The sequence below is a fragment of the Amblyomma americanum genome, chromosome 8, assembly GCF_052857255.1.
Source record: "Amblyomma americanum isolate KBUSLIRL-KWMA chromosome 8, ASM5285725v1, whole genome shotgun sequence".
Taxonomy (NCBI): Eukaryota; Metazoa; Arthropoda; class Arachnida; order Ixodida; family Ixodidae; genus Amblyomma; species Amblyomma americanum.
Genome location: NC_135504.1, coordinates 91,274,461 through 92,246,960, shown reverse-complemented (window position 1 = coordinate 92,246,960; position 972,500 = coordinate 91,274,461). Strand labels below are relative to the sequence as shown.

Here is a 972,500-nt window from a genome sequence, read left to right as displayed (position 1 = left end):
TTAGTGCACCTTGCAAACGACCTTACTCATATCGCGCTAGTGTAACTGGACTAAAATCTCGACTTGAACTTCGTACCCTAGCATCCCGTCGTCAACTAGCTCGCCTTTCTCTTTATCATACATTTTTTCACAGCTTGCCACCGAACAACGCACTCATCCGCCCAGCCCATCGTTTATCCCGTCATAGCCATCTCAAAGCAGTCTACCCCCAGCGCGCCCATACCACAACGTTCCAAAAATCATTTTTCCTCCGTAATGCCCTGGACTGGAACGACCTTCCCGGCCATATCGCTTCCCTTGAAGATCTTCAACAATTCAAGACTGCCATCGAAAATCATTTTTTTTTGTCATAACTGCCGTACTCCCCGCCCACCCCTCATGTAATACCCCTTAAATGGGGCCTTTGAGGACTTAATAAATGAAAAAAAATGAAAATGAAATGAAAATCAGCATGGTTTTCGGTACCGCCATTCATGTCAAACCCAAGTATTTGAATCGGTAGCGGATGTTCATTGTACAATTCAAAGCGCCTTGTACATTGACGCCATTTTTATCGACTTCTCAAAAGCCTTTGATCGGGTAACCCGCAAGCGCCTCATCAAAAATGTGTATAACTTGTAGCTTGATCCTAATACTAGAAAGTGGATCGATGAATTTGCAGCTAACAGACAACAATTCGTATCGGCTAGTAACAACATACCAGAAACTAAGCATGCTAAATAAGGTGTGCCTCAAGGATGGGTCTTGGGCCTATTTCTGTTTTTCATTTATATTTCCTCCTACATACGTCTTTTCGCTGACGATTGTATCATTTATTGGGAAATAGCTGATCCTAACGATGTCGTTGCCTTCCAAACAGATCATGATAGGTTAAGTACTTGGTGCAGTGTTTGGCCGATGAAACTAAACACCAATAAAACCAAACAGATCTCTTTCTCTGCACCCCCTAGAACTCCAGCAAACAACTAAATTATAAATAAGTCCCATTGCGTGCTGATCAACTTTCAAATATTTTGTCCTTGCTGTTTCCCCGGACCTAAATTGGCATGGCTACATAGAGGATATCACTAGGAAACCTTTGAAAAAATTAGGCCTTCTTAAACGTCGTCTGTCTCTCGCTAACCCCGACACCACACTGCAGGCCTAGTTCGGGCATAATTAGAATATTGTTCGATAGTATGGCGTCTCCATCAAGAAAACTTATCCAGCTCTATAAAATTAGTGCAAAATAAGGCAGCACGCTTTAGTCTACGGTCGTACTCTCCATACCAGAGCGTTATTACTGCAAGAAAACAGTCTCTAAAACTTCTCGACATCAATATACGAGGAAATCCTTTCGCTTATCGTTGTTCCACTCCCTCTACTACAACCGTTCATCTTTCGCATGCAGGCACATAGCAGCAGCACATCACATATCACCTCGTACCGACCATGCGTATAAAATTCCAACATTTTTCGCTCGCACAAAGAAATATCAGAATCCCCCTTAGTCTTGGCTGTAAGGGAGTGGAATGCTTTACCTGCTAGCATTGTGGCTGTTAACGAATCTTCATCTTTTCGTTCATCGTAGCTAACATTTCTTAAATCAGGTGCAGCATTGTCGTCTGTTTGAACTTGCCGCCTGGTGCGTGTGCATTGCCTTGTTCGCGTACATATTATTTTTGTGTATTACACACTGCACCATACCTACGATGTATAATACCGACCCAATTTGATAATTACCGCTTTGTTCGTTTATTCTGTTTTCCTCTATTTGTATTAAGTATGAAGTGAAACATTGTTTATTTTTTTCTATCCCCACCTATGTAATGCCCAACTGGGCCTGGGCCCTGAGGGTACTTAAATAAACAATTATATATATATATATATATATATATATATATATATATATATATATATATATATATATATATATATATATATATATATAATTCAGTTTATCACCTCATTCAGCAACATACATACACATATCTCTTTCACACACACCTACTCAACTAATAGCATTAACTTCCTTGATGTGCTGGTTCGTGCTTAGCGGGGTACATTAATCATTAGCGTTTATAAAAAAAACCACAGGCAGACAACAGTATGTACATATCAACCATTGCCACCCACGCCATTGCAAAACTTCAATTCCATACTCACAGGCTATCCGATTCAAACGCATTTGCTCTTGATCAGAAGATCTTGAAAAAAATGCTAAACACATGGGCGAAGTTCTAAAGAAACAGCGCTACACGTCTTGTTTCATCAACGATGCCACTAAAAGGATGGAAGTTACTAATCATGACATCCCTGCGGAATCCCCGCCAACACCGCATCGCTCTAATCTAGTACTGACGTTAACAGACAACCTCCCGAATATTAATAAAATTCTTAAAAACACTTCAATATCATAAAACAAAGTGAGCGGCTCTAAAAAAAATTCCAATGGTCCCCTAAGTAACATACAGAAAGCCAAAAAATTTACAAAACCACCTCGTGCACTCAACGGTTAATAAACCGAGGCCGGCGGGTTGCACACCGTTCGGAAAGAACAGATTGAAAGTTTGCAAACTACAGCACTGGCTAAGAGTACATATTCAGATTTCAGACATGTTATCCGAAAAAATTTAAAATGCGATTCCAGTAATGTTGTCTACGTGCTCGAGTGTGGCAAATGTCAGATGCAATACATTGGCCAAACAGACAATTCCATCCGATTAAGATTTAATAACCACCGCTCACACACCCAATCTTTCCCTGGCCACCCACTTTCGAGACATCTCCGCGAAAAAGGCCTTGAGTTTGATAAACTTAAAGCAACCATATTGCAGAGTAGCTTTAAAAACACTCGGGAGCGCGAACAACGCGAACCATACTTTATTTGCAGATTTAACACAGTGCAAAAGGGCATCAACAAAAACCACGGCACCCTATCGTCTTTTTTTGATGGCAGAAACCAAAGTAAATCGCAACCCTAAAAAACAAAGCACCACCAATGGCTGAGTCGTCCGAGATCATACCCCTGTTGCATGCCAGTTTCGGCTGGTTGTTTTCATCTGCCGTTCAACTCATTCTTTGGTCCCGCGAGGGCCACATGCCCGCTTCTCTTTTGTTCTTTTTTGTAATTATATATATATTTTTGAATTTCTCTATGCATTATTTCTTTTTTGCATTCCGGTAATGAAGCCTTTTCATCTGGCCCTCCTATGGGAAGCTTATCTGGCTTTAGCGGCTCGCGTGTCACCAAGTGGAGCCACTTTGGGCAGTCGCAACCTGTGCCCCCTCGTTCGGCCATCTTTCGGAGTCGCATGGGGCCACACATACGCGGCCAGAGGGGTAAGACGCCCACAATTGGCAGACACTTTCCTTGTTTAGTTGAGCCCCCACTAATTTTTTTCTTTGATTTTCTCTTTTTTTCTTTGCTTTTGTTTCTCTGTTTCTCCTTTTCTCTTTTTTTTCTTCGCGCAGTAGCCGCGTGCCCACCCAGCCCGGCCTCCCTCTCTCACCTCGTGTGTGCGTGCGTGTGTGTGTGTGCAGTGAGTTCACGGGTACGCGACTTATCGGGGATATCCTAGATATTGACTATCGATGCAACCTTAATGCGGAAACCGTAGCACTCTAGCTTCTGATGAAGTAGTTGATTTATAAGGTCCAACACCTTTTTGAAATCAATCAATACGCCTAAGACTATCCTGTTCTGTTCGGACTGTTTTATTATACATTCATTTTGCTCTAATAGAGCAACTTCTGTTGAATGGTGGTTTCTAAATCCGTGTTGTGACTCGGTAAGTATGTGGTGTTTGAATTTAAAATGTGCAAAACGTTTGTGAAGAGGTTTTTCTAATCCCTAGGAGAATATTGGGAGTATTGATATTGAGCGGTAATTTCATCACTCCTATCACCCTTCTTGAAGAGTACAGAACAGCGGGCAACTTGCATTCCATATTGAAAAACGGAATTTTCAATACATCCATTAATGATGTGTGTGATGTAGGCAAGATAATGTCCAAATTGACCTTATGTGCAGAATCTGCAGTCCATCTATATGACATGAAGTAATTTTTTTTTGAGCTCAGCAAAAATAGACCTTTACTTCGCCTTCACTACCAGGATTAAGATATACAGTTTTATCTAGCAGTTGGCCATAACTGAAGCCAATATCCATGTCACAACAAGAACCAACGTACGTCGGCTAAACCTTCGTCAGTTATCAGGCTATTTAGATAGTTCCATACAAAATCACTACGGCCTTTGATTTATTCACATCTTTTGTGAAATAATCATTCCTAGCTTTCTTAAGTTCCTTAAAAATTGGTTCCAGAACAGCAAGGAATTCCTCATAGACCTGGTCAGCGTCACGTTTCGGAAGAATAGCGTCCCACTTGGCCTATGATGCACGCTCCCTAAAGGAAAAGAAACTTTCTTCTGCGATCGCGTGAGGAGAGAAATATTGTTTGTTCCTATTTTTTAACTTTCCTTTCAAATGCGATAGTATCGGCAAATGATCACTGATGTCTGAGATAACTCCGCTTTTAGGTGGCTTATTGGTAACATTTTTTGTAAACAGGTCTATAAGTGAGGATGACCTAGCTGCTACGCGTGTTGGTAACTTTTTCACATTAGAAAGCCGCCCGCTTCTAGTTTGAAGTCAAAAGAATGCTTCAAAGTGTCATTGGCAGCCATATTTGTTTTCATGTCGCCACCACAAACAAATAGAAGTTTTTGTTCGTAGACAAAAAAAACACAATTTATGGAAGTCAAGGAAGGCAGTAACAAACAACTAAAAGAGAGTTTCCAGAAAATACTGATAGAACTTCGCAATTTGGTGTGCTCCGAGCAAACTGTAGTAAGAACTCAGTCTCATGTTCGCTTTTGATTAACGAACAAACGCCACCACCACGACCTCCATAGTGGTTAATGAAGAGTAATATTTGGAAAATAGAAATACATCTGAATCACTTGCCAAACAGGTTTGTATTAAAATAATAACATAAAATTTCACCTCTAATATTGTAAAAAGACAGTTAAACTAGGTACTTTGTGTCGAGTTCATTCGATATTAAGATGGAGGTACTTGAACGACATTAGAAATGCTGAGCCAAGTAGATTTCTGAAATCACTTGGGATAACATATGTATCCGAGACGGAACTCACTGTTAGCTGAGGGGTCGGGGGGGGGGGGGGGGGGGAACGAAAAAAAAAGAAGTCCAGATTGGCTTAAGCAAGCTTAGCAAGCTCCCTTGCCTCAGATACAACAATTCCGTTCGCGCCGTCGGTCTTTCTGATAAGAATCTTGCCTTTGTTATGCAACACATACCTGTGCTCTTCGCCCATTCTTTCACGTCCCTCAAAAGCTCCTGATTTCGCTTTCTCATGTTTTTAAAGATCCTGATTTCTTCATTTGCAGTTCTTACTAGACGTTTATTGGATTACCACACATCTCAGACCTTTTGATTTGTTAACCGGCAGATGCTGCCAGGAATCTTATCGTTCTTGGACGCCAGTCGACGAACAGTACACGCATCGTTGTCAGATAGCGGTGGTAGCCCATTCTCGGCGGAAAACTCGTTTATCTGAGTGAGTTTTTGATGTCTGTTTTTTAAATGCCTTGAAACTCAAGCTTAGATCCTCTACTCCGCCATTCGAGGTCATCCATCTGTCCGCACATGTGCTGAGAACCGAGAGATAACCGAAAATGAGCATGGAGGGCAGTGACCAAATAAGATCTAAACCACGAAACCAGACACTGAAAGAACCGATAGCCGCGTCATAAAAAAACAAAGAAAAATATACCGCCATTGCAAACACGCCGAAACGAAGCTAAATGTTTAAAACATGAAGGTTGATATGAGGCTGGTAAATTTGAAAAAAAAAAACATGTAAACAACCTTCCCGGTTTCAAGTGAGATGAGAGTGGAGTTAAAGCCAACAAATGCCAACGATAACACGGCTAAGCAGGGCTAAAAAGCTACATTATGATGTGGGAACAGAAAACAGAAGAAGATAGAGACATAAAAAACGATGGTGAACAGGATTCTAAGAACAAACGGGGCGAAAAAATTGGCCAGTTCAAGGGACAGGGCGAACATCATGGAGGTACGCTTTTCTTTCGTCGACAGTGCAATTGACGCGGTGCTTACACAATACTTTCGTTTAGTATGGATGGCAACAGCCTCGATCTACCAAGCCAGCCTGTCTTTTTTTTTGTCTGCCGAAGATCGAGATGTGCAAGTTCGCCGTGCATGTGCATGATTGCATCTGGGGGCAGGCGTGAACTTTGGGACGCAGTTAGATATTACCCGTACTACACGGGCACGTTTGGATCGCATCTCAGTCGTTTAGCATTGAAATCTTGGAATGGCATTCATACATGATGGACACCGGCAGCGTTACTCGACTACTTCCAAATGAATTCGAAAGCTTCAGCATTCAGCCGTCGTACCGCAATGGCGCTGCCGCCAGGCAGTTTCACTTTTGCCCGTTCGCTCGTTTTCAGTGTGTAGAACCACGCGACGACGACACATCGCCAGTCACAGAGGTAACACAAGACAGACAACAAAACCAGCGCAACCAGAAGCCACATATCATTGTAGTATTATATGCTTTTGAGGCGAACGACACCAACAAATCAGGTCGGCGGATTGTCTCCCTTCGTGTCCTCGGCAGACAAGCGGCTGAGCGAAAACTTGACGCTGAGTATGTGACGGCCTGAATTTATTTGCGCTTGTCCCCACCTTAAACAAGCGCCTACATTTCACATGATTACACTTCAGCACTCACGAGCGATATAGCTTTCCAAATTCTCAAATTTAAAACGACAACCCCATTTTGGAGGCTTAGTGACTCCGTAGGGTTCCTGTGTGCAAATTCACCGATCGTGGAAGACGAATTTGTTTATAGATTATGGGCATTAACATCAATAATCGACTCAGACTATGAGGGACGCCATGGTGAAGGGCTCCGGAAATTTCGACCACCTGTTCTTTAACGTACATTGACATCGCGCAGCACACGGGCCTCTAGAATTTCGCCTCCATCAAAAGTCGATTGCCCCGGTTGAGATCGAACCCGCGTCTTTGGGGTCAGCAGCCGAGAGCCATAACCAGTGGGCTACTGCGGCGGCGGAAGGCGAATTTACAAGTTTTAGCACATGCAAATGAAGGAGTGAATATTTACGCCAGTGACCTGAAATTAACTACTCTTTGCAACGCAGGAGGCGCATAAAATTAACGGGAAGCTCCGGTGTGACCCACGCTGGCGAGCAATGCTTTAGGCGGCAATGAGCAGTATTGTAGATAAGAATTAGGCCGTTTCAACTAACGCTAACGGTCAGCGGACACACTTCAGAATAAAGTGATTTAAAATCAAGTGCTTGTTATATTGAACAAAGTAGGGTTAATAGGGGAAAAGCGGCTATGTACGCCTGTTGTATGATCAAATGTTTACTTGGTGGACGAACGGTCGCCGCTTCCTACGTAGTCGTCGCTTAGCGTAAACAAGCACGATTATAACTTTTACAAGAGAGAATAGATTACTAGATAAAGCGCAGCTTCTATTTTACGTCATGAAAACGAACACTCGCTGTTGTACACAACAATGTAAGCAAGAGTACTACAGTGTAGTCGTCCTCTTCGACGCACTTTTGGGGAAATTTTGCGCGGAGGCGGTAAATGCGCAGTGCTGTACCGTTATCTTAAAGAAATTATTTAGCTACTGCAGAAGCTATTTTCTGAACAACAACCTGAAGAGAGCGAGCAGCGCATATCGAAATCGACAGGCACGAAGCCACAGCATTCGCGAAGCGTTGTTGTGAATGGGGCGAAGCGATGGCGACGGTTGCTCGTCGATGCGGGCTTGGTTCGCGTTTGGAAACCATTCCCGTCGACTGCAGTGTAAGCTGAACATAACGCCGTAGAAAATTTTCGAATGGCAATGTAAACAGGGCACTCAATCCGAATGATGTTCGGGTTGAAAGTGTTCGAGAAGTTCAGAAAAATAAAAGGTTGGCATCATCTTACGACCGGACGTCCACACAATGGCAACAAAGACTGCAGTATGTGTGAACCCCAGCTTCTGTGCTCACGGTTGCTAACTACGGTTATAGAACTAACTGTAAGTCTCAAGAACTAATAGACGTTCCATCACATGGTATGGCACAAATAGGTGGCGCAAAATAATGCATTATGTGAAGACAAAGAGCGCCATTCAGAAGCCGCCCGTATATGTTTACTCTTCGCACCCCTTTCTTGCCTTGTGTGCCCCTTCGCTGGTGGCAAAAATAGCAAGCTTTACACTGTATACAAAGAGCATATAACATGTTTCAATAACTCAAATAAATATCTGATTGAGCAAACAAACCTTCATTGTGGTTAGCTTTCACAATAATGCACCAAAGATTCCACGTCAGTTAAGCAAAGGGTACACATTTCGCTCTAAACTAATTTTAGTTTTATCAAAAACAGATTTCGGTTCTGACCTCATTACGTTTCCCTCAAACGGCTGACTCAATCATTACAGTTTGCATTAGTCCCATAGTTTGGCCAAAAGGATGCGGGTATGTCAAGTTGAGGATGCAAGCAGATGATCAAAGCTCTCTCAATGGAAGATCCAGTGGGCAAGTGACCAGTGTTTCCCACATATGATGGTCAGCTTTTCCTCCGTTACAGTAATGCATGATCCTGGTGGAGCTTCGTGAGATTTTTTCGGCTCTTTGAACGAAAATTAATTTCCTTTACGTCAGTCATTGTTGAGAAAAAAAGCAGTACATCAAATAGCTGCATTATTCGTCACAACTTTGCGCTGCGTTGCGCATTTCAGAAGTTAATATACATGTGCACAATCTGCGCCTCTACCTTAGGGTGCATCAAATTTATTGTCGTGTATGACACTCCTGCAGAAACAGTTGGGTACTTTTATTTAATTTTAGCAACAAACATCTGTCAAAAATCGAAGATAAACGTGACACTAGCTATGCTATGTAATGCATGCTCTATTCTGGCCTTTTGCCAACCACTTGCACGAGTACACAGCGTAAAGCAGTATCCATGAATTTGCCTTCGCATGCATCGATTTTTATCTCTTGAACTCTAAACCTTCGCAAGCATTAATGAGTTATTATATTTGCTGTGACATAGAACGCAGATGTTCTAGGGGGAAGGTAGCTGTCTATTTCAATAAAGTCTTCAAGACATAGTTTCCTCTTCACTTTCATGAGCTTAGCTTCTGTGAGGTCAGTTCCGCTGTAAAAACGAAGTTCTGGCTCAATAAGAAGCTGCAATTGAAAAAAAAATCCCGAACAGAACTTAGACAATTTTTTGAAAATTAAGTGTTGCACAATAAATTGTATTCATCACAGTTAGCAACAAGAAGCCTTACACCATTATCGCCAGTTAGTTGTGGCTTGTACAAGTTGCCACCACTATATCTCAAGAAATTTGAACGTGTACTCCCATTGTGACCCTGACCAAACCTCAGTAATGTTTTTCTTTGCATTCTCCGCTGTAAAAAACCACTGTTCATCTGCTGTCCCCAATAAACGACCTGCCACAGTGAAATTTATTCTCTTAATTTCTTGCAAGAAATGAATATTTTGATTTTACTCTCATGCTGTTCGCTCTCAAAATAACGTGTAGCAGTTTGCTGCTAATAGTCTTCTGCACTCTCTTCAGATTCATTAATTGCATTTTCGCAGAATTTCCAAATTTCAGCCTTATAACAGACCATGCTTTTCACTTCAAAGATATCGATGTTGTATCACATCGCAGTGACGGCTCTCGACAGCATGAAGGCCATAACAAGAGCAACGCATGTTTATTGCGGTGCACCGTATTTATGGTTTTCCCCATACCGCGGCTTATGCACTGCGCATGTCAGGCATATTGTCATTGAGTTATCACACAAGCCAAGATTAAAGTTCATGTTAATTGATTGAAGGCAGAATCATCCGGTATTGGAGGCAGTCTGCCGGAGCACGCGAGCAGGATCTAATCTTCCTTACTTCTTAGGTGGATCCGTCAGCAACGGCGGGATATCAAGTTGACTGCTGATACTGCTGTTGAGCCCATCGGCCGCCGGAAAAGTCATAGAAAAAAAATCACCAACAGACTACCATTTGCTGCCAGTCGACTGCTGCTTCTTGGCAAAAAAGTAGGCGCCTGCTTTTCGACGGCCCCAGTCCGGCAGAGCACGCGAGCAGGATCTAATCTTCATTACTGCTTAGGTGGATCCAAGGGCTACAGCGGGATATCAAGTTCACTGCTGATAAAGCTCTTCCAGGCACTCAGTCGCCGGAACCGTCATGAAAAAACGTCACCTACCGACTGCCCACTCGCTGCCAGTCGACTGCTGCTTCTTGGCAAAAAAGAAGGCGCCTGCTTTTCGACGGTCGCAGTCCGGCGGAGCACGCGAGCAGGGCCTCATCGTCCTACTGCAGCCTTACTGATTAGGTAAGCTTTCTTGTGTGAATTCCCGATTTGTTCCCCCAGACTGCACACATCTTGCACCTTGCCTTAGGAGCATGTCGTCGCTTCGTGATTGGCTAGGCTGTATGTAGGACGTTGCGGATGAAAGCCTACACTTAGTGTTTCTTATGCAATCATCCTTATCATATCGGGGAATGTTCAGGAGTAACAAAGATTGCATTCAAAGGCATGCCAAAGGAAGTGCAGTGGTCTTGGATTTGCAGCACGTACTGTCGAGCGCGATTTGAAGTTTATCACGCGAGCGTCGACGGGCCTGGCGTTCCAGGCGCCTAGCGGCCGGCTTTGGAGCAATGAAAGTCACAATTTCGCATTCTTCTCTCCCTCGTTCGCTGTTCCATGCTACAACTATCACCCCCGCGACGAAATTACAACCCTTCCTCTTAATTCTAAGCTTTCCATTCTTTGCAGTGGAGTGTGGAATTTGTTACGTCTTATCTTCACGGACGATAACAAAATTGGTGGGAAAGATTTGCTAAAGCTAATCCTTAGTACTGCTTCATTCGAACGACTTACCGAGTTGCAAAAGACATACCTTCTCAACATCGCCTCTTCATACTGTCTTTGTCCGCCGATGAAATTTCGAAAAAGATTTTTGCGTAAGGCCATAACTGCTGTTACACACGCGAGATGCACCTTCGTTGCGTCCAATTCCAGATAATTCCGAAGAATACGTTGCGCGCAATACCATCACTGCCTTTTCGATGGAGCAAAAGAAGAAACTTAAAAAGCTGCTTGCCTAGAAGGGAATGACGGCTGCTTAAGGAACAGCAAAGGGAGTGAGAGAAGCTGACCTGATATTTCCCTCGCCACAACAGAGTATTCTGGGCCATGGCGCTGTTCCTGTTCTCGGTTGTTTTTCTCTGTACGAGGACATCAAGAAAAAGAATTTTTCCGTTGGCTTTTTCTTCCACGGTAAATTGTACTGATGACTGAACTGAATTTGAATGAAGTAGGAAAGGCTGCACAACTTCGTGATGCATAATGCTGAAATAGTCGTCCACATAGCGCAGGAATAAATTTGGCGCCGGTTGGAACGTGGAAATGGCTGCTCTCTCAATGGTTCTAATGCGAGGTTGGTGCAGACAATGGAGATAGAGGCTCCCATTGTTGTGCCGAAACGCTGCCTGTAGAAAGTTCCGTTGAAGACAAAATACGTGTTGTCGTGAGAAAATCTTAAGAAACGGCATGGGTCGTCCACGTCGAACGGAGTCCTTGAAGGCAATGAGCCGTCTACGGCAAGTGTTTCCTTGCAGCACTGTACGGTGAATAGATTTCGCGTCAAATGAAACCATGACGTCCTGGTCTTCAATCGATGTCTTCTTTAGTTTTTCCACAAAATGGCGTGAGTCCTTAACGTAGGTCGTCGTTTTTCCCACTAGCGGACGAAGGACTTCGTGCAGATGACTGGACCGTTGGTACAGTAATAGCTATTATGTGACAGATTTTAGAGACAGACGGACGGACAACGATGGATCATTAAAGGTTTTCGCCTTAATTTTTGTGCTAAAGGTAGAAGGTGCCTCTGTAATTAGTATTAATTATGCAGGTGAAGTGCCCAAACTAACTCCACATGGCTGAGGCTCATAACACACTAAGCGACTGCAATAAGCAGAAGACTTAGTGTACATTTGGATGTGGCACCAAAATTGTCTTCGAATTATTGCATATCAATGTGCGAAGCTTTCGTAAAAATTGGGACAGTTTTCTTGTTCTTTTTATGCAATCTTTAGTATCATCACAGGTTCTAATTTTGAATGAAATTATGGTAACTATACATGAATGCCCCCAATTCTCGATTGGTTGTTTTAGATCACTTTCACAGCATACAGAAGGAAGAAAAGGGGGGGGGGGGGGGGAGGGATTGTCGTTTTTGTAAAGAATAACTGAGTTTGCGACAGTTTTCAAGCCCATTTCAAGGAAGCTGGAGTAGCAGCTATTCATTTTGCAGCAGGCAAACAAAAATATCTGATCTGCGGAGTCTACAGACCTCCGAGTGCGAACTTAATTACCTTTTCGGAAGAACTTTAGTTACTGAGGAAACACAGCTATATTAAACATGTCATACTGTACGGATATTTCAATATTGATATTTTTCTGTAATTTAAGCCAACTATTAAAGAATAAATAATAACACTGGCCTGTTATGGTCTTCAAGCTCGAATACAAACTACCACACAGAAGGGATCCTTGGTAACCGGGTTACAAACGCCTGCATTAATCATATTATTACGAGGCTAGAAAGTCAAATAATTTTAAATTGCGTTATTGAAAAGGTAGCAGACCGCTAATTCGTGGCGCTAGCGATACTCGGATGGTTTATGGTTTATAAGGGTTTAACGTCTCAAAGCGACTCAGTGAAAATCACCAACGTATAGATCTTCCAAGCGGAAAGTATGAAACTATATGTAAATAAGCATAATATGAGTTTTAATTGGTATTCTTTCCTGGTGTATGACCATTTAGACGCCTATGAGGTACTTCTTCGAAATCTTAAGGATACTTATAAAATAACACAAAGCAAGGTTAAACTTAAACGTCGAAACGCTTCTAGGCCTTTCAGAAATAGAGATTATGGACTTATCTTACTTAAAAATAAGGTACTAAAATATGTCAGAACAACCCCAATGACTCTAAGGGAAGAATATGGAGTAAGAAGAAACAAGATAATTGCTAAGGTAAGGATAGCCAAGAAAGTTACAACTGCGGAAGTTTGCAGACTGTGGCCAGAATGGAAGGAAAGCATGGGGTTTAGCTAACGCAGTTGTAAGAAGACCACATAAGCAGAATGTTGACACTGAACTGCAAGAAGCAATTCTCTGTCATTCCAATCTTGCTCTTTCCAATGACATCAAAAAGTACAATGTGAGGTTCAATAACAAACCTTCAAAATAAAACAGCACACGCCACGCACAGCTCAGTCACCCAATAACGAATCTTCAATCGGCATTTCAACCAAGAGTCACCGAGAGCTAACTATGGGATGTGATCAGGTTCTTCCCGGCAAGCAAATCAGCGGAATCTGACGGGACAAGACTCAAAGGTATTATAAAGATTTTTGAGTGCCTTAAAGGTGCACTCCAACACATTAAAAATCAAACCTTGGTTACAGGCAGTATCCGAAACAAAATGAAAGTGAGTATGGTCAGACCCGTGCATAAGAAAAATCTAAAAACTATAACCATAGGCCGATTGCCATACTCTCGTTCATAGCCTGCATACTACAAAACGCAGTCTATCCATGCATGACTTCATTCTGCAATAAATAAAATCTCCTACATCCTGCATAGTTTGCCTTCCGAAACGGTTTAAGCACAACCGATCTCCTGGGAGACTTTAGGGACATAATGTCTAAGGAGATTGATAGTAATAATATTGTACTAACTCTATACGTCGACTTCCGAGCATGCCGCGCCATACTGATAACACTGCCTTCATTTTTATTGCCGCGCAGGACCCCAGCCGTGACCGCGAACGATCGTCGGTGAAGGTATTTTAGGCTGCAAAATCAAAGCCGAGATAACACCCTCCAGCAAGAATTTTCCCAAATGTGTCATTAGGGCTTTGGTTCCGCGGCCTGCAGAGCTTTCACCGGCGAACGTTTGCGATCGCGGCTGCGGTCCTGCGTGGAGATAAAAAAGAAAGCAGTGCCGTCAGTGTGGCGGCGCATGCTCAGATAAAGGCTATCTTAAACCAGGCGTTATCGGTATACGTGTTGCGCATGCAGCCAAAAGCTGGCTTTTCGAGCGCACTAGACAGACGTGCTGACGACAGCGCCTGATTAGTCTTTAAAAACATCTCTGCTATCATGGGGGATGTCACCAAATCTTTTAGAAGCGGTTGACAGAAGCGGTTTGTTGTCGGTCTCCATAATGACCGTCTGTTCATACACGAACTGGGGAAACTTCTCGCAACCGAACGGAATGCCACGTGCCTCTTTCAATTTGCGCGTAACGCTGCTCTGTTAATGTTAAAACTCGTGAAGCATAAGCCACTGGTCGCCAGTGACCATCATGACATTGCAAAAGTGCCGCTCCGACGCAGTCTTTGGATGCATCGTTTGTTATTTTTGTTTCCTTTTTTGTGTCAAATATTGCTAGCACTGGCGTTTTCGCGAGTGCCTGCGTGATGCTTTTCCATTCTTTCGCATGGTTTTCGGTCCACTCGAGCTCGACTTGTGGTTTGATAAGCGCTCGCAGTAGCGCTGTACTGTCCGACAACAGTGAAACATATTTTAGAAAGTAGCTGACCGCTCCTAACATGCGCTGCACATCGGCTTTGTTTTTTGTTGTTCGAATTTGCACTAGGTTGCGCACAAGCTTAGGGTTCGGGGAAATTCCTTTTTTTCCGATAACATCCCCCAGAAAATGCACCTCGGTTAAACCGAAATTTCATTTTTCGACGTTTAATGTTAATCCTGCTTTTTCGGCACCTTTCAGAACTGCTACTAGCCGTTCATGATGCTCTTGACGGGGAGTCCCCTACACCAGAATGTCGTAGATATACAGGTGTACACCTGGCAGCCCACCAAACATCTAATTCAGAATTTTGTGAAAAAACTTACGGCGCCGATGAGATGACAAACGGTAGGCGCAAGTAAATGTATTGACCGAAAGGGGTAGCAAAAGTGAATATTTTTAATGCTCGTTTGTCGTGTTTATCTGGTGAAAAGCAGAGTTCGCGTTTAGGAAACTGAAGTAGCAAGCGCCGGTCAATTCTGCTTCAATATCTTCGTGCCTGGAAAGCTGGTAGTGTAGCCTCTCTATATGCTCATTGATACATGTTGGATCCATGCGCACCCTAAGTCTGCCGTCCTTCTTTTTGGCCCAAAGCAAAGGGCTTACCCACTAGGTTGGTAAGTCTTTTGATGAAGCCAGCTCTTTCCATTCTCCGAAGCTCGTCGCGAAGGGGTTGGCGCAAGGACAGGGTCACCCGCCGCGCTGGTTGGACGACAGGGACAGCATCTGGCTGTAGTACAAGGCGGCACCGTTTCTTTAGGCATCCTATACCCTCGAAGATGTGCCTAAAGTGCTTGATTGCTTCCTGTTCAGCAGAAGTGGTGATAGTGTCCACTGTGCGCTGCACGAGGCACAAAGCTCCGCTTGAAGCCCCAGTATTGCCCAACAGGAATTTTCCCCCCACGTAGAATTTTACTGTAGTTGCGGCACTTCCAACAGTTACTTTACGGACTGTTGTTACGAAGTTCGTGATTATGCCTCCGTTGTAAGCTCGCAGGGCGGAGCTCGTAGAATTCAGTTCGGCAGTTTGCACCATGCGGTATGCTCAAAATTGCGGTGTACTGAAAGGGCGTCAAACTCTTCATCAAAGTTTGGTTCGCAGACTTCGCTGACGAGTTAAGTTCGCTGACGACCGCCCTGGCCGAACAACAAACAAATCGCAAAGATTGATTAAGCTTTCGGCAGGAGGTGCATTTTTTTCCATAGGCAGGACACTGCCTGTGTTTATGCCGGCGGTGCATTTCTTGCAGCGCTGCGTATTACCGTCGCCCGCACTGGTCTGTTACATCTCTAAGCAGCGGCGGCATGATGCCCTACATAGAGAGACAGTGAATGCTGTGATCTAGCCTAACCCAGACCTGATTTCTTTGTGCCACTGATTCCGCTGCCCTGCACATTTGTTTGGCCTTTAAAAACGTTAATCCCTTTTCTCGCAGCATTTATTCACGCAGTTTGGGATTATTCGTCCCAAAGACGATCTGATCTCTGATCATTGAATCGTGCTATCCTTCGAAGTTGCACTGCGCCGCTTGCTTCTTGAGGTCTCGGATAAATCTTCTGAACGGCTGTCCATCTCGTTTTCTCGAGAGAAAAACATCCCGCTCATGCACTTCATTGCTTACCTCAGCGCAGTATGCTTCAAACTTCCTGATCAGGGTGTCGTAATCTTCCTTGCCTTCTTGTTTGTCAACCTTGTTGAAGACGTCAAGCACTTCATCTCTGGAAACGCTCAACAGGAGTGCAGCTTTTGCTGCTTCGCTTCTTTGGTGATCCTTTGGCTTCTTTGGTGCACTTGTTGAAGACTTGCAGATTTTCCTTGCTCCGTTTCCGATTCTGCGACTAGTTGCCCGCGAGCAGCAAAGGTTCGGAGACTTCAGCATTCGAAACGCTTGCACGCCGGCGCCTGCCACTCTTGGTTCGCCTTTCTGCGGTGGTTGGTCCATCGAGCTACGCCCTGCTAAACTGCACACTTCTGACACCATGTATCAGATCGCAATGACGGCACTCGATAGCATGAAGGCCAGAACAAGACGCACGTGTATTGCAAGAAGCATCGTATTTACAGCTTTCACGGTAGCGCGGCTTACGCACTGCGCATGTTAGGCACATTGTCATCTGGTTGCCATGCAAGCCCAATGCAGTTTTAGGTGCTGTTCATAATTTGGCGGGCCCTGTTAAACGCACTCAATGCGCTTTTAACCTTCTGGAAATAAAAAGACGTGCTTCTCCGTCTGACGTTTTCTTTATGTATACAGTGTGTGCCCACTAATTGGCCGAGATTACTGCATTGCCATACTCTTTGAAGTACCCCACTGTTAATCGTGAAGTATTTTTTTCTTCTCAGAGGGTTGATTTTTTCCCTGTGTAAATTGAAAACTAGCATTGAGTTTTACTCCTGTAGGTGCTCAAGAGAACTTTTCAACCCGTGGAGAAATCAGCTTAGCAACGCCATCAGTAATTTAGCATTGTTAAAAGGAACTCTCCAACTAAACACCGCTAAACGGGATCCCCGTAATCAGATATATGAACAAAGTAGTAAAAATTAAAAGTAACGTATTCACAATAACGACAGTACCTCTCAGATAACGTAAACAGAAATCAATAAGAAATCAAATCAGATGCTGAGATATCGGGGTGTGCTTCAGTGCTATGTAATCAGTCAAAGCACAGTACATCAGCAGTCTGATAGGTGGAAACTCGAATTCAATGAACCCATTACGGCACTAATAGGATAAAAATGGATTCGGACTAAAATTGGACAGGCAATGGGTTTTCTCAATTCAGTTTGCGCAATTGGTTTTGTCACTGAAGCATTACACCCAAATAGCGTTTGCCTGTTAAACTTGTCAATAATTTCTCGTTAGATTTACTTTCGGACTACTTTATTATATTTCTCGTTAGATTTACTTTCAGGGACAGAAGTGGCATGATGTACGAGCGTGCGTAAAAACTAATCCTTGGCAACGGCAGATTTTTACAACACCGTGTTCATTCCTATCATGAAGGGCGGTTATTAGGGAATGTTGCTATAACGGCACTTGATTCTGTTTGACACTCGAGGGAACACTCCGGCAACCCTCAGCAGAAAGCTGCTGGTAAAGTACAAGAACAAAAAAAGGTTGCTAGCGCCTTATAGCATTGGTGGCACACTCCAGGAAGCGTGCAAGCTTGTCGACTCATCTTGGCATATTCTCGCACGAAGCCCGGAGGAGGCAGAGCAGCCACTTAGAGAAGATCACCCCTTAGTGTGCGATGTGAATTGACCATTTTCGGGACGAAAATATGTCGCGCAGCTTCGCCAAGCCCGACGGCGTGTTTTTAGGGCTCGTGCAAGTTACTGTCTTGGCCCAGCAAGAAAGTCCATTCTCCCTACTCTTCCTAGCGAATAAACTCCTGCACAGCCATCTGATTTATACCTTACGCGCTATTTTTTTGCATATTTCACGATAATTCCCGAAAGTATAGACAAAGTAGACCCGATTCTGCTGAGTTTATGTATACGCCACTACGGGCCCTTTTCCTCAACTGAGCCACGGGCCACGCCGTAATCTCAGTATGGCACCACCCTTTTTGCTAGCGCGAGAGATGCAAGCGAGAGATGAAATGTCATTTGATGCGACCTTGGAGCGAAAAAAAATCAGAACAAGAGTAAATCCAGGACCATTTCTTTGTGTATCGTTAACCCCGACCTCTCCTCAACATAGCGGCGAGCTTTTTTATGTCTGTAAAGAGCACAAACGGCCACACAATAACTGTGCATGGAAAGAGTAGTGCTCACGTTACAGGCGTTCGGTTGCTCCTTTGCTAACACCCGAAACTGCTGAAACTGCCCTCTGTGTCTGTTGGTCAACACGTAAAACGTGGCCGCAATTCTGTAACCAAGTTCAGGGCAACAACTCAAACCATATATGACAACGTTTCTGAGGTGTCTCGGTGTCTAGGAGGTGTCTAGGAAACGCTGTTAGGAAAGTGTTGGTGCTCAGCCGCGATGATTATAGGCAGAAAGCGCTACGATTTCATGCAGTCAGCAATTACCTACCAGGGCACTGTCCCATGAACATCAAGCTATCCGCAGGTTTTCAAGCTGTGTTGACGCGTAGTTGACGCAGTGCTAGTAAGCCGTTCGCATCTCATTCACGGCGTCAAATATCCATCGCACTGCGGCCTCCATGCCCCGCCGCCTGAAATATCAATTAGCAAGGCACTTCACAACTGCCTTGGCTATCGCTGAGCGAGACAGTTACAGCGGCTGCTTCGGAGCCAGTGGTGGCAACTGACGACGCTTCAATAGCCTGCTGCGGCGATAAGCCCGTTTTCAACCTGCAGAGTCTGGAGGCACTGGCGGTTCTAATGTAACTCTAAATGCGGCGTCATTCATTGTGTCGTCACCGTTGATAAAGCGTGCTCCTCGCGTGATGGCTTTAGCGGCTTCTCATGACGTTGGCGTGTTGGCGTAATCTAAAGTGTTCAGTGCACAAAGCCTTTTTAGAAGGACTTTCTTGTCTCACGTGCTTTTTTATATTAAGGTTTTTTACCTTTTTAATGCATTTTAGTTTTGTTATTATCCTGTCGGATCCCATTTAATCATGTTACTTTGACCCTATACACCACCTGTCAGGCCTTTTAATGTTCTTCCGCCACTTTTATTGTATTTAGCTACGTCGGGTTTTTAGTGTTGTGCCTTTTATCGCTTTTCTGACCCTTTACATCATTCAGACGTTTGCTGCAGCTTATAGGTGGCGTGACGGTGTCCCTATATATTACGTGCTTTTTTTTCAATAAAGGAATCAGTTCTCAGTAGCGCGTTTCCTGTACACCTTTCTTGTGAATGTGTCGTATTTTGCGCTAACGTTTGTTCCTAGAACTATGCACCGACTAGCCCAGCAACAAGTGCTCTTCAACTAAGTTTTAAGCAGCTCTTCCTGACCAAAAAAACCCCGCAAAAACATTGTTGTTACACTCTATGTAGCCAAACTGCTTCGTGCGGCTCAGAAGTAGGCTTTCTCTGAGCCCCGATGCTATTAGAGTAGTGTAGTGTGATTATTCTTTGCAACTTTATTTGCGAACACGGTCGTCTGTCGCCGACATCGCTTGTGCTGGATATTCTTTTCTTGGAAAGACTCTCGGCTCATCTTCCTCTCACCGATACTTCTCTTCCTTTTCATGGCCACCTGCATTGTCAGGCGTTTATTTCCAGTCTTTTTACGCTCAAATTTCCGTTCTACAGCTCAACCGTAACAATATAAAACTATAGCATGTTTCCCTGACGAGCAGTATTGTAATGCAATAGTCGACGTCAGTGTGTTTGCCTAATGCACCTTAACCGATTCGCGAATTTTTTTCATTTCACTCGCGTGATCCAGATCTTTGGCGGCCGCTTGATGCACTCTGGTAATTCTTCCAATACATCGCTGCCTGTTGTAAACTGTTTTACAGATAGAATGTTAGGGCGGGCGTTCGGTGGAAAATTGTGCTTTGCCACACTAAACTAGGATTGGAAGAAAATTAATAATACTCATGTTAAAATGTGGCTGAGGCCGTAGCATGTGAAAGAGGCGCCGTGGTGCAGGGCTCCCGAATAATTGCGACCACCTGGTGATCTTTAACGTGCACTGACATCGCACAGCACATGGGCGCCTTAGCGTTTCGCCTCGGTCGAAACGCACCCGCTTTTTACGCACAGCCAGGGTATAGAGGCAGAAGGCTCTGTAAGCGTGATACGCCAAACAAAGGCGTGTTAGTTGCGGTTGGGCACTGCGCTTATCGCCACATTTTCGTGATATTAAAATCTTTTGCTCCGCTCTCTTGAAAAAAGGAAGCACGTGAAGCTTTTGCAAAGTAATGCTGCCCGAAATTCGGGAGACGAATACGTGGATCAAGGGGTGTAGCCAGGCTAGAAATGCAGAAAAGAAGGAAGGGAACGTTTACGCAGCCGCCTTACGAGAGCCTGCGAGCCTTCACGGAGTACGGCAGTTACGGGCAACGTTACTTTGGAAAGGCTTCATGTGCTTCCTCTTTTCAAGAAAGCCGCGCAAAATATTTTAATATCGGCGCCATGAAAGAACAGCACACGACAAAACAGCATGAGTAAAAACAGCGCAGCGACAAAACGGCACAGCGACAAAACGGCACAGCGACAAAGCGGCACAGCGACAAAACGGCACAGCGGCAAAACGGCACAGCGACAAAACGGCACAGCGACAAAACGGCACAGCGACAAAACGGCACAGCGACAAAACGGCACAGCGACAAAACGGCACAGCGACAAAACGGCACAGCGACAAAACGGCACAGCGACAAAACGGCACAGCGACAAAACGGCACAGCGACAAAACGGCACAGCGACAAAACGGCACAGCGACAAAACGGCACAGCGGCAAAACGGCACAGCGACAAAACGGCACAGCGGCAAAACGGCACAGCGACAAAACGGCACAGCGACAAAACGGCACAGCGACAAAACGGCACAGCGACAAAACGGCACAGCGACAAAACGGCACAGCGACAAAACGGCACAGCGGCAAAATGGCACAGCGACAAAACGGCACAGCGGCAAAACGGCACAGCGACAAAACGGCACAGCGACAAAACGGCACAGCGACAAAACGGCACAGCGACAAAACGGCACAGCGACAAAACGGCACAGCGACAAAACGGCACAGCGGCAAAACGGCACAGCGACAAAACAGCACAGCGACAAAACGGCACAGCGACAAAACGGCACAGCGACAAAGCGGCACAGCGACAAAACGGCACAGCGGCAAAACGGCACAGCGACAAAACGGCACAGCGGCAAAACGGCACAGCGACAAAACGGCACAGCGACAAAACGGCACAGCGACAAAACGGCACAGCGACAAAACGGCACAGCGGCAAAACGGCACAGCGACAAAACAGCACAGCGACAAAACGGCACAGCGACAAAACGGCACAGCGACAAAACGGCACAGCGACAAAACGGCACAGCGACAAAACGGCACAGCGGCAAAACGGCACAGCGGCAAAACGGCACAGCGACAAAACGGCACAGCGACAAAACGGCACAGCGGCAAAACGGCACAGCGACAAAACGGCACAGCGACAAAACGGCACAGCGACAAAACGGCACAGCGACAAAACGGCACAGCGACAAAACGGCACAGCGACAAAACGGCACAGCGGCAAAACGGCACAGCGACAAAACGGCACAGCGACAAAACGGCACAGCGGCAAAACGGCACAGCGACAAAACGGCACAGCGACAAAACGGCACAGCGACAAAACGGCACAGCGACAAAACGGCACAGCGACAAAACGGCACAGCGACAAAACGGCACAGCGACAAAACGGCACAGCGACAAAACGGCACAGCGACAAAACGGCACAGCGACAAAACGGCACAGCGACAAAACGGCACAGCGACAAAACGGCACAGCGACAAAACGGCCCAGCGACAAAACGGCACAGCGACAAAACGGCACAGCGACAAAACGGCACAGCGGCAAAACGGCACAGCGACAAAACGGCACAGCGACAAAACGGCACAGCGACAAAACGGCACAGCGACAAAACGGCACAGCGGCAAAACGGCACAGCGGCAAAACGGCACAGCGACAAAACGGCACAGCGACAAAACGGCACAGCGACAAAACGGCACAGCGACAAAACGGCACAGCGACAAAACGGCACAGCGACAAAACGGCACAGCGGCAAAACGGCACAGCGACAAAACGGCACAGCGACAAAACGGCACAGCGGCAAAACGGCACAGCGACAAAACGGCACAGCGACAAAACGGCACAGCGACAAAACGGCACAGCGACAAAACGGCACAGCGACAAAACGGCACAGCGACAAAACGGCACAGCGGCAAAACGGCACAGCGACAAAACGGCACAGCGACAAAACGGCACAGCGACAAAACGGCACAGCGACAAAACGGCACAGCGACAAAACGGCACAGCGGCGAAACGGCACAGCGACAAAACGGCACAGCGGCAAAACGGCACAGCGACAAAACGGCACAGCGACAAAACGGCACAGCGGCAAAACGGCACAGCGACAAAACGGCACAGCGACAAAACGGCACAGCGACAAAACGGCACAGCGGCAAAACGGCACAGCGACAAAACGGCACAGCGACAAAACGGCCCAGCGACAAAACGGCACAGCGACAAAACGGCACAGCGACAAAACGGCACAGCGGCAAAACGGCACAGCGACAAAGCGGGACAGCGGCAAAACGGCACAGCGACAAAACGGCACAGCGACAAAACGGCACAGCGGCAAAACGGCACAGCGACAAAACGGCACAGCGACAAAACGGCACAGCGGCAAAACGGCACAGCGACAAAACGGCACAGCGACAAAACGGCACAGCGACAAAACGGCACAGCGACAAAACGGCACAGCGGCAAAACGGCACAGCGACAAAACAGCACAGGGAAAAAACAGCATGGCGACGTAACAACACAGAGAAAAAACAGCAAGCGTCAAAACAACACGCAGTACAAAATGCACAGCGACAAAATAGTACAGCGAAAAAAACAGCAGGACGAAAGAAGAGCGCAGGGAAAAAACAGCACGACGACAAAACGGCACATCGGAGTGCGGTGCAGCGCTGCCGTAGGGTTGGACAATCATAGCCATAAACGAACGGTAAAACACAAAACATACGGCAGCGACTTTTGAAGTTAGCGACTGCTCGTTTAGCCCACTAAGTAAGGAACAGGGTAGGGTAATATACACTTTTCTGGTGGGTAATGGTATGAATAACGCTGAATAAGTTGTTCTGGAAGCATTTGTTTTGCGAGTTGACAATCATGATGCTGAATTTGGGCAAATACGCCCGATCTAGGGCTCTGGATGAACAAAATGTCCTAATTCTTCAAAACTGGCGCTGTTGGCAATCGAATGCTCAGTAATATTGTTTGGAGCGAGCTACAGGGCCTTCACGCACTGAATATATCCAGTATGTGATGCTTACTTTTAGCGAGGGCAGAATTGCCCGAGGCGAGAATTTCAGGTTCTTTGGTGTTTTACCAGGACGCTGCACAGTGGTTGCCTGAGGCTGACCGGCAGTTATTGTACTTTGCGAAACGGGCAACCCAATTGACCTGAAAATTCATGCACCAGCGTGCATTTGTGGAATACAATTTTATATTGAAGCTGTTGTTTTCACTTCAAACATAATTATTTCGAAACATCAATTTTCGCGACATTTGATCAAAGCTAAGTTTTACGCTTGCAAGCCGATTTCTTCAAAACATCATTTTCGACAAATTGGACACTTTTTCTCAGGAACCACCAGAAAAACCTAACCTAGCAAACATAGGTGGGAGTGAACTGAAGCAGATTTGTAGAATGAATGCAGGGAATTTCAAGGAAGCAAGGACTATACAAAATCACCCGTTCTGCCGTATGCATCGTTTAAGCAGCGCTGTTCCTGAATCAATGTGGCAGACCTGTTTCTTAATGAACCCGCGAAATGAGCACTCGCTAACTATAAATGTCGCTGCCGCAGGTGTTGTGATTTACCGTTAGCGGTTATGGTTGTGATAGTTCACTCCTCCAGCAGGTATGCACCGTACTCCGATGTGCTGTTTTTTCACCGTGCTGTTTTTTCCTGCGCTCTTCTGTAGTCGTGCTGCTTTCTCGCTGTGCTATTTTGTCGCTGTGCCGTTTTCTTCCTGTGCTGTTTCGTCGCTGCGCTGTTTTTGAGCGCTCTTTTGACGCACGCTGTTTTGTCGTGTGCAGTTCTTTCGTGTCCCCCAAATTATGGCCTCGACATACTGAAGGATAGACTGACCTCTACACGAGTTAATACGAGAGCATGGGTATTGTCGTCAGCAATTCGGAGTAAGAATAAAGTTTGTAAATTTTATCCCCCTTCTTTCCAATCTAGCCCTCTGAATTTCCATCACTCTTGCAAACACGCTGCGTAAAATTGTGGATTGCGTCCCTTTGCCGACACCATCTAAAATTGGTATTTTATTACTAATCCTGTAGAAGTCTGCAATCGCTGTATAGTCAACATATTTTTTTAGCAACCTGGTTAGGGGATGCTTGCATTAGGGTTGCGTCTCTGCTTATTTTAATTCTTATCACAAAATATAAATCAATATATAAATGGCTGTTTACCGTACTTGTATTTCTTTATAACCTGACTTAAATTGCATGATTCTGGTTTATTGTCTACTACACTTTCCGACAACCAGCCTCTACCTATAGTTGAATGAAGCCGAAGGTTACTCCGACTCTAAACGCTCATACAGGAGTTATAAATGGGCAAGAACGGTCTGGCAAGTGCCGCTAAAGGGACGCTTTTTTCCACTGAAAACGAAACGGGGGACGCACACGGGAAATAAACGAGAGCAAGAAAAACACGATTTATCTATGTGTGTGCCCTAATAAAATGATTATATTGATTATAATATTCCTCTCATAAAATTTTCCTCCCAATCACTGCGAGACATCAAAGACATCAGTGAATGTAACTAGAAACTGATGCGAACAATCCAGACCTAGAAAGAAAAAAAACAACACAGGTCTGTGTGCCTCGTTCTCTCATCTACTTTGCAACAGCTCTCATTCGCATACTGTATCTTGCAAGCTCACCAAATGGCATAATAATCTTTGCTATATGTCAAGCCAGTAACATCATCATCACTGTCAGAAGTCCAAACGTCCAGCAGGAGAGAAAGATCAATAGAATATCTGCAGTGCGCTATATGATAGACTTTTGCAGCAATACAGTGACCATAATTTTATCTGAAACCCCACGAGCTTTTACAGGAGCAGGTTTGCATTAAGTGGAACCGGAAAAAGATTTAAAATACGGCGGTTCTACTTAAATTCAGCTTCTTCCATTTAAAAAGCTCAAAAAAGATGGAAATGAAGTTGCCGTTTCACACAGAGCAACTAGAAAATAGTTTCGTTCCAGATGAAATAACAGGAACAGCAATTTAAGGGTAACTTGAGTGGAACCGATGGTGTTTATGGGGAGCCGAGATTAAGAGTGCAGGACTTCTCCTCAATGACGCGCAGTTCATGATCAGGGTGTCATTGGTGCTTACGTTGGCGATCTTCTAGTACGGCATGAAAAGGCGCATTACCTTGAATTTTGTAGTTTTCTTCTGCAATATGAGCGATAATCGAAAAACGAAAAGCAATGTTTACCTATTATTTTTTAAGGCTTCAACGATGTACATCCTTTTTTGGACGCAACTGCCTTGCAGTTGTCACAAAAGTCTCACTGTTTATGAAAGCCAATGTTCACAGCAAGAAAGAATGAATTTTCCTGTCTAAATAAATTCTACCCCATGCTCGAACTCCTGCGTTAAGAGAGGCCGGCTCGTGGGAAATTTAGGAGGGCGTTTGCCTGTAAGCCGAATTTATGTACGGTTGTCACCGACGCGAGACGAAATTTAACAAAGTGATTGACATATCAGCCCATACTGAACGGTTTTTACGTTTAGCGCTCCCAGTACATTTTTTGTTTGTTTTTCTCTTTTCATGTCAGGGTGGCCTGCTAACTTGATACAGAGCTTTGACCGTGGCTAAGACGCACAACCATGGAAGCTTGGAGAATCTTGTTCTACGTCCTAGAAGCTGCACTGCTCCTCGTGATGTCTTATGCAGTCCTGTGGACGGTTGACCGACGGAGCAAACATTGCCTTTTTAAAAAGCTTGGAGTTCCAGGACCTAAGCCGGACCTTCTATGGGGCAACTGGAAACAGCTAAAGAAGAACCGTCTGCGCGTAAGCTTATCTGCCATGCCGCTGAGAATTTCTAGAACCTCGGTACATCCAGCTAAGAACTGCTGTCTGGGTGTGAACACAAGGCGTTTTCTGTTATCCTTTACTGCTCAACCGCGGAGTGCTTCAAAATAGACTTGTTCATTGTTACCATTGAAAAGCGATGGTGCCTGCAGTCTAAGCGGTGATAACTTTTTTTATATCATTTACTCGGGCAACTTACAATAACCACAACATCAATTATAGGAGATAAGCCGCCGCGGTGGCTGTGTGGTTATGGCGCTCGGCTGCCGGCCCGAAAGACATGGGTTCGATCCCGGCCGCGGCAGTCGAATTTCGATGGAGGCGAAATTCTAGAGGCCCGTGTACTGTGCGATGTCAGTGCACGTTAAAGAACCCCAGGTGGTCGAAATTTCCGGAGCCCTTCACTACGGCGTCTCCCATAGCCTGAGTTGCTTTGGGACGTTAAACCCCTATAAACCTATAAACCTAATTATAGGAGATGGTACTAAAATACGAAATAGTTAAGTTACATTCTCGTCAAGGAGTCTACGAGCCTGGGTTGGAGTACAAATGAAGTAAATGCTACATGCGGCCAGGATGACTCGTCTCTTTCAGGCCTGATAATATCATCAAAATTGATAAAAGGCCGAGCTGGTAATACAGTGTTAAGGGTTGCAGCGCAAAAGACGATAATGAGAAATAAGGGATGAGCGTGCTCTTTCTTTCGTCCATGTATTATGCGCTGCTATCCTTAAGACGTGAGAATATATAGGGCAAGTTTCAGCTTGTGAGGATGACAATTCTGTCATGCTAAACAGACTAGGAGTAATAAAATACCAAAAGTTTAAAGAAAAAATATTCACTCAAATGAGCAACTTAGCTACCCCTGCTGTCAAGTTAATAAGTTTGCAGTATTAAGTACTGAATGTTCAGAACGTGCACTATTTAAAGAGTTAGTAAAGAGGGTAAGCTGCTTCTGGAAGATGAGAACTAAGTCCAATTGAAAGCCATTACACCTAGAATAAATACACGGGTAGTATTGTGTAATTCAGTAACCTTTTAAGCAACTTCTTATTCGCTGATGGCATCGCCTTGCTAAGTAACCCGGGCAACCAACTGCACAGCATGAACGAGGAACTGCAAAAAGCAAAGCACAGCGGTAGGTCTAAGATAAAATATGCAATAATGAAAGTAGAGAGAGGCACAAAGAGAAATAGCGAAGGCAGAGATGTTAACCAAAAGGGCGTTCCGGTTGGTCACGCTGCTCTAGGGGACAGGGACGAAAGATTGAAAAGACAAAGGGAGAAGCGGCGAGGAGCAGAGTCACAATTTGTAACCCTAGCCTGTTACTTTCGTGGAGCAAAAACTGTGCCTTGTAGGCCTTGAGGGCAGTCGACTGTTCAGGCCACTGATCACTAATGTGGAGCTTGCTGGCTGCTACAATTAAGTTGCGCCGCAAGAACTGCATGTAGCTCTTCAGTACGTGCAGTGCGTCGTGTGCTGCTGGTGTGAGGAGGCTAGAAACCACAACACGCATGGCATTGGTAAAGAACACGATAATTGCAAACACGTTGCAGATCACCGCAGTCCTGATCGTGGCTTTTCTCTGATGCAGTAGTAGGCGTTCAAGAGTGTACTGCGACAACGTCACTGACCCAGTGGACGTGCAAGTCTTCGGTAGTGGCTGCCATGTAATTTCTATGGTAGTAGGTTTGGCGCCACCAGGTGGCGGACTCCCTGGATTTAGTGCCTTTGTCGGAGGAGGTGGACAGACTGTAGTGGCGCTTAGGGCCTTCCCTTCAAATGTCATTGCCTTCTTTGAGGATCTTCGGCAGCGCGAATGACGTCGTCCTTCTATGCGTAGAGTAGTATCGCACTATTCGTTTCATTACCGCTCGTTCAGTCTTTAGACAGGTGCAGACTTTCGAGGAAGAGTAAAGGGGCCATGGCATTAGGCGTACTTCATGCAATTCTAGCGGCTAATGTCGCAGCTGTGCGGCTTGGAGCATCTCGGGCACATAATATATTTGTTGTAGAGGGCACTCAGGTGACCGATCCTCACGTGCTTAATACACTGTAGCCTCTTAGGAAAAAAAGACCAAAATGGGTATCGAAAGTGGCCAACATTCACTTATGATGGTACAGAGACACCCTCCAAGGTCAGCTTGATACATTTAGAGCTTCCGAAGCGCTAAACTTGAATTATTTCAATGCTGTTTGTCACCGGCTTGATTAAAATAGGCGAATCGGCGTCACATATGGCGGAGTCAGCGTTGAAATTTACGCCAGCAGTACTGCCGCTGTCTTGAAGGGTTAGAAGCTAGACACTAATACTGACGAGTTTGTTGATTGCGGTCCAACTTTCTAGTGAGGTCAGCTGCAGGAAATCAGGGATAATGATGTTTTATAGGGGTTTACTTTCACGTCTTTGATCCGTCCCGGTACGAGGCTTTCCGATGCATAGTTCTGTATCTTGAAACCCTGTTCAGAGGGTTTCAGGTTGCCGGTTGATTGGTGTGGCAAAAACAAGATGGTATGTTGCGAGCCACTTCGCACCCAGATGATCGCTGATGGCTTGATGAGGACGACTCGGCTGGCCTTCGCAGTCTGCGCTTGGCCTTCTTGCTAATGGCTATTACGAACCTGTGGTAGGTCGAGGAGTCATCATTTGTTGCCGAGTACGCCAGAGTCCTGGCTGCTTGAGTCATTCAGGTGGTAGAGGCGCTTTTTATAGGCGGCTGCTGACGACGCACTATGTTCCAAAGCCGGGCCACCAGCCCCCAGCTCCATCGCCATGACGAGAAAGGAGCGGTGCTTCCCTGGTTATGGGACAAAGAACAAAATAACTGCCGAGATGTGGTGGTGATGATGGTAAACATTTAGTTTTTGTTATGTACCATCAGCGTCAAATGAAATGCGAACAAATGAACTCAAGCGCTAGCAGAAAGAAACAAGAATAATTGCGGCTGGAGAGGAAAAACAGGCGTGTCATATTAAATCTTCCAAAGAGCGGTATTTCCGTCCGCGATGCGAATAGCAGCCGTTCTTGTATGCTGCTTGGCTTGTGCAACATCTTCTAGTTTTGCAGTTCCCGTTGAAATTCTCTTGTTCTCGTTTCATTTGACGCTGATAGTACAAGGCGTTGTTTTGTTCCATGCCCAACTGGCCGATATACTCATAAATCTAGGTGTAGCTCCTTTTGCGGGTCCTGAATGGTGTCTAATACCACTCGCGTCCTGACAACCAAGGTCCGTTTGGAAAGTAGGTCATAGCAGCTCAGCAGCGCTGCCTCGCAGGCCTCTTTAGAAGGTTGGAAGAAGCATTGGGAAGGGTGGGGATTGGAAGGGCACGCCCAGACCATGTGTATTTCCCTGTTATTCGTTCGTCTTCTCTGTTCGCGCTATATTTTCCTTTGAAGATGAACGTAACCCAACTAGGACACCCTACCATTCTACCCCAGCCAAAGTGGAGTTCGTCCGTGAAAGTCGCTCCACGCAGGCTGCAGCCACCGTCATATTAAGAGTTGAAGTGCCTTATTACTGCCGGGCACAGCATTATACTTGAAAAATCTTGAAGCAGCCGTTCGTCTCCTCTCCGGAGACACTCACACGGTTCCGGAGTGCGACGATGACGGTCCTTCTAATAAGTAGTGATTTCTGTCAATGCAATTCGAGATTTGTTGATCTCAGAATAAGCTTCTAGAGCAAGTGTAGGTGCCCGGAGAGAGAGCGCTAACAGAAAGAGCGGGGGGGGGGGGGGGGGGGAGGGCTAACTGATTTACCTAGAGTCCCTGGTGGCCGGGAGCCCAGATGAGGTTACAATTCGGAGGGTCGTTGGACGGACAGAAATTTTGTAGGGTGGGGAGCGGCGGTGTCCGCGTACTTTGCGGACCATGTCACTCCGGTCCGCCACGGTGGCTAAGTGGTTATTGCACTCGGCTGCTGAACCGAAAGACGTGGGTTCGTTTCCGGCCGCAGAAGTCGCATTTCGACAGGGCCGAAATTCCAGAGGCTCGTGCACTGTGCGATGTCAGTGCACGTTAAAGAAACCCTAGTGGTTTAAATATCTGGTTTCCTTCACTACGGTGTCCTTTATAGCCTCAGTTCCTCTGGGACAATAAACCCCCGAAAACCAAAACAATAATATCGGGTCAGTACTTTCGCACGCGCCTGGCGATGGGCATTATGGTGAAAGCGCGACATGCTCCGGCGAATGGGTCGGACCCTGAAGATGCGTCTCAGTTTTTGGCGCTCGTACCTGTTCCTCAAAGTTGATGGCGTGATGAAAATGGAGTCGGTGAAGAATGCGCTGACCGGGTGGCGTTTCTGATGGGCTCGGGTATAGGTTGGGGAGATAGGCGTCTCGGAGTTACCGATAGGTGTTGACCACCCCCAGGTGCAGCAAACGCTGGTTGGATGGCGTAATGGGAAGGTCGAGAGCCCGTTTGTTGACTTAGTGGTGTATCAAGTCGAGTTGGTCCTCGTCGTGTTTGTGCATGTGAAGGTAGGGGCTGAGCAGAGATTTCTACTCGTTATGGAGGCATGTACCAGCCGCAAACCATCTTGCTTCGTAACCCCCCACGCTAATGGGAAACCTGGCGGACCGTACGGCGCGCGCGGTCGCCCCAGGTGGGGAGTTTCTCGAGTGCTACGTCCGATCTGCGTTGTTGGTGAATAAAGAGGCCGATGATGCGTATTTCATTGGCCTCTCTGGCCGGACTCGGAGGGAATGTGAGGTTAACTGAAGTGTTTTCCCGAGGCGAGAGACGAATGTGGACAAATTTTGATTTGTTGGGAACACATTGGAGACCACAGTATGCAGCATAAGCGTCCATTTTCTCCGCTGCGTGTTGTAGGCAGGTCTACATGTGTTATAAGAGGATTCTGGTGTGGGCTAATTGGTGCATACATTCTACGACAAAGATTGACACAGCGCAACGGAACGAGGACGAGAAGAAACACGAAACACAGGACGGGCGCGCTCCTGTGTTTCGTGTTTCTTCTCGTCCTCGTTTCGTTAAAGCCTTTAAAATACAAAGGTGAAACTTTCCGCTTTAGGCCAACAAACAACACGGCAAAATAACTAAGAGCAAAATAAAAACAATGAGGTGAGGTACGAAAAGAATCGTTTACCAGGATGTCTAGATGTGGTTAAAACACAAGAACCGCACCAGTTCTAAGAAGGACCTTTCTTTCTCCTATAGACAGACAGAAGGGCTGCTGATGCACGTGTCCACAGCCTTTTCAATTAAAAATCCCTCAATAACCTCCCTTTTCATTTTACTGCTTGCTGTTGCCAGAAAATTAGTGGCGGATAACATAGGCCGACATTCATGGTGGGGTTGATTACAATGAACTGCCATGTTGCTCCATGTGTCCCGGATTGCCATCTTTTGCCCAGATAGAGATATCATCCGTGGTCACGGCACGGTTAGCTGGCAGAACATGGTTAATTCACTTCTGCGTTCCCTTCTGAAAAACGTTGCCCACGACCTGTCGATTTGTAATGACATTGATAGTTTTGGAAGTCTAAAGCTTCCAAGTTTAAACGCTCTGTTAACAAAAACTATTGTGTTAAATCTTTTCTGTTATAGTCGGTTCACCATTCCATATGTTCCTGCACGTGATTTAAGACCGAAATACTGTTACTGCATTCCTCGCTCCTCAAACTGGTACGGAAAGCGCACTCGTCAACATCCCCGCAGAGGGGCGTCTTCAGCTTGCAGGCGTTGGTGAGTGGCGACACCACGGGTTCCCGAGCATCCGCAGGGACACCTCCGCAGGGGGATGATGGTGAACGGTGCATCACCACAGACCCGAGCACCCGCGCCTCGCCGTGCGCGGCATCGCCTTGTCTGGGGAAAAGGGGATCCTGGTGGTTGAGCCGACGCCGAGCGTTTGGACCTTTAGGGCCCCTCGGCGGAGGAAACACACCACTTTGGCCCCAGCTTCCTGTAGACGGCACCTCCGGCCTGACCCGACCGGGGGAAATAGGCAGTCGCATTTTCCTGTCCTCCTCTCTATATTTTACTTTACTATCGTCTTTCTCACAACTCTCCTGTCCCCTCCTCTCTTCCCGTTTTTTCTTACATATCTTATAGTCGCCAAGAGTCAACTTTGTGTGGTGTAACTACCCTGAGTTACCCATATTTGGTTATAGCAGTGGTGTACAGCTGATGTGGGCAGGACTTACAAGTTCCCTTCCTGTCCCCTTGTTGGGCTTCATGGTGGGTGGCTGGCACCATGGCCGAAAAAGACACTTTATTATGGCTACCTCTCTCCTTTCAAATGATCGCCGGCTGAAAAGAGGGCGGACCGATGTCACCTCACAATTTTTCAGCAAAAAGAAAAATACCTTCCCAAAGTACCACATAGTTCATAGCGAGAAAAAGGAAAAGCCAGCCAGACTTATATCCCCGTTTCTAGTATCCAAACTTCTCACAGATTCCCTGGGCCCTAAGTATAAAGTTACAAAACTAGCTAGTGGTGACATTTTGCTCTAACTGGTCGATATCAATCAGATTTCAAAGCTGGCAAGCATCGAAACATTTGGTGATATCCCAGTGTCCGTAACTCCACACAGATCTGTAAACACAGTGTGCGGTGTCATTTCTGACAATGACTTCTTGGAACTTACCGAAGAAGAAATGCTCGAAGGATTGTCAGATCAGAATGTGACTGATGTACACAGAATCAAAATCCGTAAGAAAGACAAGGAAATTCCGACAAAGTACCTGGTTCTGACCTTCGCATCCTGCACCTTGCCCGAGTCAATCGAGGTAGGTATGCAAAAATCCCCCTCTGTCCATATATACCTAACCGTCGACGCTGCTTCAAATACCAGAGGTATGGCCACGGCTCCCACAGCCGCCGCGGCCGCGATGCCTGCGCCAAATGTGCCTCCAATGATCATCAATCAAACGACTGCGATGCTGCGCCAAGCTGCGCAAACTGCGAAGGCGACCACGCCGCTTATTCAAGGTCGTGCCCTGCATGGAAAAAAGAAAAGGAAATAATTACCATAAAGACCAAAAAAAGCATTTAAAGAGGCAAGACAGCGCTACGCAACGACTCAGGGCCCATTCTCTTTAACTGCACGTACAAACTTCGCCGATGTGGTGCGTGGGCGCGGCACACCACAGCGGCCTTCGGTACCTGCCCAGCTACCTGCCCAACTCACGCCTAGTGAGGCTGAGGCAGGGCCATCCGCGCCTCTGGCAGATGCAGCGAAAGCTGCTATGCCACCCCCGAAAAAAAGGCTTGCCGGCCATCAAGTCGGCAGCCCGCAAGGCTTCCCCGTTCGGGAGAAGCGCACTACCTCCTTACCCACGGGCTCTCCGCGTATCCCCAACGCCTCCAGTGAGGCGATGGACACAAGTGAGAGCTCACCTCCGCCGCTGCGGAGGCGGAACTCTCTTGATCGCAAGAAAGAAAAATACCTTAATAACAGACCCTCAGCAAGGAGGGACCTAAGGTCTCAATACAATCCCCCCCCCCAAAAAAAAAAAAAATCAACATGGCGTTCCTTATCCACTGGAACTGCCATAGAATTTTAAATAACTACAGTGACGCAACAGATATCCTGAATTCTCTATCGCCTGTAGCACTGCGTCTGCAGAAAACCAACTTGGGACCTTCTCATAAAAAAAGATTTTTAAAAAGTATAAAGTCTTTCGCCGTGACCGTGACCATGCAAATAGGCTCTCTGGAGAAGTTGCTGTTGTAGTTCAGAGCGGCGTTGCAACCCATAAAATAAAGCTCCAGACGAATTATGAAGCCGTTGCAGTCACCGTCCTAAGATTTAAAACAATTACTGTATGCTCTATAAATCTTCCACCACATCTCACTGTTACACTACAAGGACTAGAGGAGCTTTTTAGGCAGCTACCAGAGCCATTACTGGTAGTCGGGGATTTTAACGCGCACTCCTCGTTTTAGGTTAGTGAGCCGACAGACACTAGAGGTCGGATTTTAGAAGATTTTATTCTGTCCAACAACGTCTGCTTGCTCAATACAGGCAAACCCACACATTGCTCTTCATCCTCAGGTAAAATGAGTTGCATAGACTTGTCTTTTAGCTCTCCATCCGTTTTTACCCATTTTACGTGGGACATCCTTGATAACCCGTACGGAAGTGGTCACTTTCCAGTGGTAATTAATTGTGCATCACGACCACAATAATCCCAACAGAACCACGCCGTTGGAAGCTGCACTTAGCGGACTGGCCACTATTTTAAGAAAAGGTCTGTCTGGAAAAAAAAATTTTCTGATAATCTTAGCGTTGACGAAATAAATGAAAATTTTACAACATATATCATTGCGGCTGCACATCTAGCCATTCCTCAGTCGTCAGGAGTTGTACGGCACAGGAGTGCAGAGAAGCAAAAAAGAAACAAAACAAAGCCTGGGGAACATTCCGAAAGTACCCCACATACGACAACCTCAAAAATTTTAAAAAGGCGAGAGCAAAAGCATAGTAAGTGCGTCGCAATGCTGAGAAAACTTTATGTAAAAATTAAGTGTTGTCCATAAATAGTTCAGTTACATCGAAACAAATGTGAATGCAGGCCCGCAAACTTAATGGCAGCTTTACTCATTTCACAATTCCTTTCCTAACAGCTCTGGATACACAAACAAGCATTAACGAACAGGCCGACAAACTGGGGGAACATTTCGCCACAGTTTCTAGCTCCTCACACTACACCCAATCATTTTTAATGCACAAGAACACAACTGAAAAACAACGACTGCCGACAAGTGGCAGTTCAAATGAACGCTACAATAAATTATTGCACTACAAGAAATCTGTACAATACTTTCGGCCGGCAAACAGACAGCACTAGGACCCGACGAAATCTATTATGAAATGCTTGCTCACCTCTCCGTAGATGCTGTAGAAGCTCTTCTAAAATTCTTCAATAAAATATGGCAGTCCGGAGAAGTGCCAGAGGCGTGGAAAATCGCCGTGGTTGTGCCATTCCTGAAATCTTGAAAACCGCCAAGTTCGGCTAGTAGTTGCAGGCCAATAGCACTTACGAGTTGTCTTGCTAAAAGTTTTCAAAGTGTGCTAAATATTAGGTTAATGTTCATCCTTCAATCGCGAAAACTTCTTCATATCCACCAATGTGGTTTTAAAAAAGCATGCTGTACAAATGACCATCTCGTCCGTCTTGAAAACAGTCCATGAAGCATTCATACACAAACAGCACTGTGCAGCAGTATTTTTTTACATGGAAAAAGCTTTCAATACCACCTGGAGGTACGGGATTCTTCGTGACCTCGCGGATCTAGGTATCCGTGGCAGGATACTGAACTGTCTAAAAGACTTGCTTTCTGACCGTTCTTTTCGCGTACGTCTAGGCTGCACGCTTTCGAAAAAATTCATCCAATAAAACGGCGTACCAAAGGGGTGTATTCTAAGTACCACACTCTTTATTGTAAAAATGAACTCAATATCGCGAATAATTCCAAAGACCATCATGTATTCCCTATATGTTAACGACCTTCAAATTTCATGCACATCTCCCAGCTTGCCAACATGCGAAAGGCAGATACAATTTACACTGAACAAACTAGCGACATGGGCAGACCAAAATGGATTTAAATTCTCTCCACATTAAACAGTTGCCGTCTTTTTCTCACTGAAACGAGGAATGCAGATTGATCCCACCCTGCACTTTAATGAAAGTGTTCTACAAGTAAATCAGGAGCATAAATTCCTAGGCATAACTTTCGACCGAAAGCTCACATTGTTACCCCACATAAACACCCTCAAAAAGAAAGCTTCTCGATCTCTAAATATACTGAAGGTACTCTCACGGAAACACTGGGGGTCCGACAGGTTATGCCTTTTACAGATCTACCGCTATGTAGTACGGTCCACTTTGGACTATGGATGCATTGTTTATGGGTCTGCAAGACCATCATACCTTAAAAAACTGGATCTCGTACATAACCTGGGTCTTCGTATATCAACTGGTGCATACAGAACATCCCCCATAAATAGCCTATATGTAGAAAGAAATGAACCATCTCTTGCAAACAGAAGAGCAATAGTTACCTGTGCATATGTACTAAAATAAGATCCTTTCCAAAACACCTTTGTTACCTCATAGTTACCAAGTGCACATCTTGAAGACTGTGCAATAATAAACTACAATCGATCAAACCTTTGTTACTACGCTTTGAAGATGCATGTCATGAACTCGGAATACTAGATGCTCTGCCAAACATTGCCCCGAGGCACGACCCATTGCCACCATGGTACTGTCTTCCCGCTGCTTGCGACTTCACGCTAACACAGTTTCGTAAAAAACAAACACCACATGAGCATCAACGACAAGAATACTTAGCTTTGAAAGGGAAATATTCAAGCTACATAGAGTTTTACAGAGATGGCTCTAAAACAGCGATGCACGTTGGAAGTACCGTAGTACAAGGGAAATGGGAAAAAATAGTAAGATTGCCAAGTTATGTATCAATATTTACTGCCGAATGTTACGCAGTGTGTATGGCTGTGGACAAAATAGTACATGAGAACATCGAAAAGAGTATAATATACACAGATTCCCTCAGCCTACTCAAAGCGCTGCTGTCAAGAAATGGAGTTGAACCCTTAGTAGGCCACATCATACACAGCACAGAAAAAGTCACAACAGAAGGACATATGCTAAGGTTATGCTGGGTCCCAAGTCACGTCGGAATAGAGGGTAATGAGAGAGCAGACTCAGCAGAAGTAAAAGCTCAAAATGGTGAAATCAAAAATGTGAAGATACCCTTTAAAGACAGCATGAATTTCATAGATAACAAATTAAAGAACAAACGGCAGAAAGAGTGGGAAAATGACCTTAACAACAAATTACACTTCATAAAGCCAACCTTGTGGGAATGGAAGCCATGCAGACACCGGAAACGTTTCACTGAAATTATCTTATGTCGCCTTCGCATAGGACACGCACACTTGACACACAACTGCTTACTTACAAAAGAAGCCAAACCCGTTTGTGAAAGTTGCGGCGACGAGCTCACACTAAACCATGTCTTATTTACATGTTCATACCTAGAAAAGCTAAGAAGTATTTTAGTCAATATTATCAATGCATTCCATTTCACCCAGGAGTACTCCTGGGTGATAATGCAATTGTTGACATTTCTGATGTTTTTAACGCCTTCGCATAGGACACGCACACTTGACACACAACTGCTTACTTACAAAAGAAGCCAAACCCGTTTGTGAAAGTTGCGGCGACGAGCTCACACTAAACCATATCTTATTTACATGTTCATACCTAGAAAAGCTAAGAAGTATTTTAGTCAATATTATCAATGCATTCCATTTCACCCAGGAGTACTCCTGAGTGATAATGCAATTGTTGACATTTCTGATGTTTTTAACTTTTTACGAGAGGTTGGTTGTCTTAATGAAGTGTGATTGCCTCACTTTTATGGGATACACCTCAGTCACTTTCTCGATCCTGAGAAGAATGCTGAGGTGTGTATTTCATCGCTTGGGGGCCTCGACATCCTTCCTCTGCAAAGGATGGCCGCTGAGGTTACCTGACCTTTTTTAAAGCTTTTACCATTTCCCATTACGAAAAATTCTGCCTTTCACATTCAATAGATGGTGTGAAATAACATTGTAGGTCCTTTACACCACCGCTTCATTTCTCTCATATAAAATCCAGCACAAGACAGTTTTCTATACCTTGCGTTTGGCGCATGATGGTCTCAGCCTCCTATGTACCATAAAACCCAACACAACACAACACAACACGCACTCGTCAACAGTACGGGCCAGCGTGTTTCAATTGCTTGTCACCTAGTGTATTCCGCATGAAAACTAAGTATACCCTGAAAAAATATTGCAGTATGTCTCTGCGTTGATTTCTGTACCATAATTATTCCATCTGTTGTTGCTGTCTTAATTTCGAATTGCTGTCATCCATTGTGATTTTGTAATCCCCTATGTCTCTATATTTGTCTTTCTGTGTTGCTTTTAGTCAAACGTCTCTATTTTCCTTTGTTTCCTGCCTGCCTGCCTGCCTGCCTGCCTGCCTGCCTGCCTGCCTGCCTGCCTGCCTGCCTGCCTGCCTGCCTGCCTGCCTGCCTGCCTGCCTGCCTGCCTGCCTGCCTGCCTGCCTGCCTGCCTGCCTGCCTGCCTGCCTGCCTGCCTGCCTGCCTGCCTGCCTGCCTGCCTGCCTGCCTGCCTGCCTGCCTGCCTGCCTGCCTGCCTGTCTGTCTGTCTGTCTGTCTGTCTGTCTGTCTGTCTGTCTGTCTGTCTGTCTGTCTGTCTGTCTGTCTGTCTGTCTGTCTGTCTGTCTGTCTGTCTGTCTGTCTGTCTGTCTGTCTGTCTGTCTGTCTGTCTGTCTGTCTGTCTGTCTGTCTGTCTGTCTGTCTGTCTGTCTGTCTGTCTGTCTGTCTGTCTGTCTGTCTGTCTGTCTGTCTGTCTGTCTGTCTGTCTGTCTGTCTGTCTGTCTGTCTGTCTGTCTGTCTGTCTGTCTGTCTGTCTGTCTGTCTGTCTGTCTGTCTGTCTGTCTGTCTGTCTGTCTGTCTGTCCGTCCGTCCGTCCGTCCGTCCGTCCGTCCGTCCGTCCGTCCGTCCGTCCGTCCGTCCGTCCGTCCGTCCGCATATAGGGCATATCGGATGCTGTGAATGGAGCTTATTTTTGTGGGAAGGTCTTTCATTGCAAGGTTGAAGAGGAGGGGAGATGACACCGCACCCTGCGGTATACCCCTGGATCTGATGGTATAGAGTCTTTGTTCCTTGCCTTCAATTGGGATGTAGTAATGCGTCCCGTGAAAAATTGCTTATGTATCAGTATGTATTCCTGCCCAGAGTTGTTATATTGGAGGTGATTATCATTTCAATTTTGATATTACCGAAGGCCCCTTTCAAACCCAAGACTAAGACTGCTTTGTCATTGTGAGAGTTCTTTGGGTTCGAATATATTACCATGGTGTTGTAGAAGGATGTCTTGTGCGGATTTTTGTGGTTGGAAACCAAACAAAATGTCCGTAAAACTGTGACATGTTTAGAGGTGACTGAACAACATGTCTCTCACCACAGTCTCCTTCGGTTTACCGACACAAGATTTGAGGGAGATATGGCGCAGATGTTCTACAGCAATTGGCTTGCCTGCCTTAGGAATAAATGCCACTAAGCTTGCTTTCCAATCCTGGGGGCGAGGAATATGTCCAAGCCAGATATGGTGGGTGAATTTAGGAGGATACGATAGGCTACATGCGAAAGGTTCGCTAGAAGTTAGACGGTAACCTTGTCCAGGTCCGGTGCAGTGCCACGTTTGATTTTGGCTAGGGCCTCCTTGTCAAGGAGCTGGAAGGGAGCGCCTGGCTCCAGATTTGTTTGGCCTACGTATGAGTATCGGGAAAGGCGACGGTCCAGCATGGTACAGAAATATATTCGATAGAGTGTCCGGGCCAGTTGTGTCGTAGTACCGGGAAAGTAACGAATGACACGTTGGAGGTGCCACGCCTTTTCTTCAGGTGTTTGAGTGGGGTGAATAAGTGCACGAAACAGATGGCAGGTGTTGCGAACAGACATCTGGCGCGCAGCAGTGATATATCGATCCACTCAATTAGTGTCGGCTAGCTGAGCTGCATAGTCGGCAGCCTTCAGGGCGGCGTGAACGCAGCGTACTGGAGCAGAACTTATGCATCTTTCTCGAAAAGAACTTAAGGTTCAACAGCCTCAGAGGAAGGAACAACTTTATTTCAAAGAAAGCAACAAAGGTCCTCCAGGGTGGGCTCCGACTTTTAACGGAGGGGAAAAACAGTTTCCAGTACACAGCGAAGTGGTTGAAGTTGCAAGAGGAGATACATCAATTGGTTTTTGACGGAAGGAGAGGGAACAGTGACTGTTTCATATCTAGACTGACCCCTAAACTGGCCGTGGGTGAAGGGATGGCGATCACTCTTTGCAAAATAGAGGAGAGAAAACAAGTGGTTTTTGAGGAACAGAAATGGCGCAGTACCTTCCTCACTTCCGCGTTCCGCCTATTGCGGACACCTCGGCCGGGATTGAAGCCGGGGTACTATGGCAGAGTAGGCGAGTGCGCTATGTCCCGAGCCTACGCGGCGAATGGATTACAGCTATAGACATTTTTAGCTGTGCGTACGCAGCGGCTGAGCGCACGCAAGGAACTTGCGGGGACTATAGTGCGCATGCTCAGAGCGCGCGCACGAGCCCTGCGCCTTGCGTACGTACGCAAGCCAGCGGGCCTTGCGCTGCCTTACTTGCGTGGTTAACGTTGACAAGATGGCGGGGCCTTGCCCGCCCACTTCGGAGCAAATTCTGCGTTGCCGCAGCATTTTTCGACGTGATAACTCGCTCTAAACGGTTGTATTCGCATTTTTTTTGTGCATTCTCAGCACCCCCCCCCCCCCCTCCGTGATGATACAGTTGAGAAATATGCATCGTTGTTAAGATAAATTCAAGAATTCATATTAAGCCTAACAACGTCCGCATACACGGTCGTCAGCAACCACCCAAAGCGAAGTACTTCTCCAACTTTGCAGAGGAATTTACATTTTCATTTCTTTCAATTGTTGTACACATAAAAAACCCTTCGAATGTATTCATTATTGCCGTTAATAAAACAGAAAAAAGTTTCTTCGCCGAAGAGTTCAGGAGCTCTGAATTGCTGTCCCTAGATGGCACCACAGTATGTTATACTAGTCGGTCGCTACGCTAGCCACTCCCAACCAAAATCTGTCGCTTACAGGACAGGCAAAAGTGCGCGTAAGGTGCGCTTTTACCATAGGCAAATCTTTTGTTGACGCCCAGCTAAAACTGTCTATTATCTCACGTAGTGACGGCAGATCCGGACCCCCACCGTGAAATAGCTAAGACATTAACAATGAGGCGGAGTTCTTTCGGCAGGCAATGTAAGGCGATGAATAAAAATTTACCAATATCTATCGAAAGGAAAGTGTATAACAGCTGTATTTTGCCGATACACACCTCTGGGGAGAAACGTGCAGGCTAACGAAAGTTTTCTACTTAAACTGGACTACGCAGCTAGCTGTGGAGAGCAAAATTAACCATTCAGACATTAGAAGAGAGGAGGATGAGTGAGGAAACAAGCGCGGGTTAATAAGATCCTGGTTTAATTTAATAAAAAAAAGACACGAGCACGTCACGTAATGCGAAGCCAAGATAACCGATGGTCGATAACCGATGGTCGATAAGGGTAACAGACTGATTACCAAGAGAAGGCAATCATAGCAGAAGGCGGCAGAAAGTCAGGGCTATGGATGAGTTTGGAATTTTGCGGGGATAATGTATTCACAGGTGCCACAAAACATAGAGGTAGAAGAGGGGCGGCTAATGATGACGATGAGGTATGCCGGTGATGATTATCGTATACTTTTAGAAAGGTTTGATTAGTTGCTGGACGTTTTATTGGAATAATCACACAGTTGCAGTGGATCGAGCTCTTCTGGAAAGGCTCTGTCTGGCTTATATGACGTCATTTTAAAGGTGTACCCTTATTTCCGTACCCGGGTGTTCTTGCTTTCGCTGTGCGCTAAATGTCCCAGCTGCGGCCGGGACACTCCCAGCCATTGAAGGCTCTTCAACTCAGTACCACTGGAAGTGGGCCACTGCAGCGGTTCTAGACAGTTTCCTTTTTGTACGCAGGTCATGACGGAATGGATAAAGCAGTATGGCAAGGTGTTCGGAATTTACCTCGCTGACCAACCCTTCATGGTTATTACTGAAACCAAACTCACACGGGAGTGCTTCATCAAGGCTACGAAGGTCTTCCAAGATCGGCCTATGTACTCGATAAATATGCAGCCAATGGTGAGCAGCATGCTGCTGCTTAAAGGTATGTACAATTAGATGAAATTAAACAATCACTTCTCATAATATAACGATAGGTTTCTATGTTTTGAATGGAGAAATCGATCGGCAGTGATAATCTTGCTTGCACAGTGAAATTTCGAGCGAAAGGTAACAGCAGGAGCAATTTCTGAACAACCATCATTTTTCTGTTGTGAGCCGCTGCTTAGTAAATTTAAGATTGTATACTTTAATATCTTGAAAAATAATATTTCTGCAAGAAATACATCCGTCAAATCAGGCTATCTGCCACACACACAAAAGAATAGCAAAGATCGGCTGAACTTACGCACGCATTACTAATCCATAAAGCAGGTAAATATGGGCTTTGATTTGGAGGCTCAGTATTATGTCATCTATAGTTAGCATCAGCTAGATAATCATCCAGAAGGAAAAAATCACTTTGCGCAACAGTATATGATAGATTATACTATTGGCCAGCAATGCGCTTCTTTAAGCCTTCCCTCAACTTACTCAAGAACGTACAGACTAAAAAGAAAGCACTCGTAGGGGTGGTTGTTTGGCACAGGAAGAACACTTTAAGAATACAGTCACATCAAATTTTGTAAATGAAGGACGGATTTTAGAATCCGATATATTATCTGCGTTAAAGGATTCAAAGCTGTCGTTATCAGCGATGCTTTCTGCTTTCAAGGGGAAAACAATCGTGGTGTTCCGAAGAGGTTGAGTACCAGCACCTACTTCCATTAACATGCCTCAGAGACCTAGGCGCAAGAATGCAAGCAATTTTTGAAAATGAGCCCTGTGCACTCAAAATATAACTGTCAACGCTAATGCAAACAATAACGGAAACAAAAAATACAATCAATGGTGAAGTAGCGTACGCAACACTTTGTAAGTTATTAAAATCAGCGAGAGCCAGAGTAAACGCTGCCGCTTCTCTTTATCTATATATATATATATATATATATATATATATATATATATATATATATATATATATATATATATATATATATATATATGGGCATGTTCAGATAAGAACGGTAATCGAGGTCCCATGACCATTTTTTGTTTTCAATTATATTTTTATATGTGATGGGTAAATGTGTCCACACAAAGGAATGAACCTTAGTTTTGCAAGGAACTTCGTAGTTTTCTCGAAAAAAAATCGTATGTCACAAGAGGTGGAGAATGTCGTTTTTGCCACTTCTCAAAGTTGCAAGTTTGGAGCATCACTGCATGCACAATAAATTGTGTCCGCGCATAAGTATTTTTTCAGTACTTCATCGCAACGTGTACTATACGAAGAAATAAAAAAAAACTTTTTCTTGCTGTGTCAATTTTCTGAGTAAAAAATCGCAAACTTCGCTTCCGGTGCTGTGCAGTGCCAAAAAGACACTTTTGAGGGCAACCTTACGGCAGGATGCGTAAAGATCTCCCGACTGAATCTTTTTCTCTGTATTTTTCAGCTACTTTTAATCACTTCAGGCAAGATTTGTAGCTCTACACCTGACCTATATTTTTCAATATGGCCTCAAAATTGGCAGAAGTTCAAAAACGTGAAAAAAGTGACAACTTTGACTTGAATTTAAAAAATAACATCATCATCGATATTTGTTAAAATTTGCCCTAATAATACTCAATACTTCATAACTTTAAGGCATTAAAAAGTATTGCGTTATATTGTTTGAAAGTATGAAAATAAATACAAAACGGACTTCATGATTTCAATCCCTACGACTGCTCAGTATTCCCTCTTAGGATGCGCAATCGTCAGAAGCTGGTTTTAGTATTGGTATTTTGTAAGTAAATTTTAAACGCTACAGTTGCTGAGTTCATAAGTGTAATTTGTAAGCATTTTTTCTATTACAATCAAAGGTCTAAAGCTCCTATTCGCTTTCGTGCTGTTCTAACGGTGGGACCTAAATTACTGTAAGCATATTTCAGCACGTTATTTTGGAGTGACGTGTGTGTAGGGGTAGTTTATGCAAACAATTAATGCACCCGTCGCGCTCTCAAGGTGACTAGCTGCTACCGCCGCTCCAGGGATGAACCGCGCTTGGCAGCCGCTCCTATAGCTATATAACGCCCGGCGCGACCCTGAAATTCACAGCATCATGTGTGCCGCCGCTGCACCGAGGCTTAGCCGCCGCTATCATCTTTTCATCGCAACGCACCGCACGCCTAGCAGTTATGCCTCAGCCTTCGACCTTCGACCGAGATAACCCTTGTGAGCGGATGTTGTTCGGATCTCGAGTTTTGTGTGTCGTTTTCCAGGCCTGGTAGACCCGGTGGGGTCGTTTTCTGTACTCACGTGTTTTCTCTGCGCTGGAGCGCTCCCTCGACAAGCATACTTGGTATCTCAGTCTCAGCTGGTACGCCAGACCGAAAGAACATCAGTGTCGACGGTGGGCAGCCTGTGTTAAAAATCCATTCATCTGTCCATCTTTTTTTTTTGGAAAAGCAGCTCTGGGCCCTGCATCCGTCACCTGCTCTTCTGTCTCGCGATAATCTCCGGAAGCGGTGAGCTTTTGCATTCATGAAGAGATTTCCGCGGCGAACGTTTTGTGCCGACTACTCAAAAAGGCACAAACAGAGAATTGAAAAAGGACGTAATTTTCGCAGTGTAAAGACACTCAATGTCGCTGCTCTCAAAAAAGTCCTACTTCCCGAAGAAGCTCTCCGAGTACGAGAAAGGGACTTCATCTGTCAGAATTGTTACCGTCGGTTCAAGGAAGACATAGATAATATGCAGGCAGAGTCAACCGAAACATTAGAATAATACCGCCCTGGGGAAGAAATCGTAGAAAATTTAAATTCAAGTGCCAGCATTACCTCCGAAATCTCGCCCCTAAAGCCACCGAGCGGTTTAAAAAAACGCCTCAGACTTTGCTATGCAAAGCGAAAGCAGGAAGAGGTGGCAAGAGCTATGGTGACGAAAATACGATCGGGGATACAGGCAGCATATAATGTCCCAGAGACTTCGCGTGCGTCAGAAGAAAAGTGTGCGCAATGCAGCAGCTGGGAGGACAACCTACATGCTGCCTACAATAGGTGTACGTCCTTTCAAGAGCGTTGCCAGCTGCTGACACTGCTACCAGGCAACCTAACCGTGAAATATGTGCAGGAAGTTATTCCAGAGGCAACGAGGCACGTTATCAAAAAATCGAAGAAGATGGTGGATGAGGAAGGCGTATGGTCAACACAGGAGAGATATACAAGATGTCAACTACAACAGGAAGACATTACCACCGTTTTAGATTATTACACCATGGATGAACTCGATTGCTCTAGACAGACTCCGAACAAAAAGGATGTTGTGAGAATCGAAAAGGAGGGAGAGAAAGAATGGATACCTAAACGCTTCATGACGCGTTCCTTGCGAGAAGCATTCCGCCTCTACAAGCAAGCTCACCCTGCCTCCCAGGTTGGCCTCACAAAATTCATATCCTTGCGTCCTAAGTGGGTGAAATGCTCGCTACAGTGGCAAGTGTGTGTTTGTGTGTGCTGTGCAAACTTTCAGTTGTGCCTCGTGGGACTGCAGAACGCGTCCGGAAGGTCGCTTTCTCCCGAAGATATGCAGAGCCTCTGCGTATGCCAGGAACCTACTGCGTCGTGTTTCCTTAGGAATTGTGAGCACTGTCCACAAGATGGCATTTTCACTTCGGAAAATTTTGAAATGAGCAGTGAGGACGAGGTGTTGATTGGTTCATGGGAATACGGTGAGCTCGTTAAAAAGACTCTGACCGCTTCATCATTTATGAGAGAATTTCTAAGAATGACCATGAAATGGATACCCCACAACTATATTAGATCTGTGCAAGCAAGAGCAATACATGAAGAAAAACACAGCTGCAAGAGAGGTGCAATTGTTTTGCATTTTGATTTCGCCGAAAACTGGACAGTTGTGCTTCCAGACGCAGTACAAGCGTACCATTGGCAGAAAAAGCAGGTGACCGTGTTTACCTGCGTTGTCACGTCAAGAAAATCGACTCGGAACTACGCCGTTATTTCCGACGATATGTCTGATGATTCAGCTCATGCATGCTTGACTCTGTCAAAAATCAAAGCACACCTCGAAGACAACGCGCCAATCTACACCAAGATATCATATGTGAGCGACGGGGCTCCCGCTCACTTCAAGAATAAATATCAGTTTCATGAGCTGTCAAGAGACGAAATGGATGTTTTCGGCCACTGGACACGGCAAAAATGCTTGCGACGGCGTTGGTGGGCTTGTCAAACATCTAGCATCACACCACAACTTGCGGAAGCCTGCAAGTGAGGCCATACAAACAGCCAGCGGCTTCGTAGACGCAATTCAAGGAACGCTAAAGAACATCACCATTCTGGAGCTCCCACAGAGGGAGCTTGCAGACTTTCGCGCAACGAAGAAGGAAGAATGGAAAATGGCAAAGAAAGTGCCTGGAGTTCAGACGCTCCATATGCGGAAGTACGTTCAAACAAATGAAGGCAGTGCATCCTACGTGGCCTCCATCGCTGCTTCGGAATGGAAGAGGCTGTGATCTGGTTTGTGCTTCGTGCTGGACAATATACTGTGCGCATACCGACTTCAACTGCTGCCGTTAATTTCTTGTTACGATTTTCTGAATTGCAATCTGCATATAAAGCGGCATCCCATTTGTATATTGCGTTCCTATTAAAACTCCTCCTGATTAAAAATCTTTTAGATAAATTGTTCCTCTCAGAAGACGATGTTCTGTCTCCTGACATTGCCCTGTAGAACCTTTGAACACAGAGGTAAACAGATGCAGGTACGGAAACGTCGGCTTCAGAAACACATTAATATAAATTTTTATATATAAACATTTTTCTAAGAACCGACAAATGATCTAATATTTTTAAAAATCAATTACATACCAATGTACCTTACGATGATAAATTAGAGAATACAAAAAAAAAACGTTTGACCGCCAGCAGCCAGTTCATCAGGTGAAATAGTGAATTTATTCCCATTTTGACGGATTAAGAACGCCGCTAACAAGCGAGTAGAAGCTGTACAAACATTCAGGAATGTTCGCATATTGTGATAAATGGAATGTAACCACGTTCAGTGAGTGCTAAATCAAATATCTGACAGTTACTATTTCTAAGAGGCAGTAATAAGCAATTCTAGGTAACAAAAACATGAGCTCAGTTTTGTATTTATTTTTATACTTTAAAACAAAATAATGCAACACTTTTTTGGTGCCTTAAAATTATAGAGTATTGAGTATTATTAGGGCAAAGTTTAATAAAATTCAATGATGATATTGTTTTATAAATTCAAGTCAAAGTTGTCACTTTTTTCACGTTTTTGAACTTCTGCCAATTTTGAGGCCATATTGAAAAATATAGGTCAAGTGTAGAGCTACAAAACTTGCCTGAAGTGAATAAAAGTAGCTGAAAAATACAGAGAAAAAGATTCAGTCTGGAGATCTTTACGGATCTTGCCCTAAGGCTGCCCTGAAAAGTGCATTTTTGGCACCGCACAGCTCCGGAAGCGAAGTTTGCGATTTTTTACTAAGAAGACTGACACAGCAAGAAAACGTTTTTTATTTTCTTCGTATAGTGCAAGTTGTAATAAAGTACCGAAAAAATAGTTATGCACGGAAACAATTTATTGTGATACAGTGATGCTCCAAACTTGCAACTCTGCGAAGTGGCAAAAACGACATTCCCCACCTCTTGTGACATACGATTTTTTTCCGAGAAAACCATGAAGTTCCTTGCAAAACTAAGGTCCATTCCTTTGTGTGGACACATTTACCCATCACATATAAAAATTTAAACTGAAAACAAAAAATGGTCATGGGACCTCGATTACCGTTCTTATCTGAACATGCCCATATATATATATATATATAAACATATTTTGTTGCTAGAGGTAAAATGCAAAGTTGAGAAACGCTTTATTTAGCCATAGATTTCTTTTGAGTCGACGTTTCGGACAGAGCCTGTCCTTCCTCAGGATTGAAGAAGTTACAGCGATCTTCCTGCTCTTCTTAAGGAGTTGGCATTGGTACACATGTACTACACATGAACAAAACAACAAAACAACAAGCAAACGAAGATGAAAAGAAGATGGAAAATTAATGGCAACTTTGATTGTGATTCCAGAAACGTAATATACCTCCCAGAATGCAGTGTGTGCAGTATGCAGTACATTGGGCAGACCATCAACCCTCTACGAATTCGCTTTAATAACCACCGCGCGCATATATTATCACTACCCAACCTTATGTCTGCCTTGTCAAAACACAATAATGAGAACAACCACCCATTTGATGTAATTCTCTTTCCGCTGTGTATTTTATCAAACAAGAGCATTGTTCGTAGCTGCTAATGGGTGATGGGTGACTGGAGCTTAGTCAAGCCGCAACAAAGCGGCTTTTTCTTCAGTCTCCTTTTTTTCGCTGTATTTTTCCATGCGAAAAATAAATTGACTGATTGATTAAGTTAACAGTCCTACAGGGTGGGTTCCACAACACCTTGGAAAGAGAGCAACGAGAGCCGTACTTTATTTACAAATTTAGAAATAATCCTCACGGCCTCAATGAAAGTCTAGGTTTATTGTCCTCCATCCGCCCCCTGCAGTGCCAGTGCTGACCTTACAGGGCTGACCTTGACATTGTGATGAACCAGTTTCTTAAAATGGCCCTGGGTCCACACTGGGCATGAGGAGATTGATGCACAGACTCCAAAATGATTTTGAAGTGATTTAATTAAAGCATCTGGCTCGATGCCGCTTACGGGACAGAAGCTGGGCTCGTCGTCGCCGAGGCTGAGTCAGCGTGGTGTGGCACGGGCTCGATGAATGGCTGGTTGTCTGCAGCGGCCGGGCTGGGAGTTCCTCGTGGCTGTGCTGCCCTCGTTCTCGGCTGGTCGTTGGATGAGCTGCCAGGCGTGGAGGCGCGTTGGCGAAGGTCGAACGTTAGCGACGGCTAGACCCCGGGCTCAGGTCAATGCGCAGCCCCAGTCTTCTGCCTCGCTCCGTCTCCGGCCCTCTCGTCCACTCGCCCCGATCGCTCTCCCCCCTTCCTCCCGTCGGCTTCCGCTTTTAAAGCCTTTGCTTCTTTCTTCAGCCGTGGCCGCGCCTTTGTCCACTCCCCCGTGGCTCTCGAGGGGTGCATAATGACGGGGACACTCAAGCGTCGTTCGACAGGGCCGTCGACGGTTACCATATATGGTCATGTTTCTCCGCCACAACCAAATATGGTCATGTCTCTCCGCTGCGACCCGACGCCAGGAAGGCGCGGCCAACCGTCTCCAGGAAAGTCACTGACCGGCTCGCCGTGGCACCGGTGCATGTGCACGAATCGTCACATCCGCTCCTTCTTAAAAGGAATGTTCATTGAACATTAGGAATTCGTCATACACACACACGCGCACACACACACGCCGCGCTGTTCGGGCCAGTATCCCGCACAAGTCGCTCCTTTCTTCCCCACGAGCACCGAGCCAGAGCGGAGTTTCAGAACAATTCTTCACCGTAGATACCACTCGAGTGCACAATATAAGACCATAATTAACAGTATGTACAACATCTCAAACAAGAGAACGAACAAAAAATGAAACTAAACGAAGCGCACTTGTAATGTACAAAACAAGGAAATGTAGTCTTAGCGAGGTACCTCCCTGTCCACTACTCGGTTACGGAGGTAGTACCTAGCGGCTGGAATACGTCTGCCAGATTGGAATGCCTCCTCCTCGAGAAGGGCGCCTCCGAGCTGCGACTGCATGAAGTGTTCCAGTTCATCACATGGACTGAAATTTTTGTGCCGGCCGCTCTGACCGCTTTTCTGCAATGCAGGGTTATTTACAATGGCGGGCTCCGTGCGAAGGTTATCCTCCCCCTCCTGTTCCCTTGAGGCAGCCGTTTCAGAAAGAGGCGAGCATGTTGGTGCTTGCTTTAACCGGTTAGCATGGACCACAGCGGTTGAGGCCCCTGCGATCTCCCGAATCCGAAAATTAACCGGCGATAGCTGCTCTACTATGCGGTAAGGTCCTTTCCATTTGGGCGTTAACTTACGGGAAAGCCCTGCCTTGACCTGCACACACTCAAGGTATACGCGGTCTCCCACCCTGAAAGGAACCGCCCTAGCCCTAGTGTCGAACCGCCTTTTTCTTTTGTCGGCTGCTTCCCGTAATGCTTCGGCTGTTACGTCATGGGCCACTTGCAATCGAGACGTCAGTTCGGCTCGATAATCATCTAGTGACCCGTATGGCACCCGTCTCTGTCCATGAACCACCGCATTCGGTGTGTCTGGGTCGCGACCGTACAAGAGGTAGAAAGGGGAGTCACCGGAGCTCTCGTGCACCGCCGTGTTGTAAGAAAAAACAGCAAACGGTATCCAGAGGTCCCAATCCTGTTGGTCTCGCGAAACATAATGGGATAACAGTTTGCTTGCTGTTTGATTAAGCCTCTCCACAGCACCGTTACAAGCCGGGTGGTAAGGGGTGGTCTGTCTTTTGTCAATTCCCAGGAGGTTATACACATCTTTCATCAACCTCGACACAAAGTTTGACCCTTGATCCGTTAACAACTGCCGCGGAACGCCGTGCCGCAGAACCACTGTTTCTACAAAGGCACGTGCCACAGTTTCTGCTTTTTGGTCGGGCAGTGCTGTTATCTCAGCATACTTCGTTAGGTGGTCAACGCACACCAGTACATATTTGTTTCCTGTTGTCGTAGTCGGAAGTGGGCCTAGGATATCCATGCCAACCCTCTCAAAAGGCGTCGAGACTTCCTCGAATTCCTGAAGGGGGGCCGGCCTGCGGTTTTTCGGAGTTTTTCTTTCCAGGCAAGAACGGCAGTTAGCGCAGTACTCTTTAACATCTGAACGCATGCCCTGCCAATAGTAGTAGCGCTCCAACCTCCTTTGCGTCTTCATTACTCCAAAATGGCCCGCGTATGGGGCATCGTGAAAAACCCTCAAGACGTGCGGCACCATTGACTTTGGTACCACCACTCTTTCCCACACCTGGCTAGCCTTCCTTCCTGACCGCGTAGGCCGGGTGCGCTTTCGTAGGGTTCCTTCGTTGTCAACAAAGTAACAATTGTCGGGATCCCGGGCGATCCCCCCAGAAATGGCATGAAATGTTTTCTCTAGCCCTTTGTCCTTTCGCTGCTCGGTGCGGAGATCGTTTGTATCTATGGCCGGACAAAACTCATTCACGGTGCGTACCAGGTTAGCTCGACTTAATGCGTCCGCGTTAGTGTGCACCTTGCCTGGCTTGTGTTCTATCTCGAAATCGTATTCCTGAAGTTGCAGATTCCAGCGCGCGAGGCGCGAGCTCGGATCCTTCACGTTTAGAAGCCACTTAAGGGGTTGGCAGTCGGTCACTAGCCTGAATCTGTGGCCATAGAGGTAGCACCGAAAGTGCCGCACGGCCCAAACCACTGCAAGACACTCCCGCTCAGTGGCACTGTACCGCTGCTCGACTGGACTGAATTGCCGGCTCGCGAACGCGATAGGGTGCTCCTTGCCGTCAAAATTCTGAGACAGCACTGCACCCGCTGCAAACTTCGAGGCGTCAGTCGCTACAATGAAAGGCTGGCTGAAGTTTGGATATCGTAGCAAGGGAGCGGTTATTAATTTTTCCTTTAGTTCTTCGAACGCCACCTCTGCCTCCTCCGACCATACGAACTCTATGTTTTTTGCTGTTAGTGCAGTCAGTGGCTTTGCGATTCGGGCGAAATCTCGCACATGCCTTCGGTAGTATCCGACTAAGCCAAGAAACTCGCGAACGCCTCGAACTCCAGTTGGTCTAGGGAAGTCGCGGACGCTACTTAACTTTCCCGCTTCAGGTTCTACGCCGTCTGCGGAAACAATATGTCCAAGGTATTTGACCTGCCGCGGTAGAAGTTGGCACTTTGAAGGTTTCAATTTTAAGCCAGCAGCTCGCAATCTGACCAGCACTTCCTCAATGGCCTCCAAGTGTTCGGCAAAGGTGCTGCTGTAAATTATTATATCGTCCATGTAGACGAAGCACCTCTTTCCCAGCAAACCGGCCAAGATTACGTCCGCAGTTCTCTGCCAGACTGCAGGGCTGTTAACAAGTCCCATCGGCATGCGTCTCCACTGAAAGTGGCCAGACGGGGTGTTAAATGCGGTTTTGTCGACATCGTTTGGATCCATTTCGATCTGCCAGAACCCCGATGCGAGGTCGACAACTGTAAAATACTTGGCTGACCCAAGCTGCGCGAGGGTTTCCTGCACCTGTGGCAGCGGGTAGGGATCTATCCTTGTAATGGAATTCAATCGCCGGTAGTCTATTACCAGTCGAAATGAACCATCGGGTTTCTCAACTAGAAGTGCCGGTGCCCCCCACGGCGACTTGGAATGCTCAACAATGCCTTTGTCGATCAGCTCTTGGACCTGCCTATCCATTTCCTCTTTTTGTGAGTAGGGAATTCTATAGGCCCGTTGGTACACTGGTGGCGAGTCGCCAGTCGTAATGCGGTGTTTGATCACTCCGCACTTTCCCAGGTCTAGCTTCGATGCAGCGAACACATCCGAGTAGCGCTGTAGGAGACCCTCAACTCTTCCTCGCTCTTTGCAGTCGATGTGAGAGAGGTCAAACTGCAGGTTCCCTTCTTTTCCTTTCCTTTCATTGACGAGGCCCGTAGTGCAAATCGGGGTACCCTGCTCATCTACCTCAGCCGTGGAGAATGTAGCTATAATTTTGTTTTTCGGCAGGTGAAGCTCTTGTTGCGAGTAGTTACATAAGCGGACGGGAACCCTTTTCTTTGAGTCAACCGTGACCAAACAGCCCGCCACACTCAGTCCTATTGCGAGCCCCTCTATAGGTTCAACGACTCCTATGTGTCCCTCATCAATCTGAGCTGACATCGCTCCCACACAGATTATCTCTGACCGAGGCGGCACCACTGTTTCTCTCGTTGTCCTAACACTAACGCCCGCGTGTGTTAGCGAGCCCTGTTTCGCGCTCTGTTCCCCATAGTCCACTCGTGCAACGTACTCGGCCTCTCGATTTGCTAATGGGACCAAAGCCCCGCGACAGGAAAGGCAGTTCTGGCTTAATATGAGATCGATGCCATGCTGCCGTAACAGGTCCTGACCTACGAGGCCCGATATACCATCCGGCAACGACACAGCATCGGAACAAATGTAGCTGGGATGGTCAAAACTTTCGTTCCCGATTGTGAAGCGCAAAAGGTACAGTCCTCCCGTGCCGAGGTTAGCTCCTGTGATGCCCACGAATCTTACTTTCGGAGATTCTCGGGCCTCATGCACCTGCCTGTCTCCCTTCCTTGTCAGCAGATCAAAAAACTTTTGCTTAAGGAGCGTTATCCGGGAGCCAGTGTCAACCAACAGATTGCAAGTGACCCCGTTTACCACGAATTTGGCAATCGGGCAGGATTCTCCAAAAACGCTTACAATAGCACAGCTATTACTGCTCTCCCCCCCCCCCCCCCCCAACCGGCTCGGCTGCGGGGGACTCTACGCGTTTTTTGGCACAATACATCTTTGTTCCATCCCCGTGTTGGTCGGCGCGCGCTGCTGCCCATTTGGCGTACCAGATTCACGGTTTAGCTCGGGACAGTATCTGGCAACGTGTCCGTACCTTCTCCAAGCATAACAGCGAACCTGCCTCCTTTCACGGTTCCGGAAATTGCCCCTGTTATTTAACTGTAGGCCTTCCGCGAGGAGCGCCTCCAGCCGGTCTAGCCTATCGGTCAACTGAGTAACATTCGCGTCGGCGCTTGCACTTTTTGGCTCTGTTACAAGCCGCACCTTCTCCTCACTGGAGACAAGCAACTCATTACGCTCCTCGTCTACAGCTGCCTCTACCGCTCCTTCAAAAGTAGACGGCGCCTTAGACAGAACAAGCCTGCGCACCGGATCCCTCAAGCCAGTGATGAACTGGGACGTCATCTGCTCCAGAAGCAGCTCTCTGGCGTGCTTTTGCTTCGAACTATCAGGCCCCGGTTCTCGCGCTAGGGTTTCGTTCCCAAGGAAGCGAAGGCGGGATGCAAACGCGCGTGCTTCTCCCGGCTTCTGCCGAGCGTCGAGGAACCGCCTGAGCTTTACGCTAGAAGGTTCCCTGTCAAAATATTTAAACACTAGCTTTTTAAATTCAGCCAACGTGCCCGCCTTCCTGACTCCCTCATCTCTCCAGGCAAAATCATGTGCTGCCCCTGACATGCGACATTTCGCCATTCCCAGCTGTTGTGCATCCGTTAACCCGCCCATTTTGCACACCTGCTCCAACATGTCAAAAAATTCAACAATAGACGGCCCCTGACCGTCGCCAGTGAATCTCTCCACCATGTTTGCTAATGCAAGTACGCTTGCGCCAAAGGGCTGTGCACTCGAGTGGGCTTCTTCCATATTAGACCAAATATAGTCAGTGCCTCAAGCTCCTCTCGCCGGGGGTGCAGTCCAGCTTTTGCCCAATGATTTAAGTGTGGACCCCACTTCTGACATCAATGTGATGAAGCAGTTTCTTAAAATGGCCCTGGGTCCACACTGGGCATGAAGAGATTGATGCACAGACTCCAAAATGATTTTGAAGTGATTTAATTAAAGCATCTGGCTCGATGCCGCTTACGGGACAGAAGCTGGGCTCGTCGTCGCCGAGGCTGAGTCAGCGTGGTGTGGCACGGGCTCGATGAATGGCTGGTTGTCTGCAGCGGCCGGGCTGGGAGTTCCTCGTGGCTGTGCTGCCCTCGTTCTCGGCTGGTCGTTGGATGAGCTGCCAGGCGTGGAGGCGCGTTGGCGAAGGTCGAACGTTAGCGACGGCTAGACCCCGGGCTCAGGTCAATGCGCAGCCCCAGTCTTCTGCCTCGCTCCGTCTCCGGCCCTCTCGTCCACTCGCCCCGATCGCTCTCCCCCTTCCTCCCGTCAGCTTCCGCTCTTAAAGCCTTTGCTTCTTTCTTCAGCCGTGGCCGCGCCTTTGTCCACTCCCCCGTGGCTCTCGAGGGGTGCATAATGACGGGGACACTCAAGCGTCGTTCGACAGAGCCGTCTATGGTTACCATATATGGTCATGTTTCTCCGCCACAACCAAATATGGTCATGTCTCTCCGCTGCGACCCGACGCCAGGAAGGCGCGGCCAACCGTCTCCAGGAAAGTCACTGACCGGCTCGCCGTGGCACCGGTGCATGTGCACGAATCGTCACAACATCTCGCCAGTGGCATCTTTTTCAAGCTTCGCCCATCCACTCTTCCTCATCCCTCATCTCATCCCACCCCTATCTTCCCAGTTCAACCACCTTGCCGAGCGGGGTGCAATTGAAGAACCCCTGCCTTAATGCTCCCACCATTCACATTTACCCCCCAGACGATACTTTCCCAAACTCGAATGTTTTGCAGCCTTTTTTTTCTTTTTTGTGCGTGTCTGGGTGTTTTCATGCACAGTGCATGTGTCTAGTTAAGCTAAGGGCCCGGCTGATTCTGCCTTGACTCTGGATGCCGAAGAGGTTCCAAATGGCGGAAGTCTCCTGCCCTGTCTGCATTTTATTCTGTTTATATGCTTACTCTTCATGGCCGGGGCACGCGAGTGCACGCATCTCTAATTTTTATCTGTTGGACGATTCTGCCACCGTCTCTTCCTGTGCAACTTCCTCGCCCTCGCTCTGTTGTCGCCTTGAAGGGTGGCTATTATCCGCTCCCGCTTCTCGTTTTTCTTTTTTTTTTCCCGGGCAGGCTCCCCGCTGCTCCTGAGTGGGTGGCGGTTGGACAGCGCGTTTTTTTCCCCTGTTTTTTCTACCTTTCTCTATTTTCTAGTATTTTTTATTTTGTGCCCATCTTCTTTCCAGCATCCGTTTGCTTGTTTTGTTCATGCGTCGTACATGTGTGCCAAGATTAGCTTTGGTGACGGAATTCTTGCCTTTGTTTTGGATGTGCATACCGAGGACAGAGGATGGGGACCTCCGGGATTCGGATGCCGTATGCATCGATGTTTATGGGTGGAGGATCCTCAGTTTTGGGAAGATGTGCGATTATTAAGAGTTCTGATTTCCGAGGAGAACTGCTGAGGTATACTTGGTGGGCGTGATGCGCCACCTTGTCTACTGCATCCTGCAGTGCTTTGCTTTATTTCAGCATCAGTGCCTGACATGCTCCAGAGGGTTACATCGTCGGCGCAGAGGCAGTGGGAGAGATCCGGAATGGTAGAGGAGGTCCATGCCATTAGAATGCAATAGCGCCCTAGTTGTACCTCCATATTTATTGTCAGTGAATTCGCTTTTTCTCCCTTAGGAACTGTAGCACTGAAAAAAAAATAATGTCAAGCAATCAAATTTCACTACTCTGTGTATGAAGGTAGTCTTTCTTCATCAAAACACCAATGCGGCCTCTTCGCCCGTTAAACGAGCTCGAGTTCTTGATACACGAAAAAAAAGCCCGAAATACAACAAGCGGGCAATCCTTAATTTTTGTTTATTAGGCGTAATCCTAATCCGCAGAATGGGTAAGCTAGATGCAGAACGTCGAGGGTACCTTTGGAAGGAGCGGGCTGCGTGATAAGCGCCTTTGGCTTACAGGCTGCAGAAAGGGCGTGATTTCGGCAGCGAAAGTTCGCCCACGCTCAGAATGCCGGCACTGCACGATGCGGCTCTCATGCGCGATAAGTCCTTGGAACGAAGACAGCTTGTCTGTCTGGCATGGCCGGTAGCCAACACCGCTCGCTTCGCTACCTACAACCAGGTGATTATCTTTTCGGCTCCGCGGGAATCTGCGTAGCCGTCTAGGAGGTGCTACGCTATTTTCGCTTCCCCTTTGAGGTCGCTAATGACATTCCTCCCCGCCTCATAGCCAGGCTCAACACGCGACTCGACGTATTGAATATTCTTTTAAACGACAATGCGAAAACCTTTTAAACAATGTCAATGAGGATTACGGTGTGGGCTAATTGGTTCATACTTTCTACGTAACAGATTAACACAGCTCAAAGGAACGAGGTCAAGAAGAGAAGAAACATGTAACACATGACAGCCGCCGACTATCAGCTCCTTATTCCGTCATAAAAAAACAGCGCAATTTCTTTTCTTCTTGTCCTCGTTCCGTTCCGCTGTGTTAATCTGTTTCGTTAAAAGTAAACCATGTTACCAAGGGGAATTTTAAGCTCAGCCCAGCAGGAGAAATGGTGCGAAATATCGCATACTGAGTTCTGAAGAATCGATCAATGTATCTGAATGGCTTGCGTGGCGTAGAAACGGACATGACGAGTTCGCGCTTCTACCTTCAGAGAATATAGATGCATAAGGTAGTACTTCTTACTGACGCTTGTTTTTACCCTAGCATAACCAGTTTCGTTGGTAAGGAAGGTGCTTATCAGCGTGCTTTATACACCACAACGCAGTGTACGTGCTGTCTTATTTTCGGCGTCTTGAGGCCTCTATTTAGAGAAAGGAAACTTATCGGGAATACCGTCGAATACAGTGTCTGCAAAATATTATAAAAAGAGTAAAATGTTTTTAGTAAAATATTGATATTTATTTCTTCGCCGCAGGAGAAAGGTGGCGGAATGTCCGGGCTGTATTCAACGCATGTTTCACCGCCAGCAAAGTGAAAGATCTCTCCGGGATTGTAGATTCAAGCCTAGACCGATTTGTCCAAAAACTGGACAACGTCTGCCGAGCTGGACAATGTCTAGACGCATTTGAAGCCTCCCATGCAATGGCGCTGGACATGCTGACCAGGACGGTTCTTTCATGGGAGGTATGTTTTGGCAGTTTTCTAAGTTCGCAGCAGATAGTTAACAAGGAACCTCAGTGGGTAATGCATCAAAGGATAATGAATACAACTAGAGTGGGGTGCCGCTAAAAAATCAAAAATGAATTGGCGCCATTTAATATATTGGATATCATATACCATTCTTTGCATTAAAAAAAACCAGCATATTAACAACTGTTTTAAACTTATTAAAAAACACCTTGCAAGTTTGCGAGCAAGACAAAGAGTACGATTGAGACTGCTTACTGAAAAAACCTACGTGAGGCAAGCTAACTTATATTACATGTCAACACCGAGTACATTGCTCGAAGAAGCCGCTTGGCGTGATGCTGTCAGCAAGTTTCTGTCGCAAAAGCAGGCAAAGGCTTGAGCATATATTACAGCAGTCTTCAGAACACCTTTAGGCCGGTGCAAGTCACCTGTAAAGCCACCTCAACAAACCGGCTATAAGTCACCAGGATTGTAAAATTACCTTTAGGCCGGTGCAAGTTGCCTGCAGTGTCACGTCTACAATTCGCTCATAATTGACATGAATGGTAAAGTTTGATTATTTAGTGTCCTTCCAAACGATAACGAAACGCTTGAGGTAGTGAGGCGGTGTAAAGAAATGTAGTAGGGGTGAGTATGATCGCCTAAAATAAATTACCGAACAAAGCTGAACAGTACTGCTCATCACAACAGAAAACAAACGTGTAAAGCAGGATGAAATAAAAACACAAAAAGCACTCGATGAAACGCTTAAGTATTTATTATAGGGACCAAGGAAAATATAGCGCAAATAAAGACAAGGACGCGCACAACACAATGTGTATGCTGGCTCATGATTCAGGGAAAAACGCCAAGCATTTGCCCATCTTATCATAAGATATTGTCCACGTACCAAAATCTTCACACATACTTGGACTCATTGTGAGCACCGTGTCCCAAGTGAAAGTTGTCGCGAGAAGAAACAGGAATTTGAAATACATGTGCAGTGTTTCTTATCGTTCCGTGAAGAAAATTCAAGCTTGTCCCTGCCGAAAAGTGTTTTTCAAACCATAGACTCGGAGTGTTTGTCATACACGTGTCATACAATTATCATACAAAATTATCATAGAAATGTCAATCATTTCTGTAATATTGTACATTTTTCATACAGATGTCATAAAATATCATTCAAATCGTGTTTGTATGACGAACCTGCACGAGGTTGTTGCATATTACGACTTTTTTTCAGCAGGAATAGAGCTAAAAGACATTGAAAATTTATGCTGATTTAGCAGAATTCGTTATTTATTAGAATACTTGTGAGGCTAAAGGTTTGGCCCGAGCACGAGTGCATGAGGAAAACCAAAGGGAGGAAAGTGAACAAAAAAATTATCCGCCAACACTGCCCCAGTGTTCGACTTAAGAGCTTCAAGCTTTTACATCGGTGTGCTCAGCAGACGTGCAGAAGACCAAATCCAGACATCCGTGGATGTTTACTTTTCGTGTCCCACTTCGATGGCTGCTACAATGGCACATATATAACGGATAGAAAGTATAGGTATCAATTGGAGTGCTGCACGCCCACTGTTGCCATATAATATGATGTGTTCATATGGTAACTGTTTTAGTAAATTTAAACTTCACTACAAGCAGACGCGTCCTAGGGAAACGTAAGTACTAAGAGCTAACTCTCTTAAATAATTGCCTGGGGTTCAATCCGACTTAACCTAGCAGACAAGCGAAAGCATAGATGGTTTCGGCATTTCTGAGAACAAGCCCGAAGCCGGCGTTATTTATAGCGAAGAATTTACGTCGTCTGATGTGAATCTCAGCTCTAAGGGTCGAGGTGAAAGATCAAGTAGTCAATGTACATCGTATGACGGCACAACACGTGATGGAAACCCCAGCACTGAAAGTCAAGGCCAAAGCTGAGAGGTGAAGGTCAAGGGTGAAGTAACCATTGGTCAACGGTCTCGTGGTTGCTGCTCATTAGATATAACCATACCGTACACGCATATCATGGCTGTGCGCAGCAAGACACGTAGTCGTACCTTGTTAGTCCTGAGGGCCTATAATAAGCTCTACTTTGGTCTGGCTTCAAGGCCAAACGCGGCAAAGCTGAGTTGTACCTTCAGTATTACAGCACTTGCTCTAAAAAAAGGCCGCCACCGTCTGAAAGACGTTTAAGTAACGAGTGTTTGCTGTTAGGTTTGCTAGACGGAGAAAACGAAGAAGAACGCGCCCGTTATCAAGTTACACCCCCTTAAGATACGTCCCGGACGGAACTTGCTTCGTTTGGGGGGTCAAAGTGCGCCTAGAATTCGGCTTGCTGCGCGATACGGTAACACTTCAATATTAGTAATTGCATGTATACGAAATTCGGTACACAACTGTCCCCGCAAGGGTGCCTCTTAATTGTTGTCGGAGTGTATATAGGGGAACGAATGTATACACATATAGCGGTTCCGTAACGGAACAGTTCTCCTCCTATTGTAGGGTATTTTTCGGGGGTTAGGGGGAAAGGGATGGAAGGGCACAACCAAAAATAATGGCCGCCATCTTGGATTGAAGGAACCGAAACTATGCCGCCATTTCATCCCCTGACGTCATTCCCACAGAGAGCCGCTCCTATCCATCATATTGCACCGAGACGTCATCATTTACACACGGCAGGCGGTTGTTTCTTCAATGCTATTACAGATGGCGCTACAAGTCTCCATCCGAGCTATTCTGTTTTCTAGCTGCTGCTCTGTGCGCTGTGGTCTCATGGTGGCAGCAGGGTCACGAAATCTCGAGACGTGATCAGGCCCCGCCGCGGTGGCTCAGTGGTTAGGGCGCTCGACTACTGATCCGGAGTTCCCGGGTTCGAACCCGACCACGGCGGCTGCGTTTTTATGGAGGAAAAACGCTAAGGCGCCCGTGTGCTGTGCGATGTCAGTGCACGTTAAAGATCCCCAGGTGGTCGAAATTATTCCGGAGCCCTCCACTACGGCACCTCTTCTTCCTTTCTTCTTCCACTCCCTCCTTTATCCCTTCCCTTACGGCGCGGTTCAGGTGTCCAACGATATATGAGACAGATACTGCGCCATTTCCTTTCCCCCAGAACCAATTATTATTATTATTATTAACGTGATCAGTAAGAGCTCACGCTCTTAAAAAAATCAATTTGCTAATGCCCGAAGGATAATATATTAAATGCAGTAAGTAGGAAAGCTTTGTGTGCCACTGTTATTGACACATTTTGCAGAAATCAAATTAGATCTACGCGCCACCACACCACACGGAACTCCAAAAACCACATCGGCGCGCCTGTTTTTTTGCTGACCAAATAACTGACACTGTTTGCCACTGACTTAGGCAAGCACGAAAAAGCACTAAATTCAATTCAATTCAATTTTATTAAACATCTTGAGGATGTTCGGTGCGTCGACAAAAAGTCGAATAAAAGGCTTGACAGGGGTCGAAACACCCTACATTGATTTGACCGCAGCGTCATAATGGCATACAGCGTGTGGCATCTATTGATAATAAGATCACTACGTGAATATGGAAACAGAATCATACGGCATGTAAGCACACAAGAAAAAAATAAAAATAAGTACAAATCGCAGTTGCACGAAGTGCCGACAGTACCTTAGTGTACGACAATTTAGATGCCTTATTTAATGAGCACGGAAACATGTACGAAAGCATTTCGACGTTTCGGCACGAATCATGTGAAGGATATTTTAGGGCCACTAAGAAATCTTTACACGCTGAGAAAGGGGAATGCAGCACACATCAAAAATAGACAAGGTGAATGTGCAAAAAGAAAAATTGAAAATGGTTGGATTTTACGGCCTCAATAGACACGTGGGCTATAAGGGACGACGCAATGGAGAGTTCTGGGCGAGTTGAGAGCACTTAGGTTTTTTTTTTAACGCGGGCTGGCATCGCAGACTGCACGGCCGTTTTTCATCTCAGCCCCTATAAATGCGGGTGCCATGGGCGGAATCTAACCCCTCACCTTTAAGTCAGCAGCCGAGTGCCAAAATCACTGAACCAGAACGGAGTGTGGGAATGTAGGGAAATAATTCGGAGCTGACCACTTGCTGACACCTCATGATGCGTTTTTCTTGTGATCACGTTTCTTTAGGGAATCTTCGTCTTTCGTTCCATTTCTGCCGCAAAGAAAAATATTTAATCTCGGTCTTATTCATTTTATTCCACTGATGCAATAAGAGGTAACATACCAAAATCTTCACCTCTTCTTGTAAAGTTCATTATGATGACACCCAAGGGAAGGACAGGAACCACTTATTGGAATTCGTCTTATTCATCCTCGGCGATTGACACGCATTTGACCAGCTAGTTAAAAATAGCTAGTGTCTCGCGTACCCTACATAACAGAGCACGCAAGAGTTGGATATGAAACATGAAACTCATTCTGGAACAGCTAGCACATTTTTTGTTGTGTAGTATTTTGTGTAGAGAAACGTCATACTGGGCCAGTGCGTGGTTGTTCATGGTTGTTTAAAAACAGCGCTCCTAGAGACTAAAGATGAGACAAGGAACATGAGAGGAGGCGCACTGTGCGAACTTGTAGTGGTAAACTCTGACTCCATGGTAGCAAAAAGTAGATTTCACTCGTCTGAGGCGATTGTAATTTTTATCTCTTTAACTTATTTAACGTGCAGGCGCCTCATCTCGCTTCTGGGCTTCTAATAATGTTCCGAGGGCGTAAGCTGTACGGCTCTGTAGGTCTGGAAGACGAATGAGAGGAGAAAACGTGAAGGCAAGGGCAGGGTCAGAATTCTTGCTGCTGGAGTAGGCGTCGTCTGCTACGGTGTGCTGGTTGCCGCGAGCAATACTTACCCATCATAGGCTGTCATGTATCGGAGCCCCAAGAAGCTTCGACCAATTGTTTCTCCCCTGAATGTAGTACGGATGACACCTGAAAAGAGCACACGTTTGCGATAAACAACCTAGCGTGCCCAACGCTTACAAAAATGGTCTATAGACCATCTAGATATCTCTTATATATTCTATTGCCTTCCTATAAATATTGATTTTCGTCTATTCATAGAGTATAGACTGTATATACACAAACTTCTACTAAAGGTTTACGGCCATAAAAGTATAGACATTCTATAGACTGTCTATATGATTTTTACTGCCTATAGACTTCTCAAAGATTTTGCTATAGAGACTCTATTGACTTTATAGACAGAAATCTACGAACCGTCTGTATTTGTTAAAAAACATTTTGTAAGGTAAGGAACCAGTTGCAATCGTTGCTTACAAAAAAACTAATGGTAGAGGCCCCTAGTTATCGGCAAATTTAGCTTAAAAAAACACTTGAAAGATGAAACACACAAACACAGCCGGAACATAGCGTCATGCTTGGAAGATTACGCGTTTGCAGCAGTCCGAATCGACACACAGCAGCTCATCGAGCACAAAACAAGCGTTCTCGGAACTCCAGCGTAAAAATTGCTTCGCGCGAATCCAAGCAGCCAAGCACATGATGCTCGCTGCAGTACTGAGATCAGTGCGTGAACCCGTTTCCTACGCATATTTCCTCACTGCTTCGCCTCGGCGCCGCTTCAAGGGCCAGTCGGCGCTCATGCGCTATTATGAAAAAATTCGGAAGAAGGTACATAAGTAATACGTACCTCTATAGCGCTTACAGAAAACTTGTACATGACGCACGATGTCGTCATTCATGGGCGATTTTTGCCTTGTCTGTTATTCTACTGGACTGAAATGTAGGCCCCCTCCCCCCTTCCAATGTTTTAGGAAGTATATAGAAGAATGGACGTTTTAACGTGACTTTTCGAGGACTCGTAAAATAAATGGCGTTGGCACAGCTGTGAAAAAAAAAATACTCTAGTAGATGATGTGTTTGTTCAGTCGAAGGTTGTGAAAAACCATGAGGTAATGGACTTAGGCCGCCGTGATGGCTCTGTGGTTATGGCGCTCGGCTGCTGACCAGAAAGACGCGGGTTCGATCCTGGCCGCGGCGGTCGAATTTCGATGGAGGCGAAATTTCTGGGGCCCTTCACTACGGTGTCCTCATAGCCTGAATGGCTTTGGGACGTTGAACCCCCATAAGCCGTAAAATACTTAGGGTCAAACCTACCCATTTGTAGTTATGGCGTAGTGGTAAGATGAAGACACGATCCTATGGCAACTATCCTTACGTTACAGAGCTGAATGGTATAATCCAACTAGTACAGTTCTGGGCGGTATTTTGTAAAAGCCAAGTTCATTTGCCATTAAATGGGCAAGAACAAGAACAGACAAACACACGATGCCAAAAGGACAGAGAGCTAAACTGAAAAATTTCATTTTCGACCAACGACCGCGCATTTTTATAGTGTTTCATAGAAGAAAGTGACCAAGACAAGACGAAAAATAGAAAAAGTGCTTTCTGGAGCAAATAATTGAAGGAACGACGCCAAAATTAAAGGGTAATAAGCTTAACTTTCCAAAGCCCTAAGGTGGAAGGCGGGTAAACATGAGCTAAACCCCAAAAAAATTTGGCCAGAGAAGTTTGAGGTTTCTGAAGCGCAACAAAACGCTGCAGTAGAAGTTTCACATTACTAAAAAGAAGAGTAAATAAGAAAGAACCCAACGCTTCGTGAAAGGGCAACAAAAAAGGTGAAAAAGTCAAAAACCAAGCATTAAACTGAAAGAAACCGGTCAGTAACTTGGCAAAAAGGCTAGCAACAAGGGGTACATCCTGCGAGAAAGACGCCAGTTCAACAAAGCAACAAACCAAATGACAACCGATATTAAAAGCCAGAAATTAACACCAGTGACAGCCAGGAATGCGAGCTAGAACAGAAAAAGTAGGAATTATGTAGAAAATTAAAAACCGAAAAAAGGCGAAATGACGTGTGAAGCACGAGCAAAATGGCTGAGATAGGCTATAAACAAAAACTCCGAAGGTCGAAAACATACATCGATCATTTTCTATTATAACATATGTGTGTTTCCAGACCACGTGACCTGAACTATTTCGATTGTTTCGCATTGGCCAGTTACTTTCGCCCCATTTCTTCAATTATTTGTGTGTAAATGGGCGCCTTTCTCTTTATTTTCCCGCATCATCGTTGTCATGTTCCCACGATCTGCCGCGTACAACTGCGGTAATTATCATTCGAAACAAAAACTTGCAAGTTGAGAACCTCCAGTCGTTTCCTCAGCGCTCCTTCTTTAGCGTTCCGCGTTGACTTTGAACAATCTTCCGCATAACCTGTACTACTGACCTACAGAGACTTAACCAAGAAACTCTTTTTTTTTTTCGCAGGTCGACTGCCAGGCGAAAAATGATGATCCATTTCTGAACGCACTGAGAACAGCATTCAGGGAAGCAGACAATACCATATTTGAGAGCGCCTTTGCCTATCCCGGACTTAGTGCAATCCTCCAATGCATCTACCAATTTACACCTTTCTGCAAAGCTATGGGAAAGGTAGTGAGTGACACAATGGACATCATAAACCAGCGAAGGAGCGGAAAACAGCCACAGAAAAATGACGTGCTACAGCACGTGATCGACACACAGACAGCAATGCTTGCCGGGTCGGCAGCGAAGCCCACTAACGACCGTTCAATCGAGGACTGGATCTTGATGTGTAATCTTGGCACTCTTCTCATCGCCGGCTATGACACTACTTCCACGTCGCTTGCCTTTTTGTTATACCTCCTCGCAAAACACCCCGAAGAGCAAGATAAGATAGAAGCAGAAATTGCTGCAAAATGTGGAGGCAAAATTCAAATGGAAGAAAACGAAAACCTAGCAATTTCATCCAGCCCACAATGGACCGAACCGCAGGTTGTCTTGAGGGCGGCTCATAAGAAAAACACGCATAAAAGTACCCGCGACTCAGATTTCCGTGCGCCAGATTGTGTTTCTGATGCAGGTGAATCGTGGAAGAAAATAAACACGGGCGCAGATGGGCATCAACCTAACCAAACTGTTGACACAAACGCCGAGGCTGAATTACTTAGTAGCACTCCCCCCGATAGTGTAACGAGCGAACTCGATGAAGACGTCATTATGAGCCTTGAGCGTCTAGATATGGTTGTACGGGAAGGACTGCGTCTCTACCCTGCCATTCCAGTGATGATAATGCGCCAGTGCTCCGAAGACACCACCATCCTCGGCCAGTTCATTCCGGCAGGAATAACACTTGTGTCACCGACCTGGCACATCCACAGGGATCCAGAAATCTGGCCTGAACCAGAGCGCTTCCTGCCAGACAGGTTCTCTGCAGAACGGCGAGAATGCTTGCCATCTACGTACTACCCATTCGGACTTGGACCAAGAATTTGCGTTGCGCACAGGCTGGGTATGATGATCCTGAAGAAGACGCTGTACAATATAGTAAAAAGGTACAAGCTAGTCCTCGATGAAGAGGTGCCTGATCCGCTGCCGGTCGCAGTAAACAACGTCGTGCTAAATCCAGCAGTGCCCATCAAGATTCGTTTGCAGCCAAGAACAGTGGATCCATCTCACTAATGTAACAAACATTTTTGAAATCTCATTTGAAGCCTAGCTCCAGGTAAAGTAGCACCAGCCTTTACCTTACATTTTATTTCCGCCAACACAACCTCACTGATCGACTTAAGAGCGCCAGCTAGGGGAGCTTCAAGAGTTTACATCTGTGTGCTCAGCAAACGTGGATAAGACCAAGTCCAATCATCCGAGGATGTTTCCGGAAACATCTCTTCTAAGACAGCGTCATATACCTCATGTGATTTGCACTACTATTTCGATTTACAGCCACCTTCGATATATCGGGCATATTTCCTGTTATATCAGTTAATAAACTTTATAAACATGTGCACCAAAACAGAACGAATCGTTTGGCACTATCCAGAACCACCTTCGGGAAACCGCTCGGCCATAATGGCCGTCTGAAGGTCCTCGAAATGCACGGCTTTGAAGGAAAGGTCGTCGATGCGAATCCCACACATAATCTCGGATTCGTCTCAATTAGTAACATTATTCTCAGGAACATGGAAAATCACATGACACCACTTCGAAAATTCTGCGTCAAACGGGTGGCATCCTGATTTTATGCTAATCGTGGTCCAGGAGAGGGGGAGGGGGAGGGATCCCACTTTGATGGGCGGTATACTGGCACATATATGACGGATCAACAGGATAGGCATCAGTTGAGATGTTACGCGCCAACAGCTTCTATGTGATATAATGTGGTCACGTGGCAAATGTTTTGCTCAATTTGGCCCTCATTGCTGACGGACACGTCCTTGACAAACGTAAGTAATAAGAGTTAACGCTCTTCCTAAACCCAATCCCCTGTCATAATCGTGAATACATTCTGAACACGGTCGTCATAACAGCATATGTAGCGCTTAGAGAACGCTTTTGAATTAAAGAACGCTGCCATATATTTAAGATTCTCGCATAAAGCGCATGAAACTGGCAATCGTAGCTGCTAGTCATTGCATGGGGAAGCAAAGTGTGCGATATTGTGCTACTGAAAGGCGCCCTCGACTATTCATTGCGGTAAGTATGTTACATCTAAAATTTCTACTTACAGCATTCTCTAGATTTCCCTAAATTTTCATGAAATTATTTCTATCTGAACACTATGTTCGTTAATCATTAGGCAAGTCAGAGATGTTGTGCCAGCAGTGATGTCTTTCGGAATCTACAACTTATTTTGCCAGCCAGAAATCTTTGTGCGAAGAAACACTTCGTAGCCCATAATGCTGCACTGTCATAGCAGTTCCATACTCTGAACTCGTTTTCTCTTGGGATGGTTTGCACAAGTGCTACAGATCATCATCATCATCATCAGCCTGGCTATACCCACTGCATGCAAGGCAAAGGCCTCGCGCATGTCTCTCCAATTCACCTTGCCCTTTTTAGGCTGCGCCCACCATATGCCCGCAAACTTCTAAACCTCATCCACCCACCTAACTCTCTGCCGCCCCCTGCTACGCTTGCTTTGCCTTGGAATCCACTCCGTTACAATTAAGGACTAGCGGTTATCTTGCCTTCAAATTACACGCCCTGCTCAGGCCCCTATCTTTTTCTTGATTTCGGCTAATATGTCATTAACCCGCGTTTTTTCCCTCTTCCTCTCTGCACGCTTCCGGTCTCTTTAACGCTACACCTATTATTTTTCTTTCCATACCTCGCAACGTGTTCCTTACGCTCAATGTTTTCGCTAGCCTCCAGGTTTCTGCCCCGAATTTGAGTACAAGTAAGATACAGCTGATGTATATTTTCTCTTGAGTGATATTGATAAAATGCCATTCAGGATCTTTGGAGAACCTGCCATATGCGCTCTACTCTATTATTAATCTTCTAGTTATTTCCCTTTCTTGACCAGGACCAGCGGTTAGAACCTGGTCTAAGTAGACGTATTTTTTTTGCCACTTCCAGCACCTCGCTACCAACAGTGAACTGCTGTTCCCTTGCTAGACTGTTGAACATTACTTTGTTTTCTGCATGTTAATGTTTACAACACCGTTCTGCCTTACCTAACTCATTGATTATGACTTTCAGTTCACATCTTGAGTGACTCAGTAAGCCGATGTCATAAGCGAATCGCATATAATTCAGGTATTCTCCGTTAACTCTTATCCCAAACTGTTCCCAATCCAGGCCTCGGAATACTTCTTATAACCAGACTGTGTATAGCACTGGCGAGATCGAACCAGGCTTTCGTTTGTGTACACCACAAGCTTCGCTTGCCTGATGCCGTGATATCAGAATAAATCAGATAAAACATTATTTCAATTCGAATATTCTATTTCTGCAACACAGAAAACAAACTCGTCACATTTTTTCCTGTGTAGGATTCTTGACCTTTACAGCAATAAACGCTTAGAAGAGGCGTTGATTTGTTTTCGATAATGCATTAAGCTAGTGACTACCAACCCTGTATAGTATGAGATGATTAGAAAAAGAAGGAATAAATTAATGAAAGGTGTACTTGCTCCCCTTTTTTGCTGTTATGTGCTGACACTGACACTGTCAGCGTCAATGTGTAGTTCACTGGGAGCTCTCGTGAAGAAGCGATGCAGTGTTGTTCCTCATGTCTGACGAAACTTTTTGTTTTGAAAAGCTGGGCGGCATTGAGGAGTTCTCTTTAATGTCTTTTTGTAGGGGACTTGTGAGCCGATAGGGTAAATCAACACGCTTGGGAACGAAATGCGGAACGTAAGGAAAAAAGTCGCAATAGTTTTCTAAACAATTTTAGCCGTTTCAGCTCTGCGGAAGAGTTGACAGCTCGAGTTCCTTGCGGGTCGGGTCTGTAGCTATCTTTGTCAACCAGGTGCCCAAGTTCGTCTGTGACTTTAGCAGAAACGGGACTTATGCCGCCGCGATGGCTGAGTGGTTATGGCGCTCTGTTGCTGGCCAGAAAGACGCCGGTTCGATCCCGGCCACGGCGGTCGAATTTCGTTGAAGCGAAATTCTAGAGGCCCGTGTACTGTGCCCTGTCAGTGGTCGAACCCCAGATGGTCGAACCAAAGAACCCCAGGTGGTCGAGATTTCCGGAGCCCTTCACTACGGCGTCTCTCATAGTCTGAGTCGCTTTGGGGCGTTAAACCCCCATAAACCATAAACCAAACTTCTTATAGTTTAGTACGAGGTCTACTTCCTCAATGCAGTCAACGACAACGAATAAACGCCTATTCTGTTTGGCGCAAATCCTTCACAAAACGAAACAGCTTGCAAATTTCGCATGCAAACTGGCAATTTCACCGCACACAGAAACATATCTATGAATTTATCAAAGGTGGCAGGAGAACGGCATAGGCTGAATGACGCAATGCAAATCCGTACAGTGCGTGAGGCAGGTGATGCAGTCATCAATTCGGAGAAACCGGTAGACACCCTTCTTCTTAACAGGAATGAGGCGTTGGTAATCGACATAAAATTGCAACGTGCCATCGTTCTATTTAAAGAGAAGTACTGGGCTGGCCCACCTACCTACTTGCAGATTCCTCAATAATGCGCCTTTGCAGCATGTCACAGATTTACTCGTCGATTATTTCGCATTCTGAGAGTGAAAGTCGGTACAGCGTCAGTCGTTTAGGTTGGACAGATCTGGTATTTATTAAGTGATGAGTACGGGAAACTGGGATCGACTGTGGTTGGTGTTTCGCAGTCCAAAACGTGCGCAGTCATTCGGCAGTCATTTCAAGACATGAATGGGTTGATCGTGGCAGGGAATCGAGTCTTGTTTACTTCGGGACTCCGGATGGCCCAGAGAGCTTTCTTTAAAGCCGCGGAAATTTTGACAACGCTGTAACAAGGCGGGTTATCTCTTGGTGAGTAGAACGATGCAGCAGGGGATTAACATACATTTGTTAGCGAGGTAATGGAAGGCGGTTCTACTATAGCGTGAAATGTATCGCAAGAGATACCCGTTAGAACAACTCGAAGAAACTATGCGGTCATTGCGGAAACTACAATGACCTCGGACAGAGAGAACACTCGGTCATCGATCGGTTAATTTTCAATGAAGACCAACTTGAGAGTCGCACACAAAGAAATAGCTTCGCTGCGAAAATGAAGCGCTGCGCCGCACGGTTCTAAAATGTCAATAATAATACCAGCGTTGTGCGTCAAGGGTCCAGCAAGAAAGTACCGGATATTCAGTTGAAACACGTGGCTAGCGATTATAGCTTGCACAGAAGATAACCCCGAGTGTCACCAGCAGTTCTCTTCCAACGCATAGGAGTATCACTCTGCTATCCAAACCGCACATAATTTGCTGACCAAGGCTGTTCTTGAAGGCGAAAGTAATCAGAGAAAGGGTGGCACCAGCGTCTACAAAAGACATCACCGGAATGCCGTTTACAGGCAATTCAAGGTTATTCCTAAACATCGAGATGGGTCTGGATACACTGGGGGCCGTTGTACGGAGTCGTTAAATACAAAGTCTTCATCGCGGTGCCTCACACTACGTCCAGAATAATGTGCTGGCGCTCCATCGTGCTGGTACGACACTTCCCTGAACAATTTGAGAGGCGCTCGTTAATGAACCTTTCCACTGCTCTTTCCACAATTTCTTAGCGGTACTTTCCCCCAGTCACTGACTCTTCACAAAAGTAGGCACCGACGATTCGGTCGTTGGAAATGCCGCACGAAACATTGCCTGCCAACTGTTGCTGTAGTTTGTGCGATCGAAGCGTCTAACAGAATCGGGGCTCAGTTACAGAAATCTTCCTTCGTTTTCGTTCAGTGTGTCGCGTTTAGCTGCCAGCGCATACTCTCTTGAAAAGGATATATACAGTGCTTGACAATGACTCTCCACACCGACGTCATACCTGCGGCGGCACACTGGGCTATTTATCGAATGCTAACTTCTGGCTTTGCTCCTACGAGCGCAAGCACGCTGATTTCAAAGTCTTCGTCCAGAACATACGCTTTCGACCTCCTTGTTTACTCACGAAACCTATCGAAGCCAATTTATTCTAAATTGTCACAAACAATGCCTCCCTTGGAAGCAGACGCCCCGAGTGCTTGGAAGCGTTCAACTGCGCCACCACATGCTTGTTCTCCGTCGTTAGTTTTGCGACGCACATTCTTTTTCCGTGGATACCCTTCCTTCGCTCCCCGACGGCACTCCTAGACCGATGCTCTAACACGCCACTAGCAAGAATATCGCGCGGATTTCTTTTATGTGGCTTCCAAACAAGAAAACGGCCGCGCAGTCGCTTTAACGTCGCATGGCAAGCGCAATGTCAAACGCATTTTGTTCCGACGGGGAGCGAAGCGAAAGTGGCAACGGGACAGTCGGCCCCCAGTTTTGGCCCCAGATGACGTCAGCAGTGTGATACAAAGCGTAGCGCGTAGCAATATACGTCAGAGGTGCTCACGGGAGCTGAGATACCATGTGAAGATGCCTGCTGTCCGTATTCCGTCGTCGACTGCGCGTCGTTCGGGTCCTCGGTCAGTGATCCCTCAGATTGGGTGCCATCGGGCGGCAGGTGACCGGGTCTTACTACTGAGTGCTATTTGATGCAATACGCAGCCACTGGTGCGATGCATCGCAGCGCTCTGGCAACCGCAGGGCACCGAAGGTGACCACAGACTGGTACTGGTTGCGATACGCAGCCAGTGGTGGCGTCCGGTCGCGAACCACCCAACGGGGGACGTCGCTTCCCCCAGGCGCTTAAAAACTGCGGGTACATCTCAATGACCACTGGCTCAGGACGGAATGAACGCGAAATGAACGACGCGAATTGGACAGCTTATACAGTACGACCCCAGTTTGACGTTTTCTCACCTCCTAATGAGCCCTAAAAGCTTGCCGATTTTTTTCTTGGCTAGAGGCTTGGCGGGCGACCTCCAGTTATGGAAATACAGCAGGTCCGCTAAGCTGTGAAATTGTAAAATTTGTTAAAGTTGAACATGTAAAAGGTTTTAATGTGCTTATTTATTTTCTTAACTAATTCAAGCATTCTACCACTTACAGGGTGCCCGTCGTAGCCCCAATTACGGCCGCCGTGCTTAAAAAAGAGAAGAGCAAGTTACGTTTTCTTTTTAAGTTTTTGGCCTTATAAGGGAGGAACTCCCGGTATATTTAGGAAGTCAAAATGTATTTTCAAACACAGAAGCTCTTGTATCTAACACCGTTAGGTTTCATAAACGGGAATGAAGCCGCATCTGCACTGAGCGATTATTTTCTGAATAGAGCTGAGAACATCAGCACGAATGTAGATCACGCGGAAGAACTTGTGCTACAGGATCCTGGTGTCGTAAATTCTATATATTTAACCCCAGTTACTCCAGTTGAAGTAGAACGGTTGATAAGAAAGATAAAAAACAATCTTGCTGCTGGTTTCGACGACTTGAAACCCGTACGTATAAAATATGACTCCAATATAATATCTCCAATTTTATCCCATCTTATCAACAGAATGCTTGAAGTTGGAATTTTTACTGAATATTTAAAAATAGCACGCCTTTGTTCGAGTTTTAAAGGTGGTAATGAACAAGGAGTTAATAACTACAGACGTTTATATGTATTACTGGTCATTTCCAAAGTGTTTGAAAGTGCTTTGAACAATAGGCTGGAAAGTTTTTTATATAAATCTAAAGTAGTAAATGACATGCATTACGGGTTTAGAAAGAAACGATCGTCGGAACTAGCATTACTAGATATCAAATATTACATAATCAATAATTTCGAGCGCAGACATTATACACTTGGCTTATTTCTTGACTTGAAGAAAGCATTCCATCTGTGTTTCACACCATTCTCTTATCTAAACTAAAGACGTATGGGGTGCGCGGAATCGCTCTATATTTAATGCACAGCTCCATATCCGACCGGTATCAATACGTCAGCGTTAATCAAGAATCTTCTGCATAGGCCAAAGTAAAGAATGGTGTTCCTCGGTGGTCTATTCCCGGACCGCTATTGTTTTTAATCTATGAAAATGACCTTTGCAGCTTTCCAAACTCCCCGATAATAATTATGTACGCAGACGACACTAACGTTTTCCTCACGAGTGATTCCCTTATTCATCTTCAATATGATGTTAATTATTACCTGAACCTCCTTTGTTGCTGGCTTAACAAGAATAACATGCAGCTGAATGCAAGCAAGACAAAGTATATGATATTCGCACCCATATATAAACAAATCACCACTAATATTGAGCTTAATTTTCATGGTGTTAGTCAAGAGTGGTTTAAAGTTCAAAACTTTTTCTGTGTGTGGTTACAGGACACCTTGCGATGGAATGTTACCGTGTCGAAACTGGCGGCCGAGTTAAGCAATGCAGTAGGTTTTCTTTATAAGCTAAGCCCATTGGTGCCACAATGGCCTAAAACTTCGCTATATTATACGCTTTTCTACTCCAGAATGTATCGCCATTGCTCGCGAATCTAGAGAACAACCACGCAGGGCTATTTTCATAAGGTGGTTACTCTACAGAAACGAGTACTGCGCATATTTGAAAACTACCACGGGCAACCACAATATATACCGACAGATCCATTATTCAGAAAGTATTCCCTCATATAGGCAAACCAGTTATACTGTTAAAGGCTCTTGAAACATGTCCAGAACCAGAAACTTTACAGCGCAGCAAACCCCGCGGCAGAGTACTGCTTTCGCACACATAGCAGAAAAATCCTTATAGTCAGTACAAACTACGGTAGGCAACACGCAGAATTCTAAATACCATCTCTACTAAATCGCACTGAAAAACTACTTTATTTCAGCAAGCCAATTCCCAAGAACTTCCTTAAGAATGTAACACTGCAAGAAAACATTGAATTCATTTGATTTAAATTTCTTGTTTTTTTGCTAGCACTTAACCCGCCGCGGTGGCTCAGTGGTTAGGGCGCTCGACTACTGATCCGGAGTTCCCGGGTTCGAACCCGACCGCGGCGGCTGCGTTTTTATGGAGGAAAAACGCTAAGGCGCCCGTGTGCTGTGCGATGTCAGTGCACGTTAAAGATCCCCAGGTGGTCGAAATTATTCCGGAGCCCTCCACTACGGCACCTCTTCTTCCTTTCTTCTTTCACTCCCGCCTTTATCCCTTCCCTTACGGCGCGGTTCAGGTGTCCAACGATATATGAGACAGATACTGCGCCATTTCCTTTCCTCAAAAACCAATTATTATTATTATTATTGCTAGCACTTATGGTCCTTCAGTGTTGCTTGTTTTATCTCTTTTGTCCCCTAAAGAGCAAATCAATTGTTCGCAATTGCAGTTCTATATGTATTTATTGTTCTATTTGTAGTTCTATTTGTTGTTCTATATGTAGTTCTTGTTTTTTCCTAGGATTTATGCCCTTTCAGTGTTGCTTGTTTTATCCCTTTTGTCCCCTAAAGAGCGAATCAATTGTTCGCAATTGCAGTTCTATATGTAATTCTTGTTCTATTTGTTGTTCTGTAAGTAGTTCTTTTTTGTTAGCATTTATGGCCTTTCAGTGTGGCTTGTTTTATATTTTTTGTCCCCTAAAGAGCGAATCAATTGTTCGCAATTGCAGTTCTATATGTAATTCTTGTTCTATTTGTAGTCCTATTTGCAGTTCTATATGTAGTTCTTGTTTTTTGCTAGCATTTATGCCCTTTCAGGGTTGCTTGTTTTATCCCTTTTGTCCCCTAAAAATGGAATCAATTGTATGTTTCTGATGCCTCTCTGCTGACTTCATGCGGAGCAGGGGCTTTTGTCAGGCCTTTTGCATTGTACCTTTGCTCCGGTTTCTGTAAAACCGAATGAACAAAATAAACTGAACCTGAACAAAGACTGAAACTGAAACAAATACCATTAATATGTGTCTAAAGGAAGCAAAAATCTTTGTTGAAAATTTTTAATAGAGCGACCGCTGTTATGCACCCGCCCGAGCTTTCTCGTCTCGGACGGCGTAAACGGTGGTTGCGTTTATGTTACGGTCACGTGATATTAACGCATCCACTGTGACCTTAATGTCACGTGTCCTTATGTCATGGTCGACTGGTAGCTCTGTTTGGAACAGCCGCCTGCCATTGCAGGTGTCTATCACATGACTACTACACCAGTGTGCCAGGAATATATCCCCAAAACTGGACGCCTAAACAGCAATTGCTGAACATCGCGTTACACAGTCGTAACCGCCCTGTGAGTTTTCCGCTCGTCCCTGGATGCTTTTTAACAATTCAAGACGCAGGATTTTACCGTGAGAGGGGTGCGGAGAAGTGCGCGACACTGATGTCGAGGAATTCTCGGCAACGTCGGGGACGCTAAAATAGGTATAATATAAAATTTAACGCATCAAGAACAAACGATACAAAATGAAATGTAAACACTTAAGAAGCCACAATATGGCTCACCATCTTAAACACCTGCATTGTCGACAATATCAAAGTGATAGACACCGAATTCTGCCATGCATAAGGAGTTCCATTTCATTACAATAGGGGGTAAAAAACTACATTTGAAAGAGTTTGTACAGACTTATTTAAAGAATTGTGAGTTGCCAGACTTGCAGATGGTGTGAAATAAGAGCACTCTCTTAAATATAGCAAGTATAATACAATTTGGAGCGAAGGAGTCTCATGGATTCAGTCTTCCAACGGGGTGAGATGAAAGTGGACTGCTTCAGGGAAGACAGGGCGGAAGAATAGAGCCAGAAATGTAGAGCAAATTTACAATAGCGTCCGTATTTACTATTCAAAAGAAAGCAAGCCAGAGCAACTGAATTATTCATACTCTTGGGACTGTAATGTTCCTATAGACTTGGCACATGAGATTTACAGTGATATCAATTCGTCGACTAAAAATTGATTTCACTTCTGTATGCTGCAGCATGCCAACTGCAGGTTGAAAATGTTCATACTGTCGTTGTCATTGGCAGCTCGCAGAAAATTGCAAAAGGTGGCAACCCGAAACTTCGGCGAAGTTGCCAGCAGCGTGGGACGTACTGCTGGCGCATTCTATTTGGAATAAAATTTTTCTAACCTCCTCTTTCGTTAGAACAGTACCTAGTTTTCGCCGCTTGGCTACTGGTGCTACTGAGACGCAGGACCTCATGTGCAAGAGCCGACGTAAACGGGGTTCCCCGGCCAGTTAATACAACCGCGGGGGCGCCGTGGCGAAGCATAATGTGGTGAACAAAGAACTGTGCAATTTCAGCCGCGGTGCCACGGGGAAGAGCGTCGGTTTAACAGCAGCGGCTAAAGTAGTCCGTGGCAACAACAATACGCCGGATACCCATAGATGACACTGGGATTGGGCCCTGTAAGTCCATGCGGACTTGCTGAAATGAGATTTGTGGTGGATGAATTGGCTTCAGAAGGCCGGCCTGTTTTGTCGGTGGTATCTTCCGCCGTTGACACACATGACAGGTCCTAACGTAGCGTTGGGCGACAGCAGCAAGCCCAGGCCAGTGGTACTTGTGGCGGAGGCGTCCCAATGTTCTGGAAAAACCGAGGCGGCCAGAAGAAGGGTTGTTGTGGTATGCAACCAGAACTTCCTGACGAACCTCGGTTTGGATCACGAGTACATACGCAATTTCGGTCGGGCCATAGTTTTTCTTGTAGAGGACTCCATCTATTAAGCAAAACGACGAAAGTCCGCGCGAGAAGAGTCTGGGTTGAGACGGAGCGGTTCCTTCGAGATACTCGATTAGAGGCAGCAGTTCGTAGTCGGCCCTCTGGTGGTGGGCAAGGTCGGATGTGGTGACAGCGCAGAGGAAGGCAGAATCGTTGTCGACCTCATCTGGTGGGCACGGAAGAGGAGCTCGGGAGAGACAGTCTGCATCACTGTGTTGCTGACCCGACTTATACACGAAAGTAACGTCGATCTCTTGCAACCGAAGGCTCGACCGTGTAAGTCGCCTCAGTGGATCTTTCAGGTTCGCAAGCCAACACAAGGAGTGATGATCGTTGACGACTCCAAAACGGGCGGCCGTACAGGTACAGACGAAATTTCGTGATTGCCCACACAACAGCGAGACACACCTTTTCCGTGGTGGAATAATTCACTTCGGAACGGGACAAAGTGCTACTTGCGTATGCGATCACGCGTTCCACACTGTCTTGCCACTGCACAATCACTGCACCGAGACCAACATTGCTGGCATCTGTGTACAGTTCCGTGTCGGCTTCCTCATCGAAGTGGCCAAGGATAGGCGTAGATTGGAGGCGGGCCTTAAGTTCTGTGAAAGCTTTTAACTGACCCTGGCCCCAGAAGAGAGGTTCGGAGTCTTTTGTCAGGCAAGTCAGCGGCTATACGAGTTTGGAGAAGTTTTGAACGAACCTTCGATAATAGGCGCAAAGCCCCAGAAAACGTCGCAAGCTTCGTTTATCTGTTAGCTGGGGAAATGCAGCAATGGCGGCCGTTTTTTCCGGGTCGGGTATGACGCCCTGAGCGCTCACAATATGGCAATGAAACTTGAGCTCTGTAAATGCGAAGTGGCACTTTTCAGGCTTGAGAGACAGACCCGCAGAACGAATTGCCTCGAAAACAGCACGCAAACGTTTCATGCACTCCTCAAACATATCGGAGAAAATCACGACGTCATCGACATAAACAAGGCAGGACTGCCACTTCAGGTCAGTTAGTAGGGCGTCCATCATACGTTGGAACGTTGCAGGGGCTGAATACAAGCCGAAAGGAAGCACCCTAATTTCGTAAAATCCGCCAGGAGTAAAGAAGGCGGTCGTTCTCGGTCACGCTCGTCCACCTCGATTTTCCAATAACCGCTACGCAGGTCGAGTGACTTAAAGTAGGTAGCATGGCGGAGGCGGTGTAATGAGTCATCAATGCGCGACTTTGGGTAAAGATCCTTTTTGGTAACGTTGTTGGGACGTCTATAACCTACGCAGAACCGTAATCTGCCGTGTTTCTTTGCGGTGGGAACAACAGGTGATGCCTAGGGGCTCGTCGATGGTTGTTTGACGTCGTCGCGGAGCATTTCGGCAACTTGGCGGCGGATGGCAACACGTTCCTTCGACGAAACACGATAAGAACGCTGACGTGGCGGTCCCTGGTCACAATCAACGATAATGCTGTGCTTAGTTATTGGCGTCTGACGAACCTTGGAGGTTTACGCAAAACATTCGCGGAAAGATTCAATAAGGCTTTCCACGCGGCGTTTCTGATTGGTCAAAAGTACGAGGTTCACGTCGGTCTTAATAGCCTGTTCCGCTGTTCCGGGGTCCGTTGTGGATAAGGCACATTAGTGGGCATGATCGCCAAGTTCTTCAAAATGGGCAATCACTGTGTTTTTCGTCAAATGTTGGAGTTCGCAACAACAGTTGGTCGCTAAGAGCTCGGTACGCGCGTGAACAAGGTTGGCAAGTGCGCGAACAACGCAAATTTGCCGAGACAGTAGCAGCGACATGTTCGCTTCGGCAATGCCCCGAGTACCGAAGCTGGTACTAAACTAGACTGTGACAAACTTGCTTGCTCTCTGCATGCGCTATCGTTGAGTGGTCGTTAGAGATGCGTAGTGCTGCCCTGTGGGGCTCGGGGTCGGTATCAACGGCTCGCTGTGTCGAAAACGATGCCAATTGCTCAAGCAGGTTGACGACCGCGCCATAATCTTTAAGGAAGTCTATGCCGAGAATCAGTTCTTTGGAGCACTCTCGTAGCACGGCGAAGGAGCCAATGAAAGTTGCACCGTGGATCTTTATACGGCAGGTGCAGACGCCAACCAGCGTTACCACATGACAACCAGCTGTGCGTATCTGTGGCCCATGCCAAAATGTAGAACCTTTGTGAGGGTAGTGGCTAGGTGGCTGTTCATGACAGAAATGTCGACTCCAGTATCCACGAGTGCTGACATGTCCTAGCCATCGGCGGCAACAAGAAGTTCGGCGGCGGAAACAATTTTTTGACAACTCGTCAGTGAGATGTTTGGTGCCGTCGTCGATGGGACCATCGCTGAGGTCATCGGTGAGGTCGTCGATGTGGTCGTCGACGCGGTCGATGGTGAAGTCGGCGGTGCGATCGTCTTTGAGGTCGGCGGTGAGATAGCCTTTGAGGTTGGCGGGTGGTGTCGGATGGAGGCTGTTCACTTTCTGCGGCAGCGGCGGTCCTACCCTCGCAGGACGCTGTCTTCAGTTTTCCCGGCGGGGGGACGAGCCTCTGTATTGGCCAGATGATGATGCCTGACTGGGTGAATTAACCCGTCTTGCAGATGGCGACCTACACTGATGTTATGGAGGCATTGAGGTCAGCACATGATCGGCTAGGTACTGTTTAATGTCTCGCGGTCTCTCACCATACCACGGTCGAGTCACGCTCGGTGGAAACCTTCTTAATCCCATCCGCCGGTATGGGCAGTTGCGGAGGACATGAACGGGCTCCCCTGAGTGGTAGCATAGTGAACGGTTGTAGGGTGTGCGCCACACGTCCGTTTTTCGAACAGGGCGCGGGTCACGCAGCTCGAAGGGGGGGGGCGGTACCCTTGCGTTGGTTCGGCAGCAGGACGGAATGCATGTGGAACTGGCGCAGGTCCCCTCAGGGCTTCACTGTAGCTCATGATTTACGGCTCCGGCTGCGAGGTCCTTAGGGTTTCGCTGTATATCACGATGTACGGCTCCGGCTGTAGTGCCGGTGGTGGGTGGACCGCTCGCCGAATTCCGTCACGGACGGCATCAGCTACAGCTGCAACCCTGGCAGATGGAGCATCGAAACGGAGGTTGCGCAGTTCTTCGCGAACCACAATCCGCACAGGCTCCCGAAGCGCCTCGTCTCCGGCGAATGGCAGTGACGCAAAATAGTTGGTCGCCGAAACACTTGCCTGACGACCGTACTGCGCACTGCGTTCCTGCAAGGAACGTTCCATGCCCGTGGCTTCTTTTGCGCAGTCAGCGACGGTTCTTGGAGGGTGGCGTATGAGGCCAGCAAAGAGCTGCTCCTTCACACCACGCATGAGGTGGCGCCATAGCCTCGGGCATGGCAGGGCAGCCTGATTGAAGAGATGTGCCATATCTTCGATAAACATGGCGACCCATTCTTTCGACTGCTGTGACCTGGAGCGAAGTGCGATTTCGGCGGTTTCCTTGCGTGCGTTTGTGCTGAATGTAGCGAGAAACTCACGACGGAATGCTTCCCAGTTGGTAAAGGATGCCTCATGGTTCTCGAACCATGTCTTCGCCGAGTCTTGGAACGCGAAATACACGTTTTGCAGTTTTCGGTCGTCGTCCCACTGGTTAAAAGTAGCCACAAGGTCAAAGCTGGACAACCAGTCCTTGAAATCCTCGCATTGATCGCCATGGAAGGTTGTTGGCGAGCGAGATGTGAGGACGGCGGGGCAGTGCCGGAAGGCTGACCTGTCTGACTGCCAATAGTGGACGTCATGGCACGCACCGACCTCGTCAGTGGCTCACACTCAGGTTGCAGGCATCGCAGGCGGCGGCTCGCTTTGTGGACGGGTGTTGCTTCCAAGTATCGCTGATGAGCGTCAAAATTGTCCTCGGGCTGAGCGTTCATGAAACAATACCCTGCGGCTCCACTGAAATGTCGCTGACAAACGTAGGGCGACACAAAAGGAGCTTTTAATCGGATGGCCAAGACCAGCAGGAAGGAAGGAAGGCCTCAGACGTTGCTGGCACATACCCACTACGGGGGAGTGGCCAAGACACCGGCGGTTAATTACTGGATACAGGAAAGTTTTGACAGCAAAAGCAGTGGCAATAGTATGTAGTCTGATAGATTGGAAGATGGAAGGAAAGGGGTCCAGTTAACTTGGAGATCGAAGACGGGACAATTGCTTAATGTGCATAAAAGTACACAATGCCTGCAATGTTGCAATGTCATACTGACTGAGAGCGGGAAAAGGAAATTAGAATGGAAGTCGCTGCGTTTCTTGAAAATTTTGCACAGCAGAGCGCACACTCCTGTCGCTTCGTCCAAACAAAGAAGCGCCAATGGAAAGAACAACCGCGGAAGACACAGGCAAGCCCAGCTGATGAAATGGAATTTGCAAAAGACACTTCTTCAAATGAGAAAAGCGGCGGCAGAACAGCAGGAAGTGATCTATTGTCTCATGTTCGGCACAAAAAGGGCACAGTGGGGAAGCTGCCAGGCCAGATCTGTGAAGGTAGAAATTTAGAAGGGGAACCCGGCAACGCAAGCTCGTGAAAGAGACCTCTAGTCTGCGTGAGCGCCAGTCTTTGCTACTCCAAGGATGCAGAAGATGCTGATATTTGGGAGATGATGTCAGAGCCGAGGCAGCAAGTTCCTAAAATATTGTGTAGCTGAGAAACCTCACCGCAGCTGTATATGCACACGATGGCAGGACAGCAACAATTGGGCCGCTGAGAGAGGCTCTTGCTAAGGAATCTGCAACCTCATTTAAGTCAAAGCCCATGTGACCTGGTACCCAAAGCAACCTTACCGAATTTAGATGGAGCAGAATCAGGAACCTAAAGAGGCGTAATGGCCGAGAGTCAGTGGGTGAGGATAAGGAAGAGCAAATGGAGAGAGAGTCTGTCATAACCGCGACCTGGGAAACGGTAGATTCTAATTTTCGTAAGGCTAAGATAACTGCTAATAATTCAGCCAGAAAAATTGGAGTAAAGTCAGGAAGATGGAGAGAAAAAGACCAATCCAGTGAAGGTGAAAAAATTCCCACACCTGCCTTTTCGCAATCCTGCGAGGAATCTGTAGCAATAAGAACATGAGAGGGAAAGGACCTAAGGTGGTCCTGCAATAGACCCTGAAGAAGTGGGAAGGGCTGCAGCTTTGCATTCGATGGGAAAATGTCATCGAATTCAATCTGGACAGATGAGGAGCTGTTATATATTTGGCGGACATCTGTGAAATGAATATTTATGCGATCACCGAGGGACTGCACAAGGAGGGACTGCACGTAACATATCTGCGGGGTATGAAATCGAGACCAGACAGCACTAAAAAAGGCGGAAGGTTGACTAAGAAATATAATACTGGAAGCATGAAGAGGTCAGTGGCACAATTTTAAAAATGTTTGAACTGTTAAAAGGCGAAACCTAGCTGATAACGAAGGCATTCGCGCCTCAAGGTGCAGAACAGCATTGGCGACATATTTTGGAAGCCCCAGACAAAGGCGCAACGCCTCACGCTCCAAAAGCACAAGAGGGCGAAGTTTATAGACTGTAGCTCCTGAGAATAAAACACATCCGAACTCCAAAATTGGGCGGACGTACATTTTATAAATCAGAAGCGTATGCCTTCTCATGCCTGACCTAGCACTACAAAGCCTGCGCAGGATGCCAATGGCCCGAACTCCTTTTGCAGAAAATTGCTCAATGTGTGGCCGCCAGGAGAGAGTAGAGTCGTATATTACACCGAGATACTTCACCGTCTGACCTTGAGGTATTATGCTATTTCTATAGACCAGGCAGATATTTACAGGAACAGAAACTGGAAATACTAACAATGCGCATTTCTTCACATTAAAGGACAGATGAATTCTTCCTAGCCAGTTGTCAAGAACATTGAGGTAATTTTGCAGGGTTCGATGAAGAGTGTGAATGTCACCTGCTGATGCAATAATTGCAATATCGTCGGCGTACACATAAGTTTTCATATTTTGAATGCATGAAATTGAGCTTAGAAAAATGTTAAAAAGAACAGGTGAGAGAACTGATCCTTGCGGAACACCTCTTGTCTGTGCAAAGCTCTTTGAGGAAACACCAATTTGACAGCAGTAAAATTCTCTATTTTCCAAAAAAACATCAATCCAGGCTACAAAATAGCTTGGGAAGTTGAGTTCCTGTAATCTTAGTAATATAGTCGAGTGCTCCACGCTGTCGTATGCTTTACTGACATCCAAGGTGACAAGCGCAGCAAACTTTTTTCTATTGCGAGCTAATTTAATACGACTCTCAAGGTCAGTATGAGCACACCAAATTAAACAACCCGGCCTGAAACCAATTTGACATGGATTCAATACAGCATTTTCTGAAATGAATGACATGACATGGATGAGAAGGACCCTTTCCACCAATTTCACTAGGTTCGATGTTAACAAAATAGGGCGTATATTGTCTAAAGTTAAGCCCTCCCCTTGCTTTTTAAGCAATGGAACTATTTCAGCAAGACGCCACTCATGCGGTATCCAAGGACCTTTAATAGAATGGTTAATTAGAGCCAACAGGTCTGCAAGAGATTCATTGAACAAAATTTTGATCATAGATGAAGAGACCTTATCGGGGCCAGAAGCCGCTGGGGATAAGCGCAGAACAATTTGAGACAGCTCAGGCATAAAGACCTCAGTGAAATCACTTGAGGTGCATGTGAACATAGTAGGAGAAGGTAAAGCAGATGTAAAGCGAAGCTCTACGCCACACGCAATATCCTCTGAGGCCTTTGCGATGTCAGCAGGAAACTGAACGAGGGATTCACTGTTGGCAGCCGGAGGAATCACCTTGTTGCGCCTCATGAAATTAAACAAAGCTCGTTTACTTCCGGATTGGGAAAGGAAATAATAAAGATTTGTATTATACTCCTCCTTTGCACGGGCGACAGTGCGCTTAAATGTTGCCTCAACATTCTTATAATCCAGCCAATTTTTTGGGCACTGATTGATGAGAAGTTTCTTCCAAGCTGCTTTCCGTCGTCTATATGCACGCGTGCACTCAGCATTCTACCAATTGTTCGCGATTGCACCCTTTGTTCTCTTAACCAAAATTTCAGACTTTTGCCTTGCATGGTTCAGTACTGAACATAGATGTGCAGCCTTGCTTTCGGCACTTCTCTGAGCGCGAGTGTCTGAAGTGATTTGGAGGGCTGATTTTAGCGTGTCTTTAAAGCAATTGTAATTTATTAACGTGCGCTGATATCGCTCAGGAAGAGTTAATTTACATGCAAACTTAAAACTAATCGGTAGATGATCACTGTTTGTTGCACAGTCAACAGGCGCCCAAGACATAACACAGACTCCTGGGGAGGAAAAAGTTAAATCCAAGGCAGAGCGGCATTGACTGCGAACAAACGTAGGCAATCCGGAATTGTTTCAGATCAAGTTGTTGCCAGAAGCTCAATAAAATAGTCTAGAACCAAAGCTGTCTGTTTTAAACCCCCAAGTCACATGGTGCGAATTGAAGTCGCCATGTAATAGAACCTGAGATCGGCTACTAGACATGAGTGAGTCAAGGGGCCGAGTGTCACGCACACCAGACGGGAATTATTCATTAGCTACCGTAAAGGGCTGTTGACCTGGGACACTGAAGTCAACCGCAAGGATTTCACATTCATTGTCCGCATATTGAAAAGAAATGCATGCCCTGTGGCAAAACTTTGTAGATATGAGCACTAACAGCCCTCCCCCTCGTGATGACCGGTCAAGCCGGAACGGATGGTAATCCTTGAGATGATAATTGAAATTTGAAGTTAGCCATGTTTCCTGTAAAGCAACTAAATCTGGTAGAAGCTGATTGCATAGGCAATTTAAATCTGTTGAAGCTGAGAATATAGATCGACAATTCCACTGGAGTACACTTAAGAACCCTATCTTGGCGGAAGTGCCGCAGCCGCGACTGCCTTTTCTAGAATCCTGGTCTTAGCGTTTTGACTTGCGTTACTTTTCTTTGTCTTTGACTGGGGGCAAGATGGACCTCCAATATTCAGAGAAGACCGACTTCGTTTCTGGGCGCGGAGATCGGACTCCATATCCATACAATCCATATAGGATGCGTCCATAACGCTATTCGAAGGAGAGGCCTGAGAGGTCTTTTGTTGCTCACATTGTTTTTGGCCCTGTGGAGCGGAATCGATTACTACAGAAGGAGGGGTAGCTTCCGAAGCCAAAGAAGACAAGAGCGGAGCGGTGGACGCCTGCAGAAGATTGGTCATCTGAGCAGCTATGACCTGCGAAATGCACGTGGACACGGTTTCCATAATGCGATCCATTGCATTTGCCACAGCTTTCTCAACTGCCGCTGTAATAGCCTGGGACCAACTAGAATCCATGATGGGTGGGCATTTGGCGGCCACACTAGAGTAGGCTGAGGCTATCTCCTTGACTGCGGCAAAAGCCTCTCTCCGCGTGCATCTGCGCTTGTCTATAAGCTCGAGCGCCTGAACTTCTTGTGCTCGTGCAGGACAGTCAGGCGAATCAGCAGGGTGAGCACCGCTACACAAACAACATTTCTCTGGCTGTTCAGGACATTCCTCTCTGCAATGACGTTCCCCACAGGCACAGCAGCGTAAGGCCGATTTGCAGGCTTTGCCGCTGTGGCCAAATCGCCAGCAGTTTTGACACTGAAGGGGCCGAGAGTTAAAGGCATCTACACGAAAAACGAATGGCCACACCTTAATCTCTGACGGGCAAAATATTCCTGCAAATATGGCAGTGACGGACTCCGTAGGAATTTTTCCTCCGTCAACCATCCTGCTGCATCGATGGACAGCAATCACTCCCGCAGGCGAGAGGTTCTCAAGCGTTTCCGCAGGGCTCAATCGAGAGTCGACCCCTCGGACCAAGCCCTTGGAACATGCTAGATGAGGCGGAATGAATGCGCTCACGGGTACACTTTAGAAGATCTTCAATACAGTCTTTATCCGGCGACCTGCACAAAATACCACCCCTGCCGAACTGCCGGACATCGGTAATGTGCATAAAGTGCTTCGATGTGGACTGAAGGGCCGCCTGCACTGTCTCCGAGTTGTTCAGTCGGATAGCGCCTCCATCGGAAGGCACTAATACGACTGGAATGCTTGAAACACCGCTGCGGAAAAAGAGATCAATTGCGAGCTGGTCTTTAGGAAGAGATGCCGACCAAGGGGAAAACCCCTGGCCAGGAGAAGAAGTAGACATTAAGCTCTCGTCCCGCACCCAATCGCCCCAGAACAGGAGCAAACAGGCACAGACAAAAAGAAGGAGAAATTTAGCAAGCTGACGCAACACCGCCAGGTACTTAGCCACTGCCCCGCAGCCTGGGTAGCTGAGCCACGTCAACAGAACAGCGACCAGCGAACAGGAACAGGGAACAGCGAACAGGGAGGAAAGAACGTTTCACTGTCGCTGTTCGAGAGCAGTGCGCGTCTTCTTCTTCTTCTTCTCAAGTAATATGGCACATACCCACGTGGGGGGGATTGGCCAAGGTATAGAGTAGAATGCCAATGAAGCATCCGAGCGGGAACGTCGTCTTTCTCGTTCGAACACGAGCCCAGTCATGCCGCTCGGCCGCATGGCGGCGCTCGCAGAATGTGAGCAGTGTGGCAATATGCACACCTAGCTTCATCGTAGACTACTAACGAAGCCTACGAAGTAGCGAGCCTACGCTCGCCATCTTCCCCGCTCCAGCTAAGTGGGATCAGAGGTGCAAGAAGACTAAAACAATAAAAAACAGCCTGCCGCACGATGAAGCAGTGTGTAAACAGAAAAAGAAGGAGCACACAGTGCGTGTGTGCGCTTTTTCCTTTGGGTTTCTTCGCTGTTGCACTCTTTCATGCCCTGAGTACTCATGCTGAGCCGTCGATCGCCCAACGCTTCCTGATGTTTTGACGTCTATACGACACGTAGTTGGAAATAAATTTTGGACTTCGCTGCTCTGTAGACCGGTTGTGAAGCTACGTCGTGCAATGTGCCAGAAAGTTTTGCGCCGGAGCTTCCTGTGTAGGGACAATTCCGTGCGCGGCACAAGATCACAGCCAAACAGCCGCCACTGTGAAAATTGTGATTTTAAAACCTTTTCATGCAAACTGCTGTGCGCGCAGAGATTCAGAACATCTGTGGCAAACCTCGAGAGCCGGAGAGCAGCTTCAGCGCTCCTTCAGCGGTAATCGTTTAGCCGCGGCCGCAACCTCACTTCATGATTAGAATCGACAGCGCTGAACTACTTGACATCGAAAAAAAGGCTTGACATTGAAAAACACCAAAAATCTCGTTTCCCGAGTCGTCGATGTGGCATAGTGATTAACGCGTCGGGCTGTTTTTTTTTTTGCTCCGGAAACAATGCCGCATCCCAGTATGCACCCTAGTATGCCGCGTTCTACCGCGTCCCAGCACACAGCGCCATATTAGGCCCATAATCAGGTATAGCATTGGGAGGCTGGCCCCCAGGGGGAGTGGGTATTTAATATTGAAGCGTCTATGAACACAATTTTTTCGTATATTTATTTCATTTTAATACAGCAATCAATATATGAGCAGGTATCCCGAAGGCAGTATTCTATTTTTTCATATTCACGTTTTTGCTACGGTCAAAAGCATTCTTTATTTGCTTTCTATGGCAGTCTTAAATCTTAGATGCGATCGATGGACACACTTTGAAGATTTTGCTGCATGCCAGACGAATTGACCATTACCTTCAATATTTCCATTACAGTGTCTCACAATTTTTTGATTTTCATATTTCTTGCCCGAGAATGTTGGCATGCTAACGCCGGTCCAGTTGCCGCCACCCGTAGCACCCATGCGTGAGTGAAAACAGTCACAAGACTGAATGCGGTCGCGTCACGTTGGCGTGCGTTATATCGCTTTACTGGCGAGTTAAACGCGAAAAAAACACAGTTTCAGAGGTATGAAACGGTTTGACAGTGCCGCCACTTGAAAATGGCGAAATCATAAGAACAGCAAAACTGTAAATTAATATCTATTTGTGTAGACTGCCTATAATGCGGCTTCACAGAACGACCTCCGCTGCTTCGTAGTCACATGTTCCTGTAAAGAGCAAATCACCTGACCGCAAAGTTGGAGTGCATCGATCTGTTGAGTCTGTGATCTGAAGAGATGGGAAATTGAAAATGGCCACAAAATAACCGCCGCAGACGGCTAACTTTCAGTCTAGAGTGGTGACAACGTGAAAACGTCATCACTGAAAATTGTTCTGTATTACACACGAAATTCTTCCAGGTGACATTGTTGGTGCACCACGGATGACCTTTGCGCCAAAACCGAGGCGAAGCGAAGGAAAAAAATTGCCAGTGGCTTAGCTCGGCTATGCGAGGATATACGTAGCAACAGGTACGTTTCCCTGGCTGAGCTTGTTTTTCGGAAACTCGAATGGTGTGATCAGTCACACGACGGGCTTTCGCATGCTCGTCTCTTTGTTCGCGTTGACTGACGCCTTCCACAGGCTCCATCTCGGCGGCTGTGCGCCGTCTATTACACTCGGCAGTCTGGCATCTCCGTTTCGCAAGGCGTTCCTCTCTCAGTTGGGGCGTATCCGCTGCTCTCTTCGCCTTCTGACGCTCATTCTGTCTTTGTCGAGTAGCCAACTGCCGGGCGACAACGTCAGGATTGGAAGACTTAATCTTCTTTTGTATATACCGCCGTTTAGCAACGGTTAGACTCTTCTTCTTTGTGATACCGTCTTGTGATACAGCCGCCCATTACATATCCGCCTTTTATACGCAATGCTGCCCTTACGACGCACGGTTCGGGTGATAGAGCGGCATGCGCCGAGGCGGCGACGAAGAACGCGGCGCAGCTGTGGGGTCTTTCTGGTTACCATGGTATCGGCGCATTTGCACAACTGCTCATCCGCGTGACGTCACTCTCGGCTCTGACGGTGGAGTGGGCGCGCGACCGCGGCGACGGCAAAGCGCACGCCGCACCTTGCTCCACTACCGTTGCCATGCTAACGGCGCATGCGCACAAGTGGCCTCTCCCATGAACTGCGAAATACTCGTCTGGTAGCCAAGTGTAGCTCTCGCTACAAAACACGGAGGCCAAGCTAAACGAGCTTTGCCGAAACTTTCCGCCTGTTCCTGGCACTCTCCTGTTGCGCTGTCCCCGGAGCCTCGCATGAGTGAAAAGCAGCGTACTTCTGGTCTCTTGGTAGAAGAAGCTATCGCGCGGCACGTAGGAGTCCTCGCTGTGTCCTGCAGCCCGAACGACACACCGGCAGGGCTCGTGAGAAGTGAGCGAATGGAGAGCGTCGTGCGTGCTTTGTAACCCCCTCCCCCCTGGGCACGACCGCAAAGAATTGGGCTCGGGCGGAGCCATGACGCCATCCTTCGGCGCTGCGCAGCACCACTCTAACTAAATAGTCCGGCGGCGCAAGGGACTCCACCATCCTTGGAGAAAAATTTACAGTATTCGAATATTGTAAAGAACTGTTATGAATATATAAAGGGTAATCGCGCGCTCTTACGATGCCTAGAAAAACATTTTTTTTTAAGTTTTTGGGCAGCTTGTATCGAGTAGTGCAGAGTGTTACACAGAACAAACTGGTAAGTTTTTTGACGATACCGAAAACGTTAACAGCAAAGAAATACAACGCTTCCGAAGGGGTTCAGCTGATATGTTGATATTTATAGTGGTATATTACAATATATGTAAAAATTATATTCATACATCATTCCAGCTGAAAAATGCTTGGCTCCAGAATTTATGGGCATGGTAGTGGTTCTGCACGTTGTACTCTGCGTCCCGTGCGATGCTGCAGAGGTTTATTGTATATGGCCAAAAGGCCAAAGCTAAGACCGAGCCTTCCAACGATGTTCAGCCTCTAGAATATGCTACGCCTGTAGTTTAGAGCATTTTATACTTACCTTATATCTCGACTGAGAGAGAGAGTGCATTTTTAGTGCGAAAGAACAAGTTCACTAGCAATACCGACAAAAGCTGGTAGGTCTCTTAAGCCTCGTGGTTTTACCATACGTGGTATGCATACGTGGTATGCAAATTTAAAAGAAATTGTCTTGCAGGACAATGTAAGGTAACGTCTTGGCAGGAGTCAAGCGAATCAAAAAGAAATGTTGAGGCATTGTTTAGGCAATAGTGAAAGTAATTCGAAACCAAGTGATTTAGCACATCATACTCGGTTTAACGGCAATAAAACTCATTTTTTTGTTGACTATCTTTGTTGCGTTTTCTTTGCACACGTTTTTCAAAAGAAATATGCCATCCCATTGTAAGGTGGGAGAACATTCATCCGTTGAGGCCGAAACCTGCACATCAACACTTGGTGTAGTCAAAGCGCCTATGAAATAACCACAGGTACCTTTCACTGCGCTGTGGCGACCGTGTACGAACAGCATAACGAAAAATTATTCTATATTTCAGAAGATGCCCTATCCTACGGGAAAACGGTAAGTTTGGCTGTGGTACGTCGTATTTATAGAAGCAGTGCAAGATGCCATGGACAAGAACATAGACTAGCACCCGTGGGAGCTCGTGCAGTCCACTTGTTCGTTCGGAGTCTTGCGCTGTTTGCACAAATACGCCTTTCCTGCATCTTCGTGGAACAGCGTCCGGAGTTTTAAAGCCCCACGTTTCTGCCAAGAACCAGTCTGCCTTAATCGTGAGACTGTCACCGCCCGCTGAGCCTGCGATCACCACACCAGTAAGTCATGGACTCAAAGATAGCTATAAAACAAGAAAAACGACGGAAACCTTTCGCTTGGCAGTAGCGACAACAAGCGAAGCCCCTACAAATTAAAAAGAAACGTGGCCTCGCCAAGATATGGGGTACCAGCATTCGGTACTACCTTAGTTAAACAAAATAGAATATCTAGATTTTACATATCCGCAGTCTATTCTACTAAAAAAACTTTAAAAGCCTCTGCCCTCCACATAAATGAACTATTAGCTTTTAACAAGAATGAGGATATTACCTTTTAAAGTTTAGTCATTCTCAATTCTACACTATTAAGTAAAGAAAACCTGGTACATAGAAAATTCCACTACCTTTCACCTGGATGCGCGCAAATATTTTAATCGTTCTAATTAAAGAGGATGTCGTGTTGCCGTTTACACGCAGTCTAGTTCTGCTTATGAAACTACCTAAATTTTTATAGTGCTGCAGGCTCTGAGGTTTTCATCTCCAAGCAAAAATATATTTATTTTGATATTTTTACAGGTAGGTTTTCAGTACATTTGCGCAAAGCCATTAGGTTCGTTTGTGGAGCGCACTTTAATATCTACTTCAAAGAGAATAACAGTATTTCCAGTAGCCACAACTTTGGTTAATATTTTGAACGTCTCATTATGAAGCAACACTTCAAAGAGCACACTCGCTAATGATAATTCACATATTCTTCATAAATAAATGTAAAAGAAATGCAGACACAGTTATAGCGACTAAATGTGTTGTTTTTCGGCTGCTTCTTCCGAACATTCGCGGTTCCCATTTACAGAATGCCAAAAGAGTCTGAAATCATTTTTATGGTCCGCCCTGTGGAAATTTCGTCACAATGCTATCTGCACAAAACATTGCAGCTCCTGCAAGAGTTATCAAAAATTATGGAAAGCAAGTTACTTAGAAAATCATTATGCTTAAATAATGTTTCCTTTCAATATACAAACTGAATCGCATTAAGGGCTTCACAAACCGCTCTAGGCGGGAAAGCATATCTGAACCAATGGGTTTTACAGCAAAGCCATGGCGCAGTCATCCGAAGGCCAATCACGTAAGGCTGCGTAGCGTGATCACGCTGTCGCTCTATCGTACCTCGCGTTTCCTTCCCCGAATTCACGTGCTTAGTGCGCTAAAAGAAAGGCTTACATTCTGGAGGTTCGTGACCACACCCTGCGTGCCCCTCCCCTGTCGCGCGTCTGCGTGGGCTCCACCAGTGTGCTGTGAGACCTCAGTGCACGTTAAATATCATCACATGGTCAACACTATTCTGCAGCCCGCCACTGCGGCAGCTCTTTCTCACTTCATTCTTTCACTTCCGCTTTGCTGCATTCCCTCTCGATGCGGCGGACGTCTTCGCCGGCAAACGAGACCGTCCTTGGTCCTTTCATTACCTCAAAAACGAGTTTGGGCAGGGACGCGCGGTCTTGAGACTGCCTAACGATGCAAGCAGCTGTAAGATACCGTATGTGGGAGTTCGAAAACATGCAGCGCGTTCAATGTACCTACGATGCTCTAGATACTATCCGCAGTTCTGCTGCGCGGTACTGTCCGCAGATCTGTGCCCACAAATTTGACGGACCGAAAGGGACGTCGTTTATGTCAGCAGTGATGTTTGGGGGGGGAGGGGGTTCTAAAACAGGAGTTGAGCTTCTCTTAGAATTTTGCTGCAGCCAAATGCGAATATTAAAAAAGGAGCAGTTGCATAAAACTTACTGCCGGTGGAAGACGCACAGGATTGGGCTGTTCAATGTTCTTAATCAAAAATTTCCAACCAATTCGCTTTACTTTTGCTCTGTTTTGTTCATTTGAACCCATTTTTTCTTGCGAAAGGGCTTCACAAACGCTCGGTTATGAATTAGCAAAAAAATATGCACGTATACTAGTTTCAAGATAAGTACATAAAAAACGTTATTATTGTGATGGCTTTCAAAATAACGGCATAGTATAGAGAAACAGATTTAGAAGAAGGGTGTATCCTTAAGGGAAATAAAAACTGTTCTTCAAATATTCCGCTTTTCAACGTTTTTCAGTTAAAGGCCAGTTCTTACGCATAAATGAATTTTATGAAATACGTACCGCTTTGTGTCCCTATATAATTATTTTTTATTTAATTGTTTGAAATATGACACAAAAATTAAAAATTTTGCTAGAAGTATAGGAGTATAGGCAATAATTGGCCTGTAGTGCCGTGACCAATGGCGTATCGAATGTAATGTGCAGTGCCCGAAACCTGATCACTTTAGAGATCACAAACCAAGCAGTGGAACCATTTAAACACACAATGATTCTTTCGGATCGGTCACCAATATTTTAAAAACGAATGGACAGGATGCATATCCACAGCTTTTTTTTTTATCTTTGTACCAATATACGAGGAACACTTTCCTCTTTAAAGCATCAAGCTTGAAAAAAAAACAGTAAACCCAAGGATGAGGTCGCCAAATATGGTCATGATATAAAATAAAAATTGTTTCGATTCATTCCTTTCTGCGCGCATTCCTCCCTAGGGCGCGACGCAAATTGAAAGCGGTGCGCTACGCAATTTTAAATGTTGAACTGACCACAGCAAAAAACAGTCGCCATTAAGATGTATTTTTTGAGAACGCTTGCCCTAACCCAGGTACAGGGTGAAAAATTATAAACAGGGTCCTCAGTCGGGGTAACAACAGTCGATCTTTCAAAAGATAAACCATCACGGTTATGAAATAAACTGCAAAGCTTTAGAAAACGTTTACGGAAACAGTTATTGTAGGAACAGTGAACCGGACACCTCCTGTGTTACATTGCATATATATATAAATATATATATATATATATATATATATATATATATATATATATATATATATATATATATATATATATATATATATATATATATTTATGAGTGTTGAATGTTTTATTTTAGACAACAATCTTTTGGAAAGACAATACACGCATCTGCGACTTATATGACAGTCACATCAAATGTCACTGAAAAATTAAATGCTGATATTACAAAAATAAAACCTAAAATTAATCTTAGAATATTAGGTGTCGGTACTCGCCCGCATTTTTAATCGTGTGCTTGAAACTGGTGTGTATCCACACAGAAAAAAGCGCGAGAGGGAACAGACGGACGGCGCACAAGAATTACAAGCACAGTGCCTGTCTTTGTAATTTTTTTCGTCAGTTCGTTTCCTTCCGGCTATTTTCAACTATGCATTGCGACAAACATATCAAATTTTGCACTCTTCTAAGCAGTCGAGAAGCTACCGAGTCAAGATCCGCACTGCAGCCTATGGAGGTCCACCAAGAATTCACCACTGACACTTCGCAACAGACACCCCAGGTTGGCCAAACTACCTGGGCCGCCAGACAACACACCACCAGCAAAGAAGAGCCGCCCCTGAGAATACAGTTTCTGCTTGGCCAACACCAACATTGCAGCATTCCTTGAATGCACGTTATGCCAACAGTACAGTTAGACATTAAAAGATGCCTACGAAAACTGCACAAAGAGTGATAGATGCAACACTTGTTACATAGGTTGCCAGATATATTTATGCCAGAGGACGTCTAATAGTGTCACAGTGGATTTAACCACATGTGAGGATGCATGCAAATTGTTCAAAATAAGGCAGACTCAAGTCACGTGCGAGTAATATCTTCTGATGCAGACATACTTTGCGTCAGGTCCAAACGCTCAGAGATGTGTCGTTTATCACCCAGATCTTCATGATTCATCGCAGATGGTGGGAAGACGCCTGATATGGTGAACACTTGCTGTGTTGGCCGCACGTCATATCGGGAGCAGGGGCACCTTTGTGGTCACATTACAGGGACCAGAGACCGTTCAAGATAAATTCTTCTACAACAGCTCCATAGTTCTCCCCAAAATGTACAAACCTAGAGCGCTGTGCTGCTGCAGGTGCTACACACACAGGCATTTGCGAAAATTCCGTCCATGCGAAGCTGACGCAGACTGCGTGACCGAATTGGGCGACAGAAAATTCAAATGCTGCCCATGCAAATCTAACATTCATGAAATCACTTCCTCCTAATGTCCGTCAAAAAAGGGAACGCTCCAGTTAGCAAGGGTAGGGTGACGGAAACAAAGCGTACCGTTAGTGGTTACGAAGAGATTTTCTGCTCTGACGCAAGAGCTCTTTGATGCTGCGTCTGCGGAACAGCCTGTAACGGGGGATCCACAGAACAAGGCATCTTTTGGTACAGCACTGAAGACTGGGCGACACAAAAAAACGCAAGGCGCCGACATTTACTGTGATGATTTAACAGAAATTGAGAATTGTACACACCAGCATAATATAACAGACCAGATAGTTGTGATGCTGGCAGCACAAATTGGACAGCTGCGGAAGAATAAAGTGAGTATGGCAAAATGGCGTAAAGGAAGTTCAGGAAACTAGAAAGAGACGCCTGAAAGCAGTAAGAATCAAGGTTAGTGGATGTTCTCAAATTTAAACCTGCCGCTAGCCCACTAGTTTAGGAGGCTGTACAAAACACTCTTATAGAATTGACACAACTCATTCAGAGAATTATACATCATGGATAGAAATAGCCGAAGAAACCGGGAAGAAATCACATAGTGGAACTGCACAGGGCCCTCTTAGGCCGTTAAGAGAAAATTACTATACGGAAAGCTGCAGTCATGGGCGTTCTTGATACAGGAACATAATCGTTTGTATCCAATCATAGGGTATATAGGGTACCAATGGCCTTCCATACCTGATAAAAGATTAATAGCAGAAAGAAACGCCAGGAAAAGATGCCGTCTATATTAGGGCCAACATTGCACAAACGAAACATGACTTGAGCAAGTTGTGCAACACTCAGCAGGAAGTTGTTGCTGTACTCGCGCGCCCAAACAAAGCACCCCTGATACCAATGACAATATAGGCTCGTCCCAGAAACAATTATTTAGTCTTGGATGGGTTAAGCATATTCGTCATTCATACCTTGGAACCTTGATACTAATAGGTTGAGATTTTAACGCTACAATCATTGTTTGCGGATATGATTGCGATTCCAAAAAGGGTGATAAAATTCACACTGCCTTCACAGAAATTCAGTTTTACACTTCTAAATCACCCAGGGCTCGCAACACTGCCTGTTACACGAACACGCTTACCAGATTTGACTTTGTGGAAGGGCACAGGTGCCCTGCTATGGCAGGCATAATTAGATGCGTGGGGTTGTGACCATGCCCCGATTAGCATAGGTTTTAACTTGAGACAAATGAAGGAAATTGGAAGAAAAGTTTCTGTAACAGACTGGAATTGTGTAATTCAGTATATAAGAATATAACTGATGGATTCGATGTGAAATCTCTTGAGTCCATCCTTAAAATGGTTCTCAAGGATCATGCCTTTGCAATAGTGAACGAAGATCAGCGAAGTCCTGACATGGACTTTCTACATTTTTAGGCACGCCGAAAAGGGGCGAATATACAGTCTGCTCGGTATATTGAAGACGTGCAAAGAAAAGCTGAGATCTACCGAGTGACGGCACAGGCCCACCGTTATGAAACGCAGCTGGCTCATGAGGGGCAGAACGGCTGGTGCAGTCGTACGGGCTCCGGAACAACCAAGATGGCCCCCTGGGGTGCTTTTCACAGCCTGGAAAATGGACGGTAGATGAAAGATCATGTAGAGTATTCGAATCGCTTAGAGCCAATGGCAGAAAAGTTTGCAGATAAGGCTTCTGTCCTTTTCTTTCGGAATCATGCACAGTATCCGGTTCGTCCACCGACAAATGGCGAGGTTGATAAAATGGTGATAACATCACCATACACTAAAATTAGAGTTATTGGATGCTATCGAAAAAGCGAGTAGTAAAACTGCACCCGGACATGAAGATTCTTCGTGTGGTGTCGTCAAGAACTTGGAATAAGATAAAATTGACTGCCTGTGGACGTAATAAATGATGTATGGCAAGAAGGAGAAATTCCACCAGACAGGAAACACTCCGTGCTCGTCCTAATACCAAAGGCTAGGAAACCCCTAATAAGCCTGCAATCTGTGTGGCCTATCTGGCTAAAGCCTAAAATTTGCAAGATTGATGTAAGGATAATTGTCATGTGCCTATCAGAGTGCCAAGAGGGGAGTCAGCCGGGCCAGTTGGTTCATGACAGAAAGAATTCAAAGCGCTACAGACGGGACAAGGTGAAAAAGGAGACACAACACACCAGCGCTACTAACAACTGAAAGAAATTTATTGCTACAAGAGCAATATATACCCTTTGGCACGCTCACTGCGTAAAAACAAGAAAAATAGAAGCTAAAACAGTATCAAGATGCTGTGCATGATCAGTCATCGAGGAATCTAACCTCTTTTCTTTTTAGCGTTAAGGAGGGCGCGCTAACGCAGGTTATTCCTCTGCAGAGGGATAACCTCTGATAACCTCTGCAGAGGGTTATCCGTCTGCATAGGGATAACCTGCGTTAGCGCGCCCTCCTTAACGCTAAATAGAAAAGAGGTTAGATTCCTCGATGACTGATGATGCACAGAATCTTGATACTGTTTTACCTTCTATTTTTCATGTTTTTGCGCAGTGAGCGTGCCACATGGTATATATTGCTCTTGTAGCAATAAATTTCTTTCAGTTGTTAGTAGCGCTGGTGTGTTGTGTCTCCTTTTTCACCCTGTACTGTCTGTAGCGCTCTGAATTCTTTCTGTTTCTATCATAGTGGTTGGGAAATGAATGAAAATGCCATTCTCGACAAACTGGGTTCCGTAGGACATTGGCATAAAAACTGGGGTAGCTATACTGGCTAAAGAGGTCACATATGTGTCGCTTTAGAGCTTGTACGCAATGTGGTGGCTACTGGCGTGGCGAAGGCGTGCGACGTCGTGTTACATGCAAAGATCCTTGGCAACATGGAACAATAGGGCATTCCGCTACAGGTCGTAAAAGCGATACATAATCTTCATAAGGACAGGACGTTTTGTGCGTGCAAACGAACAAAAAATGTGTAATGGCAAACAGAGGAGTGCCAAAACGTTCAGTTTCAGCACCTTTGGTATTTATACCCGCTCTCATACCGTTCGCGTGGAAATTAGCAGAAATACCTGGGGTGCACTTTATTATTTACGCAGACGATGTCACGACTTCCTGTGCTCATAAAGAGCTTGAGATCCCAGATTTTTATCTGCAACAACCATTAATTACACTAGATGAGTACGTCCATGATGTAGGCCTAGAACTGTCACCAAAAAGTACATTCATGTTTCAAACAAGAAAGGGAAAGGAAGAACTAAATTTGTGGCGAAAATAGTCACGCCACACATTAGAAATCAAGCATTAATATATGTAGACGAGTCGAGAGCCCTCGGGCCAGACATTCATAAGCGAGGAAGAGGAACGCAATGGCTCCTTAGGATAAAAAGGCAGCAGTGACTTCCTTGAACTTCATCAAACGCATTTCGTCTTGGGGAGGAGGACTCCAAACGAGACGGCAATTAAAGGGTCTTGTACAATTGGTGCTTCAGCCGAGGACACCACAAAAGGCCGAGTTCCAAGGAGAGACGAGGGGACATTGGGCGGGGTTGGAAGCAAAAGGAACGCAATATTTACTGGTGCGCATTGAGGTCCTATATATAGTTAAACATTTAATGTTAATTTATTGTTATTGTATATATAATGATGGCCGTCACGCCCTTACCAAAACGTAAGCCCATGCCGATTCCCACGAAATTTTCAAGCTGGACGCAATGAAACAATTAACTGTGCGGCGAGAGGCAACGAGAAATCTGATGCGAAAGTACGCTATGCTTCTAGCAGCCTTGTATAGTGTGGTCCCAGTGCCAACACCAAGAATGGCTGAGCTCCCTTGATTGGAATTAGCGACTATTACGAAGAACAAGACGACTGAACTTCTTCCTAAGAAGAACCCGAGAACTCGGCATCTGCTTGATGTAAGCCCATGAAAGGCAGCAGTGGCGTGAACCTCACTGGATCATCCACATGGACTGACAGCATTATCTTTTTGCTGCAGGTTCGGTAATCAGTTCATTCTGATCATCCGTCTTCTATCTACGTCCTGGGTCTACCTGCCACATGCGGTCAAGTTTCGCCCTTCGGCCGCTACCCCGAGCAAAGCGCTGACCACAAGACGACACGTGCGGTCTGTTCCTAGCTGCTGGTTTGCTGAAACATTTTGACGTCATCAGCGGAAAGGCTACAAATACCGGGACCTTGTCGGACACCGACTCAGAAACGTGCGATAAGTTACTCAGAAACGTGCGATAAGATTAATTGCTAACATACCATGGTATGCCCACACAGAAAGCTATTATTCCGAGTTTGACATCATTCAAGTGCCTAATCTTTATGCCTTCAAATTAATTCTTATGTACAAGAATGCTATTAGAACAAACAACGCAGATATGTTGATACTATTCAACCTTCAAAGCCATGTGCCCATGTACAATGTACGCCGTTGCACCGCCTGGTCTACACCGTTTTGTCGGACTGTGTACAGATTTCAATCAGGCGCCCATAAACTTCCCTGTTACCTTAACACACTTGAACGTAATAACATCTCACTGGAATAAATATCCAAAAATAAGTTAATTAGTGTTTTGCCGCTCCTGCATTAATGTATGGTGTCAATTTTGTCAATTTTGTCAATTGCCAATTTTGTCTGTTGTCAATTTTGTGCGTATATTTTCTTACTTATCCCTACTGTATTTTTGCCCTTGTACGTTCACAAAATTCGCAATGTATTCCAATGTTTCCAGTATTTCCTTGCATTTGTCATGACTAAGCTGTTTCCACGTCATACTGTCATGTGGGGCGTAATGGGGCTTTTCAAGCCGCTGCATGCGGCTTTTACCCTTACGTCCGCTCTCATTCTGTATTCTGTGGAAAGAGAGAAATAAAGATTATTATTATTAAAAAAAATGTATTGCATATATGAACGTTGATTTTAGAAAAGGGCAGTAGCACAGAAGCCACTAGCCCAAACACATAGAGAGTTAAACATACATCGTGATTACATATCAGACCAACCAGACCCGCTTGTAGTGGAACTTTATGCAATCCATGAAGTAATGTAGGCTATAAATAAAAGAGAGCCTACAACACAGACATATCTATACAGACTCCTTAACCGCTATAAATCAACTGAAAAGAGTGAAAAAGACACTATGTGTAGCTTAGGAGATCCATGCGCTCAATAACAAAGCAAATATATGCATCCAGTTACACTGGACACGATACGATGCCGAGAACGCTCAGCAGAGAAAAGTAGATAACCTTATGCACCAACTTCCAGACAATATTGCATCCCCCACCAGACTACCTTTTGATGCCCATTCTGCGCTCTTCATATCTGTATCCTCTTTAAGGAAAATTACACATGCCTTCATTCTCCCTCCCTCATAACTTAACGATATTGGAAGAGTTATTCCTTAGCAGAATCAGGGGTGGGGCGGCCCTTACCCTCTCGGTCACGTGCCGATGGTCCTGTCAAGCAGACGCAGGACCCACCAACTGCCCGACGTGTCCCACACCAGCTGCAGAGATGAATGTTCGCCACCTGCTGTGGACTTGTTCATGGAAAAGGGCTTCAAGGACATAAACCTTACCGCAAGTAGGACAATAGTCCCACTTTTCACAGGGAGGAGGATTTCTCCAAGTGACTGACCGACAAAAGAGCAGCAAGAAGCGTCTCCGGTTCCTGCACATAATACCTGCTAATTTCCTATTGTATACAGTGAACCTAGATTACTCCTTTATAACGAGTGTGCGAAATAAAAAAAACGCGTTTCCGAAAGCTATCAAGCAGTCTTGATCAAGAGTAATATATAAAATTAGTCACAGGAATTCGCCCTCAAACTACAAACATAGATCCCTTCATCAATGTCCTCCGAGAGGTTTGAAAAGATTTTTCCCTGTCGTCTTATGATAATTTAGATTAGCATAATTTCACTGAAGCCCAGTTGAGATTCAGGAAAAGCAAATTATCGCGAATATAATTGTTAGCACATAGTCAATTGCGCAAAACGTAAAATAAATACTGAAATTAAAGTATACAATTATTTCGCAAAGGCGGTGAATTCTTTATAATATAACATATTAACATCAAATCTATCGTCGTACGTTAAAAGGGAAAGAGCTAGAGCGGGTAAATAATGCATATTTAGGTAAAACAGCCAGTGCGTTATATTGGCTATGCGCAATCTTGCTTTCTACTTAATACATGCGGTGTGGCTGAGGGGAGCGCTCCAGAATCTCTTAATCGCTGAATGTCTTGTACGCACATTTTAGTGCATACATAACATCAACACGATTCCCAAATTCACAAAACAGCAAACCGTTCAGCTATGCTGTTGATAGAAGGATACTGCTCTTTAATCACAGTGAAGATAAGTTACTTATTCAATGTTATGATTACTGCAAGGGGTATTGTTCTCACTATGCATTGCGTACTTTTTATCTGATGTCCGGTCATTCACAGAAGATCTATTGTCATGCGGTGACATTGAATCTAACCCCGGTCCAACACAGGAGGATTTGTTGCTTCAGCTTGTTTCAGGCCAAACCAATATGACTGCCTCTATTAACCAGTTGCTGGAAAAACAGACTACGCTGGAGGATAAAATCGGAGGTTTATCTGTTCGCATTACCAACCTGGAAGACAAACTATCCTGTCTGGCATCTATAAGCAAAGTGGTCAGTGATCTAAAAGAAACGGTAGCTCAACTTGAGCAAGATAATTCATACATGCTAAAAAAAAATTGATGATTTAGAAAACAGGAGTAGGAGAAATAACTTGATTGTTTATGGTTTGGAGGAGGGTGACGAAGAAACTCCTACCAGTCTTCAGAATGCGATCCGGAAAGAACTCTTTGAAGAAAAATTGAAAGTTGAAATCAATAGCATAGAGAGGTGTCACAGGCTGGGAAAAAAGAAGAAAGATCAAAGCCGCCCCGTAATTATGAAGTTTCAGGACTACAGAGAAAAACTTTCGGTGTTACAGGCTTGTTCGGGGCTGAAAGGAACCAAATTCTCTGTGGCTGAAGACTTTTCCAGCCGAGTTCGTGAAATTAGAAAAAAGCTGTGGCAAAGCTGTGCAGTGGAGAAGGCTAACGGCGCTAAAGCCAAACTGATATGTGATAAGCTGGTTATCGACGGTGCTATGTTCGGATGGGACGAAGTGAAGAATGAGCCCTATCGTATATCTAAAAAGAGGGAATGACAGACGCATATTATGAACAAAAGGTTCACACTGATAAACGTCAACTGTCGAAGTATTGTCTGCAAAGCTACGCAACTTGAGGGCCTGCTGTTGACGTATGATGTAGAAATCGCTGCACTCACTGAAACCTGGTTGGGAAAAAATATTTTTGACAGCGAATTCGTACCACAACACTACAAAGTTTTTCGCAAAGACCGAGATGGAAGGGGCGGTGGAGTGGCCATACTGTTCAAATCTTCACTGCAAGTCTTTAGAATGCCAGATATTGACGATGTAGAAGGCATCTTTTGTAAATTTTACAAAAACAATGTTCGTTACGTTTTAGGAGCCGTGTACAGGCCACCCAATTCCTCTGTAGCACTCCTAGTGAATCTAAAAAAATATATTGAGCGCCATATAAAACAGAATGATAGGCTAATGTTGACTGGCGATTTTAATTTACCAAACATAGACTGGACTGCCTTTTCGCATTCTAATAACATCATTGAGCAAACTATGCTTGATATTTCTATTGCCTTTGACCTGCTTCAGGTAGTTAAAGATCCTACTAGAGTCCACAATGGTACATATTCAATTCTTGATCTATTTTTTTGTAAATGGTACTGTCAAAGAAAATGTCGAATGCTATGTAACGACCGGTATTTCTGATCACAAAGCTGTTGTACTGACATTGATAAATGCAAACTTTGATCGCCGAAATACTGTCGGTTTCTTTTCTAATTTTTCTCGTGCACATGATGAATCTATTCTTGATATGCTCGACTTTCATTATGACCGCTTTATGAATTTTAATGGAAATGTGAATGACTTATGGCTATTTTTCAAAAGTGTTGTCTTTCAGTGTATTGAACGCTTCGTTCCAAAAATTGCAAAAAAGTCCCCAAAATGTAACCCTTGGATAACACGAGAGACATTACGCTCACAACGAAAGCTAAAAAGAATGAAAAAAAGTTTAAAAGCAGGAAACTATTCCCAAACGATCATTGATGAACAAACAGAAAAACTCAAACAGCTGATTGCCCATGACAAGGAAAAGTACTTTTCTACTCAGCTACCTACCTTCATTAAAACATGCCCTGAGAAATTCTGGAGGCAGATAACTCCAGCTTCACGATCTCATGATACTTTCAAAGTAAATGGAATATGTGAGCGTGATGATGCTTTGGTGTCCACGGCTTTCAATGACTACTTCAAATGGGTGTTTACGCAGGATGACAGCTCTCTTCCCTGCTATTCCGTGAATTTGCCTTCAATTCCTGATGTTGTGATTTCCGAGGCAGGTGTTCTCAATTTATTATTGAAGCTTGATGTAAAAAAAATCTCCCGGACCAGATGACATTCCCAACGCATTCCTGAAGCGTTATGCAGAATGGTGTGCCAAGTACTTATGCATCTTATTTAACAAATCACTAAATGAAGGATCATTAACGGATGACTGGAGAACGGCAAGAATCAAACCAATTCACAAAACTGGAGACAAAGCATCTATTCAGAATTACCGTCCGATATCGTTAACATCTACAGCATGCAAGGTCTTGGAACACATCATTCATAAACATATAGCAGATTTTCTTGAACAAAACAATTTTCTAACTAATGCACAGCATGGCTTCAGACGAGGATTTTCCACTGCCACTCAGCTAGTACAAACTATACATGATTTTGCGTAGGCAATAAATGAAGGAAAGCAGACTGACGCTATATTTATGGACTTTAAAAAAGCATTTGATAAAGTTTCGCATAAGAAACTTCTTCACAAATTAGGTAATGTACTAAAAAATGACAAATTACTTGCATGGATTACAGCCTACTTAAGAAACCGTCGTCAGTTTGTAGTAGTAAATAATTCCCCTTCCCCTCCAGTTCCTGTTGATTCCGGCGTTCCCCAAGGATCTGTTCTAGGGCCACTCCTCTTCTTGATTTTTATTAATGACATTGTCGATAACATCTCAGTTCCTGTTAGATTATATGCTGACGATTGTGTGTTATATGAAAAGATTACTACTACTGAGGACCAAGTACGGTTAAATAACGATTTCACTAAGATAATAACATGGTGTGACCAATGGCAAAGGTGCGTTAATTATGATAAAACAGTGTTCATGCGTATAACCCAGAAAAAGAAGCCTCTTTTGTTTAACTATACTGCTAAAAACAAAGTTCTCTCTCAAGTGAATACTTACAAATACCTAGGTCTGCGGATCTGCAATAACCTCTCCTGGACAGAGCACATTGACAACGTTACAGCTAATGCCCTACGCAAACTATTTTTCCTCCGACGTGCTCTGAAGCTCGGCCCCCCCAGTGTACGTTCACTTTCGTATAACACTATTATTCGCCCTATGTTAGAATATGCCGTCATAATCTGGGATCCTTTCACTAAATCTAACATTGCTAAATTAGACAGAGTCCGAAAGAAAGCAGCACGGTTTATTTACAATTCATATAACCGCACATCTATCCCTGCACTTCTTATTATAAGTGGTTTGCTTCCAGTCTCTCATAGAAATCGCATCTGTCGTCTAAAATTTTTATTTCAGTTAATCAAAGGTCAGTACAATATTGACACATCCAATATTATATCGTTCTGCTCAGGGTACAACACAAGACAACGCCATGATTTTACAGTAACACCATTAAACGCACGAAATAACACCTTTATGTACTCTTTTTTCCCCAGAACGATTACAGACTGGAATAATCTAACTAATGATGCAGTAACCCAAACTTCACTAAAAAGGTTTGAAAGCCACCTTTAACTTTTTTTATAATGTCGTACCGCTACATTTCTTTGTTTCATTGTTTCTTGATCTTAAATTGTTGATCAATTGTTCTTGATTGTTTGCTTGTTCCTGAGGTCGTTTTTGTTGTTTCCAGAATTTATGTATTGTGTGCCCACCCCTGCGAAGGTCTTGTAAAAGATCGCAGTATCAATAAATAAAAATAAATAAATAAAACATGTTCATATGAAAGTCCGCTCCACAAACGAACCAAATGCTTTTGTGCAAATATACTATAAAATACTTTGAAATCGATCACAGAATGAGAACATTTCTAATTGGAGGCTTTTACAGGACTATCCGCGTTTCGTTTCTGCTTCAGGGTCAAATATTCAGACACCCACTCCAAAAATTCGGGCACAGTTGCATACTAGAAGCCTGAGTAATATAAATGGAAACTCGACCGCCTCTCTGAGTAGGACAACTAATGAAAATCATTGCGACACGCGTCTAAGTGACACATGGTAGAATAACACATGGTGCCAAATTTTACATGATTTAAAAACGTCGAACTAAAATAAATTTATTTATAATTTCCCTAATATCTTCGTCCTTGTTTAGCTTGATGTCTGTAATTTGCAAAGACACTGCAAGCGGCTATAAGGTTGTCTTTCTATAGCGAAGAGAAGACATTCCACCCTCCGGAGACCACAAAGCTTGTTCCAGACGCCATGAACATTCTGTATATAAGCAACGCTATTGTTTCAAAAATGGATCTGAAAAAAGAAGACAAGGTTAGTGACTGTAAATGGGGCCACACGTTTTTTAGTTGTTATTTTGGAATGCATATGTGAATTTCCAGTAGGAATTTCTGTCTTTGAAACATTGCTTCGTAGCGCGGGGTTTAAACAATCAAAAATACCTAATACGTACTCCTGGCATAAGTTCTGAGCAGGTACTTGCACGGTCCGAACTGAATTAACCTGAGTAGTGCAGAAAACCTGAATCAGCTATTTTTTGTGCAAAGAAGAAAGTACTCAAGTTTAATAACGTTAATAAATATGCTTGACAAATTATTGACAGAGTGCATGAATGTAAGATATTTCGATTTAGCGTTTGCTTTCTGCATGGCTGGAATTTGTAAAACCGTAGCTTTTGCAGAAATGTTTGTGCTACAACTGATGCGCTGCTTTGATGTCGAGCACTTCTTCCTGCAATGTAAAGCAGGAATATGATCAAAGACTATTTAACTCTCATTTAAATTACTGTATTTATGTCTGACATAACACAAGCAATATTTTACAAATGTGTTGTATTAGAACCAACTATTCGCGATATCCCAATTTTATATTCTTGCACTCCACTGAAAACTAATTTGCTCAATACAAGGCATGTCACAGCTGATCAAATATAAGACTTCTGTAGTTTTGATTCACTCGTCTTCTCGGCTACATGAGTACAAACATTTCTTCATTCAAGGCACAAGACTTCCACCCAAAATGCCTATACCGGCCCGAAGTGCAGACGTATGGTTTTTACTGATCACCGGACAAACTACAAACTTAAGTCACTACAGAGCAACCTCCCACACATTGAATAAATATCAATCTGCCAAACTATTTTAATTTTAAGCAACTGCGATAATGCTTTTTCTTCCTGTTGACAACGATGCTTTTGTGTTTGAGAGCTTTATTGTTTCACTATTTTTCTCTTTCTAGCGATCTCGTGGGTTTACTCCGATTTTATAGCTGTGTTTAGGTGCCATTCAGCAGAAAACCCGGTGTAGCCAGAACGATTGGCGTTGTGCCAACAAAATCTGGATTGGTCGAGAGGGTCATCAGTTCACAACTACATGGCCTTGCGCGGTTAATTTAAGCACTACAAAATATATTCACCGCAAAAGAATGATCGCAACAGTATACAGTTCCTTATTGGTCTCCAGGAGCATGACGTCATTCCTTAACCATTATGCAGTGTCTCTGTAGAAAGAAAAACAACTGCACCGAGTAGAAAAATGGTCGATCCCAAACATGAACAGCCCCTAGGACCCCTGAAGACCCTTCGTTCGACTTCGTTAAAAGAATGCATTGTGTGTCCGGCGGTTGCGAAAATTAAAACTAAGAAAAATTAAATTTAATTAAAAATATTAATTTCAGAAAAGAGAAGTTTTGCTGCTCTCGAAGGTGGAGCTTAAGTGTCCGCCGAAATTCTGAAGTATTAAAAATGAACGGATATATTGTTCTCGTTTTTTTTTGCCAACTGAGCTTATTTGTGTTTGAATAACTATGAAAAGTTATTACTCTAGAGCGCCTGCGATTTTGTACCATTGTACTGTTTCCGTAATTAAAGTTGTAGTAATTATATAGATGGTACCTTGCAATGGCTTTCCGCAACTCAAGCTGTGAAATATGCAAACCTTTCAACCCGGAAAGCGTTCCAGAATAGTGGTAAAATAAAATAAATATAACTGTGTTATTAAAATAGTGATTACACTTATGATGAGTTTCATGCAAATGCGCGTCTGTTTCTTTAAGCTGTCAAGATGATATATCGCGAGATACAGAGACCTTCGGCAGTACGAAAAAAGCACGTGTAGCGGAGGCCGCTGTACTGCTACAGACGACGCGAGGTCGTCTCGATGATGTTCGGCACACTAAAGACATATCCATTCTTATTCATGACAACTATGTTCACTACTGCACGACGGAAATCACGGTAATGTATCATGCCGAACGGTACTATTATAACATCAGCCCCACTGACGGCGTGTAACTGCCCGAAAGAATCACTCCGCGGGTACACTTGTCGCACACCTCTGCCTTTTCAAGAGAGAGAACTCAAGCAGCCCTTACCAACATTGATTCGTCCACTTTTCAACAAGCATTTTACTCTCATTTGCTTAACGTAAGCCACAGTGAGACAAAACTGCATTGAGACCCATTGTTGCGGTCCACTCTGCAGGCAAGGCCCAGAATGGGGGCATTCATCACGCGAAATATATTATTGCTTCATCTACGTCCAATTGTATACAGCTACTGGTTCAAAGTGCGTTTTGTACCGCGAAGTGTTTCGTACCGGAATGATATGCAAGGGCCAGCTCTTCGGGTCTATCATGAACGTGGGATCGATCTCCCGCACCAGAAGGTACTAATCCAGCCACTAATGCCTGCTAAGTCGCAGCAATGTGCATCGACCTATCAAAGCTGCTGATTACGCAGGAAGCTTTTGTTAAAAAAAAAGATGTGCGTACCCAGAAAACACTCAGTGCATTTCAAGCATTCAAAGCTATACATTAGTTGCATATGCAAAGTTGTATAGTGTCACAGCTGAATGGACGGACGCAGCAACCCGCTTTATCTGTTAGCTGTCCTAGCTTAAGTGGCAGATGCATCCCACGCAATGTAAAAGCCTAGGGAGCACATGTTTCAATTGAAGGGTTGCTGTCAACGTAGACTATTTGTTATAATCACAGCTGAGGTTGCAGCACCATTAGTTTTCTTTTTAAGCTTATTATTGCGAACATGGAGTAGGTTCAGAACGTTACGAAGGCTTAAAAAGAATTTCCTCGTATTGCGCGGGAACTGCGCAGGCACAGGGAGACCGGCTTGCGACGCATTCTCACAATCTGGCATAACACGAACTCATTGCTTTTTGCGCAGCGCGTTTATCTAACGTTGACCACGTTAGACAGGAGATAACTTGTTCATATTTCATTACTGATATATAAATATTTTGGTCGTATTCACTTAGAAATGCTCAGGCAGACGCAGACCGGCATGGGAGGGAAATCTACCCATTTAGAGATGTATCACAGTTGCATATTTCACGGATGCATATTTTCCTCCTATCTTCCTCGAGTAGCAACCGCAGTGCACAAATCGGTATTGCGCTGCCTACACGTGTATTATGCTCGCACAGCGCTCAATTTTCGGCGCAACTGCTTCGAATTTACGGGGAGCTCATTTTAGAAAGTCTAGAATTAAATTCACTTTCATTATTTCACGGTGAATAGCAAGGATTCGTTGAACTGTACTTCATTACAAGCAGCATAACGTGAAGTAGACACAGTGGTATGCAGGCAGCCATTTTTAACAGCCCGGTTATGTTGGAGGTCAACGTATCTTTCACGGTCCCCTCGATAACCTGCCTTTGATAGCACATTTTATTATCCTCCACACATGTGTCCCCACTCAGCACTCTGAAGTATCTTTATCGATTGTACTCCCAAAGTTTAACAGCACCCCGGTTTAAGTCAAACAGGTTTGCAGTTTGAACCCCACTTACAGCCGACGTCTCTTAAGGAGTGAGAACAACCCACCGTCTCTTTTATTTTCACTCATTTTCTCAACATTGTCGTAAATATTTGCATAAAACAAGCCTAGTTTTGCTAAACAGCGCAGCAGACAGCAGGAGCCAATTCAATCATATTTATATATTTCTTTCATTTTCAGCACACATCCTTTGGTTTTGAATACCGACTAAATAATTACCGCTAATATCGTTGCAGGTGCCTTACTTTGGTGATTTATAACATTAAGACATCTGGTAGGAAATTTTATTAATTTATTTCACGGTCATGGTGCTCCAAGAAGCTATCAGTGAGCAATATCCGCGTAGATCAAGAAGTTTGCTTTTTTTAGTCGGTACCACTCAATGCACCACGTATGAGCCTGACGTTTAGATTTCAATGACGACGACTACACACGCTTGGCGCGCAGGCCGAGGTCAAGGAAATCGCTTACCGTATCATTGCGCAATCAAGCTAAGCAATCGAAACCTGATTGCATCGCACTTCAAATACAACACGTCCAAAACTAAAGGCGACGAACGGTTTGGTGTCACAAGACACTGTCCGTTATTAGTTGCAAACTAAGCTGTTTTTTTTGCGAGGCCTAGAGTGTGAGCGCTGTTTTATAAACAAAACGTGGAATTACTTTTGATACTAAAACAGAGCTCACCGCCGGGGAAGGAATCGAGGAAACACAGCAGCGTCTCCAAGTTGCCGTGAAACTGTGGCTCAAATGCTGCTTCAAAAATTAGTTTTCTTCTAATGCATCTGCCGCATACTACTCATGGTAGCAAAAGCAGGCATTAAGCATAAACTGATTTATGAACGAATCAGAGACCTTAAAGGGATATGGACACCAAATATTTGCTTACGTGTTTTCTTCTCACAAACAACGTGCTAGACGTTGGTATACTCAGAGCACCCCGTGGTATTCGCCTATGACAGCTAAATACTTGATAATTGAATTTCTTTGACGTAGTTTTGGCTTCGGTTTCTTCAACCGACTGATGACTGTGCAGTGAGTCACGTGAGGCACACAAGAAACAGCAATATAACTGCTGATATGCCGTCTGTTGTAGTCCTATATATGAAAGCAAACTGGTTTAAGTACTATATTGAGTTCAAACTACGTATCAGCGTTTATATTGTAGTAAGGTAGTAATTACTCTCTGGCATTCACCCAAGCGCAGCCATACGGCTACAAAGGAAAGGTATGCAGCTTTCTTGAAAGATTTTCAGTTAAAGGAAAATTCGTCCTGGACCGGGGTTGGAACCGGGGACCACCGCTTCACCGGAGCAGTCGCTCTACCAACTGAGATAGCCGGGATTGTAAGCTAATGGTAGGGCGAGAGCGAATTGATGAATAACTCGAAATAGGAACAGTGTTGGTCAAATGTTTTCCGGAGAAGCCCCCAAGGTGGAGTAAAATTGTAATGAGGAAATAATTACTCATTGGCAACCACCCAATGGTTGCCAAGGTTGCAATGGTTGCCAAGGTAGTAATTACTCATTGGCAACCACCTTGGGTGGTTGCCAATGAGTAATTACTACCTTTTAACCAGTGAAGCGGGAAAGCGTCGGTCCCGGGTTCGAACCCCGGACCAGGACGAATTTTTCTTTGACTACGAAGTTTCTGAGAAAGCTGTATAGCTTTCCTGTGTAGCCATACCAATAAGTAATTACGCCCTTATTACAGATTTACTCCACCTTTGGGGCTTCCCCTAAAAACATTTGACCAGCGTTCATATTACCTTTTTTGTGCATCACGTGACCTGAACATCAACTACACGTCACAGCCGTCGTTCGGTTGATGAAAATGAAAGCGAAGCAGCATTAGAAAAGGAATTCAGTTATATTTTATCCATTGGTTGTTGGCGAAAGCCACGTGGGGATCCATGTATTCTAACGTATAACGCATCATTTAAAAAAGAAAACGCAAACAAAATAGCTGTGTCTAGTCCTTTAACCAAAGAAGCTGTATAGAAGCAGCGGCGACGATCTATTGAGGCAGTGAACACCCCCGAGATTACTCTCAAGAGTTAAAAACAAAAAAGAGACTACTTACACCCACAAACGAAAAACGCAAGAGATAAAAAAATACTATATCTAGGAAGAAGTCACCGCTTTGGACATGAAATACAGAAACGCCATGTGTAGTAAGCCACAGTGTTTTCAAATGGCTAAAAGAAAACGATCAAAGCACTTTGCTCTCCGAAACTGTCTGGCTCAGCTCCTTTGGTCATTCTAAACATTTCAATTAGAAGCAGAAGTTTAGCATGGATTGTTCCATTCTAATGGAATGCGCTGGTTACAGTTATTGATTCATTGCAAGCGGTGTGAATGATTCAACGTCCCGGAGCCGCACGCAGCTTTGATCAATGTATGTTGGAAGGAATGCAGACTATTTTGAACCACATGGGGTTTTTGAACGGGTATTCACATGGCAAAGCACCATGCACGTGAAAAGAGCGATCGTAATTGCTTATAGCGAAATACAGGAAAGAGCAACACGCAATGAAAAATTGCAGAAATTACATAGATTAGTGGTGGCTGTCCGGCGACATGTTGATTGCGCAGCATCTCTATATGTCTATACCACATCTTTATGCACACGATATGCTCGGAGACGTAGGGTCTGCTTTCTCACGTGTTGGATGCATGGCGATATATTTATTGTGCAGCGTTAACAACACAAATCGAAGCACTTCGAAGCAAAGTGTTTCATAGCAAAGTCTACGTTTCTCGAAGCTTCATTAACGTAATGCTGGAACGAGCCTAACAACAAAATAACATGGAAGAAGAGTACAATATGTGTAGGGGGTTTCAGAGTACCATTATCGTGGATAAAGAGTGTATGTAAACAGAAAGTTGTGTATCCGAGCATTCACTGAATGGCGGTGTCCTTCGGGGAAACTGCAAACTGGTCAGTGTGTCTTTCACTTTCACTTAATAGAGTGAGATCCGGTTTGAAATATTTGGGCATATTTTTTCACGCTCGATTTAGATACTTCCGTTTTAAGCTTTCAGTATGAATATTACAGACGAGCAGACAATTCGGAGTCGCCGTAGTGCCTCAATGGCACGGCACTTGGGTGCTGACCCACGAAATATAGGATCTTCTCCGGTTGTGGTGGTTGCATTTCGATTGAGGTGAAATGCTAGAGGCCCGTCTACTGTGCGATGTCAGTCTGGGGCAAAAAAGCCCAGGCGGTCGAAATTATCCGCACCGCTCTGTTCATCATCATCACCACACAGACTACACCTACTGCAGGGCAAAGGCCTCTCCCATGTCTCTTCAACTAACCCTGTCCTTTGCCAGCTGCGGCCACCGTATCCCCGCAAACTTCTTAATCTTATCCACCCACCTAACTTTCTGCCGTTCCCGCTGCGATTATTTTCTTTTGGAATCCACTCCGTCACCCTCAATGACCAGCGGTTATCTTGACTTCGCATTACAAGCGCTGCCACACCCCATTTCGTCCTATTGATTTCCAATAGGATGTCATTAACCCGCGCTTGTTCCCTCAGCCACTCTGCCCGCTTCTGGTCTCTTAACGTTACACAACGGTGTAAGAGTAGGTTACCTACTCTTACACCGTGCATTACACCTCAAATTCTTCTTCCTATAGGTAGCTGCGTTGTCCAAAACTCAAGCTCAATCCTTGTCGTTAGCCTCCACGTTCCTGCCCCGTATGTGAGTACTGGTAATATACAGCTGTTGCATACTTTCCTCTTGAGGGATTCTAGTAAACCGCTATTCATGATCTGAGGGAGCCTGCAATATGCGCTTCACTCCATTCTTATTTTTCTGGGGAATTCCCTCTCATGATCCGGATCAGCGTTCACTACCTGCTCTAAGTCGTACTCCCTTCCCACTTCCAGCACCTCGCAATCAATTGTGAACCGGTGTTTCCATGCGAGACTACTGAACATTACTTTAATTTGTGCATGGTAATTTTTGAGCCACTGTTCTACTCTGTCTGCTAACTCATTGATCATGCTTTGCAGTTCATCTCCTGAGTGACTTAGCAACACAATTTAAGCAAGGTATTCCTCATTAACTCTTAGTCCCAACTGTTCCCAATCCAGTCGTCGGAACGCCTCCTCTTAACAGGCGGTGAATAGCAAAGACAAGATCGTGACTCCTTTTCTTCTCGCAGTTTTATTGCTGGCTTTGCTTGCTGTTCAATAATTATTGAAATCGTCCAGTATTTTCACATAGGACACATCAACACACTGGCTCCGCAATGCTAGCATGAGTGCTGAAGTTTCCACTCAATCGAATGCTTTCTCGCAATCAATAAAAGCTTCTGCGCATCTGAAATCAATGCTTGTCTGGACCGCAACAGACTGGAAAAAACGGCCCGCTGAAGCTTTTATCCATCCTTGCCTGGAATCGTTCAAATCATTCATCACTGATCTAATTAAATTATGATAGCCCACCCCTCATGATGGCGCAGCATGCTGAACTTCTTCGAGCACATTGTCATCGGCTGAACTTCCTAGTTCGATGTCATTTAAGCTTCATCAAGATCAACTCATTGTCTCATCTGAATCACGAACCACCTTTGCAGGCTGAGTGTTCGAAACTGGTTTTGCCCCCCGTGGGGTGCAGCGGGGTTTGCGGAGCCTCTTCCAAGCACACACCCCTGAGGAAGCCGGGCGCCGAGCCGGGGGACGCTTGTGCCCATTTTTGCCGGTGGGAGCCTTTGAAGCACTAATAAATAAATAAATAAATAAATAAATAAATAAATAAATAAATAAATAAAGATGTTAGCTATAATATGCGAGATTTTTATGACTTGACTGCTGACGTTGTGATTACGGTCCATTGTCGACTATTCTTTACGAATGCCTGCCTGATGATTTGGATCATTGATGTATAAGGTTCGCCTGATTTATGAGCGATTACCTTTGGAAATACCTTGTTTGGAAAAGGACAGTAAGCTGATTGGTCTCTATTTTTTGAAATCCTTGACGGCTCCTTTCGTACGAATTAAGAGAATGTGAGCGTTCTTCCAAGCTTCTGGAACGCTCGAGGTCATAAGGCATTGCATATACAGGATGACTAGTTTTCCTGGCACAATCTACCTTCCGTACTTGAACTGATCTGCTGTTTCCTGATCGGCTTTCCTCCATTGCATAGCTCCTAAGGCTTTCTTTACTTCTGGCAGCAGCTGTGTGCTGCTGCGTGTCATGAACGTTCTGATTAGATTAGCTACTCTATATATTTGTGTGGAACTCAACGGCTTCTTTAGCTATCTTATCCGTATTGCTAATTACATTGTCCTCTTTGTCTCTTAACAAATACATCTGAATTTTACATAGGTTTAGTCTTCTCTTAATCGCTTTTAGGCTACCTCCATTCTGTAGAACATGCTGCATTTTCTCCATACTAAACTTACTTAAGTCCCTTAGTTCGCCCTTATTGATTAGCTTTGATAGTTCTCCCTGTTATGTTCTCTCTGTAGGGGTAGATGCTTTCATTCTTTGCCGTTTCTTAATCAGGTCTTTCTTCTCCTGAGACAGCTTGCCGGTGTCCTGTCGAACCACCCTACCATCTAGTTGTTCTGCGCACTCCGTAATGATAGCTTTGCGATCATCGTTTATTGTTTGAACATCAGGATCACCTTAATCTTATAAAGCCGAATATCTATCTATTCTTCACTGATATCCCGAATTCCTCTACTTTCTCTCTTACCGCTAACTCTTGAATGGGCTTCTGGTACGGTCATAAGCCATTGCGTATACATAGTGGCTTGGATTTGTAGCACAATCTCCCCTCCGTCCTTCAACCCAGCTGCCGTTACCTGATCTTCACCAGCTGTCTTTGCCCTCTGTATTGCTCCTAGGGTTCCATTTACTTCCTCTTTCGTACCGGCGGGATGTAGCATTGTTGTGCGCTACTGCCTCTCTCTTTAACGCTGAGATAACATTGACTACTGTATAGATTTGTGCAGAACTCTTCGGCTACTATAACTATCTTATCCATATTGCTAATGAAATTGCCCTCCTTGTCGCTTAACGCAAATATCTGGTTTTTACCTATGCCTAAGTTCCTCTCCACCGCTTTTAATTTACCTTCGTTTTTTAGAGCAGGCTCGGTTCTCTTCATATTGAACTTCCTCATGTCGGCTAACCTGCCTTTATTTATTAATTGCGATAGCTCAGCTAGTTCTATTCTGTATGTAGGATTAAACACCTTCATGCATAGAGGTTTCATTAACAGATCTTTCGTCTCTTCGGATGCCGTGTCGGTATCCGGTCAAACCGTCCTACCGCCTACTTCTGTGCGCACTCCGTAATGATAGCTGTCAGATTATTGCTCCCTGTATGAACATTCAGATCGTCTTCTTCAGTTAAAGCTGAATATCTGTTATTCAACAGTATCCTGAATTCCTCAATTTTTTCTCTTGCCACTAGCTGGTTAATGGTCTTCCTCTTCACTAGCCTGTTCCGTTCTCTCTTCAAGTCTAGCTGTTGAGTTGAGGTGTTGAATGCTACTGGTAGGGCTAGCCTAGCTTTATCTGGCGGTAATTGCTCCACCGTAGCGTCCCTTCTATATAACTAATGTCCTAAAGCCTGTGACATCTATCGCGCTATGCGCACAATCTCTTATAATAGCACACATTCTCTCCAGCAGTCACCATTTATGCACACAATAAATCCATATAGTCCACATCACAGTCCACTTCAGAAGTCACCATCTATGCACATTTTCAGTCACAGTAGAACATAAGCCATTGTAGTGCCACAATTCATACGCACATTCACTCAGAGCATAACGTAGTCCACTCCAGAAGACACCATCTACGCGCACATTCAATCACAGTAGGCCATAGTACGTTCCTACTGTCATCATTTAGAAACAAGATCCGTGTCCTGCAGAAATGTTAAATAAGGCGTGCATCCTCCCTTCTGCATGTCTGGTTTCCACTCGGGTAGACAATGTCCTGAAGTGTACCGTGACGGGTTCCTGTCTTCTTGAAGGAAGCGAACATCACATACCTTCCCGCGTTGTACTCTAGGCAGTACATATTATAATGTTCGATGTCCAAGCTCACAACGCATAAAGAGCAGAGCGGAGACGATGTTATGCCAGTCTTATGCATCCAGGCAGGAGTGCGAGCAGAGGCCGTGTGAATTCGATGTAGTAGAGTCGCCTGGGATCTTCTCAGTTCCTTCGTCACGCATAGCTCGTGGGTCACACTCCACAGGGTACTGAAATGATCAAACACCGTTTTCCTGTAGAGAATTTTCCCATCTTGAGGTACTTTATTGATAGAATTCTTAAGAGAGCTTTATGGGCGAGATTGTCTGCCACCTCATTACCGTTGACTCTATGTGAGAGAGCACCCATTGGAAATAAAGAGCAATGCCTCTGCTGTGCAGATTGTTCACCAAGCGCAGAGAGCTTATAGACAAGGCGTCAGTAGGAAATCCGAGCTCTAACCTCTGAAGGGCAGATTTTGAATCAGTTAGGATGACAACAGGTTGAGCCAGACAGGACCCTAACTTCCGTAAAGCTGCCTCAATAGCAACAATTTCAGCCATTGGGGAGAATACGACAGCAGTAAAGCGTACGGACCACTTAGAGTCCAAAGAAGGAATGTAAAAAGCCGCTGCGCTAGCTTGCTGGACCTTGTCCACAGAAGCATCCGTGAAATTTGGAAGATGGCGGGCATACTCTGTTTCCAAATGTTCAAGTACAAGCGAACGCGTTGCTGCCAAAGGAGAGCTGCGCTTTGCGCTCACATGGGGAATTGTGACCTTACAGTCGGGGGTCAGAAAAGACTAGGGGGTTTCAACCGTTTCCTTTGCCTTCGGAGGTTAAGGCCAAAAGAACTGAGAGTATTGAGTGCCAAGTAAAGCTTCGACTCATGTCTCTTGCAGAGCCGCTGGAGAAGGGATCGCCCAGCTAGCGTCTCTCCTAGGCGACCAAGATGAATTAGTAGTCTCTGGGAAGCTATAAGGCTAAGATAAGATAAGGCTAAGACGCGAAGATATAGATTAAACAATCGCGTCTACAGCTTTTCGCCTCTGAAGACGTGAGTCAAGAATGACGCCAAGGAAACGCGTATGATTGAATTGACGAATGCAAGAGTGACCGAGGTCTATCTTCAACCGTGCTTGTCGTCTTCGTATACCTGGAAACAGAACAAAGCCGGATTTTTCCACTGACAGAGACTCCCACACCTTGAAGGTAAGCTTGTGCCGAAAGTAGAGCCTGACGAGCTATCAGGGCTAATCGCTTGTGTTGGTAGCCAGTAATCCAAATACACATATCGTCAGCCCATATTGACATACGCACTTGCCTGCAACTTTTTTTTCAACGAATCGTGAAGGCCAGACATCAGAACGTTAAAGAGCGTGAGGGAAAGAACACTTCGTTGAGACACACCTCTTGATAGAACCCTTTTGGTGCTTAACGTACTCCCCAACCGTACAAGAACCGCGCGATCACTTATATACTTGTAAATGAATCATAACATATGGTCTTGTATGCCCATGCGTTTCAAACTGTTTAGAATTGAGCTCTGAAGCACGTTATCGTAAGCTTTCACAACGTCAAGAAAAATGGCTTAGGTGGAAAGGCCGAACGCTCTCTGGTGGTCAATGTGACTCATCAGTTCTAAGACGCTATCTTGGGCACTAAGACCTCGGTGGAATCCTGTCATACATGTTGGCAGTGCCTTGCTGTCCTCAAGCCACCACGATAAGCGTTCATTTACCAGCTTCTCCACCAACTTAGCTACGCAGGAGGTCAATGACACAGGGCGATACGAGGCAAGGTCTGTCATGTCTTTGCCAGGCTTCAATACTGGAACTACATGTGCCACCTTCCATGGCGGAGGAAAATCGCCAGTCTCCCAAACTCGATTAATGAAGTGGAAGAGCTCCTTCCTGAGCTGCAAGGGAAGATTATTCAGCATTTTATTGGTGATGCCATCGGGACCTGGTGCACACCGGCGCCGCAGGCCACTGAGCGCAGTCTGAAGCTCACGAAGCGTGAACGGGACGTCCATGATAGACCTGGAGGAAGCAGGTGGTGTATATATATCTATTTCAGAATTAGCACGTACGACTGCGTCTGCAAATTCCTCTGCCAAGCATGCAGTAAGTTTTTCCTTGCGGATTGCAAGAGCTTCAAAAGGCTTTGAAAGGCGAGATTCTCCAGCAAGGCTGCCAATAAGTCGCCATATTCTCGTTATCGGTGAGAACACAGTCAAACTAGGGCAGAATGAGGCCCATTGCGACCTGTACAGCTTGTTCGTGTGCCGTCTAATAGGAGAATTAGCCTATTGAAGGTTGTCTTCAGTTTTCTGTCGTCCTTCTTCCGCACGAGTTGGCGCTCCGCCCTTCTTCTCGCTGCGCAAAGGTTCCTGAGTTTTAAATCCGGGACCGGAAAATTACTAGGTAACTTGACCGCCGTAGTTGCTGCTAGCTTACTACAAATCATTTTGTCAACAACATCACCAGAAACACGTTCTAGGTGCTCTCTGTACTTGTCACAGTTGACCACATTGCTAATTTTAGGACCACGCATAAGAATGTTGGCAGCAAACAGAAAAGCGGTCAGGCGCTGTTGACCACATCACGCGGACGTTCGTCAGGTCTGTAGCTGTCGCTGAGGCTGGAGGCCGGAAGAAAGTGGGGCTTCCGTCATTGGCAACACACAGGTTCAAACTGTCAATAACGCCTACGAGTTTGCGTTCACGGGAATCCGTGTTCCTCTCACCCCAGACAGCATGATGGGCGTTGAAATCACCGCAGATGATTCGAGGAGCTGGGCAGCGGTCGCAGATCTCCTGTAGAAACAAATACAATGTTACCTTCTTCCGCGAGGACACGTAACGTACAAGGATGCAATAGAAAGGGTTCGAGAGCCGAGCTGTATACTCACAGCCGCTACCTCAATGTCATCTATGCAAAGATCGGCAACGCTTAGAGAAACGTGGAATTTCTCTTATTATGTAAAGCGCGGCACTTCCTGTAGGAAATTACTTTATGCTGCAGTTTTTATAGGCGACATATCCAGACAAACATCTCTCGCTTGGCAGGCCAGCTTCTGACAAGGCCAATACTGGAACACAAGTCTCTTTCAATAATAGTTTTAGTTCAGCTAACCGACTTAATATACCGGCGCAGTTTCACTGCAATACAAACGGCACTTTTCGATGCATATGAGATCCACGAGGTTTTACCCCATCCATATTAGATCGCAAGGAAGTTCGCTGCGAAGATGGTAATTAGGGACTCAAAAGAAAGCACCAGCTGTTGGAAGTTCTTAACATTACCAGGCGCTATCGCTGGAACATGTGAATGCAGAGCCCCAAACAAAACATGAAGAAGGTCCGACATACCTTGATTTTTGAACTCCTTATTTTGCGAAACGCACTTACTCACAACATCGACAAAAGATGCCGACGGGGACACACTCTTGGCCGCGGTAACTAGTTTTTGTCACTTGTAGATATGAGAGTCCCCCTTGCCGTCGAGTGTGGCTTTTCCGTTCGCTTAGGAACATGGACACATTTTGCTGGAAGTCGAACAACCGACTCGCACGCAATGAACCTTGGCGTCTTGCTGGACTCAGGTCTCTTAGGGGCATTGTTGGGTAACGCAACATCAGACTCCAACACTAGGAACTTGTCTAATCCTGGAACAGACGTCTCAGTCGATTGGGTTTTGGGACCAGCAATAAAGGATATTCGACAGTGCAGAGCGCTCAGACAGAAAGGGAAGCCTCCGAAACTCGCTGGATGATCACCACAGTAATTGGCGCAAGATAAATCGGCCTTGCAGGTTTTAAAGTCGTGGTCGCCTCCGCACCGCTTACAGCGTCAGTCTTTTGTGCAAACTTTGGCCACGTGCCCAAACCGTTGGCATATAAAACGCCGTGGAGGAGCTTCAGTGAAATCTGCATCTGCGTGTTTTGTGAATCCCCGATTAATTTTTCCGGGGCGCTCTGAGTTGGGAGCGAATGTCAACACGATGGAGTTGGTAGGTTTCGCAGCCCATGCTTTTCATGGAGACTCCATACGATGCACAAGTCGTTTCACGTGCAGAACACCTTGTGGTTTCAGATAATCAAGTAGGTCGCGTTCTGAATACCACCTTGGTACACTCTTAATAACACAGGTGTTCTTCATGTAGGAATGCAGCAACTGCACGTTAACTTTGATGCCAGAACTCTGAGAGCTATGCAGGAGCTTGTCAACCTGCTCTTCCGTCGAGACATCCAGCTGAAGAGCCCCGTGTATGGTGAATCGGTTACGAATCGGAGCTGATCCCAGCAGTGATTGAATGGCCGCGAAAAGTAAGAGGGGATTATTCTCTCTTGAATTAACCCCCTTTTCTGTGGGCTCAACCACTATCGGGATCCCTACCGTTCGTTGCTTGCGATGACTCACCAACTTGAAGCCCTCGTTGTCCACATCAGCCGTATCAGCCACTGACTCGTCACCGTCCACGATCGTTGACTCATCCCCACTGAACGATAAGGTATCGCTGGCCGGCTGGTCGTCTCCATGTTCTGGCCGCTCCACAGCCTGGGAAGCCATGGCCGCCTCTTCCGATCCAGCCTCCTTAGATTGTCGTGGTCTCTTTAGGCTTGCCGGCGCCGGAGCAGCCGTACTCTTCCCATAGAGACAGTACCGCCTTGAAGATGCTGTCATCCTGGAATATTAAAATAAACTGGGTAAATTAGGCAAAATCAGGTAAAGAAACAGAGCTGAGGCGACAGGAAGGAAGGAAGGAAGGCCTCAGACGTTGTTGGCACATACCCACTACGGGGAGTGGCCAAGACACAGGCGGTTAATTGCTGGATCCAGGAAAGTTTTGATGGGAAAAGGAGTGGTAATAGGATGTAGTCTGATAGATTGCAAGACAGAAGGACAGGGGTCCTTAAATCGAACATCGTCTTCGTCTTCCTCTCAAGCTCTCGAAGTCTAAGCTAATTCGACACATTACCTTTCTGTGGTCGCTACGACGCACCTTTCTGAAAACCTCCACATCCTGCGCGATACCAGGATGAGCGCATAGTATGAAGTCTATTTCGTTTTCAGTCTCACCATCAGGGCTTTTCCAGCTCCCTGTTCTCTGGCTTACCGAAGGAGGCATTCATGATCCGTAAATTGTGTCTGCCAGCGAACTCTACTAACTCCCCCTGCTATTCCTGGAGCCTAGGCCATAGTCGTCTATTGCTTGGTCTCCGGGCTGCTTCTTGTCTACCTTAGCATTGAAGTCGCCAATTATTAGAGTGCAGTGTGTTTTTACTTTACCCATTCCCGATTCGACGTCTTCGCAGAAAGTTTCAAGGATGTTGTCATCGTTGCTGTATGTAGGCGCGTAGCCCTGCCCCACCCAGCTTGTACTTCTTATTAAGCCTAATTGCGAAAGCTGCTACCCTCTCGTTAATACTATAGAACTCCTCCATGTTCCAGCGGTATCCTCATTGGTGAATTGATCAGGAATCCTTCACCTATTTCTCGTTTGTCCACTAAACAGCGATAGCACAGTGTGTGCCCGCATTTTAGTAACGTATACGCCTCACCTGTCCTCCAAACTTCACTAAGCCCTATTGCACTCAGTTTAATGCCCGCTAGTTTCTCGAACAGCACTGCTAGGCTAGCTTCACTGAATAAGCACAGTATATGCCCGCCCCTTAGTACTATGTACGACTATGTACGTGCCGTGTCATCTACTTCAAGGTACCTACGGCGTCAGGGTTTGCACTTGGCAGCTGAAAAATGTTCTGTGGTCGCATTCACGCGCAGGTCTTTCTGCCACTACCCGGTAACTCTTCAAGGGGTTGCAATACCATACGTCTCCCACCACAGATTTTTGGGCATTATAATTGACCGCGATCTGTCATGGTCGAGGCATATAAACATGCTAAAGAAGACTGAATCTTTTTTGCCATCTGCTTCGCTTTGTGGCAGGCATTAAATGGGGCCCAACGAAGCGCTCCTTGCTTCGACTTTACTATACCCTCTTTATTGGCTACATTCGTTACAGCCTTCCTGTACTCTCTAACATGAGCATTTCCTGCTTGTGGACATTAGAGAGTGTCCAAGCACAAGCGCTCAAGATATGCCTCAGATTACCACGTTGTGCCTCGAACAAAGGCACGATTGAGGAATCTCGTGCGTGCCCAATATCGGTCTACCTGTCACACGAACCACTTCGTGTATATTTACGTGCGCTTACACGGCACCGCTGTCACCCTCTGACGAAGATTTTTGATGAGCGACCGGAAAGAAGTTTTGCACGCGCACTGCGTTTCCATCGCTCCGAATTGCCATCAGACTATGCCCTGCCGCATCATTCCTTGCAGCCCCCATGGGTAATGGCTCAGCCTTCAGTCTGCCTGCATGTCCCTGGCATAATCAAGAAGTCTGCGATGCCGGTTAGCGGACTGAAGCAACTCGCACTTGCCTACATCTAATCAGAATACCACAAATGTGTGCACGTCTACACGGATGGATCTGCGTCTCCAAATGCATCAACAGCAGCTTTCGCAATCCCTGCACAACAGACGACCCGCAGATTCATTTTGGGACACAAGTCTACTTCAACCGCTGCAGAGCTTGTGGGCCTTCGGGAATCGATTCGCCACATCTGCGGAGAACCGCCTCAGGAGTGGTGCATTTTCACCGACAGTAAACCTGCGCTACACATTTTAGGATGCTTCCTACGCCACACAACCTACCAAGCTCTGGCTCTTGATATAATTAGTCTCGTATCATTTGATCAGGGAAACGGCCACCGTATAGTGTTTCAGTGGATCCCCGGACACTGCGGACTCGATGGAAATGAGACCGCCGACGCTGAAGCAAGGAGCGCCTTCAGCAGTGGCCTGCGTACAGCTGTACCGTTCTCTATAGTGGACACAACTTGTCTCATTTCGGAATTGATGAGGAGGGCGACGGCTAGGTACTGGGCCCTGCCAGACACCCGTCACATCCGCCTTAAACGGCTAGATCCGACGATGACCTTTTCAGTTCCTCGCGGAATACCTCGCCCTATTGCATGCGTTATCCGTAGACTACGTTTAAACGTGGCATTCATGCGCAAATACTTGCACTTAATAGGACAAGCGGACTCCCCGGAATGTACCACATGTGGCGTGCTAGAGACTGTAGAACATGTTTTAGTGGCGTGTCCAGCGTATGCACGTGAAAGACTCATAATCGCATCTGCTCTGAAGCCTATGGACACATCGCTCCTCTCAGAGGATTTGATCCTCGGCGCTTGGCCAGAGAGTTTTAGAACTGTAAAGGCAACGCGAGCGCTCTCACGCTTTTTGAGCGACACGGACCTTGTCTCGCGTTTGTGATGTCAGAAAGTGTGCCTTGTTTTTTTTTTTTAAAGTAGTTTTTCATCTGCCTCCTTCCATCATCATCGTCCCCCATCGTGAACTTCTTTTATCTCCTCTTTCCGTCCCCCTGTGCAGAGTAGCAGGCCAGATATTTATTTTTCAGGCCAACCTCTCTGCCTTTCCTATCAATAAACCCTCTCTCTCTCTTTCATCTCTTCTCCTATAACCCCGCTAAGCTCTGTGACATCCCATTTAAACCCCCCCCCCAATCCTCGAACATCACCGTTAGTCTTGTCTCACTGGAAAAGGTTCTAGTGTCGAGCGTTCCCAGGTTCAATTTCTTATGGCGACCTGTCTGAATCCAGAGAATCTTAGCACCCTCCCTTGCGTAGCAGGTCTGGCCGCCTCCTTGTCGGTTCCTTCTCCGCAGCTGGTGACTGATGCCCGAAGGTTGACTAGTTTTTTCTACAGGAAGTTGTGCTCAAGTACTACACTAGGATGACCTCATCCTGTTCCGGGAGGGGAGTGCGTTGTCGGTTCCTGTCAACGTGATCAGGTCGCACCGCATGGGCGGTTGTGCAATTCCATCGACACGCGGAGTTTTTTTCAATCCCGATAGAGAATTGCGCGGAACGGGGATCGAGCCGTAGTCCTCTCGCACGGGAGGCGGACCCTCTACCTCTACACTATCGCTGTCTTCCTTCTAATGCGGAGTGCCTAAGTATCTTTCGAACGTTAAACCACATTACCCGATCCAGTCCACACGTTTCATTAGAGCGGTGATACGGCGCTCTCTCTTTCTTACTTACACTATCCTTTTTCACGGCGACAACCCCATCCCTCTTATAGTAACACAAGCGTCTTAAATGGTTTCGTGCTACCTTGCCCTCTTGTTCAGAGCCTGTATACACCACTTTCCCCTAAAACTACCTTGTGATGCACGGCTATTTGCAGACAACTGCGTTATCTATAGCACAGTTACTCACACCTCTGAGTAATCGCTGCTCAATATTGCCATTCACCTTGCGCATGCATGGTGAGATAATTTGGTTGATGTCACTTAGTCCCAATTAACGCATATTCTTCTATTTTCACCTCCGTCTAAATCTCTACCTTTCTACTTACTCAGTTCATAACGTCCCACTTTAGGAGTACCTAGGCGTCGCCTTGTTCGAGGACATCTTTTGGCGCTCGAGTGTAATAATTACGGTTTCGTCCTCTATGCGATGTCTGGGTTTTTCGAAGCCTCACCGACAGCACGCCCGACACAGACTTGAACTCTCACCTAGAAATCAATAGTTTGATCGAAACCAGCACACGCATCTTCTGCCTTTAGTTCGCCGACAACTTATGTCTTCAGCACACTCAAATCAGTTCCAATTTGGGCCACGAGGTTTATTCATTTTAATAATTCATACATCAAGGTATCCTCAATTAAAATACAATCATATGCGACAACTCTTGCTCATCGACATCGCAATGCTTCTTTCTGTCTCTTTCAGAATCTTTTGTTTTAAAGTACACTTGGCCAAGCACCCCAAGTCATCTCGATAACTCGCATATCTAATCGTAAAGGCTATTCGGCCGATAAGTTCGTTACCAACGCGACCCAACTCACTTTCGCAGCGTCAGATTTTCTTCAAACCGCAACGGACTGGAACGACATTTCCCGCGACGTAACTGCCATCACCTTCACAGTAATTTTTAATAACACTTTTAATGACTACTCTAATGATCTCATGTGGCAAACATAATCACACAATTTTCTACTCCCACCCCTACGGAGTAACCTCTAAGTAGAAACTTTAGGTAAAATAAGTGAGGTAAAGTATATGGAATAAAAGTCGTTGCCTAGCGAGCATGATAATGCCTTGGAGGCTGAAAGGTTAACCGTGATCCATAAGAAGGTGCTTGCGGGACTCGGTGTTTCGAGCACTACGCTGCTGTTGAATGACCCTGATTTTATCCGCAGTTCACCACTGCAGCGCTCTAATCACTTTTGTGTACGTCAGTAGAATAACACCGCGATATCTTGACATAGCATGCAGCTGTTTCTGACGTAAATATGTAACTCCAAGCATCGTGTAGGAGAATTGACTTCCTATTTTCACACTTTTTTCAGCAGCGACGCGTCCGTAGTTGGAGTTCTGTGAACACTTTTGATTGAATTCCTGTGGGGACACCGAAGCGTCATTTAACGCCGACAGCTTCGCTTGTTGCTTTAGGCTTCACTGAGCGTCGGAGACTTTACAGGCAAGTTTCCAACGGCTAATTGTTTTTCTGACTCCCACCTCATTTGTCAAAATCATCTTGTCGTCACTCAACAGAGAAGTGGGTCACCGTGGCTGAAATTTCTAGCATGAAATATCGCTAGCTTCAGTTTCCAATGGTGGCCTGTCTGAGCCAGATATTGTTCAATGCGAAATTGATAAAGTACCAATGAAGAAGGTGTCAGGAGATATGAGCTCTGCAGCGCTATTCTCCCCGCGTTTCCTGGCGGCATTGGAGAACTGGATTAGGAGGACTTGCGGATGAAAGGTAATGGAGAATTCGTAGCCAGCTTAGATTTTATGATCATTGTTTTGCTAAGTAACAGAACGTCCGAAATGAGAAGCATGTTAGAAAACCTAGACTGCCAATGCATATGGGTGCTTGTAAAAAGTTGTATGGACAAAAATGACTGCTCTCCAACTTTATAAAGAAGTAATTATTCATCAGCAGCCACCCATCGGAAGGCATACGACTACAAAGAAAATTATACAGCTGTAACATAACCTTGGAATTTAAAGAAAACTTTTTTCCAGCTCCAGGGTTCCAAAATGGGGCCACCGGCCATCCGGGGAAGTAGTTCGAATTATGACGGAATTGGTCCTGTTTTTATGGGAACATCGCAACCTCTAGTAGTTTTATAATAACAGACTACTCACTCATTAGCATACAAAGCTTGTGCGTCCATACGCTGCAAAGGACTGCTATAGAGCTTCAGCAGCATCTTCGAAGTTGAAAATTCGTCATCGTTTGGGGTATCCACTCGGAACTACCATTTCTCCGGGGAATTAATTCTATCAGTTGCGGTAAACAGAACGGCTAACAGCGGGCACGAAGAGAGCGAACGGATCAGCTCGAAAGTCTAAACGGTGATGGCACCCGGGCTCCTGTAGGTGCCCGGCGGATACACATCCGGGCACCGATCAGTAAACTTTCATCGTCTTCCCCAAATTCAGAGACTTCGTGAAGCCTCAAAATACCGCAAATCCGTGGTGAAAGCGTATTCAGAGAGCCAAATCGGTCTTCTAACAGCACAAACTAAGTACAACAGGAGCGAACGCCCGGTGGACCCTAATGGGACCGCATACTTCAGCTCATGAGTAGTATTGATCCCTGGTGGCTTTTTTAGTGCGAATGATGTTGTAGCTTTGCTTTATCAATTATAACCTCCCATTCCACCTTGGAATCCACAGCGTAAGCTGTAAGCCCTAATTACTTATTGATATAATTTATTTTGTCCTACATACTGAATTTTCCTGCGCCGCTTTTTGTTTCATTTCAATGAAATGCACTTTTTACCAACTGGCAGCCTTGACAGGTGGTCGCCATGTGCCACGATTGGCAGGCGGAAAAGTGCCGAGTCACTCAGGAGGTGAACTGCAAATCATGGTCAATGAGTTAGAAAGGCAGAGCAGAACGCTTGGTCTAAAAATTAACATTCATAAAACCAAAGTAATGTTCAACAGTCTAGCAAGGGAACAGCAGTACAAAATTGGCAGTGAGGGGCTGGAAGTGATAAAGGAATACGTCTGCTTAGGACAGGCAGTGATAGCTCATCCGGATCATGAGAGAGAAATAACCAGAAGGATAAAAATTGGGGTGGAACTCATATGGCAGGTTCTCCTCAGATCATGGATGGCAGTTTACCAATATCCCTCAATAGCAAAGTGTACAACAGCTGTATCTTACCGGTACTCACCTACGGGGCAGAAATGTGGAGGCTTACGAAAAGGGTTCAGCTTAAGTTAAGAACCACGCGTCGAGCCATAAAAAGAAAAATAATAGGTGCAACATTAAGAGACCGGAAGCGGGCAGACTGGGTAAGGGAACAAACGCGGGTTAATGACATCCTAGTCGCAGTCAAGGGATAGAAATGGGCTTGGGCAGGGCATGCATGTAATGCGAAGCCAAGATAACCGATGGTCCTTAAGGGCAACGGAGTAGATTCCAAGAAAAAGTAAGCATAGCAGGGGGCAGCAGAAGGTTTGGTGGGCGGATGAGACGAAGGAGATAGCAGGCATAGGGGAGGCGCAGCTGGCAAAAGACAGGGTTAAGTGGAGAGATATGGGAGAGGCCTTTGCCCGCAGTGGGTATAGCTAGGCTGATGATGATGATGATGAAAGTGGAGAAAGAGAAGTAGTCTCGCCATGTTTAGGGCAAAGGAAAGAGAGAGAGAAAGTGCGAGAGGCAAGACAGGCAGAGAGGGGAAGGATACGAGTTGTCATGTAACTAAGGAGGTTACGGCGAGAGCCGAGAAATGTGCAGCCGTAAGGTCGCTGTCATGGGAAAAACCATGAAGGTGCCGAAGGCGAAAGGAGGAGATGGTGATGAGGGTGGAAGAATGCGCGACCTGAAGGTGTTTCCAAGGGAGAATGCGGCGCTAAGTGGCTGAAACAGCTATAAAACCTTACGCTGTAAGCCTAGCTCTAAAAAATTTTGAAGCTGAATTTGATGGGTTTCTTTTTTGGCTGGAACTAACTAAAAATAGCAGAAATTCAGCTGAAAATTACGATAATTTTGGCAGTTACGGTATCCGCACAATAGCCTCCCTTTGAGAGCGAATTTTGTTATCTACCACTTGTTTCCCTGCTCTTCGACCCAAAATACATATTTGATTCGATTGCCGAGGTTTTTCTGCAGCCAGCTTTGGAGCCTACAGCCTTGCAATAGGAACCATAACCACTGGTGTTATGTGGTTGTTTTTTTTTCGCTTTTAATAATCTGCCAATTGAAGGAAACTGCAAATAAAACGAAACGAAACAGTCCCTGTGCTCCTTGGTTTCGGTAACTGCTGGCTTCCCTCATTTATGTCATAACAAACACCACTTCTCATTACATTCACTACTGAATCATTTCGCCAAATTACGTCATCCGAGCACAGGAGAAACCTTGTACCCATTAGAAAACCGGTGGGTACCCGGCGGCGCTGGGGATCGAACCCAGCACCTCCCGAATGCGAGGCGGGTGCTCAACCACAATGCCACCGCTTCGGTATGCAGTACCCTTAAAGAGTGCCCACATAGTTGTCATAAAATATTAATATAATGATTCGGCAGTGAGAGGGAGCAGTATGCGCCACGGCGGCAGAGATTGCGCGAAAAGAGCCCAGATGAAAGCGAGATAGCTTCAGAACAAACTTCTTGCGCCGGTTCTAGGAAGTTGCATTCCCGCGAAGACAAACATGGCGGCACCCTTCGATGCAAGACGCCTCTCTTCGGACAGGATTCGTTGTTGTTACCGCCCATTTCAGCGCATTATTTTGTGATAAATATGGTACCGGTCTGTCGCTTCGTCTCATTTGGCCTATAAAAAAACGTACGAGTGATCAATTTGCTCAATTTCTATTTTTAAAGTGATGATTCTGCCCCTTTCAGGCCTAAGAGAAGCGTTGGTTTTTGTTGACAACAGTGGTTCCCCTCTTCGCAATTAGACGGCGGCACTAGGCCGAACTCATCGATGCGTCTTCAGCATATCGGAAGCGTGCTAGCTGACACGTAAAGACTGTTTGCAACGCGCAGTTGTTCTGTTCGAGAATAGATGGCACCACCGGCTTTCTCGGAACACGGCGACATTAAGGGCCTAATAAGTTGCTGGCGTGAACATATCGCGGGTTTCTTCCGAATGCATTCTCTCTACGAATATGTAGAGAGGTAGAGGAAATACGTGCTGTGTTGTGGATTGCAAGAATTCCCACACAGAGATAAAGGTGCGGGATGCGATCGTTTGCGAGCTTCACCGAACCCAATCGCACAAGGAGGCACTGCCCCTTTTCGCTCCCGTTCGTCATGCACTCTTTCGGTACGGGCGAGAACAGTAAACACATTCGCCACCGTCAGATAGCCAATATAGAAAGACAAGTTTTGATCATGGATAATCTGCTAGGATTAAGTGCACAATATAGCCGCTTGAACAAGTTGTTCCGCCATTAAAACCGTCACTTCGTGCTTTCACTTGCTCTGCAGTTGCGTCTGCCTTAGTAGCGAGACCTCATTCCTCGTCAGTTATGGTGTGCGGCCATTGGTAACAAGACCGCCCGAGGGCGAATTAGGAACGGAAAAGAAGGGCGTCTTGTGCGCCATATACTGCTACTGTAGAATGTGCAGAACGCAGCCGTGCGAACGGAAACGCCTACTATCAGTCCGTGTATTACATGCAGTCTTGGTGCTACTGCTGAACTTCTCTACAAGTAGCGCGGTTTTCGTGGACCATATTCCGAATAAAGCCTTTGCGTTGCTGTTGTTGTGCTGGGTGGTTGTTACTTCATCGCGGCCCATACGAGAAAGGCACTAAAACTGAATCCGCCGGCCAGCGTTTAGAGTGAAGATGATTACTTACCACCAACGAGACCTCGATAATTTTCGTGTCCGGGTATCGAGCGACGTGTGAGACGGACATAATTGTGAGCTTCGTATAGCATGAACGCATTGCCATTAACGCGTTGTTAAAATTATGTCGAGGAATGCTTCGAAACGATTGCACGCCAGTTCGTGAAGGCGGCTTGATGCATGGTAGTGCTTCGATGATAGGTAACACTTGTGTGTCTATATTTCTCGCCTTTCCGGGTTTAACAAACCAGTAGGAAATCTTTGTTTTCTAAGCAACGTTAACAGTTTGTAAACAAATGCGACCGACGTGCATGTGAGCGTTTTGGAGCGGTGTCTGCGTGAATGTACACAATACGATAACTACCTGCGCTGCCACAGGGGCACTGATAATAACAACAAAAACAATCAGCAAAATCTTCAGCGGATGCAAAGACAAGCATTGAGGAGATCTATTCGTTGGCTCGAAGAGGCTCGAGAACTGAGCGGCTCTCCGGGACATGAATCCCGATCATGTTTTCTCGCTTCAATGGGTCAAATAAGGGTTCTCACATGTTCTTCGCAGCATTAGCCAAACTAGAGTGCCGTCCTCCCACACCTTTACAACCATATCAGCCGAAACACTGCCTGTCGGTGCAGAACCATCAGACGCAGCACCCGTCGCAACGATCAGTTTGGAGGTGTGTAATGGCGGCGTGATCTCGTGATCAAAGATTGCAGCCCACATGAAACAACGCTGTAAATAGTGTTTTACGTAAGCCAGCGGCGAATGGGCAGGTTCCCTACATTAAACCACGGCCGTGGTAAAACTGGTGTACGTATTCGCTAGTACGTCTCTGGTATGCTAAGTTTTTGAAACAGCGGAACGTCGGGCAAAATTGCTGTATTTAGCGTAACCTGGCAGCGGCAGACAGCGCAATTAACTTCTTCTTTTGCCACATCCGTGTATGCCATGAGCAGACGACGAGCAGCAACGTGCCGCCCGTCACGTGTGAACGAGGCAGCATTTCTGCGGTCGCGGATTTCACTCGCTGCCGCCGCCTAATGCACAAGTGTGAACGCGACTTTAGGGTTGTTTGACGGCGGAACGAATCACTGTCCCGTCAACCAAACTATTTTATCCACGACTCTTTTGTCAAGCATTTCGCCCCAGATGTTCGGGCCGAGCACCAGGCCAGGAGAAACTACCCTTCAGAAAAACGGTGAGGACCGGCGGCACTGTTGATCGAGCTCAGCTCTTCCCGAATGCGACGCGGATGCTCTGCTAGAACGCCATCATTACAGTGAGCGTTCGAACCAGTACGGAAGTGAATGCTCACCGATGCGTTCAGTGGGTTTTGGACTGCTAATTCCACCGATTTGGAGTCATTTGTTGCCCACATTCGACGGATATTTTGCGCACGCTGCCTTCTCCGTCAGGCAAGAAGGGGCAGTTTGACAGCATTGTGCGCGTCGTCACGGAGTGGCTGTAAGCCTTATTCGCTACCTATTGGGCGCAGAATTTACTAGCATCATTGCTCCATTCTGGCTGCAAGCGTGCACTTTGAGAAATTCTCTATGACGCAAATGTTACGAGTTATTAACGCGACGTTATTAGAATACATATGCGAGCGCTCGATTCTATGCGTTCGTCGCGAGAAGAAATTTTGCGTTTGATTTTATCGTCGCTGCCACTTGGAGGGCATACATACGCCTGTTATACTTCTGAAAGTTTGAGTAAACAGTCTTCTCGGGTGCGCTTCTGTGGCACAGTCGGTTTTCAGCTGTGTGCTGCAGACCGTTCGCGCACTCGATTGATCGATCTCTGCCCACGGGGATCACTGGGGGCAGCCTGAACCCTTTTCTAATTTTTAAAATACAGCCTTTCATGCATATAGAAAAGCAAATTTTCACATCTAGCTTTCTTTCCCTTATGATCCCTACTGACATGCGCGGCAATTGATCCCAGCCTGATTGTGCAGGAAATATCATTATTCTGACTCCAGAAGGCTTCAGCGCTGAAGCCGTAATATGCTCCTCCAAAACAGGCTCGGTCGCCACGGTGCAGGAGATTTTTGCTGGGCAGAAAACGCCGGCAACACTTAAAGCACAACGTGAGCACACCTTCATTTCATGCCCCGAATCAGTGGAAACCACGAGAATGGTGCAACTTGAGAACATAGCCAGATTTGCCTCTGCGCCTGTGACTGGACGGTTCATTTTCATAAATCCTCCTGAGATGCAAGGATTTTCTCTTTCTAACGACTCGTAACTACTTCATGCTCCATCATACAAGTTCTTTCAGTGAAGAGAAATCTTTCAAAAATGCGACGCAACCTGCGGGTATGCACGGATTGTCTACTCACTTCTCAAAGCCGACAGCTTGTGCTGGCTTGCAGAAATGTCATTGTGCAGCAAGCATTTTTGAGGACATGCGAGGATGCGCTCGAACTGACCGCCGCAATATCCCGCCGAACACCGCAGCATTTCCAGGGTCACCATCGATACGCAGTGAGTATTCCGAAAGGATCTCTCACGAATTTCTACCGAATTAGATGAACGATAGCAATTTTACCGCACTACTGAAGCACTGTCAGACAACGCCGCTAATATAGGCCTAACCTCCCAGTGCCGCACTCGTACCAATTGTATGTAGGCGGCGTACGCGATGATTCACACCATCATGCACGAGTTCAATATGGATGATATACCGCTAAACGACCATAATGAATATTCAGTTTCTCCCCGGCCAAATCGGAATTGGTGCATGTTCGACCCTCGCCGAAGTGCACTACCAAAATCGAACTGTCCATAGCGAGCGGACCCATCAAAGAACACGCGGAGATCAGAGTACTGGGTCTCTTTATCAATAAACACCGCCGTGTCGACACAACACTGGCTAAATTGTGCAAGGTGGGGGACCAGGTGGGCCGCATGATCCACCGGGTTTCCAATAACCGCGGGGGGTTACGGTGCAAAGATGCCTTGCGGCTGGCGCACGCATTCGTAACCAGTCGAGTCTTGTACTCGACTCTACCTCCATCTTCGCAAATGTGACGATAAAGCCCTTGAGGTGGTTCTCCGTAAGACTTACAAGCGTGCTCTCGACCTCCCGGTCACCACGTTTAACCAGCGCCTCCTGGGCCTGGGGATGGTCAACACCTTGATGGAGCTCCGAGAAGCACACCTGACAAACCACTACACAAGACTCTCAAAGACGCCGTCGGGTCGCCGCCTGCTTGTCCGACTTCACATCCACCATCCACCACTAACGGAAGAGCGCGTGCGCATCCCCGAAATCTGGAGATACGCCCTGTACGTACGCCCTCTTCCGGCCAACATGACACGAGACGACCATAGTGGCCGGCGCCTCGCGCGGGCGGAAGCCTTGGCACGCTACTATGGAAACAAACACGGAGTATTTTACGTGGACGCCACGGGCCCACATCATGGGGGTTGGTACACAGCCGCAGTCGTTCACCAAAACACCGCAGTGAACAGCCTTATGTTCAAAGCTCAAGACATTACTCATGCGGAAGAGGTGGCAATCGCGCTCGCCGCCGCCGATCAGGACACGCGGGTCATCGTTACCGACTCGCGGGGGGCCTGCAGGAACATCGAAAGGGGCTTTATTACCTATTTGGAATACCAAATTCTTCAACATAGTAATTATCTCGGGGTTCCTGTGTACCGCACATTAGTATGGACTCCCGCGCACACGGGTCTCGAGGGCAACGAAGCGGCCGACGCCGCTGCCCGCGCGCTCACTCTCCGGGCATCACCCTCGCCTCCCCCCGATGCGGACTCCGACCCTAATCCGGCTGTTGCCTTCAAGGAAATCATCCAGTATTACCAATTCGGCCACGCAATCTTTCCTAAGTCCTGCAAGGGCCTCACGAAGGCGGAGGAACACTTACTCCTTCGCCTTTATACTAAAACACTTCTGTGCCCGGCAGTAATCAAACATTCGACCCTGCGTGCACAGGGGAGTGCCCGCACTGCAGGGAAAAGTCTTCGTACATTTACCACATGGTGTGGGCATGCCAATCAACTCCGCATATTCCCCCTATCCCCAACCCTGCCCGGGAGGACTGGGAGCCGGCCCTGCTCGGCTGCTCTGATCTGTCGAGCCAAAAGGCCCTGGTCGGGCGCGCCCGAGCAGCAGCTACCGCCAATGGGCTGCTGTAATGAGCAGCCCAGCTAGCATTTGTAAGGAACGGACCCTTAAGGACCGCTCCACTAGCTCCCTGTATATATTTTGAAGATAAAAATTTTTAGTCAGTCAGTCATACGGAAGCCGAGAGAATACGACCCTGGTACTTGCTTATAAGATTGGTTGATTTGGTGATCATAGAGACGGAATGGATCTTAACTACAACTGAATGGATAGATGCAAGGTAGGAGCGTTCCATTTGAAACGAAATGTTGGCAGTTGCCACCGTGGTCAGCTTTTTTCTCTCTATTGTTGTTTAACTGAGATGTAAGGTGTTATTCAAAGGCCCAATTTTCTTTCTATACCTTTTCCTACACGTCTAACCTTATGTCTCCTCTTTGTTATCGAGACACCGATTTTCCTGTCGCTTTTTCCTAACTTCCACTGCAGATTTATTTACATAACTATCACTACTGCTAATCCCTAGAGTTCAGGAAGAGTGACTGTGCCCGCATCGACATTAGGATGGATACCATCACATTTTGTATGAATTGTCCTATTGTTTTCACAAATTTACCGCACACAGCACTAGTGTTATCTTGTTCGTTAAATTTCTATTTGTAGCTGTGCGTTCTAATACTTCCTGACCCAGCTTCAAGGAGTAGTGCACTGCCTCTTGAGTAATCATAAAACGCTTTCTCCCTCGTCTGCCTTTTCCAGTATCGATATTGTTCTACACTACGTTTTTTTACCATTGAATTTACAATTTTCCAAGCAGACAAGCACCGCCACGGCACGGTATCGTCGCTCCCTCGTGGCGACTGCAAGATCGTCATTAGACTGTGTGGGGACCTGGTCGTAGACGAACACTGCGCCATCGGCCTCCAAGCAGCCATCCAGACTACACTGTTGTCAATCATGCGCTGCCTACATCAGGCACTCATTCGAACGAATGAGCGAAGAAAATGTAGCAGTTATCAGCATCAGGGACTAAACATAAATATGCTGCGGCTCTCCTGAATCTGGCAACGGTCACCATCGAAGGTGAAACGAAGAAAATAGCATCACACGTCGCTCAACAATAACGCAGGGCGGGTTTTCAGGGAACGAAATCCTCTAAAGTTATGTCGATATGCTCGACCCCAAGGCCATCGCTTCGGTGCGCTACATCATAATAAAAAACACTCTTCTCATGACTGACTATAAAAAACGAGTCACAAGCGGGTTTTGAGGAGGCACAGCGCAGATATGCGGTTGTTAGACGGCGGAACTAAGCGCCGGCCGGTCAACACACTGGTTTGGTCCACGGCCCATTTCCCAAGAATTTCGCCAAATTACGTCATCCGAGCACAGGAGAAACTTTGTACCCAATAGAAAACCGGTGCGTACCCGGCGGCGCTGTGGATCGAACCCAGCACCTCCCAAATGCGATGCGGGTGCTCAACCACAATGCCACCGCTTCGGTACGCAGTACCCTCAAAGAGTGCCCACATCGCTTTCATAAACAAAAGTTTAAAAAATCGGTGGTGAGAGCGAGCATTACCCGCCGCCACTGCCGAGATTCCTCCTAAAGCCTTACACTAAAGCGCGATCGGTTCCGGACAAATTTCTGGCTCCGATTCTAGAAAATAGCATTCCCGTGACGACAAACATGGCGGCATCCTTCGATGCATTATTTTTACCAACCGAAAAAAGACAAGGGACAAGAGGAGAACCTACACAGGACAAGGCTGTTATTGCAGTCTTGTCCTGTGTAGGTACTTCTCTTGTCCCTCGTCTTCTTTCGGCAAGTAAAAATTATCCTTCTACATGTCATACCAACTGGCCCACCATTGAGCTATCCTTCGATGCAGGAAGCCTCTCTTCGGTCAGGATTCGTCGTTGTTACCGCTCAGTTCAGCGCGTTAATTGGGGACAAATGGGGCACCGGTCTTTCGCTTCGTCTCGTCTCCCCTATTAAAATGTATGAGTAATATGCTTACATTTTATTTTTTCTTGTTCAGAGTGACGATTCTGCTCCTTTAGGCTAAACAGCAGCGTCGTTTTTGTTGGCAACAGTGGTTCTCCTCATAACTACCAGATGGCGCCACTAGGCTGAACTTGTCGCTGGAATAGCCGAAAAGCTTGCCTTCTCCGCACGCGCGGTAATCCTTCTCGGCCAGGCATTTGCCACTGCGCATGCGTAGCTTCCCTACGTAAAACTGGAATACATCTCCGCTAGCACGCCTCCAGTATGCTAAATTTCTAGAAATCGCCTAACGTCCGACAAAACTGCTGCATTTAGCGCAACAGGGCAACGGTAATAATAATAATAATAATAATAATAATAATAATAATAATAATAATTGGTTTTTGGTGGAAAGGAAATCGCGCAGTATCTGGCTCATATATCGTTGGACACCTGAACCGCGCCGTAAGGGAAGGGATAAAGGAGGGAGTGAAAGAAAAGAGGAACAAATAGGTCCGTAGTGGAGGGCTCCGGAATAATTTCGACCACCTGGGGATCTTTAACGTGCACTGACATCGCACAGCACACGGGCGCCTTAGCGTTTTTCCTCCATAAAAACGCAGCCGCCGCGGTCGGGTTCGAACCCGGGAACTCCGGATCAGTAGTCGAGCGCCCTAACCACTGAGCCACCGCGGCGGGGCAGGCAACGGTAGAGAGCGTCGATTTCTTTGCATATCTGTGAACACCATGATCAGACGACGAGCGGTCGCGCGGTGGCCGTCACGTGTGAACGAGGCAGCATTTCTGCGGTCGCGAATTGCGCTCGCTCTCGCCGCCGAATACTCAAGTGTGAACGCGCCTTTACGGTAGTTTGACGGCGGAACAAGTCACTGGTCATCAACCGAACTATTTGATCCACGACTCTTTTCTCACGCATTTCGTCCCAAATGGTCCAGCCGAGCACCAGGCCAGGAGAAACTTCGAACCCATTAGAAAACCATTGAGTACCAGGCGGCACTGGGGATCGAATCCAGCACCTCCCTAATGCGAAGCGAATGCACTGATAAAACACCATAAGCTTCTGTGGCACCTTCGGTTTTCAGCTATGTGCAGACAGCTCGCGCGCTTGATCGGTTTCTAAGGGCAGCATAAGCCATTTTCTAAATTCTAAAAGACAGCCTTTCGTGTATAGAGAAAACCAGCTTGACACACCTTGCTTTCCTTCCCTTAAGATCCCGACTGGCATGCGTGGCTTAATCTCTGCCGGAATATGCAGGAAATAATACATTATTCTGACTCCATTAGGCTTAAGCCCTGCAGCCGTAATTTCCTCCTCCAAAACAGGCGTGGTCGCCACGGTGAACGAGTTCTTTCTAGAGCACACCTTTATTTCAAGCCCCGAATTATTGGAAACCCCTAGGATGGTGCGACTTGAGGACATAACCAGATTGGCCTCTACGCCTGTGATACGACGGTCCTTCTCATAAATGCTCATGAGATGCAAAGATTTTTTCTTTAGAACGACTCGAAACTAGTCCATCCTCTATCATACAAGTTCTTGGAGCGGGGAGAATGCTTTCCCTAATGCGACGCAACCTGCGAGTAAGCGTGATTAATCTACGAACTTCTCAAAGCCGGCAGATTGTGCCGTCTTGCAGAAATGTCAATATGCAGCAAGCATATGCGACGACATGCGAGGATGCGCTCCAACTGTCAGCCGCAATATGCCGTGGTGGTGGTGGTTGTTGCTATGAAGGGGGAGTGGGATACTGGTCCCGACGTATGTTGGAATATGCCGTCAAACACCGCAGCCAGGGACCCCGGAACAGGGAGGGTAAGGTGGGCGGCCACCCCCCCCCCCCCCCCCAGCAGTTTTCCAGAGGGGGCAGACCCCCTCCCCCGTCTCCAATTGGTTGCAACTGGTTCAGATTTCTGAAAATTGACACACTTTTGTTCCAAGACTCTTTTAATGCAAAGCACAGCCCTCGGTCCCCACGGATATGGAATAAGTAATCCGGAACGATCGGTCACGAATTTGTACCGAATTCGATGAACGACTGCAATTTTCTGCTCTACTGTGAAGCACTGTCAAACACCGCTAAGCTATAGGCCGAACTCCGCCACGCCGTACTCGTACCAAGCGTAGGCAGCGCACGTTATGATTGACGCCAACATGAAAGAGTCCAATATGGATGATATACCGCTAAACGACAAAAATAAATGTTCAGAGTCACATCTGGAAGGCGAGAGAATACGACTCTGGTACACGATTACCCCAATGGTTGCTTTGGTTATCAAGAAGACGAAATGGATCACAACTACCACTGGATGGATGAATGGAAGGTATACGAGCGTCCCCTTTGAAACGGGGCGATGGCAGTTGCCACCTTGCTAAGCTTTTTTCCCTTTATTTTTGTTTAACTGTGATGTAAGTTGCTATTAAAATTCGCCATTTCTTTAAAAACGTCTTCCTACACTTATCTTCCAATCGCTTTTTGCTAATTTCCACCGCCGATTTATTTTCATGACCACTGTTATCGCTAAACCTATAGGGCCTGAGGAAGAGTGCCTGTGCCCGCAACGACATCGGGATGGATACCCTTACATTTTAGTATGAGGTGTTCTATTGTTTCTACAAAATTACCCACACAGCACTAGCGTCATCTTCTTCATGAAATTTCATTTTGCAGCTGCGCGTTCTAAAACCCCTTGACCTAGTCTCAAAGATATATCATAAAACGCTTGCTTCATGATGTGCGTTTCCAGAAATAATGTTGTTCTACACTACGCTTTTTTATCGTTGAATTTATCCAATTTTCTAAGCAGACAAGCACCGCCACGGCACCGTTTCGCTGCCCACTCGGGGCGACTGCAAGACCTTCACTAAACCGAGAGGCAGCATGGCCGCAGACGAACACTCCGCCATCGGCCTCCAAGCAGACATCCAGACTAGACTGTTGTCATTCGCGCGCTGCCTACATCAGGCGATCATTCGAGTGATTGAGCGAAGAAAATGTAGCAATTATCAGCATTAGGGACTAAGCAAATATATGCTGCAGTCCTCTGCAACCTGCAAAGGATCACTATCGAAGGTGAAAAAAAAACAGGATCACACGTATCGGTCAACAATAATGCAAGGCCGACGGTGTGGGAACGAAATTAGCCGAATGTGAGGTTATTATGCTTTACCGCAAGGCAATCGCTTCGGTGTGCTAAATAAAACAAAAAACACTGTTCTCACGAATGACCAGGGAAAAAAAGCCACCAATGGGTTCCGAAACTGCACAAAGGTGGATTAGACGGCGGAACGAATTACTGGCCCCTGAATGGACCGGTTTGGTCCACGCCCTCTTCCCAAGCACTTCGCCAAATTCTGCCATCCGAGCACGAGGCCAGGAGAAGTCTTGTACCAATTAGCAACCGGTGGGTGACTGGCGGCACTGTGGATCGAGCCCAGCTCCTTCCGAATGCGAGGCGGGCGCTCTAGCATAAGGCCACCGCTTCGGTGTGAAACATCCTTAAAAATTGTGCACATAGCTGTCACATGTAATAAAAAAAGGATTCGGCAGTGAGAGCGATCAGCATCCGCCGCGGCTGCGGAGATTCTGCCGCTAATTGCAATTTGGCGCATGCTGCGTTCTCTGTCAAGAACGTGCGGGCAGTCCGACAGCCGTGTACGCATCGTCACGTAGTGGCTGCTAGGATGGATGGATGGATGGATACGGCTGAACCCTTTACATCGGGCGGTGGCTCAAGCCACCTAGCCATGTCTTGTGAAATTTTACTCCTGTCTTGCTTTTAGCCACCAATCAGATAACCTTCGCTTGGTTACTTCTAACCTCTTAAAATCCACTTTCCCTTCACTATCCCTAAACCCCAATGCCTTGGGTAAGTCAGCCCCGCTGCCTTCCACTGTAGGGTGAAGCCCTTTACAGAAAAGTATCAAGTGTTCAGCCGTTTCCTCCTCCTCTCCGCACGCAATGCACAAAGTGTCTATCTCCTGGTACCTGACTCTATACTTCTTAGTCCGCAAAACTCCAGTCCTGGCCTCAAACAACAAAGAACTTCCCCTACAATTATCATAGATATTTTCTTTGACAATTTCCTGTTTAAAGGTCCGGTATGTTTCTAGTGCCGATTTCGTCAGCATCCCTGTTTTCCACAAAGCTCTCTCTGTTCCTTTAACCTTTTTCTTAACCGATAATTGCTGATTTGCCCCCTTACTGCTGTCCAGATATTTGCTTGTCAATTTTCTAGTTCGCTTTCTCCATTTCGTGTCAACATTCTTTATATACAGGGTGACTGGATGCGCGCGCCCTCTAGGAGGGTGGAGTCATTCTTCAGGGTCTTCGCCTAGGGATCCATTGAAAGTTGGCGGCACCCGCAGCTGCTGCAGTATGATCGGTGTCGACATCTTCGGCGAGGTTGCGGTGCTCGTAGCCGCGTCTTTTCGCTGTCTTGTGCGGTCCGGCAGTTTCCCGAACTCAGGCTCCTCTCTCTGGAGACGTCGGCTGGCTCGCTGAGCTGCTGGCTCGTCCTCGGGTGCGAAGCGCTCAGGGCTGGCTTCACGACTTGAAGGCGGCGTCCGGAACATGGAAGGCTACCCCACACCTCCACGAGATGTCAGGTAGTGGTGACGGCAGTCGAAGCAGCGATGAAGACGGACGAAAGGGTCTTCTAAAAGAACTGTTTATTGGGCTGACTTGCCCCCAAAATGGACTGAATCACTCGGCGGCGCCGAAGCGACAAGCGTGCTTGGCGGTCGTCGAACAGAATGCCGGCCGCTGTCGGCCGTGCTCAATTTAAAGCTGATAGCGAACTTTCGAGATAAAGAGCGCAAAGTTACTAGAACATTCCGGAACAACGTAGAATAAGCTCTGCCTGGCTGCGATCAATCGAGATAAATCTAGTCGCGTCTTGCGTCGCAAACAAAGCGATAAAGTGATGTGGCCGCAAATTTGAAAAACGAACAAACACTGCAAATATTCGCGGCATTACTCCCCTCTCAAAGAAGCATCGACCCGATGCATTAATCAAATAATGCGACTAGTAAGGAAAAAAAACAGATCTTGCGAAAATAGAGCATGGAAATACAGCGGCTTTTAGCGCGCATAATACGGCTTCAGACGGACTACATGGACAACTTCTGGTCGTACGCGGCGTCGCTGGGATGCAGTCATTGCGTCAGGGATGACTTCATAATCCAGTTCACCCAGCCGACGAAGAACCTTGTACGGGCTGAAATAGCGGCGCAAAAGCTTTTCACTCAATCCGCGGCGGCGAATGGGCGTCCACACCCAGACTTGGTCTCCTGGCTTGTATTCCGCGTTGCGTCTTCGTAGGTTGTAGCGTCTGACGTCGGACCGCTGCTGATCTTTGATCCGTAATCGGGCAAGCCTTCGAGCTTCTTCTGCGCGTTGAAGGTAGGCGGCAACGTCGACGTTTTCTTCTTCTGGAACGTTGGGCAGCATGGCGTCTAGCGTGGTCGTGGCCTCCCTGCCATGGACGAGCCTAAAAGGCGTCATCTGGGTGGTCTCCTGCACTGGGGTGTTTTAGGCGAAGACGACGTAAGGCAGGATGACATCCCAGGTTTTGTGTTCGGCATCGACATACATAGCGGGCATATCGGCGATGGTTTTGTTCAGGCACTCGGTCAGTCCGTTGGTCTGCGGATGGTACGCAGTTGTCCTCCGGTGGCTGGTTTGGCTGTAGCGCAGGATGGCTTGCGTTAGTTCCGCCGTGAATACTGTTCCTCTGTCCGTGATGAGCACATCGGGGGCGCCGTGTCGAAGAAGAATGCACTCCACGAAAAATTTGGCGACATCTGCTGCTGTTCCGTTCGGTAGGGCTTAAGCCTCGGCGTAGCGGGTCAGGTAGTCGGTCGCTATGATGATCCACTTATTTCCAGATGTTGACGTTGGAAAAGGGCCAAGCAAGTCCATGAAAATCTGCTGAAAGGGCCTTGAGGGAGGTTCAATGGGGCTCAGAAATCCTGCTGGTCGTGTGGGAGGAGTCTTTCGTCGCTGACAATCTCGGCAGGTTTTCACATAGTGTGCGACATCGGCAGACAGTCGGGGCCAGTAATACTTGTCTTGAATGCGGCGGAGGGTGCGAGTAAACCCGAGATGTCCAGCTGTCGGCTCGTCGTGTGAAGCCTGTAGAACGTCATCGCGGAGACAAGTAGGTACAACAAGGAGGTAGGCTGCTTTATTCGCTGTAAAGTTCTTCACAAGGACCTCATTCTGCACACAGAAGGAAGACAGTCCTCGCTTGAATGAAGCGGGGGGTGAGGAAACCTTGCCTTCCAGGTACTCGATGAGGCCTTTTAGGTCGGGGTCCGAGCGTTGCTGCTGAGCAAAAGAGCAGGGGCTGATGGGTCCCAGGAAGGCGTCCTCATCGTCGTCCGGCGGCGGTGTATCTACAGGGGCTCGTCAGAGGCAATCGGCGTCAGAGTGCTTGCCTCCGGACTTGTAAACGACGGTGACGTCAAACTCCTGGAGACGCAGACTCCATCGAGTGAGTCGGCCAGAGGGGTCCTTCAAATTGGCAAGCCAGCAGAGCGCGTGGGGGTCGCTGACCACCTTGAACGGCCGTCCGTAGAGGTAGGGGCGGAATTTTGACGTAGCCCAGATGATGGCAAGGCACTCCATCTCAGTTGTCGAATAGTTAGCCTCGGCCTTGGAAAGGGAACGGCTAGCGTATGCGATGACTTTCTCCAGCCTGTCGCTCTTTTGAACGAGGACGGCGCCTAGTCCCACGCTGCTTGCATCAGTATGAACTTCAGTATCGGCGTTTTCATCAAAATGCGCAAGGATCGGTGGGGACTGTAATCGACGCTGAAGTTCCTTGAAGGCTTCTGCTTGCAGCGCTTCCCATTTAAACGGCACGTCTGCCTTCGTCAGTTGGGTCAGGGGCTCGGCGATGCGCGAAAAGTTTTTCACAAATCGTTGGTAGTATGCGCACAGTCCGAGAAATCTGCGCACTGCTTTCTTATCAGCCGGCGGTGGAAACCGTTCAATAGCAGCTGTTTTCTGTGGGTCTGGGCGTACTCCTTCCTTTCTAACGATGTGGCCTAGAAACAGCAGCTCTTCGTAAGCAAAGTGGCATTTCTCTGCTTTCAAGGTTACGCCAGACGTCTTGATTGCGTCTAGTACTGTTCGAAGTCTTTTGAGGTGCTCTTCAAAGTTCGAGGCGAAGACAACGACGTCATGTAAATATACCAGACAAATTTGCCACTTCAGGCCTGCCAGCACTACATCCATTACTTGCTGAAACGTCGCTGGTGCGGAACAGAGACCAAATGGCATCACCTTGAACTCAAACAGCCCATCCGGAGTGATGAATGCTGTCTTCTCGCGATCTCTTTCGTCGACCTCAATTTGCCAGTAGCCGCTCTTGAGGTCCATCGATGAGAAATATTTGGCGTTGCAGAGGCGGTCCAGTGTGTCGTCGATGCGGGGGAGGGGGTAGACGTCCTTCTTTGTGATATTGTTCAAGCGGCGGTAATCCACGCATAATCTAAGTGCGCCGTCTTTCTTTCTCACTAGAACAACCGGTGCCGCCCATGGGCTGTTTGAAGGCTGGATGACGTCGTCGCGAAGCATTTCTTCCACTTGGTCCCGGACGGCTTGTCGTTCTCGCGGTGACACACGGTAGGGGATTTGACGGAAAGGTCGGACGTGTTGATCCGTTATAATGCGATGCTTGGCAATTGGCGTCTGTCGCACCTTCGGCGATGTCGAAAAACACTCACTGTAGCTTTGAAGCAGATTGCGGATCTGGTCTTGTCTGTTCCAGTGCAGGGCTGGGTTGATGTCGAAAGTGGGCGAGTTCTCTTGGTCAGACGAATCTTCTGCGGAGGGGTCGGAGAGGGCGAAGGAGTCGCGTACGTCGGATAATTCGTCGAAGAAAGCAATCGTCGTTCCTCTGTTACTGTGCCGGTATTCTTCGCTGAAGTTAGTCAGCAGTACATCGGTCTGGCCATTGCGCAAATGTGCGATGCCTCTTGCGATGCTGATTCCTCGGTCTAGGAGCAACTGCATGTTGCCCTCGACGATGGCTCCAGCGTTAATGGCTTTCGTGGCGCCTAAGGTCACGATAACGCTTGATCGGGGTGGGACGCTCACTTCTTCCTCCAGGACACTCAGGGCAACGTGATTTTCCCGAGTTTTCATCGAAGCGATGGCTTCGTCCGTCGAAAGCGTGATCAGCTTGGATCGCAGGTCGATGATCGCCTGATGCTCATTAAGGAAATCTATACCCAAGATCACTTCGCGGGAGCATTGCGGTATAACAACAAAGGTCGCAGGATAGGTATGTCCTTTGACAGTCACTCGCGCTGTGCATCGTCCTGATGGCGTAATGAGGTGGCCCCCTGCGGTGCGAATTTGTCGGCCGTCCCAAGCCATTGTGACTTTTCTCGGCTGCGCAGCGAATTTTCCATTCATGACCGAGTAATCGGCTCCTGTGTCGACTAGAGCGGTAACTTTCCGGCCGTCAATAGTCACTTCTAAGTCAGAGGTCCTGGCTATTGCATTGCACGTAACTCTCGGCGTCGGGTCACGGCTTCGTCGCGTATGCGAGTCGTGGGTGGGGCGTGTGGTCGAAGCTCTTCTGATTGCCGGCGTCGATTTCAAGGTAGCTTGCGTCGTGGTCGAGGTTATCATTGTGTGCGGCGTCGGTGCAGCGAGTACCGGTTCTTCATGCGGCGTCGCGGGTGCAGCGTCTTCATGGGGCGTGGTCGGTGGAGAATCTTTGGCGTTTCGCTCGTGAGCAACCTCACCTCCAGAGGTTGCTGCCTTTAGTTTCCCCTACGGGGGCTGGGAGACCTTCCTCGTACCGCGGCTCGTAGCTGCGGCGTGGCGACAAAAAGCGCGAGGTTGACGGCGATGGTGAGCGCGAAAAGCGGTTCGGCGTGTACTCTTCTCGACGCAGGTACTCGTCGATTTCCTGCGGACGTTGTCTGAAGCGTGGTCGTGGGGCGTTAGCAGCAAATTCTCGAAGACCGATACGTCGGTACGTGCAGTGACGAAGAATATGGCCTCACCGCAATGGAAGCACAACGACCGGTTGTCGGAAGTCCTCCAGGCGTCGAATTTCTTGGGGCTTGAGCGTCGGTCATAGGCTGGGTGGGCGGGGGCTGGGAGGCGGCGTTGTGGAACAAGTGGCTCTACTCGGGGAGGACGTGGGGGTTGTCGTTGGGGCTGTGTAGTCCTTACTGCAGCGGCGTAGGTCATGGCCTGGGGTTCTGTGGCCGTCGGGGTGCCAAGTGCCTGTTGCACTTCTTCCAGTGCCTCGTCCATCAAAGTCGCTGCTTGTGGCTGTGGGGTGGATGGCGGTAATCGGCGTAGCTCCTCTCGGATGATTTCGCGGATAACTTCCCGCAAGCTATCGCTGGTGGTGGCCGGCGTGTCCGAACTGATTGCACAGGCAGAGGAAGGGCGGTTGTACTGCCGAGCTCTGACGTCGAGGGTCTTCTCAATCTTGCAGGCTTCTTGCATGAATTCCTCGACTGTTTTTGGCGGCTGGCGGACGATGCTTGCAAAGAGTTGTTCTTTTACGCCGCGCATTTAAAACTGAACTTTCTTTTCCTCGGTCATCCCGGGGTCGGCGCGGCAAAATAGGCGTTTCATCTCCTCGACGTAACCGCGGACGGGCTCATTCGGAAGCTGGATCCTGGACTCGAGGAGTCATTCGGCTCTCTTTCCTCACGACACTGGTGAATACCTTCAATAGTTCTCTTTTGAATAGCTCCCATGTCGTAAAAGACAACTCGTAGATTTCGTACCACGTGCGTGCGGAGCCATCCAATGAGAAGAACACGTGTCCAATTTTTGCCGCATCATCCCACTTGTTGAATGACGCCACGCGGTCAAATTGATCCAACCATTCTTCAGGGTCTTCGCCTAGAGATCCATTGAAAGTTGGCGGCACCCGCAGCGGCTGCAGTATGATCGGTGTCGACATCTTCGGCGAGGTTGCGGTGCTCGTAGCCGCGTCTTTTCGCTGTCTTGTGCGGTCCGGCAGTTTTCCGAACTCAGCCTCCTCTCTCTGGAGACGTCGGCTGGCTCGCTGAGCTGTTGGCTCGTCCTCGGGTGCGAAGCGCTCAGGGTGGCTTCACGACTTGAAGGGGGCGTCCGGAACATGGAAGGCTACCCCACACCTCCACGAGATGTCAGGTAGTGGTGACGGCAGTCGAAGCAGCGATGAAGACGGACGAAAGGGTCTTCTAAAAGAACTGTTTATTGGGCTGACTTGCCCCCAAAATGGACTGAATCACTCGGCGGCGGCGAAGCGACAAGCGTGCTCGGCGGTCGTCGAACAGAATGCCGGCCGCTGTAGGCCGTGCTCAATTTGAAGCTGATAGCGAACTTTCGAGATAAAGAGCGCAAAGTTTCTAGAACATTCCGAAACAACGTAGAATCAGCTCTGCCTGGCTGCGATCAATCGAGATAAATCTAGTCGCGTGTTGCGTCGCAAACAAAGCGATAAAGTGATGTGGCGGCAGATTTGAAAAACGAACAAACACTGCAAATATTCGCGGCATTATGATATAACAGGGTGCCACTTTTTATATTTAAAATGACTTCTTCACTTAATACCTTTGTTCCACCTGTCAGTATAGGCAAGAAGCTTTAATATTTTAATTTAGAAAGCGCACACGCCTTTAGTTCATATTGTAGAATTTCCTCACACTGTCTCTGTTTGTTCAGAGGAAGCCAACAGTCTTTGGCTTCTTCCTGATTATATTTTAGCGAGCTCCTAAATTTCACTTATCACTCTTCGTGAAAGTCCCTGTGTGTGTTAGTTATTTTGGGGTGCTTCGAAGGTTAGCGTGAAGTCTTTTCAATTTAAACAGTGATAAGCTGGTGTCACTATTGCGTGCTTCCGTGCTGCATGCACATTTTGAAGAAAGCTCCTTTGAGCAGAACCGGACGGACGGCGAGAAAAAACTGAAGTCCAATGCTGTGCCAACGCTCTTCTCGTTCAGAGGTAAGAAGCCACATATTTTCGCTCTAACTAAAGTTTGCGGAGCGTGCTTCTTAATGCTGTTCCTTCTTGCAGTCTTTGCAGGTTTTTTGCTCTAGCTTAGCACTCTTATGACCGGCCATCCTTAGTCACTTGGAGCTATTATCCAGGTGTTTCTTCAGAGACAGAAAGGACGCACATTACAGCAAGATGCTCTTTATACCACCGATCAATGAAACAGCTCATTTCCGCTATTTTTATGGAGAGATGAATCATCCGCGCCTTCCATCCAGAGGCATGCTATTGACAATTTCGTATTTTGTTTAATTTTCATTCTATATGTAGCATAACTCGGAGCATGTTCGTTCATAATGATAAAAGAATGTACCCGCTGAGATGCAACGTCTGTGGTTTCTCTTTTTTTCAGCGATGCCTAAGCACAGGAAGCCGCCAAAAGAAAGGCTTTACCACCAGGGGCACTTGCGGCAGAAAAAGGAACACATACATTGCAGCATCAATCCAGGGCTTCTGATACCTCATCGACAGACATTCAAGACCAGCATGTCAACAGCGTGGCTGATATACCAGAGGCAGCAAATAAACAACTGCTGGCAGTGCCGAGTGATGGCACGGAGATGCCTCGAAGTCAGGTAAACAACTTACCTCGCCCAAGTTCCACGCCGGAAACCTCAGTTCCTGCCACAGATTCTCAGCAAGTTTCCGGCCCACTTAGTGCAACCCGTGACGAATTGTTGGCAGAGAAGTGCAGTAACAGCTCGTGTGCAGAAGTGAACAAACAGCTTGAGGACATGAATTGAAAGTACGCGAAACTTCACGAAGTTCATAGCAAGTCAAGTGCTACAAATCAGTCAAGTAAACACAAGCTTGAAAAGTTGTAAAATGTCAGTGGGGTGTAACGAAAAAATCTGAAGTTTTTAAATGAAGAGCAAATGCAAGTCCTATCACGAAACAGCAACCAAGGGGCCGCGTGGTCGTCGAAAGCAATTAAACAAGCCCATCAGATAAAGTTCGCGAGTGGAACATCAGGTTATGAAACCCTGAGAAAACATGGGTGCCCTCTGCTTTGCAATAGGACTCTTGTCCGTCGTCTTCAAGGGCTCAAGTTCCTGCCATAGTTAACTGAAGTGATTGACATGCTCAGAGTAAAAGCAGAGGGCATGGAAGACATTGAAAGAGATGCGTACTTTATCTCGATGAAATGGAAATTGCCCATGTATATGAGCTCGATCGTGCTGAAGACGTCGTGTTTGGAAGAAAAACACTCCCAGCAGAGCCAGATGAACCTGCCTGTCATTGCTTAGTGCTTATGGTAGGAGGATTGAACTCAAGGTGGGAGCAAATCATTGCATACCATTTTACAGGAAGCCTTGTCGATGGCTGTCTGCTCAAGGATTTTGTGCTCGCAATCGTGCAGCTTTGCGCAGGTATTTCTCTCAGAGTTCTTGCGGTGACCTCTGACATGGGATCCTCCAGCAGAGCGATGTGGCGGGAATTTTGTTTTTCCAGTAGCAGGAATTCTAAAACGGTGTGCTCAATCCGCCATCTTGTGCTTGATGGAATGGAACTCTTTTTCATGGCGGATGCCGCACACGTGATGAAAAATATTCGGGATCAGCTTTTGAACTCGATTGACTTTACACTAAACGATGCCACTTATTTTATTTTATTCAATACTGCCAGCCGCCATTTGGTAGCCAAGGCAGGATTGGAACAAACATACATCGTTGATATAATGCGATGCAACAAAGCAAGCACACACAGAATAAAAAGCGAGCACAGAAGCAATAACAAACACTCTGCGCTTCTTAAGAATACAAAAATGCAAAATTAAGAGCATGAACAAACACATTGCGTCTATAACAGCGACACGACAGAATAAGAAGGAATCTTGGGTTGTCAAGCTGACCACGTCACGCGGAAACCCGTTCTATTCTGATATTGTTTTTGGAAAGAAAGAAAACTGGTAAGCTTTAGTTCGGCATCGTGGAACTACTATTGTCGAGCTGTGTTTGCCGGGTGCTGGGCGGGAAGTATTATATTCCATGTAAGAGCCAAATAATGTTTGTTAAATTATTAATAATACCATGCAGCAGCTTTAAACGGTGTAACTTGCGACGGGATTGAAGCGTCTGGACTTCAGATTGCCTTAGTATATTAGTGACAGACACGCGCCTAACATATGCGTTGTAGATAAATCTTAGTGCTTTTTTTGAACGCCTTCGATGTGATTTATATCTACTTGGGTGTGCGAATCCCAAAGAACATCTGCATATTCCAGCAGTGGGCGTACTAATGCAGTGTAGGCTGTTAATTTTGTTTTAGTTGTGCAGTGCTTCAGGCGATTTCTTAACAGCCAAAGCCTTTTGGACGCCTTTGAAACCAAATGCCCGATATGCGAGCTCCAGCTTAAGTTACTGCTAAATACAACCCCCCGGTACTTGTATTCATTTAGAAGAGAAATAGCTGCACTGTTAATTTTATATATGTAATTATGAACCTGCTTGTTGCGTGTAATTGTCATTTTTGCACACTTTGAGGTGTTTAAGGACATTTCCCAGGGCAGACACCACATAGAAACCTCATATCGGTAGTCGTTTTGTATACTATCATCCTGAGCTTTTTGAATAGGTAGGTATACAACGCAGTCGTCTGCGAAAAAACGGCATCGTACTGGCGAATCGAAACTTACGTCATTTAAATAAATAAAGAACAGAAGTGGACCAGGCACAGAGCCTTGGGGAACACCCTAAATAACTGCAGCTGGCGGAGAATAAGAACCAGAAATTTGGACGTACTGGTGCCGTTCAGAAAGGTAGGAGTCAAGCCACTGAACAAGACGCTGATTTTGCAGCAGATGTCGGAGTTTTACCATTAGCTTACGGTGTGAAACACGATCAAAGGCCTTCGCGAAATCTAGAAATATTGCGTCTATTTGCCCACCGTTACCCAGGCATGCCAAGAATTCATTGGTTGTGTGAATTAGTTGTGTTACAGTGGACAGGCCATGCCGAAACCCATGTTGACTACTAGAAAAGAAATGGCTACTTTCTAAAAAAGAACTCAAGTGCTTGAAAATGAAATGCTCCATATTCTTACCCAAAGTACATAATAGTGAAACTGGCCTGTAGTTACTTACACAAAGTTTATCGCCGGATTTGTGAATGTGGATGACCTTCGCAGCCTTTCAGTCAGTTGGAACTTCGAAATTTAAAAGGCTTTCATTATAAATGACAACAAGGTATTTAGCACACCATTCTGAGTAGCGGAAGAGAAACGTATTCGGGATGGCATCTGGTCCGGGCGACTTTCTTGCGTTTAAATTAAGCAGGGCAGCAATAACTCCTTCGACAGATATTATTAAGTCTGGCAAGATAAGGCACTGAGACTAAAATTCAGGGGTGTGCGTACTATACGTTGTAAACACTGAATAAAAATAATCATTGAAAGTTGATGCAATGCAATATGCATCATTAATTTCCCTGTGATTTGAACGAATTTTACTAACTGGAACCTTTTGTGTTAAATGTGTCCAAAATTTTGCGGTTGATGATGGTTAACACTTGTGTGTCTATTTTTGTCGCCTTTCTGCGTTTAACAAACCTGTAGAAACTCTTTTAGGTTTCCTAAGCACCGTTAACAGGTTGTAAACAAATGCGTACGATATGCATGTGAGCGTTTATGGTTAATGGTTAATGCGGTTTAACGTCCCAAAGCGACTCAGGCTATGAGGGACGCCGCAGTGAAGGGCTCCGGGAATTTTGACCACCTGGGGTTCTTTAACGTGCACTTAGATTACATCGTGCACAGTACACGAGCCTCTAGAAATTGGCCTCCACCGAAATTCGACCACCGCGGCCGGGATCGAACCCGTGTCCTTCGGGCCAGCAGCCGAGTGCCATAACCACTCAGCCACCGCAGCGACTTGCATGTGAGCGTTTTGGAGCGGTGTCTGCATGTATGTACACGCTACAATAACGACCTGCGCTGCCGCAGAAGCACTGATAACAACAACAACAACAAAAACATTCAGCAAAATCTCCAGCGGATGCACACAAGCATTCAGGCGATCTATTCGTTGTCTCGAAGAGGCTCGATAGCTGAGCGGCTCTCCAGGACATGAATCCCGATAATGTTTTCGCGCTTCAATGCCGCTTTAAACCCCCTATCCAATGCTAGTTTAAGAAATCCGAGTTTTGCTTTCTTGCAGAATCAGAGAAAGTTTCATGCCATAAAATTTCAAACATAATAAAACTTGGCATTACGTAGGTAAATATACACAGGATAAGTGTGAACGTACAGGGTAATTTTGCTTCTGACGAATGCTTGCTTTCCTTTGTCTGAATTGGTGCCATAAGATTTTTCGCAGCGATATGTAAATAGGCAGAAATAAAAAAGCGCCAAGCAGGAAAAGCATGAAAGCATTTATTTTCGCCGAATCAGGCAACAGTGGTCGAGGACTTACCTCGCGCTTTCTTGATCATTGAGCTTTGTTATTCTTTGGTGTGCAGCCTCACCAAAGAGTACACTGTTGCGTCGAGTTCATCGCAGAATTGAATATGGTGCTGAAGGATTGCATTTTTAGACATCGGCCCGTTGACCCTGAAGAATAAACGAAGAGTAGATTACTTTCAAGGTATTTATGACGTAACTGTATTGCGTTATCTGCAGTTTATTAGAACTGTCTATGTCTGCACGTTCTCACTTAATGAGCATTTTTGTCGGCCCCTCATTTGTCTGACCTTGGACTCGCTCCGTATTCCTCACGTCACCTCACTGAATGCTAAAAGTTGATTAATTAACCCTTCGTGGTTTAAGTCACTTTCAAATCTTTAAAGTTTTTAAGCCGGCACTATTAAGGAACTGCCACGAAATAAACATTACACGTTTGAGTACTCGTACTGACTTGTTCGAACACAGTTTTTATCCACGCGCAATACAACCCGAACAAGACAAGAAGAGGTGTGAACAAACAAGAATACGGTCTAGCTGGTCCTGGTACGTGGTGAAAAAACCACGCCGCTCGGAGAGAACAATGTACACGCACTGAGGTTTGGACGAACGACTGACACGAGGCCCGCTTCGCCTTCCTACGTGTTATTTCTCATGCCGTCCAATCACGTCAGTTGTTCACTCCTTTGTTTTTGTCGTTTACAGCACTTAACACCAATTGTGTGTAATGACCGAACTGCATGAGTGCGCTAACATCGAGCGATCTAACAGTGCATTATCATGCTCCATGCTGATTACATAAACGCCAGGCGCTTCAAAGGTAGGAGGTACCGGTGTTGTTTGACTTCTTTGGCCTGTAACTTATGAGAGTGCTGCCCGCCGTGCCAGGACCGTGATCTTACTTCTATCGCACGGAATTTGCATGGGATGAACAGTTTCCGACTTCACCCACCTGTTCATCAAGATTTGTCTTTACATTTCCACAGGTGAAATTTATGGGCACATATATAAAACAGATAGATGGCCGGACGGTGATATATATATATATATATATATATATATATATATATATATATATATATATATATATATATATATATATATATATATACGCATATGTAATAAGGGGCTTGTTGTGACAAATATATGAAGGAAGCCAACAGTCACCTAAACCAGGGTGCATAGGGGATTGTCTATTTTTTTATGTTGTAGTGCAGATGAATGAGAAACTAATACTTTAACCAATCTGTGGATTAATAGGAATTACTCGTAAAGCAGCAGAAAAACAACCCTGCCGCCTGTGGGATCCGAACCCACGACCTCCGAAATTCGCGACCGGTGGCACCTTTCCTATTGTCGGGGAGCAGCCTATGTGTACTCGGATTGTCATCAAGGTTCATGAAGTTTGTAAACTAACCGGAAGATGAGCAAGGCCTAATTTTTCCAGTTTTTTAGTCGATTATTTTGTACACACAATGCATTTATGTTCTCTGAAGGCGCAGCCGTTTGATAACGTTCGTTCTCGTTACCCGACTTCGCAGCGTGGATTTCAGTATAACGCTTGATCAAGTCTGCAAAAATAAAAAGTAAGTTATCGGTCTCCCAATGACATAAGAATACCAAGTCACTATGATAGAAGGTTCGGAAGAGAAGTCCACTTGCACTGACCAAAGCGACATTTTAAGTCTCGAAAGCATTCTGCTACTCGGAAGTCAGCCCTTGCATTGCTTCTCACCTCTCTCTTCTTGTTTACCCGTAGGCAGGCAGCTGTTCTAAAATTCAAGGGATAAGAAAACGCATCATATGGAATGAGTGCCAGTGTGTTTAACATTATTTTCACCATTCATCATTATTAGTCTTCTTCCGTGCCGATTACTTTCTGTTCTTCTGATGAGCGTGCTACGCAAAGAGATGATTTACCTCGGGCACTGGATGCCAGCGAGAAATCACATGTTCGTTGAACTTCTACGCTTTAAAAATGCTTAACCTACCTCTGCTGCATTCATATGTAACATAAACAGAAAAAAACAAAAATTCAATTTTCAGGATTGCAATTGCAGATTTGATGCTACCTCAGGACGAAACGTTAGACCAGGAAGCTGCACTGAATACATATCGAAAGGCCACCTGATGAGTGCTTTGGGCCATAAATGATGATGATGATGATGATTATGGATTTTTATGGCGCAAGGGCAGCTATGGCCAAAGAGCGCCATGTCACAAGGTATTTTTTCTTTTTCTCAAGGTGGGGTCAGAGACCCATTTCCCAAGCATTTCACCCTAAATAAGCCGAGCACCAGACCAGGGGAAAGCTTGTACCCATTGTATCACCGGTGGGTACCCGGCGGCACTGGGGATCGAACCCCGCACCTCCCGCATACGAGGCGGATGCTCAACCACTTGGCCACCGCTGCGGTCGGCCATAAATGGGTGCTGGTTCCTTCTCCCCCCGCCCCACCCCCGCGCCGTACTCCTACCATGCGTAGGCGCGCATTGCACCCGTGCACAGAGCACGCGATGATTGACCCCAACGGGCAAGGGACCAATATAGATGATATACCGCTAAACGACAACCATTAATAGCCAGATTCTCATTGAACGCATGCGGAAGACGAGATAATAAGAACCTTGAACATGATTATCAACTACACACGGCGGTCCGGACAGACGAAATGGATCACACCCACCGCAGACATGCACCGCCACGGCACCGTTCCGCCGCTCCCTCGGGGCGATTTCAACATCGTCGTTAACCGAGAGGCGGTCTGGTCGCAGATGAACACTCCGCCATCGGCCTCCAAGCAGCCATCCAGACTAGACTGCCGTCAATCGCGCGCTGCTTGAAATTAGTGACTCGCAGCGTTGTGCGAATATGGTGACTGGAGTTTGCACATAGGGTTCTAACCTGGGTTCAGAGCCTTTAGTTTTTGTGTCTCATTTTAATAAATGTGCTCGTTTTAAAACCTATAAAAGAATATATTAGTATGAATGAACAATTTCACGCATGATTATTATTCGTACTTTTATAGCAACAGCTATTGGCGACTTCTTTTCGGTCTTCATTAATTCAGACTTCTGTAATATGCGTGTATGCTGTATTGCTAGGATCCTATCTATGCGATACAACCGCAGGAATGAGGCATCGCTTTCGACGTACGAAACTTCCCATATAAACATACTACAAAACATCACCAACTTTTTCCATTTTTGCGAATAAACTTTTGACTTTATTCTTGTCCACCTCTGTCCTACGAAAAAGCGTTTTTATATAGACCTCTTCTAGGAAGCAGCTCATAATGATAGATATGAATGGTATATATGGTCGCTGTAGAATTTTTCTACGCTGCCAGTCGCTATGCTGCTAGACGCTACGCTGCGAGCCGCTGCTACGCTGCTGCGTCGGCCGAATGTCATGATATCGCAGTTATTTCTCCCGTACCCCCTAGAGTGACATCACCGGGGCCGCCAGCTGCAAGAGGATTAACCACGGATTAACAGGACTAGCCGCGATTTAATATTGATCGGCTGACGCCACTGGCTTGTGAGCCTCCTTTGAGGAGCGCTTAATTACATCTGTCCTGTGAGGCTGTGTTTTAATCATTTTAAGGAATAAATTTTTCAGTTTTACTAGAATAAGAGGTGATTTGCGTTACCTCAAGCAGCTTGCTTTTACGATCAATTTTCTCTTTCAAAATGTTATGAAAAAGTGTAAAAAATGTTTCGCGATGAGCTAAGTCAAAGGATGTCAAAGGACATAAATTGAACGGGGACGTAAAATAAAGATCAACTAAGTGTCCTGCCGACGCTAGTACAGACACTACATTGAGACTGTTAAAACGATCAAAACTAGAACTGCCCCCAGCAGTCCATTCGTTAGTACGGGCAATAAAAATCAAAGAAAAACTGTCCCCCAAATACAGTGCAAGGAAGAGAAGGAGGGGGGAGGACAGAGTCTTGCACAGGGTGCCGAGCAATGTAATTCCGGCTCAGAACCTAGCTGCGATGCCCACATTTCCGCGGATGCGAAATGGAACAGCGCGTGGAATATTTACCCCAGGTGGTCGAATTAGTTTGAAGCACTCCAGTCACCCATAGGCCGTACTTGAACGAATTTGCATATATTTCATTGTAACTTTTCGCAGTTCCCAGGTTAGTCTGCTTGTAACAGCTTTTATTTATGTGGTCGCGTAAAAAACTAATTGTACGGCACCGAACAATACTATCGCGTACTTTGACAGCAGCAGTGTTGGTAAATCTAGCAAGGACAAGCATAGAAAATTAAGGCTGTAGTTGTGTGCTATAGACGAATGTGGTTCAGCATATCGATTTTGCTGTTATAGCATGCCAGCCAGACAGCACACCAGCGAACAAGCCGGCATAAAGAGAGTGTGAATGATCCGGGATCACGTGGCGTGGCACGCGCACGTTTCTTTCCCCTGTTGTCACGAGATGCCTGTCGGAAACTAAACATCGCGATAGAATTGCATTTCTGGAATTGTGCTTCGCCTTATGCCGAAACAGGTTGTGTAAACCAAGGCTCTTGTCACTTTTTTTAAAACAGGGAGAAACTAGAGTCGCTGTAGCACGGCGGTGAACAGGGGCGGCCATTTCGGTGTTTATCATTGTTGTCAGATTGCCGCTTCTGCGACCTCGCCGCTAATTTTGGTCCGACCATTTCGTAAACAACGCTGCTAGCCACCCTGACGCTGCGGCGGGAATCATGCAGCCTGGAACCGCTCAGATGCAAAGGGTAAAGCCGTTACCATCAGTTTATGCTCTCGTCGTGGGGAGACGCTCCTGGCATTATGAACTTAAATATTCCAGATTATTGTTGATTATTCTGGGCAAAATTTTTCTTGTCTCTGCACAATCGGCGTTGCGCTGTTAGTATGCTTTATTATATATTGCGATAGGCAATCGCATCCTCAGTGGAGGCTGTTGCTATAAAACTTCATGCGTTGCCTTTTAAACTTGCTTTTATTTTATAGGAGCTAATGTGTCAACACAGCGGGAGTATTGCTAAAAGCTCAATGCAGGCAGCGGTCGAGTGCAATGGTACTACGGGCATCTTCGCGGTTAATCCCTACTTTTAAAGGCGAAATATACGAGCGCTCCGGCTGAGCAAATCACGGTGATTAAGGCAAGGGTAACCCCGCTGGAGGTAAAGCAACGTTAGGCGCACTGGCGACAGCTTCAAACAGCGGCTTAATCTTGAAGCGAACGGCAGCGAGCCGTCTGCACGCGTATTCGCAACTTCAGCCGGTGTAACTCGATGGACAGCACGCTTTCGGAGTACAGTAATCACTATATTTCCCTGACACTTTGGAGGCTGGTTACAGGGAATGGCATAATCGTTCTATACACTAACGCGGGCATTCAATTTTCAGCGTCGGTTTTCGTGCACGCACCTGACCGCTGGCTGATTTCCGGGAAGCATAATGCCGCTTCTGCTAGTCATAACTTCAAAAAACCTTGCCAATCGACCGCAAATGCTTTCAAACTTGGGGAAAAATTGCTTATTGAAAACACGAAAAGGAACACAGCTCAGCACGCGCTGGACCAGCCACATGCTTTGGATTTTATTTTTCGGGAGAAAAATACTTCGAATTGTAATGTGCATGCTTCACTGATAGTGGTCCTGAGCAGTATCCGTACACGTATTTCATTCCTCATTGATTAAAATAACCGCATGAAAATTATGGGAAACCCTAACATCTGGTGCTGGAGTACCTCTCTTAGGAATACTGGAAATAAAGTGCGGTATACTATTTCATAATAACAATGATGATGTGCTATTTAGTTTGAGTCTTGCTTGGATACTTTTTTCTGGTTTGTAACGCAGTGGACATGACCAAACACTGAAGGCACTGTTCTCAGCAATTTCATTAAGCAGTTTTCATGTACTGAGACTCGACTCTATAAAAAATAACCACTATCAGGAGCCAAAAGCACTTACCGCGTGAAAGCAGTGCTACCAAGTCAACATCCGAACAGAATATTTTTATTCACGAGATACCATCTTATATAAAATACAAATTCAATCAGTGTTAAATACAATGTGGAGAAATGACAGCATGAAAAAAGTGCAAGCCTTTTGAGAACACTGCAGCTTCTACACAACAAATGCTTCATATGCATCGAGATAACAGGAACTAAAATGGCATCAGTTGAAATGCATGTAAAGAAAAAAACCCATTTTATACTTTTGCATGACAAACAAAAAATGATTGCCATACGAACAGACAACTGCTGCCTTTTTATTCCACTGCTTAACTTAAGACCTTAGCAAGGACATCATTGCAATATGACTTGTGTGCGTGTACATGCACACCGACACACACACACACACGCACAAAGTGACCAGGCGTTTGGGAGCATATCAGTAAATACACTGCCAAGGTAACACATGGAAAAATTTTGTGCGGGCACATATACACATAGAAAAGGCCATGTTACATTTTAAAATATGTAAACACAAGGCTCAAGTCGCATCATGCTGCTGATCTAGGAAAACAGGCCTTTCAAGAATATGACTGCAACGAAAAAGGGGGTCATTAAACTAAAATGTAAAATCCATAAAAACAACCAGCCACTACAACCGCAAGTCATAATAGAGACCAGGTCAAGAGTCGTCAGAACAATTCTAGGTGGCGCATAATAATTCCTCCAATTCCTTCACAAGATATTATGACTAGCATAAACACGAAGAAAGACTTTTCCACTCCGTGACAGCTCCAGAAAAGAACTGCACTTAAACCCATTGCCTCAAGCAAAAATTGAGGCTAATAAATGCTCACGTACATGTTTTTCCTAGTACAAGCCAATTCAATACAATTAGAAATATCTGCTTTCAAATTGCTAGAGATGTAACTGAGAAGCAGTACGAGATAGCTAACTTTTCTTCTTATTGCTAGAGGCTGTGAATTACTCTTTTCAGTGAATGCACTTGGAGAATCTGTCCAATATTGTTTGCTGTATGCACTCCACTTGTGCGATGTCTTGTTTATTATGCACATCCCACACTGCCGCCCCATATTAAGGCGGAAGCCTCTAATGGCTCATTGTCAAGGTCATCTGCTTTTTGGAGAAACTGTCACAACTTTCCGGCCTCCTGACTGGTCTCCTCTGTATCGTGACGTTACTGGTTGAGGCGGCCTTACGATTGGGCACTGTGTGGCCTGACGTCACCGTCTGCTTGGGTGTGGTGTGGCGGCGGCGGCAGTTTATTTTGCGGTGTCGTGCGGGAAGGACCCCTCGTCTCGCCAAACCAGTGTATACCAACACGTGACGTGCAGCAGCCGATCAAGAGAGGCTGAGCGCATACGGTCGCATGTATCAGGGCGGCGAGGCGCGTCCGAGTTGTGTGCCTCCGTGGTGTTTCCGACGCAACGTATTGCCATTGGCAATATTGTCAGGCTTCCGCCGTTTCACACTTTAGTCACGACAAAGAGTCTTCAGTAATTTTTCGTTGAGACCTCACACAAGTCAGGTACGCAGTGATTATGCTGCTGATGGGACAGTTTGAAAGCTTTTAATAAACCATAATTTTCTTCATGCTGATGAGCTGAAGTCATCAATATGAAAGGATCAAGTAACTCTGTTCGTGAGGGTTAATCCGAGGTATTTATTACTTTCTACCTAAAAAATAGGACAGTTGCGAAGTGTATAACTGTGAAGCCTTGGCTCTTTCTTTGTGATTTGTAACAATACAGTTTTCTCTTGCCTAATGTCCATACTCCAGCGCTCACACGAGTCCGCAATTGCTGCCATTGATTTTTGTACTCACAGAAGGGCATGGTCATGGTTTTAGAATAGGTTAGGTGTACGAACTAGTCTCGCCGGCGCGGCGCGCCGCAGATCGTAGTGTGCCCGGGCTGTAACAGCAGCTATTCTGTGATACGTCTCAGTGTTCCTAATATTTTGTCCTTATATTTAGTTATAATGTGAGCGATGTTGCGTCTAATTATGCAAAACACTGTCTGTAAAACTGCCGACAGAGTACTTCTGGAAGTTGGAGTCCGGAAACGAGTTTGTTGTGTTTTTGTTTGCAGCTGTTATGTGCACAAGTTTCCGCTTAGGTTTCGTGCGCTGAATGTTGCTTTCATGCTTTGAAAAAAAAAACACAATGCTGCATCACCATTTATTTCACACACACACACACACACATCTGCAGTCACAAAAGAGGCCAGCTATTACAGGTTTTGCATAAAATTTGGGAGAGCTTCCGCAGCCGCTTTGTCGCATCAGATACGGCTACATTGCGCTATCTTCTGTTTAGTTTACAGAAAAATGTGTGGCATAAAAAATACAGACGAGTAAAAAATCATGTTTAAAAACGAGCTTAGCAAGCTTCCGCAGCTGCTGTGTTTTGTTTTTCGCATCAGCTTTTCTTTGCTTGCAGACCTGCCGCATTCTCATTGCAATATAGTGATGCAGAAGACATGCCATCATTTCTTCTTTGTGTTCCAAACAAGGAAAAGAAAAATGGTAGCTTTCTAGCATGCTTTCTACTGTCAATTCATAGACATTTATGTGAAAGGTGTGCTTCTGAAATTCAGTCTCGGCTGCTTGCAGTAGGTGGAAAATGGTCCTACTGGGGTGTAGTAATCCATCTCGAGTTTTGCACTGAACTAAGGCGCTTTCCTTTAGAGACTGCGTGGCAGCTTCTCCAATAAGGCACTCTCTACATTTTGAGCACGTTGTACTCTTCATAAGTTTTCGACACATAAAACCAGCCAGGTAATAAATCATACAATCAATAGCCACTGGCTCTGTACATACATGATCAAAAACTTCTTCACACTCAGCTTTCGCGTCCACTATGCCATCCAGTTTTTGTTTTAGTAGCTAAAGTTGTCTTTTCTTAATTGTCAACCTTAAACGCAAGCTTAATGTAGGTCAGTGTTAGTGTATGTTTATTATCGGCGGTTTGCACTTCGCAATTGCGAAACTTTGGCGGCTTGAGCAAATTATACATTGAGAGCGTTTATATAATTGCAGGAAAGTGGGCATAGAGGGGTGGTCATTTTGGCCACCTGCCTGTTGTGTAATTCCGAAGAAGCGTTCAAGCACGTCCTGATTGAACTTTCCCGTAAAGACCCACACTCCTTGAGCAGGTACCGAGAGAGTTCCAGTGCCGATAAAATTGACACGCGCAGTCCCTCTGCGGTCTGCTCGGTGAGGCGATTTTTACGAGAAATCTTTTCAGATAGTACATCTTGCTCCCACCTGTTTAGCCAATACAGTGAAGAAGCTAAACCTCTTGAATCTTTGCTTCCTACAGTAATGCTTTCTCGCGGGCATTTTCGATTCAGGGCGTCAAAGAGGTCATTGAGTTTCATGGTAAACTCCATCGTACCTTTCACATTCCTCTCTTCGAATAAATCTCCAGCCCTTTTGCTGCGCTCCGGCTGATCAACTGGGTCGCCAGTTTAACACGCATTTTTTCAGTGTTTGCTGGATTAATATGGGAATACGTTAATTTAGGACAGACACGCGCCAGGCAGGGTTGCTTCGAATCTTCTTCAAACAATCTGTCATATTGCGCCCAGTGAACCCGTTCACCATTGACAACCAAAACTTTTTGTTGATGCAAGCGGTTCCGCACACATTTCAGGAGGTGAGGCACATCAGAAAAAACAAAAACATTGCGCTTGCTGTCAACAGGATGAGTAGAGGAGTGTTTAGTGTGCCGAAGAGCCTCACTCACTCCGAACTCTTTCCACATTAAGAGATTAGTAGCTGCTCCATCACACACAATCCCATCGACCAACGCGCCAGCTTCCTCCAGGAGAAAAATCGCTTTTAGTATGAGCTGTGCAAGTTTGGTGCCTTTTGTAGGACCCTTGCTCGCAAAGACAGCAACCGGCTGTGAGTAATGATCCCCAAATGCTCGAAATGTGAACACCAGTCCATGGTCGGCCAGGTCATCACTGGTCGTCGCACTGTCACGAAAATCGCTGAATCCACAATAAGTCATTGACTTTGAGTGCACTCTCATATCTTTCCTTGCCTGCATTTCATCGAACACTAAAATCTCGTGTCGTTGAAACTCATCCTTGGTGGTCATTTTTTTTTAAATGCCGATAAAAATCGCGTGTCAAATCCGCACTTCACTCTCACCATATTTAAGTACTTTCGAACTGTTGTGACACCAGGAAGCTGTAAAACATCATATCCTCGGAGGAAGGAATACGCCGATGGGCTGCGAATGTGCAGCAACAGACACAGTAATAGCCAAAAAGCCACTCTTCTGTGTAGCGCCGGCTCTTTTTATTTGCGAGTTTGGCAGCTGCCAAGCACTCTTTCACTGCCGTCAGCTGTATTCCTGGTAGTTCAGCTTCGGAAAGCTTCGCTTCAATGTCTTCCCCAGAAATTGTCTGCAGGCGCTCACGAGCTTGCTTTAGCTCGGCAGTGAGCATCTTCAACCGGTTGCAAAGGCGATTCTTTGATCTTTTGAGGGCGTAGTTAGCACGCCTGAGCGCTGCAAGTCTTTCACGGTTTTGCAAGTTTTTCGCGGAGAAACGAGCACCACTGGAATTCAACTTCCGTTGCTTCTCCATTAGCCTCTTCTCGCGAATTCGGAATGTGTCTGAGAGGCTGAAGCACTTCTGGCAAACCGATCCACCAGCACAGAGGATTAGTGGACACTTCCTGTGGCGACAGTTATTATCAGAATCGAGAAACGCACTTTGCGGCTCAGCCTTAGGATACTCATTGACGCCAGCTCCTCCAGTACAAAACCTTACTTTGCCTACATGCTCCAAAATTGTTTTGACGTCCTCCAAAGATCTCATAAAGCTTGCACATTTTAAATCCTCCAAAGAAACAACTTTGCCCATCACCACTACTCCCACTTCCATTTTGTCATCAATTTAGACTACCTTGGCAGCCACCAGAGAAGCAGCAGGGCAGATGCCGCTGCACGAGCACGTTGCTTCATTCATGTCTGATGCGGTCATGACGCCCGCTGATGCAGCACTTGAGGTGAGGTAACCAACAGCAACTGGCTGGCAGCTGTCTTGGAGCGTTTAAGTTGAAGAAAGACAAGACTTTTGACTTCGTCCATTTCGAGCCGGTGAAATCCCCAGCATTTAGACGGTAGGCACGGGAGTGGAGGATTTTCGAACAAGCTTGCGAATGCTGAGATCGCCGCTGTTGCTGAGCTGCAATCGGATTCTTCTTCAACCGCTATCAAGTTGTACGCCTCAGCGGTAGTCGGCGAGGAGCTCATGCTAGCTTCTGACAATTGTACACAAGGTTCGGCGCTCCTCATTTTTTTTCGCTTCTAGCGGTTGCCTCTCGGAGGGTCGTTTTCTACTCTTTGAAGTATTCGAAAGGTAGGCAGGGCAGTCAGGGAATTTCGTGGGCACAGCGTCCTTTGCCAAAAACGCGCGCCGTGGGACGCTTTGCAGCACATGCCCATTTTACTCTGCCGTCCCGGTTTTGGACAAAAAACAGGGCTCAAAATGTCTCTCGCAAACGTAGTCGGTTGTTTGTAGAGCTCGGTCCTTTCTTGGTATGGCCAGCCACCACAGCTGCAGCCGTTCGTCTTCTTTCGGCGCCGAAAATAGCGAAAACTTTTTCTTGCAGGATTTGTAGCCCGTATTGCAGCGTGGCACAAAACACTTTTTCCCCATCACGCGAACGCAGAATGCACCAAAAATGAAGGAAATGATGGAGCGTGGGTATCAGCGAAAGGCACCGAGCACGTGCACGAGAGAAAAAGGACGCGGACGACAGTAGACAACTGACACGTTTCTTGGGGCAACCCGCCGGCCCTCAGCCACCTAAAGCCAAGCCTCCAACCGCCTCGCGCCATCTCTCGGCGGCCGGCGGAAATTCGTTCCTCGCTGTCGCCACTTGCTCTCCGTCGCGGGACGGCCCGTTCACACACCTGACCTATTCTAACACCATGGGCATGGTTGCTTACTTCTTTGAAAACACAATCGTCGGCAAACAGCCTCACAAATACGGCCTTTCCAATAACATCCACTATGTCACCTTGCGTCACTAGGTCATCTTGCGCTGGAATCGCTTAGCGATTGCTTGTATCCAGGTGCTCCAATCATGTATGTGAGTTCTGTAGGACTTGTGCCAGTCAAGTGCTGCACCGCGAAGTCACGTGACGGCGTTCAGCATCGTGAGACGTTCAATCCAGTTCGCGAGGGAGGCGACGCGGTCGGCCCCTTCAAGCCACCCCGTCAGGTTCTCTCGCATGATACCTTCAAAGGTGCGAATTGCTGTTGCCAAATGCATTTGAAGTGGAAGTGTGTTCCGTAGCAAAGCTTGGGCGAGTTGGCATTTCATTACTGCAATCACACCAAGAATGCCAGTTGAAGAATAAGAACGTGTCCCGCTGTCTTCGTCTCTACATGGGTGGTGTCGTGGCTTGTGTGTACAGCTAGGGCCGTAGTCACCGCTTGTTGTCTTGCTGGACTCTTAAAAGCAGTAGTCGCGGGACATGTAGTGCTCCATTGGCTTGTTGATTTCGTCCGTGATCGTTGCTCACGTTCAATGCTTGCAGTAACGTGTGCAGCTGCGCCCTGATGTCCTTTGTTTTGTTCCGGAGGTCATCAACAGGGCTTCGTTCCACGTCCCTAGATGGCTGTGCCATGTTTAAAGATGTGAGGCCGACAAAATGAAGCCTAGAACATTATCTGCCGATGCTACGTGCACTTCTTCATTGCTCTCTTCTGCATGTGCGCTGCTCCAGGGCACCAGCTCACGCTCGCATTCTGATGAAGGCAAGAAACTTAAGCACCCACGTGGACGAAATTTCGGCATATGTTAAACGTTTCAACGTGGCCTAAATTAATCCCAGGCCATTCATTGTGGAATGCCTTTTGTTTGCTCTCACTTCTGTGCAATGCAGTAAGCTAAAATTTTAACGAATCTGAGACAAAGCCGCTGTCATCCCGACACTTCTGAATCAACATTTCGCCTTTGCGGTCTTTGCCTTGCTGATGAGCTTGCGTAGTGCAATTCGTAGCCGCAGCATGAGGTTGAGGTTGAGGTGTTGAATGCTACAGCTGGGGTTAGCCTTGTTTTATCTGCCGGCAGTTGCTCCACCGCAGCGTCCCTTCGATATTAACAATGCCGCATCTACCCCGCTAAGCGCACAGTCTCTTATAATAGCACACATTCTCTCCCGCAGTCACCATCTATGCACACAATCAATCCACACAGTTCACATCACAGTCCACTCCAGAAGTCACCATCTATGCACATATTAATTCACAGTAGAACATAGGCCATTGTAGTGCCACACTCCATACACACATTCACTCATAGTATAAAGTCGTCCACTCCGGGAGACACCATCTACGCACACATTCAATCACAGTAGGCCATAGTCCGTTCCTGCTGTCACCATTTAAAAACAAGATCCGTGTTCTGCAGAAATGTTAAAAGAAGGCGTGCAGCCTCCCTTCCGCATGTCTGGTTTCCACTCGGGTAGACAATGTCATGCACTGTGCTGTGACGGGTTCCTGTCTTCGTGAAGGAAGCGAACATCACATGCCTTTCCGCGTTGTACTCTGGGCAGTACATAATATAATGTTCGATATCCCTGCACACACCACATAAAGAGCAGAACGGAGACGATGCTATGCCGGTCTTATGCATCTATGCAGGAGTGCGAGCAGAGGCCGTGCGAATTCGATGTAGAAGGGTCGCCTGAGATCTTTTCAGTCTCTTGGTCACACATGGCTTTTGGGACGCACTCCACAGGGTACTGAAATGATCGAGCACCGTTTTCCTGCAGAAACTTTTCCCATCTTGAGGAATTTTTTATGGAATCCTTGAGAGAGCTTTATGGACGAGACTGTCTGCCATCTCATTACCGTTGACTCCTATGTGAGAGGGCACCCACTGGAAATATAGAGTAAAGCCTCTGCTGTGCAGATTCTGCACCAAGCGCAGAGAGCTTAGAGACAAAGCGTCAGTAGAGAATCCGCACTCTACCCTCTCAAGGGCAGATTTTGAATCAGTTAGGATGACAACAGGTTGAGCCGGACAAGACCCTAACTTCTGTAAAGCCACCTCAATAGCAACACTTTCAGCCGTTGTGGAGGATACGACAGCAGTACAGCGTACGGACCACTTACAGTCCAAAGAAAGAATGTAAAAAGCCGCTGCGCTGGCTTGTTTGACCTTGACCACAGAACCATCCGTGAAAATTTGAAGATGGCAGGCATACTCTGTTTCCAAGTATTCCAGTACAAGCGAACGCGTTGCTGCCAAATGAGAGCTGCGCTTTGCGCTCACAATGGGGAATTGTGACTTTACAGTCGAGGGTCGGAAAAGACCAGGGGGGTTTCAACCGTTTCCTTTGCCTTCGAACAATAATTCCTAAAGAACTAAGAGTATTGAGCGCCAAGTAAGCCTTTGACTCATATCTCTTGCAGAGCCGCTTGAGAAGGGATCGCCCAGCAACCGTCTCTCCTAAGCGGTCAAGATGCATTAATAGTTTCTGAGAAGCGATAAGGCTAAGAGGTTTCGATAGGGACTCATGAAGTACTGCCTTATTCGCAGCCTCCTGGGGAACTCCAATGGCTCTTCTTAGGCCCTTTCTGTGGACAACTTCGAGACGCTCAAGTTGTGATGCCGAGGAGGAAATTAAAGGTAATTGATGCATTATACCGGCTGACCACCAGCGCTTGATGAAGTTTGACCATTGAAGAAGGATGGTTTCCCCATTGCTCACGTGCAATTCTACGGATCAAATTGAGACGAGAAGATACAGATGAAACGCGTCGACAGCTTTTCGCCACTGTAGACGGGAGTCAATAATGACGCCCAGGAAACGCGCGTGGTTGAATTGACGGATACAAGAGTGACCGAGGTCTATCTTCAGCCGCGCTTGACGTCTTCCTACACCTGGAAACAGAATAAAGCTGGATTTGTCCACTGACAGAGACAACCCCACACCTTGAAGGTAAGCTTGTGCCGAAAGTATAGCCTGTCGAGCTATCAGGGCTAATCGCTTGTGTTGGTAGCCAGTAATCCAAATACAGATGCCGTCAGCATAAAGTAACATACGCACTTGCCTGCGACTTTTTTCAACGAATCGGGTAGGCCAGCCATTACGGCGTTAAAGAGCGTGGGGGAAAGAACACTTCCTTGAGGCACACCTCGTGATAGAACCCTTTCGTTGCTTAACGTACTCCCTAACCGCACACGAACCGCGCGATCACTTACGAACTTGTAAATGAATCTTAACATATGGCCCTCTATGCCCATGCCTTGCAATCTGTTTAGAATTGAGCTCTGAAGCACGCTGTCGTAAGCTTTCGCAACGTCAAGAAAAATGGCTAAGGTGGAAAGGGCGAAAGCTCTCTGGTGTTCGATGTGACTGATCAAGTCTAAGATTCTATCTTGCACACTAAGACCTTGGCGGAATCCTGTCATACTAGATGGCAGTGCCTTGCTGTCCTCAAGCCACCATGATAAGCGTTCATTTACCAGCTTCTCCATCACCTTAGCTACACAGGAGGTCAATGACACAGGGCGATACGAGGCAAGGTCTGTCATGTCTTTGCGAGGCTTTAGTACTGAAACTACATGTGCCACCTTCCATGACGGGAGGAAGATCGCCAGTCTCCCAAACTCGATTGATAAAGTTGAGGAGCTCCTTTCTGAGTTGCAAGGGCAGATTATCCAGCATTTGATTTGTGATGCCGTCGGGACCTGGTGAACCCCGGCGCCGCAGGCCACTGAGCGCAGTCTGAAGCTCACGAAGCTTGAACGGGACGTCCATGATATACCTCGAGGAAGCAGGAGGTGTATATATATCTATTGCAGAATCAGCGCGTACGAGTGCGTCTGCAAATTCCTCAGCCAAGCACGCAATAGGTTTTACTTGCGTATTGAAAGAGCTTCAAAAGGCTTCGACGGGCGAGATTCTCCAGCAAGGCTGCCAATAACTCGCCATATTCTCGTTATCGGTGAGAACACGGTCAAACTAGCACAGAATGAGGCCCATTGCGAACTGTACAGCTGGTTCGTGTGCCGTCTAATAGCAGAATTCAGCCTATTGAAGGTCGTCTTCAGTTGCCTGTCGTCCTTCTTCCGCACGAGTTGGCGCTCCGCCCTTCTCGCTGCGCAAAGGTTATTCCTGAGTTTTAAATCCGGGGCCGGAAAATGATCAGGTAAGTTCACCGCCGTAGTTGCTGCTAGCTTACTAGAAAGCATTTTGTCAACAACATCACCAGAAACACGTTCTAGGTGCTTTCTGTACTTGCCCCAGTTGACCACGTTGCTAATTTTAGCACCATGCATACGAAAGTCGGCAGCAAACACAAATATCGTATAGTGATCACTTCCCATGCGGTAGGTAAGGTGTTGTAGACCAACTCACGCGGACGTCAGGTGAATGCAGTGTCAGGTCTATAGCTGTCGCTGAGGCTGGAGGCCGGAAAAAAGTGAGGCTTCCGTCATTGGCAACACACAGGTCCAAACTGTCTATAACCTCTACAAGTTTCGTCCACGGGAATCCGTTTTCCTGTCACCCCAATCGGCTTGATGGGCATTGAAATCACCGCAGATGATTCTAGGTGCTGGGCAGCGGTCGCTGAGCTGGTGTAGAAACAAATCTAATGCTACCTTCTTCCGCGGAGACGCGTACACGGATGCAATAGAAAGGGTTCGAGAGCCGAGCTGTATTGTCACAGCCGCTACCTCAATGTCATCCGTGCAAAGATCGGCAACGGTTAGAGAAACATGTGGAATTTCTCTTCTTATGTAAAGCGCAGCTCTTCCTGCAGGAAATGACTTTATGCTGCAGTTTTTATGGGCGACATATCCAGTCAAACATCTCCCGCTTGGCAGGCCAGCTTCTGACAGGGCCAATACTGGAGCAGAAGTCTCTTTCAAGAATAGTTTTAGTTCAGCTAACCGACTTAAAATCCCAGCGCAGTTCCACTGCAATATAAACGGCACTTTTCGGTGCATATGAGATCCACGAGGTTTAGCCCCATCCATTTTAGTTCGCAAGGAAGTTTGCTGCGAAGGTGGAAATTAGGGACTCAAAAGAAAGCACCAGCTGTAGGAAGTTCTTCAGGTTACCAGGCGCCATCGCTGGAAAATATGAACGCAGGGCCCCAAACAAAACATGAAGAAGGTCAGAAATACCTTGATTTTTGAGCTCCTTATTCTGCGCAACGCACTCACTTACAACATCGACAAAAGATGCCGACGGGGACACACCCTTGGCCGCAGTAGCTGGTGTTTTTGTTACTTGTGCATATGAGGGTCCCCCTTGCCGTAATAAACAGAGCTGAGGCGACAGGCGATTCTTCTTCTTCTTCTTCTTCTCCTCTAGTAATCGAGCAACGTCTTCGTCTTCCTCTTCCACCCCGCAGCATGAGGAAAGCTTGGGGTAAGCGCCTTTGCAGATCATGGTAATGTGGAAAGGTGTATGGCAGTTTGCACGTGTCCTAGGTAGCATTCGTAAGCGAAGAGAGGGAAACAGTTACGACGTCATGCTCGTGGTCACGGAAGACCTTATCAGCATGCTCTAGCAGGCTCACAACGTGACGTGAAGGAGGAGTGAGGGGGCTCGGTTGTGACTGCGACCGATACGACTTCAGCTTTAAAACCTGTTCGTTTTGCTCTACAGGCTCTGCTTCAAGACACTCCTTGCATGTGTTGCACAGCTTGTACTTCTTGCTCAGGCTATGGGTGATGTACACGGGCACATAGGCAAGCGACTGCATTTGCACCTCATCAAGAGTGGGAGCATCATCGTCAAGAGGGCTGTCGTCCAAGAGCTTATCTCCTGCTGCCTTCACATCGTTCTTCAAAGCTGCTTTTTTATTTCAACAAACTCGATAAGGTCTACTGAGTCATGGATGTCATTGTTGCCCTTGGTGCTTGGTTTAAATAACTGGCTCAACATTATGAGCCTCAGCATCAGTTTAAACTCTAGTGGCCTCGGCACTGGGTGCCTGGAGCGAATGCAGGAGAAGAGGTTCTCCAGGCCACCTTGTGTCACCCTGCGCAACACAAACTTGAACTAGCGCACACTTAGAAGCTGGTGTTGAATGTGGAGTGCACTAGACGTTGTGATGAGCGCACCAGCTTGGACAGGCTTGAACATTTCCTTCGCGTCACCGAATTTTATAGAAACGTGTGTGAAAACCTCCATGAATTCATTAAGAAAAGCCACTTCCTCATCATGCGCATCCTGCTTGAAAGGGTCATTGCAGTGCCGATATCCCGTGATGTCATTAGTGTAAACCACCGGAACACACGTTTTACAAACCAAGCTGTGGTTAGAGCCTCAGATTGCAGGATCCGAAGACTCATTAGGTTACGCATAGCAGCACCAATACTGTGGTTCAGACTGCAACCGCAGATGCCACATTCATTTTGGCAAAATGGTCAGGGTCCAAGTGTGCAGGCTTCAGGTGAGGGGCCAACTTAAGGTCCCGTTCTGCGTCGATTACAGAAAGTTCCCTGATGTGCTTCACAGACACCTGCTAGACGTACAAAACAGATCTGAAAATGGTTTAAACCTTGCCGTATCTTAAAGGACGTCAGCGCAAGCATTGTCACAATGTCACCTGGTACACTGTGCAGTTAAATGTGATTTTCAACAAAACAGAAGTTTGGAGTAAAATGCAAGTTAATGTGGCAAAAAATCGGGCCCACTAAGTCGATCATTAGAGAATTAGGTTCCTCAATACAGAGTTATAGCCTGATTACCCTGACCATAAGGGGCATAGAATGTATGGAATCTGTGCTTGCACTCACATCGTCATTTGGAAGCTCGTACTTGCTCACGATGGCAGCGGGCAGAAAGAATGACCGGCTCCTCACGAGGTGACCTCTTATGTTTTTTTAGAACATGTACAGCATCAGCCAAGAAGTACAGTTTTCGACCACTGTTGGCCGCACAGGGATGCCTACACGACACCACGGGCTGGCTTGACTGAGCGAGTTGCAGAGATACCACATCTGTTCCACAGTGTCTTGTTGCTGGGCCCCATCTCACAAATCACAGCATGTACGTGACACCCAGCCGCTTCACACTTTTCAAACACAAAAAACAGGAAATCTTTCAAAAAATGCCATCGATGGAGTCTCCTGAAAGAGAATGAAAACAAAAAAATGTCAAAAGGGTTCATGTTGATTTACTAAAACAAATGTACTAAGATGAGGCTTATGCTGGTTTAGATTGTACACAAGGCTGCAGTCACCTTTTCAGTTGGTAATCGAAAAAGAAGTGGGCAGAGAAACTGATTACTGAGAAGCAATACAAAAATTGTTTGAAACAATGCAGCATTAAGAATGAACAGCCGCACTACAAATATCTGGCATGGCACAGTTCTCCATGGAAGAAATAAATTCACAGGAAAAACAACATTCAGCCACCACGGGCCCTCAGATGCTGTTTCCCCTGAGCATAATGAAAGTACAGCAATCTTTATGGCGTCATGAAAGTCCTAGAATACTTCGGCAGCTACTATGTGACACAAGTCCTAGTTCAATAAGAGACATTTTTGCATGCATGGTAAGGACTGTGAAACTTTCTTTACTTTTCGAAAAAAGCATCCCGCGCAGCCTGAGTAGATTTGGGACATTAAACCCAATAAACCAACAAAATGTTTAAAAAATTGTGTACTTCTCAGGCAGTTTCAGGGTTTCTTTTTTAGTGAACCTCTTAGTTCAAAAAAGCCCAATGGCATCATAAAAGGCACATATGCCAACCTCACGCTGGATTACTTTAGCTTCTACCGTGCCCATACAGAATATTAAAACTGGTTGGTAATTACACTTTTTGCAGTGCAAAGTTCAAGCTCAGCTGTTGAGATATAATATTTGCAGTGATATCATCTCTTACAGCGACAATTATGCCTTGGAATCAACCCCAAGGCTAAACTAAAACACAATTCTAATTATAACAGGCTGTCGAGTAACTTGCTTTAAAATGCCCTACAAAGAGAAATTCCTGCACCTCGACACCTCCCGTGAGGGTGACAGAATCTATGGCGCTCACCTGCTAGCATACCACTGACGATTCATTTGTGGCGTGCTGGGCCGCTTTCACACTCTGGGTTATCATACCAGCGAAGCCCTCCCGCCTCCCACTGCAGTGCACACTCTCCTCGTTACAGCCTTCTTCAAGCCATCAGCTCTTGCATAGGAAGAGCTGGAAGGAGGGTACGAGAAACCTCTCTTAGCCACTCCCGACAGACCTTCCCCCATCCAGCGTTGTTTCCTCGTTTGGTACCCTCATCCTCCACTTCGTCCGCATGCTTCTGTTGCGCCTTCCTCCGCTTTCTTGCTCGCACTCTCTTCACAAAAACTTTCATTCATCTTCTGCTGCACTCCGTGTTCGCTCTCTTTCAACCTCTCATGTAACAACAGATTGCTCGCTCGGTTGCAGCGACACCAAATGCATGAACGCATAGGCTTAAAAGGGCCGAAAATATGATTGGACGCACCTGTCAGGTGGAAGGCAACAACTTGCTTCCAGCGAGACGACAGTCCAGTAAGCATGATGATTAGACCGTGTGTCGCATAGGTCAGCTCGCGCTCAGGCACTGGATTGGAGAGTGGAGCCGTTGCAAGGCCAATTGGTTTCTTGACAGTGAGGTCAAAGTCGAGTCCAGCAGTGAGCTGTATCACATCAACCAAGATTGCGCAATGTTTCTCCTCTGGCCTCATTGTGTCGAGCTTGGCCATGAGTGGAGGCAGCAGTTCCTCAAGGATTCCTTATAAATAAAGGGAAGCATGTAGTGCTTCTATTGCTGCCTAATAAGTCCGTAGTGGCAACATGAGCAAGTGAAGTTTGCATACACACCTGGTTCAAACTTTACTTCCTCGATACGCCTCTGAGAGTGCGTTCTGACGGTCAATGAACAACGTCCTTCTTTAGGAGGCTGTAACCGCTATTACCAGATGCAGGGCTTTCTGGGCAGTTTTGTTAGTCCACCTGCTGCCGCGTGGATCACAGTTAGCAACATTCTGGACTTAGTCGGGGGCAAAGTGCGCAAGCTTAATTGTTGCCTGAAAAACAAAAATAAGTGAAAAAAATCACGCGACGCATTTAGTTTTATTCTTATCGCTGAGAATAAACTGATGAACTGTATACGTGCGTTAGGCATGCAAGACCATCTTAACCCAAGAAGCAACAAGACATCTAGTGAAGTACTCAAAAATGTGAGTACAGCATTATGTTCTATTCTCCCTGGAAATGATTATCAAACAATTTAAACTGCATGTCATTAAGTCAGTTCTGCCTAAATTGACAAAGAATTAGTACAAGAAATGAAAAATGAATGAGAAAAATACCACATAAAACGTGAACACAAACATTGATATTTTGGTTTCATGCCATCAAAAGTTTGTGCAGCAAAAACGTGAGCAAAGAGATGGCATTTTATTGCTAGTATACATAACTTTTCCTCTTGTTTAGACCACAATAAGCTTTAATGCCTTCAGGCTGATAATCTCAGTGATTTGATCGCTATGCCAATCGCACCAAAAAGCAAATCCTACTACATCCAGCTGTATTAAATAATCTGTGCCTAACTGGCATGTAACTTTGCTTTTTACGATTTATAGAAGCAAAGCTAACCCGCGAAGCTTTGATTGATTTAGTGTAGCCCTTGTATCATATGCATGCATTCATTAAAAAAAGATGTCTGAAAAGTTTACGCAAGAAACAGAAAACCAAACTTAAAATATAAAGGACCGACTAAAATGACTAAATAAAAACAAAAATAAATTTTTATTCACACACACACACACACACACACACACACACACACACACACACACACACACACACACACACACACACACACACACACACACACACACATATATATATATATATATATATATATATATATATATATATATATATTAAAGCCCAGTTTTAACCAGTGGATTACAAATCCTAGTCACAATACCGAACCTTTAGAATGCATCATCACAAGGGAGTGATACCCTGCACCACTGGATTTATGGCACAATGCCAAAGGCAAGTAACATGCTGCGACTCTCGAACCACCAGTTAAAATGAATTTAACGCTTTTCTTATTGACTGCAGGGTGCATTCCACAATACACGCATTCTCTAGGTATTGACAGCACATGCTCTAAAACTGCCTTATAAAGTCTGCTGTTTCCAAGCACCGCAAATCATAGGTCAGCCGCTGATATGTTCTCCATGCTTTGTACTCTATTTTTGATTGTTAATACTGGTAGCGCTATTTTTTAGCTGAAAAAGTTTAGTTAAATCTTCGGCACTGGCGAGCAAGAACCAACTGTGTGTTTCATGAAGAGGCTCACTCTACAGCAGCTGAGAGGAGGAACCAAAAATCCGGCAGATGAAATTAACGCTACTAACGCGTATGAATGCGAAAGCATTAGCATACAGTCGTGACACTGCGGCGTATATGCAGACGCCGGTTACAGAGTGCCGCAACCAAATTGCTAGCGCACTGGTTACGTCATCCACTACTGCCCTGGCAGGCGGCTTTTTCCGAGCGACTGTTGGAGCCCAGTTTGTTCGCAACTATTTTTTGCACCATTTCTGGGTATACACACGCACACGGACATACACACACACAGACACACATTCAGACATTATATTGCTTAATGGAGCTCGTAATATTTTCGCATTAATACAAAATTCCCAGTTGCCTGGGCAACAAAAGAACAATCACATTTTTCGGTTATGAACTTCATGTTTGCAAACACGCTTGTTTTATTACCGTTTGGGTGCCTTGGTGCATCTTCAAGACAGCCTGCTGCTTCTCAGTTGTGGCACAGCTGCACTGCCCTTCGTTCGCTGAAAGTATACAGCGCATGTCCAATAGCTCCAGGCAGGGATTTACCTTTGGAGTGCCGAGGCAATGGCACCCAATTTCAGGCCTTAAACATTTAGAGGAATTCAAGATACTGCTGCAGAACATATATTCAGCTTTAACTGTGGAAGATGATCTTCATGTTGATAAAATGAACGATAATCTGACACCTGTCATTACCGACTGCGCAATAGAAATGGGCGGTAGGACGGTTCGACAGGATACCTGCAAGGTATCTCAGGAGAAGAAAGATCTGATTAAGAAACGTCAAAGCATGAGGGCGTCTAACCCTATAGACAGAATAGAACTCTGCTATCAAAGTTAAGAAATAAGCGCAAGGTGGCCGACATAAGAAAGTTAATATGGAGAGAATCGAGCACGCTCTAAAGACCGGAGGTATTCTAAAAGCGGTGAAAAGGAAACTAGGCATAGGTAAAAACCAGATGTATGAGTTAAGGGACAAGGAGGGCAATGACATTAGCAATATGGATAAGATTGTTAAAATAGTCGAAGAGTTCTACACAAATCTGTACTGGATCCAATGTAATCAGTACGTTAAAGAGAGCGACCGTAGCAAACAGCAATGCGGCATCCTGAGAGTAACAAAAGAGGGAGTAAAGAAAGTCTTAGGAGCAATGCAAAGGGGAAAACCAGCTGGGGAGGATCAGGTAACAGCAGATCTTTTGAAACACCGAGGGGAGATTGTGCTAGACAAACTAGCCACCCTTTTTATGCACTGCCTTATGACCTCGACCGTACCAGAAGCATGGATGAACGCAAATGTAATATTAATTCATAAGAAAGTTGACGCCAAGGACTTGAAAAATTACAGACCGATCAGCTTACTCTCCCTTGCCTACAAGGTGTTTACTAAGGTAATCGCTAATAGTCAGAGCAAGTTTAGACTTTAATCAACCAAATTATCAGGCATGCTTTCATAAACAATATTCCACAATAGATCGTATTCACACTATCAATCAGATAATAGAGAAATGCGCAGAATATAGCCAACCCCTATATACAACCATCATTGATTATGAGAAAGCATTCGACTCAGTGGAAACCTCAGCAGTCATACAAGCATTGCAGAATCATGGTATAGGAGAGCCTTAAATTCAAAATACTGTTAGATATATCAAGGAACTGTACAGCTACCATTGCCTTCATAGCTACCAAAGTCCTCTATAAAGTCAGCAATAAAATTCCAATAAGGAAGGGCGTCAGACAAGGAGACACGACTTCGCCAAAGCTATTCACGGCATGTTTAGAGGAGGTATTCTGAGGCCTGAATTGCAAACAGTTAGGGATAAGAGTTATTGGAGAATACCTAAACAATCTGCGATTCGCTGATGAAATTGCCATGCTGAGTCACCCAGGAGATGAACTGCAAACCATGGTCAATGAGTTAGACTGACAGAGCAGTACGGTGGGTCTAAATATTAACATGCAGAAAACCAAAGTAATGTTCAACAGTATAGCAAGGGAACAGCAGTTCACAATTGGCAACGAGGTGCTGGAAGTGGTAAAGGAATGCATCTATTTAGGGCAGGTAGTGACAGCTGATCAGAATCATGAGAGGGAAACAACTAGAAGGATAAAAATAGGGTGGACTGCAAATTGACAGGTTCTCTCAGATCGTGAATAGCACGCTACCAATACCCCGCAAGAGAAGAGTGTACAACAGCTGTATCTTACCGTTACTCAACTCCGGCGCAGAAACGTGGAGGCTAACGAGAAGGGTTCAGCTTAAGTTAAGGACAGCACAGCGAGGCATGGTAAGAAAAATGAAAGGCGTAACGTTAAGAAACTGGAAGCGGGCCGAGTGGGTGAGGGAACAAACGCGTGGTAATGACATTATAGTCGAAATCAAGAGAAAGAAATGAGCTTGGGCAGGGCATGTACTGCGAAGGCAAGATAACCGCTGGTCCTCAAGGGTAACCGAGTAGATTCCAAGAGAAGGGAAGCGTAGCAGGGGCGGCAGAAGGTTAGGTGGGCCGATGAGATTAGGAAGTTTGCAGGCATAGGGTCAGCGCCGCTGGCTAATGACAGGGTTAATTGGAGAGACTTGAGAGAGGTCTTTGCCCTGCGGTGGGTGTGGTCAGGCTGATGATGATGAAACATTTATTGCCACATTTTACACACAACCACTCCGGTATTACGGCAACTGCGTGGTCTTTCATACTATGCCAAGAAAATCAGAAGCCTTGCACATCATAGAAGTCATGCATGATGAGATGTATAGCAGTGTATCAGCTAAATGCATACCATGCTCTTGGTCACTGTCTGGCCTCCTGGAAACCCTTCGCTTAGCCTCTTTTTGCCGGTTGTCATATGCTGGGATTGTTAGAACAGCATTCCACTTGAGAAGCTTTCGGCTGTCAGACATGTCTGTTTCAAACTTGCTCTCTTCAAAGTGGACCTAACAAACCATAGAAAACATACAGCAAAGAAGGAAAATTTTAGTGAATGCAAAACATTGAATGCTTTAAATTTGCTTCGATGCCTCCCTCTCAGGTGTACCACAAGATTATTGAAATTCGTGCAGAGGTACAGCTATTCACCAGCATCCCATTAGAGCTTCTGTGTTTATCCCGCAGGGAAAGAAATCGCAAATGGGACAACCTAATTTAGGGACAATTAGGGTACAAGAGCTATCGCAGTGCGCTGTTTTCGAACTATATTCGGTAAGGAATTTAAAACATGCTAGCGCCTAAACGCTCACTTAGATCGTATAGGCTGTGTAAATGCTTTGTAACTCTTTTAGTGGATTCGTTACAAAGTGTGCAAAGAATGCATTCAGTTTACTTGCTTTTGGTGTCAAGTTTCATGTAATATTCAAGGATGCAAAACCATGTAGCAACATGGGCGAATATTCGCCAAATGGAACACGGAAATTAACATAACGTGAACAGGCCAATCACTGTAACCGAACAGGCACCAAAAGAATAGGAGAAATGAGTTAGTGACCGGCCATCGCAGTGAAAAGCACGCACATGAACAACGAGGTTCACGCCAAAAATATTATTTAAAAAAAACCTATGAATTGACGCCAATTCTGGCACTATGGCCAACGCTAAATTGCCGTCTTGAAACCCGTCAAGCAATTTTAAATTCCCATAAACAAGAGAGCTAAGGTCAACATAGAATGCACCAGCGTTAACCAGAGTTCCTTGCGATTTTAGACGTCCTCACAACACCATGCAAACGCGGAGACAAACTTAAACAGCGTGCGGTAGTTAAATTTTAAACAAAGCGATTATTTAAATCACAAATGCACCACAAACAGCCACCTCACAAAACCTGGAGCACGGAATGGGCTTGAAATCTTCGCGGCTCACTAGATGGAGCTATGCGCGTAGTCGAGCACCGTCCTTTTTCCCCAACGGAAAGCACATCAAGCGTTTTCCGTCATTTTGCGAGTTGGAACAGCCAACAACGCAGCAAAACGGCATCCTAGTATGCTCTAGTGCAGCTGAAATGCTGCGAAGCGCGGGATCTCTGGTCGATGTGTCGGTCACTCACTGACAGCACTCGCAGCGTCGCAGCACTAGGACTACCAGAGTTGGCCGACTGAAAACGCATAAGCCACGAAATGGCAGCCCCCATGAACCGTCGCAGTGTAAACAAATATCACGTGAGGAAAACTGACCCATGATCGTAGCAGCGGCACATTACAATAAGAGAAAAGAGTGCCGGTACTCTAAATTTTATTTAGTGACTCTAGGAGAGACCTATACCTCGTATAAAGAGCGTGACGTCAAAGGGGAAAAATTCCGATGGGCAAAATCGCTAACTTTTTCCTTTAAACGGGCTTTGCACGTGACGAGCACTTGCTACCCATCCCGGTTACAAGGCACATGCTTTGGGAACCAGTCCGGAGACACGTGTTCCGGTGACATATGCAGAGAGAGGTCTATTGAAAGTAGGCGTTTCCCAGCACACAGAGGCAGCCGTGAAGGTATCTATAAGAAAGGAAGGAGTGTTGGGTGTTCCATGGCGCAATTGTTGCGCAGTGAGGGGGCTACCGGTTTCGGGAGGGAGGGAGGGGAAGAGGCTCTTGAAGGGGTCTGTCTATGTCTAGTGCTGTTGTGTGTTATACAATGCATTTACTTGTTATCTGGCTAGTCGTTTCTTCGAGTATACAGCAAAGAAAAATAACACTGAGGCAGGTTTGACAATTGTATATATCGGAATTTTCCTCAGTGCGTGTGTTTTGAGAAAGCTTATCAGTGGATTGCAGAAGTATAAAACTTGGACTGAAATTTCAGTCTTCGGGAAAAGAAGCGCGCCCATTACACGAGTAAATGTGGTAAATAGCTTGCTAACAGCCTTTTTACCATTTTTAGAAGAGTGTGGTTAACTTCACAGGAACGTTTTATTGTAAACTTGAGAACACACCACTCACGTCGATAAAAGTGCAACCTACCCGCCGCACTGGCTCAGTAGTTAGGGCTCTCGGCTACTGACAGGGAGTTTCCGGGTTCGAACCCGACCGCGGCGGCAGCGCTTCTCTGGAGGAAAAACGCGAAGGCGCCCGTGTGTTGTGCGATGTCAGTGCACGTTAAAGATCCCCAGGTGGTCGAAATTATTCCAGACCCCTCCACTACGGCACCTATTTCTTCCTATCTTCTTTCGCTCCCCCTTCCTCTCTTCCCTTACGGCGCGGTTCAGGTGTCCAACGATATATGGGACAGATACTGCGCCATTTCCTTTCCCTCAAAACCAATTATTATTATTACACTTAAACAAGCGAAGTTTTTTGTTTCAACAAAGCACAGTAATTAGGAAATGTCATGCGGGAATTTTGAAGGAACTTAACATCCTTACAATGTATTTTTACGGTTTTTTTATTATTTTACTTCGGGCTGGTATAATTGAACAAAGTGCACACAACTGCACGTGGATTTGTTTGATAACTTTGTAAAAGAACCAAGAAACAATCCTGCTCATGCTCTCTGCAGCCGGTTGGGAGAGCAATGGTGGTGGTTTCTATGTAGAGGCTGGATTATTCTTACAGTGGTAAGCAGGCAATTGCTCCATCTGAGCCCCATAATTTAAACAGTGTGTTTCTACCACCGTACCGCAAAGCCAATGTTCTCGATAAACCTCAATTATTTTTATCACTGTTAGCCGCTCAGTTCATGAAAGCTAAAGGTACACGATGTCAGGGACGGCGCCCCATAGACCGTTCAGTCTCTTAAAATGCACAGGAGTGTCTCACTATCGTCACAAAAAAAACGTGGATTCCATACGCTAAGTTCCGGGTACGAAGTCATTTATTTATTTATTTATTAATTCACACAATGCTGCAAACATTTTGCTTAGGTCCAAGCAGGAAGGGCAGAAAGATGTAACATACAAGTGCAATCATTGAGGAGTTAAAGCATGCACGACAAGTAAAATTGAATATGCCTCTACTTTACCAAATACATCATGAAATGCCTTCAGAAAGTCACCAACGGATATCAAACTCCCCAAATAATTGTTGTGATTTGCCTTTTGGACGCTTCCATTGCATTCGCCCAAAAAATCCTTCTCCAAGCATCCGATATAGTTCTTTCGGCGTCCTTGATTGTTTTTTTTTGTTTAAAATAAATTTGAATGTGACTTCTAATCACGAGTCTAAATCCTGGAGTTCCCAAAGTTGGCACTTTTTTCTTGTTGGTATGACAGCGAAAAGTAAAGGCGCTGGAGAGACTTGGCACACGGCGTATCACTGCGTTCTGTTTCACCCGAGATATATCTCTTCTCTACCTTACAACTCGTCAAAAAGAACCACGGAAAGCCTTTTCGCATCATTCTGAAGAGCCGCAGTCTTGCTAGCGTTTTCAAGCGACCTCAACAAGCCCTTCAGCCATCCTGCCTTTTCCGTCCCCTGTTTCTCTTCACACTGGGTGCCTTTCTCGATATCCTACCACTGAACATGCTTTCCTGAGGCGCACAGAAGGCTTCAAGCCGCGATGATAGTTTTCTTTCGCCTACAAAAGCCCTTCCTCCTCCCCCTTATTCCCACAGTGTGGAAGCTAACCCGAACAATGGTTATCCCGACCGCCCAACCCAACCCCGCCGCTGTGCGCCCTCCCGTCTCCAAGCGTGCTGTTATGAGAGGTAGGAAAGGGAAAAAATTGAAAGGAGGACTTCAGGGTGAAGCGGCCCGTGGGGGCAGTTTGCCGAACTAAACGGCCATGTCAAGAAAAGCTGGGCTTGCCATTAATCACGGTCACGTGCAAATGCTTCCACATTTTTCCACATTGTTGTAGTTGCTTCTGTTTATCTCGAAAGTTCCTTGCCAGCTTTAAACTGAGGGGGGCCAAGAACTGCAGGCATTCAATTCGAAGACCGCAGAGCACGCTTGTGGCTATCGCCGCCGCCGATTCATTCATTTCATAGAGGGCGCGAGTCTGTCCCTTAAACAGTTTCTTTTGGAAGCCTTTTCTTTGTCTTCCTGGTTGCTGGATCGTTGTCACCACAACGTGACAGTTTGCATCAACCTTCAAACATTGAGAAATGAAAAAAAAACGATAAAATAGAACATTTTTATAAATTAGTATCAAGTAAATAATAAATTAGGCTCGAACTCTTTTCCCCACTCAAAAAAGTTCCGGAGTTTCTGACCGCAGCCCTGGGTCTCCACCCATGCGTAATAAGTAATCCGGAACAATCGGTCATAAATTTCTACCGAATTCCACGAACGATTGCAGTTTTACTGCTCCACAGGGAAGCACACTCAAACCACACCGTTAAGCTATATGCCTAACTCCGCAGCGCCGTACTCGTACCAAGCTTAAGCGGCGCTCGTTATTATTGACGCCAACATGCAAGAGTCCAATATGGATGATATACCGCTAAACGACAAAGATAAATGTTCAGAGTCTCACCTCGCAGGCGAGAGATTACGACGCTGGTACATGATTATCAAATTGGTTGGTTAGGTTGTCGAAGAGACCAAATTCATCACACCTACCACTAGTTGGATGGATGGAAGGTCGGACCGTCGCCTTTGAAACGGGGTGATGGCAGTTGCCACCGAGCTCAGCTTTTTCCCCTTTATTTTTTATACTGTGATGAAAGTTGTTATTAACATTCGCCAATTTCTTTAAATATTCTTCCTACACATTAAACCTTATGTCTCCTCTTTGTTTTTGAACCGCCAATCTTACGATCGCTTTTTGCTAATTTCGACCCCAGATTTATTCAAACGACAATTGTTATCTCTAAAGCCTAGAGCCTCAGGAAGAGTGACTGTGCCTGTATTGACAACGGATGGTGTTGGGATTCAGGTAGCAGCATCCCACCGCTGCCACCAGTTGTTGGTATTCAGGTATCGTGACTGGGCCGGAGAAGAGACGAAGACGGACGGAGGAAGAAAAGTTGGAAAACTTTATACAAGGACTATTTACATAATGTACAAGTACGGGCAATTGAGAGTGCTTCTCAGTAAAGACAGCTTTTTAGCGGGAGTTTCTGGTATCTCTCAAGAGGTGGGGGGGGGGGGGGGGGCTCTCTTGTCGCTTGAAGCCAGGCGCAATACGATACATACTCTTTTGTTGCAGCGAAAGAAAGGAAGTAAACTATGCAGTTATTTACAAATTGACCATGACAAACTTTTGAAACGTTACAACTTGTAATAGAAAGTAACAAGCGAAAATATGAGCACACCGAACTCAAGAAATTTGTTCAAAGTTCTGGTCGTATTCTAGTCTTCGTGGTGCTCTTGTCTGTCTCTGCGACCTCCGCGGGCCTGGCTTTGAAGGCACACTGTGCGGCAAGGCAGGTGCAGCTGCGGTGCTGTTAGCTGCGTCATTGACGGTCGCACTTGAACTCACGCACTCCGGTTCCCCTTCATCGTTTACGTGGCTCAAGTCGAGTCGGGAGTGTTCTCCCGTCGGCAACAGGTGTTTGCGATTGCAAACACCTCCTCCGTCACCACGTGGTAGGACCTGGGGTATGTTGACGATTTCAGGACCTGTGCTTTAGTGGCCCATGTACGCTTTGGACTCTCACGACGTCTCCTTCGTTGAGCGCCGACACCGGCCAGGCACGGGACTGAAGCTGTGCATGCTTGACAACTTTGTGGGCCATGCGTCCTCCCGCAGTTTCGGCATTTAGAATGCGCTTGCAGCCTCTCACTGGAACCGGCTCTTATCTTGCGTACAGGATCAATTTGCTTTTGTTCTCTAAGCCACACTTCCTGATGTGCTGACGCTGCTTCTGCTCTCAGACGCAGCTCTTCTGCTTTTCGTAGCGTTAACTGGTTGTCGGCGAGAAGCTTCTCTCGAGTCTTTGCATCATGCATGCCAATAACAATCTGGTCTCTGATCATGGACTCCGCTAGCGCTCCGAGGTTACACGATCGTGCTTTAGTCTTCAAACCTCGTATAAAACTTTCTAAAGGCTCACCGGGCTCCTGCATTCGGCTCCGGAACATGCAACGTTCATGTATCTCATTGACTTGGGAAGCGAAGTAGGCGTCGACTTTTTTGACTACCATGGCGTAGTCGTTCTTGGCCTCGCTTTCCTGGTAGGAGAAAGTATTGTTCACCTCGATGGCTTCTTCTCCAGCGATGCTCAGCTGCAAAGCGGTCTTCGTTGAATCTGTCCGAGTGTGAGTAATACACCGTGTGTGTGCTTGCGAAGCAGCGCATCATTGTGCGAAAAAAAATGTTGTGTCTTCATGTGTGAGGCTGGACCTGTGCCCTGGACGTATTAGTGTGCGTGAGATAATTTTTTGCGGGGGCTTCACGCTACGCTGAAAGAGAAACGAGGAAAATAGATTGATCTCTCTTTGATGTCGGAGCAAGTTGATGGGATGAAGCAACCTCTCACGCCGTTTGGGACGCCAGTAAACGGCAGCATGAATGCGCTGTCGAAGCAGGCGGCTCGCCTGCTCGACTTCTCCCAGAGGTTGGACATCAACCTGCTGGACAGCGTCGTCTTCTGCATGTACACTGGCGAAGGTCCCCAGCAACGGTTGGCCTAGGAGGTGCTGACCCCTCTGAAGGAGCGCCCGAAGGCGTGGACACGGGTGGACACCATCCTTGAGTTCTCCAAAAAAAAGCAGACTAATTACTATGCGCTGCAGATCCTCGAGAATGTCATCAAGACCCGGTGCTGGGTGCTGCCACGCAACCAGTGTGAGGGTATCAAGAAGTACATTGTGGGCCGCATCATCAAGACGTCCTCGGACCCGGAGGGCATCGAGCGCGAGCGCGTCTAGCTCAACAAGCTTAACATGATCCTCGTTCAGATCCTGAAGAGAGAGTGGCCCAAGAACTGGCCATCTTTATTCAGCGACATTGTCGGGGCCAGCAAGACTAATGAGACCCTCTGCCAGAACAACATGATCATCCTCAAGCTGCTCAGGGAGGAGGTGTTTGACTTCTCGAGCGGCCAGATGACGTAGGCCAAAGCGAAGCACATGAAGGACACCATGTGCAACGAGTTCTCGCACATCTTCCAGCTCTGCCAGTTTGTCATGGAAAACTCCCAGAATGCTCTCCTCGTGCATGCAACCCTTGAGACGCTCCTCCGGTTTCTCAACTGGATCCCGCTGGACTACATCTTTGAGACAAAGCTCATCAGAACACTCATCTACAAGTTCCTGAATGTTCCGCTCTTCCGGGAATGTGACGCTGAAGTGCTTGACGGAGATCAGCGGCGTCAATGCGTCGCATTACGATTAGATGTTTGTCCTGCTCTTCACTCAGACCATGGCACAACTGGACATGTTGCCGCCTGCTACCATCATCAAGGACGCTTACGCCAACGGCCAGGATGACGAGCAGAAGTTCATCCAGAATCTGAGCCTGTTTCTGTGCACCTACCTCAAGGAGCATGGCGCACTGATTGAGAAGCGTGCCGACCTTTTGGAGGTGCTGCATGCGGCCCTGTACTACTTGCTGCTCATCTCGGAGGTGGAGGAGGTGGAGATCTTCAAGATTTGTCTCGAGTACTGGAACGCGTTGGCCTCGGACCTATACCGGGAGATCCCGTACGGCCTGGGCACGGGTGCCCCTCTGTACGTGGGAGGCGGCGAGCCTGCCAGGCGCAGCCCCGAGTCGCCCCAGTCAGCACGTCGGCTCCTGTACGGACCCATCCTCACCAAGTTGCGGTACATCATGATTGGTTGGATGGCTAAGCCTGAGGAGGTGATTGTTGTTGAGAACGAGCAGGGTGAAGTGGTGCGGCAGTTCATGAAGGACACAGATGCCATCCAACTGTACAAGAACATGCGAGAGACCTTGGTGTACCTCACACACTTGGACTACCTCGACACTGAGCGGATCATGACAGAAAAGCTGCGTTTCCAACTCAACAGCACGGAGTGGTCTTAGAATACCAGGAAACTCTGTTGAAGCCAGGCATAAATCAAAACGCTGTTTGAACAGCGTCCAATGCTAGCCTATGTATCCTTCCAACCACAATGGCTCCGGTGGCTAAACAAGTTCCATCTTGAGTGTCTTCTTTCAGTGGCACGCTTTGTTCAGACGACACGGAGGCGGCACGGTCAAGGCACTTATGACACCATATAATGTCTTCATGTCGACTGGGTTGACCGACGAGACCAGCATTAGCCCAGTGCCACGGCACGAATCCCCCAATCTTTATTTTGCACTTGCTTTTATACATACAAAAGGGTAACGTCCCTTCGGCTTATCAGCTTGTCGCTTGAAGCCCGACGGGATACGATACACAGGGAAAGGGAACAGGACCTGGTCACGTTATCTTCCACGCGGCCTCCAGGTGGGCGCGCACGTGTGTCCGGACCACCTCCACGTTGACCCGGAAGGCGCTTGCATGACACAGGAATGCAGGCTGTCTCCCAGCAGGGGTTGAAAGATCTTGTACTAATGACCAGAACGCGGAACCTCTGTCGAAGGTGTGGCACTGGGGCAATTGTTCAACCCCAGCGTGACCGAAGGGGACCACACTGATCCGGCACTTCGTCGTCGGAGAACCGGAACGAGTACGTGAGGACGCTACGGTCGTCGCTGCTTTCGGCATACCTGCAGCCACGTCTCCCCCAGAGGGCCCACTCACCATCGCGGTGATCCTCAGGGAATCCTCCCATGCCCAACTTCGCCGAACTCCACAGCAGGAAGGAAGCGCGAGCACAACAGCATCTCCGCTGCCATATATTGCGCACGGAAGATGAACTGCTCGCACGTAGCTCGGCTGACTGGGCGTGCCAGGAACCAGATGCTCTGGGAGTCTTCGGATGACCTTCAGTGCCGAAGCTCGGCATCGCTTCAACTCGTCAGATGGCCGTTTGGGAAATTCTATGCAATGCTAGCCAAAAGGAATTACAGACGCGAAACCACACACGACAAAAGCAAGTGCCTTCAGATCTCACTAATCCCGCCAGACCAAAACACAGGGCCAAAACTGCACTTAGCAAAAAAAAACTTCAACTAAAATTTGAATAGATGAAATGTTTTGCCTGAATGAACACATGGTGTCTCCCGACGAGTAGTTTAGACAGGGCACCTGTCCAAGGCGTGCGCTCCCGCTCGAGACGCACTTGGATAGGAAAAAAAATTCGCTAAATGAAATCAGGTTGGTGCTTAGAGGCCAGGCGGTACGGTAATAGGTGACTGCATTTGGCCGACGTGGCGTTCAATTTTTCCCGCCCCAATACCTCAGAGTCAAGGCACGTTACACCACTCGCTCTTACGTATCCTGGACGAAATAAGGAAAACGTACTCCTAGGTATGTTACCTGATTATGAACAACAATACTGCAAAGAAAGAGGGAGATATACGCTCTCCCTTTAGGAAAAAAATATGAAATAAATCTCCAAAACTAAAGTTTTTGGGACATCCTCTTTTAATAAAATCTTTACCAGCTAAAAGGCTCGGCTTAGCCCGTCGGCATTTGTGTGGAGCCTGCCTTTCTTGTAGCGAACATCGAAGCTGTGGGGCTGGAGTGCCAGGCTCCACCTCATTAGACGACCATTTTTGGGCGATATAATGTGCAGCCAAGTCAAAGTGCAGTGGTCCGTTTCTACTGTGAAACGGGACCCGGAGACGAAGCATGCCAGTCTGTCATTAGCCCAAACGAGGCATGCGCATTCTTTTTCAAACGTGCTATACGCCTTTTCCCGCGTGCTGAGCTTGCGGCTCAAGTAAAGGACAGGCCGTGCGTGCCTGCCACCGCTTTCCTGGCAAAGAATAGCGCCTAACCAGCGGTCGCTTGCATCACATTGTATGATGAAGGGTTTTGGAGAAATCTGGCGCTGCCAGTATTGGGCGCTCGCTTAGGGCAGTTTTCAGACTCTGAAATGCCTTCTCTTTCTTTTGCTTCCAAGAAAGATTGGTGGGCTCACTTTTTCTCAGCGCGTCGGCCAGGGGGCAGGCTAAATCAGAGTAGCCCTTTACATAATGCTGATAATAGCCTGCTAGGCCAAGAAAAGCCCTGAGTTCCGATTTTGTGGTTGGGCAACGGTACTCCACCACTGAAGCCACTTTAAGTTCTGCAGGTCTGCGTTGGCCTCGTAAAACCACGTGCCCAAGATAGTTCACTTCGGCGCACCCTAGGTGGCGTTTTCTAGTCCTTACCGTTAAACCAGCATCAAGCAGTCGGCTCAACACAATACGCAGGTGTTCAATGTGCTCCTGCCAGTTTTGTGAGAAAACGGCCACGTCGTTAAGGTAGGGGAGAGCGAAATCTGCAAGTCCCCGCAGCACTTCGTCAATTAACTTTGAAAAACAGTACGGAGAATTTTTCAAGCCGAAGCTCAACATTACAGGGCGACAAGTGCCCGCGGGGGACACGAATGCTGCGTACCTGCTGGCGCGCTCAGAGAGTGGCACCTGCCAGTAAACACGAATTAAATCCCGCATGGATATATATTCTGATTTAGCGACTGTTTCAACCCTCTTCTTGATGTTCGGAATGGGGTAGGTCTGGTCCACTGTGATTGAATTCAGTCTCCGGTAGCCCACGCAAGGTCTCGGATCCTTGCCTGGAACCTCTACAATAATGATTGGTGACGTATAGTTACTTTTGAAGGGCACTATGACGCCAAGTTCGCACATTGGGCGGATCTCCTTCTCAATTATTTCCTTTTCTCTTGGAGAGACACGGTACGGTTTGCTCCTGATTGGCTGTTCACTGGACAGCTGAATGTCGTTTTCGACGAGGGTTGTTTTTCCTGGCTTGTTTGAAAACACCGCCTCAAAGTTGCGGATGACATTTTTCATGTCTCCCCTTTGACTTTCCGTCAAACGTGGCTCTCTGTCGACTGAATTTAGCAGCTCATTCGCTGCTTGCTCGTCCTCATGTGGGACATAAGATATGTCTGAGATCTCTTCCTCTGCCATGTTCAGCGCCTTCTTAACCATGGCCTCACGCTGCACATAAGGCTTCATCAGATTACTGTGGATTACCCGATTGTGTTTGTTCTTAAATTTTACCTCATAGTTTGTGTCCGAAAGCTTGGACACCACCTTAGCTGACCCTTCCCATTGAACCTCAAGCTTGTTCCTTTATGACGGATGCAGCAACATCACCTGGTCGCTAGGTTGAAAGGTGCGCTTGCGTACAGATTTGTTTGGTTAAGATTTATGAGGGTTTAACGTCCCAAAGCGACTCAGGCTATGAGGGACGCCGTAGAGAAAAGGCTCCGGAAATTTCTAGTACCTTGGGTTCTTTAACGTGCAATGACATCGAACAGTACACGGTCCTCTAGAATTTCGCCTCCATCGAAATTCTACCGCCGCGGCCGGGATCGAACTAGCGTCTTTCGGGCCAGCAGCCGAGCGCCATAACCACGCAGCCACCGCGGCGGCCACACGTGCAGATTTGTCGTAGTACACATTAGACAGTGACTGCGCTGCTCTGAAATTTGCTTCCACGAGGTCTCTGGTTTTCGCAAGTCTTTCCAGTAGCTTCAGGACGTATTCCACTTCACAGGGATCCTCTCCGTAACTCTCTCATGACTCCTTTAGCATGCGGAATGGGGTCCTCAAGTCATGCCCGTAGACTAGTTCAGCGGGGCGAAATCCTGTGCTTTCATGGGGGACGGATCTCATTTCAAAGAGTGCTGCTGGAATGCAGCCTTCGCAAACTCCCTTATGCTCAAAACACAGACCTAAGTATCCGCTTTAGCACGAGTGCATACTATCGACTGGATTTGACTGAGGTTTGTGAATGGAACTGCGGATTATTTTAATCCCACACAGTTCAAAGAACTTTGTTATCAATCAGCTTGTGAACACGCTCCCGTTATCGCTTTGTATCTCTGCAGGGAACACCACGCGAGAGAAAATTGAAAAAAGGCCATCAACAACACATGCGGAACTTAGCTCCTTCAAGGGAATAACCTCGGGAAATTTGGTTGCCAGGCACAGTGACGTAAACATGTAGCGACAACCAGATTTCGACGCTGGCAGTGGGCCGACAGTATCTATTACAAGACGCCGAAAGGGCTCTATAATGATAGGAACAAGTGTCATGGCCGCTTTCCATTTATCCGTCGACTTGCCGAACCGCTGGCAGGTGTCGCAAGATCTAATAAGCTGTCCACATCTTTCCAGCAGCGAGGCCAGTAATATTCGAGGGCTAATCTAGCTTTTGTTTCCTTTATGACCAGGTTGCCCGCCCATGCATTTCCGTGTGCGAGCTCTAGAAGCTGCCGCCGGTTCTTCTCAGGCACCAGGAGTTGCTCATATGCACGTCCCTTTGAGTCGGAGTATTTCCGGTACTGAGGCCCTGATTTTTCGTGAAATCTGATGTTCTTTCTGGCGACTCCCTCTTTCACATTATTGCTTAGAGCTCTTAATGATGGGTCGCTTTTCTGTTCTGCAATGATTCCTTTCCTATCAACCTTAGTCAACTCCTCCCAACAAGTCGAAGCAGGTGTTATTGTCGAACCCTTCGCGTTGGTTCCTGGTGCCCCATTCTCTAAGCAATCGGCAGTTCCTTGAATTTCATGAGCTACCGCTGGTTCGGGAACACCTTCATGGTCATGCTCATGCGGATTAGATGGGTCAGTTTTCCTGCAAGGATCCCCCGGCTGGTCGGGAGAATGGTTCGGTGCTTGCTCATTTATCGGAGTACAGTCGAGTTTCTTTGCGAGCTCTTGCGCTCGAGAACGTGTTAGCGCCATGCAAGCCAAGCCCGAGGTGAAAGAGAGACATTTCTCCTTCAGCAGCAGCTCGGATTTGTTCGAAAACAGGTACGGCAAGGGTGTCGGCAAGTTTGCGCTAACTGCCGCTTCTGTGTCTAGCCTGCCAAAAGTCCCCTCTAGTGTCACCTTCGCTTAAAGGCAACCATGGACTCTGTTCTTCGGCGACCTGCTTAATCCAGGCGAATTCGCCGCTGTAGTCCGTGGAGGAAACACAGGACGGGTGAGCGACATCCATGGTAGCCACTGAATCCCGCCGTTCTCTGAATTTCTTGCCATTTATCACCACGTCCCGCATGTATGGCTCCAGCAATTTAAGGTTTTCCTCCGACTCTCGCATGCAGCGAACGCCATCTTTTGCTGTTTGCAGTTCACTGAGATGTGACCCTCCTTGTTGCAATTATAGCAGACAATGGGCTTTCGCGCTTCAAACGCGCGAGCTCCAGGTGCCTGCTGTTTCGGCGAATCGGCAGATTTGGGTGACTCCATCTTGTTTCGCTACTTCCTCCTTTTGATCCCGCTTCCTCTGTTCGGTGATGCCGGCGTGCTGGTGGCACCCTTCGATCGGGGATTCTCTTTAAATAGGTTTATCCCTTTCCTAGCCTGTTATCGTGCCCTGCCTTGCATTGGAGGTTTCGGCGAACGTAATACTCGTCTGCGAGCTGTTCCGCTTTGTCTAAGTTTATATCTGTTAGCCTATCATGCAGCCATATCCTCAGATCTTCTGGAATCGCGCTATAGTAGTGCTCTAATGCGATGCACTCCAGTACCTTGTCATGACTTCTATGCACCTCAGCGGTCTTAACTCACTCGTTTATGTTGACTTCAAGCCGGTACGCGAAGCCAGTATGCGACTCTCCGCCTTTCTTTCCCTTCCTGAATCGCTTCCTGAAGGCTCCAGCAGAAAGCCGGTACTTCATAAGCACTGCGCTCTTTACCTTTTCGTAATCACCACACTCTTCCCGTGATAGGCGCGCCACCACTTCTTTCGCCTCGCACGGAAGGAGAGGAACTAACTTCTCGGATCAAGCGCTCTTGTCGATGTGCACCTTCCCGCATGCGCTTTCGAAATTTACCAAAAAGTGTGCAATATCGCCTCCCGCGCGCTATAGTGAGACGAGATCCTGCAATGTCTGCCTCCCTTGCTTCTCTACCGAAGCTACAGGGCTAAGACGCGCCATATTTCCTCCGTTCGACGCGATTTCGAGCTCCTTCATCTTTCGGGCATGTACTCTTGCTTTTTCCTCTGCCTCACGGACCTCCCGTCTCTCTTGAGCCGACCGAAGCTCTTCTTTTTCTTTCTGCTCGAACGACACTCGTCTTCCTTGAGCCAACCAAAGGTCTTCTTTTTCTTTCTGCTCGCACAACTCCCGTCGTTCTTGAGTCAACCGAAGCTCTTCTCTTTCTTTCTGCTCGCACAACTCCCGCCTTTTCTGCTCTTTTTTTGCGTCCAACAATCGTTTCCCAAGCCTCGTCAACCTCCTCAGTAGTCACCTCCTTCTGCCGCATAACCTCGAGAATTTCTTTTTTTTCTTTTCGCAGAACTTAGCGAAATCCCCAGCTCCTGGCAAATTTCGAGCAGCTCCTGCACATTTAACTTCTCCATCGTGAGTTCCACCATGCGTTAGCAAGCCCACTAAAACAAAAGCCCTTGTTTGATGTGGACAAAAGAGTTTCTCTAAATCAATTTCCCAGACAACAGGAATCCGTACCTAGCATCTGCCTGTGCTAGCACGGTCTGGCGAAATGAAGGAAAACGTTGGGCACTCACCCTATCAAGGTGTAGGTGACGCCCGTCAGTCCCGTAGCTGCCGAGGTGCGTTGGAGCCGTTAACTTCACGTGGACATCTCACAGCTGCCATCAAATTGTTGGGATTCAGGTAGCAGCATCCCACCGCTGCCACCAGTTGTTGGGATTTAGGTAGCGTGACTGGGCCGGAGAAGAGACGAGGCCGATCGGAGGAAAAAAACTTGGAAAACTCTATATATAGACTATTTACATAATGTACAAGTACGGGCAACTGAGAGTGCCTCTCAGTAAATAGAGCTTCTTAGCAGTCGTGAGACTCTGGTATCTCTCAAGAGGGGGGGGGGGCTCTCTTCTGGTACCAAACCAGCAGCTCCTTAAATACTTTTCGTATAACCCAGATCCCTAGCTGGGGAATATAGTTCCATGAATTATGTCCAATCTCACGATGGCACTGATGGTACCACCCACGGCAGGGCGGTCCTGATCTCTTGCAGCTCGGTCGAGGGAAAAGGAGCAGGACCCGGTCACTTGTCGTCCACGCGCCCTCTAGGTGGGGGCGCACGTGTGTCCGGACCGCGCCCATGTTGACCCGGAAGGCGCCTGCATGACACAGGAATGCAGGCTGTCTCCTAGCAGGGGTTGAGAAATCTTGTACTGATCACCGGAACGCGGAACCTCTGTCGAAGGTGCAGCACTGGGGCAATTGTTCAACCCCAGCGTGACCGAAGGGGACTCCACTGATCCCGCACTTCGTCGTCGGAGGACCGGAACGAATATGTGGGGACGCTACGGTCGTCGCTGCTTCCGGCATTCCTGTAGCCACGTCTCCCCCAGAGGGCTCACACACCCTCGCGGTGGTCCTCAGGGAATCCTCCCCGTGCCTAACTTCGCCGAACTCCTCAGCAGGAAGGAAGCGCGAGCACAACAATGGGTACCATATCACATTTTAGTATGGGGTGTCCTATTGTTTCTATAAATTTACCAGACACAGCACATGTGTTATCTTCTTCCTTAAATTTATTTTTGTAGCAGCGCGTACTAAGACACCCTGACCTAGCTTCAAAGAGCAGAGCAATCCAAATCCAAATCCACTTTATTTCGAACCAAGAAGTTGGGGGTCTCCCAGGAAAAAAGCTGTCACAGACAGCTTGACTGGGCCGTGGGGGCCTACAGGCAGCATCACGCAGTGGACTTCACAGCACCGTCAAAATGATATATCAACATGAAGCTCGTACCTAGAGCAAATGCAGTGTTTACACTTCTCAATAATTATACATACAGCAGATGTCAAAAATGAATATGAACATGAAGCATATACAAATAGGAAATGCAGAGTTTACACTTCGTGATGAGTTATAAAAAAATATTTCAATATAACGTATTTCATTTCAACACATTAAAACAAAAACGCAATACACGCTAGCTCATTATGATGCAAACAGGAGTTAATCGATTAAAAACCAACCAGTTGCCCGTCGGTCGAGTAGTGGTGTAAGTTCTTATTGTAATTTGGATCGTAGTAATAATCATTGCCTCATCAAAAAATTTCTTAATTCTTGTCTAAATCTTTTAGGCGGGGCAGTAAAGTCAATGTGGGTTTTTAGTTTATTATACAGTGATTGTATGCGGTAGTCAAGAGTGGACCGACGATAATCTGTACAGTACTCACGGATTGAAATAGGACATTCGGAGCGCTAGCCTTGCAGTGCCACGCAGGCATGTGGTAAACCACAGGCCGGCTGATTGGCTACTGGAAGGAACAATTCTGCTTTGTAGATGTTCTCCCTCTCACGCCATACCACAATGCACCACCTTGGTTCCATGAGCGTCTACGGGCGGCGCTCCATGAAGCGACGGCCACGCGCTCCGAATGTCCTATTTCAATCCGTGAGTACTGTACATGTACGCGGCACTGGTTTTAGGTCCTTACGTAAGCTGTAAGCATGCAAGGGAGGGTGTGCATTATTTGGAAGGTTATGTTTATGCATATAGAGAGACAGTTTGTAATCATATAATTTACTTGGTTTAAGCATATTATGTTTAATAAACAAGGGATCAGTAGATAGCTGGCTTGCGTTTCTATAAATGTTCTCGAGAATTCGTAACACTTTTTGTTGTAGTCGCTCCAGTTTATTGTCATTATGGATGGTTGTAACTCCCCAAACTAAAATGCAGTCTGGAAGACGACAGTAGAAATACCTCTTCAGTTATCATAAAACGCTTTCTTTGATCTGACTTTCATTAGCGATATTGTTGCAGACTACGCTTGTTTACCATTGAATTGATCCAAATTTCCAAGCAGATATGGACGCAACGGCGCCATTCCGCTGCTTCCTCGAGGCGACAAGAATATCGTCATTAGACTTGGAGGCGGCCTGGTCGCAGACGAACACTCCGCCATCGGCCTCCAAGCAGCCATCCAGACTAGACTGCCGTCAATCGCACGCGGCCTACATCAGGCGATCATTCGAGCGAATGAGCCAAGAAAATGTAGTCGTTATCAGCATTGGGGACTAAAAATATATATGCTGCAGATCTCCGCAACCTGGAAACGGTCACCATTGAAGGTGAAACGAAGAAAATCGCATCACACACATCGCTGAACAATAATTCTTGGGCGGCGGTGTGCGAACGAAATTACCGAATGTGAGGTGGCTATGCTCTATCACAAGGCCAACACTTCGGTGGCTTACGCCATAAAAAAAATGTTCTCACGACTGGCCGAAAAAAATGCCGCAAGAGGGTATTGGAACCGCACAAGAAGGATTGTCAGACAGCTGAATGAACCACTGCCCTGTTAACAAAAGAGTTTATTCCACGGCCATTTTCCCAAGCATTTCTCCCATTCAGGCATTCAAGCGCCAGGCCTGGAGAAACCTTGCACCCATTGGAAAACCGGTGGTTGGCTGGCGGCGCGGGGGATCGAGCCCAGCACCTCCCGAATGCGAGGCGGGTACTCTACTACAAGGCCATCGCTTCGGTGTGCAATATCCTTAAAGAGTGTCCACATAGTTGTCATAAATAATAATAAAAAGAATCGGCTGTGAGAGCTAGCATTATCCGCCGCCGCTGCGGAGTTCTGGACAAACTGCTGGCGCCGATTCTAAGAACTTGCATTCCAGCGACGACAAACATTGACAGCGCCCTTAGATGCAGGACGCCTCTCTTCGGACATGATTAGTCGTTGTTACTGCCCATTTCAGCGCGTTAAATGGTGACCAATGGGTCATCGGTCTTTTGCTTCGTCTCGTCTCCCCTATTAAAAAATTTGTGAGTGATAAACTGGCTTTATTTTTGTTTTTTAGAGTGACAATTCTGCTCCTTTTAGGCTAAAGAGATGCGTCGGTTCAGTTGAGAACAGTGATTTTTCTCCTAACATCCAGATGGCGCCACTAGACTGAACTAGGCTGAAAGGGTTAAACTGGGATGTAAAGAACATTTATGGCTAAAAGGAAAAGTGGCAGGGGAGCAAACCCGCCTTGTCTTTGTATACCTGTGGATAGGAGCTAATGCCAAAGGGGAAAACAGGAAAATGTTAAAATGTATTGCAAGCGACATTGATGAGCTAGCAGAACAGGAAGAGATAATTATATTAGGCGACATGAACGCACATATAGAAGACCTGGATGGGCACAAAGATTCGACTGGAAGCATGCTGCAGGACATGTTTGACAGGCATGATTTATTTGTATGCAACAGTACCGAGAAGTGTGGAGGGCTCATAGCATGGGAGGCTGGTAGTCTGCACTCGACGATAGATTACGCACTAATGTCACAGATGATATATAATAGATTAGGGGTAAGTAATATAGATGACCATGCTTCAAGAATTTTAGGTAGTGACCACAAGCGTATCAATTTGAGTTTAAGAGAGAAACCAATGTAGGACTCAAGCGAGATGAACAGTCAGAGGGGAATTTTTACTCAGAAAAGCAATTAGAAGCAGCCGCCAAACAAACTGAGAAAGTAATTTTCGAGGTTAGTGAAACAGAATGGACTTATAACAAATTAACTCGATTACTGGAGCTAGAGGTAGCTAAGGTGCGAGTAAAGCTAAAAGGGAAAAGACGCGAACCCAAGAGTTGGTCGGATGAGGAGGTGAAGAGGTCGATAGAGAAACGTCAGGAGGTGTCCAGGGAACACAGATATTCCAAGAAGAGGGGGAACCAGAAGCTGAAGTAGACAGAAAATAGCATACCTTCATAAAGTGTAGAAGGGAAGCATAAAATTTGATTAATGAGAAACTGTGAACAAAGGGTGCCTAATAGTTGTCAAATGTAAAAAAAGGATAGAAAAGCAGCTCAAAAATTCTGGAAACATCTAAATGCAATGAGTAATAAGACTAGGCTAGGGCAAAGGTGTATTGTTACAGATCAGGGTATTCGACTACAAGGGGTTGAAGCGATAAAATACATAGAAGAAAGGATGACAAAAATTTGAAGAAAGAAATGTGCGTAATTTATCAAAGGAGGATAGACCGGATACTGCAATAGCTTCACTAGAGCAAAGAGAGTGGGAAAGGGCAGAAAAGAAGGTTCCGAGTAGCACATCAACAGGACCGTTTGGTATTTCGATTATGTTAATAAAGAAGCTAGGACCAAACTCCTAGCAAACATTATTACAGGTAGTGAATAAAATGATAGTGGATGGGGAAGGCCCTGATGATTGGCGATTAAGTAGAATGAACATGATATATAACGGAAAGGGGGACAAAGATGACGTAAGTAAGTACTGTCCCGTAACAGAGCCATTGTGGTTTACAGCGTGGTGATGCAGATTATAAAGGACAGATTGCCGGCTTGGGTGTATGACGAGGGGGTGCTAGGAAAGGTACAAAATGGGTTCTGGAAACAAAGGAGTTTGGAGGACAATCTGTTTTCATTAACGCAGCGTATAGAGATTGGTGAAAAGGAACACAGGCCCCAATGACTAAGATTTCTGGATATTAAGGGAGCCTACGACAACGTTTTTCAAGAGTATCTGTGGGACATACTGGGCACATTGGATGTGTAAGATGGAGTAATTAATCTTTTAACAGATATATGTAAAGGTAACAGAGTGCTTATAAAATGTGAGCAAAAATGTATCAGAGCCTGTAGAGATACAGCGGGGGCTTAGGCAAGGATGTCCTCTGTCTCCTTTGTTGTTCATGCTGTATCTGCAAGGGTTGGAGGACAAGCTAGAGAGGAGCGGACTAGGCTTCAAGCTTTCTTTTTTCTAGCAAGGAGAATTGATTAAACAGTCATTACTGGGACTAATATACGCCGATGATATAGTGCTAATGGTTGACAACAAGGAAGATTTAGAGAAGTTGATAGACATATGTGGTACAGAGGGAGATAGATTAGGTTTCAAATTTAGTAAGGAAAAATGTGCAGTCATAATATTTAGAGATGAGGTCAGCGAGCATAGAATACAGGAGTTCACGCTAGAAGTAGTGGATGAGTACAAGTATCTTGGGTGTGGGTAAAAAACGGAGCTGAGTATCTGACAGAGCACGAAAAATATGTAATGAATAAAGCTAGTAGGAATGCAGCTGTCTTGAAAAATAGAGCACTGTGGAATTACAATAGGTATGAAGTGGTAAGAGGGATTTGGAAAGAGTCGTGGTTTCTAGCCTGATTTTCGGTAATGCGGTCCTGTGCATGAGTCCAGATGTTCAAGCCGGGTTAGAAATTAAACAACGTGGCGTAGGAAGGCTAGGTTTGGGAGCACATGGCAATACACCAAATCAGAGGGTACAGGGTGATATTGGATGGGCGTCGTTCGAGAGCACAGAAGCTAGCAGTAAGATAGCATTTGAGGAGCGATTGAGCAAAATGGGGAAAAAGCAGTGGGCTAGGAAAGTTTTCAAATGCCTATATATAAGAAATGTTTATACGAAATGAAGAAAGCGAACTAGAAAATTGACAAGCAAATATGCGGACTGCAGTAGGGGTCAAATCAGCAATTATCGGTTAACAAAAAGGTTAAAGAAACAGAGAGGGCTTTGTGGAAAACAGGGATGCTGACGAACCAGCACTGGGAACATACATGATTTTTATGCAGGAAATTGCCATTAAAAATATCAATTATAATGGTAGGCGAAGTTCTTTGTTGTTTGAGGGCAGGACGGGAGTTTTGCGGACTAAGACATATAGAGTCAGGTACCTTGAGATAGACACGTTGTGCGTTGCGTGCAGAGAGGAGGAGGAAACAGCTGCACATTTGACATTTTTCTGTAAAGTGGTTCACCTTACAGTGGAAAGCAGCGGGGCTGATTTATCCCAGTCATTGGGGTTTAACCCCCGTATTCACAAACCGGCCTTTACCTTCCCTTTCGAGGTCCTTACCTTTACGGCTCTTCCGTGATTCAGAAACCAACCTTGCCCTTAAACTGCACCTTTAGCCGCCCTTTCGGCCTCGGAAAGGGCGCGTTCGCAAAGGTAGCCCCTGGCCTACCTTTAGCAGCTCCTTTCGTCAATTCAACATGGCAACCGAGTACGATCGGCGACCGCTTTTCTGATTCATCAAGTTCACGGAGTAAATGGAAGAAATCGATCAGGTGCCCCATCGTGCGAAGCCGGCACGGCGAGTGCTGAGGGATCGCCAGTACCCGATGGAGCTGTTCGACGATGAGTTTCTCGCGAGGTACCGATTTTCGAAGCCTGCCGTGCTGCAACTCTTGCCTGTGCTGCCGTTGCACCGCTGGCCTAACGGACGAGGTTGCCCCGTGCCGCTGCTGCTGCTCACCACCATTCAATTTTACGGTGCGGGAACTTTCCGAGTTGTCGCCGGCTACCCTGTCGATGTATCCTTACCGGTGGTATCGATTGTATCCGCCGTAATCCGGCACTGGTCTTGTTCCCTAAACCGAACATATGCAAAAAATTAATCAGGAGAGACATGTGCGAAAACTTCGTCGGTGCGCCGCGCTGGTCGCCGCTTGCGAACTGCCGCCCCACTGCAAACAGGGAAACACCGATCGGCAAGCATCGATGGGCAGCTCGGCTCAAGCGCCGCCCGCGGCCGGTGTCACGCTTTGAAGTCCGCACCGGAAAAGGCAAAACGTCTATGTTATCAGAAAGACTGCCTGCTATCGTCGAGCAGCGACAGAGCATGCATGTGCAAGTAGCGAGCTTTAGGCTACAGCACCACCCGCGGGAACGCCGCGCTACGAACTGCGCCCGCTGCCCTGGTCGCCGCAAGGCCTATAGCCTGTTTCGCATCGATACAGCAGCCCACAGCGCTTCAGAAGTCGCCTGCGCTGTAATAATGGCGCACTATTGATATCACTGTGCTGTCAACACCTACATCGCGCAATAAACTAAAAATATGGTCGATTTGCACGACGCCTTCGGCACCGGAGCTGGCGGACGCCAAGCGAGTCGGACCGCAACGGCGGGCGAAGGTTGTTCTCGCAAGAAATTTGCTCGCATCACAGTTGTCACTTTTACCAGCAACTAAGTATTGGCCAGTACTCCACAAAAATGATATATTTTTCACATTTTTCTATCCCATGTTTTATTATTTACGTCAAAAACAATCTTCAGCTCATTTTTTTGACGCCGGCGCACGGATTCAGCTAGGCCGGCCGGCCAGCTGGCTTGGTGTACTTCACGTTCGCACCAGAAAAAACAAAACAGCCATGCTATCAGAAAGTCTGTCTGCAATATTCGAGCAATGACAGCATACCTGCGCAAGAGCCCACCTTCCGGCAGCGACACCGCCTGCGGGCGCGCCGGGCGACGGACTACGCTGCTTCCTGACTGCCCTGCTCGTCGCTAAGCCTAGCTAGTTTCGCATCGATGCCGCAGCTTAGGGCGCCTCGGAACAGGCCAGCGCTATAATAAAAATACTACTGTCGTCACTCCTTTCACTGTGAGCCTGTCCCATACTAAAATAAAGATATGCACGATTGCCGCGACGCCTTCAGCAGTGGATCTTGCGAAAGCCAAGGCCGAGCCGCACAAGGCAGCAGCAGCAGCAAAGCAGCTATGGGATGAAATTTCCTTGTATCGCAGTTGTCCCTTCTCCCAGCATCTTCGTATTGGTCAACAATCCCCAGAAAAGGTACACTCTTGACGTTCAGCGCAAAACGGCAAACGCGCACAAGCACAATACACCACAATATAGACACACGAAAACAAACACCGACGTCGACTCAACAAAGCGTCTTGTAGCGGAGGCTGACTATCACTGTGGCTAGACCAAGAGGAAACATGCGTAAAAATTTGAGCCAGGCTAGTTAATTTCGTCTGCTGAATGATTATGACAGCTCCAGTATATGTTTAACTGCTTTATATAGTAATACAAAACAAGTTATCAGTACATCCACTGATGCGACAAGCATTAATATTTCTTTAGCCTCGTTACCATACCTCTTACTTCTGTGGGTAAGGGCGCTTTCCGTAAGGCTGCCGAAAGGTGGATTTCTGAAACACAGCTTGGCCTTTCCCTTACCTTTCACTTTCAGTGACCTTTCTGAAAGTCGCCTTCGCGTTAAAGTAAGGTAAAGGTAAGGCCAGTTTGTGTATACAGGGGTAAGAACAGTGAAGGGAAAGTAAATTTTAAGTGGGTAGAAGCAACCAAGCGAAGGTTTTCAATTGGTGGCTAAAATCAAGGCAAGAGTAATATTTCATAAGTCATGGCTCGGTGGCTTGAGCCACCGCCCGATATAAAGGGTTCAGCCGTATCCATCCATCCATCCATCCATCCATCCATCCATCCATCCCATCCATCCATCCATCCATCCATCCATCCATCCATCCATCCATCCATCCATCCATCCATCCCATCCCATCCCATCCCATCCATCCATCCATCCATCCATCCATCCATCCATCCATCCATCCATCCATCCATCCATCCATCCATCCATCCATCTCGACGTACTATCGGAAAAGCTTGCCTGATCCGCACGCGCGGTAAACCTCCCGGCCGCGTATTTGCCGCTGCGCATGCGCAGCTTCCCTACGTAAAACGGGAATAAATCTCCGCTAGCACGCCTCAAAAATACTCAATTTCTAGAAATGGCGTAGCATACGGCAAAGTTGCTGAATTTAGCGCAACCAGTCAACGGTAGACAGCGTCGATTAACCTCTTTTCTTGATGATGATGAGTTTTTATGGCGCAAGAGCATTTGCGGCCAAAGAGCGCCATGACACAAGGCCTTTTGTTCTACTCAAGGTGGGGTCAATGACCCATTTTCCAAGTGTTTCATCCTCAGTAAGCCAAGCACCAGGCCAGGGGAATCTTGCACCCTTTTCATCACTGGTGGGTACACGACGGCACTGGGGTTCGAGCCCAGCACCTCCCGCTTGCGAGGCGGATGTTCAATCGACTATTCCACCGCTGCGGTTAAACATTTTTTCTTGTCATATCTTGACAAAAGAAATTACATCCGTGACGCACACAGATATAACTTCTTTTCTTGCCATATCCGTGTACGCCATGAGCAGACGACGAGCGGTGAGGTGGTGGCCGTCACGTGTGAACGCGGCAGCATTTCGGCTGCCGCGGATTGAACTCGTTCTCGGCGCCGAATGCTCAAGTGTGAACGCGCCTTTAGCGTTGTTTGACGGCGGCACGAATCGCTGGCCCGTCAGCCAAACTCTTTGATCTAGGACCCTTTTCGAAAGCATTTCGCCCCAGATGCTCGGGCCGAGCACCAGGCCCGGAAAAACCTTCTGTTCATTAGAAAACCAGTGTGTACCCTGCAGCACTGGGGATCGAACGCAGCACCTCCCAAATACGCTGCGGATGCTCTGCTACGTGGCCATCGCTTCGATGAGGTGGTTTCCTTGTTCTGTTTTTTTTTAGTGCGAATTCCATCGATTTGGAGTCGTTTGTTGCCCACATTCGACGGGAATTTCGCGCACGCTGCCTTCCTCGTCAGGAACGTGCGGGCACGCCGACAGCTCCGGCATCGTTGTGCGCGTCGTCACGGAGTGGCTGCAAGCCTTCTTCGCCACCTGTTGGGCGCAAAACTAAATAGTCCCATTGCTCAATTAAGGGCTGCAACCGCATATTCAGAAATTCTCGAATACGGAAATATTATGGCTTACTAACACGACATTATTAGAAGGCAAACGCGAGTGCTCGATTCTATGCGTTCATCCCCAGAAGCATTTTTTCGTTCTGTTTTTTTTTAGCCAGGTAGTGTCGCGTAGTGTCGCGTTAGTGACGTAGTGTCGCGTTAATCGCCCAAGGTAGCTTGCGCTACCTTGGGCGATTAACAGAGGGCGCTCCACCCCAGCTGTTGTGCGTAAAGTGTTGAGCGCGTGTGTTTTTCTTTTCTTTATTAACTCAACACGCGCGCAACTTGAACTAATGTATTGTTACGTAAATAGTGTATTTATCGCCACTTTCTCTATGCCTTCTTAGTTTGGGTTCTTATATTAAATAACCGAATCAGCATCGCTTTTTTATCTCAAAAATGTTTTGGACCATTTGTCAATCGCTGCCTGTGCCAGGGCCAATCCCTCGCAGTCGGTGCGAGTCATTAACAATACTTGAGCAATACAGCAACAACAAAAATACTAGGCGCATCCGTCATGGTTTGCTAGAACGGCTAGGAAATGAAGAGGAGCCACAATGGTGACCTACGGCGACGGCAAAAGGAGCAGTTCATAGTAAACCTTGAGGGAACGCTTCTGGATGATGCGATAAGGACCATGATATTCTGTGCGGAATTTCGACCGCAATCCCGCTCTTTATGATGAGATTCCGAGCCAGACTAGTCTGTCTGTACAGGAAATGTTTAGCGTCAGGTTTGTCGTGTCCATGCTTTTGGCAGCCTCTGGATTCTGTGCTAAAAGAACGGGACAGCTGACATTTTTTTGCACGCTTTACCACATATGGTTGGATGATGTCCGTATTGCAGTGTGGATCACTCCTATACAGTAGGAAGAAAGTGGGAAATATTTTTTTAATGCGTGACAGTGCCGTACTCGAACGTCACGAAAGTTCACGTTGGTTCATGCCTTATCTTGATATGATTAACGATGCGACATCCGACTACGAGTGCTTCAAAGACATGGAAAAGAAAGACATGTCCACTGTGAGTAGGCGACTCGCTGGGTGCGCCGTGTCGATGCACAAAACGATGCAGCGAGAAGACAGCAACTTCGCGAGAAGTGCCAACGTGAGAGGGCGGCGGTTTCGGCACACTGCCATTGGTCAGATGGTCGATGCCGACGATCATGGAGTGGTTGCTTGTAGAGGTCAGCGCCAAAGAGACCGAAGGAGCATGCAGAGCACGGGAGTTGCTGCAAAGGGTCGGTCTGACGTCGCGCGAGAGTTACAGAGTGGACAGGTGAGACAGGATGCGACGTATTAGTGAGCATACTCGTACATTGCGCGCCGGCAGTAACGCCGAGAAATTCTTTCGTATGTTTTCCAAACTCTAGCATGCACACACTGATGATCGGCATGGAATGAAGCACAAATGTCAAACTGCAAATGGCGACGAATCCCTAGGGGCCGCTGTCACAACATTCGGCGCATGTTCGAAAAAGCCGGCGCTGCGCGTAAGCAATCGCGCCTGCGCGCGGTAAAGTAAAACAAAAAATGGCCTGGCTTAGTTAAGGTTAAGCCTAGGATCCGAAGCATAATAGATTTCTGAAAGGGATTCGGTATCGCCTGACAGTAAGTCAGGCTAGTCTCTTCGTTGTTTAGCAATCTCCTGGAGGAGCGGGAGTTAGCCTTGGTGGTCGCGGCCGCGCGGCGACCGCGCCAGTTGAGCCCCGTTTCTCCACAGCTGGCGTGACGTCAGACCACGTGCTCGGCTGCAGCGCCCCTAGCGGGAGGAGCGGGAGTTAGCCTTGGTGGTCGCGGCCGCGCGGCGACCGCGCGAGTTGAGCCCCGTCTCTCCTCAGCTGGCGTGACGTAAGACCACGTGCTCGGCTGCAGCGCCCCTAGCGGGAGGAGCGGGAGTTAGCCTTGGTGGTCGCGGCCGCGCGGCGACCGCGCGAGTTGAGCCCCGTCTCTCCTCAGCTGTCGTGACGTCAGACCACGTGCTCGGCTGCAGCGCCCCTAGCGGGAGGAGTGGGAGTTAGCCTTGGTGGTCGCGGCCGCGCGGCGACCGCGCGAGTTGAGCCCCGTCTCTCCTCAGCTGTCGTGACGTTAGACCACGTGCTCGGCTGCAGCGCCCCTAGCGGGAGGAGCGGGAGTTAGCCTTGGTGGTCGCGGCCGCGCCAGGCTGGGCTATGGTTGAGCTAAGTAGTGTCCCTATTATGCTTCGCATAAAAACAGCGGGGAAGCACCACCGGAGCGCACGGTGCTTATCACTCAGCTCGTCGTCGGGGCGCCAAAGTAAACATAGACACACGCGGCGTCGATTTTTCTCGAATGTTGGAGAAATTTTTGCTTGTTGTCGACGGAAAGGTGGCAACTTTGCGCGCACCAATTGATACCCTCCCCCCCACTTCGCTCCGGCGCCGATGACTCAGCGTGCCGCGAATGACCTAGATTATTTGTTCTAGAAGGTGGTTTCCGCGCCCGACCAATGGGGTCGCGCGCACTGCTCAAGAAGGAGGAGGAGTTTGTGCGGTTAAAGCTGCGTCTATGTGTGCGCCTGCCATGGCGCGAAGAACAAACAGACGGGGTCCCCGCCTATAAATGAGGGGCTTCAACCGTTGTCTGTTAGCCCGAGCCGCCGTTCAAGCTTCCGAGAAGCGCGCCCGCTCGACTCCCGGGAGAACACCACTCGACCAGCCAAGGACGGACCATCGAGGCAACGTGCGCCAGTCTGCGGATCGGCCCCGTCGTGCTCCTCAGGTCGTCGGACTGTCGCAGTGCCCGGTGAACAAATTGTGTTTTCATTATTTGTCTCTCTCTTTGTTAGTGCACTTTAGCTGCAAACATTTTGTTGAATTGTATCGCTCTCTTTTGTGACTTTGCATGAGTAGCATTGTATTTGTGAATCTCTTTGTATGTGCTCGTACGAGTGATTGTAAATGCCTCTGTATCGTCTCTTAGCTGTGTAAACTTTTTTGTTTTGTGAACCTTTGGCTCCGACCCATTCTCTGGCTTGCGACCGGCGAAAGCTGGGCACCAAACGACCAACCCCTTGTCACTTGGTAGCTTGTCTCCGGCTGAGTTTGCCACGCCGAGTCGAGGGCATCTCCTCTGTGACCGAGGCCGCTACCCCCACACACTCTAAGGGTGTCTGGGAGCGCGCGCAAAGTGCGCGAAGTGGTGACATATTCTGGGGTCCGCGACAGGACGTTTGGGGCTTTGTGAGCTCAGAGAACGGAGAAAGATTCGGAAGGAGTTTACGAAGAGGTCGTAAACGAGTGTTTAGCAGCAGAGCGATATTGTGAGGTGCCGCGCTGAAGCGGTTAACGAGGTTCACAGAGCAGAGGTGATGTGCTGCATCTGAAGAGTTCAGGCTCAGAATGAATATCAGAATCAGAGATAGCCGAGCGAGGAATTCAGAAAAGACTGAAGGGAGCTGAACTTGGTCAGTGGGTGGACCAGAAATGGGAAGAGGTTCGAGAAGAAAGAGCGAGATAAAGACAGCGCGCTTGAGAAGCCGCTGAGAAAGACAGCGCGCAAGAGAAGCTGGCGAGAAAGAGAGACAAAGGGAACGAGAAGAAAGAGAGAGAGGGGCAGAGGAGACGTGAAAAAGCAGCGAAGCTCACCCTGAAGCGAGAACGAGAATTCCGAAGACAGTATGAAATTCTTTCGAAGAAGCTTGCTGAAAGTCGGCGTTTGAACAAAGTCAGGGAGCCAGTGGAGCTTATCCCCGGAGAGGCCGGGTGGAAGACTAACTTGTCTGAGGTGTCAGCAAGCACGGAAGAGGTTGTAACGAGTAACACTAGTGATGGCTTGGTCGAGGAACGGCCAGTTCCTGCAGCTAAAATTAGAGAGAGCGAAGACCAGACCGGATTGTCGCATTCTCAGGAAAGTGAGAGTGTGACTGCTGCCGATGTAGTAGGCAGTGTGGAACAGGCCAACCTGACACTTGAGTCAGAAGGGACCTTAAGGCAGGCGCCTGAGGTTGAGGAAGAAAGTAGAAGCTTCACTGAGAAGTCAGAGTGCTGCACGCCTGATTCTTGCAGTATCGACCGTGAGAAAGGCGAGTGCAATAACAATGAAGAACGACTGCACTGAAACCGACGAGCCTAAGAAAGAAATACCGGAAGCTGAATTGAAAACAAAGGAGAATGCGTCTCTAACCTCTGGTGAGCCGGGCCCTCAGCACGCTACACGAGGCAAGGTACAGAAGAGAACCAAGGTGAAGAAAGCAGAGTCGGGTGCAAGCAAGCTGCAAAAGCATCACAGCAAAATGAAAAAGAAGCTGCGACAAACGAGCCCAACTTTCAGAAGCGACTCCGTGTGGAAGCGGAAACAGAAGAGCACGCGCAGAGAAGAAGAAACACGCAAGTGGAGGCTATATGAGCGAACTGGCCTAAAAGCTGTTGATAACAGACGCCATTGCCGAAGTAAAAGAGGTAGGGTTCGAAGTCTGAGCAGGAACACTCAGAGGACTACAAGTAGGAAACGTATCTGGAAGTATAGGGGCAAGCATGGCTTGATCTTGAATGCCCCCTGTTTGTGTTGTGTTGCCGAGTTGCGGTATATGTTGAAGTACATTGTGACTACTGTTAAGTTTCATGTATGTAAAAACATAATTGAATGTATGTATTCTGGCGTCCGCCATATAGATCGTGAGCGCAAGCATGTGCGCACGAATTTTGTGTTTTGTGAATATTGTTGCACAATATTCTTAAAGAAGGGGCAGTGTCAAAATTCGGCGCATGTTCGAAAAAAACCGGCGCTGCGCCTAAGCAATCGCGCCCACGCGCGGCAGAGTAAAACAAAGAAAACAGCGGGGAAGCACCACCGGAGCGCACGGTGCTTTTCACTCAGCTCGCCGTCGGGGCGCCAAAGTAAACACACACACGCGGCGTCGATTTTTCTCGAATGTTGGAGTTTTTGCTTGTTGTCGACGGAAAGGGGGTAACTTTGTGCGCACCAATTGATACCCTCCCCCCCTTCGCTCCGGCGCCGATGACTCAGCGTGCGGCGAATGACCTAGATTGTTCTAGAAGGTGGTTTCCGCGCTCGACCAATGGGGTCGCGCGCCCGGCGCAAGAAGGAGAAGAGGTTTGTGCGGTTAAAGCTGCGTGTAAATGCGCGCCTGCCTTGGCGCGAAGAACAAACAGACGCGGTCCGCTCGTATAAATGAGGGGCTTCAACCGTTGTCTGTTAGCCCGAGCCGGCGTTAAGCTTCCGAGAAGCGCGCCCGCTCGACTCCCGGGAGAACACCATTCGACCAGCCAAGGACGGACCAGCGAGGCAACGTGCGCCAGTCTGCGGATCGGCCCCGTCGTGCTCCTCAGGTCGTCGGGCTGTCGCAGTGCCCGGTGAACAAGTTGTGCTTTGGTTGTTTGTCTCTCTGCGTGTTAGTGCACTTTAGGTGCAAACGCTTTGTTGAATTGTATCTCTTGTGACTTTGCATGAGTTGCATTGTATTTGTGAATTACGTTGTATGGGCTCGTACGAGTGATTGTAACTTCCTCTGTATCGTCTCATAGCTGTATAAACTTTGTTTTGTTTTGTGAACCTTTGGCTCCGACCCATTCACTGGCTTGCGACCGGCGAAAGCTGGGCACCAAACGACCAACCCCTTGTCACTTGGTAGCTGGTCTCCGGCTGAGCTTGCCACGCCGAGTCGAGGGCATCTCCTCTGTGACCGAGGCCGCTACCCCAACACCCTCTAAGGGTGTCTGGGAGCGCACGCAAAAGTGCGCGAAGTGGTGACAGCCGCCGACAAACATTAGGCATGTAAATGTACCTTGGAGATGGCCATCCCGGAGTGCGAAATTGGAACTTCGCGGCGCCGTGAGCGAGAATGTTCTACCGCTGGTGATCTGGAGACAACGTTGATGACAAACGCATGCCAACCGTATTTCCGCTGCTCCATCGGCGTACCAGCGACAGTAAGGGGTTAGAGAACGAGATTTACGGACGAGGAGCTTGCAGCATCGCTGGAAACTGGAGTGCAAGAGAGAGCACCGGCACTATTGTAATTGCGACCAGGATCGTATATTACGGATGTCAAACGCTTGAATGTAGAGAGCCAGTCGGGCGGGGCGATCGGACTGGTCTTTAAAACAGCCAGCAAAGCGCAACATGTCTCATGTCAACATCAAACTGGCGGCCGTGTAGATATATGGCCGAACTATCATTAGCGCCCAGCGACAGCTAAACATTCCTCCGTAACGGTGTAGTTACATTCACTTTGTTTAGCGCCTGACTGGCGTACGAAACGACGTATTCTTGAGATCCATGTTTCAGCTGAGCCAAGGAAACTCCGGAGGCCGAAGCCATTGGCTTCATTTTTTACCTCGCTAAGTGTTGCTGGGTCTGGGTGCTGGAGTACTGAAGGTAAAGCCAGCCAACGCTTCATCGGGTTCGGTGGACAGGTACTGTGGTGTGGCCAAGCAGCTTCGTCAAGGGCGCAGTGATACACGCAGAATTGCGGACGAAGCGCTGAAATTTGGAACACGGAGCTAAGTTTCGAAGTTGCTGGATTGAAGTCGGTCTTCAAAACTACGCAACAGCGCGGAGCTTGGCCGGGCCACGGATATGGCCTTGTTCAGAGACGATGTGGCCCACGGTTATCAACTGGCTGGCTCCACAGTGGCATTTCTCAGATTTGGCTGCAGGTCGGCGTCGGTTAGGCACGCCGGAAATTGATTCAGGCGCGCTAGTTGGAAGCGGAAATCGTTGGAAAAGACAAAAATGCTGTCTAGGTAGCAGAGGAACGCGGGCCACTTGAGCTTGCGTAAGATGTTTTCCGTCATCCATTGTAAAATGCGTAACGCTTTACACAGGACGAGTGACTTTACTGTAAACTCGTAAAGACCGTCGGAGGTAACGAATGTCTTCTTATCTCTGTCAGAGGCGGCCATCGCCACATGCGCCGCTGCGGTGGCACATTGCCTATGGCCCTAGGTTGCTGGCCCGAAAGACGCGGGTTCGAGGAGCCCTTCACTACGGCATCCCTCATACCCGGAGTCGCTTTGGGACGTTAGACCCACATAAACCACAAACCATAAACCATCGGCATATGCCAGTAGCCAGCACTTAATTCAAGGGACGCACAGTACTCTATGCTTTGAAGGCAATCAAGATAAACGGGGAAGAGGGTGATTGTCCCTATGCCTAACATCTTTACGGCGGCGCAAATCAACACGTAATATGATAAAACTCTCGTTCTTCTTATCAGTGCCAGCCGAGAATACCAAGGGCGTTGAGGGGGACGTGCGTCACCACTGTGGTGAACATGCTCAACTTGCTCACTAATCAAGTGACGCTCGGCCGCAGCGACAAGGTATGGCCGCTGTCGAAAAGGCAGGGGAGGACCGACCGGTCTCAGCGCGACGAGGGGCAGCTTACGTCTGGCCTAAAGGCATCAGGGCAGTTGCTGTCAGTGGGTCGATGGAAACCTGTCGTCAGGCAACGTATTGTGGTGGTAGCGGTATTTTTTAATAAAATCATAGTAAAAAGGAAGGAAAAGATTTTTGCTAGCCCCGGCATCTGCCATCGATACTGAAGCACCTAAGCTGGGGCAGCGGAAATAAAGGACAGCAGGCAGAATGGAGAATGGTACGAAAGAGGGGAGGGGACAGGAAGAGAGGATAGGGGGAGAAGTAATATGTACAAACTATATACACAATAAGAAATGTGTCCAGGTTGTGCGCGTGATTAGTTCATTTTAGAGGAACTAAATCACACGCGCACAGCACTGTGTTGGCTACAGCTGGAGTGGGGCGTCCAGTTATTATTCGTTCAAGGTAGAACTCGCGAAGCGTCCGGTCCCTGCGTGTAACTACCTGACGAAGAACAGACGGGACGTCAAGCCCGTGCGTTCAAGGAATGCACAGGTTCTCATCAAAGTTCGCTCACGAGTGCGCGCTCTGCCCTGGGGCCACAATAGCGTCTTGATGGAGTCTGGTAGTATGCCCTGCGCCCTGTAGGCCGCGAGCAAATCGCGATCGACGAGCATCAGCGAACGCGACACAGTGAAGGAGCAGGTGTTCTAGTGTTTCCGCTGCACCGCATCCGTCACACACATCACTCGTCGCGATTCCGTGACGCACCCGTCGTTCCCCGGGCCACACGCAGCCTATGCTCGCGCGGAGGATCATTGCACGTTGTGACCGTGTAAGTGCGCGAAAGCCGGTGACACTGTCGATGCGCTCACCTCCTGCGATGTGTGGGTCGGGGTGCTGCTTTCGAAGATAGTCGTGGATGGCCGCAGGCACGTCCTCCAGTGCAAGGTGCAGATCGCTGGCAGGTAGTTGGTGTGCAGCGGTCGCGAAGTTGTCAGCTTCTTCGTTGCCGGCAATGCCGCAGTGACCGGGCACACACAGTGCACGCACGGCACATCCTCTCTGAGCGAGGCGCACGATGCACGAGCGAATTTCCCGCACTAGTGTGGTACCACGGCCGTTAGATTGCAGGGGGCTGAGGGCGGCGCGGGAGACGCACAGCACAGCACACCTGGGTGGCGGAGGGCAGAGGGTGAGCAGCAGGTCCAGCCCAAGCCGGATCCCCATCAACTCCGCCGTAGTGGAGGAGCCCAGGAAGGTTGCGTGTTGCTGGCTCTGCAGTCGCAGGGCGGGGATGGTAGCCGCCGCAGCAAGGAAGCCGCTGTCGCGGGCCACTGAGCCGTCGGTGTACACGAGGAGATGGTCCTGGAGCTCCTCGTGTATGACGGCTCTGGCCAGCTGCTGCGCAGCACAGAGGGGTGCGCTGCGCTCTCCCGCAATGCCGACGATCTCTCGCTGTACCTCTGGGGCAGGAGGCCAGGGCGCGCAGGAACCGTAGGAGGGTGGGCCCTGTGTCAACTGCTCATAACTCGAGCAGCGCCGCACCCGTTGGTGAGCGCGGGTGCGAGCGCATACGCTGCAACAGCGAGCCGCCGTCCGGTGCGCGGTGAATCCGGTCGATGTGATTCAGTGCCCTGCGCCCTGCTTGGAGCTTAAGTGGCCACGCTCCTGTCTCGGTCAACTTTGCGGAGCACTGCTACTTTTTGGGCACTTGCGGTGCTGGAGCTCGAGTTTCTTCCAGCACGGCTTGCGCACTGTGACGAGCGGCAGCGCATAGAGCACCGCCCCCAAAGCTGCGGCATTGTATAGCCGCAGCGCGGCTCGCTGGGAGATGCCCTGGCCTCGAGCGGTGAGCTTGTGCACGGCGGCTGCGATCCTCTTCATCTGCAGACAGGCCTTGGTCGCCGCGTGGCGGAAGGAAAGGCGCCAGTCGATGTACAGGCCAAGGTACCGCACTGATTTACGACAAGGAATCGGAGTCCCATCCAGTGACATTGGCGCAAGGTGCGCGCGCGAGCGCGAAACGCGGGCCATGACCACCGATTTGTCCGCGCTCAGCGATAGACCAAGGCCGCTCAAGCTGGCATTGATTGCGGTCAGTGCTCCCTGAATGCACCCCCGCATGCGGAACGTCTCACCCGGTGGTCCCCGGCACCACAGAGCTATGTCGTCTGCATATATGGACATGTACACATGGTGTCGGCCTCTCGTGTTGAGGGAGGCCGGCACCACCAACATGGCCACATTAAACAGAAATGGTTATAAGACAGAGCCCTGCGGCACGCCCATGTCCACCGTGCGAAGCTTGGAGAGCTTACCCCCTACTCGTACGCGCATGGTGCGCCAGCTCAGGAAGCCATGAACGTATCTCAAAAGGTATCTCATGGTGCTCCCGCTCACACCGGCCCCCTCAAGCACCGCGAGAATTGGTGCGCGGTGAACGTTGTCAAAAGAGCCCGAGACGTCCAGTAGTAGCAGCAGCGCAACCTGGCCTGCCGCCCTGGCATGCTCCAGCGCTGGAACAACGTCCGATATAGAATAAGCCGTGCACTGCATCCCACGGAAACCCATCTGCCGCTCGTCACAAAAATTAGCTCCCGCAGCCTGCCCGTTCAGACGCTGCAACGCCATATGCTCCATGAGCTTACCTGCCGCCGATGTTAATGCCACTGGCCGGTATCCGCTCAGCTCCGTAGGTGGGCGCCCTGCCTTTTGGATGAGACAAACGACCGCGGTTCGCCAATCCTCCGGTAGCTCCCCGCGTTCCCACAACAGGTTGATCTGCTGCACTAGGATCTGTTGTTGCTGCGCATTCTTGTTTCGCAGCATATGGTATGTCACCCCGTCGGGTCCGGGCGTCGAGCGGCGGCGGCAGTGCTGAAGCGCATTGTTCAGTTCCGCCGTGGTGAACGGCGCATCACATGGATCTTCCGAGGCGACGGGCGAGAGACCGGCGTCGCTTCTGGGGCTCTCAGGAGAAGCTATGTTAGCGACGTTTGCGATGCTGGGCGGCGGGAATCGATAGGCAAACCGCTCTGCCAACTCTTCAAAGCTGAGCCCGCTTGAGATTGCGAGGGCGGCCAGCGGTTGACGGTTTGCCTGTGGTTTGGTGATGCGCCGCAGGGTGTCAAACAGCCTCCGCGAGCTGCATCTTCCATCGTCCTTTGGCATAGTGAAGCCCACTGCCGGCCGGGTATAGCTTGTTGGCGTGGCGGCGCGCTGCCGCGTCGAAGCGGTTGTAGACAGTCCAGTCGGCGGCTCTGTCAGTCCGTCGTGCCCGTCGCTCTGCGCGATCTCTCTTCTCGCGCAGATTGAGCAGCTTCACATCAGGTGTGGGCTGCCCTGCCCTTACCTCTGCTCGTTGGGTGGATGCGAGAGCGCTTCGGACTAGACTTGAAAAGATATCTGCGGCAGTGGCCGCCGCCTCGTCGACCGCCCGCCTGAACGCACTCCAGTTGGTAATGGAGTAGGCGCGCTTGGGGCGCGCCTCCAATGCAGTGGGTTCGATTAGGATGGAGTAATGATCCGCGCCCCAGAGAGATGGTGATCGGCGCCATGCGGCCTCGATGCCTCTGGATGCGAAGGCAACATCGATGCAGGCGCCGGTTGTTCCGCGTCGTCGAAAGGTGGCCTCGCCGTGTTCAAGGGGGTGAGTCCCAGCTGCGTTGCTGCGTCGGGCAGGTCGTCTCCACGCGCGGAGTGGCCCGCACTGACCCACGCTCTATGGTGGGCGTTAAAATCACCACAGATGATTTGGCGTGGGGCACAGCACGAACACACAGCACGAAAACACAGCGCGTTCCACGCGACAGCTTGATGCACATAAACACTGGCCACCGACATGTCAACACCACCGACGCGCACTGTCCCCACCACGCACTCCTGGGCGTCAGATGTCGCCGCCGCCGAGCCGACGAGGGTGTGCTGGACGTCCTGCCGCACATATATCGCGCACCTTGATTTCGCGGGGCGATGAGATGTGTCACATCAGGGCACTGCGGCACAGATGCGTTCCTCGCACGTGGTGGCTTAGTGGTAGCCAATGTAGCCAGGTAGCCGCATCAGGGGCACCCAGTAATGTGAACGTACGTACGTCTCCTGCAGCTTTATAACTTCCGGCGAATCCTGTGCGATGCGAACTCGCATTTCGGCGTACCGCGCTGCTAGTGAGCGCACGATCTGTGCGGCAGCACCCGCTGCTTCTAAGCAAGCCCGGTATTCATCGGTGCCCTCCGGGAAATGTGCGGTGAGGGCGCGCAACGGCAGCTTTAGGCGCGCGTTCTCCGCGTCCCGTGCGTCAGTGGGCTGACCATGAGAAGTGGCAGCTCAGGCACCGTAATACTTTGCTCAGGCAACGTATCAGACACGGAATCTAAATGCAGAGGGTTCACTGTGGGATTTTAGGCAGCCTCGCGAACTTCGACTTGGGAGAGCAAGTACGCAGTTTGAATAGAGTCCAGCGACCCACCACGCCGAAGGGTAAGTGAACGCGGGGACGAATTGTAAACCATCATCTTCTTAAGACTTCTTGCGGACAACAAGGACAGCGTACAACAGCAGCAGGTTCTTGCGGTGAGTAAAGGAAGCAGCCGACGTAAATAAATTGGTGGATGCACACGTGGGAGGACACAAGGAAGTAAAATGCGTTCAATATTACGGTGCAACTTCGGCTTCCTCAGCGACGATGAGCTTCTGCATCCATGTGGAACAAGTTTTAGCTGTAAGTTAGTCGCAAAGCGGAGAAAATTTCACCTCCGCGCAGGCGCAATCAATCACGGGTTACGTTGCGACGAGAATTTCCACCACAGAAGCACGTCGTGGGGACAAAACGACAGGACCAAGAACTGAACTGTGTATAAAATATCGTGAAATGACGGCGCGTGCTGTGCCTTCAGTGAGAGGAGCAGTTCGCTCTTTACTGGCAGTGCGGAGCGACAGACCGCGAAATGGCGCTGTTATTGCGCGCAGTGAGCGCCATAGCCTTTCATGAGTCATGCAAACCACGGAAGCCGTGTCGACAAGCGCGTATATCGGCGGCCCCTCGACATTGACTTGTATGACACTGTGGGGGGAAAGGGGACGCCTTGAGCTCATCGAAGACCATGCAATTCGTGGCTACGGAATGGCAGAACTTAGTTTTCCTCGTCAACGACGCTAGGAAAACAGCGCATAGGTGAGAGCGAACAGCGACGAGGGAGAGGGGAACGACAAGTCGCATACGGACGCTGGGTCGTTGCGAACGGTGGACCGTCCCTAATGAGGATGAGAAAGTCATCGCTTGCTCTGATAGAGGACGGTCAACTGTGAAAGACCGTTCGATAACAACGGTCTTTCACAAGATAATCGCACAAGTTGTGACCATCTCATTCTGCAAGATTTTTCAGGCCCATTAGGCAACGCAGACAGCCTCTGTCTTATATACCTCACGTCCCCCTCCCCATTGGGGAGGCGGATGTGATGTGGGAAGGATGTCGCGATGGCCACTAAAGAGGCTTATCCGGTTGACTTGTCAAGCTTAGATAAAGAGATGCGCCAGCTAAGCAGAAAGGGATCCGGGGGGTGGGAGATAGCAAGCGGGGGCTTTTAGAAGGCTGTGTGTATTTTTCTGAGAGTGCAGCTACGGAGGTTGCCGGAGTTAAATATAGTTTAATGACACATTTACTAAGGCATTTCTCGCATTCTTAATTACATCCACTAGGTTTTGCAGATATGCACAACTTCATCTCGCGAAAATAAATTTAAAAATAGGCCTTTTCCTGGAATCACCTCCAATGATTTATAAAGGAAACACTGCACGTAATCTGCACGATGATCCCGCTCCCCGCCTCAATAAAAAAAGTTTTAGGTGTACATTAGATGATGTTTGTTAGCGGCCATTTATTAATAAATTAACAATGGACAGAAAACATGTTGCTAACAGCGCCTACAGTGAACTAGAATATTCTATTTTACTATACCGCGGCATCTGCCATCGAAATCTGAAGCACCTGAGCTGCGACTAGCGGGATTAAAAGGACAGGGAGAAGGGAAGAAAGGGGTGGGCGATAGTAAGAGCATAGGATTAGGGGGAATTATGCGCTATGTAGAATAGGAAATAATTGCGGCCTAAAAGGCATTTTATGGCAACTCGTCATTTAGAGTCACTACTTAAGCCATTCAACTCGCGTACTAGTGTTTTCCTAGTAACGTTCCTGACCTCATTGCTGCGTCATGCGGAGCGTCGTTACTGGCCACTGACTGCGTTTCGGCTTCGGTTTGCTGTTTCTGCTGTTTTAAAAAGGTTTGTTGTGGTGGAGAGACGGGGTCCCAGGAAAGTTGATGCCAGTGTCAACTCAAAATGTTCGAAGAGCCCCCCTAGTTGCCATTTAATTGCAGATTAATCTTGAGAGCCTTCGTCAGCGGCGTACACGACAAGAGTGGCGGACATGGGGCGTCCTTATTATCGCAATTGTCACGTGGAACTTGATCGAGGGTAGGCAGCATCAAGTGCGCGAGTACCCTGGTATGCTACTTTTGGCATCAAGACCACCAGAGCCGAGTCCCTCGCTATACTATGAAGAGAGCGAATAAGTGAATCGAGGGCGCGTTATTTGTTGCATAAGAACCTAGAAGTCCTTGAGGCCTTGGAAGGCATAGGGCAATGTTGATTTTTAAAGTTTTTTTGATTTTGATTACGGCTTTTGGTGATTGGTGATAAACATATAGGCAGTATTTAAAGCGACGACAGCAGAAGTTTGAACAAAAACAAAAATAAATCACAACTATACATATCCTCCTTCTAGAATAACGACACACACACACACACACACACACACACACACACACACACACACACACACACACACACACACACACACACACACACACACACACACACACACACACACACACACACACACACACACACACACACACACACACACACACACACACACACACACACACACACACACACACACCGCGCTGTTCTGTGGGCTTCTATGAGTACTGCTGCAGTAATTGCGTAAGCGATGCGTTATTTTCTTGTACAGAACGGAAATCAACCTTTTCTCTGCCACAAGATATCGCTTACGGTGCATGTCGGCGCTAGGTTCGCCTTTTCCACGTGCCTTGATCAGTGTATTCTCCGCGTGCATTCACGTCGACGGGTTTATATGCAGCATCTCTTGTTGCCATTACAAAAATTTTTAGACAATCTATAGACTGTCTATTGACTGTCTACAGATCTCTATAGACATACTTCACAGAACGGTCTATAGGCAGGACAAATCCTATCGAGAGTGTATATCAACCCGCCGCCGTGGCTCAGTGGTTAGGACGCTCGGCTACGCATCCAGAGTTCCCGGGCTCGAACCCGACCGCGGAGGCTGCGTTCCGATGGAGGCGAAACGCTATAGCGACCGTGTGCTGTGCGATGTCAGGGCACGTTAAAGATCCCCAGGTGCTCGAAATTATTCTGGAGCCCTCAACTACGGCACCTTTTTGTTCATTTCTTCTTTCACTCCCTCCTTTATTCCTTCCTTTACGGCGCGGTTCAGGTGTCCGCCGATATGTGAGACAGATACTGCGCCATTTCCTTTACCCAGAAGCCGATTTTCATTTTCATAGAAGCCCCGCCGCGGTGGCTCAGTGGTTTGGGCGCTCGACTACTGATCCGGAGTTCCCGGGTTCGAACCCGACCGCGGCGGCTGCGTTTTTATGGAGGAAAAACGCTAAGGCGCCCGTGTGCTGTGCGATGTCAGTGCACGTTAAAGATCCCCAGGTGGTCGAAATTATTCCGGAGCCCTCCACTACGGACCTATTTGTTCCTCTCTTCTTTCACTCCCTCCTTTATCCCTTCCCTTACGGCGCGGTTCAGGTGTCCAACGATATATGAGACAGATACTGCGCCATTTCCTTTCCACCAAAAACCAATTATTATTATTATCATTTTCATAGAAAGTCATAGACCATCTATAGATCTATGGCCACACACATTTAGTAGACGTTTGTCTATAGACAGTCCGTAGATTACGAATAGACAAAAAGAAACATTATATGAAGGCAATGAGTATAAGAAGTCCATAGACTGTCTATAGACCATTTTTATAAGGGATGCTGTGAACCAGCCGTGAGTGCAGCGCTCATCCTTGTGTGTTTCTTGCTAATCTGATTGTTTTTAATGAGCTGCAGTTTTGTTTGATTGCTTTATTTTCAGGGAGAGTTTTTTATTGATTTTATACTTGAACATCATCAGTGTTTACTATGTTGTATTTGAGCCACACCCGCATTAAAAGCTCGGCCTGCCCGGCATCGTTGTTTTGTGGGTTAAATGTTTAACTAGCCAGTTTAAAGAATCATTTCTGCTCAAGCACGTAACCGTAGGTAATAAAAACTCGTATGCCATTATGGATGGACACTTCAACAGCGCTGTTAGAGAATGTTTTAGGCGGGGGGGGGGGGGTATTAACATACAAAGCGACTGCGCCTATGAGGAACGCTGTAGTGAAGGGCCCCAGAAATTTAGACCACCTTGGATTCTTTTACGTGCACTGACATCGCTGAGTACACTGGCATCTAGAAATTCGCCTCCATCGAATTTCGACCGCCGCTGCAGGGATCGGTCGAATTTCGACGGAGATGAAATTCTAGAGGCCCGTGTAGATGGATGCATTGAAAGAATGGGAAGGGGAGCACATTGTAGAGATGTGGATCATTAGCGAACGCCTTTAGATCTTTACTCGTACAGGAGAGTGTCAGCTACATTCAACCTAGAACATGCTCTGAAGAATGCTGGAAATTCCATATATGCATATTTGGTTAACCATCGCAGAATCGTTTCTTGTCGGAAGATGGCTAGCGACAAAATATTCTATCTGGGCCTCAAAACGTGGTCGTGCAAGTTCCTGAGAACTGACTGGCAATAGAATCAACTGGTTCTCGCTGAGACTCTTCCATGTTTTTGTTTTGAGCGCCCTATTGTACACCAGATGTTTTGCTATGTTTGTGGCGCTACTTGCGTGTTTATATCAACGCCGCTTATTTCCGAGCTATTGGACCTTGCACTCCCCGATTGAACCAGGTTTTTATGTCAAATATAGAGGAAAATGTCTTAAGACATTAATATACCTGTTTGAATTTCAGAATTACATTCGTATCTACAATGGCTCCAGCGCACTTATGCTTGCACAGAGACCCTTAACCATTTGTGCAGCAGCAAGACTCATGTGTCCCAACAGTTTCATGTGCCGGACAAAGGGAAATGACGCACCTACATAACATTGTATTATAAACAGGGCGCCGGGGATTCCATGGATGATTCCATCGACTGTGCACGCCGTCTGGGCTTACAGACTCACTGTCGACGAACACTACAGGCTGAGAAAAATTGGACTTGGCAGATTTACCACTGCCCCAACCATACTCATCGATCCCTGAAGCTCGCATTCTTCGCCCAATACAATATAATCTCCTTCGTACACCAGCCAATATTTTTTTTTGAGTGTGGGAACGCTTTCGATGCAGGCGATACACAAAGGCATCACTGTGCTGTGCGATGTCAATGCACGTAAAAGATTCTCAGGTGGTCAAAATTATAACGAACGCACCACCCTACTACGAAACCTTTTGTCATTTTCTTTCGCTCCCATCTTCCCTTGCCTAACAGCGGGATTCGGGTGTCCACCAAGATGTGGGACGATTACTGCACCAGTTCCTTCCCCAAAAAATTAGCAGCGATTTAACTACTGCTGAACCTGGTTAGAGCGCGAAAGCTGCAGTATATCGGGCAAGTAGATGCGGATTGGCGTCGGTAACGTCTAGAAAATTGAAAATTGGTTTTGAGGAAAGGACACGACGCAGTAACTCTCTCACATATGGGCGACACTTGAACCGCGCAGTAAGGGAAGAGAAAAATGAGTGACTGAGAGAAGAAAGAAAGAAACAGGTGCCGTAGTGCAGGTCTCCGGGAAAATTTCGACCACCCGGAGACCTTTAACGTGCACTAACATTGCACAGCACACAGGAGCCTTTTGTGTTTCACCTCCATCGAAACGCGACTGCCGAGGTCGGGTTCGATCCCAGGTAGCCTGGCTCAGTAGACGAGCGCCCTAACTACTGAGCCACCGCGGCGGGCAATGTATGTACGCGTTACAGCGTTCTTGACTCCGATGATTTTGAGGAAAGGAAGGGCGCATAACTTTCTCCATAGGTCAGTGGACGCCTCATCGCGCTTTCAGGTATGTTGCGCGTGTGAGATATATACGTGGGCTGCATGCATTAACGCTGAAAACGTTGTGGCAGAGACCGGCAGTGCAGCAATAGGCCGCAGCGTTCATTGGGTGACCGACCTGTCGCGGTCAACAATTAATTTAAGCGCCCCCAACAGGGTGGCAGTTTGGACGCGCGGCCTACCCGGCGTGGTGAACGCACTCAACGTTACAGACGAAAAGCCGCGTCTACTACTTGCCCGATGCACCACAGCTTTCCCTCTCTAACCAGGTTCAGCAGTAGTTAAACCACAGCTAACTTTTATGTGGCTGAAGTGCTCATGACAAACCAGTGCAGTGACTGCGCCACTTGTGTTCTAGGGAGGTGTTTCAAAGCCCCTTTAAAGTGTGATTGAGGTGTCCACTGTTCCAGGTTGCCAGCAATGCGCCTCTCCTTTGCTTTCGAAGAAAATTGCAGATTGATGGGCCCGCGCAGCTGCGGCTCGGCGATGTCACGTGGTGTTCCTCGGTTCAACGCCATATCAAAAATTGGAGGACGCTTAAGCTTCGTCTTTAAGAGTGAGACGCGACAGCCTGTCGCAGAGTTGCCAAGGGATACACAGAACGCCATCGTCCGTTCGGCGGGATTCGTGGCCCGTTGGGTAATTTAAGGAAAGGACGCCTGCCTCACATATCTCGGCGGACACCCGAACCGGGCCGTAAGGGAAGGAAAATGAAATAAACAATTGCTTTGACGGAAAGGAAATGACACCTGTCTCACATTTCTCGCTGGGCACCCGGATCGTGCCGTATGGGAAGGAAAAATCTATCGAACAATAAATCAGTCAGGCAGTCAGTCAATCAATCATACAATCAATCAATGATCAATCAATCAATAAATTAAGTAATCAATAAATTTATAAATAAATCAATCATTCCATTCATTCATTCATTCATCCATCAATCAATCCATCAATCAATCAATCCTTAACGCTACTGCTTTAAAATCACTTGCCTTACGGCGTGGTTCAAGGTTTCCACCCAGATGCGCCATTTTTCACTCACGGCCAAAGACGCCGAGAACACCGGCTTTTCTGCGATAGTAGCTGCTAAACGCTGTCGCGTTAACATCTGCCGAGTAAGCTACGGAAGAGAGTAGTTAAGCATTCCCTTTAAAAAAAATGTAGGTGACACACAAGCTCCGCCTTAAGAGTATGGCGCTGTAGCGTTAATAGGCTTTTATAATGTCACAGTACCAAGCAATCCAGTGGCGCCATACCGCGGCCGAACTGTTTTAGATGGGACTTGCCATGCCTTGCGCACTCGAGGGGCTAGGGGATTCGTCTTCTTCCTCGCTCGAGCTCCCTGCTGTCTTGCACTCCCAGCATGTCTAATTAAACCTGGTTTGGGGGTTTCGGCCGTTTGTCGGTGACATATTTGGTGGAGCCGCTGGGTAACGTTCCATGTACGCTGACCTCGAGGACACTCTTGACGTTAGTTCTCAACGCGTGGCTACAACACCAGTCCACAAGGCGAGCCGCCACCTCATAGGCCTACAGCCAGAGTTCGGGCAACTCGCAAGACCAGCAAGGGCCGTGACGTCCGCTACGGCTAGCCAGACAAGGCAGCATTCCGGGAATGCCCCGCCATTCGTCCTTCGCACGCCTCGGTCGCCCCCATCATTCCACGGTGAGAGGTTTGAGGACGTCGAAGACTGGCTGGCCAGCTTTGACCGAGTGGCGGTTTCAATGAGTCGGACGACGAGCGCAAGCTGCGCAACGTCTACTTTGCGCTGCAGGATTCAGCCAAAACGTGGTTTTAGAACCACGAAGCTTCCTTTACCACCTGGGAGGCTTTTCGTCGAAAGCTGCTAGCGACATTTACCAGCAGCGAAAGAAAAGAGAAGGCTGAAATCGCCCTGCGCTCAAGATCACAGCAGCCGAATGAGAGCGTCGCGATGTTCATAGAGGACACGACGCGACAGTTCAATCTGGCCGACCCTGCTATGCCCCAAGCCCAGGAGGTACGCCACTTAACGCGTGGCGTAAAAGAGAAGCTATTTGCCGGACTGGTCCGTGACCCGCCACGAACAGTGTCCGACTTCACCAAGGAGGCAATGAGTATCGAGCGCTCTCTGCAGGAAAGGGGCGCCCACTACGAACGTCAGGCTACTGTAGCAGCCGCTTCCCAGTACACGCCTACGTCGCTGCCCGCCGAGGATCTTTGGGAGCTTCTAAGAAGCCTTGTGCGCGAGGAACTGGCGAAACTTCGCTTTGAAGCTCCACAGGTCAGCGTCGCTGCCGTAACGGACGTGGTCCGCGAAGAAATCCGACGAGTTGTGCAGTCACCCCCAGGTAAACACCCGGCGCCCTAGTTATGACGTACAGCGAGGCGCTACGAAGTCCCGGGCCAGCGATGCGAGCCTTTTCCCCCGTCGCTCTTGTGCCATACCTGCAGGAGCCAGTCGCAACTTTACCGTCCGTGCCGCAGGAGTTCAGGCCACCCGTGAGCAAAGCGCACGTTTGGCGTACGCCAAACAATCGGCCGCTCGGTTACTACTGCGGGGAGCCCGGCCACATCCTCTGCCACTGCCCCTACCGCAGAATGGGTTTAAGAGGGTTTTCACCCGACGCACCTCGGCCACGCTACGGTGAAAGACCACGGGATATCGAACAATACTTGGCTGATAACGTGCAATCTTCGACCTCGCAGCGACGCCAGTCCCGATCGCCATCCTCAAGGCGGTTCTCTTCAGCCGGCCGCCCGTCATCCTCTCGCCAGTTCAGAGACACGTCCCCACGTTGGGAAAACTGAAGACGGCGTCCTCCGGGGGTAAGGCTGCCGCTCCAGGACCGAGTCAAGAGCCTCCACCCGACAATTTGCCGCGACGCTCCGACCGATGACGACCTGAACCGACGACCTCGACGACGCGCTGCGACCGACTGGTCTCCGCCGAAATACCGGTATGCGCCGACAACCATGACGTTACCGCACTCGTGGATACTGGCGCCGATTTTTCTGTAATGAACAGACGGTTAGCCACGGCCTTGAGGAAGGTTCTGACCCTTGGTCTGGGCCGCAGATCCGGACAGCTGGTGGCCACGTGGAAACTCCGATCGGTGTCTGCACTTTGCGAATCCAGATCCACGGTTTTATTTTCCCTGGCTGCTTTGCTGTGTTACCCGAGTGCTCCAAAGGCCCCATACTAGGTTTGGATTTCCTTCAGGAGTACCCTGCCGTTATCAACCTCCAGGAGCTAATAGTGTCGTTTTCCACTCAAGGCCCTGTCGACGACGATACCGAAACACGCAGGGCTAAGTTATGCGTCTGTGACGACCACGTATTGATCCCGTCCAGAGCCAGCATGTTTGTTACCATTGAGTGTGCTAACAGCCCCAGCACTCGTGGCATCACTGAAACCAACATCTCACTGCTCCTGGGTCGGCAAGTCTCTGTAGCTCGCGGAATCATTGAATTGAACTGTGGGCGAACTGAAATTTTAGTGACCAATTTTGGTTCTGAACCCCAGTGTTTGCCTGGGAAAACAGCTATAGCGTATTTAGAAAAACTTAGCGAATTCGCGGGTCAGCACTCGCTGTCCGAAATCCCGGCGTCAGTGGAGGCACCGACCACTCCCATTAAAACCGACGTGAACCCGAACCTCCCGTCTAATCAGAAACGCTGCCTCGAGAGCATTATCGAATCTTTCCGCGACTGTTTTGCCTATACCTCTAAGGTTGGGCAGACTCCGCTCATAAATCACCGCCTTATAGTTGGCGCAAACCAGCGACCGTTATGCCAGCCGCCTTATCGGAGCTCTTCGAAGGAACGGGATGCCATTCGCCGTCAAGTTCAAAAAATGCTCCAAGGCGACGTGATACAACCACCGACGAGCCCGAGGGCATCGCCTGCTGTTCTAGTGGCGAACAAAGATGGAACCTTACGGTTCTGTGTTGATTACAGGCGTTTAAACAAAGTCATCAAGAAAGACGTTTATCCTTTGCCACGCATTGATGACTCCCTGGACCGGTTACGCCACGCCACGTACTTCTCCTCACTAGAATTACGCAGTGGCTATTGGCAAATCGAGGTGACGAACACGTCCGGGAAAAGACCGCCTTTATTACACCGGATGGTCTGTACGAATTCTGGGTGCTTCCTTTCGGCCTGTACTCGACTCCTGCTACCTTTCAATGGATAATGGACACCGTGCTTGCCGATCTAAAATGGCACTCCTGCCTAGTTTACCTAGATGACGTAGTCATCTTCTTCGCCACGTTCGAAGAGCACCTGAGGCGCCAGCGCGCTGTGCTGGCAGCAATTCGTTCGGCCGGTCTTTCCATCAAGCTTGAAAAGTGTCACTTCGCTTTCCAGGGGTTGAAGTTTCTCGGCCACATCTTGAGCGATAAGGGAGTAAGCCCTGACCGCGATAAGACAGCCGTCGTCGTTGCTTTCCTCGTGCCAACCGATAAGCGCAGTGTGCGCCGCTTTCTGTGTCTCTGCGCCTATTATCAGTGTTTTGTGCCGAACTTCTCCCAGATCGCTGAGCCCCTCACCCGCGTCACGAAAAATGCCGAACCGTTCCTCTGGGGCCAGGAGCAACAACAGGCCTTCGAAGACCTCCGCGTTCGCCTTCAGAGAACGCCCATCCTTGGCCACTTGGATGAGTCAACCGACACTGAACTGCACACCGACGCCAGAAACATCGGCCTCGGTGCGGTCCTTGTGCAATGGCAGGATGGTATCGAACGTGTCATCACATACGCAAGCCGCACCTTGTCATGCTCGGAAGCGAACTATTCCCCTACTGAAAAAGAATGCCTGGCAATTCTGTGGGCAATGACCAAATTTCGCCCGTATTTATACGGCCACCCTTTAAGAGTCGTCAGTGATCACCATTCGCTTTGTTGGCTGGCGAACCTCAAAGATCCCTGGGGACGGCTTGCACGCTGGAACCTTCGCCTTGAAGAGTTTCATGTCACCATCGTTTATATGTCCGGTAGGAAGCACAGTGATGCCGACTGTCTGTCTCGGGCTCCTATGCAGGATAACCGAGCTGATCCCGACGACGATTCTATTTTTCGCGGCACCATCTCCACGTCCATCTTCACTCAACACCAAAGAGACGACAGTGAACTACGGCCTCTCATTGAGTATCTTGAAGGAAGCGCTGCGTCGCCCCCGCGAATTTTCTCACGTGGACTGTAATCATTCTGTTTGCGTGACGGCGTTCTGTATAAGAAAAACTACAACCCGACGGAAGCTGCCTATCTGCTCGTCGTACCTGCGGCCTTGCGCGACGAAGCCCTGCAGGCGTTCCATGATGACCCATCTTTTGGTCATCTGGGTTTTTCTCGCACTTCGGCGCAGATACGCCAAAAGTACTACTGGTCCAGAGTTGCTGCAATTGCCCAGCGTTACGTCAGAACTTGCCGCGAGTGCCAACGTCGCAAGACGTCGCCGACTAAGCCAGCCGGACTACTGCAGCCTATTGATCTGCCACGAGTCCCCTTCCACCAAGTCGGCATGGACTTACTCCGCCCATTTCCGGAGTCCTCCCTTGTTAACCGGTACATTGTGGTCGCCACGGACTACCTCAGCCGGTACAGTGAAACTAAGAGAGTGAGAGAGAGGGTTTATTTATAGGAAAGGCAGAGAGGTTGGCCTGAAAAATAAATATCTGGCCTGCTACTCTGCTCTGAGGGACGGGAAGAGGAGATGAAAGAAGGTCACGATGGGGGACGATGATGATGGGAGGAGGCAGATGAAAAACTACTTTAAAAAAAGGCACACATTCTGACATCACAAACGCGAGACAAGGTCCGTGTCGCTCAAAAAGCGTGAGAGCTTTGCGTTGCCTTTACAGTTCTAAAACTGTATGGCCAAGCGCCGAGGATCAAATCCTCAGAGAGGAGCGATGATTCCATAGGCTTCAGAGCAGATGCGAGTATGAGTCTTTCACGTGCATACGCTGGACACGCCACTAAAACATGTTCTATAGTCTCTAGCACGCCACATGTAGTACATTCTGGGGAGTCCGCTTGTCCTATTAAGTGCAAGTGTTTGCGCGTGAATGCCACATTTCAACGTAGTCTACGGATAACGCATGCAATAGGGCGAGGTATTCCGGGAGGAACTGAAAAGGTCATCGTCAGATCTAGCCGTTTAAGGCGGATGTGGCGGGTGTTTGGCAGGGCCCAGTGCCTAGCCGTCGCCCTCCTCAATTCCGAAAGGAGACAAGTTGTGTCCACTATAGAGAACGGTACAGCTGTACGCAGGCCACTGCTGAAGGCGCTCCTTGCTTCAGCGTCGGCGGTCTCATTTCCATCGAGTCCGCAGTGTCCGGGGATCCACTGAAACACTATACGGTGGCCAATTCCCTGAGCAAATGATACGAGACTAATGATATCAAGAGCCAGAGCTTGGTAGGCTGTGTGGCGTAGGAAGCATCCTAAAATGTCTAGCGCAGGTTTATAGTCGGTGAAAATGCACCACTCCTGAGGCGGTTCTCCGCAGATGTGGCGAATCGATTCCCGAAGGCCCACAAGCTCTGCAGCGGTTGAAGTAGACTTGTGTCCCAAAATGAATCTGCGGGTCGTCTGTTGTGCAGGGATTGCGAAAGCTGCTGTTGATGCATTTGGAGACGCAGATCCATCCGTGTAGACGTGCACACATTTGTGGTATTCTGACCAGATGTAGGCAAGTGCATGATGCTTCAGTCCGCTAACCGGCATCGCAGACTGCTTGATTATGCCAGGGACATGCAGGCAGACTGAAGGCTGAGCCATTACCCATGGGGGCTGCAAAGAATGACGCGCCAAGGCACAGTCTGGTGGCAATTCGGAGCGATGGAAGCGCAGTGCGCGTGCAAAGCTGCTGTCCGGTCGCTCATCAAAAATCTTCGTCAGCGGGTGACAGCGGTGCCGTGTAAGCGCACGTAAATATACACGAAGTGGTTCTTGTGACAGGTAGACCGATATTGGAGACGCACGAGATTCCTCAATCGTGCCTTTGTTCGAGGCACAACGTGGTAATCCGAGGCATATCTTGAGCGCCTGTGCTTGGACACTAATGTCCGCAAGCAGGAAATACTCATGTTGGAGAGTACAGGAAGGCTGTAACGAATGTAGCCAATAAAGAGGGTATAGTAAAGTCGAAGCAAGGAGCGCTCCGTTGGGCCCCATTTAATGCCTGCCAAAAAGCGAAGCACATGGCAAAAAAGAGTCTTTTCTTTAGCATGTTTATATGCCTCGACCATGACAGATCGCGGTCAATGATAATGCCCAAAAATCTGTGGTGGGAGACGTATGGTATTGCAACCCTTTGAAGAGTTACCGGGTAGTGGCAGACAGACTTGCGCGTGAATGCGACCACAGCACATTTTTCAGCTGCCAAGTGCAAACCCTGACGCCGTAGGTACCTTGAAGTAGATGACACGGCACGTTGTAATCTCGCACGCCCTTGCGGACGTGTCAAACCCGACGGTCAGATGCAGATATCAGCACAGGCACTGATGTGAATGTTAGTGCGAAGTTCATTCACCAGTCCAATCAATGCCACGTTAAATAGGGTTGGGCTAAGAACTCCTCCCTGAGGAACTCCACGGCAAACCTGATGACGGGTAGTCTCCCCATCAGGCGTAGACATGTAAACAGACCGGCCGTTGAGGTTGCTCCCAATTCACGAATACATCCGTCCGCCAACGCCAATGTCGTCAAGGGCATCAAGGATGGCGTCATGAAGTACATTATCGTAGGCCCTTTTGATGTCCAAGAAGACAGCAGCGACGAGTCGGCGACTACGTTTTTCATGTTCCACTGTCGGTATGAGGTCGATTACGCTGTCAATCGAAGAACGTCCCCTCCGGAACCCGGTCATCATATCCGGATAGAGAGCATTCTGCTCTAAAAATCATTCGAGCCGCGCCAGCACCATTCGCTCCATAACTTTGCCGACGCAGCTTGCTAGTGCAACTGGCCGGTATGAGGTAAGCTCATAAGGAGGTTCGCCAGGCTTCAAAAGTGCAACCAGGCGGCTGATCTTCCAGTGTTCTGGAACGATTCCGGAAGCCCATGTATCATTGTAGTAACTGAGCAGCACAGTTCGGCCTTCCATGCCAAGGTGAGAGAGAGAGGCGTACGAAATCCCGTCAGGACCAGGTGCAGATGGACGCCTACACGAGGAAAGAGCAGCTTCTAGTTCAGGCATCGTGAATAGCATGTCGTAGTGGTCATCTGGTGAAGGTGGTCATCTGGTGAAGGTGAAGGTGGTGAAGGTTTGATTTTGGCAGCGGGGCAGCGCACGGAGCAGAGCGTGATTTCTCTTCACCCTGCATTTCACAGGCGAAACGTTCGACCACTGACCAGGTGCCTGCGATACAGCTACATCAAGATAAAGCGGCGTCGTCCTGATGCGCCGGTGAATTGACCGGTCTTTGTGGAACACCGAGGGATCACGCCCACTTTGCCTGGCTTAAAAGGACGCCACGAGCATCGCGGGAACCATTTGGCAGCAGGGCAGCGCACGGAGCAGAGCGTGATTTCTCTTCACCTTGCATTTCACAGGTCTGAACTCTTATTACTTCTGCTAATTTGTTGTACGTACTGCCTCTGCTGCCTTACTGTTCATTTTTGCTGCCTGACTGTCTAATTTTGTACGCCTGTGTTTTGGATCCTAACCTGTCGCAATGGGAACCGAGATAGCTGACCTAAAACGCGAATTCCGGAAGGAGTTAAGGGAGATAAAACAATCCTTGGAATTCGTAAACAAACAGTATGAAGACATGAAAAAGGAATGTGCTAGCGTCAAGGAAGAGAATGCAGCTTTGAAGGTGTCCTATGGTCTTTTGGCTCAGGAGGTGGACAGATTGAAGGCTCAGGTCCGTGATAATTCTCTCAGGATAACAGCTCAGGATCAGTATTCGAGGAACAAAAATGTTGAAGTGAAGGTAATTCCGGTTGAAAAAGGCGAGAACCTTCTGAACGTTCTTGGAAAGGTGGGCGTAGCGTTGCGTGAGCCCATAGGTGAGCAGGACATTGAGGTTTGCTATCGTGTTCCTGTACGGAACAGCGGAACGGATGGGACAGATGGGTCGGATCAGAACATTGTTGTCTTCTTTAACCGGCGGTCTAAACGGGACGCAGTTCTTGAAAAAGCACGAAAGACGAGGTTCACTACAACTGAGCTGGGATTTGCCGCTGAGCAACCCGTGTTTCTGAACGAGCATCTGGCCCCTCAACTAAAGAAGCTACTTGGAATGACTGTGGCGAAGAAAAAGGAAATGAAATGGCGCTATGCATGGGTGCGGGGAGGCAAAATCTTTGCTCGTAAGACAGAAAACTCCCGTGTGCTTCGCGTAACATGCGAAGCTGACCTGAAAAAGATGATGTAGTTCTTTCCTATCTGCCAGCGCGGCCATTCTTGTTCCTTCTGCTCCGATGATTATATCAGGTGACGTTCGCTGCCCAGGCGGCGGTGCCTACACCTCATTCTTACATTGTAACACGCAATCGGCTAGGAACAAGCATGACGAACTGATGTTGTTTCTTGCTGACTTTGTTTCAAATTTGACATCATCATGCTCACAGAAACGTGGTACGAATCTGAAGAGGAAGTACTTTGCCTGCCTGGTTTTCGAACCTTTTTTTGTTTAAATAGATCACATCGCCGTGGTGGGGGTGTTTTGCAACTTGTATCCGAGCACATGTCATGCAGCTTACTCACCGAGTTTTCGATAGTAACGCCAGATTATGAAGCCTTATCCTTACAGTATCAGAAATCTGTATTTGTTGTACTATACCGCCCACCGGATGGTAAACTGGACGCATTTTTTGCTTTTCTTGAGAGCGTACTGAGTTTTGTGTCATTAAATAGCCTGCACATTACAATTGGGGGTGACTGTAACATTAACCTATTGCAAAATACAATTCAGTCACAAGAATTACAGTAATGTTGGATTCATTTGGTTGCAAAAACGTTATAAATGAGCCAACACGCATCAGCCACTCTTCTGAAAGTCTTCTGGATATATTCATAACTAACAGCATTGAAGACACGGTACATTCTGGTGTTGTGTCAGCAGCCGTGAGTGACCACTTACCTATTTATATGTTTTGTAAACACGGTGAGATTATGAAAAAAAGTGTGAATCATTCTGAGTCATTCATTGTTCAAGAGATAAATCCGAGAACATTAAATAAATTTAGGGAAAAAATTCAAAAAGTAAATTGGAACCCTGTCTTAGAATGTGTAGACGCTAACAAAGCCTACAACATTCTCATTTCTATCCTTACTGCAGCCTACAGAACCTGCTTTAGATTCAAAATGATAAAGAAATCCAAGAAGATACGTAAGCCCTGGCTTACGAATAATTGTCTCAATATGATAAGAAAAAAATATGCGTTGTATTCTGTATTTCTGCAAACAAAAGAACTATGCAGACGTTCTTGCTTATAAAAAACACAGAAACTTCGTGACAAAGTTTTTACGGAACGCTAAAAACTGCTATTTTGAAAACCTCTTGGGGAAACCGGGTGCTCGTGGTAATGAAATCTGGCGCGAAATGAACAAACTATTAACTATTACAAAGGGGAAGCCGTCAAAATGAAGAACTTGAAATAATACTTAATAATGAAGCATTTAAAAGACAAAATTTGGCGAACAAGTTTAATGAATATTTCATAAATCTTGTTGATAGCGTCCACGATGAAACTGCCACGAGCTTCCTGAACAAGCAGATTACAAACAGTGCTTTCTTTGAGCCGGCATCTCCTGAGGAAATATTCTCAGTATTTTTGTCACTGAAAAATAGTAAAGCACGTCATATAGATTAACTTCAGATAGGACCTATCAAGTTTGTACTCGAACTCCTGGTACCAGTTTTCACCCATCTGTATAATATTTGTTTGTCTACAGGTGTTTTTCCAGACAAAATGAAGCTAGCAAAGGTTTCGGTGTTGTACAAGTCTGGAGACAGAAATGGCGTATCCAATTACCGACCAGTAGCAATATTACCTGTAATATCAAAAGGTTTGGAAAAAGTTATTTGTAATAGAGTGACAACGTTTTGTAATACGTTTTCTATTATAACGACTCAGCAGTATGGTTTTCGAAAGCAGGTGTCAACCGAACTGGCTCTACTGACGCAAAAGGAGTACATACTTGATGGATTTGAAGAAAGGAAGGTAACCCTTGGTATATTTGTGGATTTTTCGAAGGCGTTCGACAGGATTAATCATGCTACTTTACTATGTAAATTTGCACGTTATGGATTTCGGGGAATAACTCTAAAATTACTAAAATCATATCTAGAACAAAGAAAACATTGCGTCGCTCTTACCGGTGAATGTTCATCTTTGCTTACTGTGAAAGCAGGGGTTCCGCAGGGCAGTATACTGGCACCGATCTTATTCAATCTTTATATTAATGATTTAATAAGCATTAGTGATCAAACATATTTTGTTATCTATGCAGACGACACTAGCATTTTCTTTCAGTCCAAGGAGCATAAAGAACTCGCAAGTTTAGCCAATACCACCCTCGATAGGTTGTCTCAATGGAGCACAGTAAATTCCTTAAAAATAAACGCAGCGAAAACCAAATGTATTTTATTTGCGCCGGTGCAAAAGCAAATAAATCGTAGCATGGATATCTATTTTGACAATTCTAAAATAGAGCTCGCGAAACAGGTTAAAACACTAGGAGTCATTTTTAGCGAAAATTTAACTTGGGACGCTCATGTTGGCCTTGTAGCTAAAAAGTTGGCGAGGGCATGCGGAATGATTTGTAGATTGCGACAGGTGATTCCACCGAAACTCAAGCTTCTTGTATATAATGCCTTATTTCTCCCGCATATAAACTACTGTAACCTTGTTTGGGGGACAACATCTGCTACACACATCCACAAATTACTTTTAATACAGAAAAAAGCTATCCGCCATATTGCAAATGCCCCATACGATTCCCATACGCGGGATTTATTTCAATCATTTAATGTCTTGACTGTCACGCATGCATACATATTTAACCTGTTCTTAAAATACAAGAGCAGCTTAAAACACACAAATGAGCATTTTCTTCGAATGAGCCGCCTTAAAAAATCCTTGCAGCTGCCATACAGTGTAAGGCAAAGAGATACATGGGATTTGCCATTTTCCCGAACCAATGACGGTTTTAACAGGCTGCAATATCGTGTACCATTCCTGCTAAATAGCCTTGAAAAGTTACATACAGACCCGAACACCATGACTAGAAAACAATGGAAAAATTTTTTAATGACGAACGACGGTATCCAAATTTAAGAAAAAAGTAGAGAAGAAAAATGTTGTAATGTAAACGTTTCTCTTATTTTGAAGCATGCTTGTTTTTGTATTAGGTTCGTACGATTCTTTTATTTGTCTGTACGTCCTGAGTGTAAATGGTCTAACTTAGACCAGAAACTTGTTTTTTTTCCTTTCCCTTTTGCTGAATATGTATCCAAATATGTTGGTCTGCACGTGGGATGCTGTTGTACGCGAATACATTTGTATTGCTTTTATCTGTGAGATGCAACACATATATATATATGTAAAAACTTGCATTTAACATGACTGAAAAACCTTCACGCTGCCAATCAAACAGGGGCAAGGGCCTTGTCAAGCTGCTTGTAGCAGCTTTTTTGCTCTTGTCCCACCATTCCTTTGTTACACGCGGAAGAATGCTGAATAAAGATTTGATTTGATTTGATTTGAAGCCTCCAAACTAGTTGATGGTACCATAGTTGTGCCCACAACCATTTTGCAGAATTCTTCTGATACCTCTACATTATTACGGTGTTGGTAAATAGACAGGGCATGGAAAGGATAGCGTTCCTGCAGGGGTGTACGCAAGCTCCTGGCTACATGCCAAATACGCGACAGTGGTTTGCGAGGGTCCAGCGATGAACAGAACTGCCTCCAACGTTGTCTCCCTAGTCTCTCTAGGTGGCGCTTTATTTTTCGTTGAGCTCGGCGACAAAGGGCAAGATCATACGTGGATTTGGTTCTTCTGTATTTCCTTTCGGCGCGCCGACGGACTGCGCGTAGTCTTTCGAATTCCACGTCAATAGTAGACCCTGGCGTAGGCGCACATATATACCGCGTGGTCTCACTGAGAGAGGACGTAATCAGGCCTTCTATTTTAGATGGTGTTGAGAGGTCCACACAGGAAATCTCCACGGACGACCTAAAGGCAGGCCAGTCTGTATATCGCACGCGAGACGGAGTAGTAGGTGCGTACCACTTGACGCAAACATACGTTGGAATGAGGTCACTCCCATGTGTTTCTACGTCACTGCACCAGCTGACGTAAAACTGGAGACTTGCTGAAACAAACGCCAGATCCAAGCAGCTGCTGTACGACGTGCCACGCAGAAACGTAGGAAACTAAAGCTCTCCCACGCAGTGCAACTAAAGCTCTCCCTCGTGGTACCGCTGACGAAATTGCGAACTTTTTCGTTCAAAATATTGTGCTTCGTCACGGTACATCCATCATCGTTGTAACTGACAGGGGAACGGCGTTCACCTCGGCCCTTACGCAGGAACTTATGCGCCTGAGAGGCACAAGTCACCGCAAAAAAAACAACTTACCACCCTCAAACGAACGGACTTACCGAACGGCTCAACAAGACTATCGCCGATATGATTTCCATGTATGTTGACGCAGACCACCGCAACTGGGACGCCATACTTCCTTACGTCACATTTGAATACAACACTGCTCTACAAGAAACGACACGCTTCACTCCATTTCGTTTAGTGCATGGTCGTGAAGCCAAACCCATGCTGGACGCCATGTTGCTTCCGACTAGTAGTACCTCATCTGTTATGGGTGCTGCCCAATTCGTTCGTCACGCCGAGGCCGCCCGCCAACTCGCCCGACAGCGCATCCGACACCAGCAAGCCCTCGACACTCGCCGCTATAACCTCCGCCACGGAGCTGTTAGTTACCAGCACGGCGAACAAGTCTAGGTTTCGAGCCCAATCCGCATGCGTGATCGCTCCGAAAAGGTTCTCCGCCGATATTTTGGCCCCTACGAGGTACTCCGCCAAGTCATTGATGTGAACTATGAAGTTCTCCCCAAGGGAACAGTTCGCTCCTCTAGACGGCCGACCCCCGAAGTCATCCATGTCGCACGGATGAAGCCTTACCACGCCCGCTAGCGCTTCAGGCGTGTCTACACCAGCCGCCGGAACATTCGCCATCATTGTATCAGTTTGCTCACAGTCCAGTGGACAGGTTGCGATGAAGTCATATGGTCACGTGACTTTGCGGGGGCTTCGCGTATTTTTTGCTCACAATAACAATCATATTATTAATAATAATAATAATTGTTTTTTGGGGGAAGGAAAAGGCGAAGTATCTGTCTCATTATCGTTGGAGTCCTGAACCGCGGCGTAAGCGTAGCGATAAAGGTGGGAGTAAAACAAGAAAGGAAGAAAGAAGAAAGAGGTGCCGCAGTGGAGGTCTCCGGAATAATTTCGACCACCTGGGGACCTTTAACGTGCACTGACATCGCACAGCGCACGCGCGCCTTCGACGCCGGATTTCCTGTAGAACACTAGCCTAAACGCTATCGCATTAAAACGCACAAGCTACTTGTCACGCACATTAGTGTCCGGGTGGGCGTCCACAACATTATGAGAAAAAGGCCTCACGCTTGAGCTGTAGCGAGGAATGCCATCGCATGGTATTTGCTATGGAACCTTCTGCTGTAGTTACGATGTTTCCATCAGTGACAAGTGAACTATCTCTGATTGGAGTGCGTTAAATTGAGCAAGGGTTGAAGAACCATGAATAAAGTTTTCAGACAAAAATTTTGAAAATGGAAATCCGTAGGAAACTCTTATGGAATTAACGAAGGTAATGAATGGTCCGATCTTCTGATGTGTAGCGAAATTTTTCATTAAAGTCGCGTTGAAGTGTCAAGGCTGCTATAGGAAACCAATTGGGAATGCTTTTGACGATCGCATAAACGATAAAATACAAGACTGCCATTTGGTGATTATCAGATATATTGATTGTTATAGCGAAATCTTCTATTATCCTAAAAAATATGCGTTCGTAAGCGGTTTCCCACTCAAAAAAAGTGGCGGTGGTTTAGCTCCGGTAAAACCTGGAGTGACGCGATAGCTACAGCTGGCCGGGTGGAACTTGCTCAGTTGAATCGTAAAGTCAGTCTTTCGCCGCTTCGTTTCGCTGGGCGTTACTTCTTCATCTTCGTCCGAATTGACACGGCGCATGCGCTGGGCGTTACTTCATCTTCGTCCCAATTGACACGGCGCATGCGCACAGCTGTTGCAGCTCGGATTCGCCGGCGCGCCGCGCCGCCGGCAGGAACAGCTGCTCTGCACCACGTGGGTGGTCATGTGACCAAACCAGGTGACGAAAATGGAGGAAAAAACTAGGAGGGAGCGTGACGTCATAATCTTGAAGCCTGGTCTTAAAAATATAATGGAAAGCATCATGGGAAATAGGCCCTCACTTGACAAGGCAGCGGTAGCTCTTAGCCGGATTTCGATTGCGGTTTCGCTCTCTCGCTGTGTTGCGTCAGACTAAAAAGCACCGCGATCCAAACTGGTTGGCAGTCTCGTAACTGTGGAGGGCTTACTTTCCAAGAGTCAGTGCGCAATAGGATCTTCGGCAGCGGCGTAAGATTGGAGGATAGCTTGAAGAGGGTCAGCGCGTCACGTTACGCTCCCTCCCAGTTTTTCTCTCTCCATCGTGACGAACCACGTGATCAGCCACGGCACCGCGCCGCCGACAGCTTCTCCGCACCACGTGACCAACCACGTGGCAGCGCAGCCACAGGATGGCTAAAGCCCCTCTACGTGTCGCGGCGCCGCCACGCTGAAGGATCGAAATGCTACCGCAATGTAGCTATTGGTACAAAATGCTTTTTTCCAGAATTGCTGGGTATGAGCTGGACTGACGATGTGCATTCTTTCTCATTTGATTGCCTTGTGCTTCCATCTAAACTGTGTGATACTTTGAATTCAGTTGCATTAAAATACGCTTCTAAAGCGCTGCCTACACAATAGTCAGATACAACTCAAGAACAAAGTTACGAATGCCTCTTAAACGAGACCCTCCAGCCAATGGCGTCGACCGATTCTCGTTACATCGCTTTTAATTGCCTTGAACCTGCTAGCATGACATCGCAGGAACTGGCTGTTGACATGTGTTCAACCACGTATTAGCGTTTTAACCACATCGTCATGACAATCGATTGATCTCCTTTCCTGGAGGGCAACCTTTGAGAGAAACTGCTGCTTTGTTCTTGAGTTGTATTCGACTGTAGAGAAGGTGGGCCGCTTTGGCAGCGTTCGACGTTCGATCTACTCTGATGCAACAGCGTCGCGGCGTATACGTCTGTCACTCATTCGCTCATTACCGTGAATGATAGATATGATGAGCTGCCCGATGCAGTACCCGTGCGAGGTAGGACTGACGACTGCGGGAGTTGTTACCGGTTGCTAACCATCACGAAGCAGTGGTAAAGCAAAGAGGACACAACGCAGTGCTGGTCGTTTTTCTTGTCTCCTCGTTTCTTTCGTGCTGTTCCTCTAGGACAGAATTCTGAAAGAACTTCGCGAACACCGCAGCGAACATCGCAGTGAACATTGCAGCAAGCACAAGAGTCTGTGGCGACTTCGTCAAGGTCCGGAGTTGGACGCCTGTGTAGCCAAGCGAAAGCACCACTGGAGGAGAGAATCCTGACGTGGCGGCCTCGAGATGGCGATATGATGAGATTAAAGGATCCGCTACCTTCATCAAGAGGTTCATTTCATACGTTACGAGGTGTCCGAATGATGCTAATCATAGCTTGTCGGTCCTAAAACTTCAGGCTAATTGCTCCATATGTTGTGGTTCTTTTCCAGCCCCCAAAAAACACGCGAGTTCTTGTTAAGCCAGGCACGCAATTTCAGACACATACGAGAAACGTTGTCTATCGTGAAAGAGGCTGATCAATGCATAAGCAGAGAATCTCTGGAAGAATGAAAGAGATATATCATCTCAGACATGGTATGCCGGTGGTACTTATATTTGTCTCTTTCTTGTCTTTTTTCGAGTGGATGTAGATGTGACGATAAAAAGAAGACCCCTTTTGCGAAGCGGACGCCAGTTGTTACAACAGTGCTTGTCCTAGGCACTTATCATGTGCCTCTTCTCTTTGAACCTCTAATAACAAAACATTAAATCCGTCAGCTTCAAATCGCTCAGCCTGCCATTCCAATAACATTGCTATTCTGAAGCAGCATGCCCTTTTATTTCACATGCTATATTTTTAAGCAAGTATAAAAGCTCTCGGTGATATCTACCGCTGTAGCTCAGCGCTTTTGGTGTCCTACTGCTGCGTCGAAGGTCGGGAGTTTGAATCCTAGCCACCGCGCCCATGTTTCCGTGGAGAAGAAATGTAAATACGCCCGTGTGCTGTGCGGAGGCAGTGTAGCACGTTAACGAACCACATATGCTCGAAATACACCCGAGCCCTCCTGTGCTGCTATCCTCGTAACCCGCGGGTTAACTCCGGGGTGTTGAATCTCGTAAACCAAGCCGATTGTTTCTGCAATACGTTGTACATATATCAAAGTTTCCGACCCGTGACAATGTAATGAGAATTTAAATGGATACTAAGGCTCAACTGAACTTTGCCTATGTTGAATGATTGCCAGAATCTAACGGATAAAGCATTACTTTCACTGAAAACGAAGTCTTAATAACCGTGAAACGGAGAAAAAAATTAACACGGGTGTAACTATCGCCGATCGATTTTGCTAATAAACTTCGCTGCTACGACAGATTTAGCTGGGTTCTCAGAGGCTAGCCTTTATCGACGTTCTTTTGAATTCACGTTGATCACGGAGTACTTTTCGGCGCAAACGTCACAAGTATGAATCAAGTCTGGCAACATGAAGTTTCCGGCTATTTAAAAAGCACTTGGCAGCATTATCTGTTAATGATCCTTTCATGATTCGTAACTTTGAGTCTGTCGGTAAATTTTTACAGCAGCAAAACCGAGGTTTGTGCACAGCTTTTAGCATAGATGTGGTAGAGTTGTTCTACTCTTTCGCACAAGGAACTGATGACTGCTGTTTTTAGATGTACTTCTTGGGACAATGATGAAGAACAATTTGTGGAAAGATGTGGCTTTTCAGTTGCTGGTATGCTTGAGCTGTTGTCTTTTTATGTCAAGTCTACCTTCATTGAACGGGAAGGTGCACTCTATACCCAAAAAGCGGGCGTGTGTATAGGTTCTAGAGTTGCGCCTGCTCTTAGTGATATTTTTCTGTCATTCGCGGATCGAGATATTCAGAAAGGTTTGAGTGGGAAGATGTCACGTGTTTTCAGATACGTGGATGATTTTTTGGTCCTTATTGAAAAAACAGAATTCCTTGAACACATGTCTGGTGTGTTAGAAATATTCCGAGCCAATGCATGTGGTTTGCAGTTCTCCACTGATGTTCCGGTTAATAGCATGATAAAGTTTTTAGATTCGTGTTTGAATATAGAAGAAGGACACGTGTGGGAAGTACTCACCAAGGGCCGAGAAACCGTTGCTGAATTATAATTCGCATCAATCAAAGGTAGTAAAAAGCGGAATTGTTTCATATTTGTCATCGGCTTTGTCAAAATCCTGTCATCATGCTATGAAGCAAAGCTTCGATGATCAGGCTAAAAGGCTTAGGGATGCAGATTATCCAGATGAGCTCATAACTTTGGCTTGCAATAAAATAGTTAAAAAGCTAAAAACCTCGGCTTGCTGCTACCTTCACAACATGAACAGAAACGAAAAAAGCTCGCAGTCCTTGCCTATGTACACCGCCTGTCTCATGGTCTTAAAAATGTGGCCCATAGGTTTGAAGTTGATATAGTTTTTTCGGCACCAAATAAGCTCAATAAAATGTGTTCAATTGTTGAAAATAATGCCCGCAATCCTAACAAATCTGTAGCGTCTTGTGGCATTAAGCATGACAAGAAATTTTTACCGTGCTCTGAGGGCGTGGTGTACAAAATACGGCTCGCGATCAAAACGCACGACAGAAATTCCTGTCGCGCATCTGTCGCGCGACAATATTTTGTGTCGCAACACAAGCTTTCTTGTCGTGCTATGTGTCGTGCGACAAAGGGTCGTGTCGTGGCTTCTGTAGCGCGACAAAACCTCTGAAGTGCGGTTTGTCGCAAGACAGACGTTTGTGCTGCCGCGTGTCGTGCGCCAAAGGTATCTGTCGCAGGCTTTGTCGCGCGACAGACATCTGTCGCAGGTACTATCGTGCGACACAGAGCTGAGCGTCTCGACAGAGCTACCTGTCGTGGGTTCACCCGCGCGACAGAAGTGCCTGTCGTGGGTTCTGTCGCGGGGCACGACCTTGTCGCGCGACAGAGCACACGACAGGCACTTTTGTCGCGCCCACGACAGGCAACAGTGCCGCCTGTTGTGGGTTCAGTGGCGCGACAGACTTGTAGCACGCCTCCTTTAGCGCGACAGAGGTGTCTGCCGCGGGTTCTGTCGCGCGACAGATTCCTGCCGTGGGTTCTGTCGCGGCGCGACAGATTACTGTCGAGGGACTGTACTGCTTTGCTGCAGATTTGTCACAATGCTGTCACTGCGGACTCAGAGCCCAAATTCATCAAAGATGACGTTTCAAAAAGTTTTGTACTACAGAAATAAATTGTCTAAAAATTTATATATGTAAATGGGTCTAAAATTAACATGCTGCTAACTCAGTGTTTGAAGGAACAGCAGTTTACAATTGGTTGTGAGACACTGGAAGTGGTAAGGGAATAAGTCTATTTTGGGCTGGTATAACAGCAGTTCAGGACCATATATGAGTGTGAATTTAAAAAATGAGAATGGGGCATGTTTGACAGGAATATTTAGCTCAGATAAATTTAGCTTGTTTATAACAATATTCCTCACGAGAAATATTTTATAGCTAGCTGTACGTTCCTTCCGGTGCTCACCTGTGGGGCAGAAACATGGAGGTTAATCAAAAGGGTCCAACCAACTTAAATTGAGAACAGTACAGAGAGCTGCATGGAAAGAAAAATATTTGTATACTAATAAAGGACAGGAAGACAACAGAGTGAATCAGAGAACAAATGTGGATAATTGACAGCCTAGTGGAAATCTAGAGGGAATAGGCTTGAGGCATGTGATGCGAAGGCAAGATGACATATGGTCATTAAGGGTAACGGATTCGGTTATAATAGAAGGCAAGTGTATTTGGCAGAAAGTTCGGTGGGTGGGTTATATTAAGAATCGTGCGCAGAAAGATAGCTGTGGCTGGCACAGGATGAGGTTAAGTGGAGAGATATATGGGAGAGGCCTTCGTCCTGCAGCAGGTATATACACAACATACATGTTACCATCAGGACTATAGTTATTCATTGTAATAATTCGGTGAATCGATCGGCCATATGATCTAGGTTTTACAAAGGATTCGGAAAGTGCTGCATTCAATGGCTAGGTTTAAGTACGCAATGGGCCTGTAGGTGCCAATTTTTTATTCCTTAGCCCATTCCTTATGGCTGCCAAATAAATGGCACCTTTGAAGAGCATGATCTTCCTTGAAAATGCTTCTCATTTATGAGCATCGGACTGTCATTGTCATGCCTTTCTGCCACTTATGCTCTCTACAGCATCGAATTGGTAACTGGTCCACGCAATGCAAAATCAGTGCCCTCCAAATAGTGCTTATATTTTGGCACGCAACGCTCTGCACTAAGCAGCACTGAGATACTGTTGTTGGAGCTGCATGACTATTCTATCTCCAGGAAAAGTTGCCAGTCTTCCCCAAGTGAGTTGCATAGCCAGGCATGACTGCTCACTGCAGGCCAACTTGCAGTTGTGCATTCTGGCACCAAATCAGTAATGTTGGGACAGTAAGTAGGCACAGAAATTATTTATTGTCAGGGCCTTATAACAACACAAAAAATCCAAACCTTACTCAAGGTCGCAGTGAACATAAACCTCGTCATCTGCAGAAAATTCAATATGAACCCCAAACAAAATGCTGTTCTTACAACTGCTCATGCGTGAAGTTCTCAGCATTATACAGTCAACAACCTACTAGAACCAACCACCATAGGCACCAGCTGCACTGACTAGATATTTGCACAATGCACATGTGGAAAACAAAAACTGCTTGTTATAGTTATACTTCACCTATCAAATTCAATTGTTGTCCTAAGTGATGGCACAAAATTGTCACAGAAAACAAGGAAACAGTGGTGAACTTACTAACAATGCTTGGTGATTACACATGGCAAAAAATACGTACAGAGCAGCACCTATGCATTGCTGTACTGGGGTAGTCGAAGTGTAGAACATTACATCACAACTTTTGCGGTATAATCACTTCAAAACCACAACTGTAATCTACAAATTATGCATGCGGCAAAATGCCATATGCATATGACAATATGTATGCACTTCCAAAGAAGTAAACATATTTCAGAAACACAAACCAATTGCACAGGAATAATACAAAATGCAGGTTACATGTGCGGTAACTACACCTGAGGTAAACTAAACACATTTTCAGGTAACAAAGAGGAAAAAATGATGACAGCATGTCCTTGCTAAGAACTTGTTGGAGCCAGCAATGGTTTCTAAGGAGTCTGCAGAAAGGCCAGGGGGCCAACAGGCAGGAGACAGGGCCACAAAGGGAGGAATCGAATGTATCCTTGCAATATGGTACTTCATGTAAATGAGACCTCTGAGCAAAAAAGCAATGCATACACAATAAAAACAGCTGGCTTGTAGAAACTGCACTAGCTGGTTCGAAGTTATCCTTGACCAGTGCAACCATATCCCTTTGCATGAATGACAAAAACAAAGATGAAGCAGAATATGAAAAGCATAGAGAGGCAATTCTGAGTTCTGCGTCACCAAGAGCAGCACAGCCATAACTTTAGTGGTTTCTTTTGTGATTAAGAGTAGCACTAAAAGTAGGTTCTGACTCTGTTACATCACTTTAGGTTCGGTTACTTCTATGCCTGGCAATTACCTATTATTGACCCTCGCTGATCAAGCACCTCATGCACAAAGATAGTGCTTGTGAATGGTCTAGCTTATAACATCAAGGTCTTTACTCCATATCTGGCCCCATGGCTCACCAATGTTCTGCTATACTACACCAGGAAGGACTGACTGTACAGCTGTGTGCTGAAGCAATGTCATGTCTGTGTGACCGGCTTGCACTGAGCAACAGCATGAAACAGAAACACTACTTTGGCAGGTGCAATCTCTTGCATTGGATCATATCAGACATAGTATGCCAAATATTTGGCAAACTATGCTGGGTACCAAGGGCAGAGCAGTAGCCAAATGGTTTCAGTTTCCATCTTGAATGTGACGGGTGCATGGTTAGATCCCCTATGGCATTCAGTACGGACCGGCATAAGATGCCTGGCACCTATACCACAGCAGTGGAAAAGTGGTTTAAACATCTGCCTTATATGCAAGAGCTAGGTGTGCAGCTCAATCCCTACTGGCAATGAGTACACATTGGTATAAGCTGACTGCTGATGGAAAAGCAATGGGTCTACATCTGGTCTGGTGATCTGCTCTTCAGGGGTGAAATGCTCGGAAAATGAATCTTCGACGCCACCTTACGCTATGGCACTCTTTGGCCAAGACGTCGTTGCGCTATAGGAAAAAACCATCGTCATCATGACAAGCAGCTCGAGCCGAGCACATTTTTTTAACTAAAAGCACCCCTATTCGCTTATTTAAATTGCTGCCCCGATGGCTCAGTGGTTATGATCCTCGGCTGCTGACCCTAAAGACATGGATTTGATCCGAGCCACAGCAGTTGCATTTCGATGGAGGAAAAATGCTTCAGGCCAGTGTACTGTGCACTCTGTGCATGTCAAAGAACCCTAAATGGTTGAAAATTCCAGAGCCCTCCACTATGACATCCTTTCTAGCCTAAGTCGCTTAGGGACATTAAACAGCACAGAACCAAACCGCAAGACCTATTTAAATAGAGAAAAAGGTCTAGGAAAAAATATAAGTCACAATTATTAAACCTTCACATAGCATGTATTTGTGTGTGCCGATTTCAAATATGCCATTTAACCTCATGTAAACAAAGTCTTAGTGAACGCATATGTTATGTAAACTTTTTGTCACAAGCTTTGAGGAAATTTTGCTGCAAGGATTTTGCTAAAATGCATGGCACTGGCTTCCCCTGACAACATGGAATCCAGCAAGAGTAAAATTAATACTGCATAATACAAAGTGAGCTCTAAAGTTCTTTAAGTTGTTGCTATTTAAACAGCATATTTGTAATTATCATTCAGAATACATGTTCTTTTAAGGCTTTAAAATTGTGACTCCAGTAATAAAAATTTTTAGGCCTCTATTCTCCATTTAAAGTTGGCAGTACCAAGGTACTGAAATCCTTCTTTCACTCAATCTATGTAGTAATTATTTGCAATATCGCAAACATAAGAAACATTCTCCATTTCAAGCAACACACACTGGGCAGCAACATCATCAGATGAGCACAGACAGAGATTTCGACTCGCAGGAGCACGCTTACAGGGGTGCATGTACGTGACATTTCGGAAGACTGGCTGGCAGATTACGAACTCTTGGCACACGAGTGCAACCTTTCGGCCATTTATGTTGAAAGAGCAGATGTCTGTCACAAGGCAGTAAATGCCATTAGTCGTCCTCACACACTAAGAACAAGTCTTTTCAGGCCTATTGTATTGAGTACTGTGAATGGTGATGTCATTTATCTCTACTCGAGCATAATGTGACATGACAGGCACTTCTCCATACTGAGTAATGAATATTCTGGTGACGGCGTCCTCCATTTGCATCGATCGCAGTGGTGCTCCTAGCACATGTGTACCAGTTGTTTGCATGTCACGAACCATTAACATTTTGTTTTTTCTCTGCAAGAGAGTTGATGACAGGCCCGCAAACCTATTTGCATTCTTGAGCCAAATTTTCATCATGCAACGCTCCGCCACCTGCAATGGCACACCTCTTGCTTCTGCAGCATGTCTTCCCAGTTGCCCATTTTCATTTTCAAATGGAAATGTGGAGGTTCCCCACAGAGGCCCAAACATTTCCACACTTTTAGCAAGATGCAGCAATTGATGCACATTAAATGAGGCATTGCTTTTTCCGTACAGAAAGGAAAACCTGTTCACAAATGATGACAGCAGTTGCTCTGCTTCAGTGAGGTGGACACTACTCACGGAGGTCTGAATCAGCAGAAAAATGCCTTGACACAACAATGAAAAATGATTTAGGTGCCTTTCAGGGATCAGATCACTTAAGCAAGGAAGAGCATATTACAGTAACCAGAACATCCACTCAGTGGCCTTCCAAATTTTACGCTCTGAAATTGGTCTAGGCAATCGGCAGAACTTAATCGGAGGCTTCAGTTGCTGAAAGCGATACTCGAGTTTATGAACATGCCTGCCAATATAAAAAGGCTTTCCAACAGCAGTCAGCCATATCCCGGTTACTTGTTGCGTTACCCCCTCAAGAACACAGTGCATATAATCGGGTGGCAGACCCCACACAAGAGTGAAGCCTTGGAGGCTCACAAGCGGAGAAAGTCCTTTCACCCCACGCACAGTCTGGCGCTGTCTGTGGGCAGACTGCATGTCTTGACGCATGTTAGTGTGCGTGCGTGGCGCTGCTGGCTCACCTCCTTGGATATATCGAATCGTGCCTGCAAGAGACAGGCACAGGAATTAAGCATTTACAAAACTACAGCATCATGGTGCAAAAACAGAACAGATGACTGCAAAAGAGCGAACGCAGTTGTCTGCTTTTCTTCCATTATGCCTGTGTACATTCTCTGCTGTGCCTTCATTGTGAGTATAGACAACCAGGCTATCATTTTCAATAAAATCATAGCAGCTGCTAAAGTGAAATAAAACTTCAGTAAATATGAATACACGATTGCCTGTGCTACAACATTGACTCACAATCAATGGAATAACAAAATTCTCTGTCGTGCAGTGCACTACAGCCACTTTATTAAAATGGTTCTGAAACACCTTGCGAGGAGAGTGCATCAACTCGCTCAATCAGTGCACAGTGTTTTCACGAAAACCTGACCCAAAAATACACTTCTACATGCAGCATAAAATTGACGAGACTTTCCCGCCGACTTTTTCATGTTCGCATCCTCCTCCATTGCCTGCACCTGCATATGAAAGTTGAGAGCTGAGTATTGGTTACATTCTTTGAGACGTCAGGCCGCTACCGTGACCACGGCCACTAAGCCACGCAGCTCCGGCAGGTCAGGAAGCTCCGCTCCCAGAATTGGGGTTGGTGGAGGAGCGCCGACCTTCCAGCATACAAAAAGTGATGACAGGAGAGGAAAAGGTGCGAAGACGCTGAAATTTTAGATTTCAACTACAGATAACTCGGCTTCTACAAAGAGCATTAAAAATATTCTTGCTGGACAATATTCGTGAAGCAGCGTGCTTTAACATCCCAGGCATACCGCAACTTTATTAGAGCTCCTTTAAATATGTGCACTGCTATATCACAGCACTAAATTTGTCACCGGCCTGTTTATGAGGCTTCAATACCATGCATCAGAGCTATGTGTACTACATGAAGCTTTTTGAGATGCCTTAAACATGAAAACAATGCTAGCAGTGCAAGACTGCAATCATGGTAAGTATCTTGGGTCCTGCCTTATGTCAAAGGATGTTGTATCTGGATCTTCAATGTCAGACTATACACAACCAGTAAATTGCACACCCTACAATAATGAAAACTTAATATTCAAGGAGCAATGACAGGATGAAGTCAACTGGCATTAATAAGCATTTTCAATACATGTTACTTCTCATGACATGGACTTTGTTTCTGAGCCTCATAATGCTACTAGTAAGTGTGAAGAGAAGTGTACGAGAGCAGATGCCACGAGGTCAGGCACTGTGCATACAAAAGATTATGTTGCCAATGCCACTCATGCAGGTGGCCGCCTCGCACAAATTACATGTACCTGTGCCACGAACAAACAGTGCTAAACAATAAAATTACTAGTTTTTAAAATATAACAAATTACTGATGTACAGGTTAAGCAAGCTTTGACGCTCAGCATAAAATACAAAGGACCCTTAGTTTAAAAGCATTTGGTAGACCACAATGCAAGCTAATATGAATACAAGCCCGATTCCCCAAAATAGATTGCTTACCATCGACAGGAGTTCCCTTCTGCAGGCACCAGGAGCACCCGAAATATCCATTGAACTGCTTCATGTTAATCAAAGATGCCCTGGCTGGCGAGTCGACACAGCAGCATGCCACAGTCAGTCTAGAGAGCACAGTTTCAGAAGCATGCTTCCACACTATGGTGCCAATGTCATTAAACGCCTTGACAAATGCCTTCATAAATAGATGTTGAGGAGGATGGGTCTTCGCAAACCACAGTGCCCCCACAATTACAATATGGAACCGAATGTTGAAAGGCAGCTCATTTATGAGTAGTTGAACAGGCCATACACTAGCCTTACTGAATTTAAAAACAGGTGATCCATCTGTGTTCAGTCACTCCATTTTACCTTCAGTTGGCTTCTTGTGCTTCGATAGAGCCGCCCATCTGTGATATCTGCATACATGGAAGGTACAGTCGAGCCATTTGCTTCAAGCGGTGAAACAGTAACCCAGAATACTGTGAAAAGATGTCGTAGAGTTGCTCCTTCAGGTTGAAAATTAGAAAGAAATCGCCTCTTGCTATCAGCCGCCGCACCGTCTGCGTGGTGTTGCAATGCATGCATGTTAATGTGTGTGTTGTTTCCTTCCTCCCTTTGCTTCCAAAGTAGCCAAAGCAAACTTGGCAAAAGAAGTGGACGCGAAGGGAATCCATTTCAGTCTCCCACATCTTCCTAAGCATGTGTGTGGTGTCAGGCAACACGTCACTGCCACAAAGCGTGTTGATGAGCTTCAACAGCCCCTCTACTTGGGTCCAAGAGAGGCCTGCGTGCACAACGTACGTCAAAATTAGAAGGATGGTCTGTGCTTTGTTTATGGCCTGATTGGGCAGAGTTTCTTTTGCACATTCTTGGAAATAACTTCTGAAGTTTTCATCACGTTCTCTGAATGACGCTGGATCTTCTTCGTTCGGGGGGCCCCCCTCGCCACTCTCGCCCGCCTCACTGAAAGATGCCCATTCATCTGTGTTGGGAGTGCCGCCTTCGCTACGCTCGCCGACGTCAGTGAGCGATGTCGACTCGCCCGAGTTTGGAGGGCTGTCTTCGGCACTCCCGCCTACATCGCTGACCGACGCCATCTCGTCTTCGTTCGCAGGGCAGCCGTTGTTGCACATTTCCACTGGTTTTGATCCGACAGGGTGATCAACATCGCCGATTGCCTATTCGTGGCAATAAAAAAATCGTCAGGCGCTTCATTGCCATCAGCACAGCTAGTATCGTCTCCTGAGTGGCTGGAACTGTCTGAACATCGGCTTCCGTGCACATGGTCGGACTCGTCGCCTTGTGTCACACTATCCACGTTGCTAGCGTGAGCGCGTCGAGCTCTCTTGAGCTCATCGTTGTACGCCGTCTGCCTCGGCACACACGGCTGCCCGGGCTCCAAGTACTGACGGTACCGCTTGCAACGATGAGTACTCATTGCTGTACGTACGGGGGGAAAAGTGTTTGCGGTGCGGCCGGCCTCACGTTGGTGGATGCGACTGCGCGCCAGGAAGAAAAGTGAACACGACCGAAACCTAAATATAAACGGATTGGATTGGGTTGGATTGTGGAGGGCTCACTCGTTGGCTCTGTGTTGAACCTTCTAAACGAGCTCTAGTCCACCGTGGCTGGGATCGAACACGAGTGCTCAGTCCTTCTCTCAGTATCGAGCGCAGTGAACCGACACCTCAGGTGTCGTTTGATTTGAACCATTAAGCCACGTATCGTGGCGGGGCTTACTAAAGGCCGCCCAGGTTCGAACCCAGCCGCGGCGGCTGCATGCGTTTCGATGGATGCGAAGCGCAAAAAGCGCCCGTATGCTATGCGATGGTAGTGCACATTAAAAATCCCCAGGGTCGAAATTATTCCTGAGCTCTCCACTGCAACACTTCCTTCTTCCTTTCTTCCTTCAATTCCTCCTTCATTCTTTCCCTTACGGCGCTGTTCGGGTATCCGTGCACTGAGATGTGAGGTCATTTCTTTCCTCAAAAACAAATTTCTTTTTTTTCCCTGTCAAAAAAAAAAAGTTGGTCAGGTGCTCATATGATATATTGTGTCAACCGTCTAAACTGGTGGCTTCTTGTTCGCTCTCCGCACAGCCTGTTCGCCGACCGTCACTCGAAAGAGGAACCCCAACTGGGGTCCTTCAATGCGCAACCTTATTTCCCATTTGGGAGGCCGGCATAATCAAAAGAGCTACTACTGGGGCTAGTTGGAAATGCATCCTTGAAGGTATTGGTGAGCGCTATCAAATACGGAGAAATATGGAATCGACCCGTGTGTTCGTCTCTTTCCGTATTTTGATAGCGCTCACCAATATACCTTCAAGGCGGTATAATCACAACCGAAGGAACGTGCGCCGTAGGTCAAAAGTTCAGAGCTCAAAACCGCGTGCTATGTTGTATGGCTAGTTATACCCATGTACGCATCCCATATATCTCTTGTATTTGAACTCGTCACAGCAGATCTGAGGGTCTGCGTGTGCCGCCCTAGCTGTACTTTCTCGCTTCTTGACAAAAGGGGGGTGGCCGAATTAAGTGCCTGACTTGGGGAAAAGTGTGTAAACGTCGAACCGACATTCATTGCGAGCTGCAAGGCGGTGAATATATGTACTCACAGTTAATACGCTGGACTGCACATCGAAAGCAGACAGTGCGGTTTAAATGCCCGTTGCATGCAATTCGCATTTCGGAGGTAATTTGCGCTGTCGCACACCAGAGTATACATACGCGCACTATTGTGTTCGAAAGGAAGGCGAACAACACGGAGCGTACACGCTCAGCTGTTCGCATTTCTTTTCATCACGATTTTACTTCGGTAGTAGCAAAAAAGACGCTATAGAGTCGTCTGTGATGCATTCTAGGACGAACGTCTTGTAAAAGCGCGATCAAAAGAAATATGAACAGCGGAGCGCGTAGGCGGCGCGTTGTTCGTGTTTCTTTCGATGGCAATAGTAAGTGCGAAAAATTGAACAAAAAATTAATGTAGTAACTGCATAACGATGCAATTACGTATAGCACACAAAAAGAAACACGGAAGATGCAGCGTCAACTTATTTGTGTCACCCCTTTTTATGCCACAGCACATGTGTTATGAATAACCAACTATTATATAGCTAGTGTACATACGCGTACACTCTAGCTATTGGAAAGAATTTACTAGACTGCATCCCGTCGATCAGCTGGTGTCCTAATTCTGTTTTCTTCTTTTTTTGCGATTGACACCATTAATACGCCTAAACATTATACGGGGCATCAAATTTTTTCTGCCCTTTACAGCATGCAAAAAATCTTGCGCATATGTGCAGTACCTTTTGCCTGATCGAGATAGCTATATAGTATATTTACTCGAATCTAGGCAGCGGCCAAGACTTTAAGCCGATCGATGCTTGAAAGTTAAAGGTCGAATAGATCGGAACGTTCAGCGGGGACATCACGCAAACGGCATTTCTTTCATGTGAACCTACTCATGTGAACCTTGCCATCACTGGCCTCTTCCTTATCACTCTCCTCTTTGTACAGTTCCAATCTTCTGTGCAGTCAATCAAGTGGTTTGTAGTGCTGCTCTTTTTAAACGAGTGCTCAACCAGGATTTCCGGGATGCGTGTTTAAAGCGGCCTGTAGGAGTTTGCTCGTGCGTTTCACTGGTCCCGTGGAATCTAAGACGACCTAAGAGGTCTATATCTTGTGAACAAAAAAAACTATCGGCCTAATATAGAGTCGAATATACAGGGCACCTCAATATATCTTCTGCGTAATTTGTGCTTCAAGTACAAGTTCGCGTTTATTACTTCTCTTTCCTTAAGAGCCACTCTCGTGCTTCTTGGTCCTACCAGTACTTGGTATGAAGTATCTGTTCTCCACCCCTTATTTTTTTTCACTACATATTCACGTGTAAATGCACATGAGTACTAGGCTATATTTTATTTTCACATCCCGCTTGTCGCGGACATTTGTAATAAAAAAAAACAAATTAAACGGAAATCAACAGGACAGATAAATGCTTGTTTACAAGGAAAAGTGGTGCGGTTTGGTTTCCGACATATACGAAGACATTTGGTTTCCGGCCACGACTAACTTAGCCATACCGTTTCGGAGAATCCGCGGCAGATGTTTAGCCCTAGCGTACTGTGAAGGTGTGCTCTGGTGTGCTCTTATGTGCTCGCGTTGCGTACGAAGGCGAAGAGAAATGTTACGTCGTATCGGACGCCAACGTTCGAAATTTTGCACCGCATGATATCGACGACTTTGAGAGGGGGAAGCCCTATGATGAGTTTTTGGCGGGCAACACCACCCCACGGGGCGGATTTTGCAAGGCCACCATTGTCCATATGACAGGTAAGAGTTAGGATCCTCACCGGCATTGCCGAACACGATTTTGGCGTTCACTTATAATAATGTGGTAAAAATTGCAGAGACTGAAGAAGAAATGAGAACGTGGCGCCAAAACAAGCATATGGCCTCGCGCAAGTGTTCCTCGAAAGATGGCCCGCCGCGGAAGAAGGTGCGTCCAACTGGCTTTCCTGTGCTTTCTGAACATTATGCGCTTAGTTCACATTAACCGCAATTATCTTTGAACCAGGAACTTACCAACATGTGTACTGTGTCCATGTTCTTTATATTGCTTTTTTTGGATTAGTGATCAGCCTAGGAGATTCATGCACGGGTTCTACGTTTTGCCCGCTGCACGGCTTTCAGGTGTTGTCGGTCACACGGCAGCAATAAAAACGCCGTTCCAGTAGATTTATTGTTTCGCAGGTGGGCTTAGCGCGCGACAATGCAGGGACAAAGGACGAGCGCTAACTTGCTACTGAAAGGAACGGAAGCAGAATTACTAGCTCGAGGATCTTAATGCACGCCCAGCTATCCACTGAGGATAGCCAGCAAGTTTTGTGTGGAATTTGTTTTCAAGGCACCTCGAAAACGTTCAAGTCTTTGTGCACTGGCGAGCCAAAGTCATTACAAACTGGCTTGCAGCATCAGGCTTGCAAGTTAGTTGCGTGCAAAGTTGGTGTTTTTTACGAGGTCCCTCTGAGCTGTGGCCGTGTCTAAATAGGGCAGACTGGTCGCTGCCTCAGTGAACGCCTAAGAGAACATGCTACGTCTTTTAAATCGTCTCAATCTAACAACCTGCCTAAGCATTTTTTGAGCTGCAAATGTCATCCACTGTTTGGAAAAAGAAAAGTTCTTGGCCGTTCTAAACGACAACTAGCAGGGGAGCTTCTTGCGGCGTCATTTATTCATGAGTTAGGAAGTGATAAGTACCTGAGTGACGCGTCTATTGTCATGTTGCGAAATGAATCTGTTTCTAAATGTTGAGTAATTTCTTGGGCATTGCTGCTTGAAGGTGGAAGAGGTGCTTCCAGTTTCTTTCTGTGCTATTTTTGTAGTCATTCAGTCCCAGATTATCTTGGTTCAGTTTGCCTTTATCCAGCCCCCGTCTTAATGAGTGGATAGCTGGGCATGCACATTCAGTTCCTTGAGCTCGTAATTCTGCTTCTCTTTTTTTTAGTTGCAAGTTAGCGGTCATCCTGAGTCCTTCTCTTGTCCTCGTTTGTCTCACGTTAAGCCCATCTGCAAATCATGACTTGCCAACTGGCCCAAAACTCCACTTTGCTCAGTAGATTTCTTGCTTGGAGGAATTTCTTCTTGTTGACAGTGCACGAGGGATTTTTATTCTCGCATGCTGGAAGCTGAGGGGAAGAATTTACTGTGTCTACCAAGGTCTGCCACAGTCAGAAATAGGGGCACCCATTGGTAAGTCTTTAAATTGCCTGCAAAAGCAGCTTCGTAACAAAGTGTTGACTAATGAGAATAGCGGGAGTCAGCAGAGATTCGGGAAGTCGACATAGGAGCCATGAGGTAAAGCTCTGTTAGCTTCAAGATCAGTAAAGGAAAAGTACGGCAAGACCAACAGGAAGGAACGCTCGAGCAAACTGAACAGTGAAATCCGAGTTGTTACCCTGTGGTATTCGTCCCCTGCTCTATGGGCCGCCCAATATCTATATCTAGCTACCTTCACTGTGCCCTCTCGCCTCCTGTTGGTCTTGGTTTGATGCGTGTATGCAACTAAAATGACGCTGATGACATAGCCTTCATATGTATGTCACTACGAGCCCATCTGCACTATCGTTTTCTGCTCAACCGGCTGTGTTTGAATTAGCGAGGTAGAAATGTGATGGGCCGAAAAGAGCATTATGGCTTTGAAAACAAAACGGTGTGTTTCAGTAGTTTTGCCAAACACTGTGTCATCTGCCTACGACTTTTGATAGGGGGAGGGGATGCGCATACTGCCAGCTAAAAAAAAGTTATTTCCTAGAACTGTAATTATGCAAATGACTAATGATACCCTGAATTGTAGCCACTAAGGCCAAGCCCCAGCGTACATATTCTTCCTGACCCTCTTTTTAAAATCCAATGCAACTTTAATCACTTTTGTGAACAAGGCTCCTGTACAGTAGGGGAAAGTATTTATCCTCTTAAGTTTTATGGTTCCAATTCACTTTTTAATGTGATGTCTTATGAGGCAAGTTTTTGTTGAAGTCTCATTTTTGTATCAGTTTTCTAGGGTTACAAGCTGTCCCTTGACCTGGTAGTTTGCTTTCCGTGGGCTGGAATGCTTGGGAAAAGGTTTAGTACCAGTGGTTATAGTGCTCGGCTGCTGACTTGAAGGACACGGGATTGATCCCGGCCGCTGCTGCGATCGCATTTCGATGGAGACAAAACGATAGAGGAGTTGCTTTGGGATGTTAAACCCCATAAAGTCTAAATCATTCTTTTGATGGATCACTATTTCATCCTGCTGGCAAAGAGTTTACATCCACTTCATTTGGAAAAGGGCCGAGGATTTGACTAAGCACTTCTTTATTTTTCAGTCCAAGCTGAACTTTCAGGCTAGGGCCCTGGCAAAAAGAAGTGCTGAGGACGAGCTGATGGAACAAACAAGTGCGATGGAGGGGTCTGAGGGTACAAGCAAAGATGTAAGCCTTCAATCCAAGGCTGCAGACTTCGAGGCACGTGTGAAGGAGCTCGAAAGCCTTAACAAGCAGCTGCAGAAGGCCCTCTGTGCCAAAGTTTTTAATATGGGTATGTGAAGAATTTGGACTCCAAATGCTTGCTTGTTATAGCAAGTTTACGTTTTACACCACGCTGTAAAGGGTGCCCACTTTCTGCTAATTCACATAGGCTTTCACCGTTCGTCATGAAGTGACAGCTTTTGCGAAGCTATATACTTGGGTAACAGTGAAAGTGGGCTGCCTTCCTGCAGCAGGTGCTCACTGTTAGTAGGATTTACACAGTACAAGAACTGCATGTGAAAACCACATGCACAGTGTTTTGGTTGCATCAAGACAGCTATGCACTATCACTAGATTCTACCATTGTAATTTGTAGGTATGAGAAAACGGAGCGTTTCTCTACAATTTCTGCACTCAAAGGTTATCACCTCTTCAGTGTTCTGAACCGGGCGTGTCTGTTCAGTAATTTGATGCTTCCCTTTGTAACTTCTCTTTAGATTCCTGTGTGTTGGAATGTGGCCACGGGCAGCCAAGTTCTCACCGTGCGCAGCCAGGACCACCTAGAGCAGCAGGTTCGTAAACCTCTTTTGCAACGCAGAATGGCATAGTGAGTAAGCAGGTGTTTGAGTATTTGCTATTGAATCTAGATTAAAGTGCAATCTACACTGGCCAGTGCCCACGTGACCAACTGTGTAAACAAAAAACAACAAAAATAGCCGAAGCAAAATGTCATCCCTAGAGTACACCTAAAACATGGTCGCTGTGAGCAAACCATTGTCTGATTCCACAGCAGCCAAAAAAAATGAGTGCAAGAGAGAGTGAGAGTGCAGGAAGAAAGACTGAAGTTAATGGCAAGAGCAAAATTGAACACCAAGGCAAAAGCAGTTGTTAGTAAAATACAACAATTGTGACGATTCGTGCACATGCACCGGTGCCACGGCGAGCCGGTCAGTGACTTTTCCTGGAGACAGTTGGCCTGGGTCGGGTCGCAGCGGAGAGACATGACCATATTTGGTTGTGGCGAAGAAACATGACCATATATGGTAACCGTCGACGGCCCTGTCGAACGACGCTTGAGTGTCCCCGTCATTATGCACCCCTCGAGAGCCACGGGGGAGTGGACAAAGGCGCGGCCACGGCTGAAGAAAGAAGAAAAGGCTTTAAAAGCGGAAGCCGACGGGAGGAAAGGGGAGAGCGAGCGGGGCGAGTGGACGAGAGGGCCGGAGATGGAGCGAGGCAGAAGACTGGGGCTGCGCATTGACCTGAGCCCGGGGTCTAGCCGTCGCTAACGTTCGACCTTCGCCAACGCGCCTCCACGCCTGGCAGCTCATCCAACGACCAGCCGAGAACGAGGGCAGCACCGCCACGAGGAACTCCCAGCCCGGCCGCTGCAGACAACCAGCCATTCATCGAGCCCGTGCCACACCACGCTGACTCAGCCCCGGCGACGACGAGCCCAGCTTCTGTCCCGTAAGCAGCATCGAGCCAGATGCTTTAATTAAATCACTTGAAAATCATTTTGGAGTCTGTGCATCAATCTCCTCATGCCCAGTGTGGACCCAGGGCCATTTTAAGAAACTGGTTCATCACATTGGTGTCAGAAGTGGGGTCCACACTTAAATCATTGGGCAAAAGCTGGACTGCACCCCCGGCGAGAGGAGCTTGAGGCACTGACTATATTTGGTCTAATATGGAAGAAGCCCACTCGAGTGCACAGCCCTTTGGGGCAAGCGTACTTGCATTAGCAAACATGGTGGAGAGATTCACTGGCGACGGTCAGGGGCCGTCTATTGTTGAATTTTTTGACATGTTGGAGCAGGTGTGCAAAATGGGCGGGTTAACGGATGCACAACAGCTGGGAATGGCGAAATGTCGCATGTCAGGGGCAGCACATGATTTTGCCTGGAGAGATGAGGGAGTCAGGAAGGCGGGCACGTTGGCTGAATTTAAAAAGCTAGCGTTTAAATATTTTGACAGGGAACCTTCTAGCGTAAAGCTCAGGCGGTTCCTCGACGCTCGGCAGAAGCCGGGAGAAGACGCACGCGCGTTTGCCTCCCGCCTTCGCTTCCTTGGGAACGAAACCCTAGCGCGAGAACCGGGGCCTGATAGTTCGAAGCAAAAGCACGCCAGAGAGCTGCTTCTGGAGCAGATGACGTCCCAGTTCATAACTGGCTTGAGGGATCCGGTGCGCAGGTTTGTTCTGTCTAAGGCGCCGTCTACTTTTGAAGGAGCGGTAGAGGTAGCTGTAGACGAGGAGCGTAATGAGTTGCTTGTCTCCAGTGAGGAGAAGGTGCGGCTTGTAACAGAGCCAAAAAGTGCAAGCGCCGACGCGAATGTTACTCAGTTGACCGATAGGCTAGACCGGCTGGAGGCGCTCCTCGCGGAAGGCCTACAGTTAAATAACAGGGGCAATTTCCGGAACCGTGAAAGGAGGCAGGTTCGCTGTTATGCTTGCAGAAGGTACGGACACGTTGCCAGATACTGTCCCGAGCTAAACCGCGAATCTGGTACGCCAAATGGGCAGCAGCGCGCGCCGACCAACACGGGGATGGAACAAAGATATATTGTGCCAAAAAACGCGTAGAGTCCCCCGCAGCCGAGCCGGTTGGGGGGGAGAGCAGTAAGAGCTGTGCTATTGTAAGCGTTTTTGGAGAATCCTGCCCGATTGCCAAATTCGTGGTAAACGGGGTCACTTGCAATCTGTTGGTTGACACTGGCTCCCGGATAACGCTCCTTAAGCAAAAGTTTTTTGATCTGCTGACAAGGAAGGGAGACAGGCAGGTGCATGAGGCCCGAGAATCTCCGAAAGTAAGATTCGTGGGCATCACAGGAGCTGACCTCGGCACGGGAGGACTGTACCTTTTGCGCTTCACAATCGGGAACGAAAGTTTTGACCATCCCAGCTACATTTGTTCCGATGCTGTGTCGTTGCCGGATGGTATATCGGGCCTCGTAGGTCAGGACCTGTTACGGCAGCATGGCATCGATCTCATATTAAGCCAGAACTGCCTTTCCTGTCGCGGGGCTTTGGTCCCATTAGCAAATCGAGAGGCCGAGTACGTTGCACGAGTGGACTATGGGGAACAGAGCGCGAAACAGGGCTCGCTAACACACGCGGGCGTTAGTGTTAGGACAACGAGAGAAACAGTGGTGCCGCCTCGGTCAGAGATAATCTGTGTGGGAGCGATGTCAGCTCAGATTGATGAGGGACACATAGGAGTCGTTGAACCTATAGAGGGGCTCGCAATAGGACTGAGTGTGGCGGGCTGTTTGGTCACGGTTGACTCAAAGAAAAGGATTCCCGTCCGCTTATGTAACTACTCGCAACAAGAGCTTCACCTGCCGAAACACAAAAACATAGCTACATTCTCCACGGCTGAGGTAGATGAGCAGGGTACCCCGATTTGCACTACGGGCCTCGTCAATGAAAGGAAAGGAAAAGAAGGGAACCTGCAGTTTGACCTCTCTCACATCGACTGCAAGGAGCGAGGAAGAGTTGAGGCTCTCCTGCAGCGCTACTCGGATGTGTTCGCTGCATCGAAGCTAGACCTGGGAAAGTGCGGAGTGATTAAACACCGCATTACGACTGGCGACTCGCCACCAGTGTACCAACGGGCCTATAGAATTCCCTACTCACAAAGAGAGGAAATGGATAGGCAGGTCCAAGAGCTAATCGACAAAGGCATTGTTGAGCATTCCAAGTCGCCGTGGGGGGCACCGGCACTTCTAGTTGAGAAACCCGATGGTTCATTTCGACTGGTAATAGACTACCGGCGATTGAATTCCATTACAAGGATAGATCCCTACCCGCTGCCACAGGTGCAGGAAACCCTCGCGCAGCTTGGGTCAGCCAAGTATTTTACAGTTGTCGACCTCGCATCGGGGTTCTGGCAGATCGAAATGGATCCAAACGATGTCGACAAAACCGCATATAACACCCCGTCTGGCCACTTTCAGTGGAGACGCATGCCGATGGGACTTGTTAACAGCCCTGCAGTCTGGCAGAGAACTGCGGACGTAATCTTGGCCGGTTTGCTGGGAAAGAGGTGCTTCGACTACATGGACGATATAATAATTTACAGCAGCACCTTTGCCGAACACTTGGAGGCCATTGAGGAAGTGCTGGTCAGATTGCGAGCTGCTGGCTTAAAATTGAAACCTTCAAAGTGCCAACTTCTACAGCGGCAGGTCAAATACCTTGGACATATCGTTTCCGCAGACGGCGTAGAACCTGAAGCGGGAAAGTTAAGTAGCGTCCGCGACTTCCCTAGACCAACTGGAGTTCGAGGCGTTCGCGAGTTTCTTGGCTTAGTCGGATACTACCGAAGGCATGTGCGAGATTTCGCCCGAATCGCAAAGCCACTGACTGCACTAACAGCAAAAAACATAGAGTTCGTATGGTCGGAGGAGGCAGAGGTGGCGTTCGAAGAACTAAAGGAAAAATTAATAACCGCTCCCTTGCTACGATATCCAAACTTCAGCCAGCCTTTCATTGTAGCGACTGACGCCTCGAAGTTTGCAGCGGGTGCAGTGCTGTCTCAGAATTTTGACGGCAAGGAGCACCCTATCGCGTTCGCGAGCCGGCAATTCAGTCCAGTCGAGCAGCGGTACAGTGCCACTGAGCGGGAGTGTCTTGCAGTGGTTTGGGCCGTGCGGCACTTTCGGTGCTACCTCTATGGCCACAGATTCAGGCTAGTGACCGACTGCCAACCCCTTAAGTGGCTTCTAAACGTGAAGGATCCGAGCTCGCGCCTCGCGCGCTGGAATCTGCAACTTCAGGAATACGATTTCGAGATAGAACACAAGCCAGGCAAGGTGCACACTAACGCGGACGCATTAAGTCGAGCTAACCTGGTACGCACCGTGAATGAATTTTGTCCGGCCATAGATACAAACGATCTCCGCACCGAGCAGCGAAAGGACAAAGGGCTAGAGAAAACATTTCATGCCATTTCTGGGGGGATCGCCCGGGATCCCGACAATTGTTACTTTGTTGACAACGAAGGAACCCTACGAAAGCGCACCCGGCCTACGCGGTCAGGAAGGAAGGCTAGCCAGGTGTGGGAAAGAGTGGTGGTACCAAAGTCAATGGTGCCGCACGTCTTGAGGGTTTTTTACGATGCCCCATACGCGGGCCATTTTGGAGTAATGAAGACGCAAAGGAGGTTGGAGCACTACTACTATTGGCAGGGCATGCGTTCAGATGTTAAAGAGTACTGCGCTAACTGCCGTGCTTGCCTGGAAAGAAAACCTCCGAAAAACCGCAGGCCGGCCCCCCTTCAGGAATTCGAGGAAGTCTCGACGCCTTTTGAGAGGGTTGGCATGGATATCCTAGGCCCACTTCCGACTACGACAACAGGAAACAAATATGTACTGGTGTGCGTTGACCACCTAACGAAGTATGCTGAGATAACAGCACTGCCCGACCAAAAAGCAGAAACTGTGGCACGTGCCTTTGTAGAAACAGTGGTTCTGCGGCACGGCGTTCCGCGGCAGTTGTTGACGGATCAAGGGTCAAACTTTGTGTCGAGGTTGATGAAAGATGTGTATAACCTTCTGGGAATTGACAAAAGACAGACCACCCCTTACCACCCGGCTTGTAACGGTGCTGTGGAGAGGCTTAATCAAACAGCAAGCAAACTGTTATCCCATTATGTTTCGCGAGACCAACAGGATTGGGACCTCTGGATACCGTTTGCTGTTTTTTCTTACAACACGGCGGTGCACGAGAGCTCCGGTGACTCCCCTTTCTACCTCTTGTATGGTCGCGACCCAGACACACCGAATGCGGTGGTTGATGGACAGAGACGGGTGCCATACGGGTCACTAGATGATTATCGAGCCGAACTGACGTCTCGATTGCAAGTGGCCCATGACGTAACAGCCGAAGCATTACGGGAAGCAGCCGACAAAAGAAAAAGGTGGTTCGACACTAGGGCTAGGGCGGTTCCTTTCAGGGTGGGAGACCGCGTATACCTTGAGTGCGTGCAGGTCAAGGCAGGGCTTGCCCGTAAGTTAACGCCCAAATGGAAAGGACCTTACCGCATAGTAGAGGAGCTATCGCCGGTTAATTTTCGGATTCGGGAGATCGCAGGGGCCTCAACCGCTGTGGTCCATGCTAACCGGTTAAAGCAAGCACCAACATGCTCGCCTCTTTCTGAAACGGCTGCCTCAAGGGAACAGGAGGGGGAGGATAACCTTCGCACGGAGCCCGCCATTGTAAATAACCCTGCATTGCAGAAAAGCGGTCAGAGCGGCCGGCACAAAAATTTTAGTCCATGTGATGAACTGGAACACTTCATGCAGTCGCAGCTCGGAGGCGCCCTTCTCGAGGAGGAGGCATTTCAATCTGGCAGACGTATTCCAGCCACTAGGTACTACCTCCGTAACCGAGTAGTGAACAGGGAGGTACCTCGCTAAGACTACATTTCCTAGTTTTGTACATTACAAGTGTGCTTCGTTTAGTTTCATTTTTTGTTCGTTCTCTTGTTGGAGATGTTGTACATACTGTTAATTATGGTCTTATATTGTGCACTCGAGTGGTATCTACGGTGAAGAATTGTTCTGAAACTCCGCTCTGGCTCGGTGCTCGTGGGGAAGAAAGGAGCGACTTGTGCGGGATACTGGCCCGAACAGCGCGGCGTGTGTGTGTGCGCGTGTGTGTGTATGACGAATTCCTAATGTTCAATGAACATTCCTTTTAAGAAGGAGCGGATGTGACGATTCGTGCACATGCACCGGTGCCACGGCGAGCCGGTCAGTGACTTTTCCTGGAGACGGTTAACCTGGGTCGGGTCGCAGCGGAGAGACATGACCATATTTGGTTGTGGCGGAGAAACATGACCATATATGGTAACCGTCGACGGCCCTGTCGAACGACGCTTGAGTGTCCCCGTCATTATGCACCCCTCGAGAGCCACGGGGGAGTGGACAAAGGCGCGGCCACGGCTGAAGAAAGAAGAAAAGGCTTTAAAAGCGGAAGCCGACGGGAGCAAAGGGGAGAGCGAGCGGGGCGAGTGGACGAGAGGGCCGGAGATGGAGCGAGGCAGAAGACTGGGGCTGCGCATTGACCTGAGCCCGGGGTCTAGCCGTCGCTAACGTTCGACCTTCGCCAACGCGCCTCCACGCCTGGCAGCTCATCCAACGACCAGCCGAGAACGAGGGCAGCACCGCCACGAGGAACTCCCAGCCCGGCCGCTGCAGACAACCAGCCGTTCATCGAGCCCGTGCCACACCACGCTGACTCAGCCCCGGCGACGACGAGCCCAGCTTCTGTCCCGTAAGCAGCATCGAGCCAGATGCTTTAATTAAATCACTTCAAAATCATTTTGGAGTCTGTGCATCAATCTCCTCATGCCCAGTGTGGATCCAGGGCCATTTTAAGAAACTGGTTCATCACACAATGTCAACTGTAATGGAAACATTTTACACAAAGGTACACCATCTGCCTAACTAAGTTGCTTCAGGATAAAGGCTACCAGTGTTATTTCTATTAACCCTGTCCAATGCCAGCTGTGGCCAGCTTATCCTGCTAACTTCCTAATCTCATTCACCCGGCTTTCTGCTGCCATCTGCTACACATGCCTTTGCGGTAGGTGATCCACATTTACTTGGGGTTCCGGTAGCTGCGGATGGTGAGCCGGCGGAGCGGGCTGTTGACGTTGCTGGCCAGGCCTGTAGCTGAAAGCGTTCTGTAGTGCGTGTGTCAGGTCGCGCTCTAAGCTTCGTCTTCATCAGCGCCGCTGTCGATACCAGCGCAGCTACACCTTCTCGTGGACCTCTTGCTGCTACAGCTGCTGCTGCTGCTGCTTTTAGTCTTGCTCCTCCTTCACTGTTTTGTTTGGTAATTTTTTTTTGTTATGCTGGATCTAGGTTCCTGATGGGCCCATGAAGACTGCCACAGATTCATGACATTTTGCTTTGGCTATGTTTGTCTTGTTTGTTTGTAGTTTTTTTGTCCTATGGGCTCTGGCTGTTCTATAAATGATGCTCTTTGCCTGCAGTTAATTTTTTCTAGTTTTAATGCTTGACTGACCTCCTAATTTATTGGTTTGGTCTCATGTATGTCGTTGTTTACTAGCATTACATACACGCACACAAGATGTGCCTCCTGCTCTGGCTGTCAGAAAGCTCAATTTTTTTCAACCCTCGTGCATTAAACGCACTTCTTTCTTTTGTGGCAGCTTATACTGATAGTGATTGCAAGCTAGCAGCCTTTTCTTGTGCATCATAAAGAAGCACGCAGTACATAAACATATCTCTCAAATGTCACAATGTTTTGGCCTGGCTTATGGGATGAATGGGCTCTAAGAATGTTTCGCGAGGGATATGAAAGCGCATGGATACCTTGGCTGGTCACAAATGATTTGCACTGTCAGTCTGCCGTTCGAAAGATTCTAGTGTCTGATGGCGGTTACGCTTCGCACTGCATTATGTAAAATGAGAGTAAATCCTAGTTGTGCCCACTTTTGACATTACTATATGGGCCACTATATTGGGAATAGGTTCTTAGAAAAAATTATTAATGAAGTCACAATCAAGAGAAGTTAGTGGCATGCATTCAGCAAGTTCCCTGCAGAAAAATTTAATGAAAGCTCTTTGAAAAAAGAGACATAATATATAAGTACTCAAGGACTTGTTTCGCATCGAAATTGAATCTAATATTAGAAACCAGCACACACATATATATTCCCTGATGTCAAAATTTGACTGCAATAATATAAATTTCTAAGACCAGCTTCCATGTTAAAAGTAATCTGTGACATCGAACAAGCAACTGAGTTGAATGGTGCGTTTCATTTCGTTTTAAAGGTGTGCCATATTGAATGAAGTATCTAGTTTACCTCTCTATATTAATGTGGCAGCGGTAAAGTCAGCATAAAAAAATCATGATCATGGTAGTTAACAAGTGGCATGGCCGGGCACTGATTGGTCAGCAGGTTGTGTGTCATCGTGAGACCACATGATATAACTGAGTTGACAGCTGCCTACTCGAGCAACTCCTTTGACATGAGGGTGCGAGATGGAAATTGAATCCAGGACTCTTGGATCCAGAGTCAGACACTCTGCCCCTTGGCCATGCATGCACATTCATACGGCTTGGTAGAAGCGGGGCTCTGTATCGACGGGTAATCTGCAAATAATGTGACAGGCTACGATTGTATTCTTATGAGTGTGTGAGATATAGAGGCGCAAGTTAAAGAATTAGTGGTTACGAGAGTAGCAAAGTGCATGTACACTAATGAGGATCTGCAAGAAGAGTCTGATGGGAGTCATTAAACACTCCCACATCATGCATGTAATTAGGATCTGCAAGAAGAGTCTGATGGGAGCCATTAAACACTGCTACATCATGCCCTTGAAGGCGACGAAGCTGAACAATCCCCAAATTTTTTGTTTTTGCTGTTGCAATTTTTTTTTGAATTTTTTTGTGCATAATGAATGCACTTCCCAATTTTGAGCTATTTTTTAAAATGTATTCTTCTTTTGAGTGAACATGATAAATGCTGCTCTGTGTGCTTAATTTGTTGATAGTGTATTATACTGGTATCTGTATGAATAGGAAGTTTTATCAAATTTTATGTGCTTATTTGATTTCCACTCCCCGGCCATGCTTCTTCGGTTCCAAGTCAGTGTGCCCATGGCAGCAGTGCTTCACAGGCTAAGCCCTCGTCGTCCTTGCCGCAGCTGGCTGCTACCAACTTTTAACACTCTTGAAATGTTCCCATGTTATCATCTTGATGCAAAATTAGCATAAACCGCTGCCTTTCTACAAGCACAAAAATTCGGAGCCTGGACTTTTAGCAGGGCTGTTCTATGTAGAGTGGCTTGCACATTATTTCATTCGAGACACTGTAATGATCGGATCAATCAAAGCCCAACACCTATCCCCAAAAGAGTTAAGTTCTCGTGACATAATGCTGCTATACAGTCCAGCTCACTTTATGAATATGACTACATATGGGGAGCTAATTGCCACAGCACTGCCGATTAGGCTTCTTGTTATGAACGATATGCCATGTCTAGTGGATAGAGCTTACTGGTAGCATGCAGTGGCAGAAATGCTTATCTTTTTCATTGATTTCGACAAGAACGGTAGTCACTAAAGTGTCAAGGGTTTTTGCGCAGTTGAATTTTGCCTGCAGTCGACCATTGAATGAGGAAGGAGTTCTTAGATGCATGCAGCATGCAGTAGACTACAGTCACTGAATAAAAAGTTAGAGTACCGGCACTTTTTTCTCTTATTGTTATGTGCCGCTGCTACGATCATTGGTCAGTTTGCATCACGTGATATTTGTTTACACTGCGATGGTTCATGGGGGTGGCCATTTTGTGGCTTATGCGTTTTCAGTCGGCCAACTGTGGTAGCCATAGTGCTGCGACGCTGCAAGTGCTGTCAGTGGCCGACGCATTGACCACGAGATCCCGCGCTTCGTAGCATTTCAGCTGCACAAGAGCATACGAGGATGCCGTTTTGCTGCGTTTTTGGCTGTTTCAACTCGAAAAATGACGGAAAACGCTTCATGCGCTTTCCTTTGGGGAAAAAGGACTGTGCTCGACTACGCGCATGGCTGCAACTCGTGAGCCGGAATGATTTCGATTATGCCATTCCCTGTAACGATTATGCCATTCTCTGTAGTCAGCCCCCAAAGTTTCACGGAATTATAGTGGTTACTGTACTCCGGAAGCGTGCTGACCATCCAGTTACACCGGCTACAAGTTGAAAATACACGCGCAGATGGCTCGCTGCCGTTAGCTTCAAGATTAAGCCGCTGTTTGAAGCAGTCGCCAGTGCGCCCAGCGTTATTTTACCTCCAGCGGGGTTACCCTTGCCTTAATCACCGTGAATTGCTCAGCCGGAGCGCTCGTATATTTCTCCTGTAAAAGTTTGGAGTAACCGCGAAGACACCCGTAGTAGCATTGCACTCGACCGCTGCCTACACTGAGCCATTAGCAGTACTCCCGCGGTGTTGGCACATTAGCTCCTACAAAATAAAAGCAAGTTTAAAAGGCAACGCATGAAGTGTTATAGCAACAGCTTCTACTGAGGAGGCGATCGCCTATCGCAATACATAATAAAGCATACGAACAGCGTAACGCCGATTGTGCAGAGTCTAGAAAAATTTGCCCAGAATAATCAACAATAACCTGGAATATTTAGGTTCATACTGCCAGGAGTGTCTCCCCACGACGAAAGCATAAACTGATGGTAACAGCTTTACCCTTTGCATCTGAGCGGTTCCAAGCCGCACGATTCCCGCCGCAGCTTCAGGGTGGCTAGCAGCATTGTTTATGAAATGGTTGGGATAAAGTTAACGGCGCGGTCACACAAGCGGCAATCTGATAACAATGATAAACACCAAAATGGCTGCCCCTGCTTAACGCTGTGCTACAGTGTCGGTACTCCGTTTTATTTAGTGACTCTACAGTAGACCAGCCTTAGTCTGCAGTTGTCAAAGAAGTTGTAATAATGCAATGACAAAGGTGCCATAGCACCTATGACATGAAGCATTTCATGAATTCTCTGCTGTGAGCATGCAATTTACATGGTAACAGCGCAAAAGCTGGTGAGCTGGTTGGGAATCCAGCGCAAGGCACATGACAGCTTCAGCCGGTGAGGCATACCATATTGAAATTTTCAGTTTGCTGGCAGCTGTAGATCACTGACTGTGTGCAGTAGTTTCAATTGCTCTGATGCCCACATATCGCACCTACTAGACCCAGGATTCTATTATCGGCGGTTTGCCCGTGTAAGACATATGGATCATTGGGTGCAAAAGTAACAACCCCCCCCCCCCCCCCCCAAGTTTAGACTCATGCCACTGTGCGTAGAGGCGTCACCTGAAAAAGCACTTCTGGTGTCGAAACAGGCCCTCTGCGCCGGTCTCGACACCAGAAGTGTTTCGTCAGGTAGCGTTCGCATGCACAGTGGCAAGGGCCAGAACTTAGACATGGGGTCTGTTACTTTTTCCCCGTAATGGTACACACCATGTAACTTTGTAAATGTATGGAATGCTGTTACACTTTCAGTGCAGTCTTTTTTGTAGCTTTTCTTGAGGCAGCACTTTGTTTTTAGGGCACCTCCTCTCAAAAGAAGGGGACTGGGATGTCTTTCGGTGTCCGGATGCTTCTGCTAAGACGCGAAAATGCTTCAACTAAAGGATGAATTGCAGTGCCTCCTTGTTTCGTCTGACTGAGGCATGGCTGCTGTTTGTTCTAGCTGAGGTGCTGTGACAATGGGCTAATGCACAATTTGACGGCAGGACTGCCCTCATTCATAATTAGTAAGCGTCAATTATAACTGGAGCTGGTATTGCGATTACAATTATAGCATGTGCAGGAGCTATGGACAGAAATGCGAACAGAGCGGAGCCTGGGTAAAAGCACGATGAATAGAAATGCGAACAGCGGAGCCTGGGTGCTCCACTGTTCGCTTTTGTTTTAATCTTACTTTCACTTCAGTGGACACGAGAGTCGTCTGTTATGCATTCATGGATGACTTTAACATCTTTTCCTTACCACCTTGGTAAAAGCGCGATCAAAAGAAATTCGAACAGCGGAGCGCATATGTGCCGTGTTCACATTTTTTTCTATTGGTATAGTACTTTATAATGAGAAGTACTGCCTACATTGATAGACATTCTTTGCTAGTGTTCATAGTGACACCATTTTTGTGGTGCCATTATTCTCATGTAAGGCACTGAATATTTCCTGTCAAGGGGTAGCCAGCTTGTCAAGCCGCCGCCTGGTCGCTTTTTGTGGCTGATCCTTGCCTGGAGTAAAGAAAAATAAATTAATTTCAGGGTATTTTGCGGCAATAAAAAGGGAAACACTGTTGTTGAGAATGGTGTGTTACGTTCGTTTCAAAAATTTTTCTGGGCAGGAATTTTGGATGCAAAACACAAAAGGGTCGTTTTTATTTCGTTAATAGTGGACCCTGCACCATTTCCTGACGTGAACCCCGCAGACGAAGCAAGGCTGCCAAAAGGTATGTTTCTGCTTGCACAAGCTGAAGGAAACTTGGCAAGAGGGCTCTTCATTGTGCGAATAGCAATTCTTTAATGATGTTCCCGGCATTTAACTTTTGTTTTACTGCGCTGAATACTGACTTCACCATTATCAATGCCTTGCAAGTGAAAACCCAGGTTTATTTTATTATGCCGAATGTAATCTGACCCAGCTTGGGCAGTCGGCTGCCAGTTGTTAAGCTCACTCCTGAAAAAAATTGTCTTGGGGCTGTGTACAACCTCACTTTCCGCCTTGTAGGTTGGCCTCCTCTGCAATTGCAGTACATGTCTGCTGCATTACATGCGGCTATCTCAATACTGTGCCCTTGTATTAGTGAAGCCATGCTTCTGGTTTTTCTTGGAGCACATTTACATCAAGAAACATGATTTACTCCATAGCCTTCAGTAATAGTGCCTTGCTGCACTGGAGAACTATGGTGTCTTGGGATTTTTGTGGTGTATTCTGAAGGAGTCAGCCTTTTCACAATCCAAGATATGGAAAGCAGCATGCATCTGTTGTTTAAAGCACTTGTGACTAGTTGGCATATACTCATGGAATGCATGCAATGCTGAAACCTCCGCCACTCCACTGAAAGACGTTATCTTTGTTCCGATTTTGGTGTAGCTCTAGTCTTCAAAAGTAAAACTGCCTGCTATGTTCCTAAGTACAGTTGAGATTTCAAACATAAGCAAAGGTCTGAAATTGTGTGAGGTGAAAGAGTAAAAAAACGGTGCTAAGTATCAATTACTCTGAGGGGAAAAGTATCTGCCTGCTGCATAACCTCAAATCAATAGAAAAAAACTCAAAATCAATGAAAATGAAAAAAAAACAATGAAAAAACTACCCAGGGCACTTAATTCTTTACATGCTATGAATGTGGAAGCTGTGTGGGTTAATGTTCATACGTGCAGAATTGGTCATTCTTTACCTAAGATTCATAGATGACAGATAGTTCTCGCACTACTACTGTAAGCTGCTTTTTACTTTATTCACCTGTCTTTCTTGTTTTCCCTCTTATTTTGCAGCTGCAGGTCCTACAGCACAAGTGGACAACACAATGGGGATCACAAATGAAGCTGGAGAGGTACGTGGTATTTCGCTAGTTTTTTGTTTACGTACTGTGTTAGTCAGAGGTGTGAAAAAAAGCATTTCTTGAGACTTCATAATGGCCGTGGACTCTGGACCTCTTCTGTTTACCATGCTCGGGCAGCTTGCTGGCCGCTAGAAAAGTCTAGACAGGAAGGTTCATCATACTCATAAGGGATGGTGGCCACGGATCACGGAAGCACGCTGCTTTGCGGGCTACTGCGTATCGTTGCTTGCACATGTACGGTAGATATTGGCTCCTTGGGAGCAGAAGAAACGGCGTGAAGTTATTGGGCGGCTGCAGGCTGTAGAGCAAACAGCTGATCGCGTTTCGCACACATATGGCTACGACGACACGAGTGTATGGCGTTGTGTGCTATCTTGAAACCTGAACTTAAGCTTCGAGAAATCCTCAAAAGCATGTGACGAGCAGTTGCACTGGCTGCTCGCTTCCGCCCGCGCATCTTGTCCCACACCTGTCCACCGCCCCTCCTCCAGGCAGTGGCTGAATCGCTGATGTAGAAGCTGCGGGACAAGACGCACCGGCGGAAGCAAGCGGCCCCCTTGACAAATGCCAGCTAGAGGTTATGCCCTATGTGCATAAAATGGCACATAACCTGAACAAGGTGGCGGCTTAGCAGGGAATCCGTCTTGTCTTCTCCGCCCCCTGCAAGTTGTCTCAACTTTGCAAGCATGTGGCGGACGGTCCGTGCAGCGCCGCCTGCACCATTGAGGTGGTTTACCAGTTTCCATTGCAGTGTGGCAGAGTTTACATTGGAAAACTGTCCAATGTATCAATGATAGACTGTGGCAGCATTTCTGCTCTCTGAAGAGTGAAATTGGTGCTAATCTCCCCAGACATTGCATGGAATGCAATGGTTGTTACCCCAAACTTAATCAAACAATATCGTAGGAAGGGGGAAAGTCTAGAATTGAGCGGGAGATTTTAGAAGCAGCACACATGCACACACTTGGCCTTGACACCCATCTAAGTGAGCCTTCTCTGGCTCTCCTAGAAAAATAGACCCGGTTTATTATCAACAAGGGATAGTTGCGTCACCGCTCTGCAGTCGTTTTTCCTTTGTTATTATGTGTTATTTTACCACATGTTATTCTTGAGTTTATTGTTTTTATTATTTCATGGCATTCCACGCACAGACGCAATGTTTTGCTTCTATGTGTTTTTTGGTACTCAATGTCATTTGATGTCTACTTCTGTAATTTTTTACGGTGAAACACATAAGTTACACTGTGCCACATGTAAGTGTTTTGTACAACAGTGGCAACTTCAGACATGATTGAGTCCTGTAATTTCGTAGTGTGTCAATCCTAATTGAATTGAATCAAAATATTAGTGCATCCACTAAGTTGCCAGTGTTCTTCACAGCATGCTTTGGGCAAGTCACAAGACCTGTAAAGCAGTTAAGTTTCCAAGCATGCCGGAGCAAACTTTTGCAGTCTTTCATTGTATTGTAGACAGCATGAACACAGCATCAGAGAAGTAAAACAGCAGATGCTGTGCTATATATTATATTTTTAGACCTTCGCTTACCACAAATAAATACCAACTTGACTAACTTGCCATAATTCTACGCCTCTTGCTGTGACTGGCTTCTTTGCCAAAGGGTTGCAAGTCACGAGGTGCGGTGCCCGCTTGGACCTGAGAACTGTTTTCGCTCTTGCTAGCTTGATATTAAATATTGAAGTACTGGCTATGTGTGTTAATATTTTAGAGGTGCCGGTACAGCGCATGTAATGAGTGCAGGCAGTGTAACATTCGGTGTGTCTTGACTGTTGGGGCCCATGAAACTAGTCCGGGTTGTTGTTCTGCAGTCCCGATGTAATTATGGAATATACAAGAACCCCCGGTGGTAGAAATTTCCGAAGCTCTCCACTGCGATGTTCCTTATAGCCTGAGTTACTTTCAGACGTCAAAGCCCATAAAGCCAAACCAAACCATTTTTTACCATACACATATGAGTACTGCAGCATGTATTATGCTTTTCGAAGCAACTAGTGTGCAGCATTTGATAGAAAATACATGCAAGCCAAAAATTTGTTGTCTCCACCCTGCAGTGTGTCTTGGTTACTTTGAGCGGAAATTGAAATGTGAAAGTGCTTCTCAGGAAACGCTGGTTCCTTAATATGTACATTTTTTAGTGGCTTTTAATGTTCAATCAGAAGTCGGATCACTAGCAAGTATGTTTATGTTGGCATTTAATGTCGGGTGAGTTCTCTATTTAAAACAGTATCAAAACCATCTGTGCTCTGTGTTCATCTTCAGGTTCATGTTGGGCATGGAAGTTATGTGCCAGTGGCTGCATGGAATCGCCTGCTGGCATTGGGCAGTGATTCCACATTCTGCAAACAGTTGGCAGTGTGCCTGTGGGGCAACGAAATCCTCGCCCAGAGGAGCTTCACAGGCGCGCTGTCAAATAACGCCATCTCTAAGGGGATGACGAAGATACATCCGCCGCTTTCCCCTCTAAAGGTGGCTTCAGTGTCAGGTAAACCACTCGTTCTTGTTGCATAGCTGCATGCATTTAGTCACTCTTACTGGTGAATGTGGAGAATGTTTTTAGAATGTGGCCCATTTGAGATGCTGTGAGTTTGTAAATAATTAATTGCATTGCTGTCATTGTTGTCAGACTAATGGGAACCAATTCACACTATAAAGAGGACTTTACAGTGAAAGCTCGTTAATTCGAACCTCAATAATTTGAATTTTCGGATAATTTGAACTACACTACTTGGTCCGGCCAAGCTCCATAGAGATCTCTGTATAAAAAAGCCCGTTAATTCGAAAGCGAGTCGGTTCCGCTACGGATAATTCGAACTACGCGCTGCCGCGTCTGGGCAGCTTGGCACACAGCACGTGACCAAAAAAAAAAATAGCACCTCCGCATAGTTAGAGGCTGCGCATGTTTTAAACAGGGACAGAAGATGGAACCAGATAAAACCGTGGAAGAGTGGGCAAAGCCTAAATAGCGCCATCACTGGCGCGGCGGCCGGCGGCGCCGACGGGTAGGGGTCGACGGCCGCAGTGACGGCTGCCTACCCTCATTTCCGCACAGCCTCCGAAACTCGCCACTAAATACTGGTTAATTCGAGCGCTATTAATTCGGAAATATGGATAAGTACTGTCGGCGCAGTCTCAGCCAACGACCATGAAAGGCTATGACTTCGGACGGGTGCTACGAATTACGTGCGAAAAACTTTTTTTCTTTCGCGAGTGTCGTCCACCTTTCCACCCATCAGTCGCGAATGGAAGCATGCGGTCAGCCGCGATCATAACGCCGGCTTTTAGCATCGCCTAGCGGTCAGCCGCTGGCCGGAAGCGGCCAACGTCGGCTATCAGCGCAGACCAATCAGGGCGTGACCGCGTCAGGCTCCCGCCCGCTTCTGCAACATGGCTGTGCCGGCCAAAGCGGCCTCTCACTTCACCACGAACTCGTCGTTGCCGCTACACTGTGCCTCATGTCCACGGCAAACAAAAGTCGCACGAAGCTTTCGCTTTGTCTGAAGATGTCCGCAGCACAAAATTTTAGCGATGAAACGCCCCAAATTTTCAGAATGCTTCTGGATTTTCAAGGCTGCTAGACTTAGCCACTACGTGTCGGTTGACGTCAGGAAGCGCAGGAGGTTCAAACAAGTTAATTATTTTGGTTCAGAATAGGGCCATGAAGAATAATTGGTCGTCTTTGTCGTCATTGAATAAATAATAGTTTAATTGTAAATGCACAGCTGTTCTTTTCATCATTTTACTAAGCATATGAAATCACGCAGTTTCTAAACCCTGGCGGCAGCCGGCCATTTTCCGCCGCTTGTGGTGCTGCACGGCGGCGGTGCGGGGAACGCCGTGCCGCTCAACGTCCGCAGCGCAAGTTCGCTCCTATGGGTCACCCTTAAGGCGAATGTACTGAAAATGAGGCTTGCATAACCGGACAAGCGCTGGCACTCTGCAAAGTTCGCTTCTCCCCTTTGCTAGAGCTAATGTCAAAAGGTAAACACACTGGGATGTTATCGCTGCGCAGCATCTTGGCGCACTGCCAAGAAATGCGTAGTGGACCGTGAAGGTACAAAATAAAGGGAAGTGTTAACGACTGACGCTTTTTTTTTCAAATTCTTAGGCAGAAATTGGGGGTGGGTGGGTTCGTTACACAAGTAAATACGGTACGTTTACTACAATAATGCAAATGGTTCTTGTCAGTTTTTTCGAGGCCATTCGTTATTCGAACATCCAATATTTCAAACTTTTTTTCCCGGTCCCATGAAGTTCAAATTAATGAGCTTTTACTCTATATGAAAGTCACTTGAGTGATGCTCTGCTCGTCTAGTGGCAGCTGAAAAGTGCACAGTGGGCTGTGGGATCAGGCGGCAGCTGTTGCAGCCGCTGCTTCCCAACCTTCTTGCGAGGAAGGTGGTTGGAGAGGTCAGAATAGAGGTTGTAAAGACATGACGTATGGTTCCCTGCAGTTTCTTTTGCGCTGGCTCATGATGGTAGCAAGATCTTTTGTGTCAGACTGATTCTGTCTGCTGTAAAAATAGACTCGGGGACTGAACGCATTCTGTTTGCATTGCTGTCACAGCAGTTACTGAAGGGGGTGTGTTGTTCAACAGGTACAAGGAAATATCAGTATCGTCAGCTGCCCCATTTTAGATGACCGTGTCCGGAATGAACATGGCAGCGCCAGTACAAAACAACAAAGATGCAGCGAAAAGTTGACACACAAGCACCCCTGTGCCAGGAAAAAGTGCTAAAGTTGCTATATTTAAACGCGGAGTAGGCTGCTGCTAAAACTTAGTGAAATGTATGTTTTTCAACATGCGCTGTCCATGGTTCAGGCATGATTCATACAGAGCAATGACATAGAATCGCATGATACGCAACCAGCTTTTGGAATAGTGATTCACTCCTGTGAATCGGGTGTTACACTTACTAGAGGGCAGAAGCCCCCTCTCCCATTGATCTTTAGTGAACTGTGCCTGTGCCACTTGCTGCCACCTTTTCAAAGTCGTGGGATAGAATTTGCTGGCGCCAGTTACAGTTGACGACCGATTTTTCGGACTTTCTAGGGACCACTAAAGGTCTGAAAAATCAGGCAGTTCGGACAATCAATTTTTACTGAAAAAATTACGAACTTATTACCAATATGCTGGAGAAAAGGGTCAGTTGTATTGCACACATTATAAAGCTCCTCATGACTAAATTTCTCCGCGTGACGTGCACAGACGACGGCGGTGACCGCTTTCACATGCTCGGCCTGGCTGTGCTGCCCTCAGCATGTCGCCGATAAATGCACGGTTGGGACAAAGCTTAAACGAGAAAGCAAACACGCTGCTGTGGGAACTGCGCTGCGCCCGCAATACGATGGGCCTGGAACGAGAGTGCGAAGATGGCGAGACAATAACAATCGAGAAACAGCCGAAGCAGGTGCTCCGTCGGCATTGGCCTCGTAATTAGGCCTAGCGACTGGAGCCAAAATCGGCATTGTATCCAGCGATATGCTCTTAGCGGTGGCTTGCATATAATGAGTCATCGAAACGCTAGTTGTTTACGGTTTTATGATAGAAAAGTCAGGTTTTCGGTGTGTTTTGCCGCGGGTACGCTGACGTCGCTTTGAAATGTACCACCATTTCCTCCTGCGCTGCGCTAGCCGTCTCCGTGAAGCCATATGCCTCCCACGCAGCTTTGCTGCTACCTGCTCTCGTATTCGAGACGAAAGACTCGGTACAGATGATTTCCGCGAACTCTGATTACTGTTCAAGTCCGTGTGGCGGAAGACATTCAAGAACAGTATAAATTCAAAACCACACGGGTGCAATGTGCCGACTTGCGTAGAACTTCAGCATCGCAAGTTAAGAGGTTCCCTTTAAGCTTGAATTTCGTTTTGTTTGATCAAGTTTTCGATCTCTCTTGCAGTTATGAATTATTGAGGTTCCACTGTTCACATTATATGGCAGCTTCAGTATTGGCGGCGAGTGCGAATGAGGTCAGAAAAATCAAGCAATCAGTTGCGGTGCGCCTGAAATTTCAGGCACTCTTGAACATTGGCTCTATGGGCCATATCGCGGTGCCACGGAAAAGTCCGAATAATCAAGCATGTCCGAAAATTGTCTCATTTTGTCTTCAGCAGCTCAGAGGTAGCTAATGATGAAGGTGAGCAGATGTCATGCGAGGTGCACTGAAACTACGGATCTCTTTGCTTGTTAATTTTTTTGTCAATTCAGCTTTGGGTAGGCTTGCATAAGAGTTGGCATGAAATAAAATGAAGAAAGCAGCAACCTTTCTGCAGTTTCTGTATGCCTAACATGTTTTAAGTCATCTTACCCATTCGCTGGCTGAACCCGCAACAAAAAAATGAAAAAGCTTGTTTTCAAATTATTTTCTGATTTGTTTATAAACCCACTGACATTACTCATTGTCCAAACTTTGCAGATTCGTTCCGGTACTATTTGATGCTGAAAGGGTGCTCTGCTGAGGAGCATTCAAAGCGGCACAAGCAGGTCGTGCAGTATTTAGCACAGAAGTGCTGTGACCTGCGACGGTAAATATCTGTGCCATATCTGTTTTCTGGTGTGCGAAAATACACTCTAATTTGCTTTTGTTTTCATTATCATCAGTGTAAGTCTGATAAACTGGCATGCACTGGCTCCACCGAAATGCAGCCGCAATGCCCTTGGTATCAGCAGTCGAGCGTCCTAACCACTAAGCCACCGCGGCAGTGTTCGTTGTGTAAGACGTTCGACAGCTCAAGAGTGTTCGCATTATGTGGCACTCGTAGGTTGCTGCTGCTGCCAACGCTTATAGTAGCAGTAGCAACCTTCACGTTTTTACAAAAATTACATTTTTAACTTTACAAAGTGATGAAATTTGCCCAAATTTTCTTGAAACTTTCGTATCAAAACTTTGGCATGAAACTGCTTCGTTAAATCGAGGGAAAAAATGGATTTCAGTGGAAACTAAAAACTAAAATTAAACTTTGTTGCGCAGTGAACTTCCTGATATTGAGGTTCTATATATTGAGGTTTAGCTGTAACTAGGGGTGTGCGAATATTCTAAATTTCGAATACGAATCGTATATGTTTCATATTGGGTTCATATTCGTATTCGAGAAATGATTTTCGTGAATTTTCGAAAATTCCCGAATACTCGGCAGCGATCGTATACCGCGCCGACTTTCGTAAATCTGATTGTTGCAAAAGCGCAATATATGGGCAGATTATCTGAATATAGAGTTTAAAGTTCCAGGAAAACAATAAAAAGGCCTTGTTCTCTTTCTTCTCCGTCGTTTATCGCGTCGACCGATCGCATTCCGATGCCGCTAGGCTTGACCTTGTGCACAATTCTGCAAGTGGGCTTTCCCACATACCACACGTGCTGCGAACAACATGGGGGACGAGCCGCTTCTAACGGTTGCAAAGCGAAAGCTCGTTTATTTTTCATTTTTCTGTAATGTGTTATCTAATTAATGCCCACACCCATGGCATTCGTTCTGTCACCTTAACTCTCCGAGCGTGACCACCGCCATCTTGTTTTGGTCAAATGCGCTATGCGGGAAAGCCTACTTGCGAAATTTCACGTGAGGCTCCCGAAGGGACGAGTCTAGGTGCCGCAACAGGGCAAGCAATCCTGTAAAAATCCCGCGTATTGCATGGTGCACTGTAACCCATGCACCTCTTACGTGGGCCTAACGGCAGTCGTGACAAAGTTCAGAGGGTCCCTGTCACTAGGTTAAAAAATAATTTGGCCGCGTGGTTTTGGTTTCTGAGCTTGGCCACTCGCCCATTGCAATGGCAACTGTCGGCCCGCGCATTCGCCAGTAGTCCAATCTCAGCACCGTGCCGCTTTCAGACGCTGACTGACACATCGCTCGTCATTTCTTTTCCTTTTTTAGAAGCAGTCTCGCCATTCCGACGTCAGTGTGTATTCCCATCTCGCTTACGTTCGCGCTGTCTTCCAGCAAGCCGTAACTCTGTGCTCGTCACAGGATTACCGTTGTTTGTACGATAGAGCCGCCTCACAAGACTACCGCATTTTTGGTATTTTTTTTCGGGGCCACGGGGCGTTTTGTAAATCGACCTACAAATAACCTGGGCATTTCTGTAGGTTCTTCGAAATCCGAATTAATGAGATTTTACTAGCCATCATGTTATTTTTGTTTCCAGTGTTGTCATGTTATGGATTGCATTTTGCCTGACCACATTACAGGTTGGATACTGTTATGCCGTTCAATTAAGTAGTATATATATACCTTTTTGCGCACATCATGTTTTTTTTTGTACGGTGCTCAGGCAGCCTAGTTTTGTTTATTTCAGTTGCAAAGGCCATATATTATTTTGAAAAAAATATGAGCAACAATTTTTGCTTGTTTATCTTTTCTGAATTTATTTTTTGTGCTGCTCAGATATTCGATTCGATATTCGAAGCCATTTTTTCTTCATATTCGTATTCGATTCGTATTCGAAAATTTCGATATTCGCACACCCCTAGCTGTAACCTATGCAAGATATACTAAGCAGTTCTTCATGGGAAAGTTTAGTGAAAAGTGCCTGAAAGTATGCATACTTTCAGGCAAGTAAGTTTTGTAACTGTCCTGTGTGCTTTCACGTACGAAAACTGGAGCAGCTTGCTTAAAATTATGCAGCCTCACTTTTGGACATTTAAACCCAATAAACCAAACCAATCATTTGTTTTGTCTAGTGACGCCAGCGCTGTTCAACCAAGGAGCAGGTGCCTTAACTTTTTAACTACCAACCTCGAGCTGCACTCGTAATCGTAAATTGTACCAATATCTCCAGTCACGACTGCGGCCAGATGTCATGCTGCTATCACTGACAGACCAGCTACAGTCGGCTATACAGCTTACAAATTATAACACTAGAAGGTGTTAGTTTTCTATAAAATTGTTTCATGCATGTAGAACATTTTAAGCCTGACAACAGTCATTTTGGACTTTCTGCATCACTGTGCCTAGAGATGTATCGCACAAAGTTTGACTTTACTAATGATGAAACCTTGTTTATGCTGGGACGGAGCAATGTCTATGCACTCTAGTGCATTACAGCGTATCGGATCGAATAGATATGGGGCTGTAACCCATTACTATATGGCATGCACTGAGGGAAAGGTGCCCGCAGGAGCAGCTTTTTCATTTTAAATTTTAATGGGAGACCATCTGGTTTCTCCTTTGGCCTGAAGTGCAAGGTTACGGATGTGGGGGCAGGTTTTCGGCACCTTGTTAGCTGTAACTGTGTGGTTTGGCCATGATGGTTAGTCGTTTTTTATATTGATGCAGTGTCATTTACCTAAAGCATAATTGGTTGATGCAAGCCCTCGTTTGTAAAAAAAATGAGCGTTCATTATAACTGCGGCCATAAGTCTACTTGACTGTCTAAAATTGGCGTCTGCTGACATTCAGTGATGCATTAATTTTTTTTTCAGCCAAGAAAAGACCGCTTTTGGGCCATAAGAGCCTGCAGCCAGGAGCCTGCAGCCAAGAGCCTGCATGCAGCCAGGGCAGCATGCATGAGCAAGTGCTAAAAAAGCTTAATTTATTACAATAAATATATTTATCATTTTCGTTTCAATTAAGCTATGTGGTTTTGTGCATGAATTACTCTGGAATGCACGAAGCTTTTGTTAATTGAGAGGCGACCGTTAACAAGCTTCGCATTTTTGTGCATGACTTCCAGAATGCACAAAGCCTGTGTTACTTGATAGGGGACCATTAAGTTCACAAGAATTGCACAGTAATGACTGCAACACAGCGTACGAGGCACTACACAAGACAATACAGACAACAAAAGACAAGACAGACTACAAAAAAGAAGACAGACTACAAAATACAAGACAGACTTTAAAAGACAAGACAGACTACAGTCTACAAAAGACAAGACAGACTACAAAAGTCAAGACAGACTACAGACTTCAAAAGACAAGACAGACTACACAAGACATGCCCAAAATACGACAAGACTACAGACTACAAACTTTTTATGTCTTAGAATCCTGTTGTACATTTTGACTGGGCTGTCCTGCGGTCAAATATACATTGGTCAAACAGGACGGTGTATTAACACGTCTGAGAGAACATCTAAACTCATTTGATTCGAACCGCTCCACGAATTTAGTTGATCATTGCCGAGACTCTAAATCATGTTTTCCTGCCTTGTATTACAGTGACATATTGTACAAACACCCCGATCAATTGACCAGAGAAATCGTAGAAGCATACAAGATGAGAAAAAAATCTAGATTATGCGTCAGCAAACCATCGCTGCTCCTGCGTGACAGTGAGGTTGCCTATCTTTATCCAACATAGTGCACGTGCGTCGAGCTTTTTATTGTTTGATTGTTGCCTGTTCGCTTATATTTGCCTGTTTGCTGTGATTAAACTTTAGTTGAGAGTCAGCGCTTGTCCTGTGTTTCCTACCCTAAAGTCCCCGTTTTCCGCGCTGTATATTTTCAAATATGTGTCACCAACCTGCCAGCCTTGCTATCGTAATGAATCAAGCGGCGGGAAAGTTTGAAATCCAGTTTTCTTAGTTACGAATGCCTCTTTCGCTGCCGGCCAAACATCAACGTAGTCAGAAAGGGGCACACGATAGGATTTTACTAACAACAAAAATCTGATCGATTTGTCTTCAGTGTTTATTTAATATTCCTGTATTCACGGTTCTGATCATCATAGCATGCCATGTAGATTTCTGGCATGTAATGCATAGTTGCTTGTCGCTTGTTCTAGTCACTCTCGTCGCCGAGAGATGTAAGGATGGAATAAAATGAAGGGTGTAGCGCATTGAAGAGAAGGAGCTCATAGATGGCCGTTGCCGCACTCGTACAAATTGGTTTGATCCTTCGGCTGTTGATTCGCTTGCTTGTGTTCTTCGATAGAGGAAGCGCTCATGGACTCAATTGGTGCTTTTAGGTTCGGCATGGTTTCCAGACTATGGTCATGTGATTTTGCCGACTACAGGGCCTGAAAGCGTTTCCTGCTTAAAATAATGACAAAAAACAGTTCGAATTTCTTGTTCTGCCCGGGTGCGAACACCTAACAGCAACAGCTTCAGTGGAAGTCTGCAGCAAAGTATATAATCTTTGGCACCGTATTCGGCAGAGGACCTTTTCGCGATTCATTCGCTCGCTTCTTCGCCATTGGCCAGATCAGCCTTCAATACCAGAACTGTCCAGTGAGGTTGGTTATTTAGCTGACAGTCATGACCTCACAGGTCGCCACTGTAAGAATGGTAGAAGATCCACAAGAATTGTTACAGATTACTACCCTTGAAAGGCCCAGTTAACAAGAGCTGACCGATGACACTAACTAGAAAGATCGGTAACCAACTATTTAATACGCTACCCGCTTAGTTCGGTACTTTCCGGGCTTTCTGCGCATATTATAGCGTTCCGATATACAGTTCTTGCCTACCGTCGCTGCATCAAGCTTGTCTTCACACTATCAGTAGTCGAGCCTGTTTGTCATGCCTGAAGTTTCTTTACCAAATTTCGAGTGGAGCCCTTAATGTGGACGACGTTCAATACCTATCCTATTGCTTAACAAGAAACACGCGCACAAAACATTCTAAAAATTTAACGGAATTTAAATTCGATCGCGACACATTTAGGTATTCTCATTTCCCACAAGCAGTCAGGGAATGGAACGCACTAAGAAATGACACATTCTGGAGCCCATAACTAAATGAATTTCTACAGAATATAAGTAAAGCTCGTCCTTCTTGACCCTTGTCATGTATTATTTCTCCCACTATTTACATTAGTGTAATTTTAATTGCTTGAATATTCGCTACAAACACCTCCTTTGTTTCTCAATTTGCGTCGAGCAATTGTGCCATTGTACCCTTTTATTTCAAACATCAATGCTCTCTTCAATATACTGTCGCCTTGGAACTCGAAGAGCTGTCTTGTTAGGTGGTGGCAATCTCTTTTATTAATTTATTTTCTTAATTCCTGCGCCTACATTTGTATATTCCTGTGCTTTTTGCTTGTCAATTTCGCCCTTTCCTGTAACAGCCTTTGACGAAGCTAACAATATGGTCGAAATAAAATAAGAAAATCGCCATGAGCAAATTACCATAATTTTACCGTAACAATATCTACCAAAACTTAGAAATAATTGCTGTGAAATTGTGAAAATATTTTTAGTAAACCATAGCCTCGCAACGAAAGCAAATTACAAAATTATATTGAAATCCACACCCCTGCTCATTTGAAATGGAAGAAACATGCATGTGCCTTTTCAGTTACATTTTACGTGCCTGCCAGCCAGTGGCTAAAACCTTTCTTTCTGAATAAACTTACTCATATATGTAGCATTATTTTATGCGCAAGGATATCGCCAAATTCTCGTAACCTAACAAAAAATTCATCAGGTTGTCTGACGTTGGGGCGTCATCCCATTTAAACACCCCATCCGGTCATGGTTTACAGAATTAAGAATTAAGTTTTCTTGCAGAATCTGAAATGTTTTAAGGCGCGAATTTTCAGACATATTAAACCTTGGCTTTACCTATGTTTTTGTTCACAGGATGAGTTTGAGCGTGAAGCGTAAATTTTCTGCTGACAAATGCCTCCTTTAATTCTTCTCATAATTTCTCACGGTGCTATATTAACAACCAGACGTGAAAAAAAAACGCTAAGCAGGAAAACTATGCAGGCATCTATTCTTGCAGAAACAGGTAACAGCGGACGAGGATATATCTCTTGTCTCCAACATCGCTGTCGCGCTTTCTTGTTTCTTCTGTGAGTCAGCCTCACCAAAGAGTACACCGTCGTATCCGGTTCATCGTGGAATTTGCCGAGCAGTTGAATACGGTGCTGAAGGCTTGCATGTTAGACATTGGCACGTTGACTCTAGAGCAAAATACGTTCTTTTTAGAACGTTTCAGACGTAATTGCATTGCGTGCTATCCACTAATGCCGTTTATGTTTGCATATCCACTCTTATTAAATATTAATTCATTGGTCACTCTTCTGTCTGATCTGAGGCTGACTCACTTTGCTTACGTAGTCGCATTGAAGGTCTAAACTTCTTGCACACATTAATAAACCTTACGCGATCTGAGTCATTTGGAAAGCGTTATAGACGATCACCATTAAGAGCCTATCACGCACTGAACGTCCACCTTCAGTCCTCGCAATGACTCATTCAGACACAGTTTTTGTTGTGCTCTAAAGAAGTTCGGAAATCCTACTCTGGTCCTACTCGTGCTTTGCGTCTGAAGGTTTTTTTAGATGCTGCGATTTTTATCGGCCATCTTTTTATTGAGCGTTTATTTGTGCTTTCGTATTACAGTCGAAGCTCGGTAAAACGAAACGATTTATAACGAAGTATTGGATATAATGAAGGAATGCCGATTCCCCTTGCGAGCTTGGTCAACGCAGGCTAAAACGAAGTTACGGCTACAACGAAGTAATCGTCCGGCCTCCTTCAAACTCGTTACAATGAGATTCACCAGTATCTCTTATTCTGAGAATTGTTTTGATTTGTTTCCACATTTCTGTCTTCTCCTATAGCTTAGTTCGAGGCTGTATGTGAGAGCAAGCAAATAAATAAATAAATTTGTGCAGCTATGCCATCGAATGGTGTCCTCGCTTTGCTATCATTTTGGCTTTCCAGCAGAGCTAGTTTAGCCATTCATAAAAGACTAAGCAATGGAAAGGATGGTCGAGAAGCAAGAAGAGTATAGGGGCTTTAGAATAGGAGCAAGGAAAGCGTTATTGAGCATCTTCGTCAGCACCAGAAACGGTTTGAACAGCGTCTCAAGCTTAGAAATTTATTTGGGCGTGTAAGCGGAATGGCGCGAAAGACTTCAAATGATCGCGATATCAGAAGATGCAGCGTTTATAGGAAAAATAACGGCAGGCAAAAAAGATATTTTTTGTGGTCGGTTAAGCTTTTGTCTTGTCTTGCATTGATATAACTTGGGAGGATAAATGAAGCAAGAGCAAGAAATATTTTGAATATACACCTACGTCCATTCCACATCCTTTAATAACAAAGATCAGTAGCCAAGTGTACGTGGGACCAAAATAAAAATAAATGTTTCGTTTTTTTTTATTTGGGGCACCTAATGGATATTTAAAGATTATCTATTCTACTAAGTTCTACTGACGAATCAAGAGTACCAAAGAGAGGAAAGCTCGCTGTGAGCGACCACATATCATCACGAGCACTTGAATAAAAGGATAATTAGTGTTTATCCTGTTGACCAGGTTGGTGACCGTAGTTTCATGGCTGAAAAAGTATCTCTTGACATGGCTTATCAATAATGGCTAACGCTTTCTTCCCGCTCAGTCTTAACTACTGTCTAGCTTTTCTTCATCAATCCTTTTTCGTTTCCCTATCTCTAATTTCTGAGAAGTTTCGTCTTCCACTCTCACCTTCCTCCCTTCCCTTAAGACGCGGTTCCGGTGTCCACCAATATATGTGACACACTGTGCCACTCGATTTCCTCAAAACTAATTATTTCAACTCACTACACCGTGACTATTTGTGAGCTGAGAGGCCTTACACTGGATAACATTATTTTCAATCGCTTTCCTGCTTTGAATACAACAGCCCCAAATGTTGGTTGGCTGGTATAATTCAGCTTTGTTACCGAATTGAATACGAACAGTTTTATAATATCCAAACGTAACAGGGAGGAGGAAGTTTTGCGAACATTCACTGCTTGTGCGAAAATCGTGCAAAACAAACAAGTGAAGCAGTGAGGCACTCAGCACAGGGGCTGCGGTACGCGCCTAACGGAGTTACAGCGGTGGCTGTGAAAAGACCCGACACTGATCGTCTACAGGGAGTACATAGCAAGTGAGTGTAGTAAATTTATGACCGCTATGCTATACATACAAGGAATTTACTTTTACTAAAAGGTTAGGGTTCGTGTTGTTGGGTAATCGACAGGCGGTTCCATAGCGCACTTTATATTTCCTTTACTTGTTACTTTATAAATCTGCACACGCCACATAAAAATTGTTTAGTGGAAGTTTAGCGCTCGTGTTGTTATTGTAGTAGTAGTAGTAGTAGTAGTAGTAGTAGTAGTAGTAGTAGTAGTAGTAGTAGTAAGTAGTAAGTAGTAAGTAGTAAGAAGTAGTATTAGTAAGTAGTAAGTGGTAAGTAGTAATAGTAGTAGTAGTAGCATTAGTAGTAGTGGTGGTCGTAGTAGTAGTAGCAGTAGTAGCTGCAGCAGCAGCAGCAGTAGCAACAGTAGCAGCTGCAGTGGTAGCAGTAGCACTATCAGTAGTAGTCGTAGCAGTAGCAGTAGCAGTAATAGTGTGAACAGGGCGTCCATAACAGACGGAGACGTGGCAGGCAGAGCGCAGGGATGAATGCCTGGTCTGGAATTTACAAATGCATCCGCAAATTCCTCTGCCAAGCACACGAGATGTTTCTGCGTGCGCAACGCAAGCGCCTCGAAAGGTTTACTCGGACGAGAGCCACCAGCAAGACTGCCAACGACACGCCAAATTCTCTTTATCGGTGAGAAAACAGTCAAACTAGCGCAAAAGGATGCCCACTGGGACCTACAGAGCTTGTTCGCATGACGTCTAATCGCAGAGTTGAGCCTGTTGAAAGTTGTCTTCAAGGCTCTGTCGTCTTTCTTCAGCAACAATTGTCGCTCCGCCCTTCTGCGCGCTGCGCAGAGGTTCCTGAGTTTTAAATCCGGAGTCGGAAAATTATCAGGTAGCTTGAGCGCCGTGGTAGCAGCCATCTACAGACAGCCCTCCGCAGCCTGCGGCGTCGCTGTCCACCAGGTCCTGACGGCATTACCAATCAAATGTTACAGAACCTGCCTCTGGAACACCGGAAGATGCTCCTAACCTATCTCAATCGAGTGTGGGAGTCTGGTGGCGTTCCCCCTTCATGGAAGATGGCTTGTGTAGTCCCACTGCTGAAGGCCAGCAAAAAGATGACAGACGCGTCCTCGTATCGTCCTGTATCGCTGACGTCGTGTGTGGCTAAGCTCATGGAGAAAATGGCAAGTAAGCGTTTGTCTTGGTGGCTTGAGGATAGAAGGGCACTACCAACATGCATGACTGGATTCCGCACAGGCTTAAGCGCTCAAGATAGCGTCCTCGACTTGATAAGCCACATTGAACATCAGAGTGCTTTTCGACTTTCAACACTAGCTATTTTCCTAGACGTATCAAAGGCTTATGATAGCGTCCTCCAGAGCTCAATACTGAATAGTCTGCAGGTCATAGACGTACAGGGCTATCTTCTGCGATTCATTCACTCATTTCTCAGTGATCGTAAATTTAGAGTGCGGTTAGGCAGTACAATGAGCTCCTAAAGGGCGGTATCGCGAGGGGTACCTCAGGGTAGTGTCCTGTCCCCAACGCTCTTTAATGTTGTCATGGCTGGTCTTCCCGCAAAAGTGCAAAAACATTGTAGGCATGTCCATATGTCGATATATGCAGACGACATTTGTCTTTGGTTAACCGGATATTAACACAAACGCTTAGCTCTATTAGCGCGACAGGCCGTGCTTTCAGTTAAAAGTTACCTTCAAGGTGTTGGGTTGACTCTCTCGGTGGAAAAATCTGGCTTCGTCCTGTTTCCAGGTAGGGGACGACGGTATGCGCGGCTGATCATAGACTGATGCTTGGGCGAGTTGGTATGCCATGTTCAAGAAGAACAGCGCGAAAAGACATCCTGTGGTCCTTGTCTTTTCGCGCTGTACTTCTTGAACATGATCATAGACCTTGATCAGTCTTGCCTTCGTCAGGTTAACCACATACGTTTTTTGGGCGTCACTATTGACTCATGTCTGCAGTGGCGACGAGCTGTGGACTCGATTGTGGCTTCACTATCTTCGCGTCTCAATGTGCTTCGTAGAGTTGCTAGTGAGCAATGGGGAAGCCATCCTGCTTCAATGATCAGGCTTCACGATGCCCTGGTGACAAGTCGCATAATGTACCAGCTCCCTTTAATTTCCCCCTCGGTATCGCAGCGGGAACGCCTTGACGTTTTGCACAGAATGGGGCTAAGGAAGGCTCTCGGCGTTCCGCAGGCTGCTCCAAACAATGCAGTACTGTATGAGTCTCAATCGAAGCCTCTTAGGCTAGCCGCTTCACAAAGACTTTTGCTGCAAATTGGCCGCCTCAGAGAGACTGTTGCCGGGAGAGCGCTTCTACAACGCCTTCGAAAGAGATCTGAGTCCCGGGCATACTTGGCTTTAAATACTCTTCGTTCTCTGGGTCTCGACCTTCGAGATCGACCTAAGACGTTGAAGCCACCTTGGTCCTTTCCGAGCCTCGATTGTTCCTTGACAATTCCCCACGTTCGCGCTAAGCGGAATTCTCCTTTAGCGGCAATGCGCTCGCTTGTACTGGAACATCTTGTGACCGAATATGCCAGTCATCTTCAAAGTTTTACAGACGGCTCTGTGGACAAGGTCAGATGATCTAGTGCAGCTGCTTTTCATGTTCCGTCTTTGAAGTATGATTGATCTGTTCGTTTTACTAAAGTCGTGTCCTCCACAATGGCCGAAAGCATTGCCATTGAGCAGCTATAAAGAAGCTACGGTGTTTTACGCCTCAACCTACTGTCATAATTACGGATTCAATATCTACCCTTCAAAGGTTAGAGTACGGGTTCCCCACTGATGCCTTGAGTCTTGGATCCCTACGTTTGGTGCAGAATCTACATAGCAAAGGCTTCTCTATACGCTTTCAATGGGTGCCCTCGCACATAGGTGTCTAACGCAACGAGATAGCAGACAACCTCGCCCATACAGCTCTCTCCGGGATTCCAGTACATGAAGTCCCTCATGAAGTCAAGCAAATGCTCAGAGATGTGGTGTTGTGCTACTTCAGTTCTTTGTGGAGCTCTCCTCATCAGCCATGTGTGACCAAGGGTCTCAAAAGGTACCAAGCCACTTTGCTGCACCACGTTCGCACAGATTCTGCTCGTACGCCGGCGTGGATGTATAAGACTGGCCTAGCGTTATCACCATTGTGTTAAACGTGTGGTGTGTGTGGTGACATAGAACATTACCTCTTGTGCTGTACTTTGTACAACGCGGAACGGGCTGTGTTATTCGGATCCCTCAAGAAGGCAGGAGTTCCTCACAGTTCTCTTCAGGACATTGTTTTCCCGCGCGTGAGCCAGTCGAGTAGAAGGGATGCTTCTCGCCTTCTTCTACTTTACCTGCAGGGCACGGAATTGGCCTCCACATGGTGACCTCAGGAGTGTCTATTTGGGTTTTTGCGGACAGTGTTTCTGTGATTTCTTTTTAAGTGTCGCTACGGTGGAGCAATTGCCAGCAGCAACTGCAAGGCTAATCCCACCGGTAGTTTACAACCACTCAAGTAAACTCAACTCAGCAGTAACAGTAGCAGCAGTAGTAGTAGTAGTAATACTAGTAGTTGTCAGCGTAAATAACCACTGAGGGTGCTTACTATGGAAAGCGGAGGGTATGGTGTGAGCGAAAAATTAAGTTGTCCGTGCGTAGCTGCTACCCGTGGTTACCGTACAAGGAGGATTATATTTGAGAGCGCGCTTTACTCCAAAAAGCATTCTTGCATGTGTAATCGGTTATCCTGTTCAGGGCGCAGTTGTCGGCTCGTTGTATTTTTATTTTTATTAGTGCTCATGAAATCTTGGCAATTGTTTCGAAGTTACTGTGCCCTATCTACGTCACAAGCTACCGTTGAAAGGATCCGCCTGGTTGTAGTCATTTGTGTTTGTGGGTTTATCAGCGAATGCAGAGCTCTTGTCGCGCACTGGTACACGGTTATGATGAAAATAATTTTGATCTAAGACGAATTGTGCTGGTTGATTAACGGCAACCAAATAAAGTCTTTACAACCACCGCTTCGCGCGGATCTGCTGCACTACGCGACTTACTTGAATGCCGTTCGTTTAGGTGACTGTCATCTTGCATCAGAACGAGCAATATCGGCTGATAAAAGGACATTGGTTCTGCCATGTAATTACCATGCATAGCGAGCAGCAGCCTGGACCTCTGCAATATATAAAGTAAGATTTGGTATGGCACAGCCTTATTAGGAATCATGCGAGGCACGAAAAAAACACAGTTATTACTTTCAGAAATTTGAAAATCTCGCGCAACTGTTAATATCTCGGTATGCCTTACGCATGGCCATAACAGTTTTGACAACGACTAACGTTGAAAATCGTCTGGGTGATTGTACGCACCCCGGTGTTAATGATTCCTTTCTTCCTCCTATTAAAAGCTACAAAGGTTCCAAGCAGCCATATTCGCACGTTTATTCGGTGGCTGCGACGATGGTCGTGAAGACATTTGCAACTACATTTAACGGCGATCCTCGCTTGCAAACAAAAATATGCACGCATGTGTGGAGTACTCAAGAGATTGCTGCCGGTACACTGCCTATAGGCTGAGCAAAGGTTAAATTTCATATCCCCTACCCAGAACAAATACATTCTAGCCTCACTAAAGTCTGTCCCAGGATATGAGATATAGCTCAGACTGTAAAAGATCTTAAGAGTTATTTCACAGTGCCCAGAAGGCAGTTAAGCTCGTCCATTCTTTTTCTTCTGTTCACCCCTACCCATTTTCATTGGAAATAAAAAAATGATGACGATATTAATGGACAAGTAATAACTTGGTGTGAACTGTTACTATAGCCAACAAAACGTATGACAGAATTATCTGTCGTTTTTCAGTCGCGCGACAAAGCTCTGTGTCATGCGACAAGCGATCTTGTCGTGCGTTGTGTAGTGCGGCAGCGCCTCGTGTCTTGAGTTCTGTCGCACGATAAAGTGGTCAGTAGTGGGTATGCTGATTGACATAGAAATTAATGCGATTGGCCCCAAAAAGTTTCGTTTCTGACACGAAACGTTATTTTGAAGTGTCGCAGCCGGTTCTTACCTGTACTGGATAGGGCCGTGTTGGTCGTACTGGATCAGCTGCCTGAGATACCCTGGCAGAATTTTGCTGCACCATACCTGCACGGACAGCAACGCCCATCGTTCATATGCATCCTCGATACATCAGAGAGAGAGGATTCAATCATGCAAAAGGGTGCCTACCGGAAAAGCGACAGTCCGGGAATGCATATTCCATTGCGTTTGAGAGGAAGAACAGCTTTTTTCCCGACAGGTGTTCCAGGCCAGGTAAGCGAGTGTCAGTGTTTCCACATTCGTCTTTTAGCAGTCTGTTGTATGCCTGCAAAATTAGGCAATTGTTTATATATGCGATCGCCTTGTACATGTCCCGCTGACTTAACTCACTGGCTAGGGAACGCACACTCGCACGCTTCCTCTCCCCCCACACACAGACAGCACGCACGATATCTCTGCAATGCGATGCGGGCTGTTGGTTTTAAACTGAAGTATTAGTTCTGGAGATATGAAGCCAGGATTCCCTGAATTGAAAGAAAGTATAAGGAAATGCTTCTCTTCCTTTAATTTGAGGCGTTAATATCTCGCGAAATAATAGCGCAATTATTTAATGGCCGAAGGATAATTGATTCAAAAGTAGAAGAAAAAGACCACATGCTGACGGTGGGATCCTAATCCTCGACCTCTTCCCGTACTGTGCACTACAGTGTGCAAACGACTTCTACCCTGCCTTCCCAAAGCAAAAATATACAAGTTATTACAAATATTTGTATTTCCACTACCACTAACGTTCGAGGGAAAAGTATTATGTCATAATGAACAGAGGGTAAAAACGAGTTTCAGCATCGTATATTGCTACTTTTTTTATATAAATTTACACTACACGACGCGGGTGAACACAGTCAAACTTACTTGAAGGCCATTCGAAGGCCGCCATTGTTGGTTATATTTTCGTCCAATGTGTTTTTCCCATTAAGCGGAACGAGGTGAGAGAAAATGCATCGTTTACTTTTTGTGGGCATTGATTGGAAGAATTAACCTAGGCACGCAAAGAGAACTGCGGCACAAGCTCCTGCTCTCTAGCGTCCTAACTAGAAGTGGTTCCTACGTTGTTCGGTGCATAGTAAATAAGAGTAGAGAATCTGTCTTCTGCAATAATTCCACGTCGGCCAGGAAATACTAACTATGCATACTGTCTAAGCTTGCACTACAAAATATTGTACGGCAAAACGTGTTTGAGTAAAAATAACTGATATAGTTATATGATTGGGTCGATGCGAGAAGACAAACTAAACTAAGCCTTAGAGTACACGCACGCATGCCATGTTTACTCGTGTATACAAATCGCTAATGTACTAGACGACGCAAGAAGGGGTTGAGGTGCTCCGTGTTGTATTTTACAATGCATTCTTTCTTTACCTGAGGCTTTTGCATCGCGAAAAAAAAAAACAGAGGAATGGGCCCACCCAGTCACACGCATGCAGTTTCCTCAGAATGCTCGTGCAGTGCATAGGTCATGAACGTGTAGGGACAGCAAACGTTGCGAACTTTCACCGTAATGTTGGACGCTTGATCTGTGATGTTTCCGTACTGGAATTCGAAGCATTTATTTAGCCTTCTCCTCAAAATGTGTGCGGGTAGAGTTCATCCACCACTCAAGAAAGTGCACCGTCAGCATCGAACTGGCACGTCTTCAATGGCGGGTGTCACATAAATGACGTTAACGACGCTCAAATGATCATAACTGAATTTACTTCTAATACATGGTGGATAACTTTGCTGTGTTGGTCAAATGTTTAGGGGAACCCTCGAAGGTGGAATGGATTTGTAAAAATAGAGTAATTATTCTTTGGCACCCACCCAAGCGCTGTGATGTGCCTAGAATGGAAAGCCATACAGCTTTCTGGGAACCTTCGCAGTTAAACAAAAATTCTCCTGGTCTGGGGTCGAACCCAGGACCACCGCTTCATCGGAGCAGCCGCACTACCAACTGAGCTAACGGGGATGGTTTGCTGCGTGTTTTGCTTAAAATCACATGCCATGTTTTGGTCAAACCCTTCATTAAACACCTTTAGCCTACCGTGTACCGTGTTACCGTTACCGCATCACCGAGAGCCCGCCCACCGCCGCTGAACACGCGCTGATTGGTCCCGATGCTGCAAGCGCGCGAGAGGAGCCTTACAGCTGCCTAGGGTGCCTCGATGCCAGCGCCGCCGTCCAGGGTGGTGACACGCTTTGGCATGCGCCGCGCCGCCGTCTTCTCCGCGCTCGCCATCTTGGGGCAAGTCGCTTTTCGTGCCGCTGCTGTGGAGGGTTCGATACCGTGTTTTGAGCTGGATTCTGAGCTGATGAACTGCTTTAATTCACGAAAAATAGCATGCCAGGGTGTTGTGTTCCATTGTGTGCCGGCTCGGCGAAGAAAGGAGCGCGATGTTTTCGTTTTCTACGGGATGAGGGACGGAGAAAAATATGGGAGGCGAAAGTGAAGCGTGAGAACTGGAAGGCGAATGACAACGCGAAGATCTGCGAGGTAAGCCACAATGTCTGTGCTCTTTTTATGCATCATTAAAACTTCTTTTTTTGGCTAGTTTGTTCATATGGATAATGTAAAAAAATTTAGCGCGAACAGACACAGACCACGAGGAAGATGAGAGACGCACACACACACAAACACACACACACAAGCGCTTGTGTTTGTGTGCCGTCTTTCTCGTGGTCGTTGTCTGCGCTAAAGCTTTTAGATCTTTTTCTAAATGTCGCTCACAGTTATGTGCTTTCAGTAGGAATAACAATATACCACACCGCTTCGCCCATCCGCTCGTAAGCACTGACTCTGTGCGGTTTGAATATATGTTTTTGCCTTGTTCACCAATCTCGCACTGTGCGCAACAGGAATTTTTGTGTGCCTTCAAAGCTGCAGCTCGAAGCCTAGTTAGAAACGTGAGTACAGCACGGGTTGCATCGCATTGCCTGGCATTGGAAGTAGCGCGCTTTGTTCTTGAGGCGGAGCATTTTGAATTACCAGTTATGTGAAGGCTTACAAGCTAAATATATGAATCATTGCGTCTTTTCACTTTCAGTGAGCTACACTGAACTTCCGTATCATTCACGGAGTGTCTCACGATGATCTTTACTCTCTCGCGATCGCACATTTTTTTTTGTTCAGAGCCGCGGTGAAAACACGTGAAGCAGGTGGACCCCGGTATTTGTCGAAGGAATGCGCCATTGTACTCTTTCAACAGCTGCCCTTTACACTCGATCTTGAAAGCTGGTAGCAGCCGTCGAGGCTTCCGGTTCACGCAGATTAAGGAGCATTCCCCTCTCTCCTTTTCAAAAAAGAATATAATAGAGGCTGACGGGTGAACCTCCCACCTGCTACCTACCCACTTTTGTGGCCAGAGTAGGAAGTGAAAATGCAGTCTATGAACAGGCAGTTTCGGTTGCAAAAACCTGCCTACGAGTCAGCCGTTCTGGAATTTTGCAAGTGGTCTTTTCGCAAGTGCTAAATTCTGCGCAGCACAAATAATAGGCGCCTTCACCTTCCTTTTCTCAAATTATTCACGGGAATAATTTTTCGAGGTATTTGCGATTCGCAACGAACCCAAAGTTAGGCCCTCGCGAAAATTAAGTCGTTTACAGTATATGGCTGGCAATTCGACTAGTCGCGAAGAAACTTCTATTGTGAACTTTCCGTCGCTTTAAGAAAGCGGTCGCGAGGAAGCAAGGTGCCTGCGCAGTACAGAAGTTCATACCGAATACAGCTCTTTCTTCTCCATGTAATGACACATCAAGAGGCGAAGTGCACCGTTGTGAAACGCGCAAATACAGGTCCGAGGTTAAGCCAAATTTAAGTGAAGTTAAATTTGCCCGTCCGACACCCGAATTAGTGCTGTCGCTTGGTTGGCGTCCACAGAAATACGTTGTGATCCTGTGCTTGTAATATCGCACCGCTTCCTTAACGCTTTTTTATTATCTCATTTGTTTGCGTGCACACGACCAGAGGCGCGAAATGACAGTTTCATCGTCTCACTCGTTTTAGCGCCACATCGAGGAAGATCAGTTTGAGGGCAACAGAATGGATGGACGGCGGCTCCTCAAGTCAACGGCTGTCCCGACGTAGTTTGATTTTAGACGTAAGTGTTTGCCCCCATTCGGTTTGCTAGCCTAGTATCCGCATCAGATAATCTGAGGAGCACTAGAGCCTCGGATATGTTTAGGTACTGATGAATTAATTTCTTTCTTGCGCGAACAGCTGAGCCGAAGCGAAGAAAGCCGCCTGCACCGCGGCTTTTTTCCTGGTAGTTCTACACCTGACGCTACAAAAGGCTCTTCGCCAACCCCTGAGACGACACCTGACCAGGAAGAGACCCTAGCGATGCCTGAAAACACGCGTGAAGATTCAGGAGAACAAATCGACATTTTCTCGCTGTCCACAAGTGAGCTGCGAAAAGAGCTGCAAGACGAAAAAAGAAAACGCAGCCAGTTAGAAGAAAGTTTGTTGCAGGCAAACAAAAAGCTGAAAAAAGCTGCAAAAAGAACAAAGGAGCTCGAAGAAAACCTTACAACGTTGACGGCAAATTTGAGCTTCCTAAACCAGGACCAAATGCTGCCTTGGAAAAGAAAAACCGGAAGAATTGCTCCTGGGGTGCCGACAGGATCAAGAAGGCGCTACAGCTTAAGTTTGCATGTGGTTCGGCCGGCTACGACATTTTATTGGAACAAGGGCAGCCGCCTCCATCTAGAAGGACTCTGTGCCGGAGACTGCAACACTTAACCTTCCTACCTGGTGTGCTAACAGAAATTCTAACTTTAATGGAAGCCAAAGTGGCTGCAATGTCTGAGATTGAAAGGGACTGCGTCCTTTTCCTAGATGAGCTGGAAATTCGGAGAGGTGTGGAGCTGGACCGTAGCAGTGACTGCTTTCATGGCAAGATCACGCTCCCCGAAAGTGACCAGCCTGCCAACCATGCCCTTGTTTTCATGGTAGGTGGTTTGAATACCAGATGGAAGGAAGTAATAGCCTACCACTACACAGGTGCGTTTGTCAGTGGAGATAAGCTCAAAGACTTTGTCTTTCATTTAATACAGTTGTTCACCCAGATATCACTGCGCGTGGTATGTGTCACTTGCGACATGGGTAGTTCAAATCGTTCCGTGTGGAGGTCACTAAACCTGTCGAGTTCTAGCAGTTCTGTAACTGTTTGTTCTGTGCCACATCCATGTGACAGCGAAAATGTTTTGTATTTCATGCCAGACCCTGCGCATGTGCTAAAAAATTTGAGAGGGCATTTGGTGCGAAAAGATGTGATGCATCTTAACGATGCCATCGTCGCAAGGTTCAAGTTGCCCAGCAATGAAGTGTCGATCGCGCATGTGGAGGCTGTTCTAAAACTCGACATAGACCAGTTGCAGGTCGCATCGAACTTGAGCAACATCCACATATCGAACGGTCATTTTACAAAAAATGAAGGTAGGGATAGCGGTTCAGCTGTTTCGTGAAGCCCCAACAGCGATTAGAAATTACATCGAAATCGGGAAGCTGTCACCTGAAGCAGAAACAACTGCGTGGTTTTTTGGAGTAATTTTTAAATGGTTCACAATAATGACTGCTCGCCATCCCTCTGTCGCTCTCAGTTTGAAGAATGAGAGTAAATATGAGGAAGCCATTGCACATCTCAAACTCACAATGGAAGTCATCGAAGGCTTGGGAATAGGAGTAAGAAAAGTGTGGAAGCCAAGCCAGGCAGGGGTGCTCATGTCAACAACAGTAGTCCTGCAGCTGCACATCTTTCTGCGGAAAGAACGCCGGTACAGTTTTGTTTTTGACTGGGAGGATGGTCCAAGATTGTTTGGAAAACCTTTTTTCGGTCATCAGAATGATTTCACCTGTGCCGAGCTCATACGACCTAAAAAATGCACTCAAGATTGTAACTGTCAGCCAGTTCCTCAAAGTTCCGAAAACTTCAGACTACGACATAGATGACAGCACTTACCTGGTTGATTTTTTGGGGCCGAAATCAAAGAAGTTCAGCACGAAGCTGAAGTGCATGAAGGACTTTCAGCATGTGATGAAATTGAAGCAATAGAGTCATTGACAAGAGCTGAAATCGACATCGTCGCTCACCTGGCCGGGTTCTTGGTAAGGCCCCTTGCGCTTTCCGCAAGGTCCTGCGCCCCGTGCACACGAATGCTTCTTTCTGAAGAGGTACGAGAGGAGCATACCCTAGTGCAGTTGAAAGAATATAATGCTGGAGCCCGTAACCTTGTATATGTGAGCGAGCAAGTTCTTTGTTTCTTCGTGCGAAAGTCTCTTTAAAAACCTATCGGAACAAAAAGACATCTGTCGTTTGAAGAGTCCAATGACGACCATTAAATGCCTTATCGAACAAACCGTTCCCATTCCGGCGGTTGATTGCGCGGAACACCCAAATCTTATGAACAGACTGTTAGAGCGATTTGTGACGATGCGCCTGCGCATTTACTTGCGTTGGCTAAGCCAGCCAGAAGAATCGGATGATGGGTACGGCAGCAAAACTGTCGCTAGCACAAACCTTGAATAAACTGTTTAAGAGATGTCTCCTCCTAGGCATGCAGCCAGAGGCAGCTTCAAGCGGTTGATGATTATTTTGAAATAAAATGCTGTGTACATCATGGTGTGGCAGGAGTCAAAGTTTGGTCTACTCATCACGGATAATCTTTTTCTGCTGTGTCTATTTTACTGTCTACAATAGACGACTGCGATGCAAAATATTTTTGATATGCGCGGCTGACTAAAACGTCAACTAGTTGTTCATCTGCATCAACAGACGCAGTTAAAGCCTTTTGCATGTCATGCACCTTATAAACTCCGTCATGTTCTGGCAGTACAAAAGGCATTGCTCTATAAAACAGTCACTTCAGTTAAAATAACCGCTTTGAGCATCTGAGACGGCCAAAAAGTAAGTGCTGTCCTAGCTGCACAGTGGTCATTTGCTCTAAAAGCTGCGCTTGCAAGCAAACGCAAGCTCTTTTTTCATTTATATCACTAAGCAAAAAGTGCTCAGAACTGTGAGCATATATGCAGAAACCTTATACAGCTCAGCCTGCTAGCGAAAGCGCGTTCTAAACAAGGATACCGGCCGACGCTCCGTAGCCCCGCATTTCAGCGCTTGCCCCAAGATGGCGCCCACGAAGGTCGTGTCTCCACCCTGTACGGCGCAGCGCTGGCATCGAGACATCACGAAGTGGTGTCTGATTGTGTGCAGGTTGACGCATCGAGGACCACAAACATAGTCATGAAAGAACGACTCCAAACTGAATGTAAAGACATCAACAACCTTTAATGTCATCCCATTGACAGCACCTAATGTAATATGCTTCTTTCAGATCACGAATGGCAGTTTATCAATATCCTCCAAGACAAAAGTGTACAACAGATGTATATTACCTGTACTCACCTATGGGGCAGAAATATGGAGGCTCAAGAAAATGGTTCAGCTTAAGTTAAGCGCAATGGAAAAAAATGAAAAGAAAAATGATAGGTATGACGTTAAGAGACGGAAAGTGGGGGAGAAGGAACAAACAAGTGTTAATGACATCCCAGTCGAAATCAAGAGGAAAAAATGGGCTTGGACAGGGCATCTAAATTTTGAAGACAAGGTAACCGCTGGTCTTTAAGGGTAACAGAGTGGATTACAATTAAGGCAAGCGTAGCAGGAGAAGAGGGGGGGGGGGCATAAGGTTAGGTGGGCGGATTAGAGCAGGAAGTTTGCAGACATAGGGTGGGCGCAGCTTGCAAAGGACAGGGATAATTGGAGAGACATGGGAAAGGACTTTGCCCTGCAGTGTGCGAAGTCATGTTGAGGATGATTATGAATGTTATTAGGTGTCCCAGTACATTTTTCTTTCGTGAACTGTCGGGGTTACAAGGCTTGGAACTATGAGGAAAAAGCTGGAGATTAAGCGTAGCTTACTCAACAGCTAGGTAAAACGGCTTTGCTGTCGCCTGACACATGTCAAAGTTGTAACAGGAAATTTCGGATATTCTAGAAATGAATGTAGAATTGATTGCGAATTGCACTTAAGTGCGGATTAAACTGGCATTAATAAAAGATATGAGGACCGCTAGGCTTCCCCTCAGAGCTTCTACGCATGTCAGTGATGTCTTCCATTAACAGACATTCGGGAAAACTGGGACCTTTCATAAGTTGTCGTTTTTTAGGTTGACTCGAAAACATTTGACGACTGCCGGTCACTTTTATACCGAGTTTGTTTCAGAAAAAATATAAAAATTAAAAGAACTATTATATGTTGACATCAATTTTTGCTGCGGCCTGCTCACCCCAATGACGTTAGAATTAAGATTCTTGACATCTCTGTCAACATGAACTGAAAGGACAGTGAAGATTCCAGTCTTGTTCAGCACTTCGGTGCAATTTTTGAACATATCCTCGGTGTCGTTGGTTATCGGCCAGTGGGCGAGGCCAGACATGTTCATTATTTCCCTCATCACATCGGGCTGGTCTCCTAACTCTGGAACAGCTGAAAAGAAAAAAAAACATGCGTGCACACACGTCCACTCAGATGCATTACTAGGTGTACGCGCTGCGTATACAGTCCCGGACAAGTTAACTTGCAACGACCGAGCGATGACCTGAAAGTAGTGGTGGCGCCGTGCAGCGGCACACCGAGTGCAGACAAGCTGACCTTAATGAGCATATTTGGCGTTGGATGAGCCCTGGAGAGCTCCCTTCTTGCGTTTAGCTGTATACCGCACTTACTCGCATAATGAACAAGCTCACTTAATGAGCGCATCTCACACTTTGGCTGTTAAAAAGTTGTCAACCCCCTCCCTCGCGTTTTCAACGCACCCATACATTTTGTGAGCAGCCTACTGATGAGGATAGTGGATGAATGTATCGATGCATACGGCTGAACCCTTTAAATCGGGCGGTGGCTCAAGCCACCTAGCCATGACTTATGAAATTTTACTCTTCTCTTCATTTTAGCCACCAATCAGATAACGTTCGTTTGGTTATTTCTACCCGGTTAAAATCAACATTCCCTTCACTGTCCTTAAATCCCAATGCCTTCGATAAATCAGCCCCGCTGCTTTCCACTGCAGGGTGAAGCCCTTTACAGAAAAAGTACCAAGTTTTCAGCCGTTTCCTCCTCCTCTCTGCCCGCAACACACAACGTGTCTATCTCGTCGTACCTGACTTTATATGTCCTAGTCCGCAAAACTCCTGTCCTGGCCTCAAACAGCAGAGCTTCCCCTACAATTATCATAGATATTTTCTTTAGCAATTTCCAGCTTAAAAATCCTGTATGTTCCCTGTGCTGTTTCGTCAGTATTCCTGTTTTCCACAGAACTCCCTCTGTTTCTTTAACTTTTTTTCTTAATCGATATTTGCTGATTTGTGCCCTACTGCTTTCCAGACATTTGCTTGTCAATTTTATAGTTCGCTTTCACCATTTCGTGTCAACATTCCTTATTTTCAGGTATCTGAAAACTTTCCTAGCCCACTCCTGTCCCTCATTTTTCTGAATCGCTCTTCAAATGCTACTTTATTGCTAGCTTCTCTGCTCTCGAACGACGCCCATCCCATATCACCCTGTACCCCCTGATTTGGTGTATTGCCATGTGCTCCCAAAGCTAGCCTCCCAACGCCACGTTGTTTAATTTCTAACGTTGCTTGAACATCTGGTCTCATGCACAGGGCCGCATTACCGAAAGTCAGGCTAGGTACCATCACCCCTTTTAAGATCCCTCTTACCACTTCATACCTATTGTAATTCCACAGTGCCCTATTTTTCATGACAGCGGCATTCCTACTAGCTTTATTCATTACATAATTTGCAAGCTCTGTCAGATACTCAGCACCCCAAGATACTTGTACTCATCCACTACTTCTAGGGTGAACTCCTGTATTCAATGCTCGCTGACCACATCTTTAAATATCATGACCGCAGATTTTTCCTTACTAAATTTGAAACCTAATCTATCTCCCTCTGTACCACATATGTCTATCAACTTCTGTAAATCTTCTTTGTTGTCAGCCATTAGCACTATATCATCGGCGTATATTAGTCCCTGTAATGAATGTTTAATCAATTCTCCTTGCTAGAAAAAAGAAAGCTTGAAGCCTAGTCTGCTCCTCTCTAGCTTGTCCTCCAACCCTTGCAGATACAACATGAAGAACAAAGGAGACAGAGGACATCCTTGCCTAAGCCCCCGCTGTATCTCTATAGGCTCTGATACATTTTTCTCTCATTTTATAAGCACTCTGGTATCTTTATATATATATTTTAAAATATTAATTACTCCCTCTTCCACATCCAATGTGCCCCGTATGTCTCACAGATACTCTTGATTAACGTTGTCGTAGGCTCCCTTAATATCCAGAAATACTAGCCATAGGAACCTGTGTTCCTTTTCAGCAATCTCTATGCACTGCGTCAATGAAAACAGATTGTCCTCCAACCTCATTCGTTTTCGGAACCAATTTTGTAGCTCCCCTAGCACCCCCTCGTTCTCCACCCAAGCCTGCAAACGGTCCTTTATAATCTGCATCACCACCCTGTAAACCACAGATGTCACTGTTGGAGTTACGTCAGCTTTGTCCCCCTTTTCCTTATATATCATGTTCCTTCTACTTAATCGCCATTCGTCGGGGACTTTCCCATCCACTATCATTTTATTCACTACCTATATTATTCTATTATTTTTTGCTTGGATTTTGGTCGTAGCTTCTTTATTAATGTAATAGGAATACCATCTGGTTCTGTTGAGGTGCCACTAGGAACCTTCTTCTCTGCCCTTTCCTACTCTCTTTGCTCAAGTGAAGCTATTGCTGTAACCGGTCTATCCTCCTTCGATAAGTTATGTGCAACATTTCTTTTTTTAAATTTTCTGTCATCCTTGTTTCTATGTATTTTATCGCTTCATCCACTTGTGGTCGAATACCCTGATCTGTAACAATAAGCCTTGGCCCTGGCCTAGTCTTATTACTCATTGCATTTAGATGTTTCCAGAATTTTTTAGCCGCTTTTCTCTGCTTTTTATATACTTTTGACATCTATTGAACACCTTTTCTTCAAAATTTCTCAATAATCAAATAGGATGCTTCTCTTCTACACGTTATTAGGTATCATGGTTTCTGTTCACTTCAGCTTCAGGTTCCGTCTCTTCTTGAAATATTTGTGTTCCCTGGACATTTCCTGACGTTTCTCTATCGCCCTCCTGACCTGCTCATCCCACCAACTCTTGGGTTCGCGTCTTTTCCGTTTTAGCTTTACTCGCACCTTAGCTAGCTCAAGTAATCGAGTTAATTTGGTAAAAGTCCATTCTGTTTCACTATCCTCAAAATATACTTTCTCAATTTGTTTGGCTGCCGCTTCTAATTGCTTTTCTGAGTAAAAATTCCCCCTGACTGTTCATCTCGCTTCAGTCCTACATTGGTTTCTCTCTGAAACTCAACTTGATACACTTGTGGTAGCTACCTAGACTTCTGTAACCATGTTCATCTATGCTCATTACACCTAATCTATTATACATCCTCTGTGAGATTAGTGCATAATCTATCGTCGAGAGCAGACTTCCTGCCTCCCATGTTATGAGCCCTTCACACTTTTGGGTACTGTTGCATAAAACTGAATCATGCCTGTCACACATGTCCTGCAGCATGTTTCCTGTCGAATCTGTGTACCCATCCAGGTCTTCTATATGTGCGTTCATGTCGACTAATATATTTATCTCGCCCTGTCCTCCTAGCTGATCAATGTCGCTTGCAAAACATTCTAACATTTTCCTGTTTTCTCCTTTGGCATTAGCTCCTATCCACAGGTATACAAAGCCAAGGAGTGTTTGCTCACCTGCCACTTTTCCTTTTATCCATAAATGTTCCTTGCATCTCAGTTTAACCCTTTGGAAATTCTCACTTTTATGAATGAATGCCCCTATTACACCTTCCTTTCTGCTGCCCTCTGTTCTATTGAAATATTCCCATGCGTATTCTGGGTTACAGGGTGGTTGCTCCACGTCTCTAAGATGCGTTTCCACTAAACCATATACCATTAATTCCTCCTGCCTTAGCTCTTCTTCAATTTCCTCCCATTTCAGTCTATTCCTGCCACCTTGCATGTTAATGAAACATATATCTGAATTAACTTGGCCCTGGCGTTTTTGTTTATTTCTTCTCCTATGATCCCATCGTCCCTTTGATCTTGCTTCTTTCTTCTCTACACTGGTTCCCTCAGCCTCTCTAAGCCTACGCATCCCCAGTTCTAACTGCTTCTCGAGATTCTGGCTCCTACCCTTCAACACATCGTTAAGACCAGCATGGATAACGCAAGGTGTTCGCCATCCATGCTGCCCGCCACCACCTCCTGGGCTTTGGCCATTGCATCTACCATGCACTTCCCTGACTGGACCTCCACCTGCACCCGCCTGTCCGCCTTCACTGTCGTCAAAACACCTCCCTCAACCCTCGCCACGTTCGAGTCACCGACTACCAGAACCCTCCTCCGCTCTTACCGTTCGCTTCCTGACTGCGACTGTTGCCCTCCGGATCGCACTATCTGTCTCTCCCTCCGCCTTACGCTACTGTCACGAGTTTTCACCTCTCTCTCTTCCCATCTCAAAGCCTGCTGCGCTACAGCACTGTAAGATCGACGAGCATCGTCTCCCACCTGACACTGCCCTGAACAGGGGTGCCCTGCAGGCCGCGATCTGAGCTCTTCTACCTGTTCTTCTAGCTGGACCCGCTTTTCCCGCTCCTCCTTCAACTTGCCCACAATCCGCTCCAACTGGTCGCCATTAGCCTCCTTCCTCTTAAGTGACTCGGCGACCTGAGTTTCTAATTTAATCCGTTTCCCTCGTTCCACCTTCAGGTCCCATTTGAGTTTCTTAATCGTAGCTGCCCATTCGCCTTTCAACATCTGAAACGGCCTCCTCAAAACGCTTACATATCTTGCACACGAAGCTAGCCCCATCTGCGTCGGCTAAGCTCCTGAACTTGGTCTCATCTAAATAGCACCAACGGTCGCACTCCTGCACTGCACTAACTCCCCGTCCCCGTCCAGCTTGACTTTCCTAGCTTGCCGACCCATCGTCCGGCCGTCTACTAAACGAAAAAGTCCGCCAAAATTCCTATACAAAAACCTTCGGCACTATGCAACGTAAAAGCCCGCCGAAATTCTTACAGAAAATACCTTCGGTACTACGCAACGTAAAACCCCGCCAAAATTCCTACACAAAAAACCTTCAGCACTACCCGACTAAAAGCGCGCCAAAATTCATACACAAAAACCTTCGGCACTACGCGACGTAAAAGCCCGCCAAAATCCCGCAGAAAAAACCTTCGGCACTACGCAACGTAAAAGACCGCCAAAATTCCTACATAAAAACCTTCGGCACTACACAACGTAAAAGCGCGCCAAGATTCCAACACAAAAATCTTCGGCACTACACGACGTAAATGCGCGCCAAGATATCCTACTCAAAAACCTTCGGCACTACGCGACGTAAAAGCCCGCCAAAATTCCTACACCAAAAACCATCAGCACTACGCAACGTAAAAGCCTGTCAAAATTCCTACACAAAAACTTTCGGCTCACACACTTCCGCTAGCCTTCCTACCCTTAACTCGGTTTAAAACCACCGCCCGACAGCATGTACAAGCGCAAACACCAAAAAGCATTTAGCTTCGGGCATATTCGCTGGAGCTCCGAAAAAAAGCGTCCTCCCCCGACGGCGTCACGAGCCAAAAACCAGACACGCACAGACAAGCACAGCGATAGCCATTAACAAAAATTCGAGACAGCACCCATTTGGCGTCGGAAAGGCTAATGGTCTATAGAGCTTCAACGGAACGTGAATCAAACATTCCAACGTAGCGAACAGCGCACTGACGTCACGGATTATGTCAGTGCGGTATTTTTGAATGCTCGGAGCCATGCGCCACGTGGTGGCAGGCAAGGAAAATAGAAATGGTTGTCCCGAGCTGCTGGAAATGAATGCCGCTGGATGAAATGCTCATCTTCGTAATCATAAAGGAAATAAATAATTTAAATAAATAAATAATACTTGAGTTTGTGGTCTCATGGGTACGCCAGTGTTCGGACTGAAAAACAACTGGTCTTTTAATCTTGCCTTCTGTCATTCTGGGAACTCTATAAATTTGCATACTACAGATTTGTAAACGTAACCGATGGCGGTCAAGAAATGAATGGAGGGAAGCCATACGGAAATTAAATGACGCTGTCACTGTAGGGCATACACAGGAGTAACTGAAGGTCATTGTGAGAGTCTTTTGCCATATAATAGACTCGGCTGATGATCACGTGCCTGGACGCTCTTTTCAATAGCTGCTATGTCGCGGTAGTATTTCCCCGCCACCACCATTACCACCACCATTACCACCACCGTCACTATCATCAACACCACCATTATCATCAACATCATCATCGTCAGCCTGATTACGCCCACTGCAGGGCAAAGGCAACTAAATACTCTGTTGCGTAACAATGTCGTTTTCGTTATTGTTGCTTTTTTGCTGAATGGAAACGTCGCAGCGGCTAAATAAGTGAATTACTGGAAAAAGAGAGAAGCGGGAAGGTGAAGGAGGAGACCATAGGATCGAGTGCCCGTCCAATTCGTCCCCCCATTCCTTACGTCCTCGTCTTCAGTGGCATTCTCTTTTTTTTGCCGGAACTAATGGAACAATAAGCTTAACAGCATACTTTTTGAAAAATTGTCTTCCTAGCTTGTGTTTGACATGACGGAAAGCTCACATACCCATGAAGTAGTTGTTAGCAACAGCAGCTTTGTCTGTGACGTTCTGGCACTCGTAAATCACTCATTTTCCAGTATGCCTAAACGAGTGGCGGAAAAAAGAGTGACGACGTTATCAGACGAATGAACAAGAGATAAAGTTTCCATTCCTAGGCGGCGGCAGCTTCCAACGACACCCCATACATAAGCGTGGACAAATGGGGCACGGTGATGACACCGTATCTGACAGTCAGATTTTCCGTACCCGGATGTTCGGTACCAGATATTCCGTCGTGCCCAGATATTCGGTAGGAGGGCGTTTTTTCAAATGGGATGCTGTTTACGACCGCAGTTTTTTCGAATATCGTAAGATTGCACCACAACCGTGAAATGAGCCGCAGATCCCTCCGCGGGACGCTGGTACTTCCCTGTTACATACTGACATTGGTTTTTAATGCAGTCTTAACTATTCGGTGCAAGCGCGAGACAAACTTAAGTAGCAATATGTTTCTATGCACAGAAAGATTAGACCATTCCAGTTAATTTGTTCTTAACATTATCTTACGATACTCCACAGTTACCCCACATTTAAAAGTGGTGCCCAAGAAAGCCGGACTCGTCTCAGAAAGCAGTCACGAGCGGAAGGTCGTGCTGAGTTTCTCTTCTATTAAGTTCAGTTTCAATTCTAAAGCCTGGTTCGATTTATGTATGCGGATCATTTCACCTTTATAGCGTCGAAAACTGCTCACTCAAGTTGAACATTCAAGAACTGAAGTGACCACGCAGAGAACAGGACACCATTACAAAAGATCAAATAGCACATACGAGAAAATAATAACGGAGTAATTACTCATTAGCATCCAGCAAAGCGCAGAGATGAAGGAAAGCTATGCGGCTTAAACAGAATTTTCGTAGTAAACGAAAAATTCGTCCTGGTCCGGGTTCGAACCAGGGACCTCCGCTTCACCGGAGCAGTCGCTCTACCAAATAAGCCAACTGGGACGGCAAGCTTATAATAGGGCGAGAGCGAATTGACCAATAACTCGAAGTTGGAACAGTGCGGGTTAAATGTTTAGGGGAAGCCCCCAGGGTGGAGAAAAATGCAAACCTTCTGTACATCTGCAGATTGGCCCTGCTCTTGCTGGTGACGCAAAGCAGGGGAGATCGTGTGCCCAGTGTAGTTTGTACTAGGCCACCGGACAGTAAAATATTATTTTATATGGCACAAGGGCTCATTTGTAGAGAATATGTACTGATGATTAAGAAGCTCTCATCTCAGGGCAACAAGATTAGTAAATAAAGGCTAAGAACGCTTTTGTTTCGTCTCCTCTTAAGAAAACCGTCGCAGTTGTATCATTCTTTTGTTCTTCTTGAAAAACAAAGCGGATGGATATAACATGTCTAACTTTTAGGCGTCGCCTGCAGTTGGTCAGTCAGGTGGTCGAAAGTGACCGTTGAAGACTTGCTCTCTGATATGTTGTCTCTTTTTATCAACCCGCTGCACGCGTAAGAGTAGAAATCCTCGCACGGGTTGACGCATTCGTCTATGGACTCTTTGATAAGTTTGGCTGGTTGAAGAAATAAATCAATGAAAAGCGTCTGTTTAACGTTCTTAGTGGAGTAATTTTTACGTAACATACTTCTCATCGCTCTGCTTTCGTCTTAGGGCTATAAACTGAATTACGCAGTTGTCACGGCTCGTTCTGCGCAACTCGAATGCGTGTCTAATTTGAATCCACCCTTTTATAATGAGCTGCGTGGCGTCCTAATAGCTCAGGTAGCTGCAGAGGGTGCATGCGCGCATTGTGTAGAAGTGTCATACGCATTATGAGGTATGCCCAAAATATAGGTTCATGCATGCAAGATATTGTGCAATTGCAATGCATTTACTGTCTACTCTTATCAATCTATCTGCTCGTAGAGAGTAAAAGAATACGCATCGGAGGGCTGCAATTAAAAAATTGCCCTAGAGTCCTGTTTGGGATAAGTCATATCGGTACTCCTTCATTTGCTCCAGATAGGAAAAACACACTTGCGTGCGAAATAAAGATACTGCAGTTCACAGGGGCAGTGACATCCAAGCGAAGTAAGTCGAATAATGAAAGAGACAGCACGAAAATTCTTAGCTTTAGCAAACGACGGAATGGTGCTTAATTTAAGAGATGCTCTTAACTGGGCACTAAAGGCATACACCAAGTGTACCTTGATAAGCAAAATATAAATGCGCTGCGTCTTTTCGTAGCTTAGCCTTCATCTAGGGCGTACACAAACACAAACTTGATATTCGAGCGACTTCCGCCAAATGTCGCATATTTTCTTCATACGGGGGCGTATCGCATTGTTATGTTTTTTTAAAACAAAAAGAAACTCTAAGCTTATGCTACATTTGTTTCGTTCTATGCTCTCGACGAAGATTGCAACGCTTTTATGGTCAGCATTTACACAGCCCGCCCTTAGCACTTTTCCCCTGGATATCATATGTAAAGTGCGGTCTCGATTGAGGAGTCCGAGCAAAAATCAGCCCAGGGAAACTGCAGGGCTGCCTTTCAACAAGGTGGAGAGGGGGGCTGGTTGGTGCGTGGCCAAGGGTGAGAAGCGGTGTCGCATCTTATGAGTGGACGTAATACTACGCCGTCTCGGGTTGCCTCTTCTGATCCGTCATTTTTTAATTCTGTTTTTGGCCGGTTACATTTTCGAATATACCACTAAAATATGATGTGGAAAAAAATGTGTACGCTCAGTTTTCTCTTGATTCTGGAATTTTATGACAAGCTGTTTCGCGGAATACGCTCTTCGCGGGTAAGGCGAAGCAGGAGTAAGACTCACAGCTGTCGGTAACTCTAACGGCTCCGGAAAAGTTTGTGCGTGGTTTGAATTTAACGGAGCTTTTTTATGGCATTTTATGGTGACAGGATAAGAACGTTAGCCCGAATAAATCGATATTTTTAAGTGATATTGACATATTAAGAGTTGCAGCTCATGTCGAAAGAAACGCCAGGCGACTGTTTTGAGCGACGGAACACAATTCTAAATCGAATTTTTTTTCTTCAGCAATAAAGGCGTATTTTGCAACTGGGCAAACATCAGCATGCGTGGTAATAGCCTTGGAATTTTACTAAAGAAATACTGGATGAATGAATATTCAGTGCTCCTTTAAGTGCTGTGAAAGTCTGAATGAATTAGTAAGGCGTAAAATAAAAAAATAGCCCCGAATAGTTTACCTCACTGCTTGCAAACCTCGCTGTTGCGCACTGTGTAGTCTCCTTGTAAAAAGCGTAAGAAGGAAACTTCCGATCAGATATAATGAATTAGAACGAATTGTCAACCGTTATCAAGGTTATCAAAATTAAGACAGCTATATATTTCTCTTTTATAATGTAGAGGTGGTGGGAGTGAGGGCCTTAGATGAATAACAATATTTCCGGCCAAGTGACCGGGCGGGAAGATGCTTTTTTTTTCTAAACACAGCCTTGCAACTCTTAACGCTTCGCACTGTGGTTGTAGATGCGCCTAATCCATTACTCGTAGTCCTCTGAGGTGTCTGGCTTTCGGGATGGGGGAAGAGGAAGCTGTGCTCCTCCTATGGGTTCAAGAAAAATTATTTCCTACGCCCGCTTAGCCGCTACTACGTTACTTCCCTGACCTCTGCCACTGCGTCCCATATGACGTCCGTCGCCGTTAGAAAGCCAGGGGATGATTTCAAGCTCCGATGATAATACAATCCTAAACGAGCCTGTATCACGGTAGAACATCGCTAATTGTCTCAGGCATTCCTGTGTCACATCTGCATATTCTTCTGTAGACGAGAGTGGTTTCCAATAGCTCCGGCGTGCCAGTTCCCAAAACAGCATTCAGTCACAATGATTTTGACGCACAAAGTTTTCGTTGCGGTGTTTGGCGCATCTGCAAAAAGGGGGGCCGCCATTCTACGGGATCGCATCGGCAGCACTATCGTCGCTTGCGAGGAGCGCCTGGGGCTAGTTTTACGCTTGCTTTTGTACAAAGGTACCAAAAAGTTCACGCTCTCCTCCACGAAGAAAAATAACAACAGCCGTGCCGGTCTGCTATCCCCCCCTCCCTTGCATCTGTAATGCACTCATTCCTATCCCCACGTGACTCCATATAATCCATTGCGATAACGCAAGAGCTGTCAAATGGAGCCCAAACGGACTACGAAGAACTGATGACGTAGTCAACGGGTCCCGTAAACCCAAGAGAATGGCTCGCATACAAGTTGCACTGCACAACATTTCGGCCTCTAACTAAAACACTCACAGCTGGAGATGACGTCAGATATAGTTTTACATGGTCAGTTGCTAGAACACATATGTGGATGTATACACGTTTCAAGAGCTGATGAAATCTGTCGCTATCTCTGCTTTTCTTAAATTGATTGAGGGAGATGTCCGATAAAAATCGTCGTTCGTATGGGAAGCATGACACTGCGAGGCTGATCTTGCAACCACGGCATAGCCAAGGAGAAAAATCATCGTACGCAAAGTGGGGTCCGTAAATTTGGGGAAGTGGAAAAAATATACAGTAGCTTGCCTTCTGTTTCCCCGATCTCCGTTGGCGCCTAAGTTGCCAAGGTTGCCCACGTTGACAGGAACGCTATCAAGGCGAGATTTGTGGCCGGCATAACTTATAAGAAGATTATAGACGAAAAATAAACAAAACAATAATTCGAAGCCGGAGTGGAACTGCAGAAGCGCGGCTACACGTAGGTTGTCCTTTTACTGGTTTGAGTGTCATGGCACTGTTGTCCTTCCGTGACGGTAACCATCTGCAGGGCAGCAGGACACATGTGTCCCACTTACCTCAAATGTAAGAAAATGGAGAACGGTGCACCTACGTGCCCTATTCACCCTATTTTTGCACGCAAAAAACAAACGACTTATAAACAAGCAATTTAATGTGTTTTTATCTTTCGCTAATAGGCCTCTTAGGTGTTCTGTGTTTTTAAAACCACGTGTGCACAGTTCAGAGAGGTGCGTCTTGGAAAGAAAAAAAGTTTTTCGAGAAATTGTTGAGCTGTTGTGCTTTTTCCACCAGTAAACTGCCTGAAAATTCTTCTTGGAGTAATTTTCAGTTCTACTGCAAATTGCCATACACGCCCACAAGACTGTAGTAGGAGACCATTGGAGCAACCGTATATTTCTTTTTTTATAAAGCAACTGCTTGAGACAGCTTGGAAGTGATTCCAATCAATTACTAGGTTCGCTCTGAGTGCAGTTTTGCCATTTGCATGAATGTGAGAGATGCACATAAGTTCCGATTTATAAAGGGTTAACGACGCCTTTTTGGAATGGGCGGGTTATTGAAATGACTATTTCTAATTATACCTATATATTGAAAGGATATTCGTATACAAGGGGGAGCTGCGGAGGTAATACACTCAAATACAAGTGAGATGAAGCGGACAGTACTGTAAGATCCAGCATGGCACCATGGCGGCACTTCATCGTTCTGATCTTTATTTTCACGGAGAACTCAAAGTTCCACCGCCATAGATCTGGTGTGGCTGTGTATACTTTTTGCCTGCTCTCCGTTGAACCCGAAATAATCGATCATTTCTTGTTGTCTTGCCGCTGCTTCTCTTTACAGAGGCGCCTGCTAAAACACCTGTTACGACTGCTCGGTCTACGTTTGTCGGCTATGGTTGTTCTCTCTCTTGATGCTTCTACCCTTAGGCACAGCAACCGGAATGTGCTCTCCGCCATTCGAAGTTTTCTTTTAGGCACGGAACTGCTACCACGCTAAAATGCTTCAAAATTCTATGTTCTGGCTACTCATGCTCAAAATTATACTGAAATCAAAACATCCTAAACAGTGCACGCATAGCCACGTTCCCATTTTTAGTCACCAATTTCACAGCCGCCAATTTGTTCTGATTTTAAGTAACACAATTTGCACCCCTTTTATTTTACCTGAAAAACATTGTTGACCATTGGCCCGACCCCGAAGTGGGTACGTGCCATTACCTCCTTGAGGACAACAACATTAGGCGCGTCCATCATAGTTCGATATACAATTGCTAGGAAATGAAGAGGAGCCACTCTGGCAACATCTGGCGACGGCAAAAGGAGCGGCTCATAGTACACCTTGAGGGGGCACCTGCTGGGTGGTGCGATAAGAACCGTGATATTCTGTGCAGAATTTCGACGGCAATACCGCCGGTTAGATTGGGATTCAGAGCCAGATTAGTAATTAAACACAGGAAATTTAGCATCAGGTTCGTCGTGTTGATGCTTTTGGCGGCCTCTAGATTCGGAGGTAAAGAAACGGGACAGCTGAAGACATTTTTTAGCATGCTTTGCCACTTCTGGTTGGATAGTGTACGTAATGCAGGGTGGCTCACGCCTATACAGTAGGAAGAAAGACAAAAACCTATCGTTTGACTGCGTGGCAGTGCAGCAAGCATACGTCACGAAAGGTAACGTAGGGTTGTAGCTCACCTTGGTAGGATAAACGATGCGGCATCCGACGAGGTGTGTTTCAATGACGTGGAATAGAAAGACACGTCCACTGTCACTAAACTACTCGCTGGGCGGGCCTTCTCGCTGCACAAAACGATGCAGCGAGAAGATAACAACTTAGCGGGAAGTACCAACGGGAAAGGGCAGTGGTCTCGGTATACCAGATGAGATGGCTGACGCTCATCAAGCGGCTCCTAGAGACCGTGTAGGTCAGTGGCCCGTAAAGGTGAACGCCAACAAGACCGAACGGGAGTGAAGGGTATGGAAGTTGCTGCAAGTGGTGGTCGGTCAGCTGTCGCGCGGCGGGAGACTTAGGGAGTTGACAGGCGAGGCAGGATGGGACGTACTGGCGAATATACCCGTACATTCCACGTTAGTAGTACCGCCGAGAAATCCTTTTGTATGTTTTGAGAACCCTGGCATGTGCACACTGGGCATCGGCATAGAATGAAGCACAAATGTCAAACTGCAAATGGTGAGGAATCCCTAGGAGTCACCGACGAACATCAAACATGTAGGTGGACCTTGGAGATGACCGTTCCGGAGTGCGAAATTTGGAACTTCGCGGCGCAAATACTTACGCGAGAATGTTCAACCGCTGGTGATGTGGAGACAACATTGATGACGAACGCATGCCATCAGTCTTTCCGATGCTCGTTAGGTGTACCAGCGACGATAAGGGGTTCGAGAACGTGATTTGCGGCCGAGGAGCTTGCAGCAATACTGAGAAGTGGAGTGAAAGAGAGAGCACCGGCGCTCCTGTGCTTGCGACCAAGTTCGTAGATTACGGATGTCAAACTCTTGAATGCAGAGAGCCCAGTGTGTGAGGTGGCCGGACGGGTCTTTAAAAGTGCCATCAAAGCGCGACATGTCTCATGTCGACATCAAACTAGAGGCCGTGTAGATATATGGCCGAACTATCTTTAGCGCCAAAACGACAGCTAAACACTTCGCCCTAACGTTGAAGTTACATTCACTTTGTTTAGCGCCCGACTGGAGTACGAACCGACGTATTCTTGAGATCCACGTTTAAGCTGAGACAGGGCAACTCCGGAGGCCGAAGCCATTCGCGAGTCTGGGTCTGGGTGCTGGAGTACTGACGGTGAAGTGAGTCAACGCTAGCTCGCGTTCGGCGGGCAGGTCACGTGGTGCGGCCAAGCAGCTTCATCAAGGGCGCAGTGATAGACGCAGAATTGCGGACGAAGCGCTGAAAATGGGAACACGGAGCTGACAAGTTTCGAAGATGGTTGATTGAAGTCGGTCTGGAAACTACGCAACAGTATGAAGCTTGGGCGAACCATGCAAATGGTCTGGCTTAGAGACTATGTGGCCCAAGATTATCAACTGCCTGGCTCCGCTGTGGCATTTCTCAGACTTATCTGCAGGTCGTCGTCGGATAGGGATGCAAAAATTGCTGTAGGCACGCCAGTTGGAACCGGAAATGGCTGGAAAAGACAAGGATGCTGTCTGGGTAGCGGAGGAACGCGGGACTCTTGAGCTTGCGTGAGATGTTTTCCTTCATCCTTTGGAAAGTGCCTAACGATTTACACAGGCGAGTGACATTACAGTAAACCCGTAAACACCATCGGATGTAACGAATGTCTCCTTCCGTCGGTCAGAGGTGTCATCGGCACATGCGCCGCCGCGGTGGCTCACTGCCTATGGCGCTCGGCTGCTGGCACGAAAGACGCGGGTTCGATCCAGGCCGCGGCGGTCGAATTTCGATGGAGGCGAAACTATAGAGGCCTGTGTACTGTGCAGGATATCAGTGCACGTTAAAGAACCCCCATATCGCAATTTCCGGAGCCCATCACTACGGCGTCCCTCATAGCTTGAGTCGCTTTGGGAAGTTAAACCCCCATAATCCACAAACCATATACTATCGACACATGCCAGTAGCCAGCATTTAAGTCAAATGACGGAAAATACTCTATGCTTTGAAGACAATCAAGATAAACACGAAAGGGAGTTCTTGTCTCTATGCCTAACATTGTTGAGGCGGCGCTAATGAAGACGTGATCTGATAAAACCACCTTTCTTCTTACCGGTGCCACTAGAGAATATCAAGGGTTCCATGGGGGTGTCGACGCCACGGTTCACAACGTTCCATTTTGCTCAGTAATCACGTGACGCTCGACATCAGCGGCAAGGCTTGGGAGAACCGGTCTCGGTGTGAGGGGGCCAGTTGACGTCTGGCCTAAGGGCATCTGGGGAGCTGCTCACGGTGGGTCGATGGAAGCTTGCTGTCAGGCAACGTATCAGACACGGAATCTGAATGCAGAGGTTTCACCGCGGGACTGTAGGCAGTCTAGCGAGCATCGATAATGGATGTTAAATGGATTCAAGCGACCAACCAGGCATAAAGGTAAGTGGACACGGAGGCGGATTGTAAATCACGATCTTCGTAAGACTTCTTGTGAACATCAATGACAGCATACAGCAGCGGTAGGTTCTTGCGGCGCGCAAAGAAAGCATATGACGTAAAGAAACCGGTGACTGCAGACGTGGCAGGATACGAGAGAGTAACAAACGTTTAAAGTTCCGGTAAAAATTCGGCTTCCTCAGCGACGGCGAGCTTCTGCCTCCCGGTGGAATGGGTTTGAAGGCGCCAGTGTGCTGTGCGATGTCACTGCACATTAAAGATCCCCAGGTGGTTGAAATTAATCCGGAGCCCACCACTTGGTGTGCTTAACAGGTTCCGTCTGCTATTACCTCGTTATTTACGACGTGAGCTCTACTTCAATACCGTTCACTCGCGGCTTCATTACTGTTTGCTCGTATGGGGCACTACAGGTAGGTCAAACATGAAAAGCCTATATTTATTACAGAAAAAAGGTGTCCGTTTCATTGAAAACTTACCTGTCCGCGACTCAACAACGTTATATTTCATGCAAAATAGAATCTTGGATATTGAATCATTGTAGAAGATGCGTTTGTCTAAGACTGCCTTTTTAGATTTTAAAAGTGATCCACAACTATTCATATCAAAGTATATGAAGCATGACCCGCAATACGAATTTAGGAAAACTGATTTCATAAAATCTAAATCTAGGACTAACTATGGAAATCAAATATTCAGTTGGCTTATTCCTAACCTGCTGAACCTCCACCCTGAATTGCTGGGCATCATGGAAAACTGTTCTTCTCTGCTTGCTTTCCGAAAGCAGGCAAGAGATTTTTTCTTGACTTGCGTATAATCCCAACCATGTTTGCAGGAACTGCAGTACCAGTATATTACTGCTGTGTTCCAGGCGATCCCCTCCATTCCGGTTATCTTTCTTTGTTTTGTCTAAGAAACACATTTTCGGTTATTCTTTTTTTTAAGTGCTTTGCCTTGTAACTAGGGTGTGTTGTTAAACCATATGGTATTCCTGTAGAATTTTGTCGTATTTTTTTCTTTTTTTGCTGAACGTGATATCTTACGATATTCTTGCACAATTTTGTTGTGATGCCTTTCATGTCCACACTATGCTGTATGAATTCAGGGTGTTTTGGGCCTAGTCAGGTGACCTCTCGTGTCACCTTTAGCCCTCTCCACCCAGACAAATTGTATTTTGTCTGAATTTCAATAAATTTCAATTTCAATTTCAATAAACCCTCACGACATGCAGGCATTCCCGATCAAAACGCACGACAGAATTTTTTGTCGCGCATCTGTCCTGCGACACAATTTTGTGTCGCAAGACAAGCTGTGTTGTCGTGCCTTGTGTCGTGCGACAAGGTTCGTGTCGTGGGTTTTTTCGCGCGACAGACATCTTTCCTGCATTTTGTCGTGCGAAGAAGGTCCCTGTCGCAGCCTTTGTCGCGCGACAGGTTTCTGTCGCAGGTACTGTCGTGCGACAGAGATTGCGTGCTTCAGCAAAGTTGCCTGTCGTGGGTTCAGTCGCTCGACAGACTTCTAGCGCTCCTCTTTTCACGCGACAAAAGTACCTGTCGCTCGGCCTGTCGCGTGACACAACAGCTTGTCGTGGGATATGCCGCGCGACAGATACCTGTCGTGGATTGTGCCGCGCGATAGATACCAATCGTGGGATGTGTCGTACTACAGATTCCTGGTGAGGGTAATTGTTTTACTGCAGAATTCTAGAAATACTGTCGTGCTGTCGTGTGACAGCGATAGGATCAAATTGACCAAAGATGCTTCAAAGCGCGTTGACTGTGGCGAGTCGCGAAGAGGATGCGAGGTGCTCTGGTCTGTTGGTGACGGGCACCGAGCGAAATGAAGTGCTCATTAACATTAATAATAATTGTTTTTTTGGGGGGGGAAATAAATGGCGCAGTATCTGTCTCATATATCTTTGGACACCTGAACCGCGCCGTAAGGGAAGGGATAAAGGAGGGAGTGAAAGAAAGGAAGAATAGGTGCCGTAGTGGAGGGCTCCGAAATAATTTCGACCACCTGGGGATCTTTACCGTGCACTGACATCGCACAGCACACGGGCGCCTTAGCGTTTTTCCTCCATAAAAACGCAGCCGCCGCGGTCAGGTTCGAACCCGGGAACTCCGGATGAGTAGTCGAGTGCCCTAACCAGTGAGCCACCGCGGCGGGGCTCATTCACATTGGCGAATCGGCGAATCCGAGTTTTCAACTCGCTTTAAGCGACCTGTCTCTGTCACCGAACGAGAATTGGCTTAGAGGAGAGGCACTGCTCGAGCACCCACTAAATTTCCTTCTGTTCCCACATGACAGCGTGACGAAAGTAGTGCATGCTCAAGAGTATAACGCGACTTTGAAAGCCCAGGAAGCTGCGTATGAGCACGTGCTTGCGGTGGCGGCATGTATAGCCAGCCACGACCGCGCCTGCACACAAATCGGCGCGCGCAAGTCGAATGGCGCTACTGAAATCCAGTGTCGTCCTGGATTCTGTAACGTGTTCAAACCATGTAAAATAATATACCGCTACTACTACATGCGCAGAAAAGGCCAAGGCCACTTATACGCGCGTCGCGGAAAAGAATGTCGTTAGTCTTCAATCAGGGAAAATTACTCGCCATAATCATCCGGCTACACAAAGGCAGCATGTATGTACATGCACGCAGTTCTCTGCACAAATGTTCAAAGCAACCGCGATATCATTTTTCCGCGTTTCAGTTTTAAGAGCGTCAGCTTTTACTACTTACTTTTATCAAGGACACGTCCGTCTGCAGGGAAGGTCAAATTGGCCAAGACAGTTACTACACTATATCACATAGCAACAGCGGGCGCGTAGTCTCAGTTGTCACAAATACATTCGATCCGTTTTACATATGCCAGTAAAGCGGCTATCGAAATAATACCGCCCGTTTGACACAGAATGATCGAAGTGGTGTCATTTGACTTGCCATGTTCCTGAGGATAAAATAAATATTAAGATGAAGCCCAAAATATGTGCGTGATTTGCACTGACGACCTTTCATCCCCCAAATCATGCAGTTCAGGAACTTCCAGACAGCCATATGGCCTAATAGTTTATCGCAGAGGGTACCAGATGCGGTCAAACGATTCGTCTTGTTGCAATGCACACGTTTATACAATTCGTTAACTGATATATAAGGAGGAAACATACCGGATATAGCGAAATAGTAGTGCAAAATCTTTGAAGAAGATGGCGATGCTTGTATCTTAGAAGGAATGTTTCCGAAAGGAAACGCCCTGAGATGTTTGTATTTTGTCTTCTGCACATTTGCTGAGCACCCCGATCTAAACGCTTGAAGCTCTGGTAGCTAACGCTCTTAAGTCCAACACTGCGACAGTGTTGACGGAGAATTTCATTAGTGCAGTGACGTGCTGCTTATCATAAAATAGCAAAAAAAATACTTTACGACGTCGTTCATTGCCTTCACTGAAAATTTCATGACGGTGACACGAAAATGTCGCTAAATATAGTGAACCGCGTACGCAGCCGAATGTGAAATGCGGCGGCCGGCGAGTTTGAACCGATTTGATTCTCGGTCGAAATGAGAATAAAGTCTTTGGCCTGACGTCAATCGCGTGCTTTCAAGAGTTTTGCCTGCTTTGGCACAGTCTAGCTCCTGCGCCCCCGCGCTCGGTCCTCTAAAGTGCTCTGGTCCCAATGTGACTGTGTGCTACGACAATCTGAGCGAACAGGAGTGTGTCTGGCGGTTTTGATAGGCACCACGGCTATACAGTTAAGAGCCATAATAACGTACGGGCGCCCTTCTCGGGGCCGGCATGCCAGCCTGGATGCCGGCCGCCAGCGTTAGAAAATGCAACAGTAATGTTTGTTCAAGTTCATACTAAGCCGTCGGATGGAGTATCGTTGGCCATTATCGAGTTGCTGGTAGAAGCGATAACAGGAATACAAACAAATGTCTTCCCATGGCGCCTTCAATTGCTGCTGCTCAATCGCGGCTCTCCTGGCCTCAGCTGGCTCCGCTGCTGAAGGTGTCGCGGAAACCGAGCATATTTTTGTTTTACTATGAGGTGAGGTTCACAGTAAAACGATGACGAGAGCAGCACCTCAGTGCTAGCCAATTTCATTGCACTCAGCTGCTGCATCGGTGTCCAACCGGCTAGGCTTGGCGACTACTAGGGCAGCCAGAGGGTAGCGCGTAGTTCATTGCCCGGCGCGACCGCGGGGGGCATCGTTCCCGAAAGCTCGACTCGCTCACTCCGGCTCGTTCAGTGATTGGCTCAACAGCTTGCGACTTTCACTCGGAAGGCTGGAAAATCGAGCAGCGAGCGACTGGCCTGCGACAGAGCGATACTTTATGCCCATGTTTGCAGTGCTGTTGAACAACTTTTAACGCCCTTATGCTTGGGTTATCGGCTGCGTTGCGGCGAGTCTTAGTCAAGATCGCAAGCGATGCCATCGCCACCGTTCGTGACGTACAGGCTGAGAACTTCAATTCCAGTACGTGCCAAAACAGCTCGTATTTATCGTAACGATTCGAACTCGAAAACACGGCTGCTTCGATGCGCTAGTGAGCTGTTGCTTGTGAAACTACACGCGATCATGATGCAGCGAGTGCTAGCCGCTGTTGCATAATAGCTAAAGGGTGCCGCAAGTATCGATGTAGTTTCGTAATGCAGTTGATATCAAAGCAATCCGCTTGTACTGGTCACTGATTAAGTTGTTAAGTTTCATGATCTCCGGTGACAGTGCCAGTGTCGCGCAAATTAATGCATCACAGCTGCTCTTCATCGTACCAATTGCGTTCAACTTATCCACGATAATCGCCGGCTTGAGATACGGCAAATTCCTCGCTGTTTTTGTCTCAACTTAGTGATTTTATCTGGTATCAGACGAAATTTCATTCCGTCAACAGCATCGTCTGCTCCGTCGTCTGCTAGGGAATCCGGGTCACTTCTGGGGATCACATGGTCGCAGCTTCTACAAACGACATGCCAGAAAAAGTAAATGAAAGCGCTTTAATGTTCATAAAAATTGTAAAACGAATTTTAAAAAATTCAATGTCTTTGTTGTGAGGATAATTAAATATTTGTGATTTAAAAAACAGACTTCTGTGTCGGTTGCAATTTTTCAAGGACGCGAATGCGCAGCCGTCGGCGCCATTGCAGCGCAAACGACGCGTCGCGTTTTGTATTATTTGCCTCTTTGAGGCATTGCTCGAGTGCTTGTACGGCGAACACGTGTGAAGAACTCATTCAATAGGAAGGTGAGCAGGAGTGTGTTTTAGAAGCCAACGATCAGATTTACGGCCTGTAAACATTGGCGAGTTTCAACGGGTAAGCAACGAAGAAAGACAGTGCTGCGACGTCTTGTCATCTGTAAAGGCATCCAAGACTTCTGCGCGGTATTGCTAAGCCTGGATGAATCGCATAACCGGTGAGTACCTCTCTGTGTTTCTTTGCTAATAATCTGTATTCACACGCGCTATTTTTATGCGGCTATATAGGGATGTGAGTGGAGGCAGTCTGCATGCGGTAGCCGCAGCTCTAATGCGGCGCCCAAAAAGCAGGGCCTATATCCTGCATGACAGGTGTTGTTCTCATTGTCTTTAAGTGCGTTTAGTACTCGCGTGCCGTTGGAAATAAAAATGGCACAAGATATCACAACAGAGTTACGCTTTCGCTTGCAATCGCATCGACACTAAGTGCAAAAGCATGGATTTGCACTGCATAGAAGACGATAAGCGAGAAGTGCCGCGCGACGGAGCGCTCGCGCTAGGCCAGCTGCGATCAGACAGCGCACTATTTTGTTCAGGGTTGGTTCTTTTCGAATTAGCGCTTTTGTCTTAATCTTCGTAATACTAAATTATTCTGACAGTGATCGCATGCGAAAAGCTGGAGCATATTCCTCGCTTTGTCATTTGTAAACTTATCTGTGCTTCCCCAATGAAACAGGATTTGAGGCAGTGTTATGTCCAATTTAGATCAATCTTGCGTCTCCTGAGCTGTAAGCGTCGATGCTACCTCCTCCAGAGCATTGCGAGCTGTCGGGGTTGCAACTGCACAGTTATTTAGGATTTCTACCTTTTTGCTATATCCCTCGCTTCTGCGGCCCGCATTCAAGTCGTTCGCCATGGTCGATTAATTTTTTGTTACTTATTTTCAGTTTGTTACTTATTCTTGGTTGCGTGCCATCAGCAGTGGTGATGGGGGCGTCCAGACTCTCATTTGGGCCTCCCGTGTACGAGATTGTGCTGTGAGGATGGGTGCGCCGATGTATTTGGTTTTGAGGGCGGTGAGGAGGGCCGCGTCGTCTCCGGGGTGCAGATGGGCGATTTTCTTGAGTGTACGGTTAGTGGCAGACCGCGATGTTCGCGGATCCACGAGGCTGCGGAGGATCGCCCAGGTGCGGGAGGTCCCCAGCGTGCCGCGTAGTGACTCGCAAAATTCCTGCCAATTTTGTTGAGAGAGGTGTTGTGCATACTGTTGTGCTTCTGCCGTTATCTGTGATATTCGGAGTATCAGGGGATGATTGAAGCGCTGGCTTTTCCATCTGCGAACCAGAATCCGTCAGGTCTGCCACAACTTCAGAAGGTGACGATCGGCCGCCGGATTATCGGGTGTGCATTGTACTTCGGTGGTGGCCTCCTTGTGTGCTTTCCGAATCTATTCACTCCATTGGGTGTTGGGTTTTATGGCACATAGGCAGCTAAGGCCATCATGCGCCAAACTCAAGGTGTAGAATTGGCTTTCTGTAGAATGTTTACGAATATCAAAAAATGCCGATGGCGTAGATGACCTAAAAACATTGTGCTGCCTAGTAAAAGAAGAGAAGAAATTTGGAAATCGCTAATGGTAAAAGCGTTAAAGAAGGTCAGGCAGCCTTAGCGGCTATCCTTGGCTAGGCAAGGATCCTGAGGCTCCCAACCAATCAAATAAAAAGCCTCAGCCTACTTCTCAGGAATGAGAAAGTGGCTGAGGTGTATCATGTAATAAAGGGAACCAGTGGTTCAAAAATTACAGTTTTTCGAGGACGCCCGCTGCTTTTAAAAAGCTAAAAACGGAGGGTATGTTAACAATGGCATTATCAGCTAAGAGCAATGTTGGGTGAAAAGGAATGTATTCATGATAAAATTGAGTGAAGTACTTTTTTTCTTAGTTTTTCTAGTTTCACACATGAGAATAAAATGTGGTTAACAGTAAGTTCTTCTCCGCATTCCTCACAACCAGGTTTATCTTGTTTTGTTAGCAGGAAGTTGTGCGTGAGGTGCGTGTGGCCAATTCGCAGACGGCATAAAACCACTTCTTTAAAACGTTCCTGGTGCACACATGACTTAAATTCACCCAAAACTGGTTTTACAAAGTACAGTTTAATATTCACTTCGCTGTTCCAACGCGACTGCCATTTTTGTCTTAATTTCTGTTGAACTAATTTCATACAGTCATTAAAGGGTATATCTACTTCTTTTATTTCCTTGCCCCGAGCTTGACCGGCACGCAAATCTGCTCTCTCATTTCCTTTTATTCCGACGTGGCTCGGGACCCAGCAGAGTTTAATGTTCTGTCCTCGAGCTGTTGCTGTTACAATGTTGTGTATGATGTCCCCAAGTATGGGAGTGGTTGCGTTTCTAGAGTGGAGGGCTGTAAGTACACTTAAAGAGTCTGTGTAAATAATAGTGTTTTTGAGGTTCTCGTTTAGTATTTTTTTTGTTGCCACACATACTGCGTAACATTCTGCGCTGAAGATGGATGCGCACTGTGGAAGTCGCATTGCTGTCTCCGAATTTCCTCGCACCACTGCGCTTCCTACGTAAACATTCGTTTTTGAACCGTCAGTGTAAAAGTCCGTAAAACTACTGTATTTTTCTTCGAGTGCAAGGAATTCCTGTTCTATATGTTGTTTTGGAGTTTGTTTCTTTTGGAACTGCGTAAGGGTAAAATCACAGATTGCCGGAAAATTGTGCCATGGAGGCAGTGGAGCTCGTCTTCGAGCAATGGCAGGTAATGTGTCCAGTACTCCGAGGTTTTGACACATCTCTTCAAAACGCAGGAGGAGTGGCCTGATAGCTTGTGGTTTGTTGTTAAAAAGTGTTCTTGATGGGCACTTTGTGACTATGGGGTAACATAGGTGTTTGGGAAGCGAACGGATTTTTAAAACGTACGAGCACGTGAGCATGGTTCTTCGGTCCTCGAGTGACGGTTCGTTGGTTTCTACATAAAGACTGTTAATTGGTGATGTCCTGTAAGCACCAGTGGAGAGACGCAAACCCAAGTTATGCACTGTATCTAGTTGTTTAAGGTATGATGGTCTCGCTGACCCATACACTATACATCCATAATCAAGGGTAGAGCGTACTACAGAGCGGTAAATTTTTAGAAGGCATGTCCTGTCGGCACCCCAATGTTTTTGTGACAGTACTTTGAGTATGTTTAGGGATCGGGAGGCTTTCTTTTTCAGTGCATTTATATGAGGCAGGAAAGTGAGCTTTTTGTCAAAGGTTACGCCTAGGAATTTGTGCTCATTTTTCACCGGTAGCTGTGTTTTGTTCAGGTGTATAAATGGGTCAGCCTGTAAGCCTCGCTTAATAGAGAAAAGAATGGCCACGGTTTTCTGTGTGGAAAACCGGAAACCGTTCTCGTCTGCCCAGGTCACCAGTTTATCCATTGTCAGCTGTATTTGTCTCTCGCATGTTACCAGGTTTGAAGATGTGCAGGCTATTTGCAGATCGTCAACATAGACGGAATACATAATGGCCTTCGGTATTACTTTGGCTATGGAATTTACTTTAATAACAAACAATGTCGTGCTCAAAATACACCCTTGAGGAACCCCGTTCTCTTGAACGAAGCCCCTGGACACGGTTGATCTTAGGGGCACTTGAAATGAGCGGTCGGAAAGAAAGTCCTTCAGGCAGTTCAACATCCTGCCACGGATGCCAAGATCTGCTAAGTCACGAAGGATGCCGAACCTCCAGGTGGTGTCGTATGCTTTCTCGAGGTCAAAAAAGACGGCAAGACAGTGCTGTCTGTGTATAAAAGCCTCTCGGACAGTATTTTCCAGGCGAGTTAAGTGGTCTGTTGTTGAGCATGCTTTCTTAAAACCGCACTGACGGATGTCAATAAGCTCAAGAGATTCAATCAGAAAAGTTAGTCTTTTATTCAGCACAATTTCGAATGATTTGGCAAGGCAGCTGGTAAGGGCTATCGGCCTGTAACTAGTAGGGGATGTTGGTTGTTTTCCAGATTTCAGGAATGGAACAATAACTGCTTTCTTCCAGGCTTTCGGCAATCTTCCGAGCACCCACACTTGGTTAAAAAACTTCAAGAGCGCCTCCACAGATTGCTGGGAAAGATGTGCTAGCATTTCGTAATGTATATTGTCAGGGCCAGGTGCTGTCTTTTTTCCGGCCGAGAGAACTTCGTTTATTTCTTGGAGAGTTATTAAACCATTGTACGGTTCTTTTGTGCAGCCCGTTGTTGGAAGTCTATGTTTCTGCACTGCATGTTTATGCTTTAAAAATGTTTCTGTGTAGTGTGAAGAACTAGAAATGTTTGAGAAATGTTCTCCCAAGATGTTTGCCTGTTCCTCTATATTTGTCTGTGTACCTGGAGCTGTTAAGAAAGGAATTGTGTAAGGAGAAAAGCTTCTGTTAAACTTGTGGACTTGTTCCCACATTTTTTTGGACGTAACTGAACTATTTATGCATGATACGTAGCTTCTCCATGATGTTCTTTCGGCATTTCGGCGGATGTACCGAGCTTTTGCTCTCGTCTTTTTAAAGTTGATGAGGTTATCTTGAGTTGGGTATCTTCGAAAAACTCCCCAAGCTTTATTTTGCTTCTTTTTTGCTTCCCGGCATTCCTGCGTGTACCATACCTTGTTGTTTTGTCGTACTATTCCTGACGATTGCGGAATAGCTTGGCACGCAGCATCAATAATGCAGCTTGTAAAAATTTCATTCAGTTCGTCAACGTTAAGACTGTTTGAAAATAATTTCTCCAGGCTAGCCTTTTCTCTAAATAGTTGCCAGTCGGCTAGGTGTAGTTTCCAACGGCGTGGTTTACTAGGGATGACTGATGGTGGTGATGAAAAGTTAATCACTACCGGAAGATGATCGCTTCCGTACGGGTTATCGAGAACATCCCACTTAAAATCGGTAAAAACGGAAGAGGAGCTAAAAGATAAATCTATGCAACTCATTTTTCCTGAGGCTGGAGAGCAATATGTGGGTTTGCCTGTATTGAGTAGGCAAACATTATTGCACAGAATAAAATCTTCTAATATACGGCCCCTAGTGTCTGTCTGTTCACTCCCCCAGAAAGGGGAGTGTGCATTAAAATCCCCAACTACCAGATATGGCTCTGGTAGCTGATTAAAAAGTGATTCTAGGTCATGAAGTGTTACTGTGAGGTGTGGCTGAAGGTATACTGAACATAAGGTAATTGTTTTAAAGCTAATGACGGTGACTGCAATGGCTTCATAATTCGTCTGCAGCTGGATTTCACGTGTTGCAACACCGCTCTTAACAACGACAGCAACACCTCCAGAGAGCCTATCTGCCTGCTCACGGTCACGGCGAAAGACTTTATAATTCTTAAAAATATTTTTTTGTAAAGGTCCCAACTTGGTCTCCTGAAGGCACAGTGCTACAGGCGACATAGAGCGTAGGAGATCTGTTGCATCGCTGTAGTTATTTAAAATTCCACGGCAGTTCCAGTGGATAAGGAACGCCATGATTATTTTAAGGAGGAGTGTTTTGAGACCTCAGGTCCCTCCTTGTTGAGGGCCTGTTATCGTGGTTTTTTCTTTTTTCCGGTCAAGAGAGCCCCGTCGCCGTTGCGACCGAGGCGAGCTTTGACTTGTATCCATCGCCTCCATGGAGGCGCTGGAGTTCCGCGGGGAACCCGCGGTCAGGGGGGTGGTAGACTTCTCCCGAACGGGGGAAGCCTTGCGGGCTGCCGACTTGGAGGACGGCCGGCCCGTTGTTGGGGGTGGCATAGCAGCTCTCGCTGCATCTGCCAGGGGCGCGGATGGCCCTGCCTCAGCCTCACTAGGTGTGAACTGGGCAGGTGCCTGAGACCGGTGTGATGCGCCGCGCCAGCGCACCACATCGGCGAAGTTTGTGTGGGGTGTTAAGGAGAAAGTGCCTTGCGACATTGCATAACGCTTCCTTGCCTCTTTAAAAGTGATATTGTCACGGGTGGTACAGCTCGGTTGGAGTAGGTGACTGCAGCGGACGTCAGTAGCAGTCCCAAAAGCGGAGCATTCGCAGCCAGACACTTCGGCTTCTTTTTTTAAGGCCAGCTCGCGCGCGTATTCCGCGCTCTCGTGGTTCTAGTAAAACGACGACGATGAATTGGCGGTGTCATTACTCCCCGGCAAAAAGAAGCATCGTCCCGATGCTGGGAGTGAGTGTAGAGGTCGGAAGGACTGAACGGGGTTAGTGGGCGAGGCTACCGATCGTGATAAGGCTTCAGGCGGACCACGTGAACCACTTCAGGGCACGGGGACCGTCGGGACTTCTGAAATCCATCGGGAATGACCTCGTAGTTGAGGTCGCCCAATGACCTTACCACGCGGTATGGTCCGAAGTATCGATGGAGGAGTTTTTCGCTCAGTCCTCGTCGCCGAATGGGGAACCACACCCACACACGGTCGCCAGGCGCATAATGGACGTCGTGACGGCGCCGATTGTAGCGATCGGCATCTCGAAGTTGTTGGTCCTGAATTAGAACTTTGGCCAGTTGGCGAGCAGCTTCGGCGCGTTCCAGGAACGTGTAGGTATCAGTGTGAAGGCTAGAGTCGTCCAGATGTGGTAACATTGCGTCGAGCATCGTCGTCACTGCACGGCCGTAGACGAGTTGGAATGGAGACATCTGCGTTGTTTCTTGCATGGCCGTATTGTAGGCGAAGGTGACATAAGGAAGCACTTCGTCCCACGTTTTGTGTTCAATATCGACGTACATGGAAATCATGTCAGAAAGGGTTCGGTTCAGTCTTTCAGTCAACCCGTTCGTTTGAGGGTGGTACGACGTTGTTCGGCGGTGGTCGGTATGACTGTAAACCAAGATCTCCTGCAGCAGCTCAGCCATGAACGCAGGGCCTCTGTCAGTGATCAGCACTTCAGGTGCCCCATGGCGGAGTACGATCTGATGCACGAAGAACTTAGCGACTTCTAAAGCGGTGCCGCTGGGTAGAGCTGACGTTTCTGCATAGCGGGTAAGGTAGTCCGTCGCGACAATTATCCATTTGTTGCCAGAGTTCGAACGTGGGAACGGACCCAGCATGTCCATTCCTATTCGTTGGAAGGGCCTTGTGGGTGGTCTAATGGGCATCAAGAACCCAGCTTGTTTGGTTGACGGTACCTTGCGACGCTGACAGGCTCGGCACGTTCTGACGTAGTGAGTGACATCAGCACGGAGACGAGGCCAGTAGTAATTCTCTTGGATTCGGGCTAGCGTACGGGCTATGCCCAAATGTCCAGAAGTGGGTTCGTCATGGGAGGCTTGGAGGATTTCATTGCGCAGGCTAGGCGGTACGACGATTAGGTATTGCGTATTGTTTGGAGCGAAATTTTTCTTGGCCAGAAGACCATTGCGGATGCATAAAGATGGCAACACGCGCCTGAAAGCGCGTGGGGCGGTCGTGTTGCTGCCGTTGAGAAATTCCATTACGTCTCGAAGTTCGAGGTCGGCGCATTGTTGGTCAGCGAGGCAGGAGGCGCTGAGAGCAGTCAGTAAGATGTCGTCATCATTACAGGCGTCGGTAGAAGGATCTACTGGGGCGCGGGACAGACAATCGGCGTCAGAGTGCTTGCGCCCGGATTTGTACACGACAGTCATGTCGTATTCCTGGAGCCGCAGACTCCATCGGACGAGGCGAGCGGACGGGTCTTTAAGGCTTGCGAGCCAGCATAAGGCATGATGATCGGTCACCACCTTAAAATTTTTGCCGTAAAGGTACGGTCGGAATTTCGAAGTGGCCCATACAATGGCAAGGCATTCTTTCTCGGTAGCGGAATAGTTTGATTCGGCTGGTGACAAACATCGACTTGCGTAAGCGATGACCCGTTCTTGACCTGCTTGGATCTGGACCAGGACAGCACCTAAGCCGATGTTGCTGGCATCAGTATGGAGCTCCGTGTCGGCGTTTACGTCGAAGTGAGCCAGAACGGGAGGCGCCTGCAGGAAACTTTGAAGGCTGCGGAATGCATTTTCTTGCGCTGCTTCCCATGTGAAAGGTGTGTCCGACCTTGTTAGGCGCATCAGCGGCTCGGCAATGCGAGCAAAATCTTTCACGAAGCGACGGTAATGCGCGCACAATCCAAGAAAACGGCGGACAGCTTTCAGGTCTTGCGGCGGCGGAAAATGTGCAATAGCTGTTGTTTTTTCAGGATCAGGCTGAACACCGGCTTGATTCACAACGTGCCCTAAGAACTTCAGCTCTGTATACGCAAAGTGGCATTTCTCATTTTTGAGCGTGAGTCCAGAAGACCTTATTGCTTGTAGGACCAATTCGAGGCGGTGAAGATGCTCCTGGAAAGTCGGGGCGAAGACGACAACATCGTCAAGATAGACGAGACACGTCTGCCATTTTAAATCGGCAAGGACGGTATCCATGAGGCGTTGGAAAGTTGCCGGTGCAGAGCACAGTCCAAAGGGCATGGCCGTAAATTCATACAGGCCATCTGGAGTAATAAAAGCTGTTTTTTCACGGTCCCGCTCATCGACCTCAATTTGCCAGTAACCTGACTTGAGGTCCATCGAAGAAAAGTATTTAGCGCTACAAAGGCGATCCAGAGTGTCGTCGATCCGGGGGAGAGGATAGACATCCTTTTTGGTGATTTTGTTTAAGAGACGGTAGTCTACACAGAACCGCAATGTTCCGTCTTTCTTCTTCACAAGGACGACTGGCGCTGCCCAGGGACTCCGGGAAGGACGAATTACGTCGTCGCGGAGCATTTCCTTGACTTGGCGGCCAATAGCGTCGCGTTCAGCGGGAGACACTCGGTAGGGGGACTGTCGGAGAGGGTGCACGTTATCGTCCGTAATAATGCGATGCTTCGCTAGGTGAGTTCGTCCAACACGCGATGATACCGAGAAGATGTCGCCGTAGCGCAGAAGAAGATCTTTAACTTGTTGTTGCTGCGTCGGGAAGAGTGCTGGATTGACGTCGAACGTGAAACCAGTGACTGGGCTCTGCTCTTGCGACAACGACATTGTGGAAATACTGGGTGTGCTGCTGACATGGGCGATGGCATCAACGTGAGCCACAACGGTTCCCGCGTTCAGATGTTGGTGTGCACCACCGAAATTGGTTATCAGCACTTCTGTTTCTCCGTCGACGAGATTAACGACTCCTCTGGCGACAGCAAGGCTCCTGGCAAAAAGCAAGATCTGGTTGCCTTCCGCGACGCCTTCGAAATTCCGCACAGTCTTGGCGCCGACAGAAACCATAATACTCGAACGAGGTGGGATGGTGACGTGGTCATCCAGGATGCAAAGTGCGGTCGGATGGTGTGGATCTCTGTGTATTGCGTTCTCTGTGGAGAAACACACGGCCTTTGACTGGAGGTCGATGACCGCTCCATTCTCGGTCAAGAAATCCATCCCGAGAATGACGTCACGTGAACAATGTTCGAGTATAACGAACGTTGCCAGGTAGGTTGCGCCTTGAACTGCTACTCTTGATGTGCAAGTCCCGGTCGGTGTAACTAAGTGACCCCCGGCTGTACGAATCTGTGGGCCCATCCACGGAGTGGTGACCTTTTTCAAAGTGGCGGCAAAATTTCCACTGAGGATAGAGTAATCCGCCCCTGTGTCGACGAGTGCAGTGACGTCAGTTCCGTCGAGTGAAATGCTCAGGTTTGCTGTCGTAGACGGCGTGTGAGCGGTACGGCGCGGTGTTCGGTCACGGCTGCGGTGCGGCGCGGGTTCATTTCGATACGTCAGGTGGCATTCCCGTTGAGTCGGCGTTTCACGGTGTTGGACGGCATTCGGTCGTGGCATCGGGTGGCCACCTAGTTGCGGCGTAGGAGGGTCTGTTACATTTCGTCGGTGAGCAACCTCCCCCTCAAAGGTTGCTGCTTTTAGTTTTCCTGGCGGGGGCTTGGCGACCTTCCCCGAGGAAAGTCACCGTAAGACCGACGACGTGGGGATGGCGACCTGCGGGTCCCACCGGCAGATTCGGCCAGATAATCGTTGATTTCTCTGGGTCGCTGCCCAGGCTGCGGACGTGGTGCATCTGCAGGGAACCCCGGCAGGCCCATCTGACGATACCTGCAGTTGCGGTACAGGTGGCCCGGCTCACCGCAGTGATAGCAGAGAGGACGGTAGTTGGGAGTGCGCCAGATGTCACTTTTACGGGGATACGATGGAGCAGGACGAGCAGGTGGTGGCGGCCGAAAAAAGGCTGGGGTTTCCTGAAGACGAGTCGGTGGCGGTTGTGCGCGACGAGCAACAGCGGCGTATGTCATTTGTGGTGGGGCTGTGGACGGCTGAAAGGGAGCTGGTGTTGTAAGCGCCTGTTGCACCTCTTCCCGAATAACCTCGGATAGAGCAGTAACCGTTGGCGCAGGCGGCGTAGCCGGGAACAGCTTCTGGAGCTCCTCGCGAACGATAGCTCGTACGGTTTCGCGAAGCATGTGGGTGTTACTTATGTCCGTGGTTGCCGCAGTCATGGCCAAAGGTTGACGCTCGTATTGCCGCAACCGCATATCGAGTGTCTTTTCCATGGTGGTTACCTCCGACAGAAACTCTGCGACCGTGCTCGGTGGATTGCGAACCAGTCCGGCAAAGATTTGCTCCTTGACACCTCGCATAAGGTACCGGAGTTTCTTCTGCTCTGTCATGTCCGGGTCAGCTCGACGAAATAACTTTGCCATCTCTTCGAAGTATACCAGTATGTTTTCATTTGGTAGCTGGGTTCGGGACTGAAGGAGCAGATCGGCCCGTTCTCTTCGAATCACCGTGGTGAAATCCTTCAGGAACTGGTCTTTAAATACGTTCCACGTCGTTATGGACGACTCCCGGTTCTCGAACCACGTACGAGCTGCGCCCTCCAGCGAAAAGAACGCGTGTTGAAGCTTGGAGTCTTCCGCCCATCTGTTGTACCGGGCCACGCGTTCAAATTTCTCCAGCCAGTCTTCCGGGTCTTCGCCTGGAGAACCTTGGAAGATCGGTGGCTCCCGAGGCTGCTGCAGCACAACAGAAGGTGAACTAATCGTCGTCTGCATGCCTATTTCGGGCTGGACGGTCGTCGACGATGGCGCTGAACGAACCGCTTGGGTTGAGCGAGACTCTAGAAGCCCAAACTCGGGTTGAAGGCCTTGGAGCCGGCGGCTGCCGTGGTGTACAGGCGTCACCTCGATGGCAGATGACCCTCGAGCACTTGAATCCCTGCTTGCTGGGGGAGTCCGAGACATGGAATGCGTTACCCAGCGCCCTCCACCAGATGTCACGGGTGGTACAGCTCGGTTGGAGTAGGTGACTGCAGCGGACGTCAGTAGCAGTCCCAAAAGCGGAGCATTCGCAGCCAGACACTTCGGCTTCTTTTTTAAGGCCAGCTCGCGCGCGCATTCTGCGCTCTCGTGGTTCTAGTAAAACGACGACGATGAATTGGCGGTGTCAATATTATCTTTTGTCTTTAATGTAATGATTTCCTTTTCTTTTTTCCAGGCAGGACAAGACCTTGAGTAAGCAGCGTGCTCGCCTTCGCAGTTTGCACAGCGTGGCGCGGCGTCGCAGCCGTCTGATTGGTGGTCATTGGAGGCACATTTAGCACAGGTGTTGCGGCCGCGGCAGCTCTGGGAGCCGTGACCGAACTTCTGGCATTTGAAACAGCGTCTAGGGTTGGGGATATAAGGGCGAACGGAGATTTTTGCATAGCCTACCTCGATTGACTCGGGTAGGGTGCATGAGGCAAACGTCAGGACCAGGTGTTTTGTCGGAATCTCTTTGTTGTCTTTGCGGATTGTAATTCTGTGGACGTTGGTAACATTCTGAGGGTTCATTCCTTCAAGCATCTCTTCCTCTGTTAGGTGCAGGAAATCATTATCTGAGATGACACCACGTACTGTGTTCAATGATCTGTGCGGTGTAACAGAGACAGGAATATCGCCAAAAGTTTCAATGCTTGCAAGCTTTGAAATCTGAGTTATGTCGAGCAGTTCGAGGAGGAGGTCACCACAAGCCAACTTTGTGACTTTGTACTGAGGGCCCAGGGATTCTGTAAGAACTCTTGAAACAAGGAACGGGGATATTTTTCTGGCTGGCTTTTCTGTTTCTTTACTGTGGACGATGTGGTACTTCGGAAAAGTTGTCTTCTTTTTGCTGAAAAACTGTTGTGACATCGGTCCGTCCTCTTTTCAGAGGGCGATCATTATTAAGCAGGGAGGAAGCCATAAAAAATTTTGTTCTTCGGCCTTGGTGCCAGCCGCCCACCATGGAGCACAACTAGGGGACAGGAGAGGAACTTGAAAACAAGTCCTGCCCACGCCAGCTGTACACCATTGCTATAACCGAATATGACGAAACCCAGGATAGTTCGCCACACAGGGTTAACCCTCGCCGCCAGGAAAAAGGAAAAAAAACCAAGGAAGGAGGAGGAGACAGGAGAGTTGTAAGAAAGATGATAGGAAAGTAAAAGATGGAGGGGAGGATAAGGAAAAGACGACTGCCGATTTCCCCCGGTCGGGTCAGGCCGGAGGTGCCGTCTACAGGAAGCTGGGGCCAAAGTGGTGTGTTGCCTCCGCCGAGGGGCCTTAAGGGTCCAAACGCTCGGCATCGGCTCAACCACCAGGATCCCCTTTTCCCCGGACACGGCGATGTCACGCACGGCGAGGCGCGGGTGCTCGGGTCCGTGGTGATGCACAGTTCACCATCATCCCCTTGCGGGGATGTCCCTGCGGATGCTCGGGAACCCGCGGTGTCGCCACTCACCGTCGCGACGCCTGCAAGCTGCAGGCACCCCCCTGCGGGGGTGTTCACTCCATTCACTGATTGATTGAATGGTGTCTTCCGGAACGGGCTGTGCACGGTATTTAGTCCAGTCCGTGATTTTGCAGCTCCCAGGGTGCGCCTAATGTTTGTGGAGGTGTTAGACGTGCTTACGATGTAGTGGTCGCTACCTAAGCTCTCTCCGAGATTTGTACACATAGCGTTATGGACTTTCTTGACGATTGTAAGGTCAGGGCATGAATCGCACGTGACGGTGTTTCCTTCGCGGGTTGGGTATAAAGGATCAGTAAGTATTTTCAGGCCCAGGGCATCCGAGCTCGTACCACGCTCAGACCACGCAGCGAGTTCGTTTTGTATCCCCATTCCGTGTGGTGGGCGTTAAAATCACCGATTGTGATAAGCTGATGCGAAACAGCTAGCTGATCCGCCTCTTGAAGTTCACAGACGGCGACATATTACTAGCGTTAATAAACACAAAGGACAGAGAGCAGAAACACGCAGGACAGACGCTAGACTTCAACTGCCGTTTATTACACATGCATGAGAACATATACTATGCGCTTCTGCGCATGCTCGCAATACAAGACAAATCTGATTGACAAGAATGCTGGCTATCGCTGACATATAGAGTACTAAAAAAGAGAGAGAGAGAAAAAACAATGTAAATTCTCAATAGATTGAATCGCGTGCTTTTTGCCAGGTATGCAATTTCTTTACTCGTGAGGGCTATTGAAGGGGTGCTCACGCATTTATCTCCTGCCTTATCAATACAAAAGGCCTCAAATATTTCCCTATCAACCTGCTTGTCGAACCGCATCAACACGCGAGTGCTGCGAAAAAGAGGGGTGCACTCTTCCTCCTCAATTTCGCCGTGTTTCTTTGTCTTGCACTTGCGGCAATGGGTCGCCAAATGGTCACCTCCCTTTAGCGCTGCGACAGTTCTGCGATGCTTCCGCAATCTTTCGTTGAGGCACTGGCCCGTCTGGCCTATGTAGCACTTGCCACAAGACAGTGGTATCATGTAGACCACCCCAATGATGCAGTTAACAAACTGCGTGGCGTGCTTGGTTCCACAGGCTATGGGTTCCCTGGTGGTGTTCACCATGCGGCACATCCTGGATATTTTGAGCGGCGCCGAGAAAACAACGTGTACGCCGCACTTTCCCGCCACCTTTTTGAGGCGATAGGACAGGCCATGCATGTATGGCACACACACAGGACGCCCCTGTGGACCATCAATGCTTAAGTGCGCTGGCTTACGTCCATGCCTTACCTCTTTGACAAGGTTCGCGGTGATGGACGTGAGAGGGCTGTCTGGGAAGCCGGCACTGCTCAGACGAAGAGCCTGTTGTTGAACACTCAAGTTCACCTTGTGTGCGCATGATTTTTGAAGGGCGGCACTCAAGCAGTTCAAAGCTATTCCTCTCTTAACAATTTTTGAATGGGCCGAATTATAGCTTAGGATTGGCTTTTTTGACCGAGGACAATATGTCCAACATACCGAATGATCTTTAAAACTGATGTTTAAATCTAGGTACTGCAGGCAACCCTCAATCGGAACCTCACGAGTTAGTCTCAGTCCCTTCGCACATTCTTTAAAAACGCTAAAAACGCCCTCCACGATGACATCTCTTTCCTCAGGCGGCACTTCTTTCAACAGAACAAGATAATCGTCAACATATCTACAATTTTTTGCGACAAAGGTCTTGTCAGTGCGCGAAAAAATTTCTTTGTCAACACAGGCTAAAATAGGTCACTTAAAACTGGTGCAATGCACGAACCAATGCATATACCTTGTTTCTGAACGTAGGAGTCAGCATTAAAATCGACAAGAGTTGAAGAAAGATAAAAACTCAGCAGTTCCAAGAAGTTGTCAACTGACAAACCTGAAGAATTCTGGAAGGAGACTGTGCCATGGGACTCGATGCTCTCCCTAACAGCGGTACAGAGCTCAGCCTGAGGTATGGAGTAGAAAAGTTCCTCCACGTCAATAGAAAACTCATAACGCACATCTGCGCTGTCTTCGTGTGTCGAGAGAAAACGAACAACCTCATTCGAGTCCCTTGCAAGGAAAGGATCATTCAATTGCAGTAGGTTAAGGCTCTTTGAAGGAACTTCGAGAGTTCACCCTGCCAGCAGCCTTGCTCAGTGACAATAGCTCTCAGAGGTATCCCTTCCTTGTGCGTCTTGGCTGAGAAAAACAAGCTTAGCTTGTCCCTTTTTGCACCCATCATACTTCTGGCAAGGCAATCAAGGCTTATTTCATGGCACAGAGCCAAGGCTATTTTCTTCATCTTAGCCGGGACACTCTTGGAACACACAAAATTTTTTTCCACAGCTCTGCATGCTTTTTCACTGAACATTGATGTAGGCATAACTACAAATCCCCCTTCTTTATCGGAAACGAGTAACTTCAGATCTTTTTCATTTAGATATTCTACCGTATCTTTTACCGCCAATCTTAAGGATGATTTGTGTGGTTTTGAGGGGAGACATTGCACAGCCTCTGCGACACACCTGCTCTTATCATCGCTGCTAGCACGGCTCGCTATGTGCCTGACCATGCCTAAAAGAGAAACAGGCGATTCTTCAGGTTCAATGCAAAATTTAGGCCCGAGTTTTAACACTTCCTCGACTTCAGCAGGTAGCTGTTCCAGTAAAATGCAAGTTATCTGCGCGGACCTGGCAGGCACTTTTCTACTACAATTCTTCCAGGCAATCAGGGTTGGTAGGCATTGCTTCCACAGAAATCCACAAACATGTGAAGCCTCGCGAGTTCTTGTCCTAAGCACAACTTCCCAGTCCTGCTGGGCACTCACTTGGGATGACGAGACGACGCGCAGGCAATCGTGCAAGTGCCTTACTTGCCGCCACAGCTCTGACCGCATAATCTTGACGATGCGTCTTGCATGTTGGACTGAAGGACCGCAGGGGGCGAACAAGGCTTGAACTTTGAACGGAACCAAGCGGTTGTTCAGCGCGAAGGTGAGAATCCTGGCACGGCACGTTGTGATGGCTAGCAAATTCACATATGTAGTTGGAAGGTCACATAAAAGAAAGTGGGGAAGGACAGGGCCCAATGTACTAGAAAGGAGCGTTATTAAAGAATTAAGTTGGGCTAGTTGGTGCTTTTGATTCACAGACGGCGACATATTACTAGCGTTAATAAACACAAAGGACAGAGAGCAGAAACACACAGGACAGACGCTAGACTTCAACTGCCGTTTATTACACACGCATGAGAAGATATACTATGCGCTTCTGCGCATGCTCGCAGTACAAGACAGCTCTGATTGAGAAGAATGCTGGCTATCGCTTACATATAGAGTACTAAAAAGAGAGAGAGAGAAAAAACAATGTAAATTCACAATAGATTGAATTGCGTGCTTTTTGCCAGGTATGCAATTTCTTTACTCGTGAGGGCTATTGAAGGGGTGCTCGTGAGGGCTATTGAAGGGGGCTATTGATAGGGAAATATTTGAGGCCTTTTGTATTGATAAGACAGGAGATAAATGCGTGAGCACCCCTTCAATAGCCCTCACGAGTAAAGAAATTGCATACCTGGCAAAAAGCACGCGATTCAATCTATTGTGAATTTACATTGTTTATTTTCTCTCTCTCTCTTTTAGTACTCTATATGTCAGCGATAGCCAGCATTCTTCTCAATCAGATTTGTCTTGTATTGCGAGCATGCGCAGAAGCGCATAGTATATCTTCTCATGCGTGTGTAATAAACGGCAGTTGAAGTCTAGCGTCTGTCCTGTGTGTTTCTGCTCTCTGTCCTTTGTGTTTATTAACGCTAGTAATATGTCGCCGTCTGTGAATCAAAAGCACCAACTAGCCCAACTTAACTTTTTAATAACGCTCCTTTCTAGTACATTGGGCCCTGTCCTTCCCAACTTTCTTTTATGTGACCTTCCAACTACATATGTGAATTTGCTAGCCATCACAACGTGCCGTGCCAGGATTCTCACCTTCGCGCTGAACTACCGCTTTGTTCCGTTGGAATTTCAAGCCTTGTTCGCCCCCTGCGCTCCTTCAGTCCAACATGCAAGACGCATCGTCAAGATTCTGAGGTCAGAGGTGTGGCGGCAAGTAAGGCACTTGCACGATTGCCTGCGCGTCGTATCGTCATCGCAAGTGAGTGCCGAGCAGTACTGGGAAGTTGTCATACTTGGTTATAGTAGAGGTGTACAGCTGGCCTGAGCAGGGACTGGCTTTCAATATCATGTCCCGTCCGCTTGTTGGACTCCGTGGTGGGTGGCTTGTACCATGACCGAATAGCTACTTTTTTTATGGCTCCCCCCGTTTCAAAACCAGATCGCTCTCTAAAAAGAGGGCGGAACGAGGCAGACGACTTCTTGCAAAGAAGAAATGTAACTTTTCCAAAATATCACGTGGTCCATAGTAAAGAACAACATAAGCGGGCAAGAATAACATCCCCCTTCCTTGTGTCGAAGTGCTTGACAGAAGCAGGCATTGGCTATAAGCTCTCAAGAATGGCCAGTGGCGATTTATTGCTCGAACTGTGCGACAATGTCCAACACTAAAGCTCTCGAACCTAACGTCCATAGGTCATAGGGGAAATCCCTGTCTCCGTAACATTCTGTCGATCACTTAACACTGTCCGAGGCGTATTATCCGAAAATGATTTTTTTCACATCAACGAAAAAGAAATGCTCGAAGGCCTCACCGTTCAAGACGTCATAGATGTCCACCATAATCAAGATCCGGAAGGACAATAAGGAAATAGACACCAACACTTGATCTTTACGTTCAACACCAGCACACATTGCCCGACACAATCGACGTGGGACATTTGAAAGCTAATGTTAGACCATACATACCCAACCCTCGCAGATATTTCAATTGTCAAAGGTTCGACCACGGCTCACAGAGTTGCCGCGGTTCCAAACTTGCGCAAAGTGTGCTTCGATTGATCACCAGTCTGACGGATGTGACGGAGCCCCGCGCTGTGCAAACTGTGAAGGAGACCATGCTGCATACTCCAGGGCGTGTCCGTCCTGGAAGAAAGAGAAAGAGATAATAACCGTAAAGAGAAAGGAAAACATTTCATTTAGAGAATCGAAAAGGCGTTTCGGACTTACAAGCATATTCTCCTTCACAGCAAAACAAAACATCGCTGATGTGGTGCGCAGGGGCGTAGCACCACACAGCAATCCGGCACCTGCCAAGGCCGCTTTCACAGAGCCTATGGCAGGGTCATCCACGCCCAGGCAGGGTCAGTGAAAGCTGCCCGGTCATTGTCAAAGCAGGGAGCGCCGGTCCATGGGTCTGCATCCCGCAGAACATCCCCCACCCTGTCGAGAGAGGCCTGAAACTAACACAACCGCGGCTGCTTGGTCCTCCAGCACCTCTGGCGAGGTGACGGTTATAACTCCCAGTCCGCCCTCTTTGCAGCGGCGGAACTGCTCTCTTGAGCGGAAAAAAAACAGGACCCTCATATTGGGCCCACCATGTAAATAAATCGCCTTCCATTTCCTTTCAACAACATAATCATGGCTTTTTTATTTCAGTGGAATTGTAGAGGACTTAGGCGAAATTACAGTGACATGAGAATATTTTAGGGTCTGTTACCCATAGTTTTATGTCTTCAGGAGACCAATCTTGGTACACAACATGTGCATATCCTGAAACATTATAAAACTTTTATACGCGATCGAGTGCAGGCAAATTGATTGTAGGGAGGTGTCGCGATTGTCGTTCAAAGCGGTATCTGTGCTCATGAAATCAAGCTCAATGCAATACTTGAGGCGGTTTCAGTCAGCATCGCCAGCTATAAAACACCAGCAATGTGTTCCGTGTACATTCCTGCAAATTTCACTGTAACATTCCATACCTACAAGAACTGACAGATGAACTTCTAGAGCCATATCCAGTAGTTGAGGATTTTAACAATCACTCCTCTTTTTGGGAAGTAAGAGCTGCGACTCTATGGGAAAAACAGTCGAAGATTTTATTCTCACTAACAATATATCAATATATGTGTCTTAAAAACGGAAAAGGCCACATACTGCTCTCCAACCTCGGGAAATATGAGCTGCTTAGAATTGTCTTTTAGATCACTGTCTGTTTTTAACTATTTTAAATGGGATGTTATCGACAACCCATACGACAGCGAATGCCTTCCAGTATTAATAAGTTTGACATCTGCACCAGAAATCATACCAACTAAACCGCGACGTTCGAAGCTGCATTTAGCAGACTGGGAAATTTTAGAGCACAAGCCAATTTAGAAGATATAGTTTTAGAAAACCTCAGCATCAATCAGGCAAACGAAATGTTCACGAATTGAATAACTGCTGCCGAAGACTTAGCTATTCCTCAGTCTTCAGGAGTGGTGCGGCAAAATTACAAAGTGTGGTAGACAAAGGAATTTAGGGAAGCCAAAAAACAAAAAAATAGAGCTTAGGGCAAATTTCGCAGGTACCTTACAGACGAGAACCTCGTACGTTTTAAAAGGCAAGAGCAAAAGCTCGGTACCTCCGTCGCAGTGCCGAGAAAACTTCATGGCAGAGTTACATTTCGTCTATAAGCTGTCAAAATAACTTCAAAGAAAATGTGGGAACAGGTTCGGAAATTAAATGGCAACATCTCACCGTTCACGATTCCTCTTTTGACAACACCTGGCATACAAACAAGCACAAGAGAACAGGCAGACATTTTGGGGGAACACTTCGCTGCAGTTTCGAGTTCATCTCACTATACGCAGTCATCCCTGAAATACAAAAGTGTTGCCGTAAAAACAGACCTCCAATCAGTGGTGGTGCAAACCAAGAATCCAACAATGTAATCACTCACCAAAAAATCAATACTGTACTGTCTGCCGGTAAAAAAAAAACTGCTCCAGGACCCGACCGGATACACTATCAAATGCTTGCATATCTTTCGTAGCCTGCCATAGAGGCTCTCTTGGATTGCTTTAACAAAAAATATTCACAAAGGAAAAATACCTAAAGAGTGGAATAAAGCCATCATAGTTCCATTCCTGAAACCTGGAAAACCACCAAGCAGCTATGGGCTGATAGGCCTCACAAGTTGTCTCGCGAAAAGTTTTAAAGTATCCATATTATAAGATTAACATTTGTCTTTGAATCCGCCCCTCACAGAAGTGCACAACTAAAATATCTCTTTCTCTCGAGAGTGGTCCCATACGCGAAAGTGATGAGATACGGGTACTCGGACTCTACATCCCCAAACACAGGCGGCCAGACACTACATTGGCCAAACTCCGTAAGGTGGGGGACCAGGTGGGCCGCATGGTCCGCCGGGTTTCCAACATACGCGGAGGCTTACGGAGTTAGGATGCCTTGCGGCTGGCAAACGCCTTCGTAACTAGTCGAATTCTCTATTCGACTCCTTATCTCCACCTACGGAAACAAGAGGAGGACGCCCTTGAGGTCATCCTTCGCAAAATTGTTAAACGTGCCCTTGACCTCCCCGTCACTACTTAAAACAGCCGGCTTATTGCCCTTGGGGTGGTGAATACTTTCCGGGAGCTCCGGGAGCCGCACCTTACAAATCAGTACACGCGCTTGTCGCTAACGGAGTCGGGTCGCCGCCTTCTTGCTCGACTCCATATCCAACACACCCCTCCAATGGAAGACAGGTTTCACATCCCGGAACTGTGGAGACGTGCCCTCCACGTGCTGCTTCTTCCAGCAAACATGTCACATGAAGACCATAATGGTCGGCGCCTGGCACGAGCGGAAGCGCTTGCCCGATATTATGGCAACAAAACAGGTGTATACTACGCGGGCGCCTCCGGCCCTCACCACGGGGGATGGTACACGGCCGCGGTAGTTCACAACAGCAACACAGTTAACGGCCTCACTTTCAGAGCCCGCAGTGCAACACAAGCAGAAGAGGTCGCGATTGCTCTCGCGGCCTCACATTCCAATAAAAAATACATAATCACCGACTCGCGAGGGGCCTGTCGGAACGTCGAACAAGGCTACACTCCCTTCCTAGCCTGTCGAATATACCAAAATTGAATACGGGATACGGACCCCGCACACCGTCACCTCATATGGGCCACTGCTCATCAGGGATTGGCAGGAAACGAGGCAGCAGACGCAGCCGCCCGCGCGCTCTCTCACCGGGCTATTTTCTCCTCCCCACCTGATCAGGAACCCGATGTTAATCCGGTCTATACGTTCAAAAATATCGCAACCTACTATCAAGATAACCATCGCCTTTACCATGGCCCATGTAAAGGCCTCAAGAAGGCGGATGAACGGCTCCTTCTCCGCCTCTTCACCAATACATTGTTGTGCCCGGCAGCCCTAAAACATTTCCACCCCTCCTTTAGCGGCAACTGCCCGCACTGTAGCGCGGTGTCTTCGGACACCTATCACATGGTGTGGGCCTGCCCCTCCAACCCGGCCATTCCCCCCATCCCCAACCCAACCCGGGAGGACTGGGAGGCGACCCTGCTCGGCTGCCACGACTTACAGGCTCAACAAACCTTAGTCGGGCGCGCCCGGGCGGCGGTTACCGCCACTGGGGTCCCAAACTAGGGACCTCCACCTAGTGTTTGTAAGGATCGGTCCCTTACGGGCTGATCCAAACACCTCCTGTCCGTTCTGAATAAATGTTTTCACCACCACCACCGCCAGCAGTGACATTAATGCTCCCAGAAATGTAGGAAATTACAATCTAGAATGACCAATTCCGCATATAATAGCGTATTAGCGCATTCGCGTCCTACCCTTAAAGGGGAGCTTATGTGTCCCCTACATTTTCTTTAAAGCGAATGCTTTAGTACTCCTTTCCGTAGCTCTTTTGGCATATGTTAACGCGAGAGCGTTAAGGAGCTCGTCTCGCAGAAAAGTCGGTGTCGGCGGCGTTTTGGCCGTGAGCGAAAAATGCGCATCACGGTGAACACCTTGAACCGCGCCGTAAGGGAAGAGATTTTAACGCGATAGCGTTAAGGATTGGTTGACCCATTGATCGATTGATCGATTCTTCCAACGATTTATTGATTAATAGATTGATCGATTCCATTATTGATTGACTGACTGACTGACTGACTGACTGACTGACTGACTGACTGACTGACTGACTGACTGACTGACTGACTGACTGACTGATCGATCGATCGATCGATCGATCGATTGATCGATCGATGAATTTTTCTTTCCTTTACTGCGCGATATCCAGCGAGAAATGTGAGACAGGTGTCACTTCTTTTCCTTGAAAGCAATTGTTCATTTCATTTTCCTTTCCTTACTGCCCGGTTCCGGTGTCCGCCGAGATATGTGAGGCAGGCGTCTTTTCCTTAAATTCTCCAACGGGCAAGGCATGGCGCCGAACGGGCGATGGCGTTCCGTGTACACCTCGGCAACGCTGCGACACGCAGTCACGTCTCACTATTAAAGATGAAGCTTAGGCGTCCTCCAATGTTTTTCATTTGGCTTTGAACCGAGGAGAACCACGTGACATCGCCGAGTCGCAGCTGCGCCGTCTCATCAATCTTCAATTTTCTTCAAAAGCAAAGGAAATGCGCATTACTGGCCCCTTGGAACAGTGGACACCTCAGACGCACTTTAAAGGAGCTTTGAAACACCTCCCGAGGAGAACTCAAATCACTCAGTCACTGCATTGGGTTGTCATGAACACTTGAGCGGTATAAAAATTAGCCGTGGTTTAACTACTGCTGAACTAGGTTAGAGATCGAAAGCTGTGCTGTATAGGGCAAGTAGACGCGGCTAGGCGTCTGTAACGTTGAGTGCGTTCATCACGGCCGGTAAGCAGTGCGCCCACACTACCACCGTGGCAGGGGGCGGTTAAAATAATGGTTGATGGCGAGAAGTTGGTCACCCAATGAACGCTGCGGCCTAATGCTGCAGTGCCGGTCTCTGCCACAACGTTGTCAGCGTTAATGCATGCAGCCCGTATTTCTCTCTCTCACCACCGCAACATACCTGAAACCGCGATGGAGGCGTCCACTGACCAACAGAGGTAGTTATGCGCCCTTCCTTTCGTCAAAATCATCAGAGCCTAGAACTCTAACGCATACATACATTGCCCGCCGTGGTGGCTGAGTAGTTAAGGCGCTCGTCTATTGAGCCGGGCTACCCGGATTCGAACCCGACCTCGGAAGCCGCGTTTCGATGAAGGTGAAACACAAAAGGCGCCTCTGTGCTGCGCATTGTTAGGTCACGTTAAAGATCCCCAGGTGGTCTAAATTATCCCGGAGACCTGCACTACGGCACCTGTTTCTTCCTTTCTTCTCTGAGTCAGCCCGCCGCGGTGGCTCAGTGGTTAGGGCGCTCTACTACTGTTCCGGAGTTCCCGGGTTCGAACCCGACCGCGGCGGCTGCGTTTTTATGGAGGAAAAACGCCAAGGCGCCCGTGTGCTGTGCGATGTCAGTGCACGTTAAAGATCCCCAGGTGGTCGAATTTATTCCGGAGCCCCCCACTACGGCACCTCCTTCATCCTTTCTTCTTTCACTCCCTCCTTTATCTCTTCCCTTACGGCGCTGCTCAGGTGTCCAACGATATGAGACAGATACTGCGCCATTTCCTTTTCCAAAAAAACAAATTATAATTAAATTCTCTGAGTCACTCCTTTATCACTTTCCTTACGGCGCGGTTCAAGTGTCGGCCGGTATGTGAGAGAGTTACTGCGTCTTTTCCTTTCCTAAAAACAAATTCTCAATTTTCTCAACGTTACAGACGCTAAGCCGCATTTACTTGACCGATTCACCACAGCTTTCGCGCTCTAACCAGGTTCAGCAGTAGTTAAAAAGCAGTTAATGTTTGTAGGAAGGAACTGGTGCAGTAATGGCCCTACATCATGGTGGACACACGAACCGCGCCGTAAGGCAAGGGAAGATGGATTGAAAGAAATTGAGAAGAGGTGCCGTAGTTGGCAGATGCCTTCGTAATAATTTTGACCACTTGAGAATCTTTTACGTGCACTGACATCGCACAGCACACAGATGACTTTTCGTTTCGCCTGCATCGAAAACGTTCCCATACAAAAACTTTTGGCTGGTGTACATAGATTATATTGTATTCGGTGAAGAATGCGAGCTTCAGGAATCGATAGGGACGGGTGGGGCAGTTGTAAATCATAATTATAATTGGTTTTTGGGGAAAGGAAATGGCGCAGTATCTGTCTCATATATCGTTGCACACCTGAACCGCGCCGTATGGGAAAGGACAAGGGAGGGAGTGAAAGAAGAAAGGAAGAAATAGGTGCCATTGTGGAGGGCTCCGGAATAATTTCGACCACCTGGGGATCTTTAACGTGCACTGACATCGCACAGCACACGGGCGCCTTAGCGTTTTTCCTCCATAAAAACGCAGCCGCCGCGGTCGGTTTCGAACCCGGGAACTCCGGATCAGTAGTCGAGCGCCCTAACCACTGAGCCACCGCGGCGGGTAAATCACCCAAGTCCAATTTTTCTGTGCGTGCAGTGTTCGTCGACAGTGAGATTGTAAGCCCTGACGGCGTGCACCGTCGGCGGACTCGTCCATGGAATCCCCGGCGCCCGGTTTATAATATGATGTTACGTAGGCGCATCATTTCCCTTCGGCCGGCACTTGAAACTGTGGGGCGCATGTCTTGCTGCTGCACAAAATTTTAAGGTGCAAGCATTTGTGCGCTCTGTGCAAGCATATGTGCGCTGCAGCAATAGTAGATGAGCATGTAATTTTGAAATTCAAACAGGTATACGATTGTCTTAAGTCTTTATTATCTGTATTTGACATAAAAAGCTTGCTCGACCAGCGGTGTGCAAGGTCTGGTAGCTCGGAAATAAGAAGCACTGATATAAGCTCACAATCAGCGCCACAAACCTAGCAAAGCAACTAGTGTACTATAGGGTGCTCAATATAAAAAAAAAATGAATGACTGTCAACGAGAACCGAACAACTCCGTTTCCAGTAATAGCTCGGTATACTCCTGAAGCCAATTTTGAGGCCCCGATAGAGTAATTTGGCGATAGGCATCTTCCGACAGCAAACGATTCTGCGGTGGTTAAGCGTACATCCAAATATAAAATTTGCAGCATTTTTCAGAGCACTGACACACCCCTGTACGTGTAAAGATCTCCAGGCGTTCGCTACTGATCCGCCTCTCTACACTGTGCTCCCCTTCCCATTCCTTCAATGCATCCTTTATAAATGCGCCTTTTGAATTTCGCCTCCAACGAAATTCGACTCATCCCTGCCGCGGCGGTCGAAATTCGATGGAGGCGAAATTCTAGAGGCCAGTGTACCATGCAATGTCAGTGCACGTTAAAGAATCTCAGGTGATCAAAAATCCTGGAGCCCTTCGTCACGGAATCCCTCATAGCCTGAGAGAGCCAACGAATGAACGCCGTGAGCGGACGCACTTCATGTCGGCTCAGTGGATTTTCACTCGGGACGGCGAATTTTCGACCTGGAATGGACTGAAACTACCCATAATCGGTCCGTGAAGGTGTTAGGCACCCGTTCCCACCATTTTCCGTGCACTTCCGACCACTTTTGCTCGAAAAAGACTCTAACGCTCTGAGCCAAGCGCGGAACGCTAGGCCTCGCGTTGTGCCTAGCCCAACCACGGCGGTCCTCCAGCCCACGCCTCGCCCCGCGCCACGCTGCGCGGCGCTGAAAATGAGCTCGGAGGCGTCCCTGCCACCCACAACAAATGAAGTCTTGGATTCCGACATCGACTTAACCGACTCTCAAGACCGAACGGAAAACGGTCCGAAGAACAGTTCGTCACCGGCCTCGCCACCGCCTACTACCCCTCTGCCCAACGGCTGGAAGATAGCCTTGAGCAGACATCAAGAAAGGAAGCTTCGCAAAGCAGCCCGGAGTGAAACCATCAGCCAAGTGCAGGGCAGCACCGACTCCCAGGACACCCCACCAAATCACAAACATCCTACGCCAAAGGAACGCGGCCTTCGAGTCCAGCTCCCGCCTCTACCGCAAACGGACATCAAAATCGTGATTAGACCTCGGCGAGGACTCGCTTTAAAGAACTTCTCAAATCTCGATCTTGCCCAAGCAGTAAGTAACGCCTGTCCAGAACCGCAGCAGGTGGAAGGAAGGTACCAGCTCAGCCCCCACTACGGATCAAATATCCTCGTAGCGAGCACTCCGCACGCCAACGAACTTCGACAAATCAAGACACTGTCCCTTGGAGACCTCACTCACGACGTGAACGCTTACATACCTTTCACAGAGCACGAATACGGGGCGTAATCCACGGAATTCCGGACCACGTGACACCGGAAGCTCTCCAGACGGGCCTATACATCCGCTCACGCGGGGCCACCGTACTCGACGAACGACGCATGAGCAAAACATCGTCAATGCTGATCACTTTCAACGGTCCGACCACCCCCAAAGCTGTGTACTTCAAGAGCGCGGAGTTTCGTTGCCATCTGTACCGCCCTGCATGACAATTCTGCTATGTGTGCATGCAGCCGAGTCATTGCTCAGATGTGTGCCCCACACCGAACCTGGCGGCCTGCAGGAAATGCGGGGTCCAAGATCCTCCTCACGTACATCAGTGCCTACCGAAGTGTGCTCTGTGCGGAGGAACACACGACACCGGCAGCAAACAGTGCCCCAATCGGTTCAAACCACTCAAGCAAAAGCCACCATCCTTCCGATCCTCCACTACACCCATCAAGGAACAACACCGGTCCAGGAAAGACAACCAGGCCCGTACTCGGACGCCGCGCTGGTTCAACACGGACGACGAGCCATCCAGCCAAAGCTGCAGCAGTAGGAGCAGATCGAGATCCGTCTCCACCAACCGGTCAACCCCTCCTCCCCCTGAACCCAAGCAAAAAAAGGAAATCAGCCGGCCACACAAGGGGCAAGACAAGGCCACGGACAAAAAGGTGAGCTGGGCAGAGCTCGTTAAGAACTCTCCCACTGTTCCTTCGAACATACCCACTCCACCCAAATGCTCAGACTGCGCAAAAATGGCACACACTATCGACAAGCTATGATCCCAGGTAGCGGAGCTAGCCCGCAAGTGCACTCCTCTCACCACCCCCCACGTCCAACCTCCCCTACCTCCCACACCCCGGGACGTTGAGACTTCCCCCAAACCACTGCTACCACCAGTGGCGACACCCACTCCCACACCTCGCCAACCGACAACCACCCTCCTCCCCAATACATATGAAGAAATAGAGGGACGTCTCTTGAGCAGCATTATGAACAACATAAACCCCCTTCTGACAACGTTCACCTCCCAGCTCTCAGCCCAAATCGCACAAATAGGCGCGCGCCTGGACGCACATGAATCCCAATTTGTTACCCTACAAGCACTGATAAACACCAAAGCCCCTAGCAGAAAACCTGTTACCAGCTCTGACAAAACTCGAGCAAAAACCTACCGGTCCGCGACCGCGGCGGTCGGTATGAGTAGCGACAACGAATTTGTCAGGAGCTTTACTAGCCACCAGGATGGCTCCGCTCTCCAAATCAGGCACTCCTGACCGCCTAGAGATCTGGCAACGGAATTGCCTGTTTCAGGAGAAAACAAAGCCTCTTGAAACAATACATCAATGTCACCCCAATTCGACCCGGTATAATCTGCGCCGACTCTCCCAGGATATTACACAGTCCACAACGCGAGCTCGCCAAAAGTTTCCACCCTTGTTTCTAAGGACATCACGGTGGTCGAACACTCCTTGAGAGAACAGGGGATCAACTGCAATATGATCGAGGTCATTCCCAACAAGAGGGGCCGCAAGCGCACCTTCGTTCTAAACGTGTATCACCCCCCATGAGCAACCAAGGCCGATTTCTCTGACATACTTCAAGAGGCGTTATTAAAGAATTAAGTTGGGCTAGTTGGTGCTTTTGATTCACAGACGGCGACATATTACTAGCGTTAATAAACACAAAGGACAGAGAGCAGAAACACGCAGGACAGACGCTAGACTTCAACTGCCGTTTATTACACACGCATGAGAAGATACACTATGCGCTTCTGCGCATGCTCGCAATACAACACAAATCTGATTGACAAGAATGCTGGCTATCGCTGACATATAGAGTACTAAAAAAGAGAGAGAAAGAAAAAACAATGTAAATTCACAATAGATTGAATCGCGTGCTTTTTGCCTGGTATACAATTTCTTTACTCATGAGGGCTATTGAAGGGGTGCTCACGCATTTATCTCCTGCCTTATCAATACAAAAGCCCTCAAATATTTCCCTATCAACCTGCTTGTCGAACCGCATCAACACGCGAGTGCTGCGAAAAAGAGGGGTGCACTCTTCCTCCTCAATTTCGCCGTGTTTCTTTGTCTTGCACTTGCGGCAATGGGTCGCCAAATGGCCACCTCCTATTAGCGCTGCGACAGTTGTGCGATGCTTCCGCAATCTTTCGTTGAGGCACTGGCCCGTCTGGCCTATGTAGCACTTGCCACAAGACAGTGGTATCATGTAGACCACCCCAATGATGCAGTTAACAAACTGCGTGGCGTGCTTGGTTCCACAGGCTATGGGTTCCCTGGTGGTGTTCACCATGCGGCACATCCTGGACACTTTGAGGGTGGTGGTGGTGAAAACATTTATTACGGAAGAATAGGAGGTATGTTTGGATCAGCCCGTAAGGGACCGATCCGTACAAGCTCTAGGTGGAGGTCCCTAGTATAGGACCCCAGTGGCGGTTGCCGCCGCCCGGGCGCGCCTGACTAAGGCTTGTTGGGCCTGTAAGTCGTGGCAGCCGAGCAGTGTCGCCTCCCAGTCCTCCCGGGTTGGGTTGGGGATGGGGGGAATAGCGGGGTTGGAGGGGCAGGCCCAAACCATGTGATAGGTGTCAGAGGACACTGCACTACAGTGTGGGCAGCTGCCACTAAAGGAGGGGTCAAAATGTTTTAGCGCTGCCGGGCACAGCAATGTATTGGTGAGAAGGCGGAGAAGGAGCCGCTCATCCGCCTTCTTCAGGCCTTTACATGGACTTGGGTAAAGGCGATGACAATTTTGATAATATGTTGTAATATCTTTGAATGTATAGACCGGATTAAAATCGGGTTCCTGATCGGATGGGGAGGAGAAAACAGCCCGGTGAGAGAGCGCGCGGGCGGCTGCGTCTGCTGCCTCGTTTCCTGCCAACCCCTGATGAGCAGGGGCCCATATGAGGAAACGGTGTGCGGGGTCCGTATCCCGTATGCAATTTTGGTATATTCGATAGGCTAGGAAGGGAGTGCAGCCTTGTTCGACGTTCCGACAGGCCCCTCGCGAGTCGGTGATTATGTATTTTGAATTGGAATGTGAGGCCGCGAGAGCAATCGCGACCTCTTCTGCTTGTGTTACACTGCGGGCTCTGAAAGTTAGGCCGTTAACTGTGTTGCTGTTGTGAACTACCGCGGCCGTGTACCATCCCCCGTGGTGAGGGCGGGAGGCGTCCACGTAGTAGACACCTGTTTTGTTGCCATAATATCGGGCTAGCGCTTCCGCTCGTGCCAGGCGCCGACCATTATGGTCTTCGTGTGACATGTTTGCTGGAAGAGGCCGCACGTGGAGGGCACGTCTCCACAGTTCCCGGATGCGAAACCTGTCTTCCATTGGAGGGGTGTGTTGGATATGGAGTCGAGCAAGAAGGCGGCGACCCGACTCCGTTAGCGACAGGCGCGTGTACTGGTTTGTAAGGTGCGCCTCCCGGAGCTCCCGGAAAGTGTTCACCACCCCAAGAGCCATAAGCCGGCTGTTTGAAGTAGTGATGGGGAGGTCAAGGGCACGTTTAACAATTTTGCGAAGGATGACCTCAAGGGCGTCCTCCTCTTGTTTCCGTAGGGGGAGATAACGAGTCGAATAGAGAATTCGACTAGTTACGAAGGCGTTTGCCAGCCGCAAGGCATCCTTACTTCATAACCCTCCGCGTTTGTTGGAAACCCGGCGGACCATGCGGCCCACCTGGTTCCCCACCTTACGGAGTTTGGCCAATGTAGTGTCTGGCCGCCTGTGTTTGTGGATGTAGAGTCCGAGTACCCGTATCTCATCACTTTCGCGTATGGAACCGCTCTCAAGAGAGAGGGATATTTTAGTTGTGCACTTCAGTGAGGGGCGGAGGTGCACAAATTCCGATTTTTGAGGGGAACATTGATGACCGCAGCGGCGGGCGTAGCGGTCTACTATCGTCGCCGCTGTTTGCAGGCTGGTTTCAATGTCTCCTGTGCTGCCCTGTGTGGCCCACAGAGTGATGTCATCGGCGTACAGGGCGTGCTGCACGCCGGCGACACCACTCAGCTAGGCCGGCAGGTGCATCATGGCCAGATTAAAGAGCAGCGGGGAAAGTACCGCGCCTTGAGGGGTTCCCCACGTGCCGAGTAGGTAAGGACCATGGTCTCTATCTTGAATTCGAATGTAGGATTGACGATCCATTAAAAATTGGCTTATGTATTGGAATGTGTTGAGGCCACAGTCGGTGTGACTTAGGTTAGTGAGTATGATCTCACGTCTTACATTGTCAAATGCCCCTTTAAGATCCAGGGCGAGTACTACCCGGTCATTACGGGGGCATTCGAGGGGGTCAAGGACTTCCCGATTGAGTTGCAGGAGGACATCCTGTGCGGATCTGTGTGGGCGGAATCCGAACATGGTGCTCGCAAAGACCTGTTTGTGTTCAAGATATGTAGATAACCGATCCCGCACCATCGTCTCCATTAGTTTGCCCACACATGAGGTGAGAGAGATGGGGCGGAGGTTATCTGTGTCAATTGGTTTGCCAGCTTTAGGAATAAAAGTCACCAAAGCCGTTTTCCATTCGATTGGCAGGGGGGTGTCCCCGCGCCAAATCGCATTGACGTATTCCAGGAGGGACTGGTATGCCAAGTCGGGCAGGTTCGTCAAAAGCTTGACGGTGACCTTATCCCGTCCTGGCGCAGTGCCCCGTTTCATTTTGGCGAGAGCCGCCCGCAGATCATGGAGCTGGAAAGGTTGATCCAGCTCCGTGTTCTCGCTGCCTGCATAAGAGTACGCAGATCCACGGGGGTCTTGGGCTGTACACAGATACTGGTCCCGAAGTTTCTGTGCCAGTTGAGTCGTGTTGCCAGGAAAATGGTGCATGGCTCGCTGCAAATGTTTTTGTGTTTCGGTTCGTGTTTGGGTTGGGTCGAGTAGGGCTCGAAAGAGACGCCAAGTGTTTCGGCTGGACATTTGTCGCGCGGCCGTGTTGCATCTATCTACCCAGTTGGAGTCGGCGAGTTGGGCCGCGTACTCTGCCGCTTTCTGGGTAAGCTCGGCAATTCGATCTTTAAGCTTTCTGTTGTGTTTCTGGCGTCGCCAACGGCGGACGAGGCTGCGACGGGCTTCCCAGATGTGTAGAAGGTGGTTATCCACGTCCGTGACCGCCTCTGAGAGCTGGATGTTTGTTTCATGCGAGGAAAGGTGTGCCAGCAGCTGTTGGGACCATGCTGTGTAGCCTTGCGCGGAAACGGGTGTATTATCAAGTGAGTTAAAATTTTGCCTGAATTTCGTCCAATCTGGGATATGGGCTTGTGTTCTGGGACGCTTGAGGGGGTGTGTGCGTAGTGTAGTGTTAATGATGCTGTGGTCGCTACCGAGGGTCTCCTCGGTGTTGAGCCAGTCTGCGTGTTGTATGTTGCGAATGAAGGTTAAGTCCGGACACGTATCCCGTGTCACGGAATTTCCTAGCCGGGTTGGGTGGACAGGGTCCGTGTGGAGGGTGAGGCCCAACGTGGACGCAAGCTCCGCCAGCTTACGCCCGCGTGACTCCTCCTTGCGATACCCCCATTGCTGACTGGGAGCGTTAAAGTCGCCCACAATAAGCAGGGGATCGCGGCCCGCTACTCTTAGCGCGCGGCTAAAGAGGTCCGCAAAAGTCACTCGCTTTAGTTTGGGAGAGCAGTACACGTTGAGTATATGCAACGGTGGGTCCCTGCGGCGGACTGGTAGGAGGGTCACCATTACATAAGAGTACTCTAGTGGGAGGTCGAGATCCACTAGATTTGCTGTGTAGTCTTTGTGGACAACAAGACAAGACGCGGGATCCGGTTGGAACGTCGTGTAATTTGAAATTGTGGCGCCCAGGCCTGGCTCTTGGAGGGCAACCACGGCTGGTAAGGACTCGAAATTTTCAAGGTAGAGGCGGAAATTGGCCCGCTTAGTGCGGTCCTTAAAGCCTCTACAGTTCCACTGTGTTATTGAAGTTGACATGGCCGAATTGGAGATGGCGGAATTCCTTTGATTAAGGTGTCTCGCCATGATTCTTGGGGGGGAGTAGGAGGGATTGGCTGCCTCAGAGCCAGCTACTTGCGCCATCAAGGGGGTGATGACGGAAGGAGCGGGGCAGTTGTCCTCATTGTCCGAATCAATAATTAGACGGGTGAATTTTGAAGGGCTGGATACGTCCCTAATGGGTCCCGTCCGACAGAGGAGGCGGGGGTTGTCCGAGATGTGTTTTGAGACCACCGCGGGGACGGCAGATTTCACCTTTGTCAAGATCTGGTCCATGGCGGTCTCGATCATATATCGCAATTTAGAGGTTAAGCGCTCCTCTATCGCAGAGATGGCTGTCACGAGGGCAGGCGAGATCTCCGCGTCGCTCTCCATTGCGTCCTAGTTCTGCGGGCTCGGTGCGGCGGACGCCAATTTTGATTCTAAATTTTGAATTTTGTTGAGCAAAAGCTCATTCTGTGCCCGGAGCACGTCTATCTGTTTTTTGTATTCCGCGTCGAGTGCGGAGACGGTTACGGGGGAGGGTGAGGGATGGGAGGAAGAGGAGGCGATCTCAGCCCAGCTGCTCACCTGTTTGTGGTGTTGAGGCGCTGATGCCCGGGCGTCGGCAGCGCCAATTGTATTGAGGGCCGGGAAGTGGCCAGTGTCTCTGCCGCTGGGCGGTGGAGGCGCCGTCTTCTTCCCGGGCGCTGGTTTCACCGACGGTGAAGAAGGTGACGATGTCTTGTGGTCGGTGCCGTGAGCACCACGCGGCGTTCCGCCACCGGCACCTGGTTTTGAATGACTTGGCTGCTTGCCAGGTAGCTGGTTTTTTGGCACCTCTGGGCGCTTAGCCTTGGGGCCATGCGCCTTGAGCTGCCGGAATTTTCCCGTGCAGTCGCGGGAGTTGGTAGCGTGGGCTTGCCCACAGACTGCACAGGACAGACTGCATTCATGCTGCGCCTTGACACCGTCGACGGTCGGCGCCGTTTGGCCGCACAGGCCGCACTTTTCATCCGGGCAGGGGCAGGTGTCTGCTCGGTGGCCCACAGTGCCGCACCGCACGCAGGCCGGAATGGTTCTCTTGTTCGGACGCACAAGGGTCACCTCAGAGTTGTAATGCACATATCGCGGCGCCACTTTTCCCACGAAGGTGAGCGACGCGACGTCGGATTTGCCAAGCTTGCGGATATCGGCAAGCTCTCCAGCACGCCACTGGATCTTGTTTTGGAGGGACTCACTGGTCTCGTGCTTGGCCACGGTGATGACGCCGCGGCACACGTCTCCAGTGAGTTTCAACTGGCCGTACATGGAGAGCTGGCCCTTCGGTGATGTTAGTTGAAAATCCCGCAGAAGCTTGTCCGCGACGTGCGGCTCTCTGGTGCCTGCGACGATCAGGTTTTGCTCCCATGTGGGGAGCAGGCTGAGGGATGCTGCGGCCTTGGCGCCCAGGTAGTCCGCGAACGCTGCTCCCAGCTCGCCATGTTGGTAGACATCCCTGAGAGCGACGGTCACCTGGGGCTTCAGGATGATGACGATGTCTTCTGGATGAAGACGCGGCAGTGGCTTTGGTTTCCAAGAGGGTCCGGTCTTAAACTGGGCCCCTCCGTGAAGCGCTGCAGCGCGCGCAGCAGCGCTGTGCCGTGTTGAGCGGCCTGCCGACGTGGCGTCCGCTTTCTTGGAGGCGGCGTCCCGCTTGCGGGAGCGGCGTTCCACTAGTTTGAAGAGCCTGGGGTTCTCGATGGGCGCAGAATCCGGACTCTCAGGCGTTGGAGCTGAAGGAACCTCGGACCAGGCCATGGCGTCCGGGTCGTAGCCGCGTTGTACTTTTTGGGCAGCCATCTTGACATGGGTGGGCGACTCACTCACGGCCGAGCGTCGGCGTAGGCGTTAGGCATAGCGCCGTCGCCACGAAACGCAAGTGAGGATCGGCCCTAAAAGGCGTAAATGTTGCCCCACCTGTGTGTGAGTGGTGTCCACAGGTAGCTGTCGACTTCGCGAACACAGACGCGGCTGTGTTGACGGGGTTCCGGCCGAGGAACCGTGGCTCCAGCCAAATGTTGGTGGAGACGATGCGCTGTATGTCCACTCGCTTCGCGCGCTCACGGAACGGGGCCGACATTTTGAGCGGCGCCGAGAAAACAACGCGTACGCCGCACTTTCCCGCCACCTTTTTGAGGCGATGGGACAGGCCATGCATGTATGGCACACACACAGGACGCCCCTGTGGACCATCAATGCTTAAGTGCGCTGGCTTACGTCCATGCCTTACCTCTTTGACAAGGTTCGCGGCGATGGACGTGAGAGTGCTGTCTGGGAAGCCAGCACTGCTCAGACGAAGAGCCTGTTGTTGAACACTCAAGTTCACCTTGTGTGCGCATGATGTTTGAAGGGCGGCTCTCAAGCAGTTCAAAGCTATCCCTCTCTTAACAATTTTTGAATGGGCCGAATTATAGCTTAGGATTGGCTTTTTTGACCGAGGACATCGAGGACAATATGTCCAACATACCGAATGATCTTTAAAACTGATGTTTAAATCAAGGTACTGCAGGGAACCCTCAATCGGGACCTCACGAGTTAGTCTCAGTCCCTTCGCACATTCTTTAAAAAGGCTAAAAACGCCCTCCACGATGACATCTCTTTGCTCAGGCGGCACTTCTTTCAACAGAACAAGATAATCGTCAACATATCTACAATTTTTTGCGACAAAGGTCTTGTCAGTGCGCGAAAAAATTTCTTTGTCAACACAGGCTAAAAATAGGTCACTTAAAACTGGTGCAATGCACGAACCAATGCATATACCTTGTTTCTGAACGTAGGAGTCAGCATTAAAATCGACAAGAGTTGAAGAAAGATAAAAACTCAGCAGTTCCAAGAAGTTGTCAACTGACAAACCTGAAGAATTCTGGAAGGAGACTGTGCCATGGGACTCGATGCTCTCCCTAACAGCGGTACAGAGCTCAGCCTGAGGTATGGAGTAGAAAAGTTCCTCCACGTCAATAGAAAACTCATAACGCACATCTGCGCTGTCTTCGTGTGTCGAGAGAAAACGAACAACCTCATTCGAGTCCCTTGCAAGGAAAGGATCATTCAATTGCAGTAGGTTAAGGCTCTTTTGAAGGAACTTCGAGAGTTCACCCTGCCAGCAGCCTTGCTCAGTGACAATAGCTCTCAGAGGTATCCCTTCCTTGTGCGTCTTGGCTGAGAAAAACAAGCTTAGCTTGTCCCTTTTTGCACCCATCATACTTCTGGCAAGGCAATCAAGGCTTATTTCATGGCACAGAGCCAAGGCTATTTTCTTCATCTTAGCCGGGACACTCTTGGAACACACAAAATTTTTTTCCACAGTTCTGCATGCTTTTTCACTGAACATTGATGTAGGCATAACTACAAATCCCCCTTCTTTATCGGAAACGAGTAACTTCAGATCTTTTTCATTTAGATATTCTACCGTATCTTTTACCGCCAATCTTAAGGATGATTTGTGTGGTTTTGAGGGGAGACATTGCACAGCCTCTGCGACACACCTGCTCTTATCATCGCTGCTAGCACGGCTCGCTATGTGCCTGACCATGCCTAAAAGAGAAACAGGCGATTCTTCAGGTTCAATGCAAAATTTAGGCCCGAGTTTTAACACTTCCTCGACTTCAGCAGGTAGCTGTTCCAGTAAAATGCAAGTTATCTGCGCGGACCTGGCAGGCACTTTTCTACTACAATTCCTCCAGGCAATCAGGGTTGGTAGGAACTGCTTCCACAGAAAACCACAAACATGTGAAGCTTCGCCAGTTCTTGTCCTAAGCACAACTTCCCAGTCCTGCTGGGCACTCACTTGCGATGACGAGACGACGCGCAGGCAATCGTGCAAGTGCCATACTTGCCGCCACAGCTCTGACCTCAAAATCTTGACGATGAAGAAGAAGAAAGGGAATTTTAATGAAAGAAAGGCGGAGAGGTCGGCCGGTGGTAACAGGGCCCTGGCCTGCTACTCCACACAGGGGAAAGGGAAGAGGAGGAAAAGGAAAGTGTGAATGAAGGCTGATGATGGCATAATACAATGAGTTTCACGGGTGATGTCTATGCACACGCACACACACACACACACACAACACTGGCTGGCGCTCGCATCGCGGTTACTGGACACACATAAAACTCAAAACTGGTGTCTGCAACACAACACCGACACATGTCATTAACCATGTAGGTTGTGCACAGGCGGTCACAAACGAGTATCCAGGCCTGTTTCACACAAAAAGTTGAGCAGGGCTTTTGTCACACGCCACCAATCAGAACGTCTCGTCCTTGCGCCCAGAAGAGTTTCCTCAGAGAGAGGGCGAGAGTCCAGGTTTTTCACGGTCGCCTCCAATGTTGTTCTTGCATGCGTCTTGCATGTTGGACTGAAGGAGCGCAGGGGGCGAACAAGGCTTGAACTTTGAACGGAACCAAGCGGTTGTTAAGCGCGAAGGTGAGAATCCTGGCACGGCACGTTGTGACGGCTAGCAAATTCACATATGTAGTTGGAAGGTCACATAAAAGAAAGTGGGGAAGGACAGGGCCCAATGTACTAGAAAGGAGCGTTATTAAAGAATTAAGTTGGGCTAGTTGGTGCTTTTGATTCACAGACGGCGACATATTACTAGCGTTAATAAACACAAAGGACAGAGAGCAGAAACACACAGGACAGACGCTAGACTTCAACTGCCGTTTATTACACACGCACGAGAAGATATACTATGCGCTTCTGCGCACGCTCGCTGTACAAGACAGCTCTGATTGAGAAGAATGCTGGCTATCGCTTACATATAGAGTACTAAAAAGAGAGAGAGAGAAAAAAACAATGTAAATTAACAATAGATTGAATCGCGTGCTTTTTGCCAGGTATGCAATTTCTTTACTCGTGAGGGCTATTGAAGGGGTGCTCGTGAGGGCTATTGAAGGGGGCTATTGATAGGAAAATATTTGAGGCCTTTTGTATTGATAAGACAGGAGATAAATGCGTGAGCACCCCTTCAATAGCCCTCACGAGTAAAGAAATTGCATACCTGGCAAAAAGCACGCGATTCAATCTATTGTGAATTTACATTGTTTTTTCTCTCTCTCTCTTTTAGTACTCTATATTTCAGCGATAGCCAGCATTCTTGTCAATCAGATTTCTCTTGTATTGCGAGCATGCGCAGAAGCGCATAGTATATCTTCTCATGCGTGTGTAATAAACGGCAGTTGAAGTCTAGCGTCTGTCCTGTGTGTTTCTGCTCTCTGTCCTTTGTGTTTATTAACGCTAGTAATATGTCGCCGTCTGTGAATCAAAAGCACCAACTAGCCCAACTTAATTCTTTAATAACGCTCCTTTCTAGTACATTGGGCCCTGTCCTTCCCCACTTTCTTTTATGTGACCTTCCAACTACATATGTGAATTTGCTAGCCATCACAACGTGCCGTGCCAGGATTCTCACCTTCGCGCTGAACAACCGCTTTGTTCCGTTGGAAGTTCAAGCCTTGTTCGCCCCCTGCGCTCCTTCAGTCCAACCTGCAAGACGTATCGTCAAGATTATGAGGTCAGAGCTGTGGCGGCAAGTAAGGCACTTGCACGATTGCCTGCGCGTCGTCTCGTCATCGCAAGTGAGTGCCCAGCAGGACTGGGAAGTTGTCATATTTGGTTATAGTAGAGGTGTACAGCTGGCCTGAGCAGGACTGGCTTTCAAGATAATGTCCCGTCCTCTTGTTGGACTCCGTGGTGGGTGGCTTGTACCATGACCGAATAGCTACTTTTTTTATGGTTCCCCCTGTTTCAAAACCAGATCGCTCCCTAAAAAGAGGGCGGAACGAGGCAGACGACTTCTTTCAAAGAATAAATGCAACTTTTCCAAAATATCACGTGGTCCATAGTAAAGAACAGCATAAGCGGGTGAGAATAACATCCCCCTTCCTTGTGTCGAAGTGCTTGACAGAAGCAGGCATTGGCTATAAGCTCTCAAGAATGGCCAGCGGCGATTTATTGCTCGAGCTGTGCGACAATGTCCAACACTAAAGCTCTCGAACCTAACGTCCATAGGTCATAGGGGAAATCCCTGTCTCCGTAACATTCTGTCGATCACTTAACACTGTCCGAGGCGTAATATCCGAAAATGATTTTTTTCACATCAACGAAAATGAAATGCTCGAAGGCCTCACCGTTCAACACGTCATAGATGTCCACCATAATCAAGATCCGGAAGGACAATAAGGAAATAGACACCAAACACTTGATCTTTACGTTCAGCACCAGCACACATTGCCCGACACAATCGACGTGGGATATTTGAAAGTTAATGTTAGACCATACATACCCAACCCTCGCAGATGTTTCAATTGTCAAAGGTTCGACCACGGCTCACAGACTCTCCGCGGTTCCAAACTTGCGCAAAGTGTGCTTCGAATGATCACCAGTCTGACGGATGTGACGCAGCCCCGCGCTGTGCAAACTGTGAAGGAGACCATGCTGCATTCTCCAGGGCGTGTCCGTCCTGGAAGAAAGAGAAAGAGATAATAACCGTATAGAGAAAGGAAAACATTTCATTTAGAGAATCGAAAAGGCGTTTCGGACTTACAAGCATATTCTCCTTCACAGCAAAACAAAACATCGCTGATGTGGTGCGCAGGGGCGTAGCACCACACAGCAATCCGGCACCTGCCAAGGCCGCTTTCACAGAGCCTATGGCAGGGCCATCCACGCCCCAGGCAGGGTCAGTGAAAGCTGCCCGGTCATTGTCAAAGCAGGGAGCGCCGGTTCATGGGTCTGCATCCCGCAGAACCTCCCCCACCCTGTCGGGAGAGGCCTGAAACTAACACAACCGCGGCTGCTTGGTCCTCCAGCACCTCTGGCGAGGTGACGGATATATCTCCTAGTCCGCCCTCTTTGCAGCGGCGGAACTGCTCTCTTGAGCGGAAAAAGAACAGGACCCTCATATTGGGCCCACCATGTAAATAAATCACCTTCCATTTCCTTTCAACAACATAATCATGGCTTTTTTATTTCAGTGGAATTGTAGAGGACTTAGACGAAATTACAGTGACATAAGAATATTTTAGGGTCTGTTACCCATAGTTTTATGTCTTCAGGAGACCAATCTTAGTACACAACATGTGCATATCCGGAAACATTATAAAACTTTTATACGCTATCGAATGCAGGCAAATCGATTGTAGGGAGGTGTCGCGATTGTCGTTCAAAGCGGTATCTATGCTCATGAAATCAAGCTCAATGCAATACTTGAGGCGGTTTCAGTCAGCATCGCCAGCTATAAAACACCAGCAATGTGTTCCGTATACATTCCTGCACATTTCACTGTAACATTCCATACCTACAAGAACTGACAGATGAACTTCTAGAGCCATATCCAGTAGTTGAGGATTTTAACAATCACTCCTCTTTTTTGGGAAGTAAGAGCTGCGACTCTATGGGAAAAACAGTCGAAGATTTTATTCTCACTAACAATATATCAATATATGTGTCTTAAAAACGGAAAAGGCCACATACTGCTCTCCAACCTCGGGAAATATGAGCTGCTTAGAATTGTCTTTTAGATCACTATCTGTTTTTAACTATTTTAAATGGGATGTTATCCACAACCCATAAGACAGCGAATGCCTTCCTGTATTAATAAGTTTGACATCTGCACCAGAAATCATACCAACTAAACCGCGACGTTCGAAGCTGCATTTAGCAGACTGGGAACTTTTAGAGCACAAGCCAATTTGGAAGATATAGTTTTAGAAAACCTCAGCATCAATCAGGCAAACGAAATGTTCACGAATTGAATAACTGATGCCGAAGACTTAGCTATTCCTCAGTCTTCAGGAGTGGTGCGGCAAAACTATAAAGTGTGGTAGACAAAGGAATTTAAGGAAGCAAAAAAACAACAAAATAGAGCTTAGGGCAAATTTCGCAGGTACCTTACAGACGAGAACCTCGTACGTTTTAAAAAGGCAAGAGCAAAAGCTCGGTACCTCCGTCGCAGTGCCGAGAAAACTTCATGGCAGAGTTACATTTCGTCTATAAGCTGTCAAAATAACTTCAAAGAAAATGTGGGAACAGGTTCGGAAATTAAATGGCAACATCTCACCGTTCACGATTCCTCTTTTGACAACACCTGGCATACAAACAAGCACAAGGGAACAGGCAGACATTTTGGGGGAACACTTCGCTGCAGTTTCGAGTTCATCTCACTATACGCAGTCATTCGTGAAATACAAATGTGTTGCCGTAAAAACAGACCTCCAATCAGTGGTGGTGCAAACCAAGAATCCAACAATGTAATCCCTCACCAAGAAATCAATACTGTACTGTCTGCCGGTAAAAAAAAACTGCTCCAGGACCCGACCGGATACACTATCAAATGCTTGCATATCTTTCGTAGCCTGCCATAGAGGCTCTCTTGGATTGCTTTAACAAAAAATATTCACAAAAGAAAAAATACGTAAAGAGTGGAAGAAAGCCATCATAGTTCCATTCCTGAAACCTGGAAAACCACCAAGCAGCTATGGGCTGATAGCCCTCACAAGTTGTCTCGCGAAAAGTTTTAAAGTATCCTTAATATAAGATTAACATTTGTCCTTGAATCCGCCCCTCACAGAAGTGCACAACTAAAATATCTCTTTCTCTCGAGAGTGGTCCCATACGCGAAAGTGATGAGATACGGGTACTCGGACTCTACATGCACAAACACAGGCGGCCAGACACTACATTGGCCAAACTCCGCAAGGTGGGGGACCAGGTGGGCCGCATGGTCCGCCGGGTTTCCAACAAACGCGGAGGCTTACGAAGTAAGGATGCCTTGCGGCTGGCAAACGCCTTCGTAACTAGTCGAATTCTCTATTCGACTCGTTATCTCCCCCTACGGAAACAAGGGGAGGACGCCCTTGAGGTCATCCTTCGCAAAATTGTTAAACGTGCCCTTGACCTCCCCGTCACTACTTAAAACTGCCGGCTTATGGCCCTTGGGGTGGTGAATACTTTCCGGGAGCTCCGGGAGGCGCACCTTACAAATCAGTACACGTGCTTGTCGCTAACGGAGTCGGGTCGCCGCCTTCTTGCTCGACTCCATATCCAACACACCCCTCCAATGGAAGACAGGTTTCACATCCCGGAACTGTGGAGACGTGCCCTCCACGTGCGGCTTCTTCCAGCAAACATGTCACATGAAGACCATAATGGTTGGCGCCTGGCACGAGCGGAAGCGCTTGCCCGATATTATTGCAACAAAACAGGTGTATACTACGTGGACGCCTCCGGCCCTCACCACGGGGGATGGTACACGGCCGCGGTAGTTCACAACAGCAACACAGTTAACGGCCTCACTTTCAGAGCCCGCAGTGCAACACAAGCAGAAGAGGTCGCCATTGCTCTCGCGTCCTCACATTCCAATTAAAAATACATAATCACCGACTCGCGAGGGGCCTGTCGGAACGTCGAACAAGGCTACACTCCCTTCCTAGCCTATCGAATATACCAAAATTGCATACGGGATACGGACCCCGCACACCGTCACCAAATATGGGCCACTGCTCATCAGGGATTGGCAGGAAACGAGGCAGCAGACGCAGCCGCCCGCGCGCTCTCTCACCGGGCTATTTTCTCCTCCCCAACTGATCAGGAACCCGATGTTAATCCGGTCTATACGTTCAAAAATATCGCAACCTACTATCAAGATAGCCATCGCATTTACCCTGGCCCATGTAAAGGCCTCAAGAAGGCGGATGAACGGCTCCTTCTCCGCCTCTTCACCAATACATTGTTGTGCCCGGCAGCCCTAAAACATTTCCACCCCTCCTTTAGCGGCAACTGCCCGCACTGTAGCGCGGTGTCTTCGGACACCTATCACATGGTGTGGGCCTGCCCCTCCAACCCGGCCATTCCCCCCATCCCCAACCCAACCCGGGAGGACTGGGAGGCGACCCTGCTCGGCTGCCACGACTTACAGGCCCAACAAACCTTTGTCGGGCGCGCCCGGGCGGCGGCTACCGCCACTGGGGTCCCAAACTAGGGACCTCCACGTAGTGTTTGTAAGGATCGGTCCCTTACGGGCTGATCCAAACACCTCCTGTCCGTTCTGAATAAATGTTTTCACCACCACCACCGCCAGCAGTGACATTAATGCTCCCAGAAATGTAGGAAATTACAATCTAGAATGACCAATTCCGCATATAATAGCGTATTAGCGCATTCGCGTCCTACCCTTAAAGGGGAGCTTATGTGTCCCACACATTTTCTTTAAAGCGAATGCTTTAGTACTCCTTTCCGTAGCTCTTTTGGCATATGTTAACGCAAGAGCGTTAAGGAGCTCGTCTCGCAGAAAAGTCGGTGTCGGCGGCGTTTTGGCCGTGAGCGAAAAATACGCATCACGGTGAACAACTTGAACAGCGCCGTAAGGGAAGAGATTTTAACGCGATAGCGTTAAGGATTGGTTGACCCATTGATCGATTGATCGATTCTTCGAACGATTTATTGATTAATAGATTGATCGATTCCATTATTGATTGACTGACTGACTGACTGACTGACTGATTGACTGACTGACTGACTGATCGATCGATCGATCGATGGATCGATCGATGGATTTTTTCTTCCCTTACTGCGCGATATCCAGCGAGAAATGTGAGACAGGTGTCACTTCTTTTCTTTGAAAGCAATTGTTCATTTCATTTTCCTTTCCTTACTGCCCGGTTCGGGTGTCCGCGGAGATATGTGAGGCAGGCGTCTTTTCCTTAAATTCTCCAACGGGCCAGGCATGGCGCCGAACGGGCGATGGCGTTCCGTGTACACCTCGGCAACGCTGCGACACGCAGTCACGTCTCACTATTAAAGACGAAGCTTAGGCGTCCTCCAATGTTTTTCATTTGGCTTTGAACCGAGGAGAACCACGTGACATCGCCGAGTCGCAGCTGCGCCGTCTCATCAATCTTCAATTTTCTTCAAAAGCAAAGGAAATGCGCATTACTGGCCCCTTGGAACAGTGGACACCTCAGACGCACTGTAAAGGAGCTTTGAAACGCCTCCTGAGGAGAACTGAAATCACTCAGTCACAGCATTGGGTTGTCATGAACACTTCAGCGGTATAAAAATTAGCCGTGGTTTAACTACTGCTGAACTAGGTTAGAGATCGAAAGCTGTGCTGTATAGGGCAAGTAGACGCGGCTAGGCGTCTGTAACGTTGAGTGCGTTCATCACGGCCGGTAAGCAGTGCGCCCACACTACCACCGTGGCAGGGGGCGGTTAAAATAATGGTTGATGGCGAGAAGTCGGTCACCCAATGAACGCTGCGGCCTAATGCTGCAGTGCCGGTCTCTGCCACAACGTTGTCAGCGTTAATGCATGCAGCCCGTATTTCTCTCTCTCACCACCGCAACATACCTGAAACCGCGATGGAGGCGTCCACTGACCAACAGAGGTAGTTATGCGCCCTTCCTTTCGTCAAAATCATCAGAGCCTAGAACTCTAACGCATACATACATTGCCCGCCGTGGTGGCTGAGTAGTTAAGGCGCTCGTCTATTGAGCCGGGCTACCCGGATTCGAACCCGACCTCGGAAGCCGCGTTTCGATGAAGGTGAAACACAAAAGGCGCCTCTGTGCTGCGCATTGTTAGGTCACGTTAAAGATCCCCAGGTGGTCTAAATTATCCCGGAGACCTGCACTACGGCACCTGTTTCTTCCTTTCTTCTCTGAGTCAGCCCGCCGCGGTGGCTCAGTGGTTAGGGCGCTCTACTACTGTTCCGGAGTTCCCGGGTTCGAACCCGACCGCGGCGGCTGCGTTTTTATGGAGGAAAAACGCCAAGGGGCCCGTGTGCTGTGCGATATCAGTGCACGTTAAAGATCCCCAGGTGGTCGAATTTATTCCGGAGCCCTCCACTACGGCACCTCCTTCATCCTTTCTTCTTTCACTCCCTCCTTTATCTCTTCCCTTACGGCGCTGCTCAGGTGTCCAACGATATGAGACAAATACTGCGCCATTTCCATTTCCAAAAAAACAAATTATAATTATATTCTCCGAGTCACTCCTTTATCACTTTCCTTACGGCGCGGTTCAAGTGTCGGCCGGTATGTGAGAGAGTTACGGCGTCTTTTCCTTTCCTAAAAACAAATTCTCAATTTTCTCAACGTTACAGACGCTAAGCCGCATCTACTTGACCGATTCACCACAGCTTTCGCGCTCTAACCAGGTTCAGCAGTAGTTAAAAAGCAGTTAATGTTTGTAGGAAGGAACTGGTGCAGTAATGGCCCTACATCATGGTGGACACCCGAACCGCGCCGTAAGGCAAGGGAAGATGGATTGAAAGAAATTGAGAAGAGGTGCCGTAGTTGGCAGATGCCTTCGTAATAATTTTGACCACTTGAGAATCTTTTACGTGCACTGACATCGCACAGCACACAGATGACTTTTCGTTTCGCCTGCATCGAAAACGTTCCCATACAAAAACTTTTGGCTGGTGTACGGAGATTATATTGTATTCGGTGAAGAATGCGAGCTTCAGGAATCGATAAGGACGGGTGGGGCAGTTGTAAATCATAATTATAATTGGTTTTTGGGGAAAGGAAATGGCGCAATATCTGTCTCATATATCGTTGGACACCTGAACCGCGCCGTATGGGAAGGGATAAGGGAGGGAGTGAAAGAAGAAAGGAAGAAATAGGTGCCGTTGTGGAGGGCTCCGGAATAATTTCGACCACCTGGGGATCTTTAACGTGCACTGACATCGCACAGCACACGGGCGCCTTAGCGTTTTTTCTCCATAAAAACGCAGCCGCCGCGGTCGGTTTCGAACCCGGGAACTCCGGATCAGTAGTCGAGCGCCCTAACCACTGAGCCACCGCGGCGGGTAAATCACCCAAGTCCAATTTTTCTGTGCGTGCAGTGTTCGTCGACAGTGAGATTGTAAGCCCTGACGGCGTGCACCGTCGGTGGACTCGTCCATGGAATCCCCGGCGCCCGGTTTATAATATGATGTTACGTAGGCGCATAATTTCCATTCGGCCGGCACTTGAAACTGTGGGGCGCATGTCTTGCTGCTGCACAAAATTTTAAGGTGCAAGCATTTGTGCGCTCTGTGCAAGCATGTGTGCGCTGCAGCAATAGTAGATGAGCATGTAATTTTGAAATTCAAACAGGTATACGATTGTCTTAAGTCTTTATTATCTGTATTTGACATAAAACGCTTGCTCGACCAGCGGTGTGCAAGGTCTGGTAGCTCGGAAATAAGAAGCACTGATATAAGTTCAGAATCAGCGCCACAAACCTAGCAAAGCAACTGGTGTACTATATGGTGCTCAATATCAAAAAATGAATGACTGTCAACGAGAACCGAACAACTCCGTTTCCAGTAATAGCTCGGTATACTCCTGAAGACAATTTTGAGGCCCCGATAGACTAATTTGGCGATAGGCATCTTCTGACAGCAAACGATTCTGCGGTGGTTAAGCGTACATCCAAATATAAAATTTGCAGCATTTTTCAGAGCACTGACACACCCCTGTACGTGTAAAGATCTCCAGGCGTTCGCTACTGATCCGCCTCTCTACACTGTGCTCCCCTTCCCATTCCTTCAATGCATCCTTTATAAATGCGCCTTTAGAATTTCACCTCCAACGAAATTCGACTCATCCCTGCCGCGGCGGTCGAAATTCGATGGAGGCGAAATTCTAGAGGCCAGTGTACCATGCAATGTCAGTGCACGTTAAAGAATCTCAGGTGATCTAAATTCCTGGAGCCCTTCATCACGGAATCCCTCATAGCCTGAGAGAGCCAACGAATGAACGCCGTGAGCGGACGCACTTCATGTCGGCTCAGTGGATTTTCACTCGGGACGGCGAATTTTTCACCTGGAATGGACTGATACTACCCATAATCGGTCAGTGAAGGTGTTAGGCACCCGTTCCCACCATTTTCCGTGCACTTCCGACCACTTTTGCTCGAAAAAGACTCTAACGCTCCGAGCCAAGCGCGGTACGCTAGGCCTCGCGTTGTGCCTAGCCCAACAAGGGCGGTCCTCCAGCCCACGCCTCGCCCCGCGCCACGCTGCGCGGCGCTGAAAATGAGCTCGGAGGCGTCCCTGCCACCCACAACAAATGAAGTCTTGGATTCCGACATGGACTTAACCGACTCACAAGACCGAACTGAAAGCGGTCCGACGAACAGTTCGTCCCCGGCCTCGCCACCGCCTACTACCCCTCTGCCCAACGGCTGGAAGATAGCCTTGAGCAGACATCAAGAAAGGAAGCTTCGCAAAGCAGCCCGGACTGAAACCATCAGCCAAGTGCAGGGCAGCACAGACTCCCAGGACCCCCACCAAATCACAAACATCCTACGCCAAAGGAACGCGGCCTTCGAGTGCAGCTCCCGCCTCTACCGCAAACGGACATCAAAATCGTGATTCGACCTCGGCGAGGACTCGCTTTAAAGAACTTCTCAAATCTCGATCTTGCCCAAGCAGTAAGTAACGCCTGTCCAGAACCGCAGCAGGTGGAAGGAAGGTACCAGCTCAGCCCCCACTACGGATCAAATATCCTCGTAGCGAGCACTCCGCACGCCAACGAACTTCGACAAATCAAGACACTGTCCCTTGGAGACCTCACTCACGACGTGAACGCTTACATACCTTTCACAGAGCACGAAAACGGGGCGTAATCCACGGAATTCCGGACCACGTGACACCGGAAGCTCTCCAGACGGGCCTATACATCCGCTCACGCGGGGCCACCGTACTCGACGTACGACGCATGAGCAAAACATCGTCAATGCTGATCACTTTCAACGGTCCGACCACCCCCAAAGCTGTGTACTTCAAGAGCGCGGAGTTTCGTTGACATCTGTACCGCCCAGCACGACAATTCTGCTATGTGTGCATGCAGCCGAGTCATTGCTCAGATGTGTGCCCCACACCGTACCTGGCGGCCTGCAGGAAATGCGGGGCCCAAGATCCTCCTCACGTACATCAGTGCCTACCGAAGTGTGCTCTGTGCGGAGGAACACACGACACCGGCAGCAAGCAGTGCCCCAATCGGTTCAAACCACTCAAGCAAAAGCCACCATCCGTCCGATCCTCCACCACACCCATCAAGGAACAACACCGTTCAGGAAAGACAACAAGGCCCGAACTCGGACGCCGCGCTGGTTCAACACGGACGACGAGCCATCCAGCCAATGCTGCAGCAGTAGGAGCAGATCGAGATCCGTCTCCACCAACCGGTCAACCCCTCCTCCCCCTGAACCCAAGCAAAAAAAGGAAATCAGCCGGCCACACCAGGGGCAAGACAAGGCCACGGACAAAAAGGTGAGCTGGGCAGAGCTCGTTAAGAACTCTCCCACTGTTCCTTCGAACATACCCACTCCACCCAAATGCTCAGACTGCGCCAAAATGGCACACACTATCGACAAGCTACGATCCCAGGTAGCGGAGCTAGCCCGCAAGTGCACTCCTCTCACCACCCCCCAAGTCCAACCTCCCCTACCTCCCACACCCCGGGACGTTGAGACTTCCCCCAAACCACTGCTACCATCAGTGGCGACACCCACTCCCACACCTCGCCAACCGACAACCACCCTCCTCCCCAACACATATGAAGAAATAGAGGGACGTCTCTTGAACAGCATTATGAACAACATAAACCCCCTTCTGACAACGTTCACTTCCCAGCTCTCAGCCCAAATCGCACAAATAGGCGCGCGCCTGGACGCACATGAATCCCAATTTGTTACCCTACAAGCACTGATAAACACCAAAGCCCCTAGCAGAAAACCTGTTACCAGCTCTGACAAAACTCGAGCAAAAACCTACCGGTCCGCGACCGCGGCGGTCGCTATGAGTAGCGACAACGAATCTGTCAGGAGCTTTACTAGCCACCAGGATGGCTCCGCTCTCTAAATCAGGCACTCCTGACCGCCTAGAGATCTGGCAACGGAATTGCCTAAGTTTCAGGAGAAAACAAAGCCTCTTGAAACAATACATCAATGTCACCCCAATTCGACCCGATATAATCTGCGCCGACTCTCCCAGGATATTACACAGTCCACAACGCGAGCTCGCCAAAAGTTGCCACCCTTGTTTCTAAGGACATCACGGTGGTCGAACACTCCTTGAGAGAACAGGGGATCAACTGCAATATGATTGAGGTCATTCCCAACTAGAGGGGCCGCAAGCGCACCTTCGTTCTAAACGTGTGTCACTCCCCATGAGCAACCAAGGCCGATTTCTCTGACATACTTCAAGAGGCGTTATTAAAGAATTAGGTTGGGCCAGTTGGTGCTTTTGATTCACAGACGGCGACATATTACTAGCGTTAATAAATACAAAGGACAGAGAGCAGAAACACGCAGGACAGACGCTAGACTTCAACTGCCGTTTATTACACACGCATGAGAAGATATACTATGTGCTTCTGCGCATGCTCGCAATACAAGACAAATCTGATTGACAAGAATGCTGGCTATCGCTGACATATAGAGTACTAAAAAAGAGAGAGAGAGAAAAACAATGTAAATTCACTATAGATTGAATCGCGTGCTCTTTGCCAGGTATGCAATTTCTTTACTCGTGAGGGCTATTGAAGGGGTGCTCACGCATTTATATAACTCCTGCCTTATCAATACAAAAGGCCTCAAATATTTCCCTATCAACCTGCTTGTCGAACCGCATCAACACGCGAGTGCTTCGAAAAAGAGGGGTGCGCTCTTCCTCCTCAATTTCGCCGTGTTTCTTTGTCTTGCACTTGCGGCAATGGGTCGCCAAATGGCCACCTCCCATTAGCGCTGCGACAGTTGTGCGATGCTTCCGCAATCTTTCGTTGAGGCACTGGTCCGTCTGGCCTATGTAGCACTTGCCACAAGACAGTGGTATCATGTAGACCACCCCAATGATGCAGTTAACAAACTGCGTGGCGTGCTTGGTTCCACAGGCTATGGGTTCTCTGGTGGTGTTCACCATGCGGCACATCCTGGACATTTTGAGCGGCGCCGAGAAAACAACGCGTACGCCGCACTTTCCCGCCACCTTTTTGAGGCGATGGGACAGGCCATGCATGCATGGCACACACACAGGACGCCCCTGTGGACCATCAATGCTTAAGTGCGCTGGCTTACGTCCATGCCTTACCTCTTTGACAAGGTTCGCGGCGATGGACGTGAGAGTGCTGTCTGGGAAGCCAGCACTGCTCAGACGAAGAGCCTGTTGTTGAACACTCAAGTTCACCTTGTGTGCGCATGATGTTTGAAGGGCGGCTCTCAAGCAGTTCAAAGCTATCCCTCTCTTAACAATTTTTGAATGGGCCGAATTATAGCTTAGGATTGGCTTTTTTGACCGAGGACATCGAGGACAATATGTCCAACATACCGAATGATCTTTAAAACTGATGTTTAAATCAAGGTAGTGCAGGGAACCCTCAATCGGGACCTCACGAGTTAGTCTCAGTCCCTTCGCACATTCTTTAAAAAGGCTAAAAACGCCCTCCACGATGACATCTCTTTGCTCAGGCGGCACTCCTTTCAACAGAACAAGATAATCGTCAACATATCTACAATTTTTTGCGACAAAGGTCTTGTCAGTGCGCGAAAAAATTTCTTTGTCAACACAGGCTAAAAATAGGTCACTTAAAACTGGTGCAATGCACGAACCAATGCATATACCTTGTTTCTGAACGTAGGAGTCAGCATTAAAATCAACAAGAGTTGAAGAAAGATAAAAACTCAGCAGTTCCAAGAAGTTGTCAACTGACAAACCTGAAGAATTCTGGAAGGAGACTGTGCCATGGGACTCGATGCTCTCCCTAACAGCGGTACAGAGCTCAGCCTGAGGTATGGAGTAGAAAAGTTCCTCCACGTCAATAGAAAACTCATAACGCACATCTGCGCTGTCTTCGTGTGTCGAGAGAAAACGAACAACCTCATTCGAGTCCCTTGCAAGGAAAGGATCATTCAATTGCAGAAGGTTAAGGCTGGTAAGAGCACTGGTAAGGCTGGTTAAGGCTGGTAAGTTGGTAAGAGCACCGAACGCGATATTCGGTGGTCGTGGGTTCGGATCCCACCGGCGGCATGGTTGTTTTCTCTGCTGCTTTATAAGTAATTTTCTTTAGGCGATTTATTAATCTGAGTAATATTATCCCACTAATTAGCACTACACATTAAAAAAAATTCCCCTATGCACCTTGCTTTCGCTGACTGCTGGCTCCCTTCATAACTATATATATATATATATATATATATATATATATATATATATATATATATATGCAGGGTTGTGAAACGCTTCATTTTATCCATAGATTTATTTTGAGTCGATGTTTTGACGTTTCGAACAGAGCCTATCCTTTCCTGAGTTTCAAAACTTTGCATTTTGCCTCTAGCAACCAAATCCGGTTATCAATATATATATATATATATATATATATATATATATATATATATATATATATATATATATATATATATATTAGCAGACAAGGTAAAAGAAATTAGGGGCTCGTTTTTGACAAACTTATGAAGGGAGCCAACAGTCACCGAAACCCAGGTGCATAGTGGAATGTTTAATTTTTTTAATGTGTTCTTATCAATGAGACAATATAACTCATATTATTCTATTCCGTAAAGAAAATTACTTCTAAAGAAGCAGAACAAATAACCATGCCGCCGGTGGGATCCGAACTCACGACCGCTGAATATCGCGTCCGGTGCTCTACCAACTGAGCTACGGCGACGGCGGTCCAATGTGCTGCTCTAGTATGTATTTATGTTTACTGGGTGTAAGCGAATCTTGACAGTGTTCACCAGCGCCATTCTCATTCATAGCGGCGGACGTAGTACGTCCTGTATTATAGCGAGTGTGACGTGGTACGTTGTCTAACTGTGCGAGAGCCCTCTTGTGCTACCTATGGCATCAAGACTGCTAGAACCGAGACCCTCGTTAAGCTATTAGCAAACAAGGTGAAGGAAGCGAGGGCCTCGTTTTTGACAAACTTATGAAGGGAGCCAACCGTCACTGAAACCAAGGTGCATAGGGGAATGTATAATTTTTTTATTTGTTGTTCTTATCAGTGGGATAATTACACCTAACCTACGACCACGGAAATTCGCGTCCTGTGGCACCTTGCCAATTGTCGAGGAGCTGCCTTTCTTTCTTCGGATTGTCATCAAGGTTCATGAAGTTTATACAATAACCGGAAGATGAGCAATGCCATATTTGTTTAGTTAATAAATGGGTTATTTTGCACACGGAATGCATTTATGTTCTCTGAACCAGCAGCCAATATGTTTGATAGTGTTTGTTCTAGTGACACGACTTCAGCAGTCTGGCTTTCAAGATTACGCCTGATCAAATCTACAAAAATAAAAAAGTTATCGGTTCACCAATGACAAAAGGATACCAAGTCACTATGATAGAAGGGTCGGAAGAGAAGTCCACTTGCACTGACCAAAGCGACATTTTCTGTCTCGAAAGTATTCAGCTACTCGGAAGCCAGCCCTTGCATTGCTTCTTACCTCTGTATTCTTGTATACCCGTAGGCAGGCAGCTGTTCTAAAATTTAATGGATAAGAAAATGAATCTTATGGAATGAATTCCAGTGTTATTTGACATATTTTGACCATTCATCATTAACAGTCCTATTCTGTGGCCATTACTTTCTGTTCTTCTGATGAACGTGCTGCGCCAAGGCTTGATTTACCTCGGGCATTGGATGCCAGCGAGAAATCACATGTTTCTTTGAACCTCTACGCGTTGGAAATGCTTAACCTCTGCTGCATTCATGTGTAATACAAACGGAAAAAAAAACAAGGAAAATATTCAGCATTACAAGTGCCGATTTTACGATACGTCATAACGAAACATCAGACCAGGAAGCCGCACTGAACACATATCGAAAGGCCACCTGATGGATACTTCGGGCCATAAGTGAGTGCTGGTTCCTTCTCACCCCCCCCCCCCTCCCCGCCCCGTACTCCTACCATGCGTAGGCGCGCATTGCACCTGTGCACGGCGCACGCGATGATTGACCCCAACGTTCAAGATTCCAATATAGATAATATACCTCTAAACGACAACAATGAATGCCCAGATTCTCATTCAACGCATCCGGAAGACGACGTAATAAGTCCCTGAAAAATGATCATCAACGACAGACGGCGGCCCGGACAGAGGAAATGGATCACACTCACCGGAGACATGCACCGCCACGGCACAATTCCGCCGCTCCCTCGGGGCGATTACAACATCGTCATTAATTGAGAGGCGGTCTGGTCGCAGATGAACACTCCGCCATCGGCCTCCAAGCAGCCATCCAGACTAGACTGCCGTCAATCGCGCGCTGCTTACATCAGGCGATAATTCAAGCGAATGAGCGAAGAAAATGTTGCAGTTATGTTCATTGGGGCTAAACATATATATGCTGCAGCTCTCCGCAACCTGGAAACGGTAACCATCGAAGGTTGAACGAAGGAAAAAGCATCACACATCGCTCAACAGTAACGCAGCGCGGCTGGTGCGGGAACGAAATTCCCGAAAGTGAACTCGATATGCTCGACCACAAGGCCATCGCTTCGGTGCACTACACTACAATAAAAGAAACACAGTTCTCCTGACTGACCATAAAAAAGGGCCCCAAGCGGGTTTTGAAGCCGCACAACGTGGATATGCGGTTGTTAGACGGCGGAACGTATCAATGGCCCGTCAACACACGGGTTTGGTCCACGGCCCTTTTCCCAAGTATTTCCCCGAATTCGGCAATCCGAGCACAGGAGAAACGTTGTACCCATTATAGAGCCGGTGGGGTGGGTACCCGGCGATACTGGGGATCGAACCCAGGAACTCTCGAATGCGAGGCGGGTACTGAACCACAATTCCACCGCTTCGGTGTGGAACACGCTTAAAGAGTGTCCACATAGTTGTCATAAAATAAAAAAAATAAAATTGCTGATGAGAGCGAGCATTATCCGCCGGCGCTGCAGAGATTCCTACGAAAACCTCGCATGAAAGCACGATCGTTTGCGGACAAACTTCTGGCGCCGATTCTAGGAAGTTGCATTCCCGCGACGACAAACGTGGCGGTACCCTTCGATGCAGGACGCCTCTCTTCGGACAGGATTCGTCGTTGTGACTGCCGATTTCATCGCGTTGAATGGTGAAAAATGGGGCAGCGGTCTTTCGCTTCGACTCGTCTCGCCTATTTAAAAAAAATTTGATTGATAAGCTTGTTTTATTTTATTTTTTCGAGTGACAATTCTGCCTCTTTTAGGCCCAAGAGAAGCGTCCTTTTTGTTGACAGCTGTTGTTCTCCTCCTAACAGACAGATGGTGCCACCAGGCTAAACTTATGGACGTACTTGCGGAAGAGCTTGCCTGCTCCGCGTGCGCGCTAGTCCTTTCCGACTACGCATTTGCCACTGCGCATGCGCAGCTTCCCTACGTAAAACTGTAATACATCTCCGCTAGCATGCCTCCAGCTTGCTAAATTTCTAGAAATGGCGTAACGTCCGGCAAAATTGCTGCATTTAGCGCAACCAGGAAACGGCAGACAGTGTCGATTAACCTCTTTTAACCTCTTTTCTTGCCATATCCTTGTGCGCCATGAGCAGACGACGACTGGCGACGTGGTTGCCATCAGGTGTGTACGAGGCAGCATTTCTGCGGCCGGTAATTTTGCTCGCTCTCGCCGCCGAATGCCCAAGTGTGAACGCGCCTTCAGGGTTGTTTGATGGTGGAACTATTCACTGGTCTGTAAAACCCAACTCTTTGATCCACGACCCTTTTCTCAAGCATTTCGCCCCAAAGGGTCCAGCAGAGCACCAGGGCAGGAGAAACCTTGAACCCATCAGAAAACCGGTGGGTACTCGGCCGCACTGGGGATCGAGTCCAGCACCTCCCTAATACGAAACGGATGCTCTGATATAAGACCATATGCTTCTGGGGCACCGTCGGTTTTCAGCTGTGTGCAGACAGCTGGCGCGGTCGGTCGATCCTTGAGGGCAGCATAAACCATTTTCTAAATTTAAAAAGACGGCCTTGTTAGAGAAAAGCCGGCTGACACATCTAGCTTTCTTTCTCTTAAGATCCCGACTGCCATGCGTGGCTTAACCTCTGCCGGAATGTAAGAAATAATACATTATTCTGACGCCAGAAGGCTTAAGCGCTGCAGCCTTATTTCCTCCTCCAAAACAGGGGCGGTCGCCACGGTGAACGAGTTCTTTCGAGAGCACAGCTTCATTTCGAGCCACGAATAGTTGGCGACCACGAGGATGGTGCGACTTGAGGACATAGCCAGATTTGCCTCTACGCCTGTGATACGACGGTTCTTCTCATAAATGCCCAAGAGATGCAAACATTTTCTCTTTAGAACGACTCGAAACTAGTCCTTACTCGATCAAACAAGTTCTTGCAGCGGGGAGAATGTTTTCCTAATGCGACACAACCCGCGGGTAAGCACGCATCATCTGCTCACTTATGAAAGCCGGCAGCTTGTACCGCCTTGCAGAATGTCTATGTGCAGCAAGCATTTGTGAGGAGATGCGAGGATGGGCTCCAACTGTCAGCCGCAATTGCCCGCCGAACACTGCAGCCCTGCAAGTGTCTCCACCGACGCGCAATCAATATTCCCGAGCGACCTGACACGAATTTCTATCGAATTCGACGAACGATTCCATTTCTACTGCACTAGTGAAGCACTGTCAGACCACACCGCTTAGCTATAGGCCCAACTTCTCAGCGCCGTAATCGTACCAAGCGTAAGCGGCGCACGCAATGATTGACCCCAACATGCACGAGCCCAATATGAATGATACACCGCTAAAAGGCAAAAATGAATGTTCAGATAGTAATAGCGCAGCCGTATGCGGGTGTATGTCTTGAAAAGTCCCGCGTGACCGGATTGTGGGTCAGCATGGAAATAGGCGCATATGTTCGTGCGCAGGTGGCGAGGAAAAACGAGTAACCACTTGCGGCCGTCGGTGCTAGTTGCGGCGATAGAGGAGGTTATCGCGAGTCACGAAGTGGGAAGCATGGCGGCGGAGAGTACGGGATGGAGAAGCAGCCGTTGGGTTGGAGAGAAAGTCGAGAAGGGAAGGGATCCAGGGGTCAATACTTTGCGCTGAGGGCATGTCGCTGATGTGAACGGACGACGGGGATACGTCAGAGATGGAAATGCTGGCGATCTCGGCTGGAAGTGGGCAGCGGGACAGGGCATCAGCGTCTTGATGCTTGCGGCTGAACGATAAACCACGCGGATGTCATATTCTTGCAGACGAAGAGCCCACCTGGCAAGGCGGCCGGAAGGGTCTTTCAAGGAAGAAAGCCAACAAAGCGCATGATGGTCCGTCACAACGTCAAAAGAGCGGCCATAAAGGTACGGGCGGAATTTGTCAAGGGCCCATACGACGGCCAAACACTCTTTTTCACTGACGGAGTAATTAGTTTCAGCCTTCGTAATTTGCGGCTTGCGTAGCAACAACGTATTCATCAAAAGCACAGATGCGCTGGGCGAGTACGGCGCCGAGGCCGACACCACTGGCGTCCGTGTGGACCTCGGTAGGAGCGGTCGAGTCGAAATGGCGCAGTATGGGCGGCGCTGTGAGGAGGCGGCGCAAGGTGTTATACGCATCGTCGCACGCCGGAGACCACATCGATAAGTCGGAACTGCCGGACAGTTGTGTTAAAGGCGCAGCAATCGAAGCAAAGTTGCAATAAACCTCCGAAAGTAAGAGCGCAGACCTAAGAAGCTGCGCAAGTCTTTGATGGAAGTGGGTTTGGGAAAGTCTGCGACAGCGCGTAGTTTAGCTGGGTCGGGACGAACGCCTTGCTTAGAGACAACGTGTCCTAAAATTGCCAGCTGACGCGCAGTAAAACGGCATTTCTTCAAGTTGAGCTGCAGGCCAGCGTCAAAGAGGCAGGTCAAAACGTGCTTCAGGCCGGATGGATGGGTTTCAAAGTCGGAAAAGACGACAACGTTGTCGAGATAGCCTACACACATTTTCCACTTGAGTCCACCCAAAATGGTGTCCATTATCCGCTCGAAGGTTGCAGGGGCATTAAAAAGGTTGAATGGCATCACAGTAAATTCATACAATCCGTCGGGGGTCACAAAAGCAGTTTTGGGACGATCGGCCGCTTCCATGGGGACCTGCCAGTACCCAGAACGTAAACCGAGGGAGGAAAAGTGCTCCGCCCCTTGCAAACAGTCCAGGGCGTCATCTATGCAGGGGAGCGGATAGACATCCTTGCGCGTTATCTTATTAAGGTGGCGGTAATCGACACATTGGACAGCCGTCGCCGTAGCTCAGTTGGTAAGAGCACCGAACGCGATATTCGGAGGTCGTGGGTTCGGATCCCACCGGCGGCATGGTTGTTTTCTCTGCTGCTTTATAAGTAAATTTCTTTATGCGATTTATTAATCTAAGTAATATTATCCCACTCATAAGCACAACACATTCAAAAAAAAGAACGTTCCCCTATGCACCTTGGTTTCGGTGACTGTTGGCTCCCTTCATAAGTTTGTCAAACGGGCCCCTCATTTACTTTACCTTGTCTGCTAATGCTTAACGAGGATCTCGATTCTGGCAGTCTTGATGCCACAGGTTGATTACGAGGGCTCTCGCACAGTTTCCGCCCTCGCCGTTAGATAACGTTCCACGTCACGCTCGCGGTAACACAGGCCGTGCTACGTCCGCCGCTATGGACGAGTGTGGCGCTGGTGAACACTCTCAAGGTTCCCGTACACCAAATAAACATAAATACCCACGAGAGCAGCATATTGGACAGCCGTCGCTGTAGCTCAGTTGGTAAGAGCACCGGACGCGATATTCGGAGGTTGTGGGTTCGGATCCCATCGTCGGCATGGTTGTTTTTTCTGCTGCTTTATAAGTAATTTTATTTAAGCGATAGATTAATCTTAGTATCATTATCCCACTGATTAGCACCACACATTAAAAAAAAAGATTAGACATTCCCCTATGCACCTTGGTTTCGGTAAATGTTAGCTGCCTTCATAGGTTTGTCAAAACGAGTCCCTCATTTCCCTTACCTTATCTGCTAATTGCTTAACTATGGTCTCGGTTCTGGCAGTCTTGATGCCATAGGTAGCATAAGAGGGCTCTCGCACAGTTTCCGCCCTCGCCGATAGATGACGTTCTACGTCACACTCGCGGTATTACAGGACGTGCTACGTCCACCGCCATGGACGAGGGTGGCACTGGTGAATACTCTCAAGGTTTGCATAGGAGCAAAAATATAAATACCCACGAAAGCAGCAGATTGGACAGCCGTCGCCGTAGCTCAGTTGGTAAGAGCACCGCACGCGATATTCGGAGGTCGTGGGTTCGGATCCCACCGGCGGCATGGTTGTTTTTTCTGCTGCTTTATAAGTAAATTTCTTTAAGCGATAGATTAATCTTAGTATCATTATCCCACACATTAGCACCAAACATTAAAAAAGAAAAAAAGGTTAGACATTTCCCTATGCACCTTGGTTTCGGTAGCTGTTAGCTCCCTTCATAGGTTTGTCAAAACGAGTCCCTCATTTCCCTTACCTTATATATATATATATATATATATATATATATATATATATATATATATATATATATATATATATATATATATATATATATATATATATATATATATATATATATTAGAAGAATAATTACTCTATCCTCCACATCCAATGTGCCAGTATGTCCCACAGTTAATCTTGAATAACGTTGTCGTAGGCTCTCTTAATGTCCAGAAATGCTAGCCATAGGGGCCTGTGTTCCTTTTCAGCGAACTCTATACACTGCATCAATGAAAACAGGTTGTCCTCTGAACTGATTTGTTTTCAGAACCCATTTTGTAGCTCCCATAGCACCCCCTCGTTCTCCACCGAAGCCTTCAATCGCCCTTTATAATCTGCATCACCACCCTGTAAACCACAATGTCACTGTTATGGGGCGGTAGTTACGTCAGCTTTGTCCCCCTTTCCTTTATATATCATGTTCATTCTACTTCTGCCTTTTCCCACTCTCTTTGCTAAAGTAAAGCTATTGCAGTAAAAGGTCTATCCTCCTTCGATAATTTATGTGCAAGATTTTTTCTTTAAACTTTTCTCTCATCCTTGTTTCTCTGTGTTTATCGCATCATCTCCTTTTAGTCGAATACCCTGATCTGTTACAATAAACGTTTGCCATAGCCTAGTCTTATTACTCATTGCTTTTAGATGTTTCCAGAATTGTTGAGCTGCTTTTATATCGTTTTTATTTACTTTTGACATCCATTTGGGCACCCTTTCTTCTAATTTTCTCATTAATGAAATAGGATGCTTGTCTTCAACACCTTATGAAGGTATCCCATTTCCTGTCTACTTCAACTTCTGGTTCCCCCCTCTTGTTAGATTATTTGTGTTCTCTGGACGCTTCCTGACTTTTCTCTATCGCCCTCTTGACCTCCTCGTCCCACCAACTCTCATTTCGCCTAATATAATTATCTCGCCCTGTCCTCCTAGCTCATCAATGTCGCTTGTAATACATTCTAACATTTTCCTGTTTTCCTCTTTGGCATTAGCTCCTGTCCACGGGCATACAAAGCCGAGGAGTGTTTGCTCCCCTGCTACTTTTCCTTTTAGCCATATATGTTCCTCGTATCCCAGTTCAACCCTTTAAGCCTAGTGCAGCCTCGTGGCGCCATCTGGTTGTTAGGAGAAAATCACTGTTGTCAACAAAACCGACACTTCTCTTTAGCCTAGAAGGAGTAGAATTGTCACCCTACCAAAAAAAAAATAAAGCAAGTTTATCACTCATACGTTTTTTACTAGGCGACACAAGACGAAGCGAGAGACCGGTGCCCCATTTGTCACCAATTAACGCACATAAATTGGCAGTAATATCGACGAATCCTGTCCGAAGAGAGGCGTCCTACATCGAAGGGCGCCGCCAATGTTTGTCGTCGCTGGAATGCAACTTCATAGAATCGGCGCCAGCAGTTTGTCCACAACTCCGCAGCGGCGGCGGATAATGCTAGCTCTCACGGCCGATACTTTTTAATTATTAATTTATGACAACTATGTGGACACTCTTTAAAGATATTGCACACCGAAGCGGTGGGCTTGTAGTAGAGTACCCACCTCGCATTCAGGAGGTGCCGGGCTCGATCCCCAGCGACGCTGGCCAACCACCGGTTTTGCAATGGGTACAAGGTTTCTCCTGGCGTGGTGCTCTAATTCCTGAATGGGCGAAATGCTTGGGAACAGGGCCGTGGACAAAACTCCTTTGTTGACGGGCCAGTGATTCGTTGCGCTGTCTAACAACCACATATCTTTTTATGCGGATTCAATACCCTTTTGTGGCCTTTTTTTCCGTAAGTTGTGAGAACATTGTTTTTTTATGATGTAGGCCACCGAAGTGTAGACCTTGTGGTAGAGCATATACACCTCACATTCGGGATTTTTGTTCGCACACCGCCGCCCTTGCATTATTGTTGAGCGATGTGTGCGACGCTATTTTCTTCACTTCACCTTCAATAGTGACCGTTTTCAGGTTGCGGAGAGCTGCGGAATATATATTTAGCCGCTAATGCTGATAACTGCTACATTTTATTGGCTCATTTGCTCGAATGATCGCCTGATGTAGGCAGCGCGCGATTGACGGCAGTCTAGCCTAGATGGCTGCTTGGAGACCGATGGCGTAGTGTTCGTCTGCGACCAGGCCGCCTCCAAGTCTGATGACGATGTTGTAATCGCCCCGAGGGAGCGGCGGAACGGTGCAATTGCGGTGCACGTCTGCTTAGAAAATTGGATTATTTCAATGGTAAACAACCGTAGTCGGGAACAATATCAATACTGAAAAAGGCAGATCAGGAAGAAAGCGTTTTATGGTAACTCAAGAGGCAGTGCCCTACTCTTTGAAGCTAGGTGCTGCTACAAAAATAAATTTAACGAAGAAGATAACACATGCGGTGTGTGTGGTAATCTATAGAAACAATAGAACACCTGATAATAAAATGTGATGATATCCATCCAGATGTCGGTGCGGGCGCATTCACTCTTCCTGAGGCCCTATGGTTTAGCGATAACAATATTCATGTAAACAAATTTGCGGTTTAAATTAGCAAAAAGCGATTGGAAGTTGGGGGCTCAAAGGCAAAGAGGAGACATAAAGTTAAAAGTGCACGAAGACGTATATAAAGAGAAAATGGCCAATGTTAATAACAATTTTCATCACGGCTAAACAAACAAAGGCGAAAGAAAGCTGCCCCGCCGCGGTGGCTCAGTGGTTAGGGCGCTCGACTACTGATCCGGAGTTCCCGGGTTCGAACCCGACCGCGGCGGCTGCGTTTTTATGGAGGAAACACGCTAATGCGCCCGTGGGTGGTCGAAATTATTCCGGAGCCATCCACTACGGCACCTCTCTCTTCTTTTCTTCTTTCACTCCCTCCTTTACCCTTCCCTTACGGCGCGGTTCAGGTGTCCAAAGATATATGAGACAGATACTGCGCCATTTCCTTTCCCCCAAAACCAATTAATAATTAATAATAAAGAAAGCTGAGCGCGGTAGCAACTGTCATCACCCCGTTTCAAAGGTGACGCTCCTACCTTCCATCCATCCATGTAGTGGTAGGTTTGATGCATTTGTTCTCCTTGACAACCTAACCAACCAATTTGATAATCATGTACCAGTATCGTATTCTTTCGCCTTCCAGATGAGACTCTGAACATTTATCTTTGTCGTTTAGAGGTATACCATCCATATTGGACTCTTGGATGTATGAGCATGGCGCTCTGGAGTTAGGCCTATAGCTTATCGGTGTGGTTTGACAGTGCTTCACTGTACCGCAGTAAAAATGCAATCGTTCGCCCAATTCGATAGTAATTCATGACCGATCATTCGGGATTACTTATTGCGCATCGGTGGAGACCCAGGACTGCGGACAGGGACTCTGGATTTTTTTGAGTGGAGAAGACTTTCAGTTTATTTTAGTATTTATTAAACACGAATTTACATAAAAATGGTATATTTTATTTTTTATTTCGCAATGTCCGAAGGTTCATGCCAACTGTCACGTTGTGGTGACGGCACTACAGCAGTCAGGAAGACAACGAAAAGGCTTCCAAAAGAAACTGTTTAAAGGACTGACTCGCGCCCGCTATGAACTGAATGGCTCGGCTGCGGCGATGGCCACAAGCGTGCTCGGCGGTCGTCGAACTGAATACCTGCAGTTCTTGACCCCCCTCAGTTTAAAGCTGGCAAGGTACCTTCGAGATAAAGAACCCCAATCAACTACAACAATCTGGAAAAATGTGGAAGCATTTGCACGTGACCGTGATTAATGGCAAGACAGCTTTCCTTGGCATGGTCGTTTAGTTCGGCAAACTGCCCCCACGGGCCGCTTCAACCTGAAGTCCTCCTTTCTATTTCTTTCCCCCCTTCCTATCTTGCATCGCAGCACGCTTGGAGACGGGAGGGCGCACAGCGGTTGGGTTGGGTTGGGCGTTCGGGTTAACCATTGTTCGGATTAGCTTCCACACTGCGGGAAGAGCGGGGAGCAGGAAGGGCTTTTTTGTGCGAAAGAAGACTATCATCGCGGCGTGAAGCATTCTGTGCGCCTCAGGAACGCATGTTCAGTGGTAGGATATTGAGAAAGGCACTAAGTGAGAAGAGAAAGAGGGGACAGAAAAGGCAAGATGGTTGAAGGGCTTGTTGAGGTCGCTTGAAAACGCTAGCAAGGCAGCGGCTGTTCAGAATGATGCGAGAAGGTTTTCCTTGGTTCTTTTTGATGAGTTGTAAGGTAGAGAAGAGATACATCTCGGGTGAAACAAGACGCACTGATACGCCGTGTGCCAAGTCTCTCCTGCGCCTTAACTTTTCGCTGTCATACCAACTAGACCAAAGTGCCAAATTTGTGAACTCCAGGATTTAGACTCGTGATTAGAAGCCGCATTCAAATTTATTAAAAAAAGAAATAAACAATCAAGGACGCCGAAAGCAGGATATCGGATGCTTGGAGAAGTATTTTTTGGGCGAATGCAATGGCAGCGTCCCAAAGTCTAATCTCAACCATTATTTGAAGAGTTTGATATCCGTTCATGACTCTGAAGGCCTTTCATGATGTATTTTAGATACTGTAGAGGCAGATTCAATTTTACTCGTCTTGCATGCTTTTAATCTTGAATTATTGCACTTGAATGTTATATCTTTGCGCGCTTCCTGCTTGGACCTAAGCAAAATGTTTTCAGCACTGTGTGAATGAATAAATCAATAAATGGCTTCGTATCCGGAACTTAGCGTATCTAACATCAAAGGGCGCGACCACGAATAGCGGTGCAATCCAGGTTTTTTTTATGACGGTAGTGAGACACTCCTGTGCATTCCGAGGAGACTGAACGTTCTATAGGGCGCCGTCCCTCACATCGTGTACCTTTAGCTTTCATGAACTGAGCGGCCAACAGTGATAAAAATAATTGAAGTTTTTCGAGAGCACTGGCTTTGCGGTACGGTGGTAGAAACACACTGTTTAAATTAAGGGGCTCAGATGGAGCAATTTCCGGCTTACCACGGTAAGAGTAATCCGGCCTTTACGTAGAAACCACCCCCGCTGCTTTCGCAACAAGCTTCACAGAGTATGAGCAGGATTGTTTCTTGGTTCTTTTACGTAGTTATCAAACAAATCTATATGAAGTTGTTTGCACTTTGTTCAGTTATACCAGCACGAAGTAAAAGAATAAAAAAAAAACCGTAAAAATACCATGTAAGAATGTTAGGTTCATTCAATATTTTCGCACGACTTTTTATAATTACTGTGTTTTGCTAAAAAAGAACACTTCGTTTGTTTAAGTGCACAATAATTAGTTTTTGGGGAAAGGAAATGGCCCAGTATTTGTCTCATATATCGTTGGACACCTGAAACGCGTCGTAAGGGAAGGGAGGAAGACAGAGCGAAAGAAGAAAGGAACAAAGAGGTGACGTAGTGGAGGGCTCCAGAATAATTTCGACGACCTGGGGATCTTTAACGTACACTGACATCGCACAGCACACGGGCGCCTTAGCGTTTTTCTTTCAGAGAAGCGCAGCTGCCGAGGCGGGGTTCGAACGCGGGAACTCCTGATCAGTAGCCGAGCGCAGTAGCCACTGAGCCACCGCGGCGGGCAGGCTGCACTTTTCTTGACGTGAGTGGTGTGTTCTTAAGTTTACAATAAGACGTTCCTATGAAGTTAACCGCACTCTTCTAGAAATCAATTAGCAAGCTATTTGCCGCATTTACTCGTGTAATGGACGCGCTTCTTTTCCCTTAGACCGAAATTTCAGTCCAAGTTTTATACTTCTGCAATCCACTGATAAGCTTTCTCAAAACACACGCACTGAGCGAAATTCCGATAAATATAATTGTCAAACCTGCCTCAGTGTTATTTTTCTGTTCTGCATACTCTAAGTAACGTGAAGCTAGATAACAAGTAAATGTATTGCATGAAACAACAGCACTAGATGTCGCCAGGCTCCTTCAAGAGCCTCTTCCCCGCCCTCCTGCAACCGGTCGCCCCCGCACCGCAAAGAAGTTGCGCCATAGAATACCCAACAGTCCTTCCTTTCTTAGATGCCTTTAGACTCAGAGCAGCCTCTGAGTGCTGGGAAACAACTTTCAATAGACCTCTCCCTGCATACGTATCCGGCGCACGTGTCTGTGGTCTAGCTCGCAAAGTATGCGCTTTTTGACCGCCATGGCAAGCAGAGGCTCGTCACTTGCAAGGCCCGTTTAAAGAAAAAAGTTAGCGATTTTCCCATCGGGCTTTGCCTTTTTGCCGTCACGCTCTTTATACGAGGGATAGGTCTCTCCCTGTTGCGAAGAAAGTGACAAATGTTTTGGTTTACACAACAACCTATGTCGGCATAAGGTGAAGCACAATTCCAGAAATGCAATTCTATCGCGATGTTTAGCTTCCGACAGGCGTCTCGTGACAACAGGGAAAAGAAACACGCGCGTGCCACGCCACGTGATCCCGGATCATTGACGCTGACTTTATGGCGGCTTGTTCGCTGGTGTGCTGTCTGGCTGGCCTGCTATAAAAACAACATTGATATGCTGAACCACATTCGTCCATACCCTGCAACTACAGCCTTACTTTTCTAAGCTTGTCTTTGCTTGATTTACCAAACACTGCTGCTGTCAAGGTACGCGATAGTATTCTTCGGTGCCGCACAATTAGTTTTCCACGCGACCACAGAAATATAAGCTGTTACAGTGTCACATATATTAAGGAGCCTAAATTAAATTTGAAAAGAAAAAGGTGTGAAGAAGACGACGCAAATTAACCGAAGAATAAAAAAGAGGAAGAAGAAGCATTCGTTGAGGTGGAGAGAGATTATTGGTGGAGAAGAGAAGAAGACGAAGACAAGGCTTACGTGGAGTAACACTGAGGCTATAAAAGGGCGAGTGAGAGCGAGGCACTGGGGGGGAACAGCAGAGAAGCGGAGGCTCCGGCGGGTCAGGGACACTTTGGCTGGAAGAGAGCGACGCCGGCTACTGCTCCGGTGAGCTCGCGTTCTACGGCAACGCATCGTGCACTTCCTGCCGTGCCTGAGCTCGTTCCGGGGAGTCAACCGAGGGCGCTACCACCTGCTACGGCCACGGGTATCTCCAGCGCTGTTGCTACCCATCCGGGTGGTGCCCCCAACGCCAACAACACCGGCATCATCTCCACGGGCGCTTGGACCGGGAGCTTGTACGACGCAGCCACAGAGGCCAGCCCAAGCGAGTCGAACGCCGCCAGCGACGCCAGCCCAAGCACGGCGAACGCCGCCTCGACGCCACCTACTGGATCCATACAACGCCGCAGCCATACCGAACCAACCGCGAGCACGAACGCCGACCGCTAATGTAGAACACTAGTAGTAGACGCGAGCAGCAGTGTGCCCGGGTCGTGTGTATTTATAGTCTTTGTGCTTTGTGTTAGTTTTATTAGTTTTGTGTTCTAGTGTGTGTGCCAAGTAGGGTGTAATAAATGTTCGTCTGGGTGGGTACACCAGTCGCCTAGTCCATTCTTTCAGTCCGAGTGTTCTCCGCAGAGATCAGTGACAAAGATAAGTGGCGAGCCGGTGCCAGGATTTATTTCTTTTTTTCTTTTTTGCTTTGTCTCAAATTTTTCCGATCTCTCGACGGCAGAAAGTACGAATTTGGCAAAAACGTTAGAACTGGCGCTCAAGCTAGGGTTAAGCAAGGAAGAGGCGATGCGTCTCTATGACGATGAGGGAAAGAGGAAGAAAGAGGTGGCATAGAGGCAGAGAGAGGAGGCAGATAGGCAGAGAGAGGAAATTCCGCAAGCACGCGCAGACGCTCGTGAAGCAGAAGAGCGTGAGGCGAAAAGAGCTCGCGAGGCAGAAGAGCGAGAAGAGAAAAGAGCTCGCGAGGCAGAGAGAAGAGCTCGCGAGGCAGAACAGGAGAAAAGAAGGATAGAACGGGAGGAGTTTATTTTGTGGAAACAGACGCATGGCGCGGGAGGATATGAGGAGATCACGGACAGTGATCAGCGTTCCTTAGCGGGTACAGAATCTCTTAGACCGGCCAGAGTTTTCCCAAGGAAGCTGATGGCTCCTTTTGATGACAAGAGAGATGATTTGGATGCATATCTCCAACGATTCAAGCGGATGGCTTTGGGGCAAGGCTGGGAGCACAGTGAATGGGCCACGGCATTAAGCATGTGTTTAGTCGGAGAGGCGCTGAATGTGTTTAGAAGGATGCCTGCTGCTGATTCCATGGACTACGAGAAAGTCAAAAAGGCACTCCTCCAAAGATTCAGGCTTACGGCAGAGGATTTTCGTGAGAGATTTCGCACCGCGAAACCTGAGGATTCGGAAACCTCAAAGCAGTTTTCCTGCAGGTTGACCAACTATTTTGATAGGTGGCCTGATATGTCAAACACAGAAAAGAGTTTTGAAGGGGTGCGTGACAATCTGGTCGAAGAGCAATTTTTAGCGTGCTGCAGCTCAAAGCTAGCGCTATTCCTGAAAGAAAGTTGTGTTCATTTTAAGAGTTTGTCGACACTGCAGACCAATTGCTAGAGGCTCAAGGGCTAAGAAATTTGAGTAAGGCAAAGGAGGAAACCCAAGGTAGGTAGGTAGGTAGGAAAAACTTTATTGAAAATGCCGGCAACCGACGGTTTGACGCGTCGTGACGTTGGCCAAGCGTCGACCCGGGGTTATGCCCTCCTCTGCACTACCCCCGTTCGGCCCGTTTGTGGTGGGTCGTGAGGCTTGTGCTTTTCGAGCGCACCCCGGGCCTGCTGGACGGCCCATAGTTGAATGTCCTTGTCTGCAGACTGCACTGCACTTTGAAGTTCGGGCGGGTATATCCTGGAGGTAGCCTCGGTCGGGAACCTGGCACAGTCCCACATGATGTGCCATTGGTCCGCCGGACCAGCTGCACAAACATTGCACACATCGCTCGGATAGAGTTCTGGGTGAAGTACGTGTAGCACTGCCGGGGCGAGGAGTGACCCGGTCTGTATCTGTCTTAGGATGACGGCCTCCTCCCGACTGAGTGCCGGGTGGGGAGGCGGCATTGTCCGTCGAGCTAGGCGGTAACACATGGTAACTTCGCCATAACTGGTTACGCGGTCCTTGGTTTCGAACCACCACACGGAACGGTCACTCTCGGGGGCGCGGAGGGTAAGCGCTCGCGCCGCCGAATGGGCCGTCTCGTTGTGGTTCGGCGAGGATGCACATTCGCCCGCGTGCGCCGGGAACCACTTGATACGGATGGTGCTGCGGCGGTCTTGGGGCTGGAGCTTGCCGATGATGGCGGCCGCCGGCGCGCTCACTCGCCCCTTGGCAAAGCTGCGCACGGCGTTCCTCGAGTCACTGAGCACGGTGTGACACTCGGCCTCGGAGATCGCCAGAGCGATGACAACCTCCTCGGCGTCTGTGGCGTCCGTGCACCGCACGCTCGCTGCCGTTGTCGTGGTGACGGTAGCCGCCGCAACGACCACTGCCGCGAAGCCTTCTCGTTTGTATTCCGCTGCGTCCACTTAACGGGCGTGCGGGTCTTGGGCGTGTTTCTCGATGAGGGCCTGGGCCCGTGCCTGCCGCCGTTCTTGGTTGTATTCGGGGTGCACGTTCTTCGGGATGGGGTCCATATGGATGTGAGCCCGCGCCTCCTCGCTGATCTCGCATGGTTGCCGGCTGGGGGTTCGGGGGTTGTAACCCAGGGATGTCAGTATACTGTGCCCTGTCTTGGTGGTAGAGAGGCGCTCCTTTTGCGCGGTGAGCTGCGCCTCGGCTATTTCTTCTAGGGTGTTATGGACGCCGAGCTGCAGGAGCCGAGCCGTACTCGTGGTCTCCGTTAAGCCCAGCGCCGTCTTGTAAGCCCGTCTAATCAGCGTGTTGATCTTGTTCCTGTCAGTGACCTGCCAGTTGAGGTAGGCCGCAACGTAGGCGATGTGACTGATCACGAACGACTGGACGAGGCGCACGAGACTGTCTTCACGCATGCCCGCCCGTCGTGTCGAGACTCGGTGTATGAGCCGGATGGCGTCCATTGCCTTGGTGGTAAGTTTGTTGATGGTCTCGTCGTTGCGGCCGCTCTTGTTTAGCAGCAGGCCCAGGACTCTGATCTTGGGAACCTCGGGGATGCGTTGCCCCGATGCGGTCATGATCCTGATGTGATCGCACTCCCGAGGGGGAGCGCGTTTCCGTCCCGGTCGTAATGGTGTGAGGACGAACAGCTCGGATTTGGCGGGCGAGCACACTAGGCCGGTGCCGTCAAGGTGCTGCTCGATGGCGGTAACCGCGGCTTGTAGCTGTTGCTCGATGCTGGCGTCGGTGCCGCCGGCCGCCCACAGGGTAATGTCGTCGGCGTAGATCGTATGCCGGACGCCGGTCCCCGCTACTGCCCTCGCTACCCCGATCATAACGAGGTTGAAGAGCAACGGCGAGATGACCGAACCCTGCGGGGTACCCGTGCTACCGAGCTTGCGTTCGGGGAGTCTGAGGTCTCCGGCGTGCAGTTCCACCGTGCGGTTGGTCAAGAAGTCTTGGATGTAATTGTAGCTCGTTACCCCCATGTTGAGTCGTGATACTTGTGCTAATATGGCTGAGTGTTTGACTTTGTCGAATGCGCTTTGTAGATCGAGCCCCAGAATTACTTTGCTGTCTTGTGTCTTGTTGTCGATGATTTCTTGTTTTAGTTGTAGCATGGCGTCTTGTGTGCTGAGTCTGTGTCGGAAGCCGATCATCGTGTCCGGATAGAGGCCTTCCTTCTCCAGGTATTCTTGCCACCGATTGGCCACCACGTGCTCCAGCACCTTGCCCACGCAGGATGTAAGCGAGATGGGACGCAGGTTGCCGATGTCCGGTGGTTTGCCCGGTTTCGGGATCAGGATTGTTCTTGCCGTTTTCCACTGTCCGGGGAGCTTGCCCGAACGCCAGCATTCGTTGAAGTAACGGGTTAGTGCCTCGATCGATGCATTGTCGAGGTTTCGTAGCATCTTGTTGGTAACGAGATCGGGGCCGGCTGCTGAGCGGGTGTTGAGCTCGTGCAGCGCTACTCGTACCTCTGACACGGTAATGTCTCGGTCGAGCCACGCGTTGGGCAGCCCCCCATACGGCGGGTGGATTTCCGTTGGCGTTTCCGGCAGATACTTGGCTTCCAGGCTCTTGATAACGGCGTCTTTCCCTTGTTGTTGTGTGGTGGTGTGCAGGAGGCGGGCGAGGCGGTCGCGCTGGTGTGACTTGGTCTTGGTTTCGTTTAGGAGGTGCCGAAATAGATTCCAGGTGCACCCGCGATGCAGTTGCCTGTCAGCTCGGTTGCAGATTTCGTTCCATTGCTGACGGCACAGGACCTTGCAGTGGTGTTCAATGGCCCTGTTTAAGTCGGCTACCTTCTTTCTCAATTTGCGATTCCACCGTTGCCGCTTCCAGCGCGCCTGTATCGAACGTTTGGCCTCGAACAGATGGGCCAGGCGGCTATCCATGGCGATGACGTCCTCGTCCGTTTCGATGGTTTTGGTGGCCGAGTGCACAGCATCGCAAAGCTCTTCCGTCCAGGTTTCGATGTCTGTGATGTCTTGTGCTGTGGTGGGACGTCCCTTACGGAAGCCGTCCCAGTCCGTCCACTTGTGCATAATGGTGTTGCCCCGGAATTGGTTCGGTATCGTAATTTCGAGGATGTAGTGGTCGCTGCCCAGGTCGACGCCGGTGTTGTGCCACGTTACTTTGCCCGTGTGGTCGTTCTTGATGAACGTAAGGCCTGGTGTGGTATCTCGTGCTACGGAGTTGCCGATGCGGGTGGGATGAGCGGGGTCCGTGATCAGGGCACAGTTGTGGTCCAGGATATCTTGTAATAGGTCCCGTCCCTTGGCCGTATCCTTCACGTAACCCCACGCTCGATGGGCGGCGTTGAAGTCCCCTCCGATCAGCAACGTGTTGTCTTTGGCTTGGGTGCTGGCTGTGTATAGTAGGGTCTTGAATTTCTGCCTGGAACAGGCTGCCTTTCCGTTGTTTGTTTGGGATGATTTCGGTGAAGGTATATTCCACCCTGCTGCGGCCGTGTTTGAGTTGGTGCTCGATGAACGTGAGCCCTTTGCGGACGAACGTGCAGACGCCCCGTCCCTCCGCCGGGCTAACATGAGCGCGATACCCAGGGAGGGTGGGGGTCACCGTCGCCGTTTCTTGCGGCAGGATGATGTCGGGTTTCTTGGTTACTGTGGTGATGTGTTGTTGCAGCACTGCTCTCTTGCTGTTGTAACTGTTGCAGTTCCACTGCCAGACCGTAAGGCCCGGTAGCGATCCTATTGTGGCTTGGGGCTGGGACATGATTGTGTCGGAGTTGGGGCTTGCGTCTCTTCTTGAAGGTATGGGTGGTTGGAGAATTGCGCCACAAAGGTGGGGCTGCGTACTATGGGCTTAAGGGTCTGTTCAATGAAGGCGAAACGCTCTTGTATGGTGCAGAAGGACGTGGTGATCAGCTCCTCCAGCCGCGCCAGGCGTTGGTCGGTGACGGCAGCCGTGCTGGCGTAGGTGTTGGCGAACGCTTCGATTTTTGCTTCGAGCTGAGTTTCCAATTGGGTCAGGTCCTTGTACTGTCGTGATGAGGTGCGTGCTCGTTTCTTGGGGGTTGGGTCAGTGGTCTGCTCCGGCTGGGGTTCGTCTTGGGTTGTATCCATTGATTGTGTGCCTTGGTGTGATGGCGTGTCGGTTTTCTGCTCGGTGATAACGGCGGGTGTACGTGTCTCGGATGACTGAGCTGGGACAGTGGCTGGCTGGGCTCGCTGTACTTGGAGTTCTTTCTTGGCCTGGGCTAGTTCTTGGGCGAGCCGGCGCGTGGTTTCTACCAGCGTCGCGTTGGTTGCGCGGAGTTGTTCGAGTTCCTTGTAGTAGGGGCTGGTAATCCACGCCTGCCAGCTTCTCGGCGTGGTTCGGCCACTAGTGGCGCTGCTGGAGCTAGCGCTGCTGCTTTTAACTCCGCCCTTTGCGGCGTCGGCCCAGCTGACTCTGTCACGGGAGGAAACCCAAAAGACCTTAGAAACAGATGCGGCAAAACCAAGATCATATGGCGGTGCATCTAAGGCGACAGTAAGGTGTTTTCTCTGCGGCAAGGTGGAACACCGTGCAGCTGACTGTCGGACTAGTAGTGCTGCCCAAAAAACAGGTTGTGTGTCAAGGTTGCAAGAGGAGGGGTCATGCTCTGGATGAGTGCCGATACAGAACGCAGGACAGAGCTGCATGCGTTGTCGACACTAGGCTAGAACTTGTCACGCCACCCGAAGTTCCACAGCTGAAAGGAGAGCAATCGCCGCTGAAAAATGAGACAGTGCGTGGAACACCTAAGTCGAAAGCAGCAATGCCAGTGGTGGTTGGGCAAATAGGAGACCGTTCTATATTTGTGCTTAGAGACAGCGGAGCTAACACAGTCTTGGTTCGTAGAAGCCTGCTGAAGGACGAGGATCTTACAGGGGAAGTGTCGGCCGTCACTCTGGTAGATAGCACAGTAACGTACCTTCCTGAAGCCAGGATTCTAGTGTCCACGCCATATTACACTCGGCAGGTAGTGGCAAAATGCGTAGACCAACTCATCTACGATCTCTTCGTGGGAAACATTACGGGTGCGAGAAGTGTCGAAGACCCCGATCCCGAGTGGAGGATGCTCGACGCTGAAGAACATCCAAAGGAGGAAAGGTCCGCGACAGGTCAGACGGGTGCAGTCAGTTTCTCGTCGGCAGTGGAGACAAGAGCTCAGGCGACAGCCCGAGCAACACAGCATCCGCTCTCTGCTCCTGTTACGATGTGCCTGAGCGTAACACCAGGCGAAATTGCAATTAGGCAAAAAGACGACCCGAGCCTGAAGACCTGCTTCGAAAGAGTTGCGGAAAGAGCGAAAAGAAAGAAGAGTCGTTCGTCATTCGAATATCAACTGGTAAATGGTCTTCTGCACAGGGAGTGCATATTTAGTTCAGGAAGGCGGGTCCAACAACTAGTGTTACCGAGAGATATGCGAGAGACAGTGCTACGCTTAGGACATGACGGCATTTTAGCCGGACACCAGGGTGTTCAGAAAACGGTGTATATGATCACCAAGGAGTATTTTGGCCGGGTGTCCAGAGTGACGTTAAGCACTTTGTTCGCTCATGTGACGTGTGCCAGCGCACAGTTCCGAAGGGAAGAGTTAGTTGGTTCCGTAGCTCTGGGCAAGATGCCAGCCATCGACCTACCGCTTCAAAGATTGGCTTTTGTTCTTTGCACTGAAGTACCAGACAGAGTATTAGGAACCGTACTTTTGCAAGAAGAGAATCAAACAGCTCTAGCTATCTCTGGAATGTATCTCTTTTGTGTTGTTGATTTGTTGTTGTTGCGGTGCTAATGTATCAATGGGATTTATCGTGCTGTTGTTGCTCTTGTTGTTCTAATGTGATCATACAGGGGATTGTGTTGTGGACACGAACATGTCTATTAATGACTCTGTACGCACAGCGGGAGTGGTGTGTTAGTGTTCTGAAAACGCAGTTTGGCGTGCTGTGTTAGTGGTGTGCATTTGGTGTGTGCTGGACCTGTGCGGTGTGTTGTGTGCAGGGTTCAGAATCGCCACAGAAGATAGTCGGTTGGCTGGATGGCTTGAAGAGGATACGTGAGCAGTTTTTCATGAAAAAACTCTTGAGAGAGGGGGCCTTTGTCACATATAATAATGAGAATAAATTAAATTTTAAAGGAAAAAGGTGTGAAGAAGACGATGCAAATTAACCGAAGAATAAAAAAGAGGAAGAAGAAGCATTCGTTGAGGTGGAGAGAGATGATTGGTGGAGAAGAAGACGAAGACAGGGCTTACGTGGACTAACACCGAGGCTATAAAAGGGCGAGTGAGAGCGAGGCACAGGGGGGAACAGCAGAGAAGCGGAGGCTCCGGCGGGTCAGGGACACTGGCTGGAAGACAGCGACGCCGGCTACTGCTCCGGTGAGCTCGCGTTCTACGGCAACGCTTCGTGGACTTCCTGCCATGCCTGAGCCCGTTCCGGGGAGTCAACCGACGACGCTACCACCTGCTACGGCCAGGGGTATCTCCAGCGCTGTTGCCACCCATCCGGGTGGTGCCGCCAACGCCAACAACACCGGCATCATCTCCACGGGCGCTTGGACCGGGAGCTTATACGACGCAGCCAGCGACGCCAGCCCAAGCGCGTCGAACGCGGCCAGGCCGACAGCCCAAGCACGGCTCACGCCGCCTCGACGCCGCCTACTGGATCCATACAACGCCGCAGCCACACCAAACCAACCGTGAGCACGAGCGCCGACCGCTAATTTAGAACACTAGTAGTAGACGCCAGTAGCAGTGTGCCCGGCTCGTGTGTATTTATAGTCTTTGTGCTTTGTGTTAGTTTTGTGTTCTAGTGTGTGTGCTACGTAGGGTGTAATAAATGTGCGTCTGTGTGGGTACACCCATCGCCTAGTCCATTCTTTCAGTCCGAGTGTTCTCTGGAGAGATCCGTGACATACAGGCAGACTAACCTGGGAAATGGGGAAAGTTACAACGAAATAGATACAAATTTGTTCAAGTACGGACTATTAGTGATTGGAGTTAAATAGCCCTGGGTTAAATAGCCCATGCGCTGTTGCATTTCGCGACCGCTTAAATGTGGGCATCGCCGTCAGGTTCTGAGCCGGAATTACATTCCTCGGAACCCTGTGCAAGAGCCTGCCCCCCACCCCCCTCTCCATAGCACTGTATTTGTGGGACTGTTTTTTTTATTTTTATTATTGTCCTAACAAATGCATTGGGAGGGGGGCAGTTCTAGCTTTCACCGTTTTAACATTCTCAATGTAGTGTCTGTACTAGCGTCGGCAGGACACTTATTTGATCTTTATTTGTCTCCCCTCTCTAAATTATGTCCCTTGACATCCTTTGACCTAGCTCATCGCGAAAATTTTTTTACACGTTTTCATAGCATTTTGAAAAAGAAAATAGATCGTAAAAGCAAGCTGCTTGAGGTAATGCAAATCAGCTCTTATACTGGTAAAATAGAAAAATTTGTTCCTTAAAATGATTGCAGCATAGCTTCACAGGAAAGATGCAAACGCTCCTCAAAGGAGGCTCTCAAGCCAGTGTCGTCAGCCAATTGATATGACATCGCGGCTAATCCTGTTAATTCATGGTTAACCCTCTTGCACCTGGCGGCCCCCTTTGATGTCACTCTGGGGTCTGCGGGAGAATTAACTGCGATATCATGACAATCGTCCGCCGCAGCAGCGACTGGCAGCGTAGCGACTGGCAGCACAGCGACTGGCAGCGTAGCAAAACAGTACAGCGACCATATTTATCATTTATAGCTACCGTTATGAGCTCCTTCCTTCATGAGGTCCACATAAAAGCGCTTTTTTCGTAGGACTGGAGTATACAAAATTATAGTCACCAATTTATAAGAAAAAATGTAAAAAAGTTGCTGATATCTTGTAGTATCTTAAAAACGGATTTTTGTATGTCAAAAGTGAAGCCCCATTTCTGCGGTTGTAACCCACAGATAGGATCCTAGCAATACATCATACACGCATATTACAGAAGTTTGAATGAAATAACACCGAAAAGAAGTCGCCGAGAGCTGTTGCAATAAAAGTACGAATGGTGATCATTCGTGAAATTGTTCATTCATACTCTCAATCTCGCAGAGCGGACTCATTTAAACTTCACCTAACTCGCAACACTCGTTGCGACCTCTCAACTTACGAACCACTTTTGCAGGCTGATTGTGTTGTCTATACCATTTAAAACCAGCACATTTATTAAAATCAATACACAAAAACAAAAGGCTCTGAACCCAGGTTAGAACTCTATGTGCAAACTCCAGTCAGCATATACGCACAACACTACAAGTCACTAATTTCAAAGCATTACAGATGGGCTTGACAGTACCAACCTGACCTTCTAACCAGAGGCCATCTGCTTCTAGACTCCGAATTGTAGGCTTTGCCAAACAAAAGCTGAACAGCTTGAGTGTCCGTCAAACCATTGGCTCTTAAAACAGTAAAAATGCTTTTGACCCACGCACACCCGAAGCCGCGTTCCTTCAGGGTCTAAGGACATGCTCGATGAGCACGGGGCCATCCTGTCGGAGAGCGCGAGGTTGACGGCGATGGTGTGCGCGAAAAGCGGTTCGGCGTGTACTCTTCTCGACGCAGGTACTCGTCCATTTCCTGCGGACGTTGTCCGAAGCGTGGTCATGGGGCGTTAACGGCAAATATCAGAAGACCGATACGTCGGTACGGGCAGTGACGAAGAATATGACGGGCCTCACCGCCATGGAACCACAACGGCCGGTTGTCGGAAGTCCTCCAGGCGTCGCATTTCCTGGGGTTTAAGCGTCGGTCATAGGCTGGGCGGGCGGAGGCTGGAAGGCGGCGTTGTGGAACAAGTGGCTCATCTCGGGGAGGACGTGGGGGTTGTCGTTGGGGCTGAGCAGTCCTTACTGCAGCAGTGTAGGTCATGGCTTGGGGTTTTCTGGCCGTCGGCGTTCCAAGTGCCTGATGCACTTATTCCCGTACCACATCCATCAGAGTCGCTGCTTGTGGCTGTGGGGAGGATTGCAGTAATCGGCGTAGCTCCTCTCCGACGATTTCGCGGATAACTTCCCGCAAGCTGTCGCTGGTGGTGGTCGGCGTGTCCGAACGGATTGCACAGGCAGAGGAAGGGCGATTGTATTGCCGAGCTCGGATGTCGAGGATCTTCTCAATTGTGTAGGCATCTTGCATCAATTTCTCTACAGTTTTTGGCGGCTGGCGGACGAGGCTGCCAAAGAGTTGTTCTTTTACGCCGCGCAATAAAAACTGAACTTTCTTTTCCTCGGTCATCTCGGGTTTGGCGCGGCGAAATAGGCGCTACATCTCCGCGACGTAACCGCGGACGGGCTCATTCGGAAGCTGGATCCTGGACTCGAGGAGTCGTTCGGCTCTTTCTTTCCTTACGACACTGGTGAATACCTTCAATAGTTCTCTCTTGAATAGCTCCCATATCGTAAGGGACTACTCGTAGATTTTGTACCACGTGTGTGCGGAGCCATCTAATGAGAAAAACAAGTGTCCAATTTTTTCCGCATCATTACACTTGTTGAATGACGCCACGCGCTCAAATTGGTCCAAACATTCTTCACGGTCTTCGCCTAGGGATCCATTGAAAGTTGGCGGCACCCGCGGCTGCTGCAGTATGATCAGTGTCGACATCTTCGGCAAAGTTGCGGTGCTTGTAGCACCGTCTTTTCGCTGTGTGGTGCGGTCCGGCAGTTTCCAGAACTCAGGCTCCTCTCCCTGGAGACGTCGGCTGACTCGCTGAGCTGCTGGCTCGTCCTCGGGTGCGAAGCGCTGAGGGCTGGCTTCACGACTTCAAGGGGGCGTCCGGAACATGGAAAGCTTCCCAGCACCTCCACCAGATGTCACGTAGTGGTGGCGGCAGTCGAAGCAGCGATTAAGATGGACAAAGGGGTCTTCAAAATGAAAACTGTTCATTGGGCTGACTTGCACCCAAAATGGACTGAATCACTCGGTGACGGCGAAGCGACAAGCGTGCTCGGCGGTCGTCGAACAGAATGCCCGCCGCTGTCGGCCGTGCTCAATTTAAAGCTGATAGCGAACATTCGAGATAAAGCGTGCAAAGTTACTAGACCATTGGGGAACAACGTAGAATGAGCTCTGCCTGGCTGCGATCTATCGATAAATCTAGTCGTGTGTTGCGTCGCAAACAAAGCTATATGTGGTGAGGCGGCAGATTTGAAAAACGAACACTGCAAGTATTCGCGGCAGTATACAAAAACTGCTCCATTATAACCATTAGAGTGTAAGATTTTGCACTCTTCATTTCATTATACTGATAATTCGCTGTATCCATGTTCGTTATAACGAGCTTTAACTATAGTGAAAGTGCGAATCGAATAGCAAATGCTGTCTGAAGTTTAGACAGAATTTTTAACATGAATTTTCATACCTCTATTATTTGTTGCTTCAGTCTTGCTTGCTTGTCTACAATAGCAGTGGCATAAAAGCTATATGCTGATTATATATTTATTTTGGCAATATATCATTGTATTGATTTTTCATATCGACGAGACATGGACACCCCATGCTCGCAACGTGAGTGAGCCACATTCAGTTTTGTATAGTGCTGTTTCATTTCCAGACAACTGTTAAGATTGGCACGACTGCTGTGAATGGCGGTGTGAGATAGCCTGTCGTTTCCTATGACATCACCCTTAGTCGTGGCATTGCAGTTCCAGTGAAGTTCCATAAACTGTGGATATGGGGGCGATTTGCCGGTCTCAGAAATTTAAAAGTTGTGGTTTTTAAAAACAGCTGATTGGCATATCTGCTGCTAGGACCCGGAGCATAAGGCTATAACATGAAACGCTGTCATCACAGTGACCTCATTAACTGCTGTCCAGGCCCCACATTATTTCTGAATTTTAATGCAACAGTGTTATCGATCCTTTGTCTTAGAAAACTCTGCAAAGGCGTTGGCCGGGGGTGGAAAATCCTAATATAACAGATAAATAAAAAATTCAGCTATAGTTCATAAATGCTCAGATACACCAAATTTCTCTGAGAGGTCGTAGTGGGAATTGAATCCTGTGAGACAGGCACGCTACCCACAGGCCACGAAGCTTTCTCTTTTTATCTGTTGCCTGTTTTGACAGTGTACTACAGGTCACAAACAGATTATGTTGTGCAGTGCGCTCTCAAAATCAGGAGTGGACATGCGTTTCGCTCATATCAAAAACCTCGAACCTTTTTAGAATACACAGCTGCTCTATCAATCTGAGAAGCTTGTTGGGTTCAAGCTGGATAAAGGTCGACCTAATGAAGGCGTGATGCGAATGGGGCTTAGTAATGCAGTCGTGTTCTACTTTTTTTTCCCTCAAAACACTCGACAACTTTTACTTTGTAGTGCAGCAACAAGTGCGTTCATCTCAGGGATACTGACCATTTTCAAATGGCACAGAATTTAAAAAAAATTATTTCTGTGCTATGCAATCAGTGTTTGGTGTAAACCGAATTGTGATACATTTAGCCATACCAAAGCACTCAGAGGGATATGAGCAGTCTTCCTGTAATCATGGATTTTGAACATTTCAGGCTTCAAAAGTCAGACAGTGCAGCTCCTGGTGGAGATTAGAGCTGACATCAAAGAGCTCAAAGGGAATCACGCAGCTGCTCTGCAGCGCTGTCTTGGAGAAGAGCTGGTCCCATTCAGTTCTATGGGAGATGTTGAGGAGCTAGAAGAAATCCTTGGAGACCCTGACAGAATGGCTGTTCTGGTAAGCCAGGCTTTTCAGTGGTTGTTGTAAAGAAATGTTTTTCTCATTGCAACTTTTATAATCTGATTCTAAACATAGAAATTCTGCAATCATCATTGAATCTGACGGCACTGTGTTCACTGGTTATTCAAAATTATGTGGTTACTTGGTGCTTCAGTTCACGCGGTGAAAAAATGAGCTCAGAATCACCTTGAGTACAGATTTAAGCCAAAGCTGAAGTGGCTATGGCTTATCTTGTGGTACAGCATGGGTAAGCATTCTAAAAGGCTGCAGTAGAAGAGGTTTTTAATAAACTGCACAACTCCAACCAAAAATTTTAACTTTAACCCAGCGTTTCGAAGCCGGCTCGGCTCCTTCATCAGGGGTGACTGAGGGCAGTAGCTAGCGTCATTTAAGTATGGAGGTGAGGGGGGGGGTTCAGGCTGTTAGTCACACTGGCGCACTGCAGGGAGGTGGTGAATGGCGACTTTTTTTCGTTTAGTTGAAGAGCGAATTCCCTGGGCATATACTGGGCTAGGTTTCCTTTTGTGCGGTTGGTATTGTTGGGGGGTGGTTTGGATATGCCAGGATTCCAGCAGGAGCCTTTTGTGGTAATTTGTTTCGGTTCCGAGGATGCGGGTTTCTTCGAAGTTGATTCTATGGTCAGAGTCCTCGGAATGTTCGGCTACTGGATTGCGTTCTCTTGCGAATTTGCGGACGTCTTTTTTATGTTGCCGAATTCTTTCTTTGAATTTCTTGGTTTCGCCGATGTAGCTTGCGTCACAGTCAGCGCATGGAATTTTGTAGACAATGCCTTGGGCCCCTTCTCTCGGCGGCCGGTCTTTGGGAATAGGTAGGCAAAGCGCAACAATGTTTGTGGGCTTGTGCGCAACCTGGAGACCCGATTTTTTCAGAATTTGGGCGAGATGGTCTCGCCCGATTTCTGAAAAGTTTTAAATTTTTGGTTGGAGGCAAATCAGGCAAATCTGTCAAATTGTTTAGTTTTCAGTAGAGGAGGTGTAGCTTTTCCTGTGAGCCTTTTGAAGTGGCTGCCATGGCACGGTGCTACCATAGACAGCAAAGTCCCTGCCGTGAAGGACTCGACACAGATTGATGCGGTGCTTCCCCCCCCCACTCCCTATATAGCACGAATAAAATTTCCTGATTTTTTATATCGCCAGGTTGACTGCATTTGTATTTCTCACACAGATTAGCATTTTTTGGAAGTTGCAGCATGGTCTTCATTTCTTAGCTGTGCCATTTTTTTTACCTTTGTCACTCTTGATCAATGTCTTGCAGTTTGGTTGCATGAAATTTGGTGAAATTATCCTTGGGTTTCTGGTACAGTTAAAATATATTCGGGAAGGGGGGTGGGGGGTTAATAGGGCATGCTTTTTCGCATCACATTGAAAAGCTGTCGCTCATGGCTTGAGCATGTTTCGATCAGCTTGGCACCAGCACATTCTTCTAAGCAGTGCAGTGAAGACAGGTGTATCGCTGCATCTATTTTGGTTGCACATGCATTTTTTTTCATCATGTGCATGAAATAGTAATGCATTAGGCAAAAATGGGTGTAAACAAGTTCTGGGTGCTAAGCATAGATAAAGGCCTTATTTGCTGTGCCTTGTATGCAATAAATATGACAATTTATAAATGCTCATTCATTCTTTATTTGTATTCAGCATCTAATTATAATTTGTGCTACAATGGTTTTCGCATCAAGCAGCTTGCCTTGATCGGAGGCGACACAGTGGATGAGGTGTGTGAAAAATTTTGTAAAGACGCCAGTCGCATTGCAGTTTACGCTGACAGGTGGAAGGCACCGGCGACCTTTTAGGCAGCTTCGCCTGTATAGTGTTGTTGTCGGCGAGTTATCGCATGCCATGTTTGTTTGCCCTTGTTTGCACTTTGTGATGTTTCTGGTCCCTCGCATTCTCTTTAAACATTGTGTTTAACTGGTTGCTTGATTCACTGTGGCTTTGATTTTATGTGGTAAGCAGTAAATGCAATTGTTTTGAGAAGAAATGATGCACAGATACACGCTTTTTCCTTGTAATGCTGGTTCAATTTAACTGGCAACAAGCATTTGGCCTTCAGAATAATCTGTTTGAAGAGATTATTGATACTTCTTTTAGGGCCACTGTAGTTGCTTTACTGGACAACAAAAAGTAAGGCAACTCTTTAATTTGAATTTTGATTTCTCTGAAGTATTACTTTGGTTCTGTCAACTTGCAGTGCATTAAAAGGGCTCTTTAATTCGATTATTACTGGATTTTAATTTTTAGTCTGTTTTTCTTGAGAATTGCTGTAAAACACTAAAACTTAATTATCATAGCTTAATGATCTGTTGAATTTACAGGCTTCTCTCGTTATCAGGATATGATTATGTGAACAAAACCAAGCCACAAATTGTGGCATTCTTGTTGGAGCCTTGAAAAGGCACTGAAAGGGAAGGGGCCTAATGAGGGTAAGAAAAGCGGATGAAATTGGTAGATATTGAATTGCCTATCAGCCTCCTGCAAAAATTTTCAGTAAAGCTTATGTAAAGCAGAGATATTGGCAATTAAAAACTGCCTCCATGTTTTACTTCGCAAGTCGTACACCAGCCGCCACAGCTACAGACAAAGGAGGGAATACAAATGGGGAGGCGCTGCAGTCACCTTCTGGGCCGGGCAAGCACCCGTCCTTTTTCTCTGTATTGCCCGCGCACCAGTAATAGCACTCTGCATCATGACGTCATTTGCGCTAGCCCATGCAATGCGCGCAATCTCGGTCGAGCACCTAGATACGTGGGTAGCGGCGCAAGAGCGCGAATTTTCGAAAATGTCTTGCAAGTTACCAGCTTCCTCTCGAGGACTTGTACGTGACAAGCACACTCAGTGGCATTTCCACTACATAATGCATATATTTCATCCCCACTTTCTCAACCCCCCTTTTGCGACCCTTTAGCTTAAATTTGGGCTCTTTAATGCCCACCGTTACTCACATCTAGGCCACCTACGATTCCGAATGGGCACCCTTAAGTTAGAGGCCAGAAAACTAAATTGGAAAAAAAACCTGCAAAATGCAAACAGCAGTTGAGAGAGTCGCACACAAGAATTTTTACACTGACATTTGTTAGCTAATATTGTCTACCTTTTGCCAGCCCTCTTCTAGCGGTGCCAGTTTTGGGATCAGGCCCTGTATTGGTACAGCCACCTCCATTTATTGGCTTTCAAATTTTTTATAGCGTTTCAGGTGATTGCTCCTTCCTTTTCTTGTCGAGGTAAGCCTGTCAGATGTCGTGTGAAAAACAAAGGTTCCTCTTAGTGTGATGACAATAATGAACCTAATTAGGAGTAAACCATTGGGAAAAGCAGCATTCTACAGTATTTGCTGGATTGTAACGCGAGGGTCGACTTTTCCGGTGTAAAAAGGGAGAAAAAAAACTACGATTGTGACGTGAGGGTAGGCTTCGGGCGTGCGACAGAAAAACCGAAAGAACCCAAATGTGACGTGATGAACTGACATCGCACAGTTCTGAGGGTCAAAGACAACTTTATTGAAATACAAGCCAAACAAGCATTCCTATACACCCTCTTCCTCACGGCAGTTGTCGCCGTCACTGTCATCATCACAGCTTGACTCTTCTTTGTCACTAGCTGCCTCCCACAGCAGGTCGTCCTCGCTTCCGTCTAGAGCATTTGAAATTGAGCATTTTTTAAATGCGCGGTAGCCCAAATCATGAGGCAGCCCGTACCAGGCTGCTGAAAACCAGTGGGCAACGGTAGACGCGCTTGGGCATTTCAGCCTACCTGCAGGTGTTGTTGATCCGCTTTCAATCCACACCCACTATAGTTGTCGCAAGCGATCCTTGAAGGGCCGTAGAGCAGATACATATAATATAGATGATGTGCGACTCAAGCTGAATATTCTTGTTCGAAATAAATGCTGTGATACACAGGTTATAACATAAAAGTACATGTTTGCGAACAGCAAATTTTATTTACTGATTTCGGCTCATTGTTTATCAGCATTTGCTGAAATTTATTGTCATGTTTACAAAGATGTCCCAATATTTGGGAAGCTACAAATAGCTTGTCAAATCTGTTTTATTCGGTTTACATAACGAAAAAGTGTAGTGCACATTCCAATTTAAGAATGCTTTCAAGTTTTCGAGGTAGAATTAATTTGCCGTAATATTGAATAGAGCATGCTGTAGTTTTTTCTCCTTTTATTTTGCTTTCTCAGTAAACAGTCCATTTTGTGAGTCGCTAGCAACACTCTGCTCTTCAATTTGGTTTGTACAGCTTCCACGCCTTTACAGAGTTGCACAAATTTTGTGCCTACTTTTGTGGTTAATGCAAATACGCTTAACGTGTTTTTGCTGCAGTCTTCTCTATGTTGTTACAGAGTGTGACCACATAGCTGAGAATTCGTTTTGCTCATTTACGTTTTGAACAGTTTGTAATTAACTGTCTGATTACAGCTGCTGTGGAGCGGAGGGTGCCTGATGCAGACGTGGCTTGCATCAACTCCCATATTCGAAGCTTTTTGTGTGGCGCCAGGGAGCGGGACGGTGGCCGGAAGGCCAGGATGAACTTGATGCGGGAACTCCATCCTGACCACTGATGGAGCTTTTGTGAAATAATGCAATTAAACGTGCAACAAAACTACATTTGAATTTGATATAATATACTTCAGCTTTGCACTACCATGCCAGAGTCTGACTCTGGTCAATTTAAGGCAGAGAAGCTTAAAATATTGGTGCATCTGCATAAGATGTTGCTGTGAATACATCGAATTTTCTATAACTTGACCTGTTTAAGCATGAATAATGTGTGTGCAGCCAGTATTTTGTAGAGCTGAAATGAGTTGCCCACTTGGCCCAAACTGGGCTTCATCAGGGCAGCCCAGTTTGGTTGCCCTTATAAAGGCCGGTCTGGGCCAAATTGGGCAGCCCACTTGTGCCCAGACTGGGCTTCATCTTGGCAACCAAGGAAGGCTGCCCACTTTGGGTCGAACCGGGCTGCCTAAGGGCATGAGAGTGGACTGTCCACTCGGGCGCAAGAACACCACCAGGGTATTTATTGAAAGTGGTAGTGTTGAAATCTCGGTGAGTTGGTACATATTCAGGAGTAAAACCAGTCAAAAGACGGGACACAGCAAAGAGACGAGGCACACACACGACGACTGGACTAGCAACTGTGCTTATTCGAAGAAAACAGACTCCCAGGAAAAGTGGCAAAGTTTGCGCAGCTCAGTTAGCAGCAATCTACATCTAAAGATAAGCTGTAATCTAACGCCGTTGCGAAAGGAAGCTAAGTTCCTTCTCCATGAGGTAGATAGAAGGACTGCTGATATAATCATCTCCTTGAATACTAAAGAGGAACGCTTCGAGGATTTCGCGCTCAACTTTTCCCTTGCCTCTGCCGACAATACAAACATTGGAAAATAGCGGGTAGCAACCGCATTCTGGGCAATGTCGAGGCAAGTTAGCGCCGTCAGTGGGGGACAGATAGTTGTGGTGTTCTCTTAGTCTTTCATTAATACATCGACCTGTTTGCCCAATGCACACTTTTTCGCAGGTCAACGGAATTTTGTAAACCACACCTGTGGCACAGTTGACGTAGCAGTTTTCATGTGTCGAAGAAACCGGCCGATAAATCCTGCCACGTGCAACACGTGCCCTCAGTTTTACATATGAACTACCCGCTAACCACTCGATTAGATTTTTATAACTTCAATTAACATTTCGTGACGATGGCCATGTTTGCTGGTGCTTCATGCTTAGAACTAAAAAGTCCTTATTACCGTACTCATCAGCTCATTCCAAGATTGTCAAGAGGGGGATTGCTACTAACTGCTTCCGTAATGCACTGCAAAAAAGTTGCCACCACAGCATGAAGACTAGCTTCGATAACCAGCATGAACGTTTGGAGGCGGCCGGTTTTCCAAAAGAACTTCTGAGGGCAGTGGCCGAAACGCTCTTGCAAAAGATAAAGGTTCGAGACGTCAAAAGGGTTGACCCAAAGACAGTGAAAAAGATAAATTTTGAAGTCATGCCTTGTGTGCATAAAGTCGCCCACACAATCAAAAAGGTCGCCGGAAAGCAGGGCGTCAATGTTGTGTTTTCAGCTCCCTGCAAGCTTTCACGCCTGTACTCACGTGTTGCACGTGGCAGGACTTATCAGCCGGTTTGTTCGACGCAACATGAAAACCGCTACGTCAACTGTGCCACAGGTGTGGTTTACAAAATTCCATTGACCTGCGAAAATTGTACATTGGGCAAACAGGCCGATGTATTAATGACAGACTAAGAGAACACCACAACTCTGTCCCGCACTGACGGCGCTAACTTGCCTCGACATTGCCGGGAATGCGGTTGCTACCCGCTATTTTTCAATGTTAGTATTGTGGGCAGAGGCAAGGGAAAACTTGAGCGCGAAATCCTCGAAGCGTTCCTCATTAGTATTCAAGGAGATGATTGTATCAGCAGTCCTTCTATCTACCTCAAGGAGAAGGAACTTGGCTTCCTTTCGCAACGGCGTTAGATTACAGCTTATCTTTAGATGTAGATTGTTGTTAACTGAGCTGCGCAAACTTTGCCACTTTTCCTGGGAGTCTGTTTTCTTCTAACAAGCACAGTTGCTAGTCCAGTCGTCATGTGTGTGCCTCGTCTCTTTGCTGTGTCCCGTCTTTTGACTGGTTTTACTATTGTAAGTGGTCTGCCCACTCGTGTCCAACAAGGGCCCCACCAGGGCACTGAAGGTGGGCTGCCAACTCGAGCCCAACAAGGGCCCCACCCGGGCATTGAAAGTGGGCTGCCCAATCGGGCCCAAAAAGGGCCTTCGCAGGGCATCGAAAGTGGGCTGCCCACATTGGGCCAGATCTGGTTTTTTGGGGGACAAGCGAAATGGGCTGCCCAAGCTGGTTCTCTTCTGGCTCCTTTAGGGTAGCCCAAATGGGCTGCCCATTTGGGCCCCTCCTGGGCACGAGTTGGAAATCCCACATGTGGCCCATACGGGCTGCCCACTTGAGGCCGACAAGGGGCCCCAATTCGGAGCCCACTTTGTGCTACTTGGGTAACAAAACAATACAGCAAGAGAAAGTTTTTCTGATGAAATGAAAAACAATATTTAGCTGGCATTCAAAACCACTGACCTGCTACTGTCCAAGGAAGGCAATAAGAGAGACAAAGATGAAGGAAAAGAGGTGCACAAAATTGTTAATGCTTAGAAAATATTTATAAGTTTAATGAAATTCTCAGAAATGATGCAGCCACTAAATTTGCTTGGTTTTAAAAGGTTTAACACCACAAATCGGCGCAGGCTATGTTAGATATTAGAGAAATTTAATAAATCTTTAAGTGTCCTAACATCACAGAGTTCGTGCACCTCTAGCATTTCATGTCCATCAAAATGCAACCACTGCAGCTTGAATCGAACCTGAATCTTTCGGGTGAGCAGCTGAGTACCATAACCGCGGCTCCCATTTGGGGTGGCATGCTTAGTTCAGTTTATTTGTGTTTAACATCCCAAAGCAACTCAGGCTAAGAGGAACGTTGTAGTGAAGGGGTGAATGCAACAAAGTGGTGACTAACAGGCCTTACAAAGTTCACTACAGAGAGAGTGAGCATTGATGAGGTTTTAGAGTTTGTCTAGTCTACCAATGCCTCATATTTGCATAGATAATTTATTACAAGTATATGGTGCCTATTACCGGCTCTGGGATCTAAACCAGAAAACAATATCTCTATAAAATGAAGGCAAGAGCAGAGTTCCTTGCTGCCAGCAACCACTCCAGTACCTCAAAGGACAGTCAGCTTTTAAAAATGCATGTCCTGCCTATGTCTATTCGAGATTTCAGCTTAGATTTTGATTTGCATTTTTTGCCAACTCACGCAGCTCTCTCCTCCATTTCTTAACACTATCTCTGTAATCTTTCTTTCAGTGGTTCACTGCACTATTCGCTATTTTTAAACCTTTTAGTATAACAGTTTTTGCCCAACAAGTTTGTAGCAGCAACGCAGTTTAAAATTATTCCTTTTGAGCATACTGCAAGGCGCTGTTCGTAACTTCTGCGTGCATGATAAAGGCCTTAAACCCCAATCTACTCAAAACCATTTCTCTCAAATGTTCTGCATTTGTGCACGACCTGGCTCAAATGTGCAGATAACCTGGCCTAGATGTACTCTGTTACCACTTCCAGTACCTCACTGCCTATCGTAAAATGTTCTTTCCAGATTGTTGAGTATTTCAGCTTTCTTCATTTGCGCAGAGAGTATTTATATCCGCTGTCATAAACTACAATTCCTCATCACTGATATACAGCAATAAAATCATGAAATCAAATGTAACTAAGCCGTTCTCCACACGTCTGCGTTTCCCAAATCAATCCATTGGTAGGCAGAGAGGGTCACCTCATCTAGCACTGTCACATCTAGTTCACTCTATGTGTTCTACGCAGTAAGCAACCATTGATTTCAGGTCACTGCTGCCAAAAATACACTTATGACAAATTTCATACGCTAGGACTTAAGAATTCACTTTCTACAATCATCATCACAATTACATACTCACTAGGCTTTCTCATCACACAAGGAGGCTGGCACTGTGGTCTGGCGTTTATCTCTAGTCAGTGTTCGAACATGATCACATGTAGTGTATTTCGTTATTGTTTCCGCTCGACATACTGACAAAGACGAGAGAGGACACTCAGTTTGTTGTCTCGTCGGTGAAATGTTTTCGCTCTCCAGCTTTCTGCCAAGGCCTGGCTTGGCGACTGTCAGAGTCTTGTCGCCATCGCTCGTTACAAAGCCTTTTCCGCCACTGAATGCCTGGCCATCATTAGTGCTGCTGTAGTCATTTTAGAGTGGCCACAGAGGTTTTATGGGTATGACCGACCGGTGCTATGCCAACAGGTTCTTCTAGCAAGCCCATAGGACCCCATCAGCATCACTAGCAAGCTGTGACTGTTGAGAGGCGATTTCAACGATGTTCCAATATTTGAGGCTGCACCCCTTGTTTTCACTTAATGCAGGTGAAGGTTGAAGTGACTCCTAGGTAGGCCAATATTATGTTGCACTCAGTACCTGTGACTGAAACTTGCTAGAATGTGCCTGTTTACGACAAGTAAAAAAATTAAAATTGTTATCGTTTAAAATTTTGTACCCCTCCCATCTAAACAGTAAGAGCACAGCTGCTTATGCAGTAAACAGGAACAGAGATATCTTGATTAAATCGAAAAAAGAGGAAGTGCAATGCATGTGTAATGCAGAGAAGATATAAGCAATGCCACACTAAAACACTGCGAGGATTCCAAGAGTAGGTGAATGCATGAATGGGTGACAATCAGATGGCTAAATGGGATTAGGAAATTTGAGGAAAAAGGGTGGTAGCATGTGGAACAGGATAGTTACCTAAGATGAACTGGAGTACCATTGTTCTACACTAATTTTAATGGCACATTAACACGACAGATAAAATCACTAACTCCAGGAACGGAATGCGCGCATCATGCGACTCAATGTCAATAACCATTGCAAATGGCACCAGCACCGCGTACTGAACATGAGGAAAAGTACACATATTTTTGCTCTCAGCTTTGAGCAGCAGTCAGCTGCGTTTTAGAGCAAAGCTCTAAAGTATGGCAACAATGCCACTTTGTTTTACTGACATCAGGGTGCTCGTGAGTGTGCAAGTCCCATGTTTGTTTTGCACCAAATGTGTTAATTGCGAGGCACGTTTAACTAAAGAGGGGCATCTAACAAGGGCGTCAGCCCTCCGCTAGGGCACATCTTTAATTCCCTTCTATATCCCTCCCTTATATCACGGTTCAAGTGTTCGCCAAAATGTGATACAGTTATTGTTACACTTCCTTCAATTTTCCTTCAACTAATTTAAACTTTTTCAAGGATGCAGCTTTAAGAAGGTAGGGGTACAAACTGTGCAGTATGATTATATGCCGTGGCAATAAACCAGCAATAGATCTGTGCTGACAGCAGCTTGCGCAGTGCATTGCAACGATGCTATGCCATACAAGCATTCGTGTCATCGTGCAATGTTACATTACTGACTGACAATTTGGTCTCTGTATCAGAACTACTGGAAAACCTTCATTGTAGAGCACAAGGTTTTTAAAGGGATAAATGAACCTATAGGTCCTTTTTGAGCACACATGCATACCAGGCAAGAGGTGTGCAATATCAACGATGCCAAAGCACGTTTATGTTAACAGCAGCTGCGTCAAGAGCTACATCAGCGACTATATTTTGTACGTCTACAGTTCCGGTAATTATAAGGTGAGGTGCTGCTGTGAAGTGCATGTAGAGTTTGCATGCATTTCTATACATAGCTGCAAGCCTATGTTAAAAATGTTTTTCTAAATAGGCAGCTAAGATATGCATCACTGTAAAAGAATAACTACCATGAACGGATCAGGAGGGATGACACAGCCGAAGGCAGGAAGCACGCATGGCCCAATAGAAGCTGGCAGCTGGCAACTGCAATACATCCAGAGCAACAGCTGTGAGTGGCTGTAGCAATGTCATGCTAAAATTAGACGTTATATAGGTAAATAAAAACCAAAGAGCTAGACTATGCCAAAAGAAATGCAGATTTTATGTAATGCCCCCATATACATTCTTTGAGAAGAGTCACAATGACTGTTATGACCACACTGAAAGATGAGCTGGCTTAAATACCGCACACCATTTTGAATATAGGATGCGCAGGTTTTCATTAGTTCCTATCATGGTGCCTTGCACTAATGTCTAGGTATTAAATTGAAAGTTGCAACCAGTCTGCCTTGGTTAAATGAGAAGAGAGAATGGAAAAAATAATGCCTTCACTAGCAAGAAGCGTGTTATTTCACATCACAGCTTGACATCATAAAAAATTGGTAGCGCTTTAGCATACCTGCATACGATTAAAAACTGCACAAATTTGTCGACTGGCAATGCAAGTAAGGGTAAGAGAAACAACAAATTCCAAAGAACACTGGTGTGTGCGGTGAAGGGAGGTCTGTGGGTAGGACCCCGTGCCTGGGAAGAGTTCCAAGCTCGTAGAATCGCCGGCCGCATAGCTGATGGCACGCAACCAAGAATAAGTAACAAAGTGAAAATAACTAACAAAGAAAACAATCGACCATGGCGAACGACTTGAATGCGGGCCGCACAAGCGAGAGATATAGCAAAAAGGTAGAAATCCTAAATAACTGTTGCAGTTGCATCCCCTACAGCTCGCGATGCTCAGGAGGAGGTAGCATCGACGCTTACAGCTCAGGAGACACAAGATTGATCTAAATTTGACATAACACTGCCTCAAATTCTGTTTCATTGGGGAAGCACAGATAAGTTTACATATGACAAGGCGAGGAATATGAACCAGCCTTTCGCATGAGATCACTGTCTCAGAATAATTTATTACGACGATTATTATGGCACAAGCGCTAATTAGATAAGTAGCAGCCCGGAGCAAAATAGTGCTGTGTCTGATCGCAGCTGGCCTATCGCGAGCGCTCCGTCGCGCGGCACTTCTCGCTCATCTTCTTCTACGCAGAGCAAGTCCATGCTTTTGCACTTAGTGTCGAAGCGATAGCAAGCGAAAGCGTAACTCTGTTGTGATATCTTGTGCCATTTTTATTTCCCACGGCACGCGAGTACTAAACGCACATAAAGGCAATGAGAACAACACTTGTCATGCAGGATATAGGCCCTGCTTTTTTGGCGCCGCATTATAGCTGCGGCTACCGCATGCAGACTGCCTCCACTCACATCCCTATATAGCTGCATACAAATAGCACATGCGAATACAGATCATTAGCAAAGGAGCGCAGAGCGGGACTCACCGGTCATGCGATTCATCCAGGCTTAGTAATACCGCGCGGAAGTCTTCGTTGCCTTTAAAGATGACAAGACATCGCAGCACTGTCTTTCTTCATGGCTTACCCGTTGATACTCGCCAATGTTGGCAGGCCGTAATTCTGATCGTTGGCTTCCAAAACACACTCCTGCTCACCTTCCAATTGAATGAGATCTTCACACGTGTTCGCCGTACATGCACTCGAGCAATGCCTCAAAGATGCAAATAATACAAAACGCGACGCGTCGTTTGCGCTCCAATGGCACCGACGGCTGCGCTTTCGCGTCCTTGAAAAATTGCAACCGACAAAGAAGTTTGTTTTTTAAATCACGAATATTTAATTTATCCACACAACAAAGACATTGCATTTTTAAAAATTAATTTTACATTATTTATGAATATTAAAGCGTTTCAGCTACTTTTTCTGGCATGTCGTTTGTAAAAGCTGCGACCCTGTGATCGCCTGAAGTGACCCGGATGCCCTAGCAGACGACGGAGCAGACGATGCTGTTGACGGAATGCAATTTCGTTTGTTGCCAGATAAAATCAATAAGTTGAGACAAAAACAGTGAGGAAATGCGCCGTATCTCAAGCTGGCGAATATCGTGGATAAGTTCAACGCAATTGGCACGATGGAGAGCAGCTGCGATGCATTAAATTGCTCGACACTGGCACGGTCACCGGAGATCATGAAACTTAACAGCTTAATCTGCGACCAGTACAAGTGGATTGCTTTGATATCAACTGCTATACAAAACTACGTCGATAACTGCGTCAACCTTTAGCTAATATACAACAGCGGCTAGCACTCGCCGCATCATGACGCGTGTAGTTTCACAAGCAAGAGCCCACTAGCGCATCGAAGCAGCCGTGTTTTCGAGTTCGAATCGTTACGATAAATACGAGCTGTTTTGGCACGTATTGGAATTGATGTTCTCACCTGTACGTCATGAACGGTGACGATGGCGTCGCGGACGATCTTAACTAAGTCTCGCCGCAACGCAGCCGATAAGCCAAGGATATGGGCGTTAAAAGTTGTTCACCAGTACTGCAAACATGAGCATAAAGTATCGCTCAGTCGCAGGCCAATCGCTCGCTGCTCGATTTTCCAGCCTTCCGAGTTAAATTCGCAAGCTGTTGAGCCAATCAGTGAGCGAGCCGGAGTGAGCGAGTCGAGCTTTCGGGAACGATTCCGCCCGCGGGCGCGCCAGGCAATGAACTACGCGCTACCCCTTGGCTGCCCTAGTCGTCGCTGAGCCTAGCCGGTTTCACACCGATGCCGCAGCTGAGTGCACTTCGAAACTGTCTAGCGCTGAGGTGCTGCTCTCGTCATCGTTTTACTGTGAACCTCGCCTCATAGTAAAACAAAGATATGCTCGGTTTCCGCGGCACCTCCAGGAGCGGAGCCAGCTGAGGCCAGGATAACCGCGATTGAGCAGCAGCAAATAAAGGCGCCATGGGAAGACATTTGTTTGTATTCCTGTTATCGCTTCTACCAGCAACTCGATATTGGCCAACGATACTCCATCCGACAGCTTTGTATGAACTTGAACAAACATTACTGTCGCATTTTTCTAACGCTGGCGGCCGGCATCCAGGCTGGCATGCCGGCCCCGAGAAGGGCGCCCGTACGTTATTATGGCTCTTAACTGTATAGCCGTGGTGCCTATCAAAACCGCCAGACACACTCCTGTTCGCTCAGATTGTCGTAGCACACAGTCACACTGGGACCAGAGTACTTTAGAGGACCGAGCGCGGGGGCGCAGGAGCTAGACTGTGTCAAAGCAGGCGAAACTCTTGAAAGCGCGCGATTGACGTCAGTCCCAAGACTCTATTTTCATTTCGTCCGAGATTCAAATCGGTTCACACTCGCCGGCCACCGCATTTCACCTTCGGCTGCATACGCTGTTCTCTATATTTAGCGACGTTTTCATGTCACCGTCATGAAATTTTCAGTGAATGCAATGAACGACGTCGTAAAGTATTTTTTTTTTGCTCTTTTATGATAACCAGCACGTCACTGCCACTAAAGAAATTCTCCGTCAACACTGTAGCAGTGTTGGACTTAAGAGCGTTAGCTACCAGAGCTTCAAGCGTTTAGATCGGGGTGCTCAGCAAATGCGCAGAAGACAAAATACCAACATCTCAGTGCGTTTCGTTTCGGAAACATTCCTTCTAAGATAAAAGCATCGCCATCTACTTCAAAGATTTTGCACTACTATTGCGATTTACAGCCACCTTCGCTATATCCGGTATGTTTCCTCCTTATATATCAGTTAACGAATTGTATAAACGTGTGCAGTACAACAAGACGAACAGTTTTAACGCATCCGGAGCCCTCTGCGACAAACGATTAGGCCATATGGCTGTCTGGAAGTCCCCGGAATGCACGGTTTGGGGGCGAAAAGGTCGTAGGTGCGAATCACACACATATTTTGGGCTTCATCTCAATATTTATTTTATCCTCAGGAACATGACAAGTCAAATGACACCACTTCGATCGTTATGCGTCAAACGGGCGGCCCCCAAATTTGATGCAAATGGGAGTCCCCGGGGTTCCACTTCGATAGCTGCTATACTGGCATATGTAAAACGGATCGAAGGTATCTGTGACAACTGAGGCTCTACGCGCCCGCTGTTGCTATGTGATATAGTGTGGTAACTGTCGTGGCCAATTTGACCTTCCATGCACAGACGTGTCCTTGACAAACGTAAGTAGTAAGAGCTGACGCTCTTAAAACTGAAACGCGAAAACATGATATCGCGGTTGCTTTGAACATTTATACAGAGAACTGCGTGCATGTACATACATGCTAGCTTTATGTAGCCGGATGATTATGGCAAGTAATTTTTCCTGAATGACGATTAACGACATTTTTTTCCTCGACGCGCGTATAAGTGGCCTTGGCCTTTTCTGCTCTGCGCATGTAGTAGTAGCGGTACATTATGTTACATGACTTGAACACGTCACAGAATCCAGGAGGACACTGACTTTCAGTAGCGCCATTCGACTTGCGCGCGCCGATTTGTGTGCAGGCGCTGTCGTGGCCGGCTATACATGCCGCCACCGCAAGCGCATGCTCATACGCCGGCACTGCTGGCTTCGTCGTTTTTTCATTACAGCGTTCTGGGCTTTCAAAGCCACATTATACTCTTGAGCATGCGCTACTTTCGTCACGCTGTCATGTGGGAACAGAAGAAAATTGAGTTGGTGCTCGAGCAGTGCCTCTCCTCTAAGCCAATTCTCGCTCCGTGACAGAGCCAGGTCGCTTGAAGCGAGTTGAAAACTCGATTCGCCAATGTGAATGAGCACTTCATTTCGCTCGGTGCCCGTCACCAACAGACCAGAGCACCTAGCATCCTCTTCGCGACTCGCCACAGTGAACGAACGCGCTTTGACGCGTCATTGGTCAATTTGATCCTATCGCTGTCACACGACAGCACGACAGTATTTCTAGAATTGTGCAGTAAAACAATTACCCTCACCAGGAATCTGTAGTACGACACATCCCACGATAGGTATCTATCGCGCGGCACAATCCATGACAGGTATCTGTCGTACGACACATCCCACGACAGGTATCTGTCGCGCGGCACATCCCACGACAGGTACTTTTGTCGCGTGAAAAGAGGCGCGCTAGAAGTCTGTCGAGCCACTAAACCCACGACAGGCAACTTTGCTGAAGCAAGCAATCTCTGACGCGCGGCACGTCTCAATCTGTCGCACGACACTACCTGCGACAGAAACCTGTCGTGCGACAAAGGCTCCGACAGGGACCTTCTTCGCACGACAAAATGCAGGAAAGATGTCTGTCGCGCGAAAGAGCCCACGACACGAACCTTGTCGCACGACCCAAGGCACGACAAGACAGCTTGTCTTGCGACACAAAATTGTGTCGCACAACAGATGCGCGACAAAAAATTCTGTCGTGCGTTTTGATCGGGTATCCCTGCATGTCGTGAGGATTTATGAGAACCTTCGTATATATCACAGGCGCTGAGGAAAATCTGGCCATATTCGCAAGTCGCACCATCCTCGTGGTTTCCAATGATTCCGGGCTGGAAATGAAGCTCCGCTCATGCTGTAAATTTAAGCGTTGCCGGCGTATGCTGCGGAGAAAAAAACTCATGCACCGTGGCGTCCGTGCCTGTTTTAGAGGAGGAAACTACGGCTGCCGCTCTGAAGCCATCTGGAGTCGGAATAATGATGTTTCCTGCACATTCCGGCAAGGATTAATCGCCACGCATGTCAGTCGGGATCATAAGGAAAAGAAAGCTAGATGTGCCAAGCTGCTTTTCTCTGTGCATCAAAGGTTGTCTTGAAGAATTTAGAAAAGGGTTTACGGTGCTCCCAGTGATCCCTGTACGCAGAGGTTCGAGCGATCGAGCGTGCGAGCAGTCTGCAGCGCACAGCTGAAAACTGACGATGCCACAGAAGCGCACCCGAGAAGCCTGTTTACTGAAACTTGCAGAAGTATATCAAGCGTATGTATGCCTTCAAAGTGGTACCGAGGATAAAATAGAACGCAAAAGTGCTTCTGGCGACGAACGCGTAGAATCGAGCGCTCGCGTGTGTATTCTATTAATGTCGCGTTAGAACTCGTAACATTTGCATCCTAGGGAATTTCTAAACGTGCGCTTGCACCCCACAATGGAGCAATGGGTCTATTTACTTCTGCCATTAGGTCCATTAGGTGGCGAAGAAGGCGTATAGCCACTCCGTGACGACGCGCACAATGCTGTCGGACTGCCGGCGCGTTCCTAACAGAGAAGGCAGCATGCGCAAAATTCCCTTCGAATGAGGGCAACAAATGACTCTTAATCGGTAAAATTTCCACTAAAAAACACTGTACGCAGCGTTTAACATTCTCTTCCGTACGGATTCAAACGCTCACTGATGCGATGGGCAAGTAGCAAAGCATCCGGCTCGTATTCGGGAGGTGCTGAGTTTAATCCCCAGTGCCGCTGGGTATACACTAGTTTTCTAAAGGGTACAATGTTTGTCCTGGCCTGGTGCTCGACTCGAACATCTGGGGCCAAATGTTTGGGAAAAGGGTCCTTGATCAGAGTTGGGTTGACAGGCCAGTTATTCGTTCCGCCGGCATAAAACCCTAAAGGCACGTTCACACTTGGGAATTTGGCGGCAATAGCGAGCGATATTCGCGGCTGCGGAAATGCTGCCTTGTTCACACGTGACGGCCACCACGTCACCGCTCGTCGTCTTCACGTGGCGTACACGGATTTGGCAAGTGAAGAAGTTAATCGACGCTATCTACCGCTGCACGGTGCAGCTAAATGCAGCAATTTTGCCGGACGATACGTCATTTCTAGAAATTTAGCATACTGGAGATATACTAGGGGAGAAGTACACCGGTTTTACCACGGCCGTGGTTCTTTGCAGGGAACGTGCGCATTCGCAACTGGATTGCTTAAAATACTAGAGACCTTTAGTATAGCGTATGAGCGCTAATATACGTTATACGAAAGCATTTAGCGGGAGGTTACTCTGGAAATCGCATGAGCATTTTAGTTTTCCCTGTGTCAAACCGAAAGAAATGATTGGATGGATGGAGGGATGGATGGACGGACGGACGGATGGACGGTCGGGAGGTGCTGGGCTCGATCTCCAGCGCCGCCGGGTGCCCAGCGGTTTTCTATTGGGCACAATGTTTCTCCTGGCTTGATGTTCGGATCGCAGATTTTGGAGAAATGCTTGGGAAAAGGACGTGGACCAAGCCGGCCTCTTGACGACCATTAAATCAATCCGCCGTTTAACCACCGCATATCCACACTCGTGCGTTTCAAAACCCATTTGTGGCCCCTTTTTTCCTCGTCATTCGTGAGAACAGTGTTGTTTTTTATGTAGCCCACCGAAGTGATGGCCTTCTGGTAAAGCGTATCAACCTCACATTCTGGTATTTCGTTCCCACACCGTCGGCCTTGCATTACTGTTCAGCGATATGTGTGATGCTCTTTTCTTCATTTCACCTTCGATGGTGATCCCTTGCTGCTGTCAGAGAGCTGCAGCATATACATGTTTAGTCCCAAATACTGATAATTGCTACATTTTCTTCGCTCATTCGCTCGAATGATCGTCTGATGTAGGCAGCGCGCTATCGACTGCAGTCTAGTATGAATGGCTGCTTGGAGGCTGATGGCGCAGTGTTCGTCGGCGAATAGGCCCCCTCTGGGTCTAATGACGATCTTGCAGCCGCACCGAGGGAGCAGCGAAACGGTGCCGTGGGGGTTGTTGTCTGCTTTGAAAATTAGATAGCTTCAATGGTAAAAAAGCGTAGTGTAGAACCCTATCAATACTGTAAAAGGCGGAGCAGGAAGAAAGCGTTTAATGATAACTCAAGAGGCAGGGCCCTACTCTTTGAAGCTTGGTCAGGAGGCCTTTGTACGCGCAGCTACAAAAAGAAATTTAGCGAAGAAGATGACAGTAGTGCTGTGTGTGGCAAAATGTGGAAACAATTGAACACCTCATACTAAAATGTGATGGTATCCATCATGATGTCGATGCGGGCACACTCACTCTTTCGGAGGCCCTTGGATTTAGCGATAGAAATAGTCATGTAAATGAAACTGCGGTGGAAATGAGCAAGAAGAGATTGGAAGATTGCGGGCTAAAAATCAAAAAGGAGACATAAGGTTAAAAGTGTAGAAAGACGTATTTAATTAAAATAGCGACATTTAATAACTTACATCACAGTTAAGCAAAAATGAAGGAAAATAAGCTGAGCATGGTGGCAACTGCCATCACCCCGTTTCAAAGGGGACGCTCGTATAGCTTCGATCAATCTATCCATCAAGCGGTAGTTGTGATCCATTTCGTCTCCTTGATAACCAGACAAGCCAATTTGGTAATCGTGTACAGGGGTCGTGTTCTCTCGCCTTCCAGATGGGACTGTGAAAATTTATTTTTGTCGTTTAGCGGTATATCATTCATATTGGATTCTTTCTGGTTGGCGTCAGTCCTAACATGCGCCGCCTACGCTTGGTACGAATACGGCGCTGCGGAGTTAGGCCTATAGCTTAGCGGTGTGGTTTGACAGTGCTTCACTGTACAGCAGTAAAAATGCAATCGTTCGTCGAATTCGGTAGAAATTCGTCACCAATCGTTCCAGATTACTCATTGCGCATCGGTGGTGACCCAGGCCTGGGGTAAGGGAGTCCGGAACTTTTCTTGAGTGAGGGTCAAGACTTCGAGCCTATTCTGTTATTTATTTATACTCATTTATATAAAAATCTTATATTTAATTATTTTTATTTTTCAATGTTCAAAGGTTGATGCAAACTGTCACGTTATGGTGACGACAGTCCAGCAGTCAGGAAGACAACGAAAAGACTTCCAACAGAAACTCTTTAAGGGACGGACTCGGCCCTCTATGAACTGAATGACTCGGCTGCGGCGACAGCTGCAAGCGTGCTCGGCGGTCGTCGAACTGAATGCCTGTAGTTCTTGGCCCCACTCAGTTTAAAGGTGCCAAGGAACCATCGAAATAAAGAACGGAAAGCGACTACAACAATCTGGAAAATGTGGACGCATTTGCACGTGGCCGTGATCAATGGAGAAAAGTTTGGTCATTTGGCATTGCAAAACAAAATGATAAAGCCGTGTGCCGGGGGTTATAAGTGCGACAGAACAAACGGTGCAGATTCACAGCAATATAAAACGAATTGAAATGGGAAGCTTTACTCACGAGGAGTGCCCTGTTGCATCAAAAAAGTTCGTGCATAGTTTGTTTAAATTCTGCTAATCATGATCTACAACTGGCTACGAAGCGAAGTAGCTCAGCTCCACTGTGCTTTGCATTAAAAGAGTCTTAGGACTGAAGTGTTTCAATTGTCTGAAATCTGATCCAAGTGCAAACAATTGGAGACTGGGGGGAGGTGCAGTGCCCTCTCTGGAAAAATGTAGGGGAGGGCAACCACCCACCTTTCCCGCCCTGTTCTACGGTCCCTGGCTGCGGTATTCGGCGGGTTATTGCGGCTGACAGTTGAAGCGCATCCTCGCATGTCCTCACAAATGCTTGCTGCACATTGACATTTCTGCAAGCCGGTACAAGCTGTCGTCTTTGGGAAGGGCGTAGATTAATCGCGCTTACTCGAGGGTTGCGTCGCATTAGGAAAGCATTCTCTCCTCTGCAAGAACTTGTGTAATGAAGCATGAACTAGCTACGAGTCGTTCTGAAGTGAACATCCTTGCATCTCATGTGGATTTATGAGAAGAATTGTCGTATCACAGGCGCAGAGGAAAATCTGGTTATGTCCTCAAGCCGCACCATTCTCGTGGTTTCCAATCATTCGTTGCTCGAAATGAAGGCGTGATCAAGAAAGAACTCGTCCAACGTGGCGACCGCGCCTGTTGTGGAGGAGGAATTACAGCTGCAGCTCTGAAGCCTGTTGGAGTCAGAATAATGTATTATTTTCTGCACATTCCGGAAGAGATTAAGCCACGCATGGCAGTCGGGATCATAACAGAAAGAAATCTATATGTCTCAACAGGCTTCTCTTTATACACGAAAGGCTGTCTTTTAGAATTTAGAAAAGGGTTACCACGGCCCTCAAGGATCGATCGAGCGCGCGACCTGTCGGCACACAGCTGTAAACCGACTGTGCCCCAGAAGCATATGGTCTTGTATCAGAGGATCCGCTTCGCATTAGGGAGGTGCTGGGTTCGATCCCCTAATAAGTTCAACGTTTCTCCTGGCCTGGTGCTGGGCTGGACCATTTGGGGCGAAATGCTTGAGAAAAGGGTCGTGGGTTGGGTTGACGGGCCAGTGACTCGTTCCGCCGTCAAACGTCCCGAAAGGCGCCTTCACACTTGAGTATTCGGCGGCGAGAACGAGCGAAATTCGCGGCCGCAGAAATGCTGCCTCGTTCACACATGAAGTGGCCACCACGTCGCCGCTAGTCGTCTGCTGATGTCGTACACAGATATAACAAGAAATGAGGTTAATGGACGCTGTCTGCGGTTGCCCGCTTACGCTACAAGCAGCAATTTTGTCGGACATTACACCATTTCTAGAAATTTAGCATACTGGAGACGTAATAGCAGAGATTTATTCCGGTTTTGCGTAGTGAAGCTGCGCATGCGGGGTGGCAAATGCGTGGCCGGGTAGGATTACCGCGCGTGCGGAGCAGGCTTTTCCGCTAGTTCTTTGATAGATAGATAGATAGATAGATAGATAGATAGATAGATAGATAGATAGATAGATAGATAGATAGATAGATAGATAGATAGATAGATAGATAGATAGATAGATAGATAGATAGATAGATAGATAGATAGATAGATAGATAGATAGATAGATAGATAGATAGATAGATAGATAGATAGATAGATAGATAGATAGACAGACAGACAGACAGACAGACAGACAGACAGACAGACAGACAGACAGACAGACAGACAGACAGACAGACAGACAGACAGACAGACAGACAGACAGACAGACAGACAGACAGACAGACAGACAGACAGACAGACAGACAGACAGACAGACAGACAGACAGACAGACAGACAGACAGACAGACAGACAGACAGACAGACAGACAGACAGACAGACAGACAGACAGACAGACAGACAGACAGACAGACAGACAGACAGACAGACAGACAGACAGACAGACAGACAGACAGACAGACAGACAGACAGACAGACAGACAGACAGACAGACAGACAGACAGACAGACAGACAGACAGACAGACAGACAGACAGACAGACAGACAGACAGACAGACAGACAGACAGACAGACAGACAGACAGACAGACAGACAGACAGACAGACAGACAGACAGACAGACAGACAGACAGACAGACAGACAGACAGACAGACAGACAGACAGACAGACAGACAGACAGACAGACAGACAGACAGACAGACAGACAGACAGACAGACAGACAGACAGACAGACAGACAGACAGACAGACAGACAGACAGGTGAGCGGGCGGGCGGGCGGATGGGCAGGCCAGCTTTTGATGGTCGGTTTTTCGGCGAGCGCCTACAGTGTCACCGGCTGTCGCGCACTTACACGGTCACAACGTGCAATGATCCTCCGCGCGCGCATTGGCTGCGTGTGGCCCGGGGAACGACGGGTGCGTCACGGAATCGCGACGAGTGATGTGTGTGACGGCTGCGGTGCAGTGGAAACACTTGAACACCTGCTCCTTCGCTGTTCCGCGTTCGCCGATGCTCGTCGCGATATGCTCGCGGCCTATAGGGCGCAGGGCATACTACCAGACTCCACCAAGACGCTATTGTGGCCACAGGGCAGTGGCGCACTCGTGAGCGAACTTTGGTGAGCCTCTGTGCATTCCTCGAACACATGGGCTTGACGTCCCGTCTGTTCTCCGTCAGGTAGTTACACACAGTGACCGAACGCTCTGCGAGTTGTACCTTGAACGATTAATAACTGGACGCCCCACTCCCGTTGTAACCACCACAGTGCTGTGCGCGTGTGTGATTTATTTCTTCTAAAATGAACTAATCACGCGCACAACCTGGACACATTTCTTATTGTGTAAATAGTTTTTACATATTACTTCTCCCCCTGTCCTCTATTCCTGTCCCCTCACCTCTTTCATTTCATTTCTCCATTCTGCCTACTGTCCTTTATTTCCGCTGCCCCAGCTCAGGTGCTTCAGTACCGATAGCAGATGCCGGGGCTAGCAAAAATATTTTCCTTCCTTTTTACTATTATTTTTAATAAAACCACTACCACCACCACCTATTTTTGCTGGACCCGTCTCCTTGTTCCTGTTTCCATGGCACCTGTGTGCTGTGCGATGTCAGTGCACGATAAAGATGCCCAGGTGGACGAAATTATTCTGGAGCCCTCCACTACGGCACAACTTACTTCCTTCCTTCTTTCACTCTCTCCTTAATAACTTCCCTTACGGCGCGGTTCAGGTGTCCGACGATATATGAGACAGATACAGCGCATTTCCTTTCCCCAAAAACCAATTATTATTATTATTATTATTATTTGTTGCGTTTCGAGTGCCTACCGAAATAAGTGAGAGTTACTGCGTATTTCTTTCCTCAAAATCAATTTTCAAATTTCTCAGCGTTACAGACGCCAAGACGCATCTACTTGCCCAATGCACCGCAGCTTTCGCGCTCTAACCAGGTTCAGCAGTAAACCGCAGCTAATTTTTGAGGAAAGGAACTGGTCCAGTATTTGTCCCACATATCGGCGGACACCCGAACCGCACCGTAAGGGAATAGAAGATGGGAGCGAAAGAAAAAAATGGCAGTGGTTTAGCTTTGGTTAACCCTAGTTGAATTGCGAAAGCTTCGTTTGCTCGACACGTCGTCTACACTGCGTCACATTCCGACGCTCTCGAGAAATCAAAGCTGTCTCTTCCGCAGTTGAAGAGTTACTCCAGGACGTGGCACGAATTCTTCTAGCCGCATATTCGTTACGACGCTTCCGGAGTCGTGCGGCACGTTCTTCTGGCGTCTCTTCAGCGCGTTGCCTCTTCCTCACTTGGTTCTGTCGTTGTTGCGTCTCTTTCGCGCCCTCCATAACGACTACAATACACTAAGGCGAAGCGCATATATATATCTATAGATACCCCCCGAGGTGGCACCTCCTCTCCCTCTACCCCAGCAGAGCATATCTCGTGGAGCGAGAGGCACCGGCAGCGGCGTCGACGGCGGCGCCATCTGATAGAGCGCAGCTGCGGTGTTGCTGGGCAACGGCTGCTCAAGGTGGTTGGTCGGCCACGGCATACGGCATACGGCTGAAGTGCCCGACGAGCCGAAATGGCTCGCTGTCTGGCATAGTATTTCTTTCGCAACAAAATTTCGGTTGGTTTAGATCTGGTTAACCCTGGTCGAAAGAGAAAAGCCGCATCTCTGTAGCTACGTTTGCGGTCGGGCGACTGGCGGTTTTCATAGATAGCCATACTGACACCCGTAGTAGTAGATATTTTTTATTTCTTAAATCTGTTGCTTAGGCCGAATCTACTACGAAGGTGCTCATTAAAGAGGGTATATAATATAGTTTTGGTGATACACACAACTGTAACATAGATCGTTGTATGCGGAGATATGGAGCGAAATCAGGTTCGAAACGACACTCAAACCCTGGAGATAATTTCAGAAAGCCAAATTGAGAAAGAAATTGTTTTTTTGAGGGGAAAAGGAATGGCGCAACGTTAGATAGGCGTCATTTCCTTTCCTTGAAACCCACTTTATTTCATTTTCCTTCCATCACGGCGCGATTCGGGTGTCCACCGAGATATGTGAGACGTGAAATTTCCTTTCCTTAAAAGCTATTTTCATTTCATTTTCCTACCCCTACGTGCGCGGTTCGGCTGTCCACCGAGATATATGAGACAGCCGTCGTTTCATTGTTTGACCTATAACTACATTCAAGGTAAAAGATGCTGACACACACCTCTATCTACATTCGAGGACAAATTTGCGCCCTCGCTGATGACTGGAAAAGCTGGCGTAGTGAAGCTTTTCGCTTCAAAATCGAAACAGGTGTCGTAGTGGGGGCTCCGGAATAATTTCGACCACGTGGGGATCTTTTACGTGCACTGACATCTCACAGCACATGGATTCCTATCCGTTTTGCCTGCATCGAAAACCCGCACGCAAAAATGCATGTTAGGGGGTGGTGGTGGTGTAATGCATGCATTGAAACAGCCTTTATGTTAGGCGTTTAACAGGTGCTGGACCAAGGTGACAAAGACTCGTGGCAGGTTCAGGTCCCAGGAGGCGAGCCAGATGGGCCATGGCGAGAGGGAGGGGGAGGATGAAAGGATAGGCGGTAGACAAGAAGGCTCATTGGCGCTTTGTAAGGCAGAGTTCCATATCTGCATATGCGTGTGAACAGTTGAGCAGTGAGATGCACAAGCGTATCCCATACAAAAAAAAAATTGCGTGGTGTAACAATATTAAACTCTATTCGCCGAAGAATGCGAGCTTCAGGGATCGATAAGGATGGGTGGGGCAGTGGTAAATCATCAAAGGTCATTTTTTCTCTTCGTGCAGTGTTCTTAGTGAGTTTGTAATCCCTGACGATGTGCACCATCGGTGGACTCGTCCATGGAATCCCCGGCGCCGGGTTTGTAGTATAATGTTAAGTAGGTGCATCATTTCCCTTTTTCCGTCACTTGGAAAAAGGGAAATTACCTTTTTCCGTCACTTAAAACCCGCCGCGGTGGCTCAGTGGTTAGGGCGCTCGACTACTGATCCGGAGTTCCCGGGATCGAACCCGACCGCGGCGGCTGCGTTTCTATGGAGGAAAAACGCTAAGGCGCCCGTGTGCTGTGCAATGTCAGTGCACGTTAAAGATCCCCAGGTGGTCGAAATTATTCCGGAGCCCTCCACTACGGCACCTCTCTCTTCCTTTCTTCTTTCACTCCCTCCTTTATCCCTTCCCTTACGGCGCGGTTCAGGTGTCCAACGATATATGAGACAGATACTGCGCCATTTCCTTCCCCCAAAACCAATTATTGTTATTATTCACTTCAAACTTTTGGGGCACATTAGTCTTGCTGCTGCACAAAAGGTTAAGGGTCTCTGCGCAGGCGATGTGCGCGGCAGCCATATTAAATGCGAAACTAATTTTGAAATTCAAACAGGTGTATTATTGCCTTAAAACATGTTCATCTATATTTGACATAAAAAGCTGGCTCAATCAGCGGAGTGCAAGGCCCAGCAGCTTGGAAATAAGAGGCATTGATATAAACACGCATGTAGCGCCACAAAACTAGCAAAGCAGCTAGTGTACTGTAGGGCGCTCAATATCGAGAAATGCAACTTTCTCAACGGTAACCAATCGGTTCTATTGCCAGTCAGTTGGCAACTTGCTGGCCCACATTTTGAGGCCCTGATAGAGTAATTTGGCGCTAGCCATCTTCAGACCACGACCGATTGATGCGTTGGTTAACCGTACACACAAATATGAAATTTGAAGCATTCTTCAGAGCATTTTCCAGACCGAAGTAAAGGTCTCCAGGCGTTCGCTACTGAACCACATCTCTACACTGTGCTCCCCTTCCCATCCTTTCAATGCATTCCTCATACACGGGCCTTTAGTCTTTCGCCTCCATCGAAGTTCGACTGATCCTTGCCACGGCGGTCGAAATTCGATGGAGGCGAAAATCAAGAGGCCCGTGTACTCTGCGATGTCAGGGCACGTTAAAGAATCCCAGGTGGTTTAAATTTCTGGAGCCCTTCATTACGGCGTCCCTCATAGCCTGAGTCGCTTTGGACGTTAACACCCCTCCCCCTTAAAGCCTTCCCTAACAGCGCTGTTGAAGTATCTAACGAGAGTGGCATACGAGGTTTCATTACCTACGGTTCCGTGCTTGAGCAGGAATGATTATTTAAATTGGGGAATTAAACATTACACCCAAAAACCAATGCAGCCGGGCAGGCCGGCCTTTTAATGCGGGTATGGCTGAATGACAACAAAGTAAACAAACACTGATGATGTTCAAGTATGAAATTTTTAAAGGAACTCCTCTTAAAACAAAGCAATAACACATTCACCTTAGAGAGAAACACACACACACACACACACACACACACACACACACACACACACACACACACACACACACACACACACACACACACACACACACACACACACACACACACACACACACACACACACACACACACACACACACACACACACACACACACACACACACACACACACACACACACACACACACACACACACACACACACACACACACACACACACACACACACACACACACACACACACACACACACACACACACACACACACACACACACACACACACACACACACACACACACACACACACACACACACACACACACACACACACACACACACACACACACACACACACACACACACACACACACACACACACACACACACACACACACACACACACACACACACACACACACACACACACACACACACACACACACACACACACACACACACACACACACACACACACACACACACACACACACACACACACACACACACACACACACACACACACACACACACACACACACACACACACACACACACACACACACACACACACACACACACACACACACACACACACACACACACACACACACACACACACACACACACACACACACACACACACACACACACACACACACACACACACACACACACACACACACACACACACACACACACACACACACACACACACACACACACACACACACACACACACACACACACACACACACACACACACACACACACACACACACACACACACACACACACACACACACACACACACACACACACACACACACACACACACACACACACACACACACACACACACACACACACACACACACACACACACACACACACACACACACACACACACACACACACACACACACACACACACACACACACACACACACACACACACACACACACACACACACACACACACACACACACACACACACACACACACACACACACACACACACACACACACACACACACACACACACACACACACACACACACACACACACACACACACACACACACACACACACACACACACACACACACACACACACACACACACACACACACACACACACACACACACACACACACACACACACACACACACACACACACACACACACACACACACACACACACACACACACACACACACACACACACACACACACACACACACGAGGGCTGCACTTACGGCTGGTTCACTGCAGCCATTAAAAATTATCTAAAGACAGTTTGTGTACTTCCTATACCTATTGGTTTCATATAAATATTTCTTTTTGTCTATTCCTAATCTACAAAATGAATATAGACACGCGTCTAATTAAAGTATGTGGCCGTAAATCTCTAGATTGTCTATGACAGTCTATGGAAATGAAAATTGGTTTTTGGGCAAAGGAAATGGTGCAGCATCAGTCTCAAATATCGGCGGACAACTGAACCGCGCCGTAAAGGAAGCGATAAAAGAGAGAGTGAAAGAAGAAAGGAAGAAAGAGGTGCCGTGTTGGAGGGCTCTGGAATAATTTCGACCACCTGGGAATATTTACCGTGCACTGACTTCGCACTGCACGAGGTCGCCTTAGCTTTTCGCCTCCTCCTCCCAACGGGGAGGGGGACATGAAGTACATAGGGTAAATAATTTATGTATAATAATTTAGATTCTAATATTTTATATAGTAATATATACATATCTTTATAATAAGGTATATAAGACAGAGGCTGTCCGCGTTGCATAATGGGTTATGAAAATCTTGCACAATGAGATGGTCACAACTTATGCGATTTTCTTGCTTTATTCACCTAATAGTCTTTGACAGTAGACCGTCGTTCATCAGATTAAGCATTGGCTTTCTCACCCTTATTAGGTTCGGTCCACCGTTCGTCCTCGCCTCAGAATGCGTAGGCAACCACCCAGCGTCTGTATGCATTCCCCTCTTCCTCGTCGCTGTTCGCTCTCACCCATGCGCCGTTTCCCTGCCTTCGTTGACGAGGAAAACTAAGATGTGCCATTCCGTAGGCACGAATGGCCTGGTTTTCGATGAGCTCAAGGCGTCACCTTTCCCCCCACAGCGTCATAGAAGTCACTGTCGAGGGACCGCGGATATACGCGCTTGTCGACACGGCTTCCGTGGTTTCCATCACTCATGAAAGGCTATGCCGTTCACTGCGCCCAGTAACCGCGTAATTTCGCGGTCTGTCGTTGAGCACTGCCAGTGAAGAGTGAACTGCACCTCTGACTGAAGGCGCAACACGGGCCATCATTTCACGATTTTTTATACACAGTTCAGCTCTCGGTCCAGTCGTTGTGTCCCCATGACGTGCTTCGGCGGTGAAAATTCTTGTCGCAACCTAATCTGCGATTGATTGCGCCTGCGCTGAGGTGAAATTTTCGGCGCTGTGTGACGAACTTATAATAATAATAATAATATTAATTGTTTTTTGGGGAAAGGATATGGCGAAGTATCTGTCTCATATATCGTCGGACACCTGCACCGCGCCTTATTGGAAGGAGTAAAGGCGGGAGTGAAAGAAGAAAGGAAAAAGAGGGCCCGTAGTGGAGGGCTCCGGACTAATTTCGAACACCTGGGGATCTTTAATGTGTACTGACGTCGCACAGCACACGGGCGCCTTAGCGTTCTTCCTCCATAAAAACGCAGCCGCCGCTGAAACCCATCCCACTTGGATGCAGATGCTCACCGTCACTGAGGAAGCCGAATTTGCACCGGAACCCTAAACGTTTGTTACTCCCTCGTATCCTGCCACGTCTGCAGTCAGCGGTTTCTTTACGTCATCTGCTTCCTTTGCGCGCCGCAAGAACCTGCCGCTGTTGTATGCTGTCATTGATGTTCACAAGAAGCCTTACGAAGATGGTGATTTACAATCCGCCCCCGTGTCCACTTGCCCTTATGCGTGGTGGATCGCTTGACTCATTCAACCTCCATTTTCGATGTTCGCTAGACTGCCTACAGTCCCGCAGTAAAACCTCTACATTCAGGTTCCGTGTCTGATACGCTGCATGACGACAAGCTTCCATCGACCCACCGTGAGCAGCTGCCCGGATGCCCTTAGGCAAGACGTCAACTGCCATCCTCGCACCGAGACAGGTTCTCACAAGCCTTGCCGCTGATGTCGAGCATCACGTGATTACTGAGCAAGTTGAGAACGTTCTAAACCATGGCGTCGCAACCCCCATAGAACCCTTGATATTCTCTGCAGGCACCGGTAAGAAAAAAGGTGGTTTTATCAGATTGTGTCTTCATTAGCGCTTCCTCAATAATGTTAGGCACAGCGCCCGTCCTTGTCGCCTCGTCTCTGTCCTCCTCTGTTCAGCGCTGCTTTTCCAGATAACCCCTTTCCGTGTTTATCTTGAATGTCTTCAAATCACAGAGTATTTTGCGTCATTTGAACTAAATGCTGGCTACTGGCATGTGCCGATGGTTTATGGTTTGTGGATTATGGGGGTTTAATGTCCCAAATAGACTCAAGCTATGAGGAACGGCATTGGGGGTTCTTTAACATGCATTGATATCCTGCACACTACACGGGCCTCTATAATTTTGCCTCCATCGAAATTCGAACGCCGCTGCCTTGATCAAACCCGCGTCTTTCGGGCCAGCAGCCGAGCGCCATAGGCAGTGAGCCACCACGGCGGCGCATGTGCCGATGACACCTCTGACCCACGGAAGAAGACATTTGTTACATCCTACAGTGTTTGCAGGTTTACTGTAATGTCACTCGGCCTGTATAAATCATTAGGCACTTTCCATTGGATGATGGAAAACATCTCACGCAAGCTCAAGTGTCCCGCGTTCCTCTGCTACCTAGACAGCATCTTTGTATTTTCCAACGATTTCCAGTTCCAACTGGCACTCCTAGAGCAGCAATTTTTGCATGCCTAACTAACCCCGACCTGCAGATAAGTCTGAGAAGTGCTACTGCGGAGCGAGGCAGTTGATAATCTTGGGCCACATCGTCTCTAAGCAAGACCATTTCCAAGGCCCGGCCAAGCTCCGTGCTGTTGCGTAGTTTCCAGACCGACTTCGATCCGGCAACTTCGAAACTTATCAGCTACGTGTTCCCATTTTCAGCGCTTCGTCCGCAATTCTGCGTCTATCACTGCGTCCTTGACGAAGCTGCTTGGCCGCATCACGTGACCTGCCCACCGAACGCGAGCTAGCGTTGACTGACTTCATCGTCAGTACTCCGGCACCGAGACGCAGCAACACTTAGCGAGATAAAAAAAATGATGCCAATGGCTTCGGCCTTCTTACTTGCTTTGGCTCAGCTTAAACGTGGATATCAAGAATACGTCGTTTCGTACACCAGGCGGCCGCTAATCAAAGTAAATGTAACTACTCCGTTACGGAGGAGTGTTTAGCTGCGGTTTGGGCGCTAATGATAGTTCGGCAATATATCTACACGGCCGCCATTTTCATGTCGACATGAGACATGTCGCGCATCGCTGGCTCTTTTAAAGGCCCGTCTGGTCGCCTCGCCAGCCGGGCTCTCTGCATTCAAGAGTTTGACATCCGTAATCTACGAACTTGGTCGCAAGCACAGGAGTGGCGGTGCTCTGTCTTGCACTCCACTTCCCAGTGATCCTGCAAGCTCCTCGGCCGCAAATATCGTTTTCTAACCCCTTAACATCGCTGGTACGCCTAAGGAGCAGCGGATAGACTGATGGCATGCGTTCGTCATCAACGTTGTCTGAACATCACCAGCGGTTGAACATTCTCGCGTAAATATTTGCGCCGCGAAGTTCCAAATCTCGCACTCCGGAACGGTCATCTCCAAGGTTCACCTACATACCTGATGTTCGTCGGTGGCTCCTAGGGATTCCTCGCCATTTCCAGTTTAACATTTGTGCTTCATTCTATGCCGATCCCTAGTGTGCACATGCTAGAGATCTCAAAACACACAAAAGGATTTCTCGGCGTTACTACTAGCGTGGAATGTACGGGTATATCCGCCAGTACATCCCATCCTGCTTCGCCTGTCAACTCCGTAAGTCTCCCGGCGCGCAACGGCTTACCGACCCCTTGTAGCAACTTCCATACCCTTCACTTCCATTCGGTCTTGTTGGCGTTCACCTCTACGGGCCACTGACCTACACGGTCTCTAGGAGCCGCTTGATGAGCGTCGGCCATCTCATCTGGTATGCCGAGACCACTGCCCGTTCCCGTTGGTACTTCCCGCTAAGTTGCTATCTTGTCGCTGCATCGTTTTGTGCAGCGACAAAGTGCGCCCAGAGAGCATCTTAGTGACAGTGGACGTGTCTTTTTATTCCACGTCGTTGAAGCACACCTTGTCGGATGCCGCATCGTTTATCGTACCAAGATAAGCTACAATCCTACGTTACATTTCGTGACGTATGCGTGCTGCACTGCCACGCAGTCAAACGATAGGTCTTTGTCTTTCTTCCTACTGTATAGGAGTGAGCCACCCTGCAATACGGAAACTCTCCAACCGGAAGTGGCAAAGCATGCCAAAAAAATGTCGTTAGCTGTCCCGTTCCTTTACCTCCGAATCGAGAGGCCGCCAAAAGCATCGACACGACAAACCTGATGCTAAAGTTCCTGTACCTAATGACTAATATGGCTCTGAATCCCATTCTAAGCGGCGGGATTGCCAACGAAATTCCGCACAGAATATCACTGTCCTTATCACACCAACCAGCAGGCGCCCCCTCATGGTACACTATGAGCCGCTCCATTTGCCGTCGCCGGATGTCGCCGGAGTGGCTCCCCTTCATTTCCTAGCCATTGTATACCGAACTATGATGGACGTGCCTAATGTTGTTGCTGTTGTCCTCAAGGAAGCAATGGCACGTACTCGCTTTGGGGTCGGGCTTTGGGGTCGGGCCAAGATACAGGCAGCGACTGACAAATGGTCAAAAATGTTTTTCAGGTAAAATCAGAACAAATTGGCGGCTGTGAGATCTGTGACTTAAAATGGGAACGGGGATATGCGTGCACTGTTTAGGATGTTTTGATTTCAGTATAGGTTTGAACATGAGTAGCCAGAACATGGAATTCTGAAGCATTTTAGCGTGGTAGCAGTTTCGTGCCTAAAAGAAAACTTCGAATGGCGGAGAGCACATTCTGGTTGCTGTGCCTAAGGGTAGAAGCACCAAGATACAGAACAACGCCAGCCGACATACATAAACAGAGCTGTCGTAACAGGTGTTTTACCAGGCGCCTCCGTAAAGAGAACAAGCGGCAAGACAACAAAAAATGCTCGATCATTTCGGGTTCATTGCAGAGCAGGCACAAAGTAGAGACCGCCACACCAGATCTATGGAGGTGGAACTTTGAGTTGTCCATGAAAATAAAGATAAGAACAACGAAGTGCCGCCATGGTGCCATGCTGGGTCTTACAGTACTATCCGCTTCTTCTCACTTGTCCTCGAGTGTATTACCTCCGCAGCTCCCCCTTGTGTACTAATATCCCTTCAATATAAAGGTATAATTAGAAATAGTCATTTCAATAACCCGATCATTCCGAAAAGGCGTCGTTAACCCTTTATAAATCGGAACTTATGTGCATCTCTCACATTCATGCAAATGGCAAAACTGCACTCAGAGTGAATCTAGTAATTGAGTGGCATCACTTTCAAGCTGTTTCTAGCACTTGATCTGTAGAAAAAAGAAATACACGGTTGCTCCAATGGTCTCCTACTACAATCTTGTGGACGTATATGGGAATTTGCATTAGAACTAATAATTCCTCCAAGAAGTATTAGTAGGCAGTTTACTGGTCGAAAAAGCACAAAAGCTCAACAATTTCTCGAAAAATATTTTTCCCTCCCAGGACGCACCTCTCTGAACTGTGCACACACAATTTTATAAACACAGAACATCTAGGAGGCCTATTAGCGAAAGACAAAAACACATTGAATGGCTTCTTTACAAGTCGGTTGTTTTTAGCGTGCAAAAACAGAGGTAAATAGGGCAGGTAGGTGCACCGTTCTCTATTTTCTGGCGTTTGAGGTAAGTGGGACAAATGTGTCCCGCTGTCCAACAAATAGTTACCGTCACGGAAGCGCAACAGTGCTGTGGAACTCTAACCCGCCACAGGACTACCTACGTGTCCAGTATTTCTTTAGTAAAATTCCAAGGCTATTTCCACGCATGTTGATGTTTGCCGTGCCGCAAAATACGCCTTTATTGGTGAAGAAAAAAACATTCGATTTAGAAATATGTTCCGTCGCTCAAAACAGTCGCCTGGCGTTTTTTTCGACATGAGCTGGAACTCTTGTGAATTCAATATAAATTAAAAGTTTAGATCTATTCGGGCTAACGTTGTTATCCTGTCACCATAAAATGCATTTGAAAAGCTCCGTTTAATTCAAACCCCGCACAAACTTTTCCGGAGCCATTAGAATTACCGACAGCTGTGAGTCTTACTCCTGCTTAGCCTTACCGGCGAAGAGCGTATTCCGCGAAACAGATTGTCATAAAATGCCAGAAACAAGAGAAAACTGAGTGTACACATTTTTCCCCCATCCTATTCTAGCTTTATATGCGAAAATGTAACCGGGCAAAAACAGAATTACAAAATGACGGATCAGGAGAGGGAACCCGAGACGGAGTAGTATTACGTCCACTCATAAGATGCGACACCGCTTCTCACCCTTGGCCACGCACCAACCAGCCCCACTCTACCTCTACACCTTGTTGAAAGGCAGCCGTTCAGTTTCCCTGGGCTGATTTTTGCTCGGACTCCTCAATCGAGACTGCACTTTACATCTGATATCCATGGAAAAAGTGCTAAGGGCGGGCTGTGTAAATGCTGACCATAAGAGCGTTGCAATCTTCTTAGAGAGCACTGAACAAAACAAATGTATCATAGGCGACAAGTTTTCTTTTTGCTTTAAAAAACATAACAATGCGATACGCCACCGTATGAAGAAAATATGCGACATTTGGTGGAAATCGCTCGATTATCAAATTTGTGTTTGTGTATACCCTTGTTGAAGGCTAAGCTACGAACAGACGCAGCGGATTTATATTTTGCTTATCAAGCTGTACTTGTTATATCCCTTTAGTGCCCCGTTAAGAGCATCTCCTAAAATAAGCACCGTTCTGTCGTTTCCTAAAGATAAGAATTTTCGTGCTGTCTCTTTAATTATTTGTCTTACTCCGCTTTGATGTCACTGCGTCTGTGAACTGCATTATCTTTTTTTCGCACGCAAGTGTGTTTTTCCTATCTGGAGCAAATGAAGGAGGACCGATGTGTTTTTTCCCAAACAGGACTACAGGGCAATTTCTTAATTGCAGCCCTCCTATGCGTATTCATTTGCTCTCTACGAGCAGATAGATTGATGTGAGTAGACCGTAAATGCATTGCAATTGCACAATATCTTGCATGCATGAACCTATATTTTGGGCATACCTCATAATGCGCATGCCACTTCTACACAATGCGCGCATGCACCCTCTGCAGCTACCTGAGCTATTAGGACGCCACGCAGCTCATTATAAAAGGGTGGATTCAAATTAGACACGCATTCGAGTTGCGCAGAACGAGCAGTGACAACTGCGTAATTCAGTTTATAGCCCTAAGACGAAAGCAGAGCGATGAGAAGTGTGTTACGTAAAAATTACTTCACTAAGAACGTTAAACAGACGCTTTTCATTGATTTATTTCTTCAACCAGCCAAACTTATCAAAGAGTCCATAGACGAATGCGTCAACCCGTGCGAGGATTTCTACTCTTACGCGTGCAGCGGGTTGATAAAAAGGGACAACATATCAGAGAGCAAGTCTTCAACGGGCACTTTCGACCACCTGACTGACCAACTGCAGGCGACGCCTAAAAGTTAGACATGTTATATCCATCCGCTTTGTTTTTCAAGAAAAACAAAAGAATGATACAACTGCGACGGTTTTCTTAAGAGGAGAAGAAACAAAAGCGTTCTTAGCCTTTATTTACTAATCTTTTGCCCCGAGATGAGAGCTTCTTAATCATCAGTACATATTCTCTACAAATGAGCACTTGTGCCATATAAAATAATATTTAACTGTCCGGTGGCCTAGTACAAACTACAGTGGGCACACGATCTCCTCTGCTCTGCAGCACCACCAAGAGCAGGGCCAATCTGCAGATGTACAAAAGGTTTGCAGTTTGTCTCCACCCAGGGGGCTTCCCATAAACATTTCACCTGCACTGTTCCCACTTCGAGTTATTGGTCAATTCGCTCTCACCCTATTATAAGCTTGCCGTCCCGGTTGGCTGAGTTAATAGAGCGACTGCTCCGGTGAAGCAGAGATCCTTGGTTAGAACCCGGACCAGGACGAATTTTCCGTTTACTGCGAAAATTCTGTTTAAGCCGCATAGCTTTCCTTCATTTCAGCGCTTTGCTGGATGCCAATGAGTAATTACTCCCTTATTATTTTCTCGTATGTGCTATTTGATCTATTGTAATGGTGTCCCGTTCTCTGCGTGGTCACTTCAGTTCTAGAATTTTCAACTGGAGTGACCAGTTTTCGATGCTATAAAGGCGCAATGATCCGAATGAAGAAATCTAACCACGCATTAGAATTTGAAACTGAACTTAATATAAGAGAAACTCTGCACGACCTTCCGCTCATGACTGTTTTCTGAGACGAGTCCGGCTTTCTTGGGCACCACTTTTAAATGTGGGGAAACATTGGAATTTTGTAAGATAATGTTAAGAACTAATTAATCGGAATGGTCTAATTTTTCGGTGCATAGCAACATATTTCTACTTAAGTTTGTCTCGCGCTAGCACCGCATAGTTAAGGCTGCCTTAAAAACCAATGGCAATTAAAAAAATAATAATAAAAAGAAGGGAAAAGATTTTTGCTAGCCCGGCATCTGCCATCGATACTGAAGCACCAGAGCTGGGGCAGCGGAAATAAATGATAGCAGGCAGAATGGAGAAATGAAATCAAAGAGGTGAGGGGACAGGAAGAGAGGATATGGGGAGAAGTAATATTCACGATATACACACGGCCATAAGGTCCAATTGGTTTTTGGGGAAAGGAAATGGCGCAGTATCTGCCTCACGTATCGGCGGACACCTGAACAGCACCATTAGGCAAGAGATAAAAAAGGAACTCCGGAAGAAAGAGCGGCGACGGCGGCGACGAAGCGCGCGGCACACCCACTCCTCCTCCCCGGTTGCCATGGTAACGGCGCATGCGCACAACTGGCCTCCCCCATGTACCATGGTAACGGCGCATGCGCACAACTTTCCTCTCGCGTGTAGCGCGGAATGCTCGACTGGTAGCCTATATAGTCTAGCTCCCACTACAAAAGTGGTTGGCCGCACGTGGCGCTGCCGTCGAATACTGCAGGGGGAAAGCCGGTCGTCTGTGTTGCTGCGTCGCTGCATTAAGCGAGTTAGAGCGTCGTCAGTATCTAACAGGGAAGTACCAGCGTCCCGCGGAGGGATCTGCGGCTCATTTCACGGTTGTGGCGCAGCCTTACAATATTCGGAAAAACTCCGTTCGTTAACAGCTTCCCATTTGAAAAAAACGTTCTCGTTCCGAATATCTAGGCACGACGGAATATTTGGTACCGAACATCCGGGTACGGCAAATCTGACTGTCAGATACGCTGTCATGACCGTGCCCCATTTGTCCACGCTTATGTATGGGGTGTCGTTGGAAGCTGCCGCAGCCTAGGAATGGAAACTTTATCTCTTATTCATTCGTCTGATAACGTCATCACTCTTTTTTTCTGCCACGCGTTTAGGCATACTGGAAAATATGAGTTTGATTTACGAGTGCAGAACGTCACAGACAAAGCTGCTGTTGCTAACTACTCCTTCATGGGTATGTGAGCTTTCCGTCATGTCAAACACAAGCTAGGAACACAATTTTTTAAAAATATGCTGTTAAGCTAATTGTTCCATTACTTCAGGGAAAAAAAAGAGAATGCCACTGGAGACGAGGACGTAAAATATGGGGGGACGAATTGTACGGGCACTCGATCCTATGGTCTCCTCCTTCACCTTGCCGCTTCTCTCTTTTTCCAGTTATTTTCTGCTGTGAATTTACTTTTAAAAGTAATTAACTTATTTAGCCGCTGCGACGTTTCCATTCAGCAAAAAAAGCCACAATAACGAAAACGACATTGTTACGCAACAGAGTGTTTAGTTACCTTTGCCCTGCAGTGGGCGTAATCAGGCTGACGATGATGATGTTGATGATAATGGTGGTGTTGGTGATAGTGAGGGTGGTGGTAATGGTGGTGGCGGGGAAATACTACCGCGACATAGCAGCTATTGAAAAGAGCGTCCAGGCACGTGATGACCAGCCGAGTCCATTATAAGGCAAAAGACTCTCACAACGACCTTCAGTTACTCCTGTGCATCCCCTACAGTGACAGCTTTATTTAATTTCCGTATGGCTTCCCTCCATTCATTTCTCGACCGCCATCGGTTACGTTTGCAAATGCGTAGTATGCAAATCTATAGAGTTCCAAGAATGACAGAAGGCAAGACTGGTGGAATGCGGTGGAATAATCATTTTGCCTTCATTGTGCAGATGGTCATCGGAGCGCTGCCTCCGTCCAGCGCCAGCATCAGCCACTTGCCCGAGGAAAATGCCTTCGATCGCGGAATCACCATCGCCAAGTTCCACGTGCGAGACGCGCTCACACCCCATCTGGATGTTAACTCGCTACACCGATCGTCACCGGGCACATGCGCGGACCACTGCACGCACGGATCGCTACCAGCGCCACCGCAGATCAACAGTATATACTGCCTCCCCGATCATCACGCTGTCACGGGGCACGGCGGCACTACTGGCATGCGGTGGAATAATCATTTTGCCTTCATTGTGCAGATGGTCATCGGAGCGCTGCCTCCGACCAGCGCCAGCATCAGCCACTTGCCCGAGGAAAATGCCTTCGATCGCGGAATCACCATCGCCAAGTTCCACGTGCGAGACGCGCTGACACCGCATTTGGATGTTAACTGGCTACACCGATCGTCACCGGGCACGTGCGCGGACCACTGCACGCACGGATCGCTACCAGCGCCACCGCAGATCAACAGTATATACTGCCTCCCCGATCATCACGCTGTCACGGGGCACGGCGGCACTACTGGCATGCGGTGGAATAATCATTTTGCCTTCATTGTGCAGATGGTCATCGGAGCGCTGCCTCCGACCAGCGCCAGCATCAGCCACTTGCCCGAGGAAAATGCCTTCGATCGCGGAATCACCATCGCCAAGTTCCACGTGCGAGACGCGCTGACACCGCATCTGGATGTTAACTGGCTACACCGATCGTCACCGGGCACGTGCGCGGACCACTGCACGCACGGATCGCTACCAGCGCCACCGCAGATCAACAGTATATACTGCCTCCCCGAACATCACGCTGTCACTGGGCACGGCGGCACTACCGGCATGCGGTGGAATAATCATTTTGCCTTCGTTGTGCAGGTAAGAAAAGAATTTGGAAATTGTTACCGTTCAGATGACCGCTTTCTACTAGTGCTGCCGTGCCCGCAGCTTCAGAGTATTGTGCACAATACTGCAGTGATTCTTGGAAAATTGTTGCTCTTAGGAGGTGATGTGGAAACTAAACCTGGCCCTGAACTTGCGCAGATTGCAAAACAACTAAAGGACATTGCTTGCGACATAAAAGACATAAAAGAAAAACGACTCACAGAAATAGATAAGAAACTGGATGCATTGTCAGTGTTAGAAACCAAGATTACGTCTTGCCAGAATGAAGTTTGCCGCATGACTAAAATTATTGATACACTAGAAAGACGGATTGACGATTTGGAAAACCGGAGCAGAAGATCGAATCTAATAGTGTATGGCCTAGAAGAGGAGGATGAAGAGAACAGCGAAACTCTAGAGCAGGCTGTTAACAAAAAAATTACTCAAGATACTCTGGGGCTTGACCAGGTCGCCATCGAACGAATTCATAGATTAGGACGACCAGAGAGAAACAAGATCCGCCCGGTTATTTTTAAACTATTAGATTCGAGACAGAAGACAGCTATATTGAGGAACGGTCGGCGGCTAAAGGACACAAGATTCTGTATTAGCGAAGATTTTTCCCCCAGAATTCGTGAAATCAGGAAAAATCTTTGGGCGAGCGCGAAAGAAGAACGCGAAAGAAAAGAAAAGGTGTCCTTGGCCTTCGACAAGTTATTCATCAACGGCCGTGCATATGTCTGGGACTATGAGAAGAATAATCGAGTACCTCTGAGAGAACATGATGGGAAGACCAACCAACCACCTCTGGAAAAAAAAAACTCTACCGATCTAAGCACACCAATGACTCGACGGGGAGCACGGTCAAAGAATTGACGGTTATCAACATCAATGCGAGAAGCGTTATAAATAAAGTCGAATCCCTAGAGACTGTTCTGCTTGAGTACGAACCAGATATAGTTGCGATTACTGAAACCTGGCTCTCCCAAGATGTCAGCGACGATGTAATTGCTCCACCGAACTACGAACTTGTCCGAAAGGATCGCGCCTCCCGTGGTGGTGGCGTGGCACTTATGATACAAAAGCGCATCCCATTTGTCATGCTTCCTGAAGTAACCGGCGCTGAAGCTGTTTTCTGCAAAGTTATTTGCAACAACACCAACATTGTAATTGGCAGCTTCTACAGAAGCCCTTCTTCTGGACACGAATGCATATCGGTAATTCAAGATTTCCTCCAGCAATACTGTTGTAACTCACGAATCATTCTAATGGGCGATTCTAACCTACCAGATGTCGACTGGACTACTATGCATCACACTTCAGTTATCTCCGACGCTGTAATTAATCTGATGATAAACTTTAACCTCCATCAAATAGTTCTCGATCCTACACGCGTACAAGGCTCAACAAAAAACATTCTTGATTTGATTTTAATCAGTGAACATTTCCCCGTCCATCGTGTTGCAACCCACGTCATCGAAGGCATCTCAGACCATAAAATCCCAGTTTGTGAATTACCGCTACAGTGCACCATGACATGCCACTGTCCAACCACCACCATAAAAAACTTTGCAAAGGCAGACGACGCAGCGATCCTAACTTATCTCGCCCATGAATTCGACAGCTTTGCCGAGAGCGCATCAGACAGATCTACAAACATAGACGCTACATGGCTTATCTTTAAACGCGCTGTACAGTACTGTATGACTAACTTTGTCCCGCTCAAGATCAAACGCATCGCTAAAAATAACCCTTGGATCGCTAGAGACGTCATTCACGCGCCGCGTCAAGTAAAGAGGTTACGCAAAGCTATCAAGACCAAAGGTGGTAGTCACTTGAGGAAATCTAAATTAAGCAGTGCCGTTGAAAAGCTCAAGCAGGTCACGAAGCAAGCGAAAGACTACTACTTCGATGTAACTTTCCCAAGTTTTTTTAGAAATAATCCACACAGGTTTTGGAGCCATTTTCGTGGCCATAAAACGGTGCAGTCCGGTCTCTCTGTAGAAGATAAGGACAATACTGCTAATATGTACAACGATTTCTTCTTTTCAGTCTTTACTAAAGATAACGGCATCATCCCCGACTCCTGCAATTTGCCCTTGCTAAATATTGAACCTCTCAGAATTACCGATGACGGGATTTTCAATCTTCTGCTGAACCTAGATCCAAAAAAATCAACAGGTCCGGATGATATTCCAAATGAGTTTTTAAAAAGATATGCCGAATGGTGTAGCAAGTACCTTGGTATTATTTTTCGCAAGTCTATTTCATCATCAAGGCTGCCCAGAGACTGGAAAATGGCAAAGATCATACCTATTCATAAATCAGGGGACACTACCTCACCCTCAAACTATAGGCCAATCTCTCATACAAGTACGTCATGTAAAATTTTGGAACACATAATTTCGAAGCACATAACCTCATTCCTGGAGCGCAATAGTATATTGACACCCCATCAGCATGGATTCAGACGCGGGTTATCAACCGTTACTCAACTAACAGAGGTTGTACATGATCTAGCACTTAATATTAATAACTGTAGCCAGACAGACATAATATTGCTCGATTTCTCAAAGGAATTTGACTCAGTATCACACAGTAAGTTGCTAGGAAAACTAAAAACTGTTATCGGGGAAGGCGAATTACTATCTTGGTTAGATTTTTTGTCAAATCGGTCTCAGTTCGTGGTTTTTGAGTATTTTTCATCCGAAACAGTTCCAGTAACGTCGGGCGTTCCTCAGGGATCAGTCCTTGGTCCATTGTTATTTTTGCTCTTCATCAATGACATAACTAATGACATTGATTGCAGCATTAAGCTCTTCGCAGATGACTGCATTCTTTACAAAACAATTAACAACCGCGAAGACCATCTGTCGTTAAACAGTTCTCTAAAAAAAATAACAGAATGGTGTAACACGTGGCAAATGACAATAAACACTAAAAAATCCGTTTGTATGACAGTAACAAGAAAAAAATTCCCGTTTTGCTTTTCTTACTCTGTAAATGGCGTTCCATTAACGAAAACTAAACACCATAAATATCTAGGTATTACGCTGTCTTCTGACCTGAGGTGGGACTCTCACATTGCTAATATCACGTCTACTGCTTTACGGAAACTTCTCTCTATCAGGAGACGCTTGCGGTCCGCACCAGTATCTTCTAAACTCCTGGCCTACAAAACCCATGTAAGGCCAGTCTTAGAATACGCGAACACAGTCTGGTTCCCCCAATCAATAACTAACATAAAAAAAAACTTGAGGCTATACAACGCAAAGCCCTACGAATAATTCACAATAAATACAAGCGCACAGATTCCCCAACATTGCTTGCAGCTTCATCCAGTCTCCAAACACTATCCGCAAGAGCAAAACAAGCGCGCTTAAAATTTTTGTTTCAATTATTACACGAACAGTACAAGATAGATGTGCAAAAATACGTGACGTACTCACAATCGCCACCTTCACGGCACAAACATATGAACACACTAACCGAGTATGTGTGCCATAATGACACGTTTAAGCATTCCTTTTTCCCTCTCTCCATTAGTGAATGGAATCGCTTAGATCGTAACATCACCTGCACTCAATCCTTATCATCATTCGTGTCACAGATAGAGCATTTGTCGTAATGCACAGTGGCGATGCAGCAACCGTGACCGCAAATCTAGGCAAGAAGACAACCCCTTCTAACTTGTCATGTATGCGATTTTGAGTGCATTCTTAAATTGTGCGTACCATTGTCGAAGATCTGTCCTCTATATCCTTTTGCTATGGCCAATTCACTTTTTCCTACCTTTGCTTTTATGGCATGTTTGCTGCCTTTGAATAATATGTTTATATTCGTTTTCTTTTTTGCACTGTACTAATTGCCCCTGCTATGGTCTTGCAATAAGACCAGCAGTATTGTAAATAAATAAATAAATAAATTAATAAAAGACCAGTAGTTTTTCAGTCCGAACACTGGCGTACCCATGAGACCAAAAACTCAAGTATTATTTATTTATTTAAATTAATTATTTCCACTATGATTACGAAGATGAGCATTCGATCCAGTGGCATTCATTTCCAGCAGCCCGGGACAAGCATTTCTATTTTCCTTGTCTGCCACCACGTGGCGCATGGCTCCGAGCATTCAAAAATACCGCACTGACATAATCCGTGACGTCAGAGCGCTATTCGTTACGTTGGAATGTTTGATTCACGTTCCGTTGAAGCTCTATAGGCCATTAGTCTTTGCGACACCCAAATGGGTGCTGTCTAGAATTTCTGTTAATGGCTATCGCTGTGCTTGTTTGTGCTGGCAAATTATTTCTTCACTTTACTTTCTTTACTTTTTTTTTCTTTACTTACTTTATTATTTCTTTACTGATTTAATACCTAGACCAACACCGGCGCGAAAGTCAAGCTTCTTTCTTTTGTAGAGACCACGTGGTGATAGCGTTTGTGAAGTATTACTTGCAAAATTAACCTAGAAAAAGAAAGCATGGTAAAAGTTATGAGAGCTGAAACCTCGATGAAAAGCGCTCGAGGACACTGCCGTAGAGATTACCGCATTTACTCGCGTAATGAACGCAATTTCTCCCAAAAAATCTCCGAACATTTTTTGTGGTGTGTTCACTTTGCGGAGTGTAATATTTCAAACAAAATTTTGAAAAGGTAAAAACGAAATAAAGCTTTAAGATCATGGAATAATTATTTCATTCCGTACGACGCGCCTTCAAGACAAATAAAACACCGTCTTCAGAACGGTTTCGTCGCTCGGAAGATTAGTCAGCGCCTTTATCATAAACCTGATCGTACTTGCGCGTATATCTCTCTCAGCAGTGCATAATGCTGCCCAAAGAAAGAGGGTCCACAGTTCACTCATATCGAGCAATTTCGGGCAAATATTTTGAAAATTGCAAGATACTTTTACGTTAATATTGAAGACAATCACCCATTCTTCTGATATGTGAGAAAATCTTTCTTTTAAAGTGTTTTTATTGGTCGCATCGAACAGTTAGGACTCCGTTAGAAAACCAACGGGGAATGCTTTTGACGATAGCGCAGACGTTAATGGGAAAAAAAAATTCAAGAGTGCCGTGTGGTAATCTGCAGGTATATTGATTGCTATATTGAAATAATACATATTATATGAAAAACATGACGTCCATAAATGGTGTCCCATTGAAAATTGCCTTTGTACAGAATCTCTGGACTCGTAGCGTTCCCCAACCGCAACACGTTGCTATAGTCATTAATATGGGAGGTCCAAGACTGAAACATTTTGTGACCAGGCGTAGTTTCCACTGGTTTCCCCGCTGAACATTAAGACACACTGAGCTTTGTAGTTCTGCGCATTTCTTTCGGCGTCCAAAAGAGGGCGCTCCTGCTGGGGTACAGGACGATATGGGATGGGCGTCGTTCGAGAGCAGAGAAGCTAGCAGTAAGGTAGCATTTGAGGAGCGATTGAGAAAAAATGTGGGAAAGCAGTGGGCTAGGAATGTTTTCAGATACCTGCATATAAGGAATGTTGATTCGAAATGGTGAAAGCGAACTAGAAAATTGACAAGCAAATGTCTGGACAGCAGTAGGGGGCAAATCGGCAATTATCGGTTAAGAAAAAAGTTAAAGAAACAGAGGGAGCTCTGTGGAAAACAGGAATACTGAAGAAACAGCACTGGGAACATACAGGATTTTTAAGCTGGAAATTGCCAAAAAAAATATCTATGATAATTGTAGGCGAAGCTCTTTGTTGTTTGAGGCCAGGACGGGAGTTTTTCGGACTAGGACATGTAGAGTCAGGTACCACGAGATAGACACGTTGTGCGTTGCGTGCGGAGAGGAGGAGGAAACGGCTGAACACTTGATACTTTTCTGTAAAGGGCTTCACCCTACAGTGGAAAGCAGCGGGGCTGGTTTATCCAAGGCATTGGGGTTTAAGGACAGTGAAAAGAATGTAGATTTTAAGCGGGTAGAAATAGCCAAACGAAGGTTATCTGATTGGTGGCTAAAATGAAGAGAAGAGTAAAATTTCCATAAGCCATGGCTAGGTGGCTTGAGCCACCGCCCGATTTGAAGGGTTCAGCCGTATCCATCCATAGATTGATCCACTATCCTCATCAGCAGGCTGCTCAAAACATTTATGGGTGCATTGAAAATGCGAGGGAAGCGGGGGAGGGGGGGGTGACAACTTTTTAACAGCCAAAGTGGGAGATGCGTTCATTACGTGAGCTTGTTCATTATGCGAGTAAGTGCGGTATACAACTAGACTCAACAAGGGAGCGCTCCTCGGCTCATCCAACGTCAAATATGCTCATTAAGGTCAGCTTGTTTGCACTCGTGTGCCGCTGCACGGTGCCACCACTACTCTCAGATCATCGCTCGGTCGTTGCAAGTTAACTTGTCCGGCCCGGCAATGTATACGCAGCGCATACACCTATTAATGCATTTGAGTGTATGTGTGTGCATGCATGTTTTTTTTCTTTTTAAACTGTTCCAGAATTAGGAGATCAGCTCGATGTGATGAGGGAAATAATGAACATGTCTGGCCTCGCCCACTGGCCGATAACTAACGACACCGAGGAGATGTTCAAAAATTGCACCGAAGTGCTGAACAAGACTGGAACCTTCACTGTCCTTTTAGTTCGTGTTGAAAGAGATGTCAAGAATCTTAATTCTAACGTCATTGCGGTGAGCAGGCCACAGCAAAAATTGATGTCAACAACATATAAGAGTCTTTTTATTTTTATAATTTTTCTGAAACAAAATCGGTATAAAAGTGACCGGCGGTTGTCAAATGCTCGCGAGTCAACCTAACAAACAACTTTTGAAAGGTCCCAAATTTCCCGAATATCTGTTAATGGAAGACATCACTGACATGCGTAGAAGCTCTGAGGGGGAGCCTGGCTGTCCTCATGTCTTTTATTAATGCCAGTTTAATCCGCACTTAAGTGCACTACGCAATGAATTCCACTTTCATTTGTAGAATATCCGAGATTTCCTGATACAACATTGACATGTCTCAGGCGACAGCGACGCCGTTTTACCTAGCTGTTGAGTAAGCTACGGTTAATCTCCAGATTTTTCTTCGTAGTTTCAAGCCTTGTAACCCCGACAGTTCACCAAAGAAAAAATGTACTGGGACACCTAATAACATTCATCACCATCCTCAACATGACTTCGCCCACTGCAGGGCAAAATCCTTTCCCATGTCTCTCCAATTATCCCTGTCCTTTGCCAGCTGCGGCCACCTTATGTATGCAAACTTCTTGCTCTAATCCGCCCAATTAACCTTCTGCCCACCCCTCTTCCCCTACTACGCTTGCCATTATTGGAATCCACTCCGTTACCCTTCAGGACCAGCGGTTACCTTGCCTTCTCATTACATGCCCTGCCCAAGCCCATTTTTTCCTCTTGATTTCGACTGGGATGTCATTAACGCTTGTTTGTTCCCTCTCCCGCACTTTCGGTCTCTTAACGTCATACCTATCATTTTTTTTTTCTTTTTTTTTCTATTGCGCTTACCTTAAGCTGAACCATTTTCTTGACCCTCCATATTTCTGCCCCATAGGTGAGTACAGGTAATATACATCTGTTGTACACTTTTCTCTTGGAGGATATTGATAAACTGCCATTCATGATCTGAAAGAAGCCAATTACATTAGGTGCTGTCAATGGGATGACATTAAAAGTTGTTGATGTCTTTACATTCAGTTTGGAGTCGTTCTTTCATGACTATGTTTGTGGTCCCCGATGCGTCAACCTGCACACAATCAGACACCACTTCGTGTCGTCTAGCTTGTTGTTAGATGCTTCCTCGAAGGTGTCTAGAGGTGGCCACACGGACGAAATAAAAATGCACCGAAGCCTATAGTTGTCATTGCCGGTCTGGTGCAATCGCTTCCGTTATTGTGACGTCTCTTTCGGTCTGGGAGCTATGCGACCAACTCATTGTTTCCCCGATCAGGTTTCTAATGCTTTCGTATTGAAAAAAGCAAACATTTTACACTAACGTACGATTTCTCTCTCTTCATATCTTTCAGATAGAATTCGATACAGTGGGAAGAAGCGAGCTCGTACATCCAGATGAAGAATACAAGAAGGACATAATCGATGCCTATAAGAAACTCATCGAAAGCGCATTGAGTTTTATGAGACCCAACCTCACTGAAGAGGAACTAAAGAATATTTCTGACAAGCTTGTGAACTTCGAAGGACATCCCCCCCCCCCTTCCCGGCCCTTTATATTCACAATAATACGAGCACACCTTTGTCTTCAAACGATTCCGGGACTTTCTGATATAGCTCAGAGGTCGCAAGACAATGCTAGTTAGTCCAAATTCTTACATTTATACACTCCAGCGTCTACTTTTGTTCTGATGCACGTCTTTGAAGAGAACACTTTGGGACTCTGAAATTGCAGGCTCCAGAGGATGCGGGATCTTTTTAGTGCACGTGCATTTAATTCCGCATCTCTATGCTCAAGACACGAACTGCAGCTGACCGGTACGAGAAGTGCAAAATACCCATTCCATGAGTCCCAACCGAATGAGTATAGCGGAACACACGGCAGGCATACCCAACGCTTATAAATTAAGGCTGACATATGTGAACGTGTAAGCAGTCACGTGACAATATGCGTATGCTCCAACGTCAGCGCTAAAGCTACACGTTGCGCTCTGCGCATGCGCCCCACTCTAGGGTCAGTTTATTTTGTACACGCCAAATATGTTACAGTACAGTGGCAAGTGGTGTACGTGAAGAGCTCGGCAAGAGCAACCTTGGCCTCTTAACCGCCCCACTAATCACTTGCGTCAAAGGCATCAGCAGCTTCGAATACTGTCGCAGTGCCAACACATAATGGAATCAGGTGCCCCTCGAGGTGCCTCGAAGATAAAAAAAATGAACTGCTCGAGTGAATCCATTATCAATAGGGTATGTTAAGTGGAGCTATGCCTTTGCTCTAATTTCATCATCAAGGCGTATTATGACGTTTAATATGAAAACCTGGGCAACTTTCTGCAATCACGTTTGCTTTAACCACGCCATGGTGTGCCTACGCGGATTCAGTGTTGTTACTAGGCGCCTTTAGCATACTGTGTAGCGTGTAACCCTTACCGGTACCGGAGCCTCGCGCAGTCAATGCGCATGCGTAAATCGCCTTGACGGCGCCAGATGGCGCCACGTACCCGGCAGCTGTAAGGCTCCTCTCGAGCGCTTGCAGCATCGGGACCAATCAGCGTGTGTTCAGCGGCGGTGGGCGGGCTCCTGGTGATTCGGTAATGGTAACACGGTAACACGGTACACAGTAGGCTAGAGGTGTTTTATGAAGGGTTTGACAAAAACATGGCGTGCGATTTTAAGCAAAACACGCAGCAAACCATCCCCGTTAGCTCAGTTGGTAGTGCGGCTGCTCCGATGAAGCGGTGGTCCTGTGTTCGACCCCGGACCAGAAGAATTTTTGTTTAACTGCGAAGGTTCTCAGAAAGCTGTATGGTTTTCCATTCTAGGCATATGACAGCGCTTGGGTGGGTGCCAATGAATAATTACTCTATTGTTACAAATACATTCCACCTTCGGGGGTTCACCTAAACATTTGACCAACACAGCAAAGTTATCCACTATGTATTAGAAGTAAATTCAGTTATGATCATTTGAGCTTCGTTAACGTCATTTATGTGACACCCGCCATTGAAGGGGTGCCAGTTCGATGCTGACGGTGCACTTCAAGATTGGTGGACAAACTCTACCCGCACCAGTTTTGAGAAGGCTAAATGCTTCGAATTCCAGTATGGAAACATCACAGATAAAGAGGCCAACATTACGGTGAAAGTTCGCAACGTTTCCGGTCCCTACACGTTCATGACCTATACACTGCACGAGCATTCTGAGGAAACTGCATGCATGTGACTGGATGAGCCCATTCCTCCGGTTTTGTTTTCGCGATGCAGAAGCCTCAGCTCAGGTAAAGAAAAAATGCATTGTAAAATACAACAAGGAGCACCTCAACCCCTTCTTGCGTCGTCTAGTACATTAGTGATTTGTATACACGAGTAAACATGGCATGCGTGCGTGTACTCTAAGGCTTAGTTTAGTTTGTCTTCTCGCATAGACCCAATCATATAACTATATAAATTATTTTTACTCAAACACGTTTTGCCGTACAATATTTTGTAGCGCAAGCTTAGACAGTATGCATAGACAGTATTTCCTGGCCGACGTGGAATTATTGTAGAAGACAGATTCTCTACACTCCTATTTACTATGCACCGAACAACGTAGGAACCACTTCTAGTTACGACGCTAGAGAGCAGGGGCTTGTCCCGCAGTTCTCTTTGCGTACTTAGGTTAATTCTTCCAATCAATGCCCACAAGAAGTAAACGATGCATTTTCTCTCACCTCATGCAGCTTAATGGGAAAAACACATTTGACGAAAATATAGCCGACAACTGCGGCCTTCGAATGGCCTTCAAGGTAAGTTTGACCGTGTCCACCCGCGCCGTGTAGTGTAAATTTCTTTAAAAAAAAGAAGCAATATACGATGCTGAACTCGTTTTTACCCTCTGTTCATTATCACATATTACTTCTCCCTGACGTTAGTGGTAGTTCAAGTACAAATATTTGTAATAACTTGCATATTTTTTATTTGGAAAGACTGAGGGTAGAAGACGTTGGCACACTATAGAGCACAGTACGGGAAGAGGTCGAGGATTAGGATCCCACCGGCAGCATGTGGTCGTTTTCCTCTACTTTTGAATCAATTATTCTTCTGCCATTAAATAATTACGCTATAATTTCGCGAGCTATTAACACCTCAAATTGAAGGAAGAGAAGCATTTCCCTATACTTTCTCTCAATTAGAGGACTCTTGGCTTCATATCTCCAGCACTAATGCTTTAGTTTCAAACCTTCAGCCCGCATCGCATTGCAGAGATATGTTGCGTGCTGTCTGTGTGGGTGTGGGGGGGGCGGGATGCGTGCGAGTGTGCGTTCCCTAGCGGGACATGTACAAGGCGATCGCTTATATAAACAATTGCCTAATTTTGCAGGCGTACAACAGACTGCTAAAAGACGAGTGTGGAAAACTTGACACTCGCTTACCAGGCCTGGAACACCCGTCGGGAAAAAAGCTGTTCTTCCTCTCAGACGCAATAGTATATGCATTCCCGGGCCGTCGCTTTTCCGGTCAGCGCCCTTTTGCATGATTGAATACCCTCTCTCTGGTGTATCGAGGATGCATATGAACGATGGACGTCGCTTTCCGCGCAGGTATGGTGCAGCAACATCCGGCCAGGGTTTCTCAGGCAGCTGATCCAGTACGACGAACACAGCCCTACCCAGTACAGGTAAGAACCGGCTGCGCCACTTCAAAATAACGTTGCGTGTGAGAAACGAATCTTTTAGAGGTCAATCGCATTAATTTCCATGTCAATCAGCATACCCACTACAGACCCCTTTGTCGTGTGACAGAACTTAAGACACGAGGCTCTGTCGCACTACACAACGCACGAGTAGATCGCTTCTCGCATGACACAGTGCTGTGTCGCGCAACTGAAAAACGACATAAAATTCTGTCATACGTTTTGTTGGATATAGTAACAGTTCACACCCAGTTATTACATGTCCATTAATATCGTCATCATTTTTTTATTTCCAACGAAAATGGGTTGGGGTGAACACAAGAAAAAGCTTGGATGAGCTTAACTGCCTTCTGGGCACTGTGAAATAACTCCTAAGATCTTTTACAGTCTGAGCTATATCTCATATCCTAGGACAGACTTTAGTGAGGCTAGAATGTATTTGTTCTGGGTAGGGGATATGAAAGTTAACCTTTACTCAGCCTATAGGCAGTGTAACGGCACCTCTCTCTTGCGTACTCCACACATGCGTTTATATTTCTGTTTGCAAGCGAGGATCGCCGTTAAGTGTAGTTGCAAACGTCTTGACAACCGTCGTCGCAGCCACCGAATTAACGTGCGAATATGGCTGCTTGGAACCTTTGTAGGTTTTAATAGGAGGGAGAAAGGAATGATCAACACAGGGGCGCGTACAATCACCCAGACGATTTTCAATGTTAGTCGTTGTCAAAACTGTTATGGCCATGCGTAAGGCGTACCGACATATTAACAATTGTGCGAGATTCTCAAATTTGTGAAAGTAATCAATATGTTTTTTCGCCCCTCGCAATGATACGTAATAAGGCTGTGTCACACCAACTCTTACTTTATATATTGTGGAGGTCCAGACTGCTGCTCGTTATGCATGGCAATTACATGGCAGAACCGATGTCCTTTTATCAGCCAATATTGCTTGTGCTGACGCAAGATGACAGTCACCTAAACGAACGGCATTGAAGTAAGTCGCGCAGTGCAGCAGATCTGCGCGAAGCGGTGGTTGTAAAGACTTTTTTTGGTTGCAGGTAATCAACCAGCACAATTTGTCTTAGATCAAATTTATTTTCATCATAACCGTGTACCAATGCGCTACAAGAGCATCGCATTCGTTGATAAACACACACACACCAGTGACTACAGCCAGTCGGATCCTTTCAACGGTAAATTGTGACGTAGATAGGGCACAGTAACTTTGAAACATTTGCCAAGATTTCCTGAGCACTAAAGAAAAAAATACAACGAGCCGACAACTACGCCCTGAATTGCATAATCGATTACACATGCAAGAATGTTTTTTTAGAGTAAATCGCGCTCTCAAATATAATCCTCCTTGCCCGGTAACCACGGGTAGCAACTACGCACGGATAACTTAATTTTTCGCTCACACCATACCCTCCGCTTTCCACAGTAAGCATCCTCTGAGTGGTTACTTACGCTGACAACTACTATTACTATTACTAGTACTACTACTGCTGCTACTGTTACTCCTACTGCTACGACTACTACCACTAGTGATACTGCTACCACTGCTGCTGCTACTGTTGCTACTGCTGCAGCTGGTGCTGCTGCGGCTACTACTACTACTACTACTACTACTACTACTACTACTACTACTACTACTACTACTACTACTACTACTGCTGCTACAACCACCACTACTACTAATGCTACTTACCACTTACTACTTACTACTACTTACTACCTACTACTACTACTACTACAACACGAGCGCTAAACTTCCACTAAACAATTTTATTGGGCGTTTCCAGCTTTATAAAGTAACAAGTAAAGAAAATATAAAGTGCGCTATGGAACCTCATGTCGATTACCCAATAAAACGAACCCTAACCCTTAAGTAAAAGTAACTTTCTTGTACGTATAGCATGGCGGTCATAAAATTACTACACTCACTTGCTATGTACTCCCAGTTTACGATCAGTGTCGGGTCTTTTCGCAGCCATCGCTGTAACTCCGGTAGACGCCGTACCGCAGCACCTGTGCTAGGACAGAGTGCATCACTGCTTCGCATGATTGTTTGGCACGAACTTCGCACAAGTAGTGAATGTTCGCAAAACTTCTCCATCCCTGTTACGTTTGGGTTAGTATTCGATTCGTTAACAAAGCTGCACTGTTCTAGCCAACCAGTATTTGGGAGCGAGAGAGAGAAACCACTTTATTGATTCGAGCTCAACGTCTGCTTAGACGCCGTCGATGGGAGTGGTTCCCTCTTCACGGGACCCATATGCTTCCCTAGCCGCCTGGCCCCTGGAGATCAGGACGAGCTGGTCTTCCACGGCGGGGCTGGTTAGCAAGGTCTCCCATCGCTCGGTAAGGGAGGGTGAGGGATGGGGTGGAGTAGTGGGGCAGGTAAGAGGTGGGGGGATTTCCTTGTTGAAGTTGCATACTCCAATGACATGTTGGAGCGTGCCTAACTGCGCCTTGCAGAAATCACATTCCTTCTCGTAACTTTCCGGGTACATCTTGTTTTGAATGTAAGGGTGCGTGAAGGATCTTGCCTGTATCTGCCTGTAGATCGCTTGCTGTTTCTGGTAAGCGATTTGTGAGGATCAGAGTAACGTCGCTTCTCCGTCTTGTAATAGTTCGTAATGTCCTTATATCTAATAATGGACCGCGTCTTAAGGGAAGGCAGGAAGGTGAGAGTGGAAGAAGAAAATTCCCAGAAATTAGGGAAACGAAAAAGGATTGATGAAGAAAAGCTAGACAGTAGTTAAGTCAGAGCGGGTAGAAAGCGTTAGCCGTTATTAATAAGCCATGTCAAGAGATACTTTTTGAGCCATGAAACTACGGTCACCAACCTAGTAAACAGAATAAACACTAATTATTCATTTATTAGAGTGCTCGTGATGCTATGTGGTCGCTCACAGCGAGCTTTCCTCTCTTGGGTACTCTTGATTCGTCAGTAGAACTTAGTAGATAGATAATCTCTAACTGTCTATTAGGTGCCCCAAATAAAAAAAAAGAAAATTTTATTCGTATTTTGGTCCCACGTACACTTGGCTATTGATTTCTTTGTTATTAGAGGATGTGGAATGGACGTAGATGTATATTCAAAAACTTTCTTGCCCTTGCTTCACTTATCCTCCCAAGTTATCGCAACGCAAGACAAGACAAAAGCTTAACCGACCACAAAAAATATCTTTTTTCCCTGCCGTTATTTTTCCTATAAACGCAGCATCTTCTGATATCGCGATCATTCGAAGTCCTTCGGGCCATTCCGCTTACACGCCCAACTAATTTTCTAAGCTTGAGACGCTGTTCAAACCGTTTCTGGTGCGGACGAAGATGCTCAATAACGCTGTTTATGCTCCTATTCTAAAACCCCCATTCTCTCCTTGCTTTTCGACCATCCTTTCCATTGCTTAATCTTTTATGAATGGCTAAACTAGCTCTGCTGGAAAGGCAAATTGGTAGCAAAGCGAGAGCTACGCTCGATGGCATAGCTGCACAAATTTATTTATTTAATTGGTTGCTCTCACATACAGCCTCAAACTAAGCTGTAGGAGGAGACAGAAATGTGGAAACAAATTAAAACAATTCGCAGAATAAGAGATACAGGTGAACTTCATTGTAACGAATTTGAAGGAGGCCGGATGATTACTTCATTGTAGCCATAATTTCGTTTCAGCCTGCGTTGACCGAGCTCGCAAGGGGAATTGTCATTACTTCATTATATCCATTACATCGTTATAAATCGCTTCGTTTTAACGATCTTCGACTGTAATACAAAAGCACAAATAAACGCTCAATAAAAATATGGCCGGTACAAATAGCAGAATCTAAAAAAATCTTCAGACGCCGAGCACGAGTAGGACCAGAGTAGGATTTCCGAACTTCTTTAGAGCACAACAAAAACTGTGTCTGAATGAGTCATTGCGAGGACTGAAGGTGGATGTTCAGTGCGTGATAGGCTCTTAATGGTGATCGTCTATAACGCTTTCCAAATGACTCAGATCGCGTAAGGTTTATTAATGTGTGCAAGAAGTTTAGACCTTCAATGCGACTACGTAAGCAAAGTGAGTCAGCCTCAGATCAGACAGAAGAGTGACCTATGAATTAATATTTAATAAGAGTGGATATGCAAACATAAACGGCATTAGTGGGTAGCACGCAATGCAATTACGTCTGACACGTTCTAAAAAGAACGTATTTTGCTCTAGAGTCAACGTGCCAATGTCTAACATGCGAGCCTTCAGCACCGTATTCAACTGCTCGGCAAATTCCACGATGAACCGGATTCGACGGTGTACTCTTTGGTGAGGCTGACTCACAGAAGAAACAGGAAAGCGCGACAGGGATGTTGAAGCCGCGAGATATGTCCTCGTCCGCTGTTACCTGTTTCTGCAAGAATAGATGCCTGCATAGTTTTCCTGCTTAGCGTTTTTTTTGTTTTCCTCGTCTGGCAGTTAATAAAGCACCGTGAGAAATTATGAGAAGAATTAAAGGAGGCATTTGTCAGCAGAAAAATTACGCTTTAAGCTCAAACTCATCCTCTGAACAGACACATAGGTAAAGCCAAGGGTTAAAATGTCTAAAAATTCGTGCCTTAAAACATTTCAGATTCTGCAAGAAAACTAAATTCTTAATTCTGTAAACCATGACCGGATGAGGTGTTTAAACTGTATGACGCCCCAACGTCAGACAACCTAATGAATTTTTTGTTAGGTTACGGGAATTTTGCGATATCCTTGCGCATGAAATAATGCTACATACATGAGTAAGTTTATTCAGAAAGAAAAGTCCTAGCCACTGGCTGGCAGGCACGTAAAATGTAACTGAAAGTTCACATGTATGTTTCTTCCATTTCAAATGACCAGGGATGTGGATTTCAATATAATTTTGTAAGTTGCTTTCGTGTCGTGGCTATGGTTTACCAATAATATTTTCACAATTTCACAGCAATTATTTCTGAGTTTTGGTAGAAAGTGTTTCGGTCCAAATTAACCAATAGCTACTGTACTCAGATACAACTCAAGAACGTAGCCGCCAATTGCTCTCGAAGGAGGCACACCGAGTGATGGCGTGGACCTATTTTCATGCAGTCGCAGTCGACCACCTTGATGTCTACCTCATCACAGGATATATTTATCGCAAGGGTAGTTTGTGAGCAATATAAATGTCAGGGGCACAGTCAAAGCGCAGCGAAAGCTACAGCAAGCGTTGTTTACTGCTGCCACTCGGCTGGCGATAGCTTTCCTTAACGGGTACGTATCGCTTAGGCCCAGCTGTGTGAGCAACGTGAGAGAGATTAATATTGCATTGTTGCGATAAGTCCCGTTTGAACACGCGCACAACATTCTTACCGATGTGATTTCCGGCATGCAGTCTCGGAAAGCAGTTATTTCAAGAATCCAGTGACACTTGCACGACGCACGAAAAATGGCATCTCCAGAACCGCCTGAAGTGCAGGCTTTACGTGTTACCTCATCGAATTCGCCGTAGCGCTAAGTATAGAGAGACCCTGGCCAAGAACTTTATCCCATGACACGCTAATATACAAAGAAAGCACAGTAAGCGCCAGGCTAAAAGTATATCCTGACTTGAGAAGGCTCTTGAAAACTTATATCCTGAAAAAGCTCTGCGATGCATCTAGTTAGCGTGTCACAGGTCAGCCTCTGAAGATTAAATTCGCAGGTGCCTTTCAGAATTCCTGCAGGGTGTTTCAACCAAGACTAACAGAAATTGTAAAAAAAAGGCTTTCCGAGTTACAGCAGCGCTTTGCTTTTTTTGCAGGACATAGTCAGCGGTGCTGTGCATAACAATGCAGATAAGACGTGCTTACAAGCAGACTGGTTAACTAATTCTTCGTTGTTAATTTCTATTTCTAACTTTCAATATTAAGCTTCTTTTTACCCTGAGGCTTCACGCAAATGATTTCTAATATTTCTAAATACTTGCGTGCACATCTTCGCAAGAATTCGCGTATCTTTTAGGTCGCGGACAATTACTAAGCGTTTCCAGCGATCAGCGAAACGTCGAGGGCTTGGTATACAGCTACGTTGACAGTCGCGCTATGTTGCACGTATGAACTTGAGGTGACCAGTTTCAAGAGGTTACCGGCTGCAAAAGAGGACCGCTTTTGCAGAAAAAAATAAAAATAAGTACTGTTACTGGATGTTACTGGGCCCCCTTCGGAAGTCCTTCGAGGGCTGCCTCCGAGACAATATTATTCTTAAATAATACTTTATGCCAGCAGGCACAATGTCGCAGCAAAAATAAATAGACATCCTACACTGGTTCTTCTGTTTCGCGTAATACCTGTTTTCCGCGTTTTCTTCTAGTGAAGTTTATACATCGCCTACGCACAACTGCGTAACACCGAACTGGACAGAAAAAAAGCAGACAATTGTGAGAAGCAAAAATTACGGTAAGTTGCTCATGGTGATTTACTTTTTTTATTTAGATCATACTGTTAGCCTCGTCAAAGGCTGTTACAGGAAATTACCCGCCGCGGTGGCTCAGTGGTTACGGCGCTTGACTACTGATCCGGAGTTCCCGGGTTCAAACCCGACCGCGGCGGCTGTGTTTTTATGGAGGAAAAACGCTTTCCATTATATTTTTAAGACCAGGCTTCAAGATTATGACGTCAAGCTCCCTCCTAGTTTTTTTCCTCTATTTTCATCACCTGGATGGGTCACGTGACCACCCACGTGGTGCAGAGAAGCTGTTCCTGCCGGCGGCGCGGCGCGCCGGCGAAGCCGAGCTGCAACAGTTGTGCGCTTGTGCCGTGTCAATTGGGACGAAGATGAAGAAGTAACGCCCAGCGAAACGAAGCGGCGAAAGACTGACTTTGCGATTCAACTGAGCAAGTTCCACCCGGCCAGCTGTAGCTATCGCGTCACTCCAGGTTTTACCAGAGCAAAACCACCGCCACTTTTTTTGAGTGGGAAACCGCTTACGAAAGCATATTTTTTTTAGGATAATAGAAGATTTCACTATAACAATCAATATTATCCGATAATCACCAAATGGCAGTCTTGTATTTTCTCTTTTATTCTCGTTTGCGAAAGTCAAAAGCATTCCCCATTGGTTTCCTATAGCAGCCTTGACACTTCAGTGCGATTTTAATGAAAAATTTCGCTACACATCAGAAGATCGGACCATTCATTACCTTCGTTATTTCCATAAGAGTTTCTTACAGATTTCCCATTTTCAAAATTTTTGTCTGAAAACTTTATTCATGGTTCTTCAACCCTTGCTCAATTTAACTCACTCCAATCAGAGATAGTTCACTTATCACTGATGGAAACATCGTAACTAAAGCAGAAGGTTCCGTAGCAAATACCATGCGATGGCATTCCTGGCTACAGCTCACTCGTGAGGCCTTTTCCTCATAATGTTGTGGTCGCCCGCACGGACAATAATGTGCGTGACAAGTAGCTTGTGCGTTTTAATCCGATAGCGTTTAGGCTAGTGTTCTGCAGGAAATCCGGCGTCGAAGGCGCGCGTGCGCTGTGCGATGTCAGTGCACGTTAAAGGTCCCCAGGTGGTCGAAATTATTCCGGAGACTTCCACTGTGGCACCTCTTTCTTCTTTCTTCCTTTCTTGTTTTACTCCCACCTTTATCCCTTCGCTTACGCCGCGGTTGAGGATTCCAACCATAATGAGACAGATACTGCGCCTTTTCCTTTCCCCAAAACACAATTATTATTATTATTAATATTATTATTATTGTGAGCAAAAAATACGCGAAGCCCCCACTAAAACACGTGACCAGATGACTTCATCGCAACCTGTCCACTGGACTGTGAGCAAACTGATACAATGATGGTTCGCGAGAGGTTGCTCGGCAAGAGCAACCTTGGTCGCACAAGTCCTACCGGTGGCAGCACCTGCCCTCGCAGGGCAATGAACCATCACTTAACCGCTGCACCACTGCGCCAGCAGTGGCATGAAGACTTCCAGAAATGTACGAATGTAGTCTATAATCACCAATTACGCATATTGTCTCCGAGAAACGGCCGAAGCACTCAAACCAGGTTTAATTAGATGTGCTGGGAGTGCAAGACAGCAGGGAGCTCGAGCGAGGAAGAAGACGAATCCTCTAGCCCCTCGAGTGCGCAAGGCATGGCAAGTCCCATCTAAAGCAATTCGGCCGCGGTATGGCGCCTCTGGATTGCTTGGTACTGTGGCATTACTACCCCTCTCTGAAGGGCAACGACTCGGTGCCGCAACAATGAGAAGCAGGAAGGCAAGGGACGGCGAATGTTCCGGCGGCTGGTGTAGACACGCCTGAAGCGCTAGCGGGCGTGGTAAGGCTTCATCCGTGCGACATGGATGACTTCGGGGGTCGGCCGTCTAGAGGAGCGAACTGTTCTCTGGGGGAGGACTTCATAGTTCACCTCGCTGACTTGGCGGAGTACCTCGTAGGGGCCAAAATATCAGCGCAGAACCTTTTCGGAGCGCCCACGCATGCGGATTGGGCTCCAAACCCAGACTTGTTCGCCGGGCTGGTAACTAACAGCTCGGTGGCGGAGGTTATAGCGGCGAGCGTCGAGGGCTTGCTGGTGGATGCGCTGTCGGGCGAGTTGGCGGGCGGCCTCGGCGTGACGAACGAATTGGGCAGCATCCATAACAGATAAGGTAATACTAGTGGGAAGCAACATGGCGTCCAGCATGGTTGTGGCTTCGCGACCATGCACTAAACGAAATGGAGTGAAGCGTGTCGTTTCTTGTAGAGCAGTGTTGTAGGCAAATGTGACGTAAAAGAGTATGGCGTCCCAGTTGCGGTGGTCTGCGTCAACATACATGGAAATCATAACGGCGATATCTTGTTGAGCCGTTCGGTGAGTCCGTCCGTTCGTTTTAGGGTGGTAAGTTGTTGTTTTGCGGAGACTTGTGCCACTCAGGCGCATAACGTCCTGCGTAAGGGCCGAGGTGAACGCCGTTCCCCTGTCAGTTACAACGATGATGGATGCACCGTGACGAAGCACAATATTTTTAACGAAAAAGTTCGCAATTTCGTCAGTGGTACCACGAGGGAGAGCTTTTGTTTCACAGTACCGGCTGAGGTAGTCGCTGGCGACCACAATGTAGCGGTTACCCAGCGAGGACTCCGGAAATGGGCCGAGTAAGTCTATGCCGACTTGGTGGAAGGGGACTTGTGGCGGATCAATAGGCTGCAGTAGTCCGGCTGGCTTAGTCGGCGGCGTCTTGCGACGTTAGCACTCGCGGGAAGTTCGGACGTAACGCTGGGCAATTGCAGCAACCCTGGGCCAGTAGTACTTTTGGCGTATCTGCGCCAAAGTGCGGGAAAAACCCAGGTGACCAAAAGATGGGTCATCATGGAACGCCTGCAGGACTTCGTCGCGCAAGGCCGCAGGTACGACGAGCAGATAGGCAGCTTCCGTCGGGTTGTAGTTTTTCTTATACAGAACGCCGTCGCGCAAACAGAATGATTACAGTCGACGTGAGAAGATTCGCGGGGGCGACGCAGCGCTTCCTTCAAGATACTCAATGAGAGGCCGTAGTTCCGTCCCTTTGGTGTTGAGTGAGGACGGACGTGGAGATGGTGCCGAGAAAAAAAGAATCGTCATCGGTATCAGCTGGGTTATCCTGCATAGGAGCCCGAGACAGACAGTCGGCATCACTGTGCTTCCTACCGGACATATAAACGATGGTTACATGGAACTCTTCAAGGCGAAGGCTCCAGCGTGCAAGCCGTCCCGAGGGATCTTTGAGGTTCGCCAGCCAACAAAGCGAATGGTGATCACTGACGACTCTAAAAGGGTGGCCGTATAAATACGAGCGAAATTTGGTGACTGCCCACAGAATTGCCAGGCATTCTTTTTCAGAAGGGGAACAGTTCGCTTCCGAGCATGACAACGTGCGGCTTGCGTATGCGATGACACGTTCGATACCATCCTGCCACTGCACAAGGACCGCACCGAGGCCGATGTTTCTGGCGTCGGTGTGCAGTTCAGTGTCGGTTGACTCATCGAAGTGGCCAAGGATGGGCGTTCTCTGAATACGAGCGCGGAGTTCTTCGAAGGCCTGTTGTTGCGCCTGGCCCCAGAGGAACGGTTCGGCATTTTTCGTGAGGCGGGTGAGGGGCTCAGCGATCTGGGAGAAGTTCGGCACAAAACGCTGAAAAGGCGCAGAGACCCAGAAAGCGACGCACACTGCGCTTATCGGTTGGCATGAGAAAAGCAACGACGGCGGCTGTCTTATCGCGGCCAGGGCTGACTCCCTTAGCGCTCACGATGTGGCCGAGAAACTTCAACTCCTGGAAAGCGAAGTGACACTTTTCAAGCTTGATGGAAAGACCGGCCGAACGAATTGCTGCCAACACAGCGCGCAGGCGCCTCAGGTGCTCTTCGAACGTCGCGGAGAAGATAACTACGTCATCTAGGTAAACTAGGCAGGACTGCCATTTTAGATCGGCAAGCACGGTGTCCATCATCCACTGAAAGGTAGCAGGAGCCGAGCACAGGCCGAAAGGAAGCACCCGCAATTCGTACAGACCATCCGGTGTAATAAAGGCGGTATTTTCCCGGTCGTGTTCGTCACCTCGATTTGCCAATAGCCACTCCGTAATTCTAGTGACGAAAAGTACGTGCCGTGGCGTAACCGGTCCAGGGAGTCATAAGTGCGTGGCACAGGATAAACGTTTTTCTTGGTGACTTTTTTTAGACGCCTGTAATCAACACAGAACCGTAGGGTTCCATCTTTGTTCGCCACTAGAACAACAGGCGATGCCCACGGGCTCGTCGATGGTTGTATCACGTCGCCTTGGAGCATTTTTTTAACTTGCCGGCGAATGGCATCCCGTTCCTTCGAAGAGCTCCGAAAAGGCGGCTGGCATAACGGTCGCTGGTTTGCGTCAACTATAATGCGGTGATTTATGAGCGGAGTCTGCCCAACCTTGGAGGTAGAGGCAAAACAGTCGCGGAAAGATTCGATAATGCTCTCGAGGCAGCGTTTCTGATTAGAGGGGAGGTTCGGGTTCACGTCGGTTAGAAAGTGGTCGGTGCCTCCACTGACGCCGGGATTTCGGACAGCGAGTGCTGTCCCGCGAATTCGCTAAGTCCTTCTAAATACGCTATAGCTGTTTTCCCAGGCAAACACTGGGGTTCAGAACCAAAATTGGTCACTAAAATTTCGGTTCGCCCACTGTTCAATTCAATGATTCCGCGAGCTACACAGACTTGCCGACCCAGGAGCAGTGAGATGTTGGTTTCAGTAATGCCACGAGTGCTGGGGCTGTTATCACACTCGACGGTAACAAACATGCTGGCTCTGGACGGGATCAATACGTGGTCGTCACAGACGCATAACTTAGCCTTGCGTGGCTCGGTATCGTCGTCGACAGGGCCTTGGGTGGAAAACGACACTATGAGCTCCTGGAGGTTGATAATGGCAGGGTACTCCTGAAGGAAATCCAAACCTATTATGAGGTCTTTGGAGCACTCGGGTGACACAGCAAAGCATCCAGGGAAAGTAAAACCGCGGATCTGGATTCGCGAAGAGCAGACACCGATCGGAGTTACCACGTGGCCACCAGCTGCCCGGATCTGCGGCCCAGACCAAGGGATCAGAACCTTCCTCATGGCCGTGGCTAACCGTCTGTTCATTACAGAAAATTCGGCGCCAGTATCCACGAGTGCGGTAACGTCGTTAATTGTCGGCGCATACCGGTATTTCGGCGGAGACCAGTCGGTCGCAGCGCGTCGTCGAGGTCGTCGGTTCAGGTCGTCATCGGTCGGAGCGTCGCGGCGAAGAGTCGGGTGGAGGCTCTTGACTCGGTCCTGTAGCGGCAGCCTTACCCCCGGAGGACGCCGTCTTCAGTTTTCCCAACGTGGGGACGTGCCTCTGAACTAGCGAGAGGATGACGGGCGGCCGGCTGAAGAGAACCACCTTGGGGATGGCGATCGGGACTGGCGTCGCTGCGAGGTCGAAGATTGCACGTTATCAGCCAAGTACTGTTCGATATCCCGTGGTCTTTCACCGTAGCGTGGCCGAGGTACGTCGGGTGAAAACCCTCTTAAACCCATTCTGCGGTAGGGGCAGTGGCAGAGAATGTGGCCAGGCTCCCCGCAGTAGTAACAGAGCGGCCGATTGTTTGGCGTACGCCAAACGTGCGCTTTGCTCACGGGTGGCCTGACCTCCTGCGGCACGGACGGTACAGTTGCGACTGGCTCCTGCAGGTATGGCACAAGAGCGACGGGGGAAAAGGCTCGCATCGCTGGCCCGGGACTTCGTAGCGCCTCGCTGTACGTCATAACTAGGGCGCCGGGTGTTGACCTGGGGGTGGCTGCACAACTCGTCGGATTTCTTCGCGGACCACGTCCGTTACGGCAGCGACGCTGACCTGTGGAGCTTCAAAGCGAAGTTTCACCCGTTCCTCGCGCACAAGGCTTCTTAGAAGCTCCCAAAGATCCTCGGCGGGCAGCGACGTAGGCGTGTACTGGGAAGCGGCTGCTACAGTAGCCTGACGTTCGTAGTGGGCGCCCCTTTCCTGCAGAGAGCGCTCGATACTCATTGCCTCCTTGGTGAAGTCGGACACTGTTCGTGGCAGGTCACGGACCAGTCCGGCAAATAGCTTCTCTTTTACGCCACGCATTAAGTGGCGTACCTCCTGGGCTTGGGGCATAGCAGGGTCGGCCAGATTGAACAGTCGCGTCGTGACCTCTATGAACATCGCGACGCTCTCATTCGGCTGCTGTGATCTTGAGCGCAGGGCGATTTCAGCCTTCTGTTTTCTTTCGCTGCTGGTAAATGTCGCTAGCAGCTCTCGACGAAAAGCCTCCCAGGTGGTAAAGGAAGTTTCGTGGTTCTCAAACCACGTTTTGGCCGAGTCCTACAACGCAAAGTAGCCGTTGCGCAGCTTGCGCTCGCCGTCCCACTCACTGAAACCCGCCACTCGGTCAAAGCTGGCCAGCCAGTCTTCGACTTCCTCAAGCCTCTAACCGTGGAATGATGGGGGCAACCGAGGCGTGTGAAGGACGAACGGCGGGGCATTCCCGGAATGCTGACTTGACTGGCTAGCCGTAGCGGACGTCACGGCCCTTGCTGGTCTTGCTAGTTGGCCGAACTCTGGCTGTAGGCCTCGCAGGCGGCGGCTCGCCTCGCGGACTGGTGTTGTAGCCATGCGTTGAGAACTGACGTCAAGAGTGTCCTCGAGGTCAGCGTACATGGAACGTTACCCAGCGGCTCCACCAAATATGTCACCGACAAACGGCCGAAGCACTCAAACCAGGTTTAATTAGACGTCCTGGGAGTGCAAGACAGCAGGAAGGAAGGAAGGAAGGAAGGAAGTAAGGAAGGAAGGAAGGAAGGAAGGAAGGAAGGAAGGAAGGAAGGAAGGAAGGAAGGAAGGAAGGAAGGAAGGAAGGAAGGAAGGAAGGCCTCAGACGTTGCTGGCACATACCCACTACGGGGGAGTGGCCAAGACACAGGCGGTAAATTACTGGAAACCGGAAAGTTTTGACGGAAAAAGGAGTGGTAATAGTTTGTAGTCTAAGAGATTGGAAGAGGGAAGGAAAGGGGTTCAGTTAACTTGGAGATCAAAGACGGGCCAATTGCTTAATGTGCATAATAGTACACAACGCCTGTAATGTTGCAATGTCTTACTGTCTGAGAGCGGGAAAAAAAAATTAGAATGGGAGTCGCTGCGTTTCTTGAAGAAAATTTTGCACAGCAGAGCGCACACTCCTATCGCTTCGTCCAAGCAAAGAAGCGCCATTGGAAAGAACAACCGCGGAAGACATAGGCAAGCCCAGTTGATGAAATGGAATTTGCAAAAGACGCTTCGTCAAATGAGAAAAGCGGCGGCAGAACAGCAGGAAGTGATCTATTGTCTCAGGTTCGGCACAAAAAGGGCACAGTGGGGAAGCTGCCAGGCCAGATCTCTGAAGGTAGAAATTTAGAAGGGGAACCCGGGAACGCAAGCGCGTGAAAGAGACCTCTAGTCTGCGTGAGCGCCAGTCTTTGCTACTCCAAGGATGCAGAAGATGCTGATATTCGGGAGATGATGTAAGAGCCGAGGCAGCAAATTCCTGAAATATTGTGTAGCTGCGAAACCTCACCGCAGCTGTATATGCACACGATGGCAGGACAGCAACAATTGTGCCGCTGAGAGAGGCTCTTGCTAAGGAATCTGCAACCTCATTTAAGTGAAAGCCCATGTAACCGGGTACCCAAAGCAACCTTAACGAATTTAGATGGAGCGGAATCAGGAACTTAAAGAGGCGTAATGGCCGAGAGTCAGTGGGTGAGGATAAGAGCAAATGGACAGAGAGTCTGTCATAACCACGACCTGGGAAACGGTAGATTCTAATTTTCGTAAGGCTAAGATTACTGCTAATAATTCAGACAGAAAAATTGGAGTGAAGTCAGGAAGACGGAGAGAAAAAGACCAATCCAGTGAAGGCGAAAAAATTCCCACGCCTGCCTTTTCGCGATCCTGCGAGGCATCGGTAGCAATAAGAACATGAGAGGGAAAGGACCTTAGGTGGTCCTGCAATAGACCCTGAAGAAGCAGGAAGGGCTGCAGCTTTGCATTCGATGGGAAAATGTCATCGAATTCAATCTGGACAGATGAGGAGTTGTTATATATTTGGCGGACATCAGTGGAATTAATATTTATGCGATCAAGGAGGGACTGCACGTGACATATCTGCGGGGTATGAAATCGAGACCAGGCAGCACCAAAAAAGGCGGAAGGTTGACTAAGAAATATTATACTGGAAGCGTGAAGAGGTGAGTCGCACAAATTTAAAAATGTTTGAACTGTTAAAAGGCGAAACCTAGCTGATAACGAAGGCATTCGCGCCTCAAGGTGCAGAACAGCATTGGCGACATATTTTGGAAGCCCCAGACAAAGGCGCAACGCCTCACGCTCCAAAAGCACAAGAGGGCGAATATTATAGGCAGGAGCTCCTGAGAATAAAACACACCCGAAATCCAAAATTGGGGGGACGTACATTTTATAAATCATCAGAAGCGTATGCCTTCTCATGCCTGACCTAGCACTACAAAGCCTGCGCAGGGTGCCAATGGCCCGAACTCCTTTTGCAGAAACTTGCTCAATGTGTGGCCGCCAGGAGAGAGTAGAGTCGTATATTACACCGAGATACTTCATCGTCTGAACTTGAGGTATTATGTTATTTCTATAGACCAGGTAGATATTTACTGGAACAGAAACTGAAAATACTAACAATGCGCATTTCTTCACATTAAGGGACAGATGAATTCTTCCTAGCCAGTTGTCAAGAACATTGAGGTAATTTTGCAGGGTTTGATAAAGAGTGTGAATGTCACCTGCTGATGCAAAAAATGCAATATCGTCGGCGTACACATAAGTTTTCACATTTTGAATGCATGGAATTGAGCTTAGAAAAATGTTAAAAAGAACAGGTGAGAGAACTGATCCTTGCGGAACACCTCTTGTCTGTGGAAATCTCCTTGAGGAAACACCATTTTGGCAGCAGTAAAATTCTCTATTTTCTAAAAAAACAGAAATCCAGGCTACAAAATAGCTTGGGAAGTTGAGTTCCTGTAATCTTAGTAATAGAGCCGAGTGCTCCACGCTGTCGTATGCTTTACTGACATCCAAGGTGACAAGCACAGCAAACTTTTTTCTATTGCGAGCTAATTTAATACGACTCTCAAGGTCAGTATGAGCACACCAAATTGAACAACCCGGCCTGAAACCAATTTGGCATGGATTCAATACAGCATTTTCTGAAATGAATGACATGACACGGCTGAGAAGGACCCTTTCCACCAATTTCACAAGGTTCGATGTTAGCGAAATAGGGCGTATATTGCCTAAAGTTAAGCCATCCCATTGCTTTTTAAGCAATAGAACTATTTCAGCAAGACGCCACTCATGCGGTATCTAAGGACCTTTAATAGAATGGTTAATTAGAGCCAGCAGGTCTGCAGGAGATTCATTGAACAATATTTTGATCATAGATGAAGTGACCTTATCGGGGCCAGGAGCCGCTGCGGATAAGCGCAGAACAATTTGCGACAGCTCAGGCATAGAGACCTCAGTGAAATCACTTGAGGTGCATGTGAATATAGTAGGAGAAGGTAAAGCAGATGTAAAGCGAAGCTCTAGGCCACACGCAATATCCTCTAAGGCCTTTGCGATGTCAGCAGGGGACTGAACAAGGGATTCAATGTTGGAAGCCGGAGGAATCACCTTGTTGCGCCTCATGAAATTAAACAAAGCTCGTTTATTTCCTGATTGGGAAAGGAAATCATAATGATTTGTATTATACTCCTCCTTTGCACGGGCGACAGTGCGCTTAAATGTTGCTGCAACATACTTATAATCCAGCCAATTTTTTGGGCATTGATTGATGAGAAGTTTCTTCCAAGCTGCTTTCCGTCGTCTATATGCACGCGTGCACTCAGCATTTCACCAATTGTTCGCGATTGCACCCTTTGTTCTCTTAAGCAAAAATTCAGACTTTTGCCTTGCATGGTCCAGTACTGAGCATAGATGTGCAGCCTTGCTTTCGGCACTTCTCTGAGCGCGAGTGTCTGAAGTGATTTGAAGGGCTGGTTTTAGCGTGTCTTTAAAGAATTTGTAATTTATGAACGTGCGCTGATGTCGCTCAGGAAGAGTTAATTTACAAGCAAACTTGAAACTAATCGGTAGATGATCACTGTTTGTTGCACAGCCAACAGGCGCCCAAGACATAACAGAGACTCCTGGGGAGGAAAAAGTTAAATCCAAGGCAGAGCGGCATTGACTGCGAACAAACGTAGGCAATCCGGAATTGTTGCAGATCAAGTTGTTGCCAGAAGCCCAATCAAATAGTCTAGAACCAAAGCAGTCTGTTTTAAACACCCAAGTCACATGGTGCGAATTGACGTCGCCAAGTAATAGAACCTGAGATCGGCTACTCGACATGAGTTAGTCAAGGGGCCGAGTGTCACGCACACCAGACGGGAAATATGCATTAGCTACCGTAAAGGGCTGTTGACCTGGGACACTGAGGTCAACCGCAAGGATTTCACATTCATTGTCCGCATATTGAAAAGACACGCTGTCCTTAACGGGACAGCGTTAAGGAGCTACTATCGCAGAAAAGCCGGTGTTGTCGGCGTCTTTGGCCGTGAGTGAAAAATGGCGCATCTGGGTGGAAACCTTGATCCGCGCCGTAAGGCAAGTGATTTTAACGCAGTAGCGCTAAGGATTGATTGATTGATTGATGGATTGATTGATTGATGGATTGATTGATTGATGGATGGATTGATGGATTGATGAATGAATGGAATGATTGATTTATTGATAAATTGATTGATTACTTAATTTATCGATTGATTTATTGATCATTGATTGATTGTATGATTGATTGATTGATTGGCTGCCGGACTGATTTATTGTTCGATAGATTTTTCCTTCCCATACGGCGCGATCCGGGTGTCCAGCGAGAAATGTGAGACGGGTGTCATTTCCTTTCCGTCAAAGCAATTGTTTATTTCATTTTTCTTCCCTTACGGGAGGGCGCTGTGAGCGCGCGAAGCGAGTGGACATACAGCGCATCGTCTCCACCAACTTTTGGCTAGAGCCACGTTTCCTCCGCCGGAACCCCGTCAACACAGCCGCGTCTGTGTTCGCGAAGTCGACAGCTACCTGTGGACACCACTCACACACAGGTGGGGCAACATTTAGGCATTTTAGGGCCGATCCTCACTTGCGTTTCGTGGCGACGGCGCTAAGCCTAACGCCTACGCCGACGCTCGGCCGTGAGTGAGTCGCCCACCCGTGTCAAGATGGCTGCCCAAAAAGTACAACGCGGCTACGACCCGGACGCCATGGCCTGCTCCGAGGTTCCTTCAGCTCCAACGCCTGAGAGTCCGGATTCTGCGCCCATCGAGAATCCCAGGCTCTTCAAACTAGTGGAACGCCGCTCCAGCAAGCGGGACGCCGCCTCCAAGAAAGCGGACGCCACGTCGGCAGGCCGCTCAACACGGCACAGCGCTGCTGCGCGCGCTGCAGCGCTTCACGGAGGGGCCCAGTCTAAGACCGGACCCTCTTGGAAACCAAAGCCACTGCCGCGTCTTCATCCAGAAGACATCGTCATCATCCTGAAGCCCCGGGTGACCGTCGCTCTCAGGGATGTCTACCAACATGGCGAGCTGGGAGCAGCGTTCGCGGACTACCTGGGCGCCAAGGCCGCAGCATCCCTCAGCCTGCTCCCCACATGGGAGCAAAACCTGATCGTCGCAGGCACCAGAGAGCCGCACGTCGCGGACAAGCTTCTGTGGAATATTCAACTAACATCACCGAAGGGCCAGCTCTCCATGTACGGCCAGTTGAAACTCACTGGAGACGTGTGCCGCGGCGTCATCACCGTGGCCAAGCACGAGACCAGTGAGTCCCTCCAAAACAAGATCCAGTGGCGTGCTGGAGAGCTTGCCGATATCCGCAAGCTTGGCAAATCCGACGTCGCGTCGCTCACCTTCGTGGGAAAAGTGGTGCCGCGATATGTGCATTACAACTCTGAGGTGACCCTTGTGCGTCCGTACAAGAGAACCATTCCGGCCTGCGTGCGGTGCGGCACTGTGGGCCACCGAGCAGACACCTGCCCCTGCCCGGATGAAAAGTGCGGCCTGTGTGGCCAAACGGCGCCGACCGTCGACGGAGTCAAGGCGCAGCATGAATGCAGTCTGTCCTGTGCAGTCTGTGGGCAAGCCCACGCTACCAACTCCCGCGACTGCACGGGAAAATTCCGGCAGCTCAAGGTGCATGGCCCCAAGGCTAAGCGCCCAGAGGTGCCAAAAAACCAGCGACCTGGCAAGCAGCCAAGTCATTCAAAACCAGGTGCCGGTGGCGGAACGCCGCGTGGTGCTCACGGCACCGACCACAAGACATCGTCACCTTCTTCACCGTCGGTGAAACGAGCGCCCGGGAAGAAGACGGCGCCTCCACCGCCCAGCGGCAGAGACACTGGCCACTTCCCGGCCCTCAAGACAATTGGCGCTGCCGACGCCCGGGCATCAGCGCCTCAACACCACAAACAGGTGAGCAGCTGGGCTGAGATCGCCTCCTCTTCCTCCCGTCCCTCACCCTCCCCCGTAACCGTCTCCGCACTCGACGCGGAATAGAAAAAACAGATAGACGTGCTCCGGGCACAGAATGAGCTTTTGCTCAACAAAATTCAAAATTTAGAATCAAAATTGGCGTCCGCCGCACCGAGCCCGCAGAACTCGGACGCAATGGAGAGCGACGCGGAGATCTCGCCTGCCCTCGTGACAGCCATCTCTGCGATGGAGGAGCGCTTAACCTCTAAATTGCGATATATGATCGAGACCGCCATGGACCAGATCTTGACAAAGGTCAAATCTGCCGTCCCCGCGGTGGTCTCAAAACACATCTCGGACAACCCCCGCCTCCTCCGTCGGACGGGACCCGTTAGGGACGTATCCCGCCCTTCAAAATTCACCCGTCTGATTATTGATTCGGACAATGAGGACAACTGCCCCGCACCTTCCGTCATCCCCCCCTTGATGGCGCAAGTAGCTGGCTCTGAGGCAGCCAATCCCTCCTCCTCCCCCCCCAAGAATTTTAAATCATGGCGAGACACCTTAATCAAAGGAATTCCGCCATCTCCAATTCGGCCATGTCAACTTCAATAACACAGTGGAACTGTATAGGCTTTAAGGACCGCACTAAGCGGGCCAATTTCCGCCTCTACCTTGAAAATTTCGAGTCCTTACCAGCCGTGGTTGCCCTCCAAGAGCCTGGCCTGGGCGCCACAATTTCAAATTACACGACGTTCCAACAGGATCCCGCGTCTTGTCTTCTTGTCCACAAAGACTACACAGCAAATCTAGTGGATCTCGACCTCCCACTAGAGTACTCTTATGTAATGATGACCCTCCTACCAGTCCGCCGCAGGGACCCACCGTTGCATATACTCAACGTGTACTGCTCTCCCAAACTAAAGCGAGTGACTTTTGCGGACCTCTTTAGCCGCGCGCTAAGAGTAGCGGGCCGCGATCCCCTGCTTATTGTGGGCGACTTTAACGCTCCCAGTCAGCAATGGGGGTATCGCAAGGAGGAGTCACGCGGGCGTAAGCTGACGGAGCTTGTGTCCACGTTGGGCCTCACCCTCCACACGGACCCTGTCCACCCAACCCGGCTAGGAAATTCCGTGACACAGGATACGTGTCCGGACTTAACCTTCACTCGCAACATACAACACGCAGACTGGCTCAACACCGAGGAGACCCTCGGTAGCGACCACTGCATCATTAACACTACACTACGCACACGCCCCCTCAAGCGTCCCAGAACACAAGCCCATATCCCAGATTGGACGAAATTCAGGCAAAATTTAAACTCACTTGATAATACACCCATTTCCGCGCAAGGCTACACAGCATGGTCCCAACAGCTGCTGGCACACCTTTCCTCGCATGAAACACACATCCAGCTCTCAGAGGCGGTCACGGACGTGGATAACCACCTTCTACACCTCTGGGAAGCCCGTCGCAGCCTCGTCCGCCGTTGGCGACGCCAGAAACACAACAGAAAGCTTAAAGCTCGAATTGCCGAGCTTACCCAGAAAGCGGCAGAGTACGCGGCCCAACTCGCCGACTCCAACTGGGTAGATAGATGCAACACGGCCGCGCGACAAATGTCCAGCCGAAACACTTGGCGTCTCTTTCGAGCCCTACTCGACCCAACCCAAACACGAACCGAAACACAAAAACATTTGCAGCGAGCCATGCACCATTTTCCTGGCAACACGACTCAACTGGCACAGAAACTTCGGGACCAGTATCTGTGTACAGCCCAAGACCCCCGTGCATCTGCGTACTCTTATGCAGGCAGAGAGAACACGGAGCTGGATCAACCTTTCCAGCTCCATGATCTGCGGGCGGCTCTCGCCAAAATGAAACGGGGCACTGCGCCAGGACGGGATAAGGTCACCGTCAAGCTTTTGACGAACCTGCCCGACTTGGCATACCAGTCCCTCCTGGAATACGTCAATGCGATTTGGCGCGGGGACACCCCCCTGCCAATCGAATGGAAAACGGCTTTGGTGACTTTTATTCCTAAAGCTGGCAAACCAATTGACACAGATAACCTCCGCCCCATCTCTCTCACCTCATGTGTGGGCAAACTAATGGAGACGATGGTGCGGGATCGGTTATCTACATATCTTGAACACAAACAAGTCTTTGCGAGCACCATGTTCGGATTCCGCCCAAACAGATCCGCACAGGATGTCCTCCTGCAACTCAATCAGGAAGTCCTTGACCCCCTCGAATGCCCCCATAATGACCGGGTAGTACTCGCCCTGGATCTTAAAGGGGCATTTGACAATGTAACACATGAGATCATACTCACTAACCTAAGTCACACCGATTGTGGCCTCAACACATTCCAATACATAAGCCAATTTTTAATGGATCGTCAATCCTACATTCGAATTCAAGATAGAGACCATGGTCCTTACCTACTCGGCACGCGGGGAACCCCTCATGGCGCGGTACTTTCCCCGCTGCTCTTTAATCTGGCCATGATGCACCTGCCGGTCCAGATGAGTGGTGTCGCCGGCGTGCAGCACGCCCTGTACGCCGATGACATCACTCTGTGGGCCACACAGGGCAGCACAGAAGACATTGAAACCAGCCTGCAAACAGCGGCGACGATAGTAGACCGCTACGCCCGCCGCTGCGGTCTTCAATGTTCCCCTCAAAAATCGGAATTTGTGCACCTCCGCCCCTCACAGCAGTGCACAACTAAAATATCTCTCTCTCTTGAGAGCGGTCCCATACGCGAAAGTGATGAGATACGGGTACTCGGACTCTACATCCACAAACACAGGCGGCCAGACACTACATTGGCCAAACTCCGTAAGGTGGGGGACCAGGTGGGCCGCATGGTCCGCCGGGTTTCCAACAAACGCGGAGGGTTACGAAGTAAGGATGCCTTGCGGCTGGCAAACGCCTTCGTAACTAGTCGAATTCTCTATTCGACTCCTTATCTCCACCTACGGAAACAAGAGGAGGACGCCCTTGAGGTCATCCTTCGCAAAATTGTTAAACGTGCCCTTGACCTCCCCATCACTGCTTCAAACAGCCGGCTTATGGCTCTTGGGGTGGTGAACACTTTCCAAAAGCTCCGGGAGGCGCACCTTACAAACCAGTACACGCGCCTGTCGCTAACGGAGTCGGGTCGCCGCCTTCTTGCTCGACTCCATATCCAACACACCCCTCCAATGGAAGACAGGTTTCGCATCCCGGAACTGTGGAGACGTGCCCTCCACGTGCGGCCTCTTCCAGCAAACATGTCACACGAAGACCATAATGGTCGGCGCCTGGCACGAGCGGAAGCGCTAGCCCGATATTATGGCAACAAAACAGGTGTCTACTACGTGGACGCCTCCGGCCCTCACCACGGGGTATGGTACACGGCCGCGGTAGTTCACAACAGCAACACAGTCACCGGCCTAACTTTCAGAGCCCGCAGTGTAACACAAGCAGAAGAGGTCGCGATTGCTCTCGCGGCCTCACATTCCAATTCAAAATACATAATCACCGACTCGCGAGGGGCCTGTCGGAACGTCGAACAAGGCTGCACTCCCTTCCTAGCCTATCGAATATACCAAAATTGCATACGGGATACGGACCCCGCACACCGTTACCTCATATGGGCCCCTGCTCATCAGGGGTTGGCAGGAAACGAGGCAGCAGACGCAGCCGCCCGCGCGCTCTCTCACCGGGCTGTTTTCTCCTCCCCATCCGATCAGGAACCCGATTTTAATCCGGTCTATACATTCAAAGATATTACAACATATTATCAAAATTGTCATCGCCTTTACCCTAGTCCATGTAAAGGCCTGAAGAAAGCGGATGAGCGGCTCCTTCTCCGCCTTCTCACCAATACATTGCTGTGCCCGGCAGCGCTAAAACATTTTGACCCCTCCTTTAGTGGCAGCTGCCCACACTGTAGTGCAGTGTCCTCTGACACCTATCACATGGTTTGGGCCTGCCCCTCCAACCCCGCTATTCCCCCCATCCCCAACCGAACCCGGGAGGACTGGGAGGCGACCCTGCTCGGCTGCCACGACTTACAGGCCCAACAAGCCTTAGTCGGGCGCGCCCGGGCGGCGGCAACCGCCACTGGGGTCCCATACTAGGGACCTCCACCTAGTGCTTGTACGGATCGGTCCCTTACGGGCTGATCCAAACATACCTCCTATTCATCCGTAATAAATGTTTTCACCACCACCACCACCACCAGTGCAGCCGCCGCTCGAATAGGCTGCCGCGGGACCCGAGGACAATTCGTGCGCGGCGTCTGCAAGAAGCTGTTCGCGCTCAAGAGCGACCGGGACGAGCCCCTCCGCCTAGAAAAAGCCCGCCGGCGTCGATTTAAATATGCGTGATGTCCCAGTGGAGAAAAGGTCAGCTCTCCAGAGTGTAGTGATTCGATACCACGCCAGAGTTTGCTTTTTACAGTAGCGCCTGGAGTGAGCGGCGTGGTTGGAATAAAAATATTCACATCTGTGTATGTTCAGAGCATCCTTTAGAGCGATAGCTTGTGACTCCTCGGAAAAATACAGCGTCCCAATTAGCACCTTCGTAGCCCTGCGCTTGAAGCTTTGCATGCATGAAACGAACTTCTGTTGTGACAAACCAGGTGCGTGATAAAAATTGGCAGTGGCTGAGCTCGGCTATGCCGGGATATACGTAGCTATAGGTACGTTTCACTGTCTGAGCTTGTTTTTGGGTAACTAGAATGATGTGATCAGTAACACGGCGGGCCTTGAAATCTACTTCTGTTGGTTCCCGTTGACTGACGCCTTCCATAGGCTCCATCTGGGCGGCTATGCTCCTTCTATTCCGCTCGGCAGTCTGGCATCAACGGCAGAACATCAAGGAACGGTGGCCGGCCTATTTACCGAGTGAACGGACGCTTGCTCGGTGGACGTGAAGGATCTTCACTCTTATCTTTGGCAGTTTTCCGAGGGCCGAAAGCCGCGGACAGCCGTCTTCTTTCGTCGGTGAGGCCGTTCCACGTGTGGGGATATTGGCCAGGTTTTTTGTTGGTTTTGGTGCTGTTCGGATAGTTAGGGGCAATGTCCCCTTAGGCCTAACGGCATGTCGTTAGCTTCCACGGGTGGGAGTCCGGCTCACTGGTTCGCCAGTCTGCCGGCCCAAAGTTTGCCCTTAGATGCTTTCAGTAAAAATGGTGTCACGGACATCCCAGCGGCGATTGTACCAGTTGGAGACGGGGAAATTAAACTGAAAAATTCTAAATTGAATCAGGAACAGCTGAAGGCTGTCACCAGCCGCCACTTATAAATCTCCGAAGTGCGCCCTTTCGGCCATAGAGGCATATTGTGCCAATCCTCGGATGTGCGGTGCGTGTCAGAGTTGCTACAAAGCACATCCTTCGCGTCATTACCAGTAAACCCCTTCATATCAGAACAACTTGCATGTTCGAAAGGAATCATCAGCGGCGTGGACCCATCGGCGTCTCCGCAGGAACTACTTGATGACCTTCAGGACGCCGGCGTTGGCGTGATGTCAGTTTACCGCTGCACCAGGGATGCTAATGGCTCACGTGTACCGACAGAGTCGGTGACCGCTACATTTGCAGGAGCTTCGTGCCCTTCTGAGCTAAAGGTTTGGCCCATTGTGTACAGCGTCGACCCGTTACCTCCTCGCCCATTGCAATGCAGGAATTGCTGGCGATTTGTCCACAGGAGTAAAGCTTGCAAATCTGCGACGCGTTGCCGAGTATGCGGGGAAAACCATTCCGCAGACCTGTGTGCATATGAAGTACCCATTTGTACTCTATGTGGCGGCAATCATCCGGCTGATGATGCTGGCTGTCCCAAGCGTTCAGAAGAACAGAATGTTCTGCACATTATTCAGCAGAAAAGGTGTTCTAGGGCAGATGCTTATGCACAACTAGACCGTAAGAAGCACTCTTATGCGGGCATGGCACGATCATCCGGTTCTGAGGCAGAAGCGTTGCGAACGAAGTCCGTGGTGTTAGTGGTCTAGAAGGCACTTACAGGTGTTGTGGACCGTATGCTGACCACATTCACTGAAGCTCTGTCCCAGGTTATTACGAATCAGGTTGCGCATCCAACTGTTGCCATTCCGGTTCCATCAACCAGTTCTCATAGCCTCTCTGGTGTCTCCCCCATGGCTTCTATGCCTGCTGAATCCTCGTCTGTGCCCGTACGTGGTACCGGGGATACCAGCACTTCCACAGCTTGCTCTACGGACGTAGAGATGGGGAACCCTTCACAGAAGCGTCGTGCTGCTTCTTCTCCTTCGAAGTCCGCCCTCCCAAGCAAGAAAGGTTCCTACAAAATTCCACATAAAGCTGATTTGTTACAGGAGGCTGTCATGGCCTCTCTGCTTTTACAATAACAATGGCGGGGTTAAAAGTACTACAGTGGAATTGCCGTTCAGTGGTATCTTCTTTTCACGATTTACATCACCTTGTCTCACAATTAGACCCCGACATAATTTTACTTCGGGAAACTTGGCTTACTTCTATTAGGTCATTCTCTCTCAAAAATTTCCGGGTATTCCGAGCCGATCGCAATTACGGTAGGGGTGGAGGCTTGTTAACATTAATTTCTACTAAATTTGTTCATCGAGCGCAGATAACGCACCAAATTCAAACACCTGACTGCGAATTGTTGGCTGTTGATATCGCAATTTCACAGTGTGATCCCGTTACCGATGCTAATGTTCACTTTCCTTTAGGTGTCCACAGCACAGATCATTTAAATGCTCTTTTGCGTTCTCACAATATAGTGGTGTTTGCTGGAGATTTCAATTCTAATCACGTAATTTGGGGTTTTCGTACTGAAGCATGTGGGCAGCTTCCTTAGTCATGGATGTCGGCAAGGAGCGTGCGTTGCTGTAACAGTCCAGGAGTAACTTTCCTGCGTTCGGACTCTCAGTCTGTCATTGACCTTACACTCGCTGTGAACGGGGCACATGTTTCTTCGTGGTCTACAGTGGACTGTGGTACTTCCAGTGAACACTTTCCGATATCTTTTACAATAGCAGCTTCTCCCTCAAGGACGGCTGCGTCTCCACAAAAATTCGTAAACCACACGATTTTCAAAAAACTCGTACAGTCCTCTTTCTCCTCCATTGCGTCCTTGGATAACTTGGATCGCGCTAACCGAATTCTCGGTTCTGTGTTAGAGGCCTCCGAGCGTTCCGTGTTCACGGTGCAGTCTACAGTCAAGAACAAACAGCCCTCCCTATGGTGGAATGATGACTGTGAGAGAGCATATCGCCTAAGGAAAGCTGCTTGGAAAACCCTCTCTCATAACCACTTCCCGCGGAATGGGATAAATTACAAATTTCCAGCGGCTTCATTTAAAAGGACTATTGGTCAAGCGAAGGAGGATTGCAACGAGAATTTGAACAGTTATCTATCCAGCCCTAATAACCGCAAAGCTTTGTGCCGATTCATGGAACGCACCCATACAACTCCGACCTCTCAGGTCACACAGTCCGTAGTCTTATCACCAGAGGAGGCAAAAGATCAACTTGACCAGATAGCACAAGGCCTTGCTCTGCGCTTTCAGGCGCGGTTGGCGGTTCCATTCGTACTACCCCCTCCTCGCGCAGACTTCACTGCGGTTACACCCTCTGAATTATTTTCAATTGTTTCTTGCCTCAAACCTGCAGCTCCCGGATGCGATGGGATCTCTTTGGTATGTTGAAATCTCTTGTGCAAGAATTTACCTCGGATGTTTTGCATATGGTTAATGTCTCTCTGGAGAAATCTTGGCTCGTTCCTGAATGGAAAATTGCGAAAATAATCTTACTTCTTAAGGATCCCAAAAAGGGGTTAGAAATTGACAACATTCGACCCATTTCCCTCTTGTCTAATTTAGTTAAAGCTTTTGAACGAATTGTGCACGCCCGTCTAACAGATCATGTTCTAGCGGTACAAGCCTTCAGTGCTTCTCAGATAGGGTTTCGTCGAGGGTGCTCGATTTGGACCACACACTTGGATTTGGAAAGTAGAATTAGGATGGCAATGGAGAAGAAAGAGGTCGCGGCTTTAGTCACCTTGGATATTGCTAAAGCGTATGACAGTGTAGAACATTCGATTTTATTGAACAAGCTGGACGAAATTCGGCCGCCTTTTTATATTCTTGCATGGTTTCCGGAATTCCTAAAAGAAAGGCGGTTCTTTTGTTCGGACGGTTCTTTTACTTCCGAGACTTTTTCACAGACTAGAGGTGTGCCGCAGGGCTCCGTACTGTCTCCGTTACTTTTTAACATACTGGTGCGAGATATACCTCTTCAGGGTGACGTCAAGGTGTATGTATATGCGGACGACATCGCCTTTTTCGCTTCTTCTAGAGACATATACTCACTTTACCAGCTTTTTCAGACCTACCTCAATGCACTGGAAGTATGGCTGGGCAAGTTACACTTAACTCTAAACGTGAACAAATCTTCAGTTCTCATTTTTCCTCCAGCGTCCCCTTTTTGTATACGTCTACAGTATGGTGGCGCCCAAATCCCGCAAGTGCAGTCCTTAAAGTGCCCCGCCGCGGTGGCTCAGTGGTTAGCGCGCTCGACTACTGACCCGGAGTTCCCAGGTTCGAACCCGACCGCGGCGGCTGCGTCTTTATGGAGGAAAAACGCTAAGGCGCCCGTGTGCTGGGCGATGTCAGTGCACGTTAAAGATCCCCAGGTGGCCGAAATTATTCCGGAGCCCTCCACTACGGCGCCCCTTTCTTCCTTTCTTCTTTCACTCCCTCCTTTATTCCTTCCCTTACGGCGTGGTTCAGGTGTCCAACGACATATATGAGACAGATACTGCGCCATTTCCTTTCCCCAAAAACCAATTAAAAAAAAGTCCTTAAAGTATCTAGGCGTCATTTAGGACCCTCAGCTCGACTGGCGACGTCATATCAAAAGTATAGCCTTAAATGGTGAGGGAGCTCTCGGTCGCCTTATACGAATCAGCAATAGGAAATTTGGTATGCGCAGAGACACTCTCTTATTTCTCTACAAAACTTACGTTAGACCAATTTTGGAGTTCGGTTGCGTTCTGTTCTCCGGTTGCCCTAGACATAAAATTCAACCGCTGATTCTTTTGGAGTGACGTGCTCTACGCCTATGCCTGGGTCTACCAAAATCAGTGGCCAATTGTGTCCTCTTTCTGGAAGCTCGCATACGGGACTTGAACTCACGCTTCCAATTTCTCACAGTGCGCACTTTCCTACGGGGACTTGCGCCAATGCCTGGAGTGGCCCCTCCAATTTCTCTGACAACCCCAGCATTCTTTCTAGATAAACATTGCCCGATCTACAAACTGCCTCAATTTGTGTTCACAGAGCACCTTTTGTCCAAAATTGCAGTCACGCTTAGGTCTGTGCAATGCGTCAGCGATTTGCAGGCTGCCCCAACTGTTTTCTTTGACGATGTGATGCCGCTTTATGCAAAGTAATTACCTGCCAACATGCTAAATGGTCTCCTGGAGGGCTATCTATTGCAGTATCCGAGCCCTGCTGCAATTTTTACGGATGCCTCTCAACAAGCCGAACAGGCAGCAGTAGGTGTTTATTCACAAACACTAGATTTGCGTTACTCTCTCCGGATCCCTGATTATACTCCAATTTACACTGCTGAATTCCTCGCTATCGGTTTGGCCCTTCAAAGCGTTCCCAGCAATATTGATCAAGTCATCTTTCTCTCGGACTGCCGCTCGGTCTTGGCTGCGCTGGAAAGCTAGCAAAATACTCTCCTTTACCGATCCCTACTGTACTTCGTGCCACGTCATGTCATAGAGGTGCGTTTTCAGTGGATACCAGGACACTGTGGCATTTCTTCAATTTCTATGGCCGATTTCCTAGCGAAATCTGCCATCAATGGCCCTGTTGCCCAAGGCGTTCCAAACCTCATACTTCTGACCACGTCCCGGTATGAACGCTTCCAAATTCCCCATTACCTGAGCCATGCACTCATCCTTGGTATAGCGGATTCCGAACATTTGAAACTCCCATGGAATATGCGTTACTGTACATCAAGGCAATGTGATGTTTCTATGACCCGGCTGCGTTGTAGGATACCTCGCCTTAATCTATACTTATGCCGTTCGGGGTTCTCGCCGTCGAATCTATGTGCGTCATGCGGGGACGTTGAATCCATAGATCATTTCATCCTCTACTGCCGGCGGTTTGCACGGCAGAGAATTCAGTTTTTGGTAAATCCGGAGTTCCCGGGTTCGAAACCGACCGCGGCGGCTGCGTTTTTATGGAGGAAAAACGCTAAGGCGCCCGTGTGCTGTGCGATGTCAGTGCACGTTAAAGATCCCCAGGTGGTCGAAACTATTCCGGAGCCCTCCACTACGGCACCTCTCTCGTCCTTTCTTCTTTCACTCCCTCCTTTACCCTTCCCTTACGGCGCAGTTCAGTTGTCCAACGAGGGGATTCTATGGGACGGACGCTGAGCGGACGTATTCCGCATGAGCTCTCGCCTTGAGACCGTTTTTCGGTGGAACGCGCTGTGCCTTGGTCTTGCTTTTTGTGGAATCGTCTGCAGGAAGTTGCCCTGTACCTGTGGACACCATATTTTGGCAAGTGTTCCCCCTTTTAGGGGTTTTCTTCACGATTTGTACTCGACCACGGTGCGGCAAAATTAGGCCTAATCTATAGGCCGAGCCGACGCCTACGGCGCCGGGCTCCAGGGCCGTGCCTTGTGGTAGTGGGCCTTTGCGAGGCTAAAGATGATGGAGTACTCCGTTGAGGTAGAATCTATAACGCCCGAAGAATTCGAGGCGGGAGAATGGGCCTGAGTTTTGAAGGCGCAAGACCGCTTCAAGAAGACTGTGTACGGGGACCACACCGAGAGTAGGAATACCGAGAAACAGGCGGGCAGCGACGGGCGCCAGACGCACGGAGCAGCCCAAGTCAAGCGGGGGAAAGCGCCGGTGTGGAAGAAACGGGGACCGTTTCTTCAGATGCCAGCCAAGGATTTCAAGGTTGTGTGCCGGCCCATGAATTGGGACTTGAGCATAGTGACGCCGAGGGAGCTCGGATATGCCCTGAGAGCGGCAGCGAAGCTGACGAACGCGACTGCGGTGGAAGAAGACCTGGTGCGGGTCAATGAGAGAAACAACACGATGACGGTGAGCACGCCGTGTATGAATCGTAGTCGGGCATATGCGAATGTCAAGACGCTCAAGCTGGGCGGTCGTGACCTTGCGGTTTCGGCGTACGTGGCGGCGCCGGAGAATTCTGTGCGCGGAGTAATTTACAATGCGTACAACGGATGCCCACTGGCAGAAATTCGCGCAGGATTCTTGAAGAGGAATGAAGACATGGAAATTTTGGATGCCAGACCTTTTGGCAAGTCAAAGGCGATTCAGATCACGTTCGGGGGGAAGCGCGTTCCCCGGCAAGTCATCTATTGGAACTGTCTGTACGCTGTGATCCCATATAGAGAGTTAGTCGAGACCTGCTATAACTGCAGACGAGTGGGACATCGGGCGGACGTTTGCTATCGTCCGAAGACTAATTTGTGTCGCCGCTGCGGGAAAGAACATCCTGCACCACCGGAGGGAGAGTCGCTGACCTGCACGCCGGACTGCATCGTGTGTCATGGGGCGCACAGCATGGGAAGTCGGAACTGCAAGTTTCGCCTAGCCCGTCAGCAGCCGAGGGGTCTGCAGCAGAGCAACGAGGACAAGAGCCAAACGGGCAAGGAGGAGCGGCGTTCGAGGCCCAGGAAGCGGTCATCTAGCGGTGCGAGAGGCGATAGCAAGAGCAGGGACCGGTCAGCTTCCTTCCCGCCACTGCCCGGACCCGAGCCTGGCAAAGTAGGAGGGCAAGGTTCCGGTCATGGAAGAAGCCCAAGTACCACGAGGAAAAAGGTGAGCTGGCCCAACGCGGGCTCCCAAAATGAGACTGCTCGAGAAAAGGAGCTACAAAGGCAGGTGCTGCAGCAAGCCGAAACTATCAAAAAGATGGAAGCTAGGATAGCAGAGATGGAACGCGCGCTTAAAACCGGCAGAGTAGACAGGGTACAGACGCCGTTGGCCCAAGCCCCACAGCAAGCGGCGCAGGCGAACGCTTCTCGCGTGGACCATAACACAGCTATGGAAGTGAAGAAAGTGGAGAATCGGGGGACGGTCAAAAGGCCACCTCCGGCAGATGAGGGAGCTCGTGCAAAGAGAGTAGCAGAAACTTCGGCGGCGGACACGCCGCAGCCAGTATTTACAGTCACTTGTCTTAAGAGAGACATGCTTACCCTTGCGGAGAGAGTAGGAAAACTGGAAAAAAGACAGGATAGGCTGGATCGCCGGGTCGACAGGATAGAAGCTAGACTAGGCAACATTGAGGAGCGTCTTGACGCCTTCACCAATGACATGCGGGGTTTCCAGACCCAGGTAATGGACATGTTTAAACAGCTAAATGCTATGCTAGAGGTTAGATTGCCTCCCGTAGTCGGCAAAGAACCGATGTTAGTGAACCTAGGGCTTCACCATGGCCCCTCGCCAGCAAATTGAGGTTTGGCAGTGGAACTGCAGGGGCTTCCGTCGCAAGCGGGGGAACCTGCAGTTGCACATACAAAATCTGGATAGTAAGCCGGACATTATAGCTTTGCAGGAGGCTAGCGGCTCGGTGAAATTACCAGGATTTAAGACATTTACGCCACCAGAAATTGATCGAGGGGGCGTATTGAGCGTCTTCACGGCCGTGTTAGTCCATCGCAACACCACAGTGATTCAGCATACCATAGATAGCAGCAGGGAGGACTACGTCCTGCTGGAGATTTTGCCCAAAAGAAAGGACGATAAGAGTCTATTTGTTCTTAATGTATACTCTTCTCCAAAAGATAAGGGGGTGGGCCTGCCAGACCTTCTGATAAAGACGCAACGGCTAGCGGTTAGGTCTCAACTCATCGTGGTGGGAGATTTCAATGCGCCTCATCCGGAGTGGGGCTACATCCGAGCCAGCCCGAAGGGAAATAAGCTTTGGCAGGTTGCCCAGGACCTGCGATGGACGATCTTAAACAACCCGCTAGATCATACCAGGATAGGCAACAGCGTAAGCATAGACACCTCTCCAGACCTCACATTTGTGAATGGTATCAGGGATGCACAGTGGGTATACACGGGACAGCCGCTGGGAAGTGATCACTATATCCTTTCCACGATATTTAGTGCTGCTAAGCACAAAGACACGGTGAAAGGAACTCGAGTGACGGACTGGGACCGATTTCGGCAATACAGGAATGACATAGTGAACGGGGAAATCGAGGACTTAGGAGCCTGGATTGACACGCTCAAGCAGGCAGTGAAGAGTACCACAGAAGAGCTTCCGACGGAGGGGGAGGACTTTACGGCTGACTCTAGATTGTTACACATGTGGGAAGCACATGCGAGTCTCCTTCGGAGGTGGAGGAAACAAAGGCATAATGGTGTCCTCCGGAGGAAAATGGCCAAGCTAGAACGACAAATCGAAGCCTACACATTGGAGTTGCAGTGTAAACAGTGGGGGCAGATTTGTGACCGGATGAATGGGCAATTCGGATGCAAAAAAACATGGCAGTTGTTGAGGCACCTTTTAGACCCGGCCGCAACCAAATCTGCGCAAAAGGGGCAAATGGCTAGGCTAGTGCATCGGTATCAAGGCACGATTGGGGAATTCATACATGAACTCCGAAGTCGTTACATAAACGGAGAGGCGGGCGGTTGCTTGCCGGATTACTCGGGAGAGGAAAACCTTGAATTGGATGCAGACTTTACGGTGGCGGAAGTGGAGTTTGCAATGGGCCAGCTTCGTACCACGTCAGCAGCGGGTCCGGACGGGGTTACTAATAAAATGCTGCGGAACCTGGATTTCAAGTCAGTGGGGGCACTCACGAATTTGATGAATAAATATTGGGCGGCCGGGGAGATTCCGCCAGAGTGGAAACATGCTAGGATTACATTTATTCCTAAACCAGGGAAGAAGCTCTGCATTGAGAATCTGCGTCCCATCTCGCTAACGTCGTGCTTGGCCAAATTGATGGAGCACGTGGTCTTGAACAGGCTTCAGGTTATGTAGAGGACAATGAGTTGATACCTGAAACAATGATTGGCTTCAGGGCTAATTTATCGACGCAGGACGTCATGTTACACATCAAAAAAGACGTGGTTGATCCTGGGTACGGCACGGGCACCAAGGCTATCTTGGGGCTCGACCTCACTAAGGCCTTTGACAATGTTACCCATGAGGCAATATTGAGGAACCTATCAGACATAGGACCGGGGGGTAGAACCTTCCGGTACATCAGATCGTTTCTGGAGGGTACGACTGCGGAGATTGTAGTCGGAGAAATGAAATCGGATCCCTTCCCATTGGGGGGCAGGGGGACACCGCAAGGGTCGGTATTATCGCCCTTCCTATTTAATCTCGCCTTGATCAAGATACCACCCAGGCTGCAAGGGATATCGGGACTTAATCATACATTTTATGCGGATGAGATTACTCTATGGGTAACAAGAGGCAGTGACGCACAGTTGGAAGAAACTCTACAACAGGCGGTGGATATTGTGGAGGAGCTAGCAGGGGAAGCAGGACTCTCGTGCTCTCAGCCCAAGTCCGAGCTTTTTGTTCTGAGGGATAAACCAAGAGGGATACATGCGAGGCACTATACGCCGCCACCACCTTTAGAGGTGAAAGTGGGGGGAGTACCGGTCCCTGAGGTCCAAACGATCAGGATCCTGGGTATGTATCTGCAGACTAACAGGAAGAATAGCGAGTCCTTGCAAAGGCTTAAAAATACGGTCAATGCTACCGTGCGGCTAATCAGGAGAATCGCCAATCGTAAGAGAGGTGTTAAGGAAAAAGACTTGTGTAAGCTAGTGCAGGCATTTGTGCTCAGTAGAATAGTGTATGCGACGCCTTATTTGAAGTTGGACGCGGCGGAAAAAGGAAAGGTGGAGGCTATGATTAGGCAGGCGTATAAAGCGGCCCTTGGGTTGCCTCAAAATGCGTCTACCGAAAGGCTGCTGGGATTAGGGGTGCACAACACCCTAGAAGAACTACGGGAGGCGCACTTGGTGATGCAGCTCGGTAGGCTTTCAAAAACAAAAGCAGGAAGGGACATATTGGAAAGGATCGGCATTGGAGTTGACGTTCCAGCCGGTGACACGAAAATTCAGATGAGGCGGGAAATTCACAAGGGCTTGAACATAAACCCTTTACCCAAGAACATGCATCCAATACATCATGAGGACCGCAGGAAGGCAAGAGCCAAAGCTTTACATGCTAAGTACGGGAAGTACAACGGGGCAGTCTATGTAGATGTCGCCGAGTATAAGGACAAGGATGCATTTGCAATTGCGGTGGTGGACGGGCGAGGACGCTTGATCGCCTCTGGATCAGTCAAAACCCGCTCCCCAGAAACTGCTGAGGAAGCGGCGATAGCACTAGCTATGACTAGTAGTAATGCTGACCTGATCTTCAGCGATTCAAAAACAGCCATCCGAAATTTGGCGAGGGGCAGAATATCTGTCACAGCGGCGCGGTTGCTGAATCGGGCCACGGAGCGAGGGATTACGGAGACGGAAATTGTCTGGGTACCTGCACACTCTGGGAACCCTGGGAACGAGACGGCTCACATGAATGCTCGAGGTTTCGTCAGCCGAGTAGGTGAGCTGGACGTCCCGGGAAGGTCCACGAGAGATAAGCTGGTATCCTTTCATGACATTACTAATCATTTCAGACTTGAGCGGAGGATTTACCCACCCCCGGACAAGCAATTGGTGAAGGCGCAGGAATGCGTCTGGCGACGATTGCAGACTAGATGTTTCTTCAACCCATACGTATTGAGCAAAATCTACCCGGACATTCAGCCGGAGTGCTAATGGTGTCACGAATTGGCAACCTATGACCACATATTATGGAGCTGTAGCATAGCACCGCCACCGGCGGACATTATGCGTGATCCTTCCCTCGAGCAGTGGGAGACCGTGTTGGCCAGCTCAGACCCGGTCGTCCAGACCAGGGCCGTGGAGTGGGCCACCCAGGTCGCCGTCAGCCATGGGTTGATGGCCATCTGACACGGAATCGTCCACACATGCTCTCTGACGAAAATAAAGTTTTTCCATCCATCCATCCATCAGGTGTCCAACGATATATGAGACTGATACTGCGCCATTTTCTTTCCCCCAAAAACCAATTATATTAAATCCGCTCGCTCAAATAGGACTGCCGTTTACTCTTCCCGTCCTCCTGTCATACGGTGCAACTGTCAAAGGGCATGCCATTTGGCAAGTGTGCCAACTTCTCCACAAGTATATCAGTGCAACCGGGAGATTTTTGTGTTAATTTCTAGCTATATATTTTTTTTTAAATTTCCTTCTCTCAAAATTATTTGCTTTCTTATCAATCCTCAAAATTAGTAATTCTACTCGTACAGCTTTGTTCCTTGATTTACAACTCGATTTCCTCATGCTCAATCAAATTAAGGATTTCCTTTTCACTCACAATCATCTTAACTGATAAGCCGGTTGAGATTCACTTGGATTAGACATTCCCTGTTTGGACCTGCACCAAACCCTGGCCAATCCCCCACCGTGGGTATGTGCTATCATCTTTTCAGGCAACAACAACAACAAAGGGAACGTACGAAGTCGTGCCGCCGTGATGTAAGCACTGGTTGAAAGGGGGTCAACAATCGGTCCACTCAGGACTGCTTTCGCTAAAGCATCAGCTGAATCATTTAATATAAGACCCCTGTGCCCAGGAACCCAAAAAAACTAATTGATTTGGCATGTCGAGGGATAAGAAATTTTAGTATTCGAAGGGGCTGCGATTCAGTAGACGCAGACAGGGAAGTGCATATGGATAATGGGTTCGTGGTTATTATTACCGCGGATAAAGAGTTGGATACCTTGCGCAGAGCTAGAACCACTGCTAGAAACTCGGCCACATAAATGGGTGTAAAATCTTGAAGACGGAGAGGAAAAGACCATTCAAGGGACTGGGAGTAAATGCCTACACCTGCATTTTCTTCACACACCGAGGCATTAGTCGCAATTGCAACGTGTGAGCAGAAGGTCAACGAGTAGTCTTGCAACATGTTGTTTAACGATGAGGAAGGCAGTAATTTGGCATCACGCGGATAAATATCATCGTAGATGATGGTCACAATTGAGGGGATGGACCGAACCGGAACAATTTCGAATATTCGCACTCCCTCCACTACGGCTCCCCATTCCCTCTTCTTGCAGTCTCACCTCACTCCCTTTCCGTTGTTGTCGTTGTTGTTGTTGCCTGAAAAGATGATGACACATACCCACGGTGGGGGATTGGCCAGTGTTTGGTGCAGGTCCAAACAGGGAATGTCTAATCCAAGTGAATCTCAAACGGCTTATCAATTAAGATCATTGTGAGTGAAAGGGAACTCCTTAATTTGATTGAGCATGAGGAAATCGAGTTGTAAATCAAGGAAACAAAGCTGTGCGAGTAGAATTACTAATGTGAGTATGGATAAGGAAACTAATAATTTTGAGAGAAGGAAATTAAAAAATAAAAAAAATCGAAAAATAACACAAAACTCTCCCGGTTGCACAGATATGCTTGTGGAGTAGTTGGCACACTTGCCAAATGGCATGCCCTTTGGCGGTTGCACCGAATGAGAGGAGGACGGGAAGAGTAAATGGCAGTCCTAATTGAGCGAGCGGATTTACCAAAAACTGAATTCTCTGCCGTGCAAACCGCCGGCAGTAGAGGATGAAATGATCTATGGATTCAACGTCCCCGCATTGACGCACATAGATTCGACGGCGTGAACCCCGAACGGCATAAGTATAGATTAAGGCGAGGTATCCTACAACGCAGCAGTGCCATAGAAACCTCACATTGTCTTGATGTACAGTAACGTATATTCCATGGGAATTTCAAATGTTCGAAATCCGCTGTACCAAGGATGGGCTCATGGCTCAGGTAATGGTGAATTTGGAAGCGTTCATACCGGGACGTGGTCAGAAGTATGAGGTTTGGAACGCCCTGGGAAACAGGACCATTGATGGCAGATTTCGCTAGGAAATCGGCCATAGAATTTAAAGAAATGCCACAATGTCCTGGTATCCACTGAAAACGCACCTCTAAGACATGACGTGGCACGAATTACAGTAGGGATCGGTAAAGGAGAGTATTTTGCTAGCTTTCTAGTGCAGCCAAGACTGAGCGGCAGTCCGAGAGAAAGATGACTTGATCAATATTGCTGGGAACGTTTTGAAGGGCCAAACCGATACCGAGGAATTCAGCAGTGTAAATTGGAGTATAATCAGGGATCCAGAGTGAATAACTCCAATCTAGTGTGTGGGAATAAATACCTACAGCTGCCTTTTCGCCAGTCAAGGAACTGGGAGTAAATGCCTACACCTGGCTTTTCTTCACACACCGAGGCATTAGTCGCAATTGCAGCATGTGAGCAGAAGGTCAACGAGTAGCCTTGCAACATATTGTTTAACAATGAGAAAGGCAGTAATTTGGCATTACGCGGATAAATATCATCGTAGATGACGGTCACAATTAAGGGGATGTACCGCACCAGAACAATATCGAATATTCGCACTCCCTCCACTACGGTTCCTCATTCTCTCTTCTTTCAGTCCCACCTCCCTCCCTTTCCGTACAGCGTGTTTCGGGTGTCTAGAGAGACGTGACACAATAACCGCGCCATTTCCTTTCCTCAAAAAACTAATTTTATTGATATTTTTGTTAACAAAAGAGGTTATTATAGGCATTACATGAATGTTTTCTTTTTTTAGCTTTGTCTCTACAATTTAAGATTCATGAACAACTGTGCACTTAATCAACATCTTAACCAACAAAGTGCCCCCTGAATTTTTTAGTACCACCATTTCTTGTCTTTTGGCCATTTATTTTGATATGTGTAACTTCCTCTTGTCATTCACTACGCATTTGGCTGAGTTTCAAATGCCTATAACACTGGCGGCTGATCTTAGCCGGTGTTCAATGCTAAAACACTTGTTCACATTTTTCCATGGTTGAATAATGCTGAGAACTTAACATCATATTCTGGGCCAGAACTGCCGTGACACATCCGCTCTAATAAAAGCGTTAGAACTTTAAGAACAGTTTTATAGCGACAGCTCCTCTGCTCTAAAATGACCTTCAATGCCTCACAAAGTCGAACCGAACATAACTGCGTGGTGTTATGTCCCTAACTTTGGTAGTATGAAAATGCGATTATATGATTATGACCATCGCGAACCTGACCTCGGCCTACGTCCTTGACATGCGATTTGAGGCAGTGGACACCATGCTGAACAGAGCTTTCACTTGTATAATTTGGTTGAAGCCACGTTAAACCCAAGATTTTTTTTCCAAAGAATGTTTACAGTGAGCGGGAGCATTGCCTCTTAATGAAGGACCGAACCTCTATAACAATGTGCACTCTCAGAACACGCAGCATTTGATTATCGCAGATCAGAGAAGGGAACAGTAACTACGAGTGAACCCGAACCTGTGACGTACAAGCCGATGCACTCCCCTTCCTTGTCCATGCAGCAACTCCACATGTCCCAGCGCAGAAGGCGGCTCCAGTCAGTCCTGCCGCCTGGGGAGCAGACCATCCACGAAATCTGGGATTGCCGAGTCGACTTCCAACTTCCGACCAGGCCCGTAAGCCACGAAGGTTACGAGAATGATCGCTACGACGCCTCTCTCTTCTTTACCCCGGTGTGCCGCATGCGCCAGCAACCGTCCAAGAGCAAAAAAACAATGGCCCTGCACGTGGGAACCCGCATTGGATAATAATAATAATAATAATTGGTTTTGGGGGAAAGGAAATGGCGCAGTATCTGTCTCATATATCGTTGGACACCTGAACCGCGCCGTAAGGGAAGGGATAAAGGAGGGAGTGAAAGAAGAAAGGAAGAAGAGGTGCCGTAGTGGAGGGCTCCGGAATAATTTCGACCACCTGGGGATCTTTAACGTGCACTGACATCGCACAGCACACGGGCGCCTTGTTCTGAATTCCGGCGCTGAAACCGCCAGTGCAGCCGCCGCTCAAATACGCTTCCGCGGGACCCGAGGAGACTTCGTGCGCGGCTTCTGCAAGAAGCGCTTCGCGCACAAGAGCGACCGGGAAGAGCACCTCCGCCTGGAGCACGCCCGTCGGCGTCGATTTGAACATGCGTACTATCTCACCGGAGATAAAAGGCCAGCGCTCCAGAGTGTACTGATTCGATACCACGCCAGAGATTGCTTTTTACAGTAGCGCCTGGAATGAGCGGCGTGGTTGGAATAAAAATATTCGCATCTGTGTATGTTCAGAACATCTTTTAGAGCGGTTGCTTGCGACTCGTCGGCAGAACACAGCGTCCCAGTTAACACCTTCTGAGCCCTGCGCTTTGCTTGCATGAAACGACAGTCTGTGTTGCGACAAACCAGGTGCATGAAAAAAATTGGCAGTCACTTAGCTCGGCTATGCCAGATACATACGTGGCGAGAGGTACATTTCACTGCCTGAGCTTGTTTTTCGGGAACTGGAATGGTGTGATCAGTCACAGGATGCGCCTTCACATCCTCGTCTGCTAGTTCCAGTTGACTCACACCATCCATAGGCTGCATCTGGGCGGAAATGGGCCGTCCATTACGCTCGGCAGTCTGACATCTCTGTTTGGCAAGGCGTTCCTCTCTCTGTTCGAGCGTCTCCGCTCTTGTCTTCGCCTTCTGACGCTCATTCTCTTTTTATTGAGTTGCCAACTGCCAAGCGACAACCTCACGACCGGGAAAGTTAAACTTCTCTTGTCTATAACACTGTTTAGCAGCTGCTGGACTCTCCTCCTCTGCATGTATGTCAAACATTGTGATACAGGCGCCCATTACATAATCGCCTTTTATATGCAATGATGCGCATGCGACGCGTGGTTCGGGTGATAGAGCGGCGAGGTGGCAACGCAAGCCGCGCCTTGCTCCTCTCCGGTTGCCATGGTAACAGCGAATGCGCACTACTTGCCTATCCCATGCTCCGCGAAATGCTCGACTTGCCAGCCCAAAGCCTGCCGCTTGAATCCTTCCAAGAAAATGGCACTGATGCAATTCCCGTGGCTCTCGTCCCAATAGGGTGAGGGTGAGATAGAAAGGAAAACCCCCAAGCTAATTAAACAGGAGCAAAGATCATTGACTGCCCACTATCTGAAGATCTCTGAAGTGCGTCCATTTGGCAGTAGAGGCATCGTGTGCAAGTCATTAGACATCGCTTGTGTTGCAGGCTTGCTTCAGTGCAAAATTTTCGGTGTAGGTTAAAGCATTCATTCCCGAACAGCTTGAATGTGTCACGGGTATTGTACTTAGTGTCGGCACAGCATCTTCCCCGCAATAAATTCTAGAAGAATTTCAGGATTCAGGAGTAGAGGTCCTTTCAGTCTAGCTCTGGAGTAGAGAGGTAAATAGCTCGCGTGTTGCTACAGAGTCTGTAATAACAACTTTTGCTGGCTCTTCCTGCCCTGATGAACTAAAAATCTGGCCGATTGTATACCGTGAGGACCCTCTAGAACCCCGCCCTCTTCAATGCACCAACTGTTGGTGGTTCGGGCATAGTGGCAAAGCATGCAAGTCATAGACCCGCTGCCGTTTATGTGCCGACTGCGCAAAACGTAGTGAAAATCGTAGCTTGTTGGATATTATCAAAGAGAAGTGGTGCTCCAGAGCCGATGCTTACGCTGTTCTTAAGAGGAAAAAACTCGTATGCTAGTCGTGTGCGCGCTTCTGTTGGATAAATTGAGTACAACATCACGGCCTCAATTGTGACTGCAGTAGAAAAAGCCCTTAATACTGTGCTTGAGCGAATGCTAAACACTTTTTCTGTCGCGTTGGCTCAGTTTGTTGAAGTTCAATCTGTGTTACCACCAACATCCATTCTGGAAGCAATGTGTGCATCTTTTTTCAGCTTGTGCAGCTAGTGCTAGCCGCTCAATATCACCTCCAGATGCTCCCGGGGTCTCACCTAACATCTCTGTGCATGTCGCAGTGCATGTCGCACGGACATCTGCGCAACAAATGTCGAAATTTCGTGCCCTACGCAGAAGTGACGTGCTTCCTCGTCACCATCTAATTCTAGTTCCTCAGAGATTAAACTAAAAAAGAACCACCCAAACTTCTTCCCCATGTTGATATCATTAAAGAGGCGCTTTCTGTCTCTTCAATTGGTCAGTAATCATGGCGGGTATCAAAGTGTTGCAATGAATTGCCTCTCCGTATTGTCTTCTCTTCCAGATCTATAACTACTTAATCACAAAAATAAACCTGATATTCTGCTTTTACAAGTAACGTGGTTATCACCTTATAAATCATTTTCAATGAGAAACTTTCCGAATTTTTAGGTCAGATCGAAATGTTGGCCGCTGAGGTGGATTGGTAACCATGCTGACTATACACATATGTCATCAGGCATCTATTTCTAAGAAAATTCTTCTCCCTGACTGTGAGGTTTTTGCGATCAAAATTTAATTTCCACATTGTGCCGATATTACAATTGCCAATGTCTATTTTCCCTTAGGTGTACACAGGACAGACTGTTTAGACAGCATGGTGACTGGCACAAGCTGTGGAGTCATCGCACGAGATTTTAATTCTCACCATATTGACAAGGGAAGTCGTACTGATTCCTGCGGCCAGATTCTCTTGTTGTGGCTGTCTGCAAGTGCTGTATGCTGCATCAATTCCAGAGACATAACTTTTATGCAAGGAGTTGCTCACTCAACCATTGACTTAACCTTCTCAGCAGGTTGGCTAGAGGTGACTGATTGGTCGACAGAAGAATCAAGTATATCTAGTGATCACTTTCCTATAACTTTCAATATCCGGTTATCTCCACTCAAACCTAGTCGTGTAAGCCTTGAATTTGTCAACCACAATATTTATAAAAATCTGATGTCCGCCTCACTTGCCTGTATAGTAAGTACAAGCCGGATTGACAGAGTTCAGCAAACTTTCATTCTTGCAACATGCAGTAGACCACACACTATTCACTGTGCCCGCAGCAGCCTCCAATAAACAGCCGTCGCCTTGGAGGACTGAAGAATCTGAGAATGCCTATCGTCGTAGAAAAGCGGCCTGGAATTGCCTATCCCGCAACTAGAGCACTAATAATTGGTTAAATTACAAATTCTTCTCTGCATCTTTCAAAAGAACAATTGCAAAAGCCAAGGGGGAGTATAATTAAAGGTTAAAAACATACCTTTCAAATCCTCGTAATCGCAAGGCCCTGTATAGATTCATGGAACTTAAAAAGAGTTATGCAGTCCCTCACCTCACTAGTTAAACACTGTTATCACAATAATAGGCTCAGGAAACCCTGGAGCCTAATGCTCAGGGATTGGCGTTACGTTTCCAGACGCATACAAACGTCCCTTTGTGCACACTCTCACCCTTTTTGCCTATACCGACGTGGACGCATTACAGCTCCTCTCTGTCCTGGCAATGTTCAATGCTGCAGCTCCTGGACAAGGTGGTGTCACTGTAGGTATGATTAAAATTTTAGTCCAGGATGTTACAGGCGACCTTTTAGATATGGTCAATGCTTTGTTGGAAAACGCATGAATTGCAAGCATTTAGAAGACAGCGAAAATAATTTTATTGATTTGAGATGGAGGGAAAGGTTACGTCTTATATAATATTCCGCCAATTGCGCTAACTTCAAATTTAGTCAAGCTAATAGAAAGATTAGAGCACAGTCGCCTCACAACAGGTGTTCATGACGTCAATGGTCTCAGCTCATCCCAGATTCGCTTTCATCGTGGATGCTCTATATGGTCCGCGCATATGGATCTAGAGAGCAAAATCCGGCTATCGCTACGCAGAAGGAAAGTTTCAGCTTTGGTGACTCTTTATGTCGCAAAGGCATACGACAGTGCAGAACATACTATTTTAATTAATAGACTTGCTCAATTACATCCTCCAACCTACATTTATGCGTGGATATCTGAATTTATGAAGGACAGATACATTTACTACACAGAGAGAATCCTATGTTCTGATGCATATTATCAATAAAGAGACACGACGCAAAGATCGGTGCTATCCTCGCTGCTTTTTATTATTTTGGTCAGTGGCATCACCATTCGTCCTGATATAACAGTCTTTGTGCATGCAGATGGCATAGCTTTTTTTCGCCGTGGCCAGGGATATACATTCCCTTTACCAGAATCTGCAAGCATATTTGGATTCTCTTGGAGTATGATTGCACGGTATTCATTTATCCCTGAATGTTGACAAATGCGGCGTTTTGGTATTTCCCACAGACACACCTTTGCACTTTTATTAGTCCATCGCTCTAAGCATATTCCACAAGTGGGAAACGTTAAATATCTATGTGTTACTTATCACCCAGCATTAGATTGAAGCCTTCAAATAAAGAACAATGTATCTAAAGGAGAACTTGCCCTAGGCCGGCTGACTAGAATCGCCAATAAAAAATTTTGACGCGCTGCGACACAATCTTGTTACTATACTAAGCCTATGTAAGACCTATACTTGAATTTGGTTGCGTTCTGTTCTCTGGTAGTGTAAACTACAAAAATTAAACCCTTAAATTTACTCGAAAGGCACGCTCTTCTTGTCTGTCTTGGTCTCCAAAAATCAGTTTCAAACGCCCTGTTTTATCTTGAAGGTTTCTGCGGTTCCAACACGTATCAGCCAGGTTACGCGATCCCTTACGAAACACCAGTGATGATCACCACTTAGCATATAACTGGAACGTTCGTTCATGTAAAACCAGTCTGAGTGACGTATCAAAGACGTGGTTGCAGTGCAGGATTCCCAGTTTGAATTTATATCTATGCAGGTGTGGGTTGACACCGACAAACCTATGTGACGCATGCGGGGAGGTTGAATCGGTAGACCATTTCATCCTCTACTGTCCAAAGATCGCACTTCAGAGAACGATTGACCTGGAGGTCCCTCTCTCCAGGTTAGGGCTCCCGTTATCTCTGCCAGTGTTGTTATCGTTTCGTGCGAACGCCAAAGGATTTGCACTGGGTTCAATTTTTGGGATTCTTCATGATTACATATATGCAACTGGTAGGTTGATTTGCTTATTGTTTTAATATACTACGAGATTTTTTCCCCCAAACTTATAACTGTTATTTAACTTTAAATATTCTTCTGTCGTTTTTCTTGACTCATTTTTCAAAATCCACGCTTGGTGCTAAAATTTTGTCGTAATCTCCTGTAAAAATTTCTTTTTTTATTCCACCACACCTTGGTCAATCGCCCCGCTTGGGTATGTGCCATGTTTACTGTGGTAAATATGAAGAAGAACTTTCAGACTCGCGCCCACTAAGAATTGACTCCCCCGCAGTGGGTATGTGCCAGCATTGTTTGAGGCCAACCAACCAACCACTAAGACCTGAATGACTCGGCGGCGGTGATATCCACAAGCATGCTCGGTGGTCATTGATATGAATGCCTGCAGTTCTTGGCCGCGCTCAATTCAAAGCTGGCAAGGAACCTTCGAGATAAAGGACCAAAAGCAACTACAACAATGTGGAAAAATGTGGAAGCATTTGCACGTGGCCACGATCAATGGAGATAAGTCTGGTCGCACCTCACATTACAAAACAAGATTATAAAGCCGTGTGCCGACGCCTTTGACTGCGAACGAACAAACGGTGCGAAGATTCATGGCAGTATAAAACGAATTGAAATGGGAGGCATTATAGACGAGAAGTTTTACGCATGGGGAATGATCAATTCCATTGAAAAGTTTATGCATAGTTTTTATTTCTGCTAATAATGATCACGTACACGAGTCAGACAGTCGATTTCTGTTAGGATATGAGTGATTCAGGGTACTCATATACAAAATTCTTTACAACTGGCTGCGAAGCCAAGTAGCTCTGCCCCACTGTGCTTTGCATTAAAAAAGTCCTAGAACGGAAGTGTTTCGGTTGTCAGAAATCTTATCCAAGTGCAAACAATTGGAGACTGGGGGGGGGGAGGCGGGGGTGCTGTTGTCTTTGGAAAAAGGTGCTTGGGGCCAGCACAACCCTAGCTACATCCTCCCCCCCCCCCCCTGTTCCGGGGCCCCTGTGATCACTGAAAAGCCGCAGAGCACCACTCTGATTTCGCAGTGACAGGCTGGCTGGACGAGCTAATTAATAATCGTAGGGCGAGCCATGTTATCACTCCATCTTTATCGTGAGCCGCTTTCGCAGCGAAGCTTTGGCCGCATGTTCCTCACGCCTCCTGAGTCATCGCTCGGTTTCCACTCGATGCTGGTGACTCCCACGTGATCATGCTCGGGATTGCAGGCTCAGTCTGAGCGCTGTCTTTTGCGAAAATGTCGAAAAGCTGAACGGTCGACGAGATGTCGTCGAGCTCACCTGCCGTATGCGTCTGCGTGCAACATGTCAGCGTACAGACCGTCCACGTAATGCGGTATAGTCGCATTATCTGCGCATACCACGATTAAGGTGGGCGAACTGTAGACGCGGCGCGGTCGGCCGAGGGCTACCTATGAAGAGGCAGACAGGCTCATCGTAGCAGCTGTTGTGGCACACCTTTTCCTGAATCCACAGGAGATACACGAGACCTTGGACGTTGAGGTGTGCCCATCGACTATACGACGTCGCTTTTGCGAAGTAGGCCTGAGGAAATGCGCGTTGCGCCTAAGACGCCGTATTTAACCAACAGTTAACGGCTTCCGTTATTGAACTTTACACAAGCCTAGCTGCAATGTACTGCAAGCGACGGGGGAGGTTGTATTCGCGGACGAGAGTACTTTCTCAAGCCGATGGGACCTTCACCAGCAGGTCTGGCGCCCCTTTAAGGGCAGGTATGTGGAAACTATTTACAATGCTGAGTATCGAGAAAGCAGACACCACGTGGAGATCTGTTCACCCCTGCTATAAGGGCGCTTCAAATGCCTTCCAATTGAATGTCATTAGACTCGAACGCGAAGTTACGCAGCTACACGAAGTTCCCATACGGCATTCGGTTCACGGTATGCGAGTCGACGGAGCACCGCGGAGACATTCCAAATTTTGGAATGCCTTCCAAATGCAAACACATCCCGAACCGACCAAAACCCGTCGTTTCGCCCCGTCCACAGCTGCGCCTGTGGCGACTGCTTGAGTTCTGTGGAACTCAAGCAGTCGCCACAGGCGCAACACTAGGAAATACATAAACTCTGCCATTGCCACAGTCCGAGACGAATTCAAATCGAAACTCAACGAGTGCAACTTCAGAAATAGGAAATCCAAATATGCCGACAGGCACCCCCTTCCAGAAGAGGACGAATAAGGACCATGGCACATAGGGGACAGGAAACAATTATTTGGCAATGGAATTGTCGCGGCTTTAAAAAGAAAAAAGCAAGCCTTCAATTTTTCATCGACACGTCGGAGGCGCCACCTGCTGTAATAGTACTTCAAGAAGCAAATACGGTCATCAGCATGAAGGGGTACAAAACTTACCAAGACGAGCATAGCCTAGGAATACTTGTTCACAAGGAGTTTACCGCCACGCTGCAAGAACCGCTAGCCGAAAATATCGAACATGCTTACACTGAAATTCTTCCCAAACACAGGGGAAAACGCAGCTTGCACATACTGAACGTGTACAGTCGCCCCAGGGACTCAAGTCGTCAGATAGCCACGCTATTTAATAATTTTATCAAGAGGGCAGGTAAGGACCCCCTCGTCATAGCCGGTGATTTCAATGCGCCCCACCAAGCATGGGGATATCACTTTAACAGCCCGAAAGGCAGGAGGATCCTTGAGATCGCTAACAGAGAAGGGCTCACAATCTTAACGGATCCCCTGCATCCCACCAGAGCGGGTAATAGCGTCAGCAGAGACACCTGTCCCGATCTCACGCTTGTGAAAAACTGCCTGCAGTCCACCTGGTCTAACACTGGCGAGTCCCTGGGCAGTGATCACTTCATCATATCCTGCACTGTTCAGGGAGTTAAATGTCGGAAACCATTTGGCAAGGCTAAGATTGTGAACTGGGACAAGTGGAGAGAGGAACTCGCACGTCTCCCGGACGAAGATATCACAGATATTGAGGCATGAACAGCGCTGCAGATGAAAATCGTCGCCAGGCATTCTGCGACAGTGAACACCACGGAGGAAACTCCGGCAGTTGACCCGCACCTGTTACACCTGTGGGAAGCCAGATCTCTGACAAGGAGGTGGAAAAGGCAAAAGTTAAATCGCAAGCTGAAGACCAAGATTGCAGAACTCACCAAAGAAGCGGATGACTACGCACATAACCTCGCTAACCAAAACTGGCTCAAGCTGTGTGATGATCTCAACAGTAAAATGGGCACGGCTAAAGCATGGGGACTCCTCAGATCCCTTATCGAGCCGAACTCAAACCGGAAAGAGCAAACAGATACGCTCTGTAATGCCTTGCACAGCTATAAAGGGGACAACGAAGCCCTCATTGCAGAACTTGCACGGAAATTCCTCGATCTGGGATCCTCGTACCCTCTCCCTGCGTACACCGGTGCACCCAATGAAGAGATGGACCAAGACGTAACGGTTGAGGAACTGAGGGCGGAGCTTGACGTCATGCGCAAGAACACCGCTCCTGGACCGGTCCAGATAAACACCAAGATGCTCTTTAATATGGATGACATCTCTTTAAGAAAATTAGTGAAATACTTCAACACGCAGTGCTGGCACAAGGGCCAGATCCCCGACTCCTGGAAATTGGCTTTAGTGCGATTTATTCCCAAGCCCAATAAGCCATGCGATATTGATCATTTACGACCGATCTCCCTGACGTCGTGTCTGGGTAAACTGTTCGAGAGGGTCGTGAACGCCCGACTGAAGCGACTCCTGAGGAAGACTGATATCCTCCCTGACACGCTGTACGGGTTTAGAGAAAAGCTGTCTACACAGGATATTCTCCTCCGCATCAGAGAGGATATTCTGGACAACCCCGGTAGATGTCAGGTCAAGGCCATCCTTGCGCTCGATTTAAAAGGGGCATTTGACAATGTCAACCACCAGGGAATACTGGATGAGCTTAACAGCGTCAACTGTGGTGACCGCACATATAATTACGTGAGGGACTTTCTCTCCAATAGAAAAGCGTCAATAAGTATTGGTGATCGGACCTCCTCTCCGTTCAATCTAGGTTCCAAGGGCACTCCGCAGGGAGCGGTCTTGTCTCCGCTTCTCTTCAACCTGGCCATGCGTGGGCTACCAGAGAAGCTAGACCGCATCCAAGGCATTGAGCACGCTATATACGCCGACGACATTACGATCTGGTGTTGCAGCGGTAATGAAGGGGAAATTCAAGGCCGGCTTCAGGAAGCAGCAAATGTCGTGTGCCAGCATGCGGCGAGGTATGGGTTAACGTGCTCTCCCGAGAAATCAGAGTTACTCCTGATCGACCGTGGCAAGAGGCAGAATACGGGGCTTTTGCCGTCCACTCCCTCTGTCGCCATTACGGTCCAGGGTATGAGCATTCCGATCAAGAAAGAGATCAAGATCCTGGGAGCCATCATACCCAGCGGCAACATTAACACCACTACAATCAGACAGCTCCAAGCCTATTCCGAACAAGTCTCTAGAATGCTACGCCGGGTAATCAAGAAAAGAAATGGGCTAAGAGAGAAGGAGGCCCTAAGATTAGTTCAGGCTTTCATTCTCTCTAAACTTACATACGCCACACCGTACTTACGGCTTAGCAAAAAGGAAAAAGACCAACTAGATGTTATTATTCGAAAGGCAGTTAAGACGGCGCTGGGACTCCCTTTATGCACATCCACTAAGCGCTTACTACAGCTGGGGATCTATAACACCATCGACGAACTAATAGAGGCCCACCGTGTAAATCAAATTGTCAGGCTCTCAACATCTAAGCCTGGCAGGAAAATATTACAGAAGCTGAGAATCAGTCCACCCCGGGAAGTCGCTGACAAGATCGACATGCCCATACAGATGAGATCACACATTACGACTCACCCCATACCAAAACGCATGGATGAGGAATATAACAGAGGACGGAGACTAGCCAGAGGTAGACACCTCTCTAAGCGCTGGGATGGAAACAAGGACACGATCTACGTCGATGCGGCTGGACCCGCTAACGGAGTCGCGGCAATTGCAGCAGTTTCACCCCGGGGAGATATCATTGCAAGCAGCCTTATCCAAGCGGTGGATACCACATCGGCTGAAGAAGCAGCTATCGCACTAGCGATATCAAAGAACAGCGAGGCAACGGTTATGTCCGACTCACAAGCAGCGGTACGCAATTACCTCAGAGGCCGCGTTGGCGCTCCGTGTTGGGAAATTTTGGAAAGGTCTAATCCTTCCAACATCCAGATCTTCTGGACGCCAGGGCACCTCTCAACGACGGGCAATGAGGCGGCCAACACAGCTGCTCGAGCTCTCCTCCTCCGAGCATCTGGCACGCAGCCTCTCTCTGACATAGTTGACAACCCCTCACCCTTACTAAGCTACGCAGAAATTACGGAGTACTATAAGATCACAAGAAGGGAATATCCTCTTCCTCACAAAACCCTAAGTAAATATGAAGAGCACATAATCAGGCGACTACAAACTAATACTCTGCCCAATCCTTACTTAATGAGTAAATGGTACCCAGAAACCTACAATTCGTCCTGCCCCTTCTGTGGAGCAGTTGGCACACTCTTTCACGCGGTTTGGGAATGTCAAGAAAACCCAGACTTGGACAGCAATCCCGATCCGACTCATGAGTGCTGGGAGGCAACCCTTCATAGCCACAGCCCACTCGACCAGAAATTGCTGGTTGAGAGGGGCCGGATTATGATGGCGACCAATGGGTTCTCGTACTGAACCCACCCAGTTTTTGTGCTCTGAATAAATGTTTTTCCTCCTCCTCCTTGAGTTCTGTGGCTTTTGATTCCTATAACATCTGCTGACTTTTTTTTTTTACTGCATAGCTCCTGTACTCGCTAAATGAGTGCCTGAAGATAATCGTGTACTACTGAGCATTTACCGCGTGAGCGCGAAATTTCTCAAGGGAGTGCGCCGATGAAGAAGACTGCGCTGCATCAATCATGTGTATACATAGTTGTGTACGTACAAACAGGTAGTGCTGGTCTGCATGGCATAAAACGCAGTCTGCGCTTTACTAATGTTATAATTGGTAATGGGGGAACGGAAATGACGCAGTATCTCTCTCATATATCGTTGGACACCTGAACCGCGCCGTAACGGAAGGGATAAAGGAGGGAGTGAAAGAAGAAAGGAAGAGATGCCGTAGTGGAGGGCTCCGGAATAACTTCGACCACCTGGAGATCTTTAACGTGCACTCACATTGCACAGCTCATGGGCGCCTTAGCTTTTTTCCGCCATAAACACGCAGCAGCCCAAATCGGGTTATGTGAATAACCTCTTTTTTATCAGTTGCTAATCATGTGTTTGCCGCATCATAGCCTTATATAACTGTCTCTTGTATCAGTCGTAACCGTGCTCGTTTACGCAGTGCGGCCTGGTGACCAAGGACAAAGTGTTGTAAATTTTTTACCCCAAATAAATTATTCTGCTATTACAAACTGAGAGGAGGCAATTTCGATTTGACGCAAAAAAACGCACGCCCTTTAATGTGCCAGATAAGCAGGATGCACGGTTGCGAGAGGCAGCTCCTATTTCGAGAACTTGGCTTCGCGTGTCCGGTACTCGTGGGCATCCACCGGGCTCGTGTGGGCGGCCAAGGCGGCGTCCCGCTGACGGAAGGCACTTCTGCCCCGGGGTCGTTGTTGAGCGTCCCTCCGTCACTGACGAAGTTCTTGCCGGGAATGCAGTCCTCGTCCTGCGTCAGATGAGAATTTTTAGACCGCGATAAAGGAATAAAACTACAGACATTAACAATTCAGCGTCAGGACAGTACCAAATGGGCGAGGAGGGAAGCCCCTCATGGGGGAAATGGTACGGCGACGGGAGCGCCACCTCGAAGACTACGCGGAATTATGCGGAACCGGACAGGGTGTCTTCGTGATCCGGCCAGCGTCACGAGCGCTTGCAGCGGGGCACTCTCGTCACCATACGTGGCAGGTGCACAGAGAGCCTTCGTGCCTTGCCGCTGGACTTCTGGTTCCAGCCAGCGAAACGAGCGCAGCAAACGCGCTCTCTCGGCACCTTCCCAGCAAATGGTCGGGAATTGCTCTTCCCCAAAAATGCGGCGCGTGCGGGAAAACCCGGCAGCCATTCTCGGCGCATACAGCCGATACTACCGAAGCCGCGCCCCTGGCCCAGCCGGTAAGTCGGAAGTTCTTCTTACATAGCCTTCGATTTCCGAGGAATACCTCTTTTATGTTTTGTAGGTAGCTGGCCCACTCTGTGTATTAATTTCAAGTGTAATAAACAGCGTATGATTGTTAACACTGTGTCATCCCCTCCCTTTGTTTTCCACGAAACCCTCCGCGGTTAGCGAACGGGAACGCTGCATCCACGGAGGGGAGAGGGGGTGGGGGGAGGCTTGCCCCACATATTTTGACCACTCAAATCCTAAACCAGCGCCTGCTTTCGCATTTCGCCTCCTGCAACCTCGGCTTCAGTAGTCAATCTATGCACACGGTTACATGTTCCTGTTACTGATGACCTTTAGCAGTGGAAAAGTCGTTTATCGATATACCAGTCACGGTTTAGTTCGCGGTATTTCAGTCAAACTGAAGTAGGAAAACGGCTGTGCATGGTGATTTGGGGGCATCTTTAGAACTACGACGTGCGTCACAGCCCGTTGTGAACACAGAGGATACAACTGGCTCCCCATACCGCTGTTAATCCTACTCGAAAAACACGCACTTTTAACTGAAAAAGGGTACTTTTAAGGTAAAGATACTGCACAAAATAATACAAACATGGACGAGAAGGTTTCACGGTCGGTTTGTATTATTTCGCGCAGTACTTTTACTCCAAGATGTACGACCGACTCGCCCAACAACATGCACTACTTTTAAAAATTGTGCTGACAGTATTAATTGAAGCATCCCGTATATGGTAGGGCGGGTTATAGGAATAACATCTCACGAATTCTCCCGTACTGCCAAAGCCGCTCCCAGTGGCAAGAGAACTCTGCAAAGTATTCCCACATTTCTTGACTGGCGGAGTTCGAAGTCCGGGAAATCCTCATCCCGACTCCCCCGAGCGACTCCGGCCAGCTTCCACATCCAAAGCGCCGACAGCTACTCTGTGAAGGTGAAGTCAACCTCAGATTAATCAAGAAGATCCAAAAGCAATACCGGTTCCCCCAACGTCATTAATTTGTTACTGAAACGGAGCATAAAGTGATATTTACTGCGGTTAAGAAAAGCGCGCGAACGATGGACATTTCATCCTTTGTTACCGCACCGCAAAATATTTTTAAGCTGTAGTTTAATTAAAAGAGAAAATACCGGCGATTAAAAATGATGATTATCCTCTCTTCTATCAACTCATACACGCCAGAAGAAAAGAAAAGAAAAACTGACAGGCTGGAACTGGAGGCTATGGTGGCCCTTCCCGCCCACTTCAATTGAGCATGCCCAAAGAGACGGCTCTCCCAGATTGCCCATTCACGTCATCGGGGTGCGTGTGGTTTAGAAAGCGCAGTGAGCTGTCGCGCTAATCGGTTGGGGGATGCAATTTTTAAAAAGATATTTGTAAATATAAAGACCACGCATAGCTTTTCAATTTTATTCGAATACTCACAAAGGCCACCTGTACAGATCTACACGATTAGAGTGTGACCATCGCGATCATCCCTTGAGCGAAAACTTAAAAAAATTTGCTGCGGTTTCACCATTGCTGAATCTGGTTACAGAGCGACAGCTGTGGTGAATCGGGTAACTCGACGCGGCTTGGCGTCTGTAACGATGAGTGCGTTGCACCCAACTGTCACCCTGGCAGGCGGCAGTTAAATTTATGGTTCATCGCGAGAGATTGGTCACCAAATGAACGCTGCGGCCTATTATATACCGCTTTCTAGTGGGGAATCGAAAGGTCAAAGGTCAAGCCACGCTTGACCCCTGGCTCACTTGAAGGTCAGCCGGCAACGCACAGTGAATCGGCTTAACCTAGTGTAGTGTAGCTTTCGCTTCAAAATGGCTTTTCGTGTCGCCAACTACACAAATGCACGGCGTACTCCTGCTTCTGAAAACTGCAGATCCTTATGTCCATTTGGGAGCAGTGGTCTTTTCAAGCATCAAGAGCGAAGAGAAAAATGTCAAAATCTTTGAGGAGGAGGTCACCAAAATTTTGGTGGTGGGTTTTGCTGCAAGAGCTGCTACGAGAAGCCGGAATCGGCAGATGTTGAATGTGTACACTGTCAACATTCGCTCACGTGACTGCGCACTTAGTAAAACAGGTTTAGGCACGAAATGTCTATAGGTCTCAGACTTCACTGTTTTACTGTAGGCGTTAAGAGTTCTAAAAACACAACCAGAAAGATGGCAACAGCTTTTGCCGAGCTCTGTGCGTTACGGTGCAGGGTTTAGCACTTCGAAATTTGTAATGTATGAATGCGTGCAACTGTTATGTTTTCACCTTTTCTTGTCTGCGAAAGTTTTTCCGGCGGTCTGAATAAAAGGTGAGAATTTTTCACTAAAGTCAATTAATTTCTCCAAATACTCAGAGTAATGGACGAAATTGGTGAAATATTGGTAATTGCTCAAGAAATGAACTGGCAAAAATCATGAAATCCATTAAATAACAAAAAATAATATTTTAATGATTAATAGCAAAAGGTAAGGCCCCAGCCCTTGAGGGTAAAATAAATAAATATAAAAATAAATGACAAATTTCATGACCGGTTAATTTAATTTCCTACCATCGATAAATAATTACGTTAATACTAAATAACAGAGGAGACAACGGAACTCGAAATGCTTAAGAAGGCTTAGGTGCAGCTTTAATTTTTTTTTCATCATAAATAACTGCTACGCCATTGAAAGGCACGGGCCAATCACAGGCGAAATTCTGGTATCAGACTTCCTCACCCGAAACACCCTCCTCTCTTCCGCCGGCAACCTGCTGCGTAGACGGGGCGGTTGGGAGGTGCTTCGGCGTCGCGGCTCACACCCACGTGACGAAGGCATGGCAGCAGGAGCTCGCAGTGCTGCTGCCCCAGGCCCCTTCATTGCCGTCGGCATCGAGCAATGCATGAGCCTGACGCGAGACTGAAGCAGTCGCCTGCAATATGACGCAGAATGGCGGTCAGCCACAGTACTTGACAATACATTCCAGAGGATTCCCTAAACTACCACGGCGGTGTCCTAATTTTACACTCTACTAGCAAAATTACTACAGGCCCACTGTAACAGGGCACTTCAGAAAGTGTGCTGTTACTTTGAATATTTTACTGTCTTTCCTCTCCCACGTGGTGTCACAGCTACTCCTCTCCTAGTGGTAGTTCCAACTCCGAGTGGTCTCCGCAAGAAATTCCGTTCAAAACCTGCCACCGCATCGATCGCTGCGAGAAATCTACAAACAATTTTGGCGAGTTGGTTTTCCTATTCCATGGTTAGAGCCCGACGGACAGCACACAAAATAAAGGACAACATACGCATCTGCGTTGTGTCCTTTATTCTGTATCCCGACTGTCATGCTATAACCAATGAAGAGAGAAAGCTACGCTCAAAGACGGCAGTGAGCGGTGAAGGCAGCAGCCTCATTCACAAAACGACATGCTTTACTATAGCTGTTATAATGCCTGCATGAGTCAACGCGAGTGATATCACAGACAGTGAGTAACAAGCGCGAAGCACAAGCGACATGTGGTTCGAGGCAGCTGTGGCGAATGGCGTTCATGCGTGCCTGAATTATAATTTGAACACAGCTGCATCGTACAACCATGTTGAGACAAGGGACCACAGAGATAGCAGGGTGGGAGCCAGCGCACCCACCAACCGGAGGGGGCGCTGACGCCTACCGGTAGCGGCAGTCAACGTGGGTCGCATAACCCTAAGGGAGGCTCTGTTTGGAACAGCTGCCTGCCAGTGCAGGGCGGCTTCACGTGATCACTACACCGAAGGTCACGTGATTAAACGCCTACAGCTGTCGCTGAAAATTCGTGTTACGCAGTCGTGACCGTCCTGCGATTTTTTTCCCCTCTTAAATGATGGGTGATAAATTAGGATACATGCATAACCAAGCTGAAATTTCTTGCGCCCCGTAATTAATTTTAAGTTTAATTTTTTTCTCCCGTCATTTCGCTTCGGCTTTCAATGCCCAGCAGTGCCCGTGACGTCAAAGACGAGCTGAGGCAACGTTGTCAAGTGAAGGCATAGAAATGCTGCAATAAAATCACTGCTTTGTCAATGTGATTCACTCCAACTCAGGTCTACCTGCCCGGAAAGACACAATGACATTAATTGAACCACAGCTATTACATCGCATAATTTATATACGTCTCGTGACCCCAACGTCACTTGAACTCGTTTTCTACGTCATACATATGGCCACCGTACGGCTGTCGAAACTGAAACAAGGAATATCAGTGAAATCATTGAATGCCAAGTTATATGCCGGACTCAACAAATTCCAAGTGACGGTCAGAGTTAGCTGTTGTCTTGGGCATCCTTGAAACGAAATCTCTCAGAGCCGAAATTCTCTCTGTCCCTTTAAAAACAATAATGAAGATTGAATCCGCCAACCAATCCTCACCTGTTAGGTGTAGTGGAATTCATAGGGTGCTGGTCTGGATGCCGGCTGCAAGTCGCCCCAATACGCGACGCATGCATTCCACACGACTGCGTGGCTGCAGACGACGGCTCCGCCGGGGGGTGCTGGAGTCTTGCGAGCATCCGCTGCGAGAATCAGACAACGTTCCCTATCGTCCGCTGAGAAAGTTACAGCTTCGAAATTGATGTGGTTTAGCACTGCTAATCCAGTATATATACAAAGCGAAAGCTGTCGGCGTTAGTTGTGTTCATTGGCGTAGTCAACATTCTAGATGCCGATGATTTTGATGAAAGGAAGGGAGGATAACTGGCTCCCTGGGTTAGTGGACGCCTCATTTGCGTTTTGATGCCGGTGGCGGTGGTAATACATGTGGGCTGAATGAATTACCGCTGGCAATGTTGGGGCAGACACGTGGCACCGCAGCGAGAGGCCGCAGCGTTCATTTCGTGACCAGCAACCTCTCGCGATCAACCATTAACTGCCAACTGCCAGGTAGCAGGGTGGCACGTTGCCTGTCCAGTGTGCGGAACATAATCAAAGCAGGTTTTTGCAGTTGGACACCGACGCCACGTACATGAAGGCGAGATTGGGGGTGTCCACCGACCCAGGGATCCGAGCCAGTTGTGCGCCTTTCCTTTCGAGAAAATGAACGGCCTCTCCAACATTGTCAACGCCAATGAATCCAATAAAGCGCCGGAGGCTCACTTGTTTTGTTTGGTTTTTATTGAGAAAGCAATACTACGCCAGGTCTAACCGCTCCTCGCGTATGCCCCCCCCCCCCCCCTTCGGGAGCCGGCGCTGCGCTTAGCTGTTGGTCTCTCATTTGATGGGGCGACCTCCTCGCCTTGCGCTCGCTCTGTGGCGGCTTCACTGGAATATATAGCGGTGCACTACGCGTTGCTTGATAATTCTCGCCGTGGAAGTTACCGACGAAGAGTCTATATTTGAATCTAGTTGCTCCACAGCTTCGGAAAAGTTACATTTTAAAGCGAAAGCTAAGCAAGCTAGGAAGAATGATAGAAAGAGGCTGCAACGTGCCCAGGAAGCAGAGGAACAACGAGAAGAACGATCGCGAAAACGACGAGAAGCCGAAGAAGCTAAGCGAGTCACTTTAGAAGGCGAGTCTAGTCGTGCTACACGGAATGAAACTATGAGACGACGACATGCCGAGGAAACAGAAAAACAACGGGCCGAACGTCTTTCGCAATTCTGCCAGGTTTAACCAGAGCTAAACCACAGCCAATTTTTCAGAAAAGAAATAGCACAGTGTCTCGCATATCTAGGTGGACACCTGAACTCCGCCGTAAGAGAAGGAATAAAGGAGGGAGGGAGAGAAAAAAGGATGAGGAAAATGAAAACTGAAAACGGGAGATTATGAGTAAAGGCACGGTGCGGCGCAGCGGCGGAGCACCCGCGGCACGGTGGAACTAGTGGCGCATGCGCAACAGTGACTATGGACGCTTATGTGAAGTGCGCGGCTGACTGGCCTAGTGTAGCTCTCGCTACAAAACAGCAGCCCGAGGCACTGTCACACAGCGGTAAGAAAGAATGGCCCCGGTCAAACGATTAGGCCAAGCGAAAAGAACCGTGGAAAAGACGCATCGTCTGCATTTTTTGCCAATAGCACAAGAATTCTGCACATTTAGTGATGGAAATTGCTCCGGGACTTGGCCAGATTACCCTGCATCTAAGAGGGACTGCACTGAACGACAGCTTACTCCTTTTTTTAATCCTACAGAGGCTTATTCGCGTTTAGAGTGTAGGACCATGCAATATCCTAAAACGCGCGTCAGCCAGAAGCCCCGAGTGGTCTAGAATAATGATTGGTGCCACTTCCTTGAGTGAAAAAGAGACAAGTTCCGGTTCCTTATTCAGGTTCATCATTGTTTGGCATTTTGCATCAAGGCTCCACAGCCGCCCATTTTCGCTGCAATATGGAACGTGTTCTGCTGTTTTCTACCGCGAATGTCATCTTTTACTGCGAATTGTTAATCTAAATTACTACTGAAACATACTCAGACTTGACTCCCTGTGCCGGGAGGCTCGTTCCAAAATAGTGACCGTTATATATTCCCACCACTGACTTGGCAAGCACCACTCTATAAATAAGTGAGCTGCACATAAGGTTTTATTTCATAGCACGCACTGTACTGCCACTCCTTGTGTTTCGCTCAATATTTTGAAACACTTTACATTGCAAACATTAGCACCCAGCGACAGATCACACGTTATGATATACATCATGCTAAACCACAAATGTAATCTATTAATGTTTCAACCATCCTTCACCCCCTTTTTATTGGGATCCAACTGAACTCCATCAGTGTCGTGCACGGACTCAATTCTTTTCAGTCAAACGCATTCCTACACGTGGGACGTGATAAGCCAAACTCCATGGCAGCGCATAGCGCTATATTTTTAGTGCCTTAGCCCTAGAGCTCCCTCTCAGCCCCTTAGCGGTTGTCTGTGTGAATCCACCGGGGTGTAGGCGGCTATCCGGAACACCTACGTGACCCGACCTTCGACGGCATCTGAATCTGCCAATCGGATTGTGAGCAAACTGCCCGCCCTCGTAGGTGGCAGTTCCGTTAATGACCAGTCGAGAGATGTTGCTCGGGAAAAGAAACCTGGCTCTCACAAGCCGCACCGGTGGCAGCACCTGCCATCGCAGGGCAGTGGCGCATCGCTTAACTGCCGCACCACTGTGCTAGGAGCGTTACGAAGGCTCCCAGCGATCGATGAATGGAATGTAGACAATGACCAATTCCGCATGTTGTGCTTGGCGCATGACAGCAATAGATGCTTATGTGCCGCTAAACCCAATTCAACACTCAACACATTTTCGAATAAATGGCATTTAACCTATTACCGCTCTAGCGTAATCAAGTTAAACTAAGCACAACTAGTGCTAGCGCACCTATGTCTCATCTGGCCTAACCATGCTAAATTGTCTGTCATTTTTTTTCTCATTTCACATATCCGTGACAAGCACTATTCGAGATGAGAGTCCAGTCCCAATGTGCTTACTGCACGAAAGAGAAGAGAATTCTTCTTGGCATAGCTTTTGTCTGTTTTCAACGAGGCCTACTGCCCTCAGCTGGCCTTCTTGTGGTCAAGTCTTACGTCCCGTTTTGCTGAAAATCTGCCGCATAATATGCTGCTTCCACAAATCCTGCAAGATTCAAGAGTCTTCACATCTTCTGAAGATTAGTTCCAAGCCAGAATAAAGGGGTTACTACAGGTTGAGGTCGATAGAGGACCTTTCCAGCACTACTAAGGAATCGCGTGTAAAAAACAGGTTATCAGCATCATTAGCTTCATAAATCCACCGCTAAATACGGTCGCCTGGCGGAGCAAACATGAACTATCTTAGCGACTTTTTCAAAAGAGCCGCTAGCGGGTTGCACTTGATTCTCAACGCTATTAAAAACTGCCTGGTTCTCGTTAGCCTCTCTCTACAACCTCAGCAAACTTTAACTAGCGTTTTCATTGTAGTTCCTGAAAATCCTAAACACTCCATGGCCTTCCTCATGCTGTTCTTCAACGTACACCATATTTCTGAGACAGAATCACACCTTATCATTAAACCATGCAGATCAGCCTGATAGCTTCTGCCATAACATTAGAGGAGTGCCTGGGAAAAACGGCAGGGCTGTGTGATGAGGAGGGCCAGAGCGATGAAAGGTGGGTGAGCACAGAAGCACTCACCGTGGCTGCACGAACATCGCTGAAACGCTTCGCTTCAACGAGCTTATTGTAGAGCGCTCCTTTTGGTGCCTACTCGAGAATGAGGTACACACGTGTGTCGTCGTGGAATAAATTTGACAGTTCCAGACTATTCTGGTGCCTGCAAGGGAAGCACACAGTGAACAAGTCTTAGTCCTTGCTTTTTAACGTCCAAAAGAAACGAGAAAATACGAAGGCAGATAACAGGACGAAACGCCACCTTCAAAAAGTGTATTACGCACACGGAACGTACATGTATGTATAATTTTCATCGGCACATGCGCAGACAGGTAACCCAAAGGTCACGATCGCCAAGATGAAGCATGTTTGTAACAGCTGCCTGGCTCTGGTGTATTAACCTTTACCTAAAATGCGTACTTGAGTGCAGTACGGGACTCGCACAGGGGTATTTCGTAAACCGCTGAAGAGATGTTTTACGAAATCCCCATGTCATGCGACCACTTTTACGTTGGACAACCTAACGGTGCGTCAATGAGCGAGCAAAGGAACGTGAGCGAAATGTGGAACTAATGAAGGAAGCTACGCATTTACCGAAGCACATTAAAAGGTGCGAGTCTTGCACTTATGAGCCATGCTACATTTAAATGAAATGAAAATTTGGCTTTTGGAGTAAAGGAAATGGTGCATTAACTGTCATATCTCGTCGGACACCCGAACCGCGCCGTAAGGGTAGGCGCACGCATTCTCGGTAAAAGTAAATACACGAAAGCCAGGGGGCTGTTAGAAGCGTTTTCTATCAAAAAGATAGGTAACCAGTGCGTAAGGGACACTTCGATTGCATTGTATGCAGCTGAGAAGAGATTCCTGGAGTGTGCTTCATCATTTCTACTGCGATCTTTGGGCGGCCTGTCTGGGCATGTGCCGATGAAAGCTACATATCTACGTTTCATGTATGTAATAACGTAGTTGGCAGCAGCGCCTCGTCCTCTTGCCTACCTTCGTGTTTTGCCTTTTTTTTGCGCACCTTAAAAATCAAAAATGAACTAGAACAATGGTAAGATATCTTGACTGGTCTTAGGTTTGTACTGGAAGGTACGCATAGATTTAAATAATCCTAAACACAATTTACACCATGATCAAACTGCTAACCATTTAGAGTATTTATGAAGTTCGTCAATGTTACAGAGCGTTCAAAAACATGCACTCCAAGCCGAGCAGACACAGGAAACCAACGGTCACTGAAAAAGCATTAAGCAGAGACAAGGACACGAGGAATTCAAAGAGGGGCCTTTTTCACTGTCTCCTTTCCTTTTTTCGCGAAAGAAAAACTGTCAACGCAATTATTACGCCTGCCTACTTTCCTCACGTTGACTATTTTCCTGAGTCATTAGTGAAAACAATACAAACCTGAAAATAGGCAACAACACTGACGCTGATATAAGCGACTGCATTGGTTTCTTAAAGTGAAGCTGGTCCATTTGTCGCGAATTCTAAAAGATTCAAGTAATTGACTCTCTCATGCTTGTTATAAAGCACACCAAGGGTCGCCGCAGCCCTTTCTCAGCTGCGCCCCTTGCGAGTCTGGCCGCTCGCTTACAAGCGTCGTCCTTCCCCCGAGCTTCTTCCGCGACGTTGTTCCTCCATTCGACTGACGCGAGCTTGAACCGCGCATGGTGTCTCCGGGGGCTGGCAGCGTAACGTCAGTGCTTCCTGGCAGGGAAGTGACCATATCCAAGCGACCAAAGGAAGCAACACTGAGCTGGTCCCAGAGGCGTGTTGCGACGCCACCAGTCATGGCATAGGTCGAGACACGAGCACCCATCCTCTGTGTTGACTGCGTACGTTCGCCTAAAGCAGCGAGGTGAAATGCCGCCGAGTGCGCGTTTGCAGAGTGCGCGTCTGAGACCCGGTCGATATTAGCTGTGCACTCCCTGAAGTACAAACTTTCCAGATATTTTTTATTCGTTTCAGGCAAATAATAACATCAGCTGTCACTTACAATCACCAGTTTAGCCAATCAACGCACACACAAAAAATTTGCGACAGTATTCGTGACGTCACAGGTTCGTCTATCGTGACATCTGTTTGGTTTAAACCCAATTTCGATTTCCCGGTTTTTGCAGTTTTAAAGTTCTTCTACTCTGTACTTTCAAAAGCGGTTTTTGCCACATAAAAGGGATTCTAAGGAATGGGGTGTTGTTATCGGCTAAAAATGTTAAAAAAAAGACAGGTTGCCCCCTTAAATAACCCCACGAGGTTGAAATTTATCCGGAGAGTACAGTACGTCTCTTTCTCTCCCTCCCTTCTTTCATTCCCTACTTCTTCCCTTCCCTCATGGCGTGGTTGAGGTGTCCACCGAGCTCCGGATAATGGCAACTCTGACTACTACATGTAGACCGGCAATCTTCGCCTTAGAAGTTAATGATTTTATCTGCAAAAGAAGCAAGGTAATCTTCGAGCTAGAATGTAGCACGACTCAGTGTGTTAGAAGGTACATACACTGAAAGCCCATTCGTGCCAATGCGGGTAGGAAATCCACCAAACTTACCTCATCTGAGCGTGTATTTCGATTTCTTGGATGAGCTGATGCTCCAAGCGACATCGCTGCAGCTGAGACTTTTGCAGCACCTGCACGCATAACGTTAGTGATGAAGATTAATTTATACTGTCACGTATTGGTGACGGGGGTCCATGCAGTGAGGAAGCCAGCGAATTGGGATTCTAAAAATAAACTTTACTGGGACTGCACTGCGCCCTGTACTGCACTGCACTTTGAACTGCACTGCACCCTGCACCTACACTGCACCCAGCTGGCGACATAGCGGCGGCATTTTCTCACGCTTGGCTCGGTGGGGATGACCTTCCCCTTTAGTTCCTGAAGAAGGACGCCTGGGGCAGCAACCGACGATAGACAGACGACAGGGGAATAAAAGGACGGCACATCAAGTGAATAACCGTGTCCGACCGGAGAGAGCTCGCCGCAGTTGATGCCCGCGGTGCCGCAGGGAACACAGGTGTTTTCGATGGACACATTGCAGCTTGCAGTACTGTTGCGCCGCAATAGGACATAGCAGCGGACTTGCGATTTCTCCTCGCCCATTCCCACTGGTGACCCCGCATGCCGCAGTTCTGTGCAACTTTTCCCATCTAGGAGAAATGTGCTTCGTGATGGATTGGCCACCGCCTGATGAAGGGGCGGAACCTTAGGGGATTTAAGGAGAGTGCTGAGTGGGAAAGAACGCTGTGGGTCCTGGCGACAAGGCTCACCCAATCGTTCGACGCATCAAGTCTTAATTTTTTGCCTTAGGGGATTTAAGGAGCGTGCTGAGTGAGAAAGGGCGCTGTGGGTCTTGGCGACAAGGCACGACGCTCTTATGAAGCCACACATATCAAGAGTCAGGTGACTGGGTTATGTCAAAAGCATCTAGGCAAACGACCTTATCAAATACGCGCCTCTAATTGTCCAAATTGTTGATTATCGCTTATCGCAGCCGAAGTGACTGACTACGGCAATTTTTGATTGTGCAGTGGGACAGTTGAAGTGCCACCTGGGCACGTTCCTCCATACGGCAGTGCCTGGGTTACGGGGAAAAAAAGTATCTCTGAAAAAAAACGCCCCCATTTGCAAAGTGGGAGAAAATGGCCCGAATTGGATACCGTCAAACGTGACAGACATGACAGCGAGGGCTATTTCTTCTTTCTATGAATGCATCCATTGTTGGGAACGTGCGCCATATTTTCTCGACAACCGGTGCGCGTGGGCAATGTCGAGTTACTGAACGATGGGATATGCATAAGGCATCCGCGGAGCCATCTTCATCTGGATAATACAGGCCCAGGCTCGTCTAGATAATAAGGCGCACTACTGTATTGATCAGCCTACACTGATATATACAGAGATGTGCAAACTTGGCTTACGATCGAGAACTCGGTGGAGCCTACACCCGGATCGTCTTTTTACAAAGTGACCATTAAATCACTGGCCAACAAAAGCCTCACGGATATACCCAACAAGATTTTACAAGCTAACTTGGACGCCGGCCTCGGAACAACAGGTTTTCGGGGCTTCACAGCCAGGACAAAGTCCAACACCATAGCAGTGTGGCTTCCGACTCTGACTGCCGTAGAACGGCTGCAAACGCTCACCAGTATTTCACTGACAAGCGAAATCTCAGTGCCAGTACAAGTGTGTTTAGTTGAAGGCTCCGACTTGCAGCGCTGCGTCGTCTACAACGTCGATATCACTGAGGATCGAACTGCCCTCCAGTGTAAGCTGTACTGCCCCACGCACCGTGTCATCCAGGCCCGACGCATGGGAAAGGGGCGCTCTGCATAGTCACCTTGCAAGGCCCTCTGACACTCCTAGCCCGTCTGTACTATTATGGCTGTATTTTATGGCCTCGGCCATATAAACCTCGTGCGGCATATTGCTATGACTGCTTCCGTGCTGGACATATGCGCAAATCCTGCCCCTTCACTGCTGCCGGTAAAAGAACATCCGAAGGAAAAGTGGCTTATCGATGCGGCCTTTGCAAATCCGACGACCAAGAGATAACACCTCCAAGCTGTCCGACAAACCAAAAGGCAACACAAAAGGCTCGTCATCGAATGACTAAGAATTGGCCAATACAAGACACATTAACTTCATAGCAGACACCTAATCGGTTCGCAGCTCTCCAGTGGGATGACGATGAGTGGCCGGAGCTCCCTGAGCACACCTCGCATGATCCTTCAGCTCAGCAGTTTTCTAACGGTACTGTGCGAAAAGAACGCATCCCAAAACAGCCAGCAAAGCAGCGCAGTGTGCCTGAACTCCCGAAGGATATGGCCGCAGTCGACGAACAAATCGCACGTCTTTTAGCGGAGGTCACCAAGCTCCGGCAACACCGTGAATTGCTCGCTCGACGTAGACGGGCAGCGGAATCATACGCCACATGTATCAATGGCGCAGCAACATCACCTTCCTGCCGCCCACCAGTTTCATTTCCTGCCGCCTCTTCCCAGATTACCGCACTGCCACTGGACAACTCTGCGACTTCTTTGCTCCTGTTTATGGTCAATCAGTTGTCCAACCTGACGTCAGTGATTCTACAGCGCTTGAGCTAGTAACTAGAAATGGCAAATTCCAGTCGTGCTGTTGCGCTGCAGTGGAACAGCAGAGGCATTTCCACGAAGGTGGGAGAGCTCAAGACTCGACTACAAATTCACAAGTTCCAGGTATGGGCCATGCTGCTACAGGAAACAAACGCCTTGCCATCGATTCCAGGCTTCAGTGCATCATGTCTCCTTCAATGATAGACCGTCGTGTACAAACTGCTGCTCCCCCGGAAAAGGCGGCGGTGTATGTGTCGTTTTCTGCATGTACGTCTTGCTCTCGAAAACTGGTGCACGTCGTATCAAGAGGTGGTGGCAGTGTCTGCGAAATTTAGAAGGGAACCGTTGTGGTCGTTTCATTTTACGTTAGACCAGCCAGTGGTGCTTCCTCCCGTATAAATCTTGGCTGGTTAACAAGTGGCCGTCGGCAGTATCCCGGGTGTCCGATTTTAGTGGGAGGCGACTTTAACGCCCCTCAACATGATTGGGGGTACCCCACTTCAAGCCCTCGTGGCAGGCGTGTGCGGGACGCCTGCACGGATGCCCAATTTGTGCTGCTCAACCATCCTGGGACAGCAACACGGCCAGTTCGTCAAACTCGCAGTTTCCTATGCTTCAGACTTGACGTGGTGGTCGGGACCGGGTACTCCCTCCTGGCACATGGAGCCAGACTGCTGGGGAAGTGATCATCACCCTATCATCATCGGTATTCACACCTCACATTTCCGACCTTTACGCTACAAATGTTCTGTGATCAACTGGGACAGTTTCCGCTCCTGTATCGACAATCTCTCCTCAGATTCTTCGCCAATCCTTGTTGAGCGCATACAAACAGCGCTCAATAGTGCTACAACTACCACCTGGACTGATGTTAGTCGACCGGCACCAGACCTCGGCATTCTTGTGGACGGCACGCCGTCAAGCCGAGCTGGTTGCTACGAGAGACCCTACTTCGTCGCAGGCACGTATGCGATTGCACTATCTTACAGCCAAGGCACGCAAATATGAACGCGACCTCTCTCGGCGGCAGTGGCATGCGTGGTGCGAACAATTTTCTGCAAAATCCTCGAATGCCTCTCTCTTGCGAACATTCCGTACAATGGAACGCGGTCGCTGTACGACTGACGCAGCGGCCACCGCATGCTTCGCGGCTAACTTGTCGCCAGATGATTTCGCCAAAGAAACAGCGCAAAAGTTTTCCGCGAAATATGATGCTGTGCCTTCTTCATCCGCTAGTTTAATTATGGCAGGCATCCCAGCGCATGTATATCAAATTCCGTCGGAGGGCAACGTAGATGGAACTGCGTGTCCATTCCCTATGCCTGAGTTGCTGGCTGCGATAGATGCGAAACGGAAAACAGCGCCCGGACCGGACAATATTCAGTACGAAGTGTACAAGAACCTGAGTAGCGCCGCACTCCCTCAACTACTTGACAACATAAACAAAGTATGGTGCTCGACACCTGGAAATCCGCTGTCATGATTCCTATCCCGAAACCAGGAAAGCCTGCGACGCACCTCGCCAACTTGCGACCTATCTCCTTAACTCCTACGCTGTGTAAGCTGGCGGAGAAAATGCTAGCCACACGACTGTCATGGTGGCTAGAGCAGCACGGTTTTTATCACCCAGCACAAATCGGCTTTCGTCCATATATTGGTACAAAGGACGGGTTGGCTGTCTTAGCACCTGCAGTTTTGTCATCTACCCGCAGCCGCAATGTGCGTACTGTTTTAGCAATGGACGTTGAAAAGGCATATGATAACATCAGTCATGCAGCCATGCTGAACTCCATTGACATGCTTCATCTCCCTCTGAGAGTGCGTAGTTTTGTCCAATCATTTTTGGATGGCAGAAAATTTGCAATACGCCTCAGCGGCGAAGCGGTCGGATCATTTGTTCCTCTCTGCGGCATGCCCCAGGGATCAGTATTGTCGCCGACGTTATTTAATACTGCTTTCATCCCGCTGGCTTGGCGCTTACATGACATCAGTGACATAAAATTTCTTCAGTACACTGACGACATCACGGTGTGGAGTACTCACAAAGATCTCAATACTCACGAGGCTGCCCTTCAATCTGCCTTTGGTGTTACCTGTAATTACGCATCATCCATCGGACTTCAGCTATCCGTGCATAAAACAACATACACGTCAGTCGCCAACCACTGGGGACACCGTAAACTTGCTACAAGTCCAACCCTTCTTTGTCTATCAGGAACCCCACTACAGGAAAGTCCTAGTGTAAAAATCCTTGGCTTAATGATTCACCAATCAGGATCAGCGACTGCATGGCTTTCTCAGGCAAAAAGGCAAGCTATTCAGACTTTGGGTTTGATTAGAAGAATTGCCCCTAAACCTGGTGGCGCTGGCACGTTCGTTGCACAGCAACTGGTGAGGGCAGTTCTGCAGCCACGTATTCTTTATCAAGCCCATTTTCAACATTTTACAAGAGCCCAATGGGATCGCCTTGAAGCCGTGAACCGAAAGGCTATGAGGACCATTACCTGCCTTCCACGCATCACACCGGTCATAGCTTTACAAGGGAATGCGCAGCTCAATACCATTAATGAGCTGGTGCAGCAGCGCCGTGAAGTGCTCAGCCTTAAGGCCAGTCTATCCCACTATACGCATGCACTGAGGACTTATGCAACGTCACACTCCTTCTTCAGCCGCCAACGCCAGTTCTTCCCCCATGGAAGTTTGTACAGCTCAGCAACAACAAGCCAACAGATAATCGCCGGCCAACATCTGCTCATTCGGCATCATTGCTTCGCCAGAAATTTGAGGAAGAAGATGCCTGCCTGCATGAAGGATCCATTGTTGTCTACGTAACGCAAGCATACAAGACTGCAAAGCAACAACAGCTATCTACTGCCCGTGCAGACCTGCCCTGAATCAAACATCTTGGTTACGGTTCCCTCTTCGTCCTTTTATGCTGAGCTCGTTGCAGTACTCTGCTCTGTGGCCGACTTAACTATGCTCCCTGCGGCCCGCTTTGTCATCCGCACTGACGCCCTTCAAGCTGTCCGGTTGCTACGATGTGTTAGCCGCTGTCCCACGATTTGTCAGGACATCCACCGGCTCGCGGCATGCATCTCGCAGCCAATACGTATTGAGTGGGTCCCACGGGATCTGCTGACCTATCAAAGGCAGGCAGATTTAGTGACCCTGCTTGCGAATCCAAATTCATCACCGCCTCGGCTCCTTCATTTGGACAATTTTACCCTCCTTTCATCAAGAAAGGAACTCATCCGGCACCGCACACATGCTCTCATCCCACCGTGTGCAGTAACCCTCCCCCGCGGTCTTACCCGTGCAGAGGAGGTTGCGATTAGAAGGATCCGGGTCGGGGTTGCCCTCACACCAGCCATCACTCGGAAGTGAACTCAGTACCGAGAATTGTTTCCTCGGCCATGGTGTCCAGTATGTAAACACGAGGACATTGAGGCCAACATTCATCACTTACTGTGGGACTGCCCAGCTCTCAAGCCTACAAGGATCCAGCACATGATGGTAGCTGGTCTGTCACCAAGCGACCCTTCTTCATACATTGCCGGGACGCAAGGACCATACCATCGTTCTTTACTGAACTTCATCAAATCCGCTAACCTTTTTCAATTCATTTAGATCATTCGTCACACCTTCACCCATCATTGATGCCCTGGGGCAATAAATTTCGCTTTCAAAAAAAACCATAGAGTTCGCACGTGACCGCGTAGATAGGAGGTATCAAAAGCTAGAACATCGCGAATAATAGATGGGCGGAAACAGAAACGAAAACGGTTACATTTTTGTCTTCTCCGGTCTTATTTGCGCAGTTCTACTTTTTATTCGAATCTACCAACTGGCCCACAAGAACGTCCAACTTGGGAGATACGTTCTCTAAGTTGTCCAATTTTGCTTGGAAAAAAATACCAAGGAAAGGAGCAGAATATACGACAAGACGGCCTGGATAGAGTTCATGCTTATTCTGAAAGCTATCCGTATATGAAAATTAGACAGGAAAGGTGCAGTAATTCGTCAACAAGTGCTTCCGGAATGAGTTCGAATGAACTTACTCAGTTGCACCTGGCATTTCATCGGTATTTTCTCACAGTTCTCACGTTCCAAACGGGAAGGGGCAGTAATAGAGAGAGATAAAAGGAAGGTGGAAGGCGGAGCAGGTGAAGGCGGCAAAAAGAGAATACACGTGGCGGCACTCGGGTGAAACAGTTGCGTGCACACCGAGCTGTTCCTGAGAGGAGGCCCTCTCTCACCTTTGGCAGCATGATTCGATGAAGCCACAATTAACCCTTACAAAAATTTCTTTAGAAACTCTATAGGCAATCTATATACAATCCCTATACAACATTCTAGAGGCGATACAAATCATGTAGACAGTCTATAGATACTCTATAGATTTATGGCCATACGATTTCTGTGTCATTTGTCTACAGACTAAGAATAAACATGAAGCATGAATAAAGTATGAGTTTGATGTTCTGGGTTTTTGAAAGACCTGGTTCAGGGATTCTGATGGTATAGTGCATTTTGATGTTTATAGATGTGAAGCTTTATGCAGAAAAGCTATAATAGGCGGTGGTGTCGCAATTTATAATCAAACAAGGCCTTTGTTATGAAGTTGCATCTGAATACACACTTTTGAACCAGAACATTGAATCGCTTTTTGTCAAATCCAGGGCATTCATGTATGGCGCTGTTTATAGACCTCCGTTTATAGCCTAGCAAGGGAACAGCAGTTCACAATTGGCAGCGAGAGCCTAGAAGCTGTGACAGAATACGTCTACTTAGGGCAGGTAGTGATAGCTGATCCGGATCATGAGAGGGAGATAACTAGAAGGATAAGAATGAGGTGGAGTGCATATGGCAAATTCTCGCAGATCATGAATGGCAGTTTACCAATTTCCTACAACAGCTTAATATTACCAGTACTCACCTACGGGCCAGAAACGTGGAGGCTAACAAAAGAGTTCAGCTTAAGTTAAGGACAAGTTAAGGACAAGTTAAGGACAAGTTAAGCTTAAGTTAAGAGACCGGAAGCGGGCGGAGTGGGTGAGAGAACAAACACGGGTGAATGACATCCTAGTCGAAATCAAGAGAAAGAAATGGGCTTGGGCAGGGCATGTAATGCGAAGGCAAGGTAACCGCTGGTCCTTAAGGGTAACGGAGTGGATTCCAAGAGAAAGTAAGCGTAGCAGGGGGCGGCAGAAGGTTAGGTGGGTGGATGAGATTAAGAAGTTTGCAGGCAAAAGGTGGATGCAGCTGGCAAAAGATAGGGTTAATTGGAGAGACATGGGAGAGGCCTTTGCCCTGCAGTGGGTGTAGTAAGCATGATGATGATGATGATGATGAAGATGATGATGATGATGATAGACCTCCGTCAGGTTCTTACCAAGAATTCTCCTGGATTATTGAATTTATGTTAGAAAAGCTTTCTTTTTTAGGAGTTCCTCTTATAATTATGGGTGATTTTAGCATGAACCTTCTTCGTCCCTCACATGCATCTGGCACTTTCGTTGATATTGTGTTTTCTTATGGCTTCTCCAAAGTTATCAATGCCCCAACCTGTGTCACTGTCAAAACTGAGTCATTAATAGACCTCTGTTTGTTAGGTTGCGATTACAACAAATCTAAGGCCGGTGTTCTTGCCAGTAGCATCAGCGATCGTTTATCTATTTTCTCCTTTTTACTAAGAGGGCAGCCTGCAGATTGTCAATGCACAAATACTGCAGGCACTACTCGAATGATACCAAAGAGAAGTATTGAATAGTTCCGATCTTTTGTAGCCGCTGTAGACTGGCACGAACATTTAGCACTCAAAAACCCCAGTGACTTGTACGAACGATTCCTACAAACAAATAGAAATATGCGATATCGCATCCCTCCTAATGCAGTAAAAAAAAGCGAAAGAGCCAGGAAAACCTTGGATTACGCGCGAGTTAGTGTTAAGAATAAAAACACGAAGTGCTCTTTTTCACAAACTTTTATTCTGCAGAGATAAAGTGTTTTTCTTGGGATACAAAAAAACAACAAGTAGGGTACCGATATAATGAAGGCACACATCTGATATTATGCTAACAAATTTGCTCATATTTGTTATGATCCTGAAAGGACGTGGCGCATTGTAAGACGTTTACTTAGTAAACGTCATACCTTCATACCCGCTGAATTAAAGATTGATAATCAAATGTTTGGCGGTGCGGCTCTGAGCAATGAGTTCATTAGACAATTTTAACTTTTGGATCTATAACTGGTCGTGGTTCTGAGTTCAAAAAGTATATTCAATGTAACCCATCCAAATCCTTGTTTCTTTACCAGACCACAGAAACTGATATTGTTTGCCTAATCAACGGTCTTAACAATAGCAGTTTTTCTGGTTTTGATGGCATTTCCGAAGTGCCAATCAAAGCTGATTCTTATATTGTATCTGAAGTCCTATGCCACTTAACAAATGTGGTATTATCTACCAGAATATTTCCATATAAAATGAAAATTGCTAAAGTCGTAGTTTTCACAAAGGCGCTGCTGCCGACTGTGTCAGTAACTATCGTCCAATATCGGTGCTCCCGCTGTTTTCCAAAATTGTAGAAAAAGTAATTATTCTAAGTTCAACTAAACACATAAATGGAAATGCATTGCTCTCTGCAGCCCAGTATGATTTCCATAAGAGAAACTCAACTGAATCAGCACTAGTATTCTTTAAAGATATGTTAGCATATAACATAAATATGCAGTTGTTTACCATAGGAATTTTTCTGGATTTTAACCGAGCGTTCGACTCAATTAAACATCAAATACTTTTACACAAATTACCGCACTATAGAATAAGAGGCGTAGCACTCCAGCTATTTTGCAGGTATTTGTCCAACCGTTCTCGCTTTTTCGTTTTGAGTGATACTGCCTCGGATTCAGAGTTCATAAAATATGGGGTTCCTCAGGGTTCTATTTTAGGCCCTTTGTTATTTTTGTATATATTAATGACATCATTGCTATCCCTGGAACTTCTAATTTATTGTTTTATGCCGATGACACTAGTGCATTTTTTTCCGCGCGAATCTTACCAGCTCTAATGTCTGTGGTAAACAAATGGCTTGAAGATCTGTCAGAATGGCTTTGTGCCAACCAGCTGATGTTAAATTTTAATAAAACGAAATATGTAATTTTCTCAGCTGCCAATAAGCCAGTAATTCTATCACACTTTCATTCTAATCTTGCTCCCTAGACCATTTTTCAGTGCATAAAAGTTTAGATGTGCTGTTTCACGAAAACCTCCTTTGTTTTACCATGTAGGCCTTCTAACAGGCAAAAAAAACTGCCCGATATATTAGTATACTAAAAAATTTCGCCCACTTCTCCCAATACATTTGAGAAAGAAACTATGTTTTTACACAGTCCTGTCTCGCGTGCAGAGCTGTTTGCTGGTATGGGGAGCGGGTACGAAAACAAACATGGAAAAGATGTATGTTCTAAAAACAGCCTTTGTTTCATTTACAATCTGTCTAGATATGTCTGTTTCAGCATAATTTAAAGAAGTCAGATAATAAGTATAGCAGCACTCTATAATCAACGACTGTCTGAATTAAAATACATGCATTACAAAACTGATTGCAGTGCCTTTTTAAATACATTTACTAATACAGGCCCGCATTATGGTTTAAGAAACGTGAACTTTCTAAAATCCCGTATAACAACCGGGTATGATGAGCAGTTAATTCACTGGCAAATCCCGAACCCTCTGAACAGTTACCCTCGCATACTTGATCTTCTTGAACAATCATCATCCTTGTAATCCGTAAGAAAAAAAATAAACATTACTTTGTGGAACATATGTAATTGTTTGTGCCCTATTCCTCCTATATTCTCGCATTCTCTGATCTTCTAACTGTTCATTTGATGCACGTAAAGAGTTTTATTTCTTATGCGTTTGTATATGCACTTAATCCGCGACCAGTGACCGATAGTTTTGTTTTGCTCCATGCCCCCCAAGTTGTGTTGCATATGTAATGTGTGGTGCCGAAGGCCCTGTAAGATGACTTGTATGCCACCTTTATCCTCGGTCCCATGGCAATTTGTATTTGCTTTAAATTTCAAAAAATCAAATCAAAATAGAAATATCTATACGAAGGCCATAGAGTCTATAAGAAGTGCATGAACTGTCTATAGGCCATTTTTGTAAAGGTTAGCAGCGATGCGCCTCCGCACTTGCGATCGCTTCAGTTATGATAAAAACTGCCAGTGGCTACAGGACAGAAGTACCAGTCGCATTGCGGGAAGAAAATGGCTGCAGCCGAGGCGCATCCTCGGAACGCTGCACGTATGCACAGACGGATCGAGTAGAGAACAAACGCTCTCGGGATGCTGCCCGCAAACGCGCTACGCTGCAAGGGGCCCCTGTGCGTGTCCAAACAATTTCTCACGCAATAAGGGACTCGATAAGTTTCCCATAGCATAATCACAATCGTCGTGGCGTCACACAGGATGTCACTGCGTTAATCATTTCACGAAGTAGCTAGCGCATATCACTGAACCTTCCGCGATGGCTCAGTGCATGCCTTTGGCTGTCGGCTACTGATCCCAAGGTCGCAAGATCGAATCCTTGCAGCGGCGGCCGCATTGCGATGAAGGCCAAATGCAAAAATGCCCGCTTGCTCAGCAATCTTATCGCAATGTTAACGAACCCTGGGTTGGCGAAATTAATCCGGAGCCCTCCACTAGGGCGTCCTTCACCAACCCTATATTGTTCCGCTTGGTGTAAGGCAAGGGTTGTCCCAATTCATAAAAAGGGCGATCGTTTCACAGTGTCAAATTATCATCCTGTTTCTGTTACAAACACAAGCAGCAAATTATTAGAGCACATTGTCGCAGGCTTTATTCGTCAGTATTTGACAGATCACAATGTCCTATTTCTACTACAGCAGGGGCTCAGAAAGGGATTATCGACTTCAACTCAGCTCGTATCAGTCGTTCATGAAATCTCTGAAGTCCTTGACTCGTCCGGACAAGTTGGCATGCTCTTTTTAGATTTTAGCAAAGCGCTCGATAAGGTACCCCACGAAAAAATAATCCACAAGCTCGAGTGCATTGGTTTTCCATCAAATATTATATCATGGATCCAAGCCTACTTCCGACACAGGCAGCAGTTCGTAGAAATCAATAAATGTTCTTCAAGTGTCCGTCAGGTAACTGCGGGCGTACCTCAAGGCAGCGTATTAGGACCGCTTTCATTTTTGATCTATATTAATGATATAGTAGACGAAATCCCCAATGATGTGCATGTTAATTTATTTGCGGATGACTGTGTCATATTTAAAAAATAGCTTCACGAAATGATCACCCATGCCTGCAGAAGTCAGTTATTGCAATTTGAAATTGGTGTAAATTTTGGGGCATGGAATTAAATGTACACACAACAGTCTTGCTGCGAGTAACACGAAAAAAAGGAACCTAGAATATCTTCTTATGTTCTAAACGGCACAAAAATACCTGATGTTGAACAATGCAAATACTTAGGCGTCCCATTCACTAACAGATTCTCCTGGTCAGACCATATTTCCCTTACATGTTCAGCAGCATGGCGCAAATTATGGTTCTTGAAATGGAAACTTAAAAAGGCACCGGTAAACACCAAAATTTTAGCATATAACACATTCGTGTGATCGAAACTTTAATATCCAGTGGTTGTATGGGATCCTCATACCAAAAAGGACATCATGAATATGGAACGTGTGCAAAAGAAGGCCGTTAGATTTATCTTTCGAAAATATAAAAGAAAGGATTCCCCGTCCTTACTAATGCTTAGAAATAAAATCACTTCACTAGAACACAGGCGTAAAGTTAGTCCTCTCCGGTTTTTACATATCATAAATGGAAAATCGGGCTACAAATTCCTCATTATGTAACTGCTCTTAATGCACAATAAACAAGACAGACACAATTTTTCCCTTACGCCATTATTTGCTCAAACAAAATCTCACATGAATAGTTTTTATACACGTACTATAAACGAACGAAATTCTCTTCCTGTTGATGTACGTCAACCAGGGAACTTCACAAAAGCGTTGGAAAACTATTTGTCACATAAAATAACACAACCATAAGCAGTATTTTCACCATTTTTCTCGTTTTTATGTTCAATTTCCTGTATTTTGTTATCTTTAGTGCCCGATTGTTGTTTATCACAGCGTCTTTATCCACATATAAATTGAAATGTGCGATTCCTTTTGTTGTAATTACTGTGCTAAGGCAAGCATTTAGATTTTTGTAACGTGGCTATGGGCTGCATCATTTTCATGCACTGTTTATATATGCATTTTTTTGTCACCTTTGTTGCATTGTCCTTACCCTGTCAACAGTATTGCCCCTCCTGCATGGGCCAGTATGTTGGCCTGCACTATTAATAAATAAATAAAAATAAACCCCGCAATATACATCCCAAAAGACGCGGGTTCGATCCCGGACCCCTTCGATCGCATTGCAATGGAGGCCAAATTCTAGAGCCCCGTATACCGTACGACGTTAGTGCACGTTAAGGAACCCCAGGCGGTATAAATTTCCGAGGCCCTTCACTACAGCGTCCCTCATAGCCTGAACCGCCTTGGGACGTTTGACTCCGATAAACCAAACCATTTTTTTAATATCACTGGCCATACCGTGTGGTTAAGCGGTAGTAATTTTTTTCTGCCTGTTACATAAGTACGACGTCATCGAAGGGCATGGGCCGATCACAGGCGAAACTCTGGTATCAGACTTCCTCACCCGAGACACCCACCTCTCTCCCGCCGGCAACTTGCGGAGTAGACGGGGCGGTAGTCCCAGCTCACACCCACGTGACGAAGGCACTGCAGGAGATCGCTGTGCTGCTACCCGAGCCCCCTCCATTGCCGTCGGCTCCGAGCAATACATGAGCCTGATGGGAGATTGTAGCAGCCACCTGCAATATGACACAGAATAGCGGTCAGCTGCGGTATTGACAACACATGCGAGAGTATTCCCTGAACTGCCACAGCTGGGGTCCACTGTTTACACTCTACAAGCAAAATTACTACAGGCCCCACTGTCACAGGGCGCTTCGGAACGCGTGATTTTACTTTGAATATTTTACTGTCTTTCCTCTCCCACTCCGAGTGGTCTCCACAAGAAAGACCGTTCCAAACCTACCGACCCATCGATCGCTGCGAGAAATCTACGAACATGTTTCGAGAGTTAGTTTTCCTATTCCATGGTTACATCGCGATGGACAGCTCACAGAATAAAGGACACAGCACTAAATACGCAGCTGCGTTGTGTCCTTTATTCTGCATCCCGACTGTCGTGCAGTAACCACAGAACAGAGAAAGCTACGCTCAAAGATGGCAGCGAGCGGTGAAGACACAAGAGTCACAATCCCAGAACGACAGACTCTACTTTAGCTGTTATAATGACTGCACGAATCAACGCGAGCAATATCACATACAGTGAATATAGAAGAGCGAAGCAGAAGCAACATGAGGCACGATGCACCTGTGGTGAATGGTGTTCATGCGTGCCTGTTTAATAATTTCAACACAGCTGCCTCATACAGCCTTGCTGAGACAAGGGACCACGCAGAGATAGTCGGGCGTGGTCACATACGTTCTTCTTTCGATTCTGTGGGCCACTTAGCGTTTTGGGCCAGTCTTGGAGAGGCGGAAAAGCCCGAATTACCTTATTATTTGGGCACCAGAAGGCGGTACCTTTGCTAAGCGCTACACTTCCTCTCGCTTTCTTAGACTTTTATCTGTTCATCAAAACGATATAGACGCTGAAGAAAAATCTATAACTACCGGTTGCCAGTTACGCCTTAATGGACAGACTAATGTAGTCGGCAAGGCGTAATATGTTACCCGCGTGCCTATTGTATTTCCTTACGGCCACCTGTTAGCCCAATCACAGGGAGATGTTGGAAGTCGACTAAAGAGACTGCAATGCAGACCACTCAATAGTGTAAGGCGCATGTCAGCGACGATGCTTATCAGGGTGCAGGAGATTGGATAGGAAAATACTAAAAATTGTTTTACTATTGGGTGTGCTGAGGGACAGAGATCAGCTGATAAAAAATTTGGTTCACGTGACTAAGCCTCGTCTGCCCCAAATGCACCCGTACCGAGATTACTTGAGATCGGGTAGGGCCCCGTCCGCTACGATAAGCCATACGAATCCCCTTGTATAGAACCCAGATGTGCAGAACTTGAAAAGGATCGCGAAATAGTTCAATATATCCATAATTCGATATATAAAAATTTATTTTTTATTTAGTGCATACTGCAGACCCTTGTCAGGGTATAAGTAGGACAGGCATGTATTGATAACAGTAGTTCAGAAATATGCAGAACACAATCAAAAGAAATATGCATAAGAAAAGAGTGACAAATGATACTAAACAAAACTACGCCATAACATGATTTGAATCGGATATTGTACGCGGAAAAAGTGAATGCTTTAAACAGTATAATGTAAGTTTAGTAAATGAATCCCATACTATCCAAGCATATTCGAGGTTTGGCCTGATGTATGCATTATATGTCAATAGTTTTACGCTGGGAGAAAAATTTCTAAGTTTATGCCTCTGGAAACATAGCTTTTCAAACGAGTAAGGACATATGTTATCTTTGTGCGAATTCCAGGAAAGGTTGTTAGTTATGGTTACACCTAGATATGTGTAGCTATTAACCTGCTTTAGTGGCGATCAAAGAGTATTCATGTGGTTAAGTGGATTCCTTGTGAGTTATTTTTTCAGTGAAAAATAACAACCATGGCCAGCCCATTGCCCCAATCAAGCACATTTTTTATGGCGATTGGTAAGCTTATTTGCAACCTGGAATTATGAATACATTGTCTCCACGCTACAGATGCGCTTCTTGCTCCAATGCGCAGGGCACAGCCCACTGGGCGTTGCTATAGGCCTAACCTACTTCGCATCCATGGGGGAAGGAAAGCTTAAAGACCCTCGCTAGCCACACTAACCTCGCCATCCGCGCTGCAAGAAAGTGCGCAGAAAGTCAGTTTTCGCAAGGGCTGCTTATAGTATTTGGCCCTTGGCGTAGCGGCATCTTCTGCATCATCGGCGCATCTGTCAGCCGCGGCGAATCGGTGCATCGCGACATTGTCTGCTGCGCATGCGCAAGCGCGCTGAGACGAAGTCAGCTCTCGAAGGGGACCCTCAGCTCCTGCTTCCGAAATTGTGACGTAACGGCCTCTCCTAAATTCTTTCCTTCCTCTGCGTTTGCATCGCAGCCGCAGCGGACAGCTACATGAAACTATAGCCACTATCTATCATAATATGTATAACACTATTACCAGTAAAATATAAATGGACTAATCGCTCATTAAAATTAGCAGTTTTTTCTGGCAACGAATTCTGCATCGAACGACCGTAGCACGCCAAGCGCGGCCGCTGCCCGTCCTGTTAGGTTCGCTTCACCGCATGACAGCCTGTAAGTCAAGAGATCGAGGCCACTTTCACAGGGGCCCACACATAGCACTGGTGTATAGTGGCAAGCAACTGTACTGTGGCAGCTTTAGAAAAATGGCTGGGTTCAACGTGGCTTGAACCTAGTTATACGACCGAATTCTGTTAAGCATGGTCTCCACTGTCTCACATCAAATGTCAAGGGTCGAGGTGAAAGGTCAAGGTCAGGTACCCAAAGGTAAGAATCAAATGATAACGTCGCCACACTACCCTAGCTTGGGCCATACTAGCACGCAGTTAAGTTCGGTTTGAACTTGTAATAAATTGAATGCCATTGTCGATTTGGTATCTACTGTCTCAAATCAAATGTCAAGGTGAGGCGCCCAATGGTCATAGTCATATGATCACGTGGTCATACCACCATGCAGTCAAGTTCACTTTGACCTTGAGACACATTGAAGATCATTGTCTCAGCCCCATCGAAATCGCAAGTTGCATCCCGAGGAGTGGAGATCTCGCTCTAAAAAAAAATTCTAGGGGCACATAAAGGGCGTCTGATGGGGCTGGGGTGTTAAAGGATGTCGCTTCTCGAATATCCGCGGGCAGGAATTTTTTTAATGTGCTTTGTTACGAGTTACGAGTCAAGATTTTAGTTTCATTGACTTCGCGCCTTTTCCTGTCCTCTGGCGCTACTCCGCCAGCCCCACCGCCGAAGCGGAGCTTCCTGACTCGCCGCGGCCATGGTAGTTGTTTGAGGTCTCAGAAGAATCCAGCCAATAGCTATCTCTGAGCTGTTATATGCAGGAGCCTGCGATGCAGTGCGCATGAAAAATTCGCCAGAAAGTGCTCGCCAACTTTCGCGTGTGATTGTGGGTTGTCTGCTGCGTGTAGAAGTGCATTATTTGCATCAAGTGTTCATGACTAACCCAATGCAGTGACTTAGGGAGTTTATGTGCTCTCCTGGGGAGGTGTTTCAGAGCCCCTTTAAGTCGCTTAAGAGTGCAATCGCAGGCTGCATCTCGCGCGCCATCTCTTGGCGCTGCGGCGTATACTCAACGGTGTTGATAGTTCCGTCGCGGCGATAAGTCAAGCGTCTTTCGGCTGCTCGTGCGTAAAGGCTATACTAATTGTTGATAATAATTGTTGATGCTATTTGGTCATATTAATTTATTAGATGCATTGCTGCATCTTCTGATTTCTCTCTGAACCCACACAATACCTTACATCGCACAGAAACCTAGCTCCTCCGTGGCGCGCCCCGATTAAGACCGAAAGTTCGAGTCCCTGCTGGACAATTTTTCTCTTAAGCGCAATTGCCTTTCTCCGCTTGTCCTGCGGCTGTGACGTCACCACCCTCTTGGACAATGTGAATTGTCGTCACGCCGCCGGACCCCGGCCTCTCGCCACAACGGCTACTCTAACGCTGTCGTGTTAAAATCCCCCGGTTCGTCCGCTGGCTCGTTTGCCATGAAACTGCGCACTGAGCTAGCATATTAAGATAAATTTTCTCTCGTAGTAATTTTAACAACTGTACCTGCCCGCTTCGGCCGAGCATGACGCAAGCCCGGAATCGTCGCACGGAACAAAACCCAGATGCAGACTGCCACCTTCTTCTCCTATGAAAAGCACGAAGAAGCCTTATCAGGAGATGAAGGCAGCAAAAATACAACAGCAAAGTCAAACTGAAGATCACCGAACTAACCACGAAGGCATCAGAGCACGCAGACAACATCGGCACGCAAAACTGGCAACAGTTTATGGAAACACTCAGAGGAAGTCTAGGCATGGCCTGAACATGGAATATGCTAAGAGCCTTGATAGACCCAACAAAAACCAAAGCAGAAAGCGGCAAGTCCATGAAACGACTAATCCACACCTTCCCCGGAACGGAAGACCAACTAACACAGGCATTGCGGGAGAAATGCCACGGCACAACCACGAACCCAATGCAAGACCAAAAATACACAGGAGAAGGCAACACCGAGATGGATAAGCCAATCACCCAGATGTAATTAAGATATCCAGGCCGGGCAAAAGACTCCATATCGAAAACCTCAGTAAAATCTTCCTAACCTCCTGCCTAGGGAAGATATACTAGAGAGTGGTCAATGCAAGGATCACATACTACATGGAGAACAAGAGATATTACCCTGATGCAATATCTGGCTTCAGAAGGGGACCGTCCACGAAAGATGTACACCTACAATTAAAGGAGGCAGTCCTCACTGAAATACCAAGAAGTGAAGAACACAATAGTAGTGCTCGAAATAAAGGGAGCCTTCGATAACGTGGGACATGCGACCGTCATGGAAGGTCTCAGTAACATAAAGTGCGGAAACATAGCCTTCCGATACGTCAAAGCCTCCTATACGGAGCGAACGGCTGCGATAGGCATCGGAAACACAAGTTCTGAGGGCTTCACGGTGCCAAACAAGGGCACCCCGCAATGCTCAGTAATATCACCGCTACTATTCAACGCAGCGATGATAGGACTCACGAAAGTACTCGACGAAATAGAAAACATCAGCTATGCAATGCATGCGGATGACATAACAACATGGTGAACTACAGGCTCCCTAGCAGCAAACGAAGAGCTGCTACAAAGAGCGATCGACCACACTGAACAATACGCCAGGGCCAGAGGACTATCGTGCTCAGCAGAAAAATCATAATACGTAAAAATCAAAAAAGGTACACAAAAATACGACTCCCAAATCACCCTGAAACTCGGAAAGGAGACAATACCTGAGAAAACGGAAGTCAGAGTGCTTGGAATGTGGCTGCAAAATACAGGACGATGTAGCAAAACCATCGCCTCTCTTATGAATACTGTTGTGTGCCAAAAGCAGCGGCGTACCGTGCGTGTGTTGGCAACTGTGGACACAAGCTGCATGCGTGCGTTATGGTGGCTAGAAGGGGTAGGTGGCGTCAACGCCGGCGCGTTCGCGGCGAAAGGGCACGCCGTCAATTCATGCCGCCACCGCGGTGGCCGCAGCGGCGCTGCGGTCAGCACTTCGATGCCTCCCGCGCTCCCCGCTCCCTGCTCATGCGTGCGCACGTGCGGTTGTCGTCTGCTCGTCTCGACGGTGCTCCCACGTGTTTTTCGCTGTGTTTCTTTTGTGAAGGGGTACTTGTTTTCATGCATGCTTCAGGTCCGTGTCCTGGATCAGCAAATGGATCATCGTGCAAAGAAAGCGAGACAAACGCACTGCTTTGCGCCTAACTGTACGTCTGGCTACGTATCGTCAAGGAAGTCGGGTGAGCGTGTCTCTTTGTTTTCTGTGCCAAAGGACCCCGAACGCTTTGAAGCATGGCGACGAGCCGTGCCCCGGGCTGACAAAGCTCTCGACGAGAACTCAGCCCTCTGTGAACTTCACTTTGATGAACAGTATATTGTCCGGCACTTCACGCACGTGATCAACGGAGTAACAGTCAAAATTCCCCGTGATCGACCCGTGCTTACAAGCGACGCGGTTCCAACGATTTACCCAAATGCTCCGTTGTACCTTTCCAAGAAAGCCCCTCAGAAGAGGCAATCGAAAACGTCGACATGCGGCCTCCCCTCGAAGCTCCAACGTTGCGAAATGGGTGCCTGTTCCCAAGGCGTAGAGACCGCAAATGATGAAGGGAGTGTTTCAGATCAGCAGGTTCTTGCATCTGAATTTTGCTTTCAAAGATGCGAGCTACCAAGCGTGTATTGGTCCAGACACCAGATCGCTGGTTCTGATAACGTCACGGCTTTCACTGTGTGTGCGTTAGAAGACCACAATCTCTACTTTGAAAAGGTAGTCCTCGTGATGTCGGACAGCAGCGCGATTCAAGCGACGGTGTTCGTGCAAGCAACCCAAGTCAGAAGCGTCGAGATTACCGATGCTAAAATGATTGAAGATCTTCTTCTAGAGGTAGACTCCCTTATTCCATGCAAAGGCTTCGGAAAGAAGGGAGAGTTCGAAGCCAACTCCAAGCACCGAGAGAAGACCTGTGGGATGAAAAGTTTCAGTGCTTCCTGTCCCGGAATAGCCCAGGCGCCCGGAGCAGCGTGCCCACAGTGCAGGTATCTAAGGAAACTTCCAATTAATCAGGCATCATACAAAAGAAGGGCAGCAAAGCCCAGGGCTGGAACACTCTCATACAGACTCAAGCTACGGACAGAACAGCTGAAGCGAAGCAGGCTAGCCATGCTTCAGGTGAAGTCTAAGTTTGAGAATTTGAAAAAAGAAAATTCTAAAATTGAAGCGTCAGTGCTTGAAAGCGCAATCAAGGTCCTACCGGTAAAGCAGCAACAGCAAGTGAGGGCATGTTTCGCTGCTTCAAGACGTAAAAGCACACATGGAATGAAGTACGAAAGCGAATGGGCTCTGGAATGCTTGATTATGTGCATGAAAAGTCCTCGGCTTTATCAGCATATCAGGAAAAATAAAATTATGATATTGCCATCACGTACAGTACTCACGGATTGAAATAGGACATTCGGAGCGCTAGCCTTGCAGTGCCACGCAGGCATGTGGTAAACCACAGGCCGGCTGATTGGCTACTGGAAGGAACAATTCTGCTTTGTAGATGTTCTCCCTCTCACGCCATACCACAATGCACCACCTTGGTTCCATGAGCGTCTACGGGCGGCGCTCCATGAAGCGACGGCCACGCGCTCCGAATGTCCTATTTCAATCCGTGAGTACTGTACATCTCTGCGTCGATATGTGAAGAATTACAAGAGTGGGTTCGGCCTGAATGACAAAGTTTTTGCTGCTGTGGCTCAGAAGACCAAAACCATGGATCGCTTCCAGTGCCACGGAGGACTCCTCGTTGACGAGATGAAACTTGCCGAGAACCTTCACTTTTCGTCGAGCGGAAAAATTGAAGGATTTGTTGATCTGGGGAAATTCACTGCAGAAAGCCAACGCTCGCAAACCTGTGATCATGGCCTCGTTCTTTTGTTCCAACCATTCACAGGGAAGTGGCACCAGATAATTGGTCTATTTGCCTCGCACAGCAATGTGAAGGCGGATATCCTAGCCAAGATTGTCACGGAAGCCGTGATAATGTGTGAGAATGCTGGGCTGCATGTTGACTTCATAATATGCGATGGAGATACATGGAACAGGAGCATGTGGCGCTTTTTTGGCATCTATGGAAGAAAAGAAAAGGTTGCTTGCAGGACGCAGCACCCTACTGAACCGGGTCGTTTCCTCTACTTTGTATCAGATTTTCCACATTTGATAAAATGCGTGAGGAACACGTTTGTTCAGACAGGCGTGAAAATCCCAGAAGGACATGCTACTGTCGATCACATCGATATTGCTCGAAAGTGCGATGAAATGCATGACACCACTCTCAAGGCAATGCCTCACATAAACAAGTCAGTTGTTCGTCCTTCTGGCTTCGAAAAACAAAGAGTGAACTATGCATTTTGGCTCCTTAGTGAGGAGACGCTGAGAGGTCTTTTCCTCTACCAACATAAAATCGAGACACAGCTGGGCAGCGTTGCGGCGACCGTCAGTTTTATCGAAACGATGAGAAGCTTGATTAAAGCGATGACATCACTGTGCATCTCAGATGCCCTGAGACCTGGAGATCACCACGAAGAAGTAATTCGAAGTTTCTTGTCCTACATGAACTCCTGGGAAGATACAGCTGGATCGAAAGGCTTCCTTAGCAGTAGCACAGCTGAAGGTCTTCGCGTGACTCTGACCAGCACACTACATCTTCTCAAGTATTTGACAACCGAGGTGGGGTTCCGTTATCTCATGACAAGTCGTTTGTGCCAGGACCCCATCGAAAGACTTTTTGGCATCGTTCGACAAATGTCTGGTTGTAACGATCACCCGACTGCCAGCCAATTTTTGATATCTGTGAACACGCTAAGCTTTCAAAACTTAGCAAGATCACCAGCAAAAAGCAATGTCTCTTCGGGACTTATAAGGAGCCTTCTTGATGCTTCTAGCGCAAAAGAGACGAGTTCTCAGAGGAGAATTGACGAGCTTCTGGATATTGGGAACCTTACAGAAGCATATGAAGTCCTCAGTGCTTGTGACCTTGATCACCGGGCGATGTGTGTTCAAGCAAGTGATTCCAGGCTGATTTTTTACGTGGCCGGTTATGTCGCGCGGAAAAGCATTGCGACCACAAAGTGAGCTGAGTGCTGCCAGGAGCTTCTGCAGAATAAGGGTGGTAGTCAGCCAGCTGAAGCAGCCCTCACGGCAGCTGTTGACAGAGGAGGACTTTTATATCCATCTGACCAGCTGAATGCACTAGTGACGTCACTAGAAAACACATTCACCCACTGCTTCAGTGTGAAGCAAGTAAGAAGCGACAGCCTAATGGACTTGGTATCTTTTCTCCAGCTTACAAAGTTGAATCTTGTAGGCTGCCCAGAACACAAAACAGCACTCACAAACAGAATCATCAAGTTTTGTGTGCTCACAAGGCTTCATTTCTACGTGAAATCTCAGAACGCAAAACAGGACGAAACGCGGGAGCGAATGAAGATGTTAAAACTTCGACGAGTGCTCTGAAGTGTGCCTTCTAAGCTTTCCACTTTTTATTTAACGACTTTTATAGTTTCAGTCATAATGTACATGTGCAGTATGTTTCTGTGATACATGATGTTCCTGACGATGGTCTAAGCTATTTTTCAACGAGTCACTTTATTTTTTCTGTTACGTGCAGTAAGTCTATGTGATACATGATATCCTTACCCTCTAAGCTTTCTATTTTTTAACGATCGAGTCACTTTTATAGTTTCCCATTTGTGCAGTATGCCTCCGTGATAAGTTCCTGAACGTAGTGTGTAATAAAAGTCATATTCACATGCTGGTTTGCTTGCGCAGGACTGCTTATTTCTGTGGCGCTCCTTTATTGAGAGTTGCGAGATCGTGTGAGACTCGCAAGATTACTCTCTATAGTGAGCGCTTTCACGAGCTAAAAGCGTACGCAGACTGATGATCACTGTAGGCTGTAAAGTCTTCACCTCAGTTTCAGACCAATCTGCGCGGGTGCATCCAGCGTGAACGCGAAAAAAAAAATCCAGCTTTCTGCACGCGCGGCGAACCCGGCGCAGCCAGCCTTTCCTGCGCGCAGCGCGCTCGCCGAATCGCACTACGGACGGCAGCGCCACCTACGCATGGCATGAAATGGAAGCGCGGCGCTCGCCTCCCGGTCGCGTCACCTACCCCTTCTAGCCACCATACGTGCGTATTGACGCTGTGTGTGTGCGTGTGGTGCCGGCGGCATGGCTTCAATGTTGTGTGTCAGTATTGTACCATGTTCTTAGTTGTGCAATAAATGAAATGCAGACACAACAAATGGCGACGAGGACCGGATCAAGAACGCTCCAAGAACCACATCAAGCGACAGTAACTGGCAGCCGCAAGAAGAGCATTGACATACACGAAGTGTCAGGCCTAACTCTGCGAGCCCTAGGCTGGGCGGGAGAACAATGGCAGCTCAAGCAGCGCTAATCGGTAAGCTCGACAGTTTCGATGACACTGTTGAAGACTGCTCGTCGTATATAGAAAGGGCGGACGAATACTTCGCGCTCAACAGCTTACCGGAAGAGAAGAAGGTAGCGGCTATAATTACAAGCATGGGAGCGAAAACTTACGCTATCCTTCGCAAGCTGACCACGCCGAACAAACCTTCAGAGAAAACGTACGCAGACATTAAAAAGTACCTGGGAGACTACTTTTCTCCTGTGCCTCTTGAAATGTCTGAGCGACATCGGTTCTACAAGAGACTTCAGAGAGAAGGTGAGTCTGCTAACGAATATATGGCAGAACTGCGGCGGCTTTCAAAGAACTGCAACTTTGGGTCATTTTTGGACCAGGCACTGCGGGATAAATTTGTGTGCGGTCTTCGCTACGTGCAAGTCCAGCAGAGATTGCTAACCACAAAAAAGGTTACGCTAGAGCACGCCCTTGACGAAGCAGTAGCACATGAACTTGCCGTGAAGGACATCGCCGAATTCAAAAGCAGGGAAGAAGTGCCGGCTTCCGTGGCTCATGTCGAGAAGGAAGCACGACGATGTTACAGGTGTGACCGCAAGGGGCATCCACCGTCGAAATGCAAGTTTCTCACAAGTGTTTGCCACAAGTGCAATAAAGTTGGCCACATAAGTACCGCGTGTAAAAGCAAGTCAAGCGACGCCAATAGAGCACCACGCCGGTCAAGCCTTACTTACAAGAATAGGCAGGCTTCAAAAAGTCAAGTGCATGCCATTGAACAAGACAGTGATGCATGTGAACTTCTGGCACATGTCGACGATGGGAACAAAAGCAGTCCGATCTGGCTGAAGCCACAGATTGAAGGGCACACATTGGAAATGAAGATGGACACTGGATCCAAGTATCCTCTTCTGCCAAGAACCACGTACGAAGTGCATCTCTCTCATCTGCCTCTGGAGGGAACTTCAGTACGGTTCAAGACGCTGACTGGTCAAGCCTTCAGCCCTAACGGTGTGGCAACAGCCAATGTCATGTTTGGGAAGTCAACGCAACGCGTGCAGTTCTTTGTAGTCGACACTCCAGGACCTCCGCTCTTTGGAATAGACTGGATTAATCGTTTCAACCTTCTCGAGCTGAGCAGTGTATTGAGGATCGACAACCAACTGGGGCCACGTGCAGATCAACTGAACAAGATCCTCGCAGAACACAGGGACGTCTTCGATGATAGCATTGGAAAACTCAAGCACATCAAACTGAAACTGCGTCTTCAAAGTGGTGTGCAACCGAAGTTCTGCAGGCCACGACAGGTGCCCTATGCCTTGAAGGAGAAAGTGAACACTGAGCTTGAACGGTTGGAAGCAGTCGGCATCCTGACAAAAGTGAATCACAGTGATTGGGCCATGCCCATAGTGCCTGTAGTGAAAGCAAATGGAACTGTCCACATATGTGGAGACTTCAAAACCACAATCAACCCTCACTTGGTGGTGGATCAGTATCCCTTACCCCGCATTGAGGACATTTTTGCAAAGTTAGCAGGAGGACAGAAGTTTTCAAAGATAGATCTGAGACAAGCCTACCTACTAATGGAAGTAGATGAGTCCAAGCCGCTCTTGACCATCAACACAGAAAAAGGGCTGTATCAGTACAACAGAATGATTTTTGGCATCTCTCCTGCGCCAGCTGTGTGGCAGAGAACAATACATCAAATCCTGCAGGGAATCCCAATGTGCCATGCTACTCAAGATGACATTCTTGTCACTGGTGAGTCAGAAGATTCTCATCTCAAGAACCTAGAGCTAGTGCTCAGAAGACTGCAAGGGTATGGGCTCAGAGCTAACCTCCAGAAATGTTCGTTCTTTGAAGACTCTGTAACATACTGTGGTTACAGGCTCGATAGAACCGGGTTACACAAGACAGAGGACAAGATCAAGGCAGTGATACGTGCCCCTACACCCAAGTCCACGTCTGAGTTGAGGTCATTCCTTGGCCTTGTGAACTATTACGGGATGTTTATTCCAGACAGTGCTAATCTTCTCAGACCACTGCATGCACTTCTGGAGAAATCATCACCATGGAGTGGACAAAAGAATGTGAGGTGGCATTTCAGCAAGCAAAGTAGATTATAGCCTCAGAAACTGTCCTTGTGTACTACAACCCGAACCTGGAAGTACGTCTAGCATGTGATGCTGGCCCCCACGGACTCGGAGCAGTCCTTTCGCACAAAATGCCTAAAGTGAGTGAAAGACCCATCGCATTTGCATCTCGAACCTTGAAGGCTTCGGAAAAGCAGTACTCTCAGATAGATAAAGAGGCACTGGCCATTGTCTGGGGTATACAAAAGTTCTATGCTTACCTGTATGGAAGTTACTTCAAGCTGATCACAGATCATCAGCCTCTGACACTTATCTTTGGCCCAACCAGCAGTGTTCCTGCGATGCAAGCTGCACGCATTCAACGTTATGCCTTGTTTCTAGCTGGGCTCGACTACGAGATACAGTACCGCAAGTCATCGGATAATGCCAATGCAGATACATTGTCACGCCTTCCTCTTCCAGACAGTCCTGAAGATAAACCATATGAAGCTGAACTTTTCTACCTGAACCAAATGGAGCAACTACCTGTAACAGCTCATCAAGTCAGACAAGCCACAGAGTGTGACCGTCTGCTATCGAGAGTCCACTACCATGTTTTGAACGGGTGGGACTCGTGCAAACAAGACAACGAAATCCTTCCATTCTACAGGCGTAGAGATGAACTCTCTTTACACCACGACATCATTGTTTGGGGCATAAGAACTGTCATTCCAGCTGTATTGCGAGAAGCAGTCTTCAACGACCTGCACTCTGGACATCAAGGCACTGTGAAAATGAAAGCGCTTGCACGTTCGTTTGTGTGCTGGCCATCTGTTAACACCGATATCGAAGCCATCACTAAGAAATGTGCAGGGTGCTCCAGCGAGAGCAACATGCCACCAATGGTCTCTCTGCACCCGTGGGAAGTGCCGAGTGGACCATGGCGCCGAGTTCATTTAGACTTTGCAGGGCCATTCCTGGGCAAAATGTTTCTTATTGCTGTTGACTCATTCTCAAAATGGCCTGAAATACATGTGATGAGTTCAACTACGGCAGAGTACACCGTGGATGCACTGCGCGTTATGTGTTTGCATCTCACGGCATTCCAGAACGCATTGTCACGGACAATGGTCCTCAATTCACATCGGAAGAGCTTCGAACCTTTCTCATGCAGAATGGTGTGCGACACACATTTAGCGCGCCATATCACCCGGCGACGAACGGTCTTGCAGAAAGGTTCGTGCAGTCCTTCAAGCACAGTATGAAGGCCATGAAAGGAGAGGAATCCATCATCAAGAAGTTGACAAACTTCCTTTTGGCATACCGTATGACACCCCACTGTGCTACTGGTGAGACACCAGCAAACCTTTATCTCGGGCGCGAGCAACGCACTCGACTGGCACTATTACGCCCATAACCCAGTGGATGTACGTATGAGAAACAAGGGTCATCTCAACCAAGTAAGCCTCAGCGCTCCTTTTCTGAGGGGGAAGAAGTTTCTGTGCGCTCCTATAGGGGGTACAAGTAAATGGGTGCCCGGAACAATCGCAACCAGAACAGGGCCTCTATCATATGAAGTGGAAGTTGGAGGAACAACCTCGAAACGTCACACTGATCAACTGCGCAAGGGTCACACCGACGACAAACGCCATCTGGATCCGGAACCTGAATTCCTACCCAGTATGCAAACCTCCCCGGACAACGAGACATCACCTGCTTGTGTTCCAGATGAAAACAAATCTGCATCACCTCGACGTGATCCATGTGCGAGTGCACCAGAAGGCAAACTTAATACTCCTCGGGTAGCAGTTCCCGTGAGCCTCCCTGATCCTATCACAGGTCGCCCAGTGAGGGTACGTCGACCATCATCGAAACTGGACTTGTAAAAAAATTACAAGGGAGGAAGTGTTGTGTGCCAAAAGCAGCGGCGTACCGTGCGTTGTTGGCAACTGTGGACACAAGCTGCATGCGTGCGCACTGACGCTGTGTGTGTGTGTGGTGCCGGCGGCATGGCTTCAATGTTGTGTGTCAGTATTGTACCATGTTCTTAGTTGTGCAATAAATGCAGTGCAGACACAACAAATACAACAAAGCAAGTCGCCAGAATCGTGCGAAGAGTCAGCAGTAAATAGAAGGGAATGAGAGAACAGGACACCCTAAGACATGATACAGTTTCGTCACGAGCAGGGTAACGTACACTCTCCACTGCCACGAAATAAACAAGCAAGAGACTCTACAAATCGACACTATACCACGCAAAGCGTACAAAACGGCGCTCAAACTTCCAATGTCAACACCAATTGAAAAGCTAATGGCACTGGAAGTATCGAACACCTTTGACGAACTGCGAGAAGCCCAACGTAGTGCGCAACTAGACACTCACTCAAACCAGAACAGGAAGACACTTAATGGAGAAATTAGGGCTACCCCTGGGCACACAAAAAAAAAAACAGATTAAGAATGAAGAAAAACAACATCCGGGTAAGACACATACCCAGATACACGTACCCCAATATACACCATGAAAGACGAGAAGCCAAAATCCGAGCACTCAGCAGAGAATTAAGTGACAATTCCAGCGTAGTTTACACGTACGCAGCAAAGTACCGCTACCAACGCAAGACGATCGCCGTTGTAACAGACGAAGGAGGGAAAGAAATAACCAGCACAACGATAAACAGCCCAAGCACAGACCTATCTGAAGAGGCCGCCATTGCTCTGGCAATATCGCACGGCAACGCAACAAGACAAAACCTCACTATAGTGACGGAATCTAAACAAACATGCAGAAACTACAACAGGTAGGATTGGCAGCATCGGAAATCATGTTCTACACACAACGAGAAGACGCATAAACACTAACCATAATATAGTGTGGGTCCCGGGACATGAGGGGATGAGGGGCAACGTGGCAGCAGATGAGTTAGCTCGAGGGTACGCCAACCAAGCAGACTCAACACTTTGCACCACGGGCACTTTGACCCTGTTACCCCACCGTACTTGTACTCGTTCATTACGGGGGTCAGCAGAAACGCTGCCCAGAACCACAGAATACTCTATCCAAAGAGGAGGCGGTACACTGGCGCAGACTACAGCACGGTGCCTACCCGCACCTGCACAAACTACACAAGATTTTCCCTACACAATATGCAGACAAATGTCCATGTTTCCATGGTAAACCTACACTAGAGAATGTCACATAGACCTGCCCTATGGCAGACTTAGAGCCTAAAATAAACCACACGCGTTTGACGCAGTGGGAGGACTTCCTGCGAGACAAAAATTCTCTGTACGCGATTTTACTGCAAATGAGCCAGCGGTTGAGGCGGAGGAATTTTTAAAAGCCGCTGCGGTTAACAGAATGTCATGGAAATACACTACGTCAGAGTGCGTCTTAAATTCACTAACCTCAGTTTTGTAGTATCGTACATGTACAGTTCTAAGGTATATATTTGTTATTCTATTGCACTCCTACGATTAACTACATGTCTGCTTTGTGCTTGATGCACGTTCGCCGCTAATCAATCAAGAATTGCCCACTTGAGATGGAAACACGTAGTTTTTTCCCATTAGCAGTCGTACCTGTTTGCCTGTTACATAACTTCGACGTCATCGAAGGGCGTGGGCCAATCACAGGCGAAACTCTCGTATCAGACATCCTCACCCGAGACACCCTCCTCTCTACCGCCAGCAACCTGCGGAGTAGACGGGGCGGTAGTCCCAGCTCACACCCACGTGACGAAGGCGTGGCACCAGGAGCTCGCTGTGCTGCTGCTCCAGGCCTCTCCATTGCCGTCGGCGGCGAGGAATGCATGACCCTGACGGTAGACGGCAGCAGCCGCCTGCAATGTGACGCGGAATAGCGGTTAGCCGCAGTAATGACAACACATGCGAGAGTATTCCATAAACTGCCACAGCCGGGGTCCTCTGTTTACACTCTAGAAGCAAAATTACTACAGGCCCCACTGTCACAGGGCGCTTCGGAACGCGTGCTTTTACTTTGAATATTTTACTGTCTTTCCTCTCCCACGTGGTGTCACAACTACTCCTCTCCTTGCGGTAGTTCAAACTCCGAGTGGTCTCCGCAAGAAAGACCGTTCGAAACCTACCGACCCATCGATCGCTGCGAGAAATCTACGAACATGTTTCGCGAGTTGGTTTTCCTATTCCATGGTTACATCGCGATGGACAGCTCACAGAATAAAGGACACGGCACAACATACGCAGCTGCGTTGTGTCCTTTATTCTGCATCCCGACAGTCGTGCTGTAACCACGGAACAGAGAAAGCTACGCTCAAAGATGGCAGCGAGCGGTGAAGACAAAACAGTCACAATCCCAAAACAACAGGCTCTACTTTGACTGTTGTAATGACTGCACGAGTCTACGCGAACAATATCACAGACAGTTAATATAGAAGCGCGATGCAGAAGCGACATGTGGTTCGATGCAGCTGTGGCGAATGGTGTTCATGCGTGCCTGTTTAATAATTTCAACACAGCTGCCTCATACAACCTTGTTGAGGCAAAGGGACCACGCAGAGATAGTCGAGCGTGGTCACATACGTTCTTCGTTCGATTCTGTGGGTCACTTAGCGTTTTGGGCCAGTCTTGGAGAGGCGGAAAAGCCCAAATTACCTTATTATTTGGGCACCAGAAGGCGGTACCTTTGCTAAGCGCTACACTTCCTCTCGCTTTCTTAGACTTTTATCTGTTCACCAAAACGACGTAGACACTGAAGAAAAATCTATAACTACCGGTTGCCAGTTACGCCTTAATGGACAGACTAATGTAGTCGGCAAGACGTAATATGTTACCCGCGTGCCTATTGTATTTCCCTACGGCCACCTGTTAGCCCAATCACAGGGAGATGTTGGAAGTCGACTAAAGAGACTGCAATGCAGACCACTCAATAGTGTAAGGCGCATGTCAGCGACGATTCTTATCAGGGTGCAGGAGATTGGATAGAAAAATACCAAATATTGTTTTACTATTGGGTGCACTGAGGGACAGAGATCAGCTGATAAAGAGTTTGGTTCACGTGACTAAGCCTCGTCTGCCCCAGATGGACCCGAGATTAATTGAGATCGGGTAGGGCCCCCTCCGCTACGATAAGCCATACGAATCGATTTGTATAAACCCAGATGTGCGGAACTTCAAAAGGATCGCGGAATAGTTCGATATATATGCGTAATTCGATATATAAAAATTTGTTTTTGTTTAGTGCATACTGCAGACCCTTGTCAGGGTATAAGTAGGACAGGCATGTATTGATAACAGTAGTTCAGAAATATGCAGAACACAATCAAAAGAAATACGCATAAGAAAAGAGTGACAAATGATACTAAAGAAAACTACGCCAAAACATGATTTGAATCGGATATTGTACGCGGAAACATTGAATGCTTTAAACAATATAATGTAAGTTTAGTAAATGGATCCCATACTATCCAAACATATTCGAGGTTCGGCCTGATGTATGCATTATATGTCAATAGTTTTACGTTGGGAGAAAAATTTCTGACTTTATGCCTCAAGAAACATAGCTTTCCAAACAAGGAAGGACATATGTTATCTATGTGCGAATTACAGGAAAGATTGTTAGTTATGGTAATGCCTAGGTATTTGTAGCTAATAACCTTCTTTAATGGCGATCAAAGAGTATTCATGTGGCTTAGTGGATTCTTTGTGTGTTAAACATATGTTATCTATGTGCAAATTCCAGGAAAGATTGTTAGTTATGGTAATGCCTAGGTGTTTGTAGCTATTAACCTTCTTTAATGGCGATCAAAGAGTATTCATGTGGCTTAGTGGATTCTTTGTGTGTTAATTCTTCAGTGATAGCAATCATGGCGAACCCGCTGCACCAATGAAGCACATTTTTATGGCGATTAGTAAGTTTATCTGTCACCAGGAGTCAAGAATACATTGTCCCCACGCTACAGATGCGCTTCTTGCTCTAATGCGCAGGGCACTGCAAACTAGGCATTGCTATAGGCCTAACCCGCTTCGCAAACATAGGGGAAGGAAAGCTTAAAGGCCCTCCCTAGCCACACTAACCTCTCCATCCGAGCTGCAAGAGAGAAAGTGTGCGGAAAGTCAGTTTTCGCAAGGGCTGCTTATAGTCTTTGGCTCTTGGCGTAGCGGCACCTTCTGCATCATTGGCGCATCTGTCAGCTGCGGGGAATCGGTGCTTCGCGGCATTGTCTGCTGCGCATGCGCAAGCGCGCTGAGACGACGCTCATCTGGCGAGGGGGACCGTCAGCTCTGGCTCCCAAAATTGTGACGTAACGGTCCCTCCTAAATTCATCTCTTCCTCTGTGATTCCATCGCAGCCGCAGCGGACGGTTGCCTAGAAATATAGCCACTATCTTTCATAATATGTATAATACTATTACCAGTACACTATAAAGGGACTGATCGCTCATTAAAATTAGCAGTTTGTTCTGGCAACGAATTCTGCAGCGAATGACCGAAGCACTCCAGGCGCGGCCACTGCTCGTATTGTTAAGTTCGCCTCACCGCAAGACAGCTTGTGTGTCATGAGGTTGAGGCCACACTCACGGGGGTCCACACATGCCACTGGTGTATAGTGCCAAGCAACTGCACTGTAGCAGCTTTAAAAAAATGGCTTGGTTCAACGTGGCTTGAGCCTAATTATACGACCGAATTCTGTTAAGCATAGTCTCCACTGTCTCTAATTAAATGTCAAGGTCAAAGGTTGAGGTCAAAGGTCAGGTACCCAACGATCAGAGTGAAATAACGTGGCCACACTACCCTAGCTTGGGCCATACTAGCACGCAGTTGAGTTCGGTTAGAACTTGTGATGGACTCAAGGTCATTGTCGATTTGGTATCTACTGTCTCAAATAACATGTAATAAAGGTAAGGAACGGAATGGCCATAGTCATATGATCACGTGGTGATACTACCATGCAGTAATGTTTTACTGTAGGCGTTAAACATTCTAAAAAGACAACCAGCAAGATGGCAAGAGCTTTCGCCGAGCTCTGTGCGTTACGGTGCAGGGTTTAGCATTTCAAAATTTGTAATGCATGAATGCCTGTAACGGCTATGTTTTCACCTCTTGTCCGCAAATCTTTTTCCGTCGGTCCGCATAAAAGTGCGGATTTTTCGCTAAAGGCAATTAATTTCGCCAAATACTCGAAGTAATTGACGAAATCGATGTATTACTAATAGTTCCTTCAGAAATTAACGGACAAAAATAATGAAACTAATTAACTAATAAAACTAATAATTTAATGATTAATAACAATATGTGAGGACCCAGGCCTTGGGGGCAAAACAAAGAATTAATGACAAATTACTTGACCGTTCAATTTATTTAACTAAAATCGATAAATAATTACGTTACTAAGGAACACAGGAGACAACGGAACTCGAAATGCTTAAGAAGGCTTAAGTGCACCTTTAAATTTTTTGCTTCATAAACAACTGCGATATCATCGAAAGGCCCGGGCCAATCACGGGCGCAACTCTGGTTATCATTCCTTCCCCTTCCTCACCCGAGACACCCACCTCTCTTCCACCGGCAACTTGAGGAGTAGGCGTGGCGGTAGTCGCAGCTCACACCCACGTGACGAAGGCATGGCAGCAGGAGATCGCAGTGCTGCTGCCCCAGGCCCCTCCATTGCCGTAGGCATCGAGCAATGCATGAGCCTGACGGGAGACTGAAGCAGCCGCCTGCAATATGACGCAGAATGACGGTCAGTCATAGTAACTGACAATACATGCCAGATAATTCTCTAAACTGCCAGGGCCGGTGTCCTCTGTTCGCACTCTACTAGCAAAATTACTACAGGCCCCACTTTCACAGGGCGCTTCAGAAAGCGTGCTGTTACTTTGAATATTTTACTGCCTTTCCTCTCACACGTGGTGTCACTGCTATTCCTCTTGTAATGAGACTCCAACACCGAGCGGTGTGCGCAAGAATGACCGTTCGACACCTTCCGCCGCGTCAACTGCTGCGAAAAATCTACAAACTTCTTGGGCGAGTTGGTTTTTGTATTCCATGCTTAAAGCGCAATGGACAGCACACAGAATAAACGACACAACAAAACATACGGAGCTGAATTGTTTCCTTTGCTAAGTATCCCGACAGTCGGTCTGTAACCACGGAGTAAATAAAGCTGCACTCAAAGAAGGTAGCGAGTGGTAATGACAGAACACCAACAATCACAAAACAACAACTTTGCTTGCAGACCTGCCGCATTCTCATTGCTATATAGTGATGCAGAAGACATGCCATCATTTCCTCTTTGTGTTCCAAACAAGGAAAAGAAAAATGGTAGCTTTCTACCATGCTTTCTACTGTCAATTCATAGACATTTCTGTGAAAGGCATGCTTCTGCAATTCAGTCTCGGCTACTTGCAGTAGGTGGAAAATGGTCCTACTGGGGTTTAATAATCCACCTCGAGTTTTGCACTGAACTAGGGCACTTTCGTTTACAGACTGTGCAGCAGCTTCTCCAATAAGGTACTCTCTGCATTTTGAGCACGTTGTACTCTTCATAAGTTCTCGACACATAAAACCAGCCAGGTAATAAATTATACAATCAATAACCTCTGGCTCTGTACATACATGATCAATAACTTCTTCACACTCAGCTTCCGCGTCCACTAAGCCATCCAGTTTTTGTTTTAGTAGCCGAAGTTGTGTCTTTTCTTCATTGTCAACCTTAAACGCAAGCTTAATGTCAGTCAGTGTTAGTGTATGTGTATTATCGGCGGTTTGCACTTCGCAATTGCCAAACTTTGGCGGCTTGAGCAAACTATACATTGAGAGCGTTTATATAATTGCAGGAAAGTGGGCATAGAGGGGTGGTCATTTCGGCCACCTGCCTGTCGTATAATTCCGAAGAAGCGTTCAAGCACGTCCTGATTGAACTTTCCCGTCAAGACATACCAGAGCCCACGCTCCTTGAGCAGGTACCGAGAGAGTTCCAGTGCCGATAAAATTGACACGCGCAGTCCCTCTGCGGTCTGCTCGGCGAGGCAATTTTTACGAGAAATCTTTTCAGATAGTACATCTTGCTCCCACCTGTTTAGCCAATACAGTGAAGAAGCTAAAACTCGTAGATATTTGCTCCTTACAGTATTGCCTTCTCGTGGGCAGTTTCGATATAGGGCGTCAAAGAGGTCATTGAGTTTCATGGTAAACTCCATCGTACCTTTCACATTTTCTAATCCTTGCGTGCCTCTCCTCGAAACTCCAGCCCTTTTGCTACGCTCCGGCTGAACAACTAGGTCGCCAGTATAACACGCATTTTTTCAGTGTTTGTTGGATTAACATACGAATATGTTAATTTAGGACAGACACACGCCAGGCCGGGTTGCTTCGAATCTTCTACAAACAATCTGTCATATTGCGCCGTTCACCATTGACAACCAAAATCTTTTGTCGATGCAAGCGGTTTCGCATATATTTCAGGAGGTTAGGCACATCAGAAAAAACAAAAACATTGCGCTTGTTGTCAACAGGATCAGTAAAGGAGTGTTTAGTGTGCCGAAGAGCCCCACTCACTCCGAAATCTTTCCACATTAAGCGATTAGTAGCTGCTCCATCACACACAACCCCATCGACCAACGCGCCAGCTTCCTCCAGGAGAAAAATCACTTTTAGTATGAGCTGTGCAAGTTTGGTGCCTTTTGTAGGACCCTTGCTCGCAAAGACAGCAACCGGCTGCGAGTAATGATCCCCAAATGCTCGAAATGTGAACACCAGTCCATGGTCGGCGAGGTCATCGCTGGTCGTAGCACTGTCACCAAAATCGCTGAATCCACAACAAGTCATTGACTTTGAGTGCACTCTCATATCTTTCCTTACCTGCATTTCATCGAACACTAAAATCCCGTGTCGCTGAAACTCATCCTTGGTGGCCATTTTTTTTAAATGCCGCAAAAAATCGCGTGTCAAATCCGCACTTTACTCTCACCAAACTTAAGTACTTTCGAACTGTTGTGACACAAAGAAGCGGTAAAACATCATTTTCTCGGAGGAAGGAATACGCCGATGGGCTGCGAATGTGCAGCAACGGACACAGCAAAAGCCAGTCTTCTGTGTAGCGCCGGCTCTTTTTATTTGCGAGTTTGGCAGCTGCCAAGCACTCTTTCACTGCCGTCAGCTGTATTCCTGGTAGCACAGCTTCGAAAAGCTTCGCTTCAATGCCTTCCCCAGAAATTGTCTGCAGGCGCTCACGAGCTTGCTTAAGCTCGGCAGTGAGCATCTTCAACCGGTTGCAAAGGCGATTCTTTGATCTTTTGAGAGCGTAATTAGCACGCCTGTGCGCTGCAAGTTTTTCACAGTTTTGAAAGTTTTTCGCGGAGAAACGAGCACCACTGGAATTCAACTTCCGTTTGTTCTGCATTAGCCTCTTCTCGCGAATTCGGAATGTGTCTGAGAGGCTGGAGCACTTCTGGCAAACCGATCCACCGGCACTGAGGATTAGTGGACACTTCTTGTGGCGCCATTTATTATCAGAATCGAGAAACGCACTTATAGGCTCAGCCTTAGGATACTCTTTGACGCTAGGTCCTCCAGTACAAAGCCTTACTTTGTCTACATGCTCCAAAATAGTTTTAACGTCCTCCAAAGATCTCACAGAGCTTGTACATTTTAAATCCTCCAAAGAAACAACTTTGCCCATCACCACTACTCCAACCTCCATTTTGTCATCAATTGCGACCACCTTGGCAGCCATCAGAGAAGCAGCAGGGCAGATGGCGCCCCACGAGCACGTTGCTTCGTTCATGTCTGATGCGGTCATGACGCCCGCTGATGCAGCACGCGAGGTAACCGACAGCAACTGGCTGGCAGATGTCTTGGAGCATTTAAGTAGAAGAAAGACAACACTTTTGATTTCGTCCATTTCGAGCCGGTGAAAACCCCAGCATTTAGACGGTATGCACGAGAGTGGAGAATTTTCGAACAAGCTTCCGAATGCTGAGATCGCCGCTGTTGCTGAGCTGCAATCGAATTTTTCTTCAACCGCTGTCACGTTTCACGCCTCAGCGGTAGTCGGCGAGGAGCTCATGCTAGCTTCTTCTGACAATTGTACACAAGGTTCGGCGCTCCTCATTTTTTTCGCTTCTCGCGGTTGCCTTTCGGCGGGTCGTTTTCTACTTTTTGAAGTCTAATTCGAAAGGTAGGCAGGGCAGTCAGGGAATTTCGTGGGCACAGCGTCCTTTTCCAACAACGCGCGTCGCGGGACGCTTTGCAGCACATGCCCATTGTACTGTGCCGTCCAGGTTTTGGACAAAAAACTGGGCTCAAAATGTCTCTCGCAAACGTAGTCGGTTGTTTCTAGAACTCGGTCCTTTCTTGGTATAGCCCGCCGCCACAGCTGCAGCCGTTAGTCTTCTTTCGGCGCCGAAAACAACGATAACTTTTCCTTGCAGGATTTGTAGCCCGTATTGCTGCGTGGCACGAAACATTTTTTCCCCATCACGCGGACGCAGAATGCACCAAAAACGAAGAAAATGATGGAGCGTGGGTATTAGCGAAAGGTACCGAGCACGTGCACCAGAGAAAAACGACGCGGACGACAGAAGACAAGAACTGACACGTTCCTTGCGGCAACCCGCCGGCCCTCAGCCACCTAAAGCAAAGCGCCCTAGTGTTCCTGCATATGCATATACAGGAACACTAAAGCCCCCAACCGCCTCGCGCCATCTCTCGGCGGCCGGCGGAAATTCATTCCTCGCTGTCGCCACTTGCTCTCCGTCGCGGGACGGCCCGTTCACACACATAACCTATTCTAACACCATGAGGTGGTCTCTCCGTTGATATGACGACCTCCTCGCCTTGCGCACACTCCGTGGCGGCTTCATTGGGATATATAGCGGTGCGCAACGGGTTGGTTGATCTTTTCGCCATGGAAGTTACCGACGAAGAGTCTATATCTAAATCTAGTTGCTCTACTGCTTCGGAACAGTTACATTTTAAGGCGAAAGCTAAGCAAGATAGGAAGAATGAGACAAAGAGGTTGAAACGTGCCCAGGAAGCAGAGGAACAACGAGAAGAACGATCGCGAAAACGACGAGAAGCCGAAGAAGCTAAGCGAGTCACTTTAGAAGGCGAGTCTAGTCGTGCTACACGGAATGAAACTATGAGACGACGACATGCCGAGGAAACAGAAAAACAACGGGCCGAACGTCTTTCGCAATTCTGCCAGGTTTAACCAGAGCTAAACCACAGCCAATTTTTCAGAAAAGAAATAGCACAGTGTCTCGCATATCTAGGTGGACACCTGAACTCCGCCGTAAGAGAAGGAATAAAGGAGGGAGAGAAAAAAGACAGCAAGAGGAAAATAAAAACTGAGAACTGGGGATTTTCGGTAAAGGCGCGGTGCGCCGCAGCGGCGGGGCACCCGTGGCCCGGTGGAACTAGTGGCGCATGCGCAGTAGTGACTAGGGACAATTACGCTAAATCCGCGGCTGAGTAGCCTTGTGTAGCTTACGCTACATTAGAGAAGCCCGTGGCACTGTCACAGACCGGTAAGAAAGGATGGCCCCGGGGAAACGATTAGGCCAAGCGAAAATAACCGTGGAAAAGACGCAGTATGCCTTTTTTGCCAAGACTACAAGCGTTCTGTACATTTAGGGATCGAAAAACTCCGGGATTTTACCAGGTTACCGTGCACCTAAGAGGGACAGCGCCAAAGGACCTCTTACTCCTTTTTTTCTCCTACAGAGGCTTATTCGCGTTTAGAGTTCAGGACGATGCAATATCCTAAAACGCGCGTCAGCTAGACACCCTGTGTTTTCTAGAATAATAATTGCTGACACTTCCTTCCTGAGTGAAAAAGTGACAAATTCCAGTTCGTTATTCACGTTTATCATTTTTTGGCATTTTTCATCAAGGCTCCACAGCTACCCATTTTCGCTGCAATATGGAACGTGTTCTGCTGTCTCTGCCCCAAATGTCATCTTTTACTGCATTAATTCAAGTTACTACTGAAACATGCTCAGACTTGACTCCCGCTGGCGAAAGGCTCATTCCGAAATAGTGAAGATTATATATTCCCACCACTTACTTGGCAAGCACCACTCTATAAATATGTGAGCTGCACATAAGGTTTTATTTCATAGCATTGCAGTGCCACTCCTAGTGTTTTGCTGAATATTTTGAAACACTTAACATAGCAGACATTAGCACTCAGTGACTGATCACTCGCTATGATATACATCATCTTAAACCACAAATGTAATCTATTAATATTTCAACCGTCCTTTACCACCTTTCTTTTCGGATCCAACTGAACTCCATCAGTGTCGTGCACGGACTCAATTCTTTTCAGTCAAACGCATTCCTGCACAGGGGACGTGATAAGCCAACCTCCATGGCAGCGCATAACGCTATATTTTTTAGTGCGTTAGCCCTAGAGCTCCCTCTCAGCCGCTTAGCGGTTGTCTGTGTGAATCCACCGGGGTGTAGGCGGCTATCCGGAACACCTACGTGACGTGACCCTGGAGGGCATCAAAATCTGCCAATTGGATTGTGAGCAAACTGCCCAACCTGGTAGGCGGCAGTTCCGTTAATGGCTAGTCGAGAGATGTTCCTCGGGAAAAGAAACCTGGCTCTCACAAGCCGCACCGGTGGCAGCACCTGCCATCGCAGGGCAGTGGCGCATCGCTTAACTGCCGCACCACTGTGCTAGGAGCGTTACGAAGGCTCCCAGCGATCGATGAATGGAATGTAGACAATGACCAATTCCGCATGTTGTGCTTGGCGCATGACAGCAATAGATGCTTATGTGCCGCTAAACCCAATTCAACACTCAACACATTTCCGAATAAATGGCCTTTAACCTTACCGCTCTAGCGTAATCAAGTTAAACTAAGCACAACTAGTGCTAGCGCACCTATGTCTCATCTGGCCTGACCATGCTAAATTGTCTGATATTTTTTTTCTCATTTCAAATATCCGTGACAAGCACTATTCGAGATGAGAGTCCAGTCCCAATGTGCTTACTGCACGAAAGAGAAGAGAATTCTTCTTGGCATAGCTTTTTTCTGTTTTCGACGAGGCTGATATGCTTGGGTATCGGGACCGAGGCCTTCACCGCTGACGATGAACTCTGCAGACGACGGAGGGAAGCCTTCAGGAGTATTGGAAAACTTGAAGGTTTATTTACATATTTACAAGAGAAGCAGGGATACCAAAAGTTAGAGATGAAGTGCTACATATTTACAACAGAAGCAGGGAGACCCAAAAGTCAGAGATTAAATGCTACATACTTACAACAGAAGCAGGGAGACCCAAAAGTCAGAGATGAAGTGCCGTGAAACCAGCCAAATCGCGGCTTAAATACAGTGGATATTCCCTAGGCACCTAGCTAGGAAAACCGGTGGCTGATAAAGTGTCCAATGGGCAGACACACTCTTCATAGTCTCTTCCCTAACCCCGTGACCGCTCCGCCCCCACAAACACGTGCACAGGCGATAAGGAATCCTGGCGCCTTGAGGTCCTGGATGCTGTTTCCGAGCGGTTGAGCAGGTGCATAAGGACGTTGGCTTAGCAGGCGGTGACCCCCTCCGTGGGAAAGAGGCATCGTGGAATGTGGTTTCCGACGGGTTGATCATGTGCATAAGGTCGCTGGCTTTGTAGGCGGTGATCCTCTCCGTGTAAAATTGCGTCCTGATGCCCCCGGGCATTCCAGAGGGTAAGATGAATCAGCCGTGTCCTCCCCCGCTTTGTCTGGCCGCGCAAGTGCAAGCGAGCGAGGCGGGTCCGGTGCCTTTGTTCGGGTCTTTCTGCCGGTCCACGTGAGGGAGCAGTTCGGGAGAAACGCCGCATTCCATACTCCTGACGAAGGGATGAGAGGCCTTTCGACACAGCTCACCGTCGCCAGGAGCCGTTCCTAATCCTCTTCTCAGGACGACAGCACCTTTGGGTCAAACATAGTTCGATGGCGCCTGCCGGGCTCGTCTGTTCCCGCTGTCGGGGCCTCGGATCACAACAAGGCCTACTGCCGTCAGCCGGCCTTTCTGTAGTCAAGTGTTGCGTCCCGTTTTGCTGAAAATCTGCCGCATAATATACTGCTTCCACTTATCCCGCAAGCTTCAAACATCTTCACATTTTCTGAAGATCAGTTCCAAGCCAGAATAAACGGGTTACTTTGGGTTGAGGTCGATAAAAGAAGACCTTTCCAGACCTTTCCAGACCTACTAATGAATGGTGTGTAAAAACCAGGTTATCAGCATCATTAGCTTCATAAACCCGCCGCTAAATGTGGTCGCCTGGCGGAAGAAACATGAAATATCGTAGCGACTTTTTCAAAAGAGCCGCTAGCGGGTTGCACTTGATTCTCAACGCTATTAAAAAAACTGCCTGGTTCTCGTTAGCCTCTATTTACCACCTCGGCGAACTTGGCGTTTTCAGTGTGGTTCCTAAAAATCCTAAACACTCCATAGCCCTTCCTCAGGCTGTTATTCAAACGTATAACGTATTTCTGCAATAGAATCACCGCTTATCATTAAACGCTTCAGATCTGCCTGATAGCTTCTGCCATAACATTAGAGGAGTGCCTGGGAAAAATGTCATGGCTGTGTGATGAGGAAGGCCAGCGCGATGAAAGGTGGGTGAGCACAGAAGCACTCACCGTGGCTGCACGAACGTCGCTCAAACGCTTCTCTTCAACTCGCTTATTGAAGAGCGCTCCTTTTGGAGCGTACTCCAGGATCAGGTATACTCGAGTGTCGTCGTGGAACCAATTTAACAGTTCCAGAATATTCTGGTGCCTGCAAGGGAACCACACAGTGAACAAGTCTTAGTCCTTGACTTTTAAATGTCGAAAAGAAACGAGAAAAGACGAAGGTAGACAACAGGACGATACGCCACATTCAAATAGTTTATTACGCTAACGAAACATATACATGTATGTATAATTTTCATCATCACATGCGCAGACAGGTCACCAAAAGATCACGATCGCCAAGGTGAAGCATGTTTGCAACAGCTCCCTGGCTTTCGTGTATTTACCTTTACCTAGAATGCGTACGTAAATGCAGTACGGGACTCGCACAGGGGGATTTTGTAAACCGCTGAAGAAATGATTTACGAAGTCCCCCTGTCATGCGACCACTCCTACTTTGGACAAACTTAACGGTGCGTCAATGAGCGAGCAATGAAACTGGAGCGAAATGTGGTACAAATGAAGGAAGCTACGGATTTACCGAAGCACATTAAAAGGTGCGAGTCTTGTACTTATGGGCCATGCTACATTGAAACAAAAATGAAAAATTGGTTTTTCGAGGAAAGGAAATGGCGCAGTAACTGTCATATCTCATCGGACACCCGAACCGCGCCGTAAGGGTAGGCGCACGCATTCTCGGTAAAAGTAAATACACGAAAGCCAGGAGGCTGTTAGAAGCGTTTTCTATCAAAAAGATAGGCAACCAGTGCGTAAGGGACACTTCGATTGCATTGTACGCAGCTGAGAAGAGATTCCTGGTGTGTGCTTCATCAAGTCCATTATGATCTTTGGGCGGCCTGTCTGGGCATGTGCCGATGAAAGCTACATATGTACGTTTCGTGTAAGTAATAACGTAGTTGGAAGCGGCGCCTCGTCCTGTTGCCTACCTTCGTGTTTTGCCTTTTTTTGCACACCTTAAAAATTAAGAATGAACTAGAACAATGGTAAGATCTCTTGAGTGGTCTTAGGTTTGCACTGGAAGGTACGCATAATAGTGTTGGGAAAATATGTCTTCTAAATCTAGATTTAAATAATCCTAAACACAATTTACACTATGATCAAACTGCTAACAACTAGAGTATTTTTGAAATTCGTCAATGTTAAAAAGCATTCAAAAACAGGCACTCCGTGCCGAGCAGACATAGGAAACCACGGAACAGGAACGGTCACTTAAAAACCATTAAGCAGAGACAAGGACACGAGGTATCGAAACAAGGCCTTGTTCACGGTCTCCTTTCCTTTTTTCGCGAAAGAAAGGGTGCCAACAAAATTATTACGCTTGCCTATCTTCCTCAGGTTGGCTGTTTTCCTGAGTCATTAGTGAAAACACTACAAACCTGAAAATAGGCAGCATCATTGACGCTGATAAAAGCGACGGCACTGGTGTCTTAAAGTGAAGCTGGACCGTTTGTCGCGAATTATAAGAGGTTCACGTAATTGACTGTCTCATGCTTGTAAATAGAGCACGCCAAGGGTCGGAGCGGCCCTTTCTCCGCTGCGCCTCTTGCGAGCCTGGCCGATCGCTTACAAGCGTCGTCCTTCTCCCGAGCTTCTTCCGCGATGTTGTTCGTCCATGCGACTGACGCGAGCTTGAACCGCGCATGGAGACTGCGGGGCTGGCAGAGAAACGTCAGTGCTCCCTGGCAGTGAAGTGACCATATTCTAGCGACCAGAGGAAGCAATATTGAGCTGGTCCCAGAGGCGTGTTGCGATGCTACCAGTCATGGCATAGGTCGAGACACAAGCACCCATCCTGTGTATTGACTTCGTACGTTCACCTAAAGCAGCGAGGTGAAATGCCGCAGAGTGTGCGTCTGAGTCCCAGTCGATATTAGCCCTGCCCTTCCTTAAGTACAAAATATCCAGCTTGTTTCTATTCGTTTCAGACAAATAATAACCTCAGCTGTCGCTTACAAGCACCAGTATAGCCAATCAAAGCGCACATGAAAAATTTGCGACAGTATTCATGACGGCACAGGTTCGTCTAATGTGAGGTCTGTTTGGTATAAACCCAGTTAAGATTTCCGCGGTTTTTGCAGTTTTAAATTTCTTCTACTCTGTATTTTCAATAGCGGTTTTTCCCGGATAGGAGGGACTCTTAAGAATGCGATGTTGTTATCGACTCAAAATGTTAAAATAACACAGGTTGACCTTTAAATAACCCCACGAGGTTGAAATTTATTCGAAGCTCTCCAATACGGTACCGCTCTCTCTCTTCCTTCTGTCATTCCCTACTTCCTTACTTCTCTCATGGCGCGGTTGAGGTGTCCACCGAACTAGGAATGTTGACAGCCCTGACTGCTACATGTTGACCGGTATTCTTCGCCTTAATAGCTAATGGCCTTAAAGTACACAAGGAGCAGGATAATCATCCAAGCTAGAATGTAGCACGACTCATTGTGTTAGGAGGTACATACACTGATAGCCCATTCGTACCAATGCGGTTTGTAAACCGAGCGAACTTACCTCACCTGAGCGTGGATTTCAATCTCTCTGATCAGCTGGTGCTCCAGCTGACAACGCTGCAGCTCTGACTTTTGCAGCACCTGCACGCACAACGTTGGTGATGAAGATTAATTTATATTGTCACGTATTGGTGACGGCAGTGCAGGCAGTAGTCAGGAAACAGGAAAACTGATTCTGAAAGTACACAGTACAGGGGGCTGCACTGCGCCCTGTCACAACCCAGGTGGCGGCCCAGTGGCGGAATCGTCTCATGCATGACTCGGTGGGGATGACCTTTCCCTCTGACTGGTTCCCAGCAAGAAGGACGCCACGGCCAGCAACCGACTTCGGACAGACAACGGGGGAATAAAAGGACGGCACGTCAAGTAATTAACTGTATCCGACCGCAGAGAGCTCGCCGCAGTTGAGGCCCGCGGCGTCGCAGGGAACACGGGTGTTTTCGATTCTCGAGTTGCAGCTTGCATAACTGTTGCACCGCAGTAGGAAATAGCAGCGGACTTGCGATTTCTCCTGGCCCATTCTCATCGGTCGCCTCTGCAACGAGTGACTCCGCTTGCTACGTACTGTGCAACTTTTCCGATCTTGGAGAAATGTGCCTCATGCTGGATTGGCCACCGCCTGATGAAGGGGCGGAACCTTAGGGGATTTAAGGAGCGTGTCGAGTGAGAAAAGACACTCTGGGCCTGGGCGACATGGCTCATGCAGTCGTTCGACACATGAACTCTTAATTTTTGACTGTTTGCTCTTTTGTTCATATGTAAATAAGCTTCGTCAAACAGGCATTAAGCCCCCTTGTTCTCGTTTTCCCAAACATCAGGTTCCACCTTTCCTCAGCCCAAAGGCTCGGAAACGCTACGCAATGGAGCCCGGGTTCGAGTTAGCCGGCTCCCCAGGACAACTGGTTGTCATCGGGGGATGCCGCTACCCGATTCGTAAGAGCCCACAAGGGACTCAATCACTCGCCGGCGGCGAAAGCCACAAGCGTGCTAGGCGGTCGTCGAACAGAATGCCCGCCGCCCTCGGACGCGCTCAGTTTAAAGCTGGTAGCGAACTGTCGAGACAGGGCGTCGAAAGTTACTGCGACATTCTGGAACAATCGATAGTCAGCTCCACCTGGATGCGATCAATCGATATAAATCTGTTCGCGGCTTGGATTGCAAACAAAAAGATAAATTCGCGTGTTGGCAGCTTTCAAGAATAAAAAACAGTACGAATATTCACGCAATATGGCTCAAGGAGAGCTTTGACCAAAGTGCACAATGTCACAAGATACTGTGGGTGCACTCTGGGGTCGGAGACCTATTACACCCCCACCCCACATATGCAGACCACCAGGCCAGACGAAAGCTTTTACCCATTGGAAGCAGGTGGTTGGTACCCACGGGCACTGGGCATCGACCATCGCATCCCCCCCTTTCCTTCATACGAGGTGGAAACTCAAACTGCTTGGCGACAGCTGCTGTCGCACACACAGCCTTTATCCACAGTTTCTACACAGGGTAGTTAGAGTGCGCCTAGCTAAGCGTTTCAAATGCCTCGCATTTTTAACAACCTGCGTGAAAACATGAGTACTTAACAATATGTCAGCAACCTTCTGACTTTTTGGTTTTAAATTATAGCTCTGATTAGCAAATTTTCAACATTTGGTTGGCAATGTTATTGCAGCTCTCCGTCCGTTACGCACTGCTTCCTTAGACTTTGAGTACACAATAAATCTCTGTGTTGGCCACCATGTGAAGTATTACAGTCAAAAGGCAACAAATAGCGCAGCAATATTAAAATTTTCCATTTCAGCAGTCTAAGGTGTTCAAATACTGTCACGTAGTGGTGAAGCCAGGCAGTCGAGAAGGAAGACGACCAGGCTTGCGCCAAAGACGACTGCTTGACCGGCCGATCTCTCGACCCCAAACACAAACCGTTTGGCGACGGCGGAAGTACCAAGTGTACTCGGCGATCACGACGAAACAGAATTTTCGCTAGTCACGGGCTGCGCCCAATTTAAAGGTGACGAATGGCTTACGAGATGAAGCAATGAAATTTTATTTAGTAATACTGCAGGCCAATACTTTGGCCCAAGCAGGAGGGGCATATCACAAACAAGAAAACACAGAAAACACAGAAAAGAACAGAAAAGAAATCACCTACGACAATCTCGAACGTCTTCGAAACAGTCGCGCGCGGTTACAGCCTTGCAAACCTGGTCGCCTTTCACAATCCAGCTATCACGTCACGTGCTGGCGGCTGCGAAAATCTACAAATGACAGCTTAAATGCTAAGAAGCAATACGAAACCTGCAATGAAGTTTGCCGTGTTAGTCACAGCGCTGTAACATACCGGCTAGCGAAAGGACCATGCAAGCAACAGAACGTAGCAAGTGGTGTCCGAGTGCTTTCCTACGCCGCATATGCCTGTGCTTGAAGGCATGAGCTACCATTGTCTACGACGCTCTTATGCAGCCACATGTATCAAACGTCAGCTGACTGCGCTATGTCAAGAGCATCTAGACAAATAAGCTTATCAAATACGCGCCTCTAATCGTCTAGATTGTTGTCTCGCGCTTATCGCGGCCGAAGTGACTGACGCGCCACCTGGGCACGTTGCCCATACGGCAGTGCCTGGGTTCCGGAAAAAAACATCTGCGGATAAAACGTTCCCATTTGAGAAGTGGAAAAAATGTCCCAGTTGGATGCCATCAAACGTGACAGGTACGACAGAGAGGGCTATTTCTTCTTATTCCTTCTTTGGAGACATGCACTTTTGGGAACGTGCGCCATATTTTCTCGACAACACGTGTGCGCGGACAATGTCGAGCTGCTGAACGGTGGATTATGCATCATGCATCTGCGGATCCACCTTCTCCTGGATAATATAGGCCCAAGCTAGTCTAGATAACAGAGCTCACGAATGTATTGATCAGCCTACACTGATATATATATATATATATAGATGTACACACCGTATATTTCGCACATGGCCGCGTAGATAGGAGGTATCAAAACGAAGAACGTCGCGAATACTACACGGCCAGAAACATAGAAACGAAAACGCTTTCATTTTTGTCTTCTCCGGCCTTATTCGCGCAATTCTACCTTTAATTCAAATCAACTAGACCGCAAGAACGTTCTACTTAGGAGATACGTTCTCTAAGTTGTCCAGTATATCTTGGGGAAAAAAAGACAAAGAATAGAGGCAGAATGAAAAAGACGCCCTCAATAGAATCCATGCTATTTTAAGGAGGCTATCCGTATATGATATTTAGAGAGGAAAGGTGCAGTAATCTGTCAGCAAGCGCTTGCGCATTGAGTTCAAATGCACTTCCGCAGTCACACCCGGTATTTCACTGGTATTTTCTCACAATTCCCCGTTCCGTACGGGAAGGGGCAGAAATAGAGAGAGAGAGAGGGGGGGGGGAAGGAAGGAAGGAAGGAAGGAAGGAAGGAAGGAAGGAAGGAAGGAAGGAAGGAAGGAAGGAAGGAAGGAAGGAAGGAAGGAAGGAAGGAAGGAAGGAAGGAAGGAAGGAAGGAAGGAAGGAAGGAAGGAAGGAAGGAAGGAAGGCGGAGCCGGTGAAGGCGGCGAAGAGAATGCACGTGGCGACACTCGGGTGAAAGAGTTGCGTGCGGACAGAGGTATTCCTGAGAGGAGGCTCTCGCTCACCTTTGGTGGCATGATTCGATGGAGCCGCAATTAACCCTTACAAAAATTTCTGCCGTCTATAGGCAATGCAAATCACATAAACAGTCTATAGTTAATCTATAGATTTGTGGCCATACAATTTTGAGCACATTTTGTCTACAGGCTCTGAAAGTACAAAAGGAAATATTGCCGCGAATATTTGCAGTGTTTGTTCGTTTTTCAAATCTGCCGCCACACCACTTTATCGCTTTGTTTGCGACGCAAGACGCGACAAGATTTATCTCGATTGATCGCAGCCAGGCAGAGCTGATTCTACGTTGTTCCGGAATGTTCAAGTAATTTTGCACGCTTTATTTCGAAAGTTCACTATCAGCTTTAAATTGAGCACGGCCGACAGCGGCGGCCGTTCTGTTCGACGACCACCGAGCACGCTTGTCGCTTCGCCGCCGCCGAGTTATTCAGCCCATTTTGGGTGCAAGTCAGCCCAATAAACAGTTTTCTTTTAGAAGACCATTTTGTCCGTCTTAATCGCTGCTTCGACTACCGTCACCACTACGTGACATCTGCTGGAGGTGCTGGGTAGCCTTCCATGTTCCGGACGCCCCCTTCAAGTCGTGCAGCCAGCCCTCAGCGCTTCGCACCAGAGGACGAGCCAGCAGCTCAGCGAGCCAGCCGACATCTCCAGGGAGAGGAGCCTGAGTTTGGGAAACTGCCGGAGCGCACCAGACAGCGAAAATACGCTGCTACGAGCACCGCAACCACGCCGAAGTTGTCGACACCAATCATACTGCAGCATCCGCAGGTGCCGCCAACTTTCAGTGGATCCCTAGGCGAAGACCCTGAAGAATGGTTGGACCAATTTTAGCGCGTGGCGTCATTCAACAAATGGGATGATGCGGCAAAAATTGGACACGTGTTTTTCTCATTGGATGGCTCCGCACGCACGTGGTACGAAAACTACGAGTCGTTCCTTACGACATGGGAGCTATTCAAGAGAGAACTATTGAAGGTATTCACCGGTGTCGTGAGGAAAGAAAGAGCCGAACGACTCCTCGAGTCTACGATCCAGCTTCCGAATGAGCCCGTCCGCGGTTACGTCGAGGAGATGAAACGGCTATTTCGCCGCGCTCACCCCGAGATGACCGAGGAAAGGAAAGTTCAGTTTTTAATGCGCGGCGTAAAAGAACAACTCTTTGGCAGCCTCGTCCGCCAGCCGCCAAAAACAGTCGAGAAATTCATGCAAGAAGCCTGCACGATTGAGAAGACCCTCGACGTCGGAGCTCGGCAGTACAATCGCCCTTCCTCTGCCTGTGCAATCCGTTCGGACACGGCGGCCACCACCAGCGACAGCTTGCGGGAAGTTATCCGCGAAACCGTCCGAGAGGAGCTACGCCGATTACTGCCATCCTCCCCACAGCCACAAGCACCGACTCTGATGGATGTGGTACGGGAAGAAGTGCACCAGGCACTTGGCACCCCGACGGCCACAGAACCCCAGGCCATGACCTACGCCGCTGCAGTAAGTACTGCTCAGCCCCAGCGACAACCCCCACGTCCTTCCCGAGATGAGCCAATCGTTCCACAACGCCGCCTCCCAGCCCCCGCCTGCCCGGCCTATGACCGACGCTCAAGCCCCAGGAAATGCGACGCCTGGAGGACTTCCGACCACTGGTCGTTGTGCTTCCATTGCGGTGAGGCCGGCCATATTCTACGTCACTGCCCGTACCGACGAGGATTTGCCATTAACGCCCCACGACCATGCTTCGGGCAACGTCCGCAGGAAATCGACGATTACCTGCGTCGAGAGGAGTACACGCCGAACCGCTTTTCGCGCTCACCATCGCTGTCAACCTCGCGCTTTGCATTGCCACGTCGCAGCTATATACGCAGCCGCGGTACGAGGAAGGTCTCCCAGCCCCCGTAGGGGAAACTAAAAGTAGCAACCTCTGGAGGTGAGGTTGCTCACGAGCGAAACGCCGAAGATCCTCCGCCGATCACGCCTCATGAAGACGCTGCACCCGCGACGCCGCATCAAGAACCGACACTCGCTGCACCGACGCACACAATGAAAACCCAGACCACGACGCAAACTGCCTTCAAAACGACGACACCACCCAGAAAAGCTTCGACCACACGCCACTCCCGCGACTAACATACGCGACGAAGCCGTGACCCGACACCGAGAGCGACATGCAATGCAAGAGCCAGGACCTCCGACTTTGAAGTGACTATCGACGGCCGGAAAGTTACCGCTCTATTTGACACAGGAGCCGATTACACGGTTATGAATGGAACATTCGCTACGCAGCAGAGAAAAGTCACAACGGCTTGAGAAAAGTCACAACAACCCACAAATTCGCAACGCAGGGGGCCACCTCATTACGCCATCTGGACGATGCACAGCGCGATTGACTGTCAAAGGACATACCTATCCTGCGACCTTTGTTGTGGACCGCAATGCTCCCGCGAAGTGATCTTGGGTATGAATTTCCTTAATGAGCATCAGGCGATCATCTACCTGCGATCCAAGCCGATCACGCTTTCGACGGACGAAGCCATCGCTTCGATGAAAACTGGGGAAAATCACGTTGCCCTGAGTGTCCTGGAGGAAGAAGTGAGCGTCCCACCCCGATCAAGCGTTATACTGACCGTAGGCGCCACGTAAGCCATTAACGCTGAAGACGTCATCGAGGGGAACATGCAGTTACTTCCATACCGAGGAATCAGCATCGCAAGAGGCATCGCACATTTCCTCAATGGCCAGGCCGAAGTACTTCTGACTAACTTCAGCGAAGAATACCGACATATTAACAGAGGAACGATGACTGCTTTCTTCGACGAAATATCCTACGTACGAGACTCCTTCGCCCTCTCCGACACCTCCGCAGAATATTCGCCTGACCAAGAGAACTCGCCCACTTTCAACATCAACCCAGTCCTGCACTGGAACAGACGAGACCAGATCTGCAATCTGCTTCAAAGCTACAGTGGGTGTTTTTCGACATCGCCGAAGGTGCGACAGACGCCAATTGCCAAGCATCGCATTATAACGGACCAACACGTCCGACCTCTCCGTCAAAGCCCCTACCGTGTGTAGCCGCGAGAACGGCAAGCCATCCGAGGCCAAGTCGAAGAAATGCTTCGCGACGACGTCATCCAGCCTTCAAACAGCCATGGGAGACACCGGTTGTTCTAATGAGAAAGAAAGACGGCGCACTTCGATTCTGTGTGGATTACCGCCGCTTGAACAACATAACAAAGAAGGACGTCTAACCCCTCCCCCGCATCGACGACACACTGGACCGCCTCTGCAACGCCAAATATTTCTCATCGATGGACCTCAAGAGCGGCTACTGGCAATTTGAGGTCGACGAAAGAGATCGCGAGAAGACAGCATTCATCACTCCGGATGGGCTGTTTGAGTTCAGGGTGATGCCAATTGGTATCTGTTCCGCACCAGCGACGTTTCAACGAGTAATGGATACAGTGCTGGCAGGCCTGAAGTGTCAAATTTGTCTGGGATATTTAGATGACGTCGTTGTCTTCGCTTCGAACATTGAACAGCACCTCAAATGACATCTAACAGTACTAGACGCAATCAAGTCGTCTGGCCTAACCTTGAAAGCAGAGAAATGCCACTTTGCCTACGAAGAGCTGCTGTTTCTGGGCCACATCGTTAGCAAGGAGGGAGTACGACCAGACACGCGGAAAACAGCTGCTATTGAAGTTTCCACCGCCGGCAGATAAGAAAGCAGTGCGCAGATTTCTCGGACTGTGCGCATATTACCGACGATTTGTGAAAAACTTCGCGCATCGCCGAGCCCCTGACCCAACTGATGAAGGCAGACGTGCCGTTTAAATAGGAAGCGCCGCAAGCAGAAGCCTTCAAGGAACTTCAGCGTCGTTTACAGTCCCCACCGATCCTCGCGCATTTTGATGAAAACGCCGATACTGAAGTTCTTACCGACGCAAGCAACGTGGGCCTAGGTGCCGTCCTCGTTCAAAAAAGTGACGGGCTGGAGAAGGTCATCGCATACGCTAGCCGCTCCCTTTCCAAGGCCGAGGCTAACTATTCTACAACTGAGAAGGACTGCCTTGCCATTATCTAGGCTACGTCAAAATTCCGCCCCTACCTCTATGACGACCGTTCAAGGTGGCCAGCGACCACCACGCGCGGTGCTGGCTTGCCATTTTGAAGGACCCCTCTGGCCGACTCGCTCGATGGAGTCTGCGTCTCCAGGAGTTTGACGTCACCGTCGTTTACAAGTCCGGACGCAAGCACTCTGACGCCGATTGCCTCTCACGAGCCCCTGTAGATACACCGCCGCCGGACGACGATGAGGACGCCTTCCTGGGACCCATCAGCCCCAGCTCTTTTGCCCAGCAGCAACGCTCCGACCCAGACCTAAAACGCCTCATCAAGTACCTGGAAGGCAAGGTTTCTTCACCCCCCCCCCCACCTCATTCAAGCGAGGACTGTCTGCAATCTGTGTGCAGAATGAGGTCCTCGTGAAGAACTTTGCAGCGAGAAAAGCAGCCTACCTCCTTGTTGTACCTGCTTGTCTCCGCGAAGCAGTGCTACAGGCTTCACACGACGAGCCGACAACTGGACATCTCGTGTTTACTCGCATGCTCCGCCGCATTCATGACAGGTATTACTGGCCCCGACTGTCTGCCGATGTCGCACACTATGTGAAATCCTGCCGAGATTGTCAGCGACGAAAGACCTCTCCCACACGACCAGCAGGATTTCTGAACCCCATTGAACCTCCCTCAAAGCCCTTTCAGCAGATCGGCATGGACTTGCTTGGCCCTTTTCCAACGTCAACATCTGGAAATAAGTAGATCATCATAGCGACCGACTACCTGACCCTCTACGCCAAGGCGAAAGCCCTACCGAACGGAAAAGCAGCAGAAGTCGCCAAATTTTTCGTGGAATGCATTCATCTTCGACACGGCGCCCCCGATGTGCTCATCAACTAACGCAAGCCATCCTGCGTAAAAGCCAAACCAGCCACCGGAGGACAACTGCATACCTTCCGCAGACCAACGCACTGACCGAGCGCCTGAACAAAACCATCGCCGATATGCTCGACATGTATGTCGATGCCGAACACAAAACCTGGGACGTCATCCTGCCTTACGTCGTCTTCGCCTACAACACCGCAGTGCAGGAGACCACCTAGATGACGCCTTTAAGGCTCGTCCATGCCAGGGAGGCCACGACCACGCTAGACGCCATACTGCCCAACGTTACAGAAAAAGAGAACGTCGACGTTGCCGACTACCTTCAACGCGCAGAACAAGCTCGAAGGCTTGCCCGATTACGGATCAAAGATCAGCAGCGGTCCGACGCCAGACGCTACAACCTACGAAGACGCAATGCGGAATACAAGCCAGGAGACCAAGTCTGGGTGTGGACGCCGATTCGCCGCCGTGGATTGAGTGAAAAGCTTTTGCGCCACTATTTCGGCCCGTACAAGGTTCCTCGACGGCTAGGTGAACTGGATTATGAAGTCATCCCTGACGCAATGACTGCATCCCAGCGACGCCGCGTACGACCAGAAGTTCTCCATGTAGTCCGTCTGAAGGCGTATTATGCGCGCTAAAGGCCGCTGCATTTCCATGCTCTATTTTCAGAAGACCAGTTTTTTTTTCTCTTACTAGTCGCATTATTTGTTTTAATGCATCGGGTCGATGCTTCTTTGAGAGGGGAGTAATGCCGCGAATATTTGCAATGTTTGTTCGTTTTTCAAATCTGCCGCCTCACCACTTTATCGCTTTGTTCGCGGCGCAAGACGCGACCTGATTTATCTCGATTGATCGCAGCCAGGCAAAGCCGATTCTACGTTCTTTCGGAATGTTCTAGTAACTTTGCACGCTTTATCTCGAAAGTTCGCTATCAGCTTTAAATTGAGAACGGCCGCCAGCGGCGGCCATTCTGTTCGACGACCGCCGAGCACGCTTGTCGCTTCGCTGCCGCCGAGTGATTCAGTCCATTTTGGGTGCAAGTGAGCCCAATAAACAGTTTTCTTTTACAAAACCATTTTGTCCATCTTCATCGCTGCTTTGACTGCCGTCACCACTACGTGACAATATCTATAGGAAGGGAATTAAAAAGAGCATAAACAGTCTATAGACCATTTTTGTTAATGTTAGCAGCGGTGCGCCTTCTCCTGCGTACTTCCGATCGCTTCAGTGATGCTAAAAACTGTCAGTGGCTACAGGACACACCAGTCGCGTTGCGGGAAGACAATGGATGCAACCGAGGCTCATGCTCGGAGCACTGCACGTATGCAGCGAAGGATCCAGTAGAGGACAAACGCACTCTGGAAGCTGCCCGCACACGCGCTGTGCAGCAAGGGGCCCCTGTGCGTGTCCAAACAATTCTTCAGGCAAAAAGCGACTCGTAAAGTTTCCCATAACATGACAACAATCGTCGTGCCGTCAAGCATGATGTCACTGCGTTAATCATTTCATGAAGCAGCAAGGGCGTATCACTGAACTTGCTGCGATGGGTCAGTGGCTTTGGCTGTCGGCTACTGCTCCCAAGGTCGCGGGATCGAATCGTGGCAGCGACGGCCTCATTGCGATGAAGGCCACATGCAAAAATGCGCGTGTGCCCTCCACTATGGCCTCCATCACTGTCCAAACTGTGCCGCTTCAGGTCGTTAAACCCACCATTTGCAGCCCGAAAGACGCGGGTTCGATCCCGGCCGTGGCGGTCGCACTTAAAGGGAGCGAAATTCTAGAGGTCCGTTTACTGTGCGATGTTAGTGCACGTTAAAGAACCCCATCCGGTCGAAGTTTCCGGAGCCCTTCACTACGGCGTCCATCATAGCCTGAGTAGCCTGGGACGTTAAACTCCCATAAACAAAACCATTTTTTTAATATCAGTGGTCGTACATGCGGTTAAGCGCTTGTAATTTATTTTGCCTGTTACCTAACTACGACGTCATCGAAGGGCTTGTGCCAATAACCAGCGCAACTCTGGTACCAGTCTTCCTCACCTGCGACAACCACCTCTCCCCTGCGGAGTAGGGCGGAGCGGTTGAGAGGTGCTTCGGCGTCGCAGCTCACACCCACGTGACGAAGGCATGACAGCTAGGAGCTGGCTGTCCTGCTGCTCGAGGCCCCCTCCATTGCCGTCGGCATCGAGCAATGCCTGAGCCTGACGGGAGACCGGAGCTGTCGCCTGCAGTACGACACAGAATAGCAGTCAGCCGCGGTAATGACACTACATACAAGAGTATTCCCTGAAATGCCACAGCCGGGGTTCTCTGTTTACACCATACAGGCAAACTTACTACAGGCCCCACTGTTACAGGGCAATTAAGAACACGCTCTATAACTTTGAATATTTTACTGTCTTTCCTCTCCCACGTGGTGTCGCATCTACTCCTCTCATAGTGGCGGCTCCAACTCCGAGTGGTCTCCGCAAGAAAGACTGTCCGTTGGTTTTCCTATTCTATGGTTACAGCGCGATGGGCAGCACAGAGAGTAAAGGACACAACACAACATACGGAGCTGCGTTGTGTCCTTTATACTCTGCATCCCGACTGTCGTGGTGTAACCACGGAATAGAGAATGCTACGCTCAAAAATGGCAGCCAGCGGCGAAGGCAGAACAGTCAAAATCACTAAACGACAGGCTCTACTTTGACTGTTATAATGACTGCCTGAGTCAACGCAAGTGATATCACAGACAGTCTTGGAGAGGCGGAAAAGCCCGAATTACCTCCCTATTTGGGCACCAGAAGGCGGTACCTTTGCTAAGCGCTACACTTCCTCTCGCTTTCTTAGCCTTTTATCTCTTCGCCAAAACGATGTAGATGCTGAAGAAAAACGTATAACTACCGGCTGCCAGTCACAGCTTAGCGGACATTCTAATGTAGTCGGCAAGAAGTAAAATGTTACCCGCATGCCTATTGTATTTTTTGGTACGGCCACCTGTTAGCCCAATCACAGGGAGATGTTGCAAGTCGACTAAAGAGACGGCAATGCAGAGCACTCAACAGTGCAAGGCGCATGTTGGCGACGATGCTTATCAGGGTGCAGGAAATTCGAAAAAAAATACCAAAAATTGTTTTACTATTGAGTGTGCTGAGGAACAGATATCAGCCGAGAAATAATATGGTTCACGTAACTCAGCCTCGACTGCCCCAGATGCACCCGTACCTAGATTACTTGAGATCGGGTAGGCCATCGGCCACGATAAGCCAAACGTATCACCTTCTATAGAACCCAGATGTATGGAAATTCAAAACAATCGCGAAATAGATTGATACACCCATAATTCGATATATAAAAAATTATTTTTTTTAATTAGTACTTACTGCAGACCCGTGCCAGGGTCTAAGCAGGACAGGCATGTATTGATAACCCTAGTTCAAAAATATGCAGAACACACTCAAAAGAAATATGCATAAGCAAAGACTGACAAATGCTGCTAAACTAAACCACGCAATAGCATGATTTCGATCGGATATGGTGCAAGGAAAAAGCGAATACTTTAAAGTCGAATGTATGCTTAGTGAATGGATCCCATACTATCGAAGCATATTCGAGGTTTGGCCTGATGTATGCGTTACATGTCAATAGTTTTACGTTGGGAGAAAAATTTCTAAGTTTATGCCTCAAGAAATATAGCTTTCTAAACGAGGAAAGGCATAAGTGTTTTCGCTGGGGCTACTTATAGTCTTTGGCCCACGGCGTAGCGGCATCGTCTGCGTCATCGGCGCATCTGTCAGCTGCGGCGAATCGGTGCGTCGCGACATTGTCTGCTGCGCATGCGCAAGCGCGTTCAGACGACGGTCAGCTGTCGAGGGGGACCCTCAGGTCCGGCTTCCGAAATTGTGACGTGACGGCCTCTCCTAAATTCTTTCCTTCCTCTGTGTTTGCATCGCAGCCGCAGCGGAGGGTTACCTGGAACTATAGCCACTATATATCTTTCATAATATGTATAACACTATTACCAGTACATTATAAATGGACTGATCGCTCATTAAAATTAGCAGTTTGTTCTCGCAACGAATACTGCAGCGAACGAGCTAAACACGCCAGGTGCGGCCACTGCTCGTCCTGTTGGGTTCGCTTCACCGCATGACAGCCTGTGAGTCAAGAGATCGAGGCCACCATCACGGGGGCCACACATACCACTGGTGTATAGTGGCAAGCAACTGGACGGTGGAAACATTTAAAAAATGGCTGGGTTCAACGTGGCTTTAACCTGGTTATGCGACCGAATTATGTTAAGCATGATCTCCACTGGCTCAGGACAAATCAAGGGCCGAGGTCAAAGGGAAAGGTCAGGTACCCAATGGTCAGAGTCAAATGATAATGCTGCCACACGACCATAGCTAGGGCCATACTAGCACGGAGATAAGTTCGGTTTGAACTTGGGATGCATTGAAGGTCATTGTCGATTTGGTACCTTTTGTCTCAAATCCAATGTCAAGGTCAAGGTGAGGTGCGCAATCGCCATAGCCATATGATCACATGATCATACCTCCATGCAGCTGACCTTGTGAGGCACTGAAGGTCATTGTCGATTTGGTGCCTACGGTCCCAAACCAAATGTCAATGTCAAGGTGAGGTAACCAATGGTAATAGTCATATGATCACATGGTCATACCAGCATGCAGTCAAGTTCGGTTTGATCTTGAGATACACTGAAAGCCATTGTCTCAGCCCCATTGAAATCGGAAGTCGTATCCCGAGGAGCAGTGATCTCGCTCTAAAAAAAAAAATTCTAGGGGCACTTAAAGGGGTTCTTATGGGGCTGGGGTGTGAAAAGGAGGTCACTTCCCGAATATCCGTGGGCAGGAATTTTTTTAATGTGCTTTACGGAAGCTTAGTTTCGAGTCAAAATTTAAGTTTCATTACCTTCGCGCCTTTCTCTCTCCTCTGGCGCTACTCCGCCGGCCTCACCGCCGGAGACGAGCTTCCTGACTCGCCGCGGCCATGGTAGCTGTTTGACGTCTCAAAAGAATCCAGCCAACAGCGATCTCTGAGCTGTTATATGCAGGACCCTGCGATGCAGTGTGCATGAAGAATTCGCCAGAAAGTGCTCGGCAAATTTTGCGCGTGATTGTGGATTCTCTGCTGCGTGTAGAAGTGCATTATTTGCATCAAGTGTTCAAACACAATACAGTGACTTAGGGAGTTTATGTGCTCTCCTCGGAAGGTGTTTCAGAGCTCCTTTAATTCGCTTAAGAGTGCAATCGCCGGCTGCATCTCGCGCGCCATCTCTTGGCGCTGCGGCGTATACTCCACCGTGTTGATGGTTCCGTCGATGCGATAGGTCAAGCGGCTTTCGGCGGCTCGTGCGTAAAGGCTATACTAATTGTTGATAATAATTGTTGATGCTATTTGGTCATATTAATTTATTAGATGCATTGCTGCATTTTCTTACCTCACTCTGAGCCCACATAATACCTTCTATCGCACTCAACCCTAACTCCTCCGTGGTCGAGGAATTGCGCGCAGCGATTAAGACCCAAGATCCAAGTCCCTGCTGGACAATATTTCTCTTAAGCGCAATTGCTTTTCTTTCTTATATTGTCCTGTGGCTGTGACGTCACGACCCTCTTGGACAATGTGAATTGTCGTCACGCCGCCGGACCCCGGGCTTTCGCCACAACTGGTACTCTAACGCTATCGCGTTAAAATACCCCCTCTTCGACTGCTGGCTCTTTTGTCGTGCAACTGTGCACTGAGCTAGCATATTAAGGTTAAATTTTCTCTCGTAGTAATTTTAACAACTGTACCTGCCCGTTTCGGCCGAGCATGACGCAAGCCCGGAATCTTCGCACAGAACAAAACCCAGACGCAGACAGCCACCTTCTTCACCTATGGGAAGCACGAAGAAGCCTTATCAGGAGATGGGGGCAGCGAAAATACAACCGGAACATCAAGCTGAAGATCGCTGAACTAACCAAGAACGCATCACAGCAAGCACACAACATCGGCACGCAAAACTGGCAACAGTTTACGGAAACACTCAGAGGAAGACTAGGCATGGCCTGAACATGGAATACACTAAGAGCCTCGATATACCCAACAAAAACCAAAGCGGAAAGCGGCAAGCCCATGAAACGACTAATCGACACCTTCCCAGCAACGGAAGACCAGCTAACACAGGCACTGAAGGAGAAATGCTACGGTCAACCACGCACTCAAAGCAAGACCAAGAATACACAGGAGAAGGCAACCGCGAGATGGATAGGTCAATCACCCAAGAGGACGTAAGGGCAGCCATAGGGGAAGCCAAAAAGAATACGGCAGCCGGAAAGGACAGAATAAATAACGCTACCTATAAAAACGTGGGAGACACGGCCATCGCCGACCTTACCAAGTTCCTAAACGAAATCAGGGGAAAAGGAATCGTGCCGGCGGAATGGAGACATGCAGAGGTAATTATGATAACCAAGCCGGGCAAAAGACTCCATATCAAAAACGTCAGACCAATATCCCTGACCACCTGCCTAGGGAAGATATACGAGAGAGTGGTCAAAGCAGGGATCCCAAAATACATGGAGGACAAATGATATTACCCTGATGCCATGTTTGGCTCCAGAAGGGGACCGTCCACGAAAGATGTACTCCTACAATTAAAGGAGGCAGTCCTTACTGAAATACCAAGAAGTGAAGAACACAATAGTAGTGCTCGACATAAAGGGAGCCTTCGATAACGTGGTACATGCAGCCATCACGGAAGGTCTCTCTAGAATAAACCGCAGAAACAGAGCCTTCCGATACGTCAAAACCTTCTTGACGTAGCGAACGTCTACGATAGGCATCGGAAACACAACATCTGAGAGCTTCACGGTTCTAAACAAGGGCACCCCGCAATGGTCAGTAATATCACCGCTACTATTCAACGCAGCGATAATAGGACTCAAGAATGTGCTCGACGAAAGAAAAACATCAGCTACGCAATGCATGCGGATGACATAACCATGTGGACAACGACAGGCTCCCTAGCAGCTACAAAGAGCGATCGACAATAGTGGACAATACGCAGGGCCAGAGGACTATCGGGCTCAGCAGAAAAATCAGAATGCATAAGATTTGAAAAAGGTACACGGAAATACGGCTTCCAAATCACCCTGAAACTCGGAAGCGAGACAATGTCTGAGAAAACGGAACTCAGCTTGGAATGTGGCTGCAAAACACAGGACGATGTAGCGAAACCATCGCCCCTCTTAAGAATACAACAGAGCAAGTCTCCAGAATCGTGCGAAGAGTCAGCAGTAAAAAGAAGGGGATGAGAGAACAGGACACCCTAAGACAAGATAGACAGTCCCGTCACGAGCAGGGTAACGTACAGTCTCCCCTACCACGAACTAAGCAAGCAAGAGACTACAAATCGACACAATACTAGGCAAAGCGTACAAAACGCCGCTCAACCTTCCACTGTCAACACCAATTGAAAAGCTAACGGCAATCGAAGTATCGAACACCTTCGACGGCCTACGAGAACCGCAACGTAGGTCGCAACTAGACAAACTCACTCAAACCAGAACAGCAAGACGCCTAATGGAGAATTTAGAGCTGCCCCTGAGCACACAAAAAGAAAAGAAATAGATTAATAATGAAGACAAACAACATCCGGACAAGACCCATACCCAGACGCATGGACCCCAATATACGCCACGAAAGACGACAAGCCAGAGTCCGAGCACTCAGCAGGGAATTCAGCAACAATCCCAGCGTAGTGTACACGGAAGCAGCCTCTCGCGGGCGCAACGCGCAATGATACTCCGCGCGCGCATCGGCTGCGTGTGGCCTGGGGAACGACGGGTGCGCCACGGACTAGCGACGAGCGAAGTGTGTGTTGGATGCGGTGCAGTGGAGACACTGAAACATCTGCTACTCCGCTACACCGCGTTCGCTGACTCTCGTCGTGATATGCTCGCGGCCTACAGGGCGCTGGGAATCCTACCACACTCGCTCAAGATGCTGTTGTGGCCGCAGGGCAGTGCGCGCACCCGCGAGCGAACGATGGTGAGCTTGTGTGTATTTCTCGAACAGACGGGCCTGACGTCCCGTCTGTTCTGCGCCAGGTAGTGTTATGCAGTGACTGAACGCTCCGCTTGTGCTATCTCGGACGCTTAAAACAGCTGTTGTGTGCAAGTGCTGTGCGTGTGTGTCGCGGTGGTTTCTATGTTTGTTGGCGCACGCGCGCAGCCTGAGCAATTGAACTATAATTTGTAAATAGTGTATATATGCCCTCACCCCTATCTCTTTCCTGCTATCTCCTCACCTCTTTCGTTTCACTTCTTCAAACTGCCTGCTATCCTTTATTTCCGCTACCCCAACTCAGGTGCCGCCGATTAGTGATGGCAGATGCCGGGGTGAGCAAACATCTTTTACCTTCCTTTTGTTATTTTAAATAAATAATCACTATATATATAAGTACCGATACAAACGCAAAGTTCTCCGTTGTAACAGACGAAAGAGGGAAAGAAATAACTAGCGCAACGATAAAGAACCCAAGCACAGAGGCAGCTGAAGAGGCTGCCATTGCTCTGGCAATATCGCATGGCAACGCAACAGGACAAAACCTCACTATAGTGACGGACTCTAAACAAGCACGCAGAAACTACTAAAATGGCGGCATCGACAGCATCGCCAACCATATTCTACAAGAGACGAGAAGGGACGTAAACACTAAACATAATATAGCATGGGTTTCGAGAGATGAGTGGATGAGAGGCAACGTGGCCGCAGACGAGTTAGCTCGAGGGTACTTCAACCGAGCATACTCAACACTGCACCACGGGCACCTTTGACCCTGTTACCCCCACATGCTCAGACATACTCGATCATTACAGGGGCAGGCAGAAACGCTATCCAGCCCTACACAAAAGGCTATCCAAAGAGGAGGCGGTAGACTGGCGCAGACTACAACCCGATACATACACGAAGCTACCAAACAACACAAGATTTTCCCTACACAATATGTTGACGAATGTCCGTGGTACCAGGGTAAACCTACACTAGAGCATGTAACATGACCTGCCCTAAGGCAGTCATAGAGCCTCGAATAGACCACCCGAGTGTGACGCAGTGGGAGCACTTGCTGGCCAGCCAGGACGAGGCAGCACAATAATTTCTTGTACGCCGAACCACGATGGCAGCTGTCAAGTGCCGGCATCCTGTACTAAGGATCGACCACGGCGCCCAGTGACCCGTAAGGGTGCAGTACACTTAAAATTTGTCGCAAATAAAGACTTCTTCCATACGTCCATCTGGGACGCTGCAGATACACTATTAGGGCAAGCGATGGCGGGCATCGAAGCACACTGTGGACGACAGATGGCGCCAACAGTTTCCACGCCTCCCGTTGGCGGAAACCTGCGCTGTCGGCATTCGGCCCCACGATCTCGGCGCAGAGGATTCTGGGAATGCATCATGCGGTGCGCATTCTTTATGTGCGCCGTTGCAAAATTCTCGTGAGACAAAAAAAAATTGGAGGACGCTTAAGCTTCGTCTGTAAGAGTGAGACGCGACAGCGTGTTGTAGCGTTGCCAAGGCGTCCACGGAACGCTAACGCCCGTTCGGCACGACGCGTGGCCCCTTGGAAAAATTAAGGAAAGGACGCCTGCCTCACGTATCTCGATGGACACCCGAACCAGGTCGTAAGGGAAGGCAATTGGCATGAAAATTGGTTTAAAGGGAAGTAAATGACGCCTGTCTCAATTCTCGCTGGACACCCGTACAGGGAAAGAAAATCTCTTCCCTTACGGCGCGGTCCAGATGTCCACCGAGATGAGGCATTTTTCGCTCACGGCCAAAGACTCCGACGACACTGGCTTTTCTGCGACACGAGCTCCTTAACGCTGTCGCGTTAAAATTGGCTGTGGTTTAGCTCTTGTTAACCCGAGGTGAATTGCTAAAGCTTCGTTTCCTCGCCACGCCGTCTACACAGTGTCTCTATCCGACGCTCTCGAGAACTCAAGGCGGTCTCTTCCGCAGTTGAAGAGTCACTCCGGGACGTGGCACGATTTTTTCTAGCCGCATCTTCGTTACGACGCTTCTCGAGTCGTGCGGCGCGTTCTTCTGGCGTCTCTTGAACGCGTTGTCTTTTCCTCGCTTCGTTCTGCCGTTGTTGCACCATTTTCGCGCTCTCCATGACGACTACAATACAATGAGGCGAAGCGCATGTATATATAACCCCTGCGAGGCGACACTTCCTCTCCCTCTGCGGCATCTGTTGGAGCGCAGCTGCGGTGTTGCTAGGCAACGGCGGCTCAAGGTCGTTTGTCGGCCACGGCATGGGGCATACGGCTGAAGTGCGCGACGAGCCGAAATGGCTCGCTGGCTGGTGCAGTGCTGCTTTCGCAACAAAAATATCAGCATCTGATTTTACTGCAAACGTGCCAGCGGTTGAGGCGGAGGGATTTTTAAAAGGCGCCACGGTTACCAGAATATCACGAGATTACACTACTTCAGAGTGCGTCTTAAATTTCACTTAACCTTAGTTTTGTAGCATCGTACATAACGTTTTAACGTATTTATTTGTTTTTCTATAGCGCCTTTACGATCTACTACGTTGTATGCTTTGTTCTTGATGCACGTTCGCCGCTAATCAAGAAAAAATTGCCGAAATGAGCTGGAAACACATAGTTTTTCCCCCTTAGCAGTCGTACCTCTGTTGAAAGTGTTAGTGTTCAGACCATGCATCATAGTTTCGCGAGAACGCACGAAAAGCAAGCAAATATCCTATACGCACGCGTACGCAGGCCGAGCAGCTATAGATATGCGGTCACTTCCAGTGACCTGATCTCCTGATCGCGTACTCCGCTGAACTCACCCGTGCGCTGCAGCAGAAGGCTCCGCCGTACCGCCAGGCAGAATGGGGCGAGGTACCACATCCAAGGAAAAGCACCAGCTCTGGAAAAGGGCACCAAAATAACTTTTTGTTTTTCTGCACCATACAAAAGCGCATGCATTCCGTTAGTAATAAATCTCCACGGTTTGATTCAAATGACCTATATAGTTTCACCAACATCTATTCATCTGTGCCCAGCGGTGTAGTTCGTATCTCTTGTAACAAAAAGGAAAGCACAGACATGACGGACAGACGTGCTTGAAATACAGCAGCTACATCATACCAGAGGCTCCGACAGTGCAGCTACGTTGCACAGGCTAGTAACATATGAAACATATCGAACCCACATCGTGCAGGAGCCCACGAGGCAACAATGCTGTCTTTTGAGTGACGTCACGAAGGACGTGACGGTCCACCACTTTTCGCTTTCGCTGCGAACTTAAGAACAATGCCTAGCATTGAGTCAGAACACTGCGCTCACACTCCGTAGGCGCTCCCCGGGATGGCCAGCCGGTAGCGCACACTGAAGCAGCAATGGCGGTTACTTGACGATGGAAAGGGTGGCGGGTGGAGGGTGTATTAGTTTATGGGGTTTAACGTCCCAAAGCGACTCAGGCTACGAGGGACACCGTAGTGAAGGTCTCCGGAAATCTCTACCGCCTGGGGTCCTTTAACGTAGGGTGAATTAGTGGATTTGGCAATCGGCTGCTTATCCCACCAGCATCGATGGAGACGAAATTATAAACCTCCTGTATAGTGTATAATACATGAGTGTGTGTTGTTCTACACAAAACAGCCGCTATCAATTCTGTCCGCAGCGAGTGATGCTGGAAAATATCTTGAGAGGCAGAGCAGCGATGCTGGACGCCGGGGGCATCGTGAAAGGTCGCACGTTCGTCTAATTCGCTATTGGCCACTATAGCTCGGACAATTACACGATGCATGCTACGCTCAGAGCACCAACTATGTGGCGCCTGGTGTCATGTCCGAGCTGGTAGAAGTTCCGTTGCGTAAGAGCACTGGGAGATATCAATCTGAAACTTTGCAAGGACCGCACACTCGCATTTACGATTCGATATGCAGGCCTATAGATACCCCTTGCAAAAGTTTTTAGGCACTCTACAGATTGTCCATTCACTTCGGTCTATAAAGTCTATAGACTCTCTGTAGACAAACACTACGGGACAGCCTATAGGCAATACACATCATATAGACAGTAGACTTTTGTCTGTAGACATTCTACAGACTATAAATAGACAAAAATAAATATCTATAGGAAGGCAATAGTCTATAAGAAGTCCATCTATAGGCTGTCTATAGGGTGGCTATAGACCATTTTCGTAGGCGACGTTCCCTTATTCCACATCATTAGAGCGAAGGACTGCAGTTCCATTTCTCCAGGGTTGACACCTGAACAGGGCCCATTTAAAAGATTCGTCAGGCAGTGCAGTAGCAAGGAGAACAGTAAAAGAACCCACTCTTTCCTGTTTGCGCAATCTTTCTTTTTTTCGGGTACGTCAAGGAAACTTGTGCACTCGTCACCGTGACATCCATCAAGGTCACCGACAGTTGCTCACCCGCGCCAGAGGGGCAAGTGCAGAAGATATAAGAGACTGTGCGTCGGCAAGCATTTGGACCCGGCGTTCCACGAGTGTTCCTCCAATTTTTAACGCGCTCTACAACAAAGATGGCATATCGAAGCGCACGTGCTTGTAATGTGCTCAATTCTGGCGACGGTCCTCCACAACCTCACCTGTGAGAGCTTCCCGTCCCCAGCTGACAGGTGGGATGTGTGTCGGCGTACCATCAGCACCCACGCGACGAAAGCACTGCACAGAGTGTCTGCGATTCCTCACCCTGCAACCGCCCAGCCGCTGCCTTCTGCGGCGAGGGATGCGTGAGCCTGACGGCAGACAGGAACAGGCACCCACCCTGCAGTTTGACACGAAATGGCGATCAGCGATGATCATGACAAAGGCAACTATATCGTCAACTGGGAACTAAATCGCGCTTTTGTTGTTTATTCGTTGACAGCGCAAGCAGAGCGCGCATGCACCGATGCATGTTTCAAGTACTCCAATTGGGAAACGCTTCGGCTACTTAATTTTACTCTAGAGCGTGAGCTATGAATCCCCCTCCCTCCGTGCCATATACCGCAGCGGTGGCCAAGGGGTTGACATCCGCTTCGCATGCGGGATGTGCGAAGTTCGATCCCCAGTGTCGCCGGGTACCACCGGTGATACAATGGGTACAAGCTTTTCCCTGGTCTGGTGCTCGGCTTATATAGGGTGACATGCTTGGAAAATGGGTCTTCGACCCCACCTTGAGAAATTGAAAATAACTTGTGTCACGTCGCTCTTTGGCCATAGATGCTCTTGCGCCATGAAAATTCATAATCATCAACCCTCCGTGCCAAGCATCTCCTGGGCCCTGGCAGTCGTTTGCATGAAATAATGACGTCAGCACACAGCGAAGTCACATGAGTAATTGTTTTCGGGCACTGTCATGTGTAACATTGACCGCAAATCGGTAGTCCGGCTTATTCACTAGTTCTTATCAACCAACACGATCTGCGGTCATATCCTTGGTTCAAAGTTCCTTATACTAAAACCTGACGGTGCTTGAAGGCAAGTACAAGCGTTTCAGCATCAAAGGTGCGAGGGTCGGACCCACTAGCCGTACATCTCCAAGCGGCTAGCTTGGCGCATTTGGCCACCTATTCTTTTTTCCTGTGTCAAAGATTACAATGAAGCTTGACCGCTTGGTTAATGAAAGAAAATAGGAATATACACGTATACATGAATATTCTACACGGATAACTACAATGGACGCGCATAATATCTGAACTAATAACAAGAGACTCGCATATACTGCTGGCATACGGATTAGCAAATGTCAAACACCTTCAGTAAAATCAGACAACCCAGAAAGTACAAGCAATATGCAGCCATTGCGCAATGGTCACTCCTATCCGGGCACTACGAATAGAGCCCGTAACACCCGCGTGAATCGCGCTCGTATATAGGCGTGTCTAGCGCTCTGTGGCCGCGCGGTTTCAGGCGAATGGTTTCGCCTTCGCCTATATTCCGCCTCGAAATTCCTTGCGCCGCAGCGGCGACGAGAATACAGCTTTCGAAAATTTGAAACAGATATGGATGCTACCTTACGCTGTGCTACAAACCTTCCAATAAATTAGGTGTCTTGCAGTAGAAGTTAACTATTCAATTAACACGTGTTAGCTGCATTTTCATGCACACCACCACTGACAATTCAATTCCACACAGAGCGCTCTCAACCAAAAGTCTGTTTTAAAAAATTGTTAGCCGTAGATGAAACACCCTGTATAGGCCAGGCAAAAAAAAATGGCCTGGCTTAGCTTATGGTTAAGCCTAGGATGCGAAGCATACGTCGCTTGGCAAGCCGTACTTCTCGTTCTCTCCCGTTTCCGTGGCTCTTTGTAACTTGCGCTTTGCAGCCTGGCGAGCCGCCCTCTCCCTGGCCGACATCTCGCTGCTCAACTGACTCAACGAGTGTGTCGCCTTTTATACAATTGCGTGACGTCAGTATCTCCTAGCGGTAGGAGCGGCAGTTAGGCCGCCGGCGGAGGCTGCGCGTCCGCAAGCGAGCGCACGAGTTGAGCCCCAGCTTTCACAGCTGTTGTGACGTCATATCACATGGTGCGCCGATGTAGGTCAAGTGGTAGCTACGCGGCCGCGCGCGGCGCAGCAAGGAAGAGCTCGGTTGTGCGGCTAGTATGCTTCGCATAAAATTGGATGACGCTTAAGATTCGTTTTTAAGAGTGGACGCGACAGCGTTTTGCAGCGTTATAGGAGTCGTCCGACGCAACGCCTTGACCGTTGGACAATTTAAGGAAATGACGCCTGTCTCACATATCTCGGTGGACCCCCGAATCGCGCCGTAAGTGAAGGAATATGAAATGAAAATTGCTTTTAAGGGAAAGGACATGACGCCTGTCTCACAAATCTCGGCGGACACCCGAACCACGCCGTAAGCGAAGGAATATTTTCGAAGCGCGGTGCCGACAACTACTACTGTACGACGCCGAAGGCTTTTGGAAAGAACGAGCTGTATACGCATTCGCAAAAATAGAGAACGCTCCTGTGACAGGCCACACAGAACAAAGAAGTAGGAATGAGTCCGACGTCGCACACATAAACACGACAATCATCTTTCTAACTATCTGTAAATAAAGAGATCACGATGCGTTCTCCTCCCCCGCCTCCTCCGAACGGTCCGTGCAAGTATAGGGAGCGGCTCGGCTTTAGAGCCGGAGTACCCGGATTCGAACCCGGCCGCGGCGGCAGTGTCTTGATGGAGGCGAGATGCAGAATGCACCCGTTCACTGTGCGATGTCACTGCAGCAGTATCGCCTTCAGACAGTGAGTGCCTGGAGCGCGAGTGGTCCAACTGACCGCTTCTCCCTCTCCTGTTCTCTCCTCCCACTTGGGCAACAGCGTAGCGCCGCTTAGCTCCCACGACGCCGAACTTTCCTCTAACGCACACGTCTCGTGGAATTTCGCGCATTTCCTATCGACTAAAGTATTTTAAAAAATGTTTAAAGTTATTGCAATCATAATTTCTATATTAATAATCCTAAAATAAAACTAGTGAAGTTGGGTAATACGCTGGCGTCACTGCACGGCCCTTCAATAAAACAGGTGGAATATCGTAATGCTGTGGAAAAGGGCAGGGCGCTGCAGGCATTTTCTAAAGGAGGTACCAGTTAAAGATCCCCAGCTGATCGAAATTACATTGCAGCCCTCTACTACTACACTTCTCTTTCCCGCTTCCACTCCTCCATCAGAGCTCGGCTGAAGTGTCCACCGAGATGTGTGACAGTTGCTGCGTCTTCGATTTCCTCAAAACAGATTTTGAACCGCCATTTCCGGGTTCGAAACCGACCGCGGCGGCAGCGTTTCGATGGAAGCAAAGCGCAAAGGCGCCGGTGTGCTGTGCGATGTAAGTGCGCGTTAAAGATCCCCAGGTGGTCGAAATTATTCCGGAGCCCACCGCTACGGCACCTTTCTTCCTTTCTTCTTTCACTCCCTCTCTTATAACTTCCCTTACGGCGCGGATCAGCTGTCCACCGATATGCCAGACATATACTACGTCATTTCCTTTCCCCAAAAACCAATTTTGAATTTTTTTCTTTCAAGTAGGGGAGGAAATGTAAATACAAGGTTTTCACAATCCTGACAGTACACAGTAGGCAGCTTGGAAAAGTGAACTGATCTCCGCGTATCCATTACCGGCGGCGCGCTACACTCAGCCGGCAGCGTTCTGTTTCAGGTTGGTAGCGTTTGATTCCCAATCACAGTCAGCAGCGCTCTAAACTCATTCTAAGAATAAGTCAATAGTGTCAGTTTTTAGAACTTGGTAGCTTTCCACTCGGTCGAATTCCATTTTCAGTCGGTGGCGTTTCATTCTCAACCTCGGTCGGATGCGTATAAGCCCTGCAGTGCAGTCTCAGTCGAAACTGAGTCACAATCGGTACATCGTCCCGTCACCTGCGGCGATGGGCGACAACCATTACAGAGAACAGATTTGTACTCGGCTGCGTACAGAGACGCCCGCGAACTGCGCCGTCTGTCCGTGTGGCAGTGCATTGGGGACGTCCGCGGAGAATGACAAGTTAGAGCTGTCCAGATTCAGTAGCTCCCGTACGTACTACTCGGAGGCGCCGAATGCACTGGCAAAAATTAAGAACAATCGGAACCACTAGGCCTACGCCACGGTCGCCCGGCCCCTAAAAAGGCCTTGGCGGCGGCCAGATTCCGAAAAAAGCATTCAACATCCCGCAGCTATAATGAAGCGCGTCATTATTTTATTCCAAACATTTTCATCGACCCACTCTAATGGACAGAATTCTTGAAGTTTCAGTAGAACGTGGCAATTCCCGTCGCTAGGGATAGTCGCAGAGACTCATGGCCACCATAGCCTCCCAGACCGGCGGAGCGCCGTGAGGGTGAATCGCCGCCATCTTGCACCGCTTTAAGCCATTATAGGCTTAGCGAACACCTAGAACCCCCCTCCCCAGTAAAATGCCTCGCTGGCGAAGCACGCTGTCGAGAATAAGATCGCACACTCAAATGCTGGCTACATCAAGTTACCGGCCGTAGACTGAAAGACAGACGCAGAGAGTTTATTGGCTAAACTAGGAGAGAAGTGCGTCGAACTCTGCAACGCATGCAGCTGCGTTTGCAGAACAGAGAACACTTCGATCGCCGGGAAAATTAAAATGTAGGCTGCTTAATGATGCCCAGACGCTCAAACCACATTGCACTGGAATACCTCTGTCTCGCTGTGTACCCCCTTGCCTACCATCGCAGCCCTGGTACAGATAGAATCGTTTCGCATTACTTGTGGACCCTGCAGTACTCACCTTGTGTGGTGACATGTCGATCCGCCGCAGTGACTGCCGCCGTGTAAAGCTGCTGCCGGTGGCATGTAAGTACAGCTGCAGGTGTCCTCCAGAGTGTATCCGGTAAGTCCAATTTCGGGCCGTAAAGAGTGGGCACTGGCTTCCATCCTCCTAGTCACACGTTGAAGGGGCGACTGGTTAGACGGATGGCTGCTCTGTGGGAAGCCCACTTCAGCGGAGCACCGCGCGATCACGTGACTTCCTTTTCTCTCCTTTCTTTTAGTAGGGCTATTTTTCTAACCTACACTCAGTGCAAGCTGGTGTAGGCGAGTGGAGGGCGTGGCTAAAGCTGTGACGTGAGGCGCTGCACTCGTCGGCACTAGCGTCGGCCAATAGCGTGATACCGATCGTCGCCGTCCTAGGGAGCAGACGACAAGCTCTAAATGTTGGGGTTGTCCTAATATACTATAAGATGAAATAAGAAATGTACACTGCAAAAATTTTTTGCGCGGCGTTTATGAGGGTAGAGAAATCCAAAGGACATTTTTGTTTCCCCTCAAATGGAGCGCAACACACAAACTTGTCTGCTCAGCTCATGCATGGAGCGTACCACGCAGCTGTCGCTAAATTTCTTGCACAGTAAGTCGGATGAAGGGTCGATGACGAGTTCCTCGTGCGAAATACAAAGCATCCATTCTTCTGTCGTGAATAGGGGAACAGCGTTATGCGCCGCGTTGAAATTGAAATCGGCGTTCCGCGGCATATGGGTGCGACTTTCGATGGCTCTTTCTCGGCTCTCAGTCAGCGGGCTGGCCGACCGCTTTGAGACACCGCTTTATTAATACACATACGTGAAAGACGATACTGTAAGCTTAGGGAGCTTCGCACTATGATACATAGATACGTATATTACCATGTATGCAAATATACTTATATTTTTCACGTGAGTCGACCAGTGCTGATACCAACCTAAACGCGAAGTAGCGTTCAGCAGACTAAAATATGTACTTTCAGTCGTGCAAGCGATTTTATCTTCTTAGAAGGTAAGGTTTCCACTGTCTTAAGGGGATGGGTACACCGCCACAACGGTAACGTCGTCCTGGCGGCCGAACTTCACGGACTTGCGAGGCTGCGCTGCAACCGCTGGCGGCATTTACCATCACAAAATAGCGTTGTGCGTTAGAAGCGTACTCCTTTTTTCGTCTGCTATCCTACACCTCCAAAGAAAGCGGTGCAGAAAGTGTAGCTTTCGTTCCACACTACGCGTAAAAGAAATGCGTCCGTGTAGGTTGGGGAAGGGGGGGGGGGGGCTGCACTTTTGCTACACTGACAAAAAAATCAAACCATGCTACACTGGCTACACTAGTATAGCCAATGTAGTGTAGCCAGTGTAGGTTAAAGAAATGGGCCTAGTGTCTTCTGCTCCGTTCGAACTCGACCGCGGCGGCAGCGTTTCGATGGAGGCGATACGCAAAAGGCGCCAGTGTGCTGTGAGATGTCAGTGCATGTTAAAGGTCCCCAGGGGGTCTAAATTATTCCGAAGCCCTCCACTACGGCACCCCTTCCTTCCTTTCTCTTTAATTAAGTCCCTCCTTTATCCCTTCCCTTACGGTGCGGTTCAGGTGTCCAACGATATATGAGACAGATACTGCGCCATTTCCTTTCCCCCAAAACCAATTATTATTATTATTATTATTAAGCCTTTCCTTTAACCCCAAAACCAATTATTATTATTATTATTATTATTAGGCCGGTAGTGCTGCAGGATTTATTTCCTTGTTTCTTATTCCCTTTCTGTGCATGTTATAAAGCGATGTTTCCCTCACTGGGCCGCACTTACGCGGAAAAGCAGCGTGCACATCAGTGCATTGAACACTGCGTTCAGCTGCAGTTTCGGTAAAATGAAAGCTCAGCGTGCCGTTGTGCAGACAAGTGCCACCTTTGCATCACCTGCCGCGGTAGTTCAGTAGCTACAGCGCTCGTTCCGGCGTTCGAACCCGGCCGCGGCGGCCACATTTCGATGGAGCCGAAACGCAAACGCAGCCGTGTGGTGTGCGAGGCCAGTGGACGTTAAGGATTCCCTGGTGGTACAAGCTATTCCGAAGCCCTCCACTACGACATAACTTTCTTACTTTTTGAAGCGAAAGTTTCACTACGCCAGTTTTTCATGAGGGTACCGTCAGCGCAACCTTAAACAACTTGGGTCGCACAATCCCTACGGGTGGCTGTGATAGAAGCAGCCACCTGCCAGTGCAGTGGCGCATCACTTAACCGAGGCCCCACTGCGCTTGTAGTGGTATGAGGACTCGCTGCCATTTATGAATGTTAAGTAGAGAATGAGCAATTCTGCATATATCGACATTAAACCACAAAATACATCGCGTCCTTGCCTCCTGCAACTGAAGAATCACCACCTGTTTTCGAACGTCTGCTCGGTTTTATTAAGTTAAACCCCTACCAACCTCCCCATATGATGCGGTTCGATTGTCCACCGAGATGTGACACAATTACTGCGCCATTTCGGTTCCTCAAAAATCTTTCTTTTCGTGCATCTTGAGCAGTGACCGCACATAGTCCGCACCCTAAAAGAACTGGTGTGGATGCTCTCGATCTTCGCCACCCGAAGCTAAACACGCCCTAGGCGACCACCAGGTACCATCGCGTCCCAGGTACTATCGCAGGGCAGTGCGCGCACTCGTGAGCGAACTTTGGTGAGCCTCGGTGCATTCCTCGAACACACGGGCTTGACGTCCCGTCTGTTCTCCGTCAGGTAGAGTTACACGCAGTGACCGAACGCTCCGCGAGTTCTACCTTGAACGATTAATAACTGTACGCCCCACTCCAGTTGTAACCAACACAGTGCTGTGAGCGTGTATGATTTAATTCCTCTAAAACGAAGTAATCACGCGCACAACCTGGACACATTTCTTATCGTGTAAATAGTTTGTACATATTACTTCTCCCCCTATCCTCTCTTCCTGTGCCCTCACCTCTTTCATTTAATTTCTCCATTCCGTCCGCTATCCTTTATTTCCGCTGCCCCAGCTCAGATGCTTCAGTATCGATGGCAGATGCCGGGGCTAGCAAAAATCTTTTCCTTCCTTTTTATTATTATTTTAATAAAAATCACTTACTGCTGCTACTACTGGTATTTCCTTTCATCAAAAACCAATTTTAATGTTATTTTTCTTAATAGCAAAGGCGATTTATTATGGGCACTTTACGAATGTTTTCTTTTTTTTAGCTCTGTCTCCTCTTCGCCTACGTGGCATTTCTTCTCCCTTTGTATCTCTCGCGAATTACGTCATACCGTTCACGTGTTCATCACCATCGCCGCCGTCCGCTCGTGCCGTGCTCGTGCCTCCATTCGTAGCGTGCCTCGATGCAGCATTCGTCGCTGCTAGTCCGCTCTCGCTCACCGCTGCCACGTAGATCGTTATACCTTCATCGCCGACGCAGCAGTGGTGGGTACCAGCTGTTCCAAGAGTACCGGTGACATGGACACGCCTCTCACCCCCTGCCTCGTTTCCACCTGGCGTCCTTCCATAGCGGAGACGAAGCGAGGCACACGCAGGCTGCTGACAGTTTCGACTCTGTGGAGGTAAGCCCTGACTCTCTTCCGACAATTACAGGCAGCTCAGGACGCGAAGGTGCCTGCTGGTCGTTCGGCATGTACTAGCTTCAGGATATGTTTCAATATAGTCGTGCGATTTCTATCGGGGGCACCGATAATGTACAGTCCTTCCGCACTAAGCACAGGTGCCAGTAGTCTGAATCACGACGGCAGCCGTCATTTTTCAGAAAGAGTAGCTGAACAAAGGGTAGATGCATTAACGTCCGCTTTCCGTTTGTATGTATGCTCGGCCTATTAAGCGTATCATTATTGTTCAAGAGACGAACCGAAGTGGAAGACGAAAGCTATTTTTATAAGAATGTTATAGAACAACCACGAAGGGTGCGCAGGCCCAGCTCACAACCTAAGCTGCTCAAGACGCTCTGTTAAGGGAACCTTTCCGCTAGCCGTTATCGCAGTCTGACCAAAGATGCGAAGCCACACGCCGAAGCGGCTTGCATATATCCCTTAAATGGAGTGGTAGGACATGAGCGAACGCGCCTTCTGAACAGAGCGTCTTGGCCGACGGCCTTGCTCTGTGCTTGAGCAGCGTCCGAGGGCGGCGCCTAATCGGTGTCATTCCCCCGCTTCCGATTGTAGTACAGGCGTTCTTGCTATATGTCCGACCGATTCATTTCTCAATTTTTCTACGCCATTCCTTGGCTTTTAGCAACTTATTCTGATGTAATCAGTGACTAATCAACGTAATTCACTGCGCACTGAGTGTTCGATGCTAAAACAATTGTTCACATTTTTAGGCGAGTTTTCCATGAATAATTCTGGCCCAGCATTCCTGTAGCAGAGTCGCTCTAATAATGGCGTTAGTACTTTAAGAGCGAAAGCTCAACTCCTCTACAATGACATTCAGTGCCTCAAGAGGCCAAACCGAACTTAACTGCGAGGTGCTATGGCCCAAACTATGGTAGCATGACCACGTTATCATATGACAGCATTCAATACCTAACCTGGAAATTTGGCTCTGAAATTTGATTTGAGACAGTGGAGACCAGGCTTAACAGAGCTTTCACTCGTATAATTAGGTTCAAGCCACGTTAAGCCCAGATTTTTTTCAAAGAATATTTACAGTGAGCGAGAGCATTGCCTCATAATGAAGGACGAAATCTCTATAACAATGTGCACTCTCGGAACACCCAGCATTTGATTATGGCACATCGGAGAAGAGAACAGTAGCTACGAGTGAACGCAAACCTATGACTTACATACCGATGAACTCTCCTTCCTTCTCCATGCAGCAGCTCCACATGTCCCAGGGCAGAAAGCGGCTCCAGTCAGTCCTGCCGCCTGGGGAGCAGACCATCCACGAATGCTGGGATTGCCGAGTCGACTTCCAACTTCCGACCAGGCCCGTAAGCCACGAAGGTTACGAGAATGATCGCTACGACGCCTCTCTCTTCTTCACCCCGCTATGCCGCATGGGCCAGCAACCGCGCAAGAGCCAAAGAACAATGGCCCTGCACGTGGGAACCCACATCGGGGAGCGGCTCTGAAGAGCGGCGATGAATCCGCCGGCGCAGCCGCTGCTCAAGGGCGTTTCTGCAGGACCTAAGGAGACTTCTTGCGCGGCTTCTGCAAGAAGCTCTTCGCGCAGAAGAGTGACCGGGACGAGCGCCTCCACCTGGAGCACGCCCGTCGGCGTCGATTTAAATATGCCTGCTATCCCACTGGAGAATATCCCAGCGCTCCAGAGTATACTGATACGATACCACGCCAGAGTTCGCTTTTGTACAGTAGTAACTGGAGTGACAGACCTGGATGGAATAAAAATATTCACATCTGTGTATGTTCAGAGCATCTTTTAGAGAGGTTGCTTGCGACTCATCGGGGAAACACGGAGTCCCAATTGGCACCTTCGGAACCCAACGCTTTAAGATTTGCATGGATGAAACGACAGCTTGTGGGTTGCGACCAACCAGGTACGTGAAAAAATCCGGAGTGAAGTTAAGCTCCGACTTAACGGTGCGGCGTGTTACCGCTAATCAGTCCCTTTAGCGGCCTGGGGTTCTCTGTGCATATCACACCGCAGGCACGGAAAAAATTCTTTCAATTTCTCCAACTTTTAATTCTTACAGCGAAAGCTCTTATGGCTTTGTAATAAGCCATTTAGGAGCTTCAACAGTAGCAATTGCGCTTAATGTTACGCGGGCTGCTTCATTTTTCTCAGTGAGGGGTTCGAGTGTCCACCTAAAATGTGAGCCAAGAATGCGAATTTAATTTCTTCAAATGAGAGTTTACGCCCTTTACCTTTTTATTGGTCCTCGCAGAAAAAAAAATACAAAAACATAAATGAAAAAGAGAGGAAGCCCAGTCCAGGTGACCTCCGGATGCTAAGACCCGCCGTGGTGGCTCAGTGGTTAGGGCGCTCGGATACTGATCCGGAGTACCCGGGATCGAACCCGACCGCGGCGGCCCCGTTTCGATGGCGGCGAAACGCTAAGGCGCCCACGTGCTGTGCGATGTCAGTGCACGTTAAAGATCCCCAGGTGGTCGAAATTATTCCGGAGCCCTCCCCTGCGCCACCTCTTTCTTCCTTCTTTTCTTTCTTTCTTTCTCTCTTTCTTTCTTTCTTTCTTTCTTTCTTCCTTCCTTGAGTGCCTCTCTCTTTTGAATACTCATGAATAATTGGTTTTTTGGGGGGAAAGGAAATGGCGCAGTATCTGTCTGATATATCTTTGGACACCTGAACCGCGCCGTAAGGGAAGGGATAAAGGAGGGAGTGAAAGAGGAAAGAATAATAGGTGCCGTAGTGGAGTGCTCCGGAATAATTTCGACCACCTGGGGATCTTTAACGTGCACTGACATCGCACAGCACGCGGGCGCTTTAGCGTTTTTCCTCCATAAAAACGCAGCCGCCGCGGTCGGATTCGAACCCGGGAACTCCATTCTGACTGCTATCCTTTATTTCCGCTGCCAAGGCGTGGGTGCTTCAGTATCGATGGCAGATGCCGGGGCTTGCAATAATCTTTTCCGTCCTTTTTACTATTATTTTAATAAAGAAAAGCCACTACCACCACCACATCGCACAGCACCTTAGCGTTTCTCCTTCATCGAAACGAAGCCGCCGCGGTCGCGTTTGAACCCAGGAACTCCGGATCCATAGCCGAGCGCCCTAACCACTGAGCCACCGCGGGGGGGTACATTAAAGATCCCCAGGTGGTCGAAATTATTCTTGAGCCCTCCACTACGGCGCCTCTTCCTGTCTTCTTTGACTCACTCCTTTATCCCCCCCCTTACGGCGCAGTTTTGGTGTCCGCCGAGATGAGAGACAGATACTGCGCCATTTCCTTCAACCGCCCAAAAAAATTTTACTTCGCTTACCCCGGCTACTGATCCGGAGTACCCGGGGTTGAACTCGACCGCGGCGGCAGCGTTTCGATGGAGGCGAAACGCAAAAGGCGCCAGTGTGCTGTGAGATGTCAGTGTATGTTAAAGGTCTCCAGGGGGTATAAACTATTCCGGAGCCCTCCACTACGGCACTTCTTTCTTCCTTTCTTCTTTAAGCCCGTCCTTTATCCCTTCCCTTACGGTGCGGTTCAGGGGTCCGCCGATTTGTGACACAGATACTGCGCCATTTCCTTTCCCAGAAACCAATATTCGCATTCAGTAAGGGCGGGGAACGCTCTCAACGTTACAGACGCCAAAAAGGGCCTACTTACCCAATGGACCCCAGGTTTCGCTCTTTAATCAGATTAAGCAGTAGTAAAACCGCAGCTAATTTTCTTCACCGTCCGCTACGGCTCCTCATTCTCTCTTCTTTCAGTCCCACCTCCCTCCCTTCTCTTACAGCGCCGTTCGGGTGTCAAAAGAAATGTGAGACAATTACTGCGCCATTTCCTTTCCTCAAAAAACCAATTTTAATATTATTTTTGTTAATAACAACAGCTTTTATTGTGGGCATTTCATGAATGTTTTCTTTTTTTAGCTCTGTCTCCTCTTCGCCTACGTGACATTTCTTCTCCCTTTGTAGCTCTCGCGAATTACGTCATACCGTTCAAACGTTCATCACCATCGCCACCGTCCGCTCGCGTCGTGCTTGTGCCGCAGAATTTCTCTGGGGCATCTTGCAGTGGATGTTAATAAAGGACCTGCTGGTCTCGCCATATGTTTGTAGTGTTGCTACCTCTAGATGACGATCATGGTGTGCCATACGAGACATTCATCTTGCTCTGCCTCCACAGTGTATGAAGAAGGAGAATGGCAGTTAGACGCGCTGATGGGGATTACAAACACCTTTACAATTCTTAGAGCGAACAACCTTACTCGATGGCAGTGTTGAATGATACGGTAAAGTTAAAACTTTCTGTAACCTCAACGCAGCCTCAGTTGTGGCTGCCAGTTTGATTATTATTGTATCGGAACTGTTATTTAGCTCTGCTGCTGTTGTGTTTTGACCCTGAACCGGAAATAAACAAAAGCACCGGCAACATTCTGTTGTTTTGTGGTGGCCAGCGAAGCTTCTCTTCACGACATTCCGAGGCAGAAACACAGGCGCAGAGAAGTCAAGACAAGGATTTCAGGAGACCTGGCTGACTTAAGACACTCATACAAATACAGCCATGGTCCATCAACATTTCGAGCAGCCGTCTCTACGCCTTCGATGACAAATATTTACTTTATTAGTTCTGCCTCCTTAAAGTAACATGTTCTCGTTCTGCAGTTCAGATCGAATTTCAGTATTCTTGTTCATCTTGCATTTCAACATGATAGTACTTTGGCATCGCACGGAACAGGGTCGTCTGAAGTCGCTCCATGAAAGGTGACCGCTTCGGCCGGGCTTCCTTGAGCAGCAGCAAGAAAAGAGGGGAGTGTTAACACCGTAGGGATTTAAAGGTGGAGGGTCAATTGCCGTTCCGCTGAGAGGTTGCAAGCTACAGACCTCAAAGAAGGAGGTCTAGCATCGGCAGATTCCAATACCTTTATTATAACCGGTCATTTCGCTCCGAGTCACATGTGTCAAGGGCGAATCTCGGCGTGAATCTAAACAGTGCGGTACGGCGCGCTGCTCGATTTGGTAGACGGAGAGCGCGGATGCATCAACAGACGCCGCCAGGAGTGCTCCAGGTGGGGGTGCTGGTCCCGGTGGCTGTTGTGAGCAAACAGCTTCTCACAGAAGCCACGCGGAATGTGTCCCCCAGTCTTGTGAAAGCGCCTGAAGGAAGCTGTTTCGTTGCAAACTCTGCGCCGCATACCAGGCAAAGCCGCTCTTTGATGTGCGTGCCCACGTGCAGAGCAATGGTGGCGTTGCTCCCGAGGTGTTGCTGGCACTTGCGACATGTCGGGGCGCAGTGGCCGGGGCGTCGTGGCGGTCATTCTCGTACACAGGGACAAGGGCCTTCTCAAGCTGCTTGCAGCAGCTTTTTTGCTCTTGTCCCAGCATTCCTTTGTTACACGCGGAAGAATGCTGAATAAAAATTTGATTTGATTTGATTTGATTTGAGGCTAAGCTACGAACAGATGCAGCGGATTTATATTTTGCTTATCAAGCTGTACTTGTTATATCCCTTTAGTGCCCCGTTAACAGCATCTCCTAAAATAAGCACCGTTCTGTCGTTTCCTAAAGATAAGAATTTTCGTGCTGTCTCTTTAATTATTTGTCTTACTCACTTCGCTTTGATGTCACTGCGTCTGTGAACTGCATTATCTTTTTTTCGCACGCAAGTGTGTTTTTCCTATCTGGAGCAAATGAAGGAGGACCGATGTGTTTTTTCCCAAACAGGACTACAGGGCAATTTCTTAATTGCAGCCCTCCTATGCGTATTCATTTGCTCTCTACGAGCAGATAGATTGATGTGAGTAGACCGTAAATGCATTGCAATTGCACAATATCTTGCATGCATGAACCTATATTTTGGGCATACCTCATAATGCGCATGCCACTTCTACACAATGCGCGCATGCACCCTCTGCAGCTACCTGAGCTATTAGGACGCCACGCAGCTCATTATAAAAGGGTGGATTCAAATTAGACACGCATTCGAGTTGCGCAGAACGAGCAGTGACAACTGCGTAATTCAGTTTATAGCCCTAAGACGAAAGCAGAGCGATGAGAAGTGTGTTACGTAAAAATTACTTCACTAAGAACGTTAAACAGACGCTTTTCATTGATTTATTTCTTCAACCAGCCAAACTTATCAAAGAGTCCATAGACGAATGCGTCAACCCGTGCGAGGATTTCTACTCTTACGCGTGCAGCGGGTTGATAAAAAGGGACAACATATCAGAGAGCAAGTCTTCAACGGGCACTTTCGACCACTTGACTGACCAACTGCAGGCGACGCCTAAAAGTTAGACATGTTATATCCATCCGCTTTGTTTTTCAAGAAAAACAAAAGAATGATACAACGGCGACGGTCTTCTTAAGAGGAGACGAAACAAAAGCGTTCTTAGCCTTTATTTACTAATCTTTTGCCCCGAGATGAGAGCTTCTTAATCATCAGTACATATTCTCTACAAATGAGCACTTGTGCCATATAAAATAATATTTAACTGTCCGGTGGCCTAGTACAAACTACAGTGGGCACACGATCTCCTCTGCTCTGCAGCACCACCAAGAGCAGGGCCAATCTGCAGATGTACAAAAGGTTTGCAGTTTGTCTCCACCCAGGGGGCTTCCCATAAACATTTCACCTGCACTGTTCCCACTTCGAGTTATTGGTCAATTCGCTCGCACCCTATTATAAGCTTGCCGTCCCGGTTGGCTGAGTTAATAGAGCGACTGCTCCGGTGAAGCAGAGGTCCTTGGTTCGAACCCGGACCAGGACGAATTTTCCGTTTACTGCGAAAATTCTGTTTAAGCCGCATAGCTTTCCTTCATTTCAGCGCTTTGCTGGATGCCAATGAGTAATTACTCCGTTATTTTCTCGTATGTGCTATTTGATCTATTGTAATGGTGTCCCGTTCTCTGCGTGGTCACTTCAGTTCTAGAATGTTCAACTGGAGTGACCAGTTTTCGATGCTATAAAGGTGCAATGATCCGAATAAAGAAATCTAACCACGCATTAGAATTGAGACTGATATTAATATAAGAGAAACTCTGCACGACCTTCCGCTCATGACTGTTTTCTGAGACGAGTCTGGCTTTCTTGGGCACCACTTTTAAATGTGGGGAAACTGTGGAATTTTGTAAGATAATGTTAAGAACTAATTAATCGGAATGGGCTAACTTTTCGGTGCATAGCAACATATTTCTACTTAAGTTTGTCTCGCGCTAGCACCGCATAGTTAAGGCTGCCTTAAAAACCAATGGCAATTATAAAAATAATAATAAAAAGGAAGGAAAAGATTTTTGCTAGCCCGGCATCTGCCATCAATACTGAAGCACCAGAGCTGGGGCAGCGGAAATAAAGGATAGCAGGCAGAATGGAGAAATGAAATCAAAGAGGTGAGGGGACAGGAAGAGAGGATATGGGGAGAAGTAATATTCACGATATACACACGGCCATAAGGTCCAATTGGTTTTTGGGGAAAGGAAATGGCGCAGTGTCTGCCTCACGTATCGGCGGACACCTGAACGCGCCATAAGGGAAGGGATAAAGGGGGAACTCCGGAAGAAAGAGCGGCGACGGCGGCGACGAAGCGCCCGGCGCACCCACTCATCCTCCCCGGTTGCCATGGTAACGGCGCATGCGCACAACTGGCCTCCCCCATGTACCATGGTAACGGCGCATGCGCAGAACTTTCCTCTCGCGTGTAGCGCGGAATGCTCGAATGGTAGCCTATATAGTCTAGCTCCCACTACAAAAGTGGTTTGCCGCACGTGGCGCTGCCGTCGAATACTGCAGGGGGAAAGCCGGTCGTCTGTGTTGCTGCGTCGCTGCATTAAGCGAGTTAGAGCGTTGTCAGTTCGTAACAGGGAAGTACCAGCGTCCCGCGGAGATCTGCGGCTCATTTCAGGGTTGTGGCGCAGCCTTACGATATTCGGAAAAACTCCGTTCGTTAACAGCTTCCCATTTGAAAAAACGTTCTCGTTCCGAATATCTGGGCACGACGGAATATTTGGTACCGAACATCCGGGTACGGAAAATCTGACTGTCAGATACGGTGTCATGACCGTGCCCCATTTGTCCACGCTTATGTATGGGGTGTCGTTGGAAGCTGCCGCAGCCTAGGAATGGAAACTTTATCTCTTATTCATTCGTCTGATAACGTCATCACTCTTTTTTCCGCCATGCGTTTGGGCATACTGGAAAATATGAGTTTGATTTACGAGTGCAGAACGTCACAGACAAAGCTGCTGTTGCTAACTACTCCTTCATGGGTATGTGAGCTTTCCGTCATGTCAAACACAAGCTAGGAACACAATTTTTTAAAAGTATGCTGTTAAGCTAATTCTTCCATTACTTCAGGGAAAAAAAAGAGAATGCCACTGGAGACGAGGACGTAAAATATGAAGGGACGAATTGTACGGGCACTCGATACTATGGTCTGCTCCTTCACCTTGCCGCTTCTCTCTTTTTCCAGTTATTTTCTGGTGTGAATTTACATTTAAAAGTAATTCACTTATATAGCCGCCGCGACGTTTCCATTCAGCAAAAAAAGCAACAATAACGAAAACGACATTGTTACGCAACAGAGTGTTTAGTTGCCTTTGCCCTGCAGTGGGCGTAATCAGGCTGACGATGATGATGTTGATGATAATGGTGGTGTTGGTGATAGTGACGGTGGTGGTAATGGTGGTGGTAATGGTGGTGGCGGGGAAATATTACCGCGACATAGCAGCGATTGAAAAGAGCGTCCAGGCACGTGATGACCAGCCGAGTCCATTATAAGGCAAAAGACTCTCACAACGACCTTCAGTTACTCCTGTGCATCCCCTACAGTGACAGCTTTATTTAATTTCCGTATGGCTTCCCTCCATTCATTTCTCGACCGCCATCGGTTACGTTTGCAAATCCGTAGTATGCAAATCTATAGAGTTCCAAGAATGACAGAAGGCAAGACTGGTGGAATGCGGTGGAATAATCATTTTGCCTTCATTGTGCAGATGGTCATCGGAGCGCTGCCTCCGACCAGCGCCAGCATCAGCCACTTGCCCGAGGAAAATGCCTTCGATCGCGGAATCACCATCGCCAAGTTCCACGTGCGAGACGCGCTGACACCGCATCTGGATGTTAACTGGCTACACCGATCGTCACCGGGCACATGCGCGGACCACTGCACGCACGGATCGCTACCAGCGCCACCACAGATCAACAGTATATACTGCCTCCCCGAACATCACGCTGTCACTGGGCACGGCGGCACTACCGGCATGCGGTGGAATAATCATTTTGCCTTCATTGTGCAGATGGTCATCGGAGCGCTGCCTCCGACCAGCGCCAGCATCAGCCACTTAACTTCCGACCAGGCCCGTAAGCCACGAAGGTTACGAGAATGATCGCTACGACGCCTCTCTCTTCTTCACCCCGCTATGCCGCATGGGCCAGCAACCGCGCAAGAGCCAAAGAACAATGGCCCTGCACGTGGGAACCCACATCGGGGAGCGGCTCTGAAGAGCGGCGATGAATCCGCCGGCGCAGCCGCTGCTCAAGGGCGTTTCTGCAGGACCTAAGGAGACTTCTTGCGCGGCTTCTGCAAGAAGCTCTTCGCGCAGAAGAGTGACCGGGACGAGCGCCTCCACCTGGAGCACGCCCGTCGGCGTCGATTTAAATATGCCTGCTATCCCACTGGAGAATATCCCAGCGCTCCAGAGTATACTGATACGATACCACGCCAGAGTTCGCTTTTGTACAGTAGTAACTGGAGTGACAGACCTGGATGGAATAAAAATATTCACATCTGTGTATGTTCAGAGCATCTTTTAGAGAGGTTGCTTGCAACTCATCGGGGAAACACGGAGTCCCAATTGGCACCTTCGGAACCCAACGCTTTAAGATTTGCATGGATGAAACGACAGCTTGTGGGTTGCGACCAACCAGGTACGTGAAAAAATCCGGAGTGAAGTTAAGCTCCGACTTAACGGTGCGGCGTGTTACCGCTAATCAGTCCCTTTAGCGGCCTGGGGTTCTCTGTGCATATCACACCGCAGGCACGGAAAAAATTCTTTCAATTTCTCCAACTTTTAATTCTTACAGCGAAAGCTCTTATGGCTTTGTAATAAGCCATTTAGGAGCTTCAACAGTAGCAATTGCGCTTAATGTTACGCGGGCTGCTTCATTTTTCTCAGTGAGGGGTTCGAGTGTCCACCTAAAATGTGAGCCAAGAATGCGAATTTAATTTCTTCAAATGAGAGTTTACGCCCTTTACCTTTTTATTGGTCCTCGCAGAAAAAAAATACAAAAACATAAATGAAAAAGAGAGGAAGCCCAGTCCAGGTGACCTCCGGATGCTCAGACCCGCCGTGGTGGCTCAGTGGTTAGGGCGCTCGGATACTGATCCGGAGTACCCGGGATCGAACCCGACCGCGGCGGCCCCGTTTCGATGGCGGCGAAACGCTAAGGCGCCCACGTGCTGTGCGATGTCAGTGCACGTTAAAGATCCCCAGGTGGTCGAAATTATTCCGGAGCCCTCCCCTGCGCCACCTCTTTCTTCCTTTCTTTCTTTCTTTCTTTCTTTCTTTCTTTCTTTCTTTCTTTCTTTCTTTCTTTCTTTCTTTCTTTCTTTCTTCTTCTTCCTTCCTTCCTTCCTTGAGTGCCTCTCTCTTTTGAATACTCATGCATAATAATTGGTTTTTTTGGGGGAAAGGAAATGGCGCAGTATCTGTCTGATATATCTTTGGACACCTGAACCGCGCCGTAAGGGAAGGGATAAAGGAGGGAGTGAAAGAGGAAAGAATAATAGGTGCCGTAGTGGAGGGCTCCGGAATAATTTCGACCACCTGGGGATCTTTAACGTGCACTGACATCGCACAGCACGCGGCCGCCTTAGCGTTTTTCCTCCATAAAAACGCAGCCGCCGCGGTCGGATTCGAACCCGGGAACTCCATTCTGCCTGCTATCCTTTATTTCCGCTGCCAAGGCTTGGGTGCTTCAGTATCGATGGCAGATGCCGGGGCTTGCAATAATCTTTTCCGTCCTTTTTACTATTATTTTAATAAAGAAAAGCCACTACCACCACCACATCGCACAGCACCTTAGCGTTTCTCCTTCATCGAAACGAAGCCGCCGCGGTCGCGTTAGAACCCAGGAACTCCGGATCCATAGCCGAGTGTCCTAACCACTGAGCCACCGCGGGGGGGTACATTAAAGATCCCCAGGTGGTCGAAATTATTCTTGAGCCCTCCACTACGGCGCCTCTTCCTGTCTTCTTTGACTCACTCCTTTATCCCCCCCCCCCTTACGGCGCAGTTTTGGTGTCCGCCGAGATGAGAGACAGATACTGCGCCATTTCCTTCAACCGCCCAAAAAAATTTTACTTCGCTTACCCCGGCTACTGATCCGGAGTACCCGGGTTTGAACTCGACCGCGGCGGCAGCGTTTCGATGGAGGCGAAACGCAAAAGGCGCCAGTGTGCTGTGAGATGTCAGTGCATGTTAAAGGTCTCCAGGGGGTCTAAATTATTCCGGAGCCCTCCACTACGGCACTTCTTTCTTCCTTTCTTCTTTAAGCCCGTCCTTTATCCCTTCCCTTACGGTGCGGTTCAGGGGTCCGCCGATTTGCGACACAGATACTGCGCCATTTCCTTTCCCAGAAACCAATATTCGCTTTCAGTAAGGGCGGGGAACGCTCTCAACGTTACAGACGCCAAAAAGGGCCTACTTACCCAATGGACCACAGGTTTCGCTCTTTAATCAGATTAAGCAGTAGTAAAACCGCAGCTAATTTTCTTCACCGTCCGCTACGGCTCCTCATTCTCGGGGATTCGCTCGGCGTTCGCACGGGGAGTCAGACGTGCTGGTCGTCGGCTTCGGCGATTTTCAGCCGGAGCAGCGGAAGTTTCCGCCTGACCCTAGCAAGATCATCCCCAACGTGCACCGAAAGCTGTCGGGAACATCTGGACACCAGTTTTTTCCATGGTGGGCCCGGTTAAACCCCCTTTTCGGGCAACACATGGCCCGATCGGGCCGGTGGGGCGGCTAGGCCTAACGGCCGAACCGGTACCCGGCACATCGGGGCCTCTGTCCACTGACGCTAGTATGGCTGCTACGCAAATCTCCTGCCGAGGCTACGACCCCGAGAACATGCACTGGACAACGGTTCACCCAGCGGAAACCGCAGGCCCAGTTTCGGCAACGGTTACCCGAGCGGCAACCGGAGGCCCAGATTCGGCAAGATTTCGCAGCGCCGCGTTGAACGCCGCAGTGCTGCGCCGAGCGCAAGACCAAGCCTTAAAGCCGGCGTCCGTAGACGCGGCCGGCGTTCACGCCGGAAACCAGCAGTCACCCGCCCCGCGCGCGGCGGGCCGCAGTCGGCGACTGCTCACGAAGTGGAAACCGCCTGTTATTCCCAAGCCTGCTCCAGACGACTACGTCGTCGTCATCAAGCCCCGGACCCGCGTCTCGTTGTACGAGACTTTCCAGGAGACCGGCTACGGCCGGGCGTTCACGGCTCTCCTGGGCGCGCAACCCGCAACAGATCTTACCATAATACTGGTAAGAGAACAAAACCTCATTATTGTTCACACTGCGAAACCTGCGCTAGCCGACCGTATCATCGGCGAATTTGAACTTAATGGACCCGACGGGAAGGTCCCCCTTGTGGGGCACCTGCGCCAAGACGACAAGGACGTCTGCTACGGCGTCATTACCGTCCGTAACTCTGAAACTACGGACTCGCTCCGTACTAGGCTCCAATGGCGCTTCGGCACCATCGTGGAAGTGCGAAAATTTGGGACATCCAACAAAGCGAGACTGACTTTCGCCGGTACAGAGAAGCCACGTTTCGTGCACTACGACTCGGAGCTTGTACAAGTTAGGCCTTACCAGCGAACCATTCCAGCCTGCCGACATTGCGGTGTGGTCGGCCACCGCGTGGACGCCAGCCCCGGCCAGCGGCTGGACCGGTGCGGCCTGTGTGGACAGCAGGCTCTACTCGTTGAGGGGGAGCGGGCCCCTCACCAGTGCAACCCAAAGTGTTCAGTGTGCGGCGCGGCCCATGCCACGGGGGGCCCAGCGTGTACTGCTAAATATCGCGCTATCCAGCCCACGCAGGCCGAGCGCGGGCGTAAATCGAAGCGAAACCGACGCAAGCGTGGCAAGCGTCGCCCGGACAAGCTGAAGGCCAAGGCTGCCGACCAAGCCATGGACCAGCCTGTGAATTCCTCTACTGGGAGCCAAGGGAAACCTCCAGCTGCGCCACCGCCGCCTCAAGCCGGTGCAGCGAAGCCCCTCGGACCTCCACAAAACGGCGGCTCCAAGACGTGGGCAACCGTTGTCAAGCAACACTCCCAGGTGAGCGGCGCCGGCAGGGCAGCTTCTCCCTTCGCTCCCCCTTCCCAATCCCAACAGCGGCCAATCTCTGCCGAACAAAAAGAAATATCTGCTCTCCGCGAGCAGGTTGCAAATTTTCAAAAGCGCCTCGCAATAGCGGAGGCCCGCCAAAATTCCCCCAACCACACCTCTGCCTCACCCGCAGCAGAGGCAATGGAAAGCGACGCAACCCCTTCAGGACAGGCTGCGCATGCCCTCACGGCACTCGAGGCGAGAGTGAGCGCGCTCGAAACTCAAGTTAACAACAGAATATACGCATTGGAAACGCAAATCAATGCCACACTTACGGCGGCACTCAACAAAATTAGCCACCTTGCGGCATCTATCCCGAACCTCATAACCGCTCAGTTCGCTCAACTCACCCGCGCTCCCAAGCGCGCTGGCCCGCTCAAAACCTCCGCAGGCCGGCAGCTCAAAGCGTCTAGGCGTCGAATCGCCGGAGAAGAAGAAGAGGTCCCCTGTGCCATCCTCAGTATAGAGAACGCTCCTCTCTTTGGAGCCACTGGCTCTCAAGCCTCCTCTCTCCAAACTCACAACTCTACCCTTGATCATGGCGGGCGCCCCTAGAAATAGGAAGCATCCGCGAAGCAATTCGATCCCTATTCAAATTGTACAGTGGAACTGTCGCGGATTCAAGGCACGCACAAAGCGAGCCGATCTACGCCTTTTCCTTACAACGTTCCCAGAATTACCTGCTGTGGTGGCCCTTCAGGAGCCAGGAAATGGCGCCACCCTTGCCAGTTACACGGTGTACCAGCAGGATGCGCATAGCTGCCTCTGCGTACATAAAAATTACACGGCCTCCCAGGTTGACCTGGATCTTAGCGCTACTTTCTCCTATGTAATGGTGACGATCCTTCCGCTACGCAAACAGGACCCCCCATTGCACATACTCAACATTTACTGTCCCCCAAAGCTACCAAATGTTACATTCGCAGATATCTTCAGCCGGGCTTTGAAGGTCGCGAATCGGGATCCCCTCATAATCGTTGGGGACTTTAATGCTCCCAGCACCTTATGGGGGTACACACGTGAAGAGAAACGCGGACGCAAGTTGGCGGAGCTTGTTTCCACACTGGGCCTTACTCTTCACACGGATCCCGCGCAACCCACTCGTATAGGTAACTCCGTTACACGCGATACGTGTCCGGACCTCACCTTTACGAAAAATATTCGCTATGCAGATTGGAGGAACACCGAGGAATCCCTCGGTAGTGACCACTGAATAATTACCACTACAATCCATACCAAGCCACTCACAAAACCACAGGCCAATGCAAAACTACCCGACTGGACCAAATTTAGGAACAGTTACACCAATCCTCAATCGATAATGGACCAAGGATACTCAACGTGGTCCCAACACCTAGTATCCCACTTGAAATCAGTCGAGCAAAATGTTCAACTCTCAGAGGCGAGCCCGGCGGTGGATAACCACCTCCTCCACCTCTGGGAGGCACGACACAGCCTAGTCCGCCGCTGGCGTCGTCAAAAACACAATCGGAAACTCAAAATTCGAATTGCGGATATCACCCAACAGGCGGCACAATACGCGGCCCAACTCGCCGACTCCAATTGGGTGCACCGATGCAACACTGCAGCTCGGCAAATGTCGAGTCGGAGTACGTGGCGCCTCTTCCGCGCTCTTATTGATCCGGCACAAACCCGTACTGAGACACAAAAACAGCTTCAAAGGGCTATACATAACTTCACTGGAGACACGGCCAAACTGGCCGATGCGCTCCGCGACCAATATTTGAGTATACACCAGGATCCCCGTGGTCAGGCGTACTCGTATGCAGGTTCCGATAACGCGGATTTGGATCAACCGTTCCAGCTCCATGACCTAAAAGCGGCCCTGGCTAAAATGAAGCGAGGTACAGCACCAGGCCGGGACAAGGTGACGGTAAAGCTTATTGCCAACCTCCCAGATCCCGCCTACGAAACTCTCCTCGATTACTTCAACACTATCTGGATTGGAGGCACACCACTCCCCATAGATTGGAAAACGGCACTAGTAACTTTCATTCCCAAGCCAGGTAAAGCCATTAACACCGACAACCTCCGGCCCATCTCCCTCACTTCGTGTGTGGGGAAGCTGATGGAGACTATGGTCCGCGACAGATTGTCGGCTTTCCTGGAACAACAAAACATTTTCGCAGACACCATGTACGGTTTCCGCCCACACCGGTCCGCACAAGATGTCCTGTTGCAACTTCACAAGGAGATTCTCGACCCCGTCGAGCACCCCAGCAATGATAAAGTAGTCGTCGCACTTGACCTGCGGGGGGCTTTCGACAATGTGACCCACGAGATCATCCTATCCCACTTGTCGCAAACACATTGTGGGCGCAATACTTTCAATTATATCAAACAATTCCTTACAGATCGCCAATCCTATATCCGGCTACAAGACACAGAATATGGCCCATATCAACTTGGTACACGAGGGACCCCACAGGGAGCTGTCCTCTCGCCATTACTATTTATTCTGGCCATGATGAAGCTCCCTACCCAGCTGGCGGAGGTCGCCGGTGTGCAGCACGCTCTGTATGCGGACATCACCCTCTGGGCAACACAACAATCGGTTGGAGACATCGAGACCAACCTGCAACAAGCGGCAGCTATAGTGGACGAATACGCTCGTCGCTGTGGTCTTGAATGCTCCCCGAGCAAATCTGAATTTGTGCACATACGCCCCAACTCAAAGTGCACAACCAAAATTGCCCTTTCCCTACTTAGCGGACCGATACCTGAACACGCGGAGATCCGGGGATCCGGGTACTGGGGCTTTTCATTCATCATAGGCGCAAGATAGACACTACCCTAAACAAGTTACGTAAAATGGGGGACCAGGTGGGTCGGATGCTCCGCCGGGTGTCCAATAAAAGGGGGGGACTACGATGCAAAGATGCCTTGCGGCTGGCCAATGCATTCGTGACCAGCCGGATTTTATATTCGGCTCCCTACCTCCACCTACGCAAATGCGATGAGAATGCCTTAGAGGTAGTTCTCCGCAAGATTTATAAGAGAGCGCTCGACCTCCCCATAACGACGTCCAACAAGCGTCTCCTCGGTCTGGGGATGACCAACACCTTTGGGGAGTTACGAGAAGCTCATCTTAACAATCAATACTTGCGCCTAAGCAAAACACCTGCGGGGAGCCGCCTTCTAACCCGCTTACACATTTCCTACGCAACACATACAGAAGAACGGGTCCGCATCCCTGAAGCCTGGCGCTTTGCACTCCAGGTGCGACCCCTTCCGAAGAACATGACTGCAGACACCCATGATGGTCGCCGTCTCGCGCGGGCGGAGGCTATTTCTCAACAATATGGCCACAAGCCAGGTGTCTTCTATGTGGATGCGGCCGGCCCGCACCATGGGGGTTGGTACACGGCGGCCGTCGTCCACCAAAACACTACAGTTCAGGGCCTTACTTTCCGTGCCCCAAACATTACATTTGCGGAAGAGATCGCCATTGCACTGGCCGCCGCAGATCCAGAGTCCCGAGTCATTATTACGGACTCCAGGGGCGCCTGCCGCAATATTGAGCAAGGGTACATTCCAGACCGTGCTTTCAAAATTCTCCACGCATGCGATTACACAGGGTTTCCGACCCATCGTACCATCGTGTGGGCTCCGGCTCATGCGGGTCTTGAGGGGAACGAGGCAGCCGACGCTGCCGCCCGCGCGCTTACTCACCGGGCGTCGCCTCATCCGCAGCCTGATCCGGAATTCAATTTCAATCCGGCCATCACCTTTAAAGAGATCACCTCTCTTTATCAAAATTTTCATGGTCTCTATCCCCCTCCCTGTAAAGGCCTCACCAGGGTGGAGGAGCGCTGGCTTCTCCGCCTCTATACCAATACTGTACTGTGCCCGGCAGTACTTAAGCACTTCAATTCTTCTTTCTCGGGCGCGTGCCCACACTGTGAGGAGGAGTTTTCGGACACCTACCACATGGTGTGGGCATGCCCTTCCAATCCTGCCTACCCACCCCACCTCCACCCCACTCGAGAGGCCTGGGAAGCTGCCCTGCGCGGCTGCTCCGAACTCCATGCCCAACAGGCATTGGTAGCTAGAGCCCGAGCCGCTGCGGAAGCTACAGGGATCCCGGACTAGGGCTCCCTCCTAGTGTTTGTAAGGGACGGGCCCTTCCGGCTCGCCCCATCGACCTCTCACTGTAAATAGAAATAAAAGTTTTCCTCCTCCTCCTCCTCCTCCTCCTCCTCCTCATTCTCTCTTCTTTCAGTCCCACCTCCCTCCCTTCTCTTACAGCGCCGTTCGGGTGTCAAAAGAAATGTGAGACAATTACTGCGCCATTTCCTTTCCTCAAAAAACCAATTTTAATATTATTTTTGTTAATAACAACAGCGTTTATTGTGGGCATTTCATGAATGTTTTCTTTTTTAGCTCTGTCTCCTCTTCGCCTACGTGACATTTCTTCTCCCTTTGTAGCTCTCGCGAATTACGTCATACCGTTCAAACGTTCATCACCATCGCCACCGTCCGCTCGCGTCGTGCTTGTGCCGCAGAATTTCTCTGGGGCATCTTGCAGTGGATGTTAATAAAGGACCTGCTGGTCTCGCCATATGTTTGTAGTGTTGCTACCTCTAGATGACGAGCAGGGTGTGCCATACGAGTCATTCATCTTGCTCTACCTCCACAGTGTATGAAGAACGAGAATGGCAGTTAGACGCGCTGATGGGGATTACAAACACCTTTACAATTCTTAGAGCGAACAACCTTACTCGATGGCAGTGTTGAATGATACGGTAAAGTTAAAACTTTCTGTAACCTCAACGCAGCCTCAGTTGTGGCTGCCAGTTTGATTATTATTGTATCGGAACTGTTATTTAGCTCTGCTGCTGTTGTCTTTTTGACCCTGAACCGGAAATAAACAAAAGCACCGGCAACATTCTGTTGTTTTGTGGTGGCCAGCGAAGCTTCTCTTCACGACATTCCGAGGCAGAAACACAGGCGCAGAGAAGTCAAGACAAGGATTTCAGGAGACCTGGCTGACTTAAGACACTCATACAAATACAGCCATGGTCCATCAACATTTCGAGCAGCCGTCTCTACGCCTTCGATGACAAATATTTACTTTATTAGTTCTGCCTCCTTAAAGTAACATGTTCTCGTTCTGCAGTTCAGATCGAATTTCAGTATTCTTGTTCATCTTGCATTTCAACATGATAGTACTTTGGCATCGCACGGAACAGGGTCGTCTGAAGTCGCTTCATGAAAGGTGACCGCTTCGGCCGGGCTTCCTTGAGCAGCAGCAAGAAAAGAGGGGAGTGTTAACACCGTAGGGATTTAAAGGTGGAGGGTCAATTGCCGTTCCGCTGAGAGGTTGCAAGCTACAGACCTCAAAGAAGGAGGTCTAGCATCGGCAGATTCCAATACTTTTATTATAACCGGTCATTTCGCTCCGAGTCACTTGTGTCAAGGGCGAATCTCGGCGTGAATCTAAACAGTGCGGTACGGCGCGCTGCTCGATTTGGTAGACGGAGAGCGCGGATGCATCAACAGACGCCGCCAGGAGTGCTCCAGGTGGGGGTGCTGGTCCCGGTGGCTGTTGTGAGCAAACAGCTTCTCACAGAAGCCACGCGGAATGTGTCCCCCAGTCTTGTGAAAGCGCCTGAAGGAAGCTGTTTCGTTGCAAACTCTGCGCCGCATACCAGGCAAAGCCGCTCTTTGATGTGCGTGCCCACGTGCAGAGCAATGGTGGCGTTGCTCCCGAGGTGTTGCTGGCACTTGCGACATGTCGGGGCGCAGTGGCCGGGGCGTCGTGGCGGTCATTCTCGTACACAGGGACAAGGGCCTTCTCAAGCTGCTTGTAGCAGCTTTTTTGCTCTTGTCCCAGCATTCCTTTGTTACACGCGGAAGAATGCTGAATAAAAATTTGATTTGATTTGATTTGAGGCTAAGCTACGAACAGATGCAGCGGATTTATATTTTGCTTATCAAGCTGTACTTGTTATATCCCTTTAGTGCCCCGTTAACAGCATCTCCTAAAATAAGCACCGTTCTGTCGTTTCCTAAAGATAAGAATTTTCGTGCTGTCTCTTTAATTATTTGTCTTACTCACTTCGCTTTGATGTCACTGCGTCTGTGAACTGCATTATCTTTTTTTCGCACGCAAGTGTGTTTTTCCTATCTGGAGCAAATGAAGGAGGACCGATGTGTTTTTTCCCAAACAGGACTACAGGGCAATTTCTTAATTGCAGCCCTCCTATGCGTATTCATTTGCTCTCTACGAGCAGATAGATTGATGTGAGTAGACCGTAAATGCATTGCAATTGCACAATATCTTGCATGCATGAACCTATATTTTGGGCATACCTCATAATGCGCATGCCACTTCTACACAATGCGCGCATGCACCCTCTGCAGCTACCTGAGCTATTAGGACGCCACGCAGCTCATTATAAAAGGGTGGATTCAAATTAGACACGCATTCGAGTTGCGCAGAACGAGCAGTGACAACTGCGTAATTCAGTTTATAGCCCTAAGACGAAAGCAGAGCGATGAGAAGTGTGTTACGTAAAAATTACTTCACTAAGAACGTTAAACAGACGCTTTTCATTGATTTATTTCTTCAACCAGCCAAACTTATCAAAGAGTCCATAGACGAATGCGTCAACCCGTGCGAGGATTTCTACTCTTACGCGTGCAGCGGGTTGATAAAAAGGGACAACATATCAGAGAGCAAGTCTTCAACGGGCACTTTCGACCACTTGACTGACCAACTGCAGGCGACGCCTAAAAGTTAGACATGTTATATCCATCCGCTTTGTTTTTCAAGAAAAACAAAAGAATGATACAACTGCGACGGTCTTCTTAAGAGGAGACGAAACAAAAGCGTTCTTAGCCTTTATTTACTAATCTTGTTGCCCTGAGATGAGAGCTTCTTAATCATCAGTACATATTCTCTACAAATGAGCACTTGTGCCATATAAAATAATATTTAACAGTCCGGTGGCCTAGTACAAACTATATTGGGCACACGATCTCCTCTGCTTTGCAGCACCACCAAGAGCAGGGCCAATCTGCAGATGTACAAAAGGTTTGCAGTTTGTCTCCACCCAGGGGGCTTCCCATAAACATTTCACCTGCACTGTTCTCACTTCGAGTTATTGGTCAATTCGCTCTCGCCCTATTATAAGCTTGCCGTCCCGGTTGGCTCAGTTAATAGAGCGACTGCTCCGGTGAAGCAGAGGTCCTTGGTTCGAACCCGGACCAGGACGAATTTTTCGTTTACTGCGAAAATTCTGTTTAAGCCGCATAGCTTTCCTTCATTTCAGCGCCTTGCTGGATGCCAATGAGTAATTACTCCGTTATTTTCTCGTATGTGCTATTTGATCTATTGTAATGGTGTCCCGTTCTCTGCGTGGTCACTTCAGTTCTAGAATGTTCAACTGGAGTGACCAGTTTTCGATGCTATAAAGGTGCAATGATCCGAATACAGAAATCTAACCACGCATTAGAATTGAAACTGATATTAATATAAGAGAAACTCTGCACGACCTTCCGCTCATGACTGTTTTCTGAGACGAGTCCGGCTTTCTTGGGCACCACTTTTAAATGTGGGGAAACTGTGGAATTTTGTAAGATAATGTTAAGAACTAATTAATCGGAATGGTCTAATTTTTCGGTGCATAGCAACATATTTCTACTTAAGTTTGTCTCGCGCTAGCACCGCATAGTTAAGGCTGCCTTAAAAACCAATGGCAATTATAAAAATAATAATAAAAAGGAAGGAAAAGATTTTTGCTAGCCCGGCATCTGCCATCGATACTGAAGCACCAGAGCTGGGGCAGCGGAAATAAAGGATAGCAGGCAGAATGGAGAAATGAAATCAAAGAGGTGAGGGGACAGGAAGAGAGGATATGGGGAGAAGTAATATTCACGATATACACACGGCCATAAGGTCCAATTGGTTTTTGGGGAAAGGAAATGGCGCAGTGTCTGCCTCACGTATCGGCGGACACCTGAACGCGCCATAAGGGAAGGGATAAAGGGGGAACTCCGGAAGAAAGAGCGGCGACGGCGGCGACGAAGCGCCCGGCGCACCCACTCATCCTCCCCGGTTGCCATGGTAACGGCGCATGCGCACAACTGGCCTCCCCCATGTACCATGGTAACGGCGCATGCGCAGAACTTTCCTCTCGCGTGTAGCGCGGAATGCTCGAATGGTAGCCTATATAGTCTAGCTTCCACTACAAAAGTGGTTTGCCGCACGTGGCGCTGCCGTCGAATACTGCAGGGGGAAAGCCGGTCGTCTGTGTTGCTGCGTCGCTGCATTAAGCGAGTTAGAGCGTTGTCAGTACGTAACAGGGAAGTACCAGCGTCCCGCGGAGATCTGCGGCTCATTTCAGGGTTGTGGCGCAGCCTTACGATATTCGGAAAAACTCCGTTCGTTAACAGCTTCCCATTTGAAAAAACGTTCTCGTTCCGAATATCTGGGCACGACGGAATATTTGGTACCGAACATCCGGGTACGGAAAATCTGACTGTCAGATACGGTGTCATGACCGTGCCCCATTTGTCCACGCTTATGTATGGGGTGTCGTTGGAAGCTGCCGCAGCCTAGGAATGGAAACTTTATCTCTTATTCATTCGTCTGATAACGTCATCACTCTTTTTTCCGCCATGCGTTTGGGCATACTGGAAAATATGAGTTTGATTTACGAGTGCAGAACGTCACAGACAAAGCTGCTGTTGCTAACTACTCCTTCATGGGTATGTGAGCTTTCCGTCATGTCAAACACAAGCTAGGAACACAATTTTTTAAAAGTATGCTGTTAAGCTAATTCTTCCATTACTTCAGGGAAAAAAAAAGAGAATGCCACTGGAGACGAGGACGTAAAATATGGGGGGACGAATTGTACGGGCACTCGATACTATGGTCTGCTCCTTCACCTTGCCGCTTCTCTCTTTTTCCAGTTATTTTCTGCTGTGAATTTACTTTTAAAAGTAATTCACTTATTTAGCCGCTGCGACGTTTCCATTCAGCAAAAAAAGCAACAATAACGAAAACGACATTGTTACGCAACAGAGTGTTTAGTTGCCTTTGCCCTGCAGTGGGCGTAATCAGGCTGACGATGATGATGTTGATGATAATGGTGGTGTCGGTGATAGTGACGGTGGTGGTAATGGTGGTGGTAATGGTGGTGGCGGGGAAATACTACCGCGACATAGCAGCTATTGAAAAGAGCGTCCAGGCACGTGATGACCAGCCGAGTCTATTATAAGGCAAAAGACTCTCACAACGACCTTCAGTTACTCCTGTGCATCCCCTACAGTGACAGCTTTATTTAATTTCCGTATGGCTTCCCTCCATTCATTTCTCGACCGCCATCGGTTACGTTTGTAAATCCGTAGTATGCAAATCTATAGAGTTCCAAGAATGACAGAAGGCAAGACTACCGGCATGCGGTGGAATAATCATTTTGCCTTCATTGTGCAGATGGTCATCGGAGCGCTGCCTCCGACCAGCGCCAGCATCAGCCACTTGCCCGAGGAAAATGCCTTCGATCGCGGAATCACCATCGCCAAGTTCCACGTGCGAGACGCGCTGACACCGCATCTGGATGTTAACTGGCTACACCGATCGTCACCGGGCACATGCGCGGACCACTGCACGCACGGATCGCTACCAGCGCCACCACAGATCAACAGTATATACTGCCTCCCCGAACATCACGCTGTCACTGGGCACGGCGGCACTACCGGCATGCGGTGGAATAATCATTTTGCCTTCATTGTGCAGGTAAGAAAAGAATTTGGAAATTGTTACCGTTCAGATGACCGCTTTCTACTAGTGCTGCCGTGCACGCAGCTTCAGAGTATTGTGCACAATACTGCAGTGTTTCTTGGAAAATTGTTGCTCTTAGGAGGTGATGTGGAAACTAACCCTGGCCCTGAACTTGCTCAGATTGCAAAACAACTAAAGGACATTGCTTGCGACATAAAAGACATAAAAGAAAAACGACTCACAGAATAGATAAGAAACTGGATGCATTGTCATTGTTAGAAACCAAGATTACGTCTTGCCAGAATGAAGTTTCCCGCATGGCTAAAATTATTGATACACTAGAAAGACGGATTGACGATTTGGAAAACCGGAGCAGAAGATCGAATCTAATAGTGTATGGCCTAGAAGAGGAGGATGAATAGAACAGCGAAACTCTAGAGCAGGCTGTTAACAAAAAAATTATTCAAGATACTCTGGGGCTTGACCAGGTCGACATCGAACGAATTCATAGATTAGGACGACCAGAGAGCAACAAGATCCGCCCGGTTATCTTTAAACTATTAGATTCGAGACAGAAGACAGCTATATTGAAGAACGGTCGGAAGCTAAAGGACACAAGATTCTGTATTGGCGAAGATTTTTCCCCCAGAATTCGTGAAATCAGGAAAAATCTTTGGGCGAGCGCGAAAGAAGTACGCGAAAGAAAAGAAAAGGTGTCCTTGGCCTTCGACAAGTTATTCATCAACGGCCGTGCATATGTCTGGGACTATGAGAAGAATATTCGAGTACCTCTGAGAGAACATGATGGGAAGACCAACCAACCACCTCTGGAAAAAAAAAACTCTACCGATCTAAGCACACCAATGACTCGACGGGGAGCACGGTCAAAGAATTGACGGTTATCAACATCAATGCGAGAAGCGTTATAAATAAAGTCGAATCCCTAGAGACTGTTCTTCTTGAGTACGAACCAGATATAGTTGCGATTACTGAAACCTGGCTCTCCCAAGATGTCAGCGACGATGAAATTGCTCCACCGAACTACGAACTTGTCCGAAAGGATCGCGCCTCCTGTGGTGGTGGCGTGGCACTTATGATACAAAAGCGCATCCCATTTGTCATGCTTCCTGAAGTAACCGGCGCTGAAGCTGTTTTCTGCAAAGTTATTTGCAACAACACCAACATTGTAATTGGCAGCTTCTAGAGAAGACCTTCTTCTGGACACGAATGCGTATCGGTAATTCAAGATTTCCTCCAGCAATACTGTTGTAACTCACGAATCATTCTTATGGGCGATTTTAACCTACCAGGTGTCGACTGGACTACCATGCATCACACTTCAGTTATCTCCGACGCTGTAATTAATTTGATGATAAACTTTAACCTCCATCAAATAGTTCTCGATCCTACACGCGTACAAGGCTCAACAAAAAACATTCTTGATTTGATTTTAATCAGTGAACATTTCCCCGTCCATCGTGTTGCCACCCACGTCATCGAAGGCATCTCAGACCATAAAACCCCAGTTTGTGAATTACCGCTACAGTGCACCATGACATGCCACTGTCCAACCACCACCATAAAAAACTTTGCAAAGGCAGACGACGCAGCGATCCTAACTTATCTCGCCCATGAATTCGACAGCTTTGCCGAGAGCGCATCAGACAGATCTACAAACATAGACGCTACATGGCTTATTTTTAAACGCAATGTACAGTACTGTATGACTAACTTTGTCCCGCTCGAGATCAAACGCATCGCTAAAAATAACCCTTGGATCGCTAGAGACGTCATTCACGCGCAGCGTCAAGTAAAGAGGTTACGCAAAGCTATCAAGACCAAAGGTGGTAGTCACTTGAGGAAATCTAAATTAAGCAGTGCCGTTGAAAAGCTCAAGCAGGTCACGAAACAAGCGAAAGACTACTACTTCGATGTAACTTTCCCAAGTTTTTTGAGAAATAATCCACACAGGTTTAGGAGCCATTTTCGCGGCCATAAAACGGTGCAGTCCGGTCTCTCTGTAGAAGATAAGGACAATACTGCTAATATGTACAACGATTTCTTCTTTTCAGTCTTTACTAAAGATAACGGCATCATCCCCGACTCCTGAAATTTGCCCTTGCTAAATATTGAACCTCTCAGAATTACCGATGACGGGATTTTCAATCTTCTGCTGAACCTAGATACAAAAAAATCAACAGGTCCGGATGATATTCCGAATGAGTTTTTAAAAAGATATGCCGAATGGTGTAGCAAGTACCTTGGTATTATTTTTCGCAAGTCTATTTCATCATCAAGGCTGCCCAGAGACTGGAAAATGGCAAAGATCATACCTATTCATAAATCAGGGGACACTACCTCACCCTCAAACTATAGGCCAATCTATCTTACAAGTACATCATGTAAAATTTTGGAACACATAATTTCAAAGCACATAACCTCATTCCTGGAGCGCAATAGTATATTGACACCCCATCAGCATGGATTCAGACGCGGGTTATCAACCGTTACTCAACTAACAGAGGTTGTACATGATCTAGCACTTAATATTAATAACTGTAGCCAGACAGACATAATATTGCTCGATTTCTCAAAGGCATTTGACTCAGTATCACACAGTAAGTTGCTAGAAAAACTAAAAACTGTTATCGGGGAAGGCGAATTACTATCTTGGTTAGATTTTTTGTCAAATCGGTCTCAGTTCGCGGTTTTTGAGTATGTTTCATCCAAAACAGTTCCAGTAACGTCGGGCGTTCCTCAGGGATCAGTGCTTGGTCCATTTTTATTTTTGCTCTTCATCAATGACATAACTAATGACATTGATTGCAGCATTAAGCTCTTCGCAGATGACTGCGTTCTTTACAAAACAATTAACAACCGCGAAGTCCATCTGTCGTTAAACAGTTCTCTAAAAAAAAAATAACAGAATGGTGTAACACGTGGCAAATGACAATAAACACTAAAAAATCCGTTTGTATGACAGTAACAAGAAAAAAATTCCCGTTTTGCTTTTCTTACTCTGTAAACGGCGTTCCATTACGAAAACTAAGCACCATAAATATCTAGGTATTACGCTGTCTTCTGACCTGAGGTGGGACTCTCACATTGCTAATATCACGTCTACTGCTTTACGGAAACTTCTCTTTATCAGGAGACGCTTGCGGTCCGCACCAGTATCTTCTAAACTCCTGGCCTACAAAACCTTTGTGAGGCCAGTCTTAGAATACGCGAACACAGTCTGGTTTCCCCAATCAATAACTAACATCACAAAACTTGAGGCTATACAACGCAAAGCCCTACGAATAATTCACAATAAATAGAAGCGCACAGATTAACCAACATTGCTTGCAGCTTCATCCAGTCTCCAAACACTATCCGCAAGAGCAAAACAAGCGCGCTTAAAATTTTTGTTTCAATTATTACACGAGCAGTACAAGATAGATGTGCAAAAATACGTGACGTACTCACAATCGCCACCTTCACGGCACAAACATATGAACACACTAACCGAGTATGTGTGCCATAATGACACGTTTAAGCATTCCTTTTTCCCTCTCTCCATTAGTGAATGGAATCGCTTAGATCGTAACATCACCTGCACTCAATCCTTATCATCATTCGTGTCACAGATAGATCATTTGTCGTAATGCACAGTGGCGATGCAGCAACCGTGACCGCAAATCTAGGTAAGAAGACAACCCCTTCTAACTTGTCATGTATGCGATTTTGAGTGCATTCTTAAATTGTGCGTACCATTGTCGAAGATCTGTCCTCTATATCCTTTTGCTATGGCCAATTCACTTTTTCCTACCTTTGCTTTTATGCCATGTTTGCTGCCTTTGAATAATATGTTTATATTTGTTTTCTTTTTTGCACTGTACTAATTGCCCCTGCTATGGTCTTGCAATAAGACCAGCAGTATTGTAAATAAATAAATAAATAAATAAATAAATAAATAATAATAAAAAAAAAAGACCAGTAGTTTTTCAGTCCGAACACTGGCGTACCCATGAGACCACAAACTCAAGTATTATTTATTTATTTAAATTATTTATTTCCCTTATGATTACGAAGATGAGCATTCGATCCAGTGGCATTCATTTCCAGCAGCTCGGGACAAACATTTCTACTTTCCTTGCCTGCCACCACGTGGCGCATGACTCCGAGCATTCAAAAATACCGCACTGATATAATCCGTGACGTCAGTGCGCTATTCGTTACGTTGGAATGTTTGATTCACGTTCCGTTGAAGCTCTATAGGCCATTAGTCTTTGCGACACCCAAAAGGGTGCTGTCTAGAATTTCTGTTAATGGCTATCGCTGTGCTTGTTTGTGCTGGCAAATTATTTCTTTACTTTACTTTCTTTACTTTTTTATTTCTTTACTGATTTAATACCTAGACAAACAACGGCGCGAAAGTCAAGCTTCTTTCTTTTGAAGAGACCACGTGGTGATAGCGTTTGTGAAGTATTACTTGCAAAATTAACCTAGAAAAAGAAAGCATGGTAAAAGTTATGAGAGCTGAAACCTCGATGAAAAGCGCTCGAGGACACCGCCGTAGAGACTGCCGCATTTACTCGCGTAATGAACGCAATTTCTCCCAAAAAATCTCCGAACATTTTTTGTGGTGCGTTCACTTTGCGGAGTGTAATATTTCAAACAAAATTTTGAAAAGGTAAAAACGGAATAAAGCTTTAAGATCATGGAATAATTATTTCATTCCGTACGACGCGCCTTCAAGACAAATAAAAACACCGTCTTCAGAACGGTTTCGTCGCTCGGAAGATTAGTCAGCGCCTTTATCATAAACCTGATCGTACTTGCGCGTATATCTCTCTCAGCAGTGCATAATGCTGCCCAAAGAAAGAGGGTCCACAGTTCACTCATATCCAGCAATTTCGGGCAAATATTTTGAAAATTGCAAGATACTTTTACGTTAATATTGAAGACAATCACCCATTCTTCTGATATGTGAGAAAATCTTTCTTTTAAAGTGTTTTTATTGGTCGCATCGAACAGTTAGGACTCCGTTAGAAAACCAACGGGCAATGCTTTTGACGATAGCGCAGACGTTAATGGGAAAAAAAAATTCAAGAGTGCCGTGTGGTAATCTGCAGGTTTATTGATTGCTATAGTGAAATAATACATATTATATGAAAAACATGACGTCCATAAATGGTGTCCCATTGAAAATTGCCTTTGTACAGAATCTCTGGACTCGTAGCGTTCCCCAACCGCAACACGTTGCTATAGTCATTAATATGGGAGGTCCAAGACTGAAACATTTTGTGACCAGGCGTAGTTTCCACTGGTTTCCCCGCTGAACATTAAGACACACTGAGCTTTGTAGTTCTGCGCATTTCTTTCGGCGTCCAAAAGAGGGCGCTCCTGCTGGGGTACAGGACGATATGGGATGGGCGTCGTTCGAGAGCAGAGAAGCTAGCAGTAAGGTAGCATTTGAGGAGCGATTGAGAAAAAATGTGGGAAAGCAGTGGGCTAGGAATGTTTTCAGATACCTGCATATAAGGAATGTTGATTCGAAATGGCGAAAGCGAACTAGAAAATTGACAAGCAAATGTCTGGACAGCAGTAGGGGGCAAATCGGCAATTATCGGTTAAGAAAAAAGTTAAAGAAACAGAGGGAGCTCTGTGGAAAACAGGAATACTGAAGAAACAGCACTGGGAACATACAGGATTTTTAAGCTGGAAATTGCCAAAAAAAATATCTATGATAATTGTAGGCGAAGCTCTTTGTTGTTTGAGGCCAGGACGGGAGTTTTTCGGACTAGGACATGTAGAGTCAGGTACCACGAGATAGACACGTTGTGCGTTGCGTGCGGAGAGGAGGAGGATACGGCTGAACACCAGGTACTTTTTCCGTGAAGGCCTTCACCCTACAGTGGAAAGCAGCGGGGCTGGTTTATCCAAGGCATTGGGGTTTAAGGACAGTGAAAAGAATGTAGATTTTAAGCGGGTAGAAATAGCCAAACGAAGGTTATCTGATTGGTGGCTAAAATGAAGAGAAGAGTAAAATTTCCATAAGTCATGGCTAGGTGGCTTGAGCCACCGCCCGATTTGAAGGGTTCAGCCGTATCCATCCATAGATTGATCCACTATCCTCATCAGCAGGCTGCTCAAAATATTTATGGGTGCATTGAAAATGCGAGGGAAGCGGGGGAGGGGGGGGGTGACAACTTTTTAACAGCCAAAGTGGGAGATGCGTTCATTACGTGAGCTTGTTCATTATGCGAGTAAGTGCGGTATACAACTAGACTCAACAAGGGAGCGCTCCTCGGCTCATCCAACGTCAAATATGCTCATTCAGGTCAGCTTGTTTGCACTCGTGTGCCGCTGCACGGTGCCACCACTACTCTCAGATCATCGCTCGGTCGTTGCAAGTTAACTTGTCCGGCCCGGCAATGTATACGCAGCGCATACACCTATTAATGCATTTGAGTGTATGTGTGTGCATGCATGTTTTTTTTCTTTTTAAAATGTTCCAGAGTTAGGAGATCAGCTCGATGTGATGAGGGAAATAATGAACATGTCTGGCCTCGCCCACTGGCCGATAACTAACGACACCGAGGAGATGTTCAAAAATTGCACCGAAGTTCTGAACAAGACTGGAACCTTCACTGTCCTTTTAGTTCGTGTTGAAAGAGATGTCAAGAATCTTATTTCTAACGTCATTGCGGTGAGCAGGCCACAGCAAAAATTGATGTCAACAACATATAAGAGTCTTTTTATTTTTATAATTTTTCTGACAAAATCGGTATAAAAGTGACCGGCGGTTGTCAAATGCTCGCGAGTCAACCTAACAAACAACTTTTGAAAGGTCCCAAATTTCCCGAATATCTGTTAATGGAAGACATCACTGACATGCGTAGAAGCTCTGAGGGGGAGCCTGGCTGTCCTCATGTCTTTTATTAATGCCAGTTTAATCCGCACTTAAGTGCACTACGCAATGAATTCCACTTTCATTTCTAGAATATCCGAGATTTCCTGATACAACATTGACATGTCTCAGGCGACAGCGACGCCGTTTTACCTAGCTGTTGAGTAAGCTACGGTTAATCTCCAGATTTTTCTTCGTAGTTTCAAGCCTTGTAACCCCGACAGTTCACCAAAGAAAAAATGTACTGGGACACCTAATAACATTCATCACCATCTTCAACATGACTTCGCCCACTGCAGGGCAAAATCCTTTCCCATGTCTCTCCAATTATCCCTGTCCTTTGCCAGCTGCGGCCACCTTATGTATGCAAACTTCTTGCTCTAATCCGCCCAATTAACCTTCTGCCCACCCCTCTTCCCCTACTACGCTTGCCATAATTGGAATCCACTCCGTTACCCTTCAGGACCAGCGGCTACCTTGCCTTCTCATTACATGCCCTGCCCAAGCCCATTTTTTTCCTCTTGATTTCGACTGGGATGAAATTAACGCTTGTTTGTTCCCTCTCCCCCCACTTTCGGTCTCTTAACGTCATACCTATCATTTTTTTTCCATTTTTTTCTATTGCGCTTAACTTAAGCTGAACCATTTTCTTGACCCTCCATATTTCTGCCCCATAGGTGAGTACAGGTAATATACATCTGTTGTACACTTTTCTCTTGGAGGATATTGATAAACTGCCATTCATGATCTGAAAGAACCCAATTACATTAGGTGCTGTCAATGGGATGACATTAAAAGTTGTTGATGTCTTTACATTCAGTTTGGAGTCGTTCTTTCATGACTATGTTTGTGGTCCCCGATGCGTCAACCTGCACACAATCAGACACCACTTCGTGTCGTCTAGCTTGTTGTTAGATGCTTCCTCGAAGGTGTCTAGAGGTGGCCACACGGACGAAATAAAAATGCACCGAAGCCTATAGTTGTCATTGCCGGTCTGGTGCAATCGCTTCCGTTATTGTGACGCCTCTTTCGGTCTGAGAGCTATGCGACCAACTCATTGTTTCCCCGATCAGGTTTCTAATGCTTTCGTATTGAAAAAAGCAAACATTTTACTCTAACGTACGATTTCTGTCTCTTCATATCTTTCAGATAGAATTCGATACAGTGGGAAGAAGCGAGCTCGTACATCCAGATGAAGAATACAAGAAGGACATAATCGATGCCTATAAGAAACTCATCGAAAGCGCATTGAGTTTTATGAGACCCAACCTCACTGAAGAGGAACTAAAGAATATTTCTGACAAGCTTGTGAACTTCGAAGGACATCCCCCCCCGGCCCTTTATTTTCACAATAATACGAGCACACCTTTGTCTTCAAACGATTCCGGGACTTTCTGATATAGCTCAGAGGTCGCAAGACAAAGCTAGTTAGTCCAAATTCTTACATTTATACACTCCAGCGTCTACTTTTGTTCTGATGCACGTCTTTGAAGAGAACACTTTGGGACTCTGAAATTGCAGGCTCCAGAGGATGCGGGATCTTTTTAGTTCACGTGCATTTAATTCCGCATCTCTATGCTCAAGACACGAACTGCAGCTGACCGGTACGAGAAGTGCAAAATACCCATTCCATGAGTCCCAACCGAATGAGTATAGCGGAACACACGGCAGGCATATCCAACGCTTTTAAATTAAGGCTGACATATGTGAACGTGTAAGCAGTCACGTGACAATATGCGTATGCTCCAACGTCAGCGCTAAAGCTACACGTTGCGCTCTGCGCATGCGCCCCACTGTAGGGTCAGTTTATTTTGTACACGCCAAATATGTTACAGTAAAGTGGCAAGTGGTGTACGTGAAGAGCTCGGCAAGAGCAACCTTGGCCTCTTAACCGCCCCACTAATCACTTGCGTCAAAGGCATCAGCAGCTTCGAATACTGTCGCAGTGCCAACACATAATGGAATTAGGTGCGCCTGTGCTTTTAGTCTTCACATAATAGCCGAAACCAGCTGCTACTAACTGTGGAAGGAAAGCCCGGCACGCGGCGCACAATTAACTAGAGAAATAAGATATTCGTACCGTCCGCCATGCAGTGTACACGTCAGGTATCCTTCAAGACGTCTTTACCAGCACGGACTGCCGCGGTAAGCCACGAGATTCTTTCAAGACTCAATAACCTTTACATTAAGCTTTCGCTCTATAACAAAAAGTGGCGTTGTTTTACTGAAATCTAGACACTTAGTTGATCACCCTCAAAGCACAGGACTGCGGCAACGACCGCATGTTGACAAAATGTTCTCATCTGCAGTTGGTAACCGTACATTTCAGCGCAGTAGTGCGCGCAATAAATGCAAAACTGCAAGAAGAAAAACAGTTTTTCTTCAGAGACTTTAGGTTGCACTGGTATTAAATACTGTGAGGGTTCACCCGCATTTGTTCACGTCTGTGGTATCGCGCACCGAGCACAGACACTGCGGAGGAGCATCGCGCATTCTAAGCAGAAGGGTGTGAAAATATAGTAAAAGGGAGTAAAAACGGACGTAAGCAGTCCTCAACCCTACTCCCTTTTATAAAAGGGTTTGCGCTAGGGGCAGCTTCCACCCTTTTTACTCATTTCCGTTTAAAGTGCAGTGACGTGTTATAAGATTTTTGGGTCTTGTGCTGTTGTTCAGCGCCGACGCTGGTTTCCGATAACCCCTGTAGAGCTTCCTCAAAAAAACACGTTTAAAATCATGGATTGAGCGTGCCGAGGATAGACGTCAGTAAATGGCGACGCTTATGTGAACACTGCCTTAATTTCGCCTACAGCTCGCTCAACTTTGGAGCCATTGAAATGGTAGTTGGCCACGAAGTGACACATGTCTTCGACGAATCGGGTCAGTGGTATGAGAAAGTACAATTACAGTTTTCACAGTTGCTTCCCTTATTTGATGAAAAGCCGTTGTCGAGTGCGTGACACCAATCGCTTGTCAACTGCAACTCGAAGATAAAAAAAATGAACTGCTCGAGCGAATCCATTATCAATAGGGTATGTTAAGTGCAGCTATGCCTTTGCTCTAATTTCATCATCAAGGCGTATTATGACGTTTAATATGAAAACCTGGGCAACTTTCTGCAATCACGTTCGCTTTAACCACGCCATGGTGTGCCTACGCGGATTCAGTGTTGTTACTAGGCGCCTTTAGCATACTGTGTAGCGTGTAAACCTTACCGGTACCGGAGCCTCGCGCAGTCAATGCGCATGCGTAAATCGCCTTGACGGCGCCAGATGGCGCCACGTACCCGGCAGCTGTAAGGCTCCTCTCGCGGGCTTGCAGCATCGGGACCAATCAGCGTGTGTTCAGCGGCGGTGGGCGGGCTCCTGGTGATTCGGTAATGGTAACACGGTAACACGGTACACAGTAGGCTAGAGGTGTTTTATGAAGGGTTTGACAAAAACATGGGGTGCGATTTTAAGCAAAACACGCAGCAAACCATCCCCATTAGCTCAGTTGGTAGTGCGGCTGCTCCGATGAAGCGGTGGTCCTGTGTTCGACCCCGGACCAGAAGAATTTTTGATCAACTGCGAAGGTTCTCAGAAATCTGTATGGCTTTCCATTATAGGCATATGACAGCGCTTGGGTGGGTGCCAATGAATAATTTAATTACTCTATTGTTACAAATACATTCCACCTTTGGGGGTTCACCGAAACATTTGACCAACACAGCAAAGTTATCCACTATGTATTAGAAGTAAATTCAGTTATGATCATTTGAGCTTCGTTAACGTCATTTATGTGACACCCGCCATTGAAGGGGTGCCAGTTCGATGCAGACGGTGCACTTCAAGATTGGTGCACAAACTCTACCCGCACCAGTTTTGAGAAGGCTAAATGCTTCGAATTCCAGTATGGACACATCACAGATAAAGAGGCCAACATTACGGTGAAAGCTCGCAACGTTTCCGGTCCCTACACGTTCATGACCTATACACTGCACGAGCGTTCTGAGGAAACTGCATGCATGTGACTGGATGAGCCCATTCCTCCGGTTTTGTTTTCGCGATGCAGAAGCCTCAGCTCAGGTAAAGAAAAAATGCATTGTAAAATACAACAAGGAGCACCTCAACCCCTTCTTGCGTCGTCTAGTACATTAGGGATTTGTATACACGAGTAAACATGGCATGCGTGCGTGTACTCTAAGGCTTAGTTTAGTTTGTCTTCTCGCATCGACCCAATCATATAACTATATAAATTATTTTTACTCAAACACGTTTTGCCGTACAATATTTTGTACTGCAAGCTTAGACAGTATGAAAAGACAGTATTTCCTGGCCGACGTGGAATTATTGTAGAGGACAGATGCTCTACACTCTTATTTACTACGCACCGAACAACGTAGGAACCACTTCTAGTTACGACGCTAGAGAGCAGGGGCTTGTCCCGCAGTTCTCTTTGCGTACTTAGGTTAATTCTTCCAATCAATGCCCACAAGAAGTAAACGATGCATTTTCTCTTACCTCATGCAGCTTAATGGGAAAAACACATTTGGCGAAAATATAGCCGACAACTGCGGCCTTCGAATGGCCTTCAAGGTAAGTTTGACCGTGTCCACCCGCGCCGTGTAGTGTAAATTTCTTTAAAAAAAAAACAAGCAATATACGATGCTGAAACTCGTTTTTACCCTGTGTTCATTATCACATATTACTTCTCCCTGGAACGTTAGTGGTAGTTCAAGTACAAATATTTGTAATAACTTGGATATTTTTTATTTGGAAAGACCGAGGGTAGAAGACGTTGGCACACTATAGAGCACAGTACGGGAAGAGGTCGAGGATTAGGATCCCACCGGCAGCATGTGGTCGTTTTCTTCTACTTTTGAATCAATTATTCTTCTGCCATTAAATAATTACGCTATTATTTCGCGAGCTATTAACACCTCAAATTGAAGGAAGAGAAGCATTTTCCTATACTTTCTCTCAATTTGGGGACTCTTGGCTTCATATCTCCAGCACTAATGCTTTAGTTTCAAACCTTCAGCCCGCATCGCATTGCAGAGATATGTTGCGTGCTGTATGTGTGGGTGTGGTGGGAGGGGGGATGCGTGCGAGTGTGTGTTCCCTAGCGGGACGTGTACAAGGCGATCGCTTATATAAACAATTGCCTAATTTTGCAGGCGTACAACAGACTGCTTAAAGACGAGTGTGGAAAACACACTCGCTTACCTGGCCTGGAACACCCGTCGGGAAAAAAGCTGTTCTTCCTCTCAGCCGCAATAGTATATGCATTCCCGGGCCGTCGCTTTTCCGGTCAGCGCCCTTTTGCATGATTGAATACCCTCTCTCTGGTGTATCGAGGATGCATATGAACGATGGACGTCGCTTTCCGCGCAGGTATGGTGCAGCAACATCCAGCCAGGGTTTCTCAGGCAGCTGATCCAGTACGACGAACACAGCCCTACCCAGTACAGGTAAGAACCGGCTGCGCCACTTCAAAATAACGTTGCGTGTGAGAAACGAATCTTTTTGAGGTCAATCGCATTAATTTCCATGTCAATCAGCATACCCACTACAGACCCCTTTGTCGTGTGACAGAACCCAAGACACGAGGCTCTGTCGCACTACACAACGCACGAGTAGATCGCTTGTCGCATGACACAGTGCTGTGTCGCGCGACTGAAAAACGACATAAAATTCTGTCATACGTTTTGTTGGCTATAGTAACAGTTCACACCCAGTTATTACATGTCCATTAATATCGTCTTCATTTTTTTATTTCCAACGAAAATGGGTTGGGGTGAACACAAGAAAAAGCTTGGATGAGCTTAACTGCCTTCTGGGCACTGGGAAATAACTCCTAAGATCTTTTACAGTCTGAGCTATATCTCATATCCTAGGACAGACTTTAGTGAGGCTAGAATGTATTTGTTCTGGGTAGGGGATATGAAAGTTAACCTTTACTCAGCCTATAGGCAGTGTAACGGCACCTATCTCTTGCGTACTCCACACATGCGTGCATATTTCTGTTTGCAAGCGAGGATCGCCGTTAAGTGTAGTTGCAAACGTCTTGACGACCGTCGTCGCAGCCACCGAATTAACGTGCGAATATGGCTGCTTGGAACCTTTGTAGCTTTTAATAGGAGGGAGAAAGGAATGATCAACACAGGGGCGCGTACAATCACCCACACGATTTTCAATGTTAGTCGTTGTCAAAACTGTTATGGCCATGCGTAAGGCGTACCGACATTTTTTAACAGTTGTGCGAGATTCTCAAATTAGTGAAAGTAATCAATATGTTTTTTCGTCCCTCGCAATTATTCCTAATAAGGCTGTGTCACACCAACTGTTACTTTATATATTGTGGAGATCCAGACTGCTGCTCGTTATGCATGGCAATTACCTGGCAGAACCGATGTCCTTTTATCAGCCAATATTGCATGTGCTGACGCAAGATGACAGTCACCTAAACGAACGGGATTGAAGTAAGTCGCGCAGTGCAGCAGATCTGCGCGAAGCGGTGGTTGTAAAGACTTTTTTTGGTTGCAGTTAATCAACCAGCACAATTCGTCTTAGATCAAATTTATTTTCATCAAAACCGTTTACCAATGCGCTACAAGAGCATCGCATTCGTTGATAAACACACACACACCAGTGACTACAGCCAGTCGGGTCCTTTCAACGGTAGATTGTGACGTAGATAGGGCACAGTAACTTCGAAACATTTGCCAAGATTTCCTGAGCACTAAAGAAAAAAATACAACGAGCCGACAACTACGCCCTGAATTGCATAATCGATTACACATGCAAGAATGTTTTTTTAGAGTTAATCGCGCTCTCAAATATAATCCTCCTTGCCCGGTAACCACGGGTAGCAACTACGCACGGATAACTTAAATTTTTCGCTCACACCATACCCTCCGCTTTCCGCAGTAAGCATCCTCTGAGTGGTTACTTACGCTGACAACTACTATTACTATTACTAGTACTACTACTGCTGCTACTGTTACTCCTACTGCTATGACTACTACCACTAGTGATACTGCTACCACTGCTGCTGCTACTGTTGCTACTGCTGCAGCTGGTGCTGCTGCGGCTACTACTACTACTACTACTACTACTACTACTACTACTACTTCTACTACTACTACTGCTACAACCACCACTACTACTAATGCTACTTACCACTTACTACTTACTACTACTTACTACCTACTACTACTACTACTACAACACGAGCGCTAAACTTCCACTAAACAATTTTATTTGGCGTTTCCAGCTTTATAAAGTAACAAGTAAAGGAAATATAAAGTGCGCTATGGAACCTCATGTCGATTACCCAATAAAACGAACCCTAACCCTTAAGTAAAAGTAACTTTCTTGTATGTATAGCATGGCGGTCATAAAATTACTACACTCACTTGCTATGTACTCCCAGTTTACGATCAGTGTCGGGTCGTTTCGCAGCCATCGCTGTAACTCCGGTAGACGCCGTACCGCAGCACCTGTGCTAGGACAGAGTGCATCACTGCTTCGCATGATTGTTTTGCACGAATTTCGCACAAGTAGTGAATGTTCGCAAAACTTCTCCATCCCTGTTACGTTTGGGTTAGTATTCGATTCGTTAACAAAGCTGCACTGTTCTAGCCAACCAGTATTTGGGAGAGAGAGAGAGAGAGAGAGAAACCACTTTATTGATTCGAGCTCAACGTCTGCTTAGACGCCGTCGATGGGAGTGGTTCCCTCTTCACGGGACCCATATGCTTCCCTAGCCGCCTGGCCCCTGGAGATCAGGACGAGCTGGTCTTCCACGGCGGGGCTGGTTAGCAAGGTCTCCCATCGCTCGGTAAGGGAGGGTGAGGGATGGGGTGGAGTAGTGGGGCAGGTAAGAGGTGGGGGGATTTCCTTGTTGAAGTTGCATACTCCAATGACATGTTGGAGCGTGCCTAACTGCGCCTTGCAGAAATCACATTCCTTCTTGTAACTTTCCGGGTACATCTTGTTTTGAATGTAAGGGTGCGGGAAGGATCTTGCCTGTATCTGCCTGTAGATCGCTTGCTGTTTCTGGTAAGCGATTTGTGAGGATCGGGGTAACGTCGACTCTCCGTCTTGTAATAGTTCGTAATGTCCTTATAACTAATAATGGAGCGCGTCTTAAGGAAAGGGAGGAAGGTGAGAGTGGAAGAAGAAACTTCCCAGAAATTAGGGAAACGAAAAAGGATTGATGAAGAAAAGCTAGACAGTAGTTAAGACAGAGCGGGTAGAAAGCGTTAGCCGTTATTAATAAGCCATGTCAAGAGATACTTTTTCAGCCATGAAACTACGGTCACCAACAAGTAAACAGGATAAACACTAAATATTCATTTATTAGAGTGCTCGTGATGCTATGTGGTCGCTCACAGCGAGCTTTCCTCTCTTGGGTACTCTTGATTCGTCAGTAGAACTTAGTAGATAGATAATCTCTGACTGTCTATTAGGTGCCCCAAATAAGAAAAAAAAGAAAATTTTATTCGTATTTTGGTCCCACGTACACTTGGCTATTGATTTTCTTTGTTATTAGAGGATGTGGAATGGACGTAGATGTATATTCAAAAACTTTCTTGCCCTTGCTTCACTTATCCTCCCAAGTTATCGCAACGCAAGACAAGACAAAAGCTTAACCGACCACAGAAATATCTTTTTTCCCTGCCGTTATTTTTCCTATAAACGCAGCATCTTCTGATATCGCGATCATTCGAAGTCCTTCGGGCCATTCCGCTTACACGCCCAACTAATTTTCTAAGCTTGAGACGCTGTTCAAACCGTTTCTGGTGCTGACGAAGATGCTCAATAACGCTGTTTATGCTCCTATTCTAAAACCCCCATTCTCTCCTTGCTTTTCGACCATCCTTTCCATTGCTTAATCTTTTATGAATGGCTAAACTAGCTCTGCTGGAAAGCCTAATTGGTAGCAAAGCGAGGGCACCGTTCGATGGCATAGCTGCACAAATTTATTTATTTATTTGCTTGCTCTCACATACACCCTCAAACTAAGCTGTAGAAGGAGACAGAAATGTGGAAACAAATCTAAACAATTCGCAGAATAAGAGATACAAGTGAATTTCATTGTAACGAATTTGAAGGAGGCCGGATGATTACTTCATTGTAGCCATAATTTCGTTTCAGCCCGCATTGACCGAGCTCGCAAGGGGAATTGTCATTACTTCATTATATCTATTACATCATTATAAATCGCTTCGTTTTAACGAGCTTCGACTGTAATACGAAAGCACAAATAAACGCTCAATAAAAAGATGGCCGGTACAAATAGCAGAATCTAAAAAAACCTTCAGACGCCAAGCACGAGTAGGACCAGAGTAGGATTTCCGAACTTCTTTAGAGCACAACAAAAACTGTGTCTGAATGAGTCATTGCGAGGACTGAAGGTGGATGTACTGTGCGCGATAGGCTCCTAATGGTGATCGTCTATAACGCTTTCCAAATGACTCAGATCGCGTAAGGTTTATTAATGTGTGCAAGAAGTTTAGACCTTCAATGCGAGAAGTTAAGCAAAGTGAGTCAGCCTCACATGAGACAGAAGAGAGACCTATGAATTAATATTTATTAAGAGTGCATGTGCAAACATAAACGGAATTAGTGGATAGCACGCAATGCAATTGCGTCTAAAACGTTCTAAAAAGAACGTATTTTGCTCTAGAGTCAACGTGCCAATGTCTAACATGCAAGCCTTCAGCACCGTATTCAACTACTCGGCAATTTCCACGATGAACCGGATACGACGGTGTACTCTTTGGTGAGGCTGACTCACAGAAGAAACAGGAAAGCGCGACAGGGATGTTGAAGCCGCGAGATATGTCCTCGTCCGCTGTTACCTGTTTCTGCAAGAATAGATGGCTGCATAGTTTTCCTGCTTAGCGTTTTTTTTTTGTTTTCCACGTCTGGCAGTTAATAAAGCACCGTGAGAAATTATGTGAAGAATTAAAGGAGGCATTTGTCAGCAGAAAAATTACGCTTTAAGCTCAAACTCATCCTCTGAACAGACACATAGGTAAAGCCAAGGATTAAAATGTCTGAAAATTCCTGCCTTAAAACATTTCAGATTCTGCAAGAAAACTAAATTCTTAATTCTGTAAACCATGACCGGATGAGGTGTTTAAACTGTATGACGCCCCAACGTCAGACAACCTAATGAATTTTTTGTTAGGTTACGGGAATTTTGCGATATCCTTGCGCATGAAATAATGCTACATACATGAGTAAGTTTATTCAGAAAGAAAAGTCCTAGCCACTGGCTGGCAGGCACGTAAAATGTAACTGAAAGTTCACATGTATGTTTCTTCCATTTCAAATGACCAGGGATGTGGATTTCAATATAATTTTGTAAGTTGCTTTCGTGTCGTGGCTATGGTTTATTAATAATATTTTCACAATTTCACAGCAATTATTTCTGAGTTTTGGTAGAAAGTGTTTCGGTCCAAATTAACCAATAGCTACTGTACTCAGATACAACTCAAGAACGTAGCCGCGAATTGCTCTCGAAGGAGGCACACCGAGTGATGGCGTGGACCTATTTTCATGCAGTCGCAGTCGACCACCTTGGAGTCTACCTCATCACAGGATATATTTATCGCAAGGGTAGTTTGTGAGCAATATAAATGTCAGGGGTACAGTCAAAGCGCAGCGAAAGCTACAGCCAGCGTTGTTTACTGCTGCCACTCGGCTGGCGATAGCTTTCCTTAACGGGTACGTGTCTCTTAGGCCCAGCTGTGTAAGCCACGTGAGAGAGATTAATATTGCATTGTTGCGATAAGTCCCGTTTGAACACGCGCACAACATTCTTACCGATGTGATTTCCGGCATGCAGTCTCGGAAAGCAGTTATTGCAAGAATACAGTGGCTCTTGCAAGGCGCACGCAAAATGGCATCTCCAGAACCGCCTGAAGTGCAGGCTTTACGTGTTACCTCATCGAATTCGCCGTAGTGCTAAGTATAAAGAGACCCTGGCCAAGAACTTTATCCCATGACACGCTAATATACAAAGAAAGCACAGTAAGCGCCAGGCTAAAAGTATATCCTGACTTGAAAAAGCTCTTGAAAAATTATATCCTGAAAAAGCTCTGCGATCCATCTAGTTAGCGTGTCACAGGTCAGCCTCTGAAGATCAAATTCGCAGGTGCCTTTCAGAATTCCTGCAGGGTGTTTCAACCAAGACTAACAGAAATTGTAAAAAAAGGCTTTCCGAGTTACAGCAGCGCTTTACTTTTTTTGCAGGACATAGTCAGCGGTGCTGTGCATAACAATGCAGATAAGACGTGCTTACAAGCAGACTGGTTAACTAATTCTTCTTTGTTAATTTCTATTTCTAACTTTCAATATTAAGCTTCTTTTTACCCTGCGGCTTCACGCAAATGATTTCTAATATCTCTAAATACTTGCGTGCACATCTTCGCAAGAATTCGCGTATCTTTTAGGTCGCGGACAATTACTAAGCGTTTCCAGCGATCAGCGAAACGTCGAGGGCTTGGTATACAGCTACGTTGACAGTCGCGCTATGTTGCACGTATGAACTTGAGGTGACCAGTTACAAGAGGTTACCGGCTGCAAAAGAGGACCGCTTTTGCAGAAAAAATTAAAATAAGTACTGTTACTGGATGTTACTGGGCTCCCTTCGGGAGTCCTTCGAGGGCTGCCTCCGAGACAATATTATTCTTAAATAATACTTTATGCCAGCAGGCACAATGTCGCAGTAAAAATAAATAGACATCCAACACTGGTTCTTCTGTTTCGCGTAATACCTGTTTTCCGCGTTTTCTTGTAGTGAAGTTTATACATCGGCTACGCACAACTGCGTAACACCGAACTGGACAGAAAAAAAGCAGACAATTGTGAGAAGCAAAAATTGCGGTAAGTTTCTCATGGTGATTTACTTATTTTATTTAGAACATACTGTTAGCCTCGTCAAAGGCTGTTACAGGAAACTACCCGCCGCGGTGGCTCAGTGGTTACGGCGCTCGACTACTGATCCGGAGTTCCCGGTTTCGAACCCGACCGCGGCGGCTGTGTTTTTATGGCGGAAAAACGCTAAGGCGCCCGTGTGCTGTGCGATGCCAATGCACGTTAAAGATTCCCAGGTGGTCGAAATTATTCCGGAGCCCTTCACTACGGCACCTCCTCTTCCTTTCTTCTTTAACTCCCTCCTTTATCCCTTCCCTTACGGCGCGGTTCGGGTGTCTAGCGATATATGAGACAGATACTGTGCCATTTCCTTTCCCCAAAAACCAATTATTGGAAAGGGCGAAATTGACAAGCAAAAAGCACAGGAATATACAATTGTAGATGCAGGAATTAAGAAAATGAAATTAATAAAACACATTGCCACCACAAAACAAGACAGCGTTTCGAGTGCCAAGGCGACATTATATTGAGGGGAGCATTGATGTTTGAAATAAAAAGGTACAATGACACACTTGCACGACGCAAATTGAGAAACAAAGGAGGTGTTTGTGGCGAATATTCAAGCAATTAAAATTACACTAACGAAAATGCTGGGACAAATATTACATGACAAGGGTCAAGAAGGATGAACTTTACTTATATTCGGTAGAAATTCATTGAGTGATGGGCTCCCGAATGTATCATTTCTTAGTGCGTTCCATTCCCTGACTGCTTGTGGGAAATGAGAATAGCTAAATGTGTCGCGATCAAATCTAAATTGCGTTAAATGTTTAGAATGTTTTGTGCGCGTGTTTCTTGTTAAGCAATAGGATAGGTATTGAACTGCGCCCACTTTAAGGACTACACTCGAAATTAGGTTAAGAAACTTCAGGCATGAAAAACAGGCTCGACTACTAATAGTGAGACGACAAGCTTGATGAAGCGACAGTAGGCAAGAACTGTATATCGAAACGCTCTAATATGCGTAGAAAGCCCGACAAGTACCGAACTAAGCGGGTAACGTATTAAACAGTTGGTTACCGATCTTTCTAGTTAGTGCGTCATCGGTCAGCTCTTGTTAACTGGGCCTTTCAAGGGTAGTAATCTGTAACAATTCTTTTGGCTCTTCTACCATTCCTACAGTGGCGACTTGTGAGGTCACGACTGTTATAGCTAAACAACCAACCTCACTGGACAGTTCTGGTATTGGAGGCGGATCTGGCCAATGGCGAAGAAGCGAGCGAATGAATCGCGAAAAAGGTCCTCTGCCGAATACGGTACCAAAGATTATATACTTTGCTGCAGCCTTCCACTGAAGCTGTTGCTGTTAGGTGTTCGTACCCGGGCAGAACAAGAAATTGGAACTGATTTTTTTATCATTATTTTAAGCATGTAACGCTTTCAGGCCCTGTAGTCGGCATAATCAAGTGACCTTAGTCTGGAAACCATGCCGAACCTAAAAGCACCGAGGGAGTTCCAGAGCGCTTCCTCTATCGAAGAATACAAGCAAGCGAATCAACAGCCGAAGGATCGAACCAAATTGAACGAGTGCGGCAACGGCCATCTATGAGCTCCTTCAATGCGCTATACCTTTCATTCCATTCCATCCTTACATCTCTCGGCGACGAGAGTGACTAGAACAAGCGACAAGCAACTATGCATTACACGCCAGAAACCTACACGGCATGCTATGATGATCAGAACCGTGAATACAAGAATATTAAATAAACACTGAAGACAAATCGATCAGATTTTTGTTAGTAAAATTCTATCGTGTGCCCCTTTCTGTCTACGTTGATGTTTGGCCGGCAGCGAAAGAGGCATTCGTAACTAAGAAAACTGCATTTCAAATATTCCCTCCGCTTGATTCATTACGATAGCAAGGCAGACGAGTTGGTGATACATATTTGAAAATAAACAGCGCGGAAAACGGGGACTTTAGGGTAGGAAACATAGGACAAGCGCTGACTCTCAACTAAAGTTTAATCACAGCAAACACGCAAATATAAGCGAACAGGCAACAATCAAACATTAAAACCACAAGACACGTGCACTATGTTGCATCAAGATAGGCAACCTCACTGTCACGCAGGAGCAGCGATGGTTTGCTAACGCACAATCTAGATTTTTTTCTGATCTTGTATGCTTCTACGATTTCTCTGGTCAAGTGATCGGGGTGTTTGTACAATATTTTGCTGTAATACAAGGCAGGAAAACATGATTTACAGTCTCGGCAATGATCAACTAAATTCGTGGAGCGGTTCGAATCAAATGAGTTTAGATATTCTCTCAGACTTGTGTTAATACACCGTCCTGTTTGACCAATGTAAATTTGACCCCAGGACAGCCGTATTTTGTACACCATGCACTCAGAGCACGGTAAAAATTTCTTGTCATGCTTAGTGCCACAAGACGCTACAGATTTGTTAGGATTGCGGGCCTTATTTTCAACAATTGAACAAATTTTATTGAGCTTATTTGGTGCCGAGAGAACTATATCAACTTCATACCTATGGGCCACATTTTTAAGACCATGAGACAGGCGGTGTACATAGGGAAGGACTGCGAACTTTTTTCGTTTCTCTTCATTTTGTGAAGGTAGCAGCAAAGCCGAGGTTTTTAGCTTTTTAACTATTTTATTCAACACAAAGTGATGAGCTCATCTGGATAACCTGCATCACTAAGCCTTTTAGCCTGATCATCGAAGCTTTGCTTCATAGCATGGTGACAGGATTTTGGCACAGCCGATGACAAAGATGAAACAATTCTGCTTTTTACTACCTTTGATTGATGCGAATTATAACTCAGCAACGGTTTCTCGGCCCTTGGTGAGTACTTCCCCCACATGTGTCCTTCCTCTATAATCAAGCACAAATCTAGAAACTTTATCATGTTATTAACCGGAACCTCAGTGGTGAACTGCAAACCACATGCATTGGCTCGGAATATTTCTAACACACCAGACATGTGTCCAAGGAATTCTGTTTTTTCAATAAGAACCAAAAAATCATCCACGTATCTGAAAACACGTGACACCTTCCCACTCAAACCTTTCTGAATATCTCGATCCACGAATTACAGAAAAATGTCACTAAGAGCAGGCGCAACTCTAGAACCTATACACACGCCCTCTTTTGGGGTATAGAGTGCACCTTCCCGTTCAATGAAGGTTGACTTGACATAAAACGACAACAGCTCAAGTAACCCAGCAATTGAAAAGCCACATCTTTGCACAAATTGTTCTTCATCATTGTCCCAAGTAATACATCTAAAAACTGCAGTCATCAGTTCCTTGTGCGGAAGAGAGTAGAACAACTCTACCACATCTATGCTAAAAGCTGTACACAAACCTGGGATTTGCTGCTGTAAAAATTTAACGACAGACTCAAAGTTACGAATCATGAAAGGACGATTAACAGATAATGCTGCCAAGTGCTTTTGTAAATAGCCGGAAACTTCATGTTGCTAGGCTTGATTCATACTTGTGACGTCTGCGCCGAAAAGTACTCCGTGATCTCTGCGTTCAAAAGAACGTCGATAAAGGCTAGCCTCTGGGATCCCAGCTAAATCTGTCGTAGCAGCGAAGTTTAGTAGCGAAATCGGTCGGCGATAGCTACCGATATGGGGTTCGTTAAAGTGCTACACTGCCTCCGCACAGCACACGGGCGTATTTACATTTCTTCTCCATCGAAACATGGCCGCGGTGGCTGGGATTCAAGCTCCCGACCTTAGACGCAGCAGCAGGACAACAAAAGCGCTGAGCCACAGCGGTAGATATCACGGAGAGCTTTTAGACTTGCTTAAAAATATAGCATGTGAGATAAAAGGCCATGCTGCTTCAGAATAGTTATGTCATTGGAATGGAAAGCTGAGCGATTTGAAGCTGACGGATTGAAAGTTTTGTTATTAGAGGTTCACAGAGAAGGGGAACATGATAAGTGCCTAGGACAAGCGCTGTTGTAACAACTGGCGTCCGCTTCGCAAAAGGGTTGTTCTTTTTATCGTCACATCTACATCCACTCGAAAAAAAACAAGACAGAGACAAGTATAAGTACCACCGGCATACCCTGTCTGAGATGATATATCTCTTTCATTCTTCCAGAGATTCTCTGCTTATGCATTGATCAGCCTCTTTCACGATAGACAACCTTTCTCGTATGTGTCTGAAATTGCGTGCCTTGCTTAACAAGAACTGGCGTGTTCTCTGGCGGCTGGAAAAGAACCACAGCATATGGAGCAATTAGCCAGAATTCTTAGGACCGATAAGATATGATTGGAATCATTCGGACACCTCGTAACGTACGAAATGAACCTCTTGATGAAGGTAGAGGATCCTTGAATCTCATCATATCGTCATCTCGAGGCCACCACGTCAGGGCCCTCTCCTCCAATGGTGCTTTCGCTTGGCTACACAGGCGTCCAACTCCGGACCTTGACGAAGTCGCTACAGACTCTTGTGCTCGCTGCGATGTTCACTGCGATGTTCGCTGCGGTGTTCGCTAAGTTCTTTCAGAATTCTGTCCTAGAGGAACAGCACGAAAGAAACGAGGAGACAACAAATACGACCAGCACTGCGTTATGTCCTCTTTGCTTTACCACTGCTTCGTGATGGTTAGCAACCGGTACCAACTCCCGCAGTCGTCAGTCCTACCTCGCACGGGTACTGCATCGGGCAGCCCATAATCTCTATCATGCACGGTAATGAGCGACTGAGTGACAGACGTATACGCCGCGACGCTGCTGCGTCAGAGTAGATCGAACGTAGAACGCTGCCAAAGCGGCCCACCTTCTCTACAGTCGAATACAACTCAAGAAAAAAGCGGCAGTTTCTCTAAAAGGATGCCCTCCAGGAAAAGAGGTCGATCGATTGTCATGACGTTTGGTTAAAACGTTAATTCGTGGTTGATCACATGTCAACAGCCAGTACCTGCGATGTCATGCTAGCAGGTTCAAGGCGATTAAAAGCGATGTCACGCGAATCGGTCATCGCCATTGGCAGGAGAGTCTCGTTTAAGAGGCATTAGTAACTTTCTTCTTGAGTTGTATCTGACTATTGTGTAGGAAGAGCCTTAGAAGCGAATTTTAACGCAACTGAATTCAAAGTACGTATCACACAGTTTAGATGGAAGCACAAGGCAATCAAATGAGAAAGAATGCACATCGTCAGTCCCGCTCATACCCAGCAATTCTGGAAAAAAGCATTTTGTACCAATAGCTACATTATGGTAGCATTTCGATCTTTCAGCGTGGCGGCGCCGCCACACTTAGAGGGGCTTTAGCCACCCTGTGGCTGCGCTGCCATGTGGTTAGTCACGTGGTGCGGAGCAGCTCCCGGCGGCGCGGTGCCGTGGCTGATCACGTGATTCGTCACGGTGGAGAGAGAAAAAACTGGGAGGGAGCGTAACGTGACGCGCTCACCCTCTTCAAGCCATCCTCCAATCTTACGCCGCTGCCGAAGGTCCTTTTGCGCACTAACTCTTGGAAAATAAGCCCTCCACAGTTACCAGACTGCCAACCAGTTTGGATCGCGGTGCTTTTTAGTCTGACGCAACACAGCGAGAGAGCGAAACCGAAATCGAAATCCGGCTAAGAGCCACCGCTGCCTTGTCAAGTGAGGGCCTATTTCCCATGATGCTTTCCATTATATTTTTAAGACCAGGCTTCAAGATTATGACGTCACGCTCCCTCCTAGTTTTTACCTCCATTTTCATCACCTGGATTGGTCACGTGACCACCCACGTGGTGCAGAGCAGCTGTTCCTGCCGGCGGCGCGGCGCGCCGGCGAAGCCGAGCTGCAACAGTTGTGCGCTTGCGCCGTGTCAATTGGGACGAAGATGAAGAAGTAACGCCCAGCGAAACGAAGCGGCGAAAGACTGACTTTGCAATTCAACTGAGCAAGTTCCACCCGGCCAGCTGTAGCTATCGCGTCACTCCAGGTTTTACCAGAGCTAAACCACCGCCACTTTTTTTGAGTGGGAAACCGCTTACGAACGCATATTTTTTTTAGGATAATAGAAGATTTCGCTATAACAATCAATATTATCCGATAATCACCAAATGGCAGTCTTGTATTTTCGTTTACGCGATCGTCAAAAGCATTCCCCATTGGTTTCCTATAGCAGCCTTGACACTTCAGTGCGACTTTAATTAAAAATTTCGTTACACATCAGAAGATCGGACCATTCATTACCTTCGTTATTTCCATAAGAGTTTCTTACAGATTTCCCATTTTCAAAATTTTTGTCTGAAAACTTTATTCATGGTTCTTCAACCCTTGCTCAATTCAACTCACTCCAATCAGAGATAGTTCACTTATCACTGATGGAAACATCGTAACTACAGCAGAAGGTTCCGTAGCAATTACCATGCGTTGGCATTCCTGGCTACAGCTCACTCGTGAGGCCTTCTTCTCATAATGTTGTGGTCGCCCGCACGGACACTAATGTGCGTGACAAGTAGCTTGTGCGTTTTAATCCGATAGCGTTTAGGCTAGTGTTCTGCAGGAAATCCGGCGTCGAAGGCGCGCGTGCGCTGTGCGATGTCAGTGCACGTTAAAGGTCCCCAGGTGGTCGAAATTATTCCGGAGACCTCCACTGCGGCACCTCTTTCTTCTTTCTTCCTTTCTTGTTTTACTCCCACCTTTATCCCTTCGCTTACGCCGCGGTTGAGGACGCCAACGATAATGAGACAGATACTGCGCCTCTTTCTTTCCCCCAAACACAATTATTATTATTAATATTATTATGATTATTATTGTGAGCAAAAAATACGCGAAGCCCCCACTACAACACGTGACCAGATGACTTCATCGCAACCTGTCCAATGGACTTTGAGCAAACTGATACAATGATGGTTCGCGAGAGGTTGCTCGGCAAGAGCAACCTTGGTCGCACAAGTCCTACCGGCGGCAGCCCTGCCCTCGCAGGGCAATGAACCATCACTTAACCGCTGCACCACTGCGCCAGCAGTGGCATGAAGACTTCCAGAAATGTATGAATGTAGTCTATAATCACCAATTACACATATTGTCCCCGAGAAACGGCCGAAGCACTCAAACCAGGTTTAATTAGATGTGCTGGGAGTGCAAGACAGCAGGGAGCTCGAGCGAGGAAGAAGACAAATCCTCTAGCCCCTCGAGTGCGCAAGGCATGGCAAGTCCCATCTAAAACAGTTCGGCCGCGGTATGGCGCCTCTGGATTGCTTGGTACTGTGGCATTACTCCCCCTTTCTGAAGGGCAACGACTCGGTGCCGCAACAATGAGAAGCAGGAAGGCAAGGGACGGCGAATGTTCCGGCGGCTGGTGTAGACACGCCTGAAGCGCTAGCGGGCGTGGTAAGGCTTCATCCGTGCGACATGGATGACTTTGGGGGTCGGCCGTCTAGAGGAGCGAACTGTTCCCTGGGGGAGAACTTCATAGTTCACTTCGCTGACTTGGCGGAGTACCTCGCAGAACCTTTTCGGAGCGCCCACGCATGCGGATTGGGCTCCAAACCCAGACTTGTTCGCCGGGCTGGTAACTAACAGCTCGGTGGCGGAGGTTATAGCGGCGAGCGTCGAGGGCTTGCTGGTGTCGGATGCGCTGTCGGGCGAGTTGGCGGGCGGCCTCGGCGTGACGAACGAATTGGGCAGCATCCATAACAGATAAGGTACTACAAGTGAGAAGCAACATGGCGTCCAGCATGGTTGTGGCTTCGCGACCATGCACTAAACGAAATGGAGTGAAGCGTGTCGTTTCCTGTAGAGCAGTGTTGTAGGCAAATGTGACGTAAAAGAGTATGGCGTCCCAGTTGCGGTGGTCTGCCTCAACATACATGGAAATCATAACGGCGATAGTCTTGTTGAGCCGTTCGGTGAGTCCGTCCGTTCGTTTTAGGGTGGTAAGTTGTTTTGTGGAGACTTGTGCCACTCAGGCGCATAACGTCCTGCGTAAGGGCCGAGGTGAACGCCGTTCCCCTGTCAGTTACAACGATGATGGATGCACCGTGACGAAGCACAATATTTTTAACGAAAAAGTTCGCAATTTCGTCAGTGGTACCACGAGGGAGAGCTTTTGTTGCACAGTACCGGCTGAGGTAGTCGCTGGCGACCACAATGTAGCGGTTACCCAGCGAGGACTCCGGAAATGGGCGGAGTAAGCCTATGCCGACTTGGTGGAAGGGGACTTGTGGCGGATCAATAGGCTGCAGTTGTCCGGCTGGCTTAGTCGGCGGCGTCTTGCGACGTTAGCACTCGCGGCAAGTTCTGACGTAACGCTGGGCAATTGCAGCAACCCTGGGCCAGTAGCACTTTTAGCGTATCTGCGACAAAGTGCGGGAAAAACCCAGGTGACCAAAAGATGGGTCATCATGGAACGCCTGCAGGACTTCGTCGCGCAAGGCCGCAGGTACGACGAGCAGATAGGCAGCTCCCGTCGGGTTGTAGTTTTTCTTATACAGAACGCCGTCGCGCAAACAGAATGATTACAGTCGACGTGAGATGATTCGCGGGGGCGACGCAGCGCTTCCTTCAAGATACTCAATAAGAGGACGTAGTTCCGTCCCTTTGGTGTTGAGTGAGGACGGACGTGGAGATGGTGCCGAGAAAAAAAGAATCGTCATCGGTATCAGCTGGGTTATCCTGCATAGGAGCCCGAGACAGACAGTCGGCATCACTGTGCTTCCTACCGGACATATAAACGATGGTGACATGGAACTCTTCAAGGCGAAGGCTCCAGCGTGCAAGCCGTCCCGAGGGATCTTTGAGGTTCGCCAGCCAACAAAGCGAATGGTGATCACTGACGACTCTAAAAGGGTGGCCGTATAAATACGAGCGAAATTTGGTGACTGGCCACAGAATTGCCAGGCATTCTTTTTCAGTAGGGGAATAGTTCGCTTCCGAGCATGACAACGTGCGGCTTGCGTATGCGATGACACATTCGATACCATCCTGCCACTGCACAAGGAACGCACCGAGGCCGATGTTTCTGGCGTCGGTGTGCAGATCAGTGTCGGTTGACTCATCGAAGTGGCCAAGGATGGGCGTTCTCTGAATACGAGCGCGGAGGTCTTCGAAGGCCTGTTGTTGCGCCTGGCCCCAGAGGAACGGTTCGGCATTTTTTGTGAGGCGGGTGAGGGGCTCGGCGATCTGGGAGAAGTTCGGCACAAAACGCTGAAAAGGCGCACAGACCCAGAAAGCGACGCACACTGCGCTTATCGGTTGGCACGAGAAAAGCAACGACGGCGGCTGTCTTATCGCGGTCAGGGCTGACTCCCTTAGCGCTCACGATGTGGCCGAGAAACTTCAACTCCTGGAAAGCGAAGGGACACTTTTCAAGCTTGATGGAAAGACCGGCCGAACGAATTGCTGCGAACACAGCGCGCTGGCGCCTCAGGTGCTCTTCGAACGTGGCGAAGAAGATGACTACGTCATCTAGGTAAACTAGACAGGAGTGCCATTTTAGATCGGCAAGCACGGTGTCCATCATCCACTAAAAGGTAGCAGGAGCCGAGCACAGGCCGAAAGGAAGCACCCGCAATTCGTACAGACCATCCGGTGTAATAAAGGCGGTCTTTTCCCGGTCGTGTTCGTCACCTCGATTTGCCAATAGCCACTGCGTAATTCTAGTGACGAAAAGTACGTGGCGTGGCGTAACCGGTCCAGGGAGTCATCAGTGCGTGGCAGAGGATAAACGTCTTTCTTGGTGACTTTTTTTAGACGCCTGTAATCAACACAGAACCGTAGGGTTCCATCTTTGTTCGCCACTAGAACAACAGGCGATGCCCACGGGCTCGTCGATGGTTGTATCACGTCGCCTTGGAGCATTTTTTGATCTTGCCGGCGAATGGCATCCCGTTCCTTCGAAGAGCTCCGAAAAGGCGGCTGGCAACACGGTCGCTGGTTTGCGTCAACTATAATGCGGTGATTTGTGAGCGGAGTCTGCCCAACCTTGGAGGTAGAGGCAAAACAGTCGCGGAAAGATTCGATAATGCTCTCGAGGCAGCGTTTCTGATTAGAGGGGAGGTTCGGGTTCACGTCGGTTTTAATGGGAGTGGTCGGTGCCTCCACTGACGCCGGGATTTCGGACAGCGAGTGCTGTCCCGCGAATTCGCTAAGTTCTTCTAAATACGCTATAGCTGCTTTCCCAGGCAAACACTGGGGTTCAGAACCAAAACTGGTCACTAAAATTTCGGTTCGCCACTGTTCAATTCAATGATTTCGCGAGCTACAGACTTGCCGACCCAGGAGCAGTGAGATGTTGGTTTCAGTAATGCCACGAGTGCTGGGGCTGTTATCACACTCGACGGTAAACAAACATGCTGGCTCTGGACGGGATCAATACGTGGTCGTCACAGACGCATAACTTAGCCCTGCGTGGCTCGGTATCGTCGTCGACAGGGCCTTGGGTGGAAAACGACACTATGAGCTCCTGGAGGTTGATAATGGCAGGGTACTCCTGAAGGAAATCCAAACCTATTATGAGGTCTTTGGAGCACTCGGCTAACACAACAAAGCAGCCAGGGAAAGTAAAACCGCGGATCTGGATTCGGGAAGTGCAGACACCGATCGGAGTTACCACGTGGCCACCAGCTGCTCGGATCTGCGGCCCAGACCAAGGGATCAGAACCTTCCTCATGGCCGTGGCTAACCGTCTGTTCATTACAGAAAAATCGGCGCCAGTATCCACGTGTGCGGTAACGTCGTTAATTGTCGGCGCATACCGGTATTTCGGCGGAGACCAGTCGGTCGCAGCGCGTCGTCGAGGTCGTCGGTTCAGGTCGTCATCGGTCGGAGCGTCGCGGCGAAGAGTCGGGTGGAGGCTCTTGACTCGGTCCTGTAGCGGCAGCCTTACCCCCGGAGGACGCCTTCTTCAGTTTTCCCAACGTGGGGACGTGCCTCTGAACTAGTGAGAGGATGACGGGCGGCCGGCTGAAGAGAACCACCTTGGGGATGGCGATCGGGAATGGCGTCGCTGCGAGGTCGAAGATTGCACGTTATCAGCCAAGTACTGTTCGATATTCCGTGGTCTTTCACCGTAGCGTGGACGAGGTACGTCGGGTGAAAACCCTCTTAAACCCATTCTGCGGTAGGGGCAGCGGCAGAGGATGTGGCCGGCCTCCCCGCAGTAGTAACAGAGCGGCCGATTGTTTGGCGTACGCCAAACGTGCGCTTTGCTCACGGGTGGCCTGAACTCCTGCGGCACGGACGGTACAGTTGCGACTGCCTCCTGCAGGTATGGCACAAGAGCGACGGGGGAAAAGGCTCGCATCGCTGGCCCGGGACTTCGTAGCGCCTCTCTGTACGTCATAACTAGGGCGCCGGGTGTTGACCTGGGGGTGGCTTCACAACTCGTCGGATTTCTTCGCGGACCACGTCCGTTACGGCAGCGACGCTGACCTGTGGAGCTTCAAAGCGCAGTTTCGCCAGTTCCTCGCGCACAAGGCTTCTTAGAAGCTCCCAAAGATCCTCGGCGGGCAGCGACGTAGGCGTGTACTGGGAAGCGGCTGCTACAGTAGCCTGACGTCCGTAGTGGGCGCCCCTTTACTGCAGAGAGCGCTCGATACTCATTGCCTCCTTGGTGAAGACGGACACTGTTCGTGGCGTGTCACGGACCAGTCCGGCAAATAGCTTCTCTTTTACGCCACGCATTAAGTGGCGTACCTCCTGGGCTTGTGGCATAGCAGGGTCGGCCAGATTGAACAGTCGCGTCGTGTCCTCTATGAACATCGCGACGCTCTCATTCGGCTGCTGTGATCTTGAGCGCAGGGCGATTTCAGCCTTCTCTTTTCTTTCGCTGCTGGTAAATGTCGCTAGCAGCTCTCGACGAAAAGCCTCCCAGGTGGTAAAGGAAGTTTCGTGGTTCTCAAACCACGTTTTGGCCGAGTCCTACAACGCAAAGTAGCCGTTGCGCAGCTTGCGCTCGCCGTCCCACTCACTGAAACCCGCCACTCGGTCAAAGCTGGCCAGCCAGTCTTCGACTTCCTCAAGCCTCTAACCGTGGAACGATGGGGGCGACCGAGAAGTTTGAAGGACGAACGCCGGGGCATTCCCGGAATGCTGACTTGTCTGGCTAGCCGTAGCGGACGTCACGGCCCTTGCTGGTCTTGCGAGTTGGCCGAACTCTGGCTGTAGGCCTCGCAGGCGGCGGCTCGCCTTGCGGACTGGTGTTGTAGCCATGCGTTGAGAACTGACGTCAAGAGTGTCCTCGAGGTCAGCGTACATGGAACGTTACCCAGCGGCTCCACCAAATATGTCACCGACAAACGGCCGAAGCACTCAAACCAGGTTTAATTAGATGTGCTGGGAGTGCAAGACAGCAGGGAGCTAGAGCGAGGAAGAAGACGAATCCCCTAGCCCCTCGATTGCGCAAGGCATGGCAAGTCCCATCTAAAGCAGTTCGGCCGCGGTATGGCGCGACTGGATTGCTTGGTACTGTGGCATTATAAAAGCCTATTAACGCTACAGCGTCATACTCTTAAGGCGGAGCTTGTGTGTCCCCTACATTTTTTTTTTAAGCGAATGCTTAACTACTCCCTTCTGTAGCTTGTTCGGCAGTTGTTAACGGGACAGCGTTAAGGAGCTACTATCGCAGAAAAGCCGGTGTTGTCGGCGTCTTTGGCCGTGAGTGAAAAATGGCGCATCTGGGTGGAAACCTTGATCCGCGCCGTAAGGCAAGTGACTTTAACGCAGTAGCGCTAAGGATTGATTGATGGATGGATTGATTGATTGATGGATTGATTGATGGATGAATGGATGGATTGACGAATGAATGGAATGATTGATTTATTGATAAATTGATTGATCACTTAATTTATCGATTGATTTATTGATCATTGATTGATTGTATGATTGATTGATTGACTGCCTGACTGATTTATTGTTAGATAGTTTTTTCCTTCCCATACGGCGCGATCCGGGTGTCCAGCGAGAAATGTGAGACAGGTGTCATTTCCTTTCCGTCAAAGCAATTGTTAATTTCATTTTCCTTCCCTTACGGCCCGGTTCGGGTGTCCGCCGAGATATGTGAGGCAGGCGTCCTTTCCTTAAATTTCCCAACGGGCCACGCATCCCGCCGAACGGACGATGGCGTTCTGTGTATCCCTTGGCAACTCTGCGACAGGCTGTCGCGTCTCACTCTTAAAGACGAAGCTTAAGCGTCCTCCAATTTTTGATATGGCGTTGAACCGAGGAACACCACGTGACATCGCCGAGCCGCCGCTGCGCCGGCTCATCAATCTTCAATTTTCTTCTAAAGCAAAGGAGAGGCGCATTGCTGGCAACCTGGAACAGTGGACACCTCAATTCACTTTAAAGGGGCTTTGAAACACCTCCCTAGGAGAACACAAGTGGCGCACTGACTGCACTGGGTTGTCATGAGCACTTCAGCCACATAAAAATTAGCTGTGGTTTAACTACTGCTGAACCTGGTTAGAGAGGGAAAGCTCTGGTGCATCGGGCAAGTAGAGGCGGCTTTTCGTCTGTAACGTTGAGTGCGTTCACCACGCCGGGTAGGCCGCGCGTCCAAACTGCCACCCTGTAGGGGGCGCTTAAATTAATTGTTGACCGCGACAGGTCGGTCACCCAATGAACGCTGCGGCCTATTGCTGCACTGCCGGTCTCTGCCACAACGTTTTCAGCGTTAATACATGCAGCCCACGTATATATCTCTCACACGCGCAACATACCTGAAAGCGCGATGAGGCGTCCACTGACCTATGGAGAAAGTTATGCGCCCTTCCTTTCCTCAAAATCAACGGATTCAAGAACGCTGTAACGCATGCATACATACATTGCCCGCCGCGGTGGCTCAGTAGTTAGGGCGCTCGTCTACTGAGCCGGGCTATCCGGGATCGAACCCGACCTCGGCAGCCGCGTTTCGATGGAGGTGAAACACAAAAGGCGCCTGTGTGCTGTGCAATGTTAGTGCACGTTAAAGGTCCCCGGGTGGTCGAAATTTTCCCGGAGACCTGCACTACACCACCTGTTTCTTCATTTCTTCTCTCAGTCACTCCTTTATCTCTTCCCTTACGGCGCGGTTCAAGTGTCGCCCATATGTGAGAGAGTTACTGCGTCGTGTCCTTTCCTCAAAACCAATTTTCAATTTTCTAGACGTTACCGACGCCAATCCGCATCTACTTGCCCGATATACTGCAGCTTTCGCGCTCTAACCAGGTTTAGCAGTAGTTAAATCGCTGCTAATTTTTTGGGGACGGAACTGGTGCAGTAATCGTCCCACATCTTGGTGGACACCCGAATCGCGCCGTAAGGCAAGGGAAGATGGGAGCGAAAGAAAATGACAAAAGGTTTCGTAGTAGGGTGGTGCGTTCGTTATAATTTTGACCACCTGAGAATCTTTTACGTGCACTGACATCGCACAGCACAGTGATGCCTTTGTGTTTCGCCTGCATCGAAAACGTTCCCACACAAAAAAAAATATTGGCTGGTGTACGAAGGAGATTATATTGTATTGGGCGAAGAATGCGAGCTTCAGGGATCGATGAGTATGGGTGGGGCAGTGGTAAATCTGCCAAGTCCAATTTTTCTCAGCCTGTAGTGTTCTTGGACAGTGAGTCTGTAAGCCCAGACGGCGTGCACAGTCGGTGGAATCATCCATTGAATCCCCGGCGCCCTGTTTATAATACAATGTTATGTAGGTGCGTCATTTCCCTTTGTCCGGCACTTGAAACTGTAGGGACACATGAGTCTTGCTGCTGCACAAATGGTTAAGGGTCTCTGTGCAAGCATAAGTGCGCTGGAGCCATTGTAGATACGAATGTAATTCTGAAATTCAAACAGGTATATTAATGTCTTAAGACCTTTTCCTCTATATTTGACATAAAAACCTGGTTCAATCGGGGAGTGCAAGGTCCAATAGCTCGGAAATAAGCGGCGTTGATATAAACACGCAAGTAGCGCCACAAACATAGCAAAACATCTAGTGTACAATAGGGCGCTCAAAATAAAAAAAAATGCGTCTCGGCGAGAACCAGTTGATTCTATTGCCAGTGAATTTTCGGGAATTTGCTCGCCCACATTTTGAGGCCCCGATAGAATAATTTGGCGCTAGCCATCTTCCGACTAGAAATGATTCTGCGATGGTTAACCATACATGAAAATATTGAATTTGCAGCATTCTTCAGAGCATGTTCCAGGTTGAATGTAGCTGACACTCTCCAGTACGAGTAAAGATCTAAAGCGTTCTCTACTGATCGACATATCTACAATGTGCTCCCCTTCCCATTCTTTCAATGCATCCCTCTACACGGGCCTCTAGAATTTCGTCTCCATCGAAATTCGACCGATCCCTGCTGCACGTAAAAGAAACCAAGGTGGTCTAAATATCTGAGGCCCTTCACTACAGCGTTCCTCATAGGCGCAGTCGCTTTGTACGTTAATACCCCCCCCCCCCCCTAAAACATCCTCTAACAGCGCTGTTGAAGTGTCCAGGCAGCATGGCATACGAGTTTTTATTACCTACGGTTGCGTGCTTGAGCACAAATGATTCTTTAAACTGGCGAGTTAAACGTTTAGCCCACAAAACAACGATGCCGGGCAGTCCGAGCTTTTAATGCGGGTGTGGCTGAAACACAACACGGTAAACACTGATGATGTTCAAGTATAAAATTAATAAAAAAACTCCCTGAAAATAAAGCAATCAAACAAAACTGCAGCTCATTAAACACAATCCCATTAGGGAGAAACACTAACACACACGAATGAGCGCTGCAGTCACGGCTGGTTCACTGCATCCCTCATAAAAATGGTCTATAGACAGTCTATGGACTTCTTATACTCGTTGCCTTCATATAACGTTTCTTTTTGTCTATTCGTAATCTACGGACTGTCTATAGACACAGGTCTACTAAAAGTGTGTGGCCATAGATCTATAGATGGTCTATGACTGTATTTGAAAATGAAGATAGGTTTTTGGATAAAGGAAATGGCGCGTATCTCACATATCGGCGGACACCTGAACCGCGCCTAAAGGAAAGAGTAAAGGAGGGAGTGAAAGAAGAAATGAACAAAAAGGCGCCGTAGTTGAGGGCTCCAGAATAATTTCGAAAACCTGGGGATCTTTAACGTGCCCTGCAATCGCACAGCACACGGTAGCCATAGCGTTTCGCCTCCATCGGAACGACGCAACCGCCGCGGTCGGGTTCGAACCTGGGAACTCTGGATGAGTAGCCGAGCGTCCTAACCACTGAGCCACGGCGGCGGGTTGATATACGCTCTCGATAGGATTTGTCCTCCCTATAGACCGTTTTGTGGGGTATGTCTATAGAGATCTATAAACAGTCTACAGACAGTCTAAAGATTGTCTAAAAATATTTGTAATGGCAACAAGAGATGCTGCATATAAACCCGTCGTCGTGAATGCACGCGCAGAATACACTGATCAAGGCACGTGGCAAAGGCGAACCTAGCGCCGACATGCACCCTAAGAGATATCTTGTGGCAGAGAAAAGGTTTATTTCCGTTCTGTACAAGAAAATAAAGCATCGCTTACGCAATTACTACAGCAGTACTCATGGGGCAATAACGGAGTAAGCGATGCTCCCATTTCTTGTAGACACTGGAATTAGACCTTTTCCCTGCCAGAAAGTGTCTCTTAGGGTGCATGTTGGCTCTAGGTTTGCCTTTTGCACGTGTCTTTCTCAGTGCATTCTGTGCGTGCATTGCTGTCGCCGATAGGAAGAAAGAATAGGAAAGTGCACGGGCCTGCAAAGTGGCTCAAGTTGAGCCACACTCGCTGCCGCGTGCTGAAAGTATTAGAGTTAAAGGATAGGAGAGCGAAAATAGAAAGAAAAGGTAAGGGCTAATATGCCCCGGGCCGATCCCGGAGGCAGTGCAAATCAAGGCCAAGTACTCCGCCATATTCTAAAAATAAGTTTAATATCTTGGGTCCACGGACCCGCAGCAGATATCTGTGCGCGCATTCACGGCGCAGGGTTTATACTAAGCTTGTCTTGTTGCAGTAAACTAGCTGCGAGTGCAGCGTTCGTCCGTGTGTGTGAGTGTTTCTGCTTAATGCGAACGCGCTTCGTGAGCTCTTGATAAGTGTGACTGCTTTGTTTTAAGAGTTTCCTTTCTCAACTTTATGCTTGACCGTAATCAGTGTTTTTTACTGTGTTCTTTATTAGAAGCTACCGCATTAAAAGGTATGTCTGCGCGGCTGTATTGTTTTGTGGGGTTTAACGTCACAAAGCAGCTCCAGGGAAATTAGAGACGCCGTAGTGGCGAGGTGTCTGTATCAAGTTCGCAAATCTGGGCTTTTTTATTCTAAGGACAGGGCTGAATAGGCCTTCTGCATTTTGAAAGAAGCCCACTGAACAGCGCTGATAGACAGGATGAAAGAGATGAGCACATGCACAAGCACATAATTGTGTTCCCTTCCGCCCTGTCTGTCCGTGCTGTTCAATCAGTTTCTTTAATCTGCACTCAAAGCGCACTGCATTCGATGTGCGTGCGCGCGCGCGCGCGTGTGCGTGTGTGCGTGCGTGCGTGCGTGTTTGTGTGCGCGCGCGTGTCCATGTGTGCGTGCGTGCGTGTGTGTGTGTGTGTGTGTGCGCGCGCGCGCGCGTGTGTGTGTGTGTGTGTGTGTGTGTGTGTGTGTGTGTGCGTGTGCGTGTGCGTGTGCGTGTGCGTGTGCGTGCGTGTGTGTGTGTGTGTGTGTGTGTGTGTGTGTGTGTGTGTGTGTGTGTGTGTGTGTGTGTGTGTGTGTGTGTGTGTGTGTGTGTGTCGTTATTCCAGAAGCAGGATATGTATAGTTGTGATTTATTTTTGTTCAAAATTCTGCTGTCGTCGCTTTAAATACTGCCTATATGTTTATCACCAATCACCAAAAGCCGTAATCAAAAATCAAAAAACTTTAAAAATCAACATTCCCCTATGCCTTCCAGGGCCTCAAGGACTTCTCGGTTCTTTTGCAACAAATACCGCGCCCTCGATTTACTTATTCGCTATCTTCATAGTATAGCGAGGGACTCGGCTCTGGTGGTCTTGATGCCAAAAGTAGCATACCAGGGTACTCACGCACTTGACGCTGCCTACCCTCGATCAAGTTCCACGTGACACTTGCGATAATAAGGACGCCCCATGCCCGCCACTCTTGTCGTGTACGCCGCTGACGAACGCTCTCAAGATTAATCTGCAATTAAATGGCAACTAGGGGGGCTCTTCGAGCATTTTGAGTTCACACTGGCATCAAATTTCCTGGGACCCCGTCTCTCCACCACTGCAAACCTTTTTAAAACAGCAGAAACAGCAAACCGAAGCCAAAAGGCAGTCAGTGGCCAGTAACGACGCTTCGCATGACGCAGCAATGAGGTCAGGAACGTTACTAGGAAAACACTAGTACGCGAGTTGAATGGCTTAAGTAGTGACTCTAAATGACGAGTTGCCATAAAATGCCTTTTATGCCGCAATTATTTCCTATTCTGCATTTGTAAATAGCGCATAATTCCCCCTAATCCTATGCTCTTACTATCGCTCACCCCTTTCTTCCCTTCTCCCTGTCCTTTTAATCCCGCTAGTCGCAGCTCAGGTGCTTCAGATTTCGATGGCAGATGCCGCGGTATAGTAAAATAGAATAGTTTAGTTCACTGTAGGCGCTGTTAGCAACATGTTTTCTGTCCATTGTTAATTTAATAATAAATGGCCGCTAACAAACAACATCTAATGTACACCTCAAATTTTTTTTAATGAGGCGGGGAGCGGGATCAACGTGCAGATTACGTGCTGTGTTTCCCGTATAAATCATTTGAGGTGATTCCAGAAAAAGGCCTATTTTTTAATTTATTTGCGCGAGAATGAAGTTGTGCATATCTGCAAAACATAGTGGATGTAATTAGGAATGCGAGAAATGCCTTACTAAATGTGTCATTAAACTATATTTAACTCCGGCAACCTCCAGCTGCCCTCTCAGAAAAATACACACAGCCTTCTAAAAGCCCACGCTTGCTATCCCCCCCCCCCCATCCCCACCCCCCAGATCCCTTTCTGCTTAGCTCCAGCATACCATCTATCCTGCAGTGGAACGTGCGCTCACTAGCAGCGCGGTACGCCGAAATGCGAGTTCACATCGCACAGGATTCGCCGGAAGTTATTGAGCTGCAGGAGACGTACGTACGTTCACATGACGGGGTGCCCCAGATGCGGCTACCTGGCTATATTGGCTACCACTCAGCCACCACGTGCGAGGAACGCACATGTGCCGCAGTGCCCTGTTGTTACACAACTCATCGCCCCGGGAAATCAAGGTGCGCGATATATGTGCGGCAGGACGTCCAGCACACCCTCGTCGGCTCGGCAGCGGCGACATCTGACGCCCAGGAGTGCGTGGTGGGGACAGTGCGCGTCGGTGGTGTTGACACCTCGGTGGCCAGTGTTTATGTGCGTCAAGCTGTCGCGTGGAATGCGCTGTGTTTTCGTGCTGTGTGTTCGTGCTGAGCCCCGCGCCAAATCAACTGTGGTGATTTTAACGCCCACCATAGTGCGTGGGCAGTGCGCGCCACTCCGCGCGTGGAGACGACCTGCACGACAGAGCAACGCAGCTGGGACTAAACCCCTTGAACACCGGCGAGCCCACCTTTCGACGACGCGGAACAACCTGCTCCTGCATCGACGTTGCCTTCGCATCCATAGGCTTCGAGGCCGCATGGCGCCGATCACCATCTTTCTGGGGCTCGGACCATTACTCCATCCTAATCGAACCCACTGCATTGGAGGCGCGCCCCAAGCGCGCCTACTCCATTACCAACTGGAGTGCGTTCAGGCGGGCGGTCGACGAGGCGGCGGCCACGGCCGCAGATATCTTTTCAAGTCTAGTCAGAAGCGCTCTCGCAGCCACACAACGAGCAGAGGTAAGGGCAGGGCAGCCCACACCTGATATGAAGCTGCTCAATCTGCATGAGAAGAGAGATCGCGCAGAGCGACGGGCGTGACGGACTGACTGAGCCGCCGACTGGACTGTCTACAACCGCTTGGAAGCGGCCGCGCCGCCACGACAACAAGCTATACCGCCGGCAGTGGGCTTCACTATGCCAAAGGATAATGGAAGATGCAGCTCGCGGAGGCTGTTTGACACCTTGCGCCGCATCACCGAACAACAGGCAAACCGTCAACCACTGCCGCCCTCGCATTCTCAAGCGGGCTCAGCTTTGAAGAGTTGGCAGAGCGGTTTGCCTATCGATTCGCGCCGCCCAGCCTCGCAAACGTCGCTAACATAGCTGCTCCTGAGAGCCCAAGAAGCGGCGCCAGTCCCTCGCCCGTCGCCTCGGAAGATCCATGTGATGCGCCGTTCACCACGGCGGAACTGAACAATGCGCTTCAGCACTGCCGCCGCCGCTCGGCGCCCGGACCCGACGGGGTGACATACCATATGCCGCGAAACAAGAATGCGCAGCAACGACAGATCCTAGTGCAGCAGATCAACCTGTTGTGGGAACGCGGGGAGCTACCGGAGGATTGGCGATCCGCGGTCGTTTGTCCCATCCGAAAGGCAGGGCGCCCACCTACGGAGCTGAGCGGATACCGGCCAGTGGCATTAACATCGGCGGCAGGTAAGCTCATGGAGCATATGGCGTTGCAGCGTCTGAACGAGCAGGCTGCGGGAGCTAATTTTTGTGACGAGCGGCAGATGGGTTTCCGTGGGATGCGGTGCACGGCTGATTCTATATCGGACGTTGTTCCAGCGCTGGAGCATGCCAGGGCGGCAGGCCAGGTTGCGCTGCTGCTGCTACTGGACGTCTCGGGCTCTTTTGAAAACGTTCACCGCGCACCAATTCTCGCGGTGCTTGAGGGGGCCGGTGTGAGCGGGCGCCTTTTGAGATACGTTCATGGCTTCCTGAGCGGGCGCACCATGCGCGTACGAGTAGGGGGTAAGCTCTCCAAGCTTCGCACGGTGGACATGGGCGTGTCGCAGGGCTCTGTCTTATCACCATTTCTGTTTAATGTGGCCATGTTGGTGGTGCCGGCCTCCCTCAACACGAGCGGCCGACACCATGTGTACATGTCCATATATGCAGACGACATAGCTCTGTGGTGCCGGGGACCACCGGGCGAGGCGTTCCGCGTGCGGGGGTGCATTCAGGGAGCACTGACCGCAATCAATGCCAGCTTGAGCGGCCTTGGTCTATCGCTGAGCGCGGACAAATCGGTGACAATGGCCTGCGTTTCGCGCTCGCGCGCGCACCTTGCGCCACTGTCACTGGATGGGACTCCGATTCCTTGGCGTAAATCGGTGCGGTACCTTGGCCTGTACATCGACTGGCGCCTTTCCTTCCGCCACGCGGCGACCAAGGCCTGTCTGCAGATGAGGAGGATCACATCCGCCTTGCACAAGCTCACCGCTCGAGGCCAGGGCATCTCTCAGCAAGCCGCGCTGCGGCTATACAATGCCACATCTTTGGGGGCGGTGCTCTATGCGCTGCCGCTCGTCACGGTGCGCAAGCCGAGCTGGAATAAATTCGAGTTTCAAGCACCGCAAGTGCCTGCGCGTGTGCCTAGGCCTGCCCAAAAAGTCGGAGTGCTCCGCAACGTTGACCGAGACAGGAGCGTGGCCACTTAAGCTCCAAGCAGCGCGCAGGGCACTGAATCACATCGACCGGCTTCCCCGAGCACCGGACGGCGGCTCGCTGTTGCAGCGTATGCGCTCGCACCCGTGCTCACCAATGGGCGCGGCACTGCTCGAGTATGAGCAGTTGACACAAGGCCCACCCCCCTACGGTTTCTGCGCGCCCTGGCCTGCTGCCCCGGAGGTACAACGAGAGATCGTCGGCATTGCGGGAAAGCGCAGCACACCCCTCTGTGCTGTGCAGCAGCTGGCCAGAGCCCTCATACACGAGGAGCTCCAGGACCATCTCCTCGTGTACACCGACGGCTCAGTGGCCCGCGACAGCGGCTCCCTTGCTGCGGCGGCTACTATCTCCGCCCTGCGACTGCAGAGCCAGCAGCACGCAACCTTCCTGGGCTCCTCCACTACGGCGGAGTTGATGGGGATCCGGCTTGGGCTGGACCTGCTGCTCACCCTCGGCCCTCCGCCGCCCATGTGTGCTCTACTGTGCGTCTCTCGCGCCACCCTCAGCCGCCTGCAATCTAACGGCCGTGGTACCCCACTATTACGGGAAATTCGCTCGTGCATCGAGCTCCTCGCGCAGAGAGGATGTGCCGTGCGTGCACTGTGGGTGCCCGGTCACTGCGGCATCGCCGGCAACGAAGAAGCTGACAACCTCGCGAACGCTGCACACCAACTACCTGCCACCGATCTGCACCTTGCGCTGGAGGACGTGCGTGCGGCCATCCACGACTATCTTCGAAAACAGCACCCCGACCCACGCATCGCAGGAGATGAGCGCATCGACAGTATCACCGGCTTTCGTGCACTTACACGGTCACAACGTGGAATGATCCTCCGCGCGAGCATTGGCTGCGTGTGGCCCGGGGAATGACGGGTGCGTCACGGAATCGCGACGAGTGATGTGTGTGACGGATGCGGTGCAGTGGAAACACTAGAACACCTGCTCCTTCACTGTGTCACGTTCGCCGATGCTCGTCGATCACGATAAATCGCAGCCTATAGGGCGCAGGGCATACTACCAGACTCCAAAAAGACGCTATTGTGGCCCCAGGGCAGTGCGCGCACTCGTGAGCGAACTTTGATGAGAACCTGTGCATTCCTTGAACGCACTGGCTTGACGTCCCGTCTGTTCTTCGTCAAGTAGTTACACGCAGTGACCGGACACTCCGCGAGTTCTACCTTGGACGATTAATAACTGGATGCCCCACTCCAGTTTCAGCCAACACAGTGCTGTGCGCGTGTGATTTAATTCCTCTAAAATGAACTAATCGCGCCCACAACCTGGTCACATTTCTTATTGTGTATATAGTTTGTACATGTTACTTCTCCCCCTATCCTCTCTTCCGGTCCCCTCCCCTCTTTCGTACCATTCTCCATTCCGCTTGCTCTCCTTTATTTTCGCTGCCCCAGCTCAGGTGCTTCAGTATCGATGGCAGATGCCAGGGCTAGCAAAAATCTTTTCCTTCGTTTTTACTATGATTTTATTAAAAATACCACTACCACCACAATACGTTGCCTGACGACAAGTTTCCATCGACCCACTGACAGCAACTGCCCTGATGCCTTTAGGCCAGGCGTCAGCTGCCCCTCGTCGCGCTGAGACCGGTCGGTCCTCCCCTGCCTTTTCTACAGCGGCCATACCTTGTCGCTGCGGCCGAGCGTCACGTGATTAGAGAGCAAGTTGAGAACGTTCAGCACCGTGGTGACGCACATCCCCCTCAACGCCCTTGGTATTCTCGGCTGGCACTGATAAGAAGAACGAGAGTTTTATCATATTACGTGTCGATTAGCGCCGCCTTAAAGATGTTAGGCATAGGGACAATCACCCTCTTCCCCGTTTATCTTGATTGCCTTCAAAGCACAGAGTACTTTGCGTCCCTTGGCTTAAGTACTGGCTACTGGCATGTGCCGATGGTTTATGGTTTGTGGTTTATGTGGGTCTAACGTTCCAAAGCGACTCCGGGTATGAGGGATGCCCTTAGAGAAGGGCTCCTCGAAACCGCGTCTTTCGGGCCAGCAGCCTCGGGCCATAGGCACTGTGCCACCGCAGCGGCGCATGTGGTGATGGCCGCCTCTGACAGAGATAAGAAGACGTTCGTTATCTCCGACGGTCTTTACTAGTTTACAGTAAAGTCACTCGTCCTGTGTAAAGCGTTACGCATTTTACAATGGATGACGGAAAACATCTTACACAAGCTCAAGTGGCCCGCGTTCTTCTGCTACCTAGACACCATCCTTGTCTTTTCCAACGATTTCCGCTTCCAACTAGCGCGCCTGAATCAATTTTCTGCGTGCCTAACCGACGCCGATTTGCAGCTAAATCTGAGAAGTGCCACTGCGGAGCCAGCCAGTTGATAACCGTGGGCCACATCGTCTCTGAGCAAGACCATATCCATGGCCCGGCCAAGCTCTGTGCTGTTGCGTAGTTTTCAAGACCGACTTCAATCGAGCAACTTCGAAACTTAGCTCCGTGTTCCAATTTCAGCGCTTCGTACGCAATTCTGCCTGTATCACTGCGCCCTTGACGAAGCTGCTTGGCCGCACCAAGTGACCTGTTCGCCGAACCCGATGAAGCGTTGGCTGACTTTATCGTCAGTACTCCAGCACCCAGATCCAGCAACACTTAGCGAGGTAAAAAATGACGCGAATGGCTTCGGCCTCACGAGTTTCCTTGGCTCAGCTGAAACGTGGATCTCAAGAATACGTCGTTTCGTACGCCAGTCGGGCGCTAACCAAAGTGAATGTAACTACACTGTTACGGAGGAATGGTTAGATGCCGTTGGGCGCTAATGATAGTTCGTCCATATATCTACACTGCCATCAGTTTGATGTTGACATGAGACATGTTGCGCTTTGCTGGCTCTTTTAAAGACCCGTCCGATCGCCCCGCCCGCCTGGCTCTCTACATTCAAGCGTTTGACATCCGTAATCTACGATCCTGGTCGCAATTACAATAGCGCAGGTGCTCTCTCTTGCACTCCACTTTCCAGCGATACTGCAAGCTCCTCGTCCGTAAATCTCGTTCTCTAACCCCTTACTGTCGCTGGTACGCCGATGGAGCAGCGGAAATACGGTTGGCATGCGTTTGTCATCAACGTTGTCTCCAGATCACCAGCGGTAGAACATTCTCGCTCTCAGCGCCGCGAAGTTCCAATTTCGCACTCCGGGACGGCCATCTCCAAGGTACATTTACATGCCTAATGTTCGTCGGCGGCTGTCACCATTTCGCGCACTTTTGCGTGCGCTCCCAGACACCCTTAGAGTGTGTTGGGGTAGCGGCCTCGGTCACAGAGGAGATGCCCTCGACTCGGCATGGCAAACTCACCCGGAGACCAGCTACCAAGTGACAAGGGGTTGGTCGTTTGGTGCCCAGCTTTCGCCGGTCGCAAGCCAGAGAGTGGGTCGGAGCCAAAGGTTCACAAAACAAAACAAAGTTTATACAGCTAAGAGACGATACAGAGGATGTTACAATCACTCGTACGAGCCCATACAAAGTGATTCACATATACAATGCAGCTCATGCAAAGCCACAAAAGAGAGAGATGCAATTTAACAAAATATTTGCACCTAAATTGCACTAACGCACAGAGAGACAAATAAACAAAATACAATTTGTTCACCGGGCACTGCGACAGTCCGACGACCTGAGGAGCACGAGGAAGCCGATCCGCAGACTGGCGCACGTTGCCTCGCTGGTCCGTCGTTGGCTGATCGAGTGGTGTTCTCCCGGGAGCCGAGCGGGTGCGCTTCTCGGAAGCTTGAACGGCGGCTCGGGCTAACAGACAATGGTTGAAGCTCCTCATTTATACGCGCGGACCGCGCCTGTTTGTTCTTCGCGCCAAGGCAGGCGCGCATTTACACGCAGCTTTAACCGCACAAACTCCTTCTCCTTCTTGCGCCGGGTGCGCGACCCCATTGGTCGAGCGCGGAAACCACCTTCTAGAACAATCTAGGTCATTCGCCGCACGCTGAGTCATCGGCGCCGGAGCGAAGGGGGGGGGGGGGGGGCTATCACTTGGTGCGCACAAAGTTACCCCCTTTCCGTCGACAACAAGCAAAAACTCCAACATTCGAGAAAAATCGACGCCGCGTGTGTGTGTTTACTTTGGCGCCCCGACGGCGAGCTGAGTGAAAAGCACCGTGCGCTCCGGTGGTGCTTCCCCGCTGTTTTCTTTGTTTTACTCTGCCGCGCGCGGGCGCGATTTCTTAGGCGCAGCGCCGGTTTTTTTCGAACATGCGCCGAATTTTGACACTGCCCCTTCTTTAAGAATATTGTGCAACAATATTCACTAAACACAAAATTCGTGCGCACATGCTTGCGCTCACGATCTATATGGCGGACGCCAGAATACATACATTCAATTATGTTCTTACATACATGAAACTTAACAGTAGTCACAATGTACTTCAACATATACCGCAACTCGGCAACACAACACAAACAGGGGGCATTCAAGATCAAGCCATGCTTGCCCCTATACTTCCAGATACGTTTTCTACTTGTCCTCTGAGTGTTCCTGCTCAGACTTCGAACCCTACCTCTTTTCCTTCGGCAAGGGCGTCTGTTATCAACAGCTTTTAGGCCAGTTCGCTCATATAGCCTCCACTTGCGTGTTTCTTCTTCTCTGCGCGTGCTCTTCTGTTTCCGCTTCCACACGGAGTCGCTTCTGAAAGTTGGGCTCGTTTGTCGCAGCTTCTTTTTCATTTTGCTGTGGTGTTTTTGCAGCTTGCTTGCACCCGACTCTGCTTTCTTCACCTTGGTTCTCTTCTGTACCTTGCCTCGTGTAGCGTGCTGAGGGCCCGGCTCACCAGATGTTAGAGACGCATTCTCCTTTGGTTTCAATTCAGCTTCCGGTATTTCGTTCTTGGGCTCGTCGGTTTCAGTGCAGTCGTTCTTCATTGTTGTTATTGCACTTTCGCCTTTCTCACGGTCGATACTGCAAGAATCAGGCGTGCAGCACTCTGACTTCTCAGTGAAGCTTCTACTTTCTTCCTCAACCTCAGGCGCCTGCCTTAAGGTCCCCTCTGACTCAGGTGTCAGGTTGGCCTGTTCCACACTGCCTACTACATCGGCAGCAGTCACACTCTCACTTTCCTGAGAAAGCGACAATCCGGTCTGGTCTTCGCTCTCTCTAATTTTAGCTGCAGGCACTGGCCGTTCCTCGACCAAACCATCACTAGTCGTACTCGTTACAACCTCTTCCGTGCTTGCTGACACCTCAGACAGGTTAGTCTTCCACCCGGCCTCTCCGGGGATAAGCTCCACTGGCTCCCTGACTTTGTTCAAACGCCGACTTTCAGCAAGCTTCTTCGAAAGAATTTCATACTGTCTTTGGAATTCTCGTTCTCGCTCCAGGGTGAGCTTCGCTGCTTCTTCCCGTTTCCTCTGCCCCTCTCTCTCTTTCTTCTCGTTCCCTTTGTCTCTCTTTCTCGCCAGCTTCTCTTGCGCGCTGTCTTTCTCAGCGGCTTCTCTAGCGCGCTGTCTTTCTCTCGCTCTTTCTTCTCGAACCTCTTCTGATTTCTGCTCCACCCACTGACCAAGTTCATCTCCCTTCTGAATTCCTAGCTCGGCTATCTCCTCTGATTCTGATATTCATTCTGAGCCTGAACTCTTCAGATGCAGCACATCACCTCTGCTCTGTGAACCTCTCCAACCGCTTCAGCGCGGCACCTCTCAATATCGCTCTGCTGCTAAACACTCGTTTACGACCTCTTCGTAAACTCCTTCCGAATCTTTCTCCGTTCTCTGAGCTCACAAAGCCAAAAACGAGCACGTGGTCTGACGTCACGACAGCTGAGGAGAGACGGGGCTCAACTCGCGCGGTCGCCGCGCGGCCGCGACCACCAAGGCTAACTCCCGCTCCTCCCGCTAGGGGCGCTGCAGCCGAGCACGTGGTCTGACGTCACGACAGCTGAGGAGAGACGGGGCTCAACTCGCGCGGTCGCCGCGCGGCCGCGACCACCAAGGCTAACTCCCGCTCCTCCCGCTAGGGGCGCTGCAGCCGAGCACGTGGTCTGACGTCACGCCAGCTGTGGAGAAACGGGGCTCAACTGGCGCGGTCGCCGCTCGGCCGCGACCACCAAGACTAACTCCCGCTCCTCCAGGAGATTGCTAAACAACGAAGAGACTAGCCTGACTTACGGACAGGCGATACCGAATCCCTTTCACAAATCTATTATGCTTCGGATCCTAGGCTTAACCTTAGCTAAGCCATTCCATTTTTTGTTTAACTTTACCGCGCGCAGGCGCGATTGCTTACGCGCAGCGCCGGCTTTTTCGAACATGCGCCTAATTTTGTGACAGCGGCCCCTAGGGATTCGTCGCCATTTGCAGTTTGACATTTGTGATTCATTCCATGCCGATCATGAGTGTGTGCATGCTAGTGTTTGGAAAACATACGAAAGAATTTCTCGGCGTTACTGCCGGCGCGCAATGTACGAGTATGCTCACTAATACGTCGCATCCTGTCTCACCTGTCAACTCTGTAACTCTCGCGCGACGTCAGACCGACCCTTTGCAGCAACTCCCGTGCTCTGCATGCTCCTTCGGTCTCTTTGGCGCTGACCTCTACAAGCAACCGCTCCATGATCGTCGGAATCGACCATCTGACCAATGGCAGTGTGCCGAAACCGCCACCCTCTCACGTTGGTACTTCTCGCGAAGTTGCTGTCTTCTCGCTGCATCGTTTTGTGCATCGACACGGCGCACCCAGCGAGTCGCCTAGTCACAGTGGACGTGTCTTTCTTTTCCATGTCTTTGAAGCACTCGTAGTCGGATGACGCATCGTTCATCACATCAAGATAAGGTACGAACCTACGTGAACTTTCGTGACGTTCACGTACGGCACTGTCACGCAGTAAAAAAATATTTCCCACTTTCTTTCTACTGTATAGTAGTGATCCACACTGCAATACGGACATCATCCAACCATAAGTGGTAAAGCGTGCACAAAAATGTCAGCTGTCCCGTTCTTTTAGCACAGAATCCAGAGGCTGCCAAAAGCATGGACACAACTAACCTGACGCTAAACATTTCCTGTACAGAAAGACTAGTCTGGCTCTGAATCTCATCATAAAGAGCGGGGTTGCGGTCGAAATTCCGCACAGAATATCATGGTCCTTATCGCATTATCCAGAACCGTTCCCTCAAGGTTTACTATGACCCGCTCCTTTTGCCGTCGCCGTAGGTCACCATTGTGGCTCCTCTTTATTTCCTACCCATTCTAGCAAACCATGACGGATGCACCTAGTATTTTTGTTGTTGCTGTTGTGCTCAAGTATTGTTAATGACTCGCACCGACTGCGAGGGATTGGCCCTGGCACAGGCAGCGATTGACAAATGGTCCGAAACAATTTTGAGATAAAAAAGCGATGCTGATTCGGTTATTTAATATAAGAACCCAAACTAAGAAGGCATAGAGAAAGTGGCGATAAATACACTATTTACATAACAATACATTTGTTCAAGTTGCGCGCGTGTTGAGTTTATTAAAGAAAAGAAAAACACACGCGCTCAACACTTTACGCACAACAGCTGGGGTCGAGCGCCCTCTGTTAATCGCCCAAGGTAGCGCAAGCGAAACGTTCGGTCACTGCGCGACACTACCTGGCTAAAAAAAAAAAAAGAACGCAAAACTGCTTCTGGGGATGAACACGTAGAATCGAGCACTCGCGTTTGCCTTCTAATAATGTCGTGTTAGTAAGCCATAAGATTTCCGTATTCGAGAATTTCTGAAGATGCGGTTGCAGCCCTTAATTGAGCAATGGGTCTATTTAGTTTTGCGCCCAACAGGTGGCGAAGAAGGCTTGCAGCCACTCCGTGACGACGCGCACAACGATGCCGGAGCTGTCGGCGTGCCCGCACGTTCCTGACGAGGAAGGCAGCGTGCGCGAAATTCCCGTCGAATGTGGGCAACAAACGACTCCAAATCGATGGAATTCGCACTCAAAAAAAAAACAGAACAAGGAAACCACCTCATCGAAGCGATGGCCACGTAGCAGAGCATCCGCATCGTATTTGGGAGGTGCTGCGTTCGATCCCCAGTGCTGCGGGGTACACACTGGTTTTCTAATGAACAGAAGGTTTTTCCGGGCCTTGTGCTCGGCCCGAGCATCTGGGGCGAAATGCTTTCGAAAAGGGTCCTGGATCAAAGAGTTTGGCTGACGGGCCAGCGATTCGTGCCGCCGTCAAACAACGCTAAAGGCGCGTTCACACTTGAGCATTCGGCGCCGAGAGTGAGTTCAATCCGCGGCAGCCGAAATGCTGCTGCGTTTACACGTGACGGCCACCACCTCACCGCTCGTCGTCTGCTCATGGCGTACACGGATATGGCAAGAAAAGAAGTTATATCTGTGTGCGTCACGGATGTAATTTCTTTTGTCAAGATATGACAAGAAAAAATGTTTAACCGCAGCGGTGGGATAGTCGATTGAACATTCGCCTCGCAAGCGGGAGGTGCTGGGCTCGAACCCCAGTACCGTCGTGTACCCACCAGTGATGAAAATGGTGCAAGATTCCCCTGGCCTGGTGCTTGGCTTACTGAGGATGAAACACTTGGAAAATGGGTCTTTGACCACACCTTGAGTAGAAGAAAAGACCTTGTGTCATGGCGCTCTTTGGCCACAAATGCTCTTGCGCCATAAAAACTCATCATCATCAAGAAAAGAGGTTAATCGACGCTGTCTACCGTTGACTGGTTACGCTAAATGCAGCAATTTTGCCGTATGCTACGCCATTTCTAGAAATTGAGTATTTTTGAGGCGTGCTAGCGGAGATTTATTGCCGTTTTACGTAGGGAAGCTGCGCATGCGCCGCGGCAAATACGCGGCCGGGAGGTTTACCGCGCGTGCTGATCAGGCAAGCTTTTCCGATAGTACGTCGATATGTATGGATGGATGGATGGATGGATGGATGGATGGATGGATGGATGGATGGATGGATGGATGGATGGATGGATGGATGGATGGATGGATGGATCGATGGATCGATGGATGGATGGATGGATGGATGGATGGATGGACGGACGGACGGACGGACGGACGGACGGACGGACGGACGGACGGACGGATGGATGGATGGATGGATGGACGGACGGACGGACGGACGGACGGACGGGGGACGGAATGGATGGACGGAATGGATGGAATGGATGGAATGAAAGGATGGAATGAATGCATGGAATGAATGGATGGATAGACGGATGGATGAAATGAATGGATGGAATTGATGGATGGATGGATAGATGGAATGGATGGATGGATGGATGGATGGATGGATGGATAGATGGAATGGATGGATGGATGGATGGATGGATGGATGGATGGATGGATGGATGGATGGATGGATGGATGGATGGATGGATACGGCTGAACCCTTTATATCGGGCGGTGGCTCAAGCCACCTAGCCATGACATTTGAATTATTACTCTTGTCTTGATTTTAGCCACCTATCACAAAACCTTCGCTTGGTTGCTTCTACCCCCTTAAAATTTACTTTTCCTTCACTGTCCTTAGACCCCAATGCCTTGGATAAATCAGCCCCGCTGCTTTCCACTGTAAGGTGAAGCCCTTTACAGAAAAGTGTCAAATGTGCAGCTGTTTCCTCCTCCTCTCCGCACGCAACGTTCAACGTGTCTATCTCGTGGTACATGACTCTATAAGTCTTAGTCCGCAAAACTCCCGTCATGGCCTCAAACAACAAAGAACTTCGCCTACAATTATAATTGATATTTTCATTGGCAATTTCCTGCATAAAAATCCTGTATGTTCCCAGCGCTGGTTTCGTCAGCATCCCTGTTTTCCACAAAGCCCTCTCTGTTTTTTTAACCTTTTTCTTAACGGATAACTGCTGATTTGAACCCTACTGCAGTCCGCATATTTGCTTGTCAATATTCTAGTTCGCTTTCTCCATTTCGTATAAACATTTCTTATATACAGGCATTTGAAAACTTTCCTAGCTCACTGCTTTTCCCCCATTTTGCTCAATCGCTCCTCAAATGCTATCTTACTGCTAGCTTCTGTGCTCTCGAACGACGCCCATCACATATCACATTGTACCCTCTGATTTGGTGTATTGCAAAGTGCTCCCAAACCTAGCCTCCCTACGCCACGTTGTTTAATTTCTAACACGGCTTGAACATCTGGACTCATGCACAGGACCGCATAACCGAAAGTCAGGCTAGAAACCATCACTCTTTCCAAATCCCTCTTACCACTTCATACCTATTGTAATTCCACAGTGCCCTATTTTTCATGACAGCTGCATTCCTACTAGCTTTATTCATTACATATTTTTCGTGCTCTGTCAGATACTCAGCACCGTTGTTTACCCACACCCCAAGATACTTGTACTCATCCAATACTTCTAGCATGAACTCCTGTATTCTATGCTCGCTGACCTCATCTTTAAACATCATGACTGCACATTTTTCCTTAGTAAATTTGAAACCTAATCTATCTCCATCTGTACCACATATGCCTATCAACTTCTGTAGATCTTCCTTGTTGTCAGCCATTAGCACTATATCATCGGCGCATATTAGTCCCGGTAAGGACTTTAATCCATTCTCCTTGCCTGAAAAGAGAAAGGTTGAAGCCTAGTTGAGTTGAGTTTAGTTGAGGTGTTGAATGCTACAGGTGGGGTTAGCCTTGCTTTCTCTGCCGGCAATTGCTCCACCGCAGCGTCCCTTCGATATTAACAATGCCGCATCTACCCCGCTAAGCGCACAGTCTCTTATAATAGCACAGATTCTCTCCCGCAGTCACCATCTATGCACACAATCAATAAACACAGTTCACATCACAGTCCACTCCAGAAGTCACCATCTATGCACATATTCAGTCACAGTAGAACATAGGCCATTGTAGTGCCACACTCCATGCACACATTCACTCACAGTACAAAGTAGTCCACTCCGGAAGACACCATCTACGCACACATTCAATCACAGTAGGCCATAGTCCGTTCCTGCTGTCACCATTTAAAAACAAGATCCGTGTTCTGCAGAAATGTTAAAAGAAGGCGTGCAGCCTCCCTTCTGCATGTCTGGTTTCCACTCGGGTAGACAATGTCCTGCACTGTGCTGTGACGGGTTCCCGTCTTCTTGAAGGAAGCGAACATCACATGCCTTTCCGCGTTGTACTCTGGGCAGTGCATAATATGTTCGATATCCCCACACACACCACATAAAGAGCAGAGAGGATACGATGCTATTCCGGTCTTATGCATCCATGCAGGAGTGCGAGCAGAGGCTGTGCGAATTAGATGTGGAAGGGTCGCCTGAGATCTTCTCAGTCCCTTGGTCACACATGGCCTGTGGGACGCACTCCGTAGGGTACTGAAGTGATCGAGCACCGTTTTCCTGCAGAGATTTTTCCCATCTTGAGGTAATTTTTTTGATGGAATCCTTGAGAGAGCTTCATGGGCGAGACTGTCTGCCACCTCATTACCGTTGACTCCTATGTGAGAGGGCACCCACTGGAAATGTAGAGTAAAGCCTCTGCTGTGCAGATTCTGCGCCAAGCGCAGAGAGCTTAGAGACAAGGCGTCAGTAGGGAATCCGCGCTCTAACCTCTGAAGGGCAGATTTTGAATCAGTTAGGATGACAACAGGTTGAGGCGGACAAGACACTAACTTTCGTAAAGCCGCCTCAATAGCAACACTTTCAGCCGTTGTGGAGGACACGACAGCAGTACAGCGTACGGACCACTTACAGTCCAAAGAAAGAATGTAAAAAGCTGCTGCGCTAGCTTGTTTGACCTTGTCCACAGAACCATCCGTGAAAATTTGAAGATGGCAGGCGTACTCTTTTTCCAAGTATTCCAGTACAAGCGAACGGGTTGCTCTCAAAGGAGAGCTGCGCTTTGAGCTCACATGGAGAATTGTGACCTTACAGTCGAGGGTCGGAAAAGACCAGGGGGGTTTCAACTGTTTCCTTTGCCTTCGGACATTAATGCCTAAAGAACTAAGAGTATTGAGTGCCAAGTAAGCCTTCGACTCATATCTCTTGCAGAGCCGCTGGAGAAGGAATCGCCCAGCTACCGTCTCTCTTAAGCGGTCAAGATGCATTAATAGTCTCTGAGAAGCGATAAGGCTAAGAGGTTTCGATAGGGACTCATGATGTACTGCCTTATTCGCAGCCGCCTGGAGAACTCCAATGGCTCTTCTTAGGCCCTTTCTGTGGACAACTTCGAGACGCTCAAGTTGTGATGCCGAGGGGGAAATTAAAGATAATTGATACATTATCCGGCTGACCACCAGCGCTTCATGAAGTTTGACCATTGAAGAAGGATGGTTTCCCCATTGCTCACGTGCAATTCTACGGATCACATTGAGACGAGAAGATATAGATGAAACAATCGCGTCTACAGCTTTTCGGCACTGTAGACGGGAGTCAATAATGACGCCCAAGAAACGCGTGTGGTTGAATTGATGGATGCAAGAGTGACCGAGGTCTATCTTCAACCGTGCTTGACGTCTTCCTACACCTGGAAACAGAATAAAGCCGGATTTGTCCACTGACAGAGACAACCCCACACCTTGAATGTAAGCTTGTGCCGAAAGTAGAGCCTGCCGAGCTATCAGGGCTAATCGCTTGTGTTGGTAGCCAGTAATCCAAATACAGATGCCGTCAGCGTAAAGTGACATATGCACTTGCCTGCAACTTTTTTTCAACGAATCGGGTAGGCCAGCCATTACGGCGTTAAAGAGCGTTGGGGAAAGAACACTTCCTTGAGGCACACCTCGTGATAGAATCCTTTCGGTGCTTAACGTACTCCCTAACCGTACACGAACCACGCGATCACTTATAAACTTGTAAATGAATCTTAACATATGGCCCTGTATGTCCATGCCTTGAAAACTGTTTAGAATTGAGCTCTGAAGCACGCTCTCGTAAGCGTTCGCAACATCAAGAAAAATGGCTAAGGTGGAAAGGCCGAAATCTCTCTGGTGTTCAATGTGACTGATCAAGTCTAAGACGCTATCTTGGACCCTAAGACCTCGGCGGAATACTGTCATACATAATGGCAGTGCCTTGCTGTCTTCAAGCCACCATGATAAGCGTTCATTTACCAGCTTCTCCATCAACTTAGCTACACAGGAGGTCAATGACACAGGGCGATACGAGGCAAGGTCTGTCACGTCTTTGCCAGGCTTCAGTACTGGAACTACATGTTCCACCTTCCTTGACGGAGGAATATCGCCAGTCTCCCAAACTCGATTGATGAAGTTGAGGAGCTCCTTTCTGAGTTGCAAGGGCAGATTATTCAACATTTGATTGGTGATGCTGTCGGGACCTGGTGAACACCGGCGCCGCAGGCCACTGATCGCAGTCTGAAGCTCACGAAGCGTGAACGGGACGTCCATGATAGACCTGGAGGAAGCAGGTGTGGTATATATATCTATTCTAGAATCAGCGCGTACGAGTGCGTCTGCAAATTCCTCCGCCAAGGACGCAATAGGTTTTTCATTGCGTGTGGGAAGAGCTCCAAAAGGCTTCGAAGGGCGAGATTCTCCAGCAAGGCTGCCAATAACTCGCCATATTCTCGTTATCGGTGAGAACACAAACTAGCACCGAATGAGGCCCATTGCGACCTGTACAGCTTGTTCGTGTGCCGTCTAATAGCAGAATTCAGCCTATTAAAGGTCGTCTTCAGTTGCCTGTCGTCCTTCTTCCGCATGAGTTGGCGCTCCGCCCTTCTTTGCGCTGTGCAAAGGTTCCTGAGTTTTAAATCCGGGGCCGGAAAGTGATCAGGTAACTTGACCGCCGTAGTTGCTGCTAGCTTACTAGAAATCATTTTGTCAACAACATCACCAGAAACACGTTCTAGGTGCTCTCTGTACTTTTCCCAGTAGACCACGTTGCTAATTTTAGGACCATGCATACGAAAGACGGCAGCAAACACAAAAATCGGATAGTGATCACTTCCCATGCGGTCTGGCGCTGTTGACCAAAGGTTGAAGTCTAGTCCGCTCCTCTCTAGCTTGGTCTCCAACGCTTGCAGGTACAACATGAACAATAAAGGAGAAAGAGGACATCCTTGCCTATGCCCCCGCTTTATGTGTACAGGCTGTGGTAATTTTTTCCCAATTTATAAGCACTCTGTTACCTTTACATATATCTGTTAAAAGATTAATTACTCCATCTTCCACATCCAATTTGCCCAATATGTCCCACAGATACTCTTGAAAATGTTGTCGTAGGCTCCCTTAATATCCAGAAATGCTAGTCATAGGTGCCTGTGTTCCTTTTCAGCAATCTCTATACGCTGCGTCAATGAAAACAGAGTGTCCTCCAAACTCCTTTGTTTCCAGAACCCATTTTGTACCTCTCCTAGCACCCCCTCGTCATACACCCAAGCCGGCAATCTGTCCTTTATAATCTGCATCACCACCCTGTAAACCACAATGACTCTGTTACGGGACAGTAGTTACTTACGTCATTTTTGTCCCCCTTTCCCTTATATATCATGTTCATTCTACTTAATCGCCAATTATCAGGGACTTCCCCATCCACTATCATTTTATTCACTACCTGTAATAATGTTTGCTTGGAGTTTGGTCCTAGCATCTTTATTAACATAATCGGAATACCAAATGGTCCTGTTGATGTGCCACTCGGAACCTTCTTTGCCCTTTCGCACTCTCTTCGCTCTAGTGAAGCTATTGCAGTAACCGGTAAATCCTCCTTTGATAAATTACGCACATTTCTTCAGATTTTTCTGTCATCCTTTTTTCTATGTATTTTATCGCTTCAACCCCTTGTAGTCGAATACCCTGATTTGTAACAATATACATTTGCCCTAGCCTATTCTTATTGCTCATTGCATTTAGATGTTTCCACAATTTTTGAGCTGCTTTTTTATCCTTTTTATTCACTTTTTACATCTATTGGGCAGCCTTTCTTCAAAATTTCTGAATAATCAAATATTATGCTTCCCTTTTACACTTTATGAAGGTATCCTCATTTCTGTCTACTTAAGCTTCTGGTTCCCCCTCTTAGAATATCTGTGCTCCCTGGACACTTCCTGATGTTTCTCTATCGCCCTCTTCACCTCCTCATCCCACCAACTCTTGGGTTCGCGTCTTTTCCCTTTTAGCTTTACTCGCACCTTAGCTACCTCTGGCTCTAGCAATCGACTTAATTTGTTTTTAGTCCATTCAGTTTCACTAACCTCAAAAATTACTTTCTCAATTTGTTTGGCGGCTGCTTCTAATTGCTTTTCTGAGTAAAAACTCCCCTCTGACTGTTCATCTCGCTTGAGGCCTACATTGGTTTCTCTCTTAAACTCAACTTGATACGCTTGTGGTACTACGTATATTTCTTGAATCTTGGTCATCTATGTTAATTACCCCTAATCTATTATACATCATCTGTGACATTAGTGCATAATCTATCGTCGAGTGCAGACTACCTGCCTCCCATGTTATGAGCCCTCCACACTTCTCGGTACTGTTGCATAAAACTAAGTCATGCCTGTCACACATGTCCTGTAGCATGCTTCCTGTCGAATCTTTGTGCCCATCCAGTTCTTCTATATGTGCGTTCATGTCGCCTAATATAATTATCTCGTCCTGTCCTCCTAGTTCATCAATGTCGCTTGCAATACATTCTAACATTTTCCTGTTTTCCACTTTGGCATTAGTTCCTATCCACAGGTATACAAAGCCAAGGCGGGTTTGCTCCCCTGCCACTTTTCCTTTTAGCCATAAATGTTCTTTACATCCCAGTTGTACCCTTTCAGCCTAGTTCAGCCTAGTGGCGCCATCTGGATGTTAGGAGAAAAATCACTGTTGTCAACAAAACCGACGCATCTCTTTAGCCTAAAAGGAGCAGAATTGTCACTCTAAACAGCAGTAACAAAGCAAGTTTATCACTCATACATTTTTTAATACGGGAGACGAGCAGCAAAAGACCGATGCCCCATTTGTCACCATTTAACGCGCTTAAATGGGCAGTAACAACGACGAATCATGTCCGAAGAGAGGCGTCCTGCATCGAAGGGCGCCGTCAATGTTTGTCGTTGCTGGAATGCAACTTCTTAGAATCGGCGCCAGCAGTTTGTCCAGAACTCCGCAGCGGCGGCGGATAATGCTAGCTCTCATGGCCGATTCTTTTTTATTATTAATTTACGACAACTATGTTGGCACTCTTTAAGGATATTGCACACCGAAGCGGTGGCCTTGTAGTAGAGTACCCGCCTCGCATTCGGGAGAAGCTGGGCTCGATCCCCCGCGCCGCCAGCCAACCACCGGTTTTCCAATGGGTAAAAGGTTTCTCCAGGCCTGGCGCTCGAATGCCTGAATGGGAGAAATGCTTGGAAAAATTGCCGTGGAATAACCTACTTTGTTGACAGGGCAGTGGTTCATTCAGCTGTCTGACAACCACATATCCTTCTTGTGCGGTTCCATTACCCTCTTGCGGCCTTTTTTTCGGTCAGTCGTGAGAACATTTTTTTTATGGTGTAAGCCACCGAAGTGTTGGCCTTGTGATAGAGCATAGCCACCTGACAATCAATAATTTCGTTCGCACACCGCCGCCCATGAATTATTGTTCAGCGATGTGTGTGATGCGATTTTCTTCGTTTCATCTTCAATGGTGACCGTTTCCAGGTTGCGGGGAGCTGCAGCATATATATTTTTAGTCTCCAATGCTGATAACGACTACATTTTCTTAACTCATTCGCTCGAATGATCGCCTGATGTAGGCAGCGTGCGATTGACGGCAGTCTAGTCTGGATGGCTGCTTGGAGGCCGATGGCGGAGTGTTCGTCTGCGACCAGGCCGCCTCCAAGTCTAATGACGATATTCTTGTCGCCTCGAGGAAGCAGCGGAATGGCGCCGTTGCGTCCATATCTGCTTGGAAATTTGGATCAATTCAATGGTAAACAAGCGTAGTCTACAAAAATATCGATAATGAAAGTCAGATCAGAAACAAAGCGTTTTATGATAACTGAAGAGGTATTTCTACTGTCGTCTTTCAGACTGCATTTTAGTTTGGGGAGTTACAACCATCCATAATGACAATAAATTGGAGCGACTGCAAAAAAGGTGTTACGAATTCTCGAGAACATTTATAGAAACCCAAGACAGCTATCTACTGACCCCTTGTTTATTAAACATAATATGCTTAAACCAAGTAAATTATATGATTACAAACTGTCTCTATATATGCATAAACATAACCTTACAAATAATGCACACCCCCCTTGCATGCTTACAGCTTACGTAAGGAACTAAAACCAGAGCCACGAACACGTACAAATTAGAGTCGGTCCACTCTTGACTACCGCATACAATCAGTGTATAATAAACTAAAAACCCACGTTGACTTTACTGCCCCGCCTAAAAGATTTAGACAAGAATTAAAAAATTTTTTGATGAGGCATTGAGTATTACTACGATCCAAATTAATGGCACCGACCAATAAGAACTTACACCACTACTCGACCGACGGGCAACTGGTTGGTTTTAATCGATTAACTCCTGTTTGCATCATGATGTGCTAGCGTGTATTGAGTTTTTGTTTTAATGTGTTGAAATGAAATACGTTATATTGAAATATTACTTTATAACTCTTCACGAAGTGTAAACTGTGCATTTGCTATTTGTATATGCTTCATGTTCATATTTATTTTTGACATCTGCTGTATGTATAATTATTAAGAAGTGTAAACACTGCATTTGCTCTAGGTACGAGCTTCATGTTGATATATCTTTTTGACGGTGCTGTGAAGTCCACTGCGTGATGCTGCCTGTAGGCCCCCAGGGCCCAGTCAAGCTGTCTGTGACAGCTTTTTCCTGGGAGACCCCCAACTTGTTGGTTCGAAATAAAGTGGATTTGGATTTGGATAGCTCTGCTCTTTGAAGCTAGGTCAGGGTGTCTTAGTACGCGCTGCTAGAAAAATAAATTTCAGGAAGAAGACAACACATGTGCTGTGTCTGGTAAATTTATAGAAACAATAGAACACCCCATACTCAAATGATATGGTACCCATTGTTGTGCTCGCGCTTCCTTCCTGCTGAGGAGTTCGGCGAAGTGTGGCACGGGGAGTATTCCCTGAGGACCACCGCGAGGGTGGGTGAGCCCTCAGGGGGAGACGTGGCTGCAGGAATGCTGGAAGCAGTGACGATAATAGCGTCCTCACGTTTTCGAACATGTATGCCGGAAGCAGCGACGACCATAACGTCCCCACATATTCGTTCCGGTCCTCCGACGACAAAGTGCGGGATCAGTGGAGTCCCCTTCGGTCACGCTGGGGTTGAACAATTGCCCCAGTGCCGCACCTTCGACAGAGGTTCCGCGTTCCGGTGATCATTGCAAGATCTTTCAACCCCTGCTGGGAGACAGCCTGCATTCCTGTGTCATGCAGACGCCTTCCGGGTCAACATGGGCGCGGTCCGGACACACTGCGACCCCACCTAGGGGGCGCGTGGACGACAACATGACCGCGTCCTGTTCCTTTTCCCTCGACCGAGCTGGAAGAGAACATCAGGACCACCCTGCCGTGGGTGGTACCATCGGTGCCATCGTGAGATTGGACATCATTCATCTAACTATATTCCCAAGCTAGGGATCTGGGGAATACGAAGAGTATTTGAGGAGCTGCTGGTTTCGTACCAGAAGAGAGCCCCCCCCCCCCCCCCTCTCTTGAGAGATGCCAGAGACTCTCGACAGTTAAGAAGCTCTCTTTAGTGAGAAGCACTCTCAGTTGCCCGTGCTTGTACTTTATGTAAATAGTCCTTATATAAAGTTTTGCAAGTTTACTTCCTCCGATCGGCCTCGTCTCTTCTCCAGCCCAGTCACGCTACCTAAATCCCAACAACTGGTGGCAGCGGTGGATCCCAGCAATTTGATGGCAGCTGTGAGATGTCCACGTGAAGTTACCGGCTCCAACATACTCGGCAGCTGCGGGACTGACGGGCGTTACCTACCCCTTTGCAGGGTGAGTGCCCAATGGTTTCCGTTCATTTCGCCAGACCGTGCTAGCACAGGCAGATGCTAGATGCGGATTACTGTTGTCTGGGAAATTGATTTAGAGAAACTGTTTTGTCCTCTTCTAACAAGGGCTTTTGTATAAGTGGGCTTCCTAACGCATGGTGGAACTCACAATGCAGAAGTTAAAAGTGCAGGAGCTGCTCGAAATTTGCCAGGAGCTGGGGATTTCGCTAAGTTCTGCGAAAAGAAAAAAAGAAATTCTCGAGGTTATGCGGCAGGAGGAGGTGAATACTGAGGAGGTCGACGAGGCTTGGGAAACGATTGTTGGACGCAAAACGAGAGCAGAGAAGACGGGAGTTGTGTGAGCAGAAAGAAAAAGAGCGTTGGTTGGCTCATGGAAGACGAGTGTCGTTCGAGCAGAAAGAAAAAGAAGAGCCTCGGTTGGCTCAAGACAGACGGGAGGTCCGTGAGGCAGAGGAAAAAGCAAGTGTACATGCTCGAAAGATGAAGGAGCTCGAAATCGCGTCGAACAGAGGGAATATGGCGCGTCTTAGCCCTGTAGCTTCGGTAGAGGAGCAAGGGAGGCAGAGATTGCAGGATCTCGTCTCACCATACCGCGCGGGAGGCGATATTGCACTCTTTTTGGTAAATTTCGAACGCGCATGCGGGAAGGTGCACTTCGACAAGAGCGCTTGGTCCGAGAAGTTACTTCCTCTCCTTCCGTGCGAGGCGGAAGAAGTGGTGGCGCGCCTATCACGGGAAGAGTGTGGTGATTACGAGAAGGTAAAGAGCGCACTGCTTAGGAATTACCGGCTTTCTGCTGAAGCCTTTAGGAAGCGATTCAGGAAGGGAAAGAAAGGCGGAGAGTCGCATACTGGCTTCGCGTACCGGCTTAAAGTCAACATAAACGAGTGGCTTAAGACCGCTGAGGTGCACAGAAGTCAAGACAAGGTACTGGAGTGCATCGCATTAGAGCAGTACTATAGCGCGATTCTAGAAGATCTGAGGATATGGCTCCAAGATAGGCTAACAGATATAGACCTAGACAAAGCGGCACAGCTCGCAGACAAGTATTACGTTCGCCGAACCCTCCACTGCAAGGCACGGTACGATAACAGGCTAGGAAAGAGATAAACCTATTTAAAGAGAATCCCCGATCGAAGGGCGCCACGAGCACGCCGGGATCACCGAACAGAGGAAGCGGGATCAAAAGGAGGAAGTAGCGAAACAAGATGGAGTCACCCAAATCTGCCGATTCGCCGAAACAGCAGGCACCTGGAGCTCGCGCGTTGGAAGCGCGAAAGCCCATTGTCTGCTATAATTGCAACAAGGAGGGCCACATCTCAGTGAACTGCAAACAGCAAAAGATGGCGTTCGCTGCATGCGAGAGTCGGAGGAAAACATTAAATTGCTGGAGCCATACATGCGGGACGTGGTGATAAATGGCAAGAAATTCAGAAGACGGCCGGATTCAGCGGCTACCATGGATGTTGCTCACCCGTCCTGTGTTTCCTCCACGGACTACACCGGCGAATGCGCCTGGATTAAGCAGGTCGCAAAAGAACAGAGTGCATGCTTGCCTATAAGCGAAGGTGACACTAGAGGGGACTTTTGGCAGGCTAGACACAGAAGCGGCAGTTAGCGCAAACTTGCCGACACACTTTCCCTACCTGTTTTCGAAAAAATCCGAGCACCTGCTGAAAGAGAAATGTCTCTCTTTCACATCGGGCTTGGCTTGCATGGCTCGACTGCACTCCGATAAATGAGCAAGCACCGAGCCATTCTCCCGACCAGCCGGGGGATCCTTGCAGGAAAACTAAGGTGTTCCTGAACCAGCAGTAGTTCATGAAATTCAAGGAACTGCCGATTCCTTAGAGAATGGGGCACCAGGAACCAACGCGAAGGGTTCGACAATAACACCTGCTTCGACTTGTTGGGAGGAGTTGACTAAGGTTGATAGGAAAGGACTCATTGCAGAGCAGAAAAGCGACCCATCGTCAAGGGCTCTAAGCAATAATGTGAGAGAGGGGGTCGCCAGAAAGAACATCAGCTTTCACGAAAAAATCAGGTCTTCAGTACCGGAAATACTGCGACTCAAATGGACGTGCATATGAGCAACTCCTGGTGCCTGAGAAGAAACGACGGCATCTTCTAGAGCTCGCACCCGGAAATGCATGGGCGGGCAACCTGGGCATAAAGGAAACAAAATCTAGATTAGTCCTCGAATATTACTGGCCTCGCTGCTGGAAACATGTGGACAGCTTGTTAGATCTTGCGACAGCTGCCTGCGGTTCGGCAAGTCGACGGATAAATGGAAAGCGCCCATGACACTAGTTCCTATCATTACAGAGCCCTTTCGGCGTCTTGTAGTAGATACTGTCGGCCCACTGCCAGCGTCGAACTCTGGTTGTCGCTACATTTTGACCTCACTGTGCGCGGCAACCAAATTTCCCGAGGTTATTCCCTTGAAGGAGCTAAGTTCCGCATGTGTTGATGCCCTTTTGTCAATTTTCTCTCGCGTGGGGTTCCCTGCAGAGATACAAAGCGATAACGGAAGCGTGTTCGCAAGCTGCTTGACAACAAAGTTCTTTGAATGGTGTGCGATTAAAATAATCCACAGTTCCATTCACAAACCTTAGTCAAATCCAGTCGATCGTATGCACTCGGTGCTAAAGCGGATACATAGGTCTCTGTGTTTTGAGCATAAGGGAGATTACGAAGGGTGCATTCCAGCAGCACTCTTTGCAATGAGATTCGTCCCCCATGAAAGCACAAGATTTAACCCCGCTTGAACTAGTCTATAGGCGTGACTTGAGCACCCCATTCCGCACGCTAAAGGAGTCATGGGAGGGTTACGGAGAGGATCCCTGTGTAGTGGAATACGTCCTGAAACTACTGGAGAGACTTGCGAAAACCAGAGACCTCGTGGAAGCAAATTTCAGAGCAGCGCAGTCACTGTCTAAAGTGTACTACGACAAATCTTCACGTGTGGCCGCCACGGTGGCTGAGTGGTTATGGCGCTCGGCTGCTGCCCCGAAAGACGCTGGTTCGATCCCGGCCGCGGCGGTAGAATTTCGATGGAGGCAAAATTCTAGAGGTCCCTGTACTGTTCGATGTCAGTGCACGTTAAAGAACCGCAGGTAGTAGAAATATCCGGAGCCCTTCACTACGGCATCCCTCATAGCCTGAGTCGCTTTGGGACGTTAAACCCTCATAAACCTAAATCCAAAAAATCTGCACGCAAGCGCACGTTTCAACCTGGCGACCAGGTGATGTTGCTGCGTCCGTCAAAAAGGAACAAGCTTGAGGCTCAATGGGAAGGGCAAGCTAAGGTGGTGTCCAAGCTTTCGGACAGCAACTATGAGGTAAAATTTAAGAACAAACACAATCGGATAATCCACAGTAATTTGATGAAGCCTTATGTGCAGCGTCTGCCCATGGTTAACATGGCGTTGAACATGCCAGAGGAAGAGATCTCAGACATATCTTATGTCCCACACGTGGACGAGCAAGCAGCGAATGAGCTGCTATATTCAATCGACAGAGAGCCACGTTTGACGTAAAGTCAAAGGGGAGACATCAAAAATGGCATCCGCAACTTTGAGGCGGTGTTTTCAAACAAGTCAGGACGAACAACCCTCATCGAACACGAAGTGCAGCTGTCCAGCGAATAGCCAATCAGGTGCAACCCGTACCGTGTCCCTCCAAGAGAAAAGGAAATAATTGAGACGGAGATCCGCCCAATGTGCGAACTTGGCGTCATATTGCCCTTCGAAAGTAACTATACGTCACCAATCATTATTGTAGAGGTTCCAGGCCAGGATCCGAGACCTTGCGTGGGCTACCGGAGACTGAATTCAATCACAGTGGACCAGACCTACCCCATTCCGAACATCGAGGAGAGGGTTGAAACAGTCGCTAAATAAGAATTTATATCCACACTGGATTTAGTTCGTGGTTACTGGCAGGTGCCACTCACTGAGCGCGCCAGCAGGTACGCAGCATTCGTGTCCCCCGCGGGCACCTTTCGCCCTGTAATGTTGAGCTTCGGCTTGAAAAATTCTCCGTACTGTTTTTCAAAGTTAACTGACGAAGTGCTGCGGGGACTTGCAGATTTCGCTCTCCCCTACCTTAACGACGTGGTCGTTTCCTCACAAAACTGGGAGGAGCACATTGAACACCTGCTTATTGTGTTGAGCCGACTGCTTGATGCTGGTTTAACGGTAAGGACTAGGAAACGCCACCTTGGGTGCGCCGCAGTGAACTATCTTGGGCACGTGGGTTTACGAGGCCAACGCAGACCTGCAGAACTTAAAGTGGCTTCCGTGGTGGCGTACCATCGCCCAACCACAAAATCGAAACTCAGGGCTTTTCTTGGCCTAGCAGGCTATTAGCAGCATTATCAAGGGCTACTCTGATTTAGGCAGCCCCCTGGCCGACGCGCTGAGAAAAAGTGAGCCCACCAATCTTTCTTGGGAGCAAAAGAAAGAGAAGGCATTTCAGAGTCTGAAAACTACCCTAAGCGAGCGCCCAATACTGGCAGCGCCAGATTTCTCGAAATTTTTTATCATACAATGTGATGCCAGCGACCGCGGGTTAGGCGCTATTCTTTGCCAGGAAAGCGGTGACAGGCCCGCACGGCCTGTCTTTTACTTGAGCCGCAAGCGCAGCACGCGGGAAAAGGCGTATAGCACGTCTGAAAAAGAATGCGCATGCCTCGTTTGGACTATTGGCAAACTGGCATGCTTCGTCTCCGGGTCCCGTTTCACAGTAGAAACAGACCATTGCCCTTTGACTTGGCTGCACAATATATCGCCCAAAAATGGTCGTCTACTGAGGTGGAGCCTGGCACTCCAGCCCCACAGCTTCGATGTTCGCTACAAGAAAGGCAAGCTCCACACAAATGACGACGGGCTAAGCCGAGCCGTTTAGCTGGTAAAGATTTTACCAAAAGGGGATGTCCCAAAAATTTTAGTTTTGGAGATTTATTTCATATTTTCTTCCTAAAGGAAGAGCGTATATCGACCACTTTCTTTGCAGTATTGTTGTTCATAATCAGGTAACATACCTAGGAGTACGTTTTCCTTATTTCGTCTAGGATAAGTAAGAGCGAATGGTGTAACCTGCCTTGACTCTGAGGTATTGGGGCGGGCAAAATTGAACGCCACGTCGGCTAAATGCAGTCACCTATTCCCGTACCGCCTGGCCTCTAAGCACCAACCTGATTTCATTTAGCGAATTTTTTTCCCATCCAAGTTCGCCTCGAGCGGGAGCGCACGCCTTGGACAGGTTCCCTGTCTAAACTACTCGTCGGGAGACACCATGTGTTCATTCAGGCAAAACATTTCATCTCTTCAATTTTTAGTTGAAGTTTTTTTTGGTAAAGTGCAGTTTTGGCCCTGAGTTTTGGTCTGGCGGGATGAGTGAAATCTGAGGGCAATTGCTTTTGTCGGTGTGGTTTGGCGTCTGTGATCCCTTTTGGCTAGCGTTGCAGAGAATTTCCCAAAACGGCCATCTGACGAGAGGAAGCGATGCCGAGCTTCGGCACTGAAGGTCATCCGAAGACTCCCAGAGAGCATCTGGTTCCTGGCACGCCCAGTCAGCCGAGCTACGTGCGAGCAGTTCATCTTCCGGGCGCAATATATGGCAGCGGGGATGGTGTTGTGCTCGCGCTTCCTTCCTGCTGTGGAGTTCGGCGAAGTTGGGCATGGAAGGATTCCCTGAGGACCACCGCGATGGTGAGTGAGCCCTCTGGGGGAGACGTGGCTGCAGGAATGCCGGAAACAGCGACGATAATAGCATCCCCACGTGTTCGAACAGGAATGCCGGAAGCATCGGCGACCATAGCGTCCCCACGTATTCGTTCAGGAATGCCGGAAGCAGCGACGACCGTAGCGTCCCCACGTACTCGTTCCGGTTCTCCGACGACGAAGTGCCGGATCAGTCTGGTCCCTTTCGGTCACGCTGGGGTTGAACAATTGCCCCAGTGCCGCACCTTCGACAGAGGTTCCGCGTTCCGGTCATCAGTACAAGATCTTTCAACCCCTGCTGGGAGACAGCCTGCATTCCTGTGTCATGCAAGCGCCTTCCGGACAACATGGAGGCGGTCCGGACACACGTGCGCGCCCACCTGGAGGCCGCGTGGATGACAACGTGACCGGGTCCTGTTCCCTTTCCCTCGGTCTCGTAACGGTCGGGCTTCAAGCGACAAGCTAAGCCGAAAGGGCGTTATCCGTTTTCTATTTATAAAAGCGAGCGCGAAATAAAGATTGGGGAATTCACGCCGTGGCACTGGGCTCATGCTGGTCTCGTCGGTCAACCCAGTCGACATGAAGACAATATATGGTGTCACAAGTGCTTTGGCCGTGCCGCCCCCGTGTCGTCTGAACGAAACGTGCCGCTGAAAGAAGACACTCAAGATGGAACTTGTGAAGCCACCGGAGCCCTTGCGGTTGGAAGGATACATAGGAAAGCATTGGACGCTGTTCAAACAGCGGTTTGAACTATTCCTATCTTCAACAGAGTTGCTGGTCTTCTGAGACCACTCCGTGCCGTTGACTTGGAAATGCAGCTTTCCTGTCATGATCCGATCCATGTCGAGGTAGTCCAAGTGTGTGAGGTACACCAAGGTCTCTCGCATGTTCTTGTACAGTTGGATGGCATCTGTGTCCTTCACGAACTACCGCACCACTTCACCCTGCTCGTTCTCAACAACAACCACCTCCTCAGGCTTTGCCATCCGACAAATCATGATGTACCGCAACTTGGTGAGGACGGGTCCGTACAGGACCCAACGTGCTGATTGGGGTGACCCGGGGCTGCGCCTGGCAGGCTCGCCGCCTCCCACGTACAGAGGGGCACCCGTGCCCAGGCCGTACGGGATCTCCCGGTATTGGTCCGAGGCCAACGGGTTCCAGTGCTCGAGACAAATCTTGAAGATCTCCACCTCCTACACCTCCGAGATGAGCAGCAGGTAGCGCAGGGCCGCATGCAACACCTCCAAAAGGTCCGCCCGCTTCTCGATCAGCGCGCCATGCTCCTTGAGGTAGGTGCACAGAAACAAGCTCAGGTTCTGGATGAACTTCTGATCGTCATTCTGGCCGTTGGCGTAAGCGTCCTTGATGATGGTAGCAGGCGGCAACATGTCTAGTTGTGCCATGGTCTGAGTGAAGAGCAGGACAAACATCTCATCGTAATGCGACGCATTGACGCCGCTGATCTCCTTCAAGCACTTCAGCGTCACATTCCGGAACAGCGGAACATTCAGGAACTTGTAGATGAGTGTGCTGATCGGCTTTGTCTCAAAGATGTAGCCCAGCGGGATCCAGTTGAGAAACCGGAGGAGCGTCTCAAGTGTTGGATGCACGAGGAGAGCATTCTGGGAATTTTCCATAACAAACTGGCAGAGCTGGAAGATATGCGAGAACTCGTTGCACATGGTGTCCTTCAGGTGCTTCGCTTTGGCCTGCGTCATCTGGCCGCTCGAGAAGTCAAACACCTCCTCACTGAGCAGCTTGAGGATGATCATGATGTTCTGGCAGAGGGACTCATTGGTCTTGCTGGCCCCGACAATGTCGCTGATGAAAGATGGCCTGTTCTTGGGCCACTCTCCAGGATCTGAACAAGGATCATGTTAAGCTTGTTGAGGTGGATGCGCTCGCGCTCGATGCCCTCAGGGTCGGAGGACGTCTTGATGATGAGGCCCACAATGTACTTCTTGATACCCTCACACTGGTTGCGTGGCAGCACCAGCCACCGGGTCTTGACATTCTCGAGGATTTGCAGCGCATAGTACTTAGTCTGCTGGTTTTTGGAGAACTCAAAGATGGTCTCCACCCGTGTCCACGCCTCCGGGTGCTCCTTCAGAGTGGTGAGCACCTCCTGGGCCAACCGTTGCTGGGGATCTTCGCCAGCGTACATGCCGCAGACGACGCTGTCCAGCAGGTTGATGTCCAACTTCTGGGAGAAGTCGAACAGGTGAGCCGCCTGCTTCGACAGCGCATTCATGCTGCCGTTTACTGGCGTCCCAAACGGCGTGAGAGGCTGCTTCATCCCATCAACTTGCACCGACATCAAAGTGAGATCAGTCTATTTTCCTCGTTTCTCTTTCAGCGTCGCGTGAAGCCCCCTGTAAAAAATTATCTCACGCACTCTAATACGTTCAGGGCACAGGTCCAGCCTCACACAAGAACACACAACACTTTTTTTTTGCACAATGATGCGCTGCTTCGCAAGCACACACTCGGTGTATTCCTCACACTCCGACAGAATCAACGAAGACCGCCTTGCTGCTGAGCATCGCTGGAGAAGAAGCAATTGAGGTGTACAATACTTTCTCCTACCAGGAAAGCGAGGCCAATAACGACTACGCAATGGTAGTCAAGAAATTCGACGCCTACTTCGCTTCCCAAGTCAATGAGATACATGAACGTTACATGTTCCGGAGCCGAATGCAGGAGCCCGGTGAGCCTTTCGAATGTTTTATACGAGATTTGAAGACTAAAGCACGATCATGTAACCTCGGAGCGCTAGCGGAGTCCATGATCAGAGACCAGATTGTTTTTGACATGCGTGATGCAAAGACTCGAGAGAAGCTTCTCACCGACAAGAATATCAGAAGAGCTGTGTCTGAGAGCAGAAGCAGCGGCAGCACATCAGGAAGTGTGGCTTAGAGAACAAAAGCAAATTGATCCTGTACGCAAGATAAGAGCCGGTTCCTGTGAGAGGCTGCAAGCGCGTTCTAAATGCCGAATCTGCGGGAGGACGCATGGCCCACAAAGTTGTCAAGCATGCACAGCTTCAGTCCCGAGCCTGGCCGCTGTCGGCGCTCAACGCAGGAGACGTCGTGAGAGTCTAAAGCGTACATGAGCCACTAAAGCACAGGTCCTGAAATCGTCAACATACCCCAGGTCCTACCACGTGGTGACGGAGGAGGTGTTTTGCAATCGCAAACACCTGTTGCCGACGGGAGAACACTCCCGACTCGAATTGAGCCACGTCAACGATGTAGGGGAACCATTGTGCGTGAGTTCAAGTGCGACCGTCAATGACGCAGGTAACAGCACCGCAGCAGCACCTGCCCTGCCGCACAGTGTGCCTCCAAAGCCAGCCCCGCGGAGGTCGCAGGACAGACAAAAGACCATGAAGACTAGAATACGACCAGAACTTTGAACAGATTTCTTGAGTTCGCTGTGCTCATATTTTCGCGTGTTACTTTCTGTTACAAGTTGTAACGTCGCAAACGTTTGTCATGGTCAATTTGTTAATAACTGCATAGTTTACTTCCTTTCTTTTGCTGCAACAAAAGAGGATGTATTGTATCGCGCCTGGCTTCAAGCGACAAGCTTCAAGCGACAAGAGAGCCCCCCCCCCCCCCCTCCTGAGAGATACCAGAGACTCCCGCTAAGAAGCTCTCTTTACTGAGAAGCACTCTCAATTGCCCTTACTTGTACATTATGTAAATAGTCCTTCTATTAAGTTTTCCAAGTTTTCTTCCTACGACCGTCTTCGTCTCTTCTCCGGCCCAGTCAATATACCTGAATACCAACAACTGGTGGCAGCGGTGGAATGCTACTACCTGAATCCCCACACCATCCGTTGTCAATACAGGCACAGTCACTCTTCCTGGGGGTCTAGGCTTCAGAGATAACAATGGTCGTGTGAATAAATCTGGGGTCGAAATTAGCAAAAAGCGATTGTAAGATTGGCGGTTCAAAAACAAAGAGGAGACATAAGGTTTAATGTGTAGGAAGACTATTTGAAGAAAATGGCGAATGTTAATAACAACTCTCATCACAGTTAAAAAATAAAGGGGAAAAAGCTGAGCTTGGTGGCAACTGCCATCACCCCGTTTCAAAGGCGATGGTCCTACCTCCCATCCATTCAACTAGTGGTAGGTGTGATGAATTTGGTCTCCTCGACAACCTAACCAACCAATTAGATAATCATCTACCAGCGTCGTATTCTCTCGCCTGCGAGATGAGACTGAACATTTATTTTTGTCGTTTAGCGGTATATCATCCATATTGGACTATTGCATGTTGGCGTCAATAATAACGAGCGCCGCTTAAGCTTGGTACGAGTACGGCGCTGCGGAGTTAGGCCTATACCTTAGCGGTGTGTTTTGACAGTGCTTCCCTGTGGAGCAGTAAAACTGCAATCAATCGTCGAATTCGGTAGAAATTTGTGACCGATAGTTCCGGATTACTTATTACGCATGGGCGGAGACCCAGGGCTGCGGTCAGAAACTCCGGAATATTTCTGAGTGGGGAAGAGTTCGAGCCTAATTTATTGTTTACTTGATACTAATTTATAAAAATGTTCTATTTTATCGTTTTTTTAATTTCTCAATGTTTGAAGGTTGATGCAAACTGTCACGTTGTGGTGACAACAATCCAGCAATCAGGAAGACAAAGAAAAGGCTTCCAAAATAAACTGTTTAAGGGACTGACTCGCGCCCTCTATGAACTGATTGAATCGGCGGCGGCGATAGCCACAAGCGTGCTCTGCGGTCACCGAACTGAATGCCTGCAGTTCTTGGCCACCCTCAGTTTAAAGCTGGCAAGGAACCTTCGAGGTAAACAGAAGCAACTACAACAATCTGGAAAAATGTGGAAGCATTTGCACGTGGCCGTGATTAATGGCAAGCCCAGCTTTTCTTGACATGGCCGTTTAGTTCGGCAAACTGCCCCCACGTCACGAAAGCCGGAGGAAAAGCTGGGCCCCAACTCGTGCGGTCGCGCGCGGCCGCAGCCACCACCTGACTCCCGCTCCTCCCGCTAGGGGCGCTGCGCCGGCGCGTGACGTCACGCAGGAAAAGCTGAACCACAGCTCGCACGGTCGCGCGCGGCCGCAGCCACCACCTGACTCCCGCTCCTCCCGCTAGGGACGCGCTGCGCCGGCGCGTGACGTCACGGAGGAAGAGCTGGGCCCGAACTGGCGCGGTCGCGGGCGGCCGCAGCCACCACCTGACTCCCGCTCCTCCCGCTAGGGGCGGTGCGCTATGATTGACGTCACGGCATATGTATAAAAGAGCTGCGCTCCTTCGCCGGGACAGTCTTATACCCCTTTCACACGGGCATTTCGAGGGCCCTCGAACCGATAGTCTATCGACTCGAAGGCGATCGAGCGCTGCTACACGGGCAGTGTCAATGGCGATCGAGACAATAGCCTATCGAGTCAACGGAGCAGCACGGAACTCCATTGAGATATGCAACGCATTCTTGGCTTAACCAAGCTAAGCCTGGCCATTTTTTCCCTTTCCTACCACGCATATCAGCACGCTTGGAGACGGGAGGGCGCACAGCGGCAGGTTGGGTTGGGCGGTCGGGTTAACCATTGTTCGGATTAGCTTCCAGACTGTAGGAATAGGGGGAGGAGGAAGGGCTTTTGTAGGCGAAAGAAAACTATCATCGCGGCGTGAAGCCTTCTGTGCGCCTCAGGAAAGCATGTTCAGTGGTAGGATATCGAGGAAGGCACCCAGTGAGAAGAGAAAGAGGGGACGGAAAAGGCAGGATGGCTGAAGGGCTTGTTGAGGTCGCTTGAAAACGCTAGCAAGACAGCGGCTCTTCAGAATGATGCGAATAGGCTTTCCGTGGTTCTTTTTGACGAGTTGTAAGGTAGAGAAGAGATAAATCTCGGGTGAAACAGCACGCAGTGATACGCCGTGTGCCAAGTCTCTCCAGCGCGTTTACTTTTCGCTGTCATACCAACAACAAAAAAGGGCCAACTTTGTGAACTCCAGGATTTAGACTCATGATTAGAAGGCACATTCAAATCTATTTTAAACAAAAAAACAATCAAGGACGCCGAAAGAAGTATATCGGATGCTTGGAGAAGGATATTTTGGGCGAATGCAATGGAAGCATCCGAAAGGCAAATCTCAACAATCATTTGGGGAGCTTGATATCCGTTGATGACTTTCTGAAGGCCTTTCGTGATGTATTTGTTACAGAAGAGGCATATTCAATTTTACTTGTCTTGCATGCTTTTACTCCTCAATGATTGCACTTGTACGTTACATCTTTCTGCCCTTCCTGCTTCGACCTAAGCAAAATGTTTGCAGCATTGTGTGAATAAATAAATAAATAAATATATAAATAAATAAATAAATAAATGACTTCGTACCCGGAACTTAGCGTATGGAATCCACGTTTTTTTTGTGACGGTAGTGAGACACTCCTGTGCATTCTAAGAGACTGAACGGTCTATGGGGCACCGTCCCTGACATCGTGTACCTTTAGCTTTCATGAGCTGAGCGGCTAACAGTGATAAAAATAATTGAGGTTTATCGAGAACATTGGCTTTGCGGTACGGTGGTAGAAACACACTGTTTAAATTATGGGGCTTAGATGGAGCAATTGCCTGCTTACCACTGTAAGAATAATCCAGCCTCTACATAGAAACCACCACCATTGCTCTCCCAACAGGCTGCAGAGAGCATGAGCAGGATTGTTTCTTGGTTCTTTTACGAAGTTATCAAACAAATCCACGTGCAGTTGTTTGCACTTCTTTGATCAATTATACCAGCCCGAAGTAACATAATAAAAAACAAACAGTAAAAATACATTTGAAGGATGCTAAGTTCCTCCAAAATTCCCGTACGACATTTTCTAATTACTGTGCTTTGTTGAAACAAAAAACTTCGCTTGTTTAAGTGTAATAATATTAATTGGTTTTGAGGGAAAGGAAATGGCGCAGTATCTGCCCCATATATCGTTGGACACCTGAACCGAGCCGTAAGAGAAGAGAGGAAGGCGGAGCGAAAGAAGATAGGAAGAAATTGGTGCCGTAGTGGAGGGCTCCGGAATAATTATAGACCACCTGGGGATCTTTAACGTGCACTGACATCGCACAGCACACGGGCGCCTTAGCGTTTTTCTTCCAGAGAAGCGCAGCCGCCGCGGTGGGGTTCGAACCCGGAAACTCCGTGTCAGTAGCCGAGAGCCCTAACTACTGGGCCAGTGCGGCGGGTAGGCTGCACTTTTCTCGACGTGAGTGGTGTGTTCTCAAGTTTACAATAAAACGTTCCTGTGAAGTTAACCACACTCTTCTAAAAATAGTAAAAAGGCAGTTAGCAAGCTATTTACCACATTTACTCGTGTAATGGGCGCGCTTCTTTTTCCGAAGACTGAAATTTCAGTCCAAGTTTTATACTTCTGCAATCCACTGATAAGCTTTCTCAAAACACACGCACTGAGTGAAATTTCGATAAATACAATTGTCAAACCTGCCTCAGTGTTATTTTTCTTTGCTGTATACTCGAAGAAACGACAAGCCAGATAACAAGTAAATGCATTGTATGACACACAACAGCACTAGACGTAGCCAGACTCCTTCAAGAGCCTCTTCCCCTCCCTACCGCAACCGGTGGCCCCCTCACTGCGTAACAATTGCGCCATGGAATACCCAACACTCCTTCCTTTCTTATAGATACCTTCACGGCTGCCTCTGTGTGCTGGGAAACGCCTACTTTCAATAGACCACTCTCTGCATATGTCACTTGAACACGTGTCTCTGGACTGGTTCCCAAAGCAAGTGCCTTGTAACCGGGATGAGTAGCAAGTGCTCGTCACTTGCAAAGCCCGCTTAAAGGAAAAAGTTAGCGATTTTGCCCATCGGGCTTTTCTCCTTTGACGTCACGCCCTTTATACGAGGTATAGGTCTCTCCTAGAGTCACTAAATAAAATTTAGAGTACCGGCACTCTTTTCTCTTATTATAATGTGCCGCCGCCACGATCATGGGTCAGTTTGCCTCACGTGATATTTGTTTACACGGCGACGGTTCATGGGGGCTGCCATTTCGTGGCTTATGCGTTTTCAGTCGGCCAACTCTGGTAGTCCTAGTGCTGCGACGCTGCGAGTGCTGTCAGTGACCGACGCATCGACCAGAGATCCCGCGCTTCGCAGCATTTCAGCTGCACAAGAGCATACTAGGATGCCGTTTTGCTGCGTTGTTGGCTGTTTCAACTCGCAAAATGACTGAAAACGCTTCATGCGCTTTCCGTTGGGGAAAAGGGACGGTCGTCGACTACGCGCATGGCTGCAACTAGTGAGCCGCGATGATTTCAAGCCCATTCCGTGCTCCAGGATTTGTGAGGTGGCTGTTTGTGGTGCATTTGTGATTTAAATAATCGCTTTGTTTAACATTTAACTATCGCACGCTGTTTAAGTTTGTCTCCGCGTTTGCATGGTGTTGTGAGGACGTCTAAAATCGCAAGGAACTCTGGTTAACGCTGGTGCATTCTATGTTGACCTTAGCTCTCTTGTTTATGGGAATTTAAAATTGCTTGACGGGTTTCAAGACGGCAATTTAGCGTTGGCCAAAGTGCCAGAATTGGTGTCAATTCATAGGTTTTTTTTAAATAATATTTCTGGCGTGCACCTCGTTGTTCATGTGCGTGCTTTTTACTGCAATGGCCGGTCACTAACCCATTTCTCCTATTCTTTTGGTGCCTGTTCGGTTACAGTGATTGGCCTGTTCACGTTATGTTAATTTCCGTGTTCCATTTGGCGAATATTCGCCCATGTTGCTACATGGTTTTGCATCCTTGAATATGATATAAAACTTGACACTAATAGCAAGTAAACTAAATGCATTCTTTGCAGACTGAGTAACGAATCCACTAAAAGAGTTCCAAAGCATTTTCACAGCCTATACGATCTAAGTGAGCGTTTAGGCGCTAGCATGTTTTAAATAGCCTTACCGAATATAGTTCGAAAACAGCGCACTGCGATAGCTCCTGTACCCTAATTGTCACTAAATTAGGTTGTCCCATTTGCAATTTCTTTCCCTGCGGGATAAACACAGAAGCTCTAATGGGATGCTGGTGAATAGCTGTACCTCTGCACGAATTTCAATAATCTTGTGGTACACCTGAGAGGTAGGCATCGAAGCAAATTTAAAGCATTCAACGTTTTGCATTCACTAAAATTTTCCTTCTTTGCTGTATGTTTTCTATGGTTTGTTAGGTCCACTTTGAAGAGAGCCAGTTTGAAACAGGCATGTCTGACAGCCGAAAGCTTCTCAAGTGGAATGCTGTTCTAACAATCCCAGCATATGACAACCGGCAAAAAGAGGCTAAGCGAAGGGTTTCCAGGAGGCCAGACAGTGACCAAGCGCATAGTATGAAATTTAGCTGATACACTGCTATATATCTCATCATGCATGACTTCGATGATGTGTAAGGTTTCTGATTTTCTTGGCACTTCAGACACATCGGCTACCACCGAGCTGCTTGCTGCCTCTACCACATTTCCCGGCAATGTGCATGACTGTGAAGTGCAGCTTCCTGCACCAAAGATCGAAACTCACCTTAATGAGACAGGTAAGCATATTTGTGTGTGAAAGTCGATATAGTTCAATAAGGCATAGGTGTGTGGGTGAGTTGGTAATCTAGAATTCAAGCTTATGGCACGAAAGCAAAAGACAAGCAGTAACAGAATAGGGTACGTGACGCACTGTGTCGTGCGCTTTTCTCTGTTCATCTTTCTTGTGCAATGAACGTGAAGTATATAGTTGTCGACCGAATTTGGTCGCGAGTTGTGTTAAAGATATGCAAAATAAAAAAATTTGAAAGCCTTTCAACTTTCCAGAAGCCCGCATAATAAAATAATTGCGTTGTATTTGTTTTCGAACCTGTCATTCTATTAGTAGTGCTTCTTGAATGTATAGCAAGCATTTCCTTATTCGACCACGTGATGTTTACATTTCAGGTGTGTGTGAGCAGGCCGGTAGTCAGTGAAGAACAGCGTTTATTGCCGATAAGAAACGGGTTTATGAAGAGACAGGAGGGTGACGTAATAAGTCACGATGCTAGGTCGCTGTTAGCGTGACGTCAGAGTGACTCAGCTCTGCTACAGTGCGTTTAAGTGCAACTGTCAAATAATGTTAATCGAATAAATCGGGCCAAAGCTGCTTTGCCGAGTGATATTAATGTAAACAGTTGCGGTAAAGATTTATTTCTGCTTTTTAGCACTGCCATGCACCACTGAAGTGGTTTTTCACCCGAGGATGTCATCTCCGCTGGGAATGGAAGTAGAGGTCGAAAGAAGTATTACGCTATAGAATTTACTGATTTTCTACATCTTAGAAATAGGAACTATGACAGCCCTCTTTTGGCAAGTGCACTTGTCCCGTAAAAACCGTACACGAATGCTTGGACCATATCTGATGAGCGAGGTGAGGTACCTACCATAGTATGAAAGACCAAGCAGTGGCCGTAATACCAGAGTGGTTATGTGTAAAATGTGGCAATAATAGATTTATCATCATCAGCCTGACCACACCCACTGCAGGACAAAGACCTTTCTCAAGTCTCTCCAATTAACCCTGTCATTAGCCAGCGGCGCCGACCCTATGCCTGCAAACTTCCTAATCTCATCGGCCCACCTAACTTTCTGCCGCCCCACTACGCTTGCCTTCTCTTGGAATCTACTCAGTTACCCTTGAGGACCAGCGGTTATCTTGCCTTCGCAGTACATGCCCTGCCCAAGCTCATTTCTTCCTCTTGATTTCGACTAGGATGTCATTACCACGCGTTTGTTCCCTCACCCACTCGGCCCGCTTCCAGTCTCTTAACGTTACGCTTATCATTTTTCTTTCCATGGCTCGCTGTGCTGTCCTTAACTTAAGCTGAACCCTTTTCATTAGCCTCCACGTTTCTGCCCCGGAGGTGAGTAACAGTAAGATACAGCTGTTGTACACTCTTCTCTTGCGGGGTATTGGTAACCTGCTATTCATGATCTCAGAGAACCTGTCATATGCACTCCACCCCATTCTTATCCTTATAGTTATTTCCCTCTCATGATTCGGATCAGCTGTCACTACCTGCCCTAAATAGATGCATTCCTTTACCACTTCCAGCACCTCGTTGCTAATTTTGTACTGCTGTTTCCTTGTTAGACTGTCGAACATTACTTTGGTTTTCTGCATGTTAATTTTTAGACCCACCGTACTGCTCTGTCTGTCTAACTCATTGATCATGGTTTGCAGTTCATGTCCTGTGTGACTCAGCATGGCAATGTCATCAGCGAATCGCAGATTGTTTAGGTATTCGCCAATAACTCTTATCCTGAACTGTTCGCAATTCAGGCCTCAAAATACCTCCTCTAAACATGCGGCAAATAGCTTTGGCGAAGTCGTGTCTCCTTGTCTGACGCCCTTCCTTGTTTGAATTTTATTGCTGACTTTATGGAGGACTTTGGTAGCTATGAAGGCTATGGTAGCTATACAGTTCCTTTATATATCTAGCAGTATTTTGAGTTTAAGGCTCTTCTACACCCTGATTCCGCAATGCTTGTATGACTACTGAGGTTTCCACTGAGTCGAATGCTTCTCATAATCAACGATGGTTGTATATAGGGGCTGGCTATATTCTGCGCATTTCTCTATTATCTGATCGATAGTGTGAATACGATCTATTGTGGAATATCCTTTATGAAAGCCTGCCTGATCATTTGGTTGATTAAAGTCTAAACTTGCCCTGAATATTAGCGATTACCTTAGTAAATACCTTGTAGGCAACGGAGAGTAAGCTGATCGGTCTGTAATTTTTCAAGTCCTTGGCGTCAACTTTCTTATGAATTAATATTACATTTGCGTTCATCCATGCTTCTGGTACGGTCGAGGTCATAAGGCAGTGCATAAAAAGGGTGGCTAGTTTGTCTAGCACAATCTCCCCTCCGTGTTTCAAAAGATCTGCTGTTACCTGATCCTCCCCAGCTGGTTTTCCCCTTTGCATTGCTCCTAAGACTTTCTGTAATCCCTCTTTTGTTACTCTCAGGATGCCGCATTGCTGTTTGCTACGGTCGCTCTCTTTAACGTACTGATTACATTGGATCCAGTACAGATTTGTGTAGAACTCTTCGACTATTTTAACAATCTTATCCATATTGCTAATGTCATTGCCCTCCTTGTCCCTTAACTCATACATCTGGTTTTTACCTATGCCTAGTTTCCTTTTCACCGCTTTTAGAACACCTCCGGTCTTTAGAGCATGCTCGATTCTCTCCATATTAACTTTCTTATGTCGGCCACCTTGCGCTTATTTCTTAACTTTGATAGCAGAGTTCTATTCTGTCTATAGGGTTAGACGCCCTCATGCTTTGACGTTTCTTAATCAGATCTTTCTTCTCCTGAGATACCTTGCAGGTATCCTGTCGAACCGCCCTACCGCCTATTTCAATTGCGCAGTCGGTAATGACAAGTGTCAGATTATCGTTCATTTTATCAACATGAAGATCATCTTCCACAGTTAAAGCTGAATATATGTTCTGCAGCAGTATCTTGAATTCCTCTAAATGTTTAAGGCCTGAAATTGGGTGCCATTGCCTCTGCACTCCATAGGTAAATCCCTGCCTGGAGCTATTGGACATGCGCTGTATACTTTCAGCGAACGAAGGGCAGTGCAGCTGTGCCACAACTGAGAAGCAGCAGGCTGTCTTGAAGATGCACCAAGGCACCCAAACGGTAATAAAACAAGCGTGTTTGCAAACATAAAGTTCATAACCGAACAATGTGATTGTTCTTTTGTTGCCCAGGCAACTGGGAATTTTGTATTAATGCGAAAATATTACGAGCTCCATTAAGCAATATAAGGTCTGAATGTGTGTCTGTGTGTGTGTGTATGTCCGTGTGCGTGTGTATACCCAGAACTGGTGCAAAAAATAGTTGCGAACAAACTGGGCCCCAACAGTCGCTCGGAAAAGCCGCCTGCCAGGGCAGTAGTGGATGACGTAACCAGTGCGCTAGCAATTTGGTTGCGGCACTCTGTAACCGGCGTCTGCATATACGCCGCAGTGTCACGACTGTATGCTAATGCTTTCGCATTCAGACGCGTAAGTAGCGTTAATTGCATCTGCCGGATTTTTGGTTCCTCCTCTCAGCTGCTGTAGAGTGAGCCTCTTCATGAAACACACAGTTGGTTCTTGCGCGCCAGTGCCGAAGATTTAACTAAACTTTTTCAGCTAAAAAATAGCGCTACCAGTATTAACAATATAAAAGAGAGTACAAAGCATGGAGAACATATCAGCGGCTGACCTATGATTTGCGGTGCTTGGAAACAGCAGAGTTTATAAGGCAGTTTTAGAGCATGTGCTGTCAATACCTAGAGAATGCGTGTATTGTGGAATGCACCCTGCAGTCAATAAGAAAAGCGTTAAATTCATTTTAACTGGTGGTTCGAGAGTCGCAGCATGTTACTTGCCTTTGGCATTGTGCCATAAATCCAGTGGTGCAGGGTATCACTCCCTTGTGATGATGCATTCTAAAGGTTCGGTATTGTGACTAGGATTTGTAATCCACTGGTTAAAACTGGGCTGTAATATATATATATATATATATATATATATATATATATATATATATATATATATATATATATATATGTGTGTGTGTGTGTGTGTGTGTGTGTGTGTGTGAATAAAAATTTATTTTTGTTTTTATTTTGTCATTCTAGTCTGTCCTTTATATTTTAAGTGTGGTTTTCTGTTTCTTGCGTAAACTTTTCAGACATCTTTTTTTAATGAATGCAGCATATGACACAAGGGCTACACTAAATCAATCAAAGCTTCGCCGGTTAGCTTTGCTTCTATAAATCGTAAAAAGCAAAGTTACATGCCAGTTAGGCACAGATTATTTAATAGAGCTAGATGTAGTAGGATTTGCCTATTGGTGCGATTGCCATGGCGATCACATCACTGAGATTTTTAGCCTGAAGGCATTAAAGCTTATTGTGGTCTTAAGAAGAGGAAAAGTTATGTATACTAGAAGTAAAATGCCATCTCTTTGCCCACGTTTTCAGCTGCACAAACACTTGATGGCATGAAGCCAAAATATGAATGTTTGCGTTCACGTTTTATGTGGTATTTTTCTCATTCAGTTTTGATTTTTTATACTAATTCTTTGTCAATTTAGGCAGAACTCACTTAATGACATGCAGTTTAATATGTTTGATAATCATTTCCAGGGAGAATTGAAAATAATGCTGTACTCACATTTTTGAGTACTTCACTAGATGCCTTGTTGCTCCTTGGAATAAGATAGTCTTGCGTCACCAACGCACGTATACAGTTCACCAGTTTATTCTCAGCGATAAGAATAAAACTAAGTGCGTCGCGAGATTTTTTTCACTTATTTTTGTTTTTCAGGCAACAAGCTTGCGCACTTTGCCCCCGACTAAGTCCAGAATGTTGCTGTCATCCACGCGGCAGCAGGTGGGCTAACAAAACTATCCAGAAAGCCCTGGATGTGGTAATAGGGGTTACAGCCTCCGAAAGGAGGACGTTGTTCATTTCCCGTCAGTACGCAATCTGCAGAGGCGTATCGAGGAAGTAAAGTTTGAACCAGGCGTGCATGCAAACTTCACTGGCTCATGTTGCCACTACGGACTTATTAGGCAGCAATAGAAGCACTACATGCTTCCCTTTATTTATAAGGAATCCTTGAGGAACTGCTGCCTCTACTCAAGGCCAAGCTGTCGACACAATGAGGCCAGAGGAGAAACATTGCGCAATCTTGGTTGATGAGGTACAGCTCACTGCTTGACTCGACTTTGACCCCACTGTCAAGAAACCAATTGGCCTTGCAACGGCTCCACTCTCCAATCTAGTGCCTGAGGGCGAGCAGATTTATGCGACACACTGTCTAGTCATCATGCTTAATGGACGGTCGTCTCGCTGGAAGCAAGTTGTTGCCTACCACCTGACAGGTGTGTCCAATCATATTTTGGGCCCTTTTAAGCCTATGCGTTCGTGCATTTGGTGTCGCTGCAACCGACCGAGCAATCTGTTGTTGGATAGGAGGTTGAAAGAGAGCGAACACGGAGTGCAGCAGAGGATGAATGAAAGTTTTTGTTAAGAGAGTGCGAGCAAGAAAGCGGAGGAAGGTGCAACAGAAGCATGCGGACGAAGTGGAGAATGACGGTACCAAACGAGGAAATAACGCTGCATGAGGGAAGGTCTGTCGGGAGTGACTAAGAGAGGTCTCTCGTACCCTCCTTCCAGATCTTCCTATGCAAGAGCTGATGGCTTGAAGAAGGCTGTAACGAGGAGAGTGGCACTGCAGTGGGACGCCGGGAGGGATTCGCTGGTATGATAACGCAGAGTGTGAAAGTGGCCCAGCACGCCACAAAGGAATCGTCAGTGGTATGCTAGCAGGTGAGCGCCATAGATTCTGTCACGCTCACGGGAAGGTGTCGAGGTGCAGGAATTTCTCTTTGTAGGGCATTTCAAAACAAGTTACTCGACAGCCTCTTCTAATTAGAATTGTGTTTTAGTTTAGCCTTCGGGTTGATTCCAAGGCATTATTGTCGCTGTAAGAGATGATATCACTGCAAAGAATATATTTCAACAGCTGAGCTTAAAATTTGCACTGCAAAAAGTGTAATTACCAACCAGTTTTTAATATTCCTGTATGCGCACGGTGGAAGCTAAAGTAATCCAGCGTGAGGTTGGCATTTGTGCCTTTTATGATGCCATTGGGTTTTTTTAACTAAGAGGTTTACTGAAAGGGAAACCCTGAAACTGCCTGAGAAGTACACAATTTTTGTTTAAAGTTTTTTGGTTTATTGGGTTTAATATCCCAAATCTACTCAGGCTGCGCGGGATGCTTTTATCGAAAAGTAAAGGAATGTTCACAGTCCTCACCATGCATGCAAAAATTTCTTTTATTGAACTAGGACTTGTGTCACATAGCAGCTGCCGAAGTATTCTAGGATTTTCAGGACGCAATAAAGATTGCTGTCCTTTCATTATGCTCAGGGGAAACAGCATCTGAGGGCCCGTGGTGGCTGAATGTTGTTTTTCCGGTGAATTTATTTCTTCCATGGAGAACTGTGCCATGCCAGATATTTGTAGTGCGGCTGTTCCTTCTTAATGCTGCTTTGTTTCAAACACTTTTTGTATTGCTTCTCAGTCATCAGTTTCTCTGCCCACTTCTCTTTCCATTACAAACTGAAAACGCGGCTGCAGCCTTGTGTACAATCTAAACCAGCATAAGCCTCATCTTAGTACATTTTTTCTTTAGTAAATCAACATCAACCCATTTGACATTTTTTTTTGTTTTCATTATGTTGCAGGAGACTCCATCGATGGCACTTTTTTGAAAGATTTCCTGTTTTCTGTGTTTGCAAAGTGTGAAGCAGCTGGGTGTCACGTATATGCTGTGCTTTGTGACATGGGGCCCAGCAACAATGCACTGTGGAACAGATGTGGGATCTCTGCAACTCGCTCAGTCAAGCCCGTGGTGTCGTGCAGGCATCCGTGTGCGGCCAATAGTGGTCGAAAGCTGTACTTCATGGCTGATGCTCCACATGTTCTAGAAAACATAAGAGGTCACCAAGTGAGTGGCCTGTATAACATTCGCGGTGCCGGTCGCACTCTCCGTTGTAATCTACAGATAAGATTGCCCCGCTTGCCACGATATATTCATTTCTTTTGCCAATCCCTGATTGGCTGCTTAGCGCTCAAAAAGCGCGTCGCCGAACGAATAAAGGTCATTGTCTTCCTGGCGCTGCGTGGGTCGTCTGTTCCTTGGGCCGGTCGTCCTGCCGCCCTCGGCGTCTAGCCGTCGAATACGTAACACCAGTCATTCTTTCTGCCCGCTGCCATCGTGACCAAGTACGAGCTTCTAACTGACGAGGTGAGTGCAAGCACAGATTCCGTACATTCTCTGCCCCTTATGGTCAGGGTAATCAGGCTAGAACTCTGTGTTGAGGAACCTAATTCTCTAATGATGGACTTAGTGGGCATGATTTATTGCCACATTAACTTGCATTTTACTTCAAACTTCAGTTTTGTTTAAAATCCCATTTAACTGCGCAGTGTATCAGGGATATTGTGACATTGCTTGGGCTGACGTCTTTTAAAATACGGCAAGGATTAAACTATTTTCAGATCTGTTTTGTGCTTCTAGCAGGTGTCTGTGAAGCACATCAGGGAACTTTCTGTAATCGACGCACAACGGGACCTTAAGTTGGCCCCTCACCTGAAGCCTGCACACTTGGACCCTCACCATTTTGCGAAAATTAATGTGGCATCTGCGGTTACAGTTCTGAACCACAGTATTGGTGCTGCTATACCACAGTATTGGTGCTGCTATACGTAACCTAATGAGTCTTCGGATCCTGCAATCTTAGGCTCTAACCACAGCTTGGTTTGTAGAACGTGTGTTCCGGTGGTTTACACTAATGACATCACGGTATATCGGCACTGCAATGACCCTTTTCAAGCAGGATGCGCATGATGAGGCAGTGGCTTTTCTTAAGGAATTCATGAAGATTTCCGCACACGTTTCTATAAAATCCGGCGACGCGAAGGAAATGTTCATCACAACGTCTAGTGCACTCCACATTCAACACCAGCTTCTAAGTGTGCATAAGTTGAAGTTTGTGTTATGCAGGGTGACACAAGATGCCCTGGAGAATCTCTTCTCCTGCATTCGCTCCAGACACCCAGTGCCGAGGCCACTATAGTTTAAACTGATGCCCTGAGGCTCATAATGTTGAGCCAGTTGTTTAAACCAATCACCAAGGGCAACTATGACATCGATGACACAGTAGACCTTATTGAGTTTGTTGAAATAAAAAAGCAGCTTTGAAGAACGGTGTGAAGGCAGCAGGAGATGAGCTCTTGGACGACAGCCGTCTTGACGATGATGCTCCCCCCTTGATGAGGTGCAAATGGAGTCGCTTGCCTGTGTGCCCGGGTACATCACACATAGCGTGAGTAAGAAGTACAAGCTGTGCAACACATGCAAGGAGAGTCTTGAAGCAGAACCTGTAGAACAAAACGACCAGCTTTTAAAGCTGAAGTCGTATCGGTCGCAGTCACAACTGAGCCCCCTCACTCGTCCTTCACGTCACGTTGTGAGCCTGCTAGAGCATGCTGATAAGGTCTTCCGTGACCACGAGCATGAGGCCTTAACTGTTTCCCTCTCCTCGCTTACGATTCCTACTTTGGACACGTTCAAACTGCCCTACACCTTTCCACATTACCATGATCTGCAAAGGGCTTATCCCAAGCTTTCCTTATGCTGCGGCTACGAATTGCACTACGAAAGCTCATCAGCAAAGCAAAGACCGCAAAGACGAAATGTGGATTCAGAAGTGTGGGGATCACAGCGGCTTTGTCTCAGATTCGTTAAACTTTTAGTTTACTGCATTGCACAGAAGTGAGAGCAAACAAACGGCATTCCACAATGAATGGCCTGGGATTAATTTAGGCCACCTTGAGACGTTTAACATATGCCGAAATATCGTCCACGTGGGTGCTTAAGTTCTTGCTTCCATCAGAATGTGAGCGTGAGCTGGTGCCCTGGAGCAGTGCACATGCAGAAGGGAGCAATGAAGAAGTGTAGGTAGCATCGGTAGGTAAAGAATGTTCTACACTTCATTTTGTCGGCCTCACATCTTTAAACATGGCACAGCCATCTAGGGACGTGAAACGAAGCCCCGTTGATGACCTCCGGAACAAAACAAAGGACATCAGGGTGCAGCTGCACACGTTACTGCAAGCATTGAACGTGAGTAACTATCACGGACGAAATCAACAAGCCAATGGAGCACTACATGTCCCGCGACTACTGCTTGAAGAGTCCAGCAAGACAACAAGCGGTGACTACGGCCCTAGCTGTACACACGAGCCACGACACCACCCATCTAGAGACGAAGACAGTGGGACACATTGTTATTCTTCAACTGGCATCCTTGTGTAATTGCAGAAATGCAATGCCAACTCGCCCAAGCTCTGCTACGGAACACACATCCACATCAAATGCATTTGTCTGAAGACACGGCAACAGCAATTCCCACCTTTGAAGGTATCATGCGAGAGAGCCTGATGGGGTGGCTAGAAGGGGCCAAACGCGTCGCCTCTCTCGCGAACTGGATGGAACGTCTCACGATGCTGAACGCCATCACGTGACCTCGCGGTGCAGCACTTGACTGGCACAAGTCCTACAGAACTCACATACATGATTGGAGCACCTGGATACAAGCAATCGCTAAGCTATTCCAGCGCAAGATGACGTAGTGACACAAGGTGACATAGTGGATGTTATTGGAAAGGCCGTATTTGTGAGGCTGATTGCCGACGATTGTGTTTTTAAAGAAGAAGTAAGCAACCATGACCTTCTGTGACTACAAAAATCCGTGGCAGCAATTGCAGACTCGTGTGAGCGCTGGATATGGACATTAGACAAGATAATACTGTATTTATACAAATCACTTAGTGCCAAGGCTTCACAGTTATACACTTCGCAACTGTCCTATTTTGAAGGTAGAAAGTTATAAATACCTCGGATTAACCCTCACGAACAAAGTTACTTGATCCTTTTATATTGATGACTTCAGGTCCTCAGCATGAAGAAAATAATGGTTTATTAAAAGCTTTCAAACTCTCCCATCAGCATCATAATCACTGCCTACCTGACTTGTGTGAGGTCTCAACGAAAAATTACAGAAGACTTTGTCGTGACTAAAGTGTGAAACGGCGGAAGCCTGACAATATTGCAAATGGCAATTTGTAGCGTCGGAAACACCACGGTGGCGCACAACTCGGACGCGCCTCGCCGCCCTGATACATGCGACCGTATACGCTCAGCCTCTCTTGAGCGGCTGCTGCACGTCGCGTGTTGGCACACACTGGTTTGGCGAGACAAGGGGCCCTTCCTGCACGATACCGCAAAGTAAACTGCCGCCGCCGCCACACCACACCCAAGCAGACGATGACGTCAGGCCACACATTGCTCAATCGGGAGGCCGCCTCAACCAGTAACGTCACGATACAGAGGAGACCAGTCAGGAGGTCGGAAAGCTGTGACAGTTTCTCCAAAAAGCAGATTACCTGGACAATGAACCATTAGAGGCTTCCGCCTTAATATGCGGCAGCAGTGTGGGATGTGCATAATAAACAGGACATCGCACAAGTGGAGTGCATACAGCAAAAAATACTGGACAGATTCTCCAAGTGCATTAACTGAAAAGAGTAATTTACAGCCTCTAGCAATAAAAAGAAAAGTTAGCTGCCTCGTACTGCTTCACAGTTACATCTGTAGCAATTTGAAAGCAGATATTTCTAATTGTATCGAATTGGCCTGTACTAGAAAAAAACATGTACGCGAGCATTTGTTAGCCCTAATTTTTGCTTGAGGCAATGGGTTTAAGTGCAGTTCTTTTCTGGAACTGTCACGGAGTGAAATAGTCTTTCTTCGGGTTCATGCTGGTCTGAATATCTTGTGAAGAAATTGGAGGATTTATTATGCGACACCTAGAATTGTTCGGACGACTGTTGACCTGGTCTCTATTACGACTTGCGGTTGTTGTGGCTGGTTGTTTTTATGCATTTTACAGTTTAGTTGAATGACCCTCTTTTTCGTTGCAGTCATATTCTTGAAAGGCCTGTTTTCCTAGATCAGCAGCATGATGTGACTTGAGCCTTGTGTTTACATATTTTCAAATGTAACATGGCCTTTTCTATGTGTATATATGCCCGCACAAAATTTTCCCATGTGTTACCTTGGCAGTGTATTTACTGATGTGCTCCCAAACGCCTGGTCACTTTGTGTGTGTGTGTGTGTGTGTGTGTGTGTGTGTGTGTGTGTGTGTGTGTGTGTGTGTGTGTGTGTGTGTGTGTGTGTGTGTGTGTGTGTGTGTGTGTGTGTGTGTGTGTGTGTGTGTGTGTGTGTGTGTGTGTGTGTGTGTGTGTGTGTGTGTGTGTGTGTGTGTGTGTGTGTGTGTGTGTGTGTGTGTGTGTGTGTGTGTGTGTGTGTGTGTGTGTGTGTGTGTGTGTGTGTGTGTGTGTGTGTGTGTGTGTGTGTGTGTGTGTGTGTGTGTGTGTGTGTGTGTGTGTGTGTGTGTGTGTGTGTGTGTGTGTGTGTGTGTGTGTGTGTGTGTGTGTGTGTGTGTGTGTGTGTGTGTGTGTGTGTGTGTGTGTGTGTGTGTGTGTGTGTGTGTGTGTGTGTGTGTGTGTGTGTGTGTGTGTGTGTGTGTGTGTGTGTGTGTGTGTGTGTGTGTGTGTGTGTGTGTGTGTGTGTGTGTGTGTGTGTGTGTGTGTGTGTGTGTGTGTGTGTGTGTGTGTGTGTGTGTGTGTGTGTGTGTGTGTGTGTGTGTGTGTGTGTGTGTGTGTGTGTGTGTGTGTGTGTGTGTGTGTGTGTGTGTGTGTGTGTGTGTGTGTGTGTGTGTGTGTGTGTGTGTACACAAGTCATATTGCAATATTGTCCTTGCTACGATCTTAAGTTCAGCAGTGGAATAAAAAGGCAGCAGTTGCCTGTTCGTTTGGAAATCATTTCTTTCTTTGTCATGCAAAAGATAAAATGGCTTTTTTCTTTACATGCATTTCATCTGATGTCATTTTAGTTCCTGTTATCTCGATGCATATGAAGCATTTGTTGTGTAGAAGCTGCAGTGTTCTCAAAAGGCTTGCACTTTTTTCATGCTGTCATTTCTCCACATTGATTTTAACACTGATTGAATTTTTATTTTATATAAGGTGGTATCTCGTGAATAAAATATTCTGTTCGGATGTTGACTTGGTAGCACTGCTTTCACGCGGTAAGTGCTTTTGGCTGCTGATAGTGGTTATTTTTTATAGAGTCGAGTCTCAGTAAATGAAAAATGCTTAATGAAATTGCTGAGAACAGTGTCTTCTGTTTTGGTCATGTCCACTGGGTTACAGACCAGAAAGAGTATCCAAGCAAGACTCAAACTAAATAGCACATTATCATTGTTATTATGAAATAGTATACCGCACTTTATTTCCAGTATTCCTAAGAGAGGTACTCCAGCACCAGATGTTAGGGTTTCCCATAATTTCTATGCGGTTCTTTTAATCAATGTGGAATGAAATACGTGTACGGATACTGCCCAGCACGACTATCAGTGAAGCATGCACTTTACAATTCGATGTATTTTTCTCCCAAAAAATAAAATCCAAAGCATGTGGCTGGTCCAGCGTGTGCTGAGCTGTGTTCCTTTCCGTGTTTTCAATAAGCAATTTTTCCCCAAGTTTGAAAGCATTTGCGGTCGGTTGGCAAGGTTCTTTGAAGTTATGACTGGCAGAAGCGGCATTATGCTTCCCTCAAATCAGCCAGCGATCAGGTGAGTGCACGAAAACCGACGCTGAAAATTGAATGCCCGCGTTAGTGTATCGAACGATTATGCCATTCCCTGTAACCAGCCCCCAAAGTGTCACGGAAATATAGTGATTACTGTACTCTGAAAGCGTGCTGACCATCGAGTTACACCGGCTCAAGTTGCGAATACGCGTGCAGACGGCTCGCTGCCGTTCGCTTCAAGATTAATCCGCTGTTTGAAGCTGTCGCCAGTGCGCCCAACGTTATTTTACCTCCAGCGGGGTTACCCTTGCCTTAATCACCGTGAATTGCTCAGCCGGAGCGCTCGTATATTTCTCTTGTAAAAGTATGAATTAACCGCGAAGATAACCGTAGTACCATTGCACTCGACCGCTGCCTGCATTGAGCTATTAGCAATACTCCCGCGGTGTTGACACATTAGCTCCTATAAAATAAAAGCAAGTTTAAAAGACAACGCATGAAGTGTTATAGCAACAGCCTCTACTGAGGATGCGATCGCCTATCGCAATATATAATAAAGCATACTAACAGCGCAACGCCGATTGTGCAGAGTCAAGAAAAGTTTGCCCAGAATAATCAACGATAACCTGGAATATTTAGGTTCATAATGCAAGGACTGTTCCCCACAACGAAAGCATAAACTGATGGTAACGGCTGCACCCTTTGCATCTGAGCGGTTCCAAGCTGCACGATTCCCGCCGACGCGTCAGGGTGGCTAGCATCGTTGTTTACGAAATGCTCGGACCAAAGTTAGCGGCGAGGTCGCAGAAGCGGCAATCTGACAACAATGATAAACACCGAAATGGCCGCCCCTGTTCACCGCCGTGCTAAAGTGACTCTAGTCTCTCCCTGTTTTAAAAAAAGTGACAAGAGCCTTGGTTTACACAACCTGTTTCAGCATAAGGAGAAGCACAATTCCAGAAATGCAATTCTATCGTGATGTTTAGTTTCCGACAGGCATCTCGTGACAACAGGGGAAAGAAACGTGCGCGTGCCACGCCACGTGATCCCGGATCATTCACACTCTCTTTATGCCGGCTTGTTCGCTGGTGTGCTGTCTGGCTGGCATGCTATAACAACACCATCGATATGCTGAACCACTTTCGTCTATAGCGCGCAACTACAGCCTTACTTTTCTATGCTTGTCCTTGCTAGATTTACCAAACACTGCTGCTGCCAAAGTACGCGATAGTATTGTTCGGTGCCGTACAATTAGTTTTCCAAGCGACCACAGAAATAAAAGCTGTTACAAGCAGACTAACCTGGGAACTGCGAAAAGTTACAATGAAATATATGCAAATTCGTTCAAGTACGGGCTATGGGTGACTGGAGTGCTTCAAACTAATTCGACCACCTGGGGTAAATATCCCACGCGCTGTTGCATTTCGCATCCGCTGAAATGTGGGCATCGCAGCTAGGTTCTGAGCCGGAATTACATTGCTCGGCACCCTGTGCAAGACTCTGTCCTCCCCCCTCTTTCTCTCCCTTGCACTGTATTTGTGGGACAGTTTTTCTTTGATTTTTATTGCCCGTACAAACGAATGGACTGCTGGGGGCAGTTCTAGTTTTGATCGTTTTAACAGTCTCAATGTAGTGTCTGTACTAGCGTCGGCAGGACACTTAGTTGATCTTTATTTTACTTCCCCCTCCAATTTATGTCCTTTGACATCCTTTGACTTAGCTCATCGCGAAACATTTTTTTACACATTTTCATAATATTCTGAAAGAGAAAATTGATCGTAAAAGCAAGCTTGCTTGAGGTAACGCAAATCACCTTTTATTCTGGTAAAATTGAAAAATTTATTCCTTAAAATGATTAAAACACAGCCTCACAGAACAGATGCAATTAAACGCTCTTCAAAGGAGGCTCACAAGCCAGTGGCGTCAGCCGATCAATATGACATCGCTGCTAGTCCTGTTAAACCATGGTTAATCCTCTTGCAGCTGGCGGCCCCGGTGATGTCACTCTAGGGGGTGCCGGAGAAATAACTGCGATATCATGACATTCGGCCGACGCAGCAGCGTAGCAGAGGCTCGCAGCGTAGCGACTGGCAGCATAGCGACTGGCAGCGTAGAAAAATTCTACAGCGATCATATATACCATTGATGAATACTTTGATTGATGACAACTTTGATGAATACTTGTCGTCACTTTCACAAGCCTTCCCCGATCTTCAAGTTTTTCGAACTGAGCAACGCAAGGACCAAACATTAACCTCTTTGTTTGATGCCGCTCAAGATTCTGTAAAGAATACTTTTTGCATTCGCGACGGTTTGCTTTATAAGAAGAATTTCGCTTCTGGAGGAGCACGCATGCTTCTTGTCGTACCCGAAAGCCTACGCATCACAGTTCTTGAAATGATGCAGGACGACGCCACGTCTGGGCACTTGGGAGTGACACGCACACTCCACCGCACACAACAACGATTTTACTGGCCTAACATGCGTTCAACCATCCAGCACTATGTAGCCAGCTGTGTGCAATGCCAGCGCTTTAAGCTGCCGACTTCAAGTCCACCGGGCAAATTGCGGCCAATCACACCTCCAACAGCCCCGTTTGAGCAAGTTGGCATTGACCTCCTTGGACCTTTCCCACGATCCTCTAAAGGAAATCGATGGATTCTTGTGTGCGTAGACCACTTAACCCGTTATTGTGAGACAGCCGCGATACCAGTTGCTACTGCGTCTGAAGTATCTAACTTCTTACTTCGATTCGTCATTCTTCGGCACGGCCCTCCTGCAGTTCTCATTAGCGACCGTGGACGTCAATTTACAGCGGACGTTGTTGAAGAACTTCTCCGCCTCAGCAGCTGCAGTTTTCGCCACTCCACGCCATATCATCCCCAAACGAACGGTGTGGTAGAACGCACTAATCGTACGCTCACCACCATGCTTGCCATGTACGTCGCTGCAGATCATAAGGACTGGGATGGCGTACTCCCGTTCATCACTCATGCGTACAACACCGCGCAACATGAGACAACTGGCTACAGCCCCTTTTACCTGCTCTATGCTCGCTCGCCTCGCTGCGGCCTTGACACCATGCTACCATTTTTCATCCACGATGAACCTTCTCTTGCGACCACACTCTGCAGAGCTGAAGAAGCTCGCCAGCTTGCCCGCGTTCGAATTTTATCTTCGCAAGAGCGTTCCAAGAACCGCTACGACGTCCAACACCAAGAAGTTTCTTATGTTCCTGGTGACATTGTGTGGTTGTGGACCCCTCTACGCAAGCGTGGTCTGTGTCAGAAACTGCTATCCCACTACACTGGACCATTTGTTGTGTTGGAGTGCATAAGTGACGTTAATTACGTTATAGCACGACTAACTGCTAGTGGTCGACGGTCACGCCAATCTCAGGTGGTGCATGTAGCCCGCCTCAAGCGATTCCATCCCAGACGGTCTGTTTAACTCGCCCGACGGGCATCGTCTGCGAGGAGGGAAATGTAACGTGCTTCCACAGAACCTCGACGGAAGAAGCAGAAGATGAAGGACTGACCCGCGGAGAAAGGGGAAGAAAAAGAGAGAGCTGAAGGACGCTGCTAGGCTTCCTGCTTCCATCCTGCTTCGACCGGTCCCCTCTTTGAATAAACCCCCGTGCGTGCAAAGCACGTAACAATATCTATCATTATGAGCTGCTTCCTTGAAGAGGTCAATATAAAAGCGCTTTTTTGTAGGACAGAGGTGGACAAGATTAAAATCAAAAGTTTATTCGCAAAAATGGAAAAAGTTGGTGATATTTTGTAGTGTGTTTATATTGGAAGTTTCGTACGTCGAAAGCGAAGCCTCATTCCTGCGGTTGTATCGCTTAAATAGGATCCTAGCAACACTGCATACACACATATTACAGAAGTCTGAATGAATGAAGACCGAAAAGAAGTCACCAATAGCTGTTGCTATAAAAGTACGAATAATGATCATGCGTGAAATTGTTCATTCATACTAATATATTTTTATAGGTTTTAAACCGAGCACATTTATTAAAATCAGACACAAAAACTAAAGGCTCTGAACCCAGGTTAGAACCCTATGTGCAAACTCCAGTCACCATGTTCGCACAACGCTACGAGTCACTAATTTCAAGCAGCGCGCGATTGACGGCAGTCTAGTCTGTTTGGCTGCTTGGAGGCCGATGGCGGAGTGTCCATCTACGACCAGGCCGCCTCTCTTTCTTATGACAATGTTGTAATCGCCCCGAGGGAGCGGCGGAATGGTGCCGTAGCGGTGCATGTCTCCGGTGGGTATGTTTCATTTCGTCTGTCCGGACCGCTGTGTCGTTGATAATCATGTTCCAGGGTCTTATTTTCTCGTCTTCCGTATGCGTTGAATGAGAATCTGGCTATTCATTGTTGTCCTTTAGCGGTATATCATGTATATTTGTCTCTTGCCCATTGGGGTCAATCATCGCGTGCTCTGTGCACGGGTGCAATGCGCGCCTACGCATGGTAGGAGTACGGCGCTGGGGTGGGGGGGGGGGGGGGGGGGAGAAGGAACCAGCACTCACTTATGGCCCGAAGAACCCATCAGGTGGCCTTTCTTTATGTATTCAGTGCGGCTTCATGGTCAACGTTTCATCCTTAGGTAGCATCAAATCTGTACCTGCAATCCTGAAAATTTTATTTGTTTTTTTTTTCTGTTTATGTTACATATGAATGCAGCAGAGGTTAAGCATTTCCAAAGCGTAGAAGTTCAACGAGCATGTGATTTCTCGCTGACATCCAGCGCCCGAGGTAAATCATCTCTTGGCGTAGCACGTTCGTCAGAAGAACAGAAAGTAATCGCCACGGAAGAGGACTAATAATGATGAACGCTCAAAATAATGTCAAATACGCTGGCACTCATTCCATATGATGCGTTTTTCTTATCCTTTGAATTTGAGAACAGCTGCCTGCCTACGGGTAAACAAGAATAGAGAGGTGAGAAGCAATGCAAGGGCTGGCTTTCGAGACTGAAAATGTCGATTTGGTCAGTGCAAGTGGACTTCTCTTCCGAACCTTCTATCATAGTGACTTGGTATCCTTATGTCATTGTGAGACCGATAACTTACTTTTTATTTTTGCCGACTTGATCAGGCGTTATATTGAAATCCACGCTGCGATGTCGGGTAACGAGAACGAACGTTATCAAACTTATTGGCGGCGCCTTCAGAGAACATAAATGCATTATGTGTACAAAATAATCGACTAAAAAACTGGAAAAATATGGCGTTGCTCATATTCCGGTTAGTTTACAAACTTCATGAACCTTGATGACAATCCGAGGACAGAAAAGCCGCTCCCCGACAATAGGAAAGGTGCCACCGGTCGCGAATTTCGGAGGTCGTGGGTTCGGATCTCACTGGCGGCAGGGTTGTTTTTTCTGCGGCTTTATGAGTAATTCCTATTAAGCGACGGATTATTTGAAGTATTAGTCTCCCATTCATCTGCACTACAATATATATATAAATATATATATATATATATATATCACTGTCCGGCTATCTACCTGTTTTATATATGTGCCCATAAATTTAACCTGTGGAGATGTGAAGACAAATCTTGATGAACAGGTGGGTGAAGTCGGAAACTGTTCATCCCATGAAAATTCCATGTGATAGAAATAAGATCACGGTCCTGGCACTGCAGGCAGCACTCTCATCAGTTACAGACCAAGGAAGTCAAAGAACACCGGTACCTCCTACCTTTGAAGTGCCTGGCGTTTATGTAATCAGCATGGAGCATGATAATGCACTGTTAGATCGCTCGATGTTAGTGCACTCGTGCAGTTAGGTCATTACACACAATTGGTGTTAAGTGCTGTAACCTACAAAAACAAAGGAGTGAACAACTGATGTGCTTGGACGGCATGAGAAATAACACGTAAGAAGGCGAAGCGTGCCTCGTGTCTGTCGCTCGTCCAAATCTCACTGCGTGTGCTTTCTTCCTCCGATCAGCGTGGTTTTTTCACCATGTACCGGCTCCAGCTAGACCGTATTCTTTTCTTCTTCTTTACACCTCTTCTTCTCTTGTTCTGGTTGTATAGCGCGTGGAAAAAAACTGCATTTGAGCAACTCAGTACGGGTACTGAAAGGTAATGTCTATTTCGTGGCAGCTCCTTAATAATGCCGGCTTAAAAATTTTAAAGAGAGTCAAGTGACTTAAATAACGAAGGGTTAATTAATTAACTTTGAGCATTCAGTGCGGTGACGTGAGGAATACGGAGCGAGTCCAAGGTTTGACAAATGAGGGGCCGACAAATATGCTCATTAGGTGAGAACGTGCAAACATAAACAGTTCTAATAAACTGCAGATAACGCAATGCAGTTACGTCATAAATACCTTGAAAGTAATCTACTCTTCATTTATTCTTCAGTGTCAACGTGCCGATGTCTAAAATGCAATCCTTCAGCACCATATTCAATTCTGCGATGAACTCGACGCAACAGTGTACTCTTTGGTGAGGCTGCACACCAAAGAATAACAAAGCTCAATGACCAAGGAAGCGCGAGGTAAGTCCTCGACCACTGTTGCCTGATTCGGCGAAAATAAATGATTTCATGCTTTTCCTGCTTTGCGCTTTTTTATTTCTGCCTATTTACATATCGCTGCGAAAAATTCTATGGCACCAATTCCGACAAAGGAAAGCAAGCATTCGTCAGAAGCAAAATTACCCTGTACGTTCATTATCCTGTGTATATTTACCTACGTAATGCCAAGTTTTATTATGTTTGAAATTTTATGGCATGAAACTTTCTCTGATTCTGCAAGAAAGCAAAACTCGGATTTCTTAAACTAATATTGGATAGGGGGTTTAAAGCGGCATTGAAGCGCGAAAACATGATCGGGCTTCATGTCCTGGAGAGCCGCTCAGCTATCGAGCCTCTTCGAGCCAACGAATTGATCGCCGGAATGCTTGTGTTTGCATCCGCTGGAGATTTTACTGAATGTTTTTGTTGTTGTTCTTGTTGTTGTTGTTGTTATCAGTGCTTCTGCGGCAGCGCAGGTCGTTATTGTAGCGTGTACTTACATGCAGACACCGCTCCAAAACGCTCACATGCAAGTCGCTGCGGTAGCTGCGTGGTTATGGCGCTCGGCTGCTGGCCCGAAAGACACGGGTTCGATCCCGGCCGCGGTGGTCGAATTTCAGTGGAGGCGAAATTCTAGAGGCCCGTGTACTGTGCACGATGTAAGTGCACGTTAAAGAACCCCAGGTGGTCGAAATTCCCGGAGCCCTTCACTACGGCGTCCCTCATAGCCTAAGTCGCCTTGTGACTTTAAACCGCATTAACCATTAACCATAAACGCTCACATGCATATCATACGCATTTGTTTACAACCTGTTAACGGCGCTTATGAAACCTAAAAGAGTTTTTACAGGTTTGTTAAACACAGAAATGCGACAAAAATAGACACACAATTAAGTGTTAACCATCATGGTTGCAGTACCATGCATCAAGCAGCCTGCACGAACTGGTGTTGAACTGCTTCGAAGGATTGCTCGTCATAATGTTTATAACGCGTGCATGGCAATGCGTTCATATTATATACGAAGTTCACAATTATGTCAGTCTCACATGTCGCTCGATAAGCGGACATGAAAATGCTCGAGGTCTCGTTGGTGTTAAGTAATCAGCTTCACACTGAGCGCTGACCTGCGGAGTCATTTTTAGTGACTGCCTCGCATGTACCGCGAGGAAGTAACAACCACCCGGCACAGCAACCGTAACGCAAATGCTTTATTCAGAATATGGTCCATTAAAACCGCCCTCCTTCTAGCGAAGTTCAACAGTAGCACCAAGACGGCATGTAATACACGGACTGACGGTAAGCGTTTTTCGTTCGCACGGCTGCGCACCGCACAATCTACAGAAGCGGTATGTAGGAGCACTTGACATCCTTCTTTTCCTTTCCAAATTCGCCCTCCAGCGCTCCTGTTAGCAATTGCGGCACACCACCACTCACGAGCAATGGGGTCTCGCTACACACGAAGACACAACTGCAGAGCAAGTGAAATCATGTAGTGACTGTTTCAGTGGCGGAACGTGTTCATGCGGCTGTATTGTGAAGTTAACCCTCGCAGATTTTCCATGATCAAAACCTGTCTTTCTAAATTGGCCATCTGACGCTTGCGGATGTCTTTGTTTCTTTCGCCTGTTCTGAACGAGTGCATGGCGAACGGGCGTGAACAGGGCCAGTGCGTCCTTTTGCGATTCGGTTTCGTGAAGCTCGCAAACGATCGCATCCCGTACCTTTAACTCTGTGTCGGAATTACTCCACTCCACAACACAGCACATATTTCCTCTACCTTTCTACCACTACGTAGAGAGAACACATTCGGAAGAAACCAGCGATATTTTCACTGCTACGTCGACGCGTACACGCCAGAGATTTACCACGCCCTAAATGGGGCGCCGTGTTCCGAGCTAGTGTTGCTGTATATGCTCCCGCAGGTAGCAGAGTTGCGTGTCTGTTTTTTCTTGCCGCTCCGAACGCTATTCGCCGAGAGGCGGTCACATGATTTTCATGACGTCAGGTGTTCAACTTTCCGCAGTGAAGCTTACTTCACAGGCGCGGTGCAGAGCGACCCTTCGTCAGCTCGACGCTTCTCGTGAGCCCACTCTGTCGGCTACTTTTCACACATTTCCTGTGCAAACTTGTGGCGTGAGGTTTGAGGTTCTGTTCTGGCAGTGAGCCTCGCAGTCGTCAGCTACGACTGCGTGCAGCGCGCCAAACTGCTGCAACCGCATTGGAAACAAAAAGCGTTTTGCGAACTGCCATTTGGAAGTTCGGCTGCTGACGTGCGTCGGAGATTAAAGTGGCTTTTGAGAATAAGCCGCGTTAAGCGCGATGAAATATAACTTAATAACACAGGTGAGAAGATAATGTTTTTAATAAAAATTAGGTAAGCTAATAATATCAACGAGAAAGAGTACTCTCAAGGTCCATTAAAGCTTCCCTATTTCACTGTATTTAGCAACGCGGTACATTTTGTAAAATGTTTTAGGCAGGCAATTGAGTTTGAAAATTTTTTTTAGGTCAGACTCGCCTGTTCAACGCATTGGTGTTGCTTTAGTGTGCTTGCCTGTAACAAGCTGAAGAATCATTTTAATGTGGTTCTAGGCAGATGCGATTTTATATTTTCCGTGTATAACTCGCACAGAACGCGTGGTGGTGCTAGTGGTGAAAAAAGTAATTCTTCACAACACTCTTTTTTTCTTAAGACGCGCACAGAGGACGACAGCACGGGACAGACGCTGTCGCATACGGAACGGGACTCCCTGTTCATCTGAAATTATAGTTACAGAAAAAAAATCTCGCACGCCGTTTCTTGTATTTTCCGTCAATTTGACATGACTACAATTTGCAGTTAACCTTTTGCAATTTTTTTTTCATGTAGTATGCACACCGTCGGCAAATACCAGATTAGTTTTTGGCTTTACGTTTAAAATTTAAATTTCGATCCACTGCAATTTGTACATAAATAAAAAATAAGCCCGAGCGGTCTACACAGCGAGCCCATGAACGCAGCCGCTGTACGCACGAGCGACGGCTTTCCCGCACAGCTTGGAACATGATGTCGGACCTTAGCGCAAATCTGCTTCCTGCGGGAGCATATACGGGAGCACTATCCGAGCAAGCCGGTGGCGCCATCTGGTCTAGAACGGAAGAACTGCGCGTTGTAAACAGTCTTTACGTGTCAGCTAGCACGTATCCGATATGCTGATGACGCGACGATCAGTTCAGCCTAGTGGCGCCATCTAGTTGTTACGAGAAGATCCACTGTTGTCAACGAAAACCGTCGCTATTACTAAGCCTAAAAGGGGCAGAATCATCACTCTAAAACAATACACCAAATTAACCACTCTTACGGTTTTTTATAGGCGAGATGAGGTGAAGCGAAAGACCGTTGCCCAATTAGTCACAAAATAACACGCTGAAATTGGCAGTAACAATGACGAATCCTGCCCGAAAAGAGGCGTTCTGCATCGAAGGGCGCCGCCATGTTTGTCGTCGCTGGAATGCAACTTCTTAGAATCGGCGCCAGCAATGTGGCATGAACCCATCACGCTTTCATCTTGGTTTTTCTGCGGAATCTCTGCCGTGGTGGCGGATTCTGCTCACTCTCACTGCCGAATCTTCTTTTTTTATTATTTTATGACATATGTGGACACTGTTTAAGGGTGTCGCGCACAGAAGTGTTGGCCTTGTATTAGAGAACCCGCTTCGCATTCAGGAGGTGCTGGGTTCGATTCGCAGCGCCGCCAGGTACCCACCGGTTTTGTAATGGGTAGAAGGTTTCTCCTGGCCTGGAGCTAGCATGTAAGAATTGGAGAATGCTTGCATTAAGGGCAGTGGACAAAACCCGTCTGTTGACAGGCCTGGGATTAGTTCCGCCGTCTAACCATATGCTCACATTTGAGCGGTTTCGAAACCCTCCTCTAGGCTTTTTTTTTCTGGTCAGCCATGAGAACAGTGCTTTTTTTCTCTGCTGTAGCTCAATAAAGCGATGGCCTTGTGGTAGCTAGAGCATATTCACATCACATTGGAGAATTTCGTTCTCACACCGCAGCCCTGCACAATTGTTGAGCGATTTCTGTGATGCTATTTTCTTCGCTTCACCTTCGATAGTGATAGTGCGATCTTGTGTGAATCAGTGCCGCGGCGGTGCATGACTGCATGAAAAATGGTACAAATATAATTTTAAAAGAACCATAGCCTAGAACATTATCGATACTGCAACAGGCAGATCAAAGAAAGCGTTTTGTGATAAATCAAGAGGCAGTGTCCTACTCCTTGAATCTAGGTCAGGGTGCCTTAGAACGCGCAGCTACAAAAAAAAAATTGACGAAGAAGGTGACACATGTGCTGTGTGTGGTAAATCTGTAGAAACAATAGAACGCCTCATACTCATATTGTATATGATATGGTATGTGATATGTGATATGGCCCGCTCTCGATGCAGGCGCCGTCACTCTTCCTGAGGCCCTGAGCTTTAGGAACAATAATGGTCATGTAAATGAATCTGCGGTGGAAATTAGCCATAAGTGATAGGGAGATTGCTGGCTCATAAGCAGGGAGGTGGCATAAGGATAGAAATGTAGGAAAACGTATAAAAATTGGCGAGTTTTAATAACAACCTACATTACAGTTAAACAAATATAAATAGAAAAAAAGCTGAGCATGGTGGCAACTGCCAACGCCCCGTTTCAAATGGGACGACCTACCTTCCATCAATCCATCCTTCCATCCATCCATCCAGCGGTAGTTGTGATCCATTCGGTATCCTTGATAAAAAAGAAACAGTGTTGTAAGCAGGTTCAAGGGTCATATTCTCTCGCCTTCCGTACTAGAATCTGAACATTCATTATTGTCGCTTAGCGGTATATCATCAATATTGGACTCTTAAATTTTGGAGTAAATCATCGCGTGCGCCGCCTACACCTTCACTTCAATTCACTTTATTTCCTCGTGTGACCCTCGTGTGAGGGTATTACATAAGGGGTGGGACACATATAGATTAAGAACAGAAAAATTATAGTAAAATTGAACGAGTTATAGAAAGAAAAATGATTATCGTGATGCAAGCAAACGCGTAATTTGGTTAAGAAACATAGTTTGGCATGTGATAGCAGCAAGTTCATGGGGAAATCCGTTCCAGTCGCTAGCAGTCCGGGGAAAGAATGATGAAGAAAAAGTTGTTGCGCGTGCTTGTGGCCGAGATACCTGTTGCTGATGTCCGGTGCGAAGAGGGAAGCGTGGTGGGGGAGGGCAGATATAGGGTTCCTGTGATTGCTCGGAATAAAAGAATTTATGAAATAGAGATAAACTAGCAATGTGGCGACGAAGTGCAAGAGTAGGTAGATTGGACTGCGATTTCAGAGCTGATATGCTGATATCAAAAGAGTATGAGGAATAAATGAATCTAGCTGCCCTATTTTGAACTGATTCAAGTGAGTTAGTAAGGTATACTTGTTTCGGAGACCAGATGGGCTATGCGTATTCTAATTTTGATCGAACTAGTGATTTGTATGCGAGTAGCTTAGCATGCTGAGGGGCAGAGTGGAGATGACGCTTTGAGAAGCCAAGCGTTTTGTTAGGAGTTGAAATAATGTTCGCGATAGGGCTATTCCAAGTGAGGTCTTGACACGGCAACCCCGTCGTGACAATGTCAACTGATGTGCCACTATTTGTGCAGGTACTTACCGGATTCTTTTCCATCGCCTTGGGCCGTGCAGTAAGCGCAGACAGCGGCTTCAATCGTCACCCAGCTTCTGCCGATGCCTTTCGACTGCCGTGCGCGGGGGGCGTACATTTTTCACACTGCGAGCTGCTGTCGTGGCACGTGGATACTGCCTTCTGCGCACCCTCTTCGAGCAAAGCGACGTCATCCACACTTCCAGCCCGGATTTTGCCTATAAAAGGGACGCCTGCGCCTTCCATCAGCAGTGGACACGGCAACCCCGTCGTGACAATGTCAACTGATGTGCCACTATTTGTGCAGGTACTTACCGGATTCGTTTCCATCGCCTTGGGCCGTGCAGTAAGCGCAGACAGCGGCTTCAATCGTCACCCAGCTTCTGCCGATGCCTTTCGACTGCCGTGCGCGGGGGGCGTACATTTTTCACACTGCGAGCTGCTGTCGTGGCACGTGGATACTGCCTTCTGCGCACCCTTTTCGAGCACAGCGACGTCATCCACACTTCCAGCCCGGATTTTGCCTATAAAAGGGACGCCTGCGGCTTCCATCAGCAGTGGACACGGCAACCCCGTCGTGACAATGTCAACTGATGTGCCACTATTTGTGCAGGTTGGTGGACGAAAATATTGCTGCCGTAGCAACTGCCTTGTTTTGATCGTGTTGCCGTGTCCACGCACATTGCTGGTTTGCTTTAGTGATTGTATCTCAATTGTAGGCCTGTTGCTGAAGTTATCCGGTGATGTTGAGGAAAATACTGGCCCGGATACAATGGAAATGATTCAACAAGTAATTGCTTCTCAAACTGAAATCCTCAGCAAATTAAGCGAAATACAGGAAAACCAAACATCGTCTGAAGCAAGAATTCTGGACATGCAATCCAGGCTGTCTGCTATAGAACAAAAGCTACAAACCTTTGACGAGTCTCGGGATAGGCTTTCGAAACTAGAAACTTTTGCTGAAAGATGTGAAATAGAAATGACTACAGTTTCGAGAAAACTTGATTAGTTGGAAAACCGCTCACGGCGCAATAACTTGATTGTACGCGGAGTCAAGGAGGAGGAATCAGAGAGTGAAGAGGACCTACTACAGAAAGTAAACAATGACATCTTTGATAAAATTCTGAAACAAAGGGTGGACACTATTGAAAGGATTCACCGACTTGGAAAGAGGGAACCAGGTAGAGACCGTCCGATTATTATTAAACTTACTGACTTTAAGGATAAGATGAAAATAATGAGTAACTGTTTCAACCTAAAAGGCACTCAATTTAGTGTAAATGAAGATTTTTCTAAAAGGGTTGTGGAAATACGAAAAAACCTTTGGAACTCCTGTGCCGATGAAGGAAAGAACGGCGTGAAAGCTAAGTTAATTTTTGATAAGTTAAAAGTCAAGAATACCTTATACGCATGGAACGAGGAGACCAAGCAGCGGTTCAAATGCCAGGTTGCCACTAGCACTAGCAATGAGTGACTAAACAATCATAAGACGGTCTGCTTTAAAATTATAAATGTGAACGCTAGGAGCATGCTTAACAAGGTTGACGCCATAGAAAGTATATGCCTTGAACATGAACCCGATATTATGGTAATCACAAAGACATGGCTACATAAAGATATTAGAGACTGTGAAGTTGCTCCCCCAAAGTACTCCACAGTACGAAAAGACCGTGAAAGGAGGGGTGGCGGTGTTGCAATACTGGTTAAGAGTAATATAGTATTCTCAGTTATAGAAGGGTTTGATGATTTAGAAACTGCATGGATTAAAACCAGACTGAATGGTCGTACTGTCTTAGTGGGTGCTTTCTACAGAGCTCCCAATTCAACCATAGACGTGCTTGATAACCTAAAAAGGTTACTGGACCTAAATGTACACTTTGGCGACAATATTATGCTGACAGGTGATATTAATTTGCCAGGAATTGATTGGATGTCGCTTTCTCCCGGCAGAGTTGATACAGCTAGCAGTGAACGTCTGATCGAACTCGCCTATTGCTATGGTTTGACTCAGATTGTTGAAAAGAGTACGAAAGTATGTACGACAACATCCTCGATACTAGACCTTGTCTTTTTGTCATCTGGTCTACTAGAGTTTTTGCTGAGTTGTGATGTTGAAGAAGGATTGTCTGACCATAAAATGGTGATTATGTCGCTCAATATGACTCACAAAATATGTCACAAATCTTGCAGAAAGGCTGTTTTGAATTTTGCGGCTGCCGATGATGTCGGATTACTGGACTACCTTGGAATCTCGTTTGATGAATTCATGTGTTTATATCAAGACGGACTTTGCACAGATAAGTTGTGGGACTTTTTTGCAAACATGACAGCGAAAGCAATTGAGATGTTCATTCCTAAAACCACGAAAATAACAAAAAGGAAGCATCCTTGGATTAATAGAGACATTATTCACAAAAAACGACAGCTCAAAAGGAAACGAAAAAGATGCTCACAATACCCAAGCCCTGAATTAAAAACCTCCATATGTCGTATGAGCCAAGAGTTAAAGCGACTCATCTAAGAAAGTAAAAATACCTTTTACAGTCAGACTCTCACCAGATTTCTTACTGAAGCGCCCAGTAAGTTCTGGCGATATGTAAATGGCGGCGGTAAACCTCACCATTCTAATGAAGAAGAGAGTCCCCAAAGGGCTGAAAGTTTTAATTCATTTTTTGCATCTGTTTTCACTGAAGATGACGGCGAATCACCGTTTTTTGAGCCTCCAGGTTGCCCTCCTATACCCGAATTAGAAAAAAGTGAAGAAGGAGTTCTGAAACTCCTTTTGAATATCAACACTAAAAAGAACTCAGGACCGGACGGTATCCCGAATGAATTCTTATATAGATATGCAGAGTGGAATTCTAAATTTCTTACCAAAATCTTTCAATCGTCTATCGACAGTAGTTGTGTTCCCATTGCCTGGAAATGTGCGAAAATAGTGCCTGTGCATAAAAATGGTCCCACTTCTAACGTTGAAAATTATAGACCCATTTCCCTCATTAGCACGTGTTCCAAGTTACTCGAACATATTATGTACGCTCACTTATCAACTTTTCTTGAGAGTAACAATCACCTATTTGTAAACCAGCATGGCTTCCGCAAGGGGCTTTCTACCATCACACAACTCACGGAAACAGTACATTATCTTTCCCAGTCAATTAATTCCCGCATGCAAACAGACATCGTAATTTTGGACTTTGCAAAGGCGTTTGATAAGGTTTCGCACCCTAAGCTATTACTAAAAATCAGTGCCATATTTAAAAATGAAACTATAACTAAGTGGCTCAGGTCATATCTTTCGTCTAGAGTACAGTATGTCCAGGTTCAAAAGTATAAATCCAACATCATGCCAGTCGATTCCGGTGTTCCCCAGGGCAGCGTTCTGGGCCCTTTCTTGTTTTTGATCTTCATCAACGACTTGCCTGTTGGTTTGAGCGTTCCAGTTATACTGTATGCAGATGACTGCATCGTTTATAAACAAATTAACACTCCAGAAGATCAGGCAGAACTCAATCAAAACTTGCAGAAAATACATGAATGGTGTAAGGTGTGGCAGATGGTATCAAATTCAAACAAAACAGTTTTTATGACCATTACAAGAAAGAAAACTGTCCTTGATTACAGTCACAGCATTAATGGTAGATTACTAACTAGAGTAAGTAATTTTAAATACCTTGAAGTAACACTCACATCTGACTTACGCTGGAATTCACACATAGATAATGTATGTACTAAGGCTTCCAAGGCACTCTGGAGCTTGAGACGCAATATGAGCAGTGCAACTCCTGAAATAAAAAGTCTGGTTTTCAAAAGCCTAGTTAGGCCTATCCTCGAATATCCTCGAATATCGAATATCCTCGAGTTGTCTGGGACCCGTACACTGCTTCCAACTGTTCTAAGCTGGAAAGAATCCAGCGCCTCGGAGCAAGGTTTATATTTAATAGGTATCGTTATTCTGATTCTCCAACTTCTTTGTGTAAATCTGGTGATTTGCAAACACTTGACATTAGAACCAAATGCGACAGACTCGTTTCTTTTCCAGATCGCTAACCACTACTTGAAAATCGATCAAACAAAATACTTTGAAATTAAAACAGGGGAAGCATCACGCCATCGTCACAGTTTGTACATCCCAATGCCGCCTGTCAGAAATGATTGCTTTAAATTTAGTTTTTTCTCGAGAGCCATTAAGGAATAGAATATGTTACCAAACTCCGTTGTCACGTCACAATCACTTAGCGAATTTTTAGATAAACTGCACAATGTTTTATGTTCTGCTTGATTTCTATGACAATGTTTTTGTTTTGTTCAAGTGGCAAACACAATTATGTATGAAATTTAGTGTTGATATCAGTGTTTGTTTAATGTGTTCTTTTTCTGTTTCAAGTTTGATATCCACTCCTGTAATAGCCCGCCCAGGGCTGACAGTATGAATAAATGAATGAATGAATGAAGATGAACACCGAGATATTTATATGATTGGACAGGGTAGATAGAAACGTTAGAGATAGAGTAGGGGAACAGGAGAGGATTACTGCGACGATGGAAAGATATTTACTTGCATTTGTCTATATTAAGGGTCATTAGCCAGTTGTTGCACCAGTTTTGTACTAGATTTAGGTTATCTTGTAGGGATTGCAGGTTAACGGAGTCAGTAACTGTTTTGTAACTAACGCAATCGTCGGCAAACATCCGAATATGGCAGTCTAATTTCTGAGGTAGGACGGTAATATAAATTGGAAACAAAAGAGGCACTAGGGGTTAGGCCGGGGGGTTAGGCCGGGGGCGCGCTGGGTGTTAGGCCTAGATCAGCGGTGTGGTCTGACAGTGCTGCACTATAGAGGAGTAAAAACGGAATCGTTCTTCGAATTCGATAGAAATTCGTGACAGATAGTTCCGAATTACTGATTGCGCATTGGAGGAGACCCTTGCACGGCTGCGGTGTTCGAAGAGATATTGCGGTCTGACAGTTGGAGCGCATCCTCGTATGTCCTCACAAATGCTTACGGCACGTTGACATTTCTGCTTGCCCGCGCAAGTTGTCGGCTTTGAGAAGTGCGTAGATAATTTGTGCTTACCCGCGGGTTGCGACGCATTTTCGAAAGTTTTCTGTCCTCTTCAAGAACTTGTATGAAGGAGCAAGGACTAGTTTCGAATCCTTCTAAACACAAAATCCTTGCTTCTCGTGAGGATTTATCAGAAGAACCTTCGTATCAAAGGCGCGTGGGCAAATCTGTCTACGTTCTCAAGTCGCACCACTCTCGTGGTCTCCAATGATTCGGGGCTTGAAAGGAAGCTGTGCCCATGTTGTGCTTCTAAGTGTTGCCGGCGTTTCCTGCGCAGAAAAAAAACTCCCGCACTGTGGCTGCCGCGCCTGTTTTGGAGGATGAAATTACGACTGCAGCGCTGAAGCCTTCTGGAGTCGAAATAATGATATTTCCTGCACATTCAGGCTGGGATTATTTGCCACGCAAGTCGGGATAATAAGGGAAAGAAACCTAGGTGTGTCCAGCTGCTTTTCTCTGTGCACGAAGAGCTGTCTTTTAGTATTTAAAAAAGGGTTCATGCTGCCCCCACAATTCTTCGTGGGCAGGGATTCGATCGATCGAGCACGCGAACTGTCTGCAGCGCACAGCTGAAAACCGACGGTGCCACAGAAGCGCACCCAAGAAGACTGTTTACTGAAACTTTCAGAACTGTAGCAAGCGTACATAAGCCCGCAAAGTGGTACCGATTATATAATAGAGCGTAAACTTGCTTCTGGCGACGAATGCGTAGAATCTAGTGCTCGCGTGTGTATTTTAATAATATAGTAGTAGTATCTATTTCCCATTATATACAATATGCCCTCGAGGTGAGGAAAAAGGACGCAGACGAGGCAAACCTCCTGACGAGGCCTACACCCCGAATAATACATCGAACAGTGGCCGCATGGCAAAAAAAGACACTTTCAAAACAACTAACAAAAGGTATACGACAGAAATAGCAAACACTGAAAAAACCATGCAAAGATAATAAAAAGCAATTGGCAGAAAACACGATATGCACACTTGGCAAAAAGGAAGCAACGCAAAAGACAAAATATGCAAAGTTAGCTGAATTTATCCAGGAATAAGAATCTTCTGTTTTTTCTTAAAACCAGATACCATAAGACTTTCTATGGCGATTTTTATTAGAGACTGATCAGCATTACACAACGTTACAATTTGGTTATATACAGTTTGTTTTCCATAGTTTGTTCTAGGTCTTTCAGTGGATAAGGCGACCGCACGTAAACCATACGTAATATTTCTTGAATTATAAGCAGTTTGGAAAGACCTAAAATTGTGCTTTACTTTATAAAAAATGTGAACAGTCAAACTCAAATTGTAGGAATGAAAGAAATTGCGAACATTATATGTTTCGAAAGCAATAATTTCGACAACTGGGCTAGAACATAATGAGCGTAGAGCTCTTTTCTGAAGAGAAAGCAATTTATATGAATCGGTTTTGTTGCAAGTTCCCCACATCAGGTTACAGTAGACAAGATGGAAATGAACAAGGGCAAAGTAGAACTGTCTTTTAACCTGCGGTAGAAGTAGATGCCTAATGCGATAGATAACACAAATAGACCTGGCCATTTTCAGTCTAATGCAGTTTACATGATCTGTCCACCCCATATCACTGCGAAAATACACACCTAGAAAGCGGCTACTACAATCTTGCTCGAAGTTCAAGTCATTAAAAGCTAGTTTGACGTGATGTTTGTTTTTAGGATGGTTTGTTTTTCGGATGAAAGAGCATAAGCTTTGTTTTGCTGGCGTTTAACTGAAGCTGATTAACAGAGAACCAAACCGCTAACTCGTTAAGCCAGGCATTAGATTGCTGTTCAAGTACTTGAAGATTGGAGCCAGAAAAAAAGGCATTTGTATCATCGGCATATATCATAAAATTAGGAGTTAATAGAATGTTGACAATGTCATTTATGCATAAATATATTAAAAGTGGTCCTAAATTGAACCCCGAGGGACACCGACATATATCGTACCAAAAGTAGATTTTGCATCATGAATCTGAGTGCACTGGATACGTGCAATTAGGTAACTTTCCAAAGGTGCATTTGCAACTCCACGGAACCCATAAGTCTCTAATTTATGAAGTAGTCTTGAATGCTTCACAGAATCGAAGGCTTTGCACAAATCAAGAAAAATTCCAACAGAAAAAAGCCTATTTTCAAAGTAGTTAATTGTAGAGTTTTTTATATCTAACAGAGCTGATTGGGTTTATTTACCGGCCTGAAAACCGTACTGTAGGGGACAGATTAGATGCTTAGCTTGTAAGAAGTTATTATTCGCCTGAAGAGAACACGCTCAGCTAATTTTGAAAAAAGAGACAATACCGAAATGGGACGATAATTGTTCGGGTCATTTTTTGCCACCTTTGAATAGCACGGCAACACGTGCGACTTTTAATTTGCTTGGGAATACACAAGAGAGCAGCATTCTATTACAAATTTGCGTAAGGAGAACAGCGATAATATTAACTGTACATTTGATAGGAAAAACTGCTACTTCGTCGTCTCCAGGTGAGCACGTGTTTCTAAAAGCATTAATAATAGAAACAACTTCATCGGCTGAAGTGGGGGACAGAAATATAGAATCAGTGCTGGAGGAGGGCAAATAAGTGTCTACAGTCAGAGTTAAATGGCAGCGAACTGAAGGCTGGTATGCTCATCAGCTAAAAAATGTTCGTTGAGTTTATTTGCAAGTGACATACCGGCATAATTCACCCCATTGATTTTTAGCTAAGGTGGAAGATCATTTTTCTCGTTCCCTATGATGTCGTTAATACCTTGCGAAAGTACTTTAGGGTTGTGCAAAATAGACGAGAACTTATTATTATATAACAGAGATTTACCCTTCTTTAAATCTGAATTTATTTGTTACGAAACTTCTTAAACATAATTAAATCATCCGGGCATCATGTATCCAAAAAATGAGACTACATTTTATTCTTTTCCTTTATTTGTTTCAAAAGGGCACCTGTCATCTACTCTTTTCTAGCCTTTCTGTTTTTTATAGTTTGGGTTGGGAACGCAGCGTCGTAACATTCAAGCAGTTTCTTAATAAATATATCATAGGCACGGGACGAGTCATCTTCACGATATACATCTACCGAATCAATTGTAGACATGAAGTGACAAAATCTGGAGATGTTGTTTTCATCATAAATTCTCCGCGCACGTACCGGAGCTTTCGATTTCGCCGTCTCAGGAAAAAGTGAGAAGAAAGGCAAGTGATCACTAATCCCAGAAGAAAAAACACCTGATATGCCGCTGTAGGGTGGGAAAATAGTAAAGCGCAAATCAATTAATGTCTCAGTGTGTAAAGATATAAGAGTAGGCAAGTCAATAACATTGTCACAACGATGAGGCAACATTATTTCATTTAAACTGATCTTCAAAGGGTTGTCCCCCAAAAAGTTAATATTGAAGTCGCCTAACACAATGACACGCACCTTGTTTATGTTTGCAAATTTCAGAAACGAATCAATGAACTGAAAAAGTTGACTGAATTACCTTGAGGGCGGCGATACACAACCATTATACTGACTCTTGGAGAAGCAATGCAAACAGTTTCAAAGTCAGTACAAACCAGTGAATAATTCGAGAATATATCAAAGGACAAACGATTTTGGACATAAAAAGGTACACCAGCACAACGCTTTCCGTCTCGGAATACTGAAATAGGTTTGTAACCAGCATACTCTGTAACATCTGCACATGAGCTAACCAAATTTCAGTGAAAGCTATAAAGTCAAAATTAAAGTTAAGTTGAAGTAATTCAACTTCTACTTTCTCCGATTATTTTTTAGGCTCTGACAGTTCAAGTTGTAAATAGACAGTGTTTTGCGAGGATTATAAGCACCATTTTTAGAATGTCAGTGAATGTCTCGGAAGTAAAATAGGCCATTGTTGAGCAGGTGTACTGCGCATCCTCGCAGCTACAGCACTTAAACAATCTTATTAATGTCTTCGTCGCAAACGATTCTTATTGCTCGGGCGCCTGGTTGCTATCGAACATAAATCTTCCAAAGAGGAAAGGGCCCATTGTAGGAGAAATATGGTCAAGTAAAACTCTAGTTTGGGCGAGTTGGTTCATGTTGAAAGAAAAACTGGTAATGGCGCAAGAAACGGGGACACAGAAGGCACACAAAAGACAGGACTGACGCCAACTCAGACTTGAGTATCTTGCAGACGCGCCTGACGTGCCCCCAAGATGGCTGCAGAACACCGAATAATGACTGAACCTCCAAAGGAACTTTTTTCCGTTTCAAGCAGTAGGATACCACTCGAGACTGGCACGTTGAGACGGCAATCAGGTTGAGACACGTAAGGCAGGTTCGGTGCGGAAGCTTCGAAAGAGGAAAGGGCCCATTGTAGGAGAAATATGGTCTAGTAAAACTCTAGTTTGGGCGAGTTGGTTCATGTTGAAAGAAAAACTGGTAATGGCGTAAGAAACGGGGACACAGAAGGCACACAAAAGACAGGACTGACGCCAACTCGGACTTGAGTATCTTGCAGACGCGCCTGACGTGCCCCCAAGATGGCTGCAGAACACCGAAAAATGACTGAACCTCCAAAGGAACTTAGACCAGACGAAGGCGTAATTTATTTCCTTAGCCTTCATTTTGACGAGCCAGAGTAGATTCTTGCTGAAAGCAGTCAAGTTATCAAAGAATCGAATGTCACCTTCTCATTAGTTCCGCTTTGACATCCAGTCTTCTTTTGTGGATCTGTTGGCAAAACGCATCAAGACAACCGGCACCTTGTCAGGTTGAGAAGGAAGGTGGTGTAACCCTTGAACGTCCCTTGCAACAAGTGAGGGTAAGTTAAGCTTCACCGCAAGGCTGTTGACTTTGCTCAGCAAATTTTCGCCGCCAGTGACAGGCATTCCATGAATTTCCATGTTTTGCCGCCTACCGTACTGGCTTCATTTAATTTCTGACGCAACTTTTGAATTTGTTGCCCGTCCTGGTTTGTCTCAATGTCATCTACTCTTTTAGCTAAGAGCTCAATTTCCTTGTCATGACTATGGGTTAGTTCTAAAAATTTGTCGCACGTGTCAGACATATGCTGAACGGACAATTCAATACTTCAAAACAGTGTCTTTCAAAGACGACAGATCATCAACTTTGGTTGCGAGATTTGCTAAAGATCGACTCATCTCAGCAAGCTTTTTTCGTACGGCGGTTGAAGCCATATTACTGCTGCTATCATGATTACGAGACGTAGAAGACCGACATGAATGCCATTTAAAGGTTTTTCTAAATTCAGCAGATTTTGCTTTGAAACTCCGCTCCCCAACTCCTGCACACTTCACAACGTGAAACCTTTGATGGCAATCCGCACAAGTCAAAAATACCTCCCTATCTATAATCTCTTCATAGCATGCAGAACAGGGATGAAACTTTTTTGACGACATTACCAACAAGACACTAGACTATGGGCAGCAGTGGCAGCAGTGGCAGCCACAGACTAGCAACAATAAGAAGAGAAACAATAACCTGCGAATTCAAAACAGTTGTACGAGCACATTTGTGCAGCAACCTGCTGCCGCCGCTGCTGCCCGATATATAAAGGCTGTCGACGAGTAGCACGGCTTTATAGTCGCTGCGAAGGGGCGTATCTTCAAGTGTGACTGCACGGTATGCAGCTTCAGTCGGCGGGTCCAGCCAAGCCAGCAGCCTGAAGATTACGCTTGATACGGTAATATTGACAGGGACTGCGAATTCAGAACAGTTGTATGAGCACCTTTGTGCAGCAACCTGCCGCCGTCACCGCTGCCCGATGCATGAAGGCTGTCGACGAGTAGCACGGCTTTATAGTCGCTGCGATGGGGCGTATCTTCACGTGTGACAGCACGGTATGCAGCTTCAGTCGGCGGGTCCAGCTAAGCCAGCAGCCTGAAGATTACGCTTGATACGGTAATATTGACAGGGACTGCGAATTCAGAACAGTTGTATGAGCACCTTTGTGCAGCAACCTGCTACCGCCACCGCTGCCAGATGTATAAAAGTGGCCCTACAATCTGTAGTTACAATCGCTTACGTTAGCGCCTGACTGGCGTACGAAACGACGTATTCTTGAGATCCACGTTTAAGCATAGCCAAGGCAAGTCCGGAGGCCCAAGCCATTCGCGTCAATTTTTACCTCGCTAAGTGTTGCTGGGACTGGGTGCCGGAATACTGACGGTGAAGTCAGCCAACGCTAGCTCGCGTTCGACACGCAGGTTACATGGTGCGGCCAAGCAGCTTCGTCAAGGGCGCAGTTATACACGCAGAATTGCGGACGAAGCGCTGAAGTTGGGAACACGGAGCTGATAAGTTCCGAAAATGCTTGATCGAAGTCGGTCCGGAAACTACGCAAAAGCATGGAGCTTGGCCTGGCCATGGAAATGGTCTTGCTTAGAGACAATGTGGTGCAAGATTATCAACTTCCTGGATCTGCAGTGGCACTTCTCAGACTTATCTGCAGATCGGCGTCGGTTAGGCACGCCAAAAATTGTTGTAAGCGGGCCAGTTGGAACCAGAAATTGTTGGAAAAGACAAGGATGCTGTCTAGGTAGCAGAGAAACGCGGGACACTTGAGTTTGCGTGAGATGTTTTCCATCATCTATTGGAAAGTGCCTAACGATTTACACAGGCCGAATGACATGACAGTAAACCAGCAAACACCGTCGGATGTAACGACGTCTTCTCCTGTCGGTCAGAGCTGGCCATCGGCACATGCGCCGCCACGGTGGCTCACTGCCTAAGGCGCTCGGCTACTGGCCCGAAAGAAGCGGGTTCGATCCTTGCCGCGGAGGTCGAATTTCGATGGAGGCGAAATTCTAGAGGCCCGTGTACCGTGCACGATGTCAGTGCTCGTTAAATAACAACCATGGCTGCAATTTCCGAAGCCTTTCACTACGGCGTCCCTCATAGCTGGAGTCGCATGAGACGTTAAACCCCCATAATCCACAAACCATAAACCATCGGAACATGCCAGTAGCCAATATTTAAATCAAAGGACGCGAAATACTCTGTGCTTTGAAGACAATCAAGATGAACGTTGAAGGGGGTTATTGTCCCTATGCCTAACGTTGTTGAGGAGGCGCTAATGAACACATTTTGGTAAAACCACCTTTGCTCCTAGCGATACCAGCAGAAAATACCAAGGGCTCTGTGGCGGTTTGCGACGCCATGGTTCACAACGTTCTCAACTTTTTCAGCAATCACGTGACGCTCGGCATCAGTGGCAAGGCTTGCGAGAAAAGGTCTCGGTGTGAGGAGGGCCAGTTGACGTCTGTCCTAAAGGCATCCGGGCAGCTGCTCACGGTTGGTCCATGGAAGCTTGTAGTCAGGCAACGTATCTCACACTGAACCAGAAGGCAGACCGTTCACTGCGGGACTGTAGGCAGTCTAGCGAACATCGAGAATGGAGGTTGAATGCAGTCAAGCGACCCACCACGCATAAGGGTAAGTAGACACGGGGGCGCATTGCAAATCACCATCTTCGAAAGACTTCTTGTGAACATCAATGACAGCATACAACAGCGGCAGGTTCTTGGGGCGCGCAAAGGAAGCAGATGACGTAAATAAACCGGTGACTGCAGACGTGGCTGGATACGAGGGAGTAACAAGCGTTCATGATTCCGGTGCAAATTCGGCTTCCTCAGCGACGGTGAGCTTCTGCATCCAGGTGGAATGGGTTTCAGCTATAAGTTCGTCGCACAGCGCAGAATATTCCACCTGAGCGCAGGCGCAATCAATCACAGATTGCGTTGCGACGAGAATTTCCACCGCAGAAGCACGTCATGGGGACACCACGACAGGACCGGGAACTGAACTGTGTATAAAATATCGTCAAATGAGGTCCCGCGCTGTAGTAGTAGTAGTAGAAAACATTTATTCTAAAAAGGTAGGATATAGAGGCGAAAATACAGATTTTTGGTGGAGTCCTTATTTCAGGACCCCAATGTCCACCGCAGTTGCTCTTGCTTGAGATATCAGCTTTGCCTTCCGTCAGAGGTGCAGTTCGCTCTTGACTGACAGTGCGGAGCGACAGACCGCGAAATGAAGCTGTTACTGCGCGCAGTAAGCGGCATAGCTTTCATGAGTCATGGAAACCATGAAAGGCGTGTCGACAAGCGCGTATATCGGCGGTCCCTCGATAGTGTTTTCAATGACGCTGTCGGGAGAAAGCTAACGCATTGAGCTCATCGAAGACCAGGCAATTCGTGCCTACGGAATGGCACAACTTAGTTTTTCTCGTCAACGAATGCAGAGAAACGACGCTTGGGTGAGAGCGAACCGCGACGTGGCAGAGGGGAACGCATACGCACGCTGGGTGTTTGCCTACGGATTCTTAGGCGAGGACGAACGGTGGACCGTCCCTAATCAGGGTGAGAAAGTCAGTGCTTGCTCTGATGAAGGACAGTCTACTGTCAAAGACCATTGGGTGAATAAAAGAAGATAACCGCACAAGTTGTGACCATCTCAATCTGCAAGATTTTCCTCGCCCATTAGGCAACGCGGACAGCGTCTGTCTTATATACCTTATTTTATAAATATATATAAATTATTCTATAAAATATTATTTTATAAATTATTATATATAAATTATTTACCTTATTATATACCTCACGTTCCCACTCTCCATGGGGAGGAGGAGGCGAAAAGCTAAGGCGACCGTGTGCAGGGCGATGTCAGTGCACGTTAAAGATCCCCAGCTGATCGAAATTATTCCGGACCCCTCCGACACGGCACCTCTATCTTCCTTTCTTCTTTCACTCCCTCCTTTATCCCTTCCTTTACGGCGCGGTTCAAGTGTCCGCCGATATGTGAGACTGATACTGCGCCATTTTCTTTACCCAGAAACCAATTTTCATTTTCATAGACGGTCATAGACAATCTATAGATTTAAGGACACACACTTTTAGTAGACGTGTGTCCATTGACAGACTGTGGATTACGAACAGACGAAAAGAAATATCTATACGAAGGCAATGAGCATAAGAAGTCCATAGACTGTCTTTAGGCCATTTCTAATGGATGAAATGAACCAGCCGTGAGTGCAGCCCTCATCCGTGTGTGTCAGTTTCTTCCTAAGGTGAATGTGTTTCATCAGCTGCAGTTATGTGTGATTGCTTTGTTTTAAGGGAGAGTTTCTTTAATAACTTCATACTTGAACATCATCAGTGTTTGTTTACTATGTTGCCTTTTCGCCAAACCCGAATTAAAAGGTCGGCCTTTCCGGCTGCATTGTTTTTTTTTGCGTTTAACGTTTAAATCCACAATTTAAAGAATCATTTTGTGCTCAAGCACACAACCAACGGTAATGAAAACTCGTGTGCCACTCTCGTAGGATAATTCAACAGCGCTGTTAGAGAAGGTTTTAAGGGGGAGGGTGTTAACGTCGAAAGTGACTCAGGCTATGAGGAACGCCGTAATGAAGGGCTCCGAAATATACAACACCTGGGATTCTTTAGCGTACCATGACATCGTCGAGTATACGGGCCTCTAGAATTTCGCCACCATCGAATTTAAACCGCCGCAGCAGGGATCAGTCGAAATTCGATGGAGGCGAAATTCTAGAGGTCCGTGCATGAGGGATTCATTGAAAGAATGGGAAGGGGAGCACAGTGTTAGAGATGTGGATTCTTAGCGAACGCTTGGAGATCTTTGGCCTGGAACATGCTCTGAAGAATGCTGCCAATTTCATATTTTTATGAACGGTTAACCACCGCATCAATCAGTCGTGGTGCGAAGATGGCTAGACCCAAATTAGTTTATCAGGGCCTGAAAATATTCGCCAGCAAGTTCGCGACTTGTGACTGGCAAAAGAACCGATTGGTTCTCGTTGAGACAGTTGCATTTCTCGATATTGGCGCCCTACAGTACACTACCGGCTTTGCTAGTTTTCTGGCGCTACTTGCGTGTTTATATCAATGCCGCTTATTTTCGAGCTGTTGTGCCTTGCACTGTGCTGACTGAGCGAGCTTATGTCAAATATAGATGAAAAGGTCTTAAGGCATAAATATACCTACTTGAATTGATATATTAGATTCGCATCTAATATGGCTGCCGCGCATATATTCTTGCACAGAGACCCCTAACATTTTGTGCAGCAGCAAGACTAATGAGGCCTAACAGTTTCAGGTGCCGGAAAAAGGAAATGATGCACCTACGTAACATTATACTATAAACCGGGCGCCGGGAATTCCATGGACGAGTCCACCGACTGTGCGCGCCGTCAGGGCTTACAAACTCACTGTCTAGCACTGCACGAAGAGAAAAACTGAACTTTGCTGATTTACCCCTGCCCCAACCATCCTTATTTTTTATTTATTTATTTATTTATTTATTTATTTCATAATACTGCAGGCCAATAGATTGGCCCATGCAGGAGGGGCTATACAAGGCACTGAAAATGACAAATACTAAGAAAATACATGGGGTTACAAACAATGAGCAGAATAACTAAATACAACGCTCATTTACTCGAGAAAATGTTTCTCAAGAGCTTTACTAAAATTTGAGGACCGGAAAATGGCCTCGAGAAGAGAGTTCCAGTCGGAAACAGTCCGTGGAAAAAAACTGTGCTTGAATGAGTCAGTCTTTGCAAAAATGGGTTCCAGCAAATGAATTCGTAAATGGTGTGTTCGGCGCGACAATTGTTTGAGAATTTCAGGGCGGGGTATGTTTAGTTTATGTGTTAAAAGGTTATGCATAAACAACAGACGGGAAATTTTTCTGTGTACTTCAAGTAATGGAATATGGTTGGTTTTCATTAGTGTTGTAGGTGAGTCTAACCTCCTGTATTTGTTATAAATAAACCTAACCGCTTTCCTTTGCACCATCTCTATCTTGTATATGTCTTTCTTTATGAATGGATCCCATAATACCGAAGCGTACTCTAATTTGGACCTAATGAATGTTGAGTATGCAAGGAGTTTATCTTTACTTGGGGCATCTTTAAGCTTCAGCCTTAAGTAACAAAGCTTAGAAAAGGACGAGGAGCAAATGTCTGCAATGTGTGAAGTCCATGTTAAGTCATGAGTTAACGTTACCCTTAAATATTTATATTGTGTATCCTCGTGGATTACAAGATTTTGCAGGGTGTAAGAGAAAGGACTAAGATGCTTTTTGCGCGAAATGCGTGAGAATAGTTTTATCAAGGTTTAGTTGCATATCCCATTTTACACACCACTGATGAACAGCTAGAAGCGCATTTTGCAAGAAGTAGTGATCGTTCTGGTTATTTATGGTCTTAAAAATATGCAATCATCTACAAAAAGCTTTAAAGAGACATTTCCGGGGATCGAAGCAGACAGATCATTTATATAGATTAGGAAAAGCAGTGACCCTAAGAAGCTGCCTTGAGGTACGCCTGAAGTAATTGATAGATCGTTAGATCTGCAGCCATTGACGTCTACGTATTGTTTCCTATGTTTAAGATAAGCATGAATCCAGTTGACAAGATAAGTAGGGATGCCAATACTATCTAATTTAGAAATGAGTTTGCCATGAGAAACAGTGTCAAAAGCTTTGCGGAAGTATAAAAAAAGAACATCAACCTGCCCGGATTTATCAAGAACAACATGGAATTCATTAACAGTAGAAACCAACTGCGTCACGGTGGACATACCCTTTCTGAAGCCGTGTTGCAAAGGGGATAAAATGTTATTTTCAGCTAGAAACGAATTAAGGTGCCCAGAGACTATGTGTTTTATTAACTTACAACAAGAAGAAGTAATTGAAATTGGTCTCGAATTAAGGTGCCCAGAGACTATGTGTTCTATTAACTTACAACAAGAAGAAGTAATTGAAATCGGTCTGTAGTTAGAAATACTTAGCTTATCTCCTTTTTTATGGATTGGAACAACGCGGGCCGTTTTCCAGTCCTCCGGCACATCACCAGAAGTTAAAGAGACTTGAAATATCTGTGTTAAAAACTGAGATAATTGCGTAGCAAAACGTTTAAGAAAAGCATTTGCAAGCCCATGAGGACCAGAACATTTCTTATCAAGTTTACGCAGCATCGTTCCCTGAAGCTCGCATTCTTCGGCGAATACAGTTTAATCTTATTGATACACCACGCAATTTTTTTTTGCAATGGATACACTTGTACACCTCATTGCTCAACTGTTCACACCCATATGCAGATATGGAACACTGCCTTACAAAGCGCCAATCAGCCTTCTTGTGTACCGCCTACCCATTCTCTCTCCACCCCTCCCCTCACCATGGCCCATCTGGCTCGCCTCCCGGGACCTGAACCTGCCACGCGCCTTCGTCATCTTGGTCCAGGACCTGTTAAACGCCTAACATAAAGGCTGTGTCAATAGACGCATTACTCCACCACCACCTCGTAACATGCATTTTTGCGTGCGGGTTTTTGATGCAGGCGAAACCCAAAGACATCCGTGTGCTGTGAGATGTCAGTGCACGTAAAAGATCCCCAGCTGGACGAAATTATTCAGGAGCCCCCCACTAAGACACCTCTTTTGCTTTTGAACCGAAAAGCTTCACTGCGCCCGCTTTTCCAGTCGTCAGTGAGGGCGCAAATTTGTCCTTGAATGTAAATGGAGGTCACTGTGGCAGAGAGAGAGAGAGAGAGAAAGCACTTTATTTGCACCCGTCAGAGAGTATGGGTGATGGGTGAGACGCAGCTCCCCTTTCACCGTCTGCCTCCCCCCTAGACGTCAGCCGGAATCAGTTGACTTCCGGCGGTGGCCTGGGCACGACCGATGACTTGTCGCTGTACTTGTTCTTCCTGGCTATGGAGGGAGGATTCCCATGACTCTCTGTTTCCATGTCGACCATTTAGCGCTGGGCAAGCCCACAGCATGTGATTTAGGGTCGCTATGTCTTCACAGTTTTTACAAATTGAAGAGTGCACCTCAGGATGCCATTTGTGTAGGACATAAGGGTTTGGAAAAGTACCCGTCTGCAGTTTTCGCCAGATTACTTCTTCCTTCTTTGTGAGAGATGTATGGAGGGGGGGAGGCAGGGTTCTCCTCCCCATTCTGTAGTGTTCTAGAATTTCACTGTAAGTGATTAAGTGTCGCTTTTTGGACAGGGAGTATTCTGCCTGCGCTGGGGCCCGGTGTGTGAGTGCTCGGGCGACCTCGTTGGCGATCTCGTTCCCTGTGAGTCCACTATGGGCAGGTGCCCATATTATGCTAACTAGGTCGTTAGGTACGTTCTCATTGCCTGCTTGCAGAATTTTGCCGGCCTCTTTGGACACTTGACCGTTGTCATGGGCTTGATTGCAGTTTTAGAATCGGTGATGATAATTCTAGTTGATGGGTTTGTGATTGTCAGGGCAATCGCCGCCATCTCTGCCTCCTCTGGTGAAGAGTGTCTTACGCTACAGCCTGAGATTAACTCGCCTTTGTTGCTCACTATGACTGCAGCGTAGTGGCCTTCTGGGTACTCTGCTGCATCGGCGTACACAAGCCCTTGTTTTTGGAGGAGGGAGCTTTGGAGTCTTTTGACACTGCTTCTCCTGCGTTCCTTGTTGTGTATGGGGTGCATGTTTCTTGGGATGGGGGGTATTCTTAATTTGTTGGCAATCTCTTTGGGGATGGTGGTTATCCCCTCTCGTGATTCTGGGTTTTGGTAGCCCAGTTTCCTAAGGATGGATCTGCCCGTTTTGCTGCCAGTTAGTCTGACATATTGTGCCGTGAGTTTAGCCTCGCACATTTCCACTAGTGTGTTCGACACTCCTAGGTGGAGGATCGTCTCGGTTGATGTGCACGCTGGTTAACCAAGGGCAGTTTTTACCCCTTTCCTGATAAGAATGTCTACCTTGTCTCTCTCCGCTTTAGTTGTCTTTAGGTACGGGATAGCGTAGGTGATTCAGCTAATAATGAAAGAATGAACAAGCCTAAGTAGGTTCGCCCCCTTCATCCCCGTGTTTCTGTTTGCTATCCTCTTGATTAGCCTGCATGTTTGGTTGGTCGTGGCTTCAAGTCGGTTTATTGTTTCGGTGTTTCTCCCAATTTGTTGTATCCACATAACCAGTGTCCTGATCTTGTCCACCCTTGGGACCGTGGTGTTGTTGACCAGGAGCTGGATATTAACCTGCTGCTGGCTCATGATTAGCATCTCCGACTTTTGCGGTGAGAATTTTAGCCCTATGGGTCTCAGATAGCTTTCCGTTTCCCATATTGCCCTTTGTAGGGTGTCTTCTATTTGCCCATCGCTCCCCCCTCTGTCAACCCAAAGATTGAGGTCATCAGCGTAGAGAGTGTGGCAGAGGACCTCTAGCTTTCTGAGTCGTTCTGGCAGCCCGATCATTGCAATGTTAAAAAGAATAGGAGAGAGCACCGATCCCTGCGGTGTTCCCTTGTTGCCTAGCATAATGTTTTTTCTTATTGTGCCCCAGATTTCTATATTTACCGTTTGGTCCGTGAGGAAGCTTTTGATATAGTTGTATGTAAATAAATAAATAAATAAATAAATAAATATAGCTTGAGTCCTACGTTTAGGTGATTGAGGTGCGACAGGATCGCTTGGTGTTTGACGTTGTCAAAAGCTTTGCTAACTTCAAGCCCCACTATGACTCTCGAGTCGCTAGTCTTTCTTTCCAATACTTGTTCTTTGATTTGTAGCATGACATCATTTGTGGACAGTTGTTTTCTGAATCCGACCATGCTGTCTGGGTAGAGTTCCTTACCTTCCAAGTATCCGTTGAGCCTATTCTGTATGACGTGCTCCATGAGCTTGCCTACACAGGAGGTTAACGATATTGGCCTAAGGTTCTCAAGTTTGAGTTCTTTTCAAGGTTTGGGGATGAGGACCAGATTTGCTAATTTCCACTCCCCGGGTATCTCCCCCTGTTCTCAACACTTTTGAATGAATGCTGTTAGTTGCTGGAAGGAGTCGTCATCGAGATTTCTAAGCATCTTATTGCTGATCCCATCTGGGCCAGCCGCAGTTTTTCCGCGGAGCTTGTTTAAGGCCGCTTGGACCTCTCTTATGGAGGTTGGTTGGTCTAGTTCCTCGTTGTTTTCGCCGCTATAGTCGGGCAATGTTTCGGTGTTTGTTTCCCCTATGTACCTCTCTTTTATCTGGTTGATCATCTCCTCCTCCGATCCCTGGAAATTGTGGGTTAGTCTGCATTTTTCTCCTGGTCTCCGCTTTGGTGCTGCCTGGGTCCAGGAGGTGTCGCAATAGTTTTCAGGTGGCGACGGAGCTTAATTGGCCGTCTAGTCTATCGCAGATGTCGTTCCAGTGTTGTCTATTTAGTGTTTGGGCATGGCTCTAAATTTCCTTGTTGAGAGCAGCTATTCTCCTTCTCAGGTTACGGTTGCCCCTTTTTTGGGCGAGCACGGTTTCTGCCTCTTTTTTCTTCTGCCACAGTTGTCTCATGTGGCTGTCAACCCAGTTTTGTTCCTCATCTAATTCCACTTCCTCCTCAGCTGCTTTGCACTCCTGCTTGATGCCATTGGCCCATTCAGCTATGTCGGTGATCTCCCCGCAACCCCTCCGTTGGCGCGGAAGGACTGCCAGTTGATGGATTTGAGGGTTTTTCTTTCCCGTTTGATGTTGACCCCGTTTTGGATAACAATCTCTATGATTCTGTGATCACTGCCTAGGTTCTCTCTCGTGTTGTGCCATGTAGCCTCAACGTCCACTCCTATCATGGCCAGGTCGGGGGAGGTGTCGTATGAAACGCTGTTCCCCTGCCTCGTCGGTGCGAGCGGATCGTTAAGGAGGGTTAAATTGCTCTGTGTCATGGCGTCCCATACTTCCCTCCCTTTTATCTGGGAGTGGTTGTATCCCCATGCTTGGTGTGGCGCATTAAAATCTCCTACTATTACGAGACGCTGCTAACCTTGTGCCAGTGCTTGCGCTTTGGCAAAGACCTCCCTGAAGCCGCAGCCTTTCCTAAATTTAGGAGAGCTGTAGACGTTCAAGACTAACAGGCTGCGTTCTTTCCGCCTCTGCGGTATAATCTCCGTTAACGCATAGTCAATCTGCGTGCATCCTACCTCATGCTGCATGACAGTGATATTTCTCTTCACCAGGGTAGCAGTCTGCGTGTTTGGCGACTGGCCTGGGTACGTTTTGTATCCGCTCAGTTTAGCGTTTTTCCCACATTCTTGCAGCGCGATGATGTCGGGACCATCGCGTCCCGCAAGGTAGGCTTGGAGAACGTTTCTTTTTTTTGTAAAGCCCCTACAGTTCCATTGCCATATTGTGTTTGCCCTGGTGTTGAGTCTGGCCATGATTCAACCGCAGAAGGATTTGTTTTTGCTGTTCTGCCAGTTGGTCAATTCTAGTTCCCATTGGAATAACTAGTTGGCTGAGCTGGACGGAAAGTTGGTCTATCCTCTCCGCGTTACGCTGGGTAGCTATGGCCGCCTGTTGTACTACCTCTTTTAGTTGCTGCATGTCTACCTCAAGTTTGTATGCCCTGCCCTCGGTCTTCGTAAGGCCCGAATCGGTCTTTTTAACTCGTTTCTTCTTTGGCGGTGCAGGTATTTCTGGCTCGGATTCGGACGACTTATCTTCCATGGCCTCCTGATGCGCTTCCGGTTGTCTGAGTTGAGCTTTGAGCTCAGTGTTCTCCCTTTGCAACTCGATAATGTGATTACGGAGCTCCTGCATCTGAGCCTGTGTTTGCTCCTGGTAAAGTTTCCATTGCTCCTGTTGCTGTTTCATCATTTCGTGTTGTTGTTTCATTTGCACTGAGCTCCCTCACTATGTCTGAGTCATGGGAATTCCCCGCTTCTCAGCCTACCTTTTTGGTGGGTGGTGCCCCTCTCTTCTTGGGCGGGGTTGGGGTGGCCTGCTGCGGTAGCCTCGGAAAGCATGTACACCGGCGTCGCTCCTTGCTCGTGGCCCGCGTCTTGCTCGCGTCCCGCCTGCTGCGATGCTCTGGTAGTTTCTTCGCCTCCTCCTTCGGCTGCTGGAGCTTCTCCCATTGTCGTTTCTTAACGATGTATGGGGTTCTGAAGATCTCCTTGCAGGTTCTGTCGCCGGTGGGTGTGGCTGGCCACACAGCTTGCAGGTGGGGCTGCAGTCGTGTCCTTCGGTTGGGTTGGGGATGCCGCACCCTCTGCACTTCTCCTCGTTGCTCTCGCATACGTCGGATCGGTGTCCCAGGTCTCCGCACTTATAACATACGTCGTACTTTTTCTAGTACAAATAACAGTTCAAGATGGCACCTAGACACTTGATTTTCCTCGGTACCTCCTTGGTGGTGAATGTGAGCATGATGGTCTTGCTCTGTCCTAGTCGTCTGATCTCCAGCACCTTGGTGCTCTCCTCATGTTCTGCTATCCCCTGCTTGATCTTTTGCAGTGAGGTCGTGAGTCCTATTCCGTGGATGACTCCTCTCGAGAAGTCGTCGGGTACTGCCAGGTGAACGGTCAGCTCGTGCATTTTTCCTTCAATGGCCAGATGTGTGAGGCGTAGGAGCTTGTCTCTTGCCTCCATGCTGGGCGTGAAGACCAAAATGCCTTGCTTCTCGTTCTTGATGAGCTGGCACGCTTTGTTCCATTCAATCTTCGCACTTACATGTATGGCTTCGGTCAGGGTTGGTCCATCGTACTGTTTGACTACCATGCCTCCCTTGGGGTGGAAAATGATTCTCCAGCCATTCTCGGGAAGCTTGACTTGGTTCGAGGCGATCGATTTCTCCGCTTGCTGTTTGACGTTGCGTTTCGCTGATGGTGGTGGGGTGTCTATCAATTCTATTTCTTCTGAGACGAGCTTGGTTTTCCGTGCCCATTTCTCCTCGAGGTTGCATTTGTTGAGTACAGTGATCCAATCTGGGGCGTCGAGCTCGCCCTTTTCGGCGCTGCGACCTTCCACGGCGATATTCATACCTCCTGTTGGCTGCCGCACAGCTGACGCGGCGGCAGCGGGGGCCTCGGTAAGCCTTAGCCCTCGTTAGGCCTAGTGGCCGGCGTTCAGGTTAGCGCGTCGGCACACGGCTGGCAGACGTTTGGTTCTAAAATGGCGAAAAATCCACTTACGGAAAACACGCTGGTGTCCGCAGAGTCCTCTCAACTTTTTTTTTTAATTGGTTTTTGGGGAAAGGAAATGGCGCAGTATCTGTCTCATATCTCTCAACTTCCGATTGGCGATTTTAACCAGCTCTGGTCGATCCGACAACATTTGCCGCTAGAAATCACTGCAGGAAGACAGAGCCGACGTGGCATACGTCCGCTCGCCACGGCCCCCTAGCGGCTCTGGTCACTGTGGCAGCAAGTTTTACCTTGAATGTAGTTAAAGAGCAAACAAGGAAACGACGCCTGTCATATATCTCGGTGGACAGCCGAACCGCGCCTGTAAGGAAAGGAAAATGAAATGAAAATTGGTTTTAAGGAAAGTAAATTACATGTCTCACATATCTGGGTCGCGCCGTGAGGAAAGAAAATGATATAAAGTTGGTTTTATGGAAAGAAAATGACGCCTGTCTAACATTGAGCCATTCCCTTTCACAAAAAAAACAATTTTTTTTTTCAATTTGGCTTCTGAAATTATCTCCAGGGTTCTCGCGTCGTTTGGAACAGATTTCGTTCCATATCTCCGCATACAACGATCTATATTACAGTTGTATATATCACCGAAGCTATATAAACATATACCGTCTTTAATGAGCACTTTTAAAGTAGATTTAAAGAAAGCAACAGATTTAAGAAATAAAAATGCCTACTACAGCGGGTGTCAGTATGGCTGTCTATAGAAGCCGCCAGTCGCTCGATCGCAAACATAGCTACAGAGATGCGGCTTTTCGCTTTCGACCAGGGTTAACCAGACCTAAACCAACCACAATTTTGTTCAGAAAGAAGCACTACGCCAGCCACGAGCCACTTCGGCTCGTCGGGCACTTCAGCCGTATGCGGTGGCCGAAGAACCACCTTGAGCCGCCGTTGCCAAGCAACACCGCAGCTGCGCTTTAACAGATGGCGCCGCCGTCGACGCCGCTGCCGTCGCCTCTCACTCCACCAGATGAGTTCTGCTGGGGTACAGGGAGAGGAGGTGTGGCCTCGCGGGAGGTTTATATACACATGCGCTTTGCCTTAGTGTATTATAGTCGTTATGAGGGGCGCAAAAGAGACGCAACAACTGCAGTACGAAGCGAGGAAAGGACAACACGCTCAAGAGACGCCAGAAGAACGCGCCGCACGACAATAGAAGCGTCGTAATGAAGATGCGACTAGAAGAAGTCGTGACACGTCCCGGATTGACTCTTCAACTGCGGAAGAGAATGCTTTGATTTCTCGACAGTGTCGGAATGAGACGCAGCGTAGATGATATGCCGAGGAGGCGAACCTTTCGCAATTCAGCTGGAGTTAACCAGAGCTAAACCACAGCCATTTTTTCTGTCGCTTCCATCTTCCCTTCCCTTACGGTGCGGTTCGTGTGTCCGCAGGTATGTCAGACAATTAATGCACCAGTTCCTTTCCTCAAAAATTAGCCTCGGTTTAACCACTGCTGAGCCTTGTTAGAGCGTGAAAGCTGCAGTGCATTGGGCAAGTAGACGCGGCCTGGCGTCTGTAACGTTGAGAAAATTAAAAATTGGTTTTGAGGAAAAGAAGTACGCCGTAATTCTCTCACATATCTCGGTGGGCACCAGAAATGCAACGGAGTGAGTAATAATGATAATAATTGGTTTTTGGGGAAAGGAAATGAAGCAGTATGTGTCTCATAACTCGTTGGACACGTGAACCGCGCTGTAAGGGAAGTGATAAGCAGGGAGTGAAAGAAGAAAGGAAGAAAGTGGTGCCGTAGTCAAGGGCTCCAGAATAATTGCGACCACCTGGGTATCTTTATTGTGCACTGACATCGCACAGCAGACAGGCGCATAAGCGTTTTGCCTTGATAAAAACGCAGCCGCCGCGGTCGGGTTCGAACCCGAAACTCCGGAACAGTAGCCGAGCGCCCTAACCACTGAGCCACCGCGGTGGGTCAACGGAGGGAGTGAAAAAAAGTAATTAAGACGTGTCGTACTGGTCGTCTCCGGGATGGTGGTGGGGGTGGTGAAAGCATTTCTTAGGAAGGAACAGAAGGTATGTTCGAATCTGCCCCTAACGGATCGATCCTTCACCAACAAGTAAGGGACCACCATGGAAGAGTTTTTTTCGTCTCATAAAAGTTGCTTCCATCCATCCATCCATCCTTGAATGTAGTTTTAGTAGGTTGCTAATGCGAAATAACAACAAAAGAGAAGGTAAAAGATTTGTGCTAACCCCGGCATCTTGCACCACTATGACGGCGGCACCTGAGATGGAGCAGCGGAAATAAAGATAGCAGGCAGTTTTAAGAAGTGAAATGATAGACGTGGGGGACAGTAAATAACAAGAGAGAGAGAGAGAGAGAGAGGGGATAAATACTCTATTTACATAAATATACATTTGTACAAGTTGCGCGCGTGCGGAGTAAATAAAAGAAAGGAAAACACACCCGCACAAGACTTTGCCCACAACAGTTGGGATGGGGTGCCCAGCTGATGTATGTATCCTTGAAAATTGGAAAACTTTTTTTTTGTGGGGAAGGAAATGGCGCAGTATGTTTCACATATCAGCCGACACCTGAACCGCGCCGTAAGACAAGGGATAAAGAAAGACCGATCTTACAAGCACTAGGTGAAGGTCACTTGTTTGGGACTCCAGTGGCTGTGGCCGCCGCCCGGGCGCGCACGACTAAGGCTTGTTGGGCCTGTAAGTCATGGGCGCGAGCAGGATAATTTCGACCACCTGGGGATCTTTAACGCACACTGACATCGCACTGACAATGAACGGCTGTCCAGCTGGCAGGCAAGGCGACTGATCAGCTGTCGCTTACGTTGAATGAAGAGCCCCTGACAGTCGACATATAGTACAAATAACGGGGCATAAATTTGTCTACTGAGACTGACATGTCTAGGCTACGCGAGGCCAAGGTTCGTCAATCTGCACTCAGAGCGCAATGCATCTGCCGAAGTCGGTGCCTGGGGGGGTGCAACCAGCACGCTATGGTCCGCGACCTCTGGACCAAGGCTCACGTTCTCCAACGCGGTGGTCTGCCTCCCATCAGCCACCAGGAATTGGCTAGACAGCAGACAGAGTTCAGTCGCACTGCAGTCGGATGTCATGGACGGGTGGCCAATGCAGCCATCCAAGGCGACCTTGGATGGCCTAGTTTTCAGGCAAGGGAGGCATGCAGCAAGCTGGAGTACCGCGGTCGACTCCAGTTCATGAGCCGCGACCGATGAAAAGGCGGGTCTTTGAACACCTCGCTGCGTTATGCCTACGCACTACATGGGAAAAGCGCCTCCACAGGATAGAAGGCAAGTATGGCCTTTTCCAGGAACCCATAAATGCCGAATCAGCAACCGCATGGAAACAGGAGGCAAGGAGACGGGTCCAGGAAAAATAGAACAAGCAATCGCTGCAGGCCGACACTGGATGTGTACCGCGAGTGCAGGAACAGCATCGGACCCGAAAATATATTTGACATCTCCCTTGGTAGCACACTGCTTTCTGAGGCCCGTGCCGCAGTGCTGCGAACACTGGTGTACCACCGTCGCTTCGATACAACACCAGAAGCACAGGCAGCAGTAGGCCGAGCGTGTGGCGACGAGGAGGATACCATCGAGCACCTGGTGCTGTCTTGCCAAAGACTGTATCCGAGACCGACAGAGAGCACCACATTCCCACAGGCGTTAGAGTTTCACTGCCCTGCAGTGGACGACGAAGGCCCGTTTCACAAGAATGCGATTTTCGCCTGCGACACTGCGAATTCTCTCGGTCTGCGACTGGGCAGGGCCGTCGGTCGAGTCGCAAACGGCTTGCGATCGAGCTCTGTCCGGTTGGAATACAGTCGCATCGTCGGTGTGTTCGCTCTGCGACTTACCATTGGGGAGCGCCGAGACGGCGTGTGACGTCGGGTCACGTGGGAGCTGTTGATGCGGTGGAAGCAAAACTGTTTATTCTAATCAAAACATGCGAAATATTGCCTTGCATCTAAAAATACGCTGATCACAAAATCATCAACACATTCCGTGTGACATATCTGCCGTGTTTAATAATGGGTTGCCTATGCAAACGTCAAGAAACCTTGCCTGTCCCTCAGACCGAATTCGCTGTCTCGGTGTTGCATGTGAAAGCAGTGACCGAATATCGCACTGCCGCCTCATCGACTACACCGGATATTTTCGGCACAGTCGCAGCATGTGAAATGGGCAGAAGGAGACAGCTCCAAGGACAAGAGCGAGGGGGTGCTCCGAACCGAAGCGTCGTCTAACGCTTTGGTGGAGCACGGTGTCTAACCGCGCGAAACCGCACAGTCGGACTTGAAGGAGGTCGATGAGCGAACTGCCTGCCTGCCTGCCTGCCTGCCTGCCTGCCTGCCTGCCTGCCTGTCTCTCTGTCTGTCTGTCTGTCTGTCTGTCTGTCTGTCTGTCTGTCTGTCTGTCTGTCTGTCTGTCTGTCTGTCTGTCTGTCTGTCTGTCTGTCTGTCTGTCTGTCTCTCTCTCTCTCTCTCTCTGTATGTCTGTCTCTCTCCCTCTGTCTCTCTGTCCGTCCGTCTGTCTGTCTGTCCGTCTGTCCGTTCGTACGTCCGTCCATCCGTCCGTCCGTCCGTCCGTCCGTCCGTCTGTCTGTCTGTCTGTCTGTCTGTCTGTCTGTCTGTCTGTCTGTCTGTCTGTCTGTCTGTCTGTCTGTCTGTCTGTCTGTCTGTCCGTCCTCCGTCCGTCCGTCCATCCGTGCGTCTGTCTGTCCGTCCGTGCGTCTGTCTGTCTGTCTGTCTGTCTGTCTGTCTGTCTGTCTGTCTGTCTGTCTGTCTGTCTGTCTGTCTGTCTGTCTGTCTGTCTGTCTGTCTGTCTGTCTGTCTGTCTGTCTGTCTGTCTGTCTGTCTGTCTGTCTGTCTGTCTGTCTGTCTGTCTGTCTGTCTGTCTGTCTGTCTGCCTGCCTCTCTGTCGATGTACTAGCGGAAAAGCCTGCTCCGCACGCGCGGTAATCCTGCCCAGCCACGCATTTGCCACCCGCATGCGCAGCTTCCGAACTTAAAACCGGAATACATCTCAGCTAGTACGTTTCCAGTATGCTGAATTTCTAGAAATGGCGTAACGTCCGACAAAATTGGTGCATGTGGCGTATCCGGGCAACGGCAGACAGCGTCGATTAACCTCTTTTCTTGTCATATCTGTGTACGCCATCAGCAGACGACGAGCGGCGACGTGGTGGCCGCGTCACTTGTGAACGAGGCAGCATTTCTGCGGCCGCGAATCTCGCTCGCTGTCGTCGCCGAATGCCCAAGTATGAAGGCGTCTTTCGGGATGTTTGACGGCGGAACGAGTCACTGGCCCGTCAACCCAACTCTTTGATTTACGACCCTTTTCTCAAGCATTTCGGCCAAAATGGTCCAGCCCAGCACTAGGTCAGGAGAAACCTTGAGCTTATAAGAAAACCGGTGGGTACCCGGCGGCATTGGGAATCGAACCCAGCACCTCCCTATTGCGAAGCGCATGCACTGATACAGGACCATATGCTTCTGGGGCACAGTCGGTTTACAGCTGTGTGCCGACACGTCGCGCAGTCGACCGATCCTTGAGGGCAGCGTAAACCCGTCTCTAAATTTTAAAAGACAGTTTTCGTGTACAGAGAGAAGCCTGTTGAGACATCTAGCTTTCTTTGTCTTATGATCCCGACTGCCATGTGTGGCTTAATCTCTGCCGGAATGTGCAGGGAATAACACATTAATCCGACTCCAGAAGGCTTAATCGCAGCAGCAGTAATTTCCTCCTCCAAAGCAGGCGCGGTCGCCACGGTGAACGAGTTTTTTCTTGATCACACCTTCATTTTGAGCAAAGAATGATCGGAAACCACGAGAATGATGCGCCTTGACGAGATAACAAGATTTTACTCTGCGCCTGTGATACGACGGTTCTTCTCATAAACCCTCATGAGATGCAAGGATTTTCAATTTAGAACGACTTGTAGCTAGTTCATGCTCCATCATACAAGTTGTTGCAGCGGGGAGAATGCTTTCCTAATGCGCCGCAACCCTCGAGTAAGCACGATTAATCTACGCACTTCTCAAAGCCGGCAGCTTGTGCCGGCTTGCAGAAATATTAATGTGCAGCAAGCATTTGTGAGGACATGCGAGGATGCGCTCCGACTCTCAGCCGCAATAACCCGCCGAATACCGCAGCCAGAGACCCTGGAACAGGGAGGAAAAGTTGGGCGGTCGCCCTCCCCATCAATTATGCAGAGGGGGCAGTGCCCCCCCCCCCCGTCTCCAGTTGCTTGCATGTACTTGGATCAGATTTTTGACAATTTAAACACTTCAGTCCTAAGACTTTTAATGCAATGCACAGTGGAGCTAAGCTACTCAGCTTCGTAGCCAGTTGTAAATCATTTCGTATATTAGTAACATAAGCCAGTCATGTACCAACAGAAGTCAACTGTCTGAAACGTGTACATGATCATGATTAGCAGAATATGAAAAAATTATGCACGAACTTTTTTGATGTAACAGGTCACTCCTCGTGAGTAAAGCTTCCCATTCCAATTCGTTTTATGTTACCGTGAATCTTTCCACCGTTTGTTCGTTCGCACTCAAGACCGCCGGCACACTGCTTTATCATTTTGTTTTGCAAAGCCAGACGCGACCAGACGTTTCTCCAGTGATCACGTCAATGTGCAAGTGCTTCCACATTTTTCCAGGTTGTTTTAGTCGCTTTTGGGTCTTTATCTCGAAGGTTCCTTGTCAGCTGTAAACTGAGGGAGGCCAAGAACTACAGGCATTCAGTTCAATGCGCCGAGCACGCTTGTGGCTGTGACCGCCGCCGAGTTATTCAGTTCATAGAGGGCGCGAGTCAGTCCCTTGAACGGTTTCTGTTGGAAGTCTTTTCGTTGTCTTCCTGACTGCTGGACTGTCGTCACCACAACGTGACAGTTTGCATCAACCCTTGAACATCGAAAAATAAAAATATTCAACTGTTAAATTTTTATGTAAAAGGGTATTATATAAATAGCGACCAAAATAGGCTGGAAGTCTTTCGCCCCAATTGAAAAAAAGTTCCGGTCTAACTGACCGCATGCCTGGGTCACCAACGATGCGCAATACGTAATCCGTAATGATCGGTCACAATTCTCTACCGAATTCGACGAACGACTCCATTTTTGGCGCTCTGCAGTGAAGCACTGTCAAACAACACCGCTAAGATCTAGACCTAATTCCGCAGCGCCGTACTCGTACCAAGCGTAGGCGGCGCACGTTATGACTGACGCCAACGTGAAAGAATCCAATATGAATGATATACCGCTAAACGACAAAAATAAATACTCACAGTCCCATCTGAAAGCCGAGAGAATACGACCCCGGTACATGATTACCAAATTGGTTGGTTTGGTTATCAAGGAGACGAAATAGATCACAACTACCGCTGGATGGATAGATGGATCGAAGATATGCGAGCGTCCCCTTTGAAACGGGATGATGGCAGTTGCCACCATGCTCAGCTTATTTTCCTTCATTTTTGCTTAACTGTGATGTAAGTTATTGAAATTCGCCATTTTCTTTAAATACGTCTTCCTACACTTTTAACCTTATGTCTCCTCTTTGATTTTGAGCCCCCAATGTTCCAATCGCTTTATGCTAATTTCCACCGCAGATGTTTTTACATGACTATTGCTATCGCTAAACGCTAAGGCCTCAGGAAGAGTGGCTGTTCCCGCATCGACATCGGGATGGATATGATAACATTTTATTATGAGGTGTTCTATTGTTTCCACATTTTACCACACACAGCACTAGTGTCATCTTCTTCGTTAAATTTTTTTTTTGGAGCAGCGCGTTCAAGGACCTCCTGACCTAGCTTCAAAGAGTAGGGCCCTACCTCTTGAGTTATCATTAAACGCTTTCTTCCTGCTCCGCCTTTTCCTCTATCGATATGGTTCTACACTACGCTTTTTTACCATTGAAGTTATCTAATTTTCCAAGCAGACAACAACCCCCACGGCACCGTTTCGCTGCTCCCTCGGTGCGGCTGCAAGATCGTCATTAGACCGAGAGGGGGCGCATTCGCAGATGAACACTGCGCCATCAGCCTCCAAGCAGCCATTCATACTATACTGCCGTCAATAGCGCGCTGCCTACATCAGGCGATCATTCGAGCGAATGAGCGACGAAAATGTAGCAATTATCAGTATTAGGGACTAAAAAAATATATATGCTGCAGCTCTCTGCCGGCGGCAAAGAATCACCATCAAAGGTTAAATGAAGAAAAGAGCATCACGCATATCGCTCAACAATAACAAATGGCCGACGGTGTGGGAACAAAATTCCAGAATGTGAAGTTGATACGCTTTACCACAAGGCCATCACTTCACTGGGCTACATAAAAAAAACAGTTGTCACGAATGACGAGGAAAAAAAGGCCACAAAAGGGTTTTGAAACGCACGAGTGCGGATATGCGGTTGTCACACGGCGGAAGGATTTAATGGCCGTCAAGAGGCCGGTTCGGTACACGTGCTTTTCCCAAGAATTTCGCCAAACTCTGCCATCCGAACACCAGGCCAGGAGAAAACTTGTGCCCATTAGAAAACCGGTGGGTGCCCGGCGGCGCTGGGGATCGAGCCCAGCACCTCATGAATGCGAGGAGGGTACTCTACCACAAGGCCACCACCTCGGTGCGCAACGTCTTTAGAGAGTGTCAACATAGCTGTCACAAAGTAATAAAAAAAAAAGTTTCGGCAGTGAGAGCGAGCAGAATCCGCCAGCACGGCAGAGATTCCACGGAAAAACCAAGATGAAAGCGTGATGGGTTCAGGCCAAACTTCTGGCGCCGCTTCTAGGAAGTTGCATTCCCGCGACGACAAACAGGGCGGCACCTTTCGATGCAGGCCATCTCTCTTCGGCCAGGATTCTTCATTGTTACTGCCCATTCCAGCGCGTTATTTGGGGACAAATGGGGCACCAGTCTGTCGCTCCGTCTCATCGCGCCTATAAACAAACGTACGAGTGATCAATTTGCTCTATTTTTTAGAGTGATGATTCTGCCGCTTTCAAACTTAAGAGAAGCGTCAGTTTTTGTTGACAAGAGTGGTTCCCCTCCTAACAATTAGATGGCGCCACTAGGCTGAACTGATCGACGCGTCCTCAGCATATCGGACACGTGCTAATAATAATATAATAATAATTGGTTTTTGGGGAAAGGAAATGGCGCAGTATCTGTCTCATATATCGTTGGACACCTGAACCGCGCCGTAAGGGAAGGGATAAAGGAGGGAGTGAAAGAAGAAAGGAAGAAGGAGGTGCCGTAGTGGAGGGCTCCGGAATAATTTCGACCACCTGGGGATCTTTAACGTGCACTGACATCGCACAGCACACGGGCGCCTTAGCGTTTTTCCTATTAATAATAATTGGTTTTTGGGGAAAGGAAATGGCGCAGTATCTGTCTCATATAACGTTGGACACCTGAACCGCGCCGTAAGGGAAGGGATAAGGAGGGAGTGAAAGAAGAAAGGAAGACTGAGGTGCCGTAGTGGAGGGCTCCGGAATAATTTCGACCACCTGGGGATCTTTAACGTGCACTGACATCGCACAGTACACGGGCGCCTTAGCGTTTTTCCTCCATAAAAACACAGCCGCCGCGGTGGGGTTCGAACCAAGGAACTCCGGATCAGTAGTCGAGCGCCCTAACCACTGAGCCACCGCGGCGGTGCAGGACACGTGCTAGATGAAACGTGCTTTTTTTACAATGCGCAGTTCTTCTGTTCGAGATCAGATGGCGCCACCGGCTCGCTCGGAACACGGCGCCATTAAAGGCAGAGTACGTCGCTGGCGTGCACGCGTCGGCGCTGCAGTGGAAATATCGCGGGTTTCTTCCGAATGTGTTCTCCGCGCAACTTCCTCAGCACAGAGGACTGTGTCGCGTGGAGGCAGGTACGAACGGGCTCGTACCCGAACCTGAACGTACTCAGCAAAATCTATCCCGCACAATACAGTGACAAATGTCCTGGTGCCACGAAGCACCGATGCTGTATCACATAACGTGGGCATGCCAGAAGATAGACGTGGTACCGGCTTTATCAAACCCGAGTGCAAAGCATTGGGAGGAAGTGTTCTCCAGCGATCGGCGGGTCGACCAAGAAGGTCTGATTCAGCGAGCACAACTGACAGCAGCATCCAGTGGAGCCCTCGACTAAGGGCAACCGACCGTTATGCAAGAAGATGGACGAAGACATCTGAAGACCGCAGAAGACCAGCGAATCTAGAGCTCAATAAAGTTTTCCATTCCCTCACTCTCTACGAAGATGTAAAAAGGTAGAGGGAATACGTGCTGTGTTGTGAATTGCAGGAATTCCGACACAGAGTTGAAGGTGCGGGATGCGATCGTTTGCCAGCTTCACGGAACCGAACTGCACAAGGACGCACTGCCCCTGTTCGCGTCCGTTCACCATGCCCTCTTTCGGAACGGGCGTAAGCATCAAACACATTTGTCAGCGTCAGATACCGAATATATAAAGAAAGGATTTTGATCTCGGAAAATATGCGAGAGTTGAGGGCACAATACAGCCGCATGAACATGCTGTTCCGCCATTGAAACCGACACTACGTGTTTTCACTTGCTCTGCAGTTGCGTCTGCCTGTGTAGTGAGACCCCATTGCTCGTGAGTTGAGGGGTGCCGCAATTGGTATCAGGAGCGCCCGAGGACGAATTAGGAACGGAAAAGAAGGACGTCTAGTGCTTCTACATACCGCTACGGTAGATTGTGCACTGCGCAGCTGTGCGAACGGAAAACGCTTATAATCAGTCCATGTATTACACGCCGTCTTGGTGCTACTGTTGAACTTTGCTCCAAGTAGCGTGGTTTTCAAGGAGCATATTCGGAATAAAGCATTTGCGTTACGGTTGTTGAGCAGGGTGGTTGTCACTTCCTCGCGGTCCATGGGAGACAATCAGTAAAAGTGACTCCGCAGGCTAGCGCTCAGAGTGAAGCTGATTACTTAACACCAACGATATCTCAAGCATTTTCATGTCCGGTTATCGTAGGACATGTGAGAGTGACATAATTGTGAACTTCGTATAGTATGAATGCATTGCAATGGACGCGTTATAACAATAATGAAGCGGATCCTTCGAAACGATTAAACGCCGGTTCGTGAAGGCTGCTTAATGCACTTTCTCCTACTAGGATAGTAAACACTAGTGTGCCTATTCTTGTCGCCTTTCTGTGTTTGACAAACCAGTAGAAAATCTTTTAGGTTCCCTAAGTTAACAGGTTGCAAACAAATGCGTACGATGTGGATGTGAGCGCTTAGGAGCGGTGTCTTCATGAATGTACATACTACGACAATGACTTGCGCTGCCGCAGGAGCACTGATGATAGCAACAAATAACATTCAGCACAATCTTCAGCGGATGCAAAGACAAGCATTCAGGCGATCTATTCGTTGGCTCGAAAAACATCGAGAGCTGAGCGGCTCTCCGCGACATGAAGACCGATCATGTTTTCGCGCCTCAGTAGGTCAAATGAGGGTTCTCAGATGTCCTTCGGATCTTTAGTCAAACCATAGCGTCATCTTCCACACCTTAAAAACCATATCAGCAGAAACACTGCCTGTCGACACCGATCCATCAGACGCAGCTTGCTTCGCAACGGGCAGTTAGGAGGCGTGTAATGGCGGTGTGATCACGTGATCAAAGATGGCTGCCCTCATGATACGACGCTGTAAAGTGTAGAGAGACTTAGTATAGCGTACGCAGAAATATGCAAAGGCATAGCGTACGCTATAAAATAGCGTGCTTCGTACGGCGCATGCGCCAAACGCTATTCCAAATCGAGGTTTAACGTACGTGCGCGTTACGTACGCTATATTTCTCGAACATATGGCGTGAGCGCTCTGGCGTATGGTAGGAAAAGTAGCGTTGTCAAGATGGCGGCGCTCACATTACCCGCTTCGGAGAGAATTCGTCAATATTATTGGGTTTTTAGGTATAATTATTGCCTTTAAATCGTACACGTGATATTCGCTTTGTCCCCTCTCGCCGACAACAGAAAGAATGGCAGATAGACTTGCCTAATTTTTTATTCTGTGTGACGATTCCGTAGTTCTTAATCCTAAAAAAAGGCCGCCTAATGTGGATTGGCTTCGTATGGATTTTTACACCAAGGTAGTCATAGCCTTGGCAAACTCAATCGTTTCGGCGGTAGGCAGAAGGGTCTGAAAGACCTCAACATGACGTTTTTAAAATCTTACTCGGTTCAATTTCCTAAAAGAAATTATGCCCTGACTGGATTGAACTGGTGATGAACTGGCTATCTACACGCTACGACTTGAATAACGTTAGCTAAGTGCGAAAAATGTGTCATAAAATATTTCCACATTATAACACCAGATGGCGCTACTGCGGCGAGCGCTATAAAAGCGCTTTTTTAATCAATAAAATATAATTTATAGCGTTGTGGTAGGGCGTAAAAATGCGAACGACTGAGCATGGGTCACCGGCTTGTAAAGCTGTCCGTGCAACATTTCAAGTTGAAGCCTATATGGCTACTGGCGAGCCTCTTTTGTGGCTGGAATAGATGTCGTACGTAGGCGAAGATACTAGCGTCGTTAAGTCTTGTGATGCGGTGACAGGGACGAGCTTCTGAACAATGGACGTCAAAGGAGGGTGAACCGTGGCGGATGAAAAACGAGGCTGCGTGGATGTGCGAAGATTATGCAATGCCGTAGTTATCCACGACGCAGTGGTCCTCTCGGAGGACTCTGTCCTCGTCCTGTTGGTGAAACCTCTCAGAAAGGAGCCGATGTACCCATCAGGGCCACCTAAGAGGCCAACGATTGTGTAAAGGCTGTCGGCTGAATCGCGATCACACTCTTTGTTAAAGCGGGCACAATCAGGATCGGTCTATCCTCCTTCGATAAATTATGTGCCAAATTTTTATCTTTCAATTTTTTTGTCATCCTTGTTCCTATGTGTTTCATTGCTTCGTCCCCTTCTAGTGGAATACCCTCATCTGTAACAATAAACATTCGTTTACATACTTTGTTGGACGCGCCGCTAAAATCACGATGGCAGCATCCTTTTACATTCTGCTTCGTTGCACAGCCGCTACTACAGATGCCGCATCAGAGAAAGCAGACATCGCCGAAGCGCGGAGCTCGGAAAGCGGCCGAACATTCGGCCGCCTGCTTCCGCTCAACCGTGGCCTGATTCCGCTCCTGGCATCGGTCATCTGCAAGAGCGTCTTCATGGTCCTGCTCTCCGGTTTCACCTACCTGGTTATCTTCATCGGCTCTTTCTTCTCCCCCCCCCTCGGCGGCCTCCTCGGTCTGGGACCAGCGGGCCTTCGCTCATTCGACGAATCCGACCCGAGCGAGAACAGCATCGACCGCGTAGCTGGCGTCGTCTGCCAGGCCATCACCTCGACCGAAGAGTCTGTTACCGGTGGTAGGACGCAGTGTCGCCGCCTCCTCTACGAACTCTTGAAATTCGTGTCCGAAGGTGTGCCCAAGATCGACATGTTTGACAACTAGTTCAGGAAAATCGCGGGTGACGCCGAATCCTACGCCGGCGCATGGGCAAGCGGTTGACTCCATTCCCGATGAATGGCGATTAAGTGGAATGAACATGATATATAAGGGAAAGGGGGACAAAGCTGACGTAAGTAACTACCGCCTCATAACAGTGACATCTGTGGTTTAAAGATTATAAAGGACACATTGCAGGCTTGGGTTGAGAACAAGGGGTGATAGGGGAGCTACAAAATGGGTTCCGGAAACAAAGGAGGTTGGAGGACAATCTTTTTTCATTGACGAAGTGTATAGATATTGCTGAAAAGGAGCACAGGCCCCTATCGCTAGCATTTCTGGATATTAAGGGAGCCTACGACAACATTATTCAAGAGTATTTGTGGGACATACGGGCACATTAGATGTGGAAGATGGAGTAATGAATCTTTTAAAAGATAAATATAAAGGAGAGAGAGGGCTCATCAAATGGGAAAAAATGTATAAGGGCCTGTAGAGATACAGCCGGGGCTTAAGCAAGGATGAGCTTTCTCTCCTTTGTTGTTCATGTTGTACCTTCAATGGTTGGAGACCAAGCTAGAGAGGAGCGGACTAGACTTAAGCCTTTCTTTTTTCAAGCAAGGGGAACGGATTAAACAGTCTTTACCGGAACTAATATACGCGTATGACATAGTGCTAATGGCTGACAACAAGGAAGACTTGCCGAAGTTGATTGACCTATGTGTTTACAGAGGGAGATAGATTAGGTTTCAAGTTTAGTACGGAAAAATCTGCAGTCATAATAATTAATGATAAGGCCGGCGAGCATAGGATACAGGAGTTCACGATAGAAGTAGCGGATGAGTCCAAGTACCTTGGGGTGCGGATAAATAACGGTGCTGAGTATCTGACACAGCATGAAAAATATGTCATGCGTAGATAATAGGAATGCAGCTGTCATGAAAAATAGGGCACTGCAATATTTAATTAGAATAGGTATAAAAGCGTAACAGGAATCTGGAAAGGGGTGATGCTTCCTAGCCTGACTTTCGTTAATGCTGTCCTTTGCATGAGACTAGATGTTCAAACAAGGTTAGAAATCAAACAACGCTGCGTAGGCAGGCTGGCTTTGGGAGCACATTGAAATAAACCAAATCAGGGGGTACACGTTGATATGGGACGGGCGTCGTTCGAGAGCAGAGGAGCTAGCAGTAAGGTAGCATTTGAGGAGCGATTGAGAAAAATGAGGAAAAGCAGTGGGCTAGAAAGTTTTTAGATACATGTACATAAGGAATGTTGACACGCAATAGAGAACGGCAACTAAAAAATTGACAAGCAAATATCGGGACAGCAGTAGGGGCCAATCAGCAATTATCGATTAAGAAAAATGTTAAATAAACAGAGAGAGCTCTCTGGAAAACAGGGTTGCTGAAGAAATCGGCACTGCTAACATACAGGATCTTTAAGCAGGAAATTGCCAAAGAAAATATCTATGAGAATTTTAGGTGGAGCTCTTTGTTGATTGAGGCCAGGAAGGGAGTTTTGCGGACTAAGACATATACGGTCAGGTACCACAAGATAGACACGCTGTGAGTCACGTGCAGAGAGGAGGAGAAAACGGATGAACACTTGATACTTTTCTGTAAAGGGCTCACCCTACAGCGGAAAGCAGTGGGGCTGATTTCTCTAAGGCATTGGGGTTTAAGGACAGTAAAGGGAAAGTACATTTTAAGTGGGTAGAAGTAACGAAGCGAAGGTTATCTGATTGGCGGCTAATATCAAGACAACAGTAAAACTTCATAAGTTATGGCTACATGCCTTGAGCCACCACCCGGTTAAAAGGGATCAGCCTCCATCTTTCCGTCCGTCCGTCCCTCCCTCCTTTCGCCCGTCCGTCCATCCAAACCCACCCATCCATCTAAACCCACCCACCCACACACCCACCCATCCGTCCGTCCGTCCGTCCGTCCGCCCGCCCGCCCGCCCGCCCGTCCGTCCATCCATCCATCCATCCATCCATCCATCCATCCATCCATCCATCCATCCATCCATCCATCCATCCATCCATCCATCCATCCATCCATCCATCCATCCATCCATCCATCCATCCATCCATCCATTCATCCATCCATCCATCCATCCATCCATCCTACGGAGAGATTTCGCGGCCGATAGGCGGCGTCAACGGCTGTGTTCAGCTCGTCTAATGGGAATTCCAAATTAGAGAAGGTGATCAGGTGATTGCTCGACACGCGCTTTCGGGTAGCGACGAGAGGTTCCTGAATTTCGTGGGTCACACGACTTCGCAGGCCGCGTGCCTGCGAAGTCGAGGTGACCGCGATGAGATCAAGTGTCACATTGTGATTCGCGGCTCACTGCGAGCTCAAGGAAGAAAAATGGCGGGGAACAGTTGGGGCCGCCTTAAGGAGTGAACCTTGGACGTGATTGGTGTTTACTATTTTGTGAGGTCATGTATGCGATAGCGTTTGAAAATTTGTTTTGGGGGAAAGGAAATGAAGCAGTAGCTGCCTGACAAATCTTGGACACCCGAAACGCGCCATAAGAGAAGGGATAAAGGAGAAAGTGAATGGAGAAAGAAGAGATGCCGTAGTGGAGGTGTTCAGAATAATTTCGACCACCCGGTAATCTTTAACGCGCACTGATATCGCACAGCACACGGGGGCCTTCGCGTTTCGCCTCAATCGAAACGCGGCCACCGCGGTCGGGTTCGAATCCGGGTACGTACTCCGGATCAGTAGCCAAGTGCCCTAACAACTGAGCCTAATGGGCTAAAGTGCGCCGTCGGTTGTAAACTTTACCCATTGGCTGGAGAGAAGTGACGTCACCAGACATGAGCGTTCGCATTGGCTTTTGTGAAAAAAGTGACGTCATTTATCGGTAAAAGCATCAACAGCCGCTACTGCTATCGTATTGCCGACACAAAGAAATTAAACGCCACTGTGAATTGTTTAAAGGGATGTTTGTAATCGTACGAGAAGAGGACGCGAGGACCTTTCTCAGTAACCGTCAGTGACCCTACAAGGTGCTGAGTTGGCACATCTCACAGGCCGTCGCTTTCCCAAGTTTGAGTACTGCGGACTAGGGCTATAGGAGCGTTTTTCCTAGAGCATCCCCCCTGGTATAAAAAATGGCATTGAGGAAAAGAAATGACCTAGTAAACGTATCAATTATTGATAGACTCCTCAACCACGCCGTGAGCGGTAGGGGGAAGGGAGAGGGAAAGGTGGTAAAATGGGTACGCAGTACTCAAAGGCATTTGGAAAGAAATAATGGTGCAAGGGCTTACTTTCAGGAATGCGATTTTACGCTTAATCGCAGCAGTTCAGTCGGAGCTAGAAATAAACCACCGACCTGCTGACAGATTAGCATTAGGCTGTCGCGGCAAAGACACAAACGTGACATTACAGGGTATTACGGGCTGGACATCATTCCAAGTACGGGAAGCTCAGAGTGAACTATTCTATGACCAATATCTTAAGAAATTTGACGAAAACAGGTGGTCCCCAAAAGTATTTAAATACTTATACAGAAAAAGAGTTTAATCACAGTAGCGGAAAAGGAAAACGAAACTCAGCACAAAGAATGATGGAAACTAGGACGGAGGTATGGTTGGTTGATGGGGGATTTAACGTCCCAAAGCGACTCAGGCTATGAGGGACGCCGTAGTGAAGGGCTCCGGAAACTTCGACAACCTGGGGTTCGTTTACGTGCACTGACATCGCACAGCACACGGGTCTCTAAAATTCAGCCTCCATCGAAATTCGACCGCCGCGGCCGGGATCGAACCCGCGTCTTTCGGGCCGGCAGCTGAGCGCCATAACCACTCAGCCACCGCGGCGGCTACGACGGAGGTATAGAGAGCTTTAAACGACATGTAAGAAAAGCAGAGGGTCAGAACTATATTAACCCAATAGAAAGACACCAACCTCTAGACCTGCATAGAAAATGGAAAAGGCAAATCAGGAGGGAATCACTCAACGAGAGCTCAGTAGGAAGCGCCCTACCCTTTCAAGGGACTTCGGGGCACCTTAGAACACGAAGCTACAAGAATAACTTTAACCAAGATGACACATATGCGGGGAGTGACCAATTCGTAGAAACAACTCATCATATACATTTTACTAGAATGTGGCAGTATCCATCTAGACGTCGATACAGGCACAGTCAAACTCTATGAGACCCCAGGGCTTAGAGTCAACAAAAAAAAATCTATTCGAATCCGCGGTACACAGTAGCAGAAAGGTATTGGAAGATTGTTGGCTGAAAAGCAAGGAGGTGACTTAGGGATACATGTGCCGGATTTTAAAGCTGGTCACACGTGATAGGTAATATAATTTCCAAGTAACGAAAAACGGCGAATTTATAGATACCACTTTTTAAACTTCACAGGTTGGTGAGATAAAGAGATAAAGATAAGCCAAGTATGGTGGCACCATTCACCACCCCCTTTTCCAAGGCGACGTTTCTAACATCCATTCATCCATCGAAACACCAAGAGCTATGCTACAGGTATCGCTGCAAAACGCTACGTGTTCGTACCCATTTCGTTGTATAATGGGTTGTAAAAGGCGGTTACGACCGCAGGTCCTACAATCCAACTGCAATAAGAAAGAAAATCAAAGCATTCTGAAATGTATTGTAAAAAAAGTGAAGCCAGCAGGCGTCATTTTCCGCGTCTTATTCATCATCACCATCATCATAAGCAGCCTGAATACGCCCAATGCAGGTCAAAGACCTCTCCAATGTATCTCCAATTAACCCTGTAGTTTGCCAGCTGCAGCCATAGTAGCCTTGAAAATTCCTTTATCTCATCCGCTCAACTAACCTTCTTCCGCGCCCTGCTACGCTTGCCTTTTCTTGGCATCCGCTCTCTTACCCTTAAAGACGAGCGGTTATCTTGCCTTCGCATTACACGCCCTCCTCAAGCCCGTTTCTTCATCTTGATTTCGATTATAATGTCATTAAATCGCGTTTGTTTCCTCACCCACTCAACCCGCTTCCGGTCTCTTAAAGTTACACCTATCATTTTTCTTTCCATGGCTCTCTACGTTGTCCTTAACCTAAACTCAACCCTTTTCGTTAGCTTCCAAGTTTCTGCCCCGTAGGTGAGTACCGGTAAGATACAGCTGTTGTATACTTTTGAATTTAGGGATACTGGTAAACTGCCATTCATAATCTGAGATAACTTGCCATATGCTTTCCACCCCATTCTTATTCTTCTAATTATTATTATTCATTGTGTTGTTGTATTGACGTGTTTCTCAGCGTCATCTGGTTGCTCCGCCCTCTGTTATAAAAACTGTATGTTGCGTGTTCGTCTGTGCGTCTCCGAATTCTTTACGTGAAGCAAAACTTCGTCAGCCCGCGCCGGTGGGCTTCAAGATGTTATGATCTCAGCTTCTCGCGCTGTTATTGCTAGCAACCTCGGACACACAGTGAAGCCGCATTGCCATCGCTCAGCTTATCAATGCGTGATAGTTTACGAATAGTGCCTCTTTCTTTCGTTGAAAAACACCTGTTTAAAGTAGCGAAATTTAAAGAAAGAAGTGTTCCTTGCCAGACTGGATCTTGTGCTCGCGCTTTCATCTTGCTGTTGAATTCGGCCAATTTGGACATGGGGAGGATTCCCTGAGGACCACCGCGAGGGAGGATGAGCCCTCTGGGGGAGACGTGGCTGGAATGCCGGAAGCAGCGACGATGATAGCGTCCCCACGTCTTCGTTCCGATCTTCAGACGACGAAGTACAATATCAGTGTTGCCCTCTTCAGTCACGCTGGCGTTTAAGAATTGCCCGAGTGCCGCGCCTTCGACACGAGTTCCGGGTTCCGGTCATCAGTGCAAGATCTTTCAACCCCTGCGGGGAGACAACCTGCATTCCTGTGTCAGGCAGGCGCCTTCCGGGTCAACATGGGCGCGGTCCGGATACACGTGAGCGCCCAACTGGAGGCTGCGTGGATGAAAACGTGACCGGGTCCAGTTCCCTTTCCCTCGACCGAGCAGGGAGACAACGTCAGGACCGTCCTGCCATGGGTAGTATCATCAGTGGCATTGTGTGATTGGACATTATTCTTCGAACTATATTCCCCAGCTAGGGATTTGGGGATTACGAAGAGTGTTTAAGGAGCTGCTGGTTTCGTACCAGAGGAGAGCCCCCTCTTGAGAGATGCCCTTTGCTGGGAGAGACTCCCTACTGCTAAGAAGCTCTCTTTACTGAGAAGCACTGTCAGTTGTCCTTACTTGTACATTATGTAAATAGTCTTTGTATAAAGTTTTCTAAGTCCTCGTCTCTTCTCCTGCCCAGTCACGCTACCTGAATCCCAACAGCTGGTGTCAGCGGTAGGATGCTGCTCCCTGGATCTCGACAACTGGATGGCAGCTGTGGGACGTCCACGTGAAGTTACCGGCTCCAAAGGATGTCGGCAGGTACGGGACTGACCGGCGTCAGCTATACCTGGGCAGGATGAGTGCCCAATGTTTTCAGTTCATTTTGCCAGACCGTACTAGCACAGGCAGATGCTAGGTGCAGATTCCTGTTGTCTGAAAAATCGATTTCGGGAAACTGTTTTCTCCGCTTCAAGCTAGGGCTTTTGTTTTAGTGGGCTTGCTAACGCATGATGGAACTCACGATGGAGAAGTTAAAAGTTCAGGAGCTGTTCGAAATTTGCCAGGAGCTGGGGATCTTGCTACGCTCTTCGAAAAGAAAAAACAAATTCTCGAGGTTATGCGGCAGGAGGAGGTGCATACTGAGGAGGTCAACGAGGCTTTGGAAACGATTGTTGGACGCAAGAAAGAAAAGGAAGAGCTTCGGTTGCCTCAAGCCAGACGGGAGTTGTGCGAGCAGAAAGAAAAAGAAGAGCTTTGGTTGGCTGAAGAAAAACAGGTGTCGTTCGAGCAGAAAGAAAAAGAAGAGCTTCGGTCGGCTCAAGACAGACGGGAGGTCCGTGAGCCAGAGGAAAAAGGGGGAGAACATGCTCTAAAAATGAAGGAGCTCGAAATCACGTCGAATGGAGGGAATATGGCGCGTCTTAGCCCTTTAGCTTCGGTAGAGGAGCAAGGGAGGCAGAGATTGCAGGAACTCGTCTCACCATACCGCGTGGAAGGCGATATTGCACTCTTTTTGGTAAATTTCGAACGCGCATGCGGGAAGATGCACATCGACAAGAGCGCTGGTCGAAGTTACTTCCTCTCCTTCCGTGCGAAGCGGCCGAAGTGGTGGCTCGCCTATCATGGGAAGTGTGTGAGGACTACGAGAAGGTAAAGAGCGCACTGCTCAGAAAATACCGGCTTTCTGCTGAACCCTTTAGGCAGCGATTTATGGAGGCAAAGAAAGGCGGAGAGTCGCATACTGACTTCTCGTACCGGCTTAAGGTCACCTTAAACAAGTGGCTTAAGACCGCTGAGGTACACGGAAGTCATGACAAGGTACTAGAGTGCATCGCACTAGAGCAGTACCATACCGCGATTCCAGATGATCTGAGGATATGGCTGCAAGATAGGCTAACAGATATAGACCTATACAAAGCGGCACAGCTCGCAGACGATTATTACGTTCGCCGAAACCTCCAAAGCAAGGCAGGGTACGATAACAGGTTAGGAAAGGGAGGAACCTATATAAAGAGAATCCCCGATCGAAGGGTGCCACGAGCACGACGTTGTCACCGAGCAGAGGATGCGGGATCAAAAGGATTAGGTAGCGAAAAAAAGATTGAGTCACCCAAATCTGCCGATTCACGGAAACAGCAGGCACTTGCAGCTCGCGCGTTTGAAGTGCGAAAGCACATTGTCTGATATAATTGCAACAAGAAGGGTCACATCTCATTGAACTGCAAACAGCAAAATATGGCGTTCACGTGCATGTGAGACTCGGACAAAAACCTTAAATTGTTGGAGCCATACATGCGGGACGTGGTGATAAATGGCAAGAAATTCAGAGCACTGCGGGATTCAGCGGCTACCATGCATGTTGCTCACCCGTCCAGTGTTCCCTTCATGGACTACACCGGTGAATGCGCCTGGATTAAGCAGGTCGCCGAAGAAAAGAGTGCATGCTTGCCTATAGCGAAGGTGACTCTAGAGGGGACTTTTGGCAGGCTAGACACAGAAGCGACAGTTAGCGCAAATTTGCCGACACACTTTCCCTAACTATTTTCGAACAAATCCGAGGAGGTGCTGAAAGATAAAGGTCTCTCTTTCACCCCGGGATTGGCTTGCATGGCGCTAACAAGTTCTCGAGCGCGATAGCTCGCAAAGAAACTCGACTGCGCTCCGATAAATCAGCAGGCACCGAACCACTCTCCCGACCAGCCGGGGGATCCTTGCAGAAAAACTGATCTGTATAAACCGCATGAGCATGACCATGAAGGTGTTCCCGAATCAGCGGTAGCTCATGAAATCCATGGAACTGCCAATTCCGTACAAAATGGGGCAACAGGAACCAACGCGAGAGTTTCGACATTAACACCTGCTTCGACTGGATGGGAGGAGTTGAGTAAGGTTGATAGGAAAGCACTCATTGCAGAGCAGAAAAGCGGAAGAGCTTTAAGCAATAATGTGAGAGAGGGGGTCGCTAGAAAGAATATCAGCTTTCACGAAAAATCAGGCATTCAGCACCGGAAATACTGCAACTCAAAGGGACGCGCATATGAGCAACTCCTCGTGCCTGAGAAGTACCGGCGGCAGCTTCTAGAGCTGGCACGCGGAAATGCATGGGCGGGCCACCTGGGCCTAAGGAAAACAAAAGCTAGATTAGCCCTCGAATATCACTGGCCTCGCTGCTGGAAAGATGTCGAATAGCTTGTTAGATCTTGCGACACCTGCCAGCGGGCCGCCAAGTCGACGGATAAATGAAAGGAGCCCATGACACTAGTCCCCATCATTACAGAGCCCTTTCGGCGCCTTTAATAGATACTGTCGGCCCACTGCCAGCGTCCAACCCTGGTTGTCGCTACATTTTGACCTCACTGTGCGTGGCAACCAAATTTCCCGAGGCCATTCTCTTGAAGGAGCCAAGTTGCGCGTGTGTTGTAGAGGCCCTTTTGTCAATTTTCTCTCGTGCGGGGTTCCCTGCACAGATACAAATCGATAACGGGAGAGTGTTCACAAGCTGCTTGACAACAACGTTCTTTGAATGGTGTGGAATTAAAATAATCCGCAGTTCCATTCGTCACCCTCAGTCAAATCCAGTCGAGCGTATGCACTCAGTGCTAAAGCGGATACTTAGGTCTCTGTGTTTTGAGCATAAGGGAGATTGGGAAGGCTGCATTCCAGGAGCACTCTTTGCAATGAGATCCGTCCACCACGAAAACACAAGATTTAGCCCCGCTGAAATAGTCTACGGGCTTGACTTGAGGACCCCGTTGCTCTTGCTAAGGAAGTTATGGGAGGTTTTCGGACAGGATCCCTGTGTAGTGGCATACGTTATAAAGCTACTGGAAAGACTTGCGAAAACCAGACCTCGTGGAAGCAAATTTCAGAGCAGCGCAGTCACTGTCTAAAGTACACTAGGAAAAATCTGCACGGAAGCGCACCTTTCAATCTGGCCACCAGGTGATGTTGCTGCGTGCGTCAAAAAGGAACAAGTTTGAGGTGTAATGGGAAGGGCCAGCTAAGGTGGTGTCCAAGCTTTCAGACACACCAACTATGAGGGAAAATTTAAGAACAAACACAATCGGATAATTTACAGTAATTTTATGAAGCATTATGTGCAGAGTCAGGCCATGATTAACATGGCGCTGAACATGCCAGAAGAAGAGATCTCAGACATACCTTATGTCCTACATGAGGACGAGCAAGCAGCGAATGAGCTGCTAAGTTCAATCGACAGAGAGCCACCTTTGACGGAAAGTCAACGAGGAGACATGAAAAACGTCGTCCGCGACTTTGAGGCGGTGTTTTCAAACAAGCCATGAAAAGCAACCCTAATCGAACACGACATTCAGCTGTCCGGCGAACAGCCGATCAGGAGCAAACCGTACCGTGTCTCTCCAAGACAAAAGGAAATCGTTGAGACAGAAATCCGCCGTATGTGCGATCTTGGCGTCATAGTGCCCTACGAAAGTGACTATATGTCACCCATAATTATTGCAGAGGTTCCAGGCAAGGATCCGAGAACTTGCGTGGACTACCGAAGACTGTATTCAATCACATTGGACCAGACCTACCTCATTCCGAACATCGATGAGAGGGTTGAAACAGTCGCTAAATCAGAATATATATCCACACTCTATTTAGTTCGTGGTTACTCTATTTAGTTCGTGGCTCATGGTTACTCACTGAGCGCGCCAGCAGGTAAGCAGCGCTCGTGTCCCCCGCGGCACGTTTCGCCCTGTAATGTTGAGTTTCGGCTTGAAAAATGCCCCGTACTGTTTTTCAAAGTTAATGGACCAAGTGCTGCGGGGACATGAAGATTTCGCTCTCCCCTACCTTGACGACGTGGCGATTTTCTCACAAAACTGGGAGGAGCACATTGAACACATGCGTATTGTGTTGAGCCGACTGCTTGAGGCTGGTTTAACGGCAAGGGAGGGAAAATACCACCTAGGGTGCACCGAAGTGAACTATCTTGAACACGTGGCTGGACGAGACCAAGGCGGACCGGCAGAACTTACAAGTGTCTGCCGTGGTGGAGTACCGTCGCCCAACCAAGAAATCGGAGCTCAGGGCATTTCTTGGCCTTGCAGGCTATTGTCAGTATTATGTAAAGGGCTAGTCTAATTTAGCCAGCCCCCTGACCGACGCGCTGAGAGAAAGTGAGAATAAGAATCTCTTGCGACCAAAAGAAAGAGCAGGCATTTCAGAGTCTGAAAACAGCCCTAAGCGAGCACCCATTACTTGCAGGGCCAGATTTCTGAAATCCCTTATCATACAATGTGATGCCAGTAACCGCGGGTTAGGCGCAATTCTTTGCCAGGAAAGCGATGGTAGGCACACACGGCCTGTTCTTTAATTCAGCCGCAAGCTCAGCACGCGGGAAGATTCGTATAGCACGTGTGAAAAAGAATGCGCATGCCTCGTTTGGGCTACAGACAAACTGGCATGCTACGTCTCCTGGTCCCGTTTCACAGTAGAAACGAACCATTGCCCTTTAACTTGGTTGAACAATATGTCGCCCAAAAATGGTCGTCTACTGAGGTGGAGCCTGGCACTCCAGCACCACAGCTTCGAGGCTCGCTACGAGAAAGGCAAGATCCACACAAACGCCGACGGGCTAAGCCGAGCCTTTTAGCTGGTAAAGATTTTACCAAAAGGGACGTCCTCCAAAATTTTAGTTTTGGAGATTTATTTCATATTCTCTTCCTAATGAAGACCGTATATCTCCCACTTCCTTTGCAGTAATGTTCATAATCAGGTAGCATACCAAGGAGTACGTTTTCCTTATATCATCCAAGGATAAGGAAGAGCGAGTGGTGTAACGTGCCTTGACTGTGAGGTATTGGGGCGGGGAAAATTGAACCCCACGTCGGCCAAAACCAGTCACTTAATCCCGTACCACGTGCCCTCTAAACACCAACCTGATTTAAATTAGCGAAAATAGAGCAGCGCGCAACAAAACAGGACACAAAGGAGAGACACGGAACGACACGAGCGCTAACTATCAACTGTTTATTTCTTGCTGTCGCTACGTATAAATACATGAGCCACAACTCGAAACGAAAAACAAAAAAGATTGATGAGTCAGCCTTTCGCTGGTTTCCATCGTTCTAGATAGGAGAGCTCTTTAGCTGACAATGCCACTGATGCCACGCTCACACACTTGTTACCTGCACGCAAAATACTACGAGCCTCAATAATCTCTCGAACAATCTTATCATTGTGGCGGGTTATGATTTGGCTCTTCTTAAAAAGTGGCATGCACGCATTTGGAAGGTCCCGTTTCTCAGCCTCGACCTTGCAGTGACGACAGTGTTGGCTTAGGTGGCCCGATTTGCTTTCATTAACATTGTAGTCATGTTCTTTTAGCCTGCTATTCACACATCTCCCTGTTTGCCCAATATACTCATGGCCACAAGACAACGGTACGCGATAGACAACACCCTCCTCACAAGTGACAAATCGTTTCTCATGGTCTATTACACATCTTTTTTTTCTCCTGGATACCGCACGGATTGGTCTTTTTGCAAAGCATAGACAGTTTTACGGGTGCTGAAAATACATCAACGCCTGCTCGTTTTCCTAGTTTCTTGCGTTGATGTTGTATTTTCAGCACCGCGTGGAGGCCGCGTGGACGACAACGTGACCGGGTCCTGTTCCCTTTCCCTCGACCGAGCAGCGAGAGAACATCAGGACCGCCCTGCCGTGGGTGGTACCATCAGTGCCATCGTGTGATTGGACATCATTCTACGAACTATATTCCCCAGCTAGGGATCTGGGGAATACGAAGAGTATTTTAGGAGCTGCTGGTTTTGTACGAGAGAGCCCCCCTCTTGAGAGATACCCTTTGCTGGGAGAGACTCCCGACTCCTAAGAAGCTCTCTTTACATAAACACTCTCAGTTGCCCTTACTTGTATATTATGTAAATAGTCTTTGTAAAAAGTTTCCCAAGTGTTCTTTCTCCGATCGTCCTCGTCTCTTCTCCAGCCCAGTCACGCTACCTGAATCCCGACAACTGGTGACAGCGGCGGGATGCGGCTACCTGAATCTCGACAATGCTCACGGTGGCGTTTTATAGAATAGCGGCTCACACTTTGATACAGTACAGTTTTTTTACTCGTCCTGTGGGTCGCTTTGTGCTTCAGGTTCAAGGAAATAAAAAAAGGCTTCCAGACGAGCAGTGGCACGTAATGCTAGCGCGCGTTCATTCAGTAAAGTTCCTACCAGCAACCCATCGGCATCGTTCGAGCAAATATACGGGGTGTCTCACGCATCTTGAACCAAGCTGAGTGAAGCCAATGACATTGTTTGCCGTCGGCTGGCGCTCCTCAATGTATTTTAATAATTCCGCTTAATTAGTTAATAAGCTAGTATCGTTTATGAAAAATGCTTTATATTCACTTTAGGGTTAAGGGTCTTTGGGCAAGTTGTAGGAACGGGGGGAGGGGTTTCAGTTTTTCGCAGCAACTTATCTCCTACGTGGTTTATTTTGGACAGCATTTCAATAAAGCCGGAGAAATATAAAAAAGAAACCATGACAATGCTCTCTTGCGCTGCCGTATGTATGCCAGTGGTAAAGGTGTAGCCTTCTTATCAAACGTACTCTTACTTGCGACTCGCTTGCTCGGTGGCGCAGTACACTCTAAACACAAAAGGAATAAAAAGGCAGTAATCTGTCTTCTAGCGCACTTCCTTTCAAGGGGCTCTGTATGCTGCCATCGTCACGGAGATTTCCATCACTAAAAATACAGAATACTTACGATTGGCACGACAGTCAGAATTGTATAAGGTACGAAGATTTCAACCGGGATTTCAATCTCTTTAAATCGCTAACCTCGAGGCCTCAGGAGACGCGTTTTAAAGCCTCCTCCCTTTGGTAAGTGTATCAAGTTACTATGCTTTGCAGTGATGTTTTAACTCCGTTACCAAGAGTAAGTATTCCGTACATTTATTGATCCAAATCTGCTCCGGAACTTGGGCAGCATTACCTGCGAAGAAAAGAAAGTGCGGTAGGAAAATTGCTTACTCCATTTTCCTCCAATATTTGCTTATTCCTGTTTGGAGTGCAGAAACGCACAGGGTACCGCAAACATAGTCATGAAAGAATGACACCAAACTGAACGTAAAAGCATCAACAACTTCTAATGCCATCCCATTGCCAACATGTAATGTAACTGGCTCTCTCAGATCATGAATAACAGTTTATCAATATTTCCCAAGAGAAAAGTGTATGACAGCTGTATATTACCTGTACTCACCTATACGGCAGAAACATGGAGGTTGACGCAAATGGTTCAGCTTAAGTTAAAGGCAATGAAAATAAATGGAAAGAAAAATTATAGGTGTAACATTAAGATACCGGAAGCGGGGAAGGAAACAAACAATGGTTAATGACATCTCATTAGAAATCAAGAGGAAGAAATGGGCTTGTGCATGCCACGTAATTCGAAGGCAAAATAACCGCTGGTCCTTAAGGCTAACGGAGTGGATGCGTAGCAAAGGGGCGGCAGAAAGTTAGGTGGGCGAATGAGATTCAGAAGTTTGCGGGCATACGGCGGGCGCAGCTGACAAATGAAAGAGTTAATTGGAGAGACATGGGTGAGGCCTTTGACCTGTAGTGAGGGCAGTCATGCTGAGGATGATGATGGATGTATTTAGGTGTCATAGTGAATTTTTCCTTCGTGAACTGTCGGGGTTACAAAGTTTGGAGCTATGAGGGAAAAGCTGGAGATTAAGCGTAGATTAATGCACAGCTAGGTACAACGGCTTTGCTGTCGGCTGAGTCATGTCTATGTTGCATCAGGAAAACTCGAAAAAATCAAAATGGAATTGATTGCGAAGTGCTGTTAACTGCGGATTAAACTGGCAATGAAAGACACTGGGACTGCCACGCTCAACGTCAGAGCTTCTACGCATGTCAGTGATGGCTTCCAGTAACAGAAATTCGTAAAAACTGCGACCTTTGGTAAGTTGTCGTCTTTCAAGTTCGGCCCGCAAGAATTAAACAACCACCTGTCGCTTTTATAGCTAGTCTGTTTCGGAAAAAAGAATAAAAAAGAAAGAGCTGTTATATGTTGTTGACCTCAACTAGTGCAGTGGCCTGCTCACCCCAATGACGTTAGAATTGAGATTCTTCATATCTCTGTGAACATGAAAGGAAACGACAGTGAAGATTCTAGTCTTTTTCAGCACTTCATTGCAATTATTGAACTTCGCCTTGGTTTCGTTCGTTATCGGCCAGTGGGCGAGGCTAGACATGTTCATTATTTCCCTCATCGCATCGGGCTAGTCTCCTAACTCAGGAACAGCTGAAAAAGAAAAAAAGCATGCACGCACACACGTGCACTCAGATGCATTATTAGAGAGCTTTAGTTCACGTACGTACAGAGTTCACGTACGCAGAAGTGAGAAGTCTACGTAGCATACGCTCATGTCACATCAAACCCTTGTATTTGCACGTACGCGAGAGTCGCCGCGCGTTCTTCCTAGCGCCATCTACTGATGGATCAAGGCACAGCTGTAGCCACTCCAAGACAAGACGAGTCAAAGCTAAGCCAGTCGAACTGCATCGGAGCGCTGCTTGGTTAGGCTTAACAGCTTGGCAGTCGCCCGTATATCTAAAAAACAACACCTATTTGTCAATTGAAACTTTATCCGAGGTTAAGAATGGGATTAGCGGCGATGCTGTTATCGCTTTGAAGGGCCGGGCAGGTCGCCGCCATATTTACCAACGCTACATATGCAAGCAACGCATAGACCGCAACGTAAAAATCTGAATTTCACGTACGTACTTAAGACTTGCGCATACCATTTGCGTTCTGCGCATGCGCACTGGTCACCCGTAAGAGCTCTACGTACGTGAAGCCTCTACGCATGTTAAACTAAAACTCTCTGATAGGTATACACAATGCGCAAACAGTGCAGGACAAGTAAACTTGCAACAACCCAGCGATGACCTGAAAGTACTGGTGGCGCCGTTTAGCGGCACACAAGTGATGAAAATCTCGTTTGAATGAGCACAGTAGGCATTGGATGAGCCGATGATTGCTCGCTTGTTGCGTCAAGTTGTATACCGTATTTGCTCGGACAATTAATAAGCTCGCATCTCCTGCTTTGGATATTAAAAAGTTGTCCCCCCCCGGCCTCCCTCGCGTTGTCAACGCACTTCATTCTTTTTTCTTCAGCAGCCTGCTGATGAGGATGGATGGATGGATGGATGGATGGATGGATGGATGGATGGATGGATGGATGGATGGATGGATGGATGGATGGATGGATGGATGGATGGATGGATGGATGGATGGATGGATGGATGGATGGATGGATGGATGGACGGACGGATGGATGGATGGATGGATGGATGGATCGATGGATGGATGAAAGGATGGATGGATGGATGGGTGGGTGGGTGGATGCATGGATGGATGGATGGATGGATGGATGGATGGATGGATGGATGGATGGATGGATGGATGGATCAATGGATGGATGAAAGGATGGATGGATGGATGGATGGATGGATGGATGGATGGATGGATGGATGGATGGATGGATGGATGGATGGATGGATGGATGGATGGATGGATGGATGGGTGGGTGGGTGGATGGATGGATGGATGAATGGATGGATGGATGCATGGATGGATGGATGGATGGATGGATGGATGGATGGATGGATGGATGGATGGATGGATGGATGGATGGATGGATTGATGGATGGATGGATGGATGGATGGATGGATGGATGGATGGATACGGCTGAACCCTTTAAGTCGGCGGTGGCTCAAGCCACCAAGCCATGACTTGTGAAATTTTACTCTTGTCTTGATTTTAGCCGCCAATCAGATAACCTCTGCTTGGTTACTTCTACCCGCTTAAAATCTAATTTTCTTTCACTGTGCTTAAATCCCAATTCCTTGGATAAGACAGCCAAGCTGCTTTCCACTGTAGGGTGAAGCCCTTTACAGAAAAGTTTCAAGTGTTCAGCCGTCTCCTCCCCCTCTCCGCACGTAACGCACAAAGTGTCTATCTCGTGGTACCTGACTCTATATGTCTTAGTCCTCAGAACTGCCGTCCTGGCCTCAAACAACAAAGAGCTTCCCCTACAATTATCATAGACATTTTCTTTGGCAATTTCCTGTTTAAAGATCCTATATTTACCCAGTGCTGATTTCGTCAGCATCCTTGTTATCCACAGAGCTCTCTCTGTTTTTTTAACCTTTTGCTTAACCGATAATTGCTGATTTGACACGCTATTGCTGTCCAGATATTTGCTTGTCAATTTTCTAGCTCGTTTTCTTCATTTCTTGTCAACATTCTTTATATACAGGCATCTGAATTCTTTCCTAGTACACTGCTTTTCCCTAATTTTCTCAATCGCTCCTCAAGTGCTATCTTTCTGCTAGCTCCTCGGCTCTCGAACGACGCCAATCTAATATCACCCTGTAACCCATGATTTGGTGTATTGCCATGTGCTCCCAGATCTAGCCTCCCAACGCCACGTTTTTTAATTTCTAACCTTGCTTGGACATCTGGTCTCATGCACAAGACGGCATTACCGAAAGTCAGGCTAGAAACCATCACCCCTTTCCAGATCCCTTTTACCACTTAATACCTATTGTAATTCCACAGTGCCATATTTTTCACGAAAGCTCAAAATTCCAGCAGGAGCGCCCTGTTTTGAACGCCGAAAGAACTGCGCAGAACTGCAAAGCTCAATCTGTATTAATATTCAGCGGGGAACCTCAGAACCAGAAGAAACTACGCCTGGTCACAAAGGGCCTCTGTCTTCAATCTGCCTTATTAATGACTATAGCAAGTTCTTGTGGTTTGGGAACGCTAAGAGTTGGGCTATCACACCCAGAAATTCTGCACAAAAGCATATTTGAACGGGAAATCATTCATGAATGCCACTTTTTTCATATATATTTGTATGATTTCACTATAACAATCAATATACCGGCAGAGCACCCTACGGCACTCTTGAATTTATTTTTTTTTAATTAACGTCTTTGCCATCGTCGAAAGCATTCCTCGTTGGTTTTCAAACGGAGTCTTAACTGTTCGATGCGACCGATGAAAACACTTTAACAGAAATATTTTGCCATATATCAGGTGAATGGGCCATTGTCTTCAATATTGGCGTAAAAGTATGTTGCAATTTTCAAAACTTGTGTCCGATATTGCTGGACGTGAGTGAAGTGGTGGCCTGCTTTTTTGGCAAGCATTATGCACCGCTGATCGAGTTATACGCGCTAGTACGATCAGGTTTAATATAAAAGTGCTAACTATTCTTCCATGCGACGAAATCGTTCTGAATAGCGCGTTTTTACTTGTTTAGAAGGCGCGTCGTACAGATTGAAATATTTATTCTATGAACTTACGGATTTATTCCGTTTTTACGGAACCCACCACGCAAAGTTTTCAGAAAAATGTCGGTAGAAAGTGCGTTCATTACGCGTGAAAATGCGGTAATCTCTACGGCAATGTCCTCGAGCGCTTTTCTTCGAGCTTTCAACTCTCATACCTTTTTACCTTGCTTTCTTTTTCAAGCTTAATTTTGTAAATAATACTTCACAAGCGCTATCACCACGTGGTCTGTATAAAAGAAAGAAGCTTGAATTTCGCACCGGTGTATGTCTAGGTATTAAATATATAAATAAATAATTTGCCAGCACAGACAAGACCGGCGATAGCCTTTAACAGAAATTCGGCACAGCACCCATCTGTGAGCTGCAAAAGCTAATTCCTATAGGGCTTCAACGGAAGGTGACTCAAACATTCTAATGTAACGTAGAGCGCATTGATGTCACAGATGGTGGCAGTGCAGAATTTTTGAATGTTCCCAGCCATGCGCCACTTGGTGGCAGCCAAGGAAGCTAGAAACGCTTGTCCCGAACTGCTGGTAATGAATTCCGCTGCAGCGACTGCTCATCTTCCTAATCATAAAAAAAATCTAATTAAGTAAATAATGTTTGACTTTGCGATCTCGTGGATGCTCCTGTGTTGTGACTGAAAAAAAAACTGGTCTTCTAGTATTGCCTTCTGTCTTTCTGGGAACCCTATAGATTTGCATACTGCGGGTTTGCAAGCGTAACCGATGGCGGTAAATCAATTAATGGAGGCAGGCCATAAGGAAAATAAATAATGTTCTCGCTGTAAATGATGCACTGGAGTAACTGAAGGTCGTTGTGAGAGTGTTTTGCCCTTTAATTGATTCGGCTGACGATTACGTGCTTGGACCCTCTTTTCAATAGCTTCTATGTTGCGGTAGTGTTTCCCCGCCACCGCCATCACCACCATCGTCCCTATCACCAACATCACCATTATCATTAACATCATCGTCAGCCTGACAACGTCCACTACAGGCAAAGGCCACTAAAACTTTGTTGCGTAACAATGTCGTATTCACTTTTTTTTTGCTGAAGAGAAATGTCGCAGGGGCTAAATAAGTAAAGTCCTGTTAAAAGGAAATTAAACGCCTGAAATTACTGGAAAAAAAGCGAGAAGGTGAAGAAGGAGGCCATAGGATCGAGTGCCCGTCCAATTCGTCCCCCCATTTTTTACGTCCTCGTCTTCAGTGACATTCTCCTCTTTTTCTAGAAGAAATGGGCCAGATAGCTTAACAGCACACTTGTAAAAAAAATGTCTTGCTATCTTGTGTTTCAAATGACGGAAAGCTCAAATACCCATGCAGGCATTGTTAGCAACAGCAGCTTTCTCTGTGACGTTCTCGCACTCATAAATCAGGCTCAAGTTTTCCAGTATGCCTAAAACGGGTCGCGGAAAAAAGAGGGACGACGTTATCAGGCGAATGAACAAGAGAAGAAGTTCCCATGCCTAGGCTGCGGAAGATTCCAATGACACCACATACATAAGCATGGACAAATGGGGCAAGGTCATGACACCGCATCTGACACTTAGATATTCCGCACCCGAATGTCCGTACCCAGATATTCCGAAAGCAGATATTTCGTTGTACCAGATATTCGGGACAAGGACGTTTGTTTCAACGGGAGCTGTTTAAGAACGGAGTTTTTCCGAATATCGTAAGATTGCATCACAACCGTGAGATGAGCCGCAGATCCCCGCGGGACGCTTGTACTTTCCGGTTACTTACTGCTATAGGTTTTTAAGGCTGTCGTAACTATTCGGTGCAAGCGCGAGACAAACTTAAGTAGCATTATGTTTATACGCACAGAAAGATTAGACCATTGCGATCAATATGTTCATAACATCATCTTAAAATATTCCACAGTTTCTTCGCAAATAAAAGTGGTGCCCAAGAAAGCCGGACTCGTTCCGGAAAACAGTCACAAGCGGAAGGTCGTAGTGAGCTCCTCTTCAATTATTTACGTCCTGCTTCAATTCTAAAGAACGAATAGATTTCTGGGGCGGTATTAAGGATCGCTCTCAAAAACAGTCTCAATTTTGAAACCATGACGTCAAAATGACGACACCGCGAGATGCTGACCGCGGAATCAACAAATTAGCAGCAGGGTAGCGGTGGCTATTAGCAGGGCTCCGCCCCTGAACCATTCATTCGCACGACAAGGGACCGTAGATTAATGTCTTGCTGTAAAGACGCAGTGAATAAAAGGAGTAATGTTTATTTTGCGAAGAAACGGTATTTCAAACTCAAAAACACCAAGCAAAACAAGCCGCGTTTTCAGTTTTGCAATAAAGTTTTCGGCTTATTCACTTTTGTTGTCGCAAAGCTGTGCTGTCAGCTGTAAAGCGTGAACGTGTTAGTCTAATAATGAACAGAAACCCAATGAAAGTACAAATAATCTTTTATTTTGGTTGTAAACTGTGTTGAAAGTTCAGCAACACGAAGGAAAATTACAAGCATTCTCAATATTGCAATAAAACTTGCTTTAGGGTAAGTTCTCTTGCCATGAGGGTGCGCTGGCAGTGGTGTAACGTGAACATGGCGGCCTGCAAGAATACAGCTGATTCCGTGGCTAGTTCCGGGTTTTTTGCGTGTCGTATAAAATCAGGGTACTTTGCGGATGTCTTAAGTGGGCAGAAAAATCTGATTGAAGGCAGTGAATGCTACGGGCCTGCCGAGATCAACTTACAAGCAGCGCTCGGCTAGAAAATCGACGAAGACTACTTTATTCTGTGCTCTCGGTCGGCGCGTATTGATGACCGAGTGACGTGTGGTTCTGTTTATTTTCTTTAGAAAATACCAGAAAACCATGAATCATCGCACAGAAGCAACTGCCCACCGACGGGAGCAGACAGGTGCAGCTGCTAATAGCTTGCAATCTCGGTGCGGGAAATGAGAGCCGACACGGCCTGCCTCTGTGGCAGCAATCACACTTCTGCCTCGTAACCAAGTGGTGCCGCCCACATCGTCGCTAAGCAGTTGATGTTCAGTCGGTATTTTTGTAGCCCCGTTCGGTTGATGTTCAGTTGTTGTGGTAGTTTTCTTTTTCCTGTGCAAGATGCAGAAATTGTGATGTTTATGCTCCAATTAGTTTGTTTGGAGAGAAATAAATCAATTGATTTGATAAGTTTGCTATTGTCAAAGAGGTGAGAATGAGCTTGTTCCATTAACGTTATTTGCTCATCTTGTAGTAGACCCAGGGTCACCCAGGAAAGAAGTAGTTTGCTTGTATAGCTTGTGTAAAGGCTAATTGCAACTGGGCAGAAAGCTGAGCAAGTTTGTTCATGTTCACTAGTACACAGCGCTTCAATTGCATATGATCCAGGACAGTGAGGTAGTTAGGACAAGGCAGTGATGTGTAATATGTTTTTGTATTTTGCTCAGCAGGAGGAGTGATGTTGGTATAGTTGGGTTTTGTGAGGGCAGTGTTTGAAGGGCTTTAAATAATTTGCATATCTTCTAACTTGCTCTTCCTTTAAGGTCGGAAGATCAGTTAGGTTCTTTTCTTTAAATTATTGTCCATCTTATCTGAGCCACAATGTATACAGGCCGCTCCAGTTAGAAAGGGGACAAGCAGCCGAAAATGTTTCGGATATTAAATAACTAGACGAAAAGTACCTTGAAAGCCGTTGCACTTGCCACACCTATTATGGAATAACATAAGGAGCTTTTCCAGCCATTCGGCATTTCCACCGTCTAGTGTCATCATGGACAAGACTTCTCAGCCTTGCGTTATCGGAAATCAAGCTAGGTGTCAGTTATGGGGCAATAACCGAGTGCTCAAAATTTTCCATAATGGAGCTGCCTGTATATTCTTAGACCTGTAGAGCATTTCCAGTAATGGTGTTGCATGATTTGTGATTGTAAACTAACTTCTACTCAAACACCATCTCGTTGATGATGTGTCTGTGATTTGTACACATCTTTGTCTATCAGGGAAGATATTCTAGTCATTCAGCAGTCATCGTAGCCACTGCACCTTCGAATATTTAATTATGTATTGTTGTACAGCGGTTTCCTTGCAGTAGGCACCGCTTTTAACACTGAGTGAAACCCCTAGCCATATACCATAATTCTAAATACTTAGCTTTGGTATTTACTCATCTCATATGCGCCAAAATGTTTACTCCATGTACACTGTACTATGCAGTATTTATTGTACACGTAGCCTCTGTATGAAAGAAAGCAGGCACTTTGAACTCGATTTTTCAACTTTTTTTCTTAAATGCACTTGGAAATGCCATATGATAATTGTAGATCAAGATAAAATATCCTTTTATGTACATTGCCTTTTCTGCAAGAGAAACACTCGTGTCAAATGCTCTGCCCAAAAAATAAACATGGTTACTGAATGTATGATGCACTAAAACAGCTTTGGCGTTGCTTTTTGATTACAACATGCATAACAAATATTTCGCGCCTTATTCCAACACTACACCTTTGGTTGATGCATGTTCGTCACACACGTAATGACCACAGGCACTCCACCAAGCTGGAAGGAGATAGCATAATAGGGGCACGTGGGCTGACATAAGCATTGACAAAAAAGTTCAAATGATGCTTTTCACATATTGGGCGAGCTGCTTCAACACCTTTTCCCCCTTCAGGAAGAGATTGTGCAACACGTTGCTGAGGGACTGGCAGGTATACTGGCAAACATGCTGAAAATGAAGTGGCATCTGGTGGGCGCACTTTTTTGTCACTGCAGTTTTCTGGGTGCACACAGGTTGGCCAAGCACACAGCCAAATCACAAAGTTGCTCACACACTTGCAGTAGTGTGTTGTGCACTGAAACGAGGCAATGACAGTGGCAACAGGAACAGTGGCTAATAAGACTCCACGCCAGCATGGTGAGTCATCTTTGGACGCTAGATTTTCCAACACAACAGCTGCTGCACCGTCCCTAGGTACGCCTGCCTCTGGAGACAAGGTCGTGCTACAGAGGCCAAAAGTACAGCACCACATTGCTCTTCTCTAGAAGTTGGTGAGGAATGATCCTTTATCTACGAGGTAGCCACAATTTAGAGGTGGCCCGTTGTTATCTGGGACAGTGGCAGTGTCGCCTGCACCCTCTGCTGACATGGGCTCATCAAAACAGGCTGTGAAGTGCAGCACGCGCAGTGATTATGCACACTGCCCCCTCCCAATGGCACTGGTTCGTCATCTGCCTTTGTAAGCACAGGAAGCAGCTCCTCAGCACACCAGTACAGCGCTGAATCTCGAACGGCTTGAAAGCATGTGGCGTGTTGTGCAGGCCTTGCGCTGGGTCGGGTCTGTGATGCCACGCAACTGGTGGAAGCAGCCATGGCTACAGTGGGTAGACATAGTCTCCTGCATAAAAAAATGACACAGTTAATGATGTTCTTTCTCGCTGATCTCAACAGCCTTACAGCCGGACGATCTGCTATACTATAAAGACTCGTGCCAAGTAGCCCACATGCAGGCTTTGCTGAATATAAGATTCAAGAGCATACTGACACGCAGGATTGAGATGTAAAAGTGAGCACAGCTGTAAGGTCAGTTTTTTGGTACCATATTGATATAAATGTTGCGCTATGATTGCCTAAAAAACACAAGCGCTGTCAGGTGCATTTGCTTTGGTTTCTTCAACAGGAAAGGCTATGCATTTCATCAATGTAATATGTGTCCTGTGTTTCTGCTGCAATTATAATCAACAAAAGGGTGACAATACACTCTATCATACTGCAACGTGTCTGCATTGGTGTAACTAGCCAGACTCATTCTTCTAGCTTTAGCAGATCCGGAAAAATGTGTAGTGCTGGAGCACGATATATGTGACTGAGGTCGACCGACGGTTGACACGGCTCTTTTACTGCTTACCCAGAAAAAATTCGCCGTCGTCCAGCAGGCATTCCTCCGCCTTGAAGTGCCGCCAGACAAACGCGTCGTGGAAGCATGCGGGTTAGCGCGTGTCCACGGCCAGATTGCGCATGTCCGCGCCACAGATCTGAGAGAAAACACGCACAGCACGAACGTACTCTAGCTGCTGAGGCCCACACTTGTAGCAAACTCATGCGGTCAGAAACAGCGGCCGAGGTATACTAACTCTCTTGTTCGCAGCGTAGAACCGCTTGCGGCTCGTTCCCAGCACCGCCCCCGTACTCCTTGATAGTGATGAGTGCCCAATCGACACACCCGAAGACGCCGGGGATGCTGCCGCGGCGAAAGTTTAGGCAAAGGAAGCCCTCCTGCGCCAACGCCTTCTCCTCGGGTCTCTTGGGAAAGCGAACACACCCCTCCTGCGACCCAATTTTGATATTGGTCTCCGCTACCCGCCGCAAACACTTCTTCACAGTCGGTTGGGCTGACGTTTCCTTCATTTTCAACGGTGCCTTGAAACCTACCAGTGGCGAAGAAGCGCAGCGCGCTCAGCACCTGCCCCTCCACTGACAGCGCACTCACCCGCACACCTTCCCGTTCAACGGCGAGTTCGTCGCACAATCACTGCGCAGTCTCCTTAAGTCGAAGCGTCGAAATGACTCGTCCCGCGCGACAAAGTAGTCTTCATGCACCCTCCGGAACCGTTGCTCGCGCGGTCACCCGTGTATAAGACGATGCAAACAGCCGCCATTTTCTGTCTCAAACGCTTTGATACTACATTTTCCAGTATCAAAAAATCGTCTCAATCTGCCCGCATAACTAGGTGGGCAACGTCAACACTTCTGGGCCATTTACGACGTCAGTCAGTGACGCAAAAAATCAAAATGGCAGCCGCCCACGGCCGACCAATAGGAGAGAGCAAATGAGATTGTTTTTGAGAGAGTTTCCATTGAGAGCGCTCCGTAATTCTGCCCCACCATATCAGAGACGTACTAGCTGACATGTAGACTGTTTACAAAGCGCAGTTGTTCCGTTCGAGAACAGATGGCGCCAACTTCTTGCTCGGAATACGACGCCATTAAGGGCGGAGTATGTCGCTGGCATGTACGCGTCGACGCAGCAGTGGAAATATTGCGGGTTTCTTCCGAATGTGTTTTCTCTACGAAGATGTAGAAAGGTAGAGGAATAAAGCTGCGTTGTGGATTGCAGGAATGCCGACACAGAGTTAAATGTGCAGGATGTGATCATTTGCGAGCCTCACGGAACCGAGCCGCACAAGGACGCACTGCCCCTCTTCGCGCCCGCTTGCCCGTCACTCTTTTGGAAAGGGCGAAAGCAACAAACACATTGGCCAGCGTCGGGTAGCCAATAGAAAACGAAAGGTTCTGATGTCAGAAAATCTGCGAGGGCTAACTGCACACTAAAGCCGAATGAACATGCTTCTCCGCCACTGAAACCGTCACTCCGTGCTTTCACTTGCTTTGCAGTTGCGTCTGCGTGTGTAGCGAGACGCAATTGCTCGTTAGTTAAGGTGTGCGGCCACTGGTAACAGGAGCGCCCGAGGGCGAATTAGGAACGGAAAACAAGGAGGTCTAGTGCTCCTACATACCGCTACTGTAGATTGTGCAGTTCGCAGCGGCGCGAACTGAAAACGCTTACCAATAGGTCGTGTATTACATGCCGTCTTGGTGCTACTCTTGAATTTCGCTCCAAGTAGCGCGGTTTTCGTGGACCATATTCGGAATAAAGCATTTGCGTTACTGTTGCTGTGCTGGTTGGTTGTCACTTCCTCGCCATCCATGCGAGACAGACACGAAAAGTGATTCCGCAGGCCAGCGCTCAGAGTGAAGCAGATTACTTAACACCAAGGAGACCTCGAGCATTTTCATGTCTAGTTATTTATCGACATGTGAGACTGACATAATTGTGAACTTCGTATAGTATGATTATTGCCATGCACACGTTATTATAATTAAGACGTGGAATCCTTCAAAACGATTGCGCGGCACTTCGTGAAGGCTGCTTGATGCACGGTACTGCTACCATGATAGTTAACACTTGTGTGTATTTTTGTCGCCTTTATGTGTTTAACAAACCAGTAGAAAACATTTAGATTTCTTAAGCACCGTGTACAGGTTGTAATCAGATGCGTACAATGTGCATGTGAGCGTTTTGGAGCAATGTCTGCATGAATGTACACACTACGACAACGTCCTGCGCTGCCACAGAAGCACTGGTAATAACAACAAAAAACATTCAGCAAAATCTTCAGCGGATGCAAAGACCAGCATTCAGGCGATTTATTCGTTGGCTCAAAGAGGCTCGAGAGCTGAGCGGCTCTCCGATACATGAAGCCCTATCATGTTTCGCGCCTCACTGGGTCAAATTAGGTTTCTCACATGTGCTTCGAAGCTTTACCCAAACTACACAGGAAATAATCCCCACAAAACCGCTACACTGGAACCTGCATCTAGCCGACTGGGAACTTTTTAGAGCAAAAGCCACTTTACAAAATATAGACTTAGAAAACCTGACCATCGATCAGATAAACGAAAAGTTTGCCAATTGTATCGTAATTGCTGCAGCATTAGCTGTTCCGCAGTCTTCTGGAGTAGTGCGACAAAACCGCAAATTGTGGTGGGCGAAAGACTGCAAGGAAGCAAAAGAGGAACAAAATAGAGCTGAGGGTAAATTTCGCAGGTATCGTACACATGAAAATCTCGTAAATTTTAAAAAGGCGAGAGGTAAAGCTTGGTACATCCGTCGCATTGCCTAGAAGGCTTCATGGCAGAGTTATGTTTCATCTATAAACAGTCAAATCACATGTAAAAATTGTGGGCACAGGTAAGAAAATTAAACAACCACTTCTCATCATTCACAATTCCCCTTCTGAGAACACCTGGCACAGAAACAAGCATAAGGAAACAGGCAGACATTTTTTGTTTCAACACTTCGCTGCAGTTTCCAGTTCATTGCAGTATATGCAGTCATTTATAAAGCCCAAAACTGTAACCGAAAAACAAGACTGCCAATAAGTCGAGGAGGAAAAGAAGAATACAACAATATAATTACTCTCCAAGAAATAAACAGATTACTGTCTGCCGGTAAAGAAAACTGCTCCAGGAGCCGACCAAATACACTATGAAATGTTTGCCCAACTTTCTGAGCCTGCCGTAGAAGCACTTTTAAAATTTTTTAACAAAGTATGGGTTTCGGGGAAAATACCAGAAGTCTGTAAAAAAGCTTTTATTGTACCCTTTCTTAAACCTAATAAACCTCCAACATCTGCTAACTGTTATAGATTCATAGCCCTTAGCAACTACTTCGCCAAATCCATTTAAATTGTCCTGAATATAAGGTTAACTTTTGTTCTTGAATCCTGCGGACTTCTAGATATCCATCAATGCAGTTTTAGGATTTAGGAAGGGATGCTCCAGAAACTATCACCTACTTCGTCTAGAAAATACTGTCGGAGAAAGTTTTATCCACAAAAATACTGTCTTGCAGTCTTTTTTCAATTTAGAGAAAGCATATGATGCAACATGGAGGCTCGGGATTCTTCAGGACTTAGCTTACCTCGGCATCCGTAGCAGAATGCTGAACTCCCTTCAAGACTTTTTGTCTTACCGTTCATTTAATGTCTGCCGAGGCTCAAGCCTTTCGAGGAAATTTATTCAAACAAATTGGAGTACCTCAATGGTGTATTTTAAGCACAACTCTATTGAAAAAATGAATTCTCTCAGCAAAATAATACTGAGGTCTGTTATGTATTCACTTTATGAATATGACCTCCAGACAGCTTGCGCATCCTCCAACATGTCAACATGTGAAAGACAAACACAATTAACAATTAACAAACAAACATCATGGCACGAAAGAAATGGCTTCTGGTTTTCTGCAGAGAAAACAGTAGCCATTATTTTCTCACTCACACGAGGATTACAGGCAGACCCGACCCTACATCTGAACGAAACCGAGTGACCCGTAAAAAATGAGCACAAATTTTAGGTAGAAAATGTGACAAAAAATCACTTTCCTGCCTCATAATAATGCATTAAAAAGAAAATTTCCCGATCACTGAATATACTCAAAGTCCTTTCACATAAACACTCGGGTTCTGACAGGGCAAGCTTTCTAAAAAGTCTACCGCTCTGTGGCACGATGCTGCTTAGACATGGCAGTATAGTATATGGTTCAGCTAGGCCATCGTATTTGAAACGAATTGACCCAGTGCACAATTTAGGTTCACGCCTTTCGACTGGTGCTTACAGGACGTCACCTTTAACAGTCTTTATGTACAAACCAACTAGCCGTCACTTACAGACAGGAGAGCCATGCTCGCATGCTCGTACATTCTAAAATCCGTTCACTGCAAAAACATATTTGTTACCCCATCGCTACAGAGTGCAAATCTAGAGTACTCATTAACAATAAACCGCGAGCTACCCGTCCACTGCTCTTGCGATTCGAAGACATGTGCCAGAACCTTGGTGTACAAGACATATTGCCAAGCATTTCTCGAAGGCGAGGTCAACTTCTGCCATGGTGCAACATTCCGGAAATCAGAGATCTCACTGTTAAAGACTTCTGTAAAAAAACAAATTTCGCAAGAACATATAATACAAGTATTCCTCACACTTGAAGAAAAGTACAGTAATTACGCAGCTTTTGTACAGACGGTTCAAAAACAGACGTTGACATTGGAAGTGCAGTGGTACAGGGGAATTGAAATAAAATAGTAAGACTTCCACAGTGTGCTTCCATCTTCACTGCATAATGTTACTCTATCTGTGTAGCCATAGAAAAAAAGTAAATGGGAACCTCGACAACAGTATTATTTACACAGTCTCGATAAGTGTTCTCACAGCCCTTCATTCAATAAATTCAATAACCCCGCTGCTTGGCGACCTGATACGCAACATTACAATAGCCCTAGGTAAAGGACAAAACATAGGACTCTGCTGGGCACCAAGTCATGTCGGCATAAAGGGCAATGAAAGAGCAGATTTTTGCGCTGCTCAAGCTTGTGGCAAGCCATGCAAATGTGCCCTATAAACATTGCACGAAATTAATACAATGTAAGGCAAGGAAAATTTGGCAGTCCACTTGGGACAGCGAAGTAAATAACAAGCTACACCTAATAAAACTAGTGCTCGATGAATGGAAGTCATGTGTGCACCAGAAACGTTTCAACGAAGTCATTATCTGCCTCCTCGCTATAGGCCACACAAACATTCCACACAACTTTCAGCTAACAAAAAAAGACAAATCAGTTTGTGCATGTGGAGATGAACTTACAGTCAGTCACAATTTAGTTTCATGTTTGAAACTGGAAAAGCTACGGAAAAATGCTTCTCTCCTTTTTATAACCAATGCATTCCTTTTCATCCACCACTCAACTTAAGTGAAAATGCAATTGTGGACATGTCCTGCGTTTTGAGATTTTTGACGGAAGCTGGTGTTGGTAAAAATATGTAAAGCATGACCCAGTACATTCCCTGATGCACCTCAGCCACATTCTTATTTTTTTGACAAGGGCTGAAAATTTTTATTTAAATGGTTGGGGGTCTCCAGCTCTTGCCCAGCCAAGGACCGCTGATGAGGGTACCCAGCCTTCTTCGAAAATATTGGCCTTTGGTGAATCTTGTTTTGCTCTCAATACTGGGCAGAAGGGTGCAACCTTTTACGCATTCTATACCGCTCTAATTTTCATACCTTTGTAAAAATGTACAGAAAACAGTGTTTTGTACGTTGAGCTTGGCGCATGATAGCCTTAGTTGCTTATGCGCCACTAAACTGAACTCAACTCCTTTGTTGCCCACCTTCGACGGGAATTTTACGCACGCTGCCTTCCCTGTCACGAACGAGCGGGCACTCCGACAGCTACGGCAGCGTTGTGCGCGTCGTCTAGGAGTGGCTCTAAGCCTTCTTCATCGCCACCTGTCGGGCACCAAACTAAATATATCCATTGCTCCATCACTGGCTGCAACCGAAGCTTCAGAAATTCCAAAAATATCTTACGGGTTATTAACGCGACATTACTAGAAGACACATGCGAATGCTAGATTCTACACGTTCGTCCCAGAAGCAGTTTTGCGTTCTATTTTTTAGCCAGGTAGTGTCGCGCAGTGATCGAACGCTCGGCGTGCGCAACAACGGACCATTAACAGCTAGGCGACCCAGCCCAGGTGTTGTGTACAAAGTGTTGTGCGCGTGTGTTTTTCTCTTCTTTATTGAATCTGCACGCGCGCAACTTGAACAAATATATTGTTATGTAAATAGTTTTTTTATCTCCTCTCCCTCTATTCCTTTTTACATTCAGTTCTTAATTTAAATAACCGAATCAGCATTGCTCTATCTGAAAAATGTTTTCGCCTATTTGTCAGTCGCTGCCTGTGCCATGGCCTATCGCCCTCGGTCGGCGCGCGTCGTTAACTATACTTGAGGACAACAGCAACAACATTAGGCGCTTCCTCATGGTTCGCTACAACGGATAGGAAATGAAGAGGAGGCACCCCGGCGACCTATAACGATTCCAAAAGGAGCGGGTCATAGGAAACCTTCAGGGCGGGACGCCTGCTGGATGGTGCGGTAAGGACCGTAGTATTCTGTGTGGAATTTTGACGGCAATGCAGCTGTTTAGGAAAAGATTCAGAGGCACACTTAGTCATTTTGTACAGGAAAAGTTTAGTGCCAGGTTCGTCGTTTTCATTGCTTTTGGTGGCCTTGGGATTCTGAGTTAAACGAACGGGCCAGCTGATGACATTTTTTAACACGCTTTGCCACTTCTGGTTGTATAGTGTCCGTATTACAGGGTGGCTCACTTCTATACAGTAGGGAGAAAGAGGAAAATCTATCGTTTGGCTGTGTGACAGTACCGTACGCGTACCTCGTAAAAGGTAACATAGGATTGTAGCTAACCTTCGTACGATGAACGATGCGACATCCGATGAAGAGTGCTTCAACGACGTGGCAAGGAAAGACATGTAAACTGTCACTAAACGACTCGCTGGGCGCGCCGTGTCGATGCACAAAACGATGCAGCTAGAAGAAATTAACATCGCGGGAAGTACCAACAGGAAAGCGCTGTGATTTCGGCCTACCAGATGAGATGGCCGACAATCATCAAGTGGCTCCTAGAGACCGTGCAGATCTGTGGCCCGTAGGGGCGAAAGCCAACATGTCCGAATAGGCGTGCAGGGTAAAGAATTTGCTGCAAGGGGTCAGTAAGACGTCGCGCGGCGGGAGACTTAAGGGGTTGACATGTGAGGCAGGATGGGACGTACTTGTTAATATACCCGTACATTCCACGCCAGTAGCAACGCCGAGAAATCCATTTGCATGTTTTCAAAACTCTAGCATGTACACATTGAGGATCGGCATGCAATACAGCGCGAATGAATGTCACATATATTAAGGAGCCTAAACTAAATTTTAAAGGAAAGAGTTGTGAAGATGACGACGTGAATTAACCGAATAAAGAGGAAGAAGAATCATTTGGTGTGATGGAGGGAGATGATTGGTGGAGAAGAGAAGAAGACGACGACAAGGCTTACGTGGACTAACACCGAGGCTATAAAAGGGCGAGTGAGAGCGAGGCTCTGGGGGGAACAGCAGAGAAGCGGAGGCTCCAGCGGGTCAGGGACACTTCGGCTGGAAGAGAGCGGCGCCGGCTACTGCTCTGGTGAGCTCGCGTTCCTCCGCATCGCATCGTGGACTCCCTGCCGTGCCTGAGCCCGTTCCGGGAAGTCAACGGAGAATGCTACCACCTGCTAAAGCCAGGGGTGTCTCCAGCGCTGTTGCCACCCATCCGAGTGGTGCCCCTAACGCCAACAACACCGGCATCACCTCCACAGGAGCTTGGACCTCGAGCTTGTACGACGCACCCAGCGAGGCCAGCCCAAGCTCGTCGAACGCCGCCAGCGATGCCAGCCCAAGCACGTCAAACGCCGCCTCGACGCCGGTTGCTGGATCCATACAACGCCGCAGCCACACCGAACCAACCGTGAGCACGAACGCCGAACGCTAGTAGTAGACGCTGGTGGCAGTGTGCCCGGGTCGTGTGTATTTATAGTCTGTGTTTTGTGTTTTGGTAGTTTTGTGTTCTTGTGTGTGCGTCACGTAGGATGTATTAAATGCGCGTTTGTATGGGTACACCCGTCGCCTAGTTCATTCTTTCGGTCCGAGTGTTCTCCAGAGAGATCCGTGACAAAGATAAGTGGCGAGCCGGTGCCAGGATTCATTTCCTTTTTTCTTTTTGCTTTGTCTCGGATCTTTCTGATTCTCGAGGGCAGAAAGAATGGATTTGGCAAGAACGTTAGAACTGGCGCTCAAGCTAGGGTTAAGCAAGGAAGAGGCGATGCATCTCTATGAGAATGAGGGAAAGAGGAAGAGAGAGAAAAGGGCGCAAGCACGCGCAGACGCTCGCGAGGCAGAAGAGCGAGAAGAGAAAAGAGCTCGTGATGCAGAAGAGCGCGAGGCGAAAAGAGCTCGCGAAGCAGAAGAGCGAGAAGCTAAAGGAGCCCGCGAGGCGGGAGAACTGGAGAAAAGGAGAGAACGGGAGAAGGAGTGTATTTTGTGGAAAGAGCCGCATGTTGCGGGAGGATATGGGGAGATCATGGACAATGATCAGCGTTCCTTAGCGGGTTCAGGATCTCCTAGAGCGGCCAGAGTATGTCCAAGAAAGCTGATGGCTCCTTTCGATGGCAGAGATGATTTGAATACTTATCTGCAACGAATCGAGCGGATAGCTTTGGGGCAACGCTGGGAACGCAGTGAAAGGGCCACGGCATTGAGCATGTCTTTAGTCGGAGAGGCACTGAATGTGTTAGGAAGGATGCCTGCTGCTGATTCCATGTACTACGAGAAAGTCAAAAAAGGCACTCCTCCAAAGATTCAGGCCTACGGCAGAGGGTTTTCGTAAGAGATTTCGCACCGCGAAGCCTGAGGATGTGGAAACCGCTAAGCAGTTTTCCTGCAGGCTATCCAACTATTTTGATAGGTGGCTTGTTATGTCAAACACAGAAAAGAGTTTTGAAGGTGTGCTTGACAAGCTGGTCACAGAGCAATTTTTAGCGTGTTGCAGCTCAAAGCTGGCGCTATTCCTGAAACAAAGAAAATTGTGTTCGTTGGAAGAGTTCGTCGACACTGCAGACCAATTCCTTGAGGCTCAAAGGCTAAGAAATTTGAGTAGAGACAGATGCGGCAAAACCAAGACCATATGGGGTGCTTCTAAGGCGCCAGTAAGGTGTTTTCTCTGCGGCAAGGTGGGACACCATGCTGCTCACTGTCGGACAAGTAGCACTGCCCAGAAAACACAACTTGTGTGTCAAGGTTGTAAGAGGAGGGGTCGTACTCTGAATGAGTGCCGATCAGAACGCAAGACCGAGCTGCATGCGTTGTCGACTCTAGGGCTGAAAGGAGAGCAAACGCCGCTGTAACATGAGGCGGTGAGTGGAACACCCAAGTCGAAAGCAGCAATGCCAGTGGTGGTTGGGCAAATAGGGGACCGCCCTATATTGGCGCTTAGAGACAGCAAAGCCAACACAGTCTTGGTTCGGAGAAGCCTGGTGAAGGACGAGGATCTTACAGGGGAAGCATCGGTCATCACTCTTGTAGATAGCACAGTGAGGTACCTTCCTTAAGCAAGGATTCTAGTGTCGACGTCATATTATACTGGGCAGGTAGTGGCAAAATGTGTAGACCAACCACCCATCTGCGATCTCATCCTGGGAAACATTACGGGTGCAAGAAGTGTCGAAGACCCCGATCCAGGTTGGAGGATGCTCGACGTTGTAGAACATTCAAAGGAGGAAAGGCCTGCGACAGCTCAGACGGGTGCAGTCAGTTTCTCGTCGGCAGCGGAGACAAGAGCTCAAGCGACAGCCCGAGCAACGCAGCGTGCGCTCTCTACAACTGGTGCGATGTGCTTGAGCGTAACACCCGGGGAAATTGCAATTAGGCAAAAAGAAGACCCGAGCTTGAAAGCCTGCTTCGAACGAGTCGGGGAAAAAGTGAAAAGAAAGAAGAGTCGTACATCCTTAGAAAATGAATTGGTAAATGGTCTTCTGCACAGGGAATCCATATTTAGTTCAGGAAGGCGGATCCGACAGCTGGTGCTACCAAGAGATAGGCGAGAGACCGTGCTACGCTAAGGACATGACGCCATTATGGCCGGACAGGAGGGTGTACAAAAAACGGTGTCTAGGATCACCGAAGAGTTCTTTTGGCCGGGTGTTCAGAGTGACGTTAAGCGCTTAGTTCGCTCATGTGACGTGTGCCAGCGCACAGTTCCGAAGGGAAGCGTTCGTCCCGTAACTCTCGGCAAGATGCTAGCCATCGACCTACCGTTTCAGTGAGTGACTATTGACATTGTGGCGCCAATCTCTCCAGTGTCTGCCAAATCTATAGATATGTGCTTACTCTGGTTGACGTGGCCACTCATTATCCTGACGCTATTATACTGAGAACTATGGACAGTATCCGAGTGGCGGAGGGTCTCGTGGAAATGTTTTCGCGTTATGGGTTCCCGAGGGAAGGTTTGAGTGACCGGGGCTCGAATTTGAAATCGGAACTAATGAAGGAGGTTAACCGCCTTTTGTCAGTAAGGCAGTTACTGACGACGCCTTATCATCCCATGTGTAATGGGCTTGTAGAGCGATTCAACGGCACCCTCAAAAACATGATCAAGAAAATGTGCCAGGAGAGACCGACTGATTGGGATAGATATCTCCAAGCTCTTTTGTTCGCTTACCGCGAAGGACAACAAGCGAGGATTCGTTTCCTTCGAGATGTCGTATGGGAGAACCGTTAGAGGTCCACTTACAATACTCAAGGAGCTGTGGGCTAATAAGGAGATTGCATCAGATCTCAAGACAACATACACATACGTTCTTGAGTTGCGGGACAAGTTGGAAGAAACATGCAGGCTTGCACATCAAGGTCTGGAACGGGCAAGCGAACCCTATAAGGGCTACTATGACAAGAAAGCCACTCACAGGAATCTGAATCCAGGCGACAAGGTTCTCATCTTGCTACCCACGGATCATAATAAGTTACTGATGCAGTGGAAGGGCCCTTACCTGGTGACACAAAAGAAAAATGACAAGGATTATGAGTTATTGATAAATAACACCAAGAAGGTTTTCCATGGAAACATGTTGAAAAAGTACGAAGAAAGAGTTCCCGTACAGTGCGCCCCCAGGTCAGCCTGTTCGGTAGTGGCCGAGGAGACAGGCGATGTTGCCGAGGTTCCCACGTGCAGTGGGAAGGAAAATGCAGGAGGGGATGAATTACTAATGAAGCCCAATATGAATGAAGACAGACGATCACAGCTCTACTCGAAATAAAGGGGAGACGTTGTCGAATGGGCCAGACAAAAAGAAGGTGATATGTTGCAAATTAAACTTGTTTACAGATAGAGCCATCTGAACAGTTCTACGTAACTCTGGCATGTATTTTGTTGTTGTGTTAATGTATCTGGGATTTATCTTGTTCTTGTTGGTGCTGTTGTTGGTGCTATGTGATCATACAAGGGAGTGTGTTGTGGACACGAACATGTTTATTAAGGACTCTATACGAACAACGGCAGTCGTGTGTTAGTGTTCTGAAAACGCAATTTGGTGTGCTGTGTTAGTGGTGCGCGTTTGGTGTGTGCTGGACATCTGCGGTGTTATGTGCTGGGTTCAATATTGCCACGGAAGATAGTCGGTTGGATGGATGGCTTGAAGATCAGTATGACGTGAGCAGTTTTTCATGGAAAAACTCTTGAGGGAGGGGGCCCTTGCCACATATATTAAGGAGCCTAAATTAAATTTTAAAGGAAAGAGTTGTGAAGAAGACGACGTGAATTAACCGAAAAATAAAGAGGAAGAGGAATCATTCGGTGTGATGGAGGGAGATGATTGGTGGAGAAGCATTCGGTGAGGTGGAGAGAGATGATTGGTGGAGAAGAGAAGAAGACGACGACAAGGCTTACGTGGACTAACACAGAGGCTATAAAAGGGCGAGTGAGAGCGAGGCACTGGGGGAACAGCGGAGAAGCGGAGGCTACGGCTGGTCAGGGACACTTTGGCTGGAAGAGAGCGACACCGGCTACTGCTCCGGTGAGCTCGCGTTCTACGGCATCGCATCGTGGACTGCGTGCCGTGCCTGAGCCCGTTCCAGGGGGTCAATGGAGGACGCTACCACCTGCTAAGGCCAGGGGTGTCTCCAGCGCTGTTGCCACCCATCCGGATGGTGCTCCCAACGCCAACAACACCGGCATCACCTCCACGGGCGCTTGGACCTGGAGCTTGTACGACGCAGCCAGCGAAGCCAGCCCAAGCGCGTCGAACGCCGCCAGCGACGCCAGCCCAAGCACGTCGAACGCCACCTCGACGCCGGATACTGGATTCATACAACGCCGCAGCCACACCGAACCAGCCATGAGCACGAACGCCAAATGCTAGTAGTAGACGCCGGTGGCAGTGTGCCCGGTTCGTGTGTATTTATAGTCTGTGTTTTGTGTTCTAGTATGTGCGTCACGTAGGTTGTATTAAATGTCCGTTTGTGTGGGTACGCCCGTCGCCTAGTTCATTCTTTCGGTCCGAGTGTTCTTCGGAGAGATCCGTGACAATGTGAAACTGCAAATGGCGAGGAATCCCTGGGAGCCACCGGCGAACATCAGGCATGTAGGTGGACATTGGAGATGACCATCCCGGAGTGCGGAATTTGGAAGTTCGCTGCACAGTGCGCAAGAATGTTCACCTGCTGGTGATGTGGACGCAGCGTTAATCACGGACGCATGCCATCGGTTTTCCGCTGCTCCTTAGGCATACCAGCGACGGTAACGGGATAGAGAACGAGATTTGCAGCCGAGGAGCTTGCAGCATCGCTGGGAAGTGGAGTGCAAGACAGAGCACCGGCGCTCCTGTGCCTGAGTCCAGGTTCAAAAATTATGGTTTGGTTTATATCGGGTTAACGTCTCAAAGCGACTCAGGCTATGAGAGGCGCCGTAGTGAAGGGCTCCGGAAATTTCGACCACCTGGCGTTTTTTAACATGCACTGACATCGCACACTACACGTATATATATATATATATATATGGGCGAACTATCATTAGCGCCCAAACGACAGCTAAATATTACTCCGTAAGGGAGTAGTTATATTCAGCTTTAGGTAGCGCCCCTCTGGCGTACGAAACGACGTATCGCTCAGATCAACGTTTAAGCTTAGCCAAGGCAACTCCGTAGGTCGAAGCCATACGCGTCAATTTTTACCTCACCAAGTGTTGCAGGGTTTTAGATTCGGAGAACTGACAGTGAAGTCAGCCAACGCTTCCTCGCGTTCGGCGGACGAGGCAGACAGGTCACGTGGTTTTGCGAAGCAGCTTCGTCACGGGCGCAGTGATCCATGCAGAATTTCGGACGAAGCGCTGGAAATGGAAACACGGAGCTGATAAGTTTCTTGATCGAAGTCGTTTTTGGAAGCTACGCAACAGCATGGTGCTTGGCCGGCCCATTGAAATAGCCTTGCTTAGAGAGGATGCGGCCCAAAATTATCAACTGCCTGGTTCCGCAGTGGCACTTCTCCAATTTAGCTGTAGGTCGGCGTCGGTAAGGCACGCTGAAAATCACTGTAGGCGTGCGAGTTGGAAGCGGAAATCGTTTTAAAAGACAAGGATGCTGTCTAGGTAGCAGAGGAAGGCGTGCCACTTGAGCTTGCGTAAGGTGTGTTCTACCATCGATTGGAAAGTGCTTAACACTTTACACAGGCCGAGTGACGCTACAGTAAAACCGAAAAGACCGTCGGATATAACGAATGTCTTCTTATCTCGGTCAGAGGCAGCCATCGGAACATGAGCCGCCGCTGAGGCTCAGTGCTTATGGCGCTCGGCTGCTGGCCCGAAGGACACAGGTTCGATCCTGGCCGCGGCGGTCGAATTTCGATGGAGGCGAAATTCTAGAGGCCCGTGTACAGTGCATTATGTCAGTGCACGTTAAAGAACCACAGGTGGGCGCAATTTCCGGAGCCCTTCACTACGGCGTCCTTCATTGCTGGAGTCGTTTTGGGAAGTTAAAGCCCCATAAACCACAAACCATAAACCATCGGCATATGCCAGTAGCCAGCACTTAATTCAAGAGACGCACAGTAGTCTGTGCTTTGAAGGCAATAAAGATAAACGGGGAAGAGGGTGATTGTCCCTATGCCTAACATCTTTGAGGCGGCGCTAATCGACACGTATTATGATAAAACTCTCATTCTTCTTGCCACTGCCAGCGGAGAATGCCAAGGGCGTTGAGGCGGACGTGCGTCACCACGGTGCAGAGCGTTCTCAACTTGCTCACTAATCACGTGACGCTCGGGCGCAGCGACAAGATATGGCCGCTGTCGAAATGGCAGGTGAGAACCAACCAGTCTTAATGCGACGAGGGGCAGTTGACGTCTGGCCTGAAGGCATCCGGGCAGCTGCCCACTGTGGGTTGATGGATGCTTGTCGTCAGGAAACGTATCAGACACGGAATCTGAATGCAGAGGGTTCACTGTGGGATTGTAGGCAGTGTCGAGAACTTCGAGGTGGGAGAGCAAGTAGGCAGTTTGAATAGATTCCAGCGACCGACCACGCCGAAGGGTAAGTGGACGCGGGGATGGATTGTAAACGACCATCTTTGTAAGTCTTCTAGTGGACATCAAGGACAGCATACAACAGCGGCAGGTTCTTCCGACGCGCAAAGGAAGCAGACGACGTAAATGAAACGGTGACTACAGACGCGGCGGGACACGAGGGAGTAACAAGCGTTCAAGATTTCGGTGAAACTAAGCCTTCCTCAGCGACGGTGAGCATCTGCATCCTGGCAGCATGGGTTTCAGGTGTAAGTTCGTCGCACAGCGCAGAAAATTCCACCTCATCGCAGGCTCAATCAATCACGGATTGCGTTACGTTGCGACAAGAATTTCCACCGCAGAAGCAGATCACGAGAACAGAACAACCGGACCGAGAACTAAACTGTGTGTAAAATATCGTCAAATGACGCCTCGCGCTGCGTGCTTCAGTTCGCTCTTGACTGACAGCGCGGAGCAACAGACCGCGATATGACGCTGTTACTGCGCGCAGTGAGTGGCGTAGCCTTTCATGAGTCATGCCAACCACAGAAGCCGTGTCGACTAGCGCGTATATTGGCGGTCCCTTGACAGTGTCTTGTATGACGCTGTGGGGGGAGGGCGACGCCTTTTGATCATCAAAGTCCAGGCATTCTTGCCTACGGAACGGCAGAACTTATTTTTCCTCGTCAATGAAGCTAGGGAAACGGCGCATGGGTGAGACTGAACAGCGACGAGGGAGAGGGGAACGACAAGTCGCATACGGACGCTGGGTGGTTGCCTACGGATTCTCAGGGGAGGACGAATGGCGAACCGTCCCTAATGAGGTTGAGAAAGTCATCGCTTGCTGTGATGAAGGACGGTCTACTGTCAAAGACCTTTGGATTACTAAAACAAGATAATCGCACAAGTTGTGACCATCTCATTCTGCAAGTTTTTTCTGGCCCATTAGGCAACGCAGAGGTCTCTGTCTTATATACCTCACGTTCTCCTCCCCATTGGGAAAGGAAGACGTGATGTGGAAAGGATGGCGCGATGACCGCTAAATACGATTAGCAGGTTGACTTGCCAAGCTTAAAGGGATGCACCAGCTAAGCAGAAAGGTATCCGAGGGGGGGCGGGGGGGGTTAACAAGCGTGGGCTAGAAAGGCTGTATTTTTCTGAGAGGGCAGGTCCGGAGGTTGCATGAGTTATAGTATAATGAGACATTTACTAAGGCTTTTCTCGCATTCTTAACTACTTCTATTAAGTTTAGCAGATATGCAACATTTAATTCTCGCGCAAAAAAAATATAAAAATCGACGTTTTACTGGCCTCAATTGAGATGATTTGAGGGGACACACTGCACGTAATCCACACAATAATTGCGCTCCCCGCCTCATTAGCAATATTTTGAGGTTTATAAGAGATACTTTTGTTAGTAGCTATTCATTAATAAAATAACAATGGAAGGAAAAGTTGTTGGTAGCCGCTGCATCTGCCATCGAAACCTGAAGCACCTGAGCGGATACTAGCGAGAAAAAAAGGGCAGGGAGGAGGAAAGAAAGGGGTGAGCGATAGTAAGAGCATAGGAATAGGAGGAAATACGGGCTATGTACAAATACAGAATAGGAAATAAATGCGGCCTCACAGGCACTTTATGGCAACTCGTCATTTACAATCACTACTTCAGCCATTCAACTCGCGTACGAATGTATGCTAGTAACGTTCTTGACCTCATTGCTGCGTCATGCGAAGCATTGTCACTGGCCACCGACTGCGTTCCGGCTAAGGTTTGCTGTTTCTGCTGTTTTAAAATGGTTTTACTTGGCATTTTGACAAACGGTTTGTTCTGGTGGAGAGACGGGGTCTTAGGGAACTTGATGCCAGCGTCGACTCAAAATGTTCGAAGAGCCCCCTAGTTGCCAGTTAACTGTACGTTAATTTTGATAGCGTTCGTCAGCGGTGTACACGACAAGAGTGGCGGACATCGGGCGTCCTTATTATCGCAAGCGTCACGTGGAACTTGATCGAAGGTAGGCAGCGTCAAATGCGAGAGAACCCTGGTATGCTACCTTTGGCATCAAGGCCACCAGATCCTAGTCCCTCCCTATACTACGAGCAGAAAGAATAAGGGAATTGAGGGGCGCGTTATTATTTGTTGGAAAAGAACCGAGAAGTCCTTGAGGCCATGAAAGGCATAGAGAATGTTGCTTTTTATAGTTTTTTGATCACGGCTTTTGGTGATTAGAGAGAAACATGTAGGGGATATTTTAAGTGACGATGGCCGAATGTTGAACAAAAACAAAACACAACTGTTCATATGCAGATTCTGCAACAACGCCGCGCACGCACGCACACGCACACACCCACGCTCGCGCACAAACACACACACACGCACACACACACACACACACACACACACACACACACACACACACACACACACACACACACACACACACACACACACACACACACACACACACACACACACACACACACACACACACACACACACACACACACACACCGAATGCAGTGCGTTTTGAGTGCAGATTAAAGAAACCGATAGAACAGCGCCGCAAACAGTCGGGACGGAGGGGAACACAATTATGTGCTTGTGCATGTGCTCACCTCTTTTATCCTGCCTATCAGCGCTGTTCAGTGGGCTTCCATCAAAATGCACCAGGCCTACTCAGCACTCAACTTAGATTAAATAAAACCCCAAGGTTGCGAAATTGATTCGGCAACATCGCCACAACAGCGTCTCTCATTTCCCTGGAGCTGCTTTGCGACGCAAAACCCCACAAAACAATACAGCCGGGCAGACTGACCTTTTAATTGGGGAGAGGGTAAAAACAAGAACAACACGTTCAACAAACACTGATTACTCTCAGGCATAAAGTCGAGAAAGGAACACTCTTGAGTCGAAGCAGTCACACTTAACAGCGCATGAAACACATTCCCATTATGAAGAAACACTCACACGAACGAACGCTGCACTCGCGGCTGGTTTACTGCAACAAGACAGGCCTAATATAAACCCTGCGTTGTGAATGTGTGCGAAATATCTGCTGGGGGTCCTTGGGCCCAAGACATTAAACATATTTTTGCAATAAGGCGGAGTGCTTGACCCGGTATTGCACTGCCTTCGGGATCTGCCCAGGGCATATTAACGAGCGCTTTGTATTTCTATCTTTGCTCTCGTATCCTTTAAGTCTCCTATTTTCAGCACGCGGCAGCAAACGTGGCTCGGCTTGAGCCAGTAGGCAGGCTCGTGCACTTTCCTATCCTTTCTTCCTATCAGCAACAGCAATGTGCGCACAGAATGCACCGAGAAAGACACGTGCAAAAGTCAAACCTAGAGCCGACATGCACCCTAAGTGACACCTTCTGTCAGGGAGAAGGTCGAACTCCAGTGTGTACAAGAAAATGGCAGCATCGCTAACTACGTTATTGCCCAACAATAACTGCTGCAATATTTGCGTAAGCGATGCTTTGTTTTCGTGTACAGAACGGAATTCAACCTTTTCTCTGCCACAAAAAAGACAAACACCACAGAGGAGTCTATAGGCAACAGAAATCCTATAGACAGTATATATTAACCCGCCGCCGTGGCTCAGTGGCTAGGACGATTGGCTACTGATCCAGAGTTCCCGGGTTCGGACCCGACCGCGGCGGGTGCGTTTCGATGGAGGCGATAGAATAAGGCGACCATGAGCTGTGCGATGTCAGTGCAGGTTAAAGATCCCCAGGTGGGCGAAATTATTCCGGACCCCTCCACCACGGCCCCTCTTTCATGATTTCTTCTTTCACTGCCTCCTTTATCCCTTCCTGCACCGCGCGGTTCAGATGTCCGCAGATATGTGCGACAGATACTGCTCCATTTCCTTTACCCAAAAACCAATTTTAATTTTCATAGACAGTGATAGATAATCTATAGATTTAAGGCCACACACTTTTAGTAGACGTGTGTTTATAGACAGCCTGTAGATTACGAATAGGAAAAAGAAGTATCTATTTGAAGGAAATGGGTATAAGAAGTCAATAGACTGTCTATAGAAAATTTTTATAAGGAATGCTGTGAGTCAGCCATGAGTGCAGCGCTCATCCGTGTGCGTGAGTGTTTGTTCCTAATGTATATGTGTTTCATCAGCTGCTGTTATGTGTGATTGCTTTGTTTTCAGGAGCGTTTCTTTCATAACTTTATACTTGAACATCATCGGTGATTGTTTACTATGTTGTCTTTTAGCCACGTCCGCATTAAAAGGTCGGCCTCCCGGCGGCATTGTTTTGTGGGTTTATTGTTTAACTCCCTAATTTAAAGAATCTTTTGTGCTCAAGCACGCAATCGCAGGTAATGAAAATTAGTATGCCGCTCTCGTTGGATACTAAAACAGCGCTGTTAGAGAAGGTTTTAGGGGGGAGGGAGGTGTTAACGTCCAAAGGGACTCAGGCTACGAGTAGTAGTAGAAAACATTTATTCCAAAAAGGTAGGATAGGGAGGCGAAAATACAGATTTTGGGTGGAGTCCTTATTTCAGGACCCCAATGTACACCGCAGTTGCTCTTGCTTGGGATATTTGCTTTCGCTGCGTCGCCAAGTCAGAGCTGAGCAGGGCAGACTCCCACTGTTCCTAGGAGTGATGTTTGTGTAGTTCGGGGGGCTTGGCACCGGAGCAGCCCATGTTACATGATATGTTGTTGGAATTCCGCCACACCAGGGGCAGATTCTGTCATATCTGTCGGGGAAGATGATGTGGTACTTGTGTAGGTTAGGAAAGGTGTTCGTCTGTAGTTGTCGCCATTCCCTCGCCTTTGCCGCCGTTAGCTTACGGTGTGGTGGGGGATAAACTTGTCTTTGTGTTCGGAGAAGGAGGAGGCGCTCGCCGTACGTAGAGGGGAGAGGGGTGAGGTCGGGGAGGTTAGTCGCTCGATTAGTATATCCTCGAGCTAGACTGTCCGCGGCCTCGTTTCCCTCGAGCCCCTCGTGCCCAGGAGTCCAAGTGATTTGGTGCTTGCATGTGGAATTTTGAACTTGTGGGGTAGTCAGAATGGGAGCGACGGAGTGTGGAAGTCTGCCAGAGAGGAAGAGGCGACACTCGGACTGGGAGTCGGTAATAATTTTTAACTCATTTCCCGTAGCATCGCCGTACTGGATTGCGATGGCAATTGCAGGAGTTTCTGGTACTGTGGGAGAGCAGTTTCGTAGAGAGGCGCTGGCGATTTCTATGAAATTGGTGTCCAAGACGACCGTCACCGCGTTTGTTGAATCGGGGTACATTGTTTGCGTCGACGTATACAGCATTTTGTGCCTGTCGATGTGTGCGGCGCAGATAGTCCACTCGCGCCTTTCGTCGTCCCTTTTGTGAGTCCGAGTGCATGTTCTTCGGGAGTGGAACTACACACACGCGAGTTCGCAGAGTGGAGGGTAGGTCTCGGTTGTACTGGACGGCGCGTATGTCAGCCGGAGAACCCACTCTTTCCAAGATTGCACGTCCAGCTTTGGTGGTGAGGCTGCGTTCCTTTTGCGATGCTAAGACGGCTTCTCGAATTTTTTTCTATTGTGTTGGTCAGTCCCAGGTTCTCGAGGTGCCAGCTGGCCGTGTACATCGGGAGGCCTAACGCATGTTTGTAGGCGGCGCGGATGATGGCGTCTGCTTTGTCTCGCTCATACCCCAGAAGTGGTAGGAATGGGAGACCGTATGACAGGCGGCTCATAACTAGAGTCTGTATCAGTCGAATTGTATCCTCGTCTCTCATGCCTTTTCGGTTGCGAGTGATGCGCCGAATCATGCTGTGGATCTGGAGAGCAGTTGTCCGGAGACGCTGTAACGTGTGGTTGGCTTTGCTGTCGCTCTGAAGCCAAAGGCCCATGAAGCGGGTAAGAGGGACTTCCTTTATTCTCGTACCTTCGAGGTAAACCTCGATGTCGCCGGGAGATTTGTAGGCATAGCCCTAAATGCGGATAATTTCGAATTTGTCGGGTGCGCAGCGGAGGCAGCAATTTGCTTCTTGTCTTTCTGCGCAATTTACTGCCTCTTGTAGGGTGTTTTCTTTGTCGGCAAGGGAACCCCAGGTGGACCAGATGGTAATATCGTCGGGTTAGGTAGTATAGCCGATGCCTTCAATAGCCTCGAGTGCTTTTGCCATGCCGATCATAGCTATATTGAAGAGGAGAGGAGAGATGATAGAGCCTTGGGGAGTGCCGTTGTTGGGTGTCTGCTCTGTGCCAGAGCGGAAATCTCCCATGCCAATCGTGGCCGTGCGGTTGCTGAGAAAGTTTTTGATGTAGTTGAAGGTCTTAGGTCCGCAATCGAGGGCGTTGAGCTCTTTCAAGATGGCGTCTGAGAAACGTTGTCGAAAGAGCCTTTCAGATCAAGTGCCATAATTAGGTGCTTGCCGCCTCTCGGGATGTTACTGAGTACTCCTTCCTTGAGAAGGAGTAAAGCGTCTTGCGTAGAAAGACCTTTCCTGAAGCCAATCATAGTGGATGGAAAGAGGTTGTTGTCCTCTATGTAGTTTTGAGGCGGGTCTAGATAACGCGCTCGTATAGTTTGCCCAGGCAAAAGGAGAGTGAGATGGGTCGTAATGCTTCCAGGCTTGGTGGTTTGCCTGGTTTTGAGATAGTCACGATTTCGGAGTGTTTCCATCTGCAGGGAGTTCTCCCACCTCCCATAGGGTGTCATTTATGTAGGTAGTGAGGACCTCGACCTGCGACTTGCCCAGGGTTCGAATCATCCCATTTCTGATCTTGTCCGCATCAGCTGCCGTGTTGCGTGCGGCAGATCGAGCCGCGGAGTAAACCTCGTCAGTGGTGATGGGGGCGTCCAGACTCTCATTTAGGCCTCCCGTGTACGAGATTGTGCTGGGAGGATGGGGGGTGCCGATGTATTTGGTTTTGAGCGCGTAAAGGAGGGCCGCGTCGTCTCCGGGGTACAGATGGGTGATTTTCTTGACTGTACGGTTAGTGGCAGACCGCGATGTTCGCGGATCGACGAGGCTGCGGAGGATCGCCCAGGTGCGGGAGGGCCCCAGCGTGCCGCGTAGTGACTCGCAAAATTCCAGCCAATTGTATTGAGAGAGGTGCGGTGCATACTGTTGTGCTTCTGCCGTCATCTGTGATATGCGGAGTGTCAGGGGATGAATGAGGCGTTGGCGTTTCCATCTGCGAACCAGAGTCCGTCAGGTCTGCCACAACTTAAAAATTTGACGATCGACCGCCGGATTATCGGGTGTTCATTATACTTCGGTGGTGGCCTCCTTGTGTGCCTTCCGAATCTGTTCACTCCATTCACTGATTGATTGAATGGGGTCTTCCGGAACGGGCTGTGCACGGTATTTAGTCCAGTTCCTGATTTTGGCAGCTCCCAGGGTGCGCCGAATGTTTGCGCAGGTGATAGACGTGCTTACGATGTAGTGGTCGCTACCTGAGCTCTCTCCGAGATTTGTCCACGTAGCGTTATGGATGTTCTTGACGATTGTAAGGTCAGGGCATGAATCGAGCGTGACGCTGTTTCCTTCGCGGGTTGGGTGTAAAAAAGCAGTAAGTATTTCCAGGCCCAGGGCATCCCGAGTTTGTACCACGCTCAGACCACGCAGCGAGTTCGTTTTGTAGCCCCATTCTCTGTGGTGGGCGTTAAAATCACCGAGTGTGATAAGCTGATGCGAAACAGCTAGCTGATCTGCCTCTTGAAGTATGTCAGAGAAATCGGCCTTGGTTGCTCGTGGGGGGTGATACACGTTCAGAACGAAGGTGCTCTTGCGGCCCCTCTTGTTGGGAATGACCTCGATCATATTGTAGTTGATCCCCTGTTCTCATAAGGAGTGTTCAACCACCGGGAGGTCCTTAGAAACAAGGGTGGCAACTTTTGGCGAGCTCTCGTGGTTGGACTGGGAGAGTCGGCGCCGGGTCGGCTCCTACCTCTTGCAGGCAGATTATATCGGGTCGAATGGGGGTGACATTGATGTATTGTTTTAAGAGGCTTTGTTTTCTCCTGAAACTTCGGCAATTCCATTGGCAGATCTCTAGACGGTTAGGAGTACCTGATTTAGAGAGCGGAGCCATCCTGGTGGCTGGTAAAGCTTCTGACAGATTCGTTGTCGCTACTCATAGCGACCTCCGCGGTCGCGGACCGGTAGGTTTTTGCTAGAGGGTTGTCAGAGCTGGTATCAAGTTTTCTGATAGGGGCTTTGGTGTTTATCAGTGCTTGTACGGTGGTCCTACGTGAGCGGATGTATAGGCCCGTCTGGAGAGCTTCCGGTGTCACGTGGTCTGGAATTCCGTGGATTACGCCCCTTCTGTCGTGCTCTGTGAAAGGTATCTAGGCGTTCACGTCAAGAGTGAGGTCTCCAATGGACAGTTTCTTGATTTGTCGAAGTTGTCCACTTCTGCGTGCGGAGTGCTCGCTACGAGGATATTTGATCCGTAGTGGGGGCGGAGGAGGTGCCTTCCTTCCACCTGCTGCGGTTCTGGACAGGCATTACTGCTTGGGAAAAATCGAGATTTGAGAAGTTCTTTAAAGCGAGTCCTCGGCGAGGTCGAATCACGATTTTGATGTCCGTTTGCGGTAGATGCGGGAGGCGGACTCGAAGGCCGCGTTCCTTTGGCGTAGGATGTTTGTGATTTGGTGGGGGGTCCTGGGAGTCGGTGCTGCCCTGCACTTGGCTGTTGGTTTCAGTCCGGGCTGCTTTGCGAAGCTTCCTTTCCTGATGTCTGATCAAGGCTATCTTCCAGCCGTTGGGCAGAGGGGTAGTAGGCGGTGGCAGGGCCGGGGAGGAACTGTCGTATTCCAAGACTTCATTTGTTGTGGGTGGCAGGGACGCCTCCGAGCTCATTTTCAGTGCCGCGCAGCGTGGCGCGGGGCGAGGCGTGGGCTGGAGGACCGCACTTGTTGGACTAGGCACAACGCGAGGCCTAGCGTTCCGCGCCTGGCTCGGAGCGTTAGAGTCCTTTTTCGGGCAAAAGTGGTCGGAAGTCCACGGAAAATGGTAGGAACGGGTGCCGAACACATTCATTGACCGATTATGGGTAGTATCAGTCCATTTGAGGTCAAAAATTCGCCGTCCCGAGTGAAAATCCATGGAGCCGACGTGAAGTGCGTAAGCTCACGGCGTTCATTCGTTGGCTCTCTCCGGCTATGAGGAATTCCGTGATGAAGGGCTCCAGAAATTTAGATCACCTGAGATTCTTTAAAGTGCACTGATATTGCATGATACACTGGCCTCTAGAATTTCGCCTCCATCGAATTTCGACCGCAGTAGCAGGGATGAGTCGAATTTCGTTGAAGGCGAAATTCGAGAGCCGCATTTATAAAGGATGCATTGAAGGAATGGAAAGGGGAGCACAGTGTAGAGAGGCGGATCAGTAGCGAACGCCTGGAGATCTTTACACGTACAGGGGTTGTGTCAGTGCTCTGAAGAATGCTGCAAATTTTCTATTTGGAAGTATGGTTAACCTTTATATCTGGATGTACGCTTAACCACCGCAAAATCGTTTGCTGTCTGAAAATGCCTATCGCCAAATTACTCTGTCGGGGCCTCAAAATGGGCGTCAGGAGTATACCGAGCTATTACTGGAAACGAAGTTGTTCGGTTCTCGTGGACAGTCATTCATTTTTTGATATTGAGCACCCTATAGTACACTAGCTGCTTTGCTAGGTTTGTGGCGCTGATTGTGAGCTTATATCAATGCTTCTTATTTCCGAGCTACCAGACCTTGCACACCGCTGGCCGAGCAAGCTTTTTATGTCAAATACAGATAATAAAGACTTAAGGCATTCGTATACCTGTTTGAATTTCAATATTACATGCTCACCTACTATTGCTGCAGCGCACATATGCTTGCACAGAGCGCACAAATGCTTGCACAGAGACCCTTAACATTTTGTGCAGCAGCAAGACTCATGTGCCCAACAGTTTAAAGTGCCAGCCAAACGGAACTGATGCACCTACGTGAGATCATATTATAAACCGGGCGCCGGGGATTCCATGGACGAGTCCACCGACGGTGCACGCCGTCAGGGCTTACAAACTCACTGTCGACGAACACTGCACGCACAGAAAAATTGGACTTGGGTGGTATACCACTGCCCCATTCATCCTTATCGATTCCTGAAGCTCGCATTGTTCATCGAATGCAATATAATCTTCGTAAACAAGCCAAACTTTTTTTGTATGGGAACGTTTTCGATGCAGGCGAAACGAAAAGTCATCTGTGTGCTGTGCGATGTCAGTACACGTAAAAGATTCTCAGCTGGTCAAAATTATTACGAAGGAATCTCCCTACTACGGCACCTCTTCTCATTTTCTTTCCTTCCATCTTCCCTTCCCTTACGGTGCGGTTCGGGTGTCCACCGAGATGTAGGACCATTACTGCACCAGTTCCTTCCCACAAAAATTAGCTGCTGTTTAACTACTGCTGAACCTGGTTAGAGCGCGAAAGCTGCGGTGAATCGGGCAAGTAGGTGCGGCTTAGCGTCTGTAACGTTGAGAAAATTGAAAATTTGTTTTTAGGAAAGGAAAAGACGCAGTAACTCTCTCGCATACCGGCGGACACACGAACCGCGCCGTAAGGGAAGTGATAAAGGAGTGACTAGGAGAATATTATTATAATTGGTTTTTTTTGGGAAATGAAATGGCGCAGTATCTGTCTCATATCGTTGGACACCTGAGCCGCGCCGTAACGGAAGGGATAAAGGAGGGAGTGAAAGAAGAAAGGATGAAGGAGGTGCCGTAGTGGAGGGATCCGGAATAATTTCGACCACCTGAGGATCTTTAACGTGCACTGACATCTCGCCGCGGTAGCTCAGTGGTTAGGGCGCTCGACTACTGATCCGGAGTTCCCGGGTTCGAACCCGACCGCGGCGGCTGCGTTTTTATGGAGGAAAAACGCTGAGGCGCCCGTGTGCTGTGCAATGTCAGTGCACGTTAAAGATCCCCAGGTGGTCGAAATTATTCCGGAGCCCTCCACTACGGCACCTCTCTCTCCCTTTCTTCTTTCACTCCCTCCTTTACCCTTCCCTTACGGCGTGGTTCAGGTGTCCAACGATATATGAGACAGATACTACGCCATTTCCTTTCCCCCCAAAAAAACAATTATCAATTATTATCTTTAACGTGCCTTTACAATGCGCAGCACAAGGGCGCCTTTTTTGTTTCACCTTCATCGAAACGCGGCTTCCGAGGTCGGGTTCGAATCCGGGTAGCCCGGCTCAGTAGACGAGCGCCTTAACTACTCAGCCACCTCGGCGGGCAATGTATGTATGTATGCGTTAGAGAGTTCTAGACTCAGTTGATTTTGAGGAAAGGAAGGGCGCACAACTTCCTCCGTTTGTCAGTGGACGCCTACATCGCGCTTTCAGGTATGTTGCGATGGTGAGAGATATACGGGCTGCATGCATTAACGCTGACAACGTTGTGCCAGAGAGCGGCACTGCAGCAATAGGCCGCAGCGTTCATTGGGTGACCGACTTCTCGCGATCAACCATTAATTTAACCGCCCCCTGCCAGGGTGGTAGTGTGGGCGCACTGCTTACCGGGCGTGATGAACGCACTCAGCAGTAGTTAAACCTCAGATAATTTTTGTACCGCTGAAGTGCTCATGACAGCCCAATCAGTGACTGAGCGACTTGAGTTCTCCTCGGGAGGTCTTTCAAAGTGCGACTGATGTGTCGACTGTTCCAAGGGGCCAGTAATGCGCCTTTCATTTGCTTTTGAAGAAAATTGAAGATTGATGAGACAGCGCAGCTGCGGCTCGGCGATGTCACGTGGTTCTCCTCGGTTCAAAGCCATATGAAAAACATTGAAGGACGCTTAAGCTTCGTGTTTCGGAGTGAGACGTGACTGCGTGTCGCAGCGTTGCCGAGGTGTACACGGAACGCCATCGCCCGTTCGGCGCCATGCGTGGCCCGTTGGAGAATTTAAGGAAAAGACGCCTGCCTCACATATCTCGGCGGGCACCCGAACCGGGCAGCAAGGAAAGGAAAATGAAATGAACAATTGCTTTCAAGGAAAGGAAATGACACCTGTATCACATTTTTCGCTGGATATCGCGCAGTAAGGGAAGGAAAAATCGATCGATTGATCAATCAGCCAGTCAGTCAGTCAGTCAATCAATAATGGAATCGATCAATCAAATAATCAATAAATCGTTCGAACAATCGATCAATCGATCAATGAGTCAATCAATCCTTAACGCTATCGCGTTAAAATCCCTTCCCTTACGGCGCGGTTCAAGGCGTTCACCGTGATGCGCATTTTTCGCTCACGGCCAAAACGCCGCCGACACCGACTTTTCTGCGAGACGAGCTCCTTAACGCTCTCGCGTTAACATATGCCATAAGGGCTACGGAAACGAGTACTAAAGCATTCGCTTTAAAGAAAATGTAGGGGACACACAAGCTCCGCTTTAAGGGTAGGACGCGAATGCGCTAATACGCTATTAAATGCGGAATTGGTCATTCTAGATTGTAATTTCATACAGTTCTGGGAGCACTAATGCCACTGCTGGCGCAGTGGTGCAGCGGTAAAGTGTTGAAACATTGCCCTGTGAGGGCAGGTTCTGCCACCGGTAAGGCTTGTGCGATCAAGGTTGCTCTTGCCGAGCAACCTCTCGCGAACCATAATTATAGTCAGTTTGTTCAGAATTCAGTGGACAGGTTGCGATGAAGCCATAAGGTAACGTGACTTAGGTGGCGGCTTCACGTATTCTTCCATCGCTCACAAGAATTATAATATTTGTTTTCTCGAAGAAAGGAAATGGCGCGGTATCTTTCTCATATATCACTGAACACCTGAACCGCGCCGTAAGGGAAGGGATAAAGGAGGGAGTGAAAGAAGAAAGGAAGAAAGAAGTGCCGTAGTGGAGGAATCCGGAATAATTTCGACCACCTGGGGATCTTTAACGTTAACTGAAAGCGCACAGCACATGGGCGCCTTCGACACCGGATTTTCTACAGAACACTAGCCTTAACTCGATCGCATTAAAACGCAAAAGCTACTTGTCACGCACATCAGTGTCCAGGCGGGCGGCCACAACATTACGAGAACATGGCCTAACGAGTTGTAGTGGTGGAGAAAACATTTATTGCCAAATACAGAGAGGGGAATACCCCCCTAACATGGCACAAGGCAACCCTTAGGGGCAAAGGACAGCCCTTACAGGGCAAAGAACAGCCCATGGAGGGCTATCCGCTTCAAGGCGTCGGTAATTATCCGGCGCTGGTCAGCAGCAGCGGAGCTGGCCAGGACAATCTCCCAGTATGACTCCCCGTGGCTGGGGATGAAGGATGTGGCAAGGGAGGATATGTGAGGAGGACATGAAGGAAGTCTCCCGGTTTCCGGCAGAGCTTACAAGAAAAATGGAATTGGTAGGGGTAGGGGGAATGAAGGAGAAGAGTACGGAGCAGTTCGTGTCTAGAGTTGGCGCCAGTGGGAGGTCTGCGTTAAGGTTAGGGAGGGAGCCCGTGATGCGTAAACGCGCCGGGTACCTCGGTAGCAGTTAAGAATATCTTTGAACGTAAGTTGACGCTCCTGGGGTGGTAGAGGAGGTCTAGCTGCGGCCCGGAAAGTCAGACCTCGGGCGAGGGAGTGGATCTCCTCATTACCCGAGAGGTCTGCGTGTGCAGAGGTACAGATAAGGATTACGGGGTGGGTGGAGTGCCAGAAGCGTAGAAGCCGAGCCGCGGTACGGGATATCAGGTGCCTTTCGCGAAATTGAATAGGGCGGATTTTGAGTCGGAGATAATTTTGGTGGCAGAGGTGGAGATGAGAGCGAGTCCAATGGCCGCTTAATCTGCAATTTTTACGATGAGTCTGTGGTGACGGATCCTGAAGCGATTAGTCGGGCCTAGAATTAGCGACGGCGAGAACCATGCGGGAGCCCGACGAGTACGCTGCCGCGTCCACGTAGGCTACCTCGGAACTGTTCCCGTAGAGCTTGTGCAGGGCTTTGGCGTGGGCTTCCCTGCGTTCTGCGTCGTGCTCGGAGTGAATGTTCTTAGGAATTGGAAGGATGATGTAATGGGAGCGTAGGTCTGGAGGTAGGGGAACCCTCTCGGTAGTTTGGGCGATCGGGGTGATGCCTAGCTGACAGAGTAGAGTGCGGCCTGCCGCGGTACTCGACAGGCGAGCCAGCTGTGGTGATAGAGTGGCTTCAGTCAGATCCTCAAACGTGTTGTGGGTACCGAGGTTGAGGAGCCGGATAGGAGAGGTGCTGGGAGTAGGCGGAGGGCAACCTTTGCTCAGCTCCTGAGGAGCGCGTAGATGCTGCCTCGCTCCTTCTGCTTTGGGGTGAGGTAGGGGATTGACTACGCCGTGCGGCTCGTGATGTAAGCTTGGGTGAGGTGGAGAGTGTTCCGCTCTCGCAGACTCGCGCGTCGGTTCGCCACGCGCCGAATGAGACGGGTGGTTTGCTGGGCTTGGGTCTGGAAAGTTTGTGTTGTGCTGCGTTTTATGGCACATAAGCAGCTAAGGCCATCATGCGTCAAGCTCAAGGTATAGAATTGGTTGTCTGTAGAATGTTTAGGAATATGAAAAATCGTCGACGGTGTAGCTGGCCATAAAATATTGAACTGCATAGTAATAACAGAGAAGAAATCTGGAATAACAGAGAAGAAATCTGGAAATAGCTAATGGTAAATGCCCCAGAGAACGTCATGAAGCCTCAGCGGCTATCCTTGGCTGGGCAAGGATCTTGAGGCTCACAACAAATAAAATAAAAACCCTCAGCCTTCTTTTCAAGAATGAGGAAGTGGCTGGGGTGTATAGTGAACTAAAGCAAACCAGTGGTTCATGATTTACAATTTCTCAAGTAACCAGCTTCTTTTAAAAAGATAAAAACGGAACGTAGGTTATCACTGTCATTATCACCTAAGAGCAGTGCTGGATGAAAAGGAATGCATTCATTGTAAACTTGAGTAAATTACTTTTTTCTTAGTGTTTCCAATTGCGCACATGAAAATAAAATGTGATTAACCGTAAGATCATCTCCGCATTCGCAAAAAGGTTTGTCTTGTTTTGTTAGCAGGAATTTGTGCGTAGGTGCGTGTGTCTTATCCGGACACGACATAAAACCACTTCCTTAAAACGTTCCTGGTGCACACATAATTTAAATTCACCTAAAACTGGCTTTACCAAGTGTAGTTTATTATTCGCTTCGTAGTTCCATTCCGGCTGCCATTTTTCTCCTAATTTACGCTGTACTAAGTTTATGCGACCTTTAAAAGGTATATTTCTTCTTTTATTTCCTTGCAATGAGCTTTAGCAGCGCAGGAATCGGCCCTCTCGTTGCCTGTTATTCCGACATGACTGGGAACCCAGCAGAAAGTTGTTTTGTCCTCGAGCTGTGGCTGTTCCTACCTTGTGTATGATGTCACCAAGAATCAGAGTGACTACATTTCTAGAGTGCAAAGCTGTAATAATACAGAGGGAGTCTGTGTAAATATTGCCGTTGGTAATATTCTCGTTTTCTATTTTTTCAACGGCCGCAAGGACTGCGTAACATTCTTCAGTGAAGATAAATGAGCACTGCGGAAGTCTTACTGTTTTACGCGACTTCCCTCGGACCACTGCGCTCCCTACGAAAACGTCCGTTTTTGAGCCAGCTGTATAAGACTCCGTAAAACTACTGTATTTTTCTTCGAGTGCAAGAAATTCTTGTTCTGTATGTTGTTGCGGAGTTGGTTTTTTATGGAAGTGTGTAAGAGTGAGATTGCCGGAAATTTGTACCATGGAGGTAGTGGATCTCATCTCCGAGCAATGTCAAGTAATGTATCTAGTACGCCGAGGTTTTCGCACATCTATTCAAAACGCATGAGGAGTGGCCTGATAGCGAACGGTTTATTGTTAAACAATGTTCTAGATGGGCCCTTTATGACTATTGGGTAACATAGGTGTTTGGGCAGTGAACGTATTTTCAGAAATGTTTGAGCATGTGGGCATGGTTATTCTCTCAGTAAGTGACAGTTCCTTGGTCTCTACAAAAAGAATATTTATGTCCGACGTTCTGTAAGCCCCAGAGGAAAGACGCAAACCTAAATTGTGTATTGTATCTAGTCGTTTCACATACGAAGGTCTCGCTGACCCGAAAACTATACATCCGTAGACTAAGGTGGAGCGTACCACTGAGCGATAAATTTGTAAAAGACATGTCCTGTCAGCACCGCAACGTTTACGTGACAGTACATTAGTATATTTAGGAAACCGGAAGCTTTTTTTTTCAGTGCGTTTATATGAGGCAGGAAATTGAGTTTTCTGTCAAAAGTATTCATAGAAGTTTGTGCTCACTTTCGACGGGTATCTGTGTTTCGTTCAGGTGTATAAATGGGCTGGCTTGTATGCCTCGTTTCAGCGAGAAAAGAATGGCCACTGTTTTCTGTGTGGAAAACTGGAAACCGTTCTGATTGGCTCTTGTCACTAGATTATTCATTGTAAACTGTATTTGTCCCTCGCATATTTCTACGTTTGAGTATGTGCAGGCTATTTGAAGATCATCAACGCACACTGAATACAGGATGATTTTTGGCACTATTTTACTTACGGAATTTATTGTTATGATAAACAATGTCGTGCTTAAAATACACCCCTGAAGAACCCCGTTCACTTGAACGAAGCTCCTGGACACGGTTGATCCTGGGTGTACTTAAAATGAGCTGTCGGAAAAGAAGTCAGTGAGGCAGTTTAACAACCTACCGTGGATACCTAGGTCGCCCAGGTCGCGGAGGATCCCAAACATCCAGATTGTATCAAACGCTTTCTCCATATCGAAGAAAACGGCAAGACAGTGCTGTTTGCGTATAAAACCTTCTCTTATTGTGTTTTAGAGGCGAACTAAATGGTCCGTTGTTGCGAATCCCTTTTTATAATCCCATTGATGGACATCATGAAGTTAGCGGGATTCAAGGACAAATGGTAATCAATATATTAAAGATACTTTCAGAACTTATCGCGAGACAACTTGTGAGGGCTATCGGCCAATAGCTGTTTGGTGGATTTCTCGGTTTCAGGAATCGCACTCTGATAGCTTTGTTGCACTCTTTAGGTATTTTTCCTTTTGTGAATATTTTTGTAAAATCAATTCAAGAGAGCCTCAATGGGAGGCTACGAAGGATATGCAAACATTTGAAAGTGTATCCGGTCGGGTCCTGCAGCAGTTTTTTGCCGGCAGACAGTACAGTATTGATTTCTTGGTGAGTGATTAAATTGTTGGATTCTTGGTTTGCACCTCCACTGATTGGAGGTCTGTTTTTACGGCAACACTTTTGTATTTCAGGAATGACTGCGTATAGTGAGATGAAGTAGAAACTGCAGCGAAGTGTTCCCCAAAATATCTGCCTATTCGCTTGTGCTTGTTTGTATGCCAGGTGTTGTCAGAAGATGAATCGTGAACGATGAGAAGTTGCCATTTAATTTCCGAACCTGTTTCCACATTCTCTTTGATGTTATTTTGACAGCTTATAGACGAAATCTAACTCTGCCATGAAGCTTTCTCGGCACTGCGACGGAGGTACCGAGCTTTTGCTCTTGTTTTTTTTAAAACGTACGAGGTTCTCATCTGTAGGGTACCTGCGAAATTTGCCCTAAGCTCATTTTGTTGTTTTTTTTTGCTTCCTTGAATTCCTTTGTCTACCACACTTTGTAATTTTGCCGCACCACTCCTGAAGACTGAGGAATAGCTAAGTGTTCGGCAGTAGTTCTTCAATTCGTGAATATTTCGTTTTCCTCATTGATGCTGAGGTTTTCTAAAACTATATATTCTAAATTGGCTTGTGCTCTAAAAATTTCCAAGTCTGCTAAATGCAGCTTCGAACGTCGCGGTTTAGTTGGTATGATTTCTGGTGCAGATGTCAAACTTGTTAATACAGGAAGGCATTCGCTGTCATATGGGTTGTCGATAACGTCCCACTTAAAGTCGTGAAAAACAGATGGTGAACTAAAAAAAATCTAAACAGCTCATATATCCTGAGGTTGGAGAGCAGTATGTGGCCTTTTCCGTTTTTAAGACACATATATTGATACATTGTTAGTGGGAATAAATTCTTCGACTGTTTTCCCTTAGAGTCGCAGCTCTCACTTCCCAAAAAAGAGGAGTGATTGTTAAAATCCCCAAATACTGGATGTGGCTCTGGAATTTCATCGGTCAGTTCTTGTAGGTATGGACTGTTACTATAAAATGTGGAGGAATGTATACGGAACTCATTGTTAATGTTTTATAGCTGGCGATGCTGACTGAAACTGCCTCAAGTATTGTATTGAGCTTGATTTCATGAGCACAGACACCGCTTTGAACGACAATCGCGACACCTCCCTACAATCGATTTGCCTGCTTTCGATCGCGTCTAAAAGTTTTATAATGTTTCAGGATATGCACATGTTGTGTACCAAGATTGGTCTCCTGAAGACATAAAACTATGGGTAACAGACCCTAAAATATTCTTATGTCACTGTAATTTCGCATAAGTCCTTTACAATTCCACTGAAATAAAAAAGCCATGATTATGTTGTTGAGAGGAAATGGAAGGCGATTTACTCAGATGGTGGGCCCAATATGAGGGTCCTGTTCTTTTTCCGCTCAAGAGAGCAGTTCCGCCGCTGCAAAGCGGGCGGACTGGGAGTTATATCCGTCACCTCGCCAGAGGTGCTGGAGGACCAAGCAGCCGCGGTTGTGTTAGTTTCAGGCCAGCCCCGATGGGGTGGGGGAGGTTCTGCGGGATGCAGACCCATAGACCGGCGCTACCTGCATTGGCAATGACCGGGAAGCTTTCAATGACCCTGCCTGGGGCGTGGATGGCCCTGCCATAGGCTCTGTGAAATCGGCCTTGGCAGGTGCCGGATTGCTGTGTGGTGCTACGCCCCTGCGCACCACATCAGCGATGTTTTGTTTTGCTGTGAAGGAGAATATGTTTGTAAGTGCGAAACGCCTTCTCTATTCTTTAAATGAAATGTTTTCCTTTCTCTTTACGGTTATTATCACTTTCTTCCAGGACGGACACGCCCTGGAGTATGCAGCCTGGTCTCCTTCAGAGTTTGCACAGCGCGGGGTTGCGGCACATCCGTCAGACTGGTGATCATTCGAAGCAGTCTTTGCGCAAGTTTGGGACCACGGCAACTCTGTAAGCCGTGGCCGAACCTTTGACAATTGGAACATCTGCGAGGGTTTGGTATGTATGATCTAACATTAACTTTCAAATATCCCACGTCGATTGTGTCGGGCAATGTGTGCTGGTGTTGAACGCAAAGATCAAGTGTTTGGTGTCTATTTCCTTATTGTCCTTCCGGATCTTGATTATGGTGGACGTCTACGACGTCTTGGTCGGTGAGGCCTTTGAGCATTTCTTTTTCGGTGATGTGAAAAAAATTCATTTTCGGATATTACGCCTCGGACAGTTTAAGTGATAGACAGAAAGTTACGGAGACAGGGATTTCCCCTGTGGACGTTAGGTTCGAGAGCTTTAGTGTTAGACATTGTCGCACAGTTCGAGCAATAAATCTCCGCTGGCCATTCTTGAGAGCTTATAGCCTATGCCTGCTTCTGTCAAGCACTTCGACACAAGGAAGGGGGATGTTATTCTTGACCGCTTATTTTGTTCTTTACTATGCATCACATGATATTTTGGAAAAGTTGCTCTTCTTTTTTGAAAGAAGTCGTCTGTCTCGTTCCGCCCTCTTTTTAGAGAGCGATCTGGTTTTGAAAGAGGGGGAGCCATAAAAAAGTAGTTATCCGGTCATGGTGCAAGCCACCCAACACGGAGTCCAACAAGGGGACGGGACATGATCTTGAAAGCAAGTCCTGCTCTTGCCAGCTGTACACCTCTACTATAACCAAATATGACGCAACTTGCGGTTGTTGGTCACACACGATTAACAATCGCCGCCAGGAAAAAAGGAAAACCCAAGAAGTGAGTAGGATATAGAAGAGATGTAAGAAAGAGACATGAAATTGTAAGATGGAGAGGTAGATACGAAAAGGCTACTGCCGGTTCCCCCCGGGCGGGTCAAGCCAAAGGTGTCGTCTACAGGAAGCTGGGGCCAAAGTGGTGTGTTTCCTCCGCCGAGGTGCCTTAAGGGTCCAAACGCTCGGTTACGGCTCAACAACCAGGACGCCCTTTTCCCCGAACACGACGATGCCACGCACGGCTAGGGGCGGGTGCTCGGGTCCGTGGTGATGTACTGTTCACCATCATCCCCTGCGGGAATGTCCCTGCGGATGCTCGGGAATTCGTGGTGTCGCCACTCACCAACGCCTGCAAGCTGCAGACTCCCCGCTGCGGGGAGTCTGGAGAGTTTGGATGGCGTTGCCATGTGCGCCATATGAGTGAAGGACGAGGCCCAGGATGCGAATCTTGGAGGTCAGGGAAATGGGGTGGATTCCTAGAGTGGATGAGATGGGAGGGTTGCCGGAGTCGTGCGGCCTGGGGCGAGAGAAGAATTCTGATTTAGATGGGAAGCAGGCAAGGCCATGCGCGCGAGCGTACGAGTGGATGATGTTGAGGGCCGACTGTAGGTTGTGTTACATGTCGGCATCACTGCCTTCGTTAGCCCAGGTAGTGATGTCGTCAGCATCGAGGATGAAATGCATGTCGGGTATTTGGGCGATCTGAGGGGAGGGGGTTGGAGAAGGGCTATATTAAAGTGGATAGGAGACAGCACAGCGCCCTGAGGGGTTCCCCGCGCTCCCAGTGAGAAACCAGACAGCCGGTGGTCGCCCATGCTAATTGTGGCTGTTCGTTTGGAGAGGAAATCGCGGATGTAATTGTACATCCGCGGGCTTACGCCTAGGGCGTGGAAGCCTCCTAGGATGGCTGAGTGGGTAACGTTATCGAAACCTTTTGTTTGGTTGACGCCGAGGATAGCCTTGGTGTCACCCGCGTGGCAGTAAACGATGTGGTGCTTGAGTTGTAGAAAGATGTCCTGGTGGACAAGCCCAGCCAGAAAACAAACATGCACGAAGGCATAAAGTTGTTGTTCTCCAAATACCGGCTTAGCCGGGTCTAGAGAACGCGCTTCATGAGCTTGCCAACTCACGACGCAAGAGAGATGGGACGGAGGTTAGCGGGGAGAAGTGGTTTGCCGGATTTGGGAATAAAGGCTACTTTGGCGTCTTTCCACTGATGTGGGAGGGCGCCACGTAGCCAACATTCGTTGAAGTATTTGGTTAGGGTTCTGACGGAGGGGTAATCAAGGTTGCGGAGTGCCTTGTAGTGTACTCCGTCGGTGCCAGGAGCTGAGGACGCGTTGAGGCGCTGAAGTTCTGTCCTCAGTTCCGACTCGGTGATCGGTTGGTCGAGAGGATTGTTGGGGGAGCCTGTGTAGTCAGGGTGGTCTGCGGAGGGATATGCGGGGAAGTAGATATCACGAAGCTCCTCGAGGAGTTCCTGCAGGGAGGCCTCGGAAGTGTATGAATTTTATGAGGTTGTGTTTCTGGTGTGTATTGGTCTGAGTCGAGTCAATGAGATGGCGGATTAGGGTCCAGGTCTGGGGAGGCTCATGTTACCGTCCAGTTTGTTACGTAGAGATTCCCAATTTTGGCGAGATAGAGTTGCAGCATGCGTCTCAATGTCCTTGTTGAGCCGGGCCATCCGGCGTTTGAGTGTTCTATGCCAGCTCTGATGGCACCACCTACGTTCCAGGCCCGCCTCCAGGAATGTCATCGCATGATATTTGCTACGGAACCTTCGGCTGGTTGGTTTGGTTTATGGGAGTTTAACGTCCCAAAGCGACTCAGGCTATGAGAGACGCCGTAGTGAAGGGCTCCGGAAATTTCGACCACCTGGGGTTCTTTAACGTGCACTGACATCGCACTGGACACTGGCCTCTAGAATATGGCCTCCATCGAAATTCAACCGACGCTTCCGAGATCGAACCCGCGTCTTTCGGGCCAGCAGCCCAGCGCCATAAGCACTCAGCCACCGCGGTGGGCTTGGAACCTTCTCCTGTAGTTACGATGTTTCCATAAGTGATAAATGCGCTATCTCTGATGGGAGTGCGATAGATTGAGCAATTGTTTAAGAAGAACGTATAAATGTTCGAGACAAAAATGCAAAAAATTGGAAAATTTTAAGACACTTATAAAAATAATGAAGGCCATGAATGGTCCATTCTTCTGAAGTGTAGCGAAATTTTTCTTTAAAATGTTTCCGTCGGTCCCATTGTAGAGTAAAGGCTGCTATAAAAAACCAATAGGGAACGCTTTTTACGATCGCATAAACGATAATAAAGCAAAAAATACAAGACTGTCTTTTGGTTATTTGCAGATATATTGATTGTTATAGCGGAATCTTTCATTATACAAAAAATTGCGTTCATAAGCGCTTTCCCACTAAACAAAATTGGCGGTGGTTTAGCTCTGGGTAAACCTGGAGGGACGTACGCGATAGCTAGAGCTGCCCGAATGGAACTTGCTCTGTTGAATTGCAGTCTCTCTTTCGCCACTCTGTTTCGCTGGGCGTTCCTTCTTCGTCGTCGCCCCAATTGACACGGCGCATGCGCAGAGCTGTGGAAGCCGGGTCTCGCTGGCGCGCCGCGCCGCCGCCAGAAACAGCTGCTCCGCACTACGCGGGGGTCACGTTACCAAGCAGGTGAAGAACAAGTAGGAAGAAAAACTAGGAGGGAGCGTGACACCATAATCTTGAAGCCTTGTGAATTCATACTTGACAGCGCAAAAAAACGAGGACAAAAGCGAACGAGGAGACACAACACAAGCGCTGCGCTTGTGTTGTGTCTCCTCGTTCGCTTTTGTCCTCGTTTTTTTTTGCGCTGTCAAGTATGAATCCACACCAACTAGCCCAACTTTCTGTTCTTATTAGCCTAGTGATAGAAAATATACTAGAAAGCATCATGGGAAATACGCCCTCACGTGACTAGTCATCGGTATCTCTTAGCCGAATTTCGGTTTCGGTTTCCCTCTCTCGCTGTGTTGCGTAAGACTAAAAAGTACCGCGATCCAAGCTGGTTGGCAGTCTGGTAACTGTGGAGGGCCTATTTCCAAGAGTCAGTGCGAAAAAGTACCCTCGTCAGCGGCATAATACTGGAGGATGACTTGAAGAGTCTGAAGCCGTCATGTCACGCTCCCTCCTAGTTTTTTCTTCCTCCATGGTGACGAATCACGTGATCACCCACGGCACCGCGCCGCCAGTGGCTGCCGTACACCATGTGGCCAACCACGTGGCAGCGCACCCACGGTGTGGCGGCGCATACACAGGGTGGCTAAAGTCATTACCCCCTGAACAGCTTTCAGGCCTGCGCGTCACGTGACCCGACGTCAACGACGTCACTGCGCGCAGGCTAAGGGCCGCGAGGTATTGTCGCGCACTCGCCTCGCGGGAACTGATGCCACACACTGGCTCGTCAGCCGCCATGTCCGCCCGATTTATCAGACCAAAGATAAATAATTAAGATTACGGGCAGAATTATACATATTTATTTATCACAGCAGACTCTGTATGCATATTTACAGATATTTACGACTACACATCGTTCGCGGCCAAAATACATGACCGACAGAAAACGATATCACGCTGTAATGTAGACGGATGTTGCGTTTTATACTAAGTACTATGATATCGCCAACAACTGACAGCCGAAACATGTTGTTGCACCAATAAGAGATATACACAGTTACAATACCAATCTGTATATTAATGTAGGTCCTGTGGCAAGGTACTAGTTTCAGATGAATGAGAGGAAACAGAACATAGCACATTGCAATGCCAAAAGGTAGAAAACGGAAACCATACTCGCATCTTAACTGTACGTTAGAAGGAAATATTATTTTATCCATTTTTCAGAGTAGGTTTCCACCCTTCAATGGCATAATACACAACATATTACTTTTAGAATCGAAGACAATCAAAGAAACCACAGTACATTAAACACACTTCTGACTAAACTGTGGACTATGTTCTAATTAATAAGTGACACAAATAACCACATATTTCACTGCTGCAGGTACGGGAATGCACAATGAATCCACTCCACAAACTGCATGGCACAATAATTAGACTAATATAATAATACATAATAGACACTGCAACAATAGTACAATAATAGACACTGCAGAAGAAGAGCACAAACAGACAAAAGGTGTGATAAATAAGTCATTCACCTTCCACAGCAGGCACTGTCTGAGGTTCAGCTCAGTAAAAAAAAACACTGCACTTAATTGCAAAATACTTTAAAATTTCAGATTAAAAACAAAGAACTGTCATTTAAACTCTGTGCTAGAAAGCATGCATGACGCAATCAAAAAAATTTTAATTGCATTAAAACAGGCAGAAGTTCGCCAAACAAATCAAATGAGGAAACTGCAATAAAATACATGCAGTGCAATTTAAAGTAATTTTAGAGTGCGGTGTACAAGTTATGGAAAATTACTTTGCAAGCAAGATTTGGGCTTTTTTGTTTTTTCCCTTCTGTTCTTTTATATTATGAAGTTGATCATTCCTTTGTTTGCATAAGTTGTTAAGCATTATGTTTGCGGCGCAGGTTTCAACAAAAGTGACAAGAAGCTCGTAGGCATGCCCATTTTCACATGCATCTATGTCCAGACGACTCGGTAGAGGGATGAGCGTCAGTTGCAGAACGACATTCTTTTGGTTGTTCCCATGGAGAAATTGTGTGCAGGCACTTTGTTTCACAAGCTTTGTAACTACAACCTCCGTGTACATGACTATTGTAATCACAAGGGCAGAGGAAAACTTGAGTCCACCTCGGTCCAGTTCACTTTCGGTAACAACAAAGTGTCCTCGGCAACTTACAAACTTTTAAACCTTGCTTGTAGCATGCGCATAATACCCGCTAACATAACCAATACCTGGCATTCCTTTTCTGAGTGCATCAAGGTCAGCGTCTAAAACTTGAACAATAAAGGAGATTATACATCTCTGACACTGTTTGTCTCTTCGATGTTTCTGCAGTCATCAGTGCTCATCTTTGGCAGGGCATTTTGAAGGCGAATCCTGCCCTTTGTCTCACATAGCTGTCGAACGAATATGTGGTACTGACACCAACCATTTGCCGGTACTGTCCAAAATGACTCTCGAGAGGACCCGTTTGAACTTTCCCAAGTAGGACGTACTTAAAATGAAGTGCATTTATGCAGTTCTTTGCCAATGCCAGTAATGATTGAGCAGATAGCTTAGGGCACTGCAACATTTATTAAGAAGCCTAAATTAAGTTTTAAAGGAAAGAGGTGTGAAGAAGACGACGTGGATTAGCCGAAGAATACAGAAGAGGAAGCATTCGGTGAGGTGGAGAGAGATGATTGGTAGAGAAGCATTCGGTGTAGTGGAGAGAGATGATTGGTGGAGAAGAGAAGACGAAGACAAGGCTTACGTGGACTAACACCGAGTCTATAAAAGGGCGAGTAAGAGCGAGGAACGGGGGGAATACAAGAGAAGCGGAGGCTCCGGCGGGTCAGGGACGCATCGGCTAGAAGAGAGCGACACCGGCTACTGCTCCGGTGAGCTCGCGTTCTAAGACTTCGTATCGTGGACTTCCAGCGGTGCCTGAGCCCGTTCCGTCCCGGGAATCAAAGGAGGACGCTACCACCTGTTACAGCCAGGGCTGTCTCCAGCGCTCTTTTCACCCATCTGGGTGGTGTCCCCAACGCCAACAACACCGGCATCACCTCCACGGGCGCTTGGACCGGGAGCTTGTACGACACAGCCAGCGACGCCGCCAACGACGCCAGCCCAAGCGCGTCGAACGCCGCCAGCGACACCAGCCTAACCACGTCGAACGCCCCCTACTGGATCCATACAACGCCGCAGCCACACCGAACCAACCGTGAGCACGAACGCCGACCGCTAATAATAGAACGCTAGTAGTAGACGCTGGTAACAGTGTGACGGGGTAGTCTGTATTTATAGTCTTTGTGTTTGTTAGTTTTGTTAGTTATGTGTTCTAATGGGTGTGTCACATAGGGTGTATTAAATGTGCGTTTGTGTGGGTACACCTGTCGCCTAGTCCATTCTTTAGGTGCGAGTGTTCTCCGGAGAGATCCGTGACAAAGATACGTAGCGAGCCTGTGCCAGAATTCATTTCCTTTTTACTTTTTGCTTTGTCTCGGATCTTTCCGATCTCTCGACGGCAGAAAGTATGGATTTGGCAAAAACGTTATAACTGGCGCTCAAGGTGGGGTTAAGCAAAGAAGAGGAGATGCGTCTCTATGACGAGGAGGCAAAGAGGCAGAGAGAGGAGGCAGATAGGCAGAAAGAGGAAAGGACTCAAGCTCGCGCAGACGCTCGAGAAACAGAAGGGCGCGAGGCAAAAAGAGCTCTCGAGACAGAAGAGCGAGGAGAGAAAGGAGCTCGCGAGGCAGAAGAGCGAGAAGAGAAATGAGCTCGCGAGGCAGAAGAGCGAGAAGCTAGAAGAGCCCGAGAGGCAGAACAGGAGAAAAGAATGATAGAACGGCGGGGCAAGGAGTTCATTTCGTGGAAACAGGCGCATGTCGCGGGAGGATATGACGATATCACGGACAATGATCAGCGTTCCTTGTCGCGTACAGAATCTCCTATACGGCCAGAGTTTGCCCAAGGAAGCTTATGGCTCCTCTTGATGACAAGAGAGATGATTTGGATGCATATCTGCAATGATTCGAGCGAATAGCTTTGGGGCAATGCTGGGAGCGCAGTGAATGGGTCACGGCATTGAGCATGTGTTTAGTCGGAGAAGCACTGAATGTGTTTGGAAGGATGCCAGCTGCTGATTCCATGGACTACAAGAAAGTCAAAAAGGCACTCCTCCAAAGATTCAGGCTTACGGCAGAGGGTTTTAGTGAGAGATTTAGAATCCGCGAAACCTGAGGATTCGGAAACCGCGAAGCAGTTTTCCTGCAGGCTGACCATTTAATTTGATAGGTGGCTTGATATGTCAAACACAGAAAAGAGTTTTGAAGAGGTGCGTGACTAGCTGGTCACAGAGCAATTTTTAAGCGTGCTGCAGCTGAAAGCTAGCGTTATTTCTTAAAGAAAGAAAGTTGTGTTCATTAGAAGAGTTCGTCGACCCTGCAGACCAATTCCTCGAGGCTGAAGGGCAAAAAAATTTGAGTAGAGACAGATGCGGCAAAACCAAGACCAAATGGGGGTGCTGCTAAGGCGCCAGTAGAGTGTTTTCTCTGCGGCAAGGTGGGACACCGTGCTGCTGACTGACGGACAAATAGCGCTGCCCAGAAAACAAAGGTTGTGTGTCAAGTTTGTAAGAGAAGAGGTCATACTTTGGATGAGTGCCGATACAGAACGCAAGACCGAGCTGCATGCGTTGTCGACTCTAGGGTAGAACTCTTCACGCCACCCAAAGTTCCACAGTTGGAAGTAGAGCTAACGCCGTTGGAAAATGAGGCGGTCAGTGGAACACCCAAGTGGAAAGCAGCAATGACGGTGGTGGTTGGGTAAATGGGGACCGTCCTATATTAGTGCTTAGAGACAGCGGAGCCAACACAGTCTTGGTTCGGAGAAGCTTGGTGAAGGATGAGGATCTTATAGGGGAAGCATCTGCCGTCAATCTTGTAGATAGCACAGTAAGGTACTTTCCTGAAGCCAGGATTCTAGTGTCCACGACATATTATACTGGGCAGGTAGTGGCAAAATGCGTAGACCAACCCATCTACGATCTCATCTTGGGATACATTAGGGGTGCAATAAGTGTCGAAGACCCCGATCCCGAGTGGAGGTTGCTCGACAATGAAAAACATTTAAACCCTCTATTTTTAAACCCTCTGTCTCCGCTCTTAGCGGGGACAGCCACCAATAAGATTACAAGCGACACACCTCACCAATCAGTGGTCGGGGAAAGGAAAAAATGGTTTCCGCCAACTAATCATAGATTGGGGAAAACGTCCTGATTAAACGTTTGGGAAAGGAGAGGTTGCAATCAAATACACAAACAGCACAAACGCGACCACCCTCTCCCTCGGCACCCACGGCCCAGCCGTTGCCACTTTCCTATCTATATCGCACACGCGACCAACATATGCCGACGAGACGATCCCTAAAGGTGTTTACAGAACACACCGCAAGACAAGAAGACAGTCGTTACGGGAATAGTGGGTTTCCGGTCACTCGGCTAATACTCAGGCTTATCTTGTGCGTTCCCGAAACCTCGTCAACCTCTTGACAACGAAGACATGTCAACACCTCTACATGGTTAGGCTTCTTAAGACGGGCAATGCCCGTGACGGCGCGGAGTAAACGGGGACGTCCGCCGCACGAAGGGAAGGCAGGGACCGGACGGGCCCCTTTGTTGGAGACCTCCGACCCCAATGCTGAGGCCTTCTTCTCGAACAAAAGACCGACCAGTTCGCGGAAAGGTCAGCGAGCTCCACAGCTTGCACTACAAAATATTTTACGGCAAAACGTGTTTGCATAAAAATAATTGATATAGTTAAATGATTGGGTCGATGCAAGAAGAAAAACTAAACTAAGCCTTACAATAGACGCACGCATGCCATGTTTACTCGTGTATACACATCACTAATCTACCAGACGGCGCAAGAAGTGGTTGAGGTGTTCCGTGTAGTATTCTACAATGCATTCTTTCTTTAACTAAGCCTTCTGCATCGCGAAAACAAAACCAGAGGAACGGGCCCATCCATTCACACGCATGCAGTTTCCTTACAATGCACGTGCAGCGTATAAGTCATGAATGTGTTGGGACAAAAGACGTTGCGAAACCCTCACCGTCATGTTGGCCGCCAGATCTGTGTTCTTTCCGCACTGGTATTCGAAGCATTTAGCCTTCTCAAAATGGGTGCAGATAGTGTTGGTCGACCACTCTTGATCTGCACCGTCCATGTCGTACTGGCTCCCTTCATGGGCGGGTGTCAGATAAGTGATGCTAACGAAGCTCAAATGATCATTACTGAATTTACTTTGAAGACAAAATGGATAACTTTGCTGCGTTGGTCAAATGTTTAGGGGAACGCCCGAACGTGGAGTGGATTTGTAACAAGAGAGTAATTATTCATTGGCACCCACCCAAACGCAGCCATTTTGTATAAGGGAGAGCTATACAGCTTTATCAGAACCTTCGCAGTTAGAGAAAAACTGTCCTGGTCAGGGGTTTGAACCCAGGACCGCTGCTTCACCGGAGCAGCCGCACTACCAACTGAGCTAATGGGGACGGTTTGCTGCGTTTAGCTTAAAGTCACATGTCAAGTTTAGCTCTAACCCTTCATTAGACACATTCCCGATGCTCCAGGTGCGCGCGCAGCTGCCGGGTGCCTGGCGCTGCTTGGCGTCGTCAGGGCAATTTGCGCATAAGCATTGACTGCGCACGAGGCTCCGGTAATCCGATACCGGTAGGGGTAACACTCTACACGCTATGCTAAAGGTGTCTATTAACAGCACTGAATCCGTGTTGGCACACGATGGCATGGCTACAGCAAACGTGATAACAGAAAGTTTCTTAAGTCTGCATTTTAAACCGCATAATACACTTTGATGAGTCACTGAATGAGACCGAGGAAAATGAAATTAAAGCAGAGGCATAAATGCACTTAACATGCCCTGTTGATAATGAGTTCACTAGAGCAGTTTTCTTTTTAGCTTCAAGCTCCAGTGGACAAGCGATTGGTATGACGTACTTGACAACGACTTTACACCAAATAAGGAAAGCGCTTGCCAAAATTCTTTATGGACTTTCTCCCACCACTTACCCCAGTCGTCGAAGCCATGCGTCATCTCGTGCCCAACCACCATGCCAATGGCTCCGAAGTTGAGAGAGGTGTGTGCGTAATTAAAGTAGTGTTCTCATAAGCAACATCATTTACTGATGTCTACACTCTGGGCGCCCAGTTCATCGTTTTGAAAGTGTTTTCATGAGAAACATTACATGACTTATCGGAAACCAACACCGGCGCAGAACAGCAGCAGCAGACCCAAAAATCATAAGATGTCACTGCAGTCGAATCAGAAATTAGTAAAAAGAGTGAAAGCTGACCTATAGAGCACACCCTTTTATAAAGGGGAGTGCACTAGAGGAAAACGTACTCTCTTTTTACTCTCTTTTCACTCTCTTCTGCTTAGAGTGCGCGATGCTCTTCCGCAGTGTCAATGCTCGTTGCGCGATACCGAAGACGTGAACAAATGCGGACGACCCTCAGAACATTTAATACCAGCCCTGCATATAAAGTCTTCCGGTGAAAAGTTGTTTTTTTTTCTCGCAGTTTTGCACTTAGTGAGCGCACTACTGCGCTGAAATGTATGGTTGCCAACTCCAGATGAGAACATTTTGTCAACATGCAGTGGTTGCCGCAGTCACTGTGTTGTTGAGGGTGGTCAGCTAATTCGCTAAAGATTTCAGTAGAACAAAGCGACCTTTTAGAGCAAAAGCTGAATCTAAATGTTATTGACAGGTAAAAGAATCCCGTGGCTTACCGCGGCAGTCCGTGAATGTAGAAGACGCCTTGAAGGATTCCTGAGAGATACATTGCAAGGTGAACGGTGCGAATGTCTTAATTTCTCCAGTTCAATGTGCGGCGAGTGTCTCCCTTCCCTTTCAAGTAGTAGGAGGTGGTTTCGGCTCTTATATGAAGCCTAAAAAAACACAGGAACACGCAATTTCATTTTGTGTTGGCACTGCGACAGTATTCGAAGCTGTTGATGCATTTGACGTAAGCGATTAGTGGGGCGCTTGAGAGGCCAGGGTTCCTGTTGCCGAGCTCTTGCCGTGCATCGCATGCCACCTGCAGCGATTGGAAGGTGAAGCTTTTCCGCACACCAACCTGGTCCGGTGACATCACTTCCTGGTAGGTGACGTCACGTCAGTCCATTCAATGAGATATCTCTGTTCTACAAGGTGACGTCACTTTCGGCCCGATTAAATCACTTCCCTCCGACCAGTAGGCATTCTTCGATCTGGTGACATGCCTTCCTAGCAGGTGACGTCACGTTCCTCGAGTCAAAGGGATATCTCCGTTCTGCATGGTGACGTCATTGATGACATCACTGCCGGCGAGCAAATCAGGATTTTTCTGGCCGACGTGGTGAGGGTTCTTTGCTACCGGATAAAAAAAGCGAGGTAGAAAAATTATCGGCTCCATATTTGGAGTCAACTGGTCGCTTAACTCTGCATGCCTCACCGTAAGGTCACAGGTGAATGAAGAGGTTAAGTGACAGCTGTGACTCTTATCACTGAAAGCCGCAGTACTGTTGAGTCCGTTGCTCACGAAGCACGCAAAGCTGAACAGGTTGTCGTTGAATTGATGCTCAAACTATCGAACAGCACCATCGCTGTTGCGGCATCGACATCTTAGGCTCGCACATCATAATTACCTCTGCGCTGACGCATTCCAACTATGTAAGCTGCCAAATATTGAACCGATAAAACGGACATTTAGCGTAGTCGGATATCCGTACGGCCAATACGACAAAATGTAGCGGTTGCTACCGTTAAGATTTTTGCCTGTAGCCGCGTTTGCCGGGTGTTCGTTAGTTACCGCAGTTGCCCTATTTACCGTGGGATCGTTCTTGAACTCTCTATTATGGCTACGGACTGTTAACATTAAATTCTTTATGCATTCCGCGTTTCAGGTTCTGTATTTTCTTAATGTCTTGTCTTTAGACTCTTTTAATGTACGAATATGCGTAGGCGCCCGAAACAGTCGCTACACCCTAAACACGAATACGCCAATATGGAAGTAAGATGGGATAAAGCTGTCCTCCTGTGCACTCCCTTTTTACACCTTTCTGTTTAGAGTGTACAAAGAACGAAGTCTTTGAGTGCTAAAGCAGGTGGCGCCTGTGAGGAGGTGAAGAGGGCGATACTGAAACGTCAGGAAGCGTCCAGGGAACACAGATATTCCAAGAAGAGGGGGAACCAGAAGTTGAAGTAGTTACAAAATGGGATACCTTCATAAAGTGTAGAAGGGAAGCATCTTATTTTATCAACAAGAAAATTAGAAGAAAGGGTGCCAAATGGATGTAAAAAGTAAATAAAAAGGATAGAAAAGCATCTCAAAAATTCCAGAAGCATCTAAATGCAATGAGTAATAAGTCTAGGCTAGGGCAAAAGTTTATTGTTACAGACCAGGGTATTCGACTAAAAGGGTATGAAGCGATAAAACACTTAGGAACAAGGATGACAGAAAAATTTAAATAAAAAATTTGGTACATAGTTTATCGAAGGAAGACAGACCGGCCCCTACAAAAGCTTAAATTGAGCAAAGAGAGTGGGAAAGGGCATAAAAGAAGGTACCTAGTGGCACATGAAGAGGAACAGATTGTGTTCCGATCATATTAATAAAGAAGCTAGGACCGAAATCCAACCAGACATTAATACAGCTAGTGAATAAAATGATAGTGGGTGGCAGAGTCCCCGATGAATGGCGATTAAGTGGTATGAACATAATATGTAAGAGAAAGGGGGATAAAGCTGACGTAAGTATCTACAGTCCCATAACAGTGACATCTGTGGTTTACAGGACGGTGATGCTGATTATAAAAAAAAACAGATTGCAGGCTTGAGTGCAGAACGAGGGGGTGCTAGGGGAGCTACAAAATGGGTTTCGGAAATAAAAGAGGTTGGAGGACAATTTGTTTTCATTGACGCAGTGTACAGAGATTTCTGAAAGAGAACACAAGCCAATATGGATAGCATTTCTCGATATTAAGGGAGCCTACGACAACGTTATTCAAGAGTATCTGTCGGACACACTGCGCACATTGGATGTGGAAGATGGAGTAATTAATCTTTTAACAGATATATTTAAAGGAAACAGAGTGCTTATAAAATAGAAAAAAAATAATCCAGAGCCTGTAGACATACAGCGGGGGCTTAGGCAAGGGTGTCCTCTGTCTCCTTTGTTGTTCATGTTGTACCTGCAAGGGTTGGAGACCAAGCTAGGGAAGAGCGGGCTAAGCTTCAACCTTTCTTTTTTCAAGCAAGAAGACTAGATTAAACAGTCATTACCTGGACTAATGTACGCCGTTGATATAGTGCTAATGGCTGACAACAAGGAAGATTTACAGAAGCTGATAGACATGTGGTACAGAGCGAGAACGATTAGGTTTCAAGTTTAGTTAAGAAAAATCTACTGTCATGATAATTAATGATGAGGTCGGCGAGCGCAAAATACAGGACTTCACGCAAGAAGTAGTGGATGAGTACAAGTACCTTGGGGTGTGGATAAATAATGGTGCTGACTATCAGACAGAGCATGAAAAATATGTAACGAATAAAGCTAGTAGGAATGCAGCTGTCATGAAAAATAGGGCACTGCGGAATTGCAATAGGTATGAAGTGGTAAGCGGGATCTGGAAAGGGGTGATGGTTCCTTGCCTGACTTTCGGTAATGCAGTCCTGTGCATGAGACCAGACGTTCAAGCGAGGTTAGAAATTAAGCAACGTTGAGTTGGGAGGCTAGCTTTGGAAGTACATGGCAATATACCAAATCAGGGGGTACAGGGTGATATAGGATGGGCGTCGTTCGAGAGCAGAGAAGCTTGCAGTAAAATAGCAATTTAGGAGCGATTGAGAAAAATGGTGGAAAAGCAGTGGGCTAGGGATGTTTTCAGATGCCTGAATATAAGGAATGTTGATACGGAATGGAGAAAGCGAACTATAAAATTGACAAGCAAATATCTGGACAGCAGCAGGGATCAAATAAGCAATTATCGGTTAAGAATAAAGTTAAAGAAACAGAGAGAGCTCTGCGAAAGTCATGGATGCTGACGAAATCATCTGGGAACATAAAGGATTTTTAAGCAGTAAATTATCTATGATAATTGTAGGGGAAGCTCTTTGTTGTTTGAGGCCAAGACGGGAGTTTTGCGGACTAAGACTTATAGAGTCAGGTACAATTATATAGACACGTTGTGTGTTGCGTGCGGAGAGGAGGAGGAAACGGATGAACACTTGATACTTTTCTGTAAAGGGCTTCGTCCTACTGTGGAAAGCAGCGGGGCTGATTTATCCAAGGCATTGAGGTTTAAGGACAGTAAAGAGATTTTAAGCGGGTAGAAGTAACGAATCGAAAGTTATCTGATTGTTGGCTAAAATCAAGAAAAGAGTAAAATTTGATAAGCCATGGCTAGGTGGCTTGAGCCACCGCGGGATTTAAAGGGCTCAGCCGTATCCATCCATCCATCCATCCATCCACCCATCCACCCATCCATCCATCCATTCATCCATCCACCCACCCACCCATCCATCCATCCATCCATCCATCCATCCATCCATCCATCCATCCATCCATCCATCCATCCATCCATCCATCCATCCATCCATCCATCCATCCATCCATCCATCCATCCATCCATCCATCCATACATACATACATACATACATACATACATACATACATACATACATACATACATACATACATACATACATACATCCATCCTACGGAGAGACTTCGCGGCCGATAGGCGGCGTCAACGGCGGTGTTCAGCTCGTCTAATGGGAATTCCAAATTGGAGAAGGTGATCAGGTGATTGCTCGACACGTGCTTTCGGGTAGCGACGAGAGGTTCCTGAATTTCGGGAGTCACACGACTTCGCAGGCTGCGTGCCTGCGAAGTCGAGGTGACCGCGTTGAGATCAAGTGTGACATTTTGATTCGCGGCTCACTGCCAGCTCAAGGAAGAAAAATGGCGGGGACCAGATGGGGCCGCCTCAAGGAGTGAACCTTGGACGTGATTGGTATTTACTATTTTGAGAGGTTATTTATGCGGTAGCGTTTGAAAATTTGTTGTGGGGGAAACGAAATGACCCAGTAGCTGCCTCCCAAATCTTGGACACCTGAACCGCGCCGTAAGAGAAGGGATAAAGGAGAGAGTGTATGGAGAAAGGAAGAGATGCCGTAGTGGAGGTGTCCGGAATAATTTCGACCATCCGGTAATCTTTAATGCGAAATCTTTATTGCGCACAGTACACGGGTACCTTCAATCTAAACACGGCCAAAGCGGTCGGGTTCGAATCTGGGTACGTACTCCGGATCAGTAGCCAAGTGCCCAAACCACTGAGCCTAATGTGCTAAAGTGCGCCGTCGGTTGTACACTTCACCCACTGGCTGGAGAGAAGTGACGTCACCAGACGAGAGCGTTCGCATTGCCTGGAGGAAAGTCACGTCATTTATCGGTAAAAGCATCAGCAGCCGCTATTCCTATCGTATTGCCGACACAAAGAAATTAATCGCCAATGTGAATTTTTAAACGGATGTTTCTAATCGATTGAGGAGAGGACGCGAGGAGCTTTCTCACTAACCGCCAGTGACCCTTCAAGGTGCTGAGTTGGCACAACTCACAGGCCGCCGTCTTCCCAAGTTTGAGTACGGCGCTTGAGGGCTATAGGAGCGATCTTCCTAGAGCATCCCCCCTATAAAAAACGCTTTGAGGAAAAGAAATGACGCTGTAAATGCCTCAATTATTGATGGACTCCTCAATCACGCCGTGAGCGACAGGATGAAGGGAGAGTGAAAGGTGCTAACATAGGTACGCAGTACTCAGAAGCATTTGGAAAGAAATAATGGTGCTAGGGCTTACTTTCAGGAATGCGATTTTGTGCTGATTGGCAGCAGTTCAACCGGAGCTAGAAATAAACCACCGACCTGCTGACAGATTAGCACTAGGTGGTCGCGGCAAAACCACAAACGAAGCATTACAGGGTATTATGGGCTGGACATCGATCGAAGTACGAGAAGCTCAGAGTGAAGTATTCTATGACCAATACCTGAAGAAATTTGACGAAACTAGGCGGCCACCTAAGGTATTTAAATACTTATGCAGAGAGTTCAATCACAGTAGCGGAAAAGGACAGGGAAACTCAGCACAAAGTATGAAGTAAACTAGGACGAAGGTACAGAGCTTTAAACAACAGGTAATAATAATAAGAAGAATTATAATTGGTTTTTGGGGAAAGGAAATGGCGCAGTATCTGTATAATATATCGTTGGACACCTGAACCGCGCCGTAAGGGAAGGGACAAGGGAGGGAGTGAAAGAAGAAAGGAAGAAAGGGGTGCCGTAGTGGAGGGCTGCGGAATAATTTCGACCACCTGGGGATCTTTAACGTGCACTGACATCGCACAGCACACGGGCGCCTTAGCGTTTTTCCTCCATACAAACGCAGCCGCCGCGGTCGGGTTCGAACCCGAGAACTCCGGATCAGTAGTCGAGCGCCCTAACCACTCAGCCACCGCGGAGGGGCAGATAAAAAACGCAGATGTTCAGTACTGGATTAACCCAATGGAAAGAAACCAAGCTCTAGACCTGCATAGAAAATAGAAAAGGCAAATCAGGATAACACATATGCGGGGAGTGGTAACTTCGTAGAAAGAACTGAACATTGGTATTTTACTAGAATGTGGCAGTATCCATGCAGACGTCGACACAGGCACCGTCACCCTCCCTGAGACTCCAGGGATTACAGTCAACAAAACAAATCTGATAGACTCCGCGGTGGACAGTAGCAGAAAGGTTTTGGAAGATTGTTTGATGATAAGCAAGGAGGGGACATAGGGAAACATGTGCCGGATTTTAAAACTGGTCAAACGTGAGAGATTATGAAATTTCCAAGTAACGAAAAATGGTAAAGTTATAGATAATACTTTTTAAACTTGACAGGTTGGTGAAATAAATATACAGATAAAGAAGTACTATGTATGGTGACACTACTCACCACCCCGTTTCAGAGGGGACATTTCTAACATCCATATATCCATCGAAACACCAAGAGGTATCCTACAGGCATCGCTGTAAAACGTTACATGTTCATACACATTTCGTTGTTGGATGGGTTGTAAAAGGCGGTCGCGACAACAGGTCCTACAAGCCAACTGCAGTAAGAAAGAAAAACAAAGCATTCTGAAATGCATTGTAAAAAAAGTGAAGCCAGCAGGCGTCTCTTTCCGCGTGTTATTCATCATCACCATCATCATCAGCAGTCAGAATACGCCCAACAGGTCGAAGACCTCTCCAATATCGCTCAAATTAAACGTGTCGTTTGCCAGCTTCGGCCATAGTATCGCTGAAAATTCCTTAATCTCATCCGCTCACCTAACCTTCTCCCGCGCCCCGCTACGCTTTAAACGTGTTAGTGACAAATTATATGTGACAATAATTATATGTGACAATGTGACAATATAATTATGTGACAAATGATACATATTTTTAGCGAAACCACGACAGTGACACAGAGACAGGGACGCTTGCCTTTTCTTGGAATCCGCTCTCTTACACTTAAAGACCAGCGGTTATCTTGCCTTCGTATTACACGCCCTGCCCAAGCCCATTTCTTCGACTTGATTTCAATTAGGATGTCATTAAATCGCATCTGTTCCCTCACCCTCTCTCCCCGCTTCCGGTCTCTTACCGTTGCATCTATCATTTTCCTTTCCATGGCTCTCTACGTGGTCCTTAACTTAAACTCAACCCTTTCGTTAGCTTCCACGTTTGTTCCCCTTAGGTGAGTACCGGTAAGATACCGCTGTTGTACACTTTTGTCTTGAGGGATACTGGTGAACTGCCATTCATGATCAGAGATAACTTGCCATATGCTTTCCACCCCAATCTTATTCTTCTAGTTATTCTTATTCACTGTGGTGATGTTATTGACGTGTTTCTCAGCGTCATCTGGTTGCTCCGCCCTCTGTTATAAAAACTGTATGTTGCGTGTTCGTCTGCGCGTCTCCGAATTCTTTATGTGAAGCAAAACTTCGGCAGCCCGCGCCGGTGGGCTGCAAGATGTTATGATCTCCGCTTCTCGCGCTGTTATTGCTAGCAACCTCGGACACACAGTGAAGCCGCATTGCCATCGGTCAGCTTATCAATGCGTGATAGTTTACGAATGGTGCCTCTTTGTTTCGTTGAAAAACACCTGTTTAAAGTAGCGAAATTCAAGGGAAGAACTGTTCCTTGCCAGACTGGATCTTGTTGTGCTCGCGCTTTCATCTTGCTGTTGAATTCGGCGAATTTGGACATGGGGAGGATTCCCTGAGGACCACTGCGAGGGCAGGTGAGAACTCAGGGGGAGACGTGGCTGGAATGCCGGAAGCAGCGACGATGATAGCGTCCCCATGTGTTCGTTCCGGTCTTCAGACGACGAAGTACAAGATCAGTGTTGCCCTCTTCAGACACGCTGGGGATGAACAATTGCCCGAGTGCCGCGTCTTCGACAGAGGTTCCGGGTTCCGGTCATCAGTACAAGATCTTTCAACCCCTGCCGGGAGACAGCCTGCATTCCTGTGTCACGCAGGCGCCTTCCGGGTCCACATGGGCGCGGTCCGGACACACGTGAGTGCCCACCTGGAGGCCGCGTGGATGACAACGTGACCGGGTCCTGTTGTTTTTCCCTCGACCGAGCAGCGAGATAACATCAGGACCGTCCAGCCGTGGGTGGTACCATCAGTGCCATCGTGTGATTCGACATCATTCCTCGAACTATATTCCCCAGCTAGGGATCTGGGGAATACGAAGAATATTTAAGGAGCTGCTGGTTTGGTACCAAAAGGAGAGCCCCTCTTGAGAGATACCCTTTGCTGGGACAGACTCCCGGCTGCTAACATGCATTCTTTACTGAGAAGCACTCTCAGTTGCCCTTGCTTGTACATTATGTGCATAGTCTTTGTACAAAGTTTTCCAAGTTTTCTTCCTCCGACCTTCCTCGTATCTTCTCCGGCCCAGTCACGCTACCTGAATCCCAGCAACTGGTGGCAGCGGTCAGATGTTGCTACCTGAATCTCGACAACTGGATGGCAGCTGTGGGACGTCCACGTGCAGTTACCGGCTCCAATGGACCTCTGCAGGTACGCGACTGACGGGCGTCAGCTATAACTGGGCACGATGAGTGCCCAATGTTTTCCGTTCATTTTGCCAGACCGCACTAGCACACGCAGATTCTATGTGCAGATTCCTGCTGTCTGAGAAATTTATTTAGGGAAACTGTTTTGTCCACTTCAAACTAGGGCTTTTGTTTTAGTGGGCTTGCTAACGCATGGTGGAACTCACGATGTAGAAGTTAAAAGTGCAGGAACTGCTCGAAATTTGCCAGGAGCTGGGGATTTCGCTACTTTCTGCGAAAAGAAAAAAAGAAACTTTCGAGGTGGTGCGGTAGGAGGTGACTACTGAGTTGGTCGACGAGGCTTTGAAAACGATTGTTGGACGCAAGAAAGAAAAAGAAGAGCTTCGGTTGGCTCAAGAGAGACGGGAGGTCCGTGAGGCAGATGAAAAAGCGAGAGAACATGCTCGAAAAATGAAGGAGCTCGAAATCGCGTCGAACGGAGGGAATATGGCGCGTATTTGTCCTGTAGCTTCGGTAGAGGAGCAAGGGAGGCAGAGATAGCAGGATCTCGTCTCACCATAAGGCTGGGAGGCGATATTGCACTCTTTTTGATAAATTTCGAAAGCGCATGCGGGAAGGTGCCCATCGACAAGAGCGCTTGGTCAGAGAAGTTACTTCCTCTTCTTCCTCGCGAGGCGGCCGAAGTGGTGGCTTGCCTCTCTCGCGAAGAGTGTGATGACTACGAGAAGATAAAGAGCGCACTGCTAAGAAAGTACGGGCTTTCTGCTGAAGCCTTTAGGCAGCGATTCAGGCAGGCAAAGAAAGGCGGAGGGTCGCATACTAACTTCGCGTACCGGCTTAAAGTCAACTTAAATGAGTGGCTTTAGACTGCTGAGGTGCACGGAAGTAATGACAAGGTACTAGAGTGCATCGCAATAGAGCAGTACTATAGCGCGATTTTATTAGGCTTGAGGATGTGGCTGCAAGATTGGCAATCAGATATAGACCTAGACAAAGCGGCACATCTCGCAGACGAGTATTACGTTCGCCGAAACTTCCAAAGCAAGGCAGGGTACGATGACAGGCTAGGAAAGAGAGAAACCTATTTAAAGAGACCCCCACCCGAAGGGTGTCACCAGCACGTCGGGATCACCGAGAGGAGGATGCGGGATCAAAAGGAGGAGGTAGCGAAAATAAGATTGAGTCACAAAATCTGCCGTTTCGCCGAAACAGCAGGCACCTGGAGCTCGAGCTTTTGAAACGCGAAAGACCATTGTCTTATATAATTGCTACAAGGAGGGTCACATCTCATTGAACTGCAAACAGCAAAAGATGGCGTTCGCGTGCATGCGAAAGGTGGAAGAAAACCTTAAATTGCTGGAGCCGTACATGGGGGACGTGGTGATAAATGCAAGAAATTGAGAGCACTGCGGGATTCAGCGGCTACCATGGATGTTGCTGACCCGTCCTGTGTTTCCCCTATGGACTACACCGGCGAATGTGCCTGTATTAAGCAGGTCACCGAAGAACAGAGTGCATGCTTGCCTATAGGGAATGTGACTCTAGAGGGTACTTTTGGCAGGCTGGACACAGAAGCGGCAGTTAGCGCAAGCTTGCCGACACACTTGCCCTACCTGTTTTCGAACAAATCCGAGCAGCTGCTGAAAGAGAAAGGTCTCTCATCCACCCTGGGCTTGGCTTCCATGGCACTAGCACGTTCTCGTGCGCGAGAGCTCGCAAAAAATTTCGACGGCGCTCTGATAAATTAGCAGGCACCGAACCATTCTCCCGACCAGCCGGGGGATCCTTGCAGGAAAACTGATCCGTCTAAACCGCATGAGCATGACCATGAAGGTGTTCTCGAACCAGCGGTAGCTCACGAAATCCAAGGAACTGCCAATTCCGTAGAAAATGGGGCAACAGAAACCAACGCGAAAGGTTCGACATTAACACCTGCTTTGACTTGTTGGAAGGACTTAAGGTTGATAGGAAAGCACTCATTGCAGAGCAGAAAAGCGACCCATCGTTAAGAGCTCTAAGCAATAAGGTGAGCGGGGGTGTCGCCAGAAAGAACATCAGCTTTCACGAAAAATCAGGCCTTCAATACCGGAAATACTCCGACTCAAAGGGACGCGCATATGAGCAACTCCTGGTGCCTGAGAAATACCGGCGGCAGCTTATTGAGCTCGCATACGGAAATGCATGGGCGGGCCACCTAGGCATAAAGAAAACAAAAGCTAGATTAGCCCTCGAATATTACTGACCTCGCGGCTGGAAAGATGTGGAACAGCTTGTTAGATCTTGCGACACCTGAGAGCGGGTCGGCAAGTCGATGAATAAATGGAAAGCGCCCATGACACTAGTTTCCATCATTACAGAGCCCTTTCGGCGTCTTGCAATAGATACTGTCGGCCCACTGCCCGCGTCCAACTCTGGTAGTCGCTACATTCTGATCTCACTGTTCGTGGCAACCAACATTCCCGAGGCCATTCCCTTGAAGAAGCTAAGTTCCGCATGTGTTGTTGACGCCCTTTTGTCAATTTTCTCTCGTGTGGGCGTCCCTGCAGATATAAAAAGCGATAACAGGAGCGTGTTCACAAGCTGCTTGACAACAACGTTCTTTGAACGGTGTGGGATTAAAATAATCCGCAGTTCCATTCACCACCTTCAGTCAAATCCAGTCGAGCGCATGCACTCAGTGCTAAAGCGGATACTTAGGTCTCTGTGTTTCGAGCATAAAGGAGATTGGGAAGGCTGCATTCTAGCAGCACTCTTTGCAATCAGATCCGTCCCCCACAAAAGCACAGGATTTAGCCGTGCTGAACTAGTCTACGTGCGTCAATTGAGGACCCCGTTAAGCATGCTGAGGGAGTCATGGCAGGGTGTTATAGTATTGTAAGGGGGTGAGCATAGAAGCGAATGCCGGAACGGGTTACCGACGTGCCCTAACGAGGGCGCGGGAAGAGCGCCCCGTAAAACGACAGTACACGTTGCTGGCGGGAGTCAGACTGGCGCCTCTCCTTGAAAAGCGGGGGAGCGTTTATTATCTTTTCCCTCTCCCTTTTTCTCCGTGCAGCTGGGTGCCGCTGAGAAGGCGCCTGCGGTGTCCTTGGCGTCTGCGGCCTTGGGGAATCGTCACACCCCTCCCTTTGTTATGAAGCCTGGTGCACGGCACTGGGGACGATCCGTGTCTTGTTTACGCCTCTACAGTTCGTAGTAGATAATACGCTTCCCGACCCGGGTAGACCGACGAAGCTGGGGGTGCAAATGGGCCGTACTTGACTGCTGTTGCCACGCCGAGTCTGTTGTAGACGGCTCGGTGCTTAATGAGCAGCGAGGTGGGGACAGCTGTTCCGTATCCGTTGTCGCTGCTAGCGCAGGAAGAGGCTCCTCGTCGTCTGAGAGAACGCCGGGCGTCCTTCGCTGTCGCACGTGGTCCGCGTGCCTGTTCCACAGCGTTCCGTCTTCGAGTTCTATTTGAAGCGACGAAGAACTTGTTGGGTGGAGAACCGTTCCGGCAATCCAAGCTGGGCCTGGTCGGAAGTTTCTAACAAAGACGGGCTCGCCGGGCGAAGGCAAACAGCTTTTGCGTGCGTTACTGTCGCCGCGCATCTTTTGTTCAATTGCTTCAGGTCCGCATGCGCCCTTAGGCTGGGGTGCATTCGCTGAATGGGCGTTTGCAGCTGCCTGGCCATGAGGAGCTCAGCGGGAGAGGACCCCGTAAACGCGTGCGGCGTTGTTCTGTTGGAACGGAGTATCCTGTCGATGTTTGTTTGGAAATCTCCAAGCACCGCCTTCTTGAGTTTTCCCTTAATTGTTTGCACAACGCGTTCCGCTGCTCCGTTCGATGCTGGGTGGTATGGTGGAATCAGGATTCGCTGAATGCCGTTCTTGCTCAGGAAGTCAGCGTACTTCTCGCTGGTGAATGCGGTGCCGTTGTCGGAGACAATGATGTCTGGAATGCCATGTGTGGAAAATATGGTTCGCAGGTATCGAATTGTGGCGTCCGCTGAAGGTGCATGAACGGGAACCACCTCTACCCATTTAGAGTAGGCATCGACTAGGACGAAAAAGTAGTGTCCTTGAAATGGACCACCAAAGTCGACATGCAGGCTAGACCATGGTTTCTTCGGAAACGGCCACGGATTAGACTGTGATTTCCGTCCCATTCTCTGGTGTTCTTGACATATTTTGCAAAGTTGCACTTTCTGTGCGATGCTGCTGTCTAGTCCTTCCCACCAAAAGTGGCTCCGTGCGACTGCTTTCATCTTTTCCACACCTGGGTGAGTTTCATGAAGGAGATCAACAACTCCTACTTGTAGTTCTTTAGGAACGACGACTCGTGTTCCTCGCAGGTCGCAGTTCTCATGAACACTAAACTCTGTACGATTCTTCTGAAATAGTGTCCAATCACTTCATCTTGGTAGCTCTTCACCAGTAAGGAGCGCCAGTCGTAGGCGTGACATAACAGGATCACGATCTGTAGCTTTGGCGATGGCGGATGGTGAAAGAATTCGAGGATATGCACTTTCAATCATGAAATGTCAGGAGGCTTGGGGACTGTGCCTGGCTCTGTAGGAAGCGGTAGTCGGCTCAGCGCGTCGGCGTTGCTGATGCTGGTGCCAGGGCGGTACACAAGCGTGCACTTGTACGCTGACAGGGTAATTGCCCAGCGTATCATTCTCGGTGATGATCTGTGGGGAATAGGCTTGTCCTGTGCGAGAATTCCCAGAAGTGGTTTGTGATCAGTCACCACTTCAAAATCTTGGCCCCAGAGATACTTATGAAACTTCCTTACACCGAACATTAAGGCAAGGGCTTCTTTGTCAAGCTGACTGAAATTCTTTTCTGCTGGAAGAAGGCTTCTCGATGCGAAGGCAATGGGACGTTCCCCTGTTTTATCTCGGTGTGCGAGAACAGCTCCGATTCCGTACGGTGAAGCGTCGCAACTGAGAACGATTTGCTTGGAAGAATCGAAATGTAGCAGTACCGGCGCCGATGTCAGGAGAACTTTACTTCCTGGGATAACTTGTTCCTCTATGCTTGTCCACTTCCAAGGAGTTTCTTTTGTAAGTAGCAGATTCAAGGGCCGGAGAACTGTCGAAAGGTTAGGCAGAAAACGCCTGTAAAAATAATGAGTCCAAGGTAGCTTTGAAGTTTCTTGACGTCCTTGGGACATGGAGCATTCACGACAGCTTCTATTTTCTTCGGTGTTGGCCTCAGTCCGTCCGCGTTTATGACATGGCCTAGGTTCTCAACTTCTAAATGAACACTTCTCTAGCTTGAGCTTGAGGCCTGCTTCCTGTAGACGCTGTACTGCACTGGCTACGTTGCTCAAGTGATCTGCGTCGTCCAATCCCGTTTCCAAGATGTCATCAAAGTACACGGTGACATGGCACATGTCTTGCAGCAAATTTTCCATTTCTCTCTGAAATATGGCCGGCGCTGAGGCTACTCCGAAAGGTAGTCTGGTGTACTGGAAGAGGCCCTGAGGCATATTGATGGTCACTAGCTTCTGTGAGCTTGTGTAAAGTTCTACCTGCTGGTAAGCGTCTTTCAGGTCCAGCCTCGTAAACTTTGTGCCACCTGTAAGTTTCGCCCATAGGTCCTCTACTCGCTGCACAGGATATTTTTCCAGCACTATGGCACCGTTAATTGTGACCTTGAAGTCGCCACATATGCGCATGCGGCCGTCTTGCTTGAGCACAGGAACAATTGGGGCTGCCCACTCAGACGTTCTGACGGGTGTAAGTACCCCTTCTCGTTGCATTCTTTGCAATTCTTTTGCAATTTTGTCTTGCAATGCAATAGGAATCGTTCGTGGTTTGAAGAATTTTGGAGGTGAATCTTCCTTGACAACCATTTTGGCTTTCAAACCTTTGAATGTTCCTAGTCCGTCCGAAAATACTTCTTTGTAGCAAGTAAGCAGCTCATCAACGCTCGCAAGTGAGTAAACGGATCTGACGTCATTTAGGTTGAGCTGAAGCGCACTGATCCAGTTTCGTCCGAGAAGGGTTGGACACTGGTCCGGAGCTATAAACAAAGGCAGTGTTCCCTCTCTTCGTCCGAACTGGACTGAAACGGCAACCTTGCCCCTATATGGCTGTCAGTCTTCCGCAATAACTCCTCATAATTACGTCTGATGCGTCTACTGAGAGCTCGGGAAACCGCTGTTGGAATGCGGTCTCCCCTATTACGGAGACACTGGCCCCGTGTCTAGCTCCATTCTAAGAGGCCTGCCTGCGACTTGCAAAACTGCTACAAACGGAGGAATTGTTTTCCCGTTGTTCATCTTGCACGTCTGGTAGACCTGTGACTGGATTCCAGGAAGATTTCCACTATCCTCAAGGCTGTGAACTGGCTGCTTTGTTTGCCTTTGCGTACTGTGCTTCCTTGACACTTTCTTTTGCTTCGTGTCGGCAGCCTTTGAGCGGCACAGTCTGGCCAGATACCCAATCTTTCTGCATGCGTTGCACCGGGATTTGGCGTGCTGGCATACTGTTTCGTAGTGCGGCTCTCCACAGCGATAACAACTTATCGTCTGTTTCATTTGCTTGCTCATCGCACTGTGAACTGTTTGCGCTTCGGTCATGCCCTGAGCTTGCATCAACATGCTTGAGTCTCTTTTAGCTGTCTTCATTGCAATTAGAAGCTTGACTGCTGACCCGAACGTCAGGTTTGGCTCTTCAAGCAGGCGTCGTTGCATTGACGCGTCATTAATGCCGCAAACAAGTCTTTCCCGCAGCATGTCAGGAAGGAAGGTGCCGTACTCACAGTATGCTGAAAGCTTTTTCTGTGATGGTGTGTCCTTGGCGTCTGCTGTCTTAGGGAATTGCCACAGAGGGTTTCGGAGAGGATCCCTTTGTAGTGAATTACGTTCTAAAGCTACTAGAAAGACTTACAAAAACCAGAGACCTCGTGGAAGCAAATATCAGAGCAGCGCATTCACTGTCTAAAGTGCACTACGACCAATCTGCACGCAAACGCACCTTTCAATCTAGCGACCAGGTGATGTTGCTGCGTCCGTCAAAAAGGAACAAGCTTGAGGTGCAATGGGAAGGGCCAGCTAAGGTGGTGTCCAAGCTTTCGGACACCAAGGAGGTAAAATTTAAGAACAAACACAATCGGATAATCCACAGTAATTTGATGAACCCTTATGTGCAGCGTCAGGCCATGGTTTACATGGCGCTGAACATGCCAGAGGACGAGATCTCAGAATATCTTATGTCCCACATGAGGACGAGCAAGCAGCGAATGAGCTGCTAATTTCCATCGACAGGGAGCCACGTTTGACGGAAAGTCAACGAGGAGACATGAAAAACGTCGTCCGCGACTTTGAAGCGGTGTTTTCAAACAAGCAAGGAAAAACAACCCTTATCGAACAAGACATTCATCTGTCCGGCGAACAGCCGATCAGGAGCAAACCGTACCGTGTCTCTCCAAGACAAGAAGAAAACAGTGAGAGAGATCCGCCGTATGTGCGAACTTGGCGTCATAGTGCCCTGCGAAAGTGACTATACGTCACCAATAATTGTTGTGGAGGTTCCAGGCAAGGATCCGAGACCTTGCGTGGACTACTGGAGACTGAAATTAATCACAGTGGACCACACCTAACCCATTCCGAACATCGAGGAGAAGGTTGAAACAGTCGCTAAATAAGAATATATTTTGTTACGTGGTGGCAAGCCAAGGAAAGCACAACATGATGACAGAATGAAGATATGATTTAATGGCTCAAGGGCATAGCGCGAGCACTCCGTCCCGCGCCACTGCACTCTTCTTCGTCTTCATAACATGACCACGGTCCTCAGAGCGATCGTCCCGATCGATTGCTTGAATTACGAATGGTGAGGTGACGATGAGGATGATCAGGAAGGATAGAAGAAGATGAAAGGCTTGCCAAAAATATGAAGGAGATGATCTGGTGGACGGTTGCCCCCGGAGGTTCAGGTCCAGCGGTCGGTCACCCTTTGCCGAAGGTCAAGGGTTGAGGGATCGCCGCACAGCCTGGGCGGGGGTGCCGTCTTGGTTCGGGTCGTAGTCGGGTCATCGTACGTCAGGACATGGTCGTGGTGTCTTGTGTTCGGGGCTGGGGACGGGGCGGGGGAAAGCGGCTGGTCGGTTCTGGTCAGTTCGAGCTGGGGTTGGGCCGGGCGGCGGAGCCCAGGTCCCCTCGGCCGACAACGAAGGCGAGCAGAAGGCGGCGATGCTCCGGGGACTAGGACGACGAGGAATACCCAGCACCTCACACCAAATGTTACGTGGTGGTGGCAAGCCAAGGAAAGCACAACATGATGGCAGAATGAAGATACGATTTAATGGCTCAAGGGCCTAGCGCGAGCACTCCGTCCCGCGCCACTGCACTCTTCTTCGTCTTCATAACAATATCAATACTAGCTTTACTTCGTGGTTACTGGCAGGTGCCACTCATTGAGCGCGCCAGCAGGTACGCAGAATTCATGTCCCCCGCGGGCACGTTTAGCCCTGTAATGTTGAGCTTGGGCTTGAAAAATGCCCCGTACTGTTTTTCAAAGTTAATGGAGCAAGTGCTGTGGGGACATGAAGATTTCGCTCTCCCCTACCTTGACGACGTGGCCATTTTCTCACAAAACTGGGAGGAGCACATTGAACACATGCGTGTTGTGTTGAGCCGACTGCTTGAGGCTGGTTCAACGGTAAGGGAGGGAAAATGCCACCTAGGGTGCACCGAAGTGAACTATCTTGAACACGTGGTTGGACGAGACCAACGCGGACCTGCAGAACTTAAAGTGTCTACCGTGGTGGAGTACCGTCGCCCAACCAAGAAATCGGAACTCAGGGTTTTTCTTGGCCTATCAGGCTATTATTAGCATTATGTAAAGTGCTACTCTGATTTAGCCAGCCCCCTGACCGACGCGATGAGAGAAAGTGAGCCTACCAATCTTTCTTGCGACCAAAAGAAACAGCAAGCATTTCAGAGTCTGAAAACAGCCCTTGTCACGTATGTTAAGGAGCCTAAATTAAATTTTAAAGGAAAAAGGTTTGAAGAAGACGACGCGAATTAACCGAAGAATAAAGAAGAGGAAGAAGAAGCATTCGGTGAGGTGGAGAGAGATGATTGGTGGAGAAGAGAACACGACAAGGCATACGTGGACTAACACCGAGGCTATAAAAGGGCGAGTGAGAGCGAGACCCGGGGGGAAAACAGCAGAGAAGCGGAGGCTCCGGCTGGTCAGGGACACTGGCTGAAAGAGAGAAACGCCAGCTACTGCTACGGTGAGCTCGCGTTCTACGAAATCGCATCGTGGACTTCCTGCCGTGCCTGAGCCCGTTCCGGGGAGTCAACATACAACGCTACCACCTGCTACGGCCAGGGGTGTCTCCAGCGCTGTTGCCACCCATCCGGGTGGCGCCCCGACGACAACAACACCGACATCACCTCCACGGGCGCTTGGACCGGGAGCTTGTACGATGCAGCCAGCGACGCCATCCCGAGCACGTCGACCACCGCCAGCGACGGCAGCCCAAGCACTCCGAACAGAGCCTCGACGCCGCCTACGGGATCCACACAATGCCGCAGCCACACAGAACCAACCGTGAGCACGAACGCCGACCGCTAACAGTAGAACACTAGTAGTAGACGCTAGTAGCAGTGTGCCCGGGTCGTGTGTATTTATAGTCTTTGTGTTTTGTGTTAGATTTGTTTGTTTTGTTTCTAGTGGGTGTGCCACGTAGCGTGTATTAAATGTGCGTTTTGTGTGGGCACACCTGTCACCTAGTGCATTCTTTCGGTCAGTGTTCTTCGGAGAGATCCGTGACAAATATAAGTGGCGAGTCTGCCAGGATACATTTCCTTTTTCTTTTTGTATTGTCTCTCGACGGCAGAGAAGATGCATTTGGCAAGAACTTTAGAACGCGCTCAAGCTAGGGTTAAGCAAGGAAGAGGCGATGCATCTCTGTGAGGAGGAGGGAAAGAGGCAGAGAGTGGAAAGGGCGCAAGTACGCGCAGACGCTCGTGATGCAGAAGAGCGCGAAGAGAAAAGAGCTCACGAGGCAGAGAGAAGAGCTCGCGAGGCGGAAGAGCGAGAAGAGAAGAGAGCTCGGGAGGAAGAAGAACAGGAGAAAAGAAGGATAGAACGGGAGAAGGAGTTTATTTTGTGGAAACAGGCGCATGTCGCGGGAGGATATGAGGAGATCACGGACAATGATCAGCGTTCCTTAGCGGGTACAGAATCTCCTAGGCCAGCCAGAGTTTGCCCAAGGAAGCTGATGGCTCCTTTTGATGACAAGAGAGATGATTTGGATGCATATCTGCAACGATTCGAGCGGATAGCTTTGGGGCAAGGCTGGGAGCGCAGTGAATGTGCCACGGCATTAGGCATGTGTTTAGTCGGAGGCGCTGAATGTGTTTGGAAGGATGCCTGCTGCTGATTCCATGGACTACGAGAAAGTCAAAAAGGCACTCCTCCAAAGATTCAGGCTTACGGCAGAGGGTTTTCGTGAGAGATTTCGAGCCGCGAAACCTGAGGATTCGGAAACCGCGAAGCAGTTTTCCTGCAGGCTGACCAACTATTTTGATAGGTTTGTTGATATGTCAAACACAGAAAAGAGGTTTGAAGGTGTGCGTGACAAGCTGGTCACAGAGCAATGTTTAGCGTGTTGCAGCTCAAAGCTGGCGCTATTCCTGAAAGAAAGTTGTGTTCGTTGGAAGAGTTCGCCGACACTGCAGACCAATTCCCTGGGGCTCAAGGGCTAAGAAATTTGAGTAAGGCAAAGGAGGAAACCCAAAAGACCTTAGAGACAGATGCGGCAAAACCAAGATCATATGGCGGTGCATCCAAGGCTCCAGTAAAGTGTTTTCTCTACGGCAAGGTGGGACACCGTGCAGCTGACTGTCGGACTTGTAGCGCTGCCAAAAAAACACAGGTTGTGTGTCAAGGTTGTAAGAGGAGGGGCATACTCTGGATGAGTTCCGATACAGAACGCAGGAGCGAGCTGCATGCGTTGTCGACTCAAGGGTAGAACTTGTCACGCCACCCGAAGCTCCAGAGCTTAAAGGAGAGCAAGCGCCGCTGGAAAATGAGGCAGTGAGTGGAACACCCAAGTCGAAAGCAGCAATGCCAGTGGTGGTTGGGCAAATAGGAGACCGTCCTACATTGGTGCTTAGAGACAGCGGAGCCATCACAGTCTTGGTTCGGAGAAGCCTGGTGAAGGACGAGGATCTTGCAGGAGAAACGTCGGCCGTCAATCTTGTAGATTGCATAGTGAGGTACCTTCCTGAAGCTAGGATTCTAGTGTCCACGCCATATTATACTGGGCAGGTAGTGGCAAAATGCGTAGAGCAACCCATCTACGATCTCATCTTGGGGAACATTACGGGTGCAAGAGGTGTCGAAGACCCCGATCCCGAGTGGAGGAGGCTCGACGTTGAAGAACATTCAAAGGAGGAAAGGTCCGCGACAGGTCAGACGGGTGCAGTCAGTTTCTCGTCGGCAGTGGAGACAAGAGCTCAAGCGACCACCCGAGCAACGCAGCGTCCGCTCTCTACTCCTGTTACGATGTGCCTGAGCGTAACACCGGGCGAAATTGGAATTAGGCAAAAAGACCCGAGCTTGAACACCTGCTTCGAAAGAGTCGGGGAAAAAGTGAAAAGAAAGAAGAGTCGCACGTCCTTCGAATATCAGGTTGTAAATGGTCTTCTGCACAGGGAGTGCATATTTAGTTCAGGAAGGCGCGTCCAACAGCTGGTGTTACCAAGAGATATGCGAGAGACCGTGCCACGCTTAGGACATGATGCCATTATGGCCGGACACCAGGGTGTTCAAAACACGGTGTCTAGGATCACCGAGGAGTTCTTTTGGCCGGGTGTTCAGAGTGACGTTAAGCGCTTCGCTCTCTCATGTGATGTGTGCCAGCGCACCGTTTCGAAGAGAAGAGTTGGTCCCGTACCTCTGGAAGAGATGCCAGCCATCGACCTACCGTTTCAGCGAGTGGTTATTGACATTGTGGGGCCAATCTCTCCAGTATCCGCCAAAGGCAATAGATAAGTGCTTGTTCTAGTAGACGTGGCCACTCGTTAACCTGACGCTATTCCACTGAGAACTATTGACAGTATCCAAGTGGCGGAGGGTCTCGTGGAAATGTTTTCGCGTTATGGGTTCCCGAGGGAAGTTTTAAGTGACCGGGTCTCGAACTTCACATAGGAACTAATGAAGGAGGTTAACCGCCTTTTGTCAGTGAGGCAGTTACTGACGACGCGTTACCATCCCATGTGTAATGGGCTTGTAGAGCGGTTCAACGACACCCTCAAATATATGATCAAGAAAATGTGCCAGGAGAGACCTAATGATTGAGATAGATATCTGCCAGCTCTTTTGTTCGCTTACCGCGAAGTACCACAAAAGAGTCTCGGTTTCTCGCCTTTCGAGATGTTGTATGGGAGAACCGTTAGAGGTCCACTTACAATACTCAAGGACTTGTGGGCTAATAAGGAGATTGCATCATATTGACACAGGTGATAGAAGAGGAGGACGAAGGGAACTCAGGCGATAGAAGCAGAGGACGAAGAAAATCTTCCTGCTCGTGCTCGCTCTACCGGCTGTGTAGCTCCTTGGTCCCCGAGTGTTTTTGGTGTACTATTCGTTACAAATCTGGTGGAGGCAGTGCTGGGTACACTTCCAGACCCGCGCAGCCCACCTGTGATCACGGATCTCACCCCGGTCCACCAGCGCCGCGGCCGCCGCCTGCGAGGAGAGTCCCCAGAGTTCGGACCCCTTCCGGCAGCCACCAGGACGACACAGCCTCAGACGTCGGAGGAGCCAGCTGCCATGTCAACTGAGAGTAGGCTCCCAGCTCACATCCTGTGCCAGCAGCCACAAACACCCCCGTCTTTTCATGGCGACGTGTTCGAGGACGCCGAGGACTGGCTCGAGACATTCGAGCGTGTCGCCCGTTACAACGGGTGGAGCGATGAGCGGAAGCTCCACAACGTGTATTTCGCTCTCGAAGAGTCGGCGCGGACATGGTTCGAAAACCATGAGGCTTCGTTTCCATCCTGGGAGGCCTTCTGCCGCAACCTGCTCGCCACTTTTCCAAACGCCGACCGCCGGGAGCGAGCTGAAGCTACGCTACACTCGCGCAACCAGCGCCCGAACGAGAGTGTCCGTATGTTCTTTGAGGACATGACCCGCCTTTTTAAGCGCGCGGACCCCTCTATGTCGGAAGACAAGAAGCTTCGCCATTTAATGCGTGGTGTCAAGCAGGAGCTATTCGCGGGACTCGTGCGCAGCCCACCGTGCACTGTGGCCGAGTTTCTCAGCGAGGCGGCCACCATGGAGAAGACTCTACAGCAACGAGCCCGCCAATACAATCGTGACGTCAACGCCTTCGGGCCAGACACCTGTTCTATGCATCTCGGAAGCGCCCCGGACGACTTACGCGAACTCATCCGCTCCGTCGTCCGGGAGGAACTCCAAGCCCTTCGGATGCCTTCTAACATGCCATCCTTCGCGTCGCTGACTGACGTCGTCCACGACGAGGTGCGCCTCGCAGCCCAACAACAAGCATCAGAGGTACCCCTCCAGCTTGACGCAAGACCCACGTACGCGTCTGTACTCCGTCAAGCTCCGACGTCGGGCTACACCATCATATGTTACTTTTGTTCATTTCTTTTCTCTTTTTTTCTTTTTTTTATTTTTTATCCCTCGAAGTGCTACCATGTTGTGTACCACTGCAATGCCCTTGTGGGGTGCGTCGGCCTCGTCAAGCCTTCCCAATGGCTTTTTGTCGGCGCACCCAACATCGTCATGATGTTAAATAAACATGATTGATTGATTGATTGATGCCGCGGCTCCATCAGTGCGGCCACCGGGTCCCCCTCGTGACTCCTCTCTGCCAGCCTACGAGCGGACGCGTAAGAGTCAAGTGTGGCGGGCCCCAGACCGTCGGCCCCTCTGTTATCATTGTGGCGAGGCGGGTCACCTCTATAGGGCGTGCCCGTACCGCCGCGTGGGCCTGCGGGGTTTCGCCCCGGACGACCCCTGCCCTCGCAATGGCGAAAGGCCACTTGAGATAGCCTCTCACCTATTGGAGCGGCAGAATCTCGTCACATCCGGTCGCCGCGGGTCTCGATCACCGTGCCCAATGCGCTACCGTTCTCCAAGTCCCCGCGGAGCGCAAAGCTATTCCGGACACCGTTCGCCCAGCCCACGCCGGGAAAACTAATGCCGGCGGCCTCCGGAGGCAAGGCCGCTGCTGAAGGGAAATGTGAAGATCCTCCGCCACCATCACGCCGATGCGCCATTTCGCCGGGGGCAGGTAGCGACAGCATCCGACACGCTACCTCCGATTTGTACGTAACAATTGATGGAGTCGACGTCTCCGCCTTACTCGACACCGGTGCCGATTACTCCGTAATGAGCCGTGCCCTCGCCGAAGAATTAAAGAAAGTTTTGACGCGATGGTCTGGGCCGAGCATTCGTACTGCTGGGAGTCACCTGATTACCCCTGCTGGCAAGTGTACTGCAAGGGTCGGCATCCGTGGTTTTCTGTACGTCTGTGAATTCGTGGTACTGTCCGAGTGTTCGAGGGACTTGATCCTGGGCCTCGACTTTCTGCAGATGAACGGCGCTGTCATTGCTCTGAACGAAGCCCGGATCACGTTCTCGACGAAACAGGCCGTGGCGCATACCGACAGAGATCCGGGAATCAACGCTCTGCGTATAGTCGACGATGACGTGATGGTGCCACCACGGTCTAGCGTCCTGGTTCTCGTGAGACATGACTTGTTCCACGATTACGAGGGTATCGCGGATAGCCACCTCCCGCTGCTGCTCGCGAAGGGAATAGCCGTCGCTCGAGGCCTCGTCCAGTTGCATAACGGTTGTACTAGTGTCCTACTCACGAACTTCGCCAACGAGGTTCAGCCCCTCGCCAGGGACATGGCTGTTGCCTTACTTCACGAAGTTACTGTGTTGCCTGATTTATGCGCCGTCGGGGCCAGCCGTCAAGACGAGGCCGCACCATGCCACGCCCTGCAGACCGTGAAAATCAACCCGGACTTGGCACCTGAGCAGAAGAATCTTCTGTCTGCTCTTCTAGCAGATTTTGCAGATTGCTTCGCCACCAGCTCCAGGGTCGGTCGTACACCTGTCGCCAAGCATCGCATCATCACCCACGAGGCCACGCCGCCTGTATGCCAACGCCCATATCGTGTTTCTCCTAAGGAACTCGAAGCCATTAAAACGCAAGTCGATGAAATGCTTGCAGACGATGTTATTCAGGCGTCAACAAGCCCATGGGCGTCGCCCGTGGTCCTCGTCAAAAAGAAAGACGGCACCTTGAGATTCTGTGTTGATTACCGGAAACTAAACAACGTGACCAAAAAGGACGTTTATCCGCTTCCCAGGATTGACGATGCCCTCGACCGATTACGTGACGCCAGGTTCTTCTCCTCATTAGATCTCAAAAGCGGATACTGGCAGATAGAGGTGGACCAGAGAGACCGAGAGAAGACGGCTTTCGTGACTCCAGACGGTTTATACGAGTTCAAGGTGCTCCCGTTTGGTCTTTGCTCGGCGCCGGCCACGTTCCAGCGTATGATGGACACCGTTTTATCCGGTCTGAAGTGGCAGCCTTGCTTGGTGTACTTAGACGACGTCGTCATTTTCTCGCCTACCTTCGATCAACACTTGGACCGGCTGCGCATCGTGCTTCGAGCCCTGAAATGCGCGCAACTAACGATCAAGCCCGAGAAATGTCATTTTGGTTTCACGGAACTTCGCTTCCTTGGCCATGTTGTCAGCGCACAAGGCGTTCTTCCGGACCCCGACAAGACTGCTGCCGTCTCCAGTTTTCCGCCCCCAACCGAAAAGAAGGCACTTCGACGTTTTCTGGGCCTTTGTTCTTACTACCGACGCTTTGTGCCCGATTTCTCCAGAATAGCTGACCCGTTGACAGCACTGACTAGAGACGAAATACCCTTTCTGTGGGGAAGCGACCAAGAAGAAGCTTTTCAGGAGCTCCGCAACCGCCTACACAGCCCCCCGATACTCGCCCATTTCGATGAAGACGCCGCCACCGACATACACACCGATGCCAGCAATGTTGGCCTTGGGGCGGTACTTATCCAGTGGCAGGACGGCGTGGAACGCGTTATCGCTTACGCGATCCGAACACTTTCGCGATCGGAGGCGAACTATTCGACGACAGAGAAAGAATGCCTTGCGGTGATCTGGGCCATCAGCAAGGTTCGTCCATACCTGTACGGACGACCCTTCCGTGTTGTCAGCGACCATCACTCGTTATGCTGGCTGGCAAGCCTTAAAGATCCGTCCGGCCGGTTGGCTAGGTGGAGCCTCCGTTTGAGAGAGTACGACGTGACTGTCGTTTACAAGTCGGGCCGGAAGCACCAAGATGCGGATTGCTTATCACGCGCGCCCGTGGACCACGCTCCGCAAGAAATCACCGAAGATCTGCCTTTAATTTGTGCTCTTAGCCCATCCCATGTGGCTCAGCTTCAACGAACGGACCCGGAGCTAGCGCCGCTCATCGAGCACCTGGAAGGTCACAGTGGTCGGGTTCCGCGTGTTTTTCGTCGTGGCCTGCAATCCTTCACCATGCGAAATGGCGTTCTCTACAAGCGCAACTTTGGAAAGTCCACCGAAACATTTTTACTCGTGGTGCCCACCCAGTTACGACCTGATATCTTGAGCGCTTGTCACGACGAGCCGTCCGCCGGCCACTTGGGAGTTAGTCGCACGCTGTCAAGGATTCGAAAGAAGTACTATTGGCCCAAATTACTTCCATCAGTGCAGACCTACGTGCGAACCTGCCGCGACTGCCAACGCCGGAAGTCTCCACCCATGAAACCAGCCGGATTTCTTCAGCCAATAGCGCCACCGAAGATCCCTTTTCAACAAGTTGGAATGGATCTCCTTGGCCCCTTCCCGAAGTCATCCACTGGAAAACGGTGGATCGCTGTTGCGACGGACTACTTGACACGTTATGTTGAGACCACGTCGCTTGCGAGCGGAACTGCTGCCGAAGTAGCCGAGTTTTTTGTCCACAGCATCGTCCTGCGTCATGGCGCCCCTGCGGTCATTATTACTGACCGTGGGGCAGCTTTCACAGCCCGCCTAACCCAGGCTGTGCTGAAACTGACGCACACCAGCCATAGACGTGCGACGGCGTACCACCCGCAGACCAATGGCTTGGTGGAACGGCTCAACAGAACGCTGGCCGACAATGTTTCCATGTACGTGGATATAGAGCATAAAACCTGGGACCAAATTCTGCCATACGCTACATTCGCTTACAATACGGCACTGCAGGAGACAATGCGCCTCACTCCCTTCCAGCTTGTCTTCGGCTGTCGAGTCACTACTACGCTGGATGCTATGCTGCCTGTTGACCCCCACTGCGAGAGTGACCCTGACGTCGACATCGCCACTTTTGTGCAGCGTGCGGAAGAAGCGCGGCAACTGGCAAGGCAGCGCATACACCGTCAACAGCAACTAGACGCTGGCCGCTACAACCAGGGACGGCGCTTCGTTGCCTACGAGCCAGGCGACTATGTGTGGATTCGGACGCCCGTTCGTCACCGCGGGCTGTCTGAAAAATTACTTCGTCGATACTTCGGCCCATACCGTGTGCTCCGCCGCATTAGCGACGTCACCTACGAAGTTCAACCCGCCACCCAAGCCAGCTCATCCCACAGACGCAAGCTTACCGACGTTGTGCACGTCGTTCGTATGAAGCCGTACCACGACCGACCACCCGATTGAACTTGAGGCTGACCGCTGTGCCCTGTTCTATTTTGTGATCCTCGTGCCTCACCCTAGCACGCTCGTTTTCTGCTCGTCACTCTAGCGCACGATGGCCGCATCGGGGCGATGCTGCAGGGGAGGGAGCAATGACACAGGTGATAGAAGAGGAGGACGAAGGGAACTCAGGCGATAGAAGCAGAGGACGAAGAAAATCTTCTTCCTGCTCGTGCTCGCTCTACCGGCTGTGTAGCTCCTTGGTCCCCGAGTGTTTTTGGTGTACTATTCGTTAAAATATCTCAAGACAACTTGCACGTACGTTCTTGAGTTGCAGGACAAGTTGGAAGAAACTTGCAGGCTTGCACATCGAGGCCTGGAAAGGGCGCGCGAACGCTATAAGGGCTATTGTGACAAGAAAGCCACTCACAGGAATTTGAATCCGGGCGACAAGGTTCTCATCTTGCTACAAACGGATAATAATAAGTTACTGATGCAGTGGAAGGGCCCTTACCTTGTGACCCAGAAGAAAAATGACATGGATTATGAGTTACTGATAACACCAAGAAGGTGTTCCATGCAAACATGTTGAAAAAGTACGAAGAAAGAGTTCCCGTACAGTGCGCCCCCAAGGTAGCATGCTCGGTAGTAGCTGAGGAGACAGATGATGATGTCGAGATGCCCACATGCATTGGGAAGAAAACTGTAGGTTGGGATAAGGTGCTAATTAACCCCAGAAGACCAAAGTTCGCAGATAAAGGCCCTACTCCAAAGCAAAGAGGATGTGTTTTCAGATGTGCTGGGCAAAACGGATGTCATATGTTGCAGACTAGATCTCGCTACAGACAGACCAATCAGCTTGAAGCAATACCCACTACCTTTAGCAGTTCAAGAATATAGAAATGGAGGTGCGGGATATGTTGGAGCTTGGTGTGATTGAGAGGTCGTGGTCAGCATACAATGCGCCTCTCGTGGTTGTCAAAAAAACGATGGTACTAACCGCCTGTGTGTAGATTTTCGTCGGCTAAATGACATCATAGTACCCGATGCAGAACCCATACAAAGAGCGGATGTGGTGTTCGCTGAGGTGGCTCACAAAAGGTTTTTTCTAAATTTGACTTAGCCAAAGGATATTGGCAAATACCAATGGAAGATTCGCCTAAAGAGAAAACTGCCTTTTCGTGCTCGGCTGGTTTATTCCAGTTTAAATTCATGCCTTTTGGTTTGAAGACAGCATCTGCAATATTCACCAAGCTCATGAGGAAGGTTGTGGATGGGCTCCAAATGTAGAACACTATATTGACGATATCCTGGTGGCAACAGATACGTGGGAAGAGCATGTAATTACGCTGGAAAAACTATTGTATAGAATTCAGCATGCCAAGTTGACCATAAAACCGGCAAAATGTGAGGTGGACTTTAAAGCCATTTCTTTTCTCGGACACAAGCTGGGGATGGGCCGCATCGCGACGAAAGACGACATCTTGGACAAAATACAGCAGGCTCAGACACCGACGACCAAGAAGGAGGTCCAGTCGTTCCTGGGGTTAACGGGATACTACAGGGACTTTATTCCCGATTACGCCCACATAGCCAACCCGCTTGTCGAACTCACTAAGAAGGGGGCAAGCAATAAGGTGAATTGGACCGCTGAACATGAAAATGCTTTCGTGATGTTAAAAGGGTATATGGCAAAACCGCCCGTTCTGCTTGCTCCGAATCTGGGTAAAGTTTGTGCTTCGCAATGATGCATCAGACCGAGCTTTAGGAGCCGTACTCTTGCAAGAAGAGAATAGCGTGCTACATCCGGTATTTCTTGCAAGCAAGAGATTATCGGCTAGTGAACGCAACTACTCCACTGTTGAAAAGGAATGTTTGGCGGTGGTTTGGGCGGTAAAGAAATTCCACATTTATTTTATGGGAGACATTTCAGGATTCAAACATTTCATCTACCGCTTGAATACTTAACCAAGGCCAAAATGAACAAGATGAGGATGACGTGAGCAGTCTTTCATGGAAAAACTGTTGAGAGAGGTGGCCCTTGTCACATATATTAAGGAGCCTAAATTAAATTTTAAAGGAAAAAGGTGTGAAGAAGACGACGCGAATTAACCGAGGAATAAAGAACAGGAAGAAGAAGCATTCGGTGAGGTGGAGGGAGATGATTGGTGGAGAAGCATTCGGTGAGGTGGAGAGAAGCTTGGTGGAGAAGAGATGACGACGACAAGGCATATGTGGACTTACACCGAGGCTATAAAAGGGCGAGTGAGAGCGAGGCCCGGGGGGAACAGCAGAGAAGGGGAGGCTCCGGCGGGTCAGTGACACTTTGGCTGGAAGAGAGACACCGGCTACTGCTCCGGTGAGCTCGCGTTCTACGACATCGCATCGTGGACTTCCTGCCGTGCCTGAGCCCTTTCCGGGGTGTCAACAGAGGACGCTAGCACCTGCTACGGCCAGGGGTGTCTCCAGCGCTGTTGCCACCCATCCGGGTGGTGCCCCGACGCCAACAACACCGGCATCACCTCCACGGGCGCTTGGACCGGGAGCTTGTATGAAGCAACCAGCGACGCCAGCCCGAGCACGTCGAACACCGTCAGCGACGCCAGCCCAAGCACGCCGAACGCAGCCTCGAAGCCTGCTACGGGATCCACACAACGCCGCAGCCACACCGAAACAACCGTGAGCATGAACGCCGACCGCTAATAGTAGAACACTAGTAGTAGACGCTAGTAGCAGTGTGCCCGGGTCATGTGTATTTGTAGCCTTTGTGTTTGGTGTTAGTTTTGATTGTTTTGTGTTATAGTGTGTGTGCCACGTAGTGTGTATTAAATGTGCATTTGTGTGGGTACACCCGTCGCCTAGTCCATTCTTTCGGTCAGAGTGTTCTTCGAAGAGATCCGTGACGACCCTAAGCGAGCGCCCAATACTGACAGTGCCAGATTTCTGGAAATCTTTTATCATACAATGTGATGCCAGCAACCGCGGGTTAGGCGCTATTTTTTGCCAGGAAAGCGATGATAGGCAAACACGGCCTTTCGTTCACTTGAGCCGCAAGCTCAGCACGCGGGAAGAGGCGTATAGCACGTCTGATAAAGAATGCACATGCCTCGTTTGGGCTATAGATAAACTGGCATGCTACTTCTCCGGGTCCCGTCTCACAGTAGCAACGGGCCATTGCCCTTTGACTTGGGTGCACAATATGTCCTCCAGAAATGGTCGTCTACTGAGGTGGTGCCTGGCACTCCAGCACCACAATCTCGAGGTTCGCTACAAGAAAGGCAAGCTCCACAGAAAATCCCGACGGGCTAAGCCGAGCCTTTTAGCTGGTAAAGATTTTACCAAAAAGGGATGTCTCCAAACCTTTAGTTTTGGAGATTTATTTCATATTCTCTTCCTAATGAAGGGCGTATATCCCACTTTATTTGCAGTAATGTTGTTAATAATTAGGTAACATACCTAGGAGTACGTTTTCCTTCTTTCGGCCAAGGATAAGTAAGAGCGAGTGGTGCAACGTACCTTGCCTCTGAGGTATTGGGGAGGGCAAAATTGAACGCCACGTCGGCCAAAACCAGTCACCTATTCCCGTACCGCGTGCCCTCTAAGCACCAAACTGATTTCATTTAGCGAATTTTTTCCCCTTCCAAGTGCGCCTCGATCGGGAGCACACGCCTTGGACCGGTGGCCTGTCTAAACTCCTCGTCGGGAGACACCATGTGTTCATTCAGGCAAAGCGTTTGATCTCTTCAAGTTTTAGTTGAAGTTTTTTTGCTAAGTGCAGTTTTGGCCCTGAGTTTTGGTCTGGCGGGATGAGTGGATTCTGAGGGCACTTGCTTTTGTCGCGTGTGGTTTAGCGTCTGTGATCCCTTTTGGCAGGCATTGCAGAGAATTTCCCAAAACGGCCATCTGACGAGAGGAAGCGATGCCGAGCTTCGGCACCGAAGGTCATTTGAAGACTCCCAGAGAGCATCTCGTTCCTGGCACGCCCAGTCAGCTGAGCTACGTGCGAGCAGTTCATCTTCCGGGTGCATTATCTGGCGACGGGGTGCTGTTATGCTCGCGCTTCCTTCCGCCTGTTGAGTTCCGAGAACATGGACATGGGGAGGATTCCCTGAGGACCACCGCGAGTGTGGATGAGCCCTCTGGGGTAGACGTGGCTGGAATGCCGGAAGCAGCGACGATGATAGCGTCCCCACGGGTTCGTTCCGGTCCTCAGACGACGAAGTACGAGATGAGTGTTGCCCTCTTCAGTCATGCTGAGGTTGAACAATTGCCCGAGTGCCGCGCCTTCGACAGAGGTTCCGCGTTCCAAGCATCAGTACAAGATCTTTCAACCCCTGCTGCGAGACAGCCTGCATTCCATTATCACGCAGGCGCCTACCGGGTCCAGATGGGCGCGGTCCTGACACACGTGCGCGCCCACCTGGGAGGCCGCGTGGACGGCAACTTGACCGGGTTCTGTTCTCTTTCCCTCGACCGAGCAGCGAGATAACATCGGGACAGCCCGGCCGTGGGTGGTATCATCAGTGCCATCGTGTGATTGGCTATCATTCTTTGAACTATATTCCCCATCTAAGGATCTAGGGAATCCGAAGAGTATTTAAGGAGCTGCTGGTTTGGTACCAGAGGAGAGCCCCCTGTTTAGAGATACCCGTTGCTGGGAGAGACTCCGGACTGCTAAGAAACTCTCTTTACTGAGAAGCACTCTCAGTTGCCTTACTTGTACATTGTGTAAATAGTCTTTGAAAAAAAAATTCCAAGTTTTCTTTCTCCGATCGTCCTTGTCTCTTCTCCGGCTCAGTCACGCTACCTGAATCTCAACATCTGGTGGCAGCGGTGGGATGCTATTACTTGAATCTCGACAGTGTTCACGGCGGCGTTTTATAGAATAGCGGCTCACACCTTGATACAGTATAGTTTTTTACTCGACCTGTGGGTCGCTTTGTGCATCAGATGCAAGGAAATCAAAAAGAAGGCTTCCAGACGAGCAGTCGCACGTAATGGAAATGCTATGTAAAATCGTGATCGCAGAGGACCGGGCCACCAGGCGGCTCCGGATGCAATTCACTCGTCTCTTGCACGTCCCGGATACTTCTGGCTCCGACAGTATTTGAGTTAAGGCTATCTTTATTACTTTCCCGTTAACCCATCTTTTATTAAATTCTGTGCCAATTATTGGTTAGATACGTAGTAAATTTAATACATAAGGCGTCACATTAAACTAAAAGGCTTGATTGTTGTTTTGATTCGATTTTTTGTGTGGGCTGGCAGTGTTTTCGCTGTGGGAAGGCCAAGAAATCTTGAGCCAAAAAAGCAACAACTTACTCGGCTTTGTCGTACGGCTGTCGCAGCTTCAACATTTGCCGAGTTCTGTGGTTTTGCGGTATCCAAAGCAGCATTTGCGCGAAAAAACAGTTTTGACATAGCTGCGGTGCCTGCAGAAAAACGAAGTCTGTAGGTCTTGAACAGCTAGGTCATTAGGTATTCACTCTAAGAGAATTTTTCACCTAAGACTTTACACAATTTTTGAACATAACTTTGAATTAGACGAGCGCATTTTCTGGCATAGCATTCTCAGCGACGTAGCACGTCAGAATACAGCAAAGATGAGCTAACTAGCAAGCTGGTAACTAATATTGAATAGTTAATTTTTAACTATTACTGTTAGGCTCTCTAATTTCTGAGAGGCGTGTAGCCCGCCGTAAGTAATATCCACCTCAGTTATTAGCATTTCAAAAACGCGGTTACCCTCGGCGCAGTGGCCCAATAAATTTTGGCTGCTTCGAAGAGTTGAGTGCACTGGAAAGGTTGGTTTTTTGCAGGCTGCTCGAAAGAGCATGCATTTCGGCGCGATGTAGCAAACATTTGTTGATCCACAGCTTCGATGATAACTTAGGGTGGGCTACACGCCTCTGAGTATTTAGCCGGGAGCCTAACAGATATCACTTTTATAGCAAAAGCTCTACTTTACGACCAAAGCTGCGAAAGCCGGACAATCGCTGAAGCCTTGACATTGATCTCGAATAAATAACTAAATATATAAATATTGCCACGACCGGAATTCGAACCCGCTGCGGCGCGAACAGATCGGCTTCGCTGCCTCCATACCGCACGAGAGCACTATGCCAGAGTAGTAGTAAGGTAGATAGGCCTCAGCCGATCACGCCTCGTGTTAAGCTCCATTGCACGTCGTCGTCTTCATCAGCTTCCATCTGCGGCGCGAACAGATCAGATCAACTTAACCTGGGTCTAATGTCATCGCCAGACATGTCGACAACCAAGCAAAGAAAACCATGAGCCAGTCAGGCTTAACACACACTTTTGCACGTCGTCTATTTAACTGCGTCAAAACCCTAAAGTAATTATTCGTTATTTTAATTTTTCTTCGTTCCACTCTGACGCTGTCTATTCGCCATCACATGCTGGTCCGAAAACCTGTGAGCAAGCCCAAGAGCCCAAACTTACATTACTACGTCACAATCAGCTCTGGATGTCGCCGCTGTATTCCAAATGTATATTATGGCACGCCACCCGCAGCTATAAAGGCAGAGCTGAACGCAAAGCGTAATTTTTTCAAGTCTCTTCTAATGACTCTGCTACCGCATAGTCTGACATCTCCAGGCTGAAGCTGATCCGGTATACCCTGAACGTAAAACGTTTCCATGGATGAGTCCTTCTGCTTTGGTTTGTGATGGACACTATCACGAACCAGAGGCTTAGAGTGAAAAAAATGTCCATGTTTTGTCATCCCTGATGCAATATCTGGGTTGCTTCCGAAACGCTGGGATTTCTTTTAGAGCGAAAGCGTTGCTCCACTAAGCAGTGTTGAAAAAATCGATAGGCCTCTGAATCTTCGACATTTGACCCTTCAGCCTTTGTCTTTGACCCTTCAGATGAACTGACTTGGGTACCGTGTGGCTAAGGGAAGGTCTCGTGGTACGAAAGTTTAAAGGAGGAAAATGTAAGGCAATCGCTAGGAAAGAGTAAAGCGAATTAGGACAAGTGCTTTGACACGTCATACATGGTTTAACGGTGCTAAAACTCTTTTTATAGGCCTTTGGTTCGTATATAGTCTCCTAAATACCATTCTAGCCGTCACGCTGTCATTTCTGTATTCGTGCGACCATAATTTTCAAAGAGTTCTGTCCTTACGTCATCGCTGATCGCGCTTAATTTAAGGCACATGCTTGAACAAAGCCTACAAGGCCAGCTGCGGCCGTTAAGCAATGGCGCAAGGTTCGATCGAGGCGAGAAAACGATAGTGGCCTGTATTCGTTAAAAAGAAAACGAACTGCTGGAGAACTCCGTATCTGACTTGAAAAACTACCAAATGCTGTCACAGTCGGCGATAAGGTGTCTATAGACTGCATACTTACGTGTTGATAAAGATGCTCCGGATAACTGTTGATGTACAGCCATTGCGGGTCCAATTTTTGTTCCCATTTTCCTCCGCAGCAAAAAGAAAAAGTCAATGCTTGCATGAGCTCCAAAGTAACAGCTGCATGTTTTGCTGACAAGTTTGTTATAATTAGTTGAGGAACGTGTCGTTAAAGTAGTATATAAGCTGCAGTATGGAGCTACTCTCTAGCCAGATTTTGGAGTTCCATTAGCGGTAACATGTGTCGTTTTTTAGCGCAAAATAATATGAATTCTGTTGAATTTGCAATTACGCAAATAGTCAAATTGTTTTCGATACACTTCTCACAGACTCTATAGCTTCCATATACAATTTTTCTTTTCTCTTTTCATAGTTTATAAACTGTCCAAAGACAAGTCTACTAAAAGTGTAAGACCATAAATCTGCAGTCTACAGACCGTGTATATAATTTTTATTTTCTGTAGACAAGTCTATGGTGCTTGTCGAAGAACCTTTATAGACTTCATTGACAAAAGTCGGTGGACAGTCTTTAGACTGTGCGAAGAAATTTTTGTTTGTGTGGAGTAATTTATAATGGGCCAGACAAAACAGGACGAATAGCATTTATCGGAATCTCGCAAAACGGATTGTCACAGCACCTTATCCTCAGCTGCATTTCTCGTTTGATTGTCCATCCGTTTAGCCATTTCAACGTCTTGTTTAAGAGTCCTGCGAGAAGCCTGGCAAAGTCTTCTACCTGAAATAGGAAAGTGTAAGTGCCTCGCATGGTTGTAATCTGCGTACTCTGCAGTTATCTGGAAAAACGACTGGTATTCGTCACGGGCATTGTATAAGAGTTTGCTGTGCCTGGGCAATACATATATAAGTTTCTGTTTGCAAGCATATATACACACTTATATTTTATTTTGCATGTACCCTCTTTGCTCAAAGTAAGCAGGCAAAAGAGTTTGTTTCTTCGGCGTGTATCGGAGCACTTGTGCATTATTTGCGCCCAAAATGTGTGTAAGGTATGGAGAACTGGTACCCTGACCTCCTAAGACGTTTCTGGCTTTAAATCTGTCTTAAAGGCTCCACTCTATGGCTGACAAGACACACACCCCAATGCTTTGTAAGTTTAGGCAAAGACAGTACATTTGCACATGCAACATAAATACTTGAGGATTTCAAGCTCCAATAGTAATTGCACACTCTTATTTGGAGGCTCAACTATCCCCCCCGCACACACACACATCCCCCCTCCCTATCTCTCTTTCTGACGGATTTTCGCTCTGCCAGCATTACATCTCGTCAGGAATCTGGAACTACTTGACTGACCCCCTTCTCTTTATGACTCTTTTCAGTTGAATGTTTTACCAACGAATTGCGCGAGGAACTATCGTTCGAGAGTATTTCAGGCTACGCCTTGTTTGGCTTCTCTGATGAACTTGCGCTCTACGTACAGACGACCGTAAATCTCGGGCATAGCGTGGTTCACGATGCCAACGCACGTTTCCCAACTCGGACTGTCGGTGACGACTGGCGCAATAACATTTTTAAGCTTGAAGGAAGCATTTCGGAATTGCTCAGATGTCTGCGCCGCCCATTTCATCATGAGTCTCAGGTCTGCGTAGTTGTACAGCGTCCTTCTGGAAAGACAATTTTAAACGGGCAGCTTGCGCTTACGGCAGAGAATAATTCGAGCTTCCCTTTGGTGCACAAACGTCTCAAGCTTTATATTTACGGTAGTGTTGAAGCGTCGGGGAATTATACTTTGTGAGATGTATCGGCTATTTTATTTTAATGCAAAAACAATGCGGTCCCCAATTACAAGAAAAGCCGATTCCGTGTGTGTTATTGTGTGCGAGTGTGTGTACTTACAGATGGGAGTAAAATAGGAGTAAGCTGTCCTCTAGCGTGTACTGCTTTTCATTGAGAGTGCGCTAGAAGAGAGTTTACTCACATTTTACTCCTTTTTGTTTAGAGTAGTTTTATGTTCGTAACCGCCAGAAGTGTGGGGAAAAAAGAGGAAGGGGCAGAGTATTTCGTTGGGACGAAGTTTTTTGACCCGATGACCAAAGCATGTGCACGTCGCGTGTGGAGAGAGAATTTGGTGTTTCACTCTATTTCCTTAGGAAAAGAGTTATTGAGACGGAGTTAAAAGTCTAGAGGGCAGTTAAGACGAAGAACCTTCCAGGATTTCGTTGTTGTCGACTATAGTTATGTTCCAGGCAGCGGCAATGCTTGCCGATGGCTGTACATACGACGGACGGCCAATTCATAAAAAAAAAACAGCGCGCGACTTCATGCCGCACCGAACAGTAAACTTTGCCTCCAGAAAAGAAGCGAAGATTTTACAATCTATGTGTTGTATCAAAGGTTTTTAAAAACGAAATTTATATGTAGGTATAACCCTAGGTTGCCCTATTCTACATCATGAGAGTGCCTATTCAGCACGACCAAGAATACGTTTTTAAAAGCGGGGCGAAATTTTCGGCACCCATGTTCCATGTCTTATGGTCAGTGTCTACGCAGACGGTAAGCACGTCCGAAATAATATTTATATTATTGTATTTATAATAATAATAATAATATGAATAATAAAAAGAATTGGTTTTGGGGGAAAATAAATGGTGCACTACCTGTCTCGCATATCGTTGGACACCTGAACCGCGCCGTAAGGGAAGGGATAAAGGAAGGAGTGAAAGAAGAAAGGAAGAAAGAGGTGCCATAGTGGAGGGCTCCGAAATAATTCATTTATGAATACTGTCAGCCCTCACTTGAGGGTCGTTGCAGAGAGAAAAAATGAAGAAAAAGAAAAATGCATATATACAAAATTATGCACAAGCCTCTCCGAGCACACACAATAAGCAGAGCGTAAAAAACGCAACACAATTCATACCGCCGTACAGCTACCTGCTGTGCAACAAGAAAGATTAAGCAGTCATTTACGCGCAGATCCACAGGAATGCCATTCCTAGACAGAGTCACCAAGTGCATTCATGAATTCCGCTACACCGACAGACTCAGTAAATTGAGCGGGCATTTTATTCCAGTGCCCAATAGCAGCTGGGAATAATGGGCGGCGATAGACGTTAGCTCAGGTTAAGTATGGCCGAATCGCTTTGTGACGATTGAGGCGGGAGCTCAATCTAACTTGAGGCTGTAGAATATAATTATTTATTGATGCTACTTTCACTGTGCATGATTTGGTACAGTATTTTTAATCTTTGCTTTTACGGATTCTTTCTAATGGTCTTCTTAAGTTTTATGTTTAGTTGCTGCTCAGCCGATGGTACACAGTCGTTCATTGATGCTATCTGGGACTGCAGTGCAAAATGCCTTGGGTCAATCCAGCCATAAACTCGGTTCCCTTGTCCCTCCTCAGCGCAGTCGGACGTGTTCGATAAAACATTTTTCAACTTCAGCTGCAGTACCGTCCCACAGGGAATGCGCTTCTGCGTAATGGCTCAGGCAGTCGGTTGCCGCTATTATTTATTTTTTCAGACATAAACATTCGGGACGGGCCGAGTAGGTTCATACCCATCTGATGAAAACGCATTGGTGCTAAAGGGCTCAGCTGTCGTACAGGCCAGGTAAGTGAGGTTTTTGTTGCTGTCTCGGCAGGAACTCATGTAATATGTGACCAGCATGGCTAGTCATGGCGACTAATATATGTCCTGAATTCGAGACAGGGCGCGAATAAAATCGAGATGAATTAGGCGGTTTAGGTTCTTCTGAACACATTTTTTTCAGTTTTAAAAATTGTTTCGAATAGCCTCTCATAGTATATTGAAATATTTCTACATCTCTTCAACGGTATAATCTTAGGACATCATATCAGGGGCAGATTCCACTTGTAGTCAATGTGCGGACAAAAAATGCCTCCCCCCCCCCTCTTAATATCGTCGAGAAAAAAAGCAATTTTTTTGTACTTACGAGTCGGCAGATTCAAGAAGACGATTTAGTTCGTCGTAGTATTTCAAGGCGTACAATTCAGCTGTCTCGTTCTCATTCGGAGTGATATTTGCTTCCGAAAATTCTTCCCTGAGTAAACTGATAAGCGGAGCCTGTCGAAATATTATATTAAAAAGAACACAGAGAATTCGTAACATTCCCCATAAACCATAATCCTTACGACTCAGTCATTGTTACTTCTCTAGCTTGCGAGGCACGAATTGTTTGCTCGGGAAAAGTCGCGATCTTGAACGCACAGTTCTACGACGTACGGGACTGAATAAGGCGACGCGTGCTGCGTATACCGATAGAATGTCCTCAGTCAGAATGTCCTCAGTCAGTATTTTTTCTTAACTACGAACTTTCCATGAAAGCTGTATAGCTTTCCTTTGTAGCCTTATGGCTGCGCTTGGGTGGGTTCCAATGAGTAATTACTCCCGTATTACAAATCTACTCCACCTTCGGAGACTCCACTAAGAACATTTGATCCATCAACTGCGGTGTCACATAATTGCTCACGTGAGTGAAATTCTTCTGCAGCTCTCCGATGGTGCTTCTGTTGTAAATTTTCATGAGGTCTTGTGTTTCTTCGGGAGCCGCCCTCGGCTGGAACCTATGGATGTGAAATCAGGTGAGCAAATCATGTCTGCTCGGTGCAAATAAGCGGCTTCAATATTACCCTAGGAATTTCTTAAGTACTGTAACATATTTGGCGCGTACGAAATAAACTGACCTAAGGGTGGGGCGCATGCGTAGAGCGCAACGTATAACTTTAGCGCTGACGTAGGAGCATACGCACATTGTCACGTGACTATTTACGCGTTCACATATGTGAGCCTTAGCATATTAGCGTCGGATATGCCTGCCGTGTGTTCTGCTATACTCATTCGGTTCGTATTCATGGAATGGAAATTTTTTACTAAGCGTAGCGGTTGGTTGTAGTTCGTGTCTTAAGCATAGAGATGCTGAATTAAATGAATGTGCACTAAAAAGATCCTGCATCCTCTGGAGCCTGCAATTTCAGAGTCCCAAAGTGTTCGCTTCAAAGACGTAAATCAAAACAAAAGTAGACGTTGGAGTATATACATGTAAGAATTTGAACTAACTAGCTTTGTCCTGCGACCTCTGAGCTATATCGGAAAGCCACAGAATGGTTTGAAGACGAAGGTGTGCTCGTATTATTGTGAAAAAGGGGGGGGGGGCAGGGCATTCGGTTCTCACAATCGCCAACTCTCCTTCAAAATTCACAAGCGTGTCAGAAATATTCTTTGGTTCCTCTGCAGTGAGGTTGGGTCTCATAGACCTCAATGCGCTTTAGATAAGTTTCTTATAGGCATCGATTATTTCCTTGTTGTATTCTTCATCTGGATGTACGAGCTCGTTTCTTCCCAATGGATCGAATTCTGTCTGATGGATCTGAAAAGATAGAAATCGTACGTTAGTGAAAAATATTTTCTTTTTTTTTCAATACGAAACCATTAGAAACCTGATCGGAGAAACAATGAGTCGCTGGGCGCATAGTTCTCAGACCGAAAGTGACGTCAAAATAACAGAAACGATTGCCCCAGACCGGAAATGACAACTATACGTTTCGATGTATCTTCATTTTTTTCGTATGGCCAACTCTAGACACCTTCGAGGAAACATCTAACAAGAAGCTAGACGACCCGAAGTGATGTCTGGATGTGTGCAGGTAGACGCATAGGGGACCACAAACAGTCATGAAAGAACTACACCAAACTGAATGTAAAGGCATGAACAGCTTCTAATTCCATCCCACTGGCAACACCTAATTTAATTAGGTTCTCTAAGGTCTTGAGCAACAGTTTATCAATATTTCCGTAGAGAAAAGTGTACAACATCTGTATATTACCTGTACTCACGAATGGGGCAGAAATATGGAGGTTAACGAAAATGGGTAAGCTTAAGTTTAAAGTCATGAAAAAAGGAAATAAAAACGATAGGTGTAACGTTACGGAACGGGAAGCGGCGGTGAGGGAAGAAACAGGGGTTAATGACAACCCAGTCGAAATCAAGAGTAAGAAATGGACTTGGTCAGGGCATGTAATGCGAAGGCAATGTAGCCGCTGGTTCTTAAGGGTAACGGAGACGATTCGAAGAGAAGGCAAGCGTAGCGGGAGGGCATAAGGTTGGGTGGGCGGATGAGAGCAGGAAGTTTGCAGACATAGGTTGGGCGCAGCTGGCAAAGGAGAGAGATAATTGGAGCGGCATGAGAAAGGACTTTGCCCTGCTGTGCGCCTAGTCATGCTCAGAATGATGATGAATGTTATTAAGTGTCCCAGTACATTTTTTCTTTCGTGAACTGTTGAGGTTACAAGGTTTAAAACTATGAGGAAAAAGCTAGAGATTAAGCGTAGCTTAATGCACAGCTAGGTAAAACGGATTTGCTGTCGGCTGAGTCATATCAATGTTGTATCAGGAAAACTCGGATATTGTAGAAATGAAAGTGGAATTTATTGCTAAGTGCACTAAACTGCGGATTAAACTGTCAATTATAAAAGACATGAGGACAACCAGACTCACCGTGAGAGCTTCTACGAATGTCAGTGATGTCTTGCAGTAACAGACATTAGAGAAATCTGGGACCTTCCATAAGTTCTGTCTTTTAAGTTCGACCCGCAAACATTTGACGACCACATGTCACTTTTATAGCGAGTTTGTTTCAGAAAAAAAATATAAAAATAAAAAGAACTGTTATATATTGTTCTTCTAAATTTTTGCTGCTGCCTGCTTACCCCAATGAGGTTAGAATTAAGATTTGTGATATCTCTGTCAACATGAACGAAAAGGACAGTGAAGATTCCATTCTTGTTCAGCACTTCGGTGCGATTTTTGAACATCTCCTCGGTGCCGTTGGTTATCGGCCAGTGGGCGAGGCCAGACATGTTCATTATTTCCTTCATCACATCGGGCTGGTCTTACCTCCACAGTATTTCACAGTCTCAAGAAAGTCGCGGCAAAGCGTAATGCTGCTGTTGTCTTAACAGCGAAGTGCAAGACAGGAGGCCTTTGCGCCGCCATTAAAAAAGGCATGATAAAATTATGGATAATCGTCCACAATGGACAGTGTCACAAAAAAAAGGTTCACCACTTGCAAAAGTAATGGAGTTTATTGTGTTCCACTGCCTTATGGCTGCAACTACTATGGGCAGACAGGCAGATATCTGAATTTGCATCGGACTGAGCACTTTCACTCTATAGGGGGAAGGCAAATTCTAATCTGGCACTGCACACTCAATCTTGTGAATGCAAATCTGAGGATGACTTGTCTCTTTGCCCGCCTAATTTCCACGACACATCAGTGGTTTACGGAAGGGATAAATCTGTTGGTAGATAGTTGAGGCTTACTGCAACGGTAAGGCTAAGGACAGGTGTGGCTAAGCCGTTGGTAAACCTTCACCACAAGCAATTTGCTTTTTTAGATGATTCATTAGTATGCCAGTGACTTTTGATTGCACTTCGCCCTTTCACTGCTTTGGGTTATTGTGCGCCCGTATCTCTTCGCGGATCTTCTTTTGCGGCTTTCCTTCAATGATGTCGCCGCGGTGGCTCAGTGGTTATGGCGCTCGGCTGCTGTCCCAAAAGATGCGGGTTCGATCCTGGCCGTGGCAGTCGAATTTCGATGGAGGCGAAGTTTTAGGGGCCTGTGTACTGTGCGTTGTCAGTGCACGCTAAAGAACCCCAGGTGGTCGAAATTTCTAGAGCCCTCCCCTACGGCGTCCCTTATAGCCTGAGTCGCTTTGGGACGTTAAACCCTCACAAATCAAATCAAATAATCCAAACCTTCAATGAATTTTTTGTTAGTCCAGCCTCTTCTTGAGCTCATGTCTTCACGTGTGTTGTGTCTTCTGTCTGGTTTTAAGGTGAGTCAGTACCAACTCGGCCAGTCGTGAGCCTTGTTCAGTATTACATTTTATATAAAGTGAGAGCTTTACTCGGCTATGTTGCCGGGGATCGTGTCCACAGCAGTTGTGGGCAACTCAGAAGAGATAGCGTCATACGAGTGGTTGTAATTGGAAGAGGATGATGTGAGGATGCAGCGCGAAAAAAGATTTCATTATCGGATAATCATTTACAACCAAAAATGTCCAAAAAGTGGCTCGGCCAGAGAAAAAGTGCGCGAAATTTGAAAACGCTGATACTAGGTGGAGCTACAGCGCAGCGCCAAATTTGAAAAACTGGAAGTATGGACAAAGTCAAAGCTTGCGCCAGGTTTGACAACTCTAAATGAGCAATCACTTCACCAGTGATAATTGACCTATACGCAACCAGGGTATAGAAAGAAGGATGATAAATTAGAGACAATTAGGTAATTAATGAAAAGCAAAAGGCAATGAACGGGTGATTTGACGGGGCGGATATTCAGTCAGTGGGCGGGAATGATGCATGGCGGAAAATTTGAAAACTCGAAATGGTTGCTGGGATGAAATGAGGGCAAAATAAGAGTTAATTGTTAACCAATCAAGTCAACGAGAAAGCAACCATGGCGGCAAATTTGAAAGGCGACCAGTGTCGAGAAGGCGTCAACGCTTTCACATTTTTTTGTGCAGGTAGCTGCGGTGATCTTTATTTTTTCTTTTTTCAGCCAAGACAAAGACCACTTTTCTTGGCTCATGGGCGATGTATCTAGGAACCTGCGGCCAGGACAACGCTGGACGGAGTGCATCAGCAAGCTCGAAAAAAAGCACAAAACAGTAAATAAAAATTGATAATTTTAATTTCAATTCTAGTGGTTTTGGGCATGAATTACTCTGGAATGCACAAAGCTTGTGTTAATTGACAGGCGACCATTAACAAGCTGTGCGTTTTAGTGCATTGCCTACTCCAGAACACACAAACCCTGTGTTTATTGACAGGTGACAGAGTAACTACTTTGACACAGTGCTCGAGCACTACACAACACACACTACAGAAGACAAGACAGACTACAGACAACACAAGACTGACTATGGAAGTCAAGACAGACTGCAGAAGACAAGACAGACTACCGAAGACAGGGCAGACTACAAAAGACAAGACAGACTACAGAAGAGACGACAGACTACAGAAGGCAAGACAGACTACAGAAGACATGCGCAAAATACGACAAGACTACAGACTACACATATTTTCTGTCTTAGAATCCTATAGTGTATTTTGACTGGGATTGTAAGCGATGCGTCGCGTTTTGTATTATTTGCCTCTGAGACATTGCTTGAGTGCTTGTACCTGGACACGTGTGAAGAACTCATTCAATAGGAAGGTGAGCAGGAGTGTGTTTTGGAAGCCAACGACCAGAATTAAGGCCTGTCAACATTGGCGAGTTTCAACGGGTAAGCCATGAAGAAAGACAGTGCTGCGACGTCTTGTCATCTGGAAAGGCAACGAAGATCCTGCGTGGTTTTACCAAGCCTGGATGAATCGCATGAGCGGTGAGTCCTGCTGTGCGTTTATTTGCTACTGATCTGTATTCACACGCGAGATTTCTATGCGGCTGTATAGGGATGTGAGTGAAGGCAGTCTGCATGCGGTTTCCGCAGCTATAATGCGGCGCCAAAAAAGCCGGGTCTATGTCCTGCATGACAAGGGCTGTTCTTAGTGTCTTTATGTGCGTTTAGTACTCGGGTGCCGTGGTAAATAAAAATGGCACCACATATCGCTAAAGAGTTACACTGTCGATTGCTAGCGCTGCAACACTCAGTGCAAAAGCATGGATTTGCACTGCGCAGAAGACGATGAGCGAGAAGTGCCGCGCGACAGAGCGCTCGCGCTAGGCCAGCTGCGATCAGCCAGCGCACTATTTTGCTAAGGCTTGGTACTTATCGGATTAGTGCTTGCGCCTTATTATTCGTCATACTAAATTATTCTGTGTCAGTAATCGCATATGAAAGGCTGGTGCATATTCCTTTCCTTGTCATTCGTAAACTTGTCTGTTCTTCCACAATGTATCAGGATTTAAGGCAGTGTTACGTCAAAGTTAGATCAATCTTGCGTCTCCTGAGCTGTAAGCATCGATGCTTCCTCTCCTGAGCACTGCGAGCTGTCGGTGATGCAACTGCACATTTATTTAGGATTTCTACTTTTTTGCTATATCCCTCGCTTGTGCGGCCCGCATTCAAGTCGTTCGCTATTGTCTATGGGTTTTGTTACTTATTATTATTTTGTTATTTATTCTTGGTTTTGTGCCATCAGTTGTGCTGCCGGAGATTCTCCGAGCTCGGAACTCTTCCCTGGCACGGGATCCTACTCACAAACTTCCCTTCACCGCGCTCACCAGTGTTCTTTGGTATTTTTTGTTTCTCTTGCCCTTACTTGCATAGCCAGTCGACAAATTTATTTAGTTTTTAATTGTATGCAGATTTGTTAAGTGGTGCTACCAATTTTTGTATGATACTAAGTTGTGCTGTGAGATATCAAGCTTCTTGCTAGTGAAGGCATGCATTTTTTCCATTCCCTCTTCTCATTTAACCAAGGCAGACTGGTCGCAACGTTCAATTTAATACCTAGACATTGGTGCAAGGCACCATGATAGGAATTAATGAAAACCTGCGCATCCATATTCAAATTGGTGTGCGGTATTTCAGCCAGCTCATCTTTTAGTGCGGTTTTGACAGTCATTGTGACTCGTCTCAAAGAATGTATATGGGTGCATTACATAAAACCTGTTCATTGCTTTTCTCATGGGCTAGCTCATCGTTTTTTTATTTACATATATTACATCTAAATTTAATTTTTAAAGCAGTAGACAATTTCCTCTCTTGTCATTCATGACATTGCTACAGCAACTGACAGCTGTTGCTCTGGATGTATTTATTTGCAGTTGCTAGCTGCCAGCGTCTATTGGGCCATGCGTGCTTCCTGCCTTCGGCGGTGTCATCCCTCCTGAGTCGTTTATGGTACCTATTCCTTTGCAGTGATGCATATCTTAGCTGCCAATTTAGATAAATATTTTCAACATAGGCTTGCAGCTAGGTTTAGAAATGCATGCAAACTCTACATGCACTTCACAGCAGTGCCTCAGCTTATAATTACAGGAGCTGTAGACTTGTACAAAATATAGCCGCTCATGTAGCTCTTGACGCAGCTGCTGTTAACATAAAGGTGCTTTGACATTGCACACCTGTTGCCTGTTATGCATATATTCCTCGAAAAGGACATATATGTTCATTTATCCCTTTAAAAACATTGTGCTCTACAATGATGGTTTACCAGTATTTCTGATACAGAGACCAAATTTTCAGTCAGCAATGTAACATTGGACGATGAGATCAATTCTTGTATAGCATAGCATCCTTGCAATGCACTGGGCAAGCTGCTGTCAACACAGATTTATTGCTGGTTTATTGCCACAGCATATGGTTATAATGCACAGTTTGTACCTCTACCTTCTTAAAACTGAATCCTTGAAAAATTTAAAATGAGTTGAAGGAAATGTAACAGTAACGGTCTCACATTTTGGTGGACACTTGAACCGTGATGTAAGGGAGGGATATAGAAGGGAATTAAAGAGGTGCAGTAGCGGAGAGATGATGCCCCTGTTAGGTGCCCCTCTCTAGTTAAACATCTCGCAATTAACAAATTTGGTGCAAAACAAACATGGGACTTGCACGCTCACAAGCACCCTCATGTCAGTAAAACAAGAAGTTCCAATGTTACCGTACTTTAGAGCTTTGCTCTTAAAAGCGAAGCTGACTGCTGCTCAAATTTGAGAGGAAAATTATGTCTCCTTTTCCTCATGTGTAGTCCGCGGTGCTGGTGCTATTTGCAATGGTGACTAACATTGAGTCGCATGATGCGCAGCCCGTTCCTGGAATTAGTGATTTTTTCTGTCGTGTGTATCTGCCGTTAAAATTAGTGCCGAACAATGGTCCTCCAGTTCAGCTTAGGTAACAGTATCCTGTGCTACCTGCTACCACCCTTTGTCCTCAAATTTCCTAATCTCATTTGGCCACCTGATTGCCACCTATTCATGCATACACCTACGCTTTAAATCCTCCCAGTGTTTCAGCGTGGTATTGCTTATATCTTCTCTACATTACACATCCTTTGCACTTCCTTTTTCGATTTAGTGAAGATATCTCTGTTCCTGTTTCTTCCATAAGCAGCTTTGCTGTTGCAGTTTAGAGGGGATGGATACTGAATTTTAAACACTAACCATTTTAATTTTTTACTGGTCGTAAACAGGCACATTGTAGCAATTTTCAATCAGAGCTACTGAGTGCAACCTACCTTGGAGTCACTTCAGCCTTTCAACCGCATTAAGTGAAAACAATGGGTGCGGCCTCGAACATTGGAACGTCGTTGAAATCGCCCCTCAACAGTCACTGCTTGCTACTGATGCTGATGGGGTCCTCTGAGCTTGCTAGCAGAACCTGTTGGCATAGCACCAGTCAGTCACGCACATAAAACATCAGTGGTCACTCTAGAATGACTACAGCAGCACTAAAGATGGCCAGGTATTCAGTGGTGTAAAAGGCTTTGTAACGAGCGATGCCTACGATATTCTCACAGTCGCCAAGCCAGGCCTTGGCAGAAAGCTGGGAAGCAATAACTTGTCACCGATGAGACTCCAGAGTATCCCCTTTCGTCTTTGTCAGTATATCGTGCGGAAACAATAACTAAACACACTGCATGTATTCATGTGTGAACACTGATGAGAGATAAATACCACATTACAGTGCCAGCCTCCTCCTGTGGAAAGAAAGCCTAGTGAGTACGTCTGTGTGATGATGAGTGTAGAAAGCGAATTCTTAAGTCCTACTGTATGAAGTTTGTCGTTAGTGTATTTCGGGCAGCAATGAACTGAAATCAATGGTTTCTTACTGCGTAGAACACATAGAGGGAACTAGATGTGACAATGCTAGATGAGGCTACCCTCTCTGTCTACCAATGGATTGGTTTGGGAAACGCAGACTTGTGGATAACGACTTAGTTACATCTGATTTCGTGATGTTATTGCTGTAGTATCAGCGATGAGGAATTGTAGTTTATGGCTGAGTATATAAATACCCAGTGCGCAAATGAGGAGAGCTAAAATACTCAACAATCTGGAAAGAGAACTTTTTACGTTAGGCTGTCAGGTACTAGAAGTGGTAACAGTGTACATCTAGGCCAGGTCATCTGCACGTCTGAGCCAGGTCGTGCACAAATCCAGAGCAATTGAGAGAAATGGCTGCAAGTAGATTGGGATTTAAGGCCTTTGGCATGCAGGCAGAAGTTACGAACAGCGCCTTGCAGTATGCTCAAAAGGAAAATTTTAAACTGCGTTGCAGCTACAAATTTTGCCGGACAAAAAGTGGTACCCTAAAACGTTTAAAATAGCGAATAGTGCAGTGAACCACTGAAAGAAAAATCACAAGGTTAATGCTAAGAAACAGAGGAGAGAGCTGCGTGAGTTGGCAATAAATGCGAGTCAAAATCTGAGCTGAAATCTCGAATAGACATAGGCAGGACATGCATTTTTAAAAGCTGACTGTCCTTTCGGATAGTGGAGTGGTTGCTGGCAGCTAGAAACTCTGCTTTTGCCTTTATTTTATGGAGATATTGCTTTTGTGCTTTAGGTTCCAGAGTACGTCATAGTCCGCATGTACTTGTATTGAAGTATCTGTGCAAATATGTAGCATTGGTAGAGTAGACAAACTCTAAAACCTCATCAATGCTCATTCTCTATCTAGTGAACTTTGTAAAGGCTGTTAGTCACCATTTTGTTGCATGCCACCCCTTCACTACAATGTTCCTCATAGCCTCAGTCAGTTTGGGATGTTAAACCCAAGTAAACTAAACTAAGCAAGCCACCCCAAATGGGAGCCGCGGTCATGGTACTCAGCTGCTCACCCGAAAGATGCAGGTTCAGTTCTAGCATCAAGAGTCGCATTTTGAGAGAGAAGACATGCTAGAGGTGCAAGAACTGTGATGTTAGCACACCTAAAGATTTATCCATTGATCTAATATCTAACATAGCCTGCGCCGGTTTGTGGTGTTAAACCTCATAAAACCAAGCAAATTTAGTGGCTACATAGTATCAGAAAGTATCCGTAAATGTATAATTATTTTCTAAATATTAACAATTTTCTGCAACTTTTTTCCTTCATCTTTGACTCGCTTTTTCAATTCCTCGCTGAGCGGCCGGTCAGTAATTCTGAATGCCAGCAAAATATTGTTTTTCATTTCATTAGAAAAACTCTCTTCCTTTATTGCTTTGTTAGCGGTATCTGCAGTATATTATTATGCAGAAATATGTGAAGCTTAGATCCAAGAGCTATGGCCTGGAAAGTAAGTTCTATATTCAAGGATTGTCACTTATCACTTTTATAATCGACCTTACTCACATTACTTATTGCACTATCTATGTAGACTTCTCTTGTAATGAGCTAGCTGGCACAGAAGTGGTTTGACCTGCAGTGGTAAACCTCTTTTCAAGAGAAATTTCTCAGTTACATGGATAATTAGATTGGGCAAGCTCATACACTTGTGAAGCTCATACACTTACATATGTTTTCACAACTTTTGCTCTGATGCATTGACTCAATGCAATACACTGCAAATGTTTACTCCAATTAGATCTGCCTAATATAGTGAGTCATTCATGTACTCAAGTTTGTCTTGAGGGAAAGTCCACTGTGCTCAAATCAGTGCACGGCAGCTTGTCTTTATGAACCAAAGTATTTGCAGATGATTTATGGAGTTTGTTAGATGGCAAAAATAAAGCAAGGGCGGCAGTGTTTTCCAATGTCCACAGGGTATTCTTGCAAACTCCAGTATGCGTGTCATTCCTTTCTTTTCATGCAACATAAACTGTCTTTCCTTCTCAGTCATGTTTGAATCAAAATGCTGCACACTTCACCACTGTAAAATTGTAGGTCATTGAGCTGCTCCACAAAATGATATCTGGCGGCAGCTGTAGTTGTGGCATGGAAAGTTGGTAGGCTATATTTACACCTATTCGTCATGATACAAGCCACTTGCATGCCACACAAATGTGTTGATAGTACAACATCCAGCAGTTTTCCTGTGGAGGGTGCAGTGCTAAAACGAAGATAATGATGGAGAAAGGAGAGAATATATTTTGCCAGAGGCATCAAAAATGCTGAATTTTTTTAAAGGAATTTTTGGGACGCTCCTCAGAAGGTTAAAGAACTTTTATACTTCACTAACATTAGACCAATTACAGAGTATGCCTATGCAGTCTGGGACCCTCTCGTCAGAACCAATTGTGATATGCTGGAACGCGTTCGGAATCGTGCGGCGTGGTTTGTCACCAAAAAATATATTTTTAATTATCCAAGTAACATTATGAAGCAGGTCCTCAACTGGGACTCTGAAGGAGCGCCGTTTACAAATAAAGTTTGAATTCCTTTACCGCATTTATTTCAAGAAAACTACTATTAACCCCGAAACTTATTTGCTGCCACCTCATTTGGTATCCAGAAGGTACAACCACGACTAGAAAACACATGAGATAAAATGCGGTAGTAATGTGTTCAAAATGTTTTTCTTACCGCATGCCATCAATGAATGTTGTAAGCTGCCTCATTGTATCGTTGAATGCTATTCCGAGGCAAAGTTCCGAGCACTGTTGCCGGAATTGTGATGTGCACGCATGCTCAGCTGCTGCTTTTCTGCTTTCGTGTTCTTGTCCTTCTCTGAATAATTGACTGATGTGAATGAGCTGTTGACACTTTTTTCTCATCTGCCATAGATTATTTCCCATCCTGTACAAAAGGTTGGCACATGCTATAGGATTGATTGTGCATGTATGTATCCCCTTGCAGTTTTTCCTTCGTGGCGCTGCAGAAATGTAAACAAATAAATAAACGGCTGATTATCTGCTAAGGCTGCAGGATTCCAAGAGTGAGAAAAGCAGTGGCAGACCTTGAGCCAGGTAGAAAGTGAAATTTCACTAGTAGCAGACAGGGATCATGCTGCTTGTGGACTAGAAAATTGAAAAATTATTTAAGAGGCGACTCAAGTACACCTTCTGGGCTTGTGATGCATTGTGTTGGGCCCTACGGTATTGGGCAAAACGTGGTTTCTCTCTACTGTTGCACCCCAAAAAGATTCCTAAATATCAGGTTCAACCCAATTTCTGTGCAAATGTGCCTGTAAGAAAGTGTGGTTTGAAGGTGCACAACGCTAAAGAACTGCTGGACTGTAGCGGATGTCACATATTTCTTCTGACAGATTTTTTAAACAATTCTGGCTATTTTATTTCTATTTAATGCTTATTGTTTGTCGGTTGCTTATAACATTTGAATAAATTCAAAACCACATGTACTGACTGGTATTTAATTGCAATAATTATACCCATATATATGAAGCTGTGTTGGAAGGTAGGTGTGCATTTAGTATGCGTGCCATGAATTTCAGCGATTGTTTCTGCATTGCAAAATGGAGGACAGGTCTCTGCTGTGCGAGTTTTTTGCAATAGAGTGAAAGTAACTGGAGCAGCATTTGTTACGCTGTCACCCAGCCAGAAGTTCTCCCACAGGACCACTGAGATTCTGAATACCTAATGCTTAAAGCTGGAAGCTCTGGTTGCCCTTTCCGAGATTTTCTGCATTAACCAGTGCAAGGCCAAGGGCTCAGAGCTAACAAGCATTTGAAACCATGGAGCTACACACAGTAGTGCTTGGACCGTGCAGCAAGTCAGTAATTATGAGGTCGCGATAAACGTGGTTTACTGTAGAAAACTGGCGTAAAAAAGTTGTGCTCACAGGAAACGCTGTTTTCTCTTAGTCGGTCATTGAAACAGAGCAATGCATGTAAAATTTGATATCTCGCTGATCCCTCAATTTTTCCAGCTTAAGACAAAGAATTGTATGAAAGTTGTGCAAGCCACCAAGTTGTATGTGATTTGTGCCAGGGAGCTGAAGCAGGCTGGGAAATTAGTGGATGGGCAGTGGTATTCACTCAGTAAGGCAAGCTTTTTCTGTAAGTACGTTGTTTCGCATGGTATTACTTAGGCATGCATTAAACTGACTACACTGCACCTGCATATGCCTCAAGAACAATGAAGTACATGAAAAAAAATTGATTGCTTAAAAAAATTGGCGCTTCTGTTATGTTTTTTTAAGGAAAGTATTTGCAATTTAAAGGGCTTAGCATGTTGTTAAAACCTTAAAATTATTATGTGCTTGTTGTAGCCTTTTGTAAAATTTCTCCTTCCACGTCTTTGTTGACCTAAACTTGTATTTTGTCTGCATGAGATTGACTGCTATATACAGCTCGCTTTTTTGTTGCCTTTTTATTGGTTGTCACATTCTTTGCGTGGCAGTGTCATGCGGTTTGGAAAGTAATCTGATCCTATTGCTGCATTCGTCTGAAGCGCAAGCTTTTGCATGCGGGGCAGGTTTACGGTGCCCCCTTGTTTGCTGTAACTGCAGTTTGGCCATGAGAGTTATTCCTTTTTTAATGTGATGCAGTGTCATTTACTTCATGCATAAATTATTAAAGTAAGCACTATTTTTTGTAATAAATGAACCATCATTATAGCTTCGGTCATTATAAGTGCGCTTGACTCTAAAATGGGTGTCATCCGCAACTGAGTATTACATCTTAAAAGCAGACGGAAGACACAACACAGGAGAAGAGATTAGCACAAGACGAGGCTGGTCTAACAACTGAAACTTTATTGAAGGAAAGCGGCAAAAGAAGACCTGGAAAGAGATGCACGTGCGGAAAACCATAAAGCAGTCAGAGGTCAAATAACAATCGAAAGGCACTGGCGTACTAGTACACCTTCTAAAAACACAAATTCATTACAGTGAAGGTTCTACGACAGTTTAGCCATGCACATGTCCTTGGCCTTACCGATCTAGTAAGCCTCAACTATATCAGAACAGATTTATCACTTCCCTAAACCACTGATGTGCCGCGGATATCAGGCGTGCAAAGAGACAGGTCGTTTTCCGATTCCGTTCACGAGATTGAACGTGCATTTCCAGGTAAGAATTCGCCTTCTCTTCTACACAATGAAAGTGCTCTCAGCCATGCGCACATTTCAGTATCTGCCTGCCTGCCCATTGTAGTTTCAGCTACAAGGCAGTGGAACGGAAAAACCCCTTCTACTTTTGCAAGTGGTGAACATTTCTTATCTGCCACTGTGCATAGCGGACGATTACCCGTAGTTGTATCAAGCTTAGTTTGAACGGTCGCGCAAAGGGCTCCTAGCTACCTCGCTTTTAGCTGGCAAGACAACAGCGACATCATAATTTGGTGCGACTTTCTTGACATGATGCGAAATGCAGTGTAGGTAAGGTATTGAGGCTGCCTTTTTGTGCTGCTCAACTGCCTCAGCATCATGCGAGTGGCGTTCCTTCTTTCCCTTGAGCGAGTGAGAACACACTCTTACAGGTGCGCGAGATGGGTAAGTGGGAACCCAGGTGCCATTGGCTTAGAAACCTACTCCGAGAATGCATTCTCAACACTGTGATGGCATGACTTCCGTAAAGCGGTCGTGTTGCATGCGATTGCCAACCCATCCTTCACCAGCCTCGAGTAGTTCGACACATAGCTAACAGGCTTTCCTGATCTTGGGCTGTGGTGCCAACATATGTGGTCACCCGCAAAGCGCAGGTCTAAATCAAGAAACTGCAACCGGTTCTGCTTAGTGAAATTCAGACGTAAAAGAATGGCTTTGACCGTATGCCTTACAGATGTCTAAAACATCTTGTGCCAACTTACCTGAGCCATCCTTGTGCAAGAAAACTAGGTAGCTGTCAACATAATGAAATGCTACTACGCCGAGGTCTTCCAAACAGGGCTTTGTTGAGGTGTCGACTCTGGACAGAAAAATGTCGTGGAGGAACGGTGCGACCTGGGATCCCCTTCTTACGCCTGATTTCTGATGTAAATACCACCCTCCAAACTCACAAAAGTTGAGTTCTGTGGAGCTCTAGTTTGTTATGGACAGCAACCTGGGCAGGCGCTCTGCAGTGAGCATCGACGTGGAAGGCCTGTACTACTAACTGTCACATGATAGACTTCTGAGGCATGTGCAGTACTGCATCAGGGTGAACAATGAACATTCTTTTACAGACGATTAGCTGATTTTGGTTGCTAGCTTCATGGGGCTGTTATCCTTTTACTGCACTTCCGCATTTGTCAGTTGGCAGGGTGGTATTTATACTCAGGTTGTACCTTTGCTCATCAACGTTTTTTCGTTAATAGTCGATAAGGCATTAGGGCCCTGTTTGGAAGACCTCAGAATAGTAGCATTTAGTTATGTTTATGACCACCTAAACTTCCTGGACATGGAGGGTTCAGGCAGGTTGGCACAAGATGTTTTAGGAGTCTTTAAGGCGTGTGGTCACTGCCTGTATTTTACATCAGAATCGTCAGGGCAGAACCGTTAGCAGTTTCTTGATTCAGACCTGCGCTTTGTGGACGATCATGTTTTTAGGGGCTACAGCCTGAGATAGGGGAAGGCTCTTTTTAGCTACGAGTCGGATCACTCGTGGCTGGGGAACGATGGTGAAGAGGTGTACCTGTCGCTGGCTAAGGTCAGTGAAGATGGAAGCACTTGATGGGTGTGCATTTTCATGCATGACATCAGCTTTACATAAGTCATGCCATCACTGTGCTGAGTACACATTCTTTTAGCAGGTTTCTAAGCTAATGGCAGCTGGGTTCCCCCATGCCCATCTCAGCAACCTCTCAGAGCTTGTTTTCACTCATTCGAGGGTAAGGAACACATACTCGGATGATGCTGCTCATCTTAATATACATCAATGCTCTAGATCAATGACCTCCCAATCTAGATCAATGACCTCCCTAACGATATATCTTCTAACATCTATCTGTTTGCTGATGATTGTGTTATATACCGACCTATTAATGATTGTTCAGATTCCCTCATTCCTCAACGCGACTTAAAAACAGTAGAAAAATGGTGTAAAACTTGGTTAACGTCTTTAAATGTGAGCAAAACGTCACTAATTACTTTTCACAGCTGCCGTTTTCACGTAGTGCCTACGTATTTTTTGTAGCACAGCAATATCCTCTGTCACATCTTATAAATATCTAGGTCTTATTTTAACACAGAATCTTTCATGGTCCTCTGACATAGCGAAAATATCTAACGGGGCTTACTGCACTCTCGGCTTTCTAAGGCGAAAGCTTAAATTCTGCTCCCCTTCCGTAAAAACCCTTGCTTACAAAACCCTCAGAAGGTCCAAGCTAGAATATGCATGCTCAGTTTGGGACCCTCATCAGACTAATCTTTCTAACTCCATTGAATCTATCTAAAACCGGGCAGCTCAGTTTATTTTTCATGACGAATCTTGCTATACTCGTGTCACAGCTCTAAAATCTAATGCAAATCTTCGCAATCTAGAAACATGACGTAAAATAACCAGGCTCGTTCTCTACCATAAGTTCAATCATTTTCCAATTCATAGCAGCGTTATATCTCCCGCTCACCGCCATTCGTTCCGGACCAGTCATTCCAAGTCTGTATGCCCGCCGCATGCGCGCACGCCATCGCACCTTCACTCGTGTTTTCCACAAACAGCGAAAGACGAATTATCTGCCTGAAGAATCGGTTCACCACTTCAGTGCGACAAATTTCAGGACAGCCATTGCAAATTTTCTTTTGTGAAGCCGCCCACCCTTGAAATCGACCTTGAAGCCGCCCACCCCTGATTTAAAAGCCCCTGTCTAAGGCGCATTTGAGCACTAAATAAATAAATTAATTTACCATACCTCCACAGTATGTCACACAGTCTCAAGAAAGTCGCGGCAAAGCATAATGTTGCTGTTGTCTTAACAGCTAATTGCAAGACAGGGGGCCTTTGCACCGCCATTAAAAAAAGGCTTGAGGAAACTATGGGTAATCGTCCACAACGGACAGTGACGCATAAAAAAGGGTCCCCACTTGCAAATATAATGGAGTTTATGGCATTCGACTGTTTTACGGCTGCAACTACTATGGGCAGAAAGGCAGATATCTAAATTTTCATCTCACTGAGCACTTTCACTCTATAGGGGGAAGGAAAAATCTAATCTGGCACTGCAGGCTCAATCTTGTGAATGCAAATCTGAGGATGACCTATCTCTTTGCACGCCTAATTTCCCCGACACATCAGTGGTTTACAGAAGGGAGAAATCTGTTGGTAGATAGTTGGGGCTTACTACATCGGTAAGGCTAAGGACAGGTGTGGCTAAGCCGTCGGTGAACCGTCACAGTAAGAAATTTGCTTTTTTAGATGATTCATTAGTATACCAGTGACTTTTGATTGCATTTCGCCCTTTCAGTGCTTTGAGGTATTGTGCGCAAGTATCTCTTCGCGGGTCTTAATTTGCGGCTCTCCTGCAATTAAATTTTAGTTAGTCCAGCCTCTTCTTGAGCTCATGTTTGCTGTTTTTGTTAGTGTTCAATTTTTCTTTGTGTGATGCCTTATGTTTTAATTAGCGTTTTTTTTTTACACTTACTTGTTGAAATGTATCGCGATTACTTATGATTGTACCCCCCCCCCCCCTATGTAATACCCTCTTCTGGAGGGCCTTTAGGGGTAACTTGAATAAAATGTCTTCTCGTGTGTTGTGTCTTCTGGCTGGTTTTAAGGTGAGTTAGTACCAACTCGCCCAGTCGTGAGCCTTGTTCAGTATTACATTTTAAATAAGGTGAGAACTTTGCTCGGCTATGTTGCCGGCGATCGTGTTCGCAGCAGTTGTGGGCAACTAAGAAAAGATAGCGTCAAACGAGTGGTTATAATTGGAAAAGGATGATGTGAGGATGCTGCACGAAAAAAAATTCCTAATCGGAATAATGAATTACAACCAAAATGTACAAAAAGTGGACGAGCAATAGAAAAAGTGCCGCGAAATTGGAAAACGGTGAAAGTTGGTGGAGCTACAGCATAGCACTAAATTTGAAAAACTGGAAGTATGGACAAAGCCAAAGCCTGGCACCAAGTTTGAAAACTCGAAATAGGAAATTACGTGACCAGTGATAAGTGTCCGATACGTAGCCAGGAAACAGAAAACAGAATGGTAAATTTGAGGCAATTAAGCAAATAATGAGAAGCAAAAGGCAATGAACGGGTAATTAGACTGGATGGTTATTTAGTGAGTGAGCGGGAACGATGCATGGCGGAAAATTTGAAAACTCGAAATGGGTGCTGGGATGAAATGAGGGTAAAACAAGAGTTAATCGATAGCCAATTAAATGAACAAGAAAACAGTCATGGCGCCAAATTTGAAAGGCGACCAGTGTCGAGGAGGCGTCAACGCTTTCACGTTCTTTTTGTGCGGGTAGCTGCGGTGATCTCTATTTTTTTCATTTTTCAGCCGAGACAATGACCACTTTTCATGGCTCATGGGCGACAACTCTGGACAGCGTGCAACAGCAAGCTCGAAAAAAAACACATAACAAAAAATAAAAATTGATTAACTTCGTTTGAATTCTAGTGTTTCGTATATGAATTACTCTGGAATGCACAAAGATTGTGTTAATTGACATGCGACCATTAATAAGCTGTGCGTTTTTGTGCATTGCCTACACCAGAACACACAAAATCCTGTGTTAATTTATAAGTGACACAGTAACGACTGTGACACAGTGTACTAGCACCACACAAGACACACTACAGAAGACAAGAGAGACTATGCAAGACAGGACAGACTACAGAAGACAAGCTATAAAAGTCAAGACAGACTACAGAAGACAGGACAGAATACTAAAGACGAGACAGACTACAGAAGACAAGACAGACTACACAAGACATGCCGAAAATATGACAAGACTACAGACTACAGAAATTTTCTGTCTTGGAATCCTGTGGTGTGTTTTGACTGGGATGCAACTGCGAGGCTGATCTTGCAAACACAGCATAGCCAATAAGAAAAATGATTGTCAGCATAACTTGGTCCACAAATTTGGTGGAGTAGAAAAAAATTTAGAGTAGCTTGCCTTTTGTTTCCTCGATATCCGTTGGCACCGAAGTTGCCAAGGGAGCCCGCGTAGACAGGAATGATATTATGGCGAGATTTGTGGCCGGCATAACATCTAGGAAGAATATGGACGAAAAATAAACAAACAAAAGAATAATGCGAAGGCGGAGAGGAACTGAACAAACGAGGCTACACGTAGGTCGTCCTGTTACGGGTTAGAGTGTCACAACACTGTTGTGCTTCCGTGACGGTAACCATTTGTAGGACAGCAGGACACATGTGCCTTACGTACCTCAAATGCAAGAAAATGGAGAACGGCGCACCTACGTGCCCTATTTACCCCATTTTGTCGCACGCTAAAAACGACCGACTTATAAAGAAGCCATTCAATGTATTTTTATATTTTGGTAATGGGCCTCCTAGGCGTTCTGTGTTTTTGAAACCGCATGTGCACAGTTCAGAGAGGTGCATTTGGCAGGAAAAAAAACTTTCGGAGAAATTGTTGAGCTTGTGCTTTTTCCACCAGTAAACTGCATCACAATACTTCCTGAAGGAATTTTCAGTTCTAATGCTAATTTCCATATACGTCCAAAAGACTGTAGTAGGAGACCATTGAAACAACTGTGTATTTCTTTTTTCTACAAAACAAGTGCTAGAAATGGCTTGAAAGTGATGCCACTCAAATACTAGATTCACTCTGAGTGCAGTTTTGCCACTTCCTTGAATGTGAGAGATGCACATAGGTTCCGATTTATAAAGGGTTAACGACGCCTTTTCTTAATGGGCGGGTTACTGCAATGACTATTTGCTTTTAGACCTATATATTGAAAGGATATTCATACACAAGGGGGAGCTGCGGATGTAATACATTCAGACAAGTGAGAGGAAGCGAATAGTACTGTAATATCCAGCATGGCACCATGGCGGCACTTCATTGTTCTTATCTCCATTTTTATCGAAAAGTCAATGTTCCACCTCCATAGATCTGGTGTGGCGGTCTCTACTTTGTACCTGCTCTGCGGTGAACCCAATATGATCGATCATTTTTTTGTCTTGCCGCTGCTTCTCTTTATGGAGGCGCCTGCTAAAACACCTGTTACGACAGCTCTAAGTTTGTCGGGTGGCGTTGTTCTGCTCTTGGTGCTTCTACCCTTAGGCACAGCAACCGGAATGTTCTCTCCGCCATTCGAAGTTTTCTTTTATGCACGAAACTGCTACCACTCCAAATGTTCCAGAATTCCATGTTCTGGCTACTCATGTTCAAAATTATACTTAAATCACAACAATCTAAACAGTGCACGCATAAACCCGTATCCATATTCAGTCACCAATCTCACAGCTACCGATTTGTTTCCTAAATAACCGAATTTGCATCCTTTTTATTTTATCCGAAAACCTTTTTTTACCATTTGTCTGTAGCTGCCTGTATCTTGGCGCGACCCCCGAAGTGGGTACGTGCCATTACCTTCTTGAGGACAAAGGCAACAACATTAGGCGCGTCCATCATAGTTCGCTATACAACGGCTAGGAATTGAAGAGGAGCCTCCACGGCGACATCTGGCGACGGCAAAAGGAGCGGGTTATAGTAAACCTTAAGGGGGCGCCTGCTGGATGGTGCGATAAGGATCATGATATTCTGTGCGGAATTTCGACGGCAATCCTGGCGTTTAGGAAGGGATAGAGAGCAAGACTAGTCATTAGGTGCAGGAAAACTTTAGCACCAGTTTTGTCGTGTCGATGCTTATGGTGGCCTCGGGATTCGGAGGTAAACCTACGGGACAGCTGACGACTGTTTTTGCATGCTTTGAAACTTCTGAAGGTTGGATAGTGTCCGTACGGAACGGTGGCTCATTCCTATACAGTAGGAAGAAAGGAAAATATCGTTTGACTGCGTAGTAGGGCCGTACGTGTACGTCACGAAAGTTAACCTACGAAGGTACCTTACTTTGCTAAAATGAACGACGCGACATCGGACGAGGAGTGCTTCAACGACTTGGGAAAGAAAGGCACCAGCTCTGTCACTAAGCAACTCACTGTGCGCGCCGTGTCGATGCATAAAACGATGCAGGGAGAGGATAGCAACTTCGCGGGAAGTACTAACGGGAAAGGGCGCCTGTGTCGGCACACCGGATCGCAGGGTTGATGCCGACGATCATCGAGTGGCTCCTAGAGAACGTGCAGATCAATGGCTAGTAGAGGTCAGTGCCAAAAAGAACGAAGGGACATGCAGAGCACGAGAGTGGCTGAAGGTGAAGACAGGAAGGGCTGAAGACAGGAAGGGAAGTATTTGTGAGCATGCCCGTACATGGCGCGCCAGTAATAACGCTGAGAAATCCTTTTGTTTGTGTTCAGAACTCTAGAATGTGCACACTGAGGATCGACATGGAATGAAGCACATATATGAAACTGTAAACAACGAGGAATCACTTGGAGCCACCGTCGAACATCAGGCATGTAGGTTGACCTTAGAGATGGCCGTCCTGGAGGGCGAAATTTCGGAGCTTGACGGCGAAGTGCGCGGGAATGTTCACCCGCTGGTGATGTGGACACACCGTCGATGATGGACGCACGCCATCGGTCTTCCTGCTGCTGCTTAGGTGTACCAGCAACGGTAGGAGGTTACAGAACGAGATTTGCCGCCGAGGAGCTTGCAGCGTTGCTGGGAAGTGCAGCGCTAGATAGAGTACCGGCGATCCAGTGCTTGCGACCAGTTTGGTAGATTACACGGAGGTCAAACTGTTGAATGCAGAGAGCCCGGCGGGCGAAGCGACCGGGCGGCTCTTTAGGAGTCGACAGCCAGCAAAGTCCGTGATCGCCCGTGACATCAAACTGGCGGCCGTATACATGTATTGCCGAATTATCATTAGCGCCCAAACGACAGCTAAACACTCCTCCGCAAAGGAGTCGTTACATTCAGCTTTGGTTAGAGCCCAACTGGAGTATGCAACGACGTATTCTTCAGAACCATGTTTAATCTGACCCAAGGCAAGTCCGATGACGACGCCATTGACGTCCGTTTATACCGCACTCTAGGCGCTGCGGGGTAGTAGCGCCGGAGTACTGGCAGCGAAGTCAAAAGATGACGCACTCAGCCAACGCTTGCTCGCGTTCGGCGGACAGGTCAAGTGGTGCTGCCAAGCAGCTTCGCCACGGGCGCAGTGATACGCGCAGGATTGCGGACGAAGCGCTGAAAATGGGAACACGGAGCTGATAAGTTTCGAAGTTGCTTGATCGAAGACCGTTTTGGAAACTACGCAACAGCACGGAGCTTGGCCGGGCCATTGAAATGGTCTTGATCAGAGACGATGTGGCCCAAGATTATCAACTGCCTCGCTCCGCAGTGGCATTTCTCAGATTTAGCTGCTGGCGGGCGTCGGTCAGGCAAGCCGAAAATTTATGTAACCGCGCAAGTTGGGCGGGGAAGTCGTTGGGGAAGCCGACAACAATGATATCTAAGTAGCTGTGGAACGTCCGACACTTGAGCTTGCCTAAGAATATTTCCATCATCCATTGGAAAGTGCCTAACGCTTCGCACAGGCCGAATGACATTGCAGTAAACCCGCAAAGACCGTCGGCTGTAACGAATGTCTTCTTATCTCGGTCAGAGGCGGAAATCAGCACATGCGCCGCCGCGGTGGCTCAATGCCTATGGCGCTCGGCTGCTGGCCCACAAGACGGGGGTTCGATTCTGGCCGTTGCGGTCGAATTTCAATCGAGGCGAAATTCCTAGAGGTCCGTGTACTGTGCACGGTGTCAGTGCACGTTGAATAACCCCCAGCTGGCCGCGATTTCCAGAGCCCTTCACTACGGCATCCCTCATAGCCGAAGTCACTTTGGGGCGTTAAACCGCCGCAAACCATGAACATTAAACCATCCGCACATGTACGTAGCCAGGAAGTCAACGAACACAATGTAGTCTGTGCATTGGAGACGATCAAAAGTGTCGCCGATACGGGGAGGAGTGTAATTGTCCCTATGCGTCACATTGTTGAGGCGGCGCTAATGAACACATATACTGATAAAACCACCTTCTTTCCCGTGCCAGTGGAGAATACCAAGGGATATGTGGGGGTTGCGACGTCACGGTTCAGAAAGTTCTGAAGTTTCTTAGTAATCGCGTGACACTCGGCCTCAGCGACAAGGCTTTTGAGAACCGGTCTCGGTGAGAGGAGGGGCAGTTGACGTCAGGCCTAAAGGCATCCGGGCAGCCATTCACGGTGGATCGATGGAAGCATGACGTCAGGCAACGTATCAGACGCGAAATCTGAATACAGAGGGTTCACTGTGGGACTGTAGACAGTCTAGCGAACATCGAGAATGGAGGTTTAATGGAGTCAAGCGACCCACCACGCATAAGGGTAAGTGGACACGGGGGGATTGGAAATCCCCATCTTCGTGAGACTTATTGTGGACATCAAATACAGCAAACAAGAGCGGCAGGTAATTGCGACGCGCAAAAGAAGCAGATGACGCAAACAAAAGGGTGACTGCAGACGTGCCAGGATACGAGGGTGTAACAAGCGTTCAAGATTCCGGTGCAAATTCGGTTTCCTCAGCGACGGTGAGCTTCTGCATCCAGGTGGAATGGGTTTCAGCTATAAGTTCATCGCACAGCGCAGAAACTTCCACCTCAGCGCATGCGCAATCAATACGGATTACGTTGCGACAAGAATTTCCGCCGCAGAAGCAAGTCATGGGGACACAATGACAAGACTGAGAACAGAAATGTGTATAAAAAGTTGTCAAATGACGGCCCGCGCTGCGCCTTCTGTCAGAGGTGCAGTTCGCTCTTTACTGGCAGTGCGGAGCGACAGACCGCGAAATTACGCTGTTACTCCGAGCAGTGAACGACATAGCCTTTCATTTGTCATGAAAACCACGGAAGCCGTGTGGACAAGCGCGTATATCCGCGGTCCCTCGACAGTGTCGTGTATGGCGCTGTGAGGGGAAAGGTGACGCCTTGAGCGTATCGATGTCCAGGCAATTCGTGCCTACGAAATGGCAGAACTTTGTTTTCCTCGTCAACGAAGGTGGAAGCGGCGCAAGGGTGAGAGCGAACAGCCACGAGGGAAAGGGGAACGACAAGTCGCATACGGACGCTGGGTGGTTGCCTACGGATTCTGAGGCGAGGACGAACGGTGGACCATCCCTAATCAGGGTGATGAAGTCATTGCTTGCTCTGATAAAGGACGGTCTACTGTAAAAACAAGTTGGATGAATAAAACAAGATAATAGCACAAGTTGTGACTATCTCATTCTGCAAGTTTTTTCTGGCCCATTAGGCAAGGCAGACAGCCCCTGTCTTATATACACCACGTCCCCTCCCAATTGGGAAAGGAGGAAGTGATGTGGGAAGGATGGCGAGATGGCCGCTAAAAAGAATTAACGGGTTGACTAGCCAAGCTTAGATAAAGAAATGCGCCAGCTTAGCAGAAAGGAATCCTGGGGAGGGCGGGGGTAGCGAGTGTGGGATAGTTTGGTTTATGGTTTATGGGGGTTTAACGTCCCAAAGCGATTCAGGCTATAAGAGACACCGTAGTGAAGGGCTCCGGAAATTTCGACCTCCCGGGGTTCTTTAACGTGCACTGACATCGTACAGTACACGGGCCTCTAGAATTTCGCCTCCATCGAAATTCGACCGCCGCGGCCGGGATAGAACCCGCGTCTTTCGGGCCAGCAGCCGAGCGCCATAACCACTCAGCCACCGCGGCTGCTCCAAGCGTGGCATAGTAAGGCTGCGTGTATTTTTCTGACAAGGCAGCTCCGGAGGTTGCTGGAGTGAAATATAATCTTATGAGACATTTTTAAGGCTTTTCTCGCATTCTTATTACATCCACTAATTTTTGCTGATATGCAACATTTCATACTCGCACAAACAAATTTTAAAAATCGACGTTTTTCTGGCTTCAATTCAGATGATTTGAGGGAACACACTGAACGTAATCCACACACACAGAATGCAGTGCGCTTTGAGTGCAGCTTTTAGAAACCGACTGAACAGCGCCGCGAACCGAAAGGACAGGGAGGAACACAATTATGTGCTTGTGCCTGTGTTCATCACTTTCGTCCTGTCTATCAGCGCTGTTCAGTGCGCTTCCTTCTAAATGCACCAGCCCTACTCAGTCCTCTCCTTAGATAAAAAAAACCCAGATTTGCGAAATTGATACGGCAACCTCGTAACTACAGCGTCTAATTTCCCTTGAGCTGATTTGTGTCGTTAAACCCCACAAAACAATGCAGCCGGGAAGGCCGACCTTTCAATGCTGGAGTGGCAAAAAGACAATACATAAAATAAACACTGACTACGTTCAAGCATAAAGTTGAGAAAGGAACATGTTTGATACAAAGCAGTGACGCTTAACAGCAACTCATGAACACATTCGCATTAAGAAGAAACACTGACACCCACGGATGAGCGCTGCACTCAGGGCAGGTTTACTGCAACAATACAGGTGGTGGTTTTAACTTTATTACATACAGGGGAGTTTAGGACGCACAGGTACTTGGGCCCCCGCACGGCCCCACTGCACTCAAACGTTCATTTCCCGGAGGCTCATGACGTTGGCAGCCCGGCCTGTGGCGATGGCTTGCTTGGCCGAGTTCTCGGAGCGCAGGCTTTCATATAAACTCTGCGTCGTGAATGCGCGCACAGAATGCGCTGAGAAAGACACTTGCCAAAGGCAAACCCAGAGCCGACATGCACCATAAGAGAGACAACTTGTGGCAGAGAAAAGGTCAAATGCCAGGGTGCACAAGAAACTAGAAGCATCGGTTACGCCTTCATTGCCTCTGAATATCTGCTGCTGTAATTGCGTAACCCAAGCTTTAGTTTCTTGTAGAGAACAGAATTCGACCTTTTCTCTGCCACAGGATCTCTCAGTGTGCATGCCGGCTCTAGGTTCGCGTTTGGCACGTGTCTTCGTCAGTGTATTCTCTGCGCGCATTCACGACGAAGTGTTTATATGCAGCATGCCTTGTTGTCATTACAAAATCTTTTAGATGATCTAGAGAATGGCTAAAGACTTCTGTCTATAAATTCAATAGAATATCTATAGACAAACCCCACAGAACATTCTATACACAATGCAAATCCTGTAGACAGCCTATATCAAGCCGCCGCTGTGGCTCAGTAGTTAGGATGCTCCGCTACTGATCAAGAGTTGCCAGGCTCGAACCCGGCAGCGGCGGCTGCGTTTGGATGGAGGAGAAACGCTAAGGCGGCTGTGTGCTTTGCGATGTCACTGCACGTTAAAGATCGCCAGGTGGTCGCACCTCTTTCTTCCTTTCTTCTTTGATTCCCTCCTTTATGCCTTCCCTTATGGCGCGGTTCAGATGCCTACCGATATGTGAGACAGATGCTGCGCCATTTCCTTTCCCCAAAAACCAATTTTCATTTTCGTACCCAGTCATACACAATCTAGAGATTTATGGACACACACATTTAGTAGGCATGTGTCTATAGACAATCTATACATTACGAATAGACAAAAAGGATTATCTATAGGAAAGCAATGCGTCAATAAGAAGTATATATACTGTCCATAGACCATTTTTATAAGGAATGCAGTGAACCAGCCGTGATTGCAGTGTTCATCCGTTTGTGTGCAAGTGTGTACGAGTATTTTTTTCATGTGAATGTGTATCATGAGCTGCAGTTATGTGTGATTGTTTTGTTTTCAGGGAGAGTTTCTTTAGTAATGTTATACTTAAACATCATCAGTGTTTGTTTACTATGTTGTCTTTTAGCCACACCCGCATTAAAAGGTCGGCCTTCCCGGCTGCATTGTTTTTTGGGTTTAATGTAAAACCCTAAAATTTAAAGAGTAATTTGTGCTCAAGCACGCAACCGCAGGTAATGAAAACTCGTATGCCACTGTCGTTGGATACTTCAACAGCGCAGTTAGAGAAGGTTTTAGGGGAGGGGAGGGGTGTTAACGTTGAAAGCGACTCAGGCTGTGAGGAACGCCTTAATGAAGGGTTTCAAAAATTTAGACCAAATGGGATTATTTAACGTGCACTGATATTGCACTGTACGCGGGCCTCTAGAATTTCGCCTCAATCGCATTTCGACTGCCGCGACAGAGATCAGTCGAATTTCGATGTAGGCGAAATTCTAGAGGCTGTGTAAGAGGAATGCATTCAAAGAATGGGAAGGGCAGCCCAGTGTAGAGATGCGGATCAGTAGCGAACGCCTGGACATCTTTACTCGTACAGGGATGTGTCAGCTACATTCGGTCCGGAACATGCTCTGAAGAAGGCTGCGAATTTCATATTTGGATGTACGGTTAACCACCGCATCAGTCGGTCGTTGTCGGAAAATGGCTGGCGCCAAATTACTCTACCAGGGCCCACACGATTTGCGCCAAAATATATACGACTGCATCCTCGCAATAAGCCACTCTCTTCACGTTGAGACATTTGCATTTTTCGATATTGCTCGCCCTAAAGTACACTAGCTGCTTTGGTAGGTTTTTGGCGCTACTTGCGTGCTTATACTGATGCTTCTTAATTCCGAGCTATTGGACATGTACTCCGCTGATTGAGCCGCCTTTTTATGTCAAATATAGATGAAAAGGTCTTAAGTCATGAATATAACTGTTTGAATTTCAAAATCACATTCGCATTAACTATGGCTGCCGCGCACATATGCTTCCACAGAGACCCTTAACATTTTGTGCAGCAGCAATTTATGTGCCCCAACAGTTTCAAGTACCGGACAAAAGAAAATGATGCACCTGTGGAAAATTATACTATAAACCGGGCGCCGGGGATTCCAAAGAAGGGCCCACCGACGGTGCACGCCGTGAGGGCTTACAAACTCACTGTCGACGAACACTACAGGCAGAAAAAAAGCAGGAGTTTGCTGATTTACCACAACCCCACCCATCCTTAGCGGTCCCTGAAGCTCGTGTTCTTCGGCGAATACAATTTAATCTATGCATACATCAGGCAAAAGTTTTTGTATGGGATACACAAGTACACTTAAATGCTGAAACTGTTCACACGCATATGCAGATAAGGAACACTGCCTTACAAAGCGCCAGTCAGCCTTCTTGTCTACTGCCTATCCTCCCCCACCCCCCAGCATGGGCCATCTGGCTCGCCTCCTGGGACCTGAACCTACCACCCGTCTTCGTCACCTTGGTCCAGGACCTGTTAAACGCCTAGAATAAAGGCTGTTTCAATACAAGCGTTAGACCACCACCACTTCGAAACATGCATTTTTGCGTGCGGTGTTTGGATGAAGGCGAAACGCAAAAGCATCCGTGTGCTGTGCGATATCAGTGCACGTAAAACATCCCCAGGTGGTCGAACATATTCCGAAACCCCCTACTACGTCTCTTCCTCTTTTGAAGCCAAAAGTTTCACTACGCCAGCTTTTCCAGTCTTGAGGCCGCAAATTTGTCCTTGAATGTAGATAGAGGTTAGTGTGGCACCAAGTTTTACCTTGAATGTAGGTATAGGTCCAACAAGTAAACGACGCCTGCCTCATATATCTCAGTGGACAGCCGAAACGCGCCCATAAGGAAAGAAAAATGAAATGGAAATTGGTTTTAAGGAAAGGAAATTTCACGTCTCACATATCTCGGTGCACACCCGAATCGCACCGTAAGCGAAGGAAACTGAAATAAAGTTGGTTTTAAGGAAAGTAAATGTTGCCTGTCTAACATTGCGCCATTTCCTTTCCCGAAAAAACAATTCTTTTTTTCAATTTGTCTTTCTCAATTGTCTCCAGAATTTGCTGTGGTTTGGAACCGGATTTCGTTCAATACCTCCGCATACAGTAATCAATAATACAGTTCTATATATCACCGAAGCTATAATAAATATAGGTTCTAATGACCACCTTTAATGTAGTTTCGAAGAAAGCAATAGATTTAAGAACTAAAAAAATGTCTACTGCTGAGTGTGTCAGTACGGCTATCTATGGACCCGCCAGTCACTCGACCGAAAAATTAGCTACGGAGATGCGGCTTTTCGCTTTCGACCAAGCTAACCAGAGCTAAACCAACCGCATTTTTGCTGCGAAAGCAACACTACGCCAGCCAGCAAGCCATTTCGGCTCGTCGCGCACTTCAGCCGTATGCCGTGGCCGTCGAACCATTTGAGCCGCCGTTGCCTAGCAACGCCTCAGCCACGCTCTACCAGATGGTGCCGCCGTCAACGCCGCTGCCGTCGCCTCTCGCTCCACCAGATGTGCTCCCCTGGAGTATAGGGAGAGAAGGTGTCGCCTCGCGGGATATATATATATATATATATATATATATATATATATATATATATATATATATATATATATATATATATATATATATATATATATATATATATATGCAGTATAGAAAGATAAACGTATTTGGTTGCTAGAGGCAAAAATTCAAAGTTGAAAACGCTTCATTTAGCCATAGATTTATTTTGAGTCGACGTTTCGGACAGAGCCTGTCCTTTCTCAAGACAGAAGTTACAGGGGTCTTCTTCCTCTTCTTAAGGAGTTGGCACTGGCACACATGTACGACACATGAACAAAAGAAACAAACGGTGGCAAAGAATACTAGAAAAGATACAGATAGAAAGGGAAAAAATGGGGAACAAATAAAAAAGAAAAACGTGTTGTACCCCGCCGCCCACCCCGAAGCCGCGGGGAGCCGACCCCGGACGAGGGAAACAAAAAAAAGGAAAACACGGAGCGGGAGAGGATAATGGCTACCCATCAAGGCAACAGAGCGGCGGCGTGTAAGGTGGACAGGAGCAGACGGTGGCGGGATCGCCCTACACACAAAAGTTAAAGACGCGTGCACTCGCGTGCCCCGTACACAAAGAGTAAACAAATAAACAGAATAAAATGCAGACAGGGTCGGAGCTTCCGTCATCTTGAACCACTTCGGCAGCCAGAGCCAAGGCCGAATCAGCGGCGCCGTGAGCTTAACTAAACACACGTGCACTGTGCATGAAAACACCCAGACACACAGCAGTAAAACATCCGAGCTCATGCCAGTGTCGTGTGGCGGCTAAATGACAATGGCGGGAGCATTTAAGCGAGTAAGGTGCACAGAAACAGACGGTGGCGGAATTGTCCAACATATATAAATTGGAGATGCTTGCACTCGCGTGACCTGGCCAGAAAAAGTAAACAAATAAACAAAATAAAATGCAGACAGGACAGGAGACTTCCGTCATCTGGAAGCATTTCCGCAGCCCGAGTCAAGGTAGAATCAGCGGCGCCGTGAGCTTAACTACACACGTGCACTGTGCCTGAAAACACCCACAAAAGAAAAGAAGTGGAAAAACATCCGAGTTCGGCCAGGTGTGGTGTGGGAGGTAAATGTGAATTGCGTGAGCACTAAGGCAATGGTTCTTCAATTGCACCCCGTCGTCAAGGTAATCGAACTGGGAAGATAGGGGCAGGATGGGGTAGGGAATGAAGAAATTTGTGTGAGCTTGAAAAAGATGTCGCTGGCAAGAAACGACCGAGGTATGTCAAGCTGGCTCTCGTAATGTCAGCAACGGCCCTGCAAGGGGCGGATGGAGGACAATACACCTGGACTTTCATTAATGCCGTGAGGAATTGTTTGAAATTTGTAAATAAAGTACGGCTCGCGTTGCTCTCTTTCCCGGGTGTTGCAGAACCCACCCTGTAGGACTGTTAACTTAATTGCATCAAATGGGTGGTTTCGCTCATTAATGTGTTTTGACAAGGGAAGGTTGGGTAGGGATAAGATATGCGCGCGGTGGTTATTAAAGCGAATTCGTAGAGGGTTGACGGTCTGTCCAATGTACTGCATACTGCACACACTGCATTCTAGGAGGTATATTACGTTGCAGGAATCACAATCAAAGTTGCCATTAATTTCCCATTTGAAGCCTGAAGCTGTGCTTACTGCACAGCTTGATGTTTGTATGTGTTTGCAGACCTGGCATCTACTTTTTCCACAGGGCCGGCACCCCAAAACCGGCTGGTTATTGTTTTTGAGTGTACAAGAATATTTTTAATGTTTTTTGGTCGTCTGTAGATCACGTGAGGGGGAGCAGTGAAAATTTTGGTGAGGCGCTCGCTTTGTTCGAGGATGTTGAAATGTTTTCTGAGGATTTTGTTTACGTTAGGCGGGTTACTGGTGAAGGTAAGTATGAGATTTGCCCGGTGGTCTGTTTCGTCGTTGTAGCGACATCCCTCCAGTATTTGCTCTCGGTTGAGTTTAGATGCCTTTTCAATGGCATCGTCGACAATGGCGGGGGGGTATCGTTGCTTAATGAGGACTTCTCGCATGCGTTTGGAATTTTTTACGAAGTCCTCGTCTTGGGAACATATTCTTTTAAATCGATGTGCCTGAGAGTAAGGGATGCTTGTTTTAGAGTGACGAGGATGGCAGCTTTGGAAGTGTAGGTATTGTTGGCGGTCCGTCGGTTTTCTATATACACCGGTGGTAAGTGAGCCTTTGTTTACCGAAATCTCAACATCTAGAAAGTTAATTTTGGTGTTGGAGTACGTGTATGTGAAAGATATGTTGGGGTGGACGAGGTTGAAGTTTTCAATAAAACGTATGAGTTCTTGCTCTGTGTCAGTCCATATTAAAAAGATGTCATCCAAGTAGCGTTTGTATAGGGTGGGCTTAATGGGGCAATCTTTCAGAAATTTGGATTCAATACTATGCATGAAGATATTGGCGTAGGTTGGTGCCATCCTTGTACCCATGGCTGTGCCATTAATTTGCAAATAGTGTTCATTGTTAAATTCGAAGTTGTTATATTCGAGTACGATTTTTGCCAGTATTTCTAAAACACGTGGGGTAGGGGTTTCCTCCTTTCTGTTTTGTTCATACGCTTCGATCAGAGATTTAATGCCATCGGAATGAGGAATGTTTGTGTAGAGAGAGACTACATCTAGTGTTGCCAGGAAGGCTCCTTCCGGGAGTTTGAGACCTGCTATTGCGCGAAGGAAATGGTTTGTGTCGCGTATGTATGATGCGTGTGTTGTTGGAATATGTCTAATTAGTGTGTCAATGTAACTGGAAATTGGTTCTGTAATCGTGCCAATGCCAGATACTATAGGGCGGCCAGGATTATTCTTTTTGTGGATTTTCGGTAACATGTAAAATCGGCCCGGCGACGGGTGTGGTGCGGTGAGGGCTTTAGATAACCGTAGGGATATGTCCCCATTCTTCGCAAGTTGACCCAGGGTCTCCGCTACAAAATGTTGGTATTGCGCAGTTGGGTCTGCCTCAAGGCGTTGATAGAAACTAATGTTAGAGAGTTGTCTCAAGCCTTCTTCAATGTATTTTTCGCTGTCCATGACAACTATACCCCCGCCAAATGCTCCCGCCATTGTCATTTAGCCGCCACACGACACTGGCATGAGCTCGGATGTTTTACTGCTGTGTGTCTGGGTGTTTTCATGCACAGTGCACGTGTGTTTAGTTAAGCTCACGGCGCCGCTGATTCGGCCTTGGCTCTGGCTGCCGAAGTGGTTCAAGATGACGGAAGCTCCGACCCTGTCTGCATTTTATTCTGTTTATTTGTTTACTCTTTGTGTACGGGGCACGCGAGTGCACGCGTCTTTAACTTTTGTGTGTAGGGCGATCCCGCCACCGTCTGCTCCTGTCCACCTTACACGCCGCCGCTCTGTTGCCTTGATGGGTAGCCATTATCCTCTCCCGCTCCGTGTTTTCCTTTTTTTTGTTTCCCTCGTCCGGGGTCGGCTCCCCGCGGCTTCGGGGTGGGCGGCGGGGTAAAACACGTTTTTCTTTTTTATTTGTTCCCCCTTTTTTCCCTTTCTATTTGTATCTTTTCTAGTATTCTTTGCCACCGTTTGTTTCTTTTGTTCATGTGTCGTACATGTGTGCCAGTGCCAACTCCTTAAGAAGAGGAAGAAGACCCCTGTAACTTCAGTCTTGAGAAAGGACAGGCTCTGTCCGAAACGTCGACTCAAAATAAATCTATGGCTAAATGAAGCGTTTTCAACTTTGAATTATATATATATATATATATATATATATATATATATATATATATATATATATATATATATATATATATATATATATATATATATATATTGTTACGTGCTTCGCACGCACGGGGGTTTATTCAAAGAGGGGACCGGTCGAAGCAGGATGGAAGCAGGAAGCCTAGCAGCGTCCTTCAGCTCTCTCTTCTTCTACCTCTTCCTCCGCGGGTCAGTCCTTCATCTTCTGCTTCTTCCGTCGAGGTTCTGTGGAAGCACGTTACATTTCCCTCCTCGCAGACGATGCCCGTCGGGCGAGTTAAACAGACCGTCTGGGATGGAATCGCTTGAGGCGGGCTACATGCACCACCTGAGATTGGCGTGGCCGTCGACCACTAGCAGTTAGTCGTGCTATAACGTAATTAACGTCACTTATGCACTCCAACCCAACAAATGGTCCAGTGTAGTGGGATAGCAGTTTCTGACACAGACCACGCTTGCGTAGAGGGGTCCACAACCACACAATGTCACCAGGAACATAAGAAACTTCTTGGTGTTGGACGTCGTAGCGGTTCTTGGAACGCTCTTGCGAAGATAAAATTCGAACGCGGGCAAGCTGGCGAGCTTCTTCAGCTCTGCAGAGTGTGGTCGCAAGAGAAGGTTCATCGTGGATGAAAAATGGTAGCATGGTGTCAAGGCCGCAGCGAGGCGAGCGAGCATAGAGCAGGTAAAAGGGGCTGTAGCCAGTTGTCTCATGTTGCGCGGTGTTGTACGCATGAGTGATGAACGGGAGTACGCCATCCCAGTCCTTATGATCTGCAGCGACGTACATGGCAAGCATGGTGGTGAGCGTACGATTAGTGCGTTCTACCACACCGTTCGTTTGGGGATGATATGGCGTGGAGTGGCGAAAACTGCAGCTGCTGAGGCGGAGAAGTTCTTCAACAACGTCCGCTGTAAATTGACGTCCACGGTCGCTAATGAGAACTGCAGGAGGGCCGTGCCGAAGAATGACGAATCGAAGTAAGAAGTTAGATACTTCAGACGCAGTAGCAACTGGTATCGCGGCTGTCTCACAATAACGGGTTAAGTGGTCTACGCACACAAGAATCCATCGATTTCCTTTAGAGGATCGTGGGAAAGGTCCAAGGAGGTCAATGCCAACTTGCTCAAACGGGGCTGTTGGAGGTGTGATTGGCCGCAATTTGCCCGGTGGACTTGAAGTCGGCAGCTTAAAGCGCTGGCATTGCACACAGCTGGCTACATAGTGCTGGATGGTTGAACGCATGTTAGGCCAGTAAAATCGTTGTTGTGTGCGGTGGAGTGTGCGTGTCACTCCCAAGTGCCCAGACGTGGCGTCGTCGTGCATCATTTCAAGAACTGTGATGCGTAGGCTTTCGGGTACGACAAGAAGCATGCGTGCTCCTCCAGAAGCGAAATTCTTCTTATAAAGCAAACCGTCGCGAATGCAAAAAGTATTCTTTACAGAATCTTGAGCGGCATCAAACAAAGAGGTTAATGTTTGGTCCTTGCGTTGCTCAGTTCGAAAAACTTGAAGATCGGGGAAGGCTTGTGAAAGTGACGACAAGTATTCATCAAAGTTGTCTGCGTCGTCCTCAGTCGTTAGAAGCGGCAAACGGGAAAGACAATCGGCATCTGAGTGTTTACGGCCGCTTTTATGCACAACAGTAAAATTAAATTCTTGTAGGCGCAAAGCCCATCGAGCAAGCCGGCCACAGGGGTCACGAAGACTCACTAGCCAGCAAAGCGAGTGGTGGTCGGTCACGACGGTGAAAGCATTCCCGTACAGATAGGAGCGGAAGCGCTGTACAGCGAAAACAACGGCGAGACATTCTTGCTCAGTAACCGTGTAATTTCTTTCGCTCTTACTCAACGAACGGCTGGCATATGCTACCACGTGCTGATCGTGACCATGGCGTTGTATAAGTACAGCGCCGATACCGATACCACTTGCATCAGTGTGCACTTCAATTGGTGCAGATGGGCAGAAGTGGCGTAGGATGGGGCCCGAGGTCAAAAGAAATTTCAGATGCCGGAAAGCTGCGTCACATTCGCTGGTCCAATTGAACGGTGCATCTTTATGCAGCAAACACGTGAGTGGGTAAGCGATGTCCGCAAACCTAGCTATAAAGCGTCGAAAGTACGAGCAGAGCCCTAAAAAACTCTGCAGCTCTTTCACTGATTGAGGCACCGTAAAACTTTTGACAGCTTCAATTTTCTTTGGATCTGGTCGAACACCTTCTTTATCAACTAAATGACCAAGAACAATTGTTTCACGGTTCCCAAAATGACATTTCTTGGAATTGAGGATAAGGCCAGCTCGTTCCATGCAATCAAGCACAATATCCAGACGGCGGTTGTGCTCACTAAACGTTTTGCCAAAAATTACAACGTCGTCCAGATAACATAAACAAATTTGCCACTTGAGGCCACGCAGGATTGTATCCATGAACCGCTCGAATGTTGCAGGTGCATTACATAATCCGAAAGGCATAACGTTGAACTCGTAAAGTCCGTCTGGTGTAATGAATGCCGTTTTTTCCCTATCTGCAGCGTGCACGGGGATTTGCCAGTAGCCGGATCTCAAATCAATAGAAGAAAAGTATGAAGCGGAGTGCAGACAATCAATTGCGTCATCTATACGTGGAAGCGGGTAGACGTCCTTCTTCGTGGCCGTATTTAAGCGACGGTAGTCAACACAGAACCTCCATGTGCCATCTTTTTTCTTAACAAGGATAACTGGAGCCGCCCAAGGACTGGAGGATTCTCGAATTATGCCTCGCTTTAGCATCTCTTGAACTTGGTCATCTATTAACTTACGTTCAGTGGCTGAGACTCGATAGGGCTTCTGGCGTATAGGAGGTGCGGAGCCGGTGTTGATCGTGTGATGAATACGACTGGTAGGCGGTGGTGTTGAATCGTCTTTGGCAAAGTCGAACACGAACACGTGTTTCAGAAGGAGTTCCACTAGAGTGCGACGCTCGGTTGGGGAAAGAGCCTGATTAATCATAGCCTTAACTTGGGTCTCCATATCTCTTTTCACGTGCTGCTCACTGACAGAGTTGGTTAACGCCGCGACGAAACCTGACACACCTTCCTCGAAACGGGCGAGTTTGAGGCCCCGGGGCAACACAGCTGGCTCTTCAGAGTGGTTCACTGTCCACAGCTCGGTACGGCCTCTCACCACGGGAACGACGCAACGAGGCACGACGATACTCTTCTTAGAGCAGGCGAGTGTCGTAGGCTCTACCACAGCTTCAAAAGATTCGCACTGATTGTGAATAGAGGAAACCCGCACGAATGCTGCTGAGAAAGCTGGTACAATAGTATCTTCTTCCACCGCAAATGCTCCAAAATCCGGTGTCGAGTTATCCACAAGAGCTGAAAGTAACGAAGAATTCAAAGCAACTTCTCCCGTACGACAGTCTAAAGTTGCACCACACTCTTGCAGAAAATCAATCCCAAGAATCACATCATGCGTTGACCGTGGTAGCACTGCGAATTCTGTTCTAAACGTTAGACCACCAATAACAACATCCGAAGCACACACACCAAGTGGAACCAAAGGTTCACCACCGACACCACGGAATAACGCTGCACGGTCACCACTAAACATCACTTTCCTACCTAAACGATTCTTAAACCTCAAACTCATAACGGATACGGTAGCACCAGTGTCCACAAGAGCCATTGTTTTCACACCATCAATAAACACTTCCAGTTTGTTCTTCAACATAAACACGGGCAGAGGTAGATTGGACGTCATCGACTCGCCGGCGGCCTCACCTCCATCGGCCGCGCCTCCTAGTTTCCCGGAGGCGGAGGGGATGCACGACGTCGAGGAGAAGGTGACCGCCGTTGGCGCTGAGGTGGCGGCGTCACACTGCGGTCAGATGCGGGTGATGAACTCCGCAAATTGCTCGGACGGTACGGGTCCCAAGCGGACGTTGGGGGTCTCTGCTGCGCGGTGTGCAGTTGCCCGTAAGTATTCGCCGGGGGTTGGCAGTCTTGAGAAGTTGGGAAACGACGGCGGCAATATCTAGCGATATGCCCTGCAATGCCACACCGGTAGCACAAAGGTTGAGAGCGCCAGCGACCGCCATAAGAGTCCTGGTGAACAAAGTCGCGACGTTGGCTGAAGCCAGGATCTCGCTGCTGACGAACCACGTCTTCTGGGTAGGTGGGCCTCCTTTCTGTCGGCTGGTGGCGATAACGTTGGGCAATGTTCCGATCGTCCATGGGCAAAGTGCCGTTGGGTGGAGCCCACGGAGTCGACAGGGCGGCAACATCTTCCTCCGGTGCAGAACTGTGCCGCAGATATTGTGTGTGGCAGAAGGTATCCCGGGACCTGGACAATTCCTCGCGCACAATCTCTCGAATCATATCAGCCATAGAATTTGGAGGACTGGCTTCAACACTGGCTATAGAGGTGACATTGGCCAATCTTCCGAATTTAGGGGTGATTCGACGCAGCTTAAGAGCTTCAAATGTTCTGCAATGTTCTATAACGTCAGCGGTGGTGCTCAGGCTCTCTTTGCTAATCAGGAAATTGTAAACATCTTCCGCAATTCCTTTTAGAAGGTGGCCGACTTTGTCTTCTTCAAGCATTCTGGAGTTAACTAGCTTGCATAACTTTAAGATGGCTTCGATGTATGCCGTGCAAGTTTCTCCGGGTACTTGCGCGCGGTGAAGCAATGTCTGTTCCGCACGCTTCTTTGCCGATTCATCCCCAAAATTTTTCTTTATCTCGGTCGTAAAGGTAGCCCATGAACTCAGTGTATCCTCATGATTGTCGAACCAGTCAAGGGCAGTGGCGGCAAGGAAAAACACAACGTTAGCCAGTTTAGTAGCAGCGTTCCATCGATTGTATTTGCTCACCCGCTCGTAGTGTTTCAGCCACTCGTCAACGTCCTCTTCAGGTTTTCCAAAAAATGTGCGGGGCTCTCGATAATGTGGCCAGTTGTTCGCTGTGGATAGCCCGGGTTGCTCAGCATTGTCGTCTCCAGGCATGTCCGATGGCAGTGGTGGGAAGCCTGCGAGTCTACGGCTCCTTCGGTAGATGGAATGCTCCGTGGTCGATACCCAGCACCTCCACCAACCTGGTGGAGAGCTGAAGAAGCTCGCCAGCTTGCCCGCGTTCGAATTTTATCTTCGCAAGAGCGTTCCAAGAACCGCTACGACGTCCAACACCAAGAAGTTTCTTATGTTCCTGGTGACATTGTGTGGTTGTGGACCCCTCTACGCAAGCGTGGTCTGTGTCAGAAACTGCTATCCCACTACACTGGACCATTTGTTGTGTTGGAGTGCATAAGTGACGTTAATTACGTTATAGCACGACTAACTGCTAGTGGTCGACGGTCACGCCAATCTCAGGTGGTGCATGTAGCCCGCCTCAAGCGATTCCATCCCAGACGGTCTGTTTAACTCGCCCGACGGGCATCGTCTGCGAGGAGGGAAATGTAACGTGCTTCCACAGAACCTCGACGGATGAAGCAGAAGATGAAGGACTGACCCGCGGAGGAAAAGGTAGAAGAAGAGAGAGCTGAAGGACGCTGCTAGGCTTCCTGCTTCCATCCTGCTTCGACCGGTCCCCTCTTTGAATAAACCCCCGTGCGTGCGAAGCACGTAACAATATATATATATATATATATATTGTTGAACGCATGTTATATATATATATATATATATATATATATATATATATATATATATATATATATATATATATATATATATATATATATATATATATATATATATATATATATATATATATATATATATATATATATATATATATATATATATATATATATATATATATGCGGTTCGTCTCAGAATATTGTATTGTAGCCGTTATGAAGGGCGCGAAACCGACGCAACAACGGCAGATCGAAGCGAGGAACAGATAACGCGCTTAAGACACGCCGGAAGAACGCGCCGCACGACACGAGAAGCGTCGTAACGAAGATGCGGCTACAAGAAGTTGTGCCACGTCCCGGAGTGGCTCTTCAACTGTGAAAGAGACCGCTTTGAGTTCTCGAGAGCGTCGGAATGAGACGCTGCGTAGACGACGTGCCGAGGAAACGAAGCTTTCGCAATTCAACTAGGGTTAACCACAGATAAACCTGTCATTTTCTTTCTTTCCCTCCCAGCTTCCTTTCCCTTACGGTGCGGTTGGTGTGTCCACCAAGATGTTGGACGATTACTGCACCAGTTCCTTTCCTCAAAAATTAGCTGCGGTTTAATTCCTGCTGAACCTGGTTAGAGTGCGAAAGCTGCGGTGCATTGGGCAAGTAGTCGCGGCATGGCTTCTGAAACGTTGAAAAAATTGAAAATTAGTTTTGGGGAAAGGAAATACGCAGTAACTGTCACATATCTCGGTGGGCACCCGAAACGCTGCGGAGCGAATGAAAAAAGAAATTAAGACGTGTCGCAGTGGCCGTATCCGGAATGGTTGTGGTGGTGATGGTGAAAACATTTATTAGACAGGGACAGAAGGTATGTCCGGACCTGCCCCTAAGGGATCGATCCTTGACCAACCAGAAAACGACCAGTAGGGGACCACCCTGGAAAATTTTTTTTCGTCTCATAAAAGTTGCTTCCATCCATCCATCCATCCGTGAGAATAGTAGTAGTAGGTGTTTAATGTGGAATAAAAACAAAAAGGAAGGTAAAAGATTTTTGCTAACCCCGGCATCTTCCATCATTATGGCGGCGGCACCTGAGCTGGAGCTACGGAAATAAAGGATGTAGCAGGCACCTTTAAGAAGCGAAATGATAGAGGTAAGGGGACAGTAAGAAAGGACAGAGGAAGAGGTGATCAATACGCTATTTACATAACAATACATTTGTACAAGTTGCGCTTGCAGAATTAATAAAAGAAAGGGAAACTACGCGCACAACACTGCGCACAAGAGATGGGGTGGGGTGCCCAGCTGATAAATGCATCCTTGGAAATTGGAAAATTGTTTTTTTTTTGGGGGGGGGGGGGAAATGGCGCAGTATCTGTCTCACATATCGGCCGACACCCGAACCGCGCCGTAAGAAAATGGATAAATGAAGGATCGATCCTTACAAGCACTAAGTGCAGGTCCCTAGTTTGGAACCCTAGTGGCAGTGGCCGCCGCCCGGGCGCACCTGACTAAGGCTTTTTGGGCCACTAAGTCATGGCTGCCGAGCAGAATAATTTCGACCACCTGGGGATCTTTAACGCGCACTGACATCGCACAGCACACGGGCGCCTTTTGCGTCTCGCGTCCATCAAAACGCCGCTGACGGGGTCTGGTTCGAACCCGGGTTCTGTGGATCAGTAGCCGAGCGCCCTAACCATTCAGCCACCGCGGCTGCCAATGTATTTATGCGTTACAGCGTTCTAGACTCTTGATTTTGAGAAAAGGAAGGGCTCAAAACTGGCTCCCTTGGTCAGTGGACGCCTCAATCACGCTTTCAGGTACGTGGTCGTGGTGAGAGAGAAAGATGTGTTCTGCATACATTAACATCGGCAACGTTGTGGCAGACACGCGGCACTGCAGCAATAGGCCGCAACATTCATTGGGTGACTAACCTCTCGCGATCAACCATTAATTTAACCACCATCAGCCATGGTGGCAGGGCGGGCGCGCTGCATATGTGTTGTGTTTGAACGCACTTAACATTACAGCCGCCAAGCCTAGTCTACTTGCCCAATACACGACAGCTTTCGCTCTCTGACCAGGTTCAGCAGTTGTTAAACCACACCTAATTTTTATATGGCTAAAGTGCTCATGACCACCCAGAGCAGCGACTGAGCGAGTTGATGTGCTCTCCTCGGGAGGTATATCAAAGCCCCTTTAAAGTGTGCCTGAGGTGTCCGTGCACTGTCCCAAGGGGAAAGTTGTGCGCCTTTCTTTTGTTTTCGAAGCTCCCTCTCTCTACTGGTTTCGGCACAGCTGCGGTTCGGCGACGTCACGTGGTTCCCCTCGTTCAAGGCAATATGAAACACAAGCCGAACCAGATACGGACGGATAAAGTAAAGCTTTCGGTTTAATAAGATGTAGGAGACACACAAGATCCGTTTCAAGGGTGACCGGATAGCGTTAATATGTTGATATATATTTAGAAACGGTCATTCTAGACTCTACATTCGTACATTTCAGGGAGTCCTCATACCGCTCCTTGCGCAGTGGTGCAGCAGTTAAGATATGCGCCACTGCCCTCCGATGGCAGGTGCTGCCACCGGTGGGGCTTGTGCGATCAAGGTTGCTCTTGCCGAGCAACCTCTCGCAAACCATCATTATAATCAGTTTGCTCACAATTCAGTGAACAGGTTGCGATGAAGCGATAAGATCACATGACCTAGGTGGCTTCTCCGGGGATTTTTCGCTCACAACGCCGATGATATCACATTTTCTGCAGAACACTAGTCTTAACGTCATCGCATTAATACGCATAAGCTACCTGTCACGCACATCAATGTCCGGGCGGGCGACCACAACATTATCAGAAAAAGCCCTCACGAGTGAGCTAGCCAGGAATGCACTCGCATTATATTTGATAAAGAACCTCGTGCTGTAGTTACGATGTTTCCATCAGTGAGAAGTGAACTCTCCGGGATGGGAGTACGTTAAATTCAGCAACGGTTGAAGAACCATGTCAAAATTTTTCGTACAGAAATTTTGTAAATTGAAAAATTGTAAGACACTGTTATGTAAATAATAAATCTAATGGCCCATTCGTCTGATATGTCGCGAAAGTTTTCTTTAAAATGTTCTTGCCGGTCGCATTGAGCAGTTAACGCTGCTTTAGAAAACCAATGCGGAACGCTTTTCACGATAGGCCAAACATTAATAAAGCAAAAAATACAAGACTGCCGCTACGCGATTTGCGAATATTTTTATTGTTATAGCGAAATCTTCCATTATACAAAAAATGCGTTCATAAACAGCTTCCCGCCAAAAATTCTTTTGTCCATAATTGCTAGGTATGAGCGGGACTGGCGATGTGCATTCATTCTAATTTGATTCTCTTGTGCTTCCATCTAATCTGTGTGATACTGTAGAAGACATTTGGGTTCAAATTCGCTTCAAAATCGCTGGTTATACAACAGTCAGACAGAACTGAAGAACGAAGTAAGGAGTGCCTTTTAAATGAGACCCTCAAGATGATAGTGTCGACCGATTCTCGTGACGTCGCTCTTAATCGCCTTGAGGCGGCGAGCATGAGATCGCAGGAGTTGGCTGTTACCCGGTCATCAACATCGGGATAACAGATTATTCTAAATGTTATGATTATCGATTGACGCTTTTGTATGAGGGCATCTTTGAGGTGAAGCTGCCTTTTCGCTCTTGAGTGGCATTCCACTGTAGAGAAGGTGGGCCGCTTTCGCGAATTTCGACGTTGGATCTACTCGGATCCCACCTCGTCAGGGTGTATACTGTCTGTCACTCAGTCGCTCATTACCATGCATGATAGAAAAGATGGGCTGCCCGATGCAGTACTCGGAAGTGTTAGGGCTGATGACTGCGTGAGTTGCTACCGGTTACTACCCATGCCGAAACAGTGGTAAAGCAAAGAGGACACAAGACGATGCAGTGCTGGTCGTATTTCTTGTCTCCTTGTTCCTTTCGTGCTGTTTCTCTAGGGTAGAAGCTTGAAAGAACTTTGCGAACACCGCAGAGAACATCGCAGTGAACATCGCCGCGAACACAAGAATCTGGCGACTTCGTCAAGATCCGGAGTTGGACGCCTGTGTAGCCAAGCGAATTCGCATCATTCGGGGAGAGGACCCTGACGCGGCGGCCTCGAGATGACGAGATGACGAGACTCAAAGATCCTCTACCTTCATCGACGGGCTCAGTTTGTACGTTACTCGGTTGCCGAATGACTATAATATAGTTTATCGGCCCTAGGCTATCTGGTTATTTGCTCCAAATGCTGTGTTTCCTTTCCAGCCCCCAGAAAACACGACAGTTCTTAATAAACCACGTATGCAATTTCAGAGACATAGGAGGAGCGTTCTCTATCGGGAAAGAGACTGATCAATGCGCAAACAGAGAATCTCTGGAACAATAAAAGATATATCTCAGATACGGTATGCCGGCGGTACTTCGATTTGTCTCTGTCTGAGGTTGTCGTTCGCATGTGGATTAGATGATAAAGAAAGAACACTCCTTTTGCGAGGTGGATGCCAGTTATTACAATAGCACTTTTCCTATGCACTTATCACGTGTGCTTTGACTCTTAAAGATTCCAATAACAAGACATTCAATTCGGGAACTTCAAATCGCTCAACTTTCTATTCCAATGTCATTACTATTCCGAAAAAGCATGCCCTTTTAACTCACATGCTATATTTTAAAGCAAGACTAAAAGCTCTCAATGACATCTACCGCTGTGGGTTGGCGCTTTTGGTATCCTGCTGCTGCATCCAAGGTTCCGGGATCGAACCCCAGCCGCCGCGGCCATGTTTTGGTGGAGACGAAATGTATATACGCCCGTGCGCAGTGGGATGTCAGTGCAGCACGTTAACGAACCTCATTTGGTCGAAATACATCCGAGCCCTCCTCTACGGCTATCCTCGTAACACGCGGTTTAACTCCAGGGTGTTGAATCTCGTAAACCAAACCAATTCTTGCTGGAATACGTGGTACATATGTCAAAGTTTCCGACCCGTGACAATGTAATGAGAATTTAAACGGATACTAAGGTTCAACTTAACTTTGGATATGTTGACTGATTACCGGAGTCTCACGAATGAAACATTACTTTCACTGAAAAAAGAAGCCTTAATAACCTTGAAGAGGAGAAAATAAATTTAAGCCGCTTGTCGATGTCGCCAACCGATTTCGCTGCTACGACAGATTTAGATCGGATCCCAGAGGATAGCCTTTATCGACGTCCTTTTCCTCACGGGGATCTCGGAGTACTTTTGGGCGTAGAAGTCGCAATTATGAATCAAATTACGGGAAAATTATAAATGCAATTTTCTCAGTAACAAACGCCTGTTTCGCTGCCAACCAAACAGCAACTTTGTCAGAAAGAGGCACAGAATCGATTTTTTTCCAACAAAGAAAATTCGATCGAATTTTCTTCAGTGTTCCTTTAATATTCCTGTATTCACGGTTCTGATCATCATAGCTTGCCGTGTAGGTTTCTGGCGTCTAATGCATAGTTGCTTCTCGCTTGCTCTAGCCGGTCTCGTCGCCGAGAGATGTAAGGATAGAATGGAATGAAAGGCGTAGCGCATTGAAGAAGGAGCTCATAGATGGCCGTTGCCGCAGTCGTCCAAATTGGTTTGATCCTTTGGCTGTTGACTCGCTTAGTTGCGTTCTTTGATAGAGGAAGCGCTCTGGAACTCCCTTGGTGCTTTTAGGTGCGGCATGGTTTTCAGACTAAGGTCACGTGATTATGCCGAATACAGGGCCTGAAAGCGTTTCATGCTTAAAATAATAAATGAAGCAGTTCGAATTTCTTGTTCTGCCCGAGAGGGAACACCTAACAGTAACAACTTTAGGGGAAGGCTGCAGCGAAATGTAGAAATTCTGGCACCGTATTCGGCAGAGGACCTTTTTCGCGTTTAATTCGCTCGCTTCTTCGCCATTGGCCCGGTCCGCCTCCAATACCGGAACTCTCCAGTGAGGTTGGTTGTTTAGCTGTCAGTCGTGACCTCACAAGTCGCCACTGTAGCAATGGTAGAAGAGCCAAAAGATTTGTTACAGATTACTACCCTTGAAAGGCCCAGTTACCAGGAGCTGACCGAAGACACACTTACTAGAAAGATCGGTAACCAACTATTTAATACGTTATCCGTATAGTTCGGTTCTTATTGGGCTTTTTGCGCATATTAAATCGTTTCGACATACAGTTCTTGCCTACCGTCGCCTCAACAAGCTTCTCTTCACACTATCAGTAGTCAAGCCTGTTTTTGAAGTTTCTTTACCTACTTTTCAGTTCAGTCCTTAAAGTAGACGTAGTTCAATACCTATCCCATTCCTTAACAAGAAACACGCGCACAAACGATTCTAACATTTTAACGGAATTTAGATTCGATCGCGACGCATTTAGGTATTCTTATTCGCCGCAAGCAGTCAGGGAATGTAACTCACTAAGAAATGTTACATTCAGGAGCCTGTCACTAAATGAATTTCTACCGACGCTAAGTGCAGGTCATCTCTCTTGACCCTATCATGTATTATTTCTCTCAAAATTTTCATTACTGTAAATTTTATTGATTTGAATATTAGCCAGAAATACCTCCTTTGTTTATCAGTTTACCTCGTGCAAGTGTGGCATTGTACCCTTTTATTTCAAACATCAACGCTCCCTTCAATATACTGTCGCCTTGGCACTCGAAACGCTGTCTTATTTTGTGGTGGCAATGTCTTTTCTTAATTTATTTTTGTAATTTCCTGCGCCTACATTTGTATAATATCAGTTGCTGATAATAATTAATAATAATTGGTTTTTGGGGAAAGGAAATGGCGCAGTATCGGTCTCATATATCGTTGGACACCTGAACCGCGCCGTAAGGGAAGGGATAAAGGAGGGAGTGAAAGAAGAAAGGAAGCGAGTTGGTATTTCATGCTTACATTCACAGCGCAAAGACGAACACGGACAAAAGGGGAGACACCACACAGCGACAAAGCGGCGCTGTGTGGTGTCTCTCCTCGTGTCCGTGCTCGTTTTTGCGCTGTGCATGTATACATTTGTATGACCCTGTGGTTTTTGCTTATAAATTTCGCCCTTTCCTGTAACAGCCTTTGACGAGGGTAACAGTATGATCTAACTAAAGTAAACAATTCGACACGATAAAATTGCCGCAATTTTTGCTTCTCACAATTCTCTGCTTTTTTTTTGTCCAGATCGGTGTTTCGCATTTGCGCGCAGCCGATGTATAAACTTCAATACAAGAAAACGAGAAAAATAGATATTACGCAAAACAGAAGAACCAAGGTAAGATGTTTATTTATTTTTTTTGTGACAGTGTGAGTGCTGGCACAAAGTAATATTTAAGAATAATGCTTTCTCGGGGGCAGCCCTCGAAGGAGTCTCGTAGGGAGCCCAGTAACATCCAGCAACAGTATTTGTTTTTTTTTTGCAAAAGCGGTCCTCTTTTGCAGCCGGTCACCTCTTGAAACAGGTCACCTCAAGTTCATACGTGCAACACTGTGCGACTGTCACCGTAGCTGTATACCAAGCCCTCGACGTTTCGCTGATCGCTGGAAACGCTCAGTAATTGTCCGCGGACCTAAAAGAAACGCGAATTCTTGCGAAGATGTGCAGGCAAGTATTTAGAGATATTAGAAATCATTTGCGTCAAGCCTCTGAGCAAAAAGAAGCCTATAGAGATAGATAGAAATTCAAATTATCTAATGAAAATTAGTTAACCAGCATGCTAGTAATCACGTCTTAGCTGCGTTGTGATGCACAGCACCGCTGACAATGTTACGCAAAAAAAAAATCAGAGCGATGTTCTAACTCAGAAAGCCTTTTTTGTTTTGAAATTGTTGTTTGTCTTGGATGAAATAGCCTGCAGGAATTCTGAAATGGGCAAACGAATTGCATCTGTAGCTGCTGACGTGTGACACCCTAACTAGATGCATCGCAGAGCAACAACTCAGGATATAGTTCTAGATTGGCACTTACTGCGCTTTCTCTGTATTTTAGCGTGTCATGGGATAAAGTTCTTGGCCAGGGTCTCTCTATACTTAGCGCTACGGTGAATTCGATGAGGTAACACGTAAAGCCTGCACTTCAGGCGGTTCTGTAGATGCCATTTTGCGTGCGTCGTGCAAGTGTCACTGGATTCTTGAAATAACGGCTTTCCGAGACTGCATGCCGGAAATCACATCGGTAAGAATGTTGTGCGCGTGTTCAAACGGGACTTATCGCAACAATGCAATATTAATCTCTCTCACGTGGCTTACACAGCCGGGCCTAAGAGACACGTACCCGTTATGGAAAGCTGTCGCCAGCCGAGCAACAGCAGTGAACAACGCTTGCTAGAGCTTTCGCTGCGCTATGATTGTGCCTCTGACATTTATATTGCTCACAAACTACCCTTGCGATATATGTATATATATATATATATATATATATATATATATATATATATATATATATATATATATATATATATATATATATATATATATATATATATATATATATATATATATCCTGTAATGACGTACATTTCAAGGTGGTCGACCGCGACTGCATGAAAATAGGTCCACGACATCGCTCGGAGTGCCTCCTTCGAGTGCAATTGGCGGCTACGTTCTTGAGTTGTATCTGAGTACAGTAGCTATTGGTTAATTTGGACCGCAACACTTTGTACGAAAACTCAAAAATAATTGCTCTGAAATTGTAAAAATATTTTAGTAAACCATAGCCACGCAACGAAAGCAAATTATAAAATTATTTTGAAATCCACATCACTGGTCATTTAAAATGGAAGAAACTTACATGTGTGTTTCAGTTACATTTTTTGTGCCTGCCGGAACCCCTTTCTGGTTATCATCTCTGCATTTCCCTTCTCCTCTATATCTATCTATATATCTTACTTGCCTGCCAGCCAGTGGCCTAGGACCTTACTTTCTGAATAAACTCACTCATGTATGTAGCATTAATTCATGCGCAAGAATATCGCAAAACTCTCGTAACGTAACAAAAAAATTCATTAGGTTGTCTGACGTTGGGGCATAATCCACTTTAAACACCCCATCCAATAATAGTTTACACAATTATGAATTTAGTTTTCTTGCAATATCTGAAATGTTTTAAGGCACAAATTTTCAAAAATAATAAACCATGGCTTTACCTATGTGTCTGTTCACAGGATGAATTTGAGCTTAAAGCGTAATTTCTCGGCTGACAAATGCCTGCTTTAATTCTCGTAATTACTCACGGTGTTTTATAAACAGCTAGACGTGCAAAACAACCAAAAAAACGCTAAGCAGGAAAACTATGCAGGCAACTATTCTTGCAGAAACAGGTAACAGCGGACGAGGACATATCTCGCGGCTTCAACATCCCTGTCGCACTTTCTTGTTTCTTCTGTGAGTCAGCCTCACCAAAGAGTACACCGTCGTGTCCGGTTCATCGTGGAATTTGCTGAGCAGTTGAATACAGTGCTGAAGGCTTGCATGTTAGACGTTGGCACGTTGACTCTAGAGCAAAAACGAACAATACATTTCATTTAGAACGTTTTAGATGTAATTTCATTGCGTGCTACCCACTAATGCTGTTTATGTTTGCACATCCTCTCTTAATAAACATTAATTCCTTATTCTCCCTTCTGTCTGATCTTAGGCTGACTCACGTTGCTTACGTTGTCGCATTGAAGGTCCAAACTTCTTGCACACAATAATAAAACCTTACGCGATCTGAGTCATTTGAAAAATGGTATAGACCATCAACATTAGGAGCCTATCACGCACTGAACATCCACCTTCAGTCCTCGCAATCACTTGTTCAGACACAGTTTTTGTTGTGCTCTAAAGAAGTTTGGAAATCCTACTCTGGTCCTACTCGTCCTCGGCCTCTGAAGGTTTTTTAGATTCTGCGATTGGTACCTGTCATGTCTTTAATGTGAGTTTATTTGTGCTTTCGTATTACAGTCGAACCTCATTATAACAAGACGGTTTATAACGAAATAAAGGACATAACGAAGGATTGACAATTCTCCTTGCAATCTCGGTCAACGCAGGCTATAACGAAGTTACGGCTATAATGAAGTAATCGCCCAGCCTCTTTCAAATTCGTTACAATGAGGTTCACCTGTATCTTATATTCTGCGAATTGTTTTGATTTGTTTCCACATTTTTTGCCGCCTTCACCTATAGCCTAATTAGAGGCTCTAGGTGAATGCAAATAAATAAATAAATTTTGTGCAGCTATGCCGTCGAACGGCCCCCCGCTTTGCTACCATTTTAGGTTTCCACCGGAGCTAGTTTAGCCATTCATAAAAGATTAAGCGATGGAAAGGATGGTCTAGAAGCAAGGACAGAATGGAGGCTCTTAGAATAGGAGCATGGAAAGCATTATTGATCATCTTCGTCAGCACTGGAAACGTTTTGAACAGCGTCTCAAGTTTAGAAAATTAGTTGGGTGTGTAAGCGAATGGAGCGAAAGACTTCAAACGGCTCCCGCTTTCAGAAGTTGCTTCCTTTAGAGGAAAAATAACGGCAGGGAAAAAAAAATTTTTTGTGGTCTGTTAAGTATTTCTGTGCGGATATCAAGACGCTGCACGAAACTTGTTTTACGTTGCGATAATTTGAGAGGATTAGTGAAGAAAGAGCATGAAATAATTTGAATATACACCAAACTACGCACATTCCGCGTCCTCTAATGACAAAGAAGATCAATAGCCAAGTGTACGTGAAGCAAAAGTACGATTAAAATTTTCGTTTTTCTTTCTTATTTAGGGAACTTGATGAATATTTTGAGAAGCTTTTTTTTACTAAGTTTTACTGACGAAGCAACAGTACCCATGAGAAGAAACCTCGCGGTGGGCGGCCAGATAGCATTACGAGCACTCGGATATATGGATAATTAGTGCTTACCCTGTTTACGAGGTTGGCGGCTGTTGTTTCGTGGCTGAAAAAGTGTCTCAAGACATGGCATATTAATAATGACTAAAGCTTTCTTCCCGCTCTGTCTTAACTACTGTGTGGCTTTTCTTCATCATTACTTTTTTCGTTTGCTTAGTTCTAAATTCTGGGAACTTTCTTCCACTCTCACCATCGTCCCTTCTCTTAAAACGCGGTTCCGGTGTCCAGCAATATATGTGAGACACTGTGCCATTTCCTTTCCGCAAAGAAAACAATTTTTTCAACTCACTACACCATGACTATTTGTAAGCTTAGGGGCCTTACACTGGATAACATTACTTTCAATCGCTTTCTTGTTTCGCTTAAAACAGCGCCACATATTGGTTGGCTAGAACAGTGCAGCTTTGTTACCGAATCGAATACGAAGAATTTTATAATATCCAAACGTGACAGGGATGGACAATTTTTGCGAACATTCCTACTTGTGCGAACAAACATTCATGCGAAGCAGTGATGCACGCTGTGCTGGCACAGCGGCTGCGGTACGGCGCCTAACGGAGTTACAGTGATTGCTGCGAAATGAACCGACACTGATCGCCAACAGGGAGTACATGTATAGCAAGTGAGTGTAGTAATTTTATGACCACCATGCCGTACATACAAGGAAGTTACTTTTACAGAAGGGTTAGGGCTCGTGTTGTTGGGTAATCGACATGAGGTTTCATAGCGCACTTTATGCCTACTTTTCTTGTCACTTTATAAAGCTGTAAGCGCCAAATAAAAATTGTTGAGTGGAAGTTTAGCACTCGTGTTGTTTTAGTAGTAGTAGTAGTAGTAGAAGTAGTAGTAGTATCAGTAGTAGTAGTAAGTAGTAACTAGTAGCAGTAGTAAGTACTAAGTAGTAGTAGTAGTAGTAGTAGTAGTAGTAGCAACAGCAGGAGCAGTAGCAACAGTAGTAGCAGTAATATTAGTAGTAGTAGCAATCAGCGTAAGTAACCACTCAGAGGGTGCTTACCCTAGAAAGTGGGGGGTAGGTGTGAGCGAACAATTAAGTTATCTTTGCGTTGTTCCTAACCGTGGTTACCTCGCAGGGAGGAGGATATTTAAGAGCGCGCTCTACTCTAAAGAAGCATTCTTGCATGTGTAATCAGCTATTCTATTCAGGGCGTAATTGTCCGCTTGTTGTATTTCTATTTTTTTCAGTGCTCAGGAAATTTTGGTGACTGTTTCGAAGTGACTGTGCCCCATCTACGTCACAAGCTACAGTTGAAAGGATCCGACTGGCTGTAGTCACTGGTGTTTGTGTGTTTATCAGCGAATGCGATGCTCTCTAGTTCCGCATTTTACACGGTTATGAAGAAAATAATTTTGGTGTAGAATAAACTGTCCTTTTTGATTAACGGCAACCAAAAAAGTCTTTACAACCACCGCTTCGCGCAAAGCTGCAGCACTGCTCGACTTACTAGAATGCCGTTCGTTTAGGCGGCTGTCATCTTGCGTCAGCACAAGCAATAATGACTGCTAAAGGGATGGTTCTGCCGTATAATTGCTATGCATAACAAGCAGCAGCCTGGACCTCCGCATTAAGTAAAGTAAGATTTGGTATGCCACTGGCTAATTAGGAAACATGCGAGGCAAGAAACAAAAAAAAACAGTGATCACTTTCACAAATTTGAGAAGCTCGCGCAACTGTTAATATGGCGGTACGCCTTACACATGGCCATAATAGTTTCGACAACGTCGAACGTTGAAAACCGTCTGTGTGATCGTGCACACCCTGTGTTAGTGATTCCTTTCCCCCTCCTCCTATAAAAAGCTACAAAGGTTCTAAGCAGCCATATTCGCACGTTTATTCGCCGGCTGCGACGACGGTCGTGAAGACGTTTGCGCCTACGTTTAACGGGGCTCCTCGCTTGCATACAGAAATATGCACGCAGATGTAAAGTACTCAATAGACAGCTGCTGTTACTCCGCCTATAGGCAGAGTAAAGGTCAACTTTCATATCCGCCTTCTAAGAACAAATATATTCGAGCCTCACTATAGTTTGTCCCAGGATATGGGATATAACTCACACTGGTAAAACCTCTTAAAAGTTATTTCACAGTGCCCAGAAGGCAGTAAAGCTCGTCGCAGCTTTTTCATCTGTTGCCCCCAACCCATTTTCATTAGCAATAATGAACTTGATGACGATATTGATGGGCATGCAGCAACTCGGCGCGAATGGTTACTATAGCCAACAAAACGTATGACAGAATTTTCTGTTGTTTTTCTGTAGTGCGACACAACTCTTGTGTCGTGCGACAAGCGATCTTGTGGTGTCTTGTGTACTGCGACAGAGCCTCGTGTCTAGGGTTCTGTCGCACGACAAAGGTGTCAGTAATGGTTATGCTGATTGACATGGAAATTAAAGCAAATGACTTCAGAAACTTTCGTTTCTCACACGCAACTTTATTTTGAAGTGGCGCAGCCGGTTCTTGCCTGTACTGGGCAGGGCCGTGTTCGTCGTACTGGATCAGCTGCCTGAGATACCCTGGCCAGATGTTGTTGCACCCTACCTGCGCGGATAGCGATTCCCGTCGTTCATATGCGTCCTCGATACATCAGAGAGAGAGGATTCAATCATGCGAGCGGGCGCTGATCGGAAAAGCGACGGCCCAGAAATGCATGTGCTATTGCGTTTGAGAGGAAGAACAGCTTTTTTCCAGACAGCTGTTCCAGACAAGGTAAGCTAGTGTCAATGTTTCCACACTCGTCTTTTAGCGTCTATCGTACGCCTGCAAAATTAGGCAATTGTTTATATATGCGATCGCCTTGTACATGTCCAATTTTCACTGACTGGATAGGGAACGCAGACTCGCACGCTTCACCCCCCCCCACACACACACACAGCACGCACGATATCTCTGCAATGCAATACGGGCTGTAGGTGTGAAACTAAAGCATTAATGTTGGAGACATGAGGCCAAGAGTCCCTGAATTGAAAGAATGTTTAGGGAAATGCTTCTTTTCTTTCAATTTATGGTGTTAATATATGGCGAAATATTAGCGTAATTATATAATGGCAGACGGATAATTGATTCGAAAGTAGAAGAAAACGTCCACATGCTGCCGGTAAGATCCTAATCCTCGACCTCTTCCAGTATTGTGCTCTATAGTGTGCAAACGACTTATACCCTCAGCCTTCCCAAATCATTGACAGAAATATACGAAATATTACATTTATTTGTACTTCCACTACCACAAACGTTCCAAGGAGAAGTATTATAGCATAATGAACAGAGGGTAAAAACGAGTGTCAGCATTGTATATTATTTGTCTTTTTAAAATAAATTTACACTATACGACGCCGGTGGGCACAGTGAGACTTACCTTGAAGACCATACAAAGAGCGCCATTGTCTGCTATATTTTCGCCCAATGTGTTTTTGCCATTAAGCTGCATGACGGGCGAGAAAATGCATCGCTTACTTCGTGAGGGTATTGATTGGAGGAAGTAACCTAAGCACGCAAAGAGAACTGCGGCACAAGCCCCTGCTCTCTAGCGTCCTACCTATAAGTTGTTCATGCGTTGTTCGGTGCATAATAAATAAGAAAGTCTAGAAAATCTATCTGCCTTTTGTAATAAATCCACGCAGGCCACGAAATACTGTCTAAGTAAACTGTCTAAGCTTGGGCTACAAAATATTGTACGGAAAAAAGTCTGGGTAAAAGTAATTTATATATTTATTTGTTTGGGTTGATGCGAGAAGACAAACAAAACTAAGCCTTAGATTATACGCACGCATGACACGTTTACTTGTGTATACACATCACCAAGAAATGGTTGAGGTGGTCTGTGTAGTATTTGTGCAATGTATTCTTTCTTTAGATAAGGTTTCTGCATCGCGAAAACAAAACCAGAGGAACAGGCCCATCCATTCACACGCATGCAGTTTCGTCAGAATTCACGTGCAGTGTATAGGTCACGAACGTGTAGGGACAGCAGATGTTGCGAACCCTCACCGTCATGTTGGCCGCCTGATCTGTGATGTTTCCGCACTGGTATTCGAAGCATTTATCTTTCTCCTCAAAAAGGGTGCGGGTAAAGTTTGTCCACCACTCTTGGAGTGCACCGTCAGCGTCGTACTGGCTCCCATCAAGGGCGAGTGTCAGATAAGTGACTTTAAGGAACCTCACACGATCATAACTGATTTTAATTCGAATACATAGAGGATAACTTTGCTGTGTTGGTCAAATTTTTAGAAGAACCTCCGAAGGTGGAGTGGATTTGTAACAAGAGAGTTTTTATTCATTGGCACTAACCCAAGCGAAGGCATATGTCTAGAAAGGAAAGCTTTACAGATTTCTCAGACCCTTCGCTGTTAAACGAAAATTGTCCTTGTCCGGGGCACGAACCCAGGACCACCGCTTCACCGAAGCAGCCGCACAACCAACTGAGCTAACGGGGATGGTTTGGTGTTTGTTCTGCTTAAAATCACGTCATGTATTGGTCAAACCCTTCATAAAATACCTTTAGCCTACCGTGTACCGTGTTACCGTTACCGAATTACCGGGAGCCCGCCAACCCCCGGCGAGCACGCGCTGATTGGTCCCGATGCTGCAAGTGCGCGAGGGGAGCCTTACACCTGCCGGGTTCCTGGCGCCATCTGGCGCCGTCAAGGCGATTTACGCATGCCCAGTGACTGCGCGAGGCTCCAGTACCGGTAAGGGAAACACGACGGTATGCTAAAAGTGTCTATTAAGAGCACTGAATCCGCGTAGGCACACCATGGCATGGTTACAGCAAACGTGATTTTACAATGTTTCTCAGGTTTTCATATTATGCTTTATAATACGGCTTGATTATGAAATTACAGCAAAGGCATAGCTTCACTTAACATACCCTATTTAGCAGTTTTTTTATCCAAGTTCCAGTATACATGCGATTGGTGTGACGCATTCGACAATGGCTTTTCATCAATTAAGAGAAGCACCTGAGAAAACTCTCATTGGACTTTCTCATACCACTCACCCGAGTCGCCAAAACAATGTGTCATATTCTGGCCAACCATCATTCCAATTGCTGCAAAGTTGAATGAGCTGTGGGCGGAAATAAGGTAGTGTTCACATAAGCGTCAACATTTACTGACGTCTATCTTCGAGACGCACACTCCATGATTTTAAAAGTGTTTTAATGAGAAAGCTTTACATGGCTTATCGGAAACCAGCGTCGGCGCTGAACAGCAGCAGTAGTCCCAAAAATCTTATAAGACGTCATTCCACTCTAAACAGAAATGAGTAAAAAGGTTGGAAGCGGTTCCCTAGCGCACACCTTTTTATAAAGGGGAGTAGCGCTGATGACTGCTTACTCTCTTTTTACTCTCTTTTACTTTCTTTTCACTCCCTTCTGCTAAGAGTGCGCGATGGTCCTCTGCAGTGTCTGTGCTCGGTGCGCGATGCCGCAGACGAGAAAAAATGCGGGAGGACCCTCACAGCATTTAATACCAGTGCTACCTAAAGTCTCTGGAAAAAAAAATTGTTTTTTTTCTTGCAGTTTTGCACATAGTAAGCGCACTACTGCGCTGAAATGTACGGTTGCCAACTCCAGATGTGAACATTTTGTCAACATGCGGTCGTTGCCGCAGTCACTGTGCTGTTGAGGGTGATCAACTATGTCTCTAGATTTCAGTAGAACAACGCGACCTTTGGATATAGAGCGAAAGCTTAATCTAAATTATATTCAGACTTGAAAGAATCCTGCGGCTTACCGCGGCAGTCCGTGCTGGTAGAAGACGCCTTGAAGGATTCCTGAGGCATGCACACTGCAAGGCGCAAATGTCTTATTTCTCCAGTTATTTGTTAGCCGCGTGTCTGCCTTGCCTTCTACAGTTAGTAGCAGCGGGTTTCAGCTCTTATATGAAGGCAAAGAAACACAGGGGCACCTTATCCCATTATTCGTTGGCACTGCGACAGTATTCGAAGCTGCTGATGCCTTTGACGCAAGTGATTAGTGGGGCGGTTAAGAGGCCAAGGTTGCTCTTGCCGTCACGTACACCACTTGCCACCTGCCGCGTTTGGAAGGGGGAGTCTACGTGCAAACAAATCTTGTCTGCTGACGTCACTTCCGGTACAATACATCACTTCCCTCCAGCTAGTAGGCATTCTCCGATCTGGTGACATCACGTCCCTCCAGTCAATGGGAATTCACAGTTAAAGTCAAAGTATTAATTCGCACAACGCATGACACAGTTGCCTAGGGAGTAGACCAAAAGGCTAATAGATGCCTGACAAAGAGTCTGCGCCCTTCTTGCTTACATTCTACAGCTCAAGACAATCAGCGCTTAAAATACACCCAAAACGAGATGGAAATAGAGTTGTTGGTTAACATTCTCCGTTTTTTCATTTCTCCGTCCTGCATGGCTACGTCATTGATAACGGTACTGCAGGCGAGCTAATCAGGATTTTTCTGGAATATCACTATTGTGGTTTCCCTGTCTGGTGGCATCGACATCATCAGCTCCCAAGTCAGAACATTTACACGCTGGCGCATTACATCGATCTATGCTGCCGAATATTGAACAGATAAATCGTAATCGGATAGCCGTGTGGCCAAAACGGCAACGTGTTGCGATCGGTACTGTTGCAGTGTTTAGCAACCGCGTTCGCCGTGCTGTTTTTATTTAGTGTAGTTGTCGTATTTAATGTGCGACTCTTCTAAAACTCTCCATCACAGTGCTCTCTAGTATGTCTACTGAACTCTATAATTCAAACCCGATGTACTCTGTGTGCAAGTTTTGATTTCTAAATAGTGGCCTGTCTATACACTGATTTTAGGTACGAATATGTGTACCTGTATAGTGGCTATTTCGTGCTCCTAGCCACTTAAGTATGTGTTTAAGTCATCTATCCTTTACATTATTGACCCAGATCAGTAGAGGCTCTTTCGTGCCCTTCAGCCACTGAGCACTGGCTCCCTTCACTCGGCGCCTTGGCGAAGGTGGTACAGCAGGTATGAAGTGCTGAGAGGCATTTGGAAAGGAATAATGGTGCCAGAGCTTACTTTCGGCAATACGGTTTTATGTTTAAGGGCATCAGTTCAGTCAGGACTGAAATTCAATCAGCGAGCCGCGGTTACCCGCCGCGGTGGCTTAGTGGTTAGGGCGCTCGACTACTGATCCGGAGTTCCCGGGTTCGAACCCGACCGCGGCGGCTGTGTTTTTATGGAGGAAAAACGCTAAGGTGCCCATGTGCTGTGCGATGTCAGTGCACGGTAAAGATCTCAGGTGGTCGAAATTATTCCGGAGCCCTCCACTATGGCACCTATTTCTTCTTTTCTTCTTTCACTCCCTCCCTTATCCCTTCCCTTACGGCGCGGTTCAGGTGTCCTACGATATATGAGTCAGATACTGCGCCATTTCCTTTCCCCAAACACCAATTATTATTATTATTATTATTATTATTATCAGCGAGCTGCTGATAGATTAACATCAGGTGGCCTCAGCAAAAACCACAAACTACGAATTACAGGGGAATATTGGCTGGACATCGTTCGATGTACGGGAAGCTCAGAGTGAAGTATTCTATGAGGAATACCTTACGAATTTTGACGATAACAGGTGGGCACCTAAGGTATTTAAATACTTTCATAGAAAAAGCGTTCACTCAGAGTGACGAAAAAGAACTAGGACACTCAGCACAAAGTATGAAGGAAACCAGGACGGAGGTATAGAGAGCTTTAAACGACAGGGAAAAAACGCAGATGTTGAGAGCTGGATTAACACAATGGAAAGAAAGCAGGCTCTAGACCCGCATAGAAAATGGAAAAGGCAAATCTGGAGAAAATAGTTGAACGACAACTCAGTAGGCAGCGCCCTACCATTTCAAGCGAGATCAGGGTGTCTTAGAACACGAAGTTACAAGAATAAATTTAACCAAGAAGGTGACACATACGCGGGGAGCGGTAAATTCGTAGAAATAATTGAACATATACATTTTACTAGAATGTGGCAGTATTCATCCAGACGTTGGTGAAAGCACAGTCACCCTCTCTGAAAACCTAGGCTATATACAGTCAACATATGCAATCTGACTGAATCTGCGGTAGACGTTAGCAAAAAAGCGATTGGAAAATTGTCTGAAAAGCAGGCACGTGACATAGGGATGCATGTTCAGTATTCAAAACTGGTCAAACGTGAGGAGAATAAAATTCGCAAGTAACGAAAAATGGCGAATTTATACGTAATGCCGTTAAACTTGACTGGTTGGTGAGAAAAATATAAAGAAAAAGAAATACCGAGCATGGTGGCACCACTCACCACATCGTTTCAAAAGGGACGTTCCTAACATCAGAATGCATCGAGGCGCTAAGAGCTATCCAGCATTTACGGCTGTAAAACGTTACATGTCCATACCCATTTATTTTTTGGTTGGGTTGTAAAAGGCATTCACGACAGCAGGATCGACACTCCAACTGCAGTGAGAAAGAAAAGCAAAGCATTCTGGATTGCATTGTAAAAAAAGTGAAGCCAGTAGGCGTGAGTTTCAGCGTGTAATTCATCATCACCAGACTGATTACGCCCACTGCAGTAAAGGCCTCTTCCATGTCTCTCCAATTAACCTTGTCATTTGCTAGTTGCGTCCTCCCTATGCCTGCAAACTTCTTAACCTCATCCTCCCACATAATTTTCTGCCGCCCCCTGCTGCGCTTGCCTTCTCTTGGAATCCGTCGCCCTTAAGGGCGAGCGGTTATCCTAATTTCGAAATACATGCCCTGCCCAAGCCCATTTATTTCTCTTGATTTCAACTATGATGTCATTAACCCGTGTTTGTTCCTTCACCCACTTTTCCTGCTTCCGGTCTCATCACGTTACACCTATCATTTTTCTTTACATGGCTCGCTGCGTTGTCTTTAGCTTAAGCTGAGCCCTTTTCGTTAGCCTCCTCGTTTCTGCCCCGTAGGTGAGTGCCGGTAAGATACAGCTGTTGTATACTTTTCTCTTGAGGGATATTGGTAAACTGCCATTCATGATCTGAAAGAACTTGCCATATGCTCTCCACCCGATTCTTATTCATCTAGGTATTCTTATTCACTGTGCTGTTATTCGCGTGTTACTCCGGGCCAGCTGGTGGCTCGGCACTCTGTTATCAAAACTACGTGGCGTGCTTCTCTCTCCGTCTCCGAATTCTTTACGCGAAGCAACACTTCGGCAGCCCGCGGATATCCGCTTGTGGCGTTGTTAACACTAGCGACTTCGACACACAGTGAAGCCGCATTGTCATCGCTCAGATTATCAATGCGCGATAGTTTACGAATAACGCCTCTTTGTTTCGCTGACAAAAACATGTTTAGAGTACTGAAATTCGAAGAAAGTACTGTTCCTTGTCAGATGGGATGTTCTCGGCAACGTTTTATAGAATAGCGGTTCACATCTTGATACACTATAGTCTTTTTCACTCGCCCTGTTGGTCGCTTTGTGCTTCAGGTGCAAGGAAATCAGAACAGAGGCTTCCAGACGAGCAGGCGCACAAAATGCGAATGCTATGCAAAGTCGTGATCGCAGAATACCGTGCCACCAGGCGGCGCCCGGATGCAATTCACTCGTTTCTTGCGCGTCCCGGATACTTCTGGCACCGACAGTATTTGAGTTAGGGCTATCCTTATTACCTGCCCGTTAACCCGTCTTTCGTTTAACTATGTGCCAATTAATGATTAGATAGGAAGTCACTTTAATAGACAAGGCGTCACATTAAGCAAAAAGGCTTGATTACTGTTTTGATTGGGTGTTTTGGGTGGGCCGGCAGTATTTTTGCTGTGGGCAGGCCGAGGAATCTTGTGTCAGGAAAGCAACAAATTACTCGGATTTGTCGTACGGCTGTCGCAGATTTACCATTTTCCGCGTCCATTGGTAATGCTGTACCCAGAGCAGCATTTGCGCGAAGGAACAGTTTTCACACAGCTGCGGTACCTGCAGAAACAAAAAGTCTGTTATTCTTAACAGAGCTCGTCCACTAGGTGTTCATTCTACATACTGGAGTGTTGCAACTAAAAAAAAATAATAATGGAGCTGCAAAAGAACGACAACCGACGAAAACGTGTTTTGAGATTATAATGGAAATGAAAGAATCTTACCTCATGCACGCTGAGAGGATGAAGCATGGGAATACCAATGGGACGCGGATTTACATTTTCAATTCGGAAGGGGTTATGGCATAAAAGAAGCTTGAAGTGACGTTCTGCTGTGAAACTTCGGCTTTATACTCGTGTGCCAATTACAACGAGCGCATCCTCCATCCAAAATCTTTTTAATAAAAATTTGTTATGGCGTTTCTAGCTAAACCGTTGCCGCAAACTCTTGCGCACTAAGCTGTCCGTTGTGCAAAAAAATTAAAGGTCTTTAAAATGCAGTTTGGGAAAAAAGAAAAAAAAGCTGATTTGTTTCTGAGTACCTGAACACGCTGTTTATTGGTAAATCAGTGACGTAAATAACTGAGACAGCGAATCACGTGATTTCACAAATCGACGCCTGCCGCAGCAGTGTTTGCAGTACCGGCTACGATAAACCGCTGATACCATGCGCGAGCGCCGCCCCCTTTGCCCCCGGAAATGAGTTCTTGTGGGGCTGTTTCCATCCTGGCTCTTCCCGACTGCTCCAGAGGCTCGCCGCAATAGCCCACAGACTGGTACAATGCTCCTACGCTCAGGTACGCTAGGGTAGCTAGGCGTCTCTTTGGCTCCACATTCATCTTTGAAACGACCGCCGGAATCACGGTTGAAACGCAGTGGAAAGGACATCTACGCCGACACGTTCGAATTATCATTCGGAACTTGCTGCGCGCCTTAAAGCATCCTTGAGACTTGCTACATCTACCACTGCAATACTTAAATGCATTTCCCCTTCGATGGTACGTTGCGTAGAGTAGCTTACAGATTAGGGTTTTTGGGGACTGAACCCCTAAGACACCCGGGTTCACCAGGGGCTCTCAATTTTAGAGCGAAAGCACGACCAAAGCTGCAAAAGCTGAGCCATCGCTGCAGTCTTGACCTCGATTTAAAATTAATAAATAAATAAATATTGCCGCGACTGGAATTCGAACAGGCGGGGGCGCGAACAGATCAGCTTCGCTTGCCGCTCACTGGACTCGAGCACTATGCCATAGTCGCAGCCGATAACGCCTCGTGTTAAACTGCAACACTCTTTCGCTCTGCACTGCAACTCGTCGTCTTCATCGACTTCCATCTGCGGCGCGAAATGATGAGATCAGCTGAACCTCGATCAGAGCTTAACCTGAGTCTGATGTCGTCGCCATACATGCCTACGACCCAGCAAATAAAAACCATGAGCCAATCAGGCTAAACACATGTTTTTTTTTCAGATCTACTCAGTTTAACCATACTTTAGAACCCCAACGTATTAATTCCTTCTATTAATTTTCTTTGCTCCGCCCTGACGCTGTCTAAGCTTTCGTCATCACTCTGCTGCTGGTCCGCAACCCTGAGAACAAGCCCAAGAGCCCATAGTTGCGTTGCGCCATCATAGCCAGCTCTGGTGGTCGAAGGGGTACGGGGGGAGAAGGGGGAGGTGGTTCAAAACTTCGGAGTGCAATACCCCGTAGGTGTCGCACGGGGTGACGATGCCCCAGCGTGGGGTGCTAGCTCCGGACCCCGCCGACCCACGGCCCATGGTGATTCCACTAAAGCACGGTGCACATACATCAGCCATCTAGCCAGCTCCCAACGCGAGGGCGATTCCACCGCTTGTTCATCATAGATCATAGTAAGACCGGGCAGAGGGGTAGCGCCTCCTACGTTATATTAGATGGGTGCTTTAGTACTAGGGCGCTAGGGTATTTAGTAACCCCTATGCCCACAGCAGCGCTGTTACGCATGCGGTGTACAGAACTTTCCCTCTTCGCCGGATTTAGGTCCGTGAGCCCTACAGAGGACGCACAGGGTCAGCCCGTGACTCGACAAATGGAGGCAGGGGAGGAGGCCATCCAGAGACCACACGCTCCAACTGAGTGGAATTGGATACTGAAATTCGTCTTCAACTTCGTACGAAGTGCTGGGCCGAAACTGGCTGTTTAGAATCATTTGCTAGATCGCACACAGTTTCGTTGGTCCTACCATCGCGTGGTCTCAAAGCCGCAGAATTACAGGGGTACGCCACTTACCACGGCATAAGTGCAGACGTCTGCGATCTGTGGCATAGCATGATTGAACCACTAGTGTTCCGGGTCCTCCAAGAGCTACGTTGCACAGGGTTACCAATGCTCGCAACCACTTCAAACATAGAAGAGCCATATCCTTTTCTATTTTTAGGATGCAACAAAAGTGAATTCATCGATTAGAGTATCCATTCAGCGGCAAATTAACCAACGGCTAGTCACTGCGCAGCTGTAATCCAAATCTATTTCATGACACGCCAGCAACATCTATAATCTAGCAGAACTTTTTGCTGGGCTAGTTGGTCCATTCTGACAATAGTGAAAACAGCGCTGAAGAAGAAGCCGGACGGCGAAGCGAGGAAGTGACAGGAAAGAGCGCTGACTGACAACTGAATTTATTGAGCGAAACTCGCGCAATATATAGGAAGGCAGTGGCAAAGATAGTCAGATGCAGTCAACGTCACATGATGCAATGAGCCAAAAAGCGATAAAAACAAAACATGGTGATAAAGCCAACAGTGAACTGAATCTCGAAAGGGGTGGTAACAAAAAGGAAACTACACTCAATGACTAAACACAGTTAATGTCACATGGTGTAAAGAGCCATAAAAGCGATAAAACCACAACAGGGTGAAAAGGCTAAAAGTCCGCAGAAGCTCAAAGGGATGGTAACAAAACTACATGTTGACTTAAACAGTTAATGTCACAAGGTGTAAAGAGCCATAAAAACCGATAACGCCCATAGCAGATAATAAGGGTAAAACCGATAAAAACTGAAGAAATGAAATTGTGGAAAGAATAAAAATTGACAGAATGTAGCAACGAAAGGCTAAATAATTTCACAGACCTTAACAAAAAAAAAACGATGCAACAGTGACACTCAACGATTGAAACACGCGTAGTTAACAACAAAAATTTTAGCAATGTTGTTCCAAAAAGGCAAGTTCACTTCCGTACAAGGATTTAGACGCGTCACTGACACATTCCGAGCCCTTTCTTTTTATAAAAAAAGCTTCCTTCAATTCCCGGGCTACACTGTCCCTACTTCTATCACGAACTACAGTTTCGCGTAAACGAGGCATGCATTTACACTCCTTGCAATGGAGCGCTAGATTAGAGCCAGTGCCTTTTTCAAGTGAGCGCTCGTGTTCCCTTAAACGTTCGTTCAAGCACCTTCCAGTTTGTCCAATATAAACTTTGTCGCATGTAAGCGGTATCTGGTAAATCACCCCTACCCTACACCTGACGAACATGTTGGCATGCTTTACGCCACAGGTTTGCTGTCTCGGCTTTTCGTTATTTTCGTTATTTTCGTTATTGTCGTGGTGCCGCCCAGAATCTACAGAGAAAAGACCCGCTGTGATGTGGAAAAGAACTTCACTCAGACGAGCCTCAAGCCGAGTAAAGTGAAATCGCGAGCTGTCGCCCTCTGCAATAACTTGGAACTGGTGCAGTTGGCAAACACTATAAGTAAGTGCTGAGAAAAGACTCTTAGCATGTTTTTTTCTGCAAAGACTCACAAAGAGGAGGTTCCGTTCCGGTGTATTGTTAGTGAGCGCTACACTTACCAAAGGCTTATTAGCCAATACCTGTTAAGGCATTTAAACTCGCTTGTCGTTGATGATCCCTTCGGTACGAAGAACTCCACGGAAATTATAGCTTTCTTTCAATCCTGCAAGAGGCATTGGAAACATGTTTTCGGTAGATGCCAAGGACCTTTTCTATTCCATTCCACACGAAGAGTTGTTCTCAGCTGTTCAGTCTTGCATTGAAAAGAAAGGTGTGTTGTTTCAAAATTCAGCGGGTATCTCAATGGAGAGTTTTCTTTCTTTGTTCGAATTCTACCTTAGTGCTACTGTGGTGAGTTTGACAATCAGGTGTACATACAGAAGAAAGGAATTTGTATAGGGTCCTGTGTAGCGCCAGTGTTAAGTAATATTTCTCTCGCAGCAGTTGACAAAAATCTGGACGATAGGTTCGACAAGAGCAAAGTTTTAAAGGTTTTCAGGTATGTCGACGATTTTTTAGTTGTGTTAGCCAAGCAAGACGCACCAGCTTATAGAGCCACTGTAAATGAAATTCTAGATACATTTAATGAACTGAGCCATGGTTTGGAATTCACTTGTGAATTTCCTCAGAACAACAAGTTACAGTTTTTGGACTTGGAACTATCCTTGGTACGAGATAGATACTGTGGGATGTACAAGCCTCGAAGTCAAAAAGAGCTGTTGTCCTACGAGTCAGCTCAATCGAAAACAGTTAAACGAGCCATAGCCACATCCGGATTAGGATCTGCACTAACAAAATCATGCGAGCATTGCATGCAGGAGAGCTTCCAACTGCAGACCGCACGGTAACTGCAGACCGGTTTTCCGCAGACTGTGATTTCGGCAGTGACTGAAACTCTGCTTCAAAAAGTTAAAGCCAAGGAGAACAAAGTTACTCAGGAAAGCAATAGGAGGGTGAGGCCAGCCGTTATCCCGTATTCCCACCGGGTAGCATATAATTTGAAAAAGGTTGCGAATAAATATGAGATTCCCGTAGTCTTTTCTGCCCCTTGCAAGCTAGCTACGTTGTGTCACAGGATAAATAATGAAAAGCCGAGACAGCAAACCTGTGGCGTAAAGCATGCCAACATGTTCGTCAGGTGTAGGGTAGGGGTGATTTACCAGATACCGCTTACATGCGACAAAGTTTATATTGGACAAACTGGAAGGTGCTTGAACGAACGTTTAAGGGAACATGAGCGCTCACTTGAAAAAGGCACTGGCTCTAATCTAGCGCTTCATTGCAAGGAGTGTAAATGCATGCCTCGTTTACGCGAAACCGTAGTTCTTGATAGAAGTAGGGACAGCGTAGCCCGGGAATTGAAGGAAGCTTTCTTTATAAAAAGAAAGGGCTCGGAATGTGTCAGTGACGCGTCTAAATCCTTGTACGGAAGTGAACTTGCCTTTTTGGAACAACATTGCTAAAATTTTTATTGTTAACTACGTGTGTTTCAATCGTTGAGTGTCACTGTTGCATCGTTTTTTTTTTGTTAAGGTCTGTGAAATTATTTAGCCTTTCGTTGCTACATTCTGTCAATTTTTATTCTTTCCACAATTTCATTTCTTCAGTTTTTACCGGTTTTAACCTTATTATCTGCTATGGGCGTTATCGGTTTTTATGGCTCTTTACACCATGTGACATTAACTGTTTAAGTCAACATGTAGTTTTGTTACCATCCCTTTGAGCTTCTGCGCACTTTTAGCCTTTTCACCCTGTTGTAGTTTTATCGCTTTTATGGCTCTTTACACCATGTGACATTAACTGTGTTTAGTCATTGAGTGTAGTTTCCTTTTTGTTACCACCTCTTTCGAGATTCAGTTCACTGTTGGCTTTATCACCTTGTTTTGTTTTTTATCGCTTTTTGGCTCTTTGCATCATGTGACGTTGACTGCATCTGACTTTCTTTGCCACTGCCTTCCTATATATTGCGCGAGTTTCGCTCAATAAATTCAGTTGTCAGTCAGCGCTTTTTCCTGTCACTTCCTCGTTTCGCCTTCCGGCTTCTTCTTTAGCGCTGTTTTCACTATTGTCAACATCTATAAAAGCAGAGGTGAACGCAAAGCGATATTTTCGCAAGACTGTTGTGTATAACTATGCTCCCGCATAGTCTGACATCTCAGCGCTGAAGCTAATCCGGTAAGCCCTCAACGTAAAAGGCTGCGATGGATGAGTCTGTCTTGTTTGACTGGTAATGTAGGACGCTAGCGCCAACCAAAGGTTGAAAACAGTAGAAACCTCCAAGTTCACTCACCCCTGAAGAAAGAACTGGATTGCTCCCGAAACGCTGCGAATTCTTTGTGTGCAAGTACTACTTAACTAAGCAATCCCGACAAAGCCGATTGGTTTCTGTCGTCGACCTTTGACCCTTGAACGGTGACCTTTGACCTTTGAGATGAAATGACTTGGATACGGTGTGGCTAAGTGGAGGCCACCTGGTACGAAATTTTTAAAGAAAATGATATGGAGGACAATGTAAGGCAATGTCTAGGAAGGAGTCCAGTGACTTCGAAGTACATGTGCTTTGGCATGTCATACTAGGTTTATTGACGTTAAAACTAAATTTTTCAACCTTTTATTTCAACCTCCATATCGTTCTAGCCTTCATGCTGTTATTTCTGTATCTGTGTGACTATAACTTTCGAATAGTTTTGTGCTTACGCGTAACTTGTCATGCTTGATTAAAGTCAAGGAGAGCTGCGGCCGTTACGCAATGGCTCAAGGTACGATAGAGGTGAGAGAAATATGGCGACCGGTATTACTTCAAATGAAAAGAAATTCCTGGAAAACTATGTATCTCACTTGAGAAACTACCAAATGCTGTCACAGTCGGCGATAAGGTGTATATAGACAGCACGCTCACGTATTAGTAAAGATGCTCCAGATAAGTGTTGTTGTCCAGCCATTCCGGGTATCCATTTTGTCCCTATTATCATCAACTGCAAAACGGAAAAGGCAATGCATTCGTGAACTTCAAAGTAACAACTGCTTGTTTTGCTGATAAGTTTGTTAAATTGGCTGCAGAACGTGTCGTTAAAGTAGTATGTAAACTGTAGTTTTCAGCCAGCCAACCTTCTACGGGGAGCTGTTCCATAACCTGATTTTAGATGTGTCACTAGAATTCTGCGTTGGGACTTGCTTTTCCTTCGCCAGATTTTAGATGCGTCAGCAATATTTCGGTTCAGGGGTTCTATTAGCGCTAACGTAGAAGAGTGAACTTTTACTCCGCCATTATGAAAATAGTTTAGTGACTTATACTTCTTATAGACTCTAATGTCTTCATATCGATGATTCCTTTTGTCATTTCACAGTTGATAAACTGCCCTTAGACACGTATACTAGAAGTGTAAGGCCATAAATCTGTAGCTAGTCTATAGAACATGTATATAATTTTTATCTTCTGTAGTCTATAAGTTTGTCCATAGAATCTTTATAGACTTCATTGACCAAAATCTGCGGACAATCTATAGACTGTCTGAAGATTTTTTGTTTCTGTGGTGTAATTGGGAAAGGGACAGGGAAAACAGGATGAATACCATTTATCGGAATCTCGCAAAAAAGTTTGCACAAAACCTTATCCTCAGCTGCTCTTCTCGTTTGATTGTCCATCCATTTAGACTTTTGCAACGTCTTGTTAAAGACTGCTGGGAGCCGCCTGGCAAGGTTTTCGAACTGAGATGGGAAAGTGTAAGTGCCTCGCATGGCAGTACTCTGCGTACTCTGCAGTTATCTGGAAAAACGACTAGTATTCGTCGTGGGCATTGTATAAGAGTTTGCTGTGCCTAGGCAATACAAATATATAAGTTTCTGTTTGCAAGCATATATACTCACTTCAAATTTTGTTTTTCATGTGCCGTCTTTGCTAAAAGTAAGAAGGCAAAAGAGTTTGTTTCTTGGCAGTGTAGTGGAACACTTCTGCATCCGTTGCGCTCAAAATGTGTGTAAGGTATGGAGAACTCGTACCCCGACCTCCCAAGACGTATCTGTATTTAAATGTGTCTTAAGGGCTCCACTCTATGGCCGGTAAACCAAACCCAACGCTTTGCTAGTTTAGGCAAAAACAGTACATTTGCCCATGTAACATAATAATTTGAGGATTTCACGCTCCAATACTCATTGCACACTCTTATTTAGAGGCTCAACTACGCCCTCCCCACCACAAAACACACACATTCCCCCTCCCTACCTCTCTTTTAGACGGATTTCCTCTCTGCCAGCATTATCTCTCCTCAAGAAGCTGACAATACTTGACTGACCCCTTGCTCTTTATGACTCTTTTAGTTGAATGTTTTATTGACGTATTGCGCGAGTAAATTTCACTGGAGAGTATTTTCGGTTACCTCTTGTTAGGATTCTTTGCTGAACTTGTGCTGCACGTAGAGACGACCGACAATCTCGGGCATGGCGTTGTTCACGATTCCAACGCACTTTTTGCACCTCGGACAGACGGTGACGACCCCCGCGATCGCTGGGTTAAGCTCGAAGGAAGCATTTCGGAATTCCTCAGATGTCTGCCCCGCCCATGTCATGATGACTTTCTGGCCGGCGTAGTTGTGCAGCGTCTTTGTGGAAAGACAATTTGAAACGGGCCGCTGCGTTTACGGCAGAGAATAATTCAAGCTTCCTTGTAGCGCACAAACATTTTAAGCTTTATATTTACGGTAGTGGTGAAGCGTCGGGGAATAATACTGTGTGAGATGTATCGGCTATTTTATTTTAATTCAAAAGCATTGCTAGTCCCATTGCGAGAAAAGCCGATTCTGTGTGTTTGTTAGTGTGCTAGTGTGTGCTCTCACAGATGAGTGTAAGAAGAGAGTAAGCTGTTCTCTGGCGCACTCCCTTGCCCAATGTTTACTCCTCTCCCTTAAGATTGTAGTTCTATATTTCTAAAAGCGAGAGCTGTGCATGGGAAAAAAGGGGAGGGGAGAATATTTGTATGGGACAGAGTTCTTGGAGGGTGTCACGTCACATTTTGAGAGAGCATTTGGTGTTTCTTTCACTCTAAATTATGAAGCACAATTAAGAAGTCCAACTATTTTAGTATTTCCTTGTGGTCGACTATAGTTACGTACCAGGCCGCGTCAGCGCTTGCCGACGACTTGAGACGACATAGCGAATACGAGATCGCTGCTGCGCGCACAAGTGACACGGACGCCGAGTTCCTCGAAATAAACAACGCGCGACTACATTACGCACCGGGGCGATAAACTTCGCCTCCAGATAGAAAGTGAAGTGATTTTGCCACCTGTGAGTGCTTCGCGAGGTTTTTTTTTTAAATTGGCAGTGGCTTAACTTGGCTAACCCTGGAATTCAGCGAAAAGCAAGCACGCTTGGCAAGCATCTCAGGCTCGTCAATCACAGCTCCGCTACACTCTCGCGATGGCTGTTCTATATATATCCACACGACCACGTGGCTATGACGTGGTATCACATGGCCTTACGACACCCCCGTCAGATGTCATCACGTGGCTTCACATCAGCACATCGGGTGTTATTAAGGTCGAAGTTCAACCCAAAGGTCACCCAATGTCAAAGATCAACTAAATGTCAGGGTCAAGGTCAGGGGTCAAGGGTTCGACACTATAACTGTACCGCATATGATCATACACAGCTATCCTTGGCTGGGCTGGAGGTCATTTAAGGTCGTTGTGCTGCATACCCAAAACTGTTTTACTTAGCGCAGTGAAGCTTTTCGCTTCGAAACGAACTTGATATATACAACACTGGGTTGGCCTCTTCTGCATAAGGAGAGCGGCTATTGAGCACAACCAAGGACACGTCTATAGAAGCGAAGCAAAGTTTTCGGCACCCACATTCCAAATCTTATGGTCAGCATTTTCGCAGACGGTAGGAATGTCGGAAATGGTCTTGTTAATACCCGCCGCGGTGTCTCAGTGGTTAGGGCGCTCGGCTACTGATCCGGAGTTCCCGGGCTCGAACCCGACCGCGGCGGCTGCGTTTTTATGGAGGAAAAACGCTAAGGCGTCCGTGTGCTGTGCGATGTCAGTGCACGGTAAATATCCCCAGGTGGTCGAAATTATTCCGGAGCCCTCCACTAGGCACCTCTTTCTTCCTTTCTTCCTTTACTCTCTCCTTTATCTCTTCCCTCACGGCGCGGTTCAGGTCTCCTCCGATATATGAGACACATACTGCGCCATTTCCTTTCCCCAAAAAACAATTATTAAGATGTTACGTTTGGTTGCTGGTCTGCGGATGGTACGCAGTCGTTCTTCGATGGTATGTGGGACTGCAGTGCAAAATGGCTTGCGTCAATCCAGCCGTAAACTCGGTTCCCTTGTCCCTCCTCGGCGCAGTCGGACGTGTTCGATAAAACATTTTGAAACTTCGGCTGCAGTACCGTCCCGCAGGGAATGCGCTTCTGCGTAATGGGTCAGGCAGTCGGTTGTCGCTATTATTTATTTTTTCCTGAAGTAAACATTCGGGACGGGCCGAGTAGGCCCATACCGATCTGATAAAAAGGCATTGGCGAAATGTTGCTCAGTTGTCGAGCAGGCCAGGTAAGTGGAGCTTTTTTTTCGCTGACTGTCTCGGCAGGCACTCATGTAAAATGGGACCTGCACGGCTAGTCGTGGCCACTAATATATCTCTTGAATTCGACATAGGGCACCAATAAACTCGAGATAGATTAGGCGGATTAGGTTTTTTCTGACAACGTTTTTTTGAGATTTAAAAATTGTTTCGAATAGTCTCTCAATGTTATAATGAAATATTTGTACAGCTTTTTAACTTTATAATCTTGGGACGTTATATAAGAGGCAAATTCCAATTGGTGTCAATGCGCGGACAAAAAATGACATCCCCCCCCCCACCCCCGCCTCATAATATTGACAAAAAAAAGCTAATTTTTTGTATTTACGAGGCGGCAGATTCGAGAAAACGATTTAGTTCGTCGTAGTATTTCAAGGCGTAAAATTCAACTATCTCGTTCACAATCAGAGTGATATTTGGTTCCGAAAGTTCTTCCCTGAGTAAACTGAAAAGGGGCACCTGTCGAAATAATATTTAAAAAAAAACCAGAGAATTCGTAATATTTTAGCCGCCGTAGGCACTGCACTCGGGACGCGACAGACGCCTTCGCATGCTGCAGAAGTTTTCGTGAGAGGCGTTCATAGAAGGTAGGTTGCAGCATTCAAGTGCACAGAGTGCAGTGGAAGCTAGATTTTCCGTGACATGAGGTGAACACGAAACTGCTTACATAGCTTAGGACAAACATGACGAGCGCGCGAAACCTGAAACCCCAGTTCTCAAGAGATGTGTTAGTTGGCCAGTGTTAGGGCTCAGTCAGGCCGCCGCGGTGGCCCAGTGGTTATGGCGCTCGGCTGCTGACCCGTAAGACGCGGGCTCGACCCCGGCCGCAGTGGTCGAATTTCGATGGTGGCGAAATTCTAGAGGCCTATGTACTGTGTGATGTCAGTGCGCGTTAAAGAACTCCAGGTGGTAGAAATTTCCGGTGCCCTTTACTACGGCGTTCCTCATAGCCTGAGACACTTTCGGACGTTAAGGATCCATAACCCTTACGACTGAGTCATTGCGACTCATCTGGCTTGCGAGGCACGAATTGTTTGCTCGGGAAAGGGCGCGATCTTGAACGAGCAGTTCTACAAAGGTGGGGACTGAACAAGGCAACGCATGCTGCATATACCGATAGAATGCCCTCAATCAATATCAGATGGAAAACTGCTGGTTGCGACGGACATTTGGATCGCCGACGACTGCCAAGTATGAGTCCCTCTCACTGCCACCGCGCACGTTTGTTGTCACAAGTTTACACGCAAAAAAATAACAGAACGCTCATCGTGGCACCGTGTACGTTGCTGCGTGCTTGCTAGCATGCGTTCATTCAGTGAAATTCCGAGCAACACCCCGCCGCTCGAACAAACATAGAGGGTGTTTCACGTACCTTGAACCAAGCTAAGTGAAGCCAATGATATGGTTTTCCGGCGCCTGGCACTCCTCGAAGTATTTTAATATTTCTGGTCAATTAGGTAATTAGCTGGTATCGTTTATAACAAATGCTTCATAATCACTTTAGGGTCAAGAGAGTTTCGGTAAGTTACGGGGTCGGGGGGGGGGGGGTTAAGAAGAAACAAGTCATCCAGTTTTTTTTGCAGCACCGTATCTCCTACGTGGTTTATTTTTTCCGGCATTTCAAGAAAGCCGGAGCAATATAAAAAAAAGAAATCATGTCATTGTGCTCTTGCGCTGCCGTATGTATGCCAGCGGTACAGGTGTAGCCTTCTTATCAAACGTGCTCTTACTTGCGACTCGCTTGCTCGGTGGCGCAGTACTCTGAACACAAAATGAACAAAAAGGCAATAATCTGTCCTCTAGTGCGCTTCCTTTCAAGACGCTTGGTATGCTGCCCACATCACGGGGAAGATCTGCATCACTAAAAATGTGGAATACTTACGATTGGCAATGTAATCAGAATTGTAGAAGTTACGAAGATTTTAACCGAGATATCAACCTCTTCAAATTGCTAACCTCAAGGGCTAAGGTGCCGCGTTTAAAAGCCTCATCCCATTGCTAACTGCATCAAGCTAGAATGCTTTGCAGTTGGAACATGTCTCTGTTCCCAAAAGAGACAGGAGACACGCTAGTCTTGCAACTTACATCACACCTCTCTTTCGCCTTCTTGCAGGAGCACAGTGCCGGCCACCATCGATCCCACAGAAGTTCAGATGCCCGCTGAGCTTCCCGCAACCACGACCTGAAGACTTGTACACAGTCCTGGGGATTAGACAGTACCGTTGTCGCTTGTATGCGTAGGTTCTTCGACTCTTCGCGCCCTTTCGGCCTTCGGTGGGTCATGCCATCAGGATGACCAAGATTCTTCGATCTGAACTGTGGGGGCAGGTGCGCTTCCTTCACATGTGTCTACGCATTCAAGCGACAACGGTACTGTCTAATCCCCAGGACTGTGTACAAGTCTTCAAGTCGTGGTTGCGGGAAGCTCAGCGGGCATCTGAACTTCTGTGGGATCAATGGTTGCCGGCATGTGCTCCTGGAAGAGAGCGAAAGCCAGGTGTGATGTAATTTGCAAGACTAGCGTGTGTTCGGTCCCTTACTCTTATTTTGGTCCCTGTCCGTGTTAGCGCTAGTCAATATGTTTCACTGCCACTACCAACTAGCCCAAATGAAATCCTTAGCATTTACAATTTCTCGTAAAATGGGCCCTGTCCTTCCCTCTGTTTTGTGTCATAATCTTTCATTTACCTACGTCAACCTGATTGCTCTTAGCACATTCAGTGCTAGGGTGATGACTTTTGCGCTCAAGAACAAGCTGGCGCCACCTGAGGTTCTTCGACTATTCGCGCCCTTTCGGCCTTCGGTGGGTCATGCCATCAGGATGACCAAGATTCTTCGATCTGAGCTGAGGAGGCAGGTGCGCTTCCTTCACATGTGTCTACGCATTCAAGCGACAACGGTACTGTCTAATCCCCAGGACTGTACAAGTCTTCAGGTCGCGGTTGCGGGAAGCTTAGCGGGCATCTGAACTTCTGTGGGATCAATTGTGTCCGGCAATGTGCTCCTGGAAGAGGGCGAAAGAGAGGTGTGATGTAAGTTGCAAGGCTAGCGTGTGTCCTGTCTCTTACTCTTACTTTGGTCCCTGTCTGTTTGCCCTAGTCAATATGATTCGCACCACCCATCTTGGTGCTGCAAAAGCTAATGGCCTACAGGGCTTCAACGGATGGTGACTCAGACATTCTAACGTAACGAATAGCGCACTGAAGTCAAGGGTATGTCCGTGCGGTATTTTTGAATGTTCGCAGCCAAGCGCCACGTGATCGCAGCCAAGAAAACTAGGAACACTTTTCCCGAACTACTTGTAATGAATGCCGCTGGAGCGAATGCTCATCTTCGTAATCATAAAAGAAATAAAAATTTAAATAACTAAATAGTACTTGAGTTTGTGATCACGTGGATGCGCCAATGTTATGATTGAAAACCAACTGGTCTTTTAATCTTGCCTTCTGTCATTCTGGGAACTCTACAGATTTGCGTACTACGGATTTACAAACATAACCGATGGCAGTCGAAAAATGAATGGAGGGAGGCTATAAGGAAATTAAATAACGTTTTCACTGTAGGGGATGCACAGGAGTAACTGAGGGTCGTTATGAGAGCCTTTTACCTTATAATGGACTCGGCTGATGATTACGTGCCTGGACCTTCTTTTCAATAGCTGCTATGTCGCGGCAGTATTCCCCCGCCACCGCCATCACCACCACCCTCACTATCACCAACACGACCATTATCATCAACATCATCATCGTCAGCCTGAATACGTCCAGTGCAGGGCAAAGGCCACTAAACACTCTGTTTCGTATCAACGTCATATTCGTTTTTGTTCTGTTTTTTTGCTGAAGGGAAAAGTCGCAGCTTCTATATAAGTAACTTACTGATAAAAGTAAATTAAGAGCAGGAAATTACTGGGAAAAGAAAGAAGCAAGAAGGTGAAGGAGGAGACCATAGGTACGAGTGCCCGACCAATTCGTCCCCCCATTTTTCACGTCGTCGTCTTTAGTGGCATTCTCTTTTTTTCCCGGAAGTAATAGAACAATGAGCTTAACAGCACACCTGCTAAAAATTTGTCTTGTAAGCTTATGTTTGACATGACGGAAAGCTCACATACCCATGCGGGCGTTGTGAGCAACAGCAGCTTTGTCAGTGACGTTCTGGCACTCTTAAATCAGGGTCATGTTTTCCAGTATGCCTAAACAGGTGGCGGAAACAGAGTGACGACGTGATCAGACAAATGAACAAGAGATAATGTTCCCATGCCTAGGCTGCGGAAGTTTCTGATGACACCCCATACATAAGCATGAACAAATGGGGCAAGGTGATGGCACCGCATCTGACCCCCCGATATTCCGCACCCGGAGGCTCCGTACCCAGATATTTCGTCCTAGCCAGATACTCGGAACAAGGACGTTGTTTTCAATGGGAAGCTGTTAACGAACGCAGTTTTTCCGAATATCGTAAGATTGCACGACGACCGTGAAATCAGCCACAGATCCCCCCGCGCGACGCTTGTACTTTCCTGTTACTACTGCCATAGGTTTTTAAGGCAGTCTTAATATTCGGTGCGAGCGCGCGATGAACTTAAGTAGCAATATGTTTCTACGCACAGAACGTTAAGACCATTACGGTCAATATGTTCACAACATTACCTTACAATATTCCACAGCTTCTTCACAATTAAAAGTGGTGCCCAAGAAAGCCGGACTGGTTTCAGAAAACAATCACGAGCAGAAGGTCGTGATGAGCTTCTCTTCAATTATTTAAGTCCTGCTTTATTTCTAAAGAATGAATAGATTGCTGGATTCTGATCGTTGCACACTAACGGCGTCGAAAACCGCTCGCTCGAGTTGAACGTTCTAGAACTCAAGTGAGCAGGCAGAGAAGAGGACACCATTACAAAGGATCAAATAGCACATACTAGAAAATAATTAGGGATTATTTGCTCATTAGCATCCAGCCAAGCGCGGACACAAAGGAAAGCTATGCGGCTTAAACAAAAACTTGGTAATGAAAGTAAAATTCGTCCTGCGCCGTGGTTCGAACACGGGACCACCGCTTCACCGGAGCAGTCTCTCTACCAATTGAGCTAACAGGGACGGCAAGCTTAATATAGGGCGAGAGCGAATTGACCAAAAACTAAAAGTGGGAACACTGCAGATCAAAAGTTTAGGGAAAGCCCCCAGGGTGGAGATAAATTTCAAAACCTCTGTGCATTTGCAGATTGACCCTGCTCTTGCTGGTGCTGCAAAGCAGAGGAGATCGTGTGCCCAGTGCAGTTCGCACTAGGTCACTGGACAGTTCAATACAGTTTTAAATGGCACAAGGCACAAGTGCGCATTTGTAGAGAATATGGACTGGTGATTATCAAGTTCTCACCTGAGCGCAAGAAGAAGAGTACATAAAGGCTCAGAACACTTGTTTTTTCTCTTCCTAAGAATACCGTTGCGGGTGTACCTATCTTTAGTTTTTCTTGAAAAACAAAGCGGGTGGATATAACATGCCTTTCTTTTAGGCGTCTCCTGCAGTTGGTCAGTCAGGAGGTGGAAAGTGCCCATCGATGACTTGCTCTATGATATGTTGTGCGTTTTTATCCACATGTGTAAGAGTAGAAATCCACGCACGTGTTGACGCATTCGTCTATGAGCTCGTTGATAAGTTTGGCTGGATCAATCAATCAATCAAACAAGCGAACAAACAATCAATCAATCAATCAATCAATCAAAAGCGTCTATTTCACGTTCTTAGTGGAGTAATTTTGACGTAACATGATTCTCATCGCTGTGCTTTTGTCTTAGGCCTACAAACTGAATATATGCCGTTGTCATGGCTCGTTCTGCGCAACTCGAATGAGTGACAGATTTGAATCCACCCTTTTTTAATGAACCGCGTGGCGTCGTAATAGCTCCGGTAACTGCGGAGTGTGCATGCGCGCATTGTGTATAAATGGCAGGCGCATTACGAGGTATGCCCAAAATATAGGTTCATGTATGCAAGATATTGTGCAATTGCAATCCATTTACGGTCTACTTAGATCAATCTATCTGCTCGTTGAGAGTAAATGAATATGCATCAGAGGGCTGCAGTTAAGAAATTGCCCTGTAGTCCTGTTTGGGATAAATCATATCGGCCCTCCTCCAGTTGCTCCAGATAGGATAAACACGTCACTTGAGTGCGCAAAGAAAAATACTGCAGTTCTCAGAGGCAATGACATCCACGTGAAGTGAGACAGATGAATAATGAAAGAGACTGAAAATTCTTAGCTTTAAGAAACAACGGAACAATTCTTGTTTTAAGAGATGCTCTTAACGGGGCATTAAAGGGATACACCAAGTGCAGCTTGATAAATAAAATATAAATGCTCTGCGTCTGTTCGTACTTCAGCCTCAATCTAGGGCGCACCCAAACACAAACTTGATATTCGAAAAAAAAACCTTATGGCTATGCTTCATTTGTTTCGTTCTGTGCTCTCAACGAAGATAGCAACGCGTTTAGCGTCAGCATTTACACAGCCCACCCTTTGCACTTTTCCCGTGGATATCAGATGTAAAGTGCGGTCTCGATTGAGGAGTCCGAGCAAAAATCAGCCCAGCAAAACTGAAGGGCTGCCTTTGAACAAGGTAGAGGGTGGGGCTGGTTGGTGCGTGGCCAAGGGTGAGAAGCGGGGTCGCATCTTATGAGTGGACGTAACACTACGCCGTCTCGGGTTGCCTCCCTTCATCCGTCATCTTGTAACTCTGTTTTCTTCGGTTACATATTCGAATGCACCGCTAAAATAGGATGTTAAAAAATGTGTACACTCAGTTTGCTCTTGATTCTGGCATTGCACGACACGGTGTTTGGGGGAATGCGCTCTTCGCCGGTAAGGCGAAGCATGAGTAAGACTCACAGCTGTCGGTAATTCTAACGGCTCCGGAAAGGATTGTGAGAGGTTTGAATTAAACGGAGCCTTTTTAAAGCATTTTATGGTGACAGGATCAGAACGGTAGCCCTAATAAATCGAAAATTTTAAAAAATATTGAGATAAGAAGGTTCCCAGCTCGTGTCGAAACAAACGCCAGGCGATTGTTTCGAGCTAAGGAACACAATTTTAAATCCAAATCCAAAAAAAGGCGCACTTTGCGGCCGGACAAACATCAACGTGCGTGGAAAGAGCCTTGGAATTTTACTAAAGGAATGTTGGATGCAGGGCTATTCAGTACTCCTTTCAGTGCAGTGCACGTTTGAATGAATTAGTAAAGCGTGAATTAAAAAAAATCGCCCCGAATACTTTACCTAGCAGCATGCAAACCTCGCTGTTGCACACTGTGTAGTCTCCTAGAAAAAGGCGTAAGAAAGAAAACTTCCGATCAGGTATAATAAATTAGAATGAACTGTCAAACTTTACCAAAGATATCGAAAATAAGTCAGTTAAATAATTACCTTTATAATATTGAGGAGGAGGAGGATTGAGGGCTTTAGATGAATAACAATATTTCCGTCCAAGTGGCAGGACAGCACGCTGCGTTTTTTTTCTTAACACAGCCTTGCAACATTGCGCGCTTTCCAGTGATCGTAGAGGCGCCTAGTCCATTACTCGTAGTCCTCTGATGTGTCTGGCTTTCGGGATGGGTGAAGAGGAAGCTGCGCTCCTCCTATGGTTTCAAGAAACCTTATTCCTAAGCCCGGTTATTCGCTACTGCGTTACTTCCCTAACCTATGCCACTGCGTCCCATATGACGTCCGTCGCCGTTAGAAGGCCAGGGGATTAGTTCGAGCTCCGATGATCAGAAAGTCGTAAATGAGACTATATCACAGTAGAATATCGCTAATTGTGTCTCAGACATTCCTGTGTCACATCTGCATATTCTTCTGTAGACGAGAGCGGTTTCCAATAGCTCCGGCGTGCCAGTTCCCAAAACAGCATTCAGTCACAATGATTTTGACGCACACATTTTTCGTTGCGGTGTCTGGGGGCATCTGCCAAAACGGGAGCCTCCATTCCACGTCCTCTCATCGGCAGCGCTATCGTCGCTTGCGGTGTGCGCCTGGGGCTTGTATTACACTTGCTTTTGTACAAAGGTCAAAAAAATTCACGATCTCCTCCACGAAGAAAAATAGCAACAACCGTGCCGGTCTGCTATCCCCCATCCCTTGTCTATAATGCACTCATTTTTATCCCCACGTGACTCCATAGGATCCATTGCGATAATGCAAGAGCTGTCAAATGGAGCACAAAGGGACGACGAAGGACTGATGAAGTAGTCAACGTGTACCATAAACCGAAGAGAATGGCTCGCATACAAGTTGGACTGCACAACATTTCGGCCTCTTACTAAAACATTCACCGCTCGGGTTGACGTCAGTTACAGCTCTACATGTTCAGTTGCTAGGGCACATATGTGGATGTATACACGTTGCGAGAGCTGATGAAACCTGTCGCTATCTCAGCTTTGCTTAAGTGCAATGAGGGAGATGTGCGATAGAAATCGTCGTTCGTAAGGGAAGCATGCAACTGCGAAGCTGATCTTGCTACCATAGCATAGCCAAGGAGAAAAATCATCGTACGCATAACATGATCCGTAAATGTGGTGAAGTGGGAAAAAAAGTATACAGTAGCTTGCCTTTTGTCTCCCCGATCTCCGTTTGCGCCGAAGTTGCCAAGGTTGTCCACGTTGACAGGAACGTTATCATGGCGAGATCTGTGGCCGGCATAACATCTAAGAAGAATATAAACGAAAAATAAACAAAAGAATATTTCGAAGCCGGAGAGGAACTGCAGAAGCGCGGCTACACGTAGGTCGTCCTGTTACAGGTTAGAGTGTCACTGCACTGTTGTGTTCACGTGAGGTAACCATCTGTAGGGCAGCGGGTCACGTGTGTCCCACTTACCTCAAACGCCAAAAAATAGAGAACGGTGCACCTACGTTCCATATTCACCCTATTTTCGCACGCTATACACAACCGACTTAAAAATAAGTCATTCAATGTGTTTTTATATTTCGCTAATAGGCCTCCTAGGTGTTCTGTGTTTTTAAAACTGCATGTGCACAGTTCAGAGAGGTGCGTCTTGCGAGGTAAAAATATTTTTTGAGAAATTTTTGAGATTTTGTGCTTTTTCTACCAGTACACTGCCTCATAGTACTTCTTGAAGCAATTATCAGTTCTAATGCCAATGGCCTTATACGTCTAAAATACTGTTGTATGAGACAGAACAACTGTGTACTTTTTTTTCTACGAAACTAGTACATGTCACTGAATTACTAGATTCAATCTGAGTGTAGTTTTATCATCTGCTTTAATGTTGAGATGTATATTGGTTACGATTTATTAAGGCTTTACGATGGGTTTTCGGAATGGGCGGGTTACTGTAATGGCTATTTGTAATTATACCTAAATATTGAAAGGATATTCGAACACAAGGGAGTGCTGCCAATGTAATACACTCAAAGACAAGTGAGAGCAAGCGGATAGTTCTATTATACCCAGCACGGCACCATGGCGGCACTTCATCGTTCTTATCTTCATTTTCATGGACAACTCAAGGTTCCACTTCCATAGGCTTTGTGTGGCGGTCTCTACTTTGTGCCTGCTCTGCGTTGAACCCGAATTGAGTAACCATTTTTTGTTGTCTTGCCGCTGCTTCTCTTCACGGAGGCGCCTGATAAACACCTGTTACGACAGCTCGGTCTATGTTTGTCGGCTGGGGTTGCTCTGTCTCTTGGTGCTTCTACCCTTAGGCACAGCAGCCGGAATGTGCTCTCCACCATTTGAAGTTTTCTTTTAGCCACGAATCTGCTACCACGCTAAAATGCTTCAGCATTCAATGTTCTGGTTACTCATATGTTCAAAATTATACTGAAATCAAAAGATCCTAAACCGTGCACGCATAGCCCCGTTCCCATTTTCAGTCACCAATCTCACAGCCAACGATTTGTTCATATTTTAAATACCCCAATTTGCACCCCTTTTATTTTACCTGAAAAACATTGCTGACCATTTGTCAGTCGCTGCCTGTATCTTGGCCCAACCCCCGAAGCGGGTACATGCCATTACTTCCTTGAGGACAACCGCAACAACAACATTAGGCGCGTCCATCATAGTTCGGTATACAATGGCTAGGAAATGAAGAGGAGCCACACCGGCGACATCTGGCGACGGCAAAAGGAGCGGGTCATAGTAAAATTTGAGGGGGCACTGCTGGATGGTGCAGTAAGGACAATGATATTCTGTGCAGAATTTCGACGGCAATCCCACCGTTTAGTATGGGATTCAGAGCCAGACTAGTCATTAAGTACAGGAACTTTAGCATCAGGTTTGTCGTGTCGATGCTTTTGGAGGCCTCCGGATTCGGAGGTAAAAGAACGGGACCGCTGACGACATTTTTTATGGTGTCTTCGACTGGTCGCTCCCGCGATCCGGTTTGGATCTGGCAGAGTGGGAGCCGCTCTCGCTCCGAGCGCATAGCGAGACTGGTCAAGCCGAATGGTCTGCGGATTCTTAGAGCGGAAGCGCAGGAGGCAGAAGGGGGCCGTCACTTCCGGTACCCCGCCGCGGCACCGCTGGCGTCAACACTCAACAGTAGCCGCACGTGGTCGCACTCAGTCTGCGTCGCAGTCGCCGCTTGTGCTTCACGTGTACCTGTCGCTACTTCGGCTGTCAGTCTCCGGCAAAATTGAGCGCCCCATGGGACCATTCTGGATAAACTTCACCAGCCGAAGTCGTGTTGACTACAATGATCGACGGTAAGTCGGGCCTTAATTCTCTTCCGGACGAACAACGCGCTTCCGCGCCTTTTCGCGGCGTTGTTTTGAGGGCTGTGGAAGTTTCTAGCGACGTACGACGCCGAAAGCAGCATTGTGGTTTTTTCCTAATATCTTGCGCGTTGGCGTGCGATTTCTAGTGTAAAAAAATGGACAATAACTTTTGCTATGGTGTGACTGTTTCCAACTTTGCGTTTTTTCCTTCCCTCGTGCTCCGTGCGTACGCACTGCACAATTTGTAGCAGCTCACGGAGGACGCTTGTGCACGTCTATTCCTAGCCTTACCATCTTCAGACAAACTTCAGTGCAATCTGTCTGCCGGGAATGAATAATGGTCTTTGGTCGGCCGTTGGAATAAGCCTTCACCAATAACACTACTGGCGCGGCAGATAATTTTTTTCACGTGGCCAGCAGAAATGCGTAATCAACGTATGAAGTCCGTGTTCATAACACCCGTGTCAACTGCATGTCTAGCTTCCTGCACTTACCTCGCGTGTCGGTACACAGCACACTCCCCGGGGTTTCAGCAGTGTGTGTCTGCGTGAAGCCTCTGAGTAAAAAGCGTAACTGGGTTGGCGGACACCTGAATCGTCCTGCGAGTAAACGGTGACGTCTACCTGCAAAACTGAGGCAGTTATGCGCCTTTCTTTTTCTCAAAAACAGCGCAAAGTTTAGACCCCTTTCATTTTGAGGAAAGGAAGGCCGTATAACTGGCTATCTGTGTCAGTGTGCCTAAAAAAATTAACGTGCTTTCGCGCAATATTTTGGGCTTGACAATGCTAAACCGCCAGTCATTTTTTTCTTTTGATGTTTTCTCTATGCAGAGGAGGAAGACCATACAATGCCTGAAGTTATGGACTCTTCAAAGAAGTCGAACGAAACTGCGGTGTCAATTGGTTAGTTCAGAGACTAACTTTCCTGAATGCATGTTAATACCATAGCAATTCAGATGCAGTTGGCAAACCTGAGTTAGCTACCCTGCATACATCAAATCAATTCGTCTTTTTTCCACTGTTATGCTTTAATGGTGAAGCTGCATGCTTATTTTTATGTACCCACCAAGAGGATGCCTTCATTTTACCTGGTGTGGTGAATATGCCTGAAAAAAAAAATGAATGTAGAGAGCATGTATGCAATAATATATATCTGTTTGGTCATGCTTGAAAGTTTCACCTAGAGTTTAACAACATACATAAAAAAGGTCTTAATAAAGATAAATTTCCAGGTATAATGTATATTTAAACCAAATAAACAACACTCAAACTTAATTGTGAGACTGAATTCAAAAATGCCTAGAGAAGCTTGTTTCACCTATTTCTTTTCAAACGCAGCTTCATGGGATGAACGCCAAACAAAGCTGCTTCTGGACTACTATGCACGCTATGCCAGAGACGTGGGCCCACTCAAGAAATTTCGCAGCAAGCGAGCTATGTTCGAGCAAATTGCCTGCGATATGTTCGGCATTCTTGGCATTCATCGCACTGCTGTGCAGTGCGAAACACGCTTCAAGACAGTGTCAAAGCGGAAGAGGAACGAAGAGAAGCACAATAATGCATCAGGAAATTCCCGCTGCCGCGTGGAATATGAGCGAGAGTTTGATGCCATAAAGGCTATAGATGACAGCTTGGAGCCGGAAGTCTTGCGCGGTGTGGACACCGGGAGGTATAAGAAAGCGTCGACTTGTAAAGCAAGTCCTCGACCATCAACCAGCGCAGACGTCCAGGAAAACTCAGAGTTCAGTGGTGATACCCTGTCTTTGATATCATAAGGGGAGACTGTTCATTTGAATCCGGTACAGATTCGCAGGATGAAGAGCCCAAGAAAAAATGAGCCGACCGGAGGTTGCGCCCAAGCAACTCTAGAATGCAACACATGCAGTTGTTCTTTGACGAAATGAACAGACTGCACAGGGAGAAAGAGAAAAAAAGGAAGATAGAGAACAAAGGAAGGAGCAAAGGCATTAGGAGCTGCTAAAAGCTCATTCCGAGCATATGGCACTTTTGAAAACTCTAGCAGAAAAGGAGTAGCATCCAGAACTTGGTTTGAGGTGTACAGCCCCTGTCAAAAGAATATACCCCAAGGGGTTTGCTTTTAAGCTATTCAGTTGGGATCCCTAGCGCATCTAGCAGTCCAAAGCTTGGGAGGACTGAGGACGTGAAGCCATACCTTTTTCAAGAGGTTATGGTCACTGAGGATGCATACAGGATGCCTCACAAGCAAACCCCCTTGGGCCGAATACTTTTAACGGGAGGTACATCTCCCGTCAAAACTGATTCTAATTTATTTACACACTTTTTATAGCATGCAATAAATGTCTGCTCTGATCTCATTTTTCATACAATCGAAGCATGTCATTTGTAAAACGCTTTGACAAGTAGTAGTAGTAAATGGTTTATTAAAATAATAATAAAAAGAAAGGAAAAGATTTTCGCTAGCCCCGGCATCTGCCATCAATACTGAAGCACCCGAGCTGGGGCAGCGGAAGTAAAGGATAGCAGGACGAATGGAGAAAAAAATGAAAGAGGTGAGGGGACAGGAATAGAGTATAAGGAGAAGACTTAGTATATACAAAAACTATTTATACAATAATATGTACATGTTGCATGCGTGGTGAGTTCATGATGAAGCAAACTTGACAAGAAGAATAACATTTGATGTGCAATACATGTTTCTACAACAAAAACTTGATCTCTGTGAATGCAGCTTATAGGTTCTCGGCCAAGGAATTTCTCTTCAATTCGCCCAATCGGCGAAGAGCACCGTCGCTTTCGGACACAGGCTGTCGACTTGCCCTTAAATCTGCTAGGCTGAGCCTATTGTGAAGGGCAGCATCAATTCTTCTTTCTTTTCTCTCATCATCTGTCAGCAAATCATTGACGTCAAAGTCACCTCCATCCAAGCATATGTTATGGAGCACACAGCATGCTACGACGAACTTTGTTATTTTGTCTACAGTTGTAAACTCAACGTAGCGAAGCTGCCGAAACCTTTGCTTCAGCATTCCATAAGCATTTTCAATGATCACCCTTGTAGTTGCATGGCACTGGTTGTAATTAGTTTTGGCTGCTGTCATCGGCCCGTAGTGCTTGAATGGCGTCAACAAGTCCTCTCTAATGGGATAAGCGGCATCACCAAAATGCGGAATTTGTTGACTTCGCACAGTGTAGGCAAGTCTTCGTGCACCGGAGACAGCCTCAACACTCGTGCATCATGCACTTTGCTTGGTGGCCCGGTAAACACATCCATGAATTTTCATCTTGCATCGCATATTCCTTGCATAGTTATTGACACCTGATCATGTCTATTTGTGTAAGTAGACCAGATCTTGTTGCTAGGGCACCGTATTGGTATGTAGGTCCCATCAATACATCCAATGACATTTGGAAAGCCTGCAAGCTGGAAAAGACGAGACAGCCACAGTTACAATGGGAAAGCCAGGACCTTCACCGTGGTTGGTCAATTAAACTGCTCAAGCATGGTGGTATAACTTTGTGGCAAATGGGGGAATTTAGTTACATGACAGCAGTGTGCAAGCTTAGGCGAAACCAACCGGTAACTAGTTTTTGCTTCTGAGCATTTTCTATTTGCCTCAGTTTTACGTGTAAGAAAGGAGCATTCTTCAGCATGCTTAAGTCAAAAGCTAGAAAATTTAATGCATGAAATGCTTCAACATTTAAACATATGCATTGTTTACACTGCATTAAGCCCAACGATCATGAACATGGCATTGGTGAAATCAGTTATTCAAAGTTTAACAGTAGGCTAAGAGGGATTTAAACACTCACTTTCCGGAAATCTTCAGCCAACCTGTCCTTATCTGATGAAAAGTGAATCACATTCGGAGCGATGTGGCACAGAAAATCCAGGACCCTATTTATGACCACTAGCTGGGTTGACTCTGCCATGTTGAACAGGACAGAACACTCTCGCATCGATGCCTTGTTGGCAGCATACCTGTTAAATAAATACAGTAATTCTAATTTACCAAACCAGCAGTCACTATCAAACACTCTTGCATTTACATGATGAATAGAATTCATGATAATTTAGTAGAGCTATTCTGAGCAAGCCTTGCTACATTTATCGTCTTTAAAAATTTGTTCATAGCATGTCCTTGTGTGCCAAATAAAAACATGCTGGGATGTAATAAGAGGTATCATCGATTTCTTTTTCCTCAGCACTCTTTTCAAGTGCATACAATACAATGATTTTATAGAAGTAACCAAGGCTCAATTTTAGAACGCGTGCTGTAGAAAGAAAAAAAAAGAAGTGGAAACATGCTGAGGGAGCTTTGAGCTCAAGTCAAGCTGCCGTTCCTTCGGGCAGTTTTTACTCAGCAACCACCTCTTTGATGGAAATAAACTCTATTATTATTATACTATAATTAAGCACATATTCAACTGGAAGAAACTATAGCAAACGTGAGTACGACATGAAAACATTAGCGAGATTGCATATCTTGTTTTGCATCCACAAACAGTCACACAGCTCAGAAAAATTTTGCATCTATCACGCGCAGTATTCGCATCCCCACCAAACGTTTCTCATTTTCTTGGTGCTTAAAATGAAGCTCATCAGACAAAGGAAAGAATGTGTTCCTCTTGCGTCTTTGCCGGAGAACCGCCGTGGTGTCTATTCGACGGGAAACATTCAGATTCCTCGAACTTCGCAATGAGGTCATAGCATGCCTGGCGTCTCAGGCGGAAATTCCTGCGGAACTGTAAAACATCATTACTCATCGGACCATACTCGCGCATAAACACTTACCTCTTCTCCGGAGTAGTGTTGCACCACTGTGCAGACATAGTCAGCAACCTTCGGCACACACAGTGGCACGCTGAAGATTTCTTTAAACATCGCCTTGTAGACAGCACTGTCGTCCTCGTCTGAGCTGCTGCTGGAATCGCTGTTGTCATGTGCTAGATGTGACAGCAACACAGATGGCATTACAAGCGTAGTTAACCGGCGCCTCTTGGACATTTTTTGTTTCACACAGCGCGGCCCACGCAAAACACAACTCAGCAAGGACGCTACAAATGCGTGACTACACCAAAAGCCGACACTTGCTTCTGCCTACGAGTAGGGAATGCCGCGGTTAACTCGCACCGCTTCCGCGACGTAGCGGAAGTGGCTCTGTCACGTGAACACATCTCGGAGCCGCTCCGACTTTTTTCTCGGAGCGCGTCAGAGCGCTCTGAGCTGGAGGCGAGCGCTCAGAAACAACCAGCCGAATGTAGTCAGAGCGCCCGGTTTCGACCAGCCGAATGTGCGGCCGCCTCTCAGAGCGCTCTAGAGGGATCTAAAGCGACCAGTCGAAGACACCATTAGCATGCTTTGCCACTTCCGGTTGGATAGTGTTGGATAGGCTCGCTCCTAAACAGTAGGAAGAAAGACAAAAATCTATCGTTGGACAGCGTGGCAGTGCCGTACGCATACGTCACGAAAGGTAACGTAAGATTGTAGCTTACCTTGCTAAGATTAACGATGCGGTATCCGGCGAGCTGTGTTTCAATGACGTGGAATAGAAAGGCACGTCCACTGTTACTAAGCGGCTTGCTGGGCGAGCCTTATCGCTGCACAAAAAGATGCAGCGAGAAGATAGCAACTTAGGGGGAAGTACCAACGGGAAAGGCCAGTGGTCTCGGTATACCAGATGAGATGGCCGAAGCTTATCAATCGGCTCTTAGAGACCGTGTAGGTCAATGGCCCGTAGAGGTGAATGCCAACAAGACCGAATGGGCGTGCAGTGTATGGAAGTTGCTGCAAGGGGTCCGCCAGGCGTCGCGCGGAGGGAGACTTATGGAGTTGCCAGGCGAGGCAGGATGGGTCGTACTGGCGAATATACCCGTACATTCCACGCTAGTATTAACGCCGAGAAATTCTTTTGTATGTTTTCTGAAATCTAGCATGTGCACACTGGGGATCGGCATGGATTGAAGCACAAATGTCAAACTGCAAATGTCCAGGAATCCCTGGGAGCCACCGACGAACATCAGGCATGCAGGTAGACCTTGAAGATGGCCGTCCCGCAGTGCGAAATTGGAACTTCGCGGCGCAGCTACTTGCGCGAGAATGTTCAACCGCTGGTGATGTGGAGACAACGTTGATGACGGACGCATGACATCGGTCTTTCCGTTGCTCCTTATGCGTATCAGCGAAGGTAAGGGGTTAGGAAACGAGATTTGCGGCCGAGGAGCTTGCAGCATCGCTGGGAAGTGAGTGCAAGACAGAGCACCGGCACTCCTGTGCTTGCGACAAAGTTCGTAGATCACGAATGTCAAACTCTTGAATGCAGAGAGCCCGGCGGGCGAGGCGACCGGACGGGCCTTTAAAAGAGCCAGCAAAGCGCGACGTGTCTCGTGTCGACATCAAACTGGCGGCCGTGTAGATATATGGCCGAACTATCATTAGCGCCCAACGACAGCTAAACATTCCTCCGTAACGGTGTAGTTACATTCACTTTGGTTAGCGCCTGACTGGCGTACGAAACGACGTATTTTTGAGATCCACGTTTAAGCTGAGCCAAGACAAGTCCGGCGGCCAAAGCCATTCGCGTGTATTTTTGCCTCGCTAAGTGTTGCTGGGTTTGGGTGCCGGAGTACTGACGGTGAATTCAAAAAACGCTAGCTCGCGTTCGGCGGGCAGGTCACGTGGTGGGGCCAAGGCCCCGCAGCTTCGTCAAGGGCGCAGTGATACACGCAGAATTGCGGACGAAGCGCTGAAAATCGGAACACGGAGCTGATAAGTTTCGGAGATGCTTTATCGAAGGCGGTCTGGAAACTACGCAACAGCATGGAGCTTGGCCGGGCCATGGAAATGGTCTTGCTTAGAGACGATGTGGTCCAAGATTATCACCTGCCTGGCTCCGCAGTGAAAATTCTCAGATTTATCTGCACGTCGGCGTCGGTTAGGCACGCCAAAAATTGCTGCAGGCGCGCCAGTTGGAGCCGGAAATTATTGGAAAAGATAAGGATGCTGTCTTGGTAGCAGAGGAACGCGGGCCACATCTCGGTCTTCATAACACCCTAAGCGAGATTATTGAAGCGGTAACCGTCTCGCAGTACGAACGACTATCGGCCACACCAACTGGCAGACACATTCTGTCCACACTAGGCATAACATACGAACGACAAGGCGGACCCACAACTGACCTTCCCAAACATATACGCCAGCTTCTGGTCATTCCTCCACTACCTCGGAACATGCACCCAGATTTCCACGCTGAACGTCGTACAGAGAGAGCCAAATCATTAGGCAAACGCTTTCTTAATGATACCTCTGTGGTATATGTAGATGCGGCAGATTCTTCGGCTGACAAGATGGTAGCTGTGGTCACCACAGAACGTGGTACACTCATAACTGGGGGCACTATACGCACTCAGCACACACATGTTGGAGAAGAAACAGCCATTGCTCTAGCCATTGTGGGATCCTCGGCAGAAACCATTGTCAGCGACTCAAAATTGGCTATACGTAACTACACGTTTGGAAGAATCTCCCCACAAGCAGCACGGATTCTGCTAAATTATCAGCCCACGCGGCGCATTCGCCTAATCTGGACGCCTGCTCATGCTTCCCTTGCTGGTAATGAGGCGGCTCATAACCTAGCTCGAGAACTGTCCCGCCGAGCTGGGTCGTGCAGCCCACCCGCCCTATACTCTGGCAAGGACAGGTTGTTTTCTTACAGAGAAATCCTGCAGCACTACAAGCTTGCAAGACTCAGATTCCCCCAGCAGATAAAACGCTCTCCAAGCAACAGGCCAAAGCCTGGCGTAAACTTCAAACTAACACCTATCCAAATCCCCAATTGTGTAGCTTCTATTCGGAAGGACTCTACTCAAACAAATGCAAAAATTGTGATGCGGAAGCCGATCTAAATCATATGATCTGGAACTGCCCGCAGTCCCTACCCGCGAGTCACTTCATTACCGAATCTTCTCATTGGGAGGCTCTATTGCTCAGCCCTGACCCGGGGATACAGATCAAGCTCCTCCAGCTGGCTGAAGACGCCGCCGCTGCCCAAGGGATAGCGGCCGCCGTTTAAGCGGGGGGCGACTTCGTGTCGCTCCTCTATATCCGCTGGAAATAAAGTTTCACAACCAACCAACCAACTTGAGCTTGCGTGAGACGTTTTTCATAATCCATTGGAAAGTGCCTAACGATTTACACAGACCGAGTGACATTATAACAATCCCGCAAACACAGTCGGATGTAACGAATGTATTCTTCTGTAGGCCAGAGGTGGCCATCGGCACATGCGCCGCCGCGGTGGCTCACTGCCTATGGCGCTCGGCTGTGGCCCGAAAGACGTGGGTTCGATCCTTGCCGAGACGGTCGATTTTCGATGAAGGCAAAATTCTAGAGGCCCGTGTTCTGTGCACGATATCAGTGCACGTTAAAGAATCGCCATGGCCGCAATTACCGGAGCCCTTCACGACGGCGTCCCTCATAGCTGGAGTCGCTTTCGGACATTAAACCCCCTTAGTCCACAAACCATAAACTACCGGTACATACCAGTAGCCAGCATTTAAGTCAAAGGACGCAAAATACTCTGTGCTTTGAAGACAATCAAGATAAACGCGGAAGGGGGTTTTTGTCCCTACGCTTAACATTGTTGAGTCGGCACTAATGAACACATAATCTTGTAAAACCACCTTTCTTCTTACCGGTGCCAGCGGAGAATACGAAGGGCTCTGCGGAGGTTGTGACGCCACGGTTAAGAACGTTCTCAACATGTTCAATAATCGCGTGGCGCCCGGCATCAGCGGCAAGGCTTGTGAGAACCGGTCTCAGTGCGAGGAGGGGCAGTTGACGTCCGGCCGAAAGGCATACGGGCAGCTGCTCACGGTGAGTGGATGGAAGCTTGTCGTCAGGCAGCGTATCAGACACGGAATCTGAATGCAGAGGTTTCACTGCGGGATTGTAGGCAGTGTAGCGAGCATCGAGAATGGAGGTTGAATGGAGTCAAGCGACCCACCACGCATAAGCTTAAGTGGACACTGGGCCGGATTGTAAATCACCATCTTCGTAAGACTTCTTGTGAACATCAATGACAGTATACAACAGCGGCAGGTTCTTGCGGCGCGCAAAGGAAACAGATGATGTAAATAAACCGGTGACTGCAGACGTGGCAGGATACGAGCGAGTAACAAGCGTTTAAGATTCCGGTGCAAATTCGGCTTCCTCAGCGACGGTGAGCTTCTGCATCCAGGTGCACTGTAAAAAAATTCCGCACCTATAACGTAGACTATGTACGTTTTAAATACAGAACCACTTCTGCTTTCAATGAAACGTAGAGAATGACCGTATATTCAGTCCTGTATTGAAGGAAACGTCCGTGTTCCTCTGTAGTCGTTGCAGGGAAAAATACTAAACATTCAATTTAAGGGATCAAAACTTAACACGACAGGACGGTTGACCCCATCGACTATGTGTTGCACCAACCGCACTAATAACTTGCTTAAAGGCAGCAAAAACAGAAGATGCTTATGATGTGACGCCACTTTTACACGATGAACTGCTGGCCCGCGGACAATAGGCATCACATGACGTCCGATTTTTTATTTGTCAGGTTTACTCTTAGCCAACAATGTCCGCAAACTAGCATGGCGAACGACCGTGAGCATGTCTAATGTGATTAACACAATGAAGAGCCGAGGAAGGGTGATAACGCATAACGTTGCTTCAAGGTTGAGTGATTGGTACAAATTGTGAGCAACGTTAAATAACAAAGGCCTTAATTTGCTATAATGTTAAAAGCTGACTTGATGAAAATATTTTTCGCTACATTGCTAGCAACATGATAGAGTAACATTTAATAAAAATGTTACTGCAACATTTGCTTTCTGTGAGAAATGCTGCGTAATGAGGTCAACTGTTAGAAAACATTTAGACACAGACAATGGTTGGACAACTTCTCCAAAGTGAAACTGAACACCAGCTCAAAGTACATTGCAAACATGATGAAAGTGCACAAGTTGAAAGCCGAATTTCCATCTGCCATTTGGTAAGGAAATAAACAACTGAGTAAACCAAAAGCATGGGCAAACAAATCTGTGAATGCAGTGCAATGTAGCAGTTACATCTTTGCTACACAACCATTAATCAAAAACACCAACTCCTTCATGGATAACAAAAGCACCGACACAACAACATATTGCTCAATGCAATGTTTAATTTAGTAGGTACCTATTGCCGCACATTCATGCCTGCTCTTCCTGCAGATAAATGAAACGCCACCAAAAAGCAGCGAGCAGCCATAATTGCTGCAGTGACAAGGAGGATGTGCACCATCGATGCTGTTCCCCCATCCTGAGTAGGAAATATTGGCAGTTTTTTCTGGAAATAATCTGAAAGCACGAATTTTCTATCCATCCTTTACTTAGCTTGCACTGACACGATCCATTGTGTACTCGGTACCTTTGACAAACAAGGGGCCAGCCGATACGCACACAAGACTGTAGAACCTTGCTAACTTGCAAAAAATCAATGCACAGAAAGAAAAAGCTGACAAAAAATGAGGAATTCCTTATTTGCACTTTTTATACAATACTAAGAATGTGGCTAAGATAGGGCATGAATATTGTTTTTTCTGTTCACTTACAAACTTTCCAGCCTGTGCTAGCATATTACTGTGATGTAAATAATGATGCATGCCAGCACTGTACAATATGCTGTAACACTTATGAAATACTCCCCTTCAAGGCTACCGCATGCCTCTTACATGCGGTAAAGTTTATATCTGCCAAACTAGCTAGTCTGCAAAATGAGACATGAAGCCTCTGACATCTGGCGATGTGTACCTCCCATGTAATTAGAGTAATTGGAGATGCTCCTTTTTGATGGCATTTCAGTTGCTGGGTGTGGAATGACCAGATATGAAGGGCAACAACTAGACACCAACTTTTTAAGCGACATCACAATAAGCAATGTGCCTTAGCTTTCCTTCTGTCCAAAAAGGAGTTTCATTTTCTATGTTCTGTGTTCACATAACTGCTCGCATGTGCACATTTTGGCTTGCTGGGAGGTGCATTCCTCTGTTAAACTACAGTTTTAACTCTGGCCTCAGTCTTCAGCGCCTTCTTATTTTTTTGCTGGCGTTCACCATATGTCGTGTACAAACTCCCGCAGATCTCCACTTTTCTACGTTTCCAGCTGTCACATCTTCTCCGCCTTCGTCATGTCCACCACTGCATCCAATGCCTTCAAGTCTGCTGTGTATAATCATTTTAATTAATCTGCCTACACATGTATTTATGTTAGTCGCTCTCCTCTCTTCGATGCCAATTGGCCCTGAGAGTAAATAAGTGAAATGGTAGTCTAATCTAGGTCTTAGCAATCACGCATTATGTTGAGTTTATTTTACCACGTTGGCCAGTAGAGAGTGGAAGGAAAAAAAGCTGCTAAGTGGAGCTCGACATGCCTCTCGACCCCTACACTGGAAAGCAGCAGACACCAAGGCATACGTAATCACTAACGACAACAGAACATAACAAGTGTGAAGTAATTCAGTAACGTTCGTTGCATTTACCACAGTGCATACTCGCTGCTCAGTAATTTATTACCTCATTAGACATTCTTCAAAGAGAGTGTACAATTATGTGTTTTGTTTGAACATGGCACCACAGTACAACGACAATCATTAACCTTGTGCCAAAACAACATAATATAAACTTCTGCCCAGTAAATACATTGCTTACAGTGCCACCACGGCACCTGTTTAGAAAATAAGCTCAAAATATTAGTGACATTAAATTTGAGCAGACGGTAATTCTCCCAACCCCTCCCTAAAAAAATGAAAAAGGGTGCTCTTCCGACGGTACGTTTGTACGCTGTAATATTTGCGAGTCCAACTACGTGTGAAATTCAGATATAAATAATTAACGCCAAAGCATTCGGTTGAATGCGAGGCGCCAGGGCGCGGGCAAACAGTAATCGTCTTTAGGTATCCACTGGTGCCACGCCCTGAGGGCCACTGCTCGACGAATACCATTCATGGCCACGTTCACATCCAACAAGCTTGTCACAAACATCACACAGGTGATGATGCAGCAGCAGTTCATCATTGCTGTTGGCCAGTGCTGAATTTTTTGGCGTGGTAAACGGAATCATCCACCGAAACGCGCGTCGACTGTTACTCGCCAGATTCTTGCAGTCCCACGAGGGAGAGCAGCTTTTCCGTCGGCTTCAAGTCTCCTCTTTCGTGCAGGGCCACTGGCATTGTAACGCGCATTCTGCATGATCGTTTTACAACGCACCGATGCCGCACGGGACAGCGAGCTGTTGTATGTACACTCCAATGCAGCGTTCCGGCCACACACATACACACACACATACTAAAGACACACAACGCGCTGGACGCACGCATGGAACACTGAAGAACAAAAACCCATTCCATAGCGCCTGTTCATTCAACTCCACACTGCGCTAACTGCGCACATGTTTCCGACTGCGGGCTCGGCTAGCGCTTCGACTTCGCCATGGCTAGCGATGGCCAAGCTGCGCTGCCGCTGGTGGTAATAAAGTTCATGCAACGAAAAGAAAAAACAATATATTAAACGATTCAGGTTGTCAGCTAAAAAAGCTACCGTAAAATTAAATACATCTTATATGTTTTTGTCGTTGTGCGCCTTTGCGACATCAGCGACGTGAGCTTGAGCGCGAATACGCGAATGGCGCTATGAATTTCCCGTGTAGATCCGTAAATTGCAAATGGCGTGGCTGCGCCGCTAACTTTTAGACATGCTTGCAGAGGTAGCCGGTGCGAACAGTTGGAAGTTCAATCGACTAGAATTGCTCAAGGAAAGTCAGCGGCACTGCATTTTTATTGTTTCTGTGCATTGCGAGTGACCTTGGCGGCAGCCACTCGGCAACGTCTCCGGTTTGGCGAACTTGTGAGAAGGTGAGCCTTTTGTTCTCAAATTTTGAAAGCGGTTTTTTGTTTGTATTGTAACCCTGCGTCTCGTCGCATGTTATGTTCACGATAACATCAATACAACGTGCATGCGCTTTCAGTCTCTATTTAGAGTAATATTGGTCGATCAGCGTAAACTTTTGGATTCAATTAAGCACGAACTGTCCATGTTGGTACTGCGTGTCGAATGTGTTTTGAGATGATTCTGAGCGGGAGGTGGTGTTCTGATAATTTGTGTACTACCAGATATAGTCTAGAGATTTGAAACCATTTATCACACTTAAACAAAGTTGGAAAACTGTTTTGTGTTCATGCATCTGCTGTCCTTAAACTTGACTTTTCGGCAATCATTCGCATGGCTCCTTTGGATCTGGAAAATTGACTACTGTTGCTAGAGGTGCCTGGTAGCAGAGCTCCTGGGGACGCCCAGAGGGTCATTTGTTTGTCCAAGTGCCCAATACCAAAGGTACCATTCCTGACATTTTTTCCCAGTCCGTTAACCTCATATTCCTTGCAAAGATTACAGTATGTAATCAGGTAGTAAAAAGTTGGTAACTGCTGCATATTTCAGAACAGTTCAGAGAAATGCACATGCAGCATCAGTATTCTCTCGGTAGAATTTCTGAGACCTGGATTCAATTCTTCTAGGACTGTGGCAAGCAGTAGGTCAACTGTACATAAATTTATTTTCCTCTGGTGCAAAGTAAAGAGTGCAAACGTCATAAGACAAGTCTCTAGTCTGTTTCATTCTCACTGCATTTGGCCAAAGCATAATATGAAATGCTGTATGTTTTATGCCCTAGTTTTCTTTACTTTGAGCAGTAGATATTGACAGTGAATAGCAAGGCAACTCCACTGCTGACGGTTTTGCCTTCGGCAGCAAAACAGGGAATACCTTACTCCATGTGTTATCTCGACAGACTCAAAACTGCGATGGACAGCTGCGTCCACAGCTGCTATGACCTCCCAAGTGCATGCGCTCGTAAGACACATAATAACTCTGGATTGCCATTAACATAGCCTTGCTCATTGCAGTCGCCGATAAACACCTCATAAGTGGTACTATTATGCACTCTTTTCTTTGGCACTATGTATGAGCTTCTATTCTCGCACTTTCTAGAAATAATGCATGCAGTTTTGAAGTGCGAAAAGGGAATTTACGTGTAACTATATTGTCATGTCAGTATGTTACAGCCAAATTGTACATTGATGTCAGTGCTGGTGGTTTCTTTTCATTATTTTGGGAGAATGTTATAATTTTATCTATAGCAAATAATAGCCCTCACTAATTAGCTGATTTTGTCATGTCCAGTATTTTGATATGCTAAGCCACCAAAGCATGATTCAGAATGTTGTCAGAACTAAAGGCACTGAGTTTTTCGTGTCAGTAAAAAATGTGCTTTATACCCCTGTCACATGGCATTCCTCGAAGGCCTTTCCAGCAAAGGCACCATTTTTCACCAAAGGAGCGTAAGCTTAAAGGAGCAGCGATGCAGCTGCACGGTGCAGCCCAAAGGTGAAAGTCGTTCAGGCTTAGCACCCGCTGCTATACTCGAGGTGGCAGAAGTGAGTGTTCTAAAATTAAAGTGGTGTATTCTGTTCATTCGTTGAGCTTTGACAATTTTTTTATTCTGATTGCTTCCTTAAAAGTACTGCAACAGCTACTCTCATCAGCAGGAGAAGGTTTTGTACTTGTATTGCCTTGGCCACCATGGGCGCTCAGTGTTGCCGCAACACTTTCACTGTCTTGAAATTTGAACATAAAACATAAACACCCGTACAAAAACCAAAGCCAGACACACCTTTCGTATTTGAAAAAAATGTTTTCAAACATTATTAGCTTATCTATTTTTTTATTGCTTTTACTTTGACTTTGGATGGTACTGCGATCACAGCTTCTCGAATGCCGCGTCTTCGGGCTCCGAAGGTCTCGGTTGAGCGCCTTCGCCTCCAAGGCCCTTAGCGACAAAGGCGCAACATTTGTACCGGGTAGCTGCACTCCTTATGCCTTTGGATATGATTCTCAAAGGCCTTTGCGGTGCCCGTGTGAAAGGGGTATTAGTGTGGTATGGCTGCTTGAACACCTGTCCCTGGTATCTCACAAAGTGAATAAGGAAGGGAAAAGCCTCAGGGTGCTTGCCGACGTTTCGACAAGAGGACTTGTCTTTGTCTGGCAAAGTGTTCATCATTGGTGGGGTTTAAATAAGGTTTTCACTTCGAGGCGAAAGGCCTGTTGTGTGGGACGAGGGTGCGATATGGGAAGGGCGTTACGATGGGGAGCGTGAACCTTGACCAGGCATGATAGCTGCTAAAGAAGATTAACCGGTTGACCTGCAAAACTGTGAAAACAAAAAAGCCCAATTCAGTAGAAACGAATCTCGGGGTATGGAGTGTGGATAGTGGGCTTGAATGGCTTTATGTCTAGCCGCAACAGGTGGATTGGTATGGCTGGCTGCCTTTTCCTGAAAAAGTAGGATAAAGGAATTAAGCAGCATGGCAGAATAAAATACCAGGGGGGGGGGCAAAATATTTTGAAGGAAAAAGAGAAAATGAGGGCAGGTTCAGAGAAAAGGCAAAAAGAAGGGGGAAGGGGAGGAGTATGGCAGCCAAGGTTCCGAGAAGTGATGTCAGGAGGTGCCGGGCGTAAGGTTAAAGTATAACGATAAATTAAAGAAAGCAGGAAAGGTGGGGGAAATTATGGGTTGGGAAACCTCTGACCATGTGCAAGGCCTTTTCAAATAATTATGCCAATTCCGGAATGTACAGAGCTGGCCACATTTAGTGCAAACATGTGAGCGCATGGCTGCACTCTTTAAAGGTCCACTGTGTGCGGCGCAGCCACTCATCGCTGCAAAATGGCGCAAGAGGAGATGCACCTGGATGTGGTGCTTCGTGTCATGTTACACTTCGATGTGTGGCAATGTCAGACACAGTGGCCCAAAGAGCACAGCCATGTGCTCGCGTGCTCGCACTAAGAGTGGACAACCCTGTACTTGATTCTAAGTTTCCTCTGTATATGTTGACACCAGACGAAAACAAGTTGTCTTTTCGAAATGGCAAGCACCCTGAGATTTTTCCTTCCCATGTTCACTTTTTGAGTGTCAAGAAACCATTTGCCTACTCTCTCTGTACCATGCACTCCACATCTTGTACGGTTATCTTCGTATGTATACACCAGTGATAAATCATGATGGAAATCAAGGGATTTGTATTTGTATTGCTTAACACTTACTTTAAAGCTATATCATGAGGGTATAGTTGAAAATGTGCTACGGGGGCTTGGTTGTGTGTCGTGACTGGTTTCTCTTTGTCAGGGCTGCTTGACAGCCACCATGAAACGCAGGCTTTTGAAAAGTCGTTCCTCAAATAAAAGAGCGTTTCCACTGTTACAATGGAAATGTTATTTACTAAAAACTTCAATCATTGCAGTTCAGAGATTGATATTTTTCAAATAACTAACCTGAAGTTCAAAACCTGCAGAAGGAACTATGTTACTTCTTTCCTGCCTTAAAAACCCAGTACTTATTTGCCAGTTTCAGGAAGCAGAGGTCTGTTTCATGGCACGTACTTTCCACTACCTTGCATGAAAATTGTGCAGTAAAAGCCCACCATAAAACTAGGGGCATAGTTTACTGCTTGTATGCAACTACTTTGGCGTTAGAGCATGCATAGCATGGTCTTAAAGTTATTCTTTTCATTTGCAACTGGTTCATAAAAGGCCTATTCTGGCAAAAGGCATTTAGCGAAATTATCTTCCTCTGAATGCTTCTAAGGATAACTTAAGTTCATACAGGAAAATATATATTGACAATATCTCTTGAAGACATGATTGTCCATATTAGCTCTTGTTACCTCGCAGTATTTAGTTTTGTGCCTCCAGCATCACTGACTTGCATCATATGGTAGTGTAGTAAAAAGCTCACTGTTAGTTCAAACCACAACTCATGATGGGGCTGTGCACTTTTTGTTGTGTTACATGAAATATACTTATGTATGAAACAATTTCTTTCAGCTGCACCTCACATGATTCAAATTCCACCAGAAGAAAGGCTGCAACACAACATTGCTCACTAGCTGTTGCTTTCCCAGCACATAACATGCCATAACAGCACATAGCAGGTAAGATGTGAACAAAAACAGTGCATGTATATGTTCCACACATGCATTTTGTGTACTACCAACACTATGATATGATTAACTATGTCATGTAAGACAGAGCACACAAATCATTTTTTGTATATATTGCAGCATGGTTATTTTAAGTTTTAAACTGGCCATTGAAACGACCCATTGTATCACCGCTGGTTACCCGGTGGCACTGGGGATCGAACTCCGCACCTCCTGCTTGCGAGGCAGATGCTCGGACCACTAGGCCACTCCTGCGGTCCCCCCACTGATGTTGCTTACACCAGCTGCTGTTAAAGCCCCGGTATGTATGTTAAATGCATTTTAGAAAACCATTCACTTCCAAAGTACCATTTCATCTTTATAGCAAAACCACAGTTCGCCTAGCTAGACAAACCTGCTGCATACAAGCCAGCACAAGGGTTGCACGCACATGCTTCGTTAGGAAAACATAAAAATCAAGCAGAGCCTGCCCTTCATGGTGCATTATACCCTGATTTTGAGCAATGATCAAGATAGGCAGATGGTCATTTCAGTGAACACTTGCATGATACATTCGTAGAATCGAAAAGACAAGTACTATTGCAAAATATTCAAACAGTGTTTATTCTCAGAGAAACCATATCATGAAAAAAGTGTTGGATTAGTTATGGTGCACCTTGTATGGGGAAAGGGGCTCCCACATTGTGAAAGGTTTAATTTTGGAATAACGACAGCGTTTAGACTAGTTGGGTTACCATGTTTAGGTAGTGGATGTGCTCAAAAAGACACTGGAAGTAAGCGCACTGTGTGGAAATCTCTTTCTGTATCCTTGTCTTTTTGAGCGCTTTCACGATCTAAACTTAAATTTGCAAGAGAGCAAGGAAAACAAATATTTAAATTCTGATAATTAAGGATAAAAGATCATGTTTCATTGTGTAGCTTAAAGTGTACATTGTATCGCTATTGCTGTATTGCAGCACTTCTGTCGTGGCCTTGCATTGCAGCCTCTTGACTTTTGTTGATATAATAGGCAGTCCTTTTTTCATTCCATTGCAACACTTTAGGAGTTACTACAGAGTTGCGTGGTAGCGAACTCTCAGAATAACGGTTTGCATTATTACGCCAGCATAACTTGCTAAGTGCTTCACTGCAGTCTTGTTACTAGAACAGCCTCTTGAAAGTATTCAGCCTTGTGGTCATTGAGGGTTACTGTTCACATATCAAAATGCCGGATCAGCTGTATACTCTTTACAGCTACCAGAACTATGGTACATTTCATGACATGCTGGCTGAAGAGTGCTGGAGCACCTGACTGGGGATTTGGATGAAACAATATTCAAATGTGTGCTCGGTATCACGCTGTTTTGTTCTAGTTGTGGAGAGGTTTTCTTTTCATATTTGTTCTGTCAAACATTTAAATTTTGGCAATATGTTGTTGCCTTTATCTTGTGTTCTCTTTGTTGTTGAGGTTTAGTATTTTTGGCACAAGCACTCCACTCTATTACTTTCAGTATAATTTAAAATTTGTAGGGCACGTCATGAAGAATAAAACTTCTACTTGAATAATCTGCATGTGCTTATGTTCTCATTGTTGATAGAAAAACTTAGTTGAGACAGCTTGTATTTTAGCTCTGGCTAGAATTTTTAGGAGAGCCTCAGTAACATAATCACATGACCAACACAAACTCGGTATTATTGTTTGTGCAATGAAAAACGGTTTTAAAATAGTTATTAACAGCTGTCAGTGTAGGACTGGCCTAAAATGTTTTGTGCTCTATGTAGCTCTTCTCTGAGGCAGGATTAATTCATCTGCACCTGCAGCCTGATACCGCCAAGATACCAATTCTTGGGTGAACTTATGATTTTTTTTCAATGAGCAAACTTGCATCATCTTGAAGCATGGAACTTGAGCTGATTCTTAACAGCTCTAGTGTAGCGAATTTCATTATCCTCATTGCTTAGTTTACATTCACCTCAGGACAATGGCCTTTTCCAGTTTAATTATCTGTGTCTTGCACCAGCTACATGCCACACTATCAGAAATCACCTAATCTTATCTAGTGAGCTTATAATCAGCTATCTCCTGCTATATTTTCCTTAGGGTGAAATTCATTTTGTTGCGATACAATGGACAAGCTGTTTCCTGGCGTGGTGCTCAGCTTATCTGGAATAAAATGCTTGGGAAATGGGTCTCTGATTTCACCTTGAGTAGCGAAATTAACTTGTGCTAAGGCACCCTTTGGCCATAGATGCCCTTGTGCCATTAAAATTCATCAAATTCATTCTGTTGCCCTAATATACCATTGGTGATTCATTTTCTGCATTGTATGCCCAGGCCAGATTCATTTTCTTCTTTTAATTTCTGCCAGAATATTAACAACTTCCTTGTTCATCCCTGTTATGGTTTCACTCGGTCAGTTGTTCTATTAATAATTATAATCACTTTATTGAAAACATGTTTTGGGCTAAATGGCATCAAGTTTGCCACTCTGCACAATCATATATATGTTTCGTCTTGTATGTCTTTACTTGTGTGGTAATGTTTATTTTGTGCTCACTGTCTAAACAACCTTATTTGCCTATGATATCCTAAGCCCTTCTATACCTATTTTCCTTCCCCCTGGCTCTTTCTCTTTTCAGTCATTCCTCCTCTTTCCTTTACACCGGCCATTGGTCACAAGGCTGCTGTGGGAACGACAGTCAGCACTGGGCCCTTTTTTGTTCATGGAACCTGCACTGCTACTATTAACACTAATAGTACGTTATCAGTATTTTTGTGATACTGCATTTGTTGTTATTTATGAAGTAGTTGGCTAAGGCAATGGTAGCAGTGTTGGATATTGCAATATATTATGCATATATCTCACTTGCAATATATCAGTGTGTTCACTATTACACTACCCTCTATTTCTTTCAGCTCAGTTATTTGGCTATAGATATATTGTGCTGCTTTCCTAGTTTAGTCCACTCAAACTAAAACTTTGCTCTTTGTGTCACAGGTAGAATCTACAATGATTGCTGCTCTGTGCCTTGTAAGCAGGAGGCAGTGTTCAATGGAGCCATGAACTTTCCTTGGAATTGAAAAGCCTTTGCCGTATTATGCGCTGAACCACGAGTGTGAAGAGGAAAATGTCATGCCTTGGATTTCTTCAGAGGTGAGTCATTGCGGTGAATCCACCAGCGCGAAAGACAGGGATGAGAAAGGAGACAAGACAGGTGCTGACTCGCGACTAAAGTTTATTGGCGTGAACAGGGAATGTATAAAAAGCCAAGCAATACCATAAACCATGTAGTTACAGATAAGCATACAGGACAACATGAGTCAAAAATCGCCCTCAACATTTCCCTGATCGAGGTAGTCCAACTCATTGTGTGTTAACACGATAGACAAAACACACATTCTTCACGGAGTCATAAGATGTGTCTAGCCTCGATAATCTCCCATTTAATCTCTCTGAATTTACTGCCAAAATGCGTGTTGCCAAAAGGAAAGGGTAGCAGACTTCACATCCCGTGCAGTGTACAGCAGGGTTACCCCAACCACCTAGCCAAGCCCCTACAATCTTGTGTTCCTGTAGTCTTACATTCATACACCTTCCAGTTTCACCTACGTAAACCAGACTACAAGATAATATTTGATACCACATTCATTTTACAAGGTACATATACATTTCACTCTACACGTGTACTTTTCTCGAGCCACATTCACAGAATTATTCTTAAAATTTTACATGCTTTAGACAACGTATTAGGGGCCGAGAAAGCCACTTTTACATCATACCTTCTGGCCACATTTTTCAAATTGTGCGACAATTTATGTACATACGGTAACACAACTGGTCTTTTGGCATCTCGCTGGCTGGCCCCAGCCTGATTGTGCCGGTCACCGCAAAACTGTCTCAGCTTCTTTAACAATTTATCATATGCTCTTGCAGTAACAAGGTTTGCAAATCCTGCGTTCGTTAACCTTAAAATCTGCTCTTGGATACTAGTCGTCATGCTGTGAAAGCATAATTTCATCAATTCTGAGCCCGCGCTAGAAAGTGCAATGCTATCTTTCACTAGCTTGGAATGGTCGACATGTAGCCAGGTAGCAGCTTAACACTCGCCAGCACACATGAAGTGTGCTGAACATCAAGGTAACGTCCAGAAACCACAGCTCTTTTTCTTGGGACATTTGCTCCAAAGTAAACCTGAGATAAAGGCCTTGCTCCTTAAACAACTTGAGAAGATGTACAGGTCCCGAACTATCACAACCTTTATAAAAGACCAGAAAATCATCGACATAGCAAAAGATTTTCCCCCAGCCCATGCACATTCTGGACATTTATTCTATCCACCCTACTCAAGAAAATATTGCTTAGCACAAGGTCAACCTTTGAACAACTACATATTCGAGACTTTAGAACACATACTGCACTGCGCTACTCTACAAACATGCTCTTCAAATAAATGCTATTCAATAACATGCTCTTCAGATAAATTTCAGAAAAGGATTCATGCGAAATTATCTGGTTATTTGCAAAAGCATCTGTCTACTTCGCATCTTTAAGATCCATTTCTTGTACTCAATTCGCAGTGTGGTTGAGTATCTTAAGAATGACAATCCAGCGGATTGTCTTGTGATTAGTGTCGATGTAGAACTATTTTATTCTATCCCGTATGAAGATCTTGTGAAAAGCTTACGAATGTGTATATCAGAGCACAACGATGAGCTCGTGTTTAGGAACGGGTGTGTAACATAAGTCTTTTTTGGCACTTGTCTCCTTTTATTTGAAGTGAATAGCATGTTTGTGGAGTATGGCAGTGCGGCATATGTTCAAAAGTCTGCTAAATGTATCGATTCGAAGGTTGCCCCTGTGCTAAGCAATATTCTCTTAAGCAGGGTGGAAGGAATGATTGCCGAGAAATTGCATGGGCTGGGGGAAATCTTTCGCTACGTCTATGATTTTCTGGTCTTTTACAAAGGTTGTGATAGTGTGGGACCTGTACATATTGTGAACTTGTTTAGGAGCAAGGCCTTTGTCTTAAGTTTACCTTGGAGAAAATGTCCCAACAAAAAGAGCTGCGGTTTCTGAACCTTACCTTGATGTTCTGCACACGCCATGTGTGCTAGCGATATTCACCCAGGAGTGTTAAGCAGCTACTTGACTGTTGGTCGAACGATTCTAAGCTAGTGAAAGAGCATTGCGTCGTCAAGTCTAGGCTCGGTATTGGTGAAGCCATGCTTTTACAGCGTGACAATTGGTTTCCAAGAGAAGATTTTAAGGCTAATGAAAGCATGATTTCCCAACCATGCTATTGCAGAAGCGTGCGATAAATTGTTAAAGCTGAGCATATAAGATTGGGCAAGTTGGTCTGACATGCTAAAGATAAGAATGGCGCAGCATCAAGTAACGAGGACAACAGGAGAGCATACCCACGCACAAGTGCCATCCTTGGAGCGGATGCAGAATCTAAGAGCGTGTACTTGACATTCAGCGTTGGCAGCCAAGGATCGGGCTCGTTCAATCTTTAGCGTTCAAATCCGTGTTTCCTCGTTTCCTTGACTGTCAACGCTGAATGTCAAGCACGCGCTCTTGGATTTTGTATCTGCTCCAGGGTTGGCACTTGTGCGTGGGTGTGCTGTCCTGCTTTCCTCGTTACTTGATGCTGTGCCATGCTTCCCTTTAGCATGTTAAAAGCTGAAACCCCTTCGCAGGGACTGGCATGATCAGGCTGGGGCCAGCCAGTGATATGCCAAAAGACTGACTGTGTTACTGTACATACATAGATTGTTGCAAAATTTGAAAACTGTGGCCAGAAGGTATGACGTAAAAATGGTGTGTTCGGCCCCTAATAAGTTGTCTACAATCTGTAAAATTGTTAATAATTTTGTGAATTTTGTTAGGGAAAGGCACATGTGTCGAGTGAAACGTGGCAACATATATGTGCCTTGCAATCATTGCATGCATTGCATACCATTATCATGTGGTTGGGTTTATGTTGGGGAAACTGGAATGTGTATCAATGTAAGACAACAGAAGCATGAGAGGTATTTGGATATTGGTAGGGGTTGTAACTTATCTGCATATTACAAGGGATGTGAAGGCTGCTAACCATTCCTTTCGGCAACACGCATTTTGGCACTACGTTCACAGCAGATTAACCAGAAAATTATCGAGGCTAGACACATCTTATGACTCGGTGACGAATGTGTGAGTGTGCTGCCCATAGCGTTAACATGCAGCGGGTTGGACTGTCTAGATGAGAGGAATGTTAAGGGCAATCTTTTACTTATGTTGTGATGTAGCTTATGTGTAATTGTGTAGTTAGTGGCGTGTGGCTTTTCTGTATACTCTCTGTTCACTTCAATAAACTTCAGTTGCGTGTCAGTGCCTGTTTTGCTTCTTTTCTCGTCCCTGTCTCGTGCTGATAGATTCAAGTACTTGTAGAGTAGATTCACTGAATTGTGTACTTGCAGAGGCTTGTGAAAAAACGAGAGGAATTTTCTTTCCTTTATGCGGAATGGAAGGTTGAAATTTTTTTACTTAAATGTTTGCAGCATTAAATTCTATTCGGAAAGGTAAAACCCACTTTATTGTACATTTTGTGCGCAATGGTGCCGGTGGCTGCATGCAACTGAAAACATTCGTCCAGGTTATCTAGCTAGCGTCCTTCTTCCTTGTGCCACATTTTCTGAAATAATATTTTGTCAGATTTATTTCAAACAGAATTTCTAAGAACATATTGGTGATCACTTAATGGTGATCACATAATTTGGTGATCACATATGACATAATTCAAAGCGTGATCATTGGTATTTTTTAGTCTGGGGCAGTACAATGAGAAGTACATAGTATATAGTAAAATTAAATATGACCAGTCTAACATAAACAAAACTCCTTTTTTTAAGGAAAATTTTGCTACCGAAGTGCTGGAGTGACATGGCATTATGAAGACGTGGACAGTGTGCTGTGTTCATGATGGCACGAGAACTTGCGTACAGTGCTTCAGGTAACTGGTGAGTACCTTGGTGCTGTGCTTCTGCTAATGTAGCCAAATTATGTTTTTAATCTAAGAGTGTATCTGAAAACTTAAGCAAAAATTGAGTAGTATTTAGATATTCTTGCACCAGATACCACTGTGAGAATTAGTTATTAATGATGTGTCTCACATGTACCCTTGTCTGCTGAATATAGTAAGCATGGCTTTCGAGCTGAGTGCCTCTGACGTATGAGAAAAAAATGGCCCAGTGTAGCACATTCAGGCTTCATGGAGTGGAGAATGAAGGCAGTAAATAATTTAAGAGTAGAAAACACAGCACAAACCACAGGACCAGGAAACTGACAGAACACACCGACCCTGATGACACTCTTTGCATGAAGGGTGTTATAAAGTTGCCTGTCATGTAGTGCAAGATGGAGGTCGCACAGGACGGGTGTTAAATATGAGTTGATGCAGACACCTGTCATTACGTAGTACTCACTGTAGAACTCGAGCAAGAAGCAAAGGTAACAGCTGAGCATGGCCACTCTTGTGCTTTCCTCCGCAAGCAATCTGGAATTGCACTTAGAAATCTTTCATGCTTTCTCTTGACATATACATCATTCCTGCATGTGGCGAGGAAAAGTACATACCCTTGATGTCAAGTGACAGTGAACTCACAGGGCTGGTAACAGCTCACTGAGGTGTTGTGATATATCTAGAGGGCACCTCATGAGAACAAAGAGCCCTTGAAGGAATTCTCTCAAAGTTTGTTGCCACATGGACCTCTTCGTAATCAATGACTCTAAAAGGCAAGCCTTCCTTTAGTGTCACAAAAAAGGCCTAGGACATGGGTAATTTTGCTTCTCCATTAGTGCAAAAATGTTTGCTAGCGAGATCTTTCGCAGATATATAATTATTTCACAAAATGTCAAGAAGGAGACTGAAGCTGCACCAAGCAGTACCAGTAAAAAACTTATCACAGCTGTTCAAAAAGCAGAAAGACTCATGCCTTCATCCTTCTTTTGCATCAGACACATGAGGACACTTCGTCTTTCTGGGTCATCATTTTGAAAAGGTTCACATGGCAACGGCCTTTGGTTAAATTTCTTCCAAGAGCAATTTTTTGAAACTTGAGCATCCGTTCCTTGTGAGGCACACTGCAGAGATATTGGAATGCCTTAGTGAGCTGCTTCCGGTACGTGTGACTGCATTTTCACTGACATCAGATATTAGTACATTTTCTTGCACATGCTGAGATAATGGATTAGGGTTTAGGGGAAGTGTGCTTCCTGGGGCCGTATTCCAAGTTTGTGTCATAATAAAAAGCGTCATAATCTGCCGCAACGGGCATGCCCGGGAACTGGATATAAACTGAGTGCGGGACTTTCGCTTCGTCTTGTCTTGCCTATAACAAATTGGATGGACGATAAATTCGGCAAGCGTCTCCCACCTTTTTCAGATGTTACCAATGTTCCTTGCTCGCTAAGTTGTGCATTTAGTACTATGTACAGAAAGGCACCTGCATTGAATTGCATCTGGCCCCCATCCTGAGCTACTTTCTATTTGCACAAAATGATAAGCAACTGTAAGGGCTTTCATGCGCACAGTGCCGCCCGGGAAAGCGCATTTTGTCTGCTTCTTTCTGGACCTGTGGTTTTTACTGTTTACTGTTATGAGAAATGAATTTTGGGCAATAAATTATAACGGGTTGGTTCTCGGTGAATGGCTTTTGAAAGCTTCTACGAAAGCCGATTGTTCAACAGCGGATGGTTGAAATGTATTTGTGAAATTTATATTTGGTGTTGTGTGACCACTAAATGAGGAGTTTTGTTATGCTTTTCAGATGGATCCGACAGCAATGTGCAGATGTACAATGTGTGTAGTTTGCATGAAAATAAAACGTATGAACTTGTACTCACCCAAACACTTACCACTCTTTCATTCTAAGCTGCATTCTTTGTACGTATGCACTACATAATATGCTTAAAGAAAAGCCTTGTACATAATACTTATTTCTTCGGCACCTGGACGGCTATATCTGCAGTGAACATTGCGGGCAGAAGCTATACGAAGACGCATGTTCATGTACTACAGAAAGTACATAATTACAATACAGATAATTTCCGCTCTAGATGAAATGACTTCCGAGTGAACGGAGGTTGTATGCATACACATTGCGGAAACTTCAATAAGAACAAAACATAAGCATTCGTTGTGAAAAAACGATTTCGGTCTCGTGCATAGCATGGCGTAACTTTCCGTTACCAAGAATGTGACAGTCGTCATACGGAGTCTCTGTTTCTGACATTTAGTCCGTACCTCATGTTGCGGAAAACCCTCTGGCAACGCATTACCAGCGGGTTTCTCTGTACTGCGGAGCATTTTTTTTACAGTGTGGAGTGGGCTTCAGCTGTAATTTCGTCGCACAGCGCAGAAAATTCCACCTCAGCGCAGGCGCTATCAATCACGGATTACGTTATGTTGTGACGCGAATTTCCCCGCAGAAGCAGGTCACGAGATCAGAACGACAGGACGATAAAATATCGTGAAATGACGGCCTGCGCTGCGCCTTTAGTCAGAGGTGCAGTTCATTCTTGACTGGCAGTGCGGAGCGACAGACCGCGAAATGACGCTGTTACTGCGCACAGTGAGCGCCATAGCCTTTCATGAGTCATGGAAACCACGGAAGCCGTGTAGACAACCGCGTATATCAGCGGTCCTTAGACAGTGACTTGTATGACGCTGTGGGGGGAAAGGTGACGCCTCGAGCTCATCGAAGACCATCCAATTCGTGGCTACAGAACGGCACAACTTAGGTTTCCTCGTCAACGAAGGAAGGGAAACGGCGCATGGGTGAGAGCGAACAGCGACGAGGGAGCGGGGAACGCATACGGAAGCTGGATGGTTGCTTACGTATTCTGAGGCGAGGACGAACGGTGAATAATAATAATTGGTTTTGGGGGAAAGGAAATGGCGCAGTATCTGTCTCATATATCGTTGGACACCTGAACCGCGCCGTAAGGGAAGGGATAAAGGAGGGAGTGAAAGACGAAAGGAAGAAGAGGTGCCGTAGTGGAGGGCTCCGGATTAATTTCGACCACCTGGGGATCTTTAACGTGCACTGACGTCGCACAGCACACGGGCGCCCCTGATTAGGGACGGTCCACCGTTCGTCTTTCCCGCGTCGTCCACCGCGTCGTTCCCGCCGCGGTGGCTGAGTGGTAAGGGCGCTCGACTACTGATCCGGAGTTCCAGGGTACCCGACCGCGGCGGCTGCGTTTTTATGGATGGAAATTGGCGTTTTTCCTCCATAAAAACGCAGCCGCCGCGGTCGGGTACCCGGGAACTCCGGATCAGTAGTCGAGCGCCCTTACCACTGAGCCACCGCGGCGGGAACGACGCGGTGGACGACGCGGGAAAGACGAACGGTGGACCGTCCCTAATCAGGGAGATAAAGTCAATGCTTGCTCTGATGAAGCATTGTCTACTGTCAAAGACCATTAGGTGAATAAAACAAGATAATCGCACAAGTTGTGACCATCTCATTCCGCAAGATTTTCCTGGCCCATTAGGCAACGCAAATAGCCTCTGTCTTATATACCTTATTATACAAATATGTATAATATATAAAATATTTTGATATAAATTATTATATCTAAATTATTTACCTTATTATATACCTCACGTCTCCCTCCCCATAGGGAGGAGGAGGCGAAAAGCTAAGCGACCGTGTGCCATAGAATTTCTTACTAATAAGTAGAGGGAAAGCTGGCACGCCGCCTATCGGAGTTTGCATGGAGCTTCCTCGAGACCACCTATACCACCATGGGTGCTCTAAGCATCATGGAGCGGAGAGCTATCGACTGCAGAACTAGAACTTCTGGCCACAAAGTCATAAAAAAACAAACGTTCGATAATCAAGGATGTCCTATCATTCAATATTTTGTCTACAAATCGTAACAAACGATCAGGAAAGCTTGTAAATGCAAAGTTTGCTTAAAATAATCGACGACTTGCTCTCCTATTGTCCAAGCATTGCCGACCACAAAATCCAATATTTCGTGCTTAACAGGCTCACTTTTCAAAAGAAATATGTTTTTGAAAAAATGTCTCTTCAACATTTTAAAAGATTTTTCCACAGCATTTCGGAAAACAAAAACTTTTTATTGGCGTCGTGTGCTGTTGCGTTTTTGCTACTATGCCTTTTGCGCACTACTTTTACGCCGAAGCAGTCTGCGCGCGGAGCGCGCCGTGGATACGGAATGAGAAATCTCAGTAAGGCCACTCTGTGTTCCTGAGAAATACCTACTGTTCCGCACCAAGTAGCTCATCGCCCCATGATGCTTTGCGCGCCCATGGAGGTACAGGTGCAACGCCGCCAGCTTTCCCTCTAGTTAATAGCAAGAAACTCTATGCCGTGTGCAGTGCGATGTCAGTGCACGTTAAAGATCGCCAGCTGATCGAAATTATTCCATAGCCCTCCAAAAGGGCACCTCTTTCTTCCTTTCTACTTTCACTCCCCCTTTATCGCTTCCTTTACCCAAAAAACCAATTTTCATTTCCATAGACAGTCATAGACAATCTGTAGATTACGAATAGACAAAAAATTTATACGAAGGCAATAAGTATAAGAAGTCCATAGACTGTCTTTAGGCCATTTTTAATGGATGCAGTGAACCAGCCGTGAGTGCAGCCTTCACTCGTGTGTGTGTGTTTCTTCCTAAAGTGAATGTGTTTCATCAGGTGCAGTTATGAGCGATTGCTTTGTTTTCAGGCACAGTTCCTTTAATAATTTTATACTTGAACACCATCAGTGTTTCTTTAGTATGTTGTCTTTTAGCCACACCCGCATTAAAAGGTCGTCCTGCCCGGCTGCATTTTTTTGGGTTTAATATTTAATTCCCCAATATAAAGAATCATTTGTGCTCCCGTACGCAACCGTAGGTAATGAAAACTCTTATGCCACTTTCGTTGGATACTTCAACAGCGCGGTTAGAGAAGGTTTTAGGGGAGGGGGGGTGTTAACGTTCAAAGCGACTCAGGCTATGAGGGACGCCTTAATGGTTAATGAAGGGCTCCAGCAATTTAGACCTCATGGTATTCTTTAGCGTGCCCTGACACAGCAGAGTACACGGGCCTCTAGAATTTCGCCTGCATAGAATTTCGACCGCCGCGGCAGGGATCAGTTGAATTTCGATGAAGGCGAAATTCTAAAGGCCTGTGTATGAGGGATGCATTGAAAGAATGGGAAGGGGAGCACAGGGTAGAGATGCGGATCAATAGCGAACGCCTGGAGATCTTTACTTCGGCCTGGAACATGCTCTGAGGAATGCTGCAAATTTCGTATTTGTATATACGGTTAATAACAGCATCAGTCGGTCGTGGTCGGAAGATGGCTAGCGCCAAATTACTCTATCAGGGCCTCAAAATTTGGGCCAGCAAGTTGCCGGCTTCTGACTTGACTGGCAACAGAACTGATTGGTTCTCGTTGAGACAGTTGCAGAACCTACTGTTTCTCGTTGACAGTTGCATGTCTCGATATTGAGCGCCCTATGGTGCACTACCTACGTTGCTTGTTTTGTGGCGATAATTGCGTGTTTATATCAATGCCGCTTATTTCCGAGCTGGTGGGCCTTGCACTCCGCGGATTGAGCCACCTTTTTATGTCATATATAGAAAAATGTCTTGAGGCATTGATATTCCTGTTTGAATTTCAAAATTAGATTCGCATCTAATATGGCTGCCGGGCACATATGCCTGCACAGAGACCCTTAACATTTTGTGCAGCAGCAAGTATAATGTGCCCCAACAGTTTTATTTGCCGGACAAAGGGAAATGATGCACCTACATAACATTATACTATAAACCGGGCGCCGGAGATTCCATGGCCGAGTCCACCGACGGTGCACGCCGTTAGGGCTTACAAACTCACTGTCTAAGAACAATGCACACAGAGAAAAATTTGCTGATTGACCACTGCCCCACCCATCCTTATCGATCCCTGAAGCTGCCATACTTCGGCGAATACAGTTTAATCTTATTGATACACCAAGCAAATTTTTTTTGTATAGGATACACTTGTACACCTCACTGCTTAATTGTTCACACGCATATGCAGCTTTAGAACACTGCCTTACACAGCGCCAATCAGCCTTCTTGTCTACCGCCCATCCTTCCCCCACCCATGGCCCCATCTGGCTCGCCTCCCTGGACCTGAACCTGCCACCCCTCTTCGTCACCTTGGTCCAGGACCTGTTGAACGACTAACATAAAGGCTGTTTCAATACACGCATTACACCACCACCTCCACCTAACATGCATTTTTGCGTGCGGGTTTTCGATGCAGGCAACGCAAAGGCATCCATATGCTGGGATATGTCAGTGCACGTAAAAGATCCCTAGGTGGTCGAAATTATTCCGGAGCCCCCCACTGCGACATCTGTTCTCCTTTTGAAGCAAAAAGCTTCACTACGCCAGCTTTTCCAGCCGTCAGAGAGGACGCAAATTCGTCCTTGAATGTAGATAGAGGTCACAGTGGCAGCACGTTTTACCTTGAATGTAGTAATAGGTCAAACATGAAAACAACGCCTTTCTCGTATATCTCGATGGACAGCCGAACCGTGCCCGTAAGGGAAGGAAAATGAAATGAAACTTTTTAAGGAAAGGAAATTACACGTCTCACATATCTCCGTGGACACCCGAATCGCACCGTGAGGGAAGGAAAATGAAATGGTGGTAGTGGTTTTTTATTAAAATAATAGTAAAAAGGAAGGAAAGCACTTTTGCTAGCCCCGACATCTGCCACCGATACTGAAGCACCTGAGCTGGGACAGCGGAAATAAAGGATAGCAGGCAGAATGGAGAAATGAAATGAAAGAGGTGACGGGACAGGAAGAGAGGATAGAGGGAGAAGTAGTATGTACAAACTTTTTACACAACAAGAAATGTGTCCAAGATGTGCGCGTGATTAGTTCATTTTAGAGGAATTAAATCACGCACGCGCACAGCACTGTGTTGGCTACAACTGGAGTGGGGTGTCCAGTTATTTATCGTTCAAGTTAGAACTCGCGGAGCGTTCGGTCAATGCGTGCAACTACCTGACGGAGAACAGACGGGACGTCAAGCCCGTGAGTTCGAGGAATGCACAGAGGCTCACCAAAGTTCGCTCACGGGAGCGCGCACTGCCCTGCGCCCATAATAGCGTCTTGATTGAGTCTGGTACTATGCCCTGCGCCCTATAGGCCGCGAGCATATTCCGACGAGCATCGGCGAACGCGGCACAGTGAAGGAGCAGTTGTTCTAGTGTTTCACACACATCACTCGTCGCGATTCCGTGACGCACCCGTCGTTCCCCGGGCCACGCGCAGGCAATGCGCGCGCGGAGGATCATTGCACGTTGTTACCGTGTAAGTGCGCGACAGCCGGTGATACTGTCGATGCGCTCACCTCCTGCGATGCGTGGGTCAGGGTGCTGCTTGCGGAGATGGTCGTGGATGACCACACGCACGTCCTCCAGCGCAAGGGGCAGATCACTGGCAGGTAGTTGGTGTGCAGCGGTCGCGAGGTCGTCAGCGTCTTCGTTGCCGGCGATGCCGCAGTGACCGGGCACCCACTGTGCAGGCATCCTCTCCACATCCTCTCTGTGCGAGGCGCTCGATACGCGAGCGAATTTCCCGCACTAGTGGGGTACGGCAGCCGTTTGATTGCAGGCGTCTGAGGGCGGCGCGAGAATCGCACAGCAGAACACTTCTGGGCTACGGAGGGCCGAGGGTGAGCAGCAGGTCCAACCCGAGCCGGATCCCTATCAACTCCGCCGTGGTGGAGGAGCCCAGGAAGGTTGAGTGTTGCTGGCTTTGCAGTCGCAGTGCGGGGATGGTAGCCGCCGCAGCAAGGGAGCAGCTGTCGCGGGCCACTGAGCCGTCGGTGTATACGAGGAGAGGTCCTGGAGCTCCTCCTGTATGGCGGCTCTGGCCAGCTGCTGCACAGCACAGAGGGGTGTGCTCCACTTTCCCGCAATGCCGACGATCTCTTGTAGCGCCCATCAGCATGAGGCCGGCATAGAGGAAAAATGATTGCTTTTAATGGCTGGAATGCTAGAACGTCTAATGGCATGGAGGCGAAGAGCACGTGACACCAGCACGAGGAGTGAGCTCAATTCGACCGCACTTCGACGTCATTATCTTCGACGACTGGTGCTGCTCCTGCTGGGCGAGGCCGCTGCTGCTGCTACACGAGCCCCCCCCCCCCCGCTAGTGAAGGAGTCCGGTGAAGCTGGGAGCCGGAACGATAACGATACTTTCCGCTTTTGAGGAGTGACAGGGAAAGATGGAGGAGGGGGCAGTCTGCTGGTTGGGGCAGAGAAAGCACACATGAAGGTCCAGTCGGCGGGGCGTCGTCTGTGAAGGCTGGCCTCAAGCGGTCGATGGAAATGGTGTCATTGCGCCCATGAATGTCTACGACGAAAAACTTGGGTGTTCTTTCCAGGACACGGAAGAAACCGCCGTAGGGGCGCTGAAGCGGCTTGCGGACAGAGTCTCGGCGAACAAAAACGTGCGTGCAAGTCGCTAGTTCGGATGGAACATAGGAAGATGGTCGAGACTGGGGTCGGAGATGTGGTGCTCTGAGATGGCGACAAAAACTGCGAAGCTGCGTCACGTTATAGGTAGGGCGGGAGCTTTTATATGAATCGGCAGATTAGAAAAATTCACCGGGAAGACGTAGAGGTGAGCCGAAAACAAGTTCTGCCGGAGTGCAATGAAGATCTAGTTTCAGTGTAGCACGGAGGCTGAGCATAACCAGCAGCAGGGAGGTAGTCCAGTGGGTGGTGTCGAGTTGGGCTTTGAGGGATGGTTTTAGCGAACGATGGAAGCGTTCGATTGGCGATGGGGTGGTAAGCAGTAGTTATAATTCGGGAAGTTTCAAGTAAAGTCATAAGGTTATGAAAAAATGAAGACTCAAACTGGGCGCCACGGTCTGTGTTGATGGCCGAGGGAACCCCGTACCGGGAGACCCAACCGGCGACGAAGGTTCTGGCGATGGTTTCACTGGTGGATTCAGGCAGACGGAACGCTTCGGGCCAGCGAGTGAACCGATCGATGCGACTAAGAAGATATGATTGTCCAGCGGAATTTGGCCAGGGACCCAGAATATCGATGTGGACGTTGTCAAAACGGGCTGACGACGGAGGGAACGAGCCGAAGGGAGAGGTTGTGTGTCGCTGGGTTTTAGACTGCTGGCAAGCCAGGCAGGCACGGGCCCAGGCGCGCACGTCCTTGTTGATTCCGAGCCAGACGTAACGTGTTGTGAGAAGATGACGCGTGGCGCGAATTCCGGGATGAGACAGGCTGTGGAGGGCGTCGAAGACAAGACGACGAAAGGCAGAGGGCACCAAAGGGCGCGGCGTGCCGGTCGAAGCGTCGCAGATGATGGGGATGGGGCACGAAGGGAGGAGAATTTCACGGAAAACCAGGGAACGAGGGTTCTTGCAAAGGTCCATAACTTCCGAGTCATGTTGCTGCGCTTCTGCGAAGGCGACAAAGTCGAGGTTCACTGGTAGAGCAGCAGAGACGATGGAAGCGCCGGGGCATTGTCAAGGCTGTGCACATGTCTGATGTTGGTCGTGAATTCGGCCACGTACGAAAGGTGACGAATTTCACCGGGCGAGAATTTACCGCTCCCTGATTTGATGGCAAAAATAAGTGGTTTGTGGTCGGTGACGATGTGGAATTGCCGACCTTCTAGGAGGTGCTTGAAATGTCGCACGGACATGTACATGGCAAGGCGTTCACGGCCGAAAGTACTGTAGCGGCTTTCGGCATCGGAAAACTTGCGGGAGAAAAAGATAGAGGGCGCCAAGAACCATCCACGAGCTGGTGGAGCACGGCTCCAACGCCGGAGTCGGAGGTGTCGGTCATGAGGCGGAGGGGTGCATCATGGCGTGGATGGGCAAGGAGAGCGAGGTCGGATAGCTTTGATTGGCGGCCTGGAAAGAAACCAGAGCAGCTGAAGACAATGTCAGTTGTGCGGAGTTTGGTTTCTTGCCTTGAAGCATGTCCGTCAGTGGTTTGAGGAGTGCCGCACGGTGAGGGATGAAACGGCGATAAAAATTGATAAGGCCGAGAAATGCACGGAGCCTGCGGATTGAGGCAGGCTGAGGAAAGTCTTGAATGACCTGGACTTTTGATGGAAGAGGGCGGATGCCAGAGCTGTTGACACGGTGGCCAAGGAAGTCGAGCTCCGACTTGCCGAATCCAAATTTTGCTCTGTTGATGATGAGGCCGTAATCAGAGAGACGTTGAAAAAGCTGCCGAAGGTGTTGCAAGTGCTACTCCGTATCGCGGCTGAAAGCGAGGAGGTAATCAATGCAGGCAATGCAGAAAGATAGACCCCTTGTAACCGTGACGACGAAGCGTTGAAATGTCTGGCCAGAGTTACGGAGGCCAAATGGCATGCGGAGGTATTCGAAGAGGCCGAATGGTGTGATGATTGCAGTTTTGGGTACGTCCGGTGGTTCAACAGGAATTTGGTGGCAGGCCTTGACGAAATCGATTTTAGAGAATATTGTAGCACCATGCAGCGCGGCGGTAAAGTCCGCGATGTGAGGTAGGGGATAACGGTCCGGAACGGTAGCGTTGTTGAAGGCCCGGTAATCACCACAGGGACGCCAGTCCCCTGAGCATTTTTTCGGTACCACGTGGAGAGGGGATGACCATGGGCTAGATGAAGGTCGGATAATGCCGAGCTCCAGCATGTGTTCGAACTCGTTGCGGGCGATCTGTAAACGATCTGGAGCAAGGCGACGGGTTCGAGCGTGGGTGGGTGGGTGGGCCAGTGGTCACAATGTGATGCGTGACATGGTGTTTGACGGGCAGTAAGAAGTTGGATGGACGGAGCATAGATGGGTATTCATTCAGGAGGGTTTCTTAGGCCGACTGATGTGGGCTGGGTATGCTGGTATGCGGTTCGCGAAGATGGAGGCTCTGAACAGAGAGTTTCGTCGTGCCGTCTACGAGATACTTTGTATGCATGCTGACCAGCAGATTGTAGTAGCGCAGAAAATCAGCTCCGAGGATGGGGTAACGTACGTCCGCGACGAGGAAACATATCGGAACACACGTCGGACGCCCAAATTGAGTGTGAGAGCACGTTCGCCATACGTAGGAATCGGGGTGAGGGTGACGGCTTGTGCGATCGGCCGGTGCGGCAAGAAGGTGAGGGTGTAATGCTGCAGGGGAGGACGCTCACCTCTGCTCTGGTGTCAACAAGAGAACGGAGGCCCGAGATCTGGTCGCGAATGAAGAATAAGGGGCTGTTTTCCGGGGTGACACCACTTGCCACCTCTAGTGGTGCCGTGGGAAGTTTCCTGGAAGCGAAAGGGAGGGGCTAACCGATGCGCTGCTTCACCAAAGGAGTGGTGATACCAGCACATGCTGGCTTGAAGAGTAGAGGTAGCACTACGTCGGGAAAATGAGGCCCGGCGACGGGAAGGCGAAAGAAAGCGGGAGGTCGACAGTGCGGCGAGTTAATCGGAGAGACGTGTGATCTGTGCTTGGAAGTCGTCACGGAGGCTCTGAAGGTCCACGTGGGAGGGAAGAGGTGATGGCGGGGTGGGAGGCAAGGATACTGCGCCGAGAGAAAGTGTGGAGCAAGAAACGTCCATGACAGAATCCGCCAGCTCAGCGAGGTTCTCCAAAGGCCACCCTTGGGCGGGCACAAGCACCAGGCGGACCGACGAAGGCAAAGGCTGAAGGAAACACTCACGCAGAAAGGCTTGGTTGAAGGTGGCAGCCTTGTCGCCCAGGAGCTGATGTAGCCGCCGCAAGAACTGTGTTGGTTTGCGGTGCCCCAGTTCTACGGAGGAGATAAGCTGCTGCAGGCGGCGATGTTCCGAGACAGCTGTTCGCTTGATGAGCTCTGCAGCCAACGTGTCAGACGGGGCTGACGCGGGTGGATTTATGAGGATGTCGCGGACCTCGGTGGCAATCTCAGGTGGTAGCGTCGCAGCGACGTGATAAAACTTTTGCGCCTGAATGTGATGCGGCCAATAGTGAACTGGCTATTGACTTGAGCGTGCCAGAGTGGAGTATCGGCCGGCGAGAACTGCGGAAGGCGAAGAGACAGCGCAGAGACTGCACTGGAGGGACCGTCACCTGGCATGGCGGGGGCGTTGTCGTCCGCGTTGGCCATAGTGAGGCGGATGTTCGAGCGGACGTCCGGAGTCACCAGTTTGTAGCGCCCATCAGCATGAGGCCGGCATGATGAAGGAAAAATGATTGCTTTTAATGGCTGGAATGCTGGAACATCTATTAGCGTGGAGCCGAAGAGCACGTGACACCGGCACGAGGAGCGCGCTCAATTCGACCACACTTCGACGTCGTTATCTTCGACGACTGGTGCTGCTCCTGCTTCGCAAGGCCGCTGCTTCCGCTACACTCTCGCTGTACCTCCGAGGCAGCAGGCCAGGGTGCGCAGGAGCCGTAGGAGGGTGGGCCTTGTGTCAATTGCTCATACTCGAGCAGCGCCGCGCCAACTCTTGAGCGCGGGTGCGAGAGCATACGCTACAGCAGCAAGCCGCCGTCCGGTGCGCGGTGAAGCCGGTCGATGTGATTCATTGCCATGCGCACTGCTTGGAGCTGAAGTGGCCACGCTCCTGCCTCGGCCAACGTTGCGGCGCACTGCGAGTCTTTGGACAGGCCTAGGCACACGCGCAGGGAATTGCGGTGTTCGAGCGCGAGTTTCTTTCAGCACGGCTTGTGCACCGTGATGAGCGGCAGCGCATAGAGCGCCGCCCCCAAAGCTGCGGCATTATATAGCCGCAGCGCGGCATGCTGGGAGATGCCCTGGCCTCGAGCGGTAGGCTTGTCCACGGTGGCGGTGATCCTCTTCATCTGCAGACAGGCCTTGGTCGCCGCGGGGCGGAAGGAAAGGCGCACAGTCAATGTCCAGGCCAAGGTACCGCACCAATTTACGCCAAGGAATCGGAGTCCCGTACAGTGACAGTGGCCCAAGGTGCGCGCGCGAGCGCGAAACGCAGGCCATGGCCACCGATTTGTCCGCGCTCAGCGACAGACCAAGGCCGCGCAAGCTGGCATCGATTGCAGTCAGCGCTCCCTTAAGGCACCCCCGCACGCGGAAAGCCTCGCCCTGTGGTCCCCGGCACCACAGAGCTATGTCGTCAGCATATATGGACATGTACACATAGGCGTCGGCCGCTCGTGCGGAGGGAGGCCGGCACCACCGACATGGCCACATTAAACCGAAATTGTGATAATACAGAGCCCTGCGGCACGCCCATGTCCACCGGGCGAGGCTTGGAGAGCTTACCCCCTACTCGTACGTGCATGGTGCTCCCGCTGAGGAAGCCATGAACGTATCGCAAAAGGCGCCCGCTCACACCGGCAATCTCAAGCACCGTGAAAATTGGTGCGCGGTTAACGTTGTCAAAAGCGCCCGACACGTCCAGTAGCAGCAGCAGCGCAACCTGGCCTGCCGCCCTGGCATACTCCGGCGCTGTAACAAACTCCGATATAGAATCAGCTGTGCACCGCATTCTACGGAAACCAGTCTGCCGCTCGTCAAACAAATCAGCCTCCGCAGCCCGCTCGTTCAGACTCTGCAACGTCATATGCTCCATGAGCTTACCTGCCGCCGATGTTAATGCCACTGGCCGGTATCCGCTCGGCTCCGTAGGTGGACGCCCTGCCTTTCGGATGGGGGAAGCGACCGCGGTTCGCCAATCCTCCGGTAGCTCCCCGCGTTCCAACATCAGGTTGATCTGCTGCAGGCGTATCTGTCGTTGCTGCGCATTCAGGTTTCGCAGCATCTGGTATGTCACCCAGTCCGGCGCCGAGCGGCGCCGGCAGCGCTGCTGCGCATTGTTCAGTTCCGCTGCGTTGAACGGCGCATCACATGGACCTTCCGAGGCGACGGGCGAGGGACTGGCGTCGCTTCTGGGGCTCTCAGGAGCAGCTATGTTAGCTGCGCTTGCGGGGCTGGACGGCGCGAATCGATAGGCAAACCGCTCTGCCAACTCTTTAAAGCTGAGCCCGCTGGAAATTGCGAAGGCGGCCAGCGGTTGACGGTTTGCCTGTGGTTCGGTGATGCGCCGCAGGGTGTCAAACAGCCTCCTCGAGCTGATATCTTCCTCCATTCTTTGGCATAGGGAAGCCCACTGCCGGCGGAATAGCTTGTTGGCGTGGCGGCGCGCTGCAGCGTCCAAGCGGTTGTAGACAGTCCAGTCGGCGGCTGTGTCAGTCCGTCGCGCCCGTCGCTCTGCGCGATCTCGCTTCTCGCGCAGATTTAGCAGCTTCATATCAGGTGTGGGCTGCCCTGCCCTTACATCTGCTCGTTGGGTGGCTGCGAGAGCACTTCGGACTAGACTTGAAAACAAATCTGCGCCAGTGGTCGCTGCCTCGTCGACCTCCCGCCTGAACGCACTCCAGGTGGAAATGAAGTAGGCACGTTTGGGCACGCCTCAAACGCAGTGGGTTCGATTAGGATGGAGTAATGATCCGAGCCCCAGAGAGATGGTGATCGGCGCCATGTCGCCTCGATGCCTCTGAATGCGAAGGCAACGTCGATGCAGGAGCTGGTTGCTCCGCGTCGTCGAAAGTTGGGCTAGCCGGTGTTGAAGGGGGTGAGTCCCAGCTGCGTTGCTGCGTCGTGCAGGTCGTCTCCCCGCGCGGAGTAATAATAATAATAATAATAACTTTATTTGCATCACACGTACATGATGCCGGAGGCCAGCAGAAAAAGTGACGCGCATTGCCCCACGCACTATGGTGGGCGTTAGAATCACCACAGATGATTTGGCGCGGGGCACAGCACGAAGACTGAGCACGAAAACACAGCGCAATCCACGCGACAGCTGGACGCACATAAACACTGGCAACCGCCGTGTCAACACCATCGCGCGCACTGTCACCACCATGCACTCGTAGGCGTCAGATGTCACCGCCGCCGAGCCGACGAGGCTGTGCTGGACGTCCTGCCGCTCATATATCACACACCTTGATTTCCCGGGGCGGTGAGATGTGTCACAACAGGGCACTGCGGCACTGGTGGGTTCCTCGCACGGGGTGGCTGAGTGGTAGCCAATATAGCCAGGTAGCCGCATCTGGGGCTCCCGGTCGTGTGAACGTATGTACGTCTCCTGCAGCGCGATAACTTCCGGCGAATCGTGTGCGATGCGAACTCGCATTTCGGCGTACCGCGCCACAAGTGAGCGCACGTTCCACTGCAGGATGGATGGTATGCGGGAGGGAGTCCGGCGGCTAGCCATCATGCTGGCTTATCTGTGCGGGAGCACCCTCTGCTTCTAAGCAAGCCCGGTGTCCATCGGTGCCCTCCGGGAAAAGTGTGCTGAGGGCGCGCAACGCCAGCTTTAGGCGCGCGATCTCCGCGTCTCGTGCGTCAGGGGGCTGGCCATGAGAAGCGGCCGCAGGCTCGGGCCGCGCAGTACGGGACGCCGGGCAATCGGATCGCCGCTGCCGCTACCGGCGCAGTCGTTGCTTCGGTGGCTGCTGCTGATGCTAGGGTGTTCCCCTGACTGCCTGCGCATAAGAAAGCGCGCGCGGCATCTGCTGATGTTGCTGGGCTGGAGCCGCTGTTTCAGCCTGGACGACGGCTCGGACAACCCGCCTGGACACCGGTGCCATGGATGTGGCCATTAAAGTGGCCACGTGACGCTATCGCTGCCAGTGCGGGCACGCTGGGTCAATGGCTGCTTGCCGCCCCCCGCAGTTAATGCAGCGGGGCTTGCTCGCGCAAGTACCAGGCTCGTGCGGCCCGCCGCAGCGCGTGCATCAGGCAGGAGCACGACACGCCTCGGTGGCATGCCCCAGGCTGGCGCACTTGGCACACTGGAGCGGCCGGGGATGGCAGGGGCGGACCGCGAGCTTCGCAGGTTTCGTGGGCCAGTTTTTTTAGCGAGCTGAATGTGTTCTTCTCCCGCGGTGCGACTGTTGCTGTCCTTGTGCTCGCTGCTGTGCGGGGAGCCATTAGAGAGGCTCCCACCCCGACATTTGCCAGAGCCTTTTTCTCTCTGGCTCTTTGTAAGCAGGCGTTGTGCGGCCCTCTTTCTGACTTTGATCGAACGTTTAGTTAGAGTAAAGCGCACGGTTAGCTGCCTGCAGGGGGACAATGTCAACCAAGGCCGTGTCCGAGACACCAGAGCGGGCGCGCGGACCCCCCGTGGTTTTCAGGAGAGTGGCGCGAAATGATTGCTTCAGGCAGCACACTGCCCAGCCGACCAGATGCTCCGGAGACGAGCCGCGAGAGTTGAGAGCGCGGACGGCGAATCGCGTGGTGCACCGACTGGGAGGTTTGCGTTCCCTGTGCTTCGGATGTTGTTTTGTGTGTTTGTATCTGTGTGCCAAGCGGAAATGCGCGCGTCTTCGTGGAATGTACACGGTGCTCTTGAGTAAACAACCACGTGGGCACCGGCGCGCTATTGGCTGCTTTCGTTTTAAAGAAATTGTTCTCATTGGCTTCGACAACAGCATTCCCGATTGGTTACTAAAAGTGTCTCCAGGATCCTGGGCAAACGTATTTAAGAGGGAGTTTTGGCGCGAAAAAGAGAGAGGAACGGCTGCGGTCTTGCTGCTCGGGACCTCTCCTCGGAATATGTTGCGCGCCCCTTCGTATGACTGACTGCGTTATTATTTACTCTTAGACCTTTTTTGCCACTTAGTTCAGTTTAAAATGACGTTTTTGGCCAATTTCAAATAAATCAAGTTAATTCATGCTACCCACGACACCTGCTGGTCAACTTCATCAAGGCGGCGGAGCCACCGTTCCGTCCCGACGTACCCTTCGTTACAATATGGTGACGAACGCCGGTGGCGTCGGTGCCGCAAAACAGTGAGCGAGTGTGCTGCCCGACAGAGGCGCCGACACCATCGGCAGCGTGACTGAGCCGCCGCTAGCAGCTCCTCCGCCGTCCTGCGCTCGTCCACACCGAAGACCAGGCCGGAGCTTTGGTTCCGAGGAGGGGGCTCCTTGGCGCAGACCGGCACGCCGCGGATGACGGCTGCGGCTAGCTGGGCCAGGAGAGCATCGCTGCTCACGCGTCTACTGCCACCACAATCCGCCGCATGTTTATTCGGACGGCGAGGACGGCCGGGCGGGATCCGGTCTCCTTGGCCAACTCCCAGCCTTGTTCCCTGATGAAGGCAGTGCCGGCCGAAACAGCACCGTCCCCACCAGGCTGGACGGGACTTCCACGGCAGCCGCGGCTTGCTCCAGGGCTGCTCTCCGACGCCGCTGCGCCTTAGAATTGATGGTGCGCCACGGGACCAGGCTGGCCCCAGCATCAGCGTCGCCGCTGTCAGCGGCGCATTGCTGCGGCGCGCCACGGAGTTGGGCGCTCGCTGCCAGCAGACGAAGCCCCAGCCGCAGCCTGGTATCGTGCGGCAGGATTTCGTGAAGTCGCACCCGGTTTTCATCCGGACGCCGTCGCCCCAGCAGCAACAGCAGCAGCATCAGCAGCAGGCTGGAGGTGGGCTCCATGGGGCTCGTGCTGGGCAGGCCGTGCTGCTTCAGATGTGGAGGGAGAGGGAACTGTGACGGTGGGGGGGGGGGGGGCTTCGAACTTCCCGCCCGGCCACTGCGATGTCCCTTTTGGTTGCCGAGTCCCTCTTCTCCTCGGACCCCGTTGAGCGTCGCCGTTTCCTGAGAACAGACTCGTCAATCGGGGTGCACATGCTCTCCACGGATGCAGGTGTCCACGGTGAGCCCGCAGCAGCAGCATCGGAGGAGAGGGCATCACAACCGGTTCCCCAAGTGTAGCAATGGCGGCAGGAAGCGTAGGCGTGGCCAGAAATGGCGGGGAGGGAGCCGCCATGGAGTTCTGCGTCTGGTGAGCGAGCGCCATGGCGTCCCTCAAGGCTAGAACGCGTGGGTCCGCCGGTGACACGTCCAAGGTGCCGATGACGGACTCGAGGTTCTCCGGGGTGGTGATGAGCGCCGCCGTCAGGCACCTCACCATGTCCCGCAGATCAGCGATCTCGGCCTGCATTCGCCGAATGGTGCTGGACGACCTTGCTCTGGATGGCGTTCGTCTCCGTGAGCGTGAACGGTCTGCCCTGCGTTGCTCATTGTCACCGCCGAACACAGGCCTTCGCTCGTTCACGGTGTCTGTGACCTCCATGGGGAGACCCCGTAGCGCCGCGAAGCCTTAGGCCCAGCCTCCGAAGGAGAAAGCTAAAAAATGAAAATGAAATAAAGTTTGTTTTATGTTAAGGAAATGACCCCTGTCTAACAGTGCACCATTTTCTTTTCCCCCAAAAAAACAATTTCTTTTTCAATTTGGCTTTCTGAAATTATCTCCAGGGTTTGCGCGTCGTTTGGAACCGGATTTCGTTCCATATATTCGCGTACAAAGATCTATATTACAGTTGTTGATATCACCGAAGCTATATTAAATATATACCGTCGTTAATGAGCACCTTTAAAGTAGTTTCGAAGAAAGCAACAGATTTAAGAAATAAAAAATTACTACTGCGGGTGTCAGTATGGCTACCTATGGAAACCGCCAGTCGCTCGACCGCAAACGTCACTACAGAGGTGCAGCTTTTAGCTTTCGACCAGGGTTAACCAGATCTAAACCAATCGAAATTTTGTTGCGAAAGAAACACTACGCCAGCCAGAAAGCCATTTCGGCTCGTCGGGCACTTCAGCCGTATGCCGCATGCTGTTGCCGACGAACCACCTTGAGCCGCCGTTGCCTAGCAATGCCGCAGCTGCGATCTAACAGATGGCGCCGCCGTCGACGCCGCTGTCGTTGCCTCTCGCTTCACGAGATGTGCTCTGTTGGGGTAGAGGGAGAGGAGGTGTGAACTCGAGGGGTGCGCTCCGCCGTAGTGTATTGTAGTCGTTATGGAGGGCGTGAGAGAGATGCAACAACGACAGAACGAAGCGAGGAAGAGACAATGCGCTCAAGAGACGCCAGAAGAACGAACCGCACGACTCCAGAAGCGTCGTAACGAAGATGCGGCTAGAAGAAGTCGTGCCACGTCCCGGAGTGACTCTTCAACTGCGGAAGAGACTGATTTGATTTCTCGAAAGCGTCGGATTGAGACGCAGCGTAGACGACGTGCCGGGAAAACGAAGCTTTCGCAATTCAACTATGGTTAACCAAAGCTAAACCACAGCCATTTTTTTTCTTTCGCTCCCATCTTCCAATCCCTTACGGTGCGGTTGGGGTGTCCGTCAATATGTGGGACGATTGCTGCACTAGTTCCTTTCCTCAAAATTTAGCTGCGGTTTAACTACTGCTGAACCTGGTTAGAGCGCGAAGGCTGCGGTGCATTGGGCAAGTAGACGCGGCTTGGCGTCTGTAACGTTGAGAAAATTGAGAATTGGTTTTGAGGAAATTAAGTATGCAGTAATACCTCTGTCAAGCGGGCAAATTAAGTGCACTTACGGCGAGTGCACTCGCTTTTTAAGTGCACTTTCCCAAATCTTAACGTCGCAGCGGTGTGTACTCTCAGATGAGTGCACTCCAGTCGGAGTACGTTCACGGAACGCACTTTACTGGCCCAGTGCGTAGCCTCGCCGCCAACGCTTTCAACGACGCAAAATGTAATGCACAGAAAAAGGACACAGAAGTTCATTTCAGTTATTAAACAGCTTTTAACAATATAATTTGTGTTTAGCGAGAAACGAAACCGCGCAATAAAGAAACGAATTTATCATGTACGCAACTAACGGCGCCCGAATGATGCGGCACTGCGGCGCCGCCATGTTCATTCAGTTCGTGTTTATGTTGGTGTGAAAGCGTGCGGACCACGCCGGTCGTCCTTTGAGCCGTGTGCGTGGTATTTTGCTGTGCAGCTACAAAGCGAACTCGCCGTCTTTGTGCCGCTTTGCGTGACTGCTCTTGGAAGCTCGCCTTCGCCTGTGCTTTGAAATTGTACATTAATTGTGTTGAATATGGCAGCTCAAAATGAGGAGATCTGCCAAAGCAAAGAGCGCACGACTTGGACAGACGAGGAGACGCGTGCGCTGATTAATATATGGGAAGATGTGTTGCCAGATCTGCGCGGTGCCAAAAGAAACCTCCAGGTGTATATGGCCATCTCTGAACGGCTCCGTGCAGTGGGAATCGTGAAAAGCACGAAGGAATTAAAAAAAAGATCCAGAACATGGGCAACAAATACAGGTAAAAGCAATTTATATTCTACTTAACAGCGTCATTGTACATCTGTTTTACTTGAGGCTGCTGAATTATTTCATGTATTCGTCGTCTCTTGTTATGTCGGACTCTTTTGTTGGCATTTGTGTTTGTCCCAAAGCTGCACGTGGGCCACTAAAGAAGGCATTGTGAACAGTCCCGGATTAATTTTGACCACCTGGGGTTCCCTAACGTGCAATGGCGTTGTACAGCGCTAGCACGTTTTTGCTGTTCGCCATATAAAAGCAGGAGTAGCAGACGATTGTGGCTCAGCAGCCGAAAGCCAAAGCGGCGAGTGAAAAATTGCTTGTTGTCGCAGCAGTTACGCCACAGAATTAACATTTTCGGTCTGCTTTATTTCCCCTAACTACGAAGAAAGTATTGCGGCTGTGCATTGCTGCAAACATTGCAGCAAACTATGGCGTCATTTTGAAGAATTCTATTTCAGGCTACTGACCAGAACAGGAACAAAGACCGGGTCTGGCGGAATGCAATGGAAGTTTTGCTGGGACCCCCACCGGTTCCTTGGATCGCTGCCAGCCAATGATTCCACCCTCATGGAAGAAAGTGGATGTAGTGCCATTAATGGCACCTCTCCAGAGGAGGTATTCACCGTAACATCGTTCGGTAGTAACTGGTGCAGGTGTCAGCCAGTCGAGTTGGTTTAGTACGATGCACTGGCTGTCGCATTCACATTCAGTGCAACATATATTTTGTTGGCTCAAAATTCAGGGTTTGGCAAGTTGGTTCATGCTCTTATGCATGTTTGAAAACATTATAAATATGGATGAACTGGGAACACCGAGTAAAATGACAAATGCTACATTTATTGTCAGCAGAAAAGCAGAAGCCATCACTCCATGAGCACATATTTTGTTCGCCGATGTTTGTTTTTGCTTGCACTTTTTTTGCACAAAACAATGTTTTTATTTTTTCTTCAGCTGTTCAATGGCATGGTGCACGGTGGAGTGGGCCAGCCCCCAGACGCACCTACTGACTCACTTTCTGAGCGAAGCTCAGAGTGTCACGAGGTGGAAGCCTCACCACTGGATTCCGGCATTGAAGAGGAACCTGCGGCCCCTACAGCAACAGCTGCAAAGAAAAAAAGGCTGGCTCCTCCCACAAGACTGCTTTCAGAATTGTTGGAGGAGCAGCGTCAAATGCGCTGCTCACTAGAGCGCCACAGAACCGAGACTGTGGCAATACAAAGGGAGAGGCTCGAGATCCTGAAGCGGAGCGAATCTCGGGAAGACAAGCTACTCGAAATAATGCAAAAAATGTATAAATAAATAATTGATGCCAAGCATGGTGTGTGCCCTTGCAGTCCTTTTTTTATTGGCGTGACAACTCAAATGTACACTTTAAATACTTTTTAGCCAGATAATGGCATCATGGCTTTTGAAGCTTGTTGGTTGATGGTCTGAAAAGCAAACTATCCCAGCGGAGAACAAGACAATAAAATGCAGATACGCTGCACGAGCGCTCTCACTGCGTGTTGCCATTCTGTTGCGCTACAGTTCGTTCTCCAGGTAAAGACAGAGCTCTGCTCTCGTTGACATCCTCGTATACTTTTTTACTGTCCTCTGTCGGTGCCTTGGGTTGGGCTTTATTTTTCAAGTCATGTCACACCAAAACTGCCACATTAGTCGAACAGCAAGAGGTAGCAGTTGTCTTTAAAAAAAAACATAGTGACACAGTCAAAAATGCCTGCTTCGCTTCAGCTTGGTTCCTATTGCACTCAGTCATGGCGTGTGCTGGGCCTTTTTCCAAAAATAACTTGCTAGGGCGTGCCTTACCTCTTGCCCTCCCCCACTGCACTCTCCTGTGTTGCGTGATGGCTGTGCCAACAAGTCCAATGCACGTGCCTCACTTTCCCACTGGGGCTCTACACTGTCTTTCATTGCCTCACAGATATTGTGAAGTACACAAGCAGCTCGAATAGCCAGTTTGGCCTTGTTCAGCCGGCACTCCATCCTCTTCATCACAAAGCGAAAGCGTGCCTTTAGCCTCCCGAAACCATTCTCGACAATCATCCTAGTCTTTGAAAGATTGTAGTTGAACACTGCTTCACTGCTTCCAGGCTGAGCATTTGGAAATGGCTTTTGCGGGTTCGGTGACAAGGGAAATGCCTGATCACAAAAAAGAACCGGTGGAACACTGGTGCCTTCTATCATTGTCATGAGAGAGCTGATGTCCCATTCTCGATTAGTGTATGCAGCTTCGATCGGCCATAAACACTGGCATCATGGCACCTTCCGGGACTTTCGACGTTTATATACCGAAAATGGTATTTGTGGTCCACTACTGCCAGGAGTATGGTGCTGTACCTGTGTGGGAAAGCAAACGTGGGTTCATCAGCAATTGCTATGAAGATACGCATAGAAGTAGTCTTCACCACAGTTGTCTAGAGCACTGAAATGACTCCCTGTTGCCTACAGGAAATGCAATTTTTAAGCAGGCGATCAGCATTGAAGGTGCACGAGCATACAAACTGCCATGTGACTTGCACTGTATTGATTGTACTGTAGCCAAGCTAGAAGTTAAATTTCTCTGAACTGAAGCTCACTGCTTCCGCACTGCAGACAAGTGTGTTGACTGTAATTTGCTGCATAAAGTAAAACAGAATATTAATATGATGACTCCTGCGAGCAATATTTATACTGAAAGCATTCAACAGGGAACATTTTAAACTGGCACATATAAATGCACATATACAACAGGAGGCACATAGTGTTACAAATTATGCAAATCGTATATCTGTCAGAAACGGTGCAGATGCATGTGCAGCATTGAGTTACACACACGTCATCTGCCATGGCTCTTAATATTCCATCATAAAAAACGTTCATACTATTAAGCAAGCATGCTGCTAGGTAGTAGGCAACTTTTGCATCTTTACATATACAATGCCCGACATGTATATATCATCCCCTATACAATCCCGAATGAACCCTTAACATCGAAGAAAACTGCCATTCATTTCTACGTCATAATGATGTCGCGCTAATTGCAAAATTTAGTCTGCCAGAGGCGAAGGGACCTACCAGCCTTAGTAGTTATAATAGTCCGTGGCATGCTCCTTCGGCGGCGAGACAGGAAAGTGGCAGCCATCCAAGGCGCCGATGGCTTGCGGAAAGCCTGTGAAGGCGTAGAATTCACGCATGTGGGCACTCATTTTGTCGGGATGTATCATTTGTAACCATTCCCTTTCAAGCAGGTTCACCACGGCGACACAGAATTCTTGATGTAGAACATTCACAGTGGAGCGACCTATTCCAAAGAGGTGGGCAATCGTTCTGTCCTCGGCGCTAGAGCACGAGCGGTATAGCCCCACTGCGACACGTTTTTGCACAGAGATCGGCGTCATCATGTTGGTGGTTTGCCGCTCAAGGACCGGGCGGCACGATTCCACTATGTACCGAAAGGTGGAGGGAGACATACGTAGCGCTTGTCTGAAATGAAATTCGCTTAGGTTGGGTAAAGTGCCTCAAACCATGTGTCACTCCTCACATAGCGCCTCCGTTCCCGATGGGTGGAAGGATAATACTCTGCCAGGACGGTCAGGATGGCGAAATTGTTCGCCATGAGCTCATCCTCGAAGTACCTGAAAGTTGTTTCTGCGTCTTCAAAGTCATCGTCTAGTTGTTGTTCTTGCCGTTGACGCCGGGCTCTCGCGCACAGATAATAGCCTAGAACTCGCTCATATTCTGTTCTAGCAGCATCAACTGCCGCCTCGCCGAACGCCGCCATGTTGTTTTGGATTGGCTAGGCATTCGTCTTTGCCAGCATTGACTTGCAACACACTTATAATAAAGACATCTTCGTATTTTGTTGAGACAAATAGATGAAGTTTGTTTTTATTTATAATTCTACTTAAAACAATCGCATTTTAGCAGCTTTCTCTTGTTAATTTACATCTATAAAAAAACGCGTTCTTAGTCCATCGCCATTTTTTTTTACTGCGAGTGCACTCTGTTTTCCCGTTAAGAAGCGCGTTGCCTAAAGTGTGACTCAAGGTCCCGAAGTGCACTCCCCGTAAGTGCACTTAACTTGCCCGCTTGACAGGGGTCTAACTCTCTCACATATTTCGGTAGGCACTCGAAACGCAACGCAGTAAATAATAATAATATTAATTGGTTTTGGGGGAAAAGAAATGGCGCAATATCTGTCTCATATATCGTTGTACACCTGAACCACGCCGTGAGGGAAGTGATAAAGGAGGGAGTGAAAGAAGGAAGGAAGAAAGTGGTGCCGTAGTGGAGGACACCAGAATAATTTCGACCACCTGGGGATCTTTAACGTGCACTGACATCGCACAGCACACAGGCGACTTAGCGTTTTGCCTCCATAAAAACGCAGCCGCCGCGGTCGGGTTAGAAACCGGGAACTCCGGGTCAGTGCACCCTAACCACTGAGCAACAGCGGCAGGTCAACGGAGGGATCAAAAAAAAGAAATTAAGAAAGGTGTCCTACTGGTCGTCTCCGGGATGGTGGTGGTGGTGAAAGCATTTATTAGGAAGGAACAGAAGGTATGTTCGGATCTGCCCTAAGGAATCGATCCTTGACCAACAAGTAAGGAAGCACCCTGGAATATATTTTTCGTCTCATAAAAGTTGCTTCCATCCAGCCATCTATCCTTGAAAGTAGTTGTATAGGTGCTCAATGCGAAATAAAAACAAAAAGGAAGGTAAAAGATTTTTGCTAACCCCGGCATCTTCCATCACTATGGCGGCGGCACCTGAGCTGGGGCAGCGGAAATAAAGGATATCCGGCAGTTTGAAGAAGTGAAATCATAGAAGTGAGGAGACAGTAAGAAAGAACATAACAATTTACATAACAATACATTTGTACAAGTTGCGCACGTGCAGAGTTAATAAAAGAAAGAAAAACACGCGCACGACTTTGCACACAACAGCTGGGATGGGGTGTCCTGCTGATGAATGTATCCTTGAAAATTGAAAAATTGTTTTTGGGGGAAGGAAATGGCGCTGTATCTGTTTCACTTATCGGCCGACACCTGAACCGCGCCGTAAGACAAGGAATAAAGGAAGGACCGATCCTTACAAGCACTATATGTGGAGGTCCCTAGGTTGGGACTCCAGTGGCGGTGGCTGCCGCACGGGCGCGCTCGACTAACGCTTGTTGGGCCTGTAAGTCATGGCCGCCGAGCTGAATAATTTCAATCCCAGGGGACCTTTAACGCGCATTGACATCGCACTGACAATGTATGGTTGTTCAGCTGGCAGGCGAGGCGACGGATCAGTTGTCGCTT

At 47.4% G+C, this 972,500-nt stretch overlaps 4 protein-coding genes, 2 long non-coding RNA genes and 5 pseudogenes across 8 annotated transcripts; 6 read left to right on the top strand and 5 right to left on the bottom strand.

Moving 5' to 3' along the window:
* The first annotated feature begins 10,276 nt into the window (after window positions 1–10,276).
* On the top strand, window positions 10,277–66,881 carry LOC144101995 (cytochrome P450 3A24-like). 2 transcript variants are annotated; one of them, XM_077635241.1, is made up of 5 exons: window positions 10,277–10,430; window positions 26,202–26,439; window positions 42,096–42,285; window positions 57,748–57,956; window positions 65,233–66,881. In XM_077635241.1, the coding sequence occupies exons 2-5, from the start codon at window positions 26,254–26,256 to the stop codon at window positions 66,445–66,447; spliced, it is 1,800 nt and encodes a 599-aa protein (XP_077491367.1). In that variant the 5' UTR covers window positions 10,277–10,430; window positions 26,202–26,253; the 3' UTR covers window positions 66,448–66,881. The 2 variants fall into 2 exon arrangements, with proteins under 2 accessions (XP_077491367.1, XP_077491368.1); XM_077635242.1 differs by lacking the exons at window positions 10,277–10,430; window positions 26,202–26,439; window positions 42,096–42,285 and adding an exon at window positions 56,871–56,942 and having other exon boundaries at window positions 65,233–66,876.
* Window positions 66,882–146,009: 79,128 nt separating this feature from the next.
* Window positions 146,010–148,313, top strand: LOC144102607 (uncharacterized; annotated as a pseudogene).
* A 34,601-nt stretch (window positions 148,314–182,914) lies between these two features.
* LOC144100539 (exportin-1 pseudogene) lies at window positions 182,915–184,460 on the top strand (annotated as a pseudogene).
* A 102,129-nt stretch (window positions 184,461–286,589) lies between these two features.
* Window positions 286,590–805,371, bottom strand: LOC144102606 (membrane metallo-endopeptidase-like 1). The gene is made up of 4 exons (XM_077635832.1): window positions 805,319–805,371; window positions 804,598–804,665; window positions 803,623–803,748; window positions 286,590–286,660 (listed from the first exon to the last, which is right to left on the bottom strand). Exons 1-4 carry the CDS (start codon window positions 805,369–805,371, stop codon window positions 286,590–286,592), a joined length of 318 nt encoding a protein of 105 aa, XP_077491958.1.
* Window positions 492,925–496,454, bottom strand: LOC144100538 (uncharacterized). The gene is made up of 3 exons (XR_013307714.1): window positions 496,296–496,454; window positions 494,412–494,509; window positions 492,925–493,132 (listed from the first exon to the last, which is right to left on the bottom strand). It is a non-coding gene; the product is annotated as an uncharacterized LOC144100538 (long non-coding RNA).
* On the bottom strand, window positions 513,728–573,968 carry LOC144100537 (uncharacterized). 2 transcript variants are annotated; one of them, XR_013307713.1, is made up of 8 exons: window positions 573,752–573,968; window positions 569,102–569,280; window positions 567,331–567,410; window positions 558,522–558,706; window positions 545,320–545,458; window positions 537,236–537,400; window positions 533,374–533,542; window positions 513,728–517,690 (listed from the first exon to the last, which is right to left on the bottom strand). XR_013307713.1 is itself a non-coding variant. In XM_077633459.1 (6 exons), the coding sequence occupies exons 1-6, from the start codon at window positions 573,895–573,897 to the stop codon at window positions 537,284–537,286; spliced, it is 846 nt and encodes a 281-aa protein (XP_077489585.1). In that variant the 5' UTR covers window positions 573,898–573,920; the 3' UTR covers window positions 533,374–537,283. The 2 variants fall into 2 exon arrangements, 1 of the variants encoding a protein (XP_077489585.1); XM_077633459.1 differs by lacking the exon at window positions 513,728–517,690 and having other exon boundaries at window positions 533,374–537,400; window positions 573,752–573,920.
* LOC144101565 (uncharacterized) lies at window positions 523,332–527,271 on the top strand (annotated as a pseudogene).
* On the top strand, window positions 577,257–578,961 carry LOC144100536 (uncharacterized). The gene is made up of 2 exons (XR_013307712.1): window positions 577,257–577,331; window positions 578,597–578,961. It is a non-coding gene; the product is annotated as an uncharacterized LOC144100536 (long non-coding RNA).
* On the bottom strand, window positions 664,437–668,042 carry LOC144101564 (exportin-1 pseudogene; annotated as a pseudogene).
* LOC144101563 (uncharacterized) lies at window positions 694,346–701,625 on the top strand (annotated as a pseudogene).
* Window positions 805,372–811,145: 5,774 nt separating the features above from the next.
* On the bottom strand, window positions 811,146–900,391 carry LOC144102604 (membrane metallo-endopeptidase-like 1). The gene is made up of 6 exons (XM_077635831.1): window positions 900,387–900,391; window positions 897,840–897,893; window positions 897,100–897,171; window positions 896,095–896,221; window positions 895,463–895,528; window positions 811,146–811,151 (listed from the first exon to the last, which is right to left on the bottom strand). The coding sequence occupies exons 1-6, from the start codon at window positions 900,389–900,391 to the stop codon at window positions 811,146–811,148; spliced, it is 330 nt and encodes a 109-aa protein (XP_077491957.1).
* Window positions 900,392–972,500: the final 72,109 nt, after the last annotated feature.

Bases quoted from the DNA above. Each gene is read 5' to 3' on its own strand.
- LOC144101995 (XM_077635241.1), top strand. From the start codon at position 26,254: ATGGAAGCTTGGAGAATCTTGTTCTACGTCCTAGAAGCTGCACTGCTC. The intron at 26,440-42,095 runs GTAAGCTTATCT...TTTTGTACGCAG, and splicing joins TAAAGAAGAACCGTCTGCGC to GTCATGACGGAATGGATAAA. The intron at 42,286-57,747 runs GTATGTACAATT...TCTTCGCCGCAG, and splicing joins CAGCATGCTGCTGCTTAAAG to GAGAAAGGTGGCGGAATGTC.
- LOC144102604 (XM_077635831.1), bottom strand. The intron at 897,172-897,839 runs GTAAGCCGCAGG...TTCCGCCCACAG, and splicing joins TACCAGCACGGACTGCCGCG to CTCATTCAACTTTGCAGCAA. The intron at 896,222-897,099 runs GTGGTATGAGAA...CCTTGATGGGAG, and splicing joins TGTTTTGGCGACTCGGGTGA to CCAGTACGACGCTGACGGTG.
- LOC144100537 (XM_077633459.1), bottom strand. From the start codon at position 573,897: ATGGAAGCCAGTGCCCACTCTTTACGGCCCGAAATTGGACTTACCGGA. The intron at 567,411-569,101 runs GTGAGGTTGTGG...GCCCTTTTCCAG, and splicing joins GGGACGGGAAGCTCTCACAG to AGCTGGTGCTTTTCCTTGGA. The intron at 545,459-558,521 runs GTGAGGAAGACT...GTTCCCTTGCAG, and splicing joins GGGAGAGGTGGTTGTCGCAG to GCACCAGAATATTCTGGAAC.
- LOC144102606 (XM_077635832.1), bottom strand. From the start codon at position 805,371: ATGTATCTCTCAGGAATCCTTCAAGGCGTCTTCTACATTCACGGACTG. The intron at 804,666-805,318 runs GTAAGCCACGGG...TTACGCACACAC, and splicing joins TACATTCACGGACTGCCGCG to CTCTCTCAACTTCGGAGCCA. The intron at 803,749-804,597 runs GTAAGTGGTGGG...CCGCCCATGAAG, and splicing joins GCATGGCTTCGACGACTGGG to GGAGCCAGTACGACATGGAC.